At 31.8% G+C, this 1,153,433-nt stretch overlaps 15 protein-coding genes across 21 annotated transcripts; 7 read left to right on the top strand and 8 right to left on the bottom strand.

Moving 5' to 3' along the window:
- Window positions 1–162,893: 162,893 nt before the first annotated feature.
- On the bottom strand, window positions 162,894–191,095 carry LOC130441314 (FERM domain-containing protein 8). Its single transcript, XM_056774932.1, has 7 exons — window positions 191,054–191,095; window positions 186,876–187,098; window positions 184,760–184,925; window positions 179,113–179,460; window positions 172,163–172,292; window positions 170,822–171,083; window positions 162,894–163,232 (listed from the first exon to the last, which is right to left on the bottom strand). The coding sequence occupies exons 2-7, from the start codon at window positions 187,084–187,086 to the stop codon at window positions 163,096–163,098; spliced, it is 1,254 nt and encodes a 417-aa protein (XP_056630910.1). The 5' UTR covers window positions 187,087–187,098; window positions 191,054–191,095; the 3' UTR covers window positions 162,894–163,095.
- Window positions 191,096–192,574: 1,479 nt separating this feature from the next.
- On the top strand, window positions 192,575–198,178 carry LOC130441221 (conserved oligomeric Golgi complex subunit 3). Its single transcript, XM_056774795.1, has 4 exons — window positions 192,575–194,277; window positions 195,885–196,135; window positions 196,564–196,804; window positions 196,897–198,178. The coding sequence occupies exons 1-4, from the start codon at window positions 192,744–192,746 to the stop codon at window positions 197,289–197,291; spliced, it is 2,421 nt and encodes an 806-aa protein (XP_056630773.1). The 5' UTR covers window positions 192,575–192,743; the 3' UTR covers window positions 197,292–198,178.
- A 130-nt stretch (window positions 198,179–198,308) lies between these two features.
- LOC130441219 (myotubularin-related protein 13) lies at window positions 198,309–220,197 on the bottom strand. Its single transcript, XM_056774794.1, has 24 exons — window positions 219,887–220,197; window positions 219,218–219,303; window positions 218,634–218,789; window positions 218,452–218,580; window positions 215,489–215,950; window positions 214,733–215,421; window positions 212,976–213,084; window positions 212,427–212,774; window positions 211,784–212,181; window positions 211,374–211,666; window positions 210,723–210,866; window positions 210,355–210,644; window positions 209,630–210,033; window positions 209,372–209,574; window positions 207,438–207,651; window positions 206,965–207,327; window positions 205,339–205,777; window positions 204,788–205,191; window positions 203,550–203,697; window positions 203,139–203,348; window positions 202,742–202,892; window positions 201,135–201,338; window positions 200,397–200,479; window positions 198,309–198,477 (listed from the first exon to the last, which is right to left on the bottom strand). The coding sequence occupies exons 1-24, from the start codon at window positions 219,939–219,941 to the stop codon at window positions 198,388–198,390; spliced, it is 6,072 nt and encodes a 2,023-aa protein (XP_056630772.1). The 5' UTR covers window positions 219,942–220,197; the 3' UTR covers window positions 198,309–198,387.
- Window positions 220,198–224,722: 4,525 nt separating this feature from the next.
- On the bottom strand, window positions 224,723–236,856 carry LOC130441514 (TNF receptor-associated factor 6). Of its 2 annotated transcripts, XM_056775231.1 has the most exons (8): window positions 236,659–236,856; window positions 236,289–236,588; window positions 235,921–236,227; window positions 233,881–234,032; window positions 231,572–231,814; window positions 231,377–231,514; window positions 228,035–228,237; window positions 224,723–226,628 (listed from the first exon to the last, which is right to left on the bottom strand). In XM_056775231.1, the coding sequence occupies exons 2-7, from the start codon at window positions 236,480–236,482 to the stop codon at window positions 228,048–228,050; spliced, it is 1,224 nt and encodes a 407-aa protein (XP_056631209.1). In that variant the 5' UTR covers window positions 236,483–236,588; window positions 236,659–236,856; the 3' UTR covers window positions 224,723–226,628; window positions 228,035–228,047. The 2 variants fall into 2 exon arrangements, with proteins under 2 accessions (XP_056631209.1, XP_056631210.1); XM_056775232.1 differs by having other exon boundaries at window positions 224,723–228,237; window positions 236,289–236,491; window positions 236,559–236,697.
- A 134-nt stretch (window positions 236,857–236,990) lies between these two features.
- LOC130441513 (heat shock 70 kDa protein 4) lies at window positions 236,991–246,948 on the top strand. 2 transcript variants are annotated; one of them, XM_056775230.1, is made up of 11 exons: window positions 236,991–237,832; window positions 238,008–238,206; window positions 240,101–240,284; window positions 240,432–240,723; window positions 241,169–241,371; window positions 241,959–242,167; window positions 242,714–242,894; window positions 243,018–243,301; window positions 244,993–245,325; window positions 245,488–245,630; window positions 245,955–246,948. In XM_056775230.1, exons 1-11 carry the CDS (start codon window positions 237,726–237,728, stop codon window positions 246,298–246,300), a joined length of 2,481 nt encoding a protein of 826 aa, XP_056631208.1. In that variant the 5' UTR covers window positions 236,991–237,725; the 3' UTR covers window positions 246,301–246,948. The 2 variants fall into 2 exon arrangements, with proteins under 2 accessions (XP_056631208.1, XP_056631207.1); XM_056775229.1 differs by having other exon boundaries at window positions 237,523–237,832; window positions 243,018–243,352.
- A 1,718-nt stretch (window positions 246,949–248,666) lies between these two features.
- Window positions 248,667–258,507, top strand: LOC130441845 (peptidyl-prolyl cis-trans isomerase D). Its single transcript, XM_056775657.1, has 6 exons — window positions 248,667–248,935; window positions 248,990–249,127; window positions 249,286–249,392; window positions 251,140–251,328; window positions 251,551–251,916; window positions 253,047–258,507. The coding sequence occupies exons 1-6, from the start codon at window positions 248,869–248,871 to the stop codon at window positions 253,263–253,265; spliced, it is 1,086 nt and encodes a 361-aa protein (XP_056631635.1). The 5' UTR covers window positions 248,667–248,868; the 3' UTR covers window positions 253,266–258,507.
- Window positions 258,508–288,636: 30,129 nt separating this feature from the next.
- Window positions 288,637–354,560, top strand: LOC130441754 (protein dissatisfaction). Its single transcript, XM_056775540.1, has 8 exons — window positions 288,637–288,646; window positions 297,421–297,501; window positions 303,760–303,921; window positions 343,553–343,917; window positions 345,463–345,606; window positions 350,636–350,875; window positions 352,065–352,146; window positions 354,301–354,560. The coding sequence occupies exons 1-8, from the start codon at window positions 288,637–288,639 to the stop codon at window positions 354,558–354,560; spliced, it is 1,344 nt and encodes a 447-aa protein (XP_056631518.1).
- Window positions 354,561–356,662: 2,102 nt separating this feature from the next.
- On the bottom strand, window positions 356,663–358,920 carry LOC130441634 (uncharacterized). Its single transcript, XM_056775398.1, has 2 exons — window positions 358,806–358,920; window positions 356,663–357,805 (listed from the first exon to the last, which is right to left on the bottom strand). Exons 1-2 carry the CDS (start codon window positions 358,870–358,872, stop codon window positions 356,676–356,678), a joined length of 1,197 nt encoding a protein of 398 aa, XP_056631376.1. The 5' UTR covers window positions 358,873–358,920; the 3' UTR covers window positions 356,663–356,675.
- A 2,093-nt stretch (window positions 358,921–361,013) lies between these two features.
- LOC130441635 (intermembrane lipid transfer protein Vps13D) lies at window positions 361,014–401,204 on the bottom strand. Its single transcript, XM_056775399.1, has 41 exons — window positions 400,929–401,204; window positions 400,680–400,870; window positions 400,367–400,552; window positions 397,857–398,105; window positions 397,300–397,470; window positions 393,281–393,625; window positions 392,921–393,225; window positions 392,556–392,846; window positions 392,288–392,468; window positions 390,654–390,852; window positions 388,460–388,740; window positions 387,177–387,818; window positions 386,881–387,040; window positions 386,313–386,513; window positions 384,074–386,255; window positions 383,720–383,894; window positions 382,043–382,367; window positions 380,445–380,674; window positions 379,675–380,241; window positions 379,292–379,462; window positions 378,978–379,101; window positions 378,752–378,918; window positions 377,708–377,928; window positions 376,870–377,258; window positions 376,658–376,800; window positions 374,872–375,251; window positions 374,400–374,583; window positions 374,140–374,319; window positions 373,830–374,045; window positions 371,058–371,458; window positions 370,495–370,845; window positions 368,962–369,347; window positions 368,444–368,895; window positions 366,198–366,344; window positions 365,573–365,745; window positions 365,288–365,507; window positions 364,269–364,554; window positions 364,002–364,203; window positions 362,667–362,786; window positions 362,441–362,584; window positions 361,014–362,326 (listed from the first exon to the last, which is right to left on the bottom strand). The coding sequence occupies exons 1-41, from the start codon at window positions 401,020–401,022 to the stop codon at window positions 362,071–362,073; spliced, it is 12,288 nt and encodes a 4,095-aa protein (XP_056631377.1). The 5' UTR covers window positions 401,023–401,204; the 3' UTR covers window positions 361,014–362,070.
- Window positions 401,205–401,715: 511 nt separating this feature from the next.
- On the top strand, window positions 401,716–425,280 carry LOC130441636 (actin-binding LIM protein 3-like). 4 transcript variants are annotated; one of them, XM_056775401.1, is made up of 15 exons: window positions 401,716–401,968; window positions 404,866–405,086; window positions 405,162–405,345; window positions 405,418–405,638; window positions 405,725–405,970; window positions 408,149–408,217; window positions 408,994–409,186; window positions 410,193–410,465; window positions 410,628–410,820; window positions 411,547–411,722; window positions 413,815–413,891; window positions 416,492–416,561; window positions 417,000–417,040; window positions 417,096–417,302; window positions 417,639–425,279. In XM_056775401.1, exons 1-15 carry the CDS (start codon window positions 401,965–401,967, stop codon window positions 417,750–417,752), a joined length of 2,289 nt encoding a protein of 762 aa, XP_056631379.1. In that variant the 5' UTR covers window positions 401,716–401,964; the 3' UTR covers window positions 417,753–425,279. The 4 variants fall into 4 exon arrangements, with proteins under 4 accessions (XP_056631379.1, XP_056631380.1, XP_056631382.1 ...); XM_056775402.1 differs by lacking the exon at window positions 408,149–408,217 and having other exon boundaries at window positions 401,749–401,968; XM_056775403.1 differs by lacking the exons at window positions 413,815–413,891; window positions 416,492–416,561 and having other exon boundaries at window positions 401,750–401,968.
- Window positions 425,281–425,742: 462 nt separating this feature from the next.
- Window positions 425,743–439,232, bottom strand: LOC130441637 (ribose-phosphate pyrophosphokinase 1). Of its 2 annotated transcripts, XM_056775405.1 has the most exons (6): window positions 438,486–438,922; window positions 437,531–437,714; window positions 435,204–435,266; window positions 430,259–430,555; window positions 426,147–426,407; window positions 425,743–426,080 (listed from the first exon to the last, which is right to left on the bottom strand). In XM_056775405.1, exons 1-6 carry the CDS (start codon window positions 438,815–438,817, stop codon window positions 425,988–425,990), a joined length of 1,230 nt encoding a protein of 409 aa, XP_056631383.1. In that variant the 5' UTR covers window positions 438,818–438,922; the 3' UTR covers window positions 425,743–425,987. The 2 variants fall into 2 exon arrangements, with proteins under 2 accessions (XP_056631383.1, XP_056631384.1); XM_056775406.1 differs by lacking the exon at window positions 435,204–435,266 and having other exon boundaries at window positions 438,486–439,232.
- Window positions 439,233–454,020: 14,788 nt separating this feature from the next.
- On the top strand, window positions 454,021–820,399 carry LOC130441881 (5-hydroxytryptamine receptor-like). Its single transcript, XM_056775706.1, has 7 exons — window positions 454,021–454,201; window positions 606,925–607,226; window positions 776,503–776,735; window positions 780,227–780,437; window positions 803,258–803,540; window positions 804,628–805,085; window positions 814,977–820,399. The coding sequence occupies exons 2-7, from the start codon at window positions 606,932–606,934 to the stop codon at window positions 815,525–815,527; spliced, it is 2,031 nt and encodes a 676-aa protein (XP_056631684.1). The 5' UTR covers window positions 454,021–454,201; window positions 606,925–606,931; the 3' UTR covers window positions 815,528–820,399.
- Window positions 820,400–826,492: 6,093 nt separating this feature from the next.
- Window positions 826,493–1,061,227, bottom strand: LOC130441872 (probable G-protein coupled receptor B0563.6). Its single transcript, XM_056775697.1, has 5 exons — window positions 1,061,118–1,061,227; window positions 1,021,226–1,021,256; window positions 923,215–923,547; window positions 845,346–846,028; window positions 826,493–833,233 (listed from the first exon to the last, which is right to left on the bottom strand). Exons 3-5 carry the CDS (start codon window positions 923,495–923,497, stop codon window positions 833,036–833,038), a joined length of 1,164 nt encoding a protein of 387 aa, XP_056631675.1. The 5' UTR covers window positions 923,498–923,547; window positions 1,021,226–1,021,256; window positions 1,061,118–1,061,227; the 3' UTR covers window positions 826,493–833,035.
- LOC130441873 (carboxypeptidase N subunit 2-like) lies at window positions 855,797–870,920 on the top strand. Its single transcript, XM_056775698.1, has 2 exons — window positions 855,797–855,872; window positions 869,616–870,920. The coding sequence occupies exons 1-2, from the start codon at window positions 855,844–855,846 to the stop codon at window positions 870,289–870,291; spliced, it is 705 nt and encodes a 234-aa protein (XP_056631676.1). The 5' UTR covers window positions 855,797–855,843; the 3' UTR covers window positions 870,292–870,920.
- A 4,028-nt stretch (window positions 1,061,228–1,065,255) lies between the features above and the next one.
- LOC130441328 (fatty acid synthase-like) lies at window positions 1,065,256–1,121,887 on the bottom strand. The gene is made up of 20 exons (XM_056774950.1): window positions 1,121,651–1,121,887; window positions 1,112,212–1,112,400; window positions 1,110,186–1,110,471; window positions 1,109,352–1,109,632; window positions 1,105,209–1,105,447; window positions 1,104,780–1,105,060; window positions 1,104,014–1,104,357; window positions 1,101,718–1,102,366; window positions 1,099,044–1,099,296; window positions 1,098,329–1,098,863; window positions 1,095,262–1,096,240; window positions 1,089,985–1,090,282; window positions 1,085,926–1,086,124; window positions 1,085,295–1,085,582; window positions 1,083,625–1,084,071; window positions 1,080,277–1,080,602; window positions 1,077,750–1,077,930; window positions 1,071,573–1,072,270; window positions 1,066,311–1,066,547; window positions 1,065,256–1,065,448 (listed from the first exon to the last, which is right to left on the bottom strand). Exons 1-20 carry the CDS (start codon window positions 1,121,793–1,121,795, stop codon window positions 1,065,335–1,065,337), a joined length of 6,969 nt encoding a protein of 2,322 aa, XP_056630928.1. The 5' UTR covers window positions 1,121,796–1,121,887; the 3' UTR covers window positions 1,065,256–1,065,334.
- Window positions 1,121,888–1,153,433: the final 31,546 nt, after the last annotated feature.

Genomic DNA, 1,153,433 nt, shown 5'->3' with positions numbered 1-1,153,433 from the left:
CCTTTAGTTTTTATGACTAAAATGTGGTACATGTGTACATTTTTTGTATAAGAATAGGGTATGATTTGATAAGACAATGGTTTAGAACAGCGTTTTTAACCTTGAGTAACAACCTAAAAACGGGCTATGAGCTGAATTTGAATTGGTGGCAAAAAATTTTCAAAAACACTGTGAGCATCATACCTTTTCAAGTGATACAAAATCGCTTTACTGCCATTGTTATTAATATAATAAATAGTGGAATAGTGAAACTATTGAAGTGTATATTGGCACCCTCCACGGAAAAATCCGTGATTCTAATTTAAACCATAGAGACACGGACATTTTTAAAGAAATGAGCCGAATGAAGTTTTATCCGTGTCTCACGGATGGATATTGACCACGGATAGATACTGTCCACGGATAAATAATGTCACCTACAGATGAAATATGAAATATTTGCCATTTCTAATCTCAATATATTTTTGTCATTCATTTAGAACGAATTATACAAAAAATTTGATTGTAAGAATAACATTAGTAATGAATTGATGATAGTGCTATGTATATCTCGTAATTTATTCTCTGCTGATAGTGCACAACGTTACACGAGTGACTAATATTTGTGGCAATTGTCTACGAATAATTAGGTTGGATTAGTTTAGTTTTAAAATTTCCGTTTTTCTAAAATTAAAATTAGACCACTGTTTTTTTCCGTGGAGGGTGGTGATTTTGGATCATATGGTGGACACGGAAAAAAGCTTCATTCTGATCCGTTTCTATAAAAATTTCCGGGTAAATAAGGTTAAAATGATGGCCACGGATTTTTCCGTGGAGTGTGGTGATTTCCGTGTCTCTAAGAGCCACGGAAATTTGTGTGGAGGGTATTAATAGCAGCACCGAATAACTAAACAATGCTTGCCAATATTTAAAGTTCTGTTTACAAAAGAAAATGTTTCCTAATCATAGTTATGTACTATTATTCTTTATAACACTTCGAATTTTATGTAATTGAGATACAATTTTCGAAATATTATTTTTATGTAAATTATGAATAGTTTATTGCAGTTGTAGCACTAAAATGTCTACACTTTGAGTCTCAGACAAACGAGTCATAATGAAATTTAATTCATATCAATTGTTTATTAGTTTTTTTTAATATCTGATTATTTCCAAAGTATATTTTAGTAGACCACACAATCGCCTCGATTATTGTCAAGAAGTGGATGGTGGTCATTTTCAACATTCGATGCAATTGTAAAGTACATTAAAAATTACATTCTAATTATTATGTGACATTATTATCTTCATTCTACGTAAAATTTTGTGATAGAGACATCATCAAAATTTTACAATTTAAAAATTAATTTTCTCGGTTATTATTTAAAATTTTTAAGTGGGTATTTATAATACTTATAATAAGAATGGATGCTGGAGGGGGATAATATTTTCATACTGTAAATTGTCAATTTAAGAATAAAAATCGACCTGTTTCAGGTTTTTCCACATAGTACATAATAACGCTAAAATTAAATTTATTACATACATTTGGACCGCATTGTATACTGGTTATGTGGTGGAATTTCATTCGTTTATCGTAATGTCTGCTTTTCTGCCATTTATTTACGAATAAAGCTATGCATTCTTTTTAAATTTAAAGTAAGAGCACTATTTCGGATGTCGAGTCTCGTATATCTTATCTAGTGCCAAAAATAAACACGGATATTCTGAAAGAGCCTCGGATACCTATTTTATTCGTCTACAGATATGTACAGCGCGGTCAAAAACTCATCCACGAACTCCTTTTTAGCTGCATAAACGATTTCAATGAAAAATTATTAACTCGTCGACTAGTTTAGTCTGTTATATAAATATATAGTCATATTTATATAACATCTGATTTCAATATACGTTCGAGTAAAAATCTGAAAGAAATCATTGTGTTTTGTGATAATGTCACAAAATTTAGGAGTTATAAATAGCTTATAATAATACAATATCAAAATGGCTTCGTAAACGTAAAATTTTTTTTCAACATTAGTTGGACAATTTTCTATTGACATTTTTCAAAACCAAAATATTTCAAAAAAGTCATCAGACCTACCGCAGATACGTAGTTCATGAGTTCTTAGCGTAACAGAAAAGTTATGAATAAAAAAAACTGGGATTATTTTTCAATAATTTCCATATATTTTTCAGAACGTCTGGCTCGAGCTTCTATGCTGTATGATGCATTTTTAGAGTCAAAATGTTCGTTCACCGCCTGTTTAATTTCATCGCTACTGTTAAATCTTTTACCCCTTAACTCGGCCTTCAGTTTTGTAAATAAAAATAGTCCGACGGTACCAGATCAGGGCTATATGGTGGGTGTTTAAACTCTTTGAAACCACATCCGTGTACAGTAGAATTGGAAAGCAAAGCAGTGTAGAGCATTGTCATGAATCAAGCGCACAACTCGGTTGATTTTGACGATTTTTTTTACTCAATTGTCTTGGTGAGTCGGAATAATATGCCGCGTTTACAGTAGTATTGGATTCTTTGAAGTTAATCAAAAGATACCACAGTCTCAAAATATTGTAGCTATATTACTCTGATTTTTTTAGCACAGGCTCTTCTTTCTGATGCTTCTCCATGAAATCTCTTTTGGATGTCGGATCATAGTAAAAGACCATAGTTTTATCAAAGCAAAGCTCTAAAAATCGTTCTTAATATTCTTCACGACGCTGGTTTTGCACTTCGCTGAGAATTCGAGGCATCCACCCTACACGAATTTTTGTCACTTAAAACGATTTCTTACACTAATTTAATATTTTCTGGAGTAATCATCCTCACTGAACCACGTTTCGATTCTTGTCCCCATTGAAACAATTTTTAATTGCTGAAAATGATGAACACAAGTCACCGTAAATAGCCTCCATTCTGTTTTTGATTTGTATTGGTGTTAAACTTATAACAGCGCGAGATACAATTCGGAACATTTTTCAAAACAACTTGAGTAAGTAATTGTTCGAGCTCTACCTCAATGAGTTTTAAAACTTTGTGTAAAGCTTGTTAAACCTTGTCTATTATGCGTGCATAAACATTTCAGCGATCGCAATCTATTTACTATATGAGTTATAGAATAATATTACGCAAAAGCAAATAGATGAAAATAGATTAGGAAGCTTAGTGAATAAGGAACTAAAAGAGATAATGAAAGAACAGGACTTTTACAAAATCATCGATACTGAAATGATATAGACAATTAGAGAGAGGACAGTAGGAAAACAATGGAGACTAATGCAAGGTACACCAAGAGGACAGTAAAGAATTAGGTGGGAACACCAAGTAAAAGCATACATTGAATACTTGATATTCAAGACATTACACACAAAATCCACGATAGGAATATGAATAGAATAATAGAAGCTAATAAGCCATATAAATTTATAAAAAATATGAAGGAAGGAGACCATAAAAGCCATGACGAATGACCAACCGCAATAAAAGAATCTAAGAGCTCCAAGGAGCTTCATAATGCCTCAGAGAATATATATGATTAAATCAATAGGAAGTAGTTTCGCAGGACGATGAAGCAATTAGAGAAGAAGCAAGATCACAATCTAGAGGTCAGATATCACAAGCTGTGTAAGGTTTTTCGAGGTAAGAAATTGTAATTATTTTGTTGCAACTACCATACGAGTAAAAGACGCTAGACTGAGAAGCAAATGCAAAGTAGACCGAGCTAACCAACGTTAACAAGGTGGGAAGAGTAGATGAAGGAAATTATTAAAAATATGATTATTAAAGATATTACACACCGAATCAAAAAAAGGAGAAAATGGAATGGAATAACAGAAGCCGTACAAATTTATAAATATATGAAGAAAGAACACCATAAAAGCTATGTAGAATGGATCACCATAATAAAACAATCGAAGAGCTCCAAATAGCTGGCGAGGTCCCAGGGGAATATATCGTTTTTAATCAATAGGAAGAGATGGAGTTTCGAAAATTAGAAAAGAAGCAGAAGGTTCAAATATCACAAGCTCTGCAGTCTCTTCGAGGTAACTGATTAACTAGATTCGTATGATGGACCAAGAAAATATTGTTATAGTTTTTAGTAAATCATGTTTAACGCTAAGTTTTCTTTTGAAATGAATTCAAAATTGACTTTTTGATGAAAGTACAAAAATTTAGATGAGCATAATATCCAATTTAACGTATGGCAGGAGAGTTTCTGGACATCCTGTAGTTCACCACTAAATGTCATTTTGTATTTTTCTTTTTGTCAGTACGCTTTGATAGGTAGATAGGAAATAACGTAAATTAGTTAGTGGTAAATACGCGATAATATTGTTTGTAGCAGATAAACATTTCAAAACTGAATGTTTACCTTTACAAACTGATTTGGTCGTATCAAATTGCAAGAATTTGAATTATCTAGTTTTTAAAATAAGTAAGACAGAGTTCAAAAGTTTCAATTTTAAAATTGACTTTTGAATAACTGGTATAAATTTTTAATTTATTTGCATCAGCCCACGTACCTGGTTTTAGCTATACTAATAATAATTGTATATTTATCATGTCCAAATTTATACAAAAACATGTAATACCTGTTAAAAAAAACCCGGTAGATAGAAAAAGTGTATTTGTCATTAAGGTTATTTAATATAATACCCTCGTATAATGTTTCAATATTAGGTCTAAAACTAATCGATACGAGTTGAACCATATGTTTTCAGAGAGGTCTTAAATACATAAACGAACAGTGCGAAAAAGATAATTAATTATGGCATGCTGTGATTTTGACATTATTAACCAACAGTGACCGTAAAGTTAAGTTAATGTGTGTTTTGAATAATTTTTCTTAGTAAAAGAGCGAAAGAGAAAAACAGATAGAATAAGTTTAAAAAATAGCGAACTTTTTTAAGGATAGTTAACAATATAATGATGTTCTGTACGTAATGTTGGGCATAGTAAGGTGATGGTGACAATTTTTTAGTAAATCTATAAAATTTGCATAAAAACAATCAATGTCAATAAATATAAGCACTTTACTTTACTTTCATAAATATTATGATTATTTAGATGGGTGGCATTTTCAATTCTGGTTTGTTCACCTGATTTTATTTTAGTCCGAATTCTCAGAACAGCCAAAATTTGTTTTCACAAAATATAAATATAAATTATGTGAAAAATCTTAAATTTCGAGTTTTTTTATAAAAAATTTAGATTACTGAGATGTGTATGGCTGTTTGTTGGGGATTATAACTCATACTTTTTACTCAATGCATATCTTTTGTCTGATCTTTTATTACTTCCTATTTTATCCCCTTTGTCTCCAATACTTTCACATTTTCAATTCACATTTTCTCGGTCTTTCTTTATACTTTATACCAGCATATTATGCGTTACAATCATTACAAGGTACTTAATATATAATCTTACGAGAATTCTTTTGTTTTTGAGTGTTTTAGATTTTCATTTAGTGAAATATTTGGATAATGTATTGTCCTTTATGCCTTATACTAATATCATATTTATTGAAATAATTCGATATTTGTTGGGAAAGTCCTTGTAGATATGGCAAGGAAGAATGTTTTATGTTTTGATGGTCAGTTTCTGTTTTCTTTCAATGCAGTTTTTGCTTTTTGATAAGCTAAGCATCTAAATTCGGGATCTGATAGTTGGATATATCTATCAGCCTAACTCAACTGTTCGTTTTTTTTATATAGGATGACATGAATTGAAGTTCGAATATATTGAGGACCAAATTGTTTTGCATACTATTATGTTTTTATGTTGTTGTCAATTTGATAAAATGTGACATCCAGAAAATGAATTTTATTATTTTGTTTGATTTTGATTGTGAATTAAAGTATTTTATCATAAGAGTTGAATTTTTCATTCATATTTTCAATTGGATTTTTTGGTACAGCAGTAATGAAATCATCTACATAACGGAAAAAGAATGGAATATTCATATTAAGTTTGCTTAAGACAGTTTCCTCAAGATTTTCCATTACTAATTGTGCTATAACACTTGTTATAGAAGTTTCCATAGCCCAACCACCAATTTGTTTAATATTTCATATTCTTATTTGAAGTAGGTATGTTGTTTTAGGCGTTAGTTCTATAGCTTTGATAAATTCGTTTTGATATATAAACCTTTTTTTCGTTAACGTTATACCTTGGACGGCTCCTACTTTCATAATACCTTTTTTCAGTTCAATTTTCTATATACCTTTTTTCGTCAAGTTTATAAATTTATATATTTTCATAATTCCTTTTTTGAAATAAATTTTCTTATACATCTTTTTCATTCATGGTATATTTTGGAAATATTTTTACCAGCATCCTTCCAAGAAAACTATGCTGCAAATCATGGAAATAAATTTGTACATGTATATAAAGTTCAAAACACGTTAAAAAACATTTACGGGGAATATATGAACAATGAACCAGCATTGAATATTCTGATCCATTCAAGAAAATCAGTTAGTTGGAAAGAAATAGAGTAGCGATTATTAATTTTAGAAGCAACAATAGGAAAATAGTTTATATAAAATAATTGAGGACAAATTTCGTTGCAGGTATTTCACAATTAGGGATCGGCCAAAATATAGTTGGCTTTTTGACAAAACCTTTTGATACGTCAAGATAATTAGTTAATTAGAATCATGAGAAGATGAGCATAATAAACTAAAAGTTATAGATTTCGAGAATATTTCAATTACTTACTGTAATAAAAAAAATAAGTACGCAGAAAGATATGATGGAGCTATTCACGACTAGAATGAAATAAAATTATAACTAAACAACCAAGATACAAAAATCAATTGACATTGTTAAGAAAAGAATTCAAAGCCTAACGAAAAACCAAATTTAAAATTTTAAATAACTAAAATTGAACATTTGAAAGAGTAATGCAGATTGAAAGCTACTGTGAAATTAATAAAATAATATTTAAAATAGAAATACCAATTATTAAAATTGAAAATTGTGATTTACATATTTTATTTCTAACTGGTTGTATCCAGAGATGAGATTTATTGAAAATACTGGTAAATGCAGAAATTGATCTAATAGATAAAGAAGAAATCATTAATTAAGAATAAAAAAATATGCACAAAGAATTGTGCTGTACAAGCACTTAAAATATAATGTCACCACCAATATACTAAAAAATATGAGAACAAAAGGACATCAACTGATAAAAATAAAATGTATGTATAATGTAGACACTTCAACCCTAACGATTTATTATATCAGTTTTTCTTGCTGCGATACTGGGAAACCCAGAGTTTATAGATGATCTATCAATGCCACTTTTTGCAGAAAGTTCAGCATGTGGAATATTTCTGGTAGCCATATGTCTTCATTTTATATTTCATACGCCCCCTCTCCCCTGATGTAATGCGGTCAATGCTTGAATTTCCGAGTGCGTAGGCTTTCAGCACGAGTGATTCACTACATTTTTATACGACCATACACTAGAGGGTGAAGTTGAAGAAAATTTTGGGTTGCAATAATATCTCCTTTCAAAATTTGATAACTTTATAACATGACATTTATCTTCATAAAATGCTAAGAAAATGCGATTTATTTTATGAGAAATTGTATAATGTGTTGCTAATGTGTTTAGGAGTATCATTTTTTATCCAGAATGTATTTAGCTATTGAAAAATCCTTTGATGTTTTCAAATGCAGTAAATTTATGTGAACAAATTGAATAAAGTAGATAAAAATTTGAGTACCAATTTATTAAACCAAAAAAATTAAGTTTTGTTATAAAAAAATCACACATGAGTTATGAGATCTCATTAGGTGCATGTTATTATTGAATGTTACTAACATAAAAAAATCAATAGTGTGATTTTTAGCTTGGATTGGAATGGGCATAGAAAAACGTGTTTAATAGAATATGAATAGTAGTAAAAATACCGGAATATTGGGAACTAGGAGTAGTTGTATCACTGAATTACAAAGCGGTTCCAGAAGGGGAACAAGCACCCAATTACCACATACTTACAATACAACAAAATATTGGGAAAAAGTTTTCGCAAGATGATATGCAGAAAACATCGTGGGCATATAGAAATTTGAGGAAATTTAGTTCGACAAACCTTGTATTGGAAATAAATTGTGAAAACAAAATTCTCTTTTGTTTGTATTTGATTTCGGTTGCAAGAATTTTAGAATTTTCAGAACTAAATGTATGTTTTTTTCATATTTGACGGGTTGTTAATTTGGTTTCATTTTTTATCGTAAATACTATTTCCTAATTACTGAGATGTCTGTCCTATATAAACGCCGTCACAATTATCACAAAGTTCTTAATATAAAATATAACTTCTTTTGTTTTCGGGAACTCATTTTGTAAAATTGTTGAACACATCAAGGTATACACGTAGAAATGTAATAAAGGCTTACAAGAAAAACAAAATACATTTGCTAATTGTTGAGGGTACGATGGATTGATGCTATAGGAAGACGTGTTTCAAGATCCACATATCCTCGAGATACAAAGAGTTGTACAAGGTGACATTTTTAAACTCATAATTTTGTTTTTTTGCTTTTCGTTTTCTCTAGGATAAAGTAAAACCGTTATTGACTTCACACCAAATGAAAATAGGTTGAAATAGACTAGAGACCATAGGAACTGTTTAGTGGAAACAGTGGAACAAAATATATTGTAATTATTAGTCTCGTTTCCAAATATGTATTTAATTATTCTAAAAATTATTAATACTTAAGATGGATACGTTTCATACGTCAAAAACAGTTTAAGACATCAATATTCCATTAAACAGCCATGACCTAAAAAAGGACGTACGCATACCTCCTGCGAGATCAGTGGTAAAATAGTAAATTAACTCAACTTGATTTGTTGATACTCGTCGAGAAGTAAAAAGAAGGGCAAATATGTATTTTAGAGTTACTAATTTCTGAACATTTTCTCCTTGGATACGTTGTTTGAAATTTATCAGAAACATATGATATATTATGTAATCATATTTGACCAAAAAACCATTTTTACGTATTTTAATCCTAATCCTTATATAAATCGTTATTATCGCCTTCAGAATACCATTTTCCATACACTTCTTAGAAGCCTTGGCTGGGATGGCAATCTAATTATTCTTTAAAGCTTCAACGGACTCATGGTGCGATCCTGGAGGATTTTTAAGTTTCGAATAAAAGTTTTAGGGAGCCAAATCTGGAGACTACAGGGGCTTAGCGATAACTCTCGTTTCTTGTTTGGCCAAAAAATCAGTTGAAATCATAGTGGAATATGAAAGACGCACTGTGGTGATGAAAAATCGTTGAATTTGACTCATTTTTGAGGCGCCATTCAAAGATTGTTAAAGAGCTACGACGTCATATTTATAAAACCACGTCTCTTCACTAGTAATTATGCATTTGGTGAATGTAGCACGTTTTTAAGCATGTGCAGATATTATACAGATATTACATAGAGGACGAAACCTCTATCCACATTCTCTCGAAGTGTGAGAGACTACGAAGCTCTAGAGCACTACACTGTATGAAATAAAAGACTAGTATCTCTGGCAGTTAGAATCATCCCACATTCTGAACTTTCTAAAAGGAATAAGTCTAATAGATTAGCTGTAAAAAGTGTCACAGCAAGAAAAAATGACACAATAGATCCTTTGGGCCACAGTGTATATGACATCGTACTACATACGAGGATATATTGAAAAATTCTTAGCCTATTATAGAACCAACCAAAATTTCAATGTCAAAATATTTTATCACTGAACATATTCTCTTAATTGGATACATTTATTACAGCGAACCTGCAACGTCTCTAGACCTTTCAAAAAATAAGTTTTTTCTTGCCCTACGAACCAGACCTCCACAGCTTTACCTCCTCGTTGGAAGAAAATTTACGACCTTTAAAACTTTTTTTCAGTTGAGGAAAGAGATGATAGTTGCACGGAGCCAAATCTGGTTAATAAGGGGGGTGTTCTAGTAATTCAAACCCTAAATCACGAATTTTTTGCTTGGCAATATGAGATTTGTGTACAGGGGCGTTGTCGTGCAAAAACAAAATACCTTTGGATAGCTTTCCGCGTCTTTTCTCTTTAATTTTTCCCCGTAGAGTGATCAGTAATGTCGAATAGTAATCTCCAGTTATTGTTCTACGCTTATTTAAAAAATCAATCATGATTACTCCATGACAATCCCAAAAAACTGAAGCAAGAACTTGTCCAGCAGATTTTTGGACACGAAACTTCTTAGGTCTTGGAGAACCAGAGTGTCGCCATTCCATCGATTGTTCCTTCGTTTCTGGATCATAGAAATGTACCCTAGTCTCATCTATAGTAACAATTTGGTTAAAAAAGTCTACATCGTTTTCAAATCAAGCACAGATCGAACGCAATGCTTCTACCCTTGCACGCTTTTGGTCAACATTCAAACATTTGGGGATCCATTTTGCAGCAATTTTTCTCATGTCCAAATTGACGTGAACTATATGATGAATGCGTTCGTATGAAATATTCAGTGCTTCAGATATCTGTTTTAGCCCAATTCGACGGTCTGATCAAATCATGTCATAAACTGCATCGATATTTTCGGGGACTGACACAGAAACTGGCCTTCCCGATCCGACATCATCTTCAATTTTTCACGGTCGCATACGAAGGACATTGGTCACCAAGGGTATTAAGCATATCTCCGTAAATCTGCTTACCTCTTAACCCTTTTAAATACAGGTACTTGATGATGGCTCGATACTCCAATTTTTCGATTTTCTCAAGTGTCAAATGGAAAAGGTTCAATAGCAAGCCTGATAAATTAGAAAATAAGTGGTTTTTGCGCATAAGTATGTATTTATGCAGAAAAATGTTCATTTCCACGTTGAAATTATAGTTATTATTTTAATTAATAATTATTGTAGATAAAATGAGCTTTTCCAATCAAAATAAAATATCGGGAAAAAATCCTTTTTGAATAAGTGTTTTGAGATTGAAAAAGAACGGAGGTGTTTCAATACTTCAAAATTAAGTTGCGAGGCTTCACTCACAAACATACAACGCAGCAAAGTGAATCAAAGAATATAATAACATATTCTAATTTTTACTTTGTATCTAGAAATTTAAGCCGTTGAAGTTTTTGGTATTATCAACAACGAAAGTTATAATTTATGCGTTAATATTTATTATTTAATATGTAATGATCTGGGTAGTAACTACATAGATACATAATAAATTTTGTTGACAAGAAAAATTAATAAACTGATCCAAATTTTCCAACTTTCAGTATCAATATCGATAAATACACCCATCTAAATGTTGATATTTGTATTCAGAAGATATATAATTTTTTTCGAAAGTCTCAAAATAGATTTTTCATGGTTGAATGAGGGAGGGTGTTCTCTAGGAGGTTGGCAAAGCATTAGATATTAGATACAAGTTTTTTGCAGTTTTCAGACGATAATACGCCGTTGTGAGTTGGAGACCCGATTCAAAGGAGTTTTTGTAGCTTTTTCTGTTGGTGTGAAATTTAAACTTAAGCCTACTAATCCGATTGCACTCTTAAATGTTAACAATTTATTGAATTGATAGTTTTTAATATTAATCAATAACAGAATATTCAAATCAAAGAATTACAAATTGAGGATAATATGTGTAAATAAAAAATGTTTTTACCATCAAAAGTGACAGTGACAACACTCACACACGCAAAAATGATACTATATTCGGATCATGAACAGTACGTTCTGAAGGTTGTAATTTTGAAATAATTTATGATGAAATTTTAATTAGTGTTATTTTTTTGTTTTAAATAAAATTAAGTAATAGCATCTTTTACCTAAATAATCCACTCGGAAACAACGATATTAGCACTAAACCTACGCATAATAATAAAAACGAATTATTGAGGGACAATAAAACACTTCTGACACAACATACGTATTTGAAAAAAAAAACTCTCAAACTACCCTTTAACCACGCACGTCACTTCGCAAGGGTGAACGAGTTTACTATGAGAATATTTGCGACTGGCGATTGTATTGCTAGAAACTCACCCCTGTGGCCCGTTTGCGGACGCGTTTCCTATTGGTCTGTTTGATTTGTTTCACCCCCGCCCTACTGTTACCCGTGGATCAGTTGCGTCATTTCTGTTTAAAATAAAAAAAATAGTTGTTGCAAGAGAAATTTGAAACAAAACTTATTTATTTAAATAAATAAATACCAATAGCTAAATTAGAATTGGAATATGCTCATTATGGTGCTATTTGCAAAGGAAATAAATTGCGGGGAAACGACATTTTAATGTTTGCAATAAAACTATTACAAATAGATTTGGAAAGTTGGATAATGAAGAAATTTAATTCATGGATTTATGTATTTATTGTCTTAGGTCTAGGTACCATATTATTGTTAGTAGACAATTGTAGAATATATAATATAAAATTAAGTAGTTACACAGATATACTCGATTTTTCAAAATTGTTATTCTACATATTTCAGTGAATCCTTTCCAACGTAATTATTTTCTACAATTTTTAGTCATAAATCCAAAAGCTTTGAAAAATTAGTACAATAGATTGAAAAATAAATAGTTTTGTAAAATAGATACAATATGGAGATGTGGACATTGGTATCCAGATATTTTTAAAACTTTGAAAAAATATTTAGCTTGGCAGTTTTTTTGAAGCCATTCTTTTGGGTTGATCAATATTGATAAAAATAATAAATATTTCTTCATCTATTAAACAGATTCAAAATATAGGTGTGGTTCGTGAAATTAATATACAATTATCTGCATTTTAGTTTTTCATTCGATTTCATCAACAGATCATTTCCGATTCAATGAACATCTGTACTTTGTTCCACTTAAAACTAGAAACGTAATGAAAAACAACAACAAAATATTGTTTTAAATATTTTCTTCAGTTTCTCACATATTTATTGAAATAATATGAAAAAATAAATTACAAAGACTCACTTTTTCTAATCCAGATTCAGGCCAAAACTGCTAAAAAATCACAAAAATAACGGAATGTCATTTGGTACACCGCATCAAAATTGTTTAAATGAAAAATAATAAATATTGATAAATAACAAATTACTTTGCAAAGGTAATTAATGGGTCAAAATTGATTACGTCGTCTAACGGACCAAGGAATTAACTGAAATAAATGACGACGGGCGAAATGCATCCACGCATAGAAACGGTCGAAACACGCATAGAAACGCGCACTTTTTTTGACGCACCCAACGCACACTTTCTGTTCTAGTCCAAAATGTGCAGGCGATTTTCTGAAAAATATTATTATTCGGGACATTGGAGGTTTTTTTGTCAAGGGTGGGGGTTGATAGACACACGCAACAACGTGAAAAAGAGTGGCGGAAGAGTGCGGGGGTGATCGTCGCGAGCGATTCGGGTGGGAAGGAAATAGTACTAGTTGCGGGGTAAGGTGTCTAGGATGCAACGTTGCCGATGTGATTTTTGAAACTCGGAATTTGCTGCTTTCATTAATGTTTTGAATAATTTAATATTTAGGCAACGTTATCTTTGTCTGTCGACGAGATTTATAATAAAATAATCAGTACAGCAAATGAATATTACGTCTTTAAACACAGCAGAAGTAGAAGTGTTAACATTTAATGAATCATCATGAAAAATTGAAAAGAATTCTACTACAAAATTGTTGTTTTTTTTAAACCACTTTGAGAATTAAAGCTAAATATGAAAACTGAAAGTCGTGAAAATGTTGTGTGTGCTAAACTACTCTTAAATTAATAAAAAAATAAGTAACCACAATAAGAGGATAGTCCCAAAAGTAACAAGCCCAATAAAAAAAACACAAAAATTTTTGGAAAAAATATATTTATTTTTAAATGTAGTCTCTTTTTAGCTCCATACACTTTTCCCATCGAAGTTCAATAACTTCTATACCTTTTTTATAATAGGAATCGTTAAGATTTTCATAATAGCCATTAATTGCCGACATCACCTTTTCATTGTTTGAAATTCTTTGATCATTGAGCCATTTTTTCAAGTCTGGGAAAAGAAAATAATCCAAGGGGGTTAAATCTGACGAAAAGCCTGCATGAGGTAGCAATTCAAACTTTAAATCATTAATTTTGGCCATTACGATAACGGATGTGTGGGCTGATGCATTGTCTTGCTGGAACAACATTTTCTTCTTATGCTTTTTCTTCGCTCAAATGTTGCAATAAGTTCGAATAATACTCGCCGTTCATTTTTCCAGATAGTTGAATTATTCCACGCGAATACCAAAAAGCCGACTCTTTAATCTTGCAGATGAAACGATATTCGCCTTCTTTGGGACCGAATTTCCTTTTTCAGTCCATCAGTTTGTTCTTTCGCTTCGGGTCCTAAGTGGACACACGTCACATCCACGGGAATGGAAAATTCGGTTTTATTTCTGTGAAACATTACCAAACACTCGATGGAAACATTCTCACGACGCTGTGTTTGTTCCATTGTGAGCAAACGCGACACCCATCTTACACATAGCTTTCTCATTTTCAAATTTTCGAGAGACGTCACCTCATTTGGTCGATCTCTGTAATGCTGGTCAGCTTTTATATTAGTTGGGCTAATGCCGTAAAATAATAGTATTGTATTACATAACGACAACTAATTTTTTCAATTGTTTACAAATTCACTGAAAAAGTTCACTATTGATGGCTGCCATACAAATACAAAACAACGTGACGTCTTCAAACTTGAAACATATGCTGTATAGATTATGCACTTTCATGGACAGAGGTATTTTTCAACACAGAGAAGTAACTACCGCTATCTCTAGGTCAGGTTAGATACTTCTGGGACCATCCTCGTAATTAACAATAACAAATAAACGATTAAAAAGTGTGATTAATGTATTGATGACGAAAAGTGCCAAAACAGCTCTCAAAACTTTTCAATGGCTATGATTCTGAGACAAATTTCAGAGTTTTTAGAGGAAAACAAGTTCATCTTATTTTAAATAGGCCTTCATACAAGTGCTTATTAAGGTAACGATTTTTGTGATAGCATAGGAGGTACTAGAACGTTTGCGAGGCTATTTGTGAAGAAAGAGATTTGAAAATAACTTTCCTTTTTATGTCAACAATACGTTATGCTCCAAATTGCTTGGCAGATTTTTAGCCACTAAAAGTCTATCCAAATCTGCATATTTCACCAGATTTAGCACCCCGCTATTCCCGGCTCTTTAAGAAAAACAAAATCAAAAAGGAAACATTTTGATATTATTCCTGACAATGAAGAATCTACAGAAGCAGATTAAAGACTTTTAGACATGCTTCTAGTCATTTATTGTAAAAGAAAACGCAAATAACCTAACAAGATCGTTCAAAGTATCTGTTAATCCGTTGCATTTGGTTGCGAAGCATGGACTCTGACTTTCTGGCTGTTGTATTGTAGCTTCTACGGCAAATCTTTGAAGTTAACAAAAAAAATACAGGCGAATATTGAATACTTATGTACAGTTAAATTGAAGATCTAAGTACCATTTTTTGAGAAATTGAAGTGAAACATCTACAGGAGGCTATACATTTAGGTAGTCAGGAAACCTTGAAATTACCTGATTACATCTGATAAAAACCGTAGGACCTTGGTGGAGAGGCAATATTAGGGAAGATTCAAATTAAGAAAATAAAGTATCAAGAGACAAATAACGTTAAAATGAAAATTAATGGGGAACAAAAAAAAATCAGCTACATTAAACTCACATTGTTATACTTAAGATTGTTATTTGATTATTTCGACTCCAATTTAATGTCAAGTCCAGGAATCTACTAAATTTTTGTTTATATCGAAGAAATTGTAAAGATTTTCATTCATGTTTTGCTTTCAAATGTTTTTTCAACGGCCCTTAAAGCCGCTTGACATGATGCAATACAACGAGCAATTCAATACAAGACTCAATATTTCTGGATCAAAAGGATGCGCAAATTTTCAGCTGATTGTTTCATCCAAAATCTCGCACTTCCGACACGCGAGCCAACGACGTTGTCCATGCGAGAAACAGGGAAACTCCAAATTGATTCCGCTAACTTCCAACAACTGGCCTTGCGATTTATTTTTGGTCATCGCAAATTCCAGACGCTGTAAACGTTTAAAATCGAATGGTAAATCCGTTGAAATCATAGATATACGCGTGTTCAAGAAATCCTCTTCATTGTATTTTCCCTTGTGAGGTGGTAATTTAGCCCATTCCATTGAATTTAAAAATTCTGAATAGTCGCATTGAGATCGTGGACATCTTTATTTTTCACCGACAATATTGCTCGTTCACCCAGTCAATTACGGTAATTAAACTGTTGCGCTATATCTAGGAAAACACGATGAATAAGCTCCTCTTTTGAGTCTGTTTGTGACAGAAATCTGTGGGTAACGTGATGTCCACTGCGACTTTATTATTTCCAATGTCTAACAACTTCTTCGCAAACACATTTGCAGTTTCGTCTTGTTGCAAAAATATTCGCATGTTAGCAGTAAAGTGTAACTATCACAAAATATCAACAAAAAAGAACACATATCTTGAAATTGTCACTCACAAAAATAGAAGGATACACTCTTTGTCTGAGGTATCGATCGATATAGAGAATGGATCGAAATATTGGTTGTCAAATGTCAAATATTATGGTCGCGCTCAGAAATTTAATTTATGACAAAACATCAAGGATAAGCAAAGTTTTTATTTAATTTCGAGCATTTTCATATTTATTCACCTTTTAAACCTTCAAGACCAAAATTAGCCGAATCGGTCCAACCGTTTTCGAGTTTCATCGAGACTAGCGAACAGCAATTCATTTTTATATGTATTTATAGATTTTGACTTTGGACAAAATTGCATGCAATTTCTTGTACTTCGTCTTGCACCTGCCTTTAACAATGATGGTTTCTGTCGAAATATTGCAAGGATTTTCTATATAGTATAAATTACTAGTAACGATTTATTAATTACTAATAGTATGTACTATCAATCTTTGTTTATAATCGTTGTAAACAACTTTGGACTATATTCTTAATGATTGATTTGCATCTTATTACATTATTTTTTACACTTTGCTCAGTTGTTTCTCAAAGGAGAAAACAACTACTTTCCTGGCTCGACGAATATTGAATCACATATCCTCTGTTCGTTAAAATAGGATTCCTCAAAGTAACCATAGAAGAAGTGGAACTGGAATCTTCCATTTAAAACTTAATATACATTATATGCCTGGAAATAATACTACTTTGAGGCGAATTAAATTTTTAATTAATATTTTTATTTTTATTACAATTTTAGACAAAGTAAACAAGAATCTATTATTTTGTATGCCCACTATCTGGCAAAATTGATTTCCATTCAATTAATTAACAGATTCTTAAAGGAATTCATAATATCAACAAATTCTTGCCAGTTATTAATAGTGAAATATAAAAATATATGAAGAGTTTTACGAGTTTCCAATGTTTTTCTTTCAAACATCTTGATGGTCATGTAATAGGTTTTTATTCCTAATTTGTTTATTTGAACTTCATATTTATTTTTACTAATATTTAATGCAAATTTCTTCCAGCAGTTATTTACTTCTAGAAGATAAATTGATATCAAAGTTTACGATAGATAAAGATGTAGATTCACTTTAATATTTGACCAATGTCGCCAAAATGAGATGACTTGTTTATTAGTTATACAGTAATTTTTCCAGAAAAACATTTGAATATATATATTTTTTCCTAGTATCATTTGAAAAGGCATTTTTCTTTAAATTACTCTTATTCTTAATTGATTAATGTTAAAGGTTGAGGTTAATCGCTACATCGCTTCATATATTTTTAAAATTATTTGAAGTAACAATATTTATATTCAAAATCAATATTACTGAGATTTATTAATAGGCAAATATTCTCAATTCAAATTTATCTCTGTGAGAACTTTTTGTCAAAAATTTTTAACTGACTGAATGACTGTTTATGCAACTTAAACTTTTTAAATAAATTAAGAGATTCAGGTAATAAATGATAATATAGAATATACTTGAATAATATATACGTACAATAATTTTAAATAAGTATCATTCAAAATAAAAATTTCATACGCTGTAAAAATGTAATTTACCTTTCTTAGAGTTATAAAATAAAATTCTCAAGTTATTGGGGACTAAAAATTGATGGAAACAGGACTATTTATTTAGAAATTTCATGAATAAAAATCCATACAATTTATCTTTTCGAAGTGTGAGGATTTTGAGTTTTAATAATTAACTATTTTCAATACATTGCATATTTTTTCTCTAGTGCTAATATATTGTCAAATTATTTGTTCTAACATAAAAACAAATCAATGTCTTCGGGAGGTTTTGAGCCAGAAACTTAACAATCCAAAATAGAACTATTTCAATATAAATTGTTGTTAACTTGCTAATCGAATCGTGTATCAGACTGTGTAATTGTGAGTTTAAGTGCAGGGGCAGTGCATATTTAGGCACAATATCAACAATCTCAAGAGCATTTATCAAAGCCTGTCGTCTGTCTACAAACCCTCTCAATCCTAGATCATTTTTAAATAGAGCTTTTTGAACTGTTCTTTTGGAATGTAATGAAACTTTTATAATGAAATTAGTTTGGCCATTAGGCGACACAAAATGATGATATGAACTACTCATTCAATATGATATGTATTATTAAAAAGAATCTTCAGCAACACTTCAGATATATACAATGAGTGTAAAATTCCTTGAAAACTAAGGTTAAAACACCTTAATCTCAATGTTTTCTAAACTCCCAATGGAAACATAGGGAAAATTGATGATTTTAACGATGTAGCATCAAAATTTCTTGTTTATATCTTCACAATTTAGTATGTATCTTTCTTTCTTAGATATTGAGTAGTAAAACTGTAGAAAAAAATTCCGAAATAGATATGTATATAATCTAATGAAGAAGATAATAGAAATACGATAAATGCGTAGGGAAACTTCGTATTTTATAACAGAATTCGATTATTTTAGCTGAAAAACAGTCATGGTTCAAAGTGTGCATTAATTTTACCAGTCTGTCTGACCCAGACGTTCAACTGTTGGAAGTGGTGTCTCGTATTTGGAAATTTTAAGTTCTACGCATATAAACTTGGCAACACTGTTTATCACCAACTAAACAGAAGGGCCAAAATTCTCTGCTATCCAATTATTGCTATCTCTCTCTTTATTTGTCTATTCTAGACTTGACTAGGACAACTTTTCGTCGTCTAATTGGTTTTATATGCGTGTATGCATTTGCTTTTATTCGTATAAGTTACTTTGTACAGTTACAGCAAAAATAATGTTGGGCTAGATATATTATGTTTGTATATTTGTAAGTAACATCCGGTTCAAACTTGGAGTAAAGATTAAAATGTACAATTTTTATATAAGATCTAAATTTAAAACTGCCGGTACTCTTCGTAGGGCGTGGTCGTAAACCTCACTAAAGACTTATAATTTTACTGAAATTTGTTTCCACTATCACATTTCAGCATTAGTTATTGATATTTTTCTTTAATAGATTACAGGTGAATTGTTTTTTTTTGTTTATCCAATATCGATATTTGCAGTCAGTGTGTAACATACTTTTCACGGATAATGCTTCTTATTTTACAATGTACTTCATAAAAGATCCGGAAGGACAATAAGTACTATGAAGATTATAACATAACATTCTTCTATGTTTTCTTTAACCGCCTTAATCCAACTATAATTATTGATCTTTTCTTGTTCTACATATTTCAATTAGAATGAAACTTGGTTAGTAGCACTACACAGAATCTTCAATAACTGATTGATTTCCAGAAACTTAGTTATAAGCTCAACGTCTATTTAGTAAATTAGTACATCTATATAAAAATGAAGCAAATATAAATACTAGGTATGTTCAAATGAATAGATACGAAACGACATAGTGGGCATAGTTGAAGTCTTTATTCAAAATTAATAACCAGTTATCTGAGTACAACTAATCCATTATTTAACGATCCGAAGGAGTCCCTATTCCTAAAATTCTTGTGGTTGTGTTGATAGTTACTGTGCCCTTCACAGATCGACATCTCAGAGCTGTAGGGAGGATACTCAAATTACTAGTATTTAAACGTTGCCAGTATACTATGTGACCCTAAAGATATGTTATCACTCAATCGGTGAGTATTCTTTGCTTAAGCCACGGTACACGTCACTGTTAAATAATGGTTTATCTAAGCCCAATGAATTAAAAGAATACCGGAGTTCGGGCGTCAAAATAAAAGGTGAGGATCACCTTACCTGCTTCTATTTGAACTGAACCAAGCACATCACCATCTACTTCTCTATTGCGTTATCTGCGAGTACGGAGCTTGCGTCATATACTACATTCGCGTCAATAGATATCTCCCTATGTCTTCTCAAAGTAGTATTTTCGAATTTATCCCAGTTTGGTTGTTGAGACGTTACGTACCTTTTGAATTGAACACCAATCATACATAAAGATTTAGATAGTTTCCCTCAAGATATTGGTATATATCATTGGAGTTGAAGACGCTCAGAATAAGCTAGATCAAGTTATTTAAGGGTAAATAAGATTTTCACTGTTTATTGCTATTGCTGTACGCATTATTGCATACATTGGAAGCCTTCTAAATGTGGAATTAAACATGGATATGAAGAATTAGTTGGTTTTGAGAAATTACAATTGTTGAGATCTCAGTGGGCATGCAAAACAGAAAGAATGGTGGAAAGGGGGGAATGAATATGTCACGTATCACATTTAGTATTGCTATAAGGAGGAGGAGAATATTTGGAGGCAGTGGTGCAGACAAACGGCAATTGCAATGTTCTGCATTTTAGGTCTCTTCTGTTTTAAATTTAGTATAAGTCATAAAGGACATAATACATTATCCAAATATTTCACTAAATTAAAAACGAAAACACCAAAAAATAAAAAACAAAAACAAAAGCAGTAATTATTATATATATTATATATATATATATATATATATATATATATATATATATATATCAAGTGACGCAGTCTACATAGGGCAGACATTTCAGTATACAGAAAATATAAAACTTCATTAACGAACCATTAAATATCAAAAAACATAAATTCAATTATAAAGATTCAAATATTCTTGGAACGAAATCTAATTCAAGAAAAAGAGAATTTTTAGAAATGGTTCACATTTATAAGAACGAAAAAGCTATAAACGATAAAAAAGATCTAAATAATTTAAGTAAAATTTATAGCTCTATTTTGTAAATTCCAATAAAACTTCAGATAATTTAATTAATTACTGCAAAATGTAAGGACTAAGGAAAAAATAAATTTCTAAATTTCTAAAAATAAATAAATTCTATAAATTTAATTTTATTTTTATTTTGATGTTCATGATGCAGGTGATCTATTGATTGATATATATACGAAAATTGTCAGTGTCAATATCATATTTTGATAAAGACTTAAACAGAAGTCGAAACGTCAATTTTTATCTTAGTAGATAAAAGTTTGTAAGAAACTACGAAACAAGCATATAAGTAGCTAAATAAAGGCACAAATAAAATAAAATTTAAATATAAAGTATACACGAGAAAACTACAATGAATAACGAAACTACCTTTCAAAGTGTACATGTGCACAGGTGGAGAATTTTCATAAAAATTCATTGGCTTGTTTATGGCGGCAATACTAAATATCCCAATATGAATCATAATCTAATTCGTGCTTGATTATAACATAAGTTAAATGATTGTATTTTGACAATATGGAATGTCAACGCTGAAATACAACCAATTATAATTGGTATATAATTGAAACGCCTAAATTCAATTACAGAACATCTATGGACCTGCACACATTCTAAGAAAAATATTTACAATCTAACACAATAACGAACTCTTCTAAGGGATACGTATGTAGGAATAATAATAAAAATAATTATCGATACGAAGCGACTTTTGTACGAATGAGGATCAGAAATTAATGTTACAAACAGCAGCATTTGAAGAAATTTGCTTATTCCAGAGTGTAGCCAGACGGCGCTACATGAATATATCTGGATTGCTGGATGGTGAGTGAGTTGAGTTCTATGGCAAAGGTATTTACATCTGACATTCACCGTCAAATCGTGCGCCGATTGTTATTTTGTCACTTAGAAAAGGTTACACGAAGCTATCCAACGCAAGCTAGCGAGCAATGATAAGTGAATGCGTCCTAATTCTGCATAATAATGCTGGATTCCATACTACTAAATCAACGTTGGAATTACTGTGACGATTCAGGAGAGAAATCTGAAGTCACGCCCTGTACTGTCGAGATTTGGTACCTATTCATAGTCAGGTTAGTGGGCGGTCAGGGAACGTAGCGTAAATAGGCCTTCTGATAAGCCTAATGTGTTCCACTTAAAACAACCAAAAGACGATGTCTAAAAAAGCTAATCAGACACCTTGACTTTAACCTTTTAAGATCACTAGGCAAACTGTAAGGCTTGTCCAGACTTTGAACATCACGTGTCCGAGTTACAAACTGTATTTCCTTCCCGTCTGCATAAGTGAAATAGTTGACTTGTAAGGCATGTAGAGGAGTAGACTTCTCGGGGATGTAACCTTTTAGTTACAGCTATTGATGATTGCGATCAATTTCTACCAATATATTTTTGGCGACAACTTGCATGGACATAAACGAATTTAGTTTGCAGGTGAGGTGAAAATCCATCCTGTCGTTCTCTAGAAACAAGTCTCAAAGTGGTTACTCCTCTACTTATTTTTATAATTTCACTCAAATCGGAGTTTGTTTCGAATGAATAAATTATTCATTATTCATTCAATTTTTTATTCTACTTGAATTGAAGTACAATCATCTACCACTTATTCAATTTTTCAATATTAATTTCAGGTTTTCAATCAAATTACTTTATTAGCACACCAAGTAATAAAAAATCTTAAGCAGATGTTCAACAGCAAAAAATCGTCTCCAATAAAACTTTACTATAGCAAATTTTCGTGAAATCACACAATTTTCACTTTTAAATGAACAACTATGAGTACACGCGTCATTTATACCCGTCCAAGATCTCCCTTTAAAAGCACAGGTATCTCCTGGTGTTCTTCTATACCCATTCGAGTCAAATTCGACGTAAATATAAAAAATGCTATTTCAAGTTAAATTTTATGCTTGAATCTTAATTTTTCATCTTGTTTCAATTAAATATTGAAAACAATGAAAGTAAAAAAAAGGAATTTTGGTAAAGTTATAGTATAAAAAAGAAAATGTCACCTTGATCAAAAAAATTGATTCACTACACATATACAGTGCTTTTCAGATAAAAGTATCCACCTTTAATAACTTTTGTAATACTGGTATTTAGAAAAAATCCTAAAACACGTCAATTTATGTTGGAAGGGGCAAGCATTATGGCTTATTTAAACTTACTGGAAAAGCCACCCCCTCACCCCTAGCAGCATCCCCTTTATTTTTTTAAATTACTTGTCATATTTTTTATGTAAAATTTGGATTCTCCTCTTTGAACTGATTTCAAAAATGTATAATATTTGTAGGTTAAAGTGGTTAGTTTATGAGATAAACAATTTTTCTTTTAAGAGCACAAATTTTACTTATTATTTACTTTCACCTTATTTGCCTGTACTAAAATGGGTTGTACAACAGTTCAAACTCTTTAATCTTTTTAACTGTGCTATTTATTATGAAGTTACAATGAGTGTTCAAAATGAGTACCATTCACTTCCATACAATGGTATAATCTATTTTGAAATGCCTCTCTGACATTGCTTAATACGGCTGGATTTAATTGTCGACATTCATTTTCTATCCTCTCTCGTAAATCATCCAGAGATTCTGGTTGGGTAGCATAAACTTTTGTTTTTAAATACCCCCATAAAAAGAAGTCTAGAGGTGTTAAATCCGGTGACCTAGGTGGCCACTCCATCATCTGCCCCCTTCTACCTATCCAACGAGCGGGGAATGTTTCGTTTAAAAATTGTCGGACAGGCATAGCATAGTGTGGGGGAGCTCCGTCTTGTTGAAATACCAGTAAATCTTCGGAAAGGTTATCATCATTTTCTATTATTGTTGTAATAAGTGGGTCAACCCCTTCCCTGAGTAACTCAAGATATGATTCACCATTTAAATTTCCGTTGATGAAGAAAGGTCCGACAATGTGGTCACCTAGGATACCACACCAAACGTTTAACTTTTGGGGATGTTGTGTATGGAATTCACGCATAATATGTGGATCACTTTCAGCCCAATATCTACAATTATGCCTACTTACTAAGCCATTTAATGACCATGAGCATTCATCAGAAAGGCAAATATTGTTTAACAATTGTGGATTATTATTGTTAATTTGCGTCATTGATACGCAAAACTCTAGACGACGATCAAGTTGACAATGTCAAACTTTAATAAAAAGTAGAGTTTTTTGTTGTTTGGATTTTTTAAGTAGAATAAATAGCACAGTTAAAAAGATTAAAGAGTTTGAACTGTTGTACAACCCATTTTAGTACAGGCAAATAAGGTAAAAGTAAATAATAAGTAAAATTTGTGCTCTTAAAAGAAAAATTGTTTATCTCATAAACTAACCACTTTAACCTACAAGTATTATACATTTTTGAAATCAGCTCAAGGAGGAGTATCCAAATTTTACATAAAAAATATGAAAAGTAATTTAAAAAAATAAAGGGGATGCTGCTAGGGGTGAGGGGGTGGCTTTTCCAGTAAGTTTAAATAAACCATAATGCTTGCCCCTTCCAACATAAATTGACGTGTTTTTGGATTTTTTCTAAATACCAGTATTACAAAAGTTATTAAAGGTGGATACTTTTATCTGGAAAGCACTGTATAACAAAATCCATAAGCAACATATTTACACTTTCTAGATGACATTTTTTTATATAACAACAAAACCTTTTGAACAATTAAGCATAGTTCCATTTGACGTATCATTTTTCGAAAATGTTGTTGGAATTGGAGATATGAATTTTTTCTACTGGCAAATATTTTTACCTAAACACGAATCTATCTCAGAACTTCCACAATGTACTCAAACAAGTTTATCTTACTCTGATTTGTTCTCTTTTTCTCTTAACATTCCATATCCATACTAAGTTAGTTCTCATAATATAAATGCCTTATTGGACTCGGTGATTTTAGTAATAGGCACATGTGCTTCTCAATTCCCTTTCTTATTTTAAGACTAAATATTCTCAAACTTTTTTCTTACCACGTGAAGTATATTTTAAGGAGTTCTAAGCAGAGTATCTACATAATTTTACTAATTTTCTCGTATTTTAAAATTATATTAGTAGGTAATGATTTAAGATTAATTTTATTGACGTTTCAATTGTATTTTCCAGAACATTTAAATTATCAATCTCAACCCAAAATCACAATTTAAAATAGTTTTAGAAAAAAAGATACGGAAAATTAGCGATAAAAGCGGAAAACAACGTATTTATAAATTTTCTTAAAGAGATAATAATTTGCTGATCATTAAAAATTCATTTTAAAAAACTAAACGACTAATGAGGTTTTAATATAGTCTACAATTAAAATGGGAACAACGTCCCATTTGATTATTGCGCTTTAAAAAAATTATTTTTCTTATTTAATTCCATGTTATACGTAAAATCTATAATTTGTAATTAATCCAATAAGTAAAATACTATTTTTTTAATGCTTGGACCCTACAATAATAAGGTATCCACATTATTCCATTTTAGAGAAATGAAATCACTTTCATTTTCACGGTTATTTTAATATAAAGTTGTACATAACTGGAATATATAAAAATTTAATTCTTTATCGGTTATAATAGTCTAAGATCCCACAGCTTGATCTTGTAGGTATCTGTTTTTTTGATGAAATTAATTTTAAAGGAATCTTGAGGATGTATGGAATGGATTAAGGATAGGTTACCTTGTAAAAATTAACCGCAATTACCAGTAATTAATTTCAATTTCATTAATAATAAATGGAAAAATAATAAAACTTAATTTTCACAACTTTATACTATTGTTAACAGCAAACAGTTTGGTTTTAAAAACTTTGCTTTATTAGTAAAAAGATGATTATTCTCTGCCGAGAAAGACACATCTAGAGACTCAAGAACATGTCTTAATGGAATTAAGAGGTGCACAATTTGGTCGAAAGCCACACATCACATCTGGGATATTAGGAAAAAAATTATTCAATTGCGGCACTAATTATTTCCGCAATAATTTCAAATATCGTGGTTCGTTCAGAGCTTTAGCATAAGTTGATTTACTACAATTAGTAGTAAATCACGCGGAATCACGGAATTGAAGAGAATACAATTAAAATCTCTATAACACTATTGTGTGAAACTAAATACATTCCTGTTTGACATTTGGCATCCATCTTGGTGTGTCAGCTGATCCATTTATTGCGGTGTCATTTTCCAAAGTTTTCATGTAAAATATAAAAAATATGGAGGACCAACTTCAATATGTTGTAACTTTGTAACCGCAGAAGACAATAATACAGCGCAATGCAAGCTTTGTCAAACTATTTTGAAAACCTCACGATTTTCTTCCAAATATTTACAATACATTTCGTAAAACTAGAAAAAGCATTAAAATGGTAATTTCGAAGAGCCACCACTAAAAAGAAAAACAGAATCAGTGGCGGACTATTCAATTATACTGTTTCACCTAAATTCACTTCCACAGTGCGCAATGGCGGACATCCACTTGCAACAAACATTCATTCGATAGATATTTTGGAATCTCTGTCTTATTATGATTTCTAGTTGATGTTCGTAATCCCGGGATTATTCCGGGATCTAGGAATACAATACTTTTCCAAATATACACTTTTTCTGGAAGTCAAATTCTCTTTTATCGTGGTGCCTCATCCATCAATTGTCCATAATTTACTCGCTTTAACACTTAACATACACGTAAAGTTATCAAAAAACAGATTGTTCTCTATTATTAGTGTTCAGTTGATCCATAGCTTCTTAGATAAGAATTGAGAAATTTTTTTTAATTACAAACTTTTTTTAAGATACACTAAAAAATTAAATTTTTGTCATAAATATTTATACGTTCTGATAATGACAAAGTTAGGATTAATGGAAATATGAAAGGAAGAACTAGCACTTTAATGATAGAGAGGAGCCTGAAGTATGGTTGAATTATGGTAAGATATAACAGACCGTATTAATCGTGATCAAATGTTCGTATCGACCACATCTTGTAAAAAGATATTTAGCTTTCAGTTATCTACTAAAAATTGGTTCAGTGTTGAGCTTTAGTGTGTTTAAAAGACTTTTCGTATACTATGATCGAGTAAACCCAATTATGATCTGAATTTTCGGAAACTAACTCGAAACTTTTTTTTATTGTTGTTCGGAAAATGATCTAGTTAATCGGGTAGTGGGTATATGATTTGATCCTTTCTACCTTGGTAGACTGTTTGGTAAAGGAGATCGATGGACGGATTGTTTCATTTGTATAAGGATTTTGAACTCTAAAAATTATTTATTTCCCTTAAATGGCTGATTACATTAATTCTCATGAGCAGCGTCATTGATAGGTTAATGAGGTTTGAATGCGCCGTTCGTAAACAGTGATCTAAATCTTGTTTTGAGTTAGGATCCGCAATCAACTGATAGGTGACCTACCTAAACCCAGGTTATTGTTTTCAAAAAGTCCTTAAATAAATAGTGCAATAATAAACAAAGAACCTTCTCATGTAACATTTCTTAGTTATAAATAAATTGTTAAATTTTAATTTAAAGTCCGGGAATGCAACTCAATTATATAGTTCGTACTCGTTCCAGGCTATAAAAGTTCTATAATAATATTTGCCGTATTAGATTAAAAAATGATAGACCTTAATTTATATTTGACATTGTTTCCAATATAGAAAATAATGCTATAAAAATTATTATTATGTATATTTGTTGACCTATTAAAAATCATTTTTTCGTTTGATATATTGATTGATTGTTTTTTACATTTCATATGCGTATATGTTGTTATTTCCTGCTATTTCTACGTTCCACTTGTTTTTATCCAAAAGCTCCTCTTAAAATATACAGTGAGTTTTATGTATGAAACGTCTCAATTATCTCGGAAATGATTTTTCTAAATTTTTGTGCGCAAGGGTCTTGTGATACGGCCGATATTTTGGTGGTATTTACATTGTTGTCAGATCTTTCCGGAAATATTTATTTCAAATGGATCACCCTGTATATTTAGGTGGCTATTACTGCTACAATAACAAATTTGACGTTTCTATAAATTATTATTGTTGAAGCTTATTGAAAGTCACAATGGATCTTTTATCTGAAAAAGAACGAATTGAAAAAAGTTTAACGAAACTGGTTCAGTAAAAGATTTATCCAAATCAGGGCGCAGAAAAACTGCATTAACTGAAAACGAATCTTTAGATATGTGTGTCCTGTTAGAAGACGATCCACATTTGAGTACTAGACAAATATTCAGGGAACTTGATATTGACGTGAAAATTTTGCAGACCTAATGATGGAAAAATGTTACAATCAAAACGATAGTAAGTAAGTGCTGCGTTACTGGTCACGTTACAATCCTTGTTGGAAGCATCAATTCCACACCCAATATCCTGAAAAACTGAATGTATGGGCTGGAATAATAGGCGACAAAATAATTGATCCCTTTTTCATTGAGGGTAACTTAAATGGTCCGATATCCGAAATAGATTTATTGGAAAATAGTATTATACTTGAGATGGCTCATATATTTCCAAATCCAAGTAAGTATTTTCAATTAAATTCAAAAAAAAACTCACTATTAGAAATTTTCAGACAAAAACAATCAGCAGTCAGGGATGTTGCAAAATGCAAAGTTTTAAAAATCGCATAGCTTGTTGAAGTAAATGGACAACATTTTGTGCATCCGCTGTAATCGCTTTGGTATGTTTTCTAAAATTCATAAATAAAAAAAATAAAGTTTATGCTTATGCTTCCCAGTAAACATGGCAATAGGTATATCAACTTTTACATTTCACATCTGGTTTTTTTCTACACTGTGGTATCTATTTTTCCAAATTTCCTCAGCTATTTTGGTCGATGTGGTCATCTATTGGTACAGAAACATCTATCAGAGAACATTGACATTTTTATTGTTTTAGGACATTGTCTGATTTGTTAGCACTTATGGTCTTGCCTCTGTTTATTTGGTTTCATACATTTTTTTATTCGATGTCCTTCATAAATTTATTCCAAATTACATACTCTCTTTTATATGTTTTGATCGATCCGTACATATATTCACGAGGTTTTAGACAGAGTATATCTTGAATGCTGTTTGAACTATGACATTGAAATTCGATAACTTTTTGTAACATGCTGCGTTATCGACCATTTCTGGTATTACGAAACTAAATTTCAACTTTGAGGTGGAATTTAGAGAGTAGCGACTGTGGCACTAGACAACGTCTTTGTTTCAAGTTGTCCTATTAGTCCGATAAAATGAGGATTCATTTACTTACAATATTGATTTCATTGGGGGGTACAAAATGATTAAAATCTACTTCAAAAATTACTTCGTTGGAAATATCTTAAAAATATATATGAGAGAAATATGGCAGAAAACTGGGGACTAAAGTTTTCTATAAAATCGTCTTCATTCACTTTGGGATCAACGATAAAAATAAATTACCAAACCGCGTGGCAAGTGGAAAAAATGAGAAAAAATAAAAAAAATTCCATTTTTGAAAATGAAATTCGTCTTATGCATTGTGTTGATGGTTTTGTTTTATCTAACAGAATAATTCTGGTCATAGGACAAACAGAATTATTGTTCAAGGAATTAATCTTTTATCCAAATCAAAATATTAATTTATAAGGACGCAATTACAACTTAATATTGTATTTCATATAAAAATTATTAGTCTGCTTAGTTATTGGCGCCTGCCGAATCACCTTAGTACCTTAGTTTTTCCAATATTGGTTGTACAAGCGCTTCCAGATAATCGATGTAACAGATATGAAAAATACTCCAGCATTGAAACAAGCGGCATAAAATTCTCCGAACAACTTTTGTGATTGTGCATACTCCACGTACCAAGGTGCTAAATGCGGATGAGCCAAACTTAGTTTATCGTGTAACTTCCAAGAAAAAAGGAAATATGAATGTTACTAGCAAGTGGCACGTTTTAATAATTTGTTCATTTTCTGGAAGAATCTTCCAATAAACCACCATTAACGGACAACTTATTGAAGTAAGAGTGAATTAATTTTTCTTTGTGTAGAAAATGATGGAAGTATGTCTAGAATTTTATATAACATATTTTTTATCAAATATTTCAATTGGAAATGTGTAGTACAACTTAAAGGGTTCATACAAAAATAAAAAGAAGGTACGATAACAAACAGAGAATAAAAAGCAAAATCAAAAATAAGTGTTCCTTAAAGGGACTACCGGACGCCGCGGCGTTCAGACATAAATGAAAAACAACATAACATAACTTAAGAAAAAGTTAACAAACTTTTATTTTTTGTTATTTGAAGAAGCATTCCGCCCATGATGTTATCGCGGTGACATATTTTTCCTATATATTTTAAACCAAAACACTGTGGTTGAAAACAAAAGTTACTTTGTGATTATAACCCGAAAACAATTTTTTTAAATTTTATGTAACCATTCCCTTACTGAATGTAGACTTAAACTCTGCTTCTTGGTTGGGTCGAACTTATGGATAATGTTATTTCTTTTTTTTATTTATTATTATTCTATCGGTATGGAATTTCTAGAAACTAAGTTTATTAAAAGGCATTGAAATCTTCAATAGTTTATTAACGATTAAAAAAGTGGATAACATCCACTTAAAATACAAAAGTTTAATCCTAATATGATAATATCGTTTAACTTAAACTTTGTTCAGTGTAATGCATCGTAATGGATCTGCCGGGTTCTAGTCCCTATATGGAAATATTGTGAAAACCAAAGGAGATTTAGTCGACATTTAGAAGTAATGGCCGATTCATAAACTTGAGTTTTTGTTTGCCGTTGCCGTTTGCTGTTACAAAATTGAAAAACATTGGAATGCATAAGATAATTCATAGTTCCCGTTTGACGTCGCTGTTTGTAGATCGGTCTGCCGTTGGTGACTTTCAACATAAATGAATTCTATCTTTTCCAGTCGACCGTTCGTAGCAATAGAAATCAATCCCATCCATTTGCATTTGTCCCAATAAAACAAAATCTTCATTATTGTACATAATATCGTCCATAAATACTGGATTGCAGAAAAAAACACAAAAAAATTTTAGGTTGAGGGCAGCAACGTCAAGTTTATAAATAAATTGGATACAAACGTCAAACGGCAAACGTTTCCCGCGAACGGCAACGGCAAACGGAAAGTCAAGTTTATGAATCGGCCTTTAACGACTAGGGAAGAATGAAGAGAAAAGTATTCATTTCCAACATAACGAAAGAGGAGCCAGGTGTCGAAATGTTAGTTAGGAAGATAATTTTAACTTAGATTATTATAATGTACTGTGTTATTAATTTTTAGAGTTTAAATAAGTAAAATCGATCTTTCGGACTGTACAATTTACTTAAAATTAATACTTGGAATCGGATTTCAATTAATAAGATCTTGTACAGTTAACGAAAACGCTTTCAAAGCTCTCTCCAACACTGCTTCGTTTACCATGATTACCAACTTATAAGCTTTATAAGTTAAGAAACATAGAAAATGAGAATAAATACTCGCACTGATAAGTATTTTCTAAATCTAGCTAATTCCGTTTTAAAAAATTGCTGGCACTTGTTCGAATGTAATGAATAAATATTTCATTACTAATATCAATATCCGTTTTATTTTTATTTTAAACGACGCAAAGACTCCGGAATTATTCTGAGCAATGTGTATAGTTTTTCCAGTTCTTAATTTATTTGACGAATTTTGAGCTTTTGTAACCTTAAACAGAATTTTGATAACGTTCATTTAAAGCATCTTTTAAATGAGATAAATTCACTAAATCCGAGATTGAAAGCAATAATGCATTTGAGTTTTATTAACCCACTTTTCAATCTATCAAAAAAATGTGTGTTTTTAGTAAAAAATAATAACTAGAGTAAGCATATACGTATTAGATCTGAATTGCCGGAAATAATCAATTAGTTGAAACTGATAAATATGTTTTTTTCCATTTAGGAATTTATTTATTGGTTAATATGAGTTTCCACGTATTTTCTTTTGCTTGTTAAGAAATCGTAGTACATAAAAATTTAGTTGATAGATAACTCCAGAATCCTGAGGTTTAATTCATAAACTTCCATTAATATAAAGAAAAAATATAGATTCAAGTTGTATTAGACATGAATTAGGTATTAGCGAAATATATATAATAAGATGGTCCAAGAAAAAAACTGATTCTTTGAATACTGCTGACAAAATTGCCAAGCTTAGAGGCTCAACATTTGACCGAACACGAACATGTGGTGGAAATCCCTCAGTACCAGATTAAGGAATACCTTAAACTGTAGGAAAGAGGAAAAAGCAAAAAGGTACGGCTTCATTCCAGATTGGGTGGTGGAAATACTGCATCTAAAAAGAGGAGTTTTTTTTTATAGAGTACGTGGATTCCCTAATATTGATTTTTTTATTGTTGAAATAGAGTCTTATTAGTTGCTGAACAGCTGTCTTCCATTTTTAAATATTTTACAAAATAATTAAATTTTAAATCAACAACTTATGGTATAGTACACTAGAGTACAATGGAAATAATTGAATTCTGTTTAAAACAAACAAATGTGGAAAATAAGCCACAGGTTTAAAGTAATTTCTCATTGGAGTGACGGAAACATCGCGATTAAAGTTGCTGCTCGCTTTTGCCTATTGAACGACAATTTCAAAAACAAGCAGCGACTGGTTGAAATTAATATGATAGAGTTTGTAGCATAGAAACTTTATGGGAAAATTAGAGCACTCGGTAATTGTTCGAGATGATTAATAAAAGTTTCACTAACTAAAATAAAAATGATATTCGGTGCGAAATTTCGAAAAAGAATTAATGCAAGGAAGTTTTCATTGCGTGATACAGAAATTAAATTCAATTATTTAATACTTCAAAAATATTCATTCCACGAAAATAGTAATTTATTACAGGTACGAATAGAAAGTTTTTCTTATGATGATGATGTAGAATCCTCATCTGTCGATTGCTAATTCCTGCTCTAAAGCTCCTTCCAAACTCTCTACGAGGCTACACTAGGGAACGTCAGTGCTCGAGTGTAGATGGTCCGCTCATGACCCCTTGCCTTGCCTCGTTTAACCTCAGTCGTTGCGTTGCTTTTTAGTCTTTCGGGCACGAAATCAAAGGAAATTAGCACTCGCGTTAGGTAATATAAACGCAAGACATTATAAAAAGCTTACAAAGTTAGCTCGAATAACGTCAATTTTTTTGTAGAATACTGAGCAACTGAATGCATCGAGAGTGTGACTAACTTACACTCCTACAGTCCCCAAACGCCAAGACTAATGTAAAGAGCCTCTATGAGGCGCTTTGCGAGAGTCAACGGCTCGCAGATAGATACGATTCTAGCAAAATTGAGCGTGATTTGAATACTGTTTGACCATTTTCTATAAGCACAGACCTCAATTTCTTTATTTGTTTGTGAATTAATCCGAAATTTGAGGTACAAATCCTTCTCAAATTTGAATATATATTTAGGATTAATTTTATTTTATTTTACACTAAATTTAATTAATCTTCTTCTGTTTACGAAAGAAATGTTTAACCATAAACCATAACAGATGAATGAGAATTTTTCATGGCGGACTGTCAAAAATACTGTCAAGTGATTCTGTCAATTTCAATATTTTCGAGACAGTATTAAATATAAATACACTTTTCAGTAAATAACACTCAAAACAATCTGGAAGTTAGTTAAGTTAGTTATAGTGTACATAAACATTCATTTTGTAGTTTAATTGACGAGTGAAGTGTAGATTAGTGAGAATTAATGGAAAGTTTTGCAATTTCAATAATACAGAATCATTATTAAATATTTGAACATATAAAAGGCAGATTTATTTATCTGATTGATTTTATATGCTGCTATTATTAGAGCGTCTAATAAGTAACTGAAGATTTAATTATCTAATTCATTTTTTGTTTTATTATAAATCATAAATAGCAAATATCAATGTCTTCGTTATATTTGGAAACTTATTTTAATCGTAGGTATTAAAGGTGTGTTCTTGAAACTATAATTTTATTTTAATTTATGCCGTTTAAAAAGAGCACTGACCGACTTACTTTCTCATTAACTTTACAATACAACTTTTTGAATTATAATTTTTATATTAAATTTGAGAAGACTCTCTTATTAGAAAATGTTCCATTCCAAGTACGTCCTTTTATAATCAAAATTCATTTATTTTCATATTTTTATTAATATATAACAAAATTTCATCTCTTTCGTTGTACAGTAATTTTAGATTACATGAGAGTTTCAATATGAATCGATTTTATCTTTCTTTATGCGATTTTTAAAGTAATTTAAAACTACTGATGGGTCAATTCTACTTCATTTTTTTCATACAACTAAATCCAGTGTTTTCCTCAAGAGTTTACTAGGAGCAGTTGGAGTGATGATAACTAAATATGCCGCATATTTAGTGGACTCCATTCCGAACAAACGGTGTACGAGGTCTGGCTATTAAATAATGAGACTGTGCGCCCTAGACAGGTGGGGTAAAAAACGAGTAGTGCGTTGAGTATCTAGATATCTTGTCTATGCACGTCCCAAAACACGTTTCCGTCATTATTATAGTATTTGTGCAGTCTCGGTATTTAATAGCCAGACCTCGTACATACCTTGATTATAACTTTAAATGTTTAGAGAAAAAACTAACAGAATGGTTATTATGGTATCACGTCGTATCGTCGAACTTCAATGAACATTTATTATTAAGACATATTGTATTTGGACTGGAATTGATTTCATGCAGACAACATAGGTACCAGGGTTGTTACTTAAGTCCTGAGATATGACTGATAGGAATATGTCACATCTAACTTTCCTATCATAAAGTTACCATTTTTAATGGTCAACGTACCAAGAACATATTGTCATACGAATGCTATTTGAGTTGATTACAGATACTTGAAACATTCATCTTGGTCCAAAATGGAATTAAATCGAGTGACATACCGTGAGATTGATACATACTTGAGCATTAGTTCTATTCGCACACAATCAATATTGCATAAAAATTTGGCTGTCAAAAAGATTTATTCGCGTTGGATACCGCACAATTTGAAAATCGCTCAAAAAAAGCTCGTGTCAATCGGTGCAAAGAAATGCATAAATAATCATTTGCGTTTATTCAAAAGACGTCTATAATAGACAGACGACGAATCATTGATCTACGCATATGAAGTCGAAACTAAGCAATCTAAACAACAATTGACTGTGTGGGTCTTTCAAGACGAACCAAATCCAACAAAAGTTGTCGCACGAAGCACTTCGAAGCAAATGGTCTCCTGTTTTTTCGTGTGTCACCACCGTTCCATTAGAGCAACGTAGAACGGACAATTTTAAATGGTACACCAGGATTTGTTTTCCAGAAGAATGTGATCCCTCACAATTGATTCAAACACATGTGAAAGTGTATTTATCTTAATGGTGAATATTTTGAAAAATATAACTCAAAATTTATGTAGCAATCCTTGTAATATGGCTGCGTTGAACATCTTAAACAATACTTCTGGAAAAATTCGCAGAAAAAGGAGTTGAAATTTGAAAAACGAGTATGTTATTGAGAAATTAATGAACATATCTTATTGAGAAGACTGCCTTCTTTTATTGTGAGTTCAATCGAATAGCAAATATTTTGAGAAAAACTATGCAAATATAATTCTTTTCCTACTTGTGTGTGAGTGTGAGTGCGGTAATGATTGAAAACAAGTTATATGGGAATTTAACAATAATGTATGCAATAATTATGATGAACACGTGACAAAGAAAGAAAATTACAATACCGAAGTATTGATTTTCATATTGACACATTCGTTTTTTTCCAATATTCAATATCACTTTATTTAGCAAAGGTTGTTGATGACAAAAAAAACATTTAAATTAAAATCGAGCCACCTAGGAAAATGATTTCCTGTTTGTAGCCAGAGTGAGCTGTGGGCAAAAAAAATTTTTGCTCGTTCAAGTAAAATTACTTCACCTTCACTTAAGCTATGAGAAGCTGAGAAAAGCATGGAAGAAATTAGAAGAGATTGGATGAAACAAGACAATGCGTTTATGGACAAACAGAATCAAATTTCCTCAGAAATTATTTACAAAGAATCTATTAAGGTAGAAGATAAGAAAAGCTTACCAGATACTTTTAGAAAGTTATTCTAAATAGTTTTCTTATTCAAACGAGCAAGTTGGTCTAGCCTACCTTAGATTTGACAATGTTTATTTCTTTCATATTCATCAAATAATCCTAAATTTACATTCAGGAGGCCAGATCGCAACCCCATTTCCTCTAGTGCCAACTGGTACTTAATAGAACATTTACTGTTACCGAATCAAATATCGATTTATCTTGTAATAATTCTTGAGGGGTCATTGGTTGGGCATTGAATAAAATTGATATAGTTTATCGAATAAGTGACATTCCATTTACCGAAACGGTACCCTTTTAAAAATCAAGTGCAGTTGAAAATCTATGGTGTCTATTAGTGTTATCATTTATTTTCAGTGTTCCGTTGAATTTTATGAAAAGGCTTATGAATTTATCTTACAGTTTATATTTATTTGAAAGATAATAATGTCGCAGTATTATGGAAAATTTCTAATGATAATAGTTGATATTTACGATCAGTACAAGTGCGAGTAATAACTTGCATGTATTTACTAAATTTCATTCAACTCGTTTGTCGTATATACAGGGGCGCTTTGATGAATATTTTAATGAGGAACTTACTTAACTTTGAAATAAAATGAAAAAATTTCAAAACTACGTTCTCGTGACGCCTAGAAAGAGAAAAATATTTTTTGTAATTCACAGAAACCTTTTATGCTATGTACTGCCACAATTAGATTGCAAATAATAAATTTTATATGATTTCCTACAATTATACCAAAAACGTGGTACTATTAACTGAGGAAAGTTCCAAAGTGTTACAAAATATGTAAAAAAAGACATTTAAGTACTGCCGTAAGTTTTTTGCTAAAGTTAGATCATTTTTTCTGTCTTCTGTTAGACATAAAAAAGTGGTTTTTATGCCTTTTTCGAGTTCTTTCCAGGAGTGGCTCTATCTGTTTTAAATTTAGTAATTTATAAATAAAATAGTGGAAAAATATGAAAATTTTTCTACTTTGGAAGCGTTGATTTCCCTCACTACTTTCTTTATAATCCACAAAATCCTGCTCATTTTCTTATTTATGTATTAAGAAAATCAATGGAAATTTTGTTAAATATAATCTGAATCTTTTGAATTCAATGCTTTTGTTTAGAGTACTTAGTACAACGGTTTTTTAAAACCCTAATTAACAGATCGCCAAATTTAAAATTTCAAATGCTTCTCAAATTAATTGAATCGAGAAAGCAATGAATAGTAGATTCTGGCAGAGCTCTGTGTATAAAGGGTGTGCTCAATCCGACCATTGAATAGAATTGTTGAACCAGACAAAGAAACATCAAAAAAATATTTTATTTTCACACGTCTTTTGAATCTACTACCCCCTGTCCGACGAGTTAACACTTTTTTCAATCATTTTGCCTAGGAACTGAAATAATCGTGATCGTAATTTGGCTAATTCATCTAGAACAATTATAAATGAAAAGACTCATCAAAGATTGCAATAATACTGTGGCCGTGACATTATTGGCCAACAAAAGTCTTTTGTTTTCATAATAGCACCTTCTTCAAATGACATCCATTGTTTCTACGTCATTGTTTTTTTTCCTTACGACAAGTATGTCTTAATTACTTTTGAAGATGTTCAAACCTTCATTTGAACTTTAGTTGCGAACGAGCTGCGCCACCTGGAGTCAGTCGTTCTTCATCATCTCATTACTTTTAAAAACAAACAACCTCAAACAAATTATTATACTTTTCAGAGAACATCTACATGAGTTTTCTTTGATTTTTTATTTGTTTTTCCACATAAAACGTTTGGTTTAATGGAAACGAAAATTATTTTTTGTTGTCAGATTTATGTAAAATTTTAACATGAGAGAGCAAAAACAACCTTTGCTAAGACATTCTTTCATCTGATTTCTTCTGCGGTTATGAATCGACACAAAAATCCGACTTATATTGCTTGAAATGTGTATGCGGGCAATTTTTACTCGAACGAGCATTTGGTTTAAGTAAGCAAAGGCAGCACTCAACGCGCGGATGGCTGATGCATGCATAATTCTTTAGTCAATGTATGATGAAGAATTTCTTTTGATCTGCCGATAGCCATTTGGTCAACTTTTCCGCTGGTTGTCATAGTTTTTGGCCGCCCCGAACGCTCGTCGCCAGTCAAGCTGAAACGTTTGAATTCAGCTGGTAACAATATTACGGCCTTGATCGTGCAATCACCTTACACAGTGTCTATCTCCTCTCTTTTATATGATTGTTAAAAAGTATTGAGTATCTTTAGGTATAAAGTATACTGCGAAATATCGGGGAAAACTCTTTTCTGTTGTCCACTCCGTATGGCCGAGAGCTATTATTAATGAGATAAGAATTGGACTTGGGATTCTTCATTTCAATTGCGAACAAGCTATTTAAATGACAATTACTTGCAGAATATAGATTATTGAACCGCATTCTTTCAATTTGTTACATGATTTTTAATTAATTCCTTCCAGTAATCTCTCTGAAAACTGTTTTATACAATCTTTTGGAAACTATATATAAAGTTCCTATGAAATATACATAATTAGTTAGGACACGTGTGTTCGATTTTGTTTTTTCCATTTATTCGGGTAACTCATCATTAGAATTTCTCTTTTTGCCCTCCATTAATATTTTATACATAACTTTACAAATAATTAATGATTTGCGTGAAACTGTACCTTTCAAAAAAATTATTTCCAGGCCTTGTAGAACCAAAACGAAATTATCTTCTTAAATAATAAAAGAGTTCTTGCAAAGTAGGTAATTATCAATCGACTGACCTAATTCGAACAGTCAAAATTATTACCAAAATGTTGAATATCTAATAATGCAATATAACATATTATTATTATCATTATTCATCAAAGTAGTTATATATACGGGGTATTACATTGATGAAGGTGCTTTATTTTATGTTTCAAAAGAAATAAATAAATTCTATCTCTTTTGAAATAATAAGGATGTTTCATTAATAATTTAGTGCAATCTTTCCCAACGCGGGGCTCACGCCCCACAGGGGGGAGATTAGATTTTTAATGGAGGAATTCGAATATGGAGTCGACACGAGTTTAACCCTTCCGATCCGGGTCATTTTAATGCAATGCTAGATTGCCAATTTTAATTAATAGTTATAATTTGGCTTAACGGAACAAAAATATCAACTGAGTGTTTGGCGTCGTCAAATAAACTTACCAGTGGCAGACAACAAGCTCCGCGGAAAACCCCGGATTTCTCGCTGTAGTATTTTACAGCTTACATTTGATATTAAGTTGAAATAAGTGACCGGAAAAGCTCCTTTATTCATTAAATATTCGTATTGGCGACAAAGTAATTTCTTTCATCTACATGATTATCAGCAAAAAACTGAACCAGGTACGATTGAAGGTCATTGTCATTTGTGTAAGTTTGGCATTTCAAAGAATTCTGTAAACTTCGAAATAAATGGTAATCAGATAGTGTTGATAGTTGCTGATAAATTTCACTGCCCCGCATGCTAAGAGACGCGAACGCAGCATTGGCGTTGACAGAAATAGAAACCGGATTTACATTATGGCTGTACCTCGAATATGGAGTTACCAGAATTTCTAAACCCAAAGGCTATCGACCAAAAAAAGCAGTACACATAAAAAAATACTTCTGTGTAGGTTGAATTATCTGGGGGCCGCACGAACTGACTACATTCTATTGAAATTGTAGATATCTCACAATGGAGCTCTTATAGACTATATATCTGTCACCCAAACAAAAATAGTTTACCGTGTCAGATGAACTTCACTTCACGAAATTTTTTGAATATATTATACTTTTGAAACATCACTCTCACGACCTTATTGGTAAATAAAGGGTTTTTCATTTCTTTTGAGTACCACCTCATGCGAAATCAAACTCTTCATTTCCACTTCACTAGTACTACTATAAAAGGACGAGTTAAGATAATCCATCTGTAACTTTTAATAAATGTGGTAGTATTACTATTAATGATAATTATCATATAGTGTCATGTTCTTCTAAGTAAGCTAATTATTATTGCAGACTGCACCTTACAGACATTCTATCGAATAATTATGAATCCAGGAATATTGGTCTAGTTAGATGATCATTTCTAAAATGGTTACGTCAAGCAATTGACATAGACTATAGCTACAAAAACCTGTATAAAACAGATATAAAAAAATAATATTTTGATAGAAAAAAAAATATTCTCACATAATATTTGAGAATATTAACTTTTAACGAAATCTGTATATATTCAAATCAAACCGAACTTTATCTTGGAACATCAGCTTATATCAATATGAGAGTTCTCGAAATAAAAAAATGCTTACTTTTTCCAAGTATCGTCTAGAAGATTATTCGCTGCCAAAAATATGGAAGATTGCAGAGAATCGATTTAACAATATAACTATTCTGCACTACAATTGATAACAATATGACAATATTTTGCAATGTACATAAAATATAAAATATGCGAGAGTTTAGTCCATGATTTTTGCTGTGTGATTCGAGATAGGAGTTGTTTGTCTGAAAGCATCAAGGATAATATCTATCAAATTGTAAACAAATTGAAGGGCGCTATAATAGATATACATATTAGTTACGAGAAAATGTTTTGTTGTAAACTAAGTACATACAACGGTGTATTGATGAATTTTTATAAAAATAAACTATCGAAGTAACATCTCAAACCTACTTACTTAAATGAATAATAAAAAATGCTAAGAATCCCGACCATGAAACTGATATACCAGGGCAAGTTTCAAAGAAGCGTTTATAATATTCACTTGCACAACAAAAGTAGAGAATTGTACTAATTAGTAACCCTAGTAAGGAATCGAAGAATTGCTAAAGAACACGTGCTTCTGGAAACGTTCAAATCAAAAAAGACGGTTTAATATTTCAAATATTATTCATATTAAGTAAAATATTTCCTTTTGTCTGGATTGTCAATAGTGGCGTGTCTCAGTGTTATAATTCAATTCATGTTATAATTATCTCAATTTGACTTTATCTTTCATTATTATTACTATTCAAATTCCTGGCTTCTAGGCTCCCAATTTAGGCAGACGATATATACAGTGTCGAAAATGAAAAAAGTTATTGCGGAGGTTAATAGGGAGTTTGGACATGAACATTCACATGCCCAATGTTACAAGGTTATTTTAAATATGTTTTCGTGCAAAGATGATAACATGGTATTATTTAACGGAATAAACAATTAAATCTAATTCCACCATTTATCGTGTTGGAGCATGTTATAGGAGTGTACAGACCCAGAACCAAACACTCTGAAAGCCTGGACAACGCACCAAGCATTTTTCAAGCAGAAATTTATGCAATTAAAAAATGTGTTCAGTTCAATCTAGAGAGGAAACAGGAGATCACCATCCTGTCCGATAGTCAAGTAGCCATTAGAGCTCTAAGCTCCGTTATCAAAATATTCTTTTGGGATTGCCTAGAAAAATTAAACGATCTAGGTAAGAAAAAAAATTACCATACAATGAATTCCGGCACACATCGGAGCGAAGGGAAATCCTACAGGGGCTGAGGCAGGTAAAGGCTCTTCTGGGAAACTATAAACTGCTGAATGTATCAACCTAAGTAAGAACAATCTACGAATACCCACAGGAGTTCTATCGGGGTACTTTCGCCTCAACAAACACCTGAAGACGCTAAGCCTAGCAGATAATCCGACGTGCAGGTTTTGTTGCACAGAGTGACATTAATGAATTAGCTGTAAATACAGGGTTCTCCAGTATCACAACAAGAAAGAGGGACACAATAAATCCTTTGGATTGCAGTGTATACGAAACCCCAAATCCATTCAAACATACATACACACATAGATCATACACTAAAACGAAAAATTGATAAAATTTACTGTTATTTATTTATCATTCGACGAATAGTGTTTGACTTCTATAAAGTCAGTTTAGTGCCATGTTTCAGAATGAACTGCGTACGTACTCTTAATTATAACTTGAATCTTCAGATATACTTCGATGTATTAATAGAAAGTGTTTTTAAACATAAAAAACTTGATAACAGAATTGTTATGAAATCAAGTCATACAAATATTTGGATGAAATCTAGATTAATACACACGACACAGTTAAATACGGTTGGGTCGATGATTTTAAAAATTGTACTCAAGTACCTCTTGCTCAAGGGGGAACCGATTAATTATTTTTCTTGTTGGCACTACAGATAGTTTAGTACCGAATCCTTTTATTCGCTGAAAACATCTTCTAATCCTGTGTTGCTTACCCTCAAGCCACGACCGTGACATAATTTGAAAATGGTTCAGCAATCAGCTTCCACCAAACAATTCGCCAGTCTCTTCATGACCAAAGGAATTTGAGTAACTGTTTTCCTGAACGACAATATAAAGCTTGTTTATTCGAAGAAAAATAGTAAACCAAAACAAATTCACGCATAGTGTGTGTGATTAGGGTTGAAAATGCCAAATCCGAGCATGTAACAGAACCGCGCACCATACTTGAGTAATCATTTGCGATTTCATATAGCAGATTAATAACATAAATTATAAATAATAATGCACAATTAATAATACAAAAATATACAATGTAAACGTGAGGTTTGGAAAAGATACAAAGTGAACGGCCAAAATATGGAACACATTCATTTAAAAAATCAAAAATATGTGTATTGAAACATTAAAGTAAAATCATCATTTTTACTCCAATAAACATATTTTCTCATTCTATCATTGTCTATATTCCACATTTTGATTTCAATACTTGAAGAATATATTGCCGAAATATTTGCCGTTGTGGAAATAATGTCATCAACAGCCTTGTCAAATATTCACAATCATTTGTTTTTCGCTAGCGTTAAAATGAAGCTTTGTAGAGGAGTATGGCTAATGTCAATGTGTCAGACATATTTAAGAAAAATATGCAACAGATAAATATAAACAATCTCACTGCAATACGATATTACGATTGCTGACTACACCTAATCTAAAGGCTTCTTCAGAGATGCGGTGCTCGCCCCCCTCACGCAGTTTTTTATTTGTGCCACTGATTTGGACCAATAACGATGCCGCTCCGCGTTTCGCCCGGGATGTTCACGTGCTGATCACATTCTGATCATTGTTCTGGTTTACTATTTTTCGTTGATAATTAGATTTCCAATGAATAATAGTAAATATTTATGGATACAAATTTTCACCTATTCAATGTTGCTTATATATTTTTCTCACATATAACGTATTTCAAAGATATAACGTTTAATTTTGAATGAAATTTTACAATGAAAGTTATTGCGGTAGTGTTTGACTTACGTGTAGAAATATTTACTTTTTCAAAGAGTAAAAAATTCAAAAATATAAGATTTTCTAATGCTGGGATGATGTATTTAGGATTTATGTTAGTATTTATTGCATCATACAAAAAATTAAAAGGACCGCGTTTTCTCATCATTCAAATATTGTGGGTAATTATTTCGAATATTCGACTCATAAACTACCTAAAATCAGATTCTGATACACGGCATGAGGTGAGGGCAGTAATTAGCAGAAAATAATTCTTTTTCAACCAGATCTAGTACAATATTTTTTATTCGTTTTGATCTAGGTCTACACCATCTGAAAAAACAGTTGGTATCGGCTATAAAACAATTAACTCTTAATGCTGTTTTAATGAGGTTTTACTTAGAATTGAATTCCCTCTCTCAATGTGATGATTGATAAAAAATTATTTATGATTCATATTATTTGTCTGTGCCTACTACAAACATAAGCAATAAATATACAGGGAATCCTTAGAATTTTTAACACAAAATGAAATCATATATTTTGTATATAACCCGCAGTACATTTAATTTTATTAGGAAAATTTTGCATGATAACGTATTTTTTTATTTATAAGTAAGTAGTTTTAAAACATCCAAAGTAACTGATATTGTATTTCTAAATGGTCATCAAGTAAACATAATATGCATAAGAAATACTGGCAACAGCGCATCTAGTTAGTTGACAAAATCGGGTAACTTGATATCGAACCAACGCGTTTGATCTACAGGGTGTTTCTATATTCGAACGATACAGGAATACTCACCCCTACGGGGCCTAGTTGCTAAGATATAGGGTGGCAAATTTTTGATTTGGATTTAAAATTTTGAACACCCTATATCTCCCAGCAACTAGGCCCCGTAGGGGTGAGTATTCCTGTATCAAAATGAATCATCTATTGAGATCTCTCTGTGGTAGAGCATTTAAATTATTATTTGCCTCAATTTTTTCATAATATGAAAATTGAGTAATTCATACATACCTTTTTAGATTCTAAATATCACTTACTTTACAAATGAATGAATATCATTGCTACTATTTAAAAATTGACTGCGATGTTGCCTCATATCTTTCAAGAAAATCATGATTATCAGAAATTAGTTTATCAGTAAATTGTCTAAACACTAAATATTTCTCACAAAGTTTATTTTCTTGAGCCCTGTACATAATAAAACAGCAAATATTTGTTTAAACAACGATTATATAATGGTCAGTTTGTGAAACTTTCTTTCAGATATTGAAACCGTAAAAATATTTTTTGGTTTCCATATTTTTCATAAAGTTGCATGCAATTCCCATATTTCAAATTCTCCATTCAGTTTTTTAGTCATTCATATTCCATTAAAAAAATAGATTAAAATTTTTATTTAAATACGAGGTTGTGAAAATGAAAAAAAAAAACAGAAATTCTCAATCGATATTTGGCTTTGAAAGACTTTAATTGTGACTTAAAATATGGGTATCATGTTCTAGTCTGACATAATATTTGATATCGTAAACAACAGAAGCACTGTAGACATGTTATTCATCTTATTCATTCATTATAAAGCGAGCTGGTTTGCATTTTAAGAACATTATAGTAGTTCTTTGAAGCATTCCGAATTATTGCTATATGTATATTTTTAATTGATATTTTCGTTGAATTCTTGGTGCGTAAAGTATCCATCATGGAAACGGGGGAAACGCCTCTAGTATAGAATTAATAATAGCCTACTAAATGTTAAGTAATTTCCAACTAATAAGAAATTATTACCATTTATCGTATAAATTTTACTTACTACTTAATATTCTCATTTAATGCTTATTAAAATTAATAATATAGTTTTACCTAAAATTGCGTACATTGTAATCGTCTTTTTCAAAATTGACTGCATCAAACATCATTATTGTCACTAAACGAATACGTGTTCAATATCAATCAACTTCCGGTTCATAAAGTTCACTATAGTTAATAAATTGCATAATTAATGCAATACATCCTGCTTAATAATCAATTTATATCAAGAAACAATATTTTTAAAAGTCAAAACGCCATTAAAACAAAACTGATCGGGTAATATATAAATAGAATGATATAAACAGCTCACTATAAACAACAAACACGCGCGAAAACTTTGCGTACAGATCTACACTAAATACCGCTAGTTCATCGCCGATAGCGACCTACCGTAAGGACATTGGCATTAAGCCATTATCGCAGGATATATTATCCCTCCTGACCATTCTCAACATACTTGCGAATCCCGTGCTGTTGTTTACTGATGACGTTCGCGAAGGCGTCTTCCGAAAACGTGTGCAAAAACCGAATAATGTCGAACAAGCAGCAGGCAAGTGGCGGTTTAACGTATTCAGTGGTTTGTTTTGGTTTCAAACTTCATGTGGGTATCATTTGCAAATTGAAAACAAGGACGGTCAGATGTAGAGTTCCATATTAAATATATTTGCAAGATTAGTTTGTTTTTAAAATATTTTTTTTATATATTTGATTGCATTAGGTTTAAGTGTTTAAAGTGTTAGTTTAGTATGGATTATTGTTTATTTATGGATTACATTTATTTATTTGTGGGTGAGTTTATATTTTAATAATTTAGTACAGGCCCGCGCATAGTACTTTGGTTGTTTTTGTTATTAATATTTTAGCTGAAGTGAATTGAACTTTTCGTGCTTTAAGTTTTGCAAACTAAATCTTCGATCTAATTCTTTTAGCTGGTTCTATTGATATAATACCAAGATTATTGAACTTCTTTATGTTTTGCCTCATAGTCTTAAGTCTTAAATGATTTCAGTTTCAAAAAGATCGTTAGTAATACGCTCTCAAAAAATAGTAATATGTTCGTATTTGGAAAACAATCATATAAATGTTATATAGTTTAAAGTTTCTTCTGTAGACGTACTAATTTTGTAAATTTTTTAACAAGCTTCATGGCAGTTGTGTCTCTTTAATTGCGAATTTGGTCATTTAATAAAATTTCAACTTTTTGACATAATTGTAATTGTTTGTTTTCAGAATAATTTTTTACTTTCTCAACACAATTTATGTTATCTTGTTACGTATTTGATCGAATAAATGCTATTTTCGTACTCTCATTTGCAAAATATATTATGTTCGAAAAATTCGGTTCCCTCGTCTCAAAATGTAAATATAAAATAGTAATCAAATAAAAAACAATGTGATAGCTAGCAATTCCTTGATGTTTTTTTCTTCATTATGAATTTTGTTTTGATAATGTTTGCTGCTTCTTTTTTCTTATTTTCGAGTTTTGAAGCTTTTCGGTGCCTTCGGAACCTCGACGTCGCACATCGGGTCGAAATATCAAATTATTGGACATTGTAGTTTTATGTCCTGACTGACTGTGGGCTGTACGAAAAAAAAGTTGAACGTAAACCCCCATTATTTTTTAACGATGAATCGATTTCCGTATTTAAATTTTAATTTTGATGTTCAGGGTGGGCCAGAGCAAACTTTTTCTAATTGGTACCCTATTATTTGACGTTGTAAATTGATTCCACATTCTGGTTCCAGCAACTTTTATTTGCGTCACTTTTTTTGATAGGAGCAACCGTATAAAAGGCTTAGACTAGGGATTTTCCAGCAAACCAAACCTACTTTTTCATATAAGAAGAGTAGGTACATCCAATTCACAATTTATTATATGCTTTGTAAATGCTTCCAGTTTCTCATCAACAGTCAAATACTTGCATATACATTTCATGGATTCTGCAGAAATCTCCAAAAAACTATTCTTATAGTGTTAACTTATCGATTTGTCTTCGTTCTATTCAATTTTCTATATTGTCGATAGCTTTGTAAAACAATAAATCATTGTAGAGAAATAATTTTTCTAAATCATATACCACAGTCATCAGCCAGAGATCTTCTAAATTTAGTCTTGCAGACTTGTAAAGATAAAGTAGTCCAAATTTTAGCAAAGTCGATTTCTCGGAGTATGTACTTGCGATCCTCATTGGCCTCAGGCTTCTGCTTTTTGTCGTAATTTCATATTACACCATTTTACAATATCGTTTATTATATTACTATCAAATAATAATTTGAAACATTCCAGTGGTAACTTAGCACTCTGTCTACGTAACTTTACGAGGTCTGGTTATTAAATAACGAGACTCGTTACGGAAAAGGGTTTTATTATTAAAATTATTCTAAATTCGAATGCTCTCCTTCAATATACTCCCATCCCCTCGCCACACACCTTTCCATACGTTTTTTCCATTGATCGAAGCAGTGCTGGAAGTCTTCTTTGGTGAGAACCTTCAGGAGCTCTGTCGTTTTTTGCTTTACCGCTTCCATTGACTCAACTCGGGTCCCTTTAAAAGCAGACCTTTTTCAAACCTTTCAAGGAAATCTGAGCAGACCCGTTGACGCAAGAGCTTTTGGTCAGGAGTCAGATTTTTTGGCACTAACTTCGCACAGATATTTGTCATGTGAAATTCCTCGTGTAAAATTTTTCTAACCGTTTCTTTATTGGCGTTTACAGCCTCGGCAATCATCCGGATGCTCATTCGACGATCTGCACGCACAATTTGGTTGATTTTGGTTACTGTTTCCGATTGGTCATCTTCAATGCTCTCTCAGCACTCACTAAAGCGCTTACACCACTCAAAAACACGCGCACTAGATATAGAATTGTCCCTATAGGCCTCTCGCAGATATTTATAGCACTCGGTCGAAATTTTTCCCAATTTAACGAGAAATTTGAGATTGATACGTTTCTCATGTTTTTCGTCACATATGGTTTCAATGGTTCGTTTCAAACCGCTACTGTACAAATACCATAATAGTGACGGAAACATGTTTTGGGACGTGCATGGACAATACATCTAGATACCCTACACATTACTCGTTTTTTACCCCACCTGTCTAGTGCGCCCTCTTGTATACCTGGTAAGTGAGTGATAATGTGTTCTGGTTCCTACGTTTTTAGGAAAACATTCCTCGCACAATGTACTCGCAGTTCCATGTTTTTCCGAGGATAAAGTGTTTCTTCTTCCCACCCCATTTTCTTCTTACGAATTATAGATGCTATATAAAAGCCACTGTGATTCTGGAAACGTATCTGTAGATGCCTATAATTTAGACAGAAATTGCTTTTTTTCTGTAATTTTTCAATATTTCATTGGTTTTTAGATTTAATTTATTGAAAACATGGTAAAAATGTTTTAAACTCCTTCAAAGTTTTAACCTTGTATATCAGTCTAATTTTCTCAGCTTCAAATATATATCTTAAAACATTTCTGACAGATTTTTCTCAAAATTGTTTCCATTTGTTTTGTCGTGGGGTTCTCATTAGAATGGTGTCGAAACGTATTCGTTTTAGCACTTTTGGAAATAACCAGTACTTGCATGGTACTAATTATGGTTTATAAGATTAATGTGTAAGATCTTTATTGGGCTAAAACTTACCAATCAAAATAAGAATGTAAATTTTTTAGTTTTATTTCTTTGCTAAGCTATCAAATAGTTTATCGACTAAAAACTTTGTTCCCGTTCTACCAATTTTTAACTGACCTGACCTTATCTTTCTCATTATCCCTTTGACATTGCTCTTACGCCTCATAAAAGCTACATACTCATGAACACGAATGGAGGCGATAAGAGTGCTAGCCATTCATACTTCCGATGAAAGCTACGTCTACTACCAAATAAACGTGATTTAAGTAACATTTATACCGGAAACGGATTTAATTGAAGCTTTTTTCTTTCATAGATGCCCTCTAAAATTGACCATTCCACAATAAGTGAAAGAAAAATTGTATTTATATGTATCAGATACCACGCATCATTCAGTTTATTTTTATTCTCACATCGTCTGAGTCGCGCTCGAAAACAGGACACAAACCAAAGCGAGAGACAAGAAGATATGAGCGCAACGTCCATTCGCTGTTCCTAGTGTAGCCTCGTGGAGAGTCTGGATCGAGCTTCACAGTAGTAACTAACAAGCTGCAACAGATTTAAACTTATCACTACTTGTCTCAATACATTTAAGCTTACGAAATTACTGCTAAAAAATTTATTTAACATATTTTTTTCAACACCAAATTTGACATATTATTTGAAATGGAAACTAATCTAATATGTAATTTCACTTACAACGGGTAGTTCAGATAGTCCAAATAATTTCATATATTATTATGTTTTATCAGGTATTTACTAATTCTAAATGAATTTATCTAATCTTTCTCAACTTTATCTGTCAATGACAGTTTGGTTTTGCTTTAGCATAATAAGTATGAATCGTAGATAAACTGGATAAATTAAAAGAGAGGACATATATAATATTTACGTAACACACCACTCAATAAGTCGTGCGATTCACTAAGAAAAATTTTTTTTTTTTTCGAAAAAAAAAACGATTTTATTCATCAATTTAATCTCCTTAAAGAGCAATAAAATCAATCCAACGCTTCTCTAACTTCTCGATGCTGTGCTTGTAGACAATGAATAGCCAGTAGTCACTGGAAGCTAGATCTGGACTATACGGTGGATGAAGTTGCAATTTGTAGAGTAATTCGTTCAATTTAACCTTTTTTGCCTTCAATATGCATTGTCTTGGTGAAACAGTGGTTTTGCATTCATCAACATCCACAGTAGTATTTGCTATTGATCGTCTCTCCCTTCTGGAAATAGTCGATGAACAACATTCCATGCGCATCTCAAAATACTGAAGCCATAACCTTACCAACTAACGGTGACTGTTGTCACTCAGGTGAGGATCGTTTTGATTCCGGAGTGATGGATCCATTTTCCATATCGACACAAAAAATCTTATTTATTACGTGACATGGCCAAACACTGTTCCAAATCATCAACACGTTGTTGTTTTTGATCTACTGTGAGGAAACTCGGTACCCACTTTAAAAAATGCTTTCTCATGGTCAAATATTCATTCATATTGTAAACAAATTTCATTCTGATATCTTTACAGCCCCAGCTATCTCACGCAATTTCAATTTACCAATATAACCAATCACCAAGATATAACCTTATTTGGACGACCAGAAAGTTCATCATCATCGTTGTCTGTACGACCACGCTTAAATTCAGCAAACCAATAACAAATGATTCTTTTTGATGGAGCAGAGTCCGGATTTTGAAGCCATTTCTGAGCTTGTACAGTTGTTTTCACATCAAGTAGGAATAATAAATAAATTTTGAATTAATTGTTTTGGTAACAAAAGTAGCTTTACTTAAATTACTCACTTTTTTCTAACTAATCGAAATGCCGTGAATTTTTACATGTAGCCTTTTGTTGGTACTTCAAAAACGCAGCGCCATCTGTGTGTGTGGCATTTACACGACTTTTGGGTGATATTATAGTTTGGCTTGGCTATTTTGCTTTTGTTTTAATGGCATTTATTTTTGTAGGAATTAAAACAAAGTATACTATCGCCAGTAATGAAGTTACGACGTAATTGAAATTGTAATCAAAAGTTGGGATATTTATCAAAGATATAAACTCCTGTACACTTTGATGGTATAACATATATGTGCAAATAAAAAGCAAGAAAAATATTTGTGGACTAGTACAGATTTTAAAGGAAATGTAGAATTTAAATGAGGATTGAAAAAAAAACATGTAGAGACAGACCATCATAAAATAGATAACTATCACCAAAACACCGTTCACTAATAATTAAGTGTATTCAAATTTATTCGAAAAATCTACATGATTTCATAACCAATTTGGTATATTGATATTCTTCGTCGATATATTTCCTTTCTAATAGCGAATATCCAAGGACAGGAAACTCCAAATTTAATAAAAATTATATGTTAAAGAAAACGAGTGTTTTATCATCATGAAAAATGAAATCTTACAAAGCAAATTGAAATAATGGATTGAGATGGAGAAATGTAGAGATAGATTATCAACAAAAGAGGAGGATGCTTGGCACTTTAGACCCATTGAAATATCCTAAATGATGGATAACAAAACATTTCTTAGATTTCGATTTTCTTACAGACTATGAATACAAATTTACATCCCATCCCGACCGGCTTCTACAACATATTAAAAACGTCCGGATTGGATTTGTGGGATCGTAGGGTGAAAATCTACATCAATACGAATATAGTTATAGTACAATCAAATTATATTCTAGTTTTGAATTATAATATACAATTTTATTTTCGTTTTATTGTTTATTAGTAGTTTAGTGAAGTCGTTAATTTGACTTCATTATTTGGGGAGTTTTGCCAAGCTATGGCGATGTTTTAATCTACATGGTAAGTAATTTAGTTTAATAATCACGCCATTCCACAAATATTAATTTCAAAAAAGTATTCTTGATGTCATTTATTGATTTTGATTTGATGCATACGAATACGGACAGTTTCAAGCGAGTTATTCATAATCAAAGTCGAGAAATAATTTAAAATGCAAACCGATAAAAAATAAGATTTAGTAATTTCTCTAAAAAATATACAAGGAAAAGTAGCTGACGCTTGTGAACTTAGTATTACTTACTGTGAAAAATATAATTAATGTAGCTAATATAAAACTAGCTATTTCTACCACTAAGTCACCAAGAAAAATCATAAAAATTCTTAAAAAGCTGAAGTGTGAATTTATTTTACAAAGAAAAACAATAAAAAAAAATTGTGAACAAATATTTTGACACTATTTTGAAAAGAAGTAAGTAGCGATTATCAAAAATATATAGATTTCCTTTGAATACGGGTAAGTCAACTTGACGACGGGTTATAAATTAATTTACTACCTTTGGGCGGTAATAATTCACGTCATATAAAACTCGTATTTAATTTTTCAAAGAACACCCTATATTATTTAAGTTTCAACTACAAATTTACTTTTCATCAAACTAACAATAATTTATTTTTCAATAGTAAAATCAAAAGAGCTTGTTTTTATCGAATAAATTTCTTTTTGTAACGAAATAATATTGCTAATCATTGATTTCGTGAAATGTCAATTTTTCGAAATAACTTAAGTTAAAAGGAAATTTATACTTTGAAGAGAAGCTCGAGTGTTACTAAATACACAATTGTTATAATTTCTTTAGTGTACTGATTCCAACATTTTTTTCTCTGGTAATCACACATGTCGAATATTCATTGTGAGGCTCGTAAGGAACTAATAAGATTTTTCGTGATGTTCAGGATCAATTTGGAGGAAGGGTTTAGTAGAAGATGATAAGGAGTGTCTCGTTATCTTCATAAGTTGTTATTCCTGTTTTGGCTAACTGGGAAACTGTTCTAGCACGGTTCGAGGGATTGGTAATTTTATTATTTGGAATGTCGAGTCCAATTTTAGTTGCAGAATATTGGGTCCAAGTAGAAATTGTATTAATACCTAGTGGAACATTTTTGTACCAACCTTTAGAATTTTTGTTTTTCCAAAAGGAATTTGGAGTTTAAAAAAGTCGTTCATATGTTATGTTTTCATTTCTTGTTTGTAACAGTAATTTTAACAATGCAACGGGACAACTACCTTTATCCATTTCATTTTTTGTTATTCATTTGCTGTCTGTCAATTTTTTCTGTGTCGTTTTTGAAAATATTGTATTGTATTCAAATCTGAAGTTCCATCTTGATTTTTTCTTCTTTAAAATGGTAAATTTCACAGTTTGCAGCTTCTCCCATAAGAAGCTATATGAAAGAATCTTTTTTGTAATCCCTCTGGGTTGTCTATATTCCACAATTTTGCCATTTTTGCTATATCTTTCTTGGTCAATGCTACAGAACTTATTTTTCTTTTCTCTGGAATAACTTGTAATTCTTTCCGTTTACTATTTCTCGCATCACGAGCTTCTTTAAAAGCTATGTCGGCAAAAGGATCAAATTTAATATTGTATTCATTGAAATATATTTCTCGAATCATCTTCACAGTTGCATTCCAAATTGATTTATCTGCATATTCTTTATAATCTTCTCCATTCGTACTTGATAAATCTTCATAAATTGTCTCCATATTGCACTTTAATATTTTTTGTGGCTTGCGGGATTGCTTTTTTTATATTCTTTGTTATTTGTTGAGTCGAAACTTCTCCAAAACAACTCATGTTGTAATGTTTCAGTATCAATTATCAACAATACTTAAATTACTAGATGTAAACGCTCAAGGGGAACAGGCGTTTTTATCGGTGATAAAAAACGATGCACCTCTTTTATCGCTGTCAAAATGACGAACAGTCATATTTTATATACGAGTTAATTTATCGTTTTAAAAATGCTCAAGGCTAGGATACTTGGGAGTATCTATGTTTTCCTTTTCGGCATGGAATATTCCTACCTTAAAGTGTACGCAGAATAAACGCGAGCATGACGAGCTCTAGACATTTATAAATGTCAAAAATAGTCCGACTTGTTAAGATGATCGCGCTTGTGCGCGTTCTTGACGGCGAAGTTAAGCAACTTTCTAATTTTTACTCGCTGAAAGTCAAAAACATAACCTCACTTTTCTAGTGCAGTTTGTAGTTGCAGATATCCTGAAAAATGACTTCTTTGAGTGAAAGGCTGATAGAATTTTTACGTGCTCATAAGTGTTTATATAACAAACAGTCGGTTGGATACAATAAAACTAAAATTTGGCAAAATATAGGGAATCATTTCCCCATTTGAAAATTCCATGACAAGAATTGATGATTAACTTCCTGATCTAATGCTTTGTTAAATCTCTGATCAATAAGTTCAAAATTTGATCATATAAACCCCGATTCATTCATCTGTGTTTAAAAAATTCATTTAGATCTATTTCGTTCAATTTAAAATATGTTGTAACTGGAGATATTTCTATTCAAATTGAGGGGTCTCACCCACTAACGGCGTGTCAAATATCGGTTTGTTTATATTTCTCCACACATTTAATACTGTGAAGTAAACATATAATACTTACATTATAAATAATTCAGTTCATCACCGTACAAATTTCTTTATATACATGCACTTTTAAGGTTATGTGTACTAATAAACCAGCGTCATGTTCGCGTTCATTCTGTGCAACGCTAAATGGATAAAAGGTCAGGAATTATTCCGAAGCGGAAATGGAGATGAATACACTACAGAAATTAGCACACACATAACCAGAAAAGCATTAAATTTTAATACAACAGGCAAAAGAAAAAAGTTAGACTGTACGAACATGTAGAAGAACTATCGAAAAAGAACTAAAACAGATAAACTCAACATGGAAAAATGCTAAGGAAATAGCCACAAACAAAATAAAATTGATTGCCCTCGTCAATAAAATTGGTCGGAGCTCACAAAAGGGCGATGATGCAGCTTGATCGAGACTTTAACTGAGCAGATTTTTTGTCAGACTATGCCAAAAGCACGGTTTCTCAAACTGCAATAGCAGATACGTTGCTGCATACCTCTTCCTCGCTTGTTCTAACAGCCGCGACAGACAAGCAATATTTGCTGGGTCTTCTATATCCATTTGGCTGTTATACAAATCAATAATTTCAGTTTATTTTTTTGATAACACTATGTCAACTTGTTGTTGATAGAAATGCTTAAGATGCTCTAGAAACCTGCACGTAATTTGATACTAAAAGTATTGAAGAAACAAAAACTTTTTTACTTCATGGGATGTAAGTATATTTACTAGTGTCGTACTTGTAGCATCGTTGTAGACTGTTACTTGCATCCTTTGTAGCATATTATTTTTATACTTGATATAATAGGGCTAGTCAGGTTTCCCATGACAATAAGGTTAAAGTACATTTGGATTTCACCGATTTTACATGTAATTAATTTTTAATAATTATTTATAGATTTGTTAATAATTTGATTAATCCAATAATACCATGATATAATAATTTTACATACAAAATTTATTTAGAAGAATTTTGATAACTAGTTGTATACAATATACAATTTGATTAATTTGGCAATTCATAATATTAGTTAGCATAAATCTTATTTATTAATATTTTGACCTAACGACATTTATACGCATGGCTTGATACAGTAGGCCAAGCACTAGAAATATATAAATGCGTTATTGTGACTAAATGACTAGCAGTATAGTGATTGTGCATTATTGTTAACTATTGACAAGTTAGTGGAATAAACCTTTTCTCTTTTTTTCCACATAATATTGAAATTAACGGAGTAATCGAAATGCTTCAATGACAATATGCACAGAATGAGCCATGAAACGTCTCAATCGGATACTTATGCTTTGAGAAAAATTAGAAAAAAAAATCGAAAAACTAAGTGCTTCATACACAAACAGTTCGTAATTTTTTTAGCTGTAGTGCTAAAATTTTGAATACAAATAGAGATTATAATGCTCTTTACTTTTATCAATTGATTTTTTTAAGCTTCAGGGCTAAATTTTTCGAAGAACATGATGAAAAGGCTATTAATTTATGCTCACGATTAATTCTTCTTCCGTTAGGTCTGTATGCTTTATTATTAGTCCATTGATGATTTCAAAATAAGTTTCGTGAAATTGCCATAGAGTTCTAGGAAAAGTAAGATGCCCCAAAGAATATAAAAATCCACCTATATAGGGCATAAATTGTAATAGCATTTCTTCGAATTTACTGCAATTCCTTCATTTTGTTTTGGAGTACGAAACTCTAGGAATTCGATTCTTTGGTCCGTTCATACAAGTTATCAACTAGAACACATATATTTCAGCTCTTATACAAAATTTCCGAATATGCACAGCCACGTTACATTTATAAGAGTAGTTTGTAGGCTCGTTTTCATCTGATTTACATAAACCCTCTAACGGTTGTTCAACTACCTTTTCAAGAAGAATGTCAACAATAATTGCATAATATATATGAATTTATTATTATTTATTACTAATGAAAAAAAGCAAATGCCGTGTTTTGGATGAAACTGTACAAATAGAAGTTACAGGAAATATAGAGGGGTGGACATTATCAAATTTAACCACAATGAAAAATGCTGATGCAAATATAAAGTAATTCAAGGGCTTTTCATCAGGTTATTCGAATATTGTTCACCGACGTTCGAAAATTGAACGAGCGTAATCGAAAAATAGCCATATGATCATTCCTCCTCTAGTCGTGGGAAAATGCAATCAGCTAATAGGTTGCTTCGTTTGTTTTTGTTTTCACGAACAATAAAAGTGATTAATCCCCCATACAATGTTATTTTTCATCCATTCTTATGAGCAGCGTAGTTGCCAAATTACTGATGTACCCGATTCCTCTAATTTATTTGGTGTTGATATTTGAGGTAAAAATTATTTATTGGTTTGAAAATATTTGTTGTAAAAGACCATAAAATCTGATCCGCTGATAACCATTTATTGAAACATCAAAATACATTGCACAATTGAACTAAGATTTATAAATACAGAAAAATTATAAACTATAAACATGATGGAGCTGGAATTTTCACAAAAATGATAATTTTCCGATTTTTTCTTTCTTTCTCAGAACATAATTCTACTCTAAATGCTCGATCTTTAAATTCCCTCCAAATAACATGCATTATTTTGCAATAAATTGTTATCATTTAACAGAAAGCCCCGGCAATGTAAGTTCAAAACACATACCTAATCATTTACTGATAATAATCTTCACAAACGGTTTCCTGCTAATATTTTTTTCAAACTAAAATGTTCTATAGCTTGGCCTACAAACAGATTACATGCTTTTCCGTTTTTCATGAACGGTTTATGATGTATTCTAGAAGAAACTATTTTTCGCTTTCGGAAGTAAATTATAGTTCTGATTATCTCTTTCTAAACGTTATTAACGAATCAATATTTCAAAACAGAAATAAAAGAAACATTCTTACTCAATTGTTTCCGTTATTTTATATCTACTTAGTGATCAGTATCAGAATAGAACAATAATTTAATAACAAAGAACAAGCTGAATTTTGGGCAGGAAGACCAAAAGTCGGCCACCTATTTTGTCTTACACAAATTCTGGAAAAAATGGTAGTTTTGAGAAAGGAAATCTATTATTACCATCTATTATTACTCACTCACAATTACCCTGTCTGGCACGAAAATAAATAGTTTACCTTCAGTCTCTGAAGACGATAACTTGGTTACCGAAACGCGCGTCAGGCAGTGTAATCGTGAGTGTTGGTATGGTGGTGGTGGTGTAAACAGTGTATTCAGTAGCATACCTATAAGTCAAGTTACGGGAAACTGAGGAAACAACAAACATTAATGTCACGATCATGGGATCAGGGATGTTATAAGAACTATTCTGATGGACTGACTTTACAGGAATGACCTCAAAATCATACGGACGTTTTATGCTAACCAAACTGCAGTGGTGAAAACTGAAACCGGCGACACAGAACCATACAGCATCGAAAGGGGTGTGCGACAGGGATGCGTTAGATGAAGCAAGAGAAGGTGTTAAAATGAATGGAAAAATTCTTAATAATATAAGGTACGCTGATGACACGATCTTAATTACAGATAGTAAGCATAAAAATTATAGGAGAAGATTATGGCCTTAACATCAACATCAAAAAGATCAAAACCATGATTATCTCCAAAACACTCAACCATTCTCCCATGTCTATAAACGTAAATAGTGGCATCATCGAAAATGTCGAGAAATTTAAATATCTGGGGTGTTGGATAACAAAAGATATAGACCCAGATATAGAAATAAAGCAAGAAATGTCTTTTTAAAAATGAGACAATTGTTTACATCCCGACAACTCGACCTTAAAATCCGGTACCTTTAAGGTGAACTCACTAAGGCGCTTAGACATTTTCGAAATGTGGATCTCTCAGAGGATGCTGAGAATTCCCTGGACCGCTCATATCAGTAACGAAGAAGTATTGCAAAGAATAGGCACCGATAGGGAACTTTTAGAGTAAAAATTCGAAAAACCTCTTATTTGGGACACATCTAAAGAAATGACAAATACAGACTTTTGCAGCTTTTGATCGAAGGAAAAATCAAGGGAAAACGTGGTCCTGGCAGACGACAGGCTTCATGGCTGAAGAATATTCTCGAGTGGACCCGTTTAGACTCTCAGACGCTGATAAGAAGGGCCAGAGACAGAAATGACTTTACTGGAAAGAAGAAAATAAGAACTATTATATAAATATTGGAAAGTCACTTTTCAGTGGTTTCTATACAAATAGGAGATTAAAATAGAAATAACTCTGTCAGATTAGAATCGTAAATGCGCTAAAATGATTATTCTGCACAACCAGAAAACTATTCACACCATAAGCTTCGCAGACGATCATGTTGGCATAAAACCTTGACGATCTAGCAAGTGGAGATTAGATTCAAAACAAAAAATATGTGTGCTGGAGGACCACAGCAAAATTTGCCTCTCGAAAACGACCGAATTATGAAATGCAGTGAGAAATACAAATATTTGGGTACAAAGATTACTACGATATGAAACGATTCATTCATAGTATATATACAATAGAATTTGTGTAGTCCCAATAGTAAATCACTAAGCGGTTATTAACATGAGATAATGTACTCGAAAATATCGAAGTAAAACCAATATTTCCATCTAATTAGATTTCTAACGTAACATATATGTAAGGTTAAAAATTGAATGACCTATAGTCTAAAACTGCATAAAAGCAATTTTGCAATAAAAATTGCTTTAAAAAGTACAGTCAAGTTTGTTATATTGTGTTCGTTGTAGCCTAAAAATTGGTTCAATGAGTCTACCCGGACCTCTAGTGGTACAACTGTTAACATCAGAATGGGTTGCCCTTTCTCGTAAACCCTATGAATGCACAGTCGTGTTTCAAATATATACATGTAAGGCAATGGCTGGATCGCTTATTTTGTTAAGAGTTCGCGGCAATGTACTCAACTCTTGCATTGTGAATAATACTCAAAGCTGTTGTCTGAAGAGTAAAAACCCTTTGGAGTTTCTCGTTAGAGAGATACTATAAGCCAGATAACTGTGGATTGAAGCAAAGTAAATCATGCGCATTACGCAATTACTGCCAATAGAGGAGCGCAATTATCTCATTGCAAAAAGTTGTAATGAAGTTTTTGTGCATAGTGAGTCTATACGATCTCCCCAATCGACACTTGTATCTAATGTGATTCCCAACAATTTCAAAGATTCGCCTCTGGTACCTTTTTTGTTTTTGCTTCGTTTAATTTCAAATTATTTGAATCAAATCAGTATTTAGCTCCCCTCAGATTCTCGATGCTGACGTTTTCATTCTCTTTTGTTAGGAATGACTTAGCCTTAAAGCTCCAGATGGACGTGAGCGTGTCTGGCGAAAGCAAGGAAAAAGGTTTGCCAGCTGTAATATCTCTCTTAAAGTGCTTTTTGGTGGTGGCTCTAAAATGTTTGGCGGAGAAATTTGCTTCGATGCTTGTTGGGAATTGGTCCCTTTACGTACGAGGTCTATGAATGCCCAATATTTCTTATTGTTAGACAACACTATCGTCGAACATGTAATACCTTTTGCTCCGTTTTTTGGGCCTAGTTTTTTATTCATGCAGGACAAAGGTCGTGCCCACGTGGCTAGACAATTCTTTATTACTTATTACATTCTATTCTTCCCTTGGCTTCCTTGTTGTTTAGTGAACGAATCTATAATCTCGCGACAAAATTTCGATTTAAGTTTTGGGGTACTTGAATATCTTAAATCCTTTTTAAACTTGAAATACTCACTTAAAATGAATGGATTTTTTGTTCCGTGTATTCTATTTTGATCAAAAACTCTCAATTTGGCCATAATAATGGATTCAAACAAATACTATGATTTCTACATGAAAATATACTTCGCGGAAATACATGCTTTTGAGGCTTAATATTAATATTTTATTATTAAGGATTAATTTACTTAGATACCTTGTTTTTAACTCAATTTAATTAATTTTCATTTGACTGCGCAAAGCATATTCCACAATAAACAATAATAGCATATATTTTTGACTATCAAATTCAGTTTTTGCTCTCAATTCAAAGAAAGTCAATAATGAAGCAGACTAATAATTTCTGATAATTGCATAGTCATTATTTGATATTTTAGTTTGGTTGGAAGGTTAATTCTTTGAATACTATCTCTAATGTCGGTTCCCATACATATGTGCAAATTCCGACACCTCAATTTAAACATGTACCTGGTTAAGACTAATCTCTAGTTCTATGAAGAGAACAATTGCTTTATTCTCTTTCAATCATTCTCTCTTTGTTTATTGACGACCTAATACGTTTTTATAATAAATTGGAAACAAAAGTTTAAAAAAATCCATGGTAGCAAAAAAAATATGTAAAGTTCAAGATGAAGACACAGAATGAGCGAACTACACAGCCATGGTTTGATTGTTTGATTTCACGCTTGAAGATCGCTCTCGCTCAGGTCATCCACCTGCGTGGGATATTAAGGTTATAAGGAAAACAGTTGAAAACGAACCTAGTATCAACACTCGCCGATTATCGGACTCTCTTGGACCATATATCACTATTAAAAATCATAAAGTAAGATCCATAAAAGTTGTCGAATTAATCGAAATTCAAGCAAAACGCGGATTAGAGGTGTGTAAACATTTAATTGCCCTGCCAAAGAAGGACCGTTTTATTAGAAACATTGTTACTTACGATGAAAAATGGATTTATCCAAACAATACAAACACGAAAACTCAGTGGCTAGACAAAGGAAAATTACCAGAACTCGACGTAAAGAGAGGTCGATTGGAGTCTTGTTGTGTTTCTGGTGGATGTTAGTGTAGTCCAAAATAATTCCATATGGTCAACCTATCAATGCCGCGGTATATAGTCATCAGACAGCTGATGCGAATGTATGAGGTTTTATCAGAAAAATATTCAGGTGTAGATCTTGCACCGATTACTATTGATTGAGATCCAAATGAATAAACAAAGTGAACATTGGAAAGCGCCATTATGTATGCTATGACTAGAATTATTCTATTTAATTATCAATAAATTTTTTAACAATACAAAAGACGAATTTATTTTATTCAACTGACATAATGAAAGAGAAGAATGATTGAAAATTAATTTTCATATGGAGTTATTTTGGTATCCCTTAATTTGAGTTGGGTTCAGTGGCAATCCTTGTTCCTCCACGAAACATTTTTGTTTTTATTTACAAATATATCTAAATTATGTTAAACTTACTTTCCCATCAGCAGTTGTTTTCACTCCTGATTTTTTTGTGTTGGCACTCCAATTTTCTTCCCATTTCCATTCCATGTATCTAATTGTACTTAAGTTTCAACCTCAAACTTTCAGTTTAATTATTTTTTAAATTATGAAATGTATATTACCTCCATTAATTTAAGAAATCTTTTCTAATACAATTTTCGTTGGTGTCCACTATTTTATAATTTTCAATTTTTTTTCTTTTCTAATCTGTTCCTTTCCGAAACAACACTGCCTAAATAACTCTCACAACTTCAACAACAACCTTTGTTTCATTTAATTAATCCAGTAACTTGTCTTTTTATGTTTTTCATTATTATTTCCAATTTAATGTCACTGTCATCACTTGACTATTTGTTATGAAAGATTAAAAAATATCCGCCGGAGGTAGTACAATAAAAGCATATCATATATCATAAACATATCAAAAGAAGATAAATTAAGTTTGCATCGAAGTAAAATTATTGATTAAAACATATCCTCCTAAATAATATCTACTCCCGCCTAAACTGCCAGCACCCCACTGCAACAACTTTTTGTGATTCTTGTAAGGCTTTCGAGTGTGTTAATCATAATATTTTTACTACCAAATTGCAGTGTTACGGTTTCAGGGGAACACCACTCGCATGGCTTAAGTCATACCTTACCAACAGAAGTCAGCTTGTAAGGGTTGATACAACGATGTCATCTTGCAAGCCAAAAGAATGTGGAGTGTCTTAATACTCAGTACTAGACCCTGTTTTGTTTCTTCTGTTTATAAACGACATCGCTTATTTAGACTTCAGTGGTAAAATACGTTTATTTGCAGACGACACTAGTTTCTCTTGGAGCAACCCTGATCTCACGGCACTTCATAGTACCATATCTAGTAACCACCTGCTTAACAGTTTATTATGCCCTTATTGAGTCGTACCTCCAGTATGCACTTCCCTTCTGGGGTATTTGCAGACGACACTAGTTTCTCTTGGAGCAACCCTGATCTCACGGCACTTCATAGTACCATATCTAGTAACCACCTGCTTAACAGTTTATTATGCCCTTATTGAGTCGTACCTCCAGTATGCACTTCCCTTCTGGGGTACGTGTGGTGCGACTCATTTTGAGCAAATCTTCTACAAAACTACAAAAGAGAGCTGTTCAATTTTTATTCGTAATAGTAATAGGTAATAATTAGTATATGAGTCCATAGAAAAATTAAACTAGTATGCAGCATGCCCGGAATGAAATCATATTATTAATATAGAAGTTGTTCACATAGTAGAAGGCACCTTCCTGTGAATATGCCCTCAAATTATTACGAAATACGGTGAAATATGATATCAATTTGATTTCAATTGGCAAGTGGTTGTGCAGTTTTTGCATTGTAAAATATTGAACCCGCTCTTTCTGAAATTGGAGAAGCATGTTTATGAATTGGGCAAACGTATTCAGAGAATTTTTAATGTTTTAAAGAAGCCCTAGCAGTGAGACCTGTAGTTTGCTCGGAGTAAATATCTAACAGCTCTCTTTTGTAGTTTGAAGATTTGCTCAAATTGAGTCGCACCACACGTACCCCAGAAGGGAAGTACATACCGGAGATGCGACTCAATAAGGGCATAATAAACTATTAAGGAGGTGGATAAGTTCAGTTCTTTGGAAACTGATCTCAGCGCAACAGGAGGAACTTAATTTCTTAGATAAAGCAGCAATATTGAAACCCCCATTTCAAGAAATTGTCCACAACAACTCTGGGCTGAGGAAATTTTGTTATAGGAAAGACCCATATAAATTTCATACGAGCAATCACCTCCTGAATTTTGACACATGGATTTATAAACACCCTTTATATAGATTCGAAAATTTATTCGATGTAACATTTTTGTTAAAGTTATATAATCAAATTTTGGAAATTTTTATTTTTCAAGGTACAATGTATTTTATAAATCTCTGTATATGGTTTCGTATTATAAAAAACTTAACACCAAATAAAAATAGAAAAGGAATGAACCAAACGTAAATAATTTTAATGTGTGTCTAGTCCGCGAATAGCGGAGGGTTAAGCCTTTCGTATTCGCAGTCGCCTTCTAAATGCTGGGCTTTCGAGGGGTTCAGGTACAAAGTGAAGGTGTCTAACAAAAGGGTCTGGTGAATGGCTGCGGTATTTGTCTGGTCACAGAAAGGTTGAAACCAGTAAAAATAAATTATGTAATAAAAAAATAGTGATAGGACAAGCCTGAAAAATGATATACCAGAAAATAATAAAAATATTTTCAGAATTTATAAAACAGAAAATATAAATAGCAAATATGACAACAGAAAATATAATGATGAAACTGTTGAGATTATTAAAAAGGGTAATTTTTTATTAACTTGAAAATTCTGGAAGGTTGAAAATAATACTGGTTTTATGATAATTTTTTTGAGGTTCAAATTAGGTACATACCCTAATACTATATCATATAAATTACGTCACAAGATATAACTGAATTGGGTTTTAAAACTTTTGTTTTTGAATCACCTTTTTTGTATTTCTTTGTTTTGGGTAACGTGAGATTGGAATACTAATTTGGAATACTTTGCTCACGTGATGAGCAGCCCTGTAAAGTAGGAAATTCTTCACTTGGTAATGCAAAATAATGGGTGGCAGAAGTATACGTCGGCGCATAACATCGTGGTTAGAAAACATTCGTCAATGGTTCCGAAAACCAACAACTAAGCTTTTCCAGCAGTAAATAAAGCAATAATAGTCCAAATGATAGCCAATATGGGAGATAACGATCGATAACTGTTATGACACGCGAAGAAGAAGAAAGGCGCAATTACATTTAGTCAAAACTGAACTATACATGGCTTAATACTTGCTCCCAGTGTTGTAAATTGTAGGCGTTCGACTATATGATTGTTCTGAGGATTACAAACTATCAGATACAGTAATGATTCTACACTCTAAACATGAGCTTTCCTGATGGTTTCAGAAGTAGGGGCAGAAGTAATTTTGGATTAGAATTTGAGGAGTTTACAAGGCACTTATGTGTCCTGAACATTTTTCATCATCTCATCATCTATCAATGGAAACATTATAAACAATCTTCGTTACGCAGATGATACCGTGGTAGTGGCCAGTGGCCTACCAGAACTTCAATCCATTGTGGACGTTATTGTAGAATATAGCGAGCAATTCGGCCTTAATGTGAAAACGTCCAAATCCAAACTATTGGTATTCTCAAAAATACAAAGAAACGCCACCCTAAGAAACCATAGATAGATCATTAAACAAGTGTCATCCCTAAGATACCTGGACACACTCGTCAACCAACAATGCGACCCAAAACTCGAAATCAGATCAAAAATTGAGCAAGCGCGAAAAACTCTGAACAAGCTGAGGACACTTCTGGCAAACCGCAACCTCAGCGTGGAACTCCAGAACAGAATGCTTCGCTACCACATAAGACAAACATAGAGGTCCTACAGCATACAAGGAGAGAAAGTTGCAGTACCTAGGACATATAATGAGGCGATCGATATGAGATTCTCCGCCTGATAATAGAAGGGAAGATCGAAGGAAAACGGTTTTCTTGGATGAAAGACTTGCGCAGATAGCTCGAACAGACGTCTACAGAAATTTTCAGAACTGCAGTTTCTCGTGCAAATATCTAATTTTACTGAATTGGAATCTCATTTCGAGGACATCTGAAAGAAAGAGTTAACCAGAAATTTTCCAATTATTATCCCTATTCAAGGAATTTATGGAGCCCCGTTAAGGCAAATTGCGGAAAGATTTGATTCAAGTGATTATAACAAATCACAAACAGAACCGTATGGAAATCTTGTGGTATACGTCAGATGTTAGCAATCTAAGTTGAGAAATATATTTGCGCATGTGCTGAAAGATTCTCATTTAAATTTCAGTCATTATAGACGTGTAAGAGAGTTACGAGTATTCACCCACAAATTAACAAACAAGAAAGCAAAATGAAGAAAAAAATCTAAACATGACGAATGAATAAGTGTAAAATTATTGAAATTTCCGTTATTTTCATACTCTTTCTATCTAGCCTAGACGTGAATTAACAAATTTGGTTTAAGGTAAAAATCAAACCAAGATCCAGGTAACTAATTAAACTGAATCAAACAAAAACCAGTTAAGGATAAGTGAAAATCACAGAATAAAAACTAGGGTTTTATTTCATTCATTGGACATCTTATTTGTATTCTAATTATAAACTAACAGGTTTTTGCCTGAATATTTCTCCTTTTACGTGATCAGTTATGTTTTCCAGAAATTGCTTTACAATGTTTATCTACCATGATCTTCAATTGAATTTTTTTGAAAGATATTACGTAAAAAATATTGAATGGAAATATCAAACTAGATGAAATTTCAAATATTTCACAACATTTTATCAATAACCAGTAATAAATATCAAGCCATACGTAAGTTCAATTCAACATTCTAACAAAGAGAATGACTAATGTTAATAGACAGATTGAATAAAATTATTGCTTCTCATCTCGAGTCGGATCAAAGTATAAATCTAAATATTAAGAATGAGTAATAAACGCAAATTCATCTGATGATATGGAAAGAAAATATATTAAACTGGAACGAATAACAACAGTTGTTCATAATTATAATGTACAATTTCTAACAATATATATAATAATATTTTGTGTATATTTATAAAATCAAAATAATGATTTGTTGATAGTAAGATACAAATCTGATGAACAATTAGAGGATTTGGCAAAGTGCGAATTAGATGATAAAACAAAAGATGTTTTATTGAATAACATTAAGATGAAACTAATATTTCAAGCTATAAAAATTAGGGCAGACATTGAATGCGCATGTTATAAAGGGATTGATGCAGTTGAAGCTGCTCTGAAATCTGGATTAGCTTTATCTACTGATGAATTACTTCAAAAATTTTGAATGATGCTATCGAAAAACTTAAAGCGACTATTACAGATCTGGGAGGTGTTTTCAAGGTACAAATGGTTCCGAAATTAGTGACTGCTACAGATAAAGCAAAACTTGCTAAGCAGATGAAAAAAGCCAAAGTTGCTGGCGACCATGATGAAGAACAAGAGGGTCAAATTTATAACGAAGACGATAAAAGCAATTCTGGGGAAGAAAATGAGGAAGAAGAATAAATTGTCTATTCTTTCTTCTATTATATTTAATTATCTCTAAGATTTACTGTATAAATAACTAAAAAAATTAACCTTATCAACAAATCAGTACCGTTTTATATTATGATTTCATAAATATAAACAATATTTATATATATACAATTTAGAGACGTTTACAAATCTTGCTGTTTTTTTAAGAATTGAGTAAAAGTAAATTTGTATGTTTCATTTTACTGAGTATAAAAATTATAATAAATTCCAGAAATTATCGAAGAGTAGTTAAATAAATGTAGTAGACAAAAGCAACCAATCCTATCTAAAAGCAATTATCATCTTTAGATAAAATTACTAAATATTAAGGGTGGTTTGAGTCAAATTGATTTTTTAGTTGTTAACAACATATTGTATTGTTAGTTTTTGATGCCATCGCCATAATTTTACAGATAGATTATTTCTAAATCTGATATATAGAAAACTGTTTTCTATAGAATTCCTATAGAATTATTTGTAAGCGTTCCATAGTAAATGAAACTCGGAGCACATCTTGTAATTAGTACCAACAACCAATTCTGTTGCCTTCATTTGTCTAACTGAAATTGGGAGATTTGAAGATTAGTTTCAATTAACTCTTGAGTTGTCGTACTTTCCCTGGAACCTCTTATAATTCTGATGCATTAGAGTCCATTCTGAGATTCATGTGAGGACTCGAAAGTAAAATCCGATAGAACTGGATGAACAATGCCTCGTTGGTCACAAGATGTAGCTATTTCAGTTCCGCGATCATCGAGAAGTCTGTAGGACAGATAACCCCGCTCGATCATTCACCTTCACGTGTTCACTGTTATCACTGAAAAGGGATCGGTAGAAATAGGGATAGGTTAAATTAGTTAGGTAGCTGCGATTTCTATGCACTTGGGACAAAATTTACTTGAGTATCGATGTCGTCTCTACACTCTAATTCTAACAATCTCCCTTTTCTATTTTACTAAACTAGGATATGCTTTTATACTCCAGAAACATAAATACAGTCAAAGTAATGAGTTTTTCTAAGAACGTGCTTTCAAGACAACAAAAACTGTTTTGGGATTTCAAATGTGTAATCTTACATTGATTAAATAGAAAGGGGACACGATAACTGGTTACACTTTATTGGTTTGCTGTTACTTGTATATATGAATATACCTAGGTCATTGTAAAAATTTATTCAGAAAGAAATCAACGATTACGGAAAAAATGTAACAAGTATGAAAATCTAGTAGTACAGGAGATGTTCAGGAATTAATCAACTGAAATTCATCAGTCATACACTGCTGTTGACTAAGATGAAAATAATGAAGCTAGTATAAGCCAAATTTATAACAATGTTTGTTATTTACAATATTAATTTTTGAAATGCAATAATAATTGACAAATTATCAAATTACACATTTCACTTAAATATACATTACCAGTATATTAATCAAAAGGCCAGTAATAATGGATACTACTCATAACAATGTTTTTTCTTAATTGTCAATCGTCAACATTAGATTTTTTTCCGAATAGGAGTGAAATGCGCATCCGCACAATCAGTGATCGTTTGAGATCGACCAGTGTGTAGGTCTGTACTTGTAGGACCCACTAAAACTCTTCCTCTTTAATCTAAATCTATCTGAGGTTCCCATCCTGGACCTGTGTTGTTCACTTCGCGTTTGCTCTGTTCATTTGTTGTTCTGTAATAATTTTAGCTGTTGCTTGGCGTGAAATGATCATCGACCAAACCGTCCCGTTTCTTCGTCCGTAAAATTGTTTCTACGTATTCAGCTACGGCGTCTCAATTCTCTTCATTCCCTACGATATTCTCCGGAATGAATTTTCCGACCTTTTCTGCAGTACTCCGCTCGGTAATTCCCAATGACTGCATATATTCTGCGTTGTCCGTGGCTTGTCCGCAATCGAGACAAGTGAGGCTCTCTACTTATTCTTGTAGGTGGGATCGAAAATAACCGTGTCCAGACAGTAGTTGGGTGAGTTAATAGTTCACCTCTCCGTGACTTCTCCCTATCCAGTCTATCTGCTGCAATTGATCCATTGTCGCGAATCTTTCTTCATTCGCAACTTCGACTTTGTCAATGTTTCCATTTCCTCGTTGCATTTTCTTTTGTATATTCTCCTGCGTCTGACATCAACAATCGTCTTCTGGTGGCAGTTAGATCCCCATTTTCGTGTCTAGTTTTAATCCTAAATATTTTATGAAATCCTTCGTCTGGATGAAGAGCTCTTCGATTCTCATTACTTGGATATTGCCAAATATTGCCTTGTGGTTCTTGGTCAAGAAGATCAAAACGGTCTTTTCCGCCGCTAGCGATAGTCCATGGTCGTAGAGCCAACTTCTCAGAATCCGCATGGCGCTGGATATCTTGGATTTCCTCACTGTTCTATCCAGTGATGATGATAGCACCGTAATTATAATATAACTATAGTTATTAAAAGTTACAAGTGGATTGTTTTCACCTGTCATATGTTAATTGATTTTAGTTAAATGTTAGTTAATTTTACAATTATTATTTTATTATGTTGTCCTCGATGTAAATTTTGTCAACTGCTAGCTTTTTCCTCAAATTAACCTTGCACGGTAAACGATCTAGATCTTTTTATTATGGTGACCGATATATCGACTACTAGATCTCCGTTATAATCTTTTATATCTTCAAATTTCATATAATGTAATTCGTTCGTGTGGCTAACGCATGAAAAAATAACATTGAAATATTTTAAAATTTTGTTTTTGATGACTTACTTTGATCAGAAGAAATTTGTCTGGTGTAAGAGTTTTTGCGATTTGGGAACCCTTGCCTCCGATATTCTACACTTTTAGACTTCATCAAATGCGTATTTCGTGTCAATATTTTTTAATTCATAGATTAAGGGGTACTAGGGATAAAACATGTAAATACCTATTGTATAGACCCTCCAAATTATAAGTTTTTTATATTGAATTGTGTAAATTTAATCAATGTTACTTACCAGTGTTGCTAATAGGAACAATACGCTGTCAAGAAAATATTTTGATCAGAAAATGTGATGTTTTATTGAAGTACGAAGAAAAACAATTCAATATTACCTACCCTCATAGTGTACAATTATAAATTTATCACAACAAATAATAATTTAAGGTAAATTTTTAACGAAAATTGTTCATCAACAAAGTAGTGACTGTACATATTCTAGAAATGGAGAATTTTCGTTATCATTCAAGCACTTTGAGGTTAATTAATTTTCATTGGAATATATTCTCGGATGATATATTATATAAGTATTAATAGCTTTGTTTCACTGTCGAATATGAAAGAAACCACGCTAAGGTTTGTGCTGCCTGTTATGTCACTTGAAATGAACAAAACATACAATTTTCTGCTTCATATTGATGCAAAAACCAAAAATTTTGAAAAAATTTTCAATATTTGAATGATGTGGTTCAATATTGGCAATTTTGTTAGGTAAATTTAATTTTATAGCTACCCAAAAAAAGGTGCAGCATTTTTTTATCTACCCTTACCAATTTATTCTACCATAAAACATTTTGAATAACCCTTTTAGTCATAAAACAGTTGCGGAAAAAAATTCGGTAGAATTGCACTAAACGTTTCTAAAGGAAATGCAACATAAACCGACCCATGCCATAAAATCTTTTAGCAATGAAATTGGCAATTAGTTTTTATGTTTGAGGACATATAAACCTTCACCCTTTTTTATTAGTTGAAAGTTGCATAGATGTGAAATTGCATTTTGAATTCTACAAGGTTAACCACAAGTAATAGACTAAATATTTATCAATACTCTGTAACTGAAAAAATAGCCAATACAATATATTGGGATTAATAAATACTGTAATAATAAGAAGTTTTCAGCAGATTAATATTGTATCATACCTCTTAGTGTCGAGACTAAATTCAAAGTTTGAGACCATTTCGGCTTGTCATTTTGCTACGATAGTCTCTTTAAGATATGAAGCTTGAGCAACGTATTAACATTTTTTAATAACTGTGAAAACTATTACAAGTAGTGATAACGATTTAAAAAAGAAAATGAGTTAGTAAGGATAAAGAAACTTGGGTATTGTGAAGAAATGAAAGATATATAGTAATAGGAAAGGAAGTTATATAGATTTGGTAATTGTCAAATCAATTTAATAATGGAATGATAATCTATACTTTTAAGAATTTTAATATTGATCTTTTTTGCGTGCAGGAATATTTGAAACAATAAGAAAAGAGAGTAGGGTTATTATTCGGTTAGCAATTTAAGATAATTTTAGATTTAAAAGGATCTAAAACTGTAGACAATCACTAATAACTCTTACTACTAGCTTCGTACCAAAGGTTTACTACTTAGATTCATAGACGAATAACCACTCCCTTCTTATTTAATGATTTAATAGAAAAAAATTAGTTTTGTTTACTTTACAGTTCCTTGTATTTTTCATTTTTTCAAGGAAAAACTAGAAAACAAGAAAACGTAGTTATGAAGAGAATGATCTGTTGAAAACTGCAAATTAAAAGAGAAAAGTGAAACCAATAATTGCCTGTGTTGTGTAAATAAAAAATAAGTGTCAATATATATATATATATATATATATATATATATATATATATATATATATATATTGTATTAACATAAATTAGTAGAAGGAGTTAATGCCAGGATGTTTAGTGCGCAGATAAGTTTAGTACTAAGATTTTTAGACTCCAAAATAATTGTGATATTGACCGATTAACTATTCGAGAGCTTAGTAAACATGTTCGTGTACAGGTCCATTTTAGCAGTAAGTACAAAATTTGTTCCAAAGTTTCTGAAAGATGAATAAAAATCATGTTTCAATTTGCCTGAAACTGAAAAATCGCCTTTATGCAGATACCGATTTAATTGCCAAAATTATTACTGGCGACCCAGAATCAGTCACTTCACTCGATCTAAAAATTCTCATTAATAACACTCTAATATCAATGTTTTTCTCTAATTATTATGGCATAGTTCTTTCTAATATCTTGATTTTTTATTATATATTATATATATCTTATATATTATATATATCTCTGAAACACACCCCCTTAATTGTTGACGTTTCAGCTCTTGATACCATTGCATGATTTTAGGTCTCTTCTGTTTTGAAATTAGTTTTAGCAATAATTTTTGAGAGATTGATGAAAAATTGACTTTTCGACTTTTATTTAAGTCTTTATCTAAATAATTTTTACATCAATCTTTCAAAAATTATTAAAAAAACTAATTTTAAAACAGAAGAAACCTAAATCAAGAAAATTTAGAAGCATTAATATATCAAAAGGTCTAAGAAATTAAAGAAATTTATACCAGCATGGATGAAATAATGTCTACCTACCATAACATTGAACTCACATATGTAATTGAAACCAAACACAATCTAAAAAATTACGAAAACATCTTAATGTATTTCGTTTCCATTCTCTTTTTCCCCTTTTTTTCTTCACCGTGTCGTTTCCTATGTTAATTCGTCTGTTTTCCGAGATATTCGTATCAGTCCTTTGAACGGTGTATGCTCTTCTTAAGGGTAGGTTACTAGCCTCGCCTTTAAACCCTAGTCTTTTCTCCATGATTAGGATTGGCAATATTACTCGTTAAAGCACTCGATCCATCCAGTGAGCAATGTAAGCGAGGTCTGTGTCTGTACTAAAAAAACAAAGCTTTTAACACCATTACAGACATCGAAACCTAACAAAAATGATTCTTGTCGTGAATTCAACAATTTCAATAAATTTTAGTTTATTAAATACATTTCTTTATTTCTTAAATTTATGTGTTACGAATTTTGTTTGTTGGTAAAAAGCCATTAAATAATTTCTATTAAATGATTTCCAATCTACTAATTAAATGAAATATGTACCGAAATTAATTGGCATATAAACGGGCCGGTAATTATTGAAGAAAGTCGTTTTATGTGTTTGTTCGAAAGTTCGAAAAAGGAACCAGTTTGTATGGAATCATAAAATATGATTACACTAATAAATATAAACAAGATACGAATAAATTAGTTGTTGCAATTTAAATTGATACAAGTTGTGCCGAATTGGTATCAGAAGTTATCTATTACAAGGTTGTAATAAATGTGGTATCTAAATATAAATTGAAAGGAACCAATTAGAAAATTACATCACCATATTCGATAAATCTCTAAAATCGGTTACATTTCATTAGAAAACGTACCAGAAACTTGACTACAATGAAATAATCGATTACAAAAGTAGACAACAACTTTTGCAAAATTTCTCTTCTCTTCATTCTAGTATTTACGAGAGTTGTCTAAAAATGTTCGACCTTGAACTGAAGAATCAAGTTGAGAAATAAATGTGCGTATGCGTTGACAGATTCTCAAATTTTATTTCAAATTTATTTTTGACGCCTAATTTCTGTGAAGATTTTTTGTAAAAATGAAAAAAATCATTGAATATTTTTTTCTGAAAGGAAATGTTCACATGCCACATGTGAACGGAGACTCTGCATCTTCATATACGACCGTAAAATTGCTCTATTGCGGCTCTATTCAAACGTATCCTTATCAGTTTGACTTGCGACGTCCGTTTGAGGCCGTATTAACGAAAGAGGCTATCGGAATCTCAAACGAACACATTACTGAATAATTCTGTATGCGTAAGCTCTTCATACATTGGGTACCGCGTTCACGCACTTTGGGCTAAAAGCCAAATTCGGATGAACATCCCCAGGGCTTATTGACGCGCTTTAAGCAAAATGAGTAGGTTTTTTGGTTTGATGTTTTTTAGATGAAGCCCTATACTACTAAAACTAAAAAAATCGTCAAGCTAGTGAATTGCAAAGGGTAAAGTTGCTTCGAGGAAGCAAAGACAGCTGTTTCAACGACCGGAAAAGTCAAAAGGACAATTTTAATTTGGTAGTCATGGAATAAAGGGAAAAGTTGCAAAAATAAATCACATTTGAAGAAAAATAAAGTGCTTTTTTATCAGGGCAATGCGAATTGCCTTCCAATTGGTCGACTATCCACCGTATTCACCATATCTGGTCCCCATCATCTTTTTCAAGTTTACCAACTTCAAAGTTTCACTTGCAGGAGATATTCCCTGCATCATTTTCAATTTGATAATACTAATTGTAACTATAATGATATATGCCCACTATCAGAACAATATTGTTTCTTACAAAAAATGTAGTGGAAAATATTTATTTTCTATTGGTGTAAAACTTCCAAAAAAGTCACTTGAAGTTAGTGGCATAGCGTGAACTAATATAAACGTGAGAGAAGTCGCATCAGCAAAGCACCTTTTTTTTCGTTCCCAAAATCTACCCATAAACCTATTCCACTAAACAATGTTTGACACGACATACCTATTCATGATTATGAAACAATTTAAGAATATTGGATTTGCAATAAATTTTGCACCCAAACCTATTGCTCAATCAGACCTGTCATATTATATTTTCAATAAGTTTTTGATAATGTTCAATTCGCGAAGCCTCTTTAAAGGCGAGGTCGGGTTAATGTGCACCATTTCAGTGTGGGTGGCATTCTTAATGGACTTGAGTCGTTAATATCCACAAAGACACACAATTTACGAGGGCTGCTACTTAAGTTTTAAGATATGGCAACAATGATGTCAATATGTCAAATCTGACATTACCGCATAATGACAATAGTTTAACAAAAAGCTCGTGTCGATTGGTGCAAAGAAAATCGCGTGGCTTCAAAAAACGTCTATAAGATTTTAACAGGCAACAAATTATGTATCGATGCCTATGATCCCGAAACAACAATCGCCTGAGTAGGTCTTTGAAGACGAGCCAAATTCAACAAAAGTTGTCTGCGCACGAAGCTTATGAACGCCTGTTTCTTCAAACACCTGGACATGTCGCCACCGTTCCATTAGACCAACGTAGATTCGTCAATTCTGAATGGTACGTCAGGATTATTTTGTCAGAAGTGTTAAAAAAAATCAGGGAAACCAATCATTCTCTACCACCACAATGCAAGTTCTCACATCAGTTCAGACAAAAACGTTTTTGAACAGTTGAAACATCGAATTGATGTATCATCGTACGGTCCTTGTTTGGCACCCAATGATTTCTTATTCCCACAAATCAAAAATAAATTGCGGAATGGAAAAAATGCTTCGACAATTGGTTCAAACGCATGTATCCAATAGACTACAGGGGTGCTGAGGTCACACATCGCCATTGTTAGCGCAGGTCAGAGAGAGCTTTCCAAACAAAGATTCCACTAACGATCGTATGGGTAGGTTTTTAGTGATTTGTGATTTTTTCGAATTTTTTTGATACACAATATTTTCTGGCACAAAACACATTACCATCTTATACAACAGTAGCCTAATTAAGCCGCTTAAAGCAAAATATCAATGGTCCTATCTCTGTAAAAAGAAAACTCCTAAGTACAGTCACTCATTTGAACATGCTATATACAGGTTCGTGTTGGTCTCCTGCACTCAGATTCCAAAACGTACAGCAACATGCTCAAGAAAATGCAGAGAAAACTAACTATTAGAATCTGTAGCGCATTTCGAACTGTGTTAACAGAAGCAGTAATGCTACTGGCTGACTTGATACCAATAGACTTACTGGTAAGGAAAAGAAGCTTGACGTATGATGAAGATAATGTGGCCAAAGCAATGGAAAAGAAATATCCATCGAAAGCTACCAAATACGATGGACCAGTGTGACAAACAGAGGTAGTTGAACAACAAGATTAATTCCAAATATTACAGTTTGGTTCAATAGAAAATAAATTATCACCTGACGCAACTATTCACATGGCATGGATTGTTCATGGCTTACTTCTACTAGTTCAAAATCACAGACTCACCAACTTGTCTTTACTGTCATAAGATACTATAGAGGATACCTTTTTTTCTGTCAAAGATGGCAGGAAGAGCGCAGAACAGCCATACAAGAACTTGAAAGCGTACCGTCACCAAAGACAAAGGAAAACCCAAAAACAAAAAGATTTTGTAAATAGGCCAAGATAAGTCCAAGCAGTTTAATGAAGTAATACCTTCGGGTGGTTCTCTTATACATTCTGTTGACGAAAGGGGGGGTATTTAGTGGGTAAAAATCCCACATAACCTCACAATTTCAACAGCCGAGAGGTATTTTGAAGATCTTAACCTCCAAATAATATATGTAGTTTTTTTTTGAAACAAAAATCATCATTAATTCTCCTTACATAAAAATATTGTATTACTAAACCAAATATTATAGTAATAATAGTATTTATCATTTGTTTTATTCTACTTATTATAATTATAAAACTTGTAAGACTATTTCAAATTGTATTTTTTAACAACTTAATTGATTTAATTAATTAATTGCTGAACTTATCGCAAAAAGTCTATCACTTGTGGTATAATATTGTTAAAAAGTTCTGCTACATTTTAATCTGCTTCTTCTCACACTTGACCAGCTAAGCGGAAGAGGTGATAAAATTCGGAAATATTTTACCAACAAATATACACGCACACAAAGGATATTCTAATCTTTCTCCGTTGATTATAAATATATGATTAGATATTAAATTGACAGATTTGTTTTATAAAATGTTATCAAACTCGCACTCTACGTAGTTTTCTAATACAAAAGGTGCATATTAAATGCAGGTCTTTTTGTTAAAAGAAGGGTCTGTTAAAAAAGTTTGCATTGTATTGAAAATAATACGTTACGTCGAATCAAGACCAGTATGTAAATAACGCTGCGAATTTATTTACTACTATTCCCAAACGGGACGTTATGACATCGTTTTTCTTGAAGCTAGTTACACCGGTTATTCACTTTGTAGCATATAAAAAAGTGCGCGAGAATCGTTTTATGTACATGTTTTAAATGGGAACCATACGCGTTAATCTTTTGTTACTTCATTTGCAATTTCATGTGGAAAATATAACAGAAAATATGTGAAACTATGTAGCATTTCATGCCATATCTTTCCAGTATTTACTCTACAAAGCAAAAATATAAGTCGTATGTAGTTAATAATTGTGATTGTGGACGGTCATGAATGGTTGCGGGATTGGTAATTCTTGCTAGGCTCGTCGTACCTGATAAAAAACTACCCACTCATGGAAAACTCAATCAGGTACTAAGGCTTAAACCTTTTAAAGTCACTTGGCAAACTGTAATGTTTACCCATGTATTTGAGTTTCGTACTTGGTATGCAGTTACTTTCCTCCTCCTTGCACCAGTGGCATTCTGGATTGTCCGTAATGTCTATATCGCACTGTTTCTGGTTAAAAACCCAGTCACTAGTGTTTGAGTGCTATAGGTGATTGGTAAGAGAGGTACGAAGCCTATCTTATGTGTGCCATATCTTATTTCATACCAGTTGTTTCCATACGCCTCCATAGAAACTGTACACACATTTAGTATATATAAAATAAACTTATTGTCATGATTTACCACTATACCTATATAACAGAGTTTTCAATTAATTTATTAACTGAAAAAAAAGGAAGAGTCAATTTTTTTGTTATAGACACGCTAGAAACATTTTTTCTCTAAATTGTTTTGTCATGATGATTCTATTATTGTAATTGATTTCATATTACTTTTTTTGCATGAGTATTTCAATTTCTAATGGTTTTTCTTGATAAATCTTAGTTTATAAAAAACAGTTAAAAATTGATGATTCGACCTAATTCGGTAGTTATCAAAATATGACTTACATAATTATATATCATCTACAATATGAATATCAAAATAAAAATCTGTTTTAACCACAGAAATATTTTTTCCTTAGTTGTCACATTTCTAAAACAATTAGCAACATCAAATCAATTATTTGTTGTTGCATCAAAATTTAGGAAATAGAACTAGAAATTTTACTCTTTCACTTTTTTATTATTTACAGCTTTCTTGTTCTACTTGATTCCGTTTCAAGAATTTCCGAATCTTCATAATTGAATATATCTATATTTTTTGATATTTCACGATATGTTAAAACAGTTTTATTTCTTTATCGTATTGATGAACTGCCCTATGTGAACAGCGTCAAATTATTTACAAAATACTTGATATATCATATTACTTATTTTGTTTTTAAATATATTAGATTTCAAGAATTTTGTGAAATAGATAATTTATTATGTCATTCATGACATACTAATATCGTATTTATTGGAATAAATCGTTAGTTGTTGGGAAAGTCCTTGTACATATGAGAAGGAAAAATGATTTATGTTTTGATGTTTAGTTTCTCTTTTGTTTCACTTCTTTAAAGATACTCCATGAACACAATCCGATGATTATTCACAAACAAAGATCGCCATTACTTTTCCGGCCGTTGATATCGTCTTTGCCACGTTACTCAGACTGAAACGGTCAAAATTTTACATTTGTAAATCATAGAGCCTCCTCCAAAATGGATGAAATTTCAATGAGAATCTCTCAAAGAATGCGCAAATATATTTCCCAGCATATAACTAACCACATCTTCATATTGAGGTTGGAAACTTTTCAGGCAACCTTCGTAGAATAACAATATTACTTTCCTCAAATTAATATAAAATACTAATAACACCATATAAAAATGTATTTTCTGAACGTTTGTTTATCACAATAGGCCAGTTAAATAAATTAAATTATCCATTTTCATTTTTAGAAAATTTATTGTTTATTATATTGATAAATATAATAATTCTGCTCATATTACATAATTTACTGTTCAAGGAATAAATCAAGTATCCACATTAAAATATGAGGTAATAAGAATGCAATTATTCACAATTTAAATGCGCATTCTATATAAAAATTATCAGTCTGTTCCGCTATTAACGTCTGCTGAAGCATCTAGCCAAAGATCCACGCTTATACGACATCTTTTGATTGTTAGTTACTAGAAACAAAATTGACATTTTAAGAAAAATGTAAAAATAAAACTTGCATTTTAAATACATTTCTTTTGTCCTTTGATTTTCCAAATTTATTTCGATTGTAACACAACATTAAAGCCTGTATCTATCACATAAAAAAGGGGGAAAAATAAAAAAGATACTCCTAAACTTGTTTTTGTGGTTTTATTGCTTTGGTTCTCATTTCAAAACGGCCGCAACTATATATTAGTTTGATATAAACGTCCACAATGTTTGTTTTTTAGTCCGGAACCGTTTCTTCTTCAGATAACCCTATATTTCTACATTTTTGTACAAATTTCTCGCCTACGTTTTCTTTTATTTTGATTTAGATTGATCAAAATGATAAGTTGATTAAGTTTCAGGTGCTTATTGTGATTGTCCAGGTTATATTTTTATATGTACGAGGTGTATTTAATAGTAATTTATGCAACGAGTGGCACATTTTTTCACGAATGGGAACAGTTGACCGGCTGAGTTAAAGAAAAAGGCTTCATGAACGTATTGCATACATTATTTTTTCTACAGCTCTATATAAAAAAATTAAAATCAAATAGAAATATGGGATATTTTGATTAAACTCATTCGGTAAATTACAATTAATAACGAACGCATAATGATAATGATTGAATTGAAAGTTAATTGTAGACAACGATATTAGAAAAAAAAATAACAACTAAATTATAAATTTCGAATATTCGAAACCCATTTTTTTATTACCAGATAAAACTTCATTCAAGTGGTGATTATTTGTAACAATAAATTGGTTACTTGATTGTCATATGATGTAGAAGGCTGGCTTAAAAAACTACTGTTATTAGTTCCTTTTAAAAATCGTGAAGCAAAATTTATTTTTGTGTAGAGAGAATTGCTTCGGCAACCGCAGTAGATTTGCATCCTCCATGTTGTTTTCATCGAAGAATGTCTCCTCCTGAGCAACTAGAAGCGATGCCGAACTAAGTCGAAATGTATGACCTGTATATTTTTTGGATCCAGTAATCTTAAATATTGCACATTTAATGATGGAATTTTCGAAAACATGCTTACACCAACAACTTGTTTTGTACATTTTCCATTTCTATATAATGCATTAAATTCATGTTTGAACTAGTTTCCAAATAACTGTAAAATGCCGACATTTTGTTGAGTCAGGAATTGTAATGAGTAGAAACTCCCCCTTATTTTCAATGTAATCAATTTTCCTTTTATCACACTGGAATTGCTGGAAACGAATGTGCCGATCGTCATGCCAAAGAAGCCACAAAAAATCATCTTGAAATCCCAGTACAGCTGGACAATGATCTGAAGATTACTTTCAAACACCTCACTAAAAAATCTTGGCACGATACATGGAGCATTAGCACTACAGCACTACATCAAATCCACCCAACTACTTCTCACATTTCCCTAAACTTTCTGAATAGGAGAGAAGCTGTGACAATAAGAAGACTTCGCATCAACCACACGAAACTTACTCACGGCTATTTGATGTCGTCAGAAAGTCGTCCTGTCTGCCGAACTTGTCTAGTTCCTGTGACTGTTAAGCACATCCTCACCGACTGCAGAGAATACTCTACCGCATATCAACAGCTTGACATGAAAACCAACCTACAGGAGACACTTAACTGCCCGACGGAAATAAGGAAAATCGTGCAGTTCCTTAAAGTCACCAAGCTGTACAAGAAAATATAATTTAATTTATACATTGTAACAGATTTTATTTTTTGTATGTAACTGTATTTAACTTTCATTTTATTTTTATTTAATTCGAATGTATTTAACTTATGTTTGTATTTGTGTGCCAATGACCAGCGCTGTCGAGGCACGTTAAACTGAAATAAAAAAAAAAAAAAATTTCTCTTCTGTTTGACAACCTCCAGCTATTCCCAGTATTAATGTAGCAGCCTACAAACTAATAAATAAAATAACAAAAAACTGATTAAATATTTAAAACTTTTACCTCAAACATTAAATATTTGTTTTCTGGAGGTCTTTTGAAGAATGTATTCGATTTTTTAGGTTTGTGCCCAAACAATTTTCGTTCCAGAAATGCTATTAATTTGACATATACTTAAATCCATATTATCAGTTATAATTAAGGTTGCCTCTAGTTTAGAATAGCTGAACCATAGTGTAGAGGACTTTAATTTTTTAGACCTTTAGAATTTTTTAAAGCTGTGAATATTATTCTGGTTCTGCCATGTCTAAACGTGTTTCAGTCTTTAAATTGTTTTCTTTGGATTTTTCCGGCAACAAATTTAATGTTGCCACATTTGCCTTTTGTACATATTTCAAAGTCGGAATCTTCACTTTCCATCTAACAATAATAATAATAGAAAGCTACTACTACATTGAAACAAATCGAGTTACTGATTAATGTCAAATCAGTTCATGTGCTGTAATCTCAAAATCAAAGGTTACTTAATATTTTTTTGTCAATAACGGTGTGGACCAATTGAACTAATGAACTGTGTTAGCTAATGAAAAGCATGAAATAAATTTAACGTTATAGCACTTATTTCAACGTTTTTTTAATTTTTTTCACTCTAACCATAAACAACCGCTTTAAGCGCTAGAAACCGGTAAAATACAAGGTATTTTGAAGATAGAGCCCAGAAAAAAATAATTATTATACTGGAAACAAAAGTAACATAATGGGAACACGATGGAAAGCATTTTTTGGAAGTTTCTTTCACCTGTTCGTTCGTAGCCTTCTCAAAATCAGCAATTGTGTTGAAAGTGATAGGTAAGAAGAATGTGAGAATACAACGTCAAATTTTTGTTTGTTTTCCATTACAAAAGTTAGATGTTTGGCTAAGAGAAGTAGCCTTTCAACTCAACAATTCCAGTTAGAATTTTGGTAATGAAATCCGAACCAAAAAATGGATACATTACTCGTTTCTGTTCAACAATCAAAAGTTTCGGTACAAATTTGGTCTTCGCTTGTCCCATTTGCTCAAAGCTCTTCACAAATCTGTACTAGGTCTTCACTAAAATCTTGAATAGCCTTCTTCGACGAGGAAGTTTATCCACTCATTGCACATTTTTACTGCTTCACTCAATCAAATGAAAAAAGTTTTCTTTATGTACACTGCAATAAAACGTGCAAGGACACTTCAAAAGAAACTAAGTTGACGAGAATATTTTTCTCAGTGTCAATTTTTAAACTTATTCTCCCAGTGTATTTTGTTGCCAGATGATATAACGATTTCGAAATTCATTTCTCCAATGCTTTTTGGAGCAAGGTATTGCTATTAGTACATAATTTAAATAATTTCAAGTCAAAAATTTGATCTGAGGTTACTTCAGCTTATGAATATTTTACTGACAATATGACTGGTTTTCAAAACAATTATTTTTAAAGTTTTTTTGTAGAAAGAGCTTCTAGGATATTTATATGAACTAATTAATCTTTCCATCATATTTTTTTGTCTGTTTGTAATCAATCAACCAAATTTTCCTTCTAGTTCCAATGCTATCCGTTGCAGAAAGTTACATACAGTTTTTCTTTTTATAATACACTAGATGATTCTTCGACAATTTTAGAAGAATTTATACATTCTAAACACATAAAAATTGTGTGATAAAATTATCACTACCAAACTAATTGGAAGTTATTTATGGTTGCCCTTAAAAAGAATAAATCGTTAAAAACATAGAAAAACATAATATATTATCTTTGTAAAATTGTACTTCAATTATTCAATAAATTTTTGAAGAAAATTTATCTCTCGACTGATAAGTTGGCAATTGTGTGTAATTTCACAAGTTATCTGAGAAACAACTTTCGTCATTTGCCTTTTATGTTTATACTTATTCGTGAATGTAAAAATATTTCAGTAGACACCTTATTTTTTGTGTATATTTGTATATTTCTTCTGGGTTTCTGGTCACAATATTTTCGATCTAATAACTTAAATTATAATTATAGCTTCCTTTAAATAAAAGTTCAAATAAAAGTCATCTATGTAGTTATTTGAAAATATTGACCACCTGTCTGAATTATCGAACCAGCAGTAAAATGGACATCTCCGATGTGATACTTTTTTGTAAGACTTCTACGCATATATGGGGGATGATCACTCTACTGAGCCTCTGATACTAACTAACTATAAAAAATTGGAAGATTCATCATTTTCATTTTTCAATATATTTCTCCATTGAAAACACATTATTTTCCAGTCGATGTTTTAGTGTTTCTAACCATAAACCATTTTATAGGTGCTTCACAGAGATGACTCGAAGATAAATCAATTTTCTCATTAAAGTTCTGCCAGTACAAACAGTTATCAAGTTTGCGAATTTGGCAAAAAACCTGAAAATTTAATATTGGTATGGATCCTGTATGGATCTAAATCCTCATATTTAGAGCTACTGGCTATAAATGATACTAAATTAACTAAAAGAGATTTATTCTCAAGTTTAAGTAGTGAATTTACAATTGTACATGTACAATTTTTCCAAATTTTTTGATACGATTGGTATATGGTATATGGTTGTTTTACATTGTTGTCAGTTTTTTTCGTTTTTTCCGAAATAATTAACTTTGTTATTTCAAATGATATCACCCTAAGAAAAATTTATTATTTTTCATCTAATGTTCCCTATACCTAAATACCACAATTTATGTTATGTTTTGCGATGAGGCCACTTTTTGTATTAACGGAAACGTGAATCGGCATCACTATAGCTACTGATCACGTAACAATCCTCGTTGGAAGCGTCAATCCCACACCCAATATTCTGAAAAACTGAATGTATGGACTGGAATAATAGGCGACAAAATAATTGAACCTTTTTTCATTGAGGGCAACTTAAATGGTCCGGCGTATTTAGATTTGTCGGAAAATAGTATTATCCAAATCCAAATATTTTCAATTACATTTAGAAAAACTTACAATCTTAGAAATTTTCAGATAATTGCAGTATCCCAATTGACAATATTTGTCTACAACAAGATGGTGCCCTACATCACTACGCGGGTGTGCTGAGACAATACCTAAATAATATGTTTCCTAGAAGATGGATTGGAAGGCGTGGTTTTATCGAATGGCTCCCGCGATCACCGGACATGAATCGTTTAGACTATTTCCTGTAGGGTCACTTAAAAAGCATCGTTTATAAAACAAAACCTGCAAATATTCGGGAATTAAAAGATAAGATTACCACAGAATTAAGAAGAATTCAGCAGCCAGGGATATTGCAATATGTATTGCAAAGTTTTAAAAATCGCATGGCTTGTTGTATTGGAAAAATGGACAACATTTTGGGTATGTGTGTATCTAAAATTCGTCATTTTTCTACTTTACAAATGTGGATCTACTTCTAACATAACACAAACATTTAAAAATTTGTCTTCAGTTGTCTTAGGTTTTCTGCGCCATGATTTGGAAAAATATTTTATTGCACAAGTTTCGTTAAACTTTTTACTAACTTACTGACACTAGACCTTGTTACGAGATTTGTATTAGCACATAAATTATTAAAGATATTCAAATTAAACGAGTTTATTCAATCGTAACCATCTAAATGTACAATATGTAACTTTGGTGGAAATACTATAAATCCGAAACCTTGGCATTTAGTTATTATTTGGAGAATATATATAACATGAAAAATAATCAGTATTTCTTAACATAGAATATGATTCGTTTGAAATAACAAAGTTTATTATTTTTCCGGAAAAAGGAAAGATCTGACAACAATGTAGATACCACCATAATACCGGCCGTATCACAAGACACTTGCGCACAAAAATTTATAAAAATCGTACAAGCCGTTTCGGAGATAATTGAGGCGTTCCATACATAAATAGTAATAAGTTTTAGTCAAGTTATTATTATAATTAATGAATTATCATTTTACTGTTAAAACCTTATTAGTATACATTTCACTAAATTAAGGGAATAAGTGCTCTTACAATAATTTTTACTTTTATAACATTGATACTCATAAATTTTCAAATGTAGTTTTTTTCCACAAAATTTCTTTTTGTGATGCAGCTTTCGGGAATATTATGAACAAAAACAAAAAGTGAAAGTGCATTAGCTCTTCTAAATTACGTGCTGTTAATAAAATTTATATTTGCCGGTATTTTATGAAAGATGTCATATTAGTAGTTAAGGTTTAGATCCCCAGTTGATGTCAATTTGCTTCGGCAAATCATATTGTCGTGAACCATCTAAATGTAGGCATTCTGTAATTTCTAGCGTCCTTCGAAAACATTCTTGGTATCCATCGCGTAAAAAAATATTCCATGTATACTTAGGCATTTTCTCGCTCCATCTGCATTATCATTTACTACCAGCTTTCTACCACACTTAAACTACAAATTCTGATTCCTGCAATATATCCTCCAATGAATTAGCATTGGGGTCAACTCTTTTAAACGCAAGTATTAAATAAACGCGAGTTACTCGAGATGACTCATGGAATCAGGCTTATACAGTGGACATGCTTGCGCGTGTCTATACAGAACAGCTCCTAATCCATGATGTGATAGTAACATTTAGAAAATATGATAATTGTACATGTCGCTTTATTTAAAATTCGAATTTACTTTTGAAAACGATATAATACAAGTTATTTTTAATGTATTGCCAATCTCTCAATTTCATCTACCTAATGCTGTAAGGTTATTAAGAATTATTTTTTTATGATGAAGTAGTTATCTGCAAAATGTACAGAGCATGACATATCTAAATTTTCCTGCATCAGGTGTTTTTTAGCCAGTACAGTGTGTATCTCGCATGCATTACCTACTCCACTAATGTATCCTGTGAGCCTGTATTTTCTCGCAGAAATCACCATCAGGTATTATTTCGCGGGAGAGTATTAGCTAATTTGCTTGTTCTACCTAATTACTTTCCCTGTATCTCCCAATCGATACTGGTTGATTCGGAGTTCAGTATAATAAGTTGTCTTTGTGTGATACTGGTAATTGTATTTGCACACTTGTACAGCACTTGTATTTATACAGGTATGTCCGAAACCACGCATGCCCAGACAGCATGTGAGTCAGATAGTAGTTGACACTGCCCTGCTTGGGGCAGACACTTATTACTCAGAGTGACTTCAACCGGTATATTTATGTCAACTCATACCGCTGATGCTTTAGTAGCAACATTTTCCACCTGCTACTTAAAACGAAGGCGAGTGTCATTTTCACACTCAGATATCAAATTAATTGCTGTAATGTAATACCGTTTCCGTGTTGAATTCTGTTAGATGCTGACCAATATGGTTAAGGTACTCCTGATGTCTCTCGTAAGAGACATTGACATAGTTTTACAGATCTTTCAAATGCTTGCCTACAATGACATAATCTGTGAATGCTACAGGTGTGACTGCTCTTGGTAGCTTCAGCTAGTGCAAACCGTCGTACATGATGTTCCATTGAAGAGGCCCTAATACTAGGCCTTGTGGGACCTCTCCAGTCACTCAATACTCTCTTGGCCTAATTTCAGTGTCGTGTTTCACGACTCTGTTGATGAAATAGCTTGCTATAATTTTCCGCAGGTAAGGTAGTCAGCGCCTCCATAATGCGGTTGCACTTTTCTGAGTTAAAGGCATATTTGATATCCAATACCACCACCAGACATTTACAACTCTTGACGGAGATATAGGTCAATAGCGTCGGGAGTTGAGCGAACTTGGTATCCATATTGCTTATTGGACAGGTGTCAGTAGCTCTTCTTTCGTCACCGGGGAAATCGCCTTGCCCACATAGAGGTGTGTGTGTGTGTGTGTGAGTAATGACTGATTTTTCATCTACCAACACTTCTATGTATTCTATTTTTCAACTAGTAATTTAACTGCTTCCATAGTAGTGCCTTTGGACAGTAATACACCGGCAGTGCCATTATACTAATTCTTATTGACACTACTTGAATTCTTCTACTACTCTTCTAGTACAAGAGTTCGAAAATGACGCCCTTTAATTTTTCAAAAATAAAAAAGATACTATACGTCAAAATTTGATATCCGGTGCAAAATGTTCAGATTTAATTGCTAATTAATCATTCTTATTGTTAAACGATGGTTTGATCCATAGAGATATCGCATAGGCAACAAGTCGATAGCCGTCCGTATGTTCTAGAAAGATAGAGAGTCAGAAGTTTAAGCTATCCTTCCCTAAAATTAGATGCTGATTATTTGGATTAACAATTTGAATATAAAGATTATTTCAATGATTACCAAATACCCGTTACAGGTAATTAGCCGATGTTTATTGGAGCTCAAGTCTAACTTTAATTATTCCCTATATCTTCAATTTTTCATATTATGTGACATAAATTTTCCTAAAAAAGTAATTCCAATAATAAACTCAGTATCACAAAACAATTATCTTCCTCAAATAATTACCAATACGCATAATAACGTTGACCTTGGGTTAATATATCCAAAGTAAACTGAAGAAATAACATATATACTGTATACTTTGGAAATATTTCGAATCGAATATATCAAATACTAGCAACAAAAGTAATAAAACTGCTACAGATATTTAACGAATATCCCAAAATAAACTCAAAAAAGTACGAAAGAACCATAATAATTACTCTTCATAGATTTTCAAATATAAATAGCTTTTATGTATTTACAACTTTTTGAATATTTACATACAAAACTATGTCCTAGGGTACAAGCTTGCAGGGAAATAGGACAACTTTTTTACTTCTTATCGTATTGAAGTAAAAGATTTAATTAAAAAGCATCTTCTGTTTTTCTAAATTATTAAGAGCCGTAATTTGTCCATCTTCAATCACATTGAGCAGTAAACAAAATATGAAATGAATAACCAACGTCTCTGTTGCAAGTAGTTAACAGGAAATAATATTTGCAAGGTATTCGAGGGCTGATACCTTCGTTCCGCCCTCAACCATTTATAAATCGAAATAATTATTCATCATCACGTCATATTGTAACCTATTAGATATATAGAATGACTCGAATTTAAAGTGTACAGTAAAATTTCGAACTCGAAAGAGTCATATCTCAGTTCCAAAATGGATGGATTGAATAGAAATATTATATATATATATATATATATATATATATATATATATATATATATATATATATATATATATATATATATATATATATATATATATATATATATTAGGTGAATTGGTGGTATACATGATATCGTGAAAGGGTGATGTGGTATCAATAAAATAATCGATTCAGCGCCAGTAACACCGTTTATGTCAATCCATATTCCGAAACGTCTAAATAGTCTACCTCGATTACTAGCGACGGCCTCGGAACATTGCCTTGTCTTCCTCGATAACTTCCCAGCGTCAATAGGTGAAGCTCATTCCCAAAGCTCACTTTCTTACAGCCTGTTGAACCTATTCACTATTCACAATTTGCAAATGACAGAGAACAATACAGTCGAAGCTGTACCCGCACTTACAACAAGAAACAATCAATATAATCTCAAAAAGATATCTGGTTCGTTCATCATCTTTTTTGCTCCCAGTATGCTTAGTTTTTTATTTTCCTCGATTGATAATGGGCGGGCACACGCCCATTGAAGGGGTTTCACATCAAAAGAAACCCTTTGTAAATACCACAACAATTTCTGCCCTTGAAACAAATCCCACACGAAATTGAAATCAATTCCCAAATAAAAATAGCCCAATCAAACTCTCTTTCTCTATGGTGTGATGAGTTTAATATCCCCAACCGTTACCACATACGAAAATGTTGAAAAGTTGAATCATGTTCTATAGTTGAATATGGTGGTTTCAATTACGACGTGGGCCAAACTGAACTGGTATGCACGATGGGTACCAAGTATGTTTACAGATGCCCATAAGTGAACGCAAAAAGCCATCTGCATCTTAGACAAGACAAAGAAATTTTGTTAGATCTATGACGATGAAATAGAGACTGAAATGAAGAGTGAGAAGATTCAACATTGCCGAAAAAATTCAAAATTCGACTTCCAGTTAACTGTATGTTTGGATGCAGACTACGAAATTTTTATAAATTCCATGAGAAAGGAAGGGATAATAACAGGTATTTATCACGTGCAATATTAATTCAAAATTCAAGTTATTTTCTACTTCATTTTTTATAACTTCATATGTTCGATATTGTTTCACTTTCTGCGTCTATGACTTTGATATCTAATTACGTTTCATCCGGCCATTTTTCTATATATTTTGACTATTTCTCATATTTCTGTTTTCCACATGAACAAATTATTTTTTAACATTTTCAAGTACCTGGTATATTTAAATTATTTCTTCTAGTTAGAAGGAACAGGTTGAGCCAGGCAACGGCGAGATCTGATAGTTGACATGCGATCAAAATTGTGTATTCTCTTACAACCCATTATTTATCATTAATGCTTTCACATATTTCTTTATGTATTTGTGCTATGCAATAATGCTGTCAAATATGAAAAAGCTTTATTTCCTACGATGTAAACATATTATTTCGACTAACCTTTTCATCAACTAACAATATTTTAATTATTTGTTTATTTTATTGTATTCAAAATCTTGCAACTACTAACCTACTTTCCTTCTCCAATCTACGGAAAAAAGGTAATGTAGACCCTAATGGGCTTCTAAAGAGCAACAACGGGCAAATCTAGGAGGGACAGGATAAGAAATGGGTCAAAAAGGGAGATAATAGGGTCACTCACATATTATTTGATGACATCATAACTGAAAAACTAACCTTGTATGGGCCATTTTCTAAGTGAATACAACAAGGAAATAGAAGAAGAGGAAGACCACGAAGAAGCTGGAGAGAGGGCATAGATAAGGATAGCCGGAGACAGAACTAACAGAAGACAAATAGTAAGATGCAGTTAGAAAATATGTATACAAATACGAGGATGTATTGATATCTAGTTAGCCTAAACCAGTTCCATGCATAAACAAAATATTGCGTTACAATAGCAACGAACAATAACTTATTAGAAGTGTCAGTGTGAAGTTTGATGTCAAAAAAGTAAACCGGAGTTACGCAATAAATTGAAAGAAAAAAGATGTCCCTCGAAATTGAGAAAATCGGAAAATTGGAGTATTGAGTCATCATCAAGTACCTGTATTTAAAAGGATTAAGAGGTAAGCAGATTTACGAAGGTATGCTTAATACCCTTGGTGATCAATGTCCTTCGTATGTGATCGTGAAAAATTGAAGATGATGACCGATCGAGAAGGCCAGTTTCTGTGTCAGTCCCCGAAAATATCGATGCAGTTCATGACATGATTTTATCAGACCGAATTGGGCTAAAACGGATATCTGAAGCACTGAATATTTCATACGAACGCGTTCATCCTTTAGTTCACATCAATTTGGACATGAGAAAAGTTGCTGCAAAATGGATCCCCAAATGTTTGAATGTTGACCAAAAGCGTGCATCGCGTTCGATCTGTGCTCGATTTGAAAATGATGTAGACTTTTTCAGAAACAAAGCAACAATCGATTGAATGGCGACACTCTGGTTCTCCAAAATCTAATATATTTCGTGTCCAAAAATCTGCTGGAAAAGTTCTTGTTTCAGTTTTTTGGGATTGCCATGGAGTAATCATGATTGATTTTTTGGATAAGGGTAGAACAATAACTGAAGATTACTATTCGACATTACTGATCACTCTACGGGAAAAAATTAAAGAGAAAAGACGCGGAAAGCTATCCAAAGGTATTTTGTTTTTGCAGGACAACGCCCCTGCACACAAATCTGAAATTTGCTTCCATCTTAAGTATTAATAATTTTTAGAATAATTAAATACATATTTGGAAACTAGACTAATAATTACAATATATTTTGTTCCACTGTTTCCACTAAACAGTTCCTATGGCCTCTAGTCTATTTCAACCTATTTTCATTTGGTATGAAGTCAATAACGGTTTTACTTTATTTACTTTAACAATAACTGGAGATTACTATTCGACATTACTGACCACTCTACGGGAAAAAATCAAAGAGAAAAGACGTGGAAAGCTACCCAAAGGTGTTTTTTTGTCTGCAGGACAACATCCCTGCACTCAAATCTCATGTTGCCATGCAAAAAATTCGTGATTTAGGGTTTGAATTACTAGAACATCCCCCTTATTCATCAGATTTGGCTTCGTCCGACTATCATCTCTTTCCTCAACTGAAAAAAAGTTTAAAAGGTCGTAAATTTTCTTCCAACGAGGAGGATTATTTTCCGTACCATTAAACTCTTACCTTTTAATTTTTACGTGTATCCAAAATCTTGTTATTTACTGTTATTTTAACTATCCTGTAACTTTTTCATAATGAATATTTAAATAGAGCAAGTTGATTTATAACATCTTTTCATACCAACTTTCATAAATAGAGAATGAAGAGACATTTTCATACTTTCCATAGAACTTAGAAAAAATTCATCGGGGTTGTTATTACTATTCGAAAGTGGTTGAATAGAGAAATAACACTCAATAATTGTAATTTATAACTTAAATTTTGGAATTTCGTATAGATATATACATTAATTGTAACGACTAATGATTCCATTTGCATAAAAAGAGAAGTGAGAATTTTGGTATCTCCTTGACTCCATGTTACACGAAATATCCCTCAATTTGAAATGTATTTATTGGTATAGCTTTTGTGGGAAACGATAATATTTTAATGAAGTGTAATTAAACTATTCTAACTGAAAAAACTATACTGATAAAAATCAGATTAGTTTGTATTCTGTTAATTATTTCCCTCTACTACTTCCCTTTTCTGTTAAATATATTATAAACACAACATTTAAGTAAATATAAATATACCCTTAAATAGTCTGTTTTCGAACCGTCACTGATTTGTAAAAGCAAAGCTAATTTAACGTTCAAAAATATCTGAATTTATAGAAAAGAGTAAGAACGCTAGACAGATTAAGGGCAACGACCCTTCCTAATCTTAGAAGTGTTAGATCCACTACGTGTATACAGCATACCAGCATTCGTTCTTTCTTTCTTCAATAGTGTATCCACATAACAAATATTTGTTATTGCAGTATATATTCGTCATCGTTGTAACAAATCATTGTTTATGGTTAATATTTCCTTGAAATAGAAAAAAATGTTCCTGATACGCTAATTAAACAGATAAACACATATCTTGAGACTTTGAATGCAAATAAATATATTAAAAATCAAATTTTGCACTCACTGCCTACGGACAAAGAACAATCAAGGCTTCATTATTTTTATCCAAGTCAATTAAATTTGTAAAATTTTCACTAAAATAGTAAATGGATATGTATGCTTATACACATAGCTGATAAAATCGAATGTAGTTAGACACTTTTGTTAATAAATACGAGTTGAATGCTATTCTAATGGTTAACAATTTTTAGTTGTAAATTTATGCATGATAATCACAAAGATATAGTTTCTTGAATATTAATGCCGTGAACGTACACAAGCTCAACATTTCGGTGATATGAACTTTCATTCTGAATATGGAAAAGAATGCAAATAAATACGTTTTTGGTACGATTGTCATATAAAAGTGATATTTATACTGACACTCAAAAGCGTTAAAAAGTTTAAAATGTATGTACTGGTAATTTATATATGTATCAAGTTTTTAATTTAGGTTTTGAGTTACGGCAACACGGATGTGATTATGTCAAACCTGACATTGACATCACAAAGTTTGAAATTTATAATGCTGACCGTACTCAGAACGTGTTAATCATACGAGTGTTAAAGTTGAGTTGTTCACAGATACTTGGGACATGGAATAAGACCGGAATGATTTTCTATGACTTTCAGCGTGGATTAAACCGGCAACATTGTGCCAATCAACTCGCTTCCACTTTTGGTGATGAAGAACCATCTCTAGTTACCGAGTTTCACTGCTTTTCTGAATTGAACCGTGGTCGCACTTCGCTACAGGATGAATTTCATGGTGGTCGAACAAAATTGGCCGTTGTGCCGTAAAACATCGATGTTATGCGTAAACTGATATGTATATGAACTAAACATAAACCGACTGGGTCCTAGTACTTAGAAGCAAATAATCGCCGGACAATTCTGAATGGTATACCAGCATTTACTTGACAGAGGTGTCCGACAATCAAGGAAACCAATTCCAGAAGACGAATCATCCTACACCACGACAATGTAAACCCTCACACATCAGTTCAAACAAAAAAGTTTTTGAACACTTAAAATATCGAATTTATAAGTCATCTGCCATGGCACCTAATTATTTCTAATTATTCTATTATTCCCGCAGAAAAATGCTTCTATAATTGTTTCAAACGCTTACAAAAGTGTATTGATCTCAGTGGAAATTATTTTGAATTTGTTTATCTTAAAACTTAAGTAACAACCCTCCTACTACAATATTACTGTTATAAAACGAAAAATATTCCAGGAATTCTTTACGAATCGAAAATTAAGGTGGTTTTGTATTTCTGTATATTTAGCGGACTAACCGAACACTCCATCACATTATTGAAAGGATTATCTCTCTCTTCAATACTTTTGTTGTTAATAATTCATTTAATACCTAATTATTGTAAGTGCTGTGCTTAAAGAGATAAACTTATGAGTTGTTCTGCCATTTTCAGCACTTAGTTTCTGTTTGAAAATCTAATAATGATTAAAAAGATTAAATATCGACTTATTGAATATTGAATATTTGTTTATACACCTACGCAAATGAAAGAAGATTTAAACAATGTAAAATTTTTGGGCAGCTGTATTAAAAATCAGTTTAACTGTAGACAAGGGTTCGGACGGCCAAAAACTGTAACAACCAACCATATCATCAAAAAAGGTCATCAAATGGTAATGGCCGATAGTCGGGTTGAGATTAAAAAGATGGAAGCGGCTAAAGTCATATAAAAGAATACCATGTACTAACTGAAGAATTATGTAGACGTGAGTTATCCACGCGTTTGCTCACCAAAGCGCATTCGAATGAACATTTCCCAGGTCTTATTAACACGATTTAAGAAAAATGATTCGAATTGTTTCTTTAACAAATGCGATCTACTTAATTATGATTAGCTATCATTTTCTGTTTTGTCTGGAATGAAGTATTTTAGATTACAGTAGAATCTGGATAAAATAAAAACCAAGGGAAATGTCAGATCATTTGAGTTATAGAGGTTTTTACTTACTAGAGATTTATTCATTTATTTGTTACGTTAATTTTATTTTCAACTGCATTGCTCTATTTATATTATTCCAATTGGGATTAGGAGGTTTGGAAGCTTCCGATAAAGTCTTCAGCAAAAATAGATCATATGCGGATAAAGTCTGTCTTCCTCGGTAGTTATATCAGTTTATGTGAAATTTATATATTGTGTGATTAAAAAACTTTTTTACTTCTATCTTTTAAATACTCCAGCTTCTATAGGTTGTAATAATTGGTTATAAAAGCCTATATTGAAAAAAATAAAGTTGTGGACACAAAGGATAATAACCCGCCCTCCTTTTATTCGATTGCTAAGTACGGGGTCATGGATTTTATGAAGCATTCTAGTAATACTTATAGTGAAAGGAGACTCCAGACGTTCAATATTTTTCGTGTTCATTAGTCTACCAAATCATTCCGTGGCGCGATAATATTTTCTAGTTTCTTTAACTGTTACAGGACTTAAAACATGTTAATTAATAATCGACATCCTCCTTTCTTCATATTTACCTATGAACAAGATAGGTTTTCTCTATATGAGTATAGGAAAGAATTTATCTGCTGGTTTATGTAAATTTTAATAAACGACCTCAAAATAGCAGAAACTAATAATTTAATCACCGCAATCCTGTCAATCCTTTTTGTCTATCGCCCTCGTATATTGTGAAAGTAGTACTATTAGCACGGAATGCGAAGCAAATAAATTTTTTGTAAATTTTTCCAATTTCATGTGAGAATAAAGTTTTGTATTAACGCATTGGAATTGAAATAAATAAATAGAACAATTTATTTACAATAATAGAAAAAATAATGACTAGTCTCAAAAAAATATGCACCGAATGTCGAATCAAACAACCGAACAAAAGCTGTCGCATCCTCCTCGAACATTCAGGAAACGTATAGTTGCTCCACCCTACCTGCTAAAATCCTTTTTGATCGTAAGGGTCAACTAATCTCACAGACTTCGGTCAAATAACTGGGATACCTAATAAAATACCCCACAACACAAGTTGATATTTTTGAATACTTAATTTTTTGAGTTTGGTTTATGGCAGCATTCGATTTGAAAAACGTTAAACTAAATAACTTTTATCTTTGATCGACAATTGAGAATAGATTAATTACTATACTTCATCTACAACTACCAGAAATAAACTCAACTTGATAATTGAATTTAATAGCAATCTTTATATATATAATTCTACCATACGTGTATATGTCACAGAGCTCCTCCCAAACGGTTGGACCGATTTGAATTAATTTTTTTGTAAGCGTTTGGGTGGGGTTCAGCAGATGACGTTGCAATCTGTATCTAAGTTATTTATCTATACTTCAACTAAACGGCTGGATTGATTTGAATGGATTTTTGTGAATGCATTCAAATGACGGTCTGGATGATTTAGATTCACAAATCAGCCCGGCAGATATCGCTGCAGTTGGTATTTAGGTTATTTATCTATATATATATATATATATATATATATATATATATATATATATATATATATATATATATTGTTATGGTATGAATATATTCAAAATAAATTATTAAACAATAATAAGATATAAATAAAGCAATAAGCTCAGTTCTGTTATTCGGTTACTTAGAGCAGTTTATCACAATAAAATAAATAACATTCTTTATATTAAGTTTTGGCCAACACTATATTCTAAATTATTATTTAATTTTGACAAATCCTGTATAATCAAAGAATTTAATCCATAAATTGACAGATAAAAACAGGAGCACCAACTTCAAAAATTTGTGTGACATACCAACATAAATTTTAAGGTTATAAATGATAAAATATAAAAATTTTGACAACTGCAATGATAAAATTAATAACATAGGAATGAAATAAATACAACAAAGAAATTATAGAATAATATTATTTGAATAAAGTCACAATAATTTAAAAATTTAGAAATGACAATTTAGTAACTAACTTTTAAAATAAATATCATTGGTTAAAAGAAAAAAAAAAGTTTGTTTAAAAACAAAGGAAGGAAGAAAAAAATCAACAAGGAGAAAAAAATTTTTTTTGGCAAGAGAAAAAAGAGTAAAATAATTTTAATTGAAATTTAAAAAAATTAAAATCTTGATAAAAAAGGCATAAAATATTCAAAGGATTGATAATTAATAATTGTATAAGTGTAGTAATAAGAAATTAGTGAAAACAATTAAATAAAGTGAAATAAGTGAGAATACTCACAAAGGGACAATTTCCAAGATAAAGAAGTTGTGAAAAGGAAAAGAACAGGAGTGGAACTACAGCGGAGTATCTGTTTATTCTGCAAGGCCGTAACAATTTCCAATTAAAAAAAAAAAATTAAAAATACAACATAACAAACACTTAAGGTACTGTTCTATTAAGTTTAAGTATTTCCTTTAGTATATAATATTTGAGTTCACATTTCCATATAATTTAGTTTTATGAGTGTAATTATGAGTATGAATGAATGAATGAATGTTTGTAAAATAAAATAATTGTAATAGCTAGTTAAGAAATTGTATATTTTGAATATTTTATTCATTATAAAGAACAGACCCGGTCTTAAAACTATTATAATCTGACCTTATAACCATAACAATTTATCGCAATAAAATTTTTTAATTTGACCTCACAATATAATACCCTGAGAATAAAAAAAATAATAATAACATAATAAAATAAAGAAATTCAAATAATTATTAATGGCGCCCAAATTAAAATCTGATTTTATTTAAAATAAAATTTATAAAAATAAACATTACACACTATTAATACCATAACAATATATATTTTAATAATATTATTATTCATTAATAAGTATTATTATTATTAAACTTATTTTATTTCACACCCGTTTTTCTTCCTACATTCGATTATCCGAACTTTCGATTATCCAAATACCTAACGACAACAATTAGTCCGGTTAATCCACAGTTAAGTTTCCACTGTACTTACAAACATAGCTTTTTATGAAATGATCAATAATTTACATTGGTTTCGAGTGAATGTCACATATTCCAAATGTCTTATTTTCCATAAATAACTTGACAAAAGAAGTATGAGATAAGATGGAAGATGCTGCTCAAGAATCACCATAGATAATATATTATAACTTTTTTGTTTCATCCTTAAAACATCTCTTCATATTTATATATAAAATCATTGATTAAACAGTGCCCCCGTATTCTTAAAATCCTGTTTCGCATCCATCAACAGTTTGTCTAATGTATAATTATTTTGATGTCTTTTTTTATCCACGCAATATTTTTCTAGTTTCGTGTCTGTTTTGTTGTGTTGGTTCTGTGTTGTTATTTTGTAGTCGTTATTATAAAAGGGCTTCTAATCGTACTTGTCGGTCACGTATACTACAAGGTGGCCGAAAGAAAAAATCTATTACTCAAGTATATGTTATAGCCACTCGTCTTTGTAATTGCTTTCATCGTAGATTACTCCTTTCAAAATATGTTTTTGTCGCAGAAATATCTGGAAATAATGGCGTTCTCTTCACCGCGCAAGCTTTTGAAAAATTCGATTTGTTTATTCTATGAAAATGATAACAATAACAAAGCTATAAGAGATATTAGGAGTTACATACAGCTCTAAATAGAATTAATAATAAATTTTTAAGGTTTACTGACTGACTAATTGTCAGTGAAATATTTTTTTAAATTATACACAAGAGTCGTACAGTGAATGTAGCGATGCTCCGACCTTTTCAACTCTTACAAATAATAGTTGCCGTCTTTTTGTCTCGTATTCTCAGAATATGTGATAACGGCTTATCTGATGTCTCTCCCAGTGAAATTTTGACGTTAGGAAACAGGAAAAATTGACTAGAACGGCGTTCACAACCCAAGGATTTAACCTCTTCGAGGTTCCTCTACCTTAGTATAGCTGCTGGCCATACTCCACTGCACTCCAAAGTCTTTGTAATGACATATTAATCGAAGTTTTTACTGATGTATTTTTTGCATATATATTGGAGGGACTCACGTTTAGGATAACTCCCATTATAGCGTTTTAATTGCCCCCGTAATGCTAAGCAGAGTTAGTCGATGGACCTCAGCATGGGGATCTGTGTCAAAGTATTTTATTTTAGTTTTTCTCTGGTATCCACTAGACATAGTTATAAACCACATCAAAATGGCTAAGATAATCGGAAACTTTTTCGATGATACTATGAGTTCTGACAATTCTATCAATAAAAAAGTGAGTGACCTCAACCTAACTACGTAAAATCTGCAGTTTTCGTTGGGACACCGCGTATATCAATAAAAAAAATGAAAAGTTCATGGAGATAATTTCTTGGCATAGTTATAACATCCATTTTCTTAATACTGATTGAAATACAACGCTTATCAACGTTACCTGCAAAAAAAGGGCCACCCAAAATTAGCTATAATTTTAAACGTAAATTTCTCGAAAACCGTTCGTCCAATTTTTTCTAAATTATAGGTTGTTGTTATTGTATAAAATGATTGAGATTATTTTAGAGCACATACTAGTGGGATATAATGCTTATCATGTTTCTAACAGCTTGTACCTTGAAGCAACTTCAAATTGCGTCGTTTGAAATTAAATTAGAACGCTTAGACTGTACATGTTGTTAACTGCTCACAAAACTATTTTTTCACTAAGAAAGATAATTGTAGTATTTTAAATAATTTCTCTAAATGATATTCTTTAAATGTGGCAGAAGAGACTAGTAGAAACCGTTCTTCTTTGAAATTAAAGTTTTAGAAGTTTTAGATTGATTTTAGAACTTGAATATAAACATTAGAATGTGGAAGTTATGACTTCACTTTTGTCAAATATTCTAAACCAATGCAGTCAAGTAAGCGTTTGATATCTCGTGATATCAGAGGAAATGGAAAAAAAGTGAATTTCTTGTGCTTATTGAGTATTATTTTTTGCAGAAAAAACCTTCACTCAAACCATGATACCGAAGATTCTGGACAAATCATTAAAAATATTTACTATGTTGTGTTGGGGCGGGAAAGTGCGAGAGGATATGAAAGTCACAGTCATCTCACAGAGATCATGATCTCAATTTTGAACGATAACATGGATATGCGAAAGCTTTCGGAAGGTGGGTACCATGTTTGTCATTGATCCACCGTAATTCTAATTATTTTTGCACTGTTTAATAACCGTGACTCACCACAACCAACCTCACAGTCATCAAAAGTGTTGGTTTCTCGGTGCAAGAAGGCCAAAGTGAGTTTGATTGTTACTAATGTCATGACGACCGTTTTCAGGGATGCACGAAATATCATCCACATGGATTACCTTAGAAACTATGGAGAATATTATGATTTGTGGATCGAGTTACAAAAATTAATACAAAACGACCGAGTTGGGCAATGCAGAATTCTATGGTGATTATTTTTTGTTTCCAAAATTGAAAAATGGCTCAGTTTAAATGAATAAATACCTATTTTGGTAATCTTCCAAAATTTAATTTTTTGACAAAGATGAAAAAGTTAAAGAAACTGACTTACTCATATTACTTTGTGCTTTGAATCAACTTCTCTTTCTGAAATAAGAGGACAAAAAAAGTCGATTAATTTTATCTCCCACTTTGTACTATCATTGAGTAACGTCTACATTGTTGCAATATGTATGCAAGAAAAACTGTATATTTGATAAATCTGCGCTTCCTTTTTACATTATACATTGGTTACATAAATCAGAGCTTCAAGTAAGTCAATGTCAATAAATCAGATCGTCGAAATATTGATTTTAAGAACCTTGTGTTTTACAAAACATCGTTTTTGATAGTGATGACAGGAGAGGGGTCAAGGGGCGTTAGGAAAGGGGTTACTATGTCGACAACTATTTGTAATATGCCTTTAGATGGAGCCACAATTGCATATAAAAAAAGCAAAAGCAATTTTCTCATTCAAAAATTGGAAGCAGCCATGAAAAATTGAGATAAGAGACAACGCAGCAACAAGTTTTAAGTATTCAGGTGACTTTGTAGGAAGAAAAAACGATAAAACAGAGGATACAATTAGGTCATACAAAATAAAAAAAAACATTACCAATACAAAAATGAAAATATGTAAAGCAGCGATAAGACCAGTGGTAACCCATGGTAGTGAGCCAACATAAAAATTAACAAGAAAATAAATTGAGGATATTCAAGAAAGTTTACAGTTCAGTTAAAACAAATGAAGAAACAATGAGAAGAATATGAAATTTTTAGGAAAAATAAAATTCATATAATCACGTATATAAGGATGGTATATAAGACGATGCACTAACAGTATGAAAACAATTTACAGACAAAGTAAGAGGAAGACTCAAAACGAAATGGGAAACCAGATTAATACGGAATAATGGTATAAATATTAAGGAAACAAAGAGAAAATTGAAATGGCGATAGTTATGGAAAACAATAGTAACAGAAATTGATCGCATGGCAATATTTAAAAGTACTTATAGGAAAAGGTTATAATGGACTTCATGATAATTGAATCGATAGGATGCTACTATAATTCCTAATTGTACAATTATGTTTGTATATAGTATCAAGTTGAAGATCCTAGAAAATAATTCGTTCAACACCAATCATTCGGAACATATAAATTAGAAATCCTCCTGCTATCAAAAGTTTGCTTCAAGCAGACTCAATTCTTACACTATTCTCTTGGTACTAAACTCATGATTTCAATCACATTGTTGAAGTACATTCGCTGTGCTTGTGAATGTAATTTCAATGCGATAACCATTAATTTCTTTCCCAGGTAATTTAACTAAATTTTACAAAATATTTCATTATCATTTTTTATATTATTGAATAGACCTCAATTACTTATTATTAAATAAAGAAGAAGAAGCAGTTATTATCATTAATTTTCTATCATTTAAGAAGATGACCAGGTGAACAGGTTCCTTCCTTTCTTAAACTTTCATTGAATATTCAAAACAGTTTGGATTTTGATATAATGAAACGCACCCTTCTGTTCATGTTTAATAGTGCCTTGTCGAAAAGATATAATTTTAGTATTTAAACACCCGTTCTCTTCTTCTTCTTCGACTCTACACTTAAATATATATTTCACCTGCACTCCTGCATACTAGCCATTATATTAAAAAATTTAAAGGTCGTATTAAAGAATTCGTAAGAGCAGCTGCCAATATTTTTTTTTTTAGTTAAAAGTTTGTTCTACTTTTTTTATGGAAAAAACATTCAAGTGAAAAGTAAATAAATTGGTTAACATTATGCATTGTTTGTGTTGTTATTGTTATAAAAATTACATAATTTTGACGCTGATAGGGTTTGTCATAGAAATTGATATAATATTTATTTATATTACGGGAAGTATAGTGCGTATCCAAAATATCTTATATTCTCCAAATGTTCAGAAATTCAAAGATTTTTTTATGATAAAAAGTATGAATAAACTTTGAATAAACGACTAAAAGTTTCCAGAAAGCAAAAGAAGAAAACCTGGGCGAAGGGGTGATTGTTTTTAAGTCGAATTTTTAGATTATAAATCCAAAGAGACATATACTAAATATTAAGAGCGAATAAAATAATAATTAATTATGATCAATATCAAGAATCAAAATGTAGTAAAAATAATATTATCCCAAAAAATTTCGTCATAATTGAGTAAAGAATATCTACTATCCATGCTGTACATTTCCACTCGAGTCGTACTGTGTGTGTATCTTAAGCAAGGTTTACATTATGTAACAGATCTATATAGCAGAGCTACTATAGCACAGGTCTAAGGCTCTGCTACAAGTTCAAAAAGTGCACAGGAGATCTGCCATATAGTAAATTTAAGCATATTTTAATATTGAACAGAACTACCTTTTTCTTCGGCATCCAGCTGGGTATAAACACTACGGTTTCTCCCAAGCTATATGTAGCTCTGCTACACGGAAGGGCATCAAATTTACTTATAGCAGAGCTACACATCTAGCAGAGCTATATGTAGCTGTCGGAGCTATATATAGCTAATTTTTTATATAGCTTTGCTATATAGCTTTTCAGCGATCTATTATATAAACCCAGCATTATATAACTTTTCCACTTTTATGTAGAAGAGGGTAATAAACTCTACTTATTAATCCAAAATCAAAATAAAAGAACCTGAGCTAATACAAATTTTCGGGTTTATATGAACCTTTTATAACCATAATATTTCATCATTTTTTTACTCTCTCATGGATAAAAATAGACTATATAATTGCGATATTTCAAAAATGTTAATTCAAAGCGAAAAAATTGTGAGGGCAGTTTTGGTAGATAATTTTATGATGTACAATTTTCCCATGAGCAAATTTTGTGATAAAACTTACTGTTTACGAGAAAAATACCAAAACAGGATCGTAACTAACTTTTTTAGCATAAATGGGATTAATGGGAACTTCTGGGAACTTATTTCTAATTGTAAACCAAAGGTTTCCACTAAAACTCAGCTTTGAAGGAGTTTTGTGATTTGAAGTGTCTTTTTCAACGGATTATAAATTGAAATTAAAAAAGATGATGTCTTCTGGGCAATTAAATCGTATGAGTAGATTTCTACACATCACCACGAACTCATTAAACACGTCACATATATATCTTTTACCTGTAAACGTCAAACATAAATTTCATTTCCAAAAAGAATGAAACTTATTTTACGACTATAATACAAAAATGGGATGAAAGGTGTAAACAAACTATTTAACATATTTTTGGTTTGATTTTTACCTAGAAATAATGGCAACAAAAGTTATTTATAGTTGATAGTTTCATGGGATAGTTTCAGCTGTGTAATAATTTGAATTTGCCTTTATATTCAATAAATCAGAAAAGTAGTAACTTGTCTTTTATTAGGTGCTATAATTTATCTAGTTTATATTTTATAAAACGTAAATGAAATAATTTGCTTTGAACACAATCCAATACCTATCTTACTCGTTTTAATCTCGTATTAACGATAACAAGTGATGTATTTTGCATTATAAAAGCCGTTCATTGGTTAGCACAAACAACTCTCTCGCATTATTAATATGATACGTAATTACTTACATAGGATACTGCCATCTGAGGCCAATAACCTATCTCCAAGACCTTGAATTATATTTATATATTTATACATATATACACACATATTATGTACATATGCGATAAGATATATCACAATTTATGCGATATTCTATTTTATTACAGAAATTGTTTATACGTGTTTTATCAATAGATACAATTTCTTAACCTTCTGCTATGTCTATAACCTAATCGGACAATTTGAATAATAAATTTATAATATTTCTATTTGAAAACGATATAAAAATAAAATTTTATTTATTTTGACAATTATTTGGTGGTATTCTCTTTATACTTTTGAAAAAATTTTTGTAATTCATTACATTATTTATACACAATTTCCCAAATAATATTTGAGAGTTTATTTCAAAACAAATCAAATTTTCATTCGGAATCCAATATTTTGGATTTTTTTAAATGTGCATATACACGGCTATTTTCAAAAGTTTTTATGTTGAAATGGTCTTCTTTATAAAGTTAGTATTTTGAAAAATAGATGTTTATAACATCGAATTTGATAAATTATTAGTTATTTTGATATGAGTGCTAAAAGTGTCTTTTATTTTGTGAGTGAAAAAGTTTGCGATTGAGCGAACAAATTGAACAATTTTACGAACAAAACATTTTTAACACAAAAATTTTTGTATAACTGCCCTATTTTGATAATAAAATAGGCGAAATTGGAATGATATTTAACTTAAAAATGCATTTTAATATTGAAATAATTTCAAAACCTTGTTAAAAATATTTTTTACGATTACCATTAAACGAACTACTTTTAATAAAAATCAATAGTGTTATCTAATAGTGATTGTTTGCGTGGATGCGTGTTAAAAATATTTTTAATCGGTTTTGTGATTATTTGAATATTAAAATGCATTTTTAAGTTAAATATCATTCCAATTTCGCCTATTTTATTATTAAAATGGGGCAGTTATTCAAGAAACATAAACAATCACTTTTGACACTTTTGGCACTTTTAATGGTACCAGAAATAATAATTATGACTTTGCTAATTCCAGATAATACTAATATGCCCAATTTATAAAAAAGAAAGTGCAGATGCGAAAATTATAGTGTATCGCATTAATAGATATACTTTATAAAGTAATCCCTAAAGTTATATGAAATAGATTGACGATGTGTGAAGACAACATAGTTGGAGGAAACAAAAGTTATTTCAGATCAAGTCTATCAAGAATTGTCCAAATATTTACATTTAAACTGATATAGAATAACAGTTACGAACAGAATGTGAGGCTACATATTCTCTTTATTGATTTTAAACAGGCCTACGACTCAATTCTCAGTCAAAATTATAAGAAGCACTTGAAAAAGTTGAAATACCAAAAAAATTACATTGATAATCCAGCAATATAATTTTAATGGAAACTATTTATTGGGTGGATTTATAGTGGAAAAAGGACTAAGACAAGACGAAACTTTTTAATATTATGTATATATAATAGTAATAAGACAAAGTGACATCCAAATAACAGGCTCCATCTTTCACCACAAAGCACAGTTCGAAGAGATCAATGGTAAAGGTTTGTAAGTAAAGTAAAGTAAATTTGTGGAAGAAGTAAAAAAGTTAAAAAGTTTGGTATACATAAAAATTAATAGAGAACAAATTAAATGTAGATGCGCTTTACAAGTAAATATACTAAATGGGAAGTGGAAAAGAATATAACTTTTAAAAAGTTGATCGATTTTATTATTTAGGAGTAACCGTAGCATTTACAAATTTTGAGGAAAATGGAAAAGATAAGAAAATTCAGAAAAGTAGGATCGCTATTAAAAATACTGGAAGCAAAAAACCTTTCAAGTGTAGTCGATATGAGAGATTATGAAACCAGCATTTAAATATCCATTAGAAATATGGACGAAGATAGAAAAAAATAATAATAAACTGGAAATAAATAGGAAAGAAAAATCCTCAGGAAAATATATGGCGGTGCCCAAATGGCAGAAAGTAACTTGAGAAAACAGAAAACTAATGATATACAATAAGCCGGAAATAACATAAAGAACTAGAGCACAAGAAACAAGATGGTTAGGACACATTGGCAAAATGCCACAGCTGCGAATTGTGCGACTGGTATTGGAGGGTGAAAAAGGAGTGAAAAGAAAAAGAGACGAAAAATGGCTACAGGAAGTCAAGCGGAAACTATATAAATAATTCGTTTTAAATGCATTGATGTCAAGCTACTCGTATTGAAAATGGCACGTGGTGAAGAGGTTTCGTCAAAGTAAGAAAAGTGATTTTTCATTTGCGTTTGGAAGTGCAATTCGCTAACAATGTTAATATAAAAAGTTGTACCGTATTCAAAACAACGGTTTCGGTGAGTGGTTCAGAAACATAATATATATTTCAAAATTCACGCTATTGCTTCCTTTTTATTTGTAAACATAACTTTGCAGACATCAGAATCCATTTAGGAAAAGCTTATTGTATTTCAAACCAACTTTTAAGCCCTTTTCAGATATACTAATATAAGAAAATGTTTTCATTGCTTCTAACAGAACATAAAACACTGCAGTACTGCAAGACTGCACGCTGTTGTAGTATTTTGTGAACTCTCTACATGACCTATGACCTAACTGAGGAAAAAAATCGCTGCATTCAGTTCAACACCACATGTAATATGGTGGGCTATGCGAGTAAATAGCTCTTTTTATTTTTGAAATAAATAATATACTTTAATAGAGTTTGTGTGATTATGTACAGTGTGGAACTGGTTCATAATTCAATAAATACTGAGTGAATATTTATACCTAGGAAAGGTAGAATTAACCCTAGAATATCAAATCTTCGTCGCCGAACAATTTATAGTATAATCTTTGTGGGTAAGTTTCAGGCTATAGCAGTGCCCTTTGAACCAAGTAGGAGCAAGGACCGTTGAACTCAGCAAATCGCTGAAATAATCGAGGAAATTGAAATCTGAGAGGAATAAAAACAAGATTCTGGAAAGAAGAGAAAGCGAAAGTGTCCAACAACATCACTTGATGAAGGTAAGAGCTGCTGGAAGTACAAGAGAGAGGTTCACGTAAATATATGGTTCAACCAGGTCCTGAAGAATTAGAGGGTAAAAACGGAAAGAAATGGAATGGAAGTCTAGTTTGGTGAGATCTGGTAAAACGCAGAGTATTGATGTTGTCCACATAAGACAAGCCTCTCCAACTGGATACAGTGACGACATCCTGGAGTGTCTGAAACTATTTTCTACTAATTCATTTATGGAAGTAGCTCTTCGTTTCACCAATATAGAGATATTAATTCAGCAGAATTAAATTCATATTTTATATACTGCCATAATTTTTATAAAAATAAGCGGAAAGCCATTGACAAGGATTGATTACATGTGTAAGTTGTCGGACAAACTGACTGATGTTTGGTTGAGAAAAAGAAGGGATCTACCTGGACAATACCGAAGTGTCAAGGATAGGATTGACGCAGCAATTGGAACTACAACTTCAGTTCCTTGGGTAGCGCCTGCAGCAGAAACACAAGAGAAAAATGACGCATATGCTCTAAATGCGACTACAAATTCCGAAGAATGACAAAAACGTCTTGTAGAAGTTGTTCCTTAGCAATATGCGGCGAACATCAAGTGATGTTGTGTAAAAATTGTTTCGAAGAAAGATAATAAATGTGATTTGAAAAAGATATTGACTTTCATATAATTTTTGTGTTTTCTAAATCATTTTTATTTGATTTTTTTTATGTAACAGTCTGTGTAAGCATTTATTTACATATTTACTTTTGTAATATTCGGCACAAAATGTGCATGTTTTTAATATCCCATCAATAAAAATGTTAAATGGATAATTATTTGTTCTTCTTGTTTCTTTCACTTAATTGATTTTTAGGTACTGTATAAGGTACCTAAATTAAGGTTTAGTACTTCAAGGTTAAAAAAGAAAGGTAGGGTATTACCAAAAATCTAGAAAAAAATGTTGTGAATAGGGGAAAAGCTACACCAGAAATTTTAGTCAAGATAATCATTCAAAAAATATTTGGATTTGTGGTTATAACCAAAACAATGCAAAATATTTTTCCTCACTTACTTTTTTGTGTGGATGAAGCTTGGACGGAAATATGAGTCAACGATATAGAGCACTTAAATGTGAATATAAAAAAAAACGAAAACTTGAAAAGAAATCTTAAAAATAGCATGGAATATGCGTTATAAGGATCAACAAGTATTATGGCTCTGCTTATTGCTCATATATACAAAAATTATTGATTGTATTAAATTTTGTCCACACTTTCGATAATAGTGTCAGATTTCTTGGACTAATAAAATTTTCGACTGGTTGTGGTTCCATTGAAACATCCCGAATAAAAAGTATAGTAAATAGATAAGTAAAGACATAAAGTAGTGCATGGTTATTCATATTGATCTTCTATGGTCATCGTTTTAATAATTCTTCATTTCAGCAAGAAAATCTATTAATGGAATTTTGAAAAAACGATAAAACGTCTACAATGTAAAGTAATATTTTTCACCACGACCCGCCACTGTCTTCTAAAACTTATTTTGTGAATAAAGCTGATTTTAGGATGTTTGGAATAGGACTTATAACTAAGTAGGATTCCATATATTATCAAAATGGTTTAGGTTAATATCTTTGTTAAGATAACTTTTTCAATAAACACTGTATACATACTATTATTATTGACCATAGTTAAAATGTTGGGTTTCTGAATCTTATTTATAAGCATTATGTATATATTTTTGATACCAAACGTTTTATATAATCGCCTTTCTTCTATTTTCATTGTACAGGTGTTACTTGGAATATCATAAATCTCAAAAACATACAATTAACCAAACGACAGACAGGTAGCAAACCATTATAAATGAAGAGGAGACGTTCCCACGCACAAAAAAATCAACAAAATGGGTTGCGAACCCTTTTTTACGTCTTCCCGATAGTTTAGGCGGTGTTAGGTATTTCGTTTACCGTTAGAAGAATGCAATTTTTGAGATAAATAATTTCAGAAAAAGATAATCGCTTCCCCATCGACATCAAGAGAGGTAGACTAACCCCTTTCACCTTTTGTTTTCTTAATCAGTTTAACTGTATAGCGAACTGGTGCTAATATATCTTTTAACGGTACTTACCACAAAAGAAAATTCACAGTTAATTATTATTTTGTGAAATAGGGCAAATGTGATGGTTCCCAAAACAAATTTACTGCTATCGGATTTTTTTTAAACGATTTTGTTTCGTTAATCAGTCATCTACCATCTGTTATAAACTGATACAACATTATTAAATCACATAACTTATTAACATATTTTATATATTTGTCCAAATAAAGGTACTATTAACGAGTAGATTTTTGGTAAACTATCAAAATTGGTCGCTGACACGTTCGAATATCAATCCATTAATACAGAGTCTCCTTGTTCATTTTCATGAAAATGAGAGGTTAAAATTGGGACATTTTCTCAAAATTTAAATATAAATTTACAAAAAAATACCCACTAATGCTAAAATATTTGCAGATAAATAGTTACTACGCAATAAATGTTTTATTGTCATTTAAATTTATGGAATAAGTTTGTTGTGATTTGTGTTCAAATACTAGTGTCTGCAAGATAATTTAAACGTTGAAATTAAGTGTTATTCCTACTCATATTACTGAGTAATGTATAAAGTAGTCGAATGAAAATTTATTCTCCATGGTGAAGGAAAACATTCAACATGACTGTCTTGATTTTACTAACAGGTAAGTTAAAAGTTTAAAAATTATATTAAGTAGGCTGTAGTATTAATTGTCAAACATACAAGCAATCATTTTATAAAATTGTAAAGTATCATGTGTTTATGAACAGTTTATTACATACATTAAATTACAAAAGAAACAAATAAAAAGTTCGTTTTCTGAGAATGTACTTCTGACCAATATGAATGAATTGTCGTTAAAAGTGCAAAGTCCGACTTTGTGGACACAGTACTCAATGTTGAGAACTACTTTATCTATTGAGCATAATGTTGATATTTCCAAGTACCTAAAATTAAAAGCATTCTTGAAAAGAAAAAGTGATGGCTATAAACCAAAAAAGTCAAAGTCCTGTCAAAACAAGAAATAAATAAAATCATATAAACAGCTCCATATGAATTGCATTTATTTTCAAAAGTAGGCAAGTTTAATATCTATTATTTCGTTCAATGTGTGAGTATATTTTATTATTTTAGGTTACACTTATCCTTGGTAAATCAGGAGCATGCCAAAAGCAGGAGCTCACACAATTATTATAAGTAACACCCAAACCAGAAAATTCACAATTACTGGACAGTTTTATAATATATTTAAAAAATATGCTAATCCTAGGCAACCAATCACCTAACTAAGGCAGAGTGGAAAAGATAGTGGCAAAGTTTTTAAATCTTCCGAATCCAATATACTGGCTACACCTTTAGGCGTTCTTCTGCAACAATTTTGGTAGATGCAGGAGCAGAAACAATGCAAGTTTGTGTACTTCATCTATACGGCAATAAGAGACAATAAACATATAAGTTTGGAGAGTATGTTGTAGCCGCCATTCTGATGCAGTTGTCCAAATGTTCATCAGTCAGTCTGTTTCTATATTTGTTTTTTATGAATTTCATACTTGCAAAAGATGCTTCACACAAGTATATAGACTAATCTCAATTCAACTTGAACTACAATTGGATACTTTTCTTTGGGGAGTAGAGGCCAGACATTTTCAGTGGTAGAGAGAGATTTTAGATACAGGTCATTGTGAAAATCAACAACTTCTATTTCAACGGCAACCTGATCTCCCCAAAAATGTTTCACAATACAAGCTGACAAATCTTCGGCATCGATCTTTACATAGAGATAGTTGACGAACAATCAATATGCTTCTAAAATCTTAGAATCGTTGATCAAATTGTTGTCTTAAATCTGAAAGAATTTCCACGTATTCTTGGTTATTGCTAGGGTGTTGTGGATAATTTTGTTTGTCAACGATCTGCTTCAGACTAGTTCAGAAAGTGCTTGTTTTCAAACTGGGTTATATTCTTTATCCGCAACTCGAGCTTTTTGAAAATGATATTAGGGGCCATCCATAAAGTACGTCACACGTTAATGGGGAGGGAGGGTATCACCGAAGTGTGACATCGTGTGACAAGGGGCATGGGGGGGTCAATAGTTTTGTGACGTCACATGTAAAAATTTAAAATACTAAAACGCAAAGTTTGAATGTGAATTGAAAATTTAAAAAATATTATGAAATGTTGGACTTTGGTTGATTTTATTAGATTATTATTCATAAGGTGGATCATTGACAGATTTGGAGAATATCGGGTTGTATGCACTTTGCTCTCAAATCTCCCTCAATAAAATGTAGCGTCGTCAAAATTACTTCGTTACTTCTCAAAACTAGTTTTACTGTGACTATATGAAATAATTTCTTCTTTCCATTTTATACACATATTCTATATTCAACTGAGGGTATAGCCAAAAAATGGATGTGTTTTCTTTTTTCTTGGTACAAATGATATTCTTGAAAAAACCAATATTTTTCTTGTACTCTCTTGTACTCACAAAAAGTATTTCTGACACCAATTTTGCATTTAAATCCATTAGGTTAGCTGGCAATTATTACCATCAGTTTTTTTCATACCGCTATTGTTTCGTTGCTATCTAGCAAAAGTCGGAATGAATAAATTGTCTATATAAGTATGATTTCTTTTTTTTTTATATCACTTAGTATATTTTCTTCAATATTTTAGTTTATATCTTCGTTAGAAATCATAATATAAAAACAGCGGTTTTTAGCGATAATACCGATAATAATGTCTTTGGTTTAGAAATTTTGGTTTTAAAATTTATTTAAAAAAAAAGTTCTATTGAAATTAAGACTGATACATCGAAAAGTGTTTTATTGAAGTTTTATAATGAAACTTCTATTTCCTGTAAAAAAATTTCCAATATCGCATTATGTAAATACAAATTTGAAATGTTATTCATTCTATACCGTGTCGATTTCGTGATATATATGAAATGGTGACAAACTAGTTATTAACTGACCATTAAGACACGTTTTTATACTATATTATTCTCGCTAGTTCATTGTTTATTTTAAATGCTCTCTATTGATTTTATTTTCATCATTATGATTGGCTATAAACTCATATTTTTTACTACAATGTCAGTTAATCTATTTTCTTTTCAATAAAATCTCCAAAAATAATGGATGTGAGGGAACAAAACTTTATTCTTCAGTTTAATATTTTTGTTTTCTTTCGAGCACATTTCTCGGATAAAGTACATTGTTGCAGCTATAATTCAGTCTTTGAGATCATTTTTTTTAGAAAGAAATGCTGTATTGACAAAAAATTGTTACAATTTGTAAACAAAAATTGTTTCCACTCATCCAGCATCTCCTAGGTCTTCCTCGTCTTCTTTGGATTGTTTGATGTGGTACTTCACATATTCAAACCAGACCAGTGATTTGTCTGTGATATCTTTCAGTATTGTATATGTGCCTTCCATGATCTCTCTATCGTTTGTGATTTTTCCCATCCTAGATCTTCGTCAGAAATCCATTTCCATAGCCCCAATATCTTACTTTTTACTTTCGCTGCTACACTTCTGAAGTGTATACTATAATATACTTCAAAACGTTTCTTTTTTTGATTGTCATTTGATCAGAATCCCCTTCCCTAAGCATATCAATGTTTGATTACTTCAGCCAGCGATTCATCGATCAATAATTTCATTCTCAGATATTTGTAGGTAGTACACTACTCGTTTTTACGTTACATATTCAGTGAAAGGTCGTTTTGTTCTCCTCCATTACACAAATACTCAGTTTTACCCACAAGAAAAACACATTTCTTATCAAAAATTGTTTTTATTCATCAATATAATCTCTTTCAAGAGCAATAAAATAATTCCAACGCATCCCTAACTTTTCAATGTCGTGCTTGTAGAAGGATTTGTCTTTTGCCTTAAAACAGGCTTCAGTTTTAACAATTGCTTCTTCATTTCAGCTGATTGATGATTCAGATTATTTCTTACCGGCGAGAGTTTTTTAAGATCAACCATTGTTAAACTCTATTTAGTATTGGCTATTAATTGTCTTCCCATTTTGGGGATAGTCGATGAACAATATTCCATGTGATCACAAAATACTGATGATGATAATAACGATTATCATCATCATTATTACATAACTCTCTGATTAAAATAACCAACTATGTTTCGAAAGGAAATAATTAACCAAATTTTCACCTGGCTCCCGGACTATTTTGATTCCGGAGTGAAGTGATGGTTATGTTTCATCCATTGACAAATATTGATGCAAAAAATCTAATTTATAACGTGTAAACATGCTCAAAATCATCAATACGCTGTTGTTTTTGATCGGCTGTGAGTAAACGCCGTACCCACTTCAAAAAAAGCCTTATCGTGGTCAAATGTTCATGCATTATTGTAAATTTACTGGCTTTTGATATCTTCACGGCCTAAGCTGTCTCACGCAAATTCAATTTACGATTAGAGATAGCCAAGGTGATGTTTTCTGGTGTAACTACCTTAATTGGACCACCAGAACCTTCACCATCATCGGTGTCTATACGACTACGTTTCAATTCAGCAAACCACTCCTTTTAAAAAGTCTAGAATGTGTAATGGCTTAAACTGCTGCGTATTCTAATTCAAGCGCTCACAGGTGTAGTGCCCTGGGGTTCCTCAGTGTTTCACACTCAGAGAGAATGTGGATAGAGGGTTCGTTCTCTATGTAATAAAATCTGCATGCCACATTATCTGCTGGGTTTAGCATCTTCAGGTGTTTGTTGATGCGACAGTGCCCCAATAGAACTCCTGTTAGTATTCTATCTGGTTATAGTTTCCCAGAAGAGTCTTTGCCTGTGTCAGCCCCTGTAGGTCATCCCAATAATAATAAAGTTTTACTTGTATCTACCTTCTTTTCCAGTGCTTTTTCCACTGTTCTGTATCTGACACCACAGAAAGGTGCCGGTCCCATGAAGGACTTTTTGAATATAACAAAAATAGCGTCACTTTTTTTCTGCCTAATCGAAATGTCATGAAATTTATACATAGTCTTTTGAAAGTTGGTACTTTATTAACGTGTTAATCACACGACTTATTAAGTAATGAAATATTTAACTAGCGGCTTTGTAGGTTATAACACACGCAGATGACGTTTGTATGGCTCTGATAGCTATAGTAGTGAGTTATTATGACTCATGTTGTTCATTTCTAAATATGTAGCGCAATCAAGGAGTTCTTGGCTTCATTTAGTAAATAAAGTGCGTTCGCAAAAACATTTATGCATGCGAAGTGACATATCTTAACAAGCTTCACACAAAGATTCAACTTTGTGCTTCGATCTATTTAATCGAAGTAGAGCTCGAACAATTACTTGGTCAATTTTTTTTGATAAATGTCTCAAACTGTTTTGAAATTTTTGACTGATTAAAAACAGAATAGGGGGCTGTTTACAGTGACTTGTGTCCATCATTTCCAATAATTAAAAAGTGGTTCAAGCTGTTTCGCTGGGGACGAGAGTGATTAAGGTATAACCCATGTACTGGGTACTGGATATTCATTTTACAAAAGCAGTTGATTAATTATTTAATCATTTAAAGGTGTAGATAAATATGATTATCAGTTGAAAAATAGAGAAATATTTGTCCATCAATAAGTAACATTAGCACTTTTATAGAGACCATTTTAACTTAACCGTAACAGTAAACAGTAAGAAAAAAAAAAAAGAAGACATTGCCGTACAACTACATTTTTCCAGCTTTCTCTATAACCACACCAACAAAAAGTAATATTCTTAGTCTTTCCAACAAAAGGTATACTGGCTGTGAAATAAGAAATATTATTAACAGTAGCTAGGGTCGTTAAATACAACGCTATAGTAGTGCTAGTGCTGCTTGATAACAAAAACATTTGAAAAGACATAAAAGAAATGGAAACCCATCATCAAATAAGCTCTCGGAACAACAGATTAATGATTTTTACCTTTTTTTGTTAATTGAACCTTTTATTTTAAAAGTGACACAATTCTATGTTTTTCCTGTGAATGGGAATACACACGGGACTTCCCCTACTACGATGTGGGTATTGACTAGCTCTCCACTACAAAATCTTTTGTGCCTAGCATCCATCCGCTTACCTAGTTGTATGGCCAGCTCAGTTTCAGTTCCATTTCAACTTTTTAGTTCGCTCAATTATACCGATCAGTAATACCTGACATTTGCCGCAGTTGGTTATACGAAAGTTTGTTTCTAAGAGAAAGACCCAGCATCGATCTTCTTATTTTTCTTTGGGCAATACGTATTAAATTCACAGAATATTTTGTGAGCGTAAGGGATTTCTACTTTGTAATTAAGAACTGGCAATACGCATTGATCCACTGCGAAGGAATCATTCAATACTTCAAAAGAAGTAATAACTAATAATATATAATGTCTTGGTCTAATATCTTTTCATGAAAAACCGAGCTAGCCATTAAAATGCTTTAGCATGACTATTTCTTTCATTTTTTCAACAAGATTTTTGAATAATTTGTAAGATGTTCCTTCAAGAATAACAAGTTAGATATCTGATTCATTTTCAGGGGTAGAGCTCACGACGTTTCATTTTGACTTATAGGTTAAAGTCATCTCTTTTCTTTTTATACAGTGATTTGATATTATTATTAACTAAGGTTTGTTGGAAACGAGAAAATTTGCTCTCAATATCGTACCTTTATCATCAATAATTATAAGGCAGACATCTATGTTCTGAATGACATGTAGTGAATTTTCTTTACTGTTCTTATTGACCCCTTGTATTCAAACATTTTCAAAACATAAATTTTCAAGTATTCCCACATGAGTGGACAGGGAATGCACTTCTTTTTTCAGTAAGACATTTATTGCATCTTTTGATAATTCTACGACTGATTCCATCTTCTACCTTGTCCTTGCAGAGCTCAACCGACCTCAGAATTTCTTTGTTTTGTTCATTTGGGTTATTTAGAGCTAACTGTATATTCTCTATAAGGGATAGTGAAGTACTTTTTAATGTAGATTTTTTCCCAGATACATCATTATCGAAATCGTTGTTAAACACAAGTAACTATATTCTTTTACTTTTGCCAGTGAATCTGCATACAGACGATATCATGTAACAGCATCAGCTTGGTAGGTTAAAACCTCCTGTTTATTCAACCTCTTGCACTTGTTATGAAAAGATTTCGAACATCTACCGGCACATTTCAGAGCGGATGTTTTATTAACATTCGAGGTTATATATTTGTTACAAATAACCATTGTTGCTCGTGGACCAATAGGGGTTTTCACTGAAAAACATTAACTATTTTGATAAGTTTTCATTTGAAAGTTAAACTAATAAATTATCACAGAAGTTGCATTGATTTTACAAAGTGGATGAAAACAGTCAATTTTTTGTTGATTTTCGATTGCTCTAGGTTACGTGTACAACTTTTCTATCCATAAAGCATTTGAGGTTACTTATATTCCCAGTAAACAAGATATTGATTTAGATAATGCCCAAAGACAATTTTCAATCAATTAGTATTTTGATTCTCTCATATGTAACCCGTGTAAGCTTTTCTTGGTTTTTCCGGTGACGAGAGTTGTTTTGGATTGTTTTTTGGTTCATGGTGTTAGAAGGACTCCCTAGCTACTTTTTAGATCTTTTTCAGTGGAACTAATATAGCTGAAACTTATTTAGTTTTATTAAGTCAATCTGTGAGTAAGGTTTCAAGCAGTTCACAAAATTGGGAATTCTTGTATTTTGTGCTTAAATTACGGGCGTTTTATAGACTATTAAGTTTATCAAACAGTACAAAATTAAAGCTCTAGGTAGAGTTGATCCTTTTTCATTTGACCTTATGGGCTTGAGTCAGAATCCTCCTCTATTTCGAAAAGTTTCTAATATCCTTGTGTTTTAGACTACATTTACCGCTTGTCTACACTTAGTAAATATCTGCATAGTGGTAAAAAACAACAAATCCAAGTTTCCTACAGGAAATTTTTCTTTCTTCTTCTTTTTCTTTTATCAACAACTTTCAAGGAAGCAATCGCGCAATAAAGCTGTATATAATAAGGTTTAAAATCGATTAATTGAGTTTTTGTACCACACAAAAACATCTGTTCATCCCATCTTTTTAAATAGGCACTTACTGATATTGACAATTTGTTAGATTGCTCTATTGCATTAGAGGTTAATTAATAAAGTTTTGTACTTCATGTTTTTATTTTTGTACTTTTATTTATATACAGTAACAAAGAATGGGTAGGCCTTGTCGTTCCTGATGGTCAGTATATTCTCTTTGCAGTTCCATTGGTCGCCTTCGCTCCAGCTCACTTTGTCAATACCTCTGATTTTCCTTCATGTGATAATAAGAACTTGAAAATTGAATCGTAGTTTCCTTGTTTATTTCACAAAAACGACAGGTTCAATCGGCAGCCTTGCCAGTGTTGTATTTATGATAACCGACTTCCACTAGTCCTGTGATTAGGTCTACCAAAATCTTTGCCACTCCTTTGATCAGCTATATCCTACTAAGGTTTTGACTCCTCGACAGTCATATGACTGGAGCCACAACTTTATATTTTTTCTCTTTCTTATAGCCTAAGATGTCCCTAGATCTGCGAATTTCTACTGTGGATTAGTACCCTACTAGAGCTTGAGAAGCTCTAAATTGGCCGGCTAGTCAGCAATTTCCTATGTCCAAGGATCTTGGACAGCTATACCGCCATTTTGTTAATCAACTCATTAACTCTGTGCAGATATTCTTCTTCTTCTTCTTCTTCTTCTTCTTCTTCTTCTATCTTTTCTATAGGCAATTATGCCTGTTTATTTCTTTTGTTGTGCGTTTAAGTTATATAATCGTTCCATTTTTTCCGGTGTCGACAGACACTTCTCCTCCCGGTCGGCGATTTGTCGCTAGTGATCTTTACTACCCTATCATCCGTCATTCTACTTATATGGTTGTTCCTTTCTTTTTTTCTATCAATAACCACTCGTTAATCTTTTCCACATTACATGTTGTTCTAATGTAGTCGCTACTTACTCGATCTCTCAGTGTGTTTCCCGTGATTCTCCTCAGTATTCTCATCTCAGCTGTTTCCAGCGTTTCTGCTGTGTATGTCACTATTGGTCTTATAACAACTTTATAAATTCTAGTCTTAGTTTCCTTTTTATATGTTATTATTGAGACATCCTGCTGCTCTATTGGCTTTCTGTATTTGTTTTTTGACTTCTGATTCTACATCTCCATGTTTTGATAGTGTGTGTGATGCCTAACTAGTTAGTTTCTATAATCCGTGACTATGTTTATTTCCTCTGTAAGTTGTCCGTCTATTCTGGCCTGTATAACCACGTCTTTTGATCTAACTCTGTCAAAAGCTTTTGTCAAGTCTATTAAGCAAATGAACGCCGGTCGATTATATTCTAGAGCTTTCTGTGTGATATATCTAGTTACAAATACTGCGTCTGTACATGATCTTCCACTTCTAAAACCTTGTTGTTCGTCCTCAAAAGATATTCTTTGATTTATTAGTTGGGTTAAAATGTTGGTTGTCATTTTTAGATAGTGTTTAAAAGATTGATTCCTCTATAGTTTTTCGGTTCTTTTCTGTCACCTTTTTTAAACAGTATTTTTGTATTTTAATATTTTGTTAATGAACAGTGCCAACTGCTCGGTCATTGCTTTCCCACAATTTTTTAAAAGTTCATTTGCTACTCCATCACTGCCCGTAGCCTTTCGGCTTTTTAGTTTTCTCTGAGATTCCTCCACTTTCTTTGTACTTATCCTGGCCTCTTCATCAGTTGTAATGTCTGGTGTTTCCGGTTCTTCTGTTGTGAGTTGATTTTGTAAGTACAATCTTTTTAGGTAGTCTATCCAGGTTTTTATTCCTATATGTTTTACTTCTACTTTTTCTTTTATTTCTTGCCTCTGTCCTCTTATAAATTTCCACATTTCCTTTTGTAATCCATAGAAGTCATGTTCTAGATATTTTGAGAAGCGTTCCCAGTGGTTATTTTTAGTCATTCTGACGAGCCTATGCGCCTCCTTGCGAATCCTCTTATAGTTCTCATATGAGGGTGGTGTTTTGTTTGTCATATATTCCAGGTACACTTTTTTCTTTTCTTTCACTTTTCTTTTATTTTCCTACAGAGCTATGGCGTTTTCTTTTTGAGCTGTTTATTTTTGTCCACTGTTTTCTCGTCTGTGCACATGTGTATACTGAAGTGGTTATTTTTTGAAGCAAGTTGTGCTGCGGTCATTATAGCCACTATGGCATAACAGAATCTTTGTTGTGTGTGTTATGTCCTTCCCTTTGCGCTTGTATACAACTTCAATCACATTTTTGTACCTTAAATAGTTAAAAAACATTTTGAATCGCATACATATTTTACGAGTATTGTAGACGTAAAATGAAATTGGTATTTTTGGTTTTTTAATTTGATACGTCTTGAATTATGTTGGATAAAAACACATTTTATAACGGTTATGTTTACAGTTGCCTAACTTCAGTCTCGGTAAGAAAACGTATAATTGTTATTTAATAATTGTAATTATATTGAGAGGAAATATAAATTGAACACTTTTAAATATAATTAAGCAATATGACTCATTAGAATTACGTACGTATATTTTTAATTGCATTGAAACGCAACTCATCTAATATCTAAGCACAAATGGACTTTGGCCACTTTTAAAATTTAATTTACTTATTTCACGGTTTCTAGCTAACGACGGAACATGATAAAACTTGTAAAAACATGAATTCTTTTTCATCATTTTTGTTTTGCATCTAAGCAAATTAAAAGACTTTAATGCGTTGCGATTATGAAGCAGCATTGAGCTGTAATAATGCGATCTGTTTGAAGAAGCCTTCGAAAGTCTAACATTGAGTTAGATGAACCTACGAAGAAATATTTCCAACTTTTCGTCTATGTAATTCATATTTATGATCAAGTGACTTCAAATTTTGCTACAATCTAATCATTAAACATTTAACGCTAGAAATATTTTAAATGAATCTCATATTACAAGCTTTTGGCTGTCGACAGAGTTCGACCTTGATATAATTTGGCCACAAATACATTCCGTTCTCTGTTCGTGTCAAGTGGATGTTGTTTAGCGATTTCTGCAGGTGGATACTGTTTCACCTTAACGTATTGTCACCTACGTTAACTGAATGCGAACAAGGGGTCATGTGTTTACCTGCAATTCCGCGCCATTTCTACACGTAACAGTTGTTAGATGTTTGTTTTTCGACAGAATACGGAGCGATGATCTCCCTTTGTTTGAAAAACTTGTGAGTTAATAGTCTAACAAACAGCTTTACATACGAGTATATATAAATTATTTTATATACTACTATTTAATTATTATTCAACAACTTTTAAGAGTTACAATAACTCATTATAATAAATCAGAAGGGATTTTTGAAATTGACCGAGAGGGGAATTGTCACTAACCTAAATAATTTTGACGTTTTGGGTTAAGTTGGGGAATAAGAAAATTTGAAAGATTGCTGTAGTATTAAATTCTCTAAATGCAATTTCCCGACTATGCGTTGTTGGCAAGACGGAGCTGTCTAAGCTCCGTGAAAAAAATTACAATACATTAATTGTTGAGGTATTGAATTGAAAAGAGGTGTTATGCTGTAGATCTGACAATGCGTCAATCTTTCTTATTATCTAGACATAAGATAATTTATTTTAGATTGCTTTAATAATGTAAATTATGAATGGTTTCCGTTTACGTAATCAATGGAAAAAAAGAATTGTGAGCATTGATCTGTCATTGTTTTTAACAATGAAAAAGAACGTTGAGGCGAAAGTTTCAGACACACTCTATTTATTTCTATCAAATAATTGAAAAGAGAAAAACAATCAACAGTGACTATTACTGTTCATTATTGAGCCGATTGAAGAAGGATATCCCAAAAAAAAGTACCTTACGCAGAATTGCTTCCACGCCAGTCGTTTTCAGATCTTTCAACCATCACTGAGAGTATCACACCTGAAAAAAAAATATCGACAGACAAAGAAAAATCGTTCCATGTTACTCATCTTGATGAATAAAACTTCTAAAAAAGTTGTATCTCTTTTGTTTGTTAGACCAGGAACTTATTGATCGATGTGTATTTTTTTCTATCGAATCTTTTTGTTCTATGAAATCAGAATCAGAAATGCTTTTAAATAAACAGAGATTTGCATAAAACGTGAATTCAACAAAATTAAATTTTCAAGAAGATTTCATATTAAATGACGTAATTAATGACAATTTCATAAGAATGTTGATAGAATATGGATGATTAAATATTATAATATTTAGGTAGAAAAACTTTATTTCATTCGCCACCTTCAAGAGGTTATATCTCTGTAAGGTATGTACTGAAAAAGTTGTTTTGTTATAGGTAAAATTCAGCACAATTGGGTGTTTTCGCTTGAATCTAGAAGCCCCCGTATGAGCTCCAACCAAACTGTTTCAAATTAAATTGAAAGTAGCATAGTACAATCAATACCGCATACATTTCTTCAAAAAAAATATCGATAAAATCGAGTGTCCATTAAGGATAACATGAAATGCGCTCATTTATTTCCCATGAAAAAGTGTTTTTATGCGACGCTGGAAATAATACTTCCACCCTCTTTAATGACTGTACACATCCATTAGGCCAAATCTAATGCAATTTAATGTCACCTAATTCCCGTATTCGCCGATCAGTCGAATCAAATTTATTCCAGTTTTTTATACTGGTACCTTTATCTATTTCAATTAATGCATTCAGACTCTATACAATAATGAGAATTGATGATAATTCGTGCTTTATAGACTGATTTGCAAGGTCTTTTGTTGAAATTGACTGAGTTGAATTTACATGTATACTTTTTTAACACTCCGGTCTATTAATATACTAATTATGTAGCAGTTGAAAATATACTTAATCATTTCTGATAATCTGACAACTGAAACTATTTAGCAAAAGCTCGTTTGCTTCAATCAATCGTATGTTCTGTTTAAACATATTCAATTTTGAAATATTAATTTATATACTAGTGCACATCATTGATTTTTTCTTTACTTTTCGAACCAAAATTTTATCAAATAATATCTGGAGCAAATTGAAAAAAATAAAAATACTTAATTATTATGTAAAACAATAAAAGAATATGTTCAAAAAAACAAAAATAATGAAATTAAAGAAGTATTTGACGAAAACCAAGACATAATTACTGATAATCGACAAATGGCTCATTTATTTAATAGTTTTTTTACGAACATAGGTCAACAATATTCCAAAAATATAAGTAAATCGAAAATACCAATTCCTCCCAGGAATATATCTAATAAATCCTTTTATCTGGAGCCTGTAACAGATAATAAAGTAATAGTTATTTATGCTACAAGTGATTAAAGTAATACTTTCTTTCACGAGTAGGACGGCATTTCCTACGAGTGAAAAAAAAGTTACTTTACTCACGAGTTTCTTACAAAATTTTTTCTACGTCCGTAGACTTAAAAAAATTCGACAAAACTTTTATTAATTTTTATTTTGTAATAGTAATATTAAAAGTACAGCTGTGAGAATTATTAATTTGAAGTGAAGAAGAAGTTACATTACTATTGGTACTTGAATTGGCAACATTTACAATGTTGCGTGATGTCGAAATAGTTGTTCCCGTTAAAATTTTCACTGCGGAATCCATTTTGTTTTTTATTGAATCGTCTACGTAACCCTCTGCAACTCTGTTGGATTTCCATCCACCGTGCTTTTTTAGTTGAATTATCTCACCACCGAAATTCACTAATAGAGACGCCGAACAGCGTCGAAATGTATGTCCAGGGTAGTTTTCTGGATTAGGTAACTTCAAATATGTTGCGAGGGAATTTTTAAAAAGGTATTGATACCTACAACTTGGATTTTGAATTTTCCATTTCTATACTACAAAAAGAAATAATCTGTTTTGACATTGGTGGGTCGTTGATTTTTATATTTTTTAGAAATGTTCACCAAGTTTAATCCATTGTAAGATATTTCTCTACTAACAGTAAATCGACGTTAAACATGAGTTTTTGTATTAGATACTGTGATAATTAAAACATTTCCAGTATTATTAATATAGTTACACTTCATTTTATATAATTCCTTTCTCCGCAGAACTCCTGCGATTCCGAATATGAGATAATGATCGTCTTGAGCTTTCAACAGAAACTTCTTCATTTCTTCACGGGCAAATGTTTTAGATTTTTTGGGTCTATAGCCAAATGATTTATTTTTCAAATATGCAATGAGTTTCAAGTATTTACTGATGTCTACGTCGTTATTTACCATTAGGGTGCCTTTCAGTTCTGAATAAGTCGACCAAAGTGTTGAATACTTCCACATTTTGGATTTAGTTTCAAAGTAAGCTAATAACACTCTTTCTGTGAAGCTGTTTATGCCTTATTAGTAAGCCGTTCCATAAAAGAATATGATGATGATGATTTTCTTTTATATCATAGCAGTATATTAATTTTCTTTTTTTGTCGTGTGTGGGAGGCTACTGCCGCTTATCCCACCCACCAAGCCGCAGCTTACGTTCAGTAGGCTTTATTACATAACTCTCTGGTGCATATCACCAATTACGTTTCGAAAGGAAATAATTAACCAAATTTTCACCTGGTTCCCGGATTATTTTGATTCTGGAATGAAGTGATTGATCCTTGTTTCAACCATAGTCACATATCGATGCAAAATTACGTGTAAACATGGCTAATCACTGCTCTGAATCATCAACACGTTATTTATTCATAAACTGTGAGTAAACGCAGCACTCACTTTGAAAAAAGCTTCCTCATGGTCAAATGTTGATGCATTATTGTGAAACATTGCTTTCTGATATCTTTCAGCCTCAGCTATCTCACGCAATTTAAATTTAGGATTAGATATAACCAATTTGTGGATCTTTTTGGTGATTTTTGGAGTAACCACCTCAATTGGACGACCAGAACGTTCACCATCATCGGTGGATGTACGACCAAGTTTAAATTAAGCAAAACAATAACAAATGGTTCTTTTCGATGGAGCAGAGTCCGATTAAAAATTTTGAAGCCATTGCTGAACTTGTACAGTATTTTTTTCATCAAGAAACAATGTTAATTTAAAAGCAGCTAACCGAAATGTCATGAAATTTTACACATTGTTTGGAAGTGCTGTTCTAATAACATTTTCAGTTCTGGAAATTTGTGAAAGCCGCTTAGTGCTAACTTAAGACTGAACCACGGTAGCCAAAGCAGACTGACACCTTCATAACGACCCTGGGGGAGAGTGTAGTGTGAGATTTGCACAGTCACCTACAGTATCTATATTGAACGATCCAAAGTGGAAAAAAAATCTAGTTTGAATATGGGTAAACCAAATATAATGGAAATATTGTATACTTACATAGAGATATGGGAAATTAATTCACATATTGATTGGATTAATTTTTTAATTGTAAGAAGGTATCATTTTTTTATGATCATATTTATTTTTTGAATACTGCATTTCAAACAATCTGTCTACGCCGTCATTGTTTTTTAACCCGCTTCTATTAGTTTCACCTGTATGTTTGTAACAGCCTTTTTGTCCTACAGTGAGCAATCGGATTTAATTTCAACTTTGCATACTTGCCAAAGACTGACGACAATGCATTAATTATTAATCATAGTTTAAATAAAATACAGTTTAAAAATACTTAGAAACACGCTTTTAGAGTTAGTTATACAAAAAAGTTATAATTTAAACAAATCAGGCAACGCTTTTAGCAATAATTAAACTAAAAATAATTCTTGGCATAAGCATAAAATTACTAAAGTGAAAATTACTATTATAAAAACATGACATTTTCTAAACTGTGTTCCGAAATGAAACTACTGAAAAAATTGTAACGACTGACATCGATTCCTAAATTTCGACCATTTTAAGAGATTAAATGGAGAAAAGGAGAACAAAGGAAAGGAAGAACTAATCAGCGAATGGTAATAAATTATTCGGACTGGGATTCAGACTCAGATCTATTGGTGACAAAACGCAAAATTAGTTTTAAAATTTCATACAAAGCACTTCATGCTTTTATAACAGTGACATTAATTTTCTCACCATTAGTATCATTATGACTAACGCTAAAAGTGTTTTTTAATTTTTTCAAATTATAATTTTCAAAGACAAGAAGTTAAAGTTAGATTATTACGATCTGAAAGTGTATAATCCATAACTAACAATTCTAATACTCAGGCAAATAATTTTTAATAAACATTATTCAAATTTTGACTAGTCAATGATTTTCAATTTGGCTTATGGCAATTTGATAATTTGTTAATAATATATCTCCAAACGAATGTATAAATTGCAATTAACTAACCGTTTATGATCGCTGTTACCATTTATTATTCAGGTATAGTCACATAACAATTTGCTAATACATTTCAATAAAAATTAACGTTGCCCTGAAAACTTGATACGCCTTGACATAGTTTTTGCTTACGTTATCTTGAATCAAGAACTAAACGTTTTGCTTATTAAAGTGTTTATAGTATTTTGTCAATAATGAGATTTTGTGTTTGTCAATTTTTCACAAGAATCAAAAACTTGTAATTAATGCAATATTAGAAAAACATTCGATATACATTATCATAAATAGTGTTCTGTTTTTTTCTATTCTCAAATATGTTATTATATAATTCTAAATTGATATTGTTTTCAAATAAGTATCACTACAATTTAGTTTCTCTATAAAATTAATTTTGTAACTGATATAGATACAAAATAAATATTTTATATACGACGGTAGATCCCTTTGCTTCGCCCCTTATCCAATAATAAATTACAACAACGATTCATCATCACTCCACATTATAACCTATTATGAATAAACTCATGCTAAGAACTGATAATTCTGAATCTCTTGTAGCGAGTCAAAAATCAGTATCAGATTAGTCCGAGTCGAGCAACGCGTGAAGATTAAATACTTGCATTTGAAAAAGCTAACGCCAACCACAAATTCACAAAGATTTAGTTGATACGTTAAGCGGGTGCAGCACCCACAATGTCCATGGTCTCTTGTTACAAAATTGTGTGGGATTACTAGTCAAATAATTGAATAGAGTTGCTACCGAACTATTTACACTATGGGTACCAAGAATGTTAACACATGCACATAAGCAAACTTGAAGAGACATTTGCAGTATTCTTTTAGTGCTTTATATGACAAAGACATCAAGATTAGTAGCAAATGATGAGTCATGGATTCATCTCTATGATATAGAAACCAAAATTTGGAGTCAGGAATGGAAACATCCATAAAATTGATATGTAACTTTTCTGGAACAAAGGTCTTGCTAATTGTAATTTTATAGTATATTATATATAAAAATAACGTGAGATGACAAAAGAAAAACGCCGAGGGAAGCTGCACACAGGTCTCCCATTAGGAGAGTTTACTACACATCCAATTAGGTTCGCTATTACAAGAGTCGCAATAGTTCAGGCAAGCTCCGAATTAGTTGCATGGTAAAAGATTTTCTCGGACATTGCCATCATAAAGTTTGACATTTTTAATGACGAACGTACTCCTCAAAACGTGTAGCCATACGAGTGCTATTTGACTTGTTTATAGATACTTGAAACATTGATCTTGGTCAAAAATGGAATTTAATGATTTTCTGTGACTATCGACGTGGATTAAATGAATTTACGAATTCAATTGTGGTCACACGAATTTCGTATTGTAGCGAAAATCGGCTCTTGTGCGAGAAAAAATCAATACTGTGCGTAAACTGATATTGCAAGATCGGCATGTGATATATCATGAGATATGGGCATACTAAGATACTAGTTCTACTCGTTTATATTCAATATTGCATGAACATTTGGCAGTCAAAAATTTTTGTTCGCATTGGATACCGATAATTTGACAATCGCTCAAAAAAAGCTTGTGTCCATTGGTGTGAAGAAATGCTGAAAAAATTCAATTGCGGTGCTTCAAAAGACGTGACAAGTGACGAATCACGGATCTACGCATATTAATCCGATACCAAACAACAATCGACTGTATGGGGCTTCCAAGACAAATCAAATCCAGCAAAAGTTGTTCGTGCACGAAGCACTTTGATGCAAATGGTCATCTGGTGGCTCGGTATAATTGAACATAATTCCACATAGATGAAATTACCCCATAAGGATAGAAGAACTTTGATATAATAAAAATGCTCAATCTTTTCTAATAACTCGTGACTGATACGTGCATATGAATCGGAATCATAAAAATGACAGTAGAAATAAACGAAAATTAAAAAACTATCATTTTGTTGTACATTTTCCGAAAGTAGAACAGACTGAAATCTCCAAAAAAACATTATTTATTAACTATTATCCTTTACCTATTATTAACAAATTTTACAGCATCAATTATTGCTATACAACTAAAATAAAAGCTAAAAAAAAACTTACCTATAGTACCTATAGATAAAAGTCTGTCTCTAGATACACGTTACGTTTTTCAGTTCATTTATGTGGAAATGTGGAAATCTATTTGAAAAAGCATACAACATATTAACACCCCAACAATTTTAATAATTGACTCATTATTTATTTATTAAAATGGGTGTCGGCCATTTTAAGCAAGGTATAAATTTATATTATAATGTACCTGTGTTAACCCGAAAACTGGTTTAATGACCGGTCAAGGGTACTTACTGGCCATCAGTGTGTTGTTTATGAACAGATACATAAATTGCAAGCATGTTTGGGATATTCTTAAATAAATGTAGGCCATGTCTTTGAAATTTATACGTATAATTCGTGAAAGCACTACTTTCTCGTAACATAATGTTATATTCAGGTATTTTTTATTTAATTAATGGTTTAAACTGTATCTCAAAACTTAATAAATATGACTGTGCGGTAAAGTGTTGACTAAATGAAGTTGATTCAAAATGTATCAGTTTTATTAATTATAACATCTTCCACAATGTGAGAACGTCAGATATGCTTACACACGGACCAGCAAGTAACACATTTTTAAGAAACGCAAAAAAATTTGTTTATGGAACCTGAGGATTTATACAATCTATCAAGATCTTTCTGATCTACAGAGTACCTTTTTGGTAATCAGTAGTTAAATAATGGGAATAAATTAGGACTTCCTGACTTGTGTTAGCTTCTATTTTATTTAGTTGTTGACTGGTTTGGAGACAAAAGTAATTATTTTGACATGGAAAAGTCTTCAAAGTGATGCATAGGAGCTTGTCTTTTGATCAAATGCCGCTTGACATAATGCAATACAACGCGCAAGAAATTGCATGCAAGTCTCTATAAAGCTACGTTTACATCAGAGTACATGTATCAGAACTTGTATGCGCATAATTTAAGGGGTGATATAGGGATGAATTGGCAAAATTAACTCCAGCGTAAAAAGTGGAGTAGGGGTGGACGAAATTTATTATCAGATTGGTACGCTTTTCCAACTTTAAACGGAGTGGAGTGGAGTGGAGATTCTAATGTTAATAAGTGTTCAAAATCTGATGTGCCCATTCTTATAAAATTTTCAAAACAACTACCATCTTCCAAAACAAGCTCATTCATTAATAGAGCATGCTCGCCTACAGTTTCCCGATCACTTAAAAACTGCCTTTGTCACCACCTACGTTTTCTTTTTGATTTATTAGGATATTAAGATATACACGGACATACACAAAAATAAAATGTTTTCTTCTTCAGAAGAAGACATTTTTAATAGTAAAATATAAACAGAGGAGTTCAAACACAATGCGCCTGATACACTGATACAAATCCCAATACACTCACACAAATCCCGATACAAGTTCTGGCACAAATTCTGATACAAATCCCTATACTTGTCCTGTGATTCTGCCAGATGTAAACGTAGCGTAAGCAGTAAAAGTAAATAAATTCCTAACCTGAAATTCTATCTAATATTTTGTACCTAGTTTAACAATGAAAATAACAAAGGTACGTTTTACGAAAGTCAGCTGATCTGTTAAACTAAAAGTAACTAGATTGCAACTTAGACGCAATAAAAAGGGCACAAAACAGGTAATGTCAAGATCTTGCATGAAACAATCTGTTCACGAAATATTGCGTCTTGCATAGTATGCATTGCACGTTGTATTGCATCATGTCAGGCCTTAGTGCAACGTACAAATGCCAATAGCCATATTTTGCAATTTCTGTCCACGCAATCGACAATAATGCTACAAAACGACTCAAGTATCATCAAGAATTTGTGGCAATCTTGTGATTTTTAGTATACAACTTTATTAGTTGACGATGCAACAAGAGAAGAATAAAAGAAATAGAATTATGTTTACATAAATATGAACACGCCATTTTGTACGAAACGACAGATGTTGGGTGAAACGTAAATTGGTGAAATACTGCTGGATAAGAAACGCAAGATGAGAATCTGACGCGACGTTGCTGCTCCTCAACATAAACATGATTGTTTCTGCGCAAGATGCAAGTAATCGTTATTTGACGTGCGTATGCCATGAACAAAGTTGTGGATTGCTCAAAACTATTGAAATATTTAATAATAATAAACAAAGAACATTCTATTTCCATGAAAATATGAGTATAATAAATACGTACCCAAGCGGCTGTAAGTGAAAAAGCCTCTATCTAATACGGCGAACTCAAAAAGGCCCAGAGACCAGAGAAATTTCAAAATTATGAAGTTTCAAGGATGTCAGAAGAAGACACCCTATCGAGAAATTGTTTAGACAATTCTCGATTTGAAATTCGAGATAACTAGATAAAAAACAAGAAATTAACAATGTTATTTGTCTTAGTGAACCACCAGCCTTCCAACTTCATATATATGTATATATAGATTTGAGGTCTCGTATCCACTGCGACCCAAAGATCTATTGTGTCCCCCTTTCTTGCTGCGATACTGGAAAGCCCAGTGCTTAGAGTTGATCCATTAATCCCACTTCTTTTAAAAAGTCTAGAATATGGGATGGCTTCAATTGTCAGAGATCTTCGTCTTCTAATTCATATGCATTCAGGGGTAGTGCCCTGGAGTTCCTTAGTGTTTCACACTTGGAGAGAATGTGGATAGAGGTTTCGTCCTCTGTGCAACAAAATCTGCACGTCGCATTATCTGCTAGGTCTAGCGCCTTCAGGTGTTTGTTGAGGCGACAATGCCCCGATAGAACTCCTGTAAGTATTTGTAGATTGTTCTTACTTAGGTTGATATATTAAGCAAATATATTCTGGTTATGGTTTCCAGGAGAGTCTTTGCCTGTCTCAGCCCCTGTCGATTGCTCCGAGGATTGGTTTTGCTCCTATCTATCCACGCTTATATATTTAACGTAGATTAGTGAAATATCAATAGTCAAATCATGATTGTGATATCAACAAATGTTAGGATTAAATTTCATGCTTCTTTTATATATGAATGACTATTATGGCAAAACGGTAAACCAAACGCCATCGTGAAGATTGCCGCGAACAACATTGTTATTAAGGTCATTGAATATTTTTATAAATATATATGGACGCATTTTGATCTGTTTCTTCTCATGAAATCTGATTTTCACTGAGAGATACAGGCTTAAGAACGTTGAAAACATTTAACGTACACGAACTATTTATGTATTGAATTGAAAAGAATCGCAAAACTGCCTTTTATTACCGTTCATGACAATTTTGCAGTCCAATGTCAATAATATTATTATGGAAAGCCTAGATATATTTTAAAATATATTAAAAGCACGATGAAAGAATTATAAACATAGAGATATACAAAAATATACGAAAGAACTCATAAGTAGAAACCGAAGATCCATTATGAATTATGAAAACGTAAATAACTGGTATGGAAATAAATAACCAGAATAAAAAGAGGCATACTTATATCAAAAATAATGTTTTGATTCAATATATGATCGTCGATAAAATCTGGATTCACCAGGACGTAACTGAATCAAAATGGATATAATATAAAAAGGCTCATTCCGGTTAAAAACGGCCGAAGCAAGCAAAAACGAAGTAATTATCGGCTGTCAAGGTTATGGCCTCTGTGTTTGAGATATACATGGCATATTTTTTATCGACTATTTGGAAAAAATTAGTGGCAGTGACTATTACTGTATATTATAGGATGAATTGAAGACTGAAATTACACAATAACGCAGAGACACATAGACAAGTCGATACAAGCGATAGTACAATTTCATGAATTGCTTCTACACCTATCATATTTTGTGGACCTGGCTCTAACTGAATACTACTTGACTGTAAAAATGCTTCAATGAAATGAATATCATTTAAATGAGGACATCACTACTGAAAAATAATCATATTTTGAAGTTAAAGGAAAATCGTGTAATTAAAATGGCAGAAAAACCTTGGTCAGATTTCATGACTTTCGAAATAAAGAAATTATCTACATGACTAAAATAAAACATCGTTGAAAAACGTTTTTTGTTCACTACACGTGGAATTTATTGATGCACTAGGGATGAACAATTTTACTATTTCGTAATTCTGTCCATTGGTATGAATTTTTGTTTTATTTGCAATATTATAACTGATTTCAAGCATATCTATTGTATTTATTTATCATTTTATATAATAATATATAATTCTTTGTAAGCAATGTTTTTTTCAATAATGTTGCAGTATGTTTCCACTGAAAAAATCGTTTTTCTGTACATATTCATGACCCACCTTGACAGGTCTTGCTGAATATGAGGGTTATATTCAACTCGGCTTCTTTCTGAATCATCGTTATTTGTTTCGACATGAAAAAAGTCAGTCACGCAAAGCAGCAGCTTCTCCACCTCACAAAGGTAATTCTATCGCGACAAAGTGATAGAATTTCCGTTTCAGCCCTCAGGGGTGTATCCAATATATTAATATTTTGGTTATTTCTACTTTTCTTTTTTCCACTTACATTTTTATAGTTATTTTTTTGAAAACCTTATTTTGCGTTTTGTTGGACATATAGAGAGAGTTTTATCTATGGATCGCCTCATTTATCTCCACCAATTTAACGAAACTGATGCAGTAAAATATTTATCCAAATCATGGCGTAGAAAACCTAAAACAACTGAAGACAAAATGTTTGTGTCATGTTAGAAGTAGATCCACATTTGCGAATTAGAAAAATTATGATGAATTTTAGAAAAGATATAGTAAAGGCGATTACAGCAGATGCTCAAAATGTTGTCCATTCACTTCAATAGAACAAGCCATGCGAATTTTAAAACTTTGCAACACATTTTGCAATATCCCTGACTGCTGAATTCTTTCTTTTAATTTCTGACTATTGGTAGGTTTTGTTTTATAAACGATGTTTTTTAAGTGGCCCTCCACAGGAAATAGTCTAAAGGATTCATTCGGGTGATCGCGGGGGCCATTTGATGAAACCACGCCTTCAATCCATCTTCTAGGAAATACATTATTTAGGTATTGCCTTACCACACACACATAGTGAGGTGGGGCACAATCTTGTTGTAGACAAATATTGTGGGATATTGGGATATTGTTATTGTCTGAAAATTTCTAATAATGAAGTTTTTTTACATGTGATTGAAAATACTTACTTGGATTTGGAAATATCCGAGCCAACTCAGGTATAATACCATTTTCCAATAAATGTAAATACGCTGGACCATTTAAGTTGCCTTTAATGAAAAAGGAACTAATTATTTTGTCACCTATTATTCCAGACCATATATTTTTCGGGATATTGGGTGTGGGATTCACGCTTCCAACGAGTATTTTTACGTGACCAGTAACTATAATGATGCCGATTTACGTTTCTATTAATATAAAAAGTGGCCTCATCGCAAAACATAACATTACTTTAAAAATTTGGATCGTTTTTCCATCATTCTGCATCAGTCTGCAAACTCTTCACGTCTATCAAAATCGTCATCTGACAACTCTTGAACCAACGTTACTTTGTATGGATGGAATTTATTATCATGTAATATTTTCAATACGGATGTTTGCGAAATATCCAGATATTTGTGTAGTACTCAAGTGTGGATCGTCTTCTAACAGGACACAAACATCTAAAGATTTGTTTTCAGTTGATGCAGATTTTCTGAGCCCTGATTTGGATAAATCTTTTAGTGAACCAGTTTCGTTTTTACTAAGTTACTGCCAGTAGATCTTGTTATGGGATTTCGGTTTGGATATAAATAAACATCAAATTTGTTATTGTAGCAGTCTTAACCATCTAAATTTATTATTTTTCAGATAAACGATCCATTGCGACTTTCAATAAACAATAATAATTTATTGAAACGTCAAATTTGTTATTGTAGCAGTAATAAATTCATTATTTTAACTTCGGCGGAGATGTAGCTATAACTCCGAAATTATGGCATTTAGATATAGGGAACATTAGATGAAAAATAATAAGGATTTCGAAAAGCGAACATACACAGGTTGATCAATTGGACATAACAAAGTTCATTATTTTTCCGTAAAAAGGAAAGATCTGATAACAATGTAAATACCACCATAATACCGGCCGTATCACAAGACTCTTGTACACAAAAATTTATAAAAATCGTATAAGCTAACTCCGAGATAATTGAGGCATTCCCTATATAAAAGTCACTCTGTATTTATTACTCTATAGATCTATAACATGTTTAATTACTCTATTATGTGCATCTGATTCTCTACAATATTTTAAGTGTTATTTCTCTTTATTCTTTCCCAAAATTCACGTTTCCTTTCTTAAAAAGGTTTACTTTTGTCTTCCTCTAGCTTCGTCAACATGTAGGTATTTTAAATAATCATAGACCTACTTTAAACAGGTGTGGCTGTCACAATATTCATTATTTCATGGGATGAAATTCTTTCAATAAAGATACTTGAATATAGTTTTTTTAAAGCTATAATTCCAGACGCCGAATTTAACATTCTTCGAACATTTCTAGTAATTACCTTTGAAATTTGACGGAATTCGGTTTGTAATCCAAAAGCTTCATTAGATAGTTAAGAATATCAATTCTCATTAAAATTTGCCATCAATTTTTGATATTTCTACGGGGTGTTACAATGAAGTAGAGGAAAAAAAATAACTTAATTAAGTTGGAAAAGTTACCAAAGGAGCTCATTAAATGCTGAAACTTATTCATGATGGTGATATAATAACTTTGAGGAATATTAGTTCATAAAAATTGTACAAACTTGTTTTTTTAAACAGATGAATTAACAGATTAGAGAGCGCGAGTCTGTGGAAACATAATGTTTGCGAACAGATGCACACAAAGTGAATTATCTCCCATAAGTTTGCATGTCATTGATAAAATGGCTATGACTTCGAAACAAACAGGTTTTCAAAGGACAAAAATCGGTCTAAAAAGACTGTAAAGCAAAGTTTATAGCTAAATGTTATGATTTTCTTAGAATATTTGGGCGTAGTGCAATCCGAGATCATTCCATTAGAGACAATGGTAAATTCCGAATTAATTGAGCACTAAACCTTTTAAAATAGGATCTATGAAAGAGTAGAAAATAAAAATTATGCTTTCATCACGACAATGTGCCGTTGTACAAACCGCTTTTGCTTCGTTTTTGGCCGCCAAAAGTCTTCCCATCTGTCCATTTTATTTACCAGATTTTGCACCATATGACTTATAACTTTTTGCCGTATTTATCTTTACACTCCACTTCTTTAAAAAGTCATTTTTCTGCAAAAATTCCGCAATATATACATTTTCGACGTAAAAGATCTGTTTTAATAAAAATTATTTAGTGAGAAATACATCTGCAACTATACAAAATACATTGAAAGGTGGATTAACAATGAATTAAAGATAAATAGATAATGAAAAAGCCTTTATTGTTCTGTAGATTGATGATATGATACTTTTCCGAAGAGAACGGCACGTAGAATTCAGAAACATTTTATTTAATAAGTTGCAACCTTTCCAAAGGCCCAATCGATTAAAGCAATCTTTGGGGCAGTTTAAAAGAAGGGTTTGCAGTTTCAATGATTAATTACATCATTTAAATGTCTTCTAATTCGGCCCTGCTATTGAAAAATAAAGACCGTTTCAAAGATACCTCTGTATAAATTATTAAATAGTAGTTACTACATCATTGGCATTCAAACTATTGTATTGCAAACTACAATAAACCAAATTGAATATTCCGTCGGTATCTTTTGATAGCAATAACAAAAATTGAGCAATAAAAGCAGAAATCGTGTTAAGACTACATAATTTTTTTCTGCCGTCTGTATTTCATTTACCACCATGCGTGAAGAAGTCACCGTAAAAAAGGCTATTACGAAAAGAAGAAGTCATCGTTCAACAGCACAGTTGAAATTTTAAACTAAAAAATAGCGGTTGTCCTTGAAATTGTGAACTAGCAGAAGAGTCAATGTTTCGTTGATGCACCAAGGTCTTGAGTTAGAATAGTATACATATCCTAAACCAAGTATAGCCACACTGTATCTTTCTTTATATTGTAAAGATGCAGAATCTAGTTAACTTTAGAACCGGTTCGTTTTAAATATCCGGCCAATTACAAAAATTTTAAATATTTTATGAGACAATTTTATTATGAAAAGAAAGAAAAGTTATAAATAGTCTTGTCGAGATCAGGAATTTCTAATAAAATTATTCAAAACTCTAAGAAAAAAGTATAATAAAAAAATGTGGTTTCCACAAAAACATGAATACAATATTCATAAATGTATGTGAAAGAAAGTTTGGGTTCAATAAATTTGCACATACATTGGAATTAAAATGTGAACTGTAAGAAAATATAGACCAATAATGTATAAAAAAAATAACTAGATACAGTTTTAAAAATCAAACTCTGAATCTAATACGCAGTACGAAACAGGTAAACCAAATGAATACAACAACGTATTTAAGGGAAAAAATTATTGGTGCATTACATTAATTATTTTGGTCTAAAGTAATATTGGAACAAGATACTTATTTTTATGTAGGTAGCATAGTTTTTGACACTTGGAAATCAAATAAAACCCAACAATCTTCTAACTTTGAAAATAAGTTCCTGGAGGAGATAAAAGTTTTCGAGAATATAGAAGATAAGGGTAACTATTTTTGAAAATCTTTGTTTATTACATATACAAATTACAAACATTGAATGAATTAGCTTCTATTTATATTGAAATTGATGCTGAATAAGTATAGAATATAATCTTTTTACGTTTTAATTTCGAAATCGGATTTTTCTAGATGTAACTCCTCCGTCCCTAAGAATGAAAATTAATAAAGTTATTTTTTTTTATCCCGTTTTCTTTCTTCAATTTCATTATCTTTTTCATTTCTTTTTAAATCATATAATCTTGTATACTGTAATTCCATGTCTAGCTTCCCTTTTTCAAATAATTCTATTTCTAATTCTCTTTTTGTATCACTATTCATTTCTTTCCCCATAAGAATCTTCTCTGTTTAATTCAATTTATCTTCTTCTTCTTCCAATAATCTATCAAGATCTAATTCTATCCTAATTTCTCGTTTCTTTCTTTTCAATGATTTAATTCCGAATCGTTCATTTCTATAAATTTTTCAATGGGTAATAATGAAAAAGTAAAATTTATTTTAATCATTTTTCGATTCTTTTTCTGAGGCTTTTCAAAATTTACTATTTTTTATCCTTATTTTATTTAGATTCAACAAAATTTTCAAAAAAATATACTATTTCTTCCATTACTTCATTTTTATCATCTTGATCATTATTATATAATTTTTCGATTTGAAATTTTGTTGTTGATTTTGTCTTTGGAAAATGTCTATTATTATGAATATTAGGAGTATCACTTCTATGAGGAATATCATTGAAATTTCTCAATGTCGTAGACATCGGTTCTGGTAATTTATGTATTACAGATATTTGATTTGGTCAGAAAACGTTTTTCTTCGTACCAAACACCTGTGCATTTGTTGGATAATTATAACGTTGCTGTGGTGAAGGTTTGATATTAATCGGTTGACTTGGAAAACTATCATTGTTATAATTATGATCATTATATTGATAATAGTTATTATTTCTTGGGTAATTAGATTGATTTCTGTTATTATAATTATTATATTGATAATGATATGGGTAATTATTTATTGATTTAGTATTATATTGGTTATTTTGATCATTTCTCATCGAAACCAATTCAAAATTATTGTTCTTATTTAGAGTTTTCGGCTGAGTTTCTTCAAATACATATTATTTCTTATTGTGCCTGAACATCCTGCTATAAAGGTGTTCTCGTTAGCTCTTGGAAAATACAATATAAGTCACATCTATCAGTAAAACATTGTTTCAACGCTTCTTCTATTTTGGGCCACATGCTCCATCCTATTTTCTACCACTACCTCAGTTTTTCTTGAATACACTCCAGAACGTGTCAGGACTATTGTAAATTGCGTAAGTTTCAATTAATTTCTCATATCGCTTAAGAAATTTATTTAAGGTTTTGCTGCCTCCGTCGTAAGGTTTAATATTCTCCAGCTCTAATTCAAATAGTTCCCAATTAAGCGTTTTTGGATATACCATGACCAGTTTGTCTGAATGAATCCGAATTGTTACTATTTTCTTTAATATCCGATTTATTAAATGTATTCAATAAATTTTCTAATTCGTTCATAAAAGATATATAAACATTGACAAATCATCTTTTCCTTACTTTAGTAACAGATACAGATAGAATAAAAAAAAAGAAAATTGCAAGAAAATAAGGAACTCGGCACTTACAAACGATCTGAAGGTTTTCGCACTTTGTATTAAAATACTATTCGAGTGACTGACTTCAGTGACTGCGCCAATTAAGGATTTTACTCTCAAAAACTGTTTCTAAAAAACTTCCATTATATTTACAAATTACAAATGAATTTAACTTAATTTAACGATTGAACTAAATAATTTCATTATTATGGTACTCCTTAATAACTTCTATTTATATTAAAAGTAATGCTGAATGAGTGTTTACAAAAAATTATATTTTTAAGTTTTAATTTTAAAATCGCCCGGATTTTTCTAGAAGTAGTTCTTAGACTCTTTTTCGGTTTCCTTTCCGTAAATTATCTCTATGGTATTTTTATAGTAATTGAGATAAAAACTAGTTTAATAGTTAATAATTATTTACAGCTTTGTATTGGAATTTCTCTGGTAACATTTATGCGATAGGTAGAAATAACGATTGCGTTGATATTTACTGGAAAAAAATATTTTATTGAAAAATCAATTACAGGAAATATTGCCAACAGAATACCTAATAAATAGCAAACACGGAAAGTACAACGTATAAAACCATTAGATTGGACATACTTATCGATTGTGAATTATAGTAATTTGCTGGAAAGCCAATGCGCATTTGTGATTAAATATTTATATTGTGCCAACAGTGGCAGGCTATTCCAATATTTATGCAAATTACAAGAGAACATTCCAAGTCAAATGTATCAAATAAGAAAAAATTGTATGTTGTGCGATAGAAATATAATTATTGGAAATAATTACAAAAATTCCACAAATTTTGATCTGATACAACTACCGGGCCGTAAAAACAGAGAAATGGACGATTCAAAAAACTATATAAGAATACAACGAATGCTATAATACAAGGATTACTACTTAAGATTTGAGACAAATCCATATGTATAATTGGAATTATTGTTTTTCAAAATATTCCTCATTAAGATAAAATAAAAACAAATATTTATATTTGGATACGGCTTTATTGTTTCTTTTCGGATCATTTTATCCATTCCCTTCAAAATATGTTAATCAAACGCATCAACCACTTCTTCAGGTGTAGAAAAACCTCGACCTCGCAATCGATGTTTTGACTGGAAATAAATCGTCTTCAGCGATTAGTTTCTCTGATTTTTTCAAAAACTTCTGGCAAACAAATGCTGGTATATCATTCAGAATTGACCATTTCCTTTGAAGTGCCTCGTGCGTCAACAACTTTTGTTGGGTTTGGTTCGTCTTGAAAGACTCATATGCATAGATCCATAGATTTTTTAAGATTGTAAAATTATGCGGTTTCCAGCGCGATTTTGTGAAAATTCATCCTGTAGCGAAGTGTGATAACGAGTGAATTTGGAAAACCAGTGAAACACAGTAGCTGGATATGGTGCTTCATCACCAAAAGCCGAAGCGAGTTGATAGGCACTCTTCTGCAAGTCAACTTGTATGACAACATGTTTTGAGTACGTTCAATATTAAAAATGTCAAAATTTATGATGGCAATGTCAGATATGACATATTCTATCAGTCTTGCCATATCTTAGAAATTAAGTAGCAAGCCTCGTAACAAGACGAATGAAATGTCAAAAATATACAGGAGTAATTCACTGATGTATGCAAAGCCCACTGCTCTTCTCGGTTGTTTTCGATAAAAATATAAAAAAGCTAGAGAAAACAAGTTGGAGGATTGAAATATGGAAGAATTATGAAAAAACAGTACAAGCTTTGAAAACATAAACATGAAGATAGATGAGAAGTAATCAAAGACAATTATTATAGGTAACCACAAAAGAGTAGATGGAATATCAAAATCAAACAGGTGAATATCTTCAAATACCAAGGATTAAAAATAACGAAATATGGAAGAATCGATGATGAACTAAATGAGAGAAATGATGCAGCAAAATATGAAAATATCCAAAATACCTTCCTGGCAAAAAAAGAGATAATAGAGAGAAATAAAAATTAGTCACCCCTATGCTCACAACACAAAAAATAAGAAACAGAGATGAGGTATTTAAGGAAAATAAAATGTAAAACGAGGATTAGAAATAAGGAATACAAGAAAAATTCAGAAAAACATATATAGATACTAAAATAGAAGAAACGTAGGTATGATTGTTTGAAAATGTTACAAAAATAGAAGTACAGAAAATGGTTTTAAAAGTAAACAAGAACATACAGTTTAAAACAAAAAGGAACAACGTGAAATGAGGAATTTAAATAGTGGCAGAAAATAAAAAAATCGAATGGAGTGGGATAAGACGAAAAGTAATGACCAACGTAGCTGTTCTTGGCGAAGCCGAAGTGCATTCTTGAGATTCAAATACTTTTTCAAGCATTATTAGTCGGCTGTCACAAGCAATAATGATCTTCAACTTCTTCTCAAAATAGACGTTTTCATATCCTTCCTTTTTCCTCAAATCCGATCGCGATTGCTGAGATTCAGCACTTCATCTTATAAAGCAATGAAGCGTAATACTCTCCTGTTATTGTTCCACTTTTTTAAAGATAAACAAAATCGCTCGACTATTTCAAAAAACTGTCGCCATCACTTAACTGGCCGATGAAATCGCCATTGCCTTTTACAAAGCAGGATCACCTTTTCCAATTTACTGCCATTAATGTTTTTTTTAAATACGGGAGAGTAGTGATGGATCTAGGTTTCACCTGCAGGTATCAATCGACGCATTCTATTTAAATCGCGTTTATAAAGCCAATAGAGAATGAGCTTCTAATCCAAAGTTAGCAAACGCGATACTCAACGTGCCGATAACTTAAGTATGCATTATTCTTCAGTAAGTATATGACAAATCATTGCTTTTATACGCCGAAAGCCTCTTGGTTATCATAATTTTTGATCATACCGAATGGTCGTCTTCAGTCAAGCTCTTACGTCAGCTGACCAAAATATTATGATCGTAAACGACGGTATACAGAGTCTTCGTAGGCGCAAAAATTTTTGAAGACAGCTCGATACTATTTTTTTATTTTTACAATTGTCAAACACATGCTCAAATGTCATGCACAGATTGAGAGATTGAGATTAAATTGAAAGTACCAGAATTAATTATTTCCAGTATCTTATGGTATTTTTTCTTTTCGTTTATAAAACTTTGAAAATTGTTAAATTATCATAAATAAGATTGGGTCTATGATAACATTTCAGATATCTACACCCACACATGTCCGATACCGATATTTTACCCAAGAGTATCTAAATTTCGAATAAAACAAATATTTTAAAAAAACTAAAAACCTTATACCTTCACTGTTAACTTAGGATATCTTGTACATTATATAGCTTGAGTTTTATTTATAAAATGAACAAATATCGTATCAAACATATAAGAGAAAAGGGAAAGAAGTGACAAGGTAACTTTGTAAAATTACGACCTATAAAGTATCAGTATCACCACAGACGGTATTTGTTTGTTTTTTTGCTCCCTCGATGAACTTGTCTGCTCTACCTTTTTGTAATTTTAGCGAGATTAACACACCATATGGGTAGTCTAATCGTGTTATAATTATACATATATCAACAAAAAATATTATCTAGTGAAAAGGATATTTTTCTCCTTATAAATACACAATATTCCATAAATTTACCACTTATCTTTAATGAAGATGAGTGTAATGTATTGATTAAAACAAAATTAACAACAGTTAAATCGTCCTTTTTCCGACATTTTCAAATGATTTCGGTATTTTTCTTTATCCTCAAATACTTCTTCAATAAACCTTCACTCCAACTGATGAAATTCCACTCATTTCAGGTTTTTCCCTCACTTACATGTAAATAAACTAACCCAGCAGAACAAAGTATATCAATTTGTGTGTGTCCTAATTGTTTTATTTATTTCTCACTTCCAGTGCGATCTTGTTTTTTTTTGTGGTTTTTCTAGTACTTCTTATTTTTTCATACGTACTTTTAAACCTTTATTGCTGTTATTATTTTTCTACTTTATAAATCTTACTCTTTAAATAATCACGTTCGTGACTTTCGAACCATTTTATGTATTGTTAACCGTATTTCAAGAGAGAAATTTAGAGGGTAATTTTACACTCAAGTAATTCGATTGGTGTCTGCCGTGTGGAGATGACTGATCTTGCACTTCTGTAGGTTAAAGTGTTCAGGAAAGACGTCCCTTGGTAGCTGATTCCGCAGGCTTGCTCTCCTCCAAAGAATCCCGATAAATTGACGTTCTGACAGTCTGCGGCGATTCGGTGTTGCCTATTGAGTTGGTCTTACAAAATCCGCTTTAAGGGGAATTATGTTGAACAGAGCAGCTGACGTGGTAGTATCGGTAAAACAAACTGACCTTTCTTCTATGCTCTAAGCTGACCAAGTTTCTGGTCAACTTTGGATCGCCTATAAGTCGAAATGCTCTCTTCTGTACTCAGTTGAGCATCCTCAAGGTATTCTTGAAAGCCGAGCCCCAAATGTGCGAACAATATTCCAAAGATTGAGAAATCTGGGCCTTATAGAGGATTAGAAGCTGGATATATAGCATTTTGGTTTTAAAGAGGGCTCCAAGCTTTTGTCTGTCTGTTTAGATCCCTTGGCTAAAACGGACACGTGACTATGCCAGGGCATATTGCTCAATCTCAACACCCAACAATCGAATTTGTGGGGATGGTAATATTTTACGTCTAGACAGGACCAAATCCTGAGCTGCAGTGCCAGCGTTCTTTGTAAAAATAGCAGCCTGGGTCTTCGCTGCATTAAATTCGATCAGATTGCACCCACCTCACTCCAGAATGTTTTTAGAATCAGTATATGGTAGTGACCTGTTGCTGACTACGGATTAGGGTGCTAGCCGAGTTTATTGGGGTGATTATATGCATCCCTGCGGAATATCAGCACTTTCTGAGGTGTGTCCATCGATAGCGCGACCTGGCTGAATGAGTCTTTGAAAAAGCTACTAAGTTAGTCGATGAGTGAGAACGACAAACGCTTTCGATATGCCGATGTGATTGCTCTGGATCCCCCATATTTCTCTTCAGTCCATACGTTGGTGACATTTGTTGTAATTAGTTTGTGATCTGATGTTTCGAGTGGTTCGTGTACGATCACGTTGTATAGATCAGGGGCGGTTGTTAGAAACAGATCTGAGAGGCTGGCAAAATCATCATCTCGAACGGGAAATCTGGTTGATTCATTGATAAGTTAGGTTAGTCCGTGACTGTTGCCAAAACCTTCATTTTAGTTAGTTTTTTAATCAAAATAGAATATTAAGAACAAGAAATACGTACATTTGAAGTGATCTAAGTTTTTTTAAACCCTTTACAGTAATCGGCTTCACCCAAAACAATGAATGACATAATGGTTTAAATATGGTGATTCAAATAGGTTATACAATTATTTAATTATGCTCAAACATTTAGATCCAGTCTTCTGGTTTATAGAGGATTTAGAAGTTTGTTTGCTAGTGTATTGGGATGGTCTCGTAGTCTATGTGGATACTTGGTAAGCAGTGAAGTAATTGCATCGTTGTTATATGAAAGTCTCTGTGTAATATATCGTTAGGAATGTATCAAGGGGTATTGCAGTTTTGTCTTAATACTTTTGACTGGAAACGCTGTATTATTCGCATAATCAATTCGCTTAAGATTCCCATGTCCAGACAATCTTAAATACACACTAATAAATTAGCAGTTTGTTGTCTAGGCTCAGATGGGAGTTGCGGTTCATAAATCAGTACATCTTTATGTAGATTGTTATAGCTGTAGTTATAATATTTTATTCAATATATGTTTTGTCCAAGCTAGTCGACTATCAAGGCAAATTTCCAAATATTTGAGGCTGTTAAATTCGCAATTGCTTAAACTATGTTGGAAGTTTATTTAGGTGATATTTCAGTAGCTAGAAGGCGAGAACAGGGATTTTGTGAGAAGCTATAATGACCGTATGTCGACATCGGCTGCGATAGTGATATTGTCTCATGTTGGCATATCTGTAATTAATAGAATACATAGTGTTGGCTTCCTTGAAGTATACCAGACTAAATATGATGTATAGTGTTGTATTCTTGCATCCTGAAAAAATCTCCCGTTGATGTATGATTGAAAGAAAATGCTGATTGGATGTGGTATTTCATTCTCAAGTTTTCCAGTTATTCCTTTATGCTACAGCTTATCAAAGGCTGGAATAACATCGATAAAAGCCGTCATACAATACTTTTTGGCTTCTAGTGCTTCTCTTACGGTTTTGAGTACTCTGTGCACTGGATTGTACCGTAATGTTGTAATTTGGTATCAAATTGTCTTCTATTATGATTATATCTATTTTCTTTAGTAGAAACCTCTCTACACCTTAGAAAGTAAGAAATTTTTCTAGGATCTTTGTTAGGTTTAAGGAATAACACTATTTGAGCTATATCCCAATGACAGGAGAAGTAGCCCGGTCTTGGAACAACGTTGAATATGTACATAATTAGCTTAGTTGCTTCCTCAGGTAACTATTTTCAATTTTTAGAAAGATTTGAGGTGGTTGGATACCCGAAATTGTGTCGTGAGATTGCTAATTTACAAATAAACAAACAATGAAGCAAAGTGAAATAAAGAATGTAAAAAAGGCTAAAAATTCAACATGATAATCAGATGTTTGCCAATGATGGAATAGCATGCCACTGTGGCAATGGAAATACGCAATAAATATTTTAATGTAATAATAGTCTCTGCCATCAATTCCGATGGGCAACATAAGCGTTCAATCGGTATTGAATATTTTTACAAAAGGTAGCAAATCAATGCAATTACTTTAAAAACCCTGAAACTGGTAACAATGTATAAAAAAGATCGATAAATTATGAATGCAGACAATACAAACACTTTTAAATACTACCAAGAGCAAAAAAATTCAATGTATATCTATATTTCTGTGTTTATGTTCAGTGGTGTACTATCAAATAATTATATTGTCTTCGATTTCGAGGAAAAAATTTATACACTGAGTTCCCCAAAAAGACAACACGATGTGGAAAACATTATTATCCATTCGTTAATTGTTATTCCATGCGTGGATATGATCTAAATATTATTTCTAATCCTCAACAATTTGTCTAAATCTTAACTAAATGAAAATTGTACCCTCTTTTTCTCTGTCTTCTCCGGAATTTTCTGTTACGAGCTAGCCGTTCTTGTCCTCCACAGTTCTCTTCATTACAGTCAACTCCCTATTCTCTATCTATCATCGTATTTTTAATGTATGTTTCTCATATTAGATTTGGTCATCCTCTACGTCTTCTCCATTCCAGTATTCGTATTGACCACCTGTGCTCTGGCATTCTCTGGACGTGATCATACCACTGCGGTTCTCTGTTTCAAGGTTGAGCATCTCGGTTCTTGTGACTCGTTGGCACCTTTTCAAAAAATCCAATTTAACCATTCTTATTTTGTTTTTTATTGTTGACTGAATGAGGACATGGCTTTAATCATATATATATATATATATATATATATATATATATATATATATATATATATATATATATACTTCCATTAGCATAAAATCTACGTCCAAAAAACTATTTTTATCAAGATTCCTGTAGACCGAAAGCCCTGTCTTGCGTCTTGCTATATCTACAGTAGCAGTTTTTGTAAATGCTGTGGAAAAGAGACCAGCCACATGGTAAATTGAGAGGACTTGTCCTGGACGAGAATTGGTTCAGCTGTCAGCGACGTTTTCATAATAAACTTTCAATGGCTTGAAAAATTTCTGATCGAGTGGCTAGGTCTTATGGCTGCTATATGGCAGACTTGATAAATGGATGAAATTATCTTTTGTAACTACTTGAAAACCTGTGTATGATTGTGTACATGATTATCTATAATCAGGAGAACGAGGTTCTCCTCTGTTTATGTAACCGTTAACTTGTGTCGCAAGCATTGGGCTCGTATTTGATTAGAAAAATGAGGAAAATTGAGGGACATGGTGACCAGGTGCACTCATACAGCAAATAACCGTAATTGTTTGTCCTTGCCCTGCATCTACAGCTTTTACTCCATCTATCCTTTCTACTGGGGCTTCATGTTAAGGCAGAGGGTTTGAGACTATTTGATTGCCCGTTACATCGACTTTATAGATACGGTTGGAAGATAACTTATATTTTTTACAGTGTTCTCTAAAATTCCGAAATACTGAGCGTGTTGCACTCTATTGAAGTCCATTGTTCTAGCAATTGCTCTTGTTTTTCGTGGAACTCGTAAAGATCGTCGTTCCTATTGATGCAAGATCTAGTGAAATCCTAACCAGCCAACTGAATCGCAGTTGAAAATTGTTGCTTAATTCAGTTTCTTACACATTAAGAATAAATTAAAAAACGCAAAAAACGTAATTCCATAAAATCATTTGACGAGTTCTTTACAATGCTGAAATATTTCGTTTTCTTGGACCTGGTTAGAACTAATTCAATCTACCAAAAGACTGGACACCATTTCCTTTTCTCAACCGTTGCCGTCGCTTCATGAAAGCTCACAGCTTGTGCTGCCTGACTATAGAAACGCCAATTGTAATGAGCCCACGAGCTTCGGACAAAATAACTTCTCTGAAAGGCTGGCGCTTTGATTTTTTTTCTGAAAGATTTAGAACAATTGATATATTATTCCAAAATGGGTACTCTCGAGTATTTTTGCCCCATTCGGTAACACTGTCATAGCCAACTGTTCAAATTTTAAGGACCTAACCTCAATCGAATAAACTAATGCAACGAAAGATGCCAATTTTATTTTATCTCAAATATTTTTTGTTATGCCAATATTACTTAAATCTTGAACAACACTTATGGCACACTATTGCGAAATTTTTGTAACTAGAATCGTTTAGAACTGGACAAAGTGGCAAATTTAAATGAGATACGTTCAACTACCCCAATGATTGCAATTCATTCCCTTACATCGGTGTACCTATTTCACCTCTATAGGGCCTGATCCATAGATATTCTATATAAATCCTGATTGCCCTTCCTTGGAATCCTTGGAATTTCTTCTCCTCTTTCAATCTTGTTAATGTTACTGAATAAAATATAATATCCTTTCACCTCCCACACTTCATCAATTGCATTTTTATATTTCCCGACCTGAGTGCTTTGTTGTATTTTGCCTTTTAAGGGTTTTGTTTTGTTTTTGCGGAATATAGAAAACACAACTACAACAAATTTATTATGCGTCTTTGATTCAAGTGATAGCTTCTTCTAGTAGGAAGATTTTAGGACATTTGCTACCCAAAGAAAGTTTTTTGTAATCATTTTTGAGAAAAATGTTTATCTAGCACATTGTGAATCGAACTATGCATAAAACCGTCTTTTAACTGGGTTTCTAAGAGGGCGGACGAAGACTATTCATTTTTTTTTTGTTTACTGCACAAAGAAGAGATTATATAACAAAAGATATAGGATGAGGATAATAAATTATGATAATAAATACATAGTTATTGTATACACTTGTAGAAGGTAGAATTTTCATTCCCATTTTTCTCTATATCTTTAATTCAATTGGAAAAAATTTGGATATTTTGAACTAAAAATAAAAGTTTTCAATGATTTATCAAATTGATTGGAGTAATAAGATTAATGTTGCTAAGGCATTGAGAAAAAAATGATCAATTCAAATTTATTTTGACCATTCCTTAACGAAAAGTTCTCATATTCCATGCTTTAAGAATTTTCGGGGATTTTATCATCCCCAATTTTCTCTGCGCCTAGGGATATTGAGGGTTGAAGCCGAATGTTTGTGCCGTTTCATAATCATGGATGAAATGTGGGTCCATCACTTCACACCCCAAAATAACAATCAAGGCAATGGACGGAAAAGGGAGAAACCGGCTCCATCTGCAGGCAAGGTCGTGGCAGCGTTATTTTGAGATGCGCGTGGGATAATTTTCATTGAGTATCAGTGGCGAGTACTATGCAAACTTATTGCAACGTTTGAGCGAAGAAATCAATGAAAAACGGCTGCATTTGGCTAAGAAGAAAGTGTTGTTTCATCAAGACAGATCACACAACCGTTACTGCAATGACGAAAATTAATGAATTAAAGTTTGAATTGCTACCTCTTGCACCTTATTTGCCAGATTTAACCTTCTCGGATTATTTTTTGTTCCAAAACTTGATAAAATTGTTCATTTGTCAAAGATTGTCCAATAATGAAGATATGGTATGGGTATCGAACTTATTATTGCTGGGAAAAATATATGGACCTAAAAGGATATTTTTTTTTATTGGGCCAGGCTCTTCTAGAACAATCCTCGTAAACATATGCAACATAACCATGACAGTGTAATACCGAGAAAAGATGCAATTGATAGAGCTGTCAATCTACGATGTCATATAGCACTTGCAATATTTTTATATGAGTATCCTGTGTATTGTTTTCAAAGAAACGACCATATCTAATGTTTTGTATTTGTTTTAATCATTTTACTGCTTATGCGTGAATTGAAGTGGTTTTTTTATCTAATGGTAAAAATCCCAACGAATTGTTTTATAGGAACAGCCAGACTATGGCCAATACGAATGTGTACCCATTTTATTTATTCTTTCGTCCTTGATTTTTAAATCTACCTGCTAGTTTTGTTTCGAAGGGTTCGTCTGAACAATTTAAGACCGGCAATCTGGTCTGATATGCAAACCCTCTCTCTTCCTGTCTCATTAGATAAGTAGGCCAAGAAAGGGTTATGGGAAAATACCGTAGCCACCTGCAAACCCTTCATTTTTAATTTCAACATGTGTCTCGACCCTAATGCGCTGATATTATTAGATACTTTTTTCCCCACTAAAAACCTATATATTTTTTGTTCTAAACATAAGGACGAAAATCGTGTGATCACGCAGAATATTTTTTATACATATATACATACCTTGTTCCCGAATTTAGGTCGGTCAGTCTGATTTATCCATCAGTTAATGAATACGATATGTGCCCCTGAATCCCAATAAGTTTTAAAGGTTATTGAGTGGGAGAAGCTGTGGCACATGAGCAGGTAATAATAATTGTCTCTTTCATTAGAAATAGTACAAACACTGTTTTTAATTTATTTGTCATTAATGAATAATAGGAAAAAATCAAATTGATACGTCCTCACAATGTTATTATCATCTTTTCTTTAGGATAGTCTTTTATGTTTCTTTCACTTCTGGTGGTGTGAGAACGCTCCATAAAAAACTCAGTGACATAACAAATATTACATCCATAAAAAGTTCCTTAACCAATATTTCTTGACAAAGATCACCTCCGTATTCAGAGCAAATCAAGATAACAATATCAATATTTTATGTTTCAGAATGACTTGATATCGTATTCAGGACGAATAACAATTTTTTTAGACGTACAAAACAGTTCTAGAAGAATGAGACGCCATCGTAGAGAGAGACGTAATACTGCTGTTGAAACATTGTTCGAGTTGAAGTCCTTTACGGCGGTATCTAAATGGACGCTCACAAATCAACACATTGAACAATTGAGTTTCTCCAAGAAGCTGAGATTAATGTTTCACCGTGGCCATCCCGGTCACTAGATTAAAATCCTATCGAAAATGTGTGAGATATGATGAGGAGAAGACCCACCAGCAAATTCTGATGCAGTAATTCCAGTTTAGGATGCTTACTAAAAATTTAAGATGTTTAAAATATTTCTTGTGATGACATTAACTATAATTCTAGTATTATCAGTAATAATAACCCAAGTCTACGGCGTTGGCTATAAGCAACAAGCTTGAGAAAGTTGTTAATAAATTTTTGAGCATCTATCAGTGTTCGAGGGTTATTCGGATAAAAAATTTTTTGCTAATTATAGAAAAAATACGGAGCAAAATTAATTTATTTAAAGGTGCGATTAACAAAAAACAATTAGAAAAGTTAAGTGAAGATCCAGACGTGTCAGTTTCTATAACGGATGAAGATGTATTTCCAATACGTATGCAGTTAATAATTTGATTATGATGTTCTTCATTATTAAAGTAGGGTTTTATTAAGTTATATTATACGTTCTTGCTCTTGTACACCACTTTTAGCCAATCGACTAACCGCGGTCGATCTATCGGAGAGATTAGTAATTTTTTTCATTGGATATCAAAACAATCGCTTCGGCAGACGATTTTGTCCAATTTTGAATCGTATTTCCGGTGAAAATTTATTCTTAGGAATAGTCTGTTGATTTTAATTTATGGGCTGCTTTTAGGCATGAATTTTTTAAATAATCTGACAGGACAAACATTACGTCGTTGGTTTCTCTTAAAAATTTGCTCAGTACACATTCTTAAACAACCTTGACAAGTCTTGCTGAATACGGGATTATATTCAACTCGATTCGCTACAGAACCATCGTACTTTGATTCGATACCAAAAAAGTCAGTCAACCAAGCAGCAGCTTCTCAAACTAGCAAAGCTAATTCTACCGCAACTATGTGATTTCCGTTGCAGCCCTTCAGGGGTATTTTCTTTCCATACATTTATCATTTTTGTTATTTCTACGGAACTTAATGCTGTCGAACTTTGTTTCCTGTTACAAGGATCTGATTGCAGTTTTTGTCGTATGGAATCCCAGGTAGCTAGCGCTTGTTAAAATACAATACTTTTGAATGGGTCAATAATAACTCCTTTCTCTATAAAATGTTTCTTGTAACAAATTATTTGTTAAGTTCCGCTTAGTTTCAACCGTTTTTGCTTTAAATTCTGTACCATCTTTCACAGCCCAATCCTTTAAAATCCATCTGCCGTCCGATTTCCATCTAATTGATACCTTCTATCATTGCAAAAGTCCATAAATGCTTTCCACACACATTGTTTACTATAGACAGTATTTTTTGGTATGTTTGATTCTATAATTTCATTATTATCCTAGTCAGTATTGCAACCAAATCGTGACATTTTGAAACATTGGATATTTGAAACGTTGAAATCGAAATAAATCAAAACGTATCCATTGCAACGTGATAAAGTGAAAACATACCATGAGATCGATTTTCAGTATAATGTGGTTGTGGTTGTGTTCAATCAGATGACTTCAAATTAATTGATTTAATTGGATTTCGATTGGAACAACAAAATTTCTTTCCAATTAACCACATGATTATCATTTTCTTTCGAAAATATCGGGAGGCTAACCGCTGATAAAAAATTGAGATTTGAAATAATAATGAAAGATAGCGATGTATTTGAATATTGTCTCTAACTTTTAATCAACTTATTGACTTGAAATTTCACCTTCTTTCTCATTTTGGTGACTATTTATTATTATCACGAGAATTGCTTTATTTTAGTTTTTTATGAAAGAGAATGCGTGTTGGACGTCAACAATAATTTTTTGTGAAATGAATCATTTATATGGGTCTATAGTCAAATGAGGTTTCAAATGTAAAATAGCTCCATTATCTCAATGATTCGTGAACGTGGCTTATAATCATATGATTGGTACATCGAATCTCATAAGGAATGTGAATTTTTTTATGAAAAACTTAATATTCACTATTTTTAGTCTTATTTTAGTCTTAATCAAAAAGAATAATGATAAAAATTGGTATAATTGATCTTTAAGAGATATTTAAACAACAGATGCTACTAATGAAGAAGATTAATAAGTATTTTGTGAACATATAGGTACAGAAATGTCAAGGAAAGTTGGTGATTTTGGAACTATTCCTATCTAATGATAGGAATTGCTATTGAGCACAGCTAAAATTGCTTGTAATGGACAGTATTTTATCATCAACATTATTACAAATCCTGTTATCAGCTTTGGACAGATCTTTTTATTGCATACAATTTTTGATTATTCAAAAATATATATGTTCAAAACTGTTAATAGTTATACCCATTTTAATTTGTATTTAATACAGTCAATTGCCAAAATTTTTGTATCTTGTGCATTTGTTCCTTTAACAAATTTTAGAGAAATTTTAAAAATATTATATTATATTCTAGTTAAAGAGTTAAAAGCTTCATTAGCCACATTTTTATACGTACAACTGTGAGGTTTTTCAGTTATTCCTTCCATTAAATTAAAAAATAAATTTAAAAGTTAGTGAAAATTGGTCTTATATTTAATAAAGTCTACTATATGATTCATTAGAATCAATAACAATGAATTTTCACTTTACTGAATAGCAGATATTTCAGCTAATAATTTGAAAGTAATAGTTCTTGTATGATCAACTTTTCTTGTATTTCTATTCGGAAATAAGAAATCATTGGAGGCCAAACAAGGACTGAACGGCGAATGACCCATCAATTCGATATTTTGCCTGTTAGAAAACGTTTATGTTTGAATTGATGTGTGATTGGTTTCCCTGATTTTTTCGAATACTTCTGGCAAACAAATACTAATATACCATTCAGAATTGACAATTCTAAGTTGCTCTAGTGGAACGGTAGCAACATGTGAAGTTATTAGACGTATTTTGAAGCACCGAAATTGAATTTTTCAGCCAATCGACACGAGTTTTTTTTTTAAAGATTGTACGGTATCCAGCGCAATTTAGGATGACCTTCACAAAATTCATCCTGTAGTGAAATGCGACAACGATTGAATTTGGAAAACCAGCGAAAGACAGTATTTGGATATGGTGTTTCTTTATCAAAAGTCGAGGCGACTTGATCGGTACACAACTGTATAAAATCATGGGAAAACTTCGCTTAAATGTATCTGTACAGAACTCAAATAGCACTCGTATAACAGCACGTTCTGAATACGTTCACTATTAAAAATATCAATCTTTATAATAGCAATTTCAGATTTGACATATTCACATCAGTGTTGCCATAACTCAAAACTTAAGTAGCAACTCTCGTATTTAATTTGTTCTTAAAGACCACTTATATCAAGAATTACGCCCAAAATTTATTTTTTACTGTATCTCAACTTTCAGAAGCGGCCCAACAAAACAATAAAACACACGTTGAGTGTAGTATTGTTAAAAATTTGACTAGACAATTATCAATGACTTTTTATTTTGATTTTCGATTCCTTAAATTTACTACTTTATTAGGTATCAGAAAAACTCACACTTCAACACGTCTAAGTGATCAATACTTGAACGTTTTCAGTTCTGCCATTTAATATGTCGACCGGTTTTTCAGATTGAGATTAATATAATCGCGATATCATCATTTAGTTTTGTGTCATATCCAGTTAAATTCAATAGAACCTGAAATTGTAACCATCGTCCTTTGAATGAAACCCAAGAAATTCTTCTCGTGCAAAAACTTTACATTTTTGGTTCTGTACACATCATTAATTTTATTCTCTTTTCAGAGAAGAATAAATCATGATTCATGGTATTTTTGATATATCATGAATCGTGATTTTTTGATATATCACGTACTTTATATGGGACGCTTTCGTTTTTAATCACCTTATAGAATGTCTAATTTATAAACATTATTTAGTCAGTGTCAATATCGTATTTTGATAAAGTCATAAAGTATAGTCAAAATTTTGTCTTAAAAATTATAAAAAAACTAATTTTGAAACAAAAGAGATCTAAAATCAAGAATATTTAGAAACATAGATATTATTTAGTTGACTATATAACGATTCCATCGGAGTTCTAAGTACTTTAATTAAAAAATATATGAAATGTATTGGTAACAACAAAATTCAATTATAATACTATGCGAGGTCTATCGACAATCGGCAGCGTTGCGATCTCAGTTCCGTGCCTATACTGCAGTTACTAATGTACAAGAAAAGTAGGACATTTTCTGATCGCTGTCGCTAACGTGTTCTTTGTAGAGCTTTTTTATAAGGTCAGCCTTAATTGAAAATGTTGCCGCTTATGCAATTCATTTTGTAAATGCTAAGACAGTCCAATGAAGAACATGATCAAGTGCTTGACGAAGAACAATGGAATGGACGCACAATTCGTTCCTAACAAATGTTAAGCCTAAGCAACTCTTAACACTTAACTTGTGTGCCCTCTTTTATCAGACAGACAATGAAATTTGCTGATTTTTTTTAACATTTAGAATTGTACCACGAAATACGAAGGATAAGCTGAAGAAAATGTTGTGTTTTTCCACAAAAATGCCCGACCTCATATTGTGAATGTGAAAAAAATTTCTAAGCTATTTGGCATGGTCGTATTTGATCATCCTCCGTACAACCCGGACCTCGCTCCTAGCAGTTTTCATTTCTCACCCCTAAAATCTTTCCTTGACAGTTAACACTTCGACGATGATGACGAACTGTTATCTCACATGGCTGGAGACACAGGCGGTAACCAACTATGAAAAAGGCATACAAAAATTTGAGCCAAACTGTGACGAGTAATTACGAAATTTGAGAATTTATGTAGAAAATTATATTTAAAGTTTTGAAAGTCATATTTTTCCTGCATCTTTAATTATGTACCCGTTTTTTTATATAACCAAACGGAGCTTACTTTGTAGATATACCTCGTATTATTACAAGTTATTTAATTCATGTTCGATACATTAATCGAAATTAGACTATACAAACATAAGGATCAAACTCGAAATAAAAAAAAGCGTATAGACTTTGGAGGTCTAACAGTTGTCTGGAAATTCTTATAAAATCTCGTGTCTCTAGATATTCAAGGTTAAAGATCTTTCTTTTATATAAATATTTTGCTTCCACTAAATGAAATTCTCTACAGCTTTTGTGTGACCGTTCGTTTTACGAGGGTTGTTTATATTTGCGGTATTGGCAAACTTACCTTATTGCTTCACTATATCGATTTTGACCCCGAAATATTTAGTGACATATCTCCCTGACGACTAAATTAATGAAAATAAATTGAAAATTTTTATACAAATCAGGTATTATTATTAAAGTTCTTACATAGAATCAATTGATATAATTAATATATGATAGAATATAATTCAAATTCACTTTGAGTATTCCAGTTAAAAATTTTTATTTACACAAACAGGTATATTTTCAAATAAATAAATAAATATTTGGTTAATGAAAAATATTTATCAAAATGTTCAAACCACCAACTTAGAATAGTACTTGAATCACATAAAAGGTTATCTTTGTTATTTCTATAGACGTGGTTTGAAGTCTCTAAGATTGATGTTGCTACAAAAAGTACGAATTTCAACAATACCTTTGAGATATTCAATATCCCAAAAGTTGTTTTCTTTGTAGGTACAACTTCTTTTCTCTTTCATTATTTAGGGCCAATTTTACAACCTACGGTGAAACTGGAGATTAAACTAAAGTTTCAACTTAGGTTTAAACTCTACCTTAAACCAAGAATGAAGAAGATTGCTTTATTTTACAGTTAAACAGACATTGTCACAAATATAACCAAAATTTTTTCGATATTTGTTTTAAAATTGAATTGTTAAAGAAAGTTATTTAAATAAAAATAAACGTGAGAAAAAAAATCGTGTAACTTCTATGAAGCTTTTGGTTAACCACGTGAAGAATTCAAAGAAACAGACGAATCCAAAAAAAGAGATTCGGTAACTTAGAAGGAAAAAATGAAGAGGAACTGACAAGGGAAAAAATAAATTTAAAAAATTTGGGACAACTTAACTAGATTCTAGATCGAATAACTTCCTGTTCTCTCGGCGCGTCTACAATGTTGATAATTTCTTTACCCTATACCCTATAAACCCTTTATAATATTCTAAAATTGTTAACAATTTGAAAAAGATAGGTTTCATCTTAAATTGTTTGAACTACCCCCATACCGGTAACGCTTAAACTTTAAATCGAAGTTTGTTAGTGAACGTTATTTATAAATCGTGGAAAACGGTATCTGTAGCTTAAACCGACGTTTGAAGCTTAAACTTTATTTGTAAAATTGAGCCTCACTCAATGGTATTCGTCAACTGTGGCTCTTATATACCTTTGAACCAAATTATTATAAGCAAGAGTCTTTTTTTAGAAGCAACAAACTATTCTGCTTCATACTAGCTTTTTCTAAAACTGCATTAGCAGTATTTATAAAATTCACAAAAAAACGAGTTAAATAAATTAAAATTGCCATTGGAAAATTATACTACTGGTTAGTCTTGGGAGCTCCTCAAATGTAGTAGCGATAAAATATCAAAACATTCATAATCTCATTTTTATTTGCTCGATTTTCAAAAAAAGAGATTGTCTGTTAGAACCCCCAAGACATTAATCTCCTTTGTACTGCTAATAAAGTTCTTAATATGTCTCTATTTGTTGAAACCCAAAGAGTCACTATCAGTGCGGTTTTTAGAAAAGGAAAATTGAGTACAGATCATATTTTCGCATTAAGGCAAATTTTAAAAGACTTCACGAGTTTGGTATTGATATTCTCTATTATTCATTGGTTCCCGTACTGCATCAACTATTAAAAGTAATGAAAGGGCTACATATTCCATTCAAACGTATTCGTCTAGTGGAAGCTACCCCTTTGAAAATTCTAAGGCCAGAATTTGAATTTCCGGTGAGATATCTGATGAATTTTCTATCGGAAATGACTTAATTTCATGTGTACTTATTTTGGCAAAGGTTTTAAGAGGCATTAAATTATTTTTTCTACTTCGAAATTAGACAGAGACAAGTAGTGTTTTTTTTCTATAAAGACGCTCACTTTGTATTCTCTTTACTCCCATTTTAACATTGTGTATCTTTCTTTTACTGCGCGGCAGTCGGCTGAAATTTTATTACTTATCCATTACGTTTAATACAATGCTTGCTTACTATATAGTAACAAATCTAACTGAGTACCTGTGTTGATTGCCTTCAAGCTTCCCACACATTTTTTCACTATCTCGACATTTTTATTTTTTTCGATACCAAAAACTAGAAGTAATTAACTAGAAGCAGTATCATAGTTATGAGATTACCTAACAGATATATCTTCGATATTCTCAATGTCAGTAACTGAATCCGATTGAGCTTGACTATTTTCATTTGAATTTATAGTAGTATTGCATTCTTTAGATGCTTTAATTTCGTCTCTTTTAAAAAATGTACTATTTTCTCCACCAGTTATCGCCCATTTTACATCAACTAAGAATTGTTAAAATATGGAGGCTATACATATTTTCTATAGCACGTAAATGCTTGCAAACTGCTTCTTTTGATCTACTAGCGCCGTTTCATAAAGCACATTTTGTTAAAATGGAATAATTATTATTTTTTGCTCTGAAAAAATTTTTCACGGGGCGAGTGTCTTGTCATGTAATAGTAATAGTAAGCTGTGGCCGATTATATTTTGTAATGTCGAAGTTGGAGGTGTGTCTTGTACTATACTAGTTTATATTCAGTAAAATCACCACTTACACACTCAACATCGTCCAAAAGCTGCTTAATTCGACGAGCCATTGTGTTTTGTTTTCTTTATTTACATTTTCAATTCCAAATTTAATCCCTCATGCAATAGTAGGTAGACCTACATACGGTGACCAAGTCCAGAAGGAAAAGACACTACACCAACTCACAAATTAGCTCAATTCTAGCGCTGCAGATGAAAATTTTTTCTATATCGGGGTCATTCCTAAAATATAACAAATCCTATATTTCACATAAAAATGTCCCACAAATCTCTGTATCTCTCTCACCTGGACACTGAATTCATGAAGCCTATTTAGAAACTGAACGAAAGATTTTGAAGAACACAATACAATAGTGAAATATAAATGCTAAACTCTGATATAATACTTATATCATTAAGATAATTAAAATTAATGATGTAAACTTAGTGTTGAACCTCAAGAACAGTGACCAAAATCCTGAAGATAGACAGTGTTGAAAAAGATTTTCCAGTGATAAGAATGAAAAGCTGTTATCACCTAGAGGAATGTTTGAAAATCTCTTCAGAGGAAAATTGGTCCATCCTGGGCAAATGAATAAAAAAATCATATGTGAAGTTATTTATAATTATACACTTTTATACGTGTTTCATTAATTGCCAATTCCTATGCCCCAATTAAACATATCGTAACTTGTTAGGAACAGTCTCTAATTCTAAGAAGAATAACAACACGATAATGCTAAAACACATGTGAAAGTTACGCGGAATAAGACCGAAGCATTTGGTGGCATTGAACCACATCCAGCATTTAGTCCGGACCTTAGAGTGTCAACTTACTATTTATTCAGATACATTGCAAAATTCTTGCGTAGGAAAAATTTGAATTCAAAGGAGATGTTGAAAATACGATGAATATGAAGACTTCCTTTTTGTATGATTATTTAGACACCCTCTATATAACGACACTAACGAGAAGCCTTGTATTAAACTAGTAGATATCTAAGTTCTGTGCGTTCTCTGCTCTCCATCTCAAAAACGATTTGGTTTGACAAAATGTTCATAAAAGAGTTTATTATTTTCAATATTTATGTCAAATTTAAATAACGCTCAACCCTTAAACAATTACAGATACTAGCAAAAGCCTGATTTTTGTAAACTTTCACTTTGACCATCTTAAGAAACTGACTTGAAATTATATGAAGCTTTCTAAACAACTTTTAAAATGTCAAAATGAAAGTCTATATGAGTTTTCTCTCACATTCAAGTAAAAAAATTATTTATTCTCTTTGTTGATTACTAAATTTTGAGTTTCTTGTGCTCTACTTCTAATCTAATTACCAATAATTACATTTTCAGTAGCAAATGGTTTTCATCTCATTATATTGTAAGAATATATTTTTCAGTCAAGAGTTCAGAATTTTTTCATCTTTCGTTAACAGAAGTAATCCGGTGACTAGACATAAAACTTTTTAATTAAATAACTCCTTTCGTAGCATCTAGTAATAAATTCGTAAACTGAGAACTTTTTTCGTCATTGTTTCATTGTCTGTTCTTAAGCATATGCTGAAATGATTTTTTCGTATCAACATTGTTTTAATATAATTTACATAATAGGTTTTCGCGTCTGCGTTATGAAACTTTTTAGAAATTAAACTAGCAACTGTATGATTAGAAACATCAAAATCTTGTGGCAAATTATTAATTCTTCAATGTTTACGCGTTTTTAGCATAAAAATATATAGAAATAATTCATTGTAAGTAAATTTCCCTTCAAAATGGTGTAAATTATCAAAAAACTTTTTTTTTTTGATTTTACAAACTAAACACAATCAAGGAATTACAGCTCAAAATGTAATTCTGAATTTTTATGCATCAATGAATGATCCTGTTGTTAAAATATGTTTTAATATTATCATTGTCAAATGGCCGTGAACTGTTCCGTTGACCCTTATTCAAGTGCCCTAAAATTTCATTTTTATTAATTCGCCCTTTAACGAGTCTCCCCTGAACCCACTCAAATAAAAATTTTAAGCAGTTTTCCTCTTCCAATAATATTAGCTCGCTAACGTATGCAGTCGCGTCGCGCACTAGTCGCGCATAACAGATTTAAGAAGGTTTGGTCTGTCGCATTATTCGGTTATTCCCGCCCTTCAGCCCTCGCAACACTCGTTCTACCCGTCTCTTTCTTTGTTAGAACCGATTTCAGTAGAGGTGCAACTTGTACAGGGTGTCTGTTGTCCTGTACTTCTAAATCTTCATTGTGTTTTATCAAAACAATACATATCATTCATTATTATTTTATTTTTTATTATATAATATTTTTATTTTCATAATATTTCGATCGACAATTCCTGGCTATTATCTCAATATAATATTCAATCTAATCAAATTATTTCATGTACACATTGATAAGAGTACCAAAAACTAGGATAGATTAATTGAATTATTATTTCATATATAAATATCTATTCATTTCTTCACAAATTATCGTTGACATGTTATAACGGGTCTCGTTGCTGGTTTTCTTTATAACAAGCATATCATTTATTCTTCTAAATGTTCTTGATTTTAGGTCTCTTCTGTTTCAAAATTAGTTTTTTTAATAATTCTTTAAAAGAAAGATGAAAATTGACGTTTCGACTTCTATTTGAGTCTTTTTCAAAATATATTGACACTCACAATTTCTACATTTATATTTTCTAAATACTGAGATGTCTTGATATATAATACTACTTGATATATAATATTACTCCTTTTGTAATATTATATATTATTTTTGACGCTGTCTACATAGGTCAGACATCTCATTATTTAAAAAATAGACTTAAAGGTCATCAAAACGATAAAAAAATAAAACTGCATTAACGAACAATGAAATATAAAAAAAAACATAAATTCAATATATAATATTATTCCTTTTGTAATATTATATATCAATTTTGACGCTGTCTACATAGGGCAGACATCTCATTATTTAAAAAATAGACTTAAAGGTCATCAAAACCATAAAAAAAATAAAACTGCATTAACGAACAATGAAATATCAAAAAAACATAAATTCAATATATAATATTATTCCTTTTGTAATATTATATATCAATTTTGACGCTGTCTACATAGGGCAGATATCTCATTATTTAAAAAATAGACTAAAAAGTCATCAAAACGATAAAAAAATAAAACTGCATTAACGAACAGTGAAATATCAAAAAAACATAAATTAAATTATGAAGATTCAAAAATTCTTGGAATGGAATCTACTACACGAAAAAAGAGAACTTTTAGAAATAGTTTACATTCATAAGACGGTAAAAGCTATAAAAGATATAAAAGAGCTAAATAATTAGAGTAAAATCTTTAGCTCTATTTTGTAAATTCTAATAGAACTACAAAGAATTTAATTGATTACTGCTACATATTTGATATGTAAGAACTAAAGAAAAATTCATTTTTCTTATTAAAACAAATTTGTATTTCATTCTTATTTTGATATTCATGATGTCGGGGATCTATTGATTAATATAAATATACAAATTGTAGGTGTTAATATAATATTTTGAAAAAGACTCAAACAGAAGTCGAAGCATCAATTTTTATCTTTCTTTCAAAAAATTATTGAAAAAACCTAATTTTTAAACAGAAGAAACCTAAAATCAAGAACATTTATAAGAATAAACATGTATAAATTGAAGAAATCGAATCTCTTGTGTACCCAATCGTGTGCGTCACTTCATAGTAAAAAAGTAAATATGAAAAATTTCCTCGTTCTTTTCGTATCAGAATAGCAAAATATTGGATTATAAATATTCAAGTCTACTTCTACGTATTCCCAAACTACCTAATTTGACAGTTAAAACCAAATGATATTAATTTCATTAGAAGTGAGTTAGGACTATCTAAAATCAAAATTAAATCAAATTGATAACTTTGCAATTGTCTTCTACAAGTATGAGAGATTATTACAATAGAAATGAATCAATATGATTGAAAGCAAGAGTTATACTTTCTTATTTGGCATAAAAAATTGCTTTGGCTCATTTGTAACACTTAAAAATAAAGTTTTTAAAGGCTCTTCTAGTTCATCAAGTAAACTTTACCACTGGAACATCACATTCCAACAGTTTCATCTTTCCATCTTGAAAGCATAGCAATAATGACATTTTTTATTCATTGACCCAACAACAATCAAATATGATATTAAATTGAAGTATCATATTGAAGCCAAAGAGTAAGATCTAAAATAATGAATAGCATGTAACCACAGACATTACACCTAAGCTCAAAAATTCAAATAGTTCTATACTGAGATTTTTGACAAAAAATTGTTTTATATTTTTTTTGATGATCGGTTGAATAGTTTTCGGTTGAATATGTAACAAACAAACTTACATTCACATTTATAATATTATTAAGGATGAATAAATTATAATATTACTCTGTAGACATATTTCCTTAAATCAGTTTTTCGAATTTTTATGGCGAATTATAAAATTTGAACAGCATACACACACCCTGTAAGAAGAGCGCAATGTGTTTCAACTTACACCGTACACAAGGCTGGGGCCGCCAAGCCAAAGCCAAAATCAAGCTTGCTCAGCTAAGATAAGGTCACTAAACTTTCGCCGACGGGTTCGAGACCCTGAAAAATTTACATTACTGAATCGTATTTCTCTCTCTAATTTCACGTATCAGTTCCTTTCTATCTCTTTTTAATACCGTTTTTTAGTCTCAAGGCCTAGTCGCAGAGAGGCGCAGCCGGATATTTTTCTTTTTTTTCTTGTTTGTGATGTTCCTAACCCATTTTTATAACGAATATAATCATCTCCGTCTATTCCATTGGAATTTGGAATTTTTAAGTGATTCTGTGAAGTAAAATGGAATCTAACGAAATAAATTTTTATAAAGCGTTAGATTTTCTTGGTCAATTATATATTTATTGATTATAAATTAAATATATCTCCCGATTTTCAAAGTAAGCATTATCCGTAAAATTAATTTTGAAACACCTGCCAAATACACACTTGAAACCTTTTTTCTACATATCTATCCAACAACAAAACAATTTTCTTCTTCATATGAGTATTAAAACTAATCCATCTAGGGCAGAATTTTCAAATATAGCGAAAACTTCTAAAAAGCGACTATTCCAACTTCCTATTTTGTAAAGCTGTAATCATCATTTTCTAAGCTTTAGTCATCCTATCCTGGTAGATACGAGGTATATCCACTCTGACTCAAGCAGAAAAATGTACGTTGCTGTCGACTTAGTATAACTTATTTATGATTTATGTCAGCCTTAATTGAAAATGCCGTCGCTTGTACAATCATATCTGTGATTCGTTTTCTACATATGAAATTTATCGGCAAATCTCCGAGGCTCAATATTTTACATTGCAAAAAAATTCACAATCACTTGCCAATTGAAATCAAATCGATATAATCTTTTGCTGCATTTTGCAATAATTTGAGGGCATATTTACTGCCTTCTACTCTTCTATTCTAATAATAGTATATAATTCTGGAAAAGCTACATACTGGATTAATTTTTGCTATGGAGTTATACACTAATTATTACCTATTACTATTACCTATAATTTTGTTAGTCATTTTGGTTTTCTTCTGTATATTGAAATTTTATTTCATTGGTATCTTTATTTAGTAATTTTTATGCTTATTTATTATTTTTGCAAGCTTTTATCTACAAATTAGAACAATTTTTTGACAATAAAGCATTTATCTCTCAAATTTTTCAATGATTACAAGAGGAGTCATACAGTTCATTTAAGGACGTGATCAAGTTCTAGATAAATAACGATGTGGATGCCCGTCTTTGGTTACCTGCTAATGAACTGGTTCATGAGAAGCTTGAGTAAATTGGTAAGTTTGCAATTAATGCTTTCGCAATGGAATTTTCGCGAAAATATCCGTCAACAGCTCAACGATATGACGATCTGAGAGAAAGAAAATGGTTGAAATACAGGCGGCAATCTTCTATTAAGAAGAGAGATACAAAAACTTGTGAGTCGCTGTGATAAGTGTCTACGGAATTTTGGGAAGCTAAATAGAAAATTAGTTGTAGATTTTTATATTTGCTATTGAAAGTGTCCATGATAATTAGAAACCAGGAGAGTATAAAAAAGTTATAATTTAGTAATAAACAAGCGGAATAATATGCTAGTTCAGTTTTGAAAAATGTACATTTGAATGTGAGAGAATTAGCTGAAAGCTGGTATAGACTTTTAACTAGGTAATCTAAATATTGTTAAAAAAGTCATAAAATCTCCAGTCTACATCGGTAGCAAGAAATAGAGAATAGCTAGTTTCTCAAGTCTTGAGAATTCCATATTTGCAAAAAGTCTGACGGACGGTGTAGTGTATAGGTGTACATAATATTTAGAGAGAGATTCTTTGGAAAATTTTTAGATAGGATAAGGCTGAATAGAAAAAAAAAGCGAACGACATCTACCAGAAGAGAACGAAAAGAGAGCTATAGTAAGTTAAAAAGGTTCTTCACGGTTTGGGGATTTTTTTGTAAGTTTTTTTTTAATTTTATGTCTTTATTTTTGAAAAATTTAAATGGGGGACAGGCGGGTACACCTGTGGCTGCATGATTCCCTATCGTCGGCCATTTGGATGGTGAACCGGTTCACCAGGTTACAGATAAACCGCAGAAAACCTGTAACACCGACGATCGACGAAGTGATGAGAAAGAGTTTTATCTTATGGATATGGGAGGGTTGTCCCACTTACTAGGCATACGTGGCTTATGAACAACAAGTTCGCCGGCAAACGCTCAGAACGACAAATAATCCGGATTCCTTTCTTTGGAGGAGTGCAGCCCTGTGGAATTAGCTACCAAGGCACGTCTTTTCCGAACACTACAAACTACAGAAGGCATCTCCACACGGCAAGCCACCTTCTGATGCTTGCTTTTTACATAAAAACAGAACAAGGGTTTTTATTATCGTGAAAATAAAAAAAAATCATCATTAAATTGCACATTTAATATAGGAATTGATTTATTTAAAATACTCTGAAATTTTGACATTTAAACTGAACTCAAACGCAATATTTCCCTTAGTTTTATCTTCATATCCGATTGGCTTTTCTTCGATACGGATTAACCAATTTTCAAAGTACGTTGCCAGCAATGTAGTTTCAAAAACTAATAAATCATCGAGAATCAGTTAATAACTGAGAGTCCATGAACCCATTTGGCCGATACATCTGCCCTCCTCGTCGAACGTAGCAAGAGTTAATTTGTTTAATTTATTATTCAGCCATGGCAAATTTGAAGGATACATTATAAAAGACGAATGTGAATCTGAAAATAAAATTATATTTAGTGTCTCCACCGTTACGTTGTTTAATATATAATAAATAAAAGACCATTTTACATAAAATTCCGCTATGATTAACATAAAATTTACGATTGCTTCCTTATTCATCAAGAATTAGATGATAAACGACACTTTCTCATTTCAATTCAATGAATAAATTATACAGGTATTATACAAATTTCATTAAGCAAGAGCTATGCTCTTAATTATTTTTTTATCCAACACTGACAAATTGTTTGTGTGTTTCAAAAAATAACGTATTTTAAAGTGAATTTTGGGTAGCTAAATTATTTTGACTAAGCTATGTAGGACCGGATCAGTGCATTTCGCTTTAATAACGGAAAAAAATTTATAATTTGAGAAATGTATCCAAAATATTAGGTATGATTGATTTTTATTATCACTGTTCGTTATTAAAATTACATATCGTTGGCTTAGGTTGCAAACCATGTAGCTCCGTTTTTTTCTTATATCAACATTTTGATACCATTAAATATCTAATTTATGATATAACATAAAAACTCGTGATGGATCAAAAAAATCCAATACAATTTAAATGTCTAAGCCTCGTAACTTCAGCTCCTCATTTTGTTGAAAGTTAACAGCAATCCGTGTTAATTTATTTGTACTGTTTTTTTTTTCAATTATTTTTGAAATTTAATATCTGGCCACTATTTCTACGCTTAATTAAAAAAAACACGTCAAGTCTTCATTGAATTTTTTTCATCATTAAGTTTTTTGTGTCTACTTAAAATTTGGTGCTATGGAGTTACGATGTTTGCGATTTAGCCGACGATATGGCCTTTCTCCGAAGGAAATAACATATTGTCGGGGTTCTAAGCTATACGAGTATCTTCAAAGAATGATACAATCAGCTATAAGTGATTCTAATTGCAAATAGAGAAACATAATCTCTCCACAATGGTTTCAACAAAGTTGGGTTCGCTTTTTTTGTTTTGTCTTTAATCTGAAACTCGGGTTTTTTGCATTAATCAATAACATTTCATATTAGATTTAGATGTTTTTTAGTTTTACTTTGGTGCACGATAAGAATTGGAGATAGCGCCATTCTAGTGGTACTTATAGACTTTCTTAACTAAAGTTTCTACCTAACCAAAAGTTCCACGTGCTCCAACCATTTAAGTCTTTGTACTTTCACAATATCCCATATCCAGCTAACTGGGTATAATAAATTTCAACTAATTACTGGCTCTTCTCCGCCCTTCTTTTGCTAACTCAACTTATTCTTACTTTCTTTTGCAATACCTACCCATATATTTTTTTAGTCATTGTGTTTTTTCTTTCTTTTCTTAACTCAACTGTTTCTTACTTTTTTTGGCATATCTACCTTTATATTTTTCTTTCTCGATTGGATTTCTGTATAGCATCATCTCCAACCGCTCCACGTACTCCAATCATTTTAGTCTTTGTCTTTTCACAACATCTCATATCCAGCTCACTGTGTATAATAACTAATTAGTGGCTATTTCCCTTCATCTTTTTTTTGTTAACTCTAAGAATTCTAAAAATTTTCCTTCCCTATCGTCAACACTGTAGCTTCTCCATTTGATTAAGAACCCAAATTTCTCAAGTATAAACTACCACAAATCTTATTACTGTAGTTAATTTGTTTTTCTCTTTTATCACATTGTTTAAGGCTCTTCGCTTGAATTCATACGGCATTATATGATTTTTGAGTTTCCTAAGGGTAGTAACTCAACAGTTGCGACAAATAACATTTTTGCGCTAAGTACAATGTCGTGGTTTATTACCCATTTCTAACTTAGTGATAGTAATTAACACTTAGTATCATCCGTCTTCATATGGTCACTTTTGAATGCAATAAACTACTTACAAATCATTCCGTGAAACTGAGCACTTTCAGGATCATATTTACGTGACTTTTTATTGTTGTTCCAGGAAAAACTAATTTTCAATTAACAACTAAAATAATTCTCTTTAATTAATATAAACACTACTGTATTAGTGTGATGTGAAGTCTCAAAATAACTGTCTAACGGTAGTTTTATCTAATTATTCGTAATGTAAAGTCTACAAATATTTTACTTTCCAATTTGATTGATTTATTTTATATTTATTCCAAAGTGTAACTCATAATTTGATATACGATTTGAATATTAGTGAGGTGTTTTATATAAATTCTAAAACAACATTTAATGATGGATGGGTTTTTCAACAGTTGAACAACACTTTACGGTTAACATTAAAATCTCGATATACCCTAAATACATTAAACAGTTTACTGTCTCAATATGTAGTTGTTAATCTTACGTTTCAAACTAATTAAAGTACTGAAAAATATTTAGGTTTTACATATATTCGTTCTAATTTGAATTTACATTATTTTCAACTCTATACTAAAAAAACCAGATAACATATATCATTGAATATTTGAGAATGTAGCTGTATGAACTGGACGTATATCGATATCTCTATAATTCTTGTTGAAGATGTACATTCATTCGGTCGTGTTAAACAAGATGTTGAATGATAAATTCTATGATCCACTTGGTTTTTAGAAAATTATTTGGAAATTTAATACAATAAATAACCTCAACGTCGTCGTTTATTGTTACGTGACATAGAAACAATTCTTTAAATATCAAAACTCACGAAACGTTGCAATTTTATTAATTTTCTCTTTTTAAACGCCAGGTTGCTTGCAGGTGTCATGGTATTTAGTTGCGACAAACAAAAACATTGGCGCGATTGTCGTTTGGTAGCTCGGAGCAGTGTTCATAAAATTCTATTTCAGTAAGGTTAACCAAAAAAAAATCGTCACATATTTCGGTTGCTAATGATACAAGTAATATGCTCTGATTCGTTAAACATCATATCGAATTGCTGTACCTTGCAATTTTATTTTATCATATCATTATCGCTCCTATTATTTTAAAATAACGCAAAGTTAATTTTTTAAACACCATTTTTCAATATTTATATACGAGGTCTGCCTATTAAGTAACGAGACTGCGCGCCTAGAGGGCGCCCTAGACGAGTGAGGGAAAAAACGAGTAGTGCGTTGTGTATCTAGATATCTTGTCTATGTACATCCCAAAACACGTTTACGTCACTATTATAGTATTTGTGCAGTAGCGGTTTGGAACGAACGTGTTTTTTGCCATAAACAATGTGTGACGAAAAAAGGAGCAAGGAATAAAAATAGTCCATTTTTTGAAATGTACCTATTTCAAAAATTTAAAACTATTCGCATGAATTCTCTTTTGAGTCTTCTATTGACTGTAAACTATTGATTTAACTTTTGAGAAAATAATGTGTTTCCAATTCTTATTACGAGAGTTGCTACTCAAGTTTTGAAATATGACAACACTGATGTGAATATGTCAAATCTGACATCGCCATCATCAGTCTGACATTTTCAATGGTGAATGAAATCAGAACGTGTTGTCATACAAATGCCATTTAAGTTATTTACAGATACTTGAAACATCGTGCAATGATTTTCTATGGCTTTTGAGGTGGATTAAGCCAACAGCAGTGTACCGATCAACTGTTTAGAAGATGAAACACCATGTGGAGCCACCGTTTTTCGCTGGTTCTCCGAATTCAATCGCCGTCACACGTCGCTACAGGATGAATTTCGTGTAGGTCGTCCAAAATCGGCTGATATGTCTATAATTTATGACAGGTCACGAATAATGGATCTATGCCTATGAAACCGAAACTAAACATCAATCGAGTGTATGGGTCTTGAAAGAAGAGCCAAATCTAACAAAAGTTGTTCGCGCATGAAGCACTTCGAAACAAATGGTCGCGTGTTGTTCCGGAGTAACTGGACATGTCGCCATCGTTCTATTAGAGCAACGTAGAACAGTCAATTCGGGATGGTACACCAACATTTGTTTGATCGATAAAATCAGGAAACTAATCGCAGCATACTATCATTCACCATCATGACAATACGAGTTCTCACACATCGGTTCAAACAAAAACGTTTTTGAATAGTCAAAAAATCGAATTGATGGGTTATCCGCCGCACAATTCTTGTTTGGCATCCAATATTTCTTCTTATACTCGCAGATCGAAAATAAATTGCAAGGTCAACGTTTTTCTACACCTGAAGAAGCGGTTGATGCGTTCAAATCGCATGTTTTGTAGGTACCTCAATCGGAATGGAAAAAATGCTTCGGCAGTTGATTCAAACGCAAGCAAATAAGCCCATAAATCCAACTATAAAGATTTTTATTTGTCTATCTCAAAACTTAAGTAGCAGCCCTCGCATAATTATATAAAGTACACATTTTTATATTTTATTGTTAATAAGTAATTTAGTAATCAGTTAGACCTAATCATTTGTGGAGATTCACCACTATGATTTATTTCATTGAATAATTACATTAGTTTACAAATTATAATTTATAGTAATATAATTTATGACTTTCTGAATAGTAGCATGGGTAGTTCAAAGAATTAATTCATATCAAGGTCGAGAAATGAATTATAATGTTTATAAGTTTATGTAAACCGAGAAAGAACTGGCTTTAACTTTAGAGTAGTTAAACCTTGTTAAGTTATTACTATCATGTCTGTAGAAAATACAATTAAGGAAGCTTAGAAATAACTACCTGCTATTATTTTTAAATCGCCTGTATATTCTGAGATACAAGAGAACTACAAGTCGTTATAGGAAAATAATTTTGTCCAATGTTATCACCACCTACATCAATGCACTTCCGAAGCTTTCTCAACCTAGAAGCTTGAAGCCATCTCTTAAAAATTCATCCATTGCTTCATCTATCTACTCCTCCAATGTCCATTTTTCTTTTGGTTAAGGAATAACCAAAAATCACACATTGCCAAATCAGGCAAGGTGGATGTTTAGGTATGACTACTACTGTGTTGAATCACCGTTATGCAATAATCGACTCTTAACTGTCTCAAGAACTACCAGTTTGAACTTCAAACTTATTTGCTTTCGCTAATGTTCAAACTTATTTGCTTTCGCTAATGCTGTACTACGAAAATAAATTTGCCCTTTTTCTCAGATTACTCCTAATATTAGTTCCAAAATAATTTCCAATACTCGCGTTCATATTTTTGAACGATTCTCGCATACGTTTAAAAATATCAAAATATGTCAATCCAAATTAGAATATGATGAACATTTTCTATTCTTAACATCGATTTCAAAAAGTATTTCCTACAATTATGAAAAACTTGGTTTAAAACAGACGTCGGATATTTAGACGATAACCACAGCAGACACTTTTATTATTTCGAAACTACATGTTTCAGCGTTATCTTAAAATAGAAATGTTAAAACAAACAAGTGCCATTCCTTTAATGAGTCACAGTTTAACTGCAGAAAGTGAACACATCTATAAGATATTAATGCTATTTTGAGACAATATTAAAAGATATGTGACCTTCAGCTGTAATCAGTACGGGGGTGAATCAGAATCCGTATTAGAATTTATGCGTACCCTTAGTGTTAACTTTCAGTACTGTTTGATTTTCGGGCAGCTGTACATATGGAGGTTTTTATTTAATGAATTGTATTATTCAATTTTTTGGGAGTTTCGACGTATTTAGTGTGAGAATGTAGAGTCCCCGATAATGTCACATGGTCAGTGGGTTTTAAGTACCAAATAAACATTATTACATGTCCTCCTATCGAGTAAATGGAGGGTTCAGAATAAGAGTGAACTAAATCCACTTTAGCTACGTTTTAGCTACATAAGTTTACAATTAAAGCCTCATAACAAAAATTACCAGTCAACATTTTTTAAAAGTATATATTCAATTTAAGAAGTTCTAGGAATAATTTACATTTCGATAGGTATTATTGACCAAATTTCATGCTATAACCCCAAAAAATCCAAAATAGTGGACTTGGATCAAATGTATTCTGAAGAATGGATAGATAATGCACCAACTCCAAGTGTTGTTAATACACTTTATTTTTACATCTGCTCAAAGATCATATTGGAAAAAATATCATTTCTTAGTTGAAAGGAAAAATTAATTGTCATAAAAAACTCATCATGGGTTTCATTTCCTTCAGTTTTTGTGGTACTGGGTTTGATTATTTTTCTGATACCATGGAAGGTTTTTGAAGTATCCATGATAAATAGGGAAAATGGGCAAAATGTTCTCGTTTGTTTTGAGTTATTTATCTTCTGGTTGAGTAAAGCTTACCCTGATGTACAGTCAACAAGTTTTGCCCTTCCACGGGTCTCCCTGGCCTACGTGTTAGTGATCCTTTTTGAGATTTCCAAGGTTCGCAACCTTCAAATTTCACTGGAAGTTTCATGTATTTTTATTTGGAAATTTCCTCCTCTCTCAAACCTCATCCACAGTAGCTTAAGTCAATTTATTTTCCTACCTTTAGCATCCTTTTCCCTGTTTGTGATTGAATCATCGAGCTCAAAAACTCTTCTTGTATTTTTACAACTTCAAACTGAGGCTTTTTCACTATTGCAGCTTTAGTGATTTTGTACCAGTCCCCAGGCACATCGATGGTCTCATGTTTTTTGCTTGCTCTGTCTATTATACCAAATTCAGTATTATTGGAAAGGAATAAGTGACCTGGGATCAAAGTTTCATATCAATTATTTCCGCATTCAATAGAGGTTCTTGAACAATTTTCGGTAGAGTAAGGATAGTGTTTATATTCTGATTCCGCCCAGTGTATGAACGAAATGTTTGAACGTCCTGACATGTTCATACAAATATTTTCAAAGGCATGAAACTGGATCTTCCTAACCCCATCCACTAGTAGACTTATCCCTTATGTGTATATAGGCAGTGCCGTTATTAGAACAATGGATTTATCTTACGGTAGTCTATTGAAGTTGTAAGTTTGAGAAAAGGCAATGCCTTTTGAAGATCAAAAACATATTTTTTATCCCACGGCAATTTTTGTCAGTTCTGCACGGGCTTGAACTGCTCAGCTTAAGTATAATTCTCTTTCTGCCTTCATATCCGCTTTGAATCTTTTTCTTCTCATCAGTTTTAGCACCAATAACTTACTACAGTTGCTGCATCAAATCACCTGGATTTGGTTCAGTAGTATTCTGAAAGAAAATAACAATCTATCACTAAGCAACAGAGCTTGCTGCTGCCTGGCGGATATTATCAGAACTTGTTCATTATCACACTGAAATTTTACATTGTTGATGCATTTTATAGCGTTGCTAACTCAAAAAGTAGACTTGATATGTTGTTGTTTTTTTATTTACAGCAAGAAAACAGTATAAAAATCCCAGTGTCCAAAGGAATCCCAATCAAGCTGCATCTATAGCACGAAATCATGCTAAAGCAAATCAAGACTGAATTCAGTCCGTTGAAACAATACCACTTGATTGATTTTTTTATCCGTTCTTTGATTTGACATGTGTCATTATTAGACATTATCTCAGTTTCAATAATTGTAAATAAAATAATTTAAAAAATTGTCTCCAAAAACATTTTTATGTAGGATCCGTAATGGTATTAAAAATAAGTCGGGAAAAGGTTAAAAGACTGAGTAGATTCCCAAATAATTATTTTTTCATATCTCTAATAGTATTAAAATAGATATATACCATACCTTTTTCCATGTGTAATTGTTCCAAAGGTTTATTCACTTCATCGGGTATTTTTAACTTGAATTGTTCGTTAAATGTAGTTATTAATGCATCCATCAAACTAGCTTGTCTCGAAAAAATTTGTAAAATTTTTGATACCGACGTACCATTTTCTATTATTGTAAATTGAATAAATATACACGGCAGGCAATTCAAATCGTCTTCTTTGGAAGGTCTGGCATATTCCCAACTAAACTCCTCAAATTTTAAACCCAGTAATAATACCTTAAACGTTCACTACGTCAATCCACATAAATTATTTTCGTAAACCTATTTTAATATTCAAATATATAGGGTGTCCTGCATAAGAACGGACAAAGAGGAAAAGCGTGTAGTGGATCAATTTATCTCTACAGGGTATTAAAAAAAAAGGTGATCCCGTCTCTAGGATAGATAGAAAACTGAAAAATATTTGGGGCTTGCTCAATGGAAAGTTTTCGTAACGTGATCCGTATTCAAGATAAAGGAAGAAAAATTATACACATTTTTCACGATTTTGTCGCAACTACTGGCAATATTGTATTAAAATTTTAAACGATTATGTTTTGGAATCTGATACATCCGATGAATTTGTTTTTATATCTAACTCTCATAGGGGGCGCTAGTTACACGGTTCGTACCAAGTGGTATTGAACATAACTTGTTCAATATTAGATTTTTTAAGCAAAATTTCAAGTGAGCTTTAACATCAATTAATTTTGCATTTTTTTCTTAAACGCCCTTTATCTTGAATACGAATGGCGTTACGAAAATTTTTTACTGAACAAACCCTAAATATTTTTGAGTTTTATATCTATCCTAGAGACGGGATCACCTTTTTTGAAACACCCTGTACATCAAGTTCCATCTCTGGGGAGCTGTAATAGTCCAAAATATTTAAAAAACAATATCCAATTTGGTACACTGTTAAAATCATTAGGTATTGGTATTTGTATTCACCTGAAGAAACGTTTGTTATGTTCAAATAACATATTTTGAAGATACCCCAATCGGAATCGAGAAAATGTTTCGACAATTTGTTCAAACGCTTGAAAAAGTGAATGGATCTTTATGAAGAATATTTTGAAAAACAATAAGCCCATAAATCTAATTATAAATATTTGTTTTTATTTGTCTGTCTCAGAATTTAAGTATAAGCAGCCCTTGTATCATATTTATTGAAAAAATGTAATTTAGTAAAATTGTAGAACGGAAAGTAATTTTGAACTCAAACTCGTATATCCACTGTAAAACATTTTTGAAATGTGAAAGTTTCTAAAAATCTGATTTAATTGCAATCCCACCGAAATTAAGGGAATACTCACACATTTTATATCGTCAATTATATAAAGACCTTTGGAATTTATTCCTACTAATACCGGTTGGTCTTGATGGGTCATTAACGAAATCAAACCGGTTACAGGTTGCTCTATTTGACCTTCAAAAAACGCCGATCTAAAAATAAAAAAATAAATTGGAAACAAAATAGATTTGCATTTTTTTGTTATAATAAGAAACTCGTAATTATATTTTGGTTGGATGCATCCGTCTTCAAAGACAATTGACGCATCACAATTGCAGCTAATGTTAACAAAATACCTGCTACTTTCACTGAAAATGAAAAACTTTTAAGCCATATAAATGTGGAAGTGAATCTTACTACCAATAATATAAGAAGAAATTAGAAAATAATATTCAACATTTCCAAAAAATTGGATATTTCGAAAAAATTCACTTAATCGAAACGAAGAGAAAGTGGGTTGTTTACTTAGAAAGCATTAGATAAGTGGAAAATTATACCAAAATGACAACTCAATCAGTGGCGTAGAATTTGAGAAAAGTAGATTTTCCTGCTTCTTGCCGACGTAAAATATTATTTGAAGGTAAGTAAGACATAAATAAAAAAAAAACATTTACATAAAATATTTATTAGTAGTTGATCAAGATTAATTAAAATTTTATAAATTACCTCTACGAAGGTGATGCTATATATTTTGACATACAAGAAAAGTAACATTTTTATGAAAATAACTTTTTGTAACACTCAACATAGAAGCTTGAAGTCAGTCATAATTTGAAATACTGTCAAAAAATTTATGATTTCTTCATCTATCTCATCCTCCTTAGTGAAATGTCAGAAATCGCACCTGGCCAAATCAAGCGAAAAGGATGGATGCTCGATAAGTGTTACATTATTCCAATTCAACAGTCTACCGTGCAGTTGACTGACTCAAGATCCCGCAGGAAAACATTTTGGGATGCACCAGTTTTTTTTCGATGCGTAATGTAGGGAAGCGATAATTATACGCAAGAATATTAATATTCAGATTAAAGCTATTTATCTATTTATCTATCTAATGAAAAGTTTGTCAGCTTCCACTGGGTTATCACATTGAATCCTTGAAAAGTATTTACTCATTTTTGATAAACTTGAACGCAATTGTGGAAATTAATGTCTAAAAATCTCCTGTAATTTAAGCACAAAATAAATAAAAGTGCTCTAAATTTTGTAAATTAGTTAAAAGCTCACTTGCACACTTATTCACAGAAAAAACTGTAAAAATAGTCAGTTTCAGTTGTTCTAGTTTCACTGAAACAGATTTACTAAGTATCTATGAAGTTGTCTTAGCACCATAAACAAAAAAAAAACAATACGAAACAACCCTAGAGCCGTAAAAACCTAGAAAAGCTAACAAGGATATGTACGAGAAAATCATTTGTTTATACCACGGCCGCTAGTTTGAATGCGTGCATCGAGCGCACGGTGGTTCGAGCACAAAAATTATATAGGAGGGTGCATCAAGCGCACCTAATTTAACCTAACCTAACCATTCTTAAATAAAAAGGCTTTTTGTGGAGAATTCGAAATACCAAAAATTCACGCATTCTTAGAAAAAATAATTTTTTCTATAAATTTTCATAAAATATTGAACATTTGCTCATTTTGGAAAATCTTAGATGTTGCTGATGAATTTTCGTTTTGTCTTAATGATTAGAATTATTCAAAAGTTCGTATGTTTGCCCATCTCTAGGACTCACTTCGGCAGATCAAATTTTCTTTTGCGCTCGTCGAACGATCTTTCTGATTCGACTAGATGCACGGAATGTTGTCTAAATGTGCCTGTGCGATCGATGCACGTGCGCTCATCGCACCCCACCTCTAGTTTGACGTAGATCAGCTGTTTTCTTAGATAATTTCTAATTATTGCATTCAATTTTACCCTTAGTTGTAAAATTGCACCCTAGAATTCACTGTGTATTATACTATTTAAGTCATAGCATCCGTCATAAATAATAAACTGAGTTAACTTGATCAGATATAGCAAGTACAGAAATAGTTATTTATGCAACAAGTGAGTAAAGTAATACTTTTTTTCACGAGTAGGACGGCAATTCTTAAAAGTTACTTTACTCACGAGTATCTACGTCCGTAGACTTAAAAAAATTCGACAAAACTTCAATCAATTTTTATTTTATAATAGTAATTTTAAAAGTACAACTGTGGGCATTATTAATTTGAAGTGAAGGAGAAGTTACCTTACTATTGGTACTGGAATTGGCAACATTTAACGAGTTCAAAAAATAACATCGTCTTTAGTTGTTGTAATTAGTACTTATTGGATTGTTGGTAGGATCGTGAACATTTACAATGTTGCTTGAAGTCGAACTAGTTCCCGTTAAAATTTTCACTGCGGAATCCATTTTGTTTTTTAGTCGTCTACGTAACCATCGGCAACTATGTTGGATTTCCACCCACAGTGTTTCTTTAGTTGAATTATATCACCAACAGAATCCACTAATAGAGACGCCGAAGAGCGTCGAAATATATGTAGTTTTGTGGATTAGGTTAATTCAAATATGTTGCGATAAGCGAGGAAATTTTTGAAAAGGCATTACCTACAACTTGGGATCAGGGACTGTGATAATTAAAACATTTTTTATTTATATAATTCCTCCCTCCGCAGAGCTCCTGCGATTCCGAATATTAAAGCAATTTGAAAGATGTTACAAATAATACAAATTTTTTGCTGTCATACCTTATGTATGAGAAAATGATCGTCTGGAGCTTGCAACAGAAACTTATTAATTTCTTCAAGGGTAAATGTTTTAGATTTTTTGGGTCTATAGTCAACTGATTTATCTTTCAAATATACATTGAATTTCGAGTATTTACTGAAGCCTCCTTCGTTATTTACTATTAGGGTGCCTTTCAGTTTTGAATAAGTCTACTAAAGTGTTGAAAACTTCCAGATTATGGATTTAGTTTCAAAGTAGCACTCTTTCTGTGAAGCTCTTTATGCCATTTTTAGTACGCCACTCCATAAAAGAATTAAATTCCTGTGAATATTGTGCCCTGGATTGCTCAGGGAGAAGGTTCATAGACGCTGCAGTTGCCAATTCAACAACTCCTTTTAATTAGACACAAAACGGAATTCCTTGAACGAATATCAAGAACTAAAAGTATGACAGTTTATTTTTATCATGAATAATTATTGATTGTAAAATAATAATCTTTTAATATCAAGTTTTTTGGCAAAAATTCAAAATAAATTCAGTCGATTAGAAAGTACGATCAAAATCCATAGTACGCTTATGGTCGCTATAGAAGGTAGAATACACATCGAAAATCTAACTAAAGAGGACTGTGAAGCATTCCACGCGTTGCTACGAATATATAAACGCTTACTAGACCGGTTAGGAGGTCAGTCAATAGGATTTCGCCAGTTGATTCTATACATATAAATGGCTTTAAAATACATTAGAATATAAAGTAGTTAAGAAGCGTAATAAATTAGCCAAAAGGAGCAGTGTTGTGGTAGTATACGTGTTAAAATAAAAATTTAAAAGAAATAAATATTAAATATACTCTATCAAATTTTTCGTTACCCTGACATCATAACAGTAAACTTGAAGAAAAACACACTATATACGTTCTATCTTTTTCTACGGGTAGTAGATGCCTTTTTATAATCATGTTAAAAGGAGATAACAACAAACAATAATCATTATCGTATTCTATTCATAAAGATCACGGTCTTACATACAGGTCTGGAAACAAAGGTAGCACTTAATTACCTCACTCTGTGGCCGCGAGGTCGGGGCTGGTGACAAATTGTTTTAACCTTATAATAATAGTTATTATTATTTATATAAGTAATGAAATTGTTATAAATAAAACTTGTTAATATGTAAACTAATTATATAAAAGTAGTTGATTAAGAACAAATAATTATAGTTGTTAAAATGCTGTCAAAAATTTCATCTCTGCGCTACCCCACGATCTTACATCTAGCTTTACCCTACCCACATCCGTCTCTAGCACCTCTAGAATCCGGATAATAAGAGAACCAAGTTGCTGTATATAAATTGGGCTTAATTTCCAGACCTCTAGTAAGACCATGATAAAGATTCATTTCGACATATTGACACTGTCATTTGCAATAATCGAGTTTTTGACAGTCAGACATGAGAAAGGTTCATTGTTTGCTATTATTGTTCATTGTAAATTATTGTTTTCGAGATTGAATCCCAAAATTGTAGGGTGAGTTTATTGAGTGATGAAATTAGGTGTTTACCCTGTTGAATTTTTAAATACCGACAAAAAAATATTCAGTATTAGTTTATAAAAAAGTGGGTTCTAACAGATTTTTTACAAGTTTAGAAAAACCTCTTTTATTACTCACTCTCAAAAGATAACACGTTCAGGTAGTTTCATAAAAATTGAGAAAATCCTTATGTGTCTTTTTTGTATATCTAAACTATTCGTTTATCATCATTTTACGAACAAATTTTCATTAATTTGTCTGCTCAAATTTCATCGTTAAAGGGTTCGATACAAAATAAAACGTCAGCGTGTATCATTAAACTTGAAGATATCGGCAAGGCTATAGTTTATATTTTTATCTCACTGTAGATAATAGATAAGATCAACAATGACGCTGCTGCGTCATTGACAACAGCGCCATCTTCTTCTTCGCATGCTGTGACAGTTGTCGATTGTTGGCTACCATATTAACTATCGTATTGATAATCATAGCTTTATTCACTGCAACGCGGCTTACATAGAAATAATGGTCATAAATAAAAAAAAAAGTATGATTCTTTTTCAATATATTCTCCCTGTAATTTCAACGTCTGACTAAAGCTTCTATGCCACTATAAATATATGATGCATCCTTAGAGTCAATAAGTTCATACGTCGGCTGCTTGATTTCATCTTCGCTGTTAAATCTTTTACTCCATAAGCCTTCAGATTTTTGAGCAAAAATTAGTCGAATAGGACCAGATCCGAGCTATATGTGGTGTGTTCAATCTCTGTGAAGCCACATTCGTGTACAGTAGCGTTGTCAAGTGAAGCTGTAGAAACTGGAGCATTGTCATGAGGCAAGCGTACACCTCTGCAGGTTCTGCCGTGCTTTTTTTCGATAATTTTTTGATCTCATCTAGATATCAGATCCATAGTAAAAGACCATAGTTTTATTACACGTTACAATTGTTCGGATTAAGCTTGAGAAAGGTCTAAATGTCGTCCACAACATTCTACTGTTATGGACGACACTACTGAGGATTCGAAGCACAATTTTTGTCATATTGAAATGCTCATGCCCACAGGAGAATGGAAGAGAGTAGACTACCACGCATCGTACTTGAAGGGAAACCAATAGGGAAAAGACAACCCGGACGACCACCTAAGAGATGGATAGACAGCTGGCAGTCCACCTCCCAGAATCTGATTCAGAGGAACCTGCAAAACTAATCGATCATGAGATCTTAAAAATGAAGAAGAAATGCTTATGTAAAATCCTTAGAACAATTGTGTTGGAAATGCTAGTCTTTGCTGAGATTTTTTTGTTTTCAGACCCCGATTACTTATAACAATTTTTTTCACTAGTCTAATGTTTACTGGAGTAGTCACCGTCAAAGGACATCCCTCACGTGGGTCATCTTTCAATAAATCTCGTCCCCAGCGGAACAACTGAGACCAATTTTATTTCTGTTTCTGATTTGTGTTGGTGTTAATCCTTCTTTAGTCAAAAATTTTATAACAGCGTGAAACTCAATTTACGACATTTTTCACAACAACTTAACTGAGTGGTGGTTCCAGCTCTACTGTAATAAAATGTATCCAAGCAGCAAATTTTATATAAAGCTTGTTGAAACTTGTCACTGACTCGTGAATAAAGGTTTTTGCGAACACACCCTATTCACCATATGAGGCTAAGAGCTCCTGGATCGCACTATATACTTGAGTGAGTGAATAAGCTATTTTTCAATGTTGAAGTTGCTTAAATCTTCTCTACTATCAAGGAAATTAACACTAATATTATATAAAACAATAATTAGATCTATTGTGATTTTTGCAGTCTAAGTAATTTAGAGTTTAGTGTGCTTTACAAAAAAAAGGACATAGCAAACTAAACGAATACAGTGACTCAGACATGTGGAGCGAATGAATGAAGAAAGAGCAATAAAAAAGATCTATAGAGGGAGAGTAGAAGAAAAAGAGAAATTGAATGTCCCAGAAAAATATGGTTGGATGAGATAGAATAAAACCTAAAATTCTTTAATTTTTTATTTCTTAGACCTTTTGATATATTAATGCATCTAAATCTTCTTGATTTTAGGTCTTTTCTGTTTTAAAATTTTTTTTGATAACTTTTAAAAGAAAAATAAAGACTTAAAGAAAAGTCGAAACGTCAAAATTAATAAAACCTAAATAGAATAAATGTCAAAAATTGGAAAAATACAGCCAAGTATCGGGCCAAGAGGAGCTGTATGATGAAAGAGACCAAGATCTTACATGGACTGTATATATCAATAAATAATAGAAAGTCTTACGTAGATAATTATTTTTCGGAAAAAAAACATTGAAATGGTTAAGTATAGAGACCAAAAATCCAGTGTTACTGAAATCAACGTGGGTCGAACAGTTTCTTATTTTATCAAATTGTAAGTACACTAAAGGCTTTTTCGACTAGGTATGATGATGGAAAAGCGATACGGTATGTTCTAGCAATGTCCCAGCAATGCAAGAACTGTGTTCCTATGTTACGTGGCAACTAGAACTTCTGATAGCCTTGATCAAACTTCTGATAAACTCCTCGTTTAAGCTAATGATGATCAACATTTCTTATATGATCATAACTTGCGTAAATTGATGAGAGGTCCTTTCAAAATCAGTTTTCTTTTATTATGGAAAAGGGGTGGATATCCATCACACTTTAAATCCTTGTCTCTCTATTTCTATTAGTTAAACAAATAATTTATAACTTACCCGTAAAATGGCAAAGACCAACAAAATTCCAAATATTTTCTCATTAATTTTCGGTTAGTGGTGACGTTAGGAATTCTTTTAAACTGTTCCAATAATTTGACTTCGATGGAATTTTTCGAACTTATCGGTAACCATTTCCATGTCCAACTTTTTCTAATATGCATCGGAATGAATTTAACTTGTTGTCTAAAGAAACGTATAGAATGTTGTTGCGGGTTGTACGGCCCTAATTCAATTCGGGCTTGTATACTCCCTAGCATGATATAATGCATTTCTTCGCAGGGATATCTTCCTTGTAAAATGTTATATTGTGCCTCTTCGTACAGTAACTCAATCAGTTTGTGATCCCTTCAAAATGAAACAAATACGTTTTATATATAGTGGGTAACAAGCTCAAGAAACAAAAATTATTACATCTGATGGATCGAGAAATTTTTTTTCTAAATATTAGATTATGTTAATTGCCCTTTCTGCCAGTTTCCAACGCCAGTTCCTCGTCGTCGTCAAAGCTCTATGCTGCTAGCTAGTTCTTTATCATTTCATACAAGTGAAAATCACTAAATACAAGATCGGGACTATAAAGCGACATAGGGAAAACTTCACATTTGCATGATTTGAGGAGTACTTGAGTGCTTGTAATACAAAAACAAAATCCAAATCAACTTTTTTTGACGCTAGGTGGTTACTCAAGAAAATATCGAAAAACAGAAATTGGTTATATTTAATTGTAATTGTGTGAGATAGCTGAGGCCGTAAATATATCATAAGGCAGTGTATTTACAATTATGCATGAGCATTTGACTATGAGATTGCTCTTTTTCAAAGTAGATGCCGCGTTTACTCACAATCGATCAAAAGCAACAACGTATTTGGCATTGTACACACATAAATAAAAATTTTTGCGTCGATATATAACAACGGGTGAAACATGGATCCATCACTTCATTCCGAGAATCAAAACGATCATCATCTAAGTGGACTGCAGCCGGTGAACAACGTCCGAAGCGTCCAAAGGCACAACAGTCAGCTGGAAAGGTTATAGCTTCAATATTTTGGTACGCGCATGGAATATTGTTCATCGATTATTTCCAAAAGGGAGAGACAATCAATAGCGAATACTACAGAGTTGTTGAACGAATTGCTTCCTCATCCATCATATAGTCCAGGTCTAGCTTCCAGTGACTACTGGCAATTCGCTGATTTCAAAAAAATCCTCGCCGGTAAGAAATTCAGCTCAAATGAAGAAGGAATTACTGAAACAGAAGCCTATTTTGAGGTAAAAGACAAATCCTTTCACAAGCACAGCACCGAGAAACGTTGAAATGATTGTATTGCTCTTGTAGGAGATTGTTTTGATGATTAAAATCGATTTTTGGCAAAAAATGTTTAAGAACAAAGGATTCATGTAAGATCCTTGATTATTTTCACGGAATTGTTAGAATATATCATTATAAGCTAAGAAAATCTATTCAACGCTTATATATCATATAATTACACGAGTAACGTTGATACCATTTTTTTATTACACTTAAAGTTTACCAACAATAGAATAAATATTTTTTCTTAATTATCTATACAAGTTTTGTCAGCATGTAGTTTTAAATACAAAAAACTGAATAAACGGATGGCAATAACCGATTCGTCAAGGATCGTTCGATGGCAACAAGATTATTTGCATCAGATAAAAGACTACCGAAGTTCTAATAGACACATAATTTATCTAGATGAAATATAGTTTGACAAGTAAATAGTAGTAAATTTCGGTTGGGTTGACAATAGTAAAAATTGCTGTTTGAATGGGCTTTGTTTAAAGAAAAACTTCAATCGAAGAATTGCTTACTATTATTAAAGGTCTAAAGTTAGAGGAAATTAATTATATTTACAAGCTGTGCAAAGAATAAGGTCATACTCTTCTCAGACTATCTCCTTACCATTGCATATTTAACCCTATAGAGTTAACATGGGCAAATGTAAAATCAGAATTACGAAAATGTAATCAGTCTCCAGAACTAAGTAAAGAGGTTGTAGAACTCGCAAAGAAAGTTCTAGCAGCAGACCGCCAAGAGCTTTGGAAAAACTGTGTTGGACATGTTATCAAAGAAGAAGATTATTATGTGGTATCACCCTCTTTACAACCCTTCATAATTCAATAAAATGCTGACTCTAGTTTAGACGATTCTGTCTACCATTATTTATAAAGATATTTTGGAATTGAAATGTTTTTTTTTTGTTTTATTTGCAAAGAATTTATTTTCCTGTATGGTTTTTGTTTTGAAATTTCGTTTTCCAGAAAAAAAATTCACGTTCACGTTCAGTACACGTGTGGTACCCTATTCAAACCAAGCTATATTTCAATCATTATTAAATTATTGTAAAAATATCAAAACTAATATTTTCTTTATGTACAACAATTTTTATTAAATTATTTTAAATCGAAATACAAAGGTTTTGATCAAAGCTTGGCGCTCTATGCTACAGCCTACTCAGCCTACTGGTAAACCCACCACTGTTAATATGGTATGTTTAGGTAAAATGTAATAAAACTTTTCTTCACATAGTTATTTATTACATTTGGTAAGATGGCACTACCTATTTCCAATCATAATTCAGTTGACAATAGATATTAACATGTTATAAAAAACATACACAATGTATGTACCTTCGCACAACAGATATTAGCACAAAAGGGTATGTTCCACAATCTATCGGTGAAAAAATACTCCTGTATGCATTGTTGCATAAATAACTTTTTACGACTTAGTTTTGAAAACATTCCATTTTATATGTTTTGCAGTTTAACATTCACACCTTATAGAGTGCTTACTTTTGTGTTGTACAATGGAAAGACATTTATAGGGATATTAAGGATCCTGACAGGGACGGATCTTCCGTTCCTGTATCAAGTATAGACAAAACATTCTTAGTTTGCTAATATAATGAAGACTCTAATATGGAATTAACAAAGAAGAAAATTTTTGTAATTAAATTACAACAAAGTATCTATTTAAATTCTGCCTATAGATTAATTCGCAATTTATGGTGTGTTTGTAGTAAAATATTTTATAATGATAACAATTTCGTATATTTCTCTAACTCATCATTGCCATATTAACGTTTCAGACAATCAGATAAAGCCGGGTAGGCTTTTTGATTGTGTGTTCGGCCAAAATAAACCGTGCCCGGCTTTTGTTAGGCTTTTTACATTTCACAAACGAGCGTAGCCAAGCGAAAGTGACGAGAGTCGACTACCGGTCGCTCATGCAGTCCCAAGCACAGAACATTCCAAAAAGAAGGTTGACTTGTATGTAAATCTCGGCAACACAAATTTAGTTCTACCCCATGCCAATCGTGACGCTAGTGTAATAAAAATGTGTCATTACTATCAATGTCAATATGTCATTCGTCATCAATTTCTGAATTCCCGTCACATTTCCTTCAGATTATAATTTATAATTTCTTGTTGACATTGTTTTGAATGGAGAATATATTTTGTAATTTTATATTAATGAGAATTTGTTTTAAAGCCAGGTAGAGGGCATAGCCCTAGACGACGAAGAATATTAACAGAAATTAACAGCAAAATTAATAACTTAGAATACAGTAGAACTTTATTGTTGTAAATTTAAATAAACCGCGAAAATATATTAGTTCTGCCACGTGCCATCGAGGTAACTACCATCGAAAATCCGCCATGTTGTTTCCATAGGACAACAACTAAATTTACATTTCTCCTTAGTGTATGTTCTGTGGGCCCAAGCGCCGCCCGTCGTCTGTTTTCTCAACACTAACAAAGAGAACGTTGATTTCAAGAAGCACATAAAAAATTGGACATAACGCAAACATTGAAAGAGCTTGATAGGTCAGCAATGGAGGACAGAACACAACAGATTACATGTTGGCACTGTTTCCAAAATGTTGGTTGTAGAATTTGATTTATAACATTTGACATGTGAGGATTTTTACTAATACATTTTGAAAGAAACTGAGCTCTTAAAGTAGTTTTCGGTAAACCAAAAATATGACTAATTATTTTTATTGTGTTCTCTACGAACTCTACGAACTCAACTCTAAAAGAAGAAGTTTTTTTGTTCTATAGTTTCACTTGAAGAGAAAAAGTTTTTGACTATTTTTTCCAGTAAAAAAAGTCTTATAATTTTTTTATAGTACCTATTAATACAGAGACTAAATCCTCAATAATTTGTCCGACCTTTCCACCCAAATGTCTGACAACCCTAAGCTTGCAAAATGGTAGAGGATTCATAAAATTTGCTACTAGGCTTATGCTATTCTATAACCTGTCAGTAATCAAACTCTCCATATTACAAACTGAAATCTGATCACTTATGAGCGTAATTCATATTGATGCTAATGCTCCCAGAACAGAAGAGTGCATCTCTTCGCCACAGTCATTGTTGGCAGAATATGATTTCAGAATATTACGAGTGAAATATTTTCAATTATTTGATCAACTGATTCGAAAGAATAACTATTAATATAAAAATGAATCTGTATTTTTGCTTGCACTTGCATTTAATGGCAGCATTTTTGAATAGTTGCGCCATCTACTAGTCAATAGCCTAATGACGTGAGCTGTAATATGAATTCACTAACTGACTAACTGTAAAAAATTAAGAATTCGCGAGTAAGTGTCGCCACAAAATTTGGAATTTTTAAATTTAGGTTTTTTCGAAAACTATGACTCTGAATTAGACACATCACGTCTCGTTCAATTTTTAGTGTAAACTTCAAGTTTAAAACATGATCTACAAGAGCCTTTGATTTTTATTTTTTCGTGCTTCATTTTTTTCATGATAGTTATTTATTCAGTTGCATATCACATTCTAGATGATATTGTGGATTAAGGGCTGGTGGCATCATCGGACCGTACTTCCGGCTACTAATGGCCGGAACGTTACTCTGAAAATCAAGCGCTACCGTGTGATTGACCATTATTTTTGCCAAAAATAGAAGAATTGGACATGCCTCACATGTGGTTTCAAAAAGATGGTGCCACATGTCCCACGGCATGCGAAACAATAGCCTAATTGAGAACCGCCTTCGATGAACAGCTAATCTCACATTTGGGGCCCGTCAATTGGCCGCCTATATCGTGTGATTTAACGCCTTTGGACTATTTCTTGTGGGGCCATGTTTAGGCTAATGTCTACAGGAATAAACCAGCAATGATTAACGCACTGGAAGCCAACATTGAAGCATTAATTCCTGTACTACCGGCCGATATGTTGGAGAGAGTACTGATCGTTTTATCGATTCCAATAAAGACTTCATTAATTTTTTGTGGTTTTTTTCAAAATCAAATCCTATACCTCTGGAAAAATCACTGATTAGAATCAAAGTTTGTTATTCTACTTTGCCGTTTTCACCCCTCGATACCTTTAAATGATGATAAACCAGAATACAGTAGATATATAGTGGTATACCGATATCCTTTCTCTCTTTATCATCAGCTCAGGCGCACTAAAAAGTAGGTAGAAGCAATTTAATTGCTTATTAGGATGACGTGTAATAATGATATGACTGTTGAATAACCAATGGGTTCAAATCACTCAGGTGGGATTATAATCCGAACGTTAATGAACGTGATCCGGATTATTTTTTGAATGTTGAGATCATGAGTAATACTTACTTAATTTTTTCTTCGAGGTAAGGTGAGAAAAACACATTTCTCTGGAAGACCAATCGAGGTTCATCTCTGATTTGTTTATTGTATGACGTATGACTGTATTGCTCCAAGAAATATCTCCAAGATTTTCTCAAATTATACGGTTTGTCTGTTGGTTTAAGTTGTAATTCTAAAAGAAGCATCGATTATGTCTGTATGTGTATTTTAGTCGATTGGAAAATACTTTTACATATCATCAGGACCTGATATTAAATTCTAATTCTAATTCTTCCTTCTAATATCTCAGAGTATTACTTGTTTCTCTTCTAGCCGTTATTATTTTTTTCTCTCTTCTTTTCTGTAGACCGGAGATCTCAGAATACTTTTTTAACTAGTTGTTCGAGGATACGAGATACGCTCTCACCATGATTTAACTGAGGCATTTCACTGTAGTTGCCATCAGTCCACATGAGTTACGATAGCACTTTACGCAACCTCTCCAAGATTAGGTAGCAGCCGGGAGAATGTTGCTGTTACAGCATATGCTTTTCAGATAGTGATGAGCACTACCTACCTTTTTTCTACTAATTACAGCTTCATCGTTCACTAGTTAATGACACCTAAGGTACTACCTACGTAGGTATTCTGTAACCTTTATGTCTTCGAAGTTACGCATAGTGCAGCCTTGACTTGTGTATGTGTGAGTGTGTAGTGAATAAAGTTTGGAGTGCCACCACAGGGTGGTGTAATATCCCCATTATTGTGGTTAATAGTAATTGAGTAAATCCTGAGAAAACTCAGGAGTAAAGGAGTAAAGATAATAGCATATGCCGATGATGTCGTGCTATTCGTCACGAGCAAGCATCCACAGACGCTAAACGATTTGATGGAGGCATCTCTCAAGGAAATCATCGATTGGGCAGAATACAATCGACTTGAGGTTAACCCCGAAAAGACCGTACTGATTTTGTTCACTAGGAGATACAAGATACCTAATTTTCGGCTACCAAAATTGAAGGGGCAAACTCTGACCCTCTCACTGAAGGCGAAATATCTGGGATTAATCCTAGACTCAGAGCTTTCCTGGAAAAGGAATGTGGAGGATAGGATGAAAAAGGGAATCAACGCTTTCTACATTTGTAGGAAGATGTTTGGAAGAAAATGGGAACTACAACCAAAGCTTATACACTGGCTGTATACGGAGCCGTAGTGTGGTGGGAGGCCATGAATAGGAAGACTTATGCGGAAAAACTCGCCAAGGTTCAAAGGCTAGCAGCCATAGGCATAACGGGATGTGCTGCTGAATATGAAACCACTAGATCTGCACATAAAAGGATTAGCAGCTAAAAGTGCCCTCAGTCTGAGGGAAACTGGGCTGTGAAAACAATCCAACTATGGGCACACCAGGATACTAACGGAGATAGAGAATATGGCGGATATAGTAGACAAAGGTGTGTTGAAACAACGCACCGACTACACTTCCGCCAGACTGACTTTTGATAGACCTGAACATCCTCATACCACGGGTCCGTAAAGGACGAACGGACGGGAGCGGGAGTATATTCTGAAGTTCTGGGAATAAGGGACTCCTTGAGGTTTAGAAATGGCTGAAACATAATGCACGCCGAGCTGCAGGCCATAGAACGAGCCGCTGAACTAATCCGATGCAGAGATGAAACGGTGCGTGACATCACAATGTAGAAGGGAATCAAATACCACCAATGAAATTGCAGAGAGGCACGAAAGATAGAGATAGAATATTAGAGGGATAGCACGGCAAGAGATGGAGTAATAGAGATGACTGTGTAATCTCACGCTCCTTGTGGCCGGTGCTATAGAAGAGGAAGACAACAGAACTGCTGGGCTATGGGAAAGCCTCGATCCGAAGGGTCATAGCAGTGATTACCGGTCACTGCACACGATCTCTGTGCAGAATGCAGTGAAGAGGAAGAATCAATAGAACACCTAATGTGTCACTGCACAGCATTGGCGTCGAAACGACTACAATGCATGGGGAGTGAAACATTGGAATGTCTGGAAGAAGCAGCGGGGTTGGGTATTAAGGACCTGAATCACTTCATTGCAAACTGAAAAAGCTTGGGAAGGTGGCAAGGACCTGGCAACGGACATAGCTTCTTACCTAATAATGGGCTTATCATCCATAATGAAAATACATTGGAGCATAATTGTTGATTCAATCCTAGCTCTTCGCAGTTTGTAATCTTCTCACATATTTGTTCGGATGTTACAGTATCCACATTTTCTATATCGATAACTATTGCTATTCGGTTACGTAGATACACGCACACAGGTATAACATTCCCTTGAACTAATTCTCCGAACTGTTTCATGGTAAATATAACCTATAAAAAAAGGTTAGATTGGAATTCGAATTCGATTTTTAGATCAACATATTTGTAGATAAATAAAATAATTGCTTTATTTTAATTACAAGGAATCCAAACACTATTTGCTCTTGTTATGGAATTGCGGTCATTTTGGTTAAAAACACAACGATGATTATGTTGAATTAAGCAACCAGAATTAGAATAGGAGTGTACGGACCCAGAACCAAAAACTCTGAAAGCCTGGACAACACACCAAGCATTTTTTAAACATAAATATTTGTCCAGTTCAATATATAAAGGAATTATCTCAAACAGGAGATCATCAATCTGCCCGATAGTCTAGGCAGCCATTAGAGCTCTAAGCTCCAATTTCATAAAATCCAAAGTAGGCTAAGAACACCTGGACAAGTTAATGGACCTAGGTGAGGAAAATAAAGTTGCCCTGCAATGAATTCCGGGACACACTGGAGTGAAGGGAAACGAAATAGCTGACAGACTCGCTAAAGTAGGGGCAGACAAACTCTTGATAGGACCTGAACCCCTTGGTATAAGCTACAGAATAGTAGCGAAAATAAATTAAAACGAAGTTAAATAGGGGTAAAAGCAGTTACTGGGACAATCTACAGGGGTTGAGACAGGCAGAGATATTCCTAGAAAACTATAACCAGAGATGATGATCTGCAGAATTATCAGTCTAAGTAGGAATATTAACAGGAGTCCTATCGGGGCACTGAAGCATCAAGGGACACTTAAAGACGCTAGACTTAGCGTAAAATGCAACGTGCGTAAAGGACGAAACTTTTATCTATATTCTCTAGACACTACGGAACACACGGGAATGGATGAAATAAAAGACAAAGTGAGGGATTAAGATATCAATTGTAAACATTGCAACCGCACCAAGAAAGGGGGTTGTTATTTCAAACTGCACGTTTTCACCAAACAATCATAATGGAAGCTCAAGATGTGTGTTCATTGCTTTTTTACCTTGAAAGAACGGTAAATTCGGTTTCGTGTTTTGTCACCAATCTTATATGCTTAAATCCGTACCCATCTTTGTGCATTGCTTTGTAACTCGACTTTGATAACTTAATAAGTATTTATTTATGAAAATAATTTTACTTCTTTATACTGAAGGTAGCAGCTGTGCTGTTTATTTTATTAAAGTATGCCATTTGTAGATTGCCAATTGGCCTGCTACGTTTTCCATACAATATTTTTCCAATTTTATTTTTATATATTGTGGCGGAATAGTCACTTTTGTTTTCTAGTCATTTCCAGAGATTAATATGAGTCACAAGTTCTAAACGACATCTTTAACTACAACGTTCATCAGAGGTAACACCTTAAAAGTAAATTTTGTGGTGACATTTGGTGGGTGTGGATGTCGGTAGCCACTTTTCGCAATAATAAGGTGCCATCGTTAACTACTAGTATTTGTACTTTTTTTCTTGCAGTTTCATCCACAATATATGTATTTATAATTTTTATTTCTCTCTCTTCGAGCTGTGGCTATTAAGTAACATGACTGGTGATATGAAATATTTTATTATGATATCACGTATATTTATTTATTTATTATCACCTTCAATATATACACATCCTCTATATCACTCCATGCGATTCTTCCATTGTTCGAAACAGTGCAGGAAGTATATTTCGGTCAGTTCCTTCGAGAAACGTAACGCTTTTTATGCTTAATGCATCACCTTAGGACTGGGTGCAAGATCCGGCGAATAAGGTGGGTGTTCTAGCATTGGATGGTTGTACTTAGCTAAAAACCTTTTGCCGCACAGTGCGGAATGAGGCACCAGTTCTGCACTCATTTTTCGTATGTTATACGTTTCATAAAAATAAATAAATAAATAAAGTTTACCGCACACGTTCTTTGTCAATTCCTATAAATTCAGTGACTTTTTCGATATTTTCATCCGTTTGTGACATGGAAGGGCAACCCAAACGTGAATTATGTTCAACATCTTCTCTGCTATCTTTAAAACGCTTGAGCTACTCAAGAGCACGTGGACGCGTCAAACATTCATAGACTAGAATCAAGAAATTGTAAGTTTCAGTTGCTCTATACAAGCGAAGGCCTCAACTACACTAGTTTGTAGGCTTCGCATTCAAAAGAGTAGGCTTCAGGTTAGACTGCAGACATTTGCTAATCTTTGGAGCATGCTTACTTTTTCTGTAGCAGCGCTAGTCTCGATACTTAATAGCTACACCTTGTTTACTTGATGGAATGAAAAATTTTGACAAATAAACTTACCTTAATTTCAAACTGAAGAGATAACAATAATAATTTCTATCTATACAATGTTTCAAGGGAAAGGTATAAAATCCCAAATAAAAAATATCCATTATAATAGTGTTATGGTTTTCCGTAAGGCTGTTTTTGTAAACAACATTGTTCTTAAAATCTTCTTATAAATACTCTCATCAAAAGCTATTGCAATGTTACTAACTCGACCACTAATAAATACCGTGAAGCCGGTCCTGTTCTAATATGTTACCGAAATGAAATTTTGCCGGATTTGCCGGCTTTTCATTTGAATTTATTTTTTATTTACCTTGTTTTTTTGCCGTTTTTATAAAATCAATTTCTGAGAAGACATTTTCATTTATTTACGACATTCTAAAGATCTCAAGAATCCGAAAGAACTAGAATATAATACTAGTATATAAAATGGAAGCTCTGTCAGTAGTACTTAGTCAACAATTTGATGACAAAACAAATACTTCGGATAGTGACAAGTGAACCGAAAAGTGTATTTAAATAAATTAGATGTTGAGTGTGTAGATGAATATTAGTGAACTTGTGTATAGATTTACTACACTGTACACTCCAAGTGTACAAAAAGTACACCGAAGCTCTCTACTTTCATTGCTCGTCCTACGAACTGAATCCAGTTAGTAATGATCTAAATTCACTTCCTGAAATTAGAAATGCCATGGGAACCACCAAAGATACTATAGATTTTTTTCGGAAATCAGTTTCGAGGAGGAAATTGAAACCTAATATTTCCAGACTGCGATACAAGATGAAATGAGAAACACAAAATCATCAGAGTTTTTAAATAAAAACTTCCAGTAATTCTGGAGGCCTTACAAATATTATCTTAGGAAGGAAATAGTGCAACTCAAAAAAGTGCCTTCCAACTGCATGCGACTACTTCCAGAATTTCTTTCATTCTCGGGATTATGTTGGTAGCAAAATACTCGTTACAAAACAAGTTAAAAGGATTTTACTTTCAATTAAAAACCACCGTGAAAATCTGGAATAAGTGACAGGCGAAATTATAAAGGAAGCTGCTGTTGTCACAGAGAAAGTCGGACTGGATGAGGACATTACATCAATGCCGCGTATTACGAGGAAATAACGTCATAGAAGCAATCATCCAGCAGAAACCCCTTCAGAATACTGGAAGAGGTCTTTAGTAATACCATACTTGGATTCAATTATCACCTCCTTGAAGTACGTTTTGCTGAAGAAAACACTCCATCATTCGCATTATCTAAGTTACACCCAGCGCAGATGCAAAAGATGATAACTGAAAATCTGAAACAAACTTGTGAATCTATTGTCCAGTTTTATGATTTACCGAACATAAAGAATGAAATCGAACTTTGGTAGTAATTGTGGCAAGATATCCAAATCTAACGATTGTTGCTGTCCTAAAAACAAATTCCTTTTTTGATCCAAAACCTGTACAGTAGAGCGACCCTTTAGCAGCATTAGAAGACTAAAAACATGGCTAAGAAGCACCATGGCAGAAGATCGCCCCAATACACAAATAATTTTAATGTAGAAGTGGTTGAAAGTTTTGCAAAAATCCCCGCAGGTTGTGTTTTAATTAAATATTATTTCTGATAAAATAAATAATTATTACTGTGTTTAGAAGTTTGATTTCGTTGTTATGCTGTCGAGAGCTTATGAAGTTTTATACATTGATATTAGAACCGTTCTTACTACAATTATTATCGAGGCAAAGACTTCCAAAGTGTAACGCTTCATGCGCATCGACTGTACCAGGCGTTCATATTTTTTACCCTCCATAATATTGCCCCATTGCCCACCCCGCTTAGTCATAAGCTGACGACGCCCTTGCGTGAATCTATCTCACTAAAACTTTAATATATTGATCTATTGTGTACCCTGGAATGTTTATTATTTTTCGAAATAGTATTGAATATATTAAATATTATACAAAATCATTTTCACCTAATAAATAGTTGGTTGAGAGGTGAAAGATTTTCCATATTTGGATTCTATATTATTAGCTCTGAAAGTTAATCCAAATTTTCGCACTAATTAAGAAATATGCTATATGTTGTCTTAACATACTAATAAACAATAATAAATAGATTTGACAAGCAACACATTCATACTTACTTCAAAAATGTGACATTTTTCTCAAGTAAAAAAGTCAATAAATTTACAAAACAATCGCATGTTAATGCATTTTGATGTCATAAAAGCGACGCGTCGATCGATAGTTTGCTTTCACATGATTTAAAATCACTATAATCACAGAAAACATTAAAACAAATTTTAAGTTGATAAGTTGAATTATTATTATCAATATTAATACCAGAGAATTTCAAACGGGTTATTCTTATAATTTCTATAATGTAATTTGCTATTGCGCGTGTGTAAACTAGAAGAATAATACATATCAGCTATTGAACGATTTTTCCTGTAGACCTTAAAGTATAACACCGGTGCAGTATAACATCGTAAATCCGGAATCGCTGGGAAAGGATTGGTTCCGGATTTTAGATTTTTCTATATTTTAGATCATACAAACATTTGAATGCATTTATAGTGGCGTCATCTATCGCGCTTAGAAGAAATCATATCACATTACATAATAATGTAAACAGAGGGAGAGGTATGCATAAAATTTAATAAAATCGCGTTCAACATTGCACAAAAACACCTTTATGAAGTAATAATAATAGAAAGATTAAATACTTTATAAACATATTGTTCATGCTATCTTTATGCATGGTGTCGCCATCTAGTGTCAAATATAGAAACTAAAAATAACGATAAGAACGAATCAGTCCGGATTGTAGATTTGTGAATTTTGTAAAAGACAATACAAAAATATCACAAAATGCAATTTATTGTATAAACAACTTCAAAATTATTCTGAGGGTAATTGGATAGAATTCAGGAGAATAAATATTTAGTATATACAAACTAATATATGAGAATATATAAAAAAATCCAAATTATATAGAATCTAATAGTTTGTAACTAAAACAACAATCTCCATTATATAGTTTCATCATTGTAGAAAGAATATTCTTTATACAATGATTTCATAATTTCCAGCCTTTTTCTCCCATTTTAATATATACTTTTAAATATCATATTGTTTGGAACAGAAATCAATTTTGAATGCTTCAATTTTCACTCTAACAATAATTTAATGGTGACGATTTTTGTTTATCTTTTTTATAAGAGACTGTGTTTTGATTAATAGTATTATATAAAAAATAAATTTAAAGAAATCATAATTCCAGGCATTCATAACTATTTGAAACAGAAGAAGACAAGATCTAAACATTGGTTCGTCAACGTCATTTTTCGTTTCTAGGTTAAAAACAAATTTATTCAAGAAAAATTCAACAATAATAACAATTGATAAAATATGCCAAGTGTTGGATCAACTGACAATAGTGAAAATTTAAAAGAACGTGTTATACAAGACAATATTGTAAAATGGCAATCTCTAGATAAGTCTTTAGCACCATTGTCAGCGGAGCAACTGGATGTAATTTATGAGTTAGGTGATTTAATATCAAATACTGTGAAAGAAAAGAACGATACAGATGTGGATAAAACCAGTGAGACACTAGATACTATATACACATTACAAGATTTTGTTAAATGGACAATAGCTGTTGAACATGATATTAAACACGAAAATTTAAAAATGTATCAAGACTATTACCAATTGTTAACTCAGTATAAATCTAATTGTGAGATTCTCTTTGATATGTCAGACAAAGCGTTATGTTCTCTCAATAGTTTAAAAGAAAATTATAATAATGTAACAGAAAAAACAAATTACTTGCATGATCTTAGTGAGCAACTTATGGCTAATCAAAAAATATTAAAGGAAAAAAAGCAACAAATAAATGATAGAATAAAGTATTTCATCGATTTTACGAAATGTCAAGATGGAGTTGAAAGGATAAAAAATAAAATGAATAATGACGATTGCATTTATATTTTAGACAAGATAGATGAAAGTATAGACTATTTAAATCAACATCTGCACTATAAGGAATCCAGAATTTATAAAATGAAATATGAGAGTCTTCTAAATACTATCCTCAATAAGATATATGATTATGTAAATACTATACTTGTTGAGACAACAAAGCAAGTTGTAGATCCCAATGTTAATTTCCAATCAGCTCAGGTCCCTCATATTAACAGTATGGTTGATTCTGCTTTTTCTCTATATTATGGGAAATTTCAAAGTGTTTCAGTAAAAGTGAGAAGTATTCTGAACAATTTGGAGGAAAGGGAAACCAGAAATGATCAATATAAAAATGTTTTAATTGATTGTAAAAAGTCATATTTTACTCAGAGGCTACCTATATTAACTGTTGCTGTAGGAAAAGCTTTGACTGATTTGAAAGAAAAATATTATAAAGATCATAGTACCCTATTCAGATCATGTTGCCTCTTCATCCTAAAAGTTTGTCAAGATGAAGTAATGTGTTTTAATTACTTTTTTTCTAAAGGAACTGAACATTTAAATGATTATTTAGGAGCCCTTTGTCAGTGCCTTTATGACACATTGAGACCAAATCTTATTACAATAATTCATATAGAAGTTCTATGTGAATTATGTGGAATTCTGAGAAATGAATTCTTAAGTGATAAAGTTGTAGACTCCATCCAACTAAGTAAATATGTTGAAATCATTAAACAGTTATGGCAAGATGTTGAAGAGAGACTTGTGTTTAGAACAAATGTGTTTTTCCAATATGATCTCTTAAATTACAAACCATCACCAGGTGACTTGGCATACCCAGAGAAATTAGAACAAATTGAGAGTATTGTCTTGGAATTGAAAGAAAGATCAGATTCAAGGAGTTCAGTTGTATCCCTTGAATCTCAGGAAGTTGCTAATATAAATTCACAAATGTCAAACTTTCGTTCTTATACAGGTAAAGTATCATTATAACATTTCATATAATATATTCAAACTGTTTCATGTTCTATTAGGTTGATTGATCAGTTTTATATTTTAATGTATTTATAAGTCAAAAACTATTAAATATCATCCCAAGGACCTTGATGTAGCCATGAATTAAGTGCACAACATAACGATGATTTTTGCAAATGAAAGGAATATAAGCTTAAAAAAGGACAAGCAATTGGTGAATCAGAACAAGGCATATTAGCATTGGAGATAGAGAGATTGAATTTGGTAGGATAAGGAAATTTTTAATAGGAGGAGGGTTTGTTGAAGTGTGCAAAACAAAATTTGGAGTACATGACTAAGAAAAGATGACAGTATTACTAAGAGAAATACTAAGTTTTTTAACACATTCGCCGACACTAGGATGATTTTGAAACTACTCAGAGCATCCCCTATTTTTTTGAAAAATAGGTTTTTCTGCGAAAATAAGTACAAGTCAGCATCTTGAACAGCAATTTTGATTGTTTTTACAGCAAAAAATCGTGTGTCTGCTATCAAAGTAATGTTCCTAAACATTGAAAATTTGTCTGTGAAGGGACACATGATTCCTATTGCAGATATGTAGTAGTAAGAACAAATGTTATCAAAATAAAAAAAAAACTTTATTATAAAATTATTTTGTAAATAAACAACTTCTGTCACTTCTGTCAACCCCTGCCATATTTAGGTAGGATTCAGAGACTTCTTTTGGTTTAAATTTAGATTGGTTTATAAGAATTACTCGGCTGAATCATTTCTGGTTGAAATTTTGTGGTAATGTGGTAATCATCAATACCTCCCTCGTATCTTTCCATTTGGATAATCACACATTCTCTTTTCAAACCATTCATGCTCACCTTTTTTAGATAAGTTTTTTAGTTGTGATTTCTTTAGAATTTCCTCTGTGATTTAACCTAAGGGTTCCTGTTGTATGAGTTTTCTTGAGGAACGCTGTATAATAATTGTCCATAAAAGCGTGATGTCCCTAGAAAAGGTGAAAGAAGTCTTAACACGGGAGATCGTAACTTTGTCATATTTGCTTCTTCTGTCTGTTAACCTTTATAGATGTCAATGTTGCAAACATAAACTTTTGTCGTGCACAATTCGTAGAACTTGATCCCATATTTTGCTTTCTTTTCCTTGATATATTGCTTAAAACGCAGTCTCTCTCTATATAATAATAATGACTCATCTAGTGACAAAGCTTCTTTGGGAGTATAAGCACTCTGATAATTACGAAATAAAATCTTCACTGATTTACTTACTTTATTGAGTCTATCAGTAATTTTAACTCTTGTTAGAAGGAGTCAAATTTTTATTCAGACTCAGGTGATGAAGATTCATGCTACACCACTATCCATAATGAAACTATTAAAACATGCTTTGAGCATAGATTTGTTTTTGCCAGATTATGCATCAGTAGACTTTTTGATATTTTGCAGAGAAAAAATTCTATGTGTTTAATGCTATACATTATTAGAGGGAGTTTTGCTCTTTATTTTTACTACACGTTAGTTTACAAAACTGCATAAAATCTATAATTAAACTAGAATAGAAAATACCATAACTAAATTGTAATGGTCTTATTTTCAGGAAATGCATCTGCAGATTTACACGGCATGTGGTATCCTACTGTAAAACGCACCCTTGTTTGTTTATCTCGTTTATATTTTTGCTTAGATAGAAGTACATTTCAAGGATTAGCACAAGAAGCTATAGTCATATGTATAGAAACTGTCAAAACAGCAGCAAACCTTATTTCTACAAAAAAAACTAAAATTGATGGTTTTCTTTTTCAAATTAAACATTTGTTAATTATAAGGGAGCAAATTGCACCATTTCAGGTAAGCTATTTTATTTAGGAACAGAATATTATATCTTTGACTTTTTTTCTTATACGTCATATTGTGGTTCTGTGTCCTCTTCAACCCACAGTTTTTTCACGGTTTTTTCGCTGGTATCACCTCTTGTTCCTTTTTTTTCTTTATTTACCTTCAATATTTTCTTAGCCTTTGTTTATCCGTTCATTCTCATTATATGCAGATACTAATTTAATTTTTTTTATGTATTGATGTCTGCCTCTTTGTTTCCCCTATGTACCCATATCTGATTCTGTACGATTTCGTTTTTCTTACTTTTTTCAAACGTTTAATTCAATTCCTTACTCATTTTTTTATAACTACTTTGAGTATGCTGTTACCAAATGTTTGATTTTGATTGGGATCATGTCAATAAATAATCCAAACTACTTAGAATTATCAATCTATTTTAGGTTGACTTTACTGTTAAAGAAACAACTTTAGATTTTACTACAGTACAGAAAGCAGCCATGGATCTAATCAATCACAGAAATAAAATCTTCACATTTGGATCAAATAACGCATTGTTAGAATTTCTATTAGAGGGAACGCCAAAAGTCAAAGAGCACTTGATTGACTCACGAAAAGAAATTGATAAGCAGTTGAAACAATCTTGTGAAGCATTCATCACCCTGGTAACTCAATTACTTGTAGGTAAGACATGTTTATTGTTTCCAAGGAAAGCCATCAACAATAAATTATGGAAATTTTGTAATTGGTACTTCTTTAGTACTTCTCATTTTTAGGTAACATCCTTGATTGGATAGCAAAATCTGAAAAAACTTTACAGCAAGAAAAAGTAGCACCTGAGAAATTTTTGCAAGAGGATTTTGCAAAAGCTGAAACTCTTTCATCAGTGGTTAAAGAAATTCAAAAGAACATGAAAATAAAAATACCTCAAATCCAACGATCCATGCAGATTTATCTTTCTAATAGAGAAACTGAATTCATTTTATTCCGACCTATAAAAAATAATATTGTTAATGCTTTCATGCAACTTGATCAGATTTTATTAAGGATCGGTTACAGCAATGAAGATCAGTTACTAATTGGATGTCCTTCTCCTGAACAAATTAATATTCTAATTTGTTCTGTATCCTTGAGTGGAGCTCAAGAAAATAGTACTACCACAAATATCTAATCATTTTATAGTTAATTTTTGATCCAATAATTGAATTGTATTATTTAATATAGAGGCAATAAATTATGACAAAGAATTTTTTGACACTGCCCATTTCATGTCATCATCAACATCAAACAGCCAATTACGTCCACTGCTGGACATAGGTCTCCCTTCATCTTTACCACTGTGCACAATACTGAATACACTGTTTACACCATAACTACGCCAACACTCACAATTACACTGTCTGACGCGAGTTTCGATAACCAAGTTATCGTCTTCAGTGACTGAAGATAAAGTAATTACTAAAATATGCAAAAATGGTACCTTTTCATTATTTTCCATTTAATTAACCGTCATAGGTTTAAGAAATCTCTATGTGAAACCACCTGTTTCCAAAATCAAATGCAAGAAAAATTTGCTTTGGTATCTTTCAATCCTGTTTATACAAAAGGATTGAAAGAAATATTTAACAGAGTGGGTTTTTAATTGGTTTATAAATCCAATAATACATTAAAACAATTATTGGGTAATCCTAAGGATAAAATACGAAATTTGTAAAAAAAGTTGTATTTATGAAATCAGCTTTCACTGTACTTTTTGATGACATGCAAATAATCGTTTGTACTATACCCTGCCCTAAACTGAGCTTGTCCTCGGGACTGATAAAGATTAGACCAGATTCGGGATAATATGCATAAACAACTTACATGGGGAATCAAACTTATGGGTCTGTAGTTGGTTAAGTTTGTGATATCACCCTTTTTATGCATTATCACTTTTATTGCTCGGTCTCTTTAGGAAGGAATTATTTGTTTTATTGAGCAATCATTAAACAACTTGCAGAGAGCTCGATGGAGAAATGAGCCTTTGCACTTTATAACCTCGATAACCAAACTGTCATCGCTAGGTGCTTTGATGTTTTTCATATCACTATTTTCAATTTTTATTTTATCAATAGTCACATCTTCATGTTTGTGATGATTACTTTGCCAGTTGCATTGATATTTAGATAATAAGGGGAATTCCAAAAAATACCAATATATAACAAATTTTATTAACTTAAAGTTATTTGTAAAACAATTCGTAAATTTTTAACATTGGAATATTCTATTTATAGACAAGCTTGGAGCTTTTCAATCCATTCTTGAGCGGATGAAGCGTCTGTGGCACAAAAATTGTATGTCCTTCGACTAGTACGCAGCTACAAACAAAAAAATACTGTCACATATATACATGACAACCTATGATAATCAGAGTAAATAAAGTCCTGTATAAAATTAACCCATCATTCTCAGAAAAATAAACTGAGTTTACATACGTACACATGTTGCTTTATAAAACGCTTTCGTTATCTAAGAAAATTGCTAATTTGTGATGTTTCATACACGTATAACACAATGGGATGATTTGATATGTATATCAGAAATTACTGGTATGACAGAGAGTCAAAAATCAGGATCAACTGTTGTTAGAGGTAAAAGGTGCAACAACTGTCATGAAATATGACCCAGAAGACAAATTTTCAGAAAAATAAACTGAGTTTGCATATATACAGAAAAAACATTCAAATATTCAATATCTAGAGGGTACTAGTTTTTAGTAATAGAGAATTTTACTTCATTGGGAGTCTGTGAATCTTTCTCATCACAATATTTGGATAGGCCAGAGTAAACTAATCACCCCAGGGCCGATATTCTTAACTCACTCTTCTCACATCCGAGCGATCACCAAAGGAAGTGATTTGATTGGCAGCGATTTGGAATTTTTAGATTCTGATGTACCCCTCCGCTCGCAAATTTGTAACACGAGCGACTAGGTACGGTGTTGGCAACACCTGTATATTAGCATATTTTGTCAAAATAGTTTCTAGTTCTGTACTTGTGCTGTCGATTAAATGCAAAGAATTCTATTCTAACCTAAAACCATTAATTAATAGAAGCAGTTTATGAGCTGTGAAATAAAGCAACATGAGTGCAGTCAATACATCCAATACATTATATTTTAAAAAGAGCCTAAAATATTTCAATACTTTTGTGAATGTATGGACTAACCGATGATTGGGAGATACCCAAACAATAATTATTACCTATATCTTGATGGTAACTACCAGTATCGAAAAACTTCAATGCTGCCCATAACTAAATGAAAGCATTTAATTTTAACGTTTAGAGAGCATTATCAACTTTTAATAGTATATCAATTATACATATTTGTAATAAGTTTATATAAATCAAAACCAAATAAAAAGTGAAACAATGTACTACTGCAGTTTTTACAGGTTCGTCCAAATATATGCTTATTGTGTCAAAACATATCTGAAAGTTTCTTTGATTAGCCGAAATATTTTTTTTAAATTTGTCACATCACTGAGTTGTATTAGTTGTATTGTATTAGACAACTCAATAGGGCTCTGCAACAATTTCTTCAGCTTCTTCTAGTTCTTCCAGCAATCCAATATACAGAAGATCATCCATTGCTACAATCTCTTATATATTACTACAATTATAAATTATTTATATACAATTATAACATTATTAAGACACTGTTTCAATAAAAATGATAGGTAGAATTTTGTATTAACATGCGAAAGTGAGTGAAATTAAGCACTCCTCTTTGGCGGGTGCGTTCCTATTGCGAGGAGAGGGCATGAGAGTCGAGACAACAATGAATTTCGAACCCCTAGCATTCATTGACATCGATATCACTCCAAACGAGGACCTGAGAATACCGACCTAGGGTAGAGATCATTCACAAAAGTAAATCACACAGGCATTTTTTTGAAAAAAATAAAATTAAACCTGTACTAGATACGCTTAACATCTTACTGACATTAACAAACTGTGCTAGTTTATGTTTTACATTTGTTGATGATCTACATACTAGTTCATAAGTGAATAAATGAATTTATAGAAAAATATTACTAGTAGTTTCTGATATACGTGTCGACTCTGTCCACTGAGGTATACCCTGTAGTTAGAATTTCCACATTATGCTGAATTATATTAAAATGATAGTTTTATGAACTAATTTACATTAAAACTGTTATTTTTTCAATTTAATTGCAACTCATTATGTTCAAAGATATTTTTGAAAAATCCTAGCAGAAATTTCAATACTTACATCAAAGAAAGATTTGTCATCTGTCTTTTTTGGAGTGCCAGGTGCTGGAGGGGCCGGGTTTACCGATATCACTTCAGCCAAATCTAAAATCAATGGTAACAGTGTGATTGAAAATTTATTATTTATTTTTTTTTATTATTATAAATAAAATTTCAATAAAAACTTCATTTCAAAGACAATGTAGATAATACATCTTTATAGTCATTTAGGGCTAGTTACAGTCTTCTCGTGAAAGTAATGATGAGTTGAAAGTTCTGAAGCTGGTGGTAAATATTCATAATGAACGCACTGTTTACTAACAATTACACTGTCTGGCAGCGTTTCGGTAACAAAGTTATCAACTCAGACAACCAATTGTTGAGCTTTATCTGAAGATGATAACTTGGTTAGAGAAACATCTGTCAAACAGTGTAATTGTAAGTTCAGTACGTGATGCTTGGCATTATCCAGACAACTACAGAATCTGCTTCAACAAAAGTAGTTTCTATTAGTTTTAGAAACATATTCGAATAGTCTTTATATGATATAGTTTTATATATCATTGCCAATACCATATTATGATGTTTCAAATTTAAAATCCTTGTTGCAGACTTACTACTTTTCTGTATTTTCAAAGTTTGATTTTATGTGTTTTGGCACTTTAAATTTTTTGAAACATAAATATTGTAAATATGGTGAAAATTTTAATACTTCTGTTTCAAAACATTTAACACATATCAAACTTAAATCGTTCCTTACCTATATAACCTTTGCAGTGAGAATCTTCCATGGCATCATAATATCTTAATTGATGTTTGATTGAATCAAGAACAAACCAACGTTGTTTCCAACCTTTGAGTAAAGCACCTCTTTTATAAAGATAGCCTTCGTGTGTCCTGTCTTCGGCCACATTTGATGAGAATTGATCATAGTATTGTTGACTAGATGTCTGTCTTGCACTTCCTGTATAATAAAGGAGAGTGAGTTTACTTATAAGGAAACGAAAATATTGTGTATTAATATTATTTGAATTTGAAAAATAAATTTTAAATGTATTTAGAGATATGCTACTTGTTATAACCAATATGAAAGCAATATAAACATTTTTTATTTTTGCTTTTTTGTTTAAAAAATTGAGTCAGATCAAGTTAAGTGGGGCTCCCTTTACCACATTGCTATTATCATCACTGGAAGGAACAGAGAGGAAATCCAATATAAGCTATCCAGCACCATACGGATTCTGAGAAGATGGGTCGACGACCAAGGAATATCGCTAGCAGCGGAAAAAACCAATTTGATCTTATTGACCAAGAAGCAGATGGCGAACTGCTCTTCATCCAGACGAAAACGTTTATCAAATATTTAGGATTCACGCTAAGCACGAAAGAGTTTTGGTGATAAGAAAAGGGGCAGACGACAAGGCATCAACACAATCGCTAAGCCGACTAATAAGAATTATCGGGAGTCCAACTGCCACCAAAAGAAGATTGTTAATTTCAGTCACAAACTCAATACATTTGTACGGCGCAGAGATATGGGGAGAAACTACGCAAACAGAGATCCATCGCAGGTACGCAGAGTATAGTATGCAGTACATACCTCTCTGTATCAGAACCAGCAGTATTAGTCATTGCGGGAACTATCCCAGTAGACCTGCTAGCACTCGAACGCAGGATAATATACAAAAGAATATGCAACGGGGAAAAGACAAACGGAATCATTGGCAAAGTCGGAGTCACGAAGGAAGAAAGATTCGTGACAATGGACCAATGGCAACAGAGGTATGATACGGATCAACGAGGTAGATGGACTACGCGCCTCTTGCCATATGCCTCACCTAACTACTGTCTGGACACGGTTACTTTCGTAGGGATTATAATCGCGACTGAGGAGAACTGAGACGCCGTAGCTGAGTATATAGAAACTATTTTACAGACGAAGAAACGGGACGCTTTGGTGGATGATCAGTTCACGCCAAGCAACTGCTAAAGATATTACAGAACAACGAATGAACAGCGCAAACGCAAAGCGAAGAGCAGCCGCTAACGCGGGTCCAGGTTGGGAACCTCAGAAAGATATAGATTAAAGAGCAAGGGTTTTAGTAGATCATACAGGTACAGCACCACACACCGGTCGATCTCATATGGCCAATGATGGTGCGGATGCCTTTATCCTGTTCAAATAAATAAAATGCAGAATAACAGTTATTCATTTCTCCAATGCAATTTTTTTTTAGTAAAAAATGTAATCACTACCATATTTTTATCTAGCTATTCTTACTACAATTGTGAAAATAGACCTTTTGTATAAACTACTTGAGCTTTTTATATAACCTTAACTATGAAACAAAACATTTCATGACTTACCAGAACTTACGGAAGCACTGTCGCCAGTATTGCCTTGATTGTGAGATGTCGTACTGTCCGTGACAGATTTATATTTAGTACAATTTTTAGGGACACTTTCCATACATTTTTCATGGCAACTATAACCGCAATCAATGCATCTCATACCAGTCTAAAAATAGGTTTAATTAGGTCGCTATGAAACTTCTTTTTCCATTAAAACTATTTTAAGAAGCATAGTTTGCCATCCTTAACATCATCATTATCTATTACCATTTTTGGAATTTGGTATTATTACTTAAGGCATAGACAGGTAATTAGTCACAAAACATACAATTAGGTTGTATTAGTATTTATGTGATATAATACAAAACTGTAATGGCAGTAGTCTTTTAGTTTGGATATCATTTGTACATACCTTAACAGGGCCCCATAATAAATTGGAACAAAGATCACAATAAGTGGGTGTAGTGCAGTTGTAACGTTCGAATCTGTGCGGATGGGAGTATATAAGTGATGATTCTGCAGCTCCAACCATCTTACCTCTCATTAATATCTCCAGTGTTGAACGCTTATGAACCAAACGACCATGAGATCTGACCAAAGCTGTGCTAAAGGAAGCATGTCGCTGAAAATGTTTAAAACAAATAAATTTTTATCAAATAATTCCCTTGACTTGTTTTCAATGAACATAGTCATTTCAAAAGCACTAACTAGGTAGTTCAAAACAAAGAATTAAGACAGCAGCAGCTCCTGAAGAGATTTGTTATCTATGATCGTATTACTGTAGCATAAAAAAAGGTATAGCAGTATTACAGATTATACTTACTGTAAGAGAATCTGTTAATGGTATCTCAAGCTTATCCCATAATACTTTCCATTTTTGTGGCAAGTGACCTAAGTCAGATTCAAGTTTATGAATTTCTTCTAAAAAGTGACTAAAAGCATCTGGAACTGATTTCTGCACATTATCATATCTGTAAATGGAAAAATGATGTTAAGCAAGTATTTTTATACATGCAAAATTATGCATCATTTTCTATTTGACTAAATCTTTTAATAAAAGAATTTTAAGTTTCTTCTATTGGCTTAATATTGTTGTCCCTCAAAGTTTCTACTTGGAAGAGACTTATGTCTTCGAGATTGATAAGGCTTATCAATACTTTGTACTACTCTGCAAAACATTCAAATTTGTGCAAAAAAGCAAATGATGTAATGCTGCCTAAGACCAATTATGCTAATGATGACTCATTGGTGATTCATCATTAAAACATCCTCTTAACTCCCAGAGGTACATTGTTGACATATTTGAACCCAAAAGTGTAACTTGCGCTTCAATTGTAGAAGAAAATTGTTTCGTACAAAGAATGTTTCACATACCACAAGAACCATCCAAAATAACCTTGAAGAAATCGAAATCCAATGGTATAACCCATCACAGGCATGACCTTATTCCAATAGAGCCTCTTTGAAATGATAGTCGTTTACAATTTTAATTAAAATTGGATCTTGTTTTGAGCTCTTTTTAAAACATTTTTTGTCAAATCTTTATATTTTATACAATAGAGATTGAAATTAATTTTAGGTGTATTTATAAAGTTTTAATACCACCTCCATATACATTTTTTTGTATTAAAATTTGTTGTACTTTTTTTAAATAAAAACTTTGAAATTGTGCATGTAGTTTCAATAATTCATTTTTGTTCATAACCTCGTTATAGTTCGATACAGTTTCTTTATTATTTAATACTGAAAATTTGACAAAATTATGGGTTCCAAATTTTTACAGTTGAGTTTCTTTTATTTATTTATAGATATAAGATAGTCCCGTTTTCTTCTTAACAATATAATTTTTTTTTTGATACCTGAAAATTTTTAAACTCGTCATATATATTTCTATAATCAATATAAATAATATCAAAACCAAAGTAAATGTCGTGAGCTAAACTAACAACAATTATGAATTTCAAGAAACTAATTAAGAAAAATATCCAAATAATCTTGATGCCTACGCAAATTCAAAATTACATTGTTTTATAAATTTTATTTGCAAGTATTTCATCTTACCCTAAAGACATTATTTTTCTAGATTGTGAAATTCCATCTGCAGCTTCAGCCTCCTCTTCTTGCTGTGTATCCATCTGAATTATTTCGGGATCATAGCTTGGTCCATACCTCAAATCTTCATTCAAATAATAATTCCAAATTTCTAAACATGGTAAATGTGATTGAGGTCTCAATACTGGCTGTTCAAGATCTGGTGTGTATAAGAAATTAAAAAACATGGGATTTCTAGCATGTTGTTTGTCAATGTAATCAAAAACACTTTGACCCAAATTATGTCCTTGAGTGGTTGAAGCAGTTCGACCACCGGGATATATATTTTCGTCATCAGATGCAGCATCGACACTTTTATGATGGGAAGTCAATGAACCACGCTTATCTTCAACAGCAGCTACCCCACTTTCTACCTATATACAGATAACTGTTTAGATCACACACATATTTTCCTACATTTTAATGATAGTTTTAATATTTTTTAAATTAAATTTAGTTCTTTGAACATGATCAAATTTGAGCGTCTATTATTCAAAATTTAGAATTAATAAAATACTTACCCTCTCTAACTCACAATCAAAAAGAAACGTTCTAAATCTGCAAGATACAGAATGATAGGCGAGAAATTTTAAATAGTAATCACTGAATTCAAATGCTAATGGATACTGCTTCTGGATCTGATGAACAACATCGAGAAATTGTAAGAAAGTTGGTGCAAATCCACCTGCTTGCGAATTGGCATTGAGGTTACTTCTATGGCTAAATCTATGCCCAAAAGCTATCCACTCCTTTTCAACTAGAACTCTAAAACCTTCCATTGTGCGATATTGAGGATCTAAACATAGTTGTGCTATTGAAGATACTTGTGCTGTTATATCACATCCTTCTTCAAGACATATTGCCACAGAAGAACCTTGAAGATCTAGAAGATCTACTACTGCACCAGAAAGTTGCATGATATTTTGTATCTGTTGCAACCATTCAGCATTTTCAATTAACCTGTATGAAAAAACAGAAGAATTCATTAATTAATCACACTATCGCCTACTTCACTGGTATACTAAGATATTAACGGATATTGAGAATATAAAGGGTGAGACAGCATAACTTCAGTCGATTTTTGCCGTAACAGAGACGAGTAAATGAAGTTTCTCCTGATACAATACAGTCCTAAATATAATCCTAAAATTCCTTCCAAAAACGATTCAATTTACCCATAAATCAATTTTCATGGATCACATGAGAGCAAACATGGGTCTGCTCTTTCAATTGTTCTTTGAAAAGAATTATTCATGCTGATTTTTATACAAAGTAGCTATTATGTAAAAACTTTATAAAACATAAACCTGTGAGGTTCTTCTGGAAGTTGTTCCTGAGATACTATTGTCTTGTGATTAATTCCTTTTTCATTTTTGTAGAACTATCAACAAACAAAATATACACTACTTATGTAGAAACTTTGTAAAATGTTCTTCTGGAAGTCATTCCTAAGGATGATAATGTTTTGTTATGAATCCCATTTTCATTTTTGTAGAACCATCGGCAAACAAAACATACACTACTGGTCTTTCATCAAATTTTAAGAATTAGCCACAGTATAACATATAGCTTTCTCAGACGAAATTATTGGTCCTTTGTTCTTTAAAGAAAATGGAATGACAGTAACTCAACATCAGTATGTGAACATGTTGTAGGAATTTTATTTAGCAGCTAGATCATTGTACTTATTTTCAACAAGATGGAGCAACTACAAGAGCATTAATAGTTATTTTAAGGGAACTCTTCCCAGAGCGCCTCATCTCAATTAGGGGCGTTTTGGACTAGTCTATCTGCTTCCTAAATTTGACTACTTGTGAATTTTTCTATGGGATTTTTAAGAAATTCTATATTAATGTGAACAGTATGAAAGCCCAAATATATTTGAAAGCCAACAACTAGGAAGATAACGTGTAATATGCTGGAAAGTTATGACAAACGCCAGAAATCCATTTACTTAGTATATGAAAAATGGATTATGTCCAATTTAAGCATCAAAAAAAAGTACAACAAAACTTTTGCGTACATAATAGAAAAGAAAAATCTTCTGATTCATACTATGACTTTTATCATGTTTTTAATAAAGGGTGTTTTGCTTCTACACCCTATATAAAGGGAAGTTATTTTTTACATAAAATTATATATCTTACCTACAAAAACTGTGTTCCGGCTCCGCATTTGGCGAACTTGGTAAACATGCCCTCATTATTTTTTTGAAAGCTGCTCTAGTATGTCTGATATCATAATATTCTACAGGAATAAATTCTGCTTTTGGTGCCGAATCCATTTTGATACCTTTCATCTGAGCTTTTTCGCCTAATATATAAAGTGCTGCTTTTTGCAAAGTATGAACACCATCCACACCTGATTCAACTTCATTGCTATGACGTATATTAACTTTACTTGTCTGTCCAGCAGCCAAAGAAGCTTGTGACGACTGACGGCGGTCCTTAAGTGAGCCCCATCTACCAAAATTTTTAGGACCCTTACCACCAGATGAACGGGGAAAAGCACTGAAAATGGAAAATCATTTTCTCAAAATTATACAAAATCTGTTCGTATTTAGCGTCCCAAGCTTAAAGAGATATATCAAAAATATAGATCTCTGAATTCAGAAACTTACCCTAGTGTCCCAATAGCCTTATTGAAAGCGTTTGTTCTTCTAGCAACTTCAGGTGTCAACGTTGTACATGTTAACGGATCTTCAGCAGCTAAAAGAAGTGAATCAATACTTAATGAACTGTCTGACATGCCCCATGTGGATCTATGTGAATAAACAGGAGTGGCTGCAACAACAGCTAACAAGTACTTCTCTTGCTCTGTGGATGAAGTTGTTTCTGGAAAAAGTATATTACATATAATTGGATAATTTAAATAGTCCCTCAGATTTGTTTTACTTAGAATGAATTATTCAACTGCTGTATATGTTTTTTTGGCAGAATATAATACAACAATTTTGTGGTAGCATCATGGATTTCTTATTATCCATATCAAAAAATTATGGTACCTTAGTGAGGAACCAAAAATATAAATTTCACAAAAGATACATTGTTTATTAACTATATTTGGTTAGATTTTAATACTTATATCTTATATAGATATCTTTCAAATATATTTAAATTAGGTTCATGTCTAAATATATAAACTAATTTTTCAGAATCAATTAAGGATACTTGGGACAGATTAATATAACATAGAAATCAATTTTTGAAATTTGGAAAAAAACAAGAGAGCAGTTTAAACCCAACACTGTATATAATTAACAAGAACAAAATAGTAAAGGAAATCAAAATCAATATGAATACCTCAGTACAACAAATGGATGGATGGAACCTATGGAAATAAGTAGCCTATTAAACTTTGATGATATAGTCTTAGTAGCATATTGGTAAAGTAAAATTCGAAAGCTAATGTCCACCTAGTTATCATAAATAGAAAAAATTAGAGTCAACATAAATGAAACCAAAAATTTACTATACACAAAATAAAACAATACTGGGTCACTAAAATATAGACATGGTAGTGAAAATAAAAATCTATAACACTAATTATACCATATGCATCAAAAAATTGGATAATTAAAATAAAAGAGGATACAAAAATATATATGATGAGAATTAACACTTGAGTTGAATAGAGAAAAAATTAAGGTGACAATATAAAGTTAAGCTATAAACCAAATAAAAATCAATAATAGAAAAAGTAAATAAGAAACAGCTGAATTGGTATGGATATATCATAAGAATGGAGGCAGATATAGGGTAACGATGGGCAAATAAAGGAACTGGGGCAAAGAAAGTAATTAAGGCAATGAAAAAAATTGAAGAAATGGGTATAAAAGGGACTCGAAACCTCATCTGAAATTTGAAAGGGTAAATGGAAAATATAAAAAGATGATAAGGCATGTATCTCTGGAAATGAACGAATTAAAATTTTGAATTAGCATTATTAATATTACCTATTACCTTGAATATTTTATCTTGGAATTTGAGGAATGGCATTCCCTAACTGAATTTGAAATTTCTCATTATAAAGACCATCAAATCTAAAAAGTTTAAATAACTGAATCTAAATGTTGTAAAAATTATTATTAAGCAAGAAGCCTTTAATGTGAAAACTGGACAAATTGAAGCAAAACTAAAGCTGACAATGCAAAACGTCACTCACCAGTGAACCAAATACAATAACTATGTATGTAAGTTGGTTTTTCTCAAACCATTGGTGATAATCATACTGAACACAATGTTCACCTTCACTACACCAACACTCACAACTACACTATCTGAAGCACGTTTTAATAAGCAAGTTATCGTAGAGACAAAAGTTGAATAATTTTGGTATATGAAGTTGATAAATTAGTTATAGAAACTCATGCCAAACAATGTAATTGTAAATACAGGTGTAAGGGTAGTAAAGCGTGTGTTAAGAAAGTAAGATTTTAATTTGCATAGTGTATTACAATTATTTATCTCCACTACTAGTTTCACCTTTACTAACAAACTGTTACTGTTCAGTATTCCTCCCCATTGCACTTGCCTTGTAAAAAATTAAACTTACCTGTCGAAGCTGCAGGCGCTGGGTGACTTTTAAGCATGCCCATTACACTTTTACCGTGATGACCAGCACCTCTTAAGAGTAATGCTCTTGTTCTTGGGTGACGCCAAGTGATACAAGGTATGCGATTTTGTCGATAGCAACGACAAAACTTTCTTATACTTTCATCTGTAACAGATGCAGGTACCACCAATAACGCTGGATAACTAAAAAATGAAAATATCCATTAGATAATTGGATGTTCTTGTTTAATTTACTCACCTTCTACACATCATGTACATGAAATTAACAGAGGTTAATCTAAATTGTTCTGCAGAAGCTTTAGAGGTAGGCGATCCACTATTATTATATATTCCTAGCCTCTGCCAATCTCTAACATAACTGCGTTCTTGGAGTCGTTCTAATGTTTTAGCGTCAGTAGGAGTTGATGTTGGTTGTCCCGTTTCAAAAAGATCCATGGATACATTATCATCTATGCTATAATCATCAGTAAGAGGAAGGCTCATTCGACCAGGTGATGTCATGTATTTATTACCGTTACTGATATTAAGATTTGGGAGGACATACTTTTGTCGTTTTGACGAAGATTTTTGTTTAAATCCAGCTTTTCGAGCAGTTTTAAGAAGAGTTTTTTTCGCAAATCCTTTTAGTGTGGCATTTTTCTCCTTGAACATTGAATTAATCAAATTTAAATTTATACTTGATAAATATTTATTTGAATTTAACTACAATGTTTAATATCAGTTTAATTAGAATACCAAGTATTATTACTTATCAAAAATTTGCAAAAAAGGTATCTCTTAACTGTTCTGCAAGAAAAAATGTGTGTTGCTTCATTCAAATATATAAAAATTAAAATTATAATGTAAATATTCATGATCTCTAATTAACAAGTAGATAATAATATTGAATAATAAACATAAATGAGCTCCTAGAAATTACATTCTATTCGCATTTGGCTTCTTTACACATTAATATAAATTTACCTTATTTTTATGTAGTGGCGTTTGGGTGACCACTACTTGTCCAGTAAAAGCAAAATGATGAAAAACATCTGGTGGGTGTCTTATTTTATGAATGAGTTTTCTGAGAGTATCCACATTCTCAGCCGTTACTTCTTCATCAAAAGCAAATTTCATCAATTGAAATGTGCAAGACCGTAATTGTAATCCTTCTTGAAGCCACTGATCAAGATGCGCCAAATATTGAACTGCTACTTTTTTCTCTTTTGTTAAGGAAGCTACCGGAAATGAACGCACCACCACGTGTTCACACGCTAAAAACAGAACATGTTAGAAACATCATGTTTATTATACTAGACATATGGAACCAATCTATTAAAGTTGAAACATACCAAACGAATCACAAGGTATGCCTTTAAAAATGATGCGGTAATTAGTAAGAAATATGGCCCCTTCGGCTGGTAAAAGTGGTGGGCCCCCAAGTAAGCCTGAGCTACCTTCTTCTCTGCCATCAGGAAGGAGATACACTCTTAAACCTGTAAAAAAGACAATACTTTATTGATATTATTATTAGCACACCAATATTAATAATTTTTCCTACTAAATTTTAGATGAAATTGAGATAATACTAAGTATACTCTCTTCCTAATTACATATTTGTTTCAATTAAAACCACATCCAAATTATTTCAACTACTATTTGGGAAAAGACAAGAATTTTTTAAAGAGATAAGCTTATTTGGTATCAGAAAATTTGATACAAATAATAGTATAGAACAAATAACAGTATTAGACACAATTCGATGATTATTAGTTATTTTTCCCAAAAGGTGTAAGTATATACAAAGCATTATAAATAACATAATATTTTGTTGAAAACATTAAAACTTCGATTGAAAATGAATATTATTTTTGTTGTAATAAAAAATTCTTGAAATAAAGGATTTTAACTACCTTTGAAAATGTAACAGATGAAAATTTTAATATCTAGTCATAAGAAACTAATTATCAATTAAATCTCTACTATTATCACAATGCATATACCTTCCATAATCATTTCCTCTCCAACTAACATATTGGGTGTTAAAATTTTTGGTTTTTGTATAGGGGGCAACCGTTTTGATTCCCTATGAACTGCTTCCAAAGTTTCAATATGCATATGAACTACACCAGGTATCATTTGGTGCAAATTGCGAATGTGTTCTCTTGTAACTCCTCCTTCATTGCATACTTTATCTATGAAACGAGACACCATCTTTATAACCATATTACCAGATTCTCCTGGATCTTGATCTTCAAAACCTGATTCAGCATCTATACTGTCGCTTTCAGCAAAACTGAAAAAATATTTTCATATTATTGTTTATATTTAGAAAATTCTAATTTCTTGTTATTATAATTTCCATACGTTTTTTCAAAGTAAAAGTCACTATATTCAAAATAGAAACACTCACCTATTTGCAATACTGTTGCTTATTCTTTCATCGTCAAATAAATCATGCTTACTAATTTTATGTCCCATATCTAGAGGGATCAATAAGTAAACCATTCTGTTGGCATAATGTATTGCTTGACTATATATGGTATTCTCTTCACATACAATTAACTCCTTCTGTTTATCGTTATTAATTGACGGCCAAATTCTCATTTGTTCAGCTGCTATTTCCAAAGTAGTTGCTTCTTGAACTGGAATAAAAGTCGATCGTCGGTGCCACAAATAATCTTTAGAATCTTTAGGTGAAGCAGGACTCAGTAGTTCATTATCTAAACGAGGTGGAGAATTATCTGTTCTCGACATATACAATGCCTTAATATCCTTTTGAACATCTTGATAAAATGCAGCTTCCCAAAACTACGAAAAATTTTTTTGATAAAAATATGAAAGTAAAATTGTGCTCAAAATTGAGTCATCATTTTATTTAAATAATGATCTTCATTAACAAAAGTTTGGAGAATACTACCAGTACAAGACCAGTTCTAACATGCTACAAACATGTTCATCATTTTAAAAGTTCTAGTTAATGTCATTATTTAAGCATTTCTCAAATGTACTTTATGTCTATTTAGTTAGTTGTTATTAAGAAATAATAGAATTACCTGTTGGTTATTCCAAACACTGTGTTCTTGAATGCAAGTATATGCAAACTGGATAATTCCAGTGCATAATTTCCTACAGAATATTGTGGCAAGTGGTAAAAGTGTGGCGGCTACACCATGTTCATCCATTGGGGAATCATCTTGTAAAGCGCAGTTCATTAATCGAATTACTAAGTCAAATTGTTGGTGTTCCAACATTGCTTTAGTACCACTTACATGATGTGAAAGTTCTTCACAGAAAGCTAATCGAGCTTGTTTTGATTGTAGAGCCCGTAGTACTGCTGGAAAGCTTTTTCTTGCGTCCGAAATTTTATTTTCAAAAATACAATTAATACAATTTTTCAGAACCTAAAAACGTATTTATTCTTGAAAACCATTACATATTCCACATAATTGTTTGGAAATTCACAATGTAAACATTATAGACAGTTTATTTAACCAAAACCATGTCGATTTATCTTAAATCCAGAGTTGTCTATTGTCCATAATGTACAAAGTCAAAAAATCAATTGGTAATAATAAAGTTGAAATCAAAACTGAACTAATTACCTCTAACCTTCTTGCTGAATTACTAACTATATGCTTGTTATCACTTAAGTTTGATATGCTTGGTCCCATAGGTACAATTCTGGGCTGTACTGGTCTCAAAGATGATAATCTGAACATAAAATGAGAGGAATTAGAAATTTTTATTTGTGTACATGAAAATCTGATGTCAGCTAGAATGATTATGTTAAATTAAATCTTTATTTAATGATTTACCAATGATTTAAAATCAAACCAGAGCGATTTATCTCCAAATAAAGTAGAATATATACTTGTAGTAATTCTTATAACCCATGTTTATTAATCTTTATAAACTAGCTGCAAAAATTGAAATTTTTGGGTCTACACATCAATAATGGGGATTTCATCAACAGATCTAATAAAGACAGAAATCCATAGATCACTAGCATCCAAGATGCAAATATTTTATTCAAGACTGAAAGGAATCCAGAAAGAATAAAATGAACAATGTAAATCATTTTGCTAGGAACACAGTGTAACCAACATCCTACAGACACTTGAAAAACTATAAACATATAATTTCTTGTAGCACGCCTTATTTTTGAGAATTAGGTTGCTCGTTTTTATTATATGCCAATATACTAATAAAAATATATTATAAACTCAAAATTTATATTTTGCAATATCACTTTTAAAATCTGAATAACAATTTTAAAAAATCTGTACATAATTGAATTTGCAATTCCCATTGGGGTCCCTACCAAGTATTACATATAAGTATCTGGATAATGTATATCTAGACAATCTTCAATATATAGTTAAACTAAGAAACATATATTTTTTGAAGATGTATGGATTTTGGTGAATCGTATACACTCCAACCCAAAAGATCTATTGTGTCCCCCTTTTTTGATGCCATACTAGAGAACCCAGTGTTTACAGCTGATCCGTTAATCCTACTCCTTTTAAAAAGTTTAGAATTTGGGATGGCTGTAAATGCCCGAGATCTTTATCTTCTATTTCAAGTGCTCCCAGGTGTAGTGCCCTTGAGTTCCTTAGTGTTTCACATTTCGAGAGAATGTGGATAGAGGTTTCGTCCTCTGGGCAACAAAATTTGCATGCCACAATATCTACTGAGTATAATGTCTTCAGGTGTCCATTCAGACAACAGTGTCCCGATAAGACTCCTTTTACCTGATACATTCAGCAGGTTATAGTTTAGAGTCTTTGTCTCAGCCCCTGTAGGTTGCTCCAATAATTGGTTTTTTCCTGTTCACCTCCTTTTCCAGTGCTTTTCCATTGTTCCACAGAAGGGTTCGGGTACCATGAAGGGATTGTCTGCCCCTGCTTTAGCGAGCTTATCAGCTATTTCATTTCTCTTCACTACAGTGTGTCCCGGAATCCATTGTACTGTAACTTTATTTTTATTGCCTAGCTCGTTTCATTTTTCTAAACAATCCCAAAAGAGTTTGAATTATATGATGTTGAAGCTTAGAATTCTAATGACTGCTTGACTATCGGCCAGGATGATGATCTCCTGTTTATGATACTTCTTCTCTAAATTGAACTGAACACATTTTGAAATTGCATGGATTTCTGCTTGAAAATGCTTGGTGCGCTGCTCAGGCTTTCAGAGTGTTTGTTTCTGGGCCCGTTCATTCATATTCCAGTTCCGTCTGCTTTTTATAGATACAAAAACTTATGTTACTCTTTAACAACTATAAAGTAAATCAAAATATATTTAAATATCAGGAAAACATTCACTTCTATCTAAGCATTGAATATTCTTAAATACATACCTTGATTTTAAATTATTCTTTGAAAGACCTTCATCAATAATAGCTTGTACTTTTTCTCCATTTATGGCAGGATATGGTGGCTGATGAATTCTTGCAAATGCTCCTTCGGGAGGAACTAAAATTTTTTGTGCATACGATTGAGGGCTGGGAATTTCATTAGTGTATAGTTGAGTAGCAAGTTCTTGAATATGAGTGAGAACTAAATGAGTATCTTGTGCTTCAGTCTTTAATAATTCACTAATGTTACTATACAATTCATCCCATATATCACATGGCCTCCAAGGCGGTCCCCTTTCCGACACAAAACTAGTAAAAAACATAGAATCCAAAACTCTAGTAGTAAAATCACAGTCTTTTAAATTGCGTTCCCCTAAATAAGCAGCTTTATGGAAAGTTATCACTGGTTTTGGATGTATTCGAATAATAGTAAGACAACTTCTATAACCTTGCAGCAATTGAGCAAACGTCCTCATAAAAACAGCACGAATTTCTTTATCTAACATAATACATTGAGGAGCGCGCACTGACAATGGTGGAAACGCGTGATCTGCAAAGTTAAGTTCAGGCTGTAGTAAGAGGCTGAGTGCTTCTTGTGTTGAGCTTAGTAGAGGTTCTGGTAGAAGTGGAAGAGATATTCCATCTGGAATTGTAATTGATCCTCCATCCAGATCAGCTATTATTACGTCCATCTGAAATATCAACAGTTTTATAAATACAGATAGTGTAAGCTTAAAAATGTTGAAAAACAATAATTACCAATTCTGCTACTTCTGACTTCAATGATGAATGAACTCCCATAATAAATGGAGTTGGGGTTGACAAAACTTCTACTAATGGAGCCGGTAATAATGGGATGTAAACATGTGTATAACGAAATGGATACATTAGTGCTGTAAGGGCCCTACAAGCTTCTGTAAGTCTATTGTAACTTTTTGAATGGAAAAGTATTTTATGTTCCGTCATAATTGCACAAAACAATTGCAATACATTTCTGATACCTAACTCGTGGAACAATAAACTTACAGAAGAATGAGTAACTGGAAGAGATTGTGATAACGGAGGTTGCAATGCCTGACGATCTCCTGCACCTATACTGAATCTAACTTGGGGCCCACCAGGAGGTGGAACTTGGATACAACCTAATATATTTCCTACTAAGGTTTCAAGTGGCACTGGCATATTTTCTATGTACACTGAGTAGATTATCCCCAGACAATTCTGCAAAAAAGACATTCCTAAATTCTGTGATACAATCTTATCCAGCAATGTTTTTTAAAATAATGATTATGTATATATTTTTAGGTTTAAAAAATTAACCTTTTTCTATGTAAGAACAAAAAGGGATTATGCAAAGAGATTATTCATAGTGATTTATAAGTTAAAAAGGAAACTTTGAGGAACAAATCTAATAGCAAAGGTTTTGTCCACACCTGTGTACAGAAATTTTTTCTTTTTCCTAACTCATAGATGTCACATGTCAATTGGACTATTCCTTTTTTTTCAAATATTTTCCCATTTAGTTGATTATTGTGACTCAGTAGGCACTTCTGTTTTTTTCCAAAATAAAAGAATTTTTTTTTCAAATCCTCACTTCTATTTGATTGTATTTTAGATACGGAAACTTTATTTTTAGTTAATTCTGATAGAATTTTCAGATCCTACTGAAATGATATTCTTATTTGCACTGCTCAACTGCTGCATATGATTAACTTTCACTTTTATCCTGAGAGGAGTAAAATGGCTCATATTCAGATTTATTCAATTCTGATTCCTCTTAACAATTATTTAGTGCACCTATCTCTTCGTCATTCTGCTTCATTATTTTTTTGCTAGTTTGAGCATTGATTTCCAATTATGAGCTAGATAAGTTAGTTTTACTGTCACATGTTAGTTAATTGCCCTTTTTATTGTGAATGCAGCCAAATGTTTTAAATGATATGTCAGTGGCAGCAGATGTTACATGTGCCCCAGGAATTTTTCTTGCAATTGTTGCTAAATCACAGGTTCCTCTTATTCCTCGCAAACCACAGTAAATTATTTACATGATTATTGCTTTCTAGTCATTCCCACACTGTCTGAACCAAATTTCTCGCTTGTTTCTGAAATCAGCCATGTTTTCTTTTACTTGAAGTATATCTAGCCCTGTATTCTTTTCTGTTTCTCATATGAAATTTATTGTCTCAAGCATCTCAACAGGATTCAGTTTACAATCTTGTGCTGCTGGATCAATAAGATCAGCTGCTAAGTGAATTAGTGCCATCATGGCACTGTCATGCCAAATTCTCTTCTACTTTTGAATTTCGTTAGAAATGCCTGCTCTTCAACAGATTATAGTGGAGAGAATGGAAGCTTCTCAATGAGAATGCAAGTTATTGAATTTTGTGATTATTGTATGAATTTGTGGCTCATTAGATTCTAGAGCTGTGATCATATGGACAATCGTTTTTATCAGCTATATAAGTCAGTTAACTCTCACCCAAAAAACATCATCATTGAGAATTCTCTTCTTTATTTATGGCTTAAGGTATGATTTTATAAATGCCCAAAAGTTGGGCGATTAAAAAGGCTTTGTGCAAATTCTCAGCTCATTGGACATTTGCCTGGCCCATATCACTAGTGTCAAGTCACATCCTTATCCCACAAGAAAAACATTACACATTATTATTACTGCAATACATATAAGCTATACCACTACTAGACTAACTAGTAACTAAACATTAGATGATCATTAAGAATTGTAGCCACCAAACCTTCTTCATATAAGTTTCCTTATCTTTTTACTTTACAATTGCTTGACTTTTTGACAATTAATTTGGATTTCTAAACTGGTCTGTTCTTCACCAATGTTCCCTATTCTCTCACATTCAATGTTTGTATGAGCTTGATCAGTTCATCTGATATGGGGTCTGCCTCTTTATCTACTGCTTTATAATTTGGCATTCATGATTCTCTTAGACATCCACTTATCCTCCATTTTTTGAATGTGGCCAAACAATCTCAGGCTCTGTGCTTTAATGAATTGATGTTTTCATTGCCTAGAATTTCATCCATTTCTCTATTATATCAGATTCTACAGTCTGCTTCGTTCGTTCTAATTCCTCCATATATTCTATTAATTTCTCACTCAAATATTCATCTTTTTTGCTCTTTTTGTGTCTTCACCTGACATTCACTTCCATAAGTTACATTTGGTCTTATTAGAGTTCTGTAAATTTTTAGCTTCATTCTTCTTGTTATTAGTTTGTTTTTCAGGAGCTTCAGGTTCACAAAAAAGCTCTATTACCACTGTGTATTCTTTCTTATATAGCAGTACTTGGTTTGGCTTGGTTTATATATCAATTATTAAATCTCCAACTCTCCTACAATCTTCTAATGCTGACATCTTCATAAATACAGTTTTAAATTCATTAATAACAAGGCCAAACTCTTTACATTTTCTTTCTACATCTTTGATAAATTCAATTAGTGTTTCTTTGTTTCTGACTATTATACAATTTTCTTTTATCACGAATCTAGGGTTGAAAAATTAAATACTTGTTTCCTAGCATGGCTTTTGGAAGAATTCTAAGACAGTTTGGTTACATTATTGATAATGCTATGTAAATGGTAATTACTGGTAATATTTAATCAAAATATTTACTTGTTAAACATAACAAATTAATCTACAAAGTTATGTGAATAAGATGATTTTAATTTAAGTTTTAAGTTAAGTTACCTACCCTAAATGTTTCTACATAATCCAGTCTGGATACAAGCACTAAACATTTTGGAGCATACATTATGCTGTGATGAGAGATTATTGGTATTGGTCTAACTAATGGAGTTTCCCCTTCCATTGCATCTTCCTCCTAAAATACGAGAGTATATAAAAGTTAGTCAAGTATTATAATTATAAAGTTACCTCATCTACTGGCTTGCTAGGTGTGATAGATACTGTTTCATTAAAACATAAACAAGCACAGTAATGCCTGTTTGCGTCTATATCTGTAAGTACAGATACAAAGAATTTGGGCTCTTGTTTTTCTGACGAAAGTGTCCATCCTTGAGGCTGGCAAAACTGAAAAATAAATAAATTATCGTGATTATTTTGAAAGCAATATGATTGTTATGTCAAATCTTATAGTTACTTCATTTTAGTTTTTTACCCTGTATAATTGCTATCATATGACATTTATCAATAAAAGTGGGCTTCTTTATCAGTGAATGCATGGTATGTGTTGTTTATAAGAGATTGGAAATGTACTCCTAATTGTGTGATAGCTAAATATAGAAACTATGATCAAAGTAATACAGTAACTGAATACTGATATAAAAAACTGAAAAATTGATATTTTTAAAAAATAAAATCAATTCATCATCATCCTAATTCTGTGTTACCATGAAATGATTCCTGTAAAAACTATTTACTAAAAAAGTATTTTTAAACCTTAATGAATATTTTATACCAGTATTAACACTCGTAAGATATTAATAAATTTGTATTACCCATTCTATTCCTTCAATAAAAGGGGTATCTGGCCAATCTTTCTCTGGGAATCGTTGTAAGATTCTTCCATTACTGATCCCACTTCCTAAAAATATGCAGTAAACTAATTAGTAAATACAATTTGATCAAATAAGTTTTTCAGTTCAATTGATTATTGAATAAAATAAATCTAAACACAAGAAACCAATTAATTATGAACTGCCAAGCTTTATTAATCATTAAAATTTATTGTTTGTTTAGTTTATAAGTGAGAAATACGTACATAAACATCTATTTTAAAGCAGAAAAAAACTAATAAGTAATTAATGGATATCTTGAGAGAAGCAATATTTTTAGGTCTGATGTAATGTAGTCAAATCTTATTTTATTCCTAGAGGTAGAAATTATATTTAATAAAGAAGCTATTAATTTAAATTGTAATAAGATATAAACATATATTCAGAAGGAAATGAATACTAAAATGTAATGAAGTCATTTTGATACAACTTAAAGTTTAAATCATTTTATTCATATCCTTAAAGTATGTATTCCAAAATGTTTACTTAAAAATTAATTTCAAATCAATAAGCATTAAAGATTTCTTTTTATATACACAGAGATCAATTAGAACAAATATATAATCTTTACAGAATATGCTAAATAAAATTAAATAAAATATTGATACACACTTTCTTTTTCGTGGTCATATCCAACTACAACAAAATAATCAGCCAATCGTGACATTTCAGTTATAGATTTTCTTTGAATATTCTTCTCCTCGAAATCATTTTATATTTATTCAAAATCTTCCCTTACATTACAACAAAAGGTACATTTACTTTAGACATTATAAACATAACCTCACTAACTACATTTGACATTTCTTAGTGACGACTGACCACGCCCGTTAAGTCAAAAATCAGTATCTTTAACTTACGAGCACGAAGTAGAAAATATTGTTTGCACCAACTTTAAACACTTTGAACACCACTATACGTTATTACACATTAGAAACCAAATCTGCTGCTTCTGTCTGTTCGCGGTAAGGTCAAAAACTAATGAACGAATTTTTTGCGATTTTCACCAGTAGATAAAGTGATTAATGAGGAAGGTTTATCAATATACTTTGTCAAGGTTTTGTGTATATTAGTTAAAACATAAAAATAATTGAGGAAAATCAAAACAAAATTGCCTTATTCACATTTTTCGAAAATTGATTTGAGATATTACATTTTTTAATATTTTTTTTTCGCAGCAATCGCTAAATTTAAAAAAAAAACTAATAAAATTAGCTATCGCGTTTTTCACACTGATGACGGGTCTCTCTCGTAGCGAACTTTCAAATTGACTATGTTTTATATGAATGCCAGAATTATGGAGAAAAGCCATTATATTACCCATATACAAGAAGGGAGACAAAACATTGTATGAAAATTATAGAGGAATAGCCTTGCTAGACGTCTCATACAAAATATTCGTATCAATTTTGAAAATAAGATTAGAAATATACACAGAAAAACTGTACGAGAGTACCGAGAAGGGCAGAGGAACATCCGACCAAATTTTTATGATAAAACAGCTGATTATTGGCTGTTATGAATATGTGATACCAGCACAGATCCTTTTTGTTGTTTTAAAAGAGCTAACGATAGTATGAATTCAACTAATAAAGATGACAAACAATGTGGTAAAAATTATTAACAAGAAAAGTGAATCTTTTAAAACACAACAAGGATTAAGACAAGGCGACCTCCTATCAACAGTACTATTTAATATAGCTTTGGAAGACGTAATAAGAAGAACCAGTCTTCTTCTTATTTTAATGCTTATCCATTAATGGATATTCGCGACCACATTTTTCATGGCTTCTCTATCTCTAGCGGTATGGATCAATGTCTGAATATCTTGTATACCCGTCCACTGCCTCACGTTCCGTAACCATGACATCCTCTTCCGTCCCAATCCTCTCTTACCTTCAATCTTGCCCTCGAATATCAGCTGAAGGAATTGATATTTATGGCCTCGCATTATATGGCCAAGATATGCAATCTTTCGTTTCTTCACGATATTAAAGAGCCAGTATCAACAGAAAAGACATGATATTAGCTTATGCTGATGATGTGACGTTGATAGCAAGATACAGAAGAAAGCTCGAACAAACCACAAAAGAACTAATAACAGCAGCAGAAGAGAAAGGCCTACACTTCAATAATATCAAAATAAAGTTTATGGAAATAAAGAATAAATGTGGAGCCAAGACAAAAAACAATTTCAAAGTACATAAATATGATGGGACGTTAATAGAATTCGAAGAAGTAGAAAATTTCATGTACTACTAGGAAAGGAAATCGAACTAACAATTGCCAAAAGAAACAGCTGTGCAGGCAGCCTTTGAAGAACATTAACATCTAAAGAGATATCTAGATGTACGAAAGATCGAATTTGTTAGACAATTTTGAGATCCACCCTGACATTCACCTGTGAAACTTGGGTAATGACGAATAAACCTAAACAGAAATTGGAGATAAAAATACTAAGAAGAATTTTTGGTGGTAAGCAGAGCGAGGATGGGAAAGAAGATCAAAGCATGAAATTTATACAATTTTCAATGAGTCACCAATCAGCGCGTTTATAAAGATAAAAAGGTTACAATGGCTGAGTCACAATGCTTCAAACCCTCGTTTTTAAGATCTGTGCGTCCAGCACAGTTGCTATTTCCCCTGGCTCCTCAAACACCAGATAAATGTTCGGGCATTATGAGCTTAAAAATTGTGCTTTAAACACTGTAAAATAGACGTTCTGTGGGCATTTTTTTCAATTTACATTTGTGTTTGCTTGAAACAAACTTTTCTTATATTTCTTAATTCAGAGACGAATTGGGAATATGCATTATTACTTAATGAAGGAGACTATAAAAGGGCTTATGAATATTTATGTAGTAAAAAGTATAGCTTCAAAGAAGTGCTTCCATAGTGTTCGTATCTTTTATTCAATTAATCAGGTATCTTGTACGAACACGGCAACAACTGAACAATAAATTTGTGAAATGTTTTCCAATTTGACACAAAGCCTAACGAAGTTTGTTGCAACTAATCCTTGTGTGCCAAGCTCATGAGCGTCGAGCCCATGGGTTTCGTGCTTAATAACTTTCAGTTTCTTAACTTTTGAACTATATTTGTCATTTATGAGCGTATACCGCTTAAAGGTCTCGATACAAACGTAAAGTGCGCATATTTTTCTTTTATGGGAAACGTTTTAACAACAAAGTTGATAAAATCAATGGAAATAAAAAACACATAAGATTTTTTTGGGAACATTGCACAACACCTAAAATTTTTATCACGAGCCACAAGTTTCGAAAACTAAAGCCACTTCAAGATATTCACTTTCAGTCGATAGAATTCACAGCAAGTAATAAAGTCAAATGATGAGAATATAGTTGAAAATGGTTGAATTAATGTGGATAATTCTTAATTTTGGCCACACTAACATGGTAATCTCATTTATGGACAATTCTCACGAAATCTTGAAATTCCTGTCCAAGCATTTTTTGGAATAACCCTAACCTACTTGGTTGGATGTTTTTTATTTCGAAAGAACATCATCAAGGCTCATGAAAAATAATCAGTCCCGCACAGCATACCAATAGTCGATAAGTAGGTATATTTCTGAAGATTTTGGTAATACTCTCATTAGTTTTTGATAGTTGGTAGTACGGTTCTTCTTCTTCTCTATTGGCTTCACCTCCTGTGGTTTATCCAGGACATTACACAGATGGTTGCACCAGGAGAGTTAGATAAAGAAAGGATTTTTTCTGGAAGTTAAAAAACAGGTTTAGAAAGTAGCTCATGCGAAAGTAAAAATATTATCTACTATTCTTCAACTATTATAAGCTAAGCCATGCATTACAACATTGGATATAAACGCCTATTATCTACTTAGAGTGTTAAGCAACCATTTCGTATTAAGTATTTGACTAAAAGCACCGCCGACTTCAATCCTGGGACCAAAAGCAACGAATAGATATTAATAGGGGCTTAATTATACTTAAGCAGTTATTTGTGCAATTCGTCGTTTTGAGATGATCTAATCGTACACCCAATTAACATGGTAAGGATCTTCCTTAGCATTCTTCTTCTATTTTATTTTTGCTGCTATTATCGGTCTTGTAGCCACTTGTTAGTTTGTGAAATGTGATTATCAGGTGGTTTAGAATGGGGAGGCCCAGGGCCCCAGGCCCTCCTACATGAGTGCTTAAAATTAATGTTAGGAGGTTAGGTTATACTAGGAAAATTAATGAAGGAATAAAGCAATGAAGTGGAACTTAAACTGTAAACTTACTGCGTGTTCTAAGAAGTCCGAGCTCCAACACTAATAACTTGACTATTCGAAAATTCAGCATTTAATTTATATTTTAAAGAAAAACCACTTTTACACGTGTTCATTTCAAAAGCTTCTTTCTGGTAGTACGGTTACTTGTTTCGAGTGGCAAATTGACTTTAAGTTTATTACTGTAATTGTTGGAAGAAGATTTCATTGAAATTTGTTTTCTAAAGATTACATTCAATCATTCCTTCGCAGTGAAGAATAAAATAAATATTTAAAATTAAAATAATAATTATATTTCAATTTTGATGGCGTAGTTAGTATGTTCTTAGAGGTAGAAAACATAGCGAAAAGCTAGCAGGTAATGAAAGGTTATGGTGCGAGATTTTTTTAGGTTATGATTTGTTTTATCATTCGATCAAAATCATTTCCTCATTTTGAATAAAAGTGAGATGATGATGAGTTATGACTTTCAGACTTCAAATCGAGAAAAAGTTTACTACTAAAACTTTCCCCAGCGCCCCGAGTGGTCCTATGGCCCGCACACAAAAAACATCATTTTTTGCACTTTTTATCGAAATAAATCTTGGTAATTATATTTCTTCGAAATTACACATACTTGAAGTATGGAAAAACAAAATTTTGTTCGCTTATTTGTCCTTTGAATTTTTGCTTTTATCTAGACTGTACAAAAATGTACAACGTGTTTTAAAGAATTTTATATGAGTACAAAAATAATGCCTTTGGGTGAGGTCATATTTACTTATCTGCTACATTTATTTTGTGTTAAAATATTTAGAAATATGTGTGATTCATTTATACCTGAGCTCTTTCTCAACGGTTTGCAAGACGTTTGATTTATGACTCATCCAAATTTTGGATAGTCCTCACAACAACACATTTTTTCCTTGAGTTCTGGAGAAGATTTCAAATAAAATACGTTAATGGTAATAGGACCGCTTTGGGCTATGAAGAAAGTTCAGTTGCGGGTCTATGGACCGCACCAGGGCTCAACGTGTTAAGCCAAATAGTACAAATTTAAGAACAAATAAGATGAAGGAAGATTTAAATATTCTTCATTAATTTATTGATAAATCATTTAGAGATTTCATGAGAATTACCCTTATGCATTTAATTAGAATCGAAAGTATTATAATGACAAATGATTAGTAAATAAAAATTAAAAAAAAAACTGTGAATAGGTTTTAAACAAAATATATTTTTGAATATGTAATACATATTAAAACTGTAATAACAGATATATACCTACTATAATTAGTTTTAATATTGGACGGATTAATAATACAACTTTATTGATCACATTTAATTATAGGAGTTATAATATGTAAATCCTACATATTATAAAACAAAGAGACCGGTTTCAGTTGGGCAAAGGCACACATATTTTGTTTGTCGTAAGATCCTATCGGCATGATGTGTTGAATATATGAATTAGATTTAAATAGAATATGATGTACATGGTGACGCAATAGAACGTGCATATTGCATCATCTTTTTCGCGAGGTAAGCGCTGCGTGGGCGGGGGGAGCCTAGCGTGATTGAATAGTTGCATCGTGGAGTTTTAGTAGCCATGAGTCACTTCGACGGAAAGGCGTTTGTCCTTTGAGAAGCCGATCAGGCGCTTTGATGTCATTAGGCATACTGTGTGTGTGTTTGAGCTGCGCTCGTGAGTACTTAGAGGCGGTCTGCTGTTTCAGCCTCCTCCATGCACCAGCGGCATTCCGGATTGTCCGTGATGCCCACGGTGTGGATATGGAGTTTTGAATCGCCGTGTTTAAAATACCAAAATCATATTCAATATCCATATTTATTTTAAAAACCAATAGATCGGTCTAAGGTTAAGAAGCCTTCCATTTTGAGAGATTATCTTGAACCACATATTGTTTAGCGAAAGCTGAGTTCCAAATATAATCCACTAAATGCGTTTGAATCCAAAGTGTAGTTGAGTGTAACAAATAGATTTATGCCACACGCAAACCTTATATATCTAAACCTTCATATAAAACACTCCATTCGTTGAAAACAAATTAAAATCTGTTCAGTACTTTTTGACTTTATTCTGATATAGAAACACAGGCGTGGAGGAGGCTTTGTATTATAATATGTAGTGAGGTAATCTACTAAAATATATTTACTACAAAATTAACAATGAAGCTTGGTTTCTGTTGCCAAAATTAAAAATTACCATTAAACTAACAAATTAAATTTCTAGTTGAAATACATTGAAACGGTACTTGTATTTAAATTATAATTAAACGCAAGAGTTTGCAAACTTTTAACATTTTAGTTTAATTCATTAATTTTGTGAGGTTATGAGCACAGAATACGTCAGATGAGTCTGTATTGGTGATATTGTGTTATTAACAAAACGCTTGTTCTTTGTTTACGGAAATTATATTAGCGTTATTACGCCGCTTTCCACCGTGGTGTTTTATTTTTAAAATTGATATCAAGAAAATGGGAGAAAGCATTGTTTGAAAGTCCGCTATGTCTTTCAGAGCGCGGAACATTGATAGTGCCAGGAGCTTTCCACATTTGTATGGCAAAAAGGAATTTCTATTGATTTAGCAGTAATTTATAATTATTCTTAATTTATTGCATAAATCAAAATATTACCACCAAGAAAGTTTAGTTTAATGTTAATTTCAATTCAGTTTTGATTTTGGATGCATAAACCAAGTTTTACTGTAAGCTTAATTCAACCAATTTCATAAATTTTAACTGAGTATGTTCCTTTAATATTTTGCAAATAAAAGGATGGAATTAAATATTAAGATATGTTTAAAATAACATATGGAAAATAAAAATATGTGAAATATATGGCATTAACATGGATAATTTATCAATAATTAACCTTCTGAAGCTAACAGTTTACAATTTTTCCGAAATATTACGATTGTGCCACGCTATAGCCCGACGGCTCCCAGTACTTTCTTACTCCCAAACATCTCTTTTCAGTACGAAAATGTGGGTTGGATGTGCCAAACGTGTCAGTGGTTTTGAGTGAATTCGGTCTCGGCGACCTTTCGTTAACACGTGTTCGGTCGTACAGACTGAAGTTAGCTTCAGTGTAGTTGTATAATACTGAAAATAAAGTCAAAAATGATTTTGAAATATATTTACTAATCCAATTACGTATCCTATTATTTATTTAGAATTGTTTGAAGAAAATGGCTTCGGGAAGTTATGAAGACGAACAGAAAAGACTCCAGCATCTTTACCGTAGATAAATTATGCGCAGCATACAACTCCACGCGAATTACGCGACATAATTTTTTATGGCACAATAAATATAGCCACCATTAACTCATATGTGATATATAAGACGAGTGTACAGTCAAAGCAACCCAGAAGATTGTTCTTAAAAAATATGGGCAACCAGCCGCTTCAACGACACGCTTCTATATCAAAAACATTGCAAAAATCATAAAGATGAAAATTGGGGAAATTTACATTTCTTACACCGCAAATGAAACCCCACCAGATTCTGTATATGGCCGATGTTATTATTCGAGTAAGAAAAGCAGGAAAACCAAATAAATTTTATGTGTTTGGAACACGTAAGGCCAGTATGCAAAGAACGTATTGAAATTATAGACTAATTTCAACAATAAAATTTCTAGTCGGTAATTTGGATCGTGATAGTTTGTGCTTTTATAATGAAAGACTGACTTTTTGGGAATCCCCATTATGGTTTCTACTACAATAATAATAAATTTTCCGTTTTTATCTCAAGTTCATTACTTCAATTTTCTAGAAATTTGTTTAATTGAATCGGTCATTTCAAAAACCTGTCACATTTTTTCCAAAATGATTTTTTTTTTGTTGAAAATGGTTTCTTAAATGTAGATGCGTATTCTGGGTAAAAACCACATAAGTCAATACATACCTTCCTCTTTCAATAATACCGCGTGAAAGACGTTCATTGCATAAACATTAGTCAGTGACTTAAGAGGTTTTTGTATGCACTTCTAGATGGCAGGAGAAGTTTATGACTGAGTTGGACGTTTTTAAATTTGCTTTGTTTTGATTGGTTCAACAATCTTTCGTAAACCATCGCCATTAATGTTATATTTGAAGTTCACTTGTCTTTTACTAAATTATTTTGAGAGGAAAGTAATTTTAGATACTAAATTAAACATAAAAAATTCCTTGAAAGCTCATTTGTTTATGTTTGAAACAGTTTTTATTGATTTCTGAAAAATTCCAATTGAGTGACATATGAGGTTTTTGAAATGACCGATTCAGTTGAGTTTAATATAATTATGTATGATACATTATCAATACTTTGCCTTCCAACGATGTACCATTTTCATACAATCGTCTCGGAGACTGATGTTAGCTTTTATGTTACAATTAAACATGTTTGTTGCGCAAGGTCAAAAACGAAAGTTCTGTGATTGGTTAGAATATATAAAATTTATGTATTCAAAAAATCCTTCAACTGATTTAGTATATTATTTTTGAATAAATTGAGAAAATAATGTTACCGTTATAATTTATTTAAAGTGTTTGAGCTTGTATTTTTATTAATAACTGATTATTTGAAATAAAGTCTTGTTCTATTATATCTTCTAACAAAGCGAATTCGGTATATCCAAATCCTTTTGTATTCATATTTTGTACTGGACGTTTAAATGCATCTAGTTCTGGACGAGTCATCATTGTTTCTTTTATGGTGCGAAATGATTGCCTAAAAAAGAAAAAAAAACATTAAATACATTTTTACCTTCATATTTTTTTAGTACATTAATAGCCAATAGCGACAAAAATTTATGAAAACAGAGTTAACAACAAATATAACGATACTACCGATGCAAAGGTGGGCATCCTCGAGTCAACTATGCCCCACAACCTTTTTGAAAATCAGAAATCTGTAACCAATGTAATATAATTTGTCTTACTTAAATCAAAGGAACATAAAATCTTAATTCGTAATTTAGTATTAAAATCGTAACAAAGGAAGTACTAATACCGTGATTATGCTAAATAGGCGGACATGTATAATAGAGCCCAGCCCCTCACTTTATACGTTTAATACTTGAAATCTGAACACAGAATGAGATAAGCTCATATATTATATTTTGGTATTTCTTACGTTCTTATTATTCTTTTATTAAAATATAAAAACAGTTCTTGTCAGGACTAATTTGAAAATGGACTGAGAGAATATTCCAAGTACTAGTAATACAAATTCCAAAATATGGATAGATTAGAGATAAAAAAGATGCTTTTATTCAAGAATTGTCTATTGGTTTGAAAACTCCATCTGGGAAAGGCACATGTTTAATAATCCTTATTGTGGGATCTGAGCATGGATTTGTTAAAGATGCATTGCTAATATTTGAAAGTAAAAAAACTGAAGATTATCATGAGATTATGAATATTTTGGTATTTCAAAACTAGTTTTCTGAATTTCTAAGAATATTACCAGAAGGCGCTGTAATTGTAATGGACAATGCATCTTTTCATAGCTGTAGAATAGAAAAGCTTTCAACATCTACATTAAAAAAAGATATGCAATAATGGTTACAATGTAAGAATAAACAATCTAATATGAATATGGTTCGATCTGAACATAAAAGTATACTTAGGCTGCCACCATATCGTTGTGAATTGAACCCTATAGAATTAATTTGGTTTAAAAAAATGAAGTGGCAGCCAAAAAATACTACTTTGAAACTAAAACTTGTAAAGGATTTTCTAATGCGAGCTTTAGACAAACATTAACTCGCAAAGTTGTGTTGCACATGTCATAAAAGAAATGAAATATTCAAGTTAGATTGGATTGTTGATAATCGTTTCTCTTTCTTCTAAATTTCTTAAGTGTTTTCTAAGTTAATAAATAATAGGCAATGTAATTAAAAGTTCTGATATGCTGTAAAAGTTTATTTGTTTCAAATAATGTTTAATAAAAAATTATGCAAATAGTTCAATGATTAAATAATTTTTATGGGTACCACATCTAAGTACTGAAATTACTGTTTTCAGAATAAGGATCAACTATAATAGGTTGTCTATGAAAAAATAGGCCGTTTCTCATACCATTTAGAAATTTCCTGTTCTATATAGGCACCTAACATTGCTATAAAATATTCTAAATAGAAAATCTATGGAAGAAGTGATGACAAATACATTTATTTCTATTTTTGAATCAAACAAATTCTTGTATTTGCAATGGAACATTTTCTCATATTTCAGATTTAAACAATTGTTTATTAACTAATCTTCATTTCTCATATAGCTCAATTTTCAAAAAACAAACATGTTCTGCACTCTGAATAATGAAATTTTCTTTTATCGTGGTATTTCATTCTGAATGATTGACATTTGATCAAAAACGACTCAGATCTTATCACTTTTGATAATGATGGAGTGAGACCAATCGTCAGTAGGACGTGAAGCCACAAAAGCTGGAATGAAGTGTCGAAAAGAGTAAATTTGTGATTTCTTTTTTGACAAAAAACTCGGTAACATTACTTTGAGGTAAAGCCAAATCATTTTACGCGAGTTTCTAATAATAGTTGATTGGAGAAAGTGCTACTTCTTTTAGAATTCAGGATTTTATTCTTTAAATACTAAGAACCTTCAGAATATGACAAGTCTCTACCCATTACTTTATAATAAAGTTCATGTATCGAAGGCACCAATATCTAATCAGTTTAAAAACTCACTTCATTTTTGACATTATGTTCCTAACTGAAAATCGATGCTTTTAGTCCAAGAGTTTGACAGTACAAAACAGTATAAAAAACATTATTCACTAGGAATTGTATACCTTGAAGGAAATATTTGTTCAATAACTTTTTGGCCACGTAAATTTTGTCATAGCCTTTAGTAACAGTTGATGTAAAGACGTTTGAGTATTCAATACACTGCATATAATTTTTTTTAAATATTGTAAATCGAATTAAAAAACTTTCGATCAAAATTTGTCGCCCTATGTTACAGCCTGCTGGTGAATCCACCACTGAAAATCAGCTAAACTGTATACATATTGTCAATATTTTCATAGTATCCTAATTTTTATGCAATTCTCCTAGTCCTTAGTTTCATTTAAATGTTTAATGTTAGTGTTTGATATTCTCCGAATAAAATACCAATAACTCGAAGATAAATATCAAGGATTGAATATACTTTAAAGGATCAAATTATTAACCAACGTGAAGTAGGTTTTTGCTAAAGGGAAGTGGCTCCATGTTTGAATAGAAATATCGGATATAGTTTGGATAAAAGAGTTCCATCAACACGTTAGGAGAGGGTGTCGCCAAATTAAAAGAACAGAGCATGAGGGTAAATCGAAATAAAAATCTTTTGATAAAAATTTGCCGCCCCTTTAGTATGACTAGTATTTTAGGTCATCACTTACTATCTAGTAATTTTTTTAGTGAATTCTAATGGTGCGATTCAGATCTACCAAAATGGTCCTAGTTTAAAAATAGGGTATACGAACTATGAAAAATTGAGAATATAACTTATTCATCCAGTATAAATTAAGCACAGAAACAAAAAAGCAAGAAAAATATTGGAGTGGTTTACATAAAACCCCTAGCTTGATTAGAAAATAATACATTCAAAAAGGCCTACAACTCAAATATATTTATACGTAATTTTAATATTCAGAGCTGTTATCATAGACATTGGTAAATAATTGTTTATATATACATTTCTTTTATAATTAAAGATTCTTGTTAATATCATTTTTATTAGGACACTAAATAATTGAAAATGTAATTAATTTATTTGAAATTTCGAAAAATTGTGATACATTTTTACTTTCCAATTTGTTTTCTCAATTTATTTTGACTAGAAATGAATAATGTAATACTTACGTAGGATGAATTAGACTTATTGTTAATCTGCCACTAAATGGCCAATCTAATGAATGATCGTGTTCAGTTTTCATAACATGTACTAATATTGCAATGTAATTATTATCTTTGGGAGACAAATTCAACCGCAGACATAATCTGAAATAATCATATTGTTAGTTCACATAAAATAAATATATTATTATTGTTATTTACTTATATCCGTTTGGACTAGTGAAAAATCCTGGACTGTAGTGCATCAAATGCGGATTTTCCCTCATTGCATTAATTTTGTTTTTAAAGTCACTAAAATACCATAAATAACAACCATTGCAATAACGCTGATGCAGCTTTGTCATACTAAGATTATGGGATGAAATTTGTTCTGACATATTTACTATTATAATATCTTGTTCTCTGGTTTTTTGTTCTAAATAGACTATTTTCTCATACAGTGTCCTGAAAAAACTGATACATTAACATCTCAACATAATAATACATATTGGCTGATTGAAAATCTATCAGCAATTATGATTGAGAAACCTGTTCAGTTTTGAGCAAATATGAAGGAAATATAACACAATGATTAGTAATCAGTAAAATATAGAGCATTTAATACAGAAATGTTCGAAAAAAATTGCCTTCTTAAATATTTGTAATCTTACAAAACCCTACTAGAGAATAAAATCAAATCCTCTGGTAAAGGCCTTTATAAATACCAATTATGATGAAATTTTCATCTCTAATAGTCCTATATTACTTATATATAAATATAATTACAAAAGTACTATATTTAGGCTAACTGTCAAATACCCTTTATATTCCAAAATGACCAATCTAAATATCTTAATACTTACAACCACACTGAATGATTTTGGAGACAATGTAACTAAAAATTTACAGATGGGTCCAAATGTGACAATGGAACAGGAGCAGCATTTTTTGTTTCAATTATAAATCATATTGAAAAATTTAAAATAGCAAATATTTTTTCAGTTTACTTTGTCGAGGTGTTGGCAATAAAACAATGTTTACTATGGTGCCCACTAAATCCAATTCAAACTGTTGCTATAATGACAAACTTAAAATCAGTTTTACAAGCTATTGAAGCCTCTATTAAATATATATAATCAGGAACTTATTTTCGAAATAAAAAATTTATTATATCGGCATTATAGTTAACATTAGTTAATTAAAAAAGCTTGCGAATTAGAAGAGTACTTAAACTGTTTCTGTCATGCTGATGTAATTAGCAAACATAAAAAATCTATTAGAATCAAATGGAGAGAAGCTTACAATAACATAAGTAAAATATCAGAAAATTTCCAGCTTCATCCAAATCTACTAAATAGCATTCCAAATTTTGATTATAGTAAAAAATACACAACAGCAATAAGTCGACTAAAATTAAATCATAGTTGTTTTCCGGTGCACTTGGATATTTTACAATCAACATTTTACAGCTGTGACTACATATTGATAGGTGATACTAATCAGATTTTTCTGGAGTGCAAGAAAAATGAAATCATATATTTCTTTGATTGATCATAATTTTCCTCTTTCAATAAATATTAGCTCTCTTCTGGCAAGCCCAAATAAAGCTATTTTAGATACTATAATAAACTTCATTAAGGATACAAGAAAAGTTCTTCAAATCATTTACATCGAATAGATACTAAAAAAAATGTCTGTGGCCAATAGCCTTAGTCTGAGGCAATTCCTACTTCTACTCACACACACAATCAGTAACTTGCATCTCTATGTATCTAGTCATTTTTTATTATATGTTTAACGTCATAAAATTGGGCATATACTTGGCAAACAAATGGAAATAATGATATAAGTTGATGCAGAACTAAAAACTAAGGATATTAGCTTGGATTCAACTTCAAGCATTTCTCATAAATTTTCCATCTCTCACATATACCACATGATGATATCAAGGCATGATTAGTCTACAATATAAGGCAATGCGCAAAATGGGACAAGTATAGCACTTGTGAGGTGACGCAGTACACAGTAGTTTTGTAATCTACAAGATTGAACACATTGACCCAAATTGACAACATATGTGGGTTCACAGACGTGTCCCGCTGTAGTTCAGACACACACAGTTTGCTGTGCCAAGCGTGTGGGCGACTAGCAAATTTCCTTATGAAAAAATGATTAAAGAAAAGTTAATAGAGGCAGTAAGGGAACACAGAGAGCTTCACAATACAAAAAAGGTTGTTTTTGTGACGAAATTGAAGAATTGCATCACCATGCAGCATGTGTAGCATACAAGTCGTGTTTCTCGTGTTACACTACCCCGCATATGTGTCCCAATTTGGGCCTTGCCTTAATACGTTCATATCTCTAAAAACTGTATTTTTATTATATTTCCATTTTATTACAAGGGAGAGATTGTTGGATAAAATATTTTTCAATCTGTTACTTTAAATGTGAAATTTACTGACTTCTGAAAAAATTAGCCACAAATCTAAAATAATAGCACAATATTAGTGATTAGATAGTTATGGACTTACTTCAACAATTCTTGAAGATTATTATCTTTAACTACAGACTGCACTTCATTTTTTGCTGGTGGATCCCAGAAATTAGCTTGTTCTGATAAGCTGGCAGTACTATTCGTTGGATAATTATTCACAACAATTTTTCCATATGCTTTAGATAACATCTGAAAATAAGAAATAATTATACAATACATATTAGAAGTGCTAAAATTTGAAATTTTTATATACATAGTGTGGTCATGAATTCTTGGCCTCAAATAGTATACAAAGTGTGTTAGCAAAAATCTATTTACACAGTTTCAACTTGCTACTTCAATCCACTTTATTATAGTAGAGCTCAAACGACCACTTAGGCAGTTTTTTTGAAAAATTTCTCGCTGTTTAAAATTTTTGACTAAAGAAGGATTAACACCAATACAAATCAGAAAAAAAATGAAAACTGTTTGCAGTAACTTGTATCAACAATTAAAAATTGGTATTTGGTATAAGTTGTTTCGCTGGGGGCAGAATCATTAGAAGATGACCTAAGTGAGTAAGGTCCTATAATGGTAACTACTCTAGAAAACATTGAATTAGTAGAAGTGCAAAGAAAAATGAAAGACATGAAAAGCACTATATGATGGATACAATGTGGTACACAAATGTGGCTTCACAGAGATTGAACAGTCACTATATAGCACTGATCTAGCCTCGCCCAAGTAATTTTTTTGCAAATTGAACAGGCAGTGTAAGAACATTTTAACTAAAGATAATATCATATTTTTATGGTGGCATAGAAATTTTAGTCAAACAATCTGAAGTGTGAGAATAAAAGAATATATTAAAAAAAAGCAGTTTTCCTTATTTATAACCTTTCTTTCTATGTTAGGCTAAGAACTTATAGACTGCAATCACTACTACAATTTAGCTAACAAATTAATACCTTCATCATGATTTTGTTTACAATAATATAAATTTTCATAACAAAAACATATGGATAAATTAGATTTTTAATAGGTCTCATGTATTTTCAAGATTAAATTATATCAGATATATGGTTAATTTGTGCACTCATATTAATGAACATGGTGTTTCTAAATTCATATAACAAAATTTAAGTGATTGCTCATATGAAATAAAGATGGATCTTTCCTAAAACAAAATTCCCTCAGCCCGCCACTTTCCGAGATATTACCCTTAAAACGTGGTGACTGAAATAGAGTTTTATATTTTTTTAAAATTTCAATAATGACAGAAACTAAAGGTATTTTTTCATTATTCCTATTACATTATACATAGGTGAATCATAACATTTTTTACATCTCTACTCTTTTCCACTCAAATTTAAAAAAAAATGAATAATGGTGTTTTATTTTGTCTATGCATCTATTGGTTTTGAGAAAAAATATTTATAAAAAAAAACAAGGATTTCAAGTTATTTTTATTTCATAAAACTTCAAAAAAAAAGTTTTGATATGAAATTAAGTAAGGTTTACTAATTTCACTCCGTATAATGTAACAGGAATATTGAAAAAATATCCAGGGGTAGTTCTTTGCGAGTGCACGAAAATTACAGAATTTCAAGTTTCACTAAGATTTTAGAAAAAGAATAAAAACTCAATTTTAGACACCATCTTTCAATGTTGATATTTCAGAAGGGGTGGGTTGAGAAAATTTTGTTATAAGGAACACCCATCTTAATTTCATTTGAGCAATCACCTCCTGAATTCTGTAGCATGAATTTAGAAGCACCCTGTATATATGTTGAATAATTATAATGTATTGATAACAAACTCATTGTCTATAGAGACCAAAGGTGAACTAAATTAGTATCAAAATGTGGATTAAACAGTGTGAGTGTTGCTGAAGTAGTAGTGGTAAACAGTGTGTTCAGCATACATATTACTCTCTGTTTAATGTTCATTTCTATGTAGATTCTTTATTGTACCGATTCTACAAATTGTTTGTGAACATTTACACATTTTAGTTTCCTAAATAAAAAATCTTTATTACAATATTTAATAATACAAATATGCATTTAACAAATCATCCCAACTAACAGATATTACTTACTGTTAAATGTTTTTGTATGTGTTGTTCCAAATGTCTCTGAAGTTCAGGTTCGTCCTCAAATTTTTCCTCACAACCAACTTCCATAAAAGAGCATCGTAATTTTTCATTATCTGGCAATTCGGGAATTTTATATTCACAAACCATAAGGTGAGTTTCGATATCCAAGGGAGATAACTCTATTAGACAACCTCTAACAATATTTGGACACTTTGTACGTTGTTGAGATATTTCCCTTCTTGTGAAATTATCTGGAAATATATCTTCTTTATTTAATTTCATGTTATCCACAGGACAAGCATTCTCCCTCCTTAAAAAAAGCAATGTTTATAAAACGTCAATAAGCAAATTAATACGAATTATTTACTTACTCTAACCAAGAATAAATACAATTTCTGCAAAACCGATGACCACAAGAGGTTAGAACTGGATCTCTCAACCAAGCTAGGCAAATGGGACATTCAAATCTAGCTTCTGGTGCTAAAGCGTCGTTTATTGAACTTTCTTCTGCTACAGACATATCATTTGTATTTATTTTGTCATCAAACATGCCACCACTTGCCATTTTCACGATCTTAAAGATGTGCTGATAAATTTTAAGGTTTAATCCGCATAATTCTTATTTATTTAATGTTTCTTACTCATATAAAAGTGTTGCCAGTTTGAGAACTCTGAAATCGCCAAAAAAATATGTGTAATAATAAATAAATATTACAAAAGATGGAAGTAAACAAAATATACCGTATCGAATTGCTATATTCACTAAATATTCTTTCTAATAATGTCAAAAGAAGATTTAGTGGAAATCATCACTAATGATTTATTTAAAAAAACTAAATTCACATTTATGGATTTTAATAGTCTTTATTGAAAGTAATGGAAATAAAATTATCAAATTATATATTTTATTTTAGTATTTTGACCATTCTAATATTGAATAAAAACCAAATAACAATTTTTTCAACCAAAATTGCATATAACTGGATAAACTTTGAAAAATGGCTACAATCGGCAATGTTGCAAAGAAGCTCTATCTTTGATAATTATCCAATTATCCTAAAATAATGCTGTAAACCGTGTATATAATCTTTTCTGTAAACGGTTGGTTGTGGTTTGCAGTTTTCTGTCAGTAATTTTAACACCAAGATTGATTATAACGATATCCGCAATCATGTTTGTCATATATATTTGTAGTTTATCTACGTAGGTACAGATCAAGATTTACGGAGAAATTATTGCAGTCCTAATATTTTCATTTAAGGACATTTTCAAGTTTTATTACTCTAGCAATTATTATTTAATGAAATTTTGAAATTAAGAAGCTCTTTTCATCAAGAAGTTCACTTTTCCAAATTTCTTTACTCGTGAATAAAGCTATGGTTTTGTAATTCCATTGCCAATAGTCAATTCAATTTTGTTGATATTTTTGTTGCTTCAATCTATTATGACAATATTCACGAAACTATCAAAGAGACTTAAGAAGTTTCTCTTTTTAGTAATAGTTTATTCAATTAATAAAAAAAGCTAGAATATTCCAGAAATAGAAACCCTCAATTTCTTTAAGTTGGCAATAAACTAGAACATTCTAGAAACAGTTTTTATTCTGCCTTTAAGTTGGCTGCTTTTCGGTTTTCCTTGTCGAACGTGTAGACAGATATTTCCTTCTGTAAGTCATTTCCAAAAAGTGTGATAAAAAGTGTGCCGGTTGAATTTGACCTGCAACTAGTGAAAAAATCAATTTAAAATAGTGAATTAACAATTAAAATTATTTGAAGCTAAATTATAGTCGCGTTTTAAGGTCAGGTACAATGTCTGTGATAGGAATCGACTTAGGAAATGAATCTTGCTATGTAGCTGTAGCAAAAGCTGGCGGAATCGAAACCATTGCAAATGATTACAGTTTAAGAGCTACTCCGTAAGTTTTAAATAAATTGAATATTCCTAAATTACATATATAAAATATTTTTTTGATATAATGATTTGGACATACACAGCAACCTTGATGTCTCTTATGAATATTTTGCTCCCTATTTTGGTAGTATTACTCATTTTTGTGGGCGATCTTCAAAATATAGTTTTATCATTTGTAGATCATGTATTGCTTTTTCTGGAAAGAACCGAATCTTGGGAGTTGCAGCTAAAAATCAGCAAGTTACCAATATGAAAAATACAGTATATAACCTGAAAAGGTTATTAGGTAGAAAATTTAGAGATCCTCATGTTAAAAAAGAAATACAGTTCTTACCGTTTACAGTTTTTGAAGAGAAAAATGGAAATATTGGAATTAAGGTACATATTCTATTTATGAAACGATTAGGAAATAAGAGTGTATTTAAAATTATATTGTTTGCTTAAAATGACATCATAGGCATCATAATACTTTCATAATAATAAATATAGGTCATATTTAATGTATAAACTGAAATTTTTACATTACATATCTCATTTTTCTGCATTTGTCAATATTGGTGTTTTATTTATGTTGTGAATAACATGTCTCATGTTTTTATCTTCTAATTGTTTTAAATTATCCAAACCTACAATTTTATGAAATAATTACCATTGTACATTATTGATTTTAGCTAAAAATAACTATGTTTACATATATTACTAGCTTCACTACATTCATTATCAGTGGTTTCCATAACATCAACTAGAATTTCTCTTTTGTAAATAAAATATTTAATACAATTTTCTAAGCACCAAAAATGAAAAAACACATACTTAACATTGGTATGTGGTCATACAATGTTTATTAGCAAGTAACATAGATTTAAACATTTAATTATTGTTTATGAATAAGGTACTCTAATTCACTAATTATTGCACATGTTACCATTCAGTTTGTCGCTGGAGGTCTAATATTGTGTAAGTCATAAATGAAAACTTTTCAGGAGAGCAAAAACACAAAATTTTTATATATATTGCGATCATAATTCACATATATTTTTTTTAAATTTATGAACATAGATCAATTTAAAAATTTTTGTCTAGAATTGTATCTTTTGATTTCAATATCGAATTAAAAATTGATGTTACTCCACTGTTAAAATATAACAGATCAAATCAACTAGAGAAAAATCAATAAAAACAGTCTAAAGTTGACAGGTACAAAATTGCAAAATTCCATGTCATATAATTACCTATTAGTGTAATATAAAAGTTAGTTTTGTACACCAAAATTATTTTTATGACAAGGACATCTGTTAGCTGAATATTTAGTTTTGAAATCACATTTCTGGAAGCTCTGCTCTGACTTATTGATTGATTTGTCGCTATTTGGTGTGAAGAAATTCGACACAGGAACATCTTTTTTTGACAAACGCTAAATTGAAATCTTGCATATAATTGTTTCAAAATTTCACTTTTAGTGCCCAATTTGTAGAGTCTATCATCAAATATTTCAAGAACTACTGCTAAAATTGAATAGGGTCAGTTTTTGTTCTGTCAATTTCAGGTATTTTTGTTCTGACTGTAGCTCCTTCTTCGGCTATAACAAATATGTTTTATTCACTGTCTTCTGCAATTTAATGATGTACTATTTATTACTACGCAAATTAACTAGGTAAAGTGTGATTATATGCTTATTTACTTTAAATTTCAAACTTCAATGGATGATCTTGAAAAGTTTGCTGATTGCTTAGTTAATGTGCACATTAACGTATTCTGCATTCTAACTGTAAAATATACACATAGTTTTATTAGTTCTATTATATATTTAAACTTATCAACATACAGCGTCTGATAAACATTATACAATCATTTGGTTCTCCATCAGATTAGAGGCGAAATAGTTATGTTTAGAAATCGTTTTGATTTTAGGTTTCTCTATAATTTTTGAAAGATAGATAAACATTTGACATTTTCACTAGTCTTTATCAAAATATTTGACAAATTTTTATCTATCTTTCAAAAATTATTTAAAAAATTAATTTTAAAACAAAAGAGACCTAAAGTGAAGATGATTTAGAAACATAAACATATATAAAAGGTCTAAAGAAATAAGAATTAAAAGAAAAATATTTTTTTGAGATTCTGTTTCTGAAACATGCAACTCTTAAAACAGTGGTTTGTAGTAATTTGTAGGAACCACTATACAATTTCAAAACATGACAGGCGATAAAAAAACTCACTGTTTCTCTAATTGAGTATAATTTTTTCACCATTTTTTGGTCTATTGTAGGTAAATTATTTGAATGAAGAATATAAATTTTCACCTGAACAGTGTTTGGCAATGCTGTTAACAAAATTGAAGGACATAGCTATGACAGCTTTACAAACTCCTATAAATGATTGTGTTATATCAGTTCCTAGTTACTTTACAAATAATGAAAGAAAGGCATTATTAGATTCAGCAGCTATAGCAGGTTAGTTATTAGAAAAGAAAAAAAGATTTCTTAGTTGCATATTATTAAATTCTGTCATTTTGTATAATGTAACAATAAGTAGTTATGTTTTAATAGATAAAATGATGTTTTCATTACCTTGTGTATACAATGGTTTGATTATTTTAGGATTGAACGTCTTGAGATTATTCAATGAAACCACTGCAACAGCACTTTCTTATGGCATTTACAAGCAAGATTTACCTGCACCTGAAGAAAAACCTCGTAACGTAGTTTTTGTTGATTGTGGACATTGTTCTTTACAAGTTTCAGCAGTTGCATTTAACAAAGGAAAACTTAAGATGCTGACTACTACATCTGATCCTAATTTAGGGGGAAGGGATTTTGATCTCATTATTGCTGAACATTTTTGCAAACAATTCCAGACCAAATATAATATTGATGCTAAATCTAATGCAAGGTAATGGTTTTCTTCAATTTATTTGGCACATTTTTAGATGGTATACCTAATATATGTTGAAGGTTACCTTTGATGTTTGGTTTTTGATAAAGAAATTGGAACACTATTAAAATTGTGTCATTGTCATTGAACTTTGAAAAAAGTAAATATTTGTGTTAAATTATTTAATTAATTGTTTTAAAATGCTTCTAATGAACATACAAAAAAATAAAGGTATGTAAGTTTAATATTCATTAAAACGTATCTTAAAACCAGGAGAAGGACATACCCAGTTGCCGTGGTACATGACATAAAAATAAAAAAAATTGAATTGACGCAAAACTATATAATTCCAGTAAACGATAGAGAGGGAAGATATTTTTACAATTATCAAAAAATAGATGTTGCTTAGTTTATGGAGAAAATAAATATATTTTATGAATAATCTTCAAAATTGTTATTTCAGAGCTTTTCTAAGATTATTGACGGAAGTAGAGAAATTGAAAAAACAAATGTCTGCAAATTCTACAACTTTGCCACTCAACATAGAATGTTTTATGAATGACAAAGATGTCTCCAGTGATATGAAAAGAGCAGACATGGAAGCTTTGTGCACTCATTTATTGGAAAGAGTGGAAACCAGTTTAAAAGATTGTCTTAAACAATCAGGTTAGTCTTTAAAAGTAGAATTAAAGATAAATATGTATATAAAATTAATAATAATATTCACGTTTGCTTACTTGCTATGTTTACCTTGTATCCGACCTTTTATATCAAATAATTTTTTTGAATTTATTTTAAAAACTGTAAGTGATGTAATGCTTTATCTAATTTATAAAACCAATATGAATTACGTGATCAGCAAAAATTAGAAAAGAATGGGAATAAGATATTGGTGTGAGGAAAAATTAGACATAATTGGATGGAACAACTATGAAGGTCGTGGTCTAATTTAAAATAATAGGACTATCATATTTATTTTCATACTACACATTTCTTTTTCCATTCTAATTCTTTTCAGTGAGAAGACAATGAGCAGGATGATACTTGGTGAGGACACCATGTATCATTTCTGTTTTTTATTTATTCGAGATGTCTTTAGAGATTACTTTAGGATTTGTTGTTATGATGTCAAAAGCTGGTATTAGTATGACTACTTTATGTAGATGAATTATTTATTAAAACTTTGTAATACTTCAGGATTATAAATGTACTATAAATTTTAATCTATTCAAATATCTTTTTTTCTGTTTCAGGATTATCATTAGATGATATACATTCAGTAGAAATCGTAGGAGGATCTAGCAGGATCCCTGCAATCAAACAGCTTATTGAAAAAGTATTTCATAAAGTACCAAGTACCACTTTGAATCAAGATGAAGCTGTGAGCCGTGGGTGTGCTCTACAGTGCGCTATGTTATCTCCAGCAATTAGAGTTCGAGATTTTAGTATTACAGATGTGCAAGTGAGTATAATAAATTCTTGAAAAGATTCAAAACAGGCGTAACTATTTATAATTATCATATGGAATCTGATATAACCTAGAAAAATTGATAATCACTCAGTAATATTCAAGAAATAGATTGTAAAAATGATATACTCAAGTCACAATTTTTTTTCGTTGTACAGATTATTCTCCTCTCCATCTATACTTTTTCACTTAAATTCCTAAAATAAATTATTTCCTTTGATATCTCTTTAGAAAGAGAGAAGTCATTGTTGTCATCTGATATTTGAGTTTTTCTTGTATATGTGAATTCCCACTCTGCTATTCATTGTTTTTTTTTTCTTAACAGAGTTGTTCTTTAGCGACATCAGGAAAATAGTAACAATACTTACACATGAAGCTCAAAATGTTTGTAGTGAATCACAATCAAATACTTTTGTTTGTTTAAATGAATCTTTTAAGAATGAATCAATTATATAGTTTATATATTTATTTTTCATTTCACAATAAAAAAATCTTTTTCTTTGGTATTGTAACTGTATTAATTATTTCTTTGTTTTTCAGGCTTATCCAATTTCTGTAGCATGGGATGCAAGTCCAGGAGGCGAATCTGCTGGAGAATTGGAGGCGTTTCCTCTTAATCATCCTGTTCCATTTTCAAAATTATTAACATTTTATAGACAAGAACCGTTTTCTATTCAAGCTAAATATACTGGTAGTATTCCGTATCCCGACCCTACTGTAGGTGAGTTTAGATAAAGAAATGTTCATTCAAATGTTTTTTATATAAATTTATCAATTATTATGATCTTTTATAAAGTATAGATTTACTTTGATGAGAGAATTAAATTTTCATTTTTGTATTTAGGTACATGGATAATAAAAGACATTAGACCAAACACAGAAGGTAAACCACAAAAAGTAAAGGTAAAAGTACGTGTCAACCTTCATGGAATTATGACCATATCCAGTGCTAACATGTATGAAGCGAAAGAATCTATAGAACAGGAATCAGTTGAAGAACAACCTAAAGAGATGCAAGTAAACAATACAGATCAACAGAATGGTGGTGAACAAACTAATGAAGGGGAAGAATCGATGGACACTAATGGAGGAACAGGCCCAGTCAGTGGCGAAGGTGCTGTTCCTGAGGTAGGCTCGGGCTCCAGCTGGACGAAGAAAATATCTGCTTGGTTCAGCGGGGTACGCATACTGTCCCGGCAACGCTGGCCTGGCAATCCTTTTTTCGTTTTTCGTTCCACCTGTATACGCTTTTTTACATTTTTCGTTGGTTTTGAAAAATATTCGAACTATCTATTTATCATGAAAATTATCTTAAAAATTTCCGTAGGTTCATATAATTTTTGAATATAGCAGTTACTTGTTTTATTTTTTGGTAACTTATAAAGTAACAAAAAAAAATGAATATGACTGATGTGTCACATGCTGAACTACTTAATTTTTTTATACAAACAAAACATGAAAGTCTAGTAATTTCCTGGTTAGTTTCTGCGGACCGCTCTACTACTGAGAAATTACCTATTAGTTGAAAAGCTTGCTTATTTTTGTGTACAAATTAGTACAAATAATGTGGACGTTAGAATATTTTTTAAAACCAACTTCACTCGTCTAGATATATTTGTTTGCTTTTTTTTGTATTAGTCTAGAGGTTAGTGACCGAGAATCTGGCGCTATGTGATGTCAATCTGAAGTTTAGTGGAGTATAGCAATCTAGTCCAAAATACAATTATCTCAAATTTTAGATTTCTATTACAAAGTTCATGGTTCATGGTTCATTTAATGGCTGGTCACTAATGTGTTGACAAAATAATTTGACCATTCCCCGTTTGAAAATCATTTTCAATTTACTACCTTGCGTACTTACTTTTTTGACATACCTTCAAAATTAAAATTATCTTCATTCTGTTCTCATGCAACCAGTCTCATTTAACTTTCAACATTATCATAAAGTTACCAAATAACTTAGTTCTTGATTTATTCAGAACTTCTTTCCATATTTTATTAATTTGCCTAATCGAACCAATAATTTTGCTTCATACGATTCAAAAGTGCTGTATGATCTTGATGCTAACGATTCTCATAACATCTGGTAAAATGACTGCGTCTTATGTACAAAATCACTGGTTCTTATTGTTTTTGGACATATGACTGGTCCGTAAAAAAAACGCTCTTTAGCTTTACTATAGCTCTATTCCTAGTATATTTCTACCTTAATTCAACATTCCATGACTTGTAATCTTCGTACTCAAATATTTGTATTTTTCTCAATATTTCATAGTTGGGGTCATCCATCACACATTTTTGTTTTATTTTTAATATGTTTACTTCTAATACTGTCATATATTCTAGACTTTTAAGTCTTGTGCCAATATTACCTAATCAAAGCTTATGATGTAGTGTTTTTGAGTGTTTTAATAACCAAGTTATCATCTTCAGAGACTGAAGCTAAGCTCAGGTGTAGTGGTAGCTTAAACAGTATGAATATCACCAACGTTTCCAGGTTGAGATTATTTTTGGTTTTTGAAGATAACAGTGTTGTGAGTGAGCGTTAGTGTAGTAGTAATAAACAGTGTGATCATTATAAGTAACATTAATGGTAACCAAGACAATATAACAAATATTTGAACAGCACAGTTTAGGTATATTTATCAGCTTTCTCCTTCTAACATGCACTAGGGTGTCATGGGTTTCAATCCCAATAACCTGATTACCGAAATTTTGATTTTTGTTTCTATTTCAATCTAATACTTTGGTCTAAGCTTCGAGTAAAACAACTTGATGGTATATTTTGATATTCATTTTATTTTTGCATAAAATTTTAGGAAGGAAGTGACAAAGATAAAGATAAAAAGAAAAAGCACGTCGTTAAATCAATTGAGTTGCCAATTGAATCTATTACAAATGGTTTCTCACAGGTAGAAATAAATCATTTCACAGAACAGGAATTCAAAATGATAGCATCTGATAGACAGGAAAAAGAACGGGCAGATGCTAGAAATTGTTTTGAAGAATATGTGTATGAATTGAGGAATAAAGTTGGTTCTGATGGAGAATTTGCTCCTTTTCTGTTAGAAAATGACAGAAATGCTTTAGTAATGCAGTTAGATGATATGGAAAATTGGTTATATGAAGATGGAGAGGATTGTAATAAACAGGTGCAGTGTGATTTTTATATGCATTTATGTATCATATTTTAGTTGGAGATATGTGTCTTGTGAAGAGATTGTCAATGTTGAAAATTTTCTGTTTTCAAGTTTTTGAATAATGTTAAGAAAACAATGACTTTTAATACTTTATAATTGAAATTGATGTTACAGGTTTATTTAGATAAATTACAACAGTTAAAGAGCATTGGAGAACCTGTTCAAAACAGAAAAATCGAATACGAACTTAGACCAATGGTTATGGAAGATTTTGGAAAATCCCTACAACTATGTATGAAAGCTTTGGAACTCGTAAGGTTGGTAAAATTCATAGAAACTGCATTCTAATTGAAAAACTCAACCATCTAATAGGAGTGGAGAAAACAATGAACACATTGTTAAATTAAGAAATGGTGTTCAATTATATGATAGTGTTCATGTATTTTTTTTGTTTTTGCAGCTTCAATTAAGTGTAATGTAAATTTGGAGCAACTCCACATTCCCAGATATCTACTACAATTCTACTAATTAGGAAATAAACTACGACCAACTAATGGATAATTTTGGTTAATTTTTTTACTTCAGAATGTCTTTGAAATGTATTTTTTTTTAGATTTTTCATTATCTTTATCTTTTTTCAGATCAAAAGATCCAAAGTATGCCCACCTTACAGAAGAGGACTACCATAAAGTAGAAGATGCATTTAAAAATTCTTATCAGTGGTTGGAACAAGCCAGATCAAAATTAGCTGTAGCTGCTAAACATTTGCCTCCACCAATAACAGTAGCCCAGATTAGGCAAGAAAAATCAAATTTTGAAAGCTGTGTAAACACAATACTTAACAAACCAGCTCCGAAAGCCCCATCGCCCCCTAAAGAAGAAAAGCCGGCAGGAGACGATAACAAAACCACCCAAGGTCAGGATCAACAACCCAATTCAGAGGCACCCAATAGTGACAAAAAAGATGAAAAAATGGAATGGAATTAGTTTAATTAGGTGTTTTTTTTGTAATTGTTAATTAATATGGTCGTTAGATTTAACAATGTAACAGAATATTAAAATATGCTTAATATATCAGATATATTTAAACGCCTTAAGTTTTTGTTTTATTTTGCACATATTTACGAAGAAAACTGTATAACAATAAAAAAAGAGTTAAATGTAGCGATAGTTCTGTTCACCGAAGTTAAAATAATAGGGTACTTGCACGGTTTGAGAAAAAAATAGTTATGGACAATTTATATACAACTTTATTATAATTTTTTTAAATTCTTTGATCAATATTTATAGAGAAAAAAATTATGGAATATTCAAAAACTTTGTAGGTACTTTAAAGATTTCAGTAGGGTCGAAAACCAATGAGAGTTTTCTTATGTAGTTAAAAATTTGAGATTTTTGCGATTTTCAATTGAATATTTAGAAACTATTTTTTCACTTTTAATTAAATATTTTACTTTCTGATTATAATTCATAAAACAAAAAAATGAATACTTTTTAAAAAATGCAAGTACCCTATTGATTGATCTACTTTGTAAAATTCCAGAAGTTTAATTGAATAATCAAAATTCCATTGTATTGACATTTATGTTCCTCAGCATTCACTAACAAAACAATAAATGCTCAATAGTAAAGAAAGTGTTTTAAATCATTTCTCAAGTTTCAAAATTAGTTGTAATACAAAAAAAGGGTTCTTGAAATCACACACATTGTAGAAAGGGAGTTTTTAAGAATACTATAACTGATTTTCTTTGTTTTTTTATAATTTTTGAAAAACAAAAATAAACTAATTTTAAAACACAAGAGACCTAAAATCAAGACGTTTTAGAAACTTATTTTTCATAAGCCGCCGATATTTTTCTGCAAATGAGATTCACTAATTATTCTTTCAAATAATAAAGATTACAGCAATTAACCTTGTAGTAAGTGAATCACATATTTAGCTCCGGTTTATATGTAGAATTGTCAGTTGATCCCTCAATATTTTAAGCCGGCGGCACGCACTCAGACCAGACGAGCTGAGGACTGTGTTCTTTCATCGACTATGTAAAATCGTCCATAATCCGATCAAATTAAATCAAAAAATATGAATGAAGCGTTATGAATTCCCACCAAGTGAAAATCAGTAAAATTATTTAAGATTAAATTTGAAAGTTCCCTATCTACTGGAGTGCTTTTAACTAATTTGCATTAAAGTAAAACCAAACTCTCCTGCGGCGATAGTAAACTATTTGGTTGAGCGTCACCAAAATGCCTCAAAAGTACTTATAATATCCCATACCGCATCAAATAATGAGATAGATTCTCTTAGGGCTCAATCGATGTGGAACGGACGTACGTTACGACTATTGAGGAACGAAGTGAGCCAATCAGCACCTTGATGCATGCGGGACTGAATTCCGCATCCAGAGCGTGTGCGTCATGAATGTGCCAAACGTCACATCGTTCAGTTTGTATTTTGCATATATGTAATACTCTTATATGGACAGTTTCTATAAGTGAAAGGTGTTCCGACTAAGTGAAACAAATAATGTATCGTTCTCTCTTTCCTCCAAACGCTTCAGTTAGTTATTATTTTCCCACTACTGATATTTTAGAGATACGCAGTATAGATAAAGGGTCTCGAACGAGAGAGAAAATGAATACCGTCAGCACCATAACGTAGAGACGTTTTTTCCCATAAGAACTGTCTTTATAGGAGTATTACATATGTGGTATTTTGATGTCCAGTACAATTTGTGTATTGAATAATGAGTACTAATATATAAATAAACCAGATCTAGAAATACATCTTCAATCTCATTCTAGAAGTATATAATAAATATTTATATAAATAACTCATGAAATTAATGTAAATTTTTAGGTGAAATTGATATTTTTATGAGTAAATAAATACAATGATTGAAAAATTAATCTCCATTATTTTTTCCTTCCGATAGTTTTCTAACTTCATGTTATTGTTGTTTTCCAAATAACTAATTTATGCTTTTAACGCGTGACGCTCGTATTATGTCCACTATGTTCACATAATAGCGGAAATGGAACAGGATACGTCAAAATTAATTCCAAAACAAAAAATCCCAGAAAAAAATTATTTCTTGAATATTTAATTTGATTGAAAAATCGAAATTTGAAATTAAATCAGTCATTATAACTGTTACTGATTTTCCTTCAAATATAATTTAATAACTTTTTCACATAAAAGTTCATGACGCACATTTCGCTTCGCATGTGTCAATGATTGGCTCTCTCTGTTCCGCAATAGTCGTGACGTGCGTCCATTTCGCACCGTTTGATTGAGCCCTTAATTGAGTTAATAATTTTTCCGTTGGTTACCCTGGTAATAATCCAACACAAAAATTCTCTGTGTATAAAGGTTATCTATAAATGACATAAATAACAAAGTTGGAGTTTCGTAAAGAAATATATTATTGGTAATAGATATTAAAGTTTTAAAAAAAGAATTTTTATAAACCAAATGATTATGTAATCGTGTTGTGAAAGCGATATAATTTTTTGCTCTTATAAGTTGAGACTGTGGAATATTTATATTTTAAAATGGGCGATAAAGATTCAAATAAAAATAGTTTTGTATATTTGGATGTGGAATTTAATGGATTAAAAGGTTTGATAAAAAAATAACTGTTTTCTAGTTAATTAAATATATTATAATTTGCAGCTGGACGAGTTGTGATAGAATTATACAACGAAATAGTTCCAAAAACAGCAGAAAATTTCAGACTTTTATGCACTGGAGAACGTGGGCAGGGTAAAAAGAAAAAACCACTTCATTACAAAGGTGTGAGGTTTCACAAAGGTATTGACGCATTTCTCCAAACTTTATTGTATGGGAGTAATTTATGGCATTGAAAATTCGGAAATATTAAGTAGTGTTTTATTTTTGTAAATTAGACATTGAAGTTTTGATAATAAATATACGTTTTATTCAACTGACATTAATATTAGTATTTTTAGTTGTTCCTATGTGCATGGTTCAAACTGGTGATATAATTAATAATAATGGCAGTAGTGGAGAAAGCATATATGGAGAACACTTTGAAGATGAAAACTTTCTAGTTAAGGTAACTGTTTTTTTCTCAATTTGAATAATAATTCAGAATTGAAACTAATATGTCATTTCATAATTTACTTCGTTCACTATTACCTCCCTTAAATTGAGTGAACATATGTTACTGATCAAAAGTTTTTGCCCACCCTATAATCTATCTCAAATGGTGTCTTACATTTTAGAAACTGAAAATAATAGTCTCCGTTATTTGTGTATCTTTTATACAAGTACATGTTTATATTTTGTCATTGAGTACTATAAGTTGAAACTCATAAGTACTGACTGATTTGTTTATTATTCTTTAACTGTGAATTATTTTTGTTCTGTGTTTATGATTGTAGTTTAGTCCCAGTTAGCCCCGTGGTTTGCAAGAACATGCTGTGATTTATGCTTTTTGGATCAAGACATCTTTTGGTAAAGTTTGTATACAATTTGATATTTGTTTTTGCAAATTCAGTCCTGTAAGTTTTAAAATGGGTAAAACCAAGGTCGTGTATTAATTGCAAATCTTATTATTTATGCAAAAGTAACCTCAATGTAGGGCGGACTACAACTTTAAAAAGTATGTGTCCACCAGCAGCTTTAGAGATAGAAAATGTTCAGGGTAGTCTCGAAAAACCACAACTACCAAAAATAAATGTATTATTTTGATCAGTAAAAGTGATAAATAACACATGGGCCCAGAGATAGTAGCTCAGATCACTGTATCTAAAGATCTGCCTTTGAATAATTCTACAATGACAAGGAGATTGAGAGAAGGACTTTTTGGAATAGTAGCACTGAAGAAATCTCTTTTAAGACATTAAAATAATATTGAGACATTGCAATGGGCTCGAAAACATAAAAATTGGATACATGAAAAGTGGGAGAGAGTTTTATGGAGTAATGAGTTAAAGTTTTAGGTTTTTGGGTCTAAGAGAAGAGTATTTATGCTCAGATCAAAGGAAGAACGAATGCTAGATTCATGTGTAATCTCGACTATAAAACACGGCTGAGACCCAGTGATGGTTTGGGAATGTTTTGGTGGAAGGGCGATTGATGACCTGGTAAAAATTGAAGGTATTTCAAAGAAAAAAGACTAAAAAGATATTAAAGGAAAATGTAGTACATTCTGGTCAGTGTCTGTCCGTAGAAAATTTACCTTCCAGCATAACCATGATTCCAAACATTACTTGAAACTGTGCAAAGAGTATTTGGAAGAATTGGGAGGGGAGAATGTGCTGACAGTAATATTTGGCCGTCACAGTCACCCAACCTCTACCCAAGTGAGTTGTTGTGGGACAAATTGGACAGGGAAGTCAGAAAGCAGTGTCCTATTTTCACTTCACATCTTTGGAATATCCTGAAAAAAGAATAGCATCAAATAAACGACAAATAGTTTCAAAGGATGCAAAAATTGTGCACCGAAATAATAAAAGTAAAAGGGGCTTACATCAATGGATAAAAAATTTGAATATGGAACAATTTTCATTATGACTATATTTTTATCTATATATGGTCTTTAAAATATAAATATCAAAATCAATCATATTGCTTTTATTTGTTGTGTATCATGAAAACTATAGGGAGGGCCAAAACTTTTTACCTGTACACTATACTTCCGAATTTTTTCCATTTAGAAAAAAATTTGTTTCTATTGAAACGATTTATTTTCAGGGGAGGCTGTAGGCTTTTCGACGCATTTATTGCAAGTACAACCACCCCTGTCTAGTTTCAGTTTAGTAAATTGGTAATTTTGAATATGGAAATATCTTTTCCAGCATGATAAAGAAGGTATTGTTGGAATGGTTAATAGGGGACCAAATACAAATCAATCTCAATTTTATATCACAACTCAACCTTGTTTTCATCTTGATGGAACTAACGTTGGTTTCGGAAGAGTGGTTAAAGGATTAAATATACTTGTTGAAATGTCTGATCTTCCTAGAGAAAATGACATACCATTGGGGGTAAGAATAATTTATTTATAGATTTTTTTAAATTTTCAATTATTTTAACTTTCAAGCCTAAACTATTTTGCTATAATGACTGAAAAAGTAAATGGAGTTATTATTATTTTATGATTATTGAAGTGCTTTTAACTAAATTTCCACCTTAAATCGCATATTAATTGGATGTAATGACATTTCTTTTTCTTCTAAGTGTAATGTTTAGAGTTATTCACATTTTAGAATCTCATTATTGCAAATTGTGGAGAATTTAAACCTGGGGAACCATGGAACATTAACGAAGATGATGGTACTGAAGATAAATACCCACCATGGCCTGATGATTGGGAAAAAGAAGTTGACAATATCAATATAATGGAAATAACTGTAGAAGATATAAAGAATTCTGGTAATTTTTATTTCAACAAAAGTGATTTTGCTAATGCAGAAAGAAAGTATGTCAAGTGCTTACGATATATTGACTGGTATTTGAATAAAAAACCAGAAGAAACTCTCAAGAAAAGTATAAAATTAACATTAATGATGAATCTGGCAACAGCACAATTGAAAAGGAAAAAATATAAGGAATCAGCACTTTTGTGTACTCAGGTTAGTTTATATGCAGATAAAGAACAAATTCCTCTTTTTATACAACTTTTGTGTTTCTCTTATATTTATGTTGCACATGCACACCAATTCATTAGATATATCAATTGAACTTTAATTTCTCTAAAAATGATAAATCATATGTGATTCAATATTTGCATATGCTGAACGTTGGGCCGTGATGACTGGAGGAATGTGGTGGACGAGGCCAAGGCTCTTAGAGAGCCGTATTGCCAGTAGAATTTTCTTCTCTATTGATCTATTAACAACAATTCATTCCATTTTCCCGTGTTCTTGAAATTGAAAGAAAATAATATCTGCTGCCTGTTTATCTCAAATAAACAATGTATTTATATTCCAGTGCTAATGCTAATAAAAACTAGTCACATTTTCTTATTCTTGATTCAAGTACATTTTATTATAAATAATTATAAATATACTTGGTATATTTTCGCACATTTAATTTGTTTTCACACTTCTTTATAAACAACTAATTTATATTTTAAATACCCTAATCACTGTTGGCAATTCAAGTTCTAATTTGTCATACTAGTTAAAATTACTCACTTCACTTAACCTCCAGTCATCTCATATTTATATGGCAAAGGCTTTTTCTTCTAAAACTCTCTTTCTGAAAATCATTGCCCATTTGTCAAAATTTGAATGATCATCAGGAATTTTGAGTCCATATTGTCACTGTTAAACTCAAGATTTTTTGGGTTAAATGCTTAGAAATTATTTTTATTCATTGCTCCAATACCTAAACTGTGAAGTTAATTTTGTATTTGGTGGTACCGGAAATGAAAAACTATTCCAGATGTGATAGAGTAGATGATTTTTGGAAATTATCATAGTTTCATAATCTATGATACTCTCTATGAGTTTTATACTTATATTTTCTAAAGTAGTAAATTCAGGAAATTTCAACCAGGAAAATGTGAAAACCAACCAAGTATTCAAATAATAATAGAAATCTTGAATTGTAATCGACATTCATATTTGTTACTAGTTTAATTTTTTTTAATTTTAAATATTCACAGTTATTATAAAATATTTTGTTTATAAACTGTATGTCATTCTATTTATTGAGAATCCAATTTGAGATAATCTAAGTAAGTTTTATTATTTTTCAGATTATTAAAGAAGGTTCAGATAATGGTAAAGTATATTACAGACGAGCACAAGCTATGCTGGGCCTGAAGGAATATGATTGTGCTTTGAAAGACTTGAATACGGCTTTAGGTTTCCACCCTAATGATAAAAATATAATTCAGTTATTGAATTGCGTTAAAAGAGATAAACTTAGTTATCTTAAAAAAGAGAAAATATTTTTTTCAAAGTTATTTAACTGAATATTTTAGGTATGATCTCATAAAAATGTTACAATATGCCTCACTAGGAATATGTTTATAACAACAAATAAGTTTTTTGTTATTACATATACAGTGCAACTTCGATATAACAAATAGGGATAAGTAAATATTCATTATATCAAGTAATTCTTTACAATTTGTTATAAAGAGGTAAAAAAATAGTTTTATTCACCTCAACATTACGTACTCATCTTGTTATAGCCAACAACTTCTTATAAACGATAATAATTTTTTATAAAATTCATGTATTTTTCCCCTTAGATAAATAACCAAATTAAATGCAGTAAAATCCGTAAAATTAGGTATCAAGGCTTAGTTTTGATTTTTTTTATCTTGATTAGAAAAATTCATAAATTGTTCTGTTTATAGGTGGTATGAGTTATCACATTCAAAGCGCAATCCAATTTTGTGCTAGGTTTGACTACATCGTCGCTCAAATTTCCTTTTATTATATTTAAAGCATTATAAGAATTTTGTTTTGTAAAGTCATATTCATCAATTTCGCCCCCCTCTTCTTCGCCTTCATACACTTGAGCATTAGTAACTGACAAAGAGATGTGGTTAGTTAGTTAGTTAGTTAGTTCTGCACAGACCGCAAAATTATTATCAAAGTAAATGAATTCATTGAACTTGGTCTTTTGAAAATACAATTCTTCTTGAACTCTTTGCCAGGTACTATCAAGTTAGACAAGTGGAAAGTCGTCTTCTCCATTTTCGCATGTTATGTTTGAAGCGATTTACAATGGTCCTTTCAGTGAATAGATTCCAAGCTTTGGTAATTATCCACGTGGTTTGTGAAACATTAATTGTAGTTGGCGTTTGACGTTTAACATTATCAGGATATTGTCTGACAACTTCTTTTCTATAATGCGTTTTAAAGCTTAGAATGATTTTTTGGTTCAGGGGTTGTAGTAGCATTTGGAGGCAAGTACTTTATATTTTTCAAGTTAAGAACTTTCCTGTTGCAGTACAATTATTGATGGACATAAGAACTTTCTTGTTTTCCAATCATTTCTTTATCCAGACTTTCAAGACAATTGCTAAACCGTATCACTAGTCATCCAAGCCTTAAGGTTTGACGTACAATCTGATGGCGGATTATTGACATGTTTGAAACGTCGCGTTGTTTTATTTTCCGATGATGAGTGGCTTGAGTTTGTAGGTCTCGGTACAATTTGTTAAGGATAGGGCCTCCAATAGCGATCTTTTTGTCTTGGCTTTGTTTTAACCACTTCAATATATATTTCTCGTCTTTGTATTCACATGTTTTTAATCTTTTACTGTTTACAGGCAAACTACTTATCTTCAAATGTTTTTCATCAACATAATTAGTGATGGTTCGCTTTTCTGCGACTGATAGGTAACACTTTTTACGTTTTTGAGCCATTGCTACTATACAATCTTTCATGTGACGAGCAGCACTGTTTATATTACTTCCCTATAAACAAAACATTAATTGTTCTACAAAAAAAATGTGTCGAGACTGAATCACATACTATGAAATTAAGGGTCATATTGGTTATATGCTATATAAAGGTATTGGGTTGATTCGTTAATTAAAGATACTTACACTTTTTTGGCAGTTGAAAATTCGTTATAATTAGGGTGATCGCGAAAAATCTTTTTTAATGTAAAGGTATATTTTATGTTCCACCTCAATTTTCATATGCGATCCTCTTCAAATTGCCCTAATGATGATATAAATGCATATTGCCATGAGGCAGCTCCGTGCCATATTGTTAAAACCGAAATTGTTTAAAAAATTGAAAGGAAGTGTTATTTTTCAACCGGCTACTTTTTTTATATTATTATTGATACACAAAAAAGCTATGTAACATTCACTCTTGTTTTGAAGCAAGTTATATTTGAAACTTTGAAGCAACAAATTCATCTTTGTATTTAATTTTACTGAAATTATCTTCGCTTGTTGTATTAAGTTCAACTCTGTACTTAATAATGGATTATCTGTGATAAAGTTTTCAATATTTGATGATCGGCATTATCTGTTGATTTTTCCTAAAACGTTTACCAGGTATATCGGAGAAAATTTATATTGGAGCATTGAGAAGGTTATAGAAGAATACCTTTCACCCTTCGAATATCTAAAAGAAGGTAGCTTGGTATTCCCTGGGTCAGGTTCTATTTTCCTTTCGACTATTTTCCGTTGTTCTTTCTTCCTCTTGACTCTGTTCCATTCTATCGTCCTTATGACTATTTTCTGTTATTCTATTTTCGTCTTGACTGTTTTCTGTTATTCTATTTTCCTCTTGACTATTATCTGTTTTATCTTCCTCTTGACCATTTTCTGTTTCGTCTTGGCTGTTTATTTCTTTATCAGTTTCTTTTTGGCTTTTGTTTTCTAAAGATCCGTTAAGTTCCCGTTCAAGTGAAAAATTTCAGAAATTAACCAAAATTAAGGTCCTAAATCCACCAAATTTACCAATAGCTACATCTTTTACTAGGGTCTCAATTTGAGATGTATTAGTTTTCTCTATCATTTCATGTTCCATTTCCTCATCATTTTCCGTTTACATTATAGAATTCTAAGAAGATGAATAGAAAAAATCTTTGTTTTTGTAATTCCATCATAATTTCATCTGTCATCCATTCCTTCTTCTTCATACAGTCTTGCTTTAAATACTTGTACATGTTTCTTCTATGGCAACTTTAATTTTTTCCCACTTGCTAATTTCATTTTTTGTAGATCTGTTCGTCTCTTATACTTTTACTTAAGGATAACTGTACTTGTTTTATATTAGGATTATGAAGTTTTCTGATGTTTATTTTAGTATTGTTAGGTCTCTCCACTTTAAGGCGTCTTAAATTGATTTCCATTTTGCTTACTAGTGCTATGATCGGAATTAACGTCTGCCCCAGGATTTCACTGATTTGCGTTTCTATATTATTTTGGTATCATGACGAAATCAATTTGGTTCTTACAAGAGCTACCGTTGAATCTCCTGGGGATTTCCATGTATAGAGGCTACGCGATGGAAACTTGAAAAAAGTGTTGCATAACACCAGTTTTTGTTCCCCATAAAAGCGTACCGGTCGATCTCTTCTTTCATTTCTAATTACCAGTCCAAAATCTCCAGCAAAAAAGGCATTCGCGTGTTTTCTACTCTTTCATTCAAGTCCCCTTTTATTAGTGTAACTTCGTTCTTAGTCAGTTTAACCAGTGTCTCTAGTTGTTCGTATAACTCATCGATGATTAAGTCATTTCTATTAGCCGTTGCTGTAAATACAGGGTTCTCCAGTATCGCAGCAAGAAAGGAGGACACAATAGATCCTTTGGGTAGAAATGTATATGAGACCCTAAATCTTTATATACATACATACATTAGCCGTTGGGGCACATATTTGGATTATATTTAAGTCCAGTTGTTATCCTATCAATTGCATCAACAATATTTTGTCTGAGAAAGGGGTAATGGATCCAACTGTTGATATAATATTTGGATTATTGTCATTTTTGTGTTTTCTGGTGTCATTGCCGGAGTAGAACATTATATAGTCTTTTAACACATCACTCAATAAGTCCTGTGACTAACTGAGAAAAACACATTTTTTTTGCCAAAAATCGATTTTATTCATCAATTTAATCTCTTTCAAAAGAAATAAAATAATTCCAACGCTTCTCTAACATCTCGATGACGTGCTTGTAAAAAGATTTGTCTTTTGCCTCAAAATAAGCTTCAGTTTCAACAATTTCTTCTTCATTTGAGCTGAATTTCTTATCGGTGAGCATTTTTTTGAGACCAGCGAATAGCCAGGAGTCACTGGGGGACAGATCTGAACAATAAAGTGGATGAGGAAGCAATTCGAAGTATAATTCGTTCTATTTAACCATCGTTGCTATCAACTTGTGAATTGGTCCATTTTCTGGGTGAAACAATGGTTTTTTCTTCGACATATAACGCCGTGCTATGTAGTATTCGCTATTGATTGTCTTTCCCTTTTGGAGATAGTCGATGAACAATATTTAATTCGCATCCCAAAATACTGAATCCATAACCTTCCCAGCTGACTAATTTGCCTTTGGAAGCTTCAGACGTGGTTCATCGGTTGCAATCCAGTCAAATGATGATCGTTTTGATTCTGTAGTGAACTAATGGATCCATGTTTCATCCATTGTTACATATCGATGTAAAACTTATTTATTAAACATGACCAAACAATGCTCTGAATTATCAACATGTTGTTGTTTTTGATTGGCTGCGAGTAAACGCGGCACCCAGTTTGAAAAAGCTTTCTCATGTCAAGAGTCAAGGTCAAATGTTCATGCATAATTTTAAACATACTGCTTTCTGATATCTCTACGGCCTCAGCTATCTTAGCTCTTGATGTTTTCTGTAGTAACCACCGCAATTGGACGATAAGAAAATTCTCCATAAACGGTGTCTGTATGACCACGATTAAATTCAGCAAACCAATAACAAATGGTTTTTTTCGAGGGAGCAGAGTCTGGATAACATTTTTCAAGCCATTGCTGAGCTTGTACAGTATTTTTTTCATATCAATATTATAACAATATTAAGTTGGAATTTCTGAAACCGTTGGTGATATTCATGCTGAACACACTGTTTACTTTGCCATTACACCAACACTCACAATTACACCGTCCGATGCACCTTTCAATAAACAAGCTATTATCATCAGACCGATCTAATTTAAATATTAGTTTTACGTACCTGTTCTATTCCGTTGACCATGAAGTCATCACAACAAAGATGGAATTTCTGGAAGCACTGGTGATAATCATAGTGAACTTACTGTTTACTATTATCACTATACCAACACTAACGATCACAATGTCTGACGCGCGTTTCAATAATCAAGTTATCGTCTCCATGGGCTCAATTTATATTTAGTCTCTGAAGACTTGGTTATCGAAACATGTGTCAGAGATTTAATATTTGAACTTGGTTATATTATAGAATTTATGATATGGTGGATTCTTCTGATTCTGTACCTTTCTAAAAATATGGGGCATATTATGACTTTTGCATGGAGTTTAAAATGGTCTCAGTATAAATACAAATATATATGTATATATATATATATATATATATATATATATATATATATATATATAAAGTCCATTTATATAGAAATTGTTTAAAGTAGCAAAAAGCAACATCATACTTCAGCAGATTTATATTTTTTTATTTAGATTGTTCATATTTGCTGGACATCTGTTTTATTTCCTAATTATAATTTATTCAGTTGAAGTAAAAGTAAAATAATATTAATATATGTAATATATTCGTTGTAATTATATATTTTGATCTGTTTTATGTTTATTATTAAGAAAACCTTATATAATCCTCTTTCAATAAAAATACATCACAAAGATTTTTGAATGTAATTTTATTTTACTATGAAATGAAAACTATCGCCGATTATACTGGATTTAATTATTTGGGAGTTTCTAAGTATTCTAGAAACAGCACAAAGCAGCTCTAGGAATTAATCTAGATAATTTTGTAAAATGTGATATGTGCATAAGAGGATTCAGAAAACCTGAGATTGGCTCTTAAAAGTAAATACAGAATATCCAGCTTATTTTACTATCAAATTAGAAAATAGTGTAAGAACATTATAATATTGACAAATTACTCTATAACAATATTTATCTTTTTATGTTGGCAAGGTTTGATATTGCAATCTCACTAGATGTAATTTATATCTCAGTACAGACCAACTGTATACACCTTAATGTAATTTCGTACAGTCATGATATTTTATAAGATGAATATCGTACGTTGTTTGACATTACAAGTCTTATAAAATTGCAATATGACTGCAACTAATCAAAATTAACCTTCTTATCTTGTGTTTGGTTGGTAACCCTGCAAAAGTTGCAAGTAATTAAATACCAGCAACGAAAATGACGGACCAACAGGAAGGTTAAATTCACCACTTTAATAAAAAAATTATGTTTACTAAAGGGCTTTTCGGAAAGCGTGACGCGTTCGCGTTCAATTTTCGGTGCAAATTTTAAATGTACATGATCTACAAAAACCTTTGATTCCTATTACTTTTTTCGTGCATTAGTTTTCCATGATATTTATTACATTACATCATAAATTCCAGATGATTAATAATTCTTATTGAACGAATTACCAAGATTTTGCACCAATAAGCTATTTTTATGATGAAATGCCAAAAAGTATAAAAGCCGCAAGCTTCAATAACCTATCAATTACGTCGCTCTTGAGAACTAATCATAGAAAACCATATAAGTTGAATTGATCATTTGTAAATATCAGAAAAACATTAACAAACGAAACAACCCGTCAGCTGACTGCATTTACCCTCAATATTTCTATTAAGCATCATTTTGAATATTCATTCTTGAAATAAATATATAAATATATTTAATGTTTCCTAAAAGAAATAATACAATTTGAATCAGCCGCAATTCTTAACTAATCATTTTCCAGACGATGAATATATCAGTATTCGAAAGCTCGGAATATATTAGAGTTAGTACACTTTGGTAATTTTGCCTCATTCCTACTACGAAGCGATCACAATCTAGCTGGCAATTCATATATTCATATATCTTCACATCTAAAATCATTTCGAAATTAAATTTTTCAAACAAGAAGTGTATATATATATATATATATATATATATATATATATATATATATATATATATATATATATACAGTGCTTTTCAGATAAAAGTATCCACCTTTAATAACTTTTGTAATACTGGTATTTAGAAAAAATCCAAAAACACGTCAATTTATGTTGGAAGGGGCAAGCATTATGGCTTATTTAAACTTACTGGAAAAGCCACCCCATCACCCCTAGCAGCATCCCCTTTATTTTTTTAAATTACTTTTCATATTTTTTATGTAAAATTTGGATTCTCCTCTTTGAGCTGATTTCAAAAATGTATAATACTTGTAGGTTAAAGTGGTTAGTTTATGAGATAAACAATTTTTCTTTTAAGGGCACAAATTTTACTTATTATTTACTTTCACCTTATTTGCCTGTACTAAAATGGGTTGTACAACAGTTCAAACTCTTTAATCTTTTTAACTGTGCTATTTATTATGAAGTTACAATAAGTGTTCAAAATGAGTACCATTCACTTCCATACAATGGTAAATGCCTCTCTGACATTGCTTAATACGGCTGGATTTAATTGTCGACATTCATTTTCTATCCTCTCTCGTAAATCATCCAGAGATTCTGGTTGGGTAGCATAAACTTTTGTTTTTAAATACCGCCATAAAAAGAAGTCTAGGGGTGTTAAATCCGGTGACCTAGGTGGCCACTCCATCATCTGCCCCCTTCTACCTATCCAACGAGCGGGGAATGTTTCGTTTAAAAATTGTCGGACAGGCATAGCATAGTGTGGGGGAGCTCCGTCTTGTTGAAATACCAGTAAATCTTCGGAAAGGTTATCATCATTTTCTATTATTGTTGTAATATGTGGGTCAACCCCTTCCCTGAGTAACTCAAGATATGATTCACCATTTAAATTTCCGTTGATGAAGAAAGGTCCGACAATGTGGTCACCTAGGATACCACAACAAACATTTAACTTTTGGGGATGTTGTGTATGGAATTCACGCATAATATGTGGATCACTTTCAGCCCAATATCTACAATTATGCCTATTTACTAAGCCATTTAATGACCATGAGCATTCATCAGAAAAGCAAATATTGTTTTAAAATTGTGGATTGTTATTGATAATTTGCGTCATTGATTCGCAAAACTCTAGACGACGATCAAAATCATTTTCATTCAACTCGTGCACCAACTTAACTTTGTATGGGTGGTACTTGAATTTATGTAGAACTCGGAAAACTGTAGAAGATGAAACACCGATCGCTCTACTTATTGTTGACAACGATTGGGGTTGTTGAGCCTCTAAGCAGACTTGCCCTAAAATTGCCACTTGGATTGCTTCGTTATTTACGAGTCCCTCTCGCTTATGCACTTTATTGCAAACAGACCCTGTTGTGGTAAATTTCTCCATCAGTTGAATTACATACTTATGAGTTGCATGTCTTCCGTCATGTAATTCGTTAAATATTCTAGCAGCAGCTCTTGCACAATTATTATTTTGGTAGTATAAACCTACAATTTCAATTCTTTCTTGCAAAGAGTAAACCATTTCAGAGAAACAAAATAAATAATGTATCAAATTACACTATCAATAGTGACTACAAATTCTAGTTGACAATGTCAAACTTTAATAAAAAGTAGAGTTTTTTGTTGTTTGGATTTTTTAAGTAGAATAAATAGCACAGTTAAAAAGATTAAAGAGTTTGAACTGTTGTACAACCCATTTTAGTACAGGCAAATAAGGTGAAAGTAAATAATAAGTAAAATTTGTGCTCTTAAAAGAAAAATTGTTTATCTCATAAACTAACCACTTTAACCTACAAGTATTATACATTTTTGAAATCAGCTCAAAGAGGAGTATCCAAATTTTACATAAAAAATATGAAAAGTAATTTAAAAAAATAAAGGGGATGCTGCTAGAGGTGAGGGGGTGGCTTTTCCAGTAAGTTTAAATAAGCCATAATGCTTGCCCCTTCCAACATAAATTGACGTGTTTTGTTAGTTGACTCGTTCCACTTTTCCCTCTGCCTGCACTCTTCGTTTGTGGAAATCCTTGGATGTTTACACGAACTGCGTAGATTATTTATCTTGCCACAATTATAGCATCTGATCTATTACAACTTCTTGTCAACCATACCTTGTGTCAAGATATATATATGATCAAGTCACCTTCTACTAGTACGACTCTATCCTTGTTATATACCGAAGCTCTCGGGGTAGCAGTAAAGGCATCTACCAAGGTTTTCGGATAGCATAAACAATAGATCAATAGATGCATGTATGCCCAGACATTTCATCATGTTTTCTGGTGCTCATGGATAAGCAAATCGGACAAGTCTGGGGATATCTACTTCATACTCTTGAAAGGTTTCGTTACATTTCCGCCATTAGTTTTTTAGCTGATATTAGTTTTCTAGATGTTCGTGAACATATCGCACGCCCAAACTCTTCAGCTGCTCGAAGTCATCAGCTTCTTTAAGAGGTATCGTCTGGAGTACATATAAGGCGTTTCCTCGCAATGCGATAGTTAAGTTCCTTGCTTTCTCCTTATCGGACCAATTATTCACTTTATCTGCTTTAAGCTGTTTAACATAATTGGTCCCCGATAAACGTTGGAGATATACTAATGAATTTTGAACTTTGTTTTCGAATACAAATGTTTCTGTCATTGTCCCGGTGACTACTGTCTGGTAAACTTTCCGCTTTATATATTAAAGTTACATTCTAGATCTTTCGGATTCTTGAGATCTCTACAATTTTCGTAAAAAAATAAAAAACCTTCTTTTAAATTGTCTCTAAAAAACGACCACCAAAAAGGTAAACATATCTTACAAAACCGAAAATTACCCAGCGCACTCGCCAAACTTTAGCATTGATAACATAAAACAGGACCGGCTTCATATCAGTTGGCGAGTTTGTGACAATATTGTGTTAATAATGTTAATTATTTGCTAGAATTAATATGTAATTGGTTATATACTTGTACTAGTGTATAAGTTTGCTACTATATAGAAATCTTCATAATAAAAATCGTCTAATCCATAAATTTAATACAAAGATATTCTCTTCAAAAATATCGTTCAATGACAAAACTTTTCGATTCTATATAAATATTCACTCACTGTATATCCATTGAAACATAAATGTCTCATATGAGAATGATTGATTTCATTTTCATTCAATTTTCGGTATACCTTGTATAGGTAAAACGTATATAATTAACACATCGCTCTATCAGTTAATCTATAACGAAGACATATCATAACATTATGTTGAATCCTATAGAAAAGTTAGGTGTTCATTTGTCACTTGTAGATGCTGGTTTGGGTAAGAAAGGAATGGGAATGATGAGTAGCAGACAAAGCATTTGAAGAAGGAGCTGTAGTCCCAGCCCTCACCCACTTACACTTAGACATCATGACAGTCGCGTCTCTTCCATTAGCGTTCACAGCTGAATCAGTGACACTGCTCTTTACAATTTACTTTTAATTTTAGACCAGTTTCTGGGTGTATCGAATAAAATGAAATACACGACAATTAATCAATTCAACATATATTCTAAATAAGAGATACGTTTGTAAAAGTCGCTGTTTTGTTAGAGAGAAATAATCGATTTCGTGAAGTTCATTTTCCGCTGAGGTCGACGGCTCATCATCTTTTAACTAAACGCAAACAAATATATCTCTTTATTCTTGCGCCATTCGGTACCTACTGGTGACAATAGCTGTCCTTCAATGTAATTGGATTGACACAACATTCACCATTGAAGGTCATGCTAACCGTATTTTGGGATGAAGCTGAATTTCTGGAGCCGTTAGCGATATTGAATATACTGGTTTCACCATCCCTTCAACAACAATCACGATTACACTGTCTGACGTGCGTTTCGATAACCGAGTTATCTTGTTCAGAGGCTGAAGGTAAACTGTTTACCACCTGTAGTCGTGGTGTAAACAGTGTATTCAGTACGTATTTTGCGATGTTGAAGGTGTAATTTTAATAGGTTATCTACGAAAAAATGTTCCTTTGAATCAAGATAACAACGGTCATATTCTCCAGATTTTGCTCCGGACGATTGATTTTGAAATTTTGAAAACGTGGATATTGATATTATAATAATATTTTATATTATCATAAAATTTAAAATCAAGTTTTATGTTTAATGTCTTCTAAATCTTATAAGAGGTGTATAGTGCCTAATTGTACTAATGTTCCATTGAAATCACCTGAACAACTATTCAAATACCTGCCTAGAGTAATAAAGAAACGAACAAATGGAGTTTATCGATTACAACTTCAATATATGTCGATGAAAATCACTTTGCTGTAAATGTAAATTGTTATATTTATTTTTCTACTTTTATAATAAATATTTTGTAAGCGCAAGAAAATAAAATTGCCGGTGCACTGCACCGGCTGCTTCTAATCACATGACATTTAAAATCATGTTTTTTAATTTTCGGTTCAAACTTCCCTCTAACCGCTCATTATTAATATGGCGGAGCAATGACGTCATTATATAGTAAGTTAGTAAACATTGTTTGTGTTTATTTGTTTATCTGTTATAAAATGTCTTTTAAATCTTATAAGAGGTGTATAGTGCCTCAGTGTATTAATGCTTCATTGAAATACCTGAATAACTATTCAAACACGTGCCTAGAGCAATGAAGTAACGAAGGTATGGAGTTTATCGATTACAACTTCAATTTATTTCTCTAATTTATTTTTCCCCATCGCCAAATATACTTTCTCTTTTCTTGTGGGGAGCGTATCGTCATAAGCCTTCAAAGCATTTTGATTTACACTGTCAGGACATTTGATTTGGAATGAAGGATTGGCCTATTCTATTTACCTCGGGAATATATCATTATTTGAATGTTGAGTGCCTCGTGTCATTTGCGAAACACGGTGGAATAAATGAAGTGCAGAGAATTTTTTTTTTAGGTTTTAATGTAATCAGTTTCCTTGAGGGAATTGTGAAGTGATATGATTAATTTGTCATTTCATACTTTCTATTAATGACAGATTGATCTGTAGTCAAAATTAGTGAAAAAAATACTGTGATTAGAAAACAAAAAACTCGATATTATTGATTTGAATATTAAGAGGTTTTCAAAGTTGTTCAAAATATAGCAGAAATTCTTGAAATTATTAGATTGAATAAGTAGTGTAGGGGTTCCCAAATTATTTTGAACCAAAAGATTTTTTTCAACATATAATAAGATAAGAATCTGTTAACCAAATAATTTTAAAAATCCTTTCCTATCAAAATTTCAATAAATAAATATACATAAGATTGAAATAAATAATAGCATTACTATCAAATCACTGATTATCAGTAGAAGATATAAAGCACAAAAAGGACAAAACTTAGGAATATCTGACCAGTTAGACGGATGCAACAGAATGCATTCGTTTCGGGAGAACATCGAGAAACATTGTGAACAAAATTTCTGAATAAAAAATGAAAATTGTATTTGTACCGGGTGCGTTTTTCAAAATACATTTCGAATGGCTTAAAAATGTGTACAGTGACCTCGAAAATCCCCAGGATAAATATTCGGCCTATTTCATAACGAATTTTCATGGTATTCCAGTAAACGACGTAGATGTTGGCCACCCTGGGCACCAGGTACTTTGTAAAGCTTTTCTATCATGATATTCGTGTTCTGCAACCTCGAAAACCTCCGAGTAGTAAAATTGAATTCATATCCGGCAATAATTTTCGATATATATATTTTTCATTTTTTAACCATTCGAGATGCACTTTTTAAAATGCATTTTTCTCTGCACAAATGCAATTTTAATTTTTCATTTATAATTTTTATTCACAAAGTTTTTAGAGGCTCTTTCGAATGCACTTTGTTGCATATTGATCCGTCTTACTGTTTAGACATTCCTAGTTTTGTGTTTTATTATTTCGAGTAAATGCTTCAACATAGGCAGTGCATTGTCTCATGGGCTTCAAAATACGTGCAATGAACTAGAAAAAATCATGGAAATCAATAGCAGAAGACCGATCATTCTCCATCACGATAATGGGAGTCATATTAGTTTAAGTAAGAAAGTTTTTTTACACCTGAAGAAACAATTGATGCGTTCGATTTACATGTTTTGGAGGTACATAAATCGGAATGGAAAAAATTCTTCGAACATTGGTTTAAGCGCATGCAAAAGTTTATTAATCTCAATGGAGAATATTTTGGAAAACAATGAAGCAATAACCAATTATTTGTTTTTATTTGCCTATCTCAAAACTTAAGTAGCAATCCTCGTATTGTAGATAATGAATAACAGCTAAGAGTATGGAAAAAAATGTTATTTTAAAAGTTCTAAATAATTCGAATTATATAGTTCACGTTCTCAAAATGGATCCCCAGGCCGGCCCTGTTCCAGCTACTATGGGATTTAAAAAATTCGGCGAATTTGCGCGGCACTTTTTTGTGCGACGTTTTTCACAGTTTTTATAAATGACGGAATTCGTTTGATGTTCAATTGTATATAATTTTTTTAGTAGCAGACGGTTTATTTACAGTATTATTTCTAAATAATTTCTAGGAGTCTATTTATTTATTTCTTTTGTTTCTTTTTGTTCTAGAGCTTTGTAGAGTTTTATTAATATATATAAATGATCTGTGTAAAAGCAATTAGTTTTGAAACAATAGTCCTAGTGAAAAGAACGAATTAGTAAAAGTAATCGCAGAAATTATTTAAGTGATATATATATATAAGTAAATTATTATTATTATAAAAGTTAAGTGTATTGTATAATGTGTAAATAAATTAATAACGTAAGAGACAGTGTTTATTAATTCATCCCACGAATAAAAGGGGCGTAAATAAATACGAGAAAAGTTACAGTACACACGATTTGAAGCAAAAACGTAAACTTTTATACCTTCTTATCCGATTCTTCACTAGATTTTGGTGTGACCATTCGAAAAGGCATTGAATTCAGTATCATAAAATGTAGATGACCAAAACTCAAACAACTTGAAAGACAAAAACCAAGTAATGTAGATATTCACGAAAAAATCCGGTGAATAAATTTTTAGAGCAGCAATTACACATCAAGTTTTGTTTTATATTAAATAAAAGTGCGTCTTGCCACTAGGGCTGGGCAATTATAAATAATCGATTATTTTCGATTAATCGATTAATCGAAAATTAAAAAAAATCGATTTATCGGAAATAATTTATCAATCGAAAATAATAATCGATCAGTCCAAAATAATCCATAAATCGGAAATAATCGATTAATCGAAAATAATCAATTTTTGATCTTTCAAAAATCGGAAATAAAGCTTCAAAAGAACGATTGTGGTTTGATTCCTACAAAAAACAAGATAAAGAGCGAGTAAACCACTAGGAACATACAGAAGACATTATGGTTTGATTCCCATGAACCTACAGAAGATATTTGGAAGATTCCTGATATTGAATTATGTTGAAATAATTATTCAGAAAATAAATTTTTTAATCGTTAAATTGATTACTTATTATATTATTTGATTATTTTAACGATGGTACGAAAAATAGTGTGTATGCCATAGCCGCGAAACTTTTTAACGACCTCAAGATAATCTTGTCTCGGCCGCAACCGGCCACGGCGATAATTGTTCTTTCGGTAGGTACGTTAAAAAGGTATTTCGCAGCCTAAACATACAAATAACAATTTCAGTCTTTTACTTTGTAATAAAGCCACTTAAAAACTATCTTTCAAATTCAATTAAACTGTACCAAAACCATTATGCATTTTTGAGAATGAAAATAGGCAAAAAACATTTTGTATTTGTATTTTACAAAACCAAATTCTCACAGGATGTTGTCCACATCCATTAATCGATATTTTTCGACTATTTGATTATATTCGATTATTTGATTATTTTTAGATTAATCGATTATTTTCCCCACCCCTACTTGCCACTAGTACATTGTTAGCTACGTTCAGCATTTTGAAATAAATTTATACAAATTTCATATAACCTGCCCTACTGTATTTTTATTTAAAAAGTTCACCTCGTATAATATATGAAATCGTGATAAAAATGTGTTTTACATAGTAAAATTTTGTTCAATTTAGTTTGTTTTCATAATTTCGTTGAGAAGTTTATTATCCTAAATCGACCAAATTGTGACCTCTTACACTATTTCGTATTTATCTCACCTATTTATGACTGGTTGCGGTGTTACGTTGAGATCATGAGAACTTTCCAGCTGCAGCCAAAGAGCGTGATCGTGCTCTCGCGCCCGACTGACATTTCACGTCTCTTCGACCACCCCCTTCGCATCGCCTAACTCAAAGCTCGATATGTAGGTGATGCATGCCGCAATAAACACAGCGTCGTAACAACTAAGCTGTTTATAGTAGTGTGATATGTCATTGTCACTACGAGGGAGGTTTAAAGGAAGACCGACTTAAAAAAGTTACTATGCTGTAAAGAAAGTACTTCATTTTTCAACATAATGTCCTCTTAACAACTTGTGTCAAATCGCTTTCCACCACGCCATTTTTTCTAATTTCGGTATAGAGAGTAATCTGATGGGTGCAGATAAGGTGAATATAGCGGACGAGGCAGTCCGCTGATTTTTCCCTTCACAATAGCGGAGGAATGGGCGGACATCAAAGCATGTCATCAAATTGATATAATAATGGCCAGTCATCTTTCTGACTATACATCCGTATCTACCTGGCCGAGGAAGAGATTAAAAACACTAGTTTAGCGTTTTCGAGGTCGTAAAATTCATTTATTACGTTCTTTAATGTCGAAAAATTGAACTTCCGGTTTATATATATATATATATATATATATATATATACTGAACACACTGTTTACACTACCACTACATCAATACTCACAATTACAAAGACTGAAGGTAAATACTTCAGTCTCTTAGGACAATAACTTGTTCATCGAAACAAACGTCAGACAGTGTAATTGTGAGTGTTGGTGTAATGGTGGTGTAAACAGTGTGTTCAGTATGAATATCGGCAACTGTTCCAAAAATTCGAACTTACTTTAAACTGAATTTATGATTTAAATGAAAGGTTTTATTTTCTGCCCAGTTCCATGGGTTGTCCAAGTAGTTAGAATTGTGGTTGGAAGCTGGGCAAACAAAATTTTAAAGTGAAGACCTCTTAAAGACGCTCACCGTAGTAGGGGACGTCCACCAATTAGATGTACTGACGTTATTAAGAGAATGTAATCAAACTGGATGAATGCCGCACAGAACCAAACCAGATAGATTGAATTACGGGAGGCTTATGTTCAGCACTGAAGAGAAGAAAGTCAGAAATCATCGTTGTTCACGTTTTTATTATGATTTTTAACCGGGCATATAAGGATGTATTTCCATCCTTTTTTCTGACTCTGATTTATTGATAAAAAACGTATTTTTCTGTCTAGATTACGATTCAGATATCTAACCATCCGTTTGAATCCGCTAACGAGCATTTGATCAGCATTAAGGAATCGCTATACCCACTTTGTAAATAGCTTTTGCTATGTAAAATAATGACGATCTTGCAACTTTGCCAGCATCGCTTGAATCTGTACGTGCTGACAGGGTGCTTCCCCTTTGTCCTCTGAAGGTCTGAATAAATCTTCAGAACCTTATATCTGTATTTCTTCGTTCACTTCGGGACGATGATAGCGGAGGAGTCGGCAAATTCCTAGTCGACAAAGTTAAGATTTTTTTATGGGTTTGTTGCAGAGTTTGGAAAAGATACAAGGCAATGGGCATGGATTCACTTATTTGGCTGTTAGGACAGAATTATTGGTCGACGTTCCGATTTTTCTCCACTCTTTTTGAACTTCTACTTAGAGGAAATCTTTACCAAACCCCTCGAAAATGATTCCGGCGGAATAATAGTTAAAGGCATCCACTTAACAACATGTAAGATCTACAAAACATGTTGGATAATGTGGCAAAAATTAGTGGAGAATATGGTCTAACAGACCAAATAAAGGATTGTCACCATAACTGACGCTTCCAAAGAACATTTGTATGTGGAAAACGAAAGACTGGAAAGAATTAAGAGGTATGACTTCTTGGATACAAGTGTTGATTGCTTCGAGGTTTAATGATTAAAACTAAGGATTCGATTCGAGAAAGCCTATTCATCGTTTATGTAGATGAAGAGGCTTCTTTGTAGCAGTGATATGAGCTAGTAGCTTAGAAGCAGGTTGCTGAAGTTTTAAGTATTTCCACTATTTCCAGTCCTCTCTTATGATATAAAAGCTTTCTCGGGATGTTAACGTTTAGTGCGAGTGAAAACAAGAAGCTTTCTAAATGTGGGCTTACCGTAAGATGCCAAAAATATCATGGACAGATCATGAGGCTAATGTAGATGTTCTGAAAAAAATGGACAAGAACGTAGAACTCTTTCATGAGTTTATAACTAAGGGAAAAATTGTAAGAAAAGGATCTATTGGAAGGAAAATAAAATCTTGTTTAGAAATCTGCGAAAATTGTTTAATTCGCATCATCTAACATTTAATTCCGCAGTCAAAATAGCTATAATAATAGCCAAACTCCGAAATTGAGGTAGTACCTACATGAAGATGAACTACTCAATTTTTACCCGAGACAAGATGACTCTGTGAGATAATTATTATCGTCATAAAGTCATTAAAAAGATATAAGAAATAAAGAACTGTGGATTACATAATGGCGGAAAGGAAACTTTCTCTAGAAAATAACGAAAACTAATAATGCATCACAACTAACTTGCTACGATAAAAAACTTGGATCGAACACAACAAGTCGGAAATTTAGACAAGAAATAATGTAAAGGAAAATCGAAATCTTGGTCAATTCTACTTTTGAATTTCAAGACATAATACAAAATTAGAAAGTTATCTAGATTTTTTATCCTGGTGAAAATCTACAACCAACTTTTCGCGTAGTACTTCAACTTCAAATTTAGTATTAAATGATATGAATCTAGCAATATTCAAACCCCATATATTTTTATTATATATCTGCAACGATTTTATATATCCCAAAATACAAAGTTTTATTAGAATCATCCAGCTTCAAACCCTTTTTTATTTTCAATAAAAGTTAGTTTATTTAAGTATTAAAAAATAGGGTGAGTACCTAAATGAAAAGTTTCAAAGGGAGAAAATACTACTCGAATCAATTAAAATATTTTTCAAGAAATGTGCAAGTTCCTCGATGCTTTCAGTAAGTTAGTAATCCCTTAAGCGGAGGATAGGGTGAAAAGGGTTGCTCTCGTGCTCAGACCCTGACATGGCCCAAGTTTACAAAAGGATTTGTTCATTTTACCGCTTTCATCTTTTAACTTTACCTCAAAAAACAGTTTGTGCAGACAATTTTCCACGCTAAAATTAATTTTGGATACAGGATATATTCATCAAGTTTTCATTTAATTATTTAATAATTTAATACACATAATCATAAATAATTATATATGAATCTGATTCTATGACTATGCACTCTTTATGGATCAGAAGAAGTAACAGAGCAGTCATTTTATTTTTAATATTTATTTGTACCTTATTATAAAACAAACTATTATTATTTTAAATTGAAATTACAATTGAAATGTATACATGTATATAGGACGAGCAGAATCGATATGTATATGGGAAAATACTGCGACTAGTGTTCTGAAAATTTGCTGGCTTGGGTTTTCCGAAATATTTTTTTCAGCTAAAATAATTTTAGTTTTCTGAAATTTCCGGTTGTACCGGAAGTAGACCGAAACTTCGTTATTTTAAACGGAATGCTATAATTTTTAATAATTTCTTGTAATCTACGTGAAATTTCAATACAACTTTATATAAGACATAGTATGCCATTTTTTAATTATTTCACATTTTCGAAATTTTTGGACACATGCAACTCTCCACTAAAAAAATTATATTTCTTAGCTTAAGTGAGTCAGGTCTAATATTTTTGGGATTTGGACAAAAAACACTTACAGCTTTCAAAATGTGTGAAAACCTTGTCAAAAATTTATATCGGGTGTTCAGGCAATGGTGGCGAATTTCGCTATCTAAAAACTTCGAAAGCTTAATTTTTTCAAATGGCAATTCCCATTTAAGCGTTGCAAAAGTGTTCATCATGTCCCGTTTGGGATAACCCTATCACATCCCGCGTATATTACCAGCAAATTGAAATAATCTTCATTAATAAATCCTATACGAGACATGATGAACACTTTTGCGATGCTTAAACGGGGATTTCCATCTGAAAAAATTAAGTTTTTACATAGCAACATTCGGCACTATTTTCTGAGCAACCTATATAAATTTTTACCACATTTTGAAAGCTGTAAGTGTTATTTGTCCAAATCCCAAAAATATTAGACCTGACTCACTTAAACTTAGAAATATAATTTTTTTAGTGGAGAGCTGCATGTGTCCAAAAATTTCGAATATGTGAAATAAAAATTGGAGGAATTTAGGCCTTATATAAAGTTGTATTGATATTTCACATAGATTCTAAAAAGTTAATGAAAACCACAGCATTCCGTAAAATAATGAGGTTTGGGTCCACTTCCGGTATAATCGGAAATTTGGAAACCTGAAATTATTTTAATTGAAATGAGCATTTCGGAAAACCCAAGTAAGCAAATTTTCAGAACACCAGTCACAGTACTTTCCCATATACATATTGATTCAGCTCGTCGTGAAGGAAGATAGTCCATATACAAAACTCACTCTGTATAATGGAAACAACAGTTGTATAACAACAATGCTTTTCGTATTCCCGTAGAGAAATGATAACGCATTAACGTAACATATGTTATTTCCTGCTAAAAAACTAATTACTCCATTAACGACAGAAAGAAAAAACCCCAAAGGTAAAAAAGCAGAGCAACGAGAGTAGCAGTGTAGAGTAAAACAAAGAATAAATGAGGTAGCGGGAGCTGAAGGCAATTCGTCTGCTCACAGATTCTATCACCTTGTAAAAACATCTCGTTGGTTGTATCGGAGCGAAATGAAGGGCCTTGGGGTAGAAAAACTGGCCACGATAATTGAGTTCGCTAAAAATCACAAAAATCTCAGTTTGTTTTATATCTAGCATTTCGTACCTCAGAAATTTTCAATAAACAGTACACGATACACCTACACTGAAGTTATTTTATTTCAATTACTTTCAGTATGTGGATCTTTACCCAATTTTGAATCATTTATTGGATATTGTGAATAATATTTTCTGGAACGAAAGAAAAGAGGCGATTGGAGCAGGGTTAGGTACAATGTAGGTCAAATTTGTGATTGTATTTGAATTAATATATATGTCGCAATATTACGTTATTTTATTTTTGTTGTATATAAATCCGCAGGCTCGCGTCACAATTTTTAGGTACTTAATTAAGCAATTCAAATACTTTTCAAACCTGAAACATGTAAAGCATACTTATTAACTGATATTTTAGTTTGGATAGGAGATAAATTCCTTGAATAGTTTGTACTTTGACTAGAATGATTCTATATGATCGCCCGAAGGGGCTTACGTACAGTCTATTCTTCTTAGAAGTTAGTTTGTATAATTTTAAGGTAATGTTTCAACTCATGACAAGATGTACAGATTTGCAAAATAAAGGAGCAACATAAGGCTCTTTCATCAACTGTTGAAGAACTAATGAGCGAAATTGTAGATTCATCTAATTTCTTTAATTTTATTACAGCTAGAAACCTGATGAGTCAATTGTTCAAAATTTGAAAACTTGTTTATATTTTTTATCTTTGGTCACTTCTACTGTTCCTAAGTACTTGCAAAGTAAATCCATTGACTTTTCTTTATTTTGGAAATAAGTACAAACAATGCTACAGTAAGGTAAAGTCAAAAAGTGCAGTTAATCTTCAGCTAGATGAAAAAGACTATGATTTCGAAATACAGTTGGAGTTTAAGAAATGAAGAAAGTCAAAGAAAAACTTAAAGCCTTGTGAAAAATTGAAAGATGAAGCTGAGTTGAACACAACAAAATTGGGTAGGTTGATATGGATGTACTAGGATGAGTATTGATGAAAGATTTCATGTAAACAAAGACGTTTTACAGGTCGCTCCAAATAAGCGGAAAAAATGCTGCTATGACTATTCACCAACCTGTATTTTGCACATAAATTTGTTTTTACCACATTTGTATCCACGTCTCGTGTCGTATTTAGGCTAAGATCTTATATCCAGTCTAAGCACTGGAAAAGAAATTAGATAGGAGCAACCTACAAGGGCTGAGACAGCCAAAGACTATCCTGGGAAACTGAATCCAGAATAGATGTGCTGAATGTATCAACCTAAGTAAGAACAATATACGAATACTAACAGGAGCTCTATCGGAGCTCTGTCGCCTCAACAAACCTGAAGACGCTAGACCTAGCAGATAATGCGGCGTGCATGTTTTGTTGTACAGAGGACGAAAACCTCTATCCACATTCTCTCGAAGTGTGAAACACTAAGAAACTCCAGAGCACTCCATTTTTTGTATTCTAGAAATACCACAACACTACGAAAGTCAACAAAATTGGTAAATCGTTTTCGAGTAAACACCCAGCTGAATTTCTTCCTTTATAATTGCGAAAATAGCGTTGAAACGTATTTTCGAGCACCTAATTTAGGATCGAGGATGGCAAAATAGACTTTGGTGTCGTTCGTTATGGGTTGGCTGCAATGCCGTGTCAATGATTAATTCAGTCAAAAATTGTGTCGAAAACGTCTCCTTTAAGTTCGTTTAAGTAAGAAATAGGAATGGGTGTCATGAAGTAACATGGAAGGTAGAGGGGCGTAGGTACATTCAAGAGGCTTAGATCAATTCCATGCCGTTAAAAAATGAAGAAGGTAATTAAAGAAGCCCCAAAAAAAGGAAACTTGGATTTCCTTGGGTCAAGCGTCGGTCAGTTGAGTGAGGAAGGATGAAAAATCTCGTGCACTTGCATGTACTTTAATCAAACTCCTCGCTCTCAACTCCGGTGTTTTTTTGCTGCTGTTGATGTAGTTGGCAGGGTTTTCTGCAGGGAAGCTCATCGGCTGTGGTTGGTTATCGACGGATTTTGAGCTGCAGCTGGTATCCGTTCCCTTCTTGAGTGGATAGTCACGTCATTATCAGCTGGTGATGTTTCATTTAGTCTGTAAGCTGGTTTCAACCGGTCAATCGTTACGGTTTTTTCTTTTCCGCGGACTTCGAAGCTTTTTCTTCTAATCCCATCATCTCGTAAGGTCCGTCGTAGGCATGCGCTACGAGTTTTTCACTCCAGCGTGGCACATCAAAACGTGTTTTATCTAGAAAATTGTATTCGGGAAAACGTGTATTTCTGTATTATGTCTCTTCAAATATTTAGAGAGGGGTACACATAGCGTGGTCGTCAAAAATCATTGAGTCATCGTTAAATTATCTTGGCACTCTGTTGGAAATTTTATATAGACCATTAAAAAACTTTGTATGTAATTTGAAAGAGTGATGTACCTCTCCTTTTAACATAAAAATAAAATATTCGTATTTATTACATTAGAATTTTGATCCGAAATAGCTATCTGTTTCAAATCTAAATTAGTCAGGTTGTATATGATTTATAAATATCAAAATCCTGAGGTGTCTAAAACTATTCAATTGTAAAAACATTAACCCTGGTATTTAGAGAGGATGTGACAAAAGAAAATGATTCTCATTTATTTGTAATCCAAGGTGACGGAGTATAAAGCCATTTCGGGAAAACTAGTAATCCTGTAGTGGCGTAATCGTTGACAGAGTAGAGCAGAACGACAAAGACTATAAGGTGATATAGTGAGTCAATGGGAAAGCGACAGATGGAGCAGCCCCGGTCTTTCAGGGGCTCGTATCTCTCTCATATAACTTCCTGATCACTGCCTGTAATGATGTAATTTGTAATAGATTAATACATACTCTATCTTAGATATATTCATTGACGTAGGTGAATGAAATTTTTAAAATTTTCTTGAAAAAAGTTGTGAATATATGAAAAAAGTTTTGATATAAGAATAAATATAGTTTTAGACTGAAACCTTACATGGTTTTTGAGAATAATATATTGCACAAAATACTTTTTAAAAACTATATTTTATAAAGGTTCGCTGGTAAGTGAAAAATAGGGACAGGATGGGGATTGTGACATATAAAGCGTGGTTTTTGAAAAAGGTCTGTCCATCTGTCAAAAACTTGGCATTAGATGTTATTAAAAACTTGGCATTACCTATTGGGTATTTCGCCGAGGAAGCATTCAAGTACCGCAATAAATTGTATAAACACGACGGACTGTTTCATGCCGGAAAAAACAGTCGTGCTGAAAATCTGTTGTATGAGTTCAATACAGCAATGTATTCTTCGCATCCTTTGGTATTCAGCTTGTATTCAACAGAACGCAGAAGAAAAAGGCATATGTTACCACTTCCGTCAGAAGTTATTGCTCTTGTGGACACACCAAAAAAATCCCAAATATACGCGTAAATGCTAAATACAAGTAACAAGAAAGATGAAGATGAAGACAAAGAAGAAGAAGAAGAAGAGAATAGCTGAGAAGATTTAAGGTTTTATGAATTTTCTTTGTTTGAGTTATTTAGTTGTCTGTTTATTTAATTACCAATATGATTTGCCTTCTATTCAATCGTAATTTGTGTTATTTCATTATACATTATTGTTAACTATTATTTTCTATATTATTTGACTATTTGTAGTTGAATTAATAAAATGGAAAACATCCTTAAAAGTTAAATAAATTGAATATTGGTTTCTATCAAACAGCGAAAACATCGTGGGTGGCATTTTCGTTCAACTACAACAAATTCTAGGACAAATTTGTTTTTCATAATGATAGCATTTAGTTTCGAGAACATGACCTCACATTTGATATTAGCATCTTTAAAAATCTGCACTTACTAATTTTAGTGGAGTTCATTAAAAATATGACCGTCATAGAGGATCCGGTATGTTGGATTATAGAAAACTAAAACCAGAGCCATTGGTTTCTACAAGCCTCGTATTGAAATTTTCAGGCAGATACCATTTTTGCCATTTGAAAGCTAGTTTTGCCTCACTGTGCATTGGGAATAATTAGGGGACAGCTCTTTGTAGATTAGATTAAATGTAATATTTCGGGTAATCGTGAAATTAGGTGCAATGCTTTTCTCAAAAAAATTACCATTATATTATAGTTGTCACATATTGACAAAGAAAAATATTGTTGAAACTCCTCCATCACTGCTTAGCCAAGCGATGATGCTGACGCCACTTGAGGTAGAGCATCAAACTTAATTTCAAGATTAAAACCTTAAAAAGCTTTTGTCAAGATCTGCGAGACTTTTGCGAGACTCTGATGTAAGATTTAAGACGAGATTTTTTGAAAATCTTCATTGTAATAATATTTCACATGGCTGTACTAATTTTTGTATTAGTAAGTAGGTTTTATTACTCTCTCGTGCATAATTATAGACTATAAGATCAAGGCGCCTACAGAGAAGATCCAGGAGAGCCATGAAAATAAAAAAATGGCTGAGTGAAAAACTTGTTAATATTAAATAATCTTGAATATTTAATTTGGCATCTTCTTAAAAAACATCTTCTTCTTTATCGTACGCTAGGACTTAGTCCTGTGTTTGCATCAATTGTTGCCTAGCTGCAGATGGGATGATGAAGATCAGCTTTCATACCATCTTGTAGGTGGTCGTCCTGGTGGTCGATTTTCCTTCCTATGCAATATTTTCCAACCTGTCATCTAACATTCTGTCCGCGTGGTCACTTCATTCCCTTCGCCGATTTCTCGCCCATCTCACTACATCCTTGATGTCACATATCTCCCTTATTTCATCATTTCTCCCCTGTTCAAATAATATGCTATTTATCTCGGCGTTTGCATTTCAGTAGTTCTTAAAAGCCGCTTAGTTGATGGTGTTCTTTGCTCTGATCCCACACAGGTCTTGTATATTCTGACTTTGCTCCTGGTAGTCATATATTTATTCCCCCAAATTACATCTCTCAGATACCCTGATATTAATGACTCCTTTGTTGTTTAATCTTTCACTTCAATCTTTAGATTTCTATTACTTGTTACGTTCGCTCCTAGATATTTGAATGACATCTCTTGTTCTACACTCTGATCGTATGTTGCGAGTTTACATCTTCTCGGTCCTCTGGATTCTGTAAAAGATTTGGTTTTCTTCAAGGATATTTGCAAGTTAAAGGCTTTCGCTGTTTATTCAATAACCGGTATCCTCTTCCAGCTTGCTTTACCTCGTTTATAATCTCATCCATTATGATGCTGAACAAGATCGGGCTGAGTCTGTCTCCTTGTCTGATACCGACCGTCACAGATATTTTACTGCTCAGTTTATTGCCATTCTGATATATGTGTAATTATCGGTGTTTAGGTCTTCGATCACTTTTATTATGTTGGGGTGAATCTTCCTTCTCTTCAGAAGAGTTGTTACATCCCTCAATCGTACTCTATCAAATGCTTGGGTGAGATCGATGAAGCACATATCTTATTGAGCTCTATAACCTTTTCAGTAATTTGGCAGATCACAAAATAGCATATACAGCTCAATTCAATTTGGCACAGAGCCATATATTAAATTTTTTATTTCGTATGTGGGCCAGATTGAAAATTAAAAAAAAATAACTGGATTCTTATAACATTTTATTTATTGAATTATATAAGTATATAATATGATTCCTGATGAATTATACATTGTTTCAATTTAGTTGCAACTCCCGAATGTTTGCCAGCCATGGCAGGAGCGCCATCCGTAGTTATGCTGCTAAGTTTATTCCAGTCGAGTTCATATCCTGTTATCAAATGCTCAATTGCAGAATAAATATCATTTGCTTTTGTAGTACCTGTCAATGGAACCCACTATAAATAGTTCTTCAGTTATTTCAAAGTTACTGTTAATGCCTCGTATAAAAACAGCAAGTTGAGCTGTATTAGTTCTCTCGTCAACAGCCAGTGAAAAGTTTGTAAATTCCTCAATTTTCTCCTTCAGCTGAAGAACCAAATTTTGAGATAAATCATTTATTCTTGAAGCAACAGTGTTTCTTGACAGCGAAATATTTTGAAAGTGAAAGTTTTTTATCTTTTCGCGTTTTCTAATGCAATAATGAAACTTGACTTCAGGGCATCTTCGCTCCATGTTTTAGCTTTAGTAAATATCGATAGTTGACCTTGAAGTTTAGATTTTGAAGATGACATTGTGTCGATTCTTATTTTTTCAGTGTTACAATCGAATTTTGACTTATGATGATGAAAAACTCCGCACTCACTATCAACTTTACGTTTTTGTGTGACATTATGCCAAAATCGTAACAATTTTGGAACTCGATATAACAATTATGGATATCGCACGCGCACGACACCAACAAATGCACAATACATTCACAATCACTACTTCGCAGTACAATTAAAATCCTTCTCCAGCCGTATCGCTTAGATTACTCGACTCAACTGACTCACGTCGCGCCGACGCACTCGTTTTATATGGCTAAGGAAGGTTCTAGTCTAGACTCGAAGCGCGTGGAAGATTCTATCGTTCTCGACAAAAATAATAGGATATTTTCGCTTGCTGCTAATAGATGGCGATGCTGTCTTTCTCTCTCGCTTGTCTAGGCACGCGCCGCCCTTGAAATTACTTATAAACATCTGTAGACTTGAGAGTACAAGTATTTAAAACATCCGTAGAGGATTCGAATGAAGTCTTAAAGCTCTAAAAATATGAATCTTCTTTCTGTGGCACATTGCGATCGCGGGCCTTATCGATACGGCCTAGGGGCCGTTTTCGGCCCGGATGATATCACTTCTTCCGCTAAAAATTTTATCGATAATTTTGTGGCGCGTTCTTTTCATTTTTTTTTTTTGAAAAATATCCTGCAGACATAATTTGATTAATTTTTTGTACGTAATAGATATAAAATATTTTTTTTAGAATAATTGATTTTAGATGCTGTGGACAAACAGGGTGCGTGATATCGTTTAAATTTATCGATGCGATATGAGGAAGAGGGGACGTGTGATTGTTGACACGAGGCGTCCGGCGGTGTCGCTGGCCGAACGAAGCCTGTTGCCCCCTTAATCCGACAGACGTGTCTCTCAGGCCATGCTCCGGACTTGTACATGTCAACATAAACCATCGCCACTATGTCATACATACTCGAAAATAACGAATTCACAATTTGGTTACGGGTCGATGTTTTTATTATCGTCAGATGAAAAGCTTTTAATCTCAACGTGGAAAAATTATAATGTCCTCGAAATGAACGATAATCCTGTAGAATTGTTTACTCGAGATATTTGAAATAGTCATCGGGATATATTGGAAAACATTTCTTTAGTTTTTTATTTCTTATACCCTTTTATATTTCTTTGTTGCTCAATTGTGTTGATTTTAGGTTTCTTCTGATTGAAAATTAGATTAGGAGATATGAAGATTTTTATATCGTTGTACATGCCAAGGAAACATTTCTAATTGAACTGAGTTATAAAAATAAAAATTTGCTTGGTTAGCCTATACCTACCTCAAATAAAAACGATAAAAAATGATAATAAATGTGACACTTCTACAAACCGGAGCCTACGGAGGATGTTTCTTCGAACTTCCAAGATTCTGCCTTATAGCGTCACAATGGAAGTTTATTCTATCGATAATATTAAGATGATAAGAATCTTATTCCATCTTGGAAAAAACAACTTTTCATTTCGCAATTAGATGTAAATAAATTGAAAATTCGTAATGCCATTCCCCCTAAAATATAGGAGGATATATTGAACAATTCTTAGGTACTACCTATATAACCTAATAAAATTTCAATGTCAAAATATTTTATTACTCAACATATTCTCCTCTTAAATGGATACATTTATTACAGCGAACCTGCAACGTCTCTACACCTTTCAAAAAAATGTTTCTTCTTGTTTTGCAAACCAGATCTCCACAGCTTTTATTACCTCCTCGTTGGAAGAAAATTTACGACCTTTAAAACTTTTTTTCAGTTGAGGAAAGAGATGATAGTCGGACAGAGCCAAATCTGGTGAATAAGGGGGGTGTTCTAATAATTCAAACCCTAACTCACGAATTTTTTGCATGGCTAAATGAGATTTGTGTGTAAAGGAGTTGTTCTGCAAAAACAAAACACCTTTGGACAACTTTCCGCGTCTTTTCTCTTTAATTTTTTCCCGTAGAGTGGTCAGTAATGTCGAATAGTAATCTCCAGTTATTGTTATACCCTTATCCAAACACTCAATCATGATTACTCCATGGCAATCCCAAAAAACTGAAGTAATAACTTATCCAGCAGATATTTGGCCAAGCCTTAGGTCTTGGAGAACCAGAGTGTCGCCATTCCATCGATTGTTGCTTTGTTTCTGGATCGTAGAAATGTACGCAGCAATGCAGCAATTTTTCTCATGTCCAAATTGTTCAGATATCCGTTTTAGCCCAATTCGACGGTCTGATAAAATCATGTCATGAACCGCATCGATATTTTCGGGGACTGAAAAAGAAGCTGGCCTTCCCGATCGGTCATCATATTGAATGAAAAACTTACCTCTTTTGAAGCTTGCAGTCCAATTTTTCACGGTCGCATACGAAGGACATTGATCACCAAGGGTATTAAGCATATCTTCGTAAATCTGCTTACCTTTTAACCCTTTTAAAAGCAAATGAACGTCCAAGTTACCACTGCAAGGTTAATTAAGGTTCTGGAAAATATCGAATTATCTCGAAAATACTCAATTTTTTGGTATAGAGGATATCGTGCAAAATTTTTATCTAAACATCATGTAGAATTAGAAAGTGGAATAAAAAAATGTGAGGTTCTATTCGAAACAACAAAGTTAAACGTATAATTCTGGTATAACATTATTTTTGAATCCATCGTCACCAAAACATACAGATTTTCAACATAACTGTATCACCCATTACTAGATAATAATCAAAACTTTTCACATCACACCCTGTATATAATATTCGTCAACTGTCGACTGTATAGTGAACTTCTGGAAAATTACCTAGAGAACTTTGAGAATCACTGGGCTAGATTATTATTATAATAGAATGCTTGGAAGAGATATGTAGAATGAAGCTGATTGATTTGGGTGGACATAGTACAGTGTGTTCCTAAAGTAACGTAACTTTTTATTTCTATTAGATTAACAAACAAACTTGGAAGTATTTTTAAGTAAATCAATTGATAATGTGCATCTTTTTGAAACATAGATATTTGGAATTTTACTCGTAACTTAATAAAATAAGTAATTTTTTATCCCTTGACGACCCTGTCAGCCAACGTATTTAACTGAAGCACATTTCAGGCATCAGCTGAAGCGAGAAGCTACGTGACTGTAAGTGACGTTCACCTTGTTGTCGCTGTCATTGGCTTGGATAAAACGAAACCACGCCCTCTATTCTGTCACCCCACCCCACGTCGTTCCGCCCATCTGCATCTTCCCACACTTTACAACCACGGGTCACTTGATACTACCGATGCCGATTTACTGCGGATTTGCGGGTGTTGCAGACATAAATCGGTGACGGCGGCGCCTCCGCCAACAAAGCTATGCGTTAAAACGATCTGCGATAGATAACAAGAAGGGGTGGAAATTGATGAGGATAATAAAGGTCGATTCACAATTTTGTATTTTATACGTACCTCACATCCGACTATTGAAACATTATGTAATGAGAATATAATGATTTAATTTAACTGTTCAAATCGATTATACGCCAATTAAAATATCAGGATTGGAGTGGTCATTTTATTTTAGAACATTTCATCAATAACGTGTTTTTCTCATACTATTTAAGAGAAAGAAAAGGCTCTGGTTTATTACTCTCTATCTTTCTTTACTCGCTGTTAAACTCAAAGCTTATTTCTCCTCTTTTGCAGCTCCCCCTACACGAAACTTTGACGTCACAGCTATCCTATCAGAATAAAGTAGAGAGTGATAGAGTGTGGTATACCTATATTCTTTCTTCCTCTATCAGTAGTTCGGGCTCATTTGAATAAGCTCTTTTACTTCACTCTTCCCATATTGTGTGAGTGAGTGTCTCTCCAAATGTCCCACTTTCAATTTGACAATGGACTAATAGAAAATGTTCTGCGCCAACTGCCCTTAATTTTGTTTTTTTATTAGTTTCCAGAATTGTAAAAGACAAGCAAGTGCCACAGATTTAAAGCTAGCTAATAATCTTGTCAAGAAAGATTCAAATTTAGCTCATAATTTTGTCATGCATTAACCTCAGACTCAAAAACGGCTTCGAATCTTGCTAAACGGAAGCTCCAGATTCCAAAATAGTTGATAGTTTTCTTAAGCACGAGCCTCAGATTCGAGAGTAACTGATAATCTCGATGTTATTCGATGTAATATTCTTGACTAAGAGCCATACATTAAAAAATAGCTGATAATTTAGTTAAGGAATCATCTCAAATTTAAAAATAGCGGATAATCTATGTAGCAATAGTCGCAGATTTAAAAATAGCTAATTATATTGCTTAGTAAGAGCCGTAGTTTGAAAGTAGCTGATAATATTTCTCAGCAAAAATCCTAGATTCAAAATTAGCTGATAATCTTGATACGCAATAGTCTCGGATTTGAAAACAGCTGATAATTTAGCTAATAATAATCTTGATAAGAAGATCTCTGATACAAAAATAACTAATAATAAGTCTCAAATTAAAAAAAGCTGATCAACTAGTTAAGCAAAAGTTTCAGAATCGAAAATATAAATAAACTTGCTAAGTTATAGCCTCGGAATCACAAATAGCAAATAATCTTGCTAAGCAAAAGCTCTAGATTCCAAAATAGCTGATAATTTTACCAAGCAATAGTCTAAGACACAAAAATAACTGATAATTTAGCTAAGCAATCGTCTCAGATTAAAAAGTAGCTGATAATATTGCTTAGTAAAAGCGTCAGATTGAGAAATAGCTGACAATATGATAAGTAATAATCTCAGATACAAAAAAATCTGTTAATCTTTTTGAAAATCAAATTAAAAAAGCTGAGCAACTAGCTAAGCAAAAGTTTAAGAATCGAAAATATAAATAAACTTGCTAAGTTATAGCCTCAGAATCAAAAATAGCCAATAATCTTGCTAAACAAAAGCTCTAGATTCCAAAATAGCTGATAATTTTACTAAGCAATAGTCTAAAACACAAAAATAACTGATAATTTTGATAAGCAATATTCTCAGATTTGAAAACAGCTGACAATTTAGCCAAGCGCTCTTCTCAGATTAAAAAGTAGCTGATAATAATGCTTAGTAAAAACCTCAGATTGAGAAATAGCTGACAACATTGATAAGTAATAATCTCAGATACAAAAAATCTGTTAATCTTTTTGAACTTCAAATTAAAAAAGCTGAGCAACTAGTTAAGCAAAAGTTTCAGAATCGAAAATATAAATAAACTTGCTAAGCTATATTCTCAGAATCAAGAATATCCAATAATCTTGCTAAGCAAAAGCACTAGATTCAAAATAGCTGATAATCTTAATAAACAATAGTCTCAGATTTGAAGACAGCTGATAATTTAGCTAAGCAATCGTCTCAGATTAAAAAATAGCTGATAATACTGCTTAGTAAGACCATCAGATTGAGAAATAGCTTATTATCTTAATAAGCAATAATCTCAGATATAAAAATAACTTTTAATCTTTCCGAGCCAGTAATTAAAAAATAGCCGACGAACTTGTTATGCAAAAGTCTCAGAATCAAAAATAGAAATAAACTTGCTAAGCAAAAGCACTGGATTCAAAATAGCTGATAATCTTACTAACTAGCACGTTTATATGATGTCGGGGCAAAACAAAAATTTAAAAAAAAAGTCAACAAGAGTTTCAGAATCGAAAATATAAATAAACTTACTAAGCTATCACTCAGAATAAAGAATATCCAATAATCTTGCTAAGCAAAAGCACTAGATTCAAAATAGCTGATAATCTTACTAACCAGCAAGTTTATATGATGTCGGAGCGAAACAAAAATTAAAAAAAAGTCAACAAGAGTTTCAGAATCGAAAATATAAATAAACTTACTAAGCTATCTCTCAGAATCAAGAATTTTCAATAATCTTGCTAAGCAAAAGCACTAGATTCAAAATAGCTGATAATCTTACTAACCAGCAAGTTTATATGATGTCGGAGCGAAACAAAAATTAAAAAAAAGTCAACAAGAGTTTCAGAATCGAAAATATAAATAAACTTACTAAGCTATCTCTCAGAATCAAGAATATCCAATAAACTTGCTAAGCAAAAGCACTGGATTCAAAATAGCTGATAATCTTACTAACCAGCACGTTTATATGATGTCGGGGCAAAACAAAAATTAAAAAAAAGTCAACAAGAGTTTCAGAATCGAAAATATAAATAAACTTACTAAGCTATCTCTCAGAATCAAGAATATCCAATAATCTTGCTAAGCAAAAGCACTAGATTCAAAATAGCTGATAATCTTACTAACCATCAAGTTTATATGATGTCAGAGCGAAACAAAAATTAAAAAAAAGTCAACAAGAGTTTCAGAATCGAAAATATAAATAAACTTACTAAGCTATCTCTCAGAATCAAGAATATCCAATAATCTTGCTAAGCAAAAGCACTAGATAGCTGATAATCTTACTAACTAGCACGTTTATATGATGTCGGAGCGAAACAAAAATTAAAAAAAAGTCAACAAGAGTTTCAGAATCGAAAATATAAATAAACTTACTAAGCTATCTCTCAGAATCAAGAATATCCAATAATCTTGCTAAGCAAAAGCACTAGATAGCTGATAATCTTACTAACTAGCACGTTTATATGATGTCGGAGCGAAACAAAAATTAAAAAACAAGTCAAATCAAAACAAAACATACATTCGATACAGGGACGACACACGACTGTTACTATTGTACTAAGCAATAATCTAAGATATAAAATTAACTGAAAAGCTAAGAGCCTAATGATAGCCCGAGAACTTGTGCAGAAATAAAGAAGTAAATAGTTCGCCGCTTGTGACCAATTTAGGACGTTTTCCATTTAACCCGTTTTTATTTTCGGAAAAAACCAGAAGTCCCATGGTGCAAATTCTGGTGAGTAAGTCGAATGTGAACATACAGGAAGATTGAACAATGACCAAACGTTAACGTTATATGGGATTCTTTCTACTTTTTTTAACGTTAAACTGAATGCAATATTTTGATCTATGTTTCATGAAAAATATTATAACAAAATCTCAATACATGTGGGTACGAGGCTTATTGGTTGAGACAGGTACAGCGTGAATAATTGCTGTTTTACAAGTTCATTTATTATATTTGATATATATTATAATTGATTACGTGTATAAGGAAAGATAGTGTGGACAAAATGCCATAAATCTCACATATCTCGTTCTAGGTATACTTTTAACTTTGATTTCTGTAAATTATACAAACTTAACCAAATATATTGATATAATTTCGTGCCCATTTGATTATTACACATCTATTCTAACCGTTTAACAATTGTCAATATTTTTTCTTTAGAAGTAAATAAGCGATCCTCACTTTTATGAGATGATATGAGTTAAGTTAATGTAATGAAAGTTTGCTTATGTCAACAATTATATATGTTACAGGAAAAGTGGATTTTAGTAAAAGTTGATTAAAAGGGAAAAGTGGTAAATTTTGAACAACATTTACTAGACAAGAACAACTTGACTAGACCTAGGAAAAGTATACTTTCACTGCCTTGAGTATTTCTTCAAGTGCAGGAACAAATGGTAGTCGCTGGACGCCAGATCAGGACTGTAGGGAGGATGATCTAGAGTTTCCCATTGAGATCTTTGGTTCGATTAGCCACATGTGGACGGGCATTGTCATGCAGCAAAACGATACCCTTATTCAACTTGCCACGTCTTTTGTTCTGGATTGCACGACGCAGATTGTTCAATGTCTCATAATAAGACGCTGCATTGATTGTCTCATTACGAAACTCCACTACCAATACTCCTTTTCTGTTCCAAAAAAACTGGTCACATGATTTTCCGGGCACAAATTGTTTGCTCAAACTTTTTTGGGTTCTGATGAATGCCGCCATTCCATGGATTGTTGTTCCGATTTTGGTGTGACGTAGGCCACTCATGTTTCGTCACCAGTAATAGTTTGGTCTAAAAAATATTCATCTTCATTGTGGTACCGCTCAAGGAAAGTCAATGCACTGTCTAAACGTTGGGTTTTGTGCAAATCCGTCAATATTTTAGGAACCCAACGTGAACACAATTTCCGGTATGCCAAGTTCTCGGTCACAATGCGATACAAAACACTACGAGAATATTGAGGAAAGTAGGCACACAATTTGTTAAGCGTCTGTTTTCTCTAACCTTTTTGTCCACTTTCTGCACCAAATCTTCATTAACTCCCACTCCGTTCTTCATCATGCACATTTGTGCGGCCATCTTTAAATACTCTCACCCATTTCCTTATAATACCATCACTGATAATGTTTTGTCCGTAAACTTCACAGATCTCATGATGAATATCGATCGATTTTACGCCTTTAGCACTAAGAAATCGTATAACAGCCCGTACTTCACAATCGGCGGGACTCACGATTGGAGGCATCTTAAACACTCAGTAAACAACGTACACAATGAAGAATCAGACTGTAATGGCGCCAGTGCGTAGACAAGAGATGTAGGTAACCAGCGCGCATGTGCGGAACGCCGACCTTGGCCTATGCCTCGTATTTTTCAGTTTTCTATAGCTAGGTATCCTACAGATGGTCACCTCTTTTTGATACACCCTGTATAATAAATAGACGAAAAGTGCACGAGAATTAGTTGGTTGCTTAGAAGACGTAAATGTCGGATCGCTTAAATCTCGGACTTGACGTGTGGATGAACTATTAAATATTTTATTTTGTTACGTTTATATTTCCATCCTTATTTCTTTTGTTTAAAAATTTTATATCGTTACCGTTTTTTAGTTTCATTTTAAAAAATATTCTAGACAACACGAACTAATTTAGAACCCTTCAGTAGGTGTGACACTAAGACTACGTCAGCAAATTTAAAATCTAGCGTTTGGGTGATATTTTGCTAAATACTAATACTAAAAGCGTTTAAAAGTCATCTAGTTTTAGATTACAGTTATATGTTAATGACACTTCCCCTACTTTTCATTCAAACGATCCTAAATACGATCCTGATTAAAATGTAATCTAGTTCTATTATGTGTTTGTATTTAAGATCTGAAATAGGAATTTCGAGAATATATGCTGGAAACTAATAAATAATTGAAGGAATTAAACTAAACATTTGAATTAGTTCCATATCATAAATATAAAAGTTCCTTTTATTGAATTTGAAGTTTGATCGTAGTGTCTATAACAAAACTAAAAAGTTAAAAAAGTTGTTATACTTGAAAAGAACGTGTTTAGAAAGTAGGCGTAAGACTAAACTTTGTTTTCCGAGCATCAAGTTAATGATTTTGTTAGAAATAACCAACCCCAGCCACTGTACTCTGTGGAACCTGCAAGAAGGGGTAGCTCTTCTAACAAGAAGTGGGGATGACATTCTAACGGGCAGGGATGTGACAAAATGGCCTGCGGAGTATCTGATAGTCGCGATTTTCCCTCTATGCCGCGTCACGGCGCCTTTTTTGACTTGGCGTCCCGATAAGTCTAAAGTTAATTTTATACCGTCACTTGATACATTTTTCGGAATTTTTGGATTTGCATATTCATTTTATAATAAAAATATAAACGTCAAAATTGATCCGGCTATTTGGGGTAAACTACGATCCGGACAGGGTCGAAGAATGGGAACAGGTAAGTGTTCATCTTTTTGTAGATTCATATTGTTTTGTTTTTGTAATCGATTAAATCTTATTTAATTTATTTTGACGTATTTTTCTATATTTTTTGTGTTTTTATTCGCATATTTGTCACTTTCCTTGCCCGCGGGTTCGTTTTATCGAGCGCTTTAATTGTTTTTCTTTTTTTAACTGAATGTTTAGTTCCTAAATTTTTCACTTTTGAGCTTAAAAATTAGTGACTATTTCTACGATTTTACGAGGTAATTTGCAAAATTTCCTATAATAATACTGCTTCTAATAAACAAAAAAACATAAACAAATTAGATAATAATATTAGTGCTGAAGTGGATTATGAATGGAGATTATATTGTTTAAAAAAACTTTGGTTGAATGATCCCAGAAGTACTTGGCCCAAAAAATAAAGCACAGAAAGCTTGAAAAAAATATATTTATTTTTCAACGTGATCTCCTTTTAAATCCATACACTTTTCCCTTTTGTTTAATACCTTTAATACCCTTTTTATAATAAGAATCGTCAAGCTCCTTATAATAGCCATTAACTGCCAACATCACCTCTTTATTGTTAGAGGGGGCTAAATCTGGTGAATAGGGTTTATGAGGTAGTATTTCAAACTCTAATTTAATAATTTTGGCCTTTGCAATAACGGATGTGTGAGCTGGTGCATTGTCTTGATGAAACAACACTTTATTCTTACTGAATACACTGCTTACACCACCACTACACGATAATAAGTTAGTGAACGGTAGATAAACAGTTCACCTTCAGTCTCTGAAGACGATAACTTAGTTATCGAAACACGCGTCAGACAGTGTAATTGTGAGTGTTGGTGTAGTTGTAGTATAAACAGTATATTCAGTATGAATATCGCCAACGGTTCCAGAAATTTCAACTTACTTTCTTCTTAGCGAAATGTGGCCGTATTTGCTTGATTCCTTCGTATAATACTCGCCGTTGATAATTTTCTTTTTTCCAATGATAATTATCCCAAAAAATCAAAACCATGATCTTACCTGCAGATGGAACGGTCTTTGCCTTATTTGGAGCTGATTTTCCCTTTTCAGTCCATTGTTTTGATTGTTCCTCAGTTTCAGATTTGAAGTGATGGACCCACGTTTCATCCATGGTTATGAAACGGCGCTGTTTTTGTTCCATTGTGAACAAATGCCACACCCATCTTGCGCACAGCTTTCTCATGTTCAAATTTTGTGGATTTTCTTCGATATTTCTGAAGTCGTCTCCTCATTTGTTCGACTATTGCTACGCTGGTGTTCGCAGGTCATATGGCCCCGTTTAAACTCTGTTACCCAATATTTTACTGTTGATAACGAAGGAGCAGTCAGACCTAGAGAAGAATCTAGTTCAGTTTTCATATTGGTTGGGCTAAGACGTTTCAATCAAAAGTATTGTATCATATAACGATGACCAATGTTTACAAATCCCTCTAGTTATTTTTTTCATAGACTATAGTTCATTTAGCGGACGGATAGTCTTTCGCGATCCACAGGCGTAATAAACTTTCGCAAACCTAGATCATCTATGAACTATACTAACAACATATGAACTGAAGCTATGGAGAAATATGGGTAATAAGACAAAAGGAAAAACCATCAGCAACATCTAAGATTTTCCAAAATGAGCAAACTCTTTGTTACTTTGTGGTTAACTCTTTTATAATTTTCCTTTTTTTTTTAATTTACGGTAATAGTTAAATACAGGGATTGAAGATACTGTCGTTATACCTGCAAATGTGCCTTCGAATCACCCTCCTATATAATCGGCGCTCAAACCACCGTGCGCTCGACTCACGTGCGCTCGATGTACGCATTCTAATGTCTCGTCGTAATGAACCTGCCGTTTTTGCTCAATTTATTAAATCAACAAAATATAAACGATACATATCCCTTCTGGAATTACATTATCCTTTTAAATAGGATAAATCTCTTGTTAACAAACTATTTTATGTCACTGATATATTCGAGATCATTCAGTTTTAGCTTTAATACAAGAAAGAATCTCTGATGTTCATCAAAAGATTAAATTTACATCGACCTGTAGCGTTTTCCACAAAATCTGTCGGATAATCCTTTAATTAATTCAAGACTACACAGTCGAGCTGCCTATGTTTAAAACAACCGAAACCAAAACGGAACGACAAAGCCAATTACCCATTCATAGAGTTTCGTAAGTAACTTAATCGAATTTCCAGACAGATCCTTTTCCGAATGGATAGATATGTCTTGATGGCTGTTTTCATGAGTTTCTTTGGGATATACAGGAACGGATTATGATTCTTCAATAGTTTTTAAATTTGTTTCATTGTTTCTTCCTAAAGCTTCATGTTTCATTATTATATTATGGTATTGTTTTCTTCATTTGAGGGGCTAAAAATTAAAATAAAAAAAAGGAAAGAAAGAAAAGAAAAAGTGAAATTGCGATCAGAAATCAGAAAATCAGAAAACCAGTAAATCCATCCAAAGAAATAATATACAAACAAATATAAAATATTATATTTACATTACAAATTCAAATCTTCTCTTTGAATATTTGAAAATCTGTCTATTACTGCTTCAGTATCAACATCAATATCTTTATGAATATTTACGGGCGAGTGCTATGAAACTTTTTTCTCCCATAGATGCTCAAAGCCAATTTGTTAACCGTCGTTGAAAAGCGTTCAATTGAAGTGACGCTTCTGGTAAAGTCGCAAGGATACGAAATAAAATGTTAATTGATGGGTACATATATTTGTCACACTCTTTTATTGTATTAAGAAGACAATGAGACATATCTGTTCCATGTGTTTCTTCGGCTTTTCTTTGCCACAATCCATAATTCATATTATGAAACGACTGATGGAACTGGAACATTATTAAGACTAACTTACACTTACAATCATAAGATCTGACGAAAATCGTTCTTTTATGGCAGATATTATATTTTCTAGATGTTAACCACTTCCGTAAAATTTTTTCTAAAAGTAAGACCGCACTGACATCTTCTTTTATATTTTTTCCTCTGTTTTTGCTTTTTTCTTTCATTGCCGCTCCGTTCAGTTCCTTCCTTTCTTTTGATATGTCTCCCATGCATGATTTTTATTTTTGCATTTCAATTATCAAAAGAGAATACCTGATTTTTTTTTTCAGGTATTAAAATCAACCTCGGTACCTTCAAAAGAATATAAATCATTTTTGATTCTTCTAAAATAATTGAAATTGTGTCAAATTCTTGCTATTTTCAAATCAGAGAATTGAAAACTCTTTTCGGTGCTGTTGTTATTAAGTTATCAAGATCAGCATATAGCAAGTTCGTTTTGGCGTTAGTCTTTTTATATGATTTACCACTTTCTTTGTCGAAGTAGTAGTCCATGGTATTTACATCTTTTTTCTTTCTTCTATATTCTTAGTTTGTACCATTCTTTATAGATTCATTGTCTTCTCTTATTTTTTCGTTTTCCATTCACTGTAGCATATGATGTCATGTATAATTAAGAAGTAGCTTTTTCTCGCTTATTGTAAATACCTGACTGATTTTCTCCAAATTCATGAATTTGATTTTTATCTAATTCGTATCGTCTCAATGTATCTGTACCTAACATGTTTGAAATGTTTCTAATAGAAGAATAGGTACTGTGAATAAAAAATATGAAATCTAGATACAAATGGATATATTGACTACTAGGCATGTCTCCTGCAGTCACATACAATACGTACCTCAATAAACAGGATACCAATCACAAAAATACTTATATTTGAAGAATCATTTGGCAACAACAAAAATACGTTTCGTATCCTCACTTCCAAATAAAACAACCATGATACAAAATAATTTCATACTGGGATGTTAACATGGTCATGTTTTGTGCATATCCTCTGTTATGTAATTAGTTCAGTTTCTCGAAAAGTTTCTTTTCTCGATGGTTTAATGACCTACTTTTTTACTCATTTTATCTACGATATGTGTTCTGGGATTCTTGTAGCGTTCTTTACTTCGATTCTACGAGGATATATTGAAAAATTCTTAGCCTACTATATAACCAAACAAAATTTCAATGTCAAAATATTTCATTACTCAACATATTCTCCTCTTAATTGGATACATTTATCACAGCGACCTTTCTCTAGATCATTAAAAAAATGTTTCTTCTTACTCTGCTAACCAGACCTCCACAGCTTTTATAGTAGTAATCTCCAGTTATTGTTTTATCCTTATCCAAAAAATCAAATCATGATTACTCCATGGCAATCCCAAAAAAAACTGAAGCAAGAACTTTTACAGCAGATTTTTGGACACGAAACTTCTTAGGTTTTGGAGAACCAGAGTGTCGTCATTCCATCGATTGTTGCTTTATTTCTGGACCGTAGAAATGTACCCAAGTGTAATCCATAGTAACAATTTGGTTTAAGAAGTCTACATCGTTTTCAAATCGAGCACAGATCGAACATTTGAGAATCCATTTTGCAGCAATTTTTCTTATGTACAAATTCACGTGAACTATATGATGAATGCGTTCGTATGGAATATTCAATGCTTCAGATATCCGTTTTAGCCCAATTAGACGGTCTGATATAATTATCGATATTTTCGGGGTCTGACACAGAAACTGGCGTTCCCTGATCGGTCCTCATCTTCAATGGAAAATTTACCTCTTTTGAAGCTTGCCGTCCAATTTTTCACGGTCGCATACGAAGGACATTGAACACCAAGGGTATTAAGCATATGGTCATTTTTGTTATATTTTCTTATTTTTTGGCCAAAAAAAGATTAACTAGAGGGTTCGAACTTCGCATGCAAGTAGCGGTGATGTTGAAGATTTGTCTTTCTCAAGTTTTTTTCTTCAGTTCTTCTAGCACAAAACGCCCAAAATCATTTTGATCGTTGTAATTGTTGAACTGGACTGCCTCCTATTTAATGAATAATATGAGTATGATCGTTGCTAGGGTGATTTTTTTTACTTCCCATTTTCGAAATTTCTTGTCATTATGACAATTTTTTCTTTGTTGTCAATTGGAATTGAACAAGAGGGTTCGAGACCACCGGGTCTATTGAAATTATGAATTTTCATTCGAGAGAGAGAGAGTTAACTTGTGAAATGAAAAGTTATTGAGGAATAGCAAATTTTCCATATAAAGAAATAAGATTGAGAATTGATATCATTTCCAAGAAATTCATTTTATGTAAAGATTTGTTTGTGTATTAATTAAATTCTTCATTCGACGAAAAATTCGACTTTCGTGATAGAGCTCTGCTGCTCACAGCTTTTTTTATAACTGGTCGTAGGAAAAAATATATAAATATTTCTTAGAAATTGTTGTTTAAAAAGTAGTATGATTTGGGCCGGTTCGTTACTGTTTTTATCTCCAGTAGTCAGAAGGACTAAAAGATAAATAAAGAATTGAGTAAAGGAGTATTGCACCTACTGTTCGGATGCTCTTTGAAGATGAAGCTAATGTTTGATTTGCTGTATTGATCAAGTATCGGTTCATTTGAATATTCAAAGATAGGGAATATATCTAAAACTGTGTCAACTCTAATTTATTAGTCAATATAACTATAAATAATTAAATTATACTAGTCATTTGAACCCTAGCTTTGAATTCGATTATATTTTGATTTAAAAGTTTTCTCCTTTTTCTTAATCAGATAAGTATTTTTACTTATAGTATCACAAGAGTATCGAAACTAATCGATTATTTTACGAATAACGAGAGGTAATTCGAGAAAAATCACGATGAGATTAAATAATGTCGCCAATGGTATAATCGATTGTTTGTTTTCCGTTACTAGAATCTGTTGTTAAATGTTAATAAACAATAAGTATTATTAGATTGACTTTATTAATAACACATAAATGAAGCACAATAATACATGAATAAAAGTATGCACGTAACGCAGTATATAAAATGCACTTGAAAAAGTCTTTCGTTTAATTATAAATGAATGGACTGTAAAAAACACTTTTGTATAAACACTGATAACTGGATGTGAACTGCTGAAATGCGACTGGCTGTCGCGTGGGCTGGTGGCGGACTGACCGTGGTGGGTCATCCTTCGGGGCTCTTCAGACGGAAGGGGAAGAGCAATAAAATTTGGCTCTCTTGGTTTCCCGTCTACCTGGCATTTTCATTTCGCACAGGCACAATTATATTTAGTGTGCGCATCGTTGCTATACTCCAACAGAATCAATTCGAAATTCGAAATAGAATCAGTTATAAGGTCTTAAGAACTTTAAAAATAATCGATTTTTCAATATCATTTATGGAAAATCAGATAGCGTAGCTAGAGTAAGATGATGTTTCAAACATACGAATGAAATTCGATTATTTTCGGTTTCTCGAGCGGTATTCGTTACTATTATATGATAACTGAATGAAGGATCCAATTGCTTCGCTTATTTGGAAACTTGAAGCAATTCAGGAGCGATTCATTGTAATTTTGAGTTGTAAGAAATTAAACATGAAACCATTATAATGCTATTACATATATTACGCACTACTTAGCTTAAAGCCAATATCATTCAACTATGCCAGATTCAGAGTATCACAAGGATTGGGTTCAGTTTAAATAATAAACTTGCGTACTGTGTGAAAATTATTCAATATCTCACATTTTTAAATGTCAGCGAAATTATTTTTTGTTATATTTTGAATGGGGTGTTCGAATCCTTAATCACATTGTTATTGAAGTTGATTGTTATTGAAGTTGTTAGTATTGATAATTTGATCCTCGATAGCCATCATGAAGCCTTCGGTCTGTGGAAAGAGAGATCCGCTAGTAAACCTGTTTGATGCCAACATGGGGTTGGTTGAAGTCGTGGTAATATTTACCGTGTAATACCGCTCTGACGAGGAGAGGTTCTGGTGTGAGTTATCCTTATTCGCCTTGGATATAGCTCGATATAAGGACGTGATATCGCTTTAAAATGTTATATATTTCGAGCTAAAAACATTTTTAATCTAAACGGGTATATAATGCGTAATTTGACAGATAATCGGCTAAATCAATGGGATCCTAGAGGATTTTAACCTATCTTTTTTTAAATGTTACCTATCATGGGTACCTGGATGGAATTCAAAGTTCAAACCTGTCTGATTATCTGGAGGAAAAAATGATCGTTATTTCTCTTTAGGTGAGGGGAATATGAAAAACATAAATCTTGTGGACTAAACTTAAAGAACCACTGGATACAAGTCAATGAAATGAATGAAGTTTCTCGAAATCGTTTTTTATTACCCCACGTACTTTACGAATAGATTTTACATGATATGCACAAAAAAAAACTGATAAACCTATTTTAAAGTGGTGCGAACACAAAACTTTTTGTTTATTTATATATGTAGACATAAATAGAAGTACGAGTATTGTCTTAAAAGTTTCCGACCTCAACCTGAAGATGTCAGCACTTATAATAATATAAACTGAGAAATATATTGGCGCATGCATTGATACGTTTTTATTAAAATTTCTCCCATTTTGGACGCTTAGTTTCTGTTTTCAAATGAAATAAGTGAGCCGTTGTAGAGATCTAGTAATTTAGTATAATTTAGTTATTAAATAGTTGCTTTTAAATGGTCATACTCCTACGCAAATGAAAGAGGAGCTAGGTACTGTGTACGAAGACTCGGTACTATCATTTACGACTGTCAAATTTTGTTAAACTGAATTCAAACGTGGCCGATCAGAAGACGGCAGTTTGGGACAGCTAAAAACTGCGATAACCAACTATGTAATAAAAAAAATTCACCAAATGGCACTGGACCTATATCAGATTGAGGCTAGAGAAATAAAAGGGGCTATCGGTCTATCAAAAAAATGCATTTGCATGCCTAGACTATTCGCATATTGGGTGTCTTCTCACTTTCGACCAAAAGCGCATTCGAATGAACATTTTCCAGGTCCTATTAATGCGGTTTAAGCAAAATTTTTTCCGTCGATTCTAACTGTTGGTGCACCCTGAATTCACTACTACGAAATAATAGTCAAAACAGAGGATTTCAAAGGGCGAACCTATTCAGAAAAACGCTAAGACGATTCCATCAGACTTTTTAGGATAGTCATATGATTGTATTCATAAATTACTAGCTTTTACCCGCGGCTTCGTTCGCATCGAATCCATTAAATAAGTATCAGAAATCGTTATAATAGAAAAGAACGAACTCTGTAGCTATATTTGAACCTGAGATATAGATCTTTGAATGTAGAAAAATTGCGAAAAACCTACAAAAATCCATAACTCCACATTGAATGTCCGCGCCTAGCTCCTCTCCAATTCAACCGATTTAAGTGTTCAACAACTCAAAAGAAAGAAGATGTTTCAGCGAGTGTTCTTAAACCAAAACGAAGTCTCTGTCTTGAATACAACCTGAGATATTGAGGATAGAACGTGTGTATGTGAAAAACTCCCATAAGTAATGTACAGGGGGGAATCACATTTGAGTATAACTTAAGAATGGTGAAAATTAGATGAAATCCGATGGTTGATGGCTGATCTGTGCATCAATAACTTTCATTGAAAAAAAAAAAAAAAATTAAGGAAATCGGTTGGGTAGAACGCCTGAACGGACTAGAAATCATCAATTTTTTTAATATATAAGATTTTCAAAAAAGTAAAACAAAACTTTTTCCTGATTCCTAACCTACAATTTTCACTTGTAGAAGGGAAATTTCTGGTTTCTGGTTTCCTTGAAATATGTCAGACAACTCATGTTTTAACGTCTAGTTTTCAAGAAAAATTGTAAATTTAAATACTTTATTCTTATTGTTTTTAGGGGATAGACTTCTAGATATACCATGTAAAGTTTGTGGAGATAGAAGTTCAGGAAAACATTACGGAATCTATAGTTGTGATGGTGAGTTATTTATCAATATTAATCTTTAATAATAAACTCCTGGGCAAAATTAACACACCACTCATATTTTTCTCGATATTCTTTATTTATTGATAACTTACTGTGCGACAAAAGGCAATGGACCTTGTTGGGTAGTGACAGTTGTTATTTGAGTTAACTATAATATCATAAAATCTTGTTTTGACAGTAATCCGTATTTAGACTAAAACTGCGTTAATATTTTCTTAAAAAGTGCTGATTAAAGCAAAGTTACTGTTAGAAGCAACCTGTTGATTGTAATTGGTTTATTACATGTATTTTTGGAAGTTCATTTGGGAGAATATCAAGTAAAAAAATGAACTGAATTTGTTTGTTAGGAAGACATCATTCCAGCATCAGTCGCATAGTGAGGCGACATAATGAAACGGTTTCGTACTATCGAAGTCCAGAACAAGGGCGAACACGTTGCACTAATCAAATTGCTATTCGTTTTTTGATACAACGAGCTCTCAGAAACAGGAGACTTACCTGCAATCTGCTAAATCTGCTGAATTTGATGATGGAAATATCGATATATCATCTCGAACGGCTAGAAGTCGTTTTTTTGCAAAACTACATTAGAATTGGACCATCAATAATTGGAAACGGGTTATGTTCTCCGTTGAAACTAGAGTTAAAGAGCCTTAAAGGTCCAGATGGACGCGAGCGTGTATGGCGACGGCAAGAAGAAAAGTAGTTTGCCAGCGGTAATATCTCTCGTAAAGTGCCTTTTGGTGGTGGTTCTAAAAGGTTTTGAGAAGGAATTTGCTTCGATGCCCGTACGGAATTGGTCCCTATACATACGAGGTCTATGATGCCCAGTTTTACTTAGACAACATGTTTTGCTTCGCTGGTTGGGCTTAATTTTTTAATTCATGCAGGATAAAGTTCGTCCCCACGTGGCTAAACAGGTTACTGGCTACTTACATGATGTAAATATACCTTTATTAGAGTGGCGACCTAATAGTCCGTATATGAATCCTATAGAACATTTATGCGAGTATCCCTAAAAGAAGATTCGAAGTCATAGTGCCCCTGTTTCTAATCACATCCAACTCATAAAGGTCGCTAAAGAAGAATGGGAGAATATACCGTAAGCTTTTGTCGAACCTTTAATATTAAGCTTGCCGCGACACATGAATGCAGTGATAATATGTAGAGGAGGGTGTACATGGAATTAGAGTTGATCCACAAGCATTTATCCTCTTTTAATGATTTTATGATAGCTTAGTTATGTATTTCCAGCAAAATAAACTTTTATGGAAAAAATAAAGCAAATTAAGGTTGTGTTGAGGTCACATTCGATTAATTTGTAGGTGTTCATTATTATTTCAATATAACTTTTATTTTGTATTTATATTTTGAATTTTTGGATTAATTGAAGTGGTGCGTTAGTTTTGTTCAGGAGTTCATATTGATTCTACAAAACCATTGGTGAACAGAGAATATTTTATACAATATATCTGAATACAAATGATTTGAAAATTACTCGATATTGGAAAAGACATTGTCCGGATATTTAAAAACGACAGCTGTTACAAGAAGTAAACATTAATGTTTATCAATTTGAATTGAAGTGATGTTGCCCTTTTCAACATTTTGAAGTCATAATAAGGCAACCAAAAGAGCGCACGTTTGTCTATAATCTGTTCTTTTTCTATCGGCAGTCATCATAAATACAAATTTGCATAAATTGTATATCATTAGATCAAATAAATGTCATGATAATAGGTTCTGATAGGAATTCGCATGTTTAAGATAATAAATCTATTTACGAGGGCGAGGGACTCGTTCTGAATTTCTTCAAACCATTAAAAAAATTATTTGTCAGATTTTTGTCTGAAATCACTTTCTACCAAGTCATTTTTGTAATTTTGAAAACAGAATGTAATCAGAGGAAGCGAGATCAGGTGAATATGGAGTATAAGGCAATAAGTGGTAAGGCATTTCAATTAGTTTAGCAAAACCTATCACCAAATGAGCATATTAATGGCTAGTAATTGTTTTAAACAATAAATATTAACCTTTAGAATCTCAGAACACTGTTACTTTGACGTTTTTGGCTCTCTCGGGAGCACGTTCCTCAGATGAACTCCATGTTTTCGACTATATTTTGTTTCTAGACTATAATGGTGTATATCCAAACATTTGTTTCAATCTTGATATGAGAGAGCTTCTGATCAGCACCAGCAATCAGGTCACTCACCTTGTAGATACTTTTCTCATATACAAACTGTATATGAGACCCGCAACTGTCGGGTTGAAATATTTATTCCCCAATCGCTATGTACGAGGGTTTTATCAATAATTTCTGGAGAAGTACAGTGACAGTCCAAGACGTTCATAATCATGTGTGTTTATTAAAAGGAGAGAACCACTTAGAAATCATACTATGAAACGGAGCCCTTTCAGGAGAATATTTACGTAACTTTTTCTCGGCCTCTTTAATTTTTGTCTCGCTTAAAAACTAATATTTCATCAACACTCGAAATTCCTCATATTTACCTGTAATAAATTACAAGATATCACATCTACTGTTAATACATTCATATTATTCTTTAATTACACCTTGTCACTTTGGAGAACGATGACAGAACAATTTGATATAGGTTATCCAATTAGAAGCAATGTTAACCAAGTTAGAATTTCTGGAGCCGTTGGTGACATTCCTACTGAATACATGGTTTATACCATCACTACACCAACACTCACAATTACACTGACTGACGCGCGTTTCGATAACCAAGTTATCGTCTCCAAAGAATGAAGGGAAAATAAACCTAAGAATTTGACTTAGCTGTTTTATGTGCTCTTTAAATCGGACAATAATGGATCTATTGGCCTGCCCAATATACATTCCGTCACAATCATTAGAGCTAATTGTATAAACGTTTTCTTATTGGGAACGTGGCAATGAAACACCAAAGTGGACTAACTTTAATATATTTTTCAAGTTTTCGATTACTTACGATTACTTATGTATTTATGGTCTGGGACTGAAATTATGGTCAAGTATATATAAGAAACATGTATACATGTATAACAATAATAACATTTTACTTATAATAATTAATTGAGATTTGTGGTGGTTTCGAGTTGTATAAATTCTTGTAAAAATTCTAACTTCATACGATTCATACGATTCAAACTTCAATATTCAAAGTGACGTGGATAGAAATATTGATTAATTGAAATATTGATTCTGATTTCTATAAGAATTTTTATTGATTTTTAATTGGTTAGATTATGATTGTCGTTGAATTTTTATAGGTTAGAAAAAGATAAGTTGTAGTAAATGGTGTTCAATATTGACGGATTAATTTATTATAATAAATTTTAAAAGGCTAGGTTGTTATGAACATAGCTGAATATTTATTGGTTCGAATATAAATGACAATGATTTTTTTATGTTAGGTCATTATAAGTGAAGTTGAAATTTATAGGTTAAGTGAGGTTAGTTGTTTGCCAATGTCCGATGAATACATAAGTATTCGAAAGCTCGGAATATAAAATTAGTCTTTGGTGTTTCATTGCCACATTCCCAATAAGGAAATGGTCATAATATATCTGACAAAGACTTCTTTACAATTCATATACTACCAAATTTGGTTTCACATACAGCTATATCCTCAATAAAGGTTTTTTTCTCATTGTATCTCTCGATGTTAAATGGAAAGTGAATTAACCGATGTACCAGGAAATGGAGACTGGCCATCTTATGTTGGATACTTTGTTGATAGATATTTAGAATTGAGTTCCAAAATGAATTCGTCTTCGTTTGGCTTCTTTGTATTGAATATGGCAAACAAATATCATCCACATACCTGTACCATACCATGTAGTGATGGTGTAAATCATGTATTCAGTATGAATATCGCCAACTGTTCCAGAAAACTTGATCGAATGATAGTGATATCCCAATTTTTGTTTTAGTACACCAATCTGCGCAATATATGAAATTCGTCTCTGATAATTGGCTTTTACCTTTTTTTTATAACAGCATGTAAGTGAATTTTCAGTGAGTCATTATGAAATGAAATACCTATTTTGTTTAGCTATTCTTGCTTTTTTTTCACTCATTCTTTAAAATTTTCATAGTCACCAATTTCCAACGACCATATGCACCTGTAATAAATCCTGTTCTATTGTCTGCATGCACAATAGTCTTAACAGGGTTTAAAGAATCTTAAATTCTCCACATTGTTCTAATTTTCATTGTGACAATCCTCACGTAACTACAAAAGAAATTGCTTTATAACAAAATGTTTGTCAGTCGTTGGTAGTAAAGGTTTTAAAGAAAGTAAAAGTGCATCCATAAAACGTTCAACTTGTTCAATAAACGAACGAGTAGATCCGGACATTTGAAATTTTGTGAAATCCAAATTTTATGAACAGTGTAGTCTTTCCAGACGAGGCAATGTTTTGTTTAATTGGTAAAGTAAATAAACAGTACTGAAACTGAAATATAGGTGTTAGTCCAGTAAGAATCGGCGCATGAGTACCGAAAACTATTCCGCATCAATTTTTTTATGCGATCACCTTCAAATTGCCCTTCTAATGATATAAATGCATGTTGGCATGGGGCAACCCCGTGTCCAAATTGTTTGAACCGAAATTGTTTAAACATTCGCAAGGAATCCTTATTTTTCAGCCGGCCATTTTTTTAAATTCTTTAGTTAAAAAGAAATAAAAAAGCCCTATGACTTTCCTCTATAAAGTTAATATAAATTTTTAAAGGTTCGAAAAATCTCGAATTCTTCGAAATACTTTTGGCCCATGAAAAAATTTTCAAAAAGAAATAGAATACAAATTAAATTTTTTTCAATTCTCCACACAAAAGTTAATAATATTCCTAATATATTTGTTTTTGAATATTTCATTTCGCGTGCTCACTAGTATCCGTCGCTTACATTTAAGTATCGCCGTTTCTCTCTGACTCATGAGCGGCATCGGACTCTTTGTGTCCTGAATCATTTATCCATATATGTAATACTCCCATATGGGCATTTGGTATGGAAAAAAATGTCCGTAAGCTACGGTGTCGACAATTTTCATTTTCTCTGTCGTTCGAGACACTTTATCTATACTGCGCATGCTTGAAAATGCGCAGAACCGAGCTGGAACCTCGGAGGATAAAGAAATAGTTGTCATTCTGTCTTCTTTAGTCGGAACAGCTTCCACTTATAGAAACTGTCCATATAGAAGTAATACATAAATGCATTTGTCTTGATCACTATCAACTTTATCCAAATTTTTAAAGAGAGCAATGCTTTTGTGCATTTTCGCATGTAATCATCTGTCGGACTATGTAAATCGTCGCACAAATCGATTTCTGCGCTTAGTCAGACCCGATGAAGTTAAAGAAGCTCGTTTATAAAGTGCAAAAATCAGTGTCGGGTGTGTAATATCTAGACACGGAATCATTGGTCCATATTTCGTCTAAGAGAATGGTCGGCATCAGAGAAACATCAAAATTTTAATACGCTTCATCCTTAACCTACGTCCATTCTGTCGTGTACGTAATTTGGAATTTCGAGACCAATTTCTCCAGCAAGACGTAACATCTTGCCATACTGCTGCCGCAGTTTCTTCAGGACTATATTCCAAGCAGATAAATTTCACAATTTACTGACTTCCCTTATACTCAATATTATCCAGAACTCACATCTTTAGAAGCTTATATTTGGAACCCGTTTAAAAATGGCAGTTTTTAAAAGTCATCGATGAATCAAAAAATGCCGTAGATCCTTCTTCGCGGACCTGATACAACCCTTATTCCCTAACATGATAAGAAACTGGGAACATCGGTATGAAGTCAAGGAGGAGCAAATTTAGAACATGTAATGAAGTTTCAATAATATGTATTTCTTAAAACAATGAAATAATTACAAGCTAAGTACTCTTTAGGGTTGTATAATATATGCATTATGGTAGAAAAATTGAAACATATCGTTCAGTTGTTCTGGACATTTGGCAACTTTAATAGTGAATTCTACCATCTCAATACTTCAAAGTTAAATAAAATCCACAAAATGTGATAATTGAATGATTAACAGTAATATGACATTAGCTTTCAGTGTTGTTGGGTGGATCTGAAAATATATGTACTAACGATATTTTTTATACGAATTTATTATTATTAAATTCAGTTCCTGATTCATAGTATTCAAATTATTTGTATTCTCATCTCATGCTGAATTTTTTTGTGCTTTATCTCTTTGAAGCTACAAATGTTTTTAGGTTGCTCGGGATTTTTCAAACGCAGCATTCATCGTAATCGGGTGTATACATGTAAAGCTACAGGTGATATGAAAGGGCGATGTCCTGTTGATAAAACACATCGAAATCAATGCAGAGCGTGTAGATTAAACAAATGCTTTCAAGCTAGTATGAATAAAGATGGTAAGTATAAAGTTATTAAGCATTGTTTAATAATAATGTCTAATAATTATCTGAGATTACTCAAGATCCAGTTAGACCAGGGATGGGAAAACAATTTTTTTGTTAACGAAATATATAGCGGGCCAAGTTGTAGCATTATATTATTTACTATAATAGAAATATTGTTTCAATTTTTCTGAAACACTATTTTATTGTGCAATATTAAAAAATAATATTTTCAATTGCAATTAATTGAACTTAAGTTAGGTGCGAAGTAAAAGGTTGAGGAGCGCTGGTCTTTGTGGGAACATGTGACATGTGGAACTGTTTTTGTTTCTGCATGACTTCATCATAAGCCGGCTCCATTTGTGATGCTGAATTGCTAACAATGAATAAAAGAGGTCATCCGAAAGCCTATTACGAAGACAATTTTTGCTTAGTTTCATTATTGAAAACGTTTGTCCGCACAAATAGCTTGTACCAAACATAGCCATTATTTTCTGGGCGTGGGCAACTATATTTGGGTATTGTGTCCTAGATAAGGACTTATAAAATTGCAATTTGCTGGTGTTCAGAAATAGTTGCTTCGAATGGGTAGTGCGTTCGACGACAGACGCGCCTACTCGAGCTTCTTTTTCGGTTTTCGCTCATATCCCCGTCCGCACTCGCACATGTTTTTTTATGTGCGACGTGCACTGCAATTACTGCCAATTGCTAATAATGTAATTTCTGATAATAAGAAAGCATTACTTGATTTTTGTTTGATCGGTCGCGGGTCGGATATCAACTCTTTGCAGGCCGGAGACGGCCCGCGGGCCGTAGTTTCCCCATCCCTGCTTTTAACAAATATCCAAATATTCGGAAACTTTCAATACTCAAAATCACTTTTATCAATTACTTTGATGCCAATCACAATACTAGACTTTGTTCGGATATTGCATTCTGTCACGGTCACTTACGTTAGTATATAATATCAGCCATGATTATAAATCTTCTTCTTCTTCTACTTCTTGGAGATCTGCAGATCTGTTAATTCTGAAGCTGCCTCTGCATCTTTTCCTGAGAGGTGGATTGCCAATTATCTTTCCACCTTTTAGGTGGTCTCCCGGGAGGCCTTGAACCGGGCGGGGTGTTTTCTAGGACTATTCTCAGCAGTCTGTTCTCGTCCATCCGTCTTACATGGTTATACAATTTGATTATAAATCAAATAATGAAAACAGGGAATTTAAGAAATATGTATAAACACCAAACACAGTGAAAGAGATAACTATAAGAGATGATACAGTCATTAGTAAGGTGTAGTTAATAACACAGTACTCAGTTATATAACTGGAGCGATCTAATTAATTAGATCGAATGTAAAAATCTTATTTTTCACAAACCCTCAAGTTTTATTCATTCTACAGATTAAAGAATCTATATACTAGAAGATAAGATCTTCCTCAACATATCTTGGTAATAACTTCATTAGTTTAGTTCAAATGTTCTTGCCTTCATCATACACCTGTACACACGAATTAGCTAATCTTTTCTTATAAAAATGAATATCGACTTCTAACAAGGGGCTAAGTCATGTTGAAATATTCTATTAAATGTTTCAATGAACGGAACAATCCTTTAGTGTCTTCAATGGGAACTAAGTTTTCAGTACCATTCATTGCGGAAAACTCCGAAGCATCTTGTTAGAAGGGTATTTATCTGTACAAATACGTTTCAAAGTTGAAAGATCTATGATCTGTATGTTTTGATCCACGCTAAACGTTTTGCAATCATATTCTGAATCACAAATTGTTTTTTCTTTGATTTTCTTGACGATCAACTTCCAAAAGCCTTCACTATCAGTTAAGGCAATCACATCAATATCATAATGCAGCAAATCTCTTCGAAGGTCTGTGCTTGTCTTTTTTGGATTTAGTTTACTATTTTTGATTAAAATTTGATGAGTTCTTGGAGTTGTTTGCCTTTAACGCCCACATTTTTCTTATCATTATAGAGGCAATGACCCGCACTTTGGATATTTTCCTTAAAATCTAAAATGCAATCGGAAAATATCAAAATTTAACAGTCGTATACGAAAGTTTATCAAACAATGGGATTTTTCCTAAACAGGAAAGTACCTGTATTTTTAACAATATCGAAAATCATTAATAGATAAAACTTACTTTCAAACATTCAGTATTGTTTATATATATGAAAATTTTTTTATATTTTCTTTATAATAATTAACACGTTAAAATCTAGGATAACCTGACATTTTCCTTAGGTTTCATACCGTTGTTTTATATAATTTTATAATGTTTCGAATGGTATTTCCTTCGTCCATTAGATCTCCTTGTGTCTTGGCATACCATCTTCTTTTGGATCTTCCTTTTTTTCGAGTTCCATATTTATATCGGTCTTATTCTCTGCCGCTCTTGATTTCAACATTCTTCTAAGTGTCTCAGAAATCCTAGTCTTTTGGATCTTATTTATGATTTTTCAAATTCCTTATTAATGATACAGGTGTTATTTCTTGGTTTGTCTTTCTTCGCCATATGTCTTTTCCTTTCCTAATATCCTCCTAAGTAATTTCTTCTCCCATATATCCAGCATGTTCTCTTCCGCTCTATTCAGAATCCACCTTTCGCCTACATAAAATACTGTTGGTCTGATGACTGTCTGATATAGATGTATATAGAAATATTCTTGGAGATTAGTATCTTGTTTATTGTTCCTGTCTCTTTGCTTCCTCGAGTTAACCTTGCTTCTATGTTTTTTCCTTCATCGCCATTATCTTTGATAAGAATTCAATTATTTTTTACGTGTTTAATTCCAACCTGAGATTCCTCTTATTTTCATGCGTTTTGGGATGCGTCATTTTCATTAACTTGTATTTCTGTCATTTCTATGAAGCTAGGTATGGATAAAGATGGTATGGTAAGTTATTAATCCCTGCACGTACTTTTCAATTCTCTTCCTCTTGTTGATTAAATTACTACATCATCTGCATAGGCTAGCAACTGTGTTGCTTTTGTTTTTAGTGTTCTCGTTTCTTCGTACTATCCATTCCAGTATTATGTTGAACAACCTAGTAGATAGAGGTTCTCCCTGTTTTAGTCCTTTATTTGTGTTAAAGCTAATCTCATGATTTCTGTTTTATTTTAATGTTTCTTTGAGTGTTCGCAATGGTCATTTTCGCGAATTTTATCAGTTTTATTGGTACTTTCAGGTCTTTCATTATTTTATAAAGATGTTGTTTCGTAGCTGTGTCATACGCATTTTGCAAGTCGATGAAAATTCGAAATATTGGCAACTTGTAATCTTTCTCTGTGTTTCGAATGATACATCTTGATTTGTTAGCATTGTCAGCGATTTTGGAAGCATTTTGACCTATTAAATGCAAATAAATCATCACTTCTGCCATTTCGTATTTCCTCTTCTTAGCAACCTTATAATGATTATGTGTTTTCCAAAGCCTACATTTACTTTAGCGAAGTCGATAAACAGACTATCCAACTTATGTTGTCTCTTACATCTATTCCGCTAAACACTAAACATTTTCTACGTATGAAAACCATTTCACCATGGAAATGTTTAAAAATAGCCTTATCGGTTTTGTTATTTGTTAATAATCATTTGAAGAAACCAAAAATATTACTTTATAATACATTACAAAAAAAATTGTAGGTACTCCAAATATCATGTTTGGGAGAGTTGCCAGCTTCACGAATATATATATATATATATATATATTGTATAAGAACAGACGATAATAATAATAATTTTTTTTGTCAATTTTTTAAACCGATTTCATTTTCACAAGTTCGTTAAAATCATACTTTGAACTGAGTGAAACAAATGCGTGTTTTCGAAATACCGAGGAACGACAAAAAAATATATGAACGAAGGAAACAAGCAATTTACGTTTCTCTTCTAAAAAACATCGCACCTAAATTTCGTTAAGCCGAAAATTAGTTTTTGGTAAGATTTATAGGGTGCTTTATTATCGCATTTGACACAGGGCCTTGTAACAGTAGCGAAAAGTGAAGTAGTCCGAAGGCTGAAGCGGCGGTAGCGGTAGATTGGTGAAAGCACATCATCATTAATGAGAGAACGGGACTGCTGATGGAAGCAGCTGTAGATTCTCATGCTGAAGGGCTCAGTCGGAATGGGGAGTGCGGAAAGAGAGGTAAATTCAACCGGAGGCATTTAAGGGCGATGATTTCGCCTTTAGACCGTGTGGTTGGAATTGTATCTAGCTTATAGAAGGATTATACTTTTGTTAGTGAGCTATGGTGTATACATATCTTGTAATTATACATATATAGGAATTATCAACAGGACGTTAGTTCAAACTTAACTAAAAAGTATCTCTATTTGAGTTGTACGCCGTTTGAAATGATTATATTTCAATGCTACAACGTTATAAGCAGGTAACTATTCCCCAGCGGTCGTGAAAATATACGAAGTGTGTCAAATAAGTTACGGGAATTTAGATAGAACTCGGGAGCCGACAGCATTACGTTATTTCGTCCTCACCTGCAACGTAAAGAATTCAATTTCATTTCAAACCTGAAGTTTTGTGTTCATGTTATGTGAATATGTCAACTGTTAAAGTTGTGCGGTGAAAATGACAAGCAACGTGTCGTGATTTCATGTGAAATCTGGCGAAAAGCGCGTGTTTGAAAGAACGAAGTGGTTCAGAGAAGATTACACGGGTCAACAAAATTTTTTTTGCGCATGGGTTTTACTAAATATATTCTGATTATATAAGTATATACATAAGAAGAAATGTTATTAGAATTTAGAAATATTTACTTTTAAAGAGCTTACAGTGATTTGACAACGTTTGATTTTTGCGCCTAATCAATGTCGGCTTTTGCGCGCTTTTGGTGTAGAAAGAGAAGTGTTTCTTGCATCGCTCGTTGTATACGACAGTTTGTGTTTGAATATTACATAGAAATAACATCTTTCATATCATTTTTCACTGTATCAATATGTGCAAAATGGTTACAAGAAGTTGTAAAAGAGATGCTAACTTGTTTTGTTATATATGTGGACAATTTATTAAAGTGAAAAGAAAAAGTATGTTTTGAGTACAAATTCAAATATTTGCGAGGCATATCAATGCCTTACTTTAATCTATCAGTCAAAAAACAAGACAAAAAATGGACACTATATGTATTATGTAACTCTTGCAGATACAATCTTGACGGTAAGTTCATTTTCTCTTTTTTATTCTATTAACTACCTTATAATAACATGAACTAGGTTTACTTTACGTTACGTTTTATTGTAGGTTGGTAACGAGGTGAGAAAAGAGCAATGAAGTTTGCAGTGCAGAGAATTTGGAGGGAACCCACTGAACATTATACTGATTGTTATTTTTGTATTGTGAATCCACTCAGAGGTGAAAATTCAAAGAATACAACTTATGCTGACCTACCATCCACATCTGCTCCAATACTACATACCGAAGAAAATCCTGTACCTGCTTCGCCATTATTGGAAAAGCAGCTACTCTCTCAAGGCATCATGAAGATCATCTGTATCCGTACATTCCGAATTCGTTTTTGAATCTGAACCAAAAATACCACACCTCACTAATACTCAAGATCTCAATGACTTAATAAGAGACTTAAATCTTCCAATAAGTAAAGCCGAGATACTAGCATCGCGGTTAGAACAATGGAATTTAATTCAATCTGAATCAATTCGAAAATCTCGTCAAAGAAAACGTAATGAAGAATTTTCTTGTTTCTTCAATAAGGAAGATGGCTTCTTTTTGCCATGACGTGAAAGTTAGTAACTGCAATTAAATATATGGAATACAAGTGGGAAGTTATTGGTGATTTAGAGGTGGTGTGTTTTTTTTGACAGGAATGCAAGATGGTTATACTAAACACTCCTTTTATCTATGCCTGTGGGATAGTAGAAATGATGCCGCTCACTATCGACAAAAACATTGATCTGCATGTACTGAGCACGAATTAGGAAAATACAATGTTAAACGGGAAGCAATTGGGGATCTCAAAATATATTAATGCCACCATTGCATATTAAATTGGGTCTTATCAAACAGTTTGTGAAAGCTCTTAATCACGAGTCTAAAGTTTTCAAATATTTGGAAAGTTTTTTTCCAAAGCTCTCAGAGAAAAAAGCCTCGATCAGTCTTAAGGCAGTAGTTTATGGTTTTCTTGGAAACCATAGAGCTGAAAAGTACACAGAGCTGATCATTGACATCATCTCTTTATGGATTTTCTATGTACTTTCATTGATTTTATGCTCTGAAAACAAATTCAGAAGTAGTTTTTGTTCTAATTCTTTTTCTAGGTATACAAGCAATAAAAATAAATAACTCATAACCTGTGCGCAAAATTGTTATAGACTGGTGTTATCCACGTGAATGAGTTTCTGTTACCTCTCGTACTGATTTGAATGTTTAGCGTTTGCACGTGCTGATTTAAGTTGACCGGCATCTAATAATTCATGCGTTGCCTTATGAATTTAATATTCACAAAGAAACCATCCGCAAGATGTTAGATGTTGAATTAAATATGAGAAATATTTGTCTAAAGATGGAATCAACATGAACAGATGCGAAAAGCGATTTGAAAGGATTTGTTGTGCCGAGTGGATATTTGGTAAATTATATGGACAGTCGGTAGAAATAGGCAGGAAAACTATATTTGAATACCGACTGTAGTATATTGGTAAAACTGCTCAATTTAAAGTGGCAACTCTGTTTGACAGGACTGATTATATTTATTTCAACTTCAGTACATGTAATGGTAAGGACTATGTTAATTTCCTTTTCCGTCGCCGTGGAAAAAGTAGGCATGCCACATGGCTAGAAGCTATTGGCACCTCAGAAAGTTTTTGTGACGCTATAAAGAGACTGTCCAGGCTACTGTTGTGAAAAAAAGAAACTGACCACCTGAGCTGGATGCATATTTGATGAACTATCGCACCAATCCCCATACAAACACCAGCGTCACTGATTTTCAAATACCTGGGCTACCTTCCAATTATTGTGCCTGCAATGAGGAACTTGGAAGTAGAAACTCAAGATTCTGTTAACAACCAGAACGCAGCCAGATATGTTAATCAGAAACAGGAAGTCGCCCTACATGATTTATTACTTTTAGACGTTGTCCTTTCTAAGCAGCATGAATCCAACAAATTCTTATCCTGATCCAAGCCCTCATGAGGAGGAGCAGAAGTAGTTTCAGATACAGAAAAAAGCGCGCTGAATTGAGGCGGCTGAAACAAATGAAGAAAATCTACCAACCCTTCATTAGTATTTCCTCTTCAAGAGACCCCTGCAGTCGTTTCAAGACCTCCGAGGTCTGTGAAGTTTCCAGATCGATTTAGAACTACTATTTGCCGCCCCAAGAAAGGATGTAGTATATTGGCTCAGTTTAAGGAGGCAACTATGTTTGATTATGTTTATGTTAACATCAGTTCACAATGCATATTATATGATTGTATCTAATTAATAAAAATTTATCGCCATCTTTCATTGTGCCGGTCAAAAAGTAAATGAATAGTCTTATGTTACCGTCTCAGAGGTTGAGGGCATGTGATTTCCCTTTGTGAAACGAACTTATTAAGACAGGCTGGATCTAATACCACGACAACACACCCACCAACCCCTTTCATCATTGATTGTGTAAGATGTTTTCTAAAGAAAATTATTCTAATGATACTGCCTCTGCACTTTTTTATTTGCCTAAATGAAGTCTTCAAAGAAACTCAGCAAGATGTCGTGGAGGAGGTCGTAGAAGCTGTAAAAGTTGTTCTCAATTGTTTAACTCCGAACGTTTAACAAGCATACTTTGAATGGTGGGAGTAATGATGGAATCTTTTTGTATAGCTGATAAAATTTTGTGTTACACATTATTTGTTTGTTTTTCATTTATAAATTCCCGAAACTTGATTACCACACCTCTTGGTTAAGAATGGGTTGAATAAATTGATAGCTGCCAATTCCAAAAGAAGGCCTCTTGTTGAGTTAGGGTTGAATATATTGATAGTTGCCAGTTGACTAGCAGGGATTCTTTGAAAATTATATCAAGCAAAGGTCGTCAGAGAAGTTTTGCTATAATTCCAAAACATTAACAGTTAATCTATCAATATTGTTTTGATGACAAAATACGTAGTAGTAAATACTCCTACTAACATATTAGTTATCTGTAAGCACAACAGAAAATCTGCTGTACAAAAAACTTTTTTTCTTCTTTTCCCGAAATTCTTTTCCTGAAGTTTTGCTGAATTAAGAAAGAAGTATAAGTCGTCCTTATTATGGGTTTTCTACTTGATGCTGAAAAGTACTCCGTGTATTAACCATATCCCTCACATCCATCTGGAAAATTATATGAAGCTGCAAGTGTTCCAAGAACTCCAATCACAAAGTAATTAATCAAAAATGCCAAGACTTTCACACCCAAGGACCTAAATAAATTTCTCAATGAATCAGCAGGTAATCTATTTTTTTTTTGATATGTCACCAAAAACGAAATTTAAAATATTTCGTTATTGTTTTGAATATGTTGCATTAATCATGGGTTTAACAGCGAGTTCTATTCCATGATATAGGAAATTGCAACAGAGCTCTTATATTCAATATACCTGACAAAAAAAAACAAAGAAATCTAGATAGTGCCTGGTGAATTTTACGAAAAACTCTTTATATACAAATTACCTGAATGATAAATACACCATTATTAAAAAATCGTTCGCTGATATAGATCATGAAGCCACTCCTGTTATGTTAATAGAAACTAAAATTTGGTGGCTATGGATTTTATAAGCTATTCACATTATGTTGTGTTTGCTTTTGTAGAGACAATTTCTTATAAAGCCGTTTCGTTTAATTTCGGCATTCTAGAATTCGGATTATCAGGAAAGCCATTGGATATATGTGAGTGATAATATAGCAGCCATTCAGTGAATGATTTGATGTTATAGCACACACACCGTTATAGTAAAAAGTAAACGCTGTATTCTAATAAATTAGTGATATAGGTAAGTGTTTAGTAGTAAGTGTTAGTGGATAATTTTGTGAATAGTGAATATTTTAGTATATTTAGGGTTGGTGTATAAATAAATTGTGTAAGCAAGATACACAATGTGTATTTGAATAAATAAGAACATTACAGTATAAATAAGTTGGCTGCTGAGGCCAAAATAATTCGTATGTTTTTTTACTTTACTTTACTTTACCCGAATCATTCATTTGTCGATCATCGGAAACAATTTGTGTGAGCGGTGATGACATCACAGCTGAGAAAAACTTAAAGGGTGGAAATCAACCACAATGACTGAAGGTTTCGTTGACGACAACATAAATAACTAGTTAGAACGAGGATGAACAATTGTGGAATTGAGAAGAATAACTGTACTACTACCACTACTTATAATATGGCGGATGAAGAAAATTCGTCTTTTTTATTTATAGTTGTAGTATAGTGAAGTGTGATTGTTCGAATTATTACATATCGTTTTTTGTATGTTTTCATACTCAAAAAATGTAAAAGCTTCTTAAATGCAGTGTCTTAAAGCTTGATAATAAATACCAAATAGAATAAATCTGAAATAAGATCTTTGTAAATATGATTCTCTAACTACTGAGGTTTTACCTTTCTTTTATTAATCCTTAATATTCCTAATAACAAACTCAGCAACTTGGAAAATAAAATTTTTCGCCCGTTTATTATAATATGACAAAGTAATGTTAATAATTTTCCAGAGAGTATATTTGAAAAAGGAGATTTCTAAAATCCTATTAAAGAATTCCATGATTTATATACACAGTAGGAATCTTTTCAATAGCTTTACGAGCTTTTCATCAAATAACGTCTATCTCTCTGTAACCGTATAACTGATATATAGATGTAACTGTGGGAAAAGTATCATTTCGTCTACTACATTGATAAAAACCAACACACAGATCCAAGTATTTGAAAAGCTGCTAACGGAGCTTTCTTACTTATTGGAAACGTTTTTGTAAGACGTGGAGACTCGCAGCTGATACACCGATATCAAAGAAATTGATTAATTGAATGAAAAAGTAACTTTCAAAGAACGAACATTATAATCTGCCGAACGAAAATCATTTGATTGAAAAAAATCGTCGTAACATTTGAAATTTCGTTAATTTTATTGTTAATCAAGAAAAATTTTTTTTTTTTTTCAATTAAATCGAGCTTCGAGTTGTCGACGTCGACGTTGATGTAAAACGCCAATGTGAATGAAAAGATAAGTAAAAAAGAATTAGTAATCAGTAATTAGATTAGATTAGATTGATGTTGGTTTTCCGTTCCTCAAAGGAGAAAACAACTACTTTCCTGGCTAATACCACAGAGAATATTGAATTAAATTTCTTCCGAAGAACCTGATGTTATTGACAATTCGCCGAAATGACTAGTTTCGACGTTGTTACGTCTCCTCGGAGTGGTGTAACGACTTTACATTCGGAGTCTCTAATCTGAACTTAAGACACAGCCAGCCGGCGCTGCTACTTGACTCATGTAGTTAAGCGTTCCTCAGAAGACGCCTTCTGGTGACATCTTCACTTCCACCTGCGAACCATTAGTCAAGTAGATCTCTAGTAGTAGACGGCATAAATAAATCAGTCAAAATGTTGCTAAGGTCCTCCGAAGATAATTATAACCATCATTATATTTTAGACTTCTCAGTCGTCCTCAATAACTCTTCTTATCTCGATAAGATGAATAATCTTCCCAAAACTTCCGATTACAATGACTCCACCACAAATTTGGAAAAGAGAACAAAAATTCTTATCAACATCTTGCTGAAACTCTGTCCGAACAATCCCTATTCTACGTAAAAAGCTCTCGCCATTTCATTAAACAACTCAAAGGTTTCGATATTTCTTCCACAGTCTTGTCAGCTTTGATATTATTTCCTTATTTACCAATATCTTCATCGATGAAACTTTGTCTATCTTAGAGACTAGTCACCACATTGCCCCAGGTTACCTTTCGCTCAACAAACAATGTCACCCCAATACTTACTTCATATTCTAAGGTAATTTCTACCGACAACTCAATCTGGTCTCCATATCCCTCCCATCATTGCCAACATTTTCATGAACCATTTCGAAAATAATGTACTATCCTCCTCCCCTCTCCGATGAAGCTTTTGACTACGATATGTTGATGACACTTTCATCATTTGGCGCCATGGAAGAGAGACTTTAGATTCCTTTCTGTTCTAGGGCAGTGGAGGAAAAATCATCTCTACCATTCCTTGCCATCATGATCAAAAGCTTATCTCCACATGGTTTCTCTCACTCCGTCTATCGCAAACTTACTTACACCAATCTTTTTCTCATGGCTCAATCCCATCATCATCCCTCCCAACTTAACTCTATTATTGATATAATCGTATCACGATCCATCTCGTTAACTGAAGAATCAGTTGACCATCAGAAATCCATTTTTAAAACATACATTAATTCAGAATGGTTACAACAAATTCCAACTCTAAAGGAGAATATACAAATTTTCATCTCCACCTTTCTCCACTGGTTTAGAGAATCAATTGAAGGTATCCCTTCCTTATATTGAAGGTGTAACATATAGAATTTGCAGAATATTCAAGCTTTATAGTATTCACACAATCTTCAAACCCGATCAGAAACTGCTCACAGGCAGTTAGTTATTAGGAATGTCAAGTCATGTTTTAATAATAGACTTAAATATTGAGTTTGTGGTATTTTGTCGATTTCTTTTGTTTTTGAAAACGAAATCCCTCCAATTTAAGGATATTATGCTGCCAGGAGCTTGTCTTATTGCATGATATTCAGAAAATATGGTAAATGTAGAAATTTTAATGATTGATAATGTACCATTTTGATTTGTTTATGATTCTAGAAATAATTAGTTTCGGATGTATAAAACTGATGTAAAATATGTAAAATATTGCGCTCTTTTATTCATATGAACAACCAATAATGTCCTAAAATATTAACAGAAATTACTACTGCTGGGAACCTAGTATATTGCACATTTACAAATAGATCACAAAATGATTTTATTCCACCAAGTATTTGAACAATCAAGAACATTGCAGTTATTATAAAATTATGTAAGAGACAACAACAGAGGCATAACGTATATCAATATACGTCGGAGATGTCATATCAGCAAGGCTCCCTTTCTTTCATTGACATGCTTTAACAAGAATAGAAGAATAATGAAAAAATTATAGTTTGGAAAAAAGTATCTTGAATGATATAATATGCTAAATATGCTTCGATTGAGAGTATCGTTGAACTAGACAAACGGTTTTATACTTATGATATATTTTAATACATTTTGTATATTGCTTTTATTGGCGAATCTAATGAAGTTCGTTATAGATTAGGCACTAAAACCCATGTAGGAGCCCCCATATTTGAACGACAGGGTTTAGCTTGGGCCAACGCTGGGGAATCCGACCTTGGCAAACCAATAATGGCCTATGCCTGGTTGAAGTCTGGGTAACTTAGCCCTGGCCATTCTATATTCACCCAAGCCTAACTGAACTATAGGTAACCCGACCTAGCCCATCATGTAGTCAGCCAGGCTGGGCAGAACTCTATGAATAAAGTTTTGTTCTAATATCTTATCCATAATAGATATCTAAACATTAAAAGTAATAATTTTTCATAAATAAAATTCTTTTATGCATAAAACACAATAAAAAATAAAATAATAAAAAATAGTGTCATTTCTTTATTTGTTTAATTATTTAATTATATTTTTATGTACATTAATTAGTAGAGTGCATTAATAGAAATTTGTCATGAAATCATGAAACTATAATTTTATTATAACAATATATTAAAAATCTATTTTTACAAGCAATCGGCCTGGCCCAAAGTTGCAGACCAGTCTTGGATTTATCTAGGCAACCAGGCCTGGTCCAGTCTTTCAAACCAATCAAGGGATATTGTTATCATCCCAGAGTCTCACCAAGTCTGGTCCAATAATAGCTTCCAAGCTAGGGCTAGAGTTGTTCATACTTGGCCCAAGTCTGGATCTATACTGGGCTCATCCTTATATCCTATGTGGGAAGCTGTAATTTTATTATAAAATCCAAAAAAATTATAGTGCTTCAAAAGTTGGATTTTTGGCAAAGATCTGTATATTTAGTAACAATTTAATAGTAAATAGTAAAAGTGAATAGAATTGAAGATTTGTATTGTTTTATAATGTAGTGTCTATAGTACGAAATTATGTGACCGAGACAGCAAGATTTAAACAGAAATTAGGTAATTTCCTATTTATAGACAAACTTTGTTTGAATAAATGAAAGGCTACCGTGTCTAAATATATAAAACTGGAACTAATATTTTGAATTATCTATTTTAAGTTTAGGAAAAGTTATATCTTTGTTTTGCCAGATTTTGTACCAATATTTTTTAAGTATTTATTTAAACTTAAGTGTGATGCATCGTATCGCGAGCCCTAGTGATTATGAGGCCGTGGGCGAGGACCCACTTCGAATAAGCTTATCTACGCCATTGGACAAAACAAATAAATATTCCATTAAATTCGTTTTATTAAAGCATACTTGAATGAAGTCTGTTTTATTTCTTAACAAAGTCCATGAATCATTAACTCTACCAATGCATGTGTGTTAAGTTATCAGAAATTTAAAAACTAGAATTGTTTCAATATTCAAGTACTTACTAAAGACATAAATTTCACTTCCAGTAAAGATTCTAGATCGGAAAATGATCTGATCAATTTAAGGCATTGGTATATGTTCGGGCCTCACAATCTTATATTTCAAGGAAGTATTTCGAACCGGGATATTAGACACGCTGGTAAAGTTAACAATATCTTTGTTTTCAAAGTTTTTATCACAGTAATTTTACTCTAACTGGTACTATATTATTCATCACAACCGAAAAACATTTAGAATACAAAACATTTTTCAAATGATTGCCAATAAATCTATTTATTCCTATTTTTCTGCGTTCGAAGTTTGTAAATAAAGAAGAACGTATATCCAAATCGTTCGAATCCAAATCCATTTAGAATGTGTTTCTATTGTATCGTTGTTGTTGGTTGAAATGCCCTGGGGTTATATAGAATTACATTGTACTAAAGTAGAGACCAGCGCCATTGGTGCACACAAAGCATTCAATTTATTTGGAAAATAAACTACTACTGTTCCTGCTGTTCTTCGATGAACTAATTTTCATGTTCCAATAAAATATCGATGGGTGAGCAGGTAAATTTATATATATATATATATATATATATATATATATATATATATATATATATATATATATATACTATGTGATCAAATTTGGACCTAGACTGACCAAAAAAGAAATATAACGTTTTTATGTACTTTACAAAAGTTTATTGGTTCACAAATCCATATAATTTCCAGTTAGATCCAACATTTAAAAAACACGTGTATAAATTTTCCAGCTGTCAAACTATTAGTTTGTAAGTTATAGCATTTAGTGAAGCACCAACTTTACTAAGTTGAAACGAGGCGACATTAGCACCGAGTACGATGCACGGAAGGGACGCTACAAACAGACAAAAACATAAGAAAGTTCATAAACTACTTTTTATGAAGTGAAGATGTTTGAGATATCTGAGACCCTAAAGACATCAAATCAACACGCTGGACATATCGTGAATGAATTGTTAGGTATGCAAAAACTGTGTTCAAAGTGGGTACCGCGCTAGCTCACAATCGACCAAAAACGACAAGTTCATGATTCTCTATGGGTCTATAATTTCAGACCGGAGCCCAATCGACAGCCAGCTATGTAGAGCACATGATAAGCCTATGGAACTATGGTATCAGTATTTTGGATACGAATGGTATAATATTTATCTATTATCTTAAGAAGAGGGAAACCATAAACAGCGACTATTACGTAGCATTATCGCATTATCGGAGCGCTTGAGAACGATGAAATCACCAGAAAAGAAACTAACTGGTGAACCGGTGAATTAAGTGTACCACCGGGAGTCAAGGTAGATACTCCACAAGATCGTTTCACTTCTACGCTTCAATTTGCTGATTGAGAGAGGAAGGTAGATCATCCATCAGGGCTTCCTTTGATTACGTCAAAGTTTGACCTGACATAGCAGCTGTGGGCGGAAAATTAGCATGAGATGAGTTTGAAGTAAAGAGGTTCTTGAAGACGGTTGTTGGTGTATTGGTTTAGAGTGCTTATGCTTATGGTAGCCGATCACCAAATGCTTTATTTGGAACTGTAGAGCTACTTCAGCAAGCAGGCGTTAGTATTTTGGCGTGGTCACCCCCGTCACAAGATTCAATTCCCATCGAACATGTATGGGATATGATAGGGGGCGAGATTGTCAAATTTACATTACTTTTCATAGACTCTAATGCAATTTATTTATAAAGTTGAAGTTGGTTTGAACGATGTGTTACAACGAGACCTCGATCACCTCCTTTTGTCGTAGCCTGGATGTGTATTGGAGAGTATCTAGCTACAAAGTAGCCAAACACATGTTCATAACATATTTTACAGTAGGTACATTGAAATTATCTAAAATGATTGAATATCTTTGAACGTACGAATCCCAAATAAGAGCAAAATGCGTACATACCAGGGCGGTATTTTGTTGTGAAAAATATATTCCATATTTAACATAATATCCTTTTGTTTCTTCACATTTAGTCCTGTGAGTTACCAATCCTGTCAAATCATTCAATAAATAATATTGGGAAGTTCCATAAAATAGTCAGCACCTTTTCATTTGTCCTAAATCAAATTCGACCAAGCCATTTTTCTTAGAGAAAGTAATCGGAGAGAGCCAAAACAGGTAAATATGGTAGCAATTCGGCTATAGTTTTCCAATATCAATTGCAGATTATAAAAACCCTTGCTGACAATTTTGTTTGATCTACCGTAGGCGTAGACACCTCAGTTTATAAATTTATTATTTTTATAAATACTTATACTTCGTTAACTTGCTACAACTGAATATTAAATTATAACACGTAAATAGACCATTAAAATGTACCTGCCTGTAAGGGAGTTTGGTTTAAATAGGGTACCAGACGTGAACTGGGTACTATTTGTACCCCATTCGTGTATTAGAACTTCGGTAGTTTTATCTGACGCAAATAATCTTGTCGCCATCGAACGATCCTTGACGATTAGGTTATTGCCGATCGTTTATTCAGTTTCTTATGTTTAAAACCACATGCTGACAAAACTTGATGTTGTTTCTAAACTGGTATAATTGTATTATGGATAATTTGCTACCTTTAGCTGTATTACTTCTAATGTGGCAGCCCTGTTCTCCTTATATAAACTATAAATTGTCCTACGTATAAAATTTTGTCCAAAGATTTTAGTTTTTCTTAAAACGTATTTCGGTTCTGTGAATTATCTACAGCAACCCCTCTCGTGACTACTCGATAAATGGAAAATTTGTTTACTCCAGTTGATTCAGCAATTCTTATTATGATTGCGTTATCAGATTGCTCAATATTTTCCTTTTTCAAGCATTCGAATATATTTAAAAAACTAGCTTTGTTCGTATATCTAAATCTTTATTATTAAATCCATATCTGTCTTTATTCTCATTACACTGTGCAATTTCATTCTCTTCATTCGACCATGATCTAAAGAACGCCATTTTTCTATTTCTTTAAAGAAATTTACGAGTTAAATTAATCTCACCTAGCCACGCCACTGCTTATCGCAGATTTTCTAGCAGGAATAGTTCAAAGTTGTTTGAATACGCTTTCCCATAGCTTCGGCCAATAGAAATGCATTTATATTTACGATTCGATGTTTTCATTGGGAAATAGTGGATTAGATGAGTCCACATGGACTGATGGTTTGTTAGATGTTTATCGAATTTTATACGGGGAGTAAACTTTATTTTTCATTTCTTAATTTGGTATGAGTGTCGTGCGTATTTATGAAATATTGTTTGTTCCTCGCAATTCTTTTACAATTGATATTGGAAGAACCATAACTATTCTGCAATAATAACTAATGAATTGAAAGGCATGATGTTGTCAAACTTAATCTCTTTTCTTCAACAATTACAGTCATTTCATCATCTCAAGTTCGGCATAAAAATGTGTCAGAAAATCAACTAATTGATCAGTTATCGTTTTCCATTTTTCCAAGCAATCAATAAGGATTACACATTTGGAATCCCAAAAATATCAATACTATGGTCGTATTGGTCGAAAAAACAATTTTTACTTTCTTTCTTTTCTTGGAAAAAAGCAATTTCTTAGGAGCAGGTTCATCAGAAGAGCTCTATAAATAGAAAGATACATTATCACCGTTATCCATTAAAATACTAAGCAATCACATGTTATATATTGCATACCAATTTTATATGGTTTAAATATTTACATAGGAATTACAACACAATATTTAGAGGAAGGAATTGATGCCCACAAATATACTAGAAACTCATCAATTCCTGTAGGCTCGTAGTATTATTTTTTATTTTATATTTTCATTCATTGATACTTGTTTCCTAAATATTTAATTTTTACTATTTTTTACATCTTCTAATTGATATATTTTTTCCATTAGTGTAGTAGCTAAGACATCATTTTATACCAATTCCTCTATTCATCAACGTATCTAATTCCATTAAGAACTAGTCTATAATTTCTATGATAATTACCTTCATAATAAGAACTAAATACTTCATGGTCATAGCGATTCGAAATTTCATTATATTAATACAATTACGATAATGCTAGTGCCTTTTTCCTAAAGATATTTTATTTCATATAAGTACAATCATTAGTGAGATACATAAAGTTATAATTTTGTAATCGAACAAAATCCATACAATTAGTATATTTGGTAAAAAAATACTTCGTTATGCCTCCCAGTAATGTAAATCTTTTTGTTGGTATTAATTCCATACCAATTTTTTATTTGTGGTGTCTATTTATTTAACATTCTAATAATTAACAAATTTTTGTATATCATTATAATAACACTAATACTTAATGTAGGAATTTATATATTTCCATGAATTTAAATGAAATTTTCCCTCTAATTGGATTTCAATTAATAACATTCGCATGTCGATAAAAATACCCAACTGATGGAATAAATATCGCGAATGGTTGGATTGGGAAATAAGGAGTTGAGAGGGCGATGTTCTTTACAAGTTTTGGTATTGTTTAGCCACAAAACAAGACACCATCGTCTTTTGCTCTCACGCCCTTTTGCAACTTTCCTTGCACCTCCGCCATTACATTACACCACGACACACGATCGCTCCATTTTACGAAGTTGTTAGGAGTCACACAACTTTAACTCCTCAAACTTCGCAAAGTTTAAGTTTTACTCTAAAAGTTTTCATCGTTCGCTTCAGAGCTTCGAATTTTCCGTTTGTTGTCTAGGGACTTTTATTATTCGGAAATATGAATATACTGGATTGGATTTCTTAGGATATAATTGAATATTAAATATTATTTTTTTAATGAATCTAAATGTTTTTGATTTTAGGTCTCTTCTATTTTGAAATTAGTCTTTTTAATAGTTTTTAAAAGAAAGATAAATTTTGACGTTTCGACTTTTCTTTAAGTCTTTATCAAAATATGATACTCTGATAAGCAAGCGCTACCGTGTGATGATTGACGATTCTTTTTGCCAAAAATGGAAGAATTTAATAAGCCTTACATGTGATTTCAAGAAGACGGTGCCACATGCCATAAGGCACGCGAAACGATGGCCAAATAGAGAGCCTCTTTTGGTGAACAGTTCATCTCATGTTTGGGGCCTTTCAATTGGCCACTTAGATCGTGTGATTAAACGCGTTTGGACTTTTTCTTGTGGAGCCATGCTAAGGTTAATGTCTACAGGGATAAACCACTAACGATTGACACACTGGAAGCCAATATTGAAGCATTTATTCGTGAAATATTGGCCGATATGTTGGAGAGAGTGTGTCAGAATTGGACCTTGCGCATGGGCTATCTAAAGCGGAGCCTTCTTAAGCGAGTTCAATACGGCATTTTCCAGCATCCATCATATAGTTCCACCTTAGCGCCGAAAAACTTTCATCTTCTCTCTGAAAGACATCAAGCGCTTCCAAACTGACGTGGAGGGGAATCCCTCTCAATTCACTTGCAATAATTGGCGAGAAAATTTTATGATTAAGATATTACAGATATATGTAGAGAGAAATAACCTCTATTGTATATTCCTTCTGGTGATATAATGTTTTTTGTATATTTTTTTTGTAGAAAAAAGTAAATATTCACATATAATAGACATACGATTCTTAAACAATTAATCACCTAACAAAAATAGTTTCTAAATTAACTGAAATTTGATAAAAATATATAATCCATAGATTAACATACACCTTGTATTATTATGTATTTAGAACTTGAAGTGAGAAGTAATCTCCTACCTATACACTGAAGTAAAAAATTTTTAGATTCGAAACTAAACAGTTGTATGAATGTGAAATATCGTGATGCGCCTTTGCGATATTTGTGCGTCATGTGTGAGCACAATTGGCTGGTTCTCAGGGCACATCATTCCGTGATGTGATGGTCTATTTATTTCTATCGTTCGTTCTTGTCCCCGCTTCATTCGACCACGATGAGATGATGGAAATGCGTTTACTGTGCTGGCTTATTCATCGGCTTCGTGCTTGATCTTTTGCTCTCCCTATAAAAATTTATAATAAAAAAACAGTGGCGTCACACAAATATTAGGGATCAGCTAAATATCAATAGATAAAACTGCACAAAACTGTTTTGTTCGAAACCTTAGTACCCTGATTAATTCCTTGCATAGTGCTTGGGAAATCGGGTCCAGCCACAAGCAAACATACGAACTTAAACAGAAGAAACGGAAACTATTTCATCACAACTATTGAAGATTACACTGACTGACAAACTTTTTAACTAAATTTCAATATAAATCAAATTTGACAAGACACGAGGCTACTACGACGCGATTAAAGCAACAACAACAACCACTTACTTCACTATACCGACTACAACTATGACAGACACTAATTCCACAACACATAGCATAACTATTTCTATTTTCTTTTTAGTAGAATATACAAATCAAAAGTGAATATCTTAGAATCTATTTCATAAATTAAAAAAATTTAATATTATGTAGAGAAATCTTCAAAATGTGTGGAGCTAACGTTTTTGAATGTAAACATTCTTCGACAATTCCTCCCCCTCCCATTGAATTTTGTCGTATTTTTTATATTATGTAGAAACTCTTAGTTTGTGAGTTTCAAGAGGTGTCAAATTTTTGTTAAAACAATGTGTATAACCTTAATAATTCGTATCAAATCCACACACTTATATATAGGATATTAATTATATAATAAAAAAATCGATCTCAAGCGAAAATTTTTAAACATTTTATTTCTTTCAATCGTAGATAGTAATATTATGAAGATAAGTCAAAAATAACTCAGCAGACTTATTTAACTAAGATAAATCTACAAGCTTTCGTATGCCTAAGTTAGTTGGTTGGTTATAGAGCTAATTTTGCACCGTACCCTCTCAAAGCTTTCTCGAGCAATCCAAAAAGTCTAAGGGAGCGATATCTAAGCTGTAGGGTGATCCTGTACCTCGCATTCTTTCAAGAAGTCATCCTTCTATGATGTAATTTTATAGCAGAACTTACATTGTATCTGCTGGACAACTGTTGCGATCGAGAATCAATTTCGCACTAGATACTACAGACGTGCCAACTTTTTCGTAAGGCGATGAGCTATTAATTTTTATGAACGTATTACGAGTTGCAAATTTCAATCTCTTAGTATATTAGAAAAAATTATTTCTCAAAACGTGTCCATTTTCATGAAAAAAATGAAAACAATATGTGTGTTGTTTGCATTGAATAATGAGGACAGTTCCAAGTTTCGTTAAGTTAAGGGGCTTCATACGAATTCAAGATTTTTTTCGTCTCGTCATTGGTTTTCAAACATGTTTTTAGAAAATAGTTTGAGCGATACTTTGTATAATATTTCTAAAACCATAGGTAAAGGTTAGGTTAAGTAACCTCGATCTGGATTGGTCGTTGTTCACTCAGAGACCTGAGGCTTATTATGTTAAACTTTATTTTCCATGGTTTGGTAACTTAATAAACTAAATATCGTTGTCAATAACAATTACAGATCCGGCTGGAATAAGAGCTAGCATTTGTATAATGTATTCCTCGAACACATCTGCATTCATATCCTCGTGATAGTCACCGTTTTTTTTATTCAAATAACAGTAGGCCACCATCAACAAAACCACTGTCACTGCCAATATATGTTACTAATAATCGGCTGCCTTTCCTTGATTGAGCTCTCAATACTGTAGATAGTCTCTCATTAAACCAAGTCTCGTATAAATAAAAAATAATTTTTCCTTCCTCCCGGAGTTTCTTAATCGTCCGTAAATAAGACCTTCTCCAACACACAATTTCTTCGGAATCTTTTAAATATGACTTATTACGTTGTTTTTCCCAACAAAAATTTAGTTCAGAACCTGCCAAAGCTTATTTCTGCTGATTGGTGGCCTTCCGTCTTCCAAAAAGGTCGCCAAAATTTTATCAATGGTAGGCATTTTCTTTTTAAAGTGAAATGAGTGGACTTTCCTGCGGATTGCATATTTGTAATCTTCATCGATGTAAACCTTTGGCCGCCTTCCTCACCGAGACTTTGGACCACTTAAACATCCACTTGTTTTCCTTTCTTAAGAAGTTGATTTTCCTACACCTGTCATCTTCGAACACATACTTGTAAGATCATCCACACTCACTGAAGGGTACTGATATTGTAATGCAGCATATACATTTAAATCCATGGGCTTTCTCGTTAACCGAAAGTGCATGCATCTTCACTTTATGTATTGGAGTATAGTTTTCAAAGGTCGACATATTGAAAATTCACTGAAGTTTTGTAAATTTTTCTGTGACAAATACTGCGCTAGAAATGCAGTTGTGTATTGGGAATTTTCTTTTATAGGACTTTTTCTTAAGCTGAAACTTGTCAATAACCATTTAAGTGGATATACCTCATATTTTAATCTTTTATTACCCTCTGGCAAAATGTACCTAATTATCATTTTTCTCAGAAAACATTTTACAAATCGTTTTCAAATGAACCTTTCTGATATAGGTGAATACTATAAAGGGCGTGAAATATTTACCCGCCAATATCATTCCTTTCTTAAAATACCCCAAAGGAATTGTTCTGCTAAGGATTAGTAAAATAAAATAATAAATTGTTCTTAAATGTGACTACGGCTATGGTGGCCAGGAGAGGGATTGAATTTTTACTCTACGCTCTTTCCGAATGGATTATAATGAACTATTGTTCTTTTTATAACCTATTCCTTAACATTTTTAACCCAGAATAATGATTTTTACGTTTTGTATTTCTACTTCCGCATTTCTTTTCCATCAAGGAAAGACACCTGTAGTGTAGATGTTCAATCGCCTCTACTTCTTCATTACACTATTTGCAATAGTTACAATTTCTGAAGTCTCGTGCCAATAGTTTAATGTCCAGTAATCGCTTCATAACTCTTCTGGATAATATATTTTGTGTTCTCTTGATTGATCTTCGGCCAACTAGCTCTGGATATCGTGGAATCAAATCTGTTGCACCATATATTCTGATGGTTGATTCTGATTCCTGTGTCAATAGCATCTTTTAACAATTTGATTCGTAGTCGCAATGTTACTCATATAAGCTTCAATTGAAATGGTAACTCCTACATGTAGTCACAAATTATAACTATGTGTCATGGCACATAAATATGAGACTTTTAAAAAATGGGTTTGCTTTTAAACTTTTCTGTGAGTTTTTGTTGGTTGATATCTAACAAAATACTTAACTAACTTTCAGAAAAAATTTATTCCTCCTGTTTTATTGAAATGTATTAAAAGGACAACTTTGATAACGAATACCGTATTTGTTATTATTTTTTTGTAATAAACTCTTAACTACATCGATTAGAGCTTCTTTTTATTTTTAGTGGCGCCAGCAACTAATCCATGTTTTTCTTTGACAGCGCTCCGGATACTTCTTTAAGAAACACATAACTAACTAAATTGGATTTTCTGGAAACGCTCATACTGAGCACACCGTTTAGGAAACATCCGTAGACCACGTAGCTCGGCTAAAAGCTGAGGGGGGTTAAGTTCAAATACTACGTTGAGCCACGTGACGGGGTTAATGAAAACGATTTTATTTGGGACACGAATGCTAATTTTTCATAAAGAATAATGAACTTTTAATATGTTCTTAGTAAATATTTAACAGAAAACATAAAATATTGTGGAACAAAACCACGTTAGGCCACGTTAGTCTACGTACAGGGAGGAAGGGGTGCAAAAAGAACTATAATATGACCAGGTGGTTTATAGCCGATCCCTTATACTACCACTATATCAACAATCATAATTACGCTGTCTGACGCGCATTTCCATAACCAAGTTATCGTCTTCAGAATCTGAAGGGAAACTAAAACATATTAACTTAACCTATCTATTTATACTATTTTCTTACCAATGAACTGTCTCCTGCAAAAAACAATTCCAGCGGAAAATTTTACATTTTTTCTTTAACCACCTAGCTGTAGGGTGGAATAGGTTCCTTGTCCCTATTCAAACCTTTCTTATATTGAAAAATGTCAATACATTCGAAATCATCCAACAATTTATTATTGGATACATTTTTGTAACAATTTAACATTATTTATATCAATTTCATGATTATTATTGACAGCGTAATTGGCGGTAGTCGATTTTTTTGTCCATTCATATACGTACGCAACATACTTCTTGTCACTATCACTACGGGAAAAGGTGGTTTTACACAGAAATATCTTAAACTAACTACGGTTAATTAATCTATCTATAATTCTCTTATCACAACAATTGAGTACCTCTACATCCTTCAATATATAGAAGGAAACCACAATAAGTAACAAAATTATAGGTAACAGTAATAGATAATAATTAGTATATAAGTCCATAGTAAAAATTAAACCAGTATGCAGCATGTCCGAAATTAACTAATTATTCCAATGAATATGCCCTCAAGTGCGGGAAAAGATTATATTGATTTGATTTTGGCAAGTGATTGTGCATTTTTTTCCATTGTTAAATATTGAGCACTTAAGTCATTCTGAACCTGGGGTAGATAGGTAAAGGTCGTGCTCCGTGTTCCTAAATGGATAGCCGTGAAACGACTTGTCTGAAATTGGAGAAGCGTGCTTACACATTAGGCAAACGGATTCAAATATGAAAAAAGAGAAGTCAGAATTTTTGATGTTTTGTATAATTCACTGCAGTGAGACTGCTATTTAGTCCGAGTAAAAATCTTACAGCTCTATTATGTAATTTGAAGATTCGCTCGAATTGAGTCGCACCACACGTACCCCAGAAGGTACTCAATAAGGACAAAATAGTCTGTTAAGAAGGTGGATAAGTTCAGTTCTTTGAAACCTAATCTCAGCGTAAAACAGGAGAAATTGTCCACAACAAGCCCTAAGAATTTTACAGATTCAATGACGTCAATGGTGGTGTTATTTAATAAAAAGGACAACAATGTATTTTTATATGATAAACGTTGAGACATACAAGATAGAATCGCACCATGATTTAAGGGTCATTAGGTCATTAGATATGGTCCTATGAAGTGCCATGACATAAGGCTTGCTCCAAGAGAAATTAGTGTTGTCTGCAAATAGAGATATTTTACCACTGATGTCTAAATAGGTGATGTCGTTTATAACAGAACAAACAAAATAGGGCCTAGTACTGAGCCTTAGGACACTCTAGATTCTATTAGCTTGCAAGATGACATCGTTGAATCAACCCTTACAAGCTCACTTTGGTTGGTAATGTATGACTTAAGCCATGCGAGAGGTGTTCCCCTGAAACCGTAGTACTGCAGTTTGTTGATTAAAATATTATCATTAACACAATCGAAAGCTTTAGAAAAACCACAAATAGTTGTTGCAGTAGGGTGCTGGCAGCTTAGGCTGCGGACACATTATTTAGGAGGAAGAATATAGCATCATTTCTGCATTTGTATTTTATATTTAAACAGAAATTATTAAAGGTTCTTTTTGACAAATATTTCTATGATCTTAGATAACGTTAGATAACGTGGGAAGGAGTGTAATTGGGCAAAAATTCGTTGCTTGATTTTATCTCCTCATTTATGCAGAGGTGTTTCTTATTTAAATAATAACTAAAATAAAAATGAATATATATTTTACGTGAATAATTTAATCCTATAAAATATCTTTAGCTCATATTTTCGATGTGTTTCCAAGTAAACTGCTTAAACGTATAAAAATTAAAACGACACTGGTCTCGACAATTCTGCACAACCAGCTTAAAGTACAAAGCTTCGCTAATAAAGATCCCTAATCTCTTTAGCTCTTTTAAAAATGTAAAAGCGACCAAAAAATACTGTTTAACTTAGCTCTACTCTCTGTGTGACGATACGGGCTTTATACTCCATTATATAAAAGAGAGATCTTTTTAAAATCTTAATCACTTTTCACGCTTCGTGCTCTAAGTCGAATTGAGCCCTCAGCTTCCCCGTTTCGCAGTTTAATTTATTGATTCAACATTTAAAATGTTCAAGAAATATTAAACTGAATCTAGTCCCCTTTTGGAAAAATATTTGTCTCTGGAAATTTTTTTTATTTGCGGCTGATCAAAAACAGAGACTAATGTCATTTTTTAAATATTCAAAATATTATGTAAATAAATTTAATGAGTTACAGTCAAATAAACTGTATACACGGTGTTAATATGGAAACGTACCAAAATATGCAAATCCACGCTACATTTACATCAACGATCTAGCTTGGGTTGACATACACTGTAAATAGAAATAAGTCTCTAAAGGTCATTTAGTTTACCCCAAAAATAACAAATTTCACTGCAACCGGAGAGTGATGCCGTTTCTGCTTATCAAAGCTATTTTGACTTGTTCACTTCTAAATAATTAATTATTGGACTTTTTGGCTATTTGTGATCAAATATCCAGCCAAATACCAGAAGAGCATATCCAGCATTGTATGAGTTTTGAGCTTACTAACAGTACTAATGCAGCGATGTTACCCAATCAGATCCAGTAATTTTGATCTCTCTGTCCTTGGGGGTAAAGTTGATAGAGAAAACCCACATTTCTCTTAGCTGACCTAACAATCTCAATTTTGATAATTTAAATAAAACAAAGACATGTATGGATAATGCTTCTACAAATTAGGCATTATTTTAGTACAAACATTCGTATCTACCTATCAAAAATAACAAAAAGTCTTGACAAGACTAAGGTATTTTCAAATACAACTTTACTCAAAATATAACCAACAGACTCGGTTGGGACCGTCTGAATGGCCGTACATATGTTTTTTACTTACTTTACTTTAAAACTACTGACATCTCTACCGCCAGACGCACCTCTACCAACTTTACCCTATCCATCGAGAAGACCAAAAACATTCGTTAGACTGAAGGAAAGAACCAACCTTGGTGGATCATAAAAAAACATTTGCAACAGATCGGAAAAATAAGCAGTGAAGGTGCTGGGGTTCCTGATAATCTGACAGAACAGTTCACGATATGGTAGTGGCAAAAGGTAGTGACTTTCTCCAAATAAATTACTGCGAAGTTCATATCCCAAAAAGGTGCTTTTGTAGGTGGATTGTACGTGGAATTGTTCTTTTAGAAGTAGTGAATCCTGAACTATATATGCAGATCTTTAATGTCTACCAATGAATCGAATGAACCAATCTATAATCGATTATCTGGCGATTGTCATTAGAAAAAGCGTTATTCTGCAACATGACAATGTCAGATCCTACTGTGTAAAACGAACATTGGAAAAATTAATGAATTGAGGTGGAAGGTTCTGTCTCGCTTATTAATTGTTTTTTATCAGTCCGCTATTGACAATTTGCACACTAGGTGGCAGAATTTTGTTGATACGAAGGTTATTACATTATTGATTTCGAATAAAAACCGTATTAGTTTGAATGACATTACTTTCCTGTCCTTCTTTTACTCGATCTTCATTTATAGTACACTTTCAGAGTACTCGTAATTAAGTAAAACTGTGAAGATATGTATCAAGTTCTTAGCAATAGAATACATAAAATTGATCAAAATCAACTTATTTCAATAAGTTTTCGAAGTGTATTTTTTCCTTCCACTATATCAACTGATATAAACACCAATCCATTGATTTCTTTGGATATATATGACCGTTTCTATTGTCAAATTAGAAAACAAATGGCAAGAAAAGTCCTGGTGTTGAGTACACGACTATTTATATGAAACTATAAATATACAAAGTCAAAGTATCCAACAACTTCGCATCTCTGTCAACTCTGTCAACTGTACCAGTATTAATCACTTTGTGATATATTTTTAAAATGAAATCAGCAAGGGTTATACTCAAAATGGAAATAAGGAAGTACGCTTTTGTTCATTGGAATAGCGTATGAGTCTTGGGAAAGGTTTTTGAAATTTTTTAGTTTTGTAAATTCACCTGACATTTGTTGCCATGTTTACCAATAATCAGTTAAGCCATCCTTAAATTTGGCAATAAAGACATAATCTGAATTTGGACAGTTAGGTAACTAGGGAGGTATTTAAGGACACTTACTTAAACTGAACTCAAATTAATTATTGAAATATTTGTTACTGACAATGACATTCGGTAGGAACTCTGATTTACGCAGGAAAAATGTAAATGAACAGAAGTGTACTAAATTAGATAAAAGCCATTACTGAAGTATCATAAATTATTATTCTTAAAAGCCAAGTAAAATAAAAAAGCTCAACCTGTTTCAAAATTATTTATCTTGCTTAATATCTAATTACAATAATAACAATGAATTTATGCGGTAGTTTACGAAAGAGTTGTCGAAATATAGTTGAATGCATTCAATTAAAAGTAAAATAAAATAAAATGTTGGAGAAACCTCAAAGAGAATTCAACATCAACTTTATGAGGCAGTTAAGAGTTGCCGTGGCAATACCTAAACGGAATTGTATTAGCAACAAAGAGAGAAAAATTACGTATTTTGTGAATATGTTTGTACACTGAGAGATTGAAATGGAAAATGTATGGAAAGGTGTAGGTGGCAACTAATGCCACAGTTTCATTTAACAAGAATGTATTTCAAGAACTTTGCATTACCTCTCTAGTGAAGGAAAAATTTTGCTGAAATAAGATGTTCTCAAAAATACTTAAATCCTCCAATAAAACAAAATGTGTATTGCCAACAATTTTATTGTGAAATTTCATCAGCTCATTTTATTCTCATTAACTATGATTCAAAAGCTAAAACTTTTATAATAGTGTTAGGAACAGACATAGGTTGTGAAGCTGGTCCTGTATGGTTATAATGGAATTCTAAAATTTAGAAAAGTCGTGGCATGTTTGATATACTTTTTATAAACTGCGGGATTCGTTTGAGGTTTGTTTTTTATATATGTTTTTATCATAGCAAGCTGTTTATTTACTTTTTTTAACTATTTTTAGGAAAGTCTTTTTATTTATTTGTTTGTTTATTTTCTAGAATTCTAGAAATGTCGTTTCTACACTATATATATATATATATATATATATATATATATATGTATATATATATATATAATATATATATATATATATATATATATATATATATATATATATATATATATATATTGTTATGGTATTAATAGTGTGTAATGTTTATTTTTATAAATTTTATTTTAAATAAAATCAGATTTTAATTTGGGCGCCATTAATAATTATTTGAATTTCTTTATTTTATTATGTTATTATTATTTTTTTTATTCTCAGGGTATTATATTGTGAGGTCAAATTAAAAAATTTTATTGCGATAAATTGTTATGGTTATAAGGTCAGATCATAATAGTTTTAAGACCGGGTCTGTTCTTTATAATGAATAAAATATTCAAAATATACAATTTCTTAACTAGCTATTACAATTATTTTATTTTACAAACATTCATTCATTCATTCATACTCATAATTACATTCATAAAACTAAATTATATGGAAATGTGAACTCAAATATTATATACTAAAAGAAATACTTAAACTTAATAGAACAGTACCTTAAGTGTTTGTTATGTTGTATTTTTTAATTTTTTTTTAATTGGAAATTGTTACGGCCTTGCAGAATAAACAGATACTCCGCTGTAGTTCCACTCCTGTTCTTTTCCTTTTCACAACTTCTTTATCTTGGAAATTGTCCCTTTGTGAGTATTCTCACTTATTTCACTTTATTTAATTGTTTTCACTAATTTCTTATTACTACACTTATACAATTATTAATTATCAATCCTTTGAATATTTTATGCCTTTTTTATCAAGATTTTAATTCAATTAAAATTATTTTACTCTTTTTTTTTCTCTTGCCAAAAAAAAATTTTCTTTCTCGTTGTTGATTTTTTTCTTCATTCCTTTTTTTTTAAACAAACTTTTTTTTTTCTTTTAACCAATGATATTTATTTTAAGTTAGTTACTAAATTGTCGTTTCTAAATTTTTAAATTATTGTGACTTTATTCAAATAATATTATTCTATAATTTCTTTGTTGTATTTATTTCATTCCTATGTTATTAATTTTATCATTGCAGTTGTCAAAATTTTTATATTTTATCATTTATAACCTTAAAATTTATGTTGGTATGTCACACAAATTTTTGAAGTGGGTGCTCCTGTTTTTATCTGTCAATTTATGGATTAAATTCTTTGATTATACAGGATTTGTCAAAATTAAATAATAATTTAGAATATAGTGTTGGCCAAAACTTAATATAAAGAATGTTATTTATTTTATTGTGATAAACTGCTCTAAATAACCGAATAACAGAACTGAACTTATTGCTTTATTTATATCTTATTATTATTTAATAATTTATTTTGAATATATTCATACCATAACAATATATATATATATATATATATATATATATATATATATATATATATATATATATATGCTTCTAAATGTTCTTGATTTTAGGTTTCTTCTGTTGTAAAATTAGTTTTTTTAATGGTTAGGTTTTTGTAAGATTTATAAAAAAAGTCTTTGCCAGCTATATTATGAGCAGTTTCTTATTGGGAACATGGCAACGAAACACCCAAAGTGGACTAACTTTAATATATTTTTCGAGCTTTCGAATACTTGTGTATTCATCGTGTGTGATATAATTAAGATTTTCGGTAGTTTTGAATTGTATTAATTCGCGTAAAATTTATTTCTCATATTTTTATATCTAAACAGTTAACTGTTGTGATTCATTCGCTTCGTTCCAAAAATTGGATTTAAATAATTTATTAGAAGGAATTATAGGAGTACGTGTGTGAAAAAACGATTTTCTGAACACTTCATATAAAAGCAAAGCTGAAAAGTTATTAGAAAAAAAAATTAGCAACGAGTATAAAGATTCATATCACAGATTTATTAAAACGATCATAGATGATAGAGCTTTTACAACTCGATACTGTTTTTTAAACTATTTGTATGTTGGTGGCTACATAAGTAATTAACGAAATTTAAAGAATATTTGACGAAAAACGTAACATGCCGCATGTTGCTGAGCACACATTAGATTATCAATTATTGGTAAATATGAGATCTTATATCAAGAACTTTTTTTTTAAATTTATATATTATTTTATAGATATATAAAAATTAAATGAGATCTCCCTTTTATCGCTTTGTGCATTGCTGAGATCCCATCAAATACAAATCCGAGACAGAGGCAATAAACTGATAGAACTAAATGACGAGTTCGAATGTGAAATGTATTAACATGTGAACTCGACATCCAATTCTCTCATGCCCGGATCACATCACAAACCGTATTCGTCAAACGAAATGTAGGTAATGTATTGAGATATTTTATAAGGAGTAAATACCGTCATCCTGTTTAGATTTTAGGCTAAAAAATATCACATATTCGAATATTGAAGCTTTTCGTTTGTCTATTTCAAAACATGGATTGTAGTTTTCGAAAAGCTCTGTATTCTTTCTTTAATATTACCTATGCGATATACTATTCTTATCAGAAAGAATGTGAAGTGGCTCCAAAAATCAAAGATAATCAAAACACTTAAATTGAGTAAAAATGGAAAAGTAAAATGTTGAAACTAGTAGAGGAAAAAAACTTGTTGCCACTTTTCCAGTTACTATAGTAAGTTCATGCAACAGGTAATATTCCAAAAGACTGGCTTACCTTTGTATTTATTCCCCTCCCTAAGAAATCAAAAGCCAAGAAATGTGATGAGTTCAGACTGAAAAGTTTGATGAGCCAACTGCTTAAATCCTACTTAAAATTATACAAGCCAGAATCTACCATAAATATGAAACCCATCAAAGCGATACCCAATTTGGATTTTGTGAAGGTCTAGGTCCAGAAATGTCGAGATATGAGGAAAGATGTCTATGCCTGTTTCATAGACTACGTGAAAGCCTTCCATCGACTTAATCTTACCTTCCTTCTGACATTACTACAGATAAAAGGATTAGACAAACAAAACATCGAGCTTATTAGAAATCTTTATTGGAACCAAGAAGCTACGGTTAGATATGGATAAACCATATCAGAACCGGTGTGTATAGGAAAGGGGGTACGACAAGGTTGTGTTTTGTAGCCAAAATTGTTCAATATGTACTCTGCGCACATGTTTAACCAAGCAATAGGCGATAACGAGGAGGGAATAAAAATTAACGGCAGGATATTAAACAACATACGTTATGCAGACGACACTGATATCATTGCAGACAATCCAGAAGTCCTTTAACTCCTAATCAACAAAGTTGTAGAAGTGGGAGATCAGCTAGGTATGAAAATTAATGTGACACAAACAAAAGTAAAGGCCATAGCAAGACTTCCAAACCCACAACAAACATAAACATCTATGACACCGTAATAGAAAAAGTTGAGAAATGTATCTTGACAGCTATATAACGACAACTGTACAACCTGACGTCGAAGTAAAATCACGTATAGAACAAGCTAGAGCCATATTCCTAAAGGTGAAAAACCTATTATCTAACGCAACCTTGAACTTAAACTTGAGATACCGGTTTGTAAAGGCTTATAAGTGCGCTCAGTTCTCTTGTATGGAGCAAAAACATGGACTTTAAATGTGGATACCTTGAACAGACTCGAGGCTTTTGATATGAGGATCTTCCGTAGACCACTGAAAATATCATGGATTCAACATATACCTAACGATGAAGAGCTTAGACGTATGGGAAAGGGAAGAGAGTTACTTACAACAATAAAGAGAAAAAGGCCTGTTATTTGGGCCACATATACCGTAACAACAAGTATGATATACTGAAATTAATAATAGAAGAAAAAATCGAAAGGAAACGTGGACCTGGTCGCAGACAACATTCATGGTTAAAAAATAAGTATGCCGACATTGTCGCCAACCTCTATTAAATGGTGATGGCACTTGAAGAAGAAGAAAGTGCGTGATTTCTAGACTTCCATCAAATTTTTACTCTAAATTTGCGTGTGAGTTCGATATTATTTAGTATATTTGAATGAATGAAATGAATAACATGGATAAAATAGGGTGGCCATTACTTGTACATTTGTACATTCTTGACGCATGTAAAAACAAGCTTTTTGATTATTATCATAAATATTGTTAAATTCTACTTAATTATTAATCAGTCAAATAGTCATCAGTGAACATTGAATTCTAGATACTTAAACTTTTATCAACATATCTGAATTCTTCTTAAATACTTCCTCTCTTTAAGTGAAACAATAAAACAAAAAATGTTCATATCTTTGAGTTTCACAATAAAAGTATCCAATAGAATCTACTTTTTTTACTCATTTTCCTCCTGTTAAAGTCATTTTTCTCAATTTATGCTTGTATATTTCGCTTTAGCTGTAGTAGTATAATTATTTGAACGATATTGGTATTTCTTGGTCATTTACTTTTAATTAATCAGTGTTTTCATAACGTTTCATAATTTTTTTTGGAATCTAAATTTTTATCAAACTTCTTATCGGTATAACTACAACTAATAAGCTACACCTACAACTCTTGATCCCAATTGTTTACTTTCCGCTTATTTCTTGTGGAAATCACCAAAATACAAGACATTTGTACTTTTTTGGTAAAATAAATAAGAACTTTTGCTATTTGTTCTTAGATCATCAAACATTCACCAGTAGAGCTCTTCCTCCTCTTTCCATTATCCTCCAAAGGATGAAGTGACACCATTTATATTTGATTCAGAAGTTGTTTTCATGTTTGACTATCTTGTGCAATCTTTTCCGCATGCTGTAGTCTCATATTTATTAAGGGTTTCGTTTGGTTTACCCATATAGATGGAGATCTTCTTCTTGGGCGTTTTCCTTCAACTTTCCCTTCGTTCCAGTGTTCCTGATCTTCTAACTATATGTTCCAGGTACTGCAGATACAATCGGTTTATTCTGGTTGGCAGCCTTGTAAGTGAACCAATTTTTTGTAATACGGATACGTTAGTTCGGTGTTCTGTCCATGATACTATTCTGTTTTTATCTGCTTTGGGAAGATAAGAGCATCAACTAGACGGAGTTTCGTTGTTTTCGTGATAGATTTGTCCATATTTTATTTTACTTGGTAGTCGCTGATCTTGCCATAGTCAGAAGACGCGACGGCGTATTTAAGATTGAAGTTACGATTAAGAAGTTAAAATTGTTTACCAATTCGTAGCCTGCAATTTTTGATGTTTGGGGAGAGTTGTTGTCTTGTCTATCAACTATTATTATTTTCGTTTTAAATTTATTTTTTTTAAACTATATTTTTCGCTGATAACAGTCAGTCTGGTCATAATGTCTGTTGCTGGCATGGTTGACGCTATGATCAGTGTGTCGTCGGCGTAGCGCAGATTGTTGATCCTCTTTCTGCCAACTGATTGCCACTCATTAGAGCTACTTCTTAAAAATCCAAATCAGAATATGAATTAGAAGATAAACCAATACGAACTGTCGCAACCAATATTTACATTGAATGGCTCGATTATTTCATCAGTAATATTATCCCATTTCTTTTCTTCGTTAATTATATGATTTACTACCTTTTCCCAGTTTTTAGACTTGAAATTATGTACAGTCTCTAAAAACATCTGCTTAACATCGCTCATTTCAAAAGAATTAGAGATACATAGCTATGTTGAGGGATTTTTTTTCCGCAACTGCAACAATTTGAAGCCTATAATCGTACGACATGGTTTCGGCAAGATGGCGCAATAGTCATACTTCTAATGCCTCTTTGCCGGTCGTAAACCAGATGTTTGCTGGGAAACTGATATCTCGCCGAGGTCTCTGTCTCTGGACCTAACACCACCGGATGTTTGGGGGATTCCTGGAAAGTAGAGTCTACTCCAATAACCTAGCCACGCTTAATCAACTTAAGACCAACATCCGGGAAGAAGTAGCAGCTATTTCCCGTGCAATGTGCCAGCGACTTTTTAACAATTTGAGATCTAGATTCGAGGAATGTTTGCAGCGCGATGGTGCACATCTGGATGATGTTCCTTTTAAGAAATGAATTTCCTAGATGTATATTTCAAATAAAATAAAAAATTGTATGTGGATTATATTTAATTTTTTATTATTATTTAAAACTGCTTTTTTGAGATGGTTTTGTATACTCATACTCTTTTAAAATGTAAGACCTGCAAGACTCTTGCAGCAATACCAAGACCAAGATCACTCATGCAAGACCAACACCAAGACTAAGCCGGTTTGGGACTTTGTCTTGTATTTGCTCATCAATACACATTTTTGATCCCCTCCCTCACCTACTGTAATATTTAATATACGGGGCTTTTGGTATATTGAAACCTTTTTAAATTGTTCTGTACAGCTTGGTTGATTATAAATAACCAATAAAACACCGAAAACTTATATAACCGGTCGATTTATCAAAATTTTAAGAACAATTTGGTTAGGATTATTGACTATTATTATGATTATGATTATATGACTATTTGGATTATTCTGTAATGATATTGAAAATAGCCATACTAATTTTAACGTTAGAAATTGAATTTTATTAATCTATAGTCCATAAAAATAAATTAAATATTAATTATTCAATGTTCTGGCTGTAATTACGTGACATTCTCATAAATCATTATTTCTCTCTTCAATCGTTTGTAGCTGTATGCGATATCATACAGCTACAATTCAGAAGTTAATTGTTAAGTAAATTTCCATAGAATAGAATAGAAAATAATCGTGATCTTTTGAAGATAACAATGTTGTTTTCTTGCTTGGCCTAATAACAGCAGCGCAATCTACAGAATGTGCGTCCGCCGCTTCGTGTCGTGGGAGTTTATAATGCCGGACAACGACGCTAAACCGGAGTAATCTCATCATCCGATAGTGTCATGTCATTCTGTCACGCTCCTCTCCTCTTCCCTTCTGAACCTTCAGCCGATATCGAGTCACCAACCTACCGGTGAAAATAGGGAACAACGGACCTGGTGTTGAAGGGAGGATACGATGTAACCGGGAAAGGTCAGAGTCCCTACAAGTGGTATTGGGGTGTGTTTTACATAATACCCTCCGTAAATAGGAAGATGAATTTATTTCTGATATTTAATTCATTGGATTTATAACATCTGAAGCTGTACAACATGTTCCGTATAATAAAAATTAAGGATCCAATATTATACGAGGGTTACCACTTAAGTTTTGAAATAGAAAAATAAAAACAAATATTTATAATTGGATATGCTATATTCTTGTTCAAAATATTCCTTATTAAAATCAATACACTTTACAATACACAATACACAATAAGAAGAAATCATTTGGTGCCAAACAAGGATAGCCCATCAATTCGATGTTTTTACTGTTCGAAAACGTTTTTTTTAAGATTGAGAGCTCGCATTATTGTGTTTGTCTTCTGCGATTGATTTCCCTAATTTTTTAGAACACTTCTGGCAAACAAATGCTGGTGTATCATTCAGAAAAGACCGTTTTACTTTGCTCTAATGGAACGATGTCGTCATGTCCCGCTATTCCGAAAAAATTGCGGTATTTTCTACGAAGTGCTTCATGTGCGAACAACTTTTGTTGAATTTGGTTCGTCTTGAAAGTCCCATACAGTCGATAGTTGTTTAGTTTCGGTTTTATATACATAAATCCATGATTGGTCGATCTTATAGTTGTATTTTGAAGCACCTCGATGGAATCTTTTCAGCATTTCTTCGCACCAATCGACACGAGCTTTTTTTAAGCAATTTTCAAATTATGCGGTATCCAACGTGAGCAAAACTGTTTGACAGCTAAATATTTATGCAATATTGAATGTATGCAAGTGGAACTAATGCCCAAGTATGCCTCAATTCCATGGTATATCACTTGACGATTTTAGAATATCAGTTTACGATGTTTTCTGGCACAACAGCCAATTTTGGGCGATTTTCATGAAATTCAACCTGTAACAAAGTGCGACCACGATTGAAATCGCAACATCGGCAAAACACATTGGTTCAAGAAGGTGCTACATCACCAAAAGTCGAAGGCAGTTGATCGGCACACTGCTGTTAGTTTAATCCACCTAGAAAGAAAATAGAAAACCATCGCACGAAAATAGCACTATTACGACAACGAATTCTAAGTACATTCACCATTCACATCAATGTTGTCATATCTCGTAGTTATTGAAATCCATCTTTATGAGTTTGTCCAAAGTATATATATTTGTTTATTGATAAAATGAATGTATTTTGAATCAATTGTAGTACAGTCTATTTGAATGAGTTGTCTCAGTTTTAGGTCCTACTGTACAATTTCCGATCATATTTGTTCATTTAGAAATTAAACTCCGAACAATACTATTGAAATGTTCATATTGAGTTGGTTCAAAATTCCCTGATATGATTTTTTTGGAAGGAACTTTTTAACCATCTCAAGTACACTTTTGTATCACAGAGTCAACACATATCTGTCAAGTATGAATTTGCAATTCTCAAATATTTATAATTTCTCATCAATAGATTCTCTCCCTCCATCTACGATATAGGTCTTGCACCAATCAATAAATCAGAGACTCACACTATCACAATAAAACAAGAGCTTTTGAGAACTTCAGTTGCATATGGTAGCTTTTATAAGGTATACAAAGATGCTTTGATGCTTTGTACTCCCACCATTCCCATCTTACCATTCTGTTGAATTGTTTGCCATTTTAGAAGCACTTAATCTTAACCGATTGTCACTAACGGCACACTATATTGTAACTATCCTATACTGATTCTTATCAAGAAGGAACTAATTACCTACAGAAATACAGAAATTTTATCTGGATTCCATCCCACACCGTAGTATCTGGAAATGAGAAAATCGATTGATTGGCAAAAAATGAATGCACAACGAACAAAACGAAAAAAATTTCTTTATCGTACAAACCAATTTCAAAGCATTCTTCAAGAGCAGAATCCATTAAAAATAACAAGAAGTAGCAAGGTGGACCCAACACAAATCATTTCTTACTTCACTAATAACCGCACGATTAATGCGACAAAAAACGATCATGGATATTTAACAATGAAGATTTCATATGCAAAATTAAATTGCAGTTCAATGTCGTAGGAATATAATTGGATGTTTGTGCCATTTTCATTGCATGAATACAATTGATCAATGTTATTTTTCATCGTCAATATTACAGTTCTGCGTGTTACAATAACAAGACTATACAAACAGAAATGTAAAATACTCGTATTGTAAAATCAACATTACCTTTTCTACCGATTAAAATTTTTTATTCTCTCTAAGAAAGTTGGGAACTAATTGATTTGATTTTGAATCGTAAATATTTTGTATCTGTAGAGATAAGATGCATACGAACAAGCTTGCGAAATGGGTCCTTGTGCCGACCCTACAATGGTATTTTCAAATTCGGCGAATTCACGCAATGCCTTTAATCTGTTTTTTATAAATAGCGGACGCGCCTTTGAAAAACTTTTTATGATAGTAGGCGGTTTATTACAGTATTTCTGCTAAATAATTTCTAGGAGAGTCTATTTATTTATTTCTTGTGTTTCTTTATGTTCTAGAGTTTTATAGAATTCTTATTGTGGTATATACTCGTAAATAAGTTTATGTAACGCGGTTAGCTTTAAATAAATAGTACTGAAAAGAACAAATTAGTAAAAGTAATCGCAGAAATTGTTTAAGTGGTATTTATAAGTAAAAGTTAAGTGTATTGTGTAGTGTATTTTGTACATACCTTCCAATTTGAAATTTTTTTAACTTTTCAAGACCTATACGGAATTTGTTTTTTTAATGGTTGTTTGATAATTTTTTTCACGATGGAAAAATATAATATTCATATTATTATATCTATTATAACGACTGTTTTTTCACATCTTTATTTTTACACAAAAGTTTTGACCTAAAAAATTTTGCCATTCTTGAAGAGAATTAAATTGCACAGATGCTCTGTGCAATTTAAGTTCTAATTTTTCACTAAATTCACCACTAAAAAAATTATTCGACATTGACGTTGAATTTTAGTATTAGACTCAATTTTGTTTACTTGGTTGGAAAATTTAGAAGTCAAATATTGGAGAGAAAAAAAAATTTAAGAAACTTCGCGCGTACGTAGCAAAAACCAGAATTGATAAAATAGTTCAAAATTCAACGTTCGATTACATGGAAATGTTTTTATTACCAACAATTCACAAACAGAGATTCTTCTTCTTATTATTGTACCTTGACAGGCCCTCCTGACGTTGACAAGCACAAGGGCAAGCTGACCCCTGTTTTCAGCCACTCTAAACATTTGTTTGATGCTATGTATGCCTGTCCATTCCCGTATGTTCCTCAACCAGGAGATTTGTTCTCTTCGTACGATCTTGCAACCCTTTATTTTCGCGTTCATTATAAGTTGTAGAATCCCGTAACGATTTTCTTTGAAGACATAAACTCCATTGGCTCTGTGTAACTTTTTTATTTTCTTGCATAGCCACCCATGGTAGCCTTAGCATTCGTCTATAAGTAACCACATTTCAAACACTTTTTGAAGGTTGATTTTGACAACCTTCAGTATCCAAACTTCAGCTTCGTACAACAGCACAGAATATAGCATTTAATATTTGTCTTAGTGTTAAATACAAACAGCTACAATACTTTTGAACTGTTGCAAGGGCCGATTTAATCCTGCATCTAATTTTCTTATCCGTGTCCAGTTGCTCAGTGATGAAGCGTCATAAGTGTTTAAAATTGAAGACCCTCACAACGTTCTATCCATTCATAATTCATCTGTAGTGACGTGTTGAGGAATGGCTGGCGGATTATTAGTTCTTTTTCCTGTTCCACTGCTTATTTTTAAGGAATTTAATTTCAATCAATGATTTTTATTATCCAAACTTTTCATATTAATGATTTGCTAGTTTTCCATAAAAAATAAAATTGTTGTGTCATGTAAGTGACTAATGCTACCTATTTATTAAAATATGTGCCTCGTATTTTGTTAGATTTGATAAAATTATTATAAATTGAAAAATTTTTAAATATTGTGTTTTCCAAATCGTATTATATAGCAAATTACTAAGTTCCTTTATATTTTTAAAAGCATTAAAAATTATTTCTGTTCATTTAGCTGTTCAGCATGAAAGAGGACCACGTAAACCAAAAATACAACATGCGCCCAATTCGCAGATTCACCGTTCTCCAACAATTTCACATTCCCTCCAACACCTTACAGTCCCCAGTGATACGAAGCTTTCTATAACAAGCACAACTGCCGGTTCCACTATTCCCGGCGGATTCCATTTCACTCCAGCGGGGATATTCACACCTCCTCCTCCGCATCCAATGAAGGGTTTAACACTGCCCCCTCCACCAGTTTCAAGTCCGTCTGTTGATGCTGTTACTGCTTTGCAATTACCACCCATGTTTCATCATCCTACGATGCCACCGCCACCGGGTCTTTTACATATTTTGATGTCCGCAGAAAAATGTCAGGTAAAATCTTTATCTATAAATAGTTGGCTACAAAAAGTCGCTTACAATCGAAAACACGAACCTTGAATGCCTCGGAGATGCGTACGAAATAAAATATAATTTTAATGATGTAAAACCGGATTTATTACGAATGCTAAACTGATTTCTAAGTCTTATATCTCAATACAACGGTATGTTCATATAATGAAATAAATTATCAGCATTAAAAAAAAAATTCCTAACTTGCCTCCAAAATATGTGCTAGTAATTGACAATGCTCCGTATCATATTGTTTAAAACTGAATTTTAAAAAAATTGAACCAATTATGATGTACTTCGTTCCTAATATGGTAATCATGATATATGAGGTTTGTAAGCTTCAGCTTGACTGACGACGAGCGTTCGAGGCTACCAAAAACAACCAAGATATTATCAAAAAAGTTTACCAAATGGTACTGGACAACCGTTAGACTAAGGTAAGAGAGATAGAAGAAGGATGGGCATATCAAATGAACACATTTGCCATATACTGAATGAAAAATTATGGATGCGTAAGTTATCCACGCGTTGGATGACGCGTTTGTTCACTTTGGACAAAATTCGACTTCCAATGAATATCTCCCTGGCTTGATTGACTCGGTTAAAGCAAAATAAGTCACATGTTTGTATTGCAAAGGGCAAACCTTCAAAAAGATAAATCACTAACAGGAGACCCATTTAAAGAAAAAAGTGCTTTTCCATCAGAACAACCCACCATCTCACACCGGTCATCACCATGGCTAAAATTCACGAATTGTACTTGTACCCCAGGGTTCCTGTTTCATATTCTTAAAATTTCACTTGCAGGAGTGAGATTTTCATCAGACGAGGACATTATTGCATACTTAATCGCCTATTTTGAGGAGAAAGGGTTAAAAAGGTTAGGACATGGCTAGAAAAAAATAGCCAAACGTCCTTGAAGGTTCTGAAAGCTATTGAGTTCAAGTCCAACCTAGTATGGGTATGAAAACAAACTCTAAAAGCATTAGTTAACAAAAACAAAGCAACCCTAATATGGCTTCCAGGCCACCAAGGTATACCAGGAAATGAAAAAGCAGACAGCCTTGCCAAAAAAGAAGCAATGACTCCAAACCTTGAACCAGAATCCGGCTGTGGCCTCATGAGATACCACATAGTAACGAGCTGAACGATTGGCTACAGAATCAGATAGAGTCTCATTGGAGAAATACTCCAGGCCTAAGGCATTCCAAAAGATTCATAACCATATCAGCTAAGAAATCTGAGGAACTTCTTGTGATGACCATAACTGCAGACTCTACGACCAAGCCAAGGAAACAGCAGAGCATCTACTCTGCGAATCTCTTGTCCAATTTGCTGAAAAGCTTAAGGAGTTTGAAATGGTGCTAACATCTAGGGAAGTGGGACACAAAAACCACCAAAAAATAGTCTTCTTTGGGAACAGTCTAAGTATTTTGAAAACAGAAAAGATATAACTTAAAATAAAGCGATATTTTGATACAGTTTGTTTGCTTTTACTTATTTAAAGACAGACCTAATTTCTTACAGGAGCTAGTGTGGGGTACAAAATTATCGCAACTAGAATCGCCATCAAGCGATCCTGGAATGATGTCAAGTCCAACAGGATTACCTTTAGCAACAAGCCCACCTCTAGCTCCATTACCGCTTACTCCAACCTGGGAAATGCTACAGGTTCGTAGATTGTGATACGTAAATCTTTAGTTTTCAATGTTTCAATTATTCTGGGAAATGGATTTTTATGTAGGCGCCAAGATAGAATAATTGAAGAAAATATGAATTCACTTAAAAATTAAATCATGCATATTTCGGTTTAATGTAAAACACAAACCTCCGGGTGTAATCTTGTGCTGGTGATCGAGCGATTTTAGTTGAACAATTACTAAAAAAATAGTGGGTATTTTATGAAAAGGCCTTCCTTATAACAAATAGTGCAATGAGAAAAATATATTAAAAACGTTTGTAAATGTATTGCTACTTAAGTTTTAAGAATAGCTCAAACAAAGCTTCAACTTTATAGTTGAAGAAAATATTGATATTATCAATTATTTCAAATTTGTTGCATTTTTGAAAAAAAATTCTTCTAAGAATTCAAAGAAGTTTCAATTGAAACCACTAAATAAATGCTGTAAAATGGATTGAGCTCGAATCAAGCAAGCGCCATATTTTTCCACATTTGTAAGTAAAGGACAACTTTTTACTTAATAAAACTTAGTTTTTTAACCCAGTAGTGAAAAAATTTTTGCATTATTTCAATTTATGTCTTTTGCTTTTCAGTTTATAGAGATAGTAAACAAAAAAGTACAGGACAATCGTTTTATTATATAAAAAGTGTCCCATAAAAAATTTCGGCTTCCAATATTCACTTTATTTATTGAATAATCATACAACAAGAGATTCTTAATATTCCAAGTATAGCGTCCAATAAGCTCTTTAAGACATTGGTAAAAATATTATTTGGGCTTATAAGCAAAAAGTTCTATAGACGCATCCTGGAGATACCCTGAACTGACAGAATCACCAACGACGTACTAAGACGCATTGGTCGCAAAAAAAGCTGTTGACAATTATTAAGATAAGAAAAACATCTTACATAGGACACATCTTACTTCTTCTTCTTCTTTGGGTGCCTTCTTCTAACGAAGGTTGGAAATATCCCCAGCAAAGTCATTTCTGTCTCTGGCCCTTCTTATAAGCATCTGAGAGTCTAAACCGGTCCACTCGCGAATATTATTCAGCTATGAAGCCTGTCGTCTGCCAGGACCACGTTTTCCCTCGATTTTCCCTTCCGTCAGTAGTTCCGAAAATCTGTATTTGTCATTTCTATAGATACATGTGTCCCAGATACGATGTTTTTCGAGTTTTTATTAATTCTATAAGTTTCCCTGTCGGTGCCTATTATTTGCATTACTTCTTCGTTACTAATATGTCCAGGGAATTCTCAGCATCCTCCGAAAGATCCACATTTTGAAACATTTCCAAACTCTGTAAGCGCCTTGTGAACTCACCTTAGAGGTCCAAGCCTCCGTTCCGTATAAGGTGCGGTATGCATAGCATTTCACCATCCGGTACCGGATTTTAAAGTCGATGCTCGAGATGTAAAAAATTTTCTCATTTTTAGAAAGACAGGAAAAAGAAATCCTGGCTCCGTAACATAAGAGAAAAGATAAATCTCGGCGTCGGAGAAGTGTTTCATGTTGTGAGGAGCAGAAACGCGTTTAAAAACGTGGTCGCCAACCTCCAATGAAAAGACGACATGAGAAGAAGATACTCTCGTAAGAATTTCACTATTAAAACCATTAAGCCAACGCTGTGGCGTTCGCTCAACAACTATGACTTTCCCTTCAATTATTAAATGAAAGTGAAGCAATTGAATCTTTATAGAATTAGAGACTAGTGTTAACAACTTACGACGTGTTTAAATTGAGGCGTAGGAGTTTCCACATATGAAAAAAAATATTACTGATGATTACTATATCTATTCAAGTTAATATTTAACAATTACTATCAATTTATTCGTTGTTTGACATTCTAATCGATAAACCCTCCACTTCGTCAATGACACATTTACAAAACAAAACTTTAGACAGTTACATGGACAACTATTTGACGGGAAAGTGATAAAACTTCTAAAAGAACTAAGAACTACAAGAATAAAACACAATTTTAATTGATTTAGAAGTATCAGACATGATTCCTATTCTTGTCTAGGCATCGAAATTGATTATAAATTTCTGAAAAAATAAGAGTAAATAATGTTTTTATTCCCTTTTTCCATAATTAAAATAGAAAAAGATTAGTAAAGAATTAATTGGAATCGATTTTTGAAAAATTGGACTCCTGTTGTTTTGAGCAACGAAGATCCCCACTGATTCAAGTTAGTGGACAAAATAGGACAAAATAATTGTATGGTTAAAGATCAAAACAATTATTTATGACTGAATTTAAAAAAAATATCTATACCATGGATATCCTAAATATGCAATCGATTTTTAACTTGGTATTAATAAGACAGAGAAATTGTTCTTAAAGTAATGAGAAGCCAAAGAATTAACTTTTAGCAGACGCTTTGTACTTCAATCATATCTACATTATTTGTTCAGAGCAGACCACTTGGAAGTAATTTAGAATTGTTAAAAACATATAGGTATGGATGATATTGCTAATTTCTAGTCTCCAATGCTGGATCCGAACCAAGCAGACAAATAATGAACACGTTTTTGAAACAAAAACAGACAAAATTTTGAGCTTTCAGGAAAGATGAAATTCATAAACTGTCCACACGACAAAGACAAATATGCAACAAAATGCTTTGGTACGAATAAGTTGTTTAACCATGTGATGAACATATTAAAGAATAAAAACCTTTCCTTTATCTTCTTCCAATGTTAGGAAAAAGAGCCGCAAATTTTTTTAAATGTGACTAAGCCAACAATGCGATAAATGATAATAATAATCATTATTTCAAATACGTTGTTTATTTGGAAATGAAATGTTCACCTGCCTCGGATTTCTTCATTTTCTTGTAGTTTCTCCTTTCTCTCCTATCTGACTGTTAACATTCCTAATATTTTCTTTCCAGCAGTTTATAGGTATTTAATAATAAAAAAATCTTCCTCAATGCAACTATTTTTGGAGCCCCATTTTTTCGGTTCTCATGATACTATTATCAATTCCACATTTCCCCTGACACCTTTTGCTAAGTACCTACTCCAGTATTCAACAACAGAATAGAACTAAATTTTAGGCTGATTTGGTGATCTCCTTCTCATCGCAGATCGTCTACAATTCGTTAACAACTTGTAAAATATGCAAAACAAAACAGAGCCTCTATGATATTCACCTACTCGAGATGGCACTTGCAAAAGTCACCAGCTTGTCGAGATACATGAATGTCTTTGTGTTACCGTTATTTAGGCTGCTGGATCTTGAACTGGTACAAGTCTTAAAAGGAAAAAAAATCTTAAATTTTAGCAATTCGAAGATTGATTTTTTATCATTTCTAACAATTGGTCATTTTAATTTTAATCGGAGTACTATACATTATAACAAAAAATATAACGTACATTATTGTAGTTATTTTACCGCCCCAAATTACGAAAATAAACTGGAGAGGTAGTAAATGGACGGATATAAAGGGAGGAGTGGACAAAAATTCGCGAATTGAGTGAATAGTGCCATTCAGAATGACTTTTCAGCTGGAATGCCGCCGCTTAGAGGAGGAAATACTGAAATAAAATAACCCCTCTTTGACTTCTCAACCACGCCTACGAAATATATTCACTCCCACAGTTTACATGCATAGGAAGAACGTCTAAATAATTATTATTAAATTATTATTAAATAATTATTACTAAAATTAGTAGAAAATTAATGAGAAATGTCAATATTGATAGAAAAAATATAACAGATAAAAGTTATAGATCGTTCCCTTAGTTGCCTTTATCATTTGTATGTAATTGTACGTGATAATGAATTTAAACTTTACTTACTCAATAGTGGTGTAATGTATTTCGGGCTAACGAATGATACTTGACCATATCCTTCGAATTAAAACATTGAAACTACTTTGTAAAAAACTATTCATTATGCAAGAAAATAATTAATGAAACTTGGTTTAAATAATTCGACTACCGTACTCGATGATTGGCATCTCATTAAGAGCCTCGTATCTATTTCCAAACCGCTTTAAATACCAAAATCGTATTGTTCAAAAAAGCTATAAATAATTATATTTATGGTCGCTACAATCACATAGAAAATGAAAGTAAGTAATTTGATACGTTAATGGATCTTCAAGTGTCTAAAGGGGCACTTGGAATCGCTTAACTATAACAATAAATCTTAAAGAACACAAAAATAAGGTAAATTTATGATTCTTCACATTCACGTTAATATAAGATAAAAATGAAGTAATCCGAGACGATACATTAATGGAGGGTGAAATAAGGGACATTTTGTATTATTTAACTAGATGATTAACAGATTCTAATGGTTCCCAACACAAGAGGCTGTATATTTGTCTAGGTTACATTCGTGCAATGTTGCCTAATTTTAAATAAGAAATTACTCTGTCAGGGCAAGTGGATTTCTCGGATAATTAGTTTTTCAAAGATCAACTTTTCTTTATATTTCTGTAACAAGAAGTAAACAATTTTTATTCGTTTGCGCAACATGTAAATCACCTTCTTTTTTCCTAACTTTAATCATTATTTATTAAAATTAAGCTTCATTTTGCTCTCCAAAATGGCTTTGCAAGGAACAGGACTCCGAGCAAAGGCCTACATTATACATCAGTCATAGATATAATCTTCTTCACTCGGTAATGCAAGATAAAATAATGGGTAGGGAAAGCATAGGTCGGCGCACAACATCGTGGTTAAAAAATCCTTCTATTATACGGGAAATGAGTAACTCAGCTATTCTGCGCTGTTGTAGGTGAAGTAATGATACTCAATGTAAGGCCAATGCCGTCCTGATAATCGCGAATGCGTATAACCATATTAGGTTCAAATTAACCAATCTGGCCATTTTGTATAAATCACAAAGTAGATATAGTAATTTCCTGCTTTATTTGAGATGACTCTTCCATCTAAGCATCCTTGTATCCACACAACTTCCAATAATCTTAAAATATACTTTCTATCGTTCAAACTTATAAAGTTATATTTGTATGCATATATATCTTATTTATCTCTTACAGGAAACTACGGCTAGACTTTTATTTATGGCTGTTAGATGGGTAAGGTGCTTAGCTCCATTTCAAACGCTAAGTAAACACGATCAATTGTTACTCCTACAAGAATCGTGGAAAGAATTGTTTTTATTACATTTGGCTCAATGGTCAGTTCCATGGGATTTATCAACGTTACTAGGTTGTTCACAAGCCAGAGAGAGACTGCCAGCTGATTTACACACTGCAACTGAAATAAAAACAATACAAGTAAGCAACTATATAAATACTTAGGGATGGGAAAAAGACATTGTTGTGTGCATAATGGAATTTATGTTGAGTCCAAATAAAAAAAAGAGTAATATCTACGATTTTCGGTCGTAATTCTCGACTTAGTAGACAGGCAGTTTAGTGAAAAAGTTTGAGTCTACATATTCGTTGTGTGATGTTGGCGTGCCAGTGAGACTACGGATTGGTCGAAGTGTCGAAAATATCGCGCCGTTGGAACGTCTGTAGCAAATGATTCAAATCGGCGTTCTCAAGAGTTGGGCATTGCAAGACCACTTTATGGCGAATTTTGCTTAACGATCTTACTTTACACCCATACAAGATCAGGCTCACTCAAGAATTGAAGCCGATGGACCATTCGAAGCGACCTATGTTCTCCGAATGGGCTCTGGAAACGATGCGCCAAGATGATCAATTTTATCGCAAAGTCATCTTCAGTTGCGAAGCTTATTGGAATATATGGACCTGGACAGCATATGGTTTCAACAGGACGGCGCCACAAACCACACAGCACACGTTACAATCAATTTATTGATGAACAAGTTTGATAAGTGTGTTATCTCAAGACAAGGACCAGTCGATTGGCCGCCCCGTCATGCCATTTAACGCCTCTAGATTTTTTCTTTGGGGCTACGTCAAGTCATTGGTCTATGCTAATAAGCCGACGACGTTGGAAGAGCTTACAGCCAACATTGAATGCAAAATAGCAGCAGTTTCGGCCGAAATGTTAGGCCGAGTCATGGAAAATTGGATCCAACGAATCAACCGCTGCAAACATGCCTGCGGTGGCCATATAAGCGAAGTCGAGTTCCATTCATAAATGTTTTGAATGTACTTCAACCCCATAATAAAGTTTTTGAAATATCTCAAATGGTTTTAATTTTATTTAGAAAAAAAAAGTCCTTATTAAAAAATCCCTTAGTAGCATTACGTACAGATGCATAAGAAAAGGAACTTGCAAAGAAAAGGAACTTGCAACACTGCGAGTCAGTGGTGTTGATGGATTACATGTGATATACACCTCCACAAAAAGCTGTGGATCCATTTTATTGGACATAATTGAATATATGGTGTCGCCATCATAATCATGGACTTCGGTTAGACAAGGGAAGATTTCTTTCCTAGGCTAACTCATTAATCCACAAAGTTGATAATTGTTTTTCTTTTTTAGGAAATAATGTGCCGTTTTCGACAAATATCTCCAGATGGCAGTGAATGTGGCTGCATGAAAGCTATCCTACTTTTTACACCAGGTAAAGTTCAATATAACAAATAAGATGGTAACTTACTTATGAAACGCGAGCAAATAATTGATAATATCATTGATTATAAATTTAAATACGAGGATGTATTGATATCTAGTTAGCCTAGATCAGTTCCATGCATAAACAAAATATTGCGTTACCAAAGCAACGAACAATAACTTATTAGAAGTGTCAGTGTAAAGTTTGACGTTAAAAAAGTGAACCAGTAAACGCAATAAATTAAAAGAAAAAAAGATGTCCACGGAAATTGTGAAAATCGTAAAATTGGGGTATCCAGCCATCATCACGTACCTGTATTTAAGAGGGTTAAGAGGTGAGCAGATTTATGAAGATATGCTTAATATCCTTGGTGATCAATGTCCTTCGTATACGACCGTGAAAAATTGGACTGCAAGCTTCAAAAGAGGTAAATTTTCCATTGAAGATGATGACCGATCGGGAAGACCAGTTTCTGTGTCAGTCCCCAAAAATATCGATGCAGTTCATGACATGATTTTATCAGACCGTCGAATTGGGCTACAACGGATATTTGAAGCACTGAATATTTCATACGATCGCGTTCATCATATAGTTCACGTGAATTTGGACATGAGAAAAATTGCTGCAAAATGAATTCCTTAAATGTTTGAATGTTGACCAAAAGCGTGCAAGGTTAGGTGTAAGGTTAGGATCTATAAAACTTGTATCAGGCCAATCATGACATACGGAATAGAAACCAGAGAGGAAACCTACAAAACGAAAAGCATGCTTCGGGTAGCCGAAATGAAAACGCTCAGGACTATAGTGGGAAAAACAAGAGTAGATAGAATCAGGAACACTGACATCAGGGAACAATGTGGAGTGCAAGACATCGTTAGATGGGGGAGACAAAAAAAGATACTGGTACGCCTACGTGAGAAGAATTGAAGAGAGTAGACTACCACACATCATACTTGGAGGGAAACTAAAAGGGAAAAGAGACAGCTGGCAGTCCACCTTCCAGGAACTAATACAGAGGAACCTGCAAAAATAACAGATCGTGAGATCTTAAAAATGAATTAGAAGAATAAGAATTTTTTTATTATACTCCGGGAGCCAGGTGAAAGTTTGGTTAATTATTTCCTTTCGATAGATAATTGGTAATATACATCAGAGAATTATGTGATAAAGCCTAGGGAACGTCAACTGCGGCTCGGTATGTGGAATAAACGGCAGTAGTCTTCCACGCACGTCAACAAAAAAAAGAAATTCAGTCATTTCCTCCCAGCTGCAAATTTGTAAGCTGATTATTAATATACTGCTGTAATACATAAAAAAGTCAGATAGCAGTAAGTCGAGGAAAACCTGGTCAGCAGATGCAATACTTGTAGATGCTTACGCTTAACTCCTACGTAATAACTTCAAAAGTATCAGCTGACGGTTTTACCACCGAGATATAGCCAGCTGACTTATATATTTCTTTTTATTTGAGAGGAAATCACTGAAAATATAAATGTTCGAGGCCCCAACTACACTATAGTAAAGTCAGCTGATTATTTTGTTTCCTCGAGATATTGGGATAGTTACAGTTTCACAAATTTAAGTTGGGAATAATTGACTAAATTCTTTTTTTTTCTCATCTCATCCCACCGAGCCGCAACTGACATTAACTAGGCTTCATTATACAACTTTCTGATACATTCTCCTAATTATCTCTTAAGAGGAACTGTCGTGTATTTCTGTTGCTGGATCCCGGACTATAAGTCTTAGTTAATCAATATTATACATAAATCTGCAAGAGAGGTTAGTCTTAACACTAATATGAAGAAAACTAGTTTCCTTATTTGTTAAATACGGAAAATAAAAGAAATCGAGTTTTAATTGATGATTTTACGCCAAAAAAAAATTCAAAGAAACCAAGGAAAATTTATGTAAATGTGATCCAGCTGCTGGTAAGTGTAACTCTGCTTTTAAATATGGCCGTATCAACACACAATGTTTGAATATATTCAAATGTAATCCACGTGAAGTTTGAAGTTTGAAAACGAAAGAAGAAATAACCTGTAGAAAAATGATCGATACAAGGTCACAGTTCAATTTTGGATTCGATTTTTTTCTTGGTGAAAGACTATAAAGAAACCTAATATGTATGTCATAATTTTATGGGGATTTTTTTTCTTTCAGAAACAGCTGGCCTTTGTGATGTTCAGCCGGTAGAAATGTTGCAAGATCAAGCTCAATGCATTCTAGGAGATTATGTCAGAACGAGATATCCCAGACAACCTACTCGATTTGGAAGATTATTACTGTTAGTTCCAAGTTTAAGAGCGATAAGGCCGATCACCGTAGAATTACTCTTCTTCAAAGAGACTATTGGTGAAATACCCATAACACAATTATTAGGAGATATGTATTATATGGAAAAATGTGCTTCCAATCCATAAACTTTCAAAACAACTTGTAGAAAAATAATATATCAATTGTGTAAGATTATGTGAAAAATAAGAATTCGAGTCTTTTGTTATTATAAGATATTATTTAAATATCGACCATATGTATAAAAATAGATTTTCGAAAGTTCTTTTTGAGTATTTTTCAACAAAGTAGTTTTGTGGTTATCACAAACTTAGCCAAATACCGACTCATATAAATAGGGTGTTTCCTAAGTAATCTAAAATATTATAGTGGACGATGTGTCCACTACAATATTTACTACAATACCCGTATAAAATTCGGTAAACATCTAACAAACCATCAGTCCATGTGGACTCATCATCTCCACTATTTCCCAATGAAAAATCGAATCGTAAAGATATACGCATTTCTATTGGCCGAAACTGTCGGAAAGCGTATTCACACAATTTCTTTGAACTATTCCTGCTAGAAAATCTGCGATAAGCAGTGGCGTGGTAAGGTGAGATTAATTTAACTCGTAAATTTTTTTAAATAAATAGAAATATGGCGTTCTTCAAACCATGGGCGAATGAAGAGACTGAAACTGCACAGTTTAGTGAGAGTAAAGACAGGTATGAGTTTAATAATAAAGATTTAGATATACAAACACAGCAAGTTTTTTTAATATTAGATAAGAATTGCTGAAATCAGTTGACAAAGTCACTCAAGATTTTATATGTAGAACAATTTATAGTTTATATAAGGAGAACAGCGTTGCGATATTAGAAGTAATACAGCAAAAGGTAGCAAATTATCCAGAATACAATTATAGCAGTTTAGAAGCATAGCTTTAAGTTTTGTAAGTATGTAGTTTTAATAACAATAAACTGAATAAACGGATAGCAATAACCGAATCGTTAAGGATCGTTCGATGGCGACAAGATTATTTGCGTTAGATAAAACTATCCAAGTTCTAATACACGAATGGGGTACAAATAGGACCCAGTTCACGTCTGGTACCCTGCTTAAACCAAACTCCCTTACAGGCAGGTACATTTTACTTGTCTTTTTACGTTTTATAATTTAATATTCAGTTGTAGCAAGTTAACGAAGTGCAAGGGTTATTATAATCTGCAATTCATATTGGTAGAACTATCATAGATATATTCCATTGCCTCCTCATTGATTTAAATACGTGTATAAATCAAAAACAATACTCAAATTATAGAGAAACATTTGCCAAGAAGTGGGTATTCTTGGCAAATGTTTCTCTATAATTTGAGTATTGTTTTTGATTTATACACGTATTTAAATCAATGAGGAGGCAATGGAATATATCTTAATCGCGTGATGCATTTGTTTTGTAACCATTTGGATGTATGATAGGTTGCGAAATATTTCTGCATTTTTGTATATATACTTGGAAAGAAAGACAGACTACTCATTCATATTCATTATTTACTTTGTTGCAGTGCAGCACATCACTAATTTCTTTAAAAAAGTTGGAATATCGATTGGCTCATACAATATTTTGTGTATAAAAGACAAGACAGTTAAATTTTATTCAAAATTATTGAATTTGGAGCAAAACCGACGATGATGGCACATTGCACTGGACTTACGTCACGTCAATGCAAAATTACTGATTTCGGGAAAATGAAAAAGACATATATGATCAGAAGCATATATATTTTCAAATACTACAAATAACGACCAGCTATATACATAGAATTAATTGAAATAGTAGCAGGTTTATTATTTTATAGTACTTATCTTCTTTAAAATTTTAAAACGCTAGAAATTTGAAAAAATACATCTTAAATCATATAAGAGACATGTGTTAGATTCTATTTGTGCTATGAAATATAGCGTGTTATATTTGAAAAAAGGAAGAAAATAAAAGAGCTAAATAAAACTTTTTCTTCGACCTACAGTAAGTTATAGAGCGTTGATTCACCTTCGATTTCCACATAAACTTGACCATACCTCTCAAATTACTCTGGATAACGCGAAAGCTGCCGGTTGAAAACCGAAAAATTTTCATCGAATATATTATGCCAAGATTATTACGATCAAAGACATTACAAACGTAATCGATTATCATCAACAATAATTGCTGGTTTGCGACTGGAGTATCAGTATCTGTTTGGTATATGCAAATATTTTTAACTTACTGCTAAAATATGCAGTTTTTTAGAGAGCAGTTTGGAATTTGTCACAAGCAAATCCCCTATGTTAATTCCTTTCTTTAATATATTTTCAGGAACCTCGATATATACACAAGTTGATGACGTACTATAAGGTCTCCGAGGTTTTTTAATTTGAGTTTTGGGTACAAATTCATTAGCTGTTTTAGGCCTTTCCTTCATTCTTCCTGTATTTTTATTCGGCATACTGATAACTGATGGGCTATACAATTGTTTGACTCTTTTTAAATTATTTTTGTGTCTAACCTTATTTTTGTCCATTTTCTGTGTTTCATTCCTTCTCTTTGCAATTTGTTTCAACCACTGGCAAAATACTTCTTCATTTTGTTGCATTTTTCGTTTCGTATACTCCTCAAGAATTTTTTGTCTAGTCTGTTCCTTAAGTCTTAATAACTCTTTGTGTTTTTGTCGATTTTCCAATTGTCTAGAACTCAAGCCGTATTCCGATCTGAGGCCATTATAATTTGGAAGATTTTTTTGTTTCAATTCATCACAGCACTTTCTTTGAATCAATTGTAGCGGTGGGAGATTGGCTACCTTTTCATGAATTTCTAATTTTTTAATATACATTGGTAGGTCAAAGTCTAATTTATCAATGCAATGATTTCTGCATTGTACTTCTTGAATGTGCTTTATTTGTTTCGAGCCATTATTTTTTCTTTTTGAAGAGTGTTTACTAGTATTACAATTATCGGTTTTCAACTCTTCGAATGTTTCTTTTTCCACTTTCGTTCGATACTCGTAACTTTTAACAATATTGTCTATTACAATTTCATTGCAATCTGCATTAATACTTTCAATAATCTCTTCATCTTCCACATCTTCCGCTACTTCTTCAATATCTGAAATATTCACAGTTTTGTACTCGCAAATAAGTTGGTTGTCATGTTCCAGATCTTCAATATTATCACTTTCGATGCTATTCACATCTTCATCTGTTAAATCTGGTTCAAAAGAATATAAATCATCTTTAAATTTTACTTTAGAAAGTTTACCACTACTTGGACATGGGCTGGAAGAAAATAGATCTATATTGGCCTGTTGAACTTTTTCTGCTATGTTATATGGCGAAGAAGACGGCTGAAGAACTGAAACAAAAATACGAAGACTTATAATCTTTATATACGGACTTAGGGCAAGAATCACCAAACCACTACCAACATAAAATTATTCATATTCATTTATAATTATTTCATAATTCGAAATTATAGTCTGTATTTTACTTAAAGGCGATAACAACTACTTTCCTAGCTATTATTAGAACAAATATTGAATTATATCTCCTCCAAAGAATATGACGTTCTTTTTATCCATATCAACCTCTCTTATATCACCAAATTTTAATGAAAGGGGCGTAAACACTGTGCGGTTTCGACGATATTGTGTCTCGTCATAACGATCTCTCGTTTGGAGTATCTTATCCGAAATCTGTTATTTGGTTCATTTATTTAAATATTTCAATTTCGAACCATCAGACAGGTCAAATTTAGCCGTAGTCGGCGGAGATGTAACTCAATATTGGTCGCGGTATTAGACGAAGTTTCCTCTTGTAAGGAACGGTAAACCATCGATCGATTAAAATTCGAAAGAATTTCAGAGGTATTGATATCTTGAGTGTTCTGCAATAACAGTCTACAAAATAGGTGGTATATGGTGGACGTGCTTCATCCCTTTCACAATACGAATAAATGAAAGATTTATTACAATTGAAACATGTACTCAGGTGCTTATCGCTGATTTCTTTTTTTACCGCTTATTTCATTTCATCACATTTGTAACCATGTCTTATTAAAAATAATGATTTATTAATTGTTTTGGAAGTGCTGTATTCAAAATATTTCCAAAAGTTTGACCAAATTTATTTTGAATAATATGGATCGACAGGTTGAAAAATTCCTAATTATAATGTTATATTTTTATTTTTAATTCATTTATTTTCAATGCTAAAAATCTATGCTATATTTGATCAATAAATGATCACCCTGACAACAAACAAAATTTATTTAATCAGGTATTAAAATCGTGTGTAAGTTGAATCGACAATACTCCTATAAAATACTATATAAAATGATTTATTCAATTACTTACAAAAACAATCGACGTCATCCTCTTCTTGAGTGTCACTTTTTATAGTGGTATCTACATCACTTCCCATATTTTACGAATGTTTTTTAAGAAATGAAAGCATACGCAAGCATTTCAGTCTGTTAAAACGATGTTGTTTACTTTTGTAGTGACTATGGCAACTCATAACAAACCTTTAATAGATTTTGTAAGTGTCGCATTTCAAATTATCGCTGTAATAAAAGATCTACCGCCACCACTACGTCAAAAAACTATTTTTTAATGTTTCAACGGCATAAACGTCATATATATTTTATTGATTGAAAAAATTAAAATTCAATGGCACTTTATTATTAATAATATTACAAAGCATCACAAGTATTTACGATAAACAAAGAGAAATTACTTGTTAATTATTTATTACCATGTAGTGGAATACATTTTACTTTAATTCACAGAAAATTCCTGACAGCTGTGCAACGAATATCTCTACTGGGAAATTTTTATTGCGGAGTTTCCTTTCCAGAAAAAAGATGCGAAAGAAAAAAGCAATAAGAGCCAATATGTCCATAAGAAAACAAATACAGGGAAACAAGGTGAAAATGACAATTTTGAAACAGAATCATCTGATAAGGAAGATATTGCTCTAAAACCTTTGAAGCTGTAACATGTCATTCGACTTGTTACGTTTTTCTTCAAACATTTTGAATATTCCTTTGTTCACGTATTGTGGCACAGTACTTCGGATTTATTTATTCGAACGAGTTTTTGAAGAAATTAATTTGTTATCTACATATCTACACTTTAAGTAAAACTAAATTTCGATTTTATTCTTTATATTCGCTGGTAAGATTTTCTTTGTTTTTTATTGTGCACACAAAAATTCCAGTTATCTTCAAGGATTTTCTTTTATTTTTAGCAAATTTTTTATGATAATTTTCATATAAATTCGTATTTTCTATTTATTTGACGAACAGAACGAATAGAATAGAACAGATTTCTGTTTGGTTATATTTTAAATATATAAATTCAGTTTATTTGTATGTCAGAGCTTAAGCTCCTTTTGTTCAAATCTCTTCTACCCACTCGTTCCTTTTTCCGTAATTTCCATCTGTTTCCGTTTCCTTTCTTCCATTATGTTTTTTCCGCAGCTCCACCGCAGCCATGTTGGAAGTTTCCACAACAAGGATAAAAACAATACGATTGATTAATACAAAAAAATGATTATTTAGCAGCATTAATAATAATTACGCCACCAAGCGCATTCGTGCTTGAGAATCGACAAACTAGGATTACCAAGAAACTCCTTCCAGAAGAATGTGAAATTGAATACTTACTACACAGTGCGCACATTTATTATGTAAATTGATCTTAATTCTTTTGATACTTTGTATCCGGGATAGGTAAATGCGAGCATAAGTCTTTCGAATGATAATAATGATATAACAATCTAAATAGTCGAAAATATATTTAATGCAACATAAAAATAGATATATACATTTTTTATAATTATCAACTATTTTTTACAATGTTCAAATAAATATAACAGAAAAATATTTACATACAACATATTTATGAACTATATTTTTTATTCAACTAATTTCAACAGCTGCACTAGCTCTCTTATTCCATGTATTTTGAGATATAAGATATTATAATATATTAAAAAAAGCCTATTAAATTTTGTGGTAAACATGCATAAACAGTTTTAACCAAAATTACTGAACAATATCATAATGTTTACGACTGTGTCCACTTAGTATGAACATATTCGGAATAATATATATATATATATATATATATATATATATATATATATATATATATATATATATGTATTAATTATAATCAAAGACAAAAAAACGAGAAAAAAAATAAAAAGTTGAAAATAGAAAATTTTATGGTACATATTTAAACACCTTTTACCACGAAAATACATGATCCCAGAGAACTTTGTACGTTAAACTAGTGAGATTTTTGTGATTAACTTGACCCAACACTTCATTAATAGTAATTGTTAAACTAACAACAATATAGACAATCAATAAAATATTGGAAAAAAAGAATAGTCAAATATATGTTTGAACTAAAAACGAACAAAATATTCCTTATATATCGCACAACCCAAAGAAAATCGTACTTAGTCAAAAAAGTTACTATTAAAGAAGCATTTAAAAATAGGGTACTTGCATGATTTGAAAAGAAAATAGTTTTGGATAGTTAATGTACAACTTTTATTATAATTTTTTTTAATTCCTTGATCAATATTTATTAAGAAGAAAGTTAGTGAAAATTAAAAAATTTATAGGTATTTTAAACATCACTAACGGTTCCAGAAATTCCAACTTAACGACCCTATAGGCCAAAACTTAAAAATTACAAAAATTGAACAATGCAAAAAAGATTTTTGATTCGATATGATCACATGACATTATTTACTTTACTTTATCTTGATATTAAACAAATCAAATAAAGACTCAAATTAAAATATTTTTACAAAACCTGTATTTGGAGGGAGAAAGAAAATCTAGCTTAGCTTTCTATTTGCGAGAAAACTATTGTAAGAATATAATACTGATTTGATCGGAAAATGTGGAGAATGTTATCACATCATATATTTCCCATGTACAATAAATACATTTTTCAACGGGAATTCAGGGTTGATTCTTGTTTCAAGTTAAAATTTTAAAATACAACTGTTTTCGTTGATGAATTCATGAGGAATCTGTTTCACCTAATGCCATATAGTAGTAATAACTAATTTAATGTTAAAGTACACCTTTAGTTGGTGTTGTTTTCGACTAAGGCACAAAAATTATAAATTATGACTTGATACGGTTTTCTTTGGGATACGTGATATGTTTTACTTTGGCACAACTAGATAAATTAGTTTTCATACTGAAACATAAAAACAGTGAAAATTGAATCACAATTTTTTCTTACAGTCCATATTCAATATTCAGTTCTATTCTCCTTATTTATTTTAATAAAACATAAGATAATCAACTTTTCTCACAAATAATATCAAACTAGGTTGAAAAAAACATTGTTATGAAAACCATTTTAACAATAATGCATCAGTATCTATCATAATACGTCATTAAACAAGAATTTATCGCATTAATCTGGAAAATAGATAGTACCTAATATTTTCATCCTCTTTGAAATTGAATAGAAGAATCCTCAAAACTGGATATAGCATATCCAGCTAATCAATAAGTAGAGCATTATTTGGTATTTTGGGTCTCTTCTCAAAATTGTTACAAAAATAATGGTGACAGAAAAATATTCATTCTTCGAGCATAGAACAATTTTCTGTTACTAAAGTATAAAGATGTTCATTATACATTCTTTTTGCGTAATTTATTTGTTTCGAAATTGCATCTGCCAAATCAGAAGTTCTGCATCTGACTCTTGGCTTTTTCACAGGATCTGGATTTACTAATAGAGCTGCATTAGTACCAGCGTATCGCATCACAATTTCTATGTAATAACGGGTTTCACTGTGTTCCTTTTCCTTTATGACATTACAAATTTCCAAATCGCTAAAAACAAATTATAATAACTATCAAAACTACATAAAATTACCAAAAAAATCATAATTAGCAATTTTTGTTATATCCCTATTTTTTAATAAAGTAAAAATATTTTCAATTTACCTCAATGGACATTCTATCACAGGCGTTAACTCAGGAGTTTTTGTACTAGTTACAATCCGTAACATTTCATTAGATACTATACAAAGTAAATCTTCAGAGGCACTGCCCAAAATTTCATATGCGATAAGTTGTTCTGAGTAATTCCTGAAATTTAGAAATGTTGTGATAATATTCTTGAATTTACTAGGATTGAAAATATTGATATTTAAATGTAATTTATACTTACTTATTGTTCACTCTGTAAAGGTACTGTTGACCTTGACTTTGTTTATTATTGAACTTCGGCAATAATCCACCTGGACCATGTACACACCTTGGTAATCGATTTCTTTGTGGTAATAATTTACTAGAATGTAGAGAAATATAGTAAAATACCTATAAGAGGATTATTTTAAAGAAACAAAATAGTCGATGATTTCTATTAAATTGCAACTGCTGAAGAAAATTATCGACTTTATTGAAAATATATACAATTTTATTGTCAAATCCATAAGATGTTTATAAAGTACCAGCTTTTAAAAGGACTATATGTAAAATTTCATTTCGATTAGTCAGAAAAAAGTAACAGTTATTTAAGTAATGCTACTTTTGTTATTTTCAAAACAATGGATAAAAAACAATTTCATGTCTTAATTTATCATTGCTTCTTGATGAAAAAAATACTATACAAACTCAGCAATGGCATCATAAGTGTTATCCGGATTCTGTTCCATCGAAAAGAACCATTTGTTAGTGGTTTGCTGAATTAAAACGTGGTCGTACAGACACCTATGATGGTGAAAGTTCTGGTCGTCTAATTGAGGTGGTTACCCCAGAAAACATCAATAACGTCCACAAATTAGTTATATCTCATCATAAATTGAAATTGCATGAGATAGCTGTGGCCGTAAAGATAGCAGAAGGCAGTGTGTTTACAATTATGCATGAACATTTGACCATTAGAAAGCTATTTTTAAATTGAGTGCCGCGTTTTCCCCCATCGATGAAAGACAACAACATAGCAGTGTTTGGCCATGTTTACACGTAATAAATCAGATTTTTTGCGAGAAGTTAAAGAAGCGTTGAAATGACTGTGTTGCTCTTGAAGGAGATTACATTGAGTAGACTTATTAAGCGATGTGTTATCCTATTTTTAAACATTATGAGTTTGATATTCATAGATAATTCATATAATTATCTGACAGAAGTTAAATTAGGTTGAAATCTCAAAAATAATTTCAATAAAAAACCAATTATTCATTAAAATAAACATAAAATCAAACATATATTCAAGCTAAATTTAAAATTTGGAAAAATGTCTGATTATAGTTATTTTACTTGGAAAATTATAATACTTTTCCATTATATTTATCTCTTGTAAATTTTTTAAGCATAATGAATATGAATCTGTATTATAAATAAATGTCATCATGAAACCTATTGAAGATATAGCTTTTTGAAAGTAACAAACAAAAGAAAAATAAAACAATCTGCGAACCCGATATCAAATACATAAATTGATAAGTAAATTATATAAAAATAGCATATTAAAATCGGATAATGAATTAATATCTGAAGCTACCTTCTGCTAGAGTCTCTCACAGCACGAGCAGTTTCTGAAGCAAAATCCAATACACCAACCACTGGCTTTGTTACTGCACCTACCAAACCTTTGCCGAGGCCAGAGAAAACTCCTTGCAGTCCATCATTAGAAGCACCTTCATACACTTGCTTAAATATACCAGTTGCTCCTCCTAAAATACCGAAACCTAATCCTTTAAATCCTAAAAATCATAGATATTTTGTTGATTACTTCTTAATTCAATTTTGTTAAAATATCATCCCATACCTGCTACAATATGATCAGAACTTCTACCACTATGAACTGTTCTAATTTTTTGTCTAATTTCTTCATGTGAATCATCCATAGCTACTTTACCAAGACCGTCAGATAAGGATTCTGTTATTTTGGCAGCCGAATTCGACATACCGTGAGTAACATTTTTTACCAAAGATCCAACATTTCCTTCATATAAAAATCCGGACAATCCTTCAGAAACATCATTTACTAATCCTATTGGGTTCCCTATAAAATCTACTGCTCCTAATATAAAGGCAGCTTGTGATACCAATTCCTGAAAACAGTTGAGTTATTTACATCTATTTCAACGTTATCGAACAGAAATATGAAATGAAAACTGAAATTTTCCTAAAAAAGAAAGTTATGAACAAAAATTTATTAATCAAGTGTGTTCCGTTTTTTTTTTATTTTTTTATTAATTCTATATTAAATTTATTATTTATAATTTATCAACTAAAGAGAGGTTCTAGCGACAATACTTATATTCTTATATACTTTATATTCTGAATGTATACTGTACATCCAACTACATCCCTCGAGTTAGATCCATAGGTATATATTATTGTCTTGTCATCAAACTCTGCAAGTATGGATTTCGACAGAATTGAGTTAATGAGACTAGATTCCTTATAATTAGGGAATACGACTTTGTGGACTTTTAATATAACTTGATAAAAAATGTTATATATTGATACATTTCTGTAGGTTTTGTACATATTATTGAATTTATTGGGTTGAAAGAACTGAAATCTACGATTTATCACTACTAAGAAGACCCAGATAAACATGGAAAGTTATAATCAAAGAAGGTACAAGATAGAGTGGCAAAAGATAACAAGAATATCAGTTCCAAATTGAAAAAAAAACAGGAAAGAAAAATTACCCAACTCAATAAATGGATCAAAATTAATTAAGGATTGAATGGTTCGATGATGATGGCAATGTTATATAACTGACGCATAATAAGATCTCTTTGTATTAATATGTGATTTGGCATTATATCTAACCTCTTTAAAATGTTTGATGATGGTCTGGAATAAAAATTGACTCGTTTCAAAAGGATGCTCCCTTTCAAAAGCCTTTAAATCAACAGCAGCATCTTCGAACTTCAATAGAGTTAATCCTAATTTTCTCTTAATTCTCTGTAGATGTCTAGGAAGTTTACCAGCGGTATTAACACTCAGTCTTATTTGATCAGGTACAAGTTTTATAAAACCAAAATAGTACCTAAAATCATTAAAAACATTCTTATAATAACTTATCGAGAAATATGAAAAATAGTGAATTCATACCTTTTCGCATGCGCAGCCGATGTTTCTGTAAGTAATCTTTGAATTTCTCCATCGTCTTGATCTTTATTAACAACTTCTTCAGTTTGAGTATGCATTTCAAAAAACTCGCATAGTTTGAGAAGGAGTACTTCCTCAATAATTAAAGTGATTTTCTTCAATCGCAATTGTAGATGCTAAAACAATAGGCGTTATAAAAATATCATTAGAAATAATTATAGGCACAAATATTAAAATACAATATTACAATCTTAATAAAGTTACATCCGAAAAGTTTGAACTATTTGGAGACTTGTTTATTTAATCTAATTCTACTTTGATAAGCTGGGCTGCACCAAGAGAGTTAATTATCTTTCCACAGATGCGTCGCTAATCTTGAATGAAGAGAAAATTCTTTATACTTATTGTTTCACAAAATTTTTCTTATCTCAATCTATTCAAATTGAAATTTCTAGAATTTTTGGTGATCGTTATATTAGACACAGTTTAATACTACTATACCAACACTCACAGTTACTCTGTGCGTATTTTGTTTATCAAAGTTATCTTAAGCTAAGTTTACCTTTTGTCTCTGAAGACGATAACTTAATTATCGAAACGCGCAATATATTCAATATTTACTATTTACCTTAAATATGACTGCTTTAATAGTTGTTTGTGGTTGAACTATTTCTGTAGTAAAATCCAGCGCTGGCAAATGATGATAACCTTGATCATTATTTCTTGAATTGGGAGGAGTAACGTATACCACAACTGGAACTGATGTATCAATAAGCTAAAAAAAATTTTAATCGTAAATAATGATACACCATTTTTAATATATTGTTTCCGCCAAATATATACTTGATTTTGTATTTCTCAACTTAAAAAATACGAATATGAGTTTAAAAAAAAATATTTCTATACTGAGGTGGATTTAAAAAAACAAATATAAAATTAAGGCATCTATGGAACAAAGTTTTTAAAACTGATAGCTTATTTCTGCCTAGCAATGTGTTTTTTGTGCTCAAAAAATCGATTTTTTTCATAAATTAATTTCTTAACATTTCTAGAATACGGTTGTTAAGTGATTTTTAAAAATTCGAAGTCGTTTTATAGATACAATAGTTGAAGAAGAAACTATTCAGAGTGCTGAGTTGCTAGTCTGAGTCCGGGCCTACTGTATACAGTCGGCTTGATACCTGGCACCCTTTTATACACATATACGTATATACAAGTTTCTACAGGCTTAAAAAAGGAATTTCTATAATTATTTCTTATTTTTTAATATCTAACGTTAGTCTGGGATTAACTTTGAAGAGCGCAGAAACTACAACAACCGTTTTACCACCCTACATCAGCTCATCAGAAAAAACTATTAATGAAGAAGCAGGAAAGCCACAGGATGAATTGATTGTGTCAGGTGACGGTACTTGGAAGAAACGAGGCTTTACTACTCTCTATTTAGAGCTTTAACATTGATCGGCAAAAACACCGGTAAAGTTTTAGATGTCATGGTTATGAGTAGCTCTTTTGGTGCATGTAATAAGTGGAAAAGTAAAAAAACGGATCCTTTAGAGTACTAAATGTGATATGAAACGTGTGTAGATTAATGCACCATAAACCATCCAGGAAGTTTCAGTTAAATGGAAATAAGTGCCAAATGTTTTTGAGGTCTAATATGGCGTACAGTATCTTATATACATCGGTGATGGTGACAGTAAAACTTTCTGGGTGCTAAAGCGTATGGAGATACTGTAGTAACAAAATAATATATGTCGAACATGTAGAAAAGAGAATGGTAATACGACTTCGGATTGTTAAAAAGCATAAAACAAATAAAAGGATCGGTGGAAAAAGACCAAGTAAACTTACTTATTCAAGAAACAAAGGATTCGATTGAAGGTATAAAAAAGGAAGTTTGGTTTATTATCACAAATGTTTTTCAGATGAAAAAAAAAAAAACCCTCAACATCAATTTTGTCCAGAAGACAGTAGGTGTAAAGAAGATTTATCAAATGACGAATTATAAATTCGTTATTTAAGAGCAGAAACCGAAAACAATAACGAATCATTGAATTCGTTGATTTGGACTTTTGCTCCTAAGCATCTCTATTCTGGCCACAAGATAGTTGAATTTGCTACATATCGGTTATCATCTTTTATAAAGGTTTTGAAGGCGTTTTAAAAGTAATGTCGGTTATGGGAAGATCCATTGGCTGCGAAACCCATACTTATGTTGAGAAACGTGATAAAAAAAGTCTCGCGTTAGTGATGTCGTTAAATAAACCGGGATTGACTCAAGAGCTGATCAATCTGCTTTATAAGAGTTTCAAGAGGAATAGGAAGGAATACTTCTATGGACCAAACATCGCCGATTGAGGGTAAGTTGAGATATTCATAGTTTTAAGCGCACTTGAAACTTTAAACATATTTTTCTCAAAACTTTGTTTTTCAAACTTCATCCTATCTCCATCGTATCTCAAAAATATTGACCGAATGACTTGCAATTTGTAGGGTAGACTCAGTACATGTAAACGCATAGAATGAACTATTATCAATAAAAATTCTCAAAATGTTGATTTTTATGTAGCAAAAAACAAAAAATTAACAACTTGTTTTTCATATGTTTACCAAAAGTCTAATTTTCGGTATATATATTTGATAGTCGTGCGTTCCGTGCATTAAGGTTTACAAATTAAAACACCGCTAATTTTTTTTATTTCAGATAAAATATATATATGTTAATAAATTTGAAGCTTCATCTATTTACTGGGCGTAGAAAAAATCCCTAAAAACAGCCATTACTTGGTTAGGTTAGGTTATGGTAATTATGTCACAAGTTTGTTGTGCCAACTTATAAACATACTACTTCTGAATTAAATTACCTCTTACCTGATTATCAATTTGTATATCTTTTATGCTGATGCAAATTTGTTTAGATTTTGAAGTTATTGTAGTCTCTCCAACAATATTAGAAAAATTAATGTACAACAATTCCTCGGCCATTTTTCTACTAACTAAACTTATTCCGATGCCGTACAAAGTTACTTTAAACTTAAAATCTCTAGTTTCACGTTTTTCATCATTATCCACGTTTGTCAAATTTGGTCGCTGATCTAAAGAAATTGTACCCCATTCTTTATCATCTGATGTTGCATAAAACCTGCTCTCCTTCATATCTTTTATACAAATTACTTGTGTTGGACCATCCATATGGATATTAACTGAGAGTAAACCTGATCCTGGTCGTAGGTATTGTCTCTCTATTGCCTGTTCTATTGGCAAACCGTTCTTAACAAATTTATAACTTACAGGCTGAGGTAAACCTAATACTGCTGCATTACCTAGAAGAAGTATTATTTATACATAAACTGGATAAGGATAATACATTAATTGAAAACATGATATACCTTCTCGTAATCCATAAGAGCCATCCATGGCTTGAACACACATATTATAATGATCACAACGTAATCTACCATCTTCCGTAAACCTCCATTTTTGCGTTGATTGTCTTCTTGGATCCACTCGTCTTAACATCAACCGTAAATAGGTATTTGGTTGAGGAGCAGTATTTTCTATGTCTAATACAAGAATATTTTCTAGATTTCTAGTTTGGCCGGGGTGTAACGGAGGACTACTACCCTCATGCTCTAAATAACCTTCAGATGTCATCCTCCATAATTGAGAGCGTTCACTTAATCTTTTTCGAGATAATATAACTCGAGAATTCTTGACTACATCTAGGACTAATTCTTGATTTTCCATGTCGTTAGGATCGTATACAGTTCTTGATCTAAAACAATATTTTTATTTTAAAACTGAATATTATTCAATGCTGTAGATGGAAATAATTAAATTTCTCTACTTTCCAGTAAATTGTATCAATTCAATTGAGGTCATTTGAGGTGTCTCATGGATATGAAAATTTTTAAAATCAACCCTGAAAGGATTGGCGTTGGCATTTGGCAACAAAAAACCCGCCACTGTAAATCAACTCCTGCTTGTAAACTTGTGATATTTTCCAAGAGATGGCGCTACAGATTTTCTTTTAAACTAGTTTGTAAAATATCACACGTAGTTTGTTTTGGTAAATCGCATGTTTGTGACCAGTGGGGGTGTTTATGTTACTGTGTTGTATATGGCCTTCAAGCTCGTGTAAGTATTATAAAATATGCTTCAAGTTTGTTCTATAAACTCATAATTTGAAATTATACTTTTAAATGAGTATATTATAGTTGGATATATGATCTAAACGTCCATATTGCCATAAAACAACGTTAGGACTTCTTACTGTCGACTTTGAAAAAATTTTTTACATTCCATAGTTTTTATAGCTAATAATTAGATTTTTGTGTTGTTAACTCACTTAGTTTTATTTTTTAAATGTTATACACCCTTTACTGAGTAAATATTTTTTGTTTAAGAAGTGGTTTGATGTTGGAAGAGTCTATGCAGATTGCCTATAGTGGTGATCTGCAGGTGGATAAGATTTACATTGAGCCTCCGGATGGTAGTGGTATTAGCGAGTGAGATTGCGTAGAGGATGGCGGCGGTCTAATCGACAATTTATCAAGGACCCAATTAAGAGCTCTCGCACAACCGGTAGTCGCTACGAACGAAAGTGAAGGAAAAGTTGAAAATATAAACAAGTAAGAACCTCGAACACTTGATAATAATAACGAAAATATAAAGGAGTTCCGCAAAATTAACCCAGATGTTTTAGAATGGACGCTGGAGAGAAGCCATTTCCTCCTAGTAGTTACGAGAAATTCAAATGTTCCACTCCCACCCAACATTTCTGAATTCTTGGTTGTTGAAACAGAGTGTTATCTCACAACTGATGAAATTAGTCTAATTAGAGGCCACTAATTTACAAACATTGTATAATTTAATTGAATGTTTTATTCCAAAAATTATTTTACATAGAATAAAAAACTTACTTTTTGAAAGTTCCTGTAAACGCTATGTATATAAAATTTTCGTAAGTTAAAGATGCTGCTGGTCCCAATGCAGACATATGGTAGGTATTAGAAACCCCTCCCGGACCTATAATTTTTATAGCATGTGACTTTGTTGGCTCATCCCAAGCATATGGAACGCTAGAGTGTGCTCTCGCTGTACTATGCATTATATCGATATAACAACTTTGCCCAAACATTATGGAGACTTCAGAAAAGTTGTCTACTCTCATTGGAGGCGGAAGTGTGTCAGCGTCGGTAAAAACGACAAAAAATGTTGCACCTCTCAGAACTACTTCCATTCGTAGAAAGTACACACCTCCAACAGAATCTCTAAAAACAGAAGCATCATGTGAATGTAAATATCAAAATTTTACATCTATAAAGAATTGAAATTCATATATATGTTGAAATTTATAGGTACATTTAAATACGTATCATTTCAAAAAAAAAAAAATAATTTGTACATCTTGAGAGTAGTTCAAAATGGTTGCCTTATTAATGGAGGTACTTCTAATTTACCAAAAAAAAACTAAGTTATTTACCTAATATTGACATGCATGGAATCGTTAGTATCAATTTTGAGTCCTCCGGACCAACAACAGTCGGGTACATCTTCAATTGAAACACACAATAGTTGTTCCTTTTCCAGATTTGGCCAATGAAAAGGCATGTGTGAATTCGACATAGCTTTCAAACATGACTTAGGCGATTGTTCTTGAGTACTTTTTGCAAAACAAAGTTGAGAAAATAACAGTTTATATGATGTCCTATTGTGTAACTGATATCTTGGTGATATAGTTACAATACTAGTATTTCTATATTTCCCTCTTCCAGTTCGTACCTCTAAACCAATGATGAAAACAACATCAGGGCGTCCATCTCTCAACGTTACATGGAGTTTTCGGTATTGAGTACCTTTATGAACATGAAAATTGGCACACCACTGAAAATATGTTGTAAAAATTATTTGTCTTAATCAATATCAACTTTTCAATTAACATATAACAATCTTATTTCTCAAAAATTAAATAAGAAACCAATCAGCGAAAAAACTAATTCATTTACAGCCCTAATGACTAAATATTGCTCAAACATTCTGATTGTCAATACAGTAAAAACAAAATTCACATATAATTGGATAGTTTGCAAGTTTTAAAGTTACAAGGTCACAAAAATTGCTTTTTTTACATTTTTTGCAAATATCTTGTTTTCTATGAGTTTTACGCTATTTGTGTTTATTACCAATATTGTAAAGAATCCAATTCTCTGCAACTTTTGTATTTAACATTTTTTTATAACTTGAACTGTTTTTGAGATAGAGGGCGTAAAGTGCGCGGTCTCAGAATTATCTAAGGTCAATTGGTAGTTCAGATCAAAAACTAAGGTTATAATTTATTGCTAAATATATAATTATCATTTTATATATAATATTATATACAACTTTTATATGAAATTCAATCTTTCCTATTTTTAACAATTCTGACATTTATCAATTCAATAACACAAATTACTAAGGGACTTACTATAATTACATTGTAGCTATATTCTCATTTACACTAGTAGCATTTGAAGTAGAAAATAATTAAGTACATCTTATTTAAAATCCATAAACTTGCTGCAATATTTGAAGGAGAAAACTGTCCGATTCAGAGATTATTTTAGAGTGGAATGTAAACCTTATTAGCAGTTTATAATGCCCCGAACTCTGTGGAGAGTATCGATCATCTCCGTTATGCATTACAAGTCAAGTCAACGAAGTCGAATAAACCTGTGCAGTTATCAAATAATACACCAACGAGTGGAGCAGCTCACCAACATTTCAATCGAGTTTTTTTATCAAATTAAAACTTGGTTAGGGCATGATCTAGAACCCCAGGAATGGGGTTTGACAATGCGTAACAAATACATGGAACCTATCATGACTATTTTACCACCTGCATCAGATTAATTACTCAATACTATATTCTGTAACTGCAAAAGTCGCTGTGGCTCAAGATGTGGACGCAAGAAAGCAGGATTACAGTGCTCTTTAGTTTGCTGCCATTGTAATGAACAAGCTTGTCTCAATTCTCTACCATATCAGACCGATATTGACCCAGAAATCATGGATGACTTAGAGACAAATGTCGTTGAAATGTCAAAATTAGAGGTTTTAGCAATTACTAATTACTCATTTCTCAATATTTCTGTAGTTTGCGACGTAAGCCTCGTTACTGTTGTGTGGTTGTAGAGCTGTATTTCCTGGTAATTACTTATCGATCTCTATACTAACTTTTCGGATAGTGTTTAATTGCAACTTAGTGAATGTAAAAGACTCGTATAATTGGCTACAGTTAGATTCATGTATTACACCATAATATCAGATTAAGGATGCATTAGCGTAGTTTTCCTAATTTCAATATCTGACAAACTTGCTTACAAAATTTCTCCCCCAACTATGATATATTTGTTTCCTACATTAATTTGAGGTAAGAGCCAGAAAACATCAACAGTCAATTGTTCAAAGGTTCTTCTCACCAGATATTTTTTCATTTCGACCATTCATGCAATAAACAATCGGCACATATGGAACAATATTAAGTGCATAATTGTACATTCACATAGAATTTAGTATTATAGTCATTAGGACTGTTTTGCCTGTAGAGCTGTCACGAACGTGTTAATTTAATGCAAGAAAAAATTCATAACCACATTACTAATTTCAATAGTTTTTATTATAAAAATACCGAAAAACATGTCAGACAAAAATATTTCGTTATTTAGCGCTTGGGACACTCTAAATATGTAAAATTTATGCAGAAAAAAAATGTATTACCACACGGCAACTTTTATTACAATTAACCATGAAAACAAATAAAAAAATATGGTAACCTTGTCGGAGAATTTTCACGGGGCATATGCGCAGGTTGAGGCGCTAAAGATGTCAATTTCCCGAAAAATTTTTATTTACAACCATTTTTAATAAAAATAGGAAGTGGTAAGTAATTATATTTTAAATCAAAAAATTGAATTTTCTGACAAAAATATTGGACCAAATTAATAGTGGTACAAAAAAATTTTATTAGTAATCGATATTTTTAAATTAGACAGGGTTCGTGCATCCCTTTTTACAACCATTTCTCCGACAAAAATAGGAGTTTACAACTAATTGTATTCTTAAATAAAAAATATAATTGTCTGACAAAAATTTTGGGACCAGAGGTTTGGAGAGTGTGGTAATAAAAAAAATGGCCTTGTGCGTAAGTACTATTATACAAATAAATTATTCTTAAGTATCTCATTAAACAAAAAAGAAAACTAAAATTAAGGCTCACTTGTGGAGTTCCGTCCCAAATAACTCTCTTACCCACTCTGGCATTCATAGTGAGACCTGCTTCTTGATCAGAAAAACTAAACATTAACGGTTCCATCATACGAGCTTGCTCGTGTTCATCAAATTGACCAGCACTAACTACAGATGTACCAGATTGTCGAAAGACCAATGGTAATCCAGTTCTGTTTATTATCCAATAATAAGCTGATACTGAAAACTAAGGAAACAATTTCAATATACAGAAAATATGAAATACCCTTAACTCAAAAGTAAATATATAGAAGTTATGATCACTAATTCCTGTGTTGTACCTTCAATTTTGCTCCTTTATTAACTGAAACTGTAACCAATAAATTCAGCTTTCTTTGTTGAGTATCTTCAAGTTTTACACGACAAGTAAATGTAGCATTACATCCCGCTGGAACAGTCACATTGTTACAAGATCGAAAATTTTCCAATTTTATTTTCAATTCAATCTCATCTGGATCAACCTAGAACATAAATGAACTGAAACTTATCATCAACAATAACTGTTAAGTGATAATTATTTGGACAATAACTAAATAATTACATGATGAACGGTGGTACTGCCTCCGGCTTTAATAACACCATTTTGCTCAGCTATTGTATATTGCATATCTACAGGTAACAAATTTTCAATTGCGACCGCTGGTAATAAATATATTGTATGTGCTGGTTCATATTTCATTCGGTTCGATATTAAAACTCCTTGTCTCACAATCTCTGTGTAAAATCTAGAAAAAAATATTAATCCGAATTACAGATTACTTTTCGAACGGTATCAATAAATACTGAGCTCATAATGAGAAAATTATGATCCTTTGATTCAAATAAAAAAAAGAACTTAGAAAAAAAGTTTTACAATAAAAACCGTCATTTTATCTTTATCAGTTGGCTCCAAATAGTAGCATTTCACTCTACACTAGTCTTTTTAGTGGCAAATTTGAAAATTATAGTCCTCATTTGTTCTTCTAAATATTTTGAATGAAAAACATTCGAAGAAATACTACAATTTTGAATACCTGTAATTTTGTCCTTTATGAGAATGACAAGTAGCCAATTGAAAGATTCGATCCGTCACATTTGGCATCTGGGTCCAAGTTAAGCTGGGTACTGAATATGTATAATGTTGTGGAGATTGTGCAGGCCTGATATTAATCTGAGAATGTGAATGAGACAATGGAATAGCTAGAGTTCCATTAGTGTCAACTGTAAATAACTGACTAGCTACCCAAAAAGCATTTGTAATTTCATCATTTGGTAATTTACTTTCCAATTTTATATCAACTTTATGTGGTAGGTTATTAACAAGAAAATAAGCAGAGCGAATAGTTACTAATTTTCTAGCAGAACCTTCCAAAGTTACATCAAAAACTATTCGTGTGTGAGGTAATTCTGATGCCTGAAAAAAGAAAAATACAGTTAACATGTATTAGGGGACAAGTCTATATCTGAATATAAATTCGAATTTATTAAAAATTAGAATATCTGGTCAATACAAAAAGTTCATATGACTGAAGAAGGAGTAAAACGTTCAGTGTTCTGCTGCGATTTATCTTTACTGAAACATATTACAATAATGAAAATTGTGACTGTCAGCCAACTAGAGGTAACGAAAAAGGAAATAAAAAATATTCGAACTGCATCTGATACCTAAATCGATTATGAAGAACTTGACTAAAATTAATGGATTAGTTCAATCTATTAAGTTACAGTTAAACAATTATCTTAAAATCATGGGGCAGAAAAAGTACAGGCCAGCAGTGATGATCTTGGGAGAGCTTGAATTATGGTTAAATGAAAACTCTCAAATTTCTGATGACTATAATGTAGTTTTTGTTGTGGCCTATGAAATTTCCGAAGATGATTTATATCACAACTTCCGGTTCATGTTAATGACGAAAAATTTAATTAGTCTATCACGCCAATGTTATGTTTTTCACGCGGATACCACGTATAAGCTCATTTGGTAAGGGTTTCTAGTACTTGTGATTGGAACTACAAAGATAAACATTTTCACAAATTTGGACAGCAGCAGAACGAACGGGAGACTTTATATTTTTATTTTCCGCATTGGTAAAAGCAGCTTTCCCCCACTACTCATACAGTTTAACTAAGTTTTGGTGTGTGATGCAGCCAAGGCCATACAAACTGCCTTTGCTCGTCCTTTAGATCCGATACAATTCTTTGGTTGAATAAACGCCCAAGAAAATAATTTACAATGTTCAACTGTATACTTTTACATTACCAGAAAATGAGTCAAGTTTAAACAATGTTTTCAACGTGAGTGATAAAAAATTTTGACAACTGAAATTGAAGACTTCACATACTGGTGACATCAGCTAGTGGAATAAAAACAGTACCCCTCATTAAACTGATGTACTTAAATTGGCCCTGTATAATTTTATTGATTTCAGTTTAAATTTATACATCACATAAAAATTTTTAAATTCATGTGACAAAATGCAGCATTGCTCATGAGAAATTAAGATGGGTCTTTTATATAACAAAATTTCCTCAGCACACCTTTTTCCGAGATATCACCCTTAAAATGTGGCGACAAAAAAATTTTTTTTTATTCTAGAAACTTGAAATTTTGTAATTTTCGTGCACTAGCAAAGAACTAGCCCCTGGTATTTTTTCAATATTCCTGTTTCATTGTAAGGGCGTGAAATTAAGAGCCTTTACTTAATCTCATATCAAAGCTTTTTCAAAATGAAGTTTTATGGAATAAAATTATAACATAAAATCATGAATTAGAAAATCTATACAGAAATTATATATACCTGTATAATAGTGAAAACTTACTCTGGTATGAAATTCCGCACAAGTATCTCTAAAATATACTCCCACCCTATCTACTGTGACAGGTTCTAAGCAGTTCCAACCATCAATTTTCACTTTTATTTGATGCATTCTCATTTTATGGGAATTCTGATGTCTCATTTTATCTAAAATCATACAAATTTCAATTTTGCCATGATAGAATGTCATGTAGAAAAACAGTATGTATTTTATACCTCGTGCTGTAAAAGAGAACGGTACTGTTTCTCCGGGATCAACACATAACCAATTTTCATTCTGCACGCCAATCAATTTAGAATTATTATCATCCAATTCTGATACATAAGTGCTAAATTGCAATGCGCTTCCTGTAAGGTTTTTTAAAGCATATGGTACAAATGGAGATCTTCTTCTGTAGTTAGCAGAATTATTAGCTGATAAGTCATCAGTCCTTCCCTGGTTTATGGTATTATAGTCCTTCACCCAATTTACTTTTACCTGTTCAAAAAGTTCCATGACTGTCGACGTTATATTTATATTAAGAATTTCTTCAGACTCCACATTCAACGATAATAGACTTTTTGGCGGAATTTGGAAATTAGTTTGTTCTCCATTCGCTTTACACCTTAAATGGAATATTTAGTTAAATTATTTGTAGCTCACGACTGATAAATAATAAATAAAGAAAAGTGATTAGTAAAATATAAATAACTCTAGGAAGAAAGAATAATAAAAACACATTATTTAGATATATCATACTTCAAACAACACATGAGAAGAAAAACGGATATAATCTTGGCAATTGGATAATAAATATGTTGCATTAAATCATCTGGCCTCAGCATTGTTATTAGGTGAAACAGTTAATCTAAAAAAGTGTCTACGAAAGAGGTACAATTCAATTTTTTTATACCTAGCAATAAGGGCAAATTTAAAAAAATAATAGAAGCTTAAATCTACCAATATTTTAGTTTTGGTAATAATTTTGATCAAAATAAAAAACATAAACATTTAATAAAGGATTTTTAATTATTACTCAATTGAAGTAAGTATTTATGAAATCAGAATTATTACCTCCAGGGTTCCAATATGGGTTCCCATCCTGATAGCACTCTATTATAATAATCAATGGCTAAATCTCCATTAATATAACCTTGCGGATATATTGGATCTTTGATATTGAGTTCAGGAAATAGCTGATTAAAGTGTACATCAGAAAATGATAATTCTAACAAAGGCACATCTGAATCTCCGCAATCGTCGATAATACAAAGAGATATGCGGTTTGCCTTAACCTGAAAAATAAAATTTTTATTAACCAAAAAATTAGATATATGGACATCCGTTTATCCCAAGGGAATCCCAATTTTTTTAACAGTCTCCCAGAACATTTTAACCTTAAGACTTATTGTGCCCCTTTTTTCACATTGTAATAGTTCCAAGGAGATTAGACCTTTAACTGAAGCATTTTTTGCATATACCTGCAATTGCGAGGACTTCTAGTAGTAGGTAAATTGATGTTCATTTCGCACAGAAACTACGAGGGTTACTACTTAAATTAAAAAAAAAAAAACAGATATTTATAACGTTTTCGTTTGAACTGGTGTGCGAGAGCTCGCATTGTTGTGGTGGAGAATTATTCATCTTCTGCGATTGGTTTCCCTGATTTTTTCGAACACTTCTGGCAAACAAATGACATGTTAACACCAGTGTTGCCAGAAGCAGCTTGTTTTTTGTTTGAAATTATCTTTTGGGAGCGATCCAGCTAGGGAAGACGCGTCAATAGTGCTCCTTTTTGGATTTTCTCCTTCTTCAAAACTCTTTTTCTACACCAATAAAAGGCATTTCTGCTCTTTCTCTAACAATTATATAAATGTAGATAATCAATTATTCTATGTAAGTAAATTCCTATTATTCATTGCATAGTATTTATGTTGGAAAAATATCTGAAAAAGTTAGTTAACAAAAGGCATTGATGATGTAAAATAACCAACGTTCACTCCCATCTGTTGGAGTAAAAACTATAGGTTTAGTGCTATAAATTTCACATCATTGTTTTGAGATCACAAAGGCATATTAGATATATGATCTAATAAAAAAAAACAAATCAATAGATACCTCAACAGCAGAAATATGTATAGAGTTTTTAGACGACACTCTAGTATAAGGTCTTCTAGTATTTGTTAACCAAAGTGCAGCATCATCAAGTCGATATCCACATTTTTCTAAAGCTTCCTTACAATCCTCAAGTTTAAATCCTAATCCAGTTAACAAGACTATTTGATCTGAAAACATTTTTGAAAAATTAGGCATAAAAGAAGACGGAACACAAGTATTGACTTACTTGCTTTCTTTCCAGATTTATCTTTTTTACTGAGAAATATCTGTTCCGGTAAAGAATTTAATATTTTCAAAAACATACGCATGTCGTGATAAGACAATCTAACAATAAAAAATTGTAGCTGAACCTAAAATTACAATGTACATTCAGAATTATGTTTGATATATTTGAAAATACAGGTGTGATCATATTTAATCATACCATGTAATTTTGTGCAATGTTTGTTTGGGGGCTGGAATTTTATATTTGTCAATCTGGACCACATTACTTTCATATAACATAAGAGTTTTTATGTGAGAAATATAAAGCTTAGGTACCTCTAAAATTCCATTTTCATTAATATCTATGTTTAGGGTAACTGGGTCAATAATAGATAAAGCTGTTTCCTCTTCCAATCCCAATATACAAGAAAACATCTCACAGTTGTTCAGATTACAAGTAAGCGGTTTTGATAGCCCTGAAGGGTGATAATTTAAGACAGTAGTACTCTAAAATAAATAGAATAACATTAAATGAATTCTAGGTTCTGAATTTTACAAATGGAAATAATCACAATCCAAACTTCATTCATCTTTCAATAAAAGTATTCAACTGACGTGTTCTGAGTTTGCGAAATTTTGATGAATGCACAAAATACTTTGTACTTCATCTCAATTTTTTATTGTAGCAATAAATATGAAAGTTGTGTATCAATACATACCTTTAAAATGACAGCATTAGTATCCCAATGTGAAGAATCTTCCACTATGACAAGTTCAGAATCTGTTACATTTAGTTTCAGTTCAAACTCTGAGTCTTCGCCTTCTGTTTTGGTAGATATTGGAATTTTTTGTTCTGTATCGACACCGTTATCGAAATCTTGCCCAATATAACTCAAAAATGATTCCCACCAATCGAAAATAGCCATCAATCGTAAATTGTTAAATAAAATGGTAACTTTTGTGAAATTTTGTCTTTTTCTACTATGAATTTCTGCTTGAACTTGTTCTGAGTTGGTAGGTTGACTTATTGGTTGCAGAATATTTGTGAATACATTCACTTTTTCGTTAGGGTTGCCTCCTTGGCGTGTATCTTTAATAACTATCTCTTTAGATACTAAATCAATATCTTGGCAAAAATTACTGAATGTTTCTATAGTAAGGTGGGATTTGATAAAATTAATGCAGCTCAGATGAGAATTTTCATAATGTGTTTTTGATAGTGACAAAGTTACATTTTGTAAATCCAATTTAATAAACGACAATGTCCAATGTCTACTACTATCGCCCTGCAAAAATAGTTTATATAAAATGTACATTATTTATGTTAAACATGGGTTTCTATAGTCATAATTTTTAACTATTAATATGAAAATTATTTATAACATTAGCTCAACAAAATTTTAGAAATGGGTTAACATTAAGATCCAAATAGTTTTTGAAAAAAGGAGTTAATTACTTTTTCAACATTATGTACATATATATTGCTTACTTGAGATCTCAAGTTTGGCGGCACTGAGGGATTTATTTCCTCAGTGTCTTCACCTAAGTTATGAGTCAATAAACCTCTAATCAACTTATATTGATTTAAATCAATCGCAGCATCTAAAGTTGATAATTGACCATATATACTCATATCAGGAACAATTTGGATTTCCTTCTTTTCAAGATTTTGTTCGATTTGTAACTTAAGTTGAAACTTTTTTGTAAGCAAAGAAGGTCCTGAAAAAAAAAAGTTTTTACTGAGCCACAAAGGTAAATTGTAGTAGTTAGATTTAAATGTAAAGTCGCATAAAGAATGAAAATACATATTTGAGAAAATACTTGAGCTTCAAGTTAATAAATTTCCAATATATCTATAAGTTAATGCTATACCCAAAGTAATTTATACTGTCACCTTGTATTGTATCTTAGGGCTAACCAATGATAGTTGACCATATTCTTTGTATTAAAACATTAAAATTACTTTGGAATAAACTATTTATTCAACAATGAAATAAGTGGTTGAAGTTGGTTTCAATAATCCGACGATCATACTCGACGACTACCGGACTATTAAAGACCTCGTATATGTTTACTGACTGCGTTTAAATACTAAAATATTATTGTACAAGAGGCTACAAATAATTATATATGTGATAGTTAGAGTCATATTGATATAAAATAAAGTACGTAAATTGATACGTTAATGGAACACACTAAGGAACACTTGGAGTCAATTAACTATGATGTGGGTCCCCATTAGGATCGTGTATCCTGAATCTTAATGAATATAATAATCCTTAAGTTAGGTAGCTAACGCTTTGTATCACCGAACCAGATGACTAACAGATCCTAATAATTCCCATCAGGAGCAAGTCAATTTACACACAAGAGGTTGCATCTTTGTCTGGGTTACAATCGTGCAAAGATTTTAAAAATTAAATAATTTTGAATAGGAAATTGTTATGTCAAAACATGCCACCCTCGTTAAAAGAATGTATATCTTTTAAAACAATAAATATAAATAAAACTCGTTTTGGTAACTTACTTTCTAATACAAAACAATAACTGAACCAAGAAATTATTGAAATGAAAGATATAATGATGAATATATAAATAAAAAAAAATGGACAATTAGTGGAGAAAACCACCAACCAACCAAATAAATAAAAATATCTATAAGTTAGCTGAAAAAAATTATATTTTTTAAACATAGAAATGAGGAACAGAATCATTAAAAGCAAAGATGAGGAAAACTGCATTCCAGAGAGAAATTTTAAATTATCTGATATTGTTGAAAAATAAGTTCGAATTATTGAATTTTTGAATTTTGAATTATTTTCTGTTTCAGTAAATGGTCAAGAGACAATGGTCTCTTCAAAAAATATATGGTCAACTTTTGGAGTATATACTATCACATTAATATCATTAAATAACGGAGAAATAAGAAATGTAAAAATGTCTACACGTGGTAAACAAAAATGAATGAGTCAAGTCATAAATGGCAAGACTATTTTGATATGAAGAACATGTTAGTAATGTAATTTGATTACATACTCAATGGCTTAGATTATATAAACAAATACAAGATCAATATGAAACCCTTACCATTCTTTGTAATTCTACTATTTCCTAAATTGAAACAGCTAGACTTCAATCGCTTTTCCGGACTGCGTTGGGTAGTTTTAACTGCCATGTATACATCCGTATTTTCCAAATTTATTGACATAACGTCCAACAGACACTTTCTGTCAGAATCTTGTGAAACCAAACTAATGGTATCTTTATCTCCAGATAATTTGAAACAGTTTGTTACAATGAGCTGTCCTAAATCGAACACTATTAAATTTGATGATTTGGAGCTAACGGGTAAAAGAATCATTGGAGATTTTGCCTCAATCATTAATGATAGACGTAATGGTTCATCTCGACTCTAAAAAATATGAACGTTTTAAGTTATTTATTATATTTATTATTTATTATATCAACAACCGCAATTCTAATATATCAATCATTTTTTTTGTTACTTCAATTTTCAAAATTAAATGTTATTTATAATACAAGTGTATTCACTAGGCGTCACTAGGAATAAGATGATCACTAAAATTTGCCAACAAAATTTGATTCTAATGAATATTTTAACGTAGAACAAATTATGAAAAAAAAAAAAATAAATTTTCAATGTAATTCTGAAATAATCTTCCCAAATTAGAAGGTTTCACACATTTCGCAAATAATTTACTACCTGACCACTATAGGAAAGAATTCCCTTCATTAAATTAGGTAGTAGTATAAAACAGAGAATGGTTTTTAATCAATTATATATTTTCCATTTTACTCCATGACCTTTTGTCATCTTTCTTTCAGCTTAATGATTCCGCACTCATAAAATTTCTTGTCCTTATCAACACAAAACTGAATCAGATGCGATTGAAGGTCATCGTCATTTGTGAAAGCTTGACCATTCAAAGAATTCTGCAAACTTCGATATAAATGATTAAATGATAATCAGATGGTGCCAGATCAGTGCTGTATGAGGGATCACTTCCCAGCCAAGGTCCAATAGTTTCCCACGAGTCGCCAAAGATGTGTGAGGCCTTGCATTATCATTGTGGAAGACTGAACCTTTCCGATTTGACAATTCTGACTGTTTTTCTTTGATTGCTTCATCTAGTTTCATTGTTTGTTGACAGTAAACAATCAGAATTGATCGTTTGGTTTCTTGGAAACCAGCTCAGAAAACACAACACCTTTGTAATTCCACCGAAGTGATAGTATGAGCTTTTTTTGTTGTTTTTCAGTTTTTGATTTGGTGCTAGTTCATCATGTTCGCTGCATAATCTTTTTCGAGCTATGTTACTGTACAGGAAGCATTATTCATCACTAGTGATGATTCCTCTTCAATTATGACTTTGATTTGGTCATCATCAACTTCCTCTTTGAGGGAAAAGTTTTCCGAGCGGAATTTTTATACCAATTTTGACACGTGCGCTCTGTACTTAGTTGCTAGCTTTATATTAATGCTAACCTTTTACCCAAACACATGTCTAGTCTCACCCATTTATATATTTATCACTGTACAACTAAAAATAATTGATGTAATTTAAAGACAACCAAGAGAATATTATGTTTGTATGTGAGGTTCAAGCTCAAATAAAAATGATCAGTTTAAAATATTATCACAAAAGTGATCAAAGTCAATTGAAAATTTATTTATTTTTACACTGCACAGACATTTTACCAAAATAAAAAAATCTTTAATTGTAATTGCAGCATAAAACTTACAAGTTGTCGACTGGTAGCAGCCTGAATACCTTTGAGTACCATTTGCTGTCTTTCAGAAAAATTTTTGAAAAATGCTGAAATTTCTGCAATAAATCTTTTTGTGTGTACGTATATCACAGATGCCATTTCCAAAGATAATTGTGCGTCATAATCTTTCTTAGCACCAGGGGGATATCTAAAACAAAGTTTAAGTAAAATATATCAAATTTTACTATTCATAATAAGCTTTAGCATAAAGCATTTGCAATAATTATGCTGTCATAAATTGCAAATGTAGTATTAAATGAAATACATTAGTTTCTAAAAATATTTCTATTTAAATTGAACTTTGATGATATTCAAACATATACTAACCTTGAATATTTGAAAAGAACAGCTTGTTTTCCACATGTTAAAAATTTATCTCTATACAATTGTCCGCTCGTCGTTAAATCGAGTAAAGATAAAGATCCCAATTTTCCGTCAACGTCTTTGGAGCTATCTGTCGTTTTAATTTCAATTTCGACATCAGAAACATTAGCTTTAGCTATTTCCCTGTCTCTTTCTGCTATTACAATATTTAATGATTTGACGTTGATATTGGTCACGTTTATATCCTTTTTAGGCTTATTTTTTACATCATCTTGGGACTCTAAATTTATTACAACAGGTTCAGGAGGCAAACTAAAGAAATCCAAAACGACTACCCATGATTTACAGCTTATTATGAGATCCAAGCAATTGAAATCAACAGATGTAGCATTTTGAACTCCATTATACTGTTCATAGAAGTTAGGTGCATTTGAATCTACTAAAAGAGTGCTAACTATTACCAAATTCCTTTCAGCTCTAGTCCTACCGACTTCTGGACTAGGTGGTGGAGTACCTGGACATTCTTCACTATTTACAATATTTTCTGCATTGTGAAAAGAATTATTATCTTGAATACCATATGTTTCTAGATGATCGGGTAGAGAATTATGTGAAGCTCTTCTTAAATAAGGAGGGTACATGACATCTGGACAAGATCTGGATGCCGAAGAATGACTTGATGTTGATTCATTATTAGCTGTTGACGTTACAATAATTCTGTGTCTGCTATTGACAGGTTGTTGAAGATCTTCCATGAATATAGATCTTAATGATATTTGAATATTTGTTTCATAATCATTACATTTATCATATCTAAATGCAAAATCTAGAAATGATAAATTGAAACGGTTATATTCGGATGCGATAACTTCAACTGTAAATAAGGATATATCAAAACACATTTTAATTTCGGTCACAGTAGGAGGCGATCGATTTTTCTTAAATGTAGAAAAATTCTGGAACATTTTAGCTCTAACATGTGGATCCATATTAAGGGTACTTATACCTGTATCTTCCTCTTTAATATCTGTTAAAACGAAATTCGGTCTTGATTGCGTTTGAGAATATTCTTTGGTGTTACGATTAGCAGATGACAACCAATTCAATGTATCTAAGATTTGTCTATATTGCGACCTGTTTAAAGACACTTTAAGTGCTGTGACTATATTTCCAGATATTTGTACAGTTCTTTTATTTTTCATGTCTTCATCAAATGTAAACTCTTCTTCGCAAGAGTTCACTATTCTATTCATTACTCTTTCAATTTTTAGTTGAAGTATTGTATCATGTAAAATAGGTATAGCGTCACTTTTACAACTATAAATTAATTCAGGTCTATTACTTCTATGTTCTAACATTTTTCTACTTTTTATATTCAAAGAAAATATGTTCATGTCCCGTACATCTATATTGTAAAATTCGATTCTGTGATAACCTTCATCGGCATAGTTATTATTAATAGTTATTTTACCTAAGTGAGATACAAATACTTCATTACTAATATTACTTCTTGGTAAAACAATAACTGGACTGTCAAACTCAATGTCGAGATTAACATTTAACATTAAATTGTTTTCATCGTTGGGACTAGTAGGCGTCGAAACCATCGAATCTTTAGCTGATGTAAATGTGGATGATTTGTTCCTAGTAGGAGTGAAGTTTTCATTCAGAGTAAGGGCACTGCTATATACAGAATTTGGGAGATTTTTGCTTAGATTCAAAGACTGAGCTAATGCTTCAGTTCTAACATGCACTAAACCTAAAGCCATATCTGTAGCTGCTGTCCTTATTGTTTTGGCCAAATTTGACAAATACTGTTTGAATTCTGAAGCACAGGATTGAATTTCACATATAAAATATGGAGAATGAGTGTACCATACCGAAGCCATACGAATTATTACATCTAGAGCTTCTTTTTCCTTTGATTTAATAAATTTAAATTTGAATGCTGTGTTTTCCTCGGCTGAAATTGTATATATCAAATGAGTATTGTCTGAAGTTGGATCACTACCCACACTCAATATATTTTGGTGGGTTTGGCCTTCAGGTGTCAAATCTAGTACTTGTAAGCTACCCAGAGATCCTTCCAATTCAAATTTCGAACTGATTGTTGCTTGTATTTTTGCTGAACTCATTGTGGCCGTTCCAATCTTTTTACCATATAGATTTCCATCTTTAATAACACCTAAAAATGAAATGAGCACAATATAAAGCTCAATAATAATAAAAATAACTTTTTTACCTCTTAATAAAAGAACATTTAAGCGATGGAAATCAAACATTATTTGGGTATTCCCAACAGGATTCAAAGATTCCTCAAGCAATGATTCTGTTGATTTTTGTATATTAAATGTACTATTACTTTTAATATTGACAGTATTGTGAGATTCTGGAAAAACTCTTCTGAAGAAACCAACTAATTCTACTAGAGTCTGTTGATTTGCTGAAAAAGTTGATATAGTAATAGCAACAACAGCAGTTTAATTGCATCTTCTATAAAACTTCTCAATGTTTATATGTAGAAACAGTAGTTTTATTAATATGTAGCTATTGATGATATATTGAAAATAGAATGTTTTTAATTCATACACATTTTATATATTACAAATCGAGTGAGTAATATTTTACAAACTAAAGCATTGTTTATTAAAAATAATAAATTACCTTTGGCATATTAACAAGTGAATTAAATACAAAATCTATGGGAGAAAATATAGAAAAATAAAATTTCAACTACAAATCCAACCTTAATATGTTAAAATGGGTACCTAATAAAAAAATTAGGTAGAATAAAAATATTAATTTTTTACCTATGATATCCAAATTATTGAATTGTATCTTCGCAATTTGCATTGGATTTGAACCAGTTATAACTTGCAATTCTATTGATATTAAAGCCTCTGAGTCAAGTTCAACAATATTTTTAGCAAATCCAGCATCTCTTGGTGAAGTAGCCAAAGTATTTAAGGCCTGTACAAAAATACGTTTTAGTGATTTTACCTAAGTCTTTAATAATCAAATTACATCCCTACTAATTGACAGTTTTGCCTTGTTTTCTAATAGTTCTATATAGCTAAACACACGAATATATGTTTTACAAACTTACTTGTGTTAAAGCTAGTGGAGATGTAGCACCATTTCTAGAATACGTTGAGTCTGGACTAGCAGGTGATGTGGGAGATGTTGGTTCACTATCCCTAATGCTACCAGATGTAGAATCCATTCCAACATGCTTATGACTTGCCACCAATAATTCAAAATCAGTACCAAATGTCTGTAAAGCATCAGCTAACAACAAACTATGAACAGTTAAAGTCACAGACATTTCGACGGAATGTTTTGAAAATGTTAATTTGACTCCAGCAATTTGAAGTTCAGCTATACTGCGACCTCTACTTTGGATTTCTAAAGACATTTGATCAACAGTAAACTGCATAGTGATCAAATTATTTTGTTCTATTTCGTTGCATGGACTTGAATCTCCACTCCCACTGTTGAGACCAGTATCTATAAAGAAAAAGTTTGAGCAAACATTTTTAAAATCAAAGATGCGAATTTTACCTGGTTCAGATTTTGAATGAAGGCCAGCATCTTTGTCAATTTTAAAAGACGGCGGTAATAGTGTCATTGATAGCATTTGTATCAAGTTTCTAGCCGAAGATATGTTATTTTCGTTAAAGTGGGTAATTAATTTAGGTAGATGTGCGTTTAAAATAAAACTCGGATAAAGAGGATCTGAAGTATATACCTACAAAAAATACTGTTATTTTTATTCAACTATTGACTGTTCTGAAATAATAGAAACAAATTATATCATCTGAAAATATTGTAATGTGACCTTAGCATCCCACAGATTAACCAAAACACCTCGAGGTGGCAAAGAATTATCCATTCTATCTGAGCCTTGATGATTGGAAAGCAAACTAAGAAGAAGAATGCTTTATCGTCAAAAAATTGTTTACAAATTGTAGGCAAGAGCTTGTAAGTAACTCCAAAACAAACCCACAACACACTATATATTTAATAAGAAAACACATGACACAGTTTCAATGCAAGGACAAACCTTAATACTTTATGTATAGATTTTAACAGCTTTACCATTCAATAATTATAAAATAATATTTGGAAATGATAAAACTCTAAATTTGTAGACAAGAGTTTGTAAATAACTACGAAACAAACACACAATACACTATATATTTAAAAAGAAAACACAGTTCCAATGCCAGGACAAGCTTTAATACTGTATGTAGAGATTTTAATAGTTGTACCATTCAACAGTTTAAAAAATATTTGGAAATGATAAAATCTAAATTGGCTTCATTAACTTTGATATACTCGTAAATATAAAAAAAATTAGTTTTAATTGGAATAAATATTAAAACTTACGACTCGTCGTTCAATTTGTAGAGATATACTGAATCTATCCAAAACATGTAAATTTGATGATCCTTTATTCAAAGCAAATCTCCAATTATCCTTTGCTCGTCCAATCAAAATTTGTAAGTCTTTTAACTCTAAGCAATAAGAATCGTAAAGTTTCCTGTGCAAATTCATTTCATTTAATAAATTTGTCTTATTTTCTATATCAGGTTCCCCAGATATTGTTTGCTCACCAGAAATACTTCCTTCACTAACAGGGGGCGTCGAACAAGGTGTCAAGTACATTTCTGAAACAGTAAATAAATAATTATTTTCTATATACTTTTATAAATATTTGCTGGCATTTATTTGAAATTTGAGTTCTCTGATTTATTTTAAAAACTAGGTAAATACAATAATTATTCAAGCAATTTTTTATTTGTTAGGCGTTTACAAAACGAGGGTATAATTTCTAAGCAATGAGTATCAAAACAGGATAAATTAGATATACAGTATTGGAAAAAAATTTACAGAGCATAGGAATATCCATGTAATACCTTTAACCAACTTCATTACAATCTACTAGTGTAAGTTTCAATAGACATAGCAATAAATTGTAGTAAACTCGACTGTTCCATTGTTTCCACTTAATTAGAGTGTAGTGAGAATATGCGAGAAAGGATTTGCTCAGCCCACAATAAACGTGAGGTTGAAATTTATTTGGATAATAATTTCAATAATTGAATTATTTCTTCACACTCTCAGATCCCCAGATTTATCTTTAAATGATTATTAGATTTCAGATTTTTTAATATTTCAGCCTTTATTACAATAAGATTTTGTTCAATATTTCATTAAGTTTATTTTTGGAATTACAATATTTTTTTAAATTTACTTTCTTTATAAACAACAAAAAATAATAAACAGTAACATAAATTTAAACGTTAGCCAGAAAAGTCACTCGGAAGTAGAAGAAGCCTTAAAAAAACTAACTAGTATAATACAAGAAGCTGCCAAACAAGCTACTTCTCCAAAAGGGACACTAAACAAGAATATTAATATTCCAATGGAAATCAAACGACTTAATGTTACGAAAACAAAAGCAAGAACGAACTGGCAGAGTCATTCACATATAACTGAATAAGCAATAACCTTGAATTAAAACTGGAATAAATGCGTAAAACCAATTTTTTGCAGCAAACAACAAACCTCAATCGTTACGATAACTCAATATGAAGACCAATCAAATCAATTTGGAAAAAAGTAAAGGCTATCTCTCCATTTCGTAATGATATACCAAATCTAGCAGCTTGGGCTGGAAGCTACGAAGACAAGGTAGAAACTGTTCTGAAGTTTTCACCCCTCTTAATGATACTTCAGACCAGATTATTCAAAACGAACTAAATAGAAATGAAGATATATACACGACAAACATAAGGCAATTTCTCTTCTAAGCAACAAGAAATCATCAGATATTGACATGATAACACCGAAAATGTTGAAGAAACTACCCAAAAAAGGGATCATAATGGTAACCTGTATATTTAATGCGATCTTAAGACTGCAGTACTAGCCAAAAATATTTAAAGAATCTGAAATAATATACCAAAACCAAGAAAAGATCTAGCCAATGCATCTTCGTATAGACCAATAACTTGTGACCCACCACTTTGAAACTTTTTGAAAAATTATTAATGCAACGAATTTATCCCAACCTGGTTATAATTCCACAACATCAATTTGGTTTTCGTTAAATACACTTAACAACTCAACAGTGCCATCGAGATGCACATTAAATAAACATAGCCCTAGAAGAAAAAAAGGAAGAAGGCTTGCTATTTAAAATCAACCAGACTCTTCCGAGTCCAACGAAAGCAGCGTATAACTTCCACAATCAAATTGCATTAAATATGTAAGAATATACCTAGATGCCAAGTTAAACTGGACATTAAAAAGACAAATACAAATAGACCATAAAATGAGAGAATTGTGTTGGTTGCTAGACAGAAAATAAAAAATGTCGTTAGAAAATAAAATGTTATTGTATAAGATAAATCCAGAGGAATAGCTAAATTTATGAATATTTCCGCGACGATTGAAATTTACCCTGGTAGATTGGAATTAAGTTTATACCGACTTTAAATTTGTATTTCTATGTTCTCCAAGATATTTTCCATTACCATATAGTAATTTGTTAAATGACAGAATCTAATGGCGTTACCGTCATCATCATCATCCCCAACTTTAGCATCTGCTGCTATCTCTGTTTTATTGTCAGTTGCAGTATCTACACTATTGCTCAATTGCAATTTTCCAAAATCTATCACAGCCATAGCAGAGTTTTGATCACTAAATTGTTCTACTAATATTATCTGAGGTGCTGTTATATCTAATTCCAATTCCCATGTGGATCGGGTTACCTAAAATTAAATAAGTTTCAAATGTATTTGCAGGAGAAGTATAAATTATGTATATATGATAGTTATAACAAATATGTTTGGTATTGAATTTTTATAATCAATCTATTTACAACACCGCAATCCATTTTTTGATGTTCTTGAAGACAAAAATAATACAATGTTACACTTCGCCTTCTTCCTGCTAACCTCAAACAGACAATCCCAAATAATATATTTACTTGACAGCCGGCCAGTAATGTGAGGAGTTAGTTTAAAACAGGGGTCTCCAAACTACGGCCGTGGGCCAGATCCCGCTTGCCAGTGCCATCAATCCGGCCCGCGACAGCTTTAGGCTAATGTCATCTACTATTGCTTTGATAAGTTGAATGGAAGAAATGAATGAACAGAATGATAATTATGCAGTTTTATTTACTTGCAACGTAAAATTTTGTGACGCAGAAAATTAAACTAAAGAATCTGAGTTTAAGCATATTTACAACTAACAAATAACAAACAGATATGAAATTAATCCCAACTAATAAAAAGAAATATGAAGTTAATCCCAACTATTAAATCAAAAAACAATAAGGAAACACTAAAGAGATTTATGGAATTGTGATTTTTCACCAATAATTGTTAGTAGCTGTGGATTAGTTTTACTTGCACCAATTATTAAAAGAAATTTAAGATGCTCATCGGTCAATTTAGATCTGGAAACATTCTTTGTGTTCTTCCTCTTGGAAAACGTTTTTACACAAATTCGTAGTACCAAAACCAGAAAAAAATCCACGAGCAAATATATGCAAATTCTCCAATTGTACCGGCGGAAGACTTTTATAGAATTCCAACAAAGATGAATTTTGATATTTGATCATAAACATATTACTGCTCTGTAAATCAATAATTTCCATTTGGAATTTCGGAGCCAGGGTTTCATGTCACAATCTCGATATCCTGAATCGGGACAAGGGCGATGCTTCTCGTTAAAAAACTTTCGATCTCTGCTCGAAGCTCAAAAAAGCGCTTAAAGACTTGTCCGCAACTAAGCCAGCGTACGGAAGTATAATATGGCAAGTCATTTTCTCCAATCTCAATAAAAATTAAAATTGTTTTGGCCCATGGAGCATACCGAAAAAATTATTCTCGCCCGAAGGCTTCAAAGTTTGAAGACCCCTGATTTAAAACATCGATATCAAGTAAGCTAGTTTCCACAGCTCCGAGGAAAGTGAAGTTGTTGAAAATTCAATATATTAAAACAATTATTATATTCACATTTCCTCAAATACAGTCCTCTTTTTTCGAAGCAATAAATAGTTTTAAAAAAATTGTTATTTGATTTATTTAAGTTATTACTTGATACTTATTTTGAATATGAATTTGTTCACATCTTCACAACGTTTCCAAGTTATAAATTCCATTTTATACATTTGCTAATTATCTGTATAATAAACCTTACCGTTCCTGCTGAAAATATGTTTTCCCAATTTTTCATCAACTCTTTTTTAGTTTTGAGCTTCACAGCCTCTAACTGAAATTGAGCTACATCACGTTGGATAGGCAAATACATAAATTCTATAAGCCATTTCACTACATTTGGTTGATATACTATATCCAAGCTTTCCGATTTAACACTTAATCTAAAAGAAAAATATCAAATTTTTTACCAATTAAGCAGTTTGAGTGATCTTGAATTCATTTTAAGTAAAACAATATGAAATACATACCTAAAATCGGTTTTGGAGTTGGGAGGTTTCTTTTCATAAACTAAATAAAATAAACGGTCGTTAAAACAATCTGATTTGTTTGAACTACTTTTTTTATGACCTCTGAAACGAGTTGATGATTTTCTGTCAATTCCAGAAGGGCCCATCACAATAGGAAACATTGTATTTAAACTTATTTTGTCTTTCAAAAATAATGCATCCAAAGATAGTTCAATTATGTGGGACCTAGAGCGAGGTTTGCTTACAAATCCTAATACAAAATTTTTAAATTCCATTTCCAACAATGACGAGCTGCAAAATAATATGAATGAGAAATTATAAAATTTTCAACTCAGTTTTGGTTTTTATTAAATAAGAATTCCCACCTTTCATTTGTAGACTTATTCATAGTACACAATCCCAGAGTTCCTGTTTTTAAGCAAAAATTGAATTTTCCAAATACTGCATCTCTTTTTAGGTTTGTATTGTCTTCTGCTGTATCGGCCAAAACTTGTAAAATTTCTCCTTCTAATTGAGTTGCATCTGATTGAAGCATTGTTGTTGTTTCATTAGACGTGGAGTACCAACCCATCCAATTAGGAAACCACTTCACTAAAAGATTTCTTCCTTTCGATGAATCATTTTCATTGTTGGAATTTAACTGAGGTAATTTTACGGAATCTATTGCTATCTATACATAAAAATATATTTATTCAATGCATAATTAATTAACAACAATTTTTTACCTTTCTCAAAATTTTTAAGTCTTCATATTCTCTACTCCATTCCACTTCCTCTTTAATTTTTTTTTCATCGGCAGATATGGTAGTACTAGGTACTGTCAAAATCTTTTTACATATTTGAACATATTTAACATTTTCCCTGGCTCTTTTTAAACAGAAATCCCAAGAGGGTTTTGGCCTGCAAATGGATGGTTGTTCTCCTGTGGGATAAATGCAGCTGATTGCATAAAACCACCAAGCTCTTGCGTCTTGTTTAACAGAAGCTGTTGGTTTGTATCGACGATATTTTTTAAAACGATTGATGTCTCGCAGTCCATGAATACAGTTCACAATTTGGTTATATTGCCACTAAAATAATGACAAAGATACTGAACTATACAATAATGCAAATAAAGTTTTTAAATCACGTTCCCAAATTGATTTTAAAAAATTTAATAAAAGAGCTATGATTGCCACTGTTTAATACAAGTACAGTTAACACTCGATTATCCGACAACTCGTGAGTTCGACACACTTAGTAATCTAACCTTTTGCTAATTGAGTCAAAATTCGAGGTTTTTCGGTTTTTATCTGGGTTTCTTTATTATAGTTGTATATATAACAAATGATATTCCGACTTGACAAATAATTCGAAGAATTTGAACGAAATTAGGCGACATATCGACAGCTGTTAGTCTGTTATACCGTTGATTTTTTCTTATATATTTCCATTTATTTAGTTTTGAGAAGTGTTTCTTTTCGGTAGTTTTTTTTGGTTTTTGTAATGTCGAGCAAAAGTGCTATCATAAAACGGAAATATAAAATCTTAACTCTTCCTGAAAAATGGGAAATAATTGAGAGATATGATCGTTGTGAAACTCCTACAGCAATATCTGAAATTTATCGCATTGGAAGAGCTATGGTTTACGACATTTTTAAAAATAGAGAAAATCTCGTGAAAATCTGTTGAAAGTGATTCTAAAAGAAAAACTCTCATAACAAGCAAAAATCCCCAAGTTGAAATAGCCCTTTATGCATGGATCCAACAATAGAGAAAGAGACATGTCCCAATTTATAAAGACATTCTAAAAGAAAAAAACAAATTACAAAAAAAGATGATTTCGCGCTAGTGTTGGGTGGTTCGAAAATTATAACAAACGCCTTGGTAATCGTTTCATATAGAGCGGTGAGAAATTATCTGCTGAGTTTCTAATTTTATTGCAAATATCACTGAACTGGACCTTACACCTAAACAAGTAGAAGCATTTGTAACATCGGATAAACAGAAGGTTTCTGGTCGAAAAATGCAAAAAGAAAGAATCACGTTTATGGTGTATGCAAATAGGCTGGAAGTGATATACTTAAACTGCTAATTGTGGGTGAATCAAAAAATCCCCAAACATTCGAAAACACAATATTTGAAAACCTTTCAGTTGTTTATGAGGATCAGAGGCGGGCGTGGGTAATACAAAAAGTGTTCAATGACTGGTTTTCAATCTCTTTTTACCTGCTGTCAAAAAGCACTTGAAGAACAAAAAACTGCCGATAAAAGCTCTTTTACTGCTAGATAACGCCCTTGGACATCCAGGTATGGATGACTTGAAAGTTAAAACGAAAAATAATTACATAGAGGTAATTTTTCTTTGGATGATAGAACTTGTTTTATTGTTTCTAACGTTTTATGTTATGTATTTGCCGAAAAACTCAACAGTTCTAATCCAACCAATGGATCAGAATGTCATTAAGACATTAAACGTGCATTATAAAAAGCGCTTACTGATGGATATTGTGTAGCAACCAGACGTAGACATCACATCACTTTTGAGGAAATTTAGCATTAAAGATGAGGTCATTAATGCAGCATTAATACAAGTGAAACCGTCAACTCTAAATGAACCCTGGAAAAATATTTGGCTAGAAAATCCAATGCTCTTATAAAATGATAATGAAAAAGAGAATCCCCATGAACTTATAAATGACACTCTAAAATTGTGCGATAACATTAACACTCCTTCAGAATCTTCAGAAGACCTTAGAAGATGGATTATAGAAAATAACTTGAACGCTGACTATACAGACGAAGAGATAGTAAAAGAAATCACATCTAATGAAGATGAAACATTAGAGGAGCTTCCGAACGCTAAAAATTCTGTTAGCTTTGATGTAGCTATATCAGCTGCAAATTACTCTGGTGCGAAGAGTGGGAATTTGATTGCAACAACATTTTGGTTCTAAAATATTTTGAAGAAGAAGCCATGACTAGTAGTCACCACATATAAAAAAAAACAAAAAAAATTCCTAAACTAATCATGTGTGCATGTTTTTCAATTTTTTATAGGCTAGGTGTTGATAATGAATGATAGTATATTTTTCTTGAGTATATATATATATATATATATATATATATATATATATATATATATATATATATATATATATATATATGCGTATAGACGTTTAAAATCGATCAAAGAAATACAATATTTGATAATCCGACGTTTTTTGGTAACCTGACAACCAGTCGGTCTCACATGTTTCGGATTATAGAGTACCAACTGTACATACATTTTCAAACACACAACAATATAAAACACTTAAAATATCTAATTAAAAAGCTTAATATTTGGGTACCTCACGAATTAAAAGAAATTAATTTAAAACAAAGAATCAAATTTGTGATATACACCTTAAACGAAATAAATCTGACTCTTTTTTTGAAAATCATTGGTGCTTAAAAATGGGTCCTGTACAGTAACATAATTCGAAAACGATAATGCAGCGAACATGATGAACCAGCACAAACCACATTGAAAACTGAAAAACAACAAAAAAGCTCATACTGTCAGTTTGGTGGGTATACAGAGGTGTGTAGTTTTTGAGCTGCTTCCAGGAAACCAAACGATCAATTCTGATGTTTACGGTCAACAATTAATGAAACTGGATGAAGCAATGAAAGAAAAACGGCCAGAATTGTCAAATCGGAAAGGATTAGTGTTCCACCATGATAATGCAAGGCCTCACACATCTTTGGCAACTCATGTGAATCTATTGAAGCTTTGCTGGAAAGTGATGCCACATCCTCCATACAGCCCTAATCCAGCACCATCTAATTTACCATTTATTTTGAAGTTTGCAGAATTCTTTGAGTGATCAAACTTTCACAAATGACGATGATCTTCAATCACACCTGGTTCAGTTTTTTGCTGATAAGGACCAGAAATTTTATGAATGCGGAATCATGAGGCTGAAAGAAAGATTGCTAAAGGTCATTGAGCAAAATAGAAAATATATAATTGATTGAAAACTATTCTTTGTTAGGAAAAAAAATGTTTTATTTATACTACAGAACTGAAATTACTTTGTTGCCAACCTACATACCCCAGATGTGAGAGCTAGTATTAACGAAAGTATCCCAGATAATTTTGCTCTTTATATTTTATTACAGTAGGAATGTATATCCAAAAAACTACTCAAGCAATCAAATACTAAGAAGTCTATTAATTGTTTGCCACACAAACGAGAAAAAGTTATAGTGTTTGTGTTAATTATGGGTTACTGCCAAAAATATGAAAATATTAGCATATTAATAAGCTAAATTTTACGATATTGAGAATGTACCAAAATCTTGACAATCCAATGCAGGTAATGGTTGATTTACTAATTTTATTCAATATGTAAAGCCTAAAAATAAACCATTTTGTTTTCATTTCAAAAATCAGGTATAAATGTTGAGTAGTTTTGGATATCTTACTAAAAATGCTATTTTTGTTAATGGTAGTCTTACTAAGTCATACAACTTACTCATTGCCAACTTCACAGATAGATTGTTCATAAATTGGGAATCAAAAAAAAAATAATAAAAAAACCCATACGATTATAAAAATTTACAAATTATCTTGACTTTTCATTTAATAAAATAAATTTCCTTATTGAAATAAACAGGTTGAGAGTAGTTCTTGAAATTAATAGTATAGCATAGGATGATACGCATTTAATAATTAAGTTTCAAACTATTTCAGATGAATAAATATTAGTGTACTTACATCTACTAAAGATAAATGTACTTCTTCTAATAAGAGATCACAAACATATCTCGGTATGGAGGATCTTAACGGTTCGCTACTTCTTTTTCTTTTCAAATGAGCTTGGGCACTTACACCAGGGAGTAAATAATTTTTCGTATTTTTATCCAATTTACCTCTGCTCATTGCCTCCTAAAATGATTAAATATTTTTTCATGTTATTTTACATTAAGCAAATTGTAGATAAAAATAAAATATTTGAAATAATCATCTAGAGGTTTGTATAAAAGAAATTCTATGTATCCACTATTTGAGAATATTTCTGGTTTATCCATCCATGTCTTCTTTGGTGTGCATACATACATACTCAAAACTGAAACATTGTATCCAGAGGGAAAGTAACTTTAAATTACTTTACCCCAAGTTCTAAGGCTATATATCTAAGAGAATAAATAATGTTTTTAGAGATTAAAACCATTACCAACACACCTTTAGTATTGGAATAATGGCTCTCATTTATAAATGATAAAATAAATTATATACTACTCAATTTAAACAATAAAATTATCAATACATACTGCAAGGTTAGCAACATTTAAAGATGATAAAATTTCATTTTCATCCATGTTCATCCAATACAATCCAAATTCTTTCAATTCAAGAATTTTAAAAGAATCTTCATTTGGACCAGGATGGACAAATTTTGGTAGCCAATTCTGATCACAACTTTGTGCTATTAAAGATCCTAATGTTAAACCACAAGCAAATGCTTGGTTTGGAAGGCTAATTGAATCTTCATATCTAATATGAATATTTTGTACACGCAACTAAAAGAAAAAATAATTATAATCTTAATGTAAAATTTATATTTATCATTTCCATAATTTTAATCAATTAAACATAGATCTTGAATTCTATTTTTCACTTTAAGTAGGACATAATATATTAGCAATAAATTTATTATTTCAATTTTTCTATTTGTTCTTAACTTCTTCTATATATAGAAAACCTAATATATGATCTAAGTTGATCAACTAGGTTTTAGTTATTTTTTAAATTTATATGGAGTAGTGATGTGGATCAAGCAAATGCCCAATGTATAACTATATTAAATTACCATAAATAATTCAGATCTCTCGGCTTTTAGCATTTGAACTAAATTTTTTTATGTACCAATAAATTAGCTGAATTTCATTTTTTTATTTTTGGAATATGTATAGTTTTTGAACAAACAACAGCATTATTATTATTGCTCGATTTCACTCAGTTCCATAAGAGTTCATAATTTGAATAAATTGATAAGACCGAAAGCATCCCATACACCCAGAGTGCTACTTCTGCATCTGAATGTAAGGAGAATGACAAAGAGAAAGGTACAGAAAATAATGAAGAAGAGGAAGTTTGGGTTCTGAGAAATCAGAATCGGAGGAATCTGAATGTGAGATACTTTACTCTTATGAGGATAATACTGAAAGTGAATGAAGCTGTACAAAAAATTAGCCAATTACACTCAATTTGTTTTTTATTAGATGGCCTGTGATCTGGCTCAATATATATTATCTATACCAAAATAAAAATATGTTGTATGTTAAAATGTAGGTATATATCTTTTTATTACAGAAATAAAAAGCACTACAAATTGGTGTTGGCTGAGAAGAAAAGAGAACTTAAAACAGCTAAAAATGCTAAAAACACCACAATTCTTTTTCGTTGATAATTGATAATTGTTGCCTAATTGTCACACTTGTATTTTTTATTTTTTCCCAAAAAAGCATTACATATTTTATAATATGAATCCTAAACAATTGTTTGTTTGTTTTTAGCATTCATCCTGTTTTATCGAAAATAAAAAATATAAATAGAAATGTACAGAAAATTTTATCAGTAATATATTATCAAGCCAGATTCTGTAAGTATTATTAAAATGTGCTTATTTGACAAAGATTGGTAGATTGGAACCTAAGTCACATCATCATTAATATTTTACATATTGCAACCATAAAGAAAAAAAATAAACAGATTATCAAAACAAATCATTTATTTGCCAATTAAAAATTGTACCTGTTTCTGCCTAATCAACATATACTAAAAAAATGAATCACTATATCAACAACTTACTAAGGAGATTTTTTGTACCTGCATTAAGATAAGACTATTAAAATACTTATAATGTATCCATACTCTTTACTAATTTTGTATGATAATTGTTCAAAATATATTCTTAATTGAATACACAACAAATCTCATATCTCCCCTTAAAAAGTGTCACAAATAAAAAAATTAGAAAATATCTTTTATTGTACTATTGGTGCAAGAAAACTTGTAAATCTAATCTTGAATCAAGTCATTTAAGTAGTTGTGGTAACTTTGTCAGTTTTTCAGTTACCATCTGAAAAGTGAACAATAAAGTTAGAATTACAGTCAAACCTCGATATAACGAATTCCTTGATATAAAGAATTTTTTGAATCTCCTAGAACTCTTCATAAAATATAATGTAAATTTTACCTAACGATTTTTTTTAGACAAAAACTCGATATAAAGAATTTTAGACGATCCTGGAAAAACAATCCTCTAAAATCACCTCTTTACAACTGATTTCTTTCCTGGTAAGAGAAATCACCTTGATTTAACAATTTTCTTATTCAGAACCTCAATCTAGTGAATTTAACTGCTGGTTTATTGAACTGCCTCCATCTTTCCATCTAGATAATGGCAAATACAATGAGAGTTTTATTTTATTTTATATACATTTTATAACGCATTATCTGCAGGTTAAACATCAATCAAAAATTGACCAGCATTTCCTTTGAACCTCGATATAAAGAAATTTCACCAACTGAAACCTCGTTATAACTTATAACGAACATCGCTATAATGTGATACTAGATAAAACGAATATTTTGTTCTATATCCTTGAGAGTTGTTATATCTAGGTTTGACAGTAATATCATATACTTATTACTGGATAGTTTGTTCTTTTATTATTATGAAACTATTTGAGCAGAGGTGTAAAATTTTTGAAAAACATTTACAATGTTTATATTTTGAATACCTCATCTCATGATTCCTAGAATGTTTTATACTAACCTGTAAATTTTCTATTATATCTGATAATAGACCTGTTCCATAGCTGTACCATGAAGAATAACTGGATGAATAGTAAGCTGAGTTGTAATCCTGACCATATTTTCCAAGTCTCCATTCAGCTTCAAGAGAATCTAGAGCAGTCAACTTCATTTCATGCCTAGATAAATCTTCTGCTTCACAGTCCCACTAAAATAGGTTATTTACTTTTTTATTAGACAAACTAATTCTAAACATTAAAAGCCAACAAAATTGATAATTGAACATTTCAAAAGACATACATGAAATTTAAATAGAATATATTATGAATACTTACGTGGTCTAAAGATAAAGGAGTAGCGACTAAACATAACTGTTCTATAACTATAACCCACGGTGCTGATCTAATCTGACTTACTGGTACTTGCAATTGAATTTTCCCTATAAAACCAGTTTTGATTTCAACTGGTAATCCTAAATATCGAAGCGCATCTTTTTTTAAGGGTAAATTTTCCAACTCTACTTTTCCTATTAATATACAAATATACTCATTTAACATGTTCTCTTTTATTTATTTTTAAATTACCTGATAATAGTGCAATACTGAGTTGATCTGTATTGAGCTCTATATATCTTCCTAGGTAAGTATTCAAGACCCATGCTACTAGGCCTTCCAACATTATTTATTGCTGTTTAGAGACCACAAAACTGGTAAAGATTACAGGTTTAAATAACGAAAACAGTTTTCTTTAAATTCTGACACTCGTAGTAGATTATATTTTGTGTATCTACAGATTAAAAAATTATACCTTAAAAACAGTGTCGATCACCTAAACATTATTTAAATGCATTAATATTACTATTCCAGAAATTTAACCTATAAAAATACCGAATTAACATATCACATCAGTAGATGTCAGATGACACAATTGAATGATTAACTAAATCGAACAAGTATTTCGATTCCATCAATCGTAAACTCATTGTCGCATGATTTCAACTTTCTTGTTTTCACTTTTGCAAGTTTCCTATAAACTATTTAAGAAGAATGTATATAGAGAAGATAAAGGAAGTCAAAGCAATAAAAAAATCAATTTGCGACATTCAGAACTTTATTCAAAAATTTCCCTATTCCTAATCATAATTAGCTTAGTTTACACCAAATTTGGGGATCCCGTTTCAATCCATTTTCTCAAAAATTGAAGAATATATCTTAATATATTTGAAAAAGAACCGATTATGTGTAACGTTTTTAATTGGGCGTACTTTATCAGTCACATGTACTGAAACAGTTTAGATTATGGAGTGTACACTCCATAGTTTAGATATCAGTGGTCACATGACATTGCCTAATAATTGTTGTTTAAGTTGGCATTCTAAAGGTGTATCTGATTTGTCATTATAGGTACATAGAAATTTTAACTTTTGTAGTATGTCAACCCTGTGAATATCAATCACTTTAATCATTTAATTAAGACCATTTATGGGCTCGCCCAAATTTGTAATTTGCCGTTTTCGTAGTATTTATTGATATTAATTTAATTATTCAACGAGGAACGTGTTGATATTGTGTAATAGTGCTGTGCTGAAGATATACTTAGAGTTTAAAGAAGTTGTAAAATATGGGTGAGTTGGTAATATAAAATATTATTTTTGGATAAATAAGTAATAATTTTATCAACTCTGAATTTTTCCAGTATTTGATAACATTACCTTTCTCATCATTTTGATAATCGTGTAGTTTAAATTTGCGGTTTGGTTTTCTAGAACAGGGGAAGGTGACAGATAAAGATTAGTATGGTTCAAGTATACTTTATTCATTTAAATAATACACTCTCTACCTATTACTATGTGAAATAAAAGTTACCGAACGAACGTTCTCGTATCAAGGATATTTTGAATCTCCAAAAATTATAGATGTTTATTTGCATAGATGATCTCATTAAAAATAATGTAATTATGGAGATTCGGTATATTGGTATAGTTATTGTACAAAGTACATTATATTTGGTTAATTAACTAGATAGTTACAGTCAGTACATAAAAAACTACTTTTAACATTTATCATTCTCAATTAACATACAAAAATGATGAGGAATGAAAACAAGATAATTTCATTTTGTAAAGTATCCATTATATTGATGTAATCACTGAAGCACATATTGAATTATCAAAAGTGATATAACATATTTCTAAATTCTAGACAATAGTAATTAAGACAACGTTTATAGGAATATTAAGAAAACATAATTAAATAGATTGGATTTTCAAGTTTTTCTCAGGATCAAATTTGGCAGAGATAATAAAATGATAAATAGATTCCACAGAGTTGACTTGTAGCCTATTCCATTGAAACCTTATGAGATCTATTGCAATTTGCTAAAATCAAAACAAATCATCACAAAATAGATATAAAAAGATTAAAGAAGTAATAAGTTAAATAAAATTTTATAAATATAGATCAAATTTTTTATCTACATACTAATTATTATAAAATCTATGAGCTAGACACTGATTCTTTCACATAGCTTTTTTCTAGCAGCTTTCCTCTGCCTTTCCTATACTAAAAACCATACATATGTTAAACTAATAAATAACAAATAATTATTAACATCGTTGATTCTCTTTTATGATAAATTTTCAAACAGATCTAGTTAAAATCACATTTTATTGTGAATTGATTTTTTACAAATCTAGCTTAAAATATATATACTTAACAATTGTGTTTATATATTTTTTTTATAAATATGATGTTGATTTTAGAGAATCTACAATAAAATATCTATATCATAAAATCTACATAATAATGAATCAATGGAAAATAAAAAAAATCTGTTACAAATAAATATAAGGTATTGTTTTTTATTGAGAATCTTTTATTACTTTGCACCTTCCTTGATTTATCAGAAATTACTATTAAACTGTTGATTATCACACTGGTTAACTAAAGTTGAAAAAAACAGACAAATATATTTGAGTATTTTGTAGAAATCGATTTTATCAATATCTGTTTTATAATATAATCATTATATAATTATTCTTAAGGTATTTCATTACTCAACAATTTTATTATTTAATAGTGTTGACTTTTGTAATTAATAGTATGCTTGAAATTGATTGTTAGGGAAAAACTGATGCATTAAAATCTTTACCAAAGTGAGTATTCACATATGTTAGCAAAATTTTATATTTAATATTAAATTGTTTATTGTCACCATTTCCACTTGTAAATGCATCACTGGCTTCCAGCAATATTATTAAATATTTTACTTTCACTCTTCGTCGATATTGAATTTATTGTGTTAAATTTAAAATTTGTTTGAATATTACATGAACAAATGAATTATATTGCTATTTATATGAGTTTCATTTTCCAATAATAATTTTTATAATTAGAGAAATCGTTACTTTTTGCTAGGTAATAATTAATAATCAAGAATTTCCAATTTGTGTTACAACTACATGAAATTCATGAAATAATAAAAAATTATGGGAGAGTTGAGATGTTTTATATAAATATTGATATGTGAAAAATTCATGAGACTTTCATGAGGAGAACTTTCCAATCAGCTCTTTATTGGTGCAATGTCTTTTCAGCCTTTGTTTTCTTTTTTATTTCTTTCTTCCATTACCTAGGCATCTCCCTAAGGTATAAGGTTAAAATTTATGTTAAAATCATAACCTACAGTTACATTAATGAAAATAAACCTAAAACAATGGGTTTTTTAATAAGCATTTCGTACTTACATTTTTTAGTAATTGTGAACATGATGAAATCAAACATTGTATTAGAAAATCCAGATTTTTCAGAGCAAACTCACTTGTTTTGAATAATATTAGTCTGAAACTTATGAAACCTCACCCACAATGAAATATGGTTTGGTTGTTTTGGAAAAAAGTCAACTTCTTGAGGACAACCTCAAAGCAAAATATTTTTTTTTTAAATTACTTCAATTGCCACAGCAGTGGTGCATCTGTTTTACTGCAAAATGTTACAAGAGGAACATTACTAGTTAGGTCTGAGAAAAACTGAATCTTAATAATTATAATTTATTTTAAAACTTCATCATTATCAAGAATACTAATATAAACATGTATTTTTCATTTTATCCATTCATTAATAGAAATATACAGCTGTTATTAAATCTAAAACAAAAAAATGAATTGTTACAACCTATATTAATAGATATAAATGAAAATGATGAAGAAGAAAGAACTTATAACTTTTCAAAAATAACTTATACCAATATGCAAAACTAAAAGATCAAAATTTTTGTGAATTAGTAAAGGTTTAGTTGAATAGTAAAACATTCTTTACAATATTTTTATTATGCCTTCACAAAAAAAATGTTGAAGAAAAATATTTTGATTTTATATATAAAAACTAAGCTCAGATTATCTGCCTGAAAGAAATGTATTTAAAGTAGCTCAGTTATTATAATGGCTGTTGTAGTAATAATTAAGTATTAACTATTGAGCTGTTAATTTTGTAGTGATGATTTTGTAATTTCATTTCTTTGCAGGAAAAACTTACTGCCAGGCTTGTAAAAAGAAATGCTCGGGGGAAGTTCTTAGAGTTCAAGACAAATATTTTCATATGCAATGTTTTAAATGTAAAGTTTGTGGGAATTCTCTAGCACAAGGGGGATTCTTTTCTAAGGATGGGGAATATTATTGCACATCAGATTATCAGAAAAACTTTGGATCAAAATGTGCAGTTTGTAACCAATATGTGGAAGGAGAAGTAAGTCAAACTACATTATATTTGTCAACATTAATTTATTACAACTGAATTTTTAAAACCATGAACTTTTTTAAGGTTGTCACTGCTTTAGGTAAAACTTATCATCAGAAATGTTTTACTTGTGACAGATGTAGGCAAAGCTTTCCTTCTGGAGAAAAGGTTACTTACACAGGTAAAGAGGTGCTTTGTCCAAAATGTGTTCAAATCCCTGTACAAGATATGTCTCCAAAGAGTAGTCCAACTACCAATAGTGCCAATGGTATGTACACTAATTATATTCTTCTCTTTTTATTACCCACAGTTACCCAGATTTAACCATATAAATTTCCAGAATGTGCTGGATGCAAAGAGGAATTGAAAGAAGGCCAAGCTTTAGTCGCTTTAGACCAACAATGGCATATATGGTGTTTCAAATGTACCACTTGTGGAACTGTTTTGCATGGAGAATACATGGGAAGAAGTGGTGTTCCCTATTGTGAAAGAGATTACCAAAAGCAGTTTGGAGTCAAATGTGCATATTGTAATAGATTTATAAGTGGAAAAGTATTACAGGTAAGTAATTTGAATCATTATAAAAACATGATGCTTTAAACTTAGATGAGATTACTAATGTGGGTTTATTATTTATATTTTTAAAGGCTGGGGACAATCATCATTTTCATCCAACTTGTGCTCGTTGCACAAAATGTGGAGATCCATTTGGAGATGGAGAAGAAATGTACCTTCAAGGAGGTGCAATTTGGCATCCTCGATGTGGACCAGGTCCCACCGAAAATGGAGAGATTCTCAATGGCACTGGAGAAACTAATGGAAATTGCACTGACACTGATATGTCAATAAGAGATTATGACAGGCATAGTACATCTGGTGCTAGTGAATTGCAGGTAAGAATAATAACTTGAAACCATTATGTTATATGCTGGAATGTTTTTGTAAATAGTTTGGTTTAATGTTCAATGCAAGAATGATCCTTTCATTTTTTTCTTATGATATTAGTTTTGTCTGAAGGATACTTTTCTAGTTATGATGTCAACTTTGAAATAGAAAAGTATGTCCATTTTTAAATTCTTGAAAATATCCTTCAAATACATAAGCTTGAGAGGGAAAATAAAAAAAGTACTACAGGAGTTTATGTTATAATAACTGTTTACTATGAAATAATTATTCTGACATTTGTCAGTTCTGGTACTATTTTTTTGAATTACAGAATGGGGAACATGTTAGTTGAATTGTCAGAATTTCTAGTCTAATTTTTCTGTGAGTTTTTAAGATTTGCATTTTGTAGCAACAAAAAATGTTTATTTTAAATCTACATATAAAAATCAGTAGATTTCGAGGTCTTTCTATTCACTTAATAATAAAAATTAACAGTAGTTTTAATACTTTATATATAATTTCTTTAATTCTTCAGATATTGAATATCACCCTTAAAACCAAATTCTCTTTCATAAACAATCTGAATTTAATATCATTACTTAAAAGCTTCATGTATCATTCATAAAGTTATTTTTATTGGTATGTGCATGATTCTTGGAATTGCTATTCCTTATTTTTTCTTTCTTTCCATGAGTATTAAATTTATTTCTATCTTATATTTTGAAAAATTAGGTGAGTACACATCTTTCATAATTATAGCATATTTAGTTTTTTTATTATTAGATACACTAAATACTAAAAGCTCAACTTGTATTCATTCCACAGTCACGATATCTCCAGATATATTTTGAAGTATTGGATAGGAACGTTTATTGTTTAATAATATATATGTTCCACAATTTATTATTTATATATCGTTTCATGGTATAACCTTAATTCTCCAGCAGTAGACTTTTCTTCAGGAAGTGGTATTCAGCTTCAGTATCTACATAACTGGTACTGAGATTACTATTAAATTGGATGCTACCAGCTTTTTAATGAATGATGTTGAAAATGAATAAGAAAAATGGAAAAGCTAGAAACACCTCATGAAATAAATTAATAATAAAAACTAAACAAACTAAAACTATCTGGGGACTTCTCTATGGAAATCTGGATGGTTGCAGCCCTCAACTGAATTCCCAGTTGTTGGAGTTGAGTTGAATTTGTTTGTTTGTGGTGTACCAGTTAAGTCCTTTGGGTGTAGTTGAAACTCCATCTGGCAACTGTAGAGCTACAGGAAAAAAATAAAATGAGGAAGAAAACGTGAACACAGATGGGAAATACTGAAGAAGGAACGAGTAGAAAGAACAGATTTGAATAAAAGGAGCTTATGCTCTAACGTATAAAAAAACTGAATTTATATTTTTTAAAATATAACCAAACAGGTATCTGTTCTATTCTATTCGTTCTGCTCTCTAAATAAATAGAAAATATGAATTTATATGAAAACTAACATACAAAAATGCTAAAAATAAAAGAAAGTCATTAAAGATAACTGGAATTTTTGTGAGCACAATAAAAAAAGCAAAGAAAAACTCAACTGGCGAATATAAAAAATAAAATCAGCACAAATTTACTAAAATTTACTTTGATTTGAAATGTAGATAGGTAGAGGAAGAATTCGAATACATTCAGAGGTTTTATTGAATTTCTTGAATGAAGTGGGAGGTCTCATAACAAACTAATTTCTTCAAAAACTCAAATATTGGAATAAATCAGGAATGAATAGTGTGCCACAATACATAAACAAAGGAATATTCAAAATGTTTGAAGAAAAACAAGCCGAATGGATACAATGGTTAATCTATTTTTACTACTATTTAAAGGTTAATTGCAAGGCAAAAAGAGAATTCAAAAGTAACTAAAATATGTAGATGTGATACCAATAAACTTTTCTTTCAACTCCTTTATATTAAAAGTAGATATAATTAAAGCGCCATGTCCAATAAAAGATTCCATATCTCAAATAATCAAATATTATTTACTTTATTCAAACTACACAAGCACTTCATTGATTATTTACAATATATTCAAACATTTTTATTTATTTTCCATTACTATATACTTCAATCCTTTTATTATTAGTTTTGCTTATTTTTTAGTTGCACTTTTTATAATTTTTATTTTCTGCATGTTTTTTACAGTTTTCCATGAGATCACGCACTCCTAGTTTGAATGGTTCATTGTATAGCCCTACAAGCATGTCTAGAAAGGTTGGTTTTATTATTTTTGCTTTTTACATATGTAGCAATTATAACCAAAATAACTTAAAAGTTTTATTATATTGAAAAAAAAAAACATTTTTATATTACTATTTCACACCACACCAATAATGCTGTTGTACTAACTCTTAGCATTTGTAAAAGTGCTTTGGGGTAAGTCAATGCATTGCATTGAAGTTTTGCTATTCTTCTGATAAAAAATTTATTTACTTTCAAAAAGATGACCACCGAATTTTTTGGCATATTTTTTCACTACAAATAGGATTGCAGTATAGACCAAGGTCTTGAATCTGAATTCTCAACATGAAACTGATTTGTTCTATTTTTTCTTGTAGCAATAGATAATTACTGCATCAGAATAAGAATCCAGATTTTGCTACCCGAAATTCCATTTCCTTAACCAGAAATCCTTAGTATATTTGGAGAAGAGTAGAAATCACTTTTTTCTTCCTTTGTACTGGAACAAAATTCTAATTTCAACACAATCTTCTATCACCAGTTAAAGCTATATAAAATTGATTCTCATAGTAAAAGATATTTGTAATAAAGTTTTACAAGGTTTTAACAGTATTTGTGACGAATGTTTATATTTTATAGTCGTTCGGTTTAGCTTAAGAGCAAAAACAAATTCTAATTTCAACACAAACTTGTAACATCGGTTATCGGTATTTAAAACTGAATCTCTCTAACCCTATCATGGAAAAAATGTTTTTAATAAAATTTTACAAGTCTTTAACAATTTTGTGACGAACTTCTATAATTTACAGACGTTTGGTTACCGTTCTCCTTCTCCTGGATTAATATTAAGGGATCATAATAAATCGGCGACTTTAGTGGACGATATATCAAGAATTTATACATACAGTTATCTTACAGAAGAACCAACTCACGGTTACCTACGAAAACCTATTGACCCATATGATAAAGCACCAACATCACCACATTTCCATAGGCCAACATGTAAGTAGCATACATATAAACAGGGCTTTTAGTGAGTGGGTTTAGAAGTCCTTTTTTATTTTAGATCCCTAAATGTCAATTACAATTTGGTCCTTGAGTCCCTTTTTTTATTAATTTTGTATAAAAGATTGTATGATTTTTTACCACATACTTTTAATTTGATGATCGTGCTCACTTTTTTTTTATATTTGTCTATGTCTGCCAGATGAAATTAAACATATGTTGTATGATTGGGAGTGAAAATTATCACATTTAGCTACTTTTTTCTGAAAAAACTCTCAGTAATTACAATCGTTATTTTCTCATCGTTTCATTACAAATATATGCGTTAGTACACTTTTTACTAACACTTTCCTTGACCCCAATTCCCAAGAAAATGTGTGGATATTCTTTATAGGGGGTCTTGAAACCTGGGACTAGCTATTACCCTCCAGTAATTGATAAATGATATTCCAAATTATATACAAACTTGGTGAATATATTGACTATTGAACAGTAGTGACTTTATTTCAATGGGACACATTAAATTTTTTCTCTCCATTTAGCAGGGAGTGAGTTTTCCTTTTACATAAGTATTTTTGTAAAGACTTTCTCAATAGGTTTGTTTCTTTCTTCCTGATTTGTTTCATTTCCAGTTATGACACACAACCACAATGGTTTTATTTGGATGGGACATACTGTTTATTTACCCATTTTCATGAAAACTGACAAAGTATATTGGTGTTTGAATAACATAATTTGAAATATTTAACTTATTTATTTAAAAATATTCTGTTAAATGAATCAAGGTATGCAAATCTGAATTTTAATACCTTTATTTAAAAAAACTTTGATCAGAAAAGAGGTTGAATAATCTACATAAATTCTATGGAACTCTTAAATTCTACATAAGCATTTTAATAGATTTTATGAATATTGTATTGCCATCAATCAACTGTAAATATAATTTATTTGTTTAAAACATCAAATTATTCTGTACCTAATTTTAAATAATTGACAATTTAAGCTCAAAACTCATTACGAAGTAGTTCGGGATCTGGAAGAAGGAGCACTTCAAGGACAGCTATGAAAGTATTAGTCGATTCAATGCATACGGATGTACCCAGACCGAAATCGCCTCATATGAATAATGAGGAACCTATAGAATTGGCTCATTTCCCTGGTGCAAAACCTCCACCACCAGGAGAACCTTTGAAAATAGAAAGGGATGATTTTCCAGCTCCACCCTATCCTTATACCGATCCTGAGCGTCGAAAACGTTGGTCCGATTCATACAAAGGTATTAATAAACAATAGTAAACTGGATTGATTACTGATATTTACAGTTAGCTTTAATAATCTGGAGATTTGAATTGATTCTAAGTACTATTTAATTAAATTGTAATTAGAAAAATATAATAGAGCTTAATAAAATGGTTAATCTATAACAAATTTTTCTTAGGTGTACCATCTGACGAAGATGAGGTTGATGAGGCAACTATGAGAGAATTTCATGATGACAAATTGAAAAAGGAAGAAAATGAGCTAAGCAAAATAGCTAGTGGAATAGGGAAAGTGTTTTTAAAGAATGTACAAGAAAGAGAAAAATTCAAACAGTGGAAAGCAGCTAATCTTGATCCCAGGAATGCTTCTAGGTAACGATAATTTTTATTCTTCTGTTGGTAACAAAAATTTTTTCAAGTCATATTAAAAGAAATCCTCTATCTACTTGTATAAGGGAAGTAATCTTGAATTGAATTTTATCCCAGTATGAACTGTTTTATTGTGTGTCTACAATGCCAAAGATGTGCTTTTGACATATAATTTGGGCATACAAAGTCTATGCATTTTATTATCAGTGAAATGGATATTTTACTCAGGGAATTGAGGGTGTTAAGTGGAGTGTAACAATACTACCACAGGAATTGAATTATTTATAATAGGAATCAAGGATTGCAATTAAAATCTATGTCAACAAATTTAGGCCTTATTGTGTTCAAAATTTCTAAAACATTTTAGAACACTTATAGAAGAGAAAAAAGAATAACCTATTTTGCCACGTTATACTATCCTCTTCTTGAAAAATCCCATTCTGGAATTACTATACAGCAATTACCACAGCTGTTTAACTCAGGCTCGCTTCTTTCTAAGTACCAAGTCAAAAGTAACTCTTCTCACTACCAAACTACGGAACACGCCATTTGCAGGTGTCTGACATGAAAACCTCTACAGTTTCATAATTTTATTGAATTAGAAATGAATGAAAATTACTTTTCTGTAGAATCAGAAAAAAATTATAATACACTAAACTACAATACACTAAACCTTTCAGTAGTAAATTATAGTTTCAAGAATTTTTATATAATGTCTTGTTATTGTAGAACCCCTTCTGCAAATAAAGAGCCTAACTATAGACTTCGTTATGATAATCCTATTGGTGCGAGTCCATCTAGGAACTTAGATCATCCTAGACCTTACGAGGACGATGATTTTGATAGATCTTTAAGTTGTCGTTCTTCTATGGGTAGATCTATAGGTGCTATTCCAAATTATAATGGTAAGTATCGGTATAAATTGTATGATTATTTTTCTTATTTTAATCATACAGGGAATCAAAGTTGTTTTTAATATAAAGAAATTATAAGGGATTTGGTTATTTTCATTCCAACCTAAATTAATAATTACGATTCAACTTTAATTTTGTTGTAATTTGTAGGAAGTTTGGGAGAATAAATACTTCATTTATTCATTCAGTCAATCAATGATATAGCATCCCTCTTTCAATAGCGCCATAAGCTTATAAATTCTAATTTTACAGGAAAGCCAAAACGAAAACTTTTGTAAATGAAATGTTTTCTTGATCAGTTAATTTGGTATTTGGGCTTACCAAATTCGGCGCACATACAATTTGAAGATATCTTCACTGATTAGTGATGTAAAATGTAGTGTGAAATCTACAGACAGCTTAAAAAAAGTTCTCATTAGAAGGTGCCTCAAGTGCCTAAAGCACGTTCCAAGTCAGAGAACATTGCTTACCTGTATGCCACCAATTCAATTATCTTGGAGCCTTAATAAGTGAAGATAATGACGTGACAACAAGAGTTTAGAGTGCTTTCATGAAAATCACATCTCGCCATTTACAAGACAATAATCTGTTCAGTAGTCACATACGGATGCGAGACATGGACTATGACAAGTGAGCGGATTTTGAACTAATGGCAATATAAGATCCTATGAAAGATTTTTGACCCAGTTTGCGAGAATGGTGCGTGGAGGAACCAGAGGAATTTTGAGCTAAGACAGATAAGTACGGCGAGCCAGATTTGGTGTCATTCATCCAGGATACCTTCTGATCGATATCCGTGTAGAGCTATGTTTGGAGTTCCTGGAGGACGGCGACTATGAGTAAAACCGTGCTTTCGCTGGTTGGAGGACGTTGAGGCGGAACTGATCCAGCTAGCGATTCGACGTTGGAGGCACCAAAATCAGGACAGAAAGGATTGTTAAGAAGGTCCTGGTTCTCAACAAACTAGTGCCGGTTAAAGCAGAAGAAGAAGATGGCACTACTGTTCATGTTAATTTTACTAAAATTAAGTCAGGACTTTGGGTGAATGAAACGAAATATGAATTTATTCGAATTTTAGTTTATAAATGAAAAAAAAAACCAAAAATGTTTAAACTAAAAATCGCCCACAAAAGTTGTATTTAAACTTAAGTAAATCTCCGTTTTATGTTAGAAAGAACATCAAAAGAACAAAATAATATTGAGTAACATGAAACGAGGATTTTAAATTAAAATTAATTTCTTAAATCTAGCATAGCTTGATAAATAGATGGTACGACTTGGGAATCGCACTGGCTTCAAATAAAGATAATAAAGTCTTTCTTTTTTTTGCATCAATCTTTAGTTTAGTTGTGTAGGTCGGGATCAGAACCAAATTAGAATCATTTTTTCTTCTCTTTTTTGTAAGAACTACCTCTTGGAAATCTTCACTTCCATATGAGGTTTTCATTTGAAAGGAAAGGGGTTTTACCTTCTAGTTTCTCACGACTTGTATATTTGAAGATAAAACTTGTATTCCATTCTTTATATTATGAAAATCAGTGTGGGTTATGGCACTACAGCTTTGATTTTTATAACATCATTCGATTAAATGAGATGATATACTGGCTTGCGGCACTGTTCATGGTGCATATATAGTCACGAGTAACTCAGGGTAAGTGACACTTAACTCATCACGCGGAATCTGTGAGCACTAATCATATGGTATTATTAAATCCTGTATAAATTATCTTAAAGAATACATTGGACGCAAAATGTCAATTTTTAATTCTTTTGGGATACGGCACTATTGAAATAGGAGTGCAATATATCTATATTCATCTGTGAAATTTAAATTTGCGTTACATTAGGGTTTTTAGTAATATTGATGGTTGTTCTCCAAAGGTTTAACAAACATACCACCTTGTTTGCATTTGTATATTTATAAGAGGGTATAATACAAGTACATTTGTTAATTTTGTCAAGGAACTGACTTACAACATTCATCTTTGCTAAATTACAAACATCACATCGATTATCAGTAGTTGCATGCATTTTACATATTTTGAAAATTGCTAGAATATTATTTTTTTTGCTTTTTACACAGTAGTATCATCATTACGAACGGTACCTAAACCTGGTTATGGGCTCAAATCGTCTACTCTAGCCAGTAGAAACGAATTTGTAAGTACTAACAAAATACTATTTTTGACAAAACCATTAATAGATTTCTATACTGTATGTATTGAAAATAATAGAGTTTTCAGTACGTTTAGTTTATTGAGATGTCACTGAATCTATACTTTTTTATTTAATAAAATCCTATAATTTCTTACGTTAATATGAAAAATTATCAATTAAAATCGCCTGTTTACAAAATTCTAAATGATATTAAACTTATTGTACTTTTAAAATTTTATTAATGTTGTTTTGCTTTAATTTTTGAAATCTTTATCAGAATAATTGACTTTCTTTTCATCTTTTTTACCTGGAGTTGAAAGCAATTTTTGTAATTATTTAGTTAGCTTTACTTTATATAAAGTTAACAGATTACTTTTCCATTTTTTCACTTGATGTGACATCTTTGTTAAATTAAAATATTTGTAAAAATCTTACTTAACTGCTATTTACATAATTAGGGAGGTTACTTTACCTGCACCTGAAACATTTTTTGTTCAATTTATTTACATTCCTCTAAAACAATATTTGTATAGAAAACTATTTTTTGTATCAGCATGAAGAATGTAGTTTTTATTGATAAATTTTTTGAAATTGGCACATTTTATTTTTATTCAAGTGGGAGCGCAAAATGTATGTTTGTATATATTTTTAGTTTTAGCAAATCCAACATCTTTAAAAGTTTGTTGCACTCTTATAGGTACCGTTTAGGAGCTAAATATTGTCAAATTTTCTAAACTTTTTATACTTTTGAACAAACTTAGTGCTTATGCCCAATATTACAGTTTAAGTTTCACTAGGCAACAAAAAAATTATCAAATTTTACTCATATATATATTGTTTTGAAAAATCTTAAGTATTTATGTTTATCAACACTAAAAAACATGTTTTCTTAGACTGTGTACATGTCTCCTTTATTCGGAGTCCGGAATGTATCTTAAGACTAACAGTAGTCCACAAGCATTGCTGGTTCCCATTTTCCTTGGTAGCGCTTTTCAATTGTGGCGATATCTTGATGAAAGCGCTCTTCATGTTCATCACTTAAGGCGCCCTTATTTTCAAGAAAAAATATTAGGTGGATATAAAAAAAATTAATTTCAGACATATTATATCCCAATTTATAATAGACATTCAGCATTTTTTTGATGGGATCAGAATATCGAGAACTGTAGATATGCAAAATGATTCTCAGTAACTGTCATAAATGCCATCCAAGCTTCTCTTTCTTTTTTATTTAAGGTGGTGATGAATTCCGGATCTACAATCAAATTTTTGACGTCAGGTCTAACAAATACACCTTTCTTTATTTTAGCATCACTCAAAGAAGGAAATTTTTGTTTTAAAAATTTTAAAGCAGTTCCATCTTTGTCCATGGTTTTCATAAAATTTTTATTGCCCTAATTTTATGTACTGACTAAATGCTGATATTCCCCCTTTTTGTGCCCTGGAACTTGATCAGTTTTTGGCGGCCATATTACTGTTACAAATTGTTCATTTCTCTCTCGGCTGTTCTATTCGCATAGAAAGTATTTCGTGTGGCCAGTTTGTGTCCTACAACCAAATCAACAACTTTCAAAACTGCACAGATTTGGTATTTGCTGTATTCTATCTTTTCCAACATTAGTTTTATAATATCGTATGTTTCTATTAAATGAGCTCCATAACCTAAAGGTAGTGATGGAAATTTATTTCCGTTATGGAGCGATTCATTTTTTAGACTTGACTTTGTGGAATCAATGAAGTGTCTCCATTCCTCTGACCTATGTTCATAACCCAGCTTTAATATCAATCTCTCAATGCCATTACAGTACACCAAGTCGTTTTCTTTAGAAAATAAATTAATATATGAACTTAACTTTTATGGTACACGCTAACTTTAAGCAGATTCCAGATTTCAGTCTGGAACTTAATAATTCAGCTTTTTCTTTGGGCAAATCCAAATCTTTTATGAGATCATTAAGCTCCAATTGGTTAAGATGCGGTCCTTTAGGATTTATAATAGTTGAAATAAATGAACTTTGCCAAATAGTTTTAGTTTAATTGGTTATCTTTAGAAAAATTTTGCTTATCAGTGATTCATATTTTATACAAACAGGTTTATTCCAATATGTTATACACAGTATTAGCAAAACCCTACATTTGGTTGTATATATTTCTTATTACTGATTTATTTGTCAACACAATGCTTAGCTGTTTGTTGAAATATCCAATTTGAGGGCTATCGCATTTTAATTTGCTACTAAAAACGCTGCTGCATAATGAGGTTTTCGGAATGTCATTATTTGGCATATTTAATTTGTAAAAATTTTGTAAGGTGTTTTAGAAACTAATGTCTTCTTTTCCTTAATAAAAAGGAGCAGTACAACACTACTACTCGATACTTTCTCAAAATACATTTTAAGTTTTATTTTTAAGCTTGTTTCCACTTTAAAACCTCATTCACTGGTGGCGCTAACTACTAAAGGGTATCCCTCATATTTGGATATGCACAAACCTCTTAAACAAAACTCTACTTCTAATAACATGTTTGTATAACGAAATACTTGTGATTTCAAAAGCTTGTAGTAGTAAAAAATGCACGGTCTAAATAATTTTCCTATTCACAGGGTGATTATTCATATAGTGGAATGGGTTCTAAAACTTATAGTACTGATTTCAGTTGTGGAAAGTCTGATAGTAAGTATATTAACTGCTTTTTGCACTTTTTTTAGTTAAAACAATCATTCTTATTAGTCAGTTATCCTGAACAGAATTACATAAATCAGCAACACAATATTTCTCTTTTATTACACTTCTACCCTTTTGATTCTTGACTAGATTATACACTGATACCTTTTTGATTTGTGATTAGAATATATCTTTGATTTCTCTGGGTATTCATTCTTATAGTATGAAGTTATTTTTGTTAATGCTTTAGAAAACTTGTGGAAAATTATTGGAATGTCTATCACAGTTTATGAAATGTCATTGCATATTACAATATAGAATTAATAACGATTAAAGATAGAAAAATATCACAGAACTTATATTACTATTTATTACGAAGTGTTCTACAGTTATATTTCTTGTAATTGAACATCTTGCAAACTAGTATCAAAATTTTATCTGTTTCAGTTTCAACAGGTTCTATTACAGATGTTGAAAGACGTGCTATGGTGAGTTGAAATCATTTAGTACATTATTCTTCTATTTTATTCTGATTAATTTCAGAACTGTGAAATGCCGTTATCAACTACATACACAGGAGGACTGGGACGGTATCCTACTGGAGGTTACGCCTCTCAGCAGGTTCGACGCTCTTTACCAAATATGGCACATACAATGTTAATAAATGAACCAGCTAAAATTTACCCTTACCATTTACTTATAGTAACAAACTTCAGATTGCCTTCTGATGTTGATAGATTGAATTTAGAGGTAAGTTTTTGATAAACTAGAAGAATAATTGTTTCATTCTCTGTTTTTATAAAGATTTCATTAATCACAATTACACTGGCCAGTTTTAATAATCAAGTTATCATCTTCATACATTTCATTTCAGTCTCAAAAAACGATAACTACACATCAGTGTAATTGTGTTTGTATAGAGGTAGTATACAATGTGTTCTGTATGAATATTACCAATGGTTCCAGAAAGCGCAACTTGACTACAGTCTTCCCTAGGCTACAATTCGACAAAGAAATTAAATATAAACTAAATTATTTTGATAACTGGTGAATTTTTATGTTACAAATTAATTCTTATTTTTTTAGAGGCACCTTTCTGATCAAGAATTTGAAGCATTACTGCAAATGGCAAGGTCAGACTTTTATCGGCTACCCCAATGGAAAAGAAATGAAATGAAACGAAGAGTTCGTCTGTTTTAATACCTCGAGAAACAAGTTCGAAACTTAGTACATGTCTATAAATATATGATGGTGCTGTAAATTGAGTAGAAATGATTTTCAAAATAAACTTAATGCTCGAAATGTAAATTTATTAACATTATATTAGAACAGTGTTTCTAATCTATTGAAGGTATGAGGAGATTTGTACAAATTAGAATGCAGTAAAATACATAAACATCAACATCAAATGAAGTAAATATTTGTTAAAATATCAATCATTCCAGTATCAATTATTTATTTACACCTTTAGTCCACTTATCTCTTTATTTTTTATCTTATTATCATCAAAAAATTGTCAATTAACTTGTGACCTATTAAATGAGTAAATATTAAAATGGCATAATATTAGTTAAATAGTTGTAAAATAGTCAATTATGTTGGAAGTAGCTATTTTAGTTAAGTAGTTTTTTACAAAAAAAAAACAATCAAAATACAATTTCTTTGTACTGTTCTATTTTTCAAACTATTTGATTGTTATGAAGAAAAAAATCAGTGGTATTCATAGTTTAAGAAGCACTGTGTAGGAGAGAATTCTGAATATTTTATTTATTTTCTATTAAATTATATTGGTAGAAAATTTTTCATTTTGAGAGTCATTTCTACTAAAATTTGAAGGTAACTATAAATGCATAAGCTTAAACGACTGGATTTTTCTAGCTGCAAAATTAACGAATGGTCATCTTGTTCCTTACTTTCTCTTATTCTTAAAAATGTATTCATATAATTTAAAGAATGTTGTCAATATGAAAAAAATACTTTTATTGGATTTTTTGAAAGTTCTTGAAATGATAATTATTATGCAATAGTCTAGAATTTCTCAATTTCTTAGACTTGCAATATGTATATTTGTTGAGAATTATTTCAGTCAATTGTAGTGTATGGCACGAGAAGTTTACTTACTTTAACCTTTTCACTGCGACGCCCTCCTTCTACAATGGAGCAAGGTGGAACTGACGAAAATAGGCCCATAAACGCATTATAATAGATTCTAAAATTATTGATAAATTAATACTAGCAATGAAAAGGTTTTAATATCATATTATGGGTAGATGAAGATTAAATTTCAAAATTAATAGATGGAGGAACATAGCAACGAATATACTAAACTGCTCCAACAAAGTTCATAAATTCTATAAATTTGTTTCAACAAATTACGTTTTTTGATAAGTCTTTATATGTTTATAATTTCTTGTGTTTCAGATAAGCTTTTTGAAAAAACAATTTGAGGTTATGTATCATTTCAATTTTAAAAAATTGAAGGACATAATTTAATAAGTTAAGAATAAGCATTACTATAGATACAAAACTTTATCATAATAGAAAAAACCCAACTTATTTTTCACCGACGTATTATATTTGCTGGTGAGTGAAGAGATGAGAGTATAGAAGTCAAACATGAGATACCACAAAATTCCAAAGCGTTTTTGATCACTCTTGCACGCTCGTGACAAGAATTAGCAACTGATATAAAATTCTTGAAAATAAGATTGCCTCAAACGTAGAAAAGATCAATTTAAAAACACAAAAGTCAGATTGTTTACAAAAATGTAAATTTTTGGTTGCATCCAAGGTTTTCTTCATATTATCAAAGCCAGATAATTAAAATATGTAAGTATTTTGAATTGTCTAAAATGACACCTTGATTAAGAATTTATATTTGATACAATATGCATGGTAGGATTGGGATGATTATGGTGTCTGCGAATTTATCGTATCTTTGTTGGCTACTGAATATTCGTGCTAGTAAATCAAGTGTAGACTGACATTCTTTGAAATATATGTATATATCAAATAATATACTTTCAATTAATTTGCCATAGACTAAGCTAAATATAAATGTTAAGTACATATTAAATAGTAAGATTAAACACTGTTTAGATGTACATTTACCATATTTATTATATATATTTTTTCGTTTCACAATACAGAGTAATTCACGATTCATAACACTCCCATGTTAAAAATTATTATCATATACTGATTTATTTCAGAAATAATTTGATCAGAGTGTTCCGCAAATGTTAAACAATCGAAAATAGGATTTTTTGGTAGTGCCCCAAGAGCTAAGCAGAAAAGAGATACAATATGATCGTGTTAGAGTGGAACACTGCTATTATTATCTGCTTAAGCGTTCCACAAACCATAACTATTATAACTGAGCTAAGAATCAAAGAAAATTGCGTGTTTTGTGTAATTATTCCAAAAGTAAACCTTAACATGATTTTTAATGTTGCAGTCATCAATTTTATATAATTTTCAACATAGTAAAAGTTAGTTGAAATGGTCCAATTATATAAAAAATAATTGCACGAAACAAATAACAAAGTTTTGAAGAGATATTTTTCAAAAAGATCTGAAGTCTTTTATCAACTATACTATATTAAAATGTAAAGCAAAGTTGGGGTTTCATGTTATTTAACTTTTTTCAATTTTGGGGCACACAATTTTTCTTCTAACAAGAACTTGCAACAAATAGCAATTTCTTTGGTACCTAGCATGCTAATAAAAAAATTAGATCTAGCTAAAAAATGTGTTTAAAAGTACCTTTATGGTACCTAAATTTCTAGGTTTTTTTATTGCTGAAACTGACTGTAAAGTGTGTTCATTTAATTATCTTGAACATGAAGAATGTTTCCATAACTTTTGTAATCAACGCTGTCGATTACAAAATTTCAAAATAATATAAAATTTGTATCTACATAATAATTTTGTGATGATACAACCAAAGATTGAAAAAGAACCGTCATTGACCTTTTGAAATCAAGTTTGTTTTTGTTAAATACAATTTAATATTAAAAAATTTCCTAATTTTGGGCAGCCATTAAATATGTTGTGAAAAAGTAACATGGCAGTTTTTATTAATTCATACTGTATATTTTAATATTTTGTCGGCGAGTTGTATAAAAATTTAATTTATTTATTTTAATTTATAATCGTCAATTATTCTGTATATATTTTATGTTGATTTCTTTATATATATAATCGTTTATGTATTTTTATTTTACGTATAGTTTTTATGTGATCTTCCACGAAGAGTTTCAAAACATATATTTTTATTTAAATTTAAAATATTTCAAATCACATTACTTTTCTTTATTTTCATATATTAGCGATATCGTTCATGTAAAAACAGGACCAGTTAATGTTAATTAAAAAGTGATATTTGTTAAATCACTTCAAAATAATAGTTTAGCAAGATTGCCTATTTGAAATAATTAAAAAAAAATAGAGTCAACGTACTATAGTTGTTATAAACAAAAGTTCATAAAAGTGGTTTGTTTATTAAACTTCCGATTGATAAAAATGTTTAAAAGATTTTCTGTTACATAAAATCGAAATAGTTAAATCATTATTAATAGAACTTTATGATACATTTTTAGTGAAGATTTTTAGTAAATGTAGTTATCGGAAAACCCTACAATAAACAGATTAATATTTTTCTTACAAATTGTTATTGATAGCAATCTAAGGTCCCCAAGGTCTTTTTACTTCTCCGACAAATGCCTGCAATAGTAATCCCGCTATAAACTACTGTTTCAGTATACATCATCATCAAACAAATTTGAAATATTATAGTCACACATATAGGTGTATTCTTTTAATGACTTCCAAAAAAGGTGAAAAAAGATTATTGGCAATATTCTTATGAAATTATTTGAGCGGGAGAGATTATGTGTTGTAGAAGGGCGAGAGCCTACAATCAGTGGGAACTTTAACCATATCTTCAAATTTACTGGTATATTTTCAACTTACACATTTAATAACGCAATGTCAATGTCGACAATTACATGTGTGTTTGCTGATTCTCATATTTTTATACAAATATTAATGTTATTATTTATAAGGTAAACGTTATATAGATACAAGGAATATTATATTATTATGTTGTTATATTTTAATGGTACGTATATTTTGATTCAATCGAAATGCAAATTTATTGATTTATTTTGGCCTACAGTTAACCTTGATATTTTTAACAACCTTCTCGTTTATCAATCATCATAATTAGCCTGACACAGGTCTACAAAAGAATGATTTATTAGATGCACCTAAAACGATTCACATTGGAAACAATAGTTATTATAGCTCTCATAAAATATAGGATTTAAATGTTTTTTATTACATGACATTTGTAATATTTTTTATTAACGATTTAACAATATTTATACCAAAACTTTATAAAAATTGAAATAATATAAAGAGAAGTATATGATTAATAATTTCACCATGGTTTTTAAATGAATCTACAAAGTAACTTTTTTGTCAAGTATTTGTTTGGCAAAATATAGGAAAACATTACATGTTGGAATTTTTTGTAAACAAACAACTTTTATAATTTTGTAAATACAATATGAAATTCAATGGTTATAAGGGATCGTAAATCTTGAGGATATATGCATCAATTATTGACAGTCTCTTTTGTTTTTAATATTAGTTATTCCTCTACATCACAGAGATATTTTGCAGAAGTGACATTGTAAATAATAAGGCCACTAAATATTTCGTCTAAACAAAATATTTAGAAAAAAGTACTGGTTATATTGTACGTATTAGAAAAAAATATAGAACATTATGCTAAAGGTTTCTGATGTTTTTAACTTCTGACTGTTCTTTTTTTTTAAAATAATAGATTTTAGTAGCATGAATTTCAATGCTTTTGAAGGTATACGAAGTATATTTGTAAAATGTCAATTATACTATTTTTCGACATAGTTTTCATGATTTTCCAAGCATTTATCATTTTGTAGTGCAAGATTTTCTATACCCTCTGTGTTTTGTATTATGTTCTTTTAGCTCGTTATCGTTGTTTTACCTCTGACTACCAACACTTCAGTTTTATGAACAACCACCATCGAATCGTTCATTGTCCTTATTTTGTTTTTAGAGTTCAGAAAGTTAATTAATTCCACAAACAGCGAGATTTGTTATCAACTTATTTCAAACTAGCGCTACGATATGTACACAACAACAGTGAACTCAAATTGTATGCGCAGAGCAAAGAATATTTTGCGAATATGCCTTGTATTAAATATAGTGGTTTTTAACTGTAAAATGTTCTGTATTTGTTTCTTAGTCCGAAAAATATTTGTCGACTTGTTTATGAATTTAGTTATTTATACATTTGTATTATTTTAGTATCGGTTGTGATTATTAATTTACATGAAATAAAAATCTTAATGTACTGGTATAAAAGCCCTTGAAATTTATTATAAAACACGATATTAATAGTGGTTAACGCCATTAGGTTTGAGAAAAAGAAAAGCACCAATATTTAAATTTTGTTACTCCTCCAGCTGTAATTCTCCCTAGGAGATGTAATTGAGGCCCATTACACCAGTTGAGATATTTGATTCAATAAAGATTAGCAGACACATCAATACTAACTGCTAACTAAAGAAATTAGTTATTAAAAAATCCAAAACAAATGCCAATATGATTCCTACTAATATTTAACAAAAATTCATTTTCTATGATTATCTAAGTTATTTTATAGTAAATGCTTTTGTTGAAAATGAAAAATGTGTTGATACTTTCTGAATCTTATTATGCTTCGACCATTTGAGATCAGAAAATGAACAAGTAAAATACCATAACATCATATTGTTTTCACCGCAAATTTTAAAATTTATTAAAAATTATTTTCAACTAATATTGAGATGCTTAGTTTACAGTTCCAGTATTATTTTCTGTAATGTTCCGTTTTAGATATATTTAGTTATCTACATAATATATAATGCTTCCAAAATCAACAAACAGCTTTAATTAGATTTATCTGTTATTTGAAATAAACTGATTCATTTAATTTCTGAACGTTCAAAGTCCATTTTATTGGTTACAATTTATTTTTCTCTCATATTTAAATATGAATCATTTTTAGATTAAAATAAGCCCAATTTGATTTTTCCAAAAATGTATCAATATAGATTCTAATTTTCCCCGCAATATTTTGTAAATAGAAAACTTATATATTTGATTCGATATTTAAATTTTATATTCTTACTTGATTGAAATATGTTACTAGTCAGTAAAAATGTTTTTGAACTTGGAATCATTTCTAAAGCTTAAGCTAAACATTTCAGATTAGCAAATCTTGTATTCTTAGGAATTCATAGACTATGCAGAGCGTTTAGATTGCTACTTTGAGCTAGTCGTTCATTCATATAGAGTAAGTTAAAATGGTATTTTTATATTTGATAGCTTTTTGCCACTAAAAAAGTTCCAGTGATTGTTATTTAGATTTAGTAAAATTTCAAATCATTATATACGCATTTTTAACATTCTTTAATTTTTCCTATTGATTACTGTGGTTTGGTTATTTTATTATGTTATTTTAATTCTGTAACAAGCACAATGCCTTATTAAAATTCTTTTAAATTTTTTTTTCTTTTTTTAAAGTACCCAGTACACATTTCTATTTTAACACCTAATTCTCTTTGTACATGAATTTGCAGTATATGGAAATTGGTAACGACTTTTTAAGTGACAACCAATTAAAAATCACAACAGACCAAAACAAGGAGTTCCGGTTTGATAGAGTACAAGAGTTTGAATACCTGGGAGTGACTGTAACAAGAAAAGGAGACAAATTTAAAGAAATCGACAAAATATTGGAAAGAGGCAATAAAACAGTTGTGCTCTAGAAAACCTATTAAGGTCCAAAGATATCTTGAGGGTAGCGTAGCTAAAAATTTATAGGACAGTTATACAAGCTAAGGTCTTATATGGTAGTGAATGTTGGGTCATGAATAAGAAAGAGTAAAACATGCTAAATGCATTTGAGGGAGGAGTATTAAGAACAAATTTTGGAAATGGAACAAGACGAATGGAGAAGAACGAATGCAATTATTGAAATGTTATATGTTCAGACAGAGATCGGTTATATAGTAAGGACAAGAAGACTGCGTTGGTTGGGTTATATAGCCAGAATAGAGAACAGCGAGTGAAAACAAGTGAAGAAGGTGCAAAAACAAGAGGGTGTTCACGTAGAAAATGGCTAGATGCGTGTAAGGAAGGCTTACTAAGGGGTAGCAAACTGGCGCCGTGAACAAAAGCGCAGAGCTTCCTTACCTTTTTAGCTGGCGGAACCCTTTTCGGATAAAAAACCACGACGGACCCTTGTCGATGAAGCCGCCCAGTAATTAATAAAAATAAGCTCGAAGCCCATTTAAATTGACAACTCCATAAAGCATATGTCATTTCTTTCAATAACCCCACAAAATCAACAGTATATGATGTAATAATGAATGGAAACAACATTAAATTAACTACGTTTCCATTAGTCTGAATTCTCACACTATATTCAGATACTTTGTGTTTGATTTACCCACAGTGTTCAACACACTAGACCGGCCATATTTTTATTTGAAAGATAACTAGAGCACTATAATAAAAAAAGCTAAGAATATATTTGAAAAACTTACCAGCGAATTTAAAGAATAAAATCACCAAAAATTTACTTTGATTTGAAATGTAGATAGGTAGAGGAAGAATTCGAATACATTCCGAGGTTTTATTGAATTTCTTGAAGGAAGTGGGAGGTAACAAACTAATTTCTTCAAAAACTCCAATGTTAGAATAAATAATCAGAAGTAACTACTGTGCCACAATACGTGAACAAAGGAATATTCAAAATGTTTGAATCAAGCTAATGGCATATTATAAAATATATCATTATATTATAGTATAATGTAAAATACCATAAACAGCGTAGCGACAGAGAATTCCTGTATGGCTATAAGCGATTGGCTGCCCGGTAGCGCAACCAGACTTATCAATCAGTGGTTGCCAGGCTTAGTAATCACATGGCAAGCCAAAACGTGGCTGCATTCGTGTAATCAGCTCCATATAAACTAATACTCGGTGACTGATTGGGCAACTTGACAGGCTGATAAGTGCCTAAAAGCTGTTACTATTTCGGACAAAATATCTTTTTGAAAACCATAAGGATTATATTCAGTGAAATACAGTGTCTCATAACATTTATTTATTCAACAATAATCACATATTCCACGGAATTTTAAAATATATATATTGCTAGATAGATCTGGAGGGTAACTTAATATGTAGAGTGGAGTGTTGAGGTATTACTATTTAATGCTCCAATTTAAGAGTAACTTTACGCAATATCTAATAATAGATTAAATTTAAAAAATAATTCAATAATGTTTCAGATAAGATCTCAATTCTATAAAATTGTAAATTATGTGTCTATTATTAATAGGGTACATTGGAAAATAGATATGATACTGATTCTCCGTTGTGTGTACGTCTAACTGCTTCTGCAAACATCATTGATACGTCAATACACTAAAAAAAAATATACGAATCTGGTTAGATATTTTGAACAATCAACCATTCGAAATAACTATTTACCTGAACTTTGGAACAATCTTTCATATGACCGTCTTGAGGGATTGTATTTGTTACAACTACTGCTTCGAAACAAGCATTATTTATTCTTGAAATGGCAGGCCCAGAGAATATTCCGTGTGTTAAAATTGCATAAACTTTAGTCGCGCCGGCCTCCATTAATTTTTCCGCAGCGTGACATATAGTTCCGCAAGTATCCGCCATATCGTCTACCAATATAGCTACTCTATCTTTGACGTCACCAACTAACACCATTGAAGCAACCTTTTAACGACAAAAAAATTTCAATACTTCTTCAAATATAAAATCAAAGAAATATAAATTCTCTGATCATCAAGAGAAGAAAATCAAGGGTTTTATTCTAGCACAAAAATAGTTTCTAATTTTCAAAAATCCTATCAGTAATATATCATTTTTTAGAGTTTGTTATCTATCAATAGTACTAAAGAATAGAACAGTCACAAAAAGTTAATCGCTGTTGTACATAAATGGCTGAAGAGACATCTTTTTTATTTTATTTGATTATTAAACTAATATTTTTCAACTCTATCTTTTTTATGTAATAATACCCCTACAAAAGGAGACATATCTGTAAGTTAATTCTTACTAAAGCATATTAACACATAATATACAAAAAAATTAATGGTTGTCCTATGTGAGCTTTTATATCAAGTGTTATAGCACAACTAGTGTTGGAAGATCTTGAGAAAATTGTCTTAACCAAACGTAATATGAATACCCCATTCTTTTCCAGTTATGGAGGTCATTGCATTACTGCTGTACCAAAAAATTAAATTGAAAACACATAAAATATTCATTTCTATCATAAAAAACTTTACAATCGAAATCGAAAAAAATAATAAAATCAATTTAATTGATGTCATGTTACATAAAATTAACAATAACATAAGAACAGAATGGTATACGAAATCAACTTTATCCTCAAGATATTTGAACCTCAATTCATGTCGTCCTATGTCACAGAAAAGATCAGTGATTATAGGTCCCAGAAGTACCTGGCCTACAAAGAACACAAACATTTTGAAAAAAATATATTTATTTCTCAACGTAATCTCCTTTTAGCTCCATACACTTTTCCCATCAAAGTTCAATAAATTCGATACCCTTTTTATAATAAGAATCATCTAACTCCTCAAAATAGCCATCAATTGCTGACATCATCTCTTCATTGTTGGAAGATCTTTGATCATCTAGCTATTTTTTCAAGTCTAGGAATAGAAAATAATCCGAGGGGGCTAAATCTGGTGCATGAGGTAGCAATTCAAACTTTAATTCATTAATTTTGGTCATTGCAATAACAGATGTGTGAGCTGGTGCATTGTCTGAAACAACACTATATTCTAAACTAAATGCGATCGTTTTGGCTCGATTTCTTCGCTCAAATATTGCAATAAGTTCGCATAATACTCGCTATTAATAGTTTTTTTGTTTTTCAAGATAGTCAATGAAAATTATCTCACATGTAACCCAAAAAAATGTCCAATGTTTTGATTGTTATTTTGTTTCGTTTCTGGTGTGAAGTGATGTACCCACGTTTCATTCATGATTATGAAACGGCGCAAAAATTTGGTTTTATTCTTGCGAAACATTGTCAAACACTGGATGGAAATATCTTCACGACGCAGTTTTTGTTCCATTGTGAGCAAACGCGACACCCACAGCTTTCTCATGCCAAAATTTTCTTTCGTTCCCTCACTCTCAGTCGACAATCATCCTTTACCACTTTTTGGATTTTCTTCAACATTTCTGAAACCGTCACCTAATTTGGTCAACCACTGGATGCTGGTCTTCGCAGGTCGTACGGTCTCGGTTAAACTCTGCTACCCAATATTTTACTGTTGATAACGAAAGAGCAGTCACACGTAGAGTGGAATCTAGTTCAACTTTTATATTGTTTGGACTAACACCTTCCAAATAAAAGTATTGCATCACATAACGATGACCAATTTTTTCCATGTTATATATATATATATATATATATATATATATATATATATATATATATATATATATATTCCTTCTTCTTCTTCCAATCCTCTCTCTCGAATATCCTTCTCGATACCTTATCTCCAACTTAATCTTGGTCTTCCTCTCTTTCTTCTTCCTTGTGGTGCCCAATTTAAAATTTGTTTGGGTATGCGGTCTTCAGGCATTCTTTGGACATGTCCGTACCATCTTAACTGATTCACCCTAATGTCTTCCGTAATCGTGTGTTGCACCTTCATGATCTCCCTGATTCTGTCGTTTCTTATTTTTTTTCAGTCTTGATATTCCTGCCGCGCGTCTCCAATAATCCATTTCTGTGGCTTCAAGCATTTTGACTGTTTTTTCTTTTAGAGGCCAGACTTCGCTACTATATGTTGTTATACTTTTTATTATGCTATTGTATATTTGATGTTTGTTTTCCTTGGATATTTGTTTGTCCCACAATACACTATTTAGTTGTCTTATTGCTTGTCTTCCTTGGTTATTTCTTTGTGCTATTGCTTCATCTAATCTTCCATCATTAGTGATGATCATGCCTAGATATTTGTATTTTGTACAATGACTTATTTTTTGTTGTGTTTCTTCAAGTATTAAATTTTGTTGTTCTCCTCCAATACACATATATTCCGTTTTACTAAAATTTACTTCTAGACCCCATTTCCTGTATTCCTCTACTAGCTTTCTTGTCATATATTCTAAGTCTTCGTAGTCCTGTGCCAAGATTATTTGGTCATCTGCAAAACACAGGGTATATAGTGTGGAATCGATTAGTGGAATTCCCATGTTCTTACATTTCCTTTTCCAGTGTGCTAGTGCGTATTCCAGGTATATCTTGAAGAGTGTGGGCGACAGACAGCATCCTTGTTTTAACCCCTTATTGATGGAGAATCCTTTTGAGACCTTGTTTCCTATTTTTACTTGTGATTTACTGTTTTCATAAAGCTTTTGTACTGCTTTTATTAGGGCCGCATTTATATTTGTTCTTTCCAAGGCATCCCATAGTTTTGTTTGAGGTACGCTGTCATATGCTTTTTTAAGGTCAACATACAAAAGGTGGAGTTCTTGATTTTTGGCGGTTTTCTTATCAATTATTTGCGAAATCGTGAATAAATGATCAATAGTCGACCTCCCCGCTCTAAAGCCTGCCTGTTTTTCTGCCTCCATGTTGCAATATTCCTGTTCGATTTTATTTTTTAAGATCTTTCCATAAATTCTGGATATTGTACACAGCACTATAAATACACTACAAATTTACTGAAAACCTTCCCTATTGATGGCTGTCAAACTTATACTAAACAATTGTGTAATTTCTAATAATCATAAAGATGAGGCAATGTAACCAGTTTTAGTTTAAATCATTAGAAATATACTTCAATAAACAAATTATAAATTAAATAGAGTCCTTATCATTTAACAAATCGGTCCTTTGAATACAAGCAACAAAATATAATATTAGTGTAAGTCATAAAGGACATAATACATTATCCAAATATTTCACTAAAAACAAAAGAAGTAATAATTCAAAAATTCTTGAATCGGAATCAAAAAACATAAAAAAGAGAATTTTTACAAATGGTTTGCATACATAGCATTTATATTTATTTTGATATTCATGATGTAGGTCCATTGATTAATATAATCACGCAAATTATCAAGTCATATTTTAATAAACAGAAATAGGTCAAAAAGTTAATTTTTACATATTATTTTGAACTGATTTTCATAGAAAAGACGCCTTAAATCAAAAAGTATCACAAAAAATTTGAAATACCTTGAAAAAACGCATAAAAGAGAAAACGAGAATGAATTAAGATTGGACGAAACTATTTTTTATCAACCATTTGCTTGTAGTACATACAAGAATATGTGTGAAGAGCCACTGAACTAAAGATTTTTCTTTAAACAACAGACAACTATTTTTGTTCAGATGTAATGACAATTCTAGTGGTAGGTCAACAGTGAACCAATAAAAGATTTAAACCAATACCACTGTGGACGTAAAAGTTGTGATTTGTTTCAGTCGATAGCAGTTTTATCAAAAAAATCAATTTCATTATTAGTTTCTATTTTACTCAATTGAAGGTCAAAGTTATTTTACACAAACTCACCTCATTAGCTTTCTTTCTTTCTTTGTGAATGAGAGCAAATTCGACATTGAGCCTATCGGCAATTGACGTGACTCTCTTGGCTCCACCAGCATCTGGAGATACAATAATACTGTTTCGCCATTCAGCTATATTTTCTTTGATCCATTTCAAGACCGCAGGTTCCGCGTATAAATTATCTACTGGAATGTCGAAGAAACCTTGAATTTGAGATGCATGAAGGTCCATGGTAATTATATGATCTGCTCCAGCAACGGACAGCATATTAGCAACTAGTTTTGCGGAAATCGGGGCTCGGCTCTATAAAAAAGAACTTCTTTCAAATGGAATTTTCTAATTTGTTTTGGTGTAATTGATTCACGTATTCATGAAGCAATATTTAAATATTCTCATGCAAAATGGATACTCGTTTATCTTAATTTCAAATTTTGAACTGTAAGGTTATTGTATGCTTTTTCCCTTAACCACTTAATATGATCCACCAATTTTATTTTTTGTATGTAAATCCTATGAGGTTATGTGGCCCCTTTAAAACCGGTTACCACGAATAATAATCATTTAGTTTGCGGTTTTCCCACCATGCAATAAATCAGATGCAGACCCTTGTTCGATACTAAAACCTCCCTTGTACTTGGTGAATTGGTACATGTTCACTATTTCTTCAGCGTCAGGCGGCACCAAATTATGACTTTTTCGTGGTCTCAGTTTTGGACGGCGGGGGCATGCTCATTAGGGTGGTGGATAAAAATAATTTTTTTACTACGCCCTCTAAAAAGCTATTTGATGAAAAAACAACAGTATTTTTTTTTTCAATTCAAACGAACACGTGCCTCTATACGATCCAAGTTCATTGAACGATAGGGGCTATATATCTAGATTCTCGGTTGTCTACTTTTAGACAAGCTTATCCTACAGGATATACGAATATAAAAACTTGACGTAAAGTCAAGATATATAGCCCACAACGTTTAATTAACTTAGATCCTGTAGAAGTACGTTTTAAAAAAAAATATAAAAAGTATTTCCCAGTGCTTTTTCATAAAAAAGCTACCACCCTAATGCTCATTTATCCGCATTTCTACGATATATATATATATATATATATATATATATATATATATATATATATATATATATATATATATTTCATCTAAATGTTCTTGATTTTAGGTCTCTTCTGTTTTAAAATTTGCTTATTTATATTGTTCTATAGATATATATAAGCAAATTTTGATAAAGACTTAAAGAAAAGTCGAAACGTCAAAATTTATCTTTCTTTTAAAAACTATTAAAAGCAAAACTAATTTTAAAAAGAAGTGACCTAAAATCAAGAACATTTAGATGCATTAATATATCAGAAGGTCTAAGAAATAAGAAATTGAAGTTATTTATATATAAATATATATATATATATATATATAAATATATATAAATATATATATATATTTATATATATATATATATATATATATATATATTTATATATATATATATATATATATATATATATATATATATATATATATATATATATATATATATATAGAAATTTTGTTAACAATAAAGTTTAATTTTTTCTTAGTTTTTACATCTCTTTACATCTTTTTACATATATATATATATATATATATATATATATATATATATATATATATATAATACATATTGATGACTGCTAGATATTTTTGAGATGTAAAAACTAAGAAAAAATTAAACTTTATTGTTAACAAAATTTCTATTTCGATTTTGTTCTTGTTTCTATATTCATGATGTAGGTGATCTATTGATCAATATGAATACACAAATTGTCAGTGTCAATATCATATTTTGATAAAGACTAAATAAAGGACAAAGCGTCAAAATTTCATCTGTCTTCAAAAAATTATAAAAGAAAACTAAATTTAAAACAGAAGAGGCCTAAAATTGAGAACATTTAGAACCATCAAATTATAAAAATTTTTGAAGTTAGTTGTAGATATGGGTTTGATTTTATACTATTTCATCATAATATTAAATGCAAATTGTAAGCTGTTAGCCATTCATATCAATTATTTCTCATGTTTTGTTAATTGATTTTAAAAATTGAAAACTATGCCCATAATTGTATATTTAGTTAAAAACTTGATTATTTTTTCTTTTCCACATGAAAAAGTTAAATTTTTATCTGTAATGACATAGTTCAAGCATTAAATAGATGTTTAGAATTATGAGAAACTATCACAATTTAACACTTAAGCAATATCTGTTTTTCAAAATAACTAATTATTTATAATAACGTATGTTTGTTGAAACTTTATTAGTACATAGTTTACTTTTGTTTTATCTTGATTTAACATTGACAAGTAATTAAAGAGCAAATATTTCTTTCAAAATTGAAGGATACATATATACAATTTATATCAGTTCTGAAAATATTCTATCGTGATTCAGCTAATTTACAAAATTCTAGTGAAAATCAGATTACTTATTTATTAAAGGAAAAGTATTATCAAGTTTTTCTTGGCGTGGGTCGATAAAAATAGTTGTGGGATTTCAGTTATTTTAGAGCAGCCATACTCAAAGTGTTCTCTGCGGAATCATAGAGACTTCAGAAAAAAAAAATGAAAACACCTCTGATTATCAACATCGATCAAAAATCGACATTTTCCTTCGATTGTTGAAATTTAGTCGAGTCGATCAGTTTCGTTTGTATCCTGCATATACAGTCACTTACGACGAAGAAAATGCCGCCAAATCTAGAATTATTTCTTGATGAAGTGGTGAAAATAATAAATTTCATAAAATCATGACCACTGTAATCCCGACTGTTCTCATTATTGTGTGAAGATAATGCTCCATATAGAAGTACGATGATTATTTATCTCGATGTAAAATTTTAATATGGCTATTCGAACTTAGAGGCGGAATTATCAACGTTCTTTTAATTTGATAACCGTTTGTAAGATAAAACTTTATGGTGGATATCTTTCAAAAATTTAACAGTTTGGATTTATCATTACAATGTAAAGAGACAACAGTGTTCCAAGCCAGTAAGAAATTATTGCCTTCAAAAAATAGATGTTTGTATTATTTGGGTTGGTAAGAAAGAAATAAAATGAGTTCAAAATATGTGTAGCTTTTTCCCTTGTTACATTCAATTTCTTATATTGTCTTTTGTTGTTCCATCTTCCGAATTTCTGCTTCCTAAGTATTTGAATGGTCTACATAGTCTAACTCTATTTATTTGCAGTTCGGGGTCTGCTTGTGAGCTTCCTGATGGCAGATATTCTGTTTTTGACATATTCAAACTCCATTTTGCATATTTAGTTCAGGATTTTTTTAGACAAACCATTTTTAATATATCTTCTAATATACGAAGTTTATTATAAAATAAGTCTCATTCTATTATCAGCTCGGTGAAGGTCGATTTAGGTTCGCATCTTCTACTAATAGTTAAGTGTATAATTTTAAAAATATGGTGTTTAGAACTAACAAGATGCCTATTAATTATGACAATCTTATATTTTGAAATTAATTTAGAAACTAGATCTACACATCTGGAACAAAATATACAGAAAAGTATAAGAGTCCCAAGTGTAGAGCTTACAAATAACAGAAGGATATATTCAGAATTATTTAACTAGAGTTTTTGTGTCTTATAATTCCATTCTTTGGGAGAAGTTGCCTAATAACTTTATATGTTATGATAGAATATTGATTTCAAAATTATTTCAAAAAAGACAAAGTGTAAGTGTAGAATAGTGTAAAATAAAAAATTTGGTTTAGTACTTATTACAAAATTTCCATTATTTTAAGAAAATAGATCCTATAGTATGGATAAAACGTTCAAGAAAGAGTACCTTAACTAGTATATGCAAATATAGACAGAATTAATCAATTATTGGTGATAAGTTAACAAAATAAAAATTAGATCTTTATATTTAACTGATATTTAGGAGTAATTTTTTACTTGGTGTGAATTTTTTCCATCCGTATATCCAACTAAAAGTCTATATACATAATTGAGAATGAGGCTTATAATCACAATGATTGAAGCAGATGTCTTAAAAAATTATATGATAAGCTTAGTTACATCAAGGATGAGAATATGGATTTCGAGCAATAACAAATATTCGATACAAGTAAACAGATTAGTAAATATCATACTGATGTAATGAAATTATTGACCTCTGACACTGAGATAATGATTACCACATTATTTATAATTTATAAAAATAAATTATGAACCTCTTAACAAAACATTTCTCAATGTTATCATGCAAAATAGCTTAATTCATAAAAAATATTGTTCTTATTACTTAGTCCAATGGAAAGTTCATATCTTTATACTTAAATTTACTTGTCCTATGGATGATGAATTGTTCATTACAGAATATATCAAGTCATCTACTTTTAATTTAAGAAACTTTGTTCTGTATTGCCAAGGTATAGACTAGTTTAATTAAAATGGTGAAAAGTGTGTGCATGCAAATAATAATAAATTGATTAAACAATGAAAATATATTTTCTCCTTTCCTTCTATTTGCCATTCTTATAGAAAGACTAAGTGTGCTGAGTCAATTTTGGACATTTTTATTTATTTTTGCCTGTACTCACAGGACATAATTTTACTTTACTAGATATGTTGAAGATTAAATTGTTGTTTAAATTATTCCATTGGACAAAATAATTATAAAGACAAATATATAAAAAGATTAGACAAAAACTCATTTTTGTTAAAATTTCCACAACTGATTTTCAATTTATAAAATAATTTCAAATGTTAGTCATATATGTGTATATATATATAAATACCTCATTAAAATTTATATTTTATTTTATGAAGAAATTTTAAGAAGCAATGATTTTTAAGTCACCCTTTGATGGAGCACAATAAAATGATGCACATATAGCTGGTGAATACCCAATTCAAGCATTACCCAAATTTAGCTATAAAAATATTTGTTACCCTAAATTTCCATTCAATTGACTTCCACTTCGCAACATTGAGTTCTTTTTCAGTTGAATCTTTCTAAAACAGTTCAATATAATTTTTATTTAGAACGTTTCTACACACTTCACTATAGTGATAATTCTTCTGAATGTGAACTGGAAAAAGGTAGTATATAATCTATGACTCCTGGTACTAATGAGTCACAATACATAGAATATGATACTAATTATTTACAAATCATAGAGGTATTCAACTACATGTCACATTTCTTTATGAAGTACAATTCAATGTTGGTTGAAGCATACATATAGCCTGGGGGGGTAATATTTCTAATTCTAAGACTGCCATATAATAGGTTTTAACAGATTTATAAGCTTTTATTTCTACTAAGAAGACGAACTTTATTTTGAGATATACATTATTGCAAAATGTAAGAAATTTAACTTACTGCCGATCTATGATTGTAAATTTCAATAAAACATTGGAGAAAAGATATTAATTTAGATACACGTGCTTATGCATAGGCCAGTTTCTCCACAATTATCTCCATTAGCCAGATAGATAATTAAATATTCAAAAAATTGTGATTACGGTGAAACAAAATAGTAACAGTATGAAATTAGTCTTCTGAAAATAAACAGAAGAGCATTTGTATCCAAAATTCAATATCCCCAAAAATTAATGTTTGGACGACAATTTTTGAGAATTACATCATAGGTCTCTTTTGGAATAATTAATATTTGATGATAATAATAAAAATACTTTCAATAACACTTATTTCTTGGTGTGTTCTCATTCCAGATTTACTTATGAATTATTTTTTTTGTCTTGAAGGTTACTTGAGAGCTACAAATCTAATGAATTAAGGGGGACAATGATGTGGTAGAGTTACAGATGAAAAGCTGGGAGATGAGACTATCTCTACATAATAAATTTGAATATTGTTTAGCTGAAAAAAGAGTTTTACATGAACTTTTATCATGTTAAATTTTGTTTGATATTGTTTTTCATCCTCATTAATGTTTATTTTTGTTAACTAGTTGGTCTAGGATTTTACATTGAAGTTGCTCTATATATTTCCAATAATTTTTACAGAGAAATGTATTTATTTGGTCTGTATACCAATTAGTTTTGTTATTACAGTAATCCCTCTTATAACACTGTACTGTAATTTTATATTATGCGATTTTAATCCCTCGAATAAAGTTGGAATTTCCCCATATAAGGCGGGGTGGGGTGTCCAGCATTATATTCTTGCACCGTGAAATTTATAATGATTTGTTCAGTTTATACTTAGTTTTGTGCGTGTGTAAATTGTGTTGTTATAAAATTGAATAAAATTATTTTATGTAGATTGTGTATTAAAAGATGTAAAAATTCTATTTTAAATAAAATATTTAGTTTTAAGCCATGAAAAGTGAAAAGGATACAAAAACCAAGTTAAATTTTATTTCTGTACAACAAAAAATTGATATTTTGGATCAGCTAAAGCTAAATGAGTCAACAATACGAACAATTTTACAAAATAAAAGTAAAATTAGGAGTGCTGTAATGTCTAGATCATTGCAGACCTCAAGTAAATCCTCACGCGTAAAAGATTTGTTAATACCAAAAACAGAAAAATGTTTGATGATTTAGATAGAAGATTGTGCATTCAAAATAATATTTCTATAAATAGTTGTTTAATTAAAGCAAAAGCCCAAAAAATTTTCAATTATTTAAAGGAAGAAACTGTTTCTTTCAACAATGAATTAAACATGGATAATTTATACACAATGTTTTATACAGGGTAGTTAAAACTCGTTATATGGGAATACTCATACAACTTGGACTAATTTAAAATGTTATGGAGGGGTTTACTGTACTATATACAGATAGATTGGCAGTAAATAAATCTCAATAAAAGTATATGTGAGCAGAGGGCTTTAAATTGAAACAACTGATCTTAAATAAAAAAAGTCCGCCAGTGAAGAAATTAACTGAAAAAGTAGATAAAAATATATATGAAAACAAAAGTTATGTGATAGAACAAAACATTTTTAAAAAGCTGTCAACACTAAATTGCTTCTATTTTAAAACACACATGGTTATTAAACATAATTCTAATATATTTACAAAATAAATAATTGGAGAAGAACCATTAAATTAATTTTTCAATTCTTTTCCAGTCTATTAAATTAGAATTATGTCGAGACTTTTTACATCACATGGCAAAACAGAACAAAATCTAATTAAGCTTTGAAAATAATTGTCAACTCAACAAATACTTATTATCACATAGCTCATCCATAACTAGCAGATTAGTAGTACTGAAGAGTATAAAAAAGTAAATTAAAAATCACCTTATCTTTCTTGTCTTGTCTGGCATATGGGAAACAAGGAATCACTGCAGTTACACGACTGGCAGAAGCTATTTTACAAGCATTTATCATAATTAAAAGTTCCATTAGATTATCGTTGACTTCACCACAGCCTGACTGCACAATGTAGACATCTTCACCTCTCACTGACTCTCCAATTTCCACACTGGAAATATTAGTTATTATACACACAAAATAAATGAATAATCACACCTAACTATGAGTTTTAGTATTTTGATCTTGTATTTTATTCAATGTTTAGTATAAAATAAAAAAATTAAAGAAAAAATATATTATTTTTTTATTTGTTGAATTTTTAACATGTTAGAATATATATTACCCTTAAATGAAAATATTCATTATTATCATGTTTTTTCTGTAAAATGATCTTTATGTCTTCAGTATTCTATTACACAAACATATCTTTGTATATTTTGTCTAAAGTATTATATTTCATTGCACCTAGTTTAAATAAAAATGTTAATTTGAATCTGTCACATATACTGAACTTTATTTACAACAGGGTAAATAAATAAATATATTTTCAGTGCTAGCTTCAAACCAATAAACTAATTTCATTTGTTGACATATTTTGGAAATTAAAAATCGAGTTGTTATGTTAACATTATGTGGAATTTTATTTCAACTCATTTTTTCATCACCCAAGTGAATTAATAGCAATAATTCCTAAAAAAATGTGTTAACAGGTATGTGCTTAAAATGAATACAAATTTCAATAATTACAAATATTAAAATTGCAACAAACTAATAACCACAAACACGCGGCATGTTCAATGTGACTATTTTATATTTACATTTAAGAGCCTATTTATTCTTGTTAAATCTATTTACATCTTTTCAAACTATTATGCAGCTCTTGAAAATACACTGGTTAATACTCATGTTATGTAAATATATAAAAATATTTATATCCTACCATGTTTCTAGGTTGCTAAATTTTTTTGTGACAACTTTTCCTAAATCAATACCTAATCTGTCCACAATTCTTTGAGCAAGATCAGGATGAGAAGTACCACTAAACACTTTTATATTGGGCATTTTTTTTATTAGATGTGGTGACTCGTTGGATGTAATTCGTACCACGTTATGGACTGCCGCCGCACTTACATCTGCCAGAACATCAACATCAGCTTGTAGAGAATCTAATGGTGATAAAACAGGCATTGTTTTGGATTTTGTATTGGCAATATTGACAGTATTACCGAAACGACCAGGGCTCTCAACTCGTCCATCAAAAAAGCGCGCCATTGTTATCTCCCAAAGTTGTTTTCTAATTACAAAATTTCATCAACATTTCCCAATAGATTAATTTCAAAAACAATTACTTAAAATGACACATTAAATGTTAATTCATATACGACGTGAAACTATGGTTACGAAAATTATTTATATCAAAGATTATTGTAATCTAAAACTATAAAATCATTTCCATTTTTATTGCTTTGTTGACTAGATATTTTAGTAAACTGGGAAATATATGGCTTTTAGCATTTTGGCAATTACATCGATAATTGCTTATTTCCTTTGCCTATGACTTTACCATCGATAGAAACTTTATCGCTATTGTATTAACTTTTTTATATATAAAAAAAAATTATAATAGTATGGAAGTTTATCAACGATCCTAATCAAATCGGGAAAGTTATTTTACCAATAATCTACTAAAAACTGATAAGCCTGGAATACGAGGACACTTTCACTGCCGGTTTCGAATTAATAAATTATTATGAGGAATATAAAAACAGAGATATTGGTATTTAATAGTAGAAGAAATATGGGAAAATTGAGGACCATCACAAGCGTTGTATAAACAAATTCTGAGATTTAAGAATTAGTTTTTGACATGGCATCATCCTTTAGCAATTATTTCTATTATCCAATAATGTGAATTTAGATATGCTCCTTTTTTTCGCAACAACCATAGATAAAAATAAATTGTTCTCGACATAGATTAACTATGGTTTTTGATAATAGAATTATGTGTTAATTCTATCTTTACGTTAGATATTCTTTATATACAGTGAAATATGAGATGTCAGATATATTTAAAATCAGATGAATTTTATTTGATCCTAATTGGTCAATACAAAATGTAGGTTGAAAAGTCATATCAACTCCACTCAAGAATATTGAAATTGGACTAAAAGAAAATTACGAATTACAGTAATTCCATACTATACATAAAAATTGTACTTTAAATAGAAAATATATTTACTTGGCAAAATGATATAAGGGGTATTTATGCAGCTTGTATTTCAAGGGTATCGCCTCTTGATTTTACAACCATTCATAAAGAGAAATCTACATTGGAATTTGAACTTAGGCAACCCAGCATACCGTATAAAGCAAGTTTGGTTGCCGAGACGTGCCATCTATATTTTTGTCGATTTTTGGAAGTAGCAATTTTTTTAATGAAAAGTGATTTCGTCAGGGTAGGCTAGGTTTCATCAAATTTGCATATATTGAAAAATTTAAGAAACATTAGGTTTACTTGCAACTTGCTTCTTTTGTTTATGAAACACTGCTATTTTTCCTATTTGAGCGGAAGGCATTTACGAAATAATTATGCGTGTAACGAAAAAGCTTTAATAGAATTTTACCCAATTATTAACTTATTGAAATTCATAGAATCTAAAGTTGAAAAGAGCAATAGGAATAGCTAGTCTATGTCAGAGTGAATACTACAAGTTATTAATAAAGGCCGCATGACATGGTGCAAGAAATTGCATACAAGAGATCAAAATATTGTATAGATGAATATTGCACGTCGCGTGTCTCTTGTCATTGCATCATGGCTGCCACTAATAAAAATTCAATAAAAATGGCACCTAACCGATGATGTTGCAAGTGCGAGATTTCCTTAAACAATCAGCTGATCTTCATGTGCGTATACTTTTTATCAAGAAATATTGCGCTTTGCATTGCATTGCACGTTGTATTGCATCATGTCAAGCAGCCTTAACTTCCTTATATGGTGCTGAATTTTTAGCCTCCAAGTAAATTTGGGTTGGTGTTGGTAATACATTTTTTTGTACGGCTTTAACACAAAACTGCTGTATATAAACTGTTCTTGATAGATCAACGAGGTACATTGAATGTCTTCAATTTCCTTTGCTCACCCGCATTCTCAAGCATGCGCAGTATGAATAAAGTGTCTCGAACGAGAGAGAAAATGAATATTGTCGGCATTGTAACGTAGAGACGTTTTTTCCCATACCAACTGTCCATATAGGAGTATTATATATATATTTGCAAATGTAATAATCTTGAATTCATTTTCAGTTCATTAGTCATAGAAATAACGTGGAGGTGGTAGATTTGTTTGTAGAGATAAGATGATGGAAGAATAGTAGTCAAATATTTAGATATTTACTTAAAAGACTTACATTCAAGTTTTTACATTATTTTCGGTCATTCAATATTAATCAAGGGTAGAAAAAAGAGAAACAAACACGATTTAAATCTCACATTAACACATGTCCTTCAAAAAAGTTATAGCCTTTTGAAGCTACGAAATTAAAATCGATTCTTTCCAATATTTCGCGAAATTGATGAGATTGCGTGATGAAAATAGACGCGTTGCTTTCTTATGCTAATAGCATATTTGATGATGAAAGTAAAAAAATCTCCTCCTCAATAATAATTTTTTTGAATCTTGTGTTCCCCAAACACATTGAAATTTGCAATTAAATTATTATTGAGGAAGTTTTTGGTTGAATTTGAAATGTCGTACGACTTATCTAGTTATAGCATTCGAAAGAACTGAATCAAACCAGTATGTAACATTATTTCCCAAAAAACTCAAGTTATCTAGTTGTTTTCTACTAAGCTCACTATATTATGATACAACAGAATTCAGATCAAATAAATCTCTCATTTTCTCCCAATGAATAGTTGTCACTGTTCTGTTTTTATGAATCCCATATTTTTATTGCTTTCGGAGAACGAATTAATCCTAACCAGGGATGTGATTATAATTAATCTGAATGCTAATTTTTAGAGTTTTTGGTGAATAGGTCTTAGCTCTATTATCGATATAATTACTTTATCGTGCTGGATATGGAATCGAATATAAGATAAAGCAACAACAGAGTTAGGCTGGATCTGAGAACGATTCTTCGACTTTGCGTTTTGTTTTGTTAAAGGAGTCTTCTGGTGAAAGTGAGTTTAAATAAGAGTTCAACTACATTCACTTGTTTTTATTTCTAGTGGTTACGTCGCTGAATCCACATTGTAATTCAGAACTTATAGAAACTTAATTATATTGTACGTGCGCGAAAACCCTAAAGGTAATTGATATTTCTAGTATGTTACAAGTGTGAAAGTGGAAGGTAGAGAACGAACTAGGCGTCGTTTGCTTATTTACACTGTTTTGAAGGGGTCGACCATGCGTAGTTGATAGAAAGCATTGTTGCCTACCTAGTAGGTTCGATTCTCAGGTAGGATTGTAATCTGAATTCTAGCTTCAATTTGATTTGGGACCTTAATAGTCATCTTTAACTGTTTTTGTAAATACTGAAATAATCTCATTAGAGCCTTATCATTGTAGTGGATTGCGAGCGTCTTCAAAATGGTGCTGGCGCGATCACGCCGCGCACGCACAGCGAATTCGTTGCGAATAGCAGCTTGTACGCCATATTGTCCTGTGTACTTATTTAATGTTGAAAACATACCTTACAGTAATTACGAGCCTTTCTTTAGCTGTCACTGATAATCTTAAATGTGTCTCTTCATGTCTTGAGTCAGTTTGTATCATATTTGTATCAAAACTCATAAAATTTTTTTGGATTATTTTTTATTCGTTTGCAAAATAATATTAAGTAGTCGCGTTCTTCCATTCGATTTATTGATCATGGATCTTCCCGAATTCGTCGATGCTTTCGTTTTCGCCTCCAGCGTCTTCGAAGTAACAAAGCCATCAGTAGTGTTTCCTCCTCGGCTTCAGGGTCCATTTTGTTAATGAGTTTATTGTGCGCTACAGCCACGCGACTAAAACGTTGCATTTCTGCCACGCGACCGTGACGTTCTCGCGGCATAGTCGCGGCGTGTTCGCGACGAATTCGTTGCGCGCTCGCTCCGCCTCGCAGCCGCTCGCAAACCGCTAGTATGATAAGACTGTTATACTTAAGATTTTGTGCAGTTTATACGTTCAAAATACGGTAACCTATGTCCACAAAAACTTATTTCTCATACTTCTTTTTCTCAATAATATTTCAGATCTCAAAAAGAAGAAATTCATAAAACCATCGCTGCCCAGTAAAAGAAATATTCCAATCTTCTCACAGTATCGACCATCACTTTAAGAGATTTGAATAAAAATAAGAAACTGATACAGTTCAAACTTAGGAACCCAAGATTGGTAGCATTCTAAATATGGTACCAAAATAATTTTGTGGTTTGAATTTATTTCTATATCAAAAAGACTTTAATAGTGATGGTGGTTACTATATGTTTTAAAAATATTTGAGAGAGAGATTGAAAATAAAGCATAAAGCATCGATCAATATCTCTGGTCTAGTGAATATAAATAAGTTTTTAAATAAATTTTGTTATATTTATAAACATAGTGGTACAAAAACGCCAACTCTTCTTAATAATTTTCTATTCCATCTTTCTCCACACCATTTCTATATTTGGATCTTGGGGTTCGCAAACCTTTTTACCTTTTTTTTGTTGAGCCTTTCAAAATATTATTGGTTTTGATAGACTTTCTACTACTATATTTCAACCACATTTTCAAGACATGTTAAGAAATGTGAAGATCTAACGATGGAAATTTATTTAATTCCTGTTGAGTTTCTCCTCCGAATCTTTGGAAGTTCACTTGGACCACTTTAGGAATCACTGATCTAATAATGGACATTTATGTACACCCTTGTTGAACTTTTCGGGTTCACCTGGACCACTTTTGAAATCATTGCTTTAGATCCATCCTTCTGTTATTTCAAATTAGAAAGTATAATTATTTTTGATTATAATATGTTAATGAAATTAACTTATTTAAAATATAATCTTTATCATTCTTATTTATTTTATCAGTGCGTGTATTGAGTTCTTTATTTCTCATTTAAACAACTCTTTTGTTTCCATTTTCACCATTATTTTATAATATATTATATTTTATCCTTTATGTTGAAATCTTCTTCGACGGCGGCCATTTACCTCTTCGTTCGATGAAAATTGTTTTCCACGCGTGACTTTTCTGAGACGTAAAAACTATCATAAAGTCGTTAGGAGCCAAGTCTGGCGAATAGGAAGGATGTTGCAATTGTAATCATAATTTAATTCATTGATGTTTGATGGTTGTTTGATCTTTATGATATTGTGCATTATCTTGAAAAAAAAAAAAGATTTTTTTTCACGAATTGTCACATCCAGTTGAGTAATAAGATTATAATGATACTATGTTAATTTTTTTATCAATGTTGTGGTAATTAAAAAGCAAAATTCCTTTCCTTCATGTCCCCTTAACTGGCTTTGGAGCCGAAGTACCGCGCTCACAGCACTTCTGAGCTTCTGATTCGAATTCAGGCGCATGGTGGTACGTATAAGTCTCATCTACAATTAAAAAATGACGAACAAAATATTTTTATCTTTACTTAAATGCTCCAAATATTTTTGAGAAACTAAAATTTGAATAATACTGATTAATTCTGTGTAATCCAAGACTTAGCTACAATAATGAGATGCTAAAGAATTCTATTAATGTAGCATCTTGCATGATTACATTCAGTATGTTGTTGTTTTTTGCCGTTGATGTTTTTTTAAATGTATTTGGTGTGGATCGTCTTCAACACTTGTATGACCACAATCAAATGCAGTAGCTCATCTTACGACTATCGTAACTGAAGTTGAAGAGTCCTTATATTCTTTTAACAAATACTCGTGAATTTGTATTGATTACGGTGTCACACGAGAGTCAGCGAGAGTAATAAAAATATCTTCTCATTTTTGGAAATTTCCAAAAAGCAAAAGCTTAAGTCTCTTTCAAGTCTCGTCTATTTATCCGCTGCCTCGTCTCTTAATTATTGTAAGGATAAGATCATACTATTCATATTCATATTGTTTTAGGTGATTAAAAAGAAAAAGTTTAATGCATGTTTGAAATGAATAAGAGATAGAAAGATTCGAGCCAAAGAAACCCTTTTGATATTTTTATTATTACTGTATCGTTTGGTTTAGACACCTATACTTAACCGAGACTGGGGTAACCTTTGAAAAAACCATTCAAACTAAAATATAAGAGTCTGCGAAGATAAATATTATAGATAATAGATACGAGGGTTGCTAGTTAAGTTTTAAGATAGAAAAATAAAAACAAATATTTATAATTGGATATGGTTAATTGTTTTTCAAAATATTTTTCCATTGAGATCAATACATGCGTTTGAACCAGTTGTGGAAGCATTTTTTCCATTCCAATTCAAGTACCACTAAACAATGTCATTTTATTGAACGCAATAACCGCTTTTTCAGGTGTAAAAAAACGCTGAACTTGCAATTTATTGTTGTTAAGTGTCAAACGAGAACTGTACAGCGGATGACCCATTGATTCGAAGTTTTGACTGTTCAAAAACGTTTTTGTTTGAAGTGATCTGTGAGAGTTCGCATTGTCGGGGTGAAGAATGATATTCGTCTTCTGCGGTTGGCTTCCCTGATTTTTTTTTCGAACACTTCTTGTAAACAAATGCTGGTGTACCATTCAGAATAACCGTTCTACGGTGTTCTGATGGAACGGTGACATGTCCAGTTATTACGAAACAACAGGCGACCATTTGCTTCGAAGTGCTTCTTGCGCGAACAACTTTTGTTGGATTTAGCTCGTTTTGAAAGACCCATACAGTCGATTGTTGTTAAGTTTCGGGATCATCAGCATAGATCCATGTTTCGTCGCCTGTTACGATCTTATAGACGTCATTTGGACCACCGCGATTGAATTTTTTCATCATTCTTTCGCAACAATGGACACGAGCTTTTTTTTCAAACTTCATGATGATATTGTCATATTAATTAAAATAAATTCAATTTTTCATATTATACTAAAATACTGCGATTCTCAACTGTGAAAAACAGACGAATGAGTTAATCGTTCTACATAACAGTTCATATTTGTCCCTAAATATGTAGTACCACTCTTTTCGGAAACTATAACTCGGGCTTAGATAGATCATCCATCAGCTGGTTTCAGATCCTAACCAGGAACGAGATTTAGATCACAATTTCCGAACATCGCATTTAATTTACGTTGAAAGATTCAAATGCAAAACATGATTTACTTACAAAAACTTTTGATTATTGTTACTTTTTTGTGCGTTCATCCTTCCTCGATATTTATTTAGTAGTGTAATAGAATCTAGATGTTTAAGAATTGTTTATTTTATGTAAAAATGCATAACCCCACATAAACTACTGAGGGTTATTAATAGGAGAGACATAGCATTTCGTTTCCGAATGAAGAGAGAATTGATTTCAAATTTTTTCCTAGCCTGTAGCGTCTTCTGTGTTCTTCAGTTAATTAATTCCAAATTTAATGTTGAAATAATGTGTCGCTGTCACTTGAATCTGTTGTTGAGTTCTTCTTATTCATTTTCAAGATCTCATGATCTGTTAGTTTCGCAGGTTCCTCTGTATCAGTTTCTGGGAGGTGGACTGCCAGCTGTCCATCCATCGCTTAGGTGGCCGTCTGGGTTCTCTTTTCCCTATTGGTTTCCCTTCAAGTACGATGGCAGTCTACTCTCTTCCATTCTTCTCACGTGGGCGTAGCAGTATCTTTTTTTTGTCCCCCCATCTTACGATGTCTTGCACGCCACATTGTTTCCTAATGTCAGTATTCCTGATTCGATCTACTTTCGTTTTTCCCACTATAGTCCTGAGCATTTTCATTTCGGTTACATGAAGTATGCTTTTCGTTTTGCTGGTTTCCTCTCTAGTTTCTATTTCGCATGTCATGATAGTAGTTGAGATATTGGTAGTAAATAATTTTTCCTAAAGTGTTGTGATATTATTTTTTAAGGTTTTATTTTGTATGTTTTTATAGATAAAATTGGGAAATTCGAGTAATTCAGATGGTTCGTTTAAATAATCTGATACGATTATTTCATCGTTTGCAGCATTAATAGTGTATTGTAGTGCTTCGGTGTTCAATCTGATGTTTGATTGTCTTTTGATTGATATATTTTTTTGTTTCTTTTTGATTTGAGTGTTTCAGTAGATTAACCGAAGGTGATGGGAGGGCTATCTAAACATTCAGGTGATGTTGAAATTTGTCTTTTTCTAATGATAGGGGTGTTAGTGCTTGAATTTAGTGTATTCCATGTTAATGTGGGCTTGCAAAATTTGACTATATTTGACGAGGTTGTTGGTGTGGGTGTTTGAGGTGTGGTAGGAGCTCTTAAGAATATTTTTCAAGAATGAGGCTGAATATTCTCTATTTTTGTCTCTGGTTCTGTTATGTTTTCTGTGTTCTCTGTTTCTTCTGTAGCACTTTTGTTCGATATTTTCATTTGGTCAGAGTCATTTCCAGTAATCATTTCTTCTGTGTGTTTCTTTGTATCAAACAGGCGGATTCTTCGTGACCTATGGATATGCATGTGGAGCAGCTTACTCCATCGATTGAAAGAAATAATTGGTAGGTGGTGTTATCGTTTGTTATTACAAAATATTCTGGAATAGATTTGTTTTCAATATGAGGGATGAAAATTTGTCTCAGAAAGTTTAATACGTGGCTATAATCTGCTTCATTTGTGAATTGGATATTGTTGGACATATGTTTGATATAATGTGATGGAGTTATTAAACGCCTAAATTCGGTATCGATTCCATTTATTTTAATTGATTTATATTGTGCGTTCAGTTTGTCAACTGTTGTTTTGAAGAAGAGGTAGTTACAAATTATGTTGTTTGTGATCCGATATGTAAGGATGATAACTTGTTCCTTAGAAGGATATTTATGGGTGGTTAATATGCTGGAATAGGTTTGTTGTGATGGGTCTTCACATGCTTTGGAGATATTTTTATGCCGACTCTGTTCCTGGTTAATTTACGACAGGTTCTGAAAAAACCTGTCGGAAATCCCTCGTAACGAAACCAGATTGAAAGAGGTAAAATTTTTGAAATAAGCTGATCTAGTACACACTGTGATTGTCTGTGATCACTGGATGGTCACTGCCACTTAGGTTAAGATACACGCTAGATGATTTGTTTTCAATTTCAATTTATTTTAATAAATCAAAAAAGACCGAATCAAACGTGGTGTTATCAACCAAATTCAGGTCTCCAATAATTGTTATTGAGAAGTTCCCAAGCATTTATTCCTTCACATAGATTTTGCACTAAAATTTAATAGTAATAAGCTATTTTTACTCTGAAATGCCAAAAAGTATAAAAACCACAAATATCAGTAACCTCTCAAAGAAAATTAATAGTAAACAGCCATTTAAGGAGAATAGATAATTTATAATATTTAAAAAACCAGAGATAAATGTAAAAACCTGTCAGCTGATCGCATTTACCCACCAGTCCATCAGGGTAGAAATGATACTATCTTATGACTACGACCCGATTAACTTGATCACTTTTAGAACAAGAATGAGCGTGATTCGAGTTAGTTTCCGAATATTCAGATCATGATCAGTTTAACTCGATCATAATTTCCTAACTGTCCTTGAGAAACTAATGGGTCTAAGAGGTAATAGCGCCATCTTTTATTGAATGGCAGAACTTATTTAGTAGTTTCTGGTTGGATATCCACGGAAAAATTATTTTTGATAAAATTGCTAATAAAGCTATAGTTTTAATTAATTTTGTGGTTAAATACATCTCATGCGATGCATTTTATCGAATTTTACTCAAAACTTTGTTTAGTAAAAATCGTCGACTTTTTAACTTAAAACTTTTCAGAGAGCGCCTTAATAAGTTTTCTCAATTTTTAAACTTAAAATATCGATACGGCTTCAAAAATTTAGCGAGTTTCAATGAAGTGAAAGATTTCTATTGTTTTATTAAAATATCGATGCATCCGATTAGAGCATTTTTGAAGAAAGTTAGATGATTTTTTAATAATTTTGTTAAAATTGTTTAAATCATTTACAAGGTATGATAAAATAGGTTTAATTGAAGGAACATAATATTTGAATCATTCTTCTACATTGTTATAAGGAAATTATATAATAAATAAAATAATATTAATATCTCACTCTATACTAGATATTAAATTAACCCAGTCTATGGTAGATTGTACAGTTCTGCCACCGAATAAAAGATTATTTTAAGCAGAAATGCCTTTGTCAATCTCCGGAACTTATTAAATGTTTTTGTCACTTTTAATTCTGAAGGCAGCTGATTGAATATTTCTAATAGGGTAACTATAAAAGTGTTTCTTATTTGAATTGTGAAAGTGTTTGAGAACTAAACAAACGGATTTTGAAATGAAAAGAGCGGGGTGAGTTAACATTTTCTATTTTGTATTTTTTAGAATGGAATTCTCGTTCTGCTACTTAAACCATAAATGTAACGAATAGTTTTTTTTGAGAGAGAAGCGAGACAGAGAAAAATGCTTCATTGTCAAAAAATTGTTAGAATTTGTAGATAAAAGCTTGTAAAACTAATAAGCAAACATAAAAATAATTAAATGAAGATACAAATAAAATAAAATTTCAATATACAGAAGAAAACCACAATGTGTAACAAAATTATAGGTAATAGTAATAGATAATAATTAGTATATAAATCCATAGCAAAAATTAAACCAGTATGCAGTATGTACGTTCCAGTAAATATGCAAATTATTGCGAGATGCGAGAAAAGATGATATCGATTTGATTTCAATCGGCAAGTGATTGCGCATTTTTTACAATGTAAAATATTGAGCATTTAAGTAATTCTGAACGTGGAGTAGATAGGTAAAGCTCGTGCTCTGCGTTCCTAAGTGGTAGCCATGCAACGATCTTTTTGAAATTGGGGAGGCGTGCTTACGGATTAGGTAAACGGATTGAAAGATGAGTGAGGAAGGAAGAATCAAAATTTTCAATCACTGAAAGAAGTGCCTGCAGTGAGCCCTGCGGCTTAGTCCGAGTAAATATCTAACAGCTTTCTTTTGTAGTAAAGATTCGCTCAAATTGAGTCCAACCACATGTACCCCAGAAGGGTAGGGCGTATCGGAGATGTGACTTAATAAGGGCATAATAGACTGTTGAGGAAGTGGATAAGTTCAGTTCTTAGGAAACTGATCCCAGTGCAAAGCAGGAGGAACTTAATTTTTTAGATAAGGCGGCATTTCAAGGAATTGTTTACAAAAAGCTCTAAGAATCTTACAGATTCAACGACCTCAATGGTGGTGTTATTTAATGAAAAAGCTGAAATGTATTTCTATATGATAAAACTTTGGTTTTAGAAACGTTGAGACACAGAATACTAGAATCGCACTATGATTTAAGGTTGACTAGGTCACTAGATAGGGTCCTATGAAGTGCCTTGAGGTCAGGTTTGCTCCAAGAGAAACTAGTGTCGTCTGAAAATATACATATTTTACCACTGATGTCTAGATAGGTGATGTCGTTTATAAACAGAAGAAACAAAATAGGGCCTAGTACTGAGCCTTGGGGCACTGCACATTCTATTGGTTTTCAAGAAGACATCGTTGTATTAACCCTTACAAGCTGACTTCTGTTGATAAGGTATGACTTAAACTATGCGAGAGGCGTTCTCTTGAAATCGTAGTACTTCAATTTGTTGATTAAAACATTATGATTAACACAATCGAAAGCCTTAGAAGAATCACAAAAAGTTGTTGCAGTGGAGTGATGGCTGCTTAGGCTAGAGTACACATTATTTAGGAGGAAGAATATAGCCTCATTTGTGCATTTGTTACTTAAAAACACAAATTGATGGATAGTAAGTATTTTATATTTAAACAGAAATGATAAAAGCCTCTTTGCAACCAATCTTTCTATGCTCTTGTAATTTGAAGATAGATTCGAAGAGGCGGAAGCGACAAGACCCTCAGGAAGGCAAACCATAGCGAAGATGCAATTCGAAGTAGTAGTAAGTTGTTAAACCAGTATGAATATCGAGCTGTTACCGTCAATATGTAGACCAAGAAACTTGATCGAATTTGAAGATCATATTAAGTCATTGTTGAGTTTTAGAGGTTGTACTCCTTTGTAGGATAAAAATAAAGTTTTCTCAGTATATAAACAGAGTTTATATAGTAAGTTATATCAATTCGGAAGTCTGTGATAACCAAAAACAGCATTGGATCTAAAACTAAACCCTGAGGTACACCACCGTCAACTGGAAAATTACTCGAAACTTTACCATTAGCTCGTACCAGCTGTTTTCTACATTCAAGGTAACATAGGAACCATTTTAAAAAAATACTTCGGATGCCATAAAACTGTTGTTCATTAATTATAATTTCACGATCAACACAATCGAAACCTTAGTGAAATCACAAAAAACCAAAGCCGTATAGAATTTATCATTAGGTGAGGTATATATTTCATTAAGAACAGAAAACATAGTGCCATTAATGCACTCATTTTTCTTCTTCTTCTTACGTTAAGACTAGGTCCTGTATTTTCATCAAGGGTTTGCCAGGAGTAGTTGGGATGCTGAGGACCAGCTTTCATACCACCTTATAGGTGGTCGAGTTGTGTCTGGTTTCTTTTCCTTTGCAATTTTTGCTAACCGTTCATTTGGCATTCTGTCCACATTCTCTTCTGCGGCTTCTTGCCCATCTTACTACATCCTGAATATCGCACATGTCCCTTATTTCTTCAATTTTCTTCCGATCGAGTAACGTATGGCCTGTTGATCTCAGAGTCCGCAATGCACTCATTAGGTAGGATAAAGAATTGTTAATATTTCAAGATTTTATGTTTAAAAAGAAAAGGCAATAGACAGTTTTTCATTGGTCTTTCAATTATCTTTGATAATATTGCTAATAATACAATAGAACGATACTCTTGTGCAGGGGTCATTGAATCCACGATTGAAAGGTTTCTTTTGAATTAGCTTTCAACTGTTCTAATGCGTCAGGATTAGTGTCAAAGGTTTCACGAATTTTCTCATTTTCGGGAAAAGCTGAAAGGCGACTATATTTTTATTTTCTTTTTCTTTTCGAATATCCTTAATTTTTTGGATTTTAATAAATTAAATATTTTGAGCCGCATCCTTTATAGGAAGTGTGAATTCATATTTATAGCAGCATTCATTTGTGCTGTACCTATTTAAACTAATACGTCCAATAAGCCCTGATGTTTTAAGTGAAGCAGTCGCATATTTGACCCCGATCTGGTTAGTAGGTCTGCTAGTGCTAGAACTTTAGTCAGATCTTATTTAGAATACCTCCATTTAGATTAAATTTACAATACCAGAAGCGTGGAAAATGGCAATACTGGTACCAATACACAAAAAAGAGAAAAAATTAATGCAGAAACTACATAAATATAATGCTACAAGATACAGTCTACAAACTAATGGCTAACTAAGATCATAGGTAGAAGTTTGATATGGAGAAAACTTGTTCAAAGACTACCGAAGCGGTTAGATCTGGAAGATCAATCACAGATATATTTTCCCAAAGAATGGGGTATGAATAGAAAATATACGATACTATGAACAAATATTATTTATATAGCATTATGAACGATCTTAGTATTCCAAAAAAGCTGATAAGTCTTACCAAAATGACACTCGAACATACAAAAACAAAGAATATTAAGATGTTTCCAGACCAACACAGGATAAAACTGGGATATCTGTATCCACTATGCTATTCAACATACTATTTGAATGGATAGTACGTAAAATCGATTTGAACAGAATAAGGACACTAAAAACAAGGACAACGCAAAGACTGACATACGCAGACAATGTAGTAATACGTCGGAAAACGAGCTTAAGGAAGATTTCAAGTCAACAAAAGCTCGCTGCTAGTAATACAGCATGTTGTCATTATCAAGAAAAAACCGTTGGTCTAATTTCAGATAGTTTTCTTCACACATCATGTCCTTGCAATCGATGTCCATATTTTGTATGCTTGATTTTTAATATCGGGCAGATTAGTGAGTAGTTCTCAGAATTTGGCTTTGCAATGAAATCCTGACAACATGAAAACGATATTTCAATTCATAGTCTCATTTGCAAATCATGTGTTAAGGCGGGTTCACACGGAGTCGTAAACTGGACGAGAATACTACTATTAGGAGAGTTAGTTGTGATCACTACCTGGTGTGAACTGGTAGTCTTGGTAGTGGGATCGGTCGTGATTACCCCGGCATGTTGGAGTGAACACGACCGGCTTAGACCTGCTGTAAAGCACGACAGATTTTTTGTGCAACATTAAAATGGAAAATATGGCATATGGCATTACTAGCAAAGATGCTCAGTACTTGGCTCTACTTAATGTTAAAATATACACACGACATTGTTTGAGACGCGTCTCTCCTGGTGGAGCGGACATTTTGAAAATGAAGCAACACGGAGGATGGAAATCCAACAGTGTGAGTTGAGAGTTTATTAGAAAATAAGAGAAGAATTTCAAAAAACATTCTGGGCCAAGTCCCTGACATACATGTAGATATCACAGCTTCAAATGACATTAACATTAGACAAGAAGCTCAAGAGAATATTCGCCCAGAAAATGGACTTACTTTAAATAACTGTGTCTAGATTTATTGTTGTTTTCAATGTTCATATATCTGAACATACTATTGAATTAAAATAATGAGTTGATTGTCTGTTAATATAATGAAATAATTATTATTTGGATCCCAAGGAAATGTTGAAAATATAGTGCGACAATTTTTTTGCATATAAGGACAAAGAATGATTTTACCAAGGTCTCAAAGAGGTTGCTAAACACTAGACTATAACCTTAGAATTCTATGGCTATACTTTAAATATTAAAAGTTTATTTGATTATTTAATAATCAAAGTGAACATTGGAAAACGACACCCTTTATAGTTGAAATGGAAGCAACTCAAGTACTTTTTGATCATACCTCGTATATCTGATACTGCCAGCTCCCACATCCATCTCAATTAATCTTGTTCGATTACATCGTATTAATTCTATCACTTATTATAGGATGAGAATCCAAAACACATAAGAAGCGAGTGTATCAGAATAAATGTTTTCACAATAGAGCGAGAATGTTCACATTCTATTTTTATAATTCATTTAGGTAGATAATATAACATTAACTAATTGTCGTGGAGAAATAAAGAAGTAGTGTGGTTAATTTACTTAGAACTTAGTACTTCGTAATAAAATTTTTATATAGTATGATTTTCCAAAGTCGTATTTAAATCAAAGTTTAACCTAACCTAGGTCAACTGATTCTCCTAAACTTATAATAAAGGGTCTATTTTACCTAAACATTTTACCCCAACCGGTAATAAAGCGCATGTGCTTTCCCCCCGTTTTCGTGGAAAAAATTTCCTGGCGCACTTTCGAAGGATAGTGTAACACACGACGTCGGAATATGAATTAGCGTCGGAAGATAGTGAAAATTCGGCGTTATATGTTTCGTGCTACAGGTGATGATATTTATAAAAATTCGACTAAAACGTTATTACATAATGGTGTAAATTGAATAAAAATAAGGTGATATAAACTGTTAAAATAAGGCAAGTGATATTTAATTTTATATTATGCGAAAGTTTGTACTTGAAGCGTTTCAGTGTTTCCGTTCCTTTAAAATTTTTCTCTCTATTGAGCGTTTGATATAATTTCCTTTAGAATGAAAGTTATACATATTTTAATCTATTCAATATTTTTAAATGAACTGTGAACTATTTTTTGTAATGAGATAATTTTTATTTCGAAATCAAATTGTCATTTTCATCAAATTATTAAATTTAAAGTAAAAAAGAAATAAACCACAAACTCTGATTTTGGAACGGTAGCATATTGTCGCAAGAAATGAAAAAGTTTTATCTGGTGTTGGAAAAACTGATTACTTTTTGATAAGTTGTTTATCTAATTAATAAGTGCTAATTATTTACATACGGTAATATAATACAGTGTGAGTAACAAATTGTGTAAATATTAATCATATTTTTGAAATAATTTGACAATTTTAATGACATCGGAATTCACAGGGGAAAATATACAATATGAGTTTGTAAATTGGGATAAATTCAACAGTCGATTAGTCCTTTCAATTGCGATGTTTTACATTCAATAACAATGTATACAGGGGTTTCCCAATTAAAAGTATGACGTAATCTAGTAACAATGTACACAGGAGGCTTCAAATTAGAAGTATGGCGTAATCTGTAATTTTGATTTATTCTTTGTCTATAGATATGGTATTAGGGGTGTTTCCCTAATAAAATACCACTTTAGAAACAGATCTCAGTTAGTTAAGTGAAATAATTATAAAAGCGCTAAAAAGCAAATAGCAATGGGAGTTCCACAAGGCACCATTTTGGGTCCATTTTTTTATCCCTTATATAAATGATCTCCTTAGCGATCTACCAGAAGACTACATCACATCATGTGCTGATGATACAGTTGTATTAAGCACAAGATTAACGTGGACAGAAAATGTGAACAAATTGAATAGCTATCTAAGTTTAGTTAATACATGGGTAACTAACTACTAATGATTTATCGCTTGATGTAGATAAGACTCGGTGCATGGCTTTTGGTAGCTATTATGATAGTGTGCCAATAAGCTTATTTATTAATATGGATGGTAGAGGGATTGCAAGAGTTAATTCAACTAATTACCTTGGAGTAAAAATAGATTCTAATATGAAATGGCATGAATATATAACTTATATTCTTGGCAAAACCAGATAATTGTTTCTTATATTTGAAAAACTATCAAGTGTTATGAATACTGAAACACCAATAAAAATCTATTACGCATTCTTTCATAGCATTGCTACATATGGTATCATTGCATGAGGAGGTGCAGATGATAATATGTATAAATTGCTGGAGTCAACCAAAAAGAGAACTTTTAAAATAATAAAGATATCAGACGTATTTTATCATTAACCTTTGCTTATTAAACAAGCATTTAGTGAATTAACTAATAATAAATAATCATTATGAAATATTGAAGGGTAGATATTTGGTAACAAGCAATAGAACTAGGAATAAAAACCTGCCAAAAATTAGAAGAATCTTATCTATAAAAAAGTGAATATGCTTCAATAAAATATTGTAACTTATTACCAAATCTTTTTAAGGTATTAAAGGTAAGCACAAGAGCAATAAGAACAAAATTAAAAGTATGGATTAAAATAATTATCTGACAAAGTTACACTAAAATTGTTACTTAATGTATAAGTGTTTTCCAAATATACAGAGTGAGTTTTATGTATGGTTACACTAAAATTGTTACTTAATGTACAAGTGTTTTCCAAATATACAGAGTGAGTTTTATGTATGAAACGCCTTCATTATCACGAAAACTTGATAATTTTTATAAATTTTTGTGTACAAGGATGATAAGGCCGATATTATCGTGGTAATAACATTGTTGTATTGAAGTAAAAGACAACATTTTGAGCCACTGTATATTTTCTAAAATTCGTTGTTTTCCTACTTCACAAATGTTTATCTACTTCCAACATGACACAAACATTTGAAGATTTGTCTTCAGTTGTCTTAGGTTTTCAGTTCCATGATTTTGATAAATATTTTACTGCCCCAGTAAACTGTTTAATAACTTACTGACACTAGACCTTGTTACGAGATTTGTATTAGCACATAAATTATCAAAGAATATTCAAATTAAAAGAGTTTATTCAATCGTAGCCATCTGAATGTACAATATTTATTGTAACTTTGGTGGAGATAACGCAAATGTACCTATAACTCCGAAATGATGGCATTTAGGTATAGATAATATTACACGAACAAAAAAAATAAATATTTCTTAAGGGTGTCTAGAAATACAAAATATTCCGGAAAAAGAAAAGATCAGAAAAAATTGTAGATACCACCATAATACCGGCTCTATCACAAGACCCTTGCGCATAAAAATTGATAAAAATGGTATAAGCCGTTTCCGAGATAATTGAGCGTTCAATACATAAAACTCACTCTGTATGTATTAGATATAAAATTTATAATATATATTTTATACATTCTATGGAGCGTTATATTAATAATAGATAATTAGATAACGAGAATAAGCTTCTAAAACATAATAATACTATAGTTATTTAGTTTTTAGTTATTTTAGTTTGTAAGTTCGTAGTCAGTTCAGCAAACAGTTAGCTCTGATTACGTCTGTGGGATGCGTATCATGTCAAATATATGTTTTTGAATATTTGGTTGTTAACTGTTGAAAAAAAATTTAATAAAATAAATAAAATCTCCAATTTTACCAGCTACGAAAATCGTAATAAAAAATGTTTGGATACTTGATAGGTACTCTTTGACAGTAAACTCAGTAAACCTTTTAAAATTAATGTATTTATCTATAAAAAATCCTAATATATCTACTAGGTAAATGTAATGTTGATAATAGTCGTCAGTAGCACAAACTTTGTGCCACATAAATTACATTCTTATAATCCACTCAGAAATTCTGAAAGATGAGTTTGACAGAAGTCTTCAGTTTTATAAATAAATTATTGAACAATTAATGATGTCGCAATAGTTTTGGCATATATTTTACAATTTAAAAATAGGTTCAAATAATACAATGTCAAAATGACTGTGTAAACAAAAAAATGATTATTTACTTGACATCAGTTGGACAACTAATTTTTATATCAGTTGCACCAAAATATCTTATAAGTTAGAAATAAGAAAAATCATTTGTAATGTATTTGGTCAAATCTCTTAGAAGCATTTATCATGTTATAGTCGAATGTGAAGAAGAAATACTATGTTTGAATCTCCCAAGTAGTGGACAACCTCTATCCGAAAACGAGCAGAAAGTCTGGTGAGAAAAGCAAAAGGTAGAGTAACAAAATAGTCCACTACTACTTTTTGCACCACATAAATTACATTCTTACAATCCACTCAGAAACTCTGATAGAAGATTTTGACAGAAAACTGCAGTTTTATAAATAAATTATTGAACAATTAACGTATGTCGCAATAGTTTAGGAGCATAATGTACAATTTAAAAATAGGTTTAAATAATACAATATCAAAATTAATGTGTAAGCAAAAAAAAATATTCTTTATTTGACATCAGTTGGACAAGCCCTTTTTTATATCAGTCGCACTGAAATGTCTTATAATTTAGAAATAAGAAAAAGTATCCATAATGTATTTGGACATATTTCTGACATAGTTCGCATTTTTAAAACCAAAATATTTCACGCAGAAGCATTTATCATGTTATAGTTGAATGCGAAGAAGGAATACCATGTCTTAACCTCCCACGAAGTGGACAACCAGGAGTTTCCTCCGAAAACGAGCAGAAAATCAGTAAGAAGAGCAAAAGATAGAATGGGGTTTCCGTAACAAAATTAGCGCGTGAATACCATACTTCAAAGAGTATCGAATCGGGGGAATTAGCAAGATACTGTTAATTAAGGCGGATACATTTTGCGAATGAGAAAGTCATTGTTATGGACGATGAAAAATACTTCAGACTTTCCAATTCGAAAAACAAAGGAAACGATGGATAATATAAACGATCTATTTAAGTGAAGAGAATGTGAAGTTCGCTGATAAGATTTTGGTCTAGTGATCGATTTCGATAAGAGAGATTACCAGCAGGCACACTAAACTACTTGATTTTGTACGTTGGAAACGATATAATGTTTTGGCCAGACTTAGCATCCTGCTATTATGTAAGGACAACTGAAATTAGCTGCATCAAAATATCATAACTCTGTACCAAAACAAGATAACCACCCTAATTAACTTCAGGCCCGTCCAATTGGAGATTTATTTCGTGAAGTGTATAATGGAGGGTGACGAACCGAAAAAAAGGAACAACTTTACCAAAAATTTTTTAGAAAAATACTCGATCAAGTCGTCTTTGTTAATTACTAAGCCGTTAATTGGGGTAAATAAGAGCCGTTTCATAAAACATACTTATTACAAAAACATATGGTGAAATATTTTGTGAAGAACAAAAGAAAACATTTAATGTGAGGTGAAGACAAAATTGTTGATATTGACCTTATGCAAATTTAGGACATAAAAATGAGTTCATGATTTTTTTCTGGCGGCAGAGATTGCTAAGTGATTTTATTTTCGCTGAAATTAGAGCACACAACGTAAAGTTGGAGCTATTGCCAAGAAAATCAGAAGTAAAAATATATTAAAGACATCAAAAAATATATTACTTTCAAGAATTTGCTCCAAGGGATATGACTTCAGTTGTATGGTACGACTTTTTGATGATAAAATCCGTGCTTTACAGACATAACAAGAAAATATTAAAATTGCAATTCATTTCAGTTTGCCGCATTTTACCGAAGAGAGAATTCTTCTTGAGAACCATCTATTTTCTCGAAAGATGACGACATATTTTTGGAAACACAAATCGAATTCTGTCATATGAATTGAGATCTATCAATATAAATCATAATCATATAGTCATAATATAAATATTATGACTACCATTATAATGAAATGAAATAAGTTAATCAAGAAGAAATTAATGATACGTACCTGAATACTTGTTTTGATCTATGATAATTAGGCCTTAAATATATACAAATAAAAATATGAAACATGAATACAAAATAAATGAAAATATAAAGACAAATATAAATAAAATATAATTACGAATATAAATATAAATGACATGGAATCAAAATCAAATCAAATCAAACAAGGAGATTATCTCTTTCAGGAGAATATTTCAACAACTTTTTTTTGTTTTTGATTAGATAAATTTTTATTACAATCTAACAGTTCATTATGTTAGCTACGAAATTTCTTGGTATATCCAATATAAATGCCTCTAGCTTATGTTTATAAATTAGCTTGCTACATATAGTTTTAAATGCGTGTTGTACATCTTTATATTCATGTATGAATATAAATCAAGTTTAAATGCCAGTAGTGAAGAAATTAGTTATAACAATGTAATAATGTGTGCTGTGGAGGAAATATGGTAGAAATAGAAAAAACAGATACTAAAAAACAGAGAATGAAAGTTGCGAAAAGGTTAACGATGCTGATTTGTTGACACGTTTGATGCCGACTTTTAAAAAAATCAAATTTGTCGCATGAAAAACTTTCGTTCCATCATGACAATGTTTATTCGTCCGCTATGATTCAAAAACAGTAGCTGAACTGCGTTACGATTTATTGAGTCAAACGGAGAGGTGACAGTATTTTGCTGTTTGTTTTTTCTTGTCGTGCCTATCAGTGACTATGTTGGCGATCATTATGGAAATATTTATTTTATCACCAGCAATGCGAAATGGTTTCTATTGTACCAGGTTCAAGGTTCTTCGTATCTTTTCCTAAATATTTTGTCTTGCAAGAAGGTTTGGAGCAATACATATCTGGATTCGTTTCACATTACGGGACTGAAGTACTGTAGCTAGTGAATTTTTATGGTTATCATTACTTCTCGTTCGTTTTAATTCTTCTGACGACTTCTTCATTTGTTACCCTGGTAGTCCAGCGAATCTGGAGACTTTGTCTGCAGACTCATATGTGATACGAAACGTAGCCTATCAGTATTTATATTGTTTATATTTTATATTGTTTGAGCTCAATTGATATGGATATGCTTCATGTGATTTGATTTTCACGAATAATTATGATTTTTTTTGAATTTGATATTCAGGCCGTATTGGTGATTGTGACGGGCGATACTATCCATTAGGCTTTGTGAATCTTCTATGTTGTCAGCAAATATAATAGAGACATCTGCATATCTAATGTTGTTTATCCTGTATATAAGGCTTCGCTGAATATCCACTCTGAAATTAAGTAAAAGATGAGTGGACATAATATGCAGCTTTGACTGACTATTTTTACTTTTTCTGTGAATGTGTTTCACATCGATTCTAAGATTTGCGGATTGGTTTTAGTGGGGGTTTCCAATTATTCTCAGGTCCTTAGTATTAATTCCTATTTTTCTGTGGATCATTTGATTCCAAATATACAGCATCCTGGATTTTTCTCGTTCAAGCGCGGATCTTGAATATTGAATTTATTGATCTGCTTGGCAAGATACTTCGGCAAGCGTCAATAAGAGATTGTTAATTTTCATATAGATGCGCAATTAAGTTTGGATGGGAGTAGATAGAAAAGTAATTCTGTTTGGATTTTGACTAGAATTATTCTGTTCACTAATATAGAATCATAAATAAATTGTCTAACAATGTAAAAGAGGAATTTCATTTATTTAACTGGTGTATTAAAAGAAAAGAATGTTTAAAAAATTCATTTTTATATGTTGCTCTTCAGAGAAAAGGGAAGAAGACAGGTCTTGATGTCGAACATAAGTAATAACGTTCGTTCGCTATTGTTGCAGAAAAATTAGCCAAATTGTACTACAATTTATTGCTTAATTCATTATATTCACCCGATTCGGCTCTATAAGATGACAATCTGTTTCCAAATATGGAAAAATAGCTTAGTGGTTATCAATTTCATACAAGTGAAATAGTTATTGCGAAGATAAATGCATATTTTGGTACGAGATCCAGGACTAACTGTTTAAAATATTTCAAAAATAACTTTTCATATTTTGCACCTATAACTTAGTAAGTACGATATGCAAACGAATATCGTATTGAGTTCCATTAGGATAAGCAAAATTTTGAAGATTCAATGTTCGCAATGACGACCTGTCTCTTTTAAGTTTCAAACAAAAAAAAAATAAAACATCTTTTTTGATGATTTCTTCAAAGAAATGGAATAATCACCAAACTCATCATTATTTTGACAGAAGTAAGTACTTCTTGTATTTTAATGGAAAGCTTTAAATTATTTTATATTAGTCGTGTTAACAAATAAAAATTTAAAACTTTCAATTATTCATCTAGTTTGTTTATTAATGTTACCACCCAATTATAGTTACCACAATTTTCCTAGTATATCTACTGTTCAAACAACTTTTCAATCCAAACTTGTATAATAAACAACTAATTGAGATTCTACATCCAATTATTTGAATATACTCTGCAATTTTATTACTACTTTAATCAATTTCATTTTTCCTTGGTCGAAAAAACTCATATTTTGTAAAAAGAAACACAACAGAGCTGAACAAAATATATTTTATTCGGCCCTTAGATGGTCAGCAGCACATATAGACTGTGTTTAACCTTACTATTCAATATTTTAATTGATTGAACATGTTTGCGTTTTGATGCTTTTATGTCCATATTAACTATCGTTAATACACGAGTAGTAAACATAATTTTTTATAATCACTGTTTTAGTGAGTTGATTTGTGATTATTCTTTCGTATTTGCTATCCATCCAATAGTTTGATAAAGAAAATTATTTCATAAAAATGTTCGTACTCATCGACTACCTTCGAAGTAAGTAGAATTAGGAAGACGTTTCATGTACTTACCGTTTCTCAATGTTTGATTAACCATTATACTAAACTCACTTTTTAAAGCAAGGAACAGCAAAATGAAATAAATTCGTCGATAAATAAATGAGAGCGTGTTGGGATAAACGCTTGGACATGTCAATTTGTATTTTTAAATGTGTATATTTTTCAAAAAAATTGTAGAAGGTGTATCATGTGACAGTGACCAATACCAATTTTCTTATTTCGAATACAATCACTTGTACCTATATTATTAATTCTTAGCATTCTTCAGAAAATTCTATTTTCTTCTATTCTAGACATGATTCATGAACAATGGAAATATCAAGTAATGTCAGATTTATTACAAAAATTAACTTTTAAAAAGAAAATTATGTTATTTCACAAATTCGCTACATATGTATAAAAAATATTGATGTTAATGTATGGGATGTTTCAAATAGTCGCCGCGAATTTTTTGGTGACATGGTACAGAAATGTCGTCTAATGTTACTCATGTTACTCAATATCTCAGGAATTACTGGTGTAATCACATGCGTGATTATTAAATCATCTAAATTTTGTACACAATACTTTTGATATATCCCCACAAAAAGAATCAGATCAGGAGATCGTGCTGGTTATTGTAGCGATCCACGGCTCCCTACCCTCCGATTTGGGAAAATTCGGTTCAGGTACTGCCGACCTCTGATTTGGTAATGACTCGGGGCCTAATCTTGCTGAAACCATATCATATTCGCAGAAACTTGTGGGTTTGTTGTATCAAGATATAAATTTATCAAATGACGCAGTTCTAAATATATATTTCCATGTAGGTTGCCACCTACGAAAAAGGGACCTTCGATATGATTTCCAACAATTCCTGCTCAAACATTGACTTTTTCAGGATATTGCGTATGTCCTTCTCTCATTCAGTGATGATTCTTATTAGACCAAAAACGATTAACACGACCATCAGAAAAGAGAACATCTTTCAACTGGATAACATTGTTATCTAGCATTGCCATCATTTGTTCACAAAAATACGTTGGTTTTCTTGGTGGGTTTTCTTAAAACTCAAGCATTATATCCAATTTCAAATCATCCCTTTCTGCATTGGTAGCTACTGTCTCACATCCCTATTTTATTATTTATTCCTTGTGATATAAGCGGCAATTTGAAAATTTTTGTGCAACTTTCATTTTTGTCCGTGTACTATCTCCATAACCAATCATGTGTAGAATGATTTATATTGCGCATTCCTGATAAATGAACTGTTTTTTAAAATTATTACGTATAGCTAATGAAATTTAAACTACAATTACACTGACAATGATGACTACTGTCATGCAGACAGACAAGTTGCTAATGTTGTAGATTTTAAACGAAAATAAAATAAAACTTTTTTGTATTTATGTAAATTCATATCAGTAAAAAAGAACACTGGATCGGAATTTATTCCATTTGGTCGTTCCGCAAAGTATTTCTCTTATAGCATATTCCTGATCATTCAAACGTGATGATAACTAGGTTTTAAACAGCTGCAACCTTATTGGTATTGTTCATATTCTGTTATCTTTATATATTCATTGATTGATTATCCAGATAAATATTATTAGAATTCTGTATTACTGCTCTACATATGGAATACAGGTTACAGTGGTTAAGTGGTGGAACAAGTCGAGAGAAAAGTTTCCGCATGATTGTTTTAATTTTTGAGTACGACATTTATATATGGTAGAAAAAGTATTTTAGAGTACGGTTTTGGGATTTTCACAATGCAATTGTTTGAACAAATAATTAAAATTTAGATTAGAAATAAAGTTTTTAGAGTAAAAGCTCTGAAAACGTTACACGAGGCTTACCGCGAATTGACTATCAGAAACACGTGCGTCTGAGTGGTAAATTAATAAGCGGTCGAATGTGTAGGTGTATCTAGTCGTTTGTCAGCATCTTCAACTAAACTAGAGAGAAAGTAATGACTGAAACTTGTCTTTTGAGTTTGGCTGCTTGGTGTCTCATTAATTGAATTGTATTACGATAAAGTAAGTGAAGACGCAATTCTCAACGAATCTGTGGGAGTAAGATGTCATTCCAGTCGCATTTTTCCATTTCAAAACACAAATTATCAAATTTTAACATCCGTTTCCAGTCACTGATATAAGGCATAAATAAATATTCGTGGGACTAGTAAAGTGAATTGCTGAAAATGCGCTCAAAATGTTTTCATAAACGGATTATTCGTTAATGCAAATGAAAAATCTCTGCAAGATTCATCCACACAGGCTATTCGATAAATTTGGATGGATTATACACGAGGTGTAATGAAAAAATACAATGTATTTGTATGAAATCAGTTACTTACATCCCATTAATGTGAACTACATTCTTATATTGAAAGAATGAATAACAAATTTGTTATTACTATAATTTGTAGTTTCTGTAGTCAAACATGGGTAATGAAAGCTCTCCAAAACTGAAAATTGTGTATGGTGGCGATTGAAGATATGTGGCATATGAGCAATTTGAGAATAGAAATTAAAGTAAAAAGTAAGTTAAAGACGAATAATAGTCGAGACGTTCTTCGATCTCAAAAACCGAAGGAAATGTATGAAAACATGTATATATTTATAAAGGGTCACTGGAAAATTTGAGAAACCTTTTCCGAAAAAAGAGTCCTGGATAATGAGGTTTTACCTGTCCTTAATCACCAGATTTAGCATCATCGGACTCAGAATCATGTTTTTTAGAGCTTTTAGACTCTATTCGATTCCTCTAGGGATGATTTGAATACTCGTACTCTCAAGTCTACGGATGTTTATAAGACAGTATAGCCATCTCTTAGCAGCAAGCGGAAATATCCTATTATTTTAGTCGAGAACCATAGAATCTTCCACGCGCTTCGAATCTAGACTAGATCCTTTTTTAACCATATAAAACGAGTGACTCGCTGCGAAGTGAGTCAGTTGAGTCGATTAATCGAAGCGATACGGCTGGAGAAGGATTTTAATTGTACTGCTCAGCTTGTTGTTTTTATACTGGGCATTAAGTGTAAATTTGCTATAATTGAAGAACTATTAAAAGTGCGTTCCATTGACAGGTACTACAACAGTGAATGATATTTATTCTGTAATTGAGCATTTGATAGCAGAATATGAGCTTGACTGGAATATACTTAGCAGCACAACTACGGATGGCGCTCCTGCCGGGGCTGGCAAATATAATAAAAATTGTAAATTTTATAAGGAGCAGAGGACTAAATCACCGACAGATCAGTTAATTTTTACAAGATTTGAACGAAAAGTTTTCTGATGTCGTTCGTTGGCTCAGCCGAGGAGCAGTTTTAGAAAGATTTTTTGTAATTACGTGTCCTATTCAAGCTTTCATGTTAGAAAAAGGCAAACCAATTGATTATAACAATGACTGGTGCATTGATTGTGCCTTTTTGGTTATATGAATAAATACTTGACTGATTTGATTATAAAGTACAGGGAAAAAATTTCATTGTCACTCAAATTTATTCATAAATTCAAGCCTTTGAAACAAGGCTGAGGCTGTGGCAAAATCAGGTAAAAAATCAAACTTTGAACCATTTCCCTCATTTAAAATCATTTGGCATAGAAAAAAGATTGGATGAATATTCTCAACTTCTGCAAAATTTGATTACGGAATTCAACAACGCTTTGAAGACTTTCACAAAATGAATGGAATTTCCAATTTTCAACAATCAATTCAATTTTTAAGCTTCACAGGCACCAGTTCATTTGCAAATGGAAATGATAGATCTTCAATCGGACAGTATTTTGAAAGAAAAATTTAATGAGATTAACGCTTTTACATTTTATACACAATATTTCAAGAGTTTGGATAATTACCCGGAATTGAAAAAGTATGCAGCACGCATTCTCTGCATGTTTGGTAGCACCTATTTATGTTTTCCGTTATGAAAATAAATAAGAACAAACATCGCACAAGACTTACGAATGAACATCACCAATCAAGTCTTAAAATAACTACAACGAATATGATAACGGACATCAATGAGTCAAAAACAAGAGGAATCAGGTATCTGGATCCTCGAGCTCAAAACTATTACCTACCATCTTTTATAACTTTGATATGATTTTTAACAGCTGTATATCATATACTTATAAAATGTTATAATAACTCATTTTGTTTTTAATTCTCAATCTGGCCCTCCTACGAATTCAAAATTTAATATATGGCCCTCTGCAAAATTGAGTTTGACTCTGTACTTTACTCCTTTACTTTCATTATCTCCAATTTTCAGAAATACTCCAAACAACGTTTCCAGTAACTCCACTATGCTAATAGATATGTTATGCTTCGGGACCTATATAGAGTTGTATCTAATTCAGCTGTTTAGTTTATAAGTTCAAAGAATATCTTAATTATCGGAAATATCGTTTTAATTATTGAAGAGCCCATTCAAATAACACATAAAATTCAATACAATTGATATTGTTTGATAGTATATACTCACTATTAGGCACATTTTAATTATGGTTCCCTATATTTAATCAACTAGAGAATGTAATTGAAACGCATATTCGATCCAATAGGGCAGATGGCTTTCGGGGTTTCCGTCTCATTATTTCGTCATACAATTTTGAAATTTTTCTTGTTTTTTCGTAATTATATAATTTTTTAACAAATTAGTGAATAGAAATTGCGAATTAATCATTATCATTGCACAGTATACAAATTTTGAAGTGAGAAAATGTCTTAAAATCACAATGAAGCACGGAATAGAAATAAGCAAAGCAAGTGGATCTTTCAGTCATTCATTATATAACAGTATCGAATAGTGCTCGAGTTATAGAAAATAATCGATTATTATATTTCATTCCAACGTAATCCACGAAAAAATCACTCGATCTACGCCTTATTACTGGTAATATAATCTTGGGATGATATAACTATATGAAAGCACAGTTTTGAATATAAAATGTAAAATATTTAAAAAAAAAACTAAGAAACTCAAAGTAAGGGGGGCTTTGTATATTTTTAATCTATCTTAGAGTTTTGTAAGCAATCGATCTGAGTCTATGATTTTCTCTTCAGTGATTTTATTTTTATACCAAGAATTATTTTGTACTTTTTAGTTTTATTATTGTTCCATGTATGTTTTTCAATCCAAAATTTATTTTTAGTACAATGAACTCTAAGAACGTGTTTCTCAGGGCTTTTACACTTCTAGTTTTTGTTTTTTTTTGTTCAATTTGTAATTTCAAACCCGCTTTTAATATGTACAGATATTTTGATAATTACATCTCATATCTGTGAGTCTGGGATTGCGCGCTTACGTAGTTCACCTTCTAGCTCTGTTTTTCTTGTATATAAATATATAGATTTGGGGTCTCGTATACACTTCGACCCATAGGATCTATTGTGTTCCTCTTTTTTACTGCGATAATGGGGAACCCAGAACAGCTGATCCATCAATTCCTCTCCTTTAAAAAGTCTAGAATGTGTAATGGCTTTAATTGCCAGAGATCTTCGTCTTTTATTTCAAGTGCTCCAAGGTGTAGTGCTCTGGAGCTCCACATTTCGAGAGGATGTTGATAGAGATTTCGTCCTCTAGTGTCTTCAGGTGTTTGTTGAGGTGACAGTGAGCTCCTGTTCGTATTCGTAGATTATTCTTATTTAGGTTGATACATTCAGCAGAACTACTCTGGTTACAGTTTCCCAGAAGAGTCTTCACCTGACTCATCCCCTGTAGGTTGTCTCAATAATTAGTTTTGCTCCTAACTACTTTCTTTTCTAAAGCTTTTTTCAATGTTCTGTAGCTGATACCACAGAAGGGTTCAGGTCCCACGAAGGACTTTATTGAGCTTATCAGCAATTTCATTTCCCTTCGATCTGTAGTATTCCGGAATCCATTGTAGATTGAACTGAACACATTTGTCAATTGCATAGATTTCTGCTTGAAAAGTACTTCGTGCGCTGCACAGGCTTTCAGAGGGTTTGATTCTAGACCCGTACTCTCCTATTCCAGTTCCGTCTGCTGTTTTTGCTCTGTACGTATACCAATTAATGGAATTTCTTTTCATTTCTTGTATAGGGTTGCCTTCACAGTTTATTATTGAGGTGAAGTTTTTCTCAAAACTAAACTTTTTCGATTCAACGACCTGAGGTATGTCCCAAGGTTGGTCATTATTTAGGAACGGGTATTATTTTGATCTATTTTTATTACTCTTATGCAAAGGATACAAAAATAAATTTGTGAAATTATACATCAAAATTTTTTCATTGGCATCGCTCTATTCATTGGTTCCAAGACCAGAAGCACGCATATCTTTGATTTTGAATACTTGTTGAATTTCGAAATATTCCTCTAAACTTCGACTCTAAATATATATCAAAATGTTTATTTTGAATCGCCCTATGGAATGAATTAAACCGCTCTAAAATCCGCTTAATAGTTTTGAGTTATTTACAGATATACAGTACAGTAAAATCACGCAGATTTTCCAGTTTAAATATGTGTTGAATTTCGATATATTCCACCCAACCTCGCCTCATTACTAAGCTGGAATTTCTGGTACCGATGGCGATATTCATACTGAACACACTGTTTACACAACCACTACACACTCAAAATTACACTGTCTGACGCGCGTTTCGATAACCAAGTTATCGTCTTCAGAGACTGAAGGTAAACTAAAACCTAATAACTTGATTTACCTGTTTTATACTAAATTTTCCCACCAAGAAAATTAGTTCCATCGGGAGCACTTCCTTGTGAGGATATTCACATTTATTTTTTACTACTAAACTGTAGAGTTTAAAGTAAAACTAGGCAAAACATAAAGTACCAAATTACGCTGATGTATTTTGTTTTCAATTGAGGATTAATTTGCCAAGGTCAAGAAATTAGATTTATCGTCTTGGTACTATCTCAAAAAATTTAAAAAAACAACCCTTCTATTCCATTCCACTTTGGGTGGTAATATTAGTTTAATGCTAGGTATATTATTTTACGATTATTTTAGTATTAGTTTTTCTTTAAAAATGTTTGTTTATTTATGAAACTTGTTTTGCTGTCACATTTTATTTTGGTGCATCGCGCATATGATTTCCATTCCATATATCGAATTGTCTGGCTTTTGTAAACACTCAAACATCACATTGAATTTAATGCATCCTGTTTCTCCTTTGGAATTTTGTTTTGGAAATTTTATTTCGATTTTGTCTTTTTGATTTTTATATTGAAGTTTCAGAATCAATTCCGATTTTGTTATAACTAGGTATAATTAACATCAAGCGAATAAAACCTCCGTTAGCTCCGAATTGTGGCTGTAAATCTGTCCACCATAATTGAGGTTGGCTTCGATAGTGAACAAAAAATATTTTTCAATTAATCAATCGGTTGAGTAATAGCTCAAGTCACAAATCGGGAAAACGGTCAAACGAATTTCAGACGAAGGTAAGATATTTATCAGAAAACTTGCGTTTTCCTTGATAGACACGTTTAAAAAGTCAGTTTAAAAAAAATTTATTGTACTTACACTCATAAAAGAAAAAAAAGATAAATTGTTTAAATTATTGACAGTTGACTGTTGATTAGTATTGTCTATATTACCATCATATATGTTATCCTTCATATGAACAGTTTCTATAAGTGGAAGTTCCGAATAAGAAAGACAGAAACAGCTTTCTCTATCCTCCGAGGCTACAGCTCGGCTCTGCGCATTCTCAAGCATGCGCAATTTATACGAGGTATCTCGAACGAGAGAGAAAATAGTATATCGTCAGCACCTTAAAAGTGGGACATTGCTTCCCGTTTAAACTGTCCGTATAGAAGTATTACATCTATGATTAGCATATACAGATTTCAAGATTGTATGCATTGTAATTCGATTTAAAACATGAAATTTTAGTTAGAGCTTCTAAATTTTAAAGAATATAATCGGTAGCAAAATATATTATCATGCGTATACTTATATCTTTTTGGTTTCGGTATGTTGAGCTATTAAATTTGCTGTAGACTGTAAACATCACGAGAAAATGAAAAAAAGCATGAACTACAGAATGACTGTATCCTTGTACTTTACAGTACTCTTAAATTCTCCCAATCTCAATATTTCCAAAAACTCAATATGTCTACCTTTGTTTACAATATTACCTTAGTGACTTCAGTTATGTTTATATTTTTTTTTAATTATAAGAGAGTAATCAAAGGAGTTATTTTTCAGTAAATCAGTCAAATATTACACTTTATATTTTAATATAACTTTGCTTTTTATTTAAAATCGAAAACAGTTTGAAAAAAAAACATATTACGATATACGTCCGTGAAGTTATTACGGTACTCGATTAGATATTCTTGACTCGGCTTCTTCGTCGCCTCGTCTATCTCGTATCGTACTAAATCACTTCCCGAACTCATAATGTAAATAACTATTTCAATATTAGATTTATTAAGCAAAATTTCAAGTGAACTTAAACATCATTTAATTTTACACTCTTGATAACTCGATACTGTGTATCATTTTCGGTATATTTGAAAATTATGAACTAATAACTTATGCTGGTATGAAGTAATGTTAAATGTATTAATAAATTAGAAATCACAGGATGAAAATTGAAAAAAAGGCTAATAACATAAAATAGAATTCGATTAGAGTAGGTGTTCAAAATGTCCTCCGTTTTCACTAATACAAAGGTTTTCTTTTTTTTTGAAGAATTCATTCATCTTCTAAAAAAATGAAATCATGAAAGTGACGTTGAGTGCTGTCTCCCAATTCTTGTGGGGAATTTACCTCTGTGGCATAAAATTTTTTGACGAAACTGTGTAATCCAAGGGATTAAAATCGCATGACCAAGGAATCCAATGAATCGGAGCTTTTGCACTTCTACCAATCCATCGATTCGGAAAATGGTTACTCAACCAATTACGACACCTTCTATCAAAGTGAGGTGGAGCTCCATAGTGCATACAAAATAGAGATCTTCGCTAGTTTAGCGTTAAATTTTTTAATATCTCAAATAAGTGATTGATTAAAAAATCCAGGTAGATATCACCATTTAAATTAAATCAAAACATTCCGAAAACGGTACACGATATCGAGTTTTATCAACAGTATCTTTTTGATGCAAAATTAAATGATGTTTAACTTCACTTGAAATTTTGCTTAATAAATCTAATATTGTATAAGTTATGTTCAATAGTACTTGGTACGAACCGTGTAACTAGCGCTTCTATGAGAGTTAGACATAAAAAACAAATTTATTGGATTTATTAGCTTTTAAAGCATATTCGTATAAAATTTCAATATAATGTTGCCAGTAATTGCCGCGAAATCGTAAATTTTGTGTAATTTTTTTTTCAACGCTCTTGAATACGGATGGCGTGCAAATATTTTTCAGTTTTTTATCTACCCTAGAGACGGGATCACCTTTTTTTGAAACACCCCGTATAATAAAAAATACAATTCTAAAACAACGAAAATATTGTGATTCAATACCTCTTTGGTCTGAAAATAGGAAGGATTTGTCTGTTCGAGTTGCTTGGATGATTTATTTCCTATCCTATGAAGGACTCAAAAATGAACTATCCTCCTGGAATCGCTGGCTGGCTTGAAAGCAAGGCTCTTCCACTAGTTCAAATCCTGGAATTTTCCGTTTGCTTAGCTTAAGGTAATCCTGAATCTACGAGTAAGAGATTCTCACGCAAGGTTCAGGCCCTATCAACGGTTGAATAGCTTTAAGCTTGGCTACTCGTCGGCAACTGAGTTTCCCTTATGGCACCTAATTATTTGAATTGTTTTAAGCCCCCAATTCGTCATTTATCATTTTTTCGAATAAAGTATTGATGGTGATTGATGTATTTCACGAACTTTGAGACTTAAAAACTTTTTGTAATCAAATTATAGTATTGTGTAATGGAATGACGAATTATTTATTATATAATCCAAGGAAAGAACGTCAATAAAACGTTTCAATCATTTAGTTTCAGTATGAATACGTATTCTATCGTTTATTTTTCTTATCGTGTTTCGAGAGCACGTTCTTTTGAATTTTAGGCTACGTTACTCAATATCTTCTTCCATTGTCTTTTAAAAGAATGCTTTACAAAACGTTTACTGTCGCGACTATTTACAACTGTTATTAATGTCTTACAGACAATTTCGTGGTGCATAATATTTGCAATAGGCTATCCAGAATGTACCTAGTGTTGAAATTGTTACGTTTTAACACAAAAAAGAAGGTACACTTAAGATCTAACCAAAATCAAAGGAAATAAATAATGCGAATCCTGAAACTGTTTTCGCTGTTACAATTATAGTAACAGCAAGTCACATGTATATTTTGTTCATTTTAGTGTTTCACGAATATATTATGTTGTAAACAAACAATTAAATATTGCTATATATATATACTACTCCTATATGGACAGTTGGTATGAGAAAAAACGTCCCTACGCTGCAGTACCGACAATATTCATTTTCTTTCTTATTCGAGACACTTTATCTATACTGCGCATGTTTGAAAATGCGCAGTACCGGGCTGAAACCTCGGAGGATAGAGAAATCGTTTCTGTCTGTCTGTCTTCCTTAGTCGGAACAGCTTCCACTTCTTGTTTTGGTATCAACTTTCAAAAATGTGAAATTTTTCAAAGAATTTTTGTTGATTCGAAGATTGTTTTTGATAACAACATAATTTTGCAATCCAACTGAATATAATTACGATAACCAAAATGGCGAAATTTAAGTTTTTTTTTATTGTTTGTAAAAAGGCAGTATTTCTGTGGTTGAATGAATTGTGCAATCAATCAGTTAACTGCACAAACATTTTTTTCGGCGGCGCGTTTATTACACTTGTCTGTCAATCACAATGTGGCCAACGGGAATAGGTTTGAGCTTGAGCAGTCTTGCTCTGTCTATTTGTATTTGAGTCAATCGAATACAACAAGTGCAATTGAGCATTCGAATAGTCGATACTTTGAAGATGGTTAATAGATATTAATCAAACGCATGAAGAGGACGCTTGATCGTCTGGACCATTTTCTTCAAGCTTTGTCTAAATCACTCTGAAGTGTTCTGAAGCTAATAAGAGAATTGGGCGAGGTTAGTGAAGCCCGCGTCTTGTTTAGATATTTTCATAAGTGAATGTTTGGGTTGATATGTTAATAAAAATACAGTCGCAATAATGGACTTTATTCAAGGAACGTGCTAAGTGTGAAAAACTGTTTTTTTCCCAATAATAGGTTGAGATTCCAAAAGTGTATATTGTTTTTTTGATTATTTAGAAAAAGAGAAAACGATAACTGGTCAATATTTTTCTGATTAGTAGTCACGTTTTGATCTAAAACATAAAAAAATACAATGTTTGCAGAAAAGATTTATTTATTGTTACTAAAAAATTTGAAATTTCAGGATAAGTGGTTTGCACGTGTAGTGTCACCTAGTAGATCTATTCTTTCTCCACATTACTAGAGAAATGCTTGACAAATATGCTACAGCTGCTTTGAAGTATGCAAAAACTACGTATTCGTTGTTTAACCTGCTTCTCCATAAAACCTGTCTCTGGTGTTTTTCATTTTAATTATCTCAAGGTCTTCATTTAACAGTATCCCGTCAGAAATCTATGATTATTTCCGATTAAGTCAATGTTTTTATTTGATCCTTCAACGGTCCCAAGTTTTGAAGATCAGATAGAGACTTCCATCGTTCGGTTGCGGTGCTAATTGGTTTCTCTATGAAAACAGAAAGGTTAGGGTGGGGTGAAAGGAGTCTGGGCCTTCTTTTTTACTATATTATTTGATTTTTTGTCCTCATGTATACCTCTGTGGGCCAAGAATCAGATTAAACTTAATGATTTATGAGTTTATCAGATTTATCGCTACGTGACTATCTCTTTTCAGGTAGCTTCTGCTCAAATTGAATTGTCTTCGTCTGTACGATGACAATAACTTTCACTCGGAAGATGTATGGATTTATATTGATTCGGAGTTTACCTTCAGTCTTTGAAGACGATAATTTGGTTATGGAAACGCTTGTCAAACAGTGTGATTTTGCTTGTTGGTGTAGTGTTAGTGTAAACAGTGTTATAGTATAATTTTTAATCAAGTAAAGTGTCTCTCCAATATTTTTAGACAATCAACAATATTGAGACATTCTACATTGATACAAAATATGCTTATAGAATCTCTAACTAACATGAAATTATCTATGAAAGATAAATGTAAATTTTCTTACTTGTAGTGATTTTATTCGATTCAAAATCTTTTAGGTTTCTCTGTGAAAACTACAAAAGACTATGATAATTTCCAATTCAAACTCAATTTAATTCCAGTTCAACAAATTCTTTGATGTCATACAATTGCTTATTATTCATTCATTCATTATACGTGTTTTGAGGTGCGTAATCTAATCAGAGTTTTTTAAAATTTAGTTCCGTTTTTTATTTTCTTAGAAAATTCTGAATTAAAAAAGTCGCTCTGTTAAATCAAAAGATTCATTGACTTAGTTCCTGTGTTTATTTGATGAAACGAGTGGTATACTTTTTCGCATTCCTGAATATCGCATCAATTCTCTTCTCTTGTCGGTCAACCCCAGATTTTTTTTTAAATGGCACGAGCTATCAAGTCAAATCTCGTTCGGAAATAAAAACCAATGCGTCAGCGTAGATTAATATAAATTACTTGACGTTGACAATGTTACCGGATATTGACAATCCGATCGAATGAACTGGATTGAAAGATTGATGATTAGATATTTCGGAATTTTGATGAAAATAAACATTTTAAAAAATAGAAGAAATAAAACAGACACATTATAGTTATTCCTCGATAATTTACTAAAAAATAAAGTGATACAATGAAGTTTTTTAAATGTTTCGATTGCTATTTCTTTAGAACTTTTACTCTGTTCTCCTTTTTAATTAACTTCCTTTGCAAGAAATTATTTCTTTTTTGTAAATTACTTTCTGTAGTGCCTAGGAAAGATATTTCATAAAAATATCAGATTTTTAGTCGTACTAATAATGAAGATTATGCTAATCAAGAGATTTTAGTGAATCTGTAAGAATTGACTGTATGCAGATGGAGAAACAGAATTCATGAAATGATTCTTGAATTGTGTGTGTAATTGAGGACATTAACTGATATAAAGAAAGGGTTTTAGATTTATAGATATGATAAATCCTATACAGAGATGTGTATTTGTACTGTGTCTATTGTGCAAATAATATTACTTTGTATTGAAGTTTTAAAAGATGAAACAATATTATCTTCAAAATAGATTTACATCAATTAAATCATAGGTGAATGCTTGGGAAACACCTTTCTAAAATCAAGGGTGTGTTCAAAAATATTCTGAATGAAACCATCCGTATACGATAAGTTTGAAATGCTGGCAAGGTTTCGTGCTACAGGCAATGCTCCTTACATAAAATAAAAGAAGACGATGACAATTATTGCTAACGAGAATAATGAATTCATATTGGAACAATAGTTGAGAATCAAAAATGAGCACTGGGAAAATTGCTAGACACACCGGTATAAGTCGATTTCTAAGAAACTCAGAAAGCACCAATACCATATTCAGTAGCATCAGTTTTATACTGCGATGATTACTACTACAGAATAGTCTTTTGCTCATGGAATATTTTTTCAAATTCATGTTATTAATAGACAAATCTTTCTTGTAAAAAAAATAATTTAGTGAATAATTATTACTTTCACTACTATCTTATTGAAAATAAGCAGTGCTTTATACTTCACTGGGGATCATCAGAATCGATGGAGAATAAACGTTTTTTGTGGGGTACCACGTGATAGGTCACTTGAATGAACGAATTCCTAAGCTTCTTGGAAACGGTGCTTCGGAATCTCTTGGAAGTATATTTCTATAAATATCAGAGCAAATGGGTATTTTCTTTCAAATTTGTGAAGTTCCTTTGAGTATTGGACGTGTTTCTGATTAAGAGGAAAAGTCATATTAATACTACTGTTTACCAACACAAACATCGATGTATTGCTTATACGGACGATGTAGTACTTTTAAATAGATCAAAAATAGAAATGTGCAACGTCCTAGCTAGGTTATAAATAAGAGCAAGACAACATGGACTACATATGAATGAGTAGAAAATGAAATGTACGATAATGGAACAACGACAAATATACAATTTATCAATATAAATGGACAATGGGAAAAGTATTTCGAAGAGGTAGTCAAATTTGAATATCTCGGGTTAGCAATTACAAACGAAAATATAGAAAGTAGAAAAAATGGACAGCAAGGTAGCAGTAGCCATAAAAGCAGTGATGAATTTCGAAATTTTATGAAATCATAAAAAATTATAGAGTATTTTAATAAATGAGAGAGTAATGAATTGATAAACCATACTCCATTTTGACAGGTCAAAACTTGTTTCTATTGTTATTTTTATGGTTATAAAAGACCAATACAAATCCGAAAACTTGTATTAGCTCAGGTACATTTATTTTAATTTTGGATTAGTAAGTACTCTCTGGCACATAGATATAGACTATAGAGTATATAAAACAGTTATTCATCTAACACTGCTCTATTGCTCCGAACTATGGGTATTATTGAAATAAAGTTTAAGTGAGGAATATATTGAGAAGAATTTTTAGGGGATTTTAACCTGATGAAGGCAGGTTTACGGTTTATCGTCAATTACCCAACTATTGAGGGCACAAAGACAGATAGCTGTTAGATACTTCTCCCGAATAATTAATTACAGTATATACCAAAGAAGATATTAAGAGCGGAAGAAGGGAGGAACAGAAAAACAGAAGATCAAGAAAAAAATGGATAGAAGAGGTGATTATAGATATAGAAAATTTGGTGTAGAAAGATTGGAAGAAGAGCCACAGGACAGGAAAACTCTGAAGCCATGTGCCGGCATGGCCTATTTGGATTTGGTTGTTTTCCGAGGATTACTACTTAAGTTTTCTGATATGGCAACACCGATGTAGTGCTGTTTGAGTTGTTTACAGATGCTTCAAACATTCATATTGGTAAAAAAATGGAATTAAAACACGAACGTTTTCAGCAATGATTTTCTACAACTTTAGACGAGGATTAAACCAACAGCAGTGTGCCGATTAACTCGCCTCGACTTTTGGTGATAAAGCACCATCTCGAGCTGACGTTTTTAGCTGGTTTTCCGAATTCAATCGTTGTCGCACTTCGCTACAGGATGAATTTCATAAAGGTCGTCCAAAACAGGCTGTTAGATCAGAAAACGCTGTGCGTATAATATCGCAAGATCGTCATTTGATTTACGTTCAGATTGAGACATACTTCCACTCGCATACATTCACTCTTGTATGAACATTTGGCTGTCAAAAAGATTTGTTCGTGTTGGATAGCACATAATTTTTTAATTGCTCAAATCTTGTATCGATTGGAGCAAAAAAATGCTGAGCGTGACAAGTGACGAATCATGGATCTATGCATATGAGCCCGAAAGTAAACAACAATCGACTATATGGGTCTTTCGAGACTATCAACAAAAATTATATGAGCACGAACCACTTCAAAGCAACTGATTTTTTAAAATAACTATCATTACCATTCCCTTAAAGCAATGTAGAATGATCAATTCTGAATGCTACACCAGCATTTGTTTGCCGGAAGTGTTAGAAAAAAATGAAAATGTCATCCTCCACAGTCCTTGTTTTGTACCCAAGATTTCTTCTTATTCTCGCAGATTAAAAATAAATTCGAGGTCACCGTTTTTCTTTCTTTAAAGTAGCGTTTGATGCGTTTAAATCACATGTTTTGGAGGAATCAATCGGAATGGAAAAAATGCTTAAACAAATGGTTCATACGCATGTCAACGTGTATTGATCTTAATGGAGGATATTTTGAAAAACAATGAAGCCAAGTCGTTTATTCTATAATTATTGTGAGTTGTTAAAATGGAAATAGAAAATCGGGGTAAATAGAATACAGTGAAAATATATAATCCATCTAATAATGGTAGCATCGTAAGATTGATGGAAATCAATAAAATACTATGAAAAGCTGAAAGTAGTAGTACCTAATTTATGAGGGCATCATTCGGTAATAGTAAGCTACGCTACAACATGAATTATAAGTGATTAAAAAAGAAAAATAGCACACGATTAATATTATTGTTTATCGTTGTGTGACAGATAAGTTTTCCCAATTTAACTCCAAGCATCTTTAAAGAAAAACTTGATGTTGATAAATTTCAAGCTAACCAAAATTTTTTTGTTCAAAAACGTGAAATAAATTCTTCTCCTTATATAATGTTGCTATTACTACGTCTTTGTAAGTTATTGAGATCTATCGACTATCTAAATACATATTCCTTGTTACAGTATCAAATTTCAACATCAACAACTATTTTCTATATCAACAAGTCAACATGATGTTACTATAAAATGAATACTTCTCATCAGAGATCTAATTTCCATCTAAGTACGACAATGTTTGTTTTGTGAAACGATTGTAAGATTAAAATACCAACCAAACTCATTCGACAAGATGAGCGTAATGTCAATCGATCTTTTTGTCGATATGAACATCCTCAATGGCACGCCATTGCAAGGAGAGGTTGTAACTACTGACTAGTTTCGACGTTATTACGTCTCATCAGGGAAGCTGAAGTTTAACAACCCTCGTTCGGGCTTAAGACCCGAAGATAAAATAACGTCAATGTGCGTCGCTTGGTCCATGAAGTTAAACATTCCCCAGCGAACTCTAACTGGCGTCATCTTCACTTCCTAACCACTGGTTAGGTAGAAATCTAGCGTAGTCGACGATGGTAAATGAGGTGTGTCAAATGTGACAAAATAAAAGACATCTACTATTCACCCTTTTCTTGATATTAACATCCCCAATGACTAGCTATTGCAATATGTAATTATTGACTAGTTTCGACGTTATTATATCTCATCAGAGCAGTTTGGAAATTATCTCACAGGTGATTAGTAGAATTCTTTTCGCTAGTCATATTAGGTGCTTCTTTCTTGATGTTAAAATATAACTTGCATGTGTTATTATTGGTATTGTTATTGCATTATAAATCTTCATTTTCATTCTTGTGTCAATATATCTATGTCCCAGTATGGTGTTGTTTAGTGTGTAGTACAGTATCGTTGATTCTTTCTCTCGATTTGTTATTTTCGCTTTTTTCTTTCCATTCTCTATAATATGGTTTCTAGATGTTTGAGCAAAGTAACTCTTTTTAGTGTCTTGTAATTCTATTTTATTTCATTTGTTTTATCCTGTTGTTAACAATTTAATATCATCATTTAATTCTACAGGTATTCATTTCAATTTTCATGTTTACTATTTCTTTAGTATATACATTCATTATCTTTTGTACCTTACTTTCTGAGTACTTACTTTTTTCTTAATCTAACTTTAACCATTTCTGCAGGAAAACTTCAAGCCGATAAATGAAATGTTATCCAAACTTTTTTGGTTGAAAACGTGAAATAAATTAAAGCTATTAAATTCCGTTGTTCGTTTAAAACTTTAAGCTTCAAATTAATTTTCGCATTACTGATCATATTCACTTTTCAAAACTTCAGCAAATATGTTGATAACTTAATTAATCTCATTTTATGTTATAGACTTTTATCCTACAGTTAAGCTCGCAACAAATCCAAGTAACTTTGCACTGAACGCTGCTCTTACCAAAAGAAACTTCGGATTTGATTTACCTGTTGAATTTGCTACCAGCACACTTGATGATACCAAAGTAAATTACACAAATTGAAAAGGCACTTGTGGACTTTGAAATATTTTAGCCTTCATCTCATTGAAAGAAAATTTACTTTTATAGTCTTTTTTTTCTAAAAGTTTCAATATTCTAAGTTGTATCAGTATCAAAATTTACCAGTATAGATATAGAAAAAATCTTCATTGTACAAAAATCTAAAACTGTTGAATTAATTCTCTACATAACTTACGAAATATTGTAGGCGTATGTTTTCCTTCTGCATATGAGATTGCCGCTTGTATTTTAAGGATGTGGTAACGTGTTCTTTCAGCTTCATCATAGTTGAAATGTTAACCACCAAGGAAAGTTTTTAAGAATAAAACGAGATAAAAAGTCCGGGCAGTAAGGAGGATGATAAAATATGTTCCAGTCCAGTTCCATTTTTTTGCCACGTTCGCAGTGTATGGTTGGGCATTTCCATAGAAAAAACAGCAAGTAATCCTTGACACTTGTTCTATATTATGAGGCACAATTTCTTGATGGTATCGCAATAAATATATGCACAAGAGTGGGGGTTTCAAGATTTGCTTAGACTGAGCTTTCGCTGGGAACGAAGTGCACCACCATTGATTGCCGTTTATTTTCTGGGGTGCCGAAAGATATGTTTCATCCCCTAAAACTTTTCGAGAAAGAAAATCATCACAGTTTGCACGTAGCGGGTCCAACAACGAAGTGCGTATGTATCCTGCCGTTTTTTTCTGTTTCTCAGTACCCAATAAAACTTACGGTTTTGCTTAAGCTTCTCTTCAATTGCTTGAGCCAGTTGGTATAGTTTTCCAATATCAATTGTAGAAGACAGTTATACAAGGAACAATCAATATATCATAGATACGCACGTCACTCATACCAAATTAAGAAATGAAAAATAATGTTAACTCCCCGTATAAATTTTCGGTAAATATAAAGGGAAACGCATTATAATAGTACAAGCTGGAAGCAAAGACGGTTTCGTGCATAATACTTTATTAATATCTGCTAAAAAAGTTAAAAACTGTGCCGCTGATTATAATGAAGATATACCAGCAGAATTATTTGAAAAGTGGTTTAATGAACAGCTTTTACTTAACATTCTACTACAGTCAGTAATTGTTATAGACAACGTATTCCTTTGGAATTGAATTTTTTTTTTCGTTTGTTTTATTTATTAAGAATTTATTTTCCTTTACGGTTTATGCTTTGAAATTTCGTTGTCCAGAAAAAAAAATGAATGGGGTACAAAAAAGGCTCCCTGTTTAAACCAAACGTCCTTAGAGGCAGGTACATTTTACTCGTCTATTTATGTTTTATAATTTGATATTCAATTGTAGCAAGTTAACGAGGTATAATAATGATTTTTTCTGAGTTCTACAAGTAGGACTACAATTAAGTGTATCTGTCTAAATATCGGCATAAATGCCGTCCAATTTATAATGATTCGATTGCCTTTTAACGAAAACTTTCTCGCATAAGATATACATATTTTCAAAAGTATTTATAAAAATATTAAATTTATAAAATGAGGTATCTACGTCTATGGTAGATGAAACAAAATTGTGAGCAAGGGTTTTTATAATCTGCAATTGATATTGGAAGTACTTCAACAAAAGATGGACGCCCACAGTGTTCTTACTTACAGACTTAGTCACCTCCTTTATTGAACTGTCTGACTCATCTTCTAATCATTGAATCACTTATAATATTTTTTTCGTAAATTTGCACATAAATAGCAATAGAACTTCATTGTAGATATACTTCGTATTATTCAATAATTTACTTTTTTTCCACATTTTTATATGTCTATGATAATCAGAAATCGACTTGTCAATTGTAATGAAATCTCACACACACGTGCTTTTTGATGAGAAAACGACTATATTTGGTCTATTTACATAAATTTAGTCTTTTGATAAACATAAGGCAAAAGGCGAAAAACATTTTGGATTAAAAGATTAATAGCCTCAAATGTCGGCAACGTATTATACAATTTCTCATAAAATAAATCGTGTTTTCCTAGCATTTATGGAAATAAATGGCATTTATAATGTCAATTTTAACAACAAAATATTGTATCCGAAGGTTTTTTATGTTTGAAGTTTTAGAAACGTTAATTATATTCATAGTGAACTATTCACGCTACAACTACACCAATACCAAAAATTACATTTATTATTATAAGTAAATTTCTTCATCATAACGAATACACTCTAGAAATGGGAAATCATCGATTATTATTTTTCACTCGTAATTTAACGTATTTAATTTTTAAAAAACTATTCGAGCTACTTTCTAGTGATTTTCCGCTCGTACCTTTCGTTTGCCTTAGGATATTTACCAATACATTACAATAATCACATTTATCAGTTCATCAGGATATACATTTAAAATAGTGATAATAAGGATGATAATTTGATAAATTCTGGCACATTTTACCATTTGACAGTCGTTTAAGGATTAAATGCAAATTAGTAAATAAGACTGAACAAAATTTACATTATAAATATGCTGTCAAGTGATGAAGACGAAACGTGTACTCCACCCGAAATTAGATTAAAAGCAGAAATGAATACAAATAATTTATTGCCACTGAAATCAAGCGAAAGGTACGGAAAAACTTTAAATTAGAAACGTCGATCATTATTCAAAGGTCAGTGCTTGAAATTGATATTTAGTTATTTTTGTAAATGCGTAGATAAGTACGTAATACTCGAATATTGAGACGTAATCACATCTGCACAGCGCAGCAAAGGTCAGGGTAGCTTTTGAAACTCACGTGTTTGCTAAAGCGCAAGCGCAGGGAATACCAGAGCTGTGCAGCTTCGCACGTGGAATGCTTCGCACTTGTGGCCGAGACACAGAAACTGTGTCACATCTTCACCTGCGCTGCTGTATGCTAGAGTTTTGCAATGGATAAAGAGGAAAAGTTGATTGAATTGGCGCGTACTGACAATTTCCTACTGAAAACTTCTTTTATTCAGGTAGTCATTATTTTCCGCTTCTTTTCTTGCTCTCTGGTGAAGTAGTAATAACAAAATATATGTCGGCATCCGAATTTGACTCAGTGCTTTCCAATATTCAAGGTAAACTGTGCAACGCAAAATTTTTGACGATGCTCTTCGCTTCCTGCTAAATTTTCCACTCCATGCCTAATATATTATTGGCAGGACTGGAGAGTAATGTCGTTTCTGCGCATGTCGTCGTATTTGATTGTCATTTGTCAGCTCATTGAGTATTTGGAAGGCTTGTTAAAGACATTTTGAGTTCATAGTAATTTGTACACTTTGAATAATTATAATGATGGTATTTTTTTTCTCAATTTTGGGAGAAATGACAGAAGAGCAGAGCGTACCCGGCGTTACTAACAAAACATCAGTGTTGTTCAAGTGCATTGAACTCGAGGCGCTCTAGACGTTTATAAATGTCAAATTCAATTCAACTTGTTGAGAAACCGTAATAATGCACAAAATGATCGCGCTCATACGCGTTGCTAGCGTAGAAGTCAACCAAGGACCCTATGATATCGTATCAAAAATATGGAAGATCAGATTTTGTTTTACGAGAATATATAAGTGTTGTGGTCAAACATTTAACCTTCTGAAACATTTCTGAGAAATTCCTGATAGAATGAACAGAAATGTTAATAATGTTATCAGATGCAATTGAACATTTTGGACTTTTTCATATCGACCTCAATTGGTGTTATCTCTAATTCTCAAGAATTAAAAGAATCAAATATTTATTCTTCATAATCATCCCCGACATGATATTCGGTGGTGAATATCTCAATTTGAGCGACATGCTCACCGCACAGTTGAAGTAATGGTGTAAGATGATCTTGGCTATTGCTGAAGATTGGTGTTGATCTTCATCTGGGAATTTTTGAAGTCCATCTGTTCACGCTAATTAAAGTTCGCTGACCCATGTTTCACACATGGTATTTAAATTTGAGCCGTAATAACAAAAAATTCCACAATTCAACAAATATTTCATTGAACTGATGATCTTGCTAAATTATACACAAGCAATCAATATTGTACACTGTAATTTTAATTGTTAATAGTGTCGTTTTGCTGTTTTAATAAAATATGTTTTTAAAAAGTGTGTTTTGTGGCAGTAACTCTTAATTTGCTCAATTTCATATAGCCAGATAAGCCTTGGTGTAGTCCAAGCTATAGTGCTTAAATTTTTCTCCTTGATCACAAAGACCTCCCAGATTTGATACCAATTGGTCATTTATGGGACTAATCGGTAGAAAATTGAGAAATTTACAGTTCTTCACACTCGCCAAGAGACAGAGGAAATTGACGCTAGTAATAATTCGAAATGGGTATGCCTAAATGCAGATTGAAGATCTATCATTTAAATATAACAAACTCAGTTTTACTGGAATAATTTTTGCTGTATGTTTGGGTTTCTATGTCACTGAGTACGTAATAAAGTATCAAACTAATATAGTATGCGACGTTCAAGGTTTATAACTAAAATAGTATGATTATTAATAATATCGTTAATTTAAAATAGAAAATCCTTCGGTTTTTGTTTGTCGATAATTTGATAATTTATCAAATTTCTAATGGATCATTCATAGAACAAAGTATAGAACCAATAAAAGTAATGATTATGAATAAAAATAATTATTAACACATACGTATGTCGAAGTATTTATTTCTGAGTTCATGAGTTTTAATTCGTTTCTAGTGATAATTTTAGTCCTGAAATTTCAGTTTATCGAACCTCATGTCACTCTCTTTAATTTCGACAGTCTAATAACAGTAATTAAGTGAAATACGTAAATCTAGAGAAAGTTTACCATAATATTTGTGTAAATAGACGGTTGGCGGCTGTCGAGACGCCACGAATGTATTATATACTCTATAAACAAAACGTTTTGTCAATGATCACAAACTTCTCCACTTTCAAAAGTTTCAGACATCAAAGAACAAGAAAGATGATGTCTAAAATGAATTACTGGAAATATTAATTTAATTTCCTCGCATAATTTCATGTAACAGATCGATTGGATTGATGTTTTGTTTAAATATTAATATTTTTATGTGAATAATCTGTAGTAATTATTCGTAACTAGCTGACCCGGCAGACTTCGTACTGCCTCAATCGAGAAATTATAGACATAAACTTAAGAAAAACAAAGGGAAACCTTTTTTTATTAAAACAAATAAAAAAAAATGCTTGGTGTGAATGAAGTTTTATCATTATTTTCAATTAATGACACATCATGTTGCTTACTTACAAAACAGAGTTTTCCTGAAATACTGGCTATTTATAAAGTTTCAATTTGACATTGACAGACAAACACAGTTGTGATACAGTCTGTTAATCAATTTAAAGCTTTGTGATAAACTGTTTTTTGTTTTGTTTTGTGGTGAGTACATAAACAAAGATGACGGTTTTCCGATGCGAAACAGGGAAACTCCAAGTAGATTCCGCAAGCTTCCAATGACTAGCCTTGCGATTTATTTATGGTCATCGCATAGGCCAGACGTACCGGAAATTGTAAACGTTTAAAATCGAATGGTAAACCCGTTATAATCATCGGTATACGTGGGTTGCAAACTGGAAACTTAAAGGAATTAACGGAAAGGTTTTATAAAACTGATGAGGGCTCCTCAGAACGATATTGGGCTTGGATGGAATATCAAAAAGAATAGAAAGGAAGTCGGTGTGAAAAACTAGAGGCTGGATTAGGAGGAAATTATCTTAAATGCCATTTGTCATTGGATCTGACGATTAACAGCTATAGATTTCGGACAAAAGTAGCATGCGGTAATAAACTACACGTGTCGCGTCATCTAATCCCATGTCAAACGGGGAAATGATCTGTTTCTATATCGATCATATTCACCAACTAGCGATTACCATGTCGCCAGAATACCTATATTTAGTTGACTTGGTGATTATGTAGAAACATTGTTTGTTGAGGAGTAGTTACATAATTATTTAAAACAATTTTGATATATCAAAAGTACACATAACTTCGAAACAAAAATCGAAAAAATTTATCCCAACAGTTAAAAACTCCTGAAGAAATGTAGTAGTTTCTAAAATATGCACTCGAGGAAAATATTTTCTGGTAAACTTATGTTTGAATAAAATCTTATACAGGATTACATTTTTTTAGTTGCGATTTCAGGCTGTTGTGATACAATTAAAAATTGATGACATGGAAGATTCCAGTTCGATCTTTTCCGTGAAATTACTCGATATTAAAACCGAAGCTCATAGAAATTCCACATTCGCAAAAGAATTTTACTAAATTTATGAAAAATTAAATTACGGAATTAAATACAGGCCTCTGTATATCATAAAGTAGATCTGGAACGACCATTCAGTCAAGTTGTTTTGAAAAATGCCTCAAATTGAGTTCCACGCTGTTAGAGAATTTTTGCACCAACACAAATCAAAAACAGAACGGATGTTGTTTACGGGGACTTGTGTCTATCATTTTCAATAAATAAAAACTGGTCTAAATTGTTTCGTTGGGGATGAGAGTCATTAGAAGATGACCTACCTGAGGGAGGTTCATGGAGTCCATGGAGTGACATCGAAAGAAGTGTGCTATAAAAAGCAAATGCCACGAAAAGCTGCAATAAAGTGATGGATACGATATTTTGGAACTGCGAGGGTATCTTTTCGACTGAATTTGAGGAATCAAATACAAACTTGAATATAGCATATTATTATGACTTACTAAGGCAGCTTCATTAAAAAATTATTGAAAATGGGCGCGGCAAAATCAGCCTTGGTGTACTCTTGCTTTATGACATTGACCACAGTGCTTCGCTTTCCAAGGCTACTGTACTCAAAAGTGATTTCACAGATATTGAACAACCACCGTATAGCCCTGATCTGACCACATCTGACTGTTTTTTGTTCAAAAAGCTGGTTAAGTTTGAGTTAAGGAGTGAAAGATTCAACAAAAACGATGCATCTTATTTTTATAGTGGCAGAAAAGCTTCCTGAATCTGAAAACCTGAATCGATAACTGTATGGATAATAAAATGAAAGTATCAAAAAGTGTAATGGAATCGATTCATCCTTGAGCACACTAGAATCTAAATACAATGATGCTTTGGAAGCTCAGTACGTTTTTCCATAAATTACGATCTCGGCTAATATTTCAATTATAAAAATCTGAGCGGAACGGTATATTAATTACTTTTTTAAAATTATTATAAAATAACTGTTAATCACAATTTTCAAAATCAAGAGATGTAATATTAATTTTGAACCTTGCTCATCCGCCCTCGGTAGAAATAAATATCTTCTTTTTCATAATAAGAGCTGGGGATATTTGTGAATCATAGTAAGTACTGGAATTTATTTTCGATAGCATTTGATGAGATCTAAGGAAGTTCGTTTCGCAAAATTGTTTTTATCCTGGGAAAGTAGGAACCAGAGAAGTTTTTATGATGAGGATTCAACTACCTTCCCTCAATATTTTCCTATTGCACTTAAATATATCTCAAGACGCTTTGAAAAGATGAAAGAGTTTAGCGGTAAATATTTTAAAGCTGCTAGCCAAGCTTGTGATATAATTGGAATGTTTAACTATGCAGCTGCATCCTATTGCAGAGTTTCTCATCGGAAAGTGGACAAAAAATTGTCTGAGTTGATGGTCATATATAGTGACTGATTTGAAGAATAATGCTTTTGAAAATGACAATCAAGTCATTATCATCACTATAATTGTGAAATGTGCTTGTACATTTTACGATAAAGTAGCATAGTGATTTAGATCAAATTTGGACGTAAGCTTGATTTTTTTTAAATTCATTCAGATTGCCTTGTCTGATGAATGTTGTTAATTGATATAGAAGATTCATTGCTTGGTATGTGTTACGGGGGTTGGTAGTAATATTTCTGGTCTAACGATGAAAAAAGTATGGTTGAATCCAGTTCTAATTTTTTCCAAATATACTAATTAAGATGATTAGGATATTTCATACGTTTTAACCGATAATTTCTCCACGAGTTGGTTCATCGATGGTATAGAACAGGATAGATATAGAATTTTGACACCGCGATGTGGCAAAGTTTCTTATAAGCTCGAACATCAATAAAGCCACTGGTACCCTATCATAAGCAGATTGATAAAAAAGAAAGAGGATGATTTCCATCAACAACCATCCGATTGCTTTAGAGGTCATTAGCCTCTTGAACACATTCTGAAGTGAAATGGAAGCAATCTTGTTGAACTCAATGTAACAAAGATGCAGGCTTCTGTTTTTACAGAGAAGGCTGGAACTGCGGTTCAGGATTTGGTCCATGAAATATACCCAGGATCTCAAATTTACCTGTTGGGTATTGAGAGTGGAGTAATATATCCTGGCATAATCGTGTAGGCGAATTAGCCAAGGCAGACTCACAAAAACTTCCTCTTTAAGACCAAACAGCTTTATACTTCGTAACAACTTCTAATCCTCTATAAGGCACAGATTCGTCTATCTTTGGTTTATTGGTCGCGCATTTGGAGCTCGGCTGCTAAGCATAATCTGAAGATGCTCTACTCAATACAGAAGAGAGCAATTCGACTCCAAAGCTGACCAGAAACTAGGACAGAGCATAGAACTCTGACAGGTAGATGTGAATTCGTCTGCAGTCGCCTAGAACGTTAATCTATCAGGACTTCTTTCCTTGGAGAAGTGCAAGCATGTGGAATCTGCTACCAAGACATGTCTTTCCCGAACACTATAACCTACAGAAGTTCAAGGTTAATATCGACAGGCACCTCCACATAGCAGTTACCACTCGAGTTATTCGGGTTTACCCTCTTGAGTTTTCTTTTCACAAAAAAAAATGATATATACATTTTCTTCGACATTTTCGAAGCAATTTCTCCACTCCTACTAAGTCAGCTCCAAAATATGCTTTTTTTATGGAAAACCAGTTTCTTTTGGTATTAAGAATTTTTATCAGCTTGTTTTTTTACGTGCGGGAGCATATAGGACTCGACTTTATGGTTATAAATTTCAGTTGGATTAGTAACGGGGTGAGAGTTTGCGTAGTCATAGAAAAGAATGATTCTCATTATCTTTGGATGCGAGACATATTAGAATGGAGGTAACTGAAATAGCAGAGGGAATGGGCAACAGGACAATAAAGAAACTACTATATCAAAGATATATTGTCAGGCTTTGCCGCATCAATGGATACCTGAAGACGCTAAGTTTTAGCAGAGGATGCAACGTGCAAATGATATATATGTGCGAGAAACTACGGAATTCCAGAGCGCTAAGCCTGGGGCGCATAAAATATAGATAATGAGGATCCTTGTCAGCTACATTCAATCCATCTCCTGAGGCTCGTGAAAAGCGTAGGATTAATAGATCAGCTATAAGCACCGAGCATCCTCAGTGACATAGCAAGAAAAGGGGTTATCATAGATCCTGATTATACACACATAAGTTACTTCATGACTAATAATCACCTAACGATTTTTTTCATTTCAATGTATTATTCGACCCAAGCCTTCTTTTCACCATGTGTAGGATCCAACGTGAACAAACTTATTCAAGATGTAGTATATTGTTGATTCTAGACATATTAATGTTCAAAGATACCTTATGCTGACGGTATTTTACATGAAGATCTTGTTAAAGACAGCATCGATGTTTTTCAGAATTTGATTCTCCTTCGCCGTTTTCGTACCTGAGTGAGCATCCTTCTCGCTTGAATTAATCACTCTAGATTTTTGAGGAGCTGAAGGGTGGGGTCTCATCGCTTTATTATATATTCATTTACTAGCGGTCACATTTTTCAATAACTGCAAACAACATTCGCACTCAAAATTTGTGGTTAAGGTGAAGGTAACAGCGGAAATTTTATTGTCAGCGACAAGACATTGTTGCTAAGACCCCTCGTATACTGTAAATGCTTAATGAACTAACTCATAAAGTGTGGTTTTATAAGTTCTGAACGAAATGAGATAGAGATATAAAACAAAAACCAGGTGAATTAAAAGCAACTTTAATATTTTTGATACCGTAGCATAACTTAAAATTTATGGATGAGGGTCCTCGATGTTGAAGTTTTAATGAGTCTACTTTTTGATTGATGATAGACATCTTTTTGCAAATTTGTGTATGTTGGTTTTAAACAGACGATATTATTTGAACTTTCTAGTTCATTAATCTAGATACAAAGAGTTTCCCAAAAACAAAGTTTTCCTGCAATGGTGGTTTTATTTGTTTCATGTATGTCATAGATCATCACATCACGATTTAACTGAATTGTTTCTGGAGATTCGGTTTACAAATTACAGAAAATTAGACTTGAAAAACCAATAGTAATTTGTAACTTGTATAAATTTTTTAAGCAAGTGGAGTATACAAGGCACTGGTTTTTTGAATGAATTACTACAAAGTACCTCAAAGCTCGATTTATATTTCAAAAAGATTTTTCTGCGTGTTTGATAGAGTGTACTCGTAATCGTTCATTTGGAACGGCTGAGACATTGACAAACTGGAAATGCTGATCTTTATTGTGAACAATTGCAAGTGGTTCAATATTTAATCGAAAAGTATCTGACAGAAAAGGGGTTATTCTGCAACACTACAATGCAAGATCGCACCGTGCAAGACGAACCTTGGAGAAAATAATGAATCACGTTAGGAGGTACTGCCACCATACTTGCCCTACATCGCACCCTTGGATTTCCTTGGATGTATCATTATCACTACAACGATTTCATATTCATTTGCATTTAATTTAAAAAAGAAATTGAATTTCCGGTGCCTCTTTGTATATTGAGAATTACCTATTTAGATGTCATTTTCAACGACTCTGTAGATATTGAGGTTGATGAATATACATTTGATTAGGTTGTTGAATGTAGGTATAATTGGTACAAAATGTTTGCATACGATTATAATAGAACTTTGAACTCATGTCATAGGTATTCATCCTTTGAATAAGGATGCGGACATAGTTAGTTCCAACTTACTTGAAATTAACAACCCAATTGGTAATCTGTTACGACATGGACGCGTCACGAGAATTATTAAAATTTCCACAAAATCAATTGGACAAATTATGAATCAAAGTCCTTAAGCGAGAATTAGTTCTTAGCTCTCACTTTTTTACTAGTTTGACATTTTTACACTAATTGTTGTAATTTTGAGATTTCTGTCTGTCTCCTGGACTCGTTAGTGTTATGTTAGTGCTTCTGCACGTCAATGAAAACTGCATAGCTGTAGAAAATAAGTAACAATATTTTATCACATCAATACTTAAAAGTGGTATCAGTGGATACCTCTTCTTTATGTCATTTGTCATATGCTGTAACAAAATTGTCTTGAAAAAAACGATGTTTTTCTGAGGTGGAAGCATATGCAGAGATTTTGACCGTCCGCAATTTATTATTTATACAACATAAACAACAATCATTACATATGTATAAAAACTGGATCCTGTATAAATAACTTTTGGTACCTGATTGTATTTCCGCTTCTAAATTTTCTGTTTTGGTTGGTAGAAACTAGCAAAATAGATAATGTTATCTTTATTAACTTTAAACTATCTTCAAGAAGTTCATTCATCATCAACAGACCCTAATTTCATCGTGAATTCTTCGGAGTAGCTACAAATAGCCTATAATCTTTATCAACCACACAACAGAACAATTTTTATCCTCATTGTAGACACAAGCCACTTCAACGAAATTTGCGAGAGTTGTTTGGCTGGAATAAATGTATTATGATTCCATTTTTCTCCTCTATGGTGGAGGTGCATTTCTTTAGTCTTCGACATGTTGGTAATAATATATTTTCTTTTTTTGTCGGTTTTATTGATTGAGAACCATGGCTGCTGATTTCAATTGTGCATTACTGGTATGATGGTTAATAGAAAAGCTTGGTGAGTTGGAGAAATAGTCCTATAAACATATAAATATTAGTTGATGACACGCTTTCAGAAAAAAACGCCTTTTTTAGGAGCTACAGGTTTTACAGATTCTTGATTCTTGAAGAACAGTCTTCTCAACAACCTGGCGATCGCCAACAGCCTCTCAGATATACATATCACCAGTATTTGCAGCTATCTCTTCATCCTGATATTTATTGTTCGGCGAGCTCAGCCACGTGATCTATTTCATCAACATATGAATCTGTATCTGTGAGTGGCAATTCATTCTCAGTATTCGAGTAATCGCCCATTCGCGAAAAATACAATGAAACTTTTCATATTAATTCCTGTTTCATTATTAACAAATCACATGGAAGGACAAAATAAAATAAAAAAAAAATAATAACTTACCTTTTCTGATCGCCTAATTGTATCAAATTTTAGTCACAAACTTAGTATAGTAGAGCTCCATACAATTGAGAGGCTGTACTCAATATTCAGAGACTACTGATTCGATGAGTGGTTCGCAACTACAGACTAGTTAATGACCTACGTACCTTTTTGGGAATTGTTACTTACATCCTTTAAAATAGTTTCAAAATACGTTAATAACAATAAGGATAGGAGAAAAATATTTTTTCTATATTAATATTGGTACTACTGCAATAATTCTTTCAGCTCTATTCTTGAATTTTGTACCCGTGGCAGTTAACATGATTTTATCAGCAAATTACATCAGTCACTAATAACCAGGCATCTTTGAGGTCATCAACTAGCTGTTTCCTTCCGTTTTTTTTATTAATTTCCTCTATTAACAATGAGTAATTGATTGTTATAAATGCTAGATATACATACACAATAAAACATTCCAAGTTTCAGCCCCTAATTAATTTTATTTCTTTATAATGTTTTCGCAGTTATAATTTTTTGCACTAATGGTAATGATTGTACGGTAATGTAAGGTTGATAATGGAAGTTTCCCATGAATAAATTATATAAGTCATGAATAGTTTTTTTTATAATCATCAGTATATGCATTTCATTGATTGAAGTAATAATTATTATTGTTAATTCAATATCGATATAAATCTGTATCAGTAGCACAAATAATGGAGTCAACTATAATAAAAATTCAATAGGATTGTCAGTAACCAATTTTCTACCTCGTAAATAACATAAAATAAAATTATTATTGGAGAGCGGTTAAGTTCTTATTTATTTTCATCACACAAATTTACATATTAATCATTATTTGTACCGCTATCATGTATTATTTTCTGTAAACGGACTTGCGGAGCTGCAAAATTTAATATTTACCGTAGCATGTTGAATAATTATGCCTTGTTTATCTGTATTAGCACAGTCAAGCTAAATCACTATGCTAAGCGACGGACTGAGAGAGAATTATCTTTTGCGATTGCAATGTTTTAAATATTTAATACATATGGCAACTCTGTATCATAGAATCTTGTTGAGATGCGTCCAAAGATAATATTTAGTATTTCAGGAACGTTCGGGTAAAATGGGTTGAAAGTTTTTGATTGAAAAAGTGTTGTGACGAAGATAATATCCAGATAAAATTCGTTGATATAGACTTTCTGCCAACAAGATATATTTCACTGGCCACACTTGGGTGAATGAGTAAATTAGAGTCAAACAAAATAAAATATTTCGCGAGATTTCAGTATTAAAGTTCAGGATGCATTTTTAAGTGGATTTAAAGTACCTTCGGGTGTTATTGTTATTCATATAGAAAAGGATTTTTGTAACATTGTTTAATTGTGTTCAACTCAACCAGCACTGGCGACTATTAAAAGAATATCAACTCACAGCCGTCGCCATATCGTTGAGATTTTAACGTTATTAAATCAATACGGCCACAAATTGATAATGACGTAGCTGTTATAAGAGACCTCGACATATTAATGAGATTGATACAATATGTAACCGATTCCAACTAACTAATATGCGTGAACACATGAATCAAAATCCTGCAGCTTAACCTGGTATATGACAGCACAAATCGTGTTAAAAAAATCCACGAATTTTCTGCTTAGAAATCCATTTATGAAGAATTTTTTTTACCGTATCATTCATTTTCATTTATTTTAAGAGAGATTTGTGGCAAGTTTGGACCTAATGTGTATAATGCATATGCAATATGGTCGTTATGGTCGTCCAATTGAGGTGGTTACTTAAGAGAACATCAAAAAAGTGCACAAATTGGTTATATCTAATCGTAAATAGAAATTGCGGGAGATAGCTGATGCCGTAAAGATACCAGAAGGCAGTCTGTTAACAATTATACCTGAACATTTGACCATGAGAAAGCTTTTTTCATAATGGGTGCCGCGTTTACTAACTCTTGATCAAAAACAACAACGTGTTAATGATTAAGAGCAGCGTTTGGTCATGTTTACACGTGATAAATCAGATTTTTTGTATCGATATGTGACAATGTATGAAACATGGACCCATCTCTTCACTCCGGAATCAAAACGATCATCATCTGAGCAGCCAGTGAACCACATCTGAAGCGTCCAAAGCCACATCAGTCAGCTGGGATTGTTATAACTTCAGTATTTTGCGATTCGCATGGAATATTGTTCATCAACTTTCTTCAAAAGGGAGAGACAATTTTCGATCGGTTGAATGTAAAAACCAAGGAGAAACGACCTCATATGTCAAAGAAAAAACCACTGTTTTACCAAGACAATGCACCGATTCACAAGTCAATGCCAACGAAGTTTAAATTGAACGAATTACACTTCGAATTGCTTCCTTATCTACCATATAGTCTAGATTTAGCTCTCAGTGATTACTGGCTGTTAGGTGATCTCAAAAAATGCTCGCTGGTAAGAAATTCAGCTCAAATGAAGAAATAATTGCTATTTTCAGGGAAAATACAAATCCTTCTATAAACACGGTATCGAGAAGTTAGAGAAGCGTTAGAATGATTGTATTGCTCTTAAAGAGATTAAATTGATGAATAAAATCAATTTTTGGTAGAAAATGTGTTCTTCTTAATTATTCACACGACTTATTGAGTGATATGTTAAACATATATTTTTATAAAATAGTATACAGTATGATGTACGTTAATTTTAATATAAAATGCTTATTTGGAACTAATGTCACAATTATTTTCCTTGCTGCAAATTTCATAATCCACTGATGAAAACACCGGTTCACATATTTTTTAATCGGTTACTGACAATCCTATTGAGTTTCAGCTATAGCATTGATCTAATATCGAAAATTGATATTTGGAAATAAATCAACTTATATTGGTATACATAATTCAAAAACTCTTGGGGTGAATTGCCTAATAATTGTAGTCGATTTCCAAGAAGTTGAAAATATTTTATGTTATGAGTATCACCAGAATTATGTCTGTTTCTAGTTTTAAACATTTATCATTTACAATCATTATAAGTGGATTTCATCGATACAGATAGTAATAAAATCAAATTTTAAGAATCAAGATATAGTTTAAATATATCACGCATATTAAAAACTATATGTTCCTTCTAGAAAATAAGTTTTCTTTCCAAAATCTTTCATATAATTTCTTTTTTACACTGGAAAGTTTATGTTTATTGTTTGGTTAAGCAAGAACTTTAGCTTTTCAAATCGTTTTGTTTCATAATAAATCAGCATATTTTTATATTCATATTAAAAACGTAACGAAAAGTGACTGCAAGAAATGGAACTTCAATAAAAGAATGATAACAGTCTTAATTTAAGGAACTTGTAGATTATATTATACGTTTATTTGGTCTTCTAGTCTAATAGTGGAAGGAATCAGGAATATTTTGTGTAAGCAGTCCCAGCAATGTTTGCCTTAAAATAGCTACCCCTTCTCTATTAGTTATTTCCAAACTCTATTAAACTCACCAATCTCTCAATAAATCATTGCGTCTCTTGTTGCTAAAGACGATTTCATATTATTGCTGTATAATAAACCAATTTACAGGATATATTTTGAAGAGACTGTTTGATCATAATTTTGATTCATTCCTTTATCACAATCACAATCTTTTCATTGTGTTTTCCATAATTACAATTTAACTTTGCTGGACTTTGTAACTTTCTAGTATATATAAATTCACGTAACAATATAGATCAATTAGTAATATTCAAATAATGTATGTTATGTAATTCTAGAAGGTCTTATGACAAATTTTATTTTGGTTCATTTCATAGAACGTCAACATTGGCTGATGTATTTTAAGCCAAAATTCATTTTTCTACCTGTCCGTTGTGGGTTCTACTCATGTATATGTTAATCTAGCTCAAAATATTTTGTTTACTCTTTAATAACATCAAAAATCCAATAAAAGTCATCAATTTATGCAAACCGACGTTGAAGCTTTGACAACTAATTCGGAATAAACTAAAGGACTTTGAAAACATTTTTTCCTACACTCACATATATATTAATCATTTTCAGCACAATTCACAATGGTTATATACGCCATATCGGACAGCTTAACGTACGAGTATATGATTCCTTACTTGAGTACATTCCAAAATGCATCTGAACCCCATTAATCAGCATTTACAATTTCAAAATAAGTTCTAAATTAAACTGATGTTGAAAGAAAACATTTTTAAACTTTGCGTTTTGTAACCAATAGATCTGAGTCTGTTTCCTAGTCCGAGGCCTGTCCGAAGGATTTTTTCGATTAATAAAAATGATCCAGTCCAAGTATTTGGTTTGACTAGCACCTACTGTGTTTTTTTCTTGTTAATATTGATAATATGAAGTACGAGGATGTTCCCAGAAATGCCTGACAGGACCTAGAGATAGCGGTAGTTGCTTGAAAAATATCACTGTATTAAAAAGTACACAATCTATACAGCATATTTTTCAAATTTGAAGACGCCAGGTTGTTTAGTATATGTTTGGCAGCAATCAATAGTAAACGTTTTCAGTGAATTTGGAAACATCGTTATATGATACAATACTTTTATTCGAAAGTCCTTAGCCCAACTAATGTAAAAGCTGAACTAGATTCTACTGTGGGTGAGACTGCTCCTTCGTTGTCAATCGAATGAGGTGAAGACTCCCGAAATGTTGAAGTAAATCCACAAAGCGGTACTGGATAATCATTGAATGAAGTGCGCGAGCTAGCGGACATAGTAGGCATTTCAAAGAGTGCGGTACATCGCATATTAATTGAAAATTTGGACATGAGAATGCTGTGCGTAATATGGGTGTTGCGTTTGGTCACAATGGAAAAAAAAACAGCGTCGTGAAGATGTTTCCATCGAGTGTTTAACAAATTTTCACAGAAATAAAGTCGATTTTTGCACCGCTTCATGACCGTGGATAAAACGTAGGTCCATCCTCCAAAGAAGGTAAAGACCTTCCCATCTACAGGCAATGTTATGGAATCGGTTTTTTGGGATGTACGTGGGATAATTTTCACTGACTATTTTGTAAAAGGTAAAACCATCAACGGCGGGTATTTGCGAACTTATTTGCAACGCTTGAGCGAAGAAATAAAGCAAAAACGGACGCATCATTTGGATAAGATGAAAGTGTTGTTGGGAAAGGTGGCAACTAATGACTATTTTAAAGAGCTGGAAGATTCTTATTTTGAAAAGAGTATCGAACTTATTGAACATGACTGGGAAAAGTGTTTGGGGCTAAAAGGAGAATATGTTGGAAAATAAATATATTTTTTTCCAAATTTTTTTTGTTTTCTTTGTTGGTACTTCTGGGATCATCCTCGTAATTTTATCAAATTTTTTAGATAGTATTGATTGTTTAAACTTATGGAGAATATGTAAATTAATAAAAACTGAAACAAAACTAGATTGATCGTTTATAATTCCTGGAGAACTACGATATAGTCATCATATATGCCTAGTTGCACATACTAACCTATTATGAACACATAATATATTTTAACGAGTTATCTAACCTCTATTCTTCTTTCCCCTGGGTCGTGACATTAAATCATACAGATTCGAAGCCATCTAGTATTATGAAACTATTCTAAAGAACTTATGAAAATATTCTCTTAGATTGGTCCTAAAAGTAGCATTCGATAAGAAAGTATGGAAATTGAAGGAAGATGATTTACTTATTTGAATAGTTGAGGACTCGGTGCGTTTTAACATGTTCAAGGTTCGTTGCTATTCATCTAGGTACATCGTATTATATTTTGGACCGTAATTCATAACCTCGAATTTATTAGCAATAGTGACACGTGCGTGACTGTGTAACCTTTATTTATCCGGATTTTATTGTAAATTATCATGAAATATGATTTTAATGAATGTGAAAATTGTGAAATTACAATGAAAGTATTTTTCCAGAAAATAAATTTCCTGCTATTATAGTTGGATCGCAAATTTATTTCAAGTTAACAGAAATAGATCTAGAAGCTGAAATATGTTTGTAATATACTTAGATTTCTTGCACCTTTCGCTTGTCACGCATATGTATTACATCTAAAAGTTTTAAGTCGATTTTCATTGTAATTAGTGGAGTAATTTGAATTGTTGATTGAACACAAAGAAGATTAGAAACAGAAACTGCCAGACATAAACAATTTGTCTATTTGGGAGACAACGCGAATAAAATTTAATACAGAGATCCAGAATCTTCAATGTCAAACTTATTTTTGAAAATGAGTTTGAATTGTTTAGTATTCCCTACATACAGGGCTCATATAAGAAAATGATTAATGTCAGTCCAAACGATTGGTACGAGTATACATGTTTTTGTAGCGATGATAAAGTCAGGTATTATTAGTGCTATTTAAAAACTATGATCTAAGATAAGGTAGATCATCTATCGGCTCTTCCCAGCTGTATCCTAGCTGAGAATCAGATTTTCTTCAGTTCGGTTAACCCGATCATAGCTTCCGAGAAGTCCTAATGTTGATAAAATCTTAAAAGTCATCAGTAGTAGTGTGCTTGTAGCCTAAAGTGAGGTTGAATTATGTCTTTAATGAACCAGTTACATCTCCAGCACATATCTAATATATTGAGGCTCATACTCATCCTATGTCATTATGATTTGAACCATCATCATGTCAGATATCTTAATTTACATAGAGTCCAAAAGGCCATCTAACAATGTATGTATGTATATATGGATTTGGGGTCTCGTATACACTGCGACCCAAAGGGTCTATTATGTCCCCCTGTCTTGCTGCGATGCTGAAGAACCCAATGTTTACAGCTGATCCATTAATCCCACTCCTTTCAAAAAGTCTAGAATGTGGAATGGCTTCAATTGCCAGAGATCTTCGTCTATTATTTCATATTCTTCCAGGTGTAGTTCCCATTCAACAGATCTAATCTGGTTTAGTTTCCCAGAAGAGTCTTTGAATGTCTCAGCCCTTGTAGGTTGTCCATCTAACAAAATCTCTGCATGGGCATAAGTATGCAGAGCAGCTCAGGAACAAGTACGACTTCTCCGTGTAGATCTCTTATTGGTATCCCAAATATTATTGATTCGCAATCATCTCTTTGTGAAGTGATGGTATTAATTTGGTTGGTTTTTTTCATATATAGCAATTTTATTGTTAGTTATAGTAGTTCTATTTTCACTTAAAGGACAAAAAAATAATAAAAGTGAAAAAAATAACAAATAATTATCTGATATTTTGAGCCATTTCATTATAATGGACAATATATTGACTTAAAAGTAAAATTACAATTTATAACAAAATGCAGGGTATAACCAAAAGAAATACAAGAACCAAATTAAACTAGCTATTTGAGAATATTTAATATACTATTATGAGAGAGAAATGTTATACTTATCAAACGTATTAAATCATTAGAATGAAAACTGCAGCTTTTAGATTTATATAGTTTTTATCGTAATTTGAAAGTTGGTAAATCCCCTAAAACTATGTCGCTACTGGTATTTACACCAACCATTTCATGTGAAAAGTTTTAAGTGCTTGTCAGCTTATGTATACGAAGTTATTTTAATTTAGTGCTTAAAAATACGTGAGAGCCAGCAAATCTCTTTTAGAAAAAGATTTAGCTATTTCAAACTTGGAAAAACAAAAGAAATTAGTTTGAATAATTCATTTTGTATACATCCAATGTTAGTTTCTTCACACAGCTGAAATGATTCAAAAAATGCATTCAATTAAGAAGTTTAATGACTATAATTAAAAACTCAAGATGCGAGCGTCAAAGATAAATTCCAGTCAGTTGCTTAATATCCGAATTATAAATGAGCCTCTTACCACATATTAGAGGATTAATTGACATTTGTAATATATAGAATATCTCAGTTTTTGGTTAATAATTATAAAAAGTTTACATTATTAGTTATTTGAAGGAGATCAAAATCTTTTTATACAACTATACAGCTATACGGATTGAATTTATAAGTTCAGTTACTTTTTATACTGAACATACTATTTACACTACCATTACACCGTCTGACGCGCGTTTCGATGAACACACTGTTTACACCACCACTGCACCAACACTTACAATTACACTGTCTGACTGGCGTTTCAATAGTTAAGTTTTCGTCTTCAGAGACTGAAATTGAACTAAAACCTAATAACTTACCTACCTATTTTAAATTAAATTAAATTACATTTTTGTAGCCTTCTTTCGCTAAAAATAATTCCGGAAAAATCTCTTTCACATTCATTCCTTGACTTCTAAAGACTATAGAGTGGGGTGTGAGGAATAGAACCTTTGTCCCTATCACCATGAATATCATCAAGGGTTCCAAAAATATTCATGAAAAAACCTGGAATTCTCCAAATTTAAATTATAAATATATATTTTCAAACTGAAAATGCGACCTTCATTTGGGTTGTATTTGTATCCTTGTGTATATATCATATATAAATATAAAAATGAAATTTTTAGGCTTCTCCGATCATTTGTAGAGAATACAAGATACAAAAAATTATGTCAGCAGTCTCAATTTGAATTGACTAAAACTGCTGGGGTACAAATTTTCTTACTATAGTCTAGTGATAATAATTTTCAATGTGGGTCAACTAGATTGTGTTCAACCTAACTAACCTACCTTTATTTTTTGGTTGGATTTTTTAAAAATGATTGGAAAATTAAACATATTTGGAAAGAGAAACACATATGTTCACCAACAATTTTTATTATGTTTTGTGTTTATAATATTTTTGGCATGAATATTTATAATGAAACAGTACTTTATTACAATAAGTATCGAACTAAAATAGATTTCAGATTTCATTCTATAAAAATGTCCAACATTTGGTAAGATTTTCATTGTTCATGTCTTCTCTCCCGCCTCTTGCTGTTAGTATCCAAAGCGGAGTGACGTCCCTGAAGCAGCCAAGATTTCACGTACTTTGAAGGGTCAAAGCAAATTTTAACATACAAAATCAGAGTTGTTTTTTGTTTAAGTCGATTCATTGATAATGATCGAAAATTTACTGTTGATCTGATCATTTCCTGCACAAAGTGCTTCCTCATGTCTGCACTAATGTGATTGATAATATTTACACAAGCCTTATTGTACATCGATTTCTGACTCAAAATCATAAAAAGATTGATTCTGTTTCGCAACTTTATAAGCAGTTTGAAAAATTTCTGCTGTAACTTCTTTCTCTTTCGAAACAGTTATCAAACACTCGTCTTTTAAAGTTTCTTTTTGAGAATCTGTCACAATTTTGAAGCAGCTATATGTGCAGCAGTGTCTTTGTTGCTGTATATTTTTTTCTATAAAGCTGTTAGTTGTTGGGCACGGGTTTCTCCAAAACTACTAATATCACAGTCATTCCATTGCTTGGACATTTTCATAACACACGTTTTTTCTACACCTAGATAGCCAACATTTCGGCATATCTCACAGCCAAGTTTTTTGTTATGTTCAATACAAATTGTATTTTTGACAAAAATGTTTTTTTTGCTGTCTGGGACTAAGACTAAGAATCTATTTCATTGGCTTCCATTTTTTCATTTTTATATTTTTGGTCTATAACAATGCTTAGTTATTTTATATATTGTCAAGGAACGTACACATAATACAGACAGCAAACAGTTTTCACGCATTTTGGTTAGTGATATTACGTGATAAAAACATCAAAACCTTGGGACATAAACACGTCCACAATCGGCGAATGTTTTGATTGGACTGACATCAATAGCACACAACTCGACGTGTGCGCATTAGTTCGGCGGATTGGCAAATGTTCGAGGTTTGTTTAATTATTCATAAATTCTCGAAGAAATGTTTGATTGTGTTTAAATACCTCCTGTATATATTTTTGATATCTTGGTAATTCATTATGAAGTTATAGGGACCATCTGGTTCAGTCTGTATATCAATTAAATCAACATGTTCCCTTTTGTTAAATCTTGTTGAAATTATTGGTTTTACAACCAAACTTTTCTGCTTAGATTTTTTTTAGGTGACACATAGAATATAGTTTTTAGCAATTTCCTTTTCCTTACTTAATCTTCTTTTGTGGCCAGTATCCCTGTGAGCCAAGGGCGGATCCAGGGTCATTAGTATTAGGACGAGTCCTCTCCCAAAGACATGGCATTTTAAGCCTTTCACCCACAAAATATAAATTAATTACGTTGTTTTTGACAGCACTATGACGAATTTTACGCACTTTTTACTTAAGTTTACTAGTTCTTTTACGGACATTTGATTCTTTCGACTAGACCAACTCCTAAGTCGTTTACCCATAGAGCTCTAGACCGACTCTTTCGATTTGATTCATATTAATTAGTTTATGTCAGATTCTTCTACTTCTTAGTTCTGAATTTCTTGATCATTTTATTTTTGTTTTATTAGGTATTGTTTTGATATTCGAAATATTTGGGGGTATTGGCCCCCTTTATCCACGGTGTAAAATAGTTCGTACTTTTACATATTCCTAGTTACGTCCTTTTATAAGAAACAAAAAACCAAGTTAATTGATCAGAGTTTAGGGGGGGTGGGGTCATGACCCCCATGGATCCGCGCTTGCTGTGAGCTTTCTCTAAAATGCCATGTACCTCTTTAACCTCGCAATAAGGTTTTCTTTCTCCCCTGTCTTTATAATTTCAAACCTATTCAGACGTCTTGGCAGATCAGTTTTTCATTGCATTCTTTTTTTCTCATGTTATCCTTTACTTGACTTAAAATATTTAAATATTACTGGGTAGTCAATATGGTAAGATTTAGACACATAACAAAAGGTCTAAGAAATGAAATTTAAATGATTTACTCACAAATTTTGTAAATGCAAAAACCACTAACAAACAAACTGCACGTTAGCACTAATTTGAAGTTAGGTTGCTTATTTACAATTCGATCGGCATCGGCGTATTTAATGGAGTATTTCGCGATATGGCTAAATTAAGTTAGACAAAAGGCGAATTTTGGCATCTGGCATGTCTACCATGGGCATATGGCGATATGTTCAATTATTTCGGCCACGGGCCGAATTCACCATCTGCCTCCAACATATATACTTAAATATTAATAATGATTTTGCAGCTTTAAATTCTTATAACCCAGAAACAACGGGACGTATGAAATTTTTTTTTATGTCACAGCATCATTTTCACTTCATCTTTTCACTCTGCAATGTTTTGCATCAACCCCCTGATATAGTAATCGAAATATTGAATTTATTCCCTTTGACTTTCACACATTGTACATAACCTGAAAGGTGAACTAATTTATTTTTTACCTGAAATGATACGAGGTTGATAATCCTATTTTTCAATATTATGCTTTAGAAAAAATAATGACTTCCAATTGAGATAAAAATGGCTGTAGATATATTCATGCTTTTAGTGTAATTCAAATTATTCATCTAGTTAAAGAAAGAATTGGTGGAGTATAAAAGCTAGAATTATAGAGTTCAACACATGGACTCTTGGGTGTTTATTATCATTGAATAGCGAACGTACTAATGACATAAAACCTATTCTGAGTACAAAAATATCTCAAAATAATTGAAATTGCTATAACGGAATCACTTAAAGCAACTGAAGAATAACTGCCTCTTTATCTTTTGAAATGGTGTAATTTTAGTTAAAAGCTTTTGAAAGAACCAACGCAATTATATTAAGAATACCGCACAAAAAAATCTCACTGTTACTACCAGAATGTATTAAAAAGCTTCGAATAAAGATATTTCATCATATATAGCTTTCAGAGACGTCATTCTACAATATATTAATACATTTTTTGTTTATTAGAAATGTAATTATATAGTTTTATAAAGGAATCTAATTAAAAATATTCATTTATGTATTTATACCTATGTGACGCTATATATTTTGAGTAACAAGAAAAAAACAAGTTTTTTTAGGATATGATTTTATTTATGTTCAAAATAAATATAATCCAAAAGGAGCTTTTGACAACACTTTACATCAATCCATCAAAAGGGCATTAGAAGACTGCCAAAGGATAACGACTATCAGGTGTGTAGGCAGAAGCCTAGTCTTTCGAATGCGATGTCTACCGTGCCTGCAGACAAACCACTGTAGCCGTGGTCTTCGTTTATAAATGGGCTGTTTTTTCCGTAAAAATGATTGACGTAAACATAGAGCAACGGATTTTTGTGAAATTTCACATGAAACTGCAACTGGTACTTGTTCGATCTGACTTTCGACTAAATATTCGTGCGATGGCTGAATCTATAGGAATTGACAAAGAATGTGTGACGCAAATTTTATATGAAAATTTCGGTATGCGGAAAGTGTGTGTAAAACTGGTGCTTAAAATACTTACAACAAGAAGTTCGCAAAAATATTTGTATTGTTGAACCTCCCACCTTATTAGCCGGATATTGCACCATGCCACGTCCACCTCTCTTCCAAGATAAAATCTGCATTAGTAGGAATAAGATTTGAATCTATTGAAGCTGCGGAAGAAAAATTAGCGCGCTTTCTGAAGGAGTTAATAGAAAGAGACTTCCCGCACTGTTTCATATAATGAAAGATTCGCATGGAGTGATGTAGGGATAGAGGATGGTATATATCGTATGTGATAATAAATAAATTTCTTTAATTTCTTATTTCTAGACCTTTTTAAAATTCTTAAAAGATTAACGTTTCGTCTAATTTTAAGTCTTTTCAAAATATATTTTGATTAAGACTTAAAACTTAAAACTAATTTTGAAACAGAAGACACATAAAATATTTAATATTGAAATAAGATATTTGATGTATTCGTTCCAACCCATCAAAAAACCGTCCTTGATACGGTGACGATTCTGCGCAATAGAAATTACGTGTTCAACCGGGCGGTTACCGTTATACGAACTATTCTGTTTTGCGTTCCCACCGATTTAGGTATCGTTTGTGAACCGTTTCAGGGAGGATCTTTTCAATATTTGACTAGGATTGTTCTAACCTGCTAGTCGGGACCGTTCTTGGGACGGTTATCGGAAGCATTTATAGATATTTTCTCTGCAATCTCCGGCTATGCACGGTTCTTGTAAAAGTACTTGCTATCAACCAAGTATCGAGAAAACCGTCCCTGAAACGGTTCACAAACGATACCTAAGTCGGTTGGAATCTCTATTGCGCATAATCGTCACCGTACCAAGGAAAGGTTTTGATGGGTAGTAACAAACCTGTTGATAGCAAGTTCTGTTACAAGAACCGTGCATAATAACTACACCTCGTATTTGGTTTTTCTACAATCTTATACATTTTGTTAATCTTAAAATTACACGGGTAATTATCGACATTAGCTAATTTTAATGTTTATACGTAACATACATACAATCGACACTTATTTTATTTCAACACAGAACATGTCGTCTTTTCGAATTATACTGCTATACTCTGTCACCAGACTAAAAGTCCCCATTTCAATTTTCATATTTATTGCAAATTGTATCCTTCCCAAACATCAAATAAAAATGAGTTATTCTTTCAACGAAAAATCGATAAACAGCACTTTGTTTCATATTCGCTTACTGGTACACAAACATGCCAGTCATCATTACTTATAAAATCTAAAATCAAACTAGTTTATGGTATAGAATAGAATAATGAATCAGAGTCCTATAAATATCAAAGGGAAAATAACCTTTAACCTACTGCAAGGCACATACCATTTTAATAACGATAATAAATTTTATGAATATATAATTTCCATATTTTTGATTTAGGTGATCAAATCGACAATGAAATACGGATAAAAAATTGGAGTACTTTGAAACTATATTATATAGTTACTTTATAAATATCATCAATTTTTTTGTTGTTTTCATTTTCCATAGGGGTGTTTAGAATTAAATGAATAAATTATGTGACAATTTCATATGACTATTTTGAAAAGATACAATAAAAGCTAATTTACATACTTCTTAGATAAGTTAACGACTTTTATTTACAATAAATAATATTTTATAGAACTAAAATCTTTCTATACTTATTAATTATTTATTATGATTATTAAACGAAATATAATGCTTAAAAAATAACAAAAAGCACGTTTTATTAGTAAAACAAAGTTAAAACTAGAAATGAGATAAAAATATTTTTTTTGTACAAAAATAGGGGTGTTTCCTAAGATAATTTTATAATGACTATATTTTTATCTGTAACAATCAATATTAAATATTTAGATCAATGAAATTCAAGCCCCCACGCTTTTTTACATTGAAATGATATGTTTCATTAATCACACCACCCTTATTTGAAGTGTTAGAAGCTAATTTTTAGTTTGGGTTCCTATCAAAGAGTGCTTTCTTAGTTTTTTTCTAGGTTAGGTTGGGTTAGTACGGGCAACCTCGATTTAGATTGATCGTGGTTCCTGCGAGGCCTGAAGTACATGATATATAAATAAATTTATAAATTCACTACATTTATTCAACCTTTAGAGTATAATATTGGTTAGGTTAGATTAGGTTAGTTAGTTTTATTCTTCTTTTTTTTTGTGGTTTGGATGAAATGATGAATTAATCAAACTTCGATTGAATTTCACATTTTTTATTCAACTTAACGTTTCGCTTCGTTTTTGGTAGTGTTTTGAAAAAAAAAATAATTTATATATGATGATTAAAATATTTATAGATAGATAAAAACATTGAATAGATTTATTAAAAATAGTATTAAAATCTTAGAATTCCAATAAAACGATATTATACCAGAGACATCGAAACTAACTAATTTATCAATTTATGGTAAATTTGGCTGATTTTTTATTATATCTTGCCTATAATTCATAGAAAACTTATTTGGTTTGTATATCATTTCTTTGATTAACAAGTTTTGATAGTTTGGGTCTTGAGCTAAGATTTTTCAGTCATAAGTCATATTCATGATTTTCATTTTTTCATGTTTTTGCAAAGCAGTTGATGCATTCTTGGTGTATTTGTAGTCATACATTCTGTTTTCCAAGTATTGTGTAGGTATTCCTATATAATTTTTTGTACAATAAAAACGTGGTATGGACTATATACTAGTACAAATATTTTAATCTTCATATATTAATTATTCTTTTGAAAATGCTCCCAACGAAGAAGCGAAACGTTAATTGTGTAGTTAACAAAAAATGTTAAATTTAATCGATGTTTGATTATTTCATGTCTTCCAAATAATCTATCAGCCCAAAAAAGTAAGAAAAAAATCAATTGATATGATTTTCATTTCTCGCTTAGAACTGTGTACAGTTCCTTCAATTGTGTTTTGTCTGTTGGAGTAAGTAGTGAATCAAAATAATCTGAATGGCGCCGAGGCTTAAGAAAATATCTTATATTCTTATACTTTTATACATTGGACACACTAATACCAGCTTGCTACGAACTCGTGAAGACGGTCCTGTTCGGTTAGGTCTAAAATTTGGTGAAGACGTCGATTCTGAACATCGTGTGATATTGTTTTTTTACATATTTTTATATATGATTTGTTTTTATTGTTTTTAGAACCAATTTCTAGAAAGATCTCTTTATGTATTTGTTTGTTTGCTTACTTTCTATAATATGGTTCTCCAAACAATAAAAATAAATAATCGCTGTATATATGAAATCATGTAGAAAATCAATATCACACGATTTCCAAGATCCGGCGTATTCGCCAAATTTTATACTGTTCTATCATAACCGAACAGGACCAACTTCACGGTTCATATCGTGTACCAGTTTCCGGTACTAGTTCATGAAAAATTGAGCAGATCAATGTAGCATTTATTTTATGAGTGCTATTTATCACGTACATATACAGCAAAATGAACGGTTCTAGGTTGTGCGACGAGATATGTAATGAGGAAGCTCCCTGTTAACTTTTTTTTTCGATTTTGCGCGTTTATATGTACTTAGAAGCAACTGATTTGAATCCTGGTATGAGTTTTTCTGGAAGTATTGTGATTAAATTTGATTCATACTTGAACTTGAACTGAATCAGATGAAGGAATGTTCTACGAGTGTACCTTTTGTGGTTTTGATCCTTTATCCTTAGAAGAAGCTTTAAAGCCCGCTTTATTATAAAATAGCTTCTTTTACGAAGACCGAATTCACTTCTTATGATATAATATCATATCGCTCAAAGATCGCTTGATTAGATTAAGGTAGATAGTACAACACTGTTATACAGGGTCTTAATTGAGTTGGTGGATATTATACTCGCTGATTTTCTATTTCTAAGAGCTTTTTGGAAAAGTCTCGTTTTTTGTTCTCGATGTTATAGATTGTATAGAATGTTATTTCTAGTTCTGCTATTTTTTGACGCAATCTATTGTATCGTTTCACAACATTTGACGTCGTGTTTTTTGTTTTTAAACTATCAATTTTATTTATTCATCAACATAAATAGTTAATAAGGATAAATATAATATTTCGTATTATTATCTTAGTAAGAAGCTTCGAAGCAAGAATCAATTTCGTTCTGGGTATATGCGTGATAAATAGTGAATTCCATTCCCTTGTGGGCTGCTAGTCCAAATGGGATTGTGAGAATCGACAATAAAGTCACGATTTCCGGGAAAATGCGATTCAATATTCTTCGCGGTATATTACCAGGAAAGAAGTTATTTTAGTATTTCGAACAAAAGTCGAATTATGGTGTGAAATACATTTATTTTCAAATTTATAGATGTGCTAGTAGAATTCTTATTATTAATGTAGTTTTATGGAAAAAGAAATTTATTACGAAAGTTGCTACTTGACTTTAGAGACAAATAAAAATAAATATTTCAAAATAGTCTCAATTGAGATCAATACACTTTCGCATGAGTTTGACCAATTGTCGAAGCATTTTTTTCCATGCCGATTGAGGTACCTCCAAAACATGTTATATAGAAAAACGTTGACCTTGCAATTTATTGTTGTTTTGCGGGAATAAGAAGAAATTATTGGGTACCAAACGAAAAATTTTCCGGCAGATGACCCATTAATTCGATATTTCGACTGTTCAAAAACGTTTTTGTCTGAACTGATGTGTGAGAGCTCGCATTGTCGTTTTGGAGAATGATTCGTTATCTGGGATTGGTTTTGAACATTTCTGGCAAATAAGTGCTGGTAAATAATTCATTAAATTTGGAAAACTCAGTAACTAAACTTCCTTCCTTATTCATCTTTGAATCCGATTGCCTAATTCGGAAGCACGCTTCTCCAATTTCAGAAAGATCGTTATCCACCTAGAAACGCGGAGCACGACCTTCACCCACCTACTCCACGTTCAGAATTAGGGCTCAATATTTTACAATGTAAAGACATGCACAATCACTTGTCAATTGAAATCAAATCGATATAATCTTTTCCCGCATTCCGCAATAATTAGAGGGTATATTTACTGCCTTCTACTCTGTAAACGACTTCTAATAATAATATTTAATTCCGGCCATGCTGCAAACTGGTTTAATTTTTGCTATGGATTTATATACGACTTATATACTAATTATTACCTATCACTATTAACTATAATTTAATGTGGTTTTAGTCTGTATATTGAAATTTATTATATTTGTTTTATCTTCATTCAGTTATTTTTATATTTGTTTTTTAGTTTCTACAAGCTTTTGTCTACAAATTAGTGTCAGAACGTTTCCCTTTTGTAAAATTTTTTATTTAGGTGATTGTGGATACATGGTAATTTATTTCTTGACATAAGTCTTCAAGCATTGCTTAACTTCTACTACTTTGAATTCGAACAGATGTATTTGGTACTATGAAAATCATTCACCTTATTTTATGATCGCGCTTAAGCACACTTCAATTAAATATATAGTAAATTATAGAAATGCCAAAATTGTTGGGTAATACCGTCAAATGTTGAAAAATAGTTGAGAAAAAATTAACAAGCCGTAATGTAGGTCAATACTTACGGAGATGAAGTGTGTAATGAACTTTTGCCGCAAGTTGAATACTATATATATCTACGATTGTAATAATAAATATTAAGAAATAAGTGCAGAGACAGTACATCACTTATTTTGTTTATTAATAATAACAACAGTGAAGTTTGAAATTTCATTTTTTTTGTTGCATTCATGTTGTCCATGTACTGATTGGTTAAGGTGTTCACAATTCTTTATTTTATTTTCAGTATCTGTCTTATTATTTGCAGAATACTCAAAGTATACCTCAGTCACAGTAGTTGATCACCATCCGCCATAGCATTTCATTGCAGTTATATCTCCTCGGGTATCAATAAAGCTGCCTAGAAGCGACGAAAATAAAGTTTTGTATTCAAATTATAGTCTGATAATTTTAAGAATGAAAAAATGTCTGTTTCCCTGGAAATTTTTGTTTTCCCATTGGTAATCTAATAACGTTAGAAAACGGCAACCGACTCATGACATAGAGAATGATTATATAAATGTATACTGGGAATTAAATTTACGAAACTTCACGATTTTTTCGAAGCTTTAATAAGTTTAATGGCTTGAGTTTATATTGATAAATAAAATTGGAAATTTTCGTTTTTTCCGAGACTTCATCCAGCAATTTCACGATTTAACTCCTACGCCTAGAAGCTTTTTAAAATCATACAAAAAACCGTTTATATATATAATATGCTACCACGCAATCTGCATAGTACTGAAGAAGGCATTTTAACACAGTTATTCATTAATTACCCCTAAATTACTAATTGCTTTGTGATATTTCATTTCGTTTGATTCACGTATTGTGTCATCGGAATTAAGTATGTGTCTCAAATTTCAATGGATTGGATAGGAACATTTCACAGAGACAGATAAATGTTTGAGTTGAGTATATTGTACAACTGGGTATGTAATTTTATATTGTGCATAGTGTTGCCACCACTCCAATTGAAGTATAGTTCTTCCAATATCAATTGCAGAAGACAGTTATGCGAGGATTAATCAATATTTCACAAATACGCACGGCACTCATACCAAATTAAGAAATGAAAAATAATGTTTACTCCCCGTATAAAATTCAGTAAATATCTAACAAACCGTCAGTCCACGTGGACTCTGTTTACCAATAGAAACATCGAATCGTGAAAATAAATACATTTCTATTGGCCGAAGTTGTCGGAAAGCGTATGTATACAATTTCTTCGAAATAGACATTAGCGTCGCTTGGTAAAATTTATTTAATCCATAAATAGAAATATGGCGTTTTTTAGACCATGGGCAAATGAAAGAACGACGAATGAAAGACAATGAAATTGCACAGTGCAGTGAGAATAAAGGCAGGTATGCATTTAATAATAAAGATTTAGATATACAAACAAAGCTAGTTATTTAAATATAATTGCTGAATTAACTAGAGTAAATATATTTTCCATTTATCGAATAGTCACGAAAGAGGTTGCTGTGGATCATTCACAGAACCGAAAAACATGTAAAGAAAAACTGAAATGACAAACAGTTGACAAACCTACTAAAGATTTTATACGTAGGACTATTTATAGTTTATATTAGAAGTTGGGACATTAATACAACAAAAGGTAGCAGATTATCCAGAATACAATTATACCAGTTTAGAAACAACGCGTAAAGTTTTTTCAGCATGTAGTTTTAAACACAGAAAACTGAATAAACGGAATAGCAATAACCGAATCGTCAAGGATAGATAGTTCGATGGCGACAAGATTATTTGTGTCAGATAAAAGACTACCGAAGTTCTAATAGACACATAATTTATCTAGATGAAACATGGTTTGCCACTCACAATGTAGTAGATTATTATGAATATATGACAGCATAATTATTTGAAAAGTGGTTTAATGAACAGCTTTTACCTAACGTTCCATCACAGTCAGTAATCGTTATGGACAACCCATCCTACCCCTCGTGGCAACTTCTTAAGATTCCAAATTATAAAGTTAGAGAAAGTAAAGAGGTTGTGTAACTCGTAAAGAAAGTTCTAGCAGCAGACCGCCAAGAGCTCTGGAAAAACTGTGTTGAAAATGTTATCAAAGAAGAAGATGAGTATGTGGTATCTCCCTCATTACAACTCAATCAAATGATGACTCTAGTTCAGACGATTTTGATACCATTATTATTTATGAAGATACTTTGGAATTGAAATATTTTTTTTCTTTTGTTTTATTAGCAAAGAATTTATTTTCCTTTATGGTTTTAGATTTGACATTTCGATTTTCAGAAAAAAAAATGATTGGGCTACAAAAGGGCTCAGTTCACATCTGGTACTTTGTTTAAACGAGACTCTTTTACAGACAGGTACATTTTACTCGTCTATTCAGGTTTTATAATTTAATAATCAGTTGTAGCAAGTTAACCAGGTATAATAATGATTTTTCCAAGTAGGACTACAATTAAGTGCACCTGTCTAAATAAGGCCGTCCAATTTACCTATAATGATTCGATTGCCTTTAAACGAATACTTTCTCGCATTAGATAAACATATTTTTAAAACTATTTATAAAAATAATAAATTTTTAAAATCATCATCATCATCATCAAGATCAAACAAAATTGTCGGCAAGGGTTTTTTTATGCTTTTATATTCTGATATTGGAAGAACTATATATTGATTTCAGTTGTTATAGGTAAGGAAAAAACTACAATAACAATCGCCCAATAGTTATTAAAGTAAATATATAATTGTTTTTTACCAAATTCATAGACGCTTTTTTCAAGCATCTCAGTCATAGGACTTCTAAATTGAGCATCTTTCGTAAGTTTTATAATAACAAATACCGGCTTTAATCTTTTCCATGGTGAGCTGAGGAAAACCAGTTTCCGTCTTTATCTAGAGATTTAATAAACTATTTCATGCATTTTGACGTCCCTAGGTCCAATAATTTTCTCCACCCTTCTAGTCTGGTTAAAGTTACTTTCCTAAAAACCTTTATTAAAAAATTTTATCAGGGTTATACAATGCGTTTATATGTATGAAACCTGAAACAGGTCGATTTTTATTCTTAAATTTACAATTTACAACGTGTGGAACCTTGGTGGAAAGGGATTACAATCCTCTGTTCAGCAATATAGAGTTTTTTTAAATTTAAATTTGGTGCAATCATAATTGAGAAAATTAAATTTTAAGATAATGTCTCTATCACAAAACTTTACATAGAATGAAGATGATAATATCGTATAATATTTAAAATATATTGTTCAATGTGCTTTACACTTAAATTTAATTTTTCAAAATGACCATCATTCACTTCTTTTCAATATCCGAGGCGATTTTAGATCTCTTGTACAATACTTTGTATGACCTCTGGGGTTATTCTGTTAATTTCTTCCGTTATCCTAAAGCCGAAATATTGTCTGGTCCACTAAATAACCCCATAAGAAGTAATCGAGAGGAGTGAAATCGGGGGATCTAGCCGGCCATTCGATCGTTCCAAGTCTTCCAATCTAACTTTGTTTGAATAATTTCTAGCTGTACGTGCAAAATGCGGTGGAGCTCCATCTTGTTATTAGTAAATAAATCTATCTCATGTGGATGATTAACATTAGGAAAAAGTGTTTGTAATGTGACCACTAAGAATTTAATAAAAAAATCTATATAAACTCCATCATTAACTGTGCCCTCAAAAAAATAAGGGCAATAATTTTATAGTTAATGAGACCAGCCCAAACTTCCAGTTTTTAGGACATTGAGTGTGATCCTCACACATCCAGTGAGGATTTTCTCTGCTCCAATATGTACAGATGTGTTTCTTTAAACGCTTCGATTAAATGAAACGTCGCTTCATCAGAAAAAACTAATTTGTTTAAGAACTGTAGATCTGCTTTCATTCTGTCCATCATTAATTCACAGAATTCTTGCATTCTATCAGGATAATCTTCATTTAGCTCCTGAACCAACTGAACTTTGTAAAGGTGATATTTTTCTTCATGCAGCAAAACTCTCAAAATAGATGATTCACTTACATCATTGTCGGCGACAAGTTCTCGAGTTGTCTTATACCGATTTTCCTCAATCTCTCGAAGTACATCTAACTTTTTTTCATCGACATTTAATCCCCGAGGTCATACAAAATGTTCTACGAGAATTCTAACATCGCCTCCGTTATTGTTAAGAAGTGAATCGTGGTCATTTTGAACATCTAATTTAATTGTAAAGTACAAGTTTTCTGTTAGAGATATTATCGAAATTTTACATCTTAAAAATTAATTTCTTAGTTATGATTGATCAAATTTGAAAAAACTTTATATTGCTGAGCAGAAATATAATCCCTTTCCAACAAGGTGCCACACAACCCCTATTCTTATTTAAAATTTTCGGAAGGAATTAAAATCGACATGTTTCGGGTTTTCCATATAGTACATAATGGTAAAAATGAATTTATTTCATACATATGGAACGCATTGCTGTTAATTACTTGAACTTGACTCAATTTAATCATTGGAAGTTTTTCGAGGTGTTAGAGACACTTTACAACTTTTTCGTAATCTTAACTATTCCACATACCATTTACAGAAATTTTTCAACAATTCAGGTATAATTTTTTACAATCTTAGTTAGTATACAGGGTGTTTCTATATTCAACCGACAACACTCTACCACAGAGAGATCTCAATAAATGATTCATTTCGATATAGGAATACGAACCCTTACGGGGCCTAGTTGCTGAGAATTTTAAATCAAAATCAAAAATTTGTTATAAATCAAGAACGCCCTTAAAATTTTTTTTTCAAATTTGGTGACCAATATGTTCCTTGAAAAAATAATATTTTGACATAAACAAACTTTGGAGGAATTTAACCAGTGGCGCGCTGTCAGGGTTAGTTGTCAGACAAATTTCTACAACGTTCATTTTAGCTCCTTAAAAGGTTATTCGTTTTTTAATTCAAAATAATCAGAAAATTTGAAACAAAATTAAAAAAAGAATTTGCTCCATAGGTGTAAAAAATTGGGGGATAAAAGTGACAACTGACCCTGATAGTACGCCACTGGTTAGGTTGTTGTTTACGTCAAAATATTACTTTATCAAGAAGCATATTGGTTACAATGTGAAAAAAAAAATTTAAAGGCGTTCTTGATTTATTCGTATTCTTATATCACAATGAATTATTTATTGAAATTGCTCTGTGGTAGAGCGTTGTCGGTCGAATATATATAAGTTTAAATGATAAAAATCAAAAGCAAAGTAATTCTAGCTCTATGAACTTTGAGGTTGTATTTGAAAAACCAGTCATAAGTGAACATTATCAATCACAAAATCAGGGGTAACAGACAGAAAGTTAAATTAAAGTTGAAACTAGTGTAATTGATGAAAACTATTTATCCACTAAAAGAAATACTTTTATTTTACGTTCAAGAAAAATAAGGGAGACTAATATGTTATAGAAATTGTCTTAATATTGGCTTAAAGTTAATCACAAGCTTTATAGTATGAAACTTGAACGACTCCGTTTTTATACGTATGTCTCCCAATACCTGGCCGTTCGTTTTTTTTTCGATTAAGTAAAGTGGGCGTGCTTCTTTTCTTTTTTTTGTTTCATTAACTAATATTTGTCTGTTATTAATAGCTATTCAACTTTTGTTCATAATACAAAATAGAAATAAAATACATTTTTAAGGGTATTAAAATTATGATGTTGAACGTACGTTCATTTCAACTTTAAGTTCCATACAATATTATTATTTAAATTTGTATATCTTCTCGATATATTCATTCGTTATAATTCTTGATATGATTTTCATAGCAAAAAACACTTTTGATGTTGAAATATATTTTCCTTCTCCCACGACATTATCATTTATATCATAAGAGTGAAATTTTATTTATTCAACGAAAAGCAATAAACTTGATTATAACTTTGAGAATAATAATTTTGCTCACATTCAAAATGCTATTCCTTACGTTAGTATTATGGAAATAATATTGAATGAGATTATTCCACGTCTATTTTCTTGGATTACTTTTTTGGTTTCTGTGAATAAATAAAATTTAAACTGATAATTTGGAACTGAAATATATTTGGAAAGTTGGCGTTCTATTAGCATTTTCAAGTGTTATGATAGAGCAGAAGAGTCTAGTTTGAAATATTTGAGAACAATTGTGTTGGTATGGAAATGAATGGAAAATTCATCAAGAGAAGTTTTTATATAATATATAAAAGTCTTTTTGGAAGAATGATTTTATTTTTATTTAAAGTAATCATCACTACATAAATTCATTTTTGTAACTGGAGCTTCCACAACTAAAAAGCTTAAAGCGTCATACTTAATGTAAAATATTGCTGAAATGCTTCATCTATTTCATTCTCCAACGTGAAATGTCGCGTAAGTGCTTTTTCGTATAAAAAATTGAAAGAAATCTCCAAATTAGGCAAATATGGATGTTTAATGACTGCTACATTTTTATGTAAAAATTGTGATGCAATATCAGCGAATATGGACTGACTCAAAAACTCCAAGTGAACATTTGAAGGTGTACCAATATGTTGTACCTTCAGTTGATCTTCAATCTCAATTGCCCTCACTAATTCTGTACTACAAAATCAAACTTTTACATAACATAGAATCTTTATTTTTTACCGGTCGATGTGAAAACAATAAAAATTCATTAAAACAAGTAATCAAATAATTCAGCGCAATTATTTCAAAAGGCAAATGCTCAATTTGTTTCGACATTTTAAATAGCTTAGGCGAAATTAATCTACACTCACTCTTATCCGCGCATTTGGTTTTTCAAAAAGATTTGCTTTTCAAGTTTCTCGAGTTCTAAAAGAGTTGAGATATCAGTATATATTCAATTAATCCCCTTATAACTTTTCATCTGATTAGGACTGTAAAAACTCATGATCATGCGAGATGAACAAGGCGTAAGATATTGTTAAAACAATACACGGGACATTAATTAATTGCGGCACTATTCCTCTTTACAAATATTCGAAATATGGTGTTGCATCAAGAGTCCCTGCGGAAGTATCCAATTTTTATAGCAATTGAGTACTGCTAATTCTCATACAGCACGAAATCTAATGTGCCCAATATAAAAAATTCTGTCGATTTATTTCACAACTCACAATGTTCTCTACTAGAATGTTGTTCGTGTCTGTGTCTATATAATTTTTGCCCAAAATTGCAGTCTTCTTTCAGGATAATATTCTTCGAGGATTGTGATATTGTAAAGATGAAGGCTAATTTCAAGATCATTAGATAACTGCATGGTAGGCAGGTGTTTTTGTGCGGATAGTAGTATAGTCATAACAAATGTTTTCCCTATTTTTACTTCACTCTATATTTAACTCACTCTGAATACCAGTCAAGTCAAACAAGTAGAGAGTTTTAAATACCTGAGCATAAATAAATTTATTTAAAAAGCCTAGGCCTGTTTTTTAGACAGATTCAAATTACGTACTAAATCATTTATCTCTTTGTGTCAATAATTGCGGTTTATTCGAAGTTGACGATTCAAAACTTGGGTCACTATCTTCAGATACGTTATTGCGCTGATTAAGAACAATATCCAAAGTAGAATTCTGACTTTCTTATCGATTTGGAGGTAAAAGCAGTTCGAGAGCATTAGTTTGTTGGCCGAAGACCAGTTTGGATTTGTTTATAATGTCTTGTTTCAATCAAAAATAAAAATCACTAATAGCAAAAAGCGTATGCTCTTGTTTAACCCAATCCAATATCAGTTTCAAATATGTGGAAGCCTGGAATTACATTAATCTCTCACAAAAATTCCAAAATAGTCTAGATTCCTAGCCCTTATTCAATTAATTTTTGACACTGAGATGAAAAAGTTAATTCTTCACGTACAGAACAAAAACTGTCAGGTTTGTTAGAACACTTTCGGGGCATTTTTACGATGTTACAAAAATGTAAGATGTATATTGGTTGGATGTAATAGGAATACAGTCGTCTAAATAAAGTTCCTCAAAAAAAGACACGTACATTAGATGAAAAATGAATACGTAGTTGTCAAAAGGAAACTAGACGCCATTGGAAAAAAATTATTATATATTGTTGAATTGAATTATCATAAAGTTCGTGTGACAAAAATAGTGTTTATCAGTAGAACCAACATTCTTTAATCAATTCGTAAATATTTTAGGAAATGTAAAAATTAATATTAACGTAGAATAATTTTACAAATTTATTGGTAATGGATTTTTTTCACACACTCCATTCAAATGTATCCAGTGAAAAATTTGAAAATCAGGATTGTTTATTTAATTTCATTTGAATTATTATGGGCGCACTCATAATATCTAATAAATATGTAAAAGTAGTTTACATACGTACATTATTAAATTTATAAAATTGATATACAAATATCAGTAGAGCGATGATGATCATTATGGGTACCAATTTATGAAACTTTATGGTTTTTAACTATTTGGATATTTAGATTGAACTATTTCATTAATTTATTACCTAATTGTTATGCACATACGATACAGCAAAATCACATTATTGAATTAATTGAGTGCATTGTTGACCAATCGAAATTGAAATGAAAGTTTACAATTGATTCAGTATAGAAATTAATGCACACTATACAGCGAGTATGATTGGTCAAATATCAACAATGTTGCCAAAATTTTGGAGTAGTGAGACATTTACGAGATGTACAAAATGAGGTTATGTTCGTCAACTAATAAAAAAAATTGGTTTGAACATTAAACAGCGTTTTTCCAGTATCTTCGCCAGATACGTACATTTTATTTTTATTTTATGTCCCACAGAAAAGGACATTTTATTCTGTCCATTAAATATATTTGATTCCAATTAATGTGAACAGAAATTAAATTTCATTTGCATGTTGTAGAATCTAAGGAATGTAACCATTGAGAAGTTTCTACCTTGTTCCCACGTCCATTGCATCAATATCGTTCATAACATTTCTTCGTTCTACAATGCGCGAGAGAAAACAACTGCTTGAATAAAACAGGGTAGACATTACTGATATCCTTCCCCATGATTTCCTCAGCTTATAATATACTTATATGTACCATCAACAAGAACAATGTAACCTCCATAATAATTATAAAATGGCAAAAAAACAATAAGGTCGAAGCCATGAGAAGCTAGAGACACTACCAAAATACTAAAAATTCTACATAATATTGAAAACTTTTTTAAAACTAACTTTGTAGTGGAACTAAGTGCTACTTTTTAATTGTGAGATCTATTAGTTCAGAACACGGGCTCTATATGATCACTAAAACGGATTGAAATATTCAAACATAGGAAGAGTGGGACGAGAAAACTATTCTAAGCGAAAACAAATCTCAATCTTCATAGATGACTCTCTAAAAATATAACAAAAGCCGTTGTGTATTAAAAAGATCAGAGCTCGTAGTGAATGAAAACTGGATGTGATATCTTTTGAGTGTACGCAATAGAAAAGGCTGAGAGAGTCGTGGATCAAACAGAAACATAACAATCTACACAGATAGCCAGGTAAGTGGTAATAAGGCGCTCTTCTAGATTCGTATGCCTCTGCTGACTACTCTGAACTCTAACGCAGATAAGCTTGAAAAATATGTGACGAGGGGAGGAAATGCTGTAGATACAGTTATAGTGCTACTACGTAGGAAATTGTTAACCCTCTGACAGGCGCAATATGATTCGTAGCCTGAATGAACTTTCTTATTATGGTTCCTTAACCGAAAAAGAGAGGATAGAAGTTTCAATAACGGTAGGTTACTTGAAGCATAAGTTTCATTTAACTCAGCGACGATGCAAATTCTGACATTTTGTTGTGAATAGTAGATATTGCCTAGCAATAAAATGTTAGTCAGTCGTTAGTAGTAAAGTTTTTTAAGAAATAAAAACTGTACCCATACAAAGTTCCACTTGTTCACGAACTTGAGAGAGGAATTTTGTGAAATATTCATGATGTGATGAAAATGCAAACTATCTAAATTCCGTAGTATTTTAAAACGTTTTTTTCAAGTGGTACAGTAAATATACACAATTCTCTCTACTGGCCTTGGGAAAACCCCGACTAGAACCGATTAAAACACACCTAGCGCCCCGACAACATTATATTTGGGTAGGGAAAGTTATTGGTCTATATTCCTTTTATGGGAATATAACAGCTGATCGATATTTGGAACAACTTTGTATAAATTTTATCCAATTATTTACAAATGACTGCCATTTATTCTTGAGTTTTTCTGGTGTAAATATTATCAAATCGAGTGCACGTTACAAGATATTTTATTCTCTTATAATTAATGAAACCGTTTTATTCAATATCCGTCCTAACCTCTCAGTTCTTTCAAGGATTACCGATCACTCCTTAGTACCTCAGCCAGATAAAGTAATCCGAAGATAGCTGGAAGGTCTTGTTATGGGATTTCGATTAGGATATAAATTATTGAAGATATTACATGCTTCTTTTTGACTTCTACGCCTATCACAATATCCTAATATCATTAAAATATCAATTCGTTCTTTTTCAGATAAAGGATCCATTGTGACTTTTAATAAATCTCAACAATAATAATTTATTGAAACGTCAAATTTGTTATTGTAGGAGTTATAGCCACCTAAATGTTATTATTTAAACTTCGGCGGCGATAACGCAAATATAGCTATAACTCCGAAATTATGGAATTTAAATATGGGAAACATTAAATTGAAAATAATAGGTATTTCTTAAGGATTTCGAAAAATATACGGAGTGATCCATTTGAAATAACAAAATTCATTATTTTTCAGGAAAAAGGAAATATCTGACAATAATGTAAATACCACCATAAAACCGGCCGTATCACACACGTGACGATTCCATGTTAATATTCCAATGCTACTAAATTAGGAGAGGAGTGCAAATTTCGAAACTTCCGATGATGAGAAATCTTTATTTGCCCCTGCCCAATCATATAAATAGCTTAAATTTCATCCAGATTTGTTGTGGTGTACATAAATTCTTCAGTGTATTGAGATTAAGTAATGTTTAAGTCAAAAATTACTATTTGAGTCCAACTCAACTGACTCCTGGACCCTGTATGTAATTCCGTTTCATATATTCCATGTTTCGATGAATAGTTTTAGTTTTTTATTGCTTCTCCTTCGTGTATCCAAACTTGATTTCAAAAGTGATTGTGTTTTGTAAAACATGTACATGTAGTAAATAATATATACTCGTAATTATTACAATGTGAGTATCGATTTCGAGTAACAGGCGCGCAATTAATACCGATTAAGCAGCAGAAAGGTGCACTATATTTCACACAATATATCGGTATCAACCTTCACAAAAACAAAAGATATCTGCTTTATGCGTACCTATCAAACCAAGACATATACGAAACGAGTTTTTTTCACAATGATGAAACCATATGTAACCTTTACAATATGATATACAAAAACTGATTGTTTCAATGTTAATGGGTATACAGAATCGATTGAGCTTTGGCCTAAGGCAAACGCCCGTACAGTTTCATCGATCAAATGTTGGTGTTTGACCGTCGAAGCCGTCAAATTGATTAACATTAGATTGTTGTTTACAACATATTGAATTGAATATTATTTATTAATTGGTTTATGATAGTACGGACTAAAAATGGTTTCCGAAAAATTTTAATGCGCCATTAAATTATACATTTAAAAACAATATTGATAGTTTATTAAAGAAGGCTTATTTTCCTCGGATCTAAGTTAAGTATAGTAGCGGTATTTATCCAGCCACAAAATATCGTGATTTGATAAAAAGTTTTATATCTGGAAGGTATATGAAATTAGTTCTTTGTAGTTGGTAACAGAATTTTAAACCAACGGCCCACTTTGGTGTAATTGATGAATATTTTAGTAGATGAAGAATGCTTAATGATTTAATCGAATCTATTAGAAATCGATATCGAAATCGACACCTTTTTGAAGCATGTGAATGTTACAGAAAAAATTCACTCAACTTGATGAATATTTTCGCTAATATTACTGAATTGGAAATAATTATGAGGAAATATAGAAACAAGGATGACAAAAAAATGTATTGTAGTTACGACTGTCAGAAAAGAATCAAGAATAAAAGAAGAAAACATTCACCAATTTGTGAATTGAATAAATACATACGGGATCGAAACAGAGGTGGTTTATGGAAATAACTTGTATACGGGCGCAGATGTGTGTTTTTTAAAATATTCTCAGGCGAAAATGCTTCTCACATAACTGGTTTTTGGTTGTTTAAACGGCTCTGAGCTTGTACTATAAGAGTGCCTTTCCTCGGTGATGATTTCTTGTTATACTCTGATACTAGCAGCCTTTAGAGTTGTTTCTTAAATTCACACATCTTTTTTTTCTAGTTTCAATTAGAATATTTCACATCCCTTTTGTAAAACTTTTTCAACAACTAAATTGTTCAACGTCATTCCAATACTGAAACTTTTTTATATATGTGTGAACTAGACTTCAAATTTTGTAGATAACCTACATTTGAAGTAGTCATAAAAACAGTCGTTAATCGCATTCACATGTGAAAATTCTTATAAACTGAATTTTTATTAAAATTCAGTTGCCTTCTGGGGACCCTTAGTTACATTGGTGTTTCTCATGAAATTATTCGTTCACAAAGGGCGGTTTCTCCGATGGAACGAGAGCTAAATAATTCAATTTGAACGGACATTATTATCAAAAGAAAGTGAAAGCGTATGTAGTACAGGAAGTCTGGAATCATGTTGGATATAGACATGAGCCGAGTAGTTTATTATTTACTTTGTTTTCATCAGCTGGTCATCCTGTTCCAGAATTCTAACCTCTCTTGTCAAACGAAGTACTGCGTATAATGATAAGGCTTGAGGTAAACTGGAGTTTCACCTTCCACTGAACAGAATCTTCATTCAACCTAATATAAACCTTCCTCCTAAGGTGGCAGTGCTCTATAAGAAAGCTACTAAGAAAGTGTAGCTTAGGTTTACTGAATCTAAATATATTTTGTATCTAGCATATCAAACTTTTTGGAGTGATATAGCCCGAAAAGACAATTCTTTCTTGAAGAAGCATTTTCTTAAAACTACATATTAGAGAAAATCTATTATTCTAGTGTATTGATATTCCTTGTTTACTTTGAGGCGATGATTTGGGAGTTCCATAGTTACTTTACCATCAGAATTAGTTCAAATGTCACATTCTTTATTCAAATGTTACCTTTGCGGTTTATTCACACGCGCCTTTTCATAGCAAGTATTTCTTTCTATGAGCTGACACGATAGAAGCCTAAAGATGATGATAATTTGGTATCAGCTCCGGAGAAAACTCTTGAATCATTTATTGATATTTCTGTTGAACGTTATGTATTCTCTTTTCCTGTATTCCTTCTTAGTTAATATCTTGGTAAAGATTTTTTTCGATGCTTATGTTTTATGTTTATATATCCAATAATACATATAGAGACAAGCTTTGTCAAGGATTTCCCTCGTACTATGCTGATCTGCCAGAGTATTTCCCATTCGTATCGTAGTATTTTCTGGACTTTTCAACTAGATTTCCTCGAGACATCTATATTTATATTGTTCAAATACCGGTTATTTGAACAAGCTTTCTGCGTGTAAGTTACTGTTCAGCCCCAGCATAATTGCTGAGAAATTTAGAGGTATTCTGGAACTTGTCCACAACTATTAGTAGTGCCATTTGCATAGCCTATATATTCAAAATTAATCTCTGTTAACTTATGAAGCCATTTGTCCATTACTAGGCCCCAAAAAGCATAAATTTTCTTCAAGATATCCCTCGAGTAGATTGAACAGGGTGGTTTCATTTTTCATCTTTAGTAATAATCGACTTACCAACGGACAACGCTTGCAAATTATTGAATTTTACTATCAAAATTCATGCTCGGTTAAGAGAGTGCAACGCGCACCATTTTATGGGCAGTTTGGTCGGCTTACTAAGGGAAATATTCGGAGGCTTGTGACTAAATTTCGAACCCAGTTTACACTATTGGACATTAAACCACTAACATGTAAACGTACAGTGAGGACCGAAGAAAATATTGCAGCTGTATCCGCCGGTGCTACTGATGACCGTCAAATGTCGATTCGCTGCTGTTCGCAGCAATTGGGCCTCTGTCACTCAGGATTTAGGTGTAAAACCTCTAACATTTGGGGAATGGGCGCTGGCAAAGTTGGAGGGAATGGCGAGCGTTACCGTGTGATTATTGACGATTTTTTTTTACTCAGAATGGAAGAGTTGGGCATGCCTCATATGTGGTTTCAACAAGACGGTGCCCCATGCCACACAGCACGCGAAACAATGGCCAAATTGAGAGCCGCCTTTGGTGAACATTTCATCTCACGTTTGGGGCCCATCAATTGGCCGCCTAGATTGTGTAATTTAACGCATTTGGACTATTTCTTGTGCGGCCATGTTAAGGCTAATGTCTACAGGGATAAACCAGCAACGATTGGCCCATTGGAAGCCAATATTGAAGCATTTATTCGTGAAATATCGGCCGATATGTTGGAGAGAGTGTGCCTAAATTGGACCTTGTTCATGGGCTATCTAAAGCGGAGCCGGCGAGCCGCATTTGCATGAAATCATCTTCAAACATTAAATTATACTGATCGATTCCAATAAAGTATTCATCAATTTTTTCAAATTTTTTGTGGTTTTTTTCAAAATCAAATCCTATACTTCTTTAAAAGCACTGATTATATTTAACTAGAAAAAAATGTATCAATTTTCAACCAATTAAATTTCCAATTTCTCATTATTCTGATAGAATCTACTGTTTTCGACATGTTTTTTATGTATGTACTTTTTTTCTGCAACAAAAATTACATAAATTTTTCGAAAACATGTTGTAAATCATGATATATTTTGTTTTGAAATTTTATAACTTAAAATATTTCAAACATGGAAACTACCGAAGGGAAATTTATTACAAAAAGTGAAAAAGTGGGAACATAGAACAGTCTCAGTTTGAATGTATTAGAGAAGTTAGCAAATTTGTAACGGGAAATTGATACGAGAAAGTTAGACATCTTGGATGTAAGTGAAATTAAATGGGGATTTTTGTTTCGACAGCTAAAGGATTATAAGTTTCTCAGTGAAAGTTAGGGTATACTATTTTTTGTTATCATTTTATGATATCATAGAAGTAGTGGAGAACTGGGAAAAAAATAAATTGGAAGACATAGGATGAATGGGGTTTGTAACCATGTATCTATGAATAATGCTTACATTAGACTACAGAATGGATAAATAATAATAGTCCAGTCGATCAGGAATTTTTTCAAAGATTTTTGGTCACAGCAACCAATTGATATCAACGTGTAACAATAAGTCAAAATTAATGTAAGAATTGATTTTTAAAATATGGGTACACCAGGCATTGTCTATGGGGTTAAAACCACTCATTCTAGAGGATGAAAAAAATCTTGAAAATAAGTGCAGGGATGGATATAAAGTAGTTCCGTGAAAAAAATGTTCTATGACAATATCTATTGAAGCAATTATTTCTTAAGTTATGTGTGGCTGGAAACTTCCAATTTTCATGTGAAAAAAGCATTTTTAGATGGTTATTTGAAGATAAGCTTAATAATGTACAACAACAAAGATGTGAAGAATAAAGCCTGTCAAAAAATAAATGAATTTAACTTAAATTCAGTTACCTAAGTGCAAAAGTAACTGAGATATGGCTAGTTAATAATAATTTTATACCACAACTGTAAAAATGATAACTATTTACGATCTGAAAACTAATCAAATATCAAATCTTATGAAAAAATGTATTGAATATTTTTTGAAGAAAATAAAAAAAAAATTCAATGAATATCATTTCGTATCATTCGGATAAAAATTAACAAAATTATTACAAAAATAACAATTTTTTTTTAAATTTTCAACAAAAAATGATACAAAAAGTAATGAATTTTCCATGAATATAAAAATTAAAGATAATCAGTCCGTTATTATAATTATATCTTTTTTTACTAAACAATTTGATCTTTTGTTTGTTAATGTATGTCAAAAAATACAAAAGAGATCGCTTAAAGATTGTAGTTAAGAGCCAGGCCCACTGCTCTTGAGATCTTTGACCTTGAGTTTATAAAAAACGAGATTCACGTAATAGTCGAATTACCAAAAATTGTAGCATCTGAAATTTCCTCTAAATTTGTTTTCGATCAATTTCATAGCTCTAGCATTAAAAAAGTTATTGCGAAAAAACTAAAGCTATCTTGTCGCTACGTTTTTGGAGTATGTATATAAATAGACCCCGGAGGTTGAATTTGCGTATAGCTGGCTACCTAACTTCTTTCGGGCAATCGGAACTTTACGCAGGTAGGTATACCTGTGAGAATATACATACTTTATACTTGCAGTTGTTGAAAACTTGAAAATATTTTGCAATTCGACATGTAGATCATGTTCTAAATTGCCTCCCTATAACAGATAAAGATGACGAAGAAGAGGATGAAATCGAAAGTGTCAATGAAACATAATGTAACATTCCATTTAATAAAAAATATTTTCCTTCCAATCATTGAGAAATACAGAAAGCAACAAAAAAAGGATTTACATTTTCTTTTCATGAACTAACTATAATAAAAGGGTTGATTTCAAGGGTGAAAATATTATTAATTTGGACCACTAAGTATTACAATGATTATTAGTTATTATGAGTAGGTAGCATTGAAAAAACGTCTTAAAGTTAAAAACAAAAAAATTTTTATTCATAATGTTACGAGTATCATTAAGGGATTGAAATATGATAAATATATAAGAATTATATTCCGCGATATGTAAGAATACATTTTTTTACATAAAAAAGTTTGATTTTAAATCATGCAAGGTATTTTTGTCAAGTTATTCAATTATTCTGCATAAGGGGTGGTTTTCACCGGTGCCGGTGCTAAAAAATTTTAAAAATAGATCTACAGGGTAAATTAAGCTGGATTCCAAATTTTCATAAAAATATGTAGCGAAAAACACAATTCTATAATCGTACACCTTTTTTCTCCTGATTGAATGGACTATAAAAAGTTGGTCTGAACTGTAGTGGATAAAATTTTTAAATTTACGTTGTTGGTTGTTAAATAAATTTTCACCTTTCGATTCTATGGTTTGAAAAAGATGTTTGTAATTAAGTTCATTGATTTTTGCGATATTTTAATAATACTCAAGGTTTATTGAATTATTAATGATAAAAAAATCCATCCATAAACAAAGTTTATGCATGCATACGCAAGAACTCATTCTCGCTTGATTCTATATCTTGGTCGCTTTGGACCAACTATTGGTCTGTGGTTCTAATTTGAGTTCATTGTGAAATTTTTAAGTTGCATCTACATTTATAAAAGGACGCACAAATGCTTTTTATCATTTCTTAAAAGCTTGTTGAGAAAGTCGCATAGGAGCACAAATAAAATAAATGCAGTTCAAGAATTGTATTCATTCATTATTTAGTAGAGAATCAATACTTCAAAAAATAATGAGATTTTCTATTAGGAAGCTTTTTCTCTTTTATACAAACGTTTTACACAAATTTGGTAATATTAAAACCACAAATATTGGCATAACATATTTATCCTTCAACTTCACCTAACTTAACATAACAATTTCATATAACTAGATCTGAAGCTAGAAATTATTTTCAATAGGAAATCAATTTACAATCACCAAAACACTTTCACTTCGATAGATTATGATCTACAGGAAAATAATGCGTTGCATTTTAAGCAATTATGTTGAGGTTAACAATTTTTCTACAGTTCACAATATATATATATATATATATATATATATATATATATATATATATATATACATACACTTGCCAGAGAAAGATGGCCGCTCTAACTACTTATCAGAACGTCTTAAGCATCTCCCTTATTATGAGACCTTCATGGCACAATAATTTTCATTACGAGGGCTGCTACTTAGATTTTGAGATGGACAATTTTAAATAAATATTCTCTCTCCATTCCAAATGAGGTACCTCCAAAATTTGTGATTTAACGCATCAACCGCTTCTTCAGATGTAGAAAAACGTTTACTTCGCAGTTTATTTATGATCTATGGAAATAAGAAGAAATCATTGGGTGTCAAACAAGGACTGTACAGCGGACGACTGATCAATTAGACGTTTCGAATGTTTAAAAATGTTTTTGTTTGTACTGATGTGTAAAAGCTCGTATTTCCGTAGTGGAGAATGATTCCTCATCTGTGATTGGTTTTCCAGATTTTTTCGAACACTTATTGCAAATATATGCTGGTGTACCAATCAAAATTGATTATTCAACGTTACTCTAATGGAACGCTGGCGACATGTCCATTTGTTTCGAAAAGCTAGGCAACAATTTTCCCCGAACTGCTTGGTACACTAACAACTTTTGTTGGATTGGGTTTGTCTTGAAAGACTCACCCAGTCGATTATTTTTTAGTTTTGGGTTCATATGCATAGATCCATGATTCGTTGCTGCTCACAATAATTAAACGTCTTTTGAAGCATCGCGATTAAATTTTTTCATCATTTCTTTACACCAATCAACACCAGCTTTTTTTAAGCGATTGTCAAATTATGCGGTATCAAATGCGGACAAATCTATTTGACACCCAAATGTTCATTCAAGTATGCTTATATCTCACAGTATGTCACATGCCGATCTGGCAATATTAGTCTACGCACAGCATCAATGTTTTCTGGCATAACAGCCAATTTTGGATGACTTTCACTTAATTCATCCTGTAGCGAAGTGCGTTTACGATTAACTTCGGAAATCCAGCAAAATACGGTGGCTCGAGATGGTGCTGGTTTCCCAAATTCGAAGCGAGTTCGTCGGCACATTGCGGTTGGTTTAATCCGCGTCATAAGTCATGGAAAATCATAGTACGAAAATGTTCACACTTTAAATCCATTTTTTCACCAAGATGAATGTTTCAAGTATCTGTAAACAACTTAGCACACGTATGACAACATTTTCTGAGCACGTTCACCGTTGAAAAATTCAATCTTTATGATGGTAATGTCAGGTTTGGTATATTCACATCAGTGTTGCCATATCTTAACAAGTAGCAACCCTCGTATGAATTCTTTAAATGTAGATAATAATTTCATACATTTATTTAAGGTATTTGTAGTAGATACAGATAACCATTTGGCTTTGGAGCTAATATTTTACTCATACGTTGGAAATGCAGCTTTTGAAATTGAAAAAAAAAATATTCGAAGCCATGCTAATATAAGGGACACGAAAAATGTATCTGTTTCCGATGGGAGATTAAATTTTTCACAAAAACCTTCATTTTATTACGTATCCCACTCAGAGATAAAGTAAAAAAATATATCAGTATCGAATGAGAACCTCAAATTAATTTCAAATTATAAAGTCGATGTATCTACAGTTTCTATCATCATAAAACAATGTATAGAGTTATTTAACTAAAAAAACCTACAAAGCATAGAGGACAGATGACGCTTTTTCCAAAAAAATTTATAATTTCGTTGAATTCTTACCACTATGCCCGTCTGAACTGAGGAGGAAAGGAGTTTGTACATCGCTAATGTTTGGCTTGATACAGATTTGCAGTAGCCAACTGAAATTTTATCACAAAACCATTGCTAGTACATTCACGTCCAAAAATACGAGTTTCTATGGTTCCAATAAGACCAATAACCCTAATTCATTGGTGATATACTCAGTACAACCAAATTTGTACGCAGTTGAGGTGAACAATTAATATTAAATTGGACGCCACCAGCTTTTTAACGAACGACATTATAAAAAGGTGGAAAAGCTGGAAACACCTTATGAATTAACTCAAAAATAAAAATTTAAAACTATCCACGGACACGATTATCCAAATTAATATCTAAGAACAATAAAGAGTTTAAGCAACAAATAAATTTATTGAAAAAAAAAAAATACTAAATTCGCATTAACTACGTATCCAAAAGAGCACAACTAACAAAAGCCGTTACAAATTAAAAAATAAGTCTAATAAATTTATTTGTATATTAAAGATAAGGCTGGGACTTATCTATGGGAAATCCGGGATGATTTTAGTCCTCAGCTGGGCTCCCAGATATTAGAGTTGAAACTCCCAACCTGGCAGCTGTAGACTAGCGAATATAATGAATTAAATCAACACAAATTTAATAAAATTTATTTTTATTTGGAGTGCAGATAGGAAGAGCATATATTTTTTAGCAAGTTCTAGTTCACTTTTTTGGTTTGAAGTTATTTTAGTACTTTCGTATTATTTTCTGTTTCCGATAAATTGTTCACATATTTGTCAAGGAATTTAAGTAAATTATATGTTTAACTTTCGAAACTTTATTGTTAAAAACTTTATCAACACAATAAATACAATTTTTAAATTTACCGAATGAATCTAATTAATCTCATGATATTTTTGCGAATTAATTTTTAGAATAATGTAGATTTTTCTTCATGTAACTGGTATTTCGTTTTATTCTTTTCGTCATGGAAACTGATATTTTCAATGTACCAGGTTCTCCATTAAATGTGCTTCTCTCTTAAAATTTACTTTTATTTATCAATAAGTGTCAATTTGAAAGTTTCTCTCTGAGCTCTCTTATGAGATCAGTACCTATACCTGATACAGGTGAGGAAAACCGACGATTGCTTACTGGTTTATTAGCCCGTGAAAAAGCAAATCGTAGTTGTTCATTTCCAACAAATAATATACATTTAAAGATGATCTTACTGAAATTCGTAGTACATTCAAGACTTGGCTGACGTTATAAATAATTTTAATGGTAATAAACGCGAATCCGTTTATAACCGAATAAATTCGAGGTTTAATTAAATTTATTGAATGAGGTGGGAAGTCGATATCAAATTAACTTATTCAAAACCTCGAATGTTAGAATAAATAAATGCGAAGTAACTACTGTGCCACAATACGTGAACAAAGCAATCTTCAAAATGTTTGAAGAAAAACGTGACAAGCCGAATGGCATGTTGCAGCATTTAACCACAAATGTAAGGATAATCTTACAATATACACATTACTTTGTTTAATTGATATTACATAGATTCCAGTGCATCAAGAGATCTGGATTCAACAGACAGAGAGGGGCTCTGATGAGCTCGAAGAATATTAAATATTTTACAAGTATGTTTATACACTACGAAAACACTCTATGTACAAAAATGTATTAGAATTAATTTTTATTTATGACAATGATGGAAATGTAATTTATCCACCCTATTATTTTATTATGCCTTTTTTATGTATTAATATGTATCATAATTAGAGTCTTTACATATCAATTAAATTTTGGTTTTTCACTTTCCGAAACTAAGTGAAATAAGTAATTAACTAAAGTATTAGTTTATTCAGGAAATCGAATTATATAGAAAAAGTCTTTGAGTCGTTCAACTTTTATGTAGCATAGTTCAAAAGATATTTAATCTGTTTAAATCTGAAAAATATTCAGTTAACTTTTATAATTCCACTATATCTTAGATATAAAGTGAGATGAGAGAAAATTCATTCAATTTTCTATCCAAAATAATTAACCAACTTTTTCATTTTAAGAAGCTTTTCTCGAATTTGTTTTTTACATTGGCCAAGTTGCATTTGTATGAGTATTAAAATATCTGCTCCAAAGGTAAATGAGTTTTTGTTATTACTACAATGATCCTCAATAGAGGAATGAGATTATTTTTAACGATTAAAGCATTCATAACGTAAATTTTGCTACGAACCGACATATTATTCTATCAATTGTTAACACTTGAAATAGTCGACACTATAATAAACTAATCAATGAGGATTAACTGAATAATGAAAATTTCATTGCTTCCGCAATATGTTGAAGGTGCTCTGTCAACTTCTTGAAACCGTCCAATCGATGTTCTAATGTTATAACGGTTTTCACCAATGAAATTTTTCACTGCCGTTAACACTATAAATTATACATTCACAATCCCCAACCCTTGCATACTAAACAGTTATAAGACGAAATTCTAATGTTGTTATAGTGTGATTGTACTGCGATACTAATCAAACTTTATTGATCCAATCTTAATTACCTATAACGTTATCTGCAGTATACTGTCATTTGTTTCCGCTCCTACATCAATCCTTATTACCTTTAAGAAAACAAATTCCATACAGTTCAACCTATTTATTTGACTGGTGTTCATATTTGCGTGTAAAATAACGGTACGTGAGCATGTGAAGTAGTGGAGAACAGTGATTTTGAAATAATTGTACGCCTTTTCCCAATTAATGTTAACTCAATTGGAATGTAAACACCGTTTGGAACAAATTAAACGTCAAGTCTGTGTATTAGTATTTTATATTGACGTTTACGAAATCAAAGAATGTATTGATAGTAGCAGTAAACATCATCCACATTATTTACACTGTATTTTTAGAATCATTAAGAACTATATGCAGGTTGAATTTATGAGCGAAAAAACTCAGGTGTTTCTAAAGAATCCATTGTGAATCATATAAGAAATAAGCCTTCTCCATCGAGCACAATCTCTACTTCACCTGATAACCTCAATAATCACTTTATAAATGTAGCCAATCATCTATCAAATTTTATAATTTCTTATATAACTGAACTTATCCAACTCCTTAAAAGTCTATTATGCCTTTCTTGAGTCGCATCTCCCCTTCTGCAATACATGTGGTACGTCTCAATTTGAGCGAATCCTCAAACTACAAATGAGAGCTGTTAGATATTTACATGGACTTAATAGCAGGGCTCACTGAAAGAATAAAAATTCTGACTCTTCCTTCCTTATTCATCTTTTACCAATTCGTAAGTACGCTTCTCCAATTTTAGAAATATCGTTGTACGGCTTCCACTTAGGAACGCGGAGCACGACCTTCACCTACCTACTCCACGTTCAGAATTAGTTAAGGGCTCAATATTTTACAATGCAAAAAAATGCACAATCACTTGCCAATTGAAATCGAGTCAATATAATCGTTTTCGCTTTTCGCAATAATTTGAGGACATGTTCACTGGAAAGTGCCTTCTACTCTGTAAACGATTTCTGTTTTAATAATAATATTTAATTCCGAACATGCTGCATACTGCATTTATTTTTGCTATCGACTTATTTACTAATTACTACCTATTACTATTACCTATAATTTAGTTACTCATTATGGTTTTATTCTGTACATTGAAATTTTATTTCATTTGTTTATCTTTGATCAATGATTTTTATGTTTGTTATTTAGTTTTCATAAGCTTTTGTCTACAAATTGTAACAATTTTTTGACAATAAAGCATTTCTCTCTCTCTCTTTCTCTCTCTCTCTCTCTCTCTCTCTCTCTCTCTCTGAAAATAAAAAAACTATCAAATTACGTAAGGCTTGAGATCAAACACTTCTTATTCAAACAATAATTAAGGTTTTCCACCACTTCTTCCAGGGGAAAATATAAAATTCCAGGAATTAAAGTGTAATAAATTTTGACAAAACAAGTTTCCCGATTCATCCTATTATTTTTCTCATATTTTAGTTTGAGATCGTTCTTATTTATTACAATGTCGTCGTTGCTAAATTATAATAAATAATATGATATTTCGGTTACGGCAATATGAAACTTGAAATACATATGAATAACTGAAAAAGCTTAGATGATTGGTTGAAAGTCAACCTCAAGTTACAGAAAATTTTATATTCTACTCGTTTACGGGCTGATGAATATTTAAATGTTGTTCTCTAGATAGAAATACTGCGTCTCAGATCACGTAACTGTGTAAATAGTAGTGTTAACGTGAAGTAATTGTAATAAACAATGTATTACTGATGCATATTATTCAGAAATTTCAGCTTAACTGACAATGATAATAAAGTATGAAGACTATTACGTATATTCCAGATATTTTCCATTATCAATCTTTAATATTCAATTACGCCATTAAGTAAACCAGCTTAAACCTTAGACACATCCATTAAGGGAGAGTAAGTACAAGCCAAAGAAAATATTATTGAGGGCCAATACGGTTTCAGAACTAAATGTAGATCACTTATTTAAATATATTTGAGGGGGATCAGGAGAATGCAAGGACTCTTATATATAACTGAATTGGTTATTCACTCTTTACTTCATTCTAATCATGTATCCATATTCATATTTTTATGGGTATGATCTATTTCCAAATTTCTGACAGAGATGAAAGTAACAATTGAAACCCAACAAACCAAAGCCATTATTTTCGAACAGTGAAATCAAATGACTTTTACCACAATATTTCTGTTTTTAGGAAAATACATTTAAAGGTTGATTGTTATTGATTGATACTTTAAAAAAATGAAAAACACTCTTCTATAGCTAATTGAAGTGAAAAATAGATTGTAGTTAAAATAAACCTGGAAAATACGCTTTTTTTCTTGATCAAAATAAGAAATAAGAGGAGAGTGACAAGAAAATCCATGTCACTGCTCTAAAAAAGTGTTGCAGTTGTATATTATATAATCGTCATAATTTTCGATTGAATGATTTCCGAAATTCAAAGTAAGTTTAAAAAAATCGTACAAAGTATCCCTTTTAGAACAGCGATATTAATTTTATCGTCATTTATTTCCCTACAAGGTGTTTTTTTAGAGGTTCCCAACTTTAAGCCGGAAATACTGCTTTTAGTGAATACCCATTTGATAGCTGATAGTTGTTTTTGTTTGATTTCATTTCATTATGCATAGACCTACACCAGAGCATCGCTAACAAATTGTTGAAATTTTTAGTCAAAATAATGGTTCTATTTGTCAATTTTTTCGGGCATTCCATTTTATAGCGAACATAACCGGGGCTAATTGAAATAGTATTATATCGTTTTCGTACTACATTTACTCTAACTCAGAAGCCGAACAGTCCGCACTGACGAAGATGTAGTCTCTCTAAGGGAAACATTGAAGAAGATACAAATTAGTCGTCAATTCGTCGCCTTTCTCAGCAACTGGGGCTATGACTCTCTACTCTATGGAAGATTTTGACGAGCTTCTTGAATTAGTTTTAGACTAGAAATTTTCAATCAACAAGCTTCAATCGAAACACCAATGCATCCGCAAAAAATTACTATTTGGTGCATTTTGATGTTGGTCAAATTGGTGGTGGACGGTATAGAGACATTATTAGAAATTTATTTTGTGCCCCAGTTAGCTGGCGTTAATCATGTTGACTATTGTTCCAGCAAGGCGGAGCCACATACCACTGCGCACCCTACAAATGATTTACTCAAAAAAACTTCTAATAAGATAATAAAGTGATGGTCCAATTAATTGACCATCAAGATCTTGTAATTCAACATCCTTAAATATCTTCTTTCGCGTTGTGTGGTCTCTTGTCTATGTCGGTAGAAAAAGTTTATGAAAATTAGTGTTCCAGATTGCGTAATCTGGAATGGTTACTATGATTTAAACTTGTATACCTATAGATATTTGATTATAAAAACGTGTTTTTGAGCTATGATTTATAATTGTTAAAATCCTTATTTCAAAATTTGGAAAAAATCAAGCATTCATATATTATTCAAAATTCATTAACTCTTAATTAGTAAAAGCAAAGAAGTTTCGAATTTCAAGCTGTTATTTCAAATTATGGTAATGTAAACAAATATTATGATATGAATTGTTAGTTTTACAAATATTTTCTTTACACTTTTTTCATATTACTGGAAAACAAGTTTTGTATGAGAAAGTAATTTTAAAAAAATTTCAATACATCTCGGTGTATCGATATTTCAAGAAATATCTAAAATACAAGCCAGGTGATTTGAATGAAAAAGTAGGAATTTCATCATCCTGTTTGTAAGTCCCACATATATTTAAATTTCAAATCAGCAAAAAATATTCGAACCGTCAGGCTTCCCAAGCTAAATCGTAATTGATTTTCCACTGACCAACGTATAATCAAAACTCGGTGGGTTGTCAGTACGTTGATATACCTTAGATATTTAAATCAGTTATATTAACACGTACATGAAAGATTCATAAGAATTATTTCTTCTATTTCAATACTTTAGTGAAAATTCCTCTAATAGAAATAACATAAAATGTATTTTCATAATAATTTTGTCGGATGAAATGTTTTATAAAAAATTGAGCTTTATCGATAATTCTGCTTTTTAAAAATTAATACATTAGAAATATATTTTAAAATTTTTCATTTATAATTACCCGAGCTTTAAAAATAATGATTATTTTATGAGTAACGAGGAGTGGTTTGCGGAAAATCACGAGAACATAGTTCGAGTGGTTTTTTAAACATTATGTCATGATTCTGATACAGTTGGTTACTCGTTACTCTAGTGTGTGATTTTTATAATATTTCGAGATTCCTAGAAGACTTATGGCAATAAGAATGTTATTTATATCTATTGTATCATAAGCCTGCTCAAATCTATAAAGATCAATATTTCGCTCATAGATTCTATCCATCATCATCTTAAGAGTAAGTATATGATGCGTTTGCTTCCCCCATGGAAGCTCTTTGGTATTCTTCCGCTATTTTTTATTAGTACTCGTTTCAGTACAATCTGTTTTTCACAAGTCAAGCCAAAAATTTGTACATCACATCCAGAAGATATTCCTTTATAATTTTCACACCATTTTTGAATATGAGACATATTATTCCATTATTTCATCTCTCAAGCATTTGACCTTCATTCCAAATTTTCCGTATTATTTTGCATATTCTTTTTTGTATATCTTCCCCGCCGTATTTATTTCTTTCTACTGAGAGCACTATTATGGTTTTCCATATTTTCTATCTGTTCTAATATTTCTTTGTTGGTCATGGTACTTAGTAATTAATTGTGTCCTTTTGTAATGTTGTGTCTTCTTAGTAAAAATATCTACTATATAATATTTTCTTTTGGGTTGCTATGTGCAATGTGGTACTAGATTACTTTCCTCCTGTTTCTTCCTACACTCTTTATCGAACAATCTTTCCTTGTTTGTTTTCTCCCTAACCTAGCTTTTGCTCTTCTACCTTTCCCATAAATTTTCCTATTTGCATCCACTTCATTTCAACATTGTCGTCTATATTCATTATTTTCAGATTTGGTCTCAAATAAGAATATTTAAATAAAAATTTCGACCACGAGTATTCATGACAAGTTTCTTTCAGAATAGCTTCAATGTGTTGCAATGTTGTGCAATGGCCAATTCGAGACTTTAAGCTCTTCACTGAGATATCGAATAATGCATTTTTGCAAATTTTTGTTTATTTTTGAGAACGTTCTAGGTCCCAAACTAACTCTTACTACTTCTCAACAATCATCAGAATAGACAAATTTCAACGTTTCGTGAGCTTCTCTGACACTTTTTTCGATTTGTAACAAATATCCACAAAGGTCCATGTTTTCATAACAAACACTTAACACTCAAATTTATCATCAGATGCTCAACATGTGAGAATATAAGACTTACTAGTTAAAACAGACGCAGCGTAATTGCCGTTCTAGATATAATTTGAGGCACATTATCTTATTTTTATAATGCAGATTTTCAAGCTGTTAAATTACCTGTCAAATGATATAGCTTTACACTATATGATCATTTTGAAAACAAAAAACTTTGCGTTTGGAATGGAATATAATTTTGCGAATGAATATTGAGGTATTCCCATCATTGCAATATCAAATCTTAATGGCCTTGAGAAAATCATGTTATTTTGATCCAGTTCGCCATTGAAAAATGACCATATACATTTTATGAAGAATAAATAGCTAAGCAATGCTGAAAGATTTAAATCTTAACGTCCTTTTATCATAAAATGTGTTTGATATTATTAAAATATTCTCTACTGGATCAAAAATTAAAGTTAGATGGATATTACATGAAGTGGTAAGTGATAGCTGTAAAGTCCATCTGGTTTGGGTACCCGACCACTCCGGCAACGAGGATAATTCGCTCGTCAGATCGGAATCCGCAAAACTACCAATGTGCTTATAACCTATTCTTGGTGTAGCTGTTACAGCTAGTCTGCTAGCAGAACAAAATCTGCTCGAAATGGATGAAAAAACCTGAAATAGAAGAGATAAAGCACACATAGATGGGATCTCTTTTTGACTAATCTACAGCTCAACTTAAACAGGTGCGAAATTCTACTAGTGACTGGTTTTTTAATCAGAGATGGTCATAAAAGATATAATTCTCATGCTATAGACATAACGGATGATTCGGAATTTCGCTAGTGTATGTACGAGAAAGAAACGTCATCGGCAGGCACCCAACAGTCTGGCTTCAGCACATGGGCACGTCTTAGAGTTTACCTAATGACTTTAAAAGGTTCCAAAGAATGTACCAAGGATATCGGATTCTTGTAGTTGTAAGTGTGGCACCACGGATCTATCAGAAAGGCTATGTACGATTACTAACTGAACTATAACTATGAACTATAATCAAAATATTTTTCGAAGGTAGCAGATCTATCGTTGTTCTCTAAATCTATATTATAATCCATAGCCCCAATATTTTGTCTGTCTGTCTTAGGGACCAAATCTTTCATGTAGTCCTTTGCTAGTGACATGTTCCATAATCTATTGTAGTTTCTTAGAACGTACTTCGGACAACCCAATTAATTTCAGATGTCTACTGAGTTTACAGTTGAAATACAAAATTGTAACTGTTTTTTTCTTTTTACTTATTAAGTTTGCTTTGAAATCAGACATTTGTGAATAATCGTTGCACAATATATTCTCAAATGTATTTTCGGTAGAAATTATGTAAGGAACTGTGTTGAAGTTAATAAATTGACGATACTAATCTACCATGGAATATATCAAGAACGCGTCCTTGTTGTAATCGGAATAATGTTTTTGGCTAAAGTCTACAGTTGTTCAATTCGTTTTTAATATGAGTCGACAATCAATTAATTATATAAACGTGGATAATTGAGCTGTCAACTTCTCAGATAATAAATCATTGTACAACTAATTACTGATATTCGGAGTCCTGTATGGAAGTAATGGATTTAATTTGTTTTTGATTCGTAAATAATTTACTGTGGTTTCAAAATTGGATGTTTACAATTTCTGTTCATTACTTTAGTGATATATAACATTAGATTATCTATGTTACAGACCGTTTAAGAAAAATAGACCATATATAAAAGGACCATTAGAAAAGGACTGAGGATATTAGTCTATATGTGTAAGAAGCTTGTCTTTCATTAAATCGTCTAGTCCGTTTGTAAAAGATCTAGTCTATTTACGAGTATATACGGCCCAGCTGCACCTAAGCCATATGTATATTCCTGAGATATTTAAACATATTTTTTATTTATTTAGATTTAGATTTAGAATAACATAACACATTACCTTTTCGACAAGCACATTTCTTTGATTGACCTTTACATTGACCCTTACAATTACATTTTTTAAAACCTTGCCCATGTCCTGTCGATTGAGCAGTAGCCACCTGCAAACAACAGCAAAAAAGCGATAAACTGTCCACGTGCTTGGAAACACTGCCATCGAGCATACGGCCTGAATCCCAATAGTACGTATATAAACGGTTCATGAAATACCAATTGGTATTGGGCAGACCAAATACATACGGTTTGATTTTGTATATGGTCTGTAATATATATAACAGTGATGTTGCACGCGAATTACAGTTTTTGGAAGTGGTGTTGAGGTATTTTTCCTTATTTCGTATGTGCAAGGATGGTCTCAGAAGTACCTGGCTTGACCTAGTTCTTTGAAGACGCTACGTTATGAAGTATTTGTTTGGCAGACATCAAAAGTGAAGCATGGAAAAAATTGGTCATCGATATGTGATACAATACTTTCATTTTAAAGGCATTAGTCCAACCAATATTAAATCTGAACTATATTCTTCTTTGTTACCAACAGTTAAATATTGGGTTGCAGACTTCGAACAATGCTGTACGAACTGTGAAGACCATCATAGCAAATCGACCAAATGAAATGTTGAAAATCCACAAAGTAGTACTGGATGATCGTCGACTGCAAGTGCTCGAGCTAATAGATATAGTATTTGAAAATGTACGGTACCTCGCATATTAACTGAAAATTTGGACATGAGAAAGCTTTGCGAAAGATGGGTGTTTGCACACAAAAACAGCGTCGTGATGATGTTTCCATCGAGTGTTCTGCAATGTTCCACAGAAATAGGCATTGTAAAAACTAAAAAACAAACATAGGAATAACTAAATAAATTCGAAATTTTACGTCGTTTCATAACCATGGATAAAACGAGGGGAATCAAAAGAACAAAAAAAAAGTGAATGAGAATGAGAAGTGGGAATTGGCTCCAAAGACTCGTTCCATATGCAGGCGTCGGTTTTTTGGGAGGCGCGTGGGATAATTTTCATTGACTATCTTGAAAAAGGAAAAACTATCAACGGCGTGTATTATACAAACTTATTGCAACGCGAAGAAATCTGAATTTTACAGATTCATCATGTCATTGGTGGTGTAATTTGATAAAAAAAGGCTGCAATGTATTTCTATGTGATAAAACTTTAGTTTAAGAAACGTTGAAACAGAGAAGCTTATAATCGCACCATGATTTAAGTGTGATTAGGTCACTAGATATGGTCCTATTAAGTACTTTGATACCAAGGTTGCTTCAAGAGAAACTAGTTCGTCTGCAAATAGAAATATTTCACCACTGATGTCTAGATAGGCGTTGTCTTTGATAAACAGAAGAAACAAAATAGGGTTTAGTACTAGCACTCCACATTCTATTGGCTTGCAAGAAGATATAGTTGTATCAACCCTTGCAAGCTGCTGACTTGTTGGTGAGGAATGAATTTAACCATGTGAGATGTTCCCTGAAACCGTAGTACCGTAGTTTATTGATTGATGGGTAGTAAGTATTTTTTATTTAAACAGAAACTATAAAAGCCTGTTTTTGACCAATCTTTCTATGATCTTAGATGACATGGGAAGGAGAGCAAAAGTGCATTTTGAAATGAAACGTTAATTCAAGTGGTGATGTGATTTAATGTGCAATCGGGCAGACTCGAAAACATTTTTAATGTAAGTCCATCAGGTCCAGATGAGTATTTATTTTTGATGTCATTAAGTGTACTGCGAAGCTCTGCTAAAACTACTGGCATAAAGAAGAAACTGTGTAAGAAGCACCATCCGCGAGTTTCTTTAGGTGAGATAAATATCTCATGTTATTTTCAAATATATGTAAACTTTTAATGGACCAGGGTTTATTTTATATATTTTTAATACACCCGAGGGGAAAATAATTGGATGCCAGACTAGTCCATATCACCAGAGAGAATGATTCAGTAGGTTGTTTGAAAACAGTGCTTGAAGTTTTGAAAACTTTTTTACGAAAAAAAGCGTCATAATTTGCGAGAATCATTTTTGGTATTTGACTGTACCGAAAGTTTTGTAAACACTGCTTCATGTTCGGAGAGACCTGAATTAAAGACTATACAGTCAGACATATCTTTGTGGTTGTTTTTAATTCCTTTTTACTCCGAGAAAATAACTTCTAGTATTATTTTGTAAGCTCTATAGGGGATATAAGATCCTAACGAATGAGAATATTTTCTAGCAAGTCTATCATGCCAGACCTTGTTAAATACGTATCCTACATCTAGAAACCCATCGGTTCAGATTTTTTTGGCTTGAACACGATATACTGAAAATTCAGTATAGAGTTTAGGTACTATTATATCAATTTCGGTCTGAGCATCTTTCGGCATTATTTTTAAGATTCTGGGTGAGAAATTTATTCAATATATGTTTAATTCTATATTATATATAATTTATAATCATGTTGGATATTTTTAAATGTCTGGGTAAGCCGCACAAACAAATTTTAAAGGTGCTGAGGTTTTTCTATTAAAGACTTTTTTGTAATTTTGCGAACTTCGTGTATTCTTGAATGATGCTTTTTAAATCGAAATTAATTTCATTTTTTTTTATCAATTTTTGATATGACTATGACTTGTAGATCATTATAAGATTTCAGTTCTCCTATTCTCCTATTCTAGTTATAGATATGAGCTAGAATGTAAACTTTTTTCGTGTTTTTCCTTCTATTATGTCATATTTTACCTTTAGTAGCTCATGTGGTGATGATAATGTTAACGTCTTCTCGATAATCATCAATTCAATAAGCTGTATTCCTTGAATATAATTTGATGATAATTTTTTTTCATATTCTTACTATTATATCATATTCTACCCGATTTTAGTTGTTCCTGTTTTACAGAAGTAGTGCTAATCTCGACATCTATCATTCAGTCAACTATATTCTTCCATTTCTTTGGTTATACTCAAAATACTGCCCTTAACCGCTAATTTGAATCAATCAAATGCAACTTTCTAGTATTTTTCGATAATGTTTAGATTATATGAATATTTATTTCTATTACATAGTTATAATATTAATTATATATAATGTCTCCTCAACTTCTTCCATGTCCACATAATAATCTCACGAATTTGGGTATAATGTTAATTTGCCATCACTCAACAATAATATCAACAATGATTTTCATTAGACCGTACTTTAACCGTTCGTTAATTTCGATTTGACGTTCGTTTACTTTAGCAGTGGTTGGTTAAAGATTCATCAGGTAGTTTATAACGTTACAAAACTAATTAAGAGATTGTATACTTCGCAAACATGATTGTATATTGAGAACAAGTTTGGGAAAAGTTTAGGAAAACAAATTTGTGGAACCGACTATCCAATTATTTTATTATCAATAAATTATTCAATTCACACGCCTTTTGTTTAGTTATATTTCCATATTATCTTTAAGGCAATCTTTAGAACCCAATCCAATTTGGATACATTGAAATTAAAAAGACTATAGTGTAATTTCTTCATACAATTGAAACAATCTCATACCAATTAATAGTAAAAAATAATACAGTTAACTTCCAACTAAAAGAGTAGATCTTTAAGGACTATTACCTATTTTTTTACTGTTTTCACTATTCTTTAAACTACATGTCTATACACTACGTTTTTTAGAACAGCTTCCAAATATTCCTCGGCCTCGTTCTTCTTGTTTTTCCTCTTTTCCCTTTTAGTAAATTCGTCTTCTGTCATCATTTTTATTTGTTTTATACATCTCCTTCTTTATATTCTTGTTCAGCCAGACATTCTTGAGTATTTATAAACATTTTTTTCAGTCTTTCCCCAACCCAAATTTCAAAATTTGCTTCTTCCGCCTTTGTTAATTCCAGATCAATGTGTCACTGTCACTAATTTTGTATTCTTTAAAGATCTCTTAGTAAGCTACCTAACATTCCAACTGCTTAATTTTTTCTCGTTGTTCCTATATTGATGTCCGACATTTTTTAATATTGCTCTCAAATTTTCAAATTAATGAACTTTCAGTTTTATACATTATTTTTACCACCAAATTCTGAGTTTTCTCTCAGTTTAATCAATCTTCTAGATAATGGAATGCTCTTTTCATTTCCTATTAATTTCTTATTAGCAAGGCATAAGCATCTGCTATTATTTGGTGCCTATGATAGAAGCCCATTTCTTTGTATCTGGTTATCTTGTACTTTTTGTTCAGGGGCTAGATTGAAGAAAAGTATTCATCTCTTTGGTTGGATCCATTTTGTGAGCTGGAAGATCTGGAATTGATGTTATCTGCAAATTTCCGTCGATAGGTCTTCTGCTATGTGAGTTGTCTAACGTCATTGTCATCTTGAAATGATATTTTTTGGTTAGGTTTTTTGGGATTCTTAAACAGCTCAAGGTCTCCTTAATTTTGTTTTAATAGGACTCTTAAGTTCTAGATTACTTCCATAGCTTTTATCACTTATTGTTTCAAAAGAACTCTATCATTTTTAGGTAGGTACTCTTACTATTTTGAACTTATCGGTATTCTCCCTCTATTTTATGCCGCTATTCAATTGATCCCTTCCTTAGAATTCTTGCTACTATCTAATATATCACAATTGATATTTCGTTATCATTTGTTCACTTAATTTCATTCCCCTTCATATAGATTGCACCTAATAGTACTTTGTTCCACCTGTCAGGATATTGTTCTTCTGGGAACTCATATTCCTATATTGTTAATTCCTCTACTGATTTCTCAGTCTACGTTTCTCTATCCTATATTATTCTTTTATACTCGGCTTTTGAAAATGATTTTGGGCATAAGGGTATGGCGGCTGTACATGACGTAGCGCATTCTGTTTCTGGACGCCAAATAACACAAAAATGTTGGACCAAGGCGTCAAATTGTTGCTAGTTTATCACCATTAGCCAGTGGTTTAACGTCGCCACACAGTGAATAATCAAGAAGTGTCAAATCGTGCAACCTTTAGTGCTGTGGACCAGTTGAATCTTATAATGATTTGAAAACTTCCCGAAATTCCAGCTACCGACGATGAAAAGTTATATTATCCAAAGAGTATTTGATATTATATCTATCCATAGTTTCATGGATTATTCAGGTTAGCGTTATTCAATTAAGAAAACTTTTTACAAGTATCCTGAATTTATTAACGATTCTCAGAATAAATCTGAATAATTTGATGGCGTTCTTCAAGCGTTAATCTATTTACGACGATTTGTCAAAGACTACCAACCACTCGAAAAGTGAGTGCATTATAAGAGTCCGTTTGCTAGATAAGTTTTATACGGCTTAAAAAACACCCACTATGTTAATACGCTACTAATCTGGATATACTGAACATCCGCTTATTGCAGTGGGTATTTTCAATATGGAGTTTCGATTAACTTTACTAGAAGCCCCTGAGTATATTCCTAAAAGATCCAGTAAAACCAACGGTTTCCTAATTTAGAAGGAATATATCTGCAAACGTTTCCAGAAGCAAATCCCGAATTACTTTGCATTGTTTGTGGAAGTAATTTACAAAATGTATGCATGAAATATTGATACTTCAATATTTGGGAATTAAGAAAATGGGATTTAGCTTCCAAATGCAGAACGAAATCATCGTGGAGCTGGATGAAATCGGATTGGAGGAAATTCAATTTTAAATTATATTTTGAATGATTGAGAGGTATGACCGAAATATTTTATATAATGAAAAGTGTTGATCTTCTCAACTACCTAATTTTGCGAAACAGTTGAAAATTGTCAATTAAAATTTTTATCATACACAATGGAATAATAATTATGACTTTTTGATTTAAGTATGACGTCTTCCTCATCTGAGTCTGAATACATTGAAAAATTATGTTTCACTGCTGCAACAACTGATTTAATACTGATTACGAGACGTATCCGTGTATGCTCAAAAGTTTTATTTTGATTGCAAAACTGTTGTATGATCAACTTGTTTGCAACCTTTGTTTTAAAACAGTAGCATCTGGGGCGGTCGGCCTAATCTTCATTTATTTATAAATATATATTTTTTGTTTTCTGGAACTATATTTGTTTTTTTTTATACTTAAGCATAAGAGGGTAAGCCCTGCGGATGCTTCTGTAGGTTGTTGTGTTTGGGAAAGACGTGCCTTGGAAGTTTGTTTCATAAGCTAGCACTTCTCCAAAGGAAAAAGTCTACCTATCGAGTAGGTCTTGTAGATTAGAGATTATGTCGGAAAGCTCGGAAGAGCATCTGCCATTGTAGTATCGGTAAAACAAAGTCAACTCGGTCACCTTTCTTCCATGCTCTAAGCTGTCCTAGCGTCTGGTTAACTCTTCACCACCTATAAGTTGATTTTCTTCCTTCTGTATTGAGTCGAGCATCCTCAAGCTATGCTTGGGAACCGAGCTTCAAATGTGCGAGCAATATTCCAAAGATGAACGAATAGGATATTTTTTAGTACATTTGCAAAAGAAATTTGAGCTTGAGTGTTTGGTTCGATATAAGGTATTTTTTCTATAGTTGAACTTGAAAAGGTGATAGAGAATAACTCTCAATGCTTTGTTAAGATAAGGAAATAAATATGTTGTTCTAATATAATAATATAATTATTTATTTTCTTTAGTTTCTTTTCAGTTACACCATCTAACTGATAGGTAGCAGGTTCACAAATTATAATTTTCATTTACAATCGTTCAACATAATCAAATTTAATAATTTTTTGGAAATTAGCGATTTTTAGTTGTAAACAAAAAATGGGAATTAGAATAAAATTGGTCAAAACTTGGTATTGCTAGCTACGTTTCAGCAGTTAATTTCACCTGCAAGAGAATAACGTGAGAAAGTATCATGTAATGCATTCCCAAAGTTCATAACAAATGTGAGCCGATCTCCAGATCCGTTCTTAGTAGACGTTGCAGAACTTTTGTGTTCAGTTTGAGAAAGTGAGCTTACTGCTTGACCCCGATATTGATAATCTTATTGTTCAACTTCATACTTAAATGTGCCATTAATTTCCTTTTGATTTTATATTTTTTATATTATTATTTTGATACACAATCGTATCTGGTTCGTTCGAAAATATGGAAGATACTGGTCGAAAGAGAAGTTAATGTGAAAATTATATTATAATACAGAATATTCATGAAAACAATGAGAATGCAGTTATAAGAACTAAAAAAATATCAAAAGACATCAATACAAATAAAGGATTGATACAAGGAGGAAGTTCAAGTTCATTACTATTCATTATATTCATAGAAGATATCATAAAGATATGTACTGGGTTGAGAAGAAAAAAATCAACATCTACAACTGCAAATAATTAACATTAATGAAGACTATGATGAAAAGAAACAAGAGCGAGACAAAAGTAATAGTTATTGGACAAGAAGAGACCAAGATAAATATAAGAATCAATACAAAAACACTAGAACAAAATAAACACTACCAACACGTAGAAACAATAATAGACGAAAAGGGGACACAAGATGCAGATATGAATAACAGAATTGCAAATACCAATAAACTATATTACGCCACGAACATTAAGTTTATAAATAAAAAAGCGGCACCAAACTAATGATATTGAAAATAATATATAGATCAATTCCAACATTCGCATGTGAAGATTGGGTATCGACAGAACGACAAAAAAGTGAAATTCAGGCAACAGAAATGAAATACTTGAGAAGAGTGAGAAAAAAAGATGAAATAATAAACATAGATATAAGGAAAGATCTAAATATATAAACTGTATCAGATTATATAAAGGAAAGACAATTACAATTGTGGGGACACTTACAACGTATGAATGAAGAAGGACCTGTTAAAAGAATATGGAATGCGAAAATTGGAAAACCAACAGAAAATAAACTGGAAAGAAGCAAAGAACTTAGCTCATAATAGAAATGAATGGAGGAAATTTGCACACCCTACACTACAAAGTTTTATACATATATATATATATATATATAAATTTTTTTAATTTCTAATTTTTGAAAGAAAAATTAAAATTTATCAAAACGAAACCAACACTGGGTCTTCAAGAAATTTGATTTTCAATTGATGTCATCGTAAGCTAAAAACAAGATATGGCTGATAGATTTATCCAACTATCCGATCCTCAATTTGGATGCTTAGCTATTCAAAATGCAAAAACTGCATTAAAAGAAAATAACTGTCCAGAAAAAAGGCAAGCAACATATACAAGGAAAGGATAAACAGATACTATAATCTTAAAGTCCCGAAATTGCTTCCTCAGCTAAGCAAAGGTTGCTCATACCTGGTCTATAATTTAAAGAGTGAAGATAATTTTCTTTTTGCAAATAATCGTATAACTCCAAATTGGAAACCGAGGTTTGTTTCTGGGGTATTTCAGATTAGCAAAATTACTTTTAGAACAGCAGATAATTTGAAAACCTCAGCTGGCGAAAATTTGAATAAATTTCTGATTCACTTCTTAAAAACTTTCCGCCGTGGATTAGCGTTAATGGTCCCGAAATTAACTGGCAAATTAAATGACGATTAACAGTCGAGTACAACGTGAACGTCTTAGATAACGTGATGTCACGATCAGCGACAGCGGGGTTGATGAGAATTGATCGAGTGCCAAGCTCACATTCAATTAATGCGAAACCAAGAAAGGGGCTTCTTACAGTTTAAACTAAATCCGGTTAACTATTAAGTTTGATATGTGAAACCAATAGAAAAAAAATGGTAAGAAAAAGATATACGCTAAAATATTTGAAATTTGTTTTTAATAAACATACGGATAAGTTTACATCTCTAGTGAACATGGTTACGTTGGTGAAATTAACTATTTCATTGAGGCTGTATTTCAAGATTGATTCGAATAGGCGGGGTCTACATTTATAGGAAAATACAAATGTTTGCAGCAAGAGCATACAATTAACAAATTTTTTGGCCTCATTCTTTAGAACTTTTTAATTGAGAACTGTTTCTTTTCATGGCGATGTACTCTTAAATTTGACAATCAGATGGAAGAAGCTGCAATGTCTCTTTTTCAATCCGATCACATGCGAGGCTTCTAAGATCGGGATCTACTTATTAAGAGTGAGTCATGAGGAACTTTACATACTTCTACTATATGTAGAGTCCCTCAGGGAGGGTATTAAGTGACTACTGGAAAGTTTCAATTCTTCTTCTTAATTAATTTACTGATGATTTGTGAAATTGACCAGGAATTCTAATTAATTGTAGTGTTTACACAGCTCATTTGGTTTGTTCATGGTTCAGTACCATTACGATACATTCAACTGGTATAGTCAAACTTAGGACTTCCAGTACCAGCTTTAGAAAAATCAATTTAGGGATTCGTATCAAATATGCAAGATATTTGGAAAGATTATGCTTTAGTTTCACTCTTCTCATGGCGCCAAGTATGCGTGTAAAAACCAGCAGAATCGTTCACTGAATATTCAAAGCTAACTGTATTTGGTAGTATCCTTATAAAGGTAATAGAGGTATTGGAGTGGAAAGTTCGCTTGGGATCGTACCCAGGTTCACACAAAATTCCACAGCTTTGATCTTCACTAAATTAATTATATGCTTATTATTTCCAATTTAATTATCAAATGTTTTCACTTGTCTGATAAAATGTATTATAAAGTGTGCAAGATTATAACATCATATGTAAATAATAATGCTGTATCTTTATTCACATCATTGACTCCCAAGCTTTTTCTCCTTGTGGACTACCTTCAATATATTTTTGGCTCCGATAGATCCCCTGCAACTACATTTCAACCATATTCCCAAAACTCGTTAACAAATGTGAAGATTTAATAATAGTTTTTACCTGGAGTACCTCAGGAATCACTGACCAAACAATGTAAATTTATGTAGACCATTCTTGAGCCTTCCGTGAACCACAGGTGGTTCATCTGAACCAATTAGGGAATAACTGATTCACATTATCTATATTTACAATACAAACTCCGCAATAGTGAAAAAATGATTCAATATCAGCAAACGAGATTGGAGTCTGTAAAACATCTATATACCTATGACTAGATCCAAATAGCCATGTATACAGAGGGTTTACATAAGACGATCCCGTTGCTAGGATAGATAGAAAACTGGAAAATATTTTGCTCAGTAAAAAATTTTCGTAACGCCATTCATATTCGAGGTAAAGGGCGTTGAAATACTGACAACATTGTATTAAAATTTCATATGAATGTGTTTTGGAAGCTGATACATCCAATGAGTTTGTTTTTATGTCCAACTCTCATGGAGGGCGCTAGTTACACGGTCGGTACCAAGGAGATATAAACATAACATTTTTAAAATTAGTAGATTTATTAGGCAAATTTTCAAGTGAACTTGGAAGTCAGATATGAGATCATAAAAGTGACGTTGAATTTTGCCTTTCAATTCTTGAGGTGAATTTACCTCTGTAGCATGAACTTTTTCTTCAAGATACGACCAAAGTGTATAATTCGAAAGTTTAAAATCGCATGATCGAAGAGGCCAATAATCAATCAGAGCTTCTGCACCTCTATCAATCCATCGATTCGGAAAATGGTTACTCAACCAATTACGACACCTATCAAACTATGGTGGAGCTTCGTCGTGCATTAAAAATAGAGATTTTCTAATATCTTGAATAAGTGAATAAGTGATTGCTTAAGAAATCCAGGTAAATATCCCCATTTAAATGTCCAGGTACAATGTGATAACCTATTAATTGTTACTAAAGTTGTTACTGGAGTAAAACGAATAAAACTGTCTTCTACTTGCAAATGAATGCAGCTATGCTAGATTTCTATTACCTGTTCTAAGTAGCACTTTATATTCATTTCACAGTTTTTCCATACCTTTGATTCATGCCGTAAATATTAAATAGAATTGCCAGCAGTAATCCAATCTAAGAGATTGAGTTTGATATGTTTCCAATTATATAAATGAAAATCCAACTCACAAAAATGAATATATAATATCTTTTTGTATTCAGTTTACCTTGTCATGCGTCAGAATAAGGGCTATACAATCTCTTGACCCTCGACCTTCGGGATACAATACAAAATATAAAATAATAAATTATTAAGTAGGCGTACACACCTCTTGAGGATAAACAAAAAAAGAATTGAGTATATTTAAATGTGCATTTGTATAAAAAAATATATTTTTTATTTTTTTTCCAGTGACTTCTCAATATTTCATACATTTCAACCTTGTTTTACTAAAGGTTCGTTGAGTTGCTTTAGGACAATTCCCACCTTCATCATTTCAGTATTTTCTTGATTTGCCTGATTCATTATTTATATAATGCACATCAAATGTGTGAGAAACTTATGGTTATAATGTGTGGGATGTTTTTTTTTTCAAATTTCGATGAGCCGTAACCAGAGACGTATTGAGGTGAAAATATAATTTTATTACTGAAAGATTTGTACAGTTTAACTTATTTCCCTTTAAACTCTGCTACCCGTTAACTAAGATGGTTGATCACAGCATTTTGGAGTTCTCGGTAAAAGAACTGTGTTAACTGTGTGTTAAATTAATTAAATAGTTTTATTGTATCGAAAGCAACGTAAGATTTCACATTAAACTTTTAATATTACTATTGTCCCTTTGCCATGAAACACTATTCAAATTTTTGGGAATGAGTACTCATCCGTTATTTTCATTGTTCTTTGGTATTTGGATTCTTGTACAGAACAAAAATCGTATTTCCATTAACAATAGTCATTGAACATTTATTTCTTTAGTTGTTATACTTAACGCTATCCGCAGTAACTTTATGGTTGTATCTCAAAATTTTTGGGCTCCTATGATTACTTCTGTGTGTTTCGGATTGACTTGATTTCTCGGTAAACCAAAGCTGCAGTGGCGATAGACTTGTGCTATTGATACTTTCATCATGGCCGTTTGTTCGTCTTTTGGTGATTTCTCTGCACCATAGTCTCTCAACACTAACATCCACGTATACTGCATTCATGGCATACCGCAGAGAAAAAAAGAGAGAAATGCTTTATTGTAAAAAAATTGTTACAATTTGTAGAAAAAAGCTTGTCAAAACTAAAAAAAAACATAAAAATATCTAAATAAAGATACAAATAAATCTCGATATACGGAAGTAACAAAATATTTAGGTAATAGTAATAGGTAACAATTAGTATAGAAATCGTTAGCAAAATTAAACCAGTATGCAGTATGTCCGGAATTAAATATTATTGGAATAGAAGTTGTTTACAGAGTAGAAGGAATTTTCCAGTAAATATGCCCTCAAATTATTGCGGAATGTGGAAGAAGAGGATATCGATTTGATTTCAAGTGATTGTGCATTTTTTACATTGTAAAATTTTGAGCCCTTAACCAATTCTAAGTGTGGACTAGGTAGGTGAAGAGAAGCGTGCTTACGAATTAGGCCAATAGATTCAAAGATGAATAAGGAAGGAAGATTCGGAATTTTTATTCTTTTAAAAATCCCTGCAGTGGGCCCTGCTGTTCAGTCCGGGTAAATATCTAACAGGTCTCTTCTCTTCTGAAGATTCGCTCAAATTGAGACGAACTTCACGTACCCCTAAAGGGAAGGTTATATCGGAGATACGACTCAATAAGGGCATAATAGACTGTTCGATAAGTTCAGTTCTTTGGAAACTGATCTCAGCGCAAAACAGGAGGAACTTAATTTTTTAGATAAGGCGGAAATATGTAACTCCCATTTCAAGAATTTGTCCTCAACAAGCTCTAGAAATTTTGAATAAAAAAGACAACAATGTATTTTTATAGGATAAAATTTTGACCAATCTTTCAATGATCTTGGAATTACGTGGGAAAAAGTTCAATTGGGCGATAATTCGATGGTTGATTTTTATCTTCTCCTTTATGCAGAGGTATAATTATAGCCGTCTTAAGGCAATTGGGAAAGTTTCCTTTTAAATGAAACGTTAATTAAAGTGATAAGGTGATTTAATGTGCAATCGGGAAGACAGTAACACTAAATTCTTCAGCTTGTAGAATACGAATTACCCTCACAACTGCGAAAGTAGTGATCATCGATATTTTCTCATGGCTCGGCGATGACTGATGGATCCAATAGTAGCATCAGTTCTATCAAAAGAACGGAGCAATCGTACGACGCTTCCTGTCACTACTCAATTTCTTTTCAAAACAAAAGGAATTAGAGAGAAAGTAGCACTCGAAATTCGACACTTATTTTTTTTTAAACACCGACTTACAGAGAAATATATTACTTCCGATCTACCTTTATCTTGTGGTTATAAATCTCCATGAGTGATTTCTACTACAGATAGTATGAAATTATCCGTTTGAAAACTTCCCACCCTTAATCTTCCTCCTAATATATGACAATACGAATTTTATTTTCAAGGGACACTTCAAATGAATATTTATAGCTCTCCCTGCTAAATCCCAGAACAGGGGTAGAAGTTACCAATAGAATCTTAAATGGGAGAAGCGAGATTTCTTTTCAACGAACGACATTTTAATTTAAATTACGGTTTGTCTTTTACAACATCTACGAATGGTGGATATGTGAATTTATATTCTAAAAATGTCATCAATGATCTTTCATTCATCAAGGAAAACTCATCAGACAATCCTTTCATCAGTAAGGAACTATAGTAGCACGCTTAAGATAGTGGTCGCACTAATGCGACCTAGTGATAGTTGTGAATTTAAAACGGTATTCTAGCAGTATACGGGTCGACTGGGTCGATGGAGTTTTCCTAAATATTAGAAAGAAGTTGAACTCTCATACTGTATGGAGCAAAATTGATGATAAACTATAAGTTATAAGTTTTTTATTCCGGATTTGAAATAAATATATTTATTCCTGGCTTTCCCAGTTCGAACAATACGTACCCTACTTTTTTGGCCATTTTTATTAATAGAAGATTCGGTGCAGTATAATAAAGTATAAATTTTTGGTTATTTAGAACTGAAAATGTTCATCGAAAATAGAGAAATGGGATAAAATTTGAAACAGAAGTAAAAAAACCTCAAACTTTTTACTTGAGATTGTGAGGGTTACATACATTCTCAGAGGGTATAGCTCTTGGTCAAATCAATAATTTGGTTTTTACAGAAATAAATCTCCTCATTCTCCAATTTTTTAAAAGGTGTTATTTTCACATTTATCAGATTATGAATATAACTAGAGAGGGCTTTATTATTTCATTGAATAATCAAAACAACCGGTTATCTTTTGATTTTTCCTATTAGTAAGTCAAGATAATTGATTGAAACCAGCACATGAAACTGAATTTTTGTTCGCACAAATACATACTTTTGTGGCTTTTTACTGAGCTTTTTACATTTGTCTTTAAATATTTATTATATGTTTATGATTTTTTTGGCGACTCTAAAACATTATCAATACAGTCGTCCTCAATATTATTTTTGTTGTTGATATTTGGTCTTTCATTGTAGATTCTCATTTTACTTTATGTAGTTTTCATATTGTTTTTCTATCTTATTTCTCCGAAATATCCAATGACTCTTGATTCTTTTACCTTTTCTTGGTTTGGAAGTCACTAAATTTTTTTTGGACTATTCCAGAATTCTTATTAAGTATTTTAGCATTTGATCCTAGCATATTTCATTTTCTAATGTGTTCTAATGTGTTTAGAAACTGTCTTCTGAATACTGCTTACTTATTTATTTATTTAAAGAATATATATCATCATTTGATAGTGATTGAAACACATAAAGGATATGATACTATTTTTTGTTCTGCCATTGTAATATTGTTGAAAAATTGCAAGGTGAAATGGTCAGGAATACGGATAAAGAATAAAAGAAAGTTCAATCTGAATTATAGGAAATCTCATTCCTGGCAATTCCACACCCTTCTCTTTATTCAATTTCCAAGAAATACGATCGTCAATAGATAGATAGTATTTACTAGTTCTATTAGAATGATGAAAAATTATTGTTGTTTTACTTATATATTTGGTGTGTTCTGATTTTTGTCTAGTATAATCATTAAATTTAATAATCATTCGAACAACACATTAATCAGTAAACTTTTATCTCAATGCTGCTTTGATATAATATTATCATTTTGTTTAGTTAAAACATGATATTTTCCGTCATCTCATTTTAATGATTGCTACATTTGCATTACTTACATTTATTTTATAAATATCTTCTTTCAGAAGATCTGAAAAGACAAGGAATTCTAAATAAAATGAGAAAATTAATAGAAATAATAGTAAATAAAAGCAAATGGACAGAGGGAATTAATAAAGGCTATCAACAAATTAGAAGAAGCGAAGTATCAAGCAATTATGGTCTGAAAATAAATGCAGAAAAAAAATAAATAAATGAACATAGAGGGAAAACAGAAGAGAGAGCAAACCAACTGAAACAACTATCTATGAATAACGTTGTGGCAAACAACCAGGAACAGGATAAACTAAAAGAATGCAAAAAGGCTATCAAGCCGATGGAAGAAACAAAAACGTTCAAACAGGTCCAAACACAACAGGAGGGAGAAAGGGGAGCAAAGACAAACGAAGAAATAGAGAAAAAGCTGGAGAAAGAACATATAGTGAGAGACATAAAAGCTCAAAGACTCAACTGGGCTGAGCATATAATGAGAAGAGAATCAACTGTAATGATATGATAAATAGAATGCAATGGACACCATTGTGACCAAGGAGAAGAGGCAGGCCAAGAAAAACTTGAAGAAACGAAATAGGACATAAGACACTTAATATAGAGAACTGGAGGGGAAAATGCCGGAACAAAAAGGAATGAAACATAATGACAAAAACAGCCAAAACAAACGATAAACTATAAAGAAAACAAAAATAGAAAGCGAGAAGTATTCCAAAAGATTGAAAGGCTTGATGATGATGATGATGATGATGATGATGATGATGATGATGATGATGATGATGGTTTTAAAAATATAACCAAGCACCAAATTGAGTATCTTGACGATTGCAAAGATAGACTGATCTCAAAATGATAGTTAGGTGAATACAGGGTGGATTTACTAATACTAAATAATTCAAAATATTTTATGTTCATTCATTCATCGATAGAATTAAAATAGAATTTTATTTTTCTTAAAAATGAGAAACTGACTGAGGTTAAAGCTTAGAGATTCACTTTTGCATAACTCTTTATAATACTGCTAATAGTTTTGCTAAGGAAAAATGCAAATGATTTGAAATTCAATTATTGTTAATGATTCCATGCAACATCAATTAAAATCCCAGATTTATTAAATTAGATACGAAAATTATGATTTTTGTGAAGTGATATGAAGATAAAACTAGTCAAATATATTTGCAAACAAAAAATTACCAATTCTTTTGAAAACATGTTTATGGGTAATAATTCTTTGTAGTGTGAAAAATATTCAACATTACTTAAAAAACCTTTTCGTGATAAAAGTTACTGAATATTAGCTTTGAAAAGAGAGGAAATATGTTGACCGTCAGCAACTAATCAATCACCCTCAAAAAGCATACTGAATAGAGAACGATATCACAAAAGGTACTAATACCTGGAAAATGGCCCTGACAGATCTTTCAACAATGAATAGTCAGGAACAATTGTGAAATAATTTCTTGAATCTATTCTGTTAACAATATGTTCGGTAATAATAAATGAGGCCTGTCCCGAGTGAGGAAAATTTTCCACAAGGCTGAATCAATAATACTTTTTCTACCAAGAATTTAGTGAAAAATTGCATGATACAAAATTTGTTATTTGATGTTAACCTAGACATGAAATGTTTATTTTTTTAATAAAGATACATGCTTCCAGTCGTTAAGTGCATATAGGATACATTATCGATATATCTTTGACTGAAGGCTTATATAATTGAATCATTTGATGATCAAAATATCATGACATAAATGTAAAGTTCCAGTCAGACTAAAACCATTGTTTTGGCAAGGAGGGCATCTAAAGTAAGTCATAGTCATTTTCGAGAATCATTTATTGAGAAGAGATATTCTATAATATAATCAGTTGAAGGAGCATATTTTCGTTGATTCAAATTTTGATCTCTCATCACTATGATAAATGGACTTTGTTCAAATTTTGTCAAAGGCTTAGAAAACGCTCATCTTCTTGATAGCACCTAGAAACAGATCTTTCATTTTCAATATCTATCCAACCAATGATATGACTTACTTCTACTAATGCCTTTGGGCCTAATAGCGAGAACAAAATGAGTTGCAGAACCTTCTAAAGTTCAGCTTTATACTCAGTCTTAACAATATGATGTCACGAGATTCGTCCAAGTCCAAAGTTAAATAAATAGTAGTTGCCAAATTTTGGTTCATGAATTCTGGAACATGGATACGTCTCAGCATAGAGGTGTCTCAAGAGAATTCCTTAGCATCTTTATAAATAAGTCTTCCCTTGGTTTTATAGTTGCCTGCGTTCCGCACCCACTTCTTGCTGTCTTTTGTTGTCTTTATTTTCGCACACGAACGTTTGCTATCCCGGTCGCTGATGAGCTTAGGCTTTGTCTTTTCAGATCTAGCGACGGTTACGATTTGATTCATGATGGATTTTTATATAGCTTCAATGTGGTTTAATGTTAAAAATCTATCTGGAAAACTAGTAGGTGCCTCCACCAGTTCAACGATCATGATTGTGATCGGTTTATAACATATTGCAAGAATGACTTTTGATAGTGCTTCAATGTAGTTGAACTAGATTGTAACAATTTTAAAGACAGGAATAAAAGCAATTATCCATCGATTTTTTGAAGAGTTGAAAAACGGTTTTTTCTACATATTGGTAATGAGAAGTTGATGCTTTCGACAAGTGTCATTAAGTGGTGATTAAAAAGTAGTTAGAATACTTTTGGGTTTTCAAGGTGGGATCGTGGATTCAAGATCATTGTAGAAAGATAGAATGAACAAGTTATAGAAGAATATATTTGTAGTTAACTGAATATAAAGCATAAATGTCCACTGCCTCTGTATATAAAATGTAGACTGTCAAAGCTTAGACTAAACAAGCGTAGCCTCTAAGTATCTATGCTTTCTGAGACAAAATTTAAGAAAGGTGCTTTTATCGAACCACAACCCAAAAAAATTCACTTATCTGAAAATAGTATTTCGTATGCTGAGGAATCTGAAATTAACTACTGTAACTATTCTTCGGTAACAGAAACAATTTATATAAGTTTATTTATTAATAATTTTCAACGGATAGCTGCTAGCATGGATCTGAAAATTCATTTCCTTAATTAACTGCTCGATTTGTGCCCTAAAAACCTCGGAAGAATATGGAGTTTCCATAGGCACTTGAAATTTGAGGAATCCGACCATGTTATTAAATTATCATTGTTATGTGATATACACTGAGAAATAAAAAACTGAGACAATTCATTTTCAATTTTTAACGACTTATTACGTAAACGGATATATTGTATATATATATATATATATATATATATATATATATATATATATATATATATATATATATATATATAACCTTTTTCTCATTATTCTCATGACACTAATGGTCCTAGAATAAATCCTGTGGTAACATGCCTTAATAGTTGAATTACCTAAAATTTCTAGACCTACTGACTATTCTCACTTACAAAGCATCAGTTTTCTCCCCTCAGGCCGTATACAGAAAGAAAGCTGGAAACTTATAAGCGCTTACCGGCGCTTGACAGCGCTGGTTCGTTCTACATAAAGAAGCAGTTGTTTATTAATTTTAAATGGGAGCGCCCAGCGCTGACCAGCGCGTGTTAAAGCTTGTTGGAACTTGTCGGCACCGATCAGTGCTTATCGGCGCGCGTCCATATAATTTCTTGCGCGGGTAACCAGCGCTGTCAAGTACTGATAAGCGCTTATAAGTTTCCAGCTTTCTTTCTGTATACGGCCTCAATGTCTAAAATTTTAGAGAAAATTCTAAAAAGGTGAGTAAGTTATCATAATAAAATATTTCTCCAAATAACTCCTGGATTTAGATCAACAGCATTGGCTTTGAAAGCGAAATGAGTATTCATATATTATTCCAGATCATCCTTAATAATATTTTTGTTGTATTTATTCGTGTTAATCCTAGATAGCCATCACAAAGCCTTCGGTCTCTGGAAAGAGATGGCCGCTAGTAAGCCATCTATTTGAAGCTTATTTGACAAAATGCGACTGGTTGAGTTCGTGATGATGTCTACCGTGTAGTGTTTTTCATTTCCTGTCGAGAGTGTAGGTTAAGAAGTTCGATCAAGCCTGTTCAACCATCTTCTCGGAGTAATGTTGTTCTAATAGTGGATGAATTCGGGTGGTGGTTGTTGTTCTTCGACATCATTGTCATGTCAACCTCTGGATACCCTCTAGCTCTGTTTTCGTCCGCTTCAGGATTCTAAAATAGTACGTTAAAACAGGTATTGATTGCAAAAATTATATGTTGAATGGTCTCTGATGTTTGTTGGCACTTTCTGTATTTGTCAGATTGAGTGGTGGGATGCTTAATAACATTATTATTATTATTATTATTATTATTATTATTATTATTATTATTATTATTATTATTATTATTATTTTATTATAATTTTCTTATTATTATTATCATATTTCAAAAGCTGTAGTTTCAACGATAATTGCGCTTTAAAAATTTTATACATATTTTCTGTTACAACCGTTTCCTTGGATATTTCCAACAATGAACATCCTTGTACGTTCATCTTTCTATAATAAAAATGAAAAACTGCTCGACTCATGTATAAATATTTTAATGTCATACTTCTGGAAAATATATCCCATGATATATGTTGTTGTAAAAACATAATTTATTAATTTCAATACGTACATATATATAACTATATCACAAAAGTTATGTCGTAGTGTTGTATCAGCTTTTACAAAGGTATGTATAATTTATTTCCCTTTGAAGTCACACACCAATTGCGAAACATTGTGGACGTATTTATTTTAACGTTGTACTAACATCCGTGGCAATATCCGTCTTTTCCTTTTAACCTTTCAATCCAGTTTTACCCCCGAGTATTTTAATCAAGCGTTTTGTGCAATTTTATCTGTATTTAGATATTTTTCTCAAGTATTTTGTAATTCCTCTGTTATTTATGTGAGGTTATCTTAAAATACTATCGGAAACAGGAATACGGACAGGTCCGAATTAAAATGGAGAGAAAATTTCAATCATTAACATTGAAACGCAATATTTAAAATTAGCAAACAGAATTCAAATAAATAAGTAACTGCACAGGTGTCTGCAATATTTCACCTATTTTCAGCTTCAAAATAGATAATAACTTCAACGGCACCCTACTTAGATTCAGCTCTCAACTGACTTGAGTGAAATTCCGGGAGAGAGAAAAACAGAAATGAAAATGTATAATAATGAGGAACTGGATAATAGAACAGATTAGCATAAGAAAAAACTCACGCTATATTCCTGTAAAAACAAAATCACGTATCACTTTGGAAACAGAGTTTGATAGAGGTTTGTTCTAGTTTATTAGTTCTGTCTTTCAAATAAACAAGAAAATATATTCTACGTGAAGGAACTTGGAATCAGAATAATATCCCAATAATATTTGCCTTTAAATAATTAAAATTTCGCATTGACACATTTGAAAACTATATTTTTTATACAGTTTTATTGTTTATTTGTTGCGTTGTCGCCACCTAGAAGAGAATGGGAATTTAGCGATCACCTAACTTAAAACGAAAATAAATTAAAAAAATTAGGTGTTATATTTGTGATGCGGAAGTTGTACATGTATATTTTGGAACATCCCAACTTCAGCTCCTTTATTCAGAGATTGTGGATATCATGAGAATGAAAACAAAAAATCTTCCTGATCGGTACTTCCTCACGCAGCAGCTGATACCGATCACCTTTCGGACTGAAGACAATCAAGGTTGAGTGATATGATGTTCCAAAGGTACTCATTTTGACAAGCAATGATGCATGAATGCATTTATTTACGAACAAATTATGTAACAATATAAAATCTTAAAAAATACATTGAAAAACATTATAGATATCAAAATAAATAAGTATCTTATTCTTTGAAATAATTGAGGAACTGAAAACTTTTTAATTGGTTATTTTTTCAGGGAGACAGCCCTCTATATAAGACCCAACTAGCACAATCTCTGCATCTTCTATGAGATTTCTGCACTCCCTCCGAATTCTTTGCAAATCAAACAAACATCATTGTCCATTCCACTATCTTCTATATCGTCCAATTCGTCGACATCGCATAAGGTTTGGTCATAGTCTGAGTCATTATGACTTTTATTTCGCCTAACTTTTAGCTACTTTTACCTTTCAGTGTTTTATTTTTTTGGTTTCTAGCATTCAATTTGATTTGCCTTCTCCTTTCTGCTCTCTCTTCTAAAATTTGTTTGAAGGGGTCTTTCTGAGTGCTGTTAGGTGTACTCTTGTTTTTTACTAGACAAAAATACGCGGAATTGTATTTCATCTAAGTTTTTTCTTTGGTTGAATGCTGCTGAAGAAGTTGATCTACAAGGTAGCGGACTTTCAGATGATCAGAGTCAGGATGGGAACAAGAAGGTCAACTCGACCGAAATAGAATTATTGTCAGTATTTCGATGCGAAACATTAGTGGCATGAGTCAATTTGAGCTGAACAGCATTAGGAGCATGTTTCGGTGCTCACATATTTTCTACAACGGGCATAACAATATTACTGTTTTCATTGTAAGAATCTGGAGCTAAGAAATTCCCATCCGTGAATACATTCGGTTTGATAGGAGGAATATAAGTTCCTATAGCGCTTATCGCACGTACAACTGTTTCTGTTTTTTCCCGTTCGCAAATAGTAACAGATCCAATTCGTTTTTTTCCTTTTGATGCGACAACTATTCCTGGAGATTGAACAGTCAATATGCCTGTTTCATCCACAACAACATCGATGTTACTAGGATTACATTAGAATTTGGACATCAAAAATTGCAAGTTGTCATAGCATAATTCCACTTCCTGCCCGTTGAGCCCTGTGGCACGATTGAGGCTGAACGTTTCTGCTTTTCTCACACACACTGTTATATTTCTCTTGAAAAAATTATAAGAACAATCTAACTCTGCAAGTTTTCGTATTCTGCATAAATTGTGCTATTCGAATCTGCAAATTTGTATGCGAGCCGTCACACCTCCTGTAGTGATAAACCATGAAATAAATCGAACATGACTTGGATATAGCGTTCTCATAATCTTTGCAGAAAGGATTTTTTTACCCAATTTTAGTCCTTTTTTAATACCCTTTGTTTGTCTATCGTATAGAGTGGTGAATGAGATACTCTTTATTTGCAGAGAGAATTGAATTTCCATTTTCTATATATATTAAGGCATTTACTAATTTCTCTTATTTGTTTTTCTTTTGCTATTTTTTGGCATCTGTAATGAAAATTCAGCATATCAAAATTTGTAATGCTGATCATGATCGGTATAACCCCACTTGTTTTGATCGCCATATCTAGAGAATCCACTCGCACGAATAAAAATTGACAGCAAGGTAGTAACTCGAAACATTTAGTTATGATGCATCAGAATTGGAGGTTAAACTATATTCAGTGGTGTATATATTGAATACGAATCAAAAACATAATTTAAAATGGTTTTTACCCAAAATATTACATCGGATCGGAGTGGAGGTCAGAAATGACCATAACTCACCAACCGACACAAGGCAGTTTGTCACAATAAATTTATATAAGCTTTCAACAACTTTCTCCAGGTGTACAGTACATCATGCTTCACATGAATACAATAGTTCGCATGGATTCTCTTACTTTATTGATCAGTTCTGGGAGTTTTTCAATTTCCTGCGGTAATCTGGTCAATTGTTAACAGTATAATATTGAATTCAACGTATGATCATGTTTCAGAATTTTATAGTGCTTTCTAATCCCACCACACAAGTTTGTTAATGCGGGCTTTGCAATCTTTTATTGTGTAACATTCTCACATTTTATCCATTTTTTAGTGCCATCTCTTGGCCATAAAAAACTCCATTTCATTTCGTTTTAATAAGAGATCGCAACCCATCCATTTTTTCAAATAATGCAATAATAATAATAATAATAATAAAAATAAATAATTCAAATAATTTCAATTTTTTGATGTTTCGTGAGTTTCCATGCCGATATCTATCAGTTGAATTTTTAGTGAAATACCGGCGGGTACTGGGCAAGTTTTTAACTATGAAATTTCAACTACGGAAACCAATTACTCATTTTATAATCAGTTACGGTAGACAACATTAATTTCTCTGCATTGTTTGTCATGCATTTTCTATAGTGAAAAACCAGCATTTACAGTATCTCTTTCTAAAATATTCACTCGTTTTTGAGTGTTTACATTTACATGTAACAGAAAAACAAAACCTTTATGAAAATGCAACCTAATATATCACATGTTAAACAATCATCAGTTGATTCAAACTATTGATTGTACAGCTATTAATACTATCAACAATAGAAATGAATAAATATTTTTTAGACAACTCAATTATTTATTATATTAGGTATTTGATTCTTTGGAACTAAAGATGTTGAAGCAGATGGCGCAGATGTTTCTATTTTCCTGATGAAATATAGTGGAACTTGTATTATTCTCCTATATATCCTTCTGGTACGTCGGAAGAACGCCAACCTCCTTGTCTTTTCAGAGAAAGATCTAATCAGCTCCGCTTTTCACCATCATGATTGCCGAAGAACGCCTTAGCTATATATTCCTGGGGATTTTCCAGTTTCAGGTATTTGCAACAACTCTCGGTACAGCGCTGATGGTATGGCATCCAACAAATAATCCTCTGCATATTCTTAGGCCGTAGATTTGCATATATACGACGAAGTACACTTCTTGACATATAGTTTTTTCCATCCCTCAGAAACACAACAATAAAATGGCCATTATCTTCTACATCGTCTAAAATCAAACACTGAAATGCTTAAGAAAAGCAATAGTTTTTTGATAGTTTGTAGTGTCAGCAATTTCTTCTACAGCTGAACAACTCTTTAGTATTGAGAACAGACTCCGTAACGTGGGTAATTTCATATTCATCATATCATCACACACTGTGTCAACTTTTTTTAAATTTCGCATATTAAATAACGAGACTGATTACGAAAAAAGGTTTCATTATAACAATTATTCTACATTAGAATGCTTCCCTTCAAAGCAGATTTTATCTTCGGATACAAAAAAATTGCATGGTGCCAAATCTGGTACGGCGGGTGTTGGAACACTAGAGTGGGCTTACTGGCCAAATACTGCTTCACAGAAAGCGCGTTATGGGCAGATGCGTTGTTTTGATGCAAAATCGAGCGGTTTCTTACTATCTCGCTCTCGCAGTATTACCAAAACTGACAAATAGTAAGTCTGGCCCTCTGGAACCCATTCAATCATTACGATACCGTGAATGTCGAAAAAAACAATTCAATTTTGATTCGCTCTCTCGGCGCTCACTCAAAAGCTTACACCACTCAAAAACACGCTCACAGATAGATAATTGTCCCCATAGGCCTCTTGCAACAATTTATAGCACTCAGTCGGAGTTATTTCAATTTAATTGATTGAGATTCGAGATTGATAAGTTGCTTCTGTTTTTCGTCACACATGGTTTTCGGCAGGGGAAAAAACACCTTCGTGTTTTGGGACGTGCAAGTTATCTAGATACTCAACGCACTACTCGTTCTTTAACCCACCCGTCTAGGGCGCCATCTAGACGCCCTGTCTCGTTATTTAATAGCCAGACCTCGTAATGCCACATGAATCTTTGGAATTATAATATGTATATGTATATAAACTTTGAATTAGCCTTGGTGTAATGACAAACGTATTACACAGCGTTTTACGACACAGATTTCTTATTCGAGGATTAATCAAAAGGAGCTGGAATCTGATTTACCGGCACGCCTTTTCCGTGGAGGATTTATGGAGTAAAAAAGACTGTTCATTGTACGTCAAACCGTAAACATGACGGAATAAACTATGTACTTACGCAAGACTAAAAGAAATGCATCATTCTCACAAGCCGCTTAACAACCTCGAAGATTTGAAGGTGGAACCTTTTCAGGAACGACATCACCCTTTTCGTGATTGCCTTTGTATGATTTTCTTTCATAATTTTACGCTTCTTGTCACTCATTCCGCGAACTGAACAGCACGTTTACGGTTATTCACTATTTATAAAACACTAGCCCATATATTCATTATAGGAAATGAGTAAACAACAATGCAAACATGTTATGAACCTCGCAGCAACAATACTATGTGGTTATCAACGCTGCCAATTTGAAACATTTTTTCAGCAAACCCAAGAATGATTCGCCCTCCTTCTAGCGCATTATAGGCTATCTAGAGGTATGAAAACTAACTACTTCAAATTTGGATTCGATCAAGTAAGGGACAAAGATCGTTTATTCATCAAAGACCAACTTTGTGAAAAAATGACAGCCACTTATTCAATTATGTGTTTCGCTGATGTGAAATTTTCGAACTTTTCCATATTTATTTATGAGATTGTCAAGTTGTACTTTGAAATTACTTTTATATTAGCGTCTAAATTTCGTCTTGATTAGTGAGTTCAGTTTTGAAAATTTTATTATATTCTAGTTTTCCTTTTCTCTACAGCGACGAATGATAGCCATTGTTGACTGTACTATTTGGAGTACTGTATAATATTTGATTTACATTGTTATCTCGATTGCATCTTTTTTATAGTTTAATTTGTCTTCCATTAACTTCAACGAATAACAAATAAATTAGATAGAAAGCTATTGCTTCCAATCCTTCATAATATTAAAGTCTTTTCACAATTTTATCCCCTCAAATAATCAAAATAAGTTCTAGGATTTTCCACTGTTTTGTATCTAGTAATTTTTAGAAATTATATATCCTTTGTATTATCTATTTCCATCGTCTTCAAAGACATTTACTATAAAATCCTCTTCTTGTTTCTCTAATCTTCGTTCATCCTTTTATCTATATGATTATCAAGCAATGTGAGAGAACGGAAAACTAGGGATGTGGTTTTACAACACACGTTAATCTCACGTACAATTCCAACAAACTGAGATCACTCTCAATTGATGATATTTCCGCTGCGCATTTGGTCTTCGCGGTTTCAGGTGTTCTTGTTGGATCGTAAATTATTTGGATGTTGTGCATTGTTGCTGACAATCTCGTAGTTTTATATTGTATTGGGTCATATTAGTAATTTTTAACTGCAACACAATAAGACAATCATTCTCAATTCATTCAAAAAAATTGTTGTCCTTCACTCTTAATTTCCGAATATGTAGCCTCATTGAACTTTATAATGCAAAGATGTGTTGGGTGTAGACTCAAAAAAAGCTCACAAAAAATTTAATCTGGGCTTTGGCCTTTATTATTACTGGCCACTGAATTTTATTCAGTCGAGTGTCTGGTAAATATGTCTTTGATATATTCTGTAAAAGGGGGAGAGCTCCCTTGTTGAATCCATAAATGTTTGAGTACTATGGATATGTGGGATTTTCGTCGAAAAAATATAAACCTTATATTCTATTGATACCATACATTTACTTTCCAAGCAACTCATGTGCAGAGACTGTATGTAGATGCAGGATCATTTTAAGGTCATGATAACAGAGATAACACAAGATATTTTTTATCTTTGCCGAAAAGGTATGATCGTCCACTTATAGGCACGTCTTTCACTAAAAGTAAGAGTTAAAAAAATATTTTTAGAGTTAAATGGAAGTAACGCGATGAAATTTTCAGTGCTTCTTGGCTAAGCTACCTAGCTCGGAAATTATCTTTTTTCATTTCTGTATATTTCAACGCTTAAACATATTAAATCATTTATATCTTATTAGGTTACGGTGAAATCTGGGTCTAGAAGCGGATATGAACGTAATTGTAAAATGTATATTTTTAGTAGTTGATTAAAATGGAAATGTGGTTCTTGTAATACCGTAATATCAAAATTTAATATTCAATATAAATTACTCTACCAATTTGTCGTACGTAATTAATTTCCAGTTAGAAATTCATTCATTTTAAATAGAAAATTAGATTGGCGACTTGAGTAAACAGATTTTTCTCCTAATCAAGAATTAACCAATTGAAGTACTCTATTTATTTGTTGCATTCTGCAGAAATAATATTTTTGAAAATCGCATCCACCTTAAACTGATTTTAGGCTCATTATCTACTCTTCTGGATTGATTTGACAAAAGCGTATTAGTAGATTCACAGTTAGTTAACAACTGAATCTGAACCCTGAATAGTTTTTAATCACAGATATTTTTAGTCCTGAGGTTCATATATAGTGTAACTGGTTGCAACAATGAAATACTATAAAATCATAATAATTCTGAAAACAAGGTAATGTAATGTAATGTAATGTAATCAAGATTTTCATCACGTATTAAACATATTAATCAATTAGTTAAATTGCCTAATTAATCTCCCAATTAGATCTCAGTATATCGTGTTGCAAGTTTATAAAACAGGAGCACTTGATTTTGAGATAAGATTCTTTGTTTTCTCAAAGTTTTTTAATACTAGCGTTGCCTTCATGATCACCTCACTATCGACCGATCTGAGGATGATTATCTTTCCTAGAAATGCAATAGGTCTTATTATTCTTTCTGCATATTTTGAATCCATCGAGATGTTTCATCAATTTCTCTGAGAACAAAATAGTTTTATAGTTGGTGTAGAATAGGTAGAACAAAGTTATCTTGTGGTGTTACACTAGTTTCATATAATTGTTCTTTTGTAAAAGTTTTTGACCACCTTAATAAAACAGTCGAGTAAAATGATCCTAATAACAACTGTTTTAATAATGTATTCTCAACTATTTTAAGTAGCATTCAGCTTCCAAAAATTGTTATGTAAACGGTTACTTTTTGTTAATAAAACTGATACTACTCAGAAAACAGAACAAAAGTGTATATATGTGGATTTCTGATTTTTTTATTGGTTTTAGGCAATGTAACATAAATCAAATTTTGGGGGTAAGACGCCCCCGCCAATTTTAATCGAGAAACTTCTAGGGTATGAGCTTACTATAATAGCGATTATCGTTATTTCCATCACTTAGCCAATGATGAACCAGCTGAAATGTTTTTCATACATACTTTTTTTATAGCAACACATCTGGCATCATCGTTTTTCAATCGCAATGCGTTGATGAATTTGGGAATTTTTTCCAGTTTCAGTCAATCCGTGCCTCCTGTCTTGGCGCATGCGGAAATGTGTTCAGGTGCTTTAGTGTCTTCTCCGCAGAAACTATAACTAGCAATTAATTTTATCTTCAATATTTCAAGATATTTATGCAAGTGACAATATACTGTTATACACGGTAATAGTTTCCGAAGAACAGCCTGGAATGTCCTCTTCATACTTCTTCTATAATAGATCCAACGCTTGCTTCTTTTTCGATATATTTACTTACCCTGGCTCTTCCGTTGGCGACCTTAACTCCGTGTTCCCATTGGAGATTTATTCCTTGCTATTTTTACCAGTCTATCATATATCATTCGACTCATATATTGGTTCCATAGTTTTGGAATCTCCAAGAGTTCTTTTGTTTCAGATGTGTTTGATCTTGTTTCTAATGTGAAGGCCATTATAGATCTGATTGTCGCTTTGCCTTTGTTTCTTGTCTTAGGCGTTCCACCATACTACGTTCTGAAGACATTCCGCGACCTCATTATTATGTCAATTCCAAGGTACTTGTATTTCATTCTCTGTTGTATTATTTGACCTCCCATTTTAATTGCATGTAATGGGCTCTTTTGACATTGTCATTCATACGTTTTTTTGCTTCGAATGTCTTCTGACATAGGTCTTGTCTAGTTACCGTGAAATATTTTCGAAACTAGGGCATAAAAATATATCAAGTGAGCACAACACACGTGACCACAAAATTTATATCGTTTCTTTCTTATAGAAGCAAATATTTCATTAAGAATCACAATTTTCTCTTAATTTATCATAAAACGTATTGTTGTTCATTATCACTTTTTCAAAAGCGCTTAAGAAATGAAAGTCTATATAAAAGTTATGCGGACCTTATTTCCTTTTAATCTGGGAAGATATTGGCGTCTAATCTACCAAATAATTGCCATCGTTAGGTACCGCAATCTATTTTACAAATCCAACTTAATTCACGAATTATGGTCATTAGCTCTTTTCGTTATAATTTACATAAACAGATTTGGATTCAGAACACTGGGACCATGTGCGAAAATTCATATTTTACTTTATTGATTGCTTTTTGATAATATCAATTGTTATATTCATTCATTATATCTTGATGCTTGAAATAACAAGTGCAAATGTTTGATAACCAATTCTTTGTAACCACTTGACGTATTGTCCAATTATGTATTTATCTATTGATTTGCATTATGTATCAATTATAACATAATATAAATATTAATCTCTGAACCATACAATCCATGTATGTGATCTAATATCCTTAATCTCACAACATCAAATATTAAAAAAATCTTTCTCTGTCCTACAAAAGATTTTTTGAAATCAAATGTGTGGAATTGTGAATTATATCTGCTATGTTCTGTTAAGAATACCCCAATGAAAGTTATGAGAGCCATCAACTACTATCGTCGGGTCAAAATAAACCCCAAGGGTCATATGTTACTCATATTTCCGCATTGATGTTTATGTCGCCAAAGTAGGTGCATGTATTCTCCTAGGAATATCTGTATGTATGTTGTGTCGGTGCGTTCAATATTTTTGTACTAAGTGTACACTGGGTCCAAATATTTACGATGATTAATTGTTTTATCAATTTTTCCAATTTTGGGTTGAAATAACAACCGAACCATTACAATTAATTGGCGAATTTACGCTTCAGATTAAGTGTTAGATGGTAGATTGTTTGGGGAGTCGTTTTGGCTTCTCAGCCTATTTGAACCTATACCTAGAATATACGAGGATATATTGAAAAATTTTTAGCCTACTATAGAACCAAACAAAATTTCAATATCAAAATATTTCATTACTCAACATATTCTCCTCTTAATTGGATACATTTATTACAGCGAACCTGCAACGTCTCTAGAACTTTTTGCTCTGCAATCCACAGCTTCATTACCTCCTCGTTGGTAGAAAATTTACGACCTGTTAAACTTTTTTTGTTGAGGCAAGAGATGATAGTCGGACGGAGCCAAATCTGGTGAATAAGGGGGGTGTTCTAGTAATTCAAACCCTAATTCACGAATTTTTGCATGGCAACATGAGATTTGTATACAGAAGCGTTGTCATGCAGAAACAAAACATGTTTGGGTAGCTTTCCGCGTCTTTTCTCTTTAATTTTTTCTCGTAGAGTGGTCGGTAATGTCGAATAGTAATCTACAGCTATTATTCTACCCTTATTTAAAAAATCAATCATGATTACTCCATGGCAATCTCAAAAAACTGAAGCGAGAACTTTTCTAGCAGATTTTTGGACACGAAACTTCTTAGGTCTTGGAGAACCAGAGTGTCGTCATTCTATCGATTGTTGCTGTTTCTAGAAATGTACCGAAGTCTCATTCATAGTAACAATTCGGTTACTATGGATCTACATCTATGGTTCTACATCGTTTTCAAATCGAGCACAGATCGAATGCGGTGCTTCTACCCTTGCACGCTTTTGGTCAACATTCAAACATTTGGGGATCCATTTTACAGCAATTTTTCTCATGTCCAAATTGACGTGAACTATATGATGAACGCTTTTGTATGAAATTTTCAGTGCTTCAGATATCCGTTTTAGCTCAATTCGACGGTCTATAAAATCATGTCATGAACTGCAACGATATTTTCAAGGACTGATACAGAAACTGGCCTTCCCGATCGGTTATCATCTTCAATAGAAAATTTACCTCTTTTGAAGCTTGCAGTCCAATTTTTCACGGTCGCATACGAAGGACATTGATTACATATCCTCGTAAATCTGTTTACTTCTTAACCCTTTTAAATAGAAGTACTTGATGATGGGTCGATACTCCAATTTTTCGATACCCTCAATTTCGGTCTTTTGACGTCAAACTTCACGCTGACACTTTTAATAAGTTATTTTATATATATATATATATATATAATATTTTAATAAGTTATCCTTACATATTCAACAAATTTTTGGTATTATGAATGCGATTGTGACACCTGGACCTTGTTACAACTTTTTTACATACAAGCATTTCTCAGTTTATAACATCCATCAATATTTGTGACCTCTCCGCCAGCTATAGCTTTTATTCGAATATTTATGTTCCGATAATTGAGCTGAGTAACTTCTTTTTTAGTTTGTTACACTTTAGTTCATTGAGGGTTGTGTTTGAATGATGGTGATTTATAGTGAAATTTCGAGCAGAAAAGCACATGTAAAGTGTCTACTTAAACAGCCAAGCGGCAGGACCGCAATCAGCACTTAAGAAATAGTTTGCGTTTCCATACAGCAGATTAATAATATAAATTATAAATAGTTATGCACAATCAAATATACAATGTAAACGTGAAGTGAATAAATATAAAGCAATCGGCCAATATATGGAGCACATTCATTTGAAAATCAGGTCCTAATAATATTTGAATTCTTAATATCTTATTGCTAACCGAAAGTTATCCTTAGTATGTCCAGCGTTTACCCAAGCTTCATCCAGGTAGTAAATCTTTCTATTTTCTTCATTTCTTAATTTTTCTAAAGTATTTTCGCATTTTTGAAGAAAAATTGTGCACAATTCTTCTGATAGCGCTGCTATCGAAATCATTAATTGACTTGTTAATTTTTTTTCTGGATGGATACTTTTTTGTGTAGTTCACAGAAAGATTAGCTCGGCACTCACGAACTTCGGTGAACACTTGTAGAGTGAAGTGTAGCCAATGTCAACAATAACATCATCATCTGTCTCCGTGTCTGATAGGGTTGAGAAAATTACACTACAGACAAATATAAACTATCTTAATGCGGTGCGATAAGGGGATGATCACATACTGATCACTGATTGTTCATTGTTATGGTTCACTTTAGTAAAGCAAATACAGCGATAGAAATTACTAATTGTACCTCTATCTCCCAAACCTAATATCATGATAAAATGTAAACGATTTTCTTTAGGAAAAGCCATATATCTATTCGTTTGTGGTTATATTTTTATTGGAAAAATAAACGAGAAAACAATTTCGATATCGTAGTGACCCATTAATGCAAATACCACGTGAAAATAGAATAAAAGAAACCTGTACTAGAAAGTCCAGTTAGCAGGTCTCCAGTGGGATTGGTACGACATCTGCACATAAACTTCATAAACGGACAGTTAACAGAATTATCAGGACCTTGTCTTTTTATAAGAAGTCTAAGAAGCTAGTGTTCATTGTTATAATTCCGTTCAAATATTTATAAAGGCGTTGTAACCTAAAGAGATAGATAACAATGTACACTAACATCTTTAGACTAATTTCTATTGGAACAACAAGATGTCCGAAAAGTTAGCAGTAGAAATTATAATACATTTGCACATCTCTACCGACAACACTACCCTTCGATGTTTTGTTACTGAACTAATTGTTAGTATTTCGGTCCAACATTCTAATGAAAGTAAGATTATGCAAGCTGGGATAGAGGAAAGGCGTATGGTGATAATATCTTTATACAGAAATAGTTTTAAGGATTACGGTGATTGTTTAGGTTGTGTGAAGTTTGACAGTGATTTATCAACGTTTGAAAATTTCATACTAACTATTTAATAAACCGATGAATCGAAACGCAATAATTTAGAGAACAAAAATAGTGAAGCGATGAAATTAGGAACAAATGGTTTGATTTGTATCAAATCGAGATAATGTTATTGAGATTTGTTAACGAACACGGTTATGTTTAAGTTTAAAATTGTTGATAATTTAGGAAAAAGTCGAAATTTAAAAATTACGACTTAGATGAACGCAATAGTAAGGGAGACAAGCTAGTACAATGTTGTCAAGAAGAGGAATTTAATTACTAATACATTGGATAAAGTACCAGAAAGACTTTTGTACACTTGGCAATCTCCGCAGCACCGTCCAGAAAATATCGTTCGCAACCTGATCGATTATGTCTTAATCAAAACAAAATTTAAGAACGAAATAAAAGGCTCAAAAGCATAACCTGGGACGGACATAGGCTCAGACCATAATCCTGTCGTAGGTAAACTCGATGTGACATTAAAAGGGCAAGAAAAAGTGAGTAAAAGTATTGACATGACAAAACTTCAAGACAAAGATACACAGACGGAAGTAAAAGAATGAATAAATGAAGAATTTGCACAAATAAAATCAACTACAACACCAGATACGAATCTAGAATATGTCTGGGATCAAATTAAACATACGATAGTGAAAGTAGAGTAAGAAGAAATAGGGGAAGCCAGCCCAAAGATCAAGAAAGAATGGATGACAGAAGAAATTCTACTGATTATGGACGATCGGAGAGTACAATAGCAAAAGAAAAGTGGATGAGAGAAAGGTGCGAGGAGATTGAATTACTTCAGAATAAACAGAACAGATTCGAAGTTCATAAGAAAATAAAAGAGGTAACGCGTTCCAACAACAATCAACCCATAACAAGAATTATTAAAGTATGGCAAGCATATATACGGAAAACATTCGCTAGTGTTAAGCCACGAATATTCGACAGGAATAATGAATGTGAAGAGGCTTTAAAAACGCTAAAATCGGAGATAATCAAGGCAATTAAATTGAGTAAAAACGGAAATGCAGCGGGTCCGAAATAAATCCACATAGAAATAATGGAACTAATAGAAGAAGAAAATTTGTTGCTACTTTTCCAGTTACTACAGGAAGTTCATGCAACAGGTAAGATTCCAAAAGACTGATAAGCTTGATGAGCCAAGTGCTTAGGATCGTACTTAAAATTATACAAGCCCAATTTGGATTTTGTGAAGGTCTAGGAACAAGGAAAGCACTAAGCAGCTTATTAATACTTTCCAGAAATGTCGAGACACGAGGAAAGATGTCTTTGCCTGTTTCATAGACTACGAGAAAGCCTTCGATCAAATTAATCATACCGTTCTTCTGACATTACTACAGAAAAAAGGATTAGACGTACAAAACATCCAGTTTATTAGAAATCTTTATTTGAACCAAGAAGCAACGGTTAGATATGGATAAACGATATCAGAACCGGTGTATATAGAAAAGGGGGTACGACAAGGCTGTGTTTTGTAGCCAAAATTGTTCAATATGTACTTTGAGCATATATATATATTTAACCAAGCATTAGGCGATGATGAGGATGGAATAAAAATTAACGGTAGTACATTAAACAACATACGTTATCCAGAAGCCCTTCAATGTCTAATCAACAAAGATGTAAAAGTGGGAGATCAACTGAGTATGAAAATTGATGTAACAAAAACAAAAGTAACGGCCATAACAAGACTTCCAAACCCACAACTAAACATAAAAATGCAATAGAGAAAGTTGAGAAATTTAAATATCTTGGCAGCTGCAGAACTACAAATGTAGACCCTGACATCGAGTCAAAATTACGTATAGAACAAGCTCGAGCCATATTTCTAAAGGTGAAAAGCCTACTGAATATATTAATAGATATTAATAGAAAGTAAAATCGAAGGAAAACGTGGACCTGGTCGTAGACAACATTCATGGTTAAACAACATAAGCGAATGAACTTTTATCTTTAATTCGCACTACTTACCGAAATAAATATGCCGAAATTGTCGCCAAGCTTCATTAAATGGAGATGGCACCTGCAGAATAAGAGGTAAAATGATTAACGAATGATATAGAAGTAATTAAATTGGTTGCTGAGAAACTTTTCTTAATATTTTTTATTACTTCCAGAAGTTTGGCGGCTGTTGGTTAGTGATTGCAACATTTGCAGACACTCATTCTGTTATGATATTGTATTTTTTCTTTGTGGTTTCAACACAATACTTACTAGGAAAGTGTGTTTGGAATGCTAAATATTTATTTACCAATTTCATTTGATTGAATGAAAAATATTCAACCCTTGCTTTGATTGCTCTTTATTAGTACAAAACACAAAATACCCAGTAGAAAAATGTCCGAAGGAATTAATCGAACACATTTCTCAATTTCAAGCGTAACTTTGAGAAGAAAAATCGTAATTGAACTCCGCAAATCTCAAATTGAAGTATAACGTAACCTCAAATGTATCCTGACCCTTCTGGGATTCCACGCAAAAAATTACCCCGGAAATGACCCTTCGCTTTTCAAGAACAAAAACTTATTGACCTGTGTTGGTTAAACTAGTCACATTATACCTTATAAATTTGGTTGTGTTGAGATAGATGGAGACTGCTTTGTTAATTTTGGAAACAACACACAACGTTTATTTATTTGAGAGTTATTTGTCTTAATCTACTTCAATTTTATAATTATTGTTGATACATTATCGAAATGGTGTAGTATTGATTCGAGATCAATTATCAATAACATAGAAAAAATACAATAAACTACTTATTAGATATGAATGAGACAAATGGCCACTACCAGACTGCAGATGCAAGCAACATGGAACTTGGACCAATATACAAAATCCTGAGGTTTCATCAAAACAAAAATATTTCAGAATTTAGAAAAAACTCAAAACGCCAGCTCATTCCTGCAAAATACTTAAAGCAATAAATAATTTCGCCTAATCAATCCTCTCATGATCATTTGGAGTGATAGAATGATCCAACATAGCTCTGGATGAGTTCATTATATTAATAGGGATTGTGCTCACTGAAAACTAATAATCTTTATGGAGAATGGAGGATATGGAGGAGAATCATTATAGCAAGATCAGGAGGACGAAGTTAAACCAGAAAAACAATACTTTTCATTAAATCCCAGTTAACAGAAAACTATTAATGGCAAATAAAGTTGCGGTGCAGTTGTGGTACCAATATTATACTTGAATAGCTAACTCACCAGGGGTTTTATAAAGACACCTGTAGGACCAAGTTCAATATAAAAGCCGAATTAAATTTCCAAAATACTCTGAAGTGGTTCAATCACAAATGCCTAACGGTAAACAATGAAACAAGTTAAAAGGGGTCCCACTCTCGGCGCGTTAAACATTGGCGCATTTTTTAGACGAAGTTTTCAATAGATTATTGTAGTTAAAATAGATTTCTATTTCGATAATTATGTTGTGGGTGGTCATTAATCAATATAATTCTGGAAGTTGTCAAGTAATATTTTGTTGAAGACCGCAAGAAGTTGAAACGTCTTTTAACATATTTTTTTCTAATGATGCTCAAAATTTCTTTCGTTTCGGCACAACTACAGCTAAAGAGGAATTAATACTTCCTGTGAGGAGATACAGACAGACAGACGAACAAAACGCTAGTAATGACACATTTTCTTTACGAAAAATTCACTAAAAACCAAATCTATGCTATTTACAGTATACAACGTATTCACAAACCTGCGCCAAATAGTACCTATATAAATTCAAATTTTTTAACAAGATTCTAAATACAAACAGTCTAAGAAATCTATATCATGCGTTTATTGAATCTCGATTAACATATGTAATACTTCTCAACTAACAAAGCTAACTGTTCTGCAGAAATTATTTTGAAAATCACTCACAAAAAAGAGCGTTTACACCAATTTCATTAAGAGTCTGGGTGTATTACTCTTATACAATTATTTTTCTACAATATCATCACGGTATTTCAGAACATCAACTGAATTTTTTTGAACATAGATATTCTACAAGACAAAAGCAAAATCTAACTGCTAGAAGAAACCTGTTCAAAAAAACGAAAAGTCAGCGCAACAATAATTATAACCCAGAGCTTACAACTCGCTCAATATTAAAATCAGAAACCATCTATTATATTCAAACTTAAAAAAACTCTTAAAAAAATCATATATTAAAAATTTAAATAGACAAAGTATACATTAAATTATTAAAACGAGATTCAATTGATAGCATTTTCACTCCTTTCAACCCTCGAAAAGGTTTCACAAAATAAGACAGCAAATTACATATTGAACTAAAGACCCTTGAGAACATACAGAAAGCAGTCTAACTGAAATAAGCAATAATACGATCGTAGAGAGAGTAATAGAAAATGGATTTATTGATAATCTACAATACAAATGTAGCTATAAAAAATTTGATACTGAAACATATTTCAAGCTCTAGAAGGACTTCCAAGCCCACTTAAGCCGATAATAAATAATATTTCTATGGTATTATAAAGAATGAGGAACAAAATATTAGCTATGGAAATTAAAAAATTATTTTTCAACTGTATAAGGAATATTTATAAATAAGGGAAAAACAAAAATATATTTTACATCAATCTTGCTCATGTTGAGAAACAATGAGAATTTTGGAAATGCTTGACCTTATTATATTTTTTGATGAGTAAAAAAAATATTCCCAAATTACACTAAATGAAAATTCACAAAGCCTCAAACCGATGTGTTATGAGATGTAGTTAGTGTATGCTCACACTTTACACGAATATTGTACACGCGCTGAAAAATTTTTTGTCCCAAATCATAGAACCTACCTTCATATCTCCTCATTGTTTTTATCCTGGCAGTTAGTTTCCAGAATTGCCTTCAGTACATTTGTCTTGAGGCCGCTTGACATGATGTAAGACAACATGCAATGCAATGCAAGACGTAATATTTTTTGATTAAGTTTTTATCGCTATCCATTCGATGTTTAATAATACTGCACAAGGTACGATGTAAGCGTTGGCGTGATGAAGCAGTACCGTTTTCTTCTGACTGTATCTTTTCAACGTATTGGTGTACAGAACCATCATAATCAACTAGAAGACACAATATTTTTTTCATTGTGACTTGTTTTTTTTGGTCTTGGAGAATCAGAATGTTCCCTCTGTTAAGATAGTTGCTTTATTTCTGGATCATAACGAGTGTTATCAAGATCTATATTTTCCATCATTTTTCACAAACTGCGAAGAACAGATACAGATACTATGAGCAATCACACGCCAACTGCTAATCGTGCATACTAACGAGTTAATGGAGAATTTCAAGCGGATATATAAAGGTGGGCTCGATACTTTTTGGAGTAACTTCGTAAATATGGAGAGTTTCTCGGAGAGATGATTTTGTGATAATCCATGCAAGCATGAAGGAACATTATTAAAAGTTGTGTTCATATTGTATGTAGTTTGAAGCGAAATGCAATGTCCATAAACCATATCCCATAATTAACTCTCATGTTGGATAAAGCCCTTCTTATGGAAAATCCTTTTTCTATAAATATATATTTGAAATGGAATATACCTCAAAATTTATAAAAATAATAGGATACATTTGGTGTAGCTTAAGAGTTTTTATGGTGCAATTGGATATTTAAACTAATATTATTGATTTTTATTTAAAAGATTTATTGTATCGGAACCGCGTCAGGTACGGACGTGTTTCTTTGCCTTTATTTACTAGGTTTGTTTGAATTTGTACTTGGTATCTTCAGAAAAATAATTGACTATTTTAAGTATGAGTAGAATCTTTCACAGTGAAGGCTCTTGCGAGTATGAAAATATTTACAAGCTGGGAAATATCACGAAGATTGAAGGTTTCTGAAGCTTGTGTACAACGCATAAAAAATTTAGTCATGGCGAAGAATTAGATATATATTCAATAAAAAACAAATTTCACCCTATGTTCAGAGAGACGTTTGAAGAAAATTTGTCTAGAAACTAGATTTGCTACTACAAAGGTGATAAAATCACAACTTCAAGATGCTAACGTAAATGCTCCTGAGGGCACTATTCGAAGAATAAGATTTTGAGGCTTGTGTCCTCGCCAGGAAACTAAAGTTAACAGCTGCAATCAAAGGAAGGTGCCTGAAGTAGGCCAAACAATGAATAAAATTCCCACATCCCACGAAAGTGATGATTTGGTCAGTCATGAGTAACACTAGACGTCTGTATGTCGTGAAAGAATAATAAAGCAACATCAGTACAAAAAATTATTACAAAATCGCAGCTCACAGAAGGGTTTCCAAATGGGGAATGATTCACTTTCATAGAATTTGTAGGTTCCTACCACATTGCTCGATCCGTTTAAGCTTTTTTGACAGAAGAAAATATCCCTCTGTTGGATAGGCTGTGTGAAGTTTATCACAAAACCCAACTCCTACAAAAAACGTTTCATTTGTGGAATCATCATTCTCGAATGCAAGAGACAGTACAATTTTGTATTGATAGCAGAATTGAAGCTTCAATAGTTAACTCAAGTTTGTAATTAATATGTTAAATGAAATCTTGAATTTTGAAAACAAATAATAATTTTGCCAAGAACTGTATACGTCGAATAGTTTTTTGTAATATTTTGAGCACAGAATCTCGAACTAGAGTTAGTTATTCAACGTAAGGTGTGTCATCATTAAAAAAATTTCCGGTTTATTGAATGATGAACAATATAATACCATGGAAAAATATGTCTGCGCATATGATGAAGAAAATTATTTTCTTAGAGTGTGCTTATGATTATGTCATTAGAATAGAATAGTGATGCTACTTCTGTGTTCGCTCACAGTTAACTAGCATCGTTAATTTTTTAAATGAGTATTTGAATTATTCATATTTTCTACTTATATATGTACTCCAGAAAAAAAAAATTTCTCCGAACTCTTAATTATAGTCCGTTCCTGACTGAAAGCATCAAATCCTTAGAGGGTGGCTCCCTGTGAAATATATTTATATGGGCGGTGGAGCATTGAACAAATGATGTTTAAAAAGATGATCATTTTTTCCGTGACGGCAAAAAAGTTTGACATTTTATCTCTGTTTACAGGTAGCAAAATGTCACTTTTTATGAAATTTCTTTTTTCCCCTTTTCGGTACAACAGTCGAATTTTTTTGTGTTGGAACTATATTTCTTTCTGCTATCACAACTTCCGTTGATGTACTTGGTCGCAAATCTGGAGTTATTTCATGACTACCGCACGTTTGAAACACTTTATTAGCTATTTCTATGTGTGCTACTGATTTATCAACATACTCTTTAGCGACCGGTAATGACTTCCAATCGCCATGTTTCTTTAGTGTCTTCAAGTTTACCCCATATTCAACTAAAAGTATAACAGGCGATCTTCGAAATGTATATGAGTTAGCATTTTTAAATTGAAGAAAATTAGCCACTGCTTCTCTGCTGATGGACGAGGGGCTATGTACATTAGGACAAATATCATATTTTTCAATAATTACCAATTTCCTGTGTACATCATTCTTTATTTCCTCAAGCTTCACAATTAATAAAATTCCCGAATCTTCAAGATCATCTAATGTTAATATTAACTGGTTAATTTCACAAATTCGACAAGCTCCTTCAATCCCAAATCAATAACAACCTTGACCGTTAAATGAAATTTATGGGGAGTATTATTTAAAAAATTACAAATTATTACATATTTTGTTTCTGAAGTGTAATTAGTTTGTAATATTTTGAAAAAGATACATTATTATTGGATCGTAACATACTTTTAAACATTTCATGGTCTTTGTTGTGCCATTTTGAAAAAATAACCCAATATTACGGTATCCGAGAAATAACTATTTTCCTCTTCCATTCCATGAATCTTAAAAACGCCGTTTCGTACAAAATTATATTGACAACTATTTGATTACTTTCTAAGTTTTCCTAGCAACGCAGGTGTAATTGTCGCTATAAGTACAAGCCTACCAATTTCAAAATTTATATTCCACATACATAATTTTCGGACTTGAATAATGTAATATCATAATTTTTCAATATTTATTCATCGTCTTTCACAGAAAAAAAATTTTTTGTCTCCCTTCGCTTCAAGCTATAATCTAGTACTTTTTCCCTTGTATAATAAATATTTATTATCACAAGATTTTATTTCAATATTTGTTTTGTAATTTTTGATTTTTGCATTGCAACTTGATAAACATCTGTGAAGCTCCAGGGATTCCAATTACAGTGAATTAAATTTATTAATTCAGTGAAACGTTATATACAAAAAAATTACTAACTTCCGATCATTTAAATTGTATAAAACCTCATAATATTACGCTTTAGTACATTTTTGTACGATATATATTACACAAATGGAGTTGTTTATAAATAAATGAGGACGAGCTGGAAAAAATACTTGGACACATCGATTCATCTTTAAATGCTCATTATTTACAAAGCAAAAATTATATAGGGTGTCTCTTGTGATGACTGAATCCCCAGTTGTTGGAGTGGAGTTGAATTTGTTGTTTCAGGTGTGCCGGCTGAGATCTTTGAGTGTCGTTAAACTCCCAGCCAGGCAGTTGTAGAACTGCGAAAAAACAATAAAATTGGGAGGGGAATAGGACAGATAGAATAACACAGATGGAAATTACTGAAGAAGGAATAAGTAGATAAAACAGATATGAATAAAAAGGAAATTGTTTGATTATAAGAAAAATTGCATCAACATTTTTTTTAAATAAAACCAAACAGGTAGTACCTGTTCTATTCTATTCGTTCTGTTCCCCAAATAAATAGAAAATACGGATTTGTGTAAAAACTATTATACAATATTTACTTAAAACAAAAGGAAATTGATAAAGATGGAGTTTTGTGAGCATTATTATAAAGCGACGTTGAAAAGATATAAGAAAAACTTGCCGAATATAAGAGATAATATCCTAAAATTTTCGTTAAATTTGATGTTAAATTTGATTTAAACACTTTTAGAGTGTAGATAGATAGAGGACGATTTAGCTATGGAACTGAAGTTTCATGGAATTCTTCGAATTTCTTCATGAACTCGAATATTAGAATTAAAATATCAGTAACCTCAAATTTACTACAACAATATCATGATAGTGGTTTATTAGGTAGTCGAGTTTGTAATGCTATGAAGTTATGATACCTTACACATTTTGAACGGTAAACTGGTAGTTATCATCATTTTCTATGTGCTTGTATATTTGTTCTATCATTGAATCTATTACAGAAACTCTCGAAATAACTTTTCTTCTAGCATAACTGATATCAAAAGAATTTTTGAGTGGAAATCTTGTCTTGCCAAATACGTTACTAGTCATTGTTGGATGCAATCTTAAGCATCAAGATGATAAAACTGAATAATAATTAAATCAAATATGAAGGAGGGACCAATTCATTACAGATCACTTTATAGTTTAGTAATCAAGGAATAAATGTAAATATTGTCACCAAAGAGGTGGTCAACTTATTGGATGGTGAGTGGAAAGTGGATTAAGCGATGAAAATGGATACTGGCCATTTTATGTTGGATACAATGAAAAGAATCAGCGGGGATATACCTGCACGTAGCGGTGTTTTCCTAAATACACTCCTGACTGATTTGCTTACTCATGAACAGTTCAACCATGAAGGGGGATAGGCAGTTTCCCATTGCTTTTTCTTCATCTTGCTTGTTCATGTGCTTGTTTTACTGGAAATAGTTTTGTTCCATACACATTTTTGTTAACTGTGATTATTATTCATTAGCTCCCAAATTGTTAGATCTCAGTAAGTACTCAACGTATACAAAGGTCTGCGGTTTCGGCACGCTGTAAAATAATGATGAAAGTTCATTATGTCAAATTAACAGGTTTCAGTTTACCTTCGGTCTCTGAAGACGATAACTTGGTTAGTGAAACGCCAGAAAGTGTAAATGTGAGTTTTGGTGTAGTGGAAACAGTATATTCAGTTCGTTCCTATTCGATTTTGTTATTCAATGCTGAATACTGAATATACTGTTTACACCACCACTACACTAATGAATATCGCCAACGGTTCCAGAAATTCCAACTTAGTCAATTCTGAAGTTTGGCGAATGCGCACTAGCTTTCAGCCACTTACACCCACCGACTAATTCCTTGTATTTTATTGAGCTGATCACATTATGTTGAACGTTTCTATAGAGACAATTTCTATGGAAAAATTCTTTTCTTACAGCGAATCACAGAATTCAATGAAGTGGAACATTCTGGAAAGTGAGATAGAGTATATAAACGAGTGTATAAAAGCCGAAGAGTTAGTAAATAATTTGATGTCATAGTGAACACATTAGGATAGTAAAAAGTGAACCAAACGATGAATTTAAATAAAGTAGATAAGTTTTTAGTAATAGATTGATAGATATTTATGAAGTAATAATTTAGTAATAAGTATTAGTGAATAGTTCAGTGTAAGTAGTGATTCCCTTTTCAGTCCTCTATACACTCTGCTGACCAATTAGTCGTGGTTAAGGATTCTTTATATTCTTTGCAAAGCTTTTACGAAATTATTAAGAAATAATCTCATCATTTTCCATAAGTAATCTTCAAAAAATCGGCATTCAGTTCTTCGTGTTATTTTTAATTATAAAATTACTCCGCATACTAAACGAATGAACTGTAGTGAATTTTGTTTTGTAATTAGAATTTGTTTTAATGCCGCTTTCAGAATTCTATCAATAATCGAAATTTAATATTTAATGTGATATGGATAGATCTGTCCACTATAGTGAAACGGACCTGCAACTTCCTTTCTAGTTTCAATAAATGTAAACGATCCGATTTGCGAATTATGCTAATTTTAATTACAAGTCCAAGTGATAGACAAGGTTGATATATCATGTTTTCCGACAACTTGTAATTCTCAATGTCTGTCAGGTGAATCAGATATTTCAGATGCAGTATTAGGTGATTGATTCTTTCTAAAATTGACACTCCCTTATAAACCTCCTTTTAATATTCCTAGCAAATACAACATCAGTCTCGACTGAAATGACAGCACGGAATATTTGATAATGTAAAAATTTTTATAAATACAAGAAAAACATTTTTGTATTACTAGAAAGTACCGAGGTAAGATGTTTGGATTAGAAATAAAATAAAACAGAATAAGAAAATATCTTCATAAAATGTAATGATTTTTACTCGACAGTGTTATTTTCGATAATTTATCATGGTGAGTTTCAGAGTTGTTAACATAGTTTATGTCATTATGATAGCATCATATGTACAATTTGATTTTCAACGAACATGAGCACCTGAAATAAAACCTGTTTCACTACCTACCTGAACAATAATTATACGATGGCCGTTATTAGTAGATTTTACGAGTCTTTGCTTGTTCCAAATTTTATTACAAGTATAACTGGAATAAATTTAATCTATAGAATCAATGGTCTTTTCGTTTTAATTATATTTCTAATTTTTTCAAAATACTTTTAGGCGGAATGAATCACATGCAGTTCCCTGTACACATGCAGAATAAAACGTAATATGCAATGCAACGCTTAAGTAACAGTGCGACAAATCGACACTAATTTTTATTTTTATTTGTTTGCGTGTATTTGTCGAGCAAGAATCAATGACTGGAGCTATCATCATCTGCTCATAAGTGCTGGAAAATCACGTAGATGGTACACAACATCTGAAATGTTGTGCAAATGTCTAATACAGATTTTGAGAATTTGTTCCAAAGCGGCAACTAAATCAATAACAGTGTTTTTTTTTCATCCCACTCCTCCGTCATTTGAAATATTTTAGTAAGCGCATATAATGCACATCTATGCGTGTTACGGTACCAATTAAGAAATTGAAGCTGTCATTTCAAGTAGAAGTAACTTCCAATAGCCTTCTAGAAATCATGACCTCAGCCGACTTGACTTTTCTGTACAGTAACAAACAAAGAAAATATTAGGTCCAAAATGATAGTAATATCAAAAGTTACTTGTCTACTTGTTTTCACCATTTTCGTTCCAGAGAAGCTGAATGTGGGAAGTATTAATTGTCATCATTTGGATAACATTATCTTTTCTAAATAATTTCTCATTTTTAAAACAATCAAATGATGAACAATAAAAAACTTGAATTAACAAATACTTTATACCCGTTTTGAACACGCATTTTATATCCTATTTCATTTCTGTTTGAAACACTGGTACTCTTTTGTTTGACACAAATACTTCTGCAGAAGTTCAACGTCACGCCAAGATTCCATTATATACCATTTGATTCAACCCTTCATGGAAACCGATCCCTTCTGTGATATCAGCTTCAGAACAATGGGAAAAGCACTGGAAAAGAAGGTAGATAGGAGCAAAACCAATTATTGAGACAACCTACATTAGCTGATATAGGCAAAGCCTCTTCTGTATCAACCTAGGTAAAAACAATCTACGAATACCAACAGGAGTTCTATCTGTCGCCTCAAGAAACACCTGAAGACGTTAGACCAGCTAATGCGGCGTGCAGGTTAGGTTTTGCACAGAGGACGAAACCCTTATTCACATTCTCTTGAAGTGTGAAGTACTAAGTACTACACCTGGGAAGCGTATGAAATAGCAGACGAAGACCTCTGGCGATCAAAGCCATCCCACAATCAGACTTTTTGAAAGGAGTGGAATTAATAATCAGCTGTAAACACAGAGCTCACCAGTATCGTAGCAAGAAAGGTGGACACAATAGATCCTTTGGGTCGCGGTGTGTATAAGACTCCAAAGCCATATATACATACCATTTGATTTTCTAACGTCTTATATTTAAAACCACAACTAAACTTAGCTGAGCGAAGAATTTCAAAATATTATCGATTTTAGTTAATTTGCGTAGGGTGCATTCTTAGAAATTTCCAAATTTTTTCAAACAGGCTGACGCTGAACATGTAAAAGTAAATTCATAAACTTTACGGTTGCGCCCGCCTTGGCGCTCCCGCTCGCTTTCAACATAAATTCAACAGATTAAGAAGTATGATTTGTAAACACAAACATTATTGTTCGTGTTCTAACGCCTAGCCAATGTGAAGACGAAAGTAAGAGTTTCTCCATCTTTAGATCCGACTCAAACATACCAGTATCGCTGTTGTGGTTATATTTACTGGAGGAATAGTTGAAATAAAATTACTGTTGTATATATTTGGCCATATAAGAAGAAAAGATTAATAGATAATTATAAGAAGAGTGTGATAAGGTCAACCAGAAGGGAAGACCAAGAGCAAGATGACCAAATGAGTGAAGATGTAAGGAGTCTTGGTGGAGAAGTATCTGACTGATGATAGAAAATCATGGAGGCAACTTGTTGACGAGGCCAAAAATCAACTTGGATTCGAGTGGCCACAGTAGTAGTAGTAGTAGTATATTTGGAACAACACAAAATTTATTAAGCGAATTATTAATACAATGGACCGTAAAAATAACAAACCGACTTCATTTTGATCAATGCTAAAGTAAATTGTTTGAAAATGGAAGATTTCAGACGAGTTGAGAGACGTTTGACAGTTTTATGTTTCTCAGTTGATAAAAATTTTTGGATTGCTATCCAGAAGATCACCAATTTTGATGGCGTCTATTGTTGCTGATGTCTTCTGTACGGTTGCCCTGTGTAAGTATCTGGGTTAAGTAGTTTCAAAAATTTAGCTATGTCTAAAAACAATCTACCAAATTTATTGATGACTACAAATTGCTCTGTGAATTTTGCTTTTTGATAGCTGACAACGGTCTTTCATCTGTGTCAGTCGTACACTAATACTGTTTTACAAATCATATAAATAGAATTAGTAATAACAAATTGTGGAAGTAAGAGCAAGATCGACGATTTTTCCTTCAACAGAGCTCTTCAATCGCAATAAGTAGCAACGTTATCCTCATCTTTTACTACTAGCGTTCCATGGAGCATAGAATATATGTACTAAAGTGTACTGGATTTTTATTCTGTACAGAGCTTACCAAAATAAGCTATTAACACATTCTCTTGTTTATATGCATGTTTATATCGCTCCCTCGACATCGATGGCAATAAATTTCCACTGATTTGTGTGGCTCTTTCTACAATTTCAGGAGGAATCAGGTTCTCCTGGTATCGTAATTTTTATCGCAGAAATCCATATTTTTGCAAATTTTCAAATTTTATAGCAATGAACTGATATTTTTTTTCATTCAATATATTACTATTTTTTAACTATTTATTTGGAAGGATTAAAAGGTTCCGGCATCACTGAGTATAGTTAAGTGTATAAACTAAAAAGGAGACTGGTTCCTTTTTAGACAACCTTCGTATATAAGATAAATGGAAAAAACAATAAACCCTGGTTCACAAAAAAAGAATCACATAGACATTGAGAAATGAAGAAGTTGAATAGCAGAGTCCATGATAGCAATAACATGCAGGTGGAGATATATGGAACGTATTTGGCAATAATTAAAAGGCATGAAACGTACTACTAATGAAATAATACATGTGAGAACATTAATAGGATATTACTTGGAAGAAGTATTTCGGAAATCTGTAGTGACCACATAACACGAGCTCAAAATTACTTCCAGTCAAGTAAAATATTCAAAATTGCTCCAGTTATTATTACTAAGTATATTAAATAAAGAAATTAAATTTTTAGACAACATTGCTTCATATATACGATTATTAAAATACCTTCACATAATAAAACAATTACTGAATTTTATAACATTGTAAACAAGTCGTGGCGAGTCGATTTCTAACACATTATTTTTCCTAACCTATATTTTCAGAAATATAATCAATATTTTATGCTACTACAAATATAGCGAAACAATTCTGATATCTAATCATCCAAATGATTATTTTATTATCTTTTTGAAATTTATGAAATGTGGTGTTTAGGTAGGTGTAGATTTCATGTATCTTCTAATTAGTTTGATAACAATTCATATTATTTTATGCTTGATGAATGGATAATCACTTTCAGAGACTACCGACGTGAAATACGTCACACATTAATTACTATTTACCTTTTTGATATATACTTTGCTCTAAACCAACAAACAAACATTGCACATCGGCAAGAATAATAAAAAGAAATTTACTTTTAGGTACATTATAAACTGTATTAAATATCTCGTCACAGGTTATCTACAAAACCAATTAATATTTTAATCATTGAATAGAATATCGTCATCAGGAATTCTCCGGAAATCTAAGTGGAAATTGGGAGCAAATACTTAATTTGTTAAGATACTACTGAATTAATTATCACAGTTTGATAGTTTCATTAGGTAAATAGTAAATAACGAAAATTATTGAGATGAAAAGCAAAATGATGTTTCCTAGCTTATTAGTGAAAACTTGGGATATTGCATTTAATGAATAATTAGTATAAACCTTAAATCAACTATGAATTTGATAATAATAATCCTGTTACTGATGTGGTTTTGAGATGAATCTTTTGTAGTAACTTGTTTCTTAAATTGAGTGGCTGTGTAATATCTTAATAATTTATATCCTAACCGAAATCCCATAACAAGATCTACTGTAAGTAAATTAGTAAAAAAGTTTTATCCAAATCAGGGTGTAGAAAAACCGTATCAACTGAAAACAAATCTTCAGATGTTTGTGTCCTGTTAGAAGACAATCCACACTTGAGTACTAGACAAATATCCAGAGAACTTATTATTTCCCAAACATCCAAAATGTAAATTTTACGTGATAATAAATTCCATCCATACAAAGTAACGTCGGTTCAAAAGTTGTCAGACGACGATTTTGATAGGCGTGAAGAGTTTGCAGACCTAATGATCGAAAAATATTACAATCAAAACGATCCAAATTTTTTGTTATGTTTTGCGATGAGGCCACTTTTTTATTAATGAGATCGTACGTCGGCATAATTGTAGATACAGATATAGATAGATACAGATACATAACTATCCTCGTTGGATGCGTGAATCCCACATCCAATATCCCGAAAAACTGAATGTATGGGCTGGAATAATTGGTTCCTTTTTCTTAAATGGTCCGGCGTATTTAGATTTATTGGAAAATAGTATTATACCTGAGGTGGCTCGGATATTTCCACATCCAAGTCAATATTTTCAATTACATTTAAAAAAAACTTCATTATTAGAAATTTTCAGACAATAACAATATCCCAAACGACAATATTTGACTACAACAAGATGGCGCCCCACCTCACTATGTGTGTATGGTGAGGCAATACCTAAATATGAATGAATGAATGAATCCTTTAGACTGTGGAGTCACATCGTTTAGAAAACAAAACCTGCCAATATTCAGGAATTAAAAGATAGTATTACCACAGAGATAAGATGAATTGAGCAGTCAGGGATGTTGCAAAATGTAAAAATTGCATGGCTTGTTGTATTGAAGTATATGCTGTAATCGCCTTTGGTATATGTTTTCTAAAATTGGTAATTTTTCTAATTCACAAACTTGGAACTACTTCTAACATAACCCAAACATTTAAAGATTTGACTTCATTTGTTCTAGATTTTCTGCGCCTTAATTTGGTTAAATATTTCACTGCATCAGTTTCGTTAAACTTTCTATTCAATTCGATTCTTACTGACGCTAGACGAGATTTATGAGATTTGTATTAGCACACACAGAATATTCAAATTAAAAGAATTTATTCAATGGTATTAGCCATCTGAATGTACAATATTTATTGTAATTTTGGAAGAGATACTGTGAATGTAGCTATAACTATGGAATTATGGTATTTAGGTATAAAGAAGAATCTGTATTTTCAGGATTTCTAAAAATACCAAATATATAGGGTGATCCATTTGAAATAACAAAGTTCATTATTTTTCAGCAAAACAGAAAGATCTGACAACAATGTAAATACCACCATAATACCGTCCATATCACAAGACCCTTGTGCACAAAAATTGTACAAGACGTTTCCAAGAAATTTGAGGAGTTCTATACATAAAACTCACTCTGTATGTTTAAGAATACCAGTATTGTGGTTTTTCGATATAAACATTTATTTCTATACCTAATACAATTTGAAGTTTCAATTGTGCTTATTTTGCTCATACTATTTCTTTCTGACAATAGCTTCCCAATCATTTGACATCCTGTACTCTTCTTCATGTATCATGTCCGTGATCAGATTTCTTCTGATGATGACCTCTCAAGATAAAAGTGTGATGCTATATATATAATTTTTAATTTCTATCACAAGCTGTGGTTATTATATTGTCGGAAATTCCTTCATACTGTTATTTACGTTTAGCATTTGATCCAAAACAATGCGAAGGTATTTTTAAATTCTAAAACATTTTTTCTTTGACAAAGTGTAATAGCTGTCGTGGAATGAGATAACATAGACGTCCTCAATAATGACTAGTAAATTCTTTAGATATTTGTATTTTTTTTTTTAGTGAGTTGTCGAATCTGTAGTATACTGTTTCAAACATTGAGTACCACGCACCCAAATTAACCATAATGAACCTAACCTAACATAACCATTATTGCCTTCTGACAGTGTAATTGTGACTGTGTAATTGTAGTGGTAGTGTAAACAGTATGTTCAATTAAATTGAAGACATTAAAATTTTTTCATTATAATTCCAATTAAATTTAGGTTGAATACGTTTTGCTTATTTTTCGAAGGCTTTTTCTCGAATTTGTAAGCATCTAACACAAATTTTAAAAACTGAACCGTTACTGTTACCCAGTGAATAATTTCAAGAGTTCCACATGTTGCTGTTACTGTTACTGAGAACAGCTCAATTACTCAGTGAAGGCCGTAAAAGAGTTATAATTCCTGATCAAGATTCATTTTTGAGACATGGTACGTTAAGAAAAAGATTTGTTTCTGCTTTACAAAACCAATTTTCTCTTGTATCTTATGGACTGGAAAAGTACCCACTTGGGCAAATCAGAAATAGTGAAGATTCCAATTGACTGTTGAATGTGTTATCAATTTCAGTACTCAATTTTCTCAGATAGAACAAAGATAACAGCCTGAAGTATTCTAGACATGGTATAACTCTATATGTAGTGTGTGGTGGGAACTCAGTAGGTAATGTTGGAAGTTGAGGTTAATTTGAAGGCTTATTAGGGTGTACATTACGGACATTTTGGAATTTAATGCTTACGCAGCTCGGTGATTATGTGAGTTTAGAACATTCTAGTGAGACTCACTATATACATTAAATCACGATTAGACGAAATTTGGGATCATATTTTGATTGATTGAGTACAAGAAATAGTTTATAAGCAGTAATAAACGATAGAGGAGGTAGTACTTGTAATTAGTTTAGTTTTTGATTTGAAAAAACTTTCATTCTTCTATTTTGTTGTTTCCTTGCAATATAATTCTCGTGAAATGACGTTTCATATTTCATACGCTCATATATGAGAATTTCGGAAAATAAAAGCAAAACTTAAAATGTATTGATTAGGTCTAAGATTATAATTTCAAAAATATGCGTAAATTCTAGTGCACAGCTTAAGTTATTTCGGGTGAGTTATATTTTCAAGAAATCCTCCTTTTATGAACAAACTTTTCTTAAACTGCTCAATTATTGTCTCAACTTCTTTGGAGCCACGTAAATTGGGAAACTCAACCAGAATTATCGTCTCTCAATTAAACTTTTGTGTGCCGACTTTGTGTTTGTATGTGAAATAAGGTTTTAATATTCAATGTGAATGAAAAAATCTCTTTCTACCTCCGAAATTAAAGTACAATTATCGCCCACTTAGAAAAATATTATCTGAAACAATATATTTTTTATGGAGCAATAAAAACAGCAACACACATTTTCAGTATGTTTGTTTTCTCTCAAAGATTAAGCCCACAATACGGATAATAGCGCCCACGTTGTTCTTCTTAAAAAAACAATGTAAATATTTATAACTTGCTTAATAATGTGGTAATTCGTAGTATAATCATGAAAATGTATAACACGGTTTCACTGGAAATATATGTAATTTATTTCATTCCATTATTTTTTCTGTACCAAAATTTTAACACACAATCTTTCTATTAATAAATTATTGAGGTTTGTTTGTCATAAAAATGATTTCATACATTTCATTCTACCAATTTGCTTCTTGCTCCTTTTTACAAACGAAGTCAAAATAGGCATTATTAAATAAGCAAAATATGTCTTTAGCTGCTATCTTGTCTTATCTAGTCAAAAGATAAGAAAAATGGATCTTGATTATTTATGCCATTCTTGTGTTTCAATTGGGAAATTTGCTTAAGATTTGAATCTGATGTTATCTTCTTAAAAATTCATGGATTGATATTAAAATTCATTTTATAATTGTTGTGCCTTTCATTTTTCACAATTGATATTCCATAAAATGTTTATCTGCATCTCTTGTGTCAGTGTCATTATTCGTAGGTTAATATTACATTACAATAATGCATCATCGTTTACTGCTAGTCCTTTCACGGCTAGCTTCCTTTTCTTCTCTTCGTTGAATAAGTACGTATACCATTCAATCTCCTTAAACTCGCTCAGGAGCATCTTCATTTTGTTGAAACCATCTTTCATTGCTGTCCAAATCTTCCCTGTGTGTATTGCCATTTTGCACTGTGCATCGATTTTTCTCTGCACTAGCTGCTTCCGTATTACTGTTCACATGAGTGGGGACTTATATTATTGGATGTGGTCTTCTCTTCGATATTGTCTGTTTTTGTTATCTTTTCTAATTCTTCTTGAACTTATTTTTCCGTTGTGTGTCCTTCCTCGGAGGATCGCTTCTCCGGTTTCTTCCTTTTTTTCTTGTTGATGACTTCTATATATTCTCCTTCCATGGGACAGTTTCAATTTTGTTTTTCTTAGAGAACTCTGGATTGAGTTTTTGGCTTCTCAGCTTCTACTGTAATAGGATCTGCTTTTCATGCTGTTTTCCATAGCATCAAATTTATCCAAAAGTTCTGTCATTGTTGCCTCCATATTTATGATTTATCTTCATTAAGGACTGAATTGTACCGTTTAGAGTTTCAGATTCCGCTTGCAGTTTCCTATTTTCCTCATATTTTTCCTTGTTTTCTTCTTCTAAATACCTAAAAGTACCTAAATATAAAATATTGAGCAGTACTGGGAAGTACGGCTATTTCAAAAACGGATAAACTCTGCACAATGAAATTTGTGCTAACAAACACAATTCTTTCATGCAAAAGTATTTTTATTCATAATAAATAAAAGGATGTGTCTAAGCACAACTATCTGGAAAAAATGTTTTATCAAGGTCTTACCTGACTACCTGCACTGAACTTCACTGAAACACGTGTTCACTCGACGAAATCTCGAAATCAACTTTGCACCATCAAATCAAATTTTCTTGTATCTCAAAATAGATAGCACTGTGGTGGGAACAACAATTTTGCCATTTTTCTACCCATTTCGTATCTATTCAATATACCTAATCCTGCTGACTGTTCAAGATCCTGCGTCTTCTTAGAATTTATCTTATCAGCCAATTAATTCCACTTTCTCTTATTTCACCCGTAACTACCTTTTTGCATTACGTTGCTTTAACTTTTCTTCCTTATTGGAAACTTTTTAGTCGTTGTAGTGAGTAAAAGCCTTGCTTAAATATTTTCCATTCATCTTATCATTTACTCAAGATAAAGTTTGAAATAACCTGTTCGTATGTTTCCAAGTCCAATTAATCAGTTTGAAACAAGAGTTTCCCATAAAAGAATTTTCGAGAATTGTTAGTTCACCTTGAATTGTTAGTCGACATCCCAAAAATTTGATGACTTAGTGAAAGAAAGTTCAAAGTATTTCATGTTAATATAGCCTTTCAACAACATTCACTCATTTTTAATTTACAAAGCCAGAAATTAACTAGGTTCTAGTGACGATATGAGCTTGTCATTTCTCAAGAATATTTCTAATTATAAAGTAAGTATTCTGTATTTTTAATTACTGACTGTCTGTATCAGTGTACTCTTCATAAAAACCTTTTTTTCTACATTTTAGAGGGATTTGTCAGAAATTCCCGTATTTCCTCTAAACTTTTTCCTCACCATACTGAAATTTTCCCAAAGAAAGTAGAAAGTTCTACGAAATCGTGAAAAGTCTTACACTATTTTTTATTTGTATTGTTACTGTTTTTCAAATTCCATTAAAAGATTTTTAGTAAAATTTATAACCAACAAGAAAATTTTTTTTTATTTTTGAATATTTTGATGCAAATAATTTCCAGTTTTAGCTACTTTCTATGATAGAGTTCTTAAATATTTAGACAAATTATCAAAGTAATCAAATGTTTGAAAGGTTACGATACATATGTTTATACAGATCAAGTTAATATATATATTATTATACTTTTTTAATACTTTATACTGATAAACACAGAATATAGTTATTTGAATTTTCCACTTATCGAAATATATTCGGATGAAAAGCTACTTGTTTACAATCGGAAAACTAAAGGAAATAAAGTTCGTTATTAATTTATTGATATATACAGACATATAATCTCCACGGTAGTCAGACTTGCGAAGTAAAAGTTTCTCAACACATTTGCGTATATCTTTTTATTTTCGATGATACTAGAGGCGTACAGTTCCTGATTAATCGGAGGGTATTATACCGATATTATACGAGAGTTGCTACTTAAGTTTCGAGATATGCCATCATGAAATTGACATTTTTAATGGTACACGTACTCAGAACGTGTTGTCATACGAGTGTTATTGTTTATTTACTGATACTTGAAACATTCATTTTGGTTAAAAAATGGAATTAAGACACGTACATTTTTGAGCGATAATTTTATTTGAGTTTCGACGTGGATTAAACTACATCAGTATGCATGTACTATTGTACTAAAGAATAATCGACTGTCTGGGTCTATCAAGACGAGCCAAGTCCACCAAAGGACACGAAGTACTTCAAGGAAAGTTGTCGCCTATTTTTTCGGAGTAAATGGATATATCGGCATCGTTCCATTATGACAAAGTAGACCGGTCAATTCTGAATGATACACCAGCATTTGCTTGCCAGAAGTTTCTGTGAAAATCATGGAAACCATTCTCTACCACGATAATGTAAGCTCTCACACATCAGTTCAAATAAAACGTTTTTGAACGATTTTCTACACCTGAAGAATAGGTTGATGCATTTAAATCACATATTTTGGAGGTATCTCAATCGTAATGGGATAAATGCTTCGACAATTGATTAAAAAGCATGCAAAAGTGTATTGATTTCAATTGGGACTATTTTGAAAAACAACAAAGCCATATCCAATTATCAATATTTGTTTTCATTCATCTATCTCAAAACTTAAGTCATATTATCGTTTATCTTCTCTGCTTTCGATTTGTCGCGATTTTATTGAAGTTTACTGTAAGTATTACATTTTAGAAATATCCACAAGTCTATTGCGCTTTTTCCAAAACAAACAACTTTTATTGAGGAGATTATTTAGTCAAACAACCTTGATACGTGTTTCAATTTTATGAAAATTATTTGTTGATAGTGTTTAGAAACGATTAATCTCAAAAAATTATTAATTAGAATAGCCGATTTGTAAAAATTTGTACTGATGAATTAACTGCCAGAAACAAGACGAATTTTGAAAATATTATAACGAGAGCAAATTTGATAAAATACTTTTTCTGTATTGTACTATTGACTTTTATACAAAGCATTGAAATGAATGGCTGGTTTCAATCAATACACACATTTAATAAACCGATGAATCGGAAACAATAAAAAATATAAATATTGCTTGAACGTCATAAAACTATTTCACGCTCCATAACTCGTGAAAAATTCACAATCATTTGATATATTGGAAATTGGAAGTTGAAAAATAAAAAAAACCAACAATGTCTTTAATGATAAGTTAGTAAAACGCTTCAATACATCGAACTAGATTATCGAATAACATGATTTGTCATACTAGAACAATTTCTTTTGTATTAACTACACCGTTTAGGCTGGAGAATTCATTTTTCCAATTATGTTTATATTGAACTCAAATTACATGGCTAACATAAACAACAAACATTTTGATTATACTGTGAGATCGTATAAAATGAATTTTTATCGTATATAACAATGTTTATTTGGCAAATAATTAGCTATTATATTACTTATACAATATATGGAATTCAATCCACTATGTACTGAAGTTTCTAGGTTCAAGAACATATAGATATTGTTAAGTATTTGTTTGTCATCCACCAATAGTGAACGTTTTCAGTGAATTTGTACATATGAAAAAAATTTGTCATCGTTATGTGATACAATACTTTTCTTTCAAAAGTCTTAGCAAAACCAATATAAAAGCTGAATTAGATTCTACTCTGGGTGATATTGCTCCATCGTTATCAACAGTAAAATATTAGATAGCACTGTTTAAACAAGGCCGTATGACCTGCGAAGGCCAGCATTGCAGTGGTCGACCAAATGAGATAAATCCACAAAGCGGTGCTGGAAGATCGTCGACTGAAAGTGGTAGTAAGCATTTCAAAAAATGCAGTACATTGCATATTAACTAAAAATTTGGAATTGAGAAAGCTGTGCGCAGGATGGGTGCCGTGGTTGCTCTCAATGGAACAAAAACAGCATGCATCGTGAAGATGTTTCTATCAAGTGTTTCACAGAAATGAAGTCAAATTTTTGCGCTGTTTCATAACCATGGATATGACTTGGGTCCATCATTTCACACCCGAAACAAAAGAACAATCAAAACAATGGACTGAAAAGGGAGAATCAGCTCCAAATAAGGCAAATACCGTTTCATCTGCAGGCAAGGTCATGGCATCGAGTTTTTAAGAAATGCGTGAGATAATTTTCATTGACTATCTTGAAAAAGAAGAAAAGTTTAAAGGGGAGTATTATGCGAGCTTACTGCTACATTTGAGCGAAGAAATCAAGTAAAAACGGCCGCATTTGGCTAAAAAGAAAGTATTTCTTCATCAAGACAATGCACCAGCTCAAACATTGTTGTTGATATGGCCAAAATTAATGAATTTAAGTTTGAATTGATATCTCATGCAACCTATTCGCCATATTCAGCCTCCACGGATTCTTTTCTATTCTCCGACATTTTTCAAACATGAAGATGTGAAGTCGGCAGTCAATGGCTATTTTGAGGAGCTTGGCGCTTCTTTTTATGAAAAGGGTGTCGAACTTATTGAACATTGCTGATTAACGTGTAAGGAGCTAAAAGGATACTAGGTAGAAAAATACACATATTTGTTTACAACATTTTTGTGTTTTCTTCTCCATCCTCGTAATACATACAATACACAAACAGATTTTCATCCAATTGTATAATACCAGAATATCTGCTTCTAAGTAAACTCTTATTTACAACTACATCCATACACAAAATTAAATAATTAATTATATTTTTTATCGCATCTCTTACTTTATCTTGCTTCTCTTTTGTCTTCGTACTGTTTTATGATTATCTATCAATAGCAGGGATTTAACAAATTTTTACTTCTCTTGATTCATGAGGTAGCTTAATGTGTGTGAAGATTCTTATTTTGTATAGATCTACAAAAAGCGCTTACCGTAAGCTTAATTTTGATTGAATGGTTTTTAATTTTCACAATTGAATTTTGTCGCGAAAGCTGAGATTCCAGCATTCTACTGACTTCTCAATTAATGACTGAAATGACGAATATTGAATTTAGATAGGGGTGTATTAAAACCACCTCATTAAAAGATTTAGCTACATTCAACTCCAAGACAGACAACTTAGCTAATTTCGGAGGTCAAAGCAGGTAGTTGGAAGCCTATAGAAAAAGAAATGATTGGTGCAATCATAGATTAGACATATTGCTAGATGAGGGAGGAGGAAATTAATTGATGGTATCTTTTCACTCTGCTTTTGATAAAATGTTACACTGAAATTTTTTTTCACACTTTGTATGCTAATTTAAAATATGTGGAGTTTAGTTTACCAGAAAGCTCAAACTTTGAACAATTCATATTTCAACCAAATTAATCGTTTTTGGTATGGTGAATTTAAAAACCCTGCAAACGTTTAATTATTGGCGACGTAGACAGGAAGCAATTTTATATCACATTTTTAGAAACGAATTTCATTTTTTGGATTTCAACTTCGAATTGTGAACATGAAAGTTATAATTAGATAAATTTCAGTTCTGTAAAAATGAATGTAGTAGACTGATGACATGAGAAAAAAAAATAGAATTTTTGATAAAATTGAGAAAATTTAAATAGATAGAATTCATCAAATGCTTTATCAAATAATAGATGAAAGAAAGATGCTATGCTATGCTACCACAATTAATATTTAAGGGGCCACAAACATCGGCTACATCTACTTATTACGATTGTGGCGACAAAAAATCTGTACAAACAGTTTGTTTTAATCCATTTATTCGTACTTTTACTTCATGAAATAATGGTTAATAAAATACATTTTATATAACTAAATCAGCACCCAACCGGCTCATTTTTGTTTCCAAATATTTACATTATAGAATACTGAGACTGGTGTTTTCCCAAGTTTGCTCAAAATTTTCTTTCTTAATTCTTCTTGTGCAGTTGCTTCCCCACCTTCAGAATATACGTTTTGTTTCAAAAAAAACCTTCAATTGGTATCATTTGAGGTACATTAGGAACATTCCTAGACTTCTCAATAAACCGAATATTCTACTTTGCTATCCCAACGTCGTTTGCATAATCAGAAGTTGCCATATCTGGCCTAAAATTCCTTTGGGATGCTTTTTCTTCATGAACTGCATCAATCTACATCTAACACACTCTTTTTCATATATTGTGACGGATAATTTCCAGGACAAATATATGCTGAAGAATGATGACGAAAAGTTATGATGAACAATACCAACACTTCAGAGTTAGGTTAGGTTACTTTTTGTGTCTTTTGAATTGATTTCCAAACCTTTAGCAACCGAAAAGTCGTTATCACTGAGATTTCTGAGTTCTGATTTTTGTTTCATTTGATGCTTCTCAGAATATTTGTGTATCGAATTTCTTGAGTTTTGAACTACATTCTGTTCCTTTGAATGTTGCTTGTATATTTCTTATCTATTTTGAATTTTCTGCCCAATTTTTGTGTACTGACTTTTTTCTTGTGATCCGATTTAACAAATGCTTCTCTCTTTTTTAGGCTTTTTTCTTTCAATGGAAATACCTGTCTCAATACGCCACCAAATATAGTATATTGTTTCTTTGGCTATTCTCATTCTTACAAAGTAATTAATGGTGAACGATTGCACGCTATGACCACACGATACGTCCAATCATACCAGCGTCCAACGTTGGAAGCAAGCACTGGACGCATCGTGTAGTGCCGACTTAACAACACATTTGCTTATATATATATATATATATATATATATATATATATATATATATATATATATATATATATATATATATATATATATATATATATATATATATGCTTCTCCATTTCTCTATCAACGTTTTTTGTGATATGTGTCGAAGTTTTCTCAAATGTAGCTTCGCTAGTTATTTATGATGTTTCTAGTTCTGCTTTCTTCGAATAAGAAAGTATAACAAGGTACTATATTGACAGAGGAATTGGCTCTACCTGTGTCTTTTTTTAGAGGGATTTGTTTCGATATTCTTCGTGCCCTTAAACGGACTATCTTCGTTATGTTTTCATGTTATTTTCGTAATGGAGAAAGAAATAACCATAAGCTATATTTTAGGCACATTTCACATTCTAAAAATTCAATTTTAAATCTTTAAACTGTCAATCAAAACCCCTCATTCTCGAAAGTACATTGGGGATTCAATGAGAAAAAATTGAAAGGCTTTTAAAATTCAACCTCAACGTTCCAATTTTTGTTTCTGAATTAATCAGAGCGTGGTAGAAGAAGGGATTATTATACAGTTTTCAAGTGAGATATATTGAGAAACACAAATCTAACTGCGATTCATTTCTGTTTTTTGTAGCTATAATGTGAGACAAGGATTAATTAGAATTCAAGTTTAGTTTCCATGTTATTCGGAACTTTTGGACAGATTTGAGTCGAACGATTTGTTGGAACGAAGAAAAAATTATTTACAATGGAATTAAATAATCCTTTCGAAGTATGCACATTCACTTGAGTATGAAATTACAGTCACACACGATAATAGGAAGAGGTTACCCACTTGGAAGTTATCCTCTTGGGTTCATTTGAATGTTAACAGACAGGTTTTGTTATCAAAGTTATTCGATTATAATGATGCTCGTTTCTTCTAAATTCTTAATGAAATTGACAAAATTGGTTTATATACCACAATCGCTATTATTTACTTATTAAAGGTTATGCTAAATTCAGAATTGTAGTTGCTAAAATTAAGCTCATGCACCCTGAATTTTGTGGGAGGTTAGTCCACATGCAATTGCTACTTATTTACAAATGATTACATGTTTTTGAACCGTCGACAATTGTTAACCATTTCTTTCTGTCCTCCATCTGTGTACTCCAGTGTATAATATGATCCTTCCATCTAAATTTTGGTCTATCTGGCAATCTTTTCTCGTTCGGTCAACATTCTATGATTTCTTTATTCCCTGTCAATTTTAATATGTCTGTACTATCGTAATCATTCTGATTTATTGATATATTCTCAATTTCAAAGTTCATATGTGCCTGATACTAAATATTTCCAACTTTCACTTGACCTAGAATTTTACTAATTATGCTCTTTTCATACATCTTCAGTAGCGAAAACTAGCACGTCTACATGATCTCGGACCAAAACAAAAATTAAAAAACATATCAAATCAAAACAAAACAAACAATATACAGACAAAGATTACGCGCGAAACGTGAGTCCTGAGTCTGCTAATATTGAACTGATATGAAGATGGCGTCTTAGATGTCAGTGTCCGGCTAAAAGTCCGGTCACCATTCGGATTTCGACTGTTTAGTTGTTACAGATGTTTGGTTAGGTCCATCTATATGTACCTTTACTTGTCTCATGCCAGGTGTCTCTATTCATCTCTGCCGAGCTCACTTTACGAAAAAACCGTTGAGAGACACGATAGCAATACTTTTAGCAACACCAAGGATGGATTCTGACCCGACCGGAGAGTCCACCGATGTCAATCTGGAGAGTGAGTCATCTTCGTTGTTGTCTGGGCAGATTGAGATTACTGTGTTTCTGTGACTTCGATTGAGTATCGCGCGTCCGCATTCCATCTCAGCGAATACCTCGATTTGGTAAGATGTTCCTCGAAATTTGCTTTTTCGTTCCACTATTAAGAGCCCAGAATCAGTTTACAAACTGCCTTAAATACTAAATCTTATCGTATACCTACAATAATAATTATAAAATCAGTAGATGAGGATATTTATGGTCAAATAACTTTGAATCAGAGGGGACTAAAATCAAGACGAATTAGAAACATGAAAATATCAAAAACCTAACTTTGTATTTATATAGACAAATGCCAAGTTACTGGGAAAAGGAAGATGAATTTGAATGTAGCAACCTAACTAGTCTTGTTGTAATAATATTTATTCTAAATTTGATGAATATTATTGTTAGTGAGACACCACCCCAAACTTCCTCCAAAAATTTTTTCGCGCATATAGGCTTGTTTTAGTTCTCGGAAAGTACTTTAAAGGTGGGTAAGATACATATTTTCCGAAAAAATACTCATTACATCATGCATATTAAATGTCAAGAATTATCCAATCATATCAGAATAGGCGGTTACCTACAGCAATAGCAAATACGGTTAGATTAGGTTAGGTTAAGTTAGATAAGGTCAATCGTTGAAAGCTTATCGTCAAAATTATATGTATTTCTTTTATCCAATATTTAGGTTTCAAGCATTTGACAGTTAATCATACTTATAATTTCGTGGATCCTGATTGCGATGTATACACCCAAAACGTGGAGCAAGTGTGGCGTGAGGCACGTGATAATATGCCAAAATATGGCCACCTTAATTATCACATGAACGATACCATCGCGGAATTTCGGTTTAGGCGCCGTTTTTCTGATCGTTTGCATGCGTTAGCTACAGCGATTCCTTATCTTCATATTACGTGTAATTTTTAATAATTCATAATAAGAAACAGAATAACTTTTTATTGATGTATAAAGAAATCATGAAAGAGTAAACTAAAATTATGTTAAAAATGAAAAATAATTTTTTTGTTCGATCACGCCTTGAAAAAATGATTCCTCAACCTTAACGTAACTTATTTAACCCCCTAAGTGCAGCAAATTTTTGTTATTAGTTTGGAGTGGAGCCCCTCGTTTAAATAATCACTCTAAATTTTCGTGCCTTCCGGTTTTATAAATTAACAATTTATGAATATTGTGCCAAGTTTTGAGAGTAATCCTCTAAATCTCTCAACTTCCATTGATACTGTTGATCTACTTATAAATATTTATATCTATTATGTTAATATAACTTGTTTGTGTTCACATTATTAGTATAATTTATGAACCAGTCTTGGTATGCTGCCAAAACTGCAAAAACTGAGACTCACTCAGATGTCTATCGCTTTACTTTGTTGCCAAATCTCTGCTTCTGTACAAAAATTACAAAATGGTTGTGCAGTTGAATTAACCAAAAGAGTTTATCTAATGAAGCAATCAGGTCAAAGATATAAACTATAGTCGACGTTTTCCTAACAATATTAAGGGGTTAAAACAATCCTTGGCTGTCTCGTCAAAGTGATATGTAAACAGCCAATAAGTCATTATCAACTCATTGAGTTCATGGTTTCGTTTCAACAAATCATATTCATTTAGGTACAGACGAAAAAAAGTTTGTGGCTTCCACCAAGTATTGATTGGTTTATTCTTCTAGATATTGAATGGTACAATCCTTCCGTTTTTATAACATCCAATTAATCTAATTTGATAACTGCAATAAGAATTCACTTCTTTATTTTTTTCTTGTAATAGTCATTTCATATACCATGTTTTCTGTTCTTATTATTTTTTTTTCTCTGCCAGCCAAATCTTGAAATAAGGAATAAGCTTCATTCCAAAAACATTCACATTGTTGGGTGTGTACGTGTACATAAAGGAGAAATAGCGTTAACATAGACGTCATAAAACTTGTTTACGTAAATAGAATTCCTCCTCACGTAAAAGTTATCAAACGGAAATATACTACAATTTTTCTCATTATTGTTTGATCGAGACAGGTCGTTACTTTGTTCTGTAAAAAAAGTTTCATTAAATAATAAATGTTTTAGAATATTCCATAACCTTCAACTTACTCATAAATAAAATATGCCTAAAAACTTTAGTTTTAAGTATAAAGCAATAAAGTGCCCCAAGAACAAAGGAGTACCTTATTGAAAATATTAAAAACTGATAAAAATTTTGTCAAATTTCTGAGAATATTCTTATTTTGGACATTCTGTTCAAATCATTTGTATAAATCCGTACTTCCAGAAACAATAAATACGTATTTGGTTAAAATGTTGCTAGCATGAGTAACCAATATTTGCGAAGTGACTTGATATTTTCTTTCAGTGATAAAAGGAAAAGAAGAGGCAAGCCTGGTGGTCGAATAAATCTATAAATATTGCTAGTGTGGAGTGCCTGAACTTTCTGATGAATGCCCTATCAAAATCAAGTACTTATTTTTAGATAGAAATAGAAACTTAACTGTAGTACGAGTGAAGTGGAAGATGAAGCCTTCCTATCGTACCTTGGTCACGTGATAGACCCATAGTTACCTACTCAATATTAAATCAAAAAGTTATATCTAAACTTTAATTGCAAGTTGAATACAAATCTCATAAAATGTTTAATAAAATTACTAAATTTTCTCATAAACACTCTTATCATCTCAATTCAACTCGATTGAGTAATAATAGAATAGAATATTCTGATATCCAGAAAACTGCTTTGTAGGAAAATTATACTTGCCGCTATAAACAAGTTTTAGTTGATGCGAATTATGTAAATAAAAAGTGAATTAATTTGATTTCAAACAGTTTAAGTTGAAGCCATCCACCCATTTATTACTTTCCAAAAGTTTAAAACTGACAAACTAATAATTTATAGGTGAATTTTTTTCTATGTATTAATTTTTATCATGAACAATTTGACTATAGAAAAAAAATGGTTAAATTTATTTAATTAGTTGCAGATCGTAGCCCAGAACTCGATTTTTTTACAGTTTTCGAACAAGAAGGAGAAATTTCAAATTTTAAAACACAACCTTAAAAATGATCCTTCAATCATTTTACTTCTTCATAATATCTATCTATAACAGAATTAAATTCATATTGTTGTTTACAAAAAATGTTAGAATATTTACTTATAACAATTATCACAGTAATAAAACAAATTTACATATAGTTTTCAAAATTTTGTTGTTTCTGAGGCAATATACCAATTCTCTTGATGGTCTATAGGTTCCTTGAGACCTTGTTGTTTGCTGATTTTTGATGTCTTTTTTTATAACTACGATAGCTAAGATGCGTGTTCCAGATTTTTCACAAACAAAACATATTCAATTTCGTAAAATATTCTCATGATATAAATTTTTATTTTGGTAAACGTAAGTTTTCGAAATATGAACTGGAAAACTGTGATCTGCAAATGTGAGGAAAGTAGAAACCATTTAGTTCTGGTTTGAGGAGGAGCGAGAAGTTGTTATAGATCATATTTTGTTGCATCGCATAGTGGAACAGTTATTTATATGGAACAAATATCTCTCTTGATGGTAACACCATTTATTCTGACTGGTTGCCTAGCAAATAGAATGATAATAGAATGATTCTTACGTTAATGATGAATACAAAAATGAAAAAGTTCAATGCGAACAGTTTAGAAAATGTACAGTCCTAAATGTAAAAACAAGCGACACAGAAACAGACATTATTGTCTAATATACATCGGTTCAATTTCCACCGAAATCTTATTGTCTACTTCATTTTCAAATAGAATGATTTGAACTTTGATTTTGAATAAAATGTTTTGTTTCATGATTTGTCGCAAAAATTTGAAGTATAGACTACTAGCACTTGAACACTGGCAAATCTATAGCTGCCTGCGATGATGTTAAGAGTCTCTGCTCACTACAACGTATTATACTATGACCGTAGTAGGAACGTGTCGAGTAAAAAAATATTCTTTGTATTAAAAAGTACGAGACTATGCCCACTAGATCGTTCCGTCACTGACCAACTCAGTCGCCTACAGCAGCTCGCACCACATAGCTTTATAACAACTACACCTCAATGTGCATACACTCCATCTCCAGCATCACCTTCTTCATGCGTTCCACGAAGTAATACATCCAAGCCTACGTCTCCAGAGATTTGGGATACGACCACTAACGTTTGGAATAATACGTTGTAGTGGGCAGAGCCAGAAAATATTTTAGAATAGCTACTCACGATTAAGAATTTGAAAGTTGATTCTGAATATTTGAAAAAAAGTTTGATTCAAAATATATTAAAAATCGTTTTACTTACCGTAAGGCTTTCTTTAGATGACAGACATTCTATAAAGTTGTTGTTTCCTCTGACAATGTCGTTTTCAATTTTTTTCAGCAATACACTAAATTGGAATGTAGACATTTGGAAATACTGAAAGAACTTTTCTTCATCATAAATTAAGTGCCTGAATAACGTCCAATATTCTTCAATTTTTCGTCTCGAGGGTGAAAACTTTTTCAGCCAAAATAACCACAAAAATCGAAATATTAGCAAATTTGAAGTGAGAAATGTCGTTTAAAGTTTTTTCGTCAGATCAATAGTTTTTGAGTTATTCGCGATTGAAAAATACGATTTTTCGTCAAAAAAACCGAATTTTTCAATAGTTTTTTACGTATAACTCTGTAATGATGTATTTTATCGAAAAAAGTGTGAAAAACAAAAATGAAGCTTATAAAAAAACAAGGAAATGAAGCTATAGTTTAAGATCTTAATGTTCTACCTAAAGCAAGTTATAGATAGCTTCTGTTTTACGTAATTGAGCATTTAACCTGAAATAACGGGAAAAGAATACATTCTTCAAACAAATGACTACTGATAAAAGTGTTCCGATTGAAATTTCAGTGAGATATGATGTAAAATAGTTGAGGCTAAAAAAAAATTGCACTAAAATTAATGCCATTTCATTGAAAATCAAAATTATTCCTTGTGCCTAATACTTTACTTGAATGGTATTTTAAAAAAAATGGGCATTAAATAATACTTTTTATTGATTTAAAAGAAAAAAAACAAATAAACTGTCAACTTCAAGCATTTTCTGTAACGATTATTTTGTTTTTTTTTTATTTTTTTTTGTAGCATAAAAATTGACAGAGTTATAACCAAGTTAATCTGTCACTATATACTGCGAGGATAAAATGTGAAGGATCTCAAGCCATTCTAACATACATAAGCTTGTAGCCCTGAAAATTACCTTTAAAACTGTTTTTTGTAGGATGTGATAGCTCCAAAATTAATGCAGTTACTCAAAACATAAGAATTTGAAATTTTTTTTGTGAATTACAGGATATGAAAAAGTTTGAAATTTTGGCCCACGGATTTTGTCTGTTGATGCTAAGTTGACTGTATGTGGTTCTTTAGGGGTGTCAGGGTGTAGAGAATGAAAAATCCTTTCGAGTTTGGAAAATAAACTTCAATACCGAAAAAATTCGAAATCAAAACATTAACAGTCATTTAAAAATTTTATTTTTATTTTTATCAAAGGGTTGACATGATATAGACAATTAAAAATTACTTCAAGTAGAGGCAAAAAACTTTAATGCAAAATCTAAAAGTTGGCAGTCATTAGATTTATTTTTATTTCATTCTCTGCAAAGTAGAAGGTAGTTTTCAAGGGTTGAATAATAAAAATTGAGAATCAATTAAATTTTATTAAAATGCTATGAATTTTTCACAGTAAAAATGAAATTGCAATGTTTTAAATCGTTAAAAGATTTTTTCCCATATTATTTTCATCAGAAGGGTAGTTTTTAAAGATTTTAAGGGTTGATATATGAAAATGTATAAATTTTCTATCATAGATAGATATTAAGATATTCATGCTGCATAAACGAAAAATATTTAAATGGAAAAAAAGTATAATATTGGTAATTCTCGATAAGGGGTGGTTTTCACAACAATTTGCGATCAAGTAGATTTTGATATGGAGGATAAGATGAGCTTAATTATAGATTTTTAGGAAAATCGGAGCTGCTTTAAAGAATTCGGAGGTTTGACACCGTTTTGAGCTTGAATGCTTGCACTAGCAATCATTGCCAGTTTTCTAACAGTTGATTTCTTAATAGGCCTACTTATTATATTACTTAATAACTTGATTTAGATCTTTATGAGGATACAGATTACATACGGGTTGCATACGGGCATCATACGGACACTGAACGCCGTCAATCCGTTTCAGTGGGCATAGCAAGACGTATCGTGTTGCTTTTCATGTATGACGTTGTAATGGTTAGAGACCTTAATCCATCTAAAAACAACTAGAAACTAAAATGAAATGGTCATACTGTATCAATAAATTCAAGCTACTATCAGTTTTTCAAAATCTGAATAATCCCAAGACAATTGAGTCTCCAAAAAAATTGTCTATTATATATTTATGCTCCATTCATTTTATTTTTATACGTCTTGGTAGTAGCTTAAGCAATAATGATATCGTTATGCGGTGAATCGTTTACTGGCGGATACAACTCAAATACACGCAAGACGAAAATACTTTTTCTATTTTATACGACATATTGATATTATGTGTTGAAAAACATCTTTTTCGGGATATAAACGATCATTATAATTATTGTACATAGTGTAATAATAAATATAATGAATTAAATTAAAAAAAAGAGACTACATATTAACAAAACAAATAAAATAATAATCATTTTGAAAAAAATAGCTTTTAGTGGTAATCTATTATATAGAAGCAACATTATTGTATACGTTTTTCTGGATAATTTACTACGTTTTTTGTGAAAATGACCTTGACTTTCCTACTATATCCCCGAAGTTCTATAATTATTTCAATGGCACATAAGTTTTCGAATAGTATTATGATTTATTCAATGAAATGGTTTTGGCAAACATTATTTTAAAAATTTATGTTTTTTTCCAGCTCTACTATGACGACTACTGAATCAGATGCGAAAAATGAAACACTGTACTTTTATAAAACTATCTCGATCGCTACTACAAATTTAACAATATTTGTCGAAGAGCAGAAAGAAAACTGGTGGGCATTATCAGCATTCGGGCTTGTGGTTGGTACAGCAGCTGGAAATATTTTAGTATGTCTCGCTATTTGTTGGGAAAGAAGACTTCAAAACGTAACTAATTACTTCTTGATGTCCTTGGCTATTACGGATTTGATGGTAGCCATTTTGGTGATGCCTCTAGGAATATATACACTCTTTCGTGGTGAGTCTAAAATTATCTTTTAACAAAAAATATTAGCAAAAGGAATAAATTGTATAATTTTTCATTAGAATAATTCTCCTCCAAAATTCTCTCTAAGTGTTGGTTTTATAAACCTCATTGTTACAATACAAAATATGGACATTTATAAATAACAATTCGTTTACTTGTAGCACATGTTTTTGTTCAGAATTACTTTAAAGCGAAACGAGCATTGACGAAATAAACCCCTTTCTAAATTGAACACGGTTTCTCCAATGAATAATATTACAATTCAATTTTTATACTTTAGAATTCAACTGAATTCGACAGTTAGGTATTAAGAAGACCTGATATCAGTTTCATTGACTCCCTAGCGTTATGAGGGGATGCAATGCATGGAAATAATCGAAAAGTTAATAAGACAATATACTTTATTTGAATAGTCAAAATGTCACAAATCTTTGACTGCAAAATCGAGTTGCTCGATTTTTGAAAAATTACCATGACACATTTATTTAAACGTAATTCGCACTTAAATGAATTGCCATGGGTTAATATTCATAAAATGATTGTTTTGTGAATTGTTCGAGGAAGGAAGAAGTACTCTCTTCTTATTTAAAGATTTCGATTTCAAATTTTTCTACTACCTAATAAACAATAAATGGGATCATAGCGCGGAGATACAACAAGAACTAATAAAAATCCTGCAGCCATGTTCTTAACCATTATCTGCGTATGAGGATGGCATGATGTTCCTGTTCTCCGCTCTTATAAGGCGTAGAGTCATAGACGCTCTGAAAAAATCTGCTCAAACATTTGGAAACGTTGGAGATGTAGGATTATCGCTGTTTTTTGAACATAAGTTTGGGGTATTACAGACATCGAGGTTCTTAAGACCATGAGAACAAAACTTTGGAAATAGTTAACACTATAAATCAACATGAATTTGAATGCTCTTATCATGTGATGCGTAACCCTGTAAAGTACGATCTTCACTTGGTAAAATAATGGACATTTTCGGAGGACAACATTGTGGTTGAAAATCTTTCGTTAGTGATTCGGAAAATCAACAAATCAGCTATTCCATACAGCAGTAAATAAAGCGATGATGGTCAATCTGAAGTCAAAGTTTCGATAACCGTCACGGAACGCAAAGAAGTGAATAAAATTAGTGAGATGGAAAAATCCGATCGTACATCGCATCCTCCTGTGCCGCTATGCAACAGTCAATACCCTTTGGGTGTGACATTTTGGAGATAAATTGATCATAAAGTTTTATACGAAATCAAAATATGGAAATGTAATTTTTTAAAGTCATTTAGGATGTTCATTGAAACACAAATATGCTAAAAACAACAACAATTGAAACTGTACCGACAATGAACCAACAAATCGATGTTTGTCTGTTTAAAAATGTTCCTGTTTAACTAATGTATGAGAGCATTGTTGTGGTGGCGAATTATTCGTCTTCTGCTATTGGTTTTGAACAGTTCTGGCAAACAAATGCTGGTGTACCCTTCAGAATTGACCGTTCTATGTAGCTCTGATGGAACGGTGGTGACATGTACAGTTATTACGAGAAAACAGGCGACCATTTGCTTGGAAGTGCATAGATTCATGATTTGTCGTCGCACGCAAATGATTTAATTCCATTTCTTGACCAAGAAGAATGTTTCAAGTATCTGTATGACAACACGTTCTGGTTCAGATTCGACATATTGGCATCAGTGTTGCTATATCTCAAAACCATCGTATAATATAATAATAATAATTAAAAAAAGCCTACATTTTGATTTGCGACAGAAGAATAGACAACACTGTAATGTTTTGTGTGAAGTTCCATTCTCGGAGATTGTACTATATTTCCAGATTTGATTCTCTGGATGGCCAACCAACAAAAATCAAAAATTGTCTGCGTTTGAAGGAATTGGTGGTATGAGTGCTTTTGAATTTTCACGGTTTGAATGAAATTTCATTCAGTGTATATACGGCATGCCGAATGCCCCTTTTAGCTATTTTTTCCGAGTCACGGAACACGCGACATGAGGGTATCACGTGCCTGTGATGCCTCATGTGATAAGTGACAACTCATTATTTACGATGAAAAAAATTTGATTCCAATTCTCAACTTTCATATATTTTTCATGAAAATTTGTGATGAATCGTTATAAAAACATAACATGAGAAATGTGCACTTGAATATGTTAAAATTTACATATGTATATGCGCGTACATTATAATTGTTTCAAACTGTTGTTTCGTTGTCACATTCTTTTACTATAATCTATTGTCTTATACTCGAGCTCGATCATCAAATCGAAAATACATTGAACTCTTCTTAATTGGAATTAGAAGTCATTCACTTAGAGTTTATAAAAATCATTCTTTTCAATCTGTCCCGTGATACTCTTTTAGTGTTATATTCTATACATTCCAATTCCATTCGATAACGAGATCTTGTCATGAACATAAACAGTTATTATATCATTAATAATATTATTGTTACCTACAATACAATTTTGCCGTGATAACGATCCATTATTTTCAAACTGTCGAACCATTTTCTTATAGACATAACAGTTGGTGGTCTTTTATGAAAGTTTCTAAGGACCTTTAACTTGTTTATACATCAGATTTAGTTATGGGAAGGTTAAGGATAAACATTCGCTTTTTTTGTATCAGGAAAAAGCATTGTGAAATAATTTGGATATAAGAAGTAGTACATTTGGGTTGGAAATTGTATGGGATTTATTGAGAAATATTTCTACAGTGTGGGCACAAAAAATAGTCCAGCCCGATATTTGGCATTAATCGTTAGATATATATTCTAAGGTAGATATATTTTTAACACAAAGATAGATGTGATTTGTCCTCCTCTTCATACCAATTCTTGAACCCTTCTTTCTAAATATTGGTTTCCTCGTAACTTTTATTAACCAGGGAAATCTCGCTAGAATTTCCGTCACTCCAGAACTAGCAAGTGAGAATTTCTCCCACGGTGCTGTATTTGAATAATTTCACCGTAAATTGATGTATTTGAACATTTTATATCATTTTGTGATGTTTATCGATAAAAAGAATGTGATATAGTTCATATCCTAACTAAATTTCTTAACCCAAATGTATAAATTGTTTAAATATAGTTGAAAAGCTTCAAAAAACATAAGTATCAAATATCAACACTTATCTTTTCTACAAAAAGTAATAAATGTTCAAAAAAATTTTTTTCTACTAGAGAAAGCTTGCTATTCAATATCAGTACAATTTACGCAACTGTATACAGTGTGGGCCTGACAAATGGGTGTGTTTTGCAAGTACCACAAACAAAAAGCACAGAATTCGTCTCCAACCTTGTTTCTTCAGTATTCGAGTCAACACCTGTAATTCTTTTCATAGCACTACGATTTTGAGGTTTCATATTATATACATCCGATCTGGTAATATGGTGCGATTACATCAAACTCAGTGCCAGTTCTTTCGAAAAACCGTCCTTCCGATCAAATTGCAGTATTTGCTTTATAAATGATCTGGCTGTAGATGCCACTTGTATTAATCATTTCGAAAAATTGGTCATTGGCCATTTTCAAGACACCCTAGCTACTGAGTGACAGGCTCTCATTTCATCCACAATATCGACACCCCCTTTTGTCAAGTTGTAAAATGTTATTACTTCGTGCTTGGCTAAAGCTCCGGTGCTCTCATCATTAAAACAAATTTTTAGCGTTACAGCCCTTGAAGGGGATAACTATGCAATGAAATAAAGTTTGACTTTATTGACAATATTTACTATTGAAGACCTCCCTGGAATAACGGTGTAAGCAGCTTCATTTAAAACACGTTTTTCCAATTTTTTTTGTTAGAACTACAACTTCGTAAGTTCGTTAATTATTTATTAAAATTAAGTATGAGACTTGTCGGATCAAACAGAAAAAAACACATATGTTTTCGAAATAAAGTGCTTTATTAGTTTATTACACAAAAAGGAAAAGATATTGTATAAAATCTTTGTAAGTGACAAACTTAGTGTTAAATACATATTTAAACGTTGAACCTAACAGAAAATCCTAAATTTATAAGATAATTATAAATGTAAGCTCGAATTAAAATATTAATAATAGTTCACTCTTCTTCACTTGGCAAAGTTAGAAAAAAGTTCCACACCACATTCATCGTTTTCCTACTTGCCAGCAATGGTCCTGGTTTACCAGGTTTTTCTAGTCCTTTTCTCGTCACATAACTTTTTCCTACTTACCTTTTCACTGGGACTCTCTCCTATATTCGGACCAGTGAAGCCTTCCCGGATTTCCCCATTTTAATAGGTCTAGATAAATTTTCCGTACTTTCAGACCTCGAGATTTTCAGCTTTTGAGTGCTACAACCGACTAAAATAGACCCATAAACGCATTTTAATGGATTTCAGAAATTATCGATGAAATAATACTAACATTGAAAAGGTTAATATGCATTTTTATTGTCCTTCCTTTCTTTTTTGCCCTTATATCGCTATTTTAAACCGGTGACAAATAACAAATGCGTGGTTCATTTCTAAATGATCCAGACGTTATTCCACTCATGAGCAAACTTGCTAACACGTCCCACCACTTACTGTTAAATTGTTGTCACGCGATAGCAAATTACCAGCCACGTGCTCAGGTCAAATTGAATGGTGTTCTACTGAAATCGCCGATATGCCAAACCTGTCGATGACAATGTTTTTCCAGGGAGATCTTCAATGATTATAAGCTAAACAATATGCTCTGACTTGTCATAGTTTTAATTTTATTTTTTTCATTCACGATATTTATTACTTCCAGTAGGTTGAACAGCATTTAATATACAAAATATGGTTTTTATACAAAAACTGACCTTCTTTCAAGATTGTTTATAATTACGTAGAAAATTAATTTAATCATTATTTCAAGATTACTGCACACTGTATGTGTGTTATCATTATTTTTACTTAATTATTTATTCACATTTTCCTCATTAGTCTAAAGTGGCTTTTCGCGTTCGCCGTCAATGTTTAGATTTGTGATGGTTGAACAATGCCCCGTACGTCAAAATTACTTAATGACCTGGATGAGAACAAAAGGAATATTGATTGAAAGCGAAGATATAATCTTGGTTTGGCCTAAGTTAAATTAATGAGAACCTAAATATATGTTCTACTGATCTAGAAATCGCAATATTTTTTCTCTAGTATGCATTTTTGTGATTACATTTCGTTTGTTACTTAAATAGCGGTTAGAAATTATGCAGATTTCATAGTTATTTATAGTTAATTCCAAACCTTGCTTTATTCTCAAAAAATTGTTACAATTTGTAGACAAAAGCTTGTAAAAACTGAAAAACAAACATAAAAATCACTAAATAAAGATACAAATAAAATAAAATTTCCATCTACAGAATAAAACCACAATGAGTAACAAAATTACGGGTAAAAGTAATTAGTAATAATTAGTAAATAAGTCCATAGCAAAAATAAAAGCAGTATGCAGCATGTCCGAAATTAAATATTATTATTAGAAGTCGTTTGCAGAGTAGAAGGCACTTTCCAGTAAATATGCCTTGAAATTATTGCGGAATGCGGAAGATGATTTGACTTCAATTGGCAAGTAATTGTGCATTTTCTTTGCATTGTAAAATATTGAACCCTTAACTAATTCTGAACGTGGTAAAGGTCATGCTTCGCGTTCCTAAGTGGATAGCCGTGCAACGACCTTTCTGAAATTGAAGAAGGGGGCTTACGAATTAGGCAAACGGATTCGAAGATGAATAAGGAAGGAAGATTCAGAATTTTTAAACTTTTGAAGGAGTCCTTGCAGTGAGCCCTGCTGTTAAGTCCGAGTAAATATCTAACAGCTCTCTTTTGTAGTTTGAAGATTCGCTCAAGTTGAGTCGTACCACACGTACCCCAAAGGAGAAGAGCATATCTGAGATGCGGCTCAATAAGGGCATAATAGACTGTTCAGGAGGTGAATAAAATCAGATCTTTGGAAATTGATCTCAGCGCAAAACAGGAGTACCTCGATTTTTTAGATAAGGTGGTAATATGTATGTAACTCCAATTTCAAGAAATTATACAGATTCAACGATGTCAATGGTGGTGGCTGCAATGTATTTTTATATGATAAAACTTTGGTTTTAGAAATGTTGAGACAGAGAATTACACCATGATTTAAGGGTGATTAGGTCACTAGATATGGTTCCATGAAGTACCGTGAAATCAGGGTTGCTCCAAGAGAAACCAGTATCCTCTGTAAATAGACTTATTTTATCACTGATGTCTAGATGAGAGATGTCGTTTATAAACAGAAGAAACAAAATAGACTGCTGGTAAGGTATGACTTAACCATGCGAGAGGTGCTCTCCTAAAACCGTAGTTCTGCAATTTGTTGATTAGAATATTATGATTAACACAATCGAAAGCCTTAGAAAAATCACAAAGAGGTGTTGCAGTAGAGTGATGGCTGTTTAGGCTAGAGTACACATTATTGAGGAGGAAGAATATATTATCATTTGTGCATTTATTAAACAAAATTCTTTCATAGGATTTGCTATTTCCATTGACATTTTTACAATAGTAGGATTCATGTATTAAACGACTAATTTCACATAAACCCTATCATTTTTCACAGCATTCTTTCAGAACATTCACAGACCTGCTGCCTCTTTTGTGATGAAAATTTATCTGCAACTCCAACAAATATCGGATTTCATCGAATAATTGGAAATTGAATAGTTGACGTATATTCAATTATATCTGATTGTTCTAAAAAGTTTTTAATGGCTCCTTTAGGTATGCTGTTGGCATTTGAAAATGATGAAAATATATTTTCTCTAACGTGATGACAAACATTCCAATACCGAAGGCATGTATTTTTCTTGCAACACACTCATGCAAAGTGGAAAACTCTCCAGGCTGTATACAATTGAAGGTTTAGTGCATTTCACAATATCAAAAACATATTGTGACAATCCACTGCCGCTTCTGGTTGAATTCTTAGAAATTGTAGACTAGCGTGAAATCAACTTCGAATAAAATAAGAATAAAACTCGAAACAGCTACTATTGCAGTACAGAGTCGTCATTTTAATAAATATTCATGAAAAATCAGTTTTAATTAATACAAACTTAAAATCTAGCATAAAAAACATCATAACGAGCAGGTTTCTTTCTAATGGCTGGGCTTTGGCCTTCTATATGTCAGAAATGGTGTCAAAATATTTCTTTTCCAGTACATCTCTCATTTGTTGCATGGTGCTATTTATGGTAAGACAGGTGGATATGAAAAATAGGAAGAGTCCTAGCGAACAAAAATTCGAGAATCAAAAGCGATGAAGACAATAACCATGACCGTGATTTTAACATTCGATTGACGGCTCTTTTTGAATCGAGGTCAGTCCCACTTCGTCTTCCAGTGAGAATTTTGGCAATGAAATCCAGTTTTGAAATGAAGATGATCTTAATTCCATGTAAATTGATTTTCATGGAAATTAAAACATCAGATTATCTGTTTACTAATCAGTCAAAAGTCTTAGGAACAATTTCTTACTTATTCGTCTAATTTGCAAATCATTTGCTGAAATGCTTTAGCAGAACAAATTTCAACATTTCGTGATATTTTTCGAACTCGAACCAAAATTTTCTGTTGATGGTTTTTCAAAATTCACATTCTACCGACTATAGTAACACACTAGCCAGTCGGAATAATTTCAAAGTTACCACTAATTAGATGTGGGTGTCTAAGGTACAAATGGACATTTGTAGCTAAAAATACTTCAAGATATACCATATTATCAAATTTGACCTTGCAGTATCTTGAAATACGTTGAATTTCGACGTGTTTTTTTCGACTTCAGCCCATTTTTAAGTGCCATTCACTAAATTCGGCTACGTCGATATTGTAAAAAATCTATTTCGCAACCTCTGCTTGACGTTGTTTTTGCAAACATTCCTTTTGGTATGAGCGAAAACATTAACTAAATTATGTTAGGTATATCCATGTTGAGAGCCTCTGCTATCTTCTAGTTGTATACATACCGATTTTTGAGCAAACAGAAAATAGACGACGACTTCACAACCTTCATTGAATACTTTGTGCCATTCAAATACTTACCTACCGAAGAAGACTATCCAAATTATTTCTGAAAGCATTCCAACTATTCAGTTGTAGTAATTTTATTGAAAACACAAAATATTGCTCATTTATTTTTCCATAGTCGATATCGCCAGATAAACTTTTGGCGTTGTTAACTGTTTGCAAAGTTTGAATGTATCAGTATGGTCAAATTTCAGTAGACCAAGTAAAAAGCAATCAAGCCTTATCACTTCAAGTTAAATCTATTCGGAAGGTGAAAGAAATAGTGACAGAATGTTCCTTATCAAAATAATATCGTTATTAGAGCATTTGAGAAAATTTTGTTCTTTACGAATTACACACCCGACTAAATTTTTGTCTAAAAAATGAGCAAAGTGTTTTATATAAATTTACTTTCTATCTACTTTCTAAGTATTAGTAATTGCTACTTTAACTGGCTTTCGTTGCCGTTCGTTACTGTTATCAGACCAAGTTTTTTGACGAGTGTGAGAAAAATGTACGTCAATATAGGTAAGGGGTCGACTTTTAGATAGTATTCCTTTATCCCTATTTAAAACATCGCTTTCAATTCTCTCATGTTATATCGCTCAATCAGTTTTTTCCGGATAGTTTTTAATTCATGACAGCAAAAACCTATATCACGTATAACTTGACGTCGACCCCAAGACCCCGAAATCACCCCAAGATCCCGAAATAAAAGTAACGCTATAATCAAACAACTCAATTCACAAACTTATTTTTAAAAACAATTTATTGAACAATTTTGAGAATTTAATAGATATATAAAGTTACTTTTGGTTTTAATAATCTGACTAGCGTACTCGACGAATATAAAACTATTAAGAGCTTAGTATCAGTGTACAAACTCCCACAAATACTGAATCCTATCGTATACGATAAGAATTATAAGTTATTATAAAATTAGTGAATCAGTAAATAAGAATCAATAGTTGAAGAAAATCGTTAATGGGGTTCATTTTGACAATTTATAAACCTGACGTAAATATGAAATATAAACAATTTATTGGTGATGATGAATTTAATTTAATTTAAGAGTTCATAGTTATAAATAAGTAATTGATAATGGTGCGCCACTGTGATAAGTGACACTTTAAATCACTTAACTCCTCCCTTCATAAGTTCAGAAAATCTGGGTTCCCAGTTTTTCTGAGTTCTTTTTTGTATTATTAGGATATACAGGCCATTTTTATATTTCTTCCATGTTGCGAAGCTTCCTGATTTCAGGTAAACAGTTGAAACTGACGATTCTTACAGGTTTCAGGAACGATTTCTCTTTTACAAATATGGTATTTGTCTTTTGGGATCTTACTCACTTTGGGCCAATTAAATATTTCAGTTCAAAAATTTTATTACCAAAAACAATTTATTAAACAAATTGAGAATTTAATTAGTGAATAAAATAACTAGATTATAATATTTATAATCTGTTTACCGTACTCGACGAATATCAAACTATTAAGAACCCAATATCATGTACAAACTGCCTTAAATACTAAATCTTATCGTATATAATGTTATAATTATAAAATCAGTAGATAAGGATATTTATACTACTCGTCTACCATTTTCCGCGTGGGGCAAACACATATTAACCACATTGTAAACAACCTAAAAAAAGAGATTTATGTAAAAATGCCAACTTTTTGTGAAGTCGTGGATTGCTCTAAAAAGGCTAATAGGGACTAAGTTCGTTTTTTTTGCATTCCCAAAAGCTCACAAAATGGGGAAAAAATGATGGCATTAGCCAAGAACGACGTGAATGTTGGATACGAGTGTTGAAGGGGGATGAATTTTTTAGCGATTGCTTTTTAAATAATATGAAAAATTATGTAACTTACTTTGTATCAGGTGAACATATTTATAAAAATAATGATTTTCTTACAAAGTTTAGTGATTAGGTACTTTAAAAAGTGTTCAAAGATTACACAGAAGACTGTTTTCAAGAAGTTGGAATAATAGTATATTTTGTGATTTAAAGGCACTTTGGGCCAGATTGATGGTTCTGTATATTTGTAAACTAAGCAAAACTTTTTTCTAACGAAGATATGTTTTATTTAGTTTACTAAAAACAGATATCTCGCTTGCTCATACATTGAGACGAATAGATTTTTCATTTCCTTCAGGTGAACCAGCCAAACTTGAAGAGAGGTATATCCCTGATTAGCAGCCTTCTTCAAATATGAGATATATCACTACAAAAAGTCAAAGTAGTTCTTTTCCATGCTCTGGGCAAACACATCTATCACAAATCCAACTTAATTCTATTTGTAAGCTTGTAATGACTTTTAAGCCTTTAACTGGTCACCAGTGTAATAGCTGTGACTAAAAATTGAATAGTTCAACATGTCCAGTATGCCTACATTTGATAAAAAGCACGTTTTTTGATAAATCACCAATACTATACAAATCTACATTGATAATTATTCTTATTTTTTCACCATACCGCGATTTGTCGACTACTTTAAGGGTATGGTAATAGTCACTTAAAGCCATAATGTGGTAATTTCTAAAATAAAACGCACTCAACACTATATATAAGGACAATAACGTGACCTGAAATAACCTTTAAATCTGAAATAAATATGAAATTTGAACGTCATAAATAAGTTATTGTTCATGGTGCGCCACTTTGAATCACCTAACTCTATTATCAATACCTACATTTTTTGACTTGTTACATTTTTTTTGTTTGTCACGTAATTATGCACCTTTCACTTTTTACAATACTTTTACCTTGTTTAATTTTTGTAACTATGCCTAACGCCAACCCCTTCCCTGTTTTTTCTAAATAAATCCATGACTGTGCGTTTGAACTATAATGCTTAATAAGCGATAGGAATTCCATATTAAATATGGAAGTTTGATTTGATAAAAAATGTTTACTTATTACTCTGTTAACGATTTATTGCTGTTACAATTGTCTGCATTCATGACCAATGCTCAAAGACAAAATGAAATTAGATTAGGTGTATGCGATGTACAAGCATAAATAATTGCTGCTATAAAAATTAAATTTTCCATATTTTTTATCACACCTCATATGTGTAATCTGGAATGTGCTTTGAATAAATTCGCTTTTTAAATTATGTTTTGCGAGATTCTACTTCCATGAGTTTATTGGAAGCAGACAATTTTATATATATTAACTGACTACATGAGCTATGCTACACTCTTTGATCTCAATCTTCAATTGCTTATATAAAATTTGTTTTAACAAAATGTAAAATAGCAGCTATTAGATTGAAACGTTATTATAAAGAGCTTATTTTCAAATATTGAAAATCAATCTATACTTTAGGGAGTGAATTTTCATTCATATCCTCTTGAATATTTTTTCATTGCACACGATTTTAGTACTTGAATTATTCAATACCTATTCAAACTTTTACTGTGTATTTCTATTTTTTAAGTGTATTCGGGTAATCAGTCTGAAGTTTAATGCAGTCTTTCAAAATTAATGACCTCAAATAATTATTGTAATAAAGCAACCTAGACTGACCCCATTTTGTGATTAAGATAATAAATAAACCGATTTATGTCTTCTAAGGGTTGAGGTAAAAATTAAATGATATTACTACGATATAATTATATTAATGACAACCTTTATTCACGAAACAACAGAAAAGTGTTTTAAAGATAACTGATATACGAAGTTTGTCCCAAAAGTATTGAACCTACCTCCATAACTTTGCATTTCCATTGGCTTCCGGAGCTACTTTGGGACCGTGCGAAGGAAGATTGTAGGTCTACGTGATTTGTACAATATAGCTATAATTCTTGATACAATTCCTTTGATCTGATATTTCTGTTATTTTTTACACTCAAAAACGCGACAATCGAAATAAGAGGCATATTTTTTAAGTAAGTACCGGTTTGGAATTAAAAAAAGAAATGCAAAGATATCGAAATAATTTTATTTTTACATGAAAGCCCGTACCTTAATCTACTTTTCTACATAAGTTTCGTGAATTTTGAGGCACTTGTCATAACGTGGCACCAGTTTTTGAATACCCTCCTCATAAAATTAGCCACATGTGGACGGGCATTGTCATGCAGCAAAACAATACCCTTACTCAACTTGCCACGTCTTTTGTTCTGGAATGCACGACGTATTGATTGTCTCATTACGAGGCCGAAACTCCACTAGCAATTCTCCTATTCTGTCCCAAAAAACTGTGCACATGATTTTCCGGGTAGAAATTGTTTGCTTAAACTTCACTTTTTTGGGTGATGATGAATGTCGCCATTCCATGGATTGTTGTTTCGATTCTAGTGTGACGTATTTCGTCACCAGTAACAATTTGGTCTAAAAAATCTTCACATTCATTGTGGTACAATTTCCGGTATTTCAAGTTCTCGGTCACAATGCGATACAAAACACTACGAGAATATTGAGGAAAGTAGTCACACAATTTGTAAAGCGTCTGTTTTCTCTTACCTTTTCGTCCACTTTCTGCCCCAAATCTTCATTAACGACCGAAGGGCGCCCACTCCGTTCTTCATCATGCACATTTGTACGACCATCTTTAAATGCTCTCACCCATTTCCTGACAATACCATCACTGATAATATTTTTTCCGTAAACTTCACAGATCTCACGATGATTATCAATCAGTTTTACGCCTTTACCACTAAAAAATCGTACTTCACAATTTGCGGGACTCACGATGCATCTTAAGCACTTAGTAAACATCGTACACAATGAAGAATCAGACTATAATGGCACCAGTGCGTAGACAAGAGATGTAGGTAACCAGCGCGCATGTGCGAAGCGCCGACCTTGGGATTGCGGCGGCGGAATCGCAAAACGGTACTTACTTAAAAAATATGTATTGTATCTTATGGTTCGCTTTCTTCATTTTTCGATAAACTTTTTATAACGTTTAGCTTTTTCTGTAATCTTGTTCCATTCTTGTTGTGGATCTTGTGTGTAACGTCTCAATTTTTTAAAATCTACCTTCCATTGGTTGCTGTATTTATACGTATCCATATCATTTTAACTTCGTAGATTTTCTATATTTAACTGTGTCTTGCTCCTTCTATACTTATTATCTATTTCTTTGGCCCCAATATTTTTTAGTGGCTTTTTTCGACTACGCTAAAGTTTTCTTTTTCTTTTTCTCTCTGCTTCGTAGGTGTAATAGCTATTTTGTAATATTTTTAGCCTGGTACATAAATCTTTGATTATATTAGCAGGATGCTTTAGTTCCAGAATTTTTGTGCGGTCTTTCATTTCTTCTGATGTTTTATTTACAATTATGCCTACTTGAATTTATTTACTTTGACAAAGCTGTACTCTTCTAATCATGATAAAGTAATGAGAAAAAAATATATATTTCCAAAACCATTACAAAATAATTAGAATTGAGAATTGGGAAACATATGACGTAAAAATGCCATCTGGAAGTTGTATTATGATTTCACTTAATCAAACAATTGATTTAAAGAACAAGGTTTACAAATAATGTCATCGATAACGATAGAATATCTTAATACGAAACATTTGGGGATTTTATTAAGCAAATATTTATTCAGTACAACGTAGATTTGATATAAAACAAAAGACTACGCCCGAAGTCAATTGAAAAATCTTTTGATCTGATTTTATTTTATGAGTTCACTTGACACAAAATCACGACCACCCTAAAGCATAACTTCCAGTCGATATTAGAATATGATGATGTACGGCAGATTTTCCTAGAAATAATTGAATATTAGTGGTTTTATTATACTTATATAAACATGTTTTTTTTAAGTGAAACTCAGAATAATTAACTGCTCTATTCAAACAGTATTTTAACCTTACGTAACTAACATGTTCAATTGTAACATACAAGCTAACCTCAGTCTACGAGACTTTTAGATGAAAATAGCACATCGCTGGAAGGTATAGTATTGATAATGTATCATTCATAGTAGAATCAGGGAAAATGAAGCATTCTTATACATTATCATTTTCTTTATTTATCATACAAATTTCTAGAGAATTAAAGTGATGAACTTAAGATATAAACGGAAAATTTATTATTATTGTAGTAGAAACGAAAATGAGGATTCCGTAAATGTCAGTCTTTCAATCCTAATTACTGACTTTTTACTGTTGAAATTAGTCCATGATTTCAATAGATTCTTTGCATGCTGGCGTTACATGTTCCAAACACATAATTTTTTTGTATATACCGCACTTGTATTTGATCTCTATATCAGCCGTATATAGAATATGGTGGAGCCTCATTTGTGGTGTCATAAATTTTGTAGATTATCCCAAATCTCATCTTTATTATCTTTGATCTATGATCAAAAATGAGAACAATAATTAGATTCTTATTTTAGATTCTAATACTCAAATTAATGGTGTGATTGTTAGTAAATGCATGGATTAATCAAAAGAAATGGAACCCAAATTATGAAAATACATTGGAATGTGGTAATTTTCACTGGCGGAAACATTATAACTTATTCATAAATACGTCTGAACAATAAATCATTGTATCCTTGAAAAATCATTATAAGATGAATTATTCAAGTATTATAAAATTATAATGGAAATCGTTATTTTTTCTGGTGTCGCTACACTCTATATCAGGACATATTTAATGTCTTTTCTATTATCGAGAGATTAAAAATTTAATTATGTCATCCAGTAACGTGGTCTGCGAATGGAATAAATACTTTCTTTTAATCTTTTAATGTATTTATCTATTTTATGCAAAACAGTCAAACATGACGAATTTTTATTTCAAAATTTGACATAAAATGGTCATCTTATATTGAGTAACAGATAAACTGGAATGTAAACGAAGCTGGATTCGCAAATTAAATTGTTTTACAAAAAAAAAAACAATTTGTATGAATGATGCATTGATTGATTCAGTGTAATAGAACTCAGAATGCTCGATAAGTTTACAAATGAATTTGTTAACCCTCCGTTGCTTACGCGGCGTCTACAAGACGCCAGGGAACCTTCTTTTTCTAGTACCGGTTGAAAGCAATTCAATGGCGACTTCTCCCACGCTGTACCTTCTACATTTAGACTGAAGAATATTCAGAGCGATTGGTCACAGTTAATATACACACGTTGAAAGTGCAAAAAATTGCACTTTATCTTACAAAGTGTACGTTTTGACGACAAAGACAACAGAATTGACAGGAGAGTCATTGACAAACTTGCTCCTATTAGGCAAATATTTGAGTTTTTTATTGTAAATTGTCAGAAAAACTATTGAGTTACAATTAATGAAATTTTACCGGCATTCCGAGGCAAATGTCCATTTAGGCAATATATAACTACTAAGTTTGGCATAAAGATCTTATCCGAAGTGGATGGAAGAACTTATTACACCTACAACTTGGAAATATACGTGGGGAGGCTCTTACCAAATTGATAATAGTGCTAGCTCGACAGTGAAAGGACTGTGCGCACCAATTTTTGATTCTAGGAGGAATGCCACCGGAGATAACTGATTTAATAACCGACTTCCAAAAAAATCACAGACTTAGTTATGTCAGAACCATCAGAAAAAAACAACGACAGCTTCCACCGAGCTTTGTGGCAGTACATGGTCGAAATGAATATACATCAAAGTTCGCTTTTCAAGAAACTTTGACATTTGTTTCCATTCCAAAAAAGAATAGGAATGTTATTCTACTTTCCAGTATGCATCACGACTCAGACATAGACCCGGCAACAGGTATAAAGAGAAAGCCAGATATCGTAACATTCTATAACCAAACGAAATTGGGAGTTGATATCGTCGTGCTACCTACGAAGTCTATAGGAATACCAACCGTTGGCCCATGCACAGTATTTTATATATTGTTAAACTTAGAAATAAAATCGATGGATTGTACAAAAGGAGAAGAAAAATACAATACTGCGGGTACTAATAAAAGTGTCCTGCAGGCTACCATGACAAAGTCTCAACCAGAGAATTCAGGATATTCATGGAAGCGATGCTACATTAGCGAAAGGGGAAAAAATCGCATTACTTGATACAAATGCGTAGAGTGTAATAAGTTCATTTGCCTGGAACATGCGAAAAAAATTTGCTTCGTTTGTGCTGCATAAATGTAACTTTTCGTAGTTAGTTCGCTGTATAAAAATTGGAGCGCCTAACGGAATGTTAAAAATAAACTAGTGTTGACAGTGAGTATTGGGAAAAGTGAATTATAATATAGTTTACGTAATATTAATCTAAATACTGTGCTGAGACGATTAATTTACGTCATAATCAGATGAAAACAACAATTGTCATTATAACTAACGATATTCATTCTTTAAAGTACATTCAAACAACAGTTTTTCGTCGTTAGTTTTGGATGTTAACTCTTCGCAATTGAATATAGTTTGAATGTATTATGGCATGACATATTTTTTAAATAAGCCAGCATGTATCCAATTTGTATCACTATTTCTCAAAAAAACATCATCGGTTAAATAATAGTCACCTATACGTTGTGAAACAAATTAGAATTCCTGCTTAAAAAAGATCCTGTATATACATATAACATTCCCAATATGCAAAGAATATACGGTATATCATATATATTCCAGGTATAATCACGTATATTCATCTGTCTACATACTCGTTATATACATAATAGAAAAATTAAATACTGATAACCTCATAACAAGTATATGATTTTTTCATACAAAAAATATTCTTCATTTGTTGATACCTACATACAGGAATTTTTATAGTATTACCGGAAATTTGAGTAAAAGGTACGTTTTTTCAGGTTGGTACCTGTGTTATATCTAAATTTACATTTTTGATCCATTCATGTATAATGTATATCTAAACTAAATGTTTTTCTGAGTATATATTTGTTTTATTTCTTAATACCCTATGAATATTCATAGTATGTACTGGTTATGTGAGTAGAAAGTATATTATTTCAGGTATATACATCTTTTCAACATACAATATACATAATTATTTGAAGCATTTATTTGTGTATCTATAATATAATAATAAATGTGTAGGAAATTAATGCTGGTCATATACAGTCGTTTTATGCATGAAATATTCATTATTTGTATATATCGTAGGTCAATAGACAAGTTGGGATTTTAGCTAATATCCCAGGATAATAGGCAGTTGACTGACGGCATGCCACGTATGCCCATTCTCCCGGATTATTAGCTAAATGCCGGGCAATAGATTATTCGTTTTTATTATTTATTTTTTGCATGTCAATCAATCATTTAGTGCAACCCGTCGAGGCTTGGTGACATTATGATTCACATTTTATTTTTAAAACAAGAACACCGGTTTGTTCCACATTGTTTACCTAACCTAACCATTTTTTTTTTGGTGTGGGTGGGAAAATCTTCGAAAGACGCCTTCGAAGGTGTCCAAGGTGTGCTGGATTCGTCCGCTAATCGGACGCCTACCAGCTAAAAATCCACCCTCTTCTCCACCGACGCGTGCGGTACCGCTCTTAGCGAGCATCGCTTCACACGCGCCGTCTGTGCCTTCTTTCTCCTTGTCCCCAACTCCGGTTTCGCGCACCTGTGGACAAGGAGTTTGTGTTAATCTGGAGATCTACGAGATTATTTTGAGATAATAGGGGAGGTTCAGACGGAAATTCCTACCCTATTTGTGTAATAATAAATAAATAAGAAACGTAAACAGTTAAAAAACCTATATCTATTGTATAAATAAAATCCCTAAGCCTAATTGTATAAATAAAAATATAATAATAAAAAAGTGTAAAAATTCCCAAACCTAATTGTATATATAAAAAGCCTTACCTAACCTAACCAGTCTGAGCATGAGCTTTTAAAATATTCTCATAATAATCACACACAGTAAATAACAGCATCTGTTTGTTTTTTTCTTTTTACGATTACGTGACATTCATTTTCGATTTGCAATAGTTCATAGTTATTCACATAATGATAGTGAGTATTGTAAGCTTTGGGTCCAGCTTCTCTGTCTGGAGGACTAGCGAGTAAAATTTGCTTTACTTTGTCGAACTGTTTTTTATCCCATATACCGCGATTACCTTTCTGACTATTAAACAATTTGGCCTTGTCCAGTCCCAGGAGAATAGATAAACGATTGGTCATTTTTCGACGAATAATCTGTTGTCCGGCATTTAACTAACTGCCTATTATCCTAGGATATTAACTAAAATCCCAACTTGTCTATTAACCTACGATATATATACAGTTTCCAAACATATAATGTGAGTTTTTCTACAAGACAGTTATAATACTTATAATAGTCATAACTTCAAAAAGTCAAGTTTCAAAAACCTGATAGATGGCGCTAGCTACGTCGTCTGCATTAATGTTTGAGTCTGTTCACTTATGAAAAAATGAAACTTCAATAACCCACTATATCAGTCTCGTAAGATATGATAGCTTTTCAAAAAAAAAAAATACTTTGTTATCGTACACAAATATGAATAATGTTTATTTCCACGATCTATTTGTGAAGTGATATATTTTATGTATATATCTAGAGAAAATATGAGGTAAGTTTAATGAATATAAATGACACGTACATAGTGAATATATTTGGTACAAATATCTCAGAAACTGGAATATACGTATGAAGCATTATTTGGATATATACAGGATGTATTGATAAATAAGGAAGGTGGGATGTATATATCGAAAATATACCTTGTATATTTAGAATTTTTTAGATATATGCTCAACGTACACCATGTATATTGTCTACTACATGTAACTCTAGTGGCAATATGCTAGAACCGTGTATACATAAATAATTTGTTTGCTTTTTACTCTAACTTCCAAAATATTTTGCAAATATTGTCTTTTCTGAAAAATTATCTTCTTTTTGTCTATAAACATAAGAAGTAATATTTGACCTGCTACTATAGTATGAAAAATATATGCTGATTATGTCTTTAGACTAGAGGATCTGAATTTCGTTAAAGCAACACCCAATTTTAATTTTTCTTCCGATGCTAATCGAAATCCATATATAAGGAGGTTGAATAAAAATTATTAATTCTTAAATTCTCATTGAATGTGATTGTAGAATTTGAACAATTGATTCAATGTTCCGTAGGATTTATGAATAAACTATAACTAGTTGTGTGCAATGGAAGTGACATCGTCACAGAAATTTATTGAGTCTAAAAAGATTAACAAAGGGAGTGTAAGATGAACAGTACATGATTGTTTTTTAATGAACAAATTCCGAGCGTCAACAAGATATTCGCGGCTATTGAAGAAAACGACGTAATTCTCAACATTACGAAAATAATTGCCTGAACTCAATTAAACTTTGCTAAGCATAACAGGATAAATATATTGATCGATATAAATGCATAACCTGCACAACAATGATCTGCAAAAAAATTTCAATCAATCCCTGGCACTATTACTGGTGGTCTTGTGTAAACTGATGTCCTGAATCCAAATATCACTGCAGTTCTTTCCATCATCCACGATTTTCGGAGAAGTCCCGCATTTTTATTTTTACTACTTTAACCTATAATAACAAACTTATGCACATTGATTTCATTGGAAGAGATGAAAAGAACCACTTTAGCAGAAAACAATCATAAATACTGGAGATATATACCATTACTTAGTGCTTGCTTCTTTTCCACACTCTGAGGTACAGCTGTAATCCGCCAATATGGTTGCATTCCACTTCTCTGATAATTTCTTCTCCATATTAGCGATTTCTAAATCTAAACGAATCTAAATCAATACATATATTGAAGCCACCTTTTTTTATCGGACATAATTTCTACACTATGCTTATAAACCAAGAATCAAACTTTTATGTTCTGGAAGTTTCTTGAATAAATAGTTTTTATATCACTGATGAATGAATCAACACTTGCGTGATGATCTTGAAGATTACAAATCTTGTAGAAGTTAGATGGAGGGGCTGTTTAGATTATAGTGTATTGTAATGTGCTGAAATGCCGAGAGATTTTGTGAGAATAACTTAGACTCAAATTCTAAATCCACCAAATTTAAAATCACGGACTAAAAAGTTACGCCAGCTCTTGGAGTAATACTTTTAGTACTTGAAACTTCCCGACGAGGGACTGAGCTTTCACAATGTGAGAGCTCTGTTTTATCGCTGACTTGCTTCTATCCCAATTCAATAACTACTAAACAACTCTCATTATATTATAAATTATACTCTACTGCTTGGAAACAATATACAAAACTGAAGGAAAAAATCTTTTCAATAGCTACATTTTCGACGTAATTCTTGATACACTTGATCTTTATTCATAACTTATAAAAATATAACGATGATGCCAAAATTATAGTAGTTTATTGTTTAAGGTATAAAAATGTGAATAAAAAGATTGTCATATTAGAATTATATGCCTTGTCATTATTTCCTTTATTTAAAGAAGTCTTGAAGACCAATTGTAGACAGATTTATGTGTTAGTACGGTTCACATAAAGTGTTTTTTTAGAAGAATGTCGATTTCTTATTTTTTTTAAATTGACACTAAAAATAGTTCTAGGACAAAAAGTTTTTTTTATAAAACATATATAGGAATGTAAGTTGCGCTCTAACCATGCAGCTTTTAGAAACTTTTTTACATTCGAAACTTCTATTTGCGCTAGTTATATTATCGAAGAAGGTAGTGAAGTAAACAAAGTTCGATAACTTGAGCTTACTGTATACACATCAACAAAACAATATACAACGGAAGATTAAACTACGTCGCGCGTGCTGAATCTCTGTAAACGGCGTTCCGAGATTATTCCAAACGTCTCACCTGGGTTGGTTTAAGTATGTAATATTGGGTTTTCCTAAAAAGTGGGTTAGGTACATTAGAGAGGATTTATTTAATTGTATGCTACTAGACCACTAAGAAGGTTTCTTGGAACGACTCACCGATAACTGGGTCAGGTATTGGGGAGTTAGGGGTGGAAGCATTATTGTTTTCTTGAGGAAGTTGTGAGTAGAAATGTGTACCTGTATTGAGTATTTTTAAATAATTAAGTAAAGGTACATGGCTTAATGGCCACACCTCATTTGGCAATAGATTCAAATAAATGATTTATTTACAAAACATCGTTATTAATATTATAAAATAAAGCTACTTTGATGAAAGATAATATTAGACAAAAATTGCTTAAGTGAAATCATGAAGTTTGATATAAATATTCCGTAACTTACAAGAATCAATTTTTTTTTAATTTTAATTAACGTGTGTCGACAACTAAAATCATTGACACATGATACAGTAATGATAAAATTATTAGCTATAACTACGACTCCTCAACCTAACCTTAACATTAACAAACTGTTTGGAAACATACATTAAGAACTTATATTTTACCATATAGACCAATGTCAAATATTGGATCAGGCGTGGAAACTGTTTCACGTTATTTAAACTTTTTTGTAGCGAACTTCCTAGCTGGTGGCTACAACGCTTATAGTAGTTTTGTGGACAACTTGTTAGTATGTGGTTCACTGTGGTATTTTGGAGTGCTGCGTATAACAACTAAGTCTCTACGACTCAAGGGAGATATGTTTCTGAAGTCGATGGACCGTTGAATTTCATGTAGCTTAGTGCTGCAGCTTGCCCAGTGGTATGCCTATCGGTCGCGTATATAATGCCTCATGCTAGCTATGATTGTTGATTTATATCCAGTCGCTGTGGAAGTTAGCCAGCGAAGCTTCTTTTGCAGCTTGATCTGCAAGTTCATTCCCATGTATGCCAGTGTGAGACGGTACCTAGATTAACGTAATTGTAACACTCGAGCTTGCAAGACAATCAATGGAGTCATCAACATTTTGAATGATAGGGTTTACTGGATATATTTGTCTAATAGAGTTTATTGTTGTGAGTCTGTACATATAGGTGATTGTTGTTTGTCCTCAGCGAATAGGGAGTTCAAGGCTTTGAAGATTACCTATAGTTCTCCTGTGACCTCAGATCTAGATGTATCAATATACAGAATATTATTATAGTGAGTGGAATTGATAATATTTTGAAATCTTTGTTTCAGTATGTCGCTGTGTGTTCCATGTTTAGAGAATATGTTAAGATGTATTAAATTTAGAGATGGGATATGAATGAGGGCTGTTTCGGATAGGTTGATATTGAATATGAGTGATGATAGGATTATTGGAAGTGATGGAGTGTAAAGTTAAAATTATTGGTGTCAGATGAATGATTTATCAGAGGATAAACTTGATTATCAGGTTGTGCTGAAACTTATGCACAGTATGACATGAGAAGTAGTTGTTGTCTCAACCATAAAGGAGGTTCATTGGATTCACGATAGATGCTTTCAGATGGGTTAGATTCAAAAGCTACAAGGTAAATTCTTGTAACTTCATTGTGAACAGAATTAAGAGTTTTTAAATCAGTTCTACTTGTTCACGAACGAGTGATTTGTAGAACCGTAGCAGGGTTTTTTCATTGAAGGTGACCCAAATTTTTGAAATTTATCTACAGCAATATTTTTTTTTTATTTCTTTGATTTGACCCTTTCAGGTTAAGTTACTATTAAAGATAAGACACAAATTTTTTTATAGAGTTATACAGTGGCAATTAAATAAATTGACTCACGTGGTATTATTTTTATCATTGTATCACTTTTTATTCTTATTAAAAGTGAGAAATTAATATTTTGATTGGAAGTAAAAAGATTAAAATGAAATTTGATTCGAAAATATCTAACCAAATAAGTTAAATAGAGCATGGTGAAAAGATGTCAAGTTCAAAATACATTGCTCGTTATTCACATAAAGTTAATCGATCAATTTTCAACACAATGGCCTCTTTATTCAATTAATTCGTTTAGTAGATTTCTAACAAAATAAATTCAATTATAAAATTAGTTGCATTCGTTCAAAGAGTCCTATTCTGTGCTAATGTTTTAACATCTTTCCACTATGGCCCTCGTTTTTCTACTACTTGCTTCGTTTTAAATCTGCTACTTCTTGTAATTCCTTTAATTTTCCTTAAAAATCTTATTTCAGGGGCAGTTATTTTGGTAATTTTATTTTGTTTCATTAGAACTGAGGATTTGTGGCCGTATATTATTGATCGAGACCTCAGGGCGTTATAAAATCTACTAGCTTTTCCAAATATTTGTTCTATTTCTTCATTAATTGTTCCTTATTTTCTTATGAACATGACTTATAAGTGTACCTCGTTACCTATAATTTAATGATTTTTGTCTTGTGTCTTTTTTCCACAAGACTAAAACATGGTTTTACTCGTTCTAATGTTAATTTCCATAGTAATTCTCTTTTTTTTAAGTATATTGATTATAATTTATCTACCTTCGGATGCGTTATTCTCATCGGTGAATAGTAGTGTTAATGTACATTTTATACTTAGTTTATGTGCATAGGTGTACAGAAAGTGTCTCATAAGTAATGTCGGTCTTCATATGTGAAAATTCCTTGGTCGCAATTTGTTTATTGATGCAATACGTTACTATAGATAGATAGATAGATAGATAGATAGATAGATATGTCCTTACTATTATAAATTATTCATAAATAATCGCAAACAGTTATTAGTACTTTGTACATATAGATATCATATTACCTTATTGTAATATGTGATTCATAAAATAATAGGAAGTTATTATTATTAAAATGGTTACATAATATGTGAAGATTAAGTTGGAATTTTTGGAACCGTTGGCAATATTCATACTGAACACACTGTTTATACTACCACTACACCAACACTCACAATTACACCGTCTGACGCGCGTTTCGGTAACCAAGTTAACGTCTTCAGAGACTGGAGGTAAACTATTTCCTGGGGTGGTGTAAACAGTGTATTTAGTATTTCAAGATTGGATTTTCAGTACATTTAAAAATTCATCTATTGTATAAAAGCAGTATTTCAGAAGAAAAGTTTTTATATTGAATAACTTGAAAATTCGTCATAGCAACCAGGATGCACGAAATATTTTAGAAATGTGTTGTACCATGTGACAGTCAACTTGTTGTTTTGTGTCGTTTTCAATCTAAATTTTGAAGATAGAAAGTTCTTATTATTTCTAGTGGAATAATCATGAATATCTTCATGTTTCGTCAGAACAAATTGTTATGTATTTCTATCAATATTTCTAAAATGTATGAGCACGGTGGCAATATTTCAAGTTTTTAAAGATTTCTCCACAATTTGTGTTTTTGGGTAAATGATCCTTATTACTGTTTTCTATAATACAAATATTTTGTTCACTGATGAGCAGTCACCCCAAAGTATAATACCATATGTCATATTGCCGTGAGAAAGTGAGTTGTCAATAACTTAATAGGTATGCAAACTTTCAACAAGACACGATAATTTTGAGCAAACGTGATCAACATGAGGTCCACAATTTAAAATGGTATCCAAGTAAATGCCTAGTAGTATCACTGGCTCCGATTTCACATCCCATTTTTCTACACTAAAGAGAAGATGTTTTTTTTTGTTCTCATTTAGGCTCAATTCATTAGCCACAAACTACTGATTTAAAAAAGTGTTATCACTCACTTTTGTACCATCGATACCATACAGGTATCGATAGCTTCTGGTAAATCCTTATCAAATAAATAGTATCAGATAAAAATAATTAGATATATAGTAGTGTGGCCAAAATAGATCCTTCAGGGATGCCATTGCATATAGTGCCTTAATCTGAGATGCCAGTAATTTGTATGCTTTCCTTCTAATACCATTAAAATTTTAGTTTGTCGAACAGTAGATCTGTCGCATAGTGTTGCAACAACTTCTTTAGAGCATGTAGTGCGATAAATATGAAATTAGTGTATTGTTAGTCCATTATTTAAAACAAAAGTTTGAAGCTGCCATAGGATGATCGTTTTGTTGGACGCATTGTTACTTGCGATGAAAAATAAATTTTTCTAAGAAAAGAGGTCGAGTCTTCTTGTGAGTCTGGTGGAATTATGAAGATTTTATATAATCATTCCAAACATTCGAGCTATACATTTCGAGGTATATATATGTAGTTAGATTACTATTTATCCAGATTTACGGCTAAATTCTTGTGTGAGAAAAAATTCTGTGCGACAATTCTTAGCATTTAATTTCAAAGAATAGTTTAACAAAGGTCTCAAAGAGTTTGCTAAGCATTGAGTTAAATCCATAAAATACGATCAGCTATACTTTGAACATTAAGGCTCTCTTTATCTATGTTTATTTAACAAAAAAGAAAACAAAGCTCTGGAAGTCTGTAACCAATAACATTTCCACAGTTTCACGTTTTGCTCCTTGCCCTTCAATTCTCCTGTACTAATTAGTAATTATTGGAAAAAATCGTCGTTTGTTCAATAGGTACTTGACCTATTATCTAGTCTGGTCTACACTTTGTACATTTTCATGTATCTACTTCGCCATTTTACCAATAACTGAATTCTTTTGCCGTTCTTCAATGTTGATTGTTGATGAATGTTATATCATTTCAGTTTTTCCACAAGCTCGACTTCTTTACCATTAATCTTCCTAATGTTCCACATAATTCTTGAATTCGATTTGCATTCCTGATGTAATATATTTTTCTTTTGTTTTGCTGATGTAATATATTTTCCAAGATTGTAATTCGATATTTTTTTGATATTTCTGCTATCATTCTTGTAAAAGTTTTCTCATTTTCTCTATTGCGTAGTCAAATTTCTTCATTTCTTTATCAATCAATAATATTTGGGAACTATATTTTCTGTGCACATTTCTTCTTTGCCGCTTTCTTGCTTTCTGATTGTACTACTTTCTTTCTTCTTGATAATCATTATATATAAAGAATTTTTTAATCATGCGATTGACTTTCATTGTGCATAATTTTGTACTCTATGCTGTTTAAATCCAACATTTATGCTTTTTCTTAACTTTTTATTGTGATTCCAACAATCACCTGAATGTTTTATTATCCAGAATCATTCATACAGTTTTAGCGTCATTGACCTTATAAAAGTTAGAAACTGAAATGTTCCATTCCAGGAAGAGAAATGTGAATCAAATAGAGAAATAACTTTAATGGAAAAGTTTTATTCGTGTCCCTATTTGTTATCTGTTGTTCGATGCGGTTTATTGAGTTTTTGGTCAGAAAATTGATTACAATAGCTATGTTATCGTAGTGCCAAAATCAGTCAGATTAAATTGAAGGTAATTAGATTGTGAAATAAGAACAAGGTAAATGACAATCTTTTTCTTTAATAGAAACAGATCAATTTATTCTGGCATCAAACATATTACAAAATACGAGAGAAACGCGAAATATTTTATCAGAATATCAGAGGAAATGATCCTACAGAGACGAAAAAGTTTTTAACGAAATAAAACGACTTAATAGTAAATTTATTGTTCTGCGGAAATAAAATAGTTAATTACTCTTCAGTTAGGTAAATCCACAGAACTTGACTGATAATGTCATGGACGATGGTTCCATCGTGAAAATTACTGCGGAAAAGCGAAACTTGAGTTTGTTGATTGCATCACCTTGCTACCAACCCGGAAATATACGTCAACGGAAACAGATAGATGAGTTTGTGAGAGCGTTCTAAGCATATATAGTAGGATTTAATGGGCTGGAGGAACTTATTTCATGGAAATGGAGAGAAAAATATTAAAGAACTTGAGAAATTGATTTTTATGCGATGACGACGGTTTTTGACGTTCATGTTTGAATTTAATTGTAAATGCAACGTGACCATGAACCATCTTTTGATAGTTCAGTCAAAACACAATTAAATGATACCTCTCATTTCGTTACGGGATTAGGGTGACATTGCCATTTGAAGAATTCGAAATTCATTTTTTGTATTGAAAAGTACAAAAATTTACGATATCTAAAAAATACTAGTTATACCTAAATGAAATATTTACCAGACAAAATAATAAAATTATTCCAGATTCTCAAAACTGAGTGTTCTGCGCTCTAATAAATAAGGTTTCAAATATTTCAATATCAAAAGCTTGGCGCTGGCAAAATCAAAGAAACCAACAATATTGCCACCTGCGTATTGATTTATTCTAGTCTTTGATGATTGTGATATTGGATTGGGGATTAGAAAGAAGTTAAATTTATCATTATTACACCATAGTGATTCTATCAATAATAATTTCTCTACAATTTAACAGGAGACATTCAATTTATTTATAAAATTCTTTGGCGCTTTGTAAAATATAACTAACGTAATTTTCGATGATTTGTACTTGTAGAACTCGATCTCAACTATTTTAACAGCTCTAATATAAAATCAAAATACATTTCTTGATGAAACTAAGGCATAAGGGCAACTTTTAACAGCGCAAATACCATCTGGTACATAAAGCTTGACAGGTCTAGGAAAGTTGAAAATTTTGTTTCTAATTACATTTTCTAACTAAATTTTAGTCATAAAGCATGTCAATTGTGAAATAGATTCAAGAAAGTGACTATTATTTATTCATTGCAAAGAAAGAAATTAATGGATAGAGTTCATGGCTATTAGATGGATATTATTTGGATTTTGAACTGTTCTAGATTTTGTACGACTTTTGCGAAATTATTATGTGTGAAGTGATTTTTTTATATGCGAGACTTGTACGTTGCATTAAGAATTGTTCAAACTTTACTTACTTTACTGGAATATTTTGATTATTACCAAATAGGTAGTATAAGGATTTATCTGATAACATTGTGTTTGTGGTATTCCCAGTCCAAATAGTTTTAAGAAAATTGAAATCGCTCTTTTCAGTCCTCCTATACCTCTCATCGCCTCATTATCATATAATATATAGATGAAGTAAATTAGATGGAACAAAAACGTGTCCTAAAAAATTGGCCTTTTTTATACGGTTACACGCCCACTTTCTTGACTTCGTGTTCTTTGCTTTCTCTCCATCTTTGAACCTCTTTCATATTCTAAAAATCGTTTGTCTAATTAACACAATATCTGCATCATACTCTCTGGGGGATTCATTCAATAGTTATAATCAAATTCATGATCTAGACATCTTGGACAAACTGTCTTCAAAATAAAACATTAATTATATTTCAGGAATTTAATCTGCTTCTATCAATATAAAAAAAAACTTAATTTCGGTAGAAATACGTATTGGTCAGCAATAAAGTTAATTCAGTGTAAGTTCTTTCATAAAGTTTTAGGTATTATAAATTGTGCGTTTGTTACTAATTTATCAAACATATTCAACAATCACGACGCAATATTTGTACCTACATTTTAATATTAGTATATAGGTACACGTTCAAGCATATCACGATGATTTCTATTTGGTAGTTTTACTAAAAAATATAATTTTCTTAAGTTTATTATCAAATTAAACATATTTTATCATGAATTATAAATTTACTCGACTGTTGCAGCTTGTGTTATATCTTTCGGCTTAAAAATAAGTAAAAAATATACTGTTGAAGTCATTTATAAAATTATTATAAAGAAGTTATTTAATACACAATTATAATTGGTCCTCTTTATTCACGTGGTGATTTTCAAAACAAATATATACGTATAAGCTTTATGTAATCGGTTCTACCTTAGATTTCCTGATGTATACATACCCTTCTCTTGCGATTACGCGTCGAATCCAAACTAAGCTAATCAACGGTAAATTCCGGTTCCGGGGAAGGACAAGAAATGAAAATACGGTATCCAGAAATTAACACATATATATCAAATACCCAGACCCATGTTTACTCTCAGCTTACCGAGCCGATCTTAATGGTATACAGGACGTTGGTCCCATGCCGATAAATGAGCATTATGAATTGTATTGAAGTCATTGCCAGCTATAATATGAGCGTTTAATTATTGGGAACGTGGCAGTGAAACACCAAAGTGGACTAATTTTAATATATTTTCTGAGCTTTCGATTACTTATGTATTCATCGTCTGGGAAATAATTAATTGAGATTTGTGGTGGCTTTGAGTTGTATAAATTCTTCTAAAAATTTTAAGTTCATAGGAATCAAAATTCAATATTCAAAGTGACGTTGATAGAAATATTTAATATACTATATACTATAAAATGACTTGAAAAACAATTAAAATAAGTGAAGTAATCCCTATTAATATTTTCCAAAAATTTAAGAAAAAATGTTAAGAAAAAACTGAATGACTTTTTAATAATTGCAAAAAGAAAAATGTAAGGAAAATTGATGACCTAATATTGATAACATCAACCTATTGCTGAAAAAATAAATGGAATAAAATCGAAATGTATCGAAAATTTAACTGATACTGTCATACCAGATGAAGTGAAAAAAGTTTTACCTTCAGGTCCCAATTCTGCACAAAATATTTCTAGTGACAAAGAATTACCTGTGACAAATATCTTATGTAATATTGAATATAATGCAGCCTTTTTGCCATCACTATATAGCCACTTTCTGCTTTCTACTATTAGCCAATTTTCTCTCTCTTATTCGTGACCCACATTCACTACCATATCGAGGGTTGTATAACTGTCTTCTAAATTCTTAGCTTCGCTACCATTAAAGTATCTTTGGACATTAGAGGTTTCCTAGAGCTCCAACTGTTTTATTGCGACTTGCCAATATCCTGTGGAATTCTTTAATTTCATCCCCTTAACTTGTTACCGTTACTTCCAGGTATTCAAACTGTTTTGCTCTGATGTGATTTTTAATTGTTTGCCACTTGAAAAGTCGTTAACCATTTCCATATACTTGGTTTTATGTTCCTGACATGTATTAGAAAATAACATATATATGCATAAGATAAATTGTTGTCATGGACTGTATGTTATCATACAAGCAGATACTTTAGAATATTATCAGTATTTGCTAGAATGTAGCAGCTAGATTTATCGTTGATTTCAAACTGAACGTACTGCGGATTACAGTGTTTCCTCATTTTTGAAAAACTGCTTGTCCTTTACACTTTCGTAACACATTGTTATTATTCTTAAATCTATTTGGTGCAAGTCTTACTAAATGAAACAATATCGAACTAATCAGTTGAATAAAAAACAGGCATGTGTACAGTACATCCTACATTTTGTTTTCTTCTTTGTGTGAATGTTATACCTCTGCCTGCCGAGACATCAATATTTTTTCTAAGTAACGGATATGATAGGGCGCATTTTTTATAATAATTATCCCATATGATTGAAATAAATTAGAACCAGTCTTAAAAAAACTAAATAATTTCCTCTGTGAATAATATAGACACATTCCTTTAACAGAAGATGCTTTCAAGCCAGCAAGAATTCCATTATTAAAAGCCTGTAGTGATCTCTGTACTGAAACGTGGTGGAATGTTTGATTTCTTGTGATCCTCATTAACCTACGTTTCGTAGTGAAATATATTTTGGTGTCTGAATATCGAAAAAGTCTCTCCCCCATGTTATAATCTCTTCTTTCCAATCAACAAACTTTCCGATATCTTTTCGCATACCAAAATCCCATTTTACCCGAATTTTCTTTGTAATACCCTTAACGATATTTTATTTATACTATAAACCTTATAATTAATTGATGAAGGGCTTTTCACGCGGGTATTTGCTTCTTAAATTAAAATCCGTGCATATTTTGTACGTGATGTATTTCATTGTGTTGTCCAATAAAATTTTTATACATTCCTCGTGGAAGTTTTCTGTCACTTTGAATTATTTGGAAGACTTTTTTGAAAAATTTCATTCTATTATTCAATATAGTTGTATTCAGAGGAGACAAAACGATTATAACGGTCATATAATTTTTCAATGCCATTTTTGTATTACGATTTATCTTTAGCCTTCAAATAGGCTTCCATTTCAGCGATAACCTCTTCATCGTTGCATAATTTCTGTCCAGCTAGTATCCTAGGAAAAAGTCGCCACGGCTAGATCTGGAGAATACGGTGGATACGGAAGCAATTCGGAGCCCAATTCATGTATTGTCTTGATAAAACAGCACTTTCAACTTCTTATAATGGGACCGTTTTCTTACAATTTCGTCTCTTAAACGCTCAAATAATGCTTACGCATTATCTGTCCGAAATAAGCTATTTTCCTTCATTTAATGTTATCCCATCAACTCACAAACCGCATTTGCTCTGATAAGGACTGTATCGTTTGTTGGTAAGGCTGTCCACGGTATCTTGAGCTTGCGTCTATATAACCATATTACAAACGATTCTAAGCGATTAATGGTAAATATTTTTGAAGTCCGTTTCGGGAGGTGAAATTCTAAATTATCATTATAGAAGAGTGATCTCATTTAAAAAAATGTTGTATGAGCTACCTCAATTCTATATTTTATTTCCTTATCGGGTCCAACTCTTCAGTAATGTAGCAACCAAGAGATTTGAAACTAGACACTCTTTGAATCGTTTGTCCGTTTACCTGTAGCTGTGTGTCTTGGTACGGCAAGCGACTAAATACCATATATTTTGTTTTAGAACAGTTACTGTTTTGATCCATCTCCCTTCCCACTCTGTCAATGGAGTTTAAAAGGCATTGCAGTCCATTCAAGTCGTCACACAGTACAACTGTATCGTCTGCGTATCTGTTTGTATTAATAAGTTGTGTCTAGCTTGCTTAAAGATTTTATCTGAATACAAATTAAACAGAAGTGGTAACAGTATGCAACCTTGTCTGTCTCCTCTTAAGATTTTTCATTCTTCTGTCGGTTTTCCGTTGACTCGAACGCCTGCTCTTTGGGGCCATTATAATTTTTCGATGATTCTTACGTCGGAATTATCAACTCGTTTTTCCCTTAATATATTTATTAACTTGTCGTGTTGTACCTGATCGAATACATTTTCGTAATCGATAAAGACTGCAAATACATCTTTTCGTTGGTTCCGGCATTTTTTTTGTAATTTATTCAGTGCAAAAATACTTCTCGTGTTCCCAACACATTTCTGAAGCCGAATTGAGTTTCGTCTTGTTCTTCTTCGCACTTATTTCTGATTCTAGTGTGATTCTTAAGAATATTTTTATAGTATGTTTGATAAGATTTATCTAATAATTGCCATAGTTATTAAATATTGGAAAAGTACAATGTCAGAAGATAAATATATATAATTACGTCCCTTAGAATGCTAACTACTAATAGGTGAAAAAACAATTATTTAACATCACACAATAAATAATGAAATTTCAGTTTCAAAAATCCATAGTGACAAAAAATTCTATGGAATATTTAGTATGATATTTGGTATTTAGAATTGTTTTCGTAATCTACGAGGACTACATGTAAGATTCTTATGATCTTCATCAGTTTATATGATGAGAAAATATCAAGGGTTGTATCGTGATTTTCTGATTTTGATAAAAATAAAAATTCCAAACTAGTAATACAGTTTTAATTAAATTTATTACAGTGACGTTTAATGTAAAAGAACCTTTCGAATTAAACCTCGCATACGTTCAGATACGTTGAGATAAGTTTTGATGTTAGCTTTCCAAACATGCATTTTTCAATATTTATCAAATATCCAAATGTGCTTTGGATATAAAATTTATAATGAAAATTTCCCGATTGGTCCCATATCAAGATTATACATTAAATATGTTATGAATACATGTAGACGACAGGGAATGTCAGTGACTTGAATATAACTGAAAAGGGATAAAGTTCGGACAAAGCTGCATCTGTTTGTGATATCTGAGGGAGACTGTGCAAAAGGACCCGAAAAACATAAATTATACCCACATATATTGAAAAAAATAACATTGAATAAGATTGGGAGAGCTAAATAAATATTCATTTTGAGAATGGGGTTTGTGGATATCATCATTTTACCATATTATCCTACAAGTAGAAAAGGAAATAACTCTAGTTATAGAAATACGAAGTTCCAGACTTAAGAGAAATTAGGGAATAATGACCTCCGGAGTAGGTCAAGATGTTAGCAAAGTGAATTCACAGCCTGTATGCTTTAGCTCATCTAATCTAATCTAATATAAGGTTTTATGATTCAAAGTCTGGTTAATTTGCAACTAAAACAATAGAATAGAAGAATAAATTTGAAGATATTTTTGATATCTATAAAAAGATATGGTTAATCAAATTAAGTTGTGGAATAATTAATAAGTACTGGAGTGTTATTTCTGAGTTTGTGTTTCTGAGAAATTCAGTAAATCATCGAAAAAATACAAAAAGACGTGTTTACAGCTCAGATAATGTAAAAAATCGATACAGGACCCTGATATGCAAAAACGGATGGAAGGGTCTTTAGCAGGGTACACACCATGCCGGGGTAGACCAGGTGGGCTGACCCTGGCGGCCTAGGCCGCGTTGATGTAGACGCCACGGGCGGATTTGCCGGGTTAGAAAATGCCGGCCCGGGCCGTGCCGATCCCAACCCGCATAAAGTAGGTACAGATCAAAGGAAGCCGCGCCGAGCCGCACAAAAAAATAGAGTGGGGACGTGCTGAGCGGACCCGAGCGGTTTCAGTTACAATTAAACCTCCGACCTAAATCCAAAATCTTCTTTAACGTCTTTTTGGGGGCTGATTTAAAGCGAGTATCATCACAGCCATGGCTGACATAGCGACGTCATAGTCGGTAATCATTTTGAAAACACCAACACTTTAAGGACACTTTAAAAAAACTTCTAAAAAGTACTGGGGTCAACCCGCCCGGCCTACCGCGGCTTAGGTGGACCCTGCTTTAGATTTGATAAATGAAAGATATTCATTCTATTTATTAACGACAAACAATCACTAATTCATATTTTCTCAATTTCAAACCATTTTCAAAGTCTGTCTGTGATTATAAAATTAGAATAATAACAATTTAAATCACTTATTTTTTCATAAATATGAGATATGTTGTATACGATTGTATCAATTCAGAAAAGTTCATGAAACAAACTTTAACTCGAAAACTGTTTCTAGAATAAATAAAACTGAGAAAAAAAAACAGTTGAATATAAATTTCATGGAAAAAATCTGATGATTATGAATAAATTTTGAAATAAATCGATTCGAATTAAATTATTTTCCCCATTTTGATATAATAATTCACTATATTTTTTTTTCACACCTCGTAATAATCCGGTTACGTTATTATTGATTGAATAAATAAAGTCGTCGAGATCTTCTTGGATTTTCTTAACTGTCAATTTAATATCCTCAATACCGTAATTTCGCTTTCCTGTTAACAAATTAAATTCCAAAACAGATTTTGACATAAATTTGGAGTCGAACATTTTTCCTAAAAATACTTCAGTAAGTAGAGTGGAAGTTTTGAAACCGAATGTTGCGTAACCAGGAGCTCGACTGGAAACATTTCCAGAATTTGTTCGTGAAACAATCGACATGTTAAAATTAAAAAACACAGTGGGATACAGTTTCCGAATGTCACTCGCATTTATGAAAAAAAAATGTATTATTGATTGTATTTGCCGTTTTATCTTCTGCAAAACAGAGAATCGTAATTGTTTTCCAGTTACAGATTTCCCTTTTGATTCAAAGAAATATTGATTACGATAATTATCAGAAACAGTTTCAATCAAATAATTGACGCAAAGGATATCTCGATATTCTAGATTATTGATGTGATATTGATTATTTCGAGGAAAAAGCTTATATACTGTTACGAACTTATCTCTGCCCTGGAGCCTGTCCTGCTTGGACATATTAGCATTCTATAATTCGGCGAAGGCGCCGAGTTTGAGGGAATTCCCGAAATCGTTTGATCTTTGTTTATTTGTTTTGTTTCTTTATTTTTCTAGAACTTTTGAAATTCTTATATATATATACCTATCAAAAAAAAAATGTTTCTTCTTGCTCTTCAAACCAGACCTTCTCAGCTTTTATTACCTCCTTGTTGGAAGAAAATTTACGACCTTTTAAACTTTTTTTCAGTTGAAGAAAGAGATGATAGTCGGACAGAGCCAAATCTGGTGAATAAGGGGGGTGTTCTAGTAATTCAAACCATAAATCACGAATTTTTCGCATGGCAACATGAGATTTGTGTTCACGTTGTCCTGCAAAAACAAAACACCTTTGGATAGCTTTCCGCGTCTTTTCTCTTTAATTTCTTAAACTTTGGAAACCAGCAGATTTTTGGACACGAAGCTTCTTAGGTCTTGGAGAACCAGAGTGTCGCCATTCCATGGATTGTTTCTTTGTTTCTGGATCGTAGAAATGTACCCAAGTCTCATTCATAGTAACAATTCGGTTTAAGAAGTCTACATCGTTTTCAAATCGAGCACAGATCGAACGCGAAGCAATTTCTCATGTTCAAATTGACGTGAACTATATGAAGAACGCGTTAGTATGAAATATCCAATGCTTTTGATATCCGTTTTAGCCCAATTCGACGGTCTACTAAAATCATGTCATGAACTGCATCAATATTTTCGGAGACTGACACTGGCCTTCCCGATCGGTCATCATCTTCATTGGAAAATGTCGGTGGACATCTTTTTTTTTTATTTTAATTTATTGCGTAACTCTGGTTTACTTTTTTGACGTCAAACTTTAAACTGACACTTCTAATAAGTTATTGTTCGTTGCTATGGTTTAAATGAATTAAGAACATAAAAGCAGTGTTTATTAATTCACCTGTAATATGCTGCTAAAGTATCTTCCAATCCTTCTAATCCTGTCCATTCGCTACTTACCACCACTCTCGTACCTAACAACACACGAATAACTGTAAATTCAATCCCGCAATTGCTCACACCTCTACTCCAAAATACCAACCTCTCGTTGACCTTTCCACTTTCTTTGCCTTCTTCTCCCCCTTGGATAAAAAATATTCCCATAGTAGATACATCACTAACCATCTACAATAAACACAAATCCCCTAGCGTTCTTGTAGAGAAAGCATTCTTGGAAATTATGCATAAAAATTCCTTCTACCTAATTCTCTATACGGATGCCTCCAAAGCTGAATCCGGTGTGGGTTGCGCAGTCACTACAAACCACGAACTCATAAGTTCTTACCGTTTACCCTCGACGTGTAGTGTTTACACTGGTGAACTATACAGTATCCTTCAAGCCTTCAAATATATTTCTTCTCCCCATAAACATATCGCCATATGTACTGAATCTCTTTCATCCATACAGTCCATCTCATCCATATTCACCGACCACCCAATAGTCCAAAACATTCATGACATCTACCAAACTCTCATTGCTCTTGATATAACAGTCTCTCTCATCTGGCTTCTATCGTACACTGGAATTGCTGGAAACGAATGTGCCGATCGCCATACCAAAGAAGCCACAAAAAATCATCTTGAAATCCCAGTACAGCTGGACAATGATCTGAAGATTACTTTCAAACACTTCACTAAAAAATCTTGGCACGATACATGGAGCAAGAGCACTACGGCACTACATCAAATCCACCCAACTACTTCTCACATTTCCTTAAACTTTCTGAATAGGAGAGAAGCTGTGACAATAAGAAGACTTCGCATCAACCATACGAAACTTACTCACGGCTAATTGATGTCGTCAGAAAGTCGTCCTGTCTGCCTGCTGTATTTAATTTTATTTTTATTTAATTCGAATGTTATTTAACTTATGATTGTTTTTGTGTGCCAATGACCAGCGCTGTCGAGGCACGTTAAACTGAAAAAAAAAAATCACCTCACAAATAGAAAACGTGTAAATAAATACGAGAAACATTAAAATACATGAATTTACAAATTAAAAATTCACTTCACACATCATATAATTTCAAATAGATTATAGATTTAGCAAACTCTCACTTCTCCTCGCTTAAGGAATACCAAGTTTTCTTTATTAACTATTGTCTTCTAGTTAGATCTTGTGTGAGACAAAATAGATCAGTCGACCTCGTATATGTTAATAATAAAAATGATATTTTTGATAAAGTCAAGCGAAACTGACCAACAAGAATGATCTGGCTATTAAGTTATTCATATTCTCAAAAATGTACATGAACTCCATTAGCAGCTACTTTTCAATTATGCTTATCATAACCAAATATGATAAATATGATCAATAGAAGAATAACAAATAACATGAAATATAAGAATGAGGATTTCATCGATTTGTTCCGTAACCAACTTATCGCAAGTGACTTAAACAAAACCATTAAAAAAAGGCTGCATTATATCTGAAAAGGTTAATTTATTCTATATAGCAGAGGCTCAAAAAAGACTATCGTTTACTTCATCTCATATATTCTGAGTGGAGTAAGCTACTGCTTTTCAGGAACGACACTAGGAAAGAGAAGCGGTAGAGTGGAAATCAAAAACAATTATAATAGTATAATAAAACAATATATTCACCGAGAATAGGAATGTAATCCGAGATTCAGAAACTCAGTCTCCATTAATTGAACAACCAAACAAGTTATGTTTAGCAAAAGGGGTGATGTCAGAGCTGTTTTCTATTTTTGAGTGTATATAGCTACAATGATCAGAAACCTCATTAAGTAACATGGTGACGGTTTAATTCTAGAATAATGAAATAATAATGAAATTAACAAACTCCAACGAATTTGTCTCCTTGTTTTCAATTGCATTAGAGTCTGGAAATCAATCCATCACCAATGTTGTTCTAAACAATCAATCTACTCTTGTTTCAAATCAAAAAACTCTGTATAAAAACTACACTAAATAAATAAAAACTGCTGATATAATTTGAATATACAATTAATTATTTACATTTTTGGGTACCTTATACTTCTTAAAATAAACCTCTCGATAATAATTACATATTTCTTTGGATACACCATATTTTACACAGTTAATCTCTTTTAGTTTGAAATGTTCAGAGTAACATCACCGCATTACAGCGTCAACAAGAGAAACTATCAATTAACTAATGTATAACTGCTATGTACTGTCTGTAGTGAGTATACGGTTTTCAAACACTGGGAGTTCCAATAGACAATCGGTTTTGGCAAGAAATCAGACGAGTTCAGAGCAAGATAACCACTTCACAGTATCATCAAATTTAAGAAATTCACACCTGCCTGGTATAGTTGAAAAAATAAAGTACATGCTGCCACCCAAATGTCATAGGTCCAATCAGATAATCTTTTATGGATAAATAGGATAAACTTATGTAGACTAGATTAAACTGGTCTACCTATTGCCAATAGGAGAAACTAGTTTGAATTAGACTGAACTGGTTGAGTATTAAAAGAATAAGTACACTCCAGGATCAACTGTTGTGGCCAAGTCTATACTAATATGAAATAAAACTAAAAAAATTAAAGAAAATAAAACAGTTATTAATTATATATCATCAATTATTTATCTCACTCTGCAGATTGTAATTCGATGATTTTTGGAATTGCGGAATATCTTATTTGTTCTAGCATTTGCACCAGTTTGTCGTGCAGTTCTTTACGAAGATGCACATAACAAAACCTTTCCCTAATCTCACCGAATGTTCAGTGGCTGCAATCTTCAGAGATATTTCAATTTCTTCCTCAACATTCTGAAGAAATCCGAATTTACTGAGTGAGAGACGCGGCGTTACATGAACTAGATGTACGAGAATATATTGAAAAATTCTTAGCCCACTATAGAATCAAACAAAATATTTCATTACTCAACATATTCTCCTTTTAATTGGATACATTTATTAAAGCGAACCTGCAACGTCTCTAGACCTTTCAAAAAAATGTTTTATCCTTGCTCTGCAAACCAGACCTCCACAGCTTTTATTACCTCCTTGATGGAAGAAAATTTACGACCTTTTTTTCAGTTGAGGAAAGAGATGATAGTCGGACGGAGCCAAATCTGGTGAATAAGGGGGGTGTTCTAGTAATTCAAACCCTAAATCACGAATTGTTTGTATGTCAACATGAGATTTGTGTGCAGGGGCGTTATCCTGCAGAAACAAAACACCTTTGGATAGCTTACCGCTTCTTTTTTCTTTAAGTTTTCCCGTAGAGTGGTTAGTAATGTAGAATAGTAATCTCCAGTTATTGTTCTACCCTTATCCAAAAAATCAATCATGATTACTCCATGGTAATCCCAAAAAACTGAAACAAGTACTTTTCCAGTAGATTTTTGGACACGAAACTTGGAGAACCAGAATGTCGCCATTCTATCGATTATTGCTTTGTTTCTGGATGGTAGAAATGTACCCAAGTCTCATCCATAGTAACCATAATCCATAAATAGCCGCTTTAGCCCAATTCGACGGTCTGATAAAAACATGTTATGAATTGCATCGATATTTTCGGGGACTGAGAAATTGGTCTTCCCGATCGGTCATCATCTTCAATGGAAAATTCACCTCTTTTGAAGCTTACAGTCCAATTTTTCACGGTCGCATATGAAGCACATTGATCACCAAGGGTATTAAGCATATCTTCGTAAATCTGCTTACGTCTTAACCCTTTTTAAATACAGGTACTTGATGATGGCTCAAAACTTCAATTTTTCGATTATCACAATTTCGGTGGACATCTTTTTTTCTTTTAATTTATTGCGTAACTTACTTTTTTGACGTCAAACTTTAAACTGACACTTCTAATAAGTTATTGTTCATTGCTATGGTAACGCAATATTTTGTTTATGCATGGAACTGGTCTAGGCTAACCAGATATCAATACATCCTCATAACTTAAGGCATCATATCAGTTCATTGAATGCTTGTCCTTAAGGCCTCGTCAAGGTTATTTTACAGTAGATACATCTTGGAGGGGCTAGAATAAAATAAGAATAAATACTTTTATGGGGTGGCCACCAAGAAGGACCATCACCAAGTAGATTACATCGAAATTTGATAGAACGTTGGACATGTTATGTAACCTTAGGCTATCCTTAATGAATAATTTATTGATTATTATTTAGAAATATTGATTTATAATAACCTGAACGACCGTCGGTTTATTGCATGCAAATGTACATAAATGCTCAATAAATAAATTTTTGATAAATAAATGAAAAAAAAATACCTAAAAACTTGTAGTGGAAGTTTTACTTATAAAAGGCAATGTACAAAGTGCAGTAATCACCTGAATTAACATTTGTCCGCTCCATTTTACGTTCTCCTAATTAATTTCGATCAATCCAATCGTTAAATAGATAGAGCGGCAAAAGTATAGTGAATTAAGTCTCGTATCTGTGGATCATCAAATTTTATTAGGGTTTGTAATGAAGGAAACTTTATTTAGTCCCTATCTATTCGTTTTGCTAGGTTTTTCCATTTCAAAATCTCTACTTAGGAATGAAATAATCACATTTGCGACATTTTTATGAAGATAAGGCTTTCAATCAGGAGTTACTGATTTAATTTCAAACTTTTGTTGGAACAATGAAAAAACATGATTGAAGTTTAAGCAACTGTTAATATTAGTATCTAAGTACAACGAGCGACTACTGAAAGTTGGTAAAAATATTTCCATTGTCAAGAAAAGATCAATAACAAGTTAACAAAAGATATCTATTGTTTGCGAATAAAGGTATCCATTGTTTGCAAATACAATCTGGATCCTCGGTAATGAATAATAAATATTACATTGTAGGAAGTGATTCGAAATATGTAAAGACATGACCTGAATATTTGAAAAAATAAAGCAGCCTGGCGCTTGTTAGTGCGTGTAATTCCGTTAAAAATGCTTGTTAACGATCTCTCTTTCTCATTTTTACACTTAGGATAAAACATTCAGTTGATTAATATATGAAATTTTTATTTGGAGGAATGTGCCAAACCATTTAAATTTTCACGTTTGATTATATGAAGCAGCATAAAATTGATTATCATTTAATAAAAATGCCAACAATCAATCGTTAAACACATTCTTCATTAGAGAATGAAACTAGCTTATTTCGGGAATATTTTTGATGGATAAAATGAATGTCATGATGTTGTTTGAAAAATTGAAAAAAAATTACATATATACAAAGTCAAGTCCTCAAGTCCACACATTTCCACAACATATCACACAATTCCAACAAACCCTGTTATTCAATGTTTACATTAGTTTTATCAACGTCACGTTCACGATTGTTTTTCCTCTCTCGAGAATTGTCAAAAATCCAGCGGAAATTGCCTTCATTTGTTTACTAGTAACGGTTTACTTGGACCTCCCCTATAATTGTGATAGGTTTCCTTTAACTTTTTGAGTTTATATGATTCAGAGAGACGTAATCAAACACCTCTCAATTATTTCGAATCTATTTTTCTTTTTTGCGATTGTTAAACAGAATATATGTTGTTGCTTCGCTGTGTTGCCTTCCCAGTTATTCATTGGTACTGATAACCATTCTTATTGTTAAAATAAAAAAGAGTTGACACAAAACGAACACGCGATTGGTTAATTATTTGCCAGCCTTAACAACTATATTATTGAATTATTTTAATGAAATCATGAATATAGTAGTAATAAAAGATGTGAAGATTCATTGCAATATCCAATTATCTACTATTCCTCACTTATCGATATCACCTGCCGATTTTCCTTTGCCCACTGTCAGTGATATTGATCTTGTTGAACTTTCTAGAAATGGCTGACAATAGTTGCTAGACAAGAGAGACTGGTCTCTTCATGCTTAATTCATTTGTACTAGCAAAACGTTGCCCAAAATCGAGTGATTCTCACTATCAATAACTATACCTGTTTGTTTTTATCACTAACATCGATAATGTTCAAAAAAATGACTCGATGTCGAGATATTGAACGGTATGTTCTATTCATGAATTGCTATCTGAGAGGTCTAACGGTATATTTCATTAACGAGTCGCGGTACTTGGATGGATAAGGTTGACTTCAATTTCGATTTGTGCTTTCTGAAGTCTTCAGAGTATTTACAACAATACTCTAATGATTTGTGAGTATGATTTTGGTATTACATAAAAACTGAGAAATTTAATAGAAAGTAAATATTGGTAAGTAGACAAGAAGCTCGATTCAATATTAACAACGGAAGAAGATATTTGATACATAAAAGTATCCTGAAATGATCCTTATTCTACAGCAGTAGGGGAGGATAAAATTGCATCCTGAAGAATAAAAAAACGTTCTCTAATAAAATAAAGATCAATTTTCAATTTCTCCCTCCGATGAATGGGCCAATTCAATTCCATAGCTTTTAATTTTAATTAATTTCTAACCTTAATTTCTATCCTTTAATAAGAAAAAACGCTTTCCTTTGGAAAGTTTTACATATTATCATTGAAAGAAGTTTGTACATGACTATTTTCCTATATAATCATCAGGTTTTTCTAATTATGAGAAGGATTTACACAATGACGTTTACCAAGTTCACTAGAAATTTTTTTTTTTATTTATTTATACAACCCCGATACTTAAATTCGGTTATCTTTGAGGTAAGTCCCATTGGTAACCTGTCATTCCATCAAATGTCCTACTAGTGCTTGTAGTTATTTCAAACATATTTCAAATAAATAATCAAAATTTCCAATCTATTTTAAACAAAAGGTTATTAAGCATTTTACACCACAATATTTGCGAATATGTTGAAGCCTTTAAACTTAAGAAGAAACTGCCCGCATTAACAATTTTTAGATCTTTACCGAGAGGACCTAGAAAGTGTAACTCTATCAATTGTAGCAGAAGATTTAATTATGATGTTTTACTATGATCCGACTTCCAAAAGAGATTCCATGGAGTAGCATCTGAAAGGAAATCTCGTGCCGAAAAAAGCAAAGTCGCGAAAAACTGATGGAGACAATATTTTGGAACTCATTTTGATGGACTTTAAAGAATCAAATACAACCGTAAACGCGGTATATTACTCTAACTTACTAAAGTAGTTGCGTTGAAAAATTATCGAACAGGATCGGCAAAATCAGTCGAGGTGTGCACCTCATTCATAAAAATACTCTAGTCCACATTGCTTCGCTTTCCAAGCACGAATGTGGCTTCACAGAGATGGAATACCTACCATATAGCCCTGATCTAGATCTATCCGACTATTTTTTGTTCGCAAAGCTGAAAGCCGAGTTAAGTGTTAAAATATTTGACAGCGACGATAAAATTAAACAGGCGTTCTACGAAATTTTTGACTCTAAAAATGCATCCTGTAGTGGCATATATGCTTTCGAATTTATGCAGCGCAATACGTAATTTGCAGTCATATGAATCACCTTCTATATCTCCCTGTTTCATCTAAAAACATTACTCTGTAGTAAATAAGTTTGTGGATAGTCAGCTATCGGTACAATCAATCATCGACAGTCACAGCTCAGACAATACGTTAATAATGTAATGACTACTGCGATAAAAAAATAAAAATATTCAATGAGGGAGTCATACTATTTAAGAATGTGGCTCGATTTTGATAGGATATGAAGATCGGATATATTCGTCTAAAGAAAACCACCACCAAAAGGAAGAAACATCAAAATTATTAATTATATTGCGACCCTGTCACTACTGAACACAATTTTTATACCACCACTACACCAACACTCTCAATTACACTGTGTAACTGATGAAGTCTCTGAAGACGATAACTTGGTTATCGAAATGCGCGTTAGACAGTTTAATTGTGAGTGTTGGTGTAGTGGTAGTGCAAACAGTGTGCTCAGGTCCACATTAATATTCCAGTTTTGTTGAAAAATTTCAATTATTCATATTTGGAATTATTCGACTTTTTAATTGTGTACACTCCATATAGAAAACGTCAAATACCATAAAGAAATTTATCATAAATTAACTGTAAGGAATTTCAGCATTTTTGATTATAAAGAAGTCTGTTGAAGGTCAGATTTCAGTGGATTAAACAGTGATATATCACGTAAAATTTCAATCGCGCGTTCGATGTATAAAAGCTTTCTAAATAATGTATTTCAATTAGTATCGGGAACAATTTGACTAATTAGAAATCTTTGAAAATTTTGAAGTTGAGATAATACAAAACAATAATGTCAGTTTTGATCTAAGAATGTTTATTATCATTCCACATGATATACTGACGATGATTAATACGTATTTATATTAAAATATATTTTCATATGGCGAAATACTTCTGTATAATTCTAGTTTCATAAAGATTCAATTCCATGCGAGTAAGAACTTTAATAACTGTTATCAGTAACTTCACGTTTTCGGTATTAAGACTAACTATACATTTTAATATAATTAAAATCTAACTCATTATTCGTCGTTTTGATAACTTGTTTAGAGGCTTAATGAATAAACATACTCAGAATGGAAATTTACTCCGGAGATTAAACTTTCTAAATTTGAAATTAGCAGTTACAAGCTTTATTCAGATTGTAGAACTATTAGGTTTTATTTCAAGTTGTGAAAAAAGCCAAAATAACTCACGAAATGTACGTCTGCAGTCTACATTAATAACGTTGTAGCTTTGAAGATCGTTACAAGTGATATGAGCAATTTAAAAGTTAAAATGAGTGAGTTGAGGTCGAGGAAAGATTAGGATGTGTCCATTTGTTCAAAATTCACCTCGTTTTTACACTTGTCAGTCATTTTGCGAACTTGTTTAACGGCTTTTTGAATAAACATACTTGGATTGTATATTTACTGCGGAGATAGAAGTTTCTTAATTTAAATTTAACAGTTACATGGTTATTTAGATCATGGATCTTGAAAGAGGTGTTAAGTTCTAGTTCAAGTTGAAAAAAAGCCGGAATAAATCAGGAAATTTTAGTCTGCAGTCTACCTAAATAACGTAGTAGCTCTGGAGATTGTTACAAGTGATATGAGCAATTTAAAAGTTAAAATGAGTGAGTTGAGGTCGAGGAAAGATTAGGATGTGTCAATTTGTTCACAATTCACCTCGTTTTTACACTTGTCAGTCATTTTGCGAACTTGTTTAGCGGCTTTATGGATAAACATACTTAGATTGAATATTTACTGCGGAGATAGAAGTTTTTAATTTCAAATTAACAGTTACATTTAATAATTAAACTGAGTGAATTAAGGACGAGGAAAGATCAAAACTTCCTTCAACCTCAAAAACAGAAGAAAATGTGGAAGTAGTGAACAAATTAGACATGTGACATTTGTTTCGCAAGTTTTCGGCTAATAAAAGTGTTTCCAACTGCTTACATCTATATTAATCCACGTATTTAGGAACATATTACTTCTAATTCTTCCTAAAATGAACGAATACGCTGAAAGAAAAATTCGACATCATTCCTGACATTGAGAAAGCCACGACAAGTTGAACTGATTCCAATCGTGTCATTCTGAAAATGCGTTCATTGAGATATTCAACGTTAGAATTGATAGACAAGAGTAACACTGGAATATATTGTTACATATTCAATTATTCAATTTGTTGTCTTTGAATTTCATGTTTTAATGATCTCATGTAATTTATCATTAATCATTATAAATTGGATTATTCATCAAACGTATATCAAAGTTCGTGTTTGTCAATACCAATTTATTGAAATAGTTATCAATCTATGTACTGCTTTTTCAGAGTAGTTCTGATTACTGCCCAATGAATTGCTTCTCTCCAAGTTCGTCTTGTAATTTGAGCTGATGACTTGAATTATTATCTGTTCGGCTATCGCACCAGCATCTCATATTTTATTTATCATTCCATTCGAATTTCACATTCCCATGATATTTTCTATATAGAGTAATCAAACTAACAGAAAAATCAATGCATCTAAAATGAATGAATCGTATGAAGTTAATAACTTATATTCAGGACCGTGGTGGAATGATTGGTTTAAAATAAAATTTCTTCACTTTATAAGATATATCAAATATATAGATGAATCGAATTATACCTAATAAAGTGAGATTGAGTATATGAATGCTTTCTGCAATTTTTGAGATACATCCTCTTTTACCAATATCTTTGAACTATTTTCTTTGATTGATTTAAGGAATTTGGTCAGATATGATTGCTATCCGAAATAAACGTGTCTATACAATTCCCATTAATGATTGACAATCACTGAGGTCACTGGAAAATATGAAAAAATACTAAAAATCGTAAATAAAGATCGTGAAGAAAAATCGCAAAGTTTAATTGAGAGACATAGTGAAAATCACGATTGTAGGTTTGTTTATATCGCTTCAAATTAGTAGTCGAGAATGAAAAAGCTTCTTATCTAATGCATGCTATTTTTCCCAGCGATGAAACATAGAAAAAACCAATTGATTATGTTAACGGTAGTTTGAAAGAACTAAAGTGGGAGAAAGATGTCGAAAGTGAAAAAAAAAATGAAACAATAGGTTGAAAAGATCATAGTGTATTTTGTAATACTCACGGTGTATGCCTTAAGGAAAGGCATATCAATCTGATTGGGAATTCATCCTATTTTGATTAAGGTGTTCTATAAATATAGCATAACTCAAATCCTATCCGTGCTGCCATGTTATGTCACCCGCTTGTTATGTTTCACTGATCTCTTTTTGAAATTTTGCCGATTAGAAGGCCCGGTGTAGGCTGAGATTTCATTCCATTCCTCTTCTCTTTGTATAAGTTACTTCAGTATTATCAGGGTAGTACTTACACCTTTGGGTGTAATGTAATTACATTGGCAATGAACAAGCCGTGACTCATGAACAGCTAGATCAAGAAATCTGTGTACTCTGTTCTCATGTTATCTAGTTTTGGGGTCTTAAAGTTTTTCTCTCTCGGTTGCCCGAAGGTCGGATCCTCGTCGTTGTCGATAAACTTTTAGCTTCGTTATATGTGTACGTACTTCTGTTCTATAGAATAGGATCAAGAGAACTACTCTTTTGAGCTTGAGAGCCCATTGTGTTGGTCCAGATTCTGGATACCGCGTCACTAGCTTTCATTCAGGCGCTATAGAGAGTTTCATGAAAGAACAGTTTTTCATCTACCATCACTTCGCGCTAGCCTCACATCTACCTTAGTGTTGTCTCGCCTTTGTTTACTTTTCAAAAACTATTTCCAACGCATCGAAACAACTATCTCTGTTGCATGTTTAGCCAGTGTTAGTCATGTTTATCAGGATGCGGCGTCGCCAACTGTCGACTGAATAAAAAAATCGGCCTCCTTCACCATATTCGTTACTATCGTAACTACTATTACATCAGCTGTACCTGTTCTGAAAGGGGGGTCTCCAAAAGCTACTCTAAATTTAGATCCCATAAGTCTGGACTCTGGTTTTCAATCTATGCTAAAAAAATATTTAGACTGGTTTTGATTCTTTTGATGAACAAAAACTTTCTACTCACTTGTCCGGAATATAGATGCTTATTAATTAACTTCATTTCCTTTTTTTACTACTGAAATTACACACAATTACTGCCGGTTTTCCTTCTAAATATTGTTCTTATTTCTTTTGATCTATACCATCAAAACAAGTAGTATTATTGGCACTATCGAGTTTTGATAAGGTTATTTATCACTTAATTGCTTCAGTTAATCATATATGCTATACAATTAATAAATAATTGGAACAATAAGAATTGCAATATGTGAAACATTATTATTTGTTTTCGTTCTAATTGAAGTAACTATTTTTCTTCCATTTGATTGATTATCAATGTTTCTAATATTGATTTAGTTGTGATTTAAAGGGTCACGAAAACTAGTATCCCTTGAAACTACAGCGCGGAATGTCCGAAATGGATATATTTATTTGATAAATAACCCTATTACGTACCCTCAAACTCATCTGGCGGAGAGTCTAGTGGGAAAACGGTGGAGTTCGTAGAAACGGATTAATTTTTTTCCAGAGTGTAGAGCTTCTGGATATGCTATTTTTACCAAGAATACTCCGAATTCAAATGATTTGTTTGAGCCAGAACGATATAATACATAACATTCGTTAGAAGTTTCCGTGCGTCAAAAAACAATTTTAACTCGAGTTGCTTTTCAGAGGGCCATTCTATTATGTAACATATCTTTGATTTCTCAAATTATTTCATCATTGTTGATTTCACTACAGTTTTATATTATGATTATGAAGACTTTACCAGGAAAAGTATTTTGAAATTGTTTGTTATTTTTATCAAACTTGATCTCGAACTGCTACAAATTATCTTTTAGACGATCCCTCAGTTAAGGCAACTTATTGATTACGGGTTTGTCATTATTTTCAGGAAATTGAGTTTGGTTACGAATATACAAGTATCTCTGTATTTTAGAAACTGTACTATTCACAATATTCTTCTTGTAGAACAAGAAACGTTTTGATATATCTAATATTGAATTGATACAATCATACTTATTTTGTCAGAATATCAGTAGAGTCATTTATCATTAGAGACTAGTTTTCATGTAATCTATGTAAAGAAGTTTGTCACCAGTAACCTGAGGTTCATAGAGTGGATCATCAAAGACTTTTCCTTTAAGAGAACGTTTACATTGTTATCACAAAATTAACCAGAAGTATGAGTATGTTATTGATAACTCTGTTTAATTTTGTGTTTGCAGCGAGCATTTAGGCAGAATCTACCACTGATTAGCAATAGGTGATAGGATTTTCCTTGACGTTGCTATTCAACGGTATATTTTGCCTACACACGTATTATTGCATGTTTTGTGAGTCGTGCATTTCTGTTTTATTTTTCACGTGGTGTAGTCAGGTCTCTTGATTATTATTATATCTTCCAATATGAATACTGATTTGAAATTTCCAACAAATTTTCGCCATGAAGTGGTAAATCAATCGGAAGAAAAAACAGTGTTAGGGGCTGACATTAAGTCAAATATTGAAACTGCGGAAAATAATTTCAAATCCACTTTATTAATATAAATTAATCTGAAATACCCAAATTGGTATCTTATTTAGTTATTTGCAAACGTACTGGGAGCGACGACATGCATGGTGTTTGGCATACAGGGAAAGTAGTACACACGGCAATTAAACTAACCACTATTTTATGATATCGACATATGCATTGGGCATTGCACATGTGCAACTGGAATCCTCGGAAACCTCTGTAAGTATCAGGCTGCTGTGTTTTCTTTTTATACTGATCCTATTGCAGCTGAGGCTAATGATAGATACTCGGTGGCAGTTTTGGCATTAGGATATAACGCCAAGGAAAGGAATTTTTATGCACCGCTTGTGAAAATTAAGTCCATCAGCTGCTCAAATAATCTATATTTAAATGGAACAGTTTTAAAATATGCTGCTGTAAATGAAAATACTGAGACACTGTCAGTCCCAGAAAGCAAAAATGCTAATGATAATGAGTTTGACATTTCCTATATGCACTACTGGAACAACATACTAAGTTTAGTACAAGTTAAGTACTTTTGAACACATGTTTGAAAAGGCTGGATAAAGCTATAACAAAAAATAGTTGGGATACATCTTTAAGTACTTGAGGTAGTACCTTTGGCCTACGCAATCGAGCTTCAATAAAAGTTCAGCCGGCGTTCATCTCCAGAAGGAAATCAGGTGCAACTAGAGGCAGAAAGCGTCGACCAGTAACTGGTGAAAAAACACACTTAAAAGGGAGAAGAAATTTCGTCAATGTAAATAAAAATGTACCAAATGCGCACTAAACTTAAAAATGTTACTGTAATAATTTAAAATGTTTTGTATAAATAATAAAATAATAAAGCCTGTATTGTTTCCTTTTCTATCAGCAAACTCATGCATGAACGTGCACATGTTTAGATAAAACATACCGCTGATTAGCAACGTCAAGGCAAATCCTACCTCCTATTGGCAATAGTGCGCATTTTATTCCCAGGAAGACAAAATCTACCCGCGATTAGCAATGTTTATACAAAACGTACCAGCGATTAGCAACAACCAATGAGAGACCTTAATTCATAGCTTATTGCTAATCAATGGTAGATTCTGCCTAAATACTACCAGGGAAGTGCGCCTGTATCCATCACAATTATTGTTAGTTGGTATCTGGGTACATCTTCAATAATAATAGTCTTCCCTGATATTGGTTTTGCCAATTTTTTCGATCTAATGGAAAACCCTGAAATTTTTGGAAACTATTAGGAATGATCACTGATTGTAAAGCTCGTGGCTCTTTTATGACTTGGTAATCTCGGTTAACTAATCTTGTAAGAGCGACATGCTTTTGATCTGTTTGATCAATGGCCAATTATCTGCACTATTATCTCACAGCACTATCACTCATACAGTGTTTAAAAAACTCAGTATTCATCCTACGGTCATTGTTAGGCATACTGTATGGTTAGCATACAATTAGCGAAAGTATAGATCATAGACGCCATCAAAAGTAATTGAGTCCCGTCAATGGAAATATCCAATAAAAATGGAGCTATTTCGACTTATCACGGACTTGTGCGGTATTTGAATGAAGTGAAAGGAGATGCGTACTTTCCCGGAAGCTCAATTACTTACGTTCTAGTGTTTATGTTTTTGTAGAATCTCATTTCACGGTCACAGACCCATTCTAATTTATGTGCTTAATACTTTTCCATTCTCAAGCAATCTAGTTTTTGTATCTTGTATCTCGAGTACCTAGTATATATTATCCGAAAATATTTTATTTACATTTTTATAATGTCCTTTTTATTTGATGATATTTTTGGTACAAGCACAGTGTTTGTTTTTGAGCGTTAATCTATAAAAGACTTATCATGCATAGATTACGGTAGGTGAGTTTAAAAGAGTTCAGATATTTTGTCTTGGGAAAGGTGTCATTTCGAGAAATTGCTGATTGAACAAACAACATGTTGTTTCTGTTATCGGTGATATTATCAAACATGGCACTAAAAAGGCCGAACATGAAGAGTCAGAGGCACTGGAGAAACGAGCAGAGTAAAAACAACGAATAAGCAATACAACGGCAATAGAAAATTCTTAACGAAATCGACTTATTTGCTGCTAGGCATAACTTGTTTGAAATTAATTATGCGAGATAGTGAAAATGGGACAAAACAATCCTCGTAACCCCCAAGTTTTTGTTCAGCGACATGTATATCGCACTGCTGGAAGTATATTAAGGAATGTCTCTACTTGCTGTGCAAGATCTCCTTCAGTCTCCATTGGGGACATTATAAATGCACATCAATACACTTAAGAAAAATTGAAACATCATCTGATCCCTTATCATGAGTAATTCGAAAATCCTATAACAAAATAACACTGAGCCAGAAAAACTTTGAACTATTTCCTCTACTCCTATCAAGATTTTTGACTTAATTAAGATATTCAGGTCTTTTTCAGATTATGTTGACTCTTTGACATGAGATGAAGTTGGCGGTATAAACCGATTTGAACTAATCACCTGATCACGAGGAGGCTCATTTGGGAATTTGTAAGAAATCGTGTAGCTTCAAACCATCATTGACTTTGCTGGGAAAATAATTTACGTATTCCGAACACAATACGTAAATGAAATATTAGCAAACAAATATAATTCTTACTTGGTGTTTCAGTTGCATATATAATAATATAATATATATAATATAATTTAGATAGTTTCAATTTTATTTGGCTACATTTATATTCAATCTTTATTTGTTTCTATGTTTTTAACCTTTAATGTGATAAAAAGCCATAATATTATTACATAAATCTTGCTGTATTATTCTCAACCGCGCGTTACTAATTTTAAATCAAAATTAATTTGAAAGTCACTGTTATTAATCTAGTGTGAAAGTCTCATCAAAAACAGCACGTACGGCATCTTTTAATGAGTTATCGATTTTAAGGTCGCCGGTAAACTGATACGGTGCCCTCAACTGATGAATTCATGGATTGTTTTTGTGATGAAAACATGAGAATTAAATTCAAGTTGCCAATTAATTCATACTCCAAAATTATTTGCTGAATTAGAATTAGCTTAATTATTGTTTTTCAACCTAGGAACATAGTACTCGTCATTGGTACCCTACAGAAGCAATATACATACTTTATTTATTATAATTATTTATAAGTGGATGATAATTGAAAATTCTTCCGCCTTAGGTAGAATATGGACCGTGCCGTATTCACCGAGTTGTCTACTAATTTTGTGTGGGCAAGTGAACCGGCCATAGCATATTTAGAAGGTAAATTAACTGCTGGAGATGTATTGCCGAGAATGTGATTTTGTGGGACTGTGATATAAAATATTCATCTTATGGAAAATTATCTGAAATATTTTTCTATTGACTATACTAAATGGAAATATAATATGAACTGAGTAAGGATATCCGAATTCGTACTTTGTATTCGAGAAATTATGTTATAAAATTCAATTTTTCCAAAGGTTTGTATGGACCAACGCCTATATACAGTGTTTCAAAAAAGGAAATCCCGTCTCTAGGATATGAATCAACCTAAAAAATATTTGGGGTTTGCTCATTCAAAAAACACATTTTCTACGATTTTGCTGCAACTAGTAACAAAATTGTTTTGAAATGTTATACGAATATATTTTGGAATTTGATACATCCAATGAATTTGTTTTTATGTCTGACTCTCATAGAGGGAGCTAGTTACACGGTTCGTAGCATATAGTTATGAACTTAACTTTCAATATTAGATTTATTGAGCAAAATTTCGACTGAACTTAAACATCATTCAATTTTACAATCTTGATAAAACTGTGAAACGAATAAATTATGAAGTAATAACCGATGCTGGTATGAAGTAAAGGCAAAATCGTGAAAAAATTATATAATTTTCTTCAACGCCCTTTATCTTGAATACGGATGGCGTTACGAAAATTTTTCCCTACGTAAATATTTTTCAATTTTCTATCTATCCTAGGGGATCTCCTTTTTTTGAAGCACCTTGTATACTACTTATATGAATATGAAAAATAGCTATGATAAATACATATTTTGAAAATATGCGTTTTCAATAATTAATTATTCGGTAAGAATTAATCGCTTACATACGGACAATAAAAATTTCAGTATAACGGAAAAATAGCAATTTTAGGTATCTTTCAGTTATTAATGTTTTTTCAATAGATAATATATAGTCGCGCTTTGTATTGAATTAAGAACATAAGAGTTCATTTTTAATTATTTTCAAACACTGGATTATTTATTTATTGAAAAAAACACTCTACAAATAATTTCACAATATTAACATTTAGAATTTTAGATTTATACATGTGTACCATACTACTGCGGAATGCTGCAAATCGTTATGTGAGTTTTTGCTTGTGGAAGACTAGTGAAGAAGATACATTTATGATCAAGTAGAAAATTACCATGGGCCATCTTTGTGTTTTCATAGCACATTTAAAAAGAGAACAAAGTTTTCCTTCCATGTCCACTCCACTTTTTGTTGCGCCATATATCATAATCATCTCTGATTTACCCATTGCTTTATCTAAAGCATCATCATACTGCATACTTGTGACTTTGCTCTGAAATGTATGAAACTAATGAGCAATTTTTCTGAAAGCAAAAGATGGCCCCAGTTGTTTCCCAACATAAATGTTTATTTAAATTACATCTATAAGTTCTGGAGTCACAAAGGGTAAATAGTAAATAAACAAAAGTATAGAAAATCTGTCGAACAGATGCAAGCATATCAATGAATTTTCGTTCTTCACGAGTTTTTGCGTCATAATATCTGGCATATCTTTTTAATTTAAGTCTCGAGATGGGTTGGTTTGAAAATTTGCACAGCAAAACCTTTCATTCTCCATAGCCCTTCCAAATTTTTCAATCCTGTTATGATAAATTAGTCCAATTGGTGCAAAGAACACAGCGATCACGACAACTAATTCAATTCTTATGTTGTTATTTACAACAAGAACATTTAACATGTCATCTTCACACATGCACCCTATTCGCCAGATTAAGTCATCATAGAATATTTTCTGTTCCCAGATTTGAAAATATAGCTGGATGGTTAAAGATTTTCCTACAATGAAGAGGTGATGTCGGCAGTTAATAACTATTTTGAGGAGCTTGACGATTCTTATTATGAAAAGAGTATCGAACTTATTAAACATGGCTGGGAAAAGTCTATGGAGTTAAAAGGAGATTACGTTGAAAAATAAAAATATTTTTTTCTAAAATTTCTTTTTTGGGTCGGGCACTTATGGGATCATCCTCCTAAATAACTAATTTTGCCATTTGTGATTAAAACATGACTAAAAGCAATAATGTCGATTATTGCAAAGTATCTATATTTCTTCATATTGTGGAATTGATACTTCGAATAAGATTTTTCAGCTTTAAAATTCCTATTCATGAGATTGTACTCCTCTCCCCAATTTTTCTTAGGAGATGATTGGAAAAATGTCAATGTTTCTTTTTTGAATTCTAGTTCTTTCATATGATTGCTATATTTAACGTTTCAATACCCACTTTTAGGCGATTTCCAATAAAATGTAATACATGTTTCCGGTAAATGTGGTACAAGTAACAATAGTAGATACGTGAATTGTATGCTGTGTGTATTTTTCTGATAAATTAATCAATGTGACACGTCTTTTTGTGCCAGAATCACTTGATTTCATTTATAGCAGTCAATTCAATAAGTTCTATGAATTTTCTAAAAAGGGTTTGGACATTTTATGTTTTACCTTCAATTTTTTCTTATATTTTTTTTGACTATCAATTTTAAATTGAATTTTCTGAGCTCAAGTATAATAAATTTTAAAAAAAGTAGTATCAAAACTTTCACAATAAATACGATATTAGTAAATACTTCAAGCAAATTATATCCTACCCGTATATGAATATTAATAGACCAGATTCATCTCCATTTAGAGATAAATCTGGTTATATGCAATACCACTTGATCGCACTAATTGAGTAACATTTATGAGATTGGGTTGAAACTTCTTAGAAAGAGACCTAACATTAAGGAATATATCAGCAAAGGTTTTATTAGTAACTCGACCTTTTACTACAAAGTAATAGAAATGTATGAGTGAGGCTCACTTCTGTTTTTTTTATGAGCTGGGATATTTTATTACATAAAATGTGAACAAAAATGTGAGAATACCAATATTCAAATTATATTCTCGGAGTCACTCATTCCAGCAAATGATTTATTTATTTATTTGTAATTATACATTACCTACAAAGCCACTAAAAGAAAAATTATTTAAAAATTTGGATAAGAGCGATCTAACGTGAGGAACAAATAAAAAAAAATTAGCAAGAGAGATAAATAAATGTTCTGCTTCTAAAACCAGTGGATTTTGTTCAAGTAAAGAAATTGCTGAACGTATTAACAGAAGTCGGAATATTGTGAGTATATACAACTAAGTGGGTATTGAAACGTTAAATATAGCAATCATATGAAAGAACTAGAATTCAAAAAAGAAACATTGATATTTTTCTAATCATCATCTAATCTCATGAACAGGAATTTTAAAGCTGAAAAATCTTAATCGAGTTATCAATTCCACAATATGAAGAAATATAGATACTTTGCTAGAAATTTAACTTCCAATAATCGACATTATTGCTTTTGGTCATGTTTTAATCACAAATGGCAAAATTAGTTATTTAGGAGGATGATCCCATAAGTGCCTGACCCAACAAAGAAATTTTGGAAAAAAATATTTTTATTTTTCAACGTAATCTCCTTTTAACTCCATAGACTTTCCCCAGCCATGTTTAATAAGTTCGATACTCTTTTCATAATAAGAATCGTCAAGCTCCTCAAAATAGTTATTATCTGCCGACATCACCTCTTCATTGCAGGAAAATCTTTAACCATCCAGCCATATTTTCTAATCTGGGAACAGAAAATATTCTAAGCTGGCTTAATCTGGCGAATAGGGTGCATAAGATAGCAATTCAAACATTGTGATGTGTGAACTGGTGCATTGTCTTGATGAAACAACAGTTACTTTTTAGCCAAATGCGGCCGTTTTTGCTTGATTTCTTCGCTCAAATGTTGCAATAAGATCGCCGTTGATAGTTTTTCCTTTTTCAAGATAGTCAATGAAAATTATCCAACGCACATCCCAAAAAACTGGTACCATGACCTTCCCTGCAGATGGAACGGTCTTTGCCTTCTTTGGAGCCAGTTCCCTTTACAGTCCATTATTTTGATTATTCTTTTGTTTCGGGTGGTAAGTTATGGACCCACGTTTCATGCATAGTTATGAAACGGTGTGAAAATTCGGCTATATGTCTGTAAAACATTGCCAAACACTCAATGGAAACATCTTCACGACGCTGTTTTCGTTCTATTGTGAGCAAACGCGGCACCCATCTTGCGCACAACTTTCTCATGTCCAAAGTTTCAATAATTATGCGATGTACCGCAATTTTTACCTACTATGTGTGCTAGCTCGTGTGTGCTCATTTGGCCGACCACTACGATGCTGGTTAGGTCATACAGCCTCTGTTACCCAATATTTCATTATTTCACTATTGATAACGAAGGAGCAGTCTCAGTCAGAGTAGAACATAATTCAGCTTTTATATTAGCCTTTCAAATAAAAGTATTGTATCGCATAACAATGATCAATTTTTTCCATGTTTACAAATTCACTGAAAACGTTCAATATTGATGACTGCCAAACAAATACTGAACAACGTGGAATCTTCAAACTTGGAACATATACTGTATAGATTGTGTACTTTCTAATACTGTAGTATTTTTTAAGCAACTACCGCCATCTCTAGGTCAGGCCAGGTACATCCTAGTATAATACAAGTTTCATAAGATGCTATTTCGTCCCATGCGCTTTTTAGAGTACGACGAGCGACAAAATTGTCCTATAAAACAAGTGAAATGAAAACATTTTTCTATTTCTCTCCTATTTTCTATTTTAAATTGAAAACTGTGTGAACATTATATTAGGAAAACTGTGGTAACTATAATTGGGTGCCAACAAACTAGATGATTAATTGAAACTATTTACAAATACACGATTATGGGTGAAGAATGAGAAAAATAATTCAATTGCACTCGTCCAAAATTAATATAGTAACAAGAGAGGTCATACATTATTGGCCAAAAAAGTTACGCATCTTTTATGAAAAAGTCTATCAAAAATTTCGAATATGGCACGACGCTAACTATGTGCACACAGTAACCGAAAATATTGAGCTTGAAATTCTGAGTTAAGATGAAAAATCATCCATATTGTGGTCCACCTATTAGATGTTGAGGGCCTGTGTGCGCGTAGATAAAAATATTGATATTTCTAAATTGCAAGACTTGAAAATAGTTAAAAAGTTCAAAGTAGTGGAATCTGATGACATACATAATTTTATTGCTGAAGCTGATGATAAGGTGTACTTGGCACTATCCAATTATATATGGATTTTCATATTACATGAATACCAACAACTGCTTCATCCACTTCAAGTTGTCTTCATTATTAGTTATGCTGGTTCTTGTCGAAGAAAAGAGCTCACTAAGATGACTATAAACAATATTGAAATAAGAGTTGGTGTTATTATGGTATCTATAATTAAAACGATAAACAATATGCCAAGACTATTTGCAATAATATATATTAATCTTATACCTTATACTCTAACACATCAACGTTTAATATTAACTTACGTAAGGGTTGTTGGGTTAATAGTCCACGTTCAATTGTTCAATATCTGAAATCGCCAGATTCTGGTCTTTATACTGATCAGTGTTTTCGGAAGTCCTCAATTGGTAAATATAGGCGGTGACTTGGTTACAATGAAACGGCATGGAGGCTAGAGATCCTCATCTGTTGAGAAGGGCTACATTGACAATTATATTAAGAAAAACATAGAAGTAACTCAAATGTTTTCTTCAGATAGATTTTCACCTTCAACATAATTTTCTTAATTGTTACTGGTACAAACAAATTATCATCCTACAGAATTAGAGCTACTGGTGACCAAATCTTTGAACAATACTTCGAGTCAATATACCTGTGAATGCAAAAGTTACTATCTAAGTATTTACTAACTACGATTCACAATTAATATGATTGTTCCTTTCTCTTTCATTCAATAAAATGTTTATTTAAAACACTCGTTTCCAATTTACAATAAATGATCATATATATGCACGAAACAATCACAGCTGAAATTTTGAGGTTATTTTCAAAAGTTTTAACATTTGTTGGACGCTGATTCGTTACCGTATACTGCCTACAAAGTACCTATTTTTGTCAACATTATTATAATTTTGATGAATTTGGTGATTATCCCACTTTGATGACGAGAAAAAATACGTAAAATTGTTTAAAGTGAATAAATCACAAACATTTTTGATACTTTTTCGAATTACACAATGAGCTGACAAATGAGAATCAAATATCCTTAATATTGTGAATTTAGTTATATATAAACAGAGAAAACCATCCAATCTAAACACATCAAAAACCAACGTAAGTTTAGTAACGATACAAATAAATCTAAATAATTTTTTATAAATTTAAATTATTTTGATCATTCAAAATTTGGTTTAGTTTAATTATACGTTTCTTTCAAAATCGTTACAACTGATTGGCTTTCGTTGTAGGCCTAACAATTTAATGGTTTGTTAACTCATATATAAATGGAACAAAACTAGTTATCATCAACTAAGTATTCAATAACACAATAAGCAATAAGGTTTAAATGTTTACTTTTCCTTATGTTATGGTTCATCTTTGCTCACCAACGCTTTCAGAAGTATCTAATTTAGTTTATTTGCATTCTAACTTCGCGAAACAGAGGAAATTAATTGGAGTTGAATAAACACAAGTTTAACGTAACTAACCGTCATCTGCCTCATCATTTATTAATCTTAGTCAACACTTTAACTTTCAACCAGAAAATCAGTAAATTAGTACGTTTATTTCCATAACATTGACATTAAATTCATTTCTATATACTATACGTACATCTCTCCTTGTAGTCTTAAATAATAATAAAGAAGATTATGAAATTCGTAAACAGATTTATAGAAGTATTTTCAGAAGTTAATATACCAAATTTTTTATCAAGAACTAACAATAAGTTTCCTCAATTAGAGTAAATGTCTTCCTCAAATTTTACGTTAGTCATCGTTTTCTTGGTAAAGAGTATTTTCCACAATCAACTGATGATCTGATGAGTATAAAGCTTGTTATATTATGTCTTTATAATATTGGAATAGTCTTTATTGTAAACCAAACTAATTAGAAAGCGAAGAATATTGGCATTAGATTATGTAATCAGTCAAGTACAATACGAAGGATGCTACATAAGTTTTGAGATAATCTAATAATAACAAATATTTATAATTAGATGTAACTTCATTATTTTCTAAAATATTCTCCATTAAGACCAGTACACATTTATTTTGATGTGCAAGAATAAGGAGAAATCATTAGGTACTAAATAAGAACTGCACGGCGGATGACCCATCAATTCGATGTTTTCAAATACTTCTGGCAAACAAATGCTGGTGTCTAATTTAGAATTGACCGTTTTACGTTGCTCTATCGGAACGGTAGCGACAGTAATAAAAACAGGCGACCATTTGGTTCGAAGTGCTTCGTGCGTGAACAACTTTTCTTGGATTTGGCTCGTCTTGGAAGACGTACAGTTGATTGTTGCTTAGTTTCGGATTCATATGCATAGATCCATGATTTGTCGTCTGCCATAATATCATAAACGTCTTTTGAAGCACTGCGATTGAAGTTTTTCAGCAATAGGCACGAGCTCTTTTTGAGCGATTCTCAAATTATGAAGTATCCAACGCGAACAAATCTTTTTGATAGCCAAATGTTCATGCAATATTGAATGTTACCAAGATGATTTTTTTTTAATAATATTTGTAAACAACTCTGATAGCACTTGTATGGCAACACATTCTGAGTACATCCACTATTAAAATTGTCAAACTTCATGATGGAAATGTCAAATTTGACATATTCACATCAGTGTTGACATATCTCAAAACTAAGTAGCAGCCGTCATATACAATCTTTTCCAATGTAATCAGTGTGCCATAAAATGTATTCGATAGAAATTTGCAAACCCAACAATTTTTCTCTCGGCCATTTAAGCTAAGGAGCAAATATGTTACTCAGCTGTGTTCTCTTGAATTTATAAACCAACGCCAACGAGAGGGCTGATTCAGCTGAACATGAAATAACAACTCTAAATCGAGACTTGTTGATTATTTCATTGGATGAATAGAGACATTTTCAAGTGGGGTATGGTATAATCTAGGAATGGCTTTGATCAATGTTACTGGGATTGTGGTGATTTTCATGAAATATCTAATCGTTTCCTGCGTATGTGTTTGAGTGCGGTATTTAAAACAAAAGGCTCAATAGACCAGACAGCTTTTTGTGATACAGCTGCGGCTGTATTAATTCCTGTTGTCCGTCATTTGGCAGATGAACAAGATGGCTAGGCTCCAACAAAACCGTAGAAAATTTGTATTGCCGACAGATGAACATGTGGGGCTGAGAAATGTGTTCTACCTTATTGCGATTGGGTAATCAATATCAATAGAGGTTAATTAATTTTCATGCAGTTAAAGCTAACAACTGTCGGGGGGATAGTGAAGCCTGGGGGATGTCTAGTTGTAATCCAGGTGCTGAGGAGGGTGTTTTTGAAAAAGCATTGCTTGATTATAAAATGCGAATCACATATTGAGCTTGGAATTGGGGATATTTTATCGAATTTTTCCACGACATGGACCGTGAAACTGGTTCTGTTCGGTTCTGATAGAAAAGTATGAAATTTGGCGAATGCGCGGGACTTGGAAACACTTTGATAGTTTTTATACATATACTGATGAATAGCTTATATTTTATATTTTTAGAACCAATTTCTAGGTAGGCCTTTTTATTTATTTGGTTATTAATTTACTTTCTATAATTATTCGAGAAATTCTTTTTGTAGTGAATACTAACTTGTTTATCAGCTGCAAAGTCAGAGAATAATCTGATGTCATCCCGAACACATCGGGATAGTTAAGTTGTTAATATAAATGAATTAATAAATCTTAGAGTATAGTTTAGTGGAAAGTGATTAGTTTAGTATAGTTTGTGTCAGTTTATAAATAAGTAAGTAAGAAACGTATATAGAAATCTACCTCACTGTAGAAAAAACGTTCAAGTAAATTAGGAGAAAACCTTTTCATTGGTTTCAGGTGTGACGCAGTTTAAATAAATGAGTATAAGATAAATATTATAATCTTACATAAATGGTGCTGCTGCGACTGAATTGACACCAGTATTAGCAGTATCTGAGAATTGTCGTCTCAAATATGTATCCATAATTGTATATTCGACTTCATCAAGAAGTTAATTAAAAAAAAGGTGTTAACAGAACGGCACAGTGATTGGAATAGTTTCCAGAACCTCAAGTCGCAATATATGGATCCACTAACAGTAACATCCAGCTGGTTATATTAACTTAGAATATTAAGACTGACTCTCTATCATACCCAAATTACACAATATTATAGAATATCCAAAGAAATGCCATGTGGTACTAATGGTTGAACAAATTTTCGTGCATTGTTCAGAATTTCAAAAGGAATAAAAAAACAAAATCTCCAGTAACTTTAACAAAAATTTAATAATTTTAGAACAAATAGAGAAATAATAAAGACATCAAACTATAATATTATTTATTGAAAGTGATGTAGAAAAACTTGTTATAGGATAAGCATAATATTGTTACGTGCTAATGGCCCTTAAAGGTAGTAGTACAACCTTCTTAAAAAATATTCTTTCGATAATATAATTTGACAATTTCGAAGCGGCTGGAATATTTGATAAGGAATCAACATCCTTGCTAGGGTTTGAGCTAGAAGCAGACGAATGAATTTGTTGAAAGTCGTTAAAACACTAAACTTTTCGCAAAATTTGTAAGAATAGGTAATAAATGCCAATGATTAGATTTAGAATGGTGGTCGAAAAAGTAGTGATTTTGATGATGGATTATCATATAGAATCCATTTTGCATATGCAGTGATCAAGCGATCAGAATGATGCATTCGTTGATTCTGATCTCATCGTACTACTACGTACTAATTAATTTCCTCAGGTAATCTACAAACGCAGTGAAAGTGGGAGGAATATACCAATGATTAGTTGTTAATTGACGTTTGTTTTTCATGTATTAGGTTCAATAATTCCTCATTTAGAAACATTTCAATCCGAATTATTACCTCAAATTATTCTTTCTTCTAATCGATTTATCAATTTAATATCTACATAATGTGCTTCAATTTTACTAGTGAAAATATTACATTTTTCCAGAATGTAAACATCATTTATTTCAGCTATTAGATCAATTCTTGGTATTTCTTATTTTATAGTATTTTGTATAGCTATAATTTCTATCAATACATTTTACATCATTCTATTAACTCATATTGAATATATCAGGTGATGCAACTAGAATTTGAATCCTCAAAAATTTTGGATTTTTTTGAAATTTCAAAGATAAGTTCTTTTTAAACTACAGGGGGCTTCATTCTTATTGTTTTTCTCTAGTACCAAGAGTCGTTATATGTCGAGAAGCATTGTCTTTGCAACGCTATGATCATTACTTAAAGGTTGTCTTCGAGAAGATATGGAATTCTTTCGGGATCAATGGAAGATTTTACATTTCAAGCCTTTTAACATTCGTGTTCCAGCTTTTTGTAATGGATGGAAAAAATTACTACAATAATGGTTGTTTGTTGATGATAAAAGATAAAATCTCGTGTTTATTAACTAGTTTTATTGATAAATAAACGATTAAAAATCGCTTATTCTTGAAGTCTAGAAGCCTACATCGGCCAAGCCATTTTTCCTGGAGAAGTCTGTGTACCAGGTGGTTCCATTATTCAATATTGCGGGCTTGGAGTCACCTTTCCACTTGTTAGGTTAAGTCGCTTCCACGGTCGCAGGCGTCATTTGGTCGTTGCCGATCGAAATGATGCATTCACCTGTGGCCTGTGTTGCTTGTGCTGTTGATCCAACCACGTTTTCGGAAGGAAACTTTGAACTTCTTTTAGTACCAACTATTTAAGATAAAACTGGAAATAATAAAGTCTAAAATCGAACAAATATATTCACAAAACACACAAAAAAGCATTTGTTCACCCAACGCGGATATTTTGACAAGCCGTTAGATTGCTCAATAGAATAAGCTACTTAATGTGATTTTACATTTTTTCCAAAAATACGCATTGAACGTCTTATGAACTTTGTATATATATATATATATATATATATATATATATATATATATATATATATATATATATATATATATATATATATAACTGAAGTGTGAACTAAATAGGAAATTTTATGAAATCTTTCTGCTTGTAAATACGGGCCAATATAAGAACCTTTACGAACATTAAAGAATCTATAGAACATATTGGAAAATATGGATTCATCAATGTTTTTCTATTATTTGAAAGATATTAGGATATTAGATATTAGGAGTTTTAAAATAATTATTTTTATTATCTTACAAAAATCGTGCAGGCCAATGGAATTTCACCATACCACGCGTAGACTAATAATATCAAGTACTACACTTGGCTTTTGATAGAATTTTTAAAATGGTAAATAAGGAATGCTCTATCGAGATTCCCAATTTCAAATGAAAATGACGTTTGTGGTCCATATCATCAAAAGCTTCACGAAGAACTAACAAACATCAAAGAAATTTTCTCTCCACGTGACAATTATTATCACATATGATTTTAAGTAAGCTGCAATCCATATTTTCATCAACAGAAAAGACTTTAAGTATATGTGGCTGAGCATTGTCAAAAAAAATTTATAGGGAAGATAGAATTGACACTTGAAATTATGCAAAACCATTTAAATTTAATTTCTGTATTTAGAAGTCCCTCGCCAACAAAGAAAAACACAAAAATTTTGGAAAAAATTTATTTTTCATTGTGACCTTCTTTTAGTCGCATACACGTTTTATATGTTCAATGAGTTCGATACCTCTTTATGTAAGAAAATCTTTCAACACCTAGCCATTTTTTTAAGTATGGGAGAGAAAACAATCCGAGGCAATTCAAACTTTAATTCATTAATTTTGGCCATTGCAATAAAGGGTGTGTGAGCTGGTACATTGTCTTCATGAAACCACACTTTCTTCTCAGCCAATTGCTTGATTTCTTCTCTCAAACGTTGCAATAAGTTCGTATAATACTCGCCGTTGATATTTTTTCCTTTTTCAAGATAGTCATTGAAAATTATCCAACGCGCATCCCAAAAATCCGACGCCATAACCTTGCCTGCCAGATGGAATGGTCTTTGTCTTCTTTGGAGCCGGTTCTCCCTTTGTTTTTCATTGTTATGATTGTTTTTCTGTTTCGGGTGTGAAATGATACGTGGTTATGAAACGGTGTAAAAATTTCTGTGAAAAACCCTCGATAGAAACATCCTCACAACACTATTTTTGTTAATTATGAGCAAATGCGACACCCATCTTGCGCACATCTTTCTCATGTCCAAAGTTTCAGTTAAATGCAATGTACCCTACTTTTGTATATGCCTACTATGTCTGCAATCTCGCGCACTTTCAGTCGACGATCATCTAGTAACGCTCTTGGATTTTCTTCAAAATCGTCACCTCATTTGGTCATTTGGCGAAGACCGATACCGGTCTTAGCAGGTCATACGGATTTGTTTAAATAAAATAGAGAGGATTAAAAACACCATGAGACAATGAGAAAATCAGTTTCATTTAAAGTAAAAGAAACAAAAGAGAAATTATGGAGACATGTCGGACCTATACTAATATAAAACTATAAGGAAAATAAAAAATTAATCGATAGAACATCTAAATTATTGAAAAAATAAGGATTATAATTTGTTGAATATAGAAGTAAAAGAATATAATCATGGGGGAAGATGAAGTAATGAAGGGAATACACGTATATACAGAAGTATAGACAAAAAAGTGAGAACTTTCATGATATAACAATCAAATCAGCTACAATCATGACTAGAAATATGGAGAAAAGAGTATCTAAATAAGATCGAAATTATTATTAATTATAAGGACAATTTGACTTTACAAGTGAAAGAATCATAAACATAATATTTACAGTTGAACGATTACATGAAAAATTAATAAATAAACATGAGAAAATTCATTAATGGTGTAATGATTTGGACGTAATAAGGATGGTAGATATATTCAAAGTACTCAAGAACAAGGGCTCAGTAAATTACCACAAAGATAGGTGTTAAACAAAATAAAAAATCATATGAATTGATAATTGCAGGTGTTTTAGTATTATTACCAAATCCGGAAAAATAATTAGAGTGGGCATCAGATAAGTAAAAATAAAACTAAGAGAATGATAAAAGCAAAATAAGATTAATTGCATAATATTCAAACCTTATAAATATCAATAAGAGAAAATAATGGCAGAATATAAAATACAAATTAGGGAAAGTTTGTTGAATCATTTAATGCCATGGAAACATTATTTTGGTGAAAAAATAATTAATAAAAAACAAAAAAAAACGAAAATTGTTAATGAATGGAGTGAAGGTGAGGTCCACTATTGTCTACAACTATGTCAAAATCAAATACACCGTAAAAATACGATAGAAATGAGATTCAGCTTAGATATAGAAAATAAAACTACACATGTAGAACAAGAGATGAAACGTAAAAGGGAACAATTAAAGAAAATACCATTAAGCTCAATTAAGATCGTTACAGAGTACCAAAAAGACAATTCGAATTAAAAAAAAAAAGCAGGTAAAACTAATAGGGGGGAATTGAGAATGTGGGAGCTGAATCAAAGAAGATAAAGTAGGAAGAAATATTGAACAATAGATATAGAGAAAGAAATCTTAGCTCCTAATCAGATAGCCTCACAGTAATATAGCTTGAAATTAAACAAAAAGTAAGAAAAAAATTCTTACAGAAAACAACTATATGAATTGCTGGTTCAAATTTCCTGAGTAGCAAAAATATTCCACTGCAATCTTTCGACCTCCCACTATAGTCGTAGTTTTTATTAATTTCTTCTCTCCCGATTCCTTCTTTAATTAAAGTGAATGGATAGAGGGAGTGGTGTAATATATTTGTTTTAAAATTATAATAGGATTCCGAATGAAGTAATATGTAAATGTGTGCCTGAAACTTTCGAAAACTGAAACCCTGAAAGGTTTGATTGATGATTATAAGTGGAACTGAAATGTAGGTGGTACAAATTCGTGTTTCATTTTAAACACGTGAACTTTTTCTACGAAAACTTTAATAAAATAAATTCTCAAATTTTTCAAATTATATCGAAGAGATAAAAAAAATCACGGATAGTATCTTGTTAGTTTTAACTATTAGTGACTACGTAAAAGTGAAATGACCTCTCTAATAAGTTTTGGATGTTGGAAACATGCCACACGAATCCCTTTATTAATATATATGAAAGCTAGGACCTGATACGGTTCAAATACTCCATAAAAGTTTCCGAGGACTTAGTTGTCCATTCCGTTTTAATAGCTTATACTCTCGTGGAGTATATTCGACGGATGAAATATGTGCTGGATCTTTAGAAAATTATAAACTTATGATCGATTGTAGTTGTTGAATAGAATGTCGAATGAATGTTTGGTAATGAAGGGAATCGATTATGTTCCCATCAGATAAAAATTAATCTGCATATTTTTTCAATGAAAAATGATTAATGAAGGAGAATATGAACAAAAACATCGTTTTAATAAAAAATTTTAAGAATTCTTGAGGATTATAAATCAATATATATCAACAAATTACACTTTATATTAGATGAAGAGTATCTATCTAGAACCTGAAAACAAGCGATTATATTATATATTTAATAATTTCATAGCATAACAAACTATAAATGAAATAAATCAGCCTGATTATCGGTATATGAGAGCATTCAAATCAAGTATCAGTGAGGGAATGTTCTATCATATTCGTATGTATTCATAACTTGAAATATTGGTTTTAAGTTTTATTTTTATTTTGTTTGATGTATTAGGCACCAGTGTGGGAAAATGTTGTCATCGCTAAAAGAAACTTACTTTTTCGGGTAAAGTCAGACTTCAAAACAACCTCAGGAGTGGAACTGTAGGTAATAACTGGCATAACACAAATAGACCTAATGATTACTGAAAGAAGCTACATAGACCGAGAAGAAAATACAAGAAAAGCAAAGACAGAAAAATAACTTCAAGAAAGTGTCAGAAAAGATGAGAAAACGAGACAATGAAAGCACAGTGGACAAGATGCCTAATAAGTAATATCCGTGAATGCGAGATGATTTGAGAAAACCTATACAAAACATTGCATGTATTGCAAATTAATTCACACCGTGGAGCACATTATTCTCAATTGCAGCAAGTGGGAGCGGAATAGAATCGAAGCATGCCAAAAACTAAATTACAAAATATCTGATAACTTTGTAGAGACAATGATTGAGAGCCAAAAAGCTGGGAGTAAGTGCAAATGATAATAATAACAAAAATAATGTCCAAGAAGGGGGAATGAGAAAGACGAACCAAGTGGTATAAGAGAAAATCACTGACAGGTCTGCAGCCCCTAATCATCATTGATGGAAGAGGGAAGTGGGAACACCACCGATTCATTAAATCAGCCCGATACAATTGAAGAAAGGTCTAGACGGCAGTATCAATGAAAATAATATTTCTATCACTTATTATTCATTTTTGTACATCATCGTTATTTTGTAGTTGTTGAAGGAATGGAAAATTGGTAGTATGTCTCTCTATGTTTGTAGTCGAAAATTAATGAATATAGAGTGTTTCTAGATTAAATAAGAAAACCTACCCGTTTTATGTGGCATTAAAATGCAAGTGAATAGAAATGGATGAATTGGAATCAATTTTTGAGAAACTGAACTTTTCAAGAAAGTGAATCTCTACTGGTTGACGTCAGTACGAATAGATGTTTGGCCACCTTTCTTCTGCTGGAGAAGTTTTAAAAATATTCGAATATTTAAAAAAGAAAGAATTACTGAATTAATTAGATTAAATAGATTTTCCATTCATCCAGTAGTCAGGGGTTTGCTGTGGATAATTCACAAAACTGAAAAACTGAAATCGGGGTTGCGATATTAGAAGTAATACAGCAAAAGGTAGCAAATTATCCCGAATACAATTATATCAGTTTACAAACATTGCGTCAAGTTTTGTCAGCATGTGGTTCTAATCACAAAAAGCTGAAAAAACAGATGGCGATAACCGAATCGTCAAGGATAGTTTGATGGCGAAAATTATTTGCCTCAGATACAAAATGGGCTCAGCTCACGTCTAGTACCCTGTTTAAACCAAACTTCCTTACAAGCAGATTCATTTCACTCGTCTATTTACTTTTTATAATTTAATATTCAGTTTTAGCAAGTTATCGAAGTATAATAATGATTTTCTCCAAAGTTTGAAGTAGGACTACAATTAAGTGCATCTGTCTAAATAACGCCGTCCAATTTACCTATAATTATTCGATTGCTTTTGAACGAATACTTTCTCGCATTAGATATTTTTGAAAGTATTTATAAAAATAATAAATTTTTAAAATGAGGTATCTACCCCTATGGTAGATCAAACAAAATTGTCGGCATGTGTTTTTATAATCTGCAATTAATATAGAACTATAATTATGTGTAGCTGGCAATACTTACTTACTAAGAGTACCCACAATGTCGATATGTAATTTCATTTTTCTTTTGCAAAACTTTAATAAAACTCATTACCACAAAATTAACAATTATAAGATAAGGTTATTTACAATTAATCACCTTGTAGCTCTAACGTGAAATGGATTGAGAAAGTTATAGAAAAGAATTCAATAAGAAAAGATCTGTTGAAGATAAAAATCGAGAAAGGTCCACAATGCGGATTCCGTCAGTTATACATTCTGTTTACGATAAAGAACAGCGAGGTTTGTTTAAGCAAGTCTCACAGTAAAAATATCCGAGCCAAACAAAATTTATTCATACCTTATCATATTTTCTGTGTTAGATATGTTAAATCGGAAAGTATATTTTCTCTGTAACTTGAAAATCGGCAACTTCCTGTCTACCAAATATATAAAGCCTTAAAGAGAGATAGTATACAATACATGAGAAATAATAGTACTGCATCGACCATCATATCGCGCTGTGAAGTGAATATGAATTTTATGCACTTTTTCTTTTATATAGAGTATATACGAAGTAAGAAAGAATTTATTTAAGATTTTACCTGATCGTACCTAGTTATCCATTTGAACCTCCATGTTAGTCTTTAATTCAATTTAAAATACTTCAAACGTCGTCCCCGTTTTCTATGTTAAACGATCATCGTATAATCACACTACTATGGGCACCTTTTCTGATTCGACAACTTTGAATATTAAGGCTCAATTCGGTTTTCACTGAAGGAATTTGAAGTTTTTTATTTTTGGGACGTACCATGATGCGTAGTTTCAAAGTTTTGATTCCTATATTTCGTAAACTCGTACTAGTTTTAAATCATCTTTGTGAATCAGCAGGTTAAATTCCATATTTAATTGGGATTGTGGCCTAACCTATTAATCGTTCTGTTTTAATTCAAACACTAAAAAATTTAAAGTTGGCAGAAAAGCTGCTAGGAATGGAATACCCATAGACAATGTACAGAAAAGCTGAAGGAACGTGAAATTACGAGTAGAGAAAACGAAAGAGGAGTAATCATACTAAAATGGAAGGATAAGCATGATGTGTTGATACTTTTACAAAACATGCTGATGACACAGAGATCATTGATAGACGATCAGGAGCTGTAAAGTCTTAAGCCGTGGTCGAATATAACAAAGGCGAGGACGAGTTGCAACATCTATTTGAGAAGAATGTTGAAGTGGTATAGGAAAATTGAGCTATTATTTAGTACAGCAATGTAAACGCCTATATTCTTTAGACAAGAATATAGCAATTAGTTAGTGATTTCAATCTAAAGATAGTAAAAATCTAATTTTTCAATAAAATTTTCAACAAAAAGGTACTCTTTGTTGAACTTAATAAAATTTATCGTTCAGGAGATATGTAGATTTTTAGGTCGTGGCACATGTCAAGGAAACTGTTCGTCATAAACAGACATTCTGAAGAAAATGATCATAAATTGTGATTATTTATTGGAAATACTCACAGAAGTTATTAAAACACAATCAAACGTTTCTAATCTGCATACTGTCGAACCTCTTGTTATTTACATAAGGAAAAAATTGAGATGTAGACAAATTTTGTTGTTTAGCGTACAACTAATTAAAATGGACAAAAAAAATTATAATAAATGTTCGAAGATGGCACCTTGCACTTCTACACACGGATTTTACGAAGGATATTTCTTTGAACTTGGAAGAACAATTCAAGATTTTGCTTCATAGTGTCACAATGGACGTTTTTTCGATCGATAATTTCGCTCCTTGTTTTTACTGACGTGGCATATAACAAGCTTTCTAGTTATCCTCAAAAAAATAAATCCTTGTATTCAATTCAGGGGAATGTGGTGGCCATGCAAATGGACCTTTCCCGCCAATCTACCTATTAGGAAAAATGTTTTTACATCAGTTAAGAAGTGCTTGAGGAAATATCACATAATATGGGTGGGAAATTATTTTGGACAAATTCTTAGTATCGTTGACCATTCAGGTTATTTTCAAAAAAATCTGGCCCTACTAAATTACTACCCTCTATGCCTGCCCACATATTAACACAAATCGAAGTTGATTCCTTCCTCACATTGTACCGTGAGGATTTTCATTTGTCTATAAATGGAAATGATGGGAATCAATAAAACCTTTTGGTGTGAAACCAGCTTCAGTAGAAAACAGTCTTTTTCCAACAAATTATTATATATATTAACTCGTTTATCTAGAAACCAACTATTTATTCGAAATGCAATAGAATATTTCTTGAAGAACCAATGAATAAATAAAGATTATGAACATAAACAATTATATTATATAATTATTTATTATATACATAATTTAGAAAAGTCACTCCCGAATTTTTTGCATCAAGTCCCGGAACATTCTGTTCACGCAATTGCTCAATGCCATATCATCTTCTTATAATAGACATGAATACTGTTAAATAGAGAAAGAAGACTATTTGATCATATAAGTAAATAAGATTGATGAGTTAATTCTTGTCAGTTCTATATGTAATTTGATAGATTATAAAAAAGTGAGAATATATAAAAATACAATATATACTCGTACTATTTAAAAAATGTTATTTACGTTACTTCATGAAAACACTGTATATATATATACTGATTTTATTGGTTAATTTCCCAGAGCAAAGGCGTCAATTATTTTCGACGTTCTAGTTATGAGTAAGGTTGGTAAGAATGTGATTGGAAGAATATTTATTTGGATGAATAGGTCGGTATGAATCGATATTTTTTGCTCTGATTACGCAATTGAATAATTTTAATAGAGCTGCCTATCAAAAAAAAGTTTAGGAAACAAATTCGAACCACGGCATTGACGATTGAAAACAAGAAAAGATTGATGCCGTGAAAGAAATCCACCAGACCGCAGAGAAATTCTTTCATTTACAGAATGGGGAATTGATTTGGAGCTGGAGGAGAATACGTAGGAAGGTCATTATTTTCTATTTAGTTTTTTCTATATTATTATTTATGTGTCACTGATTCGATTATCAGTATGATTGGAAGCTCGTAGAATGTTACATAATATGGGCTATAAAATAAAACATATTGCGAAAAATTTGTAGATAGGGGTATTTGGGTATAGTATCTATTGAAGTGAGCTGTTGTTAGAGAAAGGAGGTTTAAAAAATTGAAAAAAAAAATGCAAATTTCAGTATTCTAGTAAAATATCAACGTTAAAATTTTAAAAGTAACTTTAAGCAGGAAATTTTGGTGAATTTCACAATGTTACAATAATAATGAACAGCAAAAAAGCAACTATTTCTACCAGAATCTATTTTAATCGACCTCTTCAGAAAAAAAGGAAAAAGTCCAAATAAAGTAACCTTAACAACAGCTACGAGGCTACCACATCAAAGCACATACTTCTTTGAATTTCTAGAGTCATCAATGTGAACGCAAGCTCCGGTCAATCAAGTCATTGTAGCAATCTATACTTGAGTAGTAATAAACAAACTCGTTTGTCTCTATCAAATTAAATAGTAATAAATAAAGTCAGATTCGAATATAGGGTTTATGTAACAGTGATGGCTAGGGAAGGAGAGAAATGTATGGAGAGACGAAATGACTAAATACTAAATCTTTGGCTTCAAGATGATTGGGATATTCAGGCATTAGTAATGATTTCATTTTTCAACAAAATTTCATTATAAATCCACACACTAAGTCCAGTGATATTCCAATTTTTTTTAAAACATCAAAAAAGATTTTCGAAAACCCGTATAATATGTGTTAGGATCTCTCATCAGGTCTTCATTTGCGTAAAATATCAATCCATTCTCCAAAATTTGAGAACAAGTAGTAATCAGAAGGAGCTAGATCAGGTGATTATGGCGGATGAGGTAGTAAATCTTAACTGAACTGAGGCATATTTTGTGCAATAAAAACGAACGATAGGAAGTCACATTAGATAATGATTTTATCGATTTAGGAAATAGGATCCACAAGTGTTAGTAAATCAACATATAATATTAATCAATCATCGTTTTCCTTTTTATGAATAATCATTTACACTCCCACAATCCCAAAACATTGTGGTCATGAGCTCATTGACAGGTTTTCATCCAGTGTAACATATTAACAAAATTTTTAATAGGATTACATTTGAATCTATCCAGTTATTTGTATTAGTTTAATTTTTTAATGCGAGCAGAGATCAGAATCAATAAATCGCGGCACCCACCGTGCAAATAACTTCTTCAATTGTTACCTTCCATGTTAAATTTCAATTTACAAGATCACATATCATATCAATCATTTCTGAACTAATTATAGTAAATGCCGTTGATTCAGCGTCAATTATCTGGTAAATAATGCTTAATCGAAAAAAATTTTTGTCGATGTTTACCCCAAGATGATAACAGTTTTCTTTATATGAGCATAAAACCAATTTACATAAAAAATTGATTGTTGACATCAGAACTAACAATATAATCACAGTAGCAAAAAGCACTCTTCCTTTATATGGTTTAAAACTATTTTTTCAAGGATTCGATCTTTCAGTGATGATGAGAATGTCGATTGCGTTAGGTTCTGGAATTATTATTGAAACGGAGGCAATTGGAAACTAGCAAAATGTCTTTCTCGTCAATATTAATTTTTATATAATTCTATTTTTATCACTTTTTGTATGAAATTATATTTTCTCTTTTTGCTACATTTGGTAGACTGGTTTACTATTTTTGGTTTCAAGTTATAATAAATCGACCAGCAAGCAAGTTTGTCTTTGTCTAAAAATACTTACAATTAATTTATTAACCATTGGTGTCAGACGAAGTTTCACTCATCTCTGTATACTTTCACTCAGTATTCACACAGGTTCCGTCCTCTTTAGTCTTCTCTTCAGGTAGTGTTCATCGAGTAACTGTAACGTATCGGTAACGGTAATATGTAACTTAACTGTAACATAACTGAACATGTGTAACATCCCGTTTCCGTGCTTTTGGGCTTATCTCTTGATTTCTGTTGCTAAGTTCCTATGCAGATGTTCATACCGAATATAGTATGGAGCATCTATAATAGGCGGAAGTATTTGATTTTGATATTTTTGAATGAGTGCAAAGTTGTTTCTCCAACAGCCCCAGAGTTGTAGTCCGTATAACTAAGATTATGACAGATAGATTATAAAATTTGCTTGGATTTCTTGATGAGCAATTTATCATGTGTTGACATTTAGTAATAATAATACTGCATTTAGTTCTTTCCTCTTATTTTCATATGCTCCTTCCATCTCAGCTGTGCATTTAGAGTCAGTCAGCTAAATATTCCTAGATATTTAGCTGTGTTTCCATATGTTACACCCATTACATGTACTGAGATTAGTACCTTTTGATCTTTATAAACTTTTGTTCACGGATTTTGATTCAATAAGTTAATTCATTGTAGTGATTAGTAGTGGTGGAGAATAATTCTAAATCAGAATCAAAATATTTTGACTAAAAGAAGTCGAAGAGTCAAATTTTCATCTGTCTTTAAGAAATTATGAAATAAATTAATTTTAAATCAGAAGAGACCTAAAATCAAGAACATATAGAAGCATAATCATATCAAAAGGTCTACGAAATGAGAAATTAAAGAAATTTATAGTAGTTGAAGAACTGGGTCAAGCATGTTTCCTTGTGGCACTTCTGGTATTTTATTTGTTTCATGACAAAATATTCAATGTCTCGCTTTACTATGAAAAATCGATACGCTGTATACGATTCCAATAGCTTCGCATATTTTTTTGGAGAAATTTGTTCCATTTTCTTTATCCTACATGCCGGACATTATCAAACGCTTGTGCTAAGTATAGAATAAAGCATATTTGTTTAACTTGATAGATTTTTTCAATAAGAGTGATCCTGTGTACTTGGTTTTGAATGTTTTTACAAATAGATTTTGAAATCATTTTCATAATACATGCAGAGAAATAAATTGCTCTGTAGAATTTAGTTTCACTCGCATTTTCCCTAGTTTTTGAGTCATAGTCACTTCAACCATTTTCCAGACTCCAAGACTATACTTAACTCTGAAGACTATATTGATCAAATTTGTTTTTTGACTTTTTAAGTACTCTTGTTTCTTTCTAGAGAGAATATTCTGCAGTTTTTTCGTCTGTAGGTTCTAAAGTATGAGATATCTTGTTCGTTTTTTATTGTATGTATTTCCATTTTTAGTTAGTGAGCGAGTTTATTAGATATTGTTTTGTCGTTAAGTTTCCTAGAAAATTGTCATTTTTTTCCAGCATTCTTTTTGTGTTATTAGTTTTTCTTGGATAATTGCTTCCAATTTTAATTTCCTACCACAAACTTTTTTACTCTCTGTTACAGTTGTTCTATTGCTCTCAATGAGACATTAAGCTCTATTCTATTTTCTAGTTCTTCTCTAGAATGTTTATAGCTTTTTGTTTTGTTACATAATGATATTTTCACTAAGTGAAGGAGAAGGATCAGCGGTTAAATCATAGCCTTCCTCCCAATGATGTTGGCTTTCCAGTTTTCAAATATTCAGAAAAAATGAATTATGAATGATTTAGACGTTTCAGTTTAGCTTTTTGATTGTGAGTTAATTTGTTTGAACAATATCAAGTTCATTGATTTTTATAAATATTAGAGATTGGTTTATTCCATGTCTTTATGATATAGATTGTATCTTGAAGATTGAATTTCTGGGATAAGCCCATTTGTTAAAGCTATCTCCTTTCTAGAATTGAGGATTGTAGCTTTTTTATATTTTATGGAGATCTAAGCTGAGATTTCTTAGAGTGATTTCGTTTCAAACGTAAATTCGTGATTGTAGAGAACAGTAGCGCCAATCCAGCGATAATAGGAATTTTGAACCACTTTAAGCATTTAACTCATATAATTTAGAGAAATGAGATATGGGTTTAAAGTAATTGAATTTGTTGAATGTCGTGAACTCAACTGAATTATTTATTCTGTCAAAAGAGAACACCTGTGCTCATTGAATTGAGTCGTAAACATAAATTATTTCTCTTGCGAATAAAAATTTTCACAACTTTTGTGATCATGTGTAGTCTTTTCGAAAATGAATTCAATTATAGAACAAAGTGTAATGTTTCTTTTTTGGATCGAAAATTTTCGCAACTTTTGTTTTTCTCTATCATTTCACTGTTTTTCATAATAATTGAATAATATATTATAGGTAATGTAATGGAGCTATTTATTTCAGTAAAATGATTTATTAACGTCAAAGGAATTATTTTTATGCATGGTGTAATGTTGTGTTATATTAACAGAATTGTTATCGTTACCAATGAATAATTGGAACCAATGGAAAAAATCTTCAAAAACTGACGACGTGTTTGAGAGTCTTTTCAAAATTAAGAAAAATAGAAAGCTATCGGGAAGGAATTACTTGACTTAACCATACTTAAGTATGGAAAAAATTAACTCAAACTTTTTGCAAAACGGATGAGTTTAAACCCTATCGTCAAAAGAATATAATCCGACGTATGAACAGCTAAGAACACAACCGGGCTATGTACAGTGATTATTGCTTGGTATCCAAGAAAGTAGCAAGTACAACCTGTAAGTGAAAATATATTGTAAATTAGCAAGGGATGTGCCAAACCTTTCAATAGTGACCTCATGTGTGTGAGCAACGTAACTTTGTGAAGAGTTTACTCTCCTTCTTGCTTAGAAACGATAATATATATTATACTGAATTATGCTAAAAGAAAGTTCTTCATGAAATGAGTTTCAGATAGGTTGACTACCCACATAATTGATCAGATCTTGCTCTCAGCGAGTTTTCCCTGCTTCCTAACCTTAAAGTTCAAATTGCAAAAGAGAGCTTCACATCAATCGATGGGGTTATCGCATAATTAAACAACTGTGAAGAAAGAAGGGTTCAGAAAAAGAGCATCACTGGACTGAGTGTAGTCTTATTGGGAAATGAATTTAATTATAGAACAAAGTGTCATGTTTCTTTTTTGGATCGAAAACTTTTCGGACAACCCTTGTGGTGATGGCAAAATTAAAAATTTTTAATAAGGTTTTTTTAAATGAATTTGAGGGTTCACTCGAAAAACTACAATGTATTTTAGACTCACTATAGGTATTTCAGGTGAGAGTAGCAGTGAATGTGTCTCGGAGGACGGTAGTAAATTCGGCTAGAGAAGTTTGAGATGCAATATTTGTACATGTAAACTCAGCCATATTTTAGGGTTCAATTTAAAACCGAAGATACTGAATTAGATATTATAAAAATATTTCAATTGAGTGATGAACATTGGAGTATACAACTGTCTGTGGGTGTATGTATACTTATATTGTATGTACAAATTGATACTATGCAACAAAATTTAGAAATTTTAAAAGAAATGAGCAAATGTTAACTGTAAACTGAACATTGATAGTACATAGTACAAGTACATAACAAATTATTGACACGCATAAAACCAAGCAACCGATTTTACGAATTGAAAGTTAGTTATTTCATTATTTCTAAGTTTGTTAATCCTGCTATTATAATCATTTGCTTGTCGATATTTTCGTATTTCCAATTTTTCATGTAAAATTTAAACTATTGATTTTTCTATTTGTTTTGGGGATTCGTTTTGGCTTTACAGCCTCTAGGCACAAGACTCTACATCTTATTGTTCTGCTTCCAAAATACATAGACTCCTTCCATCGGAGGCTATTTTTTGGGGTTCTTGTTTCATACTTCCCTGGGTGTTAGTACTACTCCTGCAAGGTACTCAAGCCTTTTAGCGAAACGGGCAGGACATTCGCAAAGTAGATGCTTTGCTGTTTCCATAGCTTGCTCGCAGAATCTGCAGTTGTCATCCTCTGCCATGCCCATTATCTTAGTGGTATTCGTTGGGACAGTGATCTGTCAGAAGATCGACCACCAGTTCCATCTCGTTTCTGGTCATGAGGAGAAGTTCTTCAGAGTTATCTGTTCAGTTATTGATTTGGCTTCTCGAGAGTCCACAGTAGTCCAGTTCTGGTCCAAGATGTGGAGTTGATTCCCCCCTTTTTTGGCAAGGCTGTCTGCTTAGGGTTACTTTATTGTTATTAGCTAATGCTTATAGAGTTTGTTTATACTCCCTCACTAGATTGGATATACACTCAATAGCTTCCAGGACCTTCAGGGCAGCTTTGCTTTCTAAAATAATGTATATGTGCTTTTTATGAAGGTTTCTATCCAAATACTCCTAAGCACATTTGTTTATTGCCAGATACCCCATCTGAAAATGGTGAATTATGCCCTAGAGGTATGAAGAGCTGGCATTTCCGGTCCAGAAATGCCCAGTCCACGTCCTTGCGTTAGCTTTAAAACATCTCTCTACCTGAGATATGCATTTCAAGCTTCCGGAAGATTTATGTTGACCTATGATTGGCGGTTGTTAATTACCACTTCGAATGGTATATCTTTGTTCAACATGTTATACGTTTGGTCGGTTGGTTTGTCACGGCTTTATAGTTTTATTAGCTTTAAAATCTTTGTGTGACCTATCAGATGTCTGGATTAGCCTGTGGGCGTCGCTAAATGCTGTTGTTTGCTCTGCTTTCGACCATCAAACAAGCGGTGCATATGTGATCAGGGGTTTGATGACTGTTTGGTATATTCAGAATATAATTTCAGGCTTTAGCCCCATGTTTTGTAAGCAAACTTGCGACAAGTCCATATAACTGCAGTAGCTTTTGCAATTACCTTGTCAAGGCGGATATTCCAAGTAAGTGTTATATCCAAGATGATACCTAGATATTTTGCTTCATTGGAAAGTATTAATTCAGATCTATTAAGGATAGCTCTGCTTATATTTGTCTTCCTTCTTAGTAGGGGTAATAGGAGTTTATCTTGTTCATAACCTTTTACTGTAGTATATGTGGAAGTGCTTCCGCTTATTTCTGCATTTAGTATACGATGTTGTAGCATCCCCTTTGTCCATTATAGAATGAGGATTTTCAATTCCCGTTCTTCTTTTGATAGAATGATGTGAAGTGTTATCAAAAGCCCCTTATATATCGATGAAAACTGTTAAAGCAATATCTTTGCTATCAACATCCTTTTCTGTATCCCCAACTAGGTTATGTAGTGCACGAGAGTCGTACTTCTGATATATTGTTCTTTGGCTTTTTCCATAGTTTTTAAGAGAAAGGAAGTGTGACGAATCGAGCGATAATACTTTGGTTGATTTTCTCGTATAAGCACTACTTTTTCCTCTCGTCATATTTTGGGTATATAGCCTAGAATCATCAATTTGTATATATAATGAATGCAGTTTGAATGTTTTGAAGCACATCTAGAAAATAAAGAATGTCTCAAATCTGTTTACTTTCCAATCATACCAAAATAATGATGAAGCCACATTTTGATTTCGGAATTTTCCTCGTTCTAATCAATGCTAAATCATGAATTCTGTATTTTCTCCAACAATATTGTGCAAGGTAGGAATTACGTCTTGTTATTTTGGAACACTCCAAATAGTTTTGTGAATACTAATTCAAAATTCAAGAACAGTTTCTTTTGAATGAAAATTTTATCTAGTACAATGACATATATCCCTAACAATTTTGAGACAAATAGTACGTCTTGGGCCTTTTCTTTTAGTAAACGAAATACTAGAGGAACATAGTTATTATTAATATATCCGTGCCTGGTGGTGAGGAATATTTCGGTCAATTCACATATCGGTAGAACAAAACACATCTAAATTCGTTTTAGTTCCAAAGATAATATTTTTCCATTATCATTCACTAGCAAAAAATTCTCATTCCTTTCATATTTTGAGTTAAATATTGTCCAAACTTACATGAACTTCTCCAATCAACCGTGGTACCAGTGTCTTGTTCTTCTGTATATTTTTCGATTGATGCGTTGCAAATCTTGAGAAGTGAGCTCTTTTTTCATGATTCCTCGATTCTCTTTGCACAATTTTGCGTGGATCTTTGTCGTTTGCAGTTGTTTTTTGGTTTAAATTGATACACTGAGCTCACTAACAATTTCTTTTAACATCATGATGTCAGTATTAATAGAATATTTCAATAATTAAAGAAACAAAATTTCATATACCCCAAAAGTGTTAAAAGCTCTAAAGATGATTTTTCAAGAATTATTTTGTAATGTAAATTAGAATGTACCGATTTAGTAAAAACCTTTCTGTTTTCGGATATTTACCTGCCTCCTGTACTCAGATACCCATGACACTTTTAGCTCGTATTTTCCAGTGAATTTCAATCGACATTTGTGAAACCGTAGTACAGTTAATTAATTTGGCTGAATTTATAACTTCTGGTATCGAAAAGTGAAGAGGTAGCGATAAAATAATTTAATATCAATTATTTAGTTGAATTCGGTATTGTTTATTTATAACCATGTATAGATTGCTCGTTAATAAATAGATTACAGAAATTTATTAATTCAGTAATTGTTTTCCAATAATAGTCTCGTTTTAAAAACTCCATACAATACTTAATCACGATGGTTCTTTCCACTTGCGTGACAACTACAATTGTTATTTCATTGTTTATTTTTCAATACATCAAATCATCTAATTTTATACTTCTGATTTCAAATAACGCAACAAAGAAGTAACCAAGTTACTTCAATTTTGTAATACGATTATTCGCTATTTTTTTCAAGTATTTAGATTCAACCAAATTGGTTATTAGCGATGGATTTGATGAAATAATTACAACTTGTTAATTAAAGACGTATTCAACAGATATTATCCACGTCGCAATTCTTTCCTAGTATGGTTTTCCTCAAAAGTAAATGTCTTACAGTAAGTTCTCAGTCTTGCACACATAGGTTTGTTACTTCTACATAGTAAATATTCGTGCGTAATTTCAGTGTGACCTATTCTTAGTCTTGTAACTATAACTTGTTTTGGGCGATTATTGCATATTCGCTGCCACTGTTCAACATTTTCCTTTATTTGTTTTAGTTATTCAAATGATCTTTGCCACTCATATTGCCACTGAAGATTAATTTAGTCTTTTGCGTGTTTGTCAGCATCTGCATTTCATTGTATTCCTTGATGACAGGGCGCCCACAAAGATCGGACATCTAAGTTGTTTTGTATTGGATGCAATTGCTTCTTGAATAGAAGTTCAAGAGGGTTGTTGCTATAGGGGAGCTCAAGGCATTTATAGGAGTCTGATATAATTACAGTTTTTTGTAGGATTGATGATTGAATTTCTACTTAAGATTGTAGGATAGCAGGGGTAATTTATATTTCAAGGGAGGTTTATGAGAAGTGATATCAGCAGCCTCAACTCCATTGGCGGTTTTGGATGCATCGGTGTATATTTTATGGAAGTTAGAATACATGGAGAGTTTCGAGTGAAACTTCTGATATATTAAGGAGGCTAGCGTTTCTGCCTTGTTAAAGATATTCAAACTTGTGTCAATGCTCGGAGTTTTAATCAGTCATGGGGAAGCTATATCAATATTTAATAGTAGAATGGGAGGAAACTGCATCTAGTTGTCTGATATATTCAGAAACTCTCTGATAAAAGGGATAGTCGACTTTTTTCCTGAATTCGAACGTGTTTTGATTTCTGTTTGCAGCTGTGCTATTGTAGTTTGGATGTTCATGGCTACTCATTACAGTACATATGACAATGTTAGGTATTGTCTTATTTTAGCTAGTGACGACTCTCGTAGTGAACTTTCGATGGGAGATGTGCTATAAGCTCCAATAATTGAGCGTAATGCTTGATTGGCTATGGAATCCAAACATATCAGTGTCTGTTTTTTAGCGGAGGCATAGGCGATGGACCCATGATCGATCCTAGATCTTATGACATGCCTGTAGATTGAGAGTAAAATTTCTTGGTCAGATACCCAGTCTCTGTTTTAGAGAACTTTTAACAAGTTTAGTCCATTCTGACATTTGACGGCAAAGTTCTTAATGTGTTCGTTCCAATTTAATTACGAGTCGAAGATCATTCCCAAATATGTGATTTTCGATACATAACCGAGAGGAATATCATTTAGTTCGAGTAGTGGTTTTTGGTGTACTTCTCTTTTAAAGAACATTATCGCTGCAGAGAAGTAAAAATCGGAGTCTTTGGACAATGTTTCAAGTAAATATTCGCTATTATTTCATTGTCTATGAGTGAAAAGGTATAAGACGATTTACCTTTTTCTCTAAAAAACGTTCTAAACTTTTGTTGGAAAATTTCATATGAAAACAAATAGTTACAGTTATCGATAGGAGCAACCATCTAACTGAATTTGGATGCATGAGCATCTATTAATCCAGTCTGATGTTAATGATATCTACATAACTTTCTGAGAACGCTACATATGATTCTATCATCACCAGTGTTTCTGACTATAGAAACGATAATTTTGTATTTTAAATACCATCTTCCATAGTTATCTTTCACAAACTCTTAGAAAAGATAAACCTCCCGATTATTTTTCAGTTTTCAAAATAATTCAAATCGTTCAGTCAGACGGAAACTCAAAATCAATATACATTTTCAGTTTCTCTTAGTGCAGTCTCGAATCTTTTTAGTGTACTTTATTTTTTATATCATCTGGTAGGATGTTATATAATACAGCTCCTAGTTACAAATAACTTCTCTGTCCCATGTTCTTACTCATAAAGGGTGCAACATTCTTTTGTTTATTCTTATTTTTAATAGCCCTTGTAATTTATCTCTGTTTAGGTATTAAATTGACGTGTAAATAATATATTTGACGGATCTCTAATACTTTAGCTTTGATGAAAAGTTTATCAGAGGGATACCTGTTATTCTTGTTCAGAAGCAATTTCAGAAATTTATTTTGCAAAACTTTTAATGCATTATACATTTTTTTTAAAACCATATAGGATGCTCCTTAATTTTTTTCTTAAGTAGTCCATATGAGCTTTCCATCGGAAAGTACGATCTAATCCCAAATATATAATTTAATTTTACCAGTTTGTGTCTTTATACATGACCCCAGTATCATCAGCAAAGCTAATGTTTTGTCTCATTTCCTTCAATAAAAATGTAATATTCCAGTAAATGGTGAATTACAATGAGCCCTTGAGGCAATCCATATGTCACTTCTTTTGTTAAGCTTATTTCATCTTTTATTTTGACCTATTAATTTTGATTTTTAAGATAAATTCCAAAAAACTTTATGATGGACTTCTTAATCCTAGTGCCTCTGAGGCATTCGTAAAAAGTGTATTGCATCTTGGGTTGATTTATTATTTGTAAATCCAATTTGAGAGTTTGTAAGTAAATTATGTTCTTCCAAAAATTTGTATTCACTATCTTTTCTAATACTTGGCTAGGCTTGTTCTCAGTGAGATTGGGCTATAATTTGCCACGTCATTTCTGTCTCCAAATTTAAAAATTTTTATTACAACAATGTTTTTGAATGCTTTTGGAAATTGCCCTGTTTCGAATGAAATATTAAGTATTACATTGAGTGGATGACTAATCCACTATAATTTTCAGCGTTTCAGCACTAATATTGTCACACCCAGGGTTTTTCTTTGATTTCAAGTCTTATATATATATATATTTACCTGGTCGATTAATAGTATGGGCTAAATCTCCTTTCATTCTGGTTTCAGTACCACCTCATTGACTAGTTTCCATAATTTTATCGACGAATTTTTTTCATTTTTCACCTTCTTATTGTAATAATTTTTTTTGCGTACTTAATCAATCTTTCTGTTCCATTTTTACAGTTCAAATATCCTTTGTTTTCATATTATTGTTAGGATCTCTTTTCAATTCTACATATAATTTATTGTTTCTGTTAACAGTTAAAGTTTTTATCTGTGAACAAGTAATCCATGCTTCACGTTTTGTTTTTTATTATGTGTTACCTTTGAGTAAATTATGAATTGTTGTATTGCTTTCTGTGTAATATTTATTGATTTGTTTGTTTTGGTATCAAGATCTGGTTCTAGAAGGATGTCGTTCAATGGGGCTCACATATTTTTTAATAATGTTTTGTTATCAATGTATTTCTTATATTCAATATTAAAGTTGGTATAATGTCTTCTCATATTTTCCCTAAGAACGAGGGCGAATGTTATAGTTATCAGGAGGATCCTCCTGTAGAGATAAGGCAACGTCTAGTGTTTTATTTTCTGTTACTCAAATTTGTAGCTCTAACTAACACTCTCACTCTATAAAATGTGATTTTCTGGATATTTTTCATCAAACAAAGAACACAGTTCTATTTTACCTCGAATTCTATACTCATATCCAAACAATATCAAGCCTATGATGCGCTGTTTTCTAATTTTCTAACAACACCATTTTCATTTAATAAACTAAAAGTGAACTCTTCCATTACACAAATTAATAAACTAGAGGTTTCAATTCAATTTTATGCAGTAATGCAGAAAAATTACTCAAAATATTTACCAATGCAAAAAGTGTAACACATTTTATTTTTTAAACATAAATTTCAAGGAATGATTTTGTTTCGTTCATTTCTCAATTTTAAACAAGATAAATCAATATTTGGTGTTCAGGTTCTTCTGTTTTTAATAAAACTCATTTAGAGATGAAAGAAGTAGAAAAGTACGTGAGAATTTTATATGCAACAATTATTATTATAAACGAGGATTGGACCAACAACCAGGCAAAAAAAAACATGCATCGAAAAGCCGAAAACCATCTTCATCCGGATGAGTGTCTTTTTCAAAGTCACAATATCTCTCATGAAATACAAATAAGAAAGCTGAGTTATTACGTTTTTTAAGTCCTCTTTTATGGAGTTAAGTCCTGGACTTTGGACGAAGATGTGAGCTAAAAATTAGAAGCATTCGAAATCTGATTTTATTGACGAATACCTAAGATACCTAAGTCCCCAGAAGAAAAAAAATAATTGGAAGTGATAATAACCATAAAAACTCGCGAACTACAATAAATCTAACCAATTAGTTAAACTTGGTTGCTTTAATCCATCGATCATATTCGACGAATTTCAGATTACTAAAGACCTCCTATCTGTTTACAAACCGCTTTTAAATACTAAAATCCTATTGTACAAAAGGATATAAATAATTATATGTATTATGGTTAGAGTCACATCGATATAAAATAAAGTACGTAATTCGATACGTTAATGGAACTTCAAGTGTCTAAGGAACACTTGGAGTCAATTAACGATGATATGAGTCTCCATTAGAATCGTGTTCCATAAATCATAATGAATACAATAATCCTTGAGTCAACAGATCCTAAGTGTTATATCTCTGTCTGGGTTACATTCTTGCATGGTTTTTAAATTAAATAATTTTAAATAGGAAATTAATTATGTCAGAACAGGCCACATACAAAACGAATCCAGAGATGCATTGCTTCATGTCAAAAAATTTGGAAAAAGAGGTCCTAGCTTAAGAACCTGGTTCAAGTACTTCCTCTCAACTCTTTCGTATTGATGCTGAGTTTGCCATGATGATCGTCAACATTCGTCACGGTTAGGCACCACAAAAAGAAGAAGAATATGCAATAAATACGTTCAATACGTCTGCGTTGTTACTGAATTGATAGTAGTAATTTTATTCCACAATTTTACGCCATTTTGTATATAATTATGCTTATGCATTAGCAAGATTTCCGTTGAAAACACTGACGTGAATGAATAGACATAATAATAAAGTAATTTCAAATGTTCTACTATCAAATAAGGCATATTTCGAATAAAATTGAATACTTGTGGGAAAAATGTTTGTAGATCATGGGTAGTATCGACTAGATTCTCAGTTTGGAAGTTCACAAAAATCAGATTTCAGTCTCCAAAGTAGTATTTCGAGCACTAGAAACAGAAATTCTGTACATAAATGTCAAATTATTTTCTAATGTCGTTCTTTTAAAGGGATGGATTATAAAACATGAATTTTCTACCTATAAATTTAGTTCAAACTAAGATGGCTGAACAAAGTTACAAAAATCAGTTTTCAATCTCTGTAGTAGTATTTCGAGCACTAGAAACAAAAATAATAATTCTGTTCAAATTTCAAATTACTTTCTAATGTCTTTTTTTATTTCTATATGTTTTCAAAAGTTTCAAAGGGATATATAAGTACACCTAAATTTGTCACCTATGAGTTAATTTCAAACTAAGGTGGCGAGTTTTGTTATCTACTCTATTATATTTTTGTTGGCAGTTATTTAAAGTCATGGAAGCATGAGCTATTGCTCAATCAACGGCGATTGGCACTCGTGATAAATCATTGCACAATGTTATGTTTGAAGCGTTCGTTGTTAAAACAAATGGTTTGAAAAATCCGGATATTGAAAAGTATCGGTCAATTAATTATTATGTATATACAATTTAAAACGATAATATACATGCATACATACATAAAGTAATGCACAAAATTTACGTCACGTCATGTAAGAAAAATCTGAGAAATCGATGAAAAACAAAACTACATAATTAAAAGCATGGAAACTTGAAGTAACCTAGTAAGAATATCCATTGTTATCAATTTTTTGATAAAGCAACTGCTTGTCAGTATCAGACTTACAATACCAAAAGAGTAGGGATTGTAGCTCTAATGATGGTAAGTTACGGCTATAGACCTGAAGAAGCTCCTTAATATAACACATTTTGAAAAACCTACATTAACCAGAATTGTTGCAAATCATTAGAAAACAGCTTTCACGCAACTATGGCCGAAATTACCACATAACAAAATGTGGTTTGAAGTAGTTTGAAGTTTTTTTAAGAAAAAAGGAAAACTGCACCGACAAAAAGTTCAAATCTCAGACAGATATTTGAACTTTTGTGAAATATTCATGAGGTATAACGATGAAAATTCAAATTTTCTCAATAGTTTCGTATTTTTAGATGTTTATTTTGAGTGGTACACATCCAGAACCCCAAGATAACTAATTTTTGGATGGGAATCATAAGGGAAATATTTATTTATTCTTATATCTTTCGCGGGGATTTAACAGCTGTGTGATATTTAGAACATCTTCATATAGCAGTGATTCCAGATCTAGTTATGGCATTTCCTGATCTAAATGATAGGAAAATTTTGGATCTTAGTATTTGGTTTCATCAAAACGGTGAACCACCACATTATGGTCTCAATGTGCGAACCTGATCTTACCCCTTTCATTATTTCCTATGGAGACATTAAAAATTTGGGCTCAATTTAACTGACTAGACATAGAATATATGAAATAACTTGTATAACCCCTCGGATGAAATGTAAAGTGTGAATGAATTGGCTACCTAGGCCACCTAATATTACCCTACTTGTTTGGGGGTTAGCAAAGAGTATTGGGGTTAAATATATGAATACATTACTTGGTAGTTTAAAAGCTAACAAGTGAAACGGATTAAAAAAAAATTAAATATAAATAGTGATGTGATATACGGCATTACAAGCAAAAATTTTATTATTATTAAAAAAAACATTTTGGTAATACATGATTTGACTTTTATTATGTTAATATATATAATTTGAGAAATAACAGAAACTTTAATGTACCTCACATAAAAGCAATCCATGATGAACTGTCACTCGGTTAAATCTTGGAAACAATTGAAGGTAGTTTAGTTAGATAGTTTGAGCAAGAATGGGGGAAGACATTACAAAAATAAAAAGTGATGAATATCCATGCAAGTTAAGAATGTTGCTTCTCTCCAACAAAGTACATAAGCTGTAAGTAATAACTATCCTATTTTCCTATATATTATATTCGGGAATAACCAGGGATCGCATGATACCACATCTGGTGTATAAGGTCGGGTAGAAGGATCAAAAATACTTTTGGCAACCAAGAAACAAATCGTTGGCCATTTTCTAGTTCTCCTTCCTCACATATTATGTTATAAACGTAACCTTTGTATACTTTGTAGTATACAGTTTCCCACTTCAATAGGAGAAAGGTGAATCACTGTTTTTTTATAAAAAATTCTTGTTCCACAGTCATATATATCTGGTTTTAAATGAAGACGATTTTTTACTAACATGCAAATTTGGTACTTAACAGTTTCTTTGCAAATCATCAGTTGAAATAGATTTCAAGTTCTTCACTAAACAAGTTTGTTCTTTTTTTGTGTATTTTTTACTGTTTTTGAGTTGAAAGGATGTATCCTCGTACTAAATTGGCTAATTTTTCCTTCTAAATCGTGCATATCCACTTATCAAACACTCTTCCATAATAACATACATAAATTTAAACATTTCGTGAATTTTTCGATATGTTGGCCATAATATAACTGCGCCCTGTAAAAGTAGTCTTAATAAATGTAGTTGTGTTGGATTGTGAGGATGGAAACATTATGTGATTTTAGGCATCTACATCACCGTGCACGAAACAATCGATTTATCAAAACAACGATTTCCCAATCGAATAATCTCCAAACTCGTGCGATTTAACGTTGTGCAATTTCTTTCTTTGTAGTTTATTGAAATCTCATGTTTACGAGAAAAAACATAAACAGTTCCTGAGCTCAAGGTCGAGATCCAACGAGTCATCGGTAAGATAGGAACACGCTTGTCAGAAAGTTTAGAAAATTCAATCAAAGAAGAAGCAAGGGCCTTTTTACAAGAAAGCTATTTTATATTATCCATTTATAATTTACAGTGCAATGAAAATATCATCACAAAAATGGGTTTTATTCCTAAATTGAATTTTCGATACATGATTCATATCATTTCATGTTGTCAAAATTATACATGTCATTGTCCAAAAAATTATTAATGTTTTGAACAAGTACTTTGACAAAGAGAAATTTTCCATTCCTTTTTCAATTTATTTTAATAATTGGTTCCATCTTCCCACACAAAACCAAATGATATATGGTGAAAATATGAACTATTAATTTCATTAAAATCTCTAGTTTCTAAGGAAGCTGATATTGTCACTCAAAAAACTAATTTTGAACGTAGGTTTATAACTTGAGTCTATCACCTTAATCTTACCAATAAACTGACGTGATTCTGGTACATTGGAGCTGCCTAGAAACCATGGAAATATTTTAACATAAGTTTTGCTTATGAATTACCTACACAATTGTGAAACAATAATCACAAATTATTATGGTATTGTTTTAAATCTATATCATGTGAAAATTCGTGGTAAAATACTGGTTTACACTCCAAAAAGCTAATCCTCACATGGCTCAGGATACCGTCGCGAAAATAAATGCAATGAACTACAAATTACTCAAAATCCATCATATTCTTCGGGGTTGGATCCCTCTGATTTCTGACTGTTCATACATGTCAAAACATTCATGCATGAGAAACTACTTCCAAGGAACAAAAAGGTGATAGCATCTGTGAGAGTCTACTTCGCAACTATGGAGTTAGAACAACACTGGAACAAGTTCAATTAAGTTAAAGGAGAGTATATTATTTAATATTTATATTTTTTAATATATTTATTATTTAATAATAGAATAGAATAGAATAGAATAGAATGTATGGATTTTTTAATAAACCATTAAATCTATTGAACAACGAATAGTTAGATAGATAAAGAGGTTTGGTTCCAACCTGCTAATCTGAACCATATCTGAAACAATTTATTTATTTTAAATGATATTATCTGCGCAATCTCCGACTACGCAAGGTTCTGGTAACAGTACTTGATATTAATGAAGTATCTAAAAGACCGTCCCGAAAACGATTCACGATATCAGTCAGTTCTAACACAAAACAGAATCGTTTGAATAATGGTAAATGTCCAGTTGGAAACACGTAATCTCTATTGTACAGAATCGCCACCGTACCAAGGACAGTTTTTGATGGGTTGGAACGAATCCAAAGAATGATATTACGTGATTCTATTGCCCTAATAATTATATGTAATAGAACGTTATATAATTGCTGCTACTTAAGTTTTGAAATACGGCAACACCGATCTGAATATTTCATGGCCATCATAAAGTTTGACATTTTTAAAAGTGTTTTTCAATGAGCTCAGACCATGTTGTCATACCATTATTATTTGAGTTGTTACACAGATAATTGAAACATTCATCTTGCCAAAAAAATAGAATAGAACATTTCTGTGAGATGATTTTCTATAACTTTTGACGTGGATTAAATAAACAATGCTGTGCAAATCAAATCGCTTCAACTTTTGTTGATGAAGCACCATCTCGAACCACCATATTTCGTTGGTTTTCCGAATTCCAAGTTCGTAAAAAATCGGCTGTTATGCCAGAAAACATCAATGCTGTTGATCATGTGACAGACCGTGATATTGAGGCATACTTGAGCATTAGTTCCACTCTTAAAGGTTCGTCCGCATAATTTAACAATTACTCTAAAAAAATTTCGTGCCTTCGCGATCGTGATAGGCGACAAAATCATTGATGTATGCATATAAACTAAACAATAATCAACTATGAGGGTCTTTCAAGATGAACTGAATCGAGCAAAGCACTTCGAAGCAAGTGGTCGCCTGTTTTTTCGAAATAACTATACATGTCTCCACCGTTACATGAGAGAAATGTAGAACGGTCAATTCTGAATGGTACACCAGAGGTTGTTTTCCAGAAGTGTTAAAAAAAATCAGGAAAACCAATCACAGAAGATGAATTATTCTCCATCACCAAAAAGCGTGTTCTCACATCTCAGTTGAAACAAACGTTTTTGAACGGCGAAAACATCGAATTGAGGGATCTCCTGCCGTACAGTCTTTGTTTGGCACCTAATGATTTCGTTTTACTACCGCAGATCAAAAATAAATTGCGACATGAACGTTTTTCTACAACTGATGAAGCAGTTGATACGTAGACGTTTGTATGGTTAGATCGTCGCCTTGTAGTCAATGTTCGCGGGTACATATCTAAAGGTGATATCAGACGGTTCATTTTTTATTCATTTCTGTCTTTCATTCAGCATCTTTTATTAAGAATGAAACGTCTATGCATTAAGTAAATGAAAAGTGATTAATGAATTTATTAGTGAACCAATCCACTACGAATGAATGAAAAATGAAACGTATGAACACGAAGAGAACGTTCATTCGAGTGATCATTTATTCGATTAAACCGAAAAGTGAACCGTCTGATATCACCTTAAATGAGAAATGTGTATTTCTGCATTTTTCTCAATCATTCATTCGTGAAATTGTTAAATTCATTCCACTCATTTCACAAACTTATTCACTCGTAAAATGAAACATCACTTTTAACAAATATTATAAATAACTATATCCTAACGAACTATATGGTTAAGTTGGATTTTCTGGAACCGTTGGTGATATTCATACTGGTTACACCACCACTACACCGACACTCATGAATACACTGTATGACGCGCCTTTCGATAACCAAGTTATCGTCTTCAGAGACTGAAGGTAAACTGAGTGGGACGTTCAGTCTTTGAAGACGATCACTTGGTTATCGAAACGAGCGTCAGACAGTACAATTGTAAGTAATTCATTTACAATTGCTACATTCATACCCTTTGTCTACACCACCGCTATTCTGGAAGGTTTTTGAAATGTTGTCTATCGTATACAGCTGGACACTTTATCAACGTTTCTCCCATAACAGATACTCCTTATTCTCTCTATCATCCATATTCTAAATTTATCACATAACAACGAATGAAAACTTTGCTCAACACAGTATTTTCAAGAAAATTATTAATAATTCATAATTCCTACATGAAAAATTTTCCTTCATATTCATATACTTATGTGTTGACAGGATTTATATCACTTAAATAATTTTTTTAGTACATTTCCAATAAAATGTGCTCTGTTATTAATTTCTTCACTCATGGTACTTAAATTTCATTCAGCGAAAGCAAAAGCAAGCCAAAGACAAATGTTTACTCACAGTTTCTTACTGCACTGTTGTAATGTAAAGTGAGAATCCAGTGGAACTGTTAAGCTCATAATAATTTTCACAACTTTCCATTTAATTTTCTACTGGCAGATTCTATTTGAATTAGTTAAAGATCTTACAATTCCTATATTCCGTAAAAATTTTCTACTAAGAAAATAAACAAGTTGTGAATATCATTTTCTCTTTGTAGTCAATTTTATTTATAAGAAAGGTTTTTCTTAATTATTCAACTAATTTCTAAAGGGGGAGTATATTGATAGACTCTGCCTCTTATTTACTTATTCTATTTATACTTTAGACACTAGACACTATTTATAATTCATTTAAATTCACCGGTTACTATTTACTATTTCGTTTACTATGACTTTCGAGTATATACTGACTTCTGGCTCCTTATCAAGAAAGTATTTATACTAGAAAGGAATTTCTTGAATAATCCTAGCAGGTAAAAAACAGACAACTAAATAAAAAGACCTTCCTAAAAATTAAGTATAAAAACAATATGAACAAATAGCCATTGTGATAAAAAAACCGTCACATTCGCGAAACTTTAGACTTGTATCTTAAGCGATTTGGAACGGCTTCACGATCTATGTCGTGGACGTTCACAATTATCATGAAGCAGGCCACATTTTTCTGTGTCCACTGTTTCTGTTTATTGTTTTCTTAATCTAGTTCAGCGTGGGGTCTTAAATTCCATGAACTGATAGCAATACAATGTATTCGGAACTAATGCAATCAATTTAACTTGTGTATATTTCAATTTGGAATTGTATATACGAAATAATAATGGTCTAATTAATCTTATTGTGCAATACACACGTTCATCCTTCTAAGTTAAAATTCATTGTTAACTTGTATTAGACTAAAATTAGAAATCGATATCTTGTTATTCTTGATTATATTTGTTTGTATAACTAAAAATTTATGCGTTACTTAATTCACCATACTATAATAAAAGCTATAATAGCAGAGTGTAACATGTAAGATACCAAAAAAGAAATTCTGTTTCATTCATTTACTACCTATAAATGTAAGTTCTCCATTTTATGATATTCAACAAAACGTGTCCATTAAAATGTGAGAGAATTTATTCGTTATCATAAGCACCCAAGTTTAATTCGCTCAGCAATCTATCGAGTGACTTCAAAGTACTCTGAACTTGCAAATCGTGTCCAAATGAAGAGGTTTCGTTGTAACGTATTGCTTTTGCCACTTCAATTTTAAATTCAAGCGGAATATTCTTCTCGAAATGATTGAATTAGGCAGGTTTTGATATAAAATGCTTTGCCTTTATTGAATAAAACGCTTTTGATAAATATTCAGAGCATATACGAAATATTTATAACGTTAAAGGACTGACAATTCAAATTGACTATTTTTTAACAGAAACTATTCTTAACAGCCGTTGACTATAATAACATAATAATAAATACCAAACACAAAAATTATGAAATACATGTCGTGACTCAACCTACTATTAAATATTAATTTTGTTTCTAATATCGCATTCACTTATACTTGGTTTGCCCTTCTTTGAGTCATAGTGAAATTAGAAAAGTTGTATAGTTGTTCCAATATCAATTGCAGATTGTAAAACCGGTTCGAAACACTTACCGACAATTTTGTTTTATCTACCATAGGCGTAGATACCTAATTTTATTAATTTATTACTTTTATAAATACTTTTGAACTTTTTATATCTTACGAGTATGGGGAAAAGTATGCGTTAAAAGGCAATCGAGTCATTGTAAATTCGACGGCATTATACGCCGATATTTAGACAAATACACTTAATTGTAGTCCTACTTGGAAAAATCATTATTATACCTCGTTAACTTGCTACAACTGAATATTAAATTAGAAAACGTATATAGACGAGTGAAATGTACCTGTACTGTAAGGCAGTTTGGTTTAAGCAGAATACCAGACGTGAATTGAGCCTTTTTTGTATCCCATTCGTTTTTATTCTCAAAAACGAAATTTCAAAGCAAAAACCATAAAGGAAAATGAATTCTTTGCAAATAAAACAAAAGGGACAAACATTTCAATTCTAAAGTATGGTAGTCAGAATCGTGTGAATGGTAGTAATCATTTGATTTAATTATGATGGGGTGTAAAGACAGTGATACCACACATCTTCTTCTTTGATAACATGTTCAGCATAGTTTTTCCAAAGCTCTTGGAGATCTACTGCTAGAACTATCTTTACGAGCTTTAGAACCTCTTTATTCTGTTCTGAAGACTCATTATATTTTCGTAACTCTGATTTTACGTTTGCCCATATCAAATATGCAATAGTAAGGAGGTAGGAGCTCATACTGAAAAGAAAATATTTGAAGATTTATATATCCAAAAGACAATGATTTGATTTTTATTTCAATTTTAAATATCGAGTTTTTGAGGGAATTTTGAATCCCCGTAATATTTTTTCATTGTGTAGAAAATTATTTTGAATACAGTTTCTCATGACGATACTTTTTCTATACTAGAATTTGAATGAAATGAAAATATGGATGCTATGAATGATAAATGAAGAAATCAAGTTTGTTGGTTCAAAAATACATGTTTCACACAAGGCTACGATAACTAAATTTTTATTTCGCTTTTGACGATATTCACAACAAATAGAAATCGGTTCGAATGAAATTATTTGTAAAATGAAAGAAATATTTTTTGTTGTATCTGAAATAGTCTTGTAACGTATGCAATAAAAATGAATAACATCTAATCCAGCAGTTCTAAAGATAATTCAACAATAAGATGCGAGGACAGTAATTTAAAAGACAAAGTGGAGGTGAATGTGCTTTTTCTACAACAAGAAGACAAGAATTAAGACAGTTTCAGTAGCAAAGCAGGTAACACACCGATGTGTGAAATCTGGTGATTCTTCCATCGAGGTTTAAAATAGAATAGGAATGTATAAGACAATATGGATCAATAATTTGAAAAATTCGGATAGAATAAACACTATTTTATGACTTTCACATAAAATGAGTAACTCAAAAAGTCGACTTTGATAATTTAATAGTCTAAGAGCTGGTCGCCACTTCGACCAAGGTATTTTCTGGGGCTGAGGCTGAAACTTTTTCTATATATTATTTAATATATTTAAAATGGAAAAATCAACTTCTGGTAGGGTTAGCACGGTTGCAACAATATCCACTGTATTTTGAATATTGCAAATTTTTTATCTATAAAAATTAATCTTCACAAATCTGGCTTCCGAGTATATTTTTAATTAGACAATTTTGAGTATAAAAAATATTTCTAGATGATTTGCTCGGTCGCAAGTATCTGAAAATGGATCGTAAGTTGTTAAGACGGCTGGTACGATCGTCCAAATCTGATTACTAAATAAAGAAAATATATTATAAACTCTTTTGTAATGATAAGCATTTGTAATAAAATATCTCTATACAGGTAATTTCATATATATTTTTTTCAATTATAAAAGCTTCGTCTTCTACATTCTCTTCGCTCTCTGGAAAAGAAATTATCATAAATACGTGATATTACACATAAATGTTCATACACCTCATTCAATTAATGTTAAAAATTCCTTACTCCAAGTAGTATTGCCTAATTCATTGGATTTCAACAAAACGTCATATATAGATGATGGTACAATATTTCCATCTTGCCAATGAAAAGTATACTTTTCTTCCTCTGTTAGCCAACCATAATCGTATGGTTTCAATGTTGTAAGACATTTCAGATCGACCATATATTTGATATATATTGAGTCCGTGGAAGTTGCTGCTTTAATTATAATTCACTCGGTGGTAAATGTATTAATGAACCTTAGCCGAAATATCATTTAATCGTGTCATTTGGAGAAGATTATTCAAAAATAACAGATATATTAATTCTTATTTAGAATGCTACAAGATAAAAATCAATAAAGCGAAGAAATAAACACTTGCCTCACATCTTCTTTATTGTTCTTCCTTGGTTTTTTCTAGACTGTATCATTTTATTTGGGATTATTATTTCGTAAACATCTAGTAATGTTCCTTAGATAAGATAAGGGTCGGTTTGACGCCAAAGTTCAGGTTCGGGTTGTCTAAGGCGCCAGTTTTTTCGCAGTATACCACACTTGCTTTGAGCAGCGTCATATACATAAAGACACTCCAATATAAGTAAACTAACCGGAAAAAGCAACGGCACCAAAAACGTTAAATCTGCAGGTACTTCTCCGAAGGGAGACACAAACGGTCACAGAGCGGTGCCGCCATACAAAAGCGAGTGCGTGCAACAAGGTTGCGGTTTTCAAATCTCTCAATAGCAAATTTACTGAGTAAAAACTGTTTCACTAGCATTTTTTTGTCCTAGATATGATCTAGGTTCAGACGAACGTGCGCAGAAACAAATCCTTCAACGGACTCAGTAAAACTTTCGTGCACTTTCCTTGCTCCGGATCTTGTCTTCAACGTCTTCAATTTTTTCTCTTTTTCCAGCGGTCGCATTGGCTAAGGTTCCATAAATTTTAGAACGCAGATGGGAAAATAACCCTTTTAAATAGTAGTTTCGGGGTGAAATTATATTTTGAATTTGAACGGGGCTATTTTTCTAATATAAATTCACATTTGAAATCGGTAATATCGATCTCTTATAATAAATAAAGACAAAAATTCATTTGCGGAAGTCCTTCTATTGAACCTAAGTTCTAGATCTATTTACCCATTTTTTTTAATGTATTGTCTCTTAGTTTAACATGTTTATTTAGTATTATCATGACCTTTCCACATTGCAAATTCGTTTCGTACAGGATTATCTGAAGTTATTTTAAACAAAACGGCACATGAGAATTCAATATAATCTAACCTAATGGATTGCTAACAAAAGATGAGTTTGCATTAGAGTTTACATCCATTTCAATACTATTCGTACTGGACCTAAACTCACAACAAGTTTCCGATTTACAACTCGTAAAGAGCAATTTCCTTCAGCAGCAATTTGAGAAAAACAAATTTGGGAATCAAACTTTATAACAACGGATTGAATTCACTCAAAACATCAGATCCTCGTGTCAAATTTTCTGTAATATATCGCTTTCTCAATCTCTTTTTGTTGAACGATCTGGTAGTATCAAGTTCATTTTCAGACGTCTGAATATTGCAGGATAAAGCAGCTATTTGTATTGGAGATAAATCTCCAAATTTGACCAACTTTAACTGGTTATTAACTTTTTAAAAAACTTGATATTTGATAGCACGTTGATGCAGGGAACCAAATACACCTTATGATAATTGTCGAAATATAATCGCATATATTGTAAATTTAGTTCGAAAAATATTGCGAAAAACTAATCACATTTGCAAAGTAGAAAAATATTGTACAGTGCGAGAAGAAATGTACATGGGCGGAATAATTGTTATAGTAACCATTGTCCTTCCGTCGGATCCAAAGGTTCTATTAGATTATTACCTATACGAGGATGGTTCCAGAAGTACTAAATAATAGCGATATGCTTGCTTGAAAAATACCAATGTATTAGAAAGTGCACAATCTATACAGTATATGTTTGAAGTTTGAAGACGACATGTTGTTTAGTATGCTACTTCATGCATCCTATTCGGCAGATTTAGCATCCTTGGGTTATTTTCTGTTCCCAGACATGAAATAATGGTGATTGGTGATCAGAGATTTTCCAGCAATGAAGGAGTGATGTCGGCAGTTAATGTCTATTTTGAGGAGCTTGACGATTCTTATCATAAAAAGGGTATCCAACTTATAGAATATCGCTGGGGAAAGTGTATGGAGTTGAAAAGAAACTAAATACATTTTTTTCTGATACGGGTGATGATGATGAAGTTAAAAGAAAGGAAGACTCCAACATCTCTGAAAACAACTTCCACAGATCTGACTGTGAAAATAATTTTCTTATAAAAGACAAAATTACCCAATGGAGAAAAGCTAACTGTAACCATCAAACGAAACATAGGTTTCAAGACATGTTCGTATAGCTTTCAAATGTTACGGGGTCTGACAAAGATGCCAAAATGTCTTATGAGTGATACAATATCAGAAATTCAATCAATATATCAATAAATATACACGTGAATGAGATGAAAAATTACAGAGGTGGTTAAGCTAAAATCATTTGTGGGACTGCTTAACTTGCTCTACTTTGAGGGCGTATTTCATAGTAACAGGCAAAGATGGCCAGCGACGAGTTATAGGCCTTTCTTTTTATATTTTTCATTTTAAACACATATTGAATACATTGTTTTGTACATACAGTGTTTGTTTATTTTATGGTAATCTCAAAAGTGAAGAGATGTATGGCCTACTCTTTTATGAAAAGTGTGGGAGAAAATGAATGAAAATGCTTCAAGTAGACGGAATACATCAGGTATTTGCCTAAAACTAACGAAGTAATATGAGAAATGATACTTATGAAAAGATCATTCCAGTAAATTCACATTCTCTGAAATCCAGAGTCTTTTCTAGACCTTGTAATACATTTTTATCGCGAATTTAATTGGTTCTTTCTTCAATTTTTCATACTTTTATACCAGAGTTAATTTTTGAAGCAGAAAAAATTATATACCTTTCAAATCATAAGTAAACAGCGCTCCATCAAAATTTTTCTTACGTAAATTAATTTACTGATCGCAAAGTTTTGAGAGGTAATATTCTGCGTAAAACTTTATATAGCACTTAACAAGCTTTCACAAGGTTTTTGAAAACGGCTTTGTTATATAATATTTTTATGTTTACTTTTGTTTGATAACTTGAACACCTGTAAAATTTTCTCATCGAATAGTTTCATTCAATTTGTACTGATTAGAAGATGAAATTTGAAACAAACTTGGTCATAAAACCAGATTTTATGAAATTATACAAAGTGAAGTTCATGTATGGAACCTAAATTTTCTCCGAAACGGCTTGTACGATTTTTTTAAATTTTTGAACGCAAGGTTGTTGTGATACGGTCGGTATTATGATGGTATTTACTTTGTTGTCAGATTTTTCCTCTTTCCGGTAAAATAATGAACTTTCTTATTTTAAATTGATCACTTTGTTTATTTCTCGTTTTTCGAAATCCTTAAGAAATACTTATCATTTTTCATCTAATATTTCCTATACCTAAATGCAATAATTTCGGAGTTGTACTACATTTGCGTTATCTGCGCCGAAGTTAAAATAATACATTTAGGTGGCTATGATTGCCACAATGCCAAATTTGATGTTTAATTAAATTATTATTGTTGAAGTTTATTGAAAGTCAGAATGGATCGTTTATCTGGAAAAGAACGAATTGATATTTTAATGATATTAAGATATGGTGATAGTCGTAGAAGTCAACAAGAAACATGTAATATGCTTAATAATTTATATCCTAACCGAAATACCATAACAATATCCATATCATAACCTAACCAGTGAAATGTGATACATGACAACTGCAATGATTAAAATTGTTGAAATAGGTTATTATTGAAATAAAATACAAAAATTAATAATATTTAGATCAATATTTTGTTTTTCTATTATTTTTAGGCTACTATGGATGTAGTTATTCAAACTTAGGACTCAATTCTACATACAAATAGAATATTCATCCAAACATCCAAGTTTACAGTTACAATAGTAGCTTCAGAAACCTAAAGAGTGCAAAACATTTAAATAAATCGGCAACTCTTAGTTTAAACGCAACAAGGTTATATCTTTTCTCTTATCACTGTATTTACCCATTTCCTTTATCTACTTCCCACTTAGCTAGTGGAAATATATAAAATTCACTCGTACTATTGCGGCCTGTATTTGTGTATTAACAGCAGAACAACTATTATCAACGATTTTCAATCCAATTTTCATGTGTTTATTTGTAGTGAGAGCATGTTGTGACGATAATTTGATCACATCGAGCACTGTGATCGATTTAGTTGTCAACACCGAAAATCACGTGTGACTGGCGCTGAATTTGGCTTCGACATCGGTGAACAACAATACAATCTGTAAGGCTGTTTGATACTGTTTAGTTTTTTTAAGTGTTTTTAGTGATTTTGGTATAATTTTCTTTATTTTTGTAATTTCTGTTATTTCCTGAACGTGTATGTGTGATTGGATCAAAAAGTTGTGGTTATGAATCGGTCTAAAAATGACGAAAATTGAAGTCACACATTTCAACATCATGGAATATATTGGCGTCAGAAGCATACCACTAAAAGAAAGTGGAGCAGTTTTTAAGGCGGGACTTAGTATTATGTGGCCTAGAAGAAACAAATTCAAAAACCATTAGAAGTTTGTGTCTACAGTCATCAGGTCTAATTTCCCAACCTCCTAAGATAACAATTAATCTGTATGATGTAGTTAAAGATCGAAAATGCATTTGTTAATGTAAATACGGAAGGAAGAAATACTATCCATTTGGTCCATAGTTTCATTGAATGACAAATGAATAACAAAAACAGAAGTAATACACAGTTATTGAGAAGAAATAGATATAAATGAGGTAATCAAATTGAGACCATTTCGTTTTTTAACAACAATCCAATCATTTTCTTTTCGGAATTCTTGCAACACTTTTCAAAGTATTAGAGGGAACTGTACTTAAATAACCCCACAAGAAGCAATCGGATGACATATGACCGGTCATATGTTAAGTCTTCAAATGACAGTAGCACCATCGAGATGATGTGCAAGTGTTGCCAATAACTTAACATAAAATTTTCTCTTAAGTTTGTTCAATTGCTTGTATATTTAATGATTATTATTGTTTAAAACTTGAGAATATGATGGATTATTAAATTATCAATTAATATTGACATGTTACATCTATTATTTAATTAACTGATCGATCGTCTACATTTATTCACTCATTATAAACATATATTGTAAAGTTTACAAATTATTTTCGAAAACCCAAACTGAGATTGATGCACAATGTCGCATTAAAAACCTCATCTCTTCCAATTGCAAATTTGATTAATGGGACACTGAGTCGCATAATGTTATGCTCAACGGCTAAAACATCCATATATCTCAATTTGGCAGTTCAAGTTATCACTATTTAGAAATAGAACAGATTGTGTCTGGTACTCAACAAACTGTTCAAACTATTACTAGACCAACAATCAAAATACGCATCAGAGAGCGTGAGTATTGGAATAGTGGTAGTGTAAACCAAGTGTTCAGCAGAATTATCATCGACGGTTCCAGAAATTTCACTTTAGTTGATTTCGGTACTATATACTGCTTCAACGTATTCAAACATTTTCTACTTGAAGATTGCTCTGTAGATCAAACGGGATGATAATTGTGCTGCCAATAATTCCCGTCCAGGTGCTAAACTTTTTAGGCAACTGAGCCTTACATCATCTTGTGAGGATTTGAAAATTTCTATTTACAATTCTATATACAATTTTGTCTATTAATGGCGTTCAGTGAAAATATCGCTTCATCTTTTTTTAAAACCTGGAAGTAAGAGAATAAATTCGTAACAAAATATGGATTTGAGTTACATCGGTCGATCATTTAATACTAAATTATGGTGTGGCTAATTTGATAAAAAATATACTATTTACGGAGATAGATTTGAGCAACCACTAACCCAAAAGAAAACAAAGTAAAATTCAACATTTCTCAAATAAACATGTAGGCCAAGTTAGAGTGAAAAAAATTATTAGTGGACTCAATGAATACATTTTTCACATGATAAAATCAGGATTTGGTTTCCAAAATTTCCAAAAATAAGTGCCTATTGGCAAATATGCATCCATCAAGAAAATCAGTGACCTCAAGGAAGTCAAATGATATATGGGTACCTGCTGATATTTTTTTGTGAATCTTATTAAAAAATGTTTCGAGTGGCTAACGATTAGATTAATGTCTTTGAACTGTACTAATATTCATCAATAATTAATTTGAAGTGTTTTACACTTTACCCAAGTAGTACAACTACGTTACGAAATATAAAACGTTTACATAAGCTGGAAGCTGCGTCGTACTTAAATAGTAAGAAACACCTTAAAACTGATCATGAAACGTTTAAGATCCTTTCATCAAAATTTATCAACAAAATCCACTTTACTGTGAAACCTATCTAGGATAATTCCAAAAAAGATAACCTCCTATTGAGTGTAAGCAAATTCAACTATTCATATAATTCTTTGAGAAAAGAAAATAAATAAATAAAAATGTAAGTTTTCATAAAAAAAAACGATGAAGATATACATGTAACAAAATAAAATAATGGTTTATATGCACAAGTATTTGATTTAAGTGATCCGTCGTCTTTCAAAAGAAATACGTATTTTCTGGAAACCGTACGTTTTTCGTCTTCACAGAATATCATAAAATCATCGGTGCTCACGTCTTCTGAGCAGCTAACTAATTTTTAAGTCTTTAAACAAAATAATTCGTCTTCTCTGGAAGCCGTACGTCTTCCCAATTCACAAAATATCCTAAACAATGATTGCTTACGTCTTCTGAGCAACTGACCACTATGGGTACTTTTTCTTCTAATTCCTATGTGACCCCTCTTAAAACTGGAATCGACACGATGTTGCCGGTTGGCATAAACGATGCCCTGAGCACTGAAAAGAATTGAGATGGAAGAAAACAAATAACGATAACAAAGTAAAAAAAATGAAATATTCTGAAACCAATAAATTGAAGAAATATTTTTGTGCATATATAATAAATATAATATGATAATCAATCAAAATTGTAACTTGTACTATCATTTAGTATTACTTTTCAGAGAAAGAATATGGCTGTATGTAAGTTTTGCTCTCTACCTCTAAATAACCTTTAGACGATGTGAACAACTTAATGCAAGCTCATAACTATTTTATTCTTAGTAATTTTCTCAGTTAACAGTTTCGTAAGGAGATTCACATGACACTATAACTAACATCTTCTAGAGATACCTATAAGGTAAATATAAGTTAGGTAGATGGAAGCTTCACATTAAGTATATAATAAAGCTGAAATGATGTATTAACAAACTTCAATACCTAGGATGATTCATCAATTCTCACGAATATTTTGAATTTATTAGATCAGCTCTAAAGGTGATAAAGAATTTATAGATCTCTTAAACAGAAAGCTGCTTCTGTGTATAAACTAATACATACTCAAAATTACTATTGAAAACCTATAAAGTCTCACACACCGCAGTTATATAATACTTATAAAACAATTTGGTGAAAAGAGAGTGAGATGTATATTACGTAGGTATTTCAAGCCTACATATCATTTAGTCAGTCATTTGAGACACAAAAACAACAAAGTTTATAATTTGTTTAAATATCAAAATAAAGATAATGGCTTTTTATTTAGGAAGAATTAGCATATCAAACAAGGCATTGTTTGTTTGGCCTCGTGGTAAGATGGATTTTCGAGGTGTCAAAATTTTCTTAGGCATAACTTTCGTTGCTTTGAAGTGTGCTTCCATTCTGGGGAAATAAAAAATACCCAGGATTCATCCATTGTTTTTTATGTTATTCAGTTGGAGCTTTAGGTATGCAACTTGTGCAAAGTAAACCCCCGCAGTTTGTCGACAAATGTCACTTAATTACCTTTCTATGCATTTGAAAAACGAATCACAAATGAGATCTCACAATCGTTGGCATTTTCAATTAAGGCTGGCAGCATAACGAAGCAGTACAAAGAAGATATTAGCTTCAGCGATTTGAAAATGGGATAAATTTCTTTAAGCCATGCTCGAAGCTGCGATGGCGGCTGCTGATAGATATAAAAACATATATTGTGGATAAACCTCGTATATTTGCTTTGTACTTGTTTTATAATTGTATTTATTATTAACAATTTCTGTCTCTGTATTCGGCTAGATATTTAATTTGTTATATTTTGTTTGTTATTGATTGATTCCTCATTATAACTTTTAAGTGACATTCATACAATCAACGATTCCAGAATTCAATTATGAAAACTGTATTACTAAATTATTTTTGGGTATCTTACAGTCGCAAAAGTAATCTGTTACATGTGAGTTATAGATTGGTTAATTTCAAATCCTAAAATACTCTATCTTACTTCTTCATAAAAATTCTTCATGACGGTTTATATCAGAAAAATTATGGAGAAGTAGAAAATATTCTTGTTGTTGAACGTTTCATATGCATAAGTAAGAGCAGATTTTGTTTTCGCCCTTATTCAAATACGTTCTGGGATCGAAAGCAGGTGGTGAAAATCTCAGATATCCCGATATGTTCGAAGAGTTATATTCCTATAAATAGCTCTTGTCACAATCAAGCTTTTTTCATTTTACAATGAATGATTCAAAGATGAATGGCACGTAAGGCATGAAAATTCTGAATGGATAATCTTTTCCCAAAATTTTGAATATCTAATTTTAAGATGCTTTTTCAAACTTTGTATATAAATCTGGAATGTATATGTTTTCATTTATCACTCAGTTTCTGAAGGCGTTTATTATAAGAACACTTACACAGCTTGTTCTTCTTCAAAATATTGACTCTATCCAAAACAAAATATGAAATACTAGAAAGATCACGAGTGTATTACTATAAGATAAAACGTTTTTCATTTCATCTTAAGTTTTTGCAATTCTTCATTTCGAATATAAGAGAGAATAATAAATGTGTTTCCTGTTCTTTGTTTCTCTCTATCCCTCGCTCTTTCTTTTTCTTGATGTTGCACAATATTTTGAAAATATATATAGATAGAAAAATTAAAACTATTTTGGGTTTGCTCAATAAAAAATTTCCGTAACGTCCTTCGTATTCAAGATAACGGGCGTTTAGGAAAAGTTATACACATTTTTTGCGATTTTGCCGCAACTACAGGCAACATTATATTGAAATTTGATATATGTCTTGGATGATAATACATCCAATTAATTTGACTTTGTGTCTGACTCTCATAGAGGGCGCTAGTTATATGGTTCATACCAAGTAGTATTGAACATAACTTATTCAATATTAGATTTATTAAGCAAACTTTCAAGTGAACTTATACATCATTAAATTTTACACCAAGGTACTCTTGATAAAACTCAATACTGTGTACCGTTTTCGGAATATTTCGATTTGAAAATTATGAAGTAATAACGGAAGCTGGTATAAAGTATTGATAAGATTATCAATAATTATTATTATTAATTAGTAAGCACTATGTGAATTGAATATTTTGTGTCGCGAAAATACATATAATAATACATATAAAAAAAATACATATAAAAAAATTGGAACTGCGAGTTTTGTCAAACGTTATAAGAAAGAACAGCCCTCAATCGAAATTTTTTGAAATGTTTTGTTTTTACGGACGAGCCCACGTCTTACTCCCCTAATGCACAATATTGGTGTGATAATCCACATGTAAAAATGGTATAACATTACCAACACTCATTTAAGTTATTGTTTGGGCAGCTTTAGGTAAAAAATTGATAGTTATCACATTCTACCTGAAAATTCAAACGGTGATAAGTACCTAGATTGATTAAGTTAAGTAATCACTTATTCGGGAAGATTTAATGCTAAACGAGCCAAGATCTCTATTTTTATGCACGATGGAGCTCCAACGCACTTTAATAGAAGGTGTCGTAATTGGTTAAGTAATCATTTTCTGCGTCGATGAATTGGCAGAGGTGCCGAAGCTCCGATTCATTGACCTCCTCGGTCATGCGATTTTAATCCCTTGGATTACACAGTTTGGTCGTATCTTAGAGAAAAAAATTTAAGCTACAGAGGTAAATTAACCTCAAGAACTGAAAGATAAAATTAAACGTCACTTTAATGAACTCATAGCTAGCTCCCAACCGTTTATAAGAATGGTTTCTATAGAAATATATTCATGAAAACGGAGGACTTTTGAACAACTACTAGAATTGAATTTTTATTATGTTAATAGCCTTTTCCATTACATTTATCATAACTTCATACCAGCATCAGTCATTAATTCAAAATTTTCAAAACACAATTGTCCGAAAACGGTACACAGTATCGAGTTTTATCAAGAGTACTTTTTTGGTGTAAAATAGAATGACGTTTAAGTTCACTTCAAATTTTCCCTAATAAATCTACTAATATTAAATAAGTTATGTTAAATACTACTTAGTTCTAACCATGTAACTAGCGTCCTCTATGAGAGTCACACATAAAAACAAATTCCTTGGATGGATCAGCTTTCAAAACATATTGGTATAAAATTTCAATACAAAGCTGCGGCAAAATCGTGAAATATGTATATATTTTCTATCTCTAGAGACGGGATCACCTTTTTTAGAAATATTCGTAAATACAACTTCTATATTTCAGGCAGATTATTGATAATAAAAGTAGAAATGATAGTTCGAATCTATAGTAGATCTAAGTAGGATAGAAGGAATCGTTAGCTTCATATATTATAAATTACTATTATTAAGAGCATGTTTCACTCTTAGAAATCAGATTTATATTTCCTTTTCAACAGATTATTAGAAGAAACTGAATAAAAAACTCCAGTATATCACTAGGATGGAAATCTATGTCCGGTCTTAAATATTCGAAATTGTTACAGCGCAAATATGACCGCGATTAATCTAATAAATGTATTGACCTGAGAACAAACCCACGTATTCTCAGGAGGTTTCTAACAAAATACTGTCACTTGAACGAATACTTCGTAAGAATAAAAATGAAAAACACCAGCTACTGCAGTTTTTATAGAGAAGAGGGTGAAAAACTCGGAAAAAGCTTGTTACCCAAATAAAGGAATGAATAAATACATGGAAAATCAAGTTTATAGGCTCAAATAAATCAAATCATGTTTCAATTGCCGAAGGTAGATCAAATACATATAGGTAGGAATAAATACGAAAATATCGTGGATTTGGTTGTAAAAATTTACGAAACTATATTATGTAGAATCATAAATGAACTTCTAAATGCAACAATTTATCTTTAAATAGTAAACAGGGAGAGCGGACATTCCATTTCCAAATTTTACAAGAGATTGTTGAGAAAAGTTGAATTAATGTAAATAAAAGAGCTAAAGTTGAAACTTTCTAATACCAATTGTCTCGGCATGATCCTATTCTTTTCCCCAATTAATCTAAAAAGATATTCTTTAGAGATGTTAACAAATATATCCTACCTATTCCATAACATTGTGAATTGTGAATATATTGTGAATAGTTAAACGTTTCTCAATCGAAAATGATCACAATTTTAAGAGGAATAATTCACACCCTTAACCCATCTAAGTCTTAACATTATATTATGACCGTAAGCTTAAATTTCACAGTTACTAATTGTTACGTGGGTTGCGAATAAGATCGCTTATTGTGTAAGATCTTATTCAGTGCGGAATCCCAGTTTGTTGATTGTATAGATTTTCTGTGAATTAGGGTATTAGATGGCCATTTAACAAGCTCCTATTTCCTTAATGGATCGGTAACAGGTGCTTTGTATTGAACTTTCTGGGAAAATCCGTTGCTCGAAAAATTCCACTTCTTTTGCTTCTAATCTAACAATAGCACTTTGGATATTATAAACTTTTTTTTCAGCAATTGTACGCGAAGTCAATATTTCGCATTCTAAGCACAGTCCGCGAAATTTGATTTCGCGGCCGTTACCCATAGCCGTTGCTAACGGCATATTAACATTACTAGTACAGTTTGTATTATTACTTATATTTACTCCAGTAATTGAAGCAACTATATCTAGGGTTTCTGATTAATAGTTATTGCCTATATTCAAACCAGATACTATACCGCCAGAAATTGAGTTGGAAATTTACTACTTATTTTCGATACAGCCTTCTATATATTCTTCCGTTACTGTCGGGCACCAGATATTCCCATTGTCAAAATTACCCACAAAAATCAGTACAATAAGTGGAAAAATTGTAAATGACATCTCTTAACACTTAACTTGAGCAATAAGTATTTTTCACCATTAGTTTCTTTCGGGAATGTATCAATTTACTCACGCGTAAAAACTTTCGATTTGATTTCTACATCAAATAAGCAAATAAAATGTTTTCAGACATTGTCTAATATTCTGTTTGTCACACCAATCTTTAAACTCGCCGTAACATTTTTCGGGTATTAAAAGGGAAAACGCCGAATTTACAGCGCTTTTGAGTTCAGGAGGAGTGGAAGGTACCGAAATGTGGCTCATTATCAGACATTTTGCGTTTTGTCAAGAACTGTCAAAATATTTTGTATATATTGAAACATATCTTTTCCATAGCACACGGCGATATTGTTAAATAAATTGAACTGCTGTTGATTTTAGAGCAATAATATATTTTTTTCTACGACCGTGGGTTTTAACCCACTTTCCCGCACGCATTTTAGTTTTGAAAGTGTCACTTTCCCGCACAAATGCAAATTTTGACCTTATTAGACAGTTTTTTACTTCGGAGGTTATAATTATTATTACTACAGGTAAATAAATATTTACGAAATAGTCCATCAAATAAAATTTAAACCTTTTCTAGTTTTTTGTAGCATTTTTAATTTTTTGAAAATATAAAATAATAAAGATATTTTTTATATAACCACGTACATTCTTCAAAGGAGTGTCACAAAACAACTATCAAACCACCCGGGTTTGATATCAGTTGATATGACAAACCAGGCGTGTAATTGTTACTAAAACGTCAAAGTTGTTCAAACGTCTTGGAAGTGACCGAATAAGTACAATCTTCTTCTAAATTAAACCATATTAAACCGAATCCGATACAATAATATTAATGGATTCATCTGACCAAGAATTTCCTAAAGTCATTTTGAAGGCTGCAAAAGAAGCTAATTCCGAGCTGTTACCTGTCAAATCGAGACTCATAGTAGTATGAGAAGCAATACGACCATTTTGTTACATGGTATAAGGAGAAAGGGGCAAAAACTTATAAGAAAGAGGTATTTCTGGCGTATTTTGAAATCTAATACATTGTGGTCCCACTATTCGATGGTAAAAAGTTTTGTAAAAATAAAGCAAAATTTGGATTTAGGAAAGTGAGTACCATTTTTCCACTGGCTGGCGCTCTCCGCAGATCCGAGCTTGTTAATATCACTGTTGACGACATTCAAGGTAAAGGCAACCTAATTGTTGTGAAAATTTCTGATTCCAAAAATCATTCGTTAAGATCATTTATTTTATCTGAAGAAATAAATGATGGAACCTATTTGACGCTGTACAGAAAGTACGCAGATTTACGACCACCTACCACTTCACACCGCCAATTTTTTATTCATTATAAGAATGGAAAATGCTCAGTTCAATGCGTTGGCGTAAACACTTTTGGTAAGATGCCAGCAGATATTGCTGCAAATATTTACGCCTACCTAATCCGGAACCTTATATAGGACACATTTTTAGACGTTCTTCGGCAACGTTCCTAGTAGACTTCGACGAAGAAATAACCAACCTGAAGCGCCTCGGTGGCTGGAAGTCTACTACTGTCACTGAGGGCTATTTGGAGGAGTCCGAGAATCAGAAGAAAAAAATATCAAATAAAATTCTCTCTACTACAAATGACTTACCGTTACCGTCACTGTCATCGTCATCTTTATGCGACCTGCAACCGATGACATCCTCATCGACGTCATCTACCTTCCAGTTGAAACCAAATAACTCCACTGGATCGGCAATTCTTACTAGTCTACACAATGATCAGGGAAGTTCGTTTGCCTTCAAAGTGTATTGAAGATTTATAGAAGCAAAATCTCTATTCATGAAATCTATTCAAATGCATTTATTTGCCTGGGAATGGTTAAAGATTACCTCTATTTAATAGAACTCCAAATTCACTTCGATGGATTACTGGATCTAATTTCGATGTTTTTTCTTTATTTAAAATTCAAATTCTTTTTTTATTGAACTTTAATAAATCAGTAATAATCGAACTGAAGCCTTTATTTAATTTTAGAATTATTATCAATGCAAGCATCTCAAGATCCAGTATAGTTGAAATAATAAATAATTAAAATAATTAATGTAGGTAACTGATTCAAGTCAATAATTAATTTTAATATATCATCTTCAAATATCTCAATTATTTTATCCTTATATATTCACGTATTAATATTTTGAGAATATTTTTAAATCACGGAGCTAAATAGATTTGTTTGAAGTTATTTTTTGTAATTAACTATCATCTGAGAAAAAATCAATGAGTTTTATTTTTATGCTTCTTTAAAGAATTTTTTCATTTGATTTTTTTAATCTGTGATAAGATGTATGAATATAGAATTACTTATTTCTATAAACATATTGTAACGTGTTTTGTATTTATTTACACTCCTTTTTCTGGGAATTTCATTCTTATGAATGTGAACCATTTCTAAAAATAATTTGATTGACAGCCAATGAATTTTCTACAAAAGTGTTGCTGCTATATTTTGCTGAATTGAACAAGAAGTACAAGTCCTCACTATGTACTTTTTATTTCCCACTGGAAAATTATATGAAGCCAAATGTATTCTTAAAACGCCAGTTCGTAGGCCATCGATCAAAAAATGCCGAGCACACAATTTTCTTTTACAAAAGTGAGTAATAAAAACATTATTTTAACATAATTCTTCAGGATTTTGCCAGCCGCACGAATGCACTACATTCCATTGAAATTGTCGAACACAAATTCAAACTGGAGCTTTTATTGTTAATATACCTGTCACGAAAACAATGACATCTAGATCGTTTACCTCGTTAGGTAGACGAAATTTTCAAAAAATATCTTTCATTGCCATCATCTCGTGACTAATCAAACTCTTTTTGTTTTTAAATTACCAGAATGATAAATGCGCCTTACAAAAAGTTGGTCTAAAAAGCTAGCTGCAAACAAATTGGTATATATTGGTATCATCGGCAGCAGTTTGTGTGAGCGAAGATGGGGTAACAGCACAGAAGTGAAAAAAACTAGAATATTTGCAGTTGTTGAAGGTTACATCGACTATAACATTATAACAAGTTGGAATGTGTAAGATAAATTGAGGAATGAATTAACCTGAATAACTGTACCGTACAAAGTGATAGCAAAGCTAGTTCAACTACCAAAAGAAGTAGTTTTTTTAATATAAGAGGGTGAAACAAATCCACTTTATATGTATAACTCTTTTCTATTTCTGCCAGTTGCAGAGTATACTTCTCGCGAGTAATGAGTATAACTCATTGGGATGAATTACACCACTACCATTATTAAATGATTAATGTAACCTCATTCTTTCATGCTTTTTTATTTTAAAGTATGACAATGTTTTCCAAATTTCACCTTATGAGTGGAATAAATTATTATTAACTGTGAATTAATGTCACGTGTAATATTTTTGATATGTTAAGAGTATTTCCTGTTACTGGAATAACAATGGAAATAATAATACTTAACCCTAAACCACATTATTTTATTCTCACATTCAAAACAGTGGTGAAATAAAACTAAATATACGACCCTATTTTGGATTTAGGTATTATTTAGACAATAAATCCTTTAGTTCTGGTTGTGATCTCTAGATTCTCTGGTCCATCAAAATTCGAAATACGTCCCTAGCCATCCCTTTTATTCCAAGAGGAATCCAACATTGTGTCCAAGTTAGGACAATAGTCTATTGTAATGCATATTTTTTCAACATAGCGTCCGACAACGGTTCGATATAATGGAAGGCAACAAACTACATGGCCAGAAAATCTGCATTAGTGTTCACAATACCCTCCCCTCTATTATAAAGTTTTTGATGTTTGAAAAAATATATCACGTGAGAAATTGGCATCTGTTAACGACACATGAGGAAATAGAGAAAAAGTTGTGTGACCTTTTCGACTGACCAATATACTTTTTGTTACAATTTAAACAAGGTATTTCATATACTATGTTAGGCAATTTATTGATTTGTGTTTTATCTTTTACTTTAGTAAAAATAGATTGAATATTGAGGGGACTGTACGCTATTCTAATATTGTGTGTTTAAAGATTCCTAACATAGTATATGAAATACTTTGTTTAAATTGTGGCAAAAAGTAAATTGGTCAGTCGAAAAGGTCACTGATCAGTCGGATAAATTTCCATAAGATTCAAAGCAGATTATACCTCATAGACTCATGTTTATCATGAAGGACACAATATGAATTATAAATTTGCGAAAGTTTTGACAACTGATAAAAACTATGATCAATGCATTAATAATAAAACTGATTTAAAATACCTTAGTGTAATTTATACATATCTTTTAGATTTTGCAAAAACAAATTCTATAAAAACTCAACGCCATTAACAACCAATTAACCTCAGCTAACCTATAAATTTCAACTTCACTTACACTTACTTACACTGACACTTCTAATAAGTTATTGTTCGTTGCTATGGTAACACAATATTTTGTTTATGCATGGAACTGGTCAAGGCTAATTAGATATCAATACATTCTCTTAAGAAAACTTTTTTCAAGGCGTCTTTAACGGTTCATTGTTATTAACAGTTTGTTTATACTCAGATACTCCTTAAAAATAAATTATTAGAAATTATTAGATTGAATATCATTGAAAACTTTTTATATTTAAACTCTCGTATTACCCTTGAGACCAGTAATATTCCATTTATAATATAAATAAATAAATAAATATATATATATATATATATATATATATATATATATATATATATTTATATATATTTATATATATATTATATAAATATATATAAAATAGTAGCATGTATGGCTGTGTTTCCATATTTTACTAAATTCGCATAATAACGAACTTCGTACAGTAAGTTTTAATTATCTCCTATAGTAATCTGTCGCTAATCTTTCAAAGTTTAGAGATGAAATTTCTTTGGTGCGTAGCTAAGTTACCATACTGGTTAATTTCTAACACAAAAGAGTATTAGCAAAATGAAGTTTTATATCAAGGCGTTTTAATCTCGATTATTGATTTAGTAGTGGCATTTCACTGATTAGAAAACATTCTTACACGTTTTGATACACACAAACTATGACAATATTGTTTAGATACTGGTATATAAGATGTAATGTGAGTATGTTTTTGTTTTATATCTTTTCAAATAGAATACGATTGTTAACACAAAATTAATCTTCTATAGAAAACTTTCTATAGTTCATTTTAAAATGCATGATTGCCAAGATTTTGTGGCAAAGTTGAGGAGCAGGTAAAAGAATCTATTCAGACCTATGTATTATAATTTTCAGTAGATTTTAGTATAACCACCCCTAAACATTACACTGGCTGACAAAATTTTCGTAACACACGACCTTTATTTCTAAAATGGAAATACCTGACCAATAATAAAAAAAATATTTATTAAGCCCTAACACGTACCACTTTTCAATAGCTTCATTATCCCTGTTTACATTAGCAGGTAGGTAATTTTAAAAAGGGGCGGTTAATATCAGTAATTTTTATGGCCGAAAAAATACCTGAACCATATTATTCAGAATAATAAACGTAACAATAACATTAGAAATTGGTATTCTGTTGAGTTTCATAGTAAGTGGTTCTCTATTCATAGTGCAGAAAGTGATTATAAAGACGAAAATGTCTAGTCAAACGCGCGGCACTTGCAACACTTCTCCTGACAAATTTTATTATATTTGTAGAAAATTTATGGTGAAATCGCAGGCCAGGCTATTTTCCGAAAATGTGAAAACAGCCAATTTCAAATATTTTAGTACTTTAATTGGAGACCAAGACAAGCAGTGGGCCCCCAACGCGTGCTGTGTTAGTTGTAGCGTGTCATTGGTGCAGTGGATGAATGGAAAGAATGTTATTACACAATGGGAATTTAAAACCGTCTATACCAGCTGCTCGTTCTGTGTAGATGAAAGAAACTTATGAAAATATTCGCTTGCTTTTAGACAAAATATATCCCCCAGATATATGGGGACCTGAAGGTGATTGAAATTTTAATGGGACTTTAGGGAGGGTTTACTAAACATTGCTTTTTTCTTTGTCTACAGTCGGGCAGTAGATCAACACTATGTAAAAAAAATTTACAAGAAAGAAGTGAGTTTCAACCGGGATCTCACAATGTTAAGTTTATACTCCTTGTAGATACCAAAAATGTCCTTCTGCCCCCCCTTCATATTAAACTTGGATTGATGAAAAACTTTGTAAAGGCTATGGATAAAGAGGGTGATGGATACCTTAGAGAATTCTTTCCCCAGTTGAGTGATGCCAAATAAGAAAATTTCTGGATGATGACAATTTTGCAAAAAAAAACTCACCAGACAAGAAGTTAGAGCATGGAAGGCATTTGTTAGTGTAGTGAGGAGATTTTTGGGCAACAATATGGATCCAAACTACCAACAGTTATTTGATGAACTTCTAGACTCCTACAAATCCCTTTGTGCTCGATTGTCATTGAAAATTTATTTCCTCCATTACCATCTGACATTTTTTTCCGAAAATTTTAGACTTGTCAGTGATGAGCAGGGTGAAAGGTTCCACCAAGATGTTAGAACAATAAAAATTCGGTATCAAGGACGGTGGGATTCGGCCATGATGGGTGATTACTGTTGGTTTTTAAACAGAGAAAATGCAAATCCTCATAAAAGGAAAAAGTAGAGCTAATTGATATTTAAAGTGATTTTTTTAAAGTTTTTTAATAGATGTGAGACATGTTTATTAGATGTAAGCTATAAATATTGTCAATGTATACGATTTAAAAAACGTGAAATAATTTTTTAATAAATTTTAAATATTTTACCAATAAATATGGTTCTATAAATATAAGACAAAAATCTTACACGTTACGTTATTTTTCTCCTATTTTCGTATTTATATAGGTCCATTTTATCACAATATGCTATTCATTCTTGTATTACTACAAAAAAAATTTTTTTGTCGACCAGTGATCCACTGTGCCACTGATGCAAAACGCTAAATAGGTGATTATAGATATCAACGAAAGATCTTCACGCCCTTTGAATTTATCGCTCAAACATGAACCTAGGATTGCCTCTCCTAAATCCGGAGCTCTCAAACAAGTGATTTCAGTTTGAGATCTTGAAAAAATTGTTTTCTCATACGATTTGAACATTAAATGATTTATTGAGCTATGTATTGGTTTAAAACTGATTTACGACAAAAATATTACGAGGTTTTGACTTTTCCAGTGTAAAGGTTAACTGTCAAACATTTCATAACGACAATATAATTGAAATAGAAGATTATCATAATATTCATATTCGTACTACATACTATATATAATTAAATTCATGAAGGCGTAAAATCTCTTGTTTCTTCTAATTATCAATCATAGGGGACCACTCAGCTTCTGTCTAACGATTATAACCCATATCATTTTCAATTTGTCTCATACATTCTATCTCTTATCTAAATTTCAACTACGTTTGTTTTATGCGGAGAAGTTGACGACGTGAAATAGAAACTATGCTCCAACCTTCTACGTATAAAGCACAAACCAACTGGTTAAAGGATTAAAGGTGATCTGTAGTATAAACTTCATATGATTCTATTACAGAGCTCTGTTGTACTTTTTTCACATGTACCATTTACATGCAGCAATGAAATTATAGATTCGAGCAGTTACAATAATTTTCACATACATCGCTTTTCTTTACAATCAAACTTTACTAAAAATAGATAGAGTTATATTTTCAAGAACTAGTGATATCCTTTAGATGCTGAACAAACTGTTTACACCTCCACTACTCTAACACTTACTATTACACTGTCTGAAGCCCGTTTCGATAACTAAGTTAACATTTATAGGTAAACTAAACGTAAAAGGTTAACCAAAACTTAATAACTTAGCCTATTGATTAATAGTAAATTTTCCCACTAATGTACTACTTCTTTCCGAGAAAAACTATTCTCTTTCACATTCAATCTCACTACAATTTTCATAAACGTTACATGCAGCTCCATCCTCAATAAAACTTCTTTCCTTATTGTATATTTCGTTGTTACATGGTAATTTGCTCGAACGATGTACCAGAAAATGGAAATTGGCAATCCTAGTTGAACGCAATGGATAGAATAATAGCCGGGATATACCTATATTTTCTAAATATATAAAATTCTTGTTTATTACTATTCTCAATTAACAAAATGTCTGAAAATTGTACTTTTCCATTTCTTTCCCTTTCATGAGGGAATTTTATATTCATTCATTCATTTCATTTTTATTCATTTCATTTTCTATTATACATCTACTATAGCCTACTAAATATAAATCTTTCACATGAAATGGTATAGTTCTTTTAATATCAATTGCAGAAGACGAGGAACAATCAATATTTCATAAATACGCACGCCACTCATACCATATTAAGAAATGAAAAATAATGTTTACTCCCCGTATAAAATTCGGTAAACATATAACAAACCCTCAGTCCACGTAGACCTATCATCTTCGATAAAAACATCGATCGTAAGCATAAATGCATTTCTATTTGCCGAAGCTGTCGGAGGGCTTATTTCTTCGAAATCTTCCTGCCACACACTCTGCGATAAGCAGTGGCGTCGTTTGGTGAGATTCATATAATTCATTAATTTCTTTAAATAAATAGAAATATAGCGTTCTTTAGACCATGGGCGAATGAACAGAATAAAATTACACAGTGTAGTGAGAATTAAGACAAGTATGAATTTAATAATAAAGATTCAAATATACAAATACAGCAAGTTATTTTAAATATAGTCTAATGCTCAAAAAAGGAAAATATTTAGCATTCTAATAATGCAATCATAACAAGAATTGCTGAATTAACTAGAGTAAATAAATTTTCCATTCATCGAGTAGTTAGGGATTGCTGTGGATAATTTACAGAACCGAAAAACATTTAAAGAAAAACTTGAATCAGGGTTGCGACATTAGAAATAATACAGCAAAAGGTAGCAAATTATCCAAAATATATTTATTTATACCAGTTTGGAAACATTGCGACAAGTTTTGTCAGTATGTGGTTTTAAACACAAAAAAATTAATAAACGGATGGCAAGAACCGAATCGTCAAGGATCGTTCAATATCGAAAAGATTATTTGCATCAGATAAAAGACTACCAAAGTTCTAATAGACATAATTTATATAGATGAAGAATGGTTTGACAGTCACGATGTAGTGAATTTCCGTTGGGTTGACAATAGTAAAAATTGCTGTTTGAATGGACCGTGGAAGCAAAGGAAGCAAAGAAGGTTTCGTAGCTAATGCTTTATTGATATCTGCTCAAAAAATTGACAACTGTGCAGCTTATTCTCATGAAGATATGACAGCAGATTTATTTGAAAAGTGATTTAATTATCAGCTTCTATCTAACATTCCACCACAGTCATTAATCGTCATGGACAACGCATCATACCACTCGCAGCAACTCCTTAAGATACCAAATGCTAGTAGGAACAAAGCACAAATTTAAGCATCTATGTTTGAATAAAAAATATTCCTTTTCCTGTCAGCGATCTTAAAAAAGGCCAAACAAACAAAGAATTGCTTACTGTTATTAAAGGTCTAAAGCTAGAGAAAATTTATTATATTGACAAGCTGTACAAAGAACCTGGTCATACTCTTCTCAGAGTACCTACTTACTATTGCATATTTAACCTTATAGAGTTAACAAGGGCAAACGAAAAAACAGAATTACGACAATGTAATGAATCTCCAGAAATGAGTGAAGTGTAAGGTTGTACAACTTGTAAAGAAAGTTCTAGCAGCAGACCGCCAAAACCTTTGGAAAAACTGTATTGAACATGTTATCAAAGAAAAAGATGAGTATGTGGTATTACTCTCTTTACAACCCGTCATAATTCAATCAAATGATGACTCTAGTTCAGACGATTCTGGCTACCATTATTATTTATAGAGATACTTTGGAATTGGAAAGTTTTTTTTCTTTTGTTTCATTTGGAAATAATTTATTTTCCTTAATGGTATTTGCTTATTTCGTTTTCACAATAAAAACGAATGGGGTACAAAAAGGTCTCAGTTCACGTCTGCTACCCTGTTTAAACCAAACTGCCTTACAAGCAGGTACATTTTACTCGTCTATTTATGTTTTATAATTTAATATTCAATTGTAGCAAGTTAACGAGGTATAATAACGATTTTTTTCTAAGTTCAATGTAGGACTACAATTAAGTGCATCTGCCTAAATAACGGCGTATAATGCCGTCGAATTTATAATGATTCGATTACTTTCTAACGAATACTTTCTCGCATAAGATACATATTTTTAAAAGTATTTATAATAAATAATAAATTTATAAAATGAGGTATCTACGCCTATGGTAGATCACAAGGGTTTTTATAATCTGCGATTGATATTGGAGAACTATATAATTGTTAGCTAGGCACTAGCTTTCCTAACATGAAAGAAACGTTTCTTCTAAACAAAAAGATTTATTTCATATAATAATTACAATTGACTATATGTCACAAAACTTGATCCGTTTCACTACTTTTCAGATAAAATTCCATCTAAGCTAACATCTTTGACAAAATGATATTACTGAAATTTTGATAATATTCCAACACACAGGTGAGAGTTCAGACTTCATTTAGAAATCAATCATCTAAATTGAAATATCAAAGAAACTATCTGCAGAATTGAAGACGTTCAGATGAGGAGGTCCAAACATTTAATTTCGTATATTTGTTACAGTATGATTGTGAATATCGTTAATTCATAAGCAATTATTATATTATATTATAAACTGACGGAAAATAATGAACTGTAACAAACTGTTCATAATTTAAAGCATTATTTATAGATAGTTTATAATTCATCAATGTCAGATCGTCAAACTGTGAACTGATATCAATGGCATGCGATGAAACGCAGCTCACTCGCTGATCGGTTGAACGAGAAGTGTCCCATAATTTTACGGGTGATAAAACTGGTCAGATTATGAAGCTTGCAGGTCAGAATTTGAGGGTTACCGATAGATTATAGACTATCCAAAAATAATGCGTTAAATCGTGAATTTTTGGTTGCAGTTCGCAATGTTTCGTTAGTTAATAATATAATGAGATTGATTTTACATTAACGATGTAGTATACCCTAATTCACAAGTGTTTTCAAAACTAAACATTTCCGACGCTAATACAGCTACCATACTGAGTTATCCAAAGAAATTCTAAAATATTGTGAGGAATGACATGCTGAATGCTTCTAATCCGAAAAATATACCACGAGAAAAAGCGAATACGTTTCTTTGTAAATTAAATTTACAGTCCTCATAATATACAGTTTGACAAATTGCATAGAGTATTTAAGAATATACAACCATTTCGTTTTTTATAGGACCGTAAGATGAGCTCGAGTTAAAATTACATTATTTGCCAAATATATTGGAGTGAAGCATTTTAAACTAATGATAGTATATTTTTCAAAATAATATATACTCGTATGAGTATATATTCACGCGACCATCAAAAAATGTGGCGCAATTACGTGATCTCAATGATAACATTTACACCCTATTTGAACTTTGAGTTTTTGTCTGTGAAGTGATGATTACCTGTTCACCGTTACTATTTTATGAACCGTAGCCACATTGCTAAAGTCAAAATAAATGAGTCAACGCGCAATTGTTGTTAAACTTATGCATAAAAAGGTGTTCTGTGAGAATAATCATTTTCTGTCGATTATTGGTGAATTTTTTAAGTACATTTATGGCCTATTTTTGACTAATATCGTGTTGGGGTGATATTTCGTGAATGTAAATGTGAATCTCAGTAACAGCTAACAGTACGTCATAGTCCTTTTCTATTGGGGTAACAATTTTTGTTCTTTCTTATACCACTGTTGCAATAAGAACAAAGCGATCCGGTAATAGGCCAAATGTTCCTGTATTATTGTGACTAAGTTCAGGATATCGCTTTACATTATATTCTACAGAAAATATGGTTTCTTCAATACTTTTTGTTCAGAGCTGCTTTGCGCCTCTTCGCTACCTCCAACTTCTGAACTTCTTCTTGACATGTATATAGCTATTTTTCACCCTCTTCTTCTTTTTGGCCGTCTGCACACTACACCATTTTGGCTATATGCCTGATACAACGCAGTATTTTTGCCCTTCCTATAGAGCCGATCTATGCCTGAACACATAACTGTTAATTACTGTATCCCTGTTAATTTTCATGAAACTCCTCTCTCCCATATATTTAGCCTATTTACCTCTTTCTTATTCATAATGCAAAATTCACTACCATATAACACCATAGGTTGTATAACTGTCCTATCAGTTCTCAGCTGCGCTACCTTTGAGATGTCTTCGGAACTGAATAAAATTCCTAGAGCTGCGACTGTTTATCGCTTCTTGTCAATCTCTTGTCAAATTATTTAATTTCTCAGTTCATGGTAATCCTAATCATCTCGAGCTGTCGAATAAACTTTGGTCATCGTCGGAAATTTTTTTTTACATAATTTGTTTGACATTTGAGTTTTCCTGGAGCTTTAAGTGTTGTTTGAATCTCGACACATTTCTCTTATTTTATAACTGTGTAAATCGTAGTTTTTCCAACACCAAGCGTACTACTAACTAATTCCAATGTGTCTTCACGTTCATGTTTATCTGTAAACGATTCAAAACAATTAAATATTAATGTTTTCTTATCAACTATTAAATCGTGCTGTCGGTAAAATTTGTTGGAAATTATTCTTGTGAGTAAAACAGAATTTATAATCTTTGTTGGCAATTGGGTACTTGAAAAAAGCTTATGATATGGCTATGTAACCTTTAATAACCTTTAGGGTACAGGAAATCGAATTCTATAATAATTTTTTTCAGTAGAACCGAACTTGGAAAATACCCCTTAGAGGTCACTGAGCCCGAATTAGAAAAACTGCATTTTTCTTGAAATAATTCGTTGATTTATTTCAAGTTTTTAATTCAAAATTTTTGGTACACTGGTATTTGAAGTCGGAGCGCATCTAATAGCAATTCAGACTTTTAAAAAAAACTTCCAGTTTTAGTCGAAAAATATGGAATTATCGAAATCATGTACCCAAAAATTCACTCAGTGGTGAGCTAGGTGAAATATTAAAAATTTTTTCACATATACTAGCGGACCCGACAGACGGACGTCCTGCATGATATACCAAGAGATTAGTATATTAAACAAAGTAAGAAATGAAAGAAGTAATATAACAATTTTGTTATTCTTTATTTTGAAATACATTAAATTTTCTATTTTCTCGTTGTAATCAATAATGTTTGTTTAATTTTAATCTTAATGCGAATTGATGAACAATATTTTTGGTTAATACTGAGGATGTAACTCCAATCAATAGTGTTTTTAATGGTTCTGGCGGCGATTTCAATAGTCTATGTCCGACTCATATTCAAGGCGAAGAAATGATGCACGTGTCAATGCGCGATACACTTGCAAACGCTGTTGTTCACGTGTTCTGAATGTGTCGGTGACGGGTCAGTCTTTGTCTCAATGCATGCTCGAAGGCGTTTATTGCGTTGCCCTTGACTTTCATTAGCACGTCTAATTGCAGCTTGGTATGTTACATTTTCATTGTCTTCTGCCGCTCTATTTAACCGACGGTTCTGGAGTAATTGTGAATTCCGTGTGCGTCGCCCAATATTTCCTCCTAATCCACGAAGACGTTACATTGTTTTATGTACGTAATTTATATGTGAATATAATACACTTTATATTCACTGAACTACGACACCTGAAATATCAAAACACACTTAATATGATACACTAAAACTAAAATGTCGAAAAATAAACTTAATCCTATGCTCGTAACTATATCTGAATGTAATACGCTCTATATTTATGTAAATGCGATACATATAATCAAAACACAGTGTAAATGCATTGAATGAATGCATAAATGCATAGACAAAAATTCATTCAAGTCGATTCAGCAGTTTACTGACTGCAGCGCCATCTGCTAGTCTTATTTGTGAATCTAAACCATCCTCGAATCCACTTGAACACACAAAAAAATTCATTCAAATCGGTCCAAATTATATATATAAATATATCGCCTCAAATGTAGTTCAACATTCAGAATTTTTTTAAAAATAAATCTAGTCCACAGCTTCTACGGTAAAAGAAATATGATTTTTTAAAAAAGCACTATAAAATGCGATCGATGAGAACCAAGATCGCTCATACCGGCTATACAAAAGCAAAGTCGAAATTTTTAGTATTTGCTTCTGAAAGATGAATGAAAGAAGAATTTGGAAAACATGAATCGTTTGCAATTGAATTCACCTCTTCTTCATCGTCGTATAAATCAGGATCCATATCTTTGCAGACAATACTAAACCTAACTGTATAGTCTGTAGGTGTATTGGTACGGTTGCAGAAGTCATCAGAACAGGCTCTAGAGCTCTATTTTTCCTGAGCCAACTATGTACACCTACCTCATAAGATGTTGGTAAAAAGCATCATTTCTTGTTGGAAGTTCTAAAGCGGATCTATTGGAAGTTGTAGTTAACTGGAAACTCATTTCATTGTTCGAATGTACTCGTTCTCATTTTTAAATAGAGCCAGTAAAAATTTAGATGCAATATCAATAGCTACAACTGTAGACACGGAGTGTAGGTTTACTAGTTCATTGAAAGTATCAAGGTTCTTAAAAATATATCATATTCTGTTTTTTTTCCAACCTTAAGCATTACATTTGTGGTATCGCATTCTGTTACCACAAACAACGCTGATAGACATTTACAAAGTTTAGTTTCCAATTCGTCTACTATTTCTGACACTGAAATAACCCTTTTTTCATTATTTTGTCCTAATTCCATTGTGTATATGTTTGATTAGCGGTAAGTACGAGTACTTCTTTTTTATTTTTCATGATCTTTTGCAAAATAAACACATTTTGCGTATGTCGAAAAATTGTTGGCTTTTTCTAGAAAATGTTACACTACTTCTAACAAAGTCTACGAATCCTGTCTCCACTTGGTTGAATGTCTCCACTGCATACTTCCTTTTTCTCCATTATAGGGTTAACATTTGTAATGCTAATGGAAGAACTACGACCCTTGCTATGACAAATTTTAAGCAAATTAAACAACTTATGACAACTTACTTCAGCCATAATAACCAATAAAGGCGCTAATTAAAGACGCAAACACACAAAATGTCAAAAGTAACAACCCTTTCATTAAAGAAATATTTTACGCACTGCCTATGCCTACAGTGTTGTCACCATGCTGATTCGTAATAATCAATGATTATTTTAAAGACTAAGGGGGCATTATTAGGTGCTTTTTTGAAAAATTTATTTGCCGTAATAGTAAGGGGGAAAATTCCGAATTTATGGATTGTATTTCACCCAATATATGAATAACAAGTACAAGTATATCAAAAATCAGAGTTTTAAATGAAATAATACAGGGATTTATTCTAATAAAAATTAAGTTTTTCTAATTCGAGCTCAGTGACCTTTAAGGGCTATTTTCAAAGATTAGTCCTATTATTTGTAGAAATTCATCTTTGGTAGAGTATTTTCTACAAAATGGAATAGGTAACATTTAGTTATATCTTTGAATCATCTACCACCAGAAAATAGTGAGTTAGCCGGACGATTTTACTTCACTACTTCGTCTGAATCGTCTGTAAAACTTTTTCTATTGTTCTGTACAGCTGACGGTATTGAATGACCAATAAAAGATGGAAAACTTGCATTAGATTAGATATATTAGTGAAAATTTTATGTAATATTTAATGTATTCTGTAATAAAATTTGAATGAACGTACTCAGCTTCGTTGAAATTAGGTTTAATTGCTCTCTCGTAGATAAAAATAGCTACTTTTCAATTTATTCAAATATTTATTACTTCAATCTGCTAACTAACTCTAATTGCACTCGTGAAAACATATAATCCCAATAAAATACTGTATTAATTCTAAGAGCAGTCTACATATCCACTGTGTGGATTTTCTAATTGAGATATTCTTGGTTCAAATTTTATGGAATCGACATTGATATTACTGATGCAACCACAGTGTAAAATAAAAATAGCAGTTAATTCAATTCTATTTATATTTCCAATTTTCGTAAACTCAGGGACTGTTATTTAGTCAGATAAATAACCACCAACACACATAGTTACTTATTTTTGAACCTAAAAAAAAACTCGTTATTCCATCTATTTTGGCAAACGACGCAAACTCTTTCATTCATAAATGAACGCTTCTGTTGTTTGCTCCGAAATCATAATAAATTACTAAATTGGAATCATATAACTTCATGAATTGTTTTATTTCACTAATTTCAACCTTACTTTATCTTCTGACTAAGTTTCTCTGTTTGTTAATTTATTTGTTTCTAATCAAAATTTCAGTAAATTAAAGTCAATCGATTCACTTGAATATCGGATTCTTTCTCGCTATTGATGATAATACATGATTTAATAAAAATATTGGTGAAACATTCAATAATATCGTTTAAATTAAACCAGTTTTCATAGTTCGGACGTTTTGTTTTTTGTTAATTGATAATAATGAAGTTTCACATATAAAATAGCTTCAATGGCTCAATAGTCCTTAAGCGCGGTTTACAATCACATAGTTGGTAGGTCGAACTTTATTAGGGACTATACGATACGAATATTATTTATATACGAATTATTATTTTAAAAAAGATATTGACGATGACAAAGTTAAATGTGAACACATAGGTACAAAAATGTGAAGAAATGAGGGTCATATAGGAACTATTACTTTCTAATAATTAGCAGAAAAATCCGATATTGAGTGAAGTTGGAATTCAGTATCAAGGATACTGTTGAAACATGTGAAGTTAGCAAAAATGGTATCAATAGCTTAAATTGATGATGATTGATGTATACGGTAACTTGGGAGGAATTATAAAACGATTTGTGTGTTATAATCATTTCTGATTTTTCACATTTCAATTTATTTCCATAATTTCAGCTTTATCATATTGTATGTTAGTATTAACCACAATTGATTTTAACTTTACCATATCAGAATCTCCAGCTAATTATTCGCTTGTAATAACTACATGACTAACTTTTCTTTAAAACCAATGGTGCTAAAATTCACACAAAACATTTCGTTTTCTACTTCTGGTAATTGTGGTAGATTGGTGATTGATAATCTTAGTTATATCTTAGTTATAAATACATTTGCTTTGTTTTTTTCAAAAATTCAATTCTAGACTAACAACCAGTATTTTTCTTTAAAAATATTTGAATTTAAAGTATTTTCTCGAGTTTCACCTACTGGAGTTTTCTCAGTTGTTCTATCATAGCTTTTAGACTACACTCGCTGACCTTTGATTCTTCACCACTACACTAACTAAAAAGATTGAACGATTCTTCTTTGTTAATTTGCGAAGTATTTTACTTTTCCATTAACTCTTCATCGCTCAAAGAACTCTTCAAACCCATCGATAGTGAAACTTCATAGCTCAGACCCCTTCAACGTAACAGCGATATCTTCAACCAACTGTCTTATAGTATCTTGAACTCCCAAATGTCTGCTTGGTGCCTCTACCACATCAAGGCAAAATCCGTCCATACAGCTCAGCTTCACTTCAGTTCAAGCCGCAGAAATGTTTTGTTTAGTATTCATAATGTTATAGGACTTCCATCACCAATCACGCATAGACTGTTATCCTTCTCTATCTGTTCGTCAAATCAGCTAATCAAATGTGCGGCGGTGATAGTAAGTCTTAAAGTTTGCTTCAGTCCCTAGTCCAAATGCTGTAAAATTGAGGTGGTATTTGATGGCAACACCCTCTACTTCCGAATTCCGTGGTGACTCCAATATTGGTAGATAACCAGCTGAATTGTCAAGAAGTGATAAAACTTTTGGAAGCAGTCCATTTCTATTGCAGTACGCTTTGACATTTGGAAAAAAGCTGTTTGTATACTAGTTGCAAAAAGCCTCTTTTATCACCAAAGCTTTTCGATTGGATCGTTAAACAACAGGTGAGCCATCTTTATCAGTACCACGTATAGCACGAGGTGTTTCTGACTGATATACCAGTAAAGTATCCTATGGCCTTTTCACCCAAAATATGAGTTAATCGATTTTGGTGACTTTAAAACCACTTGCCTGTCGTTCTTATCTGAAATGAAAGTTCGGAATGGCCTCTTTTTCCAATAAAGACAAGTTTCATCTACATTGAAGACGAGGGAAGCAGTAATTGTCTTTCGCAGTATATAATTGTATAGCTGGGTGGAAAAAACATAGGGCAGAAAAGCTTCCACCTTGTTGCTGTTCAAGGTTACCAAATAAAAACATCGCGTAAGCACATATGATATCTACACTCACTGGAATATCTTTTTTATTCATATCCACTATCCAAACAGCAAGTATTTGCTCCATTTTTTATTGCAGGTCTCGTACGAGTAATTTTTTTCTCGCTAGTATGCGTTCCATATTCACTAGAAAGCATCATTTGGTCACGATTTTGCACTATCGTATTTAACATTTTTTTTTTATTTTCATCCTCATCTCCATACTTAAACTTCCACATTCTTCTTTACTAGTCGGCGTAGGAATTTTTTTAATATTTGTAAATTAATTATGTTTCTATTTACGGTTCTTCAATTACACAAGCAATTTTATGAAGTAATTATGGCAAAATATCATAAATTTTATCATAAAACCACAATATTTTACGATTACCCACAGAGAAACAACTTGAAAATCAAAGATGCGAGGTACTAATGACTAATGCGATCAGGCCACGCGCCTCAAAGTCTAATCAATTGTTACTGTATTGGTTGAATGCACTCATGCCACTCGCACTAACCTAACCAATCATAAATAACGAATAAATGCGTTCGCGTCAGTTAGCGCGAATTTGAAAAACCGCGTTACAACGAAATCGCGCAAAGTGAGGTCGCGTAAACCGAGGTATTTCTGTATAAGCGTATAGGAGATACATCAGTGGAAGATCTGGACTCTGAATGTTAATCTTACTATCTTATACGAAGCAATTTTTCACTGATGTAGGAGTTTAACAGCTAACTGTATTGTTCAGCTAGATGTTGTTTAAACTAATTCGAGTCAGACTAACTAATATCAATCAGTAAATATGTGGGATTGGTCTACTATGTCGTGTGATTCACTAAAGCTCTCTAATGCGAAGGAAATTTTCTTCAGCAATAGGTCTTTTCGAAAATATCTTCTAAAAATGTTTTTATGTACAGGTTTCCTGGTTTGTGAATTATGAGGATATCTGTTATTTTCCACCATTGAGAGACGTGTTTCTGTCTACAGGTTTCGTAGATCTTCAAGAACATGTTTTGTTATGTCACATGAGCTGCACTCATTAATACGGACAAAGTAAACGTTAGTTTTACAGTGGTACAAATAGAATTGGAATGGATTCAATATTTTTATTTCAAATTTTCGTATTTTCATTATAAAGATAAATTATAAGTTATGAATAAGCATTTTATTTCCAAATTCTTATCAATTTCTATATAAATTTTTGATTTAAGCTATACACTATCCAGTTAAATTCTATAAAAATAACAATCTTCATATTATTGAATTTCATAATTATTTTTTTCTTATATGAGCCATGAAATTTCTCATTTCATCTCTTACTATGCTCTTTGGGTCTGTTTCTGTAATTATAATGTTCTAGGTCAATTACTTCCAGCGCTATATTTACACGGTTTAAATACATCGTGCTTTTACCTTATTATGGCATGACAGTTAGTATACCTGGAACGTAGAGACTTGTCTATTCTTTCATCCAAACTAAATTAGTCTCATATTTCATAAAATGCAAGTGAAACGTGTACGATAACAAAATAAACAAGATCTTTTCGAATAAAATAACGGAAAATGAATATGGAGTGTTATGTTTACAAATATGATACTGAGAAAAGTGATACTTGTGTTGCTTTTGATAATTTTTTCAATACGTGACACGTCAACTCATCGCACGACATTTTATCGCCGACAGTTCATCACCAACAATTCATCGCACGACGCAACGGTTCATCACTACAATCACTACAAGTCACAATCAATCGTAACGACTATGTATCATCACAGGAAGTAATTGCATAGTCAATATTTTTGGTATTATTCTCGATTCATTTTCTTCTTATTGGGTATCTACCTATCGAACCTATTAAGAAACGCTGGTAAAAAATTCTATGGATGAAGAAATTATCTATATCCCGAAAATGTTTGGAAATGGGCATAGTCTTTTCCATTTACTAATTACTAATCAGGGAATTATCTCTAACTGACTCCTTTGAGCTCGAAGATTCGAGGGATGTTTTCTACTCAAATTTATGATGAATTATATAGGAAATATATTTAAAATATAAAAACCTGTTCATCAATTTTTGAGAACTGTCTTTATTATACCAGTTCCATCAAAAGCCGAAGTTCTCTCAAGATATTGTTTCTTAGGTCCCACAATACCAAATTTAATCCTTTATCGTTAATAATTATTGAAATTGTATAAATACATACCTAGGGGTAAGTGATTCGAAGTAAGTTTTAAGATCTTCGGGTATCATTGCATATTAGAAGATGACATTAGATGTCGTGAAAAGTGAGGGAGTTCGGAAAATAGTGAAAAACGGTCTAGTCTTAAGAAAAAATAAGTGGCGATAAGATTAGATAGGATTAATCAAGTACACAGTTGATTATAGTTGCATCTTCAGAGGTCATTTCTATGACTGCATCGACTGCGACGCCACGAAGATCAGCAATGAAGCGGACAATAGAATGTTCACGAGAATGGCAAGACATAATGGCTATAAAAAGATGCGATTTATAATCGTGATGAATTGTCGCTGAAATTTATTGACGCGAGACAAAATGTCTTGCGATGAATTGTCGCAGAATTCAGTTATCAATTCGCATCAATTCGCGCAACTTCTGAGATTGCTTAGACATTTTTATAGGGCAAATTGTGAGCCAATTATCAGTAGAGTTGTGAATAGATTATATATATATATATATATATATATATATATATATATATTTTTATTGAGAAAGAAAATGTGGAGGGAAATTGATTGATTTATCGTTGTTCCCAGGAATTGAGGGAATTGAGGGTAGGTGAAAAATTTTGTGTAAAGACTTGGCCTACACTCTATAAAATCCAAATAGTGCAGTAATTAAAGCCACAAGGCGTCGGTCTTTCGCCGATTGTGCTCTTGAGTATTAATGTGTTCATTAGATCTTAGTTATCATAACAAATATTTACAATAATTGTAAAATGATACAAGATTTAAAAACACATGAACATATATCAAATCGAGTATTTCATAGTTGTGAAGTCAATTATTCATTTAGAAATAGCATGGCGTACTAAGCCAACTTAAACTTCATTCACAAAACCATGAAATACCGAAGACTATACTTCCAATTTTGAAATTTAGAAAATCCTTGAAGCAGAGTCGAATACAAGATTTATGAATTTGCCTGTCTCAGCCTCTGTAGGTTGTCCCAATAATTGATTTTGCTCCTATCTTATTTTTTGCTTCTTCCATTGTTCTGTAGCTAATATCACAAAAGGGTTCGGGTCCCATGAAGGGCTTGTCTGCCCCCGCTTTAGCAAGTTTATCAGCTATTTCATTTCCCTTCGCTCCGGTTTAACCCACTGTAGGGTAATTTTATTTTTTTGTCTAGCTCGTTTAATTCTTCTAGGCAATTCCAAACGAATTTGGATTTTATGATATTGAAACTTAGAGATGGCTGCTTGATAAGAGGACAGGATTATGATCTTCTGTTTACGATAGTTCCTCCATAGATTGAACTGAACACATACATAAAGTTCTGCTTGAAAAATGCTTGCTGAGCTGCCCAGGCCTAAAGAGTGTTTGGTTCTGAGCCCGTACACTCTTATTCCAGTTCCGTATGCTGTTTTTGATCTATCCATATACCATTTAATGGCATTCGCACTCGCTCTCACAGTTTATTACTGAAGTGAAGTTTTTCTTGAAGCTGAATTTTTTCGATGCTACGTTCTGAGGCATGTCCTAGGGTTGGTCATTATTTAGAAACGGGTATTTTAAGTGATTTTAAGTGATGTTTTCTCTGCTACGCTTTTCAGTACAATGTGGAGAGGTGGGAGATTTATTAGAATCACTTCTAGTCAATCTGTTGGGCAAGATTTAATGGCCCCAGTTGCACAAAACCAAGCCAGTCTTTGTACCTTTGAGAGATTGTTCCTCGAATAATTTTCTTGGTAAAAAAGTGAAAATCTATTTTTATGGTTTTCTTTTATTTTTTAAATTTTCAAAACTCGGCAAATAATCTACATTTTTGTTATTATTATTAAAAATTATTCTTCAGTCTTCATAACAACTGGAACTCAAATAAAACAAAAATTATATAACTCTAAAAACAAAAAAGTTCTCAAATACAAACATTTTTTCGATTTTGAAAAGGAAGAGAATTTTTTTAAACTGTAATCTTATTTTATCATTGACAATCTGGAAAAACTTAGTTTCATTATTTTTGCCAAGACCAGCGCATTCTTCGTGAAGCAAACTGTACACAGACTGATATCTTTTTGTTCATCATCATCAGATTGCAATACCAAGAGCCTGTACTAAATTTTATCTATGATGGTTATTTGCAACTTCTCTATTTTGTTGCTTTTTAATTTTTTCCTTCGTTGAAAACGTCTGTTCTAACCACAAATGGTTTGATATTGATGACTTTAGCCTTTGCCCTTTGAATGAAATTACCGTGGTAAATTCCCACTCCACTGTTGCTGCCACAGGAAACCACTGTCATATCCTCCGTGCTCTGAGGTCGTTCCGGGCACTCGATTCAATCCATAGCTCATTCACGTTGCATAACCTTTTTGGTTTACACATCAAATAAAGGTCCAATAAGACTTTCCCAAGTTTGCGAAGTAATATTTTACTATGTACCTATTCATATGTTGAGCTCTAGCCGGATTAAGATTTTGCGTTCGCTTAATAGTAATTTCCGGATGACGATTTAAGAGCTCTCTCATCTACTCCCGACCTGCCAATCGTTTGCCGTGCGAAAAGATATTAGGTATGTTGATTTTCTCACAGAAGTTTAAGATACAAAATCAAAATAAAACCGCCACAAATAGTGTCAGGATGAAAATTTTTTTATCTACATTGAAAATATATTTTTTAAATCTGGTTATGTATCTATTGATATAATTATACAACTTTAAGGAGCTTAATTAGGTCGAAACGTTGTAAATATTGTGTTAAAACATCAATTAATGATTAAAATGATCTTAATACTAACACTGTCAGCGAAAATTTATGAATGTATAGATTTCATGCTCATACTTCTTAATTTTTAGGGCCTATGATATTTTCAAGATAGTGAAATTAAGACGAAATCTTCCTCCAATCCAAGATCAAGACTTATAAAAGTATTTCGTTGGAAAAGTTTATATTTACGTTTCTCGGTTAACAGAGAGCAGATAACTTTTTGCTTGAGAACTTTTAGTGCAATAAGAATATATGATTACATTCGACTTTAGAAATAATATGAATTTACGTTTATTATAAATACTTTTAGCACTGACCGAGGAGTTTTGACCTTAACAAATATGTTCATTTGATTTAATCATTCAGTGAGTTGCCCAAAATGCCTTCTACTTTCATATGAATTGATTGAGACACTGCTTTGTTTGTTGTTGAAACTGATACAAACTCGCTGCCATCATATTAAATTATTTTACCTTAAGAAGTCCCTGTCTCTCATAACAGTTCAAGAATAGTTCTGGAGCATGGAACATATATTTTTTCCGAAAGTTCTTTTTATCAAATTTAGATCAGGGTAGCTGTGTGTTTAATATGTCATTTGTACACCAAATATAAAATTCTTTGTAGTTCCAAAAGTCTAATATCTCAAATATTTAACAAATGTTCCATATAAATAATATGGGGTCCAATATTTATCCTAATCTCACAGTTGAAGTGGACAAGATAAGTTCTCTCCACGAAGTCAGAAATAATTTTTCCTTCAAAGTGTATTCGCCACTTACATAACGAAAACATCGTTATGATCAACACAACTACGTACACAGGGTGATGCCGTGTCAAGAAACGAAAATTTACAGTTGCCAAAACTAAATAATATATTCAGTAAATTATGTTCCAGACTTGGCAATTTAGAGCATTGACTTGAGCATGGTTGGAACCAGTTATTGAACCTAAGTATTTCACAGGAAACAAACGTTATTTTAGATTAATCTAAAATAAAAAAAGACCATCAAGCTCTCCTCTCCATTATGAAGTACTGTAAGATAGAAAGATAATTGAGGGAAAACGGGCTTGTAAGAGAAATAGGTAGTCATCAACAAACTGCCATTAGTAAAGATATCGAAATCAATTAATTAATATCTGTTGAGAAAATTCCAATATAATTCGTATCAAGAAACAAAAATTTGGAGTTGCCGAAACTCAACAATAAATTCACTGAATGATTGCAGATTGGAGCATGGGCTTAAGCATAGTCGGAAACTAGTTATTGAATCAGGTATATATTACGGTAATTTTGAGTATAAAATTTTGTATTATTCCTTCACTTCTGAGTAGTATCAGAGCTGATATTGATTAACGATATCCCAAAAAACAAGAGCTGGTAGAAACAATATGTAGTCAATTTTGGAATCATCACGTGAGGAACAATAATAACTAATTGTTGGATTTGGAGTAACATTTCTTTTATTTTGTTGGCTAGTGTATTCAATATAAGAAATTATATTTAATTTCAAAACTAATTTTTTTATCGATCTATCTAAACTTGATTCAAAATGCAAATTAACCACTTCTGTTGCTGTGTGAACAAAAAAGCCTTCTCTATTATCTAATTAATGAGTGTATCACATAAATATCATTATTCAATGACTCTTGTAATGACAACTCGTTTTATCATATTTACAAAAAATCGTAGTCGAAGGACTTGCTTCACTCTAAAGCTAATCTTGAAATAACAGAATGCTCCAGAATAAATTTGAGGTATTAAAAGGGAACATGAAAGAATTCTAAAAAGCTTAGAAATTATGTCCTACGGGCGGGATAGGATGGAATTTCATCATAAAATACCAACTAACCTAGTATTAAATATAACTGAGTAAAATATTTTTTTCGAACATGAATTCTTCGAAAAACATATTGGGGATACATAAAACTACTTTAGTAGTTAACAAATTTCATGCAAATGAACGATATGAATTCAAAATTTTGAATAAATTCGATCAGTATTTCAATTTTTTCTCAATAGGGTTATCAATAGAGTACTTGCATTTTTTCAAAAGTATTTATTTCTTGAAAGTATGAAATAATGCCAGAAAGTAAAATATTTGACTTTAAAGTAAAACAATACTATCTATTTCATTGAAAATCGCAAAAATTTCAAATTTTTGACTACATAAGGAAACGATTCTCATTGGTTTTCAGTTGTGACCTCATAGGTTTAATAAAACCATTGAGCAGTTGTCTGATTGATAATCACGAGGTTATTGTTGCTGTTGTTGTATAATCGAATATTTTGGCATCATAAAAAAACTTAATCTGATGGTTTAGTCGTGGTATTTTGATATCTTGGCACAATAATAACATTTTTCAGATTAATCAAAGTTTGATGATAACGCTTATTTTAGAATAACCAAGAGAATAACTGTCGTATTTACTTCGGATCATGTTTATTTTATACCTATGGCGTCACGCAATATAGCGGCCTCACTGAAATGTTTAAACTGCCTATAAAATTTTTATATCTTCAATAGTTGGTTTCTCTATAAATATTGATCAAAGAGTTAAATAAATTGATGATAAAAGTTGTATATAAACTACCCAAAGCTATTTTTTTCTCAAACCCTATTACAAGACAAATCAAATAGAAAAATGTCATTTCTTGATACTTGAACTACATGTATACATTAACTGCTTATGAAAAACCAGCCATATTGGTTTTATACAAAAAGATGTCACGCAATTAATCAGAGAAAAATATCACAACTTGATGACCTTATCCCCAATCGGCTACTAGTTATAGACTACCACCACTCTCTCGAAAACTAGCCAGCCTCCAGCTTATCGGTATAAAGTTGACCATCAAACACTCAAATCTTCATCACTAATCGTCGGTGTTGTAGTTTTGTTACAGATTCCTTGTAACTAAATGAACCTAAGTATTGTAGAGGGAACAAACGCTATTCTAGATCCATCCAAAATCAACAATAGGAATTAAAAAACCTAACCAATGGAGCTCCCTTCTCTATTGTGAAATACTGTAAGATAAAAAGATAATTGAGAGAAAACGGGCTTGTAAGAACAGAAAACAGTTTCTCATCGACACACTGCCATTAGTAAAGATATCTAAATCAATTAAATAATATATGTGGAGAAAATCCTTATATTACTACTAAGTAGTGAATCCATATAAACTTGATGATCCTTCACGAATAGATTATGACAGGAAACTGCAGATTTTCATGTAAATTATGAAACAACATTTGAATGGTAAATATTCCGTTTTTTCTCTATGTTAAATCCATTCTGCTTGACGAAAAGTCATACTCAAACCCAGGAAAAGAGATTGTTTTAGTAGAAATTATGGGAAATCTAGTTAGAGGAGAAAAGAGAACGATAACTGGAATTATTTGAAGAATTGTACATACTATTATTCCAAATACAGACATCTGATTCTAGCAATATGATACTTCTGCCTATAACGTGATATTTGTATCTCCAGGTAGATAAATACGTAAATAGGAATCGTTGAATGGCAACCGAGATACTTGGATCTCGTGTCTTTGAAACTTTTTTTTATATGAGTACATATTTTTATGACCAAAACAAAATAAAGGGAATTAAAAACATTATTTGTTTCATTGGTAATATCGATAAGTCGTAATTACTTTTAAAATTTTATCTTCGCGAAAGAAATGATAACTAGTGTACTACTTTTAATGTTAATGTGGGAACAAACATAATAATAAATATATAGTCAATTGTCTGACATTCGATGCTTTGATGATTTACCGTTTTTATCATTTTATCTTTGTCAAATTTGCATGACTAGAAAAGGTCAAAATTATTTAAGGTATATTTATATATATCAATATATAAATATTGAAGCATGAAGCAAAAATAAATGTTTGAGAATTAACGTATCTAATTTTTTGATTTCTTAGATGTTTTTTGAGAACAAGTTATTCAACGGAAAAGGGGTAGCTGAAGGTGAAAAACATTTTGAGTACAAAATACGAAAATGCATTTTTTTTATTATACTTTGAATACCGAAACACTTACAAAGAAGTATCATACAGAAAAGCATTGGAGTACTTTGCGTTTTTCAAAATCTCCAATTTATTATCCAACCAAAGTTCATTGAAAACGCCACCGTAGAATTTGCTTTTCATTACTCTTGAATAAGAAAGAGTGAGGGACCGAAAAATAAATTCAAATTAATGGCATATATCTTGTGTCTTGTTAATCTTTTAAAATAATCTATCTCTACATGGGAAAGAGAAATATCTTCATGTGCTTTCAGACAATATCTTTACAATTTTGAAGAAATGCCTCGGAGTAAAAAATTTTTGAATACAGCAACAGAGCAACAGAAGCCTATTTTTGGAGATGCCTAGCTTTTTTTATACACAGTCCACAGTATCAGAAATCATGGACCCAGAGAGAACATCCTAGAACATCCTAGAAACTGATCTAGTTGATATTAGAAGATGTAAATATAATTTGTTTAAGAATATCAACTATTCTAAGGAGACACCTGGAGAACCACGGAAACGTTAATTGAAACGCATGCCTCCATTTTCTCCTGAAACTTATTGATTTGCTTTCACAATACAGAATTTTATATTTCGAATTAGTTATATCATCGTTCGCAGATCTCTCAGCATAGTACTTAGGTTTAAAGGAGATCGATATCTTCTACTCAAGTAAATTATTTATGAATCTTCATTAGATACAAAATTTGCAAGCTGCACATCAATCAATTTTTATCAGACTCATGCCTTGAAGTATGAAATAGAGCGGTTGCCATCACAAATGTATGATTCCAGTGATATCAATTGAGTGAATTGAGTGAAATTTCCAAAACCGATTATCGTTAATTCATTTTACAAATATTCAAATAAAACGAATATCCAAATATGATCACTTTTCTCCATAGGTTGTCGTTTGAATATTCACTGAAGAAGCAGAATCCCGGCATATTAATTCTATCAGTGTTCCAAGCATTAGTTATAGAGTAACAAATATTCAAACTAAGTCGATTTTCCTCTGTTATATATGACAGAAACATTACATTCCCGCACACTCGGCAAGGAATCACGGCATTACGGCTAAATTGCTCGACACGTGACGATCCGGACTCATTCATCTCTAAAGGATGATCCTAAGCTCCAAAGGCTTTATAAGGGGATTTAGCATGTCACTGCACCGAAGTGGTGCTTAAAGGTGTAATGCCTTATGATTTGTTTTTGAATTTAATCCAATGAGTATATTATTAATTATAATATCCTCTTGTTCCTATTTCAATACATATTCTGATTATTACACATGTGTATCGAAATTTGTTTAAATGCTTGAATGAATACAAAATTTGTCTTATTTGTGTAAAGCATTATGAGATAGTCCTAGAAAAGGAATATTTTCCTCTGCAGTGTTTAAATTCGAATGTTTTCTTTGGGTTTTATACGCATGCCCTTATGAGTATACAGTGTTTGGCTGGTGAAAAATGAGGAATTTAGTTCTCGCGAAAATAGTATTTTATATAGGTTTATTATTTAAATCATAAAACTATATATTTCATATATTTCATGAGGGGTATGGATTTGGAGCCGAAAAACAATTCTTTTGTTTATATTCTCTTATTACTGGGTATAGTCCAGTGAACAACGGTAAAAATATGGTATCACCTCAGAATTCCATCAAGACGCATGGATTTGCGTGAAATTTTGAAATTAAGTTCTATTTTCCCTGTTCTTTGCAATCTACTTCATGCCAATATGTGCAAATTATTTTAAGAGAGAAAACAACCCCTTGTTGTTAAAATTCGATAAAATAAAAGTTAAGGCATCTAGAAAGTTCATTTAGAAGATTTGAAATAGAGATGGCATGATATTTTCGGACGCTACAAAATTGAAATAAATGTGCTTATTTGTTTTAAGCAAAACTCTCTTAATTTTTGAGCTGGGTAGTAGATTTTGTAGGGAAATTTATAGTCTACCTAGTTTAAAAAGATTGGAATATATTAGATCTTTCATATTTACAAGGTTTATAAAGAAAACATTCAAAGGACTCCAAAATGGTACCTAACTCACGCTACTGTGAACTTTAAAATGTCATATCTTCGTTAATTCTGAAGTTAGGAAAAAAATGAGAAAAATAAAATTATCATTGAAGAAAACTAACTTTCAGTTTTCTAGTAGTTCAACGTAACTTCTATATTTTCTAAGTTATTCTTCATAAAATAGAATTTTCAAAAAAAAAATAAAAAATGTTTTCTCCACTATCTTTCAGAATCAAGTTCTCTAAACAATTCAAACTTCGTGAACCTATCATTTGTATCCAATTGAAGTTATTCGCAAATTTATAACATTTTATTTCTATTGAGGTGGTAATAGCATTGGTAGAAATGCTGCTTTTTCCATAACATGAAGGATTTTATCTCATTTCCGTCTTAAAAAGTCTTATTTGAAAGGTTTTTTAAGGTCCTTTGGAAATACTCAATACATTTTTTCTCTTAAAATTGACCATTTCCCACTTATTCAATTTTTTTAAGACTTTGTTTCACTGAATAAGTTCCACCTTCAATAAATAATGACTTGGTTTGTACTAGGTCCAAAACCAAAAAGATGTATTATTTCTATTTTTAGAAGCTACATTTAACCTCCTTTCCATTTTTCGGTAAAATCTAGAGTTTCTCGGTTAGTTGTGAAAAATTGGATTGAAAATATGCTTTTTTTGTAACAAATATTTGAAATTTTAATCAGTAATAAGACAAAAATTTATGATATTTCGACAAAGCTCCATAGAGTAATTTGTGATTAGAATACTTTTTCCATCGATTTCTACAGTTATTTTCAACAAAAAATTACCATCCCCTAATGGGAATGGTATTCACACCCAGAGTTAAAGCGCATATCAGCATGGGGTAGATTTTGCTTTCTAAGGTATTCACTATCTGCTGTTCAAGAAAATCGATGCGTCCTCTTGGAAATTTGAGGTAAAAACCATTGTTCACTGAACTAATAAACATTTGAAGGGCAAGTAAATCAATTGTACTATTTTATCAAATATTGCAGCCAATTGTTTTATTGAATCACGTATTGTCATGAAAAGTGAGGAAGTATGCTAAATTTTCAGTTGATATTTTGATTACAAGTAGAAATGTGTGAAGATTGTCGTCCAAACAGACCTGCAAACTAACAGGAAAAACCGTGGAGCCCCTTTCTTCACATTCATTTTTATCTTCGTACCTTTGTGTAGGCATTTCATTCGCTCCTAAATCTGACCCTAGATGTTTTGATTAAAAGTGAAAATGTATAAAAAATTTCGCTCAAATGAAACTGGACACTAACAGGCCGTAGTACCACTTTCTTCACATCCATATATATCATCCTGCCTTTCTGTAAGCATTTCATTTGCTTTTAAATCTGATCCTAGTGTCAGCACGCCATTTTTTGTTTTGATATTATTTCGGTAAGAAAACATTTTTTCCAAATAAAGTCTTTTTTTACCATCTATCATTGTTGATTTATTGAAGAAACAAGTATGAAGTTTTAGATTATCAGTTTTTCATAACATCACAAAATAAATCATCATATATTTTTCATTGGACTACAAATGACGTAAGTCTACAGACACAACTCGAGTGGTATTTGGAATATTTCCAGAACAAATTACTTCTATCAACGGTTTCCACCTAAACTTGTTTGATATAATCTTCAACTTTTCAACTGTAGGCACAATTAATTAATAGCTATCCATATTTATTTTAGAATTATCAGCAATTCGTTACTATTTTTAATTTTTACTCAAAAATATCCACACAGCAAACAATAAATCAAATATACTTTGTTGTGTGAAAATGTTTATCTTTCTAAAGTTATTTTGTGTAATATTTATGCAATAATTACTCAGCAATTGTTGATTTGATTTGATTTCCAGTGAATGTAATATGAATAAAACAGTATATTCGACCCTTCATTGCACCGACGTGTTATGTAAGCGACCCAGTCGGTTATAAACCTGACGGTGCCGCATCGCCCTTTGTGATGAGTTAGATGAAAGTAATTTTGCTCCTGGGAGTCGCGAATGGGGCAATAAAATTAACAATATCATTATACGTGGTTATAAAACGAATGGAAGTAGGACATGATTGAGATTCCAAAATTACGCTCGTACTGCTTGTGAGAATAAGAATATTAATAGTATTTTATTTGAAGAACAATTCACGGTTGATTTAAGTTTATAATAAGTATTTTTTAAATCATCAATTTCAAACGTTATTTAATTAATTTCTTTCCCGATGGGAATTACGGGGAACTAGTTTAAATTGCCAAGATGGATAATTAGGAAGCTTAGTTGTAATGTTCTCCAATAAAAATATCGGTGGGATTATATAGCCAGGAGCTCGTTTCCGTCAGAAATTAAAAAGATGATCCTCACGTTGGGGACAATTTTTATAAAAACGAGATTTACTCATAACGTGGAAAACGGAGAGTGATAGCAGTTAATCTCTTGGAAAGTTTATGGTCGAAATTTACGGAAAATCACTACGGCGGCACTAGGATAAAAATACTAAGAAAAACGCAAGGGAAAATTCTTGATAAGCAATTTGTTATTATAACGTAATTCAAGCTGTGAGGATACTCTATCGTTCAAAGTAATTCAGCGGCTTGCTGTGGGAGGTTTTGACAAACAAAACTTCTCACACAAATATAAGAAGAAAAAATATATTCCACGAGTATGCCGATGCACTAGCTTTGACTTTAGTTGATGAAGTACCTTCTCGATCCAATGTGTTTCGCAAGTTTTCCGAATTTAATATTGATCGCACTTTGCTATGAATTTCATGAAGGTCGTCCAAAATCTTTAAAAAAAAATAATATTACAAGATCGTCATGTAACTTACTGTGAGATTGAAGCAGCTTTGGGCATAGTTCCTGTCGCATACATTCAATATTGCAGGAATTTGGCTATCAAAAAGATTTGTTTGCATTAAATACCGCATAATTTAACGATTGCTCAAAAAAAGCTTGTGTCGATTAGTGCAGGGAAATGCTAAAAAAATGTAATCGCGGTGCTTCAAAAGACGTCTACAAGATCGTGAAAGTCGACAAATATGGATCTAAGTATATGATCCCGAAACTAAACAAAATGGACTGTATCAGTCTTTCACGACGAGCTAAATCCAACAAAAGCTGTTCGTGCTCGAACCATTCGAAGCAAATTGTTCGCTGGACATTAAAACAAATAGAACGTTCAATCCTGAATGATATACCAGCATTTGCTTGCGTTTGCACGGGAGTGTTCCAAAAAAATCAGCGAAATTAATCGCAGAAGACGAATCATTCTTCACCACATTAATGCGAGCTCTCACACATCAACTTAAACAAAAACGTTTTTAAACAGTCAAAACATCGAAATGATGGGTCGTCCGTAGTACAGTCCATATTCGGCACCTAATGATTTCTTAGTATTCTCGCGGATAAAAAATAAATTATCAACGTTTTTCGACACCTGAAGAAGCGATTTATTCTTTCAAATAACTTGTTTTGGAGGTACCTCAATCGGAATGAAAAAATGTTTCTGCAATAGGTTCAAACGGATACAAATTTTTTTGATCTTAATTGGGAATATTTTGAAAAACTGTAAGGCTAACTCCAATTATAAATATTTGTTTTTATTTGTTTATCTCAAAGTTTAATTAACAACCCTCCTACCTGATTGAATTTTACTATTGTTAGTTAGAAATGTTGTGATAGAAATTTTTAGACAGTCAATATCTCCTTCTAAAACAATCTTGAATTGAAAGTAATGGTAGGAATTTATTGTGTTTACATCCCGAAAAACGGACGTAGCAAAAACATTTTTAGTATCGTTTCTGGCGGTAAATCTTGGTTGTATCACTATGATCCTGAATTCAAAAGCAATCGACGGACGGTTTAGTGCCTTAAAATAGAACAGCTTTCTCAAAAAACGCTCAAATAGTAGCTGGGTGATTCTTGGAAGGCAGTTATATAAAGATGATTGCACCGAAAAACAAAGTGATTGATTGATTTATAACAAAATGCGTATGGGGAGTTTTCTATCAAATTAAAAAACGTCGTACATAAAGTAACTATCATCATGACAATGCTCAAACAGATGCCAGGCCTATCGATTCTTTCACCAAATAGGCAGTTGAATTTCGAATATTTGCTGCATGGTCGACAATTTAACAAAGAAAATGTACTCGTTAGAAGCTTAAGATGAATGGTTCCATCCTATAAATAAATGTGTAAAATTTAGAGAAAAGTTTTTTAAAATAATCTTTTGATACCAGTGCATTTTAAAATTTACAGGATGTCTCTTAAGTAATCCAGATCGACGGGAAACACGACAGTGGTCTACGCAAAATTTTCACCATAACTTCTGATCTCATTTTTCATAAGTTTTGAGAATATATAGAGACAAATAAAAAAAGCTCAACTAAACCAATAATATTTTGAAAGTGGCCTGCGAGAAAAATTGTTTGGGAACCTCTGATATAGGATTACGCTAAAATTTGGTGAATCTTTGAACGGACAATTTCATATATATTATCCTATTATATACTACTACAATATGGTTAAAATGAAGTTTTGGGACGTAATATATTCAAGCGTCCAACCGAACCCAACCCTGCTCAATTCACGCCTCCGGGAGCTCGACTGAAAATAATAACTGACAACCTTCCTGCAGTGTATAATTGCTTTATGTGTATTTCCTGTTCCTTGTAATCTATAATAGGTTTGGGTGTAAGATGCGGGAGTACTAACATACTATTTGATTATACACCTATGACATCAATTTATTAGACAACTAAAAATCGATCTTAATACGAATATGGATAAAAATAAAAACAGTATATAATTTTATTACAAAGTAGACAAGTAGAGACGTTATGTTTAATAATTAATTTTTTCATTATTTGAATCCACAACCAGAGGCTTTTTTAGAAAGAGCTGTTAGAAATGGTGTCAAAACGTTTCCATGATTCTCATTTCCGGAAAAGAAAGTAATATAATGCTAAATATGGTGAGTGAAGCGAATGTTGATAGACATGAAGACTATTGCGTACAAGAATAGTGGATCATTAGCGATTCTTAATCTTGAAGAAAAAAGATGTTGTCTAATTTTTCTCCTCTTTGTATCCACATATTTTTTCAAAAACGTTTCACCAAGTTGTCAATGGTCTGTTTATAACACTTTTTCTACAGTTCAATAAGAACATCCAGAGCGTTCGTCATCCCCAAACTGACTCATTCCTACTTCACTTACACTACATTATTACCAAAAAGTTTCATTGGTCTTGTTTCAACTTAGATTTGTATCAAGATATATATTACACTACAGATACTGCACACTACAGAATCGTACTGAAGCGATTATAATAGTAGACTCACAATTCTAAACTTCTCACCAATTAGAATAGATGTTGAGTAAGTAATTACTGCTGAAAAGCATCATTCGTCGTATTTTTCATCACAATTCGTATAAAAGGGAATGAATGCTACAAAGAGGACGGACATATGGACAAAGAGTTTACTTTACTAATTAGATGATAAGAAACAAAAAAGATCAAGCCACCTTCCAGACAATGAGGTAGTGTTGAATAGAAAAAATAAAAAAAAATAACGCGGTAACTTAGAAGCAGAATAATGAAGAATGAGAAATTTAATTATGGAAATAAAAAATCATAGGTTGATTGAAAAAATGTGTAAAAGTTTTAAAATTGAAAATAAATATTTTCCCAAAACGGTAGGGGATCACCTTGCCCTTATTTTATTTCTGCGATGGAATAGGGGATCTAAGAAGTCATCGGTGTAAGTTACAAATTTAGAGTAGTTGATGCGGGTGAGTCGCAAAAATAAATGTAATAGGACGAAAAACACCATCGTCATAACCAAATTAAGGCAGCTTCTTCACTTAAGTCTGAGCTAAGTACTTTTTTATTTTGACTGAATATAAATAAATCTGTTTTACCAGATTTTGTTATGTCTAAATCTTCAAGCTCAGGCTGTTAACCAGATATACCTAATCACTAAGCCAAATTAGGCACAAATTTAAAGCCATGTTTCCTCTTTTATTTTCATCAAATCAGCTACTTATTTTCCATATTTATGAATCGATTCAACATTCTACCCATGCTTAGTCAGCTTACTTCGTAATAATAGAAAATGCTTTGAATTTGGACTTGAAAGTTTTATTGAACATTCTTTATTTTAGGATTCCCTTATCTTTTCGGGAATATAATTTTCAGTTCCATATCCATTTTCGGTTTAATCTACCCGCAGACCACCGGTTATATTTAAACCGAAGTTTGTCTATATCTGTGGTCTAACTTGGTGTTTGAGGTTTGAATTTCACTCTTAAAATTACGCCTGAGATGCCTGATCTAATTTGAGAATGCTTCTGTTTGGAAATTTGAGCTTTTCACAATATTCTGTACAAACATTACTTAATTAAAATGTCCACGTTAATGAGCCAAAAAGTTATTCGAAAATAATGCAAACAATACAATTTGCTGAAAAAAGGTAACCCAATTGTAGATTGCTTAGACATTGCAGATCTTTTATGAGAATGCTTAGATGTTACGAACTACCATTTTTTCCATTCGGGCTCGAGCTCTCTTCTGTATTATTCTATTATAGTCACTAATTAAACTGATTATGAAAAGCACATTAAGAAAGAACTATTGCCTGTCGTTTGTTCTACCTTCTAACAGTTTTATGAGCCCTTGTTTTTCCCTTTTTTGGTACAATAAAAATTTGTTAACCGCTTCTGAGAAAGAGAGAAATGCGATACTATATTTTCTTCAGTGACATTACCATGTCTTTTAAATGTAATAAACAATTTTCATTATCTATGTTTCACTCTTGCCAATTATTTTATCTCTCACTTTTTTATGGAAAAAAATAAATATAATTAGACAATGAATCGGAAAAATATGAGCAATGAATCTTTGTCCAATGTTGAACTCGACAGTTCGTTATGTTTTGTTCGCGCCCGCATTGTTATCTCAAACAATGATTATTCGCTTTTTTTGTTATTTTATTTTTTTCAAATTTAGTAGATAATACGTGAGAAACAATTTTACGGGTAGTGATGATTATATAAGAAATGTAATTATGTACCACTTATCATCGTTATTATTGTATAGAAATGGAAAATTTGGATTATTAAGTACATAGTTGAAATTTTTCTTTTTCTCTTTCCTACCATCTTAATTCTTGTTTTCACATGCCACCTTTATTTCTTATTTTCAGCATGTCTTTTTTTCTGCTTTTTCTAACTACGTACCTTATTTATCTCCTGTATTAATCGTTCGTCTCTCATGGCCATTCTCGATCTTTCTTTCTATGAATTTCAAACTCAAATTTCTATGGATTGTGCTTTTTGTTTCTGTGTAAGTGGTCATGTTTCTGATTCAATATGAGTATGGCCACTTTTTTATACATTTCTGTTTTTCTTTTTTTGCTTCTTCCTTTTTGGCTAGAAACTGTTTCTCAATTATTTTGAATAATATTTCAGTTGCTCCAATCTTGTTCTAGTCCTCCATTTTGTGTTAATCTCTTACCAAGTATTTAAAAACTTTTGACATATCCTTTTTTGATTATTCTAGTTTTATCTTGTGTTTCTTTTTATTTCTTTCTTAGTCTTTGTTCGTTTTTTCTCATATTAATTATGTGTGTATTTTTAGTTTGAATTCAAAGTTTTCTCATTTCTTCCATTATTACTATATCATCTGCATGGAATATTGACATTAAACTGTTTTTTTATAGGTCTGACGTTAAAAGTGACATAAAAAATTGAATTTTGTAACAAAGCGTGGGTATAAACACTATTTAAAGAACCACTTTTAACATATTTTTCTTATTGTGATTGCGATTCAGTTGTTTCAGGCATTTCTTCCCTTCTTGTCTTTCCTTTTAAATTTTATGGCGTGCTCTCTGTTAGTGGGGCATCCTGCGATCTTGTTTGGGATGGAGTTTATTATTGCATAGCTAGAGGTGGAAAATTTTATTTGGTTTGACACCCAAATTATCACCCAAAAGTGATTAAAAACAAAAAAGTCGATACAAAAAATTTAATTTCTATTTATAAGTAAATTCCACATCTTTTTTGTATTTTATTAACGAAAACATACATTTGAGCTGAAAAAATTGAATTTTACAATTTGTTATAAAAAAGACTAGTTTTAATCTTCTAGGTTTCTCCAAGAATTTATTTAAAATATCCTCCACACATGGGGTTATATTTCTATAAATATACAGAATAGTGAGGCCATTTAGCCGATTTTCCGAAGTACTGTTTCTTAAATAGGTTTTTAGTCTTCGCAAAGTTGCAAGACAACGTTCACCTTCCGCAGTAGAGATGGCAATACAGCTACTATATGCATCTAACACTCAAGGTCAATTGTTCTATGCAGGAAATATCAGTTGCTTCATCGACAAGCACTGAAAAGTAAATCGATTAATTAATTTTTTCAACAAAATTTTCAAGAATTGAATTTTTTAGGTGGTCGTCATATATTGCTATATATTTGAGGAGTTACCGAAAATTACTGTCATTTAATTGAGCATCATTATCATAAAGCACTACTATTCCGCCATCTCGGTGGCCCCTTAGTGATAGTCCCTGCCTTCCGCAGAATAAAACACTCTCTAATCAGCTCCAACTTCTTCCTGTTTTCCATAATTCATTTCTTTTCTTCTCGATTTAATTGCACTTAAATGCCCTGGCTCATGCTCGCGGAAACGTTCTGTTGCTTTATTCCAAAAATTGAAAGGTGCCAAGAATAACTGTTCTAAATTCTCGTGTTTTCCTGAACCCACACTGACTGATGTATGAAACAAAGCACAATATTTGCAATAGGCACCATCATCTTAACATTTTGGAATAGCTTAACAATTTGAAGCTGTTTGGACAGAAATTTTAAGCTTTTTTCACCTTGAGAAGGGTAAGCAAACATTTCTGATGGATACCATAATTTGTGTAAAGTTTCTTTCTTTCTAATATGTGACAATTTTGTATCTATTATTCCATTATCCCAGAATTCATTACTTGTCATCTGATTATTTACTTGCTCAGTTTGATGGTCAATTTCAAGAATATCTTCATCAGTCGCTAAAATACAAATTAAAATAAACTGAAAGTGACACTCAGAAATACATTTGTTAAATCACGGATCGATTACGCATAAATGCGTAATATTAAACTAACTTTTTTTATGAAACGTTTTATCCAAATTAAGAGCGATAGTTGAGATGATTTTCAATATTTATTATTACTAAAAGAAACAAAAATAGGATAGATTAAAGGACATTTTCTTTAAAAAAATTATAATTCGTAATTGTAGGCTCAAAGTTGGAACTGACAACAGCGCACCATCGATATACTGTAAGTCGCTTATAGTGATTTAATTTTGTATAGGTTATAATTTCTCCCCAGCTCAACAACTCAAGAAAACGAAATAATCATGAATTAATAAACACTGGGTGCTTACCTTTAGAACCTTACGTTACCTCACCTTCTGTAACTTGTAAGTTAACTTTAGGCTTTTTGGAAAAAATGTCCAACATATCTAACTGCCGCTTTGACATTTTTAATATTATAGCTTTTATACTTATCTAATTATAATAGGAAGGTAAACAATAAAAGTCTTTTACGTTACATTTTATACGGAGTTGACGTGCAGATACAGGAGTTGATTGCAACAAATCGTAAACATGACTTGGTTGCGGCCGGGTTGAGGATTTCCATGTTTCTGGTTTTGATTTAAGATTTCAGGGATTTCGTGAATCATATCTTCGTATTGCGCTAATAAGGTATTTTTTCATACAAAATGGAAAGTTGGTAGGTACTTTTATCACAAATATATATTTTCGTTTAAATTTCGGGGGGGTTCCAGCCTGCAAATCCTTCCCCTTGTGCGCGCCACTGCTGTCTATTCTTGTTGCTTCAAATATTTTTTTCTGTGGCATTCATTCTAATATTTTTAAACTTCACCCACATTTTTTCTACTGTCTTTTTTGTAGATCTATTGTAGTTTTTCTTTTATCACTTCTTCGTATCTTTTTATCAAAAACAATTATTCAAATCTCAATGGTTTTCTTAGAATTAAGAACATAATTGAAGTTCTCACAAAAACTTGAGCTCTTCTTTAAATATCAAACGATAGCACTAGGTAATAGAATGAAAATGAAGTTTTCCAGGTAATTATATATCACATAACTACCACAATATAAAAAGAAGAAAAAGAAAAATTGATAGGCACCTTTTATAATATTCGATATATCAGTGGGAAACCAAGTGTAAATAAACCTTTGCGTAACTGAAATTTATGTTGTATATTTCTGAATGTTCTTTTCTTGAAAGCAAAAATTTAGAATGAGACATAAGCTTTGAGATAAGAACACCGCATTGGAAGAGCACTTAAATAAAATTAGATTTTCTCCTACTACATTTCCACCGCAAGGTAATATACAAAAAGATTCAGGGAAGTCGTAAATTTGAAAAATTAAACAGTAGATGTAAGGTATGTGGAAAGATTATTCCACTCTAAGCTATTGAGAAGGTTTTAGATGTGTGTGAACATGGAGACAGAATGATTATTCGAAAGTATAATAAAGGCGTGAAGTGAATAAAAAATTCATTCAGTATGCGAAATTTTGTTTTATTACTGTCTACACCATAAACACCTCCATTTAAACGCAACAATAACAAAATTCTCACATCATATTTTCAAAAACGATAGTGGCATGGAAAATTTGATTGAATTAAAAGTTATAGTAACTGAAAAATAATTATCTATTCAAATGGAGTTCAATATACATTAATAACAAATACACTATGGTGGTATTTGTATGGTTTTGAGTTCATAAATTGGGTAAATCGGCAATGAAATTCAAATAGAAGCAGTTGTTCTCTAATCGCAATATATAGCCGAATTATGTACGAGGTATGTCTTAAAAGCTCGGTGAATATCTCAACTCAAACGTATGCTACAAACACGCGCTTGCCTGTGACAATCTAGAGACCTGTCAAGGAGCAACTCCTAGTAGGTATATGTTCGATTCAACATACCAATTTCAGTCACAAGTCGAATTCGTCATACATTGCTGTTATAGGCCGACAAGAACCATTTATATCAAATTAACATAAATGGTGACCTTTCAATAGATATGCCAATATAACCCATGAACAATTTTATTATAAATTAAAAGTTTGTGATTAAATTTACTTAATAAATCAACCAGAGGATGTAGGTACATAGATGAATTGAAACAATTAGCATTGACCAAATATTTTCTAGGACCTAAGGCGTGCAAGCATATTTCCTTAATATACAGGTTGCCATCGATAAGCACCTTGAACCGTTTAACAAGGGGATGGGTGAAATCTCAGTCTGAAATAATCATACATAACCATTTATTTGTCTTTTTGATATTTCAATTATTATAATACTTTTTATAAGAACACAGAACAGTTTTTGATTATCATCTCTCCAAATTACAGCGATGACCTTTTTTTTAACTAAATGTAATTCAATTGTTTCAGGTATTTGTCTTTCTTTTCCAATATTATTGCGTGCTGTCTACATAATAGGATTCCTAGAAGGAGAATATACAGACGATTCCCTAGTAGCAATCACTGCATTAACTATTTTTTCATCATCCTACACCTCTCTCAGCAGTAAAAATGAAATATGTACAATTTCCTTAATTTCATATTTCTTAGACCTTTTGATATTTTTATGTCTGAATGTTTTTGATATTAGGTCTCTTCTGTTACATTGACGTTTCGACTAATTTTAAGTCTTTATCAAAATATGATATTGACACTGACAATTTGCTTATTTATATTAATCAATAGATCACCTTCATCATGAATATCAAAATAAGAATAGAATCTAAAATAGAACTTTTTTCATAAGAAATATCAATTTCTCTTTTGTTTTTACATCTCAAATAAGTAGCAGCTTTCATTCATCATTTATTCAATTCTACATTTTATTTCCTTATCGGGATCCAGTGATTCAGTAATGTAGTAACCAAGATATTTGAAACCGAACACTCTTTGAATCATGTTTCCGTTTACCTGCAACAAGCCGTACCATGACACACAGTACCATATATTTTGTTTAATAACATTTAATGTTTAGACCCAACTCTCTTCCCACTCTGTCAATTGCGTTTAAAAGGCATTGCAGTCCATTCAAGTCGTCACACAGTACAACTGTATCGTCTGCGTATCTGATTATATTTATAAGTTTACCGTTAATTTTTACTCCATATCATAAGTTGTGTCTAGCTTGCTTAAAGATCTCCTCCTAAGATTTTGCATTCTTCTGACGATTTTCCATTGATTCGGCGCCAATATAATTTTCCGATTATTCTTACGGCGGAATGATCAACTTCTTTTTCCCTTAATATATTTATTAACTTGTAGTATTATACTCGATCGAATGTTTTTTCGTAATCGATAAAGACATGCAGATGCAAATACATCTTTCCGTTGGTCCCCGCATTTTTGTAGTAATATATTCAGTGCAAAACTGCTTCCCGTGTTCCCAACCCATTTCTGTAGCCGAATTGAGTTTCATCTTGATCTTCTTCGTACTTATTTCTGATTCTAGTGTGATTCTTAAGCATATTTTTATAGTGTGACTCATAAGACTTATCCGTCCATAGTCGCTACATTGCTTTGGACGTTGTTTTTTGGCAAAGTTATAAATTCGAATTTTAACCAGTCTTCTGGAATTTCAGCAGTTGGATAAACATGATTGAAGAGTTTGAATAATATTTAGCATCTCTATTGGAATGTTGTCAGGTCCTTAGGTCCAATAGCTTTTTTGATTTTTTCCAACTTTGTAGCACGTATCACTTCTGATTTTAGTATTTTTAGTCCTTGGTCTTCATCAAATGTCATTTGTTCTTCTGATGTAGAGTCATTATACAGTTCTTTGATATACACATACCAAAGTTGTTCGAATTTCTTTTTCATCTATGATTTATTTTTCCTTTTGAATCCCTTAAGGTATGAGCAGTCTTCTTGTTGTATAAGCCAGCTACTTCTCTGACTTGTTTAAACATATTGAACGTGTCATGTATATCTTGTAACTCTTTCATTTCAATACATTTATCTTCAATCCAATTTCCTTTGGTCACTCTTATTTTTTGTTTGATTATTATTATTTTTTGTATCTGTTTATATTTCTCTCTGATATTTGTTTTGTCGTCTTTTTTGCTCCATCAAACCTATAACTGATACTATAACCTATACCTTATAACTGATAACGGTTTACCAAAAAATTATAATTGTAATTTGATTCGCTTACTTAAAAATCTACTTGATCTGGAAATTTTTCCATTGTGTCCAATCTTCTAATATTTCAATATTTCATTACTTATGGAATAAAAAATAATGAAATGAATACCTTCTACTTTTTTCTTGAATATCAAACCAATTTCCTCCTCATTCTGTCTTTGTGAGTCAAATAAATGCCTCTCAAAATTTTACTTGAATATCAATTCTTTGAAAAGAATGACAAGAGCCCAACTGTTTCGAAAACAATCGAATGTTATCGTAAGTGCTGCAGATTTTTCGAGAAACTTACTCACAAACCACACTGCAATCTTAGATGTAGTTAAATATTTATAATAAAAAGTAGGAAACAGAGGCTACTTTTCCATAGGTCAATCCTACTTAAGAAAAGCTTTGTAGCAATTTTCATTGCACTCCAATCACATTTAATAATTGAATATTTCAATAACCAAACTGCTTTTTATTAATTCTAAAGTCCCACCCAAACCATCACCTATTGTGTCTTAATTGCTTTTATACAGTTGTTGGACACAGTTTGTTATTATGTAATTATTTGGATGTATGAAAGTATGATTGCTCATTTTACTTCGGGTATATAATCAAACTCTCGGTGAACGATAGAAAAGTTTTAGGACGAAGCTGAACTAAAACCTGGGTTAAATTGGGTCAGAAACTGTGATCCAATAACTATTAATAAGAGAGTTCAGGTGTAGATATTCTGTCCAGCTAGATTAGTTCGTAGATGAAATTATTAATATATTTGTACACAGCATATTGTTATTTTTAATAAGGAGCCCGTTTGATTATCTTAAATCAAGTTATGTGGTGATGTTTAAATATCACTTGTGGAAATTCTAGTTTTATTTACAAATAATAACTAATCAATAAGCCATATGCGGCGACAAATATTTAATTCCATTTTTCAAATATATATCTTGTGCCAGAATTGTAAAATCGGAAAGGTTTAGTGTTCCATGATAATACAAGGCCTCAACATCTTTGGCAACTCGTGAAAAACTATTGGAGCTTGGGTGGGAAGTGATGCCACATCTCTCAGGGCTGATCTGGCACTATCTGATTACCATTTATTTCGAAATTTGCAGAATTATTTCAGAAATGACGTTGGAAAATATATTATTGATTTAAAAAAAAATGTTTTAATTTATATTATAAAACCGAAATAACTTATTGTGTATACACACAATCGTTTTAAGCTTGCAACGGAAGAAATGATTGATTTCGATTTTTTATCATCCTTTTCACAAAAGTTCAAGAGCAGAAGACGTTGCAGCCATAACTGGTGATTTGTGATTGGAAATGAATACGGTTCGCGATGGCTCATTCTCAACTAAAAATTTGCAATATCATTTTTATTTTAAACATAATCTCGATTAAAGTTAACACATTGTTCCTATCAGTATTTCAATCTCTACAAATTACTTATTCACAGCATATATGACTATATTATTAAACAAAAATCATTTACCAGGAAGGTGTTTTTTGAAGTTTTAAGAACAGCCGGTAATTTAGAGAATCTAGCGAATGCTTGACTTATGTAATGACGAACCCGGAATCATAAAAAAGAAACACCTTCGCCCAAGTTTGCCTAACGTTTTTCCTTTATCACCTCATGTGAATTTGGAATGAAGTCAGCATAATGAGCATCTGCCATTTTGGCAGGTAATCTACTAAAGTTACGCCTTCGGTAACCTATAAAACCTTCCCTTCTGATTAATGAATATTTTCGGCGGGGATGATGTTTCTACTTATCACTTTACATTTTGTTGTCTACATCATAGTGATGGATCCATGATTGACAAGACAAATAGTTTATTTGTCTTGTCTATATTGCATTAGAAGACTACAAATATCTTGTTTGCTTGTAGGAATTTGTTAACATCAGTATTGGCCATTGTTCAAGTTCTATTATGTACCAAGAGGTATGAGGGAAAGAATATTCAATTATTTTTCCTAATATTCCCACGTCGTTTTTTCTTGTTTTGTTCGATACAATCCTATTTGATAGTCAGATGTAACTCTCCTGAGTTCAGTTTGATTCATTAATGGATTGAGGGCAGAATAAAGATATGAGCACTTGTAAATATCAGTACACTATCTTAATCAAACCTCGTATGCTACTTCACCGTAAACATAACCACTCTTGAGCATCGAAATTTCTCGAGAAAAAGTTTCTATATTTTATTCAATTACTGAATTTTATTCATTCTAACTTTTTTTAAATAGTGATGTGATCATTATTATTATCTTCATATTACCCCTTGCCTCGATGAACACCGCCGAAATGCATATTTCTTATCATTCTTGAGCAGCTCCATAAAATTTTCCTTATGTCACTTGACTCAATATTTTGATTCTTAAGCTCCTATAGCTGACCTAACATTTTCAAGAGTTATTTTTTCGAAATTTTTTTGCGCATGAGTTTCACTTAATAATATATTCTGATTATATAAGCATATACATAAAAAGAAATGTGATTAGAATTGGAAAATTTGCTTTTTAAGAACTTACAGTGAGTAAGAGGATGTGTGAGCAATGTTTCCTGCATCGCTCGTTATGTACGATAGTTGGTGTTTGAATATTACAGAGAAATAACGTCTTTCATATCATTTTTTACTTTATCTATCTTGGCAAAATGGCTACATCTTGTAAATAAGATGTTGATCTGTTTTGTTACATTTGCGGACAACTTATTAAAATGAGAGAGAAAAAGTAAGATTTGCAGGGCATGTCAAGCTTACTTTAATCTACCAGTTAAAAATGGGCCTCCCATGTAACTCCTGCAGATACAATCTCACTTCCTTTTTTTTATTCTATTAACTATCTTATAATAACATGAACTAGGTTTATGTTATTCAGTGATCATTACACTGATTCTTATTTTTGTGTTGTGAATCCACACGAGGTGATAATCAAAGAATAAAACTTAACCTTACCTACCGTCCACATCTGCTCAAATACCACATACAGAAGAAAATCTATCTGCTCCGTCATTATTGGAAAAGCAACTGCTGACTAAATACAGCCTACAATCACGAAGTTCATCTGTATCCATACATTCTAAATTCGTTTTTCAATCTAAATAAAAAAAAAACCATACCTAATTTCAAGATTTCATTGACTTAATAAGAGACTTAAGTCCTCCAGAAAGTAAAGCCGAGTTAGTAGCATCGAGGTTAGAACAATGAAAATTAAATCTGATGGCCTTTGTTTTTAGCATGACATAAAATGTCTACGAGGATATATTGAAAAATTATTAGCCTATTATAGAACCAAACACAATTTCAATATCAAAATATTTTATGACCCAACATATTTTCCTCTTAAGGGGCCATCCATAAATTACGTCACACAAATTTCAGGACTTTTTAACCCCTCCCCCCCTCCTTGTCACAGGTTGTCACAATTTCAAAACCCCTTCCCCCCTGATATGACGTCACACATTTTTCAAATTTATATATTTATTCAAAAATAATCAATAGAAAACAGTTATTTTTATTTTTTTCTTACTTTTATTATATAATCTTTGATAAAATTAACATAAAGAAGTCAAATATTTTAGACAACAGAAAAACAAACGATTAGTTAGGAAGCAACAAACGACTAATTAAATTTTGCGTGATGAATTTTGAATTTTAACATGTGATGTTCCAAATTTTTGGACCCCCTCTGCCCCTTGTCACACTATGTCACATTCCGTTGATACCCTCCCCTCCCCATTAACATGTGACGTAATTTATGGATGACCCCTAATTGGATACATTTATTACAGCGAACCTGCAACGTCTCTAGACCTTTCAAAAAAAATGTTTTTTCTTGCTCTGCAAACCAGACCTCCACATCTTTTATTACCTTCTCGTTGGAAGAAAATTTACAACCTTTTAAACTTTCTTTTCAGTTGAGGAAAGAAATGATAGTCGGTCGGAGCCAAATCTGGTGAATAAAGGAGGTGTTCTAGTAATTTAAGCCCGAAATCACAAATTTATTGCATTGCAACATGAGATTTGTGTGCAGGGGCGTTATCCTGCAATAACAAAACACCTTTGGATAGCTTTCCGCGTCGTTTCTTTTTAATTTTTCCCATAGAGTAGTCAGTAATGTCAAATAGTAATCTCCAGTTATTGTTCTACCCTTATCCAAAAAATAAAACATGATTAATCCATGGCAATCCTAAAAAACTGAATGAAGAACTTTTCAAGCAGATTTTTGGATACGAAACTTCTTAGGTCCTGGAAAACCAGAGTATCGCCATTCCATCGATTGTTACTTTGTTTCTGGATCGTAGAAATGTACCCAAGTCTCATCCATATGGAACAATTCGGTTTAAGAAGACTATTGTTCGATGTTATGGTAACGCAAAATGTTTTATGTAATTGTTTATGCATGGAACTGGTCTAGGCTAACTGTATATCAATACATCTTCGTATTTGAAGAAATCGATATTCCATGTCATACATCCGAAGGGTGTCTTTTTATTGACAGTTCAACTGAAAGCAGTTGAAAGCTCTTCTACAACACAATGAGAACATTTGCATCAATTCCATTAGCACATTCTGTACATCTCAAAGGAAATTACGACAGTATTAAAATGTTATTAACTGCAATTATTACTACAATGTTATACTGGAAGCAATTGTCGATCTCAAAACTATATTAATTCGTAAAGGCTCGAGTCTAAAGCTTTCAAATATTTGGAAAGTTTCTTTCCAAAGCTCTCAGAGGCGAAAATTGAAGCTAGAACCTTTTTTGGCTCTCAAATAAAAAAAAATAATAATTGTGATATTTTTTTAGAGTAAGAAGCAATAGAGAGAGAAAAGCCTGGATCAGTTTTAAGGCAGTAGTTTATGGTTTTCTTGGAAACTATAGAGCTAGATTGTCTTTAAAAACGCATATGTGATACTCTCGTCTAGATAAATTTGAAGATAATATGGTAGCTTATTCTGAAGAACAAGAGGAACACTTCTATCAATAAAAAGTGGAATTTGAGCCAATATACTAAAAGCATTATGGGAGACTATTTGTGGAGTTCAATAAGAGAATCTTCTAACGAACATTACAGAAAACGTAAAAAAAAATTTTTTAAATTTTCATTTAAAACTGTTGATTTTTGAAATGTTTTAATAAATCATCTCTTTGTGTTATAATTCTTATTTCTTGGTATAAAAGCAATGAAAATAAAACGGTGCAAGTTGACTGAAGACTTCCTTATAAATTAGTGTTAAAGTTGCGTGTGTTTTGTTGTTGCCATTGGCTCTTTTTGATCGGTGTTAATGTGATTCAAAATTGATTTTTTCATTCCATTCTTTTACTATCGGAACTTATACATATTATTTGTTGGTGCATAGCAATAATCGATCGCAGTTATACGTATCGGTATTTTATTTATCGATACTCTCCATGTGTTATAACTAATTCATTTGTTATCAATGCAGTACATAATAGAATTATAATAGTTTGCAGAGTTTATCAACTCATTGTTATTTTACGTCAGCGATCTAGACATCGGACATCGTTTGTCGGATCTGAGGTTTATGAGTGATATTAAAAAGTATTTGGATAAATAAACTCAATTCAAGAAATATTATGGAATGAGTCAATAATAACACATGATTTAAGATTAATCTAGGAAGTGTATGAAACAGAATAGTTTTTCAATGAACCAGCAAGGTTGTGTTTTGTGAAACTAGTAGGAGATACGATGAAATTATAATATCCCTATCATCCATATACTAAGTTATATAGTTAGTTATATCATATCTTTGGGAATAAGAATCAGCCATTTTTCATCTTTTGTCTATCCTACTACCGTAAGATTCTCAAAGTACTTTAATATTTCATGAGGGTAGAAGATTATATATCTAAAAATACTTTTGTTTCCCCAACCAAAAAACTTTTTTACGGACAACTCTGTTCCAAATTGATTTGTTTAACGTAGCGTGGATGGGAAAACACCATTGCAGATAAAAGTGTCGTTCTTTTAAGAAACATTTAACTATCGTTCGGCCCCTAGAATTTTACGACTGACGCATTCCATCCTCTTGACGAAGTTTGTTCATAATTAAGTATCGACTCTAACATTATTCCATACTTATTAAACTTTTCTTGGAAATTGAAAATCAAATATTCTATTTGACTTTTTCATACGGTTTAACATATATGTTCCTTCTATATATATATTTAATTTTCTCATCAATGAATCAGTTATAAAAAAATACATATAAAGCACCTGACAGAGTTATAAAATTCTCTTTTATCAACAAAAAAATGGTTTATGACAATGGATTCTGAGAATTTCCAATAAAGAATGATTTTATTGTTGAATTTATTTGCTAATGTTGAAGATCGATTTGAATGGATATTGACTTTAGAGCTACGTGAGCGTTTTTCAGATTAGAACCTGGAAAAGTAAAAAGAAGAGGGTCCCTTTGTCAACTACACAGTATACGTATTTTCCATTTACAGTATATATCGCCAATAAGATCGTAAAATGTGTGTAATGTCAACAACACAATCCCTAGCTATTATTCATTGTTTGTATTTTTTAATGTTAGATAGCATTTTATGGCGCATTTAGGATGAAACATTTCGAAAGCTGTCTACGATTCCGTATCATGTCGTTTGTTGAATGCAAAAGAGGCACAAATCAAAAATATGAAATAAATTATATAAAATATAACATTCAAAATCTGTGGTTATATCCGTTTCATAATATTATACTCAGAGAAATTGAAACCTCAGAATAATATATTCTATGTGAGTCATACATTTTTACAATTAATATGAATTTAGGTAGTAATCTATATGAAATATATTCTTTATAAAAATCTCCATATTTTGCATTTTGAGCTACGTATAAATGAAAAATTGCGTAATTCTTTCGAAGATATACTATATCCTCTAATATATAGTGATAGTTAGAAATAACTCGTGTTTTGGTATGAACAACATATTAAAGAAAGTTTCTCAAACTATATTATCAGTATTTTGATTGGTGGAGTGTGGTTTGATAGTTTGATCTTAATTCTAAAGGTTCCATCACTATAATATGTGAGGCCTGCAAGATCATATGAGCTATTAGGACGATCCTTACTATAAAGCCGTTCACAGTTCGTTCTCGGTCCAATCTCGGTTTGATAAAATATTATGAAGTAAAAAATATATGTGTGCATTCATACAATCCCTAACAGTCAAGTTTCGCTCGAATCCCAGTCCAATCACGATCAGGTTCGAAGTAATTTTGTTTGAGCGAGATCGAACTTGTCACGACATGCAACGATAGTGTAAATATTCTTTTGTTTCGGGCTATTACCCACTGAAGCGATAAGTACATCAAATACAATAAATTTTGAGTTTATTTTTTTCTATTTTTATTGTGATTTTCTTCAAAATCATTTCAAACGTAGTCCAATCCATTCAACAGTACTGTAAGATCTACGAGCCAATTACATCCGACTTCGATTATTGACAATTCAAGACTGAATCATGGACTGAGTCAGATTGTATAATGTGAACACGATACGACTACCAGACCGAAATCGGATCGAGAACAAACTGTGAACGGCATTATAGTGAGAATCGGCCGTTACTAACAAGTTGTTAACGTAATCAGAACTTTATGAACCGCTCAATATAAAAAATACAAATTTTTTAATGACTAACTGAAACCGGAACACTACTCAACTGGGAATATTTATAATGTATGTTGTGGATAAAAGGACAACTTTAAATCGCATAAAATTCCTATAACGAAATGGGAGATAACCCGTTAATAAATGGAATAATTAACAGAATACTCATCAAAAAAATTAAAGTGCAAAATTCTCCTATCTGCAATACTCAACTGGCTAAAAAGCATCAGCGAGAAAGCAGAAACCTTCGCAAAGCACTTACAATAATTTTTTCAATCTAACAACAAAAACAGATAAACATGAAATTAATATCAAACGGTATTTGACAACAAAACAAGTCTAAGGCACCTTTGGTTTATAAAAAATCAGAACTTCTCCAGGTCTTGACCTACATACAACCAAACATGAATACAAGCAAATACAAAGGATGACAATGAAACACATTGAAGATATAAAGTACTGCTTTGGAATATTACTCAGTATATACTCAGTATATACCAGACATTTGATAAAGTTTGGCTCTTCACAGTTTATTAAATCAGAAAATTCTTTCCCCTAAGCTATTTTCTCATTTTTAAATCTTAGGTTAGGTGAAATCGGTAACTCATACTGAAGAACCAAGACGGATATTCAACAATACCATCCAGTCAACTCAGGTATTTCCCAAGGTAGAGTTGTGGGTCCGCTTTTATAAAATCTGTACACGGCCGATTTACTCACATCATGCATGTGAAGAATTTCTTTTTGTTTCACAAATGTGTAGATGGATATTAACTATTTTCAATACAAGTAGGCTGTCATAACATTTGCAAGTGCCGAATCATCGGGTGTTTCATTGTCAGTATACGTGTATTGAGCAATATTTTTCATAATCACTTCTCATAAAAAACTCAGACGAGTTTAAAATAAATTTTAAGGTTTGACAGATGTCAGATTAAATAACCGGAAATTACGAAATTTATGCGAGGTGTTGACTGCAGCAAACAGCTAAATGCCATATGTAATAGGACACTGCCACTTTTTCATCATATTTGTTGGAATAGTAGGTTAAGAACTGGGCACGGTAAAGTCGTTAGGTCTTGATTTCATTAGAGATATTGTAGCTTATACATTCTTCAGTGATATGTATAATTTCGGTCATCAAATAACTAGAATCTTATCTTTACAAAAAGAGATAAGAGACGCCCCACTAATAGTTTACAAGTCGGCATTACAATATTTTGAGGATCAGTGAATCATTTAAAAGTATGGATAAATAACAACATTACTCAAAAAATAATCTCTCGGAATTCCTAAATAAAATAAAATAAAATTATTCAATTATTCCCAGGATGATTTAACTATTATAAAATATTCACATCACTCAATAAGTCGTGAAACTAACTAAGAAAAATACATTTTTTTGGCAAAAATCGATTTTAATTATCAATGTTATCTCCTTCAATCATTCCAATGCTTCTCTAGCTTCTCGATGTCGTTCTTGTAGAAGGATTTGTCTTTTGCCTCAAAATAAGCTTCAGTTTCAGCAATTTTTTCTTCATTTGAGCTGAATTTTTTACCGACGAGTATTTTTCAGATCAGCGAATAGCCAGTATTCAGTGGGGGCCAGATCTGGATTGTGGATGATATGATATTAGTTCAAATTTAACATCGTTGTCATCGACTTGTGAATCGGAGCAGCGTTTCATTCAAAAGTTCCAGCAACCCTATGTAATATTAGCTATTGATTGTCTCTCCTTTTTGGATATAATCGATGAACAATATTTCTAGCTGACCGTTCTTCCGTTAGACGCTTCGGATGTGGTTCACCGGCTGCAGTCCACTTAGATGATAATCGTTTGGATTTCGAAGTGAAGTGATGGATCCATATTTCTTCCATTGTCAGATATCAATGCAGAAATCTAGTTTTATTACGTGTGAACGTGACCAAACACTGCTCTGAATCATCAATAAGTTGTTTTTGAGTAAACGCGACACTTACTTAAGTTTTCTGGAGTAACCACCTCCACGTCGGAACACGTCCACCAACAGCAAACCAATAACAAATGGTTCTTGTCGATGGAGCAGAGTCCGGATAATACTAAAGCTAGTGCTACAGTAACTATAAGAAGCAATTATAAATTAACACACCAAATTGTTTTGAATCCATTGTCTCTTGAAATAACAGAAGTACCTTCACTTAAATGGCTGCCATTTTTTTGTTACTTCAGGTACTTCATGAACGTCATATGGACTTGACAATGGCCATCTGTGTGTCAGTCACAGGACTTATTGAGTGATGTGATACATTATGGAAACAAAAACAAGGAGAAAATGATCTTAACAACTTTTTCTGCCAAATATTTTTTAGCTCTATGAGTAACTTTCATGAAAAAAAACTTTTCAAGTTACGGATGAAACTTTAAAGCAATAAATTCCTCGTTGTATTTAATTTTACTGAAATTATTCTTCCTTGTTTCATTAAGCACAGCTTTGTACAATTCTTAATGATGGGTTCCTTATTAACGTTAGTAAGCCGACTATGGTTTTACAAAGCGAGAACATTTGTGATATTATGGCATTATGAAGTGAATTCAACATTTTTCATTAAAAAATATTTTGAAAAATCTTTTTATCGGCCCCACGCAAAGCAACTCTTCTTCAAACATTTTCCCAACACTTATACAGGATGATGAAGATTGTTGACATAAGATTTATAGCATATTTATAGCATAAAACCACAGCAAAGATCACCTTAAAATGGCTACCAATTATTGCTAGAAAATTCTTATCAAAGTTACTTATAAACTGGATTTTTAATCAATAGAATGTCAATCAATATACGTATTAGATTACTAGTTCTACCAAAGATTTATCAGAATTTTTTGAACCTCTCAAATTTTAGCTACGCAAATAGGAATCAAGCTATTTCAAAGCATTTTTATAAGCTGGTAAAAGTAGTCCCAAAAATGTTATAATAAAGCTCTAAGAAATAACATTTTTTTTAATTTCTACAATATTGCATGAAAAGTGATATGTAAACGTTTACAAAATTATTGGAACATTATTCTATGAGATATTTCACCGTTTTTAACCGGGAAAACCCACCAATATGTGAAACTTGTAACGAAAATCTAAACGTGAAACACTTATTGTTAAACTGTTGAAAATACAAAAACCAAAGACTAACTAACAACTTTCCAAACAATATAATTTCTCTATTTATCATAATTGTAATACCATAAACTTAATTTCACAGTTTTACTCTTTAAACGTTCTAAAAGCTAATGTATATAATTTTATAGTCTCCGAGAAAATTAGTCTTATCGCTAGTTTTGTAAAACTAAAAGTTAGTTGAGTAGGTAACAGCGTTGAAATGTCTATCAATCAATGTTACATTGAAATATGATCAATTTAGAAGTTTTCCAAATAATTTATATTGAAATAAATTTTTTGAACTAAATCTTCGAAGAAGGGCGAACAGAAATTTAAATAATTTAGTAAATATAAAAATATAAGTACGTTTGGGATACAAATGTAAAGTCAAGATAGAGAGAGAGAGAGAGGGAGAGAGAGAGAGAGAGAGGTCTCTTTCGCTCAAGGGTCGATCACCACTTTCGATAATATAATAAAGCTCACAATGGTAGTTGTTTACATTTCATCTAATAACACAGCTTATGATAATAGTATAGAGTTTTTATATAAGACATATGATTTATGGTCGTGCAGACTCTGAAGAATGTTGTCACTATTTTTAGAAGAATATTTCAATGTTAATTTCGCATCCGAAGAAGGACAACTATTGGTAAACTACATAAAACATAAATTACAACTACAAGTAGCCGAATTGAGCTTACATCAAGACATTGAACAAAAATCGATGCAGCTTTCTTTAAACATATTTCTAAATTATATAGGTAGATTAATATATGATAATAAATTTAGATATCAACACATATTGGGCATGAAAAGTGAGGTTAGGATATCAGCTTTGAGATGAAATTAATGAATAGTCGTAGGCACAATGGAAATTCCGGCATGTAGACATTCTACAAAAGAACGGTAAAATGTTATCTTGCGTTATTACCATATCATTTTATGCAACTTGTCAAATCTCGGCTAAACACGAATTGCAATAAATGTATCTCATTAGACCTACTTAGTTTCAGGCATTTTACAATTTGCAGGATTTGAGTTAGTCAAAACACTCGACCGCGGTAATTTCACATTTGCACGTCAACAGTAACATAACCTCAAAAAAGGATCCAATCAAGAAACATTGGAGTGCTGTTTGAGTTAACAATGTGATCGAAGAAATTAATAACGGTACATTAGCTGAATCAAAAGGCATTAATAGGAGCAATAAATATTATCATTCCATGAGAAAATATGATGTTCTCTCTATTGGTAATATTTTTTTAATGCGAAACATATTTCATCAACCTATAATTTATATAATACCCAAGGAACAATATTTTGACGTATTAGGGGAATGTCCCAGTCTACATGACATGGTGGGCCAGATAAAATTTTAATCGCGCGGAAAAATTAATATTACAGTCTTGGAGCTGCGGTCGAAGATTTTATTTCACTTTGCAGGGAGTGTAATCTCAAACAGACACTACCACGTAAGGGATTAGTTGTATGTACTAGTCTTTCTAAAGATTTAAATGTTCGAGGTCAGGTGGACCTGGCGGATTTTCAATCTGTCCAGATGGAAATTATAAATGGCTTCTTAAAACCACGCTATCAAATGCACTACAAAGTAGGTACCTCGAGAGGAATTATAAAATCTTGGTTTTCAGAAATAAATTACAAGATTTCTCGGCTGATTTCCAAGATGAAGTCCCTAATCATGTAATCACATTGAGATAGGCAATTATATTTCATTCCAATTTCGGTGATCAAGGTTTTCAGAAATGTGAAGCTGGCAATAGACAGTAGAAATCAAATAAATGTACCTATAAGAATTTAGGTTCCAATAAATACCATAGAAGCTTGACATGCAGTAATAAATAAATAGATAGTTTGCCTTTGCAATTTTCACTTTTAGTTGAGAATTTAATTATATCGATTTCATTTGTGTGTATTTTATATTATAGTCAAAGTTTGTTTAGATATCTATGCATTTACGTATTTGTTTAATTTTAGAAATGTTTAGTTATGTACTTTTTTCAATGAACCTGTGGTTGATAAATTCATCTCTTATTTCTAATTGTGACTAGGAAATAACGGGAAAATTGTAAAATGTCTCAAAATAACCAGGTAAAATGAGACACGTTGACTCCCACACGTATTAAGGCGGTATTTTGTCAAAATGCCTACAATTATCTAGTTATAACGCAACAAAGCTCTCAGGATCACGTTTTTTTTTTTTGTAAATTACCCAGGCTTTCTATCAATAACTTGAATTTTCATTGCGCCTTCGATAAATACATTATTTAAACGTATGAAAGCACACAATTGAATTGAAGTGAACGATTTAGTGTGCTCCGTAAAGTTTGAACGGTATTAAGATGTTAGTTAAGATAGTAACTAATCTGTAATTTGTGAAGTAAAACATTTGTGATTGTGTTCTGAAGGGAACGGACTCTCGAAGCTTAAAACAAACAATAGTATTAATGAATATGTTAAAGTACATTAACCGAAACTTTAAATAATCTCATATTAGTGATCTATGATAGACTGTCATTCGTAGATATCTAAAGGCAACTGAAGGCTGGTATAGCTGAAAAAGAATAGAATGGGAAGAAGCGGATAAAACTTCTTAAGAGACTCGGGCAGTAAATTACAAAAAGTTTATAAACAGGCATATTAGTTAAGAATTTGCTTACCTGGATCGAAGAACATTTACCATAAATTATAATCTTCCAATAAATATATTTGCTGCCAAAGAAAGCGGCGATCTATGTTAATACCATATAAGTTTTACCATGAGTCTCTGAAGACGACACTTGGTTATCGAAACGCACGTCAGACAATGTAATTGTGAGTGCTTAAGGTAGTGTAAGCAATATGTTCAGTATGAATATAATCAACTTATTTAAACATATAAGTAAGCTGCTAAAAGGGACTTTTGCTTAAAAGTATTAGTTAAGACTTATAATTTCACATAATCATTTGCATAAGCATAGCTTCAATCTTTAAAAAATTAGCACATTTAATAAATAATTTGAACATGTGATCTGCACTACCCTCCAATAAACTAATAAACAAATTAAAACAATTAAAGTAAGTTCAATTGATGAAAACTATTAACGTATAAAAATGACTAATACATTCAGAGCATTCAGAGGAATACCAATGAAAAGATAAAAGGTACTATCATAAGTTGTCATTTCTCATAAATTTATTGTTAACGTGTGCATATATAACATAATTTTGGAGAATCGTATCTATATTAAAATTTAGATTCATTGGTGTATTCACACATTCATCAACTCAGGTATTAGATATAAGGTAAGAGATTAACGCAAATAATTTTCAAAAGATAGGCAACCCTATTGAACCCAGAAAACTTTGACTTATAACAGAATCCAAATTACCAAACTAAACTTCCATTTTTCTTCATAAAATTTTTTGTTCGCGTTCGTTGCTTAGTCAAGGAGAACCAATAGTTGGGTGATTTATGGTAGTAACAACACAAGAAACAAAGAACGTTTCCGTTATATAGCTGGAGCTGAAGAAGTTTCCCATTCATCTAGTCCAGTGGCCAGCACAGTGCGGCTCCGGAGCCGCATGTGGCTCTTTGGCTCCTTAAGTACGGCTCTGGTGCAAAGATCTACGTAAGATGCAATATTCCCATTCAATAAAACTTGGTGAGAACAAAATTATATGGTATTTGGATAAATTAATTTTCTTCTATAAATGGAGAACATGTGTAATTTTATCTTAAAAGGTAGGTAGGTAAAGGAAACTTAATTTTCCCGATGTTAGAAGTAATAATAACATTCGAGAGGAAATTACCCATTTTGCTCAAAATTTTAAAAGGTTGTTCCACTTTTCAACCCTGCTGAAGTATCCCGAAGAAAATAATTCCTCTATTGATAAACACCACTTTTATTTTAAATATGAGGGAAGCATTTCTCAGCAGATTACAGAAATTTGAAAACTGCAGAGCTACTTCAATATTTGTCACAAATATAATCTAATTGTCACAATAACCGAGTTGAAATTTTCTCCTTTTCAAATTGACATTGGTAGCTTTGAAATACAATTGGTGGATTTTCAAACAAGGAGATATGGTACTTCAATACGAATGTCTTTATGTTGAAATATTGGATGAGAAAGAATTTGATCTTAGTCCACAACACAAGTGGTTTGCTTTGAATGACCTGGAGAAGGAAGACATAAAAACATAATAATTTCCAACTATTGGAATAGTATTTCTGATAAATACAATCAGCTGAAAAAGGTCATGCAAACAATCCTTTTAAAGCATGTAAATTATGAAGAATAAAATGAGCAGTCGTCTTATTGGTAAGAACTTGTATCATGCCATTAAAAACAACAACATACAAACCTGACTTTCTCAAACTTTCCAAGGAGATACAGGCATCTTGTTCTCATAAATTATTATATGAAGTATGAAATTTAGTTTTATCTAGTGTAATAAAGTAAGCTAAGCAAGCAATTTTTTTTAAATTGTATTTTGGCTCTTGCCGACCACAGGTCTAGTCTAAAACAAGCTCGTTTTCTTGTATGTGCTAATACATTCAGCAAGCGATGTTTTCACAATACTCCAAGCAATTATCACTGTAAATATTTCATCTTTCTAAAAAGTATATTTACATTAATGAATATTGATACCCAATTAAATTTGTATTAATACGGTACACGGTACGGAACTGTTTTTTTTGTTGATGTTTTCTCTCCCTAAACTCTTTACTGTCACTATTCATACTCCATTTTAACTTTAGGTGCTCCAATAGTAACGATGTACAACGTTATATGGGATTTGGCATTTAATTCTTAATTTTCCATTGATTTTTAAAAATTCGCATTAATAATAAATTCGCACAAACGAAAAATATAATACTATCGGGAGGATTTGTTTTTTAATTACCCAGCAATTATCTCCTTCAATTCAAATACCTTCCTAAAACCAATAAAAAATTGATATGATTTGTGCTTTGTTTACTATCAACGATTGAAACGTGTTTTTAAATTAGAATCAATCACTGTAAATACCGTGAATTTCGACAGATTACATTTTTGCAATTCTAATTCGAGATCTGTCGCTTCGTTTTATACTATGTTTACATTACAGCACTGTCTGGTATGCGAGCTCGATTCCACACAACTTTTTATATCGCATTATTTCATCAACGCTTCCGATTTTGTTCTCGAATTCGCCGACTGAGTTCAAGTTTTCTTAGTTTGCTTTCACATTTTCGATTTCCGCTAAAACATTCTCAAATCGAGTACTACAATGGAACTAAGTGTACGATGTGCTACTTTTCACAATCGTGAAAGGACCATTACTGATTATTGAAAAGATAGGAAGGCAAAATATATCGATATAGAAATAGAATCTCATGGTGCTGTATTATTATCAAAGCAATACGAGCTCTCATATTAAAGTTGATGATATTGAGAGAGAAGCAGCTACGAGTTGTTTCATCCCAACGACACACTTCTAACCTCGATACGTGATATACTGGTGTGAGTTATTTGAAATAGTATTACCTTCAATCCAGTTCAATTTACGCTATTGTAACTGGCCTACTTTTCTCGCCTTCCACTGCATCGACGTAATATGCAAATTCGGTTAAGTGACCTTTAAGTACAACCCGATGATTAATATATGTCAGCAGTAATTCTTTGTTCTACCTAATATTCTCCGTATCATTGAGAAGCGTTTTGTATCAATACTTGTATTCAGGAGAACGTAGAAAATATAAGATAAAGTAATTAGCTGCTTTTTTTCAGAATAATGTTAAATGTTAGTATCTAAATTGTAATGCCAAAGTAGCTTAAGACAACAGAAAAGACTTGACAAAGTTTGAAGGCTCTGATATATTGGTAGGTACTTTTCAGAATATCAGACTGAAAGTATCCTTAATCTCTAACCAAATACATGCCATGAGAAAATCTTACCAGTTGCGAAATGGTTAAGTAAAGAACCATATCATGGTGCTAAGTAAGAAATATTACAATCCCCAAAGTTTCATTAAAATTTAGTTAAATTTTGTATTTTTGGTTAAAAATCAAAGTAGCAAGCGTTTGACTATTTGGGGCTAATACCAAATAATCATCATCGTTAGACTAGAGATCGATATCCGTGTTGAAATATACGTAGGAAAGTGCCATGTAACACACCAAGCCATAAAACTCATCCATCTCACAGTTTTCTAATAAATTTTGACAGACCACTAAAAAGATATTATGTAAAATTTCGTAGTACGCATTTATTCCGCAAAACTCATTGAACTGTCATATCTATGTGATCTGCAATGATTTGTATTAATAGCGTTGTTTCGCTATTTTATTTTAATTCGGTTAAAATGCTGATGAAACTATTTTCATAGTGAAAATAGCTTACAAAGAAGTCGGTGGGAAAGAAATTATAGTGTACGAGTGGTTTACAAGGTTTAAAAAAAACTAGTTGTGTTCGCCCATTAAATGTCCGAATCATAAGGAAACGCAGTTGAAATCTTGTGCTCACAAACCTTTAAATGACAACGATTTGAGAATTAAAAGGGTTACCGTGAATTTTATTACTCGGACTTTCTCTGATAGATTAAGAAAGGTATTGAATTGAAACATGTCATGATTTGAAAGAACAGCTTGAAACTGATCCAGAATATCTTTTGAAGATAATTTCTGATGATATGATCGAACCAATAGTAAATTTAATGGAAAACCCCGTAGTCATTCCGTTAAAAGTTTCGTATCTATGGCTGATAACAGACTGGTACTTCTACTTGCAGCAAACTTTTTTGGCACTGTCACGTTTTCTCACGCACCCACTCGCCTCTCCGGATTACATATATACATTTACACGGATAAAACCGTTCGGACAAATGTATTAGTTTTTAGTAATTGCATTTTGGAGAGGATACGTTAATCCGTGCAAATTATATTATATTCTTGTATGGAAATAATGTTGAAATATTGTTTCGAACACGTCGACGACATGGACCGCGAAGCCGGTTCTGTCCGGTTGTAATGTAACTCTGAAATTTTGCGAATTCGTGGCACCGAATTCTTTAGGAAGGTCTTTTAATTCATTTGTTTCGTTTGGTTATTTTCTAGAATTTTTTAGAAATTTGTTATGCCTCTAAACGAGTTTCCCAAATGAGCGGAGTAGGTTAGCTCATAATAAATAGTCATAATGAACAGAACAACATAGAAAAGTGACCGGTGAATTTAAGTAAATTATATATATGTATTATCTACTTGTGAATAAAATTTATTAAATACTTGCTAACTCAGCAAATGTTGTTTTGCCACATAAAATATATCTAGGAAATATTTTTCTAGTTCAATAAAAATAAATGACTGACTGACTATAAGTGTGTAAGGATGTACTTATAATCGAAAGCATTGTAGACATTCTTTATTAAAGTGATGAATATATTTCAAACTACAATATTCTTGATAGCTACATAAAAATGCCACATATAGTTGGCCAATAACCACTTGGGATGAGCGTAATATTCAACATCAGGCTGGAATGCTGGTATAGACTAGAAATTAATCTGTTGTAAATGCTCGAAGAACTTGTTGACGTTGTTGGTCAATTCCTCTACGTCTGTTGACTAAGAATATGCGCGTTTTTCCTCGTTCTAATTGTCTCTGTCGATTTCTTAAATTTCGGGCCTCTTGCGATTGTGATTCACGTAACTTCATCGTGCTCCACGCACATCTGCATTGTTCTTGTGCATTTTCTTTTCTATCTAGTATGACTTTAGATTTGATTGTTCGATGATCAAATTAATCCTTTTGCGTCTTGATGGCATTGTTGACTGTACATATGACCTATAAATAAATCGAGTTAAAATACTTATAGTAAAACTTCTATATTTATCAAACACACGTTTCTGTTTAAAAATTATTTGTGAAATTGTTAAGTACAACATGTACAGGTACAATAGTGGCCGTTGTTTTTAGTTATTAATAAATTATGATTAAATAATTATGTCACTGGAAATTGATGATAGATTTATTAGAGAATAAAATTAACATGAGAGCTGGACAGAAAAGTCAAAATAATACGTATAAAAGTCACTGCTACGATCGATTATAAATAAAATGAAAAAAAAAAAATTGTCAAAAACTGTATGGTAAGCATATATGTAATACTTCTATATGGACAGTTTCTAAAAGTGAATGCTGTTCCGACTAAGGAGACAAAATAGCAACGATTTCTCTATCCTCCGAGGTTTCAGCTCGGTTCTGAGCATTCTCAAGCATGCGCAGTATAGATAAAGTGTCACGAACGATAGAGAAAATGAATATCGTCAGCACCATAATGTAGGAAGTTCTTTCCCCTACCAACTGTCCATATAGGAGTATTACATATATGATAGTGAGTACGACTAGAGACCGGCTCCGCTCATATCCCTACTCCGTGATGTTTGGTGCATTGGAGGTGAGAGCGGTAGACACTTATCGGGGATAACTGATCGACTGATAATTGATTAGTTATCGAAATATCAAATTAAATTGAGAAAAAAAAATGATTAAAGAAAATTGAAATTATAAATTCTGTATAAGAATTTATTGTACAATTATTATATTCGATTGCCATCTTACAATCATTTTCCAGATCTGGGACAAAATAAAACAAAGTAATATGATGATGAAATTAAGAATCATGACAAAGTAAAAACAAAAATATATACCTACTGAATAAGCATATAAAATTTCATAAAAATCGTCGGAGGAGTATGGTAACTAACATTGTTACACGAGAATTTTATATAAAGTGTTTTCCCGTTCTTGCAACATTTTTTACCGATGCTTCGATCCTATTGGTCACAGCGTGAAGTTACAATTTGATTAATTAGTCACGCATTGAAGCTGCAAAACGCCAATACTATATAATAAAGTGGATAAACTTTCCTAATTTTTTTATTCTTTAATTTGCAGGTTATTTCGCCTTGCCATCAATTTACTGCCTCGCATGGATTTGCCTTGATGTTCTTTTCTGTACAGCCTCAATAATGCATCTATGTACGATCAGCGTGGATAGATACCTTTCACTAAGGTATCCAATGAAGTTTGGTAGGAATAAATCAAGAAGAAGAGTGATTTTCAAAATAATTTTTGTGTGGTTGCTGTCAATAGCTATGAGTCTACCTCTTAGCTTGATGTATTCAAAGGTGAGATTTTAGAATAGTTCTAAGCTATCTTTATATTGGATCCTTCCATATATTTTAATTAAATGAAGTGGAGCAAATCTCTGAGCGAACAAATCTTTTGATTTCAATCAAACGCAGTGATTGAGTAATTGAGAAGCTGCTGCCTTCGCTTTTTGTATTAAGAATTGATTTATTGTCAACATAAAAACATGAAGTTTTATTACAGAAAATGCATACGAGTTTGAAAGAAGTAGAATCCTTTATTTTTGAAAAATTTCTTATAATTTATAGAGAAGAATATGGAAATAACTATAAAACAAATACTTACATTAACTCTTCTGATCCGTTCTGGTCAATCAATCCGCATTGTTTTCACTTATTTCTGCAAGGGAAAGGAGTGGTTTTTACAAATGTATACCATCTTTTCTCTCTCAGTATTTCCGAGCCTCTACTATTTATACATTCACGTATTTATGTGCCCATATCATAACCTTATTGTTATTATACAACTTAGTTATTTGGGCAATAGAGCTTCGCTAAAGACGACAGAGACGTTATTTTTGATTTTTACAAAACACAAAATTATTCAAGATAACTGGATAAATATACAAATAAAAAAAGTGTTGTAATAATTATTCCATTTAGGAAGTATTGTACTTTTTCCCACTTTTTTGGGTGTTAGAATGAAACTTCCTTTCAAACTTTTCAAATGTTTAATTTTGATGGTGTTGATGAAAATGTGACACAATTAAAATATTTTCAACATGCTTTCACGTAAACAATCACTTTTAACACTGTTGTATGTCATTAAATTGGCATTTTCAATCGCAGTTGTACAAAACCTCATTTATCGTATCTCCAAACACCACATTTTGTTAAAACTGACACCAAATGAAAGTTTTTACATTTATATCATTCAATAAAAAAAATTATCTCGAATTACATCTAGAAAAATTCATACTATTTTAAAATTAAAACGTAAAAAGACTATTTTGTGAACACTTATTCAGCAGCATTCATTTTATTATAAATAGAAATTGTTGCGAATTAAAATTTTAATGAGTTTTGTTAATTAATTCATTACAATTAATTAAATTCATCCAATTTATGTAAATGTTTATTTTTGTTAATAAAGTTTTTTCAAAAATAGTTTTCTGGGAGTGAAATCCTTAATTGGCGCAGTCAGTAAGATTCGTGCGGACATGTATTTTTTATTTTTCATCCCGATAAAAAGCTCGATTTTGTATTTTAATACTTAGTGCGAAAACCTACAGCCTACGAGGGAAGAAGCAATAAGACTCAGCCTTCAGATCGCATAAGATTTTCAAGAAAGGAGAGAAGAAGAATTCGAAAGATTTCTTAAAAATGGTTTTCCGGGAGTGAAATTCTTAATTGGCGCATTCAGTAGGATTCGTGCGGTCCTGTATTTTTTACGTTTAGTCACGATAAAAAACTCGACTTTATGTTTTATTACGTAGTGTGACCTACATGGTAACATGAAGTAGGAATCAGCCTTTAGATCGCTCAAGATTTTCAAGAAAGAAGAAAATTGAAGATAATAAGAAAGAAGAATTCGAAAGTTTCCTTAAAAATCGTTTTCCGGGAGTTAAATCTTTAATTGGCGCAGTCAATAGTCAAAAACTCGACTTTTTATTTTAATACGTAGTGTGACCTACGAGGGAACAAGAAACGGACTCAGCGTTCAACAGAAAATGGGAAAAGGGAATTCGAAATTTACGGAAGAAGACACCGTCTGAAAAATAACCCCATTATAAGTTACATCTATAAAAATTCAGATGAATTATAACGTAACAAAATATATTTAGTAAACATAATTTACTTTACTATAAATAGAAATTGTGAGAGCTAACATTTTGATGAGTTTTGTTAATTCACTTATTGAACTTAATTTAATTCAATTAATCTTTGTTCAATTAATTTTTGTTTTTGTGAATAAAGTTTTTTTAAAAATAGTTTTCCGTGAGTGAAATCCTTAATTCTAATCTATTACATTAGAGAAAACACCAATACTATAATGGTATTGAATATTTTTATTTTCTTTTAATTTTTATGTCGGAAATCGTGAGGATTGTTCAGTTAATTATGCAGAAGCGTTGAAATTCTAAATATTCACCCAGTCTAAACATATACAAATATGTTAGATGAAGCCGTTTATATTCATGCTTGGAATTGCTTTTCCGTTACATAAAGCAGGTATAAACATTATCGGATAATAAAGTGAATTTGGTATGGAACGAGTAACAAAAATATGCAACAGCGAGTGACGCAAATAATTTGTATACGTGAAATCGGAGAAAATCTTTTAGTATATAATAACGACGTTTCGTGATAAAATTCTTCACTGACATACGGAGAGCTTACAGAGGTATCGACAAAACTATTTATAGATACTTATTTTATTTATACCTCATAAAAATCATGGAATATTTACTTTCCTATCATAACTTAATATGTATACCAAATGTATTAGTTACATTGAGGGCGTTAAAAGTTAAATCATAATAGTACATTATTGGAGGAGTGAGAACGAGTAATGATAATTATTACTCATTACGAAAATTTTTATGTAATTAGTAATGGCCATTACTGGCGAATGTAATATTAGACTTTACCTGCTACAAATATAATGAAAAAACCTCATATTATTGTTAGAGAGAAGTTACAGGTGGACTTTCTTCACCCATCATATTATAAGCACTACTTTCTGAGATAGATGTACTCTTATTATTGTTATCACTGTGTTTGATACAGTTATTTTTGTTTAATTGTTTCCACAACCTTTCTTCCTCGTTTGATATTGATATTTATGTTGCCGTCAAAATAACCCTCGACAAATGAGGTCGATTTCTAACTAGCCCGCCCGAAAAGTAAGTTCGAAAGTATTTGAAATTTTTAGAGCAAATAGCCATTTGGTATAATGTGAAAAAGTTGCTAGGTGTTACATTCGTATGAAAAGGAAAACATGATGATGGGTGTACCAGAGTTAAAGAAACTTCGTTGACTTGTATATGATTTTCACAGTTAGTTTTATTGGAAGAGTTATAAGAATTGATTTATTTCCGAATGTTGATCTATTTATAAAAGAAACTCCCAAAAATTGTTATAGCTTCTCTATAAAAACGAAAGTTTGTTAAAAGATAATCAGGTCCTACCAATTCATTGCATTTTTCGTTTTAACTATACTACCAAAGAGACAATGCGCTAACGACTTCCTAATACCAAAATCATAGCGTTTCTCTTCCAAATTTCCATTTTAATTGCAGTCTAGAAAGGATCGTGTGGATTGACAAGAAGGTCGACCAACTATCACGCTTTCTGCGGGAAAGTAATCCATTATCTGACTGAGGTATACATTGAGGAAAAGAATAATTATTTGTTTTGGTCGAAAAATTTAATTATTCAACAACTTATACAATAATATCATTTTTTATTTCAACTATAAGTGCAAGTAATTATGATTTTTTGTGAACTATATGGTGAACTATTTTCAGGATCAAGGCTCATTAATTATAGATGGTACGTGTCAAATTCCTGATCCGCTCTTCAAAGTTGTTGGATCAATAATATGCTTTTACATACCTCTATTGGTTATGCTCATGACGTATGCACTAACAGTGAGACTGTTAGCCAGTCAAAAGCAAAATTTAGCTACACCTGATTGGTCAAACAACTGGATAGCGGGAGCAACTCCTTCACCAATTGGTAAGTGCTTTTTTTGAATTTTACTTTCATGAAATTATTGTAGTAGTACGTTATTTTATTGAAAATACAATTAATACTCTTTTGTATTTGCTAAAACTAAAAAAATATCTTCTATAACCAATAAACTTATTCCAGTCAGATAATATCTGTATAAATTGTATGAATTGGATGGCATCATTGCATGAGCATCAATACGATGTGAAGAATCAACACAACCGACTGGCTTATTTTTTTGGTCAACCTAGTGAAGAAGAAAATTATATATTGTTATCATTTAAATTTTACTAAATAAACTTTCTGATACTATTTTCTCCCATACAGTTGCTAATGAAACGATTTATATTACGAGTTTTAATGAAGAGAAATTTTAACAAAAGTGGCCCTGAGAAACACGCCGAAATTATTTTTAGTATTTTGGGTCCTTCTCTAGAGAGAATATATGAAAATATAAAATTAAAGAAGCAATTTATTTTGAAATATATCCAATAACGAACTTTGCCACAAATTTAGTGCATTTCAGTTTATTTTTTCAAATAAGAGGTGGGGAAGAGTGGGAGCCTTGTTATGAAAAAATGCCAGTTCTCCTTGGCAGATTTTCATAAACTTCTTGTTGCTGAAAAGAGCTAGTGTCTAGCAATACGAAATATGTTAATTTTGAGCAAATAAATTAGCAACGTGATTGCTAGAATGCAATATTTCAGATATTGTGATTTTTCTGGACAATTTTGAATAGAAGCATGGTAACTTAAGTAGTCCTTTTTTCTGCCCCGAGATATCTTAATAAATGTGTAAACGATGAGAATTTGTCCTCAAAAATCTACTACGCTGGTTGGCCCAAGCGGAAATTCCTAATAATCCTAACAATGAAAACAAATCATTGAACAAAACATGTGAAAAAGTTTCTTCCCTGCCAGCCATTCTTCAAAACACCACGAGGGTTAAAACATTTGAGATCATTATTCGGTTGGTAATAATGAACGAATTCAATGTGTCTTACTGCTTTTATTACATATAATATTTAAGATTGCTGAATTATTGTAGTTATTAAATATTGATGATCCTGAAATACTTCCACGAATTTTGTGTACAGATTAGTCCACATTTCATATCAGTGTTAAAGTAAATCAGTCGTTGGTCTGTACGTTTATGATACAGGATTATATGCGGACACATAATTAGGCCACTTTTTTTATTAAACAGTTTATGGTGAAATATATTTATACTTCATAAGAAACGAATTACCACTGTTTCCATAAGATACAACATTAGCAATTAGTCTTACCACATGATAGTTTTTCCGGCACATTATTCCATATGTTTTAGGATTTTTTTGATCATACATACCCTAATAGCTGAATAGGATGTGGAAGTTTATTTATTTTGCAACCTAGATCTCCAGACCTAACTTGTTATGGTTTTTATTTGTGGGGCGGGATAAAAGATCTTGTTGGACCCATGACAAGGGATGATATGATTGAAAGAATTCTACAGGCAATAAAAAGTACTAGTATTTCAATGGCAGAATTCAAATTGCTGACCTGTCTGCAACTGATTTCATATAGAATAATGGAAGACATTTTGAACATCAAGGGCGCCACTAATCACTCAATTGTTAATTGTTAGATCTGTTGCGTGGTATATTTAATGATCTCTTCTAATTACTAATAATGATAGCTTTACATTTAGATAACGCCATCTGGGGGCAACTATAAGATTATTATGAGAACTGCATGTAAGCCTATATAAGAACTTTTCATCCAGACTCTAATTGTATTTTTCATTGGGGCAAAGCAGCCTAATAGATATTTGTAGAAAAATTCTCACGCTTAGATATCTTGGGAGAAAAAAAATATCTTTTAGGAGGAATACTTGAACTTTCATTATTCTTTATAAATTTGTCCAGAGAAATCACAATATCTAAAATATATGAAACAACGCTATATAACATGTAGTACTGGACAAAAACTCTTCCAAATAACATATATTACCCATTCTTCCCCACCTTTTATTTAAAGAGATAGACTAGAGTTTGTGATATACAAAATACGCAGAATTTGTTCAAAAATCGGTTATTGCATATAAAAAGGTACTTAGTTTGGTCAATTTTAAATAATTCTGCTTTTTAATTTTTAAATACTCCCTAGTTGTGGACGTACAATTATACAAGTCTTTCTGAGGGTCACTTTTGACCCAATTTTTTTTCCTGATGCTGTAATATAATCCATTTCTGAGACAAGACCGACGGCCATTTTTAGTTGCCCAGCCGTTACAATTTATATATGTGACGATTTCTTTTCTTAAATCTACCTATTTATTTCCATGCCGTTAATTATGGAGCAAATGAAAACGTTTCTCCTGGAAGTATTGGATGAAGAACTACACACAAGTGTCAATAAAATATCACAATACAAATATAGAATAACTAAATTCTTGTAACAGAGGAAAAAATTCTATGAACGAAAAGTATGTTTGTAAAAGTTGATTACTGCTTCTATTCATCTGGTGCTGTCTATTTTAAAACTGGAATATTGTTTTCTGATATTCAAGTAATTTTAAAGCACACTACTTAGCAGTATTCATATAAATTTCCACGATGGGTAAATTTCCGACTTAAAAAGCTTATGGAATTCCAATACCGGATTTAGGAAAAGGCGTCCACTGTTACAGACGGGGCCTCCAAAAATGAGGGATCTCACAAAAGCGATTTCGAAAAAAACCGGTAAACTATTTTCCTTTTGACATATTTTTGGCTGCTTCAACTTCACTTACCTTGTATAAATATTATATTGTTTTTATGTTTAAAAAAAGTTTGGTCATTTTAAACAGGCAATCAAAAGCTGGGAAAATTCGGTTCGTTATTAGTAAAAGTTGAAATAAATAATTCTCCTTATCGGTTATATTTATTGATGCTTGTTAAATGTTGGGAGACTCTACTTTGTTGGGAGACTCTACTTGGTTTCACAATAAATATTTTATTAAATAACTCAAGTAAGAAATATACTATGAAAATTATTTGGGGTGTCCGAATGCCTTAAGATCTCTAAATCTAGCCATGTGTATACTCAGATCATAACAAAATCCGTAAACTTAAGAAAATTATTCTAAAACACTTCTTATCCAGTTGTTATGACTCGACTCGACTCGAGTCATAACAACTAAATAACTTGAATCTGGTGTCGCAGTAATAAAGTTCTAAGCCCATAAGACAAGAAGCAAAGTGGTACACGTAGAGCACGTGTGAGGTAGTGTGATACAAGAGACTGTGGATTCGGTTGGCAGTTTGCGATTAGCCGATATCAAAAAACGTATGACATTTTTGACAATCGAACAAAACAATTTTTGTTATTCAACTTAAGTGGACAATTTAAAATTACAGCTAAAATGGGTGATACTGACTTTTCTAATTATTCCCGAATTAATCGATACCAGTTAGCTGAAGTATGAGATAATCCGGCAAGGTATTTTTCAAATGTAAATCATTTGCAATAACACCCCCAATTCGAATCTTCAGTTTCGTCTTCATATAATTACCATTTTTTGTATTCCCTTACGGCCTCTATTTTGTCATTTTTTCGTAAAAAAATTAAGGAAAGACTTGCTAGTCACCCACACGTATAACATAGCAAACTCTGTCTGAACTACAACGGGATACCACGTGTGTGAGTTAACGCGTATCGTGTCAGGTCGCGCTTCATCGTCAATTTGCGTCAATGTATTCAATCTTGTAGATTACAAAACTACGTGCTGTGCTGCGTCACCTCACACGTGCTATACGTGTCCCAATTTGCGCCTTGCCCAATTCTTTTTCTCACACTAGTCTATTTTTTCTTTGAAATATTATCAATCAGAACTTTGCTTTTAATCATTTAAAACACGATTAAAAAGAAAAAAATAAGCTTTTGAGTTTTAAAACCCAACTTTTTGCCACTCTGTGACAACAAGGTAATATTGTCAGCAGTTTGAGAAGCATTTTGACCTTTTAAATCCAAATTAATAATCAGTTCTCTTACCTATTCCTTCGGAAACAGTAACAAAAACGAATTAATGTTTCAAAATCAGTTTTTTTGTAACGTCAAATTTATCATTTTGCTAAAACTAAATACTAATTTTATAAAGAAGACAAAAGACTTATTTTTATTCAAAAATTTCAAAGCTACAGTTTTTCAACTTGAAATTATTGAAGAATTTTTTATATTCAATATAGATACGATTTTGTTGTCACTAATAGAGTTTGACTATCACGGATATTTTCTCGCTGTCATTAAAGTAAATGTTAGAGCCTTCAAATGTATAAAGGTGCGAAGGACCATTAAAGTATGAAATCATCATATGTTAGAACCTTGATTGTTGTAACTAATCCAAGGACCATCAACTTAAAAAATGCTTGTTTTTTATGTGTTCAATTATAATCAACAATGTTAAATCAGTATTAACGAAAGCCGGTTCGAATCTCAATTGTCACTGGTCACTCATCTTTCACAGAATGAATTAGATCAGGGTTATCCAATCTTGAAACACAGAGCTGTATAATTGTAAAGTTGGTTGCCTAATGTATTGAACGGTTGTGGACAGAAAAGTTTATTATGGAATATGTGAGAAAAACTACATATTTCTCCAGAGAGCTGATATTTGTTTACTATAATTTACTTTGATTTAAACTTCAATTAGACATTGGAGAATGTAGATAGAGGCCTTTTTAGCATAGATACCCAGACTTGAGGAATTGAATTATTGGAATAATTCAACGTTATAGTTAAAATAGAAGTGACTACTGTGCCAAACACAAGAACGGCGAATTGACACACTTTTATTAGACCATTCTATAAAGGATAACCAAAGTATTTAGATGTGTTTTAGAAACTGAATAATTTCAGTAATTGGATTGGAAGTAGGACATAATGGGGCCTATTTTTAATAGATATCTAGAAAAATTTTAAAAAATCAAGTCAGCATAAACTAAGAAATATAATACTGGAAACAACTCGTAGGGAAATAAATGAACAGTTAAGTTATTCCAAATTAACTTGTAATAATAGACTTGATTAATGCCAATTAGAAGAATGAAGACAATTTGAATGGAATTGGTTATTTGTTATTCTCAATTAGTAGATAAATTAATTACATTCAAATATATCAATATATTGTGAACCTATCTTCGCTCATTATATTCCATAATAAGAATTTTTATGGTAATGTTTAATGATTTCTTGAGACCGCTCAACGGATTTTATGTTGAGATTTTCTCTGGCAGTATGATCATTGTGAAATAACCAACATTTAAGAACAAAGAGACACAAACTATCTCAAATAAGATTATCCTTCTTGCTAAAGCGGTTGCTGTAGTAAAGCCGACAAATCCTCAAATACATAAAAGTCTTGGATGTTAGGAGTTTTATTCGTGTAATCGCTCTAAACTTTTACTTTGATTCCACTTTCAACGTAGAATTCTTGGGATAGACCATTCAACAGTGATTGGTTGGCCACGTAAAAAGTTAATTGTTTCTTCTTGAATGGATTATATTAGTTTCAAAAAACATAGTACGGTCCCTGAGTTCTCAGCTTAGCATAGAAATATTATAAATATTAAATAATAGAATAATATTGTTTTTCAATATACATTCTCCTCACACTTTTCAGAACATCTAACTAATGTTTCTATGCCACCATAAAAATATGATCTTTAGAGACAGAATGTTCGTATACCGTATGTTTATTTTTATTGTCGTTATTAAATCTTTTACTCTTCGATTCGGCCTTCAGTTTTGTAAAAAAAAAATAGTCGGACGTGGCCTGATCAGGGCTATATGGTGTATGGTGTATACAGTACCCTCGAAAATAACTAGTAAGTCAGAGCAACATGACACGTTCATGGTTGTATTTGATTCCTGAAATTCCATCAAAAGGATAACCTCGAAGACCCAAAATATTGTAGCCATCACTTTTTTGGTGCTATTCGTGACCTTTGCTTTTATTGTTACGAGCTTCCCTTCCGATGCCACTCCATCTTGTGGGTGTCAGATCATAGTAGAAGACCATAGTTTTATCATCCGTCCGGACACTGGTAACTTACATGGCTATTATTTTTTTGTTGGCTGCTACCAGAAATAATATGTGATAGTTAAGGGCATGAGTATTTTGAGCTTAGAATTTGTTTTCTATCGCGGTCATCTATGACCGTATATTTTGCCTTTGACAAAAATATTCCCATTTGCTTTTTCTAATTTTATTATTGACCTCACATACTTTGTTATACAGGGTGTTCAGTGACAAAAAAATTTTCTCATGCGACCCCTCCTTTCTGAGTTATGGGCATTTCGAGTTGCGAAATGAGAACTTATATTTAAAAATATTTTCTAAATTCTACTTTCGAATATTATAAATTTTCAATGGATGCTTACGTGTATCATGGAATGCTCTTCCAAGTTCAAAAGAATATCCTCCGAAGACTTCGAAAGCGAGTATATGTGCAAGGTGCCCAGTTCGATCATTTATTATAGTTTTACTTTTGTTTTTATTACATGATAAGTTGTAGGCTAACTAAATTCTTCTACATTTTAGTTTCTTCTTTATGTAAGTAACACGATGTTGGACAGTATGCGGTTGAATTTGAATTTTTTGATTTTGATTCAATACGCATTTTCAATATATAATTACAATTTCTTTCAGAATATCTCTTCATAGCGAACTGTTTCCTTGTACAGCGATTTAAAAATCTACATATCACCTAAACCATAAAAAAGACTGACGAAATGTGTTATAGCTCTTCCAATATCAATTGAAGAAGACAGTTATGTGAGGATCAAGCAATATTTCATAAATACGTTTGACACTCATACCAAATTAAGAAATGAAAAATAATTTTAACTCCCCGTCTATATATTCAATAAATATCTAACAAATCGTCAGTCCACGTGGACTCTCATCTCCACTGTTTACCAATCAAACATGTATGCATTTCTATTGGCCGAAGCTGTATGTACACCATTTTTTTGAAATATTCCTGGCAGATGTTGGCGTCGCTTTGATTAAATAGAAATATGGGCGTTTTTTAGACCATGGGCGAATGAAGACAATGCCCAGTGTGGTGAGAATCAAGACAGGTATGAAATTATTAATAAAGATTTAGATATACAAACACAGCAAGTTATTCTAAATATATCCGAATGTTTAAAAAAGGAAAATATTCAGAATTTGAAAATGCACATAATAAAAATTGATGAATTAAGAGTAAATAAATTTACCATCTTTCGAGTAGTCATGAATCAGTTGACAGAGCTAATGAAAATTTTATAAGTAGGACAATTTATAGTTTATATGAGGAGAACGGGATTGCGAAAAACAGTATAATAGTACACGCTGGAAGCAAAGACGGATTCGTGCCTAATGCTTTATTAATACCTGCTCAAAAAATTGAGATTTGTGCAGGTGATTATCATGGAGATATGACAGTAGAATTATTTGAAAAGTGGTTTAATGAACAGCTTTTATCTAACATTCCACCACGCATACGAAATAGTAATAGTGACTAAGCTCAAATTTTAGCATATAAGTTTGAAAAAAATATTCCTATTTCTGTCAGCCATCGTAAAAAAGACCCAACAAATAAAGAACTGCTTACTGTTGTTAAAGGTCTGGAGTTGAGGCAATTCATTATCTTGACAAGCTGTGCAAAGAACAGGGTCACACTCTCCTCAGACTACCTCCTCACTATTGCATATTTAATCCTATAGAGTTAATATGGACAAACGTAAAATCAGAATTACGAAAATGTTAGTCTCCAGATATGAGTAAAGAGGTTGTAACTGTGAAGAAAGTTATAACAGCAGACTGCCAAGAGCTCTGGAAAAACTATATTGAACATATTATCGAAGTAGACGAAAATGTGGAATCACCCTATTAACAACCCACCATACTTCAATGAAATGATGACTCTAGTCCAGACGATTCTTTTTTCTTTTGTTTTATTTGCAAAGAATTTATTTTTCTTCGTGGTTTTTGCTTTGAAATTTCGTTTTCCAGAAAAAAAAACGGATGGATAATTTACAAAAAGGTTTCAGCTCACGTCTGGTACCCTGTTTAAGCCAAACTCCCTTACAAGCAGGTACATTTTACGTTTTATAATATAATATTCAGTTGTAGCTAGTTAGCGAGGTATAATAATAATTTTTTTAATTTCCAAGTTCAAGTTTTTTAATTCCACAATTAAATGTATGTTTCTAAATAACGGCGTATAAAGCCGTCCAATTAACAATGATTCGATGGCCTTTTAACGAATACTTTCTCGCATAAGCTATACATATTTTTAAAAGTATTTATAAAAATATTGAATTTATAAAATGAGGCATCTACGCCTAAGGTAGATAGATCAAACATGATTGTCGTGGGTATTTATAATTTGCAATTGATATTGGAAAATCTATAAGGACACTGTAAATGGTGTATTTTTTACATCAGAGCGTGTAGTTGAAGGTTGATAATCAGCATTCAACTCTCATTTCTTTTCATTTATTTGAAATTATGGTAATAGAACAATTTGAATTATTTGTAATATTAAACGGTTGTAAGCTGGTTTACATGTAATCGACTGCCGTCGAACATGAAAAGAATGACAGTTCAGTTACTAAGTTACTCAGTTAGTAAAAGAATGATCATTCGATTTAATGTCAATTCCATAATCTTTAAAAAGAAAAATGCCTAAGTTTGGGGGGATTAATTCTGTGGGTTTGAAATTCACCACATTTCATGATTAGGTGAGTTTATCGCCCAGAAGTATGTTGTTCACATGTGCGAATGCATTATTTTACTCCAACTACTGATCTATCCTGAAATGAATATCGCTAAATGGGAAAACTATTTTTCTAGAAGCAACAAAAGTTTTTACGCCAAGAATAAAACGCAGTAATGTACTACCTAGAAAGCATTCTTGTTCTCATCCGAGTATCAAAGTGTCAGATGTGATCGTTCTATCGAGCGAGTGGGAGTGCCTTCCTCACACTCCCTCTGTCCCACATCGGTATTTTCAGCGACAATAAACGCAACATTGTTGTTAGTTGCACAAGTGCTTTTATACCCGAAGTATTCATCATTTTATCAATTAGCAGATACAAAGTATTAGATTTTGAACTCTCTTATCTGTTTTATTTGATATGTTGCCTTATAATCCGGTCAATATAAACATTTAAAATAACAAAAATTCCCAGAAAGTCGAATATTTATGGAGACATGGGGTTTACTGTTACAAGTGAAGTTTGTATCGATCCTATGTGTGCTACAAAAGTTATTCGAGATCAAAGGTCAAAATTAGAGGTTTTTGGATTTTTCTCGTGAGTTATATTAAAAAAAAAACGTCAGACCAAAGCTGTAGATCTTAAAATTCTCTACAAAAATGCTCTTAATGATTTTTTTCCAAGAGTTTCATTTCCCTTGTACTCCCCAGTAACTGTCATGACAATTTTAGGATAATTTAAGAGAACAATACCTGTCAAGCTCTTCTTCCTGCTTTTGCTGGATGTTCATAAATTTCTCAAATGTGCCTGAGTCATTGGTATCTCCATTAGAATCACTGAAATCTTCCTCTATTGTATTAAACTGTACATTGGAACAAGACTGTCCTTAGCAATTGATACTGGACCTCCGAGCTCCAATATCATAAAATTTTTCAATTGCATAAATTTCTTCTTGAAAAATTCTTGGTACGCTGCCCAGACTTTCAAAGTCTTTTGTTCTGGACCTGTACACTTCTATTCCAGTTCCGTCTGCTGTTTTTGATCCATTCGTATACCATCAACTTACCAATAGATCAAGCCAACAAATAACCCGAAAGCAGTAGACGGTTATTGTGACCGCACGACAGCGACAGTGTTCTCAATGTTGTCGCGAAGATTGCGTACAGCAGAAAATTAGCGAAAATTGCTAACAGCCAGCCCTGGCCGGTTAATGTATGACATGGATGAGGTAAGACTTGACCCTAGAGGTAGCGGAATGGTTACATTTACTAGAAACCTTTGAATTAAACAAGAAATTAGTTTTTACCTATAACAGTAAACTTGCTATATTAGGTAGGGTAAATAAATAACAACTACTGCTTATTACATTTAAGTAATATATAACCAATTTCTTGTTAAATAAAAATAGGTTAGGTTAGGTTGAACGCAATAGGTACTCGCGTTTTATTATCTGACGAAGGTTTGTTGAAATTTCAAATATCGTTCCCTGGCCCTTAATCAATCAGATCAATGAATAATATATGTTTGCATCAGATTAAACAGTAAATATATAATTGTTTGGAACATCTGTGCCTAATCCATGATAATCGCCTTATATAATTTCTATTACCAAGGGAAATTATACTAGAACGCAGTGCATAACTTAAAAGTATTAAGTTTAAATATTGTAGTGCATGAATTTGCTATGAATGACTTTACTAAATTGTCTATGTCTGATGCAGTCCTATTCCCAAAACCATTTAATTTACTTTGCTTTGGATATCATTGGACCAGTAATTTTATTTATTTGTGGTTTACGGGCAAATTTACGAATTTATACCGGATTCATACCTGAATAGAATTTTATTGTATTTTATGTTATTGTCAATTACTAGATGCAATTATATTTGCAGATTTTTTTTGTAGTCAATGATTTCTGTGCTTCTCCACCGCCGTAATGCAGATTGCTTCAGCTGCTCAACTAAAGTCACGCCACCGTTTTCATATTTTCGTTAGATGGTACAGATACCAGTCGTCCGGAACGCGGCGCGTCGGTAACAGATTTCGTTCTTAAGAGTATCTGGTACGTCTTTCAAACTGTTGAAAGATTTGGTAGCGACGAATTCGGAAAGAGTTGTTGAAATTCGGTAAACATAGTTTCGTAATTCCCGTTCGTACACAGATACGACGAAACAAAAAAAACTTTCTTGAATCGTGAACTTGTATCGGTTATTCATTAGAAAAACGCGTCTACTCGATAAGCACGTATTATCAAGACACAGACACAACTGTCTGATGCAAGAGTATGCTTCAAGCTTTGCCTGACTTATAAAAAGCTCTATATTCAAATCAGTTCATGTTTGATATTCTAATTAACCCTTTTTTACTGTGCAAAAATCCATTCCATCTATTTAACTACAATCATCAAATGAGATTTTTCTCTTTCTTTCTCTGTATTGAACTTTCGAAATTCTACCTTAGAATCCTATATCATAGATTTTGTTGTGTTTTATATATTTAGTATATTTTGAAATTTGTTATTTGGTTCCAGTATCAAAATAAAGTTACGTGAGAAACAAACTATGACATAGTAGCTTCATTTATGTTTGTTTATCTAACGGGAGAACATGAAAAAATATCAAATCCTTGTTTTATATTTGTTTGATACTTATTGTCTCTTTTTTGTAATTAAGTCTCATGCTTCAATACTCGTATAACATATCTAGAAAATACCAATAGGGTGTAACCCAAAATTTAGAAAAAGTGTTTTAAATCCTCATAATTTTCACGAGGACAGTTATATTTTTCAATAAAAAAGTCATTCGTTTCATAATGTCTAGTTAAATTCCTTATATAAGTTACACTACATCTTTTTTCATTTCCATATTTCCAAAACAATTCCACTCTTAAGTTATCCAATATGATTGGAATTTTTCAATTACTTACGGAGATATGCGTCAGTCACGTACACTTTATATTTCCGAGTACGTACTCAATAATGTTTACAATCGTGGGTTTACTTTATAATGGAACGCAACAGTCCGACCAAACGACGCAGCCACTAAATTCTATTGATAAATAATAGAAGAGAGCAATCAATCATCCCACATTCTACAATGCTACACACAAAGTAGCCAAATTTCACCAAAAGTGATTTCACAAAATAAATATTATATTGTATTATTTTGTCAATCCTGAATTCTAATTTTGAACATAAAAAATTAGAATGCCAATACTTTTTAAATAATGGGAACAGAAATCATTTTATACCGAACAAAAATCACTTCAACTCTCTTAAATGTATTTATTTCACGTACAGGGTGGCTAAACACGAATACAAAGTGGTCTGAGAATAATCCTCACGTGTTATGTATACAAGGCGAAACGGTTCGAGTCCCCATTTCTTCAATCAAACAGTAAATGGTTTCGTGGCATCTAAGCATTCCTTATTTTATTAAATGTGCCCTTGTGACAAACTAGTACAGAAAATAAGCGGGAGCATATTGTCCATAGGTTGGACGAGGAAGTCTATTTCCACGGATCGACTGTTTTGATTTCTATTTATGAAGTAAGCTGGAGGAGATTAATTATTGCATTGCATCAACAGGTAGTCCAAAACCGCGGTTATGCCACAAAACATGGATGCTGTGCGTAAAGTCATATTGTAAGATCATTATGTGACATATCCTGAGATTAAGGCATACTAGGGCACTAGTTCCTCTTGCATATATTCAATATAGCAAGAAAATTTGGCTGTCGAAAAGATTAGTTTGTATTGGATATTTGCAGACGTTTGTTGTTGATAAATCACATTTCTTAAGAACTCCGTAACTCTGCAAAATGAAACTGAGTGTAGTCATCAACATTATCAGTACATAAATACATCTGAATTCAAGAGCCAATAGTGGATCGATCTGAATAATTCTAGTATATATATAAGTTAGAATATCAAATGTTCTTTTTACTTCTTCATAGCAGGAATCACGAGCGCTGCATATATTCCACCTACTATGTCTCATACTATCTTAAATGATAAATTTTTTGTGAAAACTTCAAAACTTACAATCCACAATCTCATAAAACTTTTTACTTATCACTTTTTCTTTCTCATAATATGTTTGCCATGCATGTGTGGAGGTGAGCAGAAGATGTAGGCGACGATTCATGTATCAACGCATATGAATTTAAAACTAAACAAGCATCAAAGATATGGGTCTTTCCAGACAACCTAAATCCAACAGTTGTTCCCGCAGGTAGTACTTCATAGCTTTTCTATATATTTTTAGAGCAACGAAGATTGGTGAATTCTGAATGGTATATTAGCATTAGTTTGCCAGAAGTTTTGGCAAAAATCAGGGAAACCAAACGCACAAGACGAATCATTCTCCATTACGACAATGCGAGCTCTCAGACATCAATTCAGACGTTTTTGAACAGTCAAGATATCGAATTGATGGGTTACCCTTGCTTGGCACCAAATGATTTCTTTTTATTCATTCAGAGCTCAACGTTTTTCTATACCCGAAGAAGCGGTTGAGCATTCGAATCACATGTTTTTAAGGTACCCCAATCGGAGTGAAAAAGAATTGTTCGGCAATTGGTTCAAACGCCTGCAAAAGTGTATTGATCCTAATGGAGAATAATTTGAAAAAGAAGCTATATCCAATTATAACTATTTGTTTCCATTTGTATATCCCAAAACTAAAGTAGCAATCCTCGTAAAAGAGGTCACCAGAGATTCAAGCTGTTGTCTACGCATTAATGGCTCCAACAATGTTTTTAATAGAATTGAAAACAGTAAGAGAAAAGCATTTAAAACGACATCAATTTCATATGTTATTTTAATTGTTGAGACAAGAGTACGTATATCCATTATTTGAAAATCATCAATTTATGTATTTTTTCTAGTGAATAGTTAACAATACAAATAAAGAACAAGGAATAACACTTTGATGGTGGCTTTTTAATCGACAAAACAAGGATGCTTCATTTTTGTATGCGATAATCACGTCAATAATTTTGTTTATTTCTTATAAATTGGTAGATCATCATATTTCAGAGATGGTCTCATAGAATTATTTTATTCACTCAATGATAATGAAAATATTTTTGATGAGCACTTTCCGTTGCATTTTCTCAACTGTTATCACAATAACATTAGAAGAGAGAAAATTGAATACAATTGTAAGAAACTCTCATAATGTGTACGAAACATTGAAACCAAGAATTTATTGCGCCCCTTATTTTTGAAGTTGAAGACAGCCAGGAAGGACAAATGCAATAAACTTTAGAAGGATACTGAAAGGAACAATTGCGCTCACAGCGGGGGGATGTGGTGTGATAGGAGAGATGTACCTAAGTGACCCACCTGATCACATGCGTACGCTTGAGAGCACACGACATTGATGACTGCGCAATTAAAAAAATTGATGTGCTTGTTAGTGATTATATTTTTCCATTCGAATAAACTATGTTATTTTGATCTGGCTGGCACAACTTTTTAAGTGGGTACGAGGACTAATCCCTTTGCTCAACCACTTGGCAAAGATATCGTTTTATATTCCATAAAAATTTCTCAATATCTGTAAACCTCTGATATAAATCCATTCCTACAAAATTGCTTGCATTGAAAATTCAGGAAACAGTTGGTTACTTCGTGGGCCAATATATGGCATATGCTCAAGCCATTAGAAGACAGTCTCGGATATCGCAGCAAGACATCACCTTTTACCACGTCCTCTGATACTAAAGACTTCCTCAATGTATCTACCAAATCGTTGTGACTTTCTGTTCGAGTAATATCAACCATTTATCGACAAGTTACTCAATGTATGAGTTAAAGTATTATGTTCATAACATAACGCACTTTACATTCTAACCTGACCACTTAGTTCATATATTGCTCAAAATTCACTGGACATATTCACCATATAAAAGCTAGCAGTTCCAAAGGAAGAAAAGTAGCAAGAAGACGGTATAAGTGGAAATATAATGGAATAGTCTAGTGAAATACAAGTAACAAAAGGCTTTTAACGCCAGCAAGAGTTCCAAAGGAATGCTGGAATAACCTCATGTTCTATTTTCTCTGTTTCAGCTTGTATTCATTTCATTTATTTATAGAAAAAAGTATTAGAAATACACAAAAAGGAAATTAGAATGTAACGTACGTGGTCGGTTGGTAGCACTAATTCTTGTTTGGTGGTGACATTGGAAATATCAGTTGAATTAAAAATTTTGCTTTTGTCAGGAAAAAACTGATCCTGTAAGTGGAGTTTCAGATGAAGAACTTCAATTTACATCACCAGAATTGCGGAAAGTGACCTCTACCGCTGTAAATAATTTATTCCCACAATAATTATGCATATGGAAAATTTGTGGCTTGGTGTTCGGATAAACAACACTACTTCAGAACTTTCTATAAATCCATTTCTTCAATGGAAGAATAAAATTAGGGTAAATTTTACAGAAATGATCCGACGTATAATCGTTCTAAAGCTTTAATGGGAAATCGATTCTTTCCCACAATGCTGCGGGTAAAAGGTTTATTCTGTGGTAATAAAAATATTTTAGTTAGATTCATCACTATGAATGAAATATTACTATTAATATTGTTTTATGTATGTTATGTAACAACTCTAAACCGAATCAAATTTTATTGAAGTTTATATTTAGACATGTACGAAGGTTGTTTGGAAAGTTTCCGACCCAACTAGGGACAAAGACATTTTTTTACCATGACATTTCCATTTTTAAACACTTAAAAACTATATGAAATAAGTTATAACCGTTTTAGAGTGTGGTACTTCGATAAAAAAGTTGTGAATCTCATACTTTGGTATGAGTACTTAATGGTGAGAGCTTGCCTTTACTTTATGAATCAGAACTTTGCAGGGTTTTGGTAAAAAAAGTATTTAGGGGACCCATTTATCAATTTCTAAAAGAAGCTCCAAATTCCCAGTATTTGATGAAAAAAGTAAGCCAGTAATTATTGCTTAGCTTTTGTAAGACATTTTATAATTACTTGTAGTAGCTAGCTGCGATATTTGGCTTTGCAGGGGAATGTGGAAGCCCTCAAAAATTGAGTATTGAAGACATAGAAGATGTAGGTTTAATATTAGTTGTAAAAGTGCCACGTTCAAAAATTGACAAGGAACGAAGTTTTGTCATTAGAGGTTTTAAGGCTGAAAAAAAATTAAAGTTGATCGATATATACCGTAAATACACGGAATTGCGTCGCAGTTATATTCCACATAAACGTTTTTTTAACATATACCAAAATGAAATTTGCAGTATACAAGCTATTGGTGTAAACACATTTGTTAAAATAAAATTGCAAAATCTCTGCATTTGGGGAATCCTGAGCTATACAAAGGTCACTGCTTCAGGAGATCATCTGAAATACTTCTTGCAGATACTGGAGCAGATAAACTAGAGTTTAAACGACACGGCGGATGGAAATCGTCGATAGTAGCGGAAGGATACGTAGAGCAATCACTTGCAAACAAACTCAATATTTCAAGCTGAAGGAAATGACAATGTACAAATACCAAGTATTAGTACATTTAGAGAAGTCACACATTAAGAAGTAGAATTTAAAAATAATTCACTAAGAAATTAATTAATATTAAAAATTTTAAAAATTGTACATCTACTTTTAATATTGATGGTACAAATAATGCTTAAGTTGAATTATTCCTAATTACTAGTTCCTAGCTTTCTCAATGTTAACCGATAGTGTTAATTAATTATTGATGTTGATTTTGAATTACGCTTTTTATTTTTCTAGGCTTAAGTAAAACATTTTTTTCATGAACGTAGAAAAAATATTGAAGGCAACTCGTGGAAAAAGTGTTTATTGCACTCGGCACGGAACGGCTTCGTTAAACAAATTCACGTCGCGTGCAATAACCACTAACTTTTAGTCTTGTTGCATAAATAACTGTTACTTATCAAATTCCAATGAAGTTTGAATGAATGAAGTTTTATTAATGCCTGTGGTATATTGTTATTTTACGACCACACTTGAGAACTTTTTATTAGTAAATAAATAATTCATACCTGTTCAGAATTGAGAACAACGAACACGAAGTGAGCGCATTCTGGTAACAGCTTTTTCATGATAACTATCTAGAAAATTATGATCGATTTTCAATAATATATTAATATAAAACATCCAACATTTCATCCAAAATCTATAAACTGAAGGATCCTAATGAACCTACATAATAAATTTATAGAAAGCTATATTTTTCAAACCGTCTTCTATTTTCATATCGTCGTTTAGCACTCTACCCCATAAAACTTTTTCTAATATCGAAAAACATGGCAAAAATCGTTTTTCTCACTGTCTGGGCTACCAATCATTCGAAAAAAAAAACTTTATGGATTGAGAAGCAATTTACGTTAACTTGAGTTACCTATATGTCATTATTTGTAAAAAATAACGATTCCAATATTCGTTCAAGCTATACTAAAACTACATGTAAAGAATATGAATTACCTTATATTATAAAAATCATGTCTATCTCAATCACCTTATTTTTTTTCAATGGAATTGTGAAATAAATATTCAATGGAAAGATGGAAAAATCATGATGTCATTCAATAACAAATAAGGTGAGTTAGATGGCGACAAATGCAAGTTTATAGAAGAAAAAATTGGGGAGCTTCAATTCAAGTTGCAATACAAATGAATAATATGTATAGAGGGTGTTTCAAAAATAATATCGGTTTATAATGTCAACTTAGTTTATTAAATAACACCGGTCTATAACATTTAGGTGCACGGGTTATATGTTATTTATTTTTTGTCTTTATACCTAGAAATAAGAATAAGAACAAAAAATACTTCTGAATTTGCTTTTATGAATATAAAATCAACGAAAGTATAGAAATATAGAAAATCCACAAGGGGATGATTTATTAAAACATATCAAAAATCAACAATTTAAAAATAGATTTTGAAATCATCAATAACTTCTTACTAGTATTCCGTATATTTAATTGCAGTTAATAACTGTCGTAATTTTCTTTGAGATGTACGGAATATGCTAATGGAATAGATGGAAGTTTATTCCTATTAAGTAGTAGAACAGCTTTCAGACTTTTAGTCGAACTGTCAATAAAAAGACGCCATTCAGATGTATGACATGTAATATCGATTTCTTCAAATAGACAATGGAACGAGAAAATTCTTCATGACCCTTTCTTTGACAGGATATTCAAACATCAGATTTAATTAAGTTCCATTAACCTAATCACGATGCTAGTAACTCGGCTTTACTTTTTAGAGGATTTAAGTCTCTTATTAAGTCATTGAGATCTTGAGAGTAGATGCGGTATGATATTTTGTATTCAGATTGAAAAACGAATTCAAAATGTATGGATACAGATTAACTTCTTGATTATAGGCTGCCTTGAAAAAGTAGCTGCTTTTCCAACAATGCGGCTTTTCTTTTGTATGTGGTATTGGAACAGATAAAGATGGTAGGTCACGATAAGTTATATTCTTAAAATTCTCACCACTGAGTGAATTCACAATACTAAAATAACAATAAGTGAAATGATCACTGAGTTCCCTCCAAATTCTCGGCACAGCAAACTTCATTGCTTTTTATTCACCTCGGTACCAACCCACCATAAAACATAACATAACGTAAACCTAGTTCAAATTATTATAAGAATAAGTTTATAGAATAAATAAGGTAAAATGAACTTATAGGTCAAAAACTTCACAGACGTCATTGTCTTGTGTGTTGAAAGACAAGTTAAATTCTTCATCAAACATATTAGATTACACTCATTTTTCAGTTCAATGTTATGTTTTCTTGAACCATGTACATATATTGAATGCATTATAGATATGTTTAAATATTTTTGTGTTGGCCTTACTCTACTGCAGTGGATGTGATTCTAGGAAATATGACTTCAACCTTGTATCTGCAAGAGTTATATGATACATGTGGAGCTCCTTTTTGTCTTGATTTCTAACTGGTAGATCAAAGTAAGCTTGGTATACCTCGCAAATCTTTGAATTTGTACTTTTTCTCTCTCACTTATAAATTGGCCGCGAATATAATAAAACGAGTCAGCATCTCGTTAACAACTTCTTGTAGCCGTTTTGCACAGATTGATACAGCGAAACATGATATGGAAGACGTTTACAACGAGCGATGCAAGAAACACTGTTTACACGTCCTCTTACTCCTCTTTCTACAATAATAGCGCGCGAAAACCGATATTGATTGGGCGCAAAAATCAAACATTGTCAAATCACTGTTCTTAAAAGCAAATATTTTCAAATTCTAATCACACTTCTTTTTATGTATATGATTTTATGATAAGAATATTTTTAATTAAACCCCTGCGCAAAGAAAATTTCTTTTGGTGACCTGTGTAATCATTCAAAAAGGAAACCTCAATATAAACCTCAAAGTATAGCGCATCGTAGTCTATGGTTTCAAACACATGTATAGCCAGCTCTTCGATATCTTGGAAAAACTCTTCTTTGGGCTTAGATGTACAAAATTGTCACACATTTTCATTTGGATTCAAAATTTTTTCCACGTAAATATGTCTCTATGAATCTGAATGAATAGTAATCTGACTACCATTATACATCGGCATGGATCGCTCGACCATCTGGAATGATTTCGAAGTTCACCAGGAATGATTTCGAAGTCCACCAAACACTCGTAATTTCATCACACATACGACAAATATTATGATTATACTTGTACAAACACTGATTTTCCATGTTCGGGCTGGACTGTTTAGATGAATCCATTTTTATCACAAGTGAAAATACGTCTAATAAAACGATCCTCTATTGGCCGATCAAGGACCTGTTGTATGATATATATATATATATATATATATATATATATATATATATATATATATATATATATATATATTCTTACCCCAATATCCTCTTCTGGTGGACGACCTGAGCGCGAACATTTTATCTTGAACTTCACATATTTTCTTTAACGCAACAGCTGCTTTAAACTTTTGTTTCGAGCAGTGTCTTAACAACACCAAGTTTTATATTTATCGCACTCCAAACTTTTATTACAAAAATGTTCTGCATCGTAAATGACGTAAGCATTTTCACAAATTAAAACATTAAACACCCTCTGTATAGCAGTTTCATACATACCCATTGATTCCATTACCCTCACTATAATGTTGTCCTATTTAATTTGAATCTGGTTCATATCGATTAACCATATATGCGAATGATGTGGCTTTCACGATCATTCAAAAAGAACCCTTTTTAACCAATTTATATTTTTAAGTGGCTTTTGCAGCTTTCCATGTTTATTTACTCATCTGTTTGGGTCAAATTTAGTAATTAAATTTTCACATCCTTGTTGATTGATAGGCTGGTACCTATACACCGTTGTGTAGAGAATCATTGTAAATCCAATATGGGCTCCATCAAAATGACGGATTTATTTGTTTTCAGACCTTTTTTAAGGGTATCAGGTAAAAGAGCTTTCCAGGCAACGCGCAATCCATAGGGGTTCACAGAGCTCAGACAATCCATACGTAGTGAGGAGATAAGGAATAAACACTTGTATTTTATGACGGCTGCATTCTCAATTTGAGAGTGGGAGCCACGAGAAGGCACCTAGCGAGGGGTTGTCCTAAATTTTGACTTAGCGTAATGGTACATAGGTTTATTATTACTGTACAATTTTTCAACCTCTTCCAAATTACTTTCCAGGCATCCCTTGAAGTGAGCTTTGAAAAACTTGTTTGATCAACATAAAGTTCACCCTTCCTCGCGTTCTTAGAAATAAATCACTTGGTCTAAAATATAATAAGTTTTCCTGTCGAGTGCAAGTATGTGTAAATTTCGGACATTTTACACACGTGATCAGGCTTCATATAGTTAACCGTGAGAGAATCGGGGATTTTCTAAATGCAATTCCGATACCTGTAATATCTGCCCTTGCACTTTGTTGTTTTGAATTGGAATGGAAGTTCAGTGAGAGTAATTAGAATCATAATCATTAGCATCTAACGAAAAAATGACACCTAGCCTCAAAAATTCAAATAAATTTATTCTCGAAAATTACGAAGTAGGCGATATCTGTTAATTTTCTTTCAAACTGCGATAGAGGTGAACGACAAAACCAACAAATTTTGTTGCTCTATGAACAAAAGAAAGTGTTATTTGAAATTTTAGTCGGAATACTAAAATAATAGAACTGTATAAAAATGTTGGTAAAAATTGTAGTGTTACAAATGTTCTATTCAAATGGCCAATAAAACTCATGTGTCCCTTTTTGGTAGTTTTGTGTCTCTTCCTTCCGTTCTTACATGAACAAATACATTTCCAATATTTAGTTACATCATTCACATTAATTGTTTTCTCATGAGATACTTCTACTTGTACAGTGAAAATTGGTGAAAATTCCAGCATTCTTGTCTCTTTATCAACTCTAAAGGATGTCATTTGGAAGCAAGAGTCATACTTTCTTGTTTTGCTTAAAAATTGATTTGATCCATCTGTAATACTCAACAATTAAGTTTTTAAAGGCTCTTCTGGTTCACCAAGTAATTAAAGTGAACACCACTGGAACAGCACAGTCCAATAGTTTTTATTTGAGAGCATCGCAATAGTAACATTTTTTATTTATTGAGCCAATGACAATCAAAGGATGATTATGATATTCAATTGAAGGATCATATTGAAACCCACTACCATTGAACTGCATTATGAATTCTACTCGCCTACGTAAGTTCTGGCGTTTCTATCGCTCTTCTAGCTGCCTGCAGCGTTGCTTGCCAGATCAAACTCTTGTCTGAAGAGGAGTTTCAGCTGCTCCCAAATCATTTTGTCGTTCAGCTTGCTGTTGTCTTCTCAGCTCTGCATAAACCGAGGGTTCTTGATTTCGTGCAACTTTTGCTGCACGGGCCCGTGACGAATTTTTGTACAGATCAGATTTCCACTTTCGAGGCATTTTTAAAGAAGAACAAAGTAGACATTAAAACCATAGAGTAAAATTTGGAACAAAGAATAGCATCTAACCACATAAATGACATATAACTTCAATAATTGAAATAGTTTTATACTGCATATATAATGACAGAAAAAAATAACAAAAAATATAAAAATATTTCAGCTGAAACTATAGTCAACTGGATTGGGTATTGATATGACCTTCGGTGATACATTGCAACGGAATTACAGTACTCAGGGTTGGAACTTACTGGACTGCTAGATAGCGTTGAAGAAGCTAGAATTTGAGATTTTTTGACAAATAATTTATTGTTTCATAAAAAGTATCCTATGTTACTTGTAATACCCTCAATAATATGTGTACTCGTACAATATAGCACCGATGATGATAAGTAGAAAATACTCATTTAATCACTAACATTACGAACCGGCTAATAACAATTAGTATAATCATTATCTTTGAAATAACACGAATTTCGCGAGAGGCGCCAGTAAAAAAAATGCAGTCGGGTTGCCAGATGCTATCCTCGTTTGACTTTAGATGCTCCACTCCAAATTTATTTTAGCGTGTTTTTTCCAATATCTCCATTTTCATCAAAACACAAATTTGTGTCTTAATCTCACGAACTGCTATGGAAGTCATTTTCAAATCTCCTACATTGAAAAAGAGACAAAATTTCATCACTTGTAGGTAGGAAATCGAGATATTTGTATTCATTCTATACGTTGGGGCCACACTAATAATGAAGGAATGGTCAAAACAAACTGAAGGTATTGGTTTGTGCTATAATTATACAAAAGCTTAGAGTAAAACCACGAAATGCAAAGTTATGACCAGAGACATTACTTAACTTCTTATTATTACATTAAAATTGAAACCTAGGTGTATAATGAGAAAATCTTTCTTTTAGTTAATCAGTTAATTCATAGATAATGTGAATATTGTATTGAAAGCTAAATTCTTAGACCTAGTCCTAGATACCAGTGATCTAAACCCATTCTTGAACAGCATAGAACTTAGTTCATTATTAATAGTTTTCACATGGTCAATATGGTTGGATTTGTTGTTCTTTTTAATAAATGACGTAGTTGGATAACTGGAACCTATGACCTATGATTTATATACTTGTTTAATTTTTTAGATCGGAAGTGTACCTGGCGTCGATTTTTAAACTCCTCTAAAGCAGGGAACAAACTAAACACTCATTCAGTGGCATCGACTGATACAGAATTGACTACTTTAGATACGCACGAGTTGTGGATACAGGACTCAGAACCAAAACCTTGCACTATGAGTGCTTTGGGACAATTCGGCACGGAGATGCTAAAATTGTCAAGAGGATTAGAAGCGGCCTCAAATAGTTTTGCCAAGGCATCGGAGAAAATAAGTACTCCGGTTTCTTCGTCAAATACGTTGAAATATGAGTAAGTGAATCTACCAGAAAATGTATTCATCTTGATTTCGGTATATTGATTATGATATAAATTTTATATCCCATTTTGTACTTATCATTGAGATTCTGATTACACTAATATCATACATAAAATCTAAGGATCAAGTTAAATTACTTGGTTCGTCTTTATACAAAAAATGAAGCAGAAACGAAGTTCGATACAAAATGTTTTTTTTTTATTTTTTTTTCCAAAATATTAACGTCCATATATTTTTACAAAATCTAAAATCGTTGAAAACGTTTTCCACTTTCAAGCTGATATAAATAAACATGGTTTTTATAGTCTTCAATAGCTTCTTGAGGTAATGAACATCGCTGTCCGCACAGCTTTCATAATGAGGAACAAGAAAAAGTCACTGAGCGATGACTGATTATGAGTGAATACGGGCAATGAGACATGAATTCGATGTTTTTCTCATTCAAATATTCAGTTGTGTGACGTGGTTTATGGAAGCTGGCATGAGGAATTCATCTGGAATATATATCTTTCTCACATATGAAAATTCATACAAAATTGATTTTATTGTAATCTGCGATGCTTTTCGGATTCAGAAATATACTGATGGTGACTACTTTGCACTCGAATAGAATCCTTTCACTAAAAAGTCTTGTAGCTCTCTTGTTTCTCAACATGTGCAGCGTTACCTATATTTCTATTGAGATAAATATTATCAAATCCAAAATTATCCACCCCATACTGTATACAGCATATGTAAAAAAAATGAATTCCCATTCAAGCCAATTCTATGATTTTCCGTTTTTTTACCTGTGTATTATTTCAAAAATAGTACATTTGTCTTGGATTACTTCAACCTAGTTTGATTCGTATCTTCTTGAGACTTGATATCATCATCACATAGAATATTTTGTAAAATCACAAAAATAAAAAATATATTGATGACAATTTTGATATGAACATGATCAATTACATTAAATCTGCTCTAAACTGTAGACGCTTCTTCGATTAATAGAATAATAATTGACAAAATCGATTAGATTACATCAAACTTCCACTATGTATGAGTTAAATAATATTGATTGAAATATTTTGTTCACAGTTCTGCTAACAAAAGTGAAGAAAATCTAGGAAATTCTCATTCCTCACTACTAAGTTCTGAATATGGGTCGTTTCAGTTTAGAAGAAGAAGGGCATCCACGTTTGATGGAGGAGAAAATAAAAGTAAATATCTCTCTCCTCAATGGCGGAAGCGCCGGGCAAGTTTTCATGAAAGCGTTGACCCAGACTCTAGCAAGAAAAATAGTACAAATGAAAAAATTGAAAGTGATTACACTCTTCCTAAACCGTGTACCTGTCCTTACTTTGGAAATCCTAACAATAAACCTCCACTTCCAGAACTGAAAATAGTACCTAGTGAAGTCATTGAATCGTCATTGAATAAAATAAAGAGAAATAACGATTTATTGCATATACCTCAGAAGAGATCTCCAGGTAGAAGTTCTGATTCCCCCGGTAGTGTTATGGTGACATGGGAGCAAAAGGGAAATAATCGAAGAGGTAGGTCACTGTATATCATAATTACATTATATTCATTATTTCCTTTGAAAATAATTTGTATTCTTATAAAGGTAAGTGGAGAAGATCAAAACCTTGGATCTTTCAATCAGATCCTGACCTATACAATGAACTATCAAATAATTCTGAATTACTCAGGTTCTTTGTTCAATATTTATGAAAATTTACCAAATTCATCAACATATTTTATATTTGTCTTTCATGTTATGATAACCATATCGTCTTTAAAGATTTTGTTTCAATAGTGGAGATTTGATGCTTGAAAATCGAGCGCGCTCAGGTCGTCCACCTACTTGGGAAGGGAAACCTAGTACCAGCACTCGCCGATTATCGGATTTCTTTCTATTCTTTGAAAATACGATAATAATAATAATCATTAGGTGAGATCTTTAAAAGTTATCAAATAGTGCCACACGATTTAAATGATATTCAAGCAAAACATTGAGTTGAGGTGTACCAATAGCTCTTTGCCATAACCAAATAAAATCGTTTTATTAGAGACATTATTACTTCTGATGAAATATAGATTTATCTAAACAATTTGAACATGGAAAATTCTTAATTGAGTGATGGGACAAAGGATAATTACACACAATGGTGTCGTGACTGGCGAAATTATTAAAGTTTCGTGTACTTCTAAATCATTCTAGATGTATATAGTAGATAGCTGATGCGAATGTAAGGGGTTTTATTTGAGAAATAATCAGGTTTAGCTAATCGAAAGCGGGTTTTGTTGCAAAAATATCACATAATGCGAAAGTTACGCTGAGAAAGACTGAAGAGCTTGGTGGTAGTATATCCATGATTTAATCCGCACCTTTCACCATCAATTCACTATAAATTCAGATCCATTGCAAAATTTGAAATCAAATGAGATGTTGGAAATGCAGTGCGTCAATTTTTTGCATCTAAACCCAAGGACTGGTTGTACCAAGATCTCAAAGAGCTTATTGAACGTTGGGTTAAGACAAATACTATATGATGGGCTCGAATATTAAGACTTTATTTTCATACAGGGTGTTTCTATATTCGACCGACAACGCTCTACCACAGAGAGATCTCAAAAAATGCTTCATTTTGATATGGGAATACGAACTCTTACGGGACCTAGTTGCTGAGATATAGGGTGTTCAAAATTTTAATTAAAAATCAAAAATTTGCCATAAATCAAGAACGCCTTCAATTTTTTCTTCAAATTTGGTGACCAATATGCTCCTTAATAAAATAATAGTTTGGCATAAACAAAGTTTGGAAAAATTTATTCAGTGGCACGCTGTCAGGCTTAGTTGTCACTTTTATCCCCCTATTTTTTACGCCTCTGGAGCAAATTATTTCTTTAATTTTGTTTTCATTTGTCTGATTATGTTGAGTTAAGCAACTAATAACCTTTTATGGAGCTGAAATGAACCGTGTTGTAGAAATTTGCCTCTAAACAAAAATCTGCAAGCACGTAAGTAATTTACAAATTAATTAATTATTCGTTTAATTTCGACTAATGATTAAGTGAAAGTTCAAAACAAATACAAATTATTCATAATCTCAATTTCAAACGAAAATGTATTACAATAAATAACAAAATTGACAATGAAAATAAAAATAATAGTAGCACAATTTAACAAAATTGACAAAGTTACAGTAGTTGTTCAAATTGTTAGTCGCTTACTTCAATACACTTATTACACCGTTTTCTCATTGAAAAATGTGTCTTTGAGAATGAATCTGGATGGGATTGAATGATTTCTACCGCAGCTTGAATTCTAGCTAAGTAAAATGGATTGGTCGGGGTGGATACAATTGTTGCCTTCCAAGATCACCTGACTTAAATCCTACCGATTTTTTCATATGGAGCTATAAGAGGTTCTTATTGTACAATAATCGCATCTGAACAAGATCTAAGTCAGGTGATCTTGGAAGGTAACAATTGGATCCACCCCGACCAATCCAATTCACTTTAAAAACGTCTGTTTGAGTAACTTCATGCCGCCCAAGCAAAATGAACAGATACCCCATCGTGTTGAAACCGCATGTGTTATCCAACATATAATGGTACATTCTCCAAAAATTCATTCAACATTTCTTCCAGAAAGTGCGTATAAATTGATCCATTGATTTTATTTGGTAAAATGTAAGGCCCTAAGCAATCTCCAACGGTACTCACCCACACATTAACCGAATATTTATGCTGAAATCTTTCACCAACAAAGTGCGGATTTTCTTCATCCCAAACGTGGCTATTTTTAGAGTTGAAAATTTGTTCCCTAGTTAATCTAGCCTCGTAGGTATACAATACATGGAAAATTTCGATTTTTCCGACACTTTTGTAAATACCAGTTTGAAGATTCCATACGCACCTGAAAATCTCTAGGTTCTCAAGCTTGAACACTGGCCAATTTGTACGGATATAACACTTGTTCTTTTAAAACTTTCTGTACATTAGAATGGTCCACTCTTCAAGCTCGACCTACAATTCGAGTACTTAAAGACGGACTTTCAAAAATATTATTTAATATTTCCCCTTCCAAATGCACAGTCCTTGTTGTACGTTGCTTTTCAGCATTATTTCTTTTATTTCCAGTTGCTTTCAGCCTTCTTTCAATACTTGCAAATGTAGAATGATGTGGAATTCGACGATTGCGAAATATTTGTGGGTATAAACGAGTTGCCATTCTACCAATTTCTTCAACTCCTTCAAATGAAATATTCATTTGAATTAAAGTAAAAACCAATTTAAAATTCTATGACTGAATGTACCAAGATCATGTTAAATAAACAAGGTGTCAGGAACTATCAAAAATATGACAGGTGCCTACTAGATTATAATTTCGAAATATTGAGTGTTATTTAATTACCTGCAGACTTTTGATTAGAGACAAATTTCTACAACACTGTTCATTTTAGCTCCATAAAAGGTTATTAGTTTTTCAGCTAAAAATAATCAGGTAATTTAGAACAAAGCTGAAAAAATAATTTGCTCCAGTGGCGTGAAAAATAGGGGGCTAAAAGTGACAACTAACCCCGACAGCGCGCCACTGGTTAAATTTTTCTAAAGTTTGTTTATAATATTAAATTTAAAGGCGTCATTGATTTATGGCAATTTTTTTATTTTGATTTAAAATTTTGAGCACCCTATATCTCAGCAACTTGGCCCCGTAAGTATTCGTATTCCTATATCAAAATGATTCATTTTTTGAGATCTCTCTGTGGTAGAGGGCTGTAAGTCGAATATAGAAACACCCTGTATGATTATTTGATTTCAACATAAGAAACCGATATTATTTATAGGGCACTCTCTATAAAATATGAATGTTCCGATAACGTTGATGTTTCGAAATGAGTTTGATAAGGATTGTGGAAATTCACGAAACGGGCGTAATATTAACGTCCAACTTCTAAAGTATGAATGAAAAAAATCACTTTTTACACCTCCTTTATGAGTATCAAAATCGATGTGTTCCCTACTTGCACTCATTCATTTATCAACACATTCATTCCATTTGGCTGTTCTGCACCGTATATACTACTAATGAGCTTTCCAATTATTATCACTCAATAGTGAATCGAAAGAAGCGTGATTCATTTTAAATAGAATTGATAATATTCATAATTCACTAGACATATATATTATTGAAAATGGTGATACGAATAACTTCACAGTAACATGCAGACCAACGTTAATTTTAGATTTATTTTAAATCAAGAGTACAACGTAGTTTCAGAACGTTCACCGTCAATAAAAGTCAGGACCGATCTAATATGGGATTCAAAAGTTAATTTTTTCACGTCTGTTTTTTTTTTCATTAATTTGCATTCATAAATAATGCAATTTCTGAATCGGTCAAAAAGTGTGAAAAAAAGTACCGTAGCGGTTCATTTTTTCACGCTTTTGCGTGTAAAAAGTGCCGTAACGTGTCATTTTGTAAGGCAATTATAAAATTGTGAACGCTTTCTTTCTCATGTCATTTCGTTTCTCCGATAAACACTTTTATTTCTTGATATTCGTTCAAGAAAATCCGTCTTGTGTCTAATTAAAAGAAGTATAGTAATAGTTATTATTAGTGATGGAGAGTAATAGTGAAGAAAGTTTAAGCTGCACACTAGAAGATGTTGTTGAATCGACAACTGCAGCGACTATGAATCTTCTCCCTGAGAAATCCAGGGAACAGTATTTAAAGGAATTTAATTCTTTTATGAAGTAGCGCACTAAAAAAGGCATAAACAGCTTCACAGAAAGAGTGTTACTAGTTTACTTTGAAACTAGATCCAAAGTCTTCAACATTTTGGTCGACTTATTCAAAACTGAAAGGCGCCCTAATGGTAAATAACGACGTAGACATCAGTAAATACTCGAAACTCATTGCATATTTGAAAAATAAATCAATTGGCTGTAGACTCAAAAAATCTAAAATATTTCCCGTGAAGAAATTAATAGCAAGCTTCAGACGATCATTATCTCATCCATGAGGTATGATAGCAAAACATTTTAATGTAAGCTTAGATAGTATTTGTAACATTTTTCAGGTTGCTTTAATATTCGGAATCGCAGGAGCTCTGCGGAAGGAGGATTTATACAAAATGAAATGTAACGATATTGATAATACCAAAAATATTTCAATTATCACAGTACCTGATACAAAAACTCATGTTCAACGTCGATTTACTGTTATTGGTGAAATATCTGACAATAGACTAAACTTGGTAAACATTTATAAAAAATATGAAAACCAACGACCCACAAATGTCAAAACAGTATAGAAAAGGAAAATGCAAAACTCAAGCTGTAGGTATCGATATCTTTTCAAAAATTTCCTTGCTTATCGCAACATATATTTGAATTTACCTAATCCAAAAAACTACACTGGACATACAGTTCGACGCTCTTTGGTGTCTTTGTCAGTGGATTCTGGTGGTGATATAAATCAACTAAAGAAGCACGGTGTTTGAAAATCCAATACAGTTGCCAAGGGTTACGTAGACGATTCAATAAAAATCAAAATGGATTCAGCAGTAGAAATTTAACGGCAGCAACTAGTTCGACCAATACAAATATAGACGATGTTATTTCTTTGAACTCGTTGAATGTTGCCAATTCAAGTTCCAATAGTAATATAACTTCTTCTTCACTTCAAATTAATAATGCTCATAGTTGATAAAATTGATAAAAGTTTTGTCGAATTATTTTAAGTCTACGGACGTAGAAAAAGTTTTGTATGAAACTCGTGAGTAAAGTAACTCTCTTTCACTCGTAGGTCAAACCGTCCTGTTTGTGAAAAAAAGTATTACTTTACTCACTTGTTGCATAAATAACTATTATTATTTTATTGGTATATAAGTATATACCAATATACCAATCAACTGTCACTTAAATGTGGTCTACTTGAAGTAACTTCAAGTATTATTTGCACAACTTGAATGTTACGTATGTCATTAGGTTTTCAATTTCATTTATTGCTTTTCCTTGTTGAGAATACGATTATCTTCCAACTTTTTGAATTTTCTGTTCTTATAATCGCATTCAATGATATATTCATCATATACTCTGTTTATGTGGATAATTTGAAAATGATAGCTGTTTACCTCCGTTTCCAGTTATTATTCATTTCCACTGTTCATTATACATTCACAAAGGAAGACTGATGATATTTAATTCACTATAGATTCTTTTTTGAAATTATCAAGTAGTTGACGAGACGAAGTGTTTACAAAATCCCTCAAAATACCCATAGGGAAAAAACCGGTCTATATACAGACCAACCTTTTAAACAACTTGACGTTGTCTTCCGTTTCAGCTAAAATAAATAGAGCTTACAAGTTGGAAACATTTTTACGACATGTTATATATTGGGGATTAGACGGCTTCTATTGTGTTTACTGTTCATTGTAATAATTACTCTTTATATATACTCTAGCGATTAAATCCGTTTATAGGTCATTAAATTTGTTTAATGATGAATAAATGTTAATTTTTTGAAAATAATTGCTTAAATCCTTGAGATAAATTTTCCTAATAGGAGAAAATATTGACATTTCATTCATTAATTCTCATTCAACGAAAATCAACAGTATAATCTTTAAATGAGTTGGAATAACGATAAAAATTGGATTTCGAATATTCAACATATATATACTGGTTTCAAAATCACATGCTTAAGAAATACAATACAGTTCAGTTCAGAATTATGAGATTAGTTCAAAATTATGAATTCAATTATTAAAATGTGTTACAAAAAATATATTTATAAGTATGATTGTCAGTACAGACCTACTGAGTTCGTAAAATATTTCATAATTAACGTGCCTAAAAGGTAGTTTAGCAATTTTTGATAATAAATGTTCCAAAGTGTGCCTTAAAATATACTAAAAATATTAAAAAGTTTATCTTAATAAGAATGTCGTTTTCGACCACATAAGCTCCATTATTTTGCATAATTTTGAAAACAAGACTTTTGCTATTTTTCTAAGTAGTACAAGCATAGGTATACTTATGTAGCTTCTTTTTTCTGGACATCCATTAATAAAAAAGAATCGGATTCAAAAATAATTATGGTTATACTTCTCCACAAAAGTCAACCTTCACTGACTGGAATATGGAGTTTGAGCGTGGTTGTACAAAAGCTCCAATGGTCTTTTCAAATAGTAACCTCGTTTTCTGTCAACTGAAAACCACTTGAATTAAGCACTAAACTGTTAAGCGAAAAGAAGGTTAAGGTCGCTATATTTTAGAATATTCAAGGCATATTAATCATTAGACATTGAAACAGGAAAAAAATAATAGTGACTGTTACTGTATATTATGGGATCGATTGAATGAAGTAATCTTGAAGGAACGGTACAATATACAGAAGAAAGAAGTTCTCATCGGACATGTATTACATCGTGATGAAAAATCTAATTGAATTTCACTAGTGGTGTGGAAAATAAGTTATTAGAACTGAAATATTCGAAGAGGAATCAGAAGTACATCAACAAAAATTCAAGACGATGATGAAGAAGATACTAGGGAAAAAATCGAAAAAGAGGCGGAATCAGGCAAATGTGTATCTGAACCCAATAACGAATTCAACATATGTTAATGTTCTTTTTGCAACAGAAAAGACCATGAAGCATTTCATCGACAAAATTTTGTCGATGTCTGATGCTGACAACACTTACACCATAAAATTTTTCTAGTCATCTAAGAATATTTCCTCATCCGATAGAACGTCAATGACGGGAGCAGGAGCTCTTTGGTATCTCTTTTGGTATTTACTACATTTCGTTTTTACCTTTTGTAGTTCTTCCTGCAATTTTTTCTCTACATTGTATATCGATCTCTTTTAATTTGTCTTCGATCTCTAGATAATGAAACTGGAGCTGGACGTTGGTGTGCTATCCATAATTTGTTTTGACGTTTTCATCGTTTCTGGTACCATTCACGATGTTTTTGCTTGGCTTCTGCATTTTTGCAGGGTCTAGTTTAAATTGTTTTTCTGCGTTTTTCAACGCCATTTAGTGCAGAAGCTTCTTTCTGAGAGTATAAAGTATATGGGTATTCCGGATTTGATTGATAATATAAATAACGTTAAAACCAACTGGGTTACCGATGCAAGTACTACGTTACTTTTTTTCAGTAAGCAGTTACGCAGTTGTAAATATTCAACTAACTAAATTATCGCAAAATAAAATAACAAAATGCATATATTTTAACACTGACTGATCCAATAAATAAACAACTGCGCACGAAAATGATAATAATGTAAACATCGTCAGTAAATACAATTTGACAGCCGTAACTCAGTGGCCACACAATAAACACACGTGCCTGTCTCAACGACTTCGACACGACTTGATAACGTACTTTTCCTGTGCAGTTGCTGTTATTTGTTATAAAAGTTACAAGTCAAACCGATTGAATTGCAAAAAAACGTAATACATTCACTTTAAGGTAGTTACGGTTTCATTCTTTGTTGGAGAGGCAGATTAAATTATTCTTTATTTCATTAAATGTGTAATGTAAAAAATATCTATTAGCATTGTAATGATGTCCCAAGCAAACAGTTTTATAATGATATCTAAGATTAAACACCATCTATGGAATATTATGAGAAATTATTCAGTATACTTTAAACACGTGCCCAAGAACAACGGTATTTAGTACGAAGAACTACTGCGTTACTAAGAATGTAAATGTTGTTACTGTAATTTTAAATTAATAATATATTTCTTACGTTCAATTTTTTTTTTGTATTAGACATTAATGTCATATTTTGAACATAGTATACCATTTTCACAAATTATCCTGATTTCCCAAGAAATTTAATTTTCATTCCAAAGGACTGGTTTTTAGGCATCTAAAAATATTTTGTCCCAACTAGAGAAATAAATTTAAGCTACACAGGAAATGTTTGGTAATACGAAAGTCAACTTCTTTGTCAATAACCATAATTGTTTCAAAACACCCGCTAGCAAATAAACAACCACTCTGTTTGCAGAAACAAGCCATTAAAATAATAGTTCAAGATGACACTGGTAGCGCAATAGGCATATTTTTTAAGTAAGTACCGTTTCGCGATTCCGCCGCCGCAAGCCCAAAATCTACGCACCGACGCCATTACAGTCTGATTCTTCATTGTGTACGTTGTTTACTGAGTGTTTAAGATGCCTCCAACAATCGTGAGTCCCGCCGGGCGATTGTGAAGTACGATTTCTTAGTGTTAAAGGCGTAAAACCGATCTATATTCATCGTGAGATCTGTGAAGTTTACGGACAAAACATTATGAGTGATGGAATGGTAAGGATATGGGTGAGAGTATTTAAAGATGGCCGCACAAATGTGCATGATGAAGAACGGAGTGAGCGTCCTTCGGTCGTTAATGAAGATTTGGTACAGAAAATGGAAGAAAAGGTGAGAGAAAACAGACGCTTTACAAATTCATCATTGTGCGACTACTTTTCTCAATATTCTCGTAGTGTTTTGTATCGCATTGTAACCGAGAACTTGAAATACTGGAAATTGCGTTCACGTTGGGTTCCAAAAATGTTGACGGATTTGCACAAAACCCAACGTTTAGGCAGTGCATTGACTTCCCTTGAGCGGTACCACAATGAAGGAGAAGATTTTTAAGACTAAATACGTCAGACCAGAATCGAAACAACAATCCATGGAATGGCGACATTCATCATCAACCAAAAAAGTGAAATTTTAACAAAGAATTTCTGCCCGGAAAATTATGTGCACAGTTTTTTGGGACAGACAAGGAGTATTGCTAGTGTAGTTTCGGCCTCGTAATGAGACAATCAATGCAGCGTCTTATTGTGAGACATTGAACAATCTGCGTCGTGCAATCCAGAACAAAATACGTGGCAAGTTGAGTAAGGGTATCGTTTTGCTACATGACAATGCCCGTCCACATGTAGCTAATCGGATCAAATCTTTTCAATGGGAAATTCTAGATCATCCTCCGTACAGTCGTGATGTGGCGCCCAGCGTCTACCATTTGTTCCTTAACATGAAGAAACACCTGGGAGGTCAGCGTCTTCAAGAAGATACGAAGTCAACAGTTGTGATACAGTGGTTAACCATTCAGGCGGCAGAATTTTATGAAGAGGGTATTCAAAAACTGGTGCCGGGTTATGACAAGTTCCTCATATTCACGGAAGTTATGTAGAAAAGTAGATTAAGGTACATGCTTTCATGTAAAAATAAAATTATTGCGATATCTTTGCACTTCTTTTTTTAATTCCAAAACGGTACTTTCTTAAAAAGTATGCCTCGTAGCTACAAAATATTGAAGTATGGGACTTAATTTTAAACCGACCAGGTCCAAATGGGTTAAATATGTTACTAGTTAAAAGCAAATTCACTGAATATTGATTATTAATTCAATTTGTTCACAGGTTCAAGTTTCACAGCAAAAACATCCCATCTAGCAGTTTCTTTAACACATAATACACAAAAAACACATTTTTTAAGACGAGCTGCAACACTGCGTCAAACTGGAAAATCTACCGGTAGTGGCTTGGCTAATAAGAAAAATCCTTCCTCTCCTTGTCTACTGCAACGCTACAATTATAACAATTCCAGCACAACAACAAGAAATATTCGTCCGCATCACAGTCGAAATTCCAGTGTTATATCGAGAAACTCTTCTCGTCATGGTCGAATAATTCGATTGGAGCAAAAAGCTACTAAAGTTCTGGGTGTAGTATTTTTCACGTTCGTTATATTATGGGCACCTTTTTTTATATTGAATCTTGCGCCAATTTATTGCTCCCACTGCGATAAAAATATGGAAAACTGGATTGTACAATTAGTAACATGGTTAGGTTACGCAAGTTCTATGGTAAATCCCATATTTTATACAATATTCAACAAAATTTTTAGGCAAGCATTCAAAAAGGTACTTTTATGTCGCTACAGAAAAACCAAATGGAGACCGCATAGGTGACAGATAAAGTTATCAAAAAACCGAACAGTCAGTTGTGCAGTCAATTTGTAGAACAGATATACGAGGAATGCCGTATATAACAAGAAACATATCGTTATATTGGTTCAAGAAATTAATAATCTCTTAAAATAGTAATTAAACTTTAATTTCTAACTATATATCACAAATAGTTTTACATACTTTTTTATGTATTAGTTATGATTTTAGCGGGTTGCTAAAAGCTAATTTACCAATATTTCAACTCTTTTAAAAATAGGAATAAATAAAAAACCTTTATACATAAAGTGCACAGAATAACTTTTTCTTTGTAGAATGATTGAATGAAACATTCTTTCTTATGGGATACTCTGTACTTTTTTCTCCGGTGCTCGTATATATACTTCTAAATTTATGAGACAAAATTCAGGAGGAGATTGCTCGAATGATATCAAGTCTTTCCCATAACAAAACTCCATGGATTGTGGCTAGAGGTGGTTATTTCCAGCATTTATTATGAATCTTATATCATTTTAGATCTTTACTAATAATAGAGAATATTTTCAAATAAAAAATCTTCAAAAAAACTTTTGATATGGAATAAAGTAATAGCTGCTACTTTCACCCCTTTACAATGTAACAGGAATATTGAAAAAATAATAACTCATTTCTAGTTACTACCTTTTAAAGATGAAATATTGGAATGAGGTGGTCTGAGGTAATTTTGTTGCAGAAAAGACCCATCCTAATACTATACGAGCAATCACCTCCTGAATTTTGTTGCATGAATTTAGAAACACCCTGTATATCGGACTACCTCACATTTAAGTGTTCCTTAACTTGAAAATAAGAAGTGAAAAGATGATATTGAATTATTTCAAATATTTCTGACAATATCCTTACATGTTTTTAATAAATTTTGCGAAATAACCAAAAAAAATTAACAGCGTCAAAAAATGAGTATTTATAGTAGTACTAAGAAACTTTGTAAACTAAAAACGTTGCAGGAAACTCTTTTCATTATCTGATATACATACGGAGTTTATAGCGCTTTCTGGTAAATGGTTAAATGCTTATTAATGTCTTATTCAGTCTTTCTTTAAGTAAACCCTATTACACTCGAGTAGTTCGAGTGATGCCTACCGCGTGGAGAGGCCTGTGGATATTGATCTTGAATTTCTGGAGGTTGTAGTATTCGGGAAAGATGTACCTTGGTAGCTCACACTTCTCTGGAGAAAGGGGTGGGATACTACCATTTGTCCTAGTCGTACCAATTTATTAAAGTCAAGTTAGCGACATTTTATCCATTATTTAAACTGTGAAAGTTCCTGATCAACTCTGGATCGCTCATAAGTCGATTTGTTCTCTTCTGTATTGAGTCGAGCATCCTAGCTCTAAAAGCGTAAGCAATAGTCCAAAGATAGACGAAACTGTGCCTTGTGCAGGTTTAGAAGCATTTGCGGAGTACATAGCATTTTGGTCTTAAAGAGGGCCTCAAGTTGTTGTGAAGCTACCTTAGCTAATTCAAACACGCGACTATGCCATGGCATATTGTTTAACAAGCGAATTTGCGGTGATGGTGATATTTCATATTCAGACAGGACCAAATCATAAGCGGTAGTGCCCCAGCTTTCTTTGTAAAAACAGCAGCCTGGGTTTTTGCTGCATTGAATTCAATCAGATCGCTTCCACCTCACTTCAGAATGTTTTTAAGATGAATAATGATGGTGGTGATCTGTGTGTGGAATCAATAAATGTAGATTAAGTTTCACTTTATAATCTTTTCTCATCTTAGACAACGAAAGAAATTAGTTTGTATGTAGTTTTTTTTGTGGACTATTGTGGATTATTTTCTTGCAACTATTCCCTTACAATTCTAAAATCTTCTGCCTAAAACTTTATACACACAGCTTTTCTCAAAATCTCCCAAATTTTATCTAGAGATCTAGAGGCGCGGGATCTGAAGGTCGTGATCGCCATTATATTGATTCTCTCCGAACAATCAATCTGCTCGGAAATTTATTGCTCACCCACTGCCTGAAAGTAAAAAGTAGTGTATTATCATCGCTTCAGTAACGAAATGCTGCATGTTAACATTCTCTTTGAATAAACATATATATATAAAAATACAGTGAATATTATGAAGATCATTCGAGTTTTCAATTACAAACATAATAATTTTTCAGAATTCAATCCTTCTGTTGATATTTTCGTCGTTTTTTAGTCATTTAGTGAATTCATTTCATAAATAAAAAGCTAATGTACGAACCTGTACCACGTCAAAATAAACTAAATTCCTTCTAATAATTATTTATTACCTAATATTTTGCTTCTTCATTATTTTCTTCAAGATTAAAAGTGACAAAATTTACAGTTATCTCATACGACTCAACTTCCATTTTATATTTATCATTATATAACAAATTTGTTTCTAATAACAAACGTTTTCATCCTTATCACCAGATTTCTCCCAAATTGTGAAAAAAGCAATTAAACGATATTTGGAATTAATTATTCATCAGTTAATCTCCCTTTCCTTTAGAGATTGTGTCAATCCCTTGATACAGAATTGTAGTTCTTACAAACTCACCCTCTTGAGAATTATGAAGTATTTAAATCGACATTCTGTTTTTTATGGTTTTTGAATAATGTTAATCTATCTAGTGATTTTAGCACAGGAATTCGCAGTGTTTATTTATCTTCATTAATTTTATTTAATTGATTTTATATTACTTACACTACTTATCCATCATTGCATGGATTATCCAACTTCGTTTCGTTGTTTGTTATCTCCTCTTTACTATGCTCAATTGTCTGATTTGTAAGTTAATCCATTATCTACCTTTTGAATCGAATTTTGAGGTACTTAACACTCTTAAAATTGATATATAATTTTTTCCTAATAATCTATTTTGATTTAAAAACCTCGCTTCAGTCACAATATCTAATTAAAATACTAGTTTTCACATGTAAGTGAATATTTTTTACACAAATAAATACATATTGAAGCTTTTAGATTCGACACTCAATATATTTGGGCTTAATTTTACCTTTTGTTGCTATTTTTCAATAACTTTCTTTTGAATATGAGAGAAATATAAAAGATAAAAGCTAAAAGTCAAGTTTTTTTATGTCTGATAATAAAAAATATTTTCAGTTTTTGCTGTTAGTTCGATTATTCTCGGATTGTTACTTTAGTTTCGAGTAAACAATCAAAACATTCCGGATTTTATACGTCCGAGGTAGTTTGCCTATATACTTCGGAAAATGTCAATAATAAAGCAGACTAAAGATTTTTTTTCTTAATTATGCATTTTTACTTAATTTATATGTGATTTCATACTTATTATCTGATGTTTTAGTTTGAAAAGGAGATTAATACTTTGAAGAGTAATTCGGTTTGTACTATGACCAGATTTATTCTGTTTAATGATACAAAATTTCAATGAATTTTCGAAAAATTGAAAGATAAGTTGAATTTATTCAATTTATATATTGAAAGAAAAGAATGCTCACAAATTCATTCATTCATTGGGTTATTCTAGCACTCAGATCATTCTGATTAATGTAAAAGCATGTAAATTAGAGTATATGGTACAAGTAGTATTGACCGTTTCAAAAGGTATGTGATGTTATTTGTGATTTTCCCTAAGTGAAAAGTTGAATGAATATAATACTTTTGTAAATGTAATTGTTTTAACAATAATGCTGAAGTAACAATCACATACTTGGAAAACTCAGCATTACTGTATTTTTATTGATTGAAAAATTGTGTTTTGTAAATATGTCGAAAAATTTAAATTATTAATTCAGTTGTGTAGTATGTCACTATTACGTATATAAATACATAGAATATTAAATGTGTAGCAGTATTATCATAAATTTTTAATATTAAGATATTGTTTTTGGAGATATTTCATATACTATATATGTTAGAGAATTAATGTATCATTTCCATGTACGATTAGTAATATAGTAACTTGTAGGAGCAAGTATCACAAATTCCATTGATTTTTTAGAACCTAGGAAACCTTCTATCATCTTATCAAAAAAACCCGCTGCAATTCAAAAATTTATATCTCAAAGTTTTCTTTGAGAGCAAGACAAACAGTTGAAGGCTTTTCCAAACTTTCCATGTCATTTTTTGAATGGAGATTTCACTCATCGCCTCATATTAGTTTCACGTATTCATTGATATTTCTTTCTCTTTCTTTCGAGCAATTCCCTGAATCTCAAATAATATTATGCGTTTTTATCGACTCGTGATAAGGCATTAGTGAATTTTTTTAAAAGTGGTCAATTGTACGTTATACCATATAACATTGTTAATTGTTTTCCCCTTTCAAAATAGTCGATGAGCAATATTCTTTGTCTATCTCAATATATAAGGGTTCACCGACCTAACAAAGAAACAACACATTATTTTATAATCGATTTTATGTTTCCTCTATCTAAACATCTTGTCTTTATGATCTTTACAATTCATTGTTTTTTACTGTTTTTTCATCACATGAGTGTAGTGGTGAACCTGTATTTGATCGAACCTTATGAATTAAGGAAAAAACCTCACTCATTTGGCTTTAACCGCGTCAATAAGGCCTGGAAAGTGTTTATTCGAATACACTCTTAGTCCAAAGTGAGAAGATGCGGCAACTAACGCGCGGATAGCTTCTTCAGTCTTTATATGGCATATGCGTTCTATTGTTTTTAAAGGAAATATTTCCAACGTCTCGGTCTCATCTTCACTAAAACCAAGTGGGAATCGTCATAAAACACGTTATTATAACAAATATCAAATCATAATTATTTAGTTAAGATAACTCGAGATAATCCAATGAAGGAACTATCGAAAAGAAATGTATTTCCATCAATATTACCAATATATTTGTAACAATATTTTACCAAGAAATCTGTAAGAATGAATTTAGATATTATTTTCTGCAATTGTTCCAAATTCCAAATGAAATTATTCAAACTCATCCAACGGCAAATATATTTAATTGTTTGACGATTGATTGGTATAGGAGGTTTCCTAGATTCCATTATTTTTTCATTGTAAATATTGTATATTTTAAAATAACATAGCATTCTATTTAAATACATTTTGCAGAAAACAGAAATCATAGATGTATTGAAAAAGTATTGACAATCCAATATTTTGAATTGTAGAAACATCTCAGTCTTCTTCAAAAGTGTATTGCCTTTATAGATGTCACAAATATGGACATTATTATAATCAATTATGATAATATAACAATATAACCAGCCAATTACAAAAACGAATTACTTGCCATCCAAATTAGCAATATTTTATGATTATTCTCGTTAACAAAATTTGAAATCAAAAAATATATGAATCATTATAATAAAAGAAATTTTTGAAATAATTTTTTCCAAGGAAAACTTGAAATATATAAATTCTTTAATTTTACTTTGAATGTGAAAACTCTTCCACTATAAAGTCAAGAAGTATCAAGCCAGTTCTAGAATTTAAGTGATTCTATACCAAATAGTAAACAAAAGCTTAACGTTATACACCTATATGGTTAATCGTTTATGTTTGCTAATACTATAATTTTTCTGAGGTTGTTTGTCTGGGCTTGTTATTTTATCTTCAATTTTGGGAATTTACTTCTTAATTAGGAGTTAGTGTTATGAATTTTTGATTAATAAGGGTGTGGGGACAAAAAATCCGTACATTTTAAGAGAATGTAGCAAGTAAAGTAGGCATTAACTGAGACTGATATTAATTCTTTCTCGTAATTTGGCAGAATAAACATTACGTATCTGCGAGAAGTTTAGTTTCAAGTATGGGGAGAAACCGAACGACGTGAAATTATTGCCAAATTTCATGAGCAAATTCAAGATCTGAAAAAATAATTTACGATATCTGCCGTCGTGCTAGAAGACAGATTTTAATTGAAAGTTCAGCACAGGCAGAAAGCCAAATAAATACCAAAAAAGAGAAGAGTTGGGGAAAATGTGAAGCTCATTGAAAACTGGGAGTAAATTTACAAAAATTGGACAGAAAATTCAAAATAAGAAATATGTAAACAGCATTGTAAAGTAATAGAATGTTCTTAAAAAATCAATAAAATCAGTACCCAAATATTCTTTGAAGTAACAACTAGAAGAAATATCAAAACTCAGTGATAACAAGTTTCCGCCTGCTAATGATATTGGAATAATAAGAATTATTATTCTCAGACAGGCAGAAAAGTGAATTCAGAAGTGTATTTCAAAATACACTAAAAGTTCAACTCTAAAGTGTTGCATGGTTGGCGATATCTTTTTGTGGTCCTTCTTCAGCATACATTTGTCCTTCTCGAAATATAACCGCCAAAATATATAAAAAAGAGTATGTTGAATCTAGATTAATGCAGTTCATGAAAAAGAATTGCGAAGGAAATTTTTTATTTTGGTACGATATAGCAACTGCTTGTAAAAGACGTTGTGGAAGCTTATGCAAAGTCGAATATTCTATTTATTGAGAAGTGTAGGAATGTTCCTAATGTGCCTGAACTGAGGCTAATTGAACATTTTTGACGAAATTTGAAACGAAACGTATATTCTGAAAGTTGGGAAGTAACTGAAAAATTAAAAAAGAGAATTTTGAACAAACTCCAAAATATAATAAAGACTTAAAGAAATGTCGAAACGTCAAATTTTATCTTTCTTCTGTAAATTATTAAAAAAACTAATTTTAGAATAGTAGAGACCAAAGTCAAGAACATTTAGAAGCATTAATATATCAAAAGGTCTAAGAAATGAGAAATTGAAGAAGAAGAATTGCGGCCGCTCAAATTGAGCTCTTTTGACCTGTAATTTTTGTGGGTGGTCTTTCTATTCTATCCCTATTTAATTAAAGTTTATCACATATTTTTGCAGCCTCGACTATTTTTCTCCATTTTCTCTGACCTGCATCTATTTTTTCTAGTCACGTACTCCCAGATTTTGCAAATCCTGCACAATCTGATCTTTCAATCTATTTTTTAGTCTTTGGTCTACCAGGCAATCTTTTCTCGCTCGGTCTCAATTCTGTGATTTTCCTTGTATCCTGCCTTTTATCCCGCATGAATTCTGTGTTTTGTCTCGTTTTCTGTGTCAATTTTATTACTGATCATTGCTCCTAAGTACTTAAAGGTGTCGACTACTTCGAAGATGAGGTCATTTATATTCACTGTGTCTTATTTGCGAAATTCCTTCTTTCTTTCATTTTCCATATATTTTGTCTTTTTCTGATTTATTTTCAATCCTCTTTTTCCTGCCTCTCTCTCAATTTTCTCTAGTGTGTTTTCTGGACTTGTTCGGTCTCTTGCTAATAGAGTTAAATCATCAGCATATGCTATGACTTGTATTGATTTATTGATGATGCTCTCATCGATATTACATTTCCTTATTATGCCTTCAAGTGCAATGTTAAATAATACCGCTGAGAGTCAGTCCTTTCCCCAGCATTTTTTCAAATTCCTCAGATAGTGCGTTCTTTGTTATTACCCTTGCCTTAGAATTAAGCGTAGTCATTTTCACCAATAATCAACTTTTGGGGTACTTGTAGTTTTTCCATGTCCTTTAGAATCGTCCTCCTTTTCAGACTGCCGAATGCTTGTTTAAAGTCGATGAATAGCATTTGCATATCAAAGCTTTTTTCGATCACTTGTTTTATAGTACTTATGGCATCTACTCTTGATTTTATTTCTCTAAGACCTTTTTGATATTCCCCTATTTTTGGTTCCACTAACTTCTTCAGTCTATCATTCTTTAATGTTAGTATTTTATGTACGTATTAAGCAAAATAAAACCTCTATAATTACTACATACGTTGGGATTTCCTCCCTTTAGTATTGGTATAATCCCTCTCTTGGCATTGCTTATGTTTCCCATACTCTACGATCTTGAATATTTTGTACCTTAGGCTATCTCCCTATATTTTATTAGTTCATCCACTATTTCGTCTGGTCCTCCTGTTTTATTGTGTTTCAGTTTGTTGATTATGTCATTAAATCCCGTTGGTTTCCCTTGAGACCGAAATAGAATTTTTTGAAATACAGTTGATTTTCATCGAATATTTATGAGTTTTTAAAATGTACTAACAAACTAAATCTCAAAATGTAAATAATAGTAGTACTTACCTCAATATGATAGTGTTTCATTGAGTGTTACAGGGTACAAATTTCTGTTATATGATGACGAAAAAAAATTTGGAAAATTCTGTCTTCATGCAAATGGGTAGTGATCAATTTTTGCTATAGTCCTTCTTCATTTTTGACCACAAACAAACGGTGTTTTTAGCTTAGTATTTCGTCGTCTTGCATCTCCTCAATCAAAATGCATTTAAGTAACGATATTTTACGTCTAACTAACTTTAAACTCATTCAGTTTCACAATGATGTAACTGCGAATTAAAACATGAGCCCAGTGAAAAATTAACGAATCACAGACGTTTTGAGTAAAATGGTTAACAATTATCGTTCAACGTTACTGAATATCACCAACGGTTCCAAAAATTCCAACATAGTTAAAGCAGATATTGAGAAAAAACCATTTGACATCTTTTTTGGAACTTAGAGACGTCTGTTCTAATTCTGTTTCTAATTTTCACTCAAAGTATTGAATCTAATATGAATTGAATATTCTTATAATAGGAAAAACCAGATTAAACACTTTTTCCAAATTAACTAAGGTAATGGAGATATTATAAAAAAGACAGTTTCGTAGACAATACTGACTAATTCTATGAAGTTAAAAAAATTGAAATAAATATTTGATTTGAAGATAAATTGTTGTGAGATATAACTTTCTAACTGATAATTAGTCGCATTTAATTTTGTTTCAATTTCATTACTATTCTGAATTTTTGATTGCTGTGGCATAACAGATAATTTATTTGATCTTTAAAGCTTCAAACATGAGCGATTACGAAGCAAATTCTAAAATATCACTAAGTGCAGGTTTAATATTAGGATCTGGTCTACTGATAGTGGAAGCTTTTTACATAATAGAACTATTAAAATGTTAATAAAAGCACGGAGTAACTTTTAACAACGATTGATGGTTGCACTTGAATTTCTAGCATCAATAAAGAATAAAATCAAGTATGAGCTTGCTTACTTTACAATTTTTTATATAGGGAGATTCATTAGTATATTGATACATAAATAAAAAATAAAATTGTTTCAACCGTTTTTGCTTAAATATTTATACTTCAGATTTACTGTGTCAAATACTCACATTTATTTCACAATCATTTTTCATAAACACTTTGATTTTAGATGTGGAAATTGGAAACATATTCCAAACTTCAGAAAGTTGTTATATAAATGTCATATAACATATTTTCTCATTATATATGAGTGAATAGGATTTTTAAAGTAAAAAATAAATCAAAGCTATAATAAACAAATTTTTATATTGAGACGTAATCAATCTTTTATTAAAGAATTTTCTTCAGAGCATACACAGTTTACGACGAGATTCATGTAAAAATGCAATTAGTAATTATAAATATATTGTTGTAATCAATTTCTTGTATACTATATTTTGTTTCCGAAAAGGCTTTCAGAGTGGTATTGGAATAAATCTAATTTTTAGATGAATGAAGAAACTATTCGAGATACTTGATGGTTTCAACTAAAAATTGATAAAGATTCATTGGATGACATGAGTATTTTTCGTTTCCTGATTTTTGTGTTCTATTTTCACAAATTTAATTTGTTTGTGTGATGTTGATTAAACATGTGTGAGAAAATAAAGTATTTTTTGAAGTGACTGTTTGTTTTTATATTGTCCCTAACATCTATGAAATATCCATATTTCGGAAATTATTAGCAAAGTTTTGGTCTTATCGATAACTAATGAATGTTGAGGTATTATATTTTCAAATTGTTCAATTGTCTAATACAATGAAAAATTATATAACTATCGAACTCAAGACAAAAAGTGGATTCAATGCATAGTATACAATGCGGTGTGTTTGTATGGAATAAATTTTACCCTCAATTGATCCAAGAAAAATCTGATTTTTTTCTTTTGGAGGAATTTCATAAAAACTAATTTTACTGGCTCCTGTCGATTTGTTGCCACATTATTTTGAATTGAATATATACGAGGGGTGATCAGAATTTAATATAAAGGAGTAGAAGTTTCATGAAAAATTGATTTTTTTTCTTTTTTTTTTAAATTATTGAAGATTTCAATTAAAGGATAATAGAATTGAAAAAGAAAGAATTGAGGAATTATCAATACAATCCAATTCAAATCACCATTAATTTAAAGAAGATAGAATTAAAAAAAAAGAAAAAAAAAACAAATTTTTTATCAAACCCACGAAGGGTTTATCCGCCCCTATTCTATCTTTTGTGTTATGTCATTTTCTTCTTCTCTGGTATCTGCCGAAGTCCATTGGAGGGTAATGCTATTTCATTTGCTCAGATCATTCAACTTGTCCATGCATTTTCGATCTTGGATATTGTGACATGGAATAAAGAAAGGACAATATGATAATATCAGGCTTACGATAATTTTTTTCAAAAATTAAATATATGTATTTTTCAATTAGATGCCTTTCTTCCTGAAAAATGCTTAGTGCATATCCCATTTGTGTACCATTTTATGACGTTTTTGTTCATGTTTAACATACTTTTTTGATCAAATTCATTTCATAAACTTAGAGGTATATATAGAGATTAGCTCTCGTAATGTTTCTAGTGCCCCTGACTACTGCTTCATATGTGATGTATCACCTTGAACATCCACAGTAGGAAATTTGGTTCGTCACCAATTCTTCCGTTGGCAGTTTCTACATAACATTAGCGTTGTCATAAACATAACATCTTAAGGTTATATTTCCATTTCTTCACTCTGTATGTAGTCATGATTTACGATCGGAACCCGGAGATTTTGTTGATGTTCAAGTGATTTGTTTTCACTGATAATCACGAGTAAAATATTTTATGAAAACGGGAAAGGGAGAAAAAATAAAACTTATTCTACATTGAATATATTTATATTTTCAACATTCTTCATTTTCTAATTTGTGGAAATTACGACTAGATATGAAATTCTCATTAACAACAGGAGAAATAAAATACATTTATTAAATACAACAATTATGAATAAGTAGTAGACATAATGAAGACATTTTAGTTTCCATAAGTACATCCTATATAACATTCAATAAAATTATAATTACATATAAGGACGATCCATTGTATCCTAAATGATATCATCGACTTCATTTGTTTTATACAAAATTATAACTAATGGAGGAATGGATTTCAATACAAACACTTCAACCAACTTTCTTTCAATTTACCAGTGTAAATTTCATTGAAATATATCCACTACATTCTAGGAGTGCTTATTAAAATTGATATCGATAAGTATCAAAACCACTTCAGAATGAACAGCGTTGCTTCAAAATACAAACAAAATTTTTTTGACAAGAACATGGAACGAAAAAAGTACGCATTCCCAAAAAATTGACAACTGAACTGGAGTTTAATGGGAAATACATCACAATTCTCATATCGTTTGATAGAAATTCATTTTCGAATAAACATTTTGCCCAGAAAAATCGTGTGATTTAAAAATACTTTTAATTATGCAATTGTTGTATTGAAAAACATCAAATGATTTATTCGCAAATGATTATTTTGTAATTATTTGAAACAAAATTTCTTCGACATATGTTTGAAAGAGCTACCAGTCTCGAGAAATTATGAGAAAAAAATTTTTTGGGTAGGATGGACATTTAACATTTCGTTTTATAATTTTTGTGTAACTATTTTATTTTGAAGCTATTATAATAATAGGACCCATACAATCATCAAATATAAGGATGGGAAAGGGAATGGAATTAATCTGATCAAATAGCCAAGATTACAAAATATAACAAACCAAAACGATGGCGAGACAAGTGGCAATCTTCATCGAAGGAAACGCATCGTTAAAGAAGAAGAAAGATTATGCGTCACATATGATTCAATAAATAACCATTTTAAAATCCTAATTCTTTAGAATGAAGGTACACCTTACCGTTACTATTTTGATACTTCATCATTTCGATTCTAATAATTTAGGTACTCAGTTAAGCTTATAATTTATCACGACGTAACGAAAGTTGCGCTAGTAAATTGGAAGTAGATAAAATTTTTCACAAGGAAATTTTTTATATTCCTTCACATACATGTATTTAATTATATATTACTTTAAAGGTTATGTTGATATCCACGTTTCAGATTGATGTTGTTTGTTTGTTAGTTTGTGTTTGTGTTGTATTATCTACAATAATTTTGATTGCTGGGATGCCGAAATTTAGCTTACATACCAATGAGTTTGCTACTTGATTGAACATTTTTTTTTCCATTCAAATATATGGATTCATTTGCTTGTCTTATTTAATATGAGGCAATTCAATTAGAGTTTCTAGACATCATAGAACAAAACAAAATTTTTCTTTTAAATTTTTTAGACTGGAATTACACCTTACCGGTACTATTTTTATTATATTATCATCTCAATTCTAATAATTCAGTTACTCAGTTAAGCTTAGTATAATTTAACACGATGCAACGAAAGACGCTGGTAAATTGGTTGATAAAATTGTTCACAACGAAATTCCTAACAGTAAAATCCATTTTTGATATTCCTTCACATAATGCATTTAATTATATATTAGTTTAGGGGTTATGTTGATTTCCACGATTCAGATTGATGTTTTTCCTTTCCTTTTAGTTTAATGCCCGTCCTGTATTATCTACAATAATTTTTATTGCTGGAATGCCGAGATTTAGCGTACATACCAATGTGTGTTTGCTTCGATGCCTTTTTCCATACTAAATACTATAACTCAACTCACATAGTCTTTTAGCTTAGATATCTCTCTATTCCATTTCCATATGCCTGTTATCAATCTTTATTATTCTTAATAGTTTTTTGGTTATCTCTTTTTTCTGGTTTTGCATCTTCTCTTTCGCTTTTTATTTGTTATTTCAGAGTTTGCTACTTAATTGAACGTTTTTATTTATTCAAATATATGAATTAATTTGCTGGTGTGTCTTATTAGATGTGAGGCAATTCGATCGGAGTTTCTAGACATCATAGAACAAAACAAAAAAAATTTTTTTTTGAAAATCCATAGCGAATATTTTCACTAATCTATATAAAGTGTTTGAGACGATCTAAATAAATATTTTAATGGGAAAGTTTCATGCAACTTTTAAAAGTGATAGGAGCACTATACAATCATATATTTACATACTCATTTCTTAAATTAATAAAGTCGTAATAAATGTAGCACCCTATATTCATGGATGGGTAGATTTTTCAGGTAACATTCTTATATGGGACACCTCGTAGAATAAAATGTATATAATGAACAATATGTACAAAGTTTGATATTAGACGCAATTTCACATCAAATTATGTCTATGTGATTGAAGTTTCAGTGATGTGTTTATAAACCAAATCATACATACTAGTGCAACATTTTTCCATTAAAACTTGCAAAACGATTTTTGCTGTAAAATATACATGTTCTAATTCACATTTTATCACCGGTGATGGTGTGGTGACATAGTGGATATCATCTGGCACCTTATATGGAAAAGATATCAATTCTCTTTGAGTTTTTTTCACTTTTTCACGTATTCGTTATTATTCGTATTATATAATAGAAAATTTAACAATTGAGACAAATTTTCAAAAATAAAAAAATCCATTGATTATTGAAAACTCCTGTTCCTTTCTTTTGTCGATCTCAAGAAAGTATTTGATTGGATTCAATTAACCGACATCATACTTCGGAAACATAGCACACCAGTAAATTGTATAAACGTAATAGATAAGTCAATAAAAAAACTCAGCGGGGGTTTACCCAACAAGCTCCAATACTAAAAGAAATTCAACAAGGTGACAATGTGAGCCCATTCTTGTTGAATGTATTTATGGATAAAATAATTAATAGCGTAAAAGAACCACTGAAGGATACCACATGAGGCGAAAATCATTAAGAATATATATACTGATGACTAAATCTTGATAGCAGATAACGAGGATGACATACAGCGTTTGCTATATAAGTTCCAAACAACAGCCGAAAACCTTAATATGCAGATATCTGTAGAAAAAACTGAGTCAATGGTCATAGCCTACAGAGCCTACAAACTAGCTGTGAAAGACATTCATTAACCAGTTTATGCATTGTACATTCTTAGGAATCGAGATCACAAGCGCCAAAAGCTTACACCAAGAGGTACGAGCCCAAATAAATAAGTACTGAAAAATCTATGGCTATCTGCGCAACTTCACTCAAAAATATCTGGCTATCCGGGGGACCTCAGTTCGAAAAACAAATATATATCCACCGATAGGAAAGTCCGCCTATACAAAACAATCGTAAGACCTTTATTTTCATATGCAATATTGAAATATTGAGAAATATCGAAGAAGTGAGCCTAAGATATCAAATAAAAGTAAAGCTGTCGGAAAAGATCTGAAAATTCAGGATATAGTACGATTCACGAGATCGAAATGGCGATATTGGAGAGACTACGTCAACAGAATGATGGAAGATCGATGGGCTAAATAGGCAAAGGAAGAAAAACCTACCTCTCGGTCGATCTTTTTTCTTTATTTAAAAAAATATAATTAAGTTAGATACCAGGGGACCATATGAAAAATATGCCACGTTGAGTTTCTTAGGCAGTAAACTAAATATATTACATTTGCAATTCTGCCACTTCTGGTGGAATCAAATTAAACTCTTCACAAATATCCCTTTTTTGATATTCGAATTCACATTCACATTCACAAATATTACTAATACAACTACTTCATTTTAAAATGTTATAAGAACAATGTATGTTGGGTTGCATATAAGAGAATCGTAACTTTCTACACCTCGAAATAAATGTTCTACTCTTCTTTAATACGAAAAGAAATGATTTTATAACGTACAACTTTTTTTATTACACAATGATTGTTTTCAACTACCCTACAAAGTGACTGAAATTTAATATTCTTACTCAACTTCCAATATTTTAATCAAATTCAATTAAAATGTTAAATAAAAAGTGCAAACGAAGTTATGTTTGTCAACAGGTTTATCTTCATAGAAGAGAAGACCCACCGTTGATTTTTTTAAAAGTGCATAACTTTATTATTTTTGATTTCCTATTGCTAACCAATACAAAAAAGGTACCACATGTGTTTTGTGAAAGCAGTAGAATTGTTCTAAGTAAGAACCCAACTACCAAATGAAAATGTATAGCGTTTGAAACATAAAACAACAAGTTACTAGCCTAATTTATCAAAATATTCTAAAGCCATGCAAAGCCATTGAATTTGTGTACTCAAATTCATGTTATTGAGCTATGAGTAATTGTTTTATTTTATTTTTACCTAAATGATACCTGATAATTCCATATAAATATGTAAATTAACTAATTTGTTTTGAAGAACGCTACAAATATAAAAATAAAAAGATATTTTCTTTTATGAGTGAAAGATTAGTTTTTTTTCCAAAAAAAAAAAAATTTGTGCGAGTACAATAGGCAAAAAAATTTTCCAAACTGTAATTTCTAACTATACCGACTCAAAAGACTGCCGACCCCTGTGCTAGAGGCTTAAATATATTAATAAACTGAGATATTCAAAATTAATCAATATTTTTTTTTGTTTCGAACGTTAACAAAATTTGTTACCAAGTTACTCAAACATGTTATGCTTTGAACTAATTCTAGTCAAAATATATCGGAGGATGACAATGCAAATGATGATTCTATTGATTCTGACTATTCATCTTTCCAAGAATGTACTTCACATATAATTATTGAATTACATGATATCATTAAATATTTATCAAGATCCAGAGCAGAAGTTCTTGGGGCCTGGCTTACACCATTGGAATTCGTTACCATCAGATACGAAAGTTACGTTGTCCAGTAACAGAAGTGAGGTTAACTCATAAGTTGTCAAAATATTGTTATTGTATTCATATCTCGGGCATTTTTGGAGTATTGAATCAAAACTACAATAAAAAAAATTGCGCTTGTTCATTTATTCTTCGAAATTGATGAGTGATGCTTTGATGCATAACGGAAATGAGAAACCCTCAGTGACAATGAATATCGTAGTAAATAATGAAAATAGATAAGAAGCTGCCGGTATTGTTTATCCCAAATGCTTCCTTTGTCTGCTGGAGATCAGGGCCAGAGAACAACCACATGTAGGTGCAGAATAGCTTATTCGGAACCTAGGTACCCCGAACAAAATCAAATCTAATATGAGTAGATGGTGAATCCTATTCTTAAAACATCATTATACTCCCTTTGCACACTAAACTGAGACTTATGGAAAACTTTAAGGAGGTCTAAATAAAAAAAGAGAAACATTCCGCAATTTGCATACAATATTTCCAAATTTTACAGAAAATTTGTTATCCCGCAAATCCCTAAAGATAAAACATCGTCAGTTTTAAAGTCTTATATCTGTCACTAAAAAAGCTTCTTGGAAGTCATTCAAAAACGTTGTCGAAACGTTTTTCGGAAACAAAAACAACAACAAAGCAATTAAAAGTTAACAACTGAATATGTCATGGAAACTTCATTCCCTGCACGATATTCGAACTTTTCCATTGACAATTAATTAGGAAGTATGAATTATGAACGGAAGCGTTTGCATCAAGATTTAAAGATTTTTGATGATCGTCGAAATAAGTAGTATATAATGGCTAATCTAACGAAATATAAATAACTTAATTGAAGGAATGAACTCAGAGTACCTGTTAAATATCTAGAGTGCACCATCCACCAGAGAAATATTTAGAGATATAGGGCATGATAATTATGCAAATGCTGGGAGTCCTTAAACTAATGGTAACGTGAAACTTTATATTTTACTTAATTTATAGAAGAATCAGCAATGTTGTTCGTAATACATTTGTATATAGACAGTAGTTTCGGTTTAACGTATTTTAAAAAACAGTAAACAAAAATCAACTATATGAATAACTAAACGGGATGATTTCGATCACTGAAAACAGTTTTCTGAGAGTATGCAACTACTTTCCAAGGTTCAATAATCAAATTAGTTTGTCTGCTAAAACTACATAAAACTTCATGGTACAGAGCATCAACACATTCCTCTATTGTCAAAAAGACGTGAATAGCTTTCAGTTTAAATTAAATTTCATCTAAGAATTTTGTTCATCAAGATTTTTTCCACCTTCTTCGAAATTATTTGAATTAAATTGAAAGTTTGATATCGCTAAATAGTATTGGGTGCATTTTTATTAAAAAAATTAACCACTTCATCACCAAGCCATCACCGGTGAGAGAATTTCAACGAAATGTTCACTAGGATAGGAAAACAAAATTGGACATGTTTCATAATTCTTCCGCTTCAAAATTAATCATTTCATTTCATAATACAGGCATTCACTGTATACAAATCCTTACAATACATGTTAATTACAAAATGAGAATGAATTTTCTCTCAAACTAATGTTAATTGTGAAGGACAAGGTTTGTATCAAGCACCTTTTTGTTGCGTTGTAGTTGTAGTGGCAGTAGGTTGTGGAGTTCTGAGTACTTCCCGTAGTGACGTATTACCACCCAGTTTCAGTGTTCTCAATAAAGTATTCCTAAAATCTTCAGAAAATGAACAGTAGATGTAGAATGTTATTGAATAGTTAGTAATTTCCAGGAGATTCGCTATCGCGCGGAAAACCTAAAAATAAAATATCAACACTTATTCAGTTAGTAAGTAGTAAATACAGTTGCTAATAGAAAATATAGTTGTAAATAAAATAAAAACATTTAGGGAAGCGGGGAGCACGATGTGGCAGGGATTAGAAGTTACCCGCCTTTTTTACCTAAATTTTAAACTCCTTGGTGAACATAATTAAAGTCATATGTTCTCTTATAATATTCAATACATAAAAATGATCCGTGAGTCGCCAAGCGTCAAGCTGCTAGGTTATCCGCATGCGTCTCGATTTCAACCAAGTAAGTTAACAACATCTTTCACGAAATTTCTATTCCTGATGTCTATGTTTATATTTTCTCAAAATGTTTAACCTTAAATGTTCATAATATATCTACGTTTAACTTGCAGCAATGTTCTTTGTTTTCATTTCCAGAATGAGGAACTATCAAAGAAAAGAAATGGAGATACAACTACTGAAGAAGTTCATGAATCTCCTGCAGTAGAAAGATCATTCCTAAAGCAAGTCCTTATATAGGTATGTCAGAAAAACTGAAAACAACGAAATTTGTTCATTGGGGTACGTTAAACCTAGATTGGTAGTCTCAGAGGAATCAGAATATGAATTAGCTTCTTATCTACTCAAAATTTTTGGAATTTATTTTGGTTTACTACCAAAAAGTCCAGAAATTAGCTTACCAATATGCTGTAAAACTCGATCTAAAAAATTTTACCCCGGCTGGGCCGGATTGCTTTGAAAGTTTTATGGTTAGAAATCCTCAACTAACTCTACGAACACCAGAAGCTACATCTTTGAGTACAGCAACTTTATTCAACATAGTCAAATTTAACGATTTTTTTGAGGAACTGCAAGGTGTATTCCAAAAATATGAATTCACTGCTTCGCGCATGTAGAACGTTGTTGAAACGGATGTCAACACGGTTGAGAAGCCTGAAAAAAAATCGCTACCCGTGGTCAAAAACAGGTCGGTGCGATCACTTTTGACGAAAGAGGAAGACTTGAAATTCAGTTCTTTTTTTTTCGTGGTTTCGGTTTCGTCATATGCGATTGAAGCAGGTAATTCCACGGGGTTGAACCGTCAGATGCGATTGAAGCAGGTAATTCCACGAGATGGATGTCGGAAGTAAAATGTTTAGAATCTATGGATAAATTCATTCTCTTCATTCTGGATAACCACAGCTTCATGTAAATGTTCACGTCGCGTCGTTGAGAAAACCAAAATAATCAATATGATAATGTTGTCATTTACACTGCACTGCTCTCACAATATACAACCCTTAGATGTAGGAATTTATGGTCCTTTTTAAAACCACTTTAATCGAGTACAGATAATATGGATATATAAGGTTTAAAAAATTTAATGCAAAAGTTAACATTACGTTTTCAAATTATCAATCATTAGCGATTTTTTCATATCATAACATTTTTAATAACTTTTAATTATATGTTAATAGACAAATAGAGATACTAACAATAGACGTAATCAAATGTATAAATCGTTTGATAGTTATTATCATTTTAAGAATAATCTAGAAGTTGCTACAACGTGCCCCCGCTACACTACGGTAATAAATCTTAAATTAAGTTTAAGGGTTCTGTACTATAAAGAATTTTAATCTTGTTGAAATATTTGTGATTATAAATCAACCTGACAAATGTTAAATTAGCAAATTTCTAATAAAAGAACAACACGGGTATGACAAGAAGAAATGACATCTCCTTAGTAGAACAAAATTTTCTTGATTCATTACCTGAAAGATTCATATAAAAGATCAATCAAGTTAGTCAAGGCAATGAATAATTTGGAATGAAGTAGGTAGTTAATAAAAATATCAATTTTGTTATAATTTATTTGCATTTGCTAAATTAAAAACGCGCAACATAAGAAAAAACTCAAGTTTCAATAAAAAACGATATAATATTGATTTTGAGTTTATGAGAATAAAACTCAAAGTTACGTAGTAGCGAGATATATTTTCATCAATTGTTTTAAAAAAACAAATGTCAGTTTCAGTTATGCGCTAGACTTTGAGGTCATGAAGAACCATGTGCGCTCTATTTATTGAAACACATTTTAAAAGACCGCGGTTGCTAGGAGTACAGAAAGCAAAATTGTTGCAAAATTTTATGAAACGGGAAGCGTGAGGGATGATCCAAAATCTAGAAGAACAGGAATAAGCGACAATACAAAGTTTGCTTTTATTTCAAAACAACAAAATGTTAATTGTTTGTAGGACAAATTTTATAGAAAGGTAAACTACACCCATGCAAAGTTCAGTTATCAAAAGATAATTCGGTTAAACTTTTGTGAAATATTCATAAGGCATTGTAAATCGACACATGCTACTTGGCATCTATATGAATGCGACCCAAAGAATTTATTGTGCTCCCCTTTCTTCTGCGTATTGTATTCTGCGTACCCAGTGTTTACAGCTGATTCTACTCTTTTCAAAAAATCTAGAATGTGGGATGGCTTTAATTGCCAGAGCGCTCCCAGGTGTAGTGCTCCTTGTAGTTTGTGCAGTGGAGATAACTGCCAGAATAGCCCTCCAATTCAGCCAGAAGAAGATATCGATTGTGACAGCGACTCCGATATTGAATTTTTTTTATAAAATTTAATGAAAATTCTGACCATGAGTTTTTTATGGTTTTTTTATGCATTGTCATGCTCTTTCTACATAATTTTTTAAAATGTATTATTACCAATTCAATCTGGTACAGTTTTAGACAACTTGTTTATTTTATTCAATAAATGGTGATTTCTTACTCTATAATTAAATTATTTTTAAATGTGTAATCATATATATTTGCTCTTTTAATTTAGGGGTGGTTTTAAGGGTTGAAAGGCTTGAGAATATTATAGACATTTTAGAGAATGTGGAATAATATTTAAATCCTTTTTATCAAGCGATTGTATTTAAGATTGGAAAGGGGGTTAAAAATTCGATAATTAAGATAGGGAACATGAAATATTATTTACTCGTTACTTAAATCTTTTTACGTCATACGAAAGTAATTTTTTGTGATTTTTTTAATTTATTATGAGGTAATTGTGGTAAAAAATACTTCACAATTTCACACTTCAATATCAAACACGTTTTCTAGCGATAAAATGACTCAATGTCAATTTTTCCATTAAGGAGTTGTTTACACCCCTTAAAAATAATAGGAGAAACTCAGATCTTTTTTACTTTTGAAAAGTAAGGGTAAGATAAGCCTAATTCATGCAAATTGCTTCACAGTAAAAAAATTTTTCACTTTAATTATTGCAGTAGAACGCAAATTAAAGAGAAATTCGTGTATTACGTTTATTACGAAACAGATTATGTGGTGATTGACAATTCTTGAGATTTCTCTATAAAAAGAAATTTTTGGTTAACAAGTATGTTTAAAAAAGTGATGTAACCAATCAACCAATCATCAATGACATTAGTTTTGTAGAGGGAGATCCGCTAGAAGATTTTTAGGTAGGATAAAGGAAATTTTCTTTATGGGAAGAAGGTTTGTTGGAGTTAACCTTGATATAAGATGTTGTTTCTCTACAGGGTGGTAGCGTGGGGTTGTTGTATTCCAGCTAGAAAAGAGGAAAAGCGGTCAAAAGAGTACGAAAAGAGAGCTCTGGTTAGGTGAAAACGATTCCCCTAGGTTTGGGGATATATATTTTTTGTTTTATATATATTTTTTGTTTTTTCTTCTGTTTTTTCATTTGTTTGTTTCTTGTTTTACCTTTCTTTGACGTTTTTGTTTATTTTTAATTTAAATAGGGCGCAAGGAGGTACAATTGACGGGAAGTGATTGTATTTCAAAAGTGTTTTATCTGTTTTTACCCAATATTATATCCAATTATATCTATTTTGGTAATTTTGAAAGGTAGTTGATTCAAATCACGCGATAAAAATTTACAAATGAAACAGATTTGTGCAGGTATGGCTTCCAAAAAAATTCATTGACTAAGCTTGTATATTTCACAAATCTCTTAATCAAACGACTAATGAATGTTTCGTATTGTCTTCATATGAATCAAATCTGTTCAGTATGCTATCACAAATATGTACCTTTTTAATCGTATATTGATATTCTACGACCATCTACCACCTCATATTTCCATATTTCTTCAAAATTATCACAGGATTCTTGCCACTGCTCATTTAAATGCTGATAACGCCCATTTCTATAATAGTTATCTCTCTGAGGGTAAGATCTAAATGGGCTTCAAAACGTAGCCCTTAATCAGATTCAGTAATTAAATCTAGTGAATTAATTATTTTTTATGTCAGGAAATAAACCTTTTGGTGTTGTCAGATTTCTTATTTTATGATTTGAGCTAGGAAGCACGACCCAATTTCTTTATACGGTCCCCGCATAATATATAAATATTTTTCGACAGAATGAAATGTACTACGTGGTCTACTACTAATTCATACGAGATAAGGGATTCAATTTCTCGGTGAATAATATTTCTATGAAAAGGGTGAGTATATTTCAAACAAAGTATATTACTCCTCCCAAAAGTTCATGGAAACATGTAAATGATATCTTTGTTTATATACAATGTGTCCCCGGATAGGTGAAAAAACTATTATTAAAGATGAAAATACTTCTATAGAGTACAGCATCGTCTATCTGAAAAAATATAATGAAAGTTATTGCGAAATAAACATTTGAATTATCATCTAATCCCATATACCAAATTTTGATTTCGAATGGAGCTAGTCAATTTTGGTGGACTACTTTCGGGTTTTCATTGAGGGTCTCGCTCGTGCAATTTACATCATTGATCCTTTCTTAAATCCCAAAATTTCTGCAATTTTTGAGAGAATTTTTCTCTCCTCATTCATCGGATTGCATAACAATACTATGACTCTTTTATCCCGCCTTATGTGGTTTTCGGGTCGTATAGATTTTCAATTCTGTCGCTAGCAACTTGAAAATTTGATTCATACACCACGTGCATTATTCGTCTCAACTGAATAACATAATTTTCTTAGACTGAATCATTTCCATGTCAAAGTTTTAGATAAAATTATACGTCTAAACAGGATACTCACTACATGGGTTCGTAACAATGTTTAATAATGTCTAGGATCTAGCAATGCCGTCCCATATAATGAGATTTTTTAGAGAGAAAATTTTAATTTTTTAGTATTTTGGATCTTTTGCCATTTTTGCGAAGATGTTAAAGAATGCGCTTACATAAGTTTTTGTGTTTATAACCAAATTGCTGCAAGAAATCAATGGCAGATTCACTCAAATGGTTATCAACTTATTTCTTTGTTAGATCAATCAATAAGACATGAATTTTAATGCCATTTAGACAAATTATAGTTACTATAAATTTAAAAACATTTATGTATGAATGTTTTTGTTTGTCTAGATATATAATCTTGATTTTATGATTAAAAATCGGTTTTGAGGAGCAAACCGAAAGAAATTGAAAAATAAATTTTTACCTGTTTTGATGAACAAATTTTCTACTAACAGAAACTTAAAATCAATTTCTACATCAGGTAACTCATCATCAGCTTATTTCTCCTTCAGACAAAAGCCAAAAATTCGTGAATTTTTTAAACAATTCCACGTCAACAGAAAGAGTTTGCTTCTTAACGCAGTTGTGGTGCTTTTCTTTTTGTGAAAGTTTTTGAAAATTCGGTTTAAGTTGCACTTTTGAATGAAAATTATATATCCAATAATCTTCAGATTACCTTTATTCGACGAATTACTCTCTACTGACAACTATCGATTGGCCTCTAAAGCATTATCGGCAATAATGTTGGCTTTTTTTTCGCAGTCATCAAATTCGAAAACATGACAGTGTTGATTGTGTGTCTAGCCTTGAATATTATAACTGTGATTTTGATATCATCAAAAATTGATAATTTTTAGAAAACCGCAGAAATTATTAACCAGAGATTAACCATTATCATCGAAGTCTCGCTGGCAATGCGAAAAAATTTAGAATCCTACCTATATCTCCAGTTAAATAATGAATTGTTTCCTTTTAGTACATGAATTATTTTTAATAAGTAAAACAGAACTCGTCGTTTGTCAACATGTTTTTTCCTCTTCTGCTATCATACATTTATTTATAAAAGCTCAGTAAAAAGGTCGAACGTCAACGTAATTATTATTAAAGGTTGCTAATATGTGGTAATCCTATGTGTGAGTGCGGATTTTTCTGAATTTAGAGAAAATTGACTATCCAGCTATAACTGACTCTTTTTTAAAGGCATCCCCTACGCGAATACAAGATTATACGGAGACTGCATCATAATTCACGATCATAAAACAGCTGAATTCAAATGTGGCCGTATTAGTTAGAGTGAAGACAAGCATTCAATATGGCTAAAAACTGCGACAACTATCAATATGATTAAAAAAGTTCACAACTTAATACTGGATGACTGTAGGATTAAGGCTAGAGAGATAGAAGCAATCATTAGCATATAAAAAGAACACATTTGCCATATACGTAGAAGCTGTTTACACTTTCTCAGTTTCTTCTTCACTTTCTCAGAAGCTCAGTCTAGACAGTGGATTGCAAACAGCAAACCGGAAAAGGCCGGATGGCTCTCCGTTTTTGAGTTACATATTTGAAGTGTTACTTTGACGTGAGTTTTCTGGTAACACTATAATTTTTAGCAAAGTTGTCATTTGTATGGGGTTGGGGACGTTTTGGTTAAATGAATATGAAAAACTACACCGACATGTTCATAATTGAAAGACATCATATCAATTCTCGCATTAGTGACGTATTAAAACAGCAATTCACACCTCTTACTTCCTATGTAAGTAATTTCTTTTAATGTATGTTAACATTGGAAAGTGGATCGCAAGAATCGTTCAAAACTGAAATTCAGCAAAGAGTTTTGACCACAATCCGACAGATCATTTACTGAATCCGCTCAAACTAAACAAAATATGAAATAATTTCAACCAAATCGTGCAATACAAAAATAAAATCTTTCATAATTTTAAAATCTTATTTATTGTCTAAAAGCGTGGTTGAAATTGATAAATACTTTTATCATTTTTCTAATTCAGTATCTCCAATCGATCGAAGCAGCTCTAATTTTGCTGGAGGATGTATTCACCCAGCAACTTCTAGAAAGTCTTAAAAATATAGTTTTGAAATCCCATATTAATTCAATATAATGTCTGTAAGTTGTGTCATCCTGTCTATCCATATATTCAAATGAATTTCTATTTTCGAGGAAAAAATTTGAATATCAAATAAAGCGTGTATTTATATAAGTATCTAGTGCGGGAGGTAGGGGATGATGATGAGACTGATTTATTATTTACCAAAGCTCTCGTTTTATTCTCTCAAAAACATATTTATGTCTTTCAGTTATTTTTGTGAGCTATACATCGGCAGAATCTTCAGTTCCACTCTTGTTAAGAGCGCAGTTTTTAATTGGTATTGCTTTCGCCCATGGTCTTTCGTATATTCAAAAATTACGATCTTCTTAAACAGTTTCTGAACTAATATTTGTACAAATATTTCGCTTGAATAAACTGTCTGTTCGCTATACGGTTGATATTTCTGAATGTTACTATATGTTCATCATTCTTTTTATTAAAATGCTCTCACAAGACATCTCACACATTAAACATTTGTTGTCACTGATCGAGGTTGTTTTTCAACTTCTTGGTTTTCAAAAACAATTTGTGCCGTTGGTAAACTGATTTTCCTATGCTTGACTATTGAGACATACAGAAAATATAACCCAACTGCACTTCACTGATTTACAAATGTGTTAGCTACACGAAATTGCAAATAGGCTTGGGGATGTACTCTAGCATACGTCGATAGAAACAACTTAATCAAATTATCTCTACTAACAGTATCAATTCTGTCACAGATCTCCTATAAAAGCAAGAATTGTTATTTTTCTTTAATATTAATATTCTTTATATATTACAATATTCACGAGTTTTCTAGAAAAGGTTACGTGACCACCCGCTTTTATTGAGTTTAAATCAATTTCCACTCTCTCGGCGATTTTCCTTTCCAATATATACAAAGTTGTTGGTTTTCTTGAATTATGTTTCTCGTTTCCTGAAATCAGTTCGGTTTCAAATCGAATCAGTATCTAAGTAGCTGCTCCTTTAAAATACGCTATACTTGTACCAGGTTATATTTGGAGCTATTGCTGATTATCTTAATATTTGAAAGCTTTGAAAGTTTGTTATAATATTAATTTCCCTATAATTTATATATGGTATGGACTCAAATATTTGATCAGAGTGAAAATTCTGAATAATGATAATATCAAATTCTTACATAGGAGGATTGATTATTCTAAATGTTTTGAAAGTGCCAGTTTGGTCATTCTGTAGCTCTACAGCTGAGGTTGCAGCACGTGAAAAACTAAGCTACTAATAGCTACATCACAAATTCTACAATGTGAACTTTTAATTTAGGGCTGCAATCATCGCGGCTTTCCTAGGATAAGTTCCAGCTCTTATCTCTACCCTAAAATCTTGGTTGTGTTATTGCTTGCAGGTTTCACATCTGTTCTCATTTCATTAAGTAATTGGTACTGTCCAATTTAATATCAATTTAACACACTACCCAAACAATATGGATATATTGAAAAATTCTTAACCTACTATAGAACCAAACAAAATTTCAATATCAAAATATTTTATTACTCAACATATTCTCCTCTTAATTGGATACATTTATTACCGCGAACCAGCAACGTCTCTAGACTTTTCAAAAAAAATGTTTCTTCTTTCTCTGCAAACCACACCTCCACAGCATTTATTACCTCCTCGTTGGAAGACAATTTACAACCTTTTAAACTTTTTTTCAGTTGAGGAGAGAGATGATAGTCGGACGGAGCCAAATGTAGTGAATAACGGGGGTATTCTAGTAATTCAAACCCCAAATCCCAAATTTTTTGCATGGCATCATGAGATTTGTGTGCAAGAGCGTTGGCCTGCAAAAACAAAACACTTTTGGATAACTTTTCGTGTCTTTTCTCTTCAATTTTTCCCATAGAATCAGTCAATAATGTTGAATAGTACTACCCTTATCTAAAAAATCAATCATGATTTCTTTTGGACACGAAATTTTTTATGTCTTGGAGAACCAGAGTGTCGCCATTCCATCGATTGTTGCTTTGTTTCTGGATCGTAGAAATGTACCCAAGTCTCATTCATAGTAACAATTCGGTTTAAGAAGTCTACATCGTTTTTAAATCGAGCACGGATCGAACGCGATGATTCTACCCTTGCACGCTTTTGGTCAACATTCAAACATTTGGGCATCCATTTTGCAGCAACTTTTCTCATGTCCAAATTAAGTGAACTATATGATGAACGCGTTCGTATGAAATATTCAATGCTTCTGATATCCGTTTTAGTCCAATTCGATGGTCTGATAACTCTGCATCGATATTTTCGGGGACTGACACACTTCACGGTCGCATACGAAGGACATTGATCACCAAGGGTGTTAAGCATATCTTCGTAAATCTGCTTACCGCTTAACCCTTTCAAGTACAAGTACTAAAATTTTCCGATTATTTTCACAATTTCGGTTGACATCTTTCTTTCAATTTATTGCGTAAGTCTGGTTTACTTTTTTGACGTCAAACTTCACGCTGACACTTCTAATAAGTTATTGTTCGTTGCTATGGTAACGCAACATTTTGTTTATGCATCGAACTAGTCTAGGCTAACTAGATATCAATACATCCTCGTATAACTGGGCGCCAATTCACAATCTCACAATTCTACGGCTTATTGTAATATTTGAAGCACTCTATAATCAACTTTAAATTAAATTGATGTTACTAGCTATAGGATAATTTAGAGTGATGTGATCAGTAGTTTAAGATGACCAATTAAAAAAATTCCAGCTCTTATAAATAAATGGCACTATGTCTCAGCATTGCGAGCTTGACGTTTGTGAGAGATTTTCTGTTTTCAGATGCCAAAATAAATACGAAAATCGGACCGTGGAAACTGGACACAAAAGCAGCTATCAAATGCAGTAAATGCCATTAAAAACGACAACATGCTAATCTATAGGACTACAATAACGATTAACATTTCAAGTAAGACTTTGGAAGGGCGTCTGAATAAAAATTATCCTAGAAAGTTCCATTTGGGCACAAGAACTACATTCGGCTTTGAAAATGAGAGGAGACTGTGTGATCATATTATATAGAAAATGAAGTCTATATGATTTCCCTTAACCAGGAATGATCTGCGCACAATCGTATCTAAATTTGCACAACAATACAGACATACAAACATAAATTCAATACACAAAACCAGAAAGCTGGATATGGTTTTTGACTGAAATTTGAATGATGTAGAACCATCTCAACCTTTTGGAGACCCTTTTTGAAGGACAACGAATTGTTTACTAAGCCTTCTAACATCTTGAATATGGATGAAACACTTCCACAACTGAATAATCGTCCTAGAGTAGTTTTAGTGAAGAATGGAAGTGAAGTCGTAGCCACAATAACGTCGACGAAAAAATGAGAAACTATAAGTCTGCTGCAATTGCGAAGGAGTATTTTTACCTCCCGCTTGCATCATGAAGCGCAAAAATAAAAAGTAGAGTATGAAGATGGCGCACCTCCAGGTTCCGTCCTCTAGATGTCACAAGAATAGCTTCCATAACTGTGGATATCTATACAGTTCAGTTGAAGTTCTTGAAACAGCCGAAGCAAATGACATCACTCTTTTTTGTTTGCTAACCCTCAAATAGACCTTTTTTCATGTCCTAAGAATCGTGTTTCTATTATTTCGTGATTGACTTAATAATCATCTAGGTCGAAGGATTACCTGATTACAATTTGACACTATTTTATCAAAATCTTGGGGAAAATCTACATTTCAAAGGAATGCTACTGGGTTCAGCTCCACTAGAATATATCAGTATAACCCGTCCATTATTCCTGATTATTATATATATATATATATATATCAGATCTATGAAAAGTGAAATAAAGGACCACTATAATCTATCGTTTCTAATGAAAGTCAAATCGCAAAACCATTGGGTGGTGACTCGAAACCAGGAACGTCAAAATCTGATACAGACACTATCAAAGCTCATTCAAAATTTCTTCGTGAATAAGTCCAGTCTCAGAAATTCACAGCATTGCAACAAAACGTGCAAAAATACTGACTTCAAAAGAAAGTAGGTATTAAAAAAGAGATCGAAAAAATAGAGAAAAAACAAAATATTAAAAATTCCAAGCCTTGTTTGTATGAAAAAAGCAGAATCAAATTCTGAAGAAGAATGTAAAATACATTCAGAGAGTGAAGATTCAACTGGACTAGAATACAAATATATAAAATAATATTGGATTCAATGTATTTACTCCTAAATAGATGCATGAGAATTGTACTACAACATGGAAAATCAAAGCAAGAGGAAAGGAAAAGGAAAAAGGACGAAGAAATAATATGGCTATCTGACACAGATAGGTCGGATAAGATGACAACTTACTTGGTTTAAAAGAAGTCAATTACTAAAATGTCAATTGAGGAATCGTCTCCAAAGTCTGTTAAACCATTGTTGATTGATGAAAGATTAATAATATGATACAGATTTTCATTTCTTTTTGTAACAGTTATATAAAATCTTACCTTAAAAAATACGGCCGTATCACCCTGAATTACCCTCGTTAGTGTCTTGTATTTAGTTTTATCATATTCTTTTGAGAGGATTAAGTGACAAAATATGTTATTTATGTTCTAAATTAGAGTTATTCACTATCAGCAATTTATCAAAGAAACTGACATTTATTCAACAGAATAAACGTCATAGGTAGTGCCCAACAGAGAGGAAGAAATCTGAAGCGTAACATAAACACGTAGCAAACTCAAATATGATTTTACATAGATATATAATTGAGATAAATGATCAAATTAAGTATTCTCTTGAGACTAGACTAGCAAACATGGTAATATGGAAATACAAATGTTGATACGTTCCTTTATGTAACAGTAAATTTATTGAGCTACTACTCTCTATAAAGTTTCAAGTACTTGGAAGATGAAACAAAGAAATAAAAAAATTCAACATGTTTTTTTGACATCTTTAATGTAATGTGAAAGAGAATCAATATGAATAAATCTTACCTGGTAGTGGAAATGTATCAAATTAGCATATGAAAGGGTTATATTCAGTAGTACCATAGGTGTTACACACACTAAAAATAATATACTCGTAGATCCAAGTAACAAAACTAATCTCCTTTCTTCTGCAAACTTCTTAGGATCATCTTCACCAGATGTTTTACGACTAGTCATCTTCCTTCTCCTTTCGCAAGATCTTCTATACACAATTAAAATTCTTAAATTTAATGCTGCTAAAAGAATAACTGGAATTATCTTGAATATTACTTCTAATACAATTTTATACACACTAAATAGCGGACTATTTAAATAAACCGTGTCCTCAACTCGTTGATAGATTATAGTTCCTTCTGGTAACAACTGACACGTTCTCACTTCATTTCTGAATATGATTGGAATATAAAAAATTGTGGAGAATACTGGTATGATAGTGACAACGCGAACAGGTGATCCTAGAATAGGTCTAGCATGACCTGGATGGCATACGCTGACATATCGTTCCAAAGTTAAAGCCAATAACATCATAACACCTATTCCTAAACAACTGTTGCCAAGGAATAGTTCTAGATGTGCAAAATAATATGCTGGAATTGAATCTTCCCAATGACCTTGTTCTCTGTGAACAAAAACTCTCCAAGCAAACGGTAGAACACATAGCAGAGCTAAGAGTGCAGCAAGGGAATAACCTGGAAATTAGAAAAAAAAATTATTGGATACTTCGGGAGCATACTAAATATAATATAGAGAATGATTAATGATATATGGGTAATTCTTCAAACTAAGGAGGAATTTGACTCTGATTTCATCACATTTTTTAAACATTCTATTGGCGGAAGTTAATACAGTGTGTCGGGTGTGTGTCTCGAACATCCCCGTTAATTTTTTTATTCATGACCATTTAAAAAAATCGAGCCATAAAAAATTGTGGGTGTCACTAGGAAACAACAAAAACCAATCGAAATCAATTATTTATTTCACAAAATTTTTTAATTTGCCTCTTAACATTAATTCGTAATAATCAAAGTATCTTTCATAATAACAAAAAGTAGTTCCAAACTTGGCTTACATTCGAATTATATACCTAAAACAACATTCAACAGGAACATTAATCATCAAATGATTATCAAACATAATAATCTATCTTAAAATTTACTTGCTAAGATTGTTCATTATCACTGAGCTCAGGACCTATCAACTCATCATCGGAAGTATTTTTTGTAACAAAATGATTCATCATATTACTCATTAAATTTTTCTTTTTGTAGGATTTGTCTTAGTATTCCCTCCAATTTTTGCGAGCTTGCCTTTTTCACGAGCCGTCATTTCAGAAACTAGTTTTTTCCTGCTTCTCGCAGCTTCTTATACTTTTGCTTTCTTTTCTCTTTTTCAGCCGCTAATCTCTTAGGGTCTTTTTCATATCTAATTTTTTCAGTTATCCTTTACTTTTCTAATATTTCTTCTTTGGTCTGTCTCTTTATAAGCGCAATTTTTCCTGTGTAACAAAATATAATATTCAAATAGAATATTTGTAAGATCGATTGAATAATGGTTTATTTTAAACGTTTAATCCAAAGTGTCGAAACAATTATAAGAATACTTTTTTAAAACCATCACCATAATAAGAAATTACAAGAGTATGTTCATTTTATTCATTAAACCATTTATCTGCAGTTTAATGTATTGTGTAAAAAATCCTATTATTGCATAGAAGCAATATTTTTAATATGATCTGTTACGGATCGTTAATCATTGAGCATGAGCCGCCCTGGTCTTCAGACAGTACTGTAGAATTATTTACCGAAATAAATTAAAATTCATGATGTAAGAATGTATAATTGAGAGAATATACTTAAATATAAGCTGTAATCTCGCAACTTTAAAGGCATATAACTCGAAGGGTCGTATGAGAAAATTTTTCTCGTGTCACAGTATTATTTTCACGTCATCTACTCACTCCCGAATTTTTCCATCAAGACCTGGAACACCAAGTATAAAATAATTTGGCTATGGTCTGAATACTTTCGTGGTTCAAAGATATTTAATATACTATTCACTTATATCAAAGAACAATAGAAAAAATGTAAAATTAAGATAATAAGTTAACATATGGTAAGTCTGTAATGAAAGTGTACACCGGGAGTTCCAAATAAAATAAGTCAAAGAAGAGATAAAGGAGACTGCTGAGTGACACGTGTACGATTATAAAACCACATAAGCAATAAAATGTTGAAGCTTCCAAATCACAACACCAACATTTTCTTCCATTTGATTTCATTTGAAGGGGTAAAAAGAATTATTTTATCTGGAAGAGATTTAAAATAATGAAAATATGTATCATTTTCGGGTGCTTGATTTCCTTTTATATCATGAAATACCGCTGTCTTATTCCAAAAACCATCTTATCGATGTCATGATGGAACCGTTCTCCTTGTTCATCGGCAAATGCTCCTAAATTTTTAGGAAAGGAGACCCGGTGACACTGAAGAAAGTGTACTTTAAGAAACATGTATCCAATGGCTTTGTGCGCTAACAGCATTCCCTCGACGTGAGTGACATTATCATCACTTTTGTGGATATTTAAAAAGTTTTTACATACGTTTCGAAATTTAAGTGATCAATAAACGTCGAATCTTGGAAAATTGTTCAATTTGGGAACCCACAAAAATTCGCTCTTTGATTTAGCATCGCTAAGACGAGGAAACTTTGTTTTCAACAATTGAAATACATCACCTGTCTTGTCCATTGCTTTCACAAACTGCTTGATCAATCCACGTTTGATGTGCAAAGATAGCAAGTCAATATTTTCCTTCGGAACCAAAGGATAGGGGATAGGGCGATATTATCCACCAGGAATAAAATTCTTTCGCAGAGGCCAGTTACGTATAGCGTAATTTTTGACTCGGTCTCGGCTGTTCAATTCACAAAGGAAGCAGCAATATTTTGTGAACCCTGATTGCGCGCCCGTGATTAGGGTAACAGTAAATTTTTTCGCGCACCTGTAAATCAGCGCGGCGTGATGCAGTGAATATATTTTTATTAATGTTTTGGTAATTATCTAGATTAGGTTACACTCCTCCCATTACGTTAAAATTTCAGTATTTCAGTACGTTATAGAGAAAATTAACCTATAAAATTCGATATATATATATATTTAGGGCACAGAAATAACACATAGTTTTTCAACTTTGAAGTTCCAGAAAAAGAAAAATAATTTATACATCATTTATAACCTAACCTAACCCAACCACTAATTTTAACCAAGAATATTGATAGAATATCAATAAATAAACAGCACTATACAAAAATTCATAGAATTTTATCTTTTTCATGGTCAAACACGAGTAAAAAAAATATTGATAGGTTTACTAACGATAGTCGTATGTAAACAAATTCTAAATTCTCTGCAAATTTTATGATACATGATGTCATCATTAGGTAATGAAGAGATGCGCAGCCAAACTATGATCTATAAATTGTTTTTTTTTCTGGAACTTCAAAGTTGAAAAACTAAGTGAAGAAATGATTTCCGCGCCCAAAGTTTTTCAGCATAATTTTCTCTATAACATACTAAAATGTTAACAAATTCGGAGGGGTGTAACCTAATTTAGATAAGTATCAATGTTTTCATATATTTTTATTTTGTTATAGTTTATATAGTATCAAAATTGCCATACACTTTGCTATACATTTTATTACCTGATTTCGGATATTTAACGGCTAGACATTGAAAAATGTAAAAAATAAATAGGGGATGTCCTCCACAAACGGAGGATGATGGGGCACAAACTAAGTTCATATTGAGATTCAGTGGGTAATTTTACATAGAAATCGTCAATAATGGTGAAGGGCCCATTTTCCTGCAGACCAGTGTAGTTAAAACACATTTCAATACATAGTAACCATAATAGTGAAATGTACATAAACAACAATTTTTTGTCAATCATTTGGTTGATCCTGAGATTAAGTGCATTTTCTCATGAAAAATATACAGTGCTTTTCAGATAAAAGTATCCACCTTTAATAACTTTTGTAATACTGGTATTTAGAAAAAATCCAAAAACACGTCAATTTATGTTGGAAGGGGCAAGCATTATGGCTTATTTAAACTTACTGGAAAAGCCACCCCCTCACCCCTTGCAGCATCCCCTTTATTTTTTTAAATTACTTTTCATATTTTTTATGTAAAATTTGGATACTCCTCTTTGAGCTGATTTCAAAAATGTATAATACTTGTAGGTTAAAGTGGTTAGTTTATGAGATAAACAATTTTTCTTTTAAGAGCACAAATTTTAATTATTATTTACTTTCACCTTATTTGCCTGTACTAAAATGGGTTGTACAACAGTTCAAACTCTTTAATCTTTTTAACTGTGCTATTTATTCTACTTAAAAAATCCAAACAACAAAAAACTCTACTTTTTATTAAAGTTTGACATTGTCAACTAGAATTTGTAGTCACTATTGATAGTGTAATTTGATACATTATTTATTTTGTTTCTCTGAAATGGTTTACTCTTTAAAAGAAAGAATTGAAATTGTAGGTTTATACTACCAAAATAATAATTGTGCAAGAGCTGCTGCTAGAATATTTAACGAATTACATGACGGAAGACATGCAACTCATAAGTATGTAATTCAACTGATGGAGTTGAGTTATGTATTTTCTGAGACTTCGGTGTGTAATGTTGGAAAATGTAGCCAAATTGCTATGCCGCTGTAGTAGCAGACTTTTATATCACTATTTTATATTGATAGATCAGTCAAATACAAAAAGATTTTCCAGCTGTGATTTCATGAGTGATACGAAAAGACATAATTCCATCTTATCAATTTGAATTTCGTTTGATAAAGTATAGCAACTATAGACCTGATGATGAAACTAAAAAAATGGTCCTTTTGTAAAAGGCTGAAATATTGCAGTCATATTAAATTTACCTAGGAACTGAAATTCTTTTATTTAACTCCAATATCCCGAGAAAACATAAAATTCGCCATATTTTTTGATAAATCAGCAGTTTTATCGATCGGATCAATTCTAGAAGAACCTACAATCATTTGTCTAAAAAACGGTGTATAAAATTCAAGATAAATCACCTTGATTGACAAAATAATAAATTATCCTCTGATCAAACAAACAAAAAATCTAAAAATTAAATGTGAGGAGCATGTTAAAAATAATAGATGAATGAATAAAAGAATAAAAATATCTATTGGTTGTTTGGTAGGCACTCCAACCAAAGCTCTGATTCACGAGCAGGTTTTGAAACCGGTGTGTACCTATTACCTACAACTATGAGGCTGTACTAAAAACAAAACAATTTCAAATATTTAGAAATGCTTTAATATCGAAAATTACGGACCAGGCAGACACTTCTTGATACAAACATTCCAATTTTGGAGTATCCTATCATTTATAGAACCAACACCGGACACGAATGATCAAACAAAGTAAATCATTGAAGCTTGTATAATTGAAAAGCTGGATTAAATACATTTCTATTATCAAATTGGAGAAAAACTCTTTTACTTTTAGTTGATATTTCCGTTTTTTTAAGTACATGTTCAACCACGTTCAACAACCTAATTATGTGAATCATTATTTATACAGGTTAATAATGTACTTTGTATTTGATTTTTTCTCAAGACTATTTACAGAACGTTCGTCTCTTTTTTATTTTAATTTGTCAATATATGCATAAGTATGATACTTTAGAAACATCTTCGTCAATGTAAATTTTGCATATAATTATGTTTTTGCATTGCAAATGATATGGCTGTCATGAAAAGTTCATTTATTTTATCGTTAAGTCCTTACCCAAACGTATAAATATACGTTTGAGAAACGGTGAGTCTTTCCCCACTGAAAATTGTTGAAGAGTGGAGTGAATTTGTAAGCTGTAAGCGATTAAGTAGTAAAATACGAGTTTCCTAATTTATCTCTTAAAAATTTGGAAGCTCACTGTTGACCGAATAGATTGTTACAGTCTTTAATTAGTTGGTCTTTTCCATTAAGGATCTGATAGAGATAAAAAATGATAGATTGTATGATTTTATACATGAGGTAAGTCTTTAAACAAACCAATGATTGCGGATAAAAAATTATTATCCTCGAAAAATTTATAAACAATAATGTGAATTTAGTTTGGTACTTTCTACTGGATGTTGGATAAATTTTCAAACCTTTGAAGCAGATATGATCGTCATATGATTTTCACCTTTTATTATAAATTAAGGATAATTTTAACTTCTTCGAAATTGAAGAATTATCACTTCTGTTTAGATATTACAGGGGTCATGTCAACATGCTCTAAAGACGCTGCCTCCTCTCCACTTTATATTAAAAATAAGGGAATCTGACTGATCAATCAAAGATTCTAAATAATTGATGAATCTATATTCAAGTAGCTCAAATGAGTAGGACTAAAATCTTGAAAAATTTGAAAAAAAGCTTCCTTAGAGAAGATTGTACGGTATTTTAGAAGCAGATCAATGAGATGCAGGGTTATATAACAAATATCTGATAGATATAGGTGAAGAGTGGCTGTGAAGTCAAAACGACCCAAACAATGTACAATCTACACTTCAGGAGAAAATTAAAAAAATGGTTTTAATGAACGTTGTTCCAGATAATAGATTGTTCATGTCAAGAAAGTATTTTGCCTGGATTTCTAATATAACTTAGAATGTAAAAGTTGATACACATTTAGTATCTCTTTTAAAAATATTTGTTGTTCTGGAGCAAAATGTTCAAATTTTGAGAAAACAATGATAAAGTTGTATGAAACAATTTCCAACGTATATCTTAATTTTCATCAACTTGTTAATATCATTTAAGAAATACAAGGGCTTTACAGATATTCTCTCTCATTTCCGGAGATATATCGTCATTTTTCACTCGTCTCCTGATGGGCTCTTTGACACGTTATTTGATTGATTATTTCGCAAATTATATTTTCTCTGAAATATTATAAAAGACTTAATTTCACTCCGGTTACTATATTTAGATATTAATGTACTAAAACAAAACAACAAAGTGTTCAAACCGTTGAAACCATAAATATAATTATCATTATTTAATCGACCTTATTTATCTTGAAAAGAAAATACTTTTTAAACGTTATTTAGTCTCGGAAAATGAAATCATATTGGCAGCTGCCCAAATAAACCGTGGTAGTGCGCAACTTTTTATTATAATATCGGTTTAGTCAGGACCGAATTGGAGCGGCGCGGAAAAAAAACTTATACTAATACTAGTACCACGATGAGTTTCATTGTCTTCAATCAATATCAAATTGATTCCATCTAATTAGGGATTGTAGCAGTGAGAGAATATAACCTTCATTTCAAATGTAAGGAAAATCATCAAATAACAACAAAAAGCTACTGAAAAATACGATTTGTACAATCAATTCCCAGAAATTATGTCAAGAATTTTTTTCTAGTTTATATGCTTTAAAATACTGAAAATCCAGATGACTGAAGTAGTTCATAACATCAGAGGATCTCCCAGTTTCTGTTTATTAATTTTGCATATATTGAATCATTTATTTATAAGACTCCTGAAACACTTGAAGACCGGATTTCGGCTGAAATTACCTGAATACTTAAGCTTAACCCTTCCCATTATTGATAACATATGATTGTTTCAACAATTATTTCCCAATTATTTTGGTCACGTTGTTATATACTTTCTTGGAAGTTGATTTTTCCTTAGTGTTTTGGCATTCCTTAACATATTATTTCTAAAGTTATCGTTGTCAGGTTCCTACAACTTCTTTTCGTAAGTTCATTCCTCTAGGCTGGACTTCAATGTTTCACAGTTATTTACTTTGATTATACTCCACTCTTGTTCGAATTGTTGTAACATACTTTTTACGTCTAGGCTTCGACTCACGGCATTTCATACCGTTTTTTTCTGTTCATTCGTTCAGATGATCAAAATCTCACCTAATACTAATGAAACAATTGTTACTATAGACTATTTCAACTATGTTTTTTTTCTTTTTTTCTTCTCCTCTTCACCTAGTTCCATTTCGCCCCAAGTATCAATCCATCTTCAGTCGGCTTTTGTTAGCTCCAATTTAGCTTTATCAATAGCGTAGGAAGGAACAAGTGCTTATATTTTGAGTGGAAAAAGCGCGAGGTCAATAAAGTACAAGGAAGAGAAATAATATTCAATAAAAATATAATGGATCAATTTGAATACCAGCGATTACTTGCAACGCTTCTTTTTCAACTAGTATGTCTCATACTCCCAGTTGTTAAAACAATTTGTAAATCTGCTACTGAGTCACTTTAGTCACTTATTTGCAATGCCACCGTAAATTATGAATCTTGACCAACGCTTCATAATTTTGTTTGTTTCAAGATAGAAAATACCAAATCCATGAATTTTGTAAATTTTTTTATGGCGATTGTAGATTTTATAGTAGTAATTTTGTTTACAAATGTTATGAACGATTGAAAAGTAAAAATTAGTCAGTTGAAGATGGATAACGATGAGGACATACTTTGGAAACTGAAATGAGAATATCTCTTATGGATGAAGCAACATATGATTCCAAAACGAGTGAATGTCAAATTTAAGTAGAGTTCAATTATATGCAGATATTCTATCGATAAAATTTTTGGGTCTACGGCTATGACCTGAACAAAAATATTCATAATTTATAATGAAAAACTAGCTCTAGAAAGGCATCATTTTGAGTTATACTAGATGAGTGTCATTATAATTTGAACAAATATTAAAGTGTACTCAAATTGTATATTATAGATTTTATTTTGTCAAGATGAATTCTTTTTTGAATATGAGTAGATTGTGCTAGAAGGACTGGAGTCTTTCGAAGTATGGTGTTGGTATAGCTTTTTCGCCAATTTGATAGTCTAATTATTGATTTCAGAAGTGGAATTAGGTAATACGGCATCATCCATCGACTTGGAAGGCAAATCATAATCAATTGTCTAAGCTGTAGTGCTATATATACAGTCCTCTAGTTTTCATAAACACTAACGTTGGTGTTCAACAGTTTAGCTTTTCCCATGCGTCTTCTGGATCTTATCGAAAAGAAAGAATGTGCTGAAAGGAACATATTTTACACCTGGCAGACAACATGGCAGATTTTTTGGTAGAACTTTTCAAATATATTCCACTATTCATGACTTGAACTTTGAGATGAGCCCATTATTAACAATAGTAGTATTTTGAGGGAAGTCAATATAAAGTTACCTTTTTCCATAGTTCTTCTATTTCTTGTATATTTTCTCTTTTTGAATTTTAATTGAAACGAAAAATAGAATATTTCAAATCGAAGAAAGAAGTGACATGTTGATATTTTCATTCAATTACTACAGTTTTAGTATAATTTTATAAGAAATAAGCTCCCTTAATAAGTGGCATCAGAAATTATGAAGGTGTTCACACACATATCCATGGTAAAACGTAATATGAGGTATTCACGATTATAATGATGAAACTTAGTAAATGAATAAGAGATAGATTTCTAAATGTATTTCAATCACAGCCAATAAAATTGCAATTGGTTCCATATTTGGAGAAAGGGAATGAATAATTACATTTATACGATTTTTAAGAGCCAAGAGGGTGGAACTGGAGATCAAATTAAGATTTAAACTCTAGTTTAAGCCAATAATAGACAATATTGCTTTATTTTACAGGTCACAGTTAAGAAGACATATATCTGCCAGTTGTCACTAGTGGGGAAATATAACTAAAATTTTTCCGATATCTGTTTTAAATGAACGGAAATCAATTTGCAATTACAATTTCTCTAACAATGAAATGGTCTTTCTGGTTACCCTTGTGAAAAAACACAAAGAAAGATTTGCTCTTGGATGAAAAACTTTCTGTTTTCTCGACGCGTTGATAATATTGATAATTTCTTCATCATTATCATTATCGAGTTCATCAAATATAAATGCAAATTTTCAATCATGTCACCAAATACCTTTATAATTTGAAATTTGAAAAAATTAGATTCGGATTCTTCGCCGATAACGTTTAAACCGAAGTCTGTAGGTGAACGCCATCTATAAAACGCGAAAAAACGTTACCAGGGGTTAATTGTGACGTTTGAATGTGACTTCACATGTAAAATTGACTCCAAGAGATTCTTTCAAAAAAGCTTTAACATTATGTTGGTATCCATTTAATGAATCGACTGAGCAAAAATTGAGTAGGTAACATTCATTCATTCATGTATTCATATCCAAGTTATGTGAAAATTGGGCTCTCACAATGGAGACAGATGGCTCAATATTATAATTAAATTTTTTTTGCTTATACAGATATGATTCCTAAAAATAATTAGATCCCAGTTACATGAGTAGTGACGTATTATATATATGATGATGTGTGCAAATATAAATTTAAGCAATTTTCACTTAAAGTTATTTAAATGGTCCAGTACAATCCTGATCGTCATACGTACATAAAATCGAGAAACTCTATCAAAAATTCAGAAGTTATTCAAATTTGTTAGAAATGGGGTTCTATCTGAGAGTGATAACTTTGTAAGTGTTTTTAATTTTCACAATATACTATAATTAATTTTTGTTAGTAAATCACATTCATGTAGCAGTAATTGTATCTAAATCCTCTTTCTTAGTTTACCTAGTTATAACTGAAAATTAGCTACATCAATGTAAATAATGGGAACATTATCACATGGATGAAAATTTTCAATTTGGCCCAATATCATAGATAAGTTTCTTATTATAAATCGTGCTAGTGATTTATTTCTACATTATCAATATTAGAATTTATTTCGATATACTTGATGGTTGTATTTTACGATCATAATATTAATATTTCAATGCAATTTGTAACTCGAAATAATTGATAAAAGATAAAATATTCCTCCAATATAATTCAGTATTAATTATTCGCTTTTCCTTTATTGTTAATTGAAAATTATTGTTTGGAATGACCTTTGATATTCCTTTAACAATTTTAGTGCCACATTATGTGTGTTTCACACGAAATCCATTGATCTATTAATTTACACAAAATAGGAGTCGCATTGTGTGATTGATATTTGCTAATGATTTTGATATATTACCTAATATTTCACTATATACATTGATATGAGAAACATTATTATAATAAATCTGAGAAGCTATTCATACCCTAAATTTTTCAAACACAGCTAAACATTCATAGGAAACGACGTAGTCTGCAAATTCTCTTTAATATTATACTAATAAAAATCTGGCGTTCAACGTAGACTATTCAGATAACCCAAAAAATACACGAACACTACTCTCATTACTTATTTAATTAAGTAATTCCATTCCAGCTTTAACTACCGAATTACCTCACAGTCTTTAAATGTCGCTGCAAAGAGGGGATTACCTCATGATAGCGCGCCAAGATCATGTCCCACGGCAATATTGGAAAACATCTTAGAGTAACCCTTTTAAGGCGTTTATAGAGAGTGGGCAATAAAAGCATACAAGGAACAGAGTCCTGGTGGTCTAACTGGGTAACCTAGCATTCTAAAACAATATAAGGCATTGATATAGTCACGGATGATATGCATTCCCAGTAAGAATTAATCAAAAACTATAAACTCATGTTAGAAAATGGAAGATGAACGCATAGACTGAGAACCAACCTTGCTTATTATACATATGGAAACGGAGTCGTGCAATGCAAAGATATACATTCCATTAGATAGAAGAGTAGCCTTCCAATCACATGACGATTATAAAATTTAGTTGTATGGAAATGCACATAGTCTCTTGATAATTTGAGATCAGAATCAAACCTCCTTAAAAGACAGAACAACGCATAGGAATTAAAATTCTACTAAAGGTAGGCAAAAGGACTTTCGTTGAGCAAAGGCGAGCTAACTAGAGTTAGTAGTATAGTCACGGAACATTGCCCAATTGATAACTACCTGAAGAATGTTTAATTCAAATTCAACTCTTGATTCGTGGGGAAAACTACCACCAAGCCTACTTGAGGTGGTTCATCGATGCCACAAATAGATGTGGCAAAACTTCTAAAAGGTTACATGTACAGTCATTACCAAGGTCATGGAGAAAGTCATTACCCATCAAATTTTGAGTCTATTAATAGCATTAGCACCCATCAATACGGCTTGCGTTAACATAGATCAATCGGGGATCTCCTGGGCTATGTCACCAACGTGTGGTCTGAAGATATAGAGAAATATAGAGTATTCAGAACAATCGCTTTTGACAGGGCCTGGCGTGCCAATCTTCGAAATAATTTAAGATCGTACGGTTTGTTTTTTTACTTATCAATTGGCTCAGTAGCTTTCTCAGACCGATCCATTCAGTTATTCACCGATGGGCACACCTCGGCTTGCAACAATATCCTATAATGAGTCAATACAGAAGTTCGACCACAAATTGGACAGCTTAGAGTATAGAAGAAAGGTCGCTGACATGACTTTGTTTTGCCGATACTATCACGGCAAATTCTGTTCTACTAGAAAGGCAGACGTGGCTCATAAACACCGAGTGCATCTGCAGACGCCAAGAACGTCAAATTATCGAAGCTCCTTTCTTTGGAAAAGTGCAAGTCTGTGGAATCAGCTACCAAGTCTTTTCCGTACACTACAACTAACAGAAGCTTAAGATCACGCCTCCATATAGCAGGCCTGCTCAAACTACTCAGGTGTATACTGGAGAATAACATCCTCCAAAGCTCGCTTTACAAAGTGTTTGTTACTTGTCTGGTAAATTCTCTGGGGTACACAGTAGATTAATCGGTGAAAGCCAGCTAGATTCATGGCATTTAGATACTAATCTAATTATTTCTAACAATGTTATACTCATTTTGAAGTGACAGTTTATGGGATAAAAAGAAGTTACGACACCTTTTTAATAATAACTAATTGACCTGCTTAACACGTGTGTGAAAATCTTATACACCAATTTTTTCTATAAGAGCGTTTGAAAAACTAATATGAGTGGTGAAGTACTTTTGGCAACAAGAAATGGTATCAGAAATGATGAATAATGAATATTTTGACAAAAATTAGAAGAATGCCTTACCTGGGCTTTTTTTTTCTATGTTATAACTTATTACAAAAAAAGTCATTCATGGAAATTACATTCTTATAATAATATGAATGTAAATATTATCATATTTTGTTATTTTGAATAAATTAATAAGTTACTGTAATAAAATACCGTTTCAGTATTCTTCATTTAATGCAGACGAAAATCATATAAGTATTTTTGTTAGCTTAAACTTGTTCACTGTTATTATGAAATTACTTCTGCAAGTCAAGTACGATGCGGTGTTTCAAAAAAGAAAGATTAACGATTTTTCTTTTAAATGAAGTATCACTGAAAGCCCCTTTCCCATTAAAAATGTTAAGGTTTGTGTCCGCTAATGCTATAGGATTATTGTAATTTAGTTTGAAGCTAGCATGCAAACTGCCCCTCTTAAAGATAAGTGTTACTTGGCTTTGCATATTTCCAAATTTCTAATTAGGGTGAAAATATAATAGAGGATGTTTCCAGATTGATACCTTGTGTGATTGAGTTACAATGTACGTAGTACATCAAAATGAAAATTAAACAAACTCCGTTTAATATTGTAAGAATTTCAAATGAAAATTTCTGTTAAAAGTATGTGTCAAACATGACGTAACAGTATGATTTGTAAAGATCTGTACTCAATTCAACACTGGAACGGCTAAGACTTACACATCACTAAAAATATAATTTATCACCGAATGTTGAGATAATAAAGATCCAATTTATTACTAACTAGTAGAAAATATCAAATGAGGTAAGAGATATTTTTGTTGAATTCTCATAGGATGAGGTTTTCATTTCCCGAATGAGATAGGTAATTAATTGTTAGGAGAATTTTTAAATCAAGTTGAACATTTTCGAAGCTTCATTTTTGGTTACATGCGCTTCAATTTTATATAAGGTGCTTAAGTTATACTCATATTAGAAATTTTTAGCCCAAGAAAAAATTATCAATTAAGAAAGAAATAAACTCGCAAAGCTGTCTAAAGCGCCTATCTAGGGGCTTAATGGTACGGTTCGGTTGATCTGATGATTTCCTCTGTCTTCCTTTACCTTCTTCTGTCCATACATACGTAACTGTTATTGCAGTACAGTTAATTGTACAGGAAATTTTGAATTTTGAAGCATTTTGTGAATCGTAATAAAAGTAGAGACCGTCGCAACAACTAACAATATCAGAGCTATTCGGCTTTCTACTAATTATCTTTAAGTATATAAGCCATGAACACCTGGATATGTCTCTACCTCGAACAATAAAACAAATATAGAGACAAAACCACAAAAACTGTCAAATCGATTGTCCTTCTATAACATTTAGTGAATCAGTTATCCTGTGAGGATAAAAGTCGCAAAAATGTAGTATTTTTGTATTATTTTGTCTGATTCATTTGCCTGTCTACTGACTAAGGAGATATGATCATTCTTGACCAAGCCATTATGCAGTGAAGTTTCAAAACATTGCAAATCAATAAAATAAAGAGCAGTAATTAAAAAAAATACAGCCCCACGTTATAAAAAATTATAATTAATTCATGAATTATGTCACTACTCTTCATGGGAACCAATAGGATCTGTTAATTATATAGTTAAGTGGTTCGAAGTGTACCTTATTTATGACTACGCACGCAAGCCCCATTAACAAATCATCTCCAATTACATATTTTTATCTAATATAAATGTGACTCTAATTGACCATAAATGCCTAATCTACTGATTTTTAGTTGTTTATAGTTATTATTGTATATGATAATGTTTAGTATTTATGTACACTGAGTTCTTAATAGTTTGATTTTTGTCGAGTACGCTAGTCAGATCATTGAAACCACTGCATTTATCTATTTCTTTGCTTAATTAATTATTTTTTGACAAAGTGAATTGAGTTACTTAGCTAACAGAAGAAAAAAGGGACCTCATACACGAAGAGGAACTCATTAAAGAAATGGTGAATTAATACAATGAAGCAAAATGAGAAAATTCACTAAAAGAACACCGTGTTATACAACTTTGTGAATTAATACAATTAAAAAGAATGGAAATTCGCATACGAACAGTTCTACTCTAGGTACCTTTGTGAATTAATGCAATGAAGAAGACTTAGAAACCGCACAAGAAATCAACACGTTTTAGAAAAATGCGAATTAATGCAATTGAAATAAATGAGGAATCGCACGAGAAGAACACCACTTTGTAGAACTTTGCGAGTTATTGCAATAAGAAGAATCAGAAATCGTTTGAGAGTCCCACATTGTGGATCAATTCAATAAGAAAGAAAGAGAGAAGCACCAAGTTAAAGTAAAGAGGACACAAGCGCATAGAGGCAGGTTAATATTGAAAAATTCAAGAGCTTTTCGCATAAACCAACGATGAAATAATTTTCGATATACTAGAAAAAATTGTTGAAATGTTGATTTCAATCCAGCAACCTTTCCATATTTAATGTGTTATTGATTAGAGCTGCATTGGTTTCATGAAAGTTTTTACGAATATTGTGACGCATTGAGGTTTTATGCATATTTGTACTTCCTCAATGGGAAACTGGAGAGCTAATAAACACTCAAATATTTCATTATACTATCATCATATCTCCGAGTTTTCACTATATAGTCCCATCTAAAATATTGAGTGAGCCAGCCAACCAGCAATTTTAACGTAAATCAATTCATTGGTATTCCATTGAAATCTATTGATTATGTAACGAACGAAGGGAAAGCTAATAAACTAATTCAATTAGCCTGGTTTACTGTTACATGATTTCTAATTGCAAGTTAGCTCGCACCATAATCATCTTATTGGAAATCTAACCAACCAAAATCATCCAAAGGAACGGCGCTTGGTAATAAGAGAAGTGATTCACGGATATTTGAAAGGAAATTCGGAGATGAAGAATCTCTAATTCCGAAAATTACGATGATATCAATTTGTTGGGCTCCAACGAAATCAATTCCAATTGCCCCTACCTCGTCGGCATTACAAAACGGGGCTTTGAAAATTGTAGTTAATGCTGACAAAACAGCATCATTTTCGAAAGCCGCTTTTTCTATTGGGAGCCGCTATGGGGTAAAGGTGAATTCGATTAGATGGATGTGAAAAAGAACGAATCTATGCAGTTCACGTTTTGCGGAACAGCAATACAAAATACAGCTGAGTGAAATTACTTTAAGTTACAACTTAAAATTTATACAATAATACAGTTGTTTGTATTTTTTATAGGACGAAACATAAATACATGAAAATCATCACCATAATACGTAGTATCAGATATGAAAAGTTGCTTCTAGAATCTAGTTGCTTTTGATATTAATAAATCCATTATTTTGGGTCACTGTTTTACATATCAGATATAGTTGTTTGCTGACTGTTGATGTAACATGTATTCTAGTCACTCAAATCCTATTAGGAGTATTTAACAGGCTTACAATGAATGGAATTCAACAAGTTTTTGTTTGTAATCAATACTGTAAACACCTTCGTTATGAACATTTTGACATCTCGTGGGCAAATTTCCAATTCCAGACCGATAAGAATTTTGAGAAAAATATCTCTAGCAAAAGCAAAGTTTATGCATTCAAAGAAATGAAGTGTTCGCTATAAATGAGAATCCGAGAGTGCAACGTATAACGAGAATGTTGGGTGGATGGGTTGATTAATTTTCTCAACATTCGTTTGGCATATTACGTTCTTGCAGTCGCGTGTTGCGGAATAATGCACACTTCGTCGATCGTCTAACATAGATCTATTTTCCCTTCTGCCCTTAAAGTGCTGTTATCTAATGTTGTTGGTCTTGGTAATTGATAGAGAGATCAGAATAATAGGATATGAACTGTATGTATGAACTATGAATGTACTTGCATAAACACCGTAAATGCTTTGGTTTGTAACTGTTGTATTCCTAATCTTGAGAAACTCAAACAGCATACAATGTCGATTATCTTTTTTTGGTATTTGACCATTTCAACCTCAATAGCAGAAAATCTTCCGTTTAATTATTTAGTGAACTCAATGTCTTCAACAGAAATAAATGTATCACAAAAGCAAAAATTTTGATTTTCGATCTGCGTTATTATGTTTCCCAGGTAAATAGTTTTTGATTTTATCAATATAAATGGCATTTTAAACATCCTATAACGAGAAAACAATATTAGGTAGCTGTAATATATCAATTTACCTATTCTTTCAATCAGGAACATACTAAATGCCTTAAAATTTGTGGACTACCGAATTTTTGATCACATATTAAAAAATGTGTCGAATTTATTTTAGTTATTAATCATACACTTTTTACTAACACTTCACCAACACTCACAATTACACTGCCTGGCACTGGTTTTGATATTCAATTCATCGTCTTCCAGGAAACGAATTTCCAATACCAATAATTTCATAGTACGAAAAACATACTTGAAATAAAAATTTCATATTCCAATAATTTATAATCAATTGGATCTGGATAGGTATTCATCTATTCAATTCTAATATTTTTAAATGCATTCTACAAATATTTTTCTATTTGACTTTGTTCAACAGTTTATTATGTGTTCTTATTTTTATTCTGATTAAACCTGTCATTGACATATTTCATATCATGCACAATAGAATACTTTTGGTCACAATTACGGCTAATTTCATAAATACCATCTTTCGAAAATCAAGTCGAGATGTGTGAACAGCTTCGCGCCCTGCCGAAATATGATCCTTTTTATTAGATTCATTGTTATTTGGGGAGAAAAATGGATCATATAGGACAATTAGCGGGTTGATTTGGGCAGAAAGTCTTGTTTTGTGTCTGGTATGAGAGTTTAGTGTACTTCTAAGCCATTCAAGATGGTCGGGATATCAATACATCGATATCTAGTAGACAGCTGATGTCTATGTATGAAGTTTTTTAGGAGAAATATAAGAGTGAATCGAAAGCGGCCTCTCTCACGAAAAGACAATGCTAAACCATACTGTGAAAGTTACGAGGACTAAGATCGAAGAACTTGTTGGTATTGTGCTCCTACTACGTCCTGTATTTAGTCTAGACCTCGGTCCGTCAGATTTCTATTTATTCAGATTCATGTCAAAATTCGTGCGTGAAAAAAATTTGGTGTGCAACAATTTTTTGAATATGAGCTCAAAGAAGGTGAAATGAGATATTGGTGAAACATTGGAGTAAAACTAAAGAATACCATAAGCTATACTTCGAATATTATGATTATTTAACAAACAAACAAACAACAAAGTGATCATTGGAAACCGATATTATGTATGATACATCCTCTATATTTGAAGTTCTTATAGTTTTCTAAGTATTTTGATACTTATTTTATATTATGTAAACCCAAAAGCCAAAAAATGAATGATCATGTTACGAAGGAAAAAGTTGTCTCCAGTTCTAGAGATACTTTTCTGAATGTCGAGAGAACGTACGATATTTCTATCATAACTTTTATTGAGCATTTTCTCCTTTTATCAACATCTGTAAAAATACTTCCAAATTGGCAATCTTCGGTATCGTTTAAAATCAACAAATCTAAATGTACGAATTTCCAAAGCAATAATGATGGTTTATGATGAATAACCTGATATTGAGTTTTAATGATGAGGGACGATTGATTTTATTTGGGGATTAAGTGAATTATATGATTTTGACATTTGATGTTGAGTTGTTACTAATATGCATTGACAGTTTGAGTTATAATTCATTATTTTCTGATTTGTTGGTTGGTATTCTGAAAGTGTTTGAACTAAATAAGCAATTTCATGCACCAATTGCTATCCAATAATCCAATTCTACATTGATAGATGTGATATAAGTGATGAACTAAATTGTAATTAAAATACCATGTTTTCAGAATAAATAGCGGGTTTTTAACGTTTCATGATATTTTTCTACATTTCTGTTATATATGGTACGTCAAACGAACAGTTTAAACGGTTTGAAAAAAATACCTACAAGTGTTCAATATGAGTATCCGACACACGTCAAGAGGGTGTGAATTCTTCTCAAATGTTGGTCAGTGTGCCGTGACTAATTGTTGTAACAGCTGCTACAATCCTGTTTCATAATTCCGAAAAGTTCATCTACTAGTAGAATTACGTACATATGAATCTTTATGAACACTCCAAGGTAGCAATCACATGGTGTCACATCAAGTTACCGTAGAAACCATTCAAAATGAGTCCTTGCGACCGATACAGCGGTCAGTCATATTCAGCCCATTACATACTTCTTTTTTAAGATGACAAATTATTTTGCCGGAAATGTAATGTCTTCTGTTTATCTTATAGCTGAAGAAAGAGCCATAGCATTAGAGAATCAAGATAAAAACTAACAATTGCTTTACTAAAAAAATAAGTACATCACCTTTCGCTACGACAAAATTGATTGATTGAAATTGATAATAATGTAGTTTTAAAATCTTCGACAAATTCTTTTGCGTCGTCGTCGTTACATGAATTACTAATTTACAACTAGCATTTCGAATGGACTTCTTTCGGCTACACGTGAATTATCCTCGTACCCACTCAACGCTCTCTACACCAATTATTGTTTGTCCCGTACTCTTTTCCGGCAAGTGTCACCAAATTGATTACATCTTCCATAGTGGTTCAATTGTTACATAAAGAATAATAACTTTATTTATTTCGTCATCAACAACCTTGGGTAGAGAGAAAAAATAGAATTTCAGTTCAAACTATCAAATCATTTATTTGGTATTATATCAAATAAATGTCGATTATAGCTTGATAGCTTCAAATTTACCACGCAGATGTTCATTGAATCTCACTTATTCTGCATAGTTTCGTATATTTAATTTCTTTCCTTCAAAATAGTTTATTATATGAATACAAATAGTGAAAAAACTTGCCAATGTATTGATTTTGAAAACAAAACTGCTGGCGTTACGGGTAGTAAATTGATTATTCATTTTTTTCTTTATGGCTCGAATGTTCAACTCAATTTTTTACACATCATGGTACAATTCCGATATAACTTCACGTACGTTTGCAGTCACTACCACACTTAAAGAAAGTGAACGATTACATCTGCATAGTTTGCATTTAATTTATTCCAATACATTTCTATGAGTTTATTATAATATAAAAGAAATTGTTGAAATCTTCTCAAAAATTGTTCAATTCGAATATTTAGGTGAGTTATACATAATAATGACTTATCAAAATGATAAGAGCTGTACGGTGACAAATTTTTCAAATGATGCCACATATCTTCGTTGTAATCAGTACAGGATTATGAAATGTTTCCAACAGATAAAATCAATGGATTTGTTGCAAAATCATACCTATCATCATGGTGAAGAATAATTAATGAATTCCTCCTTGAGCAAGAAGTATTTGACACAATTTTCAGAGCTATTAATCCAGTCAAATTTACCTACGTCGGGTGTATCAAACCAAATTTCGAAACTAATCCGATTTTTCGTTAACGGTACAGCTTCTTCAAAATAATCAGCTGGCTTTTGTGATCTGATTGCACATAATATACTCAGTCGATACTTTGACTTCTTAGCGGGATTTTTAAGAATACTTTAACTGGTAAAATTCACTACCTTTGTTGTAGTGATGAGAATGAGTCGAAATTTTTTGATAGTTGCTGCAGTCCTTTAAGAAATAAAATATATAGTATACGTATGTTATTCGTACCTGAAGAATGACAACCAAATTTGATACGAAACATATGTTGCAAGGTGATTACAGATTTTATTCGTGCAAACATAATACACGTATCTTTTCTACTAGTGCTTTTTAACAAATGGCGGTTGACACATTGCGTGTATATATACAACAGTGCCAGCAAGTATAGCTGTTAAATTAACTGTGACTTAACTAAGAGGGCTGCTACTTAACTTTTGAGATAGACAAACAGGAAAAAATATTCAAAATTGATTATGGCTTTATTGCATTTCAAAATATTCTCCATCAAGATCAGTATACTTTTGCATAAATTTGAACCAATTATCGAAGCATTTTTCCCATTCCCATTGAGGTACCTCCTAAATATGTGACTTAAACGGTTCTACCGGTATAAAAAAATATTTTTTTAAATTATAATCTTTGATCTGCGAGAATAAGAAGAAATCATTAAGTGACAAAGGAATGTACGGCGAATGACTCATCAATTTGATGTTTTCACTGTTCAAAAACGTTTTTGCTGGAACTGATGTATAAGATCTCGCATTGTCATGGTGGAGAATGATTCGTCTTCTCTTGTTGGTACAACATCAATGTTTTTTGGCAAAACAACTGATTTTGACGACCTCCCCTAAATTCATCAAGTAGCGACATGCAATCACGATTGAGTTCGAAAAACCAGCGAAACACAGCTTCGCGGCAATATTTGTAATTTTTCATTTGTTGATCAAGATGAATATTTCTGTAAACAGCTCAAATAACATCTTATGGCAACACGTTCTGAATATGTTCATTCAAAATGTAAAACTGTATGATGAGAATGTCAAATTTAACATATTCACATCAGTGATGCCACATCTTAAAGCTTAAGTAGCAAGTCTCGTATTATGAAATATTATATGCTGGTATCCATTTCAAACGCTATAATTCGGTGATGAAAGACAAATCCGTCGATTAACATGGAAGTGAAGTTTAAATCACTCAAAACCACACAAATATTCTATCATAAACGATTTTGGAAGACAAAGTTACACGTCCTAATTATTTTAAGTGATATATAACATGTTTTCTACACTTTATATATTTCCTAACAATTTCACAATAGTGAGGTATTTGAATAACCAATAATTCTGATATTTTCAATAGGCATATTCATCTAAAAAAGAAACTTATCAAATTACAATTTTATGCAGTTCTCGGGTTTCCAATCAGAAAGCCGATACAGTTGGCTTTTATTGAATAAAAGTCAATTTGTTTCAGAATTGCAACGACCCTTTTCATCAATCACACTCCACGTGGTTACAATCTATATTCACTAATGTATCAAAACAAGTTCAACGAACAATGAAAATATGTTTTTGTTGACTTTCCATTTATTGAAATTATTTCCACTTCTAATAAAATGATAATATAATGATTGTACTGAGATATCAAAATTCAGATTTTTTCTCCTTATGACGATTACAAGCTGTTTGAAAAGTACTGCAATGTCAAAGCATTATCAAAAACTTCATTTGTTTGTGGTGGTCTGCTTCGTCGTGAAGTTTTCGTAATACGAGGGTTGCTTCTCAAGTATTGAGATATGGCACCACTGATGTGAATATGTTTGTTTAACATTTTTAATGGTTAACGTGTTGTCATAAGAGTACTGTTTGAGTTGTTTACAGACACTTGATACATTCATCTTCATCTTCAGTCAAAAAATGGAATTAAATCGCATGAATTTCTATGAGATTATTTTCTATGTCTTTCGATGTGGATTGAACTAACAGCAACGTGCTGATAAACTCGCTCCGACTTTTGGTGATGAAGCATTATCTCCACAATGTTTCACTGGCTTCCTGAATTCAGACGTGGTCTCACTTCGCTACAGGATGAATTTCGTGAACGTCGTTAAAAATCGGCTGTTGTATGTGACATACCGTGAGATTAAAGCATACTTGGACATCAAATCCACTCGCCCACATACAATAAAGCATGAACATCTGGCTGTCAGATTCGTTTCTGTTGGATCCCGCAATTTGACTATTGCTCAAAAAAAGCTCGTGTCGATTGGTGCAAAGAAATACTTAAAAAATTCAATCGCTGTGCTTTAAAAGACATCTATAAGATTGTGATATGTGACTAATCATGGATATATGCACTAAACAAAAATCGGTTGTATGGGTCTTTCAAGATGAGCCAAATCCAACCAAAATTATTTTCGCGCGAATCACTTTGAAGCAAATGGTCGCTTGTTGAGAAAATTGATAAAAAGGATGTGAGTATGTTAATAATTCTCCTTTGCACAAAAATATACTATTTAAGACAAGGCTTGATTTATTACACATTGATCGGACTCAACCCCAGCGTAATCAACCACTAAGAAGTAGTTTGCTAATTGTGAACGCCTTTATATTTCAGCAACCCATTGAACCTATTCAATAGTAGTTGGAGACGTGCAAATATGTTTTTAATTAAATTTGGAACATGAGATCTGTGTTTGTCAACATCTATTCTAGATCGTGTATCGTGCTTTAGTCTTGGAAACTTTTGCTCCAACTAAGTCAAGAATCTCCAGGTGGAGAAAATTTACAGAATGAAATTGAATCCGTCAACAGCAGCATACTTCCATTGTTACAAGTGACGGGTTGCGTGGTTGAACATTATGAAGTGACAGATGAAGAAATGGTGAATATGGTGAAAGGAAGATTGGAAGAAGACGATGAAGGGGATATGGTGCTTAAGACAGTGCACAGAAAGTTTCACAATTATTTTACCGAAGCCTAAGGTTGGTTTCATGTTTCATGACATTGCACAGTATGTGAGTATCTACAGTATCTACATATTGTAAAATTTCTTTAATATCTTATTTCTTTGATCTTTTGATATGTTTATGTTCCTAAATGTTCTTGAATTTAGGTCTCTTCTGTTCCAAAATTAGTTTTTTTAATAAGTTTTAATGATTTCGAATAATTTTTAATAATTTTTAGAAATTATTAAAGAAACTTATTTTGGAACAGAAGAGACCTGAAATCAAGAACATTTAGAAACATAAAATATTGTAAAATTGTAAAATATATGTTATTACTTTTCTGTTAGATGTTATTTGTTAAATTCGGTTATATTTCAATTCAGCTATGTATTTTGAAAGTTTCTAATATTTGAATAAAATTAACTTTCTAAAGTTGTTTTTATCATTTTCCGTGTTATCCGACCTTTTCACTTATCCGACCTTGGTGCCGCCTGCTTAGGTCGGATAATTGAGACTCTACTGTACATCCTCGAGTAATGCTGGGATCTATTGGAATACCACACAAACTCTGCTTTTTCTATGAAAAGGTTATAAATAATACTTCTTTCGTCATTGCCATGTCACTACAGAATTATCCAGATGACAATATTGATTCAACAAATGTGCTTTTTACACATTTGATGTCCTATAAATTTGAAGCATGGCAACGTGAAACTTTAGCATACCAATTTTTCTCTGGATTCTGATGTTTTTATAAGACTCAGAAGTAGTGTTTGTAGATAGTTACGAAAACGTTGAATTTGTCTTGTCTCTATTTAATATATTGCGATTAATATTTTTGTAACTAATCTAATAATATTTGTTAACAGATTGATGGTTTCGATGAGTTACGTACAAGGTGGCTTCTTGTATGGACAGCCATGCACAATACGCAACACTGCATATTTGAGAGTTGGCGAATGGAGTTTACCTACCAATGACACTAAATGTGTTGATGTTACTGGTTTCAAGATGAATTTACATGGCCGAATCAACTTAGCAAATTACACCAAATTCTTCGAGGAAGTTGAAGGGGCTGATACTCTATATGCGGATCACTTGAATTTAACTCATTTCCCTATAATGATTGTCAAGTCACTTCCAAATGTCGAAACCATTGATCTCTCGGGAAACAGAATCAAATTAATTCCACCCAAAATGTTCAAACTTGCACCGAAAATTCAAAAACTTCTATTTGATGACAATAGAATTGCGATACCCAGAAGAAAACCATTAATATCTTCTCATTCCTTGAAAACATTAATGTTGAGTAATAATAATATTGCATTTATCTATCAAAGTACTTTCAGTAAATTACCCAGTCTGGAAGTATTATATTTGGATAATAATAATATTCAGGATATAAGTCCATTGTTCAAAAAAATGCCTAATTTAAAATTCTTACATGTGGGACGAAATGTATTGAATTATATACCGGCAAAAAAAAATATTTCCGATTCTCTTATCAGTTTTATAACTAAATCACAGAAAACATTATTGCACTGAAGAATTTTATTTTAAACAGTAAATTTGAACTAACTTTTTATTTCGATGGTACTGTTCCAAATGTAAATGGGTCGTTATCATGAAAAATAACTATTTCGTTCGAAGTAAAAGGTTTTACTACAATTTGTATTTATATACTCCTCCTTTCCCGCAAGGTACACGGTGACTGGCGGCAAAATTATCATTTCAATATTAAATCAAAAGATAAATACTTGAGATATCGTGTTAATAAAGATATTGAAAATAAAAGTGAAGATGAGGATTGCACTTTTTAAAGATGATGTCATCCAAATGTCTTCCATCAAGTGTTCGCAATGGAGTCGCCTCAAATTTTGCTGTACATTCTACAGTAGGCTCGATTGAATTGCGTTGATTTATTGACAAATGGTCCATTTTATATCCATAAAAGCTCACGAATTGTTACTCAAAACTCTTTATTTCCATGGGAAGCAATCGACTAATCAAGTCCTAGCCGTGTGTGAGGCCACACCATCCTGTTGGAACCACGTCTGTGATAAGTATGATAGATGAGCTTATAGGTTCGGCAAAATAAAAATTCCGTAATCATATGCCTTTAGTTATCACCATTCACATTTGTCACCTGTCCCCGTGCGTTTTCCATTCGTGTATAAAGCACAGAAAACAGTTATTCTGGGGTAATGCAATAGTTTTGGTTACGAGACCAAAAAATGCATTTCAGCTTATTAACATAGCCGTTTAAATGAATGTCTTCTTTGTCGCTCCAAAAAAATGGAATAAACAGTTCGAAAACGCTACAATATTAAATTCTACAAGTTTAATGTTCTCAAGGGTTTGGAGGTCCCCTCAGATCGTCTAGGCATTGACCGAATAGTGTTCATAGCCGAAGCAATTGCTCGAAACCTCTGGTCCCAGGAATGAATTGAGCTTAAATTTGGTTCGTTCCTCAATCTTCTGATACCAAAATCAGAACAAAACGAAAGAAGAATTACTCTTGAAAAACGTCTCGACTGCGAACGCATGATGTTCATTGGCCAATACATTAATATGATTCCAATATCACCTACCCCAGCATCGTTTATAACTTTTCAAATAATCGTATTTCAATCTGCCACCAGATTGCTCTGTACTTATTGCTTCCTTGTGATAATGAAAATAAGTTAAGATTACCAAGTTCAAGACTCCCCAAATATTCCCGAGAAACCTTAAGAACTAGCTATGGAAGGCAATAAACAGGTGCATTAACTGAAATCACTACGAAATATTCAACTTTGTTTGGTAGAAAAAACAAAAGTTCTTATTGTAATGTTTTTATTTTTGTAAAATATTTGACAATCACAGAACGGTGGGATGAATTTATAAATACGGTGTATCTAGCTCACGTTTTTTTATACTTATTTGTACAGTAACCATACACTGTTCAGTTCACGTATGTATTCACTTGTCACCGTCTTGACGTAATCGCGATGACATCAAATTGTTTACTTACTACGACTTCTACAGCTCCGCTTTCTTTTTTAAAATCATATCTAAAACTTTCGAATTATCGAAATCTCAAGACTGCCGTGATAAACAAACAAGTCTTCGTAGTAGTCGGTGCATGCGCCAAACTTAAGCTTCAATAACATATCAGAACAAGACCGGCTTCACGGTCTATATCACTGGATAAGTTCATAATATTATGAAATTGTAACCTTCATTCATTCTGTGAGTTGTAAAAAGTGCCCCATCCTTTTATAACCGTGAAAAGTCATTTTATTTTTTTATTAAGGATAATTTTCCACTTTTTGGGTTATTTTACTATGAATGCATGTTATGTATATCAAGTCGTCTTATGAATTATTTCGTAATTTAATCAATTCATGTAACGATTCATCGTAAGCTGGGAGTCTGCCTATTAATTATAAGTTCATCCATTCGTGTACCTTCTAAGGACTTTAGGCGACTAAAGCCTGGTTTCTCCACATCCCTAATAAAGTCCCTGCAAGCTATTATTTACCGAATAAAAAAAATTTATTTATTAATCTTCTGAAAAATTAAACCTCCGAATAAATCGAGTTATTTGCCAAATAATTTATTAGGTAGTCACAACTTTCAATTAAAGAATTTAGTAGAAACTTAACCTAAAATACTTTTGGAGATATTTATCATACAAATAATTAAATATTCAATAAGGATGCTTTCCAAGATTTAGAAGATTTGTTTGATGAGGAAATGATTGAGAAAATACTGTAATTTCCAAAAGAACGTGGTTATTCTGTTCGTAAAATTGATCATTACAATTTTTTGTCCGCTAATGAAAATTTTTCACCGTTCTCTTTTTCCTTTCCTATCAATTATTTTCAATATAAACTATAATTTTCAGACCATACAACTCTCTCCAACTAGCGACTACTTCAACATTAACCTAAACAAAACACGTGCAAATATACTTAGCACAGATCATAGGAAATCGTCCATAGAAGAAAGTTTTTTCCCTTATTTTTTTCCTTATTCAATACATGCTCTATAGACATCTTTTATACGTTTGCCAAAATGAAGTGACAAATACTTATTAGTTAGTTTAGATTTAAACCAATAAGGAGGAAGAAACGGTAAACGTTCATTCGACAAATAATAGTCCCTACTAAATTAATGTGGCTAATAATTATTTGGCACTTTATTAGAACATGAAGAAACCGGCCCTAAGTGTTATTGTGTGAGGTTGTTTATTTGCAAACAGCCGAAACCCTAAACAAACAAAGCTTTGCATATTGTGAACGGAAGATACCCAACTCCGAATTACAATTCTCAATCCGCCATTTTCCATTTCCTGATTATTCATTATGCTATTGAATTTTTCGCACTGTGGGTATAGTAGACTTTTTTATAGGTCACATCTCCTGATTCTAATAGGAACAATGAACAAAATGATTGAATTTTTGTTGTGATACGTATGTGAAATTTTTAATTCATTCCAAAGATCGAAGTGGGTGAAAAATTGCTTTCAGAAACATAATAATGACGTGATGCCTATTATTATAATAGGAATTTAGTGTGCAAAATTTCAAATAATATTTAAATATCATCTTCACACTGTATAAGGACCCTGGTTCGGGATTTTTTCCATTGACAAATTGGAAATTAAGTTGCTACGATATTCATTGATGTGGGAAAATATTTTGATTATTTTTGTGTAGATCTGAATTTTATATTTTGTAAGGTAAATTTGGTTTATTTTACATGAACAACTGAATATCCTGAATTTGAATTTATATTGAGCCACATATGAACTGAAATGTAGGAATACACTTAGCACGGATTTTCTTATTAAAGTAACTGCATCATATTAGCCGTAGCAAACACAACACTGGGATCACACAATCAAAGATCATTTATATTAAGTTATCCAGAGGAACCAAAACCACTAGCCGTTTCATACTCCCTTCAGTTTTAGAGCGTTTTTCTATGTTTTTTGATGCAAAGAATCTTTTTTAAGGGTTCTGGGCCAAAATCTGGTCAAGTAATTTGTTATAAATAATTTAATTGTTTATAAAGCTGTAACTCTTGAACAAAGAGAGATATAAAAATTTAAATTAAAAAATTTTTGCTTCAGGATCTATAGTTTTTTGCACAAAATCAATATTTAAAATGTTATTGTTAATATAATACAAAATTGTTGCAAAATTGACGTTTTTCTCACTTGACAGTCATAACTTGGTTCCTCATGACTCAAAGCTTCAAAATAAGATGTGATGGAGCTTTTAAACATTATTTGTTAAAAAGTTGCAGAAGTTTGAATGTACAAATTTTCATGAAAAAAAACACCGTAATTTGTTTATAAGTTTTTTAAGAGTATATAAATTTAAAATCAAAACACGGAATGCGCCTTACAGTAGCTTAAAGTGCTTATAAATACGAACATTTTGACCACTTTAACAGGACGATTAGAGGTTAAAGTGCGTTTCCACGATCTGAGGTGCTCCCGCGATTATTTCTTTACAGTAACTTTATTGAAGTTGATTTTTTATGATCTAAAAAATATATTAATATTTATGTTCATTGTTTCATTGCACCTTACAAATATCTATTTTTTATTTATAAAACAAGCTAATAGTTTTAATCGTTTGTTGTATCATAACCACATATCCAATTACTACTTATATGGACGTGTTAGCAATACTTTTTTGGAAGTAAAACTATATGGAATCGCCGCCAACGTCAAATTCTATCAGATACCATATTTTCAGAGCTTTTTATGCTACTTACGAGCAAATTAACATTTCAAAATTATAACGTAACAAATAAAACTATAAAAATATATAAATAAAAAATTTTTTAATTTGAGATAGATGAAATTATTTTAGTTCTAAAAAAAGCTGTACTCACTAGTTCATGAATTGTCACCAAACTGTAATTGCATGAATTGAAAATACTGAATTTGATTGAATATACATATCTGTAATTGAATGTTTGTCGTAATCTTCGTCGAAAGAAGTTTTAAAAAAGGTAAGGTGCAATAAAATAATGAAATAATAAATATATTTTAATATTAATATATTTTGGAGTCATAAAAAATTAACTTCAATTGAGTTATTGTAAAGAAGTAATCGCAGGCGCGTATTTTAGCCTCTGATCGCGCACCTCCATAGCTTCAAAACTAAGGGCCGAAAACATAGTTGGAAGATGTCAAAATGTTTATATTGATTAGCACTTTAAGCTACTATGAGGTACATCTCGTTTTTTTTTTAAATTCATATACCCTTAAAATAATTACAAACAAATTACGGTGATTTTTTTCATGAAACACTTTAAATCTTTCTACGTCGTGTGGGACCAAGTAATGACCTATAAAGTGGAAACAAAACGTTAATTTTGCAATAATTTAACATTATATTGACGATAACTTTATAAATATTGATTTCTTACAAAAAATTGTGAAAACGTTTTTTGTAGATCTATTAAAAACAAAAATTTTTCATTTGAAACTTTTTTCATATATCTCTTTGATCAAAAGTTATAGCTTTATAAACAATTAAATTGTTGTTGGTCAGATTTGGTCTCGGTGCCCACGAAAAATCGATTCTACGCAACAAAGACATAGGAGAACGCTCTAAAGCTGAGGGGACTATGAAAGGCTATGGGACCCCCAGTAGTTGCCATACTACTTTCCACTACTTCCAATGTCCACGTTGAGGTTTGATGGCCTGTTCTTTTAACTCAATTTGCTTCACATAGAGGTAGATTAATCGCTTTTTAATTATATGAATAGGACGTAAAAGATCTGACAGCTGTGTAACCTCTTTTTCCACTTGTTTTATGTATGTACAAAGAATTTGCGTACATATTTTAAAAATAGTGTCTTTTGTAGATGCGGCCTAATGAAATCATATAATTCAATAATTGTTTAGTATTATCTTGTCACTTTACTCGCATTGATTTCATGTATTTTTCAATGTGAACATTTTGTGGATATATAATTAAAAAAAAATAGCAGATAGACTGTTATGAATGTATTATTGTACTAATGTATAATAGAAAGTAGAATAAAAAAATCAGATTCATAAATAATGTTAATTGATAAAAAACAATAAACTAATGAATAATATCTCTTGATTTTTAGTCTTGATGTTGCTGAACGGCAAAAAAAGTTTGTAAATGTGTAAATGTTGAAAACATAATCTTGTATTTAAGTTTCCCATTCGTCAGATTGATAAAAATTTTGGACCCTATCTGAGAGAAAAGAATGGAGAATATAGATGTGGGTGTTAATATATTTGTTCTGTTATTTTGAGTATCAATCGAGTTCTCGTCATTTAGCCGAATAAAATCAAAAATAAATCAAAACTACGGTTTCCGTCTTTTTACAATATCGACAAGTTTGATAAAAGAACGACTTACGTAGCAACAGTCGTAAATTTACGTCTCCTTAATCTTTATTAGTGGTTGAATGGGGATAGAAGAAAAATATGGAAAAGAGAAACGCAACTTTAGATATTCCTATGCCGTCGTCATAAAAATGATTTAATAGTTGGGAAGCTATATTTTACATAATATAAACAGTGAACTTCTGAAAATTCCCATTTTTCAAAAGTAAACAACAATGTCTATATTTGATAGTTTGTATTTCAACAAGAGGTCATGAAAATAACACAATATTGGGTTGGAATTATATTCCACCAGTACTTAATTGATCAATTATATTGGATATTGAACTAGGTTACATATCTATTTGTTACTTGACGCCAATATTGCAGTTTAAAGAGTTTGCCTGCATTTTAGGGACAACTGATTGATTATTGAACCTTATATTGCCATTTGAAATCAGCTGTTCTCTAAATTGTTAGATTAGACGTAAACACGATCCATGTGGAGCTTAAAAATATCGAGGTAAATACCCAGACATGAGAGACACAATCAAAGCCCAATATATGATGTTCATATTGTTGCTCAAATCCTTATCTGCGTGCAATATACGAAAAATGAACGCGCCTTCATCATAGTACAATTTGTTATCTTTTTTCAAATATTGTTGTCAATATCTTCCTCCCTTTTTAAATTGAAACTGTCCAGAAGATGATGTTACCTTAATTTTGTACAGTGAAAATCATAGGGTATACCAAGCTTTTCCATATCTGCACAATAAAATCTAGAAAGTTGGCTCAGTATAAGAGTAAGTGCGTTGGTGATTAACAGTCTAAGAAACATATCAATAACGAAATTATCGTTTTCAGAGACTGAAGACACACAATTTACGTAACAGCTATCAGACTAAAATATTGACATCAGATAAACAAGGTCACTACATTGTAATTGCACTACAATTAAAATTCTAGTGTTGATATGTGCTATCTTCGTTTCAAGTAGCATCGCGACATTAGGACATGCAATTAGGAAATGGAATTTTTCTTGTTTAGCCACGTGGCTATAATTTCTAATCCCCCCGAACAATGTTCCTTGTAAAATAACTGTTCGAAGAACAAATTTGTTGAGACTATTCACTACAATTAGGCACAAATATGCCACAACGAGTTCTACTACAAAAAATAATTTGAACTATTTAATAAAAATATTGGATTATTACTTAAACTAAAGGCTGTAAGAAAGATAAATTCTCTTCCAGTTATTTTTAAGATTTCTATTTGAGTAATAACTTGAAAAAATTCCAAGTGAAAGTTCATATACGAATCAAATCAAATTAATATGATATGAAATATAAAAAATACGCGATTTGGGAATATAACAATATAAGTTGAAGAATTACAAAATATATATCCTACAGAATGTTTCAAAAAAGGTTATCCCGTCTCTAGGATAGATAGAAAGCTGAAATATATGTACATATATACACATTTTTTACGTTTTTGTCCCAACTACTGGCAACAATATATTAAAATTTAATAAGAATATTTATTGAAAGCTGATATGTCGAATGAATTTGTTTTTATATCTGACTCTCATATACGGCGCTAGTTACCCGGTAGTATTGAACATAACTTTTTCAATATTAGATTTATTATCACAATTTTAAGTGCACTTAATCATCACTTGATTTTACACCAAAACAGTACTCTTAATATTTTGATTTGAAAATTATGAAGTAATAATTGATGCTCGTATGAAGTAACGATGAATGTATTAATTAAATATAAAATCACAAGATGAAACTTCAAAAAAACGCTAATTAACATGGAATAGAATTCAATGAAAGAAGGTGTTTCTCCAACGCACTTTATCTTGATTACGAATGACGTTACGAAATTTTTTACTAAGCAAACCCCAAATATTTTTCTGTTTTCTATAAATCCTAGAGACGGCATCATCTTTTTTTCAAACAATCTGTATATTGCAAGGATATTCATTGTATTTTTGAACTGAAACAAATTACAACAACAATTTTTATCATTATTATTATTGAGTAATCTACATCTCATTATTTTCTATTTCCTCAATTCCCATACTATCTTGAAGTCTGGCAACTTAGTTGAAATATAACTTCTAAAATCCCGAGCATTCTCTTATTGCATAAACTAAATTGAAATGTATTACAATAATTTATTTAAAGATTGTGTGTTCAATTTTTCCGCTAGAATATTCCATCCTTTGTTTGAGTCTTTCAATGCCAGAAATAATTTATATAAATAATTACTTTAAATTATTTTTTCTACGATCATTAACATTAAATACTAGGCTTGGAGATAGCATCAAGCAGTTTTGAGAGATCTTGAATCATAAAAATGATATCAATTATCAGTATCAAATAAAAAATATCAGTTGATCATTAAATTCATATTTGATTTCTATAGATTATTTCAGAAAGGTGAAGAGTAACATAATCTCATTAGGTATGCAAAGGGACCACAGAGTGACCCAACGAATATTTAATCCAATTTCATAGTTTGGTATTGACTCCATTGTAATTTTTTTTATCAAGTGCAGGTAGTACCACCCGGGTTGGGGTCAATATATGGGTTTAGTCTATTCACAATCACTGAAAATAATGTGCCAAAGGCGTGTCGGTAGGATACTCGTGAAAAGGAAAGAATTTTATTAAATTAAATTATAAAAAAACATAATATTCTTCGTCATCTGAGGAACTGTCATCTCCTCTTGACGTTATAATTAACGGGTTGACGGTCCTATCGATCAAGTAGTCAAGATCCCACATTTTCTACTCTACTTTAATGACATGCTGGACTGCTTTTCGCCAGTTCTCCGGTGTCACCTCCTTAATGGCTTGATCAAACAGTAGCTTAACGTCTTCCATTTTGAATGTCGTGTTGTGTCTTGCTACAAATCCTTTAACTTGCGCCCATATAAGTTCTATGGAATTTAGTTTGCAATGATATGGCGGTGTGCGCAGCACAGTTATACTATGTTTACTACTACTGAATCAGCCGGGAGATATTTTATCATTTCACCAAAATAGTTTTCATAAACATCCGAATCCAAGTCTTCGTGGTAATCTCCTGTATGGCACGACTGAAAGGTTAGCAAATCTTCTTTTAAAAATCCCTCTTCGTTTCCAATATGGAAGTTGATTAGTCTTTTCCCTTTACCTGAAGGCACCTTAATACCTTTTGATACATCTTCCATGGAAGCTTGGCGAGCACTGGTTATATTTTTGTCTTACCAAATTTTTGATACTGTATAACCTTCATTAATCCACTTCTCATCAAGATAAAAGATTTTCTTCTGCTCTGTTCTGTACTGCTTTATACTTCTTATGTATTTTCGTCGTCAGCAGACAATTTCATCGTTTACCAGTAAAAGTGCTTTACGGTTATGCTTTTCCCAGGAAAATCCATATTTCTCATAAAAGTTTTTTAGTTATCAACGGAATACTGTCATCCTGGCCAAGCTCCATTAAAATCTTATCTAGGGTGGGTATTTATTTTTTAAAATAAAAAGAGTGAACTTTTCTTCGAATTACACTTTTGGTGTCTTCATCCTCAATGTTCTGCCTGGACTTTTCTTGGGAAGAACCACTTGGCCTGCTATCTTTCTCCTCCGCAATAATTTAAAAACGGTGGACTTTCCAACTCCAGTCATTCGGGAACATCGGTCGACAGTTTCTTGTAAAGTAAATTTCGGGTAATCGTATTTTATGCAATCGTGTACATTTAAAATAACAAGTTTTTTCATTCACTGATAGTGGAGAATTATTAGAACATCTTTTCGTTGTTGTAAATGTCGCCATTTTATTACTAATCTTATAATACTATGAACACTATTTACGGCTTAACAGCAAATACATCTGAAATAGTGTTGAAATAGGCAGAGGCTCTGATAGTAGGTTAAACGGTACCTGTTATACACAAAACGTAACGTTATAATCTACTACCTAAGTAATCCCTATACAATATTTCAAGACCTACACCTATGGCCGACACCGAAATTGAGCCGAACTAGACGGACTTCCTCATTTTATTGCTCTCTACCTCTCTGAAATAGACTATAATTGAGAAATTTCCTAGAGATTCCTAAGTCAAATATGTATCGCCATTTATTTTAATTACTTGTACGAAGAATTAGAGGTAGAAAAGCATTTTGAGAAATACTGAGTATATTCTTATATTCTATATAACATCATTCTTGATCATGACTATCAATAACTCATTGTTATTGATGGAATTTTTATATAACCTGGAAGTGAGATTCTCCATTATGACGCCATAGAATGTAAAATTTCGTGTCGTTTATTGTGATAATGGGGGAATGATCGATAGCTCATTAAGAATGAAAGAACTAGTAGAATGTATAATAACGAGAATCGTATTATATACAAGTAAAATTTATTACCCATTTTCCTCACAGCTTGCTAGACGACACTGAGTGCATCTAAAAATGGATCCATTTCATACTGTCAATGTAATTATTATAGCAACGGTCATTCGCGTGAAAGTTCGTTCACTTCCTGGTAATAAAAATACGAATATTCTCAATATGATATGTATATTTAGTGAAATTATGATTTTACTTTGACATCAATATTTATCTGCGATATACATTTCATTATGACGATGCTGATATTAACAAATCCCTGTTTATACATGAAATTCTATTAATTTCACCATACGTTTAATGCTATTGACAATTAAAATCTACGACAAGTTCTTAAGTTTTAGTTTTCTCTCCTTTTCTCTCCACTCACCACTCTTTTCGATTCTTTGATATTTCATTGATTCTTCGTTTTTTCTCTTCCTTATAATTGTGATATTTGTTCAGGCGAAATTTTCCTGAGCCTTGTATGATATATATTTCATTATGGCGATGGTGATATCAACAAATCCATGTTTATACATGCAATTGCATCCATTTTAGAATACAATCAATGCTCTTGACGGCTAAAATCTACAAAAAGAATTTCTATATGTTACTGAACTTCAAATTAATTTTTCCTTCATCTCTTTATCTGGAAGTCTTTATGCCCTTTCGGAGAGTCAGAGTTCAAAAGTTTTAGTTTAGTCTCCTTTTCTCTCCATTCACGACTCTTTTAGATTCTTGATAATTCATTGATTCTTCGTAATGTCTCTTTCTTATAACTGTGCTATTTGTTGTGGCGAAGTTTTCCTGGGACTGATTTTCCTTCTTTATATATGACTTTTTGCTTCTGGTACTGTTTTTGTTTATTTCCAGGCTTCATTTCTTTATACAGTAGAGCCTTGATAACTTGAACTTCGATAACATAATCATCTATAACATCATAAATTGTTGCGTTCCCGTCCCCTCGGATTCTGAAACTTCCTCTACTTACGAACCCTACATAACTCAAACGAATAATTTGGGCTTCTCACCTCAGTATCTCAAAGTTGTAACGACGACGACCTTTGTAACTTCCATCACCTATCATTGAGTGATTTTGAATGAATGTGCAAACAGTAGACCATTGTTATTGTCCATTGCTTAAACGTGTTTACCAAAGGGCTTCAAATGTAAGAAAGTCTAAGTACAGTAAATTATTTGTATGTATGTATGTATCAATAGTTTTTAGCCTGGATCCGGGAGTATCTCTCTGCACATTGTGAGTGAAAATGAATTCAAAACAAAAACTGAAAGCACTAACATACGCTGCGCAGTTAGAAGCGATCGAAGCTGTGAAAAGTGGTTTGATGAGAAAATACGTTGCAATTCAGTTTGCGAGTACATTACCCATCATATTAAAAAACGAAGCTGAGTTATTGAAGAAGCAAGAATCGGGAGAGTCTTCTATGTAAAAGACAAAGATTTTCTGCATTCTCTAATTTAGAACATTGCTTGCTCACATAGTTTCAACAGTGTAGAAATAAAAACATTGGGGTTAGCGGGCCCATATTAAAGAGAAAAGCTGAATAGTCACTGCAAATTTTAAAGCTATTAATGGATGATTGGAAAATTTCAAAGAATGATCTGGCATTCAAAAAAGTTTGCAGTGAAAGTGCAAGCGTAAGCAGAGAAGTTTACATAGAATGAAAAAGTCAATTGGAGAGTTTATCGAACGGACTTAAATAAATCTACCTTCAAATTTGAGATAAAATACATATGTACTTGTAGATTTTAATATTTCAATGTTTCATTTCCATTCAACCTAGTTCATATATCATTATAAGTCTCAAATAAAGCTCATAATCGAGCCTCTGTAAGTAAAAATATAAACCAATAAAAACTCTCCAGCTCAACCCATTAGTGAGTAAAAACCTCTATAACTTAAATTATTTAACGTTTCTTTTGGTCTATATCTTATCAAGGTTCTGCTGTATTGAGATAGATAATGTTTTATCGCGTTTTATACCTTCATTTTTATGTATTTCCTGTTTTCTTTTTTTTTACTTCTCCCAAGCTCAGTAAATTTGATCGGCTTTATTCTGTTCGTTACCTCTTTTTTATATTTTTCCATCGTCTGTAACAACCCCGTATTCAAATATGGCCCTCTCATTATTAGATATTGTCTTTTTTGGTATTTACTTTCATTCTCAGATCTTCTATTGTCTTTTTCCATGTACCTGCTTTTTCTTTCATTTTCTCAAATGTATTCGCTACTATTACTACATCATCTGCATATACTATTCTCACCAGTTCTAGTTTTTCGTTGTCAATTCTGGTATTCAGTTCATGGTTGATCTCTTTTATTGTTTTCATCACTCTACCCATCATTAGTGTGAACATAAGTGGACTAAGATCGTCTGCGCGGTTTACCCTCATCCCCATCCTAAACTCATCCACTCTTCTTCCGTATATTTCAACCTTCCCTTTTAAATTATCATATAGTTCCCCCTGTTCTATTTTCACTTTCTATGAAGCTCCTTAATGTGTATATGTTATCTGTCGTTTATTTCCCTTTTGTTTATGCACTCTACTCCTCTTTAATTTTCTCATTAATGTATTTCCTTATCTTTGTCTCTAAAAATCTTGTTTATAATTTCAAATCAAGTAAGAATAGTTGTTCTTTGGCCTCCATACATCATCTCTTGTTTTTCATTTCAACTTTTGACGAGGAAAAAATGCTTTTCATTTCCTTCCTGACAAATGTGCAATAGTTTTTATGCATTGTAAAGAAAATCACAAGTAGAAAAAAATTTAGAAAACTAACTGTTTCTTCAGATGTTGTTTTAAGGGAATATTATGATGTGTCTATTTTATTTCATTGTTATGTAGTTGGTAGACTTAGAAGTTCACACGTTTGGAAAGATCACAACTATGTTAACTTAGATGTGGTTAATGAAAGCTTTATTTTTCCACTAAATGTTTTTATAACACTGAGAATGGAGATAAAGATGGAAGGTTAAGTAGGAAACATGTACTTCAAAGTGAAGAGCGGCTGGCTCTCGGTTGGGAAATAAATTAAGTCCGTTCAAGTTCAGGCTGTTTGTTACCACTGGAGAGTCGTATATTTCATACAGTTACGCGTTATTTATATGAAATATAAAAAAATATCTCTTAGATGCTCAGTGAAGTGAGAGTGAATAAGAGATTAAATCCTTGGGATATTCTGTACATACAATTGAATCATCTTCGTCTAGTTCGTAATCATTTGCATTTTATGTAAATGGAATTTATACCGTGAACGTTTTTAGCTAGTAAATACAAGTGACAATCATAATAAACAAAGATAAATTAACAACAAAAATTAGTCGTTCACCCATTCAATAAATCTTCAGAACTAAATAACATCATAAAGACTTAGTTATTGTGAGAAAATAAATCTTTGCATATTGTTCGAACTACATCAAACATTCCTATTCTCGTCTTTGTTCAGAAATATAAATTGTTGAATAATAAGAGTCACAGACACATAAATCCATAATAGTTTTGTAACAAACTCAGAGTATACTGAGAACCAAGAATCTTGATGCGGTCCATTTCAACGTATACCTCTTTTAGATACTTTAACCTAACTTTTTAGCAACGGTATGATCACAATGTGAAATTTATATCTTCAAATATGTCAACAAATATTACTTTTCAATTGTTCACAACACTCGTCCACAAATGTTCAATTATGGAATTCCTGGCTTCATATATCATCCTCCTCACCAGATTTAAATCCCATCGAATAAGTATGGACTAGGATGTGGGAGAGACTGTATAGCTCACACCACAGTTCTCAAACTCTACCGTAGAAGAAATCCGACTTGTGTTAAATTTAATATTAAGTTGGAAGACTTGAAAGGTATCAACATGTTAGTTGATACAGATAGAATTGTAACCTATCGTGTTTTGTGGACAAAAGAACGAAAAACTGATAAACCGAAGCATATCACTAATCATCAACATAGCTACTTCAAAAAACTGGCCTGCGAGATTGTTTTTAGCTTTTTCTATACAATAAACAATTAGGGGTCCCTTGGACTACAGAACACTGTTGTCAACAGTTGGTGCAAAGACCGGCAGCACAGGGAGACATAATTGATATTTTATTACAATATATTAGCATTTCTGTTTGGGTACGTATTATAATAAATTCTTATTATAATTCAAAGGACTCTTGTTATCATGTTTTCCGAAGTCGACCACAACTTGTGTTTATTCGAGGCAGTATGGCAACTACGCATTATGGTCATAAAATTTGCTTTATTGCTCGTTCCATCCTTCACATACTTGTAATAAACGTCTGACTATGAAGTTTCAAGCTGGAGTTGTTAATACTTTTTCATGGTCAGATTTAATTCCCATCAACATATGTCGGATGTGAATGGGAGAAGAATGAACTATTTTTTTCAACTACTATGCACTAACAGAAGCAGACATAGTCTTGTCCAGCTATTTTGTAGCATAATTATTTTATTGAGTACATGTTAAGAATGTTATTATTTCAATTTTGATAAACTTATTATTACTGAGTTTAATATGAAAAGCTTTTTGGATATTTTTTTCTGTTCATTTATATTACCAGAATCTAGCGTTTTATAATGTAATTATAACAATTATAACATTATAATAATATTTCACGTTAAGTTACTACGGATAATTTTTTCCATTTTATTTTTATATAGATAGTCATTTAGTACTGTTACGATGCGCATATTCATCAGGAAAACACCACTTTTTTGAATAATTTTTCAGTTAAATCTGCATTGATATCGAAAGTTTTCCAACTTTTCTGAACGAGGGCACGGATCCGAGAAATAGGCTTAGGAAGTTGCTCTTTCTCACTTCTATACTTTTGTTTCGTTTACCTTGAAGAGTTTCAAGTATGATGAATCGAGTGGATTTATCCAAAATATATTTAATACTTAATTTGAAGCGAAACCCGCTTTTTGTTGGGCTATTTTTTTCCGTTCATATATAATTTGTATCGATTTCTCCCTAGAACTCTAAAAACTATTAATGTGTCTGGAATTTACTCACTATCGTCCCTTTCCTAGTGATTTCCTTTTGATTGCCATGCCAAACATTTGTAGATAGACAACCTTCTCTTTTCAAATATCTAGTGAATATAAAGAATTAAATAAAAACGCACTGAAGATAATAAAATAGAAAAAATCAATGAAGGGAACTAAAAATGGAAGAAATTGGCTAGAATAAAAATTTCAGATGTCTACATAATGGAAAATGAAGAAATATTTTGGAAATCTGATGAAAAAAACTATTCACAACAAATGTGAAGAAGCGATGGAAATTTTAAAGATACTAAAGCGTCAGGACCTGATGGAATCCATGGAGAACTAATAGAAAAGAAGGTACCATGTTCAAGAAAAACATTTCTTTATTGAAGAGAGAAATATAGAAAAATATGAAAATTCTATAGGAATGCAGAACAAGATGAACTATTCCAAATGATTCGAAAGACGAGGTTCCACTCAAATATGTAAACTTGACTAGACTCACTTGATTTAATTGAGTGCGATCCCCCTGAGAAATTCTGGCACGTATTGCATGCTAGGCTCACGGTCCACTAACTTGTCTCGATCATCTTTTCCAGGCCTTACTGTGGGGCAACTCTTCTCGTCGAGTTTCGTGTCCCAGACTTCACGAACCACCATACCACCGGGCATTCTGTACACTTGGCCCCACCACTGCACGATTTTGGCTTTGAATTTGGTAAATATATCTGGAGCATCGTAAATGTATTCCATTTTTATGTCGGAGGATCAACGTTGTGTTTTCCACCACACTCTCAAAAAATCGTCGAAGCATATTGGTTTTAAAAAGTCTTAGACGGATATTTTTCTTTCGGTGGAGACTAGGCTTCACCATCATAACATACCACTGATCTGATGATAGTATTCTAGACTCTTTTCTGTGTGCTCCATCATAGCAGGCGCGATAAGAACAAGCAGCTTGAATAACGCTTTACAAGTCTTGCCGAGTTCAGTTTTTTGCGGTGACTATACAGCCCAGATTATATATATTTCACAGCCGATCAGTGAATGGAAAATACTCTATAAGCCACCGTACCTATTCTATATGTTAATTTGAATGTTTAGTTTTTGATAGCTTAAATCAACTATATAAATATATGAATGAGCATCAATATAGCGATTCTATAAAGGGTCCTTTTAAGGAAATAGTCACAACAAATGAGTGAGAATTTAGTAGAGTATTGGATTATAAACTTTCGAAGAAACAGTGGAAAAGGCGTAGCGATATTTAGAGACCTACGCCGGCTGAAATAGTCCAGACACATTTACAAAAAAGGAGTGAGAAATATAACATAATAAAAACCAGTTGTGAAGAAGGCAGGAACAGAAACAAAAACTGTGAAATTCTCTCTCTATTTCAAGATCATATCTGTATCTAAAAATATGAAATCAAGTCATCTCAAATTTTAGGTAACATTGTCCGCCTTTGAGCTAATGGAATATCGATTTTTGCTTCGATTAGGGTGAAAATATGAGGTATTTTCTAAAATTGTGTAATTTCACTATATGGTCATGATTAATTGTTTCCAATTATTCTCATATGTATCACATGCCACCGACAACTGTTCAACTTTTGTTAATTAATAGGTCATTGTGAATTTGACTTTTTAAATAAATCCATTTCTATTATCACGTGACGTTAACAATCCGTCGTTCTTGAACATTTATCAATTTTTTTTTGTCACAAACATCTAAAACAGAAGTAATTTTATTATTTGAGCAATATGATGAGCTGCAATTTTTATCGAATAAAGACGATTGAAACAGTTCAAGGCAATAACAAGCTTCTACATCGATAGGACACAATTTATAGCAGTTGGTGAACATATCTGGAACTCGGAAGGATTTCGGTCAAGTTATCGCATACGTTTCAAATATCTAGGAGACGGGATTCCCTGTTAAGAGAAACGAAGTTATAAAAGTTGAAACTTTTTCAACGGAAGTTCCAGAAAACCGTCAGTGAATTCAGAATGATGAATATAAAGCCCTATGATACGTGACTTGATCAATACTTTTGATAAAACTGAATAATATTTGATTTACACTATATGAAAAGAAATTTTCCGGATAAATTTATGAATTTTTGTAGATAATATGTAGAGAAAAATCATCCAATATAGATTATAGTAAAATCATTACAACTTCTATAGATAATATGATGAATATAAAGGTAAAGTGTTCTATTGAATACTTTGTAAAAAAGGTAACGTGTAAATAATCTCCTTGAAATTAACGTCATTGGCTAGCAATTTACTTATCTTAACGTTGAATGTATGATTGGAAACATTTATGAAAGTCATTTTTGGAAATATTCCTCTCTCAATGTCAGAAAAGGTGTCAAAAGGTTTTCATTAGGAATAACTAGTAGAATAGTGATAAATCTGGTGAATATGAAATAACACACTCGCGAATAAAAAGTGACTTGAAGGAACATTCGCCAACTTTCGCCAATACCTCCTTGTAGCATTCGAAGGCTGCAATCACGATATATCAAAACAATAACAATGACCTTGATACTCAATTTCAAGTCTCAATTTTTTTTCACAGTCGTAGCTGTAGAACTCCATCTCCAGTAACAATCTTGATAATGGAATTGAGATCTGCACGAAGATGATCTTTAGAGTTAGAAGAAGAGCTACGTAATTTTTGAAACCGTTGGTGATATTCATACTGGACAAACTGTTCACACTACTACTACACCAACACTCACAATTACACTGTATGACGCCAAAAACAGTTTACCTTCATTCTCTCAAAATGATAATTTGGTTGTCGAAACGCGAGTCAGACAGTCTAATTGTGAATGTTGGTGTAGTGGTAATGTAAACAGTGTGCTCAGTATGAATATCACCAACTGTTCCAATAATATCAGCTTAGTTCTCCTGTTGTAACTTTTTTATATCCCTATAACGATACAAAAAAGCTCAATATAACTTAGAACGTTTCATACTCTCTTGTATTTGAACGACGCCATCAAGTTTAAACGGTTTACTACTTGTTAATCCACTACTATAGCCATTTAGTGAGATCGTGTTTACAGTGTCTGTCAAAATACTGAAATTAAGAAATCATCGTAGTACAGATAAAAGTTGATACCTGGAAATAAGCATCAAGGTCATGGTCATTGTTTTGATATATCGTGATTGCAGCCTTCGAATGTTACAAGGAGGTATTGGAACATTCGTGAAGTGACATCTAACGAAAGAAACGTATGAAAGACGCTAATTATACTATTTCCCTCACGTTATTATTTATTTGCGAGTGTGTCATGTCATATTTACCAGATTCATTCCTATTCTACTGGCTTTTCGAGATGAAAATATTTTGACACCTTTTCTGACATTGAGAAAGTCGCGATACATTTTCAAAAATAGCTTCCACAAATATTTCCAAGCATAGATTCAACGTTAGGATAAGTGCAATGCTACCCAATAGCAGTGATTTGAGGGAGATTAATTCCACGTTACGATTATTTATAGGATTTTTACTGCTTTTATTATAAGGTATACTTAATTATATTCAGTTATATGAAATTATTATTAAGTCACGTATCATAGGGCCTCATATTTATCATTTTTAATCCACTGACGGATTTTTAGAAATTTCTTTGACAAACTTCTGAGTTTTATTACTTTGTTTCTCTTAACAGGGAATCCCGTCTCCTAGATATTTGAAACGTGTACAATAACTTGACCGAAGTCCTTCCGAGTTTGTGTGTTCCAAATATGTTCACCAACTAATATAAATTGTGTCCTATCGATGTAGAAGCTTGTTATTGCCTTGAACTGTTTCAATCGTCTTTCATTCGATAAATGTTTTAGACGTTTGAGAAAAAACAAATTTGATAAATGTTCAAGAGCAACGGATTATTAACGTCACATGATAATAGAAAGGGATTTATTTAGAAAGTCACATTCACAATTACGATTAATTAACGAGTTGAACAGTTGTCGTTGACATGTGATACATATGAGAATAATTGGAAACAATTAATCATGATCATATAATAAAATTACACAATTTTAGAAAATACCTCGTATTTTCACCCTAATCGAAACAAAAATCGATAATCCATTAGCTCAAAGGCGGACAATGTTACCTAAAATTTGATTATTGATTATTTCATATTTTATACCTATACCTGGTCTTCCTAACTCGTTTCTGCCATTTTCCAACTGGTTACTGTAATGTTATCTTTCTCACCCCTTTTTTGAGAATGTATCTGAACCATTTCAGCCTGCGTACGTCTCTAAATATCGCTACGTCTCTTCCACTGTTTTTTCCAAAGTTTATATTTTAATAATCTACTAATTTCTCACTTGTTTGTTGTGACTTTTCCCTGAAAAGGATAAAACGGATCCGTATAGAGAACTATAAAGAGAATTATCAAAATAGTTGATTAAGCTATCAAAAACTAAATTATCTAATTTCACGTATAGAAAAGGTATGGTACGCTTATTCTGAGAAAGCGCATATATCGATAAATTCAAAGTAAACTAAATTTATAGGGTACTTTCCACTTACTGAACGGCTATGAAATTTGGCAAGTGTGGTCAGTATAAATAACAGAAGAATTGATGAAGAGAAATTGCAAAAAAGCGACCGCATTCGAAGAAAACAAAATGCTTCTCACACCTCGAATCGGTTGACCACTCACCGTATCAAGTCATTTTAACCACTACTGTCTTTTTTGTTATCTAACCTAAAGTTTCACTTGCAGAATTTTCTATTTTGTGAAGGGTGACGGCAACTATTGATTGGAAGGGCTTGAAAAATTGGAACATTGAAACAGCAATCCATACGAGGATAAATTGAAAAATTATTAGCCTACTATAGAACAAAACCAAATTTCGATGTCAAAATATTTTATCACTCAACATATTCTCATCTTAATTGGGTACATTTATTACAACGAACGTGCAACGTCTCTAGACCGCTTTTAATACCTCCTCGTTGGAAGAAAATTTACGACTTACGAACTTTATTTTCAGTTGAGGAAAGATATAATGATCAGACAGAGCCAAATCTGGTGAATGAGGGAGGTGTTCTAGTAATTCGAATTTTTTGCACGGCAACATGAGGTTTGAGTGCAGGGGCGTTGTTCTACAAAAACAAAACACCTTTGAATAGCTTTCCGCGTCTTCTCTCTTCAATTTTTTTCTCGTAGAGTGGTCAGTAATGTCGAATAGTAATATCCAGTTATTGTTCTACCCTTATCAAACTAATCGATTATGATTACACTATAGCAATCCCAAAAAACTGAAGCAACTTTTCCGGAAGATTTTTGGATACGAAACTTCTTAGGTCTTTGAGAACCAGAGTGTGGCCATTCCATCGATTGTTGCTTTGTTTCTGGATCGTAGAAATGTAGCCAAGTCTCATCCATAGTAACAATTCGGCTTAAGAAGTATAAATCGTTTTCAAATCGAGAACAGATCGAACGCGATGCTTCTACCCTTTTGGACTTTTTTTCAACATTCAAATATTTGGGGATCCATTTTGCAGCCATTTTGCATTTTTCTCATGTCCAAACTGACGTGAACTATATGATGAACGCGTTCGTATGAAATATTCAGTGCTTCAGATATCCGTTTTAGCCCAATTCGACGATCTGATAAAATCATGTCATTATATTTTCGGGGACTGAAAAAGAAGCTGGCCTTCCCAATCGGTCATCATCTTCAATGGAAAATTCACCTCTTTAGAAGCTTGCAGTCCAATTTTTCAAGGTCGCATACATTGGACATTGATCACCAAGGGTTTTAAGCATATTTTCGTAAATCTGCTTACGTCTTAACCCTTTTAAGTACAGGTATTTGAAGATGGCTCGTTGCTCCAATTTTTCGATTTTCACAATTTCGGTGGACATTTTTTTTCTTTTAATTTATTGCGTAATAAGTTATTGTTCGTTGTTATGGTAACGCAATATTTTATTTATGCATGATACTGGTATAAGAAAAATGAAATTATTGTATTTTTTTATCATGTCTAATATCGAGTAATTCATTGGATAACGTTGAAGTAGATTAGAAATATTTATACATCACCCTAACTAAAATAATAATAATACATAGGTCCTAATAATGACATCTCTAATGACATTTCCGTTTTCCATATTCTCGTAGCTATACATTCCATCATACATACCAAATTTTATTGCGTCTGGTGCTGATTGAGTAGATATTCGGAAAAAAATGAGAATGAAAACGAGAAATAAAAATATATGACTTGAGTGTTCGGAGAGCTTTTTGCTTTGTAATACACTCCTTAAGTAACTGAAAGCAAACGACAATTTGAGGTTCTGAAGGGAGGAAAATAAAAATAATTGCCCATTTTTACCAAAAAGAGGCAACTAAACATACTAAAAGTCTGAAAACACATTTTTTTTATAAAGTAGATTATTGTATTAGAGACGACCGAATGTTAGGGGTGTTCAATTTTGGAACAGAGAAAACGAGCTTAACTTTCACTATTATATAATAAATGGAGAGTAAAAACTAGATAACATAGTTATAATTCGCCTGACTAAAAGACAATGCTTATAGCAGTTAATGTTTCTTGTGATATGACTGAGAGTTATTTTTATTATGTCATTGATTCACATCTTCAGAAACATATCGGAACTTGAATTGTATAAGAGATATTTGAGCCATTCGTAATAGTAAAAAAAAACAAAAATGCAGTTAATTTGAATCAATCATATTCATTGAGGACACTTACATAATGAGGTCGTCTACGTTCAGTAGATAATCAACGTTACATGGTTCCATCTTAAAATTGGAAGCGACTACCAAAAATCTAAGCTGATATCATCATAAAAAAATCCAATCACTTACGTGTATCACCTAGTCTTATAGAATTCTTCTGATATTTTTGTATGTTTGAAACAACTACAAACTTAGATCGTTCTACATGAAACATATTGTTACGAACTCGCCCACTGATATAAACCGTGAAGGAGGCCCTGCTCCACTTTGTTGTCGAAGCTAAAGTTTGGTGGACACGCTAAGAATTTCTTGGTTTATGTTTATTTCATTCCGACCTATTTACACAAGTTTTTTGGTGGCATGTTTTTATAAAGATGATTCCTTAGATGTCCTTTTTGTTTGTTCAATGCAAACTAGAGATTTCTATAAAAAGAAGATGTGACGATAGTATATGAAATGAGTCTCTCGCAGCCAGGAAGCTAGACAACAATTTAATGACCCAGTGAACTCATTGGGATAGTAATATGTTAACTAAATGATGTATTTAAATAAATCAATGTTAGTGTTAGAGAAACGTTCAATTTCTTAGACGTCCTTTTTGTTTGGTAACGGAAAATTAGAGATTTCCAGAAAACGAAGATCTGATGATAGTATGTGGAATGAGTCCCTCCCAACCAGGGAGCTAGAGAACAATTCAATGAACTAGTGAAGACATCGGGATAGTAACAAGTTCTCTAAACGGTGTATTTTAATAAATTAGTGTTAGTGAATCGTTTAATTTCTTGGATGTCCTTTTTGATTGTTCACGGCAAACTGAAGACTTTTAGAAAACGAAGATGTGATAATAGTGTATGAAATGAGACTCTAGCAGCCAGGAAGCTAGAATTTTCTCGTTGAAATTTTGATTTGTGATGTTTGAATACTTCAAAAAAATTGCGTCGCGCGATTGTGGATTCACTCACAAGCAAATAAACAACGAAGCAAAGTGAAGAAAAGAGTGTAAGTAGTATTATTGCTACTATTACTACAGCTACTATTATTATTGCTATTCGTACCAGGAAAACAATTAATAAAGTTGAACACGGACTCCAGAAATGTCCTCTTACTGAGCGATAATACGAGATATAGCTGATTAAGTGAATGTTTCAACTAAGGTAAAAGCACCAATGGTTGACAGAGCCTTAATGGTTAAGAGTCTGATATTATAATCTGAATAATGAGAGTTTTGTAAGGTACAGAAATCTTTTAAACGTATCTAGGGAAAGCTAAATCCATCTATTTTCTAAATTCTAACCCAACTTTGCATGTTAAATTCATTAATACTGTCAGTTTTGTTAAGGTTATTAACAAAGAACTTAGGTTTTGAGTAAATATGTAAAAACTACATATCACTGAGTTAATTAAGGAATGGATAATCACTTTTCTATTAATAGTTACTTTTTATTTCTGAATTTAGTTTTTTGGTTGGAAATTTTGTGAAATTCCAATAATTGACAGGAGTGTTTGTTTACCAGTCTCGTCAGCATCACATTGCTATAGATATTATCAAAATACAACAACAAAAACCAATAATCGACACCCCTGTCAATTAGTAGGTAACATAGTATCAACTATTGGGCTAGAGCTCCGATTAGAGCTTGTTTTTTGCCAAATGCCAAAAACAAAAGTGTTTTATCATGATTAATTCTTTGGATAATGGTAGACCAATAACTGGAGATTACTATTCGACATTACTGATCACTTTACGGAAAAAAATTGAAGAGAGAAGGGACGGAGAGCTATCCAAAGGTATTTTTTTGGAGAACAACACCCCTGCACACAAATCTCATGTTGCCAAGAAAAAAATTCGTGATTTAGGGTTTGAATTACTAGAACACCCCCCTTATTCTCCAAATTTGGCTCCGTCCGACTATCATCTCTTGCCTCAACTAAAAATAGTTTGAAAGGTCGTAAAGTTTCTACCAACGAGGAGGTAATAAAGCTGTGGAGGTGTGGTTTTCAGAGCAAGAAGAAACATTTTTTGGAAGGTTTAAAGACGTTGCAGGTTCCCTTTAATAAATGTATCCAATTAAGAGGAGCATATGTTCAGTAATGAAATATTTTGACATTGAAATTTTGTTTGGTTCTATAGTGGGCTAGGAATTTTTCAATATATTCTCGTATATCTCAGTAGACGAAATTTGGATACACCTTTATACCATAGAAACAAAAATATATAGTTTTAACACTTTATCCGAATCATGAATTTTCAATCACTAACAGTATCATCCGGTCTCTGAGACCAGCAGTATTTTTTATTACTTAGGTCAAATTTTTAATTGAATACCAAGATTTATTTCAAATTATGGCTTAATATATGCACGTATTATATGCAATTTGGAACGACTCTTTATAAAGTTTTGTAAATAACTTGTATACATGGGAATAGAAAACAAATCTTATATTTTTGAATATAACTTGTTTATATTATTTTCATTTTTTTTTCATAACAATTTTTATCATAGAATAAGGTGAAATAGTTATTATGTAACATTCCTGTTTGTATTTTCAATCCCCTTGCATAGTTGTATAACAGATTGTGTTGGTTTGCTGTTGTTCAAGTTGTTGTTCTTCAGCACTTACGGCTTAGTCCGATACTATCACTATTTTTTTCTTTGTATATGTAGGCATTTGCTAAATATGAAGAGAAAGAATCTGTCAGGCACAGGAAACTACTAGACAGCTACAGAGAGGGAGAAAGTGGGCGAGCTATCAAGGGTGCCAATTTTGAAAAGCCAAATTTCCCGTTCGGTCTCAGAGATCGGTGATAGGGTTAAAGTGTTGAAACAAATCGACCGCATTTATTGAAGAAAAGAATTTAATTCCAAAACGACAGAGCTCATTACAATTTATTTAGCTACTGTTGCAAAAGAATAAGATGAAATTCATTACGTTATGTATCAATCTCAACTGATCTGATTCCACTAGATTACGTTCTGCTCCCAAACTGAACAAAATGATTCAGCAGTTTAAAACAAATGACAAGATGTTTGCACATTCAAACGCAAGTTTGGTGAGGAAATTCGTCAACTTATAATAGGGTTCTGTTGTAACAAAGAATATTTTTACATTGAAATCACTTTTTAGATGTAAAAGTACTCTTTCGTTAAGCCGCTTCATATATTGAACGAATAAACTCATATTTTCTCCATACTTTCCCATGTACATCTATTCATTTTCTAATGAATCAATCTGTATAATCGTAAATTGAAGTGAGCTCCGCTTCCGACACGTTTTTTGGTGAGTTAAGTGGACTCGAAAACATATTGCCTTCTTTTATCATTCGAAATTCATCTATATATTATATATAAAAAGTTTGAGACGTGAACTCTGACCATTCTTCTATTATTCTCCCTAATATCGATCATGTTATACAAAAGAAAGTTCTCCTTGAAATAACAAGAGAATAACTGATTGCCAAGTTACAAACTTGAACTTCAGGAATCCATCAATCTATTATCCTCCTTGAAAGGAGATAATCAATCGTACCGAAATACATAAATGTATTAATAATTATATTTCACATTCTGTATGAAACATTTCTTTGAGCCATGATGAAGATATAATTGTAGTGAAATACTACGGAGTATACGTTTCAGAGTTCATTTCAATTAATTATCTATTCAAATATAGGTTCGAATTCATTTCTTTTGTTGAGGAATAACAATTTGAAACATATAAGTTCATACAACTCTGGAATCGTATGAGATAGAAACTTTTCAAATTAGGTAAATTATTCATTTGTGAGAAAAGCTATGGAAACATAATACTTGTATAGCTGGAAACGTATAGGAATATGAACTCAACTCAACTTCTGTTAAAGCTTTGTAAAATATTTTTGGGAGGAATCTGATATATTTTCTTCAATACACAAAACAAATATCTTATGCTATATAAGGAATTCCTTTCGTGGAATTGACAGAACTTTTTAATATAAGAGCTTAGAAGCACATATCACTAACAAAGAACAGTGGACGGCTAACTCTAGTCTCGTAATACTAAAGCCATCTACCTAGAACCGGATGGTTCCAAGATGAATAGCTTGGAGGGAGGAGATTTCTGCAGAGGATACCCCAAAATGAGTGGTATATCTCGCTTGGGGAACATATTACCGTCTGCCGTTTTCGCTGTGATGGAATGCAGACGCAGGATACTTAATAGGCGCCATAGAATCACAATAATCCATATCTGCTCCATAACAGCTCAAACGGTGGTTTGTGCTCGAGAATAAAACCGTCAATAATTGGGAAGTGGTTGCTGCATCACGTTTCTAACGGCTGAAGACTCACATCACATTCCAGCATATTTTTTATATTGAAAATATATTCACAATAACGTATATAAGCTTGTGTCCTTTAAATGACTAATTATGTTTTCTATATTCATGTTTTAGCTTAGAGTGTCCGCTACATTCATTTAAATATTGTACTTCTTTATTGTGCTTTCATATTGTTTACACTCAGTTAGCATACTCGTATGTTTCACACTACGATCTACATCACAGGTTTCGCATTTTGGTAAGTCAGTCCGTTTTAGAAGATGACTTAAATTGCTGTGACCTAGCCGTGAGCATAATATTACTTGGTGTGGTCTGTTTGATGTTTGCTGGGGCCAAGGATTGACTGATTGTTTGATTTCACATTTCATGTCTTGAAAAGAAAAGTTGTCTACTTTGATAAAGTCCTGTTCGTTGTTACTGATCAGGATAGCAGTTCTACTTCCTCATTTTCTTTTTTATCTGATGTGATGGTACAAACATAAATTCGACGGTAGCATCTTCATTTTTCAAGTACACTATTTCTGCTCTAATCAGTAAAGTGATTGGATTTTTAGTATAACAGGTGTTAGATAGTTTGAATTGAATTAAGTGAATCGGTTAATATTAGATGAATATGAATATATGAATGCTTGTAGTGTTCCATATAATTCTGCAGTGAATGTAGAAGTAACAGGTTTGATTCCTAAAAATGCATTCAGGGCGAGGATAGCTGTTCCAAGTTCGTTTGAAGATTTAGAATCGTCATATAATGTTTGTGGTAGTTTTTTTTCTTTTAAAAAATATTGTTTAAAAAGGTTAAGTGCAATTTCCATTTTTTGCCTTACTGAGCATGGTATTGGAAACTTGGAGTCGTAGATCATTCAGGTTTTTTCTGACTCTTTCGTAGACTGCCTTGTGAAAGACATAGATGTAAGCTTATAGATGGCAACCCTGATAAACATTCAAGCTTTTAACTAGTGTTGTACAAAATGCATCTGTAGCTATTCGTTGTTTGAATGGTCTCCAAGGATTTTAATATTGATGTTTTAGTGGAAGCGTAAACTATGGCATCATAGTCAAGTTAAGATCTTACTAAATATTTATATGTGTGTATACAACACATGTTCCGAAAGCTTAGGTGATAGTAGACTTTTATCAATAAATCTTGAATTTGAAACATCGAATCACATCGAAAACTTTGAAAATTCAGCTTATAAATATATGAAGGTGCAAAGAAAAAGGTTTTTTAAAAGGAAATCTGAATTAAAAATGTCAGAAAAAATCTAAGAAAGAATAAAATTCTAAGAAATATTGATAAATAATATTAGTTACTAATTTTTCTACTCCTTTTTATAAAAATGGTATAACACTATGGTATTTCACTGGCATATAATAGTTCATATTCACTTTCAACACGCAGTTGTGTCCGTTGAATGATAACTTATTTTCTCTAGTCAGTTTCATTTTCCAGTGAAGTACTTTCTAACTTTCCCACAAGAAATGGTCATAAAGATAGGACGAATAATTCTATAAAAGTTCTACGTTTCTTTTTGAAAATATACTTTCTCGGAACAATTTCCTTCCTGACTGGAATATCATTTTTCCAAGAATGTTGTTTTGTTCCATAATAGAGGTTTGAAATTTTTTAATATCTAACAAACTACATGGATTACATACAAGATGATTAATTAGTGTCATAAAGTTCAGTTCCTCCATTGTTCTTTGATATATCAATTTGAAAATTTGATAAGTCATCATCAAAAATTTCACAGGGTGTTCCAGAAAGATGTGCCATTACAAAGTTACATTTTTATAAATGGAAGATCCTATATTTTATTGCATATTGGGAGTCAGCTTGATTTCCTCTTTACAATTTCATGTGAGTATCGTAAATCACTACCAACATACCTCTTTTTTTATCACGTTCTCAAAGCATTCAAAACAATGATTATGTACTTATACAGTGCTTTTCAGATAAAAGTATCCACCTTTAACTTTTGTAATACTGGTATTTAGAAAAAATCCAAAAACACGTCAATTTATGTTGGAAGGGGCAAGCATTATGGCTTATTTATACTTACTGGAAAAGCCACCCCCTCACCCCTAGCAGCATACCCTTTATTTTTTTAAATTACTTGTCATATTTTTTATGTAAAATTTGGATACTCCTCTTTGAGCTGATTTCAAAAATGTATAAAACTTGTTTGTTAAAGTGGTTAGTTTATGAGATAAACAATTTTTCTTTTAAGAGCACAAATTTTACTTATTATTTACTTTCACCTTATTTGCCTGTACTAAAATGGGTTGTACAACAGTTCAAACTCTTTAATCATTTTAACTGTGCTATTTATTCTACTTAAAAAATCCAAACAACGAAAAACTCTACTTTTTATTAAAGTTTGACATTGTCAACTAGAATTTGTAGTCACTATTGATAGTGTAATTTGATACATTATTTATTTTATTTCTCTGAAATGGTTTACTCTTTGCAAGAAAGAATTGAAATTGTAGGTTTATACTACCAAAATAATAATTGTGCAAGAGCTGCTGCTAGAATATTTAACGAATTACATGACGGAAGACATGCAACTCATAAGTATGTAATTCAACTGATGGAGAAATTTACCACAACAGGGTCTGTTTGCAATAAAGTGCATAAGCGAGAGGGACTCGTAAATAACGAAGCAATCCAAGTGGCAATTTTAGGGCAAGTCAGCTTAGAGGCTCAACAACCCCAATCGTTGTCAACAAAAAGTAGAGCGATCGGTGTTTCATCTTCTACAGTTTTCCGAGTTCTACATAAATTCAAGTACCACCCATACAAAGTTAAGTTGGTGCACGAGTTGAATGAAGATGATTTTGATCGTCGTCTAGAGTTTTGCGAATCAATGACGCAAATTATCAATAACAATCCACAATTGTTAAACAATATTTGCTTTTCTGATGAATGCTCATGGTCATTAAATGGCTTAGTAAGTAGGCATAATTGTAGATATTGGGCTGAAAGTGATCCACATATTATGCGTGAATTCCATACACAACATCCCCAAAAGTTAAACGTTTGGTGTGGTATCCTAGGTGACCACATTGTCGGACCTTTCTTCATCAACGGAAATTTAAATGGTGAATCATATCTTGGTTACTCAGTGAAGGGGTTGACCCACGTATTACAACAATAATAGAAAATGATGATAACTTTTCCGAAGATTTACTGGTATTTCAACAAGACGGAGCTCCCCCACACTATGCTATGCCTGTCCGACAATTTTTAAACGAAACATTCCCCGCTCGTTGGATAGGTAGAAGGGGGCAGATGATGGAGTGGCCACCTAGGTCACCGGATTTAACACCCCTAGACTTCTTTTTATGGGGGTATTTAAAAACAAAAGTTTATGCTACCCAACCAGAATCTCTGGATGATTTACGAGAGAGGATAGAAAATGAATGTCGACAATTAAATCCAGCCGTATTAAGCAATGTCAGAGAGGCATTTCAAAATAGATTATACCATTGTATGGAAGTGAATGGTACTCATTTTGAACACTTATTGTAACTTCATAATAAATAGCACAGTTAAAAAGATTAAAGAGTTTGAACTGTTGTACAACCCATTTTAGTACAGGCAAATAAGGTGAAAGTAAATAATAAGTAAAATTTGTGCTCTTAAAAGAAAAATTGTTTATCTCATAAACTAACCACTTTAACCTACAAGTATTATACATTTTTGAAATCAGCTCAAAAAGGAGTATCCAAATTTCACATAAAAAATATGACAAGTAATTTAAAAAAATAAAGGGGATGCTGCTAGGGGTGAGGGGGTGGCTTTTCCAGTAAGTATAAATAAGCCATAATGCTTGCCCCTTCCAACATAAATTGACGTGTTTTTGGATTTTTTCTAAATACCAGTATTACAAAAGTTATTAAAGGTGGATACTTTTATCTGAAAAGCACTGTATATAATCATTTAACAATTAATTGTGAGTTGACTGTGATGTATTCGTCATTGTTTGTAGATTTTTTAGCGGTTTGAAATGATCTGGATATTGGAAAAATACTAAAATACTACAAGAATATTCCATGGAAGCTATTCTGAACGGCAGCAAAATAAAAAAGCAAACTTGATGAGGTTGATGAAGCAATTCAATGGCACAAGTTTAGTTAATTATAGAAAACATGAAGGATTAAGAACTTCTGTGATAGAAAAAAATTGACTCAATGTTTTGCTGGCAGTTACTAAGAGTGTAAGGAGTATTTTTAGTAAACAAGAGCTGAGAGCTACTATAGTGTGCAAAGAATCCCTTACAAAAAAATCAACCACTGCCACATTTCTTGCAACAGGAATTAACTGAAGTGTATTTTTAAAACAGACTAACATTTTGTAGGTGGCCTTTAGGAAAACAAAGCTACTTTTTTGACATTGTTCTATTTGGAGGTGCAACTACGTTTAATAAAAATAGTTGTGAAACAAAGCTTTCACTATTATTCATCAACTAATTCACCTCACATAGTGATATACAGTCAAACTAGATGATGAATGTGTGGGTATTGTTGGTGAATATGTAGTAGGACTATATTTTTTTGAGAGGTATTCAAATGCTGAGATGTATTTGAATTTTATAGTAAGCCAATTACCTCTTTAATTGGAAGAAGTCTCACAGTCGTACACTTCGAAAGATGTAGTTTTTACATGGTGATTCGCCTGCTCACGATAATCTATTAATAAATGTTGAACTAAATGGACCTAAAGAAAGAAATTAATTTGGAGATGTTTATATAAAATTGCTTCGTAATGTGACTAACCAAACAGCAATGATAAAATGTCAGTTTTAGAAATAAATCATAGCTAACTCAAAATTAGTCGATGAATAATTATAAATAGGACAGGTACATAATCATTGTTTTATACAGACAAAATCAAAATATCTCAATAATGATTTGTCCCAAATAGATCTCCATTCTTAAATTTCTCTTACATATTATTACAGGGTATTGAACATATTGAAATTTTTATGGAAAATTGATTATAACTTTCTAAATACACCGAAGAACACATAACAACCCAATATTATTACAATGGATAAGTCAAGCTAACTTCAAATATGCAATAAAATATAGGATGTTTTCTGTAAAAAAATGTAACTTTAATATGGCACATTATTCTGGAACGTAAGATTATGAACTATTTTAAAATGTGGAGACTAATGATCCCTCAAAATTTTAATGTCAAAGAACACAGGAGGCACTGAACTTTATCACCCTATATAAATGTTACTGTGTGTACTATGTTCGAAATGCAGTATATGTTGAGATACTCTGGTGGCTGTTAACATCCACCAAGATAGTTGGTGAATGACCGTTATTTATCCTTTTAATGACGATTTCGGTCATTCACCGGTGACTGTTATCATAGACGACGACGACTTGGTCAATGTTCATTATGACAGAAATTATGATGCCTGCCTGATTGATATTGAGAAATAATGATGTGTGGAAACAGAATTTCTGGGCCAGTATATGACTAATGAAGTCACATATTGTTACAATAAACAGAATCATAAATAGATACAAATTGTTTATTAATCAAAATCATTAAAACAACCTACCTATACTAGATATAGGTAGGTTAGGTCAGGTTAGGTTAGGTTATGTTAGGATTACATTAAGTTAGGTTAGGTTAAGCAAACATAACCTCTTCGTTACATGTGTTAAAACGAAATAGCGCAGCGACGCATTTTCGACTTTTGTCAGTGAGTGACGCAGCGTATATTAAAGAGAGAACAGTATATATGACGTTCTCGCTTTTTGAACAAACACTGGCGTTTGTTAACATTCACACAAATTGTAAATCGCCGAATCTGAGGTTCACAGTATCTCATGGATGTTAACATTCACTCCGATTCAAGTATAAATTAAGAACAGTTTTCATGTTACACTATCGAAATTTTATCACCCTATATATACATACATACACAACATACCGGATCAGTTGAAATTCAAATCCTTTCCATAAAAAGTGCTCCAATGCAGGTCTTGATTTTTGAGTTGAAGAATTTCTAAACCGATAATTTGAAGTGCTCTTTGAATTTTTATTTGCACAGTGGTCAAAGAGCCCGGCTACTATTAAGTAATGTGCAAAATGTTTGTAAGATTCCTATGGATATATCCAAAACATTTAACAATTTAAGATTTGAGGTTATACCTACTGTGAAATATTCTTAAACGAATAAAGTGAGTAATATATTTTCAATTGTAGTTTAACTTCAAGAAATCAAGTAGGCTTTACATTACTTATAGGAGATGGCAAGAAGTATTGGTTTGCTGGTTTGAAATAAATAATTTTGTTTTCCATGCACCGCGTAGCATAAACAAACTGTTCCAAATGAGAAACCCAAGCGAAACAAGCTCTTTTACATTAAGCAAAAATAACAAATTTTCTTCTCTAATGTTTTCTTGAAATTGTGGATTGAACGTATTCCCGAGGATTAACTATTTATGTTTAAACTGATCGGGCTTTTTCACCTTTACACTGTTAACCTCAATATGCGAATAGCTCCTGCATTATTAAAAATTGCTGAGTTATTACATTCGCAAAATTGAAAAAAAAAAAGGGAGAGAATTTATTCTTAAAAAATAAAATTTATTGATCTATAACGGTTGTACATAATTCCCCTCGGTGAAAAATTCATCCAGCTCCCAATGCTATTAAACCATGAAAATATATAAATACAAGAAGCACTGATTTGTTTCCTCTATGGGAAATCCGAATTAATATATAGGAGAATGGAGAAACACACATTTTAGCTTTCCTACAACCAAGAAATGTATGAATAAATGGTGTAATCACGATAAATTGTAGTCTAGTGTTAATAAATTTCTCGGTCTTTGCTTACCTTATTCAGAAGGAATTGGAATTGAACACATGATTCCTGTATTATACAATGTATATTATAACTAGTTATGCTCGCGATTTATGTTTTATCTTGTCTTGGATATTAAGTGCTGTTTGAATACACAGATAAAACTTATGAAAATTAAGTTTAGAGCCCGTTTTATGGAGCAATGTCATTATTCATATGTCGATTTATCTACCCTCTTGAAAAACTGCTAAACAAACTTTATATTATAAGGATACGTGATTCTGTATTTTGTTTCTTACACTACCAAACATTAATTCCAATACACTCAATATATTCATAAAACTAAATAACCTTTGCCTTGAAAAATTAGTTTGTATGGATTAAACTGATAAGAAATATAGTTTTTCACACAAAAAACAATTTACTTATATCAAATATAGTCTTTAAATCTATATGTTCAAAGATAAATAATGATCGAAAGAGTTCTAGAAATAAAACGTTCAAAATCAATATGAAATAATATTGAAGTAATTTTACGAATGAAATATTGGAAAATTGATTGAGATATTACATTTAATCTTTCGGTGTATTATTCTCATTCGTTTCTTTTCAGGAAAAAACAATGTTTCTGAAAATAAATTGCGATATTAGAAATGGCAACTGAGTGAACAACGCGTTAAAATTCTTTATATTCTCGTAAACGATAAATTATTTTAAAGAAGCCAAAATATCAGCAATCTCTTATTTCAGCTCCCCAACGTTCATAATTAGGACTTCGGTTGGTCATTTTGAGAAGTTGGGTTCAGTGGCCAACACTTCTGTAGAGGTGCTTATTGAAATTATCGCACTAAGGACAACATGCAAATTGTTCAGAAATGAATTTCCATATAAATGATTATTCTAATATGTCAATAAGAGGTATACCTGATATCTTCAATCGAATATTCCCGAACTGTTTCCAAAAATTGCTACTTGTTTTTTGTTTTGTTTTTTTAGATGTCTAGCCCGTTTGTGAGGCCAGAAAATCGGTATCTCTTGTGGTTTCCATATAGAATTTTCTTCAAAACTCGTTATTTGCTTATTTCTCAATGCACAATCTATCGGTCGAAGAATTTGGAATTCTGAATATCTAACGGCAACATACCAGTATCAGTGGCATCTATTTAAATGTACTGTTTAGTACCACTTTAAATCCAAATGAGTTATCAGTCTATATTTCTTCGAGATTGAAAATGGAATACCTGCAGCTTCTTAAAGAAAATAGTTTGAGAGGTTTTTGCGTAACTTAAATCTACTACGCACATTATTACACAAAGTAAAAGTTGTTACGAACATCAAAAAATTCAGATTTTCCTTCGCCACCTCGTTCGCAATATCGAGCTGCGCCAGACTTTTATGGTGGTATGAAATTAGTTACAACTTCATTGTACTACGTCCAGGTTGGTGTTGGCTCATTTGCATTACAAATTATTTAGGCATAACACAAATTATATTTTCAAAAATGTAAGAAAATTTTGCGGAAGACGGAGTGTTATCATTATTTCACATGAATGTTAGCGATTTTTCTTGATTCTCCTATCACGAAAAAATACTGAAAAAATTTTCTACAATTCGGAAACAAATCAAATTATAATCGCAAGAAGCCTCGCTAGTTATGTGATGTTAGACGAAAGTAGTGTGGGAAACAACTCTTTCACTGACTAATCAAAATGTCAAATTTAAATATTTGTGAAGAACTTATCGAAAATAATTTGGAATGATTCTCATAATACCACCACGTTCAGTATATACTTTTTTTGTTACTACACAATAATATTAGCTATTAGGGACAGCTTGTGAATGAACGCTGCAGGGGTGCAGTTCTTTCAAAAACAAAATAACGATTACATAATTTGAATAATAAAAATATTACATTCTCTATTATTATTCAAAGAAATTTTTGATAAGTGTTTGCAGTTTTACTATTCATCTGGGATATACGAACGGGTTCTGCGCGCTCTGTCCTTAACCTATGATGACCCAATTTATGGTCTCGGTGGTCTAAAACAGTGGCGTGCTAATTGGAGAAGTTCGCTGTACACAGTCTACCACAAAGTGTAATATAATAGGTTGATACGGGTAAATAGGTTTTTTAATTTTCATACGAAAAAAAAGAATATTTAAAAATAAGAGGTAAGTTATTACCTAATAAGTAGGGGAGAAGCTACATAAGATATAAATATAAATGATATAAATACCCTAGATATTTATGTCAAAAATTGGATTTGTGGTTATAAGCAAAAATGTCCATAAATTTTATGTGGTATTTGAATTCGCTTTCCCTGGACAAGATGCAAATGATATTTTTGATAATCGTATTAAAGTATTAAATCTGTGAAGTTTTCCAGGACATTTGAGAGAATTGAAAAGACTTTAAGTAGCGCTTTGTTGAATCATATTTTTCTTGTTTAAAAATCGTTCCAACAATCCATCATTTCAGCTCGGAAACCAATAGAAATCTAACAAAAACGATTGAATTCAAGTTTTTTTGGAAATAATGCAGAACCTTTTAAATGTCTAACCACGAGCTGCCTCTGTTCGATATGATAGAAATAATAGAAATCAATTGCTTCATTATTGGTTGATACACCGAAATATGTTAACTTGAAGAAACTATTTCTATATTTGCTGAGTGATAGTCAACAATTATTGTCTAACTACATCATTAATTCAATCATTTTGAAGGAAACCAAAAAAAAAAATTGTCTTGTTGTCCATAATTACATTGGATGTTTAAATCAATGTATGCGTTACTTAATCGACAATAGACTTTACATTATCATTTGCACTGCCGGAACTTATCTATTTGATGAATGTTTAAGAGCACTGTTTGTAAAGAAATCTAATAGTAATTAAATTGCTATATATAAGAAAACAACCTTAATGTGAGTATAAAGAAAAACTGCAATAATCCTGAAAGCTGAAACGATTGGACGCCATGAGTTCTGGAGTGATGACCGAGGGAGAATGCGAAGATAAAAAGAAGGGGAAATTAGGATTTCAAATAAGCTGTAATTAATCCTACAAGGGTCTGTTCGATAATCGCAATTTTGGGATTAAGAAGAAGAGCAATAAATGTAGAAAACATAAGATATCTTCTATTTTTGGATTTTTTCGATTGCGAAAGAGTATACCTAGCGCGACTGAATTATAAAAGAAATTCGATGTTCCTAATAATGTGGGTCCATAATGGCGCCATTAATTTTGAGACGAAGACGTAATCGTGGATATTTTTCAATTAAATGCCTCATACGTTTAATGTTTTCAATACCGTCAAACTTAACTGAATAATGCTTTTATTGGAAAAAGAAAAAGTAATTTAATAAATAAAACAATATCCACCGCTCTCTTGGATACAAACAAATGGACAAGCACTTCACGAATAACTTTGTTGTGTTGAGGATCTTAAAGCAACTCTTTTCGTTCTCATCTCCCATATTTCATTGAAACGATGGGTTAAACTCGTAAACATCACATGCGTGATTAGGGGGTTTACCATCTTCTAACTAGATACGCTCAACTGACATGTTGATATTGTTGGCGTTTGGAAACATCTTGGCTTGAACTGCTATAACTTCTGTTCACAGGTTTCCCTAATTTTCTTCAGGCGAATAAGGATCAATAATTGAGAGTATTAGTTCCAAAGCATACAATCTCCATTTTAATAGATTCAGAAACGGTTGTTGACTTTATAAAAACAATATTGTTTTGTTTGAGATCCTTATTGACAAAAATAATGGAACATATGAAAAAGTAGCTCTAAACTAACCAAAAAGAGCGCATTCTTCTTTCTTTCGCACAGCCGTTTTCCGTATATTCGTCTTCAGTTCTTCCTTCTTCTTCCTTCCAGAACAAATTGATAGAAGTTCAATCTAGAGTCTTTTTTATAATATTCTCCAAAGTGAGCTTTAAAAAGGTTATCTACATCAGCGTTTTTATACTCACTTATTGCATTTTTCTTGGTGATTAAAACTAGGTCTATACTAGGAATGTTTCTCTCCTTTTTTCACAATATATTTTCTCATCTCTAGGTCTGTTGTTTCTGCAATATTATCGCCCTTTCGTCCTTTTGAATTTTTCAAAATCATCATTCATCTCATTTTAGAGAATATGGCTATATATTTATCTTACAATTACTAATTCTTGTCCAATCTTTATCACAGTATCATAATGCAAAATAATATTTAAATATGCCTCCAGCTCTAAACTGATATCCTTTTTCCGAAATCCTCTTAGATCAAACTCTCTGCCTATAGATATAAAGCGTTTTTACTTGATTCTGCTTAGATAGCCAGTGGCAAAACATTCTAATAAGAGTTGTATTTTTATTTACAATACCACATTATACTAAATTGTCGGTTCAAATTCGATACACCACGCGCTTCACGTCATGTTGAAATCAGAATGTTTTCTTGGTCATTAAAATTGGGTTCGAGTTGCATGTATTTACTTAGTTTTGTGTGTTTGTGATATTTTTTTGTGTTTAATGGCTATTACAGATTTGACCTAACTTGTATTATTTTCTTTTAAAATTGTAGTTTCTATTATGAGATGATAGTATTAAATACATTGATTTGCAAAAAAAAAGACTTGGTGAAGCAGAGGATGTCGTAAATCACATAATAACACACGATTCCTATTTTTTCTAATAATTATATTTATTTCATGTTGTTCCAGTGTGGTTGGAATATTTTGATATTCTAACGCGTATTTGTTCAATTCATTTCGAAACGGGTAGTTCCATATAATACAAAGTGTCTAGGTTTAAAACATTGTTCATTTACCTATATATGATTCGCTCAAAGAAATAAATAACATATAGACATAATATGGATGACCGAGATATTCTCTCAAGCTCATACCGACGAGAAAGATCGAGGGAAGGAGAGGACCAGGGTGTAAACAACATTCCTGGCTACGGAATATAAGAGACTGGTGTGGCATTCAAGGTGCGGCAATAATTTTTTGTCGTGCCGAAGAGGGGTGCCTTCAAATAATAGGTTAGAAGTTACGGACAAGAAAGAACTTACACGCTGCAAAGTGTATGGTAAAGAAGAAGAAGATATAATATATCAGAAAAAATATTATCAAATTTAATAATTTCATAATTTTTCTAATCATCTTCTGAATAGTGTTCTATTTCACGGAACAAACAGAAAATTATATTCCTTGTAAACCGCACGCTGCCTCAAGAAAGTGAAATTTAACTGCTAACTTCAATAAACATATAAATAATACAGATATAGACATATCGTTGCATTGAATATCGAAGAATCAAAATTTACAGTATACAATAAGTGTATATATATATATATATATATATATATATATATATATATATATATTATATATATATATATATATATATATATATTTATATATATATATATATATATATATATATATATATATATATATATATACATATATTGATTCCAACGTGACGTCATATTGTGCGAGATAAGTCGCGCGTGCCTGCGCATGAGCATACGGTGTATGTGTATCGTGTCCACATCTATCACATATAATAACAGTGTGAACGTCATGAATTTCAAGACTTCGTCAAAATGAGTTGTTGATACTTCGTAATCATAAAGAAATTAACAACGAATAGAAATTTCTAGAAGTTATTTCTATTATTACATTTATTAAGCAATATAAATACGTTGATATTTCGATTTTTTCGTTCATTTATATGGGTTTGATTAAATTCTATCGATGTTTCTCGGTGATATATTGGGACAAGACAAATTCAATTTTATTTTTATGTTATAAGTGATTTCTTTTTTGTACGTTTCACTATCTCCAAGACGATGATGAGTAAGAGGGATTTTATTATAATTTTTAATAACATTCTAAATTGTGTATATAACCACTCAATAGATATCTAAGCTAGTTCTATCATGTCAATTTGCAACTAATTATTTCTGTGTGCTTGGAGTTTTACACGTGGATGGACTTTATAATTAAGTGAGGGTATTTGAAGTAATCAAAATTGTAATTTATGGAAAATCAAGTTTAGTTTCAGATTTTCATGAATTTGGTATATTTCTATAATTAATAGAAGGGAATTGGAACTTTTGATAAAGAGATCACAAGAGGTCTCTTTACAGATTATTCATTATAGAACTTCTGGTTTGAATGTAAACTTATTTCTTAACATGGTGTTCTTCTCTTCAAAACATAAATTCAGTACAATGTAACATCGTTGAACAGTGATATATTATTTGATACTCAAAAGTAACCGGATTAGCATTGCCATGGGTGGAGCTTTTGTAGTACGGATTTCTGCCTCTAGGGCCTATCTAGCGCAACTCGTCGCCAGTTCAGTTGCCACGTTCTGTTCGTCACTAGTGACCGTTTTTGCTGGTGCTGTTTCACTGCTGCTTCGTCTTTTTATGAAGGCAAATTTAAGTGAACAACGTGCCGCTGTGAAATTTTGTTTTCTATTTGGTAAAAACGTTGCTGAAACTGTTTTAATGTTGAAAACTTACAAAGATGCCATGGGGAAAACTCAAGTGTATGAGGGATTTCCTCGATTTAAAAATGGCGACATGTCTATTGATGACAAACCTCGCTCTGGACGTCCATCAACTGCCCGAATCGATGGAAATTTTGAAAGAATTCGAGAGCTTGTGCACACAGACCGTCGACAGATAATTGATCAACTGTCTGAAATCAGTGGAATATCTTGGAGCTCGGTTCAGCAAACAGGTGACTGGTTCTTCCACCATGAACAACGCAATTGCACACTCAGCCATCACTGTTAGCCAGTTTTTATTTAAAAATAACATGGTTCCGCTGCACTGCGCACCTTACTCGCCTGACCTTTCTCCGTGAGACTTTTTCTTGTTTCCACGCATGAAAAGGAGCATGAAAGAACGGCGGTTTGAAAGCATTGAAACATCAAGAAAAGAACGGGATAGGAGCTTGCAGCCATCTCTAAAGATGAGTTCAAACAATGTTTCGAACAGTGAAAGCACCGCTGCGAAAAATGTATTACTTATAATGTAAATATTTGTAAATATATTTAAAAAATAATTCCGGTTATTTTTGGCTACCCCCTCGTATTATTATGAGATCTCCAAATCTATAGCTATGAACAAATTGGAAATGAAATTAGTCAGTTACATTTTCTGTACGTGGAAACATTCGGATTCAAGCCCCAGTGGTGTAAGAATCTGATATATTTATGATATTCTGATATGATTATACTTTGAAAATTTTTCTACTCACGCACAGCTAGGGTAAACTATTGAGCTTAAGTTTTCACTTTCAAACATGTTTCTTAGAAAATAATATATATATGAGAATGTTACGAGCTTGCATATTTAAATAAAATTGAATATGAATGATATAAATTCAATAAAGTTTTTTTCAAATTTCAGTTTAATATACCTGGATAACTCGGTATTTGGCACAATAATAAAAAATATTCTATAGTATATGTTTATAAACCCTACTTACTAATCAAAAACTTAGTACGATCTTTTTAAATATTATTACAGATAAATCTAAATATCTAATCTAAACGCACTGTAGGTGCAAGGCAGTAGGAGAAGAATGGAAAATTTGGCAGGGTTGCATAAACGCCAACAAATCGATCATTTAATAGTTAATGAAAATACAGTATTATTTAATTGTCTCAAATCATCAACAAACAAACATTCATGTTAAAAAGTTTATGACACAGTGGAATTAGTAGTATCCTTGGTGTTGGGTAATCCACGATTTACAGAGTTATTAAAGACGAAAAATGTGGAAAGTTTCAAACAGCACATGAAGTTCCAGTAAAACCAAAATTTAAAAAAAAAATTATTTGGAAGAAACACTTCGACGTATATGGGTTTTTGAAAATAAATCGCGACAATAGTTCTTGTCTCGGTTCGAAATGATAAGGATTACCGTGAACTCAGTCGAGAGCACTATGAAAACTTTCAAAAGAAATAGTCTATTTCAATAGGAAGAAGCGATATTGTAGTATGAGAAAAAATTAACTAAGACTATAAAAGAATCGAAAAAAAGACTTATATTTTATTCAAATTAAAAATTGATTGAGGGATATACACCAAATAAATTTTAGCAAGAGGAAACTGTTAAATTTCGAAAACAAGGTTATTCTAGAGATTTATCTACTGGTTCAAATCTTTCAACAGGAAAGAGTCGCTGCTGTTTCCAAAGAATGGTTCAAACAAATGATATTTTTTCTCAGAACTGTATAGTATTAATAGTTATCATTCGAGATTTTCAAAAACAATGCCCACTAACATGTGATTGGTAAAAGATTTACAGAATTGGCTCAAGTTCAAAGCTAGATCCCGGTTCTGTGAGGAACTGTTTTTTTTTGTGTTCTCTTCAGAAAGAGAAATTCATAAAATATGAAATAAATGAAATTGCCGCAAATCATGTAATGATGATGAAGAGATCTCCACAATATCATTGCGAACTAAACCCGATTGGACTAGTATGGGGACAGATAGGAGAGGTTGTTTTTGGTGACTGTAAATAATATGAAGCCTAAAAACTGGAAAGAGGTTGTTTATCATACGATTAAAGAAAAAATTGTGGTGGCTGGACAATATTGCTGATGAAATAATCGAGCCACTGCTTGTGAATATTGGTTTCAACAGTTCATCTTATTTGGATGTAGCTTTACTTTTACTGGTGAGTTTTCATAATAAAATCATTCTTTATGAACATAAGGTTGTATAAAAATCCAAGCTTAAACCCTTATACAACAACTTTGATAGAATGTCCGTCATACATTGTGGAAACATGGAAAATTATTAAATTTATACCAATGTTATTTCCTACGAAAGTTCTCGAGGTCTAACTTGAAAAAATATTCCAACTTTCTATTAAAAGAAGTAATGCTCATTTTTTCTCTTATTATCTCTCTAGGGCAGTTTGTTTCATACATCAAATTGCTGGTAAATGATGACATTTTATCTGCAATATCAGCAAATAACCGTGTGTATATTTGTTTTAAATAATACAGTTTCTGTCCTATTTCAGATGAGGATTATGTCTATGGACATGCTGTTGCATTGCTACTCCAAAGATCTCTTGAGCATCTTGGTTGAGGTTTTTAGAATTAAGATCGAGATCATTTACTTGGATAGGATTTCTGAAGAGGGCTTGATTGATGTCATACATGTTTTTAACTTTTGCATAATCGGAATAGGTAGCATCTGGGATGTTCACGCGCTTTTACGTAACGATCCAGACACATGTCAAGGAGCGTTACCTCGCAGCAAGCCTTGTGGCTGTCATAACAAAACCTGCTATTAGTCACACATAGTCAGTCAGATTAAGAGGTAGTATCACGCAACGGAGCAACGAGTGAACGTTAAGCTTTGTTAAAAATTGGGGAAAATGACTACATGTAATGATACCATGCGTAATGATACCATGCCTAATGACCGCTTGGTAACTGGAAAAGGTATTTAGATTCCTAATTCGTATCGCAAATACTGTCAAATTATGAGAAAGAAGAAGAATGGAAGCAGATGGAGATCACATTATTATGTGTGACCGGATTCAATATTTTCTACGAACTCTAGTGAAGACAATGCTGTTGATCTCCTTTGACAATGACGAAACCATTCATGAGGAACTCTGGGTTCAAACCGTGAACGTCACTTTCTACTGAAAAGTTTTGAAATGGTTGCTACGGCGTATCCAGCGTCTTCGGCCATACTTGAGCAGGACAAGGCACAACATGGGGTTACTATTCTCAATCATCCAACTCATCTCTCAGTGCCTGCGAACTTCTTTGTTTTCACCTCATAAAAAAAGTTTTAAATGTGGTACGTTTTGTGGACTGAACCTTCAAAAATATAGAATGATTTTGACAGAGATTTTGTAACCAAAACAACTTTACTTTTAGTCCATTGCTTATATAAGTTGCATCAATGGAAAAAACATAAATTATATGGAAAACTTATCTTTGCACTGAATTTTGTTAACTTATATTGTTGATGAAGTGAGAATATTGTTGATACAATATCTGGACGAAGATTAAAAGCATGAATTTCCAAATTAAGTTTTACGTTATATGCGTAGGAAGTTTTAGAAGTATTTTACGAAAGTTTCGAAGGGTTTAACGTACAAAACTAAGATATTTGCAATAAGAAACTGGTTTGTTGATCAGTGTTAATCTGTATTTTACATCTTTGGTATATTTGGTTAAAAATTGAATGCCAAATAGCAACGTCTTTATAAAACAAAAAAAAAGAAACATGAAAAATGCTTACCAATGAGCAAAAAATAGACGGATCAATTTTGTATGGAATATGGAACTTATAAGGAAGATGCTCTGCTGTGCAACAACTGTCAAAAATTTTGTTCATGACTAATTCAACTTTGTTTAATAACTTCTAAAAGTTATCCAATGACTATATATTTTTAATTTTGAGTTTACAAAATAACGTTATTTATGAGTATCTTTATTTAAATATTCGATTATTTGAAATAAGATCTTCTCTGTTTCCTGTTATGTGTATGCCAAGTTTATATGATTACAAAAAATTTTCAGATTAAAACTTAATCTCAAGTGGCATAATAACTGAACAGTTCACCTTATGTTAGTTGAATGAATTGAATTCGATTTTTATATTGTTGGAATTTCTGGAGCTGTTGGTAATTTCAAACTGAACATATTGTTCACACTGCCACTACACCAGCACTCACCATGATATTGTCAGACGCACGTTTCGATAAATAAGTTTTCGTTTTCAGAAACATTCTGGTACTTTTCAAAAAATCAATCTCTTATACGATCAAAATTACAGGTATGCAATTATGTACTACTCAATTTGCGCATTATGTAATGAATATAAATTATCAGTCTACATCTGTACAAAGTACCTTGAACGGATCAGTAATCTCAATTTTGATAGTGTAAGCGATGAGCGAAGATTGTTGTTACTAGATTCTAAATTCAAATTTGATTATGAACCTAAAATATTTCAATTGACAGAAAAAGTAATCAGCAGGTTTCTCAATTGAACATGGAAAAACTTCATTATATTCTATAATGCCAGTCATCACATAGTGAAAATGTTATCACAGTTGCTCTCACTCTGTAAAATCATAATCGGCTTCACTTAACATAGATAAGGAATCCATAATCAAGAATTTTATAACAAGCGGAGATCATTTCAGTAACATTGGATACAAAGATAAATTTGTTGCTTCAAGGTTTTATTTGTAACTTAAAAACTACATTAAAAGTTAGATAGAACTTTTTCATCATAAGTTACTCATAAAGACAAAAAATCGTTGACAGATAAAGTTGTTAAGGCCATTTTTTGGTCTTTTCTGTTATAAAATTATTTCTTTATAATTTTTGAAAGACAAATAAATTTTTTTCTTTCAATTATAGAAAAAGCTAATTTTATCACAATATAAAAATATATATTATATATACAGTGTGTCTACAAAAATTCTGTATGGTCCAAAAGTTAAAATGCAACCATCAGATATCAATTTTTTAAGGCAGTATACGAGATTTGTCAAAAAATGTTTTTCAAGAATTTCGTGCAAGAGTAAAGTATCTTTATTTTTAACAATTCAGAAAAATGTTATGTAGTAAAGTTGTTTTGAATTGAAAGTTATATTCAAATATGTAATCACAGTCATTTATTACGAAAATTCGGGTTTTGTGATTATTTACTAATCATTCCGTATTAATTATTCTGGCTGGATACAATTTATCTCTCTTACCTGTTAAAAATATGATAGCCTTTCAATATTTATTAAATAGTAACAAACATAATTAAATTTAAATTCGATGTACTATAGCTTAGACATATCCAATTTCTTTTTGTAAATATTTAATTGTTCTCTTGTCAAACTCTTGTATTACTTTCTATGGTCTAAATCATCAAATGGTCCTCGCTGATAAACCTGTTGTTTTAAGTAACCCCATAAATAAAGTCAAAGGAAATCAAATCAGCAGACTTAGGAGGCCAAAAAATATCTGAATACCTGTGGATTACCTTTCCATCAAACATATTGGAAGAGGAGTACTTTAACGTTCAATGTACTATGGATGTACTTGATTTTCTAATTATTGTAAGTATTGTGCGGCATTTAACGAATGTCGAAAAAAAAGTTCCATAATTTTTTTGTACACACCACACCATAAGTTCGTTTTAAAAGAATATTGTTTCCCAGTTTTTATTACGAAGTTTGGATGACTGTTAGACCACCAGCGACAATATCCTTGGATCAGAGCGCAGAATTCAAAATGAATATCGTAATCCCTTGGTAGTAACGTGTGTACAAATTGCGGTTTGTATGCATGATATTAACATTTTTGGGTCTACGACAGAAAGCATCACTTTCACAATTCAGTATTCGCAATCCGTTTTCGGCGTTTATTCTTAAATTTATTTTCTACACTTCCGCTAGCCTTAAATTCATTTAAAATTTTTGTAACTGTTGAGTACCTAATATTTCTATGCGGAAGTCATTATTAAAAATATTTGCGGCCCCTCTATGTGTTTTGTAATTGTCTCCATTAATTAACAGTTCTATTTTCTCTTCACGATTTAGTGAATTTTCCAGTTTTATTGTAATGTTATAAACAACAACTTACTCTGACATTCACTGTCACATACTTCATCTCTGGGCACCCTAGAATGCGTTAATACGGAATGATTAGTAAATAATCAAAAAACCTGAACTTTCATAATGTGTGTAATTGCATATTTGAATATAACTTCTAATTCAAAATAACTTTACGCTATAACATTTTCGGAATTGTGAAAATTAAAAAAAAATACATACTTTACTCTTGCACATAATTAAAATTTTTTGAAAAACCTTGTATACTGCTTAAAAAAATTGATATTTGATGTCTGCATTTTAAATTTTGAATCATGCAGAACTTTTTATCAGGTTTAACTTTTTTTCATCTTAACTTAACATAACTTAAATAGACACACTGTGTATTTATGTTTCTACAAATTTGATTCTTGGATTTTCAACTCTTTACACTTGATTAAACATTCTATCATTATCAGTTCCACCACTCCGTATGAGAAGTGTTTTTAGTGTTTGTCTATCTTTTCAATTGAAATAATATTAATTGAATTGGATTTAAAACACGTAGTACGTATGTAATCTTAAAACAGACCATTATTTTTGGCTTTTTCAACAACAATATATTCAATGGGAATTATTTTTATTTCTAAAACCTCCATGAGTTACTTCTTTGTATAATGCGCTTCGAAATATAAATCTTGTTCCAGTAGAAAATCCTGTATGTCTGCTTTGGATGAATAATAAGTTTGTTTCGAATGATACGAGGCGTTCTCTAACACAATTACACGGTTTGCATGTAGTGCTGGTATCGCAATGCATATGTGTTTACCTCTGGAAAGGGGCGGTTTCGCTTTACATTTATAATTATTATTTGTATTGATAGTATGAAAAGTATCGTGGCTGTCACACCACGTTTCATCCAAGTAATAGATTTATATTCCTTCATCACGATACTCCCGAATTTTTGTTATATATTCGTTTTCCCACTTTATTATATGAGTATTTTCTATTACTCTTCACCGTCTATTTACTGTTTTATATGTAAATCCATGTTTTTTCAAACATCTTACCAGTGTTCGTACTGAACATACCTCAAGGATATGTCTCCTTTTCAATTCTGCAAGAATATCTTGAACATATGGCATCATTTTTTGTTCAAAATTGTTTGGCATATTGAAGTTGATTGTAGTCTAAGAAGTAATTGCCAAAAACATTGTTTCCTGGAGGTCCTGGAGGTCTGGACATTCCAAGACTACAAAGTATCTTAAGAACAGTTAACATCACTTTTTGAGCTTATGTTGATAGATGTTGCCGGCTGTTTTCAACTGTTTGGCCTCTATTGTGTTAGGCTTAATAGGACGTTTAACGAATCTGCAAATCGACTCATTGATCATTGATCTTGAAGCTGCGGTTGCCACATACTTTATTGTTCACTAAACTTTTATTTGAGAATAATTTGATCTTTAGTACACCGCACACTTTCACAGCTCACAACTAACTACTGACTGTGAACAGGAAACTCTATTACCAGTACAAAATTTTTCGAATTATAAATGGTGTTGTGGGTTGAGGTTTTGAAAAAAAAAAGTTTTCCAATTAACTACGTTTCAATCTATTATTTGTTCTTTATCAAGGCTGAAAACATAATGTACATTATATTTGAAATGTTGAGGATTATAAACAAGTGTTATAATGTACCTTATATTTTCAGCCTTGATAAAGATCAAATAAAAGATAAAAACGAGGGCAATTTAGAAAAATCTTAAATAGTTTTACTTAGAGTTCTCAACCCACGACACCATTCGTAATTTTATACTAATGACAATAACATCAAGAATGACATTTCAAATTATGTAAATCACCGAAACGACTTGAACGATTCTCATGAAATTTTGTGTGCATATTAAGTAGGTCTGAGAATCGAGCAACTTCTATTTTCTTTCCCCCTAAATATTAAGAGTAGTCCACCCCTAATTCTTTTTACTTTTCGGATAGAAGTTATCATGTTTATTTTTTTATGATACAGCATTAAAAAATACACACAACCTTAAATCTTCGATCAACCCCTATTTTTCTATCGCGATTTTTTTATTTTATTTTATCCACAGATCTGCAATAGGATTGCACGATGGCAATGGAATATAATAATTATAGTACGATAAATTCTTATTTATAACTTCATTTTCCTTTGGTATCGATCGTACCAGTGACTATTATACTTATCATTTTGAGTTTTCTCTCATGTTAATTTCATTCTAATCGTAAATTTATCATCAAGTTCAAGTGCAACAATTATTTATTAATAACTGAAAAGACAGTTTTTACTCTTATGTAAATAAACACGTGTTGTGAGCTACCGCTAACAACGGACATTATCGTACCTGTACATATTGTACATTTTTTGCAAATAGTTTTAAAACAAAACAGAAACGTGTACGTGCTTAATAAATATACGTGTTCTATTATTGTGAAAGTTAAGTCAAATAATAAGCAAACGAACACAGTATTGAGTCGCTGTTTCTCACAAATAAGTATTTTAATTTGGTTTATTTACAGGTTATAAGTACAAGAGGCACGAGATGAACGAAATCAACAGACACAGTTAGAACAAAGAGAAACGCGTAGATTAATTGTAAACAGACGTAGAGGAATTGACTAACAATGCGAACAAGTTCTTCGAACATTTACATCAGATTTATTTCTTCGACTACCATTTCATTCCAGTATGAGCTTGATGTTGAATATAATATCATATAATAATATCATATTTACGTTCGTTATATTCTCAGGTTTGTTTTTTTTTTCAATTCTATTTTTTGAAAGAAGACCCAAAAAGGGTCCTTCCTATATCCCGGTGGCAATCTAAAGAGCTATCTTTACCATGCATCGAACTCAATAATACATCAATCAAAGATCAAATAAAGGATCGAAACGTGGGCAATCTAACAAACTCTTGGAAAGTTTTATTTCGAGTTCTCAAACCTCAACCCCATTCGTAATTTCATCCTAATGACAATAATATCAATAATGACATTCCGAATTATGAGTATATATGATATCCTATTTATGTTCATGATTTTCTCAGTATTATTCGATTTAGTAACCGGTTTTATTTGAGAATTCCATGGGATTTTGTGTAGTGTTGTTTATCTATACTCTTAAATGATTCACTAATTCTGAAAATTGAATATTTTAATGTGGACCTGGAAGAAGTTATCAATGGGGCGAATCTTATTTTTTTGTGAGAATAAGATTTTCATGATCATAAAATGTGTACCTATTCACGTTTAATATCAAATGTATTTGTGCACATAATATTCATTACTACGTGGAAAGTACAGTACTTATTCGAATTAATTATTGTTTCTAAAACATGCTTCTTTAATCAAGGTAGGAATAGAAAATATATTCATTTAATCAAATGTTCTAAGTATGAGAAGGATTCGAGGTGCTCAACTATATTAAAACAGAAACAAAATCTTTTAACGAGGTTTCGGATTCAGTCACCAGCTAACAACGAATCAAAGTGAAGAAAAGAAGGTAAACATGAAAATCGAAATTCAACTGCACAAATTACAGTTCCAACAAAATTCAAACAAGACCACATTGTATTAAGTTGTATTATGTGTATTATAATAATCTGCTAATGTTACTTTTATCAAATGAGTTGCGTGTTCCGATTCGAATGATTGGAAATTACATATTTTATCTTAAAATTATAACCTAGAATACCTAGCGGAAAGGGTGTATCTCACAATAAATCTCTATCTATAATAGAAATATTAGAGTTCACCCATATTCGATAATGTGGATTTTATTTTAATAGCACAGAATCTTGTTATTTTGGTAGGAAGTTTATCTACTTATATTATATTTTTATCGAAAATCACTATTTTTTGCTCAACAATCTCTATCAATTAATTTAAAATAGCTCCATTTCTATTACAGACGGAGAAAATGTAGATCTGTATTTCATATTTTTTATCCATTTAAATGTCTTATTTATATTCAGCATCTCTTTATGCAGATAGTAACTGGCATTTTGTTGAGAAATAAAAGCGTCATATAAAAATGAAATAAAATAAAATCCATAGCATTCTATTTAAAAATTTTGGTCAACTTCTGGTATAATCGTTTCAGAATCCTGAAATTATATTAGCTGAAAGAAGTATTTCGGAAAACCCATGTAAGCAAATTTTCAGAAAACTAGTCACAGTACTTTTCCATATACATATCAATTTAGCTCATCGTGAAGGACCCTATATATGATACTCCAATATCCACATACACACATAGATACATACATGAAACTAGAAAAAATTATAACTAGTGACATCGACTGCTAAATTTCAATTTCACCATTTTAAGTGAGGTGAATGAGGAAATATAGAAAAAGCGAAAGGGAAGACCAACTTAATGAGTAATAAGCATAGGAATAGAACCCAGATTTATTGGTTATCCGCTAATACCTTCACCAGTAAAGCCATCGTACGGCAATTATATTTCAGTCACCCACCGCGAAACAGTACCGTCCATCCTACCGTTTAGAGCTATTTCAAACTTATCAAAAAAAAAAGAGAAGAAAAGGAAAAATGGAAAGAGAAGTTGTACTCAGTGAATAATTTCCAGTAATCGACAAAATCATTCGAACTGGAGCGGGTATTAAAAAAGTCATAGAAAACACCACACGTTTTTATAATAGTGAAATTAATTTATCAGTAATTTCACTCTTATAACAAGAATTATTCTTGACTTTTTAGTCTGTTTATTTCTAAAAGCATTTTTATTAAATTTTTGTTTCACTTTTTAATATAACTAACTCTAAAAGCGTGTTTCTCACTGTTTTATACTGTATTTCATTCAATACGGCATCATCACACTTATGATCTATAAACCCTTTGACTTTAAAAACCATTGAGAACCTGCTAAGATTAAATACGTTTACAATATCTTAAAAGATGGACTACATTTAGACTGTAGCCTAAAGAAGTGCGTAACAACAAATACGTCGCGACATCCCAGAGTTGTGCTGCCTAACCCTTAACTAGAGCTGAGTGATAATACTTTTGTTGAAGCCACAGCCAACGCGAGAAACCCGTATTGTGTTCAGGTTTGTAGCCGTTAGAAGTCTGTTTCCAAAATACAAGCATATAGGTAAAACTAATAAAAACGTATTAGAAAATAAGAATTACTTCCCACGATAATTAAAAATAAAGAATAAACCTATTATATTAAACAAGTGCTGTCAAGAAACTGCTTGGTTTACACAACTGTCCTGAATACTAACTACAAACATAAGATTTATAAAACAACACGATAAAAATTGTGAACCAATTTCTGGTCAACGTCTCAACGAATTCTATCTGATTCTGCTAATATAACTCTGTCGAATTTAATCTTTTCCGATTCGTAGTGACCAGAGTCGGTTGGGTCTATATAAAAAACGGAACAGGGACATTTATTTTCACAGTCGCAATTTGCGTCACTCCAAACTGAATAACAAGAATTCCAGAAATATATAAACAAATGAAGGACAAAAATAATAACATGTCTTGTGAAGTTTCATTTATAGTAACATGAATATACAACTGAAAAAATCAGTTATCTTTTTAAACCGCTGCAACCATTATTTACAATCTGACCCCATAAAATATAGGCACAATAAAATATAGCTATGGTTTTATTTTGCGAGTCGAAAGTTCTTCTCAAAACAGGCTTTAATCTTGCAGTATTCTTCAATTTAGTTTATTAGTCTTATTTAAAAATGGAAACATTGATTTATATTACTATTGAAAATATTTGTTGTAAATTATATATTAATATGAAAACAACACACAATCAAGTATAAGTTATTATTATGAAACAATGAAGTAATATGAATTTATGGGAGAATATCAATATACAATTTATGTTTATGTATAAAAAACTATACTCTCAACAGGACCGTTCTCGAGCAAAAGTATTATATTAATAGTTGAGGACGAATAGAAGACGTTGGACGTATAAGTACCTGGCCTGACCTAGGAATGGCGGTGGTTACTTGGAAAATACCACTGTATTAGAAAGTACTATACAGCATATATTTGAAGATTAAAGACGCCACTTTGTTTAGTATTTGTTAAGCAGCATCAATAGTGAACATTTTAAATGAATTTGGAAATATTGGTCAGCGTTATGACTCAATATTTTTATTTGAAAAGTGGTAGCCCAACTAATATGAAAGTTGAACTAGATTCCACTCTGGGTGAACTACTCCTTCGTACCCTTCCTTGGGTAACGGAGTTTAAACGAGGCCGTACGACCTGCAAAGACCAGCATCGCAGAGGTCGCCTCCAAAAATGTGAGAGAAAATCCACAAAGCGGTACTGCATTATCATCTACTGAAAGTGCGCAAGCTACCAGACATATTAGGCATTTCAAAAAGTGCGGTACATCGCATGTTAACTGAAAATTTGACCATGAGGAAGCTGTGCGCATATGGATGCCGCGTTTGATCAAGATGGAACAAAATCAGTGTCGTGAAGATGTTTCCATCGAGTGTTTGGCAATGTTTCAAGGAAGTGAAAACATTTTTTTTCACCATTCATAACCATGAATGAAAGATGCGTCAACCACTTCACATCCAAAACAACAGAATAAACAAAACAATGAACTGAAAAGGTAGAATCGGCTCCAAGAAGGCAGATATCGTTCCATCGGCAGGTAAGATCATGGCGTCGGTTTTTTGGGATGCGCATGGAATAAAAACGGCGGCATTTGGCTAACAAGAAAGTGCTCATCAAGACAATGCACCACACATCCGTCATTGCAATGGCCAAAATTAATGAATCAAAGTTTCATTTGCTACCTTATGCACCCTATCGCCAAATTTAGTCCCCTTGGATTATATTCTGTTTCCAGACTCTTCTTCTCTGCACTGGGCTACGGTGGTTTTCAAATGCGTGCTCAAAAAAGAAAAGATTATATATTTTGATGATAGGACATAGATCCGACTAATATCTGATTGTTAAATAAGCGAACATGAGACTACGGGACAAGAAAACTCACGTCAGAGATAACATTGCTTCACAAGTTCAGAATTGGAATTGTCTAGTTAATATCTAATGTTTGAATATTTATCCATATGACTCATAAATTTAAATATAATATATCGAGAAAAAGAATTCACTAACCTCTCATATAAATATATGCCGGTCCTCTCATATTTCTTCTCGTTAATACAATAAGATTGAATATGTTGCCGATGATTCCCAAGAAACATATGGACGGTAAAGCGAATGCATAGGAGTATCTCCTTAAGACTTCAGTTCTGGGATCTTCGTTGAGTTCTGGAATACGTCCAAAAAAAGAAACGCCCACATTATCTGACAAGTTGCAGGGAAGACATTCTGTGGTCGAATTATTCAAACACAGCGATTGTGCTGCGGTCGATTCACTTGAATAGAGAAGAGACATCTTGATGGATTAACCAGCTGTCAGTGAAATCATTATTCTCCTTTTTTATCCTGAAACAATGGAGAGAATGGATTGATTCCAGTTTATTCATAGAAAGTAGGATGAATCTCTTATAATAGAATAATAACATATGACTATTCGTTTGTCTTTCTCGAATGACTATCATGTTAATTAGATATGTGGGAAGATAGGATCGGCTTTTAATGACCCGATATTTCTAGCTTAGCATGTATATACAAGATTATACCTACTACCTCAGAGAAGAATACATGAAACTAAGGAAATATAGGTAATAATAATAACAGACAAGCGGCATTAAGTAATAATAGTACAAGCGTAAGTCGTTCTATGAATATACTTAACTAAGATAAGTGTACAACAAAGTTAATTTACCTATCAATGTGGTATTCAACCTTAGCAATATACAATATATACTTTCTAGGCAAAAAGTTTTCGATTGGTAGTGTATTGCATTTCGAACGAAGACAAAGCATTAATCTCTCAAAGCTTCCTAAAGTGGTCTAAAGAGATAAAAGTCTGAAGGAAAGAGATCTCGGTTATAGGGAGTGTGTTCAGGTGTTTAAAGCTCAGCCCGCTGATTATTTCTATGGTGTGATGGTCGGAGTGCGAACGAGCAGTGTCATGCAACAATAAAACCGTTGGGAATATACCACATGGTTTGTTTCGAATCACTGGCTTTTTTTTTCTCGTTCTACAAGATCCGGGTATTACAATGCGCTGCGCTCAAATGATCCTATGCAAATTAGCAGATGCTAAAATGTTTTGTATGCTGAGGTAAGCATTCTTAGTGGAAGAATTTGAGTTCTCTGAGGATAAAATTACAGACATAACGGTGACCAATGTTTAAAAAAGATGAAACCTCATTTATGATAACTCGCCTATATGCTGTAATCATTTCTTGAGCTGAGGAATGTTGTTGTCAGTGATTGAAGTTGACGGTTGCTCAAATACCTCTTCTTGTGTTATACTAGTAGGGCCACTTTCAACCATTCTGATCTATGAATAAACACGAGATAAAATATTCTCCAGAGAGTTTCAGCACCTTTACAGTTCTATGGTAACAAAGATTTGATCAATTCTAGTCATCCTCTTTGGAGCAATCTAATAGTGGCGTTGACATGCTTCTGTCATTATAACTTGCAACAAACTTCGCGATTTCAATTCTATTCCGCTCACGTGACCACAGACCCGTTAATTCAACGCAAGCGCACTCCGCCTCTTTTATCTTAGATAGTAGAACGAAAAATGTGTTGAATTCTCAAACAGCTTGTAAGTCAATGAAAATGAAGATATAAATCACCATCAAATAGACGATCATACTAATATAAGTTGATTTTAGCAATAATTCACACGATTTACAGTTTAAAATAATTGATTTCCATTTGTTGAACAGGATTATTGGAAAACTAGCAGACTTTTTCCTATCTTAACGATGAATATTGAATTCGAATTGGTTTTGGAATCAATCGGTTAAGCCGTTTAGAAGTTATTACAAAAGAACACATTAAAAAAAGAAATTTCTCCAAATCTACCGGTACGCATCGGTCCAAATTATAATCAAAATCTAATTTTGATCAATTCCTTTCAAACGACGTCAACCGCGAGGAAATTGGTCAATTCTTTCAAAATTTATGGGTTTGGTTTGCACACACACACTACTCGTCATTGGCAATAAGGAACCTCTTATATGATATCTTTGTCCAAATTTTCTTGGATAACTTTTGTTGCATCAAATGACGTCATTTGAATAAAATTATTGTATTGATAAATATGAGTCAAAAAATGTTTATAATCTGTCCCATTTCTGCATACCAATGAACGTGAGGGTTCTGGTGGTAGTACCAATGGCGTCAATATGACTTGACCGCTCGCGCTACACAATCCATGAGCTTCATTTTTAAACATAAATGCCTTGCCATATTAGCATACAACGTTCATTGGTGACGATTTTCTGCGAACTGTATTCGATTTCTACATTATAATTGAATGCAGCTCGATAGGGGTTAAACGCAACATTTCTATGTTGTTGATTTCGATTCTATCGATTTCATTCCGGGCTTCGTGTTGCTCATCAGTTTGACTTGCTCTTGTGTATCATTGACTCGCAGCATTGCGAGTTCTGCGACTACATCTAATTGCTGGATTTTCAAAAACTAAAAGTTAACTGTAAATTGAAGAAAACTATTGTATTCTTCTTTAAAACTAAGATATATCACTGGTTATGTTAGTAACGTTCACGTTAGTCTATCCAAACATACCAAAACTCCAGCTCCAAATTTAATTCAATATTTTCTAACCATAAATATTCAAAATGTATACTAAAATGAACTTAAATTGAAAAACTGCAGGCTTGCTTTTTAGATAGTAACTTGAATCGTCATTTTATTGGAATACAAGAAGGGTAAGAGACAATAAAAGAAAACGTAGTTGATATTTTCCAATATTTTAGTAATCACACCTGGAGCTTCTATGAAGTATAGAGAATTGACAGATGTGACACACATAAAACAAATGTTGTTTCCAATCATCATTGAAATGATACAAATTCAGATCTTTTGAATTATAAATGACGTTAAAAATAACTCATCACAGGCGTACAACACAAATATTGTATTGGAACAATATGAAATGATTGAACTAATGTCAGAATACGAACAGGTTATTTGGTATGAAAGCTGAGGGTTAGAGTGAGTTCATGATTATGAAAAGTTATTTTGATCCAGGTACCGGATGGCGTATTCACGTCTTTCAATATAATACCTATGAATATCTACATCTACGATTTGTATATGTTTAATTCGAATCATGCGCAACACAGAGGAACATCTGTATCACAGTTGGATATAAAATTATATAAAAGTAGATACAAGTAACTAATAAGAAACCATATAATGATTTAATATCAATTTTTCTATACGTTGCTTAAAGCAAATCATAAAAGTTGGTAGCTAGATTCAATAAAAAATTCACGTCGAGATTTCTTGAGTACCTCCTTTTTTGAATGCTGCCGGTGTTGAAGAATTTTGATGACCTGTCTGAAATTAGCCATGCTCTCTCCACATCAGTCTATTTTTATGAATAATAGAGTAATAAAATGATGAAGCAGTCGTAATTTTAACAAATTAAAACCATTTTTTATTCTTCTGTATAGCTTATGGTTATAAAAGCTCGAAAACTTATATTAGCTCAGGATCATTAGTTTCAGTTTTGAATTAGTAACTAAAATACATAAATTTCGACCACATTGCTTGTAAAAACTGGAAAATACCCACTAGAATAATAAATTATAACTTATTGTATCAGCAGAAGTGAATCTATTTCTCAAACTCTTGTCATTTTTTATAGTATTTGGATCTAATTTCTTGAAAATAAAAACAATTTTGGTATCAAATCCTTTATTTCCTATTTCGGACATTAACTAAATCCAGAGTCTTTGTTGTTTTAATCAAATTCAAACCCTTTTCTTATCCAAAGTATGTATAATCCAGTTTGTTGTTGTTCCAGCAGTTAGAACACCATTCACTATTTGTCTTATCTATATGACAATTCTTGGTTCTTACTACTATAATACATTTGTTACAACTAATGTAATTATAACTTAAAATTAGTTCCTCGCTGTTGATAATATCCTTCAAGGCATTCACGCTACTTCCATTTTAAATTGCGATACACCTTATGGACAAAGCAAGCTTATTGCAGTTTGTTTGTGTTAATAGGGTGTTGAGCTGGGACGTGCGCTCGTACAAGATCAGTATTTCATTGACTACTGGATACGAAGTAGAAATAATCGCTCATTAATCTTAGACCTACCTACATGGAAAGGCTTGTAATTATTACCCGTTTTATTGAAAGAGGTACCTTTGGTTCAGCGTCAAAAAGAGAGAATTGATACAAAAATTCAGGAAACAAAAAATAAAAAAATATTAGTCATTTCAATAAATTTGTATCTCAATATGTTATATGGACTCTTCTCGCAAGTAATATTTCCTGGCATAGGGTATACTGAAAATGAGGTTGTCGATCATGAAAAAGTCTCGTGTGTAACGCTTTTTGTTGAATCATAAGTTTTCGTCCCGACGAATCCCAACAATGTTTGATGAGATTGAGATCGGGATATTGCGCAGGCAATGGTGAAACATTGATTTGTGCATTTTTCAAATATTTTTCAACAGGTATGTTGTATATCGACGAACATTTTCATGCATAAACTGGAAGTCAGGCCAACTGTTCTGCATATGGACATACATTGGGCTGTAGAATAGTGTCACGATGAATGGCGGCATTCAAATAGCTGTCCAGTAATTCGAGATCAGTTCTTCCTTCAAGAAGATGTTCGCCCCATACTATAACTATGGTAACTGGGTAACTGGACAGCGGCAAAACGTTCCAGATCGTCTTCAAGATGAAGATCAAAGGTTCGTCAGCCCATAATAATCATACACGGTGATTGCCCCTGGTATTTTAAGGGCTTAAAGGAGGTTAAGCTCGAGTTTTTTTATATTTTGAGAGCAGACATCGGCATCATGTGGACGGTATAGCTCACCTCCTAGCTGACCAGTATGGTTTTCTCAAACATCGCCAGTCTCATGGTATCGCCTGATAAAACGTTAAATAAAAATGAGTAGTAAGTATGGGACTAGTTTCCACCTTCTGCAACCATCTCTCACCTCTCTTACAACCCTCATTTGACTAACAGAAATCACGATGTACACCCCGATACCAACCCTGCTACCATACGAGGATGGTCCCAGAAGTACCTGGTCCAACAAAGACAACACAAAAATTTTGGAATAATATATATTTTTTTAACATAATCCCATTTTAGTTCCATATACTTTTCCCAGTGATGTTCAATAAGTTCGTTACCTTTTTTATAATAAAAATCGTCAAGCTATCAACTGTTGACATCACATCTTCTTTGTAGGAAAATCTTTGACCACCGATCACCTAGTTCCATGTACTTTTTCCAGTGATGTTCAATAAGTTCAATACCCTTTTTATAATAAAAATCATCAAGCCATTAACTGCTGATATCCATTTTTTAAGTCTGGAAACAGAAATTAATCTGAATAGAAATTAATCTAAATAGGGAGCATGAAGTAGCAATTAAAACTTCAATTGTGTGAGTTGGTATATTGTTTTGATGAACGAACACTTTTTTCTTAGCCAAACGCGGTCTTTTTTGTTTGATTTCTTCGCTCAAACGTTGCAATAAGTTCACATAATACTGAAAGTTTTTTCTCCTTCAAAATATTCAATGAAAATTATGCAAAGCGCATCCCTAAAAAATTGACGGCATGACCCTATGAACGGTCTTTGCCTTTTTTGGAGCCGGTTCTCCTTTTTCAATTCATTGTTGTGATTGTTCTTTTGTTTCGGGTGTGAAGTGATGAACCCACATTTTATCCATAGTTATGAAACGGCGCTAAAATTCGGCTTTATTTCTGTGAAACATTGCCAAACACGACGCTATTTTTATTCCATTGTGAACAAACGTTGCAACCATCATGCGCACTACTTTCTCCTGTTCAAATTTTCAGTTAATATGCGATTTACTGCAGCTTTTGAAATGCCTATTATGTCTATTAGCTCGACAATCATCTAGTACAGCCTCGTTTAATCTCTGCTAACCAATATTTACTGTTGATTAAGAAAGAGCAATATCACTCAGAAGATAATCTGGTTCAGCTTTTACAAATTCACTGAAAACGTTTACTATTGATGGCTGCCAAACAAATACTCAACAACGTGGCGTCTTCAAGCTTGAAACATATGCTATATAAATTGTGTATTTTCTAATACAGTGGTATTTTTTAATAACTACCGCAATCTTTAGATCATGCCAGGTACTTCTGGGATGATCCTCGTATATTTGTTACAAGATAAAAACCTACACCAACTTTTTATGACTTGCTCACAACTATCATACTTCATGTTATGAAAAAGGCAGTATGGCGTCTAAATACAAAACATTTAACTTCCGGTTATAAAGGTTATAACAAATTAATCTCGTATTCCCTAAACTATTTTGATATATTTGATTATAACACTGGTCATCGTTTTACGTAATTGATAGTACAATAAAATTTGCATATTTGTAATTGGCAGATCATTTTACGTATATTTGTGACTCTACTTTTTAAAATAACTGGTAAAATTTAGTGGGAAAGCTGAGTTGATAAAATAGTGTATGTACCACTGAATTTTTATCTTAATATAATTTGAAAAGAAAATGCTCGATATTAGTACATTATACAGTTGCTTGTGTATTAAAAAAAAGGGTGCAAAACTATATAAAATACACCTTTAGCGTATTCAACTAGACAGAACCAGCGCCAGCGTAAAAACGATGATTTATCTTAACATGCAAAAAAATCGTACATCATAAATACCCATATACGTTACTCTGAAAGTAAATAAAACATTTTTACGAGTAGAATTCCATTCTGTGAAAATAAAGGTAATAGAAGACCAACTATAATCACTAAAAACCGGGATTATGAGTGTAATTTTGCACCCAAAGAGTATAAAATATTTTATCATTTTCTAATTTTCTGTAATAATTGCTACTGCTACTTTTTTAATAACCATTTACTTGAGAAAGCATAGATTCAAAAAATGATCATGAGCTAAGCTAACATGTAACACTATTAACTAAGAACAAAGGTATGATAAATTATCTGTTGATTTTGTATATAGATAAAGGAACAAAGTGGTGATTGAATAATAGCCATTTGACTGAAATTCTCTTATGAAACATCGTTCGTCATTTTATTTCGAAACACATTCAAGCAAACCTTTATGCACAAAACTTCATTCAGCCTCAGCAACTTTCTAAATTAAAGTCTTCAAATCCTTTAGTAAAAGGAAAAACTTTATCAGATTAACTGATTTTTAAGGCTAGATGTTGTAAGATGTGTTTTCTATTCTGACAGGATATCATCTAAATATTCGTTTTCTGTATGTTCTCAATTTTCATGTTTTTATCAAATATATAGGCTGCTCCAGGACTTGCTGCACAAAATTCGAGAGTGAGTAGATGACGTAAATATAATGCAGTGACACAAAAAAATTATAAATAAGTTGTAGGCCTTTGAAGCTGCGAAATCAGAATATATATTTACGTATATTTTCTGAAATATATATTCGAACATTACGAATTTTTAATGGATGATTACGTATATCCATGTTGTATGTTTGACAGAATAAATAAATCTACACTATTATCTGAAGGCAAGGGGCGGCTCACGCCCAGTAGTAAACAATCCGTAACTTTTACAGTACAATCTAAAGATCGCAAAAATTAATCTTTACCAATCGTTTTTTTAACGAAAAAGTACTCTTTGGTCAACTTGATATTATTTTGGTTTAGAAGATATTTAGATTTCTAGATCGGTGCACATGCCAAAGAAACCTTTCGATATTCTGAAGTAAATTATCATAAATTGTAATTATTCAATGAAAATACTTACAGGAAGTATTGAAACACAATCGAACATTTCTAACTGAACTGTATACTTCGAACATCTTGTTACTTACATAAGGAAAAATTTTAAATGTAGTAAAATTTAGTTGGTTAGCCTACAACTCATAAAAAAAGCCGTGAGCAGCAGATCTCCATCACGAAAGTCGAATTTTTCGTCAAATGAAGAATTTAACTAATACACAAACAAATCTTTCCATAAAATGAATTTCTTGGAAATGATATCAATTCTCAATCTTATTTCTTTATATGGAAAATTTGCTATTCCTCAATAACTTTTCATTTCACAAGTTAACTCTCTCTCTCTCTCTCGAATGAAAATTCATAATTTCAATAGACCCGGTGGTCTCGAACCCTCTTGTTCAATTCCAATTGACAACAAAGAAAAAATTGTCATAATGACAAGAAATTTCGAAAATGGGAAGTGAAAAAAATCACCCTAGCAACGATCATACTCGTATTATTCATTAAATAGGAGGCGGTCCAGTTCAACAATAACAACGATCAAAATGATTTCGGGCGTTTTGTGCTAGAAGAACTGAAGAAGAAAACTTTGAACTTGAGAAAGACAATTCTTCAACATCACCCCCACTTGCATGCGAAGTTCGAAGCCTCTAGTTAAACTTTTTCTGGCCAAACAAATAAGAAAATATAACAAAAATGACCATAAAATGGAGAGGGTGGAGGTGGAAAGTTTCGACCTTAGACAGGAAATCATCTCGCAACTAATTGAACCTACATGTGAAATTTCATTTTTCAGTCGCTTTTCGTTTGACCTGCAGAGGTGAGCAAAGGTCAAAAACCACTTTTTTTGCACTGCGACCCCTCAAAATATTCATTTGTTTTCAACCAAACTCTAATAACATCAATCCGCCGCCAAAAAAGCCATGTATGCTAATTTTGAACCAAATCGGACCCATAGCAAGAGACGAAAATAAGAATTGTAGCTTAAACTGGAATCAAAAGGTTTTACGAGGTAGATTCTACCATATTGAAACTTCCAGCATGTAGTAGCTTATCTGACAGTAGCCTGTTAGATGACAACTAATATAATTTTATTTCAAGTTTTCCCTTATGCCAGTAATATGGTCTTCGATTGTATGTAGTAAGTACATATGTATATTTATTTTTTCATTAATTCTCCAAGAAAGTATTTTCAAAAGATAAAAAACACTACAATGAAATACGTACCTATCCATTAAACATTTATAATGTTAGTATGTATAATTTAGAAAATATACTTAAATATAAGTTCTGATTTCAAAACTTTAAAGGCTTATAACTCAGAAAGTAGGGGTCATATGAGAATATCTATTTCAGAACACAACATTATTTTCACGTTATGTACTCCCTCACGAATTTATTGCATCAAGTCCCGGAACACTCTGTACATCTCTTGTTCCAACAATGCTAATAAAATTTAATTTAATACATTCTTTAACATTAATGTTGATACCTCATTAAAATAAAATGAATAGAATGTTCAACCACTATTGTAGATTTCTATTAAATTTTGTTTGTGGCTTCTAACTTCTATCACAACCCGGATATTTCTGTGTGTCAAAAAACAATCATTCCGCATACGTATTTAAAGCTTTTTAAATTCAACCTGAATAAAATTATCTGCTCTGCTTTGGTTCACAACCGAAAAGATATCTTACTTATAAATTCAGATATTACCCACCTTATCTAACCAAATATCAACGATAGTCTTTCGGAAAGTATAGTAGAGTAAATTATCCTATATTATTTAATATTATGATCACGTTTTATGAAGATTCACCTTATTTTCACTGCTTTCACTTAGGGAAAATTGATGCTCACGTTCAACAAAGGGTCTATATATACGTTAAGGTATAGTACATATACAACAATCTATAATATTAGAGAGCCTACCGGTTTTTCAATTTATTTAGGAATAAAGCTCGGGATATACTTATTCTCTTCGATCACAAAATAGATATTCAGTGGCGGTTTTTTCATTATCTCACCTAAAACTTTCCAAAAAATGTTGAGGAATAACAACATCATCTAGCGATCTCTAGTAAAAACTGGAATAAATCAATGATGTCATACTTTTATTGGGTATTAATTCTCTCCCAAATTATACTCAATTTTATAAAAATCCATAGAGTAGTACAGAAGATATAATTACAAAGGTGGACAGGTCAGTAATATCTTTAAATTAAAAAGTTCTTATTTTTAATCAATAATGTGAAAAAAGTCAATTCATTTCTGAGTAAAATATCGAGATAGCAATACGGTGGTTTATTAATCTTTTCAAAGTTCATCTTATATAGCGTGTTCCAGAATAACGCATTTTCTGTTTACAGTTGCCAGATACCTTTCATTCAATGATTGGTTCACTAGATGCACCGTTTCATATTAAAGATCTAACTTAACTGTTTGTACATTTCACACAAAATAAAAAAATTCGCTTATACTCCCAAACGCAAAGAAACGTCTCTTTGGCATTTAGCCACTACATTTACGCTTTGGATTATCATTTAGGTCCAATTTTCCACTCAGTAATCAAGCGATCAAAAATGATTCTGTATGGAGCAATTGAAGCAATACGTTGCATGTAATGGAGCGGTTTATTCTCCTCGAATAGATTATGGAAGACCCAAACACCTGCCTAATATGTTGCAATGTTCTTGGATACTCGATTGAGGTTAGTTAAGGGTTTGTCTAATGTGGATCCGCTATCACTTTCGCTCTTAGCATGTAGTCTTTTGTTGTAGTTCTTTCTTGTCGGTGGGAAAAACAAATATTAAAATTACTTAAATTGCATATTAAATCATTTAGAAGTGAATGAATGCCAGTAACTATTGAATATGGTTGATACGTAGAAACGACAATACTTGACGGTCCTTCTAATATTTTATTGAGTCGGCTCAACACTACTAGTTATTTTACAAAATAGAAACATGCAACTTTGTTGTACATTTTTTTCTCTTGCAACGTACGATGAATAGTTTCTGGAACAGCAGCTCACCTTGAGAAACTAGACATCGGGTACAGCTGTATTTTCGTATTCCTAATGATTCGTAAAATTGAAAATTTTAGAGATGAAGAAACTTATTTATGTAACTTATTCGACTTTGAGTCTAAATTAGAAATAAGAACTATATTATCACCAATATCATTGCAGGAATTGCCTTTGAATTATCAGAAATATCTTGAATCTGATCAGGAGATTTCATTTTTTGGGGAAAAAACTTTTTATACGTCAGTGGTTGAGTGCATTCCAGAGCAGTCAATATTTTGTAGAAATCCTAAAATTCAATTCAAACAAAGTCCATGTATAAAAATATGTTTTTCTACGTCCGTTATAAAATTTGCGTTTTTTTCATTCATTTGTGTTCATAAAGAATATAATTTCTAAATCGGTCAAAAAGCTTGAAAAAAATTACCGTATTGGATCATTTTTTCACGCTTTTGTATTAAAAAAAAATGCCGTAACGTGTCATTTTTTAACGCCATTATGAAATTGTTTTATCAAAATAGTGGGCTGTGAACGCTTTCTTCCTAATTTCAATTGGATTCTCAAATTAACTGTCACACTTTATTTTTTGAATATTTGAATATTCATTCAAGAAAATCCAATTTTTGTCTAATTGAAAAGAGTGTAGTATTATTATTAGTGAATGAGAGAAATAGCGGAGAAAGTTCAATCTGCACACCAGAAGATGTTGAATCGGTTAACTGCATCGACTATGAATCTTCTCGCTGAAAAATCCAAGGAACAGTATTTAAAAGAATATAATGGGCGGCGTACTAAAGAAGGCATAAACAGCTTCACAGAAAGAGTGTTACTAGCTAACTTTGGAACTAAATCCAAAATGCGGAAGTCTTCAACATTTTGTTCGACTTCAAAGCTGAAAGGCACCCTAATGGTAAATAACGACGTAGACATCAGTAAATACTCCAAACCCATTGCATATTTGGAAAATAAATCAGTTGGCAATGGGCCCAAAAAATCTAAAACATTTGCCCGTGAAGAAATAAATAAGTTTCTGCTGCAAGCTCCGGACGATCATTATCTCATGCATATGGTAGAAGTAGAAAATTTTAATGGAAGTGTAACGATATTAATAATACCGGAAATGTTTTTATTATCTCTGATACAAAAACTCATGTCCAACGTCGATTTACTGTTATTGGTGAAATATCTGACAATAGATTAAACTTGGTAAATATTTTTAAAAAATATAAAAATCAACGACCTACAAATGTCAAAACAGATCATTTCTTTTTGCAGTATAGAAATGAAAAACGCAAAACCCATGTTGTAGATATCAATACCTTTTCAAAGATTCCCTCGCTTATCGTAACCTATTTGAATTTAGGTAATCCCAGTGAAGACTGGGCATACATTTCGCCGCTCTTCGGCGTCTATATTAATGGAGTTGCGGAGGATTTACGTAGACGACGCAATAACAAACAAAAGAGATTCCACAGAGAAAATTTTAACGGGAACAACTAGTTCGACTTCAAGCAACATTGTAAATGTTCACGATCCTGCCAACAATCCAATAAGTACTAATACAACTATAGACGATGTTATTTCTTTCAACTCGTTAAATGTTGCCAAGTATCAATTGTAAATTTTTGAATGAAACTCATGAGTAAAGTAACTTTTATTCACTGGAATTACCGTTCTATTCGTGAAAAAAGGTATTTTTTCACTCACTTATTGTATAAATAACTATTGTGTTTGTTTTTTACTACTATATTACTTCCAAAATTTACACTAAAATTATTTTAACAAAATATTTTCCCACTGAACTTTTATTTATTTTTCCTTAAATATACTTTGTCATTGATGAACCCTTTGACCTGTTTTATAAAAATCCAATCTATTTGATCGTCGTATAAATAAAAAGACCTTGTAACAAAAATAGAAAAAAAAATAAAAACACCGTGCTGTATCATTTCATTTACCCTGACGATATAATTGAATGAGTCACTCAGAACTTGGTAAATAAAGATGCCAATTAACAAGATTGTTAGATAAATACTTATTTCTTTAAATTAAAACCCTTCAGTCCACCCACTCTCTTTGTCTTTCTTTATGAAATCCTACAAATAATATTCAACCTACTTGACATAATCTATTATAATGAGTTTTTACAATTCACTCACTTGATACGTGTAAGTATGAAGTGAGTTTCTAGATTTCAATTACAAATGGCGTAGGAGTATTTAACATGGTTATAAGCAGCGTGACGGCATAGGTCTCTAATTTCCATGAAAGTGATCTTAGAGGAACATTTCGATATCTTTGCGCTTCAAGAAACGAGACTACTAGGAGACACATACAGATTCTCCTAGCCCGACTACAACGTTTATAGACACGACGATATAAACGAACGCTCCAGCGGCACTGCGATCTTAGAGAAAAAAAAAGCTGTTCCAACATTGAATAAACACAAGGGACGAACTACTTAGCATGAAGGTGACAATAGTAGTCATAAAAACTACAAATGGCTATATTATAATAAAATCGGCATACGTACAGCCTGACACAACTACACACGAAAACTTATACGTGGTACTCCCAGATAGAAAAAGCATAGTCATAGGAGACCTAAATGCTAAGTCCCTTGGTACAGCAAAGAAAGAAACAGATATAGGACCGGTAAGTCCAACACACTACCCACCGCAAAGAAGAAGGCCTGAGGTTATAGATATCGCTGTGTTGAGAGACATAGCAGTGCCTAACCGCAAGAAAACCCGACTGGGTGAAATTCAGAACGCTACAGGACAGCTGTTAGGACCGATTACGGAACTAAGCAGTAAGGAAAGCTAGAGGAGCAGGTCTGTTTCTTCGAAAATTACAGGAACATAGGAGCGAGGAATTGAGCAGAAAGATGAATGAACTAGGGATAAATTCTAAGAAAAGAAACGAAATTCTCCATTCTCTTTCTTTTCTCAGCAAACTTATCAAAGCTTCTAACATCAAGGTTATAAATCTTAATGTATATTCTCAAATTTGAATGATTTTATAGCTAATACAGAAGGTGATCTAAAAAGTAAATGTGCACTAAAAAGTGAAAAATTATGCCAAAACTCAAGTACTAGCTGAACTAGTGGTAATGTCATCAAAAGTTGATAAAAATTGTAAATAGAAAAAAGTATATAACATAAACGCACGGTAGCTCTTGTGAGGAGGTATCATGATATGCAATTCAGATAATCCTAATTGTGATCAGTATCATAAAAAAATAAGGTGAATGAGTATTGGTAGCAAAAATTTCAACTGAATGTCTCAGATTCCCAGGTATCAAGACAAACAAGGAAAAATTAGAACCTTAAATGTGAAAATAGACCTACGGTGATGCTGTGGTAACTTAAAATATAATATTTCACTTAAATTTGACAAGAATTAGCTGAGGAAGATAACTGGTCTGGACGTTCTTTGAACTCAAATACAGGGGTTGTAAATTTTGAATTAGTAATTGAGGAAAAGTAGGTTTTCTTCTGCACACTGAAAACGCGTCATGCCACAATTAACGAGTTTTAGTTGGTTGGACCACATAAGAACATGAAGACGTACTGTGACTCATTCAGAAATGCTTAACAAAATCGGTGAGATAGCTAAAGAAGTATATATTTGAACCGCACGAGTATACTATGGTATTTTCAAGGTGAGTGTCGCATTTACTTCATGCTGGTAACAAAATTGCTCCAATTTAAAATTCAAACTAATATTTGAATAACTTCATGTACAATGTGACCCGAATAAATTGTGTCCTTGATGCTTGCTGTTTCACTGGGATACTCAGTGTTTATAGTTGATTTATTAATTCTTTTCCTTTCAGAAAGTTCAAGACATGAAATTGCTTCAGATGCAAAGATATTTATCTTCTATTCGATACGCTCCCAGGTATAATGATCTAGAGTTCCGGTGTCTTTCACACTTCGAAAAAATGTAGATAAAGGTTTTATCCTCTACGTAGCAAAATCTGCACGCTGCACTTTCTGCTAATCTCGGTGTCTACAGGTGTTCGTTGAAGCAACAATACCTCTTTAAAAACAGAAATAGAGTGAAAACAATAATAGAAAAGTGCACTCAAGAAAGCAATAACAGTTTTGGCTGCCAAGTCATAGTAGAGATTATTGAGAAGAGAAAAGTTTGGTAAACTGAATCTTGATTGGTCATGGCTCATTCATAGGCCTAAGGCCATTGTGTTACCCTTTAACTTGCACAATTTAGTTAACTATCCAACCAGTCTCCAATATTTTTTCTTCTAATAGCTTATTTTTAAACATTGATAACTCAGAGTGAGACATTTTTTCTGATGGCTGAAAAAATATTGGATTGAATGAGTAGATTTGAAATAAAATTACAGTAAATGGCTTTTCCTTAAATCACTCTCACATATTATTTCCACTCATATTATTATGAACTATTATAACCGTCATAAGTAGTAGTTTTATAGCTCAATACCCAAAGGCTATTAAAATTGAGGAAGTTATTAGTAATCGATTCATTGCTTGTAAAATATTAACATCATAGTGAAACACTGCTAAAATTCCATTTTTTTGTCTTTCATATATCAGAATCGTCGTTCGTTCACGAAATTCAACAGAATAATAATTCAAAATGCTGCCACTAAAGATAACAGAAAGAAATATATATTCGTTTGGAAAGATCACGGTATAAAAAATATGAATCGTGGTTTTGTGGATAGGATATCCACATAGTATCCTGTTGAGAAAATGGCGGACAAACGGGGAATTCAATTATTAGATAAGAATGTATTGTCGCCGTTCAAGATCGATCCGTCATTCTGACACACGCCTTCAATAATCATCTAACACATATATACTTTATAAGATTAGATTTAGCTACACTGTTCGAAATGTCACTACAATTCAGTTAGAAAAATTCTGTCGCATATACACTTATATCGTATAGGATATTCACAATTTTCAATTATTTCTATTTCTATTTGAATACATAAAATGTGGGTAGGAAATATGTGACGCAATATAATTTGAGACACAATAAAACTTTAAACTTGAAAGCTAATCTTTTGGAATGCCCTCGAAAAAATGACAGTTCTTATTTCTCTATAGTATCGTAGCATCTCTAAATATACATAGAGGCCCTATTTTTCATTTATCTACATTAATAGAATAATTATGAAAATAAATAAGGAGCAAATTCTATGCTGAATATATAATGCATGAATATTTTGCATATTTGGGCATTTTACCTATTTTTGGAATATTTCTAAGAAACGTGCATATATTTGCATATTTGAAGGTATCTATACCGAAATAAAATTGTCACCTGAATTTCTCAATGTTTCATAAAAAGTGGTTGTCCTAATGTGATTCTAGTCTAGTTTGCATCCCTTTTCAGCTTAACTCAGTAGAACTGAGCATTTCGAAACGTTCGAGAAATTGCTGTTCAAAGCTGACGACAGTACTGCTATTGCAAAGGCACAAAATATAGTTACAAAGGCGCCATTGGCAAATCAACTAATCTTTATCAAAATAGATTATAGGTTTGTAATAAAAAAAGAATTTTTTTCAAATTATTAGAGACTTTAGAAGAATATTTCCAAAATTTTAGGTAATTTGTAAATTGGAAATTTAGTAAATAAAAAACAGTTTTAGCAGTTTCAAAATCCTCGAGACAGCTCAATGCAATCTGTGAAATTGATATAGGTATAGAATTTCCATATTTGAGTCACTTTGAATATGCGCCAGATACCTAGGTAGATGTAGCTTTTCGAATCATGAAAATATATTGTCAAATAAAAATGAAATATAAAATAAAAATAAAATTTTCATATAGATAAAAATCCTTGGTTACAATTGAGATGGATCTATGTCGTATGTCTCCCATTTTTGCATTAATATTTCCAAATAAACTTTCGGAGACGTGTTGTGTACCATAACACAGCGATTTAAATTAAGTTTTTTCTCTTTTTTTCTTGTTGAAATAACTGTAAAATAATCTATAGGGCATCTCGGACACTATGACCCCTACTTAGCTGATTGCGAGTCCAACTCAGAACGAGATTTAAATCACACTTTCCGAACGTCACGTTCAATTTTCAGTGAAAATTTGAAAACATGATCTACAGCTTTTGTTTTTTTATTACTTTTTTTATTTCAATTCTATAATGATATTTTTTAGTTGTATAATAGATATTTAGATGGTTAATAATTATTCCTGGAGTAGTTAGCATTGATTTATCCACGCATACATATTTTGCACGAAAGGTCCGACAGGTCAACTTAATGTTGATTACTTTTTGTGCCTAAATTCTTCTATGATATTTATTCAGTTATATTTTAGATTTAAGATTAAAATTGATATTGAGCAGTTATGAACTATTAACCCACTTACACGAATTTTGCACAAAGTTTAATACTAAAAGTTATTTTTATGCTGATGCATGATCGGGTTAATTCGATTATAGTTTCTAAAAAGTCCAATAATGAACTGCACAAATTGCGATAACTGAAAATTTTGCGATATACAAATTACGAAGCTAAACAATTAGACAAAAGTCCTGGTCCCCACAAACAGTAATACCAATAAACCGCAAAGTTTACAAAACTGCAAACCACACGCTCCTCATGTGAATTAATAGTAGTCAAAAATATAAGGTAGATATAAAAAATGGAACAATCTATCAGGTGATCGAATTTACCCTCTGTTCTACCAGGGTACGAAGGATCTCAGTACACGACTACTCAATCAGTGTCCGAACAACGATGAACGTGGTCCGTGTTATGTGGCCTCGACAGTGGTATTTATAATACAAACCTAACAGAAATCGAATAATTATCAGTTTACTTTATTTTATAAAACACACTGTATAGTTGCATATTATATTGCCTCGCCACTCCCACTATTTTTTTCCTGAAATCAGAAGAAATAATAAAAGAGGCTTTCTTTTCAATGAAATTGTGAATTGATTGAAGCGAGAATTTCTTGGCTCCCAACTTATGTGTCATAATTATTTTGAACAAGCTTAAAGTGATGCGAAAGTGTTTCACAAAAGAAAATCGATGATGGAATTTTTGATCACTCTGAAATTCTAAACATAAGCTATTCAGAAATGAAAATTCAAATTCGTTAAAGCGCCGCAAGCATTTATTACATTAATCATTCTCTCATTTCAATCGGAATGAAAAATTTCAAATTATCTTGAATTCTCAGATATCCCATCGCAGTCACAATTAATTTGTAAATTCGAAGATATTTTCCACTCTATAAATCATTTTCTCACGATTTTGATATAATTTACATACTTAAATAAAGAGAAATTCATGTTTTGGAAACATAATAATATGGTTGAAATGAATTAGATATCAAAGTAACTCAAATTTATCATCATTATAATAACCTACTGTATAATTTCTTCTGCATAAATATTGTTACAAATTTTCTATTTATACTTTAATTAAACTGAAGAAACGGCGTGTTTGTCCATTGGTTCGTTTTTCAAAGAAATTATTGTAGGTTGTAAAGGAAATGTAGCTGAATACAAAAATACAAGTTTTGAAAAAAACGTCCGTCTGTCTGTCTCTTTGTACACGCTAATCTCTGTAACTATTGGATGTTAGATTGGTGTATGAAAAAAAGTTATGTTGATCTAAAGTTGATTACCAAAATTTTGCTTGGCACTTCGTTTCGCGGCTGCTTTCGGCATAATTTGGGCAACATGAAAATAAGTACCTAGGATATATTGGATATTAAGTTGTTGCCATGGAAAAATTAATAAATAAAAAAATGATTTTAGCCATAATTGTAGCGTTAATATTCTAAACGTCATCTAACGAACCTATTCTGTATCTATTTCGAGCTGTAAGATATTTTTTATGCTATAACATAACCTAACTCTAACACCTTATCTCGCATGTCACATCTTGATTCGACCAAATTTCTACAGATGACACTCAATTCGTATAACAAATGAAGGATTTTATTTTGTGCTTCGTTGGTCTATACAGATAAATTTATTTAATGTGCGAAATTATTTTTCAGATTTTCAGTGATAACTGATGAAATAAACTTTTTGTCAATTCAAAAATAAGTATTAAATTATTGGTGATATACATTTAATGAGGTTAATAAATGAAAACCACATCTAACAGCTATTAAAGAAGGTTTTCGGTGATAAAATTCATTTTTATCAATTTTGAAGTAAGTATTATATTGACACATATGCGAGCGCAAATAGGTGGCAACATCCATGCACAGATTTTTTCTGATTTATTGCTACAAATTAGCGAGGGCAGATACCCGGAAGGTGGTGGTAAAATCGTTTTGCCTGATAGTTTATGCCCAAAGGTTGAGTCATTTTACTTGAAATCATTTCCGCTTTTCATGGCAATGAAATTCAAACTCCTCACGCAAACTCTCGATCGAGCTGCCGATATAAACTTACAGATACTCGACAAAATTAAAGGTGAATCAGTCTCCCTAAAACAAGTGAAGGAGCAAAACGACTCGACGAATTAACCAGTGGAAATTTTTAATTTTTTCAGCGCGCCTGGCCTTTCTTCGAATATTATTCATTTAAAAAAAGAAGTTCCAATCATATTATTGCGGAACATAAGCCCACCCACTCTTTGTAATGGTACAAGACTTAAAATATCGTCACTTCAGCGTAACGTAGTAGACGCGGAAATTTTGACTGGATGTGGCACCGGCGAGGGGGTGATATTTTTATTATACTTATCTGAAATCATCCTGTTTTCATTTGTTTTTACAAAGACGTATTTTCAGAAAAGAACACGGAAAACTTTTTCCGATCTCCGATTTTTTTCCATACGCTCAATAAAAAATACAATTGAATTATCGTAAGAAAAAACAATGATTTATTTATCACACTTTTTTTAAACAACATAATTACTATATTTAGGAACCGTTGGTATTAAATGTGATGTTTATTCTACAATTTGTAGAGAACACCTCCATTCCATTTTAGTTTTGTTGCCGAAGAATGCCTTAGCCTATGTCTGGTATATTCTTCGAGATTTTTCAGTTTCAGGTAATTTGTAACAAGTTTCGAGACAGCACTGATGATACGGTATCCAAAATGTTGGTTACCTTCTAATTCGGTATGCTACACATGATCCTTCTACTGCTCTCATATTCCATCTCGCAAAAACACAACAATGAAGCCCCCATTATCTTTTACAACGTCTAAACTCAAACATATTAAATTATCTCTACGACATGAAGCTTCGCATAAAATGTGGTTACTTGTTCTGCCGGTAGTACCCTAGACTTTTTTGGTATCTAGCTGCCTATCGCTTCAAAAAAGCAGAAGTTTTTTGATATTTTGTGTTGCCAGCAATTTTTTTTATAGCAAAACAACTCTTTAGCATTAAGAACCGACTCTATAACGGCTTTTCCAGTAAAGTAAACTGAAAGTATATCATCACTTACAATTTTAACTTTTATGAGATCTCGCCATTCCATAAATAGTTGATACTTGAATTCATATCCCGACCTGGATTTTGCTGGTAACAAATCAGAACCGGCTTGTGCCGCTAATATGTTTTTAGGAATATCTGGATTTTCTTCCGTGTACATTTTTTGATGCTAACATGAATTAAGCTGACAGAAAATAAAAGAATGCAGATAATAAACGTAGGATCGAGATTATTGCTCTATTCCATCCTACAGCCACGCACGAAAACGAGTTTTCTTCAGCAGCCGACAATAACATTCGAGTCAGTCGGGAGTAAGACTTAGACGGTTAAGATGACGCAACTAAGACGGCTTCTTGCGTGATCAAGACGGTCTCCCGCTCATTTAACGTATAAACCACATACACGAATATTTTTACTATCAACCTTAGTTATCTTATTTACATTATACATAAGTAAAGTGTTTCCATTGTTTAAATTCTGTAATAAAAGTGTTTTCTTTCTAACCGCCGTTTTAAGAAGAAAAGAACTCTAGACAACCAGAAATCCCTACATAAATGTATCGTTGATATGGAAATATTAACCATTTTTGATACTATTACGATGTATGAAAATAAAAGGTTCTAAATTTAATTCTCATCGTTTTTTGAGCTATTTTCAGATAAGTATAACAAAAAGAATCGTTCATTACAGGTTCAGATTTTTCTGTGCCTCACACGAGAATTTGTCCTAATGACTATAATTTCCAATCTACGTCCATTCACAAAACTAACACATTTATGATTTAACATGTTCTGGCATATGCTATCTTCTCAAATCATAATTCTTTCATTACAATTCACAACATTTTTTTCGGTAATTGTCGATGCTATTCATAGTAAAATTTTTCCAAACTTGATGCTAGTTATGGACCCGAAAACTGTAAATCATTGATAACTGCTCAACAATTCTTAAACATCTGGAATCTTTTGTACAACGAAATAAATATTATGGGTGAATTAACGCACACAAAAGTAATAAAAATCAGATCATGTTTTAAATGCTAAATTTTCATCGAAAGTTTAAAGCGATGTACGGAAACTGTTATCTAAATCTCGTTCTGGGTAGGATCCGCAATCAGCTGATAGGTGATCTACCTTAACCCGGACTGTAGTTTCCGAAAAGTTATTAATCAATTTCTAATATGAAAACTTAACGAGAAAAGCAGAAGCTATGATAGTTATAGAATGGAACTTAATACATGATAGAGAGAGAGAAATGCTTTATTGTCAAAAAATTGTTACAATTTGTAAATATTTAAATAAAGATAAAACAAATAAAATAAAATTTCAATATAAATCCATTGGATACTTCATTGATTTAAATATAATGCGAAAGTGAAGTTATTGAAAGTATTCATAATACATAATATTAGTTTAAGTAGATATGATCAACTATGTTACTTAAAGCATTGCAACAAAACGCAGTGAACACTTTCGTGGCGTTCTGAAAAATAATGTTTCGTAAGAAATTGAAATCATTGGAAGATGACATGGCAAATGTGTAAGAACTTTTTTGAAACTATTTACCTGTAGTAAATCACCCATTGCGGATTGCGGATTCTAACCCAGATCGACATTTAGATCATAGTTTCCTAACGTCGCATTCAATGAAAATTTCAAATTTAAAACATGATCTACAAGAATTTTTGGCTTTTTGGCGGTTTTATTTATCTATTCACACATATTTTAATACCAATAAACTATTTTGATGTTAAAGCATAACAACTGCAAACCCCAATAATCAATTACGCTGCTAATCCCATTTAAGAGTAATAGAAACCGTAGACAAATGAAACAACCCAGCACTTGATGTCAGTTACCCACCAGCGTACCAAAGTAGAAATGATCGTTCCATATGACTTCGATCCGATTTACTCGATAAGTTTCAGAACAACAATGAACGGCATTCGAGTTAATATTCGAAAATTCAGATTGTGATTGAATTAACGCGATCATAGTTTCTGAAAGGTCCTGCAAATGAATATGAAAATACCTCGCTCTCTGTATCTTTAATATTAACTCTATGGCGATACCGTTTACTCTCCAAATAAGAAGCACAACCATAATTCATGCGATTTTGATCTACACTAAATTATTCACAAGCATATTAGAAAATCTGTTTGAAAACCTTTGATATACATCAGTCACTGTAATGGTTGTTGTAAGTCTACTCTCGAGTTTTGAATAAGGATCGCCTCAATTATCTCGGATAGGACTTGAAGGATTCTTAATTTTGATTTGGAAGGGTTTTGTAATTTAGTGTATGTTATGATTGAATTTACACCGTTCTCAAAACTTCCGTCTCTTTTTGTAAATGTTGTTAACTTAAATTGTAAAATTTATTTCTTTTTAACGAAGTTTATTTTAATTATCAACCATCGATGTTCATTTAATGAAAAAACATCGATGACAAACATCGATGTTTTATCTATCGATACCCATCCCTATCAAATGGTGAAGTCCAATTATTAAGTAAATGGGGGGGGCCACGACAACCACTGACGATGCGCGACGTTCGCTCGTTGTCTCTGTTTGACCAGGGCCAAACACTGTGGCAGGGACATACGTATCGTCACTGCTATTTAAAATAAATAAATAAATTGAAGAATTATGGAAGCCGTTATTTTGAATTGGGTTAGTTAATGTTTTGTCGAACCCTTCAATAATTTATTTGCATACTATACATTTCAATACTGCATTAGGTTAATTTATATTTTATTGAGTTATCAATATTTACTTATTCCCTTTTTGGTTCCCTTGTTCATAAAGTCACGGACTTTTGAGACGATATCTTGCCCTTGACTAGGAATAATCAGGCCCTTCTTTCAACATGGAAAATTTTTTTAATGTTGTTGCCTTACAAAATTTTAGTATTACACTGAAACACACATCTGATTAACTTCTGTTCTCAAGTTTTTTTCCACTTTCAATATTAACGGCTCTAGTGTGTGTTAAAAAACCCACCAAAAATTTTCAATATATCGAAAACTGTTTCCGGCAACCCAACTATTACAGAGTTCAAAGTGATTTTCAATATTGAATATTGAATATTGACTTTTTTATTTCTCTAGCATAGCCATTTTTTCTTTTTTCGTATTTTTCCGTATTTTCGATACAATCCCAGCTCTGCAGAAGAGCAACTCCCTTATCAGGGCCAATTTAACAAACCTCTCTCCTATAACAAATTCCCCTCATCCTACCTAAAAATACTCCAGTAAATCACTCTCCCTCTTGTGTTTTTCTATGGTAAGGATAAATGCTTGCCAGCTTTAAGCGGTCCATAAATAGGTTGTAAATATGGACCATCGATAACCTATGACATAACTTGGTGAACGGAGCGCTAATTTGATACTTTCGAATGGAAAGAAAAGTTTCATATTGTAAAAAAATCAGGTTTTCCCAGGTGAAGGGAGAGGTATGAAAAAAATTATAAGTATATTAGTGTTAAATGCTAAATACCGTTTTGACATGACGATTTGCAGGCTTTTGACATATAGGTGAAATTTGATATTTTTCATATCAATTTTTCGCCTTTTTGGTTCAATCATTTGGCTCATTTAAATGATCGGGTAACATGGGAATCGGAATTAGCGTGGAAATGATTGCAACTATTTTGTCTCTAACCATTTTAAAATTAACTGATATTTTTCTGTTTTCTAGATTTTACTCGACCACTTTAAGTCCTGTATTTCAATATTTTTAAAATGAGAATGCTAATCAAACAAAATAAAAAAATACAGAGTGTTCAATACACGTTGAGAAAGTTGATGTCAAAATTTGATAATTTTATATTTTCGCGGTCCTCTCGTTTTTTGTCTCTAGAAAATCGTAAAATCATTCTTTGTAAATCTCCGTTTTTACGGCGAATTTATGTGAAAAAATTTAGGAATCTCATTTGAAGATTTTATATGGTTTTATGGTTATAAATGCACGTCTTGAGATAAAATCGTTCATAACTTTTGTGCCAAGCATCAAACGAAGTTCATATGTTTTTTTTGTGCATCTACTAAGAGAAACGATTAATGGGAAAAATAAAAATTACATAATCATGTTTATTTATTAATATTTCACAAAATCAATTTTTATCGTTAATAATGGTATATAAAATTTATTTACATAGTCAAATTATACTTATTTCTTTGATCCACACAAAAAAATGGATGTTTACAAAAAAATTATGTACGACAGATGATTCTTGAATAATAAGTAACTTAAAATAATATTTATGACTTCAAAATCTGATATTTTCATATTTAATAGCAAAAAATAAAAATTATTTTTATTTTAAACCAAAAATAGACAAACTTTTCAATTAATGATCTTAAAATGACAAAAATAAAGGTAATTAACTGTGGATTATATTAAAAAAAAATAAATCAATTACTCATATTATCTTCCAAAAAAATCTTGAAACTAAATAAATAATTATGCAATATTTGACAGTGATATTTTAATCTTCACATAAATTCAGCAATATACCCTAGCATATTCTCCTCCTTGAAAATGAGGTACAAAAAGGGCTCAGTTCACGTCTGGTACCCTGTTTAAGCCAAACGCAGATTCTTTTTACTCGTCTATTTACGTTTTATAAAGTAATATTCAGTTGTAACAAGGTAACGAGGTATATTAATGATTTTTTTCCAAGTTTCAAGTAGGACTACAATTAAGTGTATCTGTCTAAATATTCCGTCCAATTTATAATGGTTCGATTTCCTTTAAACGAATACTTTATCGCATATGATATACATATTTTTAAAAGGATACATAAAAATAATAGATTTATACGCCTACGGTAGATAGATCAAACATAATTGTCGGCAAGGATTTTTATAATTTGCAATTGATATTGAAAGAACTATAACCCGTTCGTACCATAAAGTGATCATCAAAATCATTTTGGGATAAAAAATTTCGAATGCATTTATTTTGTATAAACGAGTTAGTGAAATAATATAACAGTGTTTAACTGCAATTACCACTTAATCAACGGAGCATTAAGATATTGATAAGTAATGACAAGTCCTACTCTTGACAATTGAATAATACAAACAAAATATTAAAAGTCACATGAAAATTAAATCATACGCTACAATGTTGACGTTTCAATAAACAGTAATAATAGCAAATTCTTAACTTTTTTTAATTTTTATTGTGAATTCTGTTTTCGTGCACAAGATAACGACTAGTGCTTTTAATAAAGACGAACTGTTCAGTAGTACTTCCCAACAAATTGAACTTAGACGTACATGAGAAGATTTACTATCTACAAAATTAGAGTACAAAGTATAATGTCACATAAAAGGATCTTAAACATTGTCATTCTGCACAAAAACGCGTCTTTTTCTGGAAATATGTCACTCGCGTATTTGTCGAATTAAACAAGGAGTGCAAGGTATTCTCACTATGGGCTTGCTAATCGATGCTGTAAAGTGCTCTGAATGTTCACCATAACATCAATCTGAGAAATGATATGAAGGTCTAAGCTTTCCCAAAACTCTATTCCGAAGGTTATCAACCAAAAAAAGCTTTATAATGGGAGAAATGAATAATTTTTTTTAATGAGTACCAGATTATTCATTTCTTCCGCGTTTTGTAGAGAGAGCGTTTTTAATGGATTTAATATAAGCCTACCACATAACGATTAATATTCCATGGATTGAATGTACAGTTGTTTACAACTTTGACAAGGATCGTTTACGGTGTCAGATGGATTACACGAAAATGCGCATATGTTTTACTGCTATCACCTCGTGCCAAATGAAATTATTCATTTTTAAATTAACAGAATGATAAATGTACCACAACACAACACAAATTTAGCATGAATAAGTTGGTTACTGTTGTTAATCAAATTGATGTATTTCTAAAACTGAAAGATTGTGAAAACTGAAAGAAAGTGAAAAAATAAGGTGGAAATCAACCGCAGTGGCCGATGTTCACATCAACGATAACATAAATAACAAGATAGATCAAGAATTATGGAAAAATTATGGAAATAATCAACAAAATAACTGCACATACAAAGTGTTTGCTTATAATAATACAATTAACATAGAAAATACTACATATAATATAATGGGTAAAGAAAATTCATATGTAATTTTTTATATCTGTAGTTATGTCACTATTAATCATAATTATCATTTTGACCAAAGTTGATAACATCTTATATTTGTGATGAATATGATTCTCTTATTGTAAAATGTAATAGGAAGAAAATGAATTGTCAAAATAAAATCTCCTATTGACAAAAATGCTTCGTCGTAGAGGCGTGGTATGTTATGAAAATTGTTTAGTAAAAATAAAGACACGCGAGGAACATGATAAATAGAAATCAAAAATTTTGATACACGCGTCTCGTGTTATAAGTCTCAGTAAGCTTAAGACGGAATTTCAACATGCTCCATTTCATTATAGTAGAGCTCGGATGATCACTCATTCAAGTTGTTTTGAAAAATGTCTCACATTGAGTTTCGCGCTGGCATAAAATTTTTGACTAAACAAGGATCAACACCAACATAGACGAAAACCAGAAAGCGGGGTTTACGGTGACTTGTATACATCATTTTCAACAATACTTCGGAAAATATTTAATTAATAGAAGAAATTGTTCTTAGTGATAGGTGCCTAAAAACAAAAAAAATTGCAGCACAGACCGGCATTTCTAAAACAAGTGTACTAAGGATCCTACACGAGCAATTGAATATGACAATAATTGTGGCAAGGTAGGAGCCTCAAATTCTCAGTGCGGTACAAAAGCAGTGTCGAGTAGAATGTTGTGAGCGACTTTTAGAGCTCTGTCGCGAGGACGAGCATTCTCAGTGCAGTGCAAAAGCAGTGTCGAGTAGAATTTTGTGAGCGATTTCTAGAACTCTGTCGCGAGGACGAAGAAAATTTAAAATGTAACGGGTGATGAAACTATGATATTTCTTACCACCAAAATAGTGATGGTTACAATATTTTGAGACTGCTAGTGTAAAGTTTTTATTGAATTTGAGGAATCAAATACAACCGTGAATGCGGCATATTGTTCTAGCTAATTAGGGCAGTTGCGTCGGAAAAAGCGCGGCAAGATGAACAAAAAGGTGTGCGGTTACTTCATCATAATGCCCTAGTCCATACTACTTAGTTTTCTAAAACTACCGTACACGAATGTAGTTGTTCTGGCCCCATCCGAATATTTTTTATCGCAAATCTAAAAATTAAAACTTTGTATCAACAAAAACATGTGTAAAACTAGAGGAAGTGAATACTTAAAGAAAGTTAATTTATATGATTTCTAGAGCATTCCGTATTTTTGGAACCCTCTTGTAAGCTTAGTTATTTGTTACCAAGAGAAAGATTGTGATAAATCAACAAACTCTATCAATAGATACATAAAAGATGTGTATTGATTGGATTTTAGAGTGAATACATCCTTCTATCGTACTATTGATCGTTAATTCTACTGGTGCTATAGATAGTTCCGTCAAACCTCACTAGATGCCTTTTATGTATACTTTAAGACTCAATAATCTTAAACTCGAATTAAACAATCTACTTATAACCTATCCTCACTCTTTATTTGTATTCTGTCTATGCCGCTTGAAGTCATTTCAGTAAACTAGTTTTATTCGAACCTTGCTAACAACTGAATTACTTAATTTTCTATACTGCTCGAACTACACCCTAAAATTCCTCCCCTAAATTAAAAGACACTCCTTAACGTTCAGTTACAGGTGGAAACACAGATAATGCTCAATTGCCGTGTCGACCTGGAACGCTTCTTAAAATTGAAACAATCATGTTGTAGTTACTAATTATTATCAAGGGAGGAAAAATTTTATTTCTACTCTACAAAAGTTACTTGAAGACAAAAAGACTCACTTAATAGACAAATTTATTGTCACGAAATAAAATAAAATCACATGTGAAAATTTTGTTGCGACATTTTTTTTCTATCGCTTCGCATGAATTAATATTTCAGTCTTTCATGAATTCATGAATATGAAATAATATAACCAGACTAAAAATGTAGTGTCTCCTCGCATAACCTCAAAATCAGGTAAAATATATATCCCAAAATATCTGAAATATCTAAAGTCTATTCTATCCCTTTCCAATTGTTATTAGAAAGTGACTAGTCCAATCATCACATCAAAATAAACGACTTAGAAATGCAAATGAAATGAAAAGAATATTTTTAAATATTATGTGGGAGACGTCTATAAAAGCTATTTAAGCCATCTTAAAAAACACCTTAAATTTGTTTTCTCTCGTATAACTTGACTTTACGTCAAGACATGAAAATTTCTCTTGAATTTCTTGCTTTTTTGACTCTTTATAATATTGTTCGAAACGTATTGCACGCACACTTAAGTCAATTATCTCGGAAACTGCTTGTACGATTTTCATAAATTTTTGTGATACGTCTTGTGATACGGCCGATATTATGGTGGTATCTACATTGTTGTCAGATCTCTTTATTTTCGGGAAAATAATGAACTTTGTTATTTCAAATAGATAATTCTAAATATTTTGTGTGTTTAGAAATCGTTGAGAAATACTGATCATTTTTATTTGTTTAATTTGAATATTCTATAATAATTTATAAGCTAATATATATTTCCTATCAAGGTCTAGTGTCAGTAAGTTAGTAAAAAGTTTAACGAAACTATTGCAGTAAAATATTTATCCAAATCATGGCGCCGAAAACCTACAACAACTAAAAACAAATCTTCAAATGTTTGTATTATGTTAGAAGTACATCCACATCTGTAAAGTAGAAACATTACGAATTTTAAAAAACATACATTAAAAGTGATTACAGCAGATGCTCAAAATGTTTTCCATTCAATTCAATATAACAAGCCATGCGATTTTTAAAACTTTGCAATACATATTGCAACATCCCTGACTTCTCAATTCTTCTTATATCTGTGATAATCTTATCTTTCAATTTCTGATTATTGGCAGGCTTTGTCTTATAAACGATGTTTTTCAAGTGACCCCACAAGAAATAGTCTAAAGGATTCATGTCCGGTAATCGCGAGGGCCATTCGATAAAACCACACCTTCCAATCCATCATCTGAGAAACATATTATTCAGGTATTACCTCACCACACACGCATAGCGAGGTGGGGCACCATCTTGTTGTGGGCAAATATGGTCGTTTGAGATATTGTTATTGTCTGATAATATCTAATAATGAAGATTTTTCAAATTTTATTGAAAATACTTACTTGGATTTGGAAATATCCGAGCCAACTCAGATATGTACTATTTTCCAATAAATCTAAATACGCTGGACCATTTAAGTAACTCTCAATAAAAAAGGGACCAATTATTTTGTCGTCTATTACTCCAGTCCAGTAAAATTTTTCCATCATTAGGTCTGCAAACTTCTCACGTCTATCTTCCAACAGGATACAAATATCTAAAGGTTTGTTTTAAGTTGATGCCGTTTTTCTGCACCCTTATTAGGATAAATATTTCACTGAAATTGTTTCTTTAAACTTTTTTACTAATTTACTGACAGTAGATCTTGTTATGGGACTTCGGTTAGGATATAAATTATTAAAGATATTACACGTTTCATGTTGACACTTACACCTATCACCATATACTAATATAATTAGAATATCAATTAAGGAACATTGGATCAAAAATAATAAGTATTTCTTATGGATTTCGAAAAGCAAAAAATATACAACGTGATCTATTTAAAATAACAAAGTTCATTATTTTTCCGAAAAAAGGGGAGATCTGTCAACAATGTAAATACCCCCATAATACCGGCCGTATCACAAGACAGTGTATACAGGAAGTTATAAAAATTGTACAAGTATTTCCGAGATAATTGAGGCGTTCCATTCATAAAACTTATTTTGTATTGTATGAAAATGTAGAACACTGAGGTAGTCAATTTGCAGTTTTCCTCTTTTTCATCATAGATTTAAAAACATGATAAGTGAAAAAATTGTGATCATATTTATATCTAGAATTTCGTCTTCTATTTGTATTGGTGGAGCACTTATTTTAAATTGGTGGAGTGCTTAAGTAGTTCAAAATTCAAATGAAAATTGGTCTGGAGCTTACGGGTTTTTTCACAAATACACAAACAACGAAGGAAACTGAAGAACATAATGTAAAAAGAAAACGTCAAAAACGAGGTTGACTACTTGAAATTTTGACTTTCTAGTACGACATCTCAAAAATTGGAACAGTAACTGCCAGTTTCATAATACCACCCTTACTAGCACTTCAACCAAAAGTTCCTTTAGATTAAATGAACCTTCAACTGAGTTTTTAAAGTAAAGTGATCCCTTAACCGATTTGTAACGGTCTCTCAAGTCTCTTAAACTACTTTAAGATGTTGAAAAGAGGTTAACAGTACTCTATCATTTTCCAATATATGTCGTTAGAAAATAGAAACAAAATGAAACATAGAAGTATGTGTTAAACAGTATTTTATTTTGTCGGTAACATCGGTTCATCTTTGGTTGCGTACTTTGTACCTGCTAATTGAATTTTTAAATTCAATTATTTTATTCAAAAAATATTTTTATTATTTTCAATTGTAATTATTGAAGGTTTTACATTATTGATTGATATTTTTATTTCTAAGATGAATAAATTTTCAGTGTTTGTATTCACGTTTTGCAATTTTGTCATGAGGTACCTCTGAATACAATATCCGCTGTCACCAACTAAAAGATGTCTTCCAAAGTGTCTTTCCTCAAATTGCCTTTTAAAGCACTGTTCCTGAATATTGTCTGAACGAAAACTGGTCAACGAGCTTCAATTTTACTAATCTGAAACCCAGTATCGGATACAGTTTGCACGTTTAATGCAAAAAAGCCTTTTATGCGTCTTCGTAGCCTGGTGATTGTATAGATCGATTGCACGTATTGTTAACGGGAAATTGTCTATTCGAGTCATCTTGAATTTGATTCAATAATTCCGTGAATGTGGGCTAAACAGTAACTCAAAATTGTTTGGAAAAATCCAAACTGTCGTATGTTTTCAAATAGTTTTGTAGCCTTCGGACAATAATATTTTCCTCTTCGGATAAACTTGAGCTCCAATTTAATTTAGCACGTTGTCTAGCTATTGCTTCATGAATCTTTTATTTTTAAAAACTTATTAAAAAGAGCTAGAGCCTAGAATTCAAGCTTAGTCTATGTTTGCATTTGACGTTTGCCGCTAAAGCAGACTTCACTTCAATCTACTAAAGTGAAACATTTTCGACTTCACCTTAATTTCAAATTAAGGGAACATGTCAATGGATAATTCAAATCTATAAGAATTGAAAACGCGAGGTTAGCCTAGATTTGCAAAAATGAAAAAATGTTAATTAATTATCAAAAAAAAAATCGTTAAATGTTTGTCTCTCAAGATATAAAATAGTTTGTCTGAAGAGTATTCAATACAAAATTCCATTCACTTTAAGAAAAAATTTACGCAAACCAATTTTTTGACCGGGAGAATAGCACTTTTACCTTTAAAAAAACACACAAATAAACAAACGTGTTAATTCAGGGCATGGAAAGAAGTCCCTCTTGAGTATAACGACGAGGCTGTTGTAACTAAATTCGAAGACTGTGATCTTTTGAACGAAAGGAAAAGGAATCAGTGATGCGAATTCGCCGACGACTATATTAGTCCACGATACGCTTCTGTCGAAATCTATTATTGTATCATATACGATAATCTGATCAATAATTTGCAAATTAAGGGGGAGAACGTTATACAACATTTGGAAACTAATTAATTATGAGTACAAACTTGTGAGCGACCGCAAAATTTTATGTAAACATAAACATAACACTTCGTTGTGGTTTCAAAATTCCAACGAAAATTCCTGATTTATGTAAATTACTGAAACTTTAACTCCTTCAAATTATCGGCAATTTCTTGTTAATTGAGACTTGAGAATTATCGGAGTCAAATTGAAAGTGAAGATAGATATTGACTTTTCAAAACTGGGTTTAATTAGAATGGATTTATAGTATAAAAAGTATTTGAATCTACTTCAAGAAAGTCAAAACATCAAATGTTACTCTTGTGCAAGTGAATGAAATATATTAACAGTCGATAAAGCACTATGTAAGGCCCTTATTACATGAGGCATTTGAGTGGCGCATTCAGTCAGGTCAGTCTGGCTGTAGAACAAAGCAAACAGTAAAGAAGACAAAAAAGAAGACACAAGGTAAATAGGGCAGTCAAGCTCTGAGACGATTATTTGCTTCTTCTGTTACTACCCAAGAAAAAGAAAAGAAGAAAACGGAGGAGAATGCATATACATTCAATTATTTCTCCAAGAACATTAAAAGGATTATAATACACACTATTTGATGAACTATGTACATATCGAAACCAAGTTTTTTCAAGCTGCTGGACCTAATAAGAAATGTCTTAACTGGGATAGATACTTAAATGAGAAAATTTGTCCAACTAGAAGACAAGCTTGTAGTTACTTTTAGGTAAGTAAGCATTCGAGGTAAGAAAGTGAATATATGATAATACCGTATATTACGTACTTAAACAAAATTTTTATTTGTACATGTAATGCAAAACACCAGAAACAACGATACATAACGATACGTACTCCCAGAGTTATGATCTGTGACTGACAGAGAACTCCTGAGATCCGTATTCTAGACAGGATAGCAACCATACTAAGTAGCCAGTGGTTGCCAGTGCTGTTGCCAGGCTGAGCAGCTAATCGGCAGCAAAAATATGGATGTGCGAGTGTGTGCCTTCGTGTAATAAGCTCCGTATTAACCAATATCCGTTGACGGCGTAATTGATTGGTTGACCGACTGTAAGTTACTTCACCTTTGAAGATAGATATCTACTTGATTAATAACGCACATCATTTTTTAATGGTCAATGATGAGTCAGATACATAAACGCCAAGTATTATTTTGATTTCAACAATGGAAAAATTGTACGAATATCATTAGCTACTTCTTAATTACAAGGCAAAAGATAAAGATTTCAAAGCGTTGAAGCGCCATTGAGAAGATATGATAGCTTTATACACGAAACAGTGACTCATAATATTTGGATTGGTTTGAGTGCAAAATAATAGATCATCTATTAAAGGGTGTCAATAATGACGCTTAGAAAGGACAATCTGAAACACAAACATAAGTTGTGACTTTGAAGAAAATGATCCAATATAATTGAATCCGACGATCTTTCTTTTCCTTTGCACTCTGTGAGATTTTACAATGAGTAAATGGTTCAAAGCAATATAAACTGTCTTGTGGGAGAATTACTCAGTGGCAATTTTCCTCTACTTAAAAAAAATCGTTTGATTGAGGAATAACCACACAACACATTACTATGACACTGAAATCTGTCAGGCAGATCACACGAAAGATTCCTTCTATGCCTTCGCTGGGTGGGAGGTCTCATTAGAGGTTGAACTAATGGGGTAGGATAAGTTTCAATGCGGAAAGAGTATTTTTGGTAGAAGTGGGATATTTCTTCTTTAACTCACCTAGGTTTTTGAATTGTCTACATCGTCTAACAGATATTCTGTTTTTGACATATTCATATTCAAACCCCATTTTGCATATTCTTTGTCCAGATTTTTCGGCATTTAATAACTTGGTTGTCTGCGAAAAATAGAATTTTCAGAGAATATAGTATGTCAATTCATTTGATGCATTTGATGGTCTCATAATGTAAAAAGACCCAACCCTATTAACTGAGAACAGCGACGAATTTATTTATTTGTAAGAGTGAACATGATCTGAAAACGATTGTTATTAAAATCATCTGCTCCGAAGAAGATTGTGTATGCCATAAAATGGACAAAATGGATATTAGAATTAAAAAACAGAACCATTATTTTGATAAAACATTTCAACAACTTTCAAGTGTAAATCCATCCATAATGGAATGTCAAACCAAACTAACAAAAACCAATTATCAAATGTTAAAATAAGTCAAATATTGAAGTATTGTTGACTCCAAACTATCAATATCTGAAAAAACGTGATGTATTTGTCGAGATAATTGATTGCCGAAGCGTGATTGCAATAGTAGGTAATTCTGTGATGTACAAATCGATGTAGTTTATATGGTTGTTGAGGACGAAAGAAGTGCGGCGTTGTTGATTGAACAAGAAGTCGGAAGTGAAAACTGAAACTTGAGATGCGTTGAAGTAGCCTGAGTTTTTTATTTTGTTTTGCAGTTCAGTTAAAAAAGAGTGGATGGTGAAATATTGACAATCTAAAAAAACTGCCGTGTAATTTGAAAAATTCTTATTTCGCCTTGAGAAATTCAGTTTATTATAGATTCACATCGTCTAATTAAAGATCTCAACTTTTTGTCAAAACATCTGTTGTTACTACTTTATATTTAAAGTTTGAAATTAATTACTTTGTAGAGAGAGTTCATTAATGTTGAGTAGTCTCCTTATCAAGTATTAAAAAAACCAACGAACACGTGAATGCCGCAGGCTTACAGTTGGGATTCACAACACGCAGTGAGAAAACTCCTACAATAGAATTACAAATCATTCGGGGGATCTACGTCTAAAAATTATAAATTTTCATGTTACTGAATTTCAAATTTCCTACTTTGAGGAAATTTACTGCCAATTCACAAAAAATATCATTATCACAGAAGTTGAGAATCGATGAAAATAAAATGTGCATGCTTCGTGGGTAGAATAGACAGACTTAAAAAATATGTGGATATTATTATTTTGTCAATATAGTTACTTAGTGATCTATTTTTTTTTCTCTGAGAATGTGTGAAAAATTGTTAATAAATAATGAAAATTCTGCAATTTATGCCGTAATATTTAACATTTAACAGGAATATGACTTATAAGAGAGTCGACTTTTTGCATGAAACAGATTATTGTAAAATATTCATCAACAAATCTTATACTTATGTTTTATACCATGCAGTTCCTTTACGAGGGTTTTAAGATATGACAACACTGATGTGAATATGTAAAATCTGACATTGCCATTATAAAGTCTGACATTTTTAATGGTGAACAGACTCAGAACGTATTGTCACACAAGTCATACATTTGTGATGTTTGAAGATAATTGAAGAATTCATGCGGATAAAAAAATGGAATTCAATCTCCAACATGTTCATGAGTTGATTTTCAAAATAAGTTAAACCAAAAGCAGTGTGCTGATCAACTGGCTTCTACTTTTAGAGATGAAGCACCATCTCGAGCACCGTGTTTCGCTGGTTTTGTGAATTCAATTTTGGTCGCACTTCCCTACAGGATGAATTTCGCGGAGATTGTCAGCATACTTGGGCATTAGTTTCACTCGCATACATTCGATATTAAATGGAAATTTGGCTGTCTAAAAGATTGTTGCTGCTCTTGTTGGATATTGCATAATTGAGCAATCACTCCCAAAAAAGGTCGTGTCAATTGGTGCAAAGAAATGAAGAAATTTCATCGCGGTGCTTCAAAATACATCTATAAGATTGTGACAGGTAACAATCATGAATATATCCACATGAACACGAAAATAAATAACATGTTTTGGAGGTACCTCAATCCGAATGGAAAAAATGCTTAGACAATTTATTCAAGCGAATGCAAAAGTGCATTTTGAAAAACAATAATCCATATCATAATTATCTCAAATATTATATCAAATATTTTATTATTCAAGCATACATTTTTTTGTTAAGTTGCTGTTATATTATATATTATCATAGTACATCAATATTTTTTACTTTTGAATATTATAAATTGAGTTAACTATGATTTCATATATACATTTTTTCTCTAAACAATTCATAACAAAAATACGTTGACGACTGCATGGTTAGGTCGTCGTCTTCTAGTCCAATGTTCGCGGTTTCAAATCTAAAGGCCGCTTGACATAATGCAATACAACGTGCAAGAAATTGAACGCAAGACTCTGTAAACAGAAAAAGTAGACAAATTCCCAACCTCAAATTCCTACTAATATTTTGTACACAGTTCAACAATGAAAATACCGAAGCTAAGTTTTACGAAAGTCAGCTTATCTGTTAAACTAAAAGTAACTAGATTGCAACTTGCATGCAATAAAAACGACACAAAACCAATAATGTCAAGATATTGCATGAAATAATCAGATGAACTTCATCTGCGAATTTTTTTGCTCAAGAAATATTGCGTTTTGCATAGCATTGCACGTTGTATTGCATCATGTCAAGCGGCCTTAAATGAGAAATGTTTCTCATTCTAGGATAGAATATTTATCTATCTATTATTCGTAAAATTGTTCAATTCACTTCGCTCACTTCACAAACTTGTTCACGCATAAAATAAAACATCACTTTAACACTTCATAAATAACCTATAGTGGAATTAGAATGGATAAAGTAAAAGTATATTGTGTACATGTAGTTACAAAAAATGTGAGAAAACTTGATCATAAGAGAATTTAAAAAATCGCTATTGTGTAAAAAACAAAGTACCATACACTGTGGGCGTTTTGAATTTTATTCCAATGCCCCGACTGTCAACGTTCACATGGTTCTAACACTCTTTATTATCTAACTATGTTCATTCACTCTACATTTATTTTTTCACAGATTAGATCCATTTCACAATAAATTCAACTTATGGTGGTTGTAGAAAAAGAGAACAATCTGTCTATACAAAAAGTGTCCACCAAAAAGGGTTTAATAATGGTGGCGCCAAATTGGCATGAGCATAAATTTGTTTTAGTTTATATTTATCACATTATATTATACAAGTAGCTTATTTTCTCAATAATGAACTGCTTTAGTCAGAAATGATATTAATTTTTTTAATTCCGCATCCTTCAATTCATCTACATTTGCTACAATCATACCCTTTGTCTACACCAACGCTATTCTGGTAGGTTTCAGAAATGTTATGTATCGGATACAGCTGGACACTTCATTAACAACAATTGGTTCAAACCCATGCATTTTTATTGATTTTGATGGAGAATATTTTAGAAAACAATTTTATTTTTCTATCTCAAAACTTGAGTAGTAACCACTAGTTACTTCATTATGTGTTTATGAAATCCCGTATTTATGTGAACCGTTCAATTGAAAAAATAACATCTAGGAAGAAGAAGAAGAACGCCAGATATCAGTGTATTCAAAGTAATCAAGAATGAGGTACGTCTCCTACATGATTTATTTTTAAAAACTATCTAAAAAAAGTGTGTAATTACTTTGTAAATATCAAATTGAAACATTCTGGGCCATACGATGCTTTTTTAAAATAGGAATTATTTCGCATCAAAATGAATTGATCGAATACAAATAATCATATTTTTCTACATTCACGGAACAAACAGTTTATGATCTGATTTACTAATTTACATTATAGTACAGAGGTTTGTGATCAAGACAAACAAATTAGGGAAATATTTAGTCCTTTTTCTGTGAGATTGTAATACTTTTCAAGGAATTGCTGATTTTATTTTATTATCAATCTTATTTATTATATACTGTATTACGAAATTACTAAAAATGTATTTTTTTCTAAAATTCCATAATATTAGAATTTATAAACTCAAACGTGAATGCCTCAAACATACGCCATCACGACTACTATTAATTGGATAAAGCAACTCTACAGTTCTAGAAATGTCAGTAAAAAATTAATTTTGGAAATTAAACAAAGTTTAAGAATTCTTTATAATAGTTTTAAAGAGTGGTGCTTCGATAAAAAAGTTGTAACTGTTACAGAAAATGTGCTTTTTGTATATTTTTCAAATAGATCGAAATATATTAAACCCTCATTACTTTGGTCTGATTAGAAGGTATTAATATTAAAAATTACAAAAAACTAATTACATCCATGAAGCCGAGCTGATTTGGGTCAAAAAAGTCAAAAGTATCTAATAGGGGACACACTTATCAATTTCTAAAAGAAGCTCCGAATTCCCAGTATTTGATGAAAAAAGTAAGCCAGTATTGTTTAGCTTTTGTTAGACATTTTAAAATTACTTGTTTTAAATCGTTGCAATATTTGGCATCACAGGAGTATGTCGTAGAGATGAGCTCTAAAAATTGAGTATTGAAGACATAGAAGAAGTTGGTTCAATATTAAATGTATAAGTACCACGATCAAAAACTAACAAGGAATGAAGTTTTGTCATTAAAAGTGAGGTTGAAGCAAGATTAAATTTGTTTGATATATATCGTTGATATACGAAATTTCGTCCCAATAATTCAGTAAGAAATATTATTATTGAAGATTCCAAAAATTTATATATTATATATTTACTTTTAATATTAATTGTATGAATAATGTTTAAGTTAAATTATTCCTTATTACTAGTTCCTAATTTTCTTCTATAGTGTTAATTAATTAAGAAATATTTTGCTCTTATATTACGGTATTTATTTTCCTACACCTAAATAAAATATATTTTTTTCATGAACGTAGAAAAAATATGGTATGCAAAAAGTGTTTACAATACTTGTCGTGTTGTAAGTCTCGGCCTAATAGCTTCTTTAGACAAATTCACGTCGCGTGCAATAAACACTTACTTTTTGAACTCGTTGCATAAATAACTAATATACTACTCATTTTTTTTACTAAATAGCAAAGAAAATTATGTGAAAACTTTTCTTTTCAATATATTTTCAAATTATTTTTTGATATGAAGTGAATTTTACAAAGCCACGCTTGAAAAAATTATTTTTTTCCGTCAAGAGGAAATATGCTGAAATATGTGTGGTCTCTGAAAAGTTGACTATCTAATACATTCATTTCCATAATCATTTTTTATTTTTCAACTCAGTCTCCTTTTAAGTTTATACATACTAACATTTTCAACCCTTCCAAATTAAAGTTGCCGTCTCCTCAAAATCTCTTCTGCAAGTGAAGGCAACTGATATGGCAATGTTTAAGTTCACCTACTCAAACTTTTACTGTCGTAAATAATGAAGAGTAGTCACCACGTTCGCGAATAAATTCCATTGAATCAAGAAATTCTACTAGATATGGCAACATTTTTTTAATTCTGTTAGATTTCTACAAATTTGTGGAAAACACGTTCCTAAAAAAGCGAATTCTAATAAATTCTTTTTTTTTTGAAAAACGGTTTGGCTCTTGGTATCTGATTCCATAATCATTTTTTTGTAATGCCGCATGTGTAAGGGATATTAAAGAAAATGATAATAATGAAACTCAAATGAAATACTATGGTTTTAATCTACCGTTTACAATCTTACCTGACCTCAATATGCTCCTCGATCAATTATAAATTTCCTTGTTTACTCAAAACACAAAAATCACGTATAGCACAAGCACGCACACATCAACGCCAAAAATTAAATTATTGATTATTCCCAACATATATACAAATGACAAGGTGCAACAAATAAGAACGTGATATGTTTATGAGCCAAAAAAATTATTAAAAAATGGAAATTCAATACAAACGGCGATGTTTATACAAATATTTTCTATGCTTTTGAAAATCGACATCAAACTGGGATGCCAGATTTCTTACATCTACTTTCGATTACAACAGGTATGTCAATAATTCTAGCAACAAGTTGGTTAAACAGCTATAAAAAGTAGATAATAATAAAATAAACAATATCTACAGTCCCCATTTTTCCCCCTATAGCTGGAATTAGATGATGTTTATCACAAATCAAAATATTAGGAAATATTAATAACTCACTGTCTGGAACGAAAAATTTAGGATAAAACGAATAAACTAAGATTAATTTTATCTTCCATCCAGAAATTCATTAACTCCGTCATACTGTGAATCAATCAAGACAACCCTTCAACATAAAATATATAAACAAGACGTAGATTTGGTTAGTAGCATTATTATTGTACTCGGTAAATTTGAGGACAAATCATTTTAAGTCAGGAAAATTGCAAAGTGAATTTAATTTTGAATTTCAGCTGTGCGAGGATGGTCCCTGACAGAGTATAGAAACTCGCTGGGGCGAAAGGGGGAAATGAGCCGTAGCGAACTCTTTTGGTTCATTAGCACAACTAATACGTTTAAATATTTGACGATACGTAAGACTAGGAGCCATGATGTCTAGCCCATTACATAGCAGCATTAGCATTTGACATAATTTAGTGGATGAGTAGTTGATCTAATCTACAACTTGTTAATATCATTGTAGTATGTGTTCAGTCGAAAAGAATCGCTTTGGTTTTATTCACGTACACAGTTATATTGATACCTGAAGTAGGTGTGAAAAAGACTTTATTCTCAAATTTTGGGGAGACAACTAAAACGTAAGGATATAAATATTTACTAAGGGAAGTGTTGGTTAATTATGTTAAAGTTGTACTTATTTTAGGTTTTCTTTTCCTTCTGATTCCCAGTTAACTCGGATCGGTTTTTTGGTCATAACATAACAGAAAATTCAAAAATATGTTCAAAAAATCTCAGTCCTTCGTGTTTAAAACAAGATGTCAAAGGTTTGGGTTTAGTAAAGGGTGCGGTTTCATCCCTACATCTTCCTCTCAGGCATTTCTTTATTTAAGTTATTGTTTGAAAATACATTATATTTGGACTAATCGGGAACACTACACTGATAACTTTTGGTTTGTACTACAAGCAGCACTTCAACAAAATATTCTAACACCCCAGAAAATTAAAGGTAGGTAGTGTACTTACAAGATGTTCATCCATAAAACTATGTTTAATAATATATGTAGACATACTTGCCAGTATAGCTCTTCCAACATCAATTGCAGATTATAAAACTATAAAAACTCTTACCAACAATTTTGTTTGATATATCTACCGAAGGCGTAGATACCTCATTTTATAAATTCATTATTTTTATACATACTTCTAACAATATGTATATCTTATGCGACGAAGTATTCATTAAAAGGAAATCAAATCATTATAAATTGAAAAGCATTATTTAGACAGATGCACTTAATTATAGTCCTTGGAACTTGAAAAAAATATATTATTATACCTCGTTAACTTGCTACAACTGAATATTAAATTATAAAACGTAAATAGACGAGTAAAATGTACCTGCTTGTGAGGGAGTTTGGTTGAAACAGCCCTTTTTGTACCCAATTCGTCTATTAGAACTTCGGTAGTCTTTAATCTGACGCAAATAATCTTGTCGCCATTAAACTATCCTTGATGATTTGGTTATTGCCAGCCGTTTATTCAGTTTTTGTGTTTAAAACAACATGCTAACAAAACATGACGCCAATTATTATAATTATTATAATTATAATATTATAATATTTGTTGTATCTCTTTCTAAGGTATGTTTCAATAATGTAATTTTTGTATCGTCAGGATTAGAAATCAGAAAAAGGGGCGTGTAGAAATGAAGTATAAATGTGTTTAATTTTGTAAACTGCTTATCTAATTTAAGACTTGTGGCTTTAGTCCAATGTATTTAAATCCTTGTTGAAACTATTTTTTTGCAAAAATTCAAAAAGTTTTACAAAAACATCAAAATTTTTTGATTTCTATTGTCAAGTCTTTGAGAAACTGAGAAAAAAACTGCGGAAAAGTATATTTAAACTATTTATTAAGTATTTCCTATATCTAAAGAAAGTAAAATGGTGGATGATAAAAAAGTAAATTCAAATTTAAACCACACAAAAGAAAAGACCTGACAGAAAAACCAAAGTATCACTGGATTGCTTGGAAAAAACTCGGCTAAGACAAACTCTTCTGAATCATCACATAACTGAGAAAACCGTACCAACTCTTAAAAACGCGTAAAAAAATTTTGCAATGATTTTAAATACAAAGGGAGTAAAGAGTCATTTAGAAAAAATATTTACCAATTACGATACCGTTGGAAAAAAATGAGGAAAGATCGAACAATTTCAGTTGAACGTCACTCAATCGAACATCAACATCTTAAAATCCTTTATTCATGCACTGTATAAATTGATAATATTTCATTATACCATCACTCATTTGACAAAGCTACTGTGTGAGTGCAACGCGTCACAAATTAATATTGAGCTTTAGTTCAAATTAAATAAAAATTTAAACAAATTATTATTAAAAATACTTAGTGACTTTTATTTAGGATTTTCTAACCTGCTGGCGCTTCAGCTTTCAAGACAATTACAAGATGTAACCCGATATATAAAGCGCGGATTTATTTTAAAGTAAAATTGAAAAAATATGCTGAACTACATCCCCAAAAAACAATATGTTTCGCACTGAACCACACATATTTAGCTGTCGTCGTTATTTTGATTTTTAGTAATGTTTGATATAAATTCTTAGAGTGTTTGTCTTCAAACCAGTCCTCCTTGTTGCAAAAGTACTAATGTGACGACGCTGTCCGTATCAACCAGCTCCCACGCATAATATTGTTATCATTATTTTTCGTTTGCTGTCTCTCTTCTCTGTCTACTTATTTGAAGTCTCAGGCTACATTGGTCGAGCTGTAGGATATATAGAAACCGTTGGACTTGTTCTTGACGAAATACAGTCCATCGGAGGTGCGTTACACCGCATAGAAAATTACTAGCAATACACCTCGCTATTTAACATTTTCGACACATGCTTGAAGCTAGAACATTTACGATTTATACGGATCACAAACCTTCAACCTTCGTCTTTCAACAGAAGGAAGGCAATTCGAATCGGAATTATTCCGATCATTCAATCGGTTAACGGGCACTAACCACCTGCACACGGCAGCCTACCATCCACAAGCCAACGGGATGGTCGAGCGTTTCTACAGGAAGTTCGAAGCAGCGAAACGTTGCTATCAAAATGACCAATGGATGCTTATTTGGCGACATGGCACACAAAATAATTTTCCTACGCCACAACGGTTAGAAAACTCGTTGAGTTTGCCTCACGACAGACATTACGAAGTGATTGAATGAGGGGAGGACACTTTCATTATCAAGGTACGCGAGGTCTTAAGTATTATTAAGGTCACTTTCATAAAACCACAATCTAAACAAGTTGAAACCAGAAATAAGGGAGAACAAAAAATAAAAAATACTTTTGTCGAGAAGAAAAATCAACAGTGGATACCTAACATACTATAAATCTAATGGTTCTATCAGCACAGTATTGGAGTATAAATGCAAATGCACATAGTAGCAACAATGCTATTCACTGACTTAAAACAATCATTCGACAGTCTGAAGCGGAGACCATGAAACAACCAAAAGTATCACTTTACTTAATACAATTGGTAAAATGATGATAGATTTTGGTAGAAGATTGTTGACAAAAGAGGAATTTGAAATAAATGTTGGTGTAAGGCAAGGTGATGCACTCTCGACTTAAAACTACAGTGAATGGTAAAATAAGGGCATGTAATATCTATGGGAGTTTGATAAATAAACAAAAATAAATATGCTGATAATTCCGCTCTAATACCGGGAGGTAAGAAACGTGAGAGATGCAGGAGAAAGTTTTAATACCAGAAAGAGAAATAATAAAGATCTCAGCTTTTAAGAAATCTACATTTGTTAGGAACATAAAGAATGAGATTCGACAAATAATTCATATAGGATATATGTTATATAATATAGTAAATATAAAAGAATTAGGTAAAGTGAGAAAATGAATCCAGCAACCAAGTTGAGAGTCCAGAAGGCTGGTAAAAAACTAGTATTTAAGAACGCGGTTGAAACTATAAAACTAACAAAGATGATTGAAAAACAACTGAGGATATATGAATAACTGGAAAAATTCATGAACTTCTGAAAGTTTCATATGAGTATTGTGGACTTATGAGCTATTGAATTAAAAATATATTGAAAAATGAAGATTAAGGGAAGACAAACAACTGAAAAAAAATTACGATGTTACGGGTACATCAAAAGAATGAAGAGCAAATGAGAAAATTTTGCCAGAAAGACTAATAGTAGATTGTACAGGATACGGAAGATCTAGGATCTGGAATAGACAGATGCAGGACAAAAAGGAATGAAGAACAATTGGCGACGCTGTAAAATTTAATAAATTGTGATATAAATATAATGTAATGTGTTGAACTATATATGAGTAACTGCAAACATCAATTTATACACTCGATATGCTAAAAAACTAGATCTAGTTTATTTTTTAACCCCAATCTATACTCATAAGATATTAATATAACTCGGTCAATAAAGTTTTCTTTTTTCGTTCATCATTCACCCATATTTTCGTTTTATTTTTCGGGATTTTATTTTTTAATGATATTCTTTATACTCGTATGAAGACAAGACACTATTCATCTCGTTTACCCTGCACCATAATTTACCAACCAATGTGTCCTGCCTGCTATAATCACTAACTATAACTTCTCATATGTTCACCAAATGATGCTTAACAACCATATATTTTAGTGTAGGAAGATATAAGAGACTATAAACATGCCCAAACATTCTGGTTGTTACATATCAAATCGATATTTATGTCGGTCAAAACACACATATGTTTGGTATTTGCTGTAACGTGTAACAATGAAACTTTATGATGCTTAATTTAATAGTAGTTAGTCTGTTATGAAATGTGAACTTTTTCAACGAAACTACCGACTCAAATTAACAATAGAATCATTCATATCACATCCGATGCAGGCTCATGTTTTTTTCTGCAAGTATGATGAATGAGTTCATTTAGCGTTATTATGTACTATACGAAAAAACCTGAAACAGGTCGATTTTAATTCTTAAATTGACAATTTACAGTACGAAAATATTATCCTTCTTCAGCACTCCTACTGAATTATAAGCACCTACTTTTAAATAAAGGGCTCGTGTGGAACCTTGTTGGAAAGATATTTTGGTCCTCTATTCAGCTATATAAAGTTTTTTGAATTTTGGTGCAATCATAACTGAGAAAATTAATGTGTAAGATAGAAAATTTTAAATAAATTTTCAAAACGACCATCATTCACTTATTGACAATAACGATTTTTGAATCCTCATACAACATTTTGTATGATATCCGGTGTTATTTTGTTAATTTCTTCTTTCATCCTAATTTTTAAATCATCAATATTGTCTGGTCTATTAAAATATACCTTCCAAACAGTCAGATATCTGTTTTGCTAAAGATCAGGAAACAATCTTTGAAGATACTAAAATATTAGTCAAAAAGTCAAATAAACAATTGATATTAATATAGTATCGCCGAGTTAAATTTAATTATGGCTCATTTGTCTGAGACTCAAAGATATACATTCTAATTATAATTGGTTGTGAAAATAAAGTAAGAACTCAATATTTCTCAACAGAGGACTAAAATCTCTTCAGAGGAGGAGCTGGAAGGGAAGTATTTTTATACTGTAAATTGTCAATTTAAAAATACAAATCGACCTGTTTCAGCTTTTTTTCACATAGTACTTAATAACGCTAAAGTTGAATTTTTTCCGTGCGTATGGACCGTATTGTATATTAAACTGTTCCAAAAAGATTTTTTTTCTCATTAATATTGAAAATATTGTTTGAAATAACGAAAAAAAAATCCTGAAAAATTTTGAGCTCTTAATATTGATATTAAGAGGTTCTGCGTCGAAAATTTCAATTTCCGTAATGATTAACATGGGAATTTTTTTTCTAACTTTGGAATTCGTTATCTCCTCAACAAATCAATGGACTAGTTGAGTCAGAACATATTTTTGTAGAGAATTGAACGCTCTTCAAAAAAAGATTGTTATATTTTTTTGATAAATACTCTTTTTCAAAAGTTATTTGACGATAAAGATGGATTGATTTAGAATTTTTACATTTTTCTAATTTTCTGTCACAATCATCAACTTTATGATAAAATTTAATATGCCTTGTTTTGTAGAGCATTTTATTTCCTATAACTTATCTCTAAAAAATTTTCTGATATTTTCTATAGATCGTGAGTTATTTGCAAAAAATGTTTTTAGAAAGTCATTTTAATGGTTAACGTTAATTATTATATTAAATAAATAAAGTTTTAACCATTTTCGTAGTTTTTCCAAGATTTCTCACAATCTAGAGGTCGGAATCAGTCCAAATCTAATCAAAATCTAAGTTCAGTCAAGCCCTTTTGAAATGCTATCGTTCAATCCGTTCAATCCGTTGAAAAGTTGTGGGAGGTATTTAGTTTTTTGCAAATAGCTTACGATCTCTAATGAACATTGAAAATTTTTTAGAAGATAAGTTATAGAAAATTTAATGTTCTACAAATATACAAAAAGAATCCTATTAAATTTTCTCTTAAAGTTGATGCTTACGTCGGAAAATTAGTAATATGTAAAAATTTTTGCGATTTCAAACGATATTTAAAATATTAATAAGAAAAAAATAGTCGATTTTTTTAAACAGTGTATTGAATATACTCGACAATTTATAATAAACTGTCTATATGAGGCGTATATAATTCTCTTGTTCAAATATTGTTATACTTTTATAATTAATGTATTCAGTTTTCGTTTTTATTGACGATGTTTACATCTGATTCATCAAAGCATAATACTCGTGAAAGCAATATAATTCCGATCTCATTCCATTTGCATAATAATGTAAAGTATACTATGAGGGTGTAATGAATATTCCCTTGAAGAAAGGATATCTTAGTGATGGAATAGAAACGTGGGCCACAATTATATTCCTTCTAGCAGTAGATATATTGGAATAAATCTTGCGGTTGTTGTATTTTCATTACTTTGTTATTTAATATTCTCCAAAAATCTTTCTACAAGTGTTTTTGATTTCCTAAGTATAAATCTAATAGTGACTTCTAGCTTAGTTGGTGGGTAAGACCCCTCAATTTGAATAGAAATATCTGCAGCTACTTAACTACAACATATCTTGAAATGAAAGAAATAGATCCAGACGAATTTTTTAAAAATACACGAATGAGTCGGATTATATATGATCAACTTTTGAACTTATTGAAGAGAGACATAAAAAAGCGTCCAATAAGAAAACCTCTACATTTTGAGTGTCGATTAGCTTTAACGCTGTCGTAAGTACCATTTTGTGTTCGATGCAAAAATGCCGTTGGTTCTAGCAAATGATTTCAGATATTTGTCTCAGGGAGTTAGTCACCAGCTCTTGTCGTGGAGTTTTCGAATGGTAAAATCAACTGTTAGAGAAATTATACTAGATACATGTAAAATTATATGAAAAGTATCACATGTTTTTATCACCTCCAACATTACATTATATCTAATGTCTTGAAAATATTTTGCTTTACTTTTAATATATTTCAAAGGTTTTTTTGGCAGTAGATGATAATAGTAGTTCGTCGAAACTCTTATTCATCGATAGTAAGTATATCATCATCATTTGAGTAACAATGATGTCAAAGGTAACAGAAGTGTTCGATTGTCATATGTGAACACCCGTGATTGGGTCCTGTTTAGTTGACTAGAGCGTTGACGTATTTTAAAAGAACTCAGGCTGCAATAATTTATCCATCAATGCATAGCTGCAACTACCATAAGTTGTTTTTTAGCGCATTTTTTACAAAAAAATGTTTTTTGTTGTATTCAGTTTCGGTTTTTTTTGCATTTGATTCCTGTATGGCTGTAGATATGTAGTGTAGACGTACCAAAACGAAAGAAATTTTGAGCATTGTTAGGAAAAAATCAATTTTTTTAAACAGATGTAAAAATTTGACATTTCGACCTGTTGCGGTCTTTATCAAAATATTACTTGACTTTACTTAATATATGAAAGTTTCCATGGAAAATAAAACCAAATAGATATCAAAAGTCTCATTAACTCAAATGACATGAATTGACATCCATTGAATACAACTTATGTCTGTTGTAATCTGTTGATCGATGTATAATATTGTCTATTGACGTATATTGACGTCGTTTCCCGTCAATTCGTGTCATTTGAGGGCATTTGGTCAATCGGATCACACTTTAGTTATTTATTAATTTTTTCCAAAAAGAAGATATTTGGGAGCAAAACCAATTATAGAGGCAACCTCCAAAAATTAGACAGGGAAAGACTCTTCTGGGAAACTATAACCAGAGAAGATCTGCTGAATGTATCAACCTAAGTAAGAATGAACTTCAAATACTAACTGGAGCTCTATCAGGGCGCTATCACCTCAACAAACACCTCAAGATGCTAGACCTAGCAGATAATGCGGCGTGCACAAAGGACGAAACCTCTATCCACATTCTCTCGAAGTGTGAAACACTACTACGGAACACTTCAGTACATTACACATAAGAGCGTATGAATTAGAAGACGAAGATCTCGGGCAATTAGAGCCATCCCACATTCTAGGCTTTTTAAAAGAAGTGGAATTGTTGGATCAGTTGTAAGCACTGGGTTCTCCAGTATCGTAGCAAGAAAGGGGAACACAATAGACCTTTGGGTCGGAGTGTACACTAGACCCCAAATCCATACGCAAATTCAGACAGACGGACGGACGGACAATATTATAAAAAATGTGTTGAAAGAAGCTTTAAAATATAAGAAATTGAAGAAATATACCTATACATCTCCAAATATAAGGTAACGTAACGCATTTTTTGTTTTAGTTTGCTGTAAGCTGATTAAATTGTAACGACATTGGTTTATTCGAAAATTTAGTCTAATGGTAAAAAATGCGTCTTTTAGTCTGTCGCGTCGAGATTGCGTGGACTTATTTACTTGTATTATAACTGCTGAGGAATAGACACTATTTTATGGCATATTTCATAAAATTCTTCTAGCTTTCAAAATATAGTACGATTTTCAGATTTTCACGTTTGTGTAATATAATATATTATATAATAATAACCTTGGGATAATCTAGCATAGATAGAATGTGGTCTCGTTGAATATGTGCAAAAATATACGAATTACTTGGCAACATTTTAATTCTTTAAAAGATTATTATTGCAAATATAAAAGGCTGGTTGAAAACTTAAGCATAGAAAATTTTTTTTTGATAGCGTATTTTTATTCAATCCAGTTGTCTTCGAGGACAATACAATTATTACAGCGATCATACCGTTTTTATGGTAGGATTAGAGCTTCAATTTTGTCGCAAAATCCAGGTCTGGACAATACAGTGTATGCGGAAGCCCAATTCATGCAAGTTTGCTATAGTTTTTATTAAATCGTGACATGGTTAATTGAATTGATGAAACAAAGCTTTTGCACTTTTTTCCTCTAAACGTTCCAATAACTACGTAATAGATGCTGTTTATGGTTTTTCCCTTTCTAAAATAGTCGATGAATATCATACCATTCGCATCCCGACATATTGACGCCATAACCTTGCCAACCGACTTTTTTGTTTTTCCACGCTTTGAGTCGGTTCTTCAAGTCCATTGATCTCCGATGTGAATAAATAAAACCATGTTTCATTCATTGCCTCTTGCCTATGCAAAACCGTGTTTATTATGTTTGAACACCACCGAACACTGCTTATAATCATCAATTAGTTGTTTTTTAAGTCGATGGGAGCTCCCATGGCACCCTTTTTGAGTGTATTCAGAGAATAATTCTCGATATGTTCAACACGTTCCTTTGATATCTTCATATTGACGTCAATCGTGATCATAAGATATCGATCAACATCAAATGATAATAGTTGACTCCAATTGACGTCAATTCATGTCATTTGAGGTCATTTTGCATTTCATAAATCAATTATTATAATCATAATAAGGACAAAATTCCTAAATAAAAGAAATTATTGATATTTTTCTTGTTTTATTCTTCATTAAAACTTCCGTTCATGAACTTAGATTTTTGTTAATCTTTACTGATTGCTAACTTTAAAAAATGCACTATAGTCTCTGACACCGAGATTGCGAATATTTTTTTAATTGTTTGAAACTAACAAACACACTCAAAATGCCATAGCTCACGAACTAATAGTACGACAGGTATCAAATGTATATATCTCACCTGATATCAAGGATCGAAACAGGCCAATTAGAAAGAAATTGAAGCTTTCATTCCATCTAATTTTGGAAATATCACTCATATTTTATGCTATAGAGTACTAAAAACAAATAAGAGGTAATACAAATGTACAGAATCATCTCGAAAACTTAGTTTTTACATAGAATTACAACAATATGCTAATATTCACTAAGGTTGTGAATCAAGCTGAAAAGTCACAGTAACCAGAATCATGAACTCTCAAAAAAAAACTGGGAAGGTTGAAGCTGATGAATTACAAAAAATTATAGAGAACGCATTTCGAGTAATTTTCCAACAAAAGAAGTTCTATATTATGAGCTTACGAAAATAGTATAATCACGGAAATAAATGTATGTGACAAAATTATGTTTATTATCACAACGATATTGTGTAACAATCAGAAAGAAAAAGATAGAGATAAACATTAGAAAGCGCGGTTTATCTTGGGTAACCGTATAGGTAGTAACAGAACTTATAGTTGGCGTAATTTGAAACTTTCCGGAAATGACATGGGCTTAGGATTTAACGTGACAGATTAAATGCGGGCCGACATTGGAATTGTGAGAAATAACTACGGAGTCGTCTCGCAGTTTCTTAGATTAAACTTGCAGTTCGAGTAGCTTTTAATCACTTTAACGTTTTCCAAGACATACGATGTTCAAATTTAATCATGAAAAACAAGTATAACCATTTTTGTATTAAACTAATTACTTAATTCACCTCGAATTGGCAGTAACTTTTCAATGTCGGTAACACAGTTTTTGATTAAACAGATACAATACATTAATTCGTTACCGTTACATATTTTGTCGTTAATATTGTGAATAAAAATATACACAGCAGAGTTTCTAGAAGATATACAACTTGTTGTTATAGATACCTCGGTAGAAAAAATATTCATTAAGGCTTTGCTCTCCTGCAGCAGAAGCCAGTTATAGGCTTATAGAATGCTCAGGAAATGCTCAGAAGTTGTCTAGGTGAATTGTTGTCTTCAGCTAGGTAATTGTAAATTGTCAAAATGTCTTTTTTTGATAAAATTATAGTAAATCATAGATAGAGAGTTTGTAATGTGGTAGGTTATGTTTGTTCCACTGCGACCTTTTTGGATATATTGTGGGCCTCTCCATCTATAGTCTATTTGCTTGAAGTTTGAGTCAGTCATGTAGTAGTTTGTCGGTGACTTGATTGAAAAAACCTACAAAAGGACTTCTTCGTTAATTCCATCAATTTAAGATGCCTATTGAGTTAATATTGCCTAGTAACAGAAACAACACATTTGACCGTTTTCCTAGTATTAACTTACCATTATCACTTGCTGTCCCTTGATCTAATATAAAATGTTTGGCTTGTCTTTAACCTCGAGAACTTTTCGAAAATAGTCTAGAGTTACACTCGTTCTGGTTCAAAGAATGAAATACACAGCTTGCTTCGACGTTTCGGTCCACTTATGATCATTGAGTTATAGCATCTACGACACTGTAACTTGTTTAGAGCACATACACAATCCTTATACTATTTTGGAGTTAAACTGTGAAAATTGGAGTGTTTTTAGTGCTGCTTGATTGTATATAAAAATTGAAATATGTGTTTTGTATAGCTTCTTAAATTATTCAACATCATCACGATGTTAGTTATGCTTATCAGCGAACTGCCCACTTGTTTTAAATCCACCATTCCTACTCCTACTCCTTTCAACGTTTTTGTATCCTCTTTGTCTCGGACTATTTCTGACTGTAAAGATACATAGATTGCATTTTGTGGCATTTGCTCCATTACAATATCCGTTTCCGAGTTTAACGATTAGTTTTAATGTTCCGCATGTCTAATTGATGTCACTTTGTATGAAGACGTGTACTTAGAAATGGTAGATTGAGCATGACTTCCATTCTAGCTGAAGGAGTGGTTCTTATAGCCACCATGACACACAGTCTTTGTGTGCTATTTCATAGTTTCATACTGCCTAATTGCAGCGTTTTTGTCTATCACATAAATTACCTTTGCTATAACTCCACCTGTCTAAAACTACAAAGTCCTTTTAGTTTAGATGATCATCGATTCCACATACTTCGATCTTAAGGATAAGAAGTTGATAACAAAATATGAAAAAAAACCTGTGAATTAATATGAAAAAAGAATGATCAGCTGGAACATATCAGTGTAAGCCATCAAATACTTGAAAGAAGGTATGTTGCTTTTGTGAGAGAACCATCAAATAGGGTATCTCCAAAATAAAGTATAACTTGAAACTGGTCCAAATATTTACCGGATCTGTATTCTATTAGAAAAATATAACACTAGCTCAAGAGCTATTCATTTATGAACAACCTATCAAATGTGTTTACTAACGTAGATTCATGAATGGCGTCTGTCATCTCTTCGAATCATTCCTTGTTTGAGTACTATTTCCCACCTGCACATCACAATAAGTCCACGATCGGTCTATCATTCCCTATTGAAGTCTAAATATATTGAACAATTGACTATTTGAATACTATTTAACATAAAATTCATAAACGGCTAAGACCGCAAATATTGTATGTCAATTTATGACAGAAAATGTGTTATAATTACCTATATAACTGTCATTAACAATGCCTATCCTAATTGAAAGTTTATTAACTTTCCAGAGTTCAACGGAAGTGTATATATGTGGGCGGAGCTCGACGGATATGTTTCCATTGTCTTCGCATAGTGGGATGATATGATTGACAGTTGTGCGAAAATTGTATAAACTAACGAAGAAAAAATATTAGAAAGTTGTAGTTAATGTTTTTCATGAACTATAAATAAATCTAAATTTTTGTGATGATATCCATAAATAAAATGAATCCATGATTAAAATAAAGTTCTACTATAATTTCGAATGGTAAACTTTCGAGGCAACCAACATCAAAACAACAAAAATGTATTTCAAAATAATCCGACCTAAAATATGAATGCCGTCAACAAATCCCTGAATATAATAAAAATGAAGTTTAACTATGTAAATATAATACGAAACAGATCGCATACATTTTGAAAAACCAGGACCAGAAAAATAACGAGATATAACTTTGTTATACGTCGAAAAGATAATGTCATTGATTCTCAAAGTTTCGATATGAAAAGTGTATAAAAAGCCAATCTTCCCGAGAACTTGTTTACCATATATTTGATTTTATTATTGAAAATAAATATATAAAATAAGTTATATTAGGATCATCCTAAGCTTCACAGTTATCACAAGGTCAGTTATTATGAAATTATTTCACAAATTCGACCTTTCTAAGCTCTTTCTATAATAATTGCTTTTTTCAGTTGTGTGTCTTCGGAGCGATTGTAATAAAATGTCCACTAATATAATCCGTTGCCTTATAAGCCTTTTTGTATAAGTTTTCTGAAAAAACTTTCCAACGTTGTTATTTATTGAATAATAGAAGGGTTTGAGTGAGAAAACATTTAAAAATTCATATGCAAATTGTAGTACGTATTCAACAATAAAAACAATACCTAATACCGTGCTTACTTGTATATTCAAAGATATTTACGGGTATTCTGAATCGATATAAATCAAAGTAGATATTTTATATAACATGTAGTTATAGCAAATCAATCAGTCATTCACATTATATTCAATATTCTAAATTCTCATTCCGTCGCTAACGTTCACTTCCTTTATTATTCTTAGGGTTTCCATTTCAGTCGTACTCATTATTTTCTTTGTAATGATGATGTTTGAGATATTATTTCAGTTGTATAAGGGAGAGTAAGTCTTACGCATGTATTGTAGATTCACGTCTTGCTTTGTGTACCCATCATGTCATCAATTTTCATTCAATTTGTCTCATATTTCCACTGACTTTTGATGCTTTTGTCGCTTGTATTCGTGCTGCCTCTATTAAATTCTTCTCAGTTGATAATGCTACTCGAAAGTAATTGAATTACATTATTTGTTATATAATATTGTTTACGACAGCTAGTTTACATTTAATCAGATCTCTATTTATTACCATTGGTTGAGTTTTCTCAGTTGAAATTCTCTTATTATATTTATATGCCATTGTCTCCATTCTTTGACACTTGTACTCTATCATCCACATAAAAAAACTTTTCACTTCTAATTATCGCTCCCAGTCTGAACCCTACGTTGGCATTCTCATACTGCCAAGTAAATCTATCCAAAGCCTACACAAATATTTTCACAAATTATTGTCAACAAAAGTCCACCAAATGAAACTGACGGTTTATCAGTGACAAAATTAAGGTTTCAAAATTTGTGGGATCCGTTTTCCTTTTTTATGTTTAGGTATAATAACGTCAGCTTCCATTCCACATATTATAATATTCTGGAAGAATTTGACGAGTCCCTTCTTTAGATTCTATCATATTCATTAATTTTCTGTAATGTTGTTTTCAGTTCATTATTGTAATCATTTACTGAGATTTCAATCGGTGGATGACCATCATTAACAACATCAAAGTATCCAATCCATTCTTCTTCTGTAATATAATAGATGCTTCCATTTCTCACCAGGTAGATCGAGTAGTTTAGCAAGTAGTATTACCAGAGAAAGGAACAGAATTTAAGGCTAAAAAGACATACCCCGTTCAAAGAAACGACCCGTTTGCCTCAGAAATAGGGAGGAATACTATGTACATCAAGGTAGAGCTATATAACTTTTTAATCAGTAATCGCATTACTCAAAAAAAGTTGCATCTCCTTGCTAAATTTGAAGTATACAAGCTGCTCATTCTGAAAACAATATGTTATCAGGCTCCATTCGAAATACGAGTTTTACTCGAATTGGTATTTTTTTGATCTTATATCTCAAATAATATTAAAATAAATAATATTTCATACGCACCCAAGAGTAGTGCTCTGGAGTTCCTTAGTGTTTCATACTTTGAGAGAATGTGGATAGAGATTTCGTCCTCTGTGTCTGAAATCTGCACGCCGCATTATCTGCTAGGGCTTAAAATGTTTGTTGAGGCGAGAGATCTCCTGTTAGTATTCGTAGATTTTTCTTATTTAAGTTGATTCATTCAGCAGATCTACTTTGGTTATAGTTTTCCAGCAGAGTCTTTGCCTGTCTCAGCTCATGTAGGTTGTTCCAATAATTGGTTTTGCTCCTATCTACCTTCTGTTTCAGTGCTGTTTCCATTGTTCTATAGCTGATACCACAGAAGGTCGAGTCTCGTAAAGGGCTTTCGGCTCTTGCTTTAGTGTGCTTTTCAGCTTTTCCATTTTCCCTCACTCCGGTGTGTCCGGGAATCCATTGTAAGGTGATTTTATTTTTGTTTCCGAGCTCGCTTAATTTTTCTAAGCAATCCCAAACGAGCTTGCATTTCATAATATTGGAGTTTAGAGTTCTAATGGCTGCTTGAATATCGGATAGGATGATGATCTCCTGTTTGCGATAGTTCGTCTCTAGATTGAACTGAACACATTTTTTAATTACATAAATTTCTTCTTGAAAAATGCTTGGTGAGCTGTCCATGCTTTCAGAGTGTTTGGTTCTGGGCCCGTACACTCCTATTCTAGTTCCGTATAGTTTTGTTACGGATCCAGCCGTATATCATTTAATAGCGTTTCTGTTCAATTCTGGTATGTTATTTTGATCCCACTTGCTTTTTCAGTTTATTATTGAGGATTTTCTTTGATTATTCCGTCTCTGAACATTCCAAGTGATATTTTCTCTGCTACGCTATCCAGTACCATGTGGAGAAGTGAGGGATTTAGAATCACTTCTAGTGCAGCTGTTATTGATATTGTGGCGGGGAAATAAATTATTAGTGTCATTGAAAATTCAAAAATGAGGAGAAATAGAAAACGACAACGATATGACAATAAAATTTCGAGCAGAATTGTAACTCATTGTCCCCATCCAATCGATTATTACGATTGAAGAGTCTGAATTTTCTAAAATCAAGTACAAATTTATCTGAAGTAGTTGCTCTAGAATGCGAAGGAAACGTCACTAACACCGATGGAGAAAAGACTTTTTAAGACTTATCGAGCTAGATGAACAGCGAAGTTTACATTGGTTGGTTTGTTAACTTTACGTGAATGAGCTACGATTACGTCACCTCTTTAATAAATTAGATGGTAAAACAACTGGTCTAAGAAACTTCTCATAAGTTTGATTACAAAACTGTCAAATTATACCTGTAGGTAGCTTTAATATAAAAGGATCTGTAATTCCATCACTAGACCCAAATATTCTAATTAATGAAAGAGATTAGTGAAAATAAAATTAGAGGAAGCATTTCAGAAGATATAGCAGGAGAAAATCCAAGAACGGTTCCTTATGCTAGATCGTTTAATTGTGCTAACCAAATATGAAGACTATTTACTGCCAACAGAAAACTTACGACATATATTGTGAAAGTCTTCATCATCTTCATTATTTCGGGGTAAAATATAGAGTAATGAACCGATGGAAAAGCTGGAAACCCCCAAATAGAGCAGTCTCGAAATGTGGCACAAACTGATAGAAGTTATATTCATGCGGCAATAAAAAAATGCGCATTCTGAAAATCTGCTTTATTGACTGGTTGTAGATTCACGACGACACAGCAGAGAACTTATTATAAACTCAATTCTTAAAGCTATAAACTCTAAAAAACAACCTAGTACGATTTTTTTAGATATCCGAAATCGATGCTGATTGCTCCAATTATAGCGAAATGATAAAGTGGCTGAATGTTGAATTAACAGAACATCCTGCGTTATCAAAATGACGAGATATGAAAACAATTGCGGAGAAATGCCTGATATTCCTCAACTTCTATGCCATAATATAGCCGTAGATAGGTGTATTAAGCTAGTAATAGAAGCTTCTTTGTCAATATGTGGCCAAATAAGAAGATACCAACATTGGAAACAGAAAAAAATAGAGATTTTGAAACTATATCAGCATTGAATGGACTCGAATCTAGAAGGAAGCTGTAAAAGCTGACAATAGCCCATTCAAATATTTATTATTTTATCATAAAAACGAAATGGTGGACCCCCATGAATTGTAATGATTTTGTGAAAAATATATGTGTTAGCCTCAATGTTGAGAACAAAACAATGCTAGATGACTATACAACATATTTTTAATTTGTTCATTACTTGAAAAATTCAAATTTGAAAGGGTGTCGGACTCTTGAAAAATATCTTAACTGCAATAATAAAAATGTAGTCTAATAATGGACTTGAAAATGCTTGACTTTCCACAAATGTTTAAACATATTAAAAAACATATATTGCCCATATTTGCCCATTTTCCAGTATCTGAAACTCCTTCATTGGTAGAATGTTTCATCTTTTTCAATAATAGTCGGATACCAAAAGTTTTCATGAAATTAATAATAACTTGTCATAAAGAGAAAGTGATGTATTGAGAGATTTGTTACATCTAATTAAATATTATTTGAACAGTTTTGGAGTGACAAATTGGATATTAGAGCACCTGTTAAGGTTATCCGAGCTCTGAAACAAATTGTCATTATCGATCTCTTGTTAAACAATTACAATACGATTTGGAATAGATTAGTTATCATGTGATTATGTCATTTGGTTATTATCCTTAACCGTATACTGTTTATTCAATGTAAACAGATTTATTTTTACACCTTCATGGGGCGTGCGCCAGTTCGTGATTTTAATACCCATCATAAAATTTTAACTTCTATTACAATGTGATCGTGGTTGTCATGAAGATTAGACAACTTGTGACGGAAGAACAAACAACAAAACATAGAATGTGTTTCAGTAAAAAGTCTTCCGCAAAAAAAACGATAGAAAAAGATTTTCTATCTATAAGGAACCTGTTTCACATGTTCTGTTATTTTATTTGACTAACCCAACCTAATCTAACATAACCAATTGCAAGTGTGCATTATTATGCTGTATGGAATTTTACATATTTCGGCTTCCGCAAATTTTAAAAATTCATTTGTCTATTGTATATTGTTCAGTACCTACCTAATGTTTAAATGCAATTTGAAAGATTTAGGCACCTTAGATTTTAATTTTTGGATTTTTCAACTTCACAAAGTGATTTTATTATTGGCATATGATCGATTTGTTGTGGACACTTTGAAGGCGACCACTAAAGATGAATCCCTCTTATTTAATGATGTTAATTGATAGTGTGATAATTTATATTTTATACACTGTTCCCACCACCACCGCCACAACAACACTTACAATTACTCTTTAAACTGTTTACCTTCAGTCTCTTGAAGACGATAACTTTAATAATGCTGTTCGCAATGTTCATAAATCTTAAAACACTATTGAATTAAAATAATGAGTTAATTTTCAGTTTGAATAATAAAATAATTGTCACTGTATACAGTGATTAATGAATTATTCTTTGAAACTTGAAAAGTTACGTTTTTACATAACTACTTTTCATAAATGATATATAAAAATTATGAAAAATGTAACGTTTCCTAATGTCAAGGAGTGACTTGCAGTGTTATTATATGAGCGGTTCGCGAGCGGCTGCGGGGTGGAGCGGGCTCGCAACGAATGCGTCGCGAACACGCCGCGGCTGCACCGTGAGGACGTCCCGAACGCATGTCAGAAATACAACGTATTCGTCGCGTATTTGTAGCGCAGAAATGCACTCATTAACAAAACGGATAAAAGGTGGTAAGTACTAGGATTTAGGAAATCACTATTCAGATAAAAAACACTATAAATTATATCTGTTACTGTTACGTTACTGTTCTCATCATAAAAACTCGATGAAGAATTAATTGGTTGAATGGATGGATGGAATGAATCATGGATGAATTGATTTTAAATATTCGGCCAGAGGCAAAGCAAAGTTGTATTCGGGTTAACTTTCACCAATTTTTCGGTATAATTATCCTCTCGTCTATCCTTTGCATTAACTTTGTAATCATTTCATCCTCTTCCCATGCCTTGTTTTTTTAAAAAACCATCCCTAAATTCTCTACTTTTTTGATTCCATACGTAACGATTTTGAATTTCACTTATAAATAACAAAATCTCTCAATATCCAAATCTACTACGATTATACGAGTGTCTCGTTACGGTCGCAATCCGCTAGTATGATAAGTCCCTTAAAGTGTTTGATAACGGAATTAGATAAAAGTACTTCCAACTATGTTCCCAATGGAAACGAGACGCCGTTCTAACAATAAAATTTTTGTTCTCACGTTTCACTGATGTTTAATTGCAAATAAAATAGTTGAAATAATCACATATTACATCTAAAGTGACAATTATGTTTCAATTGTATTCCCTTTATCCTCAATGCTAAGCGCTTTATATTAAAATATGGAACGTGGGGAAATAGTGAACGTCACGATTACAGTCAACCGCAACTTTCAAAGTTTCCCAGACATGCTTGAAGTCAATTACATGGCGACACCACCAAAAGCGACGTACCAAAATACCTAATGTAATTTTCATGTCAAAATGTACGTCATATTTTTCGTGGTATTGTTGATATTGTGTTTCGTGGTATATTGTGCTGGTCATATTGGTTTTCGTAATATATGGAACAATATTCAACAATACCACACCAAAAGATTAGTGGAAGTTTTGAGAAAGTTACATGAAACAATCTCAGTGAACCTAACAAAAATTATTTTCTTGTCGAGAATGTTTAACCATAGTAACTGATACAGAAGTGATAAAAACGTACTTATATCTAAAAATAATTCTAGAAACTCTAGATAAATCCTGTTACTACCCAATATCACTAACTTGTTATGTATTATTAGATTATTAATCTTAAACGAGACTAAGTTAAAATTGCAAAACCAATAAAGGGTAAACCATTCAAGTTATATTATTTCTTTTCCTATTTTGGTGTCACATAAATCCTGTATCATAACGAATTTAGGGTTTTTTTATTGCAAACGGATTTAAACTTGATGATACTGCAATATTTTCCTTATTTATTTATACTATTTCTATTGGTGGGGTAAATTTATACACACTGTCTTTTACTCAATTGATGTATTTGAACAGTAACACTAGCCTTAAGTAACTTAAACAATAATTAATTATTCCACACTGGTTTAATTTTTGCGATGGAGTTTTAAATGACTTATATACTAATTATTACGTATTACTACCTATAATTTTGTTTCTCATTGTGGTTTTATTTTTTATATTGAAATTTTAATTTATTTGTATCTTTATTTAGTTATTTTTATGTTTGTTTTTTAGTTTTTAGAAGCTTTTGTCTACAAATTATTACAATTTTTTGACAATAAAGCATTTCTCTCTCTCTGTTCTACTCAACTAACTTACATTATTCATTTAAATTCTTCGGCTACTTTTCTATTTCGTTCATTTTAACTATTTATGATAATCTAACTAAATCCACTAAACATGCTCGATTGTATATCAAAAACGACATTTATAGAGTTCTAGAATTCTAGAAAGTGAAAAAATGAAAACAAATGAATGAAAAGACCTTCCTCAGTTTAAAAAAAATTAAGCAAACTAGTCGCTGTTTATAAAAAAAAGTATACAAAAATTACATCAAACGATTCAGCGTATTCTATTTTAAAATTTCTTTATACCCAGACAGGACCGGCTTCAAGGCCTATGTCGTGGACGGAGAACGGAGAAGGAGGACGATTTAAAACGATTTAATATAAACTCCTTTTGAGGTCGTTTATTGTATTTGGCCCATTAATAATAATATAAATTATCTTCGAAAAATTTAGGTATAATTTATCACATTATTTTGAAAATTAGCCATCTTAAGTTCATAAAAATGACAAAAAAAAATTTCATTAGTGTTACTCAATAGTAATGTTAAGATTGACTAATTTTATAATCAAATTTCAAATTAAACAAAATTGTTTTTTATTGATTGTTGATACTGTTTAATTTTGAACATTTGATAATTAAATTTCTATCCCCATAGAAATTGGTAATTACGACTGTCTTTGGAAGAATCCTTTTAAGAAAATCGATTTACATACATTTTTAAGACTCTTTGTGCTTTAGTATGCCATTGGAGACTTTTTTATTAGAAATTGCTTACTTTACACTTTCTTCCAATATTTTACTTGATAAAACTGTCGGCAGCCACCGTTACGTACCTCTTATCTAATACTAATGTAATTTACCGGAGAAGCTCCAAAAAGAAAAAGGAAATTACTATTTAATGATTTTTTTAATCTCAATATTATTACAATTTACTGTCACACTGAGAAGAAAACTCTATTTGAGCTTCAATCCGGAATTTTGAGAATATTATATGATAAGAAACAAAATTTGAAATCAAAATGAATTTTAATAATATATTTAACAACCATTCTACCCTGTTACCAGCCTTGAGAATTTTCAGACATCGACATCAAAACTTCAACTGATCTTGGAGTTAGTGAAATTGGGTGGACAAAAAAATTTTAGTGCATGTGCAAAATTGGAGACAGTTCATGATTTTTTAGATTGAACCTAACTTTTTAACAAATCTTCCTTTTATAAAATTTATATTTGTTTTATTATTAATAACAAACAACTACAGTGTTTTAATATGAACAATATTATCAGAGAAGTTACAAATTCTGAATTTTTTTTTGGGGGGAAAAATATAAATCGCCTCAATTTAAATTAAAATATTTCAAGGTTTTGAAAATGTTAGTAGTCAATCACATTCTTTTGTGTCTTTCTCATGTCAAAATAATATTCTCAAAAACCCGATATTTTGTTTTGTATATAATTATCATTAACAAACAAATTAGATTTTATCTCAACAACTAACATCGTGCGTTATAGTTGGACCACTCTTCCTAATAAGAATTCCCTATGTTTTTCATCAACAGATACATTTTGATAATCCCTGTGATTTACACGCCACTGATGTTGCAAGTGCCATCGTAAAATAGTTTCTATCTATATTGAGGCAATCTTTATCTCTTTTTGGTGCGTGCAATTCCAAAGTTCCAGGCTAGGATGGTTGAGTTATATATTATGTAAGTTAATCCACAACTTTGATGTTAATACTCCCAAGTTAAATCTCATCTGACTTCTTGAAATTTCTTTAGGAGGCAAAGTTTGACGCTGTTTGAGGTACCAGAAAATCTGCTGCAATATTGCGATGTTTATTTCTATAGCTCGACATTTCAATCATTCTAATTCAAATAATGATTATTCATACATTAACATTCATCACTAATAACAAAAGAAATTTGCTATTATTAAAAAAAGGCGTCTTCTGTTCCGAATACAATTCTTTTCGTTTTAAATTACTGCCGTTTAAAAGCGATTTTCCTATAATTCATAGTCCGATGAAAAGATGACCTTAAACTTTTCCATCGCATTTTCGTTTTCTATATGATTTAAAATAGGACCCAAAAACGAATATTTAATTAAGGCAGAGCAAAAAATTATACGGCCGTTCACGTAGCGTCGGTTAAATGTTTTAAATCAAAAGCTTTCACACTTAACTCGAAGACCACATAGTATAATTTAGAGTGTGACCCAAACGGCAATCTTTAAACGAGGGTTACTACATAAGTTTTGAAATATAGCAACAATGATGTAAATATGTTGAATCTGACGTTGCCAAGTTGTTCACGCATGAAACACTTCGAACCACATTGTAGCATTTTTTTTCGGAATAACTGGATATCTCGCCACAGTTCCAATAGAGCAACTAAGAATGGTCAATTCTGAATGGTACACCAGCATTTGTTTGCCAGAAATTTTTGAGACCAATCACAGAAGAATCTTTCTCCATCACGACAATGCGAGCTCTCACACATCAGTTCAAACAAAACTTTTCCTGAACAGTGAAAACATCGAATTAAAGGTCATCCGCCGTACAATCCTTATTTGGCACCCAATGATTTCTTTTTATTTCAGTATATCAGAAACAAATTGCGAGGTCAACATGTTTCTACACCCGAAGAAGCGATAAATACGTTCAATAACATGTTTTGTAGGTACCTCAATCGGAATGGAAAAAATGCTTGTACAATTGATTCAAACGCATGTAAAAGTCAATGGACCTTAATTGAAAACACTTTGAAAATCAATAAAGCCATATCCAATTATCAATATTTGCTTTTATTTATTTTATTTTAAAACTTAAGTAGTATTCCTCGTATCAATTGAAGAAATCTTCTTAGCAAATTAATCGTTCAATGAAAAACAAAATTATATTATTCTTGTTTTAATAGGAACTCACTTATAATAATTCTTTTGAAAATCAAATTAGCATGTAGAAATATAACTTTCTTGCTTTTAGAGGGTTTTCTGGATAATTTTAGCTGTAACATAATCATTTTCATTTGTAAAATGAATCACTTTTCAAGTCTTTTACACTTTTGCAGCAAAGTTCTAAACTTTTTTAATTCTTTTAAAAATATTTGCCGCTTTTCTCTTTAAAATGGGCCTTCACGTCAACGTCTGATTAAAATCTCTCCTGCAAGTAAAACTCATAAATACGGTTAGTGATTAACCAATTTAAAAAGGTATCCGGAAATATTGGTCATGTGATCACCAAAGTGTGTTTTCCTTTATGTAATTTCCTCGCAAAGCAACGATGCTCAATACTCTCATGTTATATTTTTACCTTTTTGAAGATAGTTGATAAACACAATCTCATGAAACACAGCAGATCCGCCATTTGGCGTTTGACTGTTTTTTTAAGGGTGTTGTGCTAGATCCAGGTTTCATTCACAATTATGAATCGATACAATCATATCTCATATCTCTGGCTGTCCCGAAAGCTCTTCTTCAATCAGACTGATACGATAATGTTCAAATCATCTGCCCAATATTCTAGGACCGTAAATGATGGTGCAAAGTATCTGTACACAGTATCTAGCTCCTCTTTCATTGTGGTACGCATATTGTCGATACTCAATAGTTTTCATTTCCAGAAAAATCTTCACAACGACTCACTTATACGATTGTCAAACAATCAAGCACTCAAAATGGCTGAAACTTTAATAAGAATCTCTCAACGCACGCTCGAATATATTTGCCAGCTTATAATGATAAGTGCTGATGTCTTCAAGTTGAGATTCGAAACTTTTCAGACAACTCTCATCTATCTCAAACATAAACATTTAAGTCAAATTTTGAGATATATTGAGAACGTAATGTGGTGAAACAAATATATAAGACAAGAAACAAAAGCACGAATTTACAAAGCAACAATCAGACCTATATATCAGAAACAAGATCCAGAACGTCAAGAGCGAAACAGCTCTCGGAGACCACAGAAAAACACTATTAGATCGAGAAAGAACCGAAAACATCAGACTGATGTACCCAGCAAGGGCCTGACATCAGACCATTATGTTACTTAAAAAACATTAACGAATGGGTATTACATATAAGTCAAATGACAGAAGATAAACTTATATAAATAGCAAGGGATAAATCTCCAATGGAACATGGAGAAGAGGTGGACTACAAAAGAGGTGGACTACAAAAGAGGTGGAGTGGCCATTTAGAGCCAGGATGAGGAAAGCTATCGAATAAGGAACGGGCATTAGACCTATTATGCAAGAAAGAAAGAAGAAAATGAAATTATGTTGAGTATGTAAATCGTGATGTTATATATAAAATATTATAAATATCTTATTTCTATGAAAAAATCGATTATTTTAAACAATTACTGATTTTTTTCCTTCACCCAGTAGTTATTTGAGAAATTAAAAACGAAGTGTTACTGTTATTTGACCTTATATAATCTTGCAGAGAGCGACTAAGCAGAGCCACTGAATGTGCTTACGACTCAGCTTTTATTGCTTTGTGCGAGAAAAGAAATATTGCCTGTGGTTGGATTTATAGTTATAGAGAATTTTAGCACCATAAATATCCTTTAAAACGCCTTTAAAATATAAAGTAATAAAACAGCCGAAACAAGAAAATATATCACAAAACCAATTAAAAACGTTCATTAAAATGAAAACCCCGCATCAAAACATTATTGCCGCAAGTGACAGTAAAAAGAGTTTTATTAGATCATTTTCTCAAGCCGGATTTTCCGGAAGCACAATATATTAATACGTTTCTTGAAAATATGTGTAGAATCATAGAAGACAGTTCTTCAATTGTATAGAAGTAGTTTCCGTATAAATTTATAGGGATGATGAGTTGCAATTGCAAATAAGGGTAATTATACATGAAATAAAATGATTCATAAATATTACATCAGATATTAATAACATTACGAACAATCCTATTCATTATTGTACTTAAATTGTACTTCACTGCTTCCTGCTTCTAATATCATTTAATTAAATGTTTTGGCTTAAGTCTTAAAGCCTTAAATCACAATTCCATCTTCTTGAATTAGCTTCAAGTTAAAAAATGAGCCAAGTAATTGGATCTTTAACGCCTTTGAATGCGCCCTGAACACAGAAATGAATCTAAAAGTAGTTTTTGGATTTCTATGAAGAGCAAAAATATAAATTCCTTGAGAAGACTCTGAGCGAACAGTTAGTGATATTTTTAAGACTGGCTTTCCATATGAAGCGAGATAATGGAACCAATTATAGGATATTTTCGGAAGTTTCTACAGAAAAAGTATTATCAAAATTTCAATTGGGATATAGTTATGCCGCCAAGCTTTAGTGATGTGCGTAAACTGATATTACAAGATCGTCATGTGACATACTGTGATGTTGAGACATGATTGGGCATTAGATCCACTTGTTCGTAGTAGATAAGGCATAATGTGACAATCATTTAAAAAAGCTCCTGTCGATTGGTGCAAAGAAATGCTTAAAAAAATTCAATTGCGGTGCTTTGAATAACGTCTATAAGATCGTTAGGCGACGAATCATGCATCTATGCATATTAATCTGAAACTGGACAGCAATCAACTGTATGGGTGTTTCAACACAAGCCAAATCCCACAAAATTTGATCTTGCATGAAGCACTTGGAAGCAAATGGTTGCTTGCTTCTTAGGAATAACTGGACATTCGCTTTCGTTCCATTATAGCAATGTAAATCGGTCAATTTTGAATAGTACTCTAGTATTTGTTTGCCGAAAGTTTGCGAAAAAATTGGGGAAACCAATTGCAGAAGACGAATCATTCTCGATCAGGACAATGTGCTCTCATACATTAATTTGAACAAAACGTTTCTAAACACCCGAACTATCGAATTGATGGGTTCTACGCCGTACAGTCTTTGGTTGGCACCTAATAATAATAATTTTCACACCCTAAGAAGCGGTTCATGCATTCAACTCACATTTTTTGGAGTTACCTCAATCGGAATGGAAAAAATACTCTGACATCTGGTTTAAATGCATGCAAAAGTGTATTGTTATTAATGAAAAATATTTTGAAAAGCTATAAAGACATGAAATTATAAACATTTGTTTTTAAATGTGTATTTAGAAGCTTAAGCATCAAAATCAAAATAACCTTTTCCCTGGAGAGGTTATCACGAAACCAAGATATATTGAATACAACACCATATTCTTTTAAACTACATAGGGTAGAGAAAACCTTACTGTTGCATCTAAAACACTGCAAGACAAGTGTCCCGTGCATCTACTATAGAAGCACAAGAAGACAAATTATCAGAATTAATCGATTGTTTTAAATTTCAAATTCGGTTTGGAAGAAGACAGAAATTTGGTGAAAGAATTGTGCAACAGATATCAACCAACTAAATAAATCGACATATCTAAGCGCATAGAGTATTGGGAATGATATCGGGAGAATGTAAAAATAACCAATCATTCCAATCGCTCTTCCGTACCGAATACTACTCGTAACATTTCGTTACTCTAAGAATATTATTTTATTTAGATTATTGTAACTGACAATCCTTTAGATCATTCAAATCAAATAAGAAAACAGTTTAAGTCAGTTATGAACATTGTGCAGTAATCAGCAGAAAAGTATAGCCTAGAAAATAAATGTGAGAGATTTCGGTCCGGTAAGATACGTGTAACAAGACGTTTTTATATGTCGATATTGCCTTATTATATAGGGTGATCCATTTGAAATAACAAAGTTTATTAGTTTCCCGGAAAAAGTAAAGATTTGACAACAATGGAGATACCACTATAATACCGACCTTATCACAAGACCGTTGCATACAAAAATTTATAAAAATCGAACAAGCCGATTCCCAGATAATTGAGACGTTCCATATCTAAAAATCACTCTGTATAATTACCCATATTCTAACTCTTGAAGATTAAATAAAATAAAAAATACATATTTATGAATTACAGGTGTCATTTTATTACGAAAAACGAATTTTTCTTTGAAAAAAATCGCACCTGTGGTTGTTAATAACAGCTGTTCCGTACGTTAACCTTTTTGGCGGGTTTGTCGTATGAACATCAAACGATGAAGTATCATTAGCTTTATGGGGGTACCGGTTTCAATACAAGTACACGTAGGCTGCTGTATTATAATAATTTTGTGAATAGACCAGATGTCATCTGTTGAAAATACTTTGAAAATACTTCTAACAAACACTTCAACCAAAATGTAAATTTATTACTTTAACACTACTAGGAGTTTTATAGTACTCAGTTTATTCTTGGTTTGGAACATATTCGAAAGTTGAATAATATTTGAATCATGATTTTTCAGTCATTATTTGAAAATGCTTTTTTTTAGTATTGAATAGTGAAGTTGCAAGTTTAGTAACAATACAAAATTTAACTCACAAAAAATTGACAACATATTAGATATATGTGCTAGACGCATATATCGCCCATTGGCCTAAAAGTGATCAAATATAATAATCGAAAATATATCGTATTATGGAATCTGTACTCATTTACACATTTCACGAGTTATACCAAGTTTCAAATGGCAAACATGAATGCTTTTCAGTACGTTATCTTTTCGTTTAGTATATCGCCAATAGTGCAATTTTGAAATACTTAGATATCGATAACAATATTTTGGTTTTAAAAAATGTTGTCATCAAGAAAAATAACGTTCATTTCTCAGAATCAGCACATTACTCAAATAGATATGAATATTATCTATTTATTGCAGCAAAAAATTATCATTATACTTGCTGTTATAGTCCATACAGTTACTCTAGGGATTCTTCAAGTTTTATAACCCTTTCAAAATGATAGTTGGCGTCTTCCTAATCAAAATGTGCATATATGTAGGCGATAACTTCGCCGTTTGATGGGAATCTGTCTCCAACAAGTGAAACTAGGAGGAAATAGGAAAAGTCGCTGGGGGCCGAATCTGGTGAACACGGTAAGTGATCAACCAATTCTAAGTGGAGCTCAAGAATTTCAGCTATGACCATCACCTAAGTGTAAAAAAATGATTTGTTCCCATGGAAAAGCAGTTTATTCTTTTTCAAATGGCGTCACTTATATACAATTTGTCCCTTTACTTTGTTAAGAAATGATGCTTAATTCTCTCCTGCTATTGTACCATATTTTTGAATATAGTCCATAGATGTAAGCGCATAACTATCTTTAAAAACGGTCGCCACTACTTCTCCGACCGATGTAACTGTCTTTGCCTCTTTCGGCCCTGATCAACCTTTGCAATCCATTTTCTTGACAGTTTTAGTGAATAAAGTTCCCATCTACAGCTATGAATCTACTTAAAATTCTTACTCATTTTTCCACATTTATATTCGGTTATTGATCATCAAGTTTTCATCATTTTGAGAACTTAGTATTTACTTCATATAATATGTGAACTTAGCTGATGAGATATATATAGGTAAATAGGCGTCGTACGAATAGGATTTTGAATTTTCAAGAAAAAAATTCAATCGATGAAAATGTATTTTCAAAATTCATTTCCGGTAAAAATCAGATTAGGGAGCATTAGTCATAAAAACCAAAAACTTTTTAGTGCCCTCAACCCTCTACAGATTTTCGAGCAATGAAAGTCGTCTATAAAAGTCCTCTAAAACCCTCAGCCAGTTTTTTATTTGTTGTCACTCTTATTCCGCTTTCAAATCTTTAATATGAGGCAACCTATATCAAAATAACTTATATCTTCTCACAGAAGTAGGGCAATAAACAATATTTTATTTTTGTCTATAAGTGTGACTAGTATTTCTGAGCACTTCCTTCACTGTACCATGTTCTAGGAAAGATATTACTAAAAGTGCTGTTTGAAATATGATTTTCCGGATATTTTGCAATTGATATAATACCATCAATATCGTGACGGTAAATTTCTCTAATTATATAATTCATGATAAAATTAGCCAGTCGAGCAATCGAAAATAACGCATTATTTTCCACCCGACGTAATTCTTAAAAGTTGAGTTACGCTCTCGTGGTTTTCCCAGATTACGTCTCGTAAAATAATCGATTATTTTTGAAGCTATTTTCATGTAATATATGATTATATAATTCATTACAAAATTAGTTAAAAGAAATTATGAATAGTTAAAGCGTATAGATAAGTGATTTAGTAATCACTTAGATTTTTTGGAGGAGGAGGATCTGACAATTTGTGTGATACCTTTTGAAGTCTTCAAAATCGCAATAAATTGCTTCAAGCAATTAATCTTTAACGGCTGAATAAGCTGAAAACGCTTACACAAGCAGTTTTCTTGTGGAAGCCTCAAAGAAACACTTGGAAGATATTTCCATAGTTTTGGTATTGGGGAAATAATTTGGGATATTTCCGCGAAGCTCATATAAAACGTAACTTTGAGATTCAATCGGAAAATATACATAGTTGTTGAGGATGCTGAAAATTTCGAAAGGAGAGACCTATGAGCGCCACCACAAAAAGAAATCAATCTTCTGCAGCTCTTGCAACTTGATCAGTAATATTGTGGGCAACTAATGTGAATACCCACCATGTGCAGTCCAACTCATGTGGCAGAAAAGTTGGAATTTCTGGAACCGTTGATTATATTCATACTGAACAGAATATTTACACTACCACTACACCAACACTCACAATTATACTGTCTGACGCGCGCTTCGATAACCAAGTTAATGTCTGACTAAAGGTAAACTGTTTATATATACAGTTTACCTTTAGTAAATAAGATATCCAAGTTATCGTCTCCAGAGATTTGAGGTGAACTGCTTATTTACACAGTTTACTTTCAATTTATGAAGATGATAACTGGGTTATCGAAACGTGTGTCAGAAAGTCTAATTGTGAGTGTTGGTGTAGTGGTAGTGTGAAAAGTGTATTCAGTATCAAACAAAAATGTCAAGATATCTCCAGTCTATTCTAGCTAGTATTATTATAGCAATTATATGCTTGGCGACGTGGTTTAATCACTTTGATTTTTTTTGGGCTTAACAATGTGTGTTGCGATAGTAACCAACTTTTTAAGTGTCTCAAAAAGTCAGAAAAATGAGACAAATAGGGTGCTGTGCAATATTAATATGGCTACCTCGAGGTCATCAGTCATCAACAATTAACAGTGTTTCGCGAACTACTTACATATATTGTACGTTCAATATCAATACCAAGGCTTTTGTAATACAAAAATGCCACCATTGCTTGGAGCACATTAGTCAATTGCAGCTTCAAATTCAATTTTTGAGTCGTGGGCAAAAACTACCACCCAGACTGCCAGGAGTTGGTTCTCAAAGGCTTGAACGACATCAATAAAACCCCGATCTAATACCACCAATCATATTGAAGAAATGCGCATACAAACAAGGTCTCTTGAAAACTTGCTCTGGTTCAGCACATACCAAACAAAGTGAAAATCGGCTCCCAACAACTATCGTTCGATTGCTTTGATCTCAACTATTGTCAAGGTAAAGGAGGACATCGTTAATCAACAAATTTTGAGATATATTTGGTCTGTTAAAATTATCAGTGACCATCAATACAGCTTTCGCAAACATAGATCAACCGGGGATCTCCTGGCCTTTGTCACCAACGTATGGATGGAAGCTATAGAGAAATATGGTAAATCTTGAGCAATCGCACTGCACACATCGAAGATGTTTGACAGAGTTTGACATGTCAACCTTCTAAATGAATCAAGTTTGTACGGTTTGTCGTCTTTACTCATCGACTAGCTTTGTAGCTTCCTCAAAGACCCATCCATCCAAGTCGCTATAAATGGGCATACCTCAGAAAGGTTTGAGGTCAACGCCTCAGTTCTCCAGGAATGCATATTATCACCTACTCTTTCTCTTTCTATCAATATCGATCTTGAAAATATTATGTGGGGTGGAAGCAATCCGATTAAGTTGATTGCAGCAAAGACCCAGGCTGCTGGTTTTGAAAATAAACCTTGCATTGCTGCTCAGGATTTGGTCCTGTCTGGACATAAAATATCACCAGCTCTGCAAATTCACCTGTTAAGAATTGAGATTGGAAACAATCTTCTCTCCACAACAACTTCTAATTATCTACATGGCCCCAGATTCGTCCATGGAATATTGCTCGCACTTTTCGAGCTCGGCTCTCAAGCATACCCTGAGTATAATCGACTCAACTCGAAAGCAATTCGACTTTAGGTGTTCCAGAATTGACCAGTGTAGAGCATAGATGAAAGGTCGCTGACCGACTTTGTCTTACCGATTCTTCAATGAGAAATGTTCTTCCGATCTGTCTAGCATAATACCACCTAGAACAAGACCCACTCGAAAGACAGACAGACAGCTTATGAATATGTTTCCCTGCAGCTACCCAAGTCACGTCTTTCCCGAACACTACAACCAACAGAAATTTGAAATCAATGTCCAATAACTGCCACACGGCAGGCACCACTCAAGTGTAATAGGGTTTACCCTTTAGTGCTTGCTTTCTACACGAAAAAATACAAAATAAACTATTTATCATTATCTGTCCATTCATTATATGATCGTTACGAATACCTTTCGAGCAGTCTAAAATAATCGATCATCATTTTCGACGGTCCTATTTCCTAAATATGTTGGTTTAATAAATACGTAGCAAACACTTACACACTTTCAATGTACAACTAGACGAAATTAGGACAGAAAAATTGCTAAAAAATACGTTGTGTGTGTTTTGAAGTACATTGCGTGAGAAATGATAAGGATTAAGATCATGTTTCATTATTTTCACACGCCGTACAATGATTTGGTTAACACAGGCTAGGTGTACAAAAGTCAGTGAAGAGGTTTTTTTTGTTGCGATGGATTTTACTTTAAAGGGTGAGTAGTTCTTCACTTCATTGTTATAATAGAGAAAATTTATTCCAAGATCCTAATTTTGTTTTCAATTCTAATATCTGAAAATACGCAACTAATTAGAGCTACATATCTCCAGGTTAATTTTTCTGTATTACTAGCTACTGTGGTCTATTTTTATTTACGAGAAAATAATAAAACCTAGTCACTAGTTCAAAACTATTATAAATGTACCTGAGCTAATATAAGTTTTCAGGTTTATATTGGTCTTTCACAACCATAAGCTGTACAAAACAACTATTAATCTGTAAGATCACCCTACGTTGTTCCAGGTCCTTTTTCATATTATTTCTTTCATATAGTGTATGCTCATTATAAAAATTGTGGTTAATTGAAGAATATTACAAAGACGACCGAAATCTGGATGCTATTTCCACCCCCAGTGATATTAGAATTTAAATATTTTTAGTTATTCTGCTAATTTTTTTTCTATCCTATTACATAATTAAATGACAATATAAATTGGTAAGAAGACACAGAGAGATATTGAATTTAAACTAAGCATACATCAGCGTTGTGCTACCCTATTAGTTGGTGATAGTCTGGTATCATCAAGGTCCGTCTTGAGGATACCAGCGAGTCAACCTCAACTGCTGAAATAGCAAATCGTTTGTTCGATCATAGAAACGTTGCCACTTTGATTAGAAAAAGATTAGATTAGAACATTAGAAACCTTGAAATGAATGAAATGAAATTGAATACACTTTTTAGTCAATATATTCATTATTTTGTGTATAAAACTGAAGAAGTATTACCTAGGCTTATGAATTATAATTTATGGGATAGCTTTTCTGGTAAACAACAAGCTTGTCCTAGGCGATTGTGTAACTCTTTTGTTATAATTGTTTTTTTATTTCACTAACTTTAAATGATCTTACCCATAATATATTCTACATTTAAAAAAATGGTTATTTAATTGCAGCTAGCAATTTTATCACATTGACAACAAAAGGTAACAATTATAAAATCTATAAATGTAGTAGAGGTTTTACATGTTACTGGTTAATTAGTAATAATTTTATTTTAGACTTCTGTACAATTTGTATAAATATTAACTTTACATGTATTCACAAAGCTTTATTCTGTTTTTGATAAGACTTCAGGAAGGAGCATGCCTTTAGATAAACTTTTTGTAGCAAAAAGTTTTATTACCTCGTTATTCTGTGAAATAAATTGTTCAGCCTACAACGTTTTATAATTTGCAAAGTTGTTTCGTTTCCGAATGAAAAGTGCTACGATAATATGAGTTGTTCAGAAGCAGAGTGGCCCAACTAAAAATTTTTCATGTTTGAGTTAGGACCAACAATAAGTACCATGATGCGTATATTTTTATTTCACAGTGACCCAAACAACCTTTCTTTACTACCTACTAGATGGCACAGCAAACACACTTGGGCTGCATCGGGATTTTAATACTATTTGATAGGGAAACATAACCCAAGTGGTAGTTGAGCCAGTCTGACATTTTATTTTCGGAAACATTGTCGTATCTACGTTCTAGTTTCAATCGTTTTTCAGTTGTTTTTTCAATCGGTTTTTATTATATCTAGAAATTTGCAAATTTATGTAACGGTAAGTAGATAAGTATTTTATACACAAAATGCTGCGTATTATTTTATTAAGGGTTTGAATTGAATATAATCATCTCCAAAAATTATGACCTAAATTTCATTTTTGGAGAGTCGAGTACGAGAGACATATTAATTAATGTCCTTATCTGAGACATCAAGTATTTGCGAGCCAAGTAAATTTGACACGAATTCCAGGTTTGATTTTCATATACCTTTAGAAATCAATCTACAATCCAAAGAAGAAAATGAAGTTGACAATGAACCTACTTCCAGTAGAGACAAAAAAAGAAAACAAAATAAACTAGGTTGGACGAAACCAAAATCAAAGGTAGCAAGAAATTTCGACAAATCATATCTTGACTCTCGTGGTAATCTTGTACATGAAAAGACATTTTTGAAAGTATTTGTACCTGCCGTAGTAGTGCCATTTGCTGTTGTCTATCAAAGAGAGAAGATATTTTTTCCATAGTTTTTAGAAATTATCTAATTTCAATTTACAAACTGCTTGCATTAACGTGCAAGTAAAATTTGTAAATAAACTACGTTTACTAATAAACGTTCAAAGAACAGAATTCTTTGAAAGTTTCGGTTGGAAGACTTACCAAGACTTTAATAAATAAGACAACGGGTGGTGAAATTACCACTCCGCCGGTAGATATGACAGGAAAAGTAAGAGAACGCTTATAACGTGAAAAGTTTCATAAATAGATTTGCCGAATACACATCTTACTATAGCCTCCAGAACAATCCCAACCGAGAGTATCTCTCACCCGATTTAAATACTAAACTATACAAATTGTATGTACAAAGTGAGGAGCCAAAAGTAAAAGTTTCTAAATTTGTCATTTCAAGAATATTCAATGAAGGTTTCAATCTTCATTTTCGTTACCCGATTCTAAATGGTGCGGAGAAAAGTAGAGCGGTGGCAGAAATTGAAGAGAGGAAAAGATCTACGGATGTCAGGGGCGGCTAGAAATGGCTTGAAGGAAGATGCAACCAAAGATAAAAACACTACAAAAACTATCGCATTTGATTTAATGAAAACCTTAGCAACTCCCAGTACAGTTACTGGCGTACCATATTATAAGCGACACCTGTGAACAGGTGAACATTGTTTGGGTATCCATAATCTAATTACTAAGCACACCTGTATGTATGGCATGAGTGTATGGCTTCAATAGGTCCGCAAGAAATTGGCTCTTGCATTTTATAGTATGTAAGAACCAATGTAAAAACAGCAGATTTAATCTTATACAGCGACCAATGCGGCGGACACAACCGAAATATTATATTCGCATCTATTTGTTCATTCATGACGGTTTCCAACGGTTTGCTTCCATAGTCATACATCACAAATTTCTTGTACTTTGAAAGTATCACTAGGCTAGATACGTTACTCACCAACAGAAAAAATGGGAAACAAGACATCAAAATAGAATGGATGAAAATACAGTGGCTTATGTTTAAAGCCGTTCAACATTTATTTCAAATACTCTAATAACGAGTTTTTTTCTATTGTGTTAATGTAACTAAAAAAAGAACAGAACCAACAAGAACCAACTGGAAGACCTGTGGAAAAATTGGAATAGAAGGATCTTCAGTGTTCTCAGAAATATTCCGCCAGTATACCAGTTTAAAAACCAATGATCAAACCGAAGAAGCAGATGAATAGAAGCCCATTGAACTTTGTTTTTTTACATCTATTTGGCAGAGTGGTCCAACTGAATTTTTTTCTTACAATAATTTTTTTGTATTTTTTTCTGGAAATAAATATGGTGTATGTGTATGGATGTATCTCTAAGGAAATATTTTTTAAATCATATTATCAAACCGAAAAATTTACTAATAATTTTGAATAATTTCTTATTTGCAGTTAAGCCACTGCTTCTGAGCAACTCAATTTATGTTGATATGCGACGGATTATTCCAAATAATTTTGATTTTGTCTTTCATCCCATCGTCAGCATCCGGATTATAAAATAATATATTATACCCCGAAAGTAAGTTATATCAAGATATATAACTGTTTCAAGATTATCTATTGCTTCTTCTCTTCTATATGGTCTTTCTTATAGAAATTATCGTTTTCTCGCCACTTCGACCTCATTTTTTCCTAAATACCATAATGCGTTTTTTTTCACTCAATCGCTCTTTATAATTTATTACCAGAAAATTCACCCTTCTACGTTTGTTTTTCTTACTTCCGGTTTGTAAGTTTCTTAACTAAAAAAACATAGATTTTGTTTGTAAATTGATTAACTTTTATTATCTATAGTTATTAATTCCTGAATGTCATGTGGCTTATAGTTATTTATGCAACAAGTGCAACTCTAATAAATAAACCCAAGAAATCTTTTACTTGGGCACTAATTGTAGAAAAATAAAAAGCGTAATTTAATAGCAAAATATTTTCTTACTTATTAGCACTATCCATTAACATTAAGAAGTTAAAAAACATCGATTCAACTTTATTTTTACTATTTATATTAGAATAGGATCCCGGTATAAAACAACCTTCATCGAGTTGTTAATGGATCAAACATAATTTGTATGTAATTCAAAATACATTGGATATGGGTTGCCGTTTTTGCACTAGAGCAATAGTTTAGTTTAGTTTTTCAAATAGTTTGATTTCTAAAAAAGATTTTTTCATTAAGGTAAAAAAATAAAATCCACCACAATCAAAGTTGCAAAACAAATATTTGCACCTAAAGAATACACAAATAAAGAGAACTGATACATTTAAGTTAAGTTAAGAGGTTAAATTGTAGCTTCTCCAATGTTAATTGATAGTGTTAGGTTAAGTTGGGATGATACGGGCAATCTCAACCCGTAATTTTCCAAAATTTGAAAACTTTATTAACTATCTAATCGCCATATTATATTTTTCCAATTTATAGCCCATTTTTAAGTATTTCCAACCCAAAAAGAGGTTTCTAACTTTCTATAATTCCAGCATTTGTCAGTCAAGATATAAATCACGCTTTTTTACGTTTCTAGGCTCAGTGCCCTGAAGCCTATTTCTATTACATGAATATGGAAACATTATTTATTGTATGCAGTGCAAAATTGTTTATTATTGTTGGTGTGAATGGCAATGTGAAGTTGTGTGCAGTAAGCACTTACTTTTCACAATTGTTACAGAAATAACAAAATAGGATGTTTTCTATCAATAATTTCAGCATCATTGATTTTTTACGAATATCTGAATGAAACAAGACATTCTTTTCATTTATCATAATTTTGTATTTGCCAGAATAAAAAATTCAGTTCAAAAAATTTTACTGCAATAATGCTTTGATATTTCTTCATAGAAAACTCTTTCAAGTGTTAGTAATAAATACCAAAAATTGTTAGACCTGAAACTTTCTCAAAAGGAAATTTCTGGAAGCTCCTCAAATTAGAAATTCTTGTATTCTCTTTATACTGAAAGGACCAATGATGTCATTCACTCACGCAAAAAATTTAAATCTCCCATCCTGAGATATACATATAAGGGATTCAATGAACTTAAAAATTTTCATAATAACTAGAATTCTAGAATTACCTACTTACATCGAGAGCTAATTGTTTAATAGAAATAATTTGAGTTTCAAATAGATATTGAGGCTAAAAAAATTTATATATAATATTATTTCCCATATAACATACAATCTGTCTCAATAGAACTATAAATACACATGCTATAATCATTAAAGATGGCAACCGCGAAGTATTCTCCAATAAGGATTCTTTTCACACTTAAATAAGTTTTTATGACGACATGGTCTATAGTTTATAACTGACAGTTTTTATATTCTAATTACTATTATAAATGATCAAATCAAAGAATTTTGCATAAAAGCTTCACACATAAAAGCACACATACACTAGCTCTCATGGAGTATTAATCATAACATCATTTTATATCAACCTGAATCCGTTCTTTCTAGAAATCCACTCGGATTTGACAAGCTACAATGGCCAATAAGAATAAATATACGAAAAGATTCAATTCAGGGAGGGGTTGCTAGATCCCCAGTCGGGCGACTCCCCAGGTGGGGACCAAAGCTAGTACCGAGCAACGGCAGCAAAACTGACCACAGGCAGAGGTAATGGGAACCAGAAAGGCTGTGGAGCAGAAAAGAGAGAGGGCATGGTGACAATCACTTTACAGGTGTCTGTACAGCGGTGCAAAAAACACCTAGAAATTACTGCACTATTATTTCCCTGGTAAAATAACCTCGCAGAGTACTTTATCAGTAGCTCCTTGTCCGCAACAGACCTTAAATTGTTAAGTTGTGCAAAGAATCCTCGCGAGGTAAAGCTACCCAATTTTTAGTGTGAATCGGCACTTGAAACGTACAAAGCATGTTTGGAGCTGGCAATATACACATCATTCGAGAAATAAGTCTTAGAGTCAACGTACTGGGTATAAGTGATATGAGATGGCCCGGATTTGGATAAAAACAACTTATCTGAGACCAATACCTAGCTCCAGTCATAATCATTCCAATGAACGTGATATCTGGCAAATGTCAATTTTACAGTCCGATATTGACGTTGCAACGGATGATTTGTAGCCTTTCTTTTGAATGACACTCCAGCAGCATGAAGTCTTCTTTTGACGGTTCATTCACTAACGTTGACATTTCTCACTTCTTCCAACTCGTCACGAAAAACGGTCATCTCATTGAGTGGCAACTCTTTTTCGCCCAGACCCAGACCAGTCTTCTAGTGATCAGGCCAGTCTCCAGAAGTTGCTGGTACACCCTTTGCACACTACAAAGACTAGCACCAACAATTCTTGCAGTTTCACGTTGCCCCCTATCATCTTGTAACAGCGTAACAATTTTTGCCACAACAATCGGATCTAAAGACATTATGGGCCTGTTAGAATCACTACACTTTGCAATCGTTAGGTTTTACACAAAGAATCAACAGTAAACTGGGAAACAGGCAAGGGAAATGTGAATGTTCAATTAGCGCCATGGCACATTTTTCATCAAAGTCGTACTCTAATACATCGAATGACAGCTAATGACAGCTGTCAAATCTCGAAAAAAAAAATTTAATGCCTACTAATCCTCATCAATATCGATGCTAAAATTATTCGCAATTTCTGAAGTGACCTCAATTTTTTGCTCGCTAGTGTATTTTATTGTATATTTGGAATCAGCTTGTCTTGACAATAATATGGGGTTTTCATGTGTACAATATAAAAGAAATTAAAGAATGAAGATCTGTTGCAGCCAAAGCTTTCGAATGGTAGTAAAAATTCTGGAAAATTATTTCGTTAATATTCATCTAATATGAATCTTAAAAAGTGAATCATCATACTTACACATTATTTTCTCTGATTTTTTGGCGAATTACCGTGTATTATACGTGAGTATCGAAGAGTACTACAAGCAAACTTTTTTTAACAGCTTTCCCTATACCTAAAATTATTGGTTCTTGATATATTTTGATTTTTATGTGGAAAATATCAATATCAATATCAATTAATCAATTAATTAATCAATTAATCAATAAATCAATTGGAAGTGGGCTACGATTTATTTGTCAAAAACTGATATTTTATCATTCCTTTTTGCTATTGTAGATACAAAGAAGTAACGAGTATATAACCAGTAAATTACAGGAACGAAACAATAAAAAAACTAGCCTATTAACAACAGCATAAGTACACGTATACTGTCATTATCACAATAGCTGTTGGAAATGACCTTCAAAGACATGTATGTGTGCAATAATTGATAATAGTGAAAGTTTTGCCTGTTGATACCACCATTTTTATTAAACGTGGCCTCGACTCCAAATAGAAAAGAGTCGAAAATATCTGTCGTTTAACTTTTCGTAAATACCTAGTTTTTTTTCAATCAACTTTATTTAATTCCTGTAAATGTGGTACTGGTTCATTTCTATAAAAGATTCTCTGCACATCGTAGAATCTCAGTTCTTGTTCGCTGGAAATAATCCTCATCCTTGTGTATGGTAGTGTATTGCATTTTCTTTTGGCACAAAAGTTTTTAATCGTTCGTGATTTCTATAATTAACTAGACCCGTTCAATCGAATCGCTTCATTAATAACTCCGAGCTTGCTTTTGTAGGTTGTCGCCTTTAAGGGTAACGTTCCTGGTATACTATTACTGATGATCTAGATCATCCAGATCATCAAAATCCAGATCAATCAAAAAACAATAATGTACCTATTGTCATGTCATGTCATTGTCAAATATCAAGAATGAATCACAACTAACTTAGATTAGATTTAGGTACATAATCATTGTTTTGCACAAAATAATCGAAATATCTCAAAAACCAATAATTTTAGGTAAAGAGAATGCGGAGTTAACGGAAGCAATTATTGTCCAGAATTTTTATTACTTTTTGCGAAAGCAGATCTGAATTTTTGAATTTATCTTACAATGTACAGGGTATTGAACTTACTACAATTTTTATGGAAAGCTGGTTAGGTTGATTAACTTTTTAAATCGTTTTAGTACACACCTTTATTATTGTTATAGAAAAGTCAAGCTGATTCCAAATATACAATAAAATATATGCCGTTTTATCTTTTAAATGTAACTTTGATATGGCAAATCATGCTAGAACAACCTAAAAGATTGTGAATAATTTGATACTGTGAAGAATAATGATGGCTATAATACTACAAATCTACAAATTGATATCTCAGAAGACAAAGGATGTACTGAACTTCATCACACAAATCAATCACCCTGTATACTAGCTACTCACTACTCTTTCATCTTATCTAGTCGATATCTTGAACAATTTTTTCAAATCTCTTTCCGACGAAATTCTACTTGCATTATCTTGGATTGTTAGTTCTAAATACATTTTTTCCATTTGGTTGGATAAAAGTAGGTTTTATGAAGTGTTTTTGGATTAATCAGGATTGTCAGTTTTTACATTCTTCTCTTCACTTTGTTCATTGTTTTTGTTTGTAAGTGAATTCGCAAACCCTCGACACAATTTCCATTCGTACGTACTTTTTAACGTACTTAAATATCACAAATCCTTTTCAAGCTTGAAATACTGATTTGAAATGAATTTCGTTCTCAATATTCTATTTATTAAAATAAATATTATTTACATGGAAATGAATATTTTTTGGACAAATAGAAACAGGATTTCAGCCTTCTACGTTTGGCACTGGTATTTGATCATGATTAATTTTACTTCCTTTTCCGCTAAATTTAATCTTCTATTACGAAAAAAAAAAAAAATTTAAAATGTACAATAATAGCATACAGTGGAGTTTGTTGATGTCTGCTTGTGAAAAATAGTGTCAAGTCAAATTTTGTCGAATCGTAATTACTGAATATGAATTCATTTTATTAGCGAAGAGCAATCTAAATATTTTTCTATTTTGAATGAGCAAGCTCTGATGTACAGACACGTTTGAGGCAATGTAGCTATATGCTTCGTTAGGCGTTAACAACGAAGCAGACTTATAATTTTTATAAAGAATGGGTAATTAAGTTGTATGGAACAATTTATAACCTAATATTTTATTTTAGATAAAAGGAGAATTCCTTAAGCCATATCTATGACCATTCTATTTATTAATAGAATATTTTTAATATATTCTCTAGTAAATAAAACATAAAAATATTTTAATTTGCTTAATAGATTCATTGAAATGGTTTAATAATTCATTTTTACATAGCGTTATTGCTATTGAAAGTCTACTGAAAATCTCAAAATGTGTGATTTTACTTGTAATGTAAAATTATGAAGAAAGAGATGCTAGCTGTGGAGAATATTAGGAACTAATTCCAACTCGCAGACATTCTTACAAATCCCTTACTCCGTCCACGACTTCATGCTCAACGAGAAAATTTGGGGCTACTTTGAGAGACCTTCGGCTATGCATATAAGGCGAAGTGTTAAAGAATCTCTACTCTACGGTTATTTTTGTAGCGGAAGTATGCGAAAACTGCTTTTTTTGTTTACAGTAGTTGGGGCCACTACTTGTGTCGTTCTGTGCTGTCATCTTGACTTATATTATTTTACTTAACGACGTGTTCCGATTCGCTTGTATTTCAAACTCATTTTTTCAAGTGATTAAAAATCGGTATAACCAGTTTGTTTGGACTAGAACCTGATAATCACATCAAGAAATACCTGAAAGGCTAATTGGAGAAGAGCTGGGGACAAAATAAGAGTATAGCAACAGACAGTTGAGGAAATTTGTGAATAATAGGAATTAAATCCCTCATGACATTAATTTAATTCTTGGTTTGCTATTGCAGACAAATAAAATTTAATATAAGACAAAATAGCATACACGAAATGAAACACCTAAAAATAAATGAATAGGATAAGATAAATGATAAAGATATTAGAAAAGTAATAAACACCAATAAAGTTGACAAAAAAATAATAAGCAGCTAAATTGGTATAGGCTTTTTATAAAATGAAAATTGTTTACCATATAATATAATATAAATAGCATCAAAACACGAAGGGTGAAACTAAGAGAGAGAGCTGCATGAACGAAATGCAAAATTTGAAGATTAAAAGGGGAATGAAGTAAAAATAGTCAAAGAAATGGGTATGAGAAGAGCTGAAAGAGACACCAAAATGGGTATTAGGAAAAGACAAGATTTGAATTAACTATTATTACAATGTCAGTTTCTATAGATCAGCTACAGAGAATATTTTGGCTACATGCTCCGACAGGCATCAAAATCGAATTTTTATATTGAATGTGAAATTAAGTACGGAATTGCACAAATAATACTCGATATTTTCGTTTGGATATGAAATAAATTCCTGAAACAGTATCTATGACCACCATTATTCACTTTGTTAATACAAAGTCATCAATTAATTATCTAACAAATCTTAAGAAGAATGTTGGAATGGTACATTTTTCCATGGCGTTATTGCTAAAACATTCATATATATATATGAAGAGAAAAGTGGAAGTAGGACAATATTACTGTTGAAATGATGGAGCCATTCATTGTGAATATTGGTTGCGGCAGTTCAACTTCTGATTCTAAGTTGGATTTGTAAGAGGTAGCACTATTTATATAGGTGAGTAGTATGAAGAATTATTCTATATGAACGCGAGGTTGCTTAAAGATCAAAATGTAAGTCCTTATACCTTGTGAAAGAATGAAGGTATTTAGAAAAAGTGCACTTTTCCACCTTCAGTTGTTTGGATCTTATTAGCAGGTGAATTAGATGAAAATATACACCCAATATGTTCGAGGTATAGGTTGAGAAAATATTCTATCTGTCTACTAAAAGAAGTGATACACCTATGGATTACGAATAACTAGTCATTTTATTACTCAATAATCCATAAAAATAGGCTATAATGTAGGATTTTCATTTAGTTCGTGTTGTCTAGAATTATATTCAAGAAGTTCATGTCACAGAAAAACCTTAAGAATATGGAGTTTAAAACAAACAAAGTAAAAAAATTATCGCACTCTCGGCGTGAGAGACTATAGGGCATTCCTTAACATTAGAAGTCAGTAAATATGAAGAAAAATTTAAATTTATAAGAAGAAGTTTCCATAAAAAATAAAATAAGGATTATATCAATAATTTAATTTATTCTATAATTTTGTCCTAATTCCCAGACAAACGGACGAACAAAATGCTAGTAACAGCTATGGAAATATAAACGTAACGAAATAAAATAAAGGTTTATCCACACATCTAATTTCCAGATTTTAACGATCTGTCGTCTTTACATCTTTAAATGTCTTCTATGGATCTAGAGAATATCTTAAAACATCGATGCTCACGTCTCCCAAACAACTGTCTCCGGTGCGTCTAACTATTATATAACCCCTCTTAAGATGGTTTCGTCGCGATGTCGTTAACTGGCACGAACGCTACTCTGGGTACTTAGTTGAAAAATAGAGATGAAAGAAAACGAAAAATGTGGAGAAAACAAAACTTGTAAATTGAAAATAATAATTTTTCCTCTAATATATTATAAGCACCTATTTGTTTAGCTGTTCTTGTTATAACAAAATGATTAAAATAAATGGAGTGAAAATAAGAACATTGGAATCTCTCTGTGATTTTTTCTTTGCATAGTCATCGAGGAAATATAGTCTTCTACTTGGATAATTGCAACACTCGCTTGTGTAGGCATTTTCATTCTCGTAAGTAATAGCCATTAAATGATTCAGAGAAATCATGCTCAATACTTAGAATAGACTAACTAAATTATTGATTTTGAATATTTTATTTTCATCAAACATTGAATTCAATGGAGATATAATTTGAATTTATACGGAAAAAAGTTTCCCCCTAACAACCTATGGTTTGGATTAATATCTACCAAAATACGGATTTCCAGTTTTCCAGGCCACATCTACCGATCGTTATCAGATTACACTTCACCGGTTTACTCCATAAATTTTAACATAGATTGAAAAGGGACATGGCTAGTTTTCTCCAACTGATTGGGAGTTCTTCTAATTTTTTGTGGGTTTCAAGTATAAAGGTCACTAACGTTACTATCCCACTCTTACTTCCTCCATAGCAGTGGTTTCTTTCGGACCAAATTTTTGCATAACGAAAGAAGGTAACATGCTATTCGGCTTGTTACGTTTTTCTCATAAATTTTGAATATTGCTATGTTCACGTATTGTGGCACAGTAGTCACTTCGGATTTATTTATTCCAACATTCGAGTTTTTAAAGAAATTAATTTGTTATCGACTTCCTACTTCATTCAACAAATTTAATAAAACGGAATGTATTAGAATAACTCCTCTACCTAACCACAATTTAAATCGAGGTAAGTTTTAGTAACTTTGTGATTATTTTATTTTTTATACTCGCTGGTAAGTCTTTTATTGCTTTTTTTATTGTGGCCACAAAAATTCCAGTTAGCTTTATGGATTTTCTTTTGCTTTAAGCAAATTTTGTTTGATAGCTTTCATATAAATTCATTTTTTCTATGTATTTGGGAAACAGAACGAATAGAATATAATGTATAATGTAGAAATGTTTAGTTACATTCAAAAAAATATAAATTCAGTTTTTTTGAATGCTAGAGCATAAGCTCCTTTCATTCAAATCTGTTCATTCTGCTCGTTCCTTCTTCAGTAATTTCTTTTTGTAATCTCGTTTTTTCCTCATTTTATTTTATTTCCGCAGCTCTACAGCTGCCAGACTTTCAACCACACCCAAAGAACTCAACCGGTACACCACAAACAAATTCAACCCAACTCCAGCAACTCGGAATTCAGTTGAGGATACAATCATTCCGGATTTCCATAGATAAGTCCTTGTCTTATCTTCAATATATAAATAAATTTATAACTGCTTTTATTCGTTGTGATCTTTTGCATACGCACCTTTTTTATTCATTTTAGCGTCGTTCTAAAAGCTGGTGGCGTCCAGTTTAATATTAATTTTTCACCCCATCTCAGTACCAGTTATTTAAATACTTTAACTGACGCCGAATACCACTTCCTGAGGAAGAGTTTCCTGCCGGGGTAATCAATGTTATAAATAACTTTCCAAAATAAAAGATCTCTAATCAAATCACGTCAAATGATCATTCATCTGGTTACTAGTGTATTTCATTTTAATTTCCAGCAGTGAGATAATAAAGTAGTTAAAGGGATAAAATAAATATTTTTTTTATCAAATATTTTTGAGAATATGTAAATGCACAATATTCCCATGACGACAGAATACTTTTTACTATATCAAACATTGACAATATCCTACCCTGTAGTATTCTAAACAACTGAGTGAGAAAGTCAAAAGCCTCAATGAATCTATAACCGAAAAGAACATACAAGGATAGAGGGATATATCGACGTTCAGTACCCTTCTATGAATGAAGAAAATGTTGAAACAGAAGATATACACTGTGTTTCAGAAATAGGTGATCTTGTCTCTAAGATAGATAGAAAACTGAAAAATATTTGGGATTTGCTCAGTAAAAAATTTTCTTAACGCCAACCGTATTCAAGATAAAGGGCGTTGAAGAAAAAAAAATGCCTTAGTATGAAACAAATAATAATTTGATGATCATGTATTATGGTTCTGGGACTCAAACTATTGTTTGTTTCATACTAAGGCCCCCAATAGCTAAGTACCTATTTTATAACTTTGAATTTCACCCGGCAATAGCATTTTCTCTAAGTTTAACTGTCATTCATAGATAGTTATGACATTGAGTTACATTTCTGAAACCTTGCTAGATGTTAAATTAGATATTATTAATCAAAATGTAGTCAACTGTTGAATACACTGACATGTTATTAACCTTAGGCAAAGAAACTCTTGTGTAGCAGTTAGTTACGGGTTATACAGAGAAGTTTCCTCGAAGAAACTTACCAAGTAAAAATACATTTAGAGCCATTGAACGACGTTGTCGAGAAACTGGGACTGTGAGACTTAAAAAAATAAATCCTAGTAGGCCAAGAACAACAAGAACCATTAATAAAGAAAATATTATTTTAAATTTAGTCGATAAAAATCAAAGTTAGCGTGAATAATGTGGTATGACAAACAAATACGTCTTCAATTACTTGGAGAATAGTTAAAGAGCAATAGCTACATCCTTATCATTACAGACAAGTTCAAGAGCTCTTGCAAGACGATCTACCGGTTAGAGTGGATTTTTGTCAAAAATTACCAGAAAGGACAGCCCTCAATCCAAATTTTTTGAAATGTATTCTTTTTACCGTCGAGGGCACTTTTACACGACAAGGTTTGTTTAACTCCCATAATGCATATAATGCTACAGAGGTAAATTGACCTCAAGAAATGAAAGACAGAATTCTACTTCACTTCAATGACCTCAAAGCTTGACTACCAACCGTTTAGAAGATCAATGGATTCTTTAGAAGAACGGATGAGTTTATTCTTGAAAACACGGATATTATGAACACCTACTCTAACTGAATTTTGTTTCATGTTATCAGCCTTTCTTTGATTTTTATTTTTATCTTGTGATTTTTAGTTTAATATTACATTTATTATTACTTCATACCAGCATCGTTTATTACTGCATAATTTTCAAATCAAAATATTTCGAAAACGATACACAGTATCGAGTTTTATCAAGAGTACCTTTTTGGTGTGAAATTAAATGATGTTTAATTTCACTTAAAATTCTACTTGAAAAATATAATACTGAAAAAGTTTGAATACAGATTGTGTTAAAAAAATTTTTTACTGTGCGAACCCCAAATATGTTTTCTATCTATCCTAAAGACGGGATTTGAAACACCCTTTGCAAATGGAATATACTAGCCAAAGTACAGAAGTGTAGCCATTGAATTAACAGACAGAAAGCTACATTTTTTGGTACGGTCACATTGGAAAAATACTGTTTTTAAAATAGAGACCAATATGATGTACAAATTATGTGAGGAAAGACTTAATTTTTGAAATCTATGAAGCATTAAAATTATGATCGACCAGCTGCAAGCCATAATAGATCCTGCCGATATACAGATGCTCAATGAAACAACTTTCGAGCAAATAACATTGTCGGTAGATAAAAAGCAATAAAAGTGAGATTCACAATTTATGTATATATGTATTAACCTGGAACATGCTAAAAAAGTATTGACAAAGGAGTCAAAAAAACTGACTGTTGAGAACATCTATGAATTATGAAAAGTAGAGATTCGAAAGAAGAACATTAATGTCATTAATAAATTCGTAGGAGCAAATGAAATAAACACAAAGTAATGTGGAAACTTCTAAGTCAATGCTCAAAATACTGTAAGCACGATAGTTAATTTGCTGAACTATACAGATGAGTGGGTGGATTATTGATAAAAATTATGAGAGAGATATTTGGTATATATAGATAATAAAATAAAATATTCCTCATTGCATATTGTCAGCAAAAAGCAGATTTATTTTGAATGAACTATTACGAGAAACTTAATCAAATTTTATGTGGAACTCTATCATAATCGATCAATTCAATGATGAGTTTCCTGAATCAATTCTAATAAAACTTGGGCCAAAACATTGTTTGTATTTTTGCTTGCAAACAACAAGGAGTTGTTAAAATTTATTATCGTCTTCGATCTTACGATTGTCGCCGAGGATCGAGAAAAGCAGAAAAACTTGTAAACTATCCGCGAACTCCAGAGATTCAAGCCATTATTTGTACCTTTGCTTCACTGTTGTTTATGTTCTATTCACACTGGTTTATTCCGTGAATAAATTATGGACATTTCACGATAGGCTTTTTAAAAAGATGAGAATCCAAATAATAAAATAAAATAATGGAAAGCTTCATACATTGATTCTACAATTGTGTTAATTTGTGGAGTTGTTGATACGAGGGTTGCTACTCAAGTTTTGAGACCAATAAAAACACAAATGGTAATTTTATACTTTCGTGGTCCCCTCGTTTTTTTGGCTCTAGAAAATCGAAAAATAATCCGATTTCGATGATTTTTTTAAAATCCCCGTTTTTATGACGAGTTGACGAAAAAAACTATGGGAATAAACAAAATGGAAACTTATATTGGTTTCAGGACTTTCAATGTACATGAAAATTCACACTCATTCACGTATAATTGTTAATAACCTTTTTCCAAATAATCAAATGGAGTTGTTATATTTTTTTCATAATCTTCCAAAAAAAACGCAAAAATTGAAAAAAAAGTTTACAAAAATTTTGATTTATCATGTTTTTAAAATAAAAAATATTAACAATTTCTCTTAAAATTGACCTTTTCTCACATATAATCGTTTGTCCTTTTTTATTAAGTAATAAAAATATTCTTAAAATCACTTATTTTAATGTAGTGTACAATATTCATATTTAACTTACAAAAATTGAATATTTCCACCATTAAGGAAATAGTATCTTACTACTGTTGACTGTAAGAGAATTTAAAGTCATAAAACCATAAAAAATCTTCAAATTTTAAGAAAAAATTCATCGAAATCTAGTGATTTTTCGATTTTCTAGAGCCAAAAAACGAGGGGACCGAAAGTATAAAATTACCACAAATATTTATATTTCGATATAGCTTATTCTTTTTTGTTACATTCCAATTCAGGTGTGGAAAAACGTTGAGTTCGCATTTTATTTTTGATCTACGAAATAGAAAGAAATCATTGGGTGCCAAACAAGGAATGTACGGCAGATGAACCATCAATTCAATAAATTCACTGTTCAAAAACGTTTTTGCTCAAACTGATGTGTGAGAGCTCGCATTGTATTGGAGAATAATCCGTCTTCCGCGATTGGTTTTCCTGATTTTTCTGGCAAACCAAAGGTTCGTGTACCATATAGAATTGACCATTCTACGTTGCTCTAATTGAACGGGCGACCATTTGCTTTGAAATATTTCTTGCGCGTAAAATTTTGCATCATTTTGTTTATTGTTGTTTAATTCCGGATTCCTATGCATAACTCCATGATTCGTGGCCTGTTACGATCTTATAGACGTATTTCAAAGCATCGCGATTGAATTTTTTCATCATTTCTTTACACCAATCGATATGAGCTTTTTTTGAGCGTTTTTCTAATTATGCGTTATCCAAAGCTAACAAATCTTTTCGACAGCTAAATGTTCATGCAATATTAAATGTATGTGAGTGGAACAAATTTCAATGTAAGCCTCAATCTCACGATATGTAACATGCGATCTGGCAATATTAGTTTACGATGTTTCCAGCACAACAGCCGATTTTGGACTACCTTCACGAAATTCGCCCTGTATGCGACAACGATTGAATTCGAAAAATCAGCGATGCACAAGTCGAAGCGAGTTGGCACACTGATGTTGGCGAAAGTCATAAAAAATAATCATGCAAAATATAGGTGTATCGAGTATATGTAAACAACTCAAATAGCACTCGTATGACAAAACGTTCTGAATACGTTCACTATAAAAAATGTCAAACTTTATGATGGTAATGTCCGATTTGACATATTCATATCAGTGTTGCCATATCTCAAAACTTACGTAGGAACCCACGTAACGAACTTTTGAGTATAACTTGTAGCTTATTGGAATTTATTATTATCCATTTTTATTTAGTGTGATGTGGATATCAAAGTATTCTAGTTCATTCCCATTTTTATCCATTTCATGTAGCTTATTACATGATTATCGTTGTTATTCAATCATTAAGAATGTTTCATCGGTTGTGTCCAGTACAAGAATTACTAGAAGTTTTGAATCATAATTTCTATATTAATAATGAACTCGGAATAAATTTCGTTTAACAGCTGATATGAAAAATCCAAAAGAAATTTTACTCCAAAGAACGGATCGGTGAATGATCAGTGCGGGATCAGAAAGGGTGAGCACACATATCCTACACGCTTCCGAATTCCAGCTCCGGCTCGACACTCGCCAGTCTCCGAAGAAAAGTGCTTTGGATAAACTTTAAGCAGACATTAAAAGAGACGAAACTTTGCAAATCATTAGGGGCAAAGTGTGGAAAACAAGATCGTGACAGACGTTAACGACACCTGTCAAATCTCTAGTAGAAATCTACTTATATTTAAGATTTATGTAAAGCGGTGGGTTCATATTTTTTTGATTTGCGAATCCATCCATATTTTCAAGTAACTTCGGGTCTTCTCATTTTGAACAAAAATATAATGATATATAATACAATAGGGGTGAGAACAGTTATTTTTTATGAATAATATAATAACTCGCTGTCAATATCATTTTGCTATGTAGTATGCAAATTTTCAATGCCAGATCAATAATAACATTGGTTTTAGAGTAAAATTTCTCGAGATTGCATTTTGAACATCAATTCCGCTTATATTCCACCAAATACACAGAAGTGCCTTTTTGGCCATTTACAGTGATTTATTTGAGAAATCCATCGCCTTTCACATTTTGGGATCATCATATTGAGCTCCAATAACCAAGCGATCAAAAAACTAATCAGTTTGGTACCATTGGATGTGATGGATTGGTTTGGCTTTCTTTGAACAGATTTATACAATTTTATCGATAACATGTGACTACTTTTATTAAGTAGTAGACAATGTCATCACCAACGTATATGCTATATACTATCTTACATATCTATATACAAAAATATGTGATGAATCTGATTTCAAACGAATGAAGAAGGAGCGAGCGGCAAACTACATGAAGTCTTTATTCAAATAACTGTATATGAAATATTTACCATCTAAAATATGATAATCGAACAAACAAATTGTCAAAATCTGATGCTCATTCAGAAATGGTCGCCATTGGGTAAGTTTCTGTCAGGTTTGTAAAAGTATTTGTCTTAAACCATATTATTCTCAGTTTTCTTCCGAAATGACGATCATGCAGTTGTACTTAGTGTAGATGAGTGATATTATTATTTGAAAAGGAAATGTAGTGGAAACTTGTGAAAAATGAGCAAGATTCTGACTTAACTTCAAGCTGTCACTTGATTATCACTTTGCAACCTATCACCCCATGGCCGTCATTTTGATGTAGATCAGCTGTATCCTCAGATTGCCAAATTGTTTCATATGTATCCAGTTCAACAACTGAAACTCGCACTATTTTCGAAAATAAATATAGTTTAATAAAAGACACGCTTTAAAAGCACATCAAACCAAAAAGTTTTTTTGATTTTATCCATTTTTCACTTTCTAGTTTCATATGCTATGGAAGCGTGTTTGTTTTTTTAAACTATATTCATTTATAGGTATAGGTATAGGTATTTTATGGTAGCATCCTCGTATAATGGCTTCGCTACTTATATACCCACATCTCGTCGAAACTTGTATCAAGCACTAACGATGTAGTTGACGAGATTTTCGAAGTGCTTAAATTCCAACACGGAGATCGGAGATTCGAATCTTCTGTCGAACGAAATTTTTATTAAATAAACCACTTGCTCTTAGTCCGAAAGATAGTTATAAACAAGCTCAAAAAAAAAACAAACCCACTTACAGGTAAAGCTAACATGAGCAAGTTAAAAATCTATAGTTGACGACGACATTCTCGTCATACTTACACAACGAGTTAATGGTTTTACCTGTGAAAATTCTTTCCTCAAATATAGTGATTCTTAAAAATTAACATTACCGATATTATTCATTCCTTATAAAATCGTTGTTTTCTATTCCTTATAATAAAATAAATTGTTCAAAATCAAATAACAAGCTTCCACTACATTAGTAAACCCATTTCTTCTCCATTTAAATTAAATTAGTCCGTCCTAAGTTTTGATTTATTGTTATTAAAATTAGTTTCACAAAAATTTCTCGACAGTTTGATTTCCCTCTCGTTCCAATTAATATCGACTTAAAATATGATACGAACGTTTAGCGTTTAACGGCTATGAGAATGATTGTGAATAAATTTAGGAAAAGAACCTCACTGATAAAGATTCAGCGGATAGGCGAAGAAGGAAATTTATGAGTTTATTGAGATACACTTGATACAGATAAACAGGAACTTCACTGGGATCACAATGAGTTGACTGAACTGAGAACCGGAGATTTAATTTTGAACAGGAAGTGATGCCCCCTGACATTAAAATATCCTCTTCAAACAGGAGTATGTACAAAGCGGCTTCTTTGAAATTCACAAAAATTTCCACAAACTTTAAAGTTATTTCATATTGCTTGTTGTTTGGTTTCATTTATTTTAAACGTAAAAGTAATTGTGGCGTTTTTTATGTATAGCTTCACTTTTTCACACTTTTCTAAATGGATTTACCCTCGTAGCTTGTAGAGTTTTCATCAATTTCCTGAGGCGACTCTAGCACAACGTTGTTGATTGGAATTTCATTTTCTCTCTATTATTCTAAATATTCTTCTATTAAATACAGTTCCATTCGAATTGTGGTATTATACATTGTTTAACTTAAAACTCAAAATATACTGAAATTAACACTAACAAAGTAACCATAGATTCGAAGACCTCAAAAATATCATCACCATAGGGGTTGAATCGTGATAAATATTAAGGCGAAAACTAAAATGAGAAGAATAAAAAAAATGAAATCTACTCAAGATAGTTCTGATAAAAATGATTGGAATTGTGATGTTATACAAAAGATTCATTTTTTTATTTTTTCTGCTTACTTGGTAACTATATAGCTTGGTCGGAAATAGAAGTAATCAATGAATCAATCGATCAAGTAGATTAACCAATATTATGGCTCAATTAAATTCTGATAATTGGTTATACAGAGGTCGACATAGGTAAGTCGAATTAGATTGAGAGGAAAAAATGCAGCATCAAAATGAATTCATTGGAAGAAAGTACAAAAAGAATTCGGAAAAGGGTTACTATAAGTGTTGAAATTGATGCCCATCTTGATCAATGCATTTACGGCAACGTTTCTCAATGGAGAGGCATATCAAGTTCTCCGCGAAGAGTTCCAAATTCTTCTTCAATTGCAGTTCGGATATTGGGGAGGATGTGTGGTCCTCTTGCAAAAACGCGTCCCTACAGAGTGTTCGGTCACATGATCGTGAGGGTCACTAAACGAATCCTAATCTGACTATCCATTCATCAAAATGAACGTTGATGTACTCCCGCACACATAACGCGTAGTGCAGCGAAGTTACATCCTGAATGAAATGACAGATGTTCGCGAGTGTTGGATCGTTGCCCATTTACTAATATAACTCTTCGAGCATTTCCAGATAACTTTAGCCTGTCATCATATACAAAATTTTGATGAAAATATGTATATATGGGCATTTGAAATGAATCTTCGCGAATTTATTGGAAGCGATACTCTCGACAATCGTCGCAGCATGAGTTATGATGTCGCAGCTGAGATGAGCGGTCAACATGCGGATGTTCAGAAATTTATTCAAAAAAAGTATTTTTCTGCAGTTAAATTTGATGTCTAAAGCTGTTTCTATCATCTCACAAGTGCTTGTACTTATTTGTAGTAATTTAGAGGCATGTGATATGATTTTTAATCCTACAAGAGATATATTCAATTTTAAAAAGCATCTAGTGAATTTCTGTTCGGAAAATTGTGAAAAGTATCGAAACAAATTTTCCGAAAATAAACTCATTTCTTTATGTTCCCTTTTATTCGATAAAAAAGATTACGAACTAAACTGTCTAGTATTTTTTAGATGAAATAAGTGGACTGAATGACAGGTTACCTGAATTTCTTATATAAAAAAAAAACAATTTAGCAGATACCGAAAGAGACTGAACTTAGTAACAACGTTTATGACAATATCAAAGGGTGAACGATATTTTCCAACGATAAATCGAATTAAAATGTTTCTCGAAACTTCAACCGATGATCGCTTAATAGTTTTCCATGTTATTAATTGAAAAAACTTTATAATCGAAATAGACAATTGACAAAGTCATAACAACATGTACGGACTAAAACGAAAATTTGATAGACTTATAATAATTTGAAAAAAAAAATGAATTTTGATATAGTAACAAAGAATCCCAAAGCATAACTCGGTTTAGTGAACAATTGTTCTACATGGTTAAGTTACTGGAAATGTTAAATCTGTTGAAGTTTAACGAAAACGACAAAATTGCTACAAGGTAGAAATACCGAAGTTCTATTTCAACCATTTTTCTAGTGCTCTCCTGTCTCTGCTAAATACCCAGATTTCCTTGAAAGTTTTTCGTTTAGTTCGTCCTGTTTTCAGTGTGCGATTGAAGAATTATGGTGCCATTTCTTTTTCCTCTCTCCAGTATTTTCCTGGTAATTATTTGTTAGCTCATTCTCATTATATGTTCATACCAATTTAACTTTTAACAAATTAACCATTTTTATTTCATTGTTTATCAATGTTCATCCCGTCATTTATCTCTTATAGGTGTTTTATTCAATCTCATTCTGTTTTTCTTACTATTATTTCTATGTTCCATCTCAATTGCCACATATTTAGTTTCATGCTTTCTTTGAATTACGTAATTCTCTAATACACATGTTATTGTGAGGATATTAATTACATTATTTATTCACTATTTATTTTAATATATATTTATTTGTTGCCAAGCATTTTTTGACTAGTATAATCGTATAATCTCAAGTCAACTTATTATCCCTGTTAATTCTATATTTATTTTGCTGTATTTTATAGTGACTGTGCTTAGGTATTTATTATACGTTACATTTCTAAAATATTTTCTACTAATTTCTTAACTATTTTACTAATCTTCACTCTGTTTATGTATTATCATAACTTTGTTTACATTACTCCAATTTTTATTCTTTCAGTTCGCAATCAAAACTCTGCATATATAAGAATGGATGTTATTACCCATAATCGTCGAATCAATATCTACACTGGGTTTTTCAACTCTTTTTTTATTCTTACGTCTTCTTACCATAAGTTCCGACCATAAAACTGACATACAGGAGCGAATTATGAATCCGGGTGATTATTCCATAGAAACCGTCCGTTTGTTTCGATGAAATAAAATAGGTATTTAATTTTTTTCATTATTCATAGTTTTGGTTAGCAGTGTATTTAACGCACTTTACGAGAGTTGCTATTTATGTTTTGAGATGAGATGAATGTGTCAAATCACACATTGTTTTCTTAACGTTTGACACTTTAATGGTGATCGTACTCAGGGCGTGAGCTGTTTGAGCTCTTTACAAATAGTTGAAATATTCATCATGATCAAAAAATAAATTGCAAATATTCTCATGCGATCATTTTTTATGATTTGCGACGTGAATTAAACCAAAGTAGAGTGCCGAGCAACTAGCTCCGACTTCTGGTGATGAATCACCATCTCTAACCATCGGGTTTCGCTGGTTTTTCGAATTGAATAGTGGTCGTACTTCGCTACAGGATGAATTTCGTGAAGGTCGTCCAAAAGTTCGGTTTGCGATTCTTGTTTTTAATTATATTGTTTAGTTCTTATCATTATTAACAAATTAAATTCAATTAGGATGATGGCTTTTTAGCAACAATTTCAGGAATATGGTACAGTGTGGAATACTGAGGATGGTATTAGTGCGGAAGTCAATCAAGAGTTTGTTGTAAATATGTTTGAGTGCCACCTACACGAGCAAAAGAAAGTCAGAACTTATAAAAATTGATAGTCACTTGGGTGTGTTTTAATAGAGTTCCATTTTTTATATAAAAACAAAGCCTGGTTTGATTCGAGCATGGCTATATACGGCTAGGTTGATGATTTAAAAAATTGTGTTGTCAGAGGAAAAAGAGTCATCATTGAATATAGGCAATTCTCAAAATGCTTCAATAACGCTATGTAATATTCGCTGTTCATGATTATTAATGTCATAACCGACTTTTGCGTATTTCCGTGATTCATTACCCACGGTCCACCCGGCTGACTGTAGATTCGACTCCGGTGTGAAATGATAGAGCCATGTTTCATCGATTATCATATGTCGAGGCAAAAATTTGGGTTTATCATGATAGAACAGCTCCAAAAACTGCTCAGAATCGTTGTTGGAATATCCAAATATACATTGACGATATGCCTAACACGATCTTTTTACATCCTCAGGATCTCATCTTAGTCGGCTACACTTTATGGTTATCCGAAACTCTTTTATGGATCTTTTTGATATATTCTCAATTGATAACCTCTTGGTTAGTCAAATTTGAGCATTATTCTCAAACCTCATTTCGTCCGGTTTAAACTTAGCAAACTTCCTCTTAACGGATGACTTTTCTAGGACAAAGTCCTAATAATCTTTATCAAGCCAAGCCTCGGCTTCAATAGTTGTTTTTTGCCAAACAGTAATGTTGCATTAACTCATCTTTATTTTATTTTTCCACATTAACAAATGTTGATTAACTCAAAATGCTATAACAAACTAATAGTCAGACAGGTGTTAAATTTAAATACTTGTTTTTTGAAGGTTAGGACTAATTGAAAATTGAATTGATTAAATTCTAGTAGCGTCGTCTATGAACTGATAATACATCTGATTTCAATTAACAATATGGTACCGGCAAAGGTGACAGAATCATTTTTTATTTTTCATTCATACAGTATTTTTCACATCTATAAGGAAGAGCTATTATAACTAGAGAAAGTTGTTCATATTTTTATATAGTTTTATGAAGTTCTAGAATAATGAAATACAATGCTCTGGCAATGCAGATATTGTTACACAGCATTTCGATAAACTTTTCCCGAACGAAAAAATAGTAACCTGTAGTTAGGCTTTCATACTCGCTAGATGTCACTGGACTAGTTTTGTAGGATTAACTTGAAGACATGATATATAAAATATGGATGATCTTGTATTCGTGAAATATCTCGAAGCGTTATACTAGCTATATTTAGACATGACGATTTCAATCACTTTTGCAGCTTACATGGATTCTGCAGGAACTAATTGCATCAATGACATTTTTTTTTCGAAATTCATACTACATGGGGCCTAGATCTAGACTATACGGTGAATGAGGGTGCTATTCGACGTGTAACTATCGTTGCCATCGACTTGCGAATCGGTGCATTATCTTATCGATGAACAATATTCCTTGCGCAAATGAAGCAATAACCTTTCCAGCTGTATGTGGTGCCTTTGGACGCTTCGGATGAGGTTCACCGACTACAGTCCACTCAGATAATGATCGTTTTGATTCCGGAGTAAAGTGATGAATCTATGTTTCATCCATTGTCGACGCAAGAAATCTTATTTATTACGTGGCCAAATACTGCTCTGAATCATCAACACGTTGTTTTTGATCCACTGAGTGAACGCTGCACTCACTTTGAAAAAAGCTTTCTTATGGTCAAATATTTATGCATAATTGTGAACACACTGCCTTCCTATATCTTTACGGCCTCAGCTGTCTCACGCAATTTCAATATACGATTAGATATAACCAATTTGTGGACTCGGATGTTTTCTGGAGTAACCAGCTCAATTGGACGACTAAAACGTTCACCATCATCGGTGTCTGTGAGCTTATACAGTTTTTTTATCAAGAAATAATGATAAATTAACACACGAAATTGTTTTGAATCCATTGTTTTGAAAATAAGTAGCTCCACTGAAATGGCTGTCATTTTTTTTGACTAATCAAAATGTCCCTAAATTTCACACACAATCTTTTGAAAGTTGGTACTTTATAAATTCATATGGATTTGCCAATAACAATAGGATTGTAAATGTTCCTGTTTAAATATGAAAAACGTCTTGAATAAGCAGTCTCTATATTAATTACTTTGTTAACCTGATTTAGTGTCTTTAAAGTGAAGAAGTACAAAATAATAAGTATAGACTTAACGAGAATCTGATCGAAGTAAGTTTTGATAACTAAAATATGGAATTCAATGAAAATCAGCAACAGCAATAACAATAAAAAAAATGCAGACTCAAGTTAACAAAATACAACTTACCATTTGCAAATTCAATCCAACGCAACTCTCCCTGAAAACAATAGGTAAGTAAAAATAATAACTATACAATTTATTCGCGACGTATTATACAGAAAATTGTTGATCACTTCGGTTATAAACAATTTCATAGCAGATTATATTTTATGAATATCGAATTTCCACCCATCACGGTCACTCGTAAAAATAACTGTTGCTGTTGAAAGTCTCAAATTGTAGTCGCATTTTCTGATGAATTACCCCAACTCATGTTCTGCATTCACTGTTATCTGTCCAAAAATATACGACCCATAACGAGGTATACACGAAAAATAGTCACATTAAGATCAACATTATTATACAATATAATGTTACTTATTAAATTATTTACATAATTCCTATTTTGGATTTATTTTCATCACTTACAATATACATACTCGTATTAGTACAGGCAAACTAGGCGATTTTGAGCTACAACCCTGAATTTAAATTGGGCGATTTTGACTTTCTAGATTCTTGGCGACTTTGGGATACTGACTAAGTATAGCAACTCTCAACAAATTACGGGCTCGGATTTTCGAAATTTTGGGACTTATAACTCAAAAAAATTTTGAATCGTGAATTACTCGAAAACTACGTAGAATTCGAAAAAAGTTCCGGAGTTAAAACTGTACAGTACAAAATGAGTACCCACATTTATTTGAAATCAAAGGGAGGTAGAAAATAGAAAATAGAAATCTCAACCATCATGATTTATTTTAATTTTTTGAAAACGAAGTAGTTTTCCATGAGTTTGAACAGTTTTCATGTACGCCTGGAACATGAAATTACTTGAATTTGCACTGGTGGGAATTCGTGAGCGGATGCTTTCGCTTTTGGCGTTGAGGGAGATTTATTCAGAAATAATAGTTCCAATCAAAAAAAACTAGAGACCTTTTTTATAGAAAAATTTTGTTCTACGTTTTTTGTTCGTTTTTTTCAAATTCGTCTTAGTTTTCGAGTTATTCGCGTTTCAAAATTTTTTTGAGTTACAAGTTCCAAAATTTCGAAAACTCGTGCCCGTAATTTTGTTAAGAGTTACTTGGCTTATTCAGTAACCGAAAACCTCTGAGAATTTAGAAAATCAGAAGCGCCCAGTTTAATTTCGGGCTTAATCCTATTCTACCTGTACTATATACTCATAGAATTCAGTTCATCTTCAGGGGAGACATCTGTACTAAACAAAATAAAGAATTTGATTTGATTGATTTGATTTGACAAATAAAAATTGGAATATTCTTATGTTCTAGATGTAATACCTTTTTGTTCATATCTTTTATTGATTTCTCATCATTTCGCCAACACTAATTTTCAGTATACCGTCTTCGGACATTTAAATAACAATATGAAGTTGTAATAATTAATTTACGACAGTTTTTTATTCAAAATCAATTCCAAATAACTTTGTCTTATGAATCCAAAGCCTAGAATATTTATAAAAGTGGATAGATACAATGTTATAATACTGTTTTGGCCATCTTGTATCATTGTGAATAAAATGAATTCATACAGTACTTTATATAGAGCTATTAAAATGTTGTAGAGAGAAACGTGAAAAAAAAAATAATAATTATGTGTTCATTTGTATTCAAATGCTTTTTTATCCAAGATTAAATTCCTATTTATCGTTTTTCCCCATATTGGAATTTCATTGGAATTTAATTACTACTCATAACATGCGACATGATCGCAATAATTCAAATATTTCTTTTTCCGCTCAATCATGATTTATTCTAGTCAAATAACATTTATTGATGTATGCATTCCTTCGCATGTGGTGAAAAAAATTTAGATTTACCGTAAAAATCATTGACGTACTATCTCAATATTCCCATTTCTCATGTGGATACTTCTACTCTTTGTTACCATACCAATAAAATGGAAATTTCAATACGTTACTGGAATACATCAATTTTCAGCGAAATAACTAATGGTTCGAGCCATTCCATATCGCAGATTTAAAAATTCTGCACTCAATGCTGATAGTACTAATGCGAAAACACATACTAGTCTAAACCTCTAAGCCAAATCTATATAAGGAACATCTACTAATATTAAATAGGTAGAGCTCTTGTAATAATGGGCGTGAAAAATTTAAAAAAGTATATTCTTTTCTAACGAAAATAAATCCTTAATTTTTTAGGATTAGTATCAAAAAACTTATAAAGTTTAAAAGTCTGGATATATTTTATACCGCCTAAGATTGGTTCCAAATAGGTACTACATCATCAACGCCGATTGTGTAGAGCGGCCGGCCTGTTTGACAAAATGCTAGAGGCTAAAGTGACTTACCGCGAATTTGACGATAAAAAGTTGATTTGTTGTTAATAATAAAGCATAAGTTTTTTCGTGGTTCTTCAGATAAACTGCCTCAAATAGATATCAAAGGAATGAACCAGATCAACAGACAGATTTATAGAATGACATATTCTTGGGACAATAACAAGAACATCTTATGTGCACGAAACCTTGAAATTTTGAGATACCAAGTGTTTAAATTTAAACAAATATATTACATTTAGTTTGGATAAAATTCGACGTCGACTTTGTTGGACTTATGTTCTTGTTCTCTAAATGTTATAGTATCCCTAGATTTCATTGAATTAATTTAGTAATGCCTGATAACTAGCGAAAGGTCTCAACCAACATAAAAAATTTGTTCATGCCACATTTTGACAACTTCGTCATGAAAATCTGAAAGATTTTATTTTTTAATGGAAAAAAAATACTCAAAGGTTCGACTTTGCTCCATATTAAATGTGAATATTAAAAATTATAGGTTTTGAAAACGAGTGGTCCAAAAGTTTTTCCATCCATTCTCAACTAATTTTTCTATGTTTTCTCGTCTAATTCTCTAGCTAATCTATCCATAAGACTCCAAAAGCAAGGCAGCGGCAGATACAATTATTGCCAGTGATGCACTGGCCACTTTTTCTTGTTTACTTCAATTAGCTCTGTTATTATCAATTCTAAACTGCCCACATATTAAAGCTTCAGAATAGGAAATTGTTTACTTTTACTTTTAGAATTTTGATTAGTGGCAATCATGATGCAGCTGGAAGAGATCTGCATAATTTCAAACATCCAATATTCGTCTATGTAATATTTTGATCTTTCAAGGAATTGCATGTAATTTCTTGCACCATGTTAAGCGGCCTTTAAAAATACTTCATTTTGTGCCGTAATATTTGTGTTAGTACATTTTAATACAATACAATATTTATAACGAAAGTTTGGAGATCCAGACGTCGACATCCTGACAAAAAATACAACTCGATGGGATGATAAAGCAAAACAACGTGGTGTTGATACTACTGAAGCTTGTCGGGCGAATCTCGATCGGCGCTGGTGACGTAGGCAAGCGATTTGCGCGTTGCAATAAGATAGAGCGCGTTGTTAAAATAATACACTTTTAAAAATTCACTGTTATGAGATATGTGTTAAATTACGAAATTCATATTACGGCGTGCCCTATAATTTAAAAATTTAAACCCGACATCGTGATTAGAACTATGAATTCTCTATTCTGATTATTGCTTCAATCCATAGAATATATCCTATTGCTATGGACATTAAGTGTTTATTACACAATGTAATGTGTCTGGTTGCAGGCACAGTATACTTTTGTCTAGGATATTCTGGTTTATTAACATGCTTTTTGTCTTCCCAATATCTCTTGAAAAAAGTGCAGAGCAGTTAAATCTGATAAACGAGGTAACCAAAGGAAATCTGATTTTATCGAAATTTTATCTAAAACTCTTATGCCGCACACGTTCATATACTATCTATTGGTATACGCAGTTTCTTTATCACAAATAAGAATTTTTCCCTGCTACATTATTGTTTTCTGGAACTCGTTTTCATCGTCGTTCTCAAATAAATTTGGGCTGTAAAACCGTACATTTAGATGGGTGTAACTGATGCATAACATTGGATTTCCAGAGCTCCGAAAACTACAGTTTTGTTTGTTGACGAAACTATTTAAATGGAAATGCGCTTTATCCGACATCAAAACATTATTCAAGAAATAAGTTTGTGTAATTTATCGTGTAAAACGGATAGCATCTCGTAGTCGTTTGTTGCTTGTCTTGTAATAGCACTATTTGCACCATTTGAATTTTATGTTAAGATCAAGAACCATGATCGAACTGGAAAAACCAAACTGATCAAGACGATAGAATTAATTTATCTTCAACACTCCATCACATAGTTTTCATTTTGGCACTGAAGACATAACAGTTCCTCGAATGACTAGTAATAAAGGATGTGGGAATTAATTTTGAAGTGAAATATTGTCGTTATTTACGTTGCTTTATAACAATTGATCGTTAATGGAAATAATGAAAAAATTCGATAATTCTGAAGGGTCGCTTCTCAAAAAATGAGTTATAACTTATAAGAAAACAATTATATCAAAATATTTCTGTTTAACATTGTTAGTTTTTATTTATCTCATCGGGTGTATAAAATTAGGTAATTCTGTATAATGTTCAGTGAATTGTAAATAAAGTAAAGGGATGTATCTTTAGATTCATCACACTAATCAGGATAAACTGATATTGATTTTTGTTTTTCGAAGACATCTGAGGGTTTCGTAGACTGAGTTAATTGGGCAGTTACATCTAACGCGACGTTCATTGTGGACAAAATTTTCATCATCAAATAATTGGCATATTCAACATGACATGAAAAATTGATAAAAAAATGTTGGATATGAGCTATCAAGTTGAAAATTTCAATAATACTAGCTGCAAGTTGAAAATTGGAACAGAGATAAGAGTGGATGAATGCGGTTAAAAAGAAAAGTATCTAACAAATTTAATAAAGTTTATGTGCCACACTTGAATAGAATATTTGAAAGCAGTAAATCTTTACTACATATCAATAATATTTTGTAAATAAAAAGTCTATATGAATTTACTTTTATTTTAAAATTTACAATTATGTAAAGTCCACTTGACAATACTAATTTTAGTCCGGAAAATGGCACTTTACGGTATCATTTTCATGAGCACTTTTTGCCTCGTATTTCTTACGCCAGTCGCAAAACATCATATTCTTTTTTGCACCTTTTCGAAGACTTAATTCGAATATTTTGCTTCCGCACTTTTCTCAGTAATTTTATTTGAATTCTTTCGGAAAATATTTTTTGTATGCGGGCTCTATTACTACCATAAATATTGGTAATAGTTTTCGGGTGTTGCCGGCGTTTTTTTGTATACTCGTCAGTTGCCATACTTTTTTGGGTTTCAGTCCATTTTTCCTCAGCTTAATTTCGACGTTTACAGCCAGTTCTTTGACGACTATCTTGCTTTCTTTCTCTCCGCTGAGTAGGTACGTATATCAATCAATCTCTTTATATTACTTCAGGAGCATCTTCATTTTGTTGTTTTGTTATTTTTCTTTGTGTGAATTCCCATTCTGCACTGGACCTCGATTCTCCTCTATACTAGCTGTTTCCTAATTGATGTCCAAGTGATTTGGGACTTTCCTCACGCTTTTTCCCTTTTTTCTTGTTGTTCACTTCGGTACATGGAGTAGTCATTCATTGGCTCTCCTTCGGAATCTCTGGCTTAATTTTTTGGCTCTCGCGTCTATTCTCCTCTCTCCTCCTATGATAATAGAACGTTCGTCCGTCTCCGCTTTTTTTACCGCAAAGCTTCAAATATTTCCAGCAGTTTTGACGTATGTATTCCTTCGTTCTGCTTAGTTTCCTCCTACTTCAGTCAGTTGTTTTCTTCATCCATTTGTCTACATTTTTTTTTCCTGTCTCCTAATAACTGCCTCAAAATTAAGATAAAATTTAAAATTGAATTGAGTATTAAAGAAAGCTATCCAAGTTAAATTAATCTTGAACATAAGACATATCAAGTGTCAAATCGAAATTGCTCAATATAAACTCAGTATATATTTGTGCGAAAAACATTTTCACGTGGAATATAGTTATATTATGGCTGAGGCGAGTTTGTTTAAACAAAATAGAATATAAGGAGCAAATAATACATTTATTTGAAGTAACTTCAAGTTGAAAAAGCATTTGAATTGTTCAAATACCTCAAAAATAGACAGCCTTGCCAGAAAAGAGGCAATGAATTCATATTTTGGACCAGAGCCCTACTGCGGCCACATCAAAAACGAACTGAATTGATTTCTAAAGAAATAGATGGGTTCTTAGTGGAGGTACACTCTAGGCCTAAGATTCAATAGATTCATATCAGATAATAGGCATCTACAGATTCTGAGAGCTAAAATGTTCTGTCCATTTCATCGAATATATAGAGACATTGGTAAGTGGGACAGAAATCCCGGAAAAATATCTAGGTACAAATGCGGGCTGGCTGAGAAGCCAAAACAACTTCTTAAACAATCTACAATCTACTTCAAAATTAAATTAAGAATTTTGTGCGGATCTACTCGCATACAAACAACTTGGTAGAGAAAAGAATGAAAAAAAGAGCGACGAGAACCCATATAGTGAGTTGTATGACGCAGTTATGAAAAATAAAAGCGAATCCAACATTTTTGCTTTGCGAATATTATCCAAAAAAGTTTGCCCTGGTCGAATATTACTATAGTTGTCACCTTAATGATTCAAAAAAAAACGTTATTTTATTATCTTGTGATATAAATATCTTCTTCCGTACAAAGTATTGCTCTAACTAAGAAGTAATTTGACCATAAATTATTAACTTTTAACTTTAGATAAATCGGAAAAGTATAGAAACATGTAATTTTCATGAAAATCATCACCGGACTTCTCTTTAAATATACTCATTCTCACCTGGGTTACTTAATAATACAATAATTAATTATAATCATTTTCAATTCAACTAATAGGTAGATAAATTTAATTGTTTGTTATAAACTCACTCATTCTAAAAGCAAAATGTTTCCTTTGATACCAGATTCCAAAATAGTAATTTGTTACTGCGGCGTAGAATCCGCAACGCCCCTACCTACTGAGGAAACCTTTATAGAAGGGCTTTCAGCCTTTAAACGGTGTCAATGTGACGCCTCTTTAGGTTGCCGTCTCAAGGCGGAAATGAAAAAAAGGTGTTACAACAAACGATAATGTCAGTTTCAGAATTCTGAGATTAAAAAAAAAAATTGATAAATTCGAATGAATTTAATTCCATTAGTCATATTTGTATGTATATTTGACAATTATTTAAAGTTCTAAAAAAGCAATGTAGGTTCAACTAACTTAAAGAACGTAAAAGAACAAGATTAGAGAAATATTAAACAGAAATACTTTAAAATATATTAAGAACATTACCATGAGGCTTTTTATAGGACAAATATAACACAATAAATTGAAAATGATTTGAAACATTTCTCTCTTGAACGATTTCTTATCAGCGAGCATTTTTTGAGATCAGTAAATAGCCAATAATCACTGGGGGCCAGATCTGGACTATACGGTGGATGAGGAAGCAATTCGTGTATTTCATTCAATTGTATGTAGTATTTCCTATTGATTGTCTCTCCCTAGGTGTATCCAAAAATATTGAAGCCATAACATTCCCAGCGGACTGTGGTACCTTCGGACGTCGTTCACCGGCTGCAGTTCACTCAGATGATGATCGTTTGAATTCCGGAGTGAAATGATGGATCCATGTTTCATCCATTGTCGACGCAAGAAATCTGATTTATTACGTGGCCAAATACTGCTCTGAATCATCACCACGTTGTTGTTTTTGATCCACTGAGGAAACGCTGCCTCAGCTGTCTCACGCAATTTCAATATACGATTAGATATAACCAATTTGTGGACTTTTTTGATGTTTTCCGGAGTAACCAACTCAATTGGACGACTAAAACGTTCGCCATCATCGGTATCTGTGAGGTTGTATAGTTATTTTATCAATAAATATTGTGATCAACATATATTAAAAATAGATCAAAACTCATTCCCGACAACCTCTGATCGTTAAGAAAAGCATTTATTGCCCCTCAAGAATGTAAGATGCAAAAATTCCAATGACTTTCTCTGAAATATTCCAGTAAAGACCTCAACTAAATCAAAATTGCCTTGATTTTCATTTGCTCGATGTATTTTTAAGGAAATGGCACAATATAAATTGATACATGTGAAAATCGTTTCAATTCAGAAAAAGGTAATCGTTTCAAGTAATCGTTTTTGAGGTAAATACAACAATACAAGGGTGTCTAAATATTGTGATGAACGAAAGCACTCTGGAATCTGCACAATACTATATTTTTCATAGATGATAACATAGATAAAAATAAAATGTCTTCCTCTATTTATCGAGATATGTGTGGGTATTTTTTTAAAGAAATCCCGAACAAACAATCTAGTGGTGGATTTTCAGGAAATTCAATTTCGATGCTGTCACATTTTTCTGATTCTCCGTTTATCATCGAACCCAGTACATTTCATACGATGTAATCACCGATAATCATTATACAAATGTATTGTATCAAAGTATATATATATATATATATATATATATATATATATATATATATATATATATATATATAAATCTATAGAGTAGAATATATGTACTTTGGAAGAAACTTCAGACTTGTGAACAATGAAATTTCATGAGAACACGAAATAAAGTTGAGAGCTTTTACTGACGACTCTAATGATATTAAATTCTTATTGAACTAAACATTATATTGAAGTATATCTATCATTCTTTATATTATACTGCATAGTTATCTTACATTTTTCACGTGATCTTTAAAAAAAAAAGAAAATTCCATAAAGAAATAAGCGTTTATTCTGCAAAGTGTCCACCATAGACTTCTATTTTCTCTTTGCTCGGAAGATAATCGATTTCACAACCAAAGAAGATGCTGTTTACAGAGTCAAAACACGTTTCTGGCAACATCCGATACCAAATTATCCCAATCGCTGTAAATTGTAGTTGCCCGCGAATTTCTCAACGTGTACTGTATGAAATCTTCGACTGGCGAATATAAAAAATTTACGAATAGATCCTAACAATTTTGATGATAGATTTGACTATATAACGCTCCCTATAAAACTACAATTCCATGGTTTTTTTTATCTTTTGTTTATAGGAAATGGAGGTAAATCATTTTGTCAATATGGTCATCTATAGACTATTTCCATACAACTTATTCTAATGGAGATGTTCATCGTCGTCTTTTCATCTATAACAAATTTTATATTATTCTCTAGTGATTTATTTCGCCATCAGATTCACCATGAAGTCTTTTGGTATTACTATTTGCTTTTTACTTTGAATCCATCCAACCTTCTTTGTTTAAATATCTTTTAATGGTAACCATGATAATAATCAATGATAAGACTTTACAGGATTTCGGAAAATTGTGTATTGGTAGAAATATCAAGATTTTATGTTTCTAATAATTGCTAACAGATCCTATTTGTTGTTAAACTTTTCTTAGATTATGTTAGGATCTACGACACGCGACAAAAGAGACCTGAGGAATGGGCCAATGGCATATTACTTCAAGAAGCGCCGAACAACGGGAGTTTTGAACTTACCAAATTTAACCTCTTACGATTTCTGCTATTTCCAATAATAAATAGATTGAAAGAAAAAAGTTTCCATATAATTTTTTGATATTTAGCAGGTAAAGCAGATGAAAGTCATTCCCATTTCACTTTCACTTAGTTTCAGTACTAATGCACAGAAATAGTGAAAAAAGCAAATAAATTTTTCTGTTGAATAATTCCCTTATAATCTTAGAAAACTTCACAAACATTATTGTGACAGTTGTTGAACCAAAAAATCGTGGAAAAATAGTGAGATTAATTACTAGCCACGATAAATCAAAAACGTATAATTCGAATGGTTCAGTTAGAAACGCGACACAAAAATATAACAAACCTTGTGATCATAACATTCAATTGAAGAATGATAAAGTTCCTTGATATTTTGTTGAAATCAAATACATTATTCAGCATAATCAATGAACAGAGACAATTGTAACGTTATCAAGGGTACGTACTGTTGTCGGTGGTCAGTATCGACATGTTAGATACTATTGGCTGTTATTAAATATGTAAATCAAAAATATAGTACTGATTTTGAAGATACAGTTTTAATAAGTTCCTACTGATTACAGGCCCCTCACCTTCAATCAACATATTCCATTCTTCATATAAATATTAGTAGTTAAATATGTTATTAACCGGCGTTACAAACGTGAGGCTCAATATACCCAATTGCGGAAAACTCTTTGATAAGGAAAGTAAATGTAAAGTTATGTGCGTGTCCATCCCTGTAGTTTCTCAAATATGTATCCGCCCTCTATCCCGGGTATCAACTCAGTACTCGGTTGACACTGAATAAAAGCATACGCTGTTGAAACGCTCTGGGGTGTATTACACCAGCTATGTATTCATGTAACTGATGTTGCAAAGTATTATTTTTTTTATTTATTTCGAGTTGTACGCAGCAAGTATTTATCATAAAGTAAAGTTACTTTAGTCACATGGTTATTTAAGTCATGTTAAATAATACCAAAACGTTAATTAAAATTTTTCTTCAGAAATACTGATCAAGTACAGAACAGAAAAGGCTCTTGGCACTAAGGGCTGAGACAGAAACTGATGATAACATAGTGATTTCAGGAAGCGAAAATGACATTGATTTGGTTCCTGAAAGTGAACCCAACTCCGGCACCGATTCTGAGCAGGATATAACAATGGAAGATCACACGCCTAACAATAACCCGAACAAAGAAAAAGGAAATTAATTGCTATTAACGCTCTTGGAATATACAGAAACAATCAAGATTACTAACTTTTGAGAAGGATTCTTACAAAATGTTGGTCCTATAACTGATTCCAGAACAGATTAATGCTAGGAAGAATAGTCCGAGGTTTCAAAGGTTATAGGAAGGTGTTACGTATACCCATGAAGTCGAGAACGCAAAACCAAATACTACTGTGGATGCTGCAACTCATTATAATGCATGGAGCATGCAGTGCAGAGGTATAAAAATTATGTCAATTCAGACAAGGATTAATGACTTGCATATATATTTATGAAATTTTTTTAGCTCCCTTGTTGTTAGACTTTTGTTTTTTAAGCATTTTTTAGGACTAGAATTTTCATTTTAGCTTAACTTATTTTTTGAAAAAAAAAATGTGTTTTTCAGCAGGACAAAATATTTGGTTTTTTTTTAATAATTTTTTGATAAAGTATTTTTTGTGTTATATTCATTTACAAATGATTGCTTGAGGATATAAAAGTATAAAATAATGAAAAATTTAAAATCGAAAGAAATGTTAAAATTTGAAAAATTAGGTTTCACAGACCCCACGTATGTACTGGTGTAAGAATTTTCCACTTATGTAATACCAGGCTAAACTTTATTTAGATACAGGCATGAGATTTAATCTCAATAAATTCTTCAAGTAAGGACAATGAAAATTGCTCTAATTGAACCCAAATTATCATTTTGTGTCGTTAATATAAATTAGCAACGAATCTTAATAATTATCCATCTCCATCTGATATTGTTCCACTGGTTATTAAAATGAACCAATTATTATTCATAAATTCTGCGACGTTGTTTCCTTCAGAATTAACAGAATTATCATACCTTAATCTCATTTCGAATTAATGGTTTTCCAGCACTATGGATTACATTTCATTGTTTTCACGCTTCGAATTAAATCTATCTCTACTAATAAACTGGTACTAAGATAGAAGCAGAAACATACTAGATACATTTCTACTAATGCAGTATTTGACAGCTTTTTGTGATGAATGTTCTCCGATGTAGTGTTGATAATTTCTCCGATGTATCTCTAAGCGCAATAGCTCTCACAAATCAGACATGTACATTTTAAATAAAAATTTTGATGAGAAATATTTTGAAGGTGAAAACATACAATAATTGCTTTATAGTTCAGTTTTATGTCCGTTATTTGTACAGGTATATCTGGGATAGCATTCAATCTCGACCTGAATTTTTTTGTATAATGGAATGAAAATCTGTTAGACAGCAGTACGTTTTAATAAATTTCACCCAAGTCGAGATAACGCTAATTCAGTACACGCACAAAACAAAAAGATTTAATTTAATGCCAATGAACTTTGATGATAGATAGACGCCTGAAAATCTAGGTTGGTTGTGATGATCAATGGTGTATTGGTATATTTTATACAAATTCTGCTTGTGTTAATTTGTAGAAAAGTGCTAAAATTTCAACTCCAAAAGAATATTTGCATCTAAATGTACTTCATTCTGAATATTGTATTAAATAATTCTGCGGATCCCTGTTGACTTTTGCGTCAAACCTATAGGTTTCGCGAAACCTATCTTGTGAAAAACTATTTTAGAGATTCGTTGTAAGGTTTCCAGGTACACATTAACACATTTCAGTAACTAACTTGAGAAAGGAATGATATCAATAATCACATCGTTGTCAAATATGATGAATTTTTGATTAAAAGAGAAATCAATATTTTTGAATAAAAATTTTGAACCTAATTTAAATAAGACGCCCTGTAATTATTTTCGACTTATTTTATTTATTTCTTCCGTCATCCCAACTTTTGAATCAGCACTATGGTCTGGTCTATTACAACATACTTCAAATTTTGAATAAGCCCATGAGAAGTGATCAAGAGGAGTAAAATCGGGTGATATAGCCGGTCATTCGATCGTTCCACGTCTTCCAATCCAATAATTTCTACTTGTACGTTCAAAATGCGGTAGAGCTTCGTCTTGTTGGTAGTAAATATATCAATCTATCTTATTTGGATGATTCATCAGGAAAATATCTTTTTAATTTAGGCAATAAGAAGATAATCAAAAAATCTACATAAACCTCACCATTAACTGTGCCTTCAAAAAAATAAGGGCCACGTTCTCTTTTTAGGATATTAAGTGTGACCTCACACGTCTAGTGAGAATTTTTTCTGCTCCAATATCTACAGATCTGTTTGCTAAACATTCCGTTTAAATGAAACGTTGCTTCATCAGATAAAACTATTTTCTTTATGAACTGCAAATCTGCGTTCACTCCGTTCATCATCAATTCACAGAATTCTAGCCTTCTATCAGGATCATCTTCATTTAAATCCCGAATCAACTAAACTTTGTAAGGGTGGTATTTTTCTTTATGTAAATCTCTCAAATTAGATGATTTACTTACATCATTGTCGGCGGCAGGTCTCGAGTTTTCTTATGCGGATTTTCTCCAATCTCTAGAAGTACATATAACTTTTTCTTAAATAAATTGAACATTTCTATCTGGTTTTTCAATATTTTTAACAAATACAGTTTCACGAAACTTTTTTCAAATTTGCTAACTGTAGACTGCGAAACGTCTTTATCAGGGTATTTATTATTAAAAATTTAACAAACCTCCTTTTGAATTCATGTTTTATTACTACAACAAATCATATCGTATCGTCTCTCCTTATATATACCTTCATATGAAAATATGGTATAATAACATCCACTTGAAACAGTATTCTTCGTCGCATCGAGAAAAAGAGATTCATCAATTACTGTAATTATTTATATATACAATGAATTTCTAGAAGACATAATGCTCATCGAAGCCAATAATTATTTTCAATACAAAGATAATTTTCTATCAGCAACTGAATAATTGTAAATTGGGATCTCTAATTTTTTAGTTGAAACTTTGCTCAATCTGCCATTATCGATTTAACATTTGGTTGATGACTGCAAACCATATGCTTTAAATTTGACCGTATTTAAAATTTCTAAAGGTTATGATTTGGTAAGAACAGACTAATTCTTCTAATACATATTTTATTACTATTTGTTCCTAAAATCTACCTTTTATGTAAAAGATTATTTATAAAAAACTTTTAGCATTTTAATTGTGTCTCGGGTTTTCTCTCTAATGTTTCCGTAAACCCACTCACCCAGTTAAAAATAGAATTTTTAGTAGGAGGATTTTTCTCAAAATTGTTTCCTGATCTTTTCTGTGCATGCACAATTGATAAACTTCCGTAATACAGTGCTTTTTTTCTTTTGAATACTTTTTTTAACAGGCTCTCTCTTACATTAATGCAATGTACTGAAAATGTTAGAAATGTATTGCTTCAAATCATGATTTGATAAGCCCTTAATATGAAAGTGATATTTTAAATGTAAATTTCAGTCATCTGAGACTTAAAACTACGATAGGTAGAAATTCAAACATTTTTATGAATTTAGTAAAGCCCGGATATCAATGTTCCATTCTCTAGTTTAAATTTGATCTTTTATATTTGCAAGTTTTTGAGATGGTTTCATGAATAAGTAGATGTTTCTCCATAAATGTGAGTTAATGCTAATTATGTGTTTATTTATAGAAACTATAGTAAATGGTGTGTTTAAAGTAGATAAGAATTCTTAGGTGCTTCTTCAAACTAACCTCACAATTTTTATTCTAAAATCCTTACTGTTTTTTGTCATCAGTTTCCAAAAACTATATGTGCAATCAACATAGATTTCCGTTCTTGGGTTATAAGCTGGAAATTAGGTTAACAACTAATAATAAATTCGGGTTCAAAACGTCATACGACGTTATCCGATGCCTACTTGCCAATGTTTCCTGTCGCTGCAGTTCTAATCGTAATGCATCCATTATTGTCTTGGTCTTCCTCTTTCTTATTCTTCTATGAGATCCACTTCATCATTTTTATTGCAAATTTCTCCTCTACTATCCTCTGCTTGTGCCCATACCAAATCAGCTGCTTTCCCTCAATATATTCTATAATTGTTTCTTTCAGGTTCATTTGCTCTTATTAGGGCATCCAGTCCTTTTATTTTCCTCGTTTACAATCAATATACCAACGTACTAATAATCATTGCAGATACTCAGTTTTCGTATTTTTCCTATTTCAGTAATCCATATTTTCCCATTTAGTGATATCGTTATAGTTCTTGGTCTGTTCATTCTATATTTTATTCCTGTATCATCTGTCCCATCATTATCAAAAATAACGACAAGATATTTATGATTCTTACATATCGTTATGATTTCGTTGTTTTCTAGTTGTATGTCGATGGTATTCTCTCCTATAAATAAGTGTCTTTTCTACGTTCATCTACTATCCTCATTTTCCGTATTCTTCTTTTAGTTTGCGTGTCATGTATTCTAAGTCATACTTAACCTTTGCACATATTACCTTTTCATTTACAAATTGGAGGATGTCATCGTCGACTAAGAAATATAAAATATTTTTTTTATCTTGCCAAGGTCTGTAAAAAAAATACTAAGCAACTTGGTATCTTCAAACTTGAAACATACTTTTGGGACCATCTTCATGTATTACATATGTGAATAAATTCGGTATGATTATAAATATGTACTAAAAAATAATAGTAATATAGGAATAAAAAAACAGTTTTTTCACCCTGCCGAAAAGTTGCTTCTTCTGACCTGAAACTTAAACCACAATTTTTTAATGACCAAATTTTTCATTGAACCAAATAAACAATTTAGTAAACCGACATTACATTGTAATAACTGATGCTATATCATTTTTAATTGATAAATTGTATCATATTCCATTCACGCTAATATGCCCTAGTGACTTGAAAAAGCTGTTTCTGAAAATTGTTCCAACGGAACAAATTATTGTATATTCAAACCACTACCATTATGAAAAAAAATGACCCAAAAGATAGCAGTAATTTGAATGCAAATTACGGAACGATCATTTACTAACTGGTGTGGCGCATTTCAAAATTTTTTCAGAAAAAAAATTCATGAGTAACAAAAATATTGGAAAATGAAAATCCAATTTGTTTCAGTTGGACGGGAGCCTCGACGTTGTGGGTTGATTGCGCGAGGGCTGAATATTAAATTTTCAATTGCATTGATATGCAAAAGCGGAGAAATGATAGAGTATAGAGGTTCATAACCTGAATGTTGCCGGACATTCTCTTCGAAAATTTCGAAAATAAATTGATTGTACAGCTTGTTCGAAGACATGGGATTAGTAAGCAGAAAAAACTCATTCATATATATGATTTTCATTAAGAGTGAGATATTTCTTATTGTTAGAACATAGAAAAATATAACGTCTGTTACAAATGTTCCTAAACTATGATTAGGATAAGTAATCAACTGATCTAAATGACCCAAGATCATAGTTTTCTAGAATTCTCTTTATTAATATCAAGCTGTTTATTCCTCACAATAAAAGATTAGCAAGAAACAGGAAAACTGAAGCACTTTCATGTTGTGGTGGTAGAAATTCGTTGGGATTTTTAGATTATTTTCTGTGAAGCTATGTTATCAAATGAGGGACAAATATTTCATATGGATCAACTGTAAAAGGGCTGCTCAAAATTTCGCTTCCTAATCTAAATGATATCAAAAAAATATGCATTGAAAATAAAAACAGATTAAAGAGCAAATAAAATGGAATGATGTCCCAAAAAGTAGAGAAAAGAATTGTTATATTACACTTTGGCAAATGCAGGAATGAATGTGAAACAGCCATGCTCGTCAATGCGTGTTACTAGATGATGGTAGTAGGGATTAGTACGCTTCCTAAAGCAGGTATACTTGACTTCTATTGTCAGTTCTATTGTGTCTGTTAGATAGTGAAGAGTACTACGTAGGTCCATACTTTCATTGTTTTTACTAGATACCAAGATAGAATATATATTTTATTCTGGAGTGCAGAATTTAATACTTTGATTATTTACCGTACTTATTCACCAAGCGCATATTACCCTCTTTGTCATCCGAATATTTCTCATTTCAACTTCGTGCCTCTCATACGTTTCTCAAGATTCACTCCTGTATTTGCCCAACTGTACAATTGCTCATCTTTTTCTCAAATGTGTTAAGTTGCAGAAATTATCTACTAAAAACAACAATGATATGAAAAATTTTTTCTATTTATCAAAAAAAACTTGAGAAGTAGAGAATCGGAACATTTATTTACTTAGGATAATATGGAATGTTTTTTGTTCTCAATTTTCAAGGAAATCAATGGTTGAGAGAAAGTAGAAAGCTGAAATTCAATTTGTAATGTATCTACTAACTTTCTGAGATTGCTTGAATCTTTTTAAGTATCACTAAAAAATCAATTTATGTCAATATAAATTTGTAGAGAAAGGTTTTGCTATTCCAAACGTTATTTATAAAATATTTCACCACCTTGATAATACTGGAGTGAATGAAAATTTTCCAAAGTTATTTTGATTTTGATTTTTGAAATATATTTGCACATGCATTGAGAGATTCTCAACAAAATTAAACAGTGAGTGAACCGTTATGAAGATTAGTTTGAGAATGTGAAAATTGAGCATTGAGCGGTTATTTGATGATTTTTTTTTAAATACAATACATCAGCTTAACTGACGACGAGCTTTCGGGAAGATTAAAAACTAGGCAATATTATCAAAAAATTTCACAAAATGGTTCTGACTACCATCGGACATAGTTGGAGAGAAGATGCTATTGACATACTTGAAGAATTTGCATGCGTAAGCTATCCGCGATTTAGGTTCTGTGTTTGCTCATTTTGGACCTTAAGTGCATTCGGCTGAACATTTTCTAGACTGTAGATGAACAATAATAAGAATGTATCACGCATCATTGCTTTATAAAGGAAGAAATCGCAATAAAAAGTAGAGGAAAAATATGTCTTATTCCTTTGTTTATTTGGTCGGAATTTTCTAGATAACCCTTGTAGGCAGGAAAAAAGCGATATATTCAGATGATGAAATTAGCAAAGAATGTTGATTATTAAATGTTGAATGGGAAAATTTGCCAGAAACTGGTTTACTGTTAATCCTGTCCGCTGTTTTTTTCTTAAGTTTGAATGGAAATATTTGTGCCAGACATGGTCAATTCAAGAAAAATCATTAAGCATAGCAAGATTAATTAGTATGATGCTGCATTGCAATCCATAAAACAAAAGTATAACACTCAACTGACTGAGAAACTCGATGAAATGAAAAACAAATCTCGAAACTTTGCCCCTTCTATACAATTCTACAGAAATTCAAATGAAATGCTGGCACCATTTTATAATTTAATCAGCTCGCAAAGCAATTAGAGGAAATGTTCTTTTATACTAAGTGATTGACGCAACGTAGAGAATTACAACACCTTATATAACATCGTTTTAGAATGTTGTGGGGGAGAGTAACGCACAATTACATCTAGATAAAACGGTATATTTCTTCAGCGTAGATCGGAGAAATATTATGGAAACTCTGGAAATGAATTCCGTCCTGGGTAAGGCGATATTGCCCTAATAGACCGGTTAAAAAAAGATTGACTTATTATTTTGATATTGTAGAGTCAACATGGATCCAAATATCAAAATTATTAAACAAATCTATCACAACAATCGCATCCCTAGAGCTAGAGAGTTCTATACGTTACAGTCTATACTTAACTTGATACTTGTACTACAATTTTTCTCAAGCTTGCGCCATCCAAATAAGAAATTAAATTTCTTTGAGAATATTAAATAGATGAGCTGAAGATATCTCTAATATCCTCGGCTTCTTCGAGAATGCGATGAACATCAGTTTAAGGTTCTATGATTTGATTGACGCTAGTAAAATGAGTGTATCAATTGTGTTCATACATTCAATTCAAATTTAGTTTGTAACTTATAGCGATACTAAATAAATTTCGATAGTGAACACTTTAAATCTTCGTAGTAGTAGTAGTAGATCTTTGTAATAAAATTTTGAGTAATTACCGTATATAGTTCTGTTTTGAAATAATAATCCGAATCAAGTATAAAAAAATTATTTCGATTTATTAAAAATTGTCATTATTTGTATTATTATTGATATAATTTATATTTAATAGGCTATACAATTTATTTATATTGGATAACAAGAATTTATTGAATTGGATTAGAATTTAATCAATTTCTAAACTATACTAGTTGTAACAAACGTTTATTTTTACGGTGACAGTTCAATCCAAATATATCACTACGAGCTCTGGAAGTCTATTTAACATTGTTTTAAGTCCTTGTACACTTATGGGATTTCTTCTTTGAAGTCCTTGGAGCCACTAATTTCCCACAACTCCTGTTCGAATTTCTCGTCACTTGTTATATTTTTTCCTCACTGTTTTTTGTTCCCGATTACTTTTTAATACTCTCAAAATTGTATTTATTTCGGATTTTTCCCTTTTATTGGTATTTAAGCGATTTTCACTTTTTTAAATAATGGTCCTTTTGAATGTTTGTCGTACACTGAAAATTTGACAATGTAAGATTCAACAGTGAATTATAGATTATACAGAGTGAGTTTTATGCAAAACTGCAATTTTTTTGAATAATGATATGTTGCGAAGAGGCCACTTTTTGTATTAATAGAAACGTAAATCAGCATAACTGTAGATACTGGTCACGTAACAATCTTCGTAGTATGCGTGAATCCCACACCCAATATCCTGAAAAACTGAATGTATTGTTTGGAATAACAGGCGACAAAATAATTTCATTTTCATTAAGGGTAACTTAAATGGTCTCGCGTATAGCTTGTTGTATTGAAGTGAATGGACAATTTTTAAGCATCTGCTGTGATCTACACAAACATTTAAAGATTTATCTTCAATTGTTGTTGGTTAAAGTTTTTTGGATAAATATTTTACTGCACCAGTTTCGTTAAACTTTTTACCAGCTTATTGACACTAGTCCTTGTTACGAGATTTGTATTAGCACATAAATTATCAAGAAATTTTCAAATTAAACGAGTTTATTCAATCGCAGCCATCTAAATGTACAATATTTATTGTAACTTTGGTGGCTGTAAATGTAGATATAACTCTGAAATCACGGCATTTATATATAGAGAATATTACATGGAAAATAATCAGTATTTCCTAATTAATTCTATGTACGTACATAATCTCCGTTTAATATTATAATGAATGTTCTTGGAAATTTTCTTATAGACTGTAACGTATAGAAGTGGCTGTAAAATTTCTTTCATAATGTTAATCATATATTGAGTAGGTATATTAATTAGTTTCAATAACCTTATTCTGAATAGCACACCGTGCTACAGCGACGTGGCACGGCGCGGCTAGATGCTGTTCACAATGGCTTTCGTATAGGTATCATTCCGTTAGCACAAAGTTGAAGGGTACATAGTCGAGCAATTCGCCCTGAGGACGCCTGCTTGATATGATGCCCTGCTGCTTCGGCGGATGGAAAACAGTTTGAATCACGAAGAATGCAGAAAGCGACTTGTAGAAATTTAATTTAGAAAAAGTATAGAATATGAACGGAAAAAATTCAACAAACAATTTTACAATTTTATTTATTCATGAATATGAAGAACTATATGAAATAGCAAATAAGAAGTATCTAGCTAAAGTATAAATGGTATTACGCTTGTGTAGTAGGAAAATATGAAGGGTATTATTAGTCTTTTACACTTCGAGAAAATTCACAAATCAAAACCAACACGTTGCATTCTAAGATCTTCAGGTTAGGTTAGTGGTGCTTACTTAGGTTGATATATTCAATTTAACTTTTTTGGTTATGGGTTCCCAGGAGTATCTTTACCAGTATAAATCCCTAGTAGATTTTTCCAGTAACTGATTTTGTCCTTCTAAAATGTGTTTCCTCTATTGACCTATAGCCGATGCCGTAGAATCCTTCGGGTCCAGCTTCAAAAAATTTGTCTTTTGTTTCATTTCCCTCTACTCCAGTGTGACTCGGAGCATTCTTTTCGTTTAGTTCTCTTAACTTATCTAGATATTCCCTAAGCAGATTATGAGCTCTAATGGCTGCTAGACTGTCGCACAAGATGATAATGTCTTGTTTGGTGTTTGGGGTCCAGTTCTGTCTGCTGATCTGACAGCATTTCAATATGGTATATGTACTTGTGATAATTATAGTATGGTGTGTTGATCTCATTTACTTTTATTTTTCAGTTTTTAGCATCATATTTCATCATTTCATCCTGAGACTTCTTTAATTTACTTCAACAACCATGTAATGTTCACCGTATGAATACTTTTAACAGTTAAAAATTAACAACTACTCTTTCGATGTCTTGTCAACCAAAATAAATATTTTTAGCGAAAATATATAATTAACACTATAATACAAAATAACCTTTTCATATTGTCTATGTAAAACTACAGTTGACATAGTGATTTTTCAATCAACCCTGACGAGGTTAATCTACTGCCTATTATTGCACGAAATATGCCTTGAAGCTGATATTATCGCTACTTTTTTTCTGTTCATAAAATATTGCATTGGATTACAAATGTGGAAATGTGCGAATTCATAGTCACTTAAACTAAATTTTCTGGAGACACTTCATGACATTTGTATAATTTACCCTGATATAGTAGAAATCAAGTACAAGCCTTGCACGAAATAAGTGATTATTGCTTATATTATTATTCATGCTTCTCGTATTCATGAAATATCGTAAGTTTAAACAAAGAATTTTCTGATATTGAGAATGTCGAATTTTCCTGTTGTATTTACAAACTTATTGTCTGTGGTGGTTATTAAATTCAGAAATACTAATATGAACTGTGTTGAGCTGAACGCGAGAAAAAGGTTGATAAAAAGCAAACTTTTGTCCGTAATAGTTTTAAACAATCAAGAATTAGTAATTGTATAATTTGAAATGTACGTAAACAAACAAGGTGTATAATTGAACAAAGCTTCAATTGTTTACTATTAAATTAAAATAAATTGAGCACAGAGGTGTAAAGAATATATAGATTTAGTTGAGATAGTTGTATCTAATATGTTTATACGTATTGAAGTTGACCGTAAATTGTTATACGGGTCCAAACATTAGGATAGTTAATATGTTATTTAATGTGTAATTGGGATCCAATGATCTTGACGATTAGTTCCTTTTTCAACCGGTATTCCTGATTGGGGTGAATCTGCATTTACAGAAACTACCTACAAATCAAAGGTATTCGATGAATACTTTAACAAGCAAATATGTATGGAAAAGCAAAGAAATAAAAACACAAGAGGCTGCTTAAGAGGAGCGTCACAAGAAATATCGTTTCCCAACAAGCAACGGGAATCTGAAAATGGTAATTTATGATTTTATTTTATGAGCAAATTGTTCGTTTGAAATGTAATCATTTTAATTTTTTCTTTTCATATTACTAGTTACCTTGGGAACAAATTGATGATAGGATAAATATAATAATAAGGTATTGTTGAGCTAAGTAAGAGTGTTTTGAAAAAGAATATGCCTAAAAATCCCAAGATACATGTAGATATAATTAATATTTTAATACGTGACAGTTTCATACTTATACTCAAAGACAGAAAAATTTCGATAATTCGCTCTTAGCTATTGCTACGAAATGCCGCTTAAATAAGAATATCTGGTAGAAAATGTTATGCTTAGTTTCACTTTAATGAAAATCGGCCCTAAAATTTTTTTGCAGACATCTTTTATTTCATTTTATCATATTCTCGCTGAACAAACAGTTGAGGAAGAATATTTTCTATTAGTCTATTGTTTATTGTGTTCTTTGGCGTAGACTCGGCATGTAATATGGAACATCATTCTCTTTCGAAAAAGCAGACATGCTACATATATTCAATACTTATATAGAAAATGAATGTGTGATATTCGCTGTAAGATCTTCAGTAAGTTTTCATAAAATCTATTTATTTCATCAGTAAATCATATTTTTTACCGTTATAGAAACATCAATTAGCGGGGTGTATGAAATAATGAAGAAAATGGAGAAAGAAAAAAGGTAACGGATCAGTTATTTCCCCAAAAGAGACATTAGTCGCAAATCGCTAGATTATTCTGGACAAGTAAAAACACAGTGTTCTCAAGATTACAATACAAATGAAAGATATAATCCTCTTAAAAATCAACTAAGAAGCAAATGACCTCATAGTGCTTGATTGTAGAGAAATTAAATTTCAGATACATAAAGTGAATATGTTATTGTACTTAATAGATTAGAATATGGAAAACGGAGAATTTTTTTGAAATATACCTCAGCGTGAAAATCTCAATGTCTTCTTTAGATTAATTATTTTCATCTGGCCATCAGACCATCCTGTACATGGGGTATGATTTGATACAGACATTGTTACTCCTAGAGCAGTTTACTTATAAGGATTTTCCAGTAGACTAAAACATCTTTCCGTTAAAGGTGCATGTTTCATTATCCTATACATACATATAAATTCGAATTCAAAAGGTCCTATAACTTACTGTGATGCCTAATTGCCACTCTTTCTTGTCGCTGCAGCTCTTATCATTCAGATTTCGTACACTCATTGATTTTTTTTGAAGAGGAAGCCAAAAATTTTTGACTGGAAATAAATCAAGAGGAGACAAAATATATGATCATGGGAGATAGACAAAGAGAAACAGAAGATTACTTGTCCTTTAGGACAACCAGACACAAAGAGTACAATTTCGAAAGAGTTTCCAACTTTAGTAGAAGAACAAGAGAAGAACTAGAGCTGAAAGCCAGAATAACCAAAGAAACACAAAAATTCGGTAATATTAGATCATTGATGGAGTCAAAATATTTTCATGTCAAGAAAAACAAAAATAAGAATATATAAAACGGTAGTAATACCCACCTCAACGTATGCATGACATAGATATTAAAAAAGTCATGTCGAAAAGATGGGAAAGGAAGATACTAAGAGGAATCTACGGAGGAGCATACACAGAAGAGGGCTGGGGGAAAGAACTAATAAAGAATTGGAGGAACTTTGTAGAGAATTTTAATAAATTCGTTTATTAAGGGACAGAGGGTGAGATGGTTGGGACATGTTGAGAGGCTACATAGAGAACGGTTGCCAAAATTATGTAATATTGCCATTCTTCACCTAGACCTACATGGCATGTAGAGCATATTAATACATCGATAATAAATTGTTGGTGTTGCAGGTTTTCTGCGGTTTCCCTACAGCTTAATGAACTGGTTCTCCAGCCAAATGGCCGACCATAGGGAATAACGTAGCCGTAGCAATAGCTAAATTATTCAAAAATGAGAAATGAAGAGAAAACCCGAAACGAGAAGGATCGTTTTTGCGTTACAAGCTCTTTTCGAGTTCTTCTGATCAAACCCACGTTACCACCACAACCCCGGCCCTGCAGAGGAAAAATTCCTATATTAAGGCTCACCCCAACAAACCCCCATCCTTATAAAAATTCTTCTCATCCTACCAAATTTATCCAACGAATCTCTTTCTCTCTCTCCATAATAACCCTCACCTAGTCGACAGTACTGTGTCTTTTCTTCATTCATTTTACGTATTCTTCTTTTTGTTTGCGTGTCATCTATTAAATATCATCTCTGTCGTATCACTTGATCATCTGTGAACTGAAGAGTGTAGACCTAGATATTATCGTCGATTTGGATCCCCATTCCTTTGCATTTCTTTTTTCAAGTTGTTAGAGCTCTTGAAACATGTATTATTAAAAATGTTGGTGACATGTAGCACCTTTATCTCAGGCTATTGTTGACTGTGAAGGATACCGATACTTTATTTCCGATTTTTACTGCAGACTACATATCTTTATATAAGCTCTTGTTGGTCTTTGTGAGAGTATGCTTAACGTTGATATTGTCAAGAGCTCCCCATAATTTTGATATTCTATGTGTATATTTTCTCGTGCAATTTGGATATCTGTCTGTGTTCGCTAACTATTTCAAGGTCTATCCTCGGTGTGCTATAATACTGAGCCCATTCATGTGCGGGTATTAGCTGGAGGAATGTATTATTTTTTTCGTTTTTTTTTTTAGTTTTATTAATTAATTTTCATGTTTCACTGTGCTCCTGCCCTCCAATGTAGGCCTTTCTTTCTTGACATTTTCTGCCCCTCTTTTTCTTTGCTTCTTGTTTCTCTCTTCTTGCCGTTATATTTTTGATAATCTTCTTCATGTCCAAATTATGAATTTAAACGTTTCTCTTCGGCAACTAGTTGCTTTGTGAATTCTCATTGGTAGCCAGAGTTTCTTTTACAGCTGTTTTGATGTTGGGTACTATATTGTAAATTTCCTACAGTGTGTGATTGTCATAATTTATCATGATGGTCTAATCTATTTTGGTAGAGATGCTCAGCACTTTCATCTTGTATACTGTCCAAGTTATACTTTTCATCTGTAATATATATAGTGTGATGATCCATATCTGTTGTGTTATTCCTCAATGGAAATAATACTTTGCTTTAAGTGAGTTAAGATCTGATACATTACAAATTCCTTTATGAAATCGTACATCATCAACCTTTAGTATTGTGTGATGTTTCATTATTAAGTAATCAATTATTGATTTTAAGTGTCTTGAGTGTTTTCTATACTTGTGTACGTCTTTGTTGGGAATTATCCAATTTATAAAATCAAAAAATGGTTATGAAAGTGATGATTTGCTATTCCCCGATTACCGTTTTGAATATTCTTTCAAAAAAATATAAATCAGGTTCGATAAAAAGGCTTGTGATGTGATGGACAGTGCATCTTAAAATAGTAAGCGATAAACTTTAGTTGAATCTAATGAGGCTTAGAGAAATGTTGTTGATGAAATGGCTGCACTTGTATAAAGCACAGTAATACCGTAACATTGTGATTTGATCTCTTTTTTGGTTCAAATTAAGGTAAGGTGGGAATAAGTAATCCTACCTTCAAAACTAAAGATGTATAAGAGGTATTACTTCTGGAGTAATGCAATGTGTTACGAAAGAAAAATGGATGGGGACCATATCAAAAAATCGAGAACGATTTTTATTTATAAATAAATGAGTCTAAAAATTCACCCGTTTTAAATGAGATAAATATCTAAGTGAAATTTTGAATTCTAGAATTTATTATTGATATTATTATGAAATTAACTCAGGGAATCTGAACTGGGAACTACCTTCATAATCCTTTTTACTATGCTAACCAAAATTATGCCACAAAGGATATTAACTGGGTAAATGAGAATCCTGGTAATTGGTTATTTCACATTTAACTCCGTTAAACTGATATTAATACCTAATTTTATACCCAAATTTGACTACACTCATAATTGTTGAAGCCTAAGTTTTAAGAATTTTTTAGTAGTTTGAAATTGTTTGAACTTTCAATGAGTTATTATGCATCCCAGTATATATCCGTGCCTGTGATGTGTATGCCAAAACCACCATACTACTTTTTCAAATTACGTTTTTTACATTATAATAAATCTTGATAAATTTCCGTCTACTCGTTCCATTCAAATTACATAGTATGAAGAATAGTTTTGCTTCTTGAAAAAAACATTTCTCACATATGAGCTTTTAGGTTCATCTTTCAGTCTTTTTACTAACACCCTCTTCTTGAAATGGTTTTTCTTATTGGTTGATGAATTTTCTAATCATTTTCAACGCGTTTGCAAACAAAGCTTTGACATTTACATAGTCGAAATTTTATATTAGATCATCATTCAACCAATTTAAATGGGAAAGAATGCTTTTTTCATCATTTTTCATGAAGAAATTCAGATTCCGAATTGCTTTTACTATACGAGGTGAGTCGATTCAATTGTGTCAAAGTTTTAAAAAGAAAATAAAAAATATCACATTGCAGTTTCAAATCTGAAATAAATGGGATTGACAAATAAGTTATAAATCGCATATCAATCAATTAATTTTATTGATCTTTTAATAATGAAATCTACCCCAATACGTTCGCTTAGAGGACAATGATACATATTGTAGTTGTTAATAAACAAAAAATTATGTTATACACTAAAAATGAGTCAGTAAGAATTGTTTTCACGTATTTTGATATATATCTTTTTTACCGGCTTCAGAATAGTCTAGCCAGGATTATAAAACATAGATTAGGCAAATATTTGGCCGAAGTGGGCGAGTATCAGAGGGGCAACTAGTCATCAAATTTTCATACTGAAGGCAATCCAGAACAATAACTATGAACAAGGATTAAACCAGAAGCTTCCTTTGTAGAGTTCAAGCAGGCGTTTGATTCAATAAGTAGAAAACATTTGTTTCAGGCACTAGCAGCACTCGGAATACCTAAGAAAATACTACATTTGGTAAAAATGAGACTGAATAACACCGAGAATGAAGTAGCTGTCGAGAAAGCCTATCGGAAAAGTTTGAAACGAAAAGAGATTTAAAGCAAGAAGACCCTTTATTAACAGTGCAGTTTAAGCTTGTGTTATAAATGATCCTGAGAAGTAGTGGCATCTGAATTCAAGGGATGATTTACAATAATAAAACACAAATCCTTGCCTACGCAGATGATGTGGTACTTATAAGTAGAACGAAAAAAGATCTAGAAAAAATGGTCCTACTCTTTGAAAAGAAAGCAAAAGAATATGGACTGCTTATTAATGAACGAAAGACCAAATATATGGAGATGGGAAGGGATCTTAATAGTTGCAACCAATTGAAAGTGACGACAGAGCAAAACTACGAGTATAGATTTGATAAAGTCCAAAAGTTCGAATATCTGGGAATGATAGTGACAAACGAAGGAGGTGAAAGAATGACAATAGGCTGGCGTGAGGGAACAAAACGATTGGAGTCCTAGGAGGACTATTAACATCAAATATTTCAAGAGCCACCAATTTACGCATTCACAAGTGTTGGAGTGAGTGTGAGAGTGAGCAGTGAGTGTTGGATCGTGAACAAAAAATAAGCACAATAAACATATACGAGAGAAAGTTACTAACTAATGAAGATATCAAAAGACTCCGTTGAATGGGGCATATAGTCAGAATGGACAAAGATAGTTGGGTGAAAAGATCCTTGTTAAGGGGAGAAGGAGCGAAAAGAAAAAGAGGGCGTCCACGTAAAAAAGGGATAAAAGCATGTAGAGAAGATCTAGAAAGAATAGGAATAGACAACTGGCGTGAACCGGCCATGAACAAAAATAGATAGAGGAAAACAATAGAGCAACTCCAAGCATTGGGCCTACAAGGCCTGTTGAGCTTGCTGGCCTGTATATATAAATTTCTTTAATTTCTTATTTATTAGACCTTTTGATATATTGCTTCCGAATGTTCTTGATTTTAAGTGTCTTCTGTTTTAAAATTAGTTTTTTTCAATAATTTTCAGGATATTGATGAAAAATTGACGTTTTGACTTTTCTTTAAGACTTAAAACTATTTTATAGCATTATGATTCGTTTTTGCAGTTCCTGGATGTATCGTTGTTTAGTTAGATTGGCCACATCCGACCTGGATATGAACTGGACATCATCCTTTCCTTTTATTACGCCCCAAAAAAATCCACGATACTACAAAAACAACTCGTTATTCAATTAGGTTCCATGAAGCATTAGGACATGACAACAAAAAATAAATATTTTACGACTATGAACATATTATTAGAATGAATTATTTATAACAAAATAATTGACATTTATACCTTTGATTATTTCAAATATGTAAGTAATTCTAATCAAATGCTTTTGAAAACATAAATTTGTTATTTCTTAGTACTACTTTATAGAAATTTATAGAAACATTTTTTCAAAAACGCTTAAGCTTGATTAAAAGTAGAACTATCGACATTCCATTAGTTCAATATAAATGTTTTAAAGGAATCTTGAATCAAGAAACAGAAAAAGAAAACACACCGATTCAGAATTCAATAATAGTAAAAGAAGCGATTATATAATTTTGACTCACATCGTACGTTATTATCTAGGACAATGAAGCTTAATTTGTCGCAACATTTTATTTGTAAGTTATTTTTTAGAATGTTATCGTTACTACTAATTTTACATTTCTGTATCTATATATTGACAATACGGCCCCACAAAAAAAACATAAAAATTTTCCCGGCGATAATCAATAAGTTCGATACCCTTTTTAAAATAAGAAGCTTTTAGGTCCTCAAAGTCCTCAAAATTGCCGGCATCACCTCTCCATTGCTGGAAAATCTTTGACTTCACTTTAATTCATTCATTTTGACAATAGCAATAACGGTAGTGGGAACTGGTGCAGTCTTGATGAAACAACACTTTCTTCTTGGCCAAATGCTATAGTTTTTACTTGATTTCTTAGCTCAAATGTTGCAATAAGTTCGCATAATACTCGCTGTTGATAATTTTCAAGTCAATGAAAATTATCCCACATGCGCCCCAAAAAACCGAGAACATGACTTTGCCTGCAATTAGATTGGTCTTTGCCTTCTTTGGAGCCGGTTCTCCCTTTTCAGTCCATTGTTTTGATTATTCTTTTGTTTCGGATGTGAAGTGTAAACCCTCGTTTCATCAATGGTTATGAAACATCGCGGGAATTCAGCTTTATTTCTGTGGAACATGAAGTTCCTACTATGTCTACTAGCTCGCGTACTTTCAGTCAACGATCATTCAATACTTGTGGATTTTTTCAACATTTCTGGAGTAGTCACCTCATTTGGTCGACCACTGCGACGCAGGTTATATTTTACTGTTAATTACGAAGAAGCAGTCTCTCTCACTCAAAGGAGAATCTAGTTTCTATATTGGTTGGGCTAATTCCTTACAAATCAGAATCACATTCCGATGACCAATTTTTTCCATGTTTACAATTTCACTGAAAACGTTCACTATGGATGGGTGCCAAACAAATTCTAAACAATGTCAAACTTGAAACTTTTGTTGTATAGATTGTGTATTTTCTAATTGAGAGGTACTTTTTAGACAACTACCGCTATCTCTATTTCAGGATAGGTACTTCTGGGACCATCCTTATATATATATATATATTGCAATCATCTTTTAAGAAAAATTGACACGTCTATTACGACCTTAATGAAATTCTATCGATCAGCCATAGGATTGTAAGCCACGTTCACAAACCATTGAACTAGCGAAGATATTTAACAATTAAAACCTAACTTAGCTAACGGCTCACATAAATGATTTATTTCACAAAAAATCTTTATGACATTTGTGTTAATTCTATTAAAAAACTATTAGAGAATAACAAAAAAACAGAATTACACATATTCCAGTCAGTTTTTCACCTACGTCCACTTGACTGCAAGGCGACACCGTAAAGATATTAAAAATCGTTGAGCGACAAAAGTTATCTTCGAAATCTTAGTTAATCTAGTTAACAAAATTAAAGTTATCTTTTGATGCAATGATAAAGTAGAGCTGTCATCTATTAGTGAAAATTTCAAAGTTTGATTTAAAACTTCTATAAAATTCTGTGTCAAACTAAAAGTGAGATAATCAGGCAATATTATTGAATATTTTATCATTGAAAAGTGGAGTGAAATTTCGATCATAAAATTTCTTCTAAAGAGACAAACTAAGTTGAATAAAGTTTGTTAAAAATTAAAAGAAAATTTATTGCTGTCTCATTTACTTTAAATCAACAATAGAAGAATGTTAAAATATTAAATTACAAGAGTAGTTAACTAATCAACGATTGAAATATGCATAAAAATCTACAAAGGGAGTATACGAGTTTACTTTGAATTTTATTACTGATATTTTCAACTTTATAATTTTTTCTCGTAAGTATTCAAATTTTCTTGAATAGAGTCACGTTTTAAAATTCTAAGTGGATGCATATCGCCAGTTTCCACTTTTGTGTTCTTCCGAGGTAAATTAATTTTTTGATGAATTATCTGACTGCTATTGTTCTAAAATCGCCGAGAAATAAAAAATTCTTCCAACAAATTATTGAAAGAAACACCGTAATGTGGTTGTGAAGAATGAAAATTTATGTAAATTGAGTGGAAATGAAATTGGTAATGTTCTAAGGCTTAATTTTTTACGTGAATTAGATGGCAATTCAAGAATTTCTACTTCTAAAAAAATTGTATAATTTCAGTTTTAATAAATATGTATAGTTCTTCCGATATCAAATGCAAAAGGCAGGACAGTTATGCGAGGAATAATCAATATATGACAGCATTCATATCAAATTAAGAAATGAAAAATAATGTTTACTCCCCTTATAAACTTTGGTAAACATTCTAACAAAATGTCAGTCCACGTGGACTCATCCTCTCCACTGTTTATCAATGAAAACATCCAATCATAAATATAAATGCATTTCTATTGGCCGATGCGGTATGTACAAAATTTCTTCGAAATATTCCTGTCTGCGATAAGCTAAAAGCTGAATAAACGGATGGCAATAACCAAATCGTCAAGGAGAGTTCGATGGCGACTAGATTATTTGCGTCAGATAAAAGTTCTAATAGACACAAAATTTATCTAGATGAAACCTGGCTTGCCACTCACAATGTAGTAAGTTTCGGTTGGGTTGACAATAGGAAAAATTGCTGTTTGAACGGGCCATGTTCTAAAAGGAAACGCATTATAATTATCAATCTCTGCTGAAAAATTAAAAAATGCAGGTAATTATCATGGAGACATGACAGTATAATTATTTGAAAAGTGGTTTAATGTACAGATTTTACCTAACATTCCACCATAGTCAGTAATCGTTATGGACAACGCATCCTATCACACGTGATAACTCCTTAATATACCAAATAATAGTAGTAACAAAGCTCAAATTTCAGTATTTGATGTCTAAAAGGTCTAAAATTGGAAGAAATTTATTATATTGATAAGCTGTGCAAAGAATAGGGTCATACTCTTAATGTTAATATGGGCAAACGTAAAATCAGAATTACGAAAATGTAATGAGTCTCCAGAACTCAGTAAAGAGGTTGTAGAGCTCGTAAAAAAGTTCTAGCAGCAGATCACGAAGAGCTTTGGAAAAACTGTGTTGAATATGTTATCAAAGAAGAAGATGGGTATGTGGTAGCACCCTCTTTCCAACCCTTCACAATTAAATGTTTACTCTAGTTTAGACGATACTGACTATACCATGATTATTTATAAAGATACTTTGGAATTGAAAGGTTTTTTTCTTTTGTTTTATTTGCAAATAATCTATTATCCTTTATGGTTTGAAATTTCGTTTTCTAGAAAAAAGTCGAATAGGGTACAAAAAGGGCTCAAGTCACGTCTGGTACCCTGTTTAAACCAAACTCCTTTACAGGCAGGTACATTTTACTCATCTATTTACATTTTATAATTTGCAGCAAGTTAACCAGGTATAATGATTTTGATTTAGGGTTTTAGTTTTCTGATAAAGCTTCTACTTTAAAAAGAAAGTTGAAAAATTATACTTTGAGAAGTGATTTTATCCTTTGATTACGTAAATGACTTTTATGAATTTTAAAGTGTCGAAAGTGGTGCATATCATTTTGATAAACAATGAAAAAACATGAATTAAACATTGTGACCAAGGAAAATGAAATTCAGGGAACTTATGAGATTTTCTCATAGTGGTTTTTTTCTAATAAGTTCTAAATTAATTACAAAATTATCGAAAATGGATCAGCTTCAACAAATTGTCGCAAATATGCTTGATGACAGTTTTACATCACATTATAACACATTACGAAGCTTTTTGGAAACTACGATTGTCTATCAAACAGAATAATCAGTTATTTACAGGTAGTAACCCAGAATGTGAGTTTCGTATTGTTGCGTTCTGTTTTTGGCAAAAATTTCAAATTTTAAATTCAACCTACATCAATTTTTAATTTCTTATAGACTTTAATTCAGTCGTATAATGGGTTTTAGGTAATAAAAAATTATTTTCGAGTAGTTATTAGCGATTTATATAACACACACACAAACACGGATTGTACACAAAATTTTATTATTAATAAGCTAGAAAATACAAACATCTAACGTATCTATTACGTTACTCATAAGAAGGAGCCAATATATTTTTATGTTCAAAAAACAACAACAAATAAACCTTAAAAACAGAATATAGGAATTAAGAAACTGTCGCCGCACCGTAATTAAAGAAATTGTATTTTTCATGAAATAACCGCTGATTGTGTGTCTTCTTATCTGACCTTATGTGTGCGGATTCCAGGCCTGTACCTAACGAAATAACCAACTGATCACATTTACCCCTTGGTGTGGTAGAGTAAGAAGGATCTTATCATTTGAAGTTATAGCCTATTCACTTCGTTCAGTTTCCGAACGCCAGTGGACGTGATCCGGGGTTAACCCGATCGTAGTTTCTGAGGAATTCTTATTCTACTAGTGATAAGCTTGTGCGTCATCTTATGACGGGTGAAAATTATGATATCTTTGAAATTTCACATTTCAAATGTAATTTTTCATACAAAAACTTCGAAAATATCTTATATGGCCCTACAAATAATTGCTTCTATGAAAAAATTAACATATACACAAGTTAATTTATACAAGGTCCTTTGCGACGAGCTGAATCGATATGCATATGAAAAGTACTGGGACTAGTGCTCTGAAAATTTGCTTACATGGGTTTTCCAAAATGCTCGTTCCAGCTAAAATAATTTCAGTATTCTGAAACTTCCGGTTATACCGGAAGTGGACCCAAACTTCGTTATTTTGAATAGAATGCTATGGATTTTATTAAATTTTTGGATTCTACTCGAAATTTCAATTCAACTTTATATGACGCATCCCTAAAGTCCACGATTTTTCAATTATTTCACATTTTCGAAATTTTTTCACAGTCCACTAAAAAAATTATATTTCTAAGTTTAAGTAAGTCAAGTCTAATATTTGTGGGATTTGAACAGATAACACTTTCAAAATCTGTGAAAATCTTAACAAAAATTTATATAGGGTGTTGTGCCGAATTTAGCTATCTAAAAACTTCGAAAACTCAATTTTTTCAAATGGCAACCCCCATTTTTCTCTTTACCATTGGATTCTACACTTCTACACAAGGGGACTTCGTTAGTAAATTCATATATCTCAAATTAGGTTTTTGTAGAAACTTGAAAAAACTGAAATTTTCATGGTTTTTAAATGTCACCTACCGATGGCGAACAAGGAATAACAAAAGTTAACGTTTCAAAAATTATAATACTTCAGTCAATTAAAAAATATTTATATCACTACACCAAGAGGAGAAGAACAAAACTAAAAATTAAACTAAAGTAAATGTTCGAAATGGTTGCCCCCAACTTCCAAACATTTATGAATTTTTCTTAAAAACCCGTGTTGATTGGTGTTTCGAATTTCTTGCGGTGGAACAGTTCGAAAAGTATTCCGAAGTCTTTCCTGACAATCTTCTTTTGTAGTTAACGGCGAAGCATACACTATATCTTTTATACGACCCCAAAAAAAGAATATATCCATCGTGTGCTATCCATCGGTCCTCAAAATGTTACAGTTGATTCCAATTCAGATTTAGTGGGTTGAAACAATTTTCTAATATTTCTACAAATCTGTCACCTGGAATAAACAAAAATTTGAAGTAAAATTCCCCCTCAAATTTAAATAGTAAGAATACCGTTCAAATTTCATAAAAATGTACCACCAACATACTGTCATTTTTTATCGCAGCAAAAACATTGAAATTGAAGTTGGGGGCAACCATTTCGAACATTTTAGGTTAATTCTTAGTTTTGTTCTTCTTCTCTTAGTGTAGTGCTTCCAAATATTTAATTGATTAATTATTAATTGACCAAAGTATCTTAAGTTTTGATACGTTAACTTTTGTTATTCGTTGTTTGCCATCGGCAGGTGACAATTGAAAACCATGAAGATTTTAGTTTTTTCACGTAACTACAAAAACCGTTAATTTGAACTATATGAATTGGCTGCATGTGTCCAAAACTTTCGAAAATGTGAAATAATTAAAAAAATGGTGTACTTTAGGCATACGATGCCATATATAAAGTTATATTGGAATTTTGCGTGAATTTCAAAAATTTCATGACAAAAAATAATATTATGTTTAAAATAACGAAGTTTGGGTCCACTTCCGGTATAATCGGAAGTTTCAGAAAACTGAAATTATCTCAGCTGAAACGACCATTATTACAAGCAAATTTTCAGAACACTAGTCTCAGTACTTTCCCATATATATCGTTCAGATTGTCGTGAAGGACCCTGTACGTTACTTTCTGAACTACTCTGAAATCAATTTCTCTTCCTCAAATACATTTGATTTGTTGGTGAAATCTGATTGAGGAATAGTTCGTATAATATTATGAAAAGAGAGTTGCAATGGCTATCTTAGCTTGGAAACTCATTTTGTTTTCTTTTGACGCCGATCACGTTGCAAAAATTTATCCATAATATGATTGAATAACGCCAAGCTTCTACGAAGTCGTCTTTTATGTTTGGCTGATATGGCAACAACAAAACTTCAGTAGAACACTGTTTCATAATTAAAATTAATTATTCAAAGTTCCCATAAAGTTTAGCTCTGGTTTGATTGGTTATTTTCCACCCAAAAGAATGCCCATTAAGACCACATTACGAGGTAGCCAAACAGACACATACTAATTGACGTAGCTTGTCAAAACTTAACAGATACGAGCTATTGAGAGCAATTTTGCTTTTCGATTCACGTATTCTTATTATTGAGAAAATATTAACGATTGAGATAGTGGCATATGAGTAAAATTGTACCATTGGACCCTACCACCACTTGAAACTTCGACGTCGTTTCGATCCATTCAGAATAGAGTGGAGAGAAATAGAGAAGAGTATACTAATGTTCTTTTTCTCTATGCTATCCGTTCGGGCCCACTCGAGCAAGCTCCCATGCCTCGCTCTCTTTATCTTTCATATATGATTTTTATACTGCAGTGCTATAATTGTAAACATAGCCTCATGATATAAGTCCAGTAGATTCATCATCTATCCCAATGCTTCAGTTGGACCTGAGACATAAAAATAATTCCTTGTATTTGTTCTTTTAAACGAATAAATGAGTTTTAAAATCTTCTCATATGAAAGTAAAATTTCTTTATATCCATCTTTTGCAATATTTTGAGTGCAATGTTGGTCGAAGTTTCCGGGTGATTATAACATTTTCTTTCGATTGGAAGGCTTAAAGTGAGTGAAAAATCTTAATGTTTCTAATTGGCAGATACAAAAACTGCTTCAAATGGAATGGTTGCGAAGTACACAAAAATTTATTAAATAAACATTTCAGAGAAAGATAAGTTTTGTCATATTCAAAGTGATTACTGTGATTCATTGAATTCTGTTTAAAAAATAAATTTTTCTTTTATATGTTGCAATGTTAATAAAGACTTTTCAGATTCTTTATAATTTTAATGGAAGAAGTGATAGTATATATCATTTTTCCATTTAAAAAATGTCAACTTTCTCAACAACTCTCTCTCTCTCTATCTCTGTGCGTACAGTGGAGATCTTAATATTTCTTATTTTATAAGCCCCCATATCTTGATTGTTCAAGTTGTATAAAGTTATCCCTGAGCGGTAAGTAGGTAAGCGAAGTTGATTCAGTATCTAAGTACGCATTACCCCATTTTTTCAGTTGCCTTGTTAATACATATCTCAGCAGTCCTCAGAGGATTGACCGAAGAGAAAATGTAAAAGAGAAAAAATGCTTATTCACTTTGAATTACATATGTAAAATATTATCAATATTATTGTGATACAGAACCTGTGAATATTCCATATACGAGAGTAAAAAGCTTTCGCACTCAACCAATTGTCAGCACTTATCAATATACGAGTAAGCTGGGAAACATATTTTCATTGAAGCTTCAACCATTTTTTGCACTTAGTTTCTGTTTTTCAACGGTATTAGTGAGTCTTTGTGGAAATGTTTCTAGAAATGGAAAAAATTGAGTATCGAACTGTCAATAAATGGTTATATTTGAAAACAATACAGTAGCTAAATATGTGTCTTGACGTACTATGCATTATGAAATAGTAAAATTAACTCAATCAAATTTAAAATGAGGTTAGTAGATAAACTAGAGCTAATTGACTCAACATACATTGACCGAAGAGATGATATATAATAGAGAAAATGCTTAGTTAGTTTGAATTGAGTATGTAAAAGATTATCAATATTATTGTCATCACAAGCTGTGATTATTAATTAAATGAGAGTGAAAAGCTTTTCAATCGTATTAATGAGTCATTGTGAAAATGTTTCTAGAAATGGAATAAATTGAGTATTGAACTGTCAATAAATGGTTATTTAGAAAACAATATAGTAACTAAAGCTAAATCTGTGTGCGGAGACTCTGCACCATCAATGATAACCTCAAAATGTTGACTGTCTAAATTCAAACGTGGCCGTATCAGCTTGATTCACAATAAGAATTCGAGAAGGCCAAATTTTTCGACGACCCGCGATATCATCGAAAAACCTCACCAAAAGGTACTGGACGACCATGGTATTACCGTGAGAGAGATGAGAGTAGCATATTTAAAGAACGCATTTGCTATATACTGACCGAATTAAGCATGTATAAGCTAACCACGCGCTGGGTGCCGGTTTTGAACCAAATGCGCTATCGACTGAAAATTTTCTAGTCCTTATTGATGCTATTTGAACAAAATGAGTCTGATTTTTATGTCTATTCATAACTTAACATGTAACCTGGATCCTCCAAACTTCTGAAAGGAAAAAACGGACTAGCACAAAACAAACCTGTTCCGTAAAAAGATAATATGGTTCCATTAGCCGGAAAAGTGATGGCGAAATTTTTTTGATATAGTCAGAAGTTTGTCTTTATCAACTAACTACAATAAAGCAAGAAACAGCAAAAGCATATCTCATTGGCCAATATTTTGAATCCAATGACGTGATGACGTTTAGTTATGTTCAGTATATTTCATTTTTCGTGAAAGAATTGAAATCACATTGTATTCTTCTTTCATAGTTGTTGAATGGCCAATTGAAACGGTAGCATATTTATTGACAGTTTAGAGAAGAACTGTGTTGAGGCTTTTTTTACAATTGTCAATAGAAAGACGCGACGCCTTTAATCGGTCTGATAAATTAACAAACCACACACATTGAAGTAATTCACAACATTTTCATCATATGAAAAAAATTGCATTGTTTGTTATGTTCTCTTGTATAATATGCAGACAGTTGAGCATCGTAAGAAAGGTAATTTTTTATCTTTCAACCTTAACACTAGTAACTCTACCCGTATGAGGATCAAGCTGATTCCAAAAAAATGGTTGAAAATTTGATGATTTCTTTTAATGAGTTCTCAAAGTTCTACTTGGCAAAAATAGGTGTTTTAGTTTGATCTCTCCAATGTTAGTATCCTACATGGTGAGAAACTGGTATTTTGTTCTTATTTTCACTAAACGAATTTTGAGGTGTTATCACAATTGCTCACGCATATTTTAGACAATAGAATGAGGAATGGGCCAAGGTTGAGTACTATGACCTGTTTTGCTTCTCTGTTTATGAACGTCATACTGTTCTAGACATCAGTGATAAAATATGTCTTTTTGAAGACGATACTAGTTTTTCTTGGAGCAGCCCTGACCTTATGACACTTCCTAGGACGATATCTAGTGACCTAATCACCCTTAAATCATAATGCGATTCTAATCTTCTGGTATCTCAATGTTTCTAAAACTAAACTCTTATCATATTTTATTAAATAACACCACCATTGACGTCGTTAAATCTGTGAAATTCTTAGGGCTTGTTGTGGGCAATTCATTGAAATGGGAGTTACATATTGCCGCCTTATCTAAAAAATTGAGTTCTTCCTGTTTTGTCCTGCGATCAGTTTCCAAAGAACTTAACAGTTAATTATGCCCTTATTGAGTTGCATCTCCGATATGCCCTTCCCTTCTGGGGTACATGTGGTGCGACTCTATTTGAACGAATCTTTTAACTACAAAAGAAAGCTGTTCGATATTTACTCGGACTAAAGTGCAAGGCTCACTGCCAGGATTTCTTTGAAAGATTAAAAATTCCGACTCTTCTTTGAATCCGTTTGCGTGATTCGTAAACATGATCATTACACGGCTATCCACTTAGGAACGCAGATCACGACTTTACCTACCTACTCCACGTTCAGTATCAGTCAAAGGCTCTATATTTTACAATGCAAAAAAATGCTCAATCTCTTACCAGTTGAAATCAAATCGATCTAATCTTTTCCCGAATTCCGCAATAATTTGAGGGCATATTCACTGGAAAGTGCCTTATACTCTGTAAACGACATCTTTTCTAATAATAATATTTACTTCTGGACATGCTGCATACTTATAAACTAATTATTACCCGTTCCTATCACTGTAACATTATTAATTGTGGTTTTCTTTTGTATATTGAAATTTTATTGCGTTTGTATCTTTATTTAGTCATAAATATACTATGAAGTACCCAAACATTATCTTGGAATCGACTTCGGATCGAATTCACCACAAACAGCACGTTACAAATCAGGATCATTAACATAACATATTGACGTACTATGCATTATGAAATAGTAACATCCTCAATAGAATTTAAAATGAGGTTAGATAGAAATAGATAAAATACTAGAAGAGTAGAAAAGAGATCCAGTGGGATAATAATTAATAATTTTTCACGATAATGTTCTATTTAAATTTACTATGAAAGAATTGAGACATGCATTATTCCTATAACTTAGCAGATACAAATAGGCCATAGTCTTGTTCCTACTAATAGCAACTAATACATAGAAGAGTTCAAGCATATTAATTTAACAGAAACTTCCATTCAGAAAGTCAGTCAATCGACTCCGAAACTATTTAAATATAAATACTAAATAATACACAATATTTGATACAGAACACAGCATACTAGGATATTTTTTTCAGGAACAAACGAAACAACAGTTTTATTATGAAAATATTTTCAAAGTAATTCACGCTAAAAATAGATCTTCCAAATTTAGAGAATATATTTTCATTCCAAAGTTTATTCAAGAAAAAAAATAAAAAAAACTCCTATATAATCACTGATAGGAAATAAATAATCTAATTTGATTTGAAAAGCTTTTTTTATGTTTATAAAAATATAAACTTTGCATGATGTAAAATTTTCAAAACTCAATAAAAGCAAAATAATTTTAATTACATGTTATCAATTGCTATATAAAAATCTATGATGAAGAATATTTACTAAAAGTTATAATACATATCATAAAATTAGACACCTACCTAACTAAAATTTGAGAGTTTTCCTCTGACTGCCAAGAGCGGTACGGTCGTCGTCGCGAGTTTTTCAAAATTCACTTCAATCGCATATTCTCAACGACCGCAGCACTACTGAAAATATTCTGAAATTACAGCGGTCTTCAGCGCTGAAGCCTGTTGCTGAAACTGCTCACGTGCGCATTATACAGATTGGGGTTAATACTTTTATTAAATATAAACAGTTTGTTTCTGTTATTATAGAAGGTTCTATAACATACAGAGACGGATCTATAATATTACTCTCACTTCTTATGTTACAGTTATTTGGTTAAATGAAGTATCGTTTAAAATAAAAACTTGTAGGAATAATCAAACTGAAAAGTAAGAAGTAATTATTGTCATAAGAATAAGATTACTGATGAGAAGATGGATGTCACAAAAGTATGGGGTGATTTTTTATATAATAAACTAACTTTGCGTTGTGTGACGGTCCAAATGACTTTTTCGATTACTGAAAATTGTTCACGTAGTAGGACTCTCCTTTGTTCCTTTATCTCCCAATTTTCCTATATGCTCTAAACGGCTCTCTACGGTAATATGGTTGGTAATATTTCTTAGTAGGTATCTGATGTAGACGACTAGAATAAGAATACAGTACGAGTCGCTAGGATAGATCAACTGGTAAGCCTAACCAATAGATCTGGGTTCGATTCCTATTCTGGGTCGTCCGAATTATTTTTCCGAAATTTACTCACTAAGTAGATCTTCCCGCTCTCTTTATCATTTCACCACTTACTCGTTATAAATTCTCACCAGTTTCATTTGGGTACACAGAAGGCTTTTATAACAGTGAGGTTTATTTTTCTAATTAGGAATTGTATTCTTATGCCAAGAATTATTTTCTACTTTTTAGTTTGATTATTGATAAAAGTGTGTTATTTAGTTTTTGGAACTACTCTAAAAGAGTGTTTCGGGAGTCTTTAATTTTTTCCTTTGTTGTTGTTTGATGTGTCGATGTTTGCGTCTCTATTTTGTAAATCAGTAACCGTACGCTTACGTGGTTTGCCCACTAGCTCGATCTTACTCTCATGCCAACGATACAACCTGGTGAATCTATTCAAGATAATCAGATTCTTTGATTGAATTAACACATTGACGTCAAATCTAATCAAAGTAGAATGAAATCGATAATAAAATGTAAGCTACAAACATACATATGAAACTGATAAAAGATTGTCAAAAAATGTAATAGTATAGTATTGATAGAATTATTTTTTTTCTGATGGCTTTAATTATATATAAATAATATAGAAATAAGGTTTAGTTGACTTTCGTAGCAGACACATAATAAATAGTTTTGCGAAATACACACTGTTGAAGTATTCAATTTTATTTTATTTTACGGACCTGGTCCTTCAGTTTGATCCTTTGTGATGTTCTTTGTCTAAAGAGTCTGGTTTTTCTTCTAATTTTTTTCCTTATTTAATTCTAGGTCATTCTCCATTATCCATCACCTCATCAAAACTCTGTAATCAGCAGTAGCAGTTTCCATTGATCATAACAAAATAAATTCTTCTGTCGACCAAATGCTATTTTATAATTTAGAATTGACCGCTTAACGTTGCTTTAATGGAACGGTGGTGATATGAGCAGTTATTCCGAAAAACAGGCGTCAATTGTTGTTTAGTGTCCGATTGATATGGATAGATCTAAGATTCGTCACCTATTACAATCTCCCAAAGCACCATGATTGAATATTTTCAGCATTTCTTTGCACCATTCGACACGAGCCTTTTTTTTTGAGTGATTGTCAAATTATGCGGTATCCAACGCGAACAATTATTCTTGATATTCGAATGTTCATGAAATATTTAATATATGCGAGTGGAACTAATGATCAAGTATGAATCAATATTACTGTATGTCACATGACGATCAGTTCACGCACGGCATTAATGTTTTCTGGCACAACAGCCGATTTTGGACGACCTTCACGAAATTCATCCTATAAGTCGCTTCATAATTCGAAGCCACTTGATAGGCAACTCTCGTAAATACATATTCATCACATTTTTTCTTCATTTATTCACTATGTATATTAGCGTGAATTTCAAGTGGCCATGCCATGAATTTCTTACAGATGTACGTCTTGTATCATTTCCTTAGAATATATTGTATCGTATTCTGATGCGGAATCAAAATAAACTGTAGAGATGGAAAGATGTCTAGATATAGAAGTAGCCGGCACTAAAATAGAAGCCTCAAGTGAAAAGGCTGGAATTGAATATAGTGAAGTCGAAAAACACAAATAAAATTACGGAAACTCTAGGAATAAAAACAGTTGCCGGATGGGCTAGTTCGTATAATATGGAGTAGAGAATACATAGTCCAAAAAAAGGCTCTATTATTGCTGAAATTCTAATGAAAATAATTAAGCAGGGAAACACAGTGGGAATATGAAGTAGGCTTTTGAATTAATTTATTAGTGACGGAGCAGATTTTGAAAAAATCACAAATTACTGGCCATGAATAAATGATTCTTTATGCATTGTTCGTAGATTTCACACAGGCACAATACCAGTGTGCATATAGCACTTTGCGATACAGAAATATTATTTTATTGGTTTACATTCCAGTATTATAATCAATGATGTTTGTATTCAATTCAATTGTATTACTCAACTAAATGAGTTTCATTACCAAATTTTATCAAGAATTAATTTTACCAGTGTACTTTCATCACGTATCATCAATATATCGAGTGCTTGTGATTATACTTGAAGCAAATAGCAGTTGAATGAATAGAGCTTTTGACAGTGCAATTTAAAACGACTACACATACAAATTGAACGTCATTGTCAAAAAATAAGTAGCTACAGAAACGTTTCCGTGAAATCAATATTCGAACGGTAAGTCAATTGTTGTTGTCTTGTATTTGATCAAGTCCAAGGTATGTGGCTCAAACACATTCCCCCAAACTGAAGACTGCAATAGATTTTCTATTAGTTGAGAATTCAGGAGCAGGAAGACTCCTCGTGAACATATCGTTAAGTTGATGATGATTTTAAACGTGTTCCAGCTAGATCTACTCATTTTTTCTTATATGAAGTGGTAGCGCCCCTCTATGTGCTTAGTCCGGCGATGGAGCTTTGGATTTCATTTTAGTCTTATAGTACCCATATTGTCAACGAGCAGCGTTGGTAACCGAGACAGACTTGTTATTTTGTTCAGCAGCCTACCCAGCCACACAATTTCCTTCGCACCTTCACTTGCAGCCATATATTTAGCTTCAGTTGTGCTCAACGCCACGATTGGTTGCTTGCGACTCATCCATGTAATGGCAGCTCCACCAGAAGTAGTAACAAATGCAGATCTTGAGCGTTTTGAGTCTCATATACCTCCATATACCGCTTAGCGACATTTGGGCAAGAAGTGCTACTTCATTACTTGAATCCTTGCTCGGAGGACGCATTAGTCTCAAACGTTCCATTCGGCTATTAAGGGTACTGTTTTGAGCAGCAACACTTTCCCAGACACTATAAATTCAAAGTAACGTGGAGGTAGAGTTGACATTATCTGCCCCGTCAATATTAATTCAGCCTATTGCAGCGTCTTCAATTTTCCATTGAGCTCATTGAAATCACGCTGATGGCGCACATCATGATTGACAATTCCATCCTTAGCATTCATGATTCCATAAAAAAAGAAATATTTTAGAATCCTATCTTATCTCTAACTTGAACTCAGCTCATACACAGAACTCAACTTGGCCCAAATACCCTTGGCCGCTTCACAAGAAGACATGAGTTCTTCATTGCCTTTTCCAACGCAATACAAATTGGACGTCTATGTCAAAAAATAAATCATTACAGAAACGTTTCCGTGAAATCAATGTTCAAATGGTAAGTCCATTGTTGTTGTCTTGTGTTTGACCAAGTACGAGATAGATAGTAGCTCCAACATATTTCAATGAAAAATCATATCAAATCGCTTAGCAATATGGGGTATCTATACAATTGTGGGACTTGGGACTCAACTATATTTCAAATCAAAATGAGTCTTTTCAATGATATTAAGCCCAATCGACAAGAATTGAATAAAAATCCTTGAGATAGATAAAAAAACGTCGATTTTCATGTTATTATTAAATCAAATTATAAAATAGAAATTGAATATATTTTATTCTTTATCTACAGTATTTTGTTCACAATAATATCTTTACTGGGTATATCTAAAGCACATTACAATTCAAAGAAATTATTAATTGCGTTTGCCACTGTTTGAGTATTTTCTCCCAATAAAATTGTCTTATGGTCTGCATTCACTTTAAGTATTTTCACAGGAGATGATTTGATCTGAAAAATATTAAATATAGGAACTTCACGTCTAAAATACAAGATTCTTATTATTGATAAAATAATGAAAATTCTTATTTATTGGAATACCAATTAGAAATTAATAATCTTTATAAAGGCTTCTCAAATTCCCAATTGAAGAAACTGCTTCTATGAGGAGCCATCAAAACCTCACTTCCCTAACAAAAACTCATATATATAGTAACCAAATTCAATGGAAACGACAAAAGTGCTTCAAAATTCTAAATATTTGGTTATCTTGAACCAATCAAAATGTTTAATCGTAATGCCAAGCGCACTTTATGCGTCTAATGGTATTTCAAATCTGAAGTGTGATAAATCTTTTTATCGTTCATATGTGTAAAAAGAAAAACTTAGGGTTAAATAGAGCATGCATTAGAAATGAACCAGTTCAAGTCCTTTAAGTTTCTCCCAGAGCAGTTTCTATTGGATGCTGATTATCAAGAAACAGCAAGAAACAATAACAATTAGTATTGAAGAAAGCTGACAGACGTTCAATATTTTCGAACTATCCGTTCCTAAGAGCATACGAACTATTAGAGTGGTGACAAAGGGAAAAATAGAGAGAGAAGAATATATTTTTAACCTGAAAATTTAAAATTAAGTTGTTCACTCAACTTTCAGATTACTGTGTGGAGGTGGATGATCCATCTCTTCGATTTCTGGTGTCCTGGCAAGGTAACACTTGATGTGAACGATATTTGAAGATGAACAGTTTTTTAGTCAAAGCTAGTCAAAGTTTCAAATAATAAAGATCCATAAAGAAGTTGTTACAAAATACGATACAATTTTTAGAGTGTCATCCTATGAAAAAATTTAAAAAATATGTACTTGTATGTACCTTATTCAGTTCATAATCTTCAGATATAAATTGATTTTCGGCTCTTCTAATTAGTAACAGTTCACCATTAGTTCTTGTAGAGGGTTCGTAATGAAACCCAGCCATTAATCGGTTATGAAAACTTTCAGCAGATGCCATTACTTTCGTTATTTCTATTCCCGTTGCTTTAGACACAATTTGACTGATTATTTGAAGTCGTTCATCCCATTTAGTTGTACTGTTCAATGATTTATTAATCTGCAAAAGAAAAAAGAAAAATTTGTAACAATATAAAGCGAAATAGTTTTTTTTACTAGAAAATAAGAAAGAAAAACACAAATTTCGTATGTGTCTCGAGTTTTTTTCAAACTAACTGGCATCTGACATTTGCAATGAAGTGTTTCAAAAAGAAACCTACAGAATTGATATAACTACTCGTACATATTGAATTTCATATTTGAATAGTGTACCTCATTAACAATATAACACAATGATGTTCCCACCCAAGCAACCTTTATAATATTTTCCATTTTGAAATAATATTGTTTCCGATATATCGGTAGGACGAAATATCAAATCAAAGACAAGGTAAAATTTTCCGGAATAGTGACAATAATTGTTTTTGTATAAAATACACTGACCATAAGAATAGACAGTTGTGTGCAATCACAAGTCATTGGTTATGTGAATCTACTTATTTATTCCATCGATATCAAAAGCTTCAAAACTCTAACCACATTTTGTGTGGCACAAACGGTTAAATACCGATGAATATGATTATTGGTTTGATAAGTAGAAAATATCCAAATACTGCGATAAACAAAAGTACTGCCTCACTTTTTATCAATGCCTTACAACAGGAAGCATCCATTATAAAAAGTTACAAAAGTTTATGTTTAAATGGATGCAAGTACTAGTCGTTGTTAATTAAAAGATGCAGAATTGGAGCGTAATTACAGAAGGAAAAATTACAAAGAATTTAGGAAGCAACCAAACTTATCCGTACAAATTGAAAATTTGTCAAATTTGTCACACGTTAGAAGAAGGTGACGAAGCAAGGCGATTGAAGTTCTGTTTATCTTTATAGAAGCTAATGATAGAAAACACCAATATTCATGATTCTATTTTCTTTTCTGAAGTATTTTTACCACAAATGGTGCTCCGACTTCTGAAATCTGTTAGTATATAACAAAAAGGTAATATTTCAAAAAAGTGAACACTTATCTTTTGTGCCATGTATTAGGAGCTAGAAACTTAATTGAGGGAACATTATAGACGAATTATAGACGAACTTTTGACAGCTGTCCTGCTCATTCCACACAAAGGATTACTGAGTCACTAAATAATCAGTTTGGTGTGACATGTTAGTTGCTAGATATCCAGATTTTACACCATTGGATATTTTTGTAAAGGGAGAAGTAAAATAAATTGTTTATCGAGAATACATTTCGAATGACAGTGAAATATTATATAAATTATAGTATAAAATAATTAACTATTACACTTTTAGCAATAACAAAACTAAAAATTAAGAAATTAGTTTTGTTATAAGAATGAAATTACTGATGAGAAACTATTAGAAAAGTGCTTTATATGAAATTTTAAGCCAGATTTACTTTTTGTAACTAATAAATTTGAGTCCGGGATTCTTCGAATGATTTTTTCAATAATTGGAAATTATCCACTGGGTAGGACTTCCCTACCCATTATTCCTTTCTTTACTCATTTTCTTAACAAGAACGGCGCTCTTCGGTAAGATGAACGTTACTGTTTCTCGCTGGGTCTCGTATATAGGTGTCTGAAATATAGATGCGATATGTGTCTTTACGATACATCAACTAGTTAAGCTTATAGCGACTAACCAAGGATCGGTTCCTATTCCAGATAGCCCGAATTATTTTTCAGTTACCGTAGATTTCCATTTTCCCATTTACCAAAAAGAATATGATAAATGCTCTTTACTTAATAATAATATTAAAATTGGTATGATTCAAAGTAAAGGAGAATTACAGATTAAATTCCAATAACCTACTGCTAAACACTGACATGGATTCTGTTTTAGAATGTTTTCAATGCAGTTCTTGTTTAATATGAATTTTTTTCAGGTTTCTGAGGAACAAATTATTAACTCTATTACAAAACAATATTGCCTACAACTCAAACAACTTCACCAACTCCTAATAAACCAATGCACCCTCAAAGAGCCCCAGTATCATATGGTTCCGTAGCTCACACAACAAAACCATTGTTCCATCCACCAAGTGGTCAAGTTTATAACCAACCTTGGAATGGTTTTCAAAAAGCACAAAATGTAAATTTTTTTTCTGTTTAATAATAAACTGTGATATCAAAATTGAGGACTCGATGTAGCACATAATTTTCTACTAACTTCATTCGGAAACACCAAATTAGTTTAAAAATGTCATAGAAAGCACACACTTTTATAATGATGAAAGTAATTTTTCATAAGAAATTTTATCTTATGCTGAGTATCATTTTTCACTGTTCAGTTTGATAATTACTAAAAGTTCAAACTGTACTTCACTTTTTGCTTCTCAGTTCTATTTGTTATCTTAAAACCGTATTTAATATGTACAAATATATTAATCGAATTTTTAAGCTAAGCTTACCCACCAGCTCCATATTTCTTATTCTCATGTAAAGGATACAATGAGTAATTTATTAATCCTGGCAAATCTGTTCAGGATAATCAGATAATCGGATTATTGCAATGTAGTCAGTCTTTGACAATTATGCAAAGTTTAAATTGAATCTTACCGCTTAAAGTAGGGAAGAATCTAGGCCAAAGAGGCAATTACAAATATACAAACATACAGGTGAAACTAATAAAGCGTATTAAAATCAGACTAGCTCGCGCAGTACTATCAATTATAGCAAGTACAACAGCTCTTCGAAAATTCTAGAGATATACTGAATAATAAGTTGAAAATCACTTATTTCTAATAACTTTTTTCATATTTGCCACATTTTGTTGAAAATTAGTTTTCTGTCAAGCAATACAATCCGGTGTTAAGAATATCTAAGTAAGATCGCTCATTTGATAAGAGTTAAGCTTTAGAAGTCTACTATTTACCCCAAAAAAATACTTAAATTGGAGTTTCAATCAATAAGATGCCAAATAAACGGTGACGAAGAGAGATTCAGTAACATCAGATCTCAAACAGTTCACCAAGACTTTAGAGAACTCTTTTCATCACATATGCTTCAACGATTAACCGTTCTTCTCTTTTATAAAACATGAATCCGTCGAAAACCATGGAAAATTAATTCTCGCAGTGGCTAAGAAATCTATTAATTTAAGTACGGTTTTTAAAATGCTCCTAACCGTTCGAAGTTATGATAAAAGTCTTATATAAGCCCAAACTAGCCTAATCTAATCCATTATCATGAAATAACTCTAATATGGCAATTCTATTAGAGGTAGAAACATGATTCATCCAATCAGATGAGTTACTTGAAATTGAATTAGACCTTTTCTATCATAGAAATATATCAAGCATCTGGCTTAAAAGTACTTAAGTCAATAATAGAAATTTCAAAGAAAGAACAAAATGAAGAAGAATAGGACATGAATTTCTGGTAAGAGAATAGAGAGAGATTCAAGACTCGCGTTGGCAGGATCACATGATATGAGAGGTCTGGCAAAGAATAACCACATTTTCAATTTATTACAATAGTAATTTTACCAATCCGGGTAAACATAGTATGTAGTTCCACTATTTTATTTAGTTCTTTTTAAGAAGTGTTTTATTTAGTATTCAGATTACGGTTGGGATTCATTTATCATTTCAATGTACATATTAAGCAGAACAGGTGTATTGTCTGAAAACATAGTTAGGTTTACTGTTGCTTAGCATTTTATTTATTTAGTTATCTGTATTGTGAAAACAAAGTCCAGCTAATTCTACCATTCATAATAGAAGCTATCCGGTTAATTATAAAAATTTTTTTGGTTGGAGAATAATCTTTATTTTGGGATCTCCCTTAATTTGAAATTTCGTTTAAAAACAGGTAAAATCTTGACGTTTGGATCTATTGCAGTGTTTCAAAACATATTGTTCTAAATTTCTTTAATATCATATTTATTAGACCTTTTGATATGTTTATGTTTCTAAGTCGTTTTGATTTTAGGTCTCTTTTATTTCAAAATTAGTTTTTTTATAATTTTTTGAAGACAGATGAAAGTTTGACATTTTGAACCCTTTAAACGTTGCCCTTTAGAGAATAGAGGGCAAAAGAAAATTAAAACGTTTATATACTTGCTTAACTTGCTTAAAAATTGACATATATATATATATATATATATATATATATATATATATATATATATATATATGTATATATATATATATATATATATATTACGAGCTTTCGAATACTTATGTTTAAAAATTTTTACAAGCTTTAATAATATCAATATCACAGAAAATCTTAATTGATTATTTCTTCTCTTTCAAACTTAGTTTTTATAATAATTTTTGGATGATACATAAAATTGACGTTCCGACTTTTCTATAAGTATTTATCAAAATATAACTGGACACTGAAAATTTGCGTATTCATATTAATCAATAGATCACCTGCGTCATGATTTTCAAAACAAAAATAAAATCAAAATAGAAATCTGGTTTGAAATAAAAACTTTTCCTTAGTTTTTACATCTCAAAAATATATAGTATTTAGAAAATAGAATTGTAAATGTTCGTTCTTATGAATGTAAACCATTTCTTAATATTGTCTATATATTATTGTAGTTTTATTGTTTTTATGATATTGATGACTTTTTGGGCTATTTTCTAAGTACTGAGATGTCTGCCCAATGTTGACAGCGTCAGAATAATTACAATGTATTTAATATATGATATTACTTCTTTAATTTTTGGGTATAAAAATAATTTCAGAAGAGACCTAAACCAAGACGATTTAGAAATATAGTGTTTTATGTATTAACAGTTTCGACCAATATCCAATTAAGAATTTGTTTAAATCGAAAATACAACGACAGAAAACAGCATCAACAATACTAAATATATGACAAACTGAACAATAAAATTCACAGCGCCTTACTATGCTTACCACTGTAGTTCATAAGACTTGCGGCCTGAGAAGCAGTCTAAAAAAGTCTTATTAACGAAATAACTTATTTCTTCAATTATAGTGAAGCAATAAAAGCTTCTCAATATCCTAACTTCTGTGTCAACTATCCTAATAATACTAAATTTAAACTATAATCAATAAAAAATCTAATAGAGTTGTACCCACCTCATTATCATCTACTTTGGGAAAGGTAGCAGAAAAATATGCTAACATTTTCTGTTGTGATGTTTCTTCTGAATGTTCTTGTCGTAGATGCGTATTTCTCAGCATGTTCTGCAAGAACGCCGGTGAGCCTTCTATATAAACTGCATGAACATGTTCTCCTGATTTCTCCAGCTGAATCTCCATCTCGGTAGCCACAACGCATCCATATGAATAGCCACAGATATAATATGGTCCTCTAGGTTGAATTTCCCTCATTTTGTTAATATAATGAATAGCGAAATCGATTATATCGCCGAAATTCACATCTTTTGTGCATTGCAAACCATATACCTTTGCTTTTATTTTCTTGGCCAAAGGTTTTAAAATATCTACATTGCCTTCAACTGGATGAATGAAGAATATATTTCTGTCTGTGTTTTCTTTTGGTGAATTCATCTCGATTAAAATGTCATCTTGTAAAATATGTGTAATATGAATTGGGCTACTTGGTTGTGTACCACTGATTTCATTAATATTTTCCATTGTTTTTTCTTGATTTTCGCCTGTTTTCAATTCAATCAATGAATTGAGAGTTAGATCACGGATTTCTTCTGGACTATATTCTATGTTGTAACTTCTATACAGTGTTTGCTTTATTTCCGACAACATAAGTGAGTCTAAACCAAGTTGAGATAAACTCAACGACTTGTCTACCAAATCTAAAAATAAAATCTGAATTAAATTTTTAAAAAAACTTTATTTTATGTAGTTATCACAACGGTTCTTGTTAAATGACGGTTCAGCAAAATGATTGATGCTACTATTGTTTTTAAAAAGTTGGGGCAGCAAATAAATAATATAACTAACTATATAAATAATTCTTTGGAATTAATACTAATAGTATTCGTACCAGCAGAATTCCCATTCTGTATTCGTTCTAAAAAAATTTGCTTTACGGTTGTGGCTTAAATGTTATGAAAACAAAATTTATTAACTTGCAATAACTACATATCTTTTTGGAATGAGCTTAGTTCTCATAAACAGCTTCAACAAGTTAGGATTTATATTCTTATTGGATACGCTGTGGTACAATTATATTTTTCATCCAGGACTCTCATATAATTTATTCATTGTAGCTCGACTTTAATAATAGGTATCCATTAATCACTGCTGTCAGATGCTTTCTTCATTTAGCTATATAGTCCAGGCTACCAAGGTTTTCACCTCCGATTTCCACGAACCTGCATCGATTTCAATGAAATTTTGACAGCACCAAAAGCAAAATCTAAAGTACGCCGATGTGTGAGTTCCACCCCAACTAGGCTGTGAAAATTTTTATAATGAAAATAAGCGCGAAAATTGATAGAGAAACAAAACGGAGCTTATAACAAAAACAAAGAGATAGCTTTTTTAAATAGTAGAGTAACGGAAAAACTGTGAACTTTTCGAGGTAATTGCATGTAGCTTGAAACTAAAAACTAAAACTTAAAAAACAAAACTAAAAAAGTTATGGCCGTATTAAATCAATTTATATAAGAAAATTCAATTTCACCCTTCTCATTACTACCCAAATTACAATAAAAATATAATTCATTTATGATTTACTTTATTCACGTATTAATTGTGATTTCTGGAAGTTTGATAATTTAGAATGCATAATTTCGACAAAAATTATGCTGTCGAAAAATAATTTTCTTTTTGAAGTTTTTAAAAATTTCTACTATGAGATATACAGAAAAAGTACAAGACAAAAAGTTTTTACTACTCATATATATATATATATATATATATATATATATATATATATATATATATATATATATATATATATATATATATATATATTGTAAAGAATTGTGAAGAAGTCTTTGCCAGCTAAATTATGAGTACTTCTTTATTGGGAACGTGGCAAGGAAACACCAAAGTGGACTAACTTACGAGCTTTTGAATACTTAGGCATTCAAAATCTGGAAAATAATTGATTAAGATTGCCTGTGATTTCTATCAACGTCAATTTTAATATTGAATTTCGAATTTTATGAGTTTAAAAATTTTTACAAGCTTTAATAATATCAAAAATACATAGGTATTCGAAAGCTCGGAAATATATTAAAGTTAGTATATATATATATATATATATAAAAGATGTCAATTTGAAAAAAATTTATCAAAAAATTTTATAAGTACGTCTGTAGATATTTTTTAAAATTTGTTAAGTTCTAAATTTGACACAAAAGGGGTTGAAAATAATAATCACTAAATATTCAAGTCGAAACATATAAAACGATAAAACATTAATAAGAATAAATATTTTTTTTACAATTTTTCTCGTAATAAGGAATGATTTATAAGTGCTAAAGATTTGGGATGCAAAATATTTGAGTTGAACACAAACAAAACAAATTTAATATATGTAAGCTACTATGAAGTAATTAAATAATATTTTTTCAATTTTATATTAACCGGGGGTGCTTTATAAGGGATGAAATATGTCGAGTGAGGTTTATAAATTATAAATAATATATTAAAGCATCAAATAACTTCTATCCACACCCTAAAAGTGTTTTTCTGCTCATTATAATGCTCATACTTATATTTTTATTGATTTTTTGAAATAAGGGGTACTTTTCACACTCAAGAGTAATAATCACATATTGGCATAGGGTCAATTTTGAAGATTAGGGTAAGTTAACCTTATGTTCATGAAAATCGGATGTAATACCTCATTTTTACCATGGTAGCCTGGACCAATATTGTTTGGCAACAAACAATCAGATTTTAAAATTTTATCATGTAAAACACTACTAAACATTTCCGAATTTTGTACACATGACAAAAATTATAAAAGCAAATTTTCCTCGTACCCGAACCTAACCTGCAGTTTGAATGCACGGGGCATTACCATTGAGCTATCAGCGACAATAAATGTGTTTGTCGTATATCTGCTTTCTAAGGCCCCATGGTTTTCGTAACAATTTCTAAATTGAAGTAACATTAGTAACATGAAGTAACAGTATAAATTTGAATCAAGCCCGTCAACATTATTATGTGTTTAAAGAACTAACTAAAGATGGAAACACAAAAATGAAAGCGACTTTCTTCAACAGCATCAGAAATAAGATAAGCTGCTAAAGTTGCCTCTTTAAATTTATTGGCGGAAAAGAAGAGAAAAGTATTTGTAAGAATGTATGTAGATATTGGGGTCTCTAATACACTGCCACCCAAATGATCTATTGCGCCCCCCTTTGTTGCAGCGATATTTGGGAGCTCAGTATTTACGGCTGATCTGAAAATCCAGAATGTAGGATGGCTTTATCTGCCAAAGATCTTCGTCCTCTAATTTCATACAATCCCAGGTGTAGTGCTCTGGAGTTACATAGGGTGTCACACTAGAGGTTTCCTCCTCTGCTAAACAAAATCTGCACGCCGCATTATCTACTAAGTCTAGCGTCTTCAAGTCTATAGAGGTGACAATGCCTCCTATTAGTATTCGTAGATTGTTCTTAAAGTAATACATTCAGCAGATCTTCTCTCGTTATAGTTTCCCAGGAGAGTATTTGCCTGTCTCAGTCCCTGTAGGTTGTCCCAATAATTGGTTTTGCTGATATCTACTTTCTTTTCCAATGCTTTTTTCATTGTTTTGTAGCTGATAACACAAAAGGGTTCAGGTCCTATGAAGACCTTGTCTACCTCGCTTTAGCGAGATTATCAGCTATTTCCCTTCCCTTCACTCCGATATGTCTCGGAATCCATTATAGGGCAATTTTATTTTTCTTGCTAAGTTTGTTCAATTTTTCTAGGCAATCCCAAAAGAATTTGAATTTTATAATATTGGAACTTAAAGCTTTTAGATAATTTTGTTCTGGACCTCCCGTCTGCTGCTTCAGATCTGTTAGTATACTATTTAATGGCTTTTTTGTTCATTTGAAGTATTGTGTTTTGATACCACATATTTTTACACATTGAAATTAAGGTAAATTTTTTCTCAAAGCTAAAATTTTTTGATGCATCATACTAAGTGAAGAGTTGGGAGATTTAGAATCACTTCTAATGCAGCTATTGGGAATGATTTCATGGCCCTAGTTGCACATAAGCAAAACAGTATTTGTACTTTCGAGAGATTGTTCCTCGTGGTGTTCAGACAAGTTATAATACTCAAAATCACTGCCCCATAATGTGAGTAATGTATATAATAAGACATATGAATTTTGAACTAGCAAAAGGTATTATTAATAACTATAAATAAATACTATCATCGGTCTCACTGTCTGACGTGTTTTCCGATAACAAAGTCATTATAAGTCGTAAGTAACCTAAAATATACTTCATTTGTCTCATATAGATACAGGTGGAGAAGAGAAATACTGGCAAATTTAAATTTTGTTAATGACGCGTAATTTGAATTATTCGAAGCTCATATTGCTACCTTAGAACCAATAAGCGCTCAAATTTATGTTTTTGCTTATAATATTCATATACAGCAACACAAAAGATGAAATTTTGAAAACTATATAAAAATTTAAATTGCGAAATTTATCAAATCAAGTAATTAGACCTAATTTTATCAAATGTTATTGCTTGACCTTTATAATAAATCCATTTATTAAGCTGTTAATATATCTGTATAGCTAGCATCCTTCTATTGAAACTTTCTTAGTCCTCATGACGATGTGGAACAAATGCATTACATTCATAGATTCGTAATGTTATACACAACATTTATTGAACGTCATTTTGAAAAATGAACAGCAATGACCGCTATACATAATCAAAAGGACACAAAAAGAAAAGCACAGCCAACGAGATAAAATTCTTCAACCGGATCACCCGTTGGTCAGACAGACATAGTTTACAGATTTGTTACTAGACCTCGCTAGTAATCGAGTAAAGGGGTAGGGTTTCATATGTGCCTTAGTCTTTCACCGGACCGTAAGCAGATTTTCTTTGACTGATAGTAATTACTCATCTTACCACTTCGTTTAAATTTATTCTTTATGATATTTGGATTTATTTTATCTTAGTTGTTGTATTTGAATGTCTTTTTATTAGGTAGATATTTGTAATATTTGGCATTTTTTTACTGTATTCTTGTGTTTAACTGATAATCAGCAATTATGTTTAACATTTTACTTAAGCAATGAACAATTTCTTGATTAGTAAGCTTCTATTATTGATTCATCAATGACCTATGAACTGTCTACTAATTAAAAAAAGTAAGGTGGGGTAAATAAATGCAGAAAATAAAAGCTGAATTTCTACATCTGTTTTGATACGGATTCTATTTATAATACCAAAAAATTATGTTCCGTCTCAAGGGTTTATCCAGTTTTAAGCCAAACACGCTAACTCGATATTTACTTATGCTGGCAGATCTATCTAGGGCTCTGAACTTGAATTAAAAAATTGAAGCAACCTTAAGCCACCAGTGTGAAACTTCTAGAAAATAGGTGGTTTGAAGAAGTATACCTACTTTTATTATGACATTGTAAAAACTGTTCGACTCGAGATATATTTTTTTTTCAAAATAATTCAATTACACAACTCGCATTTCGATCTCTTTTTAGAAATTCATTTGGTTTGGGTCAGATATTTTTTCCATACATTCACTAATGAGCGTTCTACAACTGCCCTGACATTGTTAAAGTGTCACAGCTAAGGTATCCTCTACGAGAAGCTTCCTTCCCAAGATAATATCATTATAGAACTCATACAATGAGACTAGCAAAATCTATGACTTTCGTGTAGAACTCTCTTTACTGACTTACCTCATGATGCATATATTTTGTGTAGTGAAAAGGCGTACTTTCACATTTATGGAGTGAGTTGTTTATGAGCGGTGTGAATATGCTCCTTGCTCCAAGAATTTCTTGAACAGTAATTGTGACAGAATAACTTTGAAAAAAGAGTGATTTGGATAATATTATGCTGATATCATATTATATAGAGCTATCTCAAGAGGGGACATTTCAATACCAGCCCAGGGTTGTTACAACTAACCCTTACATTCCGCAATAAATATTTTTTTATTCTGTGATTTCCAAAGATGAAGATACTTCTTTGTTTCAGCCTGTATATTAAATTTTTCGCGCCAATTAACCTTGTCTCTCTAGTACCTTACATAGTATAGATAAAAGATATGAATTGAAAACAAATGAATTAAAAAATAGTATACGATTAAATTACTAAAGTGTAACTCACCTAATTTCTTTATTCCCAAAATACGAGCGATAACTTCAACTGGTGTACGTGCTGCTCCTGTGGTAACTATATCTTTTTCCATTGAAACTAAACTTGATACTACCGTATATGATTCCAACATGAAACGTTCCAAAATATCCAAACATGAATCAATTTTTTGAGCCAACAAACTTTTGAAACTCTGAAAAATGAATGTTAATTATTACTACTTAAAGATTCAATTACCAATTTGGGTTTGATATCCTTATGAACACAATCATACTTCATTGTAATTCCTATCGGCTAAAATCAATTAACTCGCAAACTTTCAACCACAAACATATTGAAAAAGGCCGCTTGACATGGTGCCAGAAATTGCATGCAAATATTGCAAGTCTCTTGCCATTGCATCATGGCTGCCACTAACAAAAATTCAATAAGTGAATTAAGCAAATACCTTACCTAAAATTTGATTCAATATTTTGTGACCGGTTTGAAAATGATAATGGTAACTAGATTTGTCCCTGGCAGCTTGCACACAAGAAAAATGGCACCAAACCAATGTGCGGCAAGTGCGAACTGCATGCATGAAACAATCAGCTGAACTGAAACATCTGCGCATGCTTTCTATTAAGAAATATTGCGCCTTGCATTACATTGCACGTTGTATTGCATCATGTCAAGCAGCATTAAATTAAAATTGTCGAAAGCCACCAAATGTAGTGGTTTAAAGACTTCTAGTACCAAGCCATATATGCAGAATACATAATAAAAAATAGTATTTATTCTGGGGTGAGTCAGAAGAATAAAAAATTCTTTTCTACTAAAACTATCATAAAATTGAAATTTTCTGATATTTATCAAAAACTGATAATTCCCATTACTATGCCGTGCCTAGTCGTCGAATTGCTAAAAATTTTGGGATCTTATTCTGATTTCAGTTTAAATAGATGATATTCCCAACTACAAACTGAATTTATTGACACTAATATTGTGCAATAAGCCCTCGAAGAAATACTAGGCAGTGCCTTCTCTACAGATTTTTCTGCTAGTATATTATACAGTTTTACAGTTTTATACAGTTAAGATTCTACGTTATGAAAACTTTCTATTTAAAAAAAATTTAAATCAAATCCGTTATCTTCTTTTTCAAGGCCAGTATTGGTCTTCGTATTAGATTATGTTGGGAGAAGCTTACAACCAAAGATTGGAATAATATCGAAAATATGTTGTCATCAAAGTAAAAGGAAATACTAGATATAATTCAGGGGCCAAAAAACGGAATAAATATACAACTACATTTATAACGACCTAGCTTATTTAAATTTAATATTTTCCATGAATTGATTGAACAATCAATATTGAACATCATTTACTAAAATTTATTCTTATCTAACCTATAAAAATTGAACGTCATTCATAATCCAACCAATTAAAAATTAATAAAAATTCGTACAGTAACCAGAAACAATATTTCAGTTAATCAATATTTCAATTAATAAATAATCCTATTAATCAATATTTCTATCAACGTCAATTTGAATCCTATAAATTTTGATTCCCGTGAGTTCAAAAGTTTTTACAAGAATTAATACAAATCAAAACCACCGAAAATCTTAATTAATTATTGTAAATAAAATTTTATTATTGTTACCAGTATACATTCATACATATTTCTTATATTTTATTCAACCATAATAGAAATACGTAACGATTTTTTTAAGTGACAATCAAATGAAAATCACATCAGAGCAGAACAATGAGTTTGAATATGTGGAAGTGACGATAACAAGTAAAGGGGACGAAATTGGAGAATTTGACAAGAGATTAGCAAGAGGCAATAAAACAGTTGCAGCTGTAGGAAACCCATTAAGTTCCAATGATATTTAAAGGGTAGCGAATCTAACGATTTCCAGGATAGTTATACAATCTACGGTGTTATATGGTAGTGAATACTGAGCCAGGAATAAAAAAGAGGAAAATAGGCTAGATGGATTGGATTGAGAAGTGTGGAAGGATACGAGTGGAACAAGATAAATGGAGAAGAAGAATGAATGCAGAGATTCAAATGTTATATGGTCAGGTAGAGATCGGCTATATAATAAGGACAAGAAGACTGCACTGGTTGGGGCATATACCCAGAATGAAAGAAAATAGGTGGGCGAAAAGAGCCTCAACAAAATGACTCGATGCATATGAGGAAGACTTACTGAAGCTAGGGATAAGGGGCCTATAACAATAGAAGACCTAAATGAATAAAAAATACGATTTTGACCAATAATATAATTTATGATACTGATGAAACTAACGATATAATGGTTATAAGATTAGAAAGAGTTCTTGCCGAAGAGTGTACGAAAAACACCTCATTTTATATAAAAATTATTTGAAATATATCTCAAAACAAACAAAAAAATTAAACCATTGCATTATTAATCACATATTATCAACACTAGAAAACACTAAAATTATACAAAATAGCTCGCAGTCCATGATATAATACGTTAATAAAACTATGTGAACAAAAAAATTATTATTTTTTACTAACGTTTACTCCAAGTTGGGCCAGATAACCTACATCTCCTATAGGGCCCCACTGAATCGCTAGACCAGGTAGTTGCTCTCTCTTCCGTTTCTCGCATAGACTTTCTAAGGCAGAATTAGCCATTCCATAGTTACTTTGACCAACGTTTCCTCTACCAGCAGCGACCGATGAAAAAACGACAAAATGGTCTAGTTCTGGACAAAGTTTTCGACTTAGAACATCCATATTTTGACCAGATATTATCTTTGTCCTGAATACATCTTGGAAATGTTCTACAGTTTGGTTAACGATTAATGCATCTTTAAGAACTAAAGCCATATTGAAAATACCTGAAAATATAACAATATTACATATATTATATATATATATATATATATATATATATATATATATATATATATATATATATATATATATAAATTATTGAATTAAATTGTGAGAATATTTGGATGGATGATTCCATTTTCTCATCATCTTGTCAAATCCTATGTTTCCTCAATGAATTGATTGATTTAATAAGGTGGTAATGGAATGAAACACAGAACGTGAAATCTAAGAACAATAAAAATTACCAAAAAGCTTAAAATATGCAAAAAATGTTCTAATGACGATTAGAAATCATTCTGATTACTAAAAAATAATTATTGTAACCATTAAGAAAAAAGTTCATAGTTCAGTTCAATACACATACATACCCTATATATATATATATATATATATATATATATATATATATATATATATATATATATATGCATCTAAATGTTCTTGATTTTAGGTCTCTTCTGTTTCAAAATTAGTTTTTCTGATAGTTTTTAAAAGAAAGATAAATTTCGGCTTTTCTTTAAGTCTTTATCAAAATATGATTTTGACGCTGAGGAGAAGGTGGTAATATGGAACCCCTATTTGAAATTACGTTCCAGAATCATAATTATGTACGCTATTTGCTTGAAATTTAGTGGGGACACATCTCAATTATGTCCAGTATAAATATATAGAATGAAAATGTTAATAACACACGTAACTTTTTGATACCGCACACGTTCTGCAAAAAACTCGGAACTAGCTACTGGTGAAAATGTGTTGGTAATATGGAACCCCAATAAAAAAACTCTCTCTTTAATTTAAGTGGAGATATTTCTTGAATTCATATACACTTAGGAAAATAAAAAACATGTTTTAAGTGAAATTAACGACAGAAATCGCAAATATAAAAGTCTTTCTCACTCCCGTCTGAGCACTCAGCGTGCGCCCACATTTTGTACATTTAACAACGAATCCATAGTTCACTACTTCTGTCCTGCGAATACTTGGCCTCGTAAAAAATGCAGAATGCATTGTCTCTTGCATCAGGTAACACTTGAACAGACATGTCGACATCGGCGGAGGAATCGGAAGACACGTTGGAAAGGCTGTCCTCGACTGAATCTGAAGATTCACTTGTCATTTGTCTTGGGTTTCTTGCGGAAAGGTTTTTTGCTGCTAAGTCTCGAGCCCTTTATAACATGTTTCCGACCTTGTGGCTTTTTATGACCTCCATTACCAAGCCCTAAACTTGATTGGAGGCTGGAAATTGTCTTTGCTTTACCAGCCTTTGCCACTGAAGCTTGCAAATCTGATTTATATGGCGAGCTGGTTATCACTGCTGATGACGTAGCTTTCCTGCCTCTTTTTGACATTTTTCTTTTCGGCTGCGGAGGCGGAGGAATGTCAAAGGGAGTTATCAAGTTTTGTTTGGAATTCTTTCTGTCTGGTGTCGAGGCATGCCCGGTGTTTGGTCTTGAACTAGGTCCGGCTTTTGCTAAGTCGACATCGCTGATCTGAAATCGGCCAGTGCGGAATTATTTTCCTAATTCCTTTTCAGATATAGAAGAAGGATATACGTCGTATATAGGTGTATCGGCAATTGTACTGTTGCAACCGTTGGGCAATGCTTCATGCTCAGCAGCGATGACGTCTGCTTCAGAGAAAATATTCCTGTTACAAGGATAGATCCCTGTCTTGGAGAAGCCAATTATTGCTATACTTGCGGTCTAGCATTTAACATAGGCATTTCCAAAAAGCTCTGCTATATAGTAGGGTTCTAAACGACGTTCGTTCAGGTGCAGCCACGTTCAAATCTCCTCACTGTAATGAGTTTTCAAGGTTCCCATGAAAGTCTTGTTCAATGGTTGTAACTTGTGTGTAGAGTGAGTAGGTAGGCACACAATAGTGACATGATTTTCTCGAGCCAGCTCAATAATTTCCAAGTTTCTTGTGTGAGAATAGTGGCCGTCTAGCAACAACAAAACAGGAGATTCTTCCGAAGGCCTAGTATGTTTGATAAAATGTTTGAACCAGTCTGTAAATAAATGCAAGGCAATTTATTTACCCATCCTGAAGAATGACACTTTCCTATAGATCCAACTGGTGCACCTCTCATTAAAGCGTTTGTCATATTTTTGCGTGGAAAAATTAGCATAGGGGGAACAAATGTACCTCCAGCACTCTTAGCGCAAATAATTGTCATCAGGGAACCCCTTTCTGCAGCTGTGGGGGCTCCAATCTGCCGTTTGCCTTTGAGCCCTACGATAATGATAAATGACTGGTATACGATTACAAAACATAGAACCAATGGTCCACCTTTTGTAGCGAATCAAAAATTTCATACACGTTGGAAAGGGGATCCGATTCATATTTTCCCAATGTTGATATTTGATATTCATGACGGGTGATCTATCGATAAATATAAATACGCAAATTATCAGAGTCAAGTCATATTTTGATTAAGATTGCAACAGTTTAAATCGGCAAATTTTATAAGAAAATTGAAAGCTGATATATCGACGACTAGGCTAGATTTCTACCTGACCACTGGTTCGCAGTTGGAAGTGAGGATGGCGCCTGTTAGCATTCCCTGAGGAATGTTTAACTACATGAACCAAATAGGGATGCTCTTTGACGTTGTCTTCAATTTGGTTCTCAAGCCCAGGGTTGTTAAGCTGCTCTGATGAGACGTAATAACGTCGAAACTAGTCAGTACTTACAACCTCTCCTTACAATTGCGAGCCATTGGGGATGTTAATACCGACAAAAAAGTCAATTGACATCAAGATCTTTAGAGGAGTTGTAATTAAACATTCGTCGAGGCATTAGCCAGGAGAGTAATTATATACTCCTTTGAAGAGCGGCAGGATACATTTTCGAAATATTGAATCTCGAAATTATTTCAGAGGTGATTAGTGGAGAAATTTTTTATTTTTATCCTAATCGATGAAATCCGTGCCGAAATGACTCATGCGCCTACTAACACAGAATTAGGGGGGTTGTGAAAATAAAAAATATCAGATTAATTCTCAGATAGCCACTTACCTCCTACAGGACCTAGAGTTTGAGCATTATTTATCAAATTTTCTGCTCCTTTCAGAGTAGTTGTATCATTTGTATCCACTTTTACAGTTACTCCTTTATATTGAGACCAATTTTTCAAGCAATAAGCTTGGTATCCGTTACTGATACCTCTTCTGGAGTTTAAAATTATGTTCGTTGCTCCTTTGTTAATCAGCCAATTGGCAACCTCAAGACCAAATCCTCCTAATCCCCCTATCAGAATATACGATTTCGATGGACTGAATAAAATTTTCGGGATTGCTGAGATACTTCGGATTGGCGTTGCAAAAGGATATAATTCTTCCTTTCTGATTTCTAACAAAACTTTTCCTTTGTGTTTCCCTGTTGCAAGATATCTGAATGCTGATTCTACGTCATTTTCTTCAAATACAGTACTTGGTAAAGGTTTAACTACTCCATTGGCTATGCCTAAAAATAGAAAAAACATTTTTAAACAAAACTATTCATTCTTCATAATTTCATGTTTAATTTCGCAAATTTCATCAGCTCAAGTAAAATTTCAATTTCAAATATATCCATCTGTCAATTGGGCTTATATGTTTCTATGAACACTAATCGATATTTGCTTGACTATTTCCTTCGAAAAATTTAAGCCAACCAAAAAGCTGTAATATTTTATGTTTACCTAGCAACGATCAAATTTCAGCGATAATACTGCACTAGTTCAAATTATCGATAATTTGCACTAGTGCCAATTTTTCGTCTAGGATTAATAAACATCATTTGGTTTTAATTTTATATTTTAAGAAAAGGAACAATTATTGAAAATGCAATTAGAATATACAACTTTACTGGAGACCGACGATGGTGTTTCTATGCTGCTTCCACCACTTCTTATTGTTACTTCGCTATTGTCATTTCGCATTTTTAAATATAATAATATATAAATATAATACATAGTATAATTTAAAGAATAACAAATTTTTAACACAGAATTAAGTTTATTTTAAATTAAATTTTTCTCAGGAAATAGTCTGCCAAAATGCCCTCTCGTGCATGTCAAATTGTCACATAATTTAAAATTAAATTATCGACAATTTGACATGCACTCGGGACATTAATATTGACAATTCAAGACAAAATTCATATTACAAGTAGCACAAAACTACTTGTGGTACATTTGCCGATTTCTAATAAGAGAATTCCTGCAGATGGAAATAATTCAACAAATACCAAGTCAGGTCCATGGGAACGTAACGATTTATATTGATAAAGACTGAAATAGCTCAAAACATCTATTATTTTCTAATATTCGTGAAAAAACGGAAAACGGTTTACGAAAGCCATATTGGTTATGAGAGTGCAGCGGTTCGATCGGTTTTGTCAATACCTACTTAAATAGTATAGATATTTGCCGAAATTCATATTGAAAGGTATGTTTTATCTCATTGACGAATTGAATAATTATATAATTTGATGAAACTGATAAAGATCTTCCTAGCAATAATTGTCCCATTTGGTTTTTGATAAAGCTTTCCGACTGAGTTTTAGTTTTTAGTTTATAAATTATTCGGTTACTAAGAAGCAAAGAAACATTTTCATTTTCTTGATTCGATTTGTTCCAGTTGCCAGTTTAATACAAAAGTCACAACTACTGAAAAAATCGCTTGGCATCACACATATTGTATTACCTTCGTAAACTAAGCGTTGAATTTCATGTTTACATTCATTTTGAGGGTAAAAGAATTGATCCAGATGAATTCCATGAAAACTGATATTGCGTAAAAACATATTGGATGGTATTGGTGCTGAATTCATCAAGTCCACTTTTCCAATTTCTAAAAATCGACCACCTGACGCTAGACACCTCATGGATGCTTGAAACAGATCACCGGCTAATGAATTTAATACTAAGTCTACTCCTCTTCCATTTGTATTCTCTTTGATCATAATTTCAAATGATGCATCTCTGGAATATCCTAAAATATAAGTTAACATAAACATAAATATGTGATTATCCAAAATTTATTCAATCATTGATATAGCAAACATATTATTAGTTACAGGCAATTAGGAATGTCAGAAAACTGTACAAGAATCAGAAAATCAGTGTCGGATTAAATCACAACGTGATAATGAAATTTACACCGGTCAATGGCAATTAAGATTAGTTATTTTAAAACGATATGCCTATATGTAACCAATCTGATTGTAGTATTCTTATGAGAAGAAAAAAAGTATACCATTACTACATAAATTTTCCCAAAATAAAATTTTTATATTTCGTAATAAAAATAAAATATTAACATGATAACTACCTACCTATATGTTTATCATCGATAGATGGATACAAATTTTTCAAAAAACTTCTTTTTTCAGCGCTACTAACGGTAGTAAATATTTCGCAACCCATAGATAAAGCAATATTTATTGCGGATAGGCCAATACCACCCGTTCCTGCGTGAATTAGAATAGATTCACCCGGTTTCATTTGTCCTCTTATTATCATCCCATAGTAGCACTAAAAATTAGAATATTCACTCTATGCCCCATGAAATTATGAAGAAAAAATATCTTATCACTATTCATAAAATGGTGCTGTATACATATGAATATGAAACTGGAAATTCTCTTGTCTTTCAAACTAGAACTTCCAAATTTTAAGCTTATTTCTCCTAATAGCACATTTATTAAGTGTTTTAAAATAAAATGTGATAAAAAAATTCCGTGGATTGGTAAAGCATTGTTTTTCAGCTGTTCAGGCAAGGGCTGGGCATAAATAGTTATGTATTTATCAAGGTTGGTACGTAGATGGTTATGCCCTTAGTTCTGGGGTCGCCAGCCTGCGGCTCGCGAGTCACATGCGGCTCTTTGGATGTGAAGTTGCGATTCTTTAATTCCATACGAAACTATTATTGATTTTACTTTATGGTGGATATCACAGCGAAATTAAATGAACTATATCTAAAATTGCATAGTCTGTGTTTTGGTAGAATTCATTTTCAATTTTTAAAGCAATATCGTGATTAAACCAGTACAACTGTTGACACAAATTACTTTACCACAATTATGAATAAAATTTAAGATAAATTTGCTGATAGATTTGAGTAATTCGAAACAAACAAAACCACTTTATTATTCATAGTAAATCCTCATACCCAAATAACGAGATCTACATTGAGCCATTTAGAATTGAGACTGGATCTCTAGATGGAATTGATCTATTTAAAATCAAAAGTAAAATTTTGTGAAATGGAGAATTTGACGAAATGGAAAAGCAAGTTAGAAGAGTTGAGGGTCCAGAAATATATTTACGTAAAGCAACAACAGTGAACAGCTTTTAAAGGAAAGCAGCGAGTTGAGGCTCTCTTATACGACGCATGGAATAGTCTTCCAGATTGCTAGAATGAAGTGAAGAAGTGGAGTGGTGACTATCTTCGAATCGACATATTTATGCGAGAAAGCGTTCTCTTGCAGGAATATAATAAAACCATGCAACTATTGAATTTGTTTGCCCAATTGTTTCTTATTGAAGTACAAGCTAGGATGTTAAGTAGATATTCAATTGTTTTATGGGTTTTACTTAAATAATAAGTAATTATCGAATAATTCGATATAAAAATGTATGTATATTATCTAATTATTTTAGAAAAATATTAAAAATATATGAATAAATAGATATTATGCCAGTACTATTGGCTCTAAAAAACTTCCAAATTTTGTAAATTGTGATGTTTGGATATCTTGACCTCTGGCCCGAGCATTAGTGTGTCGCCTGAAGGTATATATCTATTACTACCCGTTTTGTATACAAACTTTTATGTCATTCCAGCTTGTTTTGAATAATAAATACTTTTTTCCTATACTATAATTAACGCATTTTGATAAGGCTTTAAGAGACGTATGTAACAATTATCAAAAAGTTATTGGCTTCCTTAACGAAAACTTTTATAGTATAAATAAGTGTACAAAATGTGGACAAATGTTTTGTCGGATCTCTTGATGTACCGCAGGAGACTTCTAGTAAGCCATATTTGCTGATTCTTCTACAACCATTTGGTTGGTTTAGAGAGAGAGAGGGGGGGAGAGAGAGAGAGAGAGAAAAGACTCATCAAAAAATTGTTATAATGTGTAGAAGAAAATTTGTAAAAACTAAAAAACAAACATAAAAATAACTAAATTAAGACAAAACAACTAAAATAGAATTTCAATATTCAGAAGAAAATCACAATGACTAACACAATAGAATGTTAAGGAGATTCAACGACGTGAATGGTGGTGTTATTTAATAAAAAATGATAATACGTTGGCTTTAGAAACGTTGAGACAGAGAAGATTAGAATCGCACCATGATTTTAAGAGTGATTAGGACACTACATATGGTTCTTTGAAGTGCCGTGAGATCAGAGTTGCTCTAAGAGAGAAGTTTCGTCTGCAAATAGACATATTTTACCATTAATGTTTAAATGTCGTTTATAAACAGAAAAAACAAAATAGGGCCTAGTACTGAGCCTTGGGACAGTTCACATTCTATTGGCTTGCAAGAAGACATCGTATGCTACAACGGTAATATGTGTTGAACCATACGAGAGGTGTTCCCTGGCACCGTAGTACTTCAATTTGTTGATTAAAATATTATGATTAACATAATCGAAGAAATAAATTCTGCGGTATGGAGATCAACCTTCGTCGTTGTTGATAGAATAAAACATTGGAGGTATTTCCCTTTAAGTTGAAACTTAATGAATATAGGGTGTTTTATAAGTTAATAAGTTACACGTTGTATATGGCATAAATTATTACCACAAAAAAGTAGTGACTTGACTTCACGTCTAGTGCAATCGTCATCTTTTCGATAATTATTAACTACGTCCTTAATACAATATTAGAATACTTTGTTTACAAAACAGGGACAAAAGAAATAACTATTTTTAATTTATTTTGGTTCGAACATTTTTCAATTGCGACATTACCTTGGCAATATTATCGTTTACTTTTTGTTGTTATGGAAATAATAATTGAAATATTCAATGTGTTAAAGTCAAAAATGGAATAAAATATTGAAAAAGAATATAACCAATTTTTGAAGTGGATGTCTGAAAATTTTCACAAATCATATGAGTATTCAAATTGAAATGCATAAATATACCAAAGAAACAAATCCACTGTATTATTTCAAAATATTTATAGTCGAACAACTTCCAAAAGTATGCTAGTCCCTCTAAATGTTCGCAACATGCTTTGGTAGAAATGGAGGATCTATTAATACCCAAAGAAACTCCACAGTTGGTAAAGGATATTCCGAGGACTTTTTGTATTGAAAAACGTATTATCTGGATCTGGCAATTCTACACAGAAATAGTCTCCCAAACAACGAATCATGAGTGAGCTTTTGTTCCAGGAAATTCAGCTATCAGCAGAACCCAGAATTTCCAATTCTATATGAGTATAATCAAATAAATAATATATTAATGTTTCTAAATCTTCTTGATTTTAGGTCTCTTCTGTTTTTTAAATACTTTTTGAAAGATAGATAAGATTGGCCTTGACTTTCCTTCAAGTCTATCTTTCAGAAATTATTTAAAAAAACTAATTTTGAAACAGAAGAAACCTAAAATCAAGAAGATTTAAAAACATAAACCTATCAAAAGGTCCAAGAAATAAGAAATTATAGAAATAAATAATATATGAATATGAATAAAAGAGGATAGTCCCAGAAGTTCCTGGCCTGACCTATAGTTGGCTATAGCTGCTTGATAAATACCACTGTATTAGTAAGTACACAATCTATACAATAAATACACCGCTACTAGTTGAGAGTCCGGCCTCACGTTCCACAAGGTTTCACTTGTGTACCATATCGGGTTTTCCGGAAGAATTTTCCAGCACTTTTAGAAACTTCTAAAACTTCTGGCGTTATTACAGCGTTCGCCCGGGAAAATCGGCTGACATTTTCATATCCGACCTGTACAGAGTGCCAGAACTGCCGTTTGGTGATGTAATAATTGTAAGTTTCCAAGTTCAATCGTCATGTACCTTATCGATGCTGTTTTATGTAGCCAGCACCCCTATTAGTGAACGTTTTCAGTGAATTTTTAAACATGGAAAAAATTGGTCATCGTTATGTTATACAATACTTTTATTTGTAAGGCCTCAGCCCAGGCAATGCTCCTTCTTTTCCAACGGTAAAATATTAGGTAGCAGAGTTTAAACGATGCGGTACGCTATATAATATATATATATATATATATATATATATATATATATATATATATATATATATAATAGCGAAAGTAAAATTTTTTAACTCACTTATTAAGTAAACTGAATTCATTCTAAACAAATTACAAAAATTATTATTTAAGTATAAAAAGTTCTTACTGTAGAATAAACACATGGAACAGTAGCGGCTTCTTGCAACGTCCAATCGCTGGGTACCTCCCACGTGAATAATGGATCATTATATATTTGCAAGCTTATCGACTCGAATCCAGTAAGACCCATGACTCTTTTACGATTAATAGTCACGCCAGAATATTCTAAGCCTAAACCAGTAGTTAATGGACAAGAATGGATTCCAATGTATGTTTCTGATGCAATTTTTCCAGTAGCCGTCATAATGTCTTTGAAATTAAGAGCCGAGTAATATACATAAACTTGTTCACTTGAATCGAAAAGTCTAGAATAAAAAAATGTTTACTGTAAGATATGAAAACCTTTTCATTTATTCCATTTGAGAATTAGTTTTGCAAATGGAATTCAATTATCGTCGAATTTGTTAACTTATTTACCGGAAATATTTGAGTCCCCCAATTGATTCTATCCAGCTAGTTTGTAAAAATACCACTCTCTTGTCATATTTATTGTGTCAATATTTTATATAACTATTGTAAAGTCCCATTACCCTTTTATCTTTCAAAACCTTATGGTTGCATTCCACTCAAATCACACAAGGATTGTGACGCCTTATACGAGTGCCAATCTCGTTGTTCTGTGCCCAACTCATTTAGTAATGGAAACGACTATATAATATCACGTCACATTCTTACTTATTGTGTATAGATACGGTGAAATACCGAAGTCTTAAGACTGGCTACTTTCACCAGTGAATGTCAAAATTCATATAGTCGCTGGATATATGTTCAAAATATTCAGGGAATGCAATACCTGACAACGAAAACCGGGATACCGTCCAAATTTTCCCGGTATTAATACCGGTATTCACCTTAAAAATATGCGCTGGTAAACGATATTAGTGTTAATTTTGATTGTAAATGTATGTAAAATATCCAATAAATATTATATACTCGTAAATAAACGTCAGCACTATTAAATATGCTGCAGATAAATAAATTTCCTATAATTAAAATAATTGTTTTAGAATCAAAATAATGAATTCGGAATCCAATATATTTCAAGAACACAAAAAAGGAAGCGACGTTAATTCGGTTTGGCAGTATTATTTAGTTGCTAATTAAGGGCAAGTGGCAGAATGTAAGAAATGCACAAAAAAAATCAAATGTCAGAGAGGATCCACAAGTGGCCTTCACACCCACTTGAAAAATATCGACATAACATAAATTTAATTAAAAACTAAAAGCGATGTAGCAGCAGATAATGAAAATTATGCGTCTTATTCTAGTAAAAAGCTATCAAAAATATGAAATTTTTATTTTCAAAATCAAAAGAAGGAATAGTTATGTGAAATCTTGGCTCGTATGGCTGCCCGTGATGGACTACCATTTAGTATTTTCTGCTCTTTGGAGGATATAACAGAAATACTACATGCAAAAGGATATAATAATCTACCAAAATCAGCTACAACAACAAAATCTATGATCACTGGTATAGAAAAAAGATAGGAATATGAGTTATTAAAGAAATGTCTGATTTAAAATCGAAAGGCAACTGATTTAGCTTAACATTCGTCGAATGGATTTCGGTTTGCTATCGGAGGTATTTAAACATAAACGTACATTCTACTAGAGGATGTATCCGGAACATTGGACTAACCCGTTTACATGTAAAAGTGCTAAAGGAAAAATGTTTGGAGATTATGAAAATAAAATTACAAGAATGGTGCCTCAGCTATGGTAAAACTCGGAAATTTGATTGAAGTCGAACATAGGTTATGTTTTGCATATGGCAACCACTAAGCTGTTAGAGATGTCCATTACAAAAACAACTCCAGTTTAGTGACTGTTGATGCCGTAATTGCACGAATTGAATCCCAATCTAGTGATTGTGATAGTGATATAGAAGATGACAATGACATAGAAACTGACAATGAAGAAGATAAAAAGATTACAGATTATGGTGTTGTCCTAGAGTTTGGATCTGTTGACAATGAAATAAATTTGAATTATGCTAATTTATCCCCGTTGGTAACAAAAATTAAAATTTACAGAAGATCTCCAACAAAAAAAGATCAATATTCATAAAAATATGTAAAACTACAAAGAATTGAATTTGCAATTGGATGTCATATCACGATGGTATAGTTTACTTCTTATGGAAATGTTTTACCAATTACATTATCGTGTCTAAAAAGCATTAATTAATTTAAAATTAAACATAGTCTTTTCTAAAAAGAAGTTTTTATCAATTTCTGAAAAAATTGATGCATTGTCACTCATTAAATTAGCAGTCGAAGTAATATGCAGAAGAAATTTTAATCTTCTTGTTGTAGACGCGTTTAAAGTTATAATTGACACGCTTGCTTAACAAAAAAATAAAAAAAAGTATTGAATTAAATGCTCTGAAGTATAGAATAATGCAAAGACGAGCAAATATATCTCAAGTTTTGCAATATTCACACAACGCTATACCAGTTACATCTCTTTCCGCTAATAATACTGCAACTGTTGCATTAAAGAACTAATTAGTAAATGTAATTAACAAAGCAATGACGAATGTTCCAAACCCAAAGAAACAAAACAAAAGATTAGAAATAGAACACAAACTCAAAAAAGAATTACAATGTTGTGAATAGCATGGAATTAGGGGGATACATCTAAAGCTTGCTTATGAATACTTGTTAACAATCATATTTCAATTTACATCAAAAATAATAATCACTTGTAGGAATTAATAAAATCTCATCTAGGGAAAGTTTTCTTCACAAATCACGTGAATTGATTACGTGTGTGAAGCTTATTAAGAGGACCATTCTCATTCGAAGTTTATAGAAGTCTGAGTTTTCTATTCCAACAACAACCGCTAACACATTTCAATTATATGTACGACTATATCCGAAATCAGGAACCAATTTGAACAGAAGAAATTGTGTTTGTAACGATAGTAACATTTTTGTTGCTTGCAGTAGAAGATTCTCTTTCGCGGCCGTTTTTTTAATAGAAAATAACTCGTGTTTTTCAGTAAGAGATTGATGTGTAAAAGAGGTGGATTGCAAGTCTTCAGTCATCCATGCAGTTAGCATATTTGGTATATCCTGGCTGCCCTTTTCAACTAAGCCTTATGTTTGACTGATGAACTATTTTAACATGTTTCCACATAACGCATATTTCGTATATGACTTCATTACTGAATCCTCTGCTATTATCTTATTGCAATTTTATTGAAGCATCAAAAATTGTAAATATGGAAAGACATTATACGCTACTTCTTCCATCGCCCCAGTTTTCAAAGGTCATCGCTGGACAAACTCAGTTAAATGATCTTAATACACCATTATGAACTAAACTTATATCTCTATTTGACTGCAGATCTATAGGATCAACTTGACATCTTCAGTTTAATTTAGAAATGATGATTGGTTTTACAGCAATACCTTCTTAGGGGCAATGTGTTTCATTAGATGCTATTTCCATAAATTCAAATACAACGTGTTCTTCCTCTATGGCCTATCAACATTTGTTTAAATAATAACACCAAAACGTTTTAATCGTCTGTAATCCAAAGGTGTACTTAGTCTTAGCAGAAACCAGTATTTCTTGAGGAAATGCAAAGACAAAGCTTAGTGCCTCCATGATGAACAAAAGAATTTGCGGGAGACGGCCAGTCACCTCTTTGTAGGCTCCTCTGATTTAGACCAACACCAGAGCATATTTATGATTGTAGGCATACACTGATGACCGAAAGTGAAGAGTCTGAAACTATTGTGCGTGCAAAATAAGCTCGAATTCTAAAGAAACATCCCAGTATCAGAATTGATCCTTTAAGAATCTATTAGACAGTACAACGTGACATAGTGAAAATGTGATGTCGAAGTCAAAATGTGCAAGATCGTCCTTTAAATCAACCATAAAAACGACGGCGCCAGAAAATATTACATAAATACATGATCCCGTATTGCAAAATGAATAGTTGAAGATAATAGTCCATAATACCATGTAATACATCATATACTTATCGTCAATGAGTGAAAATTGTTAGTATCATGGATATCACGAATGTTAACACCCCATCGGACGGGTTGAGCCTATGGTTTTATAACTATTTTTCAATTTTATATAACATTCTTGTTATATAAAACTGTCCAAGAGTATTTTTACCTTGAGTCCTCAACCCTCGATACCATTCTAAATTATATTTATTATATATGGAGCACCATCTGTGTTACAGATAACGAATGAATGTACTTCATAATCTATCTACGCGTTTTTTCTGGGCGATTCTCTCATTCCGTTCGTTTTTCTCAGTTCTCACATAGAAATACAATTGAATAGACTATTTCACGTTTTATATTAGTATTCTTTGAAATTAATCCATGTAAAAGGAGAAAAGTATACTGAAAAAATAGCAGTCTAAGGATCCGCATGATGAAGATGCAGCTCCGACATCAAAAATAGGAATGAAGTGCTTTATAGCTAAAATTGTCGGTAATAGGCTTAACCCATTCACGAGTGTAACAATTAACATAGAGTATTAATAGATCCACACAAATAAACTAAAAAAACACAAGAGAGCCACAGCAATAGCTTCTTATTATACCACAAAGGAAATATCCAAAGCTGTGAGATCCGGTGACTGAGCTAGCCCTTCCGTTGAGACTTGTCTTTCAAAAGATCTACCACTTTATTCTATCTTCCTGCAACGTAACAGTGCGGTTGTTTCAAATAAGTAAAATCTCTAGAAATAACTATCTAGTTGGTGTTAAAGAAAAACATCCAACAATATGGTTGATGTAGTTTTTCTACATACTTATTGCATTCGACGAAACGTACGTTATTGAAAAAATCTCATCAAACTCTCTTTTTATTATTTTAAATAGATTTTGTCAAAAAGGTTGAAATCAAACCCTTTGTCGGTATTGCATCATTTCAAGTAACGAGTAGCTAATATAAATCATAATCTGTCGCTTAATTTTGCAACGAATTGATAGTCCAGTGACATCAATGTTACATTTCTATTAGAATAAGCATTTCTCAATAATAAATGATATTTTCATCCCTTCTTCATCTTATCAAGAGATTTGATCTTTGAAGTTGAAGCTCATTTTATCAGAGTCCTCTGATTCAGAGTTAGATATTATTCTAGCAATGCGGTTCACTGGGAACTATGATATAGAAATTAATGAATAAAACTTCTTCTTAAATATGTGTTCAGTGAATATTACCTCCAATTATTGAAAACCCTTAATCAAAAATATCAATTATCCACTTATACAGTAGTTAATAAATATATATTGCAACTTACTTAACCCTTTCGAAAGGTCGTTCTACCCATTCTAATGTTGACAGATCTCCAATAGTAGATATTGCTACAGCAGCATTGCCCACTTTTTTCTTCTCTAACGGTTTTACGGGAAGAAATACGTACGTTCCCCAATTATTGTCTCGTATAATATTGAAAGTTAAATCTTTTTTAATCTGATCTCTATAGAATTGATTATCCAATGAAAATTTTTCGTTTTTGTCCCCCAGAAAAACAGCCCTCACGATAAGTTGACTGGGTTCCAACAACAAACATTTAACTAATCCCATCAGACCAGTTACCTCTTCTTGACTCACCAAGTAAACAACATGACCATCTTCATATTTTGACATACTTTTCAGTTTTTCCAACCAATCGAAACTGGAAGTAGAGACGTCAACAATACTGTAATTCACAGGAATCTCCTTAATAGGTCGTAATAATATTATACTGCTTCCATTCGTAGTGGATTTGAAAATAATTTCTAACGATTTCTCTCCAATTGCACTTTGCTTTCCTATGTATAGAATGAACCCATTACTAGTTAAATTATTGACTATACTGTTTATATTTACAGATGATAGAGCAGCCTCAGTAATTACAATAATTTCATACTTTTGGTCTAGGTTTTCGAGAGTACTGATACTATATCTTGACGTAGTCAAAGTTTGCTTATCAATAATTGGCTTTAAGTGAACACTAATTTGTTCTTTGGTATCATTATTGACGATTTCACATACATTTATATCTTTAATCATTCCTAGCATATTCTGTACTACAATTTGTACTGCTATGTGTAACGAAGTCTTCATATCGTATAGGTTGTCGGTTGTTGATTGATACTGAACAAACTCATGATTTTCCAAATATGGTGGTTCCTGAATATGCTGTCTACGTGGTGCTTTTGAAACCTCGTGTCCAATAATTTCCACGGCACCCGATCTTATAATATTCAAGGTTTTATTGTAATAAACTGGAATACCTAAAATTAGTATGAATCATTAACAAAACAAAAAAACAAAAAAGTTGGGGGAAAAGTGTCATACACATACTTTTCGATCGGTTTTTGATTCATATGCTTTGTTAATATAGATATTTGGAGAAAAAATATATTTGAATATTCTCAGACAAATCCTAATTGAATTTCATATATAATAATATATGAGGTTTATCGGAATAATTATTTTTTTCAAATTTATTTTTCCTTACCCTCACATCTGAAATATATTTTCTATGACAAAATTTCAAAATTTTACTCAGCATGTATACTTAGAATAAAGACTCTTCTCCTTTGTGCTAATCTCAATCACTTGCTTTAGGATGCAGCAATGACATTCATGAAACAAACAATTTGTTACAGTTACTTGTTAAACAAAACTACTCACTACCTCTAAACCTCACAAAACTTTTAAGTAAGATAACCGTCTTACTTTAGTTCTATTAGTAAATTTTAGTGTATTAAAATTAATATTTGAATAGTGTCATTGAAAAATTCTGTAGCTGATGGACTTACTTCCAGCCAATTTTCTTCTTCAGACATACACATACAGGCACATACACAAAGGCTTCTGGAGTAAGGAACATCTTATCTCGACTTATGCTGAACGTAGGAGATCCAAAACAGAGAAGAAGAGCTTTATTGTCTCGGTGGTCACATCGGTGATCACATATGGCATTGCCATCTGGTCCGACGTATTGCAGAAGCAGGGATCACGACGGAAAGTAATATCGGTTTATTGGCTGAATGCCCTAAGAGTTACCAGCGCATTCTGCACATTGTGGGAGGACGCAGTATGTGTTATTTTAGGAATGCTGCCCATTGGAGTGTTAGCGGAAGAAAGAAAATCCCTCTATCAGCATAAAAGATTAACCACATTGAGCCCAATAGAGCCCAGCAGAAATGAGAGGAGAAATAGCATTAATCGCTGGCAAATTTTATGGGACACTTCGACCAAGGAAAGATGGACTCACCAACTTATCCCGCGGCTTGATATCTGGCTTTACCGGACCCATGGAGAGGTTAATTACTATCTGACCCAAATGATCTCCGGACATGGATATTTTAGGGAATACCTTTACAGGTGGAAGCATGAAGATTGCCAGGAGTGCCCGATTTGTGTAGGATTTAACGAAAGTGCGGAGCACATATTCTTCACAGGACCACGCTTCGACATGCTTCATCGTACCAGGGAAGCAGCACTTTTAAGAAGGGTCACGTCTCAAAATATGTTCGAAGCTATGCTGTCATCAGAAACTGCCTGGACAGCAACGAGCACGTTCGCAGGTGAAGTGCTGAAGGAACTCCACGCTGAAGAAGAAAAAAGAAAAATGTAGTTAAATTGTCATAGTGGAATGAAAAGCTTGATAGATAGATCCATCCCAGCGAGGTAGTGCCTTATGGCGTTTCCGCAGGGGTAACAGGGGCCAGAGATATAGGAGGTTTTTAGTTGATATGGGAAAGGCTTTCGAGTTCGACATACCAGGCGAAAGGAAGGTTTCGAAAAACAAGACAAGAAAATTATGCTAATCATCCTAGAGCCGAAGCAGAAACAGTCAGAATAGAGAAATCTGAAGTTGAATCAATTTTGGGCGTAGTTTTTAATCTGCTGATGAACTTCACAAAACGGGCACTAAAAAGAAAATTTTCGGACTTTTATATGCGAGATTTTAATTTAGCGTTTCTCAAGAAAAGTTGATAACAAAACATGTAATTCCTGATATCGATATTTCCTTACTTTCCGCAGTTATTAAGTCATGGCCAGGGCTCAGGAAATGTGACTGCAAATCTGAATATACAACTAATAGATGTGCTTGTAAAAATTATGTTTTGTGAACATGCATATTTATCATATGCATGTTCGTTAGTCTGCAGATTAATTTGTTGATATAAATTGTTGTAAATTCAATCAATTTTTCCCACTTTAACTGACTCCCATGCCATATATTCTGCAGAATATTTTGTTAGTCTACACATTAACTGATTTACGTTAATTAATGGTAAGATATATATATATATTATATTGAAAAATGGCTGAATAAACAAATTTTTTAAAGTATACTGAGCACAAACCTTCGTGTTCCTGACGTACAATATTTAAATGTTGAACGGGGTCTATTGTTACTTGCTGGATCCCAGTAGGAAGAAATAAATCTCTGTTGCTCTGTGACAATACTGTCATTTGTAACATTGTATCCAAATAGCTTGCAAATTCTCCTTTCCATTCTAATTTCCCGGTACGTCCATATACATCAGATTGGATCACTCCTTGGAAATAATCTTTATATACATATCGCCTCAACCAACATTCCTTATAAATATCTTTCCTCCCCATATTCATATATCCATTTTGAGTATCATTCGGAACCATTTTTTGCTTAAATTCCACAATTTTGTTTTTAGGAGAGCGTATTACCCCTGTACAGACCACTGATCCGCTTTCAAATATTTCGAAGTTTCCTGATTGTTTCATTATATTAATAAGAAATTTCACACCATCTCCCGTCGACAAGACGGTTGCTCGTATCAATTTAACATTTTCAAAAATAATTGGTACTTCTTCTTTCTCCTTAAGTTGTTGTTTTGCGAAGGTATCCCAAACTAGGTCCTGAAAACATAAATAAATATTATTCCAGTCACGATCATCTGAAATTAATATTGACGTTATACAGTATAACAACGAATTTTACAATTGATTATTCAATTATGGTGAGCTGGACAATTTTTTCAACATATATTGAGATATTAACTTTTGAGTTATACATCAATTTTTTATAAATACCCTTACCAGATATCCTGTTGCTGGCATTAAAATTCTTCCGTCAATTTCATGACCCTGTAAATAGGAATATTCTTCTTCCATCAAACTCACAATTACTTCTTTTCCAAAGGAATCATCATTTTGCCAAGCTCCTGAAAACCACGATACACTGTGGTCCCATTTTACTAACGGGGATAACATTTTGGTTCCGCGACTAACAGGAAAGGTAACATCATTGTACATATTTCTCAGATTAGGTAGTCCTCCAGCTATATATATTCTGTAAAAAAGTTTACATTAATGACATGAGATTTTTTAGAAATAATTGTACCAATGCAAGAAAAACTACGTAGAGATATTTTTTGATAGATTGATGTTTGCGAAAAAATATAAAATCCAAAGTTGGACTTGGCACTAATTATGAAGGACTACACCACGAGCTATTTCCTTCGACTTGCAAGCTAACACACCATAAAAATTGTAACAAGTTTTTCAACATTCCACAAGTTTAGCCTAGTATTTTTACCCAAAATGAGAGCATATTATTTTTTTTTCTCCAATCTTTTAATAAACCGTATTAATAGAAAAATTTTTTAATAGAAAAAAGAAACTTCTACATCTTTGACTTGAGCATCTATATGATAAGTGAATAATTCCAAATGACGTAAAATAAAATAATACTTAAACTAATCTGGATAAATTTAAATATACCAGATTATTTGATTAAAAGTTTACATTCCCATTTTTTACAAAGATAAAATTTTAAGTTAAAAATAATTAAAGCATACCCCATAAATGCTGGAGTTCCGCAAGGGTCAGTTGTATCACATTTGTTGTATTCCCTTTTCACATATGACCTTCCCACTTCTCAACAGATCCTAATAGCCACGTACGCAGACTACACTTGTTTTTTAGCATCTATGAAACATACCGAACATGCATTGAAAAACATTCAAACACATTTAAACACCACAATTTTACGGTATTTACAAAACAATAAACTAGCTATAAATGCCTCAAAAACAGAGTATTTGTTACTCCAACTTACAGCTAGGAAAAGCAGCTCCTTGCAAACGCCTCTTCACATTAACAGACAAACTATCCTTCCAAGCAGTACCCTAAAATACCTAGGGTACAATGTACAAGTAAACACAAATTCTAACTTAACCCTGAAATGTAATTAGGTAATATAATAGACATTTTTAATAATAATATTCTGATAGAATCACACCTCTCGGTGTCTTAATTGTAAATTGGCGCTGCTGAGATTCCGTGCGAAAGCGTGAATTTCGTTTAATGGGCGATACAGAGAGCGGAGCGGATTTAATGGGCGGAGAGATAGACGAAAGAAACAAGCTGACCAGCTTGTTAATTTATTATATTATAATGTATTAATAAAGTGTATAATTAAGCACAATTCAATTGGTTTCTCGAAAGGAGAACCAAATCACGTACGCATTAACACCCATCAGGACACTGAAAAAATTCTATGATTATGGCTGTGTTCATTTCTATAGTTAATATGTATTTAATTCCTAAACAGGATTGTGTCTAGTCAAACAATTTCAATAGAAAAATTTTAAAATCATCAAAGATATTCAATATAGAATCAGTTACAAGTTTTTATTATGACTTCTAATGAAATTTAAGTGTCTTTAACAAAACTAATCTCGATAGACAATATCTTTTATAGTTTGAGTATCAGTTTACCATCAATGTTGAGAGAACAGTGAAAATATCAATCTCTCATTTGCTTATCGATAAATTTGAATCTACTCCAAATTCAATTCAAATTTAATTGTTTAACCCATAGAAACGAAAAGAGAGATAAAAACTATATTAATTTTTTTTAAAAGACTATTGAGTAATAATATATTTCCTAACATAAAATGCACAAATACAAAAAATTTTTACTTCTTAACTTATCTTGCTACCAATTTTCTTTAAGCTCTGGATCTCCAGAGCCCTACACCTAGAAGCACATGAAATAGAAGACGAAGATCTCTCTGGCAGCTACAGCCATTTCACATACTGAACCGGAGTGGGATTAACAGATCAGCTGTAAATTATGGGCTCCCCAGTACCGCAGCAAGGAAGGGGGACACAATAGATCCTCTGAGTCGCAGTGTATATGATACCCCATATACATACATACACATATATAATACAATTTGGTTCGTATCTCTAGAATCCACACTAGCTTAAAGCTGAATATCTCGTTACTAGTGATGAAGAGAATACAGTAAAACTAGCAATGAAATCCGGTCTTTTATGACAGAGTGATAGAATCCGTTGTCTGTAAGGGTAAACACAGAATTAGTTCATGATAGAGGAAAGATAGATCTCTCTGCTCGGAGATGCGTTCAGGAAGTAGCCAGATCTGCCTCTAATTATACTTGCCCGGAACAGGATTGATCACAGGCTGTTGTATTTGCCGCATCGTCCACGGCAAAGTTGATGTATCTTAGATTGCAATAACTCATGAAAATATTGACCACTTTATTAGAACCGAACCTAGATTAAACAGTTGAATGTGGGATACTTGCAACATCAATTCATCTTTCTCAGTAAGTTTTTTAGAAAAGTTTTGAATCTTATCCATCATTTAATGAAAAGTTATTAATATATCTAACAACAATTATTAACATTTTACGAACGGATATGGGTACTTAAGTTTTTTCGTTAGTTTAATTGAACTTACTTTCCAATTGCTGATAAGAAGAATTTTTCATTATCGTCCGTCGAGCGATTGGTAAGAGGGATATGAGTAACGTTAGGATCCGTCGCCCTTTTCAAGATTGCTTGGAGCAAACCATGAGGAGCAATTTCTATCATAATTGCATCTTCGGGTATATGATCATATACTTGATCAAACAAAACGGGACTACAGAAATTATTTCTGTGGTACTCGGCGCAATTCAATTGAGCCCACTCTTCATTTTCTAAGTTTGGAGGAACTGAACTAGATATCCATCTTTTACTTCTTGGTTTAGGATCTTTTAATACATTATCACAGAATTTGTACAATAAATCACCTGCTTCTTTCAAGTATCGGGTGTGGAAAGGTATTCCAGACGATTTGACTAATCGAGTAAAAACACCCTGCGCCGACAATTTTTCAACTAAAGATTGTATATCTTCGGCTGGACCTGATATTGTTAGACTATTTTTGGAATTTTGGCAGGCAATATATATTCCTTCGGGTAATATTTTTTTCAATTCTTCTTTAGATAAACCTACTGCAGCCATCTGTCCTGGAATGATGTTGCTCTTCTCGGAACTATATCCTCGTGCATAAGCTAACAATACCGCTTGTTCCGGCGTTATTTGTCCATCTGCGTATGCGCAACCTTAAAAATAAATGATGGTATTATTATTTTCATCGAAAATTGTTTTGAAACATGTAAATTTACCCAGAATAAGATAACAAACATACATTTTTAAAAACCTAGAAGTAATACGTTATTACCCGATTGATCTATTGGAAACAATAAACAGGATTCGTTACTTGGTAATACATCAAATTTAAGACCACATTTGCTCAAGAGATTCAGCTTGATACATTAAACCTAAAACTCAATCAACCCCGAGCATATTTGCTAGAGCGGATAGGCTCTTATTCATATTTTGTATTTCTTCTCTTTGTAGTTTTGAAGGTGTCACAGACAAATTTCAGACCATTATGCACCATTATCTATAAATCTTCTCTATTCCTACCCACACTCATATCCTTTTTCATTAATAATACTATTATACTCAGAATAAATAATTTATTGACCTTGATTTCTCGACGATATCGAGAGACGAAGTTTCATGTTCTACTATTTTCTCCTATTTTTTACAAAACACCATAAACAAATAGATGTTTTATCTGTTCCCCAATGGTTTTCAGATGACGATAGAACTGTTACTATGCGTAGACTATGATGACGCTTTCTTTGACTATTATCAGCTTTTACGCTGAAATTATTGAAGAGAACGGCAGCAATCAAAATCAGAATGGCTTAATATGTTATTCAGTCACCAATCGCGATTCTTTTCACATAAGAGTCTTCAAAAAATAAGACGCTATCATGATAAACAACTCGATATCATCTAGTAGAGTATGTACACAAGAGTGCTCTAGTAAGGATTTGGGTGGCTATTACTTAGAGTAATCATGTCCTATATAATCCATATATAAACCGAAAAAAACTATTACTATTTTTCAGTATATTTCCCCATTATTTCCCTGCAGTTCCTAAACTTTTCATAACATTTTAATAAAACTTCTATGCCAGTATAAAAATATTATGCGTCTTTAGAGTAAAAAAGTTTGTACACCGCTTGTTTAATTTTATCGTCGCCGTTAAATATTTTACCCCTTAACTCGGCTCCAGAGCTGCAAAGGGAAAATAGTCGGACGGGGCCAGATCAGGGCTATATGATGATGTTCCATCTCTGTAAATCCATGTCGATGTCAATCAAAAGGATACTCTTACTGTTCGAAAAAATTGTAGCCATCAATTTTTCAGCGCTATTCGTGGCATTTGCTTTTTCTGGCACGCGCTCTCCTTCCCTATGCCACTCCATCGAATCCCTTTGGACGTTGGATCATAGTAAAAGGCCATAGTTTCATAACCCGTTACAATTGATCGGATTACAGTTTCTTGGTTCTCTCAGCAAAGCTCTAAAAATCGATCACAACATTTTACTCGTTGCTGCTTTTGCGGTGGAGTCAGAAATTTAGGCGACATTTATAACAATTTCTTCTACTAATTGATGGACACAAGTCACCGTAAGCAGCCTACATATTGTTTTCGATTTAAGTTGAGCTTGTTAAGACTTCTCACTGAAGTGTGCAAAATTCTTGCGAACGCACCTTATTGACTAGGCCAGGAACTCATGGACCACACTACGTATCTCCAAACTTTGATCATAATTTTCATTTTTTACACTTTGAAGTTAGTGATCCATCAAAAGCTTAGTTAGCACGGTAGAATTTGAACAACACTCACCGACTTCTCCTAATGAATGTCCACACATACCATCTGGACATATATTTAACGACTTTAGAACGTCTGTTAATGCAATTTCAATGGCACCGATTGCAGCTAAGCAATTTGAAATGTTGTCTAAAACTTTAGAATCATCGCTGGTAATGGTATGCATCAAATCAATACCATAGGGCTCTAGAGCTTTAGCACATCGGTTGATTGTGCTTCTAAAAACAGCAATATTCAATAGATCTCTTCCCATTTTTAACCAATGTGAACCCATTCCAGCATAAACAAACCAAATTGGTCTTCGTTTATTGAATCGTCCAATCTCTCTAACTGGATGATCTCCCAGCACCATATACCTAAAAACAAAATTAAACAAAAGAGTATAACTGGAGTTTTGCTGCTATTCACATGAATTGAGAGGTAAATATAACAAAAGTCTGATTTTTCAAATGTTTGGATTCACTGAGGCAACGTTGGAAGACAAAAAACTGGAGTATAAAATACAACAGACCGTGGAATACATACTCCTTGATAACAGATAAATATTTCACTGGAAAAGAGAAAGTTGTTATAAATCACTCACGTGATAGAAACTTGCACCATGAAGTAACCTCTAAAAAAAATTGAAAACAAAACCAGGAGAATTGACAACAGTTATAAAAGTCATAAATGATAAAAATTAGGAAGCAGACAAAGTGAACTGAAACTGAATATCAAACACTACCCAACAACCTTATAAGGGTGCAAGGTGAAATAATTATATAGTTATTATACTTACCCTCTATAATTATGACCATCAACATTAAGTTTGTGAATTTCGTCGACTAAGGCTAGGAATTCGGGATCATTTTGGTTTTTCTCGATTTCGTCTAGAAAATAATTCACAGCTTCTTCAGTTCTGCCGGATACATGTACCAGACGATTTTTGTATGTTTTGTAATTTCTTAATTGCTTCTTTTTTTTGTTCGAATCCAAAACCATATGTGTATTAGATCCTCCAAATCCAAAACAGTTTACTCCAACTATACCCAGATCTATTTCGGTGTTTGCTGTTACAACCTAACAAAAGTAACCTTTAGAGTATACACATCATACTTCAACGTACTTTAATTTTATCAATGTGTCATATTCTAAATTTTATTCTGTTTCTTCTGCGCTCAGCTATCTTTTTTTTTTAAATTGTCAAACAATATGTTCATATACTCACTACAAGTTTATCTTCTTTGATACCGGGAAGGGTTTTATCCAATGACTCTGCGTGAAGATTTGCTGGTATAATTCCCGTTTCCATGGCAATTATTACTTTCACCAGGGAGCACAATCCAGATGAAATTTCAGAATGACCCATATTTGACTTGACAGATCCTATTAGTAACGGTTTTTTCCGTTGATCGCTTAAAAACTTTTTTATTGCCAGACATTCTTCGATATCACCAGCTGTGGTACCTATTGAAATGTAATTATTAAATATTAAATTAGATATTCCGGTAAACTTCGTATAATCTAAATACTATCGATCAATAGATCCTCGATAAGAGATCCACCTAACTAGTATTACTATATTTCTCTCTTGAAATAACGTATTTTCAAGAACACTTGTCTAGTTTTGAACCCAATTAAAGTGCTTCTTTGATCAATGGAACAAAAAAAATATTTTCGTGTATTCATTGAGTAAGCTTTTTTTCACCAGAAAAAATATAGTTGTCTTGAACATATTTCTGTATAATCATATTTGAGAAAAATAAATTCTTTCCTTTCACTCACACTTGTTGTATCTGCGAGCTCCTTCGTTTTCTTTTTCTCCAGAATTGCTAGATTACTAACCAATCACTAGACATAAATGGGAGCTACACACACCTATTCGCTTACAGATGAATGTATGTTGATGTTTTTACCATTATTATTTCTCCCCTAAGTCATCAGACCAATGCGTGAAATAGTATTTCATCAAATTTTTTGCAACCATTAAATACACTTCAAAAGTATTATACAAGATATTTTTGAGTCTTCGCTGTGATTTATATAATGAAATATATAATAAATTAAAAATTTTCTAACTTATAAATTTCACGTATTTTAAAAGACACTAGCACGGTTTTTTTAGGAAATGAGTATAACATACAATTTTTTTTAAATTTTTGATTAGGTAGAACAGTTAAATTAAAATATCTGGAACTGTTAGTGATTTTTATATTGGGGTGAAGACATGGTGACCACCAACATATTTGGCGTTAAAAAATATGTTCCTTATATTTGAAAAATGATATAATACAATTTCACTATAATATTATAAATCAGAAATGAAATATGGAGTCTAATGTTATTTTTTTTAATAATTTATTTATTAATATATATATATATATATATATATATATATATAGTCATTTAAGGAAATTAACAAAAAAGCAATAAACAATACTAGTCCATAAGTTTTTCGAAAAGATGCAGCACTTGAAAATATCAATAATTGTGCTTACAGTTTCGATACAATTTTGAAAAACATTCTAATCAAATTGTTTTTTCTTGTAATTGTAATTTCTTTTCATCGACGTTTTCCAGTGAGCTTCGGGGATTTTTAAAATTCTGGTGAGGCTGCATCGAATAGCACGAAGAATTCTTGAATTATTCATTTGTCTTACCAAATAGGGCCTAGCCTCTCATCGGCTAGTACTTTAAAAAAATCTGCTTCTTCTAGTTTTCCATTGTTTTCAAATGATTGATACGCAACGTATATTCCTCTTTTTGATTTTTTCAATGTACCAATATACGTAAGGCCTCGGTTTTTTGATTGGTCAACTGGTTCAATGGATGAGAATCAGTTGTATGCCATAACGTTACGATTTGTATCGTAGTACACGTAGTACACGAGTAGATTTTATTAATCGTAAAACTGCTTGGGTCGGAATCAGAAACTTCCTTTGATCTTCTTTTAACCCAAATCATATGAGCGTTTACCTTAATATACCCATTGTAAAAATAGTGAATTTACAGCTGAGAGTTAGTAATAAATTTATTAAATATAGATAATATTGCGTTACTACATTCCCTCGTGTCTGAGATTCACGATCTAGGAGATTGTCAGAACGTAATCATAGAAGTAGAAATGCAAATTTGCTTTTGCTCATGTCGTAATGAAAAAATTTCTCTTTCGGTTCCATTTATAGCGAGAATCCTATCAATGTGTTCACGATTTGAGACGAAAACTGCAGAATAAAACAACAATCCGAAAAATGAGCTGAGTTCAATAATATCAAGGTATCGAATATCCGCTCTTGAAGGATATTTGGTTTTCTATTTTATTATTCGTCCATAATAAAATTTTATTTAGTACATCATCAGTAAATAATGAGCTCCATACCTCACTAGGACTTATTTCGTTACCAATTGTTGCTGTCGGCCACCTAGTGTGGATACATGTACTTACACGACCATTTGAAACTTTTTTTCCATAAAAGCTCTTAATTTTCTCAATTGGCTCTGACAACTCCTCATCACTTTTTGCTGGACTGCCTTCATGAATTTCATCCTCTTCGTCTTCCACTTTACTTCATGTGTTATGTTCATTTTCGCTGAAAACATCTGCACTTTTAATTAGTATTTTGTAAATTTTGAGAAAAAAGCAGTTGCTTTTCGACAATAGCTCGCTCAATTTTCAAGATGCAAACTTTTTTGATAAAGCATTTTGTAGAGGTTTTCAAGTACTTCAGTGTCATATCAATATCAACCTCCGGTTTCGAAAAGGGTGCAGCTCAAAGGGATTGCTACATTTGGTACGCGAATGCAAACTTTGAACCAATGTATCCCCTCCAATTTTTATGATTCATATATTTAAAGCTCAAAATCTTTGGCAAGAAAATTAATATTTGAAACATTTTCTGAGAACATGATTAGGCTTTGGTTTATTTAAGAAAAATTCATGTTTTTTTGTCAAGATTACGGAAATTCAGAGTTCAATTTAATCAATTATTTTTTCTATAATAAGCATTCTAAACCGGTCAAACGACTTGGAACATATTAATAATATATAAATAAATAAAAAGTTAATTGCCAGTGAATTACGATTAATTTCACTTCAGGCGGCAAGGATATAATTATTACATTATTATAAAAAAGAAAAAAAACTCACTTTTGTTATAAATCAGACAACTCTTATGTCTTATGAAAAGTCTTTTCACAGTGCTCATTCCAAAAATTTTATCAGTTTCAATCGTTAAAAGTACCAGCTATAGGAAAAAAAATTGTGAAATAAAATTTGCTTACAAATAGTCCATCTATCAATCTACGATAAAATAAATTTTCATCTCCAAGAAGGGGTGGCTTTAGCTCCCAGGGCAAGAGGACTCAGAGTAGATTTTGGTTATAAATATTAGGTTATTAATACTACGTTCATACCAATTAAGATTGATTATGAAAATTCCACGGGAAATCGGCTGGTACCTTGCTTATATGGACTATCAGAGAATCAAATACTAATATTTACCGGTTTATCTTGAGAGAATCTAATTGAACTACAGACTATGATGACATCAGGAACAATTATTCAAGCACTGGTGGCTTTTATATTTACATTATGATCTGGCAATTCAAATAATTTGTCCATTGCTACAATTTTCATTTACACTTATGTAAGAAAATCTTTGATGGCTGATGTACTTCAAATATTCTTTGGAGTGTCTTGAAATACGTGAAATAACCGTGTTTGAAAATTTTTAATTTATTCTTTTCCATTATATAAATCACTACGAAGACATAAAAATATTTTCTATAATACTTCAAATCTTTCCAAAAAAATCCAAGGACAAATTTGATATTGTTTTTTTCAAAGTTCTACTAATTATTTTTATTTTAAAAACTAATTCATATTTCCCTCAAGGTGGTTCAACATCATTTCTCCGAGAGGGATCTGACCTATACTCAAATATTTTGAAAAATTCTTATAAATTTGGAGCAATGTACTTTTTCATAAGGTGATTCCATCTTTAATCAATATTTTCTTTGATACGCCATACTGATGGTAAGGAGGACCGTATAATGTGGCAATTTTATCAACTATTTCATTCCAAAACGGTAATAATTTAAAAATACTCCTCTTTTATTTCCACTGAGGTTGCTGAATACCACTTCCTAGGGAAGAGTCTCAAACCAGAAATAGAAAATATTTACGCACTAAAATCGAATAATTGTTTAATTCCTACACTATAATAAAGATTCAATGTGATCATCACTTCAATCGAACCATCTGATTTATCACATTAAATCTCAACATGAAAAATTTTCCTACTGTTACTTATTCTAATTCTTATGCTATAAACCACTCTCTTCAATTTTCTATTCTATTTTATATACTTACCGGTACCATGAGCTTCAATAAAAGAAATCTCGTTAGGAGTGATATTTATAGAGTTATATAATTCCTTCATCAAATTATATTGGTCTTCAGAGGAAGGAAAAGTTATGCCTTGTTTTTTAAATCCATCCGAATTACTTTTTACACCGTATACAGTTGCATAAATTCTCCTACTTTTACTTTCTCTTTGCAAAAAGAACGCAATAACACTTTCACTACGTACATACCCATCTCTTGTAGTGGAAAAAACCTTACATCTACCTTTTGGTGAAAGCATATTCAACCTGTGGAAAATACAGAAAAAAGCCAAGAATGATGTTCGGTTGTAAAAAATAATATTTTTGTTATAGAGTTTGTAATGGTATTAAACAGTGTGTTCAGAGGAAATTTAGATCGCATTTACTTAGTTAATAATATTCATTTCCATCGAATATGAATTGGAAAATCTGCACTCCATGCGAATTATACACCATACGGCTTTAATAGATCATATCGAAATGAAGTAACAAATAAGATGAACTTTAAATTTAATGTTATTTAAAATTTATATTTAAGTGCAATAAAAACACCAATCACTTATTGAATAACAAAGACATGATATTTTCAATTTTTTTAGTAGGTTTAAAACAATTTCTTATTCACTTCAGTTGCTTATTTTTGGAAAAAGTTTCACAACCAAACAATTATAAATATGTAGAACTGTGATCCTTGAAATTTGATTTGCTTCTTAAATTAAATAGTTTGAAAAACTTAAAATGTTACAAATTGATAGATTTTTGTTTCTATGCTTATTGAACGTTGTTAAAAATTCTTTTCGATCACAAATTGTAAACTTACTTGCAGAATTCTAATGTTTCGAAAGGTTCTTGAATTAAATGTGTTCCACATACTATAGCACCATCAATTTCATCCAACATCATATCTTTGATAGCACAAACAAACCCAGTTGTACTGCTAGAACATGCAGTATCCACTACGAAACTTGGACCTTTGAAGTCAAAAGAATAGGAAATTCGATTTGCTGCAAGAGCTAGGCACAATCCGATGTTAGTGTATCCATTAGTATTCGGCATTTTACTATATCTGTTGAATTTTGAACAATTTGCAATTCCAACATAAACACCTATAAAAAAATGAATAATCATTAACTTTTTGATAAATCAATAATAGAAATGAAATATTCCTCATTTATTTATATAATGATTCTTCACTGGTAATAAACAAAGAACTGAAAATGAACCTAATATAAGAATTAAAGGTTGTTTTCAAATGACAATTAAAAGCAGTTCACTTTCTAGTACTCATATAAATTAAGATGGACAAACTGAAATTACCCTGAATTCGTAAGATCTGGTTCAAAATGGGTATAATGACATCAAATGCAATTAAATCATGAAATATTTTATGAATTAATAATAAAAGTACTTCTATAGACATACCTAATATATGACTGAAACAAATAAGATCTATCTAGTACATTTCCAATTTAAAACTATTCCTATGAAATGAGAAACGTGGAAAAACTTCGATTAAAACTTTTCAATAATAGTTCTAGGACTTGATCCAAAAAATTCGGAAGTGAGTAGGTCACGGTGAAATAATGTGAAAAAACTTTTCTCATATGACCCCTAGTTTCTGAGTTATATGCCTTTAAAGTTGCGAAATCGAAACTTACGAGATTTAAGTATATTTTCTAAATTATACATGGGGCTTGTTAATCATTGGGCTGAGCCGTAACTTTTAAAGGGACAACCTGTACAATCTGAACATAGCAATTTACTCTTCGTTTAACTCGATGGTTTGATATATATGTAGATTTTTAGATCGTCGTACACGCCAAGGAAACCATTCACCATAAAAAGATATTCTGAATAAAATTATCATAAATTGTATTTATTGAAAATACTTAGTATTAAATCACAATCAAACATTTTTAGAGAACTAATGAATAAACAAGTAAGCATTTGTACTACAAACAATCGAAGATCATATTATTGGCATAAAGAAAATCTTAGAAGAAAATAATGATTAAAATACATAAAAAAACATGGAATGCTCTTCAAAGTGTAAAGAAATATCTTCCGTAGACTCCGGAATTGTGTGGAAGTTCAAGGTGCCCACTTCCAACATTTATTACAGTTTTTTTTATTCAATTTGATGAGTTGTAGGCCAACCAACTAAATTTTTGTACAATGTTCGACAGTATGCAGTTCAATAAGAAATGTCTGATCGTGTTTTAATACTCCTTGTAAGTATTTTCAACAAATAATCACAATTTATGATAATTTTCTTCAGAATGTCTCTTTCTAGTTTCCTAGGCATGTTCAACTGTCTAAAAATCTACACCATAAATTATATCGAGTTAAACAAACAGTACCTTCTAAAAGTAACGAATTGTTAGCCCTAGCGTTCAGATAATAGTGTAGAATTATTTATTCCGTCGAACACACTACATAGACATTCGTAATCATCCATTTAAAATGCTTATGGTTCGAATCAGAGACTAAATAAGAATAATATAATGAAAATTTCAAAGTGGAAAATAATTATATCTATGATACTTTTCTTGAGATTAAACTTAGATATCATATCAAAATCTAAATGTTTCATTTTTTGGTATGTGTCTCCAGAGTGGTGCTAGATCTTCCCTCACAATTAGGAATTATACAGATACCGTAGTCGACAAATAAGTCGAAGGGGGTCACGTTCATCATAACAGATATAATTCAACATTTGGCTTAGCCAGAAAAGTAATTTCTTACTTTTGATCAATTACTTACATCGATTGACAATCGTAAATCTACATTAATTTTATTCATAATGTGTTAAGTATAATCATTATAGTAAGAAAATATATGATTACCTATTCTACCACCTCTTAGTTCGGAGGGATTGTAACCAGCATCAATTATACTTTCGTGTACTGCTTCCAAAACCATTCTATGCCTGGGATCCATAAATGTCGCTTGCTTAGGATGAACTCCAAAATACGATGCATCAAATTTATCGACACCCGCAATTGTTCCTGCATATTTTGGCATACCCCATAGTCCTATAAAAAATACATAGGCTTAAATGTATCAAAATGACTGATTAAATTGCAGCACTGCAATTATTTAACGTTTTTATCATAGCTTGCATCACTTGCAGAATAATATATTGCTAATATTGAGAAAAATTTTGTCACGTCTATACCTTATACATTAACGAGGAGAAATTACAAAATATTGAGAGTTATTTCATTAAAAACAAAGTAAAAAGTTACAATTCAAGTGATATGCATCAAAGTACTTATCCCAATGTTCAATCCATATTTGGAATAATTTCTGTAAAGCTTCTTTTGGAGTGGCTTTCATCTATTTTGTCGTAGCTTTTATTGTCAGTAAGTCGCATAGTTCTACATTTGGTGAGCGAAGAAATGTGGACAGGAAGATATTAATAGCGCAAATCTAGTGAAGAAAGTAATATATGCTTGGAATATACAGGGTGCTCTGCATAAGAACCATTCCAGAGGAGAGACGTACAGGGGAGCCCAAAATATGACGATAGGGGGAAAATTGGATTAAATTTAAAGAAATAAAAATTTTTCACTTAAAAAATTTGGTACACGGTATGTGAGTTTTTGTAAAATATAATCAACGTGACAACATGATACACTCTCCAAAATTTTTTGAAGATCTTATCGTCCGTGAAAAGTACATTGCCTCAATCTTAAAAATTCAAGAGCGAATCTGAATTTCTCACATTTCGTAAAGTAACTTTCATATAGGACCTTCTTGCTGTTGCATGACTTGTTCTTGTTGTCTCAAAAATCCATTTTTTGCACATATAGTTGCTTAAAGGCCAATCCTAGACAACCCAGTTGACTGATTAATTTATTTTCTAGTATATTGGCAACGTACCTCTGACTGCGCCAGTTCTCAATAATAGCAATTATTCTAAGAACTTGCCTCCTTATTAAATTTTTGTTTACACGCTCTTCCATAGTCAATATTAATTTAAAATATTGAATGAAATGAAAAATATTAAATGAAACTAAAAATTTGTAATATCAATCCATGATGAAAAAAGCTGATAAGAAACAGAATCCTAGAAGATTCTCATTTAAATCTTTTTCTCAAAATTGAACTTATCGGCATTTCTCTTGCGTCATTGTTTGCAATTTTTCTAGTTTCTAGTAGGGTAACAATGATAAAATTCCATTAATATTGATTGTGTAAGCAATTCTGCCATTTTTATGGGTACTAAGGAGTTTATAATTATTCTCATATATGGAGAATCAAGAGAATTAACTAAAGTCAACAAAAAATTTGTTAGTTACTGGTCATTTTTAAATATTTGTCACTACTAAAAGATCAGAGAAATTTATTAAATATTTAAATTCGTACTCTGATAACATAACACTTCTTAACATTACATACTCACCACATTAATAAATAAAAAATTCAAATCATTTGCAGAAAGCAAACTGGAAGACTGAAAAAATGATTTCAGGGCGATCCACAATTATAGTGCAGGCATTCAAGCTCAAAATGGTGTCAAACCTCCGAATTTCTTAATGCAGTTCCGATTTTCGTGAAAATTTGGAAAGAACCTCATCTTACCCTCCATATCAAGATCTACATGGTCGCAAGGTGTGTAAATTGATTTTCAGAGGTGAAAACTACCCCTTATCGAAAAATACCAATATTATAGTTTTTCCTACTTTTTTTCAATTCAAATGTTCTTCCTTTATGCAGCATAAATATCTTAACATATTGTATAATAGAAAAATTATATATTTTGGAGTATCAACCCTTAAAAATTTTTAAATCTACGCTTCTAATGAAAATAATATAGGAAGAAATCTTTTAACGATTTAAAACATCGAAATTTCATTTTTATTGTAAAAAATTCATAACAATTTGATAAAATTTAATTGATTATTGATTTTGATTATTCAACCTTTAAAGACTACCCCTTTGCAGATAATGAAATGAAAATAAATCTAATAACTGCCAACTTTTGCATTCTTTTTGAGTTTCTTATCTCTACTTGAAGTAATTTTTAATTGTCTATCCCCCAACTGTCAACAATAGAAAAAAAAAATTTTTAATGAGTGTTAATGTTTTGATTTTGAATTCTTTCTTTCTATCTGCTTTATACTGCTTATACTGCTATATATATATTATGTTAGAACAACATTTTATTAATAAAGTGTCAAAGGGCTGTGGATAAGCAATCCTTGTACTATAGTAACAGATTAATTTGGTTTCACGCTAAAAAAAAATAAACGAAGCAAAATAATCGTTATAAGAAATTCATCAATTTGACTGTTTGTTTTTGTATCTCTTCTAATTACAGAGAAAAAATTGAGCAAAAAAATTTTTAAAAATTTAAAAAAAAAGTATTATATGATAAGATATATGAAAGCACAAACAATAAATTGGGCCGTACGCATCATGAGAAGAAAACTTATAAAAATGGTAAGGAAGATAATACAATGGATACCTCTATCCCCAAGAGGCAGACCTACAAATACCTGGAGCAACCAGAACAGATACCAGAGAAACTGTATCAAAAAGAACAAGAGGGATAATCTACGCCAATAAAGAATATTATAGATGCACAAAGTGCTAGCCATAATAAAAGAGATTGAACGTCATAATGAATGTATGAATGACTCTGATAGAACTTACACTTTCCATTGAATATTATTTTATTGAGATATAGAATATTTCATTAAGATTATTTCAATTTTTGATAAATTATATTGATACTGGGAGTAATGGTATTTTTAATATTACTACATGAAAAATTATGTGAATTTCACTATTAATAATAATCATTCAATTGGTAATAGTTACTTTAATGTTTTTACTGTTTTCCCAAGTATGAAAGTAGGTATTAAGTAAGGTACATAAATTTCGCATCCGTTTAAGAAAAGCAATTTATTGGTAAGGCAGACAGGTTCTCTGTCTATGTGCCTTTACTTGTCTCATACCTGGGGTTTTCATTAATTTCCGCAGATTTTATATTGCAAGCAAACTACTCAGAGAGGTGATAGCTATATTTTCATCTGTTCCTTACCAGTTGTATAATTTACTAGTACCAACTCAATATTATGGAACAAAAATTCATTAGTTAAATGGAATAACACGTGGTAAATGAAGAAAATAAGCAAAATCATAGATCTCTAAAGTTTCAAAAGAAAGAATCATAAAAAAAGATTCAAATTAAGCTACAAATAGATTTGATTATATGTTCAAGGCGAACAATGAATAATTACGTAATAATATATAATGACAACCATGACATAGATTGTGTGTTAATTAATGTGGTATAACCTTTACAAACAATATCGACATTATTTATTCAAACATGTTTTCATTAGCTATTTAATTCAAACAATAATTTCATCTGCTTTAACAAGGAAGCATCAAATACTTTATAGATTGTATCTCTATGATGAACATTTGAGAAATAGTTTGAGATTAGGTGATCTATACCTAGTCTTTCAAGAAATAAAAGGTGAATATAATAGTTTCTACAGAAGCTTAGCATCGGAAATTCATTTCCAACACTGTTTCCATCTGACTTACATTAAATATTGTGGTTATATAAAAGTAAATATCATTGATATAAAAAATCTGAAAGGCATTGGTCAACGTCTAAAAAGTATTACAATTATAAGGTGGTATAAGGGATGTTTCAAAAACAATTGACCCCGTCTTTATGATAGATTAGATAGATAACTGGAAAATAATTGTGGTTTGCTTTCTAAAAAAATGTAACGCCATTCGCAATCAAAATAATTTTGACAAATATATTGTGATTTGCGAATATATATAAACAAATTCATGAGATGCATATATATATATATATATATATATATATATATAAACTTTGAAGTGTCAACTTTTTTTTAAGTCTTTATCAAAATTTGATATTGACACTGACAATTTGATTATTTATATTGATCTATAGATCACCTCCATCATGAATATCAATGAATATGGATAAAATCAACTTAGTTCCAATAAGAAAAATTAATTTTTTTCTTTAGTTCCCACATCTCAAATATATAGCGGTAATCAATTGAATTTATTAGAATTCACAAAATAGAGCTATAAGTTTTACTTAAATTATATAAAAAAAATTAAACAAGACCCTACGAATTCTTATTAAAAACAAAATAATGATCTAATTCGATCTTGGGAAGAACAACTTTTTATTCCGCCATCAGACGCAAAAAATTGAAAATTTACAATACCTTCAATTCACCCTTTATATACTCGTACAAATATACCTACTACCATTGTGAAAAATATATTATTGAAAAAATGGGACAAAATCAAAGAATATACAGAAATACCTCCAATTGAATTTATAAAAGTTGTAGAACTCACACTTACAACAACATATTTTAAATATGAAAATGAAATATACAAACAAATTTATGGTTGTGCTATGGGAGCTGTTATAGCACAACAAAATTGGTAATGGAAGATCTTAAGGAAACGGTTCTAAGCAAACTTGATATAAATATTCCATTCTTTATCCGATATGTAGATGATTGCATTACTGCTGTACCAAAGAACCAAGTTGAAAACATAAGTGAAAAATTCAATTCTTATCATGAAAAACTTCAATTCACAATCAAGGTTGAGCAAAACAATAGAATGAATTTTATTGATTATCACATTATATAAAATTAACAATGACATAAGAACAGAATTGAATTCTAAACCAAGTTGGTCCTCAAGATATTTAAACTTCAATTCGTGTCATCCTATGTCACAGAAAAGATCAGTGGTAATAAGTTTGGCAGATAGATCTAACCAACTAAAAGATCCTGAATTTAGATGCTTAGCTATTCAAAAAGCAAAAACGGCATTGAAAGAAAATAATTATCCGAAAAAAATCATAAACAACATATTCAAAAAAAGAATATACAGACATCACAATCAATTAAAAAACAGAACAGAAACATCAAAACTTAAAACATTTTTCCCTACCATATGTACAAGTACTTTCCCAACAATTATCGAATTATTTCAATAAATATATTAGTAGTCATAGAGGACATAATACATTATCCAAATATTTCACTAAATTAACACCAAAAAACAAAAGAAGTAATATTATATATCAAGTGACATCAATTGTGAGGCTGTCTACATAAGGCAAACATCTCAGTATTTAGAAAATAGACTAAATGGTCATCAAAACGATAAAAAAATAGAACTGCATTAACGAACCATGAGATATCAAAAAACATAAAATCAATTATGAAGATTCGCAAATTCTTGAAACGGAATCTAATACACGATAAAGGGAATTTTTAGAAATGGTTCACATTCATAAGAAAGAAAAAGCAATAAATGATAAAAAAGATCTAAATAATTTAAGTGAAATTTATAGCTCTATTTTGTAAATTCTAATAAATTTAATTGATTACCGCTATATATTTGAGATGTGGGAACCAAAGAAAAAAATTAATTTTTCTTATTGGAACTAAGTTGATTTTATCCTTATTTTGATATTCATGATATCTATAGATCAACATAAATAAGCAAATTGTCAGTGTTATTATTGAACATAATTTTTTAAGGTTAATAAATAAAAGTCTTAGGTGAACATGAACACCAATTACTTTTACGCCAAAAAGTTACACTTGAAAAACTCGAATTATGATGTAATAACCGATACTGGTACAAAGTATTGATAGAGTTGTTAATTATTATTGATTAGTGAGTATTATGTGAATTGAAAACGTTTTGTCGCGTAAATTAGACCCCATCGATAAAACGGATATATTTAAAAAATTGGTGCTGAGGGTTTTCGTAAAATTTCAAAAATCTAATCTAATCAGTATAGGATCCTTTTTTCCAAATTTAAATAAGTATTGGCACTGGAACTCAAGCTGTTGTTTGTTTCATACTTAGGCCCCCAATAGCTGAGTTCCTATCATTATTTATTCAACTTACTCAACTACTTGGCAAAGCATTTTCTCTGTTATTCATTGAGAGTTATGACGTTGAGTCAATTATAATTATATTTCTATAACTTTGTTATTTGTTAAATTAGATATTGTTGTTAAAAATGTACTCAAATTTTGAATGGCTGGCATGAAGTGATGGAAAAATTATTAAAAAAATAATCATGAATTAGGTAAGTTTTTGTCAGGTAAATGAGACCTCATGGATAACCTCATCGATAAAACGTAGACATAGTAAGAAATTGGTATTTCTATTATAACTTTTTACAAAAAGGTCGGTTAACTTTGATTTTCTCTATGTTTGCCATAGAAACTTATTGATAATTATGACGATAAGTCAAAAATAATTAGATTTTTAAAAACTTTCTACTTGAATCAGATATCATTGATCAAATTCTACTGAAATGTTGAATACAATCACAGTTATGAACCTTAGACGAATGTTCAGGAAAAGTTTCAGAGAAGAAACTTACCTAATGAAAATACATTTAGAGTTATTAAACAACGTTATCGGAAAACTGAAAATGTGAGATAAAAAAAAGAATTCTGGAAGGCCAAGACCAAGAACGAGAGCCATTGAAGAAGAAAATATTATTTTCAGTTGGTGAAAATTCAAGAGTTAGGAATATTGCAAGACAAACAAATACGTCCTCTTCAAGTAGAAGCAGCTACATTCTTATCATTATAGTTAAGAGCTTTTGATAGGTGATCTACTGTTTAGAGTGAAACATTACAAGAAAGGAGAGCCCACAATCCAATTTTTTTTCTATTTATTCTTTTCACAAACATAGCCGCTTTTACGCAACGAGATATACTTAACTCTCAGAAGATTATCACATTATTAACAATTTTTGAAGTTAATGTTTAGGCAGCATGTATTGATATCACATTAAACGTGGAAATTTGATTGGTGTACCTGGATTTTTTGAATAATCTTTTACTCGAGATATTAGAAGATTCAACGCCAAACTAATGAATGTCTTCATTTTTTTGCACAATGAAGCTTCTTCGCACTTTGACGTCGTAATTTGTGTATCCATTATCGAATTCGATGGATTAGGGAAACAGGAAACAGTTTGAACACTCACTCTAATTGAATTTAGATTTCCTGTTCTCACTCTTCATCATTCGTGTGATTTTTTTGCGTAATCAATAACTTTTTTATTATCACTTTATACCAGAATCGATTAATAATTCTCATATCAAGAAATTGCTGAAACGATACAAACTATCAAAATTTACCAAGAGTCCCTTTTTAATGATCCTCAAATTCATTGATTAGAGCCGATACAAAGAAAACAAAACAAACACTAAGAACAACTGAGATGAAAACATTAAGATGCATAATAGGAAAGACTAGTTGAGACCATGTAAGAAACGAGGATATCCGGCAACAATGTAATATTCAGGATATAGTAAGATGGGGACGAGAAAGAAGAAGAAATTGGAATCAACACGTAACGAGAATGGAGGAGCAGAGACTAGCAAAGATCATAAGAGATGAAAAACCCGAAGGGAAAAGATCAAGAGGAAGACCACATAAAAGATGGCAAGATAGCTAGTCATCAGAATCACAAATAAGATTAAACATCACCCAGTAAACACAGGAAATACTAGGAGAAGTCCTTCTAAATCTTCAGAGAATGGATTAACGAAATAATAACCGACAATCACACTTCTATATTTTGACAATAACACCCAACCAAATCGCGTCGATAAAGTGCTCTTTAGCGGAATTTGAGTGCCTGAACTCAATGTAACGACCAAAATTACCCAGACTGGGGACCAACAACAATTTTAATAGAATCATCGCAGGAGTAGACTCATTAATAAAAAGTCATTGCAATAACTACAATATTCTCGAGGGTTTAACGAGATACATTGAGTGCAAAAAAGAAGTAACCAGACAACATGTTTTAGTTTTGAGTTTTGACATATTAAACATTCTAACTTATATCTCCATAGCAATCAAAAGACAAAAAGAATGTCACACAAAAACAAGTAGAAATAAAAATTATAAAAAAAAATCAAAACAGTTTTTATGTCTCTAAAACATTATGAAAAACCAATAGTAAATCAGTAGAGACCTGAAATCAAGAACATTTCGAAGCATATATATATATATATATATATATATATATATATAAATAAATAAATAAATATATATAAAAGTCTTTATCAAAATATGATATCGACACTGACAATCATTTATAGCTTTTTCGTTTTTATGAATATAAACCATTTATGTTTTTTCAATATTTCAGGGTTTGTTAATGCAGTTATATTTTTTTATCGTATTGATGACCTCTTAGTCTATTTTCTAAATACTGAGATGTCTGCCCTATGTAGACAGCGTCACAATTGGTACAAGATACTTGATATATAATATGTTTCGGATTTTAATTTAGTGAAATATTTGGTTAATATATTATGTCCTTGTACATATAGAAAAGGAAAAATGTTCTATGTTTTGATATTTGATTTCTGTTTCGTTTTCTAATTGATCCTTTTCTTGAATATATCATTTATCATTTTTTTCGGATAACTATTTTCTTTCAATGCAGTTTTTGCTTCTTGGATAGCTAAGAATCTAAATTCAGAATCTGATATTTGGATAGATCTATCAGCCAAACTTATTATCACTGATTTTTTTTGTGACATAGGATGATATGAATTGAAGTTCAAATATCTTGGGGACCAAGTTGGTTCAGAATTCAATTCTGTTATTACGTCATTGTTAATTTTATATAATGTGATAATCATTAAAATAGAATTGAATTTTTTATTTTGTTTGTTCTCAATTTGATTCTTCGGTACGGCAGTAATATCGGAAAATTTGCTTAGAATAGTTTCCTCAAGATCATCCATTACCAATTATGCTATAACACTTGAAATGGAAGCCCCCATAGCACAACCATGAATTTGCTTGTATATTTCATTTTCATATTTAAAATATAAATAAGCAAATTGTCAGTGTCAATATCATATTTTGATAAAGACTTAAAATTAGGCGAAACGTCAATTTTTTCTATTAAAATGATTAAAAAAACTAATTTTGAAACAGAAGAGACCTAAAATCAATTAAACAGATTTATATATATATATATATATATATATATATATATATATATATATATATATATTAAATAAAACGAACTGATGGGACATAAAAGTTTCTATGCACCCCTGTTTACTAATAGATAGATACACTCAGGTGACCTACGATCACTAGATTCAGAAGCGCTTGGCTTTGTAAGACTATTGCTTCAATAGTTTGGCTTGCTTCAAGCAAGCTGTCAATATTGTTAGAAAAAAAAGTTACCTGCAGGATATCTTCTAGAATCTTCTCTCACTAAATCGACACCATTTAGTAAAGCATCTTTAAATTCGTCTACGTTTTCGCATTGCGGAAATTTTCCTGAAATGCCTGTTATAACTATTTTATCGTCAACAACGGTATCCTTCATTATATAAAGATATCAAAACGATCCAGCAACAACTGATGGGTGATTAGATACTGAGCTGTTTCCAGATTTTAGTTAGCTTTTCAAATATAGACGTCATTAAGGTATTTAAAAAACTTCTTAATTCTAAATATTCGGGGTTAAAAAGTCAAATGAATAAATTTGCAGCTTTGATTAGAATGTTCATAATTACTTTTGTTATTATTTCTGAATATTTTATGTTTAATTCAATTTTCCACGCAAAAATCCTTATGAATATATGTCGAAGTATATTATTAAATCAGTCATGAGGGTACCGAATTTTTAAATTTTGTAGTGTACGGGTGTCTTGAAAAAAATCAGTGAACTATTAGATTACAAAACAAAAATAACAGATTATAAATAAATAAATGCACCCAACACTGTTTGAGGAAGCAAAGATACCAAAGGCAGAGGTGAGCAGCTACTAGAATATATTTTAACTGATAACCTTCAAATACACAATGTAGGGAACACACGAACATTTGTGACAAGTATTTTAAATCCAATAAAAGCCGATTGTGAAAAACACACAATACCAATCTCCATCAAAAGTTGATGCGCATCCACACCAGAGGGTTAGACACCCACTGATTCTGGAGTAAGATCTCAAAGAAGTATCTCTCGATACATACAAATCAAGTTGCCCATACAAAAAACGAAAACGGTAATAATGTTCCTGATAGAATGATCATCTCTTCGATTTAAGAACCGAAGTTTGGCTCTCTTTAACAGAGAAAATGTGGAGCTAAAAAACCCCCTTCACAAAGTATCGACAAAACCGGATGGGTGCTTCACGAAGGGTGGGAATTACAAAGTACAGCTCTTGCTAAAGATTCACTTTGCCTAAAGTGGCGATCCACCATAAAACAAATCAAAACTATGAGGAAATCACTACAAATCCCAAATCCTTCAAACCAATCAGCCTCTTCTCGTTTCTACTTAAAACGATTAAAAAGCTGTCGGCAACCACAGTAGAACAGAGATTGTGATGTTGAAACTTCTCTATCCTGCACTGGTACAATTTAAAGCTGGAATTCACAATGCCTGATGAACAAAGAAAACGTAGTATGTGTCTTCTAAGTCATACAGCAGAAATGAAAGTAGGGCAAGACTCCATTTCATATACTGCTAATAGGTGCTGACCATATCCCCACTTATGTGGAGTTTAGTAGTAGACTAACTCTAATGCAGCATATCCAATATCGTATCTTTAGCTAATTATTGGAAAGTAAGATATGATCAACTTTATTTTACATATCTGTATCTGTATATTCAGAATATACTTTTTCAACTTTGTCATAATTAACAAATATTATTAAAGCATTATTAAAGATCAATTGTACCGGAATTTACGTCAGAAATTTAATTCATCTTCATGTATGTGCATTTCAAATAAGGTTTATTTTTTTAAAAGAAAGTGTTCACTTCATTTGTTATTGTTACTGACAATAACATAAAAAATAGCTCATACACTAATTCAATTTCGCTTTCAACTGATTGATTTTAAAGTAGATGTGTATTAAAAAATTGACCTTATTTACATTCATAATGAGGTTCGATCGACCACCTATAGGATTATAAACCGTATTCAGAACCAAAGATCTTTGAAAATTATTTTACATAGCACATTTGGCAAAAGGCTCATATATGTGAATGATTTATGCAAAATCAAGTTGATTTAATTGAAAATACTATTTTCAATTGCAACGCAATACTGTAGAATAGTAACAATGCGAAATTGTACATTTCCCAATCAGATTTGAGCCTACGACCATTCGACTGCATTGTTATGACCTAGCCACACAAGAGTCTACGAATTTGTGACAACATTCATAGCTGAAAATCAGATCGAACCAATGCTATATTAATATAATCAATTGATTCATCGTTTTCAGTTTGTTATATATCAATTTGAAACTGATTACGCCACCTCATAGTGAAATCAAAATTTCACTACTATATAACAAATTTCGAAGTTTTATCAAAAAGTCCTATATCATTTCGTTTCAAATACAAAGTTAATCTTTTCTCGTCATATTATTAAATATTTCAAAATTTTTTTATCTAATCCTATATTGTCATCTGAAGCAGAAAATATGCAAAATGAATAGGTTGATTAAAAGTTAAAATAATCCATCTGAAGAGACATTCTAACAAAGTAATTTAGATGAAAAGTAATAAAAATTGAATATGAAGCAAAACATTTGCAACGCTCAGCTCTACATATTAAGAAGGCTGCTAGTTACGTTTCTAGATATGTAAAATATGAGATTGCCATCATAAAGTTTGACATTTTTAATGGTGAACATACTCAGAACGTCTAAGTTGGAATTTCTGGAACCGTTGGCGATATTCATACTGAATATTACACCACCACTATTACACCAACACTAACAATTATACTGTCTGGCGCGCCTTTCTATAACCAAGTTATCGTCTTCAGAGACTGAAGAAACGACTGAACTTTTTAGTTTACCTCCAGTCTCTGAAGACGATAACTTGGTTATCGAAACGCGCATCAGACAGTATAATTGTTAGTGTTGGTGTAATAGTGGTGTAAACAGTATATTCAGTATACTCAGAACGTGTTATCATACGAGCGCTATTTCAGTTGTTTACTATTTTCCATAATTTTCGACGTGGGTTAAACCAATTTTATTATGCCGAACAACTTTTGGTGTTGAAGCACAGTCTCAAATTACCATGCTGGTTTTCAATCGTGGCCGCATTATGCTACAGGATGAATTCTGTGAAAATCGTCCAAAATCGGCTGTTGTGCCAGAAAATATCGATGCTGTGCGCGAGAGAGATATTGCAAGATCGTCAAAACAAACCGTGAGATTGAGGCATACTTGGGCATTAGTTCCACTCGGATACATTTAATATTGCATGGCTGTCGAAAGATTTATTCGCGTTGGATACTGCATAATTTCGCAAAAAATCTCGGGTCGATTGGTGTGAAGAAATGCTGAAAAAAAACAATCGAAGTATTCAAAAGCCGTCTGTAATGTCGTGATAGGCGAAGAATCATTAATCGATGCATATGAACTCAAAACTGAACAACGATCTACTGTATGGGTCTCTCAAGATGAGCCAAATCCAATAAAAGTTGTTCGCGCAGGAAGCATTTCGACGGAAATGGTGGAAAACCAATTGCAGAAGACGAATCATTTTCCACCACGACAATGCGAGCTCTAACACAAGAGTTCAAACAAGAACGTTTTTGAACAGTCAAAATATCGAATTGATGATTTATCTGCCGTACAGTCCTTGTTTGGCACTCAGTAATTGTTTCTCATTCCCGCAGATCAAAAATAAATTGCGAGGTCAACGTTTCTCTACACCTGAAGAAGCTATTAATGCGTTCAAATCACATGTTTTGGAGGTACCTCAATCGTGTAAAAACGATTACGAATCTAAATAGAGAATATTTTGAATAACAATGGAGCCACATCAAATTATAAATATATTTTTTTTGTCTATTTCAAAATTTAAGTAGAAACACTCTTATAATGTAAGGTGCATAATGAATATCTTACAATAATACTCTTTGTATGTTAAATAATTATTATTAGTTTACATGTCGTTTTCTTATATATTCTCAATAAATTTATCAAATAACATTCACCTTCTTTGTTTATTTTTGGATATTGGATGAAATATATTAAACAACAGAGTCTAGCAAAATGGCACACCGAATTTGTGGCATAATTATGAATTAAATGAAAAATTGTCTCAATTGAAATTTTTTGTATATTTTATATACTATCTAATTGTGTTCGCAACTTGTAAACTCCAGTTTGTTTCAATTGTATCACGTTGGTTTTCACAAGATATTCGAAATTAATAAATTATTTATTATTTCAGAACTAAGTGACCGTGAAAGAATTTCTTCATAGAAAATTGTTGGTTTTGGAGATACAGCAGATTTGTTTAAGATATATCCTGACAGAGCTTTTCATATATCCAAGACTACGGCATCTCGAAATTTGAGAAAATATTGAACGACTAAAGTTTTAAGAAGCAATTATGGATGAATATGATGTGAATATTACATTTATGAATAAAATTGTGGCTTCCAATGGAGCAACATTTGGCTATAACGGATTTATAAATCGACATAATTGCCGGTATTACTGGATGGAAGAAGATCATATCGTTCCCTTTCCTATCTGAAGAAATTGGGTTCAAGCACAATGGTGCCCCACCTCATTACCTTGGACTATACTTGTACACTGTATTTCCGCAGGCCTAAGAAGGATGAAGAGGTTATACAGAGGTCGGCATAAGTCAGGCAACAAATTAACATTAAGAGAAAAAAATTTTGCGTCAAAATGAAATCATAAAAAATTGAGAAATACGAAAATTGAGAAAAGAGTTACTGTAAGTGTTTAAATTGATGTCCATATAGATCCATGCATTTGCGCACCCTTTCTCAACGGAAATGCAGCTTCAGCAAAGCATGTCAAGCTGTCTGCGAAGAGTTTCAAATTCTTCTTCAATTGCAGTTCGGAAAGTGTGCTTGGCAAAAACACGGTCCTTGATAATGCCTCGCAGAAAAAAAACATACAGTGTCCGGTAACATGATCGTGCGACCCACTCAACGAATCTTCGTCTAACTGTCGATTCTCCAAAATGAACAACAGTGTACTGCTGCACATATAACGCATAGCGTGGCAAGCTCCATCCTGCATGAAATAACGGATGTTCGCGAATGTTTTGTTACCCATTTGCCCACGTGAATCTTCGAGCATTTTCCTATAACTTTGGCCCACCAGTGACCTTGAATCAACAATGAACACATAAGGATTCTGGTTGTTCAAGTACATGCAGCTATGCCAGTTAACCGTACCATTCAGTTTGAAAGCTGCTACATTCGACCACAAAATGGATCGCTGAAACTACGGATCATCTCGACTGCATCCAATCTGCGATCGAAGTCATCCTCTGGAAGTGCAGATAGTACATGCGTTTCTTCATTCATCATAAAGAAGTTACAGATACCGGTCGTCCACAACGCAAAGCGTCGGTAACAGAGCCCGTCATTAAAAATTTCTTGTACGTCTTCCTCAATGTCTAACGATTTGGTAGCTGAGAGTTTGGAAATTGTTGTTGAAATTTTCGGTAAACATGGCGCAGATACGACATAATAAAAAAAAAACTTTCTTGAATCGTGAACTTGTATCGGTTATTCATTCTGAAAATACGTCTACTCAACGAGCACGTATTAACATGAAGAAACAACTGTACCACGTATATGCTCCCTTTTAATCTTTTTCGACAGCGTGGCCAGACTTATGAGCGTTGGAGACATATGCCGACCTCTAGTCGGCAAGGTCATCTGATTTATCCCCACTCTATTTTTTCTTTAGGTCTATTTGAAGTCTAAAAGGATTAACCTCAAGCTCTCCAAGAACGGAAAGATCGAATTAGAGCCAAAGTGCAATATATATGAGACTGAAAGGATTCAAAATATGCCGAGGGCATTTTTTGACAAATTAACATACTGTCAGGCATCACAAGGTTTTCAGTTTTTTTACTTTCAATTACTGTCAATTTTGTATGCAATAAAAATTTGATGATGTTTTTTCTGTAATCCGTTATTCATTTAAATCATATCTACTCAATAAAATTATGTGTTGTTACCTGAAGACTTGATTGAATTTCTGTCCATTTCACGTAGGATATACACTTTCAAAAGAATATTCTCTTGGCTCAAGAGGCATGTTGTTACTTATATGGATATTACAAATATGCATAACTATCATGAGTATCCAGATGAAAACACATATGTAATAACTCTTCGATATTTCTATCGTAGAGCTGCCTTCTTGCCCAAGCTATTTCACCAAATCGAGTTTCTCCAAAATACACGAATTGATTCAATTATTTATTATGACGATTGAGATTGGAACATTGTTTTATATATGATCACCACCTCATTTTATTGTCAATACCCAAATAAGTGGATTGAAAAAGGGGATAATTTTCTTCAAGAATGACCACCCCACTCACCTGAATAAATACGATTACTTTCTTTGGGTTACGTTAGAAAAGTCTGTTTATTCTTCTCAAGTTGATTTCCGATAAAAACTAAGGAATCGCATTACAGTCAAATGTCATGTGTTAAGAAAAGATCATCATCAATTTTTAGAGAGAATGATTTAGTACCTAAGAGAAAATAGAGATCATTTCCAGCAGTTCCTTCAAATTATAAAAATTCGTGCTTTTGCTATAATATTATCAATTTGATTTTTCTTTGAATGGTTTTTATTCTAATGTATCAATTCTAAGGGATGCAGCTTGGTATAGAGTTAAATTACCCTCAACTGTCATATTTTTGGCTCTCCTATTCGCCTCTATTCTATGTTTGTTCTTATGTAGCCTATACAGCCTATATAGTCGTGGATTGACATTATCCAATATTTTTAAAATAAATTTTTGTAGTACGTTCTATAAAAGTGAATCTGTCTACTCCTATTAAGCCAGCGGTTCTTCTATGTACAACTCACCGAATAGGGAAGTCATGGTATCCATGTCAAGTTCAACAGGCATTGAAAATATTTACTCCTCACTTTATTAGAGTCTTTAAATCCAGCTTGCTCGTAAACAATGGAAAGAGGTGGAAGTAGTGATAATTCCGAACCCGAAAGGACTAAGACGGGTTGGTCTATTCGTTACCAATCCCATATCATAGCGTCTTATCACCAGTTTCTTACACAGAAACATTGGAGAGAGTGATAGATCAGGATTTGAAATAAAACTTGTTGGTGTTAGATATAGTTTCTTAATTTTTGCATTAGTCTCAACTATTACAAAAATGTGGGTACGGTAGCAATTAACAGCATAGTCAAAAATTATCAATCTTATTGAAACATTTCTGGAAATGAAAATAGATGCAGAATTTCATTGATTTAATTTCTTCGTTAGATTAGAAATCATTGATGTGGAATATGGTTTTGTTTTAGGATGTTATAGGAATATTTTACTTTATAGTGGTTGAATTTGGGATGTTATTTCTTTTCGGAGAAGGGTGGTGCTCACATCGTGTCTGTCGGAGGTGAAATTGAGGATTGAATGGAGAAAAATATCTCGCTGAAAAACTGAATTGAATTAGACCAAGTTGGCGTAAGGGCAGATACAGCTACGATGCATTTACTGATGAACTAGATCATCAGGTTTGGATTTGGATTTTATCTAATAGCGATAAGGAAATCGCCCACGAAGGCTAGGAAGTTTTGTTCTTAGTAGGCCGCTACTAGCATCCGAAGAGAGTGATGAGTTTCCTCTTGGGCCTCAAAGAATGTAGTCCAGTAATCTAAGTAGTGAGGAAGGTGTTTTTCACTGTAGTATCGTTTAATTCCAATACAAAGACAACTTGGAATGGGAGTTATGTGTATGTTGACATAAACAGTGGTGCTGAGTTATAATTGACACATAAGCAGCTTAAGATTTGGTTTTTACCTTATAACGAGAGGAGAATCGTCGTCGAAGGTTTCGGGAAGTCGTTGATAGGCCCCTGCTAGCATCCGAAAATGGAGATAGGAATGCTTCATGTTGGACATCGATGAAAGGGGGCTTTCTAGTAGTATAAGGAATGAACAGGGTGTTTTTCGCTGTAGTATTGTCTAATTCAACTACAAAATCGATTGGAATGGAAGTTATATGTATATTAACATAAACGGTGGTGCTGGTTCATAAGCGACACATGTATATGTAGCTTAAGATTTAGATTTCACCACGAGTGCTATCTACTAGTCTAAGTTAAGGTGTTTTTCGTTGTGGTATTGCTTATCCAAATACGAAGACTACAAGGAATGGGAATTGTTTGTATATTGTCATAAGCGTTGGTGCTGGGTCATAAGCCGCATATGTAGAAGCAGCTTGAGATGTGGACTTAACCACAAGGAAAGTTGGCTGTCTAGTAATCTAAGAGATGAAGAGGGTGTTTTTCGCTGTTGTATTGTCAGATTCGTGTACGTAGACCACTCAGAATGGGAGTTACGTGTATATTAACATAAACGAATATGCTGGGTCATAAGCGGCACATGTATAAGCAGCTTAAGATTTGAATTCACCTTACCTATAACGATAAAGGAATCCTCAAGAAACGCAAGACAATTGTATTAGTATTATATAGTATTTGAGGAGCGATAGACGTATTATGAGTATATTAAAAGATAAATAAGATAACTAGAAGTCAGGAGGGAATAAAGTTACGCGAGAAATGCTTGTGTACGGAGAAAAAAAAGTTGTAGGAAAAGATGAAAAAACTGACTAGAATAAGAGTCTGCTATGAGCTGTGATAATCTCGATCCCAAAAAAATGTGGGGAATTGCTCTGCGAAGTATCATTTAATTAAATTAGAATAAAAATAAAAGCCAAAAGAGCACAAATGTATGGAAGCATAAGAACGTTGATGACATTGATGGATAACATCTGCGCGAATATATTCATGTGAGACATAGACATTATAGAAGACAGATAACGACATGTTAGACAAAGTTAACGCAAATTACAAGAAAAATCTACGAGTGCTGAAGCACAGTAAAGGGCTGGAGCAGAAGAATTGACAATGATTTGTTCTTTAGAGGGCAAATAGTTGGAAGATCCTATACCAGATAAGGTAAAAAATAATAACTTCCGGAATGTGAATGAGAAAGCTCTATAGACTGGAGCTCATATGGTGGACAATTGAATATAAATAATTTTACATAGTAAATAAAATTGGAAGAATGTTAATAATTCATGTTATAGTGACATTGTTCCACTTGGCATACACGAACTCTAGGTACACTAAAGCAATATATTAATAATAATAAAATTGAAATAAAATCATAGAACTAATTAAATAAATTGAATTTTAACATTGAATGGGCTTAAACTGTCTGAACTTCATAATTTATTTCAATACATATTAAAATGATCTACAACATCGTTCATAAATTGTACGTACTCTCAAAGACCACTGAATTTTTTTTCCATACGAAATCTGCAATGGTATAAATAAACTCAATATATTGTAAGGTAGTGGGAATTAATTGAAGATTGATTCCAAAGATCTTTATTGGTTATTTAGAATAACGAAGAAAGACTAAAAAGCTGATTTGTTGACATCTTGTTGAAGACACGACATTGCACTTGTCCATTCGTTTGTTATTCTTGTTGAAATAAGCTACGGTATGATTTATTGTCTCATCTACCATATTTATCTGATATAGCTCTCGTTAATTACTTTCTGTTTGCAAATTCAAGAAATCGCTTGATGAAAAGCAACTTCAGACATCAGAAGAGGTTATATCTAAACTAATGTGTAAAGAACTTTATATATGTCGCGGAAATGGAAAAGTTCATTGTCTAAATATTGAGGATGGGTCTTTGTCGTTTGTAAGTATGCAGAGATATTACCAAAGAAATTTTTTCGAAAGAAATAATTTTAAGCAACAGATTTTACATTCATTTCATTCAACTACTGTTGAAAATGTTACATTCCAATGAAAATTAAGTAGCTTCTGAAAAACAAATGCAGAAATTTCTTAGCTCCAAAAATTAACATAATTTCTTCATAAACCCATAATTTCAAACGTGAGAAACTAAATTTTATAAAACTAAAGATTGGCAACAAAACTACCAATTTGGTATTAAACTATTTAAGTTAATTAAGTTGATTGCGGTAAAGAAAAAAACGAATGTTAACGTTCTTTCAAAAATTGTGAGATATTTCATAGAAAATTTGTGTGGCAAGAACCATAACATATGTACTTACAACTTAATTCCATTATCCCATATGAAAATATAATTTTGAAGATGTCACCCAAGCCAAACTCTAAATAAGAGTTAGGTATTGAGTTATCATCTTCTATTTATTTTGATCACAAAATGTAGATACGGGGAAAAAATTACACAAAATGCTGGAAACTACACTCAGAAACTTCGAATATAACATGTTTAAATCCTACAGAGATATTTTTGATCAAGTTTCGTGAGAAAGTTATTTCTAGACTGAACACATGAACCTCACATATAATCAAATCATGGTTGACTAATTAGAAGATAATTGCTTTGTGTTGGACAACTAAGTGAACTACTTGTATAGAAATTAGCTCAACAAAAAACTCTACAAACTCTACTTAGAAGTAAAAAATGATATGATGAAATGTTCAGTCAGTTTGATGGAATCCACACCCACGCTCATTAAGAATCAGAACCGCCGAAATTTCATCCATTATTGTCAGAAAATGATAAATCTAGTTTTTCGCATTTACCCACCGGTAGACCGGTGGATAAATTCGATCAGCTGACAGGTTGTTTCATTTGTCTATGGTTTTTCAAACTCAAAAATTATTTCTTTACCTCAAATGGTTAACTACTATTAATTCTCAGAGGCAATATCATTGGTAGGTTACTGAGATTTGCAGCTTTTGCACTTTTCGGCATTCAATACTTTTTAATATTGACCTGAATGAATCCGTGTGAGATGGAAAATCCTGCTCGATTAGAATTATTATCTAGAATCTATTATATCATGGAAAAATTAACACGCAAAAATGTAATGAATATGGAAAGTTCTAGTATATCATGTTTTAAATTTAAAATTTCTACCGAAAATTGAACGCGACCTTCGGAAACTGTGATCTATATCTCGTTCGGTTAGGATCTACAAACAGCTGATAGGGGATCTACCTGAACCAGGGTTAGTTTCCGAAAAGTTCTCTAGACCCTTGTGGAAAGTAGAAAGTCAGTACTCTGGTTTGATTAACAGCCAAACGCCCCGTTTTGAATGTCTAGTTTGCTTATCTCGTTTATATGAATCTTGTTGCATGATTGGTGTATAAAAAGTAGCAACATTGTACAAAATACTAAAATTACCGTTAAAAAGATCCTTTCTTCGCGCATATCGTTTTTGGTGGTGATTTGAAGGTATGTATAGGAAATTATCAAAGTTATTGCTAACGAAATAATTTTAGTTTTTTTTAGTTTATTGGAGAGTTTAAATAGAAAAACAACATTTGAAATAATTGGATTTTGTTAAAAGAAATCTTGGAAAGCATGACAATTTTTTCATGATATCAACAATGATTTTTATTTTAATTTTAGACAACACCAGGAGATCGGAAAAAGATCAAGTTTCGTTTGCCTATTTTTTTCTAGTCCTGTATGTGAAAGACCATTTTCAGAATATCTATATCTTGAGTCGTAAGCGGCTTTTTGTCAACGATACATTTCACACATACTCTTGAAGTAAATAACTAAACTGTGTATTTGATCGAGTCTAATAGAAACAACAATATCTTTTTCCTTAGTGTAACTATTCTGTAAGCTTGAATACTAAAAGGTAAAACATTAACATATTCATATTTTTTCGACCTGTTTAAAATTCAATATATATACTCAAGTTCTAAGAAACAGGGAACAATTTAACAATAAGACAATAACATTTGTAGTTGTGCTCTAAAAGGCAGAATAACGAAGAAAATGACATTGTTATTTCTGGAATATCGGGAAGATTTCCGCAGTACAACAACATAAATGATTTGAAAAAAGCTTTGTACAATGTTGTCGATCTTGTAAGCGAAAATAATGCAAGATATCCACAAGATAATCATTGTTATATATGAATTAGTTCAATATTATTGTAACGTAATATAAAAATAATAGAATTACAAATTTTGTGATAGCAAGCTCACAAACTAACTTAAAGACTTCTACAAATTTGATAGTTTAATTATTTTTTAACAAACTTCATTTAAATGAAGCCTTTTCGCTTTTGATGACAACGGATCCAATCCAAAAATTGTGAAATATTTTATATCACGTGAATTTATTGATTTAATTTTTATGCAAAACAAGCCGATTCGAAGTTTAATTACTGAAAAATTATTTATTAAATTAATGATGATTTCATACATTAATATGGACGGTCAATAACAAAAATGCGTTGACCGTCGCGTGATTAGGACGTCACCTTGCAGTCAAATGGTCGCAGGTTTAAGTCTGACTAGGAAATATGCAATTTTGCGTTTTGTCATTCTATGATAGTAGGATAATTATCTGAAAAGTTCTCATTATCAACAAGAAAATGTCAGCTCCTATCAATATAAGCTAGGAATCTTATAAGTGAGTATTTTTTTAGAGGGCAATACGTATAATCAAATGATAGTGGAGTTAAATATTGTATGTGAAGACTGCACCATCATTCAAGACCGTAAAATTTTAAGCAGCTGATTTCAAACGGCCACAGCAGCTTGACAGTTGATGAGAGTTTAGAGCTACCTAAAACTGCAATCATCCAAAAAATTCATAAATAGTATTAGACGACAGTAGGATTAGGTAACTTTGGTCACTTTCGGCCAAAGGCGTATTTGAATGAATATTTGCCAGGCCTTATTGACTTAACGCAAGTAATACAGTATTTCAATTCATAATTGTAGAGGTAACTGAGATCCACCTCTAATCTCCTAAATCGAAAAAAGACTGTCGGAAACAGGTAGAGACGGAAAAGTGATGGCTACCGTTTTTTAGGATAGTCTTGAGATTGTGTTTATCGATTATCTTCAAAAAGATTATAGATCAACCGTACGACCGTAATGTACTCTTTCAACTTTGTTGTTGTCGTCATCGACTTCTTCCATTTAAATAACTCTTAAATACCAAAATTCACGCCAAAAATTACATTTTTTAACTTCTAGTGCGATTTTTGATAAAATTGTTTAAATGAATTCTTTTATTGATCATCACATCCTGATAAAACTGATAAAATATTTTCAAGGCCGATCAAAAAAATAGCTTAATTTTTAACAGTTACTTCCAAAATGTTCTGTATTATTTCCTATGAGGTGAATTGCCAATCATTTTCTCATCTGTGGATAATCTTTAAGTTTTTAAGTATTTTTCCTAGCAATTTTTCAATCCAAGACTAATTCGAGCTTGTTTTCATCCACGTGTTTAGCTATCATTGTCCCATATTACTATGTAGTATTCTGCATTGTTGCTTATTCGATATCTCGTTTCTGAGGTTTTTTATTTCTGCTGCACATCTATATGTCTTGTAAACTGAAACTTTGCTGTATACGAACTATTTGTTTGAAAGATTCCAATTTGGAGGCTACTTTATTCATTCGATTTCTTAAATCTTTTTAGAGTCGTGCCAGTAAGACAGATCGTCGTAACCTCACGACAGGACTTTATAGTTTTTGATGCTTTTGTTTTTCAACAATGCCTAAGCCGTACATGTCCTCTGGGAAGATGTTACATCCAGTTTTTAGTCCATACGACTTTTCACTTTCTTTTGAAGAAATAAAATACTTTTGACTTCCATCAAAACAAAAAAAAGCAAAAAAAACTATTTAAAATTTTTTTTTGGTGAAAAGAACAATATTTGAACAAAAAAAAATATCTAAACTGTTATCACAAAAAACTAAGAAGAAAGACAATGAAGAGATAGAAGATTATTTGGGAATTGAGCTTATTGATGATTTATTATGTGTCTTATATATGGATAATGGAAAAAGATTGAGTTGGCGAAGTTGTGAAATGTGTTGCCAAAAAGCACATAAGTCTGTTTTTTATTTTTTATAATTTAAATAAAATTTCATCTATAATGATATGATGAACAAAGTATATTTGTTGCTGAATTGCCTTGATGTAAGATCTCTTCTGTTTGAAAATTAGATTTTAAGACAGATGAAAAATTGACGTTTTGGTATTTGAATCAGAAGAGACCTAAAATAAAGACAATTCAGCAACAAAAAAATAAAAGGGTATAAGAGGTAAAAAACTAAAGTTTATAATATTGATTTACATCTGTTGTTCGCGAAGCATGAAATCACTGAAAGATTCGATTATGGAATATATTCAAAGGACCGGAATATCTCCAATCTACCCTAAAAATAGTACCCACATGTACTTGCTCTAAGTATATATGATACTGAGTGTGTATAATTATCAGTATTGCAAACAAGGAGATGGCCTGAAGCTCTCAACTTTATGACAATCATAAGCATCGTAGTCTGTTTTAGGTACCAACTAGATCGGGAGTAATTTAAAATATTGATAAGTTTGATGCATCTTATTTCAATATCCACCTTAAACAAACTATAGTTATGGACCCTAGACATAAAATACTCCTACAAACTGTGTATGAAAGTATAATAGATGCCGGCTACAATCCTAATGAGCTTAGGGGATCTAAAATTGGTAAGTACGTCTGAAAGACATGTTTATACAAATATTTCTCAATTATAATATGTTGAATTTCTTATTTCAACTACCCACCCAATATGAAATTGAGAAGTGGTTGATGGATTGTACAATAAATAATAAAATGATCAACATGCTACGTTATGAAAATTTTCAGAAAAAAGAAATTTTCAAGTGGTTAAAGTACTTTTTTCGTTGACCGTGTATTTACATCCATCATTGACGTTCTCAAAATCATATATCAATGAACCCCATGAATGAATGATTTTCTGTTAATGATCAATTCTGAGGGTTCTCATGGTAACCAAGGAAGTCAAAATAAAACGTCAAGCCAAAACGACATTTGGTGATTAATTAATAAAATAAAATTTGTAAACTCCTTTTCTCCCCTTCAGAAAAATATGCCATCGACGGAAGAATATTGTAACCAACTCTTATATTGAAATGCGATTCTTGATCTCAAACGTTAGCGCATGAGCGTCATTTATCGCATTCATTAATCTACTTGTTGATTAAATAACTATATTTTATTAACCATCAAGATAAACATATCTTTACTCTCATATTTTATCAAACATTTTTTTAAGTTTTTTGATTAACATACGAAATTCCATTTCTAGCAGCATAAAAAATTGATTGCAGTTTCTGTGGAGCAGAGCTGATCTAATGTACAAATTTCTGCTCAATTTTCAAATAATGTTCTAAATAATTGTATTGCTTATTGCGTGAACGTAGCTATTCAGATGGGCACAGTAGCCTAGTTCTTATGGAATTTAGTCACTATAGAGCGTAATTTGGCAATTGTAGCGCGAAGAAAATGAGTCGAGGAGTTTGAAGAGACCGAATCAACACCTGATAAACCAAAATCCGGGCGTCCAAGGTCTGTAGAAAAGGTAGACAGTGTTACTCGGTCTGGTCGTGACGAGACAGACTTTTCTAATCCGAAGCTTGCTGTTGCTTTAAACTTAGATAGATCCTAGATCCTCATTATTTCACATTTTACATAATGATTAAGCACCCTTACAGAATTCAATTGGTGTAAGAGTCAGTCAATTCAGTTATGAACTGCAACTGTGGATGTCTGCCACAAGTTTGTAAAATAATTCGTTGCAAATTGATCTTCAGAAGAGGTGGCATAAATTGGTTTTCACGCTGTCCCGATTTAACACCTATTGACTTTTACCTCTAGAGTTATATCAAACCTAAAGCTTACGCTAAAAAATCTACTTTTCTGGCACAATTAAAAGAAAAACACAAAATGGTAGTCATTACGAAAAATACCTTCCGAGTCGTCATAGGCAATTTTAATGCTCAATTGAATAAATGCCGTGGGCGCAACGGTTTACATTTGGACGATATTATTTTTGGAAAACTAATTCCTAAGCAATGTATTTGAAAATATTTTTATATTTTTAATGAACTCATTACTTTTCTAATTTTTTTTGAATGTGAACTAAATAGTTTCACTAATACTCACTGCTCGCATTTTACCGAGACAGTTTGATTTCTATTTTTATTATTTGCTGAGGTTGATCTGAATCATCCCAAAGAAATTGGCCTCGCACTTTGAAGTTACAAAAATTTTGAAGAGTGTTCCAGGTCATTATAGATGTGGCATAGGGCTGAAAATAAAACTTTTAAAGAAAATTTAAGAAAAACCATATATAGCGCCCAAAAAATGTATCTATATAGATATATATACAGGGCTAATATCATCAACAGTGAAATTTTATGGTTAGATCAACCCTGATTAACCCACCACAAGGTCGCCTTCTAATTACCAAATTCATATTTTTAAACTGAAGGGTAGCAAAGGAGAATTGATTCTTTTCCAAATTTTGAGCTTCACTGAGGCCCTATAACTTCTCAATGATGAAACTTAGTACAAAGGTAAATTACCACTAATCCTCATATTTTGGGCTCCTCTAAAAGCTTTTCCACGAATGTTGAATTAATATGATTAAAAATTAAAAAAACTACTTTCAAAATGACAATAGACATAAATATTGTGTTTGTTGATTTCTGTTAATATTAATTATATTAATTAATATTTATTATATCAAATTGAGATCCGTCCAATTTAAGGTTATATTAGTTTAGGTAGTTACAAATGTCCGTAAATTCTATAGAACTCGTTCTTATAAAATCTAAGTTCGTCGATATGAATTCAATTTCTACTTCAAAAAAAAGCCCAGATGGGGTACGTTGATTCCCAATTGAGGGTAGTTATGGTATGTAGATGTTATTATAAAATATTTTTAATTGAAAATATTTATATTTAATTTGAAAAGCCTTAAAAATAACGAAAATAATTAAATTTGGAGAAGAAAACTCACAAATTGTATTTGTAACACACTTGAATCTTTGAACATGAAATACAAAATTTTATTCCTATTATATCAATTTTCGAGTAATTTTTTCAGGGGTATATGCTGCGATATCAACATTTTCTAATATAGAAACAAGAAGAAAGATAAAATGGAATGAGCACATTGACCGCATGACGGAAGAACGAATTGTGAAAATATCAAGGGACAAATCACCAGCAGGACAAAGAAGCATTGGAAGACCTAGGAAAAGATGTAGTGACAACCTCCCAGGTGACTGAGCAGAGGCAATGACGTGAAGAAAAACAGTCAATGATGCCTATACACAGCAGGAAGAAGAAGAAGTAGAAGAAGAAGCAATAATGACCAAGTCCGAAAATGGATATGGAAATATCGGTATTTGTCTAGGTATATGCGTTTACTAGTGCTCTTAATGATATGAAATCAGGAGAAACTGAAGGAGCTATTGTACGTGTGACTAACTTAATTTTTCATCCTTGTTGAACACGTGAATTCGATAGATGATTGACGTATGCTGAACTACAATTCTATTACAGAAAAATATCAATCATAACCGGTAATATAAAAAAAATATTGAAATAAATTACTATTACTAATTTGTCAAGATAATAGAAAAATAAAAACATGCGTCTCATTCTAGAATCCCTTTCTAGTCGCATTTAAAAAATTTATTATATCTGACATCCCTTTGGTAGCTATATTTTTTTCTTCACTTTGCGTCGTTTTATACTAAATCAACGACATTAGATGTGATTTTCAAGGCTAAATTCCTCAATTATTCTATTATCCTTCACCACTAATGGGAAGCTAGATTTTCTAGTCGCATAGTGTTGGCACTGAACTGTTAAAATATTTCTTAAAATCTTTGTTCAGGTTAGCTGAGGTCCGTACTGCTTTTGCCGCTTGGTTTCTCACCTCCGCTTCGATATCATTGTATCCTGATGTTTCTATGCCTATATATTTAAATTTCAATTTATATTCCCTATTCATCAATCACAAAATATAGGCAACAATCAATATCTCACAATTTAATAATTCATTTGTACATAGGCACCCTTGTCGGAGATGTAGTTGAAACTGAAGTAATTACAAAACATTTTTGTGAGAAAAGATCCGAACCATTATTGGTTGAATCCGTAAAATCCAATGTTGGACATAGTGAAGTTAGTGTAGGATTGGCTGGGATAACAAAAGTAATCTTGGTAATGGAAACTGGTGTCATATCAGCAAATTTACACACAGAAACTTTAGATGGTAATATTCCTAAAATTAGAAATGAAAAGATGAAGGTGACCATTATTCGCAAGCAAGCGATTCGCAATATTATAAAAAAATATGTTTTAAAGCTTAAATACATTTTACAACTCTTTTAAATATTTTCATTCGCTATTATTAGGAGAGTAGTACATTTCAAAAATCAGGTATTCAGATGTTTATATTTATGCAAAAGCATCAATGTTATTGTTATAATTTTATCTTGCTATAGGTAGTTACGAAAAATACAAAATGGAAGGAGGTGTTGCAGTGTTTTTGTAGTTATGGTTTTGGGTATGGGTACCAACGCGCATATAGTATTGCAGTCATATTTCTAGCTTTAGTTGATGAAATTCATAGAACAAATGATAATGGTCATCATTATAGAGGGTGAGTATGCTGAAAATATTAATGATACTGTAGATAAATGTTTTGATAGAGACAAAAATAAAGTTGAAAAAGCGTCAAATAAGTGTAACTTTGTTTTCTTCAAAAGATTAACAGAAGAGTACCTGACAAATCTAAAATGAATTTTATTGTTATATACTTTTGTAGAAACTAATGCGAATACTGAATGTGCAAGAGCTGCAGTTATACACTTCAATGTAGCTGATTCTGAACGAGTAGCAGAAAAAAATTTTTAGGAGAAGGATACGTTACTAATTAAAAATATCTATCGTGGGAAATAATTAATCACAAGGCTATTGGAGTGATTCCTTTAATACAACTTATACAAGAACAACAGTAGAGATTAAAAATGGTCAGTGCAATGAATGTTTCTTGCAGAAGTATTTGCAGAAATGTCGACAATAAAGCACAGCATGTATATAATCGGATCAACATAGACCCATAGTCGTGTGTGGTCTAAGTAAACAATTATGTACTATATACAAACTTGCTCCAGCCGTTTTCTTTAAATGCTGTTATTTTTGCTCCCCTTCATGTTGCACCTCTTTTCTCAAGTATAGTACGTATTACTCAGTCCCATGTTGCTTCAAGTCTCTTTTTTTGTTCTCACCTACTTTTGCTTCTCATACTCTCTTCACTGGACTCCAATCTTCCATTCTTTTTAAATGACCCCACCAACTCAACTGTCTTTGCTCAAAGAGACATAAATTCCAGATCTTGTCATATTTGGTAATTTGTTAATATATCCTTTTTTATAATACTCCTGAAATGCCTCCAATATTTTATATTTGCTACTTGCAATGCATTTTTTTATCTAATAGTGAGAGTCCATGTTTTGCAACCGTAGGTTGATATTAGTCTATAATTTGCTTTATAAACATTATGCTGTAATATGTGTTTTAGGCTTTTTCAGTTCTCTTGGCAATTTCTACGTCTTCATTGCCTGTGTTTTCTATTTCTGTTCCACGGTATCCAAATGTGCTCACCGTTATAATTCTACGTCCCTCCATTTCTAAGTTTATTGTTTGAATCTTTTTTACATTTACTCTCATATCAATTTGCTTTAGTGTTTTATTCTAAATGTCAAAGTTTTTCTGTAGATCTTGATCCTGCAATAAGGACTACATCATTAGCATAAGCTCCTTCAAATATTTCCAGTATTTGCAGGTTTTTGCATCCAACGCGCATTTTCTTTGAATTGGATATGCAGATATTCATTATCTCATCTAGAAATATGGTAAAATATTGTTTTACTCCTTCTTTGAGTAGAAAAACCCCTGAATTGGATTTTTACCAATAACATAGTTCACATCGTTTTCATCGTTTTTATATAAGCTCATGATTGCATTTCGTCAAGTCAACATCTATTTTCGTTTTCAATTCTCAATTTTACTATTGTGTTGAAACCAGTAGAACTAAATTTGAACACTTTAATAAACAAAATTGAGGAACACTAATACTCATAGGGTGTGTTACGAGGGCTGCTACTTAAGTTTTAAGATATGGTAACACCGATATGAATATGTCGGATCTGACATGGCTTTCATAAAGTTTGACATTTTTAATGGTGAACGTTACTCAGAACGAGTTGTCATACGAGTGCTATTTGAGTTGTGTAAAGATATTTGGAACATTTATCTTTGTCACAAAATGGAATTATTAAATCACATTTTTGTGCGGTGATTTCACGTGACATGAATTCAACCAACAGCAGCTTGCCGATCAACTTGCTTCGACTTTTGGTCATGAAGCACCATCTTAAACGACCGTGTTTTACTGGTTTTCCGAATTCAATTATGGTCGAACTTCGCTACAGGATGAAATTCAGTGCAGGTCGTCCAAAATCAGCTGTGTGTCATAAAACATCGATACTGTGCGTAAAGTGATATTGCAAGATCGTCATGTGGCATACTGTGAGATTGAGGCATACTTGGGCATTACTTCCACTTTCAAACATCCAATATTACATAGCTATCGAAAAGGTTTGTTGGATAGCGCATAATTTAGCAATCGCTCAAATAGAATCTCGTGTCGATTGGAACGGTCAATTCTAAATGGCACACCAGCATTTTTATGCTGAAAGTGTTTGAAAAAATTGGGGAGACCAATCGGAGAAGACGAATCATTCTCTATGACACATCAGTTCAAACAAAAACAGTCAAAACATCGAATTGATAGGTTATCCGCCGTACAGTTTTTGTTTGGCATCCAATGATATACTTCTTATTCCCACATATTAAATATAAATTGTGAAGTCAACGTTTTTCTACGCCTCCAGAAGCTGTTGATGTGTTCAAATCACATGTTATGTAGGTACCTCATTCGGAATGAGAAAACTGCTTCGACAATTGGTTCAACTGTTGCAAAAGTGGAAAATACTTTGAAAAATAATAAAGCCATATTCAATTATAAATATTTGTTTTTATAACAGCCTTACATAGGTACTTACTTAACTTCAGGTTTGTTTATAACGATCACTTGCACTGCCACTTGTGCAGTCATCAACTACACAAAGATTTATCATTTTTTTTAAATCTTCACTTTCAAAACTTTCGAATCTTATTTATTATGTTGCTACTAAACAATAACAAATAGATGCGGCATATTTACGAAAATTATGTATTCTCAGTTTATCGGACTCACCAATGCTTCCGTTCTCCTCCCTATTTAGCCTCCGTGATCATAAATAGATTCCATCATTTCGTGAGTTTATTTGCCATGGCACAAACGATTCCACTTAAGCTGCTATAGCTGGAACGGACTTAAAATGCTTGTCTTAAAGCATAAGTAAATACTTGCTGACTGAGATGGCGCTCTACTAGATCTTCTAGTCTCATCTCTACTTTTAACTTTGAATTTGCCATAATTTTGAGCTAAAATTTTAGGGTTGCTGTAAGTAAATTAGTGCACTAAAAAAGTTTGATTTCCTGGATTTAAAACACATTATTCACTAGTCCTTAATAATGAACAACTTTCACTATCACTATAAGAGCGCTGAGTTGGAAAAACACGGATGGCTATGACATGCTAAGAACTTGGCTTTTAAAACTAGTAGGGGAAAATAGTACATTATGTTACTAAGAGTAGAATACTATCATTATTGTATTTCCTCGGCAGTGCTAACTGGGGAAAACATATAATTGGTCTTTTGCTCCGAGTGGCAACACTATCTTTTTCTTCAAGCGTAAAAATAATACATTGAAATTCTTCTTCTTCTTGAGGCATTTTTACAACTTTTCAAAACTGAAAAACATCAAATTAAATAAAAATTAAATGACAGTTCCTGCCTACTTGGTTACAGTGCCCATAATAAGACGTTGCTATCGTTTCTCATTATTTTGTTACTAGTACAATAATGAGTGTTCATTATTTTACTAGTAAAAGAGGGTTATTTCTACAATCTGTGTTACCGAAAATAAGATAGATATTTTTATACACTTGAAGAAAAATATAATTATTATTCACAATAATCTCAATTGGTGTTAGTTTGTAAACATACCACCCTGCCTATACAAAACACACCCTCCGAAAAATTCACAATTATGCAAAGCCACGTCACACTCATTTTTAAAGAGATCAATTTGTAGGCTGGTTTCAAATTAAATTATATAATCGGGGTGGACATAGTTTCTAAAATATTAAACAGAAATGAGGGTTGGCTGATAATTTGTTTCAAAGGTCATTTAACTCCATTTCAAAACAACCAAGTACAGGACATTTTTTTAACAGTTTTTGAAACTTCTGATAAATATAAGACTATAAACAAGTTTTAGATATAAAAAACGATTTCGCGATTAAATACTTTTATTGAACAAATAACAACTTTATTAACACAAAAATACAATAAAATATTCACTGAACAAAAGTTATAAAATCTTAAACATAAAATCTTGAATACCAAAATCAAAATCTAAATTTAAAGTACAAGTATATATAATAAAATGAATGCTGAGTTTGCAATTGATTATTTCATAGAAGATCAACAGTTTCTAGATTTGTAACTTCTCTCTCTTCAAGATCGAAAAATAATGGAGTAGTTTTTCGGATCCATATCAATTTCTTTCATCTTGTTCGGTTTCGTCTTCTTCAAATTCTTTCTATATCTTCTTAGAAAATAGAGAATTATTGATGCAATGATGATTATTATGACCGGAAGTGTACCAAATATTGTCGTTGTTTTTGGAATTTTTAATTCTTTAATCGGTTTTAGATTTCTTGCTGCTTTACTAATATCGTATAGTCCTTCGAGGTCAATTTGGTTTAAATTTGGTAATTAGTATGTTTGAGCTCCTAAAAATTTTGATTCTAGTTTTGATTATATTATTGATTTACCATTGCGAATTTGAATGTGATTTGAAAAAGTTTCTTCTCTTGTCTGAACTCTGCAGTCTTTAGGAATTATAATTATCGATGGTTGAGTTATTTCGAAGTCTGACGTACATTTAGATAAAACTTTTATTGTAGGATTTGGAATAACAAGAATTTCATTGTTGCTTATCCTGATCCTGATCTGACTTCTTGTCGACAGTAATATTTCTCTTCTAGTATCGGAAATTCTCTCTTTATCAATGTGACTTCTGTAGTTTTTGCCAAGTAGGGTTGTACGGGAATAAACATTTTATGATTTTGGATAACTGGGTACAGGTGGTAAAATTCTGGCGTCTCAGGTTTTAATATAGGTATGTGGATTGTAAAATGATTTTGGAATCAGAGAAGGTAACTTGAGCGCCCAGTAAGATATAATACATAAAGACAGTTTCGACTCTTGGAATTTTCTTCATAAATGGTGTGTAAATTTTTAATAATTTCTATTATTTCTTGACTAGAAAATATTGAACTGTAAATATAGTTGAAAAAAATTTGGAAAAAGTACTTGAATTTTCCATATGTAAATTATTAAATGATGTTAGTAAACTTTCTAATTTATTCATATAGTAGTTTAATGAATGAATCGAAGCAACGTAATTATTCAAAAAAAATTATTCCACAAATATTTGAAAACTAGAAATAAATATCTTCAAAAATATACTTAGCACGATGCGTAAAAAGTCTTTCAACGACCCGCAGGAATCCTACTGACTGCGTCAATTACATATTTTCGCGATGAAATACTTTTTTAAAAAACAAATGACAACTTTATTATCACAAAAATAAATAAAATATGAACTGTTATAAAATCTTGAGCTTAAAATCAATACCGAAATCATACCAAAGTCAAAATCTGAATCCGAAGTACAAGTATATATAATGAAATAAATGCCAAGTTTACAATTGAGTATTTTATAAAAGATCAACAGATTCTAGATCCGTAACTTTGTGATATTATTTTGACGAACATAACAGTCATTTGACTTCTAGTATCTACAATATTAACAAAAATCTTAATATATAAAACGAAATTTACATGAAAAATATAACAAGAAAAGTATAAGTAATTTAATTCATTTAATAATTTTTTTCTCATTATTTCTTTACAATTCTCAAAATAATTAGTTTCTAAAATGAAAAATGACCTTAAATGACATGCATTGACGTCCATTGAAGCTAATTAACGTCATTTGATGTTAATCGATATCTTACGACGTCTGACGACAACGATTAATGTCGATCCACGTCATTTCATGTTATTTGAGGTCATTTGGTCAATGGGATCATATTTTGATTAATTTAATTAATTTTTTCCCAATAATGCCCAAAATTTCTTTTTTCTCGGCATATCCACAGCTATATAGGAACTAAATACAAAAAACTCGAGTTCGCTACATGCTTCCTTTAAAGAGATATCGCTGCAACAGATAGACAGACAAAACGCTAATAATAGTAAAAAACGCGCTAAAAAAATGCATAATATGTAAATGAAAATTATTATTAGAAAGAATATAATTCCCTTGAACTATGGTTCATTTTCTAATGAACAACACAATTTTTTTGACCATAAATTAGTAACGAAGAATTTGTAAAATGAAATGTTTAGCATTATTTATTCTACAATGATTGTAAAACACTCTACGTTTCTGAATGTTCAAATATGACATGATCTGGAAAACCAACAACAATTGTTGAGCATATTACTATAGTCTAGATGGTAATATCATTAATATTGTTTGTGATAAGTGGCATCTCGGATAGTCACCGTTTATTGACAAATGAGTGAGCTTATATCCCATTTGGTTAACTACTGTGGAAATAAAGATACTTGTAAATTGTTTTCCAGTCGAAAATACTCTAAACAGAAGTAATCTTTGTTATTCTATTCCTTTTTCAACTTTCAGTATAGAGTAAATTGCATTTATTTATAGAAGACTGGGATAAAGACAATATTGTTCTAATGGTATGGGTAAGACTTGATAGGCATTTCCAAGACGCTATAGAGAAATACAAACATTACATTTTCATTAAATATACTACTAAAAAGAAATAGCAAGTATATCAACGGAATTGAAATATGAATATAGAAAAACCAATCTTTGGAAGCCAACCGGATACTTGTAGGAAACGGATAACTCGTACAAGTAACAACGGGAGAAACATTTATTAAACGAATTTTCAAAATGTGTAGACAGTTTGACTTTGTTAATAAATGATTAAGAAGTTATTTTTTCTAGAAGAACAGACCAGAGAGAAACTGATCGTTCGTCGGCCTACCAAAAAACCACGTCTTACCGAAACCGTGAAGAAAAAGTATCTGTAGCCAGCTAAACCACATCGACATGTGACTATTGTAGCTGTGGAATTTAACTTCATGGCTGGATAGTGGGGCATACTCATGAGATCACAAAGGAGAAGAAATAATTGTGGCAACACTGAACCGATTTGAATGTCCAAGGTCTCGGTGGTATTTCGAGAGAAATCCAAAACAGTGATATATCTATAGTATTTAATCTTGGTCTTACTTTACTTACTTACTTTTTCGTCAATTTCCATACCTTTTCAATTTTTTCTTGTCCTAAATCTTTCACGCCACTTTTTTTGGTCTACAATACTTCATCACCAAACAAAATACATGAAAAACAACAAAATTTGCACCACTTCAGAGACAAAAATCTCATTATTATTGAATGAATTATATCAATTCTTTCCTCACTTTTTTCCAACGGTATCCTAATAGGTGAATATTTTTTCTTAATGACTCTTTGTCCCCTTTGTATTCAAAATCATCACAAATTTTTTTGTTTTTAAGAGTTGGTACGGTTTTCTAAGTTATGTGATAATTAAGAATCGTTTGTCTTAGCCGAGTTTTTTCCAAGCGGTCCAGTGATATTTTGGTTTTTCTGTCAGGTCTTTTCTTTTGTGTGGTTAAAAATGAATTTACTTTTCTATCATCCACAATTTTACTTTCTTTAGATATAGGAAGTACGGTGCATCGGCTTATACCTAAAGCAGCTACAACACGTTCAGTAACTTTAAGTATCAATATAATATAAATTAATACTTTTCCGCAGTTTTTTGTGTTTAAGGACTTGACAATAGAAAACAAAATTTTGATGTTTTTGTGAAACGTCTTGAGTGTTTGCAAAAAAAATAGTTTCAACAAGGATTTAAATACATTAGCCTTGAGCCGCAAGTCTTAAATAGGATAAGCAGTTTTTAAAAATAAACACATTTATGCTTTATTTCTACACGACCCTTTTGTCAAAGTGCAGCACCATGAGTTGTTATAAAAATATATGGAAATAAATAGAAAAAAATCTAATACAATTTTTATGACAACTCCTGACGATACAAAAATTATTGACATATACTGACTTGACATATATTGACGATACAAAAAGAGATTTAACAACTTCCTGCCTTGTCGCTTCCTGTTTCATGAATTTTAGGAGATTACTTACTAGTTCCGGACTCTGACCACATAAAACGTTATTTTTTAATTTACTTCTAAACTACATGTTGAATAAAATGTATAAGAGTACAACAAAAATTAATAATTTCACGCCTAAATATTTGCTAATGCACTGGAATAGCTGCCAAGTACACAAACAGCATAATTTAATATTATATATTTGATGTTAATAGAAGATACTGAAACTTCAAGAATGACAATACAGTTTTTGAAATTATTATAGTAGTTGTATAGGTTTATTGGAGCCATAGATTCATTCTTACACAGTTCTCACTATTAATAATTTTGTCAATGAAATTACATTTAGAACCGGGTTACCAGGATTTGGTATTTACATTTGGAATATCAACGTAAACATAAAAAGTTAAAGTTTTGCCAAAACAATAAATAATCTTGGGCAATTCGCACGATTACACTGAAAAAGTAGCAACACCCAGTGGCATTAAGACTATATTAGTGTGGCGCAGGTCATGGTTCAGGATTGCCCTATATGAAGAGCTGTTTGGTTTTAAATCAGCTATTTTTTAATCATTTATCATATTTTGTTCAGTCTATGGTGTGGAATCTCTATTATCGAGTAGTTCCTACAATTATCTTTTGTAGTAGCACAAAGAAATTTTCACTACTTCTGAAAAGAAAATTTTTGTCTAGATTAGGGGTGACCAGGGCAACAATTATAAATGATGAGTAGAGCATCACTATAAAAATTCATTGCCACATATATCTCAAAATAGAACAAGCTGTTCACGTTTTCGAAAAGCAGCAAATGCATCCATATATGCAAGGTCGTAGAAAACTATAATAAGGATTTCTTAGAAACATAAAAAAGACAATTCAAAGCAACAGAACGCACAACTGCACTGAAAAAGTAGCAAAACCCAGTGGTCCCAATAACGTTAAACACATTGTTTGTTGTCCAGAGGCTATATTAGTGTTGCGCAGGTCATGGTTCTGGATTGATTTAAATCAGCCATTATTTAATCATTTATTATACTTTTTTTGGTTCTTAAATTTATGACACTTCTTCATTGATTTCACCCATCTTAATTTCATGTCCTGAATTTTGTCGCATGAATTTATTAACATCCTGTATGAGCAGAAATCACAATCTACAATGAATATGACAGTTCAAATTCTGAATATATAAAATAAGAATAAAAGGATCCTGGACTATTTTAAGAGATTCTCATTTGTTATACATTGTGGAGGGTACCCTTCGTTTATACATTATCATAAATCAATTTCAAACAGGCAGCGCCATCTTCCAGATGTTGATGCGAATACATTATTAGCACAGTTCTCATGCCAATAAAGGGAAATCTACAATTTTATAAAATATAATAACCGATTAATATACTTCGACCATTTATTGTCCAAATATAATTTTCTTACCACAGTTAATAAATTTAGAAAATCGTGAGATATGAAACCCAAAATAAAAAAGGGTTTTTACTATTCATATATTCTCATGAATACTCCAAATATTAAATTTCCATAACATAAAAATCAACATCAGATTTATTTATGATTAAAGTAGACTACTTTGGGCGTCTATTCGAATACTTTTTATAGGATTTTATCTACAATCACTTCATAATAATTCAACTGATATACGCCATCTAATGCAGTCTATAAAATTTTATTACTTAACTTAACTTCAGTGTTTCATAATACGCTATAAAGGAATTTATATAAAAATTCTTGTTATTATTATTACTCTTATTTTACTATTATTTTATTGACGAAGACAATTGCTGAAATTGAACTTTCTATTCACTTCTACGGATAATCACAACTTATTCAGAAGTCTGTTTCAAAAACGTGATCAGCTTATTGTATTTTGAGATATCTGTGGTAACGGTTTTTTTATAGTGATGCTCTACTCATCTCTAATAATTGTTGCCCCGGTCTCCCCTAATCTAGACGAAAATTTTCTTTTCGGAAGTAGTGACAATTTCTTTGCGCTCCTACAAAAGATATTTGTATATATTCTGTTTCAAAGTTCTTGTAGATATCGTACATATCGAAACATTGACCTTGGTCATGACCAGCACAATCAAATTATTAGAACCGAGATCAGGACTAGTAAAGTTGAGAAACTACTCGATAAAATAACTCCCACACCGTAGACTTAACCGGAAAGTATTGTACAGGTGTGATAATTATTAGGTCAATTTGAATTTTGAAAAGTAGCAATAGTAATATGGTATCATGTAACACTATATCAAATGTAAGAACGTAAAAATTACAAGAGGTGGAAAATGGGAAACTCGCCTATTGGCTACGTAAAAATTCCATACATGTCGAAACGGTAAAATCAAAAAAGTATCATAAATTTGAGAGCCAAACAAAATATGATAAATAATGGAATAGTAGCTGATTTAAATCACACGGCTCTTCATATAAGGCAATCCAGAACCATGGCCTGCGCAACACTAATTTTTATCGATATTCCAAATCTTTATCCCAAATCCTGTTAATCCAGACCTAAACATAAGTTTATTAAGAAAATTATTAATAGTGAGAACTGTGTGAGAATGAATTAATATCTGTTGCTACCGGTAAATCTACAATAATTTCAAAAACTGTGTAGTTATTTAATCCTGTATAATATTCAGTTTTCTTCTCATCATTTCTTATAGAAAAAAATAGTCTTCATTCTTTCCTACTAACCTTTCACAAAGAAAGAATTAATTATTGCATTAAGTATCTTATTCTACTAAGTACAATTTTGATATAAATTCTGAGAAGATGCCGAATCCAAGTAACGGTATCGACCAGGAGAGCTGATGGATATGTGGGATTGCCGTAGCCTACCCACTAAACCACCATCTTCTCTCATCTCCGTTCAACCAGGGACTATTGTAATATTACTTCTGATTAGTGGGTCTGTCCGTGTATTATGTTCCATTCGTTATGTTTCCGTGATAACGTCGTACTAGGCAACCGTCTACATTCTTTTTCTTAAGAATTCTCTCTGTATAGGTAGCAAATAGTTGACGTACCGTGCAGCATCACCTAGACGATATTATCAGGATTTATGCAACCGACAGTCTCCTCTACTTCCCCTCTAGTGATTACACACGAAGAGTCGAAGAAAGTGTGTTCAACATCATCTGAGTCATTTCCACAATACGTACACTCTGTTGTTTATACTTTCTTCATTTTGGGAAGATACCGTGTCCCGTCAAAAACTGGGTAATGTAGAAGTTCACCTCTCCAAACTTCCTTTCGGTTCCCAGTCTATGGTCTTTTATTAGTCCATACAGCTGACTTCTCTTCCCTCCAAAACCAATAGCTGCAGAGATAAAGAAGACACCTTAATTCATAATTTTTAAATAAATAGCCGTATTTAGTCCCTACAGGAAAATTATACAGAAATTCAAGTTTCTAGCTTATTGTATATACGTCTCTAAGAAATAAATTACGTTTAATTTTTAATTATATAGTAGAAATAAACCCTACTAATCAATCTGAGAATTCTATTATGTTAAATACCTATTTGCACGTTGCTGTTCCGTCCTCACCCTAAAAAGGGATGTTGGATGTATGTTATACCCTCAGATTGCTCTTGTTTCAAAAAATTTATGTAACCTCATACTCGCCCTAAGTCGGAAATCTATTTTTATACACCAACATCTAAGTTTCTATTATTTTCATTAACTTGATATCATTTGTTCTCTAATCTGTTACTTTATCTAATGTTAAGCCTATAAGCCTTAGAAGAACTATTTCAAAATTTTGTATGGTATTCGACACATTTCATTTCGGTATCAATTTCCGGCTGAAACGCTTATTACCAACATGGCGGTGCACTGACGTCAGTACATAGTAAACTATAGTAAAGTATGGTGCAACAGTGTACTAATCCTTTATTGAATCACCTGAAAAACTATTCGTATTCATATGCCTTGACCAATATGGGAATGAAGAAAGTCAAGAGCTGTATCGACTACAACTTCAATATATTTGTTAAGATCACTTTGGTGTATGTTTAAATTGTTATATTAATTTTTGTATGAATGTATGTAGGAATTGGTGATCTCTTATACCCTGCGCACTGTGTGCCCCTTTTTTGCTGCGTTACTGGAGATCCCAGTGTTTACAGCTGTTTCATTAATCCCACTCCTTTTAAAAAGTCTAGAATATGGGATGGCTTTGATTGCCAGAGATCTTCGTCTTCTATTTCACACACACGCAGTCTTTTAAGTGAACTCGAAGTGATTCGTGTGATCGATAAACCGGAACCAAAGAATCATCACATGTGAAATAAATCGGAATCAACCATGAAAAATGCGTCAATCGAATACTTATCCGATTCTATGAGCTCGAATCAAACTATTTCATTTAAAATTAGAAGATAAAATACATTTTAAGCATTTTGATTCGTTGACATCGGAGTTAGCATCAGCCAGGGCAACAATCTCAAATGTTGATGGAGTGACCCAACTATTAAGGACCTTACCGACTTCTTACAATGGCGTGATAGCGGCTAGCGAGGCAACATCACATTGAGTTTCGTAAAATCAAGATTATTAGATCATGAAAGTAAAATAGTGGCTAGTGAATAAAAACATTGATACAAAAAGGTTCTTCATGTGGAACAGAAACCTAATTACATAAAACGGAATAATAAATATTTTAGAAAACCGTGGAAAAATAATCGTGGAATCGTCAAGTCAAAGCGACATGGTGCAAATAACAAGAAGAATGTTAAGTGTCATAATTGCGGAAGGAGAGGGAATTATAAAAATGAATGTCGTTACTACTTGCAAAGTTTACAAATTACAGAAAGACCGAAAACAATTCAAACTATTCAAACTGATCCACAGAAAGAAGATGGTTTAGCATTTATAGCCGGAAACTTTCAGATAGCAAAACAAAATTTCTTTTCTATTGGATTCAGGTGCCTCTGACTATCTGATATAAATCGCAAGGACCAAGCTGACACCTTTTCTGGCCTGGAGACATCCATCAAAATTTCTATTGCAAAGAATGGAGCTTTCCTTAATGCAGCTAAGATGGGAACCATCGTACTGACGAGCAATACAGGAGCTCAAGGGACAACCGATAATGTACTGTACAGTCCTGATGTACCGTATAATTGTTATCAGTGTACAAGATGCAACAAGCAGGAAACTCGATAAACTTCAATTAATCTGAAGTGAAACTAAGCCACAATGGTAAGATGGTAATGACTGGTAAGCCAAATAACAATCTATTCACTCTACAATCTATCTACTCTTACAAAATATGGCATCAGCGATGGGGCCATATAGGAAAAAATGAATTTAATGAAATAAGGAATAAGCAATAAGTAAATGATGAATTTTTTTCATGAATACACCGTTACCTAATCCATAATCCCAACAGTCTCCATTCTGGTTATTATATTCCCTTGCTTTCTAATTATTTTGTGTAGCATATGAATTTTATTAGTAATTGCATATTATCCTTCCATTTTCCATGTAAATGTTTTAAATATGTTTAAGACTCAATACTTAGAAACCTCTACAGCTAAGATGCTGAGAAAAACCAGATTTATAATTTCAGTTTGTGAACACCCAA

The sequence above is a fragment of the Diorhabda sublineata genome, chromosome 3 (genome assembly GCF_026230105.1).
Source record: "Diorhabda sublineata isolate icDioSubl1.1 chromosome 3, icDioSubl1.1, whole genome shotgun sequence".
Classification (NCBI taxonomy): domain Eukaryota; kingdom Metazoa; phylum Arthropoda; class Insecta; order Coleoptera; family Chrysomelidae; genus Diorhabda; species Diorhabda sublineata.
Note: the sequence above shows the minus strand (reverse complement) of the source record. Positions and strands in the feature narration are given on the sequence as shown.

Bases quoted from the DNA above. Each gene is read 5' to 3' on its own strand.
- LOC130441514 (XM_056775231.1), bottom strand. From the start codon at position 236,482: ATGGCAAGTGGTGGCATGTTTGATGACAAAATAAATACAAATGATATG. The intron at 236,228-236,288 runs GTAAGTAAATAA...GCTTTTTTTAAG, and splicing joins TGTATTTATTCTTGGTTAGA to GAGGGAGAATGCTTGTCCTG. The intron at 231,815-233,880 runs GTAAGTCCATAA...CAGTTTTTTCAG, and splicing joins AATCTTCAAGAATTGTTGAA to GACACTGTATGAGAAAATAG.
- LOC130441219 (XM_056774794.1), bottom strand. From the start codon at position 219,941: ATGTCACGATTGGCTGATTATTTTGTTGTAGTTGGATATGACCACGAA. The intron at 209,575-209,629 runs GTGAGTAAATTA...TTCATTTTTTAG, and splicing joins ATGTACATGATGTGTAGAAG to TTATCCAGCGTTATTGGTGG. The intron at 203,698-204,787 runs GTAAGATGAAAT...TTCCATTTACAG, and splicing joins AGAAAAATAATGTCTTTAGG to ATATGATAATGTGCAGAAAT.
- LOC130441328 (XM_056774950.1), bottom strand. From the start codon at position 1,121,795: ATGAAGGATACCGTTGTTGACGATAAAATAGTTATAACAGGCATTTCA. The intron at 1,102,367-1,104,013 runs GTGAGTGTTGTT...TTTATTTTTAAG, and splicing joins ACATTCATTAGGAGAAGTCG to GTTGCGCATACGCAGATGGA. The intron at 1,090,283-1,095,261 runs GTAAGTTGCAAT...TTTTTATTCTAG, and splicing joins CGACCTTTCGAAAGGGTTAA to ACTTTTCGATTCAAGTGAAC.
- LOC130441635 (XM_056775399.1), bottom strand. From the start codon at position 401,022: ATGTTGGAAGGCCTAGTAGCATGGGTCTTGAATACTTACCTAGGAAGA. The intron at 390,853-392,287 runs GTAAGGTTTATT...ATTTAATTTTAG, and splicing joins ACATATTTTCAGCAGGAACG to GTAACCCGATCCACATGGGA. The intron at 362,585-362,666 runs GTAAGTATAAAT...TCTAAATTTCAG, and splicing joins CTTTACAGAGTGAACAATAA to GAATTACTCAGAACAACTTA.
- LOC130441634 (XM_056775398.1), bottom strand. From the start codon at position 358,872: ATGGGAAGTGATGTAGATACCACTATAAAAAGTGACACTCAAGAAGAG. The intron at 357,806-358,805 runs GTAAGTAATTGA...TTTTTGTTTCAG, and splicing joins GGATGACGTCGATTGTTTTT to TTCTTCAGCCGTCTTCTTCG.
- LOC130441873 (XM_056775698.1), top strand. From the start codon at position 855,844: ATGGGGTTCTATCTGAGAGTGATAACTTT. The intron at 855,873-869,615 runs GTAAGTGTTTTT...ATTTGTTAACAG, and splicing joins TATCTGAGAGTGATAACTTT to ATTGATGGTTTCGATGAGTT.
- LOC130441637 (XM_056775405.1), bottom strand. From the start codon at position 438,817: ATGGCGCGCTTTTTTGATGGACGAGTTGAGAGCCCTGGTCGTTTCGGT. The intron at 437,715-438,485 runs GTAGGATATAAA...TAATATTTCCAG, and splicing joins TTTAGCAACCTAGAAACATG to TGTGGAAATTGGAGAGTCAG. The intron at 435,267-437,530 runs GTGATTTTTAAT...GAACTGTTTTAG, and splicing joins GACAAGACAAGAAAGATAAG to AAAGATTCAACTGAAAAAGA.
- LOC130441754 (XM_056775540.1), top strand. The intron at 303,922-343,552 runs GTAAGTATAAAG...CTGTTCATTTAG, and splicing joins AGCTAGTATGAATAAAGATG to CTGTTCAGCATGAAAGAGGA. The intron at 350,876-352,064 runs GTAAGCAACTAT...TTTCTTTTTTAG, and splicing joins CTGAAATAAAAACAATACAA to GAAATAATGTGCCGTTTTCG.
- LOC130441845 (XM_056775657.1), top strand. From the start codon at position 248,869: ATGGGCGATAAAGATTCAAATAAAAATAGTTTTGTATATTTGGATGTG. The intron at 248,936-248,989 runs GTTTGATAAAAA...TATAATTTGCAG, and splicing joins GGAATTTAATGGATTAAAAG to CTGGACGAGTTGTGATAGAA. The intron at 249,128-249,285 runs GTATTGACGCAT...TAGTATTTTTAG, and splicing joins AGGTGTGAGGTTTCACAAAG to TTGTTCCTATGTGCATGGTT.
- LOC130441872 (XM_056775697.1), bottom strand. From the start codon at position 923,497: ATGTCTCTTCTCTATTCAAGTGAATCGACCGCAGCACAATCGCTGTGT. The intron at 846,029-923,214 runs GTTAGTGAATTC...TCTAATTTCCAG, and splicing joins GGCATATATTTATATGAGAG to GTTATTCCCTTGCTGCACTC. The intron at 833,234-845,345 runs GTAAGATTTATT...TTTTATTTTTAG, and splicing joins TGATACATTTCCACTACCAG to GTTTTCCGCGCGATAGCGAA.
- LOC130441221 (XM_056774795.1), top strand. From the start codon at position 192,744: ATGCCAAGTGTTGGATCAACTGACAATAGTGAAAATTTAAAAGAACGT. The intron at 194,278-195,884 runs GTAAAGTATCAT...TCTTATTTTCAG, and splicing joins AAACTTTCGTTCTTATACAG to GAAATGCATCTGCAGATTTA. The intron at 196,136-196,563 runs GTAAGCTATTTT...AATCTATTTTAG, and splicing joins AGCAAATTGCACCATTTCAG to GTTGACTTTACTGTTAAAGA.
- LOC130441314 (XM_056774932.1), bottom strand. From the start codon at position 187,086: ATGAAACAGTTCGGAGAATTAGTTCAAGGGAATGTTATACCTGTGTGC. The intron at 172,293-179,112 runs GTAAGTTATAAA...TTTTATTTTTAG, and splicing joins TGGTCTTTGCCATTTTACGG to ATCGGCGTTTTTTGAAGGTC. The intron at 171,084-172,162 runs GTGAGTATTCCC...TGAACGTTTAAG, and splicing joins TAATTGACGATATAAAATGT to GTATTATTACTGGGTTTAAA.
- LOC130441636 (XM_056775401.1), top strand. The intron at 405,346-405,417 runs GTATGTACACTA...ATAAATTTCCAG, and splicing joins AACTACCAATAGTGCCAATG to AATGTGCTGGATGCAAAGAG. The intron at 417,041-417,095 runs GTGAGTTGAAAT...GATTAATTTCAG, and splicing joins ATGTTGAAAGACGTGCTATG to AACTGTGAAATGCCGTTATC.
- LOC130441513 (XM_056775229.1), top strand. From the start codon at position 237,726: ATGTCTGTGATAGGAATCGACTTAGGAAATGAATCTTGCTATGTAGCT. The intron at 242,895-243,017 runs GTGAGTTTAGAT...TTTTGTATTTAG, and splicing joins GTATCCCGACCCTACTGTAG to GTACATGGATAATAAAAGAC. The intron at 245,631-245,954 runs GTTGGTAAAATT...ATCTTTTTTCAG, and splicing joins AAAGCTTTGGAACTCGTAAG to ATCAAAAGATCCAAAGTATG.
- LOC130441881 (XM_056775706.1), top strand. From the start codon at position 606,932: ATGACGACTACTGAATCAGATGCGAAAAATGAAACACTGTACTTTTAT. The intron at 780,438-803,257 runs GTAAGTGCTTTT...TTAATTTTTTAG, and splicing joins AGCAACTCCTTCACCAATTG to ATCGGAAGTGTACCTGGCGT. The intron at 803,541-804,627 runs GTAAGTGAATCT...TTTTGTTCACAG, and splicing joins TCAAATACGTTGAAATATGA to TTCTGCTAACAAAAGTGAAG.